General features: G+C 40.5%; 7 protein-coding genes and 1 pseudogene across 12 annotated transcripts; 3 read left to right on the forward strand and 5 right to left on the reverse strand.

Annotated features, from left to right (window-relative positions):
- Positions 1–2,923: 2,923 nt before the first annotated feature.
- Positions 2,924–23,709, reverse strand: DIPK2A (divergent protein kinase domain 2A). Its single transcript, XM_063114302.1, has 3 exons — positions 22,512–23,709; positions 8,565–8,868; positions 2,924–5,742 (listed from the first exon to the last, which is right to left on the reverse strand). Exons 1-3 carry the CDS (start codon positions 23,166–23,168, stop codon positions 5,411–5,413), a joined length of 1,293 nt encoding a protein of 430 aa, XP_062970372.1. The 5' UTR covers positions 23,169–23,709; the 3' UTR covers positions 2,924–5,410.
- A 155,445-nt stretch (positions 23,710–179,154) lies between these two features.
- On the forward strand, positions 179,155–709,784 carry SLC9A9 (solute carrier family 9 member A9). The gene is made up of 16 exons (XM_063114568.1): positions 179,155–179,357; positions 193,058–193,260; positions 219,230–219,307; positions 220,819–220,895; positions 315,202–315,317; positions 351,491–351,596; positions 420,216–420,354; positions 424,566–424,671; positions 442,623–442,711; positions 504,846–504,959; positions 506,441–506,552; positions 527,657–527,810; positions 600,193–600,244; positions 614,816–614,895; positions 708,128–708,233; positions 709,557–709,784. The coding sequence occupies exons 1-16, from the start codon at positions 179,183–179,185 to the stop codon at positions 709,782–709,784; spliced, it is 1,935 nt and encodes a 644-aa protein (XP_062970638.1). The 5' UTR covers positions 179,155–179,182.
- On the reverse strand, positions 372,243–376,912 carry LOC134390828 (ubiquitin domain-containing protein 2-like; annotated as a pseudogene).
- Positions 390,286–391,572, forward strand: LOC134390698 (nucleophosmin). The gene has a single exon (XM_063114367.1). The coding sequence runs from the start codon at positions 390,369–390,371 to the stop codon at positions 391,251–391,253; it is 885 nt and encodes a 294-aa protein (XP_062970437.1). The 5' UTR covers positions 390,286–390,368; the 3' UTR covers positions 391,254–391,572.
- Positions 709,785–757,736: 47,952 nt separating the features above from the next.
- On the reverse strand, positions 757,737–758,848 carry LOC134390035 (zinc finger protein 124-like). Its single transcript, XM_063113357.1, has 2 exons — positions 758,638–758,848; positions 757,737–757,837 (listed from the first exon to the last, which is right to left on the reverse strand). Exons 1-2 carry the CDS (start codon positions 758,846–758,848, stop codon positions 757,737–757,739), a joined length of 312 nt encoding a protein of 103 aa, XP_062969427.1.
- Positions 758,849–853,021: 94,173 nt separating this feature from the next.
- Positions 853,022–854,993, reverse strand: CHST2 (carbohydrate sulfotransferase 2). Its single transcript, XM_063115329.1, has one exon. It carries the CDS (start codon positions 854,991–854,993, stop codon positions 853,410–853,412), a length of 1,584 nt encoding a protein of 527 aa, XP_062971399.1. The 3' UTR covers positions 853,022–853,409.
- Positions 854,994–914,034: 59,041 nt separating this feature from the next.
- Positions 914,035–962,408, reverse strand: U2SURP (U2 snRNP associated SURP domain containing). 6 transcript variants are annotated; one of them, XM_063114601.1, is made up of 29 exons: positions 962,346–962,408; positions 952,966–953,010; positions 951,020–951,151; positions 949,005–949,103; positions 948,011–948,082; positions 947,470–947,584; positions 946,908–947,038; positions 943,069–943,136; positions 942,418–942,512; positions 941,998–942,033; positions 941,825–941,907; positions 940,736–940,901; positions 940,333–940,544; positions 939,367–939,410; positions 936,155–936,259; positions 935,000–935,066; positions 934,758–934,921; positions 933,316–933,478; positions 932,824–932,903; positions 931,355–931,442; positions 930,230–930,352; positions 928,986–929,142; positions 928,113–928,208; positions 927,346–927,412; positions 923,641–923,800; positions 919,967–920,077; positions 917,229–917,347; positions 915,863–916,039; positions 914,035–914,570 (listed from the first exon to the last, which is right to left on the reverse strand). In XM_063114601.1, the coding sequence occupies exons 1-29, from the start codon at positions 962,388–962,390 to the stop codon at positions 914,432–914,434; spliced, it is 3,159 nt and encodes a 1,052-aa protein (XP_062970671.1). In that variant the 5' UTR covers positions 962,391–962,408; the 3' UTR covers positions 914,035–914,431. The 6 variants fall into 6 exon arrangements, with proteins under 6 accessions (XP_062970671.1, XP_062970670.1, XP_062970669.1 ...); XM_063114600.1 differs by having other exon boundaries at positions 942,001–942,033; positions 946,908–947,041; XM_063114599.1 differs by having other exon boundaries at positions 946,908–947,041.
- A 35,309-nt stretch (positions 962,409–997,717) lies between these two features.
- PAQR9 (progestin and adipoQ receptor family member 9) lies at positions 997,718–1,008,104 on the forward strand. The gene is made up of 2 exons (XM_063115464.1): positions 997,718–998,847; positions 1,008,080–1,008,104. The coding sequence occupies exons 1-2, from the start codon at positions 997,718–997,720 to the stop codon at positions 1,008,102–1,008,104; spliced, it is 1,155 nt and encodes a 384-aa protein (XP_062971534.1).
- The last annotated feature ends 53,608 nt before the right edge of the window (positions 1,008,105–1,061,712 follow it).

Genomic DNA, 1,061,712 nt, shown 5'->3' on the forward strand with positions numbered 1-1,061,712 from the left:
ACTAACATTAATAAAGCATATGTATTTCACAGGGCCTCTCACTGCTCTGGAGAAATGGGCTTTGAATAATCCTTTGCATCTCCGTCTCTGTCACCCCAAGGGAGAGGTGAAAAATGGTGCCCCGTGTGAGGTATTTATGACTCCACAGGTCAGAGACAAACCTGCCAAGCCTTTGAAAGGAAAAGGACATCCAACATTTATATTTACGCATCCCAGCAAGGGAAGAGCCGACAAGGGAAATGCATCCTGGTAAGGGAATCACAGGTGGCTCTCGATTAGCAGTCCACCCCTACGGCAGGTCAAGTCAGGTCCTTTCAGCCCTTAGATTAGAAGGGCCACAGTCCTTAGATCAGGCTGTAGCTTAGTAGGATCTTTATCTTAGTAGGAGAATAGTCCTTAGCTGTTAGAAGAGCCAAAGCCCTTTAGTTTAGACTATAGCATAGTAGCACCACAGTCCTTAGTTTTAGCAAGGCCAAAGCCTTATAGTTTGAGGAATAACCTAACCTTCTAGTATTGCACATAGAAATGCTAAGCTTGGGAAAAAAACAGAAAACTTTCACAGGACTAAAAAGTCTCTGGTGGGGATATGAGAATAGTAACACAGCATAAGTGCTTGCTCTAAGGGCAGATGCCCTTGGTGCAGCTAAACCTAATTATGGGAAAATACTGTACTGAAAGCTTCAAGGCTATTCTGCCAATTAGCAGCTGGTTCCACATTTCACCTTCAACTGCTTCTTTAAGTTTCCTAGGGAACTAAGTGTTGCCATAACGATTATCTCATTGGTTCTTTTGTATGTCACACAGCTTAATTTTATGACTCCTTTGATGGTAAATTGCTTAAACTATTTTTAAGTTGCACCTGCTTTAATGAAAATTGTTATGTAGCCAGTTTATGTTTTCACAATGACTGATTAACCACCTGTGCTCTTTTCTGTAACTTTTTGCCTGGACAATAAAAAACCAAGAAAAGCCCTGATTCAAAGTCATTTCCCAGTAATTCCTTCTCTCTTGAAGAAGTCGTTCCTTGGATTTAACCCCTTCTGGGCCTCTCATTGCTCTGGAGAAATGGGCTTTGAGTAATCCTTTGCGTCTCTGTCTCTGTCACCCCGAAGGAGAGGTGACAAAAGGAAAGCTAAAATTAGCAACAAAATCTCAAGACTAACCGGCTGAAGATATTTTTAATGGTCTGCCACCTTTCTTCCAAGTCTATACTTCTGGAACTTAAGAGTACCAGCCATGGCCTATTTGTACAATATTTATGAAACGGTGAAAGAGGAAAAAAAAAAGGCTGAGGTAGATCCCTAGAGACAGAATATATTAGTACACTCATGTTAAGACAAACAACCTAAATCATCCATATAGATGAGTTAGGTCAAAGGCAACAGGATCTTTCTTCTATGTTAACTCTTTCATTTTCTACCCTCTTCTCCCTGTCTCTCCTAACCTTTCTCTTTTTTACCTGGTATCTCACCTGGGATTCTTCTACCTCTCCTTGCCGCACAGTCTCCCCCTCCTCTCATTTATAATTGAGGAAAGGCATACGAATGCTTTTTACAATTACATGATCTTGCCTTCAACTATACATTTCTGGTCTTTAAAAGTCGCAGAACATGGCGTAGTAGAAAAAAATGTCAAAGTCAACTAGAAAATCAATCAGAAGTCAATACGAAAATTGAGTCCCAGCTCCACTGCAATCTATTTTTGTGACTGTGGACAAATAATCTTTCAAAAGGAATCCTAAAATGTTCTTATCCAAAATTCAGAGTTACAGTTACCAGTATAGATTAGTAACCATAGTTTACTAAGTATAGAATAGGTATTTTATGGTTTTTCTACATGTTATAATTTTCAACTTTTTAGAAAAGTTGACTTATTCAAATCAGCATACAAAGGTGACACTTGAATTTCCTGTTTCTTAAATCCCTTTTAATGTAAAGTTTCCTCTTTTTATCTGCAGCTTGTTAAACAAAACCAAGTCATTTACCCTACAGAATTGCCCATGTTCTGAATTTTGTTGACTGCACCCCCATGGTGTCCTTTAACATGTTCCTTTATGCTGTGCATTTCTCATTAATGAACAGATCTAGGGTCCTGATCAGCTTCAGGGCTTTTGCTTGTTTTTCGGCAAGACACTTCACAGGCTGTGCTGAGTCTTATCAGAAGGCACATGACTGGAAGATTGACCAGCAGGTTCAGGTGTTGCCATCCTGATCCATCCATACAATGTTCATTAGCTTTTCAACTAATAGCTTCAGTAGCCACTGATCAGATTCATCAATTTATCAGGAATAACGGTGATATTCTAACACTTCTACATTTATTAATTGGAATAATTCTATGTATTCTACAAAATTTCCCCCTCATTTTATTATCCTGAGGTAAGATACATGTTTATTTTTCTCAATTTTTCTAGTTTTTTAATGTCTTCAATATCCTTCCAAAGGTGACCAAGTTGGTTGTTTTTGGTTGCTGTTTTTAGATCATTTTGAATGCACAGATTTACATATTTAATGTGTTTTAATCCATTTCTGTTATTATCCTCATTGATCTTAAAATTGCTCCATCTATATAGCTGGTGGTTCAGAATTCCTGCAGAAGGATCCAGAACTTTCAAGGAAAAAAAGCAGTGGTATTTGAGAGCTTTCCTACTTTGGTGATACTGAGGTATTACTGCTAAATTTTTAGATGTGAAAAAGTACTACGGATTAGTTAGGGGAGGAAATGTAAGTTAGATAGTTCCCCCAAATTAAAAGAAAATGCATGCAAGAGGAAAAAATAACTCATCCACACAACTGCACTTTCTACTCAGGAAAAATTTAGAAATCTGAAGTTAAGAGATAGTCTGAAAAGTGTGATTCTTAAAGTGTTCTTTATTAAGATCATTAAAAGTTGTAAAAACAACTTTATATTATAAAGGCACAGGAAGACAGTTCTGATAAAATATTCAAATTAAACAGTAACTTACAGTACAAAAGACAATTTTAATGCACATACAAACCCCAAATGTCTGATTCAAAAATATTTTACTGAGTTTATTAATGGGTAATGATTAAAAATATAAATTGCTGCTGTATAATAAATATCTGATAGTGAACATCTTGATAGCAAAGTGAACAAAATATTTATTGCTTTTCACATACATATTTTTCCCTGTAATTTTAAATTCCTAATTCTTTTACTATCTTCTCCTCAACCTTTTCCAAAGATAAAAGAAATTCCACATAATCTCATGGGGGCAGTAATGGTAGTTATAAAAAACTACCTCAAGTAGCAATCACTGCTGGCAGTGTTTTCTTACTTCCTGTTCTGCAATCACAATCACCCTTTCAGAAAAGCAAGATAAACGTTTGCTAAACCAAGGACAACCCCCTCTGTCACTGGCATTCTAAGGTTTGTAATGAATACTTATCAAATATAAAAGGTGCTCCATTTTGAAAATGTGTATTTTATTTGAAGTTCTGAGTAAGAGGCAAATGTTTGACAAATAATTTTACTTCCCTTGAAAATTTTCCAAAGTTGTAAAAAGTCAGCTTAGTAAAATTTCCAACATTTATATATTTCATTGAGGGCTAGTTGGTGTGTGCAATGTACTGATGTATAAAAATTAACATAATGCAATCTATTTTATAATGGAGAGCTCTTAACCCTTTTCCTCCCAGTTTTTAAACTGGGATTAACTTCACTGATTTTCTCATCCTCTTTTTGTAGCAACCTAGATTTAGATGGTACAAGAAGAATTTCCATCACAACAGTAAAATAACGTAAAAGTACCATCCTAATTTAAGTAATACTATTTCAACTTAAGAAATCCCTACATTTGATAATCACTGTAAAGTTACTTAACCATATGTCAAGTTCAGACAGTGTGGAGCAGCGAGTAACACACCTGGCACAGAGCTGATGCTCAATAAATAGTTGCTGAATGAATAAAAAAAACTGTGGCTTTGGTTGTACAAATTTTAATCACTTTCTGATTTAGAATAAGGTCTAGAACTAACTACTGTATACTACACCAAACTTTGCTATAAACAAAAGTAATAACTTGAAACAAAAATATTACCTATGTTAGTGATAGTCAATTTATATACTGTAACATTTTTTAAATAGCCCACAAATTTCACACACTTGTTCATTTTTATCCACATACTTAAATTTGATGTTCTGATGTTTAACAATTGGGTAAATAAGACCAAGGTGGGCAGACCAGCTGAACTGTCTGCTTTACCGTAAAACTTACTAGTCCATCAATAAATAAAAGGTTACAATGCCTGATTAAACTCAACCCATGACTGCCATTTTAATTTTGCAAAACTACCAATGAATAAAAGGTACGATATCTCTACATATTCTTGAAAGCAGCAGTTTAATTTCAACCTCAAAGAATAACTAGGGAAATCTGAATTTAATAATGACAGCTAAAATTTTGGAAGTAGGATAGTAAGAATAAGTAGGAGACCAATTCTATTTTAAATTCTAAACATGGGACTAAGGTCTAATACTTCTTTGGCATATGCATTACTATCTTAGACTAGTTAGCATTTTAAAAATACTGGGTTATATTTTTTCCTGAACCAAAATTAATATCAAGGTGTAGATTGCTAGTATACTCTTCTTAAAGACTTTAGGAGTAAAGGACAAAATAACATTTTGTAACATATGCCAAACTTCATGTTTAGTATACACTAATAATTATTGGTATAGAGGGATGTAACTGATAAATAACCTGAAATGACATCATGCACTGGTGAAACCACAGACGGTAGTGAAAAAAAGTATTTACATAATAAAATAGTCAGCTTTCTAAAAAAACAGTAAACCTGGGAATCCTGCCCTAACAGTAAATATGTACCGCATAGCACTGAATGAAAACTAGTCAAAATTCAAATGAACACCTATAGTAACCTGAATGTGTAAAATTTAATAAAAAACATAAAAATGGGAAAAAAAAACCCTTACACATCAGAAGGAAAAAGAGGCCTATAAAACAGGCCAATCTAACTTGACATTCAAAGTAAATGCAAGAGATTCACAAAATCATGATAGTAATGCAAACTAAGTACCAAATACTCTTTGATACACAAGCCAATGTAACTATCAGACTCATTTCCAATAGCTTAACAATATTCATAAATCCACTTAGGGATGGGGAGTGGGGGTAGGGCACACACAAGCAGTCAATGACAGCTCAAGTCTCCAAAGTATAAGAACATACTTATTTGCAGAAGCATCATGTGATTTTTGAAGTAATGTCTTATTTTGATGGATGGTTAACATAAGATCTATCAGTGCAAGTTTATCATCCCCAGAATGTAACACTTCCAAATTTTGTTTTTCCAGACAGTTTTTGGTGGTTTAGTTTTAGACAGTGCTATTTAAATGAAGAAAAGGAAAAAAAGAAGTTCATCAGAGACTACCTCACATTGTTACTTAATTGTGCTAAATATTCACGCAGTTCTTTGGCAGCCTGGAACCTGCCATAGCGCTTCTTTGGGTTGGCACACTCATCCAGCAAGGCCTCGAGTCGGCCGTCTTTGGCAATTTCACTTGGTGGATCATGAAGGAGTCCTCCAGAAGAGCCACGCCATGTGGCATGTCTGGATAAGAGGTTCTGACAAACAGCATAGTAATTGTGGTCCACAGTGGCACGAGCACAAAGAATTTCTTTTGAAAATGATAAGCAAGCCTCCTTATCACAGTCATCAAATTTGCTTTCATACCATACATCCCAATTTTCAGGTTTATCTGTGAAAGAGGGAAAAGCAGAAAGAAAAATTCATTTTAAAATAGAGTTTTCATTGCTTCAAAAAATAGAACATTTCACTAACATAATAGTATTTGTTCTATACTGTTGTGTATAAAAGTATAACTTTAAACATTTAAATATATTAATCCACAGAGACATTTACCAGAGCCCACCAATGCCAGACAAAAGAATCAGAGAAGGTCCCTACCACTTACGGGTTCAGTCTAGTGACTTTCCATCATACACAGAAAAGTGCCATACAGAAGTATGACACAACGCTATAGGAGTAGAGAGGAAGCAGCACTTCTGCTTGGGGCTATAGAAGGCTGCATAGAGGAAAACATCTGACTTAGGTTCTAAAAAATAAGTCTGAAAAGAAACAGAGAAAGTAGCATTCTAGGCCCAGAATACAGTATGTGCAAAGGCACGGACTTAAGAGACCTGGTCCAGCTGGTTCAGGAAACAGTGAGAAACAGTGAGACATTCACTGTGGCTACAGTATGAGGCAGATACCTGGAAAGGAGGTACAGATGAGGTTAGAGAAACAGGTTGTAACTTGTGCGATCTGGGCCATGATTTCTTTTATATAGAAAGATAACTCTGGGCCGAAGACTGGAAATACTAAGACGATGACGGCTCAGAAAATAAGCCAGGTTGGAGAAACATTTGAGACAAAAATTAACATCTAAGTGTATAGGCAAAATTCAAGGTTCTAATTGGATGACAACGTAGATACTATGAGAGTACTTCAAAAAGTTCATGAAAAGATTTGTATTATCTTTTAACTCCATTTTTTCACAAACTTTTTGAAGTACTCTCATATTAACCTAATAGTGTCAGTATTTTATATATAAATAAAATAAAGTAGCTATAAGGTATTCAGGTAGGCACGTCATATATGCAACTAGAACTAGACTTGAAACTTATGACTTTGAAGTCAGAGGTATAATAAGCATATTTAGAACATATTGGCATATATGTGCTTGATGGAGCCAGTGATTAAAGGATAAGTAGTCAGCTGTACATGGAGGAGGGAAACCACATATGGGAAAGCCCAGAAGTGACAAGGTTCATTTAAGAAAACAAAAGACCATTGCAGCTGAAGTGTCAGGGGCAATGGATGGAGGGATATTAGAAACGAAGCAGAACAGGGCCAAGTCACACAGACTATGCCTTGGTGAAGAGTTTGGATTTTAGATTTTACCTGAAGAACAATGTGAAGTCATTTTTAAGTCCATTTTAAGAAAAGGAGTGATAAGATCAGATTTATGTTTTTAACAAGTTACTATTTCAGTAGAAAGAATTTTAAGAAGTTGTTACTAATCAGTTACTTCACAAATTTACCAATTAGGAGGTTACTGACGGCAAGGCAGACATCTGAGTCAGGTTTTAATAAGTTTAGGAATGAGTGGAGGCTGAGAAAGTAGAGAAAAGCAAATAAGCAATACTTTTTAGATAGCTGAAAGGCAAGGAGAAGCAAGAGAGGGTCTTATACATACTTGTTTATGGGGAGGTAAGAGAAATCGGATATTAAAGGAAGAGGGTGGGAAGTTGAGAAGATAACACGCAGTAAGTTCTCAGAGAAGGATCTATTCTGAAAAAGAGATGAACGTGTGTTCTTTTACTAAGTTTAGATGATTAACAATTTTTCAAGGAATGTCCATATAAAATGAATTACAAAAAATTATTTTTACAAACACTAGAATGAAAAATTTAAAACTTTAGGCAAATTGCACAATGCTTTGAATATACTAAAAGCCACTGAATTGTACATTTTTAAAGAGCGTGGTATTTTATTTTATTTTTTAATTGTACATTTTAAAAAAGCATGGTATCAGCTGCTACAACATCCACAGATGTAGGAAGAGGTAAGTGGGGAGTGGAACCCTCCAGCAGGGCATTCACTCCATATGGCAGGACCTATGAGGCAAGTCAAGAAATAATCAGAAAGTAGTTTGGTGAGTACAGAATCAGAACAATGGGAAAAATCAAGTACTTAACAGGATCATGCTAAAATCATGCAAAAAGTGTCAACCTAATATACTGTTGTCACATTAACCACATTTTCCAGATGCCACAAATTTTCAGCCTCTGTTCATCAAAAGATCTTATATACCTTATATCAGGGAAGGGGAGGGGATTAAAAATATAAGATCCTCACCATGGAGCGATAACCCTTCAGTTTCTTTTTTGAACTGAATTGGTTCTAGAACTATAGGCTTTGTCCTTGACACTTTAAAATTCCTATGGAATTAAAGTTTCAAAACACTTCAAAACACTATCCTGTGAAGATCTCACAAACGGAGAGCAAAGTTTTGGGTAGGATGTAATGATCAGAATGTCAAACCAAAGTCAGATCTGCAATGCTAGGAATCATCCAAAAGGTTAAAAACAGAACAAAACCATCATTGTAGGTAACCCACAGAACAAGAGAACACAGACATCCTTTTACGAGACTCCACAGAAAGCTTCCATGAAAGCTGTACAGTCTCTCTGGAAGCCTGTAACAATATAAATTTATTTCTGCACTACACTCCTAAACCACATTATGCAAAAAACATGTACATACACACACAGTATGTTTGTGCTCATATGAACACAAAGGATATTTTACTACATACAGACAAACTGTGACTAAGAGTACAAATATAATAAATACAATAAATTAAGTATTTGGTTTTTGATACTGGTTACCTAAAGCAAAGAAAGATGCAAGGTTACCATACAAGGAGGAAATTCAAGGCTTGCATCATAAGAATATAAACATTATTCTGAAGTAGAAAAACTATGTACAAAAAAACCCTAAAAGTTATATACTTACTTTGCCTAATTAATCTTTTGTCCGCAACCAAAACATTTTCAGCATCCACAATGATTACCTTCCCATCTCTAGGACCAACTGCAAAATTGTCAAAGCTGACATCCAGGAGGTAGAGTGCAAATTCGAAATCATTGTTTGTAAGCTGCTCTGCTATCTCCATTAATTGCCAAGCGAGGTCAACTCGTTTCTCCCATGGTGCGTTAAAGTAACTCCACAGTTCTTCTCCAACATAATTTACAGCCACCATTCTTCCACACGCTCCAAGGTACTTTGCAAATGGCCAACCTTCATCAGATGGAAAACTCTACAAAAGAATTATCTTAATATTATAAAAGATTCTGATGAAGATATCCTAGGTATATCCTCAAATCTTCTCAATAGAGATTGCCACAAAAAATGAGTTTGGGTTTCTTGTTATATTCAACAGTTCACTAGAAATAAACTTCATTTTTTTTTTTTTTCCTAACTCATACCATTATGGTGGATCTGGAAAAATTTTAAATAGAGAACTTTACATTATAAAGCAAAAATAGGATTTGACAAGTCTTCCTTATCAAAATCTTAGAACCAAGCTGATCAATAAAAGGCAAGACACAGTCTTTATTACCAAATCTTTAACTATTTATGCTTTCCTTTATCTTCTTGATTTGTGTAAGTGCAATCAACCAATCGTTTCTTTTCAATGGACAGTTCTGCAAGTCTATCAACCAGAAATTATTTACCAGGCACCAGGCATTGTGCTATGCTGGCAATAGGAGCAATCAAACAGATAGTCTCTGGTTAGTCAAGGGCTTTTATTTTAAACAAACAGACACACACCAAACAAATAATTACGCTGCATGATAAGTGTTAGTTACTAAGAAGTGGTACAGGTCCTAGGGAGCATCTAATAGGGGACTTACCTAGTCCAGAAGCAGGCAGGGATGGAAGGATCCCAGGAGGTACATTTTAACCTACATCCAAAGGCTGGGAAGGTACCGATACCCTATCAATGCAATCTCCACTCCAAGCACCTGTTTCTCTTTCCTCAGCCACCACATTTTCTGTTCACACTGGCCCATTCTCCAAATTATTCTCCTCATCTTAGCAAAGTTTTCTAAGATTGTATTATTACTTGGGAGGATTATCACCATAATCAAAAAAAGTCTTGCATGACCAATAAGAAGTCATTTTCAACTTAAGTAAAATTGTAGGCTTTATCTAAGATACTCTTCATGGCTAAAACACATAATTATGAAATCAGCAATGGAGGAAGAAAGGATGGGAAGTAGTGTTTTAAACAACTTCTTAGATGAGATCACATGACTAGAAGTGAGTTTTAAGAGCCATTCCCTCAGCCTAGCATCTTTCCTTAAGTTTGGGGGGAAAAAAAAAAAATTATGAGAAGATGTTTACAAAACTACTACAGGGGAGTGGAGGTGGACTGGGAAGACAATATACTCTTATAACAAAACACCATACAATATAAATGTGTTCTACTTCCATTACTAAAAACTGAATACGTACATTTTAAGAGCTAGAGATGAGGCTGTTCTTGAATCTCTTAAGAAAATAGGAAATATTAATTTTACCCTGGGCTTTGTAAAATTGTCAAAATTCAATAGCATCCTCACATTAAATTTTTTTTTAGCAACTTTAAAACAAGATTTTAGAACTAAACTTCATTCATACCTAACTATTTCCATTTGTGCTCCCTTTCAACTCTATCAGTGCACATAACTGTACTTGTTCTTTGTGTATATAACCTTTTACTTTTAAATTTTAACATCTGCAGTTTTGTGATAAAACACTAGTTAAATAAATGAAAAATTTAGATATGATATTGTAAATCTTTAAATATAGTAAATTAATTGCTTCAATTTTATTTCAGAGACTATCTACTGATTCTTTAGAAATTAGAGGTAAGTATATTTTAAATCTCACTCCTGAGAGTTTTTTTATTTCTTTGGGGGGCACTAGGAAAAGTGATAGATTACTCATGTCCAATGTGAAGTACAAAAACTGCTTACTAACTACATGCTGTTTTCAACTTTTCCTCCCAGTTTAAAATACCTCCATGACCTTGAAGTTTTAGTTAGACAAAAGATTACAAAAGATTTAACTATTTCCCAGAAGCATTCATGTATAAAGTCCCCAACATAAAAAAAGAAAGCATTTCAAATAAGTAAATATGTGAGGTTATACAGTTTTGTCATGCAAAAAGTAAACAAAAAAACTCCTCCATACACTATTGGGATATTATTCACATGCCATATTGCAAAACTGATACAAAGATATCTTTTAAAAAATAAAATAGTCTTTGACAACAGGAGAAAAGGGAACCTTGCCAACATCTGCACTTGCACAAATGCCTCCTTGTTTTTGGAGCCTTTCCAACTGGCAAACAACAATCAAATCTACACTTCATTACCCACGTCCCTCATAGAAGAGGGTATAATATATGAACACATGTTACACTGAGCAATTTTATATTCACAGTGATTTTTGACAATGTTAACTGAAATCCTGTTCTGCCTCATTTTAAGAGCACTACAATTCTTTCATATAGTTTGCTACCTAATCTTTTGGAAGAACTTTAATAAATGAATTCACACCATTTGCTCATATGACAAGAATTTTTCACTGTATAATCAAAATAGTCAGATTTCATTAATGAAAAAAGAATTCTATTGAACAAGCCAAAATACACATAATTTGTACTAGAGCAATTCTGACTTGGAACCAAATTACCATGGTCAAGCAGAGTTTAAGAGACAAAATTTTAAGACATTAGAACTTAAATTTGGTACATATCAAACAATAAGAAAAAATGTTTTTCCTGATTATCAAACCCTCTCAATAAATAAAACACAGTAGCTAGAATAAGAAGTTTACTGCTGATGTCTACATTTTTTTGTTTAAAACAAAAAACTAAAAATCGGAATTTCAAATTGCCTAGAACAAGCACACAGTTTAAAGTAACCTGAAATAAAATGAAATTTTAATAAATTATTTGTAACTGAAAAAAATGTACAAATACTTTTCAATTGAAGGAAGGAAACTTTAAATTCATAATGGTATCAATTTCAATTGGATTAGAGGCACTCCACTTAATTTTTCAGGATTTTTAACCAGGCTTGAATGTATGTCATAAACTGTAATATGTAAACTTTGTAAAAGTAAATATTAGTTTAAGATTGTACAAAGGCACAAAACAGTTATAAAACTATATATTTACTTTTCTATTACTGTTTTTTTAATTAAGTTGGTGACAACCCAAAGAAGATGTCTATAGAAAATTACTGCAAATGTAAAATTAAAAATGGAAATTTGATGTATTAAGTCAAACATAGTTAACAGCTAAGATTTAAAGAAATATTAAATGTTTTCACCATTAACTTACAAAACAAAAAGTATTATGAATACTAAACATAATATAAATCACCATTTCCAGTCATTTTTTTTTGAGGGGGGTGGGTAACAAAACTGCAATATCATAAAACTCAATAATACTAACAATATTGTATGTATTGACAGTGTCTTAAAGCCAAGGTTTCAGAAGTAAGTGAACAAAATCACTAAGGTCATCAATCCATTGTAAGAGAAAATAAAATGAAGGTGATATACAATGTATGTAATCAATATTACAGTAAAGATTAGAAAACAGATATTTTATACTCTATAGTATATAATATTTCATAAAATTCAATTTTAAAGGGCAAAATAGTATATAAGTAGAATAATGAACTTGAAATAACAGGCTAGATTTTGAGGTTCACCTTAAATTCTACATCTCAGTAGCTGTAACCATGGCAAAGTAATAACTTCTTTCAAGCCTTGGTTTCTTTCTCTGTAAAACTGGAATAATATTTGTAGCACTATATTCATCAAGACAATCCAAGGATTAAAGGAAAAAAGGTATAAAAAGTACTTTGTAAATTTAATACTCCTTCATATACTTCCTGTTTGAATCTGTTAAATAAAAAGTCCACATTTAAAAAAAGTCCATAAATTCATCAAGAGATACGCTTATTTTCGTATTACCTTCTAAAAGGCATCTACAAATAGTGAACAGCTTCCAAATATAACCAAGAACCACTAAATTAGACAAACATCTTCACTGCCCTCTAGGAGTTTCTAATTTCTAATGGAATAAATTAGTTACCAAACCTTAAAAAGACCTGATGCTATAAGAAATGTATAGAGCATCCACAAGCACTAAAAATGCAAGAAATTAAAAACTTGGTAACATGCACACACATAAACACAGCATTTTAATTTGCTTTACATTTATTACAGGTAAACACCAGAAAGCAAATTCCAAATGCTAAAGTAACCTATTACCTCCCTAGATCAAAACCAAGTATCATTATACTTATGTGACTAATAAAGGGGATGTGAAATCAAAGACCTCTAGAGTTGGGAGAACCTGAATTATAAATCTAATTCAATCTTTTTAGCACGGTGTGAAGGGATTTGCCTAATGTCAAAGTAATAGGCAATGCCAGGCCATGTATAATTATTTTTGCAAGAGTCAAAATAGATTCAAAAGAGATTAATACAACCCTTCAATTCAATATCCTTCTGTTTAAGAATTTTCCTATTTTTAGAAAGGTAAAAATGCATATATTACATAGCAGTATCCCATGAGTAAACATTACACTGCAAAAATAAAGTAAGATTTTATTCACCCCAAGTGATCTCTATTTAGGCTGAGACGTAAAGGATGAGTATAACACTAGACTGACTGGAAGTGGGACAGTCAGAACGTCCCAGGAACGTGTTAAAGCCAGAAACTGTCTTCTCAAATGAAAAAATGGCTAAAGCAGCTGCAGTGAGATGAAGGAAGAAATGGCTTGAGGTAACAGAGCCTGAGGAGGGAGGTAGAGCAGCCTGTGTTGGACTCACAGAACAAAACATACACTTCTCAACATGGTCTTCACAGCACGGTCTATGTGGTGTAAGAAAACAGATATATGTCAAACCCCTAACATTCACATTATCTCACAAACTGGAACCAATCAGTATCCTGTGGTACAAAGCATTATTCTAAAAACAAGTTTAAAAAATATCACAATAATACCCTTTGATTAATAGCCATTGTTCTCCCAAGTTAATAAGTCATTTTATTCTATCCTGTCATAACACCGTCATGAAAAGAGTAGACAGGAGATGTATGAGTAAAGATAAATAAAAACGCACCTTTTGGCTTTACTTATCTATCTTCTTATAAACAATGGATGACATGAGACGAATAGATTAAAATAAGGTCAACTTTAAAAGTGCTCACGTTCTATTATCTTTTTTTCTCCTACGTGACCAAAAGTAGTATTTGTATACTAAATCTGAAAGATCAAAATTCCTGTCATACAAGAAATATACAATATTTTATAATCATTCATTACCTCACAAAATTCTATTAAAAGGAACATTACTCTGCAGTTCTCCTAAAGAGGTAAAATGAATGAATACAGAACAAGAGATGTGTTACCATACAAGATCAATTTTTCTTTTTTAAAATGGAGGGAGTTCCCAGTATAAACAAACTAGCTTCAAAAACATCTATTAATAATCAAAACATATAATCCAAAATCTAGTTATCAGATTTTATATATAACTGGCATTTCTGCACACACAAAAAACCAAAATTTAAACTTCAGAACACTCTTACAAAGTAATTGTTATCAAAAACATAAAAAAGCTTAAAGGTTCAATTTAAGTTTTAAAATTATTTTTAAGCCCAATTTGAATGAAATTCCATTGTAGTAATGCATGTTATAACAGCTGTTCGTAGAGATTAGCCAACTATACTGGTGACAGACTAATGTGTTCACTGTTTTGTGAACTGTCTGGAGGGGAAATATAGTAAAATTACTGGGATGATTTAATGAGTTACCTAATTTTTGCTAAAATTTGCCTAAGATCTTAGCTTCTTAATTTATACTACGAAATAGTGGCCAAAATCCATTGCAAATACTGTAGCAGCTTAACAACCTCAAGATTTTTAAGTACTAGGACATGTTCTATTTCATGGATAATTTTCTGAATGCCATTTTCCACCCACCTCAAATTCCAACAATATTAAGCAATGCCCTGAAAATAGCAAGGTTGTGTTATTTCACTGAATATTATGTCCAATAGTTGTATTTAAAATTGGTAACCAATGCCAATACATCAACAGCAACAATTCTTCCTAAGTTTAATAGAAATAAATCATCTTTTAAGATAAATTGCTTAAGAAATGATCTCTCCCCTGGCTCCCCCCAAAATTCACTTGGCCACAAATTTTAACTATGTATAAATTTACTAGTCTCAACTGGCCCTTTCCTACCCAGTCTCACAACTGGCAACTATGCGGTACATTTCTAAGTTGAATTTATACCTACAAATATCATACTAAAACATCTGCTCCCAAGAAAAACAAAATTTCAAAAAGAAAAAAAGAAAAAAAAAATAGAAAGATATAACAAGCTTCTTTTGGACCCACTAACCTAAGAATGCTACCTTACTCTCTTTAGTAAGATCTGATTTCTTTAAATGGTCTGACAAGCAGAAGAGTACTAACTTCCCTGGTTCCTTTAAAACACAAACTGAATTAACACAGCCCTTCAGAAGAACAGCAAAACATCCACTATTACAGTATCTCCCTCCATTAAATATCTGGTGCCTGGTATTCTTGCTGTTGCCTTAAATTTGACATGGTCAAAACAAAATTCTTGGTTTCCCCACTGCAAACCCATTCCTTCTCTGGGCTTTCTCATTATAAAGAACAATCACTTAGTAGTTGCTCAGATCAAAAACCCAAGAGATATCTTTTACCTTTCCCTTTCCCTCATACTTTAACCCATCAGTAAGTCCTGGAAGCCATTCCTCCAAAATACAGTGGGTCTGACCACTTTTCATAACTTCCACTGCAACCATCTTAATTCAAAGCACGAAGCTCTCTCCCACGAACTAGTGCAAAAGCCTCCCTGAATTCTCTCTTGCTCACCATTCTCCACAAATCAGGCCCTGCTAAAAACTTGTTTCCCATTGCTCTGAAAAGAAAACCCTACCTTATTAAGCAGGGTTACAAGGCTACACAGGATATGGTCCTTGCCTACCTCTACAATCTCACATTCTACCATGTTTCTCTACTCCCATGCTTGATCCTCCTTCGGGGCCTCTGAACTTGCCATACCTCTTGCCTGAAAACACTCTGCCCTCAGTGCACCATTAGCTTTTTCTCATTCACACCTCATCTAAAATTTGACTCTTCCTGACCATCTGATTTAAAGTATTCCATCTTCAGTTCAATTCTCCATCACAGGAGGTCTTCCTTTTTCTCTTTAGGGAATGTAAAATCTGAAATTACCATGTCCTTTGTTTGCTGCCCACCCCCAATGCTCCAGAAAGGAAAGGCTGTGTGAACTGTGCCCTGGCCTGTTATCTTTACTGTATCCCAAGGATGTGTAGATCAGTTCCTAGCGCTACTGAGCAATGCTATGCAATTCTTGTCAGATCTCTTCACTTCACAGTAAAAACCCCAAAAGAGAACTAGAAAGGAAAAATATGAACACCCTGAAGCATCATACCTACTTTAGATAGTAAACATTTAAAAATTCTTTCTTGGAATCTAAAAATTCCCCAAAATAACCCAGACTTAATCTCTATGTTTCTTTAATATTATCACTCATCAGTGTACTAAACAGAATTATTAAACTGTAATAATGACTTACAGAGAAAAACTAAATTATTTGCTTTGTATTTCTGAATCCTTGTCTAAACCTGCTTCCCTACAATAATCATTCCATTCATTGTACTTTATATGGGACAAATTCCTAACCACCCCCCCTTTTTTTCCCTAACCCCTTTTTTATTTACTATTCCCTTAAACCTACAACCTGAAGAAACTATGTAGGTACATATGATGTGTGTATATGGAAGGGGAGTGACATTGGAATGTCTAACATAAGAATAAAATTTATATCATATTCCTAAGATATGTCAACATAACGCACTACCTAAAGAACTTTTCAACTGCAATAGCTATCTAAAAATAGAATAGGTTTATTTTCAAAGAAATGATACGTTGTAAAAACCTTTAAAGATATTTGACAAATACTACTTGAATATTTAATCTTCTTTAATCTTTAAAACAATCCTGTTAGAAAAGCATTAACATCCCATTTTATTGATTAAAAACTCAGGATCTGAAACACTGACTTGCTCAATGCCATCCAACAACTTTGTGATAATACAGAATGTGAACTGGAGCTATTTCAATACTGTGCACACCACTCCTCCCATCCCCAATTCCACCTATTGGCAAATCTCATTCATCCCTCAGAATTCAATTCTTCCCTGAAACCTTCTATGGTACGCATTCTTATTAAGGTACACCCAGATGTCCTTCCCTAAATGATTCATCTGACAGTGTACATATACTTTGTTTGTAGGGTTTATTATGCTAGATTGATTGTAATTACTCATTTATATACCTACCTCCTGCAGTGTAAGCTACTTTGCTGCCTAGTACAGTCTTTCCATCCTTTCAATCCAGATGCCTATAACAGATTATTTGCCAAATGAACAAATAAAATTCAGTTCTTCTGGCAATAAGTCCAAAGAGCTCCCAGGTATTTCACAGATAACTTACTATCAAGAATCAAAATTGGTAAAAGATTTGATTATGTGATTTAAACCTTTCCAGGGCCTATGACTAGGATGAATAACTATCATCATCTTACACTAGTAATTTTTAGTCCTAAGACATTTTACATGTACTAAAGTTCATCGTATGTGTAGGAAAAATACAGGATTTACATTCTAAGGCCATTATTGGTTTCATATATAGGTAATGAGTGGAAACTAAAGAAAGAAAAAGTCAGCATGCTGTGAAGAATCAGCAGCAATGATGGCAATATAGGAAGCAGGCCAGAGATCACAAGCCAGAAACACTGAATAAAAACCAGTCTGATGATCCCCTGGGAAACCCGCCACCCATGTCCAGAAAGCAGATCCCGGTTTTTTATTTCCTAAAAATATGTGCAAGGAATATGTGCTAACCCACACAGTGGAAATAACAAGAACAGTTCAAAGATCAGACAAAAGTACGGGAAGGACAAAATTGATAATGGTCAAAAGTTATGGATATATCCAGAAACTCGACCAGGGTGTCAAATTATTTGCTCCACTAATCAAAAAGTGATGCTTTCTTAAGGGTGATTGTTTCTAGGGTCTTTCTAAAATAAAAGCCTCCTTTTTTTTGGATCTAAGGCACACAGAATTGTTTTATTATTTTTGTTTGTTTTTTCATGAAGGACATTCAAGTATCCAATGTGTCAGTGAAATCTTGAAGGAAAAACCAGAAAAGGTTCAAAAGCTTATGAACTCATTAGATAAAACATGCTCTACTCAGAACTTCCTCTATTGTGTTTTGAAGCCTGAATCTAGGAATACAATTAATAAAGCAGCAGCCAATGGAAGAGAAGTATGTGGCTCCCTGAGCTGCTGTTTGAAAAGAAACTTCTGAGACAAAGGCTGGAGCATCCCTTCTAGAAACCATTGCACCACAAGACCCTTTACTACCCTTAACTCCATATGTTCATCCCTTGATGGAAGTCTCTGGCTTTTGTTTTATTTTCATCTGTATAAAAAAAATTTGAGGGTAAGAAGAGAAGCCTGAACTCATACCCTAGCAGGGACCTAGTACCAAAATCCTCAGCCCCTTTAATAAGAGATTAATTAAACCCACTAATTAAATCAAGCTCTGAAGAGAACTGAAAAAAAAAAAAAAAAAAAGAAGATCTCAAGTCAGGAGTTTGAGAGCTCCAGAATACTAGAGCTGAAAAGGAAAGGATCTAATCCAATATTCTCATTTTAGAGAGGAAAGTGAGTCCCATAAAAAAGTTTATCAACTCATCCAAAGTAACAGAACTAGCTAAACAGCCATAATCTTTTCTTTGTTTACTTCAAAAACTATGTTCAGCAATGCATTTTAAAAATATGTTCTTTCCTACAGAAATTATTTTTAAGGCAAAAACAACATTCACTCAAAGTTTTCTATAAAAATTCATCACTTAAAGTGGAAATAGATGAAATCAGTATAACTAAAGGTATGGTTGATAGAATCACCACTATTTTTAAGGTGGTCCATACCCCCAAAAAGCTTCACAACAGCTGATCAAATGCACTAGATGGTTACTTTTATTTTATTCAATGTCTAAGATTTATTGAATTCTTAATATGCATCAAGCACTAAGTGTTTTTACATGCATTATGTCATTTACAAGAATTAAAAAGGAAGGTTAAAAGCCATAGCTTAAACAATGATAGTTTTATACCGTTAAATTAAGTAAACTAATAAACCATGATTCAGAAAATTTAAGGCAAATAAAGTTCTACAAATATAGTAATAAAACAAATTCCCAGTTCCTCCTCCTAAACAACCAAGAACTTTCTTCACTTCCCATAAAACAAGACCATCTTCACTACTTCCAGGTCATTAAGTTAGAGACTGGGCTTCAGAAAATCCAGACAGCTTCTCTCTCTCTGTCTCTGTCACACACACACACACACACACACACACACACACACACACACACACACACACACACACACACACACACACACACACACACACACACACACACACACACACACACACACACACACACACACACACACGAACGCGCGCGCGCGCACACGCACACACACGAACACACGCGCGCGCACACACACACACGAACGCACACACATCTCTTATGTAAATCCAAAAATAAGTAAGTACAAATACTGATAGGAAATTTACCAGTAAAATAACTTGCCATCTTGTGACACTTCAGTTTCTGAATATTCCAAGATTAGTATTACACAATACAAAAAAAAAAAAAAAAATCAACAAAGCTCCTCTCCCCAATTTTTTTTTTTTCCATAGGATTCTGGCATACATGACATTAAAATGCACCTGTTGTTGAAGAAAATGTTATCAGAGCAGTACACTAAAGTACTACTAACATTATTTTGTTGATGTTTAAAAAATTTTTAGACGATAATAATTCTATGGCAGAACAACTCTCCTTAGAGCTAGATAAGCTGTCGTAAGCTAGTGAAACTATTTCATACTCTCAAACCATTTTATATTAGGAAATTTATATTACAAATCTACAGCCTTACATAGATAAGGTATGTATGCATCCATCTTATAAACATTTTATACATTTCACTTCTCCTTACAAGGCATAATAGAAACTTCAGATTTTTTAGTGTTTCTTAAAATCAGAAGAGGCAAGTTTAATGGGTTAATATTTTTCAGTCCTTTCTCTAGTACCTTACCCAAAGAAATTTTTAAATGCTTATTTTGGAAGCATGTTTATTATACTTGAATTTTTGTTAAGAATCGTTTGGTGAAGTCAGTTCAAAAGATTTTTTTTTCCAAGTTGTGAATTTTGGGGCAATATATGAAAATAAAAATTCAGTTTGTCACCAACTGTTTAAAAATTCATTAAGTAGCTCCCTCTCCTGGAAAAAAAAATATAAGTTTCTCTTTAAGCTGTAAAACACACACACGTACCCTTAAAAATATTTTTTTTTTAATTCATGAGGCAAAAAATATGTATAAATAGAAAACCAAATCTGAGTATCACTTAATCAGTATCAATTAATATCCCAATACCACCATAAAAGCTATAAAGTTTTATAGGAACTTTATAAATACTAAAAACTTAGTTGGACTAGCTAACAAAAAGTAATGAACATCATGATCTGACTTGCTATATAACAACCTTTCTACTTGATCTACAGAATTTTGAGATTCCTTTTACTTTAGTAGGTTGATATCATCGTGAGTCTTTAACTATATTATTCATACTTCTTAACTCACTAGCTTTAACCAAACATCAAGAGTTTCTATGAAAGAAGTAGCAGCTCTGTGAATATCTCTTATTTTAAAATACATCTTATTCTACTTGCTTGTTCATCAGGTTTAAAAAAAACAACATACCAATATGACTAGTTCTAAAGGCTCCAAATTTATATTTCACAGTATGTAATTAGCTGTGAAGTATTAGGACTATTCCTAGGAACTGGGCAGTCTAAACTAAAACAATTTATAAATGTTACAGTCTACAATGCTAATAATACATGTTTCCTCACATACAAAAAACAATCTCTTATCCCATAACCCATCTATCTATTCACCCACTCAGAGCAACTGTATAACTAAGTTTAAAAAACAAAATAAATGAGGTGTTTTTTTAAGTTGTTCATCAGTAAAGATGAAAACAGATAAAGGAAAAGTGTGAGGGAAGTATTAATCAGAAAATAAGATACAAGCACACTTGACTATCTCAACTATAAAGTAAACTGAAAATGCCAAGAGTACTTCGAACTTCAAAAAACTATAAAGGCTACCAGAACAAAGCAGACTTACCTTAGTGTAAATCAAATGCCAAAGTTTCTCAAATTCAGATGTCATAACTACGTTTACAAAAAACTGGATACATAATGTTCTTAAAATATTAGTTCTAATATTCCTTCTTTTGATTACATCAATACTCAGAATTACCTGACAAAAATCTTCCAATGGGCAACAAGTATTTTAAGGGGAGGAAATGTATATTAATTACTGACATGGCTCCTTACTGAATTTTTGGGTTCCAGAGAATTTGACAGAGTATTTCAGCAAACTACACTTCTAAAGCTTTGTTAATATAAACAATAAGATTTCTACTTCTTAAATTGAAAAGATAGCTTAAATTTTTAATTTTCAATTCAAGTATTATATATCATAAATACAGACTCAATCTTAGAGACTGACTACTTTTGGACTTCCTGAATATAGTAAATTTCTTCGAGGGAAGTTAAACCAGTTTTATCCATAGTTCACCGTTAGGAGACATAGCAGTATTTATTATGCAATCTACAGTATATTATGTACACCAAATCTACTTGTGATTAATTTTAAGTCATTTCCCCCCATGTATTTAAATACAGCAAAACGGGCATGGGATAGGAGTTCAGTAACTTTTCCTGCAGTGATCAGGAGGGCTCACAGCCCCACAGTTGTAACCACTGTCCGAGGACACCATACCAAAGCCCGATGGGAATGCGGAGAAACTCAGTCACTACAAGGTAAACAAGAGTTTTTTGTTTTCTTTTCTTTCGGAAAGAAGATTGCATCCTATTCCCCTAAACGGCACATTATTTTCAAAATGACGCAATTAGGCGAGATGGGAGAATCTCTCTCCGGGTTTAGGCCTGGGCCTAACACTTCATCTGCCTCCTCCAGCCAGATTACCCGACGAATAGGGCAGGTCACAGGATCAGGGTGAAGACGTCCGTCTTGGCGTTAAGCCCTCTCAGCCCCAAGACCGATGCTGCCTTACTTTCTCCCGTTTGTCACATTCTAACCCCATTCTTGACCAGGGTCGCTCTCTGTGACCTTATCTTCCCCAGCTCAGCTGTCCGAGTGCTTACCAGGTAAACGAGCCAAGAAATACAACAAAAAAGATTCTGGGGCCGAAGTTAGGCCCGCCACAAGGGACAGGAACGGGACGACAGCACTCGGTGTGAAAGCACTTGGAAGAAGTAAGAAAGGTCCCGGGCCCCTGACCAGACTGCCGCGGACTGCAAGCCCAGGCTCACGGAGACAGACAGGCAGGGAGGAGGGCGGAAGGAAACTCGCAGGAGAGACATTTTGGGAGCGAACGAGACGCACTCCCTCTGGCGTTGAAGGATCAGCAATCAAACCTAAGATGCGCCAGTGTCTAGGTGACAAAAGCACACTCTCGGGCAGCCGGCTCTCCCTCCAAAATCCGGCACAGCCCCTGGGATCCCGCCGCGCCACCCCCTTCCCACGTCCGCAGCCGGGCCCCGCCGGGTCGGGTCCTGCCTGGCAGCGAGCCCTGGCGGAGCCACTTCTCCCGGCGCGCGTTCCCACGCGCGGCCCCCGCCGGCAGGACGCCCCCCGCCCGGCTCTGCGCCTACCTGTAGCACCAGCGGCTCGGGGTTGAAGGCCAGGGTCAGCAGCAGCTGCATGCGCTCCGAGTCCTTGAGGTTGCGGAGCAGGAAGCTGCCCGAGTCCTTGGTCTCGGCGTAGCGGCGCACCAGGCGGTCGAGCAGGCGCTGCGAGGGGCAGTGCACCAGGTCCGACCAGCCCTCCACCGCCTCGGGCGTGAGCAGCCGCACGTCGCCGTTGAGGCGCGCGAACTCGGTCCGCGGCATGGCCTGGAGCAGGTCGCAGCGGGGCCGGCCGGTGGCCCGCTTGCAGATGCTCTGGTCGAGCTGCGCCAGCTCGCGTTGCGAGCCCAGGCGCTTGAGCACCACTCGGCGGCGGCCGCCCTCGCGGGGCTCGCCGTACTGCGCGAAGTACACGTTCTTCACGTTGAGGAAGTCCAGCAGGCGCAGGCGGCCCCACGCCTCGAACGCCACCTGCCCGTTGAGGAAGCGGCGGCACCAGCTCGTGCCGAAGCACGCCGGGCACTTATTGAGCTGCAGGAAGCGCCGGTCGGCCAGCTCGTTGCGCTGCCAGGAGGCGAGCAGCGACGGCGAGTGCAGCACCATCAGCACCAACAGGCTGCCCAGCGCCGCCAGCTTCAGCGAGCGGGACAGGCGGCCCAGCTTCGGGGGCACCAGGCGCCACATCCCGCCCGCCCGTCCGCGCCGCGAAGGCGAGGGCACCCCTGGGGCGCCCCCGCCGCGCCGACACCCGGAGAGCGACCGGCAGGGGTCCCGGGCGAGCGGAGGAGCGTAGGGCACCGGCTGGGGAGGAAGGCCGAGTAGGCGTGTGAGAGAGGGAGCCGGGCAGCGGGCAGGAGCCGGCCAGAGCAGGCTGCGACTTCTCCCGGTCACTAGTCTCCACACCGCCGGAGCTCCCGCCTCTGAGCTCCCCGCCCTCCGACTCCGGTGGCGCCTCCTCAGAGCCCGCAAGTTATAGAGAGCGCGCCGGGGGGCGGGGGAGCGCAGGCACCCGACGGTCGCTGCCGCGCACGCGCACTGCTCGCTCGGGGCGCGAGAGCTGCGGTGTGGCGGCCGGGGCGAGCGAGCGCGGGCTCTGAGGAGAAGAAAGGACGGACTCACGCAAGTGGAAGAGGGGCTGGACGGTCTCCTACCCCAAAGTAGCAACAGTGTAGGAAGAGCTGGGCTGCAGCGCCCGCGCGCCCCTGACGCTGCCCACCCCTGCTCGCGCTCGCTGGCTCTCTTGAGAAAGGCGGAGAGCCGGGGGCGGGGCGGCGAGCGTGGCGCGCGCCGCCGGGAAGCGTAAGCGCGGGCTCGCGGCGCGGCCCGGCTCAGGGAGGGCGGAGCTCGAGCTGTTGGGGAGGGCTACACTCTCGAGCTGTGGTGGGGGAAGACTTTTAGTCATGGCTTATCTTTTACGATTCTTGGATTCTACTGGGTCTGCCTCCTGCCATTTTGGAAACGGTCCTCTAAGGGAAGAGGGGAGGAAAAGAAATGAACCGCGGAAGCTTATTGCAGCCCCTTCCCTCCGTCCGACGCCCGCGGGCAGCCAGGTGGGCGGGGCGGCGACGGGGTGGGCGGGGCGACCTCCCCGCGGCCTTATTGGGCGTGGGCGCGCGCCCGGGGCGGGGCCTGCAGAGAAAACGGTGGGAGAGGCGTGGGTTGTGGAGGGCTGGTTGGAAACTTCGTCTTCGGTGTTCTATCTGGGGAGGCATTTTAAGTCTTCCGGCGTGAGCACGGAAAGAACGACGTCATCAAGACATCGTATGAGAGGAATAGTAGGGTGAAGGGAGCCGACGTGGCCTAGTGTCGCCGGGAGGTCTGCACTGGCCGCCGCGGAGAAGCGGGGTGAGCAGTTTGCAGGTGTGACTGCTGCCGGCTTGCCCAACCCGGCCGTGAAGCCCGTTTCTTTCTACTTCTCCTTAGCGCAGTGCATTTCCCGCCCCCGCCCCGTGGGTCCCTGACGGGCTGGCGGGAGTCCCCTCCCCTCCGCTTCGACCCCGCGGGATTCGGTCTGCTCTACGGGCCCGCGGCGCGTCGCTGTGGCGGGAGCCATAGGACCCGGAGCCGCCTGGTGCTTCTGACGGGCCCGTTGTCTCAGGTTCACGCCTCTCTAAAAGAGAAACTCAGAAACGCTGAATGAAACTAAAGCGCCTGGCTTGGTGTAAGTTTTAGGGGACCCGGACTCCTTAGCAGTAACCGTGAATGTATATGTTATTCTAATGCATTTCACTTTTAGCGCTGGAATAGTTAAAACGAAGAGTGAGTTAGTCTGAGTAGCACGTGGTTCCTGATGCGTTATTAAATGTCTTTTAACCGAGTTTGAGGCCTGTCGAGGGGAATGTTTTGTTTGTCCTCTGTGATATAAGAAGTCAAATTTTGGAAAAAAAAAATCTTTGGATAACAATATATTCAACATAGAAGTCACTTCTAAATAATACTACAAATTGGAATTTAGTCTTCAAAGCCTTGTACAAAGTACTTAAGAAATTCAGCTGCTAAAACTAAGCGCTCTATGTCACCTTTGCTAGAAATTTAACTTGCCTTGAAGCATCCCAGAACTTCATACAGTATAGAGTTAGAAGCAGAAGTTCAAATGAGGGTTTCTTACGAAAAGAGTTTGGTGTGATGGGTCTGGAGACCTGCCTGTGCTGTAGTCCAGTTGTGCCGCAGCTGCTGCTGCAGAATTGTAAACGAGACGTTACTACTAAACTGCAAATTTCTTATCTCCAACATTTTTTCTACCTGCTTCGTAGATCTCTTCTATTAATACTAGATAATATATGTGGAATTGCTTTAAAACAATAAAAAGACTACATAGATTTTTTTATAGTGTTAATAGTTAGAACTAGTAATTCCATTGGCGTTCTTGCCAGAAAACCGATTAAACTGAGGAGCTGGGACATAGTTATGGACTGTTTAGGTGACTAGTAAGTAACAGGTGTAAGGAGATACTGCTTCTCTGTATGGAAAAGGTCTTTGGAATTCTTAAACTATTCTCAGTCCTCAGATCCTTGGAATTGTATAGGCCTCATGTGAAGAATGGAAGTAGAAAAAGTTTACTAGTTTTGAAAAATACTTGCTTTAAATCTACCGTTTATATTAGCTTAAAAGCGCTGATGTTCTTTATAGTTAAATTTTCTGGATGTTTATAAAGAAAGATACTGTTTAAGAACTTAATACATCCGTCAAAAGGAAAAAAAAGTCTTAGAACCACGTGAAATAAACTTTAGTGTAGTAAAGTACCATATTAGGGTTTGGAAAATGATCAGTAAGTGAATGTTAATGTACTTTACTCACCTTTGTTATAAACTACAGGATGCTTTTGGCTAATGGATCATAAGCTAACATCCAAAGTTCTGGATCGTTGTTCTGAATAATGGCAAATAATGTAATTTCCAGTGCATTGTAAAATGTTATTTTAAAATAACTATCACTGTTTTAAATGTATCCAATGGAATTAAATTCCATTACTATCATCCATTTTGTTAGTTGAAGTTTTACCTTGTATTGCTATTCTATCCCCTATAGCACTGGTTTCAGCTACAGGCTATTGCTTACCAGGAGACACTCGGCAACGTCTGGAGACATTTCTTGTGTCATAACTGGGGTATAGTGTGCCTTTGGTGTCTAGTGGGAAGAAACCAAGGATGCTGCAAAACATCCTATATTGGAAAAGACAGCCCAAAATGTCAATAATATTGTGCTGTTGAGAAATCCTGACCTACAGAATTATCTTTTGTAGTATGATTTTGGATATGAAAGCCTTACTGGTTATCATACTTTCCTGCAGTAAAAAGTATGAGTATATTTAAATTTATTGCGTATCCTGTGATCATAATGTTCTAAAGCTTGAGTCAATTTGGAGGAAATTTTTTTATCATTACAATTATTGTCAGTGTACAGTTGATCAGAACATAAATATCCTGATTTTTGAATAATTAAATATAAAAAGTAATATTTTATTGAAATGTATTTCTTAATGAGAGTGGGATTTTGCTGTAGATTGATTGAATTGTATCCCCCAAAGTTCATATATTAGAAGCTTAATCCCCACTGTAACTGTTGAGGTTGGGAAATCCTCTTATGGAAATTGAAAGGTGGAACCTTGAAGAGGCGATTAGATTGTAGGACTGTGCAGTAGTGAATGGACTAATAATGGTGGTGAGAAGTGTGGTTCCAAGGGCTTTAAAAGGAGAACATGTGAAAGACTCTCTCTGCTCTGCCACTTTCTGCCATGCGAGACTGCTACATTGCTGTAAAGCCACCACCAAAAAAGACCCTCACCAGATGTGTTCCCTGGATTTTGGACTTCCCAGACTCTGAAACTGTAAGCAATACATTTAATTTTCTTTATAAATTACCTAGTTACACGTATTTTGTTATAAGCAACTGAAATGGTAGTCAGTAACTACCAATGATATTAGTTACAGCTTCTTAATATTTAGCTTAAGTTTCCGTGGATGAATATTATTTATTGCTAGAATCTGACAGAATTCAACATCAATTCTCTTTTTCGTTTTTAGAGATGTAAGGGCCAAAACATTCATTTAAATTGAGAGGGCAAAAGGAATATTTATATAGCAGTGTCATTCAGTTCTTTTTATTCCTTCTGAGTTATATGCCGAAAGTTATTTACTGATAGTGATCTATCATCAGAATATGCTTAATGACATATCAGTTGGTTTTTCCAGTTTAGTTTGGTTTAGAAGCAAAGCACTTAATCCCATCTTGGAAATGATTTCGTACTAGTTATTAGAATTATTTTCTCATATTGACTCTGTTTAGTGTCCTGGGACAAAGCACCACAGTAAGATTCAGAATGCGTAAGAGGTATTCCTTTCGTAAAGGCCAGAAGGGCAATTCTCTGTGTACTAAAGTACCCAGAACAGTGTCTGATTTAAGTGGTTGTTCCATGAGTAGTTGTTAGATCTGTGGATGGGTGAATAACTGAAGGGATATACACTTTAGGATTAAATATTATTGTAATAATCCAAGCTAGAAATGAAGGATATTAGCAGAGAAGCTGGTACATTCTGGATATTCAAAAAATAGAGCTAAACAGAATCTACTCATGATTTAGATGTAAGAGAAAGGGAAGCATCAGGTACCACTCCATGATTTTTGTCCTAAACTACTATAAGAGTTACCATTTGTCTAAGCCTGTTGGCGCTACTATAACAAAAGTATTATAGACTGGGCAGTTTATAAACAACAGAAATTTATTTCTCACAGATCTAGAGGCTGGGAAGTTCATGATTAGGTGCTTGTAAATTTGGTGTCTGGTGAGGGCACTCTTACTGGTTCATAGGTACATCTTTTTGCTGTGTCTTCATATGGCAGAACAGGCAAGAGATCTCTCTGGGGTCTCTTTTAGAAGTGTGATAATCCCCTCTCAAAGGCTTTTGTCAAAGATCAGATGACTGTAGGTGTATGGGTTGATTTCTGGATTATCTATTCTGTTCCATTGGTCCATGTGTCTCTTTTTATGCCAGTACCATGCTCTTGGTTACTATAGCTTTGTAATATAGTTTAAAGTCAGGTAGTGTTATGCCTCCAGCTTTATTTTTTTGCTCAGGATTGCTTTGGCTATTTGTGGTCTTTTGTTATTCCATATGAATGTTAGGATTGTTTTTTCCATTTCTGAGAAAAATGCCATTGGAATTTTGATGGGGCTTGCATTGAATCTGTAGATCGCTTTGGGTAATATGGACATTTTCACAATGTTAATTCTTCCGATCCAAGAGCATGGGATATCTTTCCATCTTCTTGGGTCCTTTTTAATTTCTCTCAACAGTGGTTTGTAGTTCTCATCACAGAGATTTTTCATATTGTTGGTTAACTTTATTCCTAGGTATTTTATTTTTGGTGACTTTTCTAAATGGGCTAGTGCTCTTGATTTTTTTTTTTCTGCTAGTTTATTGTTGAAGTATAGAAATGCTACTGATTTTGTGTGTTGATTTTGTATCCTGCAACTTTGCTGACAGCATTTATCAACTCTGAGAGTTTTTTTGTAGAGTCTTTAGGTTGTTCTATATATAGGGTCATATCATCTGCAAACAGGGACAGTTTGACTTCATCTTTTCCAATCTGGATGCCCTTTATTTCTTTGTCTTGCCTGATTGCTCCGGCTAGTACCTCCAATACTATGTTAAATAGGAGTGGTGAGAGTGGGCATCCTTGTCTCATTCCCATTCTCAAGGGAAAAGCTTTCAACTTTTCCCCATTCAGGATAATATTGGCAGTGGGTTTGTCATATATGGCTTTAATTGTGTTGATATACTTCCCTTCTATACCCAATTTATAGGGAGTCTTTATCATGAACGAATGTTGAATTTTGTCAAATGCTTTTTCAGCATTTATAGAGATGATCATATGGTTTTTGTCTTTCATTTTATTGATGTGGTGTGTCACATTTATTGATTTGCATATGTTGAACCAACCTTGCATCCCTTTGATGAATCCCACTTGATGACGGTGTATAATTTTATGTATGTGTTACTGTATTCTACTAGCTAGTATTTTATTGAGGATTTTTGCATCAATATTCATCAAGGATATTGGCCTATAGTTTCTTTTTTTGTTGTTGTATCTTTATCTAGTTTTGGTATCAGGATGGTGTTTGCCTCACAGAATGAGTTTGGGAGAATGGCCTCTGTTTCAATTTTTTGGAATAGTTTGTAGAGAATTGGTGTTAATTCTTCTTTGAAGATTTGGTAGAATTCTGCCATGAAGCCATCTGGTCCTGGGTTTTTCTTTGTTGGGAGATTGCTGATAACAGCTTCAGTCTCTTTGATTGTTACTGATCTGTTCAGGTTTTCTATGTCTTCTTGGCTCAGTTTGGTAGTTTGTGTGTGTCTGGAAATTTATCCATTTCCTCTATATTTTTAAATTTGTTGGCATATAGTTGTTTATAGTAGTCTCTAATGATTACTTGTATTTCTGAGGTATTGGTTGTAGTGTCACCATTTTCATTTCTAATTTTTGTTATTGTGTCTTCTTTCTTCTTTTTTTAGTTAGCCTTACTAATGGTTTGTCAATTATATTCATCTTTTCACAAAAACAGCTTTTTGTCATTGATCTTTTGTATTGTTTTTTGGTTTTCTATTTCATTTAGTTCTTCTCTGATCTTAATTATTTCTTTCTGTCTACTAACTTTGGATTTGGATTGTTCTTGTTTTTCTATTTCTTTAAGGTGAAGTGTTAGATGGTTTACTTGCCTTCTTTCCATTCTTCTGAAATAAGAATTTAATGTGATAAATTTCCCCCTTAGTACTGCTTTTGCAGTATCCCACAGATTTTGGTATGATGTGTCATTATTTTCATTAGTTTCAATAAATTTTTTGATTTCCTGTTTAAATTCTTCGTGGACCCATATGTCATTAAGTAGAATGCTATTTAATTTCCATGTGTTTGGGTAGTTTCCAGACTTTTGTTTGTTATTGATTTCTAATTTTATTCCTTTGTGATCTGAAAAACTACATGGAATAATTCCAATTTTTTTGAGTTTGTTGAGACTTGACTTGTGACCTAACATGTGGTCTATCCTGGAGAATGTTCCATGTGCTGATGAGAAGAATGAATATTCTGAGGTGGTTAGATGGAATGTTCTGTAGATATCTGCCAAGACCCATTGGTCTAAAGTGTTTAGATCTTGTGTTTCTCTGTTGATTCTTTTCCTAGATGATCTGTCCAATGTTGAGAGTGGGGTGTTCAGGTCCCCTGCTATTATGGTATTAGTATCTATCTCTTTTGTTAGGCCTCATAGTGTTCACTTTATAGATCTGGCTGCTCCGATGCATATATATTTATGATTGTTATGTCTTCTTGTTGTATAGATCCTTTTATCATTATATAGTGGCTTTCTTTATCTCTTATGGTTTTTTGGTTTAAAGTCTATTTTGTCTGATATAAGAATAGTTACTCCAGCTCGTTTTTCATTTGTGTTTGCAAGGTATATCTTTTTTCATCCTTTCATCCTCTTAGTCTTTGTGTGTCTTTACATGTGAGGTGAGTCTCTTGAAGGCAGCATATTGTTGGGCCCATCTTTTTAATCTAAGCAGTCAGTTTGTGTCTTTTGAGTGTGGAAATTAATCCTTTTACATTAAGAGTTACTATTGAAAGGAGTTGATTTACTCCTGCATTTTACTGATTTTTGTTTGGATATTTTAAATATCTTTTGTTCTTTCTGATTTACTGCTTGTCTTCTGTGTTTGTTGGTTTTTGAGATGGTAGATATACTTTTTTTCTCTTTATTTTTAGCATTTTTATTTTACTGGTGGGATACGTTCTATCTTAAGTTATCTTGGTAGTGATGATTGTCTTTCAGGTACCAGATCCAGTACTCCCTTGAGAATTTCTTGTAAGGCTGGTCATGTGCAAGTTAAGTCCCACAGTTTTTGTTTATCTGAGAAATACATTATTTGTCCTTCATTTCGGAAGGATAGCCTTGCTGGATAAAGTATTCCTGGCTGGCAATTTTTGTCTTCTAGCATTTTGAATATATCATCCCATTCTCTTCTGGCTTTTAGGGTTTCTGATGAAAAGTCTGATGTTAGTCTGATAGGGGCTCCCTTATAGTTGACTTGATGCTTCTTTCTTGTAGCTTTTAGGATTCTCTTTGTCTTCGAGTTTTGTCAATTTGCTTATAACATGTCTTGGACAGGACCTTTGTGGGTTGAATATGTTTGGGGATCTTTGAGCCTCCTGAATCTGAAGATCTGTGTCTTTCCCTATACCTGGGAAGTTTCATGCTATTATTTCATCGAATATGTTTTCAGTGCCATCTCCTTTTTCCTCCCCTTCTGGAATACCCATGATTGGATATTTGAGCACTTAAGGTTGTCTGTTATCTCAGACTTTTTTCAATTTTTAAAATTTTTTTCTTTTCTTTTTTTTTTTTTTTTTTTTGGTCTGCCTGTGTTATTTCAAACAGGCCATCTTCAAGGTCAGAAATTCTCTCTCTGCTTGTTCTAGCCTACTGGTTAAAGTCTCTGTTTTGGTTTTTTTTGTTTTTAATTTTGTTGAATGAATCCTTCAGCTCCACAATCTCTGCTACATTCTTTATCAGGGCATTGATTTCTTTGTACATTTCCTATTTCTGGTCCTGTATACTTTTTCTCATTCCATTTTGTTGTCTAACTTAGTCTTCTTGTATCTCATTTAGTTTCCTTAGAATTGTTTCTTGAAATTGCTTGTCAGTGATTTCAAAGTCTTGCTATTCTATAGGATCTAGAACTTGAGAGTTATTATACTCCTTTGGTGGAGTTCTATTTTCTTGGTTTTTCATATTTCTGGTGTCTCTCCATTGGTGTTTAGTCATTGTGGCAGAGGGTTTCCCAGTCCACTCATTCCACCCTGGTGTCTGGGCCAGGTCCTGTGCAGCAACAGCTGCCCTGCTGGTTCAGTGCTGGTGCCTCCCTTGGGGCATGGGGGTCGGCAGGTTGGGCCTCTCACGGAGGCAGGGAATCACCTGGGCTGGGTCCCATGTCTGCCCTGCTGGTTCAGCTCTGCTGCCTCCCACAGGACCTGGGGGTCAGCCCACATTTTATTGTATTAAATCAGTGACTCTATACATAGGCATTTCTAGAAAAGATTCTGTACCAGACAGTTGGCCACATTGGTTGTAAAAATAGAATTGTCAAAATCATACACAAAGAAACCGTGATTTTACTTGAAATAATTGAATCATGTAGTTTTCTAACCTGATCAGAATAATACAATTTAATCCAAATGCAACTGCAACATTATAATTTATGATTTATATTAATTCAAATTAACATGCATTGTAATATACAGTTTTCTGCATTGGCTAGGTTAATCCAGAGAGGCACACTTACTTTTACCCAGTAAATTTTTAAAAACATGTTTTTGGTTTTTTTTCCAGTTTGATTCAGCAGAGAAAATAATATACAAACACCAAAAAACCCCACCATTTCAATGAGAGCTCACTTACATACCCACTTACTAAGATCTTTTGAAAAGTTAACCCAGGACATGTAAACGTGTATAAATTAACATTATTACTATCTATCTTGTGGGTTGGCGTACATACTGAAATTGCCCTTTATTCATTTCCAACCAAGTACAAGATTCTGGGAGTGTGTGTTCTCAGAGTCCAGTGCAGGAGACAGATATAGACATACCACTTATTACCTGTTTGTGATAAATATTGAGATAAAAGCAAATATTAAAGGATCATAAACAAGGAAAAAATTCTTGTAGCTACAGACATTGTTTTTTCATTGATATGACTCTTCTTAGGAGAGGCTATGTGCACTAGGAAAATTTTGCTTTTTTTCCTCCTCCATCAGCCAGTTTTCCTCTTAATCCTCACAACTTGAGTCTCCTAGCTCTCCTCATCTACTAGCTTTTGCAAATGGTGCTCCTGCCATCTCTGCTGGATGATGGCAGCTACAGCCCCGAGTTCTGTCTGTGCAGGAATGCCCAAAAGCTTGGAGAACAACAGAGCAAAACCATTCTTTTGGGTCGCTAAAGCTTTGCCTTGTTTTTGACTCAGATATCTTTACCATGATCCCTTCATGGAATCCACATATACAGGTAAAAGAAAGATCTGCTACAGCCTTCAACCTAATGGCTGTGCCAGTTGTAGAAATCAGCCACAGCTGGGAGAGGTCAGGTAAGTTTTATGCCTGGGTATGAAATATGTGTATTTAGTGTTCAAATTTACATATTCTAGCAATGTCAGTTTTTGTTTTTTTCTTACAATGGGTTTATAAAACCTTGCAGGTAAATCATTTAGATTTTCTGTTTTGAGGAACTAACCATAAAGATGTTGTTTTAGTCCATTTTGTGTTGCTATAACAGAATACTTGAGACTGGGTAATTTATAAAGAACAGAGGTTTATTTGGCTTACAATTCTGGGACAGCTGCATCTGGTGCAGGCCTCAGGCTGCTTCTACTCATGACAGAAAGCAGCAGGCAGCTGGTGGGTACAAGCAGATCACATGGCAAGAGGAAGCAAGAGAGAGAGAAAGAAGAGGTGTCAAGGTCTTTTAAACAACCAGCTCTCACAGGAACTAATAAAGCGGGATCTCATTCAGGACCCCCCACCCCCAAGGGAGAGCATTAATCCATTCATGAGGTTTCTGCCTCCATGACTCAACTTCCTACACTGCCACATTGGGATCAGATTTCCATATGAGTTTTGGCAGCCATTAGAATTGTGGATTTACAAAAGGGATTCCTTATCTTTGAGATATAATTGACCTACTGGTCTGTCTGGTTTAGCAGATCATCTATTGCTCTGTTGTCCTTCTTGTGAAGCTTTATGCCTTTCTTTAGATTGATATCAAGGACTTTTTTCCTTTTTATTCAGGAAATGGTAAAGCTCTAGTTATTTTTTTAAAAATCAGGAATTAAAAATTTAAATCACATCAAATGAAATAGAAATATTACATATTGTTTTGTTGTAATTAAGCTTCCTTAAAGATTTGCCTGCTACTTAGAAAATAAAACTTGAATAATTATAGATAGGTAAAACATATTTTGTGCTGACTTAATCATAAGGTAACAAGACTATTAGAACTTGTTGACAAACTGAAAGAAACTTTGTGGATTAAACTAGAATATCATAATTATATTTTTATGAATGTTATATCATTCTAAGATAAGGGGCATAATTGCAGTCATCAGTGCATACACTCAGTAAATATAGTTTTTGATGTTATAGTTTTAAAAGAATCATTAAACTCAAAAAATTATTAAATCACTAATTAACATGTATGTCTTTTCATTTTTTGAAATGCATGTTCCTACCAAAATGACTACCAATGAATTACATTTTTACTTTGTTTTCCTTCATAACACTGTAAATAAATTACAAAGAAAATTTCAAGGAAAATTTTAGTAAAAAAATTGTTTTAAAAATTACATTTGAATTCCATGGATATTTTTTATATATAGTCATATATTTAAAGAAAAATATTTTCAAATTAAACAGTAGCCTTTTTTATATTTTCTATTTGTTGCTAATTATATACAAATAAAATTGGCTTTGTATATTGTCATTGAATCTAGCAACTAGCTACATTGCTTATTAAATTTAATAGTTTGTAGTTTCTTTTAGGTTTTTATACAAAAGTTATATAAATTATAATATTTAAAATTTTTTATGTCTAGGAATAAATGTAAGTAAGATGGTCAACATACTACACTGAAAATCATCACTGAGAGAAATTAAAGAAGATCTAAATAAATGGAAGGATGTACCATGTTCAAGGCTTAGCAGATTTAATATTGTGAAGATGTCAGGTGTGAAGATGTCAGGTGTGAAGATGTTAATTTGTAATTCAACATAACCCCCATCAAAATCACAGCAGGTTTTTATTATGATGATGATTATTATTATTAAGTTGACAAGCTGAAAATTTATATAGATATACAAGGTACAAGCGGTCTCCAAAAAGTTCGTGGAAAGATTCATATTATCTTTTAATTTCATTTTTCCCTGAACTTTTTGAAGTGCCCACATATACTGGAATGTTCATAGCAACGTTATTCATAATAGCAAAAAACTGAAGACTATCCAAAAGTCTATTAACAAAGACTATAGATAAATTATGGCATATTACACAAAGGACTACAATACATCAATGACAATGATCTACAGCTACACAAAATATGGATGAATCTCACAAACAAAATGTGAGGAAAAGTCAAACACAAAAGTATACATTGTGATTCCGTTCATATAAAGTACAAAATTGGTAATTTGAAATCAGAGTAGCAGTAATCCTTGGCTGGTATGGGAGGAATGTAGTGACCGAAAGATGCACAAAGAGGATTTCTGGGGGTGCTGTTAAAGTTCTGCTTCTTGATCTATGTATTGGTTATATAGGTGTTTTCAGTAAAACATAAGCTGTCCACAAGTTTTTCTCTTTTGTCAGTCAGATTTACATCTATCAGTTAACATCATGAGAAGTGTCATGCTCTAATGAAAACAGTAGAAATAGAAGTGAATTGCTGTGCAGTTAATGAAACTTAAGCTTCGGGTCCTCTCATGTACATGGGACCTTGTGAGTGCAGGGAGTTGCCGGGAGTAGTAGTAGGGTTCTAGGTGCAGAAGGTAAGCCATGTTTCAGTCAGAAACATTTCTGGTTAAACTGCCTAAATAGAGCTCAGAAGAAAGAGACCTGAATTATCAATTCTCCAATTATTATGTTTTCTCATTCTAAATAAATATTCACTTTGTAGTTGATTTTGTATTTATTTTGTATTCTTTTTCTTAAATATGAATCACTGCCACCCCCCTTAAATGTATAAATTTCAGGTCGGACAAACCTGGATCTGTCTCTGAGGAGTCAGAAGAGCTCGTTCTAACCCTAGCTATGGTTTGATTTTTACTACTGGCATCAAATTCTTTCAGTTGTTTTCATTGTAGTAATAGGCTTATTCACTTCTGTTCAAAAAAATGTCTTAAATACTTAGACTAAATAATCATAGTTTGTCAGTCATTATTTCAACTAAAACTGCTATGAAAAAAGCAGCTGTTTGAGCTTGCAGCTAAAAAGAATTTAAGTGCTTTTCCTGAAGACATTGTACTTCAGTATGCAGTGGGAGTAATTGATACATATTTTTTATTCATCACACAAAATGTTAAAAGGATCTGTACTCTGTAAAATTAGTAGTTTTTACTAAGATTACTAAGGATATTCTTTTTGTGGGGGCAGGGGGCAGCAGCTGGCTGGTATGGGGATCCAAACCCTTGACCTTGGTGTTACAAGGCTGCACTCTAAACAACTGAGCTAACTGGCCAGCTGATTAAAGGATATTCTTAAATGAAACTTTCTTCCCCCCAACAGCATGTATAGTAGCAAGGAAGAACACAATGACTTTATTCATGCTAGCAGTTTTACTCATCATTGCTTTTGAACCATCAATGCAAATGTCAACACAAATGTTCTACTGTAAACTGTGATGTTCAAAAAGGTTATTTAACACTTTAATATTTTAGCACAACTTGTATTTAATGCCAAGCATTGACACAAAAATCCTTGATGATTAATTGATGCAGATACCAGACAGATACAAGCAAAACATCAAGTTTGGCAAAATCTGCAGACCTGTCCATTCTTAAGGAAAAATTACAATTCTGCAGGTAAGATATCAACCCAGTCTTCATGTTTTCAATTAAATCTTTAATTCAAAAAGTTACTATACATTTGGAAAATGGAAATTCCATGATTTCTATTAGTGAATTTTTATCAGGTAGGCATTCAGCAATGTAATCTACACACAGTTTCATTGGTATCTTGTGTGCTTCAGCCAATGCAATATAATAATTCACCCTGAAAATGTTTAAGTGGCTTTTTCATTTCTAATTTCAAAAGGTATAATAATTTTTGGCTTTCAGAAGCTTATCATATCTACTAGTATGTTTAAAATATTCAATTCATTAAACTCTGATCTCAAAATGAAAGTATAACTTATCTGAAAGTGTTTTGTTACATAAGGCAAAATAAGGTAAATTATTGACATCTATCAGGCCAAGAGAAAAACAGTTTTCCTCATATTTTAATTTTTTGTTTACATTATATTCAGTTTCTTTGCATAGATTGCTTTCTTCAATTACTCAGGAGACTCTCTGGTATCTGTTTCATCTTTTTTTGTCATCTTTAGGCATAATGCAGATGTGAGCTGAGAAAGGAATACTTCTAATCTCTCTTTTTAAGGCAATGTTTTTTAATTTTCCATGCTTTTCATTTCTTTGTGAAGACTCCAATGTCCATCTGGTGTCATTTTTTCCTCCACTTCTTCCTTTAACATTTCTTATACTGCAGTTTATTAATGATGAGATTTTTCAAGTTTTTAGTCTTAAAAAGTCTTTATTTCTCAATTTTTGAAAGATTTTTTTTAGATATAAAATTTTAGGTTGACTTTTTTTAGAAAAAGATTTTGCTCCCTTGTCATTTGCCTTGTATAATTCAGAGAAATCTGTTATTATTCTTAGCCTTGTTCCTCTGTATGTGATGTGCCTTTTTTCTCTGTCTGCATTTAAGATTTTTTTTTTCTTTATCACTGGTTTTCAGAAATATGATTATTATGTGCTTTGGTGTGATTTTCTTTGTGTTTCTTCTATTTGTGAGGTGTTGAGCTTCTTAGATATTTGGGTTTATACTTTGTCTGATTTGAACATTTTGTACCCAATGCTTCTTCATGTATTTTACTCCACCTCTTCTTCCTGTGAACAATTACACAAAACTTACACTTCGTAATATTTTCTCATAGGCCACTGACACTGTTATTTTTCAGTCTTGTATCTGTGTTTCATTTGGAATAGTTTCTTTTGCAGTGCCGTCAAGTTTACAGTCTTCTGTAGTGTCTAATCTGCTGTTAATTACATTCACTGTAGTTTTTATTTCAGATAATGTATTTTTCCACACTAAAAGTTCTGTGTGGTTCTTTAAAATTCACATAAAAATGAGCATATGAAAACTATTGAAAAATATCATATAGGCAACTACAAGAGAAGATGACAATAAGAAACAGAATAACCCTGTAAGCAATGAAACCACACTAGAAAGATATATGCATCTTACAAGCAAACCATTCAAAATGAGCTAAACAGCATTAAGAAAATGACATAATATATGAAAATACATACTTGAGAACTAGAAAAACTCAGAAATAAGGTGATATAACTCAGAAAAGAAATAAATATTTCAGAAATGAATAAAAACTAGAAGGAAAATAAAATAAACAAAATGTGCATGTGCACATGCACACACACAAAGCCCAAACACAACAAATAATGCTCTGTTGGTGTTTGGAAAGTAGAACAATTTAATTAGGCCCCCTTGCCTTAGGTCCGGTTGTGGGTGGTGCAGCACATTCTTTGTAAGCAAATCATGTGTGGGTGGGGTTAGTGCGCATGTGAGGCGCCGCCACCTGGCTGGCATTTTACAGCTTCGGACATCTGCCCCAGGCAGCCATGCTCTCGAACCTATGGCTCCAAGGACCTTTCTACTGGTTACCTAGCTCATAGACCTGCACGTGAAGTGTTTGTGACCCCATCTGGAAAACAGGCTTGAGGGGTGTGTGAGCTCCAGAACCAGCTCTGGCTTAACAGTTGGAAATAGTAAGTTAAAAGGAAATAATTTTTTTAAAAACCCAAATGAAGAGGCAAAAAAGGTTTGAAAGAAAGCGACAAATATCAAAAATAAGAAAATTCAACATACAGATTTAGGAGTCCCTAAAGAAAATAGACAAAATCTAGGAAATAGAACAATTTTTTAAACTTGCTGAAAGTATCATTGTGAAATATACATTAAAAGAGCTTACTGTTACCTGCAAATATCAACCCAGACCAACCAAGTCAAAGACATATCCTAGTAAAATTACTAGACTTTAAGAAAGAAAAAAAAAATTGTTTGGAAATCTAGGGGACAAGAGCACGTGTTTTATAAGGACATCAAAATTATCCGATAATCTTAATTTCCTTAAGATTTTCAAGGAGGAGTGATGTCACTGATATGGCAGTATAGATGATCCCTGCATCACTCCCCTCCATCTCCACCCCCAAAAGATCAACTTACAACTATTAAAACATAAAATCTTCCATCCTGTAATCACTGGAACTTGGGAGAAGAGTACAGAACCACTGAATCCATGAAAGTGTGGAGAGCCACAGCAAGCAGCAATAAGGACCGCCCTGATCAAACTCAGCCTCAGTTGCTCCCTAGGCTGGCACGGCACAGTGCACAGAACAGCTACCTAGACCCAGCAAAACTGCAGCATCACCCTTTGAGTGAAGCTATTTGGAGTCCATAGGGGAGAAGGGTGCTATGGCTGCCAGCAAAAAAATAAAAAATATATATATATATATATATTCAATTATATATATGTATATACACTTATAGATATATGTACATGTACACACACACACACACACACACACACTTCACTTTGGAGTGCACCATCCACAGGCCAGCCAAGCTTCTTGCAAGCTTCCCAAGCACCCATATAGGAGGGAGGGGCCACAACTGATGGAAGAAAGGTATCACCCCAGAGTTTGGTGAGTCTTTGAAGAGGACTCGTGGGGCCTGCCCCATAGGAAACATTTGCAGTGCTTAGGGTGGCAGGGAGGATCCATCAAGGGAGCCCTGGGGAACAGCACAGGTGACTGATCTGCCTTCCGATCAGTGCAAGTGCCACACAGTAGAGACTGGTCAATGTGATAGAACTGCAGAGGGTGCAGTTTGTGAGAAAGACTCAGATCCACATCGGACCTCCACACTACCCAGTTGTGTCTGTGCTGACCACACACATGCCCAAAAGTGACTTAAAAAGCCAATAATTCAATTCTGGTTTACACACAAACTTTTTCCCAGTATGAGAAACAACAGTAAGGCAACAATTTAGCTCAGGCAAAGAAGCTTTCCCCCCATCCAGGAATTAACCATAGGACAGTAAATTAGGGCCAGTGAAGTTTTTAAGTGGTGGTGGTTGTATTAATCCACCACAGAATGAAAAAAAAAAAAAAAAAAAAAAACCACAGACCAAAGACAGAGATCTGACATTGAGCAATAAAGGTCTAACAACACTAATGAACACCTATAAAACCTGGAACAGGTAGCTGTCACCTCAAATTTGCAGGCATCAGTGAAAAGACATGAAGACCAAGAAAGAACAGAGAAATATGACACCACTAAAAGAAACCAACGGTGTCACAATGGACACAGAAAAACAGCAGGTATATAAATGTCTGACAAAGAAGTCAAAATAATCCTCCTAAAGGTGTTCAGGGAGTCACAAGAAAATACAGATAAATAATTATATTTGGAAAACAATCCAGGAGAAAAACAAGAAACCTGATACAGAAATAGAATCAATTTTTTAAAAAATGGAAATTCTAGAAATAATGCATTTTCTGAACTGGAGAACTCTTCAGAAAGCTCCAACATCAGATTTGACCAAACAGGATAGAATCAGTGAACTCGAAGACCGAAATATGAAATTATCCAATCAGAGGGACAAAAATAAAAAATAAAAAATAAAACAAAAATGTAGCAATTATGGGACTCCTTCAAGTGAAATAACCTTTGCATAATTGGCATACCTGTAGGAGAGGAAAAATCAAGAGACCTAGAAAACATATTTAAGGAAATAATGTCTGAAAATTTCCCAAGTATGGAGAAAGATGACAGCAGCCACTACAGGAAGCTCAGAGGTTACCAAATTCATTCAAAAGAGGAACACCCCAAGGCACATCATAATCATATTATCAAAAACCAAAGGCAAAGAATACTGAAAGCAGCAAGAGAAAAGAAACACATAACATTCAACAGGACTCCAGTACATCTCTCAGCAGATTTGTTTGTAGAAACCCTACATGCCAGAAGAGAATGGGATGATATATTCATAGTACCGAAGGAAAAAGATTGTCAACCAAGAATTCTATGTCCAGAATAAATAACCTTCAAAAATGAGGGAGAAATAAAGTCTTTTTCAGGCAAACAAAAACTAAGGAAATTCATCAACACTAGAACTGCCTTATAAGAAATGCTAAAGGGAGCTTTTCAAGCTGAAAGATGAAGCTAAAGTGTAAGGAGAAAACATTTGAAGGTACAAAGCACACTAGTAAAGCAAATACGCAGACAATCTCATAACACTCCAGTGTTGTAAGGGTGGTGAATAAGCCACTTATATCATTAGTATGAAGTCTACAGGACAAACCCAACAAGATAAAAGCAAATCCAATATCCATATAAGAACTGGGCAGTATTAAAAGAAATACCTTGAAACAACAAAATGTTAAAAAGTGGGAGAGTGACATCAAAGTGTAGAGCTGACTTTGGTTTTTCCTTTCTTCTTAGATATCAGTTAACTTGTTATTAGTCTAAAATAACCTGTTATAACTATAACATGTTTTTTGTAAGCCTCATGGTAAACATAACAAAAAATCTTAAAGAGACATACTGAAAATAAATATTGAGAAATCAAAACATACTGCTAGAGAAAACCACTCAACCACAAAAGCAGAAAGTAAAACTGGAAAAAAAGGAAAAAGGATTTACAAAACAATTATTAAAAGAAGAAACAAAATGGCAGTAACAAGTCCCTATATATCAATAATAACTCTAAGTGTAAATGGATTAAATGCCCCAATTAAAAGACACAGAGTGGCCAAATGGATTATAAAATAAGAACAATATGCTGCCTGCAAGAAACTCACTTCACCTATAAAGACATGAATTGACTGAGAGTGAAAGGATGGAAAAAGATATTTCATGCAACTAGAAACCAAAAAAGCTATATATGTATGAGATAAAATAGACTTCGAGCCCAGAAAAGTAAAAAAAGATAAGGAAGGACATTACATAATGATAAAGGGATCAATTCAACAAGAAGATATAACAATTCTAAATATATAAACAATAGTGGAACAGCCAGCTATATATTTAGACCAAATGGGAGATATAGATTCCAACGTAATAATAGTTTTGGACTTTAACACACCACTTTCAGCAAAGGATTAGATCATCCAAACAGAAAATTAACGAGGAAACATGAGACTTAATCTCTACTCTAGGCTGATCGGACCTAACAGACATTTATAGAACATTTCATCTAACAGCTACAGAATATATATTTTTCTCAGCATCACATGGAACATTCTGTAGAGTAGACCATATGTTAGGTTGCAAGACAAGTCTCAATAAATTGTAAAAAATTGAAATCATATGAACTATTTCTTTAACCACAAGAGGATAAAACTAGAAATCAATAACAGAAGGGGCATTGGAAACTGTACTAACATGGAAATTAAACAATATGCTCCTATAAATGTTTCAAAGAAGAAATTACAAAGGAAATTAAATAATTCCTGGAGACGAAAGAAAATGAAAACACAGCATACCAGAATCTATGGGATACAGCAAAAGTGGATCTAAGAGGAAAGTTTATTACAATAAGTGCCTACATCAAAAAGAAGAAGGACTTCAAATAAACAACCTAATGTTACACCTCAAAAACTAGAAAAACAAGAACAAACCAAACCCAAAATTAGGAGGTAAATAAAGATCAAAGCAGAAATATATGAATTAGAGACAGTTGTTTCTTTGGAAAGATAAAGTTACTAAACCTATAGCCAGACTAACAAAAAGAGAAGACTCAGATCAGAAATGAAAAAGGAGACATTACAAAAGTTACCAGAGATATATAAAGGACTGTAAGAGACTATTATAAACAACTCTTTGCTAACAAACTGGAAAACCTAAAGGAAATGGATGAATTCCTGGACACATACAACCTATCAAGATTGAATTATGAAGAATTAGATAAACAGACCAGTAATGTGTAATGAGATTGAAGCAGTAATAAAAATTCTCCCAACAAAGAAAACCCCAGGACCTGATGGCTTCACTTCCAAATTCTACCAAACACTTACAGGAGAACTAATAGTGAGTATTCTCAACTCTCCTGAAAAATTGAGGAGGAAGGAATACTTCCAAACTCATATACTATGGGGCCAGCATTATCCTCATACCAAAACTGGAAAAAGAGAAAACAAAAATAGAAAACTACAGACCAATATTCCTAATGAATGTAGACACAAAGATCCTCAACAAAATACTAGGAAACAGAATCCAACAACACATTAAAAAGATCATACAACATGATCAAGTGGGATGCAAGGATGGTTTGGCATATGCAAAGCAATAAACGTGATACATCACATCAAGAGAATAAAGGGAAAAACATATGATCATTTTAATAGATGAAGAAAAAGCATTTGATAAAATCCAACAGACCTTCATAATAAAAACACTCAACAGATTAGGTGTAGAAGGAATGTACCTCAACATAATAAAGACCATATACAAAAAACCCATAGCTAATATCATATCAAATAGACAAAAACTGGAGGCTTCTCTTCTAAGATCTGGAACAAAGCAAGTATGCCTATTTTACCCACTCTTATTCAACATAGTATTGCAACTCATAGCCAGAGCACTAAGGCAAGAGAAAGCAATAAAGGGCATCCAAATTGGAAAGAAGGAAGTCAAACTATCTATGTTTACAGATGACATGATCATGTATATAGAAAACCCTGAAGACTCCACCAAAAAGTTACTAGAACTAATAAATGAATTCAGTAAAGTGGCAGGATGCAAAATCAACATACAAAAATCAATAGCATTCCTGTACCCCAATGAAAAAAATATGAAGAAGAAATCAAGAAAGTAATCTCATCCACAATAGCTACCAACAAAATGAAATGCCTAGGAGTAAATTTAATCAAGGGGGTGAAAGACCACTATGAAAGAAATCGAAGAAGACACAAATAAATGGAAAGATATCCCATGTTCATGGGTTGGAAGAATTAATATCAAAATGTCTATATTACCAAAAGGAATCTACAGATTCGATGCAATCCCTATCAAAAAGCCAATGACATTCTTCACAGAAGCAGATTAAATGTTCTTAAAATTTGTATAGAACCACAAAACCCCTTATAGCCCAAGAAATTTCAAGCAAAAAGAAAGTTGGAGGCATCACAATACCTGACTTCAAAATGTACCATAAAGCTATAGTAACCAAAACAGTATTGTGCTAGCATAAAAACAGACAAATTGACCAATGCAACAGAATAGAGAGAAAATAAACCTACACATTTACAGCCAACTGATTTTCAACAAAGGTGCCAAAAATATACACTGGGGAAAGGACAGCCTCTTTAATAAATGATGCTGGGAAAACTGTATATCCACATGCAGAAGATTGAAACTAGGCTCTTATTTCTCACTGTACACAAATATCAACTCAAAATGTATTAAAGACTTAAATTTAAGACCCCAAACTATGAAACTACTAGAAGAAAACATAGGGGAAACACTACACAAAATGGGAGTGGGCAACACTTTTTTGAGCAAGACTACAAAGGCACAGGCAACTAAAGCAAAAATAGACAAACAGGACTACATCCAACTAAAAAGCTTCTGCACAGCAAGGAACACTATCAACAAAGTGAAGAGACAACCTATAGAATGAAAGTGTTTGCAAACCACATATCAGACAAGGGGCGGATATCCAGAATATGTAAAGAACTCAAACAACAGCAAAAAAACAAAATAACCAATTAAAAAATGGGCAAAGGACCTGAGCAGACATTTCTCAAAAGAAGACATGCAAATGGCAACAGACACATGAAAAAATGTTCAAAATCATTTATCATCAGGGAAATGCAAATTACAACCACAATGAGATATTGTCTCACTCCAGTTAGTATGGCTATTATGAACAAAACAGAAAATAACAAATGCTGACAGGAATGTGGAGAAAATGAAACTCTTACATTGTTGGTGGAAATGTAAATTGGTACAGCCATTGTGGAAAACTGTATGGTTGTTCCTCAGAGAATTAAAAATTGAACTACCTTATGACTGGGCAATCCTATTCCCAGGTATATACCCAAAGGAAATGAAATCAATTTACCAAAGAGACACCAGCACTCCCATGCTCGTTTCAACACTATTCACAATAGCCAAGAGATGGAATAAACTTAAATGCCCATCAATGAATAAATGAATTTTTAAAACTGTGATTTATATACACAATGAAATATTATTCCACTATAAAAAATGAAATCTTGTCATTTGCAGCAAAATGGATGGAACTGAAGACCATCATGTGAAGAAAAGTAAGCCAGGCAGAGAAAGACAAATGATGCATAAGGGGTTTTGTGGTTCCATACAAATTTTAATGATCTCACATGTGGAATCTTAAAAAAAAAAAAAAGTGGTTCTCCTAGAAGTAGAGAGTAGAAATATGGTTACTAGAGAGGCCAAGAGGGGAAGGTATGTGGGGGATGGGGTAGTGAAGTGAGGAATTCACAAGTACAAAGATGCAAAGCCATGCTGTCTACCGTAAGAGAATCAATGTATGGCATATGCATGTATTGAAATGGCACACTGTACCCAACAAATGTGTACAAATAAATGTACTTTTGTTAGAAAACATTCAAGGAAAGAAAATTTGAGCCAAGGATTTTATATCCAGCAGAACTAATCTCAAGTATAAAGGGCAGATTATCTATAGGCATTAACTCAGAAACCATTTTCCCCATGAGCATTTCTGAAGGAATCTACCAGAGAACAAGCCTTAGACATTACACATGACTTGAGAGAGAGCAATCCAAGGACTGGAGATGAGCATTAAAACTACAGTTACTTTTAGATGTAAGAAAAAATGAAAGTTAAAGGGAGCTATTACAGTATGTAATAGCTATATGATATAAAAGAGGAGACATAATAAAAAAAGTGGGAGGGTGAGGCATAACATGCAAAACATTTTTTATTTAATTATCAGTGACCATAATCAGTAGTGATATTAATATTGTTACTCTAAGAGTGTTGTATTATAAAATGGGTTAAAGCAAATAAATAATTATGATATATTCTAAATATATCATTTTTTGTGACCTTGGAACCAGGATTCTCATCTCTGTGGAAGAGAAGAGATACAGATATAAAATAAAGGGAGTAAAAACCCTCCAGCTCTAAATTTGTAAGATCCTAGAAAAAAATCATCAACCAGTAGCAAACAGCAATGCTTGCTCCCAAAATTACAATAAAAATATGAGGGTACTTCAAACAGTTTGTGGGAAAATAGAATTAAAAGATAATACAATTTTTCCACGAACTCTTTGAAGTACCCTCTTATGGCCTTGTTACTGGATTCTGGTCAAAGTAATGCGGAAGTGATGTACCCACTTCTAGACTTGGCAATAAAATGTCTGTCTTATGCAGTCTTCACACTTTCTCCCTTGAAAAGCAAAAAGCAGAAGATCCAAAAAAATTCCGAGAAGGCCATAGAAGAAGGCTTGAACTAATTGGTTCTCTTCTAGATGTCAATATATGTAGTTGATAGCTTATATTTGTTCTCTAGAGAGTGTGGCCTTTTACACCAGAAGTTAGCATCATCAGGGCTGGTTTCCTAGTTTGGGGGACCTGGATCTGTTCAAATCTCACCTGTAAGTTGTCCTTAAGCTTCAGGTGAAAGGAAGTGTTGAAGTATCGCTGGGTACTGCAATAAAGAAACCATTTTCATTCACCTCTACCATGCAGAGGTTTTGAATCATCAATGCCTTTCCAACTGTTAATATATTCAGGTCAGTCCAACCATTTTGATGAGAGTAATCTCATTCCAATTATGTCCCTTTGGATAATTTTTTTTCTTAAGTGCTTCTGAAAGACAGGAGATACTGTTTTCTAAATGAATGCTTAGGAAGCCTTGTTTACATCTGGAGAGTTTATCAAAATAGTGGCTGCCTTAGTTTCCAAGGGCTGTCTTAATATTAAGTACCACAAACTGGGTGCCTTTAAAAAATAACCCAGAAATCTATTGTCTCACAGTTCTGGAGACTAGAAGACTAAAATCAAGGTGTTGGCAGGACTCTGCTCCCTCTGAAACCTGGAAGGAAATCCTCTCTTGCCTCTTCCAAGCTTCTGGTGGTTTGCCATCAATCTTCAGCACTGTCTTTTAGATGCATCACTCCAATCTTCTGTGTCTTCATATGGTGTTCTCCTGTGTCTCCTGTTGGAAGTATTTTTCTTTTTGAAACCCAGCCCTCTAGACCAGCAATACATAAGGTACAGGGACTGCTGTGAGGTCTTCTCTTGTGAATAGAATTAGGTGCCTGTATAAAAGGGCTTGACAGAGGGAGTTCATCCTCTTGCCCTTCTAGCCTTCATCATATGAGGACAAAGCATTCCTCCCTTCAGAGGATGAACAAGGTGCCATATTGGAAGCAGAGAGCAGCCCTCTCCAGGCAACTGAACCTACCAGCGACTGTAAGAAAATAAATTTCTGTTCTTTATAAATTAGCCAGTCTGTGGTATTCTGTTATAGCAGCACAAATAGACTCGGACAAAATTAGAATCGAAAGTTTTGCTAATGGATCCCTGGAAGTAACAGTGAGTAGTGCTGCTGCCATGTTCTCTGAGAGGTTGTGTTTATATTTAAATTAGGGTCCAATATACGGTGTTGTTTCTCCTATGACTAGAATTCACAGGTTCAGGAAACAAGGGGTAGAAATGGAAATGAATCCTTTTACTGTTTAATACAATTGTTTCCATACCGTAAAAGTTGGCCAATAATACTGCTTTGCTGACTAGTTAAAATTAACTTGCTTAAAAAAAACTTTTAGCAATAAATATAATAACTACTAATATAAATATATAATTATATATTGTTTGTACTATAAATTTTAAAGGAGAGTGTGTTGCAATTATTTGTACCTTGTCTTAGTTCTTTACGGCTCTTTTCTTTCTCTGTCAGTGGTTACTTTTTAGTCTTTCCCCCTGGGTCACCTTATTCACTCCTTGAGAGAGGAAAGAGAAGATAAACTTAAAATCACATTAACAGTTCAAGAAAAATAAATTAAGACCACCAGATAAATAAGTATAAAAAAGAAAAAAGGTGACACTTATAGACTTTATGTTCTTTAGTGTAAAATATATTTTCACTAATTTATCATAGTGAGGTTTAGTATAACTGCCACTTATTTTGAGTTCTTGAGTACCAGATATATGACATTTACTAATAGAAAAGATTTGGGACACTGCTCCATGATCTACTGTAGCTCTCTTTCATGTATAATTTTATTTATGAAATACTTGGATATACACTATTTTACTTATTACAGAAGACCTTTGAACTAGGTTGATCTCCCCTTTTTACAAATAAGGAAACAGGTTCAGGGAAGTTAAACAATTTGTCTTTAGTCACAAAACTAATTTAGTGGCAAATTTGAAAATCAAAGTCCTGTTTTCTCCTACTGCAATTCAGCTTTCCAACAACTTTACAAACTGAGTTTTCTCTAGTGACTATTTATATAGTTGATTTATTAAAATTCTCCTTTTAACCTATTTAAAGTAATGCTACTTGTATAAACCTTATTCAAAAAGATAAAATAGCTTAAAAATTAATTTCTATTCATTATTTATTAAAAATACTTCTGAGTTGCTTGAAAATTAAAATATATGATAGAACAAATTTAAGGGGGAAAGCAGTTACAGCTTTTTTAGACTATAGTTATAGTGTAGAAAGACCTCATGCATCATCCGATATGATTTTCATGGTTATTTCATGTGTGCATCCCAAGGACATTTAAAAAATTATGGGGGCAGTGGCTCATTTTATACAGTAAAGGATTATAATTCATCCGGTACCAGTTAATTTAGAAGGTCATAGGTATAACTCCTAGAGATAGTAATTCACTTTTAATGAAAATGACTGCCTCACTTTTTAAAAAAAAACAGTCCAGTACGTTAAACTTGAGGGAAAGAGAAGCATACCTCCACTTATAGCTGATGACCTAATTTTTTATCTTCGGCCCTGATTGTTTCCCTAAGCTCCAGGTATACATATCTACTATATTGACCTATCCACTGGAATGACCATTAGGCCTCAAACTTAGCATGGTTCTACCAGAATCCATGTGTGAGTTTCTTATCCCTATCTTGGTAGATGGTAAAATCCAAGACATTCTTATTTCTTCTTTCCTTCACACCCTATATCCAACCTATCAGCATGTACTGTTGAATTTACTTTCAAAGTCTATCCTGAGTCCAACCACTTCTTGACACCTTGACTGCTACCACCCTAGTCCAAATCACCATCATCTTTCACCTGAACGATTGTAGTAGTCTCCTAAATGTCTGCCTGCTTCTACTCAATCATTACCCTGCCATCCAGTGTCTACGTGAAAGCTAGAGTGATATTTTTATAATATAGATTAGACCAAATCTGTTACTCCACAGCTCAAAACTTTTGACTGGTCTCCCATCACATCTGGAATAGGGTCCAATATCCTCACCTTGACTTAAGCCTGCATACCCTTTTGTCTGGCCTCGTCTTGTACCACTCTCCTCCAAGCACTGCCCTAGCCACACTGTCCTTCCAACTCTTACTAGGAACACACCAAGCTTGCTCGAGCCTCAAGACCTTTCCACTTGCTGTTTCTTTTACCTTTCTCTGGAGCTCTTTGCATGAATCAGTTCTTCACATCTCACTCAGGTCAGATGTCCCTGGAGAAGCTTTCTCTGATTGCTCTAAAATGCATTGCTCCCCACTCCTCAATTACCTTTTACCCCTTGATTCATTTTTTTTTCAGAGCAAGTATTTATTTTTTGTTTCCATATTAATTGTCTGTCCCTCCTGAAGGAATAGGAGCTTTGTCTTTTTCATGGCTTCATCCTCAGTGCCTGGTACACTGCCCAGAGCTTAGATGGAAATAAGCATTTTTGAATGAATAGATGAATGCATTTATTTAAATAATTCATAGTTCTAAAATTGAGGCAAAATTGTTTAATTTTTAAATGCATGATGCTGGCTTAATAGTTATTTTGCTTGGAAAAATTTCAGCTAAAATTGTACGCCAATTTGTTTCTCTGTAGAGAGTTGACCTACTAAGTGAATCAACCATTAGTAGGCACACCTGGCAGCATGTGCCAGCATTGCAAAGGTAAAGCCTAAGGAAACATAATTTGTCTCCATCTCCACAGTGGTTCTCAACCTTGGCGACACATTAGAATCACCTGGGGAGATCCTAAAATTCTTACTAGACCAAACTCTAGAGCAAGTAATTCAGGATCTTTGGGGGTTGGATCTGGGACTACATTAACGTTTTTTTAAAAGTTTCCCAGCTGGTTAACAATGAACAATCAAGATTGAGAACCACTGATCTATGAGGTAGAGGAGTTTTGCAAAACTGTTCCCACTACTGATAACAATAGAGGAGGTATTCAGATGCCTGTTAAATGAATTAATGAGTGTGAATGAATGTAATGAGTGTTGATAGCCAATTGAATTTATGAACACTATTTGGAAACCATTCAAAGACAGGGGTATACTAATGGGGTTGACACATTTAGCAAATAAAAATACAAAACTCCCAGTTAAATTCAAAATTTAGATACGCAAGGAAATTTTTTTAGTAACATTTTTCTCAAATATTGCATGGGACATAATTATACTAAAAAATGTATTCATGATCTATCTGTAATTCACATTTAACAGGGTGTCCTGTATTTTAACTGGCAACTCTACCTACTGATGAGGGAACAGTTAAGGTTCCCTTCTAAAAATCGGCATGTTATTAAAAATTCTAAACAATTCACTGTTGAAATAGTAATTTAATCTCTTCTATCTTCAGCTATACAAAGTTATCATAAAAAGAGTCTATTATCCTTAGGAATGAATTTAATTTTGCCTTTTTCAGTTTTTAATAGAGTAACCATAAAAATGAGATGAGTTCTTGTGCATTATATATTTTCTAAATAAATTTAAAATTTAAATTCATTGTCTGTTTTGAATTATCAAATCTCATACCCTAGAGTGGGAAAAAAGGAAGATTCTAAGTATTTTTAAGACCTATAAAGTTCACTCTCAGCATAACCTCTAAATCAGGGGCTACATCACAGGTACTGTATCTTGAATTCTCTTTATGTCCCTAGGAAGTGTAGGAAAGGCAGGAATCACTCAGGCTTATAGACCTTTATTTCTCCTTAGCTATCTCCTGCTATTGTACGGACTAGCTAAAAGAAAGTTTCATGGTAATAATGAACAAGACCTGACTATAATGCTGGAAAAATAAAATTATTGGAACCAATCTGTTGAATAATTGAGCATGCAAGCAGAAGCCTCAAGGGTATTGCCTTTTTGTTAAAGGACCCATAAAGTTCCAATCAATCCTTCGCAAATGTCAGTCAAGCACCTTTCTGCCACCAGGTGGCGTGCTCAGATGTTCGGTAATTCTCCAATGAGTGGGTGACCCAAAGAATGATCAATTATGGTTCATTATGTGTGTAGACAGAATGAAATGATAAAAATAAAAACAGAAAAGGCTAGTTCTGAACTATTCACATTTATAACATTTTCTTTCCCCAACCGGATTGCAAGATATGGACTGGTTCCCATGCTTTTTGCAGAATTTGCAAAATGGCTTGCTTAGAATTAGGTCAAGAAATATTTTATTTTATTTGAACACTGTCTTATATTGTTTGAAGACATTTTCTTCAAAACTTGTCTAAATGTTGTAATAAAAACCGAAAAGTTTCAACAGTTTTCCTAGTTATATCATTTCTTTGCAGAAATTTTAGCAACTGTCCCTAATTCTAATGATTGATACGCAAACAAAACCAAAGAAAAAAAAAAGAGAGAGAAAGAGAAAAGGTCTATCCAAATAGAAATTCTAATTTATCTGTTTCATAATATTGAGATTTTTCTGGCAAATGCAAAGTCAGGCAAGCAGTATATTTTCTGCATGTCTCAGGCTGACATTCTGTGGTGAAGATACAAGAACACAGGGACTCAAACTGATTTTTCTGGCATGAGATGCATCTGGCGTGCCTTTTCATAGACATTACAGCACCTAACTTTCTCAGAGGTTGAGATGACATAATTACAGGTTTTGTCATTCTCAGCAGCACACGCTATTTATTTAAGATATCTGGTGTAAATGTGAACATAACTTTGGAATACAAAATTTCAAATTTTGTTCCTTGAAGGATTGTTCTGGGGAAGTGGATCCAGGGATGGAATGCTTAGCTCCATTTTGACTATTAGAAGCTGTCCTCACACTTACTTTGCAATTCAGTTCAAAGGTAGATGCTCTCAATTCAAGAGGTTATACTTAGAATTATTTGATTTCCTAATTATGTCTGTCAAGTTTTAAACGAATGCATAAATGTGTACCGTTAATGCATTGATTTTATGATTTTTAACTGATACTTACGGTAATAATAATAACATTAACTACCCCTCACTGAAACAATATAGAAAAAGTTAAAGGCAAGGGCCCTGGGGCTTTATCTTCTTGGGTTCTGATCCCAGCTCTGCCTTTTTCTAGCTGTGTAAGTTGGCAAACTATTTAACTTTTCCAAACCTTGATCCAAACCTTGATTTCCTCATTTGTAAATTGCAGATAACAATGTCTACCTCCTGGTGCTGTAGACTATATATACAAAGCCTCTACTGTGGAGTAGGCTGCTTAATAGAAGCTGCTCTAAGGGTAGAATTTGTAAACTGGAAGTTAATACTTCCATTATCTCATCTGCGATTTAGAGGTGATAATTGTACCTCACTTTTAAGGCTTTTGTGGGCATTAAATGGTGTGATATGACACTACTTAGTGGCTAGCACTTAGTAAGCAAGTCAATAAATAAGTGCCATTATTTTATTCTTCTTCAGGCACTACACAGACCATGTCTCCAAGAAAAATCTTATCACCTTTTTATTGAGTACAAACTTAGGTTCAAACAAGCTAGAAGGTAGTTGAGCCAGCACTCCAACCCCAATAGGTTCTAAGGCCCCAGGTCCTTTCGTGACAATCTATTTGGCTCTACTGATAAGTCTAAGCAAATGCCATTCTGACACTGACAGCTGACATTGAGAGACCAAGAAAGACATCTTATTTCAATTTAAATACTCAGAGATGGAACACTCTTCATACCACTTTGCTGATACTTTGCTACATAAAAATTGAAAAATACATTGTTTACTGTGGGTGTGGGTTTCAAGAACTTTTTTTAAAAAATCACAATATCTTCTATTATTCAGACAATGAAAACAGATTATGAAACTGAATTAAGGAAGAAAAGAAAAAAGACAATATCATATCCTTTAAATTTCCCAAAATCTCTGACAGAGTTATAGATTTGTCTGTACCTCTTGGTGCACTTTAAAAGAGCAAGAAAGCTGATGTTTTAAATTAGAAGTATTTTTTTTTTTCACAGAGATGTTATATGAAATTATTATTTTTACCTCTAATGCTTAGTTTTTACCTCTAGTGTTTATAAAATGAACCTGGATAAATATAAACAAGTCAATCAGTCAATGTTCCAGATGTCTTGGGAAACATCCAGATGTTTGTGGTATTAAAAAAAGATTTTCAAAACAAATATTTTCTTTCCCCACTCTTCAGCTGTATGTGCTAGCCTAGCTATTTCAGACAACTATAATTTGCTTTTTAGCATAAAATAACCTGAATCTTTTTACAGAGAAAATTTAATTTAAAAAATATTAACTTTAAGTCACTTTGAAAACATTCTGGAAAATTAGAATGGAACAAAAAAAGTCTGTCTAGCCAGGCGCTGGAAAACCTTTTCTGTCAAAGACCAGATAGATAGTAAATATTTTAGGCGTTGCAGACCACATGGTCATTCTTGAAACTTTGGCTTCATGGAGTAGACAGTTGTGACTGGATTCTAATAAAACTTTATTTACAAAAGCAAGCAGCTATGGGCTTCATTTGGTTGGCCTCAGTCTAACCACACTGAAGATACCAGATACATTCTATTTTGGGTAATAAGTAAACATTTGCCATCATAGATTAGGGAGAGAAAATTTCAAAATGGTGGCATTTACCACTATCTAGTTGACTTGGAAGATGTGCTGGTTATGCTTTACTTGCTCCCAACTTCCTGCTTTCCCCTCTTCATATCCTTCTGTCCCCTAGGAGGCTGAACCTAACAGAGTGCATCACCCTTGGGTTTTTGGGTGACAACAGCAGGACATGAGAGGTTAGGAGGAGAAGAAAACTCCAACTTTGGAGATGCCTCACCTGGACATAAATACTTCACTGCCAGCCAAAACTGGACTGTTGTCTCCTAAGAAAATCCCCATACTGTACACAAATCTTTCCCCTCTTCTCCAACCTAAAGCTTATTGCTGTTATTTCTTCAGGACAAGCTTCCTGCTGATTCTCGCTTAGAAACCATCTCATAAATCTAAGTATTAACTAACCCTCAGAGTGTGGGACTTCTCTTTATTTGAAGACTCCCAAAAATGCCTTAAAAAGTAAGGAAGGAATTTGTAAAGGTGGTACCTAAAACTGCTCTAGAAAATGAGGGCAAGAAGGCCATTGTGGCAACTCCTACCATGGAGCTAATTGTCCATAAGTTCAACCTTGATTCTGGCAATGAACCAAGATTTGGCGTGCAGGTTTGTTGTATTACCAAATGGCATTAGGGCTTTAAAGCCAAGTGGTGTAATGTCTGTTCATGTTTGATAACACCTTAAGTTGTATTAGTCCATTTCTATTGCTTATAACAATACCTGGAACTGGATAATTTGTAAGAAAATGAAATTTATTGCTTTTAGTTTTGGAGGCTGGGAAGTCCAAAGTTCAGGGAACACTTATGATGAGGGCCTTCTTTGGTGGTGGCTTTACAGCAATGCAGGGGGTCTCACAAGGTAGAAAATGGCAGAGCAGAGAGAGAGAGAGAGAGAGAGACCTTCATGTGCTCTTCTTTTAAAGCCCTCAGTACCATGTCCATGAACTAGAGCATGGTCCTTACAATCTAAGCACCTCTTCAAAGCCCCATCTTTCCACTATTATAATAGGATTTTCTACCCTCAACAGTTACAGTGGGGATTAAGCTTCAGTGACTTTGGCGGGGGGGGGGCATTCAATCCACTGCACTAGTATTCTAGAGAAATTTTTTAATTTCTCTGAATTTTCAGGTGTTTTATTATCTATGATATAATTGAGAAATGATGAAATAGAAATCAAGTGTGGTGGGGGTTTTTTTGTTTTCTTAATGACAATTACAGATGTTACTTGTTTGACTAGCTATACATCGAAAAAGAATCTGTTCTTGAAAAAAAATCACTTAAAAACTCTGTTAATGAAGCATTTGTACTCCATTTCCTGAAGTGCACTTCTTGGAATACTAACACTGTGAGTCTCTGTAGAGGAGTTTGGGTGTATTATTGCTGCTCTTAAAGTATCTCAACCACAGGAACAGATTAAAGGCTCTGGGAAGTATTGCACTAACCTACTGAACTTAACTCGCTAAATATTTCCAAACTCACTTAAACCATGAAATCTTATTTTAAATGTGATTTATTAACATTCCATTGAACTTACTTTGTGATATTATGGCATAAGGTTTTAAGATGTTTGGTTTTGATCACTAGCAAAATTGCTTCTATTACCCTCTATTTTTGGCATCTGTCAGTTGATTTGAATATTTGTTACTTAAAATTCTTGCCTCAGAAAAGATTTGTAAGAAAAAAAAGGCTTATTCTAAAACATCTGTAAACACAGCTTGTGCCTAACCCCAAGTGCTAGAACTGCTAAAGTCAGGTCACCAATAGTGTGTCACAATAGTACTTTCTACCCATGTCCAACATTCAACTCAAGTGTCACCATCTAGTGATACATTCAACTCAAGTGTCACTTGCTCCTCTCCTTTATGTTTCCCTTATAACAGTGCTAGGGTTTACAGTCAGCGATTTGCTTATCTGTCCCTCTCCCACTAAATTATAAAAATCTTGAGGGCAGAGACTATGTAACTAGTCATCTTTGTGTTCCTAATATCTAACACAGAATGTGATTTTTAGTAGAAGCTTAATAAAGTTAATTCTTGTGCAAATTCTATGGAAATAATTTGCATTCTCACTAGACATTTAAGTAGTGGTGCACTGGAACTGGCGTGTACCAACTAATGAGAGCAGATTGTTAAAATCTGCAGAATTTTGCAAGCCAGTTGGTTTCATTAACATGAAACTTGATATTGGGCCTAGGTAAGAGCATTTACATCATGGAAACTGGCAAAAGGTACAGTCAAGGCTCTTTCATTCCTGGAGAGCCAGTTGTTTAAGTATGTACCAACATACCACTATATTTGATTACTACATATATATTTTATCTATATATTATATATAATATATTAATTATATTATTATTTATTCTCTTTAATTTATAATAATTTAGTAATAAAATTTTTAAATGTTTTAAAAATTTTTAATGAGTTGTCTTGTCTCCTCATTTGCATTTCAGATTATCTGGGGAAAGGACCAGTAATTTCTTTTCCTTCATTGCCTCAGTGCCTAAGAATTTATAGGCACTCAGAAATTATATGTGGAGGGATTGATGTCCTAAATGTGATTTATGTTTTGAGCAGTGGGCACTAGTGGTGTGGGAGGTAATAGGGTGTCAAAAGGAAGGATCAATTCAAAAAATGTTGTATTTTTTATAACACTGAATTTTACACTCAGAACTTTGGTTAAACCGTATTTTTTCATCTAATTTTATATTCTCAAATTTTAAATATATTGAAAATGTTATATTAAAAGCAGTGACACAATCATAGCCACAAAATTATAATCTCAGGGATATAAGATTTTGTGATGTTTGGACTACAAAGACATGCTTTCACTGCCACAAAACTGCAGCAAAATTAGCTGGAGTTGCAGAATTCCCTTAGCTTCCCGTTTTAAAAAAATTAACTTTAAATCATAATCTGCAGGGATGTTAATCAACCTTATAAACTACTTCATTATATGGAATGTGATGTCCGTATGGAATTTTCATACAAGTTTTTGACCATACATAAAGAAAATGCTGTCTGCACGATGTACCAAGCAGTGTTTATGGTCATGTTGTTACATTCCTTAAGCCAAAGGCATCCAAATTTAGAAATTCACATAAACAAAATGCATGTTTAAAAAATATTTTAAATTAGGATATATTTTAGGTACAGTAAAATATAGAATCTTAAGAGTGAAGCTTGATAAATTTTTATATACATGTAAACCTCTGTAACCATCACCAGATCAGGATATAGACATTTCCATTCTGGCAAAAGAAAGTTCACTTCTTCCTCTTCTTTGTCAATACTCATTCTTCCCAAAATTATTATTCTGACTTTTACCATTATAAATTAATTTTACCTGTAAAAGACATATTTTAACAATGTATTTTTTGTAACATATATAAAAAGAAAAAAAATTACTGTCTGGAACTAGTTTGGGGCAGATGAATATAAAACAGACTAGTGATTGTATATTTAATAACAGGTGGTTACTTTTAGACACTGGCAATACTTTATCAAATCCATTTTTCTCTTTTTTTTGGGGGGGTAGTAGCTGGCCAGTACAGGGATCTGGATCCTTCGGCCTTGGTGTTCTAACAACACACTCTAACCAACTGAGCTAACTGGCCAGCCCCAATCAAATCCGTTTTTAAAACATATTCTAACACTTTAGGAGTTATCAGTAACTACTAGATTTTACTCTTTGCCTATAGTTCAATTAAATGAAATGACTGTTCTGCATGAATAACTTTTTCATAAAAAGAAATTTTTTGTTTTCTTTGAGACTATTGTGAAGCCCAACATTATAGAGTAGAGGAGACAATTCTCTCAAGAAGTTTATAATCTAATAGACATGGAGCTCACATACCTTTCCTCTTTCACCATTGTTTGTTTTACTCTGCTTTCTTTCCTGAGTAGTATGTTTAAAGCCAGTCTAGGATTAGAATCTGGCTTTCCACAACCCTTACCCTATCGTTAGCTCAGCCTAGTAAAAAGAAAAATAAAAGAGGTTTTCCTTTAACTGTAGGCCACAAGGATATAGCAACAAAGCCAAATGATTTTTCTCAAGTGGAACTTTGTAGGCCCTGAACAGATGGTTTCTGGGAAAAACCTGAAGGGCATGATTTTCTGCAATGTATCCATGCAAACAAGATGTACTTCAGAGGCTGGAATGATAATTATACTCTGCGTGGTCTACAGTTTTCCTTCTCCCAAGTTGCTTTTGAGAAGGGTGGCAGAATTTGAATGGAATCAGCTTCTTTAAGACAGCATTCTTCAGGTTTGCTTTCCCATCCTGCTCCCCAGCTCTGAACACCACAATTCTGCTGTAATTACCAGTTGGTCCAGGCTTGAGATTGGCTAGACTCTCTGCGGCTTTGATAACTGAACAAAGACGACAAAGAAACAAACCGTAGACACACTTCTCTCTCATATGTGAACAAAACATGGTCTTCTGAACAGCAACTCAAGTGTAAAAACTCAAACATAAATACAAAAGAGTAATAACCATAATTATAGTTGCAAATATGAACATAAATATATATAATATACATTATGCATTATATATAGACTATGGGTTTAAGTAAATTTCATATTTCGCCCCAGTATGGCATTGCTGGTCTTTCTCTAGACCAGCAGAGGGAGAGCAAGAAAGAAAGTGCCCATCCTCTGTCCTGCGGTTTCACTAGCAGATTCCATATTCTCAGGAGGTAAACTCCACGGCCTTTAGGAATCTGGCAAGTAGTGTTAAGTGTGTGACAGTGCCCAGTGGGAGACACAGGAAATGTGAGGCTTTGGCTAGCTGGAGAGCACCCGTCAGTCCTAAAGAAGTTGAATTAATAAAAAACCATGTGTCAGCTAAACACAACACCTGCAGAGGCCCAGTTCCACCCTCTGGCGGACCTGTTCTCTAAGTCTTCTTTCTTTCTTTTTCTCCCTGAACTCTCTCTGCTTTTGCTGACTTTATCCCAAACTATTCCTCCACCCATTTTCTATAAAAGAGCCTACTTTTCTCCCAGCACTGATGACATTTTAGCTCAAAATTAATCACCATTTGAACTCTAATCCCTTTAATATTCCATACTGCTTACTACTGACAGTGATCAGCATCCCACCCCACCACCCCTCTCAATCTCCTGTTGAAGTGTAACAGAAGCTTCCTGAGTGAAAACCTAAGGACTTCTGTATATTTCCTTTAATGTTTTGTAAAATAAATATTATTCATTCCAAAAAAAATCCTGTTTCTTTCAAATATATTTAATTCCATCTATTCCCCCAAATATCCTAAACTTAAAATTCAAGTTAAAATTTTTATAGCTGAAATTTTGCCTAAATATGAATTTTTTTTTCTCTTTTTTAAACTCAATTTCAGCAAATTCAATTAAACAATTATTTCTTGGCTTCTGTTTTGTGCCTGATACACATCCTAACTCCTGGGGAAGCACAACAAGCAGGGAGCTCACGTCTATAAGGCAGAAATGTTCAGAGGGGCTGGGGTTAGGGAGAACAGATAGATTTGGGACCACTTTTTTTTCTTTTTTAAAAATTTCGGAATTTCTGATCAAGATGGCAGAGTAGACGGTTCCTCATGTTGCTCTCTCCCACAAATCAACCAATTTGCAACTATTAAAAAGCAACCATAACAGGAGGCCCAAGAGCCGCACCAGAACAGGCAGGAGCCATGCACCACAGGACCTCCAGCCCAGCCCAGTGCCTGCCACCCAGAGAGGCCTGAGAGCCACCAGGCCCACACGCCCCAAGTCAGTTGTGCCAGAAGAGGCAGGCACCATGGGACCCCCAGCCCAGGCTTGTTCCTGCTGCTCAGAATTGGCAGTCCCTTCAGGATCCAGGCCTGACATCAGGGTTGAATGAGTAGACCGTTATACCCCGTGCCACAATGACTACACACCAAAGGAAACATACCAGAAACAGGAAAAATCAAGAAAGCACATCACCACCAAAGGAAAATAATAACTCTCAAGCTATAGATCCTATAGAACAGGAAGTCCTTGAAATGACTGAGAAGGAATTTCGAGAAACAATTCTAAGGAAACTAAATGAGAGACAAGAAAACTCAGACAACACAGTGGAATGAAAAGAAATATACAGGATCTGAAAGAAGAAATTGTACAAAGAAATCAATGCCCTGAAAAAGAAGTAGCAGAGCTTGTGGAGCTGAAGGATTCATTCAACAACAACAACAACAAAAACACAACAGAGAGTCTAACCAGCAGGCTAGAATAAGCAGAAGAGAGAATTTCTGACCTTGAAGATAAGCTGTGTGAATTAACAGAGGCAGACCAGAAAAAAGAATTTAAAAAATTGAAGAAAATCTAAGAGAGATAACAGACAACCTTAAATGCTCAAATATTTGAATCATGGGTATTCCAGAAGGGGAGGAAAAAGGAAATGGCATTGAAAACATATTCAACAAAATAATGGCAGAAAACTTCCAAGGTATAGGGAAAGTCACAGATATTCAGAGTCAGGAGACCCAAACGTCCCCAAACATATTCAACCCAAAAAGGTCCTCTCCAAGACATGTTATAGTCAAACTGGCAAAACTCAAAAACAAAGAGAAAATCTTAAAAGCTGCAAGAGAGAAGCATCAAGTCACTTATAAGGGAACCCCAATCAGACTAACATCAGACTTTTCATCAGAAATCCTAACATCCAGAAAAGAATGGAATGATATATTCAAAATACTAAAGGACAAAAATTGCCAGCCAAGAATACTTTACCCAGGAAGGCTGTCCTTCCAAAATGAAGGACAAATAGTATATTTCTCAGACAAACAAAAACTGTGGGAGTTGACTACCACACCACCAGCCTTATAAGAAATTCTCAAGGAAGTACTGGTTTTGATACCTGAAAAATAACCATAACTGCCATGAATACTCAAGAAAGAACAAAACCTATCAGTAAAAAAAAAAATGCTAACAATAAAGAGAAAAAAATAGTTTATCTGCTACTCCAAGAAACCAACAAATACAGAAGACAAATAGAAAATCAGAAAGAAAGGAACAAAAGATACTTAAGACATCTAAACAAAAATCAGTAAAATGTTAGGAGTAAATCAACACCTTTCAGTAATAACTCTGAATATAAAGGGATTAAATTTCCCACTCAGAAGACACTGACTGACTGGATTAAAAAGATGGACCCAACAATATGCTGCCTTCAAGAGACTCACCTCACCTGTAAAGATAAATGTAGGCTAAGAGTGAAAGGGTGGAAAGAGATATATTATGCAAAAAGAAATGAAAAACAAGCTGGAATAGCTATTCTTATATCAGGTAAAATAAACTTTACATAAAAAGAGGTAAAGAAGGCCACTATATAATTATAAAAGGATCTCTCCATCAAGAAGATATAATAATCATAAATATATACACACCCAGTGTTGGAGCAGCCAGATTTATAAAGCAAACACTATGAGATTTAAAGAATGAAACACTAACACCATAATAGCAGGGGACCTGAACACCCCACTCTCAACATTGGACAGATCATCTAGGCAAAATAATCAGTAGAGAAATGCAAGATCTAAACAACACTTTAGTCCAATTGGACTTGGACGATATCTAAAGAACATTCCACGCAACAACCTCAGAATATTTATTCTTCTGATCAGCTCGTGGAACATTCTCCAGGATAGACCACATGCTAGGTCACAAAGCAAGTCTCAGCAAATTCAAAAACATTAGAATTATTCCATGTATTTTTTTCAGATCACAATGCATTAAAATTAGAAATCAATAACAAATGAAACTCTGGAAACAATATGAAAACATGGAAATTAAACAACATTCTATTTAATGGCATATGGGTTCAAGAAAAAATAAAACAGGAAATCAAAAAATTTAGTGAAACTAATGAAAATAATGACACTTAATATTAAAACCTGTGGGACACTGCAAAAACAGTACTAAAGGGGAGATTTATTGCACTAAATGTTTACTTCAGAAGAATTCAAAGATGGCAAATAAACAACCTTACACTTCACCTTAAAGATCTAGAAAAACAAGAACAATCCAAACCCAAAGTAAGTAAATGGAAAGAAATAATTAAGATGAGCAGAACTAAATGAAATAGAAACTGGAAAAATGGTACAAAAGATCATTGAAACAAAAAGATTTTTGAAAAGATAAATAAAATTGACAGACCTTTAGTAAGGCTAAATAAGAGAAGGAGAGAGAAGACCAAAGTAACAAAAATTAGAAATGAAAAAGGTGTTATTACAACTAGATACCTCAGAAATACAAGGAATCATTAGAGACTACTATAAACAACTATATGCCAATGAATTTGAAAATCTGGAGAAAATGGATAAATTTCTGGACACATGCAAACTACCAAAACTGAGCCAAGAAGATATAGAAAATCTGAATGGACCAATAACAATATAAGAGATTGAAGCTGTTATGAGAAGGCTCCCAACAAAGAAAAGCCTATGACCAGACAGGTTCACTGCAGAGTTGTACCAGACCTTCAAAGAGGAACCAATTCTCTACAAACTATTCCAAAAGATTGAAACAGAGGCCATTCTCTCAAACCCATCTATGAGGCAAACATCACCCTGATAGCAAAACCAGACAAAGATACATCAAAAATAGAAAACTACAGGCCAATATCCTTGATGACTATTAATGCAAAAATCCTCAATAAAATACTAGTTAACAGAATACAGCAACACATACACAAAATTATCCACCATGATCAAGTAGGATTCATCCCAGAGATGCAAGGTTTGTTCAGCATATGCAAATCAATAAATGTGATACACCACATCAATAAAATGAAAGACAAAAACCATATGATCATCTCTATAGATACTGAAAAAGCATTTGACAGAATTCAACATTGATTCATGATAAAGATTCTCTGCAAGTTAGGTATAGATGGCAAGTGTCTCAACATAATTAGTCATATATGACAAACCCACCACCATTATCATCCAAGAACAGGAACTAGACAAGTATGCCCACTCTCACCACTCCATTTCAATATAGTGTTGGAAATACTAGCCAGAGCAATTACAAAAGAGAAGAAAATAAAGGGCATCCAGATTGAAAAAGAGGAAGTCAAACTGTCCCTGTTTGCAGATGATATAATCCTATATATTGAACAGCTTAAAAGCTCTTCAAAAAAACTCTTAGTGTTGGTAAATGATTTCAGCAAAGTTGTAGGATGCAAAATCAACACACAAAAATCAATAGCATTTCTATATGCCAACAGTGAACATGCAGAAAAAGAAATCAAGAAAGATAGCCCACTTACAATAGCCACCTAAAAAATAAAATACTTAGGAATAAAGTTAACCAAGGATGTGAAAAATCTCTACGAAGAGAACTACAAACCACTGTTGAGAGAAATTAAAGAGAACACAAGAAGATGGAAAGATATCTCATGCTCTTGGATCGGAAGAATTAACATTGTGAAAATGTCCATATTACCCAAAGTGATCTATAGATTCAATGCAAGCCGCATCAAAATTCCAATGGCATTTTTCTCAGAAATGGAAAAAACTAGCCAGACATGTATATGGAATAGCCAAAAAACACACATAGCCAAAGCAATCCTGGGTAAAAAAAAGTAAAGCTGGAGGCATAACACTACCTGACTTTAAACTATATTACAAAGCTATAATAACCAAAACAGCATGGTACTGGCATAAAAACAGACACACTGATCAATGGAGTAGAATAGAGAATCCAGAAATCAACCCATACACCTACAGCCATCTGATATTTGACAAAGGCACCAAGTCTACACACTGGGGAAGAGACTGCCTCTTCAACAAATGGTGCTGGGATAACTGGATATCCATATGCAGGAGAATGAAACTACACCCATACCTCTCACCATATACCAAAATCAACTCAAAATGGATTAAAGAATTAAATATACATCCTGAAACAATAAAAATCCTTAAAGAAAACAGGGGAAGCACTCCAAGAAGTAGGAGCAGGTACAGACTTCATGAATATGACCCCAAAAACACAGGCAACTAAAGGAAAAATAAACAAATGGGATCATAACAAACTAAAAAGATTCTGCACAGCAAAAGAATCAGTCAACAGAGTGAAAAGACAACCAACAGAGTGGGAGGAAATATTTGCAAAATATACATCTGACAAAGGATTAATATCCAGAATATACAAGGAATTCAACTTTATAGCAAAAAAAAACAAATAACACAATTGAAAAAGGGCAAAGGAGCTGAATATGCATTTCTCAAAGGAAGATATATGAATGGCCAACAGACACATGAAAAAATGCTCAACATCACTCAGCATCCGGGAAAAGCAAATCAAACCACTTTGAGATACCATCTCAGTCCAGTCAGGATGGCTAATATCCAAAAGACTGAGGATGATAAATACTGGAGGGGTTGTGGAGAAAATAGACCTCTCATACACTGTTGGTGGGACTGCGAAATGGTGCAGCCTCTATGGAAAATGGTATGGAGGTTCCTCAAACAGTTACAGATAGATCTACCATATGATCCAGCTATTCCACTGCTGGGAATATACCCAGAGAAGTGGAAATCATCATGCCAAAGGGATACCTGAACTCCAGTGTTTATTGCAGCACTATTTACAATAGCCAAGAGTTGGAACAAGCCCAAATGTCCATTATCAGATGAGTGGATGAGGAAACTGTTGTATATCTACACAGTGGAATTCTACTCTGGTATAAAAAAGAATGAAATACTGCCATTTGCAACAATATGGATGGACTTAAAGAAAATTAAGTGAAACAAGTCAGGCACAGAAAGAGAAATACCACATGTTCCCACTTATTTGTGGGAGCTAAAAATAAAGAAATAAACACACGAACAAATAAGGAGGGGGGAAAAGAAATAATAATCATAGTAATTCCTTGAACTTGTTAAGAAAAGTGAACAGATATGATGTAGGGAAAAGGGAGGGAAGAGAAGGAAGGGGGAAAGAGGAACAGGTAAAGGATCACGAAAATCAACTATGATGTATATTGAGAAGTTAAAATAAATTAATGAAAAATTTCTACTGTAGTGGGGACTTTGACAATCACATATAGTAAATATCATGGTGTGGATATCTCCCCAGTCTCTATCTCCCTTTTCATAGTAACTTCTCTGAATTTTTATATTGGCAGTCACCACCACTTCTTATACCCCAGGCTGTAGAGTGGGACAGGAAGCTCAGGCCCAAGGTAGACAACACAGTCTTGTGTGCTAACCTCAATGATTCATTCATAGTTCTACCATTATAGAAAAGCCAGCCTCAGCATGGAGCTAATGCACAGAAAGCAGAGACCTGGAAAGAATTAAGATCTTGATCAAACTGGTCTTAAAGCCCACTGAACTCCTAGACTTTCCAGTTACATTAGTCAATAAATCCCTTTATTTTTAAATTTGTTTTGTCTTATAGTAAATAATAAACTGCTGTAATAATGAGACAAAAAAAAAAAAATAAAACTAGTGGCTAAAATAAGATGGTAGTTTCTTTCTTGTGTTATAATTTGACTTGACCTTTTAAGGCCAAGACAACAGCTTTGTTCCATGAGAGTATCCAGAGACCAACAGTTCTGTATCCTGCTCCCCTGCTATCACTAAAATAGTGACCTCCTTTTTGAGATGGTCGAAGCTGGACTGCTGCCATATTTATACTCCAGCCTATGGGAAAAGGGGGCACAGATGTTTGAGAGGCACATCCCCAGTGTTTTAAGGCCAAAGCCTAGACATGGTAAACATTACTTCTATTCCTATACTGTTGGCCTGAATTTAATCACATGGCATGCTAAACAGCAGAGCAGGCTGGGAAATGCAGTCTCTAGCTTTATGCCCAGCAGAAACTTGATTGCAAAGAAAGAAGGGGGAAATGTATTTAGGGGGACAGCTAGCAATACGTCACAATTTAGGTTTGGTTTTGTGCTAATTCATCGAAAGATCGTACTGAGACATCATTGTTATCAGGGGAGACATCCACGTTAACATTTGTATGTAATGAGATAGGTACTATAGAAACACAAGAAGTGAAGTATTTTTCCTCCCTTAGGTATTGCCTTAAGGATTTAAATTGCATTCCTATAGAGTTATTTCTTTTGACATTTGTAGAGCAGATTTAAGCCACTAGAAGGATATTAAGGATGTCCAATAATTTTCCTTTGATCTATTATGTCACTATTCCTTCTAACCTGATCTGTTATTTGATTTTCAGTTAGTCTCCTGTTTTACTACAAGATACAGTTCACAAAAATGGCCTTTTATTGAATAAGTTGAGCGATTGGTTTTCGAAGCATGTACAGAACTGAAAATGGTTTCCAATCATTACTTCTATTTGTTTAAACAAGGGTACAGAAATGGGCAATGACATTTATAGAAGAATGCTTCAAACAACCAAAGCCTGGACAATATTTATTATACTCACTGGGCCATCTACATTTAAGTGAATCATTTTAGCCATGTAATTTTGTAAACATTGAACCCCCCCCACTTGTGTATATATTATAAAGCTAACTATGGTTTTCCCTTTATTGCTAGCTAGCCCCTAATGATTAACATTATATCAAAAGCTGACATCTTATCTCACCTGATGCAATCTCTCAAAGCAGAAAGCAGCTGTCTGTCATACTTGAAGACAACCTACATCCTGTATTCATCTCTCAAAGCATCCTGTTTCACTTGATACATTTACCTATATAAACCCCAGCCCTCAGTCAATTAGAAAGGTAGTTAGGACTTCACCTTCTGTCTCCTGGTCAACTTTTTCCAAAATAAAAAGACTTTCCTTTAAATTCTATCTGGCAAGTGTGATTGCCAATCCCACAGCCGCAAGCACTCAGACCCACAAGGGTCAGGGATTCCCCCAACTAAGTTGGCCTCTCACATGTTGGCTGATGGTGAAGGAAAATCCTACAGGAATTCATTACCAATTTCAGTGTAAAATTACAATAATGGAATCTTTTAGGTAAAACCTGAAGAAATTATATATAGTTTTGCTTGGGAAAAATAAAATTTGCTACCTAATTTTTATCTAAATATTTATAGAGCTCAACTTAATTGCCAAAAGAGAACCAGACAGGAACAGTTATAGACAGGTCATTCGTTGGCCTTAACCTCCTCCGCTTCTCATCAACTCCCTTTTCCCTACTCTGGACAAACATACACCCAAATGCTGGCTTGATGGTAAGGCTACTCTAGGGTTAAACACAGTGAAAGCCAACATTGTTCTTAAGCCTACTCCTCTCCTGGCTGTTCTTTGTAAGACCTCTGTCCTGAGGTCTATCACTCCTCTCAGTTATTAAATGTTAATATTTATACTTAGATTCATCTGCAGAGTTTCAGAGATTCTTATTCACTAGGTCTGAGATAAGACCCTGGAATCTGCATATTTATCAAATGTCCTAGATGATTCTGGTGTACTTGCTCCTACAACCATTCTATGAGAAGCACTTTGGTTGACAGAAATCCAGTTAAAATTAGCTTCATTGGTAACTGGTGCTACTGCTTGGATACTGAGGTACCCATACCCCAACCCCCTGAACAGTAAAGCCACAGGGAAGCTTCAGGAACTGACACAGCTGCTATTCAAATGTCACCACAACTCCTCTGTGCTTATCTCTGTCCTTATAGAAAACACAGCCCCTGACAAAGTCCTGATTTGTACACCTCAGCATCAGTCAGGATGATGGTAGAAAATATCTCAGGAACGAATCATTGATCCTTCCTGGACTGTGAACCAATAACTTTGGTCAGAAGGCAGAGTCATGTAGGATCATGGAACCCTTTGCCAGAACTAGGGGAGCAAGTGATGGGAGAGAGGCAATTGCTAGAAAAAGGAGGTCACTGGAGAGTAGAGCAGTAGCTGATTGAGTGGAAGTTTCTGTGGATATTCGTGACAACTCTATTCTGAAATTGACTTTAGTTCAACTATTAAATTTTGCAGTGTCTCGAAACCAATAGCATATAACACTTGGGCTTTCAAACAGCACCTCCAGGTCCAAAAAGTTCTTTCCAGAACTATGGAGATGTTATGAGATTAGATAAAACCAAAGATGGCCTGATAGATAAAAATCATAAACAAAGGCATTTAGTGAGAAAGTGTAGTAGCCCAGTAGTGCTATTTCTCCAAGTTACGATTTTATGCTGATTGACAGTTCCCAAAGTGCTTTCACAAAACTCACTCATGGATCACCCTTACCCATATGGCAAGAAGCTAACTGCATACATGGAAAGATATCAAGAGTATGGAAATGTGACAGCTAGGAAACGCTTGCCAAGATTATCTTCCTCAGCTATAGTTTGGTCATTTATATTTTACCTTTAGAGATTCATTCCTTTGTCGTAAATGGAACTCCCCCTAAAATAAAATACCATCTTTTGTAACCATTTATGCCTCATGGTGAATGATTTGAACAAGTCCTTCCCTGAGAGTTTTTTATGGTATAAAAAGAGGAGAATACAAAGATATGGAGGACGGGAGCAGGAAAAAGATAGAGCCCTCCAGAGGGATAATTTTCAGAAAAGAGAAAATCCTGATTTGGTAACGACAAAATTATTTTCTCCAGTTAAAAATTCCACCAACCCTGTCCATTTAGCAAATCCATTCATAGAACTATTCACTGAAAAATTTGGTAGAAATATTCATCCCTCTTGATTGGTACCATCATCATAAGATAAACATCAAAGACCCAACTCTGCGTTATCATTTTTTTTCATTCATAAAGATGTGAAGTTCAGTGCTTTTATCAAGAGATCTTAAACACAGCTGTCCCTTTTTCTTAGTAGTCAAGCTGATAATTTTCACTGGAAGTAATTTTTTTCTTTTTCCACCTAAAATATTTTTATTCCACTTTAGAGCTAAAGTTAAGCTTTTGAAGGCCCTGGGGAATGATTACTGAGGTTTCCCAAGAAGCCGTTTTCTCCCTTTCAACCTCAATTTTTTTTTTTTTTTTTTCTGTCAGTACAGGGACCACATATTTTATTTTCATCCTCAGTCTTGAAGATTTGCTCTCCTACTAAGGAAATTTTCTGTGTAGGATTACTTCTTTCTCTTTTCAAGCCCTATGATTTGCAGATACAAACATACACACATATACATTTATTTACAAATATGTACATGTTTTTAAATATAAGATTCTAGGATTTTTAAAAATGATAGGGTATTTCCCTTTGCCCAACAAATCCTTTGCAATGTCTGTAGCCACTGCCTTTTTATTCATCTTTCAAAAAGTTTTATGAAGAATTTTGTTATAACAATAATATGAATTACAACAATAAATAATAAAACTTTGTTATTTTAAAAGAAAAAATAGTAAAGACTCACTATTAGTCAATATTTAATTTTTTCACCTGCATAATAGACACTATTTAATAACTATAATCTTATGTATATTGACATGCTTTTAAATTTAATTTACATAGATTAGTACAAAACTAAAGAACTAGAAATATGAGATAAAAAATTTATATTCTCCATTAGAATTTCAAGCTGGGATATTCATTTTATGACCTATATGATTTAAGTTACCATCTAAAATCATAGCATAATTTAGTTTTGGGGAAATTGCAGAAGTTTGGAGAAAAATATATTTCTTCCTATGTTGTTTTCCTACATTGACATGTAACTCTTAATTTTATATTACATTTTGAAAGAGGTTTATTCATCTGTAAAATAGTTTAATAAATATACTTTTGCTTTACAAACTTACTATTTAAATCTCAAGATCAAATGCATTAAACATTGGTCAACAGGTTCAGTGTCTTCAACTTCAAAGTACTGCACACACACCTTAGTTGCTATTCAAATGGATCCAGTGGAGTGTGGGAAGAAAATATTAGAACATATATTTCTTGTTAATTAAAAACACTGTCATCCATTTAAAATGGCTGTCTTTATGAATTCCAATAATATGTAAAATATCAGTACAAAAATACATGTATGTAATTTATAAATGAAATATATTTCATGGGTGTACTGATGCACAATAGCATTTTCTAATAGCACTGCAGAATTTTAAAAGTTTGTAGGTATATTTTAAATTTTTTCATAAAAGTCCATACTGTTTTTCGTAAGGGCTGCACCAATTCACATTGCTACCAGTAATGTATAAGGGTTCCCTTTTCTCCACATCCTAGCCAACACTCATTATCTTTTATATTTTTGTTAATATCAGTCTAACAGATGTGAGGTGATAACTCATGGTGGTGTTAATTTGCATTTATCTGATAATTAGCAATGTTGAGCACCTTTGTATATAGCTTTTGGCCATTTGTGTATCTTCTTTTGAGAAATGTCTGTTCAGTTCCTTTGTCCATTTTTTAATCAGCTTGTTCTTTTTTTGTTATTGAGTTGGTTGAATTTCTTATATATTTTGGATTTTAACCCTTTATCAGATATATGGTTTACAAATATTTTCTCCCATTCTGTAGGTTACCTGTTGATTGTTTCCTTTGATGTGCAGAAGCTTTTAGTTTGATGCAATCGTGCTCGTCTATTTTTGCCTTTGTTGTCTGTGCTTTTGGTGTTATAACCACAAAATTGTTGCGAAAATCAATGTCAAGAAGCTTTTCCCCTATGTTTTGTAGTAGTTTTACAGTTTTGAGTCTTATACTTAAGTCTTTAATCCATTTTGAGTTGATTTTTGTGTGTACTATGAGATAAGGGTCCAATTTCATTCTTTTTCTTATGGATATCCAGTTTTCCCAACACCATTTATTAAAGAGACTACCTTTTCACCATTATGTCTTCTTGACACACTTATCAAAGATCAGTTGGCCATAAATGTGTGAGTTTTTTTCAATAATCTATGCTCTTCCATTGAACTATATGTCTGTTTTTAAGCCAGCACCATACTGTTTTGATTACTGTAGCTTGTTAATATATTTTGAAATCTTGACGTATTATACCTCTATCTTTGTTCTTCTTGCTGAAGATGGCTTTGGCTATTTGGGGGTCTACCTTGGTTCCATATGAACTTTAGGATTTTTAAAAATTTCTGTAAAGAATGCCATTGGGATTTTAAAAGGGATTGCATAGAATCTGTAGGTTACTTTGGGTAATGTTATCATATAAAAATATTAATTCTTCTAATCCATGAACACAGAATATCTTTCCATTTTTCTGTGTCTTCTTTAGTTTTCCTTCATCAATGTTTTTTGCTTTTTGATGTACAAGTTTTTCACCTCTTTGATTAAGTTTATTTCTAAGTATTTTATTCTTTTTGTTGCTATTGTAAATGAAATTGTTTTCTTAATTTCATTTTTAGATGATTCATTGTTAGTGTATAAAAACATCACTGATTTTGATATTTGATTATGTATTCTGCAACTTTACTTAGAGAAAGAAAAGGAAGGGAGGGAGGGAGGGAGAGAGAGCGAGAGAGAGAGAGAGAGAGAGAGAGAGAGAGAGAGAGAGAGAGAGAGAGAGAGAGAGAAAGAAAGAAAGAAAGAAAGAAAGAAAGAAAGAAAGAAAGAAAGAAAGAAAGAAAGAAAGAAAGAAAATAGTAACTATGGGAGGTGATGAGCATGTTAATCAGTTCAATTGTGGTGATCATTTCACAATGCATACATATATCAAGACATCAAGTTGTAAACCTTAAATATATAAAATTCCTATTTGTCAATCTTACCTCAACAAAGCTGAAGAAATTAAAACAACAATGACAACAAAGCCTATTCAAATCTTGATAGGAATTGATTTAAAGCCATATAGCAACTTTGGGAGAATTAACATTTTCTCATCCATGTCCCTATATTTTTCAATAAAGATTTATAGTTTTCTCAAAAAAGAGATAAATATGTATATCCATCCTGACATTTAATCAGCTGCTGACATCTTGTTCTCTAGCTCTTTAAGTATGTTATTACCCCAAGAATATAAGAAGTTCCTTGAGGGCAGTGGCTGTGGCTCATTTTCTCCAACAATGTTTAACTCAGTGCTCAGGATCTCATAAATGCTAATAAATCTTTATGTACTGATTGAAATTTTAAAAATGTAAGATCCTATCATTGATCAGGAAGTGGTAAAAGTATTAATTTATAGACTAATAAATAGTAAATATTATATGAAGTAAACTCAGCAATAATATTAAAAGGATGTTTAGCTAAAAATAAAAATATTTGATTAATTCACATTCTGAATAAGTCTAATTTAGTAGTATTCTCTGTAGCATATGAGGGTACTTCAAAACATTCATGGAAATATGGAATTAAAAGATAATATGAATCTTCCCGTGAACTTTTTGAAGACCCCTCATATTTCTTGTTGGTTATCATGCAACCTTATAATTCTATTTTTCCATGAACATTTTGAAGTACCCTCATATAGTGCTTGACACAGAATAGAGATGCCCAGTAAAAATTTTGAATGAATAATTACTCAGAAGGGGTAGAGAAGAGCTCCATGCTTTATTTGAATCTTGGAATGCCATGGAAGCAGGCCTAATATACAAATAGACAGGGTAAGTTAGACAGGGTAAGTGTTTCTTAGACCTTTTTTTATTTTCTTCGTGTCACTTAACTTAGTAGACTTAGTGATTGTTGTGATACTGAATTATCCCAGGAAGTACAGAGCTTTCTAAAATGCATTCCCCTATTTTTTTTTTTTTTTTTTTTGGTTTACTGCAGAATGAAAACAAAAACAAAAAACCACATAAACAGTTGATATCCTTGAATTCCATTTGGACTTAACAATGAAGAGAAGGTTAGGTAAAAATCCATTACTGAATCTAATCTGTTGGGGCTCAGAAAATGATATCCCAAGATAGTGCTTTGGCATACTGTGGATGAAAGGAAATTGGAAGTCCTCAGAAGCAGACCCAGAAGCAAAGTCTCTCAGACCTTCTCCTGCCCTCCTGTCTCCTTCTCCTCTTTATCTTCCCAAGCAAGTCACAGAGACCAGAAGTCCTCTTCTCCAAGGCAGGTCACAGAAACTAGAACCCCTGTGTCCAAAGACAGCCATAAAACCTAGAAAGGTCACTTACTGTCTTTTCCCTTTTCCCTTCCCCGGAAAAACCCTCATTCCAGAGCTGCCATTCCCCATACCTGAGAGGAAGGAATGCTGCACAGAGAGACCAAAAAGGATCTGAACAGACAGACCTTACAAGATTTCTTTCTCTTCCCCACTCCCCCAGTCTATTACCATTAGATTATACCCTTTGTTCAATCACATTTCTACATGGCTATCCATTCTTCATCAAGCCTAAACATAAAAATAGAAGACAATCTTCTCTGGGTCTTTGGGGTCTTCATTTCTGAAGGCTCTTGTGTCACATAAAACTTTGATTAAATAAATTTGTTATGTTTTTCTCTTGTTAATTTCTATTTTGTTATAGAAGTGTTGGCAGTGACCCTTATGAAGTGTGAGGAAAGGTATTACACCTTTTCCAGCCTTGCAAATCTAAAAATACTGAAAAGGATCAAAATGAGGCATTGATAGGAATACTTACAAAGACATATCTTCTACTCATGTACTAATGTACAGAGCTGCAACCTTCAGGAACAGATGTCATTTTAATATTTTTACAAGACTTTACATATTTAAGTATAGGTTTCTTAGTGTCTTTAAAAATCAAACAACAAGGAGAAATAAAAATTTAGGTAAGAATTGTTTTTAAAAAGGAATGAGTAGGACATCATCAAGTTGGTAGAATAGACAATCCCCAGCATCACTCACCCCCACACTGATCGATTTACAACTACTAAAATACTAAAATACAAAAACTGTCATCCTGAAAAAATGCTGGAACTTGGCAGACTAGAAGAAGAGACCCACAGAGTTTGTGACGGTATGAAAGGCCTTGGCAAGAGGGAGGAGGGACCACTCAGACCATCCCAAGCCCAGGCTGCTTCAGGGGCTGGTGTGGTACAAGGCAAAGATCAGCTGCCAGCAGATGAAGCAGCTACCAGAACACAGCAAAGCCACAGCAACAATCTTTGTATAAAGGTACTTGGAGTCTGCAGGGGAGAAGGTGCTTTAGAGTGCACCATCCCATCTTCCAGTACAACAAAGCCACTAGCAAGCATTGCCTGGACCAGCACAGCCCAGGGGAGGAAGAAACCACTGGGCAGTCAGTGAGTCTGTGTAGGGAATTCTGGCCCCTGAGGAAGTGTTTGGATTGCCAGAGAGGGGAGCTACCAACTCGGGGAGAGTTGGGAGTATATACAGCTCATCTGCCCTCTCATCAGCACAAGTGCCACACAGTGGAGAACAGTCAGGGCAGTAAAACTGCCGGGGGTGCAGTTTGCAGGAAAGACAGTTCCAGGCCAGAAATTCAGCATAGCCCCGTTGTGTCTGTCCTGACTCCACAAGACCTGGAAGTGACTGAGTGATTGAAAGTCTGACAATTCAAATCCAATATTTACAAAAATTTTTCCCCAATTTGAGAAACAGCATCAAAGCACAAATTTAAGTCAAGCACAGAGCTCAAGTTACGGTCCCCACAGAAAGTTTCCCACAATTCAGGAATTGACCACAACACACAAAATTACCTCCAGTGCAGATTTCAAGTGGTGTTGGTAGCTATTAATCCACCACAGAAAGGAAGAGAGATAAACAAACAAACAAACAAAAAAAGAAAACCACAGACCATAGACAAAGCTCTGATATTAACCAGTAGAGGTCTAACACTACCAAAAAACACCTATAAAACCTGGAACAGGTAGCCATCTTTTCAAATGCCCATCTGTCAATGTAAAGACACAATGATTGAGAAAGAAAAAAGAAATATGATGCCACCAAAGGAAACAAACAAAACACTGGAAATGGGCCCAGAAGAACAGTAGATTTATGAAATGTCTGACAGAGAATTCAGAATAGGATGTCCAGAGAGTCACAAGATAGAAAATTAAATAATACCAGAAAAACAATTCAGGAACAGAATGGGAAACTTGGCAAAACAATAGAATCAATTTTAAAAAATAGAAATTCTACAAATAAAGAATATGTTATATGAACTGAACAACTGGATAGAAAGTTCTAGCAGCATACTTAATCAGACAGAGGAAGAATTAGTGCAGGAGGAAGAATTAGTGTGCTTAAAGACAGAACATATGAAATTGTCCAAGCAGAGGGGCAAAAAGAAAAAAGAACAAGAAAAAATGAAACAAAATGTAGCAATTGTGGAACTCCCTCAACTGAAATAACCTGTGCATAATTGGCCTACCTGAAGAAAATGAAAAAGGAAGAGACCTAGAAAGCACATTCAAGGAAATAATGACTAAAAATTCCCAAGTATGGAGAAAGATGATACTATTCAGGTACAAGAAACTCAGAGGTAACCAATCAAATTCAATCCAAAGAGAAATACCCTAAGAGACATTATAATCAAATTATTGAAAATGAAAGTTAAAGAAAGAATACCGAAAGCATCAGGAGAAAAGAAACACATAACATTCAATGAAGCCATACATCTCTCAATGGATTTCTCAGCAGAACCTACATGCCAGAAGGCAATGGGATGATATATTCAAAGTGCTGGGAAAAAAAAGACTGCCAACCTAGAATTCTATATCCAGCAAAACTAACTTTTAAAAACAACAGAGAAATAAAGTCTTTTCTAGACAAACAAAAGCTATGGAAATTCATCAACATTAGACTGGTCTTACAAGAAATGCTAAAGGGATTTCTTCAGTCTGAAAACATTTAAAGGAATGGAACTCACTAGTAAAGTAAGTACACAAACCACCAAAGAATATTCTAACATTGTAAGAGTGGTGAATAAACCAATTATATTCTTTGTATGAAGACTAAAGAAAAAACCTAACAAGACAATGACATATACAACAACAGTGTAAGACAGAGGCAATATTAAAAGATATAACTTGAAACAACAAAATGTCAAAAAGTGGGGGAGGATGATGTCAAAGCATACAGTTGGATTTGTTTTTTTCTTTTTTCTTAGATATCAAAGTTAAGTTGTTATTAGTTTTAAGTAATCTGCTATAACTATAACATGTTTTTGTAAGCCTCATGGTAACCATAACACAAGAACTTATGGGACATACTAAAAATGAATAGCAAGGAATCAAAACATATTGCTAGCAAAAACTATTCAGCCACAAAAAATGATAGTAAGACTGGGAAAAACGAAGCTACAAAACTATGAGTAAAAAAACCCCAAAATGACAGCAACAAGTCTCTATATATCAATAACTCTAAATATAAATGGATTAAATTCCCAAATTAAGAGATACATCATGGCTGAATGGATTATAAAACAAGAACCAACAATATGCTACCTACAGTAAACTTACTTCACCTATAAAGACATGCATTGATTGAGAGTGAAAGGATGGAAAAAGATATAACATGCAAATGGAAAGCAAAAAAGACAAGTAGTAGCTATATTTATATCAGATAAAATAAATTTCAAGCCAAGGAAAGAAAAAAAAACAAAAAAGATAAGGAAGATCATTATATAATGATAAAGGGACCAATTCAACAAGAGGATATAATAATTCTAAATATATACATATCCAATACCAGAACACCCATTCATATAGAGCAATTACTATTACATCTAATGAGAGAAAGAGACTCCAACACCATAATAGTTGGGGACTTTAATACCTCACTTTCAGCAAAGCACAGATTATCCAGACAGAAAATTGACAAAGACTCATCAGAGTTAATCTCTATTCTAGGCCAATAGTATCTAACAAGCATTTACAGAACATTTCATCCAACATTTACAGAATACACATTCTACTCAGCAGCACATGGAACATTGTCTAGAAGAGACTATATGTTATGTCACAAAACAAGTCTCAACAAATTTTTAAAAATTTAAATCATTTGAACTATTTTTTTTCTGACCAAAATGGAATAAAACTAGAAATCAATCATAAAAGGGAGAATGGAAACTGTACGAATACATGGAAATTAAACAACATGTTCCTAAACAATGAATGGTTCAAAGAAGGAATCAAAAAGGAAATTTAAAAATTCCTGAAGACAAATAAAAATGAAAACACAACATACCAGAACCTATGGAATACAGCAAATGCAGTTCTAAGAGGGAAGTTTATAGCAATAAATGCCTACATCAAAAAAGAAGAAAGACTTCAAATTAACAACCTAATGTTACACCTCAAGGAACTAAAAAAACAAGAAAAAACCAAACCCAAAAATGGTAGAAGGAGAGAAATAACAAAGATCAGAGCAGAAATAAATGAATTAGAGATCTAAAATATACAAAAAAATGATAAAGAGTTGGTTTCTTAAAAAGATAATGTCCATAAATCTTTAGCTAGACTAATGAAGAAAAAAGAGAGATGGATTAAGTAAATAAAATTAGAAATGAAAACGGAGACATTACAACTGATACCACAGAAATCAAAGAACTGTGAAATACTGATGTAAACCACTATATGCTAACAAACTGGAAAACCTAGTTGAAATAGATAAATTCCTGAACACATACAACTTACCAAGTATGAATTATAAAGAACTAGGAAACCTAAACTGACTAATGATGAGTAATAAGATAGAAGCAGTAATAAAAAGTCTCCCAGCAAAGAAAACCCCATGACTTAATGGCTTCATTGCCAAATTCTACCAAACATTAAAGAAGAACTAATACCAATTCTTCTCAAATTATCCCAAAAAATTAACAAGGAAGGACTTCTTCAAAACTCATTCTATGAGGTCAGTATTACACTCATACCAAACTGGAAAAAGACATAGCAAAAATAGAAAACTACAGACCAGTATCCCTAATAATTTTTGCATCTTATATACACACCCAATACCAGAGAAAATTCTCAGCAAGATTCTAGCAAACTGAATCCAAGAACACATTAAAAAGATCATTCACCATGATCATGTGGGATTCATCTCAGGGATACATTCTTTCAACAGAACAAAGAATTTTAAAAATATGATCATTTCCATAGATGCAAAAAGCATTTGATAGAATCCAACACCCTTTATGATAAAAACAGTCAACAAAGTAGGTATAGAAGAAATATACCTCAACACAATAAAGAGCATATATGACAAACCCACAGCTAATATCACATTGAATGCAGAACAACTGGAGGCCTTTCCTCTAAGATCTGAAACAAGACAAGGATGCCCACTTTTCCCACTCTTATTCAACATAGTACTAGAAGTTCCAGCCAGAGCACTAAGGCAAGAGAAAGCAATAAACTCATTCAAATTGGAAAGCAGGAAGTCAAGCTAACCCTATTTGCAGATGATATGATCATACACCTAGAAAACCATAAAGACTCTACCAAAAAATTCCTAGAGCTCATAAATGGAGTCAGTAAAGTGGCAGGATGCAAAATCAACACAGAAAGATCATTAATGTTCTTATATGCCAATAATGATATAGCTAAAGAAATAAAAAGTAATCCCATTTGCAATAGGTACCAAAAAAAATAAAATACCTATGAGTAAATATAAGGAGATGAAAGACATCTGCAATGAAAATTATAAAACACTGCTGAAAAAACTTGAAGAGGATACAAATAAATGGAAAGATGTCCCATATTCATGGGTTGGAAGAATTAACATCAACAAAATGTCTATATTACCCAAAACAATCTACAGATTCAATTTAATCCCTATCAAAATACCAATAACATTCTTCAGGGAAATAAAAAAATTACATTAAAATTTGTATGGAACCACAAAATACCTTGTATAGCCAAAACAATCTTAAACAAAAGGAACAAATTTGGAGGTATCACACTACCAGACTTCAAAATATACTATAAACATATAGTAACCAAAGCCACATGGTACTGTCATAAAAACAGACTAATTGCCTATTGCAACACAATAGAGAGCCCCAACATAAAACCATATATTTACAGCCAACTTATTTTCAACAAAGGTATCAAAAATATACACAGGGGAAAAGGCAGCCTCTTCAATAATTGGTACTGAGAAAACTGTATATCCACATGCAGAAGATAGAGACTAGACCCCTGTCTCTCACCATACACAAAAACCAAATTAAAATGTATTAAAGACCTAAATTTAAGATCACAAACTATGAAACTACTAGAAGAAAACATAGGGGAAACTCTACACAAAATGGGAGTAGACAGAATTTTTTTTTTTTTTTTTTTAGCAAGACTACAAAGGCAGAGGCAACTATAGCAAAAATAGACAAACAGGACTATATTCAACTGAAAAGCTCCTTCATAGCGAGGAGCACTATGATCAAAGTAAAGAGACAACCTATATAATGAAAGAAAGTGTTTTCAAACTACATATCAGACAAGGAGCTAATATCCAGAATATGTAAAGAACTCAAACAATTCAACAGCAAAAAACCAAATAACCAATTAAAAATGACAAAGGACCTGGATAGAAATTTCTCAAAAGAAGACATACAGATGGCCAACAGGCACATGAAAAATATGCTCAAAATCACTAATCAGCAGGGAAATGCAAATTACAACCACAATGAGAAATCATCTCACTCCAGTTAGAATGGCTATTATCAACATAACAGAAAATAACAAATGTCTATGATTCAGAGAAAAAGCAACTCTCCTACCCTGTTTTTGGGAATGTAAAATAGCACAACCGTTGTGGAAAACAGTATGGAGTTTCCTCAGAGAACTAAAAATAGATCTACTTTATGACTCAGCTATCTCACTATTGGGTATATACCCAAAGGAAATGAAATCAAAAAAACACCTGTGAAGCCTCAGCAGGTGACTAGGTGAGCTGAGCCTCCTGTGCCACCAGAATTTCAGTCTATGGCCACAGAAAGCCTTGCTCACTTCCAGAACAGGAGCTAAGGTGGTGTACTATAGCCACCACTAGACCTACTGCCACCACAAGAACAGTTCACCACTGCAATAGCAGCTAGGGCCACTCTAAAGGCAACCTGTGACACACTTGACTACACTGATGTAAGAAGAGTCACCAATAGAGCCTGCAAATAGGGGAGGAAATCTTTATCCTCATAGCCAACCCGAGAGTCAAAGAAGAAGCAAGTCCTCTACCAGATGACCAAACACCAGTGAAAAAATACTAGAACTACAAACAAGAAGATATGACACCACCAAAGGAGCACAGTAATGCTCAAATACCAGACTCCATAGAACATGGATCCCTTGAAATTTAGAAAAGGAATTCTGAGCAATGATCTTAAGAAAACTCAAAGAGATAAGAGAAGACTCAATTAGGGAACACAATGAAACAAGTAAAAATATCCAGGATATGATGGAGGAAATTTACAAAGAGATTAACATCTTAGAAAGGAGTGTAGCAGAACTCCTAGAAATGAAAAATTCACTTAATGAAATAAATACAAAATAGAGAGCTTTGGCAGCAGGCTAGAGCAAACAGAAGAAAGAATTTCAGATCTTGAAGATGGTCTTTTTGAAATAACACATGTAGATAAAAAAGGAAAAAAAGAATTAAAAATAATGAAGAAAGTCTAAGAGAGATAGCAGACAACCTCAAGCACTCTAATCTTTGAATTGTGGGTATTCCAGAAGGGGATGAGAAAGGAAAAGGCATTTAAAACCTATTCAAGGAAGTAATAACAGAAAACTTCCCAGATGTAGGGAGAGATACAGACCTTAGGTTCCAAGAAGCTCAAACGTTCCCAAATAGATTCAACTCAAAAAGATCCTCTTCAAGACACATTATAGTCAAATTTGCAAAGCTCAAAGACAGAGAGAATTCTAAAAGCAAGAGCATAGTGTCAAGTCACATATAAGGGAGCCCCCATCAAACTAACATCAGACTTCTCGACCAAAACCCTATGGACTAGAAGAAAACAGAATGACATATTCAAAATACTGAAAGAAAAATATTGCCAGCCAAGAATTCTATACCCAGCAAGGCTCTCATTCAGAAATGAGGGAGAAATAGTGTATTTCCCAGACAAACAAAAACTGAGGGGTTTACCACTACATGACCAGTCCTGCAAGAAATTCTCAAGGGAATTCATCTGGAATTTGAATAACAATGACCACTAACACAGATACACAAGAAAGAGCAAAACCTGCCATTAAAACAAAAATGCCAGTGAGAAAAAGAAGCTAAATCATGCCACCTCAAATTTCCAAACTAACACTGAAGAAGAGAAATAAAAGGGGAAGTGATGATCAAAAGATATTTAAAACAACTAAACAAAAAGCAATTAACAATACCTGTCAATTACAACCCTAAATGTGAATGGATAAAACTCCCCATTCAAAAGACACAGACTACCGGATTAGGTTAAAAAGCTAGACCCAAGTATATGCTGCCTTCAAGAGACTCACCTCTCCTATAAAGACACACACAGACTAAAAGTGAAGGGATGGAAAAAGATATGCCATGCAAATGGAATCCAAAAAAGAGCAGGGGTAGCTTTTCTTATATCAGATAAAATAGACTTTAAACCAAAAACCATAAAAAGAGACAAAGAAGGCCACTATATAGTGATAAAGGTATCTATCTGCTAGAAGACATAACAGTCTTAAATATGTATGCACCCAATACTGTATACATATTTTACACCCAGGTATATAAAGCAAACACTCCTAACACTCCTAGACCTAAAGAAAGAAATAGGCCCTCCTAAGATAGTAATGGGGGACCTGAACACCCCCTTCTCAGCATTGGCCAGATCATCCAGGTAACAAATCAACAGAGAAATACAGGATCTAAACTAAGCATTAGACCAATTGGACATGGCAGTTATCTTCAGAACACTTCATCCAATAACTATAGAATATACATTCTTCTCAATATCACATGGGATATTCTCCATGATAGGCCACATGTTAGGTCATAAATCAAATGTGGACAAATGTTTTAAAAATTGACATCATCTCAAGTATCTTTTCAGACCACAGTGGATTAAAACTAGAAATTAATAAGCAAAATTCAGGACACTATACAAATAAATGGAAATTAAACAACAGATTCCTGAATGACCTATGGTCCAAGAAGGAATTAAACAGGAAATCAAAAGAAAACTAATAGGAAACTAATGAAAATAATGACCAATCAACAAAACAAAAAGTTGGGTTTTTGAGAAGATAAATAAAGTAGACAAACCATTAGCTAGGTTAACAAAAAAAAAAAAAGAAGAAGAAGAAGAAGAAGAGAGAAGACCCAAATAACAAAAATCAGAAATGAAAAGGGAGGCATTACAACCAATACCACAGAAATATGAAGCATCATTAGAGACTATTATAAACAACTGTATGACAACAAATATGAAAAACCTAGAAGAAATGGATAAGTTTCTAGACACATACAAATTACCCAGACAGAACCAAGAAGAGATAGAAAACCTGAAAAGACCAATAACAAGCAATGAGATAGAAGCAGTAATTGGCAATCTTCCAACAAAAAAAAGCCTAGGTCTAGATGACTTTACAGCTGAATTCTATCAAATATTTAAAGAGGAATTAATACCAATTCTCCTCAAACTATTCCAAAAAATTGAAACAGAAGCCATTCTCCTGAATTCATTCTATGAGGCCAGAATAACTCTGATACCAAAACCAGATAAAGACACAACAAAAAAAGAAAATTATAGGCCAAATATTCATGATGAACAAAGATGTAAAAATCCTCAATGAAATATTAGCAGTAGAATACAGCAACACATCAAAAAATTGAACACTGTGATTAAGTAGGATTCATCCCAGTGATGCAAGGATGGTTTGACATACAAAAATTAATAAATGTTATACATCACATCAACAAAATCAAGGACAGAAACCATATGAGTATCTCAATAGATGCTGACAAAGCATTTGACGAAGTTCAACATCTGTTCATGATAAAGACTCTCAACAAATTAGGTATAGAAGGAAAGTATCTCAACACAATAAAAGCCAACTATGATAAGCCCACCACCAATATCATCCTGAATGGGGAAAAACAGAAGGCTTTTCCCTTAAAAACAGGAAGAAGACAAGGAAGTCCACTTTCACCACTCCTATTCAACATAGTGTTGGAAGTACTAGCCAGAGCAATGAGGCAAGAGAAAGAAATAAAGGGCATCCAGACTGGAAAAGACGAAGTCAAATTGTCCCTATTTGCAGATGACATGATCCTATATATAGAAAAACCTAAAGACTCTATCAAAAAACTCTTAGAGCTGGTTAATAATTTAAGAAATGTTGCAGGATACAAAGTAAATGACCCCAAATCAGTTGCATTTATATTTTCCAATAATGAGCTAACAGAAAGAGAAACCAAGAAAATAAACACATTTACAACAGTCATTAAAAAAATAAAATAGCTAGGAATCGATTTACCCAAGGAGATGACTACAATGAGAATGACAAACAACTACTGAAAGAAATTAAAGACACAAAAAGATGGAAAGATATTCCATGCTCTTGGATTGGAAGAATTAACATTGTGAAAATGCCCATCCTATCCAAAGTGATCTACAGATTCAATGCAATCCCCATCAAAATACCAGTGACATTCTTCACAGAAATGGAAAAGAAATCAGCATTCATATGGAATAACAAAAGACCCCAAATAGTCAAAGCAATCCTGAGCAAAAGAAAATTAAGCCAGAGGCATTACCCTACCTGACTTCAAATTATACTACAAAGCTATTTGTCTAAAGTAGACAAAATAATATGGCACTGGCATAAAAATAGACACTTAGACCAGTGCAGCAGAATAGAGAACCCAGAAATCACCCCTCAAGGCTTACAGCCATCTGATATTTGGCAAAGGTGACAAAAACCTACACTGGGGAAAAGACTGCCTCTTCAATAAGTGGTGCTGGGAAAATTGGACATCCATATATAGAAGAATGAGAACAGACATACATCTCTCACCATATACTAAAAATTAACTCAGAATGGATTAAAGACTTAAATATAAGACCCCAAACTGTAAAACTAATAAGGGAAAATATAGGGGAAACAGTTTAGGAACTAGGTCTGGGCACAGACTTTATGAACAAGATCTCAAAGCACAAGAAACAAAAGTAAAAATAAACAAATGGGACTGTATCAAACTCAAAATCTTCTGTACAGCAAATGAAACAATCAACAGAGTGAAATAACAACCTTCAGAGTAGAAAATTTTGCAAACTATACATTCAACATGGGATTGATATCCAGAATTGACAAGGAACACAAGCAATTACACAGTCAAAAACCAAATAACCCAATTAAAAAATGAGCAAAAGAACTGAATACCCATTTTTCAGAGGAAGACATACAAATTGCCAACAGGTACATGAAAAAAATGCTCAACATCACTAATCATCAGGGAAATGCAAATTAAAACCTGGCAATATTTATTAGACTGGCAATATTTCAAAAGACAGAGAATAACAAATGGTGGCAAGGATGTGGAGAGAAGGGAATGCTCCTACACTGTTGGTGGGACTGTAAATGAGTACAACCACTATGGAAAACAGTATGGATTTTTCTCAAACAGCTACAGATAAATCTTTCATATGATCCAGCAATCCCACTTCTGAGTATATATCCAAAGGAATGGAAATCATCACAGCAAAGGGATACCTGCACTCCCATGTTCACTGCAGTTCTATTTACAATAGCCAAGATGTGGAATCAACCTAAATGTCCATCATTGGACAACTGGATAAGGAAAATGTGGTATATATACACCATGGAATACTACTCCACCATAAAAAAGAATGAAATTCTTCTATTCACAACAACATAGATGAGCTCGTAGAAACTTATATTGAGTAAAGTAAGCAAAACAGAGGGAAAAATATCGCATGTCCTCACTCATAAGTGGGAGCTAAGAGTAAAAAAAGGAAGGAAAGAAAGACCACAGTGGTGCATTGGACTTGCAGATGGAGAGAGCAGACCTAGGGATACAAAATGGGGTGGGGGAAAGGGGATGGGGAGGGAGGTCAGGGATTAATTGGATGGGGAATACAGGGTATAATCATAATTTGTGGTAGTGGGTATTGTAGAGCTAGGGCTAGGTCTGGAGCTCACAGACCCCTTGAGCCCATTCACAAACGAGCTTGGTAACTGGAAAAAGGTCTTTGGAGCCTTGGTTGAAGGAATAGTAAGCTTTATTCAGCACACACGTATCTAAGAGCTAGGAAGTCCAAAGAGAAACTCAGAAACTCAAAGAAAAACTGAGCAGCTGCCAGCAAAGTAAACATGCTCTATTTTTAGATGCGAGCTCTCTGCCAGCCAGCTGCTGCTTCACAAACTCTGAAGAACACACAATAGAAACAAACTAAAAAAGATACATGGGTGTGCACGCATACTAACTCCACCCACACACAACCTGTTTACAAAGAATGTGCTGCACCACCCCCGACCAGACCTGAGGTGAGGGGGCCTGACTAAACTATTCTATTTTCCTCACAGGTATGCTGCCAGTATGGATCTGGCCATTACGTCTTGGGCACGAGTGTTGACAATCAGCTTTGTACCCCACGAATATTCATAACCAATAAAAAAAAAAGACACCTGCAATCCCTTGTTCATTGCAACACTATTCACAGTAACCAAGAGACAGAATCAACCTAAATGCTTATCAGTGATTAAAATGATTAAAGAAACTGGTATATATACAAAGTGGAATATTAAGTTATAAAAATAAAATCAGATCCTATCATTTGCAGCAACATGGATGGAAATGGAGACCATCATGTTAAGTGACATAAGTCAGACACAGAAGACAGATACTGCATGATCTCACTCACATGTGGAATCTACAAAGAAAAGAAAAGAAAGAAAGTGGTTCCTGTGGAAGTAGAGAGTAGAATAATGGTTACCAGAGACCAGCAGGGGAGAGGGGCAGGAAGGGGGAAGGAGAAGTGGTGGATTTACAAGCATAAAACTATGCTATCTACCCTAATGAATCATCGTGCAGTGTATGCACGTATTGAAACAGCACACTGTACCCCACAAATATGTGCAAGTAAATGTTACAATTAAAAGTTTTAAAAGAGAGAGAGAAAAGGAATAAGTGACTGCACAGCTTCATATAGAAGTTACAGACTTGTTATTGTAGACTGAATGGTAGTATTTCCTCAGGAACCTGCATTGTAATTCTCAGCAAGGTGTAGGAAACGAAGGAAATAAGATTGCTTATTGACATTTAAACTTCAAGTTTAAAGCAGAGAGTATAATCACATAGGTATGCAAAGTCACTGGAAAGACAGTAATCTTGGCAGTCTGCAGACCGATTCATCATGTCCAAAGAAAGAGTATGCCAGTAATAGGAGGGCTGCTCAGCCTAGGAGCACCTATTTAGCAGGTGGACTTCACGGCATTTCATCTCAGATAAGTCCTATTATAGCCACAGAGGCAGGGAGTAACCAATGGACTTTTAAGATTTTGTTTTTGTTTTTTCAAAATCAAGACCATTACTATCCTAAAGTTTGAGTTAGTGTTTCTGCTTGATCTGATTCTATCCCAACAAGGGGCCTTCAGATTTGGTTGCTCACATGGACTCATATACTGAGTGATTGAATGGGTTTGGGTTCTTTCTGGTTCCTGCTACAGTGGTTTCTTAAGGTGAACTAATTAAGTGGCTTCTGATGATGTTTGTGCTCAGGCTGAGAATACCTTGCTGAAAATGCGGCCATTCCAATCTTTGAGAAAGACTTCTTATTTATATAGGAACCAGTTGGCTGGCATTCTGGTGTCTTCCTCCAGCTCTGATTCATTTTAAGAATCAAGAACATTACTCAGGTTGTTTCACCCCTGAACAAGAACAAAAGCAAAGTTCTAGGCATTTTTCAATGTTAAAACGCTGGCCTGAATCCAGAATTTGGCAGTTCAAAGAGCTGTAGCCTCCATCCCCTTTAAGGAACTTAGCTTGGCTGTCTCTTCTGTGCAGTTTCACTCTTATACCCCAAAAGGGATTTTATAAAAATCAAAGCACAAAGCACAAAGTCAACTTTCACCTTTGCATGAAAGAACAATCAGAGAAACTACAAAAGACTTGCACAACACCGTTATTTGTTATGAGTTTTCCTACAGGGGGCACAGTAATGTCACAGCGTGCATCATGCAGCAGTTCTTCCCCCGACTCTGTTAACAACTCTCCTCCATGTTTTCACCCTTGGAGCAACTGCTTTAAAATCAATCTCTCTCCCCAGCCCCTTCTCTTTGCAGGTGATCCTGTCACCCACACGCCTGCCTTTCACAGTTCTCAGCCCAGGCCTTACCCTTTCAAAATCCACCTGTCTTCTGACTTGCCCTCCCCCTGAAAAGCAGCCATCTGTGAGTGCTCTTTCACAAAGTCCCCTGAGATTCTGGAGAACGAAATTCTCTACTTCACTTCAGTTGTGGCAACAAAAACTGCCTTGGAAAGATAGTCTTTAAAATGATGTACCATTTTTGTTTCAAAAATAAGCAAGTATCAAGTGGGCAATTTCTTATTTTAGCATAGGCACACATTCCTTTAAAATGTCAAAATAACATATTGAGAGAAAATGAATATTTAAACCCTTGAGTTTGGTAATAAATGACCTTATCACAGATTTTTAAAAAGGAAGGGCTTTGAAAAGAATTCCAAGGGACATTTGAAAATGTTTGATAATGAAGGAATACTTAAAGGAATAGTATTTTTTTTTTTTTTTTGAAAATTACAAAGCCAATTGCTAGAAAAACATTTCCCCTAATCTCAGGCCATTATCCAGGTTACTACATTTTGTTTTTATTTTATTCTAAGGTACACCACTTGGCTGACTTCACCCAATTGCCTTATTTCCTGGTGATGTGATGCTAGGAAAGTCATTTCATTTCTTTGAACTTCACTTTTTCCCTCTGTAACACAGCGTTAATATTTATCACATTATAAAGATTAAATGACATAACTTATATATGTGTAACAAGAAAAATTTTAACTGGCACCGTAATTCTTCCTAGGGAGAAAGTTCAGGGACAATTGCCTATATGCTAGAACATAGGTGAAAGTTTGGGGGTGTTTCCTCAAAATTATTTATTACACCATAAAAGATAACAACCTTAAATTTAAGTTTTATGTTATATAACATTATTTCAATGTTTCAAATTGGACAACAAAAATCTATTTGGGGACAATTCCTGAAACAGCTTCAATCAATGTTAATTTCAGTTGTTTGTAAAGGTCACCCAAGAGAATTGGTTACAAAAAAGGAGGAAAGGAAATTTAACCTAGATGTAGTCATAATTCCCCAGTACTTTTTGTATTCAAAAAGTTTGTGAAAAAATTGAATTAAAAGATATTACAAATCTTTCCCTGAACTTTTTGAAGACCCCCTTGTACAACCTCTCAATTGCAGGTGTTGAATGTCATTGTGAGATAGGAGGTGCTCGGTGCCCCTGGGATTGGGTTTCAGGCCACTCCCTAGGGTTTCAAACCACTCTACTAGAGCTCAAAACCCTCCTCTGAATCCTGAACTACTATTGCTTGTAGCACCTATTTTTTATACCAGCAAATGGGGATTGAGACCACAGGAGGCAGAACTGTAAAAACTTGGTGGCCAAGCATGCTCAGTAAAAAGGGTTTATCATTCAAGATGGCGGTGGCTGCGGCGGCTGGCGCGGAGTAGCTGAGGTGGAAAAGGTGGCCACTGGGACTCAGGCAGTCGGGAAACTTGTGGACCTTCCTCTGGCCATCTCTTAAGGGAGGACTGCTGCTGCTGGCCGGTCGTGGGGGCTCAACGCCACTTTGCCCCCGGCAGGAGAGGCTGCCTCATTTACAGGCAACAGCTTTGAAGTGTGGAGCAGGAAAAGAACTGATTCTTAGCTGCAAAAGCGAGTCTTGAAACAGGGAACACGGCGCCAGGGCTGCTGTGGATGCAGCCAGGATCCCGGAGGCTGGGGCCGCACTGAAGGCGGCCAGCTGCCCTATTCAGGATTCGAGGTTTCAGGCCGGCATTAAAGAAGATTCCTGGGAGCGCCCGAGCGGTGCTGTGACTGAACAGCCCGAGGTGGCAGCGCCGAGAACACGGAAGGCAACAAACCAGAGACAGAGCGAGCGCCCGACCTGGCACAGCACTGTGAGTGATCCCTGGCACAGCTCTGTTCGGGAGGTGGATGCCCACGCGGCTCCCGCCTGCACCACCAGGCCACTCACTGCCCCGGTGCTGCCTCCATTTTCCCAGGTGCGGGCAGCTCCGCCCTGCTCGGCCATCACTGAGCCCATTTGCTTGGCCTGGCACGGGGCTTTCCGGACCCTGCGGGCCGGCCTCCTCTCCCACTCCCTCCGCGGTTCTCTGGCGGGGCTGGGGGTGTGGGGCGTCCCGACCAGTGTTGGGAGGGCTAGGAAGTACGGGCGGGCCGACTGTCACTCCACCACACCCTGGACTCCAGCCCCGGTAAACTTCCTGTTACTGGGAGGCAGATACCATCTCTGCGACCACCAGTTTGGAAAAAAGCCTAACGAATTTCTGGTTGGGAATAGTGTGACAGGAGAGTTCCCAGGTCCGCTTGAACCTGCCGGAGAGCAGGCTGCAGGCGGGCACTAGACTCGGTTTATACCGGGGGGATACAAAGGTGAACAAGACCCGAGAAAGATCTACACAGTGCTACAAAGGCACCCAGAGAGACCGGTCGTCTGTGCCTAGCAGAAACCTGGTAGACTTCCTGGGCGAGGCGGTGCTGAGCAGGGTCTTGAAGGCCCAGCTGATAGACGAGGAGTGCAGAAGACACACCCCAGCCCAGCACAGTGTGCACAGAGTGGGGAGACGTGCGGCCAGGGAGGTGGAGACTCGACAGAAATCACACACCCGGTGGGGTCACCACTGCACGATCTAACAGCCTGGGCCAGAGCACACGGAACGGGAAGAAGTCCTGTACAGAAAGTGAATGCTCAACAGAGATCACACACCCTGTGGTACGTGATCCACCAGCCCAGCAGAGTCCAAGCTGACCAGAAAGGTGGCTCCCCGGAGAAGCCCAAGACCCGAGGCAACCACACACACAAGACACTAGAGGCCAACTGAGCAGTCACGGCGGGAGCCATACCAAATTGGCAACCACAGCAACATCCTAGTTAGTCATTAGTCTCAAACCGGTGGACTGTGAAACCCCCTGCCACAATGAATAAACACCAAAAAAAAGACACCAGAAATACAAAAAATCAAGAAAGTACACCACCAAAAGTTAATAAATCTCATACTCTAGATCCTATAGAACAAGAAGCCCTTGAAATAACTGACAAGGAATTTCGAGTGATAATTCTAAGGAAACTGAATGAGATACAAGAAAACTCAGCTAGACATCATGATGAAATGAGGAAAAGTATACAGGATCTGAAAGAGGAAATATACAAGGAAATCAATGTCCTGAAAAAAAATGTTGCAGAACTTGCTGAACTGAAGAAGTTATTCAGCGAAATAAAAAACACAATGGAGAGTTTAACCAGCAGGCTTGTTGAAGTTGAAGAGAGAACCTCTGAACTTGAAGATGGGCTGTTTGAAATAACACAAGCAGACAAAAAGAAAGAAAAAAGAATCAAGGACATGGAAGAAAATCTGAGAGAGATATCAGACAACCTCAAGCGTTCAAATATCCGAGTCATGGGTATTCCAGAAGGGGAGGAAAATGGAGATTCCATTGAAAACATATTCAACAAAATAGTGGCAGAAAACTTCCCAGGTATAGGAAAAATCACAGATCTTCAGATCCAGGAAGCTCAACGATCTCCAAACGTATTCAACCCAAAAAGGCCTTCTCCAAGACATGTCATAGTCAAATTGGCAAAACTCAGAGACAAAGAGAGAATCTTAAAAGCTGCAAGAGAGAAGCGTCAAATCACCTATAAGGGAGCCCCAATCAGGTTAACATCAGACTTTTCATCACAAACCCTAAAAGCTAGAAAGGAATGGGGTGATATTTTCAAAATACTAAAAGACAAAGATTGCCAGCCAAGAATACTCTACCCTGCAAGGCTATCCTTCCGAAATGAGGGGCAAATAGTATATTTCTCAGACAAACAAAAACTGCGGGAGTTCACTACCACAAGACCACCCTTACAAGAAATCCTCAAGGGAGTACTGGGTTTGGTTCCTGAAAAATAACTACCACTGCCATAAAAACCTAAGAAAAATCTAAACCCGCTAGTACAATAAAAATGGCATTCATGAAGAGAAAACAAGCTAACAAAAACACTATCTACAACCTAAGGAACCAACAAACAAAGAAACCAAACAGTAAATCAGAAAGCAAGGAACAAAAGACACCTAAGACAACCAAACAACCAATAAAATGCTAGGAATAAATCAACACCTTTCAATAACAACTCTTAATGTTAAAGGCTTAAATTCCCCAATTAAAAGACACAGACTGGCTGACTGGATCAAAAAGCAGGACCCAACTATATGCTGCCTACAAGAGACCCACCTCACCCATAAAGATTCACACAGACTAAGAGTGAAAGGATGGAAAAAGATTTACCATGCAAACAGAAAATAAAAACGAGCTGGAGTGGCTATTCTTATATCTGACAAAATAGACTTTAAACTAAAAACCATAAAAAGAGACAATGAGGGACACTACTTAATGATAAAAGGACTGATCCATCAAGAAGGCATAACAATCATAAATATGTACGCACCCAATGTTGGAGCAGCCAGGTTTATAAAACAAACTCTATTAGACCTAAAGAAGGAAATAGACACTAATACCATAATAGCAGGGGACCTGAACACTCCACTGTCAATATTAGACAGATCATCTAGGCAAAGGATCAGTAGAGAAACACAAGATCTAAACAAGACTCTAGACCAATTGGAATTGGCAGATATCTACAGAACATTCCACCCAACAACCTCAGAATATTCATTCTTCTCATCAGCACATGGATCATTCTCCAGGATAGATCACATATTAGGTCACAAATCAAGTCTCAATAAATTTTTAAAAAATGGAATTATCCCATGTATCTTCTCAGACCACAATGGATTAAAACTAGAAATTAATAACAAACAAAACTCTGGAAACTATACAAACACATGGAAATTAAACAACATTCTACTTAATGACATATGGGTCCAAGAAGAAATCAAGCAGGAAATCAAAAAGTTTATTGAAACTAATGAAAACAATGATACATCATACCAAAACCTGTGGGATACTGCAAAAGCAGTATTGAGGGGAAAATTTATTGCATTAAATGCTCACTTCAGAAGAATGGAAAGATGGCAAGTGAACAACCTAACACTTCACGTTAAAGAACTAGAAAAACAAGAACAATCCAATCCTAAAGTTAGCAGACAGAAAAAAATCATTAAGATCAGAGCAGAACTGAATGAAATTGAAAACCAAAAAACAATTCAAAAGATCAACGAATCAAAAAGTTGGTTTTTTGAAAAGATAAATAAAATTGACAAACCATTAGCATGGCTAACAAAAAAAAGAAGAGAGAAGACTCAAATAACAAAAATTAGAAATGAAAAAGGCGATATTACAACGGATTCATCTGAAATACAAGGAATCATTCGAGACTACTATAAACAACTATACGCCAACAAATTTGAAAATCTGGAGGAAATGGATAAATTTCTGGACATACACAAGCTCCCAAAACTGAACCGTGAAGACGTAGAAAATTTGAACAGACCAATAACAATAAAGGAGATTGAAGCTGTTATCAGAAGGCTCCCAACAAAGAAAAGCCCAGGACCAGATGGATTCACAGCAGAATTTTACCAAACGTTCAAAGAGGAATTGACACTGATTCTTTACAAACTATTCCAAAAGATTGAAACAGACGCAAATCTCCCAAACTCATTCTATGAAGCAAACATCATCCTGATACCAAAACCAGGTAAAGATATAACCAAAAAAGAAAACTACAGGCCGATATCCTTGATGAATATAGATGCAAAAATCCTCACTAAATTACTAGCAAACAGAATACAGCAACACATACGAAAAATTATACATCACGATCAAGTGGGATTCATCCCAGGGATGCAAGGTTGGTTCAACATACGCAAATCAATAAATGTGATACACCATATTAATAAACTCAAACACAAGGACCATATGATCATCTCTATAGATGCTGAAAAAGCATTTGATAAAGTTCAGCACTCATTCATGACAAAGACCCTCTATAAGTTAGGTATAGAGGGAAAGTATCTCAACATAATTAAAGCCATATATGCCAAACCCACTGCCAATATCATCCTGAATGGGGAAAAGCTGAAAGCTTTTCCTTTAAGAACAGGCACTAGACAAGGATGCCCACTCTCAACACTCCTATTCAACATAGTGTTGGAAGTACTAGCCAGAGCAATCAGAGAAGAGAAGGAAATAAAGGGCATCCAGATTGGAAAAGATGAAGTCAAACTGTCCCTGTTTGCAGATGACATGATCCTATATATCGAACAGCCTAAAACCTCTACAAAAAAACTGTTGGAATTGATAAATGATTTCAGCACAGTAGCAGGATACAAAATCAACACACAAAAATCAGTAGCATTTCTTTTCTCCAATAGTGAACATGCAGAAGGAGAAATCAAGAAAGCCTGCCCATTTACAATAGCCACCAAAAAAATAAAATACTTAGGAATAGAGTTAACCAAGGAGGTGAAAAATCTCTATAATGAGAACTACAAACCACTGCTGAGAGAAATTAGAGAGGATACAAGAAGATGGAAAGATATTCCATGCTCTTGGATTGGAAGAATCAACATAGTGAAAATGTCCATACTACCCAAAGTGATATACAAATTCAATGCAATCCCCATCAAAATTCCAAAGACATTTTTCTCAGAAATGGAAAAAACTATTCAGACATTTATATGGAACAATAAAAGACCACACATAGCCAAAGCAATGCTCAGCCAAAAAAATAAAGCTGGAGGCATAACACTACCTGACTTTAAGCTATACTACAAAGCTATAATAACCAAAACAGTATGGTACTGGCATAAAAACAGACACACTGACCAATGGAATAGAATAGAGAATCCAGAAATCAACCCACACACTTACTGCCATCTGATCTTTGACAAAGGCACCAAGCCTATTCACTGGGGAAGGGACTGCCTCTTCAGCAAGTGGTGCTGGGATAACTGGATATCGATATGCAGGAGAATGAAACTAGATCCATACCTCTCACCGTATACTAAAATCAACTCAAAATGGATTAAGGATTTAAATATACACCCTGAAACAATAAAACTTCTTAAAGAAAACATAGGAGAAACACTTCAGGAAATAGGACTGGACACAGACTTCATGAATACGACCCCAAAAGCACGGGCAACCAAAGGAAAAATAAACAAATGGGATTATATCAAACTAAAAAGCTTCTGCACAGCAAAAGAAACAATTAAAAGAGTGAAAAGACAACCAACAGAGTGGGAGAAAATATTTGCAAAATATACATCTGACAAAGGATTAATATCCAGAATATATAAGGAACTCAAACAACTTTACAAGAAGAAAACAAGCAACCCAATTAAAAAATGGGCAAAAGAGCTAAGTAGGCATTTCTCTAAGGAAGATATCCAAATGGCCAACAGACATATGAAAAAATGCTCAACATCACTCAGCATCCGGGAAATGCAAATCAAAACCACATTGAGATACCATCTAACCCCAGTTAGGATGGCTAAAATCCAAAAGACTATGAACGATAAATGCTGGCGAGGCTGCAGAGAAAAAGGAACTCTCATACATTGTTGGTGGGACTGCAAAATGGTGCAGCCTCTATGGAAAATGGTATGGAGGTTCCTTAAACAATTGCAAATAGATCTACCATATGACCCAGCCATCCCACTGTTGGGAATATACCCAGAGGAATGGAAATCATCAAGTCGAAGGTATACCTGTTCCCCAATGTTCATCGCAGCACTCTTTACAATAGCCAAGAGTTGGAACCAGCCCAAATGCCCATCATCAGATGAGTGGATACGGAAAATGTGGTACATCTACACAATGGAATACTACTCAGCTATAAAAACGAATGAAATACTGCCATTTGCAACAACATGGATGGACCTTGAGACAATTATATTAAGTGAAACAAGTCAGGCACAGAAAGAGAAATACCACATGTTCTCACTTATTGGAGGGAGCTAAAAATTAATATATAAATTCACACACACACATACACACACACACACACAAACGGGGGGGGGGGGAATGAAGATATAACAACCACAATTATTTGAAGTTGATACAACAAGCAAACAGAAAGGACATTGTTGGGGCGGAGGGGGGGAGGGAGAAGGGAGGCAGGTTTTGGTGATGGGGAGCAATAATCAGCTACAATGTATATCGACATAATAAAATTTAAAAAAAAAAAAAAAAAAGGGTTTATCCTTTGAATTACCTCCCACTAGGGGTGCTAGAGAGCACCCAGGATATTCTAAGTGTTTTCAGCATGTGACGGAATTTGACCAATGAGCATGCTCCAAAGGAGACCAACTGAGCATGTGCAAGGTTAAGTTCCATAACCTGTTATATAATTGGGAACCACCCCCTTGTCGAACATTCATTGGATAGCATGAATATGTATAGCTAGCCAAGCTATAAAAGTTAAGTCCAAGAAGAAGCAGGGCTGCTGCTCACTCTCTTTGGAGCCAGCCTGTACTTCGCCTGTGAGGTGTGTATACTTTATTTTCTGTGTTAAACTTGCCTTTAGCAGGCTGCTGTTCACTCTGGAGCCAGCCTGCACTTTGTAAAGTGTGTATTTCTTACTTTTGTATTAAACTTGCTGCAGCTGCCACTCGTTCTCTGGAGCTAGACCACACTTACCCTGTGAAGTCTGTATTTCTTATTCCTTACATTAAGCCTGTTTTCATTTCCTACTGTGACTCTGCTCTTGAATTCAGGAACCCGGGAGAGGACGGATGGGTTGAGATCAGCTATCGGACCTCTTCAGAGCCTCTTCTCCAGCATCAATTATAAATAAGTCTTAAAGGTCATTTTCAAAAGCAATACGTTAAGTAGTCACATTATGGAGAACATAAATAGCAAACGTTTGTTATGGCATGGGCTAAAATTTCATTAAAAGCAGCCCTGATTGGATTTAAAATGCTCTATTTCAAACTTGTTCAAAACAAATGAACTTGATGTGTTTTGGAAAATTATTAGATGACTCAACAATAGCTCTATTGATGACAAAGACACCCATCTCAAATGCAAAGAATTTTTATGAACAGTGAGAGTGGAGGAAATGTCTGTATTTTACAAAACACTATATTCCTATATAGTATGTGCTTTCAAATACGATTGTGTGATTAAATGGATAGACTCAATACTTTAAAAATACATTTGGTTATTTCATCTATATTAATCATTTACATGTTCAAATTGGCCAGAAACATTTTGAAGGGCTCTTCTCTTCTGGGAAATACATTTTTTGGGTCCCCTACGTTTAGGCATGTATGGTATCTTGACAGGCATCTTGTTGAGGAACACATGAATCCAGATGGAAGAGAAGTTTGCCCCTGAGACAGAGATGCAGAAAGGGAGGGAGGCAGGTGGCTAGAGCCGTCTGAAGGTGTGGGCAGGAGTCTTCATGGGAAGAAGAGCCAGTGCACATTCCCAATGATGGAGAGACTGAGGGATGGGGAGAGAACAGAAACGAGTAACATTCATCTGAGGTTATCTGTGTACTCCAATGTAACGCCTTCCAAGTCTCTCATCACCCCCAGATCTTTACAAAGTTCTATATGCTTTCACATGCTTTGTGTGAGCAGAGTTTTCTGTGTGTGAAACTCAAGAAGGGAAATGTTTTACACCAGAGTTGACTCTGGAACTAAGGCAGAGGAGCCTGGAGGCCAAAATGACTTAAAGAATATAAAATATTCTCATCTTATATTTGTCTTCAATCCATTTTGAGTTGATTTTGGTATGTAGTACGGGTCTAGTTTCATTCTTCTACATACGAATATCCAGTCTTCACAGCAACATTACTGAAACTATAAAACTCCTAAAAGAAAACAGAGGAAAAAACACTTCAAGAAGTAGGACTGGGCAAAGACTTTATGAATATGAACGGACAGCAAAAGGAAAAATGAAATAAAAAGCTTCTGCATAGCAAAAGAAACAATTTACAGATTGAAAAGACAACCTACAGAGTAGGAGAAAATACTTGCAAATTATGCATCTGACAAAGGATTAATATCCAGAATATAAAAGGAGCTCAAACAACTTAACAGTAAAAAAAACAAAAATGAGCAAAGGAGCCAAATTTCTCAAAGGAAGACATACAAATGGCCAACAGACACTTGAAAAAAATGCTCAACATCACTCAGCATAAGGGAAACACAAATCAAAACCACATTGAGATATCATCTCACCCCAGTCAGACTGGCTATTATCAAAAAGACAGAGAATAACAAATGCTGACGAGGATGTGGAGAAAGGGGAAGCCTCCTACACTGCTGGGGGGACTGTAAATTAGTGCAGCCATTATGGAAAACAGTGTGGAGGTTCCACAAACAACTACAAATAGAACTGCCATAAGATCCAGCAATCCCACTGCTGGGTTAGGAATGGAAATCATCATATCAAAGGGATACCTGCACACCCATGTTTATTGCAAAGAGCTGAAACCAACCTAAATGTCCATCACTGGACAATTGGATAAGGAAAATGTGGTGTGTGTGTGTGTGTGTGTGTGTGTGTGTGTGTGTGTGTGTGTGTGTGTGTGTGTGTGTGTGTGTGTGTGTGTGTGTGTATGCAATGTAATACTACTCTGCCATAAAAAAAAAGACGATTTGCAGAAACATGGATGAACTTAGAGAAAATCATGTTAAGTGAAATAAGCCAGGTGCAGAAAGAGAAATACTGCACATTCTCATTCATGAGTTGGTACTAAAAAGTAAACAAATATTTTTTTTAAAAAAAGATACAGCAATCACCATAATGCATTGAACTTTCAAAAGGAGAGAACAGAACTGAGGTTTCCAGAGGTGGGATAGAGGGAGGAAAAGGGAGGTGAAAGGAGGAATTGATAAAGGGCCGTGAAAAACAATTATATTGTATAATGTCGAATATACTAATTATCCTGACTTTAGCATCACATATTGCCCACAGGTATTGATATTCAACTCTGTATCCCACAGATATGTACAATCAACTATGTGACAATAAAAAAGAAAATACTCCCAACTTCTCATCTTATATGAGGGATCTTCAAAAAGTTCATGGAAAATGTGTATTACAAAAAAAAGCATGATATGCAAAAAAAAGTTTGCAACCAAATAAACTCATACTAACTTGTTATAACATTTCTGAGCAGGATCTTGTTTGAGGCATTAAAGATAAGACATCAGTTTGAAAACAGACCCTGTCAGAGCAGCATGAATTCTGCTAAAATTGAAGCAAGAACAAACATTAAATTTATGGTGAAGTTTAGGTGGAAGAATGGTGAAATCATTGATCCTTTATGAAAAGTTTACGGGGACAATGCCCCAAAGAAATCAGCAGTTTACAAATGGAGAACTCACTGTAAGAAGGGACAAGACAATGTGGAAGATGAAGCTCACAGTGGCAATTTGCATGAAATAATTAATCTTGTTCATGCCCTAATTGAAGAAAACTGATGATGAACAGCAGAAAATGTAGCCAACAGCATAGACATCTCAATTGGTTCGGTTTACATAATTCTGACTGAAAAATTAAAATTGAGTAAACTTTCCACTCAATGTTTACAAACACTGTTGTGCCCTGATGAGCTGGAGACAAGAGCAGAGCCTTCAAGAGAAATTTTTAAAAAGTGGGATCAAGACCTTGAAGCATATCTTTGAAGAACTGTAATGAGAAGTGAAACATGGCTTTACCAGTATGATCCTGAACACACAGCACAATCAAAGCCAAGAGGTGGAAGTGGTCCAGTCAAAGTAAAAGCAAACCAGTCAAGAATAAAGATCATGGCAACAGTTTTTTGGGATACTCAAGGCATTCTGCTTGTTGACTTTCTGGAGGGCCAAAGAACTACAAAATCTGCTTATTATGAGAGTTTCTGGAGAAACTTAGCCAAAGCTAACCCAGGGAAGCTTCACCAGAGAGTCCTTCTCCCCTACAACAGTGCTCCTGCTCATTGCTCTCAACAAACAAGGGCAATGTTGTGAGGGTTCTGATGGGAAACTATTAGGCATCCACCTTACAGTCCTGATTTGGCTGCTTCTGACTACTTTTTGTTTCTTAATCTTAAAAAATCTTTAAAGGGCACCCACTTTTCTTCAGTTAATAATGTAAAAAAGACCGCATGGAATGGTGAAATTCCCAGGATCCGAAGTTCTTCATGAATGGACTAACTGGCTGGGATCATCACTTATAAAAGTGTTGAAACTTGATGGAGCTTATGTTAAGAAATAAAATCTATATTTTTCATTTTTATCTTTTAATTCCATTTTTCCACAAATTTTTTGAAACCCCCTTGTACTTGTGGGAAACTTATGGAAGGCTCGAGCTTTCACCAAGGAGGGGTCAGGTCAGTCTCTTTCAGATCCCAGGGGAAAGAATCCCAGATGACACCTGGGCCACCAGCACATGGGAGATGGGAACACTAAAGCACTTTATAAAGTTAAGATAGCATTATTATTACTCTCTGTTCAATAACTTATGTATCATTCTGACATAAGTATGATGGAGTATTTTGTGTCCAATTCTATTCTATGACATTTTTTAAAAAACTTACATTTGAGGCCCTAGTGTATTTTTATAACTTAGATTAATTTTTCTCTTCTTTGAGACTTGCTTTCAAATAAAGAACGCTTGAGTAACCAATTGTTAATTTGGAAATAAGTACTTTATCAAATAAGGATAGAGTATCACATTTTTATTGAAGAAAAACCTGTCACTGAGATAGAAATGAGGTTGGATCTTCTTCACTTTCTTTATATAAAATTTAAGTGTCTTTTCTAGAGCCACACATTTGCTAAATTTTTCTGTGTACAATTTTATAATTTAGTTATTACCCTCATTTTCAACAAGCCATATTGAAAGTTCAACTGCATTATTTATTTTACCAGGCAGCTTTTCTCAGGAACATAAATATTAGGAGTAGAGGACATCCAGCTCATAGCACCCAAGTAGAGGAAGGCTCAGGCACGATCTTTAGGAAAATTACTTTTTAAAGTTAATGAAAAAAGTATTAGCTTCAAGAATCATAACTTCTTAAAAAATTAACATGAAGAATCAAGACATTGTCTAAGTTTATTCTAAAATGATCTCTTTTATATATTTCCGGTTTCCATTATAATAAAAAAAAGCTTTCATCATTTTTGGTAAATCAAAGTAGCATTTTTTAAGCTTTAGGTAAGAAAAGCAGTTATACAAAATTGTGTCTATTAGTAAGTATTATGTAATTGGTTGGCCTTCTTTAAGCCATTTCACATCTTAAATAATTTTAAGCATCTCTTTGGAGTATCTGTTTTGAAAGTGTGCATCTAGTTTATGCAGGACTGAATTATAAAGAAGAAAATTATAAAGAAGAAAAAAAATCAAGTTTAAAGCTAAATGTGCTTTGCATTTTACCATCCTGTGCAGTAAGGATTTGTTTTGAGGAGGTTTAAAATAGAGGTGCAGGGAGAGTGTAATGCCACTTCCTTAGGCACAAAGGCTTCTTACTGTGATCCTTACGTCTCTTGTTCTCTTGGGCCTATTTCTGTGAATCTTGTAGTACTTATTTTCCAAAAAAAGAATTTGAGGCCTGGCTGCTGATATATAATTATAGTAGTATTATTATGTCTCTTAGTATAACACACTGTAATCAAAGCTGTATACTCTCTGATTATACGTCCTACAGTTCCACCAGCCTTGAAACAGTTGCTAGGAATACTCCTGAGAACTAATTTTTCTTCTTCTTATCAGTCCTTCGTGAAATCTGCTTCTACGTTGACTGTAAAATCTTGAAGACCTTGTCCCTCAGACACTCATTATCTCCTACAGAAAGCTTTCTGTGAGGAAGTTCTTTTAGACTTTGGTTTTCAGGTCCCAACTTTCCGCACCAAGAGAGATGAGAAGTCAGAGAGAGGCAACCAGAGAAAAATAACTCAAAAAAGAGTTCTAAGAAAAAATATTGTCCTTAACCCACCTGGTTTATAACACTTTTATTCCTCACACTGGAAGGCTCTTGTGTTTGTCCATGAGGATTCCGTTCTGTCCTCGGGGTTAGGGTAGCATCAGTAATCCCAGGTTTACATGCTGCACACCCCATCTTATGTGTCTGTGGCAGAAGTTGCTAGTTAATCTGGGTATTCTTTCTTAGCACAATGTAGGAAACCTTGTCACACAAAGGATTGACAGCCCCTGCCACTCGTCAACGGCTTACAGGATGAAACCTATCTGTCCTCTTCAGGTTAGAGAGTATGACTAACCATTCCCCTTTAAACACTTGTATTGATGTTTGTGTAAAGACACTGTAATCTTATCAGATTTGTGGATGACATCAGGGTGTGAAGATTGACTGTTATCATAGCAGCTTAATGTTATGCATGGAACTGTGATCTGCGTGTGCTTGTAAGTTCAGACTTTGATTCCAGCGTGAAACTGTGCAGATCACTTTCCTTCTGTTCCTTTTGTAAAATGAGTATCTAAATGTTCCACTTGGGTTTGTAGTTAGGATCTAATCTAATAATGGATGTGAAAACCCTTTGTAAAGTGTCCTATGATGTACATACACATGGAAGCCAGTGCTATTTTCATGTTTCTTGGAAAACTGTGAGGCAGGCATGTGTTTCATTCATCTATTGTTTTATTTTGCTTGGGCTATCATAACAAAATGCCACAGACTGTGTGGCTTAAACAACAGAAATTTATTTTCTCACAGTTCTGGAGGCTGGAAAGTCTAAGATTAGGTGAGGTTCAGCCTCTTGTGAGGGCTCTCTTCCTGGGTTGCAGACAGACATCTCATTTTGTCCTCACAGGGCAGACAGAGAGAGGGAAATCTCTGACGTCTCTTATTATAAAGACACTAACCCTTATAGATTAAGGATTATTATTAGATCAGGGACTTACCCTTATCACTTTAACTTGAATTCTGTAAAGCCTTATCTCCATATATAGTCATATGCGGGGTTATGAATTTGGAGGGGGATAGGGGACACATTTAGTTCATAACATTATGTATCTTGAACCCTGGCCCAGGATAGGCTGACAGTCATGTCAGCAAGTCTGCACCTTGTCACGGGGAGCAGCATCTACTTTTATTACGCCAGGAGGATCCAGGGAGGTCTGAGCTAGGAGGAGCCAGGCTGATTAGTGTAGTTCTCATAATACCAGGGAAAGCCATATTAGATTCTGAGCCAAGTGGTACCAAGAAACTTGAGTTCAGTTAAAGGTTCAAGAAAAAGAAGTGAGATCCAGCTTTGAAGGCTGGCTAAAGGCACGTGGGGATCAGGTCCTGCTCACTTCCTCATAGGGCCCCTCTCAGGAATCCCATAGTTGAAAGCCACAAGGCATAGAGGGACCCATCCCAGTGATATTGAAACCCCAGACTATAGCAGACACATGATGAGGCCCTACACGGGGCATACATATGAGTAATGCTGTTGTCCCCTCATTATCTAGGGAGGACTGCAAACAGACCGCTCACCCCATTGGGCAACTGAAGCAGTTTATCTCATTAGATACAAATAGCTGGACATTTTCCCTCCCTTCCTGTCCCCCTGTCCCTCCCCTTCCCTGTCTGCCTCTGCCTTCTTCGGTTTCTTTCTCCTCTCTCTCTCCTGCTCCTCCTGCTGGGCCTCCTGTCTTCCTGTCTTTTCTTTCTTTTTCTAGAATGCTTTAGGGAAATATTTGGCTAAAGATTAGGGAAGACTCCCTTCTCTCTGCCAGGCCTCGAATAAATTAATAGGTGCTTTTATATGGCAGTGAATAAAATGCTCAAAATGCCAAGTTTTTGAATAAAGTTGCTTCATTTTCTACTCAAGAAAACATGAGGTAACAGGCGTTACCCGCACTGGTTTCTCAGCCCTGACAGATGAGGTCGTGTTTCAAGTATTTCAAGGATCTGAACAGAAAACACATCTTAGGAAAGGAGACCCAAAGAGGGTTGTCCATGGTCAAACTCTGTGGCCTGACCTAGTCACTCTTTTCTCCCCTTGAGGTAAGCTGTCTCTCTTTTGCACCCAATATGGACAATTGGCAGTGAGGACTTCATCTATGACTTTCCTGTTTTCATTTGGGGCAAAGAGAGGCCAGCTTCCCTTGCTCTCTGATGGATTTGCAGTCACAAGCATGCAAAATCGCCCAACTAAGAGCAAGCTATTAAGCACCTTATGCTTTTGTCCTTTTCCCCTTGCCTTAATTTATGTAAATTAGCTTGTGGGAATAGACCAGGCTAAGCTCACAGTGTCAGACATCCTGGAGGGTGGGTTCCTATTGCAGGTGTTCAAAGACTGCACTGGGCAGGTTCCTCTATGTGTGCTTACAGGATTAGGCAGGGGCTCCTTGAATAGAACACAAGAGCCCATTCTGAAAATGAAATCTCACACAGGATTTCAACTCAAAGAGCAGATGAAAGTGGAGCTACTTCTTCCAGACAGAGGAAGGTGACGGGTTCAGGGAGAAGGGTTGTTGGCCCTGAGAGGCACACCTCGAGAGCCACTGGCTTTAGGCCAGGGCTCCCCAGCAGACTCACTGTATCCGTCCAGGATAGAGGAACTGAGAGGAGAGCCTGGATGTTATAGGACAGACTTCAGTGCAATTTCAAAAACAAAAGAAACAGAAATAGAAACATCCTTGTTTAGAGCATGTGACAACAGAATAGTTTTCTTCACAAAGCGGAGAACTTCGTAACACTTATAAGCATTGAAGAAGAGGTGGTTGACACAGCAGTTAAGTCTACTTATCAGGTGAGACCAGCTCAGGTGACATCTGGCCGCTCATCACAACTCTAATATTCATGGATTCTCTGGTTCTGTGTATCTCAGCAAGGTGCACAGGCTACAGGCAGTTGAAATATAGACAATTAGTTGAGAAAAAACATATTGAGTATGTAGAGTATATAATTACATGACAGGAGGTGTCAATTCTGGCCCCAGCAACTTATTAATACCAAAACACCAAAGCTGCCTATTGTCAGTGAGGGCCACCTCAGCTCTCCAGCATGACTATATTAGGTGAGACTAATTTGCAAATATCTGATAATAGTAAGGGTGTGAAGAGCAGTACTCCCAGGTGAAACAGTCACAGAAAGGAGCACTTCACTGCAGAGAGTGGAAGCCTGAGCTTCCATGGCTAGATGCCTGACTTCTGCTACAGGTCCGTGCCACTGCTCTGTTCTCCCCACAGGCGATAGCTGAGACTCTGGCCAGATACTTTGGATGCCACGTGACTCATCAGACTTGATCCCCAACGACAACCCAGCCAGCTCTCCAGGAGAGAGAAAGCATCCACATTTGTGAGATGACCGTGAACCAGTGCAGCCACCCACCTAGAGGGTCAGTGCTGCAGCACTTTGCCCCACCTCTAAGGAATTTATGTGTGTGTTGAGTGGGGGAGGGTATATATGTTAATATAAATAATTCCGCATTGGATAACTATAACAATTATAAGAGAAGGCTGTTCTGGTAAATCTCTACTTATTATATCACGTTTGTGAATGTTACACTGTTTATTGTCCATCTCAGTCCCACCGGCAGTTTTGAGACAGTAGTCTCAGCATCTTTTGGGGTCATTTCCAGAGAGTCCCTCACTCCAGGGTTGAACTCTTGGCACTGAGGGTATCCACAGTCATTACATCAACTAAGGCAATACTTGCCCGCCCCCAGAGCCATTCAGCAGAGGCACTGAGCCATCACTCACAGATTTGCTGAGTCCTACTCTGGCTGATTCTGACCATGGCAGAACTGAATAGGGGCACTAGGAATATGTATCTTGCCAGTGCAGGGACAATGTAGGGTGAAACAGGGTTGGATTTAGTCTTAGGTTTAATAGTTAGCAAGCCTTCGGCCTCTCTGTACCTTAAATGCTCAGGCCTTCCCTTCCACTAAGTCCCTGTCCTGAGGGCCTGGTCAAAGCCAGTGCTGTTTCTGCCTCAATATTCTGTTGAGAACTTCAGTTCTGTGGAGGACTAGATAGCCCAGTACAGCCCTTAGCCCTGGGCAGAAAAGACCCCTTCCCTGAGGCCTGGGCTTCAGGGAGCCTGTATATCACAAATGTCAAATTGCAAAGACTATGAGATTTTTTTTTTTTTTTTTTTTTAGTAACTGACAGAGCAAATGGGAATTAGAAGAGACAGATTAGTAAACTGAACTGGGAATCCACCCAGACCAGAGGATGCAGGGCTGTGAACCCCCACCTGTGAGTGTGGTGGTGATGGGGAGCGGGTGGGTAGAGAAATGCACAGCCTCTGCCTCGGAAAACCAGACAGAGAGAGAGTAGTTGTTTCTATTTGAAGCCAGCCCTTTTGCATTCAAAGTAGCATCTATGCAGACTGGATCCTCTTGATAACTGTTTCCTCCCTCCTTTGGGGAGGCACTGGAAATTCTGAAAAGGAAGAGTGCATTGTAGGAAGGAGAATCTGCTCATTTCAGCATTCTGGGGAGCTTGTCTGGGTCACTGTGCCCAAGCCTCGTTTCCATCCTGTCCTGTGCCCCCTCAGCAGATCTGTGCTGGACCAGGAGAGGGGCTTGACCTCTCAGCCATCAAGAGCAATATCTGGGAAACTAGTGAGGGGGTGCCTTGGCCAAGCATGCAGTGCCCCACACTGTCTATTGCACTAGGGTACATGAATGGGATCAGGTCTTGCTTCTGAGACTCTGGTTACCAGCTGGAGTCTGACTCTGATAAACTGATTACATGGAAGAATAATGCTACTACCTGCTCTTCAGGGTTTTAGGTGTTACAACTCAGAACCTTCTGCCACTCTGTCCTGCCCTATAGAACCTTCACGATTACCGCTACCACCATGGTGGGACATCTTGAATAATTTGGACAGCATGAGCTAAACTCCTGCTTGCCTTGGGATATTGGATGTTAACTAAAATTAATTCTTCCTTAAATCTATTTTCTTCCAGACCTGATTCTCTGGTGGAAAAAGCACTATTTCAGGAGACCCACAGACCAAGTGAAAATTCTGGTGAGTTCACTGTAATTAGTTTTCTAGGGCTGCCATAACAAAGTACCACACACTGGATGGCTTAAACAACATAAATTTATTTTGTCCCAATTCTGGAGACTGGAAGTCTAAAATAAAGGTTTCGGCAGGGTTGGTTCCTCCTAAGGCCTCTCTCCTTGGCCTTCTTCTCCCTGTGTTTCACATGGCCTCCATCTGTATGCACACATGCCTGGTGTCTTCCTCACTCTCTTCCTATAAGGACACCAGTCATATTGGATTAGGGTCTATTGTAATGACTTCATTTTTACTAAATTATCTCTTTGAAGACCGTATCTCCAAATTCAGTCACATTTGGAGGTATGGAGGTTAGGACTTCAACATATCAATTTGGGGGGATACAATTCAGCCCATAACAGTCACTTACTGACTATGTGACCTTGGGAACATTTTTAAGCCTCAGTTTCTACAATTGTAAAGTGGGAAGAGAAATATCCATCCTATGAGGTTATTATGACAACTAAATACATACCACATGTGTATCAGTCCATTTCTGTTGCTTGTAACAAAATACTTGGAACTGGGTAATTTATAAAGAAAATGAAATTTACTGCTTACAGTTTCTGAGGCTGGGAAGCCCAAAGTCCATCTGGTGGTGGCAACAGTGACCCAGAGGTCTCACATTGCAAGATGGTGGAAACAGAGAGAGCAGAGAGACAGACTTTCCTCTCCTTTTAAAGCCCTCAGAACCACAACCCTGACCACCATTTTTAATCCATTCACTACTGCACGATCCTACAATCCAATCACCTGTTCAAGGCTCCACCTTTCAATTATCATAATAGGATTTCCCACCTTCTTCACAGTCACAGTGGGGGCCAATTTTCTAATGCATAAAACTTGAGGGACACAATTCAAGCTTCAATGAGTTTTGGGGGTACACAATTCAATACACTACAACATGTAAATAACCAAAATGATCCTTGACACAGAGTTCACCTATAGACCCGGGGTGCGAAACTGACTACTGTAGGGTTGTGGACGTGTGATTTATAGCTCGACTCACACAGTCACACCCACTACTGTGCTGGTGTGTGTATGTGAGTGTGCGCAGAAAACATGTGACTTCCAAATAATCACTCACGTTTGGTTCTTTTTAGTGTCTGATGCAAGTATTTATAATTTAGTTTGAAGGAAAAGTCCTGTACAACTTCGGAAATGGAGTTACAATCAAACTCAGGTGTTAGAAAATGAAAGAAGACCTATCTTCACTTTGGTGCAGCTTTTTTTTTTTCCTTTTCTGTCAACACTTGAACTTTGGAGTACAGCAATTCAAATGATGTCCCTTAATGGTCTTTGGTGTGCATTTTACTAACTGAAGAAACAGAACAAAACCGAAGAGAGAATCTACCATGGATATGATCGGTTTCTTTCTGTTCTTTCTTTTTTACTTTGTTGTTCTTGAAGTGGATTCCCACAGGAATAGAATTTCCTCCATGAACATGGAATGTGACTGAAGAGCTCCTCACACAGAGACCTCGTGATGCCAAAAGTGCTTCCTACTTCATTTCCACAATGAAAACAGAGTTTTGGTGACAACGCTCTGAAGAATTTGGGCTTCATGGCAGGGGGTTATCTAATAGGGCAAGGTCCTTCTCAGGAACAAACAAAAAAAGAGAACAGAGAGAGAGAGACAGACAGAGATAGAGAGAGAGACAAAAATGAGCTACAAGAGAGTTAGGTTTACCTCAGGGCCCCTCGCCACACATGTCTACCCTTCCCAGAAGGGGCCTGTCTGGGGGACAGGGCTGAGCTGAGCCCATTCTAATGCAAGTCACTAGAGCAGCTCAGGAGGAGGGTTTATGTCCAAAGCCGCTCCTGCAGCCTGATGCAGGGGTCTAGATGTTTGGGCCTGAGGAAGGGAACTCAACCCCATGGGCATGAGCACATCACAAAGGTGGGAAGGGAGGCCTTCCCTGCTAGGTTTGGTGTCTTTCTCCAAATAGTCTTGGGACATCTGCAGGTCATCTTGAACTCATTTTGGAAGCCTCTTCCCCTTCTATCTAGTGAGGTAATTGTGTTGCCCTGGAAGCTAGTGTGAGAAGGGAAGATAGCTTTCCAAATGCCTTCATGCCTCCCATCTAGTTGTCCCATCATGCCCTGCCCAAGGCCCGGGACTCATTCTGGGCATTGAGAACAGCTCTTCAAGCGTCTCTGAGCCTCACTCAAAGTGTGCTCCACACTGGAGCCAAACCGTCCCACAAATAGGGCCTCGAATCCTTTCTAGGTCTCATAGGATTGCCAGATAAAATACAGGACACCCAGTTACATTTAAATTTTAGATAAACAATGAATACTTTTTTTAGTATAAACATATCCAAGTATTATTGCATGGGACATACTTACACTAAAAACTTTATTTGTTGTTTATCTGAAGTTAAAGTTTAACTGGGCTTCCTGTATTTTTATGCACTACATCTGGCAAATCAGGGCCCTGCACACTCTGGCCCAACCTCTCCTCTGCCTCTTTGTACACTACAGGTTCCCTCTGCAGTTCTGCTGTTTGCAGTGTCCTTCCAAAGGTTTCTCAGTCTGGGTCCCCAGGGCAGACCCTGTAACAGGGACTGGAGTGCAAGCACTTTATTTGGAAAGCACAGAAAACACTGGTAGGCAGTGGGGAGATGACACAGGAAAAAGAAGTCAGTGCCTACAGTGCATGACTGCAGCTGAAGCCTGTGGGAAAATTCTAGAAAAAATTATAAAACCCACTCAGTATTTCCCCACCTGTGGGGAGAAGGAGCTGTACCAGTTGCTAGTTGAGGGCCACTCTTGGGTGTCATTTTTCTCATGCTTTTCACTATCATGTCTCAGAAGAGGAAAGAGTGGCCTTCTGCCACCTGGGGAGAAGCCCTCAGTTAGAGATGCAGAGACAGGCAGGTGAATGCACACTGCTGGAGAACAAGACAGTTTTCAGGCCCCAGGGAGATGCACAGAGCAGACTGAAGTCTGCTACACAGAAAATCTTCTCTTCTAGGTCCCTTTTCTTTGCTACTCCCTCCGATTCCTCCCACCTCATTTCCCTCTGCCCTTCCTTCTACCCATTCTGTACTATTCAATTCAGATGTCCCTTTGGGAGGAATCCTTCCTGTCCGCATCCACTCAAACATCCAAAATTCAAGTGCTCCACACATTCTTGAGTTAATGTCTACCTCAGTCCTTGTTCATTTCTGTTGCAATGTTAAAAAAAAGGCTTTTCATCCAATTTAGATATGAGCGTGTGTCAACATTTTGTTGCAACTGTGCTTCAAGGAAAAGGCCTATGAGAGAGTAGGTCAACTTAAAGATTGTTTCTTGGTAAGAAATTTTATAATTATGAAGGATGGTCAGATAATTACTGTTGAACTAGATACAAAAAGAAAAGAACCTTTGTTTAAAAATCACTAGACTTTTATCTGACAGTTATCTGGATGGCAGATCACTTAATTCCCCAGGACAAATTTTCATCTGTTACAATTTATAGGGAAATTGTTCAAGCATTAATCATGAATAATAACTTCTTACAAAGGTATATCATAAATTACATCACTATAAATATGTTCTTGCTCAGATCAAGTTTGGGAAAATTTTTTTCTTTTTCAAGTAGCTGTTTCATGTTTCCTTCTATCTTGCCTCCCTGTGACTCCTTGAGTTTGGTGATTGTATCTGGTTCTGTGTTACATCCCTAGTAACAAGTACAATTTCAGAATCCCTGATGCATGATTTAGTGGGAATTCAATAAATACATGTTGAGTAAATAAATGTTCGGTATTCCAGGTACTGGCATTGAAGTGCTAGTCTGGTCATATAACCTTGAATTTTGTGGCTCGGCCCTTATAAAAAAACGTGTTTCTAAGAAATAATGTCAGCAGGGACTTCCAGTTTCTAGTCCCACATGTAAGGAACTTAGAAGTTGCTACTCTCTTCTAACAACAAGTAAAAGCTGAGCAACACTTCAGAGTTCCATCAGAGAAATGAGGTCACAGAGCAAACTGCTGTCCCCAAAACTGGAGAGATAGACAAGCAGATGCAGAGAATCACAGCCTACTAGATCAGGAGGTCACAAGCAGAAACCTCCATGGAAACCACTGGTAGCATAGAAAAACCTAAACTATAATTGAGGACCTGCTAGAGACTCAGTGTGGACAAGTCTGAGAGGGAAAAGCTCCAAGGAGACCCTGTCATTGGGAGCCCACACATTTTTGTGAGTTTTACTTCCAGGAGCTCAACCAGGTCCTCACAGTCAATGTTAAAGAAAAATAACATTGTGTTTTGTAAGAAGGAGGGGAAAAGGAATTATTTCAAAATATGCCAAAGTACTCTGTTCTTAACAAGTCCTTCCCTAAGGATAAATAATTTTATAAGAGCCTAACCTGCTGTGGTTTTATCAGTATGACCTACCTGTGGGGGAGGGAAATAAAAAACTCCTGCCTCCTCCAGCTGTCTTGTCCCACCTAAGGTGAGAAAAACTGAGAAGCACAGGAAAAGTTTGCAGTCCAGGGACACAGGCTCACCAAAAAACTGAGACCCAGTCATAGGAACATATAACATTGCTCTCCCCCACCCCTCCACATCTTACCACCACATTATTAAAGCCTATTTGTCACACTTCCTTTTACCTAATTTATCATGCACACCTTTCTGTCCCGCGCAGCTCTCTCGCCAGCAAGAAAGACGCGGTACACACAGGATCCTTCTGCAGTAAAGCTTTAATGCAACTTGAGAGGCAGTGCACAAGCTACTAGGGCGGAGACCCCGAACAGGAGAAACCCGTCCCCTTATATATCAATCAGTCCCTCGCTTAGGACGTGTCCTTTCCTGATTGGCGTGGCGCCATCAGCCCAGATGACGCCACGGGAGAGGAAGAGATCAGAGGTGGGGGAAATCCAAGCGCGCGCATTTCAATCTTGTGACACCGGATGTCAGCGCCATCTTGTAATGGCGATTGCAGCGCGGTAGGGCGGCTCCCCACACCTCCCCCTTCTTTATTATAAAAGGAGGCTGGTACAAGCTTAATGGCCATAAAATGTTTTTGCCAGCAGTCCTGTCTTGGGTCGACCCCCTTTTTCAGACTATGACCTTACCCGTCACAGGTTAACCCTATCGCCACTGGGCACCATGTCTTAGGTTGGTACATGTCTGGGGGGAAGTTGCCCGTCTCTGGATCTACTGGAGCGAACCTTAAAATATGGGCCAGTGTGAGCAAGGGCGAACTCCACTGATCGATTGTCAGGGAGGCCAGCCGAAGGAAGAACAAATGAAGAAGAAGGGGGGAGATTTATACATTATAGCCAAATACCAGGATCGGCTCCCTGTTCCAAAGCTATAAGCGCTTGGGCTATGACCACCTTATCTCTCCGTGTCTGGGCTCTCAATTTGCAGACCAGCCATAATGATAACAACAATCCCCCACTTAGAAGCATGCCAACTCCAACTACTCCCGCCCACTCTTTGAAATGGGACATGGCGGATCCAATCCAGGAGGACAATCCATCCGCAAAGGAGACATCCACTCTTGTTGAATTCACGGACACAATGGCAACACGCAGTTGGTCCATCAGGGAATCGAAGTGTCCTGTCCAATTTCCTAAAAGATACTCAGACAATTGATTAGACAAATTCGCAGCCCTGGTAAAATTCTCATACTGACCACCATCAGTCCTCCTTTCAGCTGAGCATTTATCCCAGATTGTGTCTCCAGGGCTTGGGCCACGGCGGAGGACAAATTATTTAATGCGGTGGCAGTTTGAACCGTAGTGCCCAATGACACAGCCGCAGCTGTGGCTGCAGCTGCCGCCAAGGATACAGCGGTAACTATTGCTGTGGTAATACCAAAATCCCTCTTTTGTCTAAACAAAGTCATAGTATTAGGGGCCTCTACAGGGTAAAGGCTATCCTTTTTTCTCTGAGATTTATTTGGGTATTGATTCACTCCCTCGTCAGTAGACTTACCGGGAGGGCCCTTTTTCTTACTGGAGATGTCTCTCCTTTTGCGGGTACCCATCCTCTCACTCCGTTCAGTTTCTGACATGCTGTCCTGGACTTCCTCTAAAGTATTTTGTCCTTCTATCACCACCGGCTTACAGCCCTCATCCTCTAGACAATTTTTAACAAATTTCCAAAGCGTCTTGGTGCGCATACGCAGGTCCCCCTCCGCGAGCTTGCGATCAAGGTCTCTACCCAGTTTGTTACTGTTTCTAACGCAGCATCAGTCTGACCACACCAGCAAGCAACATCAACACGTTCGGTGGCAAGGCATTTCAGAAAGAAACCTCAAACAATCCCTTTCATGGAAGTGACAGACCCAACCCAAAGTCAAGGACAAGCATGCCTCTCTGAACTTACCTCCCTGCAGTTCTGAATCCTCCTTGTTGCCAAGGGGTCTCCGAAGGTGCTGACGATGTAAAGTATTTCCCGGGTTTCGGCACCAGTTGTCCCGCGCAGCTCTCTCGCCAGCAAGAAAGACGCGGTACACACAGGATCCTTCTGCAGTAAAGCTTTAATGCAACTTGAGAGGCAGTGCACAAGCTACTAGGGCGGAGACCCCGAACAGGAGAAACCCGTCCCCTTATATATCAATCAGTCCCTCGCTTAGGACGTGTCCTTTCCTGATTGGCGTGGCGCCATCAGCCCAGATGACGCCACGGGAGAGGAAGAGATCAGAGGTGGGGGAAATCCAAGCGCGCGCATTTCAATCTTGTGACACCGGATGTCAGCGCCATCTTGTAATGGCGATTGCAGCGCGGTAGGGCGGCTCCCCACACCTTTCAACAAAAAATTATAAAGCATACTAAAAGGCAAACAAACACAGTTTGAAGAGATTGAAAAAGCATCAGAATCACAGTCAGATATGGCAGGAATGTTAGAATTATTAGATCAGGAATGCTTTTAAAACTATGACTAATATGCTAAGGGCTTTAATGGAAAAAGTGGACAACATACAAGAATGATGAATAACGTAATCAGAGAGATGGGGATTCTAAGAAAAAATCAAGAAGAAATGCTAGAGAGCAAAAACACTGTAACAGATATGAAGAATTCCTTTAATGGGCTCATTAGTAGACTGGACATGTCTGAGGAAAGAATCTCTGAATTTGAGGATATGACAATAGAAACTTCCAAAACTGAAAAACAAAAAGAAAAAAGAAAAAACTGGGGGGAATAAAAACAGAACAGAATACCCATGAATTATGGACCAACTACAAAGGGTATAACATACGTGTAATGAGAATACAAAAGAGGAACAGAAGCTATATTTGGGAATAATAATGACAGAATTTCCCCAGATTAATGGCAGAAAACAAACCACAGATCAGATCCACAAAGCTCAGAAAACACCAAGTAAGATAAATGCAAAAACAAAACAAAACAAAACACCTACACCTGGGTATATCACATTCACATTTCAGAAAATGCAAGTGAAAGAAAAATTCTTGAAAGAAGCCAGAGAGAAAAACACCTTACCTACAGGAAAAAAGAAATGAATTATATTGAAATCCTTCTCAGAAACCATGTAAGCAAAAAGAAAGTAGAGTAAAATATTAAGTGTTGAGATAAAAAAACCCACCAACTGAAATACTGTATCCATAAAACTGTCCTTTAAATGGGAAGGAAAAGTAGATTTTCTCAGACAAACAAAATTTGAGGAAATTTGTTGCCAGTAGACCTGCCTTGCAAGAAATGTTAAAATAAGTTTTCCAGAGAGACAGAAAATAATATAGGTTAGAGACTTGAATCTACATGAAGAAAGGAAGGGAATAAGAGAATGAACAAGTGAAGATAAAAATAAAAACTTTCATTTTTTATTCATAATTGATCCAACAGATAACAGTTTGTTCAAAATAGTAATAGCAACAATGTATTCAATTATGTATGCTTATGTACACGTGAAATGAATGGCAACAATCAAAGGAGAGACATGAGGCAGGAATTAGGAATTTTTTTAAATTATAAAGTACTTGCACTAACTATGTAGCATCATGGTGTTGTTGAAAGTGTACTTGGATTAATTGTAAATGTATATTGCAAACTCAAAAAAGTACAAAATAAAAAGGTATAGTTGATATGCTATGAGGGGAGAAAAAAATATAATTATACAAAATGCTTAATAAACAGCACAAAAGGCTGAACAAAGTGAGAAAGACAAAAACAGGAACAAAAAACAAGGTCGACTAGTAGAAAACCATAACAAATGTGGCATATATTAATCAAACTATATCAACAGTCACTTTAAATGTGCTATGGATCAAATGTGTCCTCCAAAAGTTCATGTGTTGAAAACTTAGTCTCCACTGTAATAGGGTTAGGAAGGTGGGGAATCTGATAATATTTGAAAGGTGGGTCCTTTGATAGGTGATTAATTGTGAGGACTGTGCCTTTGTGAATGGATTAATCCATTCATGGAGTGATGGATTATTATGGGCATGGACTGGTGGCTTTAAAAGAGCATATGAGAGAGCTCTTGCTATCCTTGCCATGTGATACCCTGCACTTCCATGGGATTCCATACAGAGTCACCACCAAGAAAAAGGCCATCACCAGATGTGTTCCCTGAATGTTGGGCTTTCCAGCCTCCAAAATTGTAAGAAATAAATTTCATTTCTTTATAGATTACCTAGTTTCATGTATTCTGTTATAAGCAACAGAAAACAAACTACTACAAAATGTCAGTGGTCCAAATATGCAAATAAAAATACATTGTTAGGGTAGATCAAATATATGCTGTCTATAAGAAACCCACTTTAAGTATGACATATATACATTAAAAGTAAAGGGATGGGGAATGACATACCATGTTAACACCTATCAAAAGAAAGTGGGAGTAGATATATTAATTTCAGACAGAGCAAACTTTAGAGCAATGAAAATTATCAGGAATAAGGCAGCATTACATAATGATAAAGGGGTCAATGCTCCAAGAAGACATAACTATCCTAATGTGTATGAATCTAACAAGTGAGCATCAAAATTTCTGAGGCAAAAACTGATAGAACTTCAAGGAGAAACAGATTAATTCACTATTATAGTTGAAGACTTTAACACCCATCTATCAGAAATGGACAGATCCAGTAGGCAGAAAATAGGGAAGAACATGGTTGAACTATCCAGCACCATTAATCAACTGGATATTATTAACATCTATAGTATATTTTATCCAATAACAGCAGATTACACATTTTTCTCAAGCTCACATGGAACATTCACCAAGGCAACATATTCTGGGCCATAAAATGCACCTTAACAAATTTAAAAGAATAGAAATTATACAATGTCTGCTCTCAGCCCACAGTGGAATTAAACTAGAAATCAATAACAGAACAGTAGCTGGAAAATCCAAAAATACATGGAGGTTAAATAGCACACTTCTAAATAACACATGGGTCAAAGAAATCTCAAGAGAAATTGTAAAATATTGGGGGCTAAATTAAAAAACAACATAACAAAATTTGTGGGGTGCAGCAAAAGTAATGCTTAAAGGTATGTTTATAACACTGAATGCATGTATTAGAAAAGAAGAAAAATTAAAATCAATAATAAGCTCTCATCTTAGAAAACTCTAAGAAGAGTGAATTAAATCTAAAGTAAGCAGAAGAAAAGAAGTAATAAAAAAGAGCAGAATTTAGAAATTAATTAAATTTAAAAGGTGATATAAATAGAGAACATCAAGAAAACCAAAAGCTGGTTCTTTGAAAAAATCAATAAAATTGAGAAGCCTCTAGCCAGGAACTAATGAAAAACAAAAAAGAGAAGACAGAATTACAAATATCAGAAATAAAAGAGGAGACATCACTACAGACCCCATAAACATTAAAAGGATAATAAAGGAATATTATGAACAACTCTATGCCCACAAATTTAATAACCTACATTAAATAGACTAATTCCTTTGAAAGACACAATCTGCAAAAACTCACACAAGAAAAAATAGATAATCTGAATAGGCCTATATCTATTAAAGAAACTGAATAAATAATTAATAACATTTTAAAACAGAAAGCACCTGGCCTAGATGGTTTTTGCCATTGAATTCTACCAAATATTTAAGGAAGAAATTATGCAATTTTCTATAATCTCCTTCAGAACATAGAAGCAAAAGAAACACTTTCTAACTTACTCTATGAAGCCAGCATTATCCTCAAATAAAGACACTATAAGAAAACTGCAGACCAATATCTCTCATGAACGTAGAGGCAAAAATCCTCAATAAATATTAGTATATTTATACTCATCCAACAATAAATATAGAAAATTATACATGATGACCAAGTAGGGTTCTTTCCAGGTATGCAAGACTGATTCAACATTCAAAAACAAATTAATGTAATACATGACACTTTTTAGAAGAAAAATCATGTGACCATATCAATAGATGCAGAAAAAGCATTTGACAAAATCCACACACATTTATGACAAAAACTTTCAGGAAAATAGGATAGAGGGAAATTTCTTCAACTTAATAAAGAACATCTTCAAAAAATCTACAACTAATATAATACTTAATGGTTAGAAAATTAAAGATTTCCTGCTAAGCTCAGGAACAAAGAAAGGATGTTTTCTGTCACCACTATTTTTCAGTATTATGCTAGAAGTACTAGCTAATTCAATAAGACAAGAAAAGGAAATAAAATGTTCAGATTGGAAAGAAATAAATAAAATTGTCTTTGTTTGCCAATGACATAATCATCTATGTAGAAAATCTGAAAGAATCTATGAAAAAAAACCTCCTGGAACTAATAAGCAATTATAGCAAGGTTGGAAGATACATAGTCAACATATAAAAGTCAATTTTTCTATATACCAGCAAAGAACAAGTGGAATTTAAAATTTAAAACACATTACCATTTATAATAGCACTCTAAGCATGAAATATTTAGGCATACATCTAACAAAATAATTAAATATGTGTGAGAAAAATCTACAAAAGTCTGAAAGATATCTAAGAAGAATTAAATACACAGAGTGCTATTTCATGTTCATAGGTAAGATGTAATATTGTCAAGATGTCAGTTCTTCCCAACTTGATCTATAGATTTAATGCAAACCCTGCCAAAATCCTAGTAAGTTGCCTTGTAGGTATCAACAAATTGATTCTAAAATTTACATAGAGAGACAAAAGACCCAGAAAGCCACCTCAATATTGAAGGAGAACAAAGTCAGAGAACTGACAGTCTCTGACTTCAAGACTTACTATATATAAAGTTATAGTAATTGAGACAGTGTGGTATTAGTGAAAGAATAGACAAATAGATCAATGGAACAGAATAGAGAGCCCAGAAACAGACTCATATAAATATTGTCAACTGATTTTTAACAAAGGAGCAAATGTAATACAATGGAGCAAAATTTTTTTTCAACAAATATGCTGGAACAATTGGACATCCACATGCAAAAAAAAAAAAAAAAATGAACCTAGACATATACCTTACACTCTTTACAGAACTTAACTCAAAGTGGATCATAGACCATATAAAATGCAGAACCATAAATCTCCTAGAAGAAAACATAGTAGAAAACCTAGGTAATGTTGGGTGTGGTGATAGTTTTTTAGATAAAACACCAAAAGCATGATGCATGAAATAAATAGTTGATAACCTGGACTTCATTAAAATTAAAATCTCTGAGAAAGGGCAGTGAATCTATTCTGCATGCTACTCTATCATACTACAATGGTGGGCACATGCCATTATGCATTTGTCAAAACCCATAGGATGTACAACTCCAGGAGTGAACCCTAATGTGAATTACGAACTTTGGGTATTATGATGTGTCAACATAGGTTCATCAATTGTACAAATGTAGTACTGTAGCAGATGGGTACTGGGAGAGGTTTTGTGTGTTGGGACAGCGAACGTATAGGAAATCTCTGTACCTTCTGCTCAATTTTGCTATGAACTTCAAACTGCTCTAACAAATGAAATTTATTATTAAAAAGAATAATTTCAGTGGCACAGTTTCCTTCTGTGCCTCCATTGCCTTCCCTGGACCCAGTCACTTCCTATTTTGAGGATGATAGTCAAGACCTTTTAGTTAAGCAGACTGAAAAATCCGCCAAAAATAGTTTAACCAGAGGATGTTTTTACCTATCAGGTACCTCCTAAGACAGGATTAAAAGTTTTTCCCATCCCCAGCCCTGTCTAGTTTTAAGAATAACGTGGCACCAGAGGTTGAACCAGAGGTAGAAAAAGGGAGACTCCACAAAAGACAGTGAAGCCTGCATTGCATGATCCCGTTTATATGTAATGTCCAGATTAGGCAGACTTAGAGAGGCAGAAAATAAATAAGTGGTTGCCAGGGAAGAAGGAAGGAGCAATTAACTAATTGTCCAGCTAAAGAGTATGGGGTTGTTTTTGTTTGGGGGGGGGTGGGTGAAGAAAATGTTTTAAAATTGATTGTGGCAATGATTGCACAAGCCCAAATATACTAAAAACCATAGAAATATATGCCTTAAACAGATGAACTTTATAGCATGTAAATTATATTTCAATACAGTTGTTTTAAAAAAAAAAAGGAAGGTGAGGCAAACCAAGGGTGAGAATGACCAAATTACCAAACGATGGCAGAAGGGAGAGAGACGGCTGAGAAAGACTAGAAGGGGATGAGTTTACTTGCCAACCTTCAACTTCTGAGGAGTGGCCACATGGGGATGCCTTGACAGTTTAAAAAAATAGCTTTAAGTTTTTAAGGAACTATAGACAAATAAGAGTCAAGAAACAAAGTCTGAATCTCAGTCTCTCTCTGAACTCTGCAGGGACTGGAATAATCACTCTGAAGCACAGGAAGAGTCCCTTTGCACGTGCCCCGGACCCCCCTGCATGTCTGTCTAGCAGTACGGTTGTTTGCTAACAGCTTGCCTTCTCTAAAGAGACTACTTTTAAACTCACAGTAGGGAGTCACCTACTTTTGAATCCCTCTTGATGTTTTAAAATTTTAACATAGGGTCAAACATGAACTCATAGACCTGTGTACCCAGTGTATATTCTTTTGATCCACATCCACATAAAATTGCTTTTATTTAACTGTGCTTTGTCATTATGCCATCTGCTTCAATTGAAGAATGCATAGAAAAAATAGCCCTTGAAACTCAACATTGGCTTTATTGCAGGAGTGGTTCCCCAAAGCATGTCCATGGACCTGACTACATCAAAAGCACCTGAAGCTCTTGTCAAATGCACAGATGCAAAGCTACTGAATAATAATCTCTGGACTAGGGCCCAGGGTTATAATTCTATATGTTAAGATATAATTCTGTATGTATAGTGAAAACCATTATAGCACATCGTATTTCCCTCCTTTAAAAGAAACCATGAAAAATCTCTCTCATCTAAATTCTAGGAACAGTCATCCCGAGCATATCACCCCACCTTCACTTATATCCAGCTACTACCACCACACACAAGACTTTGAGACACAGTGAATTTTGTACTTGATTATCTTTTCCTCTTTAATTCAACTATCAGTAGGGTCAGAACCAAATTTTCCACCTGTCTATATTTGATGTGCTAGTCTTGGACTAAGCCCATTTTCCTCTTACTTCAATTACTTCATCAAGTTATTTTAATCTCTTTGTTATACTTCTAAGTCACCTCAAATACTTCTTGTTTTTTTTGTTTGTTTGTTTGTTTTTTTTAATTTTATTTTGTCGATATACATTGTGGCTGATTATTGCTCCCCATCACCAAAACCTCCCTCCATTCTCCCTCCCCCCCTCCCCCCAACAATGTCCTTTCTGTTTGCTTGTCGTATCAACTTCAAATAATTGTGGTTGTTATATCTTCTCCCCCCCCCCCCCGGTTTGTGTGTGTGTGTGTGTGTGTGTGTGTGAATTTATATATTAATTTTTAGCTCCCTCCAATAAGTGAGAACATGTGGTATTTCTCTTTCTGTGCCTGACTTGTTTCACTTAATATAATTCTCTCAAGGTCCATCCATATTGTTGCAAATGGCAGTATTTCATTCGTTTTTATAGCTGAGTAGTATTCCATTGTGTAGATGTACCACATTTTCCGTATCCACTCATCTGATGATGGGCATTTGGGCTGGTTCCAACTCTTGGCTATTGTAAAGAGTGCTGCAATAAACATTGGGGAACAGGTATACCTTCGACTTGATGATTTCCATTCCTCTGGATATATTCCCAACAGTGGGATAGCTGGGTCGTATGGTAGATCTATCTGCAATTGTTTGAGGAACCTCCATACCATTTTCCATAGAGGCTGCACCATTTTGCAGTCCCACCAACAATGTAAGAGAGTTCCTTTTTCTCCACAGCCTCGCCAGCATTTATCGTTCATAGTCTTTTGGATTTTAGCCATCCTAACTGGGGAGAGATGGTATCTCAATGTGGTTTTGATTTGCATTTCCCAGATGCTGAGTGATGTTGAGCATTTTTTCATATGTCTGTTGGCCATTTGTATATCTTCCTTAGAGAAATGCCTACTTAGCTCTTTTGCCCATTTTTTAATTGGGTTGCTTGTTTTCTTCTTGTAAAGTTGTTTGAGTTCCTTATATATTCTGGATATTAATCCTCTGTCAGATGTATATTTTGCAAATATTTTCTCCCACTCTGTTGGTTGTCTTTTAACTCTTTTAATTGTTTCTTTTGCTGTGCAGAAGCTTTTTAGTTTGATATAATCTCATTTGTTTATTTTTCCTTTGGTTGCCCGTGCTTTTGGGGTCGTATTCATGAAGTCTGTGTCCAGTCCTATTTCCTGAAGTGTTTCTCCTATGTTTTCTTTAAGAAGTTTTATTGTTTCAGGGTATATATTTAAATCCTTAATCCATTTTGAGTTGATTTTAGTATATGGTGAGAGGTATGGATCTAGTTTCATTCTCCTGCATATGGATATCCAGTTATCCCAGCACCATTTGCTGAAGAGGCAGTCCCTTCCCCAGTGAATAGGCTTGGTGCCTTTGTCAAAGATCAGATGGCAGTAAGTGTGTGGGTTGATTTCTGGATTCTCTATTCTATTCCATTGGTCAGTGTGTCTGTTTTTAATGCCAGTACCATACTGTTTTGGTTATTATAGCTTTGTAGTATAGCTTAAAGTCAGGTAGTGTTATGCCTCCAGCTTTATTTTTTTTGCTCAGCATTGCTTTGGCTATGTGTGGTCTTTTATTGTTCCATATAAATGTCTGAATAGTTTTTTCCATTTCTGAGAAAAATGTCTTTGGAATTTTGATGGGGATTGCACTGAATTTGTATACCACTTTGGGTAGTATGGACATTTTCACTATGTTGATTCTTCCAATCCAAGAGCATGGGATATCTTTCCATCTTCTTGTATCCTCTCTAATTTCTCTCAGCAGTGGTTTGTAGTTCTCATTATAGAGATTTTTCACCTCCTTGGTTAACTCAATTCCTAAGTATTTTATTGTTTTGGTGGCTATTGTAAATGGGCAGGCTTTCTTGATTTCGCCTTCTGCATGTTCACTATGGGAGAAAAGAAATGCTACTGATTTTTGTGTGTTGATTTTGTATCCTGCTACTGTGCTGAAATCATTTATCAATTCCAACAGTTTTTTTGTAGAGGTTTTAGACTGTTCGATATATAGGATCATGTCATCGGCAAACAGGGACAGTTTGACTTCATCTTTTCCAATCTGGATGCCCTTTATTTCCTTCTCTTCTCTGATTGCTCTAGCTAGTACTTCCAACACTATGTTGAATAGGAGTGGTGAGAGTGGGCATCCTTGTCTACTTCCTGTTCTTAAAGGAAAAGCTTTCAGCTTTTCCCCATTCAGGATGATATTGGCTGTGGGTTTGGCATATATGGCTTTAATTATGTTGAGATACTTTCCCTCTATACCTAACTTATAGAGGGTCTTTGTCATGAATGAGTGCTGAACTTTATCAAATGCTTTTTAGCATCTATAGAGATGATCATATGGTCCTTGTGTTTGAGTTTACTAATATGGTGTATCACATTTATTGATTTGCGTATGTTGAACCAACCTTGCATCCCTGGGATGAATCCCACTTGATCGTGATGAATAATTTCATGTATGTGTTGCTGTATTCTGTTTGCTAGTATTTTAGTGAGGATTTTTGCATCTATATTCATCAAGGATATCGGCCTGTAGTTTTCTTTTTTGGTTATATCTTTACCTGGTTTTGGTATCAGGATGATGTTTGCTTCATAGAATGAGTTTGGGAGATTTGCGTCTGTTTCAATCTTTTGGAATAGTTTGTAAAGAATCGGTGTCAATTCCTCTTTGAATATTTGGTAAAATTCTGCTGTGAATCCTTCTGTTCCTGGGCTTTTCTTTGTTGGGAGCCTTCTGATAACAGCTTCAATCTCCTTTATTGTTATTGGTCTGTTCAAATTTTCTACGTCTTCACGGTTCAGTTTTGGGAGCTTGTGTATGTCCAGAAATTTATCCATTTCCTCCAGATTTTCAAATTTGTTGGCGTATAGTTGTTTATAGTAGTCTCGAATGATTCCTTGTATTTCAGATGAATCAGTTGTAATATCGCCTTTTTCACTTCTAATTTTTGTTATTTGAGTCATCTCTCTTCTTTTTTTTGTTAGCCATGCTAATGGTTTGTCAATTTTATTTATCTTTTCAAAAAAACCAACTTTTTGATTTGTTGATCTTTTGAATTGTTTTTTGGTTTTTAATTTCATTCAGTTCTGCTCTGATCTTAATGATTTCTTTCCATCTGCTAACTTTAGGTTTGGGTTGTTCTTGTTTTTCTAGTTCTTTAAGGTGAAGTGTTAGGTTGTTCAGTTGCCATCTTTCCATTCTTCTGAAGTGAGCGTTTAATGCGATAAATTTTCCCCTCAATACTGCTTTTGCAGTATCCCACAGGTTTTGGTATGATGTATCATTGTTTTCATTAGTTTCAATAAATTTTTTGATTTCCTGCTTGATTTCTTCTTGGACCCATATGTCATTAAGTAGAATGCTGTTTAATTTCCATGTGTTTGTATAGTTTCCAGAGTTTCGTTTGTTATTAATTTCTAGTTTTCATCCATTGTGGTCTGAGAAGACACATGGGATAATTCCAATTTTTTTGAATTTATTGAGACTTGATTTGTGACCTAATATGTGATCTATCCTGGAGAATGATCCATGTGCTGATGAGAAGAATGAATAATCTGAGGTTGTTGGGTGGAATGTTCTGTAGATATCTGCCAATTCCAATTGGTCTAGAGTCTTGTTTAGATCTTGTGTTTCTCTACTGATTCTTTGCCTAGATGATCTGTCTAATATTGACAGTGGGGTGTTCAGGTCCCCTGCTATTATGGTATTAGTGTCTATTTCCTTCTTTAGGTCTAATAGAGTTTGTTTTATAAATATGGCTGCTCCAACATTGGGTGCGTACATATTTATGATTGTTATGTCTTCTTGATGGATCAGTCCTTTTATCATTAAGTAGTGTCCCTCATTGTCTCTTTTTATGGTTTTTAGTTTAAAGTCTATTTTGTCAGATATAAGAATAGCTACTCCAGCTCGTTTTTCTTTTCTGTTTGCATGGTAAATCTTTTTCCATCCTTTCACTCTTAGTCTGTGTGAATCTTTATGGGTGAGGTGGGTCTCTTGTAGGCAGCATATAGTTGGGTCCTGCTTTTTGATCCAGTCAGCCAGTCTGTGTCTTTTAATTGGGGAATTTAAGCCTTTTACATTAAGAGTTGTTATTGAAAGGTGTTGATTTATTCCTAGCATTTTATTGGTTGTTTGGTTGTCTTAGGTGTCTTTTGTTCCTTGCTTTCTGATTTACTGTTTGGTTTCTGTGTTTGTTGGTTCCTTAGGTTGTAGATAGCGTTTTTGTTAGCTTGTTTTCTCTTCATGAATGCCATTTTTATTATACTAGCGGGTTTAGATTTTTCTTGGGTTTTTATGGCAGTGGTAGTTATTTTTCAGGAACCAAACCCAGTACTCCCTTGAGGATTTCTTGTAAGGGTGGTCGTGTGGTAGTGAACTCCCGCAGTTTTTGTTTGTCTGAGAAATATACTATTTGCCCCTCATTTCGGAAGGATAGCCTTGCAGGGTAGAGTATTCTTGGCTGGCAATATTTGTCTTTTAGTATTTTGAAAATATCAACCCATTCCTTTCTAGCTTTTAGGGTTTGTGATGAAAAGTCTGATGTTAACCTGATTGAGGCTCCCTTATAGGTGATTTGACGCTTCTCTCTTGCAGCTTTTAAGATTCTCTCTTTGTCTCTGAGTTTTGCCAATTTGACTATGACATGTCTTGGAGAGGGTCTTTTTGGATTGAATACATTTGGAGATTGTTGAGCTTCCTGGATCTGAAGATCTGTGATTTTTCCTATACCTGGGAAGTTTTCTGCCACTATTTTGTTGAATATGTTTTCAATGGAATCTCCATTTTCCTCCCCTTCTGGAATACCCATGACTCGGATATTTGAGCGCTTAAGGTTGTCTGATATCTCTCTCGGATTTTCCTCAATGTCCTTGATTCTTTTTTCTTTCTTTTTGTCTGCTTGTGTTATTTCAAACAGCCCATCTTCAAGTTCAGAGGTTCTCTCTTCAACTTCGACAAGCCTGCTGGTTAAACTCTCCGTTGTGTTTTTTATTTCGCTGAATAACTTCTTCAGTTCAGCAAATTCTGCTACATTTTTTTTCAGGACATTGATTTCCTTGTACATTTCCTCTTTCAGATCCTATATACTTTTCCTCATTTCATCATGATGTCTAGCTGAGTTTTCTTGTATCTCATTCAGTTTCCTTAGAATTATCACTCGAAATTCCTTGTCAGTTATTTCAAGGGCTTCTTGTTCTATAGGATCTAGAGTTTGAGATTTATTAACTTTTGGTGGTGTACTTTCTTGATTTTTTGTATTTCTGGTGTCTTTTTTTTGGTGTTTATTCATTGTGGCAGGGGGTTTCACAATCCACTGGTTTGAGACTAATGACTAACTAGGATGTTGCTGTGGTTGCCAATTTCGTATGGCTCCCTCTGTGACTGCTCAGTTGGCTTCTAGTGCCTTGTGTGTGTGGTTGCCTCGGGTCTTGGGCTTCTCCGGGGAGCCACCTTTCTGGTCAGCTTGGACTCTGCTGGGCTGGTGGATCACATACCACAAGGTGTGTGATCTCTGTTGAGCTTTCACTTCCTGTGCAGGACTTCTCCCTGTTCCGTGTGCTCTGTCCCAGGCTGTTAGATCGTGCAGTGGCGACCCCACCGGTTGTGTGGTTTCTGTCGAGTCTCCGCCTCCCTGGCTGCACGTCTCCCCACTCTGTGCGCACTGTGCTGGGCTGGGGCGTGTCTTCTGCACCCCTCTTCTATCAGCTGGGCCTTCAAGATCCTGCTCGCACCACCTCGCCCAGGAGGTCTACCAGGTTTCTGCTAGGCACAGGCAACCGGTCTCTCTGGGTGCCTTTGTAGCACTATGTAGATCTTTCTCTGGTCTTGTTCACTTTTGTATCCCCCTGGAATAAACCGAGTCTAGCGCCCACCTGCAGCCTGCTCTCCAGCAGGTTCAAGCGGACCTGGGAACTCTCCTACCACACTATTCCCAACCAGAAATTCGTTAGGCTTTTTTCCAAACTGGTGGCCGCAGAGATGGTATCTGCCTCCCAGTAACAGGGAGTTTACCTGGGGCCGGAGTCCAGAGTGTGGTGGAGTGACAGTCGGCCTGCCCGTACTTCCTTGCCCTCCCGACACTGGCCAGGGACGACCCCTGCCACCAGCCCCGCCAGAGAACAGCGGAGGAAGTGGGAGGGGAGGCCGGCCTGCTGGCTCCAGAAAGCCCCGCGCCGGGCCAAGCAAGTGGGAAGGCTCGGTGATGGCCGAGCCGGGCGGGGCTGCCCGCACCTGGGAAAATGGAGGCCGCCCCGGGGCGGTGAGTGGCCTGGTAGTGCAGGCGGGAGCCGGGTGGGCATCTGCCCCCCGAACAGAGCTGGGCCAGGGGTCACTCACAGTGCTGTGCCAGGTCGGGCGCTCACTCTGTCTCTGGTTTGTTGCCTTCCCCGTTCTCGGCCGCTGCCGCCTCGGGCTGTTCAGTCGCGGCGCGGCTCGGGCGCTCCCAGGAATCTTCTTTAATGCCGGCCTGAAACCTCGAATCCTGAATAGGGCAGCTGTTCGCCTTCAGCGCGGCCCCGGCCTCCGGGATCCTGGCTGCATCCACAACAGCCCTGGCGCCATGTTCCCTGTTTCGAGACTCGCTTTTGCAGCTAAGAAACACTTGTTTTCCTGCTCCACACTTCAAAGCTGTTGCCTGTAAGTGAGGCAGCCTCTCCTGCCAGGGGCAAAGTGGCAGTCACCCCCCACGACCGGCCAGCAGCAGCGGTCCTCCCTTAAGAGATGGCGAGAAGAATGTCCACAAGTTTCCCGGCTGCCTGAGGCCCAGTGGCCGCCTTTTCCACCTCAGCTACTCCGCGCCAGCCGCCGCAGCCACCACCATCTTGAAAAATCCCTCAAATACTTTTTGCAACAAGTTAATAAGCAAGATCTTTAACAGTCTTAAACATCAGGATACTGGAATCAAGAAACCAGAAGCTCATTCGTCTGGTCTGTTGCTTTTCTCCCTTGAGGGTGTATGGCATCATGTCCCCCGGGGACAAGGTACGTCATCCTTGTCTGAAGAGCAGAAATGCACGCAGGTTATTCCTCATTTTATTAGCCATAATATTAATTGTGGAGATTCTGTCAAGTAATATATGAAACAACCCTAAATTTTTTGAAAAAAACTGAAGCCCAGATGTATTAAATAATTGGCCAGATTCAGAGAGTTAGAAAGCTGGTATAAGCTTGATTCTTCACCCAGTCCTTTTCTTACACACCACACCCACACCACTTACCAACTTGCTAATTTCTAGGGATCATCCAAGGAGGGTCATTGACTCTCGTTCCACGTGGTCTTGTAATCTAAACAGTAAGCTGAGGGATGCACTTGGGATGATCCAAGACTTAAGTACTAGGAACCCCCCCACCCCCTTCCTGAGGTTAGCTCATGAAAGCTGTTGGGAGTAGAGTGGCTACAGAGTGACCAGGTGTTAAATAACCCTTCCGTCCAAAGGTCTTTGTCCCACTGCCCACTGGGTTAGTCTGGCCCTCTTCTGTGCTATCTCTAAAATTCCAGTCTCTCCTATCCTTAGAAATAGAAAAATCCTCATATTTTTGTGGAGAAGCTCAGTGTGATATGAGCATTTTCAAAGAGGAAGTCAGTTCTTTGAAGAACATTTTATTGATGGGGTTTCCCCCCCTAAGGAAAATGAAAGGTTTGGTCTTCAAAGAGGCCCATATATTAGACAGAATCATTTATACTTTGGGGTTCCCAGGGACCAAAGTATACAAAAAATCACGACATTCAAAAGGGCAATTTATTTATATTGTATGTCAATTAGTAATATGTAGATGTCCTAAAATTGGTTCTGGTTATATATTGCAATAATTTCTAATCTATTACTCATAAAATGACTAATAAAATTTACAAAATACAGCCACAGACCTGATTTCTCTTGAGTCAGTCTGCCTCCATTCTGGCTTGTCTGTTCATTTTCTGCCTATCTACACACACACACACACACACACACACACACACACACACACACACACACCCTTCCAGCAACTCACTCCCACAAAGCTGCATCAATTTTCATTTCTAGGTTTGACATTTTCTTAAATAATTAAACCCAGTCTGAAATCACTTAATTATTCATAAATCTCTTTCCCTTTTCTCAAGCCACATTCTATCTGGTTCATTAAGGTGGGGGGTTAAGAAAAAGTGCTTGGGTTAACATCTAGATTGTGCAAGAAATAAACCAAGAAGCCACATTAAAGATAATGTGCATTTGTAGCAACCATTCAACTAGTTTGATTCAGTTGTTGTGATTCCACAATTTGTACAGCCGAATATAGGGCCAGCCTTAGGTTCCTGGTATGTGTCTTAGAGCAAGCTTTGGGCTGTGGTGTCACTTTAAGTTCTTGAGACTTAAGGGAAATACTGGAAATATGACCAAGTTACTTTACTTCTCAGAACCTCAGTTTCCCCATTTACTAGCTTCTCATATTTCAAGTATGTGGTGAGTATTAGAGAAAATTGATAAGAATTACATAACATAGTGCCAGGCACATAATAGCAAGTTATTATTATTGCTGTCAGTAGTAGTAATAATATAAGATCTCTTGTTCTACCATGACAATATGAAAAATTAGCTGGTTTTGTTGTACAATTAGAACAATTATAATAACTATAAACTGCTTTTCGTATTCTACAAGCCATATCCTCATTTTTCTTGAAATTCCCTAGGAATCCTCAAACAATTCCAGAATATTTACATTCTATAATTTTCTGGAAAATTATGTGCTGATAATATAGCATATTGACTCTTTTTTTCTCAGTATGATGGTGTCTCACATCTGATCAAATAAATTAATGTTATCTTGATTGATACCTTTAATGGAAGAAAATATAGGAGCCAATGAATAAATTGATCCGTGAACTCTTCATTAGCAAAATTCTGTGTTTTGATGTCTTTTACTTTAACAGTTTCAGATGTGCCAAGTTTTTCTTCTTCCTTTCTGGTTATGCATGGTCAGTTACTGACCTTCGTCTGGCATTTTGTATAATAGAATGTGTGTCACTAGAAAGGTCTTTCGACATCAGTCCTGGGCAAGCTTTGATGCTGTTGCGGCTCCCTTCCACCATGTGGGTCCGCGCAAATGTGAGGGCCAATGGGAACCATTGCAAGCTGCCTAACTTTACAGTCCAAGGAGGTGACACACTTGCAACGAAACAAAAGTTCTGTCTAGCTTTTTATGGGATAGTTATAGTATCTGTAAAGATGAAGATAATTATACATTTCTTTATATTTTCTTGAGACTAAAAAAGCTATAACAACAACAAAAAGGATCACAAAAATACAAGGAATAGAGTCATTTTCTTCTACTGTTTCATCTAGCACCCAAAGACAAAATGCTGATAATGCACATTGCAATATTCTGATTCCCTTATTTAGATGCATTTCCAGAAATTGGTGTATCTCAAATCAAAAGCACTTAAGCTAGAAATGTCAAATGTCAGCTTATGCTGACATAGAAAACACCATAGACCAGGTTATTTAAATGAAAAATGTATTTTTTCATAGTTCTGGAGGCTGAGCAGTCCAAGATCAAGGTGCTGGCTGATTCAGTTCCTAGTGAGGGTTTTCTTCCTGGCTTGCAGATGGCTGCCTTCTCACTGTGTCCTCTTCTTATAAGGCCACTGAGCCTATTGGATTAGGGTTCTACTCTTGTGACCTCATTTAATCATGATTACCTCCTAAAAGACCTATCTTTAAAACAGCTGCATTGGGGGTTAGGGCTTCACATACAAATTTGGGGAGAACATGATTCAGCTCATAGCAGGAGTATTTTTAATATGAAAAAATGATAGAGTAGAAAAGGAGGGCAGGCAAAGGTGGGGAAGGGAGGAGAATTTTGCAGGGCTTGAAGAGTAAATATTGGTGTCTCAGTTTTTTAATTCCTGAAGAATGGGCTGCCCTTAAGTTTATGGACTCAAGTTTTAGTGCTACAAACAAAAAACATTAAATAAGATACATTTCCTGGCAAGCTGTCCCACAGAAAGGTGTGAACTAATATCCTCACAAGTTTCCACAGAATCCTCAGCTAACTGGCATTGTTATAGCAACCAGAGTGCCAACGGAAGCAGTCACGGTCTTCGTAATCATCAAGTGTCACTATGGCAACTAGAGCCTCTGCAAAGTAAAAGGAAAAGTCTTAAACTGTCAACTGGAATCAAAGAGGTTTGTGAAGGAAAAAAGGTGGAGGCTGAAATGAACATAAGGCCAGAGCAAGGGCCAGAGCAAAGAGAAATGATCATACAGAAGCTGAGCAAGCGAGAGGGAACAATCAGCAAAACAGAAGGAGAAACGCAGTTCGCATAGGAAAGAGAGGGTGTGAGAGACACCCAACCATGAACTACTGAAAAGTGTGTTCAAAAGATAAGGATTGGAAATATTGATTGATTTTAATAGCCCAGAGTTAGTTAGGCACAGGATATTAAAGTGCATGTTGGAACAATCCAGTATGCTAATATTAATATTGAAGAAACATTTAGAATGAGGCCAGAAGATAGCAAGAAAGGGTAAGCCAATTTGTGGAGTGTGTTTGGCATAGCATCCTGCTGACTAGGAATTCTTGTGACACATGGTGTTCCGAGGCACCACATTTGAATATAGGTCTTCCTTTATTGGACAGTGTGATTGCTTCGGACAAGGGCACATTGCCATTTGGTCCATTACAAATATGCATTTCCTTCATTAAAAGATCTTAATGGATTTTTTGTCATGAGAGAGTTAAGGTAATTACGCTAATACTATTAAAAAGTAAGTGGCAATGTCATTTGGAATAAAAGATTTTCACTTAATATTTTCTATGTTTTATTCGTGGTCAGATGGGATTAATGTTTTTCATGGCCCAATTTTAATTTTTGTATAGGAAAAATATATACTTTATTTAAAGATGCCACTAAAATGTTGATTTTTCTATTTAGAATTTAGAAATGACTTTCAGAAATGAGTGATTAAAGAGGGAATGAAAATAAAGATGGGGAAAGAAGTGATAGGAGCAGTCATAAAGAAACAAAGTAAAAGAAAATTTTTTTTAAAGTTTGAGACTAAAGCATAGAATTAAAATCAGCAGTCTGGGAGTGTATTAGTCCGTTTTGTGTTGCTATGACAGAAATACCTGGGAGGTAATTTAGAAAGAACAGGGGTTTATTTGGCTTACAATTCTGAGATAGCTGCATCTGGCACGGGTATCAGGCTGCTTCTACTCATGGTGGAAAGCAGCAGGTACAAGCAGATCACATGGCGAGAGGAAGCAAGAGAGAGAGAGAGAGAAGTTACCAGGGTCCTATAAACAACCAGCTCTCGCGGGAACTAATAGAGGGAGAACTCAATCATTACTCTCGCCCTGCCCCTCCAGGGAAAGCATTAATCCATTCATGAGAGAACCACCCCCATGACCCAAACTACCACACTGGAGATCAGATTTCTATGAGTTCTGGGAGGACAATCCATCCAAACTCCATCAGGGAGCTTTGAGAAATATGGTCCCAAGGATTTTAATAGAAAAAAAAAAATTTAATGACAGGCCTTTCTCTCAAGCACTGTATTTGAGCTGCCATTTGCTAACTTGGCAAGGGGTGGTTTGTGGCCATTCTGCCTTCTGCTCGGAATAAGTCAACTAGCCAACAGCAGGAATGAGCAATTCTCTTCAGGAAGGCCCAAGTAGTCAGTGGCCAGAGGCCCTCCTGACCGCTGTCACTGGAAGTACAGACCAAGCCACAGAAACCTCACAGGACCCTTGCCCATCTGACCTTTGGGATCCATCCCACAATCTTGGATACCAACAATGACAATGCCTCTTTCTCAAAATTCATAATTCAAAAACTAGTGCAAAAATTTTTGCTGGATAATCCTCACTTTGAAATAAAGTTAATTTTTCTTTTGAATATTGTGGCTATGTTTAAATTTTTTTTCCTGTTTCTCTACTAACACAAGCATCAATAATCATTATTTGTAAAACATGTATAAAATTCAATAAAATGCATAAATAAAATCACGAAAATTTCCAATGTTTCAAATACATGAAAAATAAAAATGAAACATGTGAACAGAAGTTATGTTTTAAAAAGTAAATTTTTTGAAGTATAATGCAGAAACATAAAAGTGTATAAATTATAAATGTATTATTTGATGAACTATTACAAAGTGAATACATCTGTTTAATCACCTGCCAGATCATGATATGGAACTTTATATTATACCTTTTCAGTGGTTTTCTAATAGTAGTAGAGAAGAATTTTGACATATTTTGCAGTCACATCCATTTACATTGTAAGATGGATAAGTAAAATGAAAATACTGCCCTGCAGCTGTTAAGAATTTTTGGTACAATGTGCAGAGAGAGACCCCTGCTGGAACTGTTTTTGTTTTTTTTTTTTTTTTGATGAGAATGTCTAAACCAACCCAGAGAAACTGTGTGGTAAAAAAAAAAATAGCTATGACTCTCTGCAGGCTCTATGATAAAATTTCTGAGTGCATTTTATCCTAAGATTTAAGAAATGTTTAACCTCTACTGCAAAAAAATTCTACTATAGGGAAGGCTTTGGGATTTTCCTTGATATTTACTTTCCTGCTTATTTTCTCTTGATCTCCACGCTTGAGTAACAATACAGTAAACTTTTATCTGCATGTCTTGAGATCCCTATTTCTTTGCTCCTTGCTGGGCTGGTCCCTCCACTTACCAAGTGTGTCCCTAGAGACCTCCATTCTGTGGGGTGCCAAGGCCCCTCCTCAACTTTTCTTTGGCACTATTGTCTAGCTCAGTTGTTCCTCCAAACTGTTTGGGGCACACTGTCTATGGAGGTGGCAAGTGACTCCAAAGTGTACACTGGAGTTTCATAGTCTGATGGGTTCATAACACTTTCACAATACTTTTTCCACCATGTGAATTGATTTACCCTAGAGTTCTGTACTGCATACTTGCTCTTTACTAAAGTTCTCCTGGTCAGCCCCTTGTGGTGAGGCATGCCAGTTGAGATAGCAAGCCAAGAGGATCTGGAATTGGAGTAATAAATGCATGGGATGTTGTCCAGCCTGAAGTACGAAGGTGAAGGCTGGAGCAATTCCCTGTCCCAACTCTCAGGCCATTGTGAGTTCCTTATCAAGGGTTCCTTAGGCAGAAATGAGCCATGCCCAGCAGGATTTGGGTGCACAGGACATGGGAATGAGGAGGATTTAAGAACCTGCACTGCTCCATTTTTTTCTAAAGCCCCCCTCCCCCCATACATATCCTCTTCCTGTGTTTCTTCTCTTAGCAAAATACTACAAATAAGTCTCCTGCTCTCCAAACCTAGGTTGTCACCATCACCATGCTCACATCCCTCTGTCCCTCACCTGGACCACTCTCAAATAGTCACCAAGCTCTTTTGACCCCTAATTCTTAATATGTTCTGTATCCATTCATTCCTGCTTCTGAAATGCTCTGGAGCTGCCCAGTTGAAGACCATCATAATTTTTCACCCAAACCACAATGACAGTCTAAGAACTGGGTCCTCCAACTATTTAATTCTTCAAATGGCAGGAATAAAATCATAGCTCTCCTATAATTAAAATATTCCAAGTCAGTCCTCAGTGCTTTTGAGGTCAAAACTTCTTGATATAGCATAAAAGGCCCTTCATCATCTAGATAGTTTTCTGGGTTTCAGGTTTGTCTCTTGGGAGACACTTTCTCATATTCCTGTACTCTGACAGTCCTAGCTGCTTGGGGTTTTTTGACATTTTTGCATATGCCATTCTAACAAGAATATCCATTCCCTGTTATTTACCATGCCGACAGCTGGTAACGTCCTCCTTTTTTGAAGCTTGTACAACTAACTGTTCCTCTCCAACTCCAGTGGAAAAGAACCATTTCTTTCTTCAGGCTACGACTGTAACCTGCACATACTTTTATGGTCACCCCATTTGCCAATTTCTTGCACCTATTTATTTACCTGCCGCTTTCCCCAAGCTGGAAGATAAGCCTGGGCCATACTTGCTTCAGATTGATATTCTCAGTCCTTAGATTAGGGCCTGATTCCTAAAAAGATCTCCTTAAATATTTCTTCAACGTGTAGTCAGGGTACTTCGAGACTGAATCCCAGTGATTCTGAAGGAGCAATTGCTAGAAATATAGACAATTTGCTATGTTAGCTAAAAGACAGACTAAATTTATTTTGAGAAAATATATTAATGGGCCTGTTGCTATGCAAAGTTAGAGATAAATTAAGTTCCAGGATGTCCAAGTCAAGACACAGAAAAGTTAGATTGAGCTGCATTAGCCAGTGCAGTAGACGACCTTCATTTCTGTCAGAGTGGCAATTTTTGCAGAGATCATTGTGGCATTCAAGGGGCATCAGGCTGGAGATAGGTTGCGGTAAGAAATAACGTTCCCCTCCCTTGTAAGATGGTCCAAGGCACTTACGGGTTTGGGAAATAGACTGGCTTCTAAAACATGGCATTACCTGAGGGCTACTGAGAGGAGTGGGTGGCAAACCTGCCCTAGGTAAGGAAAGAATTTTGATCAATTAAGAGCTTTTCTTTTTCTTTTCCTCTATTTTGATTCCCTTCTTTAAGCCCCTCAGTTACATTAAGTGTTCTGGCTGGATTCAGTGAAGCTTGGGGACAGGTGAATGGCAGAGCCCACTCTCAGGACAAAACAGCTCAGGAGCAGTCAGGGTGTCTCATGATGTGAGAAGCTCTGGGTCCAGCCATCTGGGCTGGATGAGTGGCAGACAGAGCTGCTGCTTTTACAGCACTTTAGTGCCCATTCTTCAATCCCCTTCACTCAGGTCTGCCAGAAAATTGATCTAACATACTTTGTTAAAATAAAACCCTTTACTCCCATGTGCCAGAAAAATTATTACAGTAAATCTATAATGTCTGTAATGGAAATGGTGCCCCTTATGTGTGGTGCCCTTGTGCATTATGAAACCTGCATAGCCATACAGAGCATCTGTGTTCATGAGACAGACAGAATGCAATGCATTAGCTTGCCCTGGGGACCCCCAGAAGTACTTGAGAGGGAACCTGCTAATCTGGGCAGTGAGGGCTGACCAAAGAGAACATGATCACTTCCATTTGCATGAATGAATGATGTCTTTAAACAATCACACAGTGTGTACATTTCATCACAGTAGCTGCAAAATACATGACTACAGCTACAGTCCAGAACATGTACAGTTACAGGAAAGTCCTCTTTGAAGCCAGTCCAAGACTTTTCCTCACACATGGTTTTTTAAAAAAAGAAAGTCTGAGATGTCTGTTCACCTTGTTCAAATCCAAAGAATAAGATCCCTGCTGATTCTGACTGAATCTTACTCTACTCTGAAAGATGTAAAATGTTCAGCATTTTCTGTCGATCCCTGAAACTATCTACGCTCACTTTGCAGGCAGGAAAGAACCAGAATGCTAACCTGCTAACCCAGGCAGGGGACCAGGGCCAGGGCTAAGTGTGAGAGTTTGCTGGTTGGCCTGGGGACTGTGAATGCAAAAAAGAAATGAATTGTGTATTCAGGGATGGGGAAGCTAGGAAGAACAGGTCAATATGAAACGTCTGGACTAATGAGAACGATGGAAAAACAAACACATCAGGAGCAAAAGGTCTAAAGCAGATGAAGACTGACTCGGCTCGGTTAGGAGGTTGACGTGAGGAAGTGCCCTGGGGTGATGATGTGTAGAGGGAGACACTCCACATGAAGAAACCCATGGGTAGGAAGGTAGCTGCCAAGGCCAAGCTGGGTCAAAGGGACATTTGTCACCACTGTGCCTGTTCAGAATCCAAACACCTCTTATTTGGGGTTAACCCATCTAGACAAGAGGCAGGACTCCGCCTCTCACCACAGCTCATAAATAAGGCACATGTTCCTTCTCCCAATTCCCTGGCAGCAGAGACACACATGCAGCCCAGCATCAGCCAACTGACTGCTCCCACCCAGAAATTTAAAATTTAAGGGCGTAACACTGACTTAGCATAGGTTCCCTAGGAAACTGAGCCTGGGAAAAATCTTAGATGCCAAGTTTTTACTGGGGAGGTGTAATCCCAGGGAAGCGGGAGGACGGGCGCAGGAGGGAAAGAACACAGGAAGTGACACATTGCTAAGCTGCCCAGGGCTTCTCAGGAGGACGTGTCTGCAGCAAGCGCCTGGCACTCTGTCTCAGGGGCGGCTTCTGGGCGGGCTCTGTGTGGGTGTGGACAGATTGGACCAGACCTTGCGCTGTGCTGGCTCCTAACACAGGGGCAAGATACTGACCGTGTAAAACTCCACCCCACCCCAGGGAGACCAATAACGTAGATAAAGCAGGAGACTGTAAAATAGGAGATGTGGTGCTGTCTGCAGCAGCTCTTTTGGCACCACAGACACAGCATGAACCATTTCTGGGACCATCTGCCTGGGACACCAGGCAAGTGGCTCAGCCCTGAGGGCCTGAGGGGCCAGCAGCTCTGGGGTGGTACAAAAACTGGGTCTGGCACCAGTAGGTAGTCAAGGAAACCACTGAAGATTACATGAGGACACACCTTAGTATCCCAAGGTGGCCATGCCAGCAGTGACATTACAATTGTTCTCCAAGCTAGGGGAAAATAGAAATGGGCAATCATTTTCGAGCTCTCTGTGGATTCTGTAAGCTCCTGGATTTTTTCCCAATAAACCACCTTTCAGCTTAAATTGCCAGAGTGGAATTTTCTTGCTTGCATCTGAAACTCTTGATCTTTATCACAGCCCATTATCTTTGGTTTGCAAAATGCAATTGTCTTTACTTGCTCGGGATAAGGGTGTGTGTGTGTACACATGTGTGTAGGGGCTCAGGATAGGCAAAAATATGTTCTATGATTCCAGAATAAATTGTCAATGAAACATTTTGAAAATTTTTTTAAAATTTTAAAACACTATATTATAGGGTATGAAGAAAAGAGCTAGCATTGCTGGGGGTCACTCAATTTACCAAGTATTTTTTGTAATTTCATTTAAACTTTATATAACAGGAATTAAACAGAGACACCACAGAAAGTTTCACCATAGCCGGAGCTGTATGGGCACCATTGCCTTTTCTTGGAAATCTAAACATCTATTTATTGTAACACTCTCTCCCTCTTATATCTTTTTTCACATTTTTATTGGTATCTTTGAATTCCTCATTGTATTTAATGCAATACCAGTCATAGAGGAAATCCTCAAAAATGTTCAGCAAATGCTGTTGGAATCATGCCATATACTACCAAAAAAAAAAAGAAAGAAAAAATGCCTTTTACAGACTAAGTAAAAAGGTACTTTGTATTCATTCTGCATATTTTAGCAATGGATTTTCGTTTTCTTATGGATTATGTATAGCATAGCAATCTTGATGTCTCATCAAACTTGTTAAAAGAATTTACCTGCCTGTATATGTCTGTGCATGTAAAACTCTTTTGTTTTGAAAAATGACAGTGAATGTGATTACTATCTGCAAATCCCTTAAATGACAGCTGTATAATTTACAGTCATTTCTACATTGTACCCCAAAGATTCCCATTTGATTTTAACCCATTGTTACTACTTGTGTGCTGTTTGCTCTTCTCACAGTAGATTGTACCATGATGCTCAGATTTGCTGTCAGGTAGATTATGAGACAGTATAGCATCTCTTGTCTCAACAGCTCCTAATGGTGCCACACTCATTCACTTAGTAGCTATTCAGGGAGCACCTACTAAGTGCCAAGAGCCTTGGGGGCTGTGGTCCTATTTGGGCTTCAGTCAGTTATAGGCATTGCCTTGATTCTTCACATGAGCCCTTCATTCTTGAGTCAGTCATGCAAAAATCTAAGTTGCTATAACAAAGAATCCAACAAATCAGTGGATTAAGGAAGATTATTTCCTTCACCTAATGGTCCAGGATGGAAAGGTGGGCTCCTCTCCCCTTTCTCCTGCTGTGTCCATTCAGGGCCCCAGCTTTTCTGCCTCCTGCTTCCACCCTAGGTGGCTGTCCTCATTTGCATGGTCAAAAGTATGTCACCAGTACCTTTCTGTTCCAGTTCGTGGGAAAAAAAAGTGGGAAGGAGGCTGCATGTTCAATATTTGAAATAATAAATGCATGACTTCTGCTCACACTCCATTGCTACACCTGGATGCAAAGGAGCCTGGAAAATGGTGGTCCCTAGCTAGGTGGCCACATGCCCCGGGGACAAGTGCACTCTCTTGGAGGAAGGGAGAGTGGAAATCCGTAGACAACTAGAGGTCCCTCACAGCCTTTCAGGACAGTCCTGGCTCCTCTCGCTTCGTGCCTTGTGGGCTGAGCAGTGTAGCTCAGCCCTCTTTACAGTCACCACCTCACGGCCATGCTGATGCCTCCTTGTTGGAAACAAAAGTTTTATTTGTTTGTTTATTTTTAATTCAAAATATTTTAACATCTACTTGTACCTATTTGTGGGGTGCAGTGTATTGTTTCAATACATGTATATATGCACAATGATTAACTTACATAGATAGCACAGTTTTGTACCCTTTAATCTACTATTCCTCCTCCCCTCCCAGCCTCCTGTAATCATTATTCTGCTCTCTAGTTCTATGAGAACCACTTTTTATATTTATTATTATTTTTTTTAAGATTCCACATACGAGTGAGATCACGTGGTATCTGTCTTTTTGAGCCTGGCTTCACTTACATGATTCTCATCAATGGGTGAATGGATAAAAAACAAATAAGCAGACAAAAAAAGCTGTGGTACATATACACCATGGAATACTACTCAGCTATTTAAAAAAAAAAAAATGATATCCTATCATTTTCAGCAACATGGATGGAATTGGAAACAAAAGTTTTGATGACCACATTTCTCTAAGAGCTGGTGCCAGTTCAGGAAAGCCATCTTCCTTCCCTGTCTTTGATGCAGCACCCTTCCCTCACCTCTCACCCTGTCCATCCCTGACTCTTGACCCCAAGCCAGCACACCTCTACTACACCTCATTGTTCCTGGAACTTGCTCCCTCAGCAATCTATTATTGTTAAAGTTAATCCTTATGTGGCAGGATAGCTTATTAAAATATTTATTGAGATGTTAATATGTGGTTTTGTTTTACTGTTAAAGGAAAGTCAGAAAGGATGAAAGCTGCTTATGATTTAGGTTTAGTGTGTATTCTCTAAATATAGCCAGGCCTTTTCCTTCACTTGCCTTGGGGGTGAGGTAGGAGTTGGGGGGGGCATATATGGAAAACAGAAGGCTGAGAATGGAAGTGACCTGATGCCTTTGTTTGCAAAAGACTGAGTTAATTGACAGGATTGTGCTACCTCAGTTTTTCTCAAAATTTAGCCTTTCGTCAGAATCACCTGGAGCATTCGTTGGAGCACTTATTGGGCCCTTACCTCAGAGATTCTGATTGAGTAGAGCAGAGGTCAGGCCTGGTGATTTACATTTCTAACTCCCGGGGGCTGCGGACTGCGGATGCTGCTGGTCTCAGGATCGTATGCAGAGAACCGCTGTGATAGAAGTCAGTCAGGCAGAGAGTGCTCCAAAGGGCTTCAGAAGAGCAGAAGAAAAAAGAAATCTCCCCACACTAGAAAGGGGCCAGAGATCTTTGGGGACCTGAGGCCTCCTGGGTGTCCTGACTCCTCCAATGTCAGGCAATGAACACCTTCAGAATCTCACACCTTGGCCCAAGGACGAGCATTGCCCTGGACTTCAAAGGACCCTGTGGGTTTTGCAAATGACAGAGCAACCACACTCCTGGATGTTTCTCATGCCTTTGAAGTATTCTGCCCCACATAAGATTGCCGAGACCATCCCTTAAACTGGTAAGAGGGCCTAATAATCCTGAGATGGAACCTCCCAACAGCTCTGACAGATCAAGCCATAGACTGAGGTTGAATTTGATTGAAATAAAGAAACATGACTTTCTTGCACAGCTGAGTCCGTAGGATAGAATTCCTATGTGCTTCCTAAGTTGCTAGCCAGGAATTGGCTTAGGGTATAACCCTTCTCTACACCTGTAAATTATTCGAAGGCTGCAGGGAAAGTACCTCAAAAGATCTCTTGTAGCCCTGTGATTTAATCCTGGAAGAGCACAGGGAAAGAAGGAACATTTTCTGAGGTGGTGCCCATGACCCTGACCCTCTTCCCATCAGAACCCAGTATGCACAGGGGTCCTGAGGTTGTGGGGAGGTGGCCTGTGCCCGGGTCAGCCAACTGATCTCCACTTGCTCTGGACTTCAGGGCTGCACTCTGCTGCATTAGCACTTCTAGAAACACTTTTACATTTAAGAAACAGGTGGAAACCTTTTGCAAAAATTACTATTCCCTAATTCTCTGAATAAGTGGTTAAACAAACATTCTAAATCAGAAATATTTTCTATTCAAACATTATAAAAAAGAAACTTTTCCTGTTTTCATGCAGTTACCCAAATAAAGTGTTTCTGGAAAATATATGTCAGGGAAATCTCCAAAATGCATGGCATATGTCATATAATCCTTTTTTCTGTGCCTTTCAAAGTTACACTTCATGTTGGCCTTGGCTGTTTTTTTATTGACTAAGCTCTAAACATAGCCAAGAATAATGGCTGCTTTCTGAGTTATTTTCTGGTCATTTTGACAGAAACATGGAAGGAGATGGTCACTATATTTAAAGGACTTGACAATGGGAAGAGAAGGTGATATAAATAAAGTTTAAATAATTATCAAGTATTGACAGTGACACTAGCCATTGTGAATAAAAGTGGAAAATGTCCACGTTATAAAAGCATGGTGTTCACACTGGATTGTTAATTCTTATCCTGCTGGGTACAGACCACATGACTATTTGATATAGGACCTGCCAAGCTTACCATTGGACTAAACTTTATGTTACTTGTATGAGACCACAACTCCTCATTTTCTGCACGTGCTCATGTATGAACTCCTTTAGGTCACATACCATATGGCTCTATAGTCATGGCATGAATGGAACACAAGATGCAGGACTGCTTCAAAATGGCAACATTGTGTTATTATTTATCTACTCTTTTAGATTGGGTCCAATAAGGTTTTGGTAGCTAAAAAAATAATCAAACATGTGACTCTAACTACACACTGGGGACTGGTATTGCTTCACATGTCTAATTTCAAAACAAATTAGTCAAAGTAGCAGTTTCTTCTGCTGAAGACACACCATTGGACCCCAGACTTTAAGCAATGGAAAAGGAATAAAGTGTGCAGGGGGCACTGCCACGTCAGCTTGTAAAGGAAATTTTATTACTCTAACATATGCGATTTGCTTCTGTACTACTGCTTGCTTGTGACAGGGAACATAATTAGCGCCATTTTAAGTGCATCAGCCATTTTGAGTAGGGCAGCTTCTAGGGGTTCATGTAGAGAATGGGCATGGTCAGGGCAGGCCCAGGCACAGTGGATTCCAGGAAGGGAGTAACCACCGAAAGTACACCCAGTTCCAGGAAGGACTGACCAGTTCCTTATCTAGGGGCCACCGGGTCTGACCCAGAGGGGAAGACAATTAAGCAATACACTGTTCCTTGTTAGCATGCCAACCCACCAAAAAGCTACCAATGAATTTAAAGGTCGCCTCAGATGACCAATGAGCTATGTACAACTTATCCTGTTGCCAAAGTCTGTCTAAAAACCATATAAAAAGTGCCTGTGTTAAGGGCTCGGGGCCGCTTCTGTCCTGAAGATGGAGCGACCCCAGCATGCTGGAATAAAAAAACCTCTTGCTTGATTGCAGCAATCTCTGTCTCTTGGTCTTTGCAAGATGAGCCTTCCCAACAAGTAAGATTTGCGCTTTCGGGCCAGTCTTACAAGCTGAGCTTCTATCCACTGTGGCTGCAGGTTCTGTCTTTTCTGGTTAAAGCATAGGGAGTTCTTATGTGTGTCATTTGGTTAAAATGTGGGGAATTCTTAGACACTGTGCTAGGAGTTGTACATGTATCTCTAATTCAATTCCCCTGACAATGCTACAAGGTCGGTGCTATTGTTATCCCCATTTTATAGATAGAGAAACTGAGGCTCAGAGAGGTTCGGCTAATCCGTAGAGGAGCCAGGAATTGCACCTGCTCCACCTCCGGGTTCTGATCCCTTAATGGCCAGACTATGTTCCTGAAGCCACCCTTGGGACAACACTTTACTGGCCGATGTCAGTATCATCTAAGTCCCCAGGCCTTAGCAGCTTGTGTGTACGAATGGAGACACGCTTCCAACTTGTCCTCTCCTTTCCTGCTTCATTTAGGGCCTCATCCCTTATAAATTCAGTCCTTTAGTCCTTCAGGCAGATGGCAGGGAGATGTCTCCTGTAGGCAGCAGTAAGTCAGCTTTAGCAGGACAGTCTCACCTCAGGCACCCACCCTCCCCAGTCCCCATGTTTCCCTCTGGGCTGAGATCCTGGAACTGTCAAGCTCTATGACTTCTTAATGGAAATGCTTAGTGATTGTCTTCTACATTCCTGGCACCATGCCTTGTTTTCCCACTGTGGGCAACACAGAAAATAAACAAGTAAAAAATCAAATATATACATACATGTATGCATATATATATATATATATATATATATGCATACAAATTATGATATACATTTGAAGGTTTCAAACCTATGTGGTTGCAACATTGGGCAAAGGATACCTTTCTTCCCTTTTTTTCTAAGTGCTATGATCTGCATTTTCATGCCTCCCGCCCTCCCCTACCCCTATTCATATGTTGAAAACCCAATCACCAGTGCCATGATGTGAGGAGGTGGGCCCTTTGGGAGGTGATTAGATCATGAGGAGAGGTCTCTTGATTGGGATTATTGCCATTACAAAAGAAACCCCAGGGAGCTATCTTCTGCCTTCCACCATGCAAGGACACAGCAAGAAGCCACCATCTACGAACCAGGAAATGGGTTCTTACCAGACACCAAATCTGCTGGGACCTTGATCTTGGACTTCCCAGACTACAAAAGGGAGGTTAGAGAGAAATTGGTAAAGGGCCACAAAAAAAAAAAAAAAAAATCTACATTGTATAATAATAAAATTAAACAAATATATGTGTAAAAAAAAATTCTGTTTATGAGCTACCCAGATTATAGTATTTTGTCATAGTAGCCCGAATGCACTAAGACCTAACTATATTAAGAAATATCATCCAAAACTTGGAAAAAAGGTAAGAAAGTAATATTGTGCCCTTTCAAAATTATTCTAGACAGTTGTTCTTAAATAGGAGTAATTTTGTCCCTTAGGGGTCATTTGGCAACATCTGGATAAACATTGGTTAGAACTGGGAGAGCAGGAGCTACCGGCATCTAATGGGTAGAGGCTGGGAATGCTGCAGAATATCATACTTGTGCAGGACAGCCCCTCACGAGAAAGAGTTATCTGGCCCGAAGTGTCATTAGTGCCAGGGTTGAGAATCCCTGTACTAGAGCACTGAATACTAAGCCTGATTGAGGGTCATCTGACACTCTAGGTGATTGTAACTTTATTTTGTTCTCCATTCATTAGGTCTTAGACTCTGTAAGGTTGGATGTTAACTTATAGGAGATTGACAAGTGGCAAATGATTTCTGTCTAGTACAGAAGTTTTTTTTTGTCCTGATGTTTACTGACCAGTTCATTTTATTTTTTAATCTGGCTTTGCAATTTTATTCCAGCATTCTTTTTTCTCTGAATATATATACCATCAATGCTCATTATTTGAGGTAGTTATGTTCTATATAGTTGTTGAGAACACTGAATTAGCCAAAATTCCAGCTCCTGGAGGAAATGCAGGGTTAGGTTCCTGTTAAGGGACGCCCCAACCCCTACTGACCTTAACATATGCATTCTGCTCCTGGAAAAGTCACTTGCTAAAATAAATGGGGGAATAAACAGAGTAGCATGGCCAACGTCATTTTAGGCAGCTCTGCCATTTTAGGCTGGAAAGTCCCTATGGGGAATCCAGGGTGGGGAGGGGCTACAGGGCTACCCACAAAGTTAGCTTATGTATCGCTGGCTTGCTTGCATTGGCTAGATTGTGTCAGGTGCGAAAAATTCCTGACTAGCTAAAAATAAAAGCTGTGAGAGGTTTCAACTCGGGGCTGTGCTCCTCGATTGGCCTGCGTAGCCCTGGCTGCCAGAAATAAACTCTTTTCCTTTTCCTATCACCCGGTTCTCGTGGGTCAATTTCTTTTACCCATTGGACGCTGGCCTTAACATTCCGACCAGCTTCTGCTCACAACATTTTTGTCAGTTGATCAATACATGACTTTGTTTTATGTGTGTTTCTGTTTAAAGACACCTAATCTGGTATACATTGTCGATTCATTGACATTGAACTCATGTCCAACGGCACCGCAAGTCATGACTGAATGAAGCTTACCTAGCACGCACTCATATGTTTTCTCTGTAATGCACATAACATCCTTCTTGTGCTTAGGAACAAGAAACAGCACCCCAAAACTATGCATGGGGGTCATTTTGAACAATGAAATCATCAACCAAAACACACAATGTGAAAAATGTGGCATGAGATAGACTGTGAAAGACACTTGCTTATAGTCTGGAAGCTGAAACTATAAGGTAGAGAATTGCTTCGTTAGACCCCCAGCCGGGAAGCTGCGTGTTGGACAGTGCCAACGTTCTGCTGCTCCACATGTGACCTCTGCACGTCTTAGAGAACTCTGCAAATGACTGTGAAAGTGCAGTGAGTACTGAATTTGGCAGGTAGACACAAATATGGAGCGTGTTCTCAAATTCAAAATATATGAATAATGAGGATCAACTGTACAGTCATAGTTCTTATATTCTTTTTTGAACCAGTTTCTCATCCTGTTGATTCTTTCATTATTGTATCAGAAGAATATTTGACATGTGCTCATTGGATTTATATGGGAGTTACATTTATAGGTGTTTGAAAATCAAACTGGAAATTAAAATTTTTTCAGGCATTACCATTTGTTATTTAAGTAGACAAATGCCTGATGTCTTCCACGGTTTTAGGGCAATAGCTCTTCTAGGTTTATGTTAGAGGCATGAGTCCCCAGCCTGGCTGGGCCTGGACGCAAGTGTGTGTGGCAGATGGCTCATTTTCCTCCACCTTCTCCCTTCAGGTGTTCCTGGGCTACGCTCCTGTGTCTGGCACTGACTTCTCTCAGGATGGGTTCTCACTCAGGAGGCTCTTAGTCCTCAGACAGAGGCTGAGCCCACCCCACAATTTCTAGAAACGGCAGGCATGTTTGAATGCCAGCCTAAACTCAAGCTGGGACTCCTAGAGACAGGTGAGCTGGTTTTGGGGGTCACAGCAAGTATAAAGTCCAGAAGGCTGATGTCAGGAAAGTTTCAATAAGCTTAACCAAAAAGAACTCTGACAGGAAAGGCTGTTCTCGAGGGTGAATCCTCTGCTGACTGAGGAAATCCTTTTTCAGCATAGAGCTTTCTGGAAACTAAAGAAATAAGGTCTCCTCTGCACCCTACCCTCCTCTCCTCTCCTCTGAGCTCTTCTCCCCCTCTCCCTCCCCTCTCCTTTCTTACCTGGTAGCAACCTGAATCTCCCTTGTAGCCTCAACCAGGAGGGATTTTGCTCCCCAGGAGATATTTGGCAATGTCTGGAGACATTTTTGATAAGGGGGTTGGGGGTGGATAGGGAATGGTCCAAAATGTCAATAGTGCCAAGGAAGAGAAACTCCAGTTTACCCTGGGTGAACTTTTTTGTAAAGGACTAGATAGTATTTTAGGCCCTACTCTGTTGTAACTACTCAACCCATAACACGAAACCAGACACAGGCAGCCTGTCTGTGTTCTAATAAAACTTTACCGATGGACACTGAATTTGAATTTCACATAATTTTCATATGTCACAAAGTATTATTCCTCATTTGATTTTCTTTCAACAACTTAAAAATATAAAAACATTCTTAGCCTGTAGCCCACACAATAGCAGATGGTAGGTGCGGTTTGGCCCAAGATCCCAGTGAACAGAAAGCTTTTGCTTTCATCTATTTTAGAAGAAACACAATATTTTCATTCAGCAAAACCATTTCTTTCTTTCTTTTTTTTTTCCTACTTACAGCATTTTAAAGTAGGGTTTGTGTTGTGTGTTAAATGCCAGTGATCCAGCTAAGCAGAGCTGCAGATGAAGAATAGTCCTTTTTCTGTAAGCAGTGATGTTATGTTATGGTCATTAAGAACTGAATTTTTAATAGCCTCACATACTGGGGAAAATTGTTCTTTTTCTTAAGTGTTTATAATTTGCTTATTTCATTTTGGTCTCCTTTTTCAGCTTTCTTAGCTTCTGTTGGCTCAGGACTAGATTTTCAGACTGAAGCCCGATCCAATTTTCTGTGGGGTTGAAATTTCACCAGGAGTGAGTTGAGTTCATTCAGATTCTGGGTCATTTACATTTCAAGTCTGCAATTTGATCTGATTATGACTGGATGAGAAGAAACACTAAGAGCTTTATTGTGTGGGCTGAACTGGATAACCCATTCCAAGGGCTAGGGTAAAACCCAGGAGAAATAGGAATTCTTGAGAGCAGTTGCTTTCTTTTTACTTCTCAGTAGTTTAATATCATGGAAGAGTTTCACAAACACCATCTTCCAAAGGACAACTGAGTAAAGCATGAAGGTTTTGCTGGAGAATCAAGAAGCGAGAAACACCTCCTGGTACCCACAGCTTCCAGGGTGGAAAGGAAGGAAGAATGAGAGGCAAAATAAGGGGATATTATGGGACAGGCTGAGACGTGCCTAAGGGGAGGGTGCAGAATTGAGCTTCCAGGACTTTCTTCCTTCCGAAGTGTTGTCAACAGTCCTGCAAAACACTTCTAGAACTGATCACAGAATTTGCTGCAGTAGCCAGATATGTTATAAAATATACAAAAATTATTTCTCTAATTTACCTATTAGAAATATGATTAAAAAAAGAAAGGCCCTCATTCCCAATGTCAACAAAGAACATAAAATAGCTAAGAATAATCCTATCAAGAAATGTGCAGACCATACCTGATGAAAATGACAACAATTTACTGAGAGGTGTAAAGAAAAATTGAATAAATGGAGAGACACATAATATCAGTCAGGGTTCTACCCATGAAGCAGAGCCATTATGAGCGATGGAGTAAGAGATTTATCCAATTGCGAGAAGTGGTCTAGAAGTCTAAGTGAGGCCGTAGTTTCTGCATCTGGTGCTGGACTCATGTCAGCAGAGCTGGCAAAATGGGAAAGATGGTCTTAAGTGGGGGAGAGCAGGGACCAACTGGAAGCTGCATCTTTGGTCACCTCCAACCTCAGCAACATGGATGACCTGCCAGATGAGCTGGTGCCCTTCACCATGGGGAACCAGGACATGACCCGGGCTCAGATTCAGAGAAGCTGAAGGAGGACACCCAGCAGGAACTGGAGGAGCTGTGGGCCGAGCTGCTGCTTCATTGCCACCCTCCAAAGCCTGCACAAACTTCTCCTGTGACCAACCCTGACCGGAACCGTGTAAGAGAGGAAGGTCTGAGAAGCACAGTTCCCGCTTAGCTAAATTGACACTGCATAAAGCAACCACACATACCATGTCTTTGGATAATAGTAATAACAGCCTAAGAGCAAACACATAGATTTACTACGTGCTAGACGCTTCTAAGTGTTTTACATTTGTCAATTCATTTAATCCTCACCACAACTCTCTGAAGTAGATATGATCATTAGCCTCATTTTATAAAAGAGGAAACTGAGCCTTAAAGTCAAATAGCTTGCCCGTGGCCACCAAGCTTGCAAGTGACAAAGCCATCATTCCAACCAGACAGTCTGGAAAGACTTTTTAAAATAGCAGGCCTCCCCAGATTAATGTGTTTTAATACAATCTCAGTTAAAATCCCAATGAACTTGCTGTTGGAAATTTGTGAATGTCTTCTAAAGGATATCTTGAAGGGTGAACATGTAACTACACACTACAAAACTCCAGTAGCTGAAATAGTGTATTTCCAGGAGGATTGAAAAAGAATGAAAGATAGCCTAATACACAAATCTAGAAAAAAGGGTTTGTGCCTGGCAGATGGACCAGTGATAGATAACTGCTCCTGGGGGAGAGTCAGTGAGACCCTCATCTCCCATTCATCACACTGTGACCGTGACATTGGAAGAGGTGGGGCAACATTGGTCAATCCCATACTTCACTGCCATCCCTGCCAACCTGACACCCCTGCCCCTTTCTTCCTGTGTTCTTGGGTACTGCCCAGGGAAGGTAGGTCCAATCATTTACCCAACCATTTCTAGGTAAGTAAAAGTCTTCCAGTCACATTCAGTAGTAAAAGTAGGGGTGGTAAGGGCCAGAAAGGTCTAATTAACAAGCACTAAGGTAATCTGGCATTGGCTCCCTGGCTGTCACAGATGTTTAAAGCTAGCTCTTTATCATGCAGGGGTTTTTTGGGGGGAGTATCCTATGATTCCCATGCTGGGCCCCTTCCACGGCAGACCCCCCTGAGGGGCAGAGCTTCTCCGTGGGCTGGTTCTGGCCTCCTGCCTCAACCCTTTCTCCTGAGGGCTACCTCGCCCCTTCTTGCATGATTTCTTGGGCAAGGCGTAGGGTGACCAACCATCCCAGTTTGTCTGGGACTGCAGGGTTTCTCAGGAGGTGAGACTTTCAGTGTTGAAACTGGGGCAGTCCTAGGCAAACCAGGATGACGGGTCACCATAGAAGGTCCCTTTTAAACAGCACAAGTCTGACCTCCTCACCACTACTCCTGACCTCATCTGGCCCCTGAAAATAAGCACTTTCAGCTTTCTATCACTTCCCAAACACAGACCTCTTCTGCCACGGGTCACTTCAGCCAATTTGTTCCCAATTTGAGACTATCTGGGAGTGGCTTGAGTCAGACTCTGGTCTACTATATCCCCAAAAGCCAGGAAACCACACACTAAGCTTCCAGAGTGGCCTCCAGAAGCCCCCAACTGGGCTTGAAGTGAGGGAGAAGTTTCCAGTTCCTCCCTTCAGAGCAGTCAGGACCCCCCCACAACCCTCTCTAGAGAAACACACCACCACTTGGCTTTTTCATGTCAATCTTTTCAGGCCTTTTCTGTGAGCTGGCCGAGGGCCACACACTGGTGTCTGTCACTCCTTCCCCAGTGCTGTGGAGGCACCTCCACTTTGGAATGTGGGGGCACCTGCCACCCTTTTTAAAAAAAATCACAACCTTTTCAGGCCCCAGAAACACTATAATAGAAAGTATTAGAGTTTTAGTATGTTTCATAAAACCATTAACCACAGAAAAGAAAATTTCTGGGCAAGAGAGGATTATGAAGCATGAAAATAATTGGCATGACACACAGAAAAGTTAAATTTCTGTACATCAAAAATCATATACAAATATAACAGTTAAATAACAACCAACAAAATGACAAATAAGAGGCTAATAAACATAATTACATAAAAAAACTTTTGCAAAATATAATCTAGAATCTACATCTCATCACCTGCACCTCCACCTCTCCGGTCCAAGCTGCTCTTACCAATTTTCTAGCCTAAAAGCATGAGGACTTAGGCTAATGGACACCTCTCCTGCCTCCCTACGTTCTACCCACCACCCGACAGTCAGGATAATCCTTTGAAAATATAAACAAGACCGTGTGATCACGATATCTGACCTTTCTTTATGGCTATCCATTACCTTTAGAATAAAATTCCAAGTCCTTATGCACCATGGCACAGGAGGCCCCCGCATCTGGTGCTGACGGCATCTCTGACCTTACATACATCGTACTCCTCTGTGAGGGCAGGGGCTCTGTTTATGGCTATAACCCCACACTTAGAACAGTGCCTAGCACAGAGTGGACATTCACTAAATTTTTACTGAATGAATGGATTAGTGAATGAATGACTGGGAAAAAAATACCAATGAAATATGCAGAGTTCTTTTTCCAAAAAGATGCTATTCATCATTATCTAGTTGATAAGTGTGTTCTCATATACTGCTTGTGGAAATATAAATTTCGACAACATTCTTTAGAAACAATTTGTAAAAAAGAATGTAAAATATATGAAATTCGTATCTTTTTAAGATCTCATAATTTCAGTTCTAGAAATCCAGAATATGACATGCCAATTGATTAAGGTAAAAGGAGCTGATTACAGCATTATTAATCATAATGAAAAATTGAAAACTTATAGAGATTACACAGCATTGTGAATGTAATTAATTGCACACAATTATATGTTTAGAAATGTTTAAAATGAAAATTCTTATGTTATATATATTTTTACCACAATAAAAATGAGTAAAAGACAACTGCATAAAGTAAAAATAAAAAAGAAAAGAAAATCTAAATGTCCAATATGTAGGGGAATGGTGTAATAAATTTTAAGTTTTAATAAATTTTATTTAATGAGGAAAGGTTTAATAAATTTTTGTTTACTCATATGATGGACTATTTTATAGGTATTAAAATGATTTCCATACAAATTTTTACTCCTAGGTAATTGCTAGGAAACTGTGCATGACATAATGCTAGGTAGAAATGCAAAATACAAAATTTTAGATATTAAATGGTCATAATTTTAAAAATACATGCATAAATAAAAACTTGGAATAATTCCTTCCAATGTCAACTGTGGTTCAAATCCTGACTGGTGAGATAAATAGTGATTTAAACTTCATACTTTATTTAAATCTCACATTTCATTATTTTTAGAATCAGAAAAGTGTATAATATTTATTTTAAAAATCATTGTAATTGACAGAGAAACTGTTGGTCAATGAATGCTAGTCAGTAGCACTTCCACTGATAGGTGTGGACCAGTGGATGGATGAACAGGAACCAAACACAGTGAAATTCAATTCATTACCTTACAAAGCAAGAGTAGCTATTGATTTAGCAAGATTTAAGTTCACTCCCATGGCTCAGATGTTTGTGAAAAGGAATATCCTTTATTTTCCATAACTGGTCCCATTTACTCTACCTTCTCTCGTGCCTCTTAATGGTAGAAAACATTTGATTTCTCAGCTAAAGTTGTCTCCATTTCATATAGTGTGAAAATGCATATTTTGGCTAATTATTTTGTGCTATTTATGGTTTTTTCCATCTCTTTCTTCTGTGCTTTATGTAAATCTGGGTGACATGGTTCACAAGTTGGTTCCAGAGAAGTGTCATTTAGCCCTTGCAGGCCCTGGTTACAGTATCTCATTTCATTGGGCCACTTGCCACATCTGCCACAGTGTCTCTTGGCCTCTTGGTCACTGAGGTCCTACTCTGTCAACCACGGGTGTGAGGCTGGTCTCACCTGGTGTTTGGGATAGTGTTTTCAAGTGATATTTCCAAATAACTTTTATTGAGCACATACTATGTGCAAGAGCATTGTTCTAACATTTGAGGTATACCAGTTCATGTGATTCTCACACCAGCTCTGTGAGCTAGGTACAGATAAGGAAATTGAGGCTTAGAGAGACTAAGGGCTTTGCCTGTAGCCTGTAAGTGTCAAGGTCAGAATGTCCGTGAACCTTGCTACTGCCCTCAGTTGTCAAGTCCCCTCACACTACAGCCTTCTCATTTGACTGCAGGCCTCATCTGGACCCCTACTTCAAGAGTCCAGGAACTCTTGGCTGCTTTGCCACACCTTCTTAACTTCAGTTGTTACCAGTTTGTTGCTTTCCTAGATGGGTCTTTGCAGTGCACAGCTGAAGAGAAACTAAAAACCACCTGAATTACGCAGAAAAAACATTGGGTGGTATTTCAAAACATTAAGCTGCTCCTTATACTCTTTATCCCTGATCGGTGCTAACAGGGAGCCATCCCCATCTGGAAGCATCCCTTCCTGTCTCCACGATCTCCTCTTGCCGGTCCTGCCAACACACACCCAAGAGCAATCAGTATCTAAGTTCCAACATTCAAAGTTAGCATGTAGAAGGCTCTTGGATTTCAGAGGACCCTTCTGTAAACTCCACACTGGTGGTAGTAAAGTGTTAAGCATCAAAAGCTGACATCTTAGCTTGTGTGTTACCAGTGAGTGTGGGGAAAAGAACTCAGAGGGGGCCCGTAAGGGGCCCAGGATCGCATCAGCATTTTGCCCAGAATTGATACTCTTCTTTCTAATATGAATATTTTCATTACACGAAAGGAATGTGGTGTTACACGGTGTGCAGAAATGTTTTTGCAGTTTAATTGATCTGTGGGAGTCACAAAGCTAACACTGAGTCTAAGTTGGCATCTTTCATTTTGTCCCTTTGCTATTTTCAGGTAATGTTTTCCTCATGCAGGGGAAATAATCAACCCTCTCTTTTATGTCAAAGGGTTCAGACTCACATTATTATCTCTGTTCAACTTGTAAAAACTCTATGCTGCTGTTTCTATTTGGAGAGTAAGAAATATACAATACATCTGGCTGCCTACCCCCAGGGAAATTGGAACAGAAACGTTTCAAAACACAGACAAACATAGACAAATACAGACAACCCAGTGTGGGGGTTGGCTGGGTCCCTTTGTGCCTTGTAAGCACTTTCCCAGAGCGTGGCATAGTAAGGAAGAGGCAGGGAGTCTAGCTAGTCACTTGGGCTATTCATGGTCTCCTGGAAAGGCTTGAGATAATGGGAAAACGCTCTTCTTTCCTCTTTATGTTTGCCATGGAGTTCAGTTCCTAGTCTGTCCTACTGTGCCCGTATCTCAGAAAATCCAAAATTAGCCAAATTCAAAACAGCTGCATCACAGCCTGGTGACGTGAGACTACCCCACCAGGCCTTTGGTTCTGGTCCACAATCACCTTCCCTTTCTCCTCCCACGTGCAGGTTCACTGCCACAAAGCACCCCCAAACTACAGCTGAATGGAGTCCCCAAGCCCAACTAGATGTTCAGCTGATGATCAGAAACCCAGATAATTCTATTCTGTAACTATATATTTTTTTCAAGATTGAGAACATTCTAAAGTGAATAAAAATGAACAAGCAAACGAACAGAAACCCACCGACTGTGCTTATGGTAGAAAAAACACCCAGAAGAAATCATTTTTCACTCAGGTGTTGTTATCATAGTATTTCTGATCAAAACAACTCACCTAAAATTTGAGTCAACAACTCAATTTTACACCTCTGTAAAATTCATTTCTGCCTTGCTTTGAAATGCTCAACTAGAGAAAGGAAAAACCCTTCAAGAAATCTTGTCCTTTCCTAGAGACAAAGTTCTAGAGGTTGGAATTTCAGCTGTTAGCATTTAATGGTCTTCCCTTTTCACCTTTGAATATATAGCATGTACTTGAGTCTTCCTTTATTGAAATTACTAAAAATAAAGAAAACCCCCTCTTATGCTACTCTGAGTGACTGGATCACTCAAAGGCTTTTAACATTTGAATTACAAGATAAGTTTTTTAAAAACCCTCTTAAAAGATATTTCTTCTACTCTGATGTCAATTATTGTAAGGCCCTTTCCCCCCTAGGTCCTGTCTCTGTCCTTGCCTCTGACCTCTGCACTGCAACAAGTGTATAGGGCAGTGGTTGCAGATGTCTGCCAATGGGTCAGAACTGGTTCACTGCAAAGAAGTGAAATAATAATAACGATGTTCATAATGATAAAAATGCAGTTTTTGATTGTCAAAGCACTCTTTGGAAGACAAAAAATATGAGCAGACATTTCAAAGAAAAGGAAATATAAAGGTCTCAACACAGATGCTCAGCACTATTCATAATGAGAGAAATACCCATTACTCAGATAAACCATTTTTTTACCCAGCCTATTGACAAAGATCAGAAAGTCTAACAGCCCACTGGGCTAGGGAGCACAATGCAAAACAACACTGTCAAATCAGTGCTGAGATTTGGCAAAATGCATATAGATGTTGACTCTAAGTTTCACTCCCAGGAAATTTATCTTATAAATATACTCGTTCCAATGTAAAGTGACAGATATAAAACACTGCTCATTGCAGTGTTGTTTGTAACAGCACTTTATTAGAAACAACCTTAAATGTTTGTTAATAGGTCACTGCTTACACAGATGTGGCATATCCCTGCACTGGAATATGAAGCAATATTAAAAAGACTGAGTAGTTAGATAGAAAATGATTTCTAATTATAAATGAAACAGAAAAGTACTGAACCGGAGGGTGGCAGGGGCGGTGGCTACCATTCACATAGAATAGTTGGAGAAGAGTTCTAGGTATATGTACAGTATTTTCTTATAGAAGCAAAAAGCACCTCTGGAAGGACACACAGGGGACTGATAGCATATGCTGCCCCCACAGAGGGGATCTGGAGGGCTGGGGGCAGGAAGGGAGTGAAACTTTTCACTATATTTCTATCTATCTACACACAAACATAAACACACACACTTGTTTGTATGTTTTAATTTTGAACCATGAAAACATATTGTGTGTTTAAAAACTTAAAAACACTCTTGTTTGTAAGTAGCAAACACTTCCATTTTTAAGAAATACAATACCACTTTAAAGGGGATATGGCAGATGAAATTTTCCAAAGAGAGCTATAACCATACATCATATCCCACACACTCTTCTTACGAGATGACATGGCAACTCTGCTTGAATCCGCGTGGGCTTGGGACTATGTGCAAGTGATTATTTGAATTTTAAAGCTGAGTCGTAAAAGGTTTATAGCTGCCCCCTGACTCTTTCTCCCTGGTGATGTTTCCCCTGGGAACCCAGCTACCATGTTGTGAGGAAGCCCAGCAGCCCCATGGGATGATTTGGTAAAGATGTTCCTCACCAGCCCCAGCTGAGGTCCCCGCCTACAGCCAGCATCACTGCCAGACTTGGGCATGCACTGGCAGCCTTCGTACACCTGCAGCCCCAGCCTTCCAGCCACCCCAGCCATGCTGACTGGAGCAGAGACGACTTGTCCCCTCCCCACCTGATGAAACTGCAGATTCGTAAGCAAAGTAAATGATACATTATTTTAGGTCACTAAATTTGGGGATGGTTTGTTGCCACACCATGATAAATAAGTAGAACAGAGGAGAAACTTTTGGAAGTTTTTGAGAAGATCCCTGGGTGCTTTCATGGAATAAAGTAAAGGCAAGGATACAGATGGATCTCAGACACAACCAGAGTCTGTGGCTGGTCACTTTTGGGATTTGCTGTCTCGCCATCAGTTTCTCAGGGTCCTGCTCCCTTGGCACCTGGGGTCTCCTCCTGAGAATTAGCGCTATTCTATGGGAAGAGAAAATTGTAAAATGAGTACTCCTTGCTTTTGACTTTCAAGGAACTCTTATGAAAATAATAAATTGCTTTCGGTGTGAATTTAAATCTCAAGGAGAATCTCAAGCAAAATGCAGCTTTAATTTTATGATAGAAATCAGTGGCAAATAGGATTAGTTGAACAGAAATTCTTATAACAGTACTATCTTGGGTTATTCCTATAATAGTCATTGAAATCCATTGATTAGGGAGCTAGCAGGACCCTAACAGTAAATTGAAAGAGAGATTGTGAAGGGCAAATTCTTTCAGTATGACTTTATATTTAAACGAATTTTGTGGAGCAGCAATACATTATAGTTGTTAGGAACTTGGACTCTGGAGCCAGACTGCACTGCTAAATGTGGCTCCACCGCCGTTATCTTTATGATGTCGAACAAGTAATCTCTCTGTGCCTCAATTTCCTCATCTGAACGTTGGCTCTAAGAACATTTCCACACTGGGTTATTGTGAGTTTTAATAAATTAAATAAAAAGCACTGATAATAGTGTCTGGCACAAAATAAGCCCTCCATGAGTAATGACTGTTATTTTTATATGCCAGACACCAGATCTGATATGCTGTAGGATTTACCCTAAATTAATCCTTTATTGCTAGAATTTACCACGAAGGTGAATTCAGACAGTGTGAGCAAGTTCCTGCCGAAAATTAGACGCTAATGGAAAACTCCTTTCTATTGCTCATCCTTTGGTTCCAGTTTCTGTCAACATTTGAGAGGGGCAGAAAAGTTATGGATATGTATACTGGCACTCGGCATCAGTTCCAGTATTCTCCAAGTGTGCCTGGAGTCCCGCAAAGACTGATGAACTAAAAGCTACCGTTCCCAGACTCCCATGCAGCTGGTGTTCTGGATACAAGTTAGGCTCTCCAACTGGAAACACTTATGCAGACGTCAAGGTGAATGAATGTAAGACAGGGCCATCTTCCTGATGCTTTGGCAGCTTCTACTGGCAAATGTGGTTTTGAGGACTTTGGGTTTTTCTGGAGCACAAGTCCAGTGTCTGCTCACTGTTCTGTGTATGGTGAGAGGCAGCAGCGGCGGGGAAGGCGGTGGCTGCAGCTCCCTGATCCCTGGATCACAGCATTAGCAGTGTGTTTTAAAGTCAACCAACCCAAAAGTCATCTACTGAAGTGACATGTGTCTGAATGTGTCAGAGATAGGAACTCCCTTGGTGGGCCTCTTCTGTGATGTTGGTTGGGAGTCATTTCTGGTCCCTTCAGCCCCTCCAACAATTACATAGGCACCCAATTTGCTGCATTATATCTTATCAGTTCCTTTTCTTGTCGTCAAACCCTGACTTATTCAAACAAGGAGCCACAAAAGTATGGCAGTCCTCTGTCAAGTACCTCATTTTGCCAATTTTTTCAGTGTGATCTTGCTGAGCTTCTCTTTATAATGGAGTAGAACAAGAAAAGGCAGGAGCAGACCAAGGTATTGGAATGCTGATGAAGGATGTAACCTTAAAACAGTAGCAAAGAGGGTATATATCATATCCACGAGGGGGAAAGCCATTGATCTGTCACAGTGCTGTTATGGGGGTGCAATGGGGTCATGTAGTGAGAACACCAGGAGCAGCCCTCAACCTAGTCACCCCTTAAAAATGCCAGTTGACTTTACACATTGTTGTTAGATATTTCCACTTGATCACAGATGTTCAGATCTGTTTTAATCTTCTCTGCTGTGCCACAGGAAAAACTGACTTTTCAAGTCTCATTCTTTATTGATATTAGCACGGGACTTTCCCCACAGTGGTTCTCAAGCCATTTCCTTGCCGCTTCCATCCACAGAGCAGAGAAAGCCACATACTCACTGCCGTAGCTCCTCTTGCCTTAGCAGTGGTCATAGGACCCAGTTCTAGAAGAACCTGGCTGGAGGTAGCTTCTGGAAAGAATTTTTTCTTTTTTTAAATAAAGCAACACATGTGGTTAGTGGGGGTTCCCTGCTTCTGTTTCTCTTACCTTGAAAATAAATATGGCATCTGGGGCCATAACAGTCACTTTGTGAACATCGGGTGACAAGCAGATTCACCAAAGACAGCAGAGGGAAGAGATACCATCGAGCCTCTGCAACTGTCCTGGACTCCTTATCCCTGAGCTTTTCCTTAAGTGAGAGTAATAAACCCCTAGCCGTTTAAGCAGGTGTTTGTAGGGTATTCTATTCCTTGCAGCCTCATTTCTACAAAATGCGTTATTTATACATCCTGGAATTTTTGTAGGAACCCAACAAGATAACTGCAAAATACTGTGAAAATACTTTGAAAACCAAAAAAAAAAAAAAATAAAAAAAATAAAAAAAAAAAAAGAAAAGAAAAAAAGAGAGAACTAATTTTAAAATGAATTTTTAAAATGAATGAGATGTTTTTCTGAGTAGCTCCAGGTAGAGGAAGTGTCAATGAAATAATAAATGATTGAAATAAATATGCCACCTTTTCCTTTCAACAACTCAGATGAAGGCTTGCTTCATTCCTAAATTATTAATAACCTCATTTAGTATTTTCAAAGTACTTTGCCATCATTTGATATTTAATACTCAGAATTTCCCTAGCAGATTGTAAAATCTCATTTTACAAAGGAGGAAGTGAAAACAAGGTTTTTCAAAGACTTTCTTAGAGACATCATATGCCTGTAGTAGACTCAGAACTAAAAAATCAAAGAATATAACAGTCCAGTATGTAATTGGCTTTCTCATGGAAGTCTGATATGCAGGGCATGACACCACCCAAGGAAACCTAAGCACTTTTTAAAATGTTTACCTTCTATACATATTCGAAAAAAACCCAGCTAGCCATATAACCATACAGGATTTCTTTTTCTTTTCCTCTTTGAAAATGCATTATTCATAATTGATCGATTGTCATGAGATACGGCTACACTCCATGACATCTTATTAGAAGAAGCTTTTTTGAACCCCTTTCCCCAATCATTCACAATAAATTCCTAACAGATGGTATCATAACAAGCCATTACAATTCATGGCATGTAGATACCTTTAAGCAATGTATGTGCCTTTTTAATACTGAAACATTTAACATTATTATGAAGTTTACTATAATGCCTGCTATGATGTATTTAATAATAATAAAGCATTTATTCTTTAATATTGAAGTCATCCTGGGAAGCCTGTTACTCCTGCCACAAAAGGGAATTGCCAAATCTACCAGTTTGGCCTTTAAATGTTTCTTTAAGAGATTTATTTCTTCTTCATTCCTTTTTTTTTTTTTTTTTTTTGCTATGAAAAAGCAGATCTTCTAAAGCTGCACATAACTGAAAACAAGCAATATACAGTCAAAGGCTGAAATCTAGTATTTACAATAAGCTGATCCAGTGAGAAATATCTCCATGGTGACCCTTGTCATTAAGTAGGAAACTGTGTCACCAGCCCTAGCTTAGGAGGTCATCATTCATCAGAATCTTGTGCATTGTGATTCTTTTTTTTTTTTTTTTAAATGTTTTTTGTTAATTGAAATGTTTGGATTGTACATATTTGTGGGGCACAAAGTCATATTTCAATACATATATACAAATGTGTAGTGATCAAATCAGGATAGTTAGCAAACTCATCATCCCAAATATTTTTTTTTTTTTTTTTTTATCCCAAATATTTATCGCTTGTTTGTGATGAGAACATTTCAGCTTCTCTTCATTTCAATATTCCATAAATTATGTTAATTATAGATGCCTAGCACTACTGTAAACCACTAGAAGTTGCCTTTCCTATTAAGCTATAATTTTATGTTCATTAACCAACTTCTCACTACCTCCCTCCCGCCTCCATCCTCTGCTAACCACAGTTCTACTCTCTACTTCTAAAAGTTTAACTTATTATTATTATTATTAGTTAGCTCCCACATATGAGTGAGAATAGGGGCTATTTCTCTTTCTGTGCTTGGCTTGTTTCATTTAACATAATTTTCTCCAAACACGTTTATGCTGTTGAAAATGGCAGAATTTTATTCTTTTTTTATGACTTAGTAGTATTCCTATGTGTATATGTACCACATTTTCTTGATCCAGTCATCCGTCAATGGACATTTAAGTTGGTTCCAAAGCTTGGCTGTTGTGAATAAAGCAGCAATAAACCTAGGAGTGCAGGTATCCTTTGGGTGTATACCCAGTAGTGGAATTGCTGGCTCATGTGGTTCTTTCTGTAACTGAGAAAACTCCATACTGTTTTCCATAATGGCTGTGCTAATTTACAACCCCACTAAAAATGATATATAAGAATTCCCCTTTATTGTTGTCCTCACCAACATTTGTTATTTTCTGTCTTTTTGATAATAGCCAATCTAGCTGGGGTGAGATGATAGCAATATGGTTTTGATTTGTATTCCTCTGATGATTAGTGATGTTGAGCATTTTTCATATACTTGTTGACCATCTGTATGTCTTCTTTTGTGAAATGTCTATTCAGCTACATTGTCCATTTTTTAACTAGATTATTTTCTTTTTTACTATTGAATTATTTGAGTTCCTTGCATATTCTGGATATTAATCGCTAGTGAGATGCATAGTTTGCAAATATTTTTTTCCCATTCCATAGGTTGTCTTTCCACTATGTTGCTTGTTTGCTTTGCAGAAGTTTTTGGTTTGATATAATCCCATTTGTTTATTTTTGCTTTTGTTGCTGTTTTTGAGGTCTTATTCATAAAATCTTTGCCCTCTCCTATGTCCTGAAGCATTTCCCCTCTGTTTTCTTCTAGAAATTTTATAGTTTCAAATCTTACATTTATGTCTTTAATCCAGGCTGAGTTGATTTTTGGTAAATGGTGAGAGATAGGAGTCTAGTTTCATTCTTCTACACATGGATGTCCAGTTTTTCTGGTAGTATTTATTAAAGAGGCCATCCTTTCCCCAGTGTATCAGTATCTTTGTCAAAGATCAGTTGGCTGTAAATATGTGGATTAACTTCTGGGTTCTCCATTCTGTTCCATTGGTCCATGTATCTGTTTTTATGCCAGTCCCATACTGTTTTGATTACTACACCTTCATAGTATATTTTAAAGTCAGGTAGTGTAACACCTCCAGCCTTATTCTTTTTGCTGAGTTTGCTTTGGCTGTTCAAGGTCTTTTGTGGTTTCATACAAATTTTAAGATCATTTTCTATTTCTGTGAAGAATGTCATTGGTAGTTTAATAGGAATTGCATTGAATCTGTAGATTGCTTTGGGTAGTATGGTCATTTTGACAATATTAATTCTTCCAATCAATGGACACAGAATGTCTTTCAATTTTTTTTGTATCCTTTTAAATTTCTTTCAGCATTGTTTTGTGGTTTTCATTGTAATGATCTTTTACATTTTCGGTTAAATTTATTCCTAGGTGTTTTTTTGTTTGTTTGTTTTTGTTTTTTTGTGCTAGGTCATTGTTGGTGTATAGAAATGCTACTGATTTTTGTATCCATCCAGTATGGTATCAAGGTGATCCTTGTACCATATTGATTTTGTAACCTACACTTTTGATAAATTAATTTATCAGTTCTAAGATTTCTTTTGTAGAGTTTTTAGGTTTTTCTATAAATAGGATCATGTCACCTGCAAACAGAGACAATTTGACTTCCTCTTTTCCAATCTGAATGCTCTTTATTTCTTTTTCTTGCTTGATTACTCTGGCTAGAACTTCGAGTACTATGTTAAATAGGAGTGGTAAGAATGAGCATCCTTGTATTTTTCCTGTTCTTAGAGGAAAAGCCTTCAACTTTTCCCCATTCAGGATGATGTTAGCTGTGGGATTTTCATATATGTCCTTTTTTATGTTGAAATTTTATCTTATTGCTTAATTGATACCTTCATTTTTATATTATGCCCTTTTTTGTCTCTTTTTATAGTTTTTTGTTTAATGTCTATTTTGTCTGATGTAAGTATAGCTATTCCTGCTCAGTCTGGGTTTCTGTTTGCGTGGAATATCTTTTTCCATCTATTTACTATTAGGCTCTGTGTTTCTTTACAGGTGAAGTTAGTTTCTTATAGGTGGCATGTAGTTGGTTTTAGTTTTTTAATCCATTCAGCCAGTCTATATCTTTTAAATGGGGAATTTAATCTATTTACATTCAATATTGTTATTGAAATGTATTGCCTTACTCCTAACATTTTATTAATTTTTTGTGGTTGTTTTATATATTTTTTGTTCCTTTCTTTCCCTTTTATTGTTTGTCTTTGTTGTTTGGTATTTTGTTGTTGTTGTTGTTGCTGCTGCTGCTGCTGTTGTTGTAGTGATAAGACGTAATTTCTTTCTCTCTCTCATTTGCATATATGCTCCACCAGTGAGTTTTATTCTTTCCTGTGTTATCAAGATGGTGGTTATTGTTCTTTTGCTTCCAGATGTAGGACTTTTTATAAGGATTTCTTGTAGAGCTGGTCTTGTGGTGGTGAATTTCTACAGTTCTTGTTTGTCTAGGAAAGACATGATTTCTCTTTCATTTCTGAAGAATAGCTTTGCTTGGTATAGTATTCTTGGTTGGCAGTTTTTTTCTTTCAGCACTTGGAATATATCATCCCAAGGCCTATAAGGTTTCTGCTGAGAAATCTGCTGTCAGTCTGGTGGAGATTCTCATACAGGTGACTTTATGCTTTTTTCTTGCTATTTTTAGAATTATCTCTTTGTTTTTGACTTTTGAGAATTTGACTACAATATGTCTTGGAGAAGACATTTTTGAGTTAAATCTGTTTGTGGATCTTTGAGTCTCTTGGATCTGAAAGTCCATATCTCTCCCAATACTTGGGAACTTTTCAGCTATTATTTTGTTAAATAGATTTACAGTGTCCCTTTCCCTCTCTTCCCCTTCTGGAATACCCATAACATGAAAGTTTGTATGCTTAAGGTTGTCCCATAGATCTTTTAGGCTTTCTTCATCTTTTAAAATTCTTTTTTCTTTCTTTCTTTTTTCTTTTTTTGTCCAACTATGTTATTTCAACAACTCTTGCTTCAAGTTCAGAAATTCTTTCATCTATTTGATCTAATCTGTTGCTTCAGTCCCAATTGTGTTTTCTATTTTGTTGAATGAATTCTTCATTTCCAATATTTCTGTTTTGTCCTTTTCTCCTTCTCCTTTAGATCCTTCCTGAATTTTTTTTTTCCCTCATTTTGTTGCATTATCTATCTGTATTTTCTTGCATCTCATTGAGTTTCCTTAAGATTATTATTTGGAATTACTTTTCAGGCATTTCATAGGTTTCTTTTTCTTTGGCATTTGGTACTAGAGAATTACTGTATTCCTTTTGGGGTGTCATGTTTCCTTGTTTTTTCATGTTTCATTGATGTCTGGGCATCTGGTGGAAGAGTCACTTCTTCTAATACTATGGAGTAGCTTTTGAAGGGAGAGACTCTTTTCTATAAATTTGTTCTATAGTGATAGCTGGGTAGTATGTTTCAGGTTTAGTTCCAGTAGCACAGTTTGTGTGTGATTTCTTTGACTGTATTGAACATCAGAGTTGTCTGCATCTGTGACTTCGGCACTGGGGCGCTTGGCAGCTCCTTGCTGAAGTGGGCAACACTGGGCTGGGTGGCAGGGGTCATTGAAAAGGTCACTTGCTCCTCAGCTGTAGTGGGTGACCCTTGGTGGACTCACTGGTTCCCTGGCCAGAATCCTGTGCCTCTCATATATGCAGTGGTGTGCTCTTCAGCTCTTCAGCTTAAATGGACAACCCTGTGTGGGACAGCTGGGTTAAGATTAGGACCTTAGACTTTGACAGAGACAACAGGGTCCTAAGCAGCTCCTCAGCTGAAGTGGGCAACTCTAGGTGGGATCACTGGGGCTTTGGGCTGGGCTCTGTACCTTCAAAAGAGGTGCTGAGGTGCTCTGCATCTCCTCAGTTGAAATGGGCAATAGTTGGAAAGGTTGCTGGGGCCATGGGTAGAGCACTGTGCCCCTAAGAGAAATGCTGGGGCACTCTGCAGCTTCACCATTGAAGATGACTACTCTGGGTGAAATCTCTGGGGTCATAGACAGGACCCTGCACCCTCAAGAGAGACACTGGGTTACTGTGCAGCACCACTGTTGGAGTGGGCCACTCTGGGTGAGGTCATTGTGCTTTGGGGTGGGACCCTGTTCCCCCAAGAGCAGCACTGGGTCTCTCACAGAGCCTTGTCTGCAGCTCCTTAGTTAGAGTGGGCCATTTTGGGTAAGGTCACTGGGATTGTGAGCTGGACCTTGTGCCCCAAGAGAGATGCTGGGTCTCTCTGCAGCTCCTCAGCTGGAGTGGGCCACCCGGTGAGATCACCAGGGCTGTAGATGAGCCCCTGCAAACAAAAGAGAGACACACTGCAGCTCTTCAGTGGGCCGCCCCGTGCAAGATTGCTGGGGTTGTTGGGGGGCCCCTGTGTCTCCAAAAGAGATGCTGGATCCCTCTGAAACTTCCCTAAGTGGGGTGGGTAGACCTGCGCAGACTCATTGGAGTTGCAGACAGGGCTCTGTACCCCTAAGAAAGGGGTGCAGGCATCCTAGTTTCCCAGCTGGGATCTGAGCAGGTTTGCTGGACCTGCAGAGGACTCAGTGCCCCTTTGAGAGATGTACAGACATTCCACTGAAGACAGCAGGGCCACCAGCAGTGGCAGAAGGCCCCAATTGGTTGGCTCTCTGGCTCCAGAAAGTTTGTGCACTGACTCCCTCTGTCCTGAGGGCAGCCTTTGCGCTGCGCTGGACCACCAATTCCCAGGCTGCAGGATGCTGCATGGGCTCAGGTGCCAGAGACCTGGCATGATGAGGGGGACTCAGTTATGTAGAGATGCCATGGTTATTAGGCCCCAGGGCAAAATGCACTCAGGTGTTGGCACCGACCCCAAATGGTGACTGCCGTGGCAGCTCAGGACCCAGGGTGTAGAGGTAGGGCTCAGCATGGACTCCCTCTCTGGATTAATGCAGTTGTGTGGGCTCCCAGCAGCTTCCCACACGGTACTCACAGCCTGCAAGGGCTGCATAGCTCCCTTGTAAGTTGGATTGCAGGCATCCAAGACACAGCTCTCCGTTACCTTTCCCCTGCAGGCAGCAATTCTCCTGCAGGCTGGGGGATAAGGCGTGGAGGCTGGGTATTTTTTTCCGTTCTCTATGTGGCTATGCTGAGTATCTGCGCTCATTAGCCTTTCTCTTACTCCTTTGATGTGCTCCATCACTCTTTTTTAGTTATTTTCCTCCAAGTGTAGTTGCATATTTGTTATTTTGTTTGTCTTTGTGGAATAAATGAGTGCAAGAGAGATTTCTGGTACTTGTGAACTAAATGCCTTTATGCACACGTTAGAAGAGGATGAGAAAAGAATATCTTCTGCTGCTAATGAACTTAAGTCTACTTATACTTATGCCCTGTTTCCAGGGTAGCTCTATTGATATTACATCTTGAGGAAAACAGGAGAAAAATAAAGAGAAATAACTAACTGCCTAAACAGGAAGTGAATTCATGCTCACCTTTAAAAAAGCAGCAGTTATTTGTGATCAAAAATTCATTCGGAAGTGTGGTACTTAGAATCTTCCTTCACCTTCAACCCAAGAAAATGTTCTGGCAATTTCAATCATGTTTTGTTTGATGAAATAGAAATTTGGCCTTTAATTAATAATTTTATTTTTAAGACCAAATTTATGCATCTCAAAGCCTTTTATACAAATTCTGACTTAGTACGAGTTACATGATGTAAGATCAAAGAGTGGGTAAAAGAAAAAAGGAGCTCATCAGAAATACACAAAAAGCCTTAATGAAGTCTGTATTATTACTATCTTTATTTTCAAATCCAGAGAAGGCTGATCCAAGGATTTCCTGTGCTGGCTCTACTAATTCCTAGTTGTGAGACCTCGGCCAACTTACCTCCTCTTCATGTTTAATTTCTTCATGTGGTAAACGGGCATCATGATGGTACCCACTTCATTGAGTCGGCGGGTCAAATGACATGCACAGCATCAATAACTCTAGCTATTATTATTGTCTGAAGAAGCCATAAAGCAATAGACTCAGCTAAGAAACAGGCATGTAAGGCACATACTGTACCGCTGTGTGAACTTCTGGTCTGGCTGGGGCAGCAGTGACAGTGATTTGACATCCAGGATAGCGCTGCTCCCCAGCTCCTGTGGGATTTAAATTACTGTTATTTAGGTCTTTTCTCTCGACTTGTTAGCAAGTGCCTGGCAGGGGCTATCTCAAGTACACTTTGTAAAATCCTAGGGGCAGATCCTTGAGAGGTGACAAAGAACACACTTTAGTCCAGACTGTCATTAAGAGCAGCAACAGTCACTGGACATTAAAGAGGGCACATTTGCATTTGATGAATGCAGAGGGCGTTGCTTAGCAAGACACGAGGTGTGTGCTCCTGAGCAGAAGTCTACTGTACTGGGGGAGAAACTTCTCAAAAGTGATTGAGGAATTATTTGTCACGAGGAGTAGATGGCTGCCCAGAAATGCCCTTTCCAGAAAGCCTGAATAGTAGGACTCTGACATACCCTCTGGATTTCTTGCTGAGCCCTGTGAGTTTGTGGGACTATTATACACCTTGGGACAATAGAATTTTGTGAAATGTTTAAATCTCTGTCACCCAGAGATTTAAAGGCTGTTGTATGTGTGTGTTTTATTTGTTAACTGCCTCCTCTGTACTTCTTTCATACTGATAAGAACAAGGGGGTGAGGGTTTCCATCGCAACAGGGCTTATGATTGCGCCTGTTGCATATAGTAGATATCCCCAGGAGTGTCCTGGGGAAGACGTAGAAGAAAAACGAGGCCAGAGAAAGTGAGAGCTTGAAACTGGAAGAATCAGACTGGACTTAGCCTGAAAAAACATGCACAGTGCATGCATGGCAGACCAATCCTGGCTTCTAAATATTGTATTACGAGGTGCACTCGGCAAAGGGCCAGGCCACCCAGCAAAGGACCGGGCCCTTCACCCTCAGGGTGACAAGTGTTCTCAGTGTCCCAAGACCACTTCTCGTGTTTCCTGCCTGCCTCCTGAGCAGTGCAGCTGGGGTCCACTCTGCCTCTCTTGACCACGGTTGGACTGAAAAGGGGAAGAAGGTAAAAGACGGGTGAAGAAGAAATGACAAGAGGGAAAAGAGGGATCTGACCGAGAACACAGAAGGAGTGAGGGAAGATCAAGGAGAGGGAAAGGGAAAAAAGAAGGAAAAAAATGAGATAAAATACAGGGAAGAAAGCACGAGCGTGGGTCACGTGTGGAGCCCGGGGTTGGAACGCTGCGCTAGACCTGGACACGGGAAGGAGGGGGAGATGGCATCCGAGAGGAGCTTCTGGAGAGTGGGAGAGGCAGGAGAAAGGAAGGCAGAGGGGACAGGCATCTGCGTGATAATTCACCTTTATGTCCAGTGTGTCAAGGCTTTTAGTGGCATGTGGAAAGAACCGCATCCAATATCACTTCAGAACAGTGGGGCCTGTTGATGAGGCAGAGCACGTGGAGCGGGAGAGGAGTCGGACGAGGCAGGAGACAAGAGGCCGGTCCTGCGGGAACAGAGGGGGCGCCCGCCTGGGAGCACGAGCGGGTGTTTACTGTCTATTTGCACAGAAAAAAGAGAGCGAGAGAGAGAAGAGAACAGAAAAATGATGGCACTGGCTACACACAACTGTTTCTTGAAGAAGGACACATCGGCATCTGATTTACTGTCACTGGGCTGGTTAATGGTCATCCTGAGGTTTTGACAAGTGTGGTGGTAATTTACAGGTCGTATTATGCACCCGTTATTTTATTATTGTTACAAAAATTTCACGGGGAGGCCGTTAGGCTGAGACGGCCCCAGCACTTTGGGTTCCTACTAAGCAAACTGCAACCAACTCAGTGCCAGTCAGAAACCACCTGCCAACGAACCTCTAACAAGGGACGTTACACTTTAACCAATTAATATTTTCTTTGTCTTGCTTCCATGAACACCTTATAAATGCTTTCCCCTTGCTACCCTCTGGTGGAGCCCAAACAGCTTCTGCTTTGACACTGCCCAGTGGATGAATCCCTGTCAGCTCAAATAAATTCTTTAAAATGTTAACATACCTAAGTTTATCTTTTAACACTATTTATTTTTAAAAAATTTTTCCCCATTACTTTTATTTTAATTTTATTTATTTATTTATTTATTTTTATTGAATCATAATTGTTTATACATACTTTGGGGATTCAGTGTTGACATATGTTGATCAAATCAATATTACTAGTATATATATATTGTTACAAATTGTACTTTTTTATGCCCCTTGTCCAATGTCCCCCCCCCCCCAGCACTGAAACCCTAGATTTCTTCTCTTCTTCTGAAAGAGTAATGGTTACTCTGTTGATTTGTTGCCTAGATGACCTGTCCAATGCTGAAAGGTGTGTTTAGGTCCCCCAATATTATCATAGAGCAGATGCTTCTTCTGTCACTTTGGAATGGGCTTTGTGGAGAGAGACATCCTCTTCTTTTCTTTGGTCTCTGCTGGTGACTCTCCCTGTGTCAATGCGCTCCAGTGGCTGGTGAACCATCTGCATGGTTGTGATGTTTAGCCACTTTTGCAGCAGCTATGGTTACTGTGGTGGCTGTGGTGGGCCACCCACATGGATGTGATGTTTTTGGCATGCTCCTTGGTGCTGGTGGTGTGCCTGGTTATGGGCAGGGTGTCCAGTCCCTGGCTCAATGACCCCACCTGCCCATACTCAGGCACATGGCCAGTACCTCAGGGCCCACCTAGGAACCTGAGACTTGAAGTTGGGGACTGGGCCCCCCTCACCCACAACCAGGCACACTTCCAGAGCCTCAGGGCCCTGCCGGGGGCCCGGGGTATCAAGCGGGGGACCGGACTCCCCACCTGCACCCAGGCACACCGTTAACACTATTTATTTTTAAGCCAGCCTTTAGTACTTTTTTGTTTGCGTATTGGCTGCATGTACTTTATGACGTGAGTTGTGTACTACTCTGTGGATTCCTGTAGTTATCCAGCCATCTCATAGACAGCAGCTCTCAAACACTGTTAGCATTAGAATCATCTGCAGGGCTTGTTAAACAGTTTCTAGATTCTTCCCCACAAGAGTTCCTGATGCAATGCGTCTGGGGTGGAAGAATTTGCATTTCTAACAGATTTTCAGGTGATGCTGATGCTCTGGTCCAGGGACCTCACTGTGAGAACTACAGTGAAAAACAGTAGAGGGTTCTTGCTGTATGCAAATACTAATACTGCAGAGATATTTAAATACAAGATTATATTTGCAAGGCTATAATTTTTAGAGTTTAGAAAAAATTTTGTTATAAGCATTAATATACAAAGATCAATTACATTATTATATCAATAGTACAATCAATGAGTTCTGTGATGTTTTGTAGGGAAAGCTTCTGAAATTTGTAATCTCCTCTGCTTAGATGACTCACTTGAAGTTCTGGCCTTCCCAATGTAGTCTCTTCAATTTAAAACCTCAAATATTAAGAGTTGTAGAGGAAAATTTCTCTTTTTCTTCACATGATCCCAACTTAGCCCAGAGAGAAGGACACATTAACCCAAACTCTTTCTTTTCAGAATAGCCCTGGTGAAAAAGCTTGTGGCTCTCGTCCATCCCCTCTGGACAGCGTGTGGATTCTGGGGCCATGTTGTACACTAGAGGACCATGCTCATGACAGAGGAGGGTGACACCTTCCTCTCTTTTTTGGACTCCCAGAGCTCTCAGTTGCAGTCTTGCCTCCACTTTTGTCGCCATGCAGAGAACCCACCTGGGCAGTGTCTTCCCATAGACAGTCCCTGCTGGGCATATGTACAATGCAGGTTTGTCCTTGCAGCCAGCTGGGTAAGTGGAATCAGAGTCTTATACTTAAGGCTGGACACACCCCCAGTGTGAATGTGCAGATTCTGGATCTAAGAGAACTTCAGGTTGAAGCTGCATTCTCCATGCTTTAGTAGAAGCACTGCTAAGTCATTGACACAGTTGGCTGTCTGTCCTTTGAGTGTGTACTTCATCAGTCAACACCCTGGAGGAAAGCAGGGGAAATTTTTAGACCTCCAAGACCTCCAAGATATATATTGGGAAACAAGTATATAATATAAAACTGTACTGGGGCCACAAAGGGCAACCCAAGGAGACTGAGGATCTTGGTGTAGAATTCAGTGTCCAACTTGGGCTGGGGCAGCTCACAGTGGCTTGTCACATGGTCACAGCATATACACCAAGCCCAGGGATACTCAGAAGCAGAGTTCCAGTTAAGTGCCACCTCAAAGCATGGGGTTTCACTATGTAAGACCTTCAGAATAATTATTGCTTTCACAGAATCTTTTTTTCCCCATGTGGTACTTCTCAGCCAGGTCTGCAGAGGCATTTATGTTTCCCATGGGGAACAGGGCACTTACACGTTTATTCTGGCCTCTAGGTTCCCAGGCCTCAGGAGCAGCTTTAGATCAGTTGCTGTAAGTTCAGACTTTTTTATCTTGCCATAAGCAACATCGAGATCCAAATACTCTCTTGGGCTCATGAGGCTCCTGCAGAGGGTTTTGGAAACACCCTACCTCTACCTCCAGCTTTTAAATTGGCTCTAAACTGGATATGTCATAAAGTCTGCTCATGGGTGTAGGTTTTAGAGACCCCCACTGTAGCTTCAACCACAGAAGGGTAGGGGAATGAACAAAAAGGAACACAGGTCATCTTCTCTAGGGAGGTGCCACATTTTTAAGCTGAGGTAAAGGCCAAGACCAAACCAACCCAAACCACCATCACTACAAACCAAAGACTAAGAGAAACCATTTTAAGGTTTCCATCAAGAACACTCTTTCATTAGGAATTTGGTTTGCTTGGTGACATGATGGGGAAAGAAAACTCTTTGGAAAGAGGTTTGATCTCGTGTCAGGATGGCAGTGGGAAGAAGTGAAAGCAAGATGAGAGTACACACTGAGAGGGAAGATGGGTGGAGAAAGGTTTAGCTCTTGATAAAAGACGGGACAAAAAAAGGGACCTATTTTAGCTGGAGGGTTTGGGGGGCTCAAAAAGATCCAATAAAGGGGACAAGACTATGAGAGGTAACTGGGTTAATTTCCCCAGTGAAAGCCCTGATAGAGAACACTATTGAAGAGGCCCTTTTCCTTTCTTGTATTCTTCTTAGTTTTTTTTTTTTTTTAAAGATGACTGGTAAGGGGATCTTAACCCTTGACTTGGTGTTGTCAGCATACTTACCTGGCAGGGGAGATACCATGATCACGCTCTCCCAAGTGAGCCACAGGCCGGCCCTATTCTTCTCAGTTTTTTAAAAAGGTTTTTATTATGGAAATTTCCAAACGTACAAAAGAAGAGAGAATAATATGATGAACGTGCTCATCTCTCAGCCCAGGAGTTATGGATGTGTGGCCACTCTGGTTTCTTCTCTGCCCCCCGCTTCTGCTCCACACCCCAGCCCCTGATGGCTCTCTTTACAGTTAATCCCAGGCATTGTACGGTTTCACCTGTATTAGCTCAAAGAAATAAGAACTGGAAAAAAAAAAAAAAACTTAACCACAATCTCATATCAATAATAACTCCTCATATTATAAAATGTCCACATAGTTTTCAAATTCCACTGTGTTTCATGAATACTATATGTATGTATGTGTGTGTATTTATCTGAATCAGGATCCAAAAAAAGCCACATTGCATTTGATCAATATGTCCCTTAAGTTTCTTTTCATTTAATAACAGCCTCCACCCCCCCCTTTTCTTTTTTCTTTTTCTTTTTCTTTCTTTCTTTTTTTTTTTTTTTTGCTATTTATTTGTTAAAGAAACTTTGTCATTTGGTCATTTTTTTCCTAGCATTTTGAGAGGTGTCCTCTTAAAGTTGCAATAATAAGAGACAGTTGGGAAATTTCACAGAAGAGCTGCATGGGGGCAGTTTCAGAAATATTGGACAACATTTCTGACAGAGGACTGGGAAGATTAGCAGAGAATATATTTAATTTTCAGATGGGTTTGAAGGTAACACAGTCATTTCAGGTGGCAAAGCTCATATGGCCATGGTTTGGGGGAAGGTGCCCAAGAGAGGAATTGGGTTAAGACTTTGTGCAAAGGTTTAGGGAAGATGAAACACAGTAAAGGGGGAATCCAGTAGGTTCAAAAGAGATCAATTACAGGTCAGGGTTAGCTGCTGGGCTGATGGAAGGTACCTTACAGGTAGAATTATCCAGACTTGAGGTAGTGAAAGTAATTGGGCGTGTTTGGACAATGAACACATCTGACTTACCCAGAACTCACTGATTTCATATGGGGAACTTTAGATCAACTGTCTGTTCTTAAAGGAAAAAGAGCAGGAACTCTGATCCAGCAATCAGTGCTACCCAGGAAGGGAAGAAAAGTCTGCTGATCCTGCAGAACTCATAGAAGAACAAAAGGAATTGGAACGTTAGAGCACATCTCACTGCTGCGAGAAGATGTGCAGCTGGGAGAGTATCTAATGCTAAGGATCTTAGAAAAAGATATTCAAGGCTTGGAAAAATCAAAAACTGAGGAGAGGCAAGATTTGGGGGAAAAGCACATGAAAAAGAGTGTGATTCTCACTTAGAGGTATTAACAATGGCTTCAGTTAGGGCTTTGCTGAGGGTAATTCTTCAAATGAGGCCAGTAGGGTGATAAGAGGAAACAAGACGGGGTTCCTAGATTAAAGGAACTCCAGGAGCAAAGCTGCTGCAGCACAGGGCTAACACTCGCTGGGATTTCTATTGGGGTAGGAGACATAGAGAAGGGGAAGGGGTAGGATTACAGAGAATGCAGGTCATGGATATGCTTAAGGAGGGAACAGAGGCTACATCACTAAGCAGCCTTCAAGCTCATGGAGCAGCTGGATCCAAATGCAACCATCAGAAGAGAAATAAAAATACAGTTTTGTTTTGTTTCTTAATAAATTATTCTGGAAACTTTCAACCACACAGAAAAGTAGAGAGAATAATACAATATGTTCTCATCAAGTAGCCTCAACAACCATAAAATTGTCACCACTCTGGTTTTAGCTGTCATCTATATGGTGGAGTATGTCAAAGGTCCCAGTGTCACATCATTTCACCAATAACTAATGAAGAGGCTTTTACATACAGGAAGCTGTGCAGAGGTTCAACATACAGGATGGACACAGAGGGGACCAACAAAACCCTGGGTAAAACTTGAGGACTAGAGGTGTCAACCCTGAACATTTCAAAGTTTTAGAACAAGAAAGTATTGCAAATGCCACTCTCATGGCAGGATAGTATACACAAGTGACTTCCCCACTGGTGCAGGAAGTGCAGTGTTACAAGGAGTAGGTGCTTTTTGCCTTGTGGGTTTAAATTCGCTGGTAATGACATCTGTACCACATGCCCAGTTGATGTCTATGTTGGCCAGCCAGAGACTAAAAACATCCGTAACTTTTTGTTTTCCTCATGTGCCTGCCCTTCCCTAAAAAAAACCTCTCTGCAATGTTCCATGGATGACAAAAAAATATGGATATGGATTGTACTATTTACAAAATTGAGGACAGATCATTTTTCTTCGGATAACTGCTCTCATGGCACAGGATTTGTTTTCTTGTGTTTCTTTTTCTTTGATCCAGTAGAATGCATGAGTAACTTGTGGTAGGGTTGATTCACCTTTGTAGATACTAAAGAAGATATAGTCAGTTTAGTGCTTCATAGATGGCCCCAAACATCATAGCTGCTGAAGAAAATCCAGCCCCATCAGTGAGACCAATCTAACAAAATTAGAAAGCAGAGACAGAAAAAAATTCAAGTTTAATTTATAGGAGGAAGGGGAGTTTGATTTAGAACTTTAGTGCTTTTTTCTCACAACTTAATAATCAAATAATTAATATCCAAATTTGGGTATTTCAATATCATTTCTATTTTGTATTTTGGGGGTATTTTTATGCAGGCATAAAATGGTAAACCTTTTGCCAAGTTGCTTGCACAGTGTGAACTGATACAACTTAAGAAAAAAAAAATTAAGTAGGAGTGAACTTTCATCCTTGGTGTGGGGTGGAGTTAAGACAAATTGAATGAGTTCCTGTCCTCTGCACAGCCTTTAGAGGCAACACTTAGACCACACAACACTTTGGTCCCAGGAGGGTACAAAAGAGGCATCCTCAGGAAGGCAGGAGCAGGCCCGCCCAAACACAGGGCTGGCTTCCTCTACAGAGTAGGTCAGCCACCCTGGCTGACCACAGGCTTGGCAGTTAAGCCAACATGTTTAAAGAAAATACCTGGGGAGAGTTAATGGGGAGGCCTACTGCTTCTAGCCCCACCTCTCTGCAGTGGTCCATGCAGGAGAAAACACCTACCCACACTTCAGACTTGTTGGAAGTGCCGGGAGGGAGCATCTGCCCCACTCCTGACCCTTGGAACAAGAGTGGTCGGGGGTGATCTGGCCCTCACACCAGTTGGGTCATGCCTTACTAGAGGTGAGTTTCCTGGGTTCAGGAGCACAGAAGGGTCAACCTTTTCCCTCTTTCTTTGAGTACCAGGCACAGTGAGCCCAGAAGGTTAAGGAGTGAGTGGAGCCCTATCATTCTTTCCTTCTCTTTCTGGCTGGTGTCTCTGCAGGAGGCCTCCCTTCTGAAGACAGGCCGGATACAGGGATGTGGTCATGGACATGGATTCTGCTTTGCAGATCAGCAAGTGTGTCTCAGAGTGTGAGTCCCCAGCCTCCTTGTAGATTTGGGGTCAGAGGTGGGAAGCCTCTGATCTAACCCACTTTCTCAAACACAGTTCACCAAAAGCCTTGTGTCTGGGTGTACCCAGTTCTTGCTGAGCTATTTGTTTTGCGTGTCTTCTCCTTGGTTAAGACGATGGAACAGAGGAGGCATGAGGTTTAGGCTGCTGAATATCTAACAGAAAAATTCTGCTATTCACATGGAAATAAATCTAGTTGTAAGATCAGATTTTGGTGGAATTCAATACTGTTTGAATCGTAAATTGCTGACAATCAGTTGGTTCTGCTCTTTCTCAATCTGACAGTTCTCAAGATTATAGTATCTTAGACAGGATTTAAGTAAGTTCAAAGTACAGTTAAGAAGACATTTTTGTTTTAGAAAAAGATTCTTCACCTAACATTTAAAAACTGTATTTGTTTATAATCACTCAATTTGAACTCAAATATACTGAAGAGAAACTATTTAAATTATCCTTCTAGCAAGTGTTGGGGCTCGAAAGTGATACCCCAAAGCGAAGGCCTCAGATGCAGCCTCAGCAAAGTCTTCCTCTGACCTTCTCCTGCCCTCCTGTCTCTCAGCCTCAATCTCCCCTGAGGCAGGCCATAGAAACTAGAATCCCTCTTCCCCAAGGTGGTTCACAGAAACCAGAACCCCTTTCCCCAAAGCCAGCCATAAAGACTAAAATTATGCTCTAGCCTTCTTCTCTGCCCTTCTTGCAGCTGGCCTTAAAGAAATTCCCTAATCTACCTTGTCTTATTGTAGGTCATAAGATCCCCATTCCAGAAAGGGTCCTGCTCCACACCCTGGAGGAATGAATGCCACACAGAGAGCCCAAAGAGAATCACATTTCTTGCCAATCACATTTCTGCAAGGCTGTGCCTGCTTCATAGAACCAAAGCATTAAAAATGGACAGTGTTACCTATATTGTCAGGTCTTCACTCTGAAGGGTCTCTTGTCACCTAACACTATGACCAAATAAATTTGTTATGCCACTTTTTCCTATTAGTCTGTGTTTGTGAGTTGATTTTTCAGAGGGCATTGAAAGGCAAGTCCTCCCCTGTCCCTGCACAAGAGTAGTAGGGTAAGCAAACATGTATGTTTATCCATCTCTTTAGTGATTTTGTTGAGGAATCTGGGAAACTTAAGGAGCCTCTCTGACAGCGGATATAACACAGCTTCAATTGTGATTTTAAGGTTCTGATTATATTCTGAGAAACAATCTTTCCCACACCTAGAGTTTAGAAATGAGAATGGGTTATTTAGATACTTAGATCTTGTGACTAAATAATATAATTGTCATTTGAGTATCCATACTTAGCCCAGGCAACAAGAAAACATTTTTGAATCTGTATATGATGCAACAAAAAAATTACCGTTGTAAGCTCTAACTTGCTTTGTGAATTTGTTTTTTTTTTCCACAGTAATGCTGGACATTTTTACAGAAACAAAATCACATTCTCCTATGACATCCCTTAAAACCTGTTAGTCTGGATTGAAATGAATAGGTAACCATCTGTTGTTGATTTAAAATTCATTTGGAGAAAGACTTTGGGAGTGGAGTGGGATGAAGTGTACCTGTTTGTATGTGCGTACGCCAAGTTACACAGTCTTCAAAGAGTCCAGTGTAGTTTTAAACTTTTAATTTAAAGCTTACACTTTAGATATGATATAACCATCAGAAAATGACATTTCAAAGCAAGTTAAATTTTCTCTCCACAGGCGACGTAGGGTCATATTTTGGCCATAGGACATGATTTACCTTCTTATCTAAGAGAATTATATTGTTCATCACAGAATTTATTATGAAATCTAGTTGCCTTAAGTGTAAATAAAATTGATCCTAGGTGCTACTTAAGTACTGTTCTGAGGATACCTGTAAATTAAGTCATTAAAATTTCTATCAAGATATGGATGCAATGAGAAATGAATTAGGCTACAATGAAAATTAAAATTTTAGTTTTGAAAAATAGTATTTCCTAGTCTTTGCGAACATAGACTAGGAATCACATGCTTCCTTACTTGGGATTCTTGGAATCATCTCCTAAATCGATCATTTGCACCCAAATTCTTGTCTCAGGGTCTGCCTTTGAGGGAACCCGCATTGAGACATCCTCCAACAAAATCCGCCTGAAAGGCTGGATTTTGAATGGATTTAGGAGGTAAATTTGTCAAATATCTGCTTGGAATTTGCACACTTCATTTCAGAAAAATATTTCCGAGCTTATGCAACTTCCCCTTGTGTGCATCGCTGCCTTCTCTCCTCCCGTGTCTCTTCTCTCTTTAGAGAAAAAGGTCGAGGTGAGAGGCAAGGTGCCTTTCCATGTTAGTTCACACAAAATTTGATAATTTAACACAGAGAAGTGATAGGGCAAAGTCCCTCTTCGCTACTGAGGTCAGAGTTATTAGTTTGTAAGGCACAGAGTCATATCCTAAGAAAAATGTGAATTTATCACATATACACTTAATGGGAAATCAAAGAAATGAATTTTCTTGGGTCTTTGATTTCAGGAATTTGGGGTTCAGATAAGTTACAGCTTGGAGTGTCATCTCTTCGTCTTTTCCTCCCTGTCCTTGGCTGCAGAGCTCATGCTTTTTTTCATCCCTGAAGCCACCATTCTGACTGGGGCAGGTTACAACCACTGTGGCCAGCCTGCACTGACCTCTGCCTTACACAGAGCCAGCAGAGACTGAACAAAATGGGAGGCCAATGATTGAAATTTTTCTCATGACTGGCGCTGTAAGATGTGCAAGCCAGAAGAGGGAACCAATGAACTGAGCTTATTATTTCTATTAAAAAGGTACCATCTCCAAAAGAAAAGGGTGACATGCTATGGACAGAAGGCTGGGGCAATAGGGAAGAGCTTGCAAGGAACAGGGTGAGAAGGGGCTGTTAGGGTTTAAGGAGTATCTAGCTGGCACTCTTCTCATTCCTGAGGCTTTAGGTGTAAGGCCATCACCCCTTGGATGGCATAGGAGTTACACGGCTATCTAACAGGCACAGTGCCAGATATGCATTGACCCCGCGGGATGGGGAACTCTCAGTATCTCTCTGCACACTAGGACAGCTTACCTTCTCAGTCCTCTGACCCCACAATCTCGGCTGTCCTCTTAGAAGAACAAAGACAAGGAGTTCTCAAGTGATTGGTTAGATTCTGTAAAGCTGATTGGGTCACATTCCCTGGTGGGTGTGACTACTGTGCTACAGAAGGTTGACCTGGCCGGGGAGGCCCCACCCCTCAGTTCTCTCCTTCTGTGGGGCTGGACAGGCAGGCCCAGGCAGAGCTTACTGACTGCAGCAGGCTGGGGCTTCCTGTTCTTTCTCTTTGCCACCTCTCACCTGCATGCTGCAACTTGTAACAAGAACCTTCAATTCAGTGGCGAGCAGGTGTTAAGACTGGGGTTTAGGGATAATTAAGAATTCCTCTTTGGGCCATGTGCCTAAGTTTTAGGTACAATTTCATCAGAGAAGCTGGCACTAAGGGTTAGGGTTTCCAGGTAATAAAAGTGTCCTATTTTTTTAATTGATATTCTTCCTTGTGTGAATATCTCCCTCAGAAATCTCAAACAAAACAAAACAAAAAACAATTATTGACAGTACAGGATTTGGGAATTTTGGAAACCTTGGCTGTTAGGGTGACCAACTATCCTCGTCTGCCTGTGACTGAGGGGTTTTCTGGGACACAGGACTTTCAATGCTAAAAGCAGGAACGTCCTTGACAAGCTAGGAAGAGTTGATCACTCTAGCTGAAATGCCATCATAAGCCCATTAAACACCATAGGCAATTTTAACTCCTACTGACTGTGCAATCTTGAATATGTTGCCAGCTCTCTCTGAGCCTTCAATCTCTCATCTGTAGAAGGGTTTTCTGAATATTAAATTAGACTAAATTCAATTTCTTTAGCATGTTTCCTGGTCCATAGTAGATGCCTATTGTTAGGTGTTTTCTTTTTCTTTTTCTTACTTTTATTGGTACAGCAGAATAAAAAAATGATATTCTGAGAAGAAAACACAAAATAGAAGGAATCAAATTACTTTTCTGAGTGAAAGAACTGGGGAGGTTTCCTGAGCCCCATTTTCTTGTCAGCTTTGCACTCCAATGTTAAGCAGTATCAGGACTAGACAGCAGAATAGCAAATGTATTCCATTCCAAGAATGAGCCTGGGGCCACACATTCAAGAAACTGCAGGGCCATGTAGGCACCATGACTGAGTGATGGGGGTGGATGGTCCTGTGGCAAGCCAGTTGCGAGTGGAGCAGGCACCCCTTGGCCTTAACAGATGGTGGCCAGGTGAGCAGCAGGGCCCAGTGTGCCAGATCTTACAAGTGTTTACTTAAGAAGCCATGTGTATGATTTTTTATGTGAAATATACTGATTTGAACATGTTGACATCAAATTAGGAACTTTTAAAAACAACATATAAGACCATCCCATAGGCCTTTAATCCTCTTGTCCAGTTGCTTTATTGGATAAGAAAGTGAAATTGGATGTCATAAGACAATCCAAAAAAGTTTATTCTGATCAAGTAGAGTAATTATGATAAAAGGAAGCCAAAGCAATTCAATGATTACCAAAAACAAACAAGAAAAAACAGGAAGCTTCCAGGTTTTGAGTTGTGTTATCTCGTAAATCTAACTCAAGACTAAAACAGTGAGGTTGCAAAATTATACAGGTGGAACCTGCTAGCAAAGCTCCATAAACGCCTGCAAGCTTTAGCTGAAAGTTTCAAAACAGTTTGAATATTAGTCATCACAGATATGCCTGCCAAAAAGGGTAGTGTGTTAGAGGAACATCTGCAGCGTGCATAAATACCTCCTGCTGAGCTAAACTCAGAGAGGAAATTAGCACAAGACAGAGAAGCTGAAAGAGCAGAGTTGTGTATTAAATGGCTGATAGGCTTTCGCTGAGGGTGAAAGTGTTTTTTGAAGAGGTATTACATGTTTGACCTGTAGCTTTTAGTGACTAAGATCTTTTCAGGACATATTTGGGCTTTGCCTACTTACACTGGGTAAATCGAATACTGATTCTGTCAAAATGGGTAGATTAGATGATTAATACTTCTACATTACAATGATTTAGAGAAATGACAAAAAACCTCACTTAATCCCAGGATACATCTAATTGCATTATAGGATCAAGAGCTAAAGGCAATCAAGTCATAACATTTGCTTAAAAAAGCAGCAGAGCCTATGGTAGTATTGTCTTGAACTATTTTACAAAGCATAAAAATTCAGACAGAACCAGCCCGCCAAATGGTACGTGATCTGAATAACCACCACTGTTATGGTCAGAGTCTTGTGATTCTAGAGACTTCACTGCTGGTGGTAGAACCATTCCTTAGTGAAAAACACTATTTTGCCACAGGACAGAGGAAGTTGTGACCTGCCGCAGATTTCTGTGGGTACTGGATGTCTGGGCCAGAAACTCTACAAAAAGAAATTCATAGATGTGGCATTGCTGAGGATGGCTGTATAGTTTCTTCCTTCAAAGATATTGTTTAGCTTTTTTTTTTCTTTTGAGCAAACTTATTCAAACAGCACAGTTGTAGAGGTGGGGATAGAAGTTATTTTTGTCTTTTGCTTTCATTTTTTTTTTTCCTTAAAATAAAAACAATTGATTTAGAGTTTAAATGCTGTTCTGTGACTACCAATTATATAACGCCAGAGCGTCATATACTAATCATATACTAAATTCTATCTTGCTTTTCAACTTGAGGAAAAAAAAAAAAATCCTGTGAAATTACTTTAGGTCAAACCAGAACTATCAATCCCCATCACACTGGCAGTCTTTGGTTAGAGAGGAAAGACCTCGCATGTGGGTGAGGTTAGGAATCTGGAATTGGCTTTTTGAACTTAGAAAATGTTGCTGATGTAAGGTGATCTTTTTCATTATTGATCTGCAATTCACCAGTTATGCAGGTTAAGAAGACTTGTTTGAAATGATGAAACCGTAACTCAAGACCTCAGAATCATTGCTAGCAGATTTGTCTAATATGAAAGATAGTTTCACGGGATGAATCACTTAAAGACAATAAGAGTCGATGATGAAACCATACTATGGAGTTTGAAAAGAGACGGGGCTGCTTTAAGAGAGAAACAGGAAGTTGTAACTAGAAGCCATCTGAATACTAAGCCAGGGCAGAATGCCTGTGAAGTCGCAGCTGAAGTGGCGGTGTTTATTCTGAAATTCTCAGGCAGATAGACTGTCCTAGGCAAATCTTGATAAAATAGCCCTTATCCAGGTTTTTATCTAAGGAATCCCAAGAAGACTGAAAAATGGAGACACAGCAAAGGTTTATGTCAGGGAAGGATGAGGGTCAGTTTCAGCATCAGGGAGCAGTGGAGCTGCTTGTCTTTAATTTTTTGCTCATCCTTACCATTTTGACAATCTGGTTATTTAAAAATCATCGATTCCGCTTCTTGCATGAAACCGGAGGAGCGATGGTGTACGGTGAGTGCATAAATCGGGGGATGGATGGGAAACTTGTTGCTTGGGCGTAATTAGAGACTGGTGCTCAGATGGCAAAGTAGGGAAACTGGAGAAAATGTGCTGATTGAAATGTCATTAGCTCGACGGAAGGTGCTGCAGCATAATGCATACTAATCTCTTTCCAGAGGAGATGCCGAAATTTGCCTTGTCACAAGAGCAAATGTCATAGTCGTGTTCTCACGCGGCACAGAATGCACATCTGTTGACAGATGTGGGTCCATTGTCATGTGCAGAGTCAAACCAGGCGAGCTGTTTGTTTTTATAATGATATTGGGAAGCGATGGCTTTGCAGTCACAGGGAGCAGCCTTCTTTCACTAGCGGCACTGATAAGCATTACAAAGTTCTAGAAATAACATCATTTAAAAATGTATGGAGTAGATCCTCTTACAGCAACTAATTTGAAGAAGAAAACTTGCAGAAATGGACCCCACCCTCCTGTGGAAATAATTATGTCCAAATTCTTTTTGATTATATGAACAATGCTTTCTTTTCTTATAGTAAAAAGAGTTATAAATGAACATGAGTTTCTTTATGTAGTACTTTTTGTTTCTTAGCTTAATATCAGATGTTCTAAGTTACAATTATTATCATTATTAGTATTATTTGCCATCTCTGTCATTTTGGGGAGAGGCCAAGGTGTGGAAAAGTATTTGTTTCACGTCTTAAACTCCCAAAGTATTGCCCTTTCTGTGCAATCTACCATGTCATTCCTTTCAGAAAGTTTAATGAACTATGACAGAGATAATCCAGTTTGTACTTCCATCTTTTAAAGTAAAACACAAGACACCAGTAGCTTTTAAACTGATGTTAATGATGAAAGAGTTCATGTCACCACTCTTAGCCTAATAGGGATAGGAGCTCTGAATGCGATGGAAACAGGCATTACTGTAATTCATAGCAAAGAACATACCTGTATATTTGGACTTCCCTCATTTTAGAAGTCCTCAAGCCCTTTTACTTGCCTGAGGTTCAGAGAACAAGATCAATAATGCACATTACATATGCTGACCTTGTGACATCCTGATGTTAACAATGTAAAGCTATGATTTGAGAACATAAGAAACCCTACCCCTTAACTGGACCCCCTTCTGAGATAAGTACTTGAGCTGTAAGGCAGAAGTTTCAGACTAAGCAGTATAATTTCTTTTCAGGAGGCTGATGTGCTGATTCATTCAGAGCACAGAGATAAATTCCTTTGTATTGAGAGTCTTCAAGCACACAACAAAACTCTCATTCGAGGGGGAAAAAATCATAATCAGGTGAAGGAGAAATAGCCAAACTGCAAGGAAGGGAGGCTGTCCGGTGTGAAGGGCTAGACTCCAGCCTAAACCCCTCCCTCCTCACCATCAGTGGACCAGGATCTTTCGACTCAGCTAATAAATAACCAGCAAGGATATAAGGATGTAATCTGAGAAGCCAGAAACAGTATAATTCTTGGCATCATGTTAGAGGGCTTTGTATGATTTATCAAAACAACGCAAATTTAAAAGATGACTAACCTTCATTAGAGGGAAAGATTTCTTCACAGCCCTGAATTGGATTGAACTATGACTTATTAACCAATTTTAGCTTATCTATGATGGGGATATTATTTTGTAAAACTTTTGATTACATTTTAGTGACCTGTTAAAATTCTGACATACTCTGTATTTACAAGACATAAAGTAACTTTTAATTTTGAACCCCCAAAATTTCAGATTACCTTTAGACCTCAAAAACTCCATGAAATATTTAAAAATTGTGGTTGAAATTATAAAGTATTAGTGCATTGTCCACTGTTGTTGAGATAGCATTTCTCTAAGTTGCTATTCTTAAGACAGTTTAGGTTTAAAATTTATGAGTGGAATTAAGTTGGGCTGTCTAATTTTTGTCCTTCTTTCATGACTTTTTTAAATGTGAAAGTTGTTGAAAGCAAGTTCTGAACCAGTGCAATGTAAAATAATTATAAAAATTATGAAGACATGCATACTTATGTATAACTATTGTATTACTAGATTTTTGAGTATCTTTGAGTTATCTTGAACCACATAAATCAATGAAAAGACTTATATTTTGGTGTTGTTTAACTTTTTACTGATATAGAATCATAAATTGTTGGAATTTAAGGGAATCTTATAGGTTATCTTCTCCAGCCCCTTCATTTTATGGGGGAAGAAACTGAGTCCAGGAGAAGCAGGGTGACTCTCCAGAACTAAATAGCCCCTCATGGCAGAGTCCATGTGCTTTCACTAACCTGCATGTCTTAATAAGTCTTGTGTTCATCTTAAAGGAGCTCTCACTTAAAGTCTCTGAAGATAGTCCATATGATGGCATTAGTGATTTCTTGTATTTCTTCTTCAGGGATAATCTAAATGTTATATCTGAAATGTTTATTACAGACTTTCTGTCAGTGATGTAATAAAATAGTCTGAAACTACAGCAGAGGAATAAGGTGGGACACTCTAATAAACACTCTTAATAAGGGGGAAAAATGTCAAGTGAATTAATTGCCTAGCAGCTATAAGTGAACTTGGAATTCATAGATAAGGAAGGAGCCTTAGAGAACCTAAGGCCAACATCCTCATTTCGCAGACAAAAAAAATGAAGATCTAGAGAGGTGAAGGTCACATAATTTGTTAGCTGTTGAGCTGGGATTCAATCTCCATCTCTTTACTAAGAGATGCTGGGACATTTAAAAAATAAGGAAATTCTTTTAGTGGTCTTCCTCGAGAGAGGACGTGTCTGTGAGATCCAGATGCATCCTCATATTGTTTATGCTTTCAGGATTAGTCAGATCGATTCTCTTTATCAGGAAGTCAAAAGGAGTGAGATTTCAGAATAGAACCATACAAATCCCTTTATCCATTGGAAGGTGGAACTCAGGGTTTTTGCTGGCACTCTGCTGAGAGCATGGTGATAACTGATAAGGAAGAAAACAAATCTATGTTTAAAACGAACTTTAAAAGAAAACTTAAACTTTTAAAATTTCTTTTTTTAAGGAGATGAACATTTGAGAGTAGACTATAACTCAGTCATCTCCATCCTACAGACACATACACTTGTAATGAAACATCTTTAAGATTCAGTGGTCCTGCACCTGCTGCTTCTCAATGCATGTGGCTCACAGTCCCCACCACGCTGAGTACCGCGCTTTCTCTCAACTATTTGTAGAATGTGTTATTTGCCTGTGTATCAAGAACTATAAATATTTTTCTCAAGCACCAAATTTCCTGTAATCCCTCAACCATCTCTTTTTATACTGGTATTCTGTTAGCATGTGTCAAATATCTTTTAAGACAATAGATGTTGACACATTTTATCAGTATACCTGGGAATCCAATTTAAAAAATTCTAGAGATCAGGGACTTAGAAAATGAGCAGTTAGAAAAAAATGAAGAGAAAAATGATCAAGCAGAATGTTAAACCACTCTTTTATAATTACTGTTAGAAATGATTTCCAAGTTATTTACCTCAAAATATCACATGAAGGGTTGTAGAGTCCAAGAAAAACGATGTGTGGTTTTTGGCTTGACCATATGTTGACTGGAGATAAATCTAATACTTCAAATACAAATAACACGTTGCATAAAAAATAGCTTTTCTCGTATTATTAAGGATCATAGAATGCTTTTAAAAATTATTGGTGGCATTATAAAAATATTTTTATTTCACCAGGAATAATAATGGGTAATTGTCTCTCAAGACTTTCTACATCTCTCATTATTTCAAAGTTGAAGCATTAGAATCCATAACTGGTTTAAAATATAAGCCATGGTGATATTCATTTAAATTGGACTAAAAGCTTAGATGACTGTTAGTGGTCAAAATATTGATTAGCAGCAGCTGGTGCACTTAGAGCCTTTCACTTAGAGCCTTGTATTCCCTATTCAATGTTCATAAAAGAAAAATTGTTCCTTGCTCCCTGATAGCGTTAAGAATTCCATTGTATATCAGGGGGCTGCCACACTTTATAGGACGTTTATAATGCCATGCATTTGAGGGTCAGGATCTGACCTTAGGAACAGAGCAATTAAACATCTTAAAATTCTACTTATGATTTCATTGCCTTCCCATGAAGTTAATGTAGAAATTTTGCTCACCATCTTATAGGCACAAAGGAACTTTCGAGCCACAAAGTCTAGATTTTGAATCCATCATACCATACCATATTAAAGTGTTTTCTGGTCCTTTAATAGTATACTCAGCAGTTTAGTAGGGCCAATTTAATTTACTAAACAGCAAGTTTTTCAAGATTTAAAGAATATATAATTACACAGTGAATCACTAAGATTTTAGAAGCCATTTCTCCTGAAAAATCTGAAGGCATTAATTTCATACTACCACTCAAAACTGGGTTGTTGGACATGGTGTGGTTCCACCCCACTAATCCAGTTTTACCCTCCTCCAGTCCAGTCCTGCCTCCCTAACTTCCAGGCCCATTGGAGATGCTTGTACCACTGTACTCCCCTCCCTGCCCGGAAGGTCCTTCCGAGGCTCTTTACTTGTTCAAACATGGCATGCTTTATGGAAAAAGCACTGGGTGCTCTCTTTGGGATCTGAGTTTTTTAATCCTGATAATTTTTTTCTCAGTAGCTAGATGGATTACTTTAGGCAACTGATTTAACCTCTGGCCTTAATTTTCTCACTTGTAAAATGGGGATGAAATGAACAGATATTGCTAAGCTCCTTTCCAGCTGCAAAAATCCTTCACAATTCAGGCCAAGACTGACTTTAATCACTTGGTATCTCTTGGGCACTCCAGCCCAAACTGGTAGCTTTCTTCCAAGAACCCTGTAGCCTATAATGATATCCATTCCTTTCTCCTAGACAGGATTTTAGTTAGTGTTATTTCACCACTCTTAGCTCTTGGGGCCCTGATCTGATTTTGTAACAAGTGCTCAGAAAATCCTGTTGCATTCCCATCAAAAAGGTGAGAAGAACAAGTTATATCATCAGAACAGTGAGGGCTGGCTGCGTGTTAGGAGTTTGTGCATGCATTTCTTATAGAACCAGAGTGGCTCTGGTTTAATTTGAAGGGATCTGCAGGAAAGGCAATTAGGGTTAGGAGCCCAATGTACTAAACTTGTTCTCCCTTTTGATATGAAAAGCTTAATTTTAAAGAGCTTCAGAGATCTGAGCAAGGTTTTACCTAACTGTGTTTGCCGGAGAAAAGGTCAAATAGTGGGAGGGTCAAAGGCACGTTGTTCTCTGCAGGCTTTTAAAAGTTGATTTTAATAAATAACCTTTATATTCTGAATGAATGAGTGAGTGAGTGAATAAATGAGTGAATGAATAAATAAATGCATAATAACCTATATATTCTGCTATACTTCTTAATCCTGAAGGAGCTGCAGAGGAGGCCTTTACCACAAACTGCTACTTAGGTGCCTCTGAGGATTTCTCTCAGAGTTCAAAAGGCTAATGAAAGTGCATCTCAAGAAAGTGAATTTGTGATTCAAATTATTTATATGTATATATTATACATAGTCTAACTGAGTTAAATTAAAGTTACATGGTTCAAGAAGTGGGGACATGGATAACAAACATTTGTGAAACATCAGTTATGTCAAAAAGTTGATATATAGTAATAATAATAGTTAACCCAAATAGCATTCATGAAGTAACTATGCTATAAATACTTTATATATATTAACTCATTTAATTCTCACAACAACCATTCATTAGATAGGAAAGCTGAGGCACCAAAAATTAAGTAACCTACCCAAGTCACACATCTACTAAATGCCTGGGCTGGGACTCAGACCTTGGCAGTCTGACTTCATGTGGCCACTGAGTATCACAAACCAGTGTGTGTATCAGGGTGTGTGTGTGTGTGTGTATGTTTGTGTATGTGGTGTAGGGGGTGCAAATTATCATTTTCATGTGACAGATGAGGAAACTGACACTCAGCGACATAAAGTAACCTGCTGGTAACTGACAGGGCTGTGCTTCGCACTTGGGACTGAAAGCTCCCTGTTCTTTCACCTGGATCACACATTTAGCCCTAGAATAGCTGCTGTTATTTGATAAATGTCCACTCTGTGCCAGGTGGCGTTACTTTAGGAAGTTTACAGAAAAAATATAGAGATTGAGATATCTAGCTCTATACCTTGTGGCTAATCCTCACAACATTCATGCTAACCAGGTAAGAGGATCTTCAGTTTGCATATTAGGAAACAGAAACTCAGACAATTTACAGCTTGGCCAAGTCTGCACTGAAAAATTGGTCACCATTTTGAAAGCCAGTGCTCTCACATTTTGGCCACAGTTGTTCTCTTATCAAAGTCTGCTCTTGAAATGTGACTCTCTCATGAAGTCATGGGTGGGAATCGTTGAGGATAGGAGTAGTTAAGTTTCTCCTTTTCTTTGAAGCCTCAGAAATGTTACACTGTCCATAGCAAAAAGCCCAGCCTGGGAAACACAGGGGAGCAACGCTGCCGTGAAAGCACAACCCTGCCCAGTAGCTGGAGCTGACGTGTCCCAGGGAGAGGGATGCAGCTGGCCTGGAAACAGTTGCCTTGGCGTCAGGGAAAGCCATGTTGCAAGTTCACAGTCATTCTGATTTTAAATGCTTGAGGTTTTCAGAATGGGTGTGACAGTTACTGAAAAAGTTTGAGAAGGGACTGTGGATTCATGTGAATCATGCGAACTAGGCTTTCATCACAGGTTAGTTTAACCGAATTTAATTATCGAAAGCCATTGAAGATAGAATCATCAGTTATGCCTCTGGGCTTTCCAACCTGAAACCTGTGTGCATGAGCCACAGATGGTGTGGATTCTGATGGAATTCCAAGACTCTGATGACACTCATACAGTGGGAACTGTTGTCGTGTAAATGACGGTGCTTCTCACAGTTTGTTCCCAGACCAATGGCAGCAGCTTCACCCCAGCACTTGTTAAACATGCAAATACGTGGCCCCCAACCCAGACCTGCTCAGTCAGAAACTCTGGAGGTGGGCCCAGCAGTCTGTGTTTTACAGGCCTTCCAAGTGGTTCTGATGCACTAAAGTTCAAGGATTACCTTGCTAGGAAAATACAATTGTGGTTCCTATGTTCATCTCCATTTTCTCCTTTCTTCTTTCTTTCTCACCCCATTAACCAAAGGCTATGGAGACCACCTCCATTTCCTGGAGAGTCCCTCTTTCGCTGCCTACACCACTTTGTAATGTCTCCACCTCTGGCTTGAGAAAAAAATAGACTGTTTTGTGTAAACATCATAAAGTAAGAAACCATTTGTTTAGTCAGTATCTAACTATTGTCTAGATAGATATCTCTGTGTCTATATTTCTTTTGTCAACTGCCTAAGCGGATTGCAAGGAGGGTGCGAGCTGTGTGTAAGCTGGTGGCCGAGATGGTTTCTAAAGAAAAGTTACCTATAATACCACGTGAGACACCCCAGAGTCCTGTGAATTATGTATGTTGTGTGTATGTATATGAGTGTGTTTGCATGTGCTTGCATATGCTGTGTTTGTATGTGCATGTGCGCATGCATGCATGTTGTATGTGTGCACATGTGTATTATGTGTGTGTGTGTGGTGTGGTGTCTGGCGTGCACCGAGGATGGGTGGTGAACTTTAGACACCTCACCCTGATGGAGAATCTCACGATTGGGGCTTTCTGACGTTTCTCATACGGCTCTACCCTGTGAGAAGATAGAAGCTCTGCATGAGGCATCCCCACACGGATAGCTTCATGGACCACTTCCCACCTGCGAATGCACCAGGGCGCTCACCCACAGGTGTCCCTGACCTGCTTCTTCACCAAAGCTAGTTGATAGTGAGCCACAGAGTGATAAAATGTGTCCTTTTTAGCAGCACCCACACTTTCCTTTAGTCCTTCAAATTTAGAAGGTTAGTGGGAGGGCTGAGAAGCCCTAAATAACCAGAAGGCATTGTATATTTTTACTTTTGGGTCTGTGGCTGACTAATCTCAGGGTGAAATGAAACTGCTAAAAAGGAAAATGTTGGGAAGTGCACTTAAACATTTGAAATTCAAGCCCATAGCATCTCTCTAAATCGGAGTTCTAACAAAGACTTTGATGAGACAGGAAGGGGCTGGATAAATATCAGACAAAGAGTTACAAACTTTGGAGACGCAGTTCAAGTCTGGTATTCGTGAATGCTCTTGCACATGGTTAAATGTTGGCCACCGATTTGGCTTCCTTAGATTATTTGTCAAAACCTTGTCTTCTTTTTCCCACATTTGAATCCCTAGTACATATTTTTTGAATCTGAATGACTGAAATAATAACATCACAGATTTCGTCTTAAAGAGTCTCTCACACAGTAAAGTCCTCTAATAATGGTAAAGAACACTATTCTTTGAGCTTTATTTGATTCCTTTTATCTTGAAATTCCTCTGCTCAGGTGCTCTGAGTTGTTCCTCACATAAATATAAACTAAATTTGATCCTAACTTCCTCTCCATGTCCTCATTTTACCTCAATTCTCTTTCCTCCCTTCAAATAATTGTCTCCAAATGCTGTTTCCTCTGTTCCAAAACACAGCAATTCCACCTCCCAACAAGGAGTCTGCTCAGTCCTTCCTCAAAACCTTCTTGCCAACCATCTCTCCTTCCTGGACACTCTGCGCTCCTCTGCAGGGCAGGAGCCATTTATCTGAGCAGCCCGAGGCTGCCACCCCAGACTGCTCCATGTGCCTGATTTCCATCCACTTCTCCCTAGAAAGGCATGCCCTCTTTCTACCTGGCGAGCTCTTATGCATCCTTAAAAGCCTCCTCTGTGAAGTTTCCCCAACACTTTGGGGGGCAGGGTCAGTTGGTCTTTCCTTTAGGGTCCCTTGAAACTTTGTACATTCATTTGTAAAAAGAAAAAAAAAAAAGCTTTTATATCTGTTAAAATGCATTCAGCTGCAAGGAACAGAAACCCTGACTGAAACAAACTTAAGCAATACAGATATTTATTATCTACCATAACTGGAAGTTCAGAGGAGAATAGACTGAAGGGCTGGTTAACTCAGCAACCTACTATTGTCATCAAGAACCCAGGTTCTTTCTTCACTCTGCTCTGCTATTATTCTCAGTGCTGACTTCAACATCAGGCTGGCTGTGAGGTGGCTGTGGCCGTTTCTGCTGTCCTAACCAGGGCTGGCAATATCCTAAAAAAGAAGACAGCTCATCTCTCCTGTGTCTCTCTCTTAGGATGTCAACACTTTTTCTAAGAAGCCCACTAGCAGGATTCCCTTCACTTCTTATTGACTGGAGTAGGGTCATATACCCATTCCAGAACCAATTGTCAGCAAAGGGAATGGGAACGTCCTTGGAGCTGAGAGTGAGGTCCACTTACTCTGAGCTCATGGCTGTGTGGAGAGGGGTGGATGACTGAACAAATCAGGGCTTTGTTGAGTAAAAGCGGGGATGGATGTTGGGCTGGCAATCAATAGTGTCTGATATACTTATCAGTGTGAAATGTAATATTATGTAATGTTACGTAGTTTAAGGACTTACCTTCTGTCTTAGGGAAGTGGCAATGCCTCATTAATTTGATTATTCTTGGTAGTTACTGAATGCATTGTGAAAGAACTGCTCACATCTCCAATGATCTTCACATATTAACTACGTGTGCTTTAGGCTCCTAAATTATTCTAATATCAAGTAGCATGTGAATACATACCTTTGCGGATAATGTGCATAGGTACGTGTATATAGCTGAACATGTTGCATTGTGCAGCTCCAGGGGAGCCTACTCCTACAGAAACAGAATCCAGAGGGATCTGGCAGTAGCTGTGTCCTGAAGTGGGACACTGTGTGTGACAGTGCATGAACACAGTCCTAGTGTTAAACAGAGTGAAAGAGATTTTAACACATTTGTGTTTTAAAAACCATTCTACAATCTGTTTCGTTAAAGATTTTTTTGAGTAAGTCCCTATCCAGATTCCCCTAAGAAAAGCCCCATTGGAGAAAATGCTTCAGCACCACGTAGAATGACTGTTGATAAGATGCGAGGGGAGCTGGTGATGGGATGAGGGCCTATGTAAGAAGAGACAAGGAGACGTCTGCTATACCTTATTTTCACTGGAAATTAGAATCACAGGACTGGGTAGTAAGAAAAGGGCTGATAGGTTAAGATATTTTAGTGTTTGAGGAGCAACACTATATTTTACTTTTTTATAACTCCCACAAGTCCCAGAGCAATGCTGCTGTGGGTTGGATGTCCCCTCAAAGCTCATTGAGGCTTGGTCCCCATTGTGACTGTTGGGAGGGTGGGAAATCCTATTACAGTAACTGGAAGATGGGACCTTGAAGAAGTGATTAGATTGTGAGGACTCTGCCCTAGTGAATGGCTCCTTTTCTCCCCCAGCAAGTAGGGTCCTGGTTTCATGGTTTCCCAATGAAGTGCTGGTTTTGTGTCCACATACCATGGCAGCCAGCCTTCTCATTCCTTCTGTGCACAAGTATTGGTGCTTTCTCTATCCTGTATCTTCGTGTGGGGATAAAAACGACCCTCTCTCATTAGCATTTTCCTCCTACTAACAATCCTACTTTATCTGCCACCTACTGTCATACACAGGCACAACCCCCATGAAGAGAGGGAGGAAGGAAGGCTGGTAGGAAAGCCCTAGGCTGCAGTGTGATTCTCAGAAAGGCTTGGCAAGGCTGAGGGTATCGTTGAGCCATGGCCGTCCTTCAGAGGAGTACCCCTCTCTCTGCATTAGTATTGCTGCTGTGCTCAACCGCTGGCTGCCAGCAGCTGGTAGGAAGCCTGGCTTGGTGTGAGTGCGGTGATGAACTATAGAGCACAGAAGCTGAGACCATGGGTCTGCTGCACCCCTCATGGTCGGAGATCCACCTCGTCACCTGGCCGCGAGCAGCTTCTCCGTTGACTTCAGTGTGCTTCTTCTCGAAGGCTGGGGCCAGAGCTGGTGCAGGGGGCCAGGCAGGGCCATGCACGTTTTGAGGCCTTGTGTGAATTTAATCACACTACTAGGCACTTGCTATTATGCCAAAAACTTGCTTGGGAAGTAACTGTGGACACTTCATGTTTACTTCTTGTTACTTCATTGAAAGCATTTGCAAACATACGTGGCTCACCCATGGGGAACTCTGAACACAATCAATATGGGCTCTTTCCGTTCAGGCTCCATCCAGGTGGTATCTTGTGCGTCCTTTCTTTGTGTCTCCCTGGAGTAGAAAGAGTGGTAACAATACCATTCCTGGGACCTGCAGAATAACTTTTAGGAAATGAATTCTTTCGAGGCAAGGAGTGTCGAAAAGTGATGTTCCTGCATAAGCATCCTTCACCACTTGGATGTAGATGATGGGCCTTCTCTCCTCTCACCCAACTAGTTGTTTTGCAGTCACTCAATGCCACACTTTGCTGCGGCAGGGCCAAGCACTCAGTGAAGGCTACGTGTCCATCACGTACGTTCTCTTGCTCACAAAGTTAGGATACAATTTTCTAACTGTTACGGGGAGTGGACCAAACACTAAAGCAGGAATAAATAACAAAAATATCCTTCAAAAAAATCTGGGGTTTTTTTTGTTTATTTTATTTTACTTCTCAATATACATCATAGTCGATTTTCATGCCCCTTTACCTGTTCCTCTCCCCACCCCCAAATCATATCTGTTCACTTGACTTAAATAGTTCAAGGAATTAAAAAAATCTGTTTTTATTCTCACCTCTCACTCTAATTAGTTGTCCATGTTGTTGCCAAAGTGATAGTTCTTGTATGAATATCAGATTGTTTTATTCTGTGGCCTAAAATTTTTCAGTAATCCTATATTACCATTGGTTAAAAGTCAAAACCTCTTTGCAAGACAGAGGAGCCTCTCTATGACCTGGCTCCTACCTATGTCTACTGTCTAGAGTTTCTCTCTCTCTCCCTCTCTCCCCATTTACTCTCCCATTACACCACTAGTGACTCTCTAAATGCACCAGATTTCTTAAGTCCCTCTGTATTTGTACGTTGTATTAATCAGGTTATCATTAGTGGTTGCTAACACAGAAACACCAATATATCAGTGACTTCTTACAGCCCGAGTTAATTTTTCACATAATAGTCTAATGCAGGTATTCCTGGTCAGTGGATGGCTTTCCTTCAACTATTGTTTCAGGGACCCAGGCTCTTTCTTTACGGTCTTTGAGTCCTCCCCATCTAGCTGATACATGGGGAAAGAGAAGGGTGAAGACTCGCCTGCTTCTTCAGTGATGTGGCCCAGAAGTGATGCACACATTGCTTTTGCTTATATTCCATTGGCAAGAACCAAGCAGATGCAAGATGGCCAGAAGACAGTCCCTGGCTGAGCAGCCACTTCCCAGCCACAGTTCTGCACACGGGAGAGCAGAGATTCTGGTGAACTTTCAGCTGTCTCTCCTGTTACATGCTGCCACACACACGTGCAGCCTGGATCCCAACTCACTCCCTGATTCAGCTCATCTGGACAAATCCTCTGTGACCTTTTAGGATTCACCTCAAGCACTGCATAATTCAAAGGGCTTTGGAGCATCTCCTGTGTATACTCATATCACATGGAGTGCCCACCAGCTGTCATAGCTTGCGTCACATTGTGTAATGATTGTTTGCTTATGAATCTTCATTTATACAAACTTCAGCTCCTGTAGGACTGGGACTGTATTTTTATTTAAAATCTATAAATGTATGGCACAAAATCTGCACTCAACAAATGTTTTATTGAATAAATGAAAGGTTATTAGATGATTGGATTCATGAGAGAGAGGTAAAACCTCCAAAACTTGAGGTTTTAAAGAATAAACTGTGAATTATTTATCCCAAAACACATGCATCAATCTTAATTTTAAATTGAGGGATGTTTAGGCCTCTGAAGTTTCTTTGATGTTTGTTAATAAATGCATATTAAAAGAGTTCACAGTTATCAGATTACCAAAAGCATTCTAACACAGTTTACAAACCTAAAAGTCAGGGATTGTCACTCAGATTCATGAAAAGGAATGGTGTATCATTAGAATGTATTTGGCTAAAGGTAAATAGAAACCAGATTCAGGATTGTTTGAAAAATATCACATACCAAGAAGTCTAGAATTAGAGTCGCTCTAGGGTAGGCTGGTCGACCCAGTGGGTCAGTGGTGTCATTCAGAACCCAGGTTCTGTCTGTGTCTTGATCCTTCCATCCTCAGCATATTGACTGTGTCCTCAGACTAGAGCCCCTCATGGTCACAAGATACCTGCCAGCAAAACATGGAGAAGCATGTTGACTTGGTCGAGTCTCGAGGAGAGAACAGGAATGTGTCTCCCCTCAACCATGGAATATAAGGCTTCCTTTTAGTCGGAAGGAGCTTAGATACGTGCAGATATGGACCAGAAACATTCCCAGGGGAATTTCATCTCCTGTCTGCTTAGATTGTTCAGTGTCTGTTAGAGAGTGAAGGTTTTCTTGAAGTTCTTGGATGGATATAAGAGGTGCGTATCTCTTCTCTCCATAATTTGTGGGTCCATTAGGAAGAAAAAAATGGCAATATATGCTGAATATTCGAGCAATAGTGTCCACTACAAATATTTTAACACCACCTCTATTAAACTGGTATCTATGGAAGAGTGAGCAATTTTCTAAACCAGGCAATAACACAATCCTTTCTTCTGCAATTTTTAGAGGTTCCAAATCATATAATTTAAAGCATCCAATAGTGAGCAATCCATTTTAGATTGTCACCCTCCAGTACAATTATTTATTCTTTCTTTTAGGCCTCGTAATGGGTTTAATTTTACGATATGCTACAGCACCAACTGATATTGAAAGTGGAACTGTCTATGATTGTGGAAAACTGATCTTCAGTCCATCGACTCTGCTAGTTAATATCACTGACCAGGTTTATGAATATAAATACAAGAGAGAAATAAGCCAGCACAACATCAACCCTCACCAAGGCAATGCTATACTTGAAAAGGTAAGGACCCTATCTGGTCATATGCTATTGTTTTCCAATATAAAGAATTGCATCCTATAGGAGCCTCTATGTGTAACGCATTCACACACATATATATGTCCCTTTCAACACCACATCATTGGGGCCATTTAGTTGACTGAGGGATCAAGACGTTGAATTTTATTCTTGTATAAGCTCAGTTGTCTGCATTTTTTCCTACAAGTTGGGAAAGAAAGATTTTTAATAGAATTGTTTTGCCGGCCACAGTTACATTGGGCAAAAAGTGATGACAAAAATGCAGTATCTCTGCCTTTCCTGGTACTTGATTCAAGTTTTCACACATGTTTGAAGTGCCAATGTATATACTGCCAGCTGGCTCCTGGGTTCAAATCTCCCTTCAGCCAAAAGAAAAATGGAGGGGAATGAAACATTTTTTACTTGCAAGACTTGATCTAGGATGACTGGCTTGTGGTTGCCAGCACAGAACACTAGCCACATAGCTATTTACAAATACACTGAGACACAGTCAGTCTCAAGAGACCTTGACCCCATCAGTTTAGTTAGGGAATCTTAGGCAGAAAAAGAAAAATTATGAAATGACTTGTCTTTTTAAAATGGTTTTATTGTTGCAAATTTGTGAGCTTCTTCAGTTACAGGAAGGAAAGCTTCTTTCTACTCTCAGGACTGGGTCAGAAAGCAGGTGAGGCTACCTTCTGTGGTGCCTTGTGTGTCCTCAATCAGTCTTTGAAATAAGTGAACTCCCATTTAACAAGAGTGTGCAAAGAGCCAGGATCACATGTGACTTATTTCAGATCCTTTTGGGTCTGAGCTGAGAACTTCCTGACATTATGTAAGTGCATTTTATCACTTTTATCCCATATGGGCTTAGTTTTTTTGTTAAAATATATACTTTTTCCCCCTTTTGAGAGGTTTTGGGTAATAGGGAAGGTACTTGGTCTGGCATTTTTCCTCACTCATGATGAGTAATTTATTGTGATTTTTTTTCACATTATCTTCCACTAGCACATTTCTAGATTAACTTCCTCGTAGCACTTGGTGAGAGCTCAAGAAAGTCAAACTAATTATAGTATTAGCCTGAGTCAGACTTAGTTGGGAAAGTGAATTAAAGCACATGAAAAGCAAATTAAGTGAAGTATTTTTTAAATAAATAGGAGCAACTACTAGATCTTCTGTTGTTTTGGATTGCCTCTTCCATGTGGTTTTTTTTGATCACATGAATAATAGAAAATTATCCTGAAATAAATAATTTTTAAAAATCACTTGTTGGCAATATAGGATTTTAATTAAAATACAGTCTTTAGTTTTACCTTTGGTTAGTACCTGGACATAAGTTAAGTATTTCTCTTCTCACCCTCCTGTCCATTTTTATCTGCATTTCTGCAGAGCATTACTTCTCAAAACAGGTTGACTCCCCTGAAGATGCTGAGAATTATCCCTGTTGCTATAGCAATTTGTTCTGTAGCTGGATTGCCGATAAATGCCTAATCAGAAATTTTGTTACTGTTTTATTGACATATTGATTCCTTCATCAGCAGCCAGAGTCAAGTGTCTACTTTCGAAAAACTAAGGCAAAAGAGAGAGAAAATGTCTCAGTTGCTGCTGGGGCCCTCTTGATTTTTTCAGAGGGTGAATTATGAGTTCTGCACATAAAAGGCTTAATTGACCTCGAGTGGCTCAATTATTTTCTGGATGAACTTCTAAATCATGTGACTCGTTGAGTCACAATCAGCTTTTGTTGTTTCAAGTATCCAGAGTTGGCAACAGGTGACTCAGCCCCCAGGGGAAGCCCTCCCCTCATTGCTAGTGGAGAAGGGAGTGTCTGCTGGTGCACTTGCCCTATTAGATGACTTTAAGGGGAGAGGAGCTTGTTTATGTATGGCTGGAGTATGTCTTACTGTGCATTTGTTGCTTATGTGCCAATGTGAGGGGACCCTGGATGATCTTTAGAAATGTACCACCTGTAGCCTGTCTTTCTTAACCAGGAGTTCTCCACTGCTTGCAACTCCTCATTTCAATCAATCAGTCAATCAATGTTAGATGCAAAAGGATTCCAAAGAAGGGTCTATTCATTGGAAGTCCTACAAGGAGGTCACATGGGGTTAAAAAAATTCAGGGTCAGACAGATATTTCATTCTCTCTTAGTAAGTTTCTTAAACTTCCTAATCCCCGACTTTCTTATTTGTAAGGTGGGGAGATCAAAACCTATTCTGTAGGATTGTTTTAATTTTTAAATATAAAGGGCCTGGCTAACACAAGGCCTCTACAGTACATTTTTATCATTGCCACTGACACTACTGCCATGACTGTTGCCAGTGCACTGCCACCGCTAAGGTCACTGTCACTTCTCCTACCTCTAGCAATAATGCCGCAACTGCTACTTACTACTAGGTAATGTTTGAATGCTTAACGCATGCCAGGGATTAATGAAATGTGTGTTTGTTTTATTCATTTATTTAACATCCGTGTGAGGAGATAAGACCAGTTTATAATATATGCCTGCATATAATTCAGTTCTAAAATGTATCATACAAGTTATGAAGTCTGTAAAACTTAACAAACTAGTTGTCATAGATACTTGAGCTTGTTAGGGAGGCTTCCTGGAGGAAATGGCATTTGAGAAGGGCTTTGAAGGGGAGATGTGGTTTGGCACTAGAAATTGAGCTCAGAAAGGTCATTGGAGCAGGATGGGTTGAGGGGAGGCTGTAATGTGTGGTTATCCAGGTAAGGAAAGAGGGATTCATGGAAGGCCTGGATGCTCTGGACCAACAGCACCTGCTTCACTTATAGGAACAGCATAAAGAGAAGAATCTATGATTCCAGAATTTCAAGCTGGAAGGATGTGGGGGTCCCTTTTAAGGATAAAAGTGAGAGTGGGAAAGATTTGAGGAAGAGGATAGGTAAAAATGACCCTGAATCTCCTTATAGGGATCACCTAATTTAGAGCAAGAAAGAGACCTGATCTCATTAAGGTGAACCGGCCATCCCTATATAGGATCTGAACCCGCGGCGGGAGCGCCGCTGCGCACCCAAGCGCCACACTCTCCCGAGTGTGCCACGGGGTGGCCTACCTCATCATTTTATAGAAGATCAAAACAAGAATGTAGGCACTAAAATTGACTTAACTCAGTGGTTCCCAAACTGTCTGCATTTTGGAGTCATTTGGAAGCATCAAAAAATCCTGATGCCTGTGTTCCCCTGGAGTTTACAATTTGACTGATTTATGGGGTCACAACAGCTTTGGAAGTTTTAGAAGATCACCAAGGTGCTTCAAATGGGCAGGTCGGTTTGTGAACCACTGACTTAAGTCCTGCGTGGAGTTCAGCTGAAAATGGTGGGGAGAGAGATCCCACTCTCACGCTTCCTTCCCTCACCCCCACTTCTCCACCCTTTCGTTTTGTCCCTTCCAGTCCAGAGGGCTCACTTCTGGCCCCTGCACATGTCATTCTTTTTGCCTAAAATGGTCTTACTCCTGCCCTTCAGATATCAGGCTCTTTCTCATCCCAATAGACTTGGTTTGAAGCACCATCTCTTCAGAGAGGGCTTGCCCTGCAATTTTCTCACTCCGTATCCTCGTCTTTCTCTCTCTCATGTCATAGCACTTAGGCCCCACCTGAAATTGCACATGTATTTACTTGCTTTTTGTTTATTACCAGTCTTCCATCATTTCTTGTCCACTAGACTGTAAAATTCGTGCCTATTTTCTTGGCCAGTGTATCCCCAAAGGCTATCATGGTGCCTCATGCCTAACAACTGCTAAATACATAGTTGGCAAATGAATAAATGAATAATTTAATGAGCTTGAGAGCTTGGCAGAGCACATACCACTAGAGAAATATACAGTATTTGAACATTATCATCTTGGAGTTGGTAGAATTTTGTGTCCTGGATGCTTAATGCTTCAAGAAACCTAAGTTATTCTCTAATCTTAGCTTTGAGTATAAAGAAAATAAATTAATGCCCAGAAACATTACATGGTGGGTCCAGGGTCCCACTACTAGTCAGACCAGAGGCAGAACTGGGATGTACAGCACTTGCCCCTGAGTCCTAAGTGGTTTATTGTGCCCCACACTACTGGACAGGCTATCCGAGAAGCCCCGTGGACAGAGAAGCACAGGGTGCCTGGGTTAAGACCTCAGGAGCTTCACAGTTAGACAGGCAGAAGGAGATGGCCAGTGCTGGGAAGAGTGGAGCGTGGTCAGAGAAGGGTCCAGCTTGGCTGAGCCTCAGAAGCCATCAGTGTGACCCCACTGGGTCTTTTTCCTTCATGGTACATATTAAAGAGAGTATTCAGCCTTTGTTTTTAACAGCTACAGGATTTGAAAATGAGTTTTACTCTTAGAAGAAAGTAAGTTAGAGGCTTGGGAGAAATTTCTTACTTCAGGATTTGAAGAGCCTGGAATGGATTCTTGAGCTGCATAATCGCCTCTTGGAAGATTTTGTAAGAGCACGTGCATTTCTGGGACAGCGTGCTTGGAAACAGCCGGGCTTCATGGCTCCATGAGTTCCTTCCATAAGAAGATATAAAATTGGACAATTTGAGAGCTGTTGGCATTTATATAAACAGTGATGTACTATGCTTTTATGCTACATGTAAACATGTAAAAATTTTAGGAGATCCCATATGCTAAGCTTGTTTTGTTCATGCTCAACACAGATTAAAGTATAGAAAAGAAAAAAATATTTTCATTTAGAAATTGGTGAGAACAGTATTCTTCTACATGTTATGAGCAGATGAACTCAACAGAACCTTGTGAGAGGATAAAACCAGACCATGCTGCTCTATCTAGTCAATATTTCCAACACCATTTGTCAAATTGTTCTGTGGATCCAAGTTATCCTTCACTAGTTTTAACCCTCTGGGGCCTATTATATTCTATTATACAATGTCTTTACAAACATTAAATTGTTCTGCCATGTTTAGGAATACCGAAATGTCTACTAAGCATTTCTGAATTTCATACCAATAGGAAGTTCAAAACTGGCTTTTAAAGAGCAGGTGATGAAAGAAATTTATCCTTCATTCATGCTTTCATTCATTTATTCTTTCAACACAAATAAACTGAGTGAATCCCACCAATTTCGACTCTGAAATAAGACATAGTCTCAAGGAGTTTACTAACAAATAATAGAAAAGCATAGCATATGAATAAATGAAGAAGTAACGCTGAAAGGCAGGTATCAAAGAAGTGGGCCAAGAACCACAGGCACTCAGGAGGGCACAGGTTTGTCTCTTGTAGGGTTACAGAAAAGATTCCAAAGAAAAGCAGTTGGTTGGTTCTGGTGACGTTTGTGTGTGTGGTGTGTGGAGGTAGGTGCGTATTTTAGGCAGAGGAAAAAGCATGATATGGAATTGGGAAAAAGGGATAAAGAATATTCCAGGAAAGAAAAACATTTCCAATTTGTTGAAGTCTAAGGATCAGTGAAACCCCTAAATGCCAGGCTGAGTAATGCCCGTTTTATCTGTAGTCAGTGGAAAAGTGTCTTGTGGACAGAAGCAGACGGATGGTCAGGCTGCTAGAGAGTAAAAGCAGAGACAGGTGAAGCCCAAACTTGGATGGTAACCAAAGGGCAAATGGGAGAGAAATGAGGAAGGGAGGCTCTGTAGAGTTTGGACCAACTGGGCACAAGAAGAAAGAGGAAAAACAGTCACTCTGCTAGGCTGGTCTTGCAGGTTCACAGAAGGCCAGGAGGAGTTAGAAGTTAAGAGAAGGACCTGACTTGTAGGGGAAAATCACAAATATGATTTAAAAACTGATGAATGAAAATGGATGAATGACCCTATCTCAACATTAATTTATTCATCATTGACTTAACACATTGCATGTTTACAGGATCAAGTTGGAAGGGTCAGTGGCCATTTGGCCGGAAAGTTCTTGCAGACACAGTAAATTTTCAAAAAGTTGTCAGCACAGTTAAATTTATACTTCCTATCACTCACAGATCAGTTGACTGTAATGTGAAAAGTCAAAGGAAACTACCCAGTGAAAATTTTGCCAAGTCTTCACTTCCTGTGTGACAAGTGACACTATCACTAGGTGAGGGAAGTGATTTTGGAGAAAGTTACACTGCTGAGCAGTCTGTCCTGTCTAATGCTTCAATGAAGAAAATTGCCAGGCTGCAAATAAGTCACAAGAATTCACATCAATTGTGTTGATAATTGCGTATGTTTTCGTGTTATTTTAAGACCTTATAGAAACAGCTAATCATATGACTTCTTAAAGTAATTTTGCTTTTGCAATATTAAATAAATAAATTAAGTCTCTTTATTTTTTTCTCACTGTCCAACTTCTCCTAATGGTGATTTTGACTTTTTGTAGTTTGGAGTTTTAACTCTTAGGTATTTGTAAACCGTTCTGGGGCTTTGCAGTCTTTCCCTTTACTTGATTATTCTAGCTGCAGAGGCCTGGGCAGAGCTCTTCCGGTAACAGGAACAGCTTGACAGAGAGAGTCACTGGACAACAAGATAAATACGTGCAGTTAACACTGGGACACTCTTGGGGAGAATAAAGAAAGGGCTGGAAAGAAATCTCCTTTAAAAATTTTTAGGTATACAGAGAAAGCAAGCACCATGATGATAAATCAGTAATTGGGCTTTGGAGAAGCATTTGCAGGATACTATCAATTGCTCCTCCATTCTACAAAGAACAGGGCTTCAGGATTTGTATTTCTCTGTCATGACAACTCTTGGCTGTTACCACATGACATGGTCCCAGAGAATCTGAAGCTTGGCAGTGAATGGGATTAGGCTGTTTGGAAAGACTTGGCTGCTTTCATTCTAAATCTTAGTTAAGAGACCTGTTGTTAATAAAGAAACTTAAAGAGTATTTGTTTTAGCTGTTTTCTCCCACCTTCATTAAACTTTCTTTGCAGAAAGCTGGCCTGTGAGATGACCTCAGGAATGTTCCAAGACTCTCCATATTTCATTAGGTTTTAATTCAGTCATTGGACAACACAGATTTTCTTCATTCATTTAGTCATTCAACAACTATTTATTTACTGAGCACACACTACATGCCTGGCTCTTGTTTTAGGTGCTTGCAAGTATAAACATAACCAAGTCCCTGTCCTCATGGACCTCAGCTTCTAGGGGAGAATAGACAAAGGGCAGTGTAGTACAAGCATTTGTAATCTCATGGCAAGCAGAGACAAGGGCTATGAAGAAAAGTTAGCAGAAAGAAAAGATGGAGAGCGAAGGGTATTCAGATGTGTCCTCCAGGGACAGTCCCACAGAGGAGGTAAAGTTGCAGCCGAGACCTAAATGAAGTGGGGAATGAGCCGTGCCGAGATCTGGAATTCCAAAGCAGAGGGCAAAACGAAATAATATAAGGTGCCTGTTGCTTTCTGGAAGTCATTTTCTCCCTTGCCAGGTCTTTGCTATCTTATTGATCAATGTTCCAAGATCATTTTGTCTATACAAAAAGACTTAGAAAAAAATATGCTGTGGCAGAGAAGGGTGAAGAAGAGAGAGGTCCACTTGGAAGAGGGAGTGAACACCCAGAAACACGGAGCACTGCCTGCGGGCACAGGGTGCGGGACAGCACGGGGGTCTGCGGGCTTGCCTTCAAGATGCACAGGAAGCTCCAGGGAGCTGGTCCAACTGCACCGTGCCTGCAACTCAGAGCTCCTTGAACTGCAGGATTAAGAAGGATTATCCCAGATAGTGTTCCTTCACCAAATAAAGGTGTGGGGGATTTTGGGTGAATCCCCTGCCATCTGAAATGCAACTCGGCTTTCTGAGAGAGGGCAATGGGATGTGGCGTCTTGAAACCGTTCTGACCTCTGGGTAGAAGACTCCGCCATCACCTGTCCTTCTCCGCCTCCTACTTCACAGACCATCACTCAGGACTCATGTTCTGAGGAAACAGACTCTGGATCATTTATTTGGGGCAGAGATCTGCATTACAAATAGCTGTCCAATTTTATTTCGTAACAACAGAAACAACAAAACCTAGCTATTCAAAATAATGTAAAGGCTTTGGTGACAACGGTCTCTTGGGAAGCCATGTGATTTAACACAGATTTGTACTGATGTCCCACACTCACTCTTGACTGGAAAGGGAAAGGAGTCACGTGAAGTGGTATGAGCAGGTTGGACCCTGGGCTTGGCGCTCTTTCCAACCTGACAAAATGTGAAAAGAAGAGAAGGGGTACCAGAGTAAAGGGAATGGCTTCTCAGAAAGATTCCGATCTGTAAGCCCCAGAAAGTATTCCAGACCACCGTGGGGAGAAATGATGGGATGCTCACCCATCTCCCAGTCACTCCTGCTTCCTGACTGTTGCCTGATCATGGACCACCTTAGGTCACCAGGAAGATGATGGTGGTTCGTGGGCCTTTGCAGCCTGACTATGTATAGATACCCAGGGCTTCAGCTATCTGTCCATCATTTGCCTACTTCCAGAAGGGACTTAAAGCAGTAGCACAGACACGTTGTCCAGGATCTACGGGAGCCAGTGTGGCAGAGCATGCCGTGGACTAGTGCTTCAGGATGCTGAGGAGCTGCCACTTGCTTAGTTGTCACAGAACAGGTTTCCCCAGCTGTTTTGGGGGGTGGGGGGGAGAGGTGGCTAGACTGTGGAGTTGTTCTCTCCTCTTCCCTAGCTCATCCAGTTAAAGATCACAGAGTTATCACGTTCCATGAAAGGTGGATCTTTAAAAAATGTGATTCATACCTTATTATTTGATGCTGTTTTCTGTATTTTTTTCATGAGCTTTGTATTTATTACATATGAGTATTAGCCCAGAATAAAGTGTTCTTCCTGAGTGATCTTCCAAAAAAATCAAAATATTATCTTTCTAAGCATCAACACATATGTGGTGGGAACTGACATTCATGAGATGATATAATCCTGTGGTTAGAACCCTACGCTGCTGTCGGAACAACTGGGTTCAAACCCCAAAGGGACCCTCAGCCTGCTGGGTGATCTTCAGTATGTGATCAAACATCATTGCCTTAGTTTCTGCAAATGAGGCAATACTAGTACCAACTTCAAAAAGTTATTATGAGGACCGAATGGATAGTTCACGTAAAAGGCTAACATGCCAGGCATGTAACAAGTTCTCGGTAAATATTAGCTATTATTATTGAGCATCAGCTAACTGCTAAGCACTTTGAACACTGATGTCCAAACTTTTGAATATGCACCCCATCAGAAAAATCCCCTTGAGTGTATGTACCTAATGCATGCAAATCTATTTACAAATTAGATGCAAGTGTTACATATCATTATATACATTTTAAAATAGATGTCAAACTAGAATTTTTTAAAGGGTAAGATAAAAATGAAATATAAAAATAAGTTCCAGTGGTTTCTTTGCACAGCAAATCCTCTTGTTGACTCCCTAGGATATGACACCTCATCTTAAAGACCAATGTAACACCTAATATTTTATTAAAATTTTATTTTTTATTTTAACTACTTTTGAAAACATCTTTCTTTAAAAATTCACTCTTTTCTGAAATGTTCAATACCGTATTCTGAATCTCACAGCATGAGATTCTTGGCCTGACATGGGGATGTTCTTAGGGACTGATTGGCTTTGTGGGAACACTTGTCCCCACCTGAGATGACTGCACACTTCTACACTTGAGAATCCAGTTCTTTTGTCTCATAAGTTCCCATCCTCATAGCTCCACCTGTCATTCTCTCACTGTATCTTAACTGAGTTTTAAGTTAACGTTTATATCTATGATGTTTTGATTAATGTCTGTCTCCTCACTAGCCCGCAGGCTCCAAGAGGGCAGGGCCTAGGTCTCTTTTGTGGTCACACTGCATTCTGGGGTACCTGGGACACGGTGGATACTCTGTGGATCCTGGTAAATGAGTGCGTGATGTAACCGGGTATCTACCACTCCCTGCTTGTCAGTTGCTACTTCTCGCTGCAACCCTGCCCGGTCTTCATTGCTGGCTATTTTATCCCCAAGTATCTATCACAGGTGAAGTGTGTGAGCTCTGTGATTATTATTTACTGCTCCGAGGGCTCAATTGCTAGAAGTCTCATCACCGAATAATCTGGTAGGGATGGAGGAAGGCAGAGAGAGATGCAAGGCAGGGAGGGAGAGAGAAAAGGAGGCTGAGCACAAGAGAGAAGACAGAGAGGGTGGGAGGGAGAGAGATTTCCCATTAGACTTTAAGCCTGAGCAGATAAAACTTAAAATGGATCTTTCAATTCCTTTTCCCTTTGCTTTGTTCTCTCTAAAATATTAAACTGTGCCAGGAGTGCACATTCATCATTGCCGGTCTCCAGCGAGTAGTTATTTAAGTTGCGTCTGACTGCGCTTCCTGGTTCTCCCCTAAGGTCATTAAGAAGCTCCTCGTCAGTAGCTCATACAGCCTGAGGTAGGATTCACGTGCAGCCAGCACAGGAGGGTCAGAGCCCAAGGAAGCTGTGCATCGAGCTGGGTTGTCTCCTGTTGCCATTTAAGCTTATCCTGAGTAAGGGGGTTTCCCAGCTGCTTTCTCGCCTGGTCTGTGATCCCAAGGCTAACTGGGCACAGAGTTACTGAGTTCTGCCCTGGGCTGGGGCACGTGCAGCAAGAATGTCCTGCAAACCCAGGTGATCCTCACCTTCCTTTCTGACTGTTGTGTACTAGGTTCCCAGAGAAGCAGTGCATATGAGGTGGAGTTTTGTGAACAGGATGTTTATTAAGTGCCCTTGAGATCAACACCTGTGAACAGAAGAGGAGGGGGAACCTGAGCGGGTAGTTAGAGATGTTACACTGCAGTGCAGGCCCAGTGATTCTGGCTGACTCCTTGGGAAGCTCTGGAGCTAGAATGGGCCTTCAGATTCATCCTCAGTTGGACTCCGATGACCAGGCCTCTAAAATGCCAAGTTGTTCTGTCTTTGGCTGTGGGTCACTCTGGAAAAGGCTGTGACCTTGGGTAAGGTGGCTGTTTGCAGTCTCAGCAATCCCTGAAGGGGCTGACAGCGCTCCTAGAAGAGGGGCCAACAGATTTCACTGAAGAGAAATCTGGGGGCACATCACAGTCTCCAGCACACTGACCCTCCATAGGCTGGGAAGCTTTTCACAGATCTTATGCCCAAGAACAGTAGCCAGATGATGAGTTAGCAGGTAGTTGGAGGAAAATGACTGCAGGAGCAGGCTTGTCCCAGCTCTTGAGAGCTGATTGTTTATTAAATAGTTAGGAATTTTTTAAGCCAGTGGTTAAACCATTGGAAGCTTGAAATGGGTCACAGTAGGAGTATTTACACCACAGAAATTGGAAATTGGCAAATGCTACTCATCAGGGCTTGTGGGTTTTGTTTTTGTTTATTTCCAGAGAGACGGTTTATCAGAATATCACTGATTACATACTTACCTAATTATATTTTTAGGAAAATTGAAAATGTCCAAACACCTCATTTTTCATCTTCCTAAAAAGTCCTTCTCCACATGCTGATTGTCTCGAAGTTCCACAGTTATAGCTTCACGTCTTCAGCTTAAACTCTGACTGCTTCTAAGGTGATGTAGGAAAGCGCATAAGGCTTTACAGTTATACCTGGGAATGAATCCTGTCTCTGCCATTTCCAGCATTGAGACCTTGTCTGAGGATATTTTTCCTTATCTATAAACAGGGATTAGTGATACCTACTATAGAGGGTTGCTTTTCAGAACTAAATTGAAAAGTTATGTTTAACATTAGGCATGCTGTAAATGTTAGTCTGTGTCCTTTTTCCCTTTCATAGCATATGCCCTTGATGGGAGCGGATTTTCCCTCCGATGAAAAGTTGGAGCTGGGCATGGTGGAGCAAGTTGGTGTTGTTTTTTAATGTACCATTTTTTAAGGCGAATTCACCATTTAAAAAATGCATCACTTTAATTTTAAATCGTACTTTCCGCTGATTTCAGCACACACACCTCCTTGCCCACCTCGGGCCCCTCAAGCGTGCCTGCTGTGACTGTGCTCCTGCTGACTCAGCCTTTTCCTGTCCAGCTTCCCCAGGCCAGCTGCTCCCTGGTGAGGCCCTGTGATGGGAAAGCTGCATGTATACTTCAAAGCTAAGGCTGATAAAGATAAAGCCAACTCAGAAAAATGGTAAGGCAAAGAAAGGAACTCTGTGGGACTGGGATGCTCCTGTTTATTCAGAGGTGATAGAAAGTTAATTACTTTTGCCTGCCATATAAAGATTGGCCAAGGTTAAGATCAATTGCAGATTGGGGAAAAAGAAATCACTCTTGATGCTCAGGCTTTCAACTGCTGGATGTCTGGGTGCTGAGGGATGAATAGCTCTAGATGAGGTGGGGACCAGGCCCCTGTCACGCCCACCTGTTATTTTCTCTTTTCTTGCTGATATCATGTCAGAATGGAGTCACACTATCACATCACCCTGAAACTAGTGAGGGTGGTAGGCCACTCCCCACATGAAGGGCAAACCCACAAGGGACCACCAGCAGCCAATCCAAGTGTGCAGTTGGTTAAAAGGCCAGGAGAAGGGTATCTAGGGTTGGGAGTAGGAGACTATGTCATTTGTCTTACAAACTAGGACACTTGAGAGGGAAGGGGGGTGTTATGAATAATTAGTCCAGGACAGCAGCATTACCTGAAACTGTTCTGTTCAAACCAGGACATATGGTCACCTTACTAGAACCACAAAGGTAACAGAGATGAGTTCATGTGTCAAGAATCGTATGTAAAACATAGGAGACAATCTAACCATCAGTGATTTGGTGCTGTGGCAATGATCTGAAAAACCTAGGTGTCTTTTATGTATCTGCAGCCAATGAGAACACAGTCAGCTGTGGAGTGGGTGGCAGATGGGCCATTATGGTTTAGAGGCCAGTCCCTGGAGCCATGTGACTTGGATCAAATGCCACTTACCAGCTGTGTGGTCTTGGATAAGACAGTCAATCTCCCCATGCTTCAATTTCCCCATTTGTGAAATGAAATATTCTAGACTACTTTGCAGGGCCATTGTGCACTGCAAATGAGAGATGCAGGTAAAGCACGTGGAGCAGGGTCTGCTCACAGTGAGGACTTAAAGCATGCTAACTGTTAGTTTTGTTGTAATGACTGTTAACAACAAAGCAATGAACTTAAAATTAGAAGCCATGGATTGAGTCCAGGCCTTGCTGCTTACAAGGTATGTGACTTTGGGCAAGTCACTTAACTCCCTGTGCTTTGGTTCACATCTGTGAAAATGGGTGTTCACAGTACTTAACTCTAAGGGGCTATTGTGAAGAAAAAAATGAGATACTGAATGTGAAAGAAATTTTAAAAGCTGTAACAATCTTATGGAAATATCAGGTGTTACTTTATAAGTTATTATTATGATTAATTGACCAGTGGCATATGTACCAGGTTATGAGTGAGGAAGACAGATCTTGAATTTCAGCCTTGCCTGCATTGAAGCAATGAGAGTGCATGTCCTTTTCCGTGGCAGTTTGCTATTTACAAAGGCTGTTTCTGTCACGCTGTGCATTTCAATCTCACCGTTATTCCATGAAGTACACACATGCCACCCATGCTGCAGAAGAGGAACCTGAGAAGGTTCTGAAAGCTTAAGTGCCTCGGTCAAGATCGATCTACAGCAGAACCGGGAGTAGGATCAGGTCTTCTGACTCTAAGTTTAATGTTCTTTCCACAACCCCATGTTGCCAAATTAAATATTTAAAATTGTATAAATGTTTTGATCTCATTCCTCCACTTAATTTTGCCTGGTGCTGTAGGCACTATCTACCTTCAAACAACCTTCTAAAAACCAGTGTCTATATCTGTCATTTTTGCATGCGTTATGTTCACAGTAGTGTTTTTCTAACTTTTAGAATTTTAATTACTTGAAAAAGTAATCATAGTTTTGTGTCATTATGTTCTCATAATTTCTCACTAGTAACTTATGGAATTTTTCTCTACATTGTTCTCCTATCACCATTTCTCTGTAATTCAGATCTGCTTCTACAAATTTCAGTGCAAAGACTGTATTTCAATGATCTACCATTTTTAAACATTAACATCCATAATACTAAATATTCTGGTTGTGCAAACTCTCCTCAGCCTTCTGGTAATTTTTCAAAAGAATGAAAATAACTCAATAAGTTTGGACAAGCAAAGGTTAATCATCCACAAGCACTGATGGCTCACCTGCCTGGTTCTGTACTAGGTCCTTTCAGATATTTCATCTTGCTTAAAAATCATAACAAATCTGGGTCCTCAATTATTAACTTTTCCTTATATTTTTTCATCTTTTATTGTCCCTTGATTTTTTTAATTTTAATCTTTTTGTGTGTGGGGTTTTTTTTAAATTCAAACTATTCTAACTTTTATTTGTACATATTTGTGGGGTACAGTGTGTTGTTTCAGTATGTGCATATACTGCACAATGATTTACTTAGTGTAGACTGCATAATTTGGACCCATTAGTCCACCACTTCTCTTCCCCAACCCACCCCTTGGCCTCTGGCAACGATTATCTATCTCTACTTCTGTGAGAACCACTTTTTTTTTTTTTTTTTAGATTTCTCATATGGTGATATTATGCAATATTTGTCTTTTTGTGCCTGACTTACTTCACTTAACATGACGGTTTCCAGTTCCATCCATGTTGCTGCAAATGATAAGATACCATTTTTTTAAAAAAATAGTTGAGTAGTATCTCATTGTGTATATATACCACAGTTTTTTTCATCCATTCATCCGTTGATGGACATTTAGGTTGATTCCATCTCTTGACTATTGTAAATAGTACTGCAATGAACATGGGAGTGCAGATGTCTTTTTAATATATTGACTTTGTTTCCTTTGGGTATATACCCAGTAGTGAAATCACTGGGTCATAGGGTAGATCTATTTTTAGTTCTCTGAGAATACTCCATACTGTTTTCCACAGTACCAAGTTACACTCCCACCAGCAATGTAGGAGAGTTCCTTTTTGTCTGCATCCTCACCAGCATTTGTTGTTTTTTTGTCTTGTTGATAATAGCCATTTTAATTGCAGTGAGATGATATCTCATCGTGGTTTTAATTTGTATTTCCCTGATGATTAGTGATATTAAGCACTTTTTCATGTGCCTGTTGGCCATTTGTATGTCTTCTTTTGATAAATGTCTGTTCAGGTCCTTTGCCTGTTTTTTAATTGGGTTATTTGGGGTTTTGCTGTTGAGTTAAGTTCCTTATATATTCTGGCTATTAGCCTTTTGTCTGATGTGTAGTTCACAGACACTTTCTCCCATTCTTTAGGTTGTCTCTTCACTTTGTTGACAGTGTCTCTTGCTGTACAGAATCTTTTCAGTTTGATGTAGTCCCATTTGTGCATTTTGCTTTAGCTTCCTGTGCCTTTGTTGCCTCACTCAAAAAAGTGCTGCCCACTCTTATTCAACACAGTACTGGAACTTCTATCCAGAGCAATAAGGCAAGAGAGGGCAATAAAGGGCATCCAAATTTGGAAAGGAGGAAGTCAAGCTATCCCTATTTGCAGATGACATGATCATGTACATAGAAAACCCTGAAGACTCCACCAAAAAATTACTAGAACTAATAAATGAATTCAAGATGGTGGCAGGATACAAAATCAACAAATGTCCTGTACTCCAGTACTAAGATAGCCAAGGAAGAAATCAGGAAAGTAATACCATTCATAATAGCTACCAAAAAAATAAAATGCCTGGGAGTAAATTTAACCAAGGAGGTGAAAGACCCCTACAATGAAAACTACAAAACATTAGTAAAAAAATTGAAGAGGACACAAATAAATCAAAGGATATCCCATGTTCATGGGTTAGAACAATTAAAAATTATGAAAATGTCCATATTACCCAAAGCAATCTACACATTCAACACACTCCCTATCAAAATACCAATGACATTCTTCATAGAAATAGAAAAAAATGATCTTAAAATTTGTATAGAACCACAAAAGACCCAGTATAGATAAAGCAATCTTAAATAAAAAGAACAAAGTTTGAGGCACTTTGTGACTTCTAAATATACTATAAAGTTATAGTAGCCAAAACAGTATGGTATTGGCATAAAAACTGATGAATTGACCAATGGAATAAAATGGAGAGCCCTGAAATAAACCCACACATTTACAGCGAACTGATTTTTGACAAACATGCCAAGAATATACAGTGGGGAAAGGACAGCCTCTTCAATAAATGGTGCGGGAAAACTGAATTTCCACATGCAGAAGATTGAGACTAGACCCCTATCTCTCACCACACACAATACTACCTCAAAGTGGATCAAAGACCTAAATTTAAGACCCAAAACTACAAAACTACTAGAAGAAAATGTAGAGGAAACTCTTGATCTTTTTTTAAAGGTTCCAGTCTATTTCAGGTGCTCATAATTCTTTTTCATTTAAAAACATACGTGATTTTCATAAGCAAGTTCATTACATTTGTGGTATAACTTCCTCAGTGATAACTTTACAAGATATTTATTTTAGAATAACAGGAAAGTATTTTTCTTTTTTTAAAAAAAGAGTCCAAATAATACTATAATGCCATGCCACCAAGGTAAATTTTTCTAAATTTTCATTCAATCTTTATACATGTATTTTTCAATGTAGTTTAAATTTGATGGTCTCTAAAACTGTAACTTGCTTTATTTATTTATTATCATAACCTAAACCTTTTCTCAGGCTTTGAAAATTCAGTATAGTGGATGAAAATGTGCTTGACTTTTGAGTTGTTTCTGAATTTTCACTAGTATAAATAATGCTTCAGTTGATACCTATCCGTGTAAAGCTTTTGCAGTATTTTAAAGTATTAAGTAGGCTAGTTATCAGGTAACAGATATAAAATATTTATTAGAATAAATGTCTTCTGGATCTTTCAAAAAGCACTAAACAATGTCAGAAGAGCCAACTGAAATCAGAGGTTACACCAATTTACACAGCCATAGTCAAGTATAAGAGTATTTTCCCACACTCCAGTGAACACTTAGTATTGACAGATTCCTAATTTTTGGCAGTGTGAGAAGAATAAATGACATCACATTAGTGCTTACTTTGCATTTCCCATTACTAATGAAATAAGCATAATTTCCTTGTTTATTGGTCTTTTGTAATATTTTTTTAGTGAGTTTTCTGATCATGTCTTTTATCCAGTGCAACTTTTTCTTATTGATTAGTTTTTCATATAAACTGGTTACTATTCTGTTTTGCTTATTTAGTTTTCTTTATCTTTTCTTTTTTTTTTTTTTTTTTTTTTTTGACCGGTAAGGGGATCACAACTCTTTGCACTGTGTGGTCCGCACCACGCTCAGCCAGTGAGCGCACCGGCCATCCCCATATAGGATCCGAACCCACAGCCTTGGCACTACCAGTGCCGCACTCTCCCAAGTGAGCCACAGGGCCAGCCCCTTATTTTGTTTTCAAATACATTCTCCATTCTCCTATTCTCATTAGTTCTTTAAACTTTTTAACTTTGTCTTTTAATATTGTTGGTGGTGCCTTTTTCATGTAGAAGTTTTTTTTTTTATTTTCATGTAGTAAAATTTATTTTGTATTTACCCCCTGTGCCTACTTCTTGGTTGAAGTCAGTCAGAAAGGATCAGCAACCTCTTCCTAATTAGGAAGTTCAAGGCCTCCTCCTCAGTACTCTAACTCATTTTCCATCAGGGTAGGACAGGCAGAGTCATCTCCCCAGCCATTCTCTTGGTCACTGGGTGCAAAACTACAGCTTCATTTTGGGGTTTGCATTCGTGCAAATACTTTCTCCATATTAACGGAATTTCAGATACATAAAGAATAATTGGGAAAAATTATGCCCCCAAAACAGTACTAAGATATTATTCTGAAAAAGTATTCGCTGTTCCTCTGAAGTCCCAGTTTCACTGGTGTCCTGTTTGCTAAAGCTGGCAGCAGCCTCAGGAGCTGCACCTCCTTCTGCTGCTCACTCCTCCCGGGCCTCCTATTGCACTGAGCGTCCCTCTCCCCCCATCTCTGACTGTTCCTTCATGCTTCTCTCCCTGGAAGTGCCACCTCTTCCCCTCCCGGAATGCTGGCCTTGGTCCTCTTCTCTTTCCTATGGTGCTCACCCTCCAGAGATCCTGTCTGTACTCATCACATCATTTCTTCCATGCTAATGATTCCGGATCATTTCTCCTGGGCTCTGGCCTTTCCACCAAGCACACATTTCCAAGAGTCTCAGAGACACCGCACACCCAGTGAGCAGAAGCCTCAACAAGCCCTTGGTGTCTCTTAGCCCTCTCACCGCTGCCCAGCCAGCCTCCTCCCCAGCCATATCCTCTCAGTCACTCACCCAGGCCCCAAAACACAGGTTCCTTCTGGGGTTTTTCTTTTCTACCTCTCTATTTCATCCGCAAGCCCTGCTAATCCCCACTGCCATATGCCTGGCTTTTTTTAAGTAAATACTTGTTGAATGAATGGATGTCTCCTGGGTTGGTTTCTTTCTTTCCATTCTGTCACAGCCACCTTCATTCACGCTGTCATTAACTGTGCTTATTCTGGGACCTGCAGCCTGATGATGGTTTCCTTTCACCCAGCAAACTAATCTACAAAATCTGCAAAAGACATCTCTTTTTTCTTTTCTTTTTTTTTTTTTAAGAGGAAAATACCTTATTTCTTGACTGGGTAATACATTCACATGGTTCCATGTTCAAAAGATACAAAAGGGTAAGTTGGAATCTTGAAGGGTTCATTCAATATTATCTCTTTTCCTATCTGATTTTGTAACTAGCAGAGAAATAGATGCAGGATTGAGAAAGAGGGGGATCAAAAGCTAGGTGAAATAAAGAGGCTTGGTCTGGGGATACAGGGACCTCTGCTGGATGCTACCTGAGCTGACAAAGGAAGGAAGACAGAAAGCGTGGAAGATCTAGTGGATGTCTAGGGACCAGGTTTGGAAGTGATGTGCACTACTTCTGTTCATATTCAATTGGCCAGAACTCAGTCATATGGTCCCACCTGATGAGGACATGCAGTCTATATGTCTGGCCAGGACAAAAAGGAAAGGGGGTATGATGAGCCCATTGAAGTTTCTGTTAGACCTGCCAGACATGCTGTTCTGCACCTTGCTCTTTTGACTTGACAATTAATTTTAGAAAGCAACCACATCAGTTCATGACAGCTTCCTCAGCTTTTCTAACAGTTGCCTTCTATTCCATTTTATGAATAACACCACCATTTATTTAACCAGTCCGTGGTTCAATCATCCTCAGTGCTTTGCTTTTCCATTCTTTCATCTGCGATGAATACTCCTGTACTTATATCATTCCACATATGTGCAAGTATATTTACAAGATAAATTCTCAGATGAGGTGTTGCTGGACCAAATGTTAATAGACAGATTACATTTTGATAGTTATTGCCAAATTACCCTTATTATTAGTGTTATACAAATGTGTACTCACAGTAGCCATTTGATTATTTAATCCTGCTTGTGTAAAATATCTTGACATTTCTTCATGTGGGAATAAATATAGTTTAAATCCATCTCCACTGGATTTGAGAGAAGCTCACAGTCCAGGTGGTATCCACATGTTGGGCCTTACCGCCTCTTGCATCTCTTAGGAACCCTACATTTTCTATTTCCAATTCCCCAGTGTACCTCGTGCCTCCTATTCTCAAGCCATTGTTTCATTTAGATTCATGTCCAGGGAACCCTTCTTGAAAAAAAGAATTAGGTACCAAGCAGAACTCTTTAAATCCATTGCTACATTTAATCCTTAAAAGCAAACCTATGAAGAAGGCATCTTCATGCTCATAGTGCAAATGAAAAACTGAGGCTTAGAGAGGTTCAGTAGACAAACCCAAGTCATCTCCTTAGTGAATGGTGTATTTTCATTAAGTATTCTGACTCTATTTTTCTTTCTCTCACTCTAGTTCTTCTCAAACCAAAGCATCACTTAAGGCAGCGGAAAGGAAATGCACACCCTTGAGCTGTCCCTAGGTGTGTCCCAAAGCTGCCTGCCCCTAGCCAAGTTTTCTTTGAAGTCTTCTATTTGCATTCAAAATGCACGCAGATTTTGAATTTCACTTTTTAATATATCTGCATTAATTTTAATATTTTAAGTATTTTAAGTTACTTGCTACCAACTATAACTGAAACTCCAGGAAGCTGCCGTTTTCCTCTGTAGCTTGAGGAACCCTGGCCCACTGCCCCCAGGGTGGGCAAAAGAGCATGATTCTGCATGCTGGTGCCTGACAAATAAATTCTCACCCCTCCTTCAAAACCCAGCTGTTATGCTGCTTCAACATCAAGCCTTCCTGTGGGGTCAGCAAGCCCAGAGTGGCGTCTCTGTCCTAGAGAACTCTGAATGACACCTTATTCCAGGGCCTTATACAGTGCTGCAATTGTACAGAGGCTTCTTTTCTTTGATTATAACCTTCCTGGAATCAGACTATCGTATATCTTCAAGTTCTTTGCAGCAAGAAGAGGCTTGTTAAATTTTTAATGAATAAAGCGTCGAAGATGATTGAACACATTAGGTTAACCACCTTCCCTTTTCCAAAGGAATTGCCAAAATAACAAAAGCCTACTTCTTAGTCTCAACTTCTCTTAAACATTCCTAAATCTTGCTTTAAGTAGTTCCATCAGCCTGGCATTCCCTTGAAAAGCACACATTTAGTTTGCCCATGCGTATATATCTAATTCCCAGTGGTATCCCTGTCCCATTGATTGACAATGGGCATGCCATTAATTTCTTCTCCTGTCTTTGGAAAATGGAGATAATTGCATTTGCCAGCTACCACTCAGGAATGTTGTCAGAATTGATGAAACAATGTTTTAGAAAGATCTCTTTGGAAGGAATGTGCCATATAAATCATAGTCCCTCACTAGGGCGGCTATTTTAATGCTTATTTATTTAGTAGTTCAGTAGAACAATGATATTTCTTCCCAGATAAATCATATTGACTCACAGGCCCAAACAGAATTTTGTATCTATAACCTTCTGATGAACTTAGGAAATAAACTTGATACATTTCCTTTCTATTCTTGGAAGTTTTCAAGTTGATTACCTTTGTAAACATATTTCTGGGACATTCTAGCAAAATACTGGTACGTATATGAGATAATATTTAAAACTTACTGTATCTTTATGAACATATTAACATGTTTCTCTTCCCCATATTATCTTTAAGAATCAAATCCTAATATTTAATCTTACTGCTTTCATGAGACATACATAATGCTTCCATCTCAGAGTCTCAGGTCTATTGCTCCAAACTAGCCACACCTTGAATAGTATGATAGAACATCTAAACACTAAACGGTAAGAGTTTTAAATTCTAATAACAGTCTATAAATGTACTGTCCAATTGCCACTAGTCACAGATGTTAAAATTAAAAATTCAGTCCCTCGGTTGCACTAGCTGCATATGGTTCTAGTGTGCAAAATCTCAAGTGGTTAGCGGCTACTGCATTGTTCAGTAGAGTTATAGAATATTTCGATCATCACAAAAAATTTCATTGGACAGTGCTTGTGTGTAAGATTTTTATGTCAAATGACTAATGAAAGTGCTATAGCTGGAACATCTTTAGATTTCTGATCTTCCCATTTACCCCTCACTTCGATTTTTTCCCTTCGTACTATAATGAAAAAAATGTTTAATTGTTTGGGCTTAAAAATAGCCTCACCTCCAAGGCAGGATTTGAACACAAAGTCTGAGGAAAACGACATGTGGAATTCCCATCTGGAGGTTAGTACAGCAGCAGATCCAGCCACTTCTGAGAAATCGTCTGGGTTTGGAGTTACTCCCAGAACTCTGATTTCGCAGTTCCTAAGCTTACAGCAAGTCTGAAAGGAACACAAATCTGTTTTGTATATACAAATAACTCCTCGTATGCTGCATGCCATTCTCAGCCTGCCAGTTTCATCTGGCTGCTCCAGAAAATATAATTCAATAGCACATTAGTTCACCTGCATTCAGGGAATGGGGCATTTTGATTACTAAACTGTTCTGGTTGAGTGATTAACCCGATTTTTGCAGAAAAACTGCTGCGGCAGGGAGTTTTCTGTCCAGTAGGCTGTGCCACTGTGTCTCTCTCTTTCAGATGCTCACAGCTGCAGGCTTCATCCCTTTCCCACTCCAAAGCATGATCTCTGTGCTGCAAACTCTCAACTATGCCATTGAGATACTGTCAGAGAAGCCTCATAAAAATAGACCAGTAATGGTGATTCTGATCATCTCAGAAAACAGAGTAAGCTTAGAAGGAAAATTAAGCCCTTCACTCAAATTTTATGTGGTTATGGAGTCTTCCGAACAATAGGGCAGTTTCTTCTAATAGTATAACTTGAAAATATCTATTCACCTGTTTTATTTTCTTCAGTGATAAATACTTTATTATAAACTGCTTACTAGATGTCAGGCAATGCTGCAAGAGCTTTACAAATGTTAATTAATTCAGTCCTTATAACCACCTTAGAATTCAGTACCACATCATTATGTTCATTGTAAAGATGGGGAAATTGAGGTGTAGGGAGGTTAAATAGCTGCTCAAGTCAAAGAGCTTTGGATTTGAACTCATGGCTCTGAGTGTTCCTGCCCTTAGACATTACTCCAGATAACTTACAGAACAGAAGGAACCTAGACCATGAGCTAAAATGATTTGTTCTTCTCCTAACTTACTACCTCAGTTTTTATATATTAAAAGCCGGAGGTTAGGGGGCTAAAAAATAAAGTCAAAACATTAATGCTTCTCTCCAAAAGTCATTACAACTTTACAACATTTCAGGACCAAAGGTCAGAGATATTAAAAGTCCAGAATAAATTATAAAACACAAAACTTGGTAGAATGAGCCTGATTTTCTGAAAATAAATAATGTAACACATTGGTATTATATAAAAGGACTTCAAAATGTTTGTGGAAAAATGGAATTAAAAGATAATATTTCTTAATATAAGTTCCATCACGTTCAACACACCTTTGTAAGCAATGACACCAGCCATTTAGTCCATCCCTAAAGAACGGAGGGTCCTGGGAATTTAACCCTGTCAGTCCAGTCTTTTTGACATTTTTCACTGAAGAAAAATGGATGCCTTTTAAAGATTTTTTTAAGATTAGGAAACGAAAAGAAGACAGAAGCAGCCAAATCGGGACTGTAAGGTGCAAGCCTAATGAATTCCCATCAGAAGTCTCGCAGAAGTGCTGCCCGGTCTCCACCACCCTCTGCAGCCTCGTACCCCCTCTGGCCTCTTCTCGCTCTGCCCAGCCACTCTGACCTTGGGGTTCTCAAACCCACGCAGCTGTTTCTTTCCTCAGATCTTTGCACTTGTTATTCTCTCTGCCTGGGGTTCTCACCCCTCCCCTCATCTCCTGTTGTGGCCCTTTTCTGCTCTTGGATCTCAGCTCATATGTCACCTCCTCAGAGAGCCCTCTCTGACCCCCTACCAATGTGTCTTTGTTGTGCTGAGTCGCAGCCTTCTGGTGATTTCCTTCGGAGCAGCTGCAGCCCAGAATGATCAGCGGCCAGCGTGGGGGTCAGTCGAGTCTGCCCTCGCGACTAGCAGGGAAGCTCCAGGGTCAGGGACGTCGTTGTGTTGGCCACTCTGCCTCTGGATGTCCAGGACAGAGCCTGCACACAGAGGTTCTTTTTGTGACTATTCTGCAAACAAATGAATTTTTTTTTTTCTAATTTGATAGAATGCACTCATTTTTAGAAAATGACACTGAACTGAACTGTCTAAAGTCACACAGTTAGTGAGCAGCCTGCTTTATTTACAATTCTAATAAAAATGTCCTCAAAGACAGCAAGGTGTGGGCAGAGTAAAACTGAAGCAATTTATGACAGCAGCATAGAAGGCAGTCCTTCCGTGTTTCGTAGGCAGCAGCATGTTAGTCTAGAAGACACCTAGGCAAGCTTTGGAAACAAAATCCTGGGACTATAATCCCAGCCCCCTCATCTAGTAGCTTCCTGAGCTTGACAAGTCAAAACCTCGCTAAGCCTTAGTTTTCTCCTTTGTTAGAAAGAAGCAGGAAAATAAGATGATGAGTCTTGGAAGACTCCAGAGATTAAATGAGTTTATTTTCAGATTATGCAGCAAACAGCAGATATTGGATTCAAGAATTGCTACATCTCGTTTCACATACCAAGTTTAAGTGTTCATGCTTGGTTTTTGGCCAAGATTATGTGAACATTTAAGTAAAAACCAGTATACAAATACTAGAAAAATTTATTTTTATTTTCATCTCCACTGAGTCTGGAAGACATTATAAACATTAGTACAGGATAAAATATGGAAAATGAAGACCAAATTTCCAGAGTATTTGGGGAAAACTAAATAAATCTTCGTCAAAAGCCCAAACAATTGAGCACTACCAATTCCTTCGATCAGAAAAAAATAAAATAAAATAAAAAACATTTAAAATATGAGGAGTGAATAACTAATCAAAATAAAAGAAAAGGTTTTCTTTCCCAGAGAGATTTCATGGAGTTTGTTCTTGTTGTTTTTAGCTGTAGGATAGAAGCATATAGGTTTTACATTTAAAATATTGCTTTACAGTTATACTGTATTTATGAGTTTCTAAAATTGTGTTTTCTCCTATTTTCATCTCTGCTAATTTAATAGTGTCTTATATACCTCATACAACCTCAGCAAAAGTGACTAGAACTGTTTTTTAAAACACACTTTTTAATGGCCCAAAGGAGCATCTTTCTTTTTTTTTAAATTTTATTTTGTTGATATACAATGTGGTTGATTATTGCTGCCCATCACCGAAACCTCCCTCCCTCCTCCCTCTCCCCGCTCCCACCCAACAATGTCCTTTCTGTTTGCTTGTCGTATCAACTTCAAGGAATTGTAACTGTTGTGTCTTCTTCCCTCCCCCCCCCTTTTTTTTTTTTTGTGTGTGTGTGTGTGTGTGTGTGTGTGAATTTATTTATTTATTTTTAGCTCCCACCAATAAGTGAGAACATGTGGTATTTCTCTTTCTGTGCCTGACTTGTTTCACTTAATGTAACTCTCTCAAGGTCCATCCATGTTGTTGCAAATGGCAGTATTTCATTCGTTTTCATAGCTGAGTAGTATTCCATTGTGTAGATGTACCACATTTTCCGTTTCCACTCATCCGATGATGGACATTTGGGCTGGTTCCAACTCTTGGCTATTGTAAAGAGTGCTGCAATGAACATTGGGGAACAGGTATACCTTCGACTTGATGATTTCCATTCCTCTGGGTATATTCCCAACAGTGGGATAGCTGGGTCGTATGGTAGATCTATCTGCAATTGTTTGAGGAACCTCCATACCATTTTCCATAGAGACTGCACCATTTTGCAGTCCCACCAACAATGTATGAGAGTTCCTTTTTCTCCGCAACCTCGCCAGCATTTATCGTTCAGAGTCTTTTGGATTTTAGCCATCCTAACTGGGGTTAGATGGTATCTCAGTGTGGTTTTGATTTGCATTTCCTGGATGCTGAGTGATGTTGAGCATTTTTTCATATGTCTGTTGGCCATTTGTATATCTTCCTTAGAGAAATGCCTACTTAGCTCTTTTGCCCATTTTTTAATTGGGTTGCTTGTTTTCTTCTTGTAAAGTTGTTTGAGTTCCTTATATATTCTGGATATTAATCCTTTGTCAGATGTATATTTTGCAAATATTTTCTCCCACTCTGTTGGTTGTCTTTTAACTCTGTTAATTGTTTCTTTTGCTGTGCAGAAGCTCTTTAGTTTGATATAATCCCATTTGTTTATTTTTCCTTTGGTTGCCTGTGCTTCTGGGGTCATATTCATGAAGTCTGTGTCCAGTCCTACTTCCTGAAGTGTTTCTCCTATGTTTTCTTTAAGAAGTGTTATTGTTTCAGGGTGTATATTTAATTCTTTAATCCATTTTGAGTTGACTTTAGTGTTTGGTGAAAGGTATAGGTCTAGTTTCATTCTCCTGCATATGGATATCCAGTTATCCCAGCACCATTTGCTGAAGAGGCAGTCTCTTCCCCCATGTATAGGCTTGGTGCCTTTGTCAAAGATCAGATGGCTGTAGGTGTGTGGGTTGATTTCTGGATTCTCTATTCTATTCCATCGATCAGTGTGTCTAACTATACTTTTGTCTTTCTGGCAGATGACATTTGATCCAGAAATCTTCTTCAATGTTTTACTGCCACCGATTATATTTCATGCAGGATATAGTCTAAAGAAGGTAAATATATAGTGATAATTTTCTTCTTTTATCATTAAGTAGAGAATTTTACCAATACAAATAAAAAACAGTTATGTTGTGGGCTTACCTGTTTGCTAAGAATATGATTATCTCAGATTATGTAGCAAAGATTCAAATCTGACTCATGCTCAGAATTCTAGAATTCTCCTAAACCTGCTCTGTCCAATACACAAGCTGTTAGCCACTCGCAGCCATTGAACTCTTGAAATGTGGCTAGTCTGAGTGGAGATGTATTTAAAGTGTAAAACACACATCAGATTTAAAGACTTTGTTTTTAAGAAAATGAATGTAAAATATCTCAATAATGTTTTATATTGATTTTATGTAGAAATGATAGCATCTTGGATATATTGGGTTTAACAAAACATTATCAAAATTGATTTCACTTTTTTAAACTTATTTTAATGCGGCTACTAAAAAATTTTAAAATGATATAAGTGGCTTACATTATATTTCCATTGGACAGTGTTAATCCAGATGATTGTAGCCAGAGTTTGCTTGTTAATTAACATTGGGTTTACCCATCAGGGTAAAATTTAAGAATGCTATTGCTGCTCATTGAAAGTCCAGTTTTGCAGTTTCTATGTACTGGCCTGACAAAACGTGCTTAGGCACAGCCTGACTGTGACCTTTTCGTCAATTAATAATTCACATAACAGTTTAAACGCTGCGTCCTCTGTGCCGTGGAGTGAGTCTCTGGCCATGCAGCTGCTTTTCTGCTGCCCACCCCTAACCCAGGAGGTTCCTAGGGCTCTGCTCCCTCTGGCCTGTCGTCTCCAGCAGCCGGCAGCTTGTTCTTTACAGACCTGATTTTCCTGTGTGCTCCAGGCTCCCTCTTGCTGTCAGTTCTGGCTACTCAGATCCCACTTAAAGAACTGGAAGGGAGTGTTCCTAAGCAACATTTGCAAAGATTCAGAAGCTGGATTTATTCGGGCCATTATTCTTCATCCCCAGCCCCAATACGAGGCATCATTTTGTGTCTGATTTGTTAAAATAAATTGTTGGAGTTTTTTAAAGTTTGGTTTCATCACATTCTGATATGTAGAAGTCAGAGATGTCAGAGATCCAATAAAAGTCAAAAGGCAACTTAAATCTCTTGAATAGTATTTTTGAAAATGCAAAAGGGGTTACGTTTACAACAAAACTTCTTGAAAACTGTCTTCTATTAACTGTCCCAGAGCTCTGCATGGACACTGCCCCAGTCCTCTCCCTCTCGGGTCCACCGGTTCCGGCACTTGTCACTCTCATCCCTACCCTGTCATCTTCCAGAGGGTTTTTCTTTCCTGTTCCTTTCCTATTTTCCCCTGTCTTTTGCAATGCAAATCAGTTAAGTCTATTGGCACAATAAGGCCAGGAATGAAGCTCCAAAAACAAAATCTGCCTTAAGAGTGAAGGAAGGGAGGGCTGTGAAATGCATACACTTTTTATTTCCTGTTAGATTAGGAAAAAAACGCTGATGTACTCTATGAATTTTTTTTTTTTCTCCCCAGAGACACTTTTTTCTAAACTTAGGATCTATTTTAACATATGCCTTCTTGGGAACTGCCATCTCCTGTATCGTCATAGGGTAAGTGACAGGTGGCTATGGGGCTGGTGATCTGTAGGAGGAATCTCACACTTCCTGGACTCACGCTGGCTGGGCAAATTGTCTATTTTTTCAGTATATCATATCTTTACACATTTTTTTGATTCAATTGTAAGGGTTACATGGCTTCTGACAAACACAAAGCTTCAAATCAGATAGGAATGGGATTGCTGGACTTTCTCTTCGGGTTTTGGACTTCTGACTTAGGCCGTGTGGATCACTTAGCACATTGCATTCTTTTTTAGCTCAAAAAATGCAGATGTGCTCGTAGCATTGTTTTTCTCTCTTCTTTGCAGGACCCTACCTGTATTTGGCAGGTGTACAATAGCAACTATATGTCAAGGGTTTTCTTTATAAAGGAAAGTTTACAATACAGCAGTCTGAAATAGATATGTCCAAATATCAGCCAAGTTGTTTAATGCTGGGATGTTTTTTTGGTCAATTCACTGTAGAAGGCAGACTTTTTTTCTCATTATATTTTATTGGCTATGCTGCTGAGCCCTAAATCAATCTGTATAGACTCTAGCTTGTGGCTCATGAGAAAGCAAAATGTGGTCCAAAATGGTGAAGCCAATCCAATTCACTTGTAATCCTATCTAATACATCAAAGATTACTGCAGAAAAAATGTCCAGCTGCTATGACTATGATGATGCAGATATCTTAAATTGTCTGTTACAGCCAACTCCACCCTTGATTTTAGCACTTTCAGCTGTTATAACACTGACAAGAAAATAATGCTAAAAACATATACTAGTCATTCCTCCAAGTGCTTAGTGTGCACCAGACTAAGGAGGTATCAGGAGAGGTGTTTACTTGCACCTGAAAGCAGGGACATTTTGTGTTGAATGCTCTGCTACATCCGAGCTCCATTACATGAAAATACTCTACATGGTCAAGGAGGTGAGGAACTTAAAGATTTTAGCGCCTAGAGATGGAGCCTCACAAGAATTTGGACCAAGGAGCCCCGCCAAGTCTGGACACTTAAGTGGTCTTTAGACTGTGGCCTGAGAGACATGGGGAACTTGTTCCTTGTCAAAGCATGTTCTGGAAGGGCTTTTCTATCCTTCAAGTATAGCATAGCCAGAACCTTAGAGATCTACAGTTTTAAGAGTACAATTAAGAATTTATCATGGAAAGTGATTTGAATGCAAGTGGAGTCCTGAGAAAACATTTAGAACTGTGCTCTTTGTTCAAATTGCATATAATCTGAGCAACAAAAACTTGCAGGGTACCTTCTGAATGTGGGGCATTGATTAAAGCGCAGAAGGGTAGCCAACTCGAAGATTTTAGGATCTTATCTAGCAAGGTAAAGGAAATCATTGAGGAATTTTAGCTTGAGGATGACGAAGTCGAATTTATACTTTAGGAAGGTCATTTGGGTGGCCGTGTGAAGGAGGAATTTTAAAATTGAGAAGAGATCGCAGTCAGGGAACTATTTAGAGGCAAATTCCATAGACCAGGTTGGAAATAATGAGGTGCTGGACTCAAGCAGCGGCAGAAAAGGCGGCTGTGGAGTCAAGGAGTCATCAGCTTGTTGAAGTCCTGGGAGAGATGGCACCACCCAGGGCAAGCGTGTGAAGTAAGGCGGGCAGGTCTCAGGGACAGTGCTATTTGAGGACAGGGAGGAGATGCTCACCTCTGAGCAGGAAGAAAACCAACATTGTGTGCCCGGGAAGTAAAAAGACGAGGAAGAGAGAGGGTCAACAGTGGATAACACAGGACAGTTCGGGGGGGGTGAGGAATTTTGGCACCCATTGGATTCGGCGCCTAGGAGGTAATGGGTGACTTCACACTTGTCCTGTGAGCAGAAGTGAGGGAAGAGCATTTGCGAGCCCAATTGTTTGGGTACTGTATGATAAGAAACAAGAATGTATTTTTATGCTGTCAATCTCGAGATGCAATTTCAGAATTTCTGAAGGAGAGGCACATGCTTAAATGAAGATCAAACCGACACTTTCATAACTTGGTGACCCTCATTATATGAGATGCACTCAAACTTCACAAAACAACTGGTTGTATTTTTCTGTTGAATTGATGGTAATAAAAACAATAACAAACATTTATTGAGAGCTCAATATGTACCATGACTTTTTAAAAGTAGTTTACACGGATTATCTCATTTAATCCTCAAAATAATCCTATTAAGTAGATACTTTTTATTACCTTCCTTTAACATAATAGATGAGACAACTAAGTTTTGGAGAGAATAACACAGCGGTAAGTAATAGAGCTGGGATTAGTAACTAAATAGTTTGGCTCAAGAGTCAAACTCTTAATGCCAAAAACTGCTTTGCTTCTGGTTGTTGAACATTAGTCCTAAAAAATAAAATTGTGTCAATTAATCAATATTCACCAGCATGCCACATGTTTCTTGGTTAGCCCAGTAGAAGTTCTCACGGACATGAGAAATTTTTATTTGGGAATTCCATCCAAAAAATAATTCACATTTTTAAGGGGAAGAAAAGATGCCTGGGTTTATTCTCTCAATTATTCTCACAGATATTCTTATAGTTGCATGAATTGGGCAGGAGGAAGTATTCAGGACAGTCAGATTGAGCTCTGTGAGAATAACGTCTTGGAGGAAGTGGATCCTGGGTAGCCATCTAATGGAGAAGGCTGCGACAGTCAGATTTTGCATGCCATCAGGCCATCAGGCCATCGGGTGTGTTAGTTCTGGTGGGTGTGGGGAACACAGTGCAAGGTTCCGGGTTGAACAGTAGGTGTCACAGCAGTGTCAGTGAGTGTAGGGACTGAAATGCTAGAGAGTCGGTGGACAGAAAGCCATGAAGCCCAGAATCAGAAATGTATGAGAATGTGAAGGCCTTGGAAAGTGATTGTGGGACGTGAATGAAACTCAGCTAGTGGGCCATGGTCTGCTGCAGGTGAAGACTGTATCTGATCAAACTACAGGCTGGTTTTAGAGCTGGACTCAGATGCTCTGCAGGAACTGAGATCACTGGGTTCATTTGAAAGAGTCTTTAATTAAGTTTATTAACTTTATATCATTTAATTTTTATTAACATATCATTTCAGAAATTAGATGTAAATAGTCTTTCATATTAGATGGGAAAGTTGAACAATATTCCTTCTGGTAGTAAAATCAGAGAAACCTTTATTGTTTTATTTTTTAAGGTTCCTGAAGAATTCAACCACCTTTTATAGTTCCATTCCCTATTTCATGACTTAAGAAACATTATCTTAAACATATCTATTTTAAAAAAGACATGTATTTGAAATATTTCTCTATTCATCTTCATACCTGGGAACTATTCCTTAATCTCTGACGTTGTGTCCACTCTGTGTGCCACACCAACGTATCACAATAACAGCCTGGAGCACGTAACATTTTGTCCTAAGAACTCATTAATATCCACAAAATGCTTCTTTTTTAAGAGCAATAAAAATGATATTCTTTTAGTTTCTACATTAATGAAGAATTAAATTCCACAATATCAAGAATATTTGGAGAAAGGAACATAAATCTAAATGATCAGGAATAGGGTATTTACTTTAACAATAGCTCACTTTTTAAATTTCTTCCCATGTGCCAGACCTAAGCTTTTTATGTGTATTATCTCATTTATTGACACAATACCCCCTGAGATTAGTGCTATCTTATCCTTGTTTTACATGCAAGGATGCGGAGGTTGAGGCTTGCCCCAGGTTACATGGTCAGTAGATGGTAGTAAATGGCAGAGCCACACTGACTCCAGAACACACGTTCTTAGAATCTCCTTGTCCTCCTAAAGTGACACTTACATTTCCTGTAGTATTTTGCAGTTAATAGCTACATCTGTCTGACAAACTGAGCCCTCAATAATTTTAGATTCATACACTTATCATTATGGCTAATAATTATGGCAAATCTGAATATTTAAGAATTGGCTGTGAATATAATTGCAAAGAAGAAATGAAACCTGTCCTTTTTTACTGAAGGCAGGTGGAGGGATGCTATGAATCCATTGTAGTTGGGGAGAATTGCTGGACCCTTGGTAACTCACTCAAGAAAACGTGGATTTATAAACACGATGTTGTTTACATTATTCTTATAAGCATTCCTCAAGAGTGTTGATTTTCTTCTTGGGCTCTTTAACATACACACAAGAGAAGCTGTGCCTGACACCCCTGCCCATCTGTCTATGAGGCACAGGGGTGAGGGGGCCTCATGGACACTCTCCCTCTTGTGTCATCGGGGGGCCATCAGACATAAGTGCCCTTGGCATTGGTTCTGGAATTACTTTTGCTCTATCTTCAACTAGGATAAGATATGGGTGAGGCTCAGTAGCTCCAAAATACTAACCCCTTAACCTGAAAGAAGGGACACATTTGCTAGTCTTGAACCCCAATCTGAAGATGCACCGTTCATGGATGGAGGCCAAGCCATCCCTCAGTGCCTTAAGTTCTAACCCCAGAAAGACAATGACTTAGAGCAGGGTTCTTAACCCAGGGAACAGAACCCTGAGACCATAGAGAGACTTCAGGAAGGCCATGAAGCTTCTTAATTTATCTGCAGAGTTTTCACAGGAGAGATTCTACATAGGTTTAACCATTTCATCAGATTCTCTAGGGAGTTGCAATCCACAAAAGCAAAGAACCTGTTTTTCAAGAGCCTGGGCAATGACATTGTTGAGACAGGGAGGATTTTACATATCTCCATGTTTAGTTAGAACTGAAGGCTTCTCTAGGATGCATTCAGTGTAGCCATAGGTTCTGGAAATGTGCATGCTATTATTTTACCACTTACGGTAAGGTAATAACAATCAACCAGTTATTATGTATTTGTCTGTGTTCCCAAACTTGGTGGCCATCCTGTATATACACCCAAAAGTGGAAGTGCTGGATTATAGAGTCCTCAAATGAATATTTATTTTTACAAAATAATGCCAAAATTTTATTCCAAAGTAATGATACCAATTTTCCTCTTAATTTTTTCCAATCTAGTATGTGTGAAATGAAATTATATTGTGGTCTTCAGTTGTATTTCTCTGATTGTTAATTAAGTTGATTATATTTTCATATGATACCTTTTCAAACTTGCTGTTCATTTTTTTATTGAGTTGCTTTGTCATACTATCATTAATTTACCAGGGTTCTTCATACGTTTTGCATATTAATCCATATTCACTTATATATTTTGCAAATATTTTCTTAGTTTGTGTCTTGTACTTTTACTTTGTACATGATGTCTTTTAGTGAACAGAAGTTCATAATTTTAATGTAGTCAGACTTATAAATATTTTCTTGTATGGTTAGCATCTTTGTATTTTGTTTAGTAAGTCTTTTCCTACCCCAGAGTTAGAAAGATATTTTCTTCTAAAGTGTTTTAAAATTTGCATTTTGCAGGAAGTCCATTTTTTGGAACTGATTTTTATACATGACGCAAAGTAAACACCCAATTAATTTTTTTGTCCTCGAATGGAGAACAAATTATTCTAATACTGTTTATTGTCTACTCCTGCCTTTCCTCAGGATCTATAATACCTTTCCTACCAGGTATTGTGGTTTCTGTTTCTAGACTCTTAATTCTGTTTGATTGGTCTATAATCTACTCCTGCACCAATACCACGCTGTCTGAATTACTGTCGCTTCATAATAAGTCTTTCTATCTTATAGGGTAAGACATAAAGGATATTTTCCTTCTTTAGAAGTATCTTGTATATTATTAGTACTTTACTCTTTCATACAGATTAATTCCAGTGTATATATGTATGAGTATATAACGTTTTTTAATTTATAAATATATTCTTACATACCTTGTTTATATTTGCATATGTTGTAACTATATTTCTAAGTATTTTCTTTAGAGACCCACTTGCACATGAGCACCAGGACACACATGTAAGGATATTTGTAGCAACACTACTCACAATGGCAAAACCTTATCTTCCATTAACAGGAGACTAGGCAGATCAGTTCACATAATAGAATATTACACAGTGGTGAAAAACGATGAAATAAAGTCTCCTGCGATGACGTGAATGAACCTCAGAAGCATAATGTAAAATCAGCAAGTCAAGTCCCAAATACTACATGCAGTGCAGCATCCTTTCACAGTGTTGACAGGTGACCACGACTAAACAGTACTGTTGAAGTATGTGTGCCTATCTGTGTGAAGGTGCATGTGTGTATGTGCAGTATGGTATGTGTTTTTAAGAAAATTAAAAATACAAAATTTAGTGGTGTGATAATTTCTGGGGGAGAAGGAAAAGAATGGGATGGAAAGAGATACGTAGGAGAAATGAGTTACTGGTAATGTTCTGGCTCATGGGTTGGGGTATGTTTGTAGGTATTTAATATATTATTATAATTTATAATGTGCATATATCTTCTATATATTATCTTGCATGTATCAATTATTTTAAAAATAAAAAGGGACTAGTGAAAGGAACTATATAATAGATTTATGAAACTCTGCTTGATTATGCTGCTTACTTCCATTTCTGGGGAACCAGTTCTACTGTTTTTCTCTGGGTGTTTTAATAACAACAGTTCAGGTTGGCAGGCAGCTTCAGAGAGGCCAAAGTGCTGAGAGTGGATTTGCCAGTATCCCCCTGTTAATTCTCATCAGTGACAAAGCCCCTATATTTTTCCTCTCTCTTCTCCATCTCTCTTCACCTTGTCTCTCCTTTCTCCCCTCTTGCTTCACCTACCTCCTAGCCTTGTTTCCCTTGCTGCCCCTTGAGGCTGTGTCTGGGCTGCTGAGACTCCATTTTCTGGAGGCTGCCAAATAGATGCGCTCCGGAGGCTGCGTTGCTTTGGACTAGAAGCCCCCACGCCACCTCTGTGCATTCATTTACACTCTGGGTTCTGAGCTGGCACAGGAATACCTGTCACTAGTGTCAAAGAGAAAAATATAACACTGCTCTGACACAGCCAGATAAGAAAAAATAATCTCTAATCTGTCAAGTACAGCCCGAGCTACTTAGTGGTGTGGTTTCTCATGTCCATGTCACAGCATGCACAGGCTGTCTTCCTGGTGGCAGAGAAGAGAGTGAAGTTCATGGGGAAAAGAAACAAACGGCAGGATGGAGGGACTGTGGAGAACACTGAGACGTAGTGTGGTGGTAAAGGAGGCCACCTCGGCAGAGCCGTGTCCAGGGCTCCTGTTGCAGACTCAGAAATGATGGGATAAGAACGAAGGACAGGGCTGAGAAAGAGAAACATGTTCTGGGGGAACCAGAAAGGGAAGCATGCAAAAACTAATACACATTAGCAAGAGAAATATTGAAAAATGATATAAGATTGTTGTGGTGAAAAAAAGAGAAATGTCTAATTATGACAAAAAAACATATAGGAATAATTGAAAAGTACTCTATTCTGAAAAAGAATTTACCTGAAGGGTCTTATTAAACAACCTATCCTAAGATTCTAACTATGGGATTCCTTTTCAATGAAATGTTCACGACTTGGAATTACCCAGTTCACCTTCATCCTCCAGTACTTTTGGACATAAAGTTAAGCATTTTTTCTCAATTTGACCAAAATCTGATGGAAGAGCTATAGGAAATGTGGCACACCTTCTACACACACACACTCGCTCGTACACATCAACTCCATTCAGATAAAAGGTAAAAAAATAAGGAAGTATATCAGTTAGCTATTGCTGTGTAACAAACCACCCCTCAGATTTATTGGCTTAAGACACCATTTTATTAGTTTACTATTTTACGGCTCAGCAGTTCAGGTCAGGCTCAACTGGGCAGTTCTGTGGTTCTCATCTGAGGTCATTCATGTGACCACTGTCATCTGGTGGTTTGGCTGGGATGGGATGGTCTAAGATGGGCTCACTCACATATCTCATGGTGGATTCTGACTGTTGGCTTACTGGTCTGGATGGCTCAAATGGGATGACTCATCCATACGCTATCCAGTAGGCTAGCTGTGGCTTCTTCACATACTGGTCTTAAGTCAGCATTCCAAGGAGGTAGGAACAGAAATGCATGGCCTCTGAGGCCTAGTCCCAGAAGTCAGTCAGCATCACTGTCACTGCATTGTGTTGGTCTAATTATCTATCACAAAGGCAGCTGAGATTCAACATATAGGGAAATAGGCTCCATCTATTGCTAGGTAATGTGATAAAGTCACATTGCCAAGGGGTATGTATTCAGGAATGGCAAGAATTATTGTGGCTGCCTTGGTCAGTTTAGGCTGCTATAACAAAGTGCCATAGACTTGGAGAACTTATAAAGAACAGAAATTTATTTCTCACAGCTCTGGAGGCTAGAAGTCCAAGATCAGTGTTCCAGCATGGTCAGATTCTGGTGAGGGCCCTCACCAGGACTGCAGATGGCCAATTTTTCATTATATTCTCACATGGTGGAAAGAATGCAAGAGAGTTCTCTGGGGTGTCTTTTATAAGGGCACTAATCTCATTTATGAAGATTCCACCTTATGAGCTAATTATCTCTCAAAGGCCCCACCTCTTAATACCAGCACATTGAGGGTTAAGGTTTCAATATATAAATTTTGGGGGGATCCAAAAATTCATTACATTGCAGTGACCAACTTTGCAAATGATCTACCACTGGAAGGAATTATAAAATAATTCAGAGATATCATGGTAAGACCTTGCATTAGAAAATGGGACACAGAACTTTGTATGAAACATGTGGCTGCAAAAGTAAAACATGGTAGAGGGCTAGCTCACTGGCCCCTTCTGTTAGACTTCCTGATATTCCAGAACCAGAACACAGTGAATTCCTGCTCTGATGACTTATTAAGAAGTATTTTATAATGTTCTATGTTTGGACATAAAATTTTTGTGGAAAAATATGCATAGAGCTCAAAGGAAATGAGATAGAGAGCCCAACTCACTAAGCTTTTGATGCTGCCACAGCAAAGGGTTTTCGTGGAAAATTGGCGCCTACTCAGCCAGAGCAGGAATTGTGGAAAAGCTGTATTTAATTTGAAAATTTCAATTGCTCTTTTTACCATCACTGATGCAGAAAATGTGGAGGCATGTTTGTATCAGCTGTAGTTGCAGCAACTTTTTTGCTGAGGACATCTCTTCTTAGCTGCATTTCCCTGTCAAAGATGTTGTGTTAAGCCTGGTTGGCATCCCTGTTTGTCTGGCTGGTGGTGGTGCTTTGGGAAAGGGTAGAGCCTTGGGGATGGTGAGAATTTGATCTTGGCAGCTTATTCACTTTGCTTGTACAGTTTTAAAAGAGATAAGTTTAAGGAGCTATGCCATCTGGCCTTTGTTACACTTTTTCAGGGTCTTAAAGAATCACTTAAAAATGAAGACCCATGAATCCATTACCAAATTATAAATTTCATTACCAAAACTGTTCAACTTAACTGTGTGCTCCTCTTCTCTTTTTTCCCCCACTCCCAGAGGTAAATCTTATCTGGAATTTTATTTAGTTTTTCCATCTGCTTTACAGCTTTATGAAAGCAGTATCATACTCTATGTTGTCAAGCTATTTGCTTTTTTTCCCATTCATGAATTTTCTAAGATTTATCCTTGTTCCAGTTTTTAGCTTTGGTTCAACCACTTTCACTGACAATATGCAAATGTGTGACTATTCCACACTCTGCCTGTTTTCCTACTGATCAGGTGGTAAGTGAAGAAGAGCTGTGCCCGGTGGGGCTATGGGACACACACAGAAGACCAGGAGAGGCTTCTGGGGAAATGACTTCTAACCCAGGATCTTAAGTTTATTCCAAAGGAGGTAACCTGGCATAGATCTGGGAGAAGCTTCCAGGCCAAGGGACTGGCACCATGGGAGGCCAGCAGCAAGGTGGAGCCTATGTTCTGCCTGTCGTTCAGGGAGGCCAGGGTCCGGCAAGAGGCAGTAGGACACGGAGACAGTGAGAAGGACAGGCTTGACCCAGCGCTGGAGACCTGTGTTCTGGAGTTTGGACGTGACTTTGTGGTCTGTAGGGTGCTAAACAGGGGATATTCACTTTTAAAAAGTTACTCCGACTAGAAGATGAAAATGGATGCAAGAAGACCAAGGCAGGAAGCAAGAGAACAGTTAGAAAGTGAAGGAAGTTTGACCCTGGAGGCTACTTGGTTGGGTTTGAGAGCTGTCTGGGTGATGGGGTTGACAAGGGGTGGCTACTGATCATATTTAGAGAGATAAAGGCCATCATAAGCAACTATCAATTTTCTGACTCCGAGCATAAGCTCACTCTGGACTTGACTGTCATATATGGCACTGTTTAGACCTCATGTGTTATCCCCTTCCATTCCTGTGCTTCCTACTAGGCTTAACCCCTTAGTTATCATACCCTTGCTATTAGGGGTCAATAACTGTATTGCAAAGTAAATCAGTTAATTAATGAAAATATCTGAGAAATGTGTATGTTTTCCTTGACAAAGAGATGATAGAAATAACAAAAGGGTCAACAAAAGCTCGCTTTTAAGATGCAGTTTCTGTGGGCTTGGCCCTGAACAGACCATTCTGCATTCATTGTCTCATTTAGTCTTTTTAAAAAAAATTTTTATTGAATCAAAATTGATTATACAAATTTTGGGGGTTCAACATTGAGATATGTTGATGAAATCAATATTACTAGCATATGTATTGTTATAAATCGTAATTATTATTTATGTTCCTTGTCCAACCCCTCCCCATCCCCCTCTTACTCCCCCCTAATCACCCTAGATTTTTTCTCTCCCTCTAAAGAATAATGGTTACTCTGTTCATTTGCTGCCCAAAAGATCTGTCCAGTGCTGAGAGGCATGATCAGGTCCCCCAATACCATCATAGAGCAGATGCCTCTTCCATCTCTCTGAAATGGGCTCTGTGGACAGAGATATCCTCCTCCTTTCTTAATCTCTGCTGGTGACTCTCCTTGTGTCAACTCACTCCAGTGGCTGGCAGATGATCTACATGGTGGTTGTGGTGTCTAGCCGCCTTCACGGCAGCCATGGTTATCGTGGTGGCTGTGGTGGGCCACCCACATGGAGAAGATGTTTTTAGCATGCTCCTTGGTGCTGGCGGTGTGCCTGGTTGTGGAAAATGTCCGATCCCCAGCTCCATACCCCAGGTCCCCAAGTGGGTCCTGAGGTGCTGGCACTATGAGCCTGGTTGTGGGAGGGGGGTCCGGTCCCCTTCTCCATGCCCTGGGTCCCCAGGTGGGCCCCAAGGCGCTGACATGGTGAGCCTGGTTATGGGAGGGGGATCCAGTCCCATTCTCCATGCCCTGGGTCTCCAGGTGGGCCCTGAGGCAATGGCGCCATGAGCCTGGTTGTGGGAGGGGGGTCTTGTCCCCTTCTCAATGCCATGGGTCCCTGGGCAGGCCCTGAGGAACTGTCACTGTGTGCCTCACTGTGGGAGGGGGCCTGGTCCCCTTCTTCATGACCCAGGTCTCCAGATGGGCCCCAAGGCGCTGGCACTGTGTGCCTGGCTGTGGGAGAGAGGGTTCAGTCCCCTTCTCTATGCCCCGGGTCCCCAGATGGGCCCCAAGGTGCTGGCTCAGTGAGCCTGATTGTGGGAGGGGGGTCCGGTCTCCTTCTCCATGCCCCAGGTCCCCAGATAGGCCTAAAGGTGCTGGCACAGTGATCCTGGTTGTGGGAGGGGGGTCTGGTCCCCTTCTCTGTGTCCCAGGTCCCCGGGCGGGTCCCAAGGCACTGGTGCAGGGTACCTGGTTGTGGGAGGGGAGTCCGGTCTCATTCTCTGTGCTCCAGGTCCCTAGGCAAGCCCTGAGGTGTTGGTGGTATGCCTGGATGTGGGAGGAGAGTTGAGTCCCCAGATCCAATCCTCGGGTTCCTGGGTGGGGCCCCAAGGTGCTGGTGGTGTGAGCAGTTTTGGGCAGGAGTCCTGCCCCTGGCTTCATGCCTCATGTCCCCTGGTGAGCCCCAAGGCATTGGTGGTGGGCCTTGGCCGGAACTAATTTTTTGTCCTTTGCTTACTTCTAACACAGGGGAACTTCCTGTGGGAACCAGTACTTGAGCTGTGTGGTTGAGCTAAATTGCTGCTTTGCTGCTGATCCCCTAGGGAAGGCTTTTTGTGGAGCTCAGGGTTTAATGGTTGACCTTATAGGTACTTCCTGCTCTCCAGAGATCCGGTGGGTCTGTGTTCTGTAGAATCTCTGATCTGGGCCTGAGATTTTTCATCAAACTGCACCTCATGCAATTCTGCATTCCCGACCAGTCTCCTCTGAGTGGTTCTGCACTGATTGGGGGGTGGATCGGCTGTCCTTGCTGTGTCCGAGTGTTCTCCTGGTGGACCCGTCTCACCCACTGCCCGTGCTCCAAGCACTTCCCATGGGACACGCCTTGCACCAGTCCCCTGTGCTGACTCACCAGCCTCTGAATGGCTCCCCTTTTTCAGCTGTTCTGGCTCCTGGCTCCTGCGTGGGTCCATGGGAACCCTATTAGTGGTCTTGCTGTCCTGGGGGCCACCAATGCTCTCTTCTCCCCTGCCACTTCCAAGTAACTCCATCTAAAGGGCACAGCTGCGGCTTCTGCTGGCTCCTGCTCCATGTGCTCCAGCGTTAAAGCAGCCGCGACCCGAAACGCTGAGAGCAGTTTTTTCTTTCTCTCATTGTGGTTTCTCCTGCCTTCATGAACTCCATAGGTCTCTCCTCCTCTTCACCTGAGCTCCAGTGGCCCCAGCTTGGCTGATGTTACATTTTTATTGCTGTAAATTCGTTGATTTGTGGGAGAGAGTGACGCTGGGCACCGCCTATTCCGCCATCTTGACTGGACCTCCTCATTTAGTCTTCACAAACAAACTTCTATTATTCCCTTTTTATAAGTGAGAAGCCCGAGGTTCAGATTGCACAGGTGACTTTTCCAAGGTGTGACTGACTCTAGAGCTTGTACCTTAAACTCACCCTTGCAACTCCAATTGCATCCTCGGGCCCACAGCAGCATCAGCAGCACTGGGAGCTTGTTAGCAATGCAGATTTAGGCCTCACTCAGATTTCCTGAATCCTCATCTGCGTATTAACAAGAGCCCTAGGTGACTCACATGCTAAAGTTTGCTATGCTGCAATCCCAATCCCAATCTCGTAGAGAGATTTAATACCTTACTTAGAATTTAATGACAGACTGTAGGAATGGAGATCATTTTAATCAGCATTTAATTCGTACTATTCGGGCCGAGCCCGTGGCGCACTCGGGAGAGTGCGGCGCTGGGAGCGCGGCGACACTCCCGCCACGGGTTCGGATCCTATATAGGAATGGCCGGTGCACTCACTGGCTGAGTGCCGGTCACGAAAAAGACAAAAACAACAACAACAACAACAAACAATAATTCGTTCTATTCAGGCATCAGTGAAACTAAACAAATCAATTAATTCTGTAATTCACATCCACGAGATTCATATGGCTGTCTGTGTCTGTGTACATGTCTGGGTCAAATACTGTATGTGTATTTTGTAGAAAATAATTGGTAGAATACTGTTAGTCAGGCACACAGAACCATCACAGTGAGAAATGCCCAGTGTTCTGGTCTAAGGATTTTAGCACTTGCACTGTGGGAGGTGCTCAATCTGATTTAGCAGTTGCACTCATATCATTAAAATGAAGTGGCCCCAATAAAATAAATAGAAGTCAATCTTCACTATAGCTCTCAGGTGTTTCATTGCTCTGTTTCACCCTTACTTACTAGTTCCTACTGCACGAGAGGTAGCTGTAAAGAAAGTCTCTGATAGGCAGACTACATTATCAACAGAATCATGCATGTGAATGATGACATCTTTGCTTTAGCACTGATGAGCAAGTGTAATCTTGAAGGTCATTGCTACGAGATGATAGGTGCCTACAATCTTGATTTTCATCTGATTCTTGATCACTTGCCCTGTGATTGCATCTCCCTCCTCATTCAACACTTACATGAACTTATTCTCCTTTTGACTAGATTTTCCTTGGAACCTCTGTTCCGTGCTTTCTGAAGTTATCACTGTCTTTTCCTCAGTTTGTCAAGGATACCATACCACTTGGTCTCCCTCCTCAAATAAATTCTACAACACATGGGAAATCCTGACTATAAAAATGACAATATCTTGCATTTATTAAGCATTCACTTTGTGCCAGGCACTGCTGTGCACTTTCATGCATTAAGCCATCTGCTTTCCCAACCCCCCATTTAAAGATTTTTCTTATTATATGAATGTAAATTTATTTCCATAATAAAATTCTCCCCAATTTGACCCAGACAATTGTTTTATTTTTAAAAGTTCTAATTTTTCTTTAGCTTATTAAAGAGGTTTGCAAGGTATTTTTATAGATATTCTTACTTATGGAATAGATTCTTGCTGAAGATTTTGTTAATTCACATTAGAAACTGAGGGTTCTTAGGAAAGAATACCCACATAGAATGTATAATACAAAGAGTGAACCCTAATGTAAACTATGGAGTTTAGTTAATAATAATGTATTAATCTTGGCTTATAAATTATAAAATAATGCACCACATTAATGCAAGGTGTTAATAATAGGGGAAATAGGGTGAGGGAGTGTATGGGCACATCTTTTGTGTACTTTCTCCTCAATTTTTCTGTAAACCTGAAACTAATAAAAGTTGTTTGTTAATTAAAGAACATCCACATTATAAATCTTTTACACAATCTCTTTCTTTGATAATGAATGGAATATACCAGATATTTCCTACGGCCCCATTGACCAATACTGAATGAAAAGTGGAGATTCTTAGTCCCTCTCTAAATCTAGGACTCTAACTCTTTTAGGATCGTGAACTCCCAAAGCCCACGTGGCCTGTTCTAGTGGTAGCATCTTGTCTGATCAGTCTTCTATACTTCGTCTCTGTCATTGTATCAGGGGTCCAAAGAATAACACTAGAAGCGGGACTCTATGGCTATTGGGGAACTTTCCCTCTGATTAACCTCGCATATATGGTGGCCCTCTTGTCAGTTCCTTAAAATGTGCATTATGAACTGTACTTTCTTAATCACCCATGTTTACCTTTATTTCTTCTATTTTACACAATGCTTATTAGCCCTTCTGAGGTTCTTGCTTCTCCTCTTTAAGTATCCAAACTACGCCATAGATAAAGTCATTACTGGATAATAGCTTTTCATGAGATTGACTCTACTGTATCATCAACCCCTAATAGACCGTGATTCAACCATTATATTTCTGAAGACCACTTTCTCCATGGCTAGGATTGTAATATCCTATACTCTTAGGTTATACTTTCATTATACTTTTCGGTTGCATGTAACATGCTGTTTTCTTCCTTCCGTACTAACCATAATTTTATCACCTGGTACTAATTGGTTCTTTCTGTCTAGGTCTTACATGCCACTTCAATTTCAAAGTTTGCTTGTGTATTTAGTTTTCCTATTGATTTTATATAACTTGGCCTTTCATCACCAGATTCTCCTTTATCCAGACAAAACTATGGCTTTTAATATACCACATAACAGGAAAAAGTTCTCTCTGCTAGCTCACAAATTTAGGGCGTCCACAGAAATCAATAACCTGATTATTTAACAAGTTATCTACTGTGCTTCCCAGGGCTGAATACAATTACAACCTTATCCCAGCAGAGAGAAATTAAAAGTGTAAGAAAAGATAAACATTATTCCCCAACCATTGGAAAGTAAATAGAGACTGATTTGGAAGAATGTAAGCGGTTATTGTGGATGGCACATGTTTTAGGAAATAATTGCACTTCAGAACGGCCTAACTGCTATATAGGAAGGGTATTCTAATGTTAGAAATATGGGCAAAATGTGTTTTTCATAGTTCTCTACCCTCTACACAGTGTTTTCACATACATAATCATATTCGCTTTTCACAACTATTACAGGAGTTAGATGGGCAGAATATTTATCGATAAGAAAACAGAGAATTACAGAGGTCAAATTATTTTCTCGAATGCTGTTAGTTAATATTCATTAAAACGGGATACTATCTATTTCTTCTAATTCTTTGATCTCTGCAAATGGTTTTCATACTTGATTAAGGGTCTACCCTATCCTTGAAACCCACTCTCCTATTAATCACTCGAAACAACAAGTAAAGTTTGAGAGATAATGGAATGTGATAAATAATAATAGTGTATTATGTATACTGTATATACTGTATATGTATACATACACATACCTACACATACACACAGAACTTTCCATTTTTAATGAATTTTTTTACATATATTATTTCAATTGCCTATCTAGCCAGCTGGGATATGAAATTTCCCCAAAAGACATCCTTGGGCAAGATGCACAATATAAATCCAGTGACATTGTTTAGGACATTGGAGATATAACTTTATGTTATTGAAAGAGTCCAATGTTGATAATAGCGCTCTGTTTGCAGAAGTTTGAAGAACTGAATTTAGGTCATCTTTAGAGGAAATTGCATACACAGAGCCTCACATTAACTGGCATTAACTCTCTCAATTGCAGCCCAGAGTACACTTGTCAGGAGCTGTGTCTCTGATCTTTCCTTAGACTCAACCGATCTGTTCCTTCACTGCTGTGCGGTTTAGCTTGGCTGCTTCCAGTGAATAACTTTCTGTTAGGAAATTGGTTTTCCTATTGGAAAAAAACAGAAATCTCCCCAAAGGTTTTTCTCTTTTTTCTTCTAAATTTAACCAATTTTCCATATATGTGATTATGAAAATACAGGTACTTTTAAAGATATTTTCTGACGTAGTTTCCAGATGATTTTCAACCCTCCTTTTTTTCTTCCTGCCTGCCTGCCAGTTGGATAAGGTTACAAGGGACATGTTTAGTTAGGCATCGATGTACAGTTCCAAAAGCCATACCCTGCTTGCATTATTCCCCATATTGAAGAATCCCATCATTAATTGTTGTGGAGTTTTTGTCTTAAAAAAGAAAAAATGAAAGGAACTTTAGTTCAACCTGAGTTGTTCATAGCTATTTAGATACCTTGAGACATATTTTGAATAGTGTTAATACTCTTCAGACAATTTGGTTGTGAGCACATCTCAAAGTTTTGTTACAATCTTGTGATAAGGGGAAGGACCAGTGGACAATGCCACCGACAGTGTCTGCAAACCTGTGAGCTGGGCACGACTGGACCGGGAGGAGTAAGTCCCAAACTGAGAACAAGCATTTAGGAACATTTGTAGTGATTTGAGACAGTCATTTTATGTCTGTTGAGTTTAATAATAAAAAATTTGTACACACATCTTGTATAATATAAAAATGTCATTTATTCACATTTCACATTTATTGCAGTTTAAAGAAGTTTCAGTGGCAATAGTTTGGAAATAATAAAAATATTAATTAACTAATTAATTACTGCTTCTTCACCACAGGCAGTTTGAGAAGCGGTGCTCAGGGAGGTCAATTCAAAGATTCCCTCATGGTGGGGGCATTTCATGTAGGAAAAGAGAATAGTTAGAAAATCATTTTTAGGTTACGGTCTTTAAAAGTCTGATTAACATTTACTAGGTGGATAACTGGTTTCTCAGAACAAATCTTAATTTTATCAAAATTCATCAGGAAATTACTAAAGCATTTTTAAGGAATGGTATCTTTTATTTCTAGAAGGGGACTTCTGATAGAAAATTATTCTGAACCAGCTAAGCTTTGATTCAGATTTTCGTTTTTGGAGTCAGGGAGAAGAGAGAAGCAGTTTGAAACTTAGAATTTGGGTTAATACATTCTTTCCTGCTTTAAACTTTCAATATTGAGTAAGTTTGTTTGAGGCAGCTGAGCTTCAAGTAGCTCTGATTTTCCAGTTTTAAATAAAAATGGCTGTTTTCAGGGCCCCCGTAGCACTGGGTTTCAGCCATGATCCATGTAAGAGCCCCATAGAGCTGGGTTTCAGGCACGATCTTCAACACGGGCTGGTGTTTCCAAGACAGAATAACAGAGGCCACACAATGCCCTTTAGTGACCCTATTGGTTCCCCTGAAGGCCCAAATTAATGTATCTTTCACAAGATAGTTATTCATGCCCTGAATGCAGTAAATTCTTTGCATCTCTGGAAGATAATTTTTGTACTGAGAATATATTTTAGCACTCCGTAAAATAAGTTTACAAAATTCTTATGATAGGAAGTGTTCAAAATTTGTAATCTTTCTAAAATGACAAACATATGTAGAGAAACATTTTCCTTCATTGAAGCAACATTCCAATCATGGTAATATGTGAAACACATTCATGTTGGAGGGGAAATAGGATATTGCTTTAGAACATTACTTATGGTTGAAAATGATTTTGATCTTAAAAATACCCCTCTTTATAGATTCTCTCTGATATTTTTTATTTTAACATCTAATAAGATTTATGAGTCTTTTTTTGTTTTACTAATCTAAATTTTAGTCTTTTTTCACTAATTAGTTTATAAAGTCAGTCTGTAGGAGAAATTATAGTTATGAGTAATAGCTTTTACTTTTAAATGGTGTATTGCCTGCTCCCCACCACCTCCTTTTACAAAAAGGGTAGAGAAATATCACAAAGTATATTTCTTATAATGGAAGAATTGACTTTATAATGCTTTAGAGTTTGTTCTCATCACCTGCTTTGCTGTTTAGATTTAACATTTTCTCACTAGTCTACACCTCCACTGTAAAAGTCCATTAAATCCTTATCAAGACCACAATACTATGGGTAAATGCCCTTAAAATTTGGTTTGAATAAATGGAGGAAAAATTCTGCCCTTGGCTCAAAAATTGAGAGTGCTCTTAATAATGAGCTTTATATTTATTCCGCACTAGGGATTTCTATCCTTCTAGGGATAAACCTAATACATAGTTCATTATTAGATGTGTTAAAATTCTGTCACACCACTAATATTTTAAATAAACACACATTTTGAGAAAGCAGAAAACAGTAGTAAATTAGACCAACAAACTATGGTATTTTAGATTTAAAGAACATATGTTTAAATTTTCAGGGTGATAGATATTATTTAGAACATGAGGAGGATGTTTGTACTTGTTCAATGTCCCAAGGGTTTGCACGTAAAGTAGATTGATAGCAGAAAACAAATTGGTAAAGCTACACACATGCTTTTTAACCACTAACATCCATGCAGAGTTGAAGCCAGATTTTCAAGGTGTTTAAAGACACCACCTTGTGTTATTGTAAGTTTAAATTTCAAGATCATTTCAAAGTTACAATCTCTTTGCCTATTGGAAAGAAAAGTTGGAACTTTAAAAAAGGTCTTTTTCAATAAGCAGATGTGAAAAGCCATTTTGGTAAAATTATTGGTGGATTTCAGAGTCAGGCAAACCCTAAACATGTTAAGAGTGGAGTGTGGATTATATTAAAATGGGTGTTAAACAGGAGGGGGCAACTGTCACCACCAAGGAAGCTGCAACTCCATTCCAAAATCAACAGCACGAAACAATTACGCACAGGAACGACACGCCAGCTGCAGCTCAGGGGCCCTTGGCTTTTACATTGTGCCCTCTGGCGGGAAGTTCATAAATTGCAGTTTTAACGGTTTTGAACTGACTCATTTTACCTCTGGGCTTTATGTATATTCAAACTTCAACCTAAGGGAAAATACATGACAAAAATTCATGAGGCAGAGTCGCCTCGGTATCAACTAATCCAACTTCCTAGTTTCACCTGGAGATGATAAATGATTTGGTGAGTCTTGGAAGAAGGGAGCTATTTATGATCCAGTTCTCCCATGCAGAGAAGGTATTCATGATTGAATTCCTACTAAGTGCCAGGTACTATATAAACATCATTTCATTTAATCTTGTTAACTCTGATTTTGGACTAATGGTTTTTTTTCCTCTTCATTTCCCCTGATACCTTAAGGCCTTCCCGGGGCTGGAATCACATCTCCAGTCCACTGATGCATACTCAGACTTAAGTATGTTGTTTCTCATTCCCTTTCAAAGAGCGGCCTGTGAGGGGCAAGACCACAGGGTTGGGTCCCACTGCTATCTCCCGGGCTTGTGAGACCAGAGCCTGAGACCTGGGGTCCTTCACAAAAGTCAGTACTGGGAATGAGAAATCCAACTCCAGGCCCCCTATTCCCAGGCCAGGTGGAAACAAAGGTCCACAGTCGAGGCCACACCGTGGCCAGTGAAGGCAGGACAGTTGAGGAGAAGAACATGAACCAGGGAGGCAAGTGAGCAGTTGAGAGGCAGTTGACAAGCCCCAGAGAGGGACAGACACTCCCCAGGGCGTCTTCACCCGGCCTTAGGGTCGGCTTGTAGAGATATTGCCAGGACGAATTGATCGTCTCAGAGTGGACAACTATGTGTATCATATGAAAAGTTTTAGAATTAAAAATGTTAAAACAATTGTATAGTTCGACTTCTATTTTTTTAAATTGTTTTCTTTTTATAACATAATACATCGTCACAATAAGACTCGTATGATCGCTGACACGTATAGGCTATGTAATATGTATTATGTTCTAAGCACATCGCATATATTCATTCATTCAGTCCTCACACACACCCTATGAAGTGGGCGGTGTTGTCCTCAGTTTACTGATGAGGACACAAGCCCAGGGAGCCTCAGGACCATGACAGAGTCTCACGGCAGGTAAGCGTGAAGAGCTGGGCTTGGACCCAGCCGACGGGCTTCAGGCTGCACTCGTACCCCGTGCTCAGTGCCTGCCTGAAGTTAGGAAGCATAACAATAAGTCAAACACCTGTAAACCTCGGGCTCAACTTCAAAAATAAAACACATCCCTGGTACCTGCGAAGTCTCCTCCCGTGTCCCTTTCACAGATGTTCCTCTTAGTGGAATCTTCAAGTCCAGAAAGGCTAAGTGATTGGCCCACAGTTGGTTACTATGTCTTGCTGAGTTTAAAATCCAACTACTAAGTTACATGGACGTTACATAATAGCAAAAGTAGTTTAGTAGTTGCTTGGTTATATACTGAGGCCAACAAAATGGAATTTTTGCCTTATACTCGTATGCCTTCTTGGCTTTTCAGATTCTGTGGGGATTATCCCTTATTTAATTTTAAACAAACAAGCCTGAGTCTTTTATTGCATTTGCATTTGGAAAACTTTTAGTCTTGGATTTCTCATTAATTAATAAATTAATTCACCAAACATTTGTAAAACCCATACTAAGACAGGGTACCATGCTAGGGATAGGGTCACAGTCGGCATCACGCTGGAGCCAGCTTGTACCAGGTTAATGTTTCAGGAATTCCGTGAACTAGCTGTCAAACACAACCATTATTAAAAATTAAATTATATAAACATACAAATATACAAATTATATTGAAAACAAAGTTAATAAGTTTTGCCACATCTACTGTGAGAAGGGAGACCATTCTCAGCAGACTGTTGACATTCCAGAACCTGTCAACATCACTCTGAAGGGACTCACAGTTACTGTAAAGAGCCCCAAAGGAACCCTGAGGAGGAATTTCAGTCCCATCAATGTAGAACTCAGTCTCCTTGGAAAGAAAAAAGAAGAGGTCTGACGTGGGGTAATAGGAGGGGGCTGGCTGCCGTTCGCACCATCTGTAGCCAGGTACAGAGCATGGTCCAGGGTTACACGAGGCTTTGGCTGTAGGGTGAGGTCTGTGTGTGCTCACTTCCCCATCAATGTTTTTCAGGAGAATGGTCTCTTGCTGAAATCCGAAATTTTTGGATTCCTAACTTTTGATTCCTAATTTTTGGCTATATTTTATCATTATTCATGTTCTTGAGGTTATTACATGTATTGTGTCTGTATTTGGAAATACAGTGTAAGAATGTTCTCCTGAGCATCTCTTCCCAACTTTATGTTCAGAGATCTCATTTTGGTAGCTTGAAATTTGTCATTGTGTGAGTATTTACAACACGGAAATGGGCAAATGTTACGAATGCGGGCTTTTCCTCCCAAAGAGCCAGTTTTTAAACTTTTAGCAGCACGCCAATGGTTACAATGAAGATTAATATATAACTCTAGCAAAATAGAATTCCTTGTCTAATAGATAAAGTGATTTTGAACAGTGCACACATTTAAAACTTAAAAAACGGACAAACAAACAAAAAACACTGAACAAAACAAACCCCACCATGGTCCCTAACAATGGTGATTTAAAGTATTGCTCTTCAAAGTAATTAAAATCAACCCTATTTCCATACTTTCCAAGAAGTCAGTGTTCTCTGGAATATGCAGATGGAAAAACAGAGCTGATGCCATGATTCTGAAATTAGAATCAGCCAGATGGGACCTCTTGGGGTCAGTGGTGTCTGTAATGTTTTTATTCACAGCCCCGTGATCTGTGTTTGACACACTGGACTTGGAGCAGCCGCTCAGCTCATTAGTAAGCACCGCACAATAGGGGCCACACCTCTTCTTTAAGGCATCGGCAGTGTTGACCTAACAGTGTGTAAGTGCTGTGATAGTGGTTACAGTTCTTCCCAGAACTGGCTTTCACTTCAGACAACAAGTAGACAGAGAAAAAGCCCAGAAACTGCCGTGGAGTCTCTGGGTTTACAGAATAAACTACACATGACTTCCCCTGGAATTTGAAGTCCTTCTAACTTAAACCTTCCTTCCAAAATATCTGTACTTAAACGCATTTTAAGCCACAATCTTGTGTGTCCTAGAAATAAGTTTTTCCTTACTTTTTTCCTATGACTAAAATTATTTCCTGTTTGGAGGCTTTAATATGCTGGATGACAAATGAAATCTCTTTCCCTGGGATCATGTCTGGTTGCAGAAGGCTTTGGAGCAGCAGGGTATCAGTGCAGGGGCCTCTGGTCCTGGTTGTTATCTTTGCCTGCTGGATTCACAGAGATGCCATAGTCTGGACTTCAGGCGTTCGCCCACACACATCACTTCTGTACCCTTCCTTCCTGGCAGCAAAGCCTCACCAGGGCTGCCAGCAGTCTGGGTCACGTCTGCTCCACTCTCAGTCCCATGGGAAACACTCTGCTGCTGCCCCCATCCCCAGCACACACATACATTCTGGGGGTACTCTGAGGCTGTGTGGGCCCCATGTCCTAGACTTAAGGCCCAGCTGTGGCTGAGCAGATCGTCTGACCGTCCCTGAGCGTCTCCTCTTCCATTTCTGGAGGGTGGTTTGGAAAGGAGGCTGCTTCCTCCTCTCCATCGATTCAAGAGTTGGATGTGGTCACTTCCCCACCCTCTGGTAAATGAGAAGAGGAAGCAGAGTCCTCTACTGGCTGCCTCCAAGCGATGACAAGAGGATGAAAGCGTCTGAGTGGTTTGCATTACTTCCACAACAAGAAATGTGACGAGGAAGGGCAACAGGGGTGGGAAGGAAATTAGAATGTCTTGTTAACTGAGTCTCCTCTCAATGTCAATAAACTCCTGGTCATGAGGAGTTCCCTGGAGTTTAAATTACAAGTTAGGCTGAAATGGGTAGTAGAGTGTGGAGGGGACATCACCATTCCGGATCCTTGAGCTTGAGGTCCCAGCCAACCCTTCTGCTGCGACACCTGCTTTCTGTGAGTTCAGGGTGCGTGTCTATGTGTGTGTGTGACTAACGAGGAGATTATTAATCTGGAAAGGCGAGTTTACTTAATCTCGTTACTCCATCACTTCCTTGGTTAACATCAAACACTATATGTCATTGAATCATAATCCTGCCCAAAACATCACATAAAGAAAATAATTATCACAAAGAACAACTGCATGTCAACACAGCTGCGCTCAGTGGACACTGGTCTGTTCAGAGAACACCCTTCTCCCTATTCGCTGTAGATGGCCTCACTGGCCACCACAGTTCCCGGTGGCTATGGGATCCCCCCACTGCTTGGGTTGTGTGCTCTGAATCAAGGCTCCAGGTGGAATGCTAGGGCGCGCATTTTCCCTTCTGTAAACCTTTCGATCTGATCTTTGCCATTTGATAGGTAAAAAATATCTCATTGTAGTTTCTATTTACTGTTCTCCTATTGTGAGTGAGGCTGAGCATCTTTAAATTTAAAAGCCATTTATATTTCCTTTTGGGAATGGGCTTCTTCATATCTATTGCCTTTTCATCTTTTTCTTACTGAGTTGTAGGAGCTCTTTATGTATCAGTGAGATAGGTTTTTTTGTGATGTGAGTTGCAAATATTTTTCCCAGTTTGTCATTTATTTATGCAAGTTTTCATTTTATGTTTTGTTTTGTTTTGGACACGAATGTTTTCCTTCCTATAATTGTTGTGATCAATCCTTTGTTTTGCAGGGTTTAGGTCTTTCTTAGAAAGACTTTCCCAGTTTGAATTAAGATTAAAATTTCCCCGTGTTTTCATCAAGTACTTATACATCTGTTTGTTTGTGTTTGGATTAATTATTTGATCTAGCTACAATTTCTGGTATAAAAGTTGCAATATAAGGTTCTAACCTTATCCCCACTCCTCACATTCCAGATAATCACCCAGATATTCCTGTAGGAAAATGTGTTGCATGATCTATCTCTTGTCCGTTGATATGAAATGCCATCTTCGTCATATACCATATGCACATATTTATTTACGTATACTACTGAATGATATATTCTGTTTTATTAATTGTCTTTTTCTAAAAAAGCACCTGTACCTTACCATCTTAATTATTACGCTTGTAAAATGTGCTTCAGTGTCTGATAGGGCTATTGTCTCTTTCTTTTTTCCCAAGAATTTTTTTGACTATTCTTGCTTGTTTATTTTCAGGATTAACTTAGAATTCACCTGTTTAATATCTCACCTAAATCATCTAGAACTAGGTGTTTTTATTGGGATTGCATTAAATTTATAGATCAAAGTGTGGAGAATTCATATGAGGTTAAGTCCTTCTACTCAAGAAATATGACATGTTGCAAGTAATTTATTATGAGTGATAAAGTATCAATGGAAAAGAATTACACATATTTTTAATATAGGGGAGTAAATGACAGGCTATCCATAAGTACTCACACTTATGTATTCAGATACACCTTCTCTTGAATGGGAGAAAAAGGAAGCACAGTTATACCCAGTTCCCTAGGAATTCCACACACTCCTTGGCCTATCCTATCCCTGCCCTCAAAGGAGTGTATTCTGCATGCAAACATCATCCATCTTTCTGTCACATTGGGGGAAAAAATTCTGAACTGCAGTCAGAGCATATGTTCTTATTTATCTAACACAGACTGCTGTACTTTATTGACCTTTCCTGGAACACTACCTTTTCAGATCAGTATTGGCCTAACTTGCTGCTGTATTTTTGCATCTCTGTGTATTCTTTTTATTTATTAGCTCACATAGAATTGCAAGTTAGCATAGCTTCCCAGAGATTTGGGTGACACAAGGCTACTCTTAAAAAAAAGCAAAAGAGACCATTTGTAATACTGTGGGAAAAAAAACAGTTCTCATGTTCTTATATTTTCTCCTGATTTTGCTTTTGTTTCAGAGAAATACTTTAGGGACAGAAGAACAAAATATTAAATAGACTGGACTAGTACCTACAACCGAATTCAATATGGGCTTGTTTTCACCGATGTCAACATAGGTGAGGATTGCATGAATCTACCAAAAGGAATAAAGAGGAGTTAGGTCTGTGGGTAGGAAAAGCGAGAAGCAAAGCAGGCTCCAGAGCAGAATCAAGTGCAGTGAAGGCTGAAGAAACTACTCATGTATTTTTAAGACTATAAATACAATTTTGTTTTCATTTCCCTAGGCAGCTTCTTATTTCATCTTTAATTGCTAGTAGTAATAATATACCCACGATGTGTCAGTTGCTAAGTAGTTTACATATATTTTCTCCTTTAATCTTGATAACTCTATCATTGAAAGAAAGTGAGCCAAAACGCCAGGTACCAATCAAGCTTTATTTATTAAAGGAAAAGAATCTGCTGGGCTGCCCTCAAAATGGAGGACAGCACCAGGTGTGGGGTTGGGAGGGCTGATATAGGCTGTAGGGAAGGCTGACATAGGCTGTAGGGAAGGCTGACTAATCAGGAGGGGTCTGGTGCTGGTGTGGAGGAGTTTCTATTTCTCAGAAACCATGAGGTTTCTCCTAAGGGAAAGGCTGGTGGCCATTTTGTGCTAAGCGTGTGAAAAATGGCACCGGTCACATCCAGAACCTATCAATCATGTTATTTTTCTCACTCTACTGATGAGGAAATCAAGGCTTAGAAAAGTTAGATAACTCAGCCAAAGTCACACAGACACTAGAGGGAGGAATTTCAGTGGGAACCTGAGCTCTGAACCACTAAGCCATGCTTAACCTTTCATGACAGACTAAAAGACCTCATTTTTTTACTTCACATTTTGATACAAAACATTTTGTCCAAGTGATAAAATACAAACATTTATACTTACTAATGTTGCACACAGTAAGAGTCAAATCTTGTTTTAAATGCAGTGTCAGTAGAATGTCAGAATTGGGAACAATCCAAGAAATCCCATTTCTTTTCATCAGCTCCCACATTTTGCTGAATAAAGACATATTCACAGAGCATTAATATGCCACACCATTCATCCAACAATTACTTTTAAAGCACCTATTATGTATATAGTACTACACATCTCAGTGGTAACATTATATAGAATCTGTGTGTCTTATCGTATGCATAATTAGGAACTCTTTTACTTAAAATAGCTTGTTGGTATCTTAAACTAGGTCCTCCTGTGTTTAGATGAGATGCACCCCCTTCAGTTCCAATAACTTGTAAGAAGTATTCCATTGCTGCAGCCCCATGCTCAGAGGAATGGGGTACATCTGATTCTAAAAAAATAATTTTTCATTCCATTAAAAAAAGAGAACAGTATATCTATAATTTAGGGATAAAATATGTGACAGGTTGTTGTAAAGATTAAATAAACTGATATACAGGATGTTCTTAGAACTATGTCAGATGTATGGTGTCCTGTCAATAACTGGTATTCTTCTGATTGCTTATTGTCTCAGTCATCATTATTATTGGGAGGCAGAGAGGTTTATATGGCTTTTCCCCTGGCCAAGCATGCATGAGAGTGCAGAGCTTCTCGTGTGTGTACCCTTAGTGCCTGGTAGTCAGTGAGAACTGTATGAAAGTGAGAAGAGGAGGTGGTGTAAAGGATCAGACAGAAAAGGAAATGGTGAGAAAGAGGGAAAAGTCTGGCTGGGAGGGCAGAGTGTGTAAGACTTGTGCACCGCGCACAAATCCCACACGTCGGGATGGCTCACCTCACAAAGACCACGAGAGAGAGACTGCTGCAATCAAGAAAGAGGAGTTTATTCCAGCATGCTGGGGTCACCCAGTCTCCTGGACAGGAGCGACCCCGAGCTCTTAACACAAGCACTTTTTATACAGTTTTTTTGGTAACAGGATGAGTTGTATACTGCTTACAGGTTATCAGAGGTGACATTTGGATTTATTGTTGGGCTTTAGTGGGCTGGCACACCAATAAGGAATAGTGTATTTCCCAATTGTTTATCTTCCTTGTGGCCAGGTGGCCTCTAGATAAGGAACTGGTCAGTTCCTGGAACCAGGTGGTGATTACTCCCTTCCTGGAATTTAGCATGCCTGGGCCTGCCTTGACTTGCTTGGCCTCTGCATATCCCCTTAGAAGCTGCCTTACTTAAAATGGCATTAGTTATGTTTTCTTGTTTTTATTAGTACAGAAGCAAATTGCGCATGTTAAAGTTATATTTTTCTTTACAAGTGTTATGGAGAGCAATACAGTGGCTGTCATCTGCTTACCTTTAATTACCTGGTCCAGAATTTACAACCAACAGAGCAGACATTAGAGTTCACACCAGGTCTCTTCAAGAAAATATATTTTTAAAATTCTGAGAAACGAAAGACTGGAAGATATAATTACTGTCTGTGTAGTTCATTCTAAATCATTAGGCTTCTTTATAATCATTAAGGTATAAGACGTAGAGGTGTCATAGAAGTGCATGAAATGATAAGGATGGTTGGTTGGAAACTAGACATCTAGATCACCATTTCTTTAAGAATATAGGCTGTTTTTTTTTTTTTTTTTTTTTTTTTTGTCTTTTTGTGACCGGTAAGGGGATCGCAACCCTTGGCTTGGTGTCGTCCACACTGGACTCAGCCAGTGAGTGCACCAGCCATTCCTATATGGGATCCGAACACGCGGCGGGAGTGCCGCTGCTCTCCCGAGTGCGCCACCGGGCCGGCCCTAGGCTGTGATTTTTAAACATTCATTGGATATTTTTAAGTCATGCTGTAAAGGATAGATGGAGATTCACACTTCCTGTTGAAGAAATTCTAAACCTTTTCCCCTCCATATAAGCAAGACTATACCAAAATTCTTAACTACAAAAGAGTAGAAACAATAGAACGTATTCGCTGAGGATCTACAATGTTCTTTCCAACAGGGGGTGCTACAGGCATATAAAAATGAAGAGTCCCTGACCACAGAGAGCGTTCTAGTTGAGGTTAATAAGACAACTGCCCGGGAAACATCCTCCCTTCATCAAAACAGTTAGCGCAGCCCTTGAAGCTCATTTATTTATTTATTTATTTTTATTTATTTTTTTTTTTTGTCGTTTTTTCGTGACCGGCACTCAGCCAGTGAGTGCACTGGTCAGTCCTATATAGGATCCGAACCCGCGGCGGGAGCGTTGCCGCGCTCCCAGCGCAGCACTCTACCAAGTGCGCCACGGGGCTCGGCCCAAGCTCATTTATTTTTACTCGCGTGCACACATGCACACACATACGCAATCTTTCTGTTTCACAAACAAAACCATCTGAAGAGTAGTGCCGTCTCCTGTGTGTGTATGATGGGAAAAGGGTAAATAAATTGATGGCAGGTGGAGGATCACCCATATCTTCCGCGCTCCTGTTACCCTGTACCACCCACACACCCTGGCATGGGTAACACGCAGGAAGTTTGGCCGTTTACTCTAGTCCAATCTCAGTTCCTTCAGTCTGTCCCCTGCAAGGCATAGGCCTCCTGAATTAAACATGTGCTGTGAACACTCCAGCCACATTATTAGCATAATTCTCACGACGTGTTCTCCAGCACACCCAAATCATCGTGGTATTAATGGTTCAGACACAGCTTCCCAATTGCTTTCAATGACCGTGGGCATGGCTACCATACCTTTTGAGGATCATTTTGCAAAACAATAAATTGGTATAGTGAAATAACAGAATTATGGGACATCCGAAAGGAGCTTTAGAATTCTTCTAGTCCACCCTTCCATTTACAGCTAAGAAAATGAAGACCTAGTTGTAGAAATATTCACATTTGCAATTCTTTAACGGTTAAAGCAATTACCCCACTGTGTTTACTTTATTTTAACTTGTATTTTTTTCATTGTACATGTTTAAAGGGGTACAATTTGTTGTTTCAGTACATCAAAGTATTGTATAAAGAGCTAATCAGAATAGTTAGTATATCTGCCACCTAAACATTTATCATTTCTTTGTGGTTATAACATTCAAGATCCTCTTTTCTGGATATCTTGAAATATTTAATACGATATTATTAGCTATTGTCCCCAGAGCACCAGAACTTATTCTTCCTAACTGTAACTGTGTGACTTTGTACCTGTCTACCAATCTTCCCTGCACCCCCCTTCCCCTCCCTTTTCTTGCCTCTGGTAATCACTATTCTACTCTCTATTTCTCTTTTTTTCCTTTCCTTTTAATTTATTTTTCTTAATTAAAACATGATAATTGTAAATATTTATGGAGTACAATATGATAACTGGGTACATTCATACTGTGTGCATTGATTATGTCAGTGTGCTTAGTATATCCATCACCTCAGACATTTGTCACTTCTTTGTGTTAGGAACATTTAACATCATCTCAACTAGCTATTCAAAGACGTGCAGTACTTTGCCATTAACTGTAGAACCTTAGATCCCATTTTTCCTATCTCTCTGTTGTTTTGTATTCACTGCCTGCCCTTTCTTCATTCCCTTCCCTCTTCCCCACCACCAGACTCTAATAACCACTATTCTACTTTCTACTTCTACATGATCAACTTTTTAACCTTCCACATACTAATGAGAACATGTGGTATTTCTCTCTCTCTCTCTCTCTGTGCCTGGCTTATTTCATTTAATAAAACTTTCTTCAAGCTTATCAATCTTGCTGCAAATGGCAGAATTTCATTCTTTTTATGGCTGAGTAGTATTCCATTTTGTATGTATACCAGATTTTCTTTATCCATTCATCCGTGGAAGGACATTTAGGTTGATTCCATCTCTCAGCTACTGTGAATAGAGCCGTGATAAACATGGGAATGCAGGCGGCCCTCCAATTTGAAGATGTTCATTCCTTTGGATATATCCCCAGGAGTGGAGTTGCTGGATCGTATGGTAGATCTATCTGTAGTTGTTTGAGAAATCTCCATACTGTTTTCCATAGTGGTTGTACTAATCTACAGTCCCACCAGCAATGTACAAGAGTTCCCCTTTCTCAGCATCCTCATCATCATTTGTTACTTTCTGCCTTTTTGATAATAGCCATTCTAACTAGGGTGAGATATCTCATTGTGTTTTTGATTTACATTTCTCTGATGATTAGCAACATTGAGCATTTTTTCATATGCCTGTTGGCCATTTATATGTCTTCTTTCAAAAATTATCTATTCTGTTCCTTTGCTTATTTTTTAATTGGATTATTTGGGGTTTTTTACTATTGAGTTCTTTGAGTTCTTTGTATACTCCAGATATTAGTCCCTTGTCAGATGCATCAGTTGCAAATATTTTCTCCCATTCTGCAGGTCATCTTTTCATTCTGTTGATTATTTTCTTTGCAGTGCAGAAGCTTTTTAGTTTGATGTAATCCCATTTGTTAATTTTTGCTTTTGTCCCCTATGCTTATGAAGTATTGTTCATAAAGCCTTTACCCAGACCTGTGTCCTGAAGTGTTTCCTCTGTGTTTTCTTCTAGAAGTTCTATACTTTTGAGTTTTACATTTAAGTCTTTAATCCATTTTGAGTTGATTTTTGTAAGAGCTGGGGGTCTAGTTTTATTCTTCTGCATATTGATCTTGAATTCTCCCAGCACTATTTATTACAGAGACTGTCCTTTCCCCAATGTATGTTCTTGGTTCCTTTGTCAAAAATCAGTTGGCTATAGGTATGTGGATTTATTTCTGAATTCTCTATTCTGTCTCATCGGTCTATGTGTCTGTTTTTGTGCCAATACCATGCTTTTTGAATTGCTACCACTTTGTAGTACATTTTGAAGTCAGGGAGTATGGTACTCCCCACTTGGTTCTTTTTGCTAAGGATTGCTTTGGCTATTTGGGATCTCTGATTGTTCCATATAAGTTTCTGAATTGTTTTCTCTATTTCTGTGAAGTAAGTTATTGGTAGTTTGGTGGGGATTGCATTAATTCTGTAGATCACTTTGGGTAGTATGGACATTTTGATAATACTGATTCTTCTAATCCATGAGCATGGGATGTCTTTCCATTTTTGTTTGACATTTAATTTCTTTCATCAGTGTTTTACAGTTTTCTTTGTAGGGATCTTTCATCTCCTTGGTTAAATTTATTCCTAGGTTTGTTGTTGTTGTTGTTGTTGTTATGGTAAATAGGCTAGCTTTCTTGATTTCTTTTTCTTCTAGTTCATTGTTGGTGTATAGAAATGCCACTGATTTTCATACGTTGATTTTGTATCCTGCAATTTTACTGAATTTGTATAGGTCTAGGAGTTTTTTGGTAGAGTGTTTAGGTTTTTCTATATATAAAATCATGTCTTCGGCAAACAGGGAAACTTGACCTCCTCCTTTCCAATTTGGATGCCCTTTATATATTTCTCTTGCCTAATTGCTCTGGCTAGGACTTCCAATACTATGCTGAATAGAAGTGGTGAGAATGGACATCCTCGTCTTGTTCCAGGTCTCAGGGGGAAAGCTTTCATCTTTTCCCCATTTGGTATGTTGTTAGCTGTGGGTTTGTCATTCATATATACTCTTCATGTAATAAGGTACTTTCCTTCTATACCTAATTTGTTGAGAGTCTTTATCACAAAGGAATGTTGAATTTTATCAAATGCTTTTACTGCATCTACTGAGATGATTATATATTTTTTCTTTCATTCTGTTGAGTGATGTATTACATTTATTGATGTGCATATTTTGAACCATCCTTATATTCCTGGGATAAAACCCACTCGGTCATGGTGTACAATCTCTTTGATGTGCTGTTGGATTCGATATGCTAGTATTTTATTGAGGATTTTTGCATGTGTGTGCATTAGGGATATTGTCCTATAGTTTTCTTCTTCGTTGCTGTTGTGTCCTTGCCTGGTTTTGGTATCAGGGTAATGCTGGCTTCATAGTATGAGTTTAGGAGAATTCCATCCACTTTAATTTTTTGAAATAGTTTAAGGGGTATTGGTATCAATTTTTCTTTAAATGTTTGGTAGAATTCAGCAGTAAAGCCATCTGATCCTGGGCTTTTCTTTGATGGAAGAATTTTTATTACTTATTCTATCTGATTACTTGTTATTGGTCTATTTAGGTTTTCTGTTTCTTCTTGGTTCAGTCTTGGTAGGGCATACGTATCCAAGAATTTATCCATTTCCTGGTTTTTATATTTACTGGCATATAGTTGTTCATAATAGTCTCTGGTAATCCTTTGCATTTCGGTATTATTTGTTGTAATGTCTTTATTTGAATTTCTGATTTTATTTATTTGGGTCTTTCCTCTTTTTTTCTTGCTTAGTCCGACTAATGGTTTGTCAGCAATCACCCCGCTGTGATTAAATGTGTGCTGAGAGCAGACCCTATTTGGTAGCCACACTCCTGCATTGGGATTCCCTTTCTTCCACACATATTAGCTAAGTATGATTACATTCGTTATGGGCTTATTGTCTAACTTTATATCCTTTCCAACTTTCTCTCTTAAAAATGTCACTTGTCCTCAGCAGGAGGCATCTCCCTGCCTTTGTTCCCTCTGGCTCTCATCTTTGAATATCCTAAACTATAGTTCGTTTTTGCTCACAGCTCACTGTTGTCCAATCAGAACTTCCTCTGACCAACCCCTAGGCCATTCCAAAATTTAGCATGCATCATCTATCAGTTATCTATTGCCTCAGTAATGCAAACCACCCCAAAACTCAAAACTCAGTGACTTGAGGCAGTAATAGCTCAAGAGTCTGCAGGTTGGGGATTTAGGCCTTTCTCTGCTAGGTGATTCCTCTAGTATCAATTGGTCTTCTCACATACATGTCTAATATTTGGCTGGTGTGACAAGAGTGACTTGGGCACATACTTCTCATCTTCTAGCAGTCTTGCCTGGACATGTTTTCATGATACAGGCAGAGGTGTGACTGAGGAAGCAGAAATGTGCAAGCACTCTTTTAGGCCTCTGCTGAACCAAGTCTGCTAACATTCTACTGGCCAAAGCAAGCCACATGCCTGAGGCCATAGTCAGAGTGAGAGGACACTGTAAAGTTACATGGCAAAGGGACAGATGGGTAATGAAGGGGGGTTGTTAATGAAATCATTTTACCATACATCCTGAATAAAAACTCAAATATGACATGAAAGTAATATCAAATTTGGCTGCACAGAGCCCAGCGTGACTTTAAGGCACAGATTCCTATCAGTGATTTATATCAATGATCACAGATTTATATTTATCATAGAGAGCAGTCTGTAGCACCAACTGACAATTTATCAGGTGGTGCTTTTTTTTTTTTTTTTTTTGAAGTAAAGAAGGCATATAAATTAAATGCTATTTAATTCAGTTTAATAAGCATTTATTTACAAAATATGATGTGCTAGTCATGAATAAACAGCTAGCTTATTGAGCGACATACTTATAACAAGAGATCCCCACTGAACCCTGGATGGCCCCATCTTTTTAGGCAGCAAACTGACAGTGTGACAGATTTATAAGGTGTGAACCCAAGGAGTTAGAAAATAGAGATCTTTCTTGGTTTAATTGGTGATGGACTCAGGTGCCTGAAACAAAGTATCAGGCATGATGAAGAGAAGCTGGAAAATTCAGTGAAGGACTTCTTAGTCTTTCCAGGTCACTGGGGTGGCCTCATGAGGTTGTGACTATGCACTTCACAGCTCTGCAAAAGTTACTCCGAGGGCAGCCGTTACCGCTGCTTGCATTGCATGTATTTTACTTCCAAGGGCAGAAAGGATTCGAAGTGTTCTATTTGAACAATGGCGTGCTATCGCTGACATTTCTTCGGTCTTCTGCATAGAAATAGGCTGAATTTGCCCTGAAAAATAGACGGGGAGCCCCGTGACATAGAGAGCACGACTTTTTGTGACTCTTTAACCCACCTGAGAGCACCCTTATCACACATTAGATACCATCAACAACATTCTCCACCGAATTTTTGATAAGAGTGAATAACTCGGCGAAAAATGGCCTTTCCTGAACAATAGTTTTCTCCCCTTTTTCTTACCCAGCGTGGATGTTTTGAAAAGCAGCATAATCCTATAATATGGGCTTGAAAAAGAGAAAGAGGGAAAACCCAAGTATCCTACCTACAATGTGATAAAGGATGGCCTTTCACACAAGTCGGAGATCTTAGCAGAGAAAGACCTGTTCATAATAATCTAGAAAACATGGATGCTCCTAATTAAAAAGAAGCAATGCTGACTTATTATATCAGACTCTCAATAAACGCATCTCGTATGGAAAACAATTCGTCTGGCTGGATGGGCCCCTCCCTATTTCCTACGTTCAGAGGTTTTACAACAGAGTAAACCTTAAAGATTCCACTAGGTGGAGACCTTGAGCCACATTCCATGGTTTACAACAAAAATGAAGAAATGTGAAAAACATTTTATTTTGCTTTTTTTTCTCATTTCTCATAGCTTTTCTTCTTCTGAAAAATTGCAGAGTGGGATTATTTATCCGTTGGTATATTAAAGAAAATCTGGCATGTACAAACAAGCACTTCAGAGGTTTTTAGTAACACCTATCACGGGAGGCTGAATTAATACCGTAAACCAGGAGTATAAAATCCATGATGGTATTTTATTATCAAAGAGAAATGGAAGGGGCTTGTGCTTTTCTTTAAAACCACAGTGACCAAATCACACATCAATTATTTGAAATTATTTCTTTATAAAGGCATTTACCTTAAATTAGATGACTGGATTCTTTCAATCCAAAATTTCTTTGTTCAGTCTAGTAAGACAAAGTCGAGGTAAGCAAGGGTTGAAGGATGTAGATTTCTAAAGTTGTGAACTAGATGGCTCTTGCCACTGATGTTTGGATGTCTCTGACACTGATGTTTGAATGTCATTGTGGGCTGTATCTCAGCTGTGTTACTTAGGTTCTAAAGGAACAGGGTGGGGGACTCTCTTGGTCACAAGAGGAGCACATGGGTTGGGAGAGGCAGTAGAAGATACCACCAAGAGCCCACTGGAGGGCTAGCCGGGTCTTCCAGAGGCATCTGAGGACTCTCCAGATGTAAAGAAAACCTTAGAACCAGTAGTTCCATCCCCTCCTCTTTCTTTGCAGAAGGAGCCCAAAGCACAGTGTGAGTGAATGGTAGAGCCTGGACCAGGATGGCCTTTCCAGCGCCCAGGCATTGTGCTGGCTGCTTCTCACTATTCATCTGTAAGCTGGCCTCCTAAGGTTACAAAACCCGAAAAAAAGTCAGCCACAAGGCCTTCTCGAAGTGGTGAAATGTAAAGAGCTTTAACTCAGGCATGTCAGCAGACTCAGGAACCAGTGCTACTCTGGCCACTAAATTCTGTGACCTTGCTCTTTAGGCCTCAGTATGTCTATCTGTACCATGAGGAAGGTGGAGAAGAGGTCTCTTTATCCTACTGTGTTGATCCACAGACATATTAGTTGCTCAGGCAAACTCAGGTCATCTTGAGGAAATAATCCCAGGTAGTATCCTTGCCTCCATCGCCCTCACAAAAACATAGTTCACTTGGGAAAGTTGCTCTGGTGATCACCATGGTAATATAGCAACCCACTGCAAAGTTTCATTTGGGAATATAGAAGTTAAGCATCAATCTGGGGCTATTTTAATTATTTTGTAAGGATTCCAGTGGAATTCCATTTAATAAAACTGGTAGGCTATCAAAATAGCCTAAATACCATTAAAATTGAAGTCCACTCCACAAGGAAAAAGGGTATTTATGATATTAGATGTGATGGTGGTGGTGGTGATTATTATTGTCTGAACCATTTCCATAAAGCCAGTGTTTACTGTCTTCTCCACATTTACGACAGTATCAAACTCCTCAAGAGATGATGTCTGAAGAGGGCCGTTTTGGAAATTTCAAAGGAAAGCATATGAGAGAGTGTGGCTCTGAACGTATGCATTGCTCAGTTCTCATATGGGAGTGTTCCATGAATGTCCACAAAAAGTTTGTGAGATTTGGGTACAGAGATCCAACTTGCAGTGGGTTTGGTTGGGTTATTTTGTTGCCAGTCTTTCCAATAGAAGATGAGGGTCTGCTGGTGCCTATGATCTTGTTATTTTTATAAGATTAAATCTCAACAGGATTTAGGAAAGTGTCCCTCATCTGCAAGAAGACAGAAAATGTTGATGAAAGGGATAAATTCTTAGGATAGTAAAATAAACAGGAGGAGACAGAAATCACAGATTGGAGGTCTCTATGGTATCTTAGTTATGGCTGGTTGTAAGTGGCAGAAACCAACTCAGGGCAGCTTAGCAAAAAGGGGTGTTTATTATGAGGACGGAGGGTGTCTCACCAAATCCGATGATGGCAGGAAAGGAGCTGGGTCTCAGGAAGGACCCGGACTAAGTTGCTAGACGACCACTAAGAACGTAGGATGTGTTCACTTTCTCTTCTCTGTGACCTTCCACTCAATCTCCTTCTGCCTCCCAATAGACCTGGAGGCAAAAGGCAGACATTCCACAGCCACTGTGTTGACAGTTTCTCAGCGAAAAAAGATTGATCAGACTGTCTGGTTGTTTCTATCCCAATCTCAGATTCTTGGGGAGGAGAATCTGTACAGACTGACTTGGGGCCATGTGCCCACCTTGATTTGAACTCTGACCTGGGGAGGGGACAGTGCACACATGGCTCCTGGAGCCAACTCTTGGGAATGCGGTGGTAGTTCTCAAAGGGTCTGTCATCCAGGGAATAGCAGCGTGTCAGACGTGGAAGGAGGCAGTGTGATCTACTGGTTAAAAGCAGGGACTGGGATCAGACACTTTTGTCCAAATCCCTGCTCTGCCCCTTAGTCCCCATGTGACTTTGGACAATTTATTTAGCCCTTTCCACCTTAGTTTCTTCAGTTGTAAAATGAGGATGCCCATAGTGTCATTCAGAGGATGAAAAGAGATAATCCATGTAGAGTTGGCAGCATAGTGCCCACAACATAACTAGTAAATATTAGCTGTTAATATCGTAATTTTTAAAAGGTATAGATATTTAAAAAGAAAATGTCCAGAGTTATCTTGAGTCGGTTTCTGAGGCTGTAAGAACTTGTTATTGACCTCTTATTTTGCAATCTCCCCTTCCTTGTCAATATGCATCAACATTACATTTAAAAGCCCAGCTTTATACTAAGGCTCAGAGGACTCCTTCCTCCACACCCCTCCCTTGCTAGCCTCTGCTCCTCTGCCAGAACCAAGCTGAGAATCATTTATGCCTCCGACACTTCCTTGATTGGAATCTTGTGCTCTGCTGTACTTATATCTGACTTTCCTCTACTTTGAACTTTTGAAATTGTCTGAAAGCTATATTCTCACCCCACCACCTCCTCTTTGGCTCATTTTCTCTTCTCCAATAACAACTTCATCTCCAAACAGCTTCAAGTCTGCACATCCCCGAGACCTTCCTGCCTTCTTTAAAAACATAAGGGGCATCGCCTCGTCAGGGGAGCCCCTGTGGCCATTCAGTCCTGTGGGCAGCAAGGACTCTCCACTCAGAAGAAACAAAAAAAGCCCTACTTTGAGAATTGGTGCCAGATTTACTAAGAATATTATAGTATTATATATATTATATAATGGTGATCATTCAAAAGTAACTTCTATTTCCGAATACAGCACTACATAATAGGTATATTAACTAGGCTAACCAGTAAGTGAACAAGGACTTGGGAATACATCTGTCCTATGTGAGTTTTTCATTTAAGGAAGCTAATTATATCCATAACAGCACCCTTGGCTTAGTGTGGGCTGTTGACCATGAGTTGGCAATGGCCTCATTACGTAGAACTGGATGTTATAAATGGTAGTCATTAAGACAGGTTCTGCCTTTATTTTGGGGCCAAAGATATAAAATGCAGAGTTTCTCCAATTAGGCATTCTGGGAAAGTTCCAAGGTGATGGAAGAGGATGAAAGAGAGCAGCTTTGAAAGACTCTGTGGTGGTGGCAATGACAAAGACGACCGCGCAGCCTCCCTTCCCACATGCCCGCCCTGCTGCCCCCTTGCCTGGCGACTGCGCTGACTTGACTGTGAACGTCCCTCCTCCTCCTCGTCTTGGTGCCTGCATATTTCCTGCCGACCCTTCACAGCACCCTTTCTAATCCAGCGTAAGATGTAGGAAAGTGTCGCCTGTAATACTGTTCTTAAACCCTGAAAATCAGGCTGTGCTCTTACAGTGAAGAAGCAAAGATACACAGTGAGAAATGAAATGTCAGGAGATGAAGTAAGTTCACAGTGGGCCTGGGACTGTGCACACTGGTTCTCACCCCGGACGGGGCGAGGGGAAGGGACACATACTTGAAACGTTGGGAGAGGGAACATAGGTAGTTGCTTAAAAGGGGTTATGGCTTTTGGTTCCTCGGAGACCCAGATGTTCCCTGACTTGCAATGTACAGGGAAATCCCGCACAGTGAAAAATTGCCACACTCCAAGTGCCAGCAATTCCACTGCTGGAAAACCTTAGTGGAATGAAATACACCGATGATTCAAATCAGGGGTCACAAAGTGGCCACTGAGCCAGTGACTGTGAGCACTGGATGTGTTTTGTCTGCCCTGAAGCACACTCTATAAAAATGTGGATTCGAAGGGTCGGGAGCCCTTCCTCCCTTTCCGCATGAGGCCCACCTCCCTGCTGCTTTTGGCCAAGTCACTCGTTCACGCCACCCACTTGGAACTTGAAGGCATTTAAACCTGTCTGGCAATTTTGAGTTAGGTGTCACGAATCTATATTATTGAAATGAAAAGCAAACCCTGAATTCTCCCTGGCATTGGTTTGATTTTCCTTCCTCTGGCATTTGTAAACTGTTTGGCCCTGTTTACAAGGGGCAGTTCCCGGGACGTTACAAGGAGCTTTTATTCTCCATCTTCTCTTGTGCTCTGATATCGATTTATTGGTTCTTCCTACAATTTACCTAAGCCCCTGTAGAAAATATTTTTATTTTATATGTTTGTTTATACATGATTCATGCCTTATCTAAAAGGCTTTGAGGCAGCTTACAGTAAAAGGACAATTAAAAATAGAAACAGAGCCATTTAAAAGATCAATTAAAAGGAGCAGAACTACCAGAATTAATTTGTTACTTCAGTCAGACATTTAAATCTATGCTTCTTTGGATAAACCAAAAAAAAAAAAAAAAATTATATAATTCCCATTGTCCAATTAGGAGAAGCATACAACTTTGGGCAGACAGCCCTCCTCAGCTGATATTGAAGTCTAAAAATATTTTATTGCATGCATTTTTGTAATGTAGCTATTCCTATTAATATTTTCAGGCTATCTGTATTTATTTCTACAAAAATGGATATCCATCCAGCAAACCAACATTCTCCCTAAAGGGCCCTGGGTTCTGATGTGTAAAGGTGTGGAGGACCAGTCAATGCTTCGAAAATAAGCACTTTTGGAAATCTTTGGATGTCGATATCCATGTGCTTGACATACATAGGGAACAGATTTTATGGCAAATGGATATCGATGCCAATCAGGCAGCTTGGAGCACAGATATTTTCAAGAAAGTGCACTAAGAATATGGCAGTAGAGTCAAGCCGCATGTGGAAGTGGTGACCGGCAACCCTCTTTTCAAGCTAAAGCCCTTGCCTGGTCAAAGGCTTTCATTGATTTATTTATTTATTGTGACTGGTAAGGGGATCAGAACTCTTGGCTTGGCCCGCACCGCGCTCAGCCAGTGAGTGCACCGGCCATCCCTATACAGGATCCGAACCCGCGGCCTCCGAGCGCCGCTGCACTCCCAGCGCCGTACTCAGCTGAATGAGCCACGGGGCTGGCCCTCTCGTTGGTTTATTTCGAGGACTTATAAAGCCTGGTTTCTACCACTGTTCTGTGAAGAACTTTTCTTTCCTTCCTGAATCCTGAGGTCTAATTTACAGGATTGTGGCCTTCTTGTTTTGTGACCACAGGCACAGAAAGTCCTTGAGATATTTTCTCTTTATGAGACAGTGTGATGGATGAAGAGTGATTCATTTGACTTCTTGTGGGTGTGGAGAGCGGGAGGAGGACCCAATGGGTGAGCAGCGCTGATTCACCGGCACTGTGTTCACAGAGACCTGGTTCCTGCAGCCGCCACTTTCTTCCTAAGTCCTGCCACAGAGCAAGTTCTCACCGCAGCTGCGGCTCCCCCAGGAGCCACGTGATGTCCATCATCTTTTTTTTTTTTTCTTTTTCCTTCTCTTTTTTCCAGGAAGCTAAGAAATTTAGAGCCAAAATGCTTAAACTTACTTCTTAATTCCTGGCACGTTTCTCTTCTACTCTTCCTTGATACATTTGAATCACACACACACAAATACGTGTATAGATATTTATATGTAATGGTGTATAGTTGGCATCATTATGTAGCATGGCATTATATTCTAAGTGACTTCAAACTCTTTTTGGAAGTCAGAGGGGTATATATTATAAATAAATTAGATAAATAAATAAGCATGATATTTTTTAGTGCTTTTAGGAATCCTACATACTTCTATGTAGCTACAATAGTCTCACAATAAATATTTCTTGAAAGTCTTGAGCCCTATGGCTTTTAATAGGGCCCTAACACATTTTCAAAACAGATGACCTTATAAATTTTAATATCAAGTGAGCACGATCAAGGTGGCATACTGACCTAGGCACCCCTCTTTCCCTGTGTCCTTGGATGTGATGTGTAACTCCTCCTTGCCCTGAGATGTCTGTGAACATCTTAAACATTTGAGAACACACCTGTGGTCATATAACTATTTTGGCGGATCACAGTCTTCTAGACGTGTGTACCAGTGTGGATCCAAATGTGTTCAATCTGAAGAAAGCAAGGCAGTGAGCCTTGGCAACCTGTTGAGAGAAGTGTCTTCAGTTCCACTCACAGGTGGCTTGGGGAGCAGCCAACAGTCCCCGGTGCTCTCTGAGAAGGTCTAGAGGCTCCTAAATCACCCACTGTGCAAACACCGATTCACTAACAAGTTGTGGTTATAAGATTATATGTCCATAGCAAGGTTTTGATGGTGTCATAAACCACTCAAGCTCAGCTTCTGTAATTTATTGAAACATCAGCTCCCCTCAAGGGAATTATAGGCTGATAATTACCATTTGCCCGGTGCCATAAACCAAGTCAAGTGACTTTGGATTTCTGTGGCAGAACTAAATTCTGTATTAGGGGGCAAGGGAAGACTTTTATTAAAATGGAACAGCTTAACAGACAGGAACCAGGCCACCCAAATGAGGTTCTTTTGATACACATCCTCCCCTCATCTCTCCTCAGCACCACCCTTGCCTTCATCCCTGAAAATTCCTTTTTTGGAGGAGTTCTGTGATCACCAGCTTTCCTTCTGAACATCTCCAGAAGCTCTTGTTTTTATCATGGGCTTTGTCTCAGGACTTCCGGCTCAGTTTCCACCCTGTGCCCTCCCTTCTCTCTCCTCACGGCATCTGCCTCTGTCTGCTTTGTCCTTCTCAGTGACGTAGCCTGTTTAGGAGCACTCACATGCAGAGTGTCACGCACATCAATAACCAAACTGATGGCAGGTTTAACACGTTCCCCAGTGATCCTCTGCAGGTGCCTTTCAGAACAAGCAGGCCCTGCAACCTTTCACACACCAGAAAACACTTCCTTGCCAAAGTGATCTTGTTGGGAGCTAGAAAAGGAAAACCTTTACAGAGGAAGAATAGAAAATATTCACTGGCAGCAGCTTCCCAGCCATAGACCTTACACCTGTCCAGAAGGATAAGAGCAGGAAAAAAGTCCCAAATCATCATATCCTGACTCTGTGGCTCCCACAGTAGGACTAACTTTCACTGAAAGAGAGAGTGGCTGTCCCTTATCTTGTCATCGCAGTGGTGACGATTTGGCGTATATTCCATCCAGTCTCACTGTCCCACTGTTGTGGATTCAGATGGCTAATGCTGCCGGCTGGTCATCCCTTCTCATAGATTTGTCTCTGGAGTCTCTCAGATATGATCTCTGAAAGACCTCTCCCAAACGCTGGAGGGTGGTTGGGCCTCAAGCCTTTCTCCCACCTTCTAGAAGGGGAAAGAGAAATCCTGAGACACCCAGACATGCCCTATTATAGGGGAAGATTCAGCTCACTATTCATCTGTCCTTTGTCAGGAGGCAGTCTCTGGTGATTAAATGTGATGGACTTTATTTTTCTCTTTATTAAAAATCTTTTTTCATCTTTATTCCTTTTTCCTTCCCCCCTCCACATAGAATATTAGAAAATTAATTTCAAGACCTTTTCTTACATCTATTATTATTATTATTATTATTACGTGTCCTTCTAGGCAGCTCTGGTAATGCGAGTGATCCCAGGAGGTGAGGGATGGCCGTGGCTTGAGGCCTGAGGGGCCTAAGCCCTCTCCATGCTCCACCGCTCGGCCATGTCCATCACAGTGAGGGGCAGTGAGAGGCTCGCATGTCCCCGCCCCGCCAGCCGCGACAGCAGCCGCTGCCAGCCCTGCAAAACCCTCTAGGGTTGCCATGGATAATCGCCGTGCTGCAACTCTAGCTGATAACCAGTGAGTGTCCCAAAGGATCCTAGGAAAGAGGAAAAGGCCAGTGCTGCATCAGACGAGAGGGACACCTCTATTGGCTTCCTCTTTTTTCTTCTCTTGGAGGAAAAATTTCAACCTCGTTCATCCACCCTTCCAGACAGGGGGCTGGGTCTCTGTATGGCTTGCAGATGATAGAGGAAGCAGGGCTTTTAATCAGTGTGCTGCAGTGTCCCTGCAAAGTCCAGCTAGGCTGCTCCTCCCTGACCTGCAGGCGTCTGAGGGGAGCCAAGTGACACATTCACACCTGTTTTTCACATAGGCCACATTCTAATTTCAAGGAGGCAGAAAAGTCTTCTAAAGATGGCAACATACAAGAAGGCAAAGCTCAGCCTGGAAGCAGATGCAAGGTTTCTAAAAGCAGAGCAGAACTTCTTGGGGCCATTGTGCTTCAGGGGAGTGGGGAGAGAAAGAGCAAAGGTCTGAACTTCAAAGGGATGTAAATAAAACATCTCTCCTGGTCTGATTTTAATCTTTTCAGTGGCTTTTTTCTGGGAGGGGTAACCTAAGTGAGTGGATTTGCCTGCTCCTTCAATAAATCAAAGCTTTCAGAACAGGATCATCACTGGGGACTCTTTACCCAGGAAGCTGTAATTGGAGGTAAATATTAATTCCAAAAGAAGCCTTTGAGCCCAAGAAGTGCAGCGACAGCGTGCCTCGGCGGAGCCCGCTTTTCTTTTCCATATCCGTTGGAAGCAGATTGTGGGAGCACAGCTTATCTCCCATTTTTATCCATTTTAACAATGCTCTACCTACTGCTAGTTAAACGGAGCTGCCTTAAGCTCAACACAAAAAGCTCTTTTCAGAGCATCTAACAGATAACGTTAAAAAAAGAAAAAGAAAAGGAACCTTTTCACACAGCTCTCCTGGTGCCCTTTCATGAGCTAGGTCGCTGTACAGGCAGCCGGGCCTGAGATGGCTTTGGGGGACAAAGACATCTCCGAGTATTAGGTCTACATTCATTCTTTAAAGTTGCCGCATACTCTTGCCCCTACCTTCTGCCGTCCTTACAATATCCACCCCTAACTTTCTGCAAATGGGCAGGCCCGCGGTGGCAGCTCTGATGTGTTCTCTTTGTGCATCGGTCAGTAAAGCACAGTGAGCATCTCCTGTGCTAAAACCCTTTCTCACCTCCATCAGGCAATGACCAGGCTGCCTGTGGCTAAGGTGATAAAAAGAGAATTCAAAACAGACAGAACGGTGGCCGGCTCCGGCTGGAAGTCTGTGAATAGCTTGTTTCCGTTTCAGCAGAGCTAAGGATGGACTGCTGCTCTCTCTGCTCATGGGAGAGATCTCTGGAATCTCATTTTCCCTCCACAGTAAGGGCAGGGGCAGGGCCCACTCTGCTGCTGCAGCTGAGGAGGTTTCTGAGAACTCTGCAGTTTATTTAAAATCTCTGAACATCACTTTGAAGAAAGTCTACTTTGAAGTAACTCTGAATTTGTTTCTGAAGAATTTGATGAGTGTCTGAGAGGCGATTAAAAAGCCTGGATGGAGGAATGGGCCTCTCTTCCCCACCTAGCTGTTCTTCCTCTCACCAGCCCACCATGTTGGCGAGACCAGATCTTCTGACAGTCAGACTCATGGAGGACACCCCAAGCACTGGCCCAGAGCCACACTCAGTGCAACTCAGTGCAGAAGAGTGAGACAACACTGCCAGCTTGGTGGTCTCAGTCTTCAGTGTGGTCTGCTCCCCCCGCCCCTGACTCTTTCCTCCACTTTGAGCATGCAGCCTGTTGACGCATGGCCACCTGGTTGCTCTGAGCTGGGCCTGTGCCCCTGGGAGCCAGCCCTGAAGCAGAGGTGAGTGTGCAGAGGTCAGCGGGTGCTCCTGTGACCCATCCCCAGGGAAGGGAGGAGAAGGGTGGGACTGTTCAGGGGGAGAAGCGAGCTACAGCGCCATCCCACCTGCAGCCCCAGCTGATACCATAGGGTGAGGGGTGCTGGGGTCACAATGGCCCTTCAGAGTGGTCCCAACCTGGCACAGGAGGCCAGGCCTTTATATTGTTTATTTCAGTGGATGCCCCTGGAAGGAAGTGTGCCCTTGGGCAAGGTGGCTTTCTCCAACCAAGGCAATCCCCACAGGGGGCTGACAGCCAAGGGCTGTCTTTGCAGCAGCATAGGCAGTATGTCCTACACTCGTCAAGGGAGATGAGGCCAGCCATCACGTCATCCATCACCATTCCCCAGAGAGACCATTAGGTGGGTCTGCCAAAGACCTCTGACTGGTGATTTTACGGTGATAGGCTTAGAGAAGGCAATGCCCTCCAAGAGGGTGTGACCTCTTCTCCATGCAGCAAGAAGCTGGTTAGACAGCAGCAAGGACAGCACCCTGGGCTCAGCCGGCAGTACCAAACTGTGGCCCCAGGGAGCTGGCCTCAAACACAGGATTGTATTCAACCGTGACTTCACATGTCTTCCCCAGCAGCCTTGAAAACTGATTCTGCCTGCTGGAGAGGAGAGAGCCAGCATTTAGACTCAACAGGAAGCTTGGATTTCAACAGAGAAAAAATATATATAAATATTGATGTAATCACATAATTAAAGGAAATCCACTGTTCCATACAGTTGCAATATAAACGGCCAGCTTCATTAAAATGCAGTTCTTGTGAAATACTTTAAACCATTTCCTCAAAAGTCTTTTTCTTCCATGGGTTTATTTTTTAACAGAAGAAACAAATAGTTGTTATAAATGTATAACATATGTAATTTTATAAGTGTTGTGTATTTAACTACATTTTGCTTCTACGCTTTACCCCCTTCCCATTTTACCATAGAATGTTATCAGTTAGCACTTAACAAAGACATTACGAAATATCACCATGAAATGTTTTTATCTGTGCTACCATCACAGGACAGCAGGTAGATGTGTCTACACAGGTGAGGGAAGTGGAAGGCTGAAGTATTCAGAGAATTTGATTAATGTTTATGTCAGAGCGGGAACTAATGTATCAGTAATGGGGAAGTTCAATTAATGGCTTAATTAATTAGACTCCTGTTTTTAGCTGTATTGTGTGGAATAATTATTTGTTAGCTTTGCTTAGGACCTGGGTTAAGGCCTTGATTGCAGGTATTTAAAAACACACACACACACACACACACACACACAATGCAAGAGAGGCTGGGGTTCTCTGAAGAAAAGTGAAGCTTGTGAGAAAAGAAAATGCCCATGAAAATTCAAACACATGATCATTTACTGAAGTCATCATAGCCTCTATTGAAAGTTAGAACAAAGTTCAAAATAAATGATTATGACTGAAGCTAGGACTGTAAGTGAGGCCGCTTTGATGTGTTGTCTTCTATTTGAATTTAGAGCACTTTTAACTGCAATATCAAGACAACGCAGTATTATGCATTTAACTAAGAGACTAACTTTAGATTCTGAACCTACTAACAAATATTAAGATCATGGAGCCTTAATCTCATGACAAAATGGAGTAGTACCTGCAGGGGAGCCTGCACAATTTAGATTTGTCCCCCTATTCAATGTCAGGGTTGAATCGTATCTGAAAGGCAGAGCGATTTAAATGCATGAGCACCTGCAAATAGACTTTCTTTTAGTTCCTTAGTTTAGTCCAGACAATGGTTCTCAAACTTTAGTGTGCACAGGGATTACTGCATAGGAACATAATCTTGAAGCCAGGATAGCTACACCTCATGGACCAATTAAGGGATTTTTCAAGGGCAATTTTGACTATCTGAGAATTATATTAAGAAGCAAATCAACTATTGAGCTACTTAGGCCTGAAAATCAACTAAAAATCAGAAAGTATCTGAACAATTAATTATGGTTCAAAAAAATTAAAAAAAATTTTTTTAAACTTTTTATGCAAACTAGCCATTCTCCTCAATGCTAGCTTTAAGGTATGACACAAATACTGTGCTACTGATCAAGTACTGAAGTTTTTGAATGACTTGCTTCTTTAATTTTTAATGAATTACCCCCACAAAGTGGCACACTTAATCTTTGGCTTCTGGGGATGCTTCCCTGAGTGGAGAGAGAGAATTCCAGCTAAGTCTCCAGACATAGGGTTCTTAGCCTTGCTCTTTGATGCTGTACTCTTCTACCATGGGTTGTGACTCTTTTAAACTACTGTAGTGTTGGTGAAATGTGATTTTAAAGCTAATTTTCTTCTTAACTTTAACCATGAATAATACATTTTTCTAAAAGGAAGTAAACAAGAGTGAAGAAAGAAAACATCTCAATTGTATGTAATTAAGAATGACACCGTAGCTATTTCTGTTCTTAACAATAAAACAGTAACAATGCCCCCGAAGTTTTAAGAACATATTTGTGTAGGCTTATGTGGCCTGCACCTCTTACATGACTGCACTTGAGTGAACGAATGAATGCAATCAGGAAGAGAGCTGATTTTATATGTATTAAATATACGTATTGAACATACATATTCACTGGGCTTATTGGATGTTCTTTTCACTAGCTGGGAAAGAAATGATTGATAAGATGTGGCCCCTGCTTTCGCAGGACTCATGGTTCATGGGAAAAGACAGAGTATGAAAGCTAGCACTACTCCACGAGGTAAGTTCTAGAAATACCTGTGCTTAGGCCTGAAGGAAGGATAGGAGCTCCCCAGGAGAAAGGCCCTCTGTTATCAGGATGGCAAAATCAGAAGCAGCCAGAGTGAAATAATGAAGCCTCAGACGGAGAGGCTGACCCAGCACTTACTAAGGGCCTCATGGGAGGCGGTGACCGACTCACTCAATGCTCAGAGCAGCGCTGCGGCAAGTGTTCATTCAGGAGGCAGTTACAGAGCAAGCACTGCACTAGGCACTGAGGATATAGCAGGCAACCAGTTGGAAAGATCCCCGCTTCCACTCCTCTAGCAGAGACAGACAGCGAGTGAGCACACAGGCAAACAAGCAGACAGGGGTGAGTGGTGCTGGGGCGTGCCTGGGGGCTGGGCAGCATCAAGTGACAAGTGAGCTGTGATGTGCTTGGCAGAAGGCTCCAGTCATGAGGAGCTATGAAGCCTGGACATTCCAGGCAGATACAAGGAGAGAAATGAACACAGTCTCCAAGGGCAGAAGAAAGGTGGGTCTGGAGAAAGGTGGGCAAAGAGGAAGGGGGGAAGAAGTCAGAGGTGCACCAGATCAGGCGCTGGGGCTGAGTTTGGTTTTTTATTCTAAGTGTCACAGGAATTACTTGCATAGTTCCCTGCAGGGGAGTGCTGCTGAGGAAAGCTAGAGCTGCAGAGTTAGGGAGGTGAAAAGAGACTTTAATCAGGAACTACTGCAACAAGGGGGAAGTGACCTCAGTACAGAACTGGGCTCAACTCCAACTTCAGCAAGGAAGAGTGTGGGTTTATAGCCAAGGAGCAGGGTGAGGGTCAGTGGGTGGAAAATTTCTAAGAGGGAACATCAGGAGTAAGGGGGGATTCTCAGTGAACTGACTTGCAGGATTCTTGCTCTTGAAGAGAAGGCCCAAGGGTGGGAATACTCACAAAAGAACTCAGAGGAGTCTGACTAGAGTTTGGTCCAGGAGAGAATCTTTGTCAGTCCTTCCTCTTGTTCAAGTAAAGACATCATTCTTCTTTCTTTTGAGTAATATAAATCCATTTTTTCATTCGGCATCCTTTGTTCATGACAGATCAGCTGAACCATTTCGTAGCAGAGGATATTTGCTGGATGGTGTGAGCAGTCAGGTATTTAATGAGGGGAATTTCTGTCAAAATAAAAATAATTATTAATAGTTGGACACCCAGTTTCTGGATCCAGAGGGCGGCCAGCTAAGATTTCTAGACATTGGGCTCACAGTATTTTTAGAAGGTGATATGAGGACAGCAGGAGCTGGCAGGTGTCCTGGTTTGCAGTTTGAATGGCTTTGGCGATGGCTTTGGTTTTGCCACGTGACTGAGCCCAGGTCTCTAACAGTTGAGGGGCCCAGGACAAGAGCACACATGGGCCCCACATGCCATGTGCCTGAATATTTAAAGTATAAGTCAAGTCAGCAGACTGCTAAATAAACATGTCCTCCACTTCTACCTTTATAATACACCTTCATAACAACCTGGAAGTCTAGTTCCATTTGGAATTCTCAAAGCTCTAAGTTCAGATCCAGAACAGTGGGATTGTGGGTCTGATCACTGGCTGCCAGTCCACTCTGGCTCCATCTTAGGCTTAGGGAAAGGGCCCATGGAGACCCAGGAGCAGTCTCAGGATCATTAGGGCAGGGGATTCCTGGGTGGGTCTCAGGTACCTGGGGTGTGTGGCCTAGATAGGAGAGTTGTGGGCACACACACTTTCCACCCTGTGGGGGAAGGAACACTGGACAGAGTCCACAACAAAGTCTATAGAGTATAGGACCTAGAGCACGCGATCATTTCATCATGTTCAGGGCAGTGCTGCCAGTTCAGTAACTTGAAATCTAAAGTGGGAAGACACAGAGGACAGAAAGCCAACCAGATTCCTAAGAAGAATTCTAGAAATGAATATGTCAAAGTATAGCATTGTTGTATTAGTTTCCTATGGCTGCTGTAACAAATTATCACAAACCTGGAAGCTTAAAACAACAGAAATGTATTCTCTCACAGTTCTGGAGGCCGAAATTTGAAATCAGTATCACCCAGCCGAAATCAAGGTGTCAGCAGGGCTGTTTTCTCTCCATTGGCTCCAGGGGAGAATTTGTTCTTTCTTCTTTTAGCTTCTGGTAGCTGCCAGCATTCCTTGGCTTATGGCTGCATCACTCCAATCTTTAAGGCCAAAAACTTCAAATCTCTCTCTCTTCTGTCGTTATATCTCCTCCTCTGTTTGTGTGTTCACATCTCTTGATGCTTCTCTGTCATAAAGATACATGTGATTGCGATTAGGACCCACTGAATGATCCAGGGTAATCTCCCCAACTCAAGATTTCTAATTTAATTACATCTGCAAAGTCCCTGTTTCCATATATGTAACATTTACAGGTTCCAGGGACTAGGACATGATGTCCTCATAAGCCCATTGTTCAGCCGATCACAGCATTGTCATTGTCTGGTGATTCAAGTGATAGCATCTGGTCAAAAAAAAGTTTTAATATATTACTTTCGGGAAAAAAAAGCAATTAAGCTTGTTACATGATTTACTACAGAGAGAGAACTATTTTCATCTTGGACATTGTAAAGACCATCATCATGACAAAAATGTTTTTACTTGGTCACCTTTTTCCATGATTCAGGAGGAAAACTGAGAGCAGATGACTGAGAAAACAAGAATTTTTAGCCAATTATTTTTCTGATTTTGTTTATATTAATCAGTGCTATTTTTATTTGTGATGGGCAGGTGGCAAACCGCACACACTAAAAAGAAACTCTGAGCACTTTTACAAAAGGTTAATGTACCCAAATTGGCAGAACCAGATGATAAGCTTTTTTCCTGAGAATTTGAGATAGGAGTCTTGAATTCAATTTAACTTTTCAATTAAACTCAAAAAATAAAAAATAAAAAAGCATTTATTGAGAGACCACTAGATGCCAGGCATTGAGCTAGGTTTTGGAAATAAGAAGATAAATTATATCCCATGCATGTCCTCTGAGAGCTCACAATTTAGCATGTGAGAGAGACACAGAAACAAACAATTAGAAAAATGAAAATACAATGTGTTTGGTGCTGTGAGAAAGGTGCAATTGAAGTGCTGAGCATAAAGGTCTAGATGGAGAAAAAGAGAACCCAGGAAGGGCTCTGGCACTCAGGGAACACTCTATAAATATTTAATGTATGGACTGCCCTTTCCTCCCCACTCCACCCCCAAGGCTGAGCTACCATCATCTCTCGGAGCTGCTGTAACAGCCTCCACACTGCTGACTCTTCTGTCCCTCCAGACCTGCTGTGCATACAGGGATCAGGTTTTCTGTCTCTAAAACATGATCCCTGTATGGACATTTATACATGGTCCCTGTGTGGAAAATTATATCCAACCTTATTGGAAATAAGGTTCCATCTACTTGCCATTGCTACTAGGTTGGCCTACCTGCTGACCCTTGCCACTGTCACCATTCTCCAGCCTCACCAGCCGTCTTTCCCTTCCCAGAACCTCCAAGCTCTTCCTGCCATAGGGCCTTTGCTCTTGCGATATTTCCCTTGTTCTTTACTGGCTCTTTTTCATCCCTGTCTCTGCTCAGATGTCCCTCCTTGTAGAGGGAATTCATCTTATCTAAAGGCACTCTCAGTCAATGTTTTTTCATAGCAATTATAAATTTCCAAAGTGATCCCTTCTGTTTATTTTCTTTCATCCTCTATTGAAATTCAATTTCCTTGAAGCAGGGACCTTGCTAATCTTATGTAACATTTTATCCCCAGTACCTGTCACACAATAGGTGTAAACTTGGTCACCTAGAATGATATGAAAATTCAAATTCTGTATTGGTTAAGGCCAGCACCTTGATGAAAAGATTTTCCAAAAAATATACAGCAGCCCTAGTGCTTTAGCCATTGGCACTATTGTTACCCCAAGCCTTTAAGTAGGTTTAAGAGTTAATCCCATAAAGGTCGCAGTGCGTGGCTGTAAAGTTTTCATGAAGGATGATTTCACTGTTCTGTTCTTTCCAGATTCCTAGGCTAGTCATTGAGCAAGAATTATGACATGGTTTAAAAACAAACTTAAAAAAATACAGTGTCGCTTTAAAATGAGAACAGTCTAAGAGATAAAATTGTCTTGATAGTTTGCATTAGTTATTTGAAAATGTCTCTTCCTTCTTTCTCTGGAGCCTTTTTCTGTACTTCAACAATAAAAATATCTGTAAGTGCTTTGCAACCAGAGACACTTATTATAAAAACATGTCTTGGTTGCTTAAAAATACTCAGTGGTCACTATTTTTTATTTATCAGTCTCTGTGTTGTGTTTTGTCTGGAAGCCTCATCTCTCCCTCCTTTGAGTTACTGCCTGAGCATCAAACTAGTATATTTTGTATGCCAGTCATATTAAATTAGAGGTTAAACTGAGAAGTAATCTTTGTGTAAAGGTCAAGCTCTATTTTAAAAGCTCTGGCATTCAAAGTTGAAGCAGTAAACAACAAAAGAGGATGGTAACATTGAGCAGATGGGCCTTCGCTGGTCATTAGACTGGGACTGATTTGGAAATGGGCACCTACCCCTGCATTCTGGGTTACCCACCATATCTGAGGTAGTCCCCTCAGTGGGCACACTTCAGATAAATATCATCTAATTCCTTTCTCATTAAAAACTTCCTCTGAATGTTGTCATGGTAAATACCTGTTATAAAGAGCTATCCCTGGTTACACCTCTTTTCTCTGATTCTCCACTTAATCAGATTTAATCATTATTCATTTGCCTAATTCAGGAAACATTTAAAGCTGTTTTTCACTTAATCATTTTGACTAAAAAAGCTACTAGACCAGTGGAAATTTTTGAGGCCTCTTAAAACCATTAGAGCATAAAATAGTGAGTTATAATTATTATCTAAATAAGACAGGAGAAAAAGGAACAGAAAGTTCTTTTAACAGCAAGAGAAGCACACTCAGGGCTTGGGCAGGCTGGTGAGCAGAGATGGGGCCCTGGGGAGAGGGGCCAATTTTTCTATTATTGTGGCTCGGCTTTGAAGGGGTTTTGAGTTAGGGACACCTGTGTGGGAGACAATGAGATATGGGTGACTGTCATGTCGATTCATACAGCCTGGAGTTCCATGATTAGGGGCCTCTTAGAGAGTTGGTCTCCCAAACAAGAGACACCACGATGGACATCTTTGACAAGGGTGTGAAGCAGCCATATGCCCAGGCTCCTGAAGAGGTCAGAGGGACCAGCAGGTTTCTCCCAGCTGAGTGGATGTCCAAGGACAACAGAATCAAGGGGTACAACAGAGTTACTCTTTAAAGCACAATGGGGAATTGGCATTAATCTGAGGCCATTAAAAATTCTGGGCTTTTCAAGCCTCAAAGTTCAAATTACTTTGAATTTTATATTGCTAATGTCTGGACCATGATAAATAGTTAATTGATGTTAGCTACTATTATTACTAGTAATCATATTAGCTACTCACCACCTGCATCCATAAAGCCTGGATAGTCAGCTGGCCCAAACATCTGCCTTTTGTGGTTTAAAAGTGTCAGAAACAATTAGGCTGAATTTCTCATGTGTATTCATATCTTTAATTCTTTATTATGCATTAGGCTGACCAGTTAACTCAGTTGGTTAGAACCTGGTGCTGATAACACCAAGGTCTTGCACCAGCCAGCTGGCAAAAAATAAACAAACAAAAAAAAACCTGTGCAGCAAAGAAATGATCTTCTCCTCACACTCATGTCTTCACTTTTGAAATAATTAGAAATGTCATGGGAAACCAACACACACTAACCGTACATACCAATGCCTTTATGCAAATTACACAACGGTGCCCCCCCACTACACACTGGTGCAACCCATTCATACCTGGGCCGTGGGTTCTACAAGCAGAGTATGCGTGAGTTTCAGTCCAGGATCGCCCTCCTAAACTGGCACAGCCCTCCACAGCAGTTCTGTTGTGATGATCCGAAGATGACCTGGGAACAGACAGCAGGCTGTCTTGGAGAAGTCTGATGTACTTCTTTTAACTTTTTAAATAATTAACTGTATATTTTAAAACAGTGTTAGATCTATAGAAAAATTAAGCATCTACTACACAGTTCCCAGTACTCCCCCCCACCCCGTTTCCCTTATTATTAACAATTTATATTAGTTTGAAACTAATTTGTTACAACTAATTCGTTCACTTGTTATAACTAATGAACTAATATTGATACATAATTATTAACTACAGTTCATAGTACATTCAGATTTCCTTAATTTTTACCTATTGTGCTTTTTCTCATCCAAGGCCCCTTCCAGAACACCACATTACACTGAATTGCCGTGTCTCTTTAGGCTCCTCCTGGCTGAGAAAGTTTTGCAGACTTTCCTTGCTTTTGATGACTTTGATAATTTTGAGGAGTACTAGTCAGGTACATTGTAGGATGCCCCCATACTGGAATTTGTATGATTTTTTTCTTCATATTAAAACAGACTAGAGCTATGGGTTTGGGGGAGGAAGCCCATAGAGGTAAAGTGCCATTTTCACCACATCATATCAAGGGTACATATTATCAGTGTGACTTATGACTTTCGATGCTGACCTTGATCACTTGGCTGATGAAGTGTTTGTCAAGGTTCTCCATTGTGAAGTTACTCTTTTTCCCTCTTTTCATACTGCATTCTTTGGAAAGAAGTCACTATGTGTAGCTCACATTTAAGAAATGGAGAATTACCTTCCCCCTACTTTTGTTGGAGCATCTGCATGATTTGTTTTTTTAATTCTTCTGCATGGAGAGATTAATCTCTTTCTCCCCATTTATTAATTAATTTAATTATTTATTTATATCAGTATGGATTCAATATTTGTTTTAGTCTTTGGTTAATAATCCATTACCACTTTATTTTATTACTCAAATTATTTCAGCTTTGGCAATTGGGAGCTCTTTCAATTGGCTCCTGTGCTCTTTTGGCATACCCCCATCATTGTGGCATTTGCATTTTGGGGGGAGGGGGTCACTTCCTTACTTTCTGGCAGTACAAGATGCTCCAGACTCATTTGCATATTTCCTGCCCAATGCTAGAATTGGCCAATTCTCCAAGGATCCCTGGTTTCTTTTATTGGAGAATGGTATTAGGAACCGAGATCTGAGCTCTAGGTATGCTCATTGCTCCTGTTGGGTGGTTTCTTTTAGGCCCTCTAAGCTGCCGGAGCAAAGAAGTACATGTGTGTGTATATACATATCTATAAATCTTTTTATATGTAACCATCTGTGTCTGTATTAGGCAAACATGAGTTCTTACCAATGTCTCCAACTCTAATCCATTTCCACATTCTACCTTCCTCCTCTTGCTGATCTGAAAATTTTTACTCCAACAGTGAGAAACCTTTTACTTAATTGTTTAATTCCAGTACACATGTATAGCAGCATCAGAATGTCTAACCTGTACCTTTTTGGAAAACAACTTTGTTGACTAGAGTACAGTTCTTATGTGTAGTTTCTTTTGCCTTTAGCTTAACTGATTCCATTCATTTCCAAAAATTTTTAGGCCAGCCCCTTTATTCCTGTCCCCTTTAGTGAGGTTGTTTCATACATTTGTCATACAGTTAGATTTTCTTGTCAGTCTGCATTCTTTCCTAGGATTCCCCAGCGGGGAGGTGTGATCATTTATTAAATACATTAATCTTATGTTTATCAAAACATATCACTGATGGTATGCAAGATGGCTTTTACAATAGATTTCTTTGTTCTAATGGGTATGCATTTATTTTAATTTTACTAGAAAGATATATAACTAGCCTATCAAAACTATGATTTCCTGAACATTATTAGGACAGAGATAAATACATTTAATTTTTAAATGGAGTCATATTAATGAAAATTGACAGTAAGGGGAATGGCTGAAGTTTGGGACATTCAGAATCAGTTTATGCACAGGGCCCATTTACATCATACCCAAATCTACTTTTAATACATTGCCCACTAAAAAAACTGCTTCAGCTCCAGATCCCCATCCTATGACATTCGTGGCAGTTCAGAACAATCATCTGGCCCATTATATATATGTTTCTCAATTTTTTTGTCTAAAGTAGCAATGTTGTTCTCTCTAATCTTGTCTCATAATTTTATACTACATGTGGTAATAGTCAATCCATAACTTTGGCAAACTTCTCACCAAATTGGCACTTTCTCAAATGGCATAGTCTAGGGAACTCCAAGATCTCCTAGTAGGAGGAGCTGGCCTTTTCAACATCTTAAATAAGATAGTTCTGGTGGCAACGTTAATGCTCCAACTCACCATACAGAAACCCAACTGACAAATAGCACGTTGGATGGAGCAAGCGTAGGATCAAAATATCTTGATGGGTATGGGAATACTGATGAAAAAAGCAAACAAACAAATTAACTTGAAGGATTTGTTTGAACACAAATTGTTGGGGTTCATCTCAAGAGTTTCTAATTCAGTAGGTCTTAGGAGGGGCCCAAGACTTTGCATTTCTAACAAATTCCCAGGAGATACTGAAGCTGTGGGTGTAGGGACCACACTGTGAGAACCATTGGTTGAGGCATTCAGGCAGTGGCTTGCACAATGGTACTTTCTATAATAACAGATACAGGGTTAATTTATTTTTCCTCTGCAGAACAAATGAACCTGTATGTGTTATTATAGAAAATATCATTGTTTGAGGGCTAAATCCTCCATTGAAATTTTAGGTAACTAATTGAAATTAAAATTGGGCCTTGGAGTTTCCTTAATTTGATTGTGGTCATTGGTCACCAGATAAGCTGAGGTTACTAAGAAAGTACTAACCTTAAATTTAATAAAAGTGACAATCATCAATATCATCCTTTTTGTTGTAATTCTTTTCTTTCCTGACAAATAGCCTCAGATTTTTAATAAATATTGTATGAGCACTCTATGTGGGTTTGCCTTTTTTTTATATCAAGGATTTGTTGATGTTTTTGTTGGGGTGACAGTTGACAGGTAAAAGTAATTTGGGCCAAAAAAAGAAAGAAAATTTTTTTCAATTTTTAACTTTGTTTATTTTGAAAACATACATCAATTTGACTTTATTTTTTAATCTGCTCATTTGGAGAGTGTCTTAAAATGTTTAAGTATCAAAATCTTTTAAAAATTTGCAGCCTGAGACACAGTAACCCTATTTTTAGGGATCCTTCCTTATGGTACAATATAAAATGTAGGCAAATCTTGAGAACAGAGATGATCATTTGAGCATTATTTAAGAGTAAAAATTGGAATTCATCCAAATGTCCAGCATTAAGGGACAGTTTAAATAAATTATGTTAAATATTAACAATGGAATGTTCTGTAGCTCCTATAAATCAAATGTGTAAAGGAAAAATCCTCATGATATCAAGTAAAAAATGCAAATTGTAACATTTTATAAATAGTATGGGTCAAAATGGCTAAAAATACATAAGAATTAGGCTGGCATAAAATGTTCCAAATTGAGATAGTTTATTATAGGAGTTAACAGTGCTGCATCTAGATACAGACTCGATGGGATGTAAACTATAGCTCTAACGCTTTCTAGCCATGTGGCCTTAAATTAGTTTCTTAATCTCTGTGTCCTCGCCATGATATGGGAGTTATGGCATAGTGGGAAATATATATTTGGTCTTTTTCCCTGATGTCTGGCACAAAACTCTTAAAACCCTTGGAATTTCCTGAGTGATAGGAGTGATGGGAAAATGTTTTGTTATTCATACAGCCCCTTCCAACTATACCTGAGTTTATGCTAATGAAGTGATGCTTGCTGATCCTCTAGATAGCTTCAGGATGGCTGCTGGCCACCAGAAAGACAAAGGCATGATGAAGAGTTGAAATTTTCAGCTGCACACTCACCCACCCCACCCCAACCTTAGGGGAGAGATGAGGGGCTAGAGATTGAGTTCAATCACCAATGTCAGTGATTTAATCAATCATGCCTACATAATGAAGCCTCCATAAAAACCCCTAAATGCTGGGGCTCAGAGAGCTTCTGGGCTGACGAAAACATCAATGTGCCAGGTGGATGGTGTGCCCAGAGAGGTCGTGAAAGCTCTACACCTCTTCCCCACCATCCCTCAGCCTATGCATGTCTTTCAGTTGGCTGCTCCTGAGTTGCATCCCACATAATAAACAAGTAATAGTAAGTAAACACTTTTGTGAGTTCTGTGAGCTGTTCTAGCAAATTATCAGACCTTAAAGGGGGTCAGGGGAACTCCTGGTTTATAACGATCGGTCAGAACTACAGGTAGCCCAGCCCAGTTATTGCAAGGTTATCTGAGGTGGGGCGATCTTGTGAGACTGAGTCCTCTAACTTATGGGATCTGACACCAACTCCGTTAGTTGGTGTCAGAATTGAAGTGAATTGTTGGATACCCGGTTAGTGTCCAGAGAATTGGAGAACTGGTTGTTGGTGTTAGAAAACACTCAGGGAGTCATATTACTATTTAACTTTAACAGTAAAGGTTTAGTCAGGAAAACAGATCTGCTCTGAGATGTCAAACAGAAAGGGTGTCATATGTGGGAGCTTGCAAACCTGTTGGAAGGGCTGCAGAGGGAAGTCGGGGGGTGGCCACTGGATTTTACAACTGTGCCCCAGGGAGGGGGGTATTGCAGACCCCAGCCAGAGGTGAGGGACTGATTGTAGGAAACCTTGCTGCTATCCAGTTCTGCCTAAGCTCTGTGGCATATGGTTGGAAGAGAATTGAGAGGCCATTGTAAGACTAATTTCTGCTAAGGCCCACATGTCTGCCACTACAGGAAGAAGAAAACCAGCTTTTGACTCTTCCAGTCTCCCAAGTCTAGTGCTAGAGCATCTCACTAGATGGCAAATGTAAATTGCCTGCAGAGCCTAAGTGGTAGGAGTCTAGGAAATGTAGTTCTTGGTCTTCCAACCCCTGTGACAAAGGGGAAAGTACAAAAAACATGGGAATAAATGCTAATAACTGAAAAAATAATTTTAAAAATCCAGAATACTACATCATAGGGTTTTTGTGAGGATTACATGAGAGAATGGATATAAAGTATTAACAGAGCATGGGGGCACATTTATGTATTCAGTAAGCATAGACATACCTGATGATGGTCTGGAAGATCATAAGGTCTCAGGTGGGTGAGTGAGACTGGATATTCAGTCTTGATCCATACAAGTACTTTTTCTACACTTTTGAGTTTCTGTAAGAAAACTTGATTGTTTATTTGGAATAAAAATAAACAAACACCAACATAAATGCTATGAAGTCATGTTTTGTATAACTAATATTAAATAAAATATTAGTACAGGATGCCGTATTAGAAGAAATGGTAATATTAGTTCATAAGCAAGACATGTTTTCTATGCAAACCAAATTCATAGAGTTTTATCCCAGATACATTTGAAACTTGAGATTAACATGTGTCACCAGGGCAGTCCTCTCCAACTTTGCTATTCTTGGGCATTTTTAAACTCTCTTTAACAGGGTTTTTATTTTAGGTATTGAGTGAATTCTGAATCAAGACATTATTTCTGTGATTCAAACTTAATTATTGTACCTGCTGTCTTCCAAAAATAAAAATGCTTCCAATTCCTGTGAGAACATCTTGGTAAAAATTGGAAAAGGCAAATGACTAACAGGAAGCACATTAAATGTACCTGGAATATAACAGGTAATAGGAAAATGAAAAGAGCTAAATTTTCAGTAAAGCCAGAGAGACAATGCCAGTTAAAGGACTAATTAAAATACTGGGGCAGAAAATGTTGTTTTCATGATGAAATGATGTAAAGACCTAAAAAAAAATGACCTTTCCAGGACAAATCTTAAAATGTGAAATATTGCCTGACATTTTTAATGTGGCATGAACTCTGCTGAGTTATTATTACTATAAATGTTTAATAATACAAAATATTATAACTGGGTATTTTAATCATAGAGTATTATTAGAATGACTCAATATCTGAGCTTTGCTCTACTTAGTGTATTAAAATAATTCCTTCAAGTACACCAATTATGATTGTCAAAGTAAATGCGAAATAATTTATTTAGGAAGTAACCACATTCTCAGTGTTCCCTACCCACTGACTCAGAGCTGATTAATACTTTAGAAACCAGATGTGATGAGCTGGCAGCCTGGCTCAGAAGAGTCGTCTCGTTATTGGCCCTTTATCATGTTAGCCCTTTGCTCAAGAACTGATTAGTGGGGCCAATTAACTACCTTCTTCTTAATGTGCAGGAGCACAGAACTGTGGTGTGTTCATCTTTTATGCTATCACCTACCATAGCCATTTATTTTGAGCATCATGAAAACTAAGAATGAATAGGAGAGAGATTTCTCAGTCCTCAACTTTTTCACTATTAGTTAAAAAATACCCAAGAAATTTAGGTAAAAATTGATAGCAGTAAACAGTTACTTCCACAGAGCACTCTACTGAGAGTGTGCTCTGTGTCTCTTCAATATTGATTAAACATCCCTTCCCCTACAACATCAGTTCTTGGAGGGCAGGATTTTATCTTGTTTACATCTGAATCCACATGCCTAAAATTGTACCTGGCATGTAACATGTGCTCAATAAACATCCGTTTAATGAATAAATGAACACTTGCACAATGCTAGTGTATAATAACAAAAAGAACATGGTTCTTACCTTTTCGGAGCTCCCAGTCTACAAGAGAAACAGACATGAAAATACATAGATATAAGGTAGTAGGTGATGAATTATTATAATCCAAACATAAGGAAGAATATGAGACAGGTAGAGACTAATTTGGTGTCAGGAAGACATGGGGAGTTGGGGATAGTAGCAGAGCAAACTTCCTAGGGATGAAGATGCATCGGTTTTAAAGAACAGTTAGGACCTCAGTGAATCAAATGGAAGGTTCCAGAAAAACAGAACAACATATATAAATGTGTGGATTTCTGGAAGAACATTTTCCGTTAAAAATATAACAAAGATAGTTGTTTGCATAACCTATAAATGTTTGAGATTTCACGGTCATGATTTTCAAATAGAGAAATGACAACACCCGGGAAAAAAAACAGGTTGAAAGGAGAATCTGAAAGTGGCACAGTTAAGATCACCGTTGATGAAACCAAGGCTGAGAGAGGCTGAGTGACTGCTCAGTGTCACACAGGGAGCGGACGGCAGAGCACGGATGTCTGCTCTTGTCTCTCTCGCTCCAGAACCCACAGTCTTACACACTAACACTGTACCGTTGGCAGAATGGGCGAGGCATTCACCCCGTTCATCCTTGCATTGAATTTTTATACCTGAGAAATCAAATTCAAGTTATTCAAAGACTTGTTTGGTGACCATGAAATCTGATAAAAAGAAAGCCTATGTTTTCAGAGTTTTACAGAACCCTGTTTTCTCTCTGCTCTCATCTGGTTCACTCCTTCATTCATGCATTCAGCAGGTTCCTGGGCTCACACGTGCCAGGTGCTGTGCAGGACCCGGATTCACAGCGCCACTTGCCCCGGCTTTGTGGGCAGACAATTAAAAAAGCCTCGGTCTTTCACTTTACTTTTCCCAGTCTCTCTGGAGTGTCAATGCGAATCTAATTTTACTAACAGATTATCTTTTTAAATTTATGATTTGGGGTTGAACAAAATATGACTTATTGAGTAATTCCTGGAGTTCCCCACAGGGCAGGAGTCCTTTTATTTTAGGACTTCAGGTTTCTATTGTCTACTTTTCTGCTTCAAATTATCGATTGCAGAAGCTTTAATCATTATTAAAGTTTGCAGTAGCTGGTTCTCAAAAGCCATTCTAGCAATTGCTTTCTCTTTGGAAAATGAGGGAAAGAAAAGAGTTTACTGTCATTTTTACTTTACCGAGAGGCCAAGAAGTGTGATCTCACATGTATTAATGTTGATTTTGTCAAGGATTGCTTTCTGGGTCCTAGTGAACAGACCCTTCTCCTACCCAAAGCAAGAATTTTATTCTAGGTATGCTAATTATTGTCATTTCTTAAGTGGATCCAGTTGGGCTATAGCCACATTGATTGGATGCGTCTCTATTACAGTGCAGGTAACAAAACAATTCACACTCTGACTGTCTTTACTATCCCTTAGCCACAGGAGGGTATGTATGTGGGATTTTCTGTAGCCATCTAGAGAGGGAGAGTAGAGGAAAGAGTATGACCATGTTAGTTTGCTTCAGTTCACCTCCCAACTCTGTCACCTCTGTGACCTTGAATCCATTACCAATCTCTCCATAAAAGAGTCTATTTATCTATGAACTTTCCCAGGAGGGGATTAGAGATAGCAACTATATAAAGTAACCAGAATGTAATAAGTGCTCAATAAGGAGTAAGTGCTGACATTGTTATCCAGGAACCATAGATATTTTACTCATTAGTGTAGTAACACCTACAAATAGGAGGAGATGAGGACCTTGGAAAAAGGTCAAAGAAGAACCACATGATTGATTAGAAGGTCACAGAATGAGCTTTGAGATGGAAGAGCATGGAGACTAAGGTCCATGAGACTAGAGATGAGAAACAGAAAGACAATTTATTAATGGTGTTGAGCAATATGAAGAGTTATTAGTCAAAAGATAGCAACTGGCCATCTGCAATTAAACTGAACTCCAAGCAGGGAAATTGGGGCCTGCAATACAGAATGAAAAGTATAGGATAGGTAAGCTGCTCCATGAAGCCTTGCACACACTAGACTCTTGATGCTTTAGTTGAAAGAAAACATAAATAAATTAATGAATGAATGTAGAATGATTTTCTAGTATTCATGTTTCTTGAACATTGGATTATTACTGAGAGGGGTTGAGAAACTCTTCCATCCGGTAAAATAGAGATTGGAGACATGATTAAGGAGGGGCCACAACTATATTGATAACAGTTTATTTCTGAGCTGGGTGGGGGATTCACAGGCATGTGCTGATTTATTCCTCATATCTTTTTGATGTTAAATATTGCATAATAAATTTGTAAATAACTACAGACCATTCAAAAAGATTCAGGAGTCCCAGAAGCTAAAACCCTTTGACAAATGAGGCTTTAGTGATGAGAGGGTGTCCTGGTCCATTTGGGCCACTATGAGAAATTATCATAGGCTAGGTGGCTTATAAACAATAGAAATTTATTTCTCACAGTTTTGGAGGCTGGATGTCCAAGACCAGGGTGCCAGCACAGTCAGGTTCTGGTGAGGGCCCATCTTCTGGTTCATTGATTGCTGACTCTTGCTGTATCCTCATGTGCCAGAAGGGGCAAGTTTCTCTCTGGGGCCTTTTTTGTAAGAGTACCAATCCCATTCATGAAGGCTTCACCCTCATGACCTAATTACCTCCCAAAGGCCCACCTCCTAATACCATCACATTGGGGGGTAGGATTTAAACATACAAATTTGGGGGGTGTGGGGACACAAACTTTCCAACCACAGCAGAAGGAGTCCCAGGAGAAGAGGATACTGGAGTGCTTGTTTCGATGGCGCCTGTGGAATGCACTGCGCTAGCTGCCCAGGAGCTGGAATGTAGGAGGCTGGGACACACGTAAACATGTGCTCCTCTGCTCTCATGGTGTGAGGCTGCGGCAAAGGCAAAAGCAACAGGCGTTCCATGGGAGACCCCGCCATCCCTGGCGCAGCCCACAGGGGAGATGCGGGGTTAGTTCTGGGCACATACGTGAGGGCTGGGACTTCAGGCTTTCCTCTTGACATCTCATTGGTGTGTAGTGGTGGCAGCTACTGCCATGACTATGTTTTCGTCTATTAAGTGAGCAAAAATTTTGCCTCGTGCTTAGAAGTAGTTAAGTGTTGAGTGAATGAAAATAAGGCATCCTTCCAATTGGTGAAAATAAAATTGTAAAGAAATATGAAAGATGAGCAGATTTGAGCATTATTGAGTCAAACAGACAGACCCTCCTCTCTTTGTTTTTGCTGGCCAGTTGCTCACTCCTTAGACTCTAGTTTGGACCTTGCTCGGGTGCCTATTTGGAATGATCCATCCAGTGATTAAAATGCCTGTAAGTCACAAGTGGTTACTGTGGATCCTGGGCTTTTATGAATGGAAGACTAAAAGGAGCCCAGTTCTCTCCCTTTCCTCCCTCATCTGAACTGGGGACCCTCGAAAAGACCACATACAGCCTGGCGACTGTCACTGCTCCCCAGACCCTCATCAAAACCCTCCCTGGGGCTCTGCTGAGCAGGAGGCCCCTGAATGGAAGGTCGTAGGGACAGTATTCAGTATTCCTTCATTTTTATTATTGTGGCAAAATACACATAACATAAAATTTGCTGTTTTAACCATTTTTAAGTTTACAATTCAGAGTCATTAATTACATTTGCAATGTTGTACAAGCATCATCACTATTTATAACACTTTTTCAACACGCCGCACAGAAACTCTGTCACCATTGCGCAATAACGTCCCTTCCCCCTTCTCCAATCCCCTCGCTAATCCCTGAGTAGCTTTCTGTCTCTATGATTTGCCTATTCCAGATATTTCAGACAAATGGAATCACACAATATTTGTTCCTTGATGTCTGACTCATTTCACTTAGGATAACACTTTCAGGATTTTCCATGTCATAGCATGCACCAGAACTTCATGCCTTTTTATGGCTGAACAATTTTTGTTCTGTTTAAGTTCATGAGCACCTACATTTTCACCCTCTGGGTTAGATATAGAAAGAAAAATAAGTAGCCCAGGGTGTATTGGATGAGAAGGACTTGTGGAGGATGGGAAGCAAACAAGTAAATCAGCCACTGTTGATCTTGCCACATGCTAAGTGTGCACACTGTGTAATAGTGCTACGAGTAGAAAACAGACAAAAACAGTTCGAAATGCTGTGAACAACAAGTGTACTTACTATCACATATAACAGGACATCTGGAGGTCTCACGTGTGCTTAACTGACACCAGCTTGCATCAGGGCCCGTTTCCTCCCATCTTTCGGCTCTGCCATCTCTAGTGTCTTCCCATCAAGCTAACTCCCCTCACAACTGGGCAGTAGCTGACAGGGTTTTAGGAATACCCACCCACTCCCAGCAGATTCCCCTCATGATTCATGACCAGAATTGCCCTCCATGCCCACTGACTTAGATGAGTTGTGATTCACCCCAGGGACTGGGCCTGGGCCTTCCTCACCCAGAGTGCATGAAGTTAGCTCCCTGAGCGAACCCAGGGTTCTGCTGGTGAGGAGGACAGGGAGGAAAGAGCACAGGGGGAGCAACCAGAACCGCCTGCCCCATCCTAGGACGGAGGTGCACTGGGGGCTCTACACCAGCTTGCAGAGGGGGAGGCATTGGAGGGGATCTTCTCCTGTTGAGGTCTCACTTCTCTGAGGGTCACAAACTAGCTACTTACATTGATTCTTTCTTGTGTCGCTAATATTTTTGTTTCTAATATTGGAGAAGTCCACACTTCTTGGAAGATGTTTAAAGAAGAATGTAAAAAATAAAAAGAAGACATCACTCCACAGTCCTGGGGTTTTCATGTATTTCTTCTTGTTCCCATAAACTTTATTTTTCTGTAACTCAAATCATCATTACACCTGGAGGCAAAAATAAAATCTTGACTAGTTTCATTAACCTCAGTCAGTTCAGGGTGTCCTTGGTCACTCCCAGTTATCCTCAGTCAGTTCAAGGTGTTCTCTTTCCCTTTTCTTGAGAATACTCTAATTCCAGGAGTCACAGTGTTAGTGGGAAGAGGGGGCGTGGGGTCTCTCATTGTCCTCAGTCCACAGCTAGATCTGCATCCTGGAGAGTTTCTCATCTTTGGTCCAAGCAGTGACCACTGTGTCCTAGTTGGTAGCCCAGCAAGGTCTCTTGGCTCTGCTGGCTGCCTTGCCTGTCTTTTTGCCAGAAGTCACTCTGGGGTGTGCGGGGAAGGTTGCCTCAGGCCCGTCTGTGTGAGCACCTCACACCCCTGTTCTACTCGACTTCCCCACCAGTGACCTCTGTGAGGGGGGCACCCTCGCTGGGGTCCACCTAGGAAACTATTCATAAGTCCTAGGTTCTCAAATTGCCCCAAGTCTATAAGAAGTGACATCTGCCCCCCACCCCGACCTCCCACCCCCAGCCCAGAAACACAACAACGTGTAAAATCTTTTTCTCCTCCTCCTCCTACCCCCATCTCTTCTCCCTCCTTGCCTGGAAAACTGTCTCTGATCTGGACTTGGGGCTGAGGGTGGGGGACTGGAAAACCTGGCTTGGGCTGAAGTCTTATTCGTCCACATCTATTCATTGTGACTTGAGTCCTTCAAGTCCTTTGCTTCTGACATTCAAAACCTAGGCTTTTGAGAAAAACCAAAAAGCCACTTTTCTTTCCAACCTTTTCCTATGTTAAGGTTCAAAATCTGAGCATTTTAAAGCCAAAAGCTGAGCTTAGGTGAGACCAAAAAGAATTAATAATAGTTCATGAAAAGAACTATTTAGAGCAAAACAAATACCCAGAGTATGTAGAGAATAAGGCAAAGTATGGTCTTTGCCTAGTGATGCTCAGATCATTGGTGGTTTTGACCACTTTTTGGCCCTAGATGCACCACTCAGAATACTGGTTCGAGTCACTCAGTGTATTCAAAGACAGCTTTACATGCTGACTGAATTTGTTCTAATGATTTGTTCTAATCATGCCTCATCTTACTACTTTTCATTTTTCTCATTCAAGCCTCCTTTCTCTGGAGTTCACAACTGGTCACCATTACTTTTTATGAGTAAAAAAAGCTCCTTTGGAGGAGATAACTCAGCAGTGCCTTGGATTCCCAGGAGGCGTGGCTGGGGAGGAGGTTTATGAAGTGTATAGATGGCATCTACTGAAGCATGGATTTGTCTGTTGTAACGTTGGACATTAAACATTTAAGCGATGGCTTTGTTAATGAGAGTGGTCAGAGGCTGACCTCAAATCTCCATTCACAAGTCCCATAGCTGACACTGAGACAGTCACATATGCACTGAAGACAACATTGTAGAAAGCTCTTTTGTTGAGGTGAACCCCATAAACACATACTGATTTACAAGAAACAAGTCGTTAATGGCATCTGAGGTATCTCTGCCTCGTGGGGAGAGGTTAATGAAGAGCTGCCCACTTTTCTTCACAGACTCTCTACCTTGGCCATGATTAGAACACAGATTAAATGCCAAGTAAGATCGTCTCAGATAAAACTCTAAGTAGGACTTGGAGGCTAAATGAAGGCATTTGTGGATTTTTGACAGAGAGGCATAAACTGGCACCACGACTCAGACAAGGCGAAATATTTTGAATTCATGGCATAGTGTGCTCACCTTTTGAGGTATGAGATTGGGCTTTCTGTTGTCATCAAGCTCAGCCTCTGAGTCGGTGACACATGCTCCAATAAACATCAAGTGGCAGCTCCTAGTCACTAACCAACACAGGGCTCCTGGAGCAGAGCCAATCCTCGGGAACAGAAGCCATGTAAATAAACTCTGTTGAGCAGGTCATGCGCCAAGCGCAGACCCGACTAAGACATCAAGGCAGTTCCTGGACGTATTGCTGCAGCTGAACAGATGGCAGGGAAGAGGGCTGCTTACAGGAGCCACCGGAGCATAACTGCGAATGTGTCTCTCATCCTTTGACAGTGGGAGCATGATAGAAGCAAACAGATCGTGGGGATGTATTACCACTCAGAAGAGAACGATTTGGCTCAAAGATGACCTGGGCAAAAGACATAGTAGGACTTGTTCAGAAGAGGGCATAAATACAGAGGGGTGGCTACATCTTAGGGACCAAGGAAGAGGACAAACGACCTTTAGGACATATCCTGGGTCGGGGAAGTAGCAGGAGTCACTTTGCCACAACTTAAGAGTCCCGGGTTCATCATGGGGCACTGCATCCAAGATCACATTGACGGTAAGAACACCTGATAGGAGAAGGCGACAGGTGCAGTCAGGTACTTCCCGGCTCGGAAGCGTAGCTGAGACTTGTAAGGAGGCTGGGCCTGCTGTGGGAGATGAGTGGGAGCAGCGGTGGAGCTGGAGGATCAGAGACAGAGGAAATGAAGTGAGGGCTGAGATCAAGCAGGAGCAGTGCCCGATCCCTTTACAGACCCAGGACAGAGCAGTCGGGCTCAAACCCAACCTCGTTAGGGTGTGTATATTAAATTACGAGAATGGATCGGGAACTTAGACTTGGGGAACAAGTTGGTTTTCTATCCATCGTCCTCCCTGCTCCCCACAGCTAACAGAACCCGTATTTTGTGCAGGCATCCACCTGTTACCCACAGGGCTCTGAAGAGGGTGTCCTCTCCCCTGGTTCAAGAGCAAATCCCCATAGGCGTGACTAGGCCCCTGCCAGAGAGTGGTTGGGAGTGGGCGTGTAAACCAGTTCTGGCCAATGAGACTTGGAGGAAAAGGTTTTCTGTCTCCTAAGAGGAGATAGCCCTTTCATCTCTGCAGGTTGCTGTGTCTATATGTAATGGCTAGAGCAAGATGCTGCAGCTGTCTTGTCACCACAAACGAATCAGTCTGTTAACCAAATGAAAATGGCATAGTTGAAAATAACTGATATGAATCAAGGTTTCCTGTTATTTTCAACCTATGGCATCTTAACTGATAGATTTTTAAAACTAAAAAAAAAATTTTAGATCATGCTGACTTTTACAAAGCTTAGTAGAGGTGTGAGAGGTGGAGGCAGGTCAGTCTGTAAGGCTTTACCTTCTGTCTGTCCACCCATCCATCTGCCTGTCCGCCCATCATTTATTAAGAGCTTATGATGTGCCAGGCACTTCAATAACTACTGAACATTATGAAGTTAAACAGATCCTCCTCTTGCAGTACCTGCAGCCCTGTTAACAGTTGGTATACATATGGTATAATAAGTCTTGTAACACAAGAATGTATAAAATGTCTTCATAGTCTGGAGTGGGAAGTAATGAGTTCTTGTTTCTAGATCAGAGTCAGACAAGGACATACAGAGAATGATCAGACTTGAAAGGGTAGAATGTACGTTCCAGGCAGTAGGAACTGCAGAAGCAAAGAGAAACAGTAAATAAATCCCAGCTGCTTCATCCCTGCGTGTAAATCCATGCAGAAAGGTAGGCCGTGTGGAAATGCACTCGTCTGCATCACGAGGGAAGCCTAGGGAACAGTGAACTACCAACAAAGGTCAGTTTATTTTATTTAGATCCTGTACGAAGGAGAAGATGGGTTAGAGGAAGGATGGGAGATGGGTTAGAAGAGTAATCCTGGCTCTTGAGTTACACAGTCAAGACAAAATTCCCCCAAATCCCTCCCTTTCCAAGGAGCCCAACAAGAGAGCTTGCTCTCTGAAGTACTGTAAGCCCTCTCTGCTTCTGATTGTCAGAATCAGGTAAGCATTCCTTTCTACCCCATTCAGTCTTAACATATGCACTTCAATCCCACAAGCATCTGTTTACTCAACTACTTGCTGTATGTGTGATATAGCTTGAAAAACAAGATACAGAGGGGAATACCCGACTTTGTACTTAAGGATCTCACAGGCTAGAAGGGAAAACACACACATAGCAAGTAATTGTCATACAGTAGGAAGTATTATGATAAATGTTTATATACAGGTGGGATCTTTGATGGATACAATGGGGGGAAGTTGGTGGGTAGATTTCTGTTGGTTTTGAAGGATGAGTAACAGTAGGAGTTGTCAGGCTGGGAAAGGTCTTCTAGATAGAAGGAACAGCAAAGACAGGGAAGCCTGGAAGAAGAGACTATCTAAGGTGGGAGTCTAAGGTGAGGGGCAAGAAGCCACAATAAGATGAGTTGGGGGATGGCAGAGAGGCGTGGATGGAGAGGGGCCTGGGATGATGCAGGATGGAAAGGGCTCATGGATCAGTAAAGATATTTTGGACCATCCTGAGAAGTCTGGATATCATTTATTACACATTTTTTGAATGTACTTAGGACTGTTAGGATGCACAGATACAAAAAGACAAGATACAGTACTTGGCCTGGAGGAGGCCTGGGCCAGTGGAGGAGACAGACATGTGGACAGGCACAGGAGAACCAACCCTCACCCAGCCCCGACCTGCGCCGATTCTCTACCTGGATTATATCCTGTATTCCTCACGACATCCTGTGAGGCAGATGTCACTATGCCAGTTACAAGACCTCACAGCTAAAATGTAGAGGAGGCTGGTTTCAGACCCAGTCTGTGGGATTCTATGGCCCAGACAGTAATGCAGGCGTCTGGAAGCTCAGTGGGGTTATCACTTCACTCAGGCTGGGGGTCAGCAAAGGCTTCCTCAGGCAGCTGATGCATCAGCTAAGTTTTAAAAATGAGAAGGAGTTGGCCAAGTGACAGAAGGACGTTCCCGGCAGAGGGAACAGCACGAGCAAGGGTGGAGGCAGGGGACTGCCTGGTGGTCGTGGACCATGTGGGTTTGGGGAAGCACATCGTGAGGCAGGCAGGGCCAGGAGAGGGACCTGAAGCGGGGGTCAGACCACGGGTGACCCTTATGGTATGAGGAGATTGTCGGACATTGTCAGTCCTGACGTAACCAAGGGACATTTCAACCACTTCACCATCACGCCTCCCCATGCTATCTCCTCCACGACAGTTATCGAGACCTTCATGCCTCATGTTGCCAGACCTTGAGAGCCATTCTTAGTTTTTCCATCTGCCCCACCCCCTTATTCAGTGAATCAGGATTTGAGGGTGTTTCTTCCTTCTAAGTTTATCTCTAATCTGTCACCTCCCCAGCCTCCCTGTCCCCACGCCCAGTCACGACTGTCCTTCACCTGGAGCATGGGAGGGCCTCCTTCATGACCTCCACACTTCCACCAGCAGCCACGGCATTCTGCTTTTTTTTTCTTTTTTTTTTTTCAGTGTTTAAAATTTATTTTTTTAATTGGAAAATAATAATTGTGCATATTTATGGGGTGCAATGTGATGTTTTGATATATGTATACATTACAGAACAGTTCAATCAAGCTAATTAACGTACCCATCACCTCACCAATTTATCATTTCTTTATGGTGAGAATGTTAAAAATTTATTTTAGCAATTTCAAAATATACAATATATTATTTTTTTTTCATGAAAATTATTGGTGACTAATTATCAATGATTTTATCTGTAAATTTATAGATTAAATTATATAGTATTATTACTTTTTTTAATTTTATTTTATTTTGTCAATATACAATGTGGTTGATTATTGTGGCCCATCACCAAAACCTCCCTCCCTCCCACCCTCTCCCCTTCCCTCCCAACAACCTCCTATCTGTTCGCTTGTCGTATCAACTTCAAGAAATTGTAATTATTGTGTCTTCTTCCCTCCCTCCCAAGTTTATTTGTGTATTTATTTATTTATTTTTAGCTCCCACAAATAAGTGAGAACATGTGATATTTCTCTTTCTGTGCCTGACTTGTTTCACTTAATATAATTCTCTCTAGCTCCATCCATGTCGTTGCAAATGGCAGTATTTCATTCGTTTTTATAGCTGAGTAGTATTCCATTGTGTAGATGTACCACATTTTCCGTATCCACCATCTGATGATGGACATTTGGGCTGGTTCCAACTCTTAGCTATTGTAAAGAGTGCCGCAATGAACATTGGGGAACAGGTATACCTTCAACTTGATGATTTCCATTCCTCTGGGTATATTCCCAGCAGTGGAATAGCTGGGTCATATGGTGGATCTATCTGCAATTGTCTTCTAGAAAAGCTCAGATCACACACCTTCCCTGCGGCTTGAAATTCTCCTGCAGCTTCTCTTACATTTCAAGAGAAATCCAAACACCCCCAAGCTCTGCCTTCCTCTCCCAGCCTGCCCACTTGTCCACTCTGCTCCATGTCCTTTAGGATCCCAGGAGACACTGTGTTCCCTCTTGTCTCGAGGCCTGTGTCTGTGCAACCTCCTCTGCTGGGAATGGTCTTCTCCCAGATCTTTATGTGACTTCCTCCTTCCTGACCTTCAGATTTCAGCTATGGTGATGTTTTACTTGATCCCTCCTTCCACTGCCCTCCATGCCACTCTTATCTGTTCTCCATCATGGATATTGTCATCTTCTTCAGGGTCCTTCCCACAAGTCATCTCTGTATGTCTCTCTTCTCTCTTGGTCTGTAAACTCCCAAGAGGGAAGCCCCTTGTCTGTTTTGCTCACACTCACCCCAAGTGTGTAGCCCAGACTAGTCACTATCTTTAGAAATGTGGTCGTCTTATTCCACCTACAAACAACTGGAGACTTAGGAACAGCGGTGAGTATATGATGCAGAAGGACGTGGAGAAGAAGCGACATCTGTGCAGGTAGTAAAAGAAAGCAGGGCGATAACTATGATTGAGCAGCCATGGGCCATGGCAACTCCTCTGGACAGTGCCTGGCAAGATCTATATCAGTAAATATTTGTCACATAAATTAATGCTAGTGAAATGATTTACTAAGTCTGTTGACAGAGACAAGATATCCAATAATAACAGATTGCATAGTGGCAAGTAAAAGTAATAGCCCAAGTCCAGAGGAGTCATTGTCAAAAGCATATTCCTCATCTGTGAAGGAAAAGCACTCAGCAAAGTAATCTGTTTTATTTTCTCATCTGTCTTTTTTTCTTTGCTATCCAAATTTGAAGCCAAGATCCATTTTGTTATGGAAGATGAGCCCTGCCAGCCACAAAATTCCGGCAGGATAGAGGCAGCAGCCTTTTCTCTCGGTAGTGAATAGAACATGATTCACTAAAGAGTAATCTATAATGGTGAGAGAAGCTAGTGTCAAGCCTCAAGAGTGGCCAGAGAAATTTTGTTCCTCATAGGCTAATGCAGCATGGCTGGGGAAATGTTTAAATCTAAATGTTTATAATTCAAACAGGACAGCCCGTAGGTCATGGGAACTGGGTTTTAGAAGGTAACAGTACTTGTTTCCTCTGATGTCCCAAGTAGCAGTCTTGGAGAAAACAGTTTACAAGATTTTCTTCACTCACCATCTATATTTGGAAATGCAGCCATGTACTTGAACTACCTGGGTTAGAAATAAAAGACAAGGTTTCGGACGTTGTCTCCTCTTCTCAGAGTACTCAGAGGAACATTTTTTTAATCACTACTTATCAGTCAACAAATATTTATTGAATACCTCTGGGTGCCAGACAGTGTTAATTAAAGTTTGTTCTCTTTTGTCATGTTAAAACTCTAGGCTTTTGTCATTGTTTGTTTTATAATTAAGGAGGTGACTCCTTTTCCTACAGTTAATTTTTTTTTCAATTACTTATGACTTTTTGCGGGGATGGGAATCTCTTCTTTTCAAAATCTTCTATGATTCACCTCAATCCTCCAGCGATTATTAAAAAGCCCCACATATGCAGTAAGTCCAATCTTAGAGTCACTGGGATGAGTCCTTTAAACTTCATGCTGGGGACTTTTGCGATGACGGATTCCTTGAGAATTAAGGAAAGATAACTACCATCTTGGTTACTATATTTCCAATCAACCACATCCTCCCAGAATATAATTTCTTCCCTCAGGCATTTTAGAAAGAAGACAGATATTATCTTTCAGCCTGTGAAACCATTATTTAATTAACCGTGTCAATACTTTTTAAAACTCTGGCCACAAAATGTACATTCACCTCTTGTTACCTCCTATTCTGAAAATATAATATTGTAGCTTATTCGTGGACAAGTAGCTTCTGCACTAAGAGATGTCTCACAGATGGTGTTCAGGATATTCAGGGCAAGCACAAATCTAGTGAAGTATTTTGAGACAAAATATTAACTATATGTGGTGGTAATCCTTTTTCTACCTTTTATAATGAACTTTATTGAGGTTTACTTTTCACGCAATAAATGGCACTCCTTTTAAAAGCGCGCAGTAAGATAAGTTTCAGCAAACTTGTATCTCATGTAAACACCACCTCAACCAACATATATAGCATTTCCTTCATCCCCCAATTTTTTGGGTGTCCCTGTGGAGTCACTTTCCCCACCCCTGGCCAGCAGCTACCATTGACCTGAAGTGTGTTTCTAACTATACACCAACGGCTGGGCTAGAATAAAGGAAAGGACACATCTCTTCCCTTCAAAGCCTTTAAACAATAACCAGAGAAGACAAAATGAACAGCAGAGAAATTCAACAGTAAATAATGATATATTCGTGCGTGAAGTGTATATCACGGGGACCCAGGTATGGTGGGGTGGAAGGCCTGGCTTCGTCAACCCCAGGCCTGGGCTCTTGTACCAGCTCTTTCTAACTCGGTGTCTTGATCTTTGCATCTGTAAACAAGAACCTTGAACCCTCTGACCTCCAAAGGCCCTTTGGACATCGGACCTTTTACTTTAAATGTGAAGGGTGACTGCTGTAGTCCCCGGGAGTGCCGTTTGTGAGGAAGTCTGTAATTACTCTGCGGTAGGTAAAATTTCTGACTTCCCTCACCAAATACATTTTCATAAAAGTTAATTTTTTTTTAATATTTAGCATATTAGAGTCTTCTCATCAGAAGCAATCATTGGAGTTTTATTTCAGCCTATTTACATAATTTGCAATAATTGGAAGGAGCTACTTTTTGATTCAGTTTTCAGAAATATGTTCATTGATGTTTTCCAGCCAAGAAATAGCTACTGTCCTCAAGCATCTGTCATTTCCCCAGCTGGCCCATCCCCTTTACCCAAAGGTAGCTTTCCATGAAATGAAATTTCCAGAAAGTTACAGCTCACTCAAACAGGGAATTAGGTAGGGGGTAAAGACGGGGAGGAGGGAGCCCCACAGTGGGCTTCAATTCTGCCACTGGAAAAACTTCCATCTCCAGGATTGAATAATTGGGCCGTTATCTAAATGTTGTTCTGGCACCGCCGACCATCAGGGTGTTTATTTTCCTTTAATAGGCAGTGCTTCTCAAACTTTAACAAGCTAAACTTAAACTTCTCAAAATCTAATCACCTGGGAATCTTATTACCAGATTTTAATCTTGTTAAAAATGCAGATTTCCAGCAGTAGTCTGGGGTGGGGCCTGGGATTCTGCATTCCTCACATCCTACCAGGCGATGTGGACGCAGGTGATGCAGGACCAGAGAGCACACCTGGGGGTGCTCACAGCGGTGTTAGAGGGCTCAGCTGGTCTGGATAATGGTCACTGACACTCTCCTTCAAGTTCTTTATGTTATAAAAGGTGCATAGTTTAGAAATGTCAGCATATTCAGAGAATATGCTTCCCGTGGGTTGAGCCCAGTGTAGAGCCAGTGCTCTGACAATGCTGAAAATGGTATTGAAAATACACATTGTTAATAGGGCAACCAATCCGCTAGTCTAGCCTTCTTAGAAAATATGTCATCCTTCGGATTAACATAAAAAAACACGAAAATCATCCCCTACCACAACTCCCCAGGGACCTGTATACCAGGTATAGAAGTCCTATTCATCACCGTCCTGGCCTCTGGAAAGACTTAAACTTGTGGCAAAGGCAGGTTTGGGTCCTTCCACCCAGGACACCTGGCTTTAGAGTCTAGCATCTAACTCCGTGTATGCAGGAATCTGATCAACTTGTGTCCTGACCTTGCTTTTCAGAAACATGGGGCTTTTTTGTTGTTTTTTTCCCCTGCTTATTGGTTTGTTGATTTCTAAAAGCAATCTTCATTCCATCAATCACATACCCAGGGAGACATATTATTTTTATCACCTAGAGGAGGCAGATGCTGAAACTGAGAGTAGATTTATGTATTGTTGAGTTTATTTATCTGCAGGGGTACCAGAACTAAATCAGCCTGTTGGGTTGACTGGCAGGGAGTGAAGTAGAGAATAATCATCAAACTATAGTCAGGAGGCAGAGAGAAAAAATTATAATTTGAAACTTGAATGGAAAGAATAAGTGGCATTAGCAATAGCTAGAACTGGTGATATGGGGCAAACACATTTTTAAGTGAAATGGAGAGTCAGAAGACAACCAAGTTATTGGTGTCCTGAGTCCTGTTTGTACTCAGCAAATATTAAAATAGCAATTATCAGAAATAATTGAGCCTTATGAATAGGGAATAGGTAAATAAGCAGAAAATGGCCTTGGAAAATGTAGCACGGAGACCAATTAGGGGCCACTGAAGACAAAATTGGCTAAGAATGAAAAGACAATTCAGCAGGAAATGGGGAGTGAAAAGAAAATGTCACCAGATAGATACAAGGAAGGGGAACCAAAAGGAAAAGAAAGTTAAGGCCAGAGGATTTTTGACGAAGTGGAGAGGGAGGGAAACCTGGGTAATATGTGAATTCTGCAGTTTTCCTGGGACTCTGGGGAAACAGAGTCATAGGCCTTTGGTACAGTGGTTTGCCCCTAGGGTGCGTCATCAATTTTTACTGATTATGATGACTCGTTTTAACCTGCCAGAAAAACTGAAGAATTCAGGCAGAAGGAGGGTGTTACCAGTTTTTAAACCTAGCAAAATTGCAGTTTCACACTCCCCTCCCCCATCAAATTCTTTAAAACTTAATGAGACAGTGCCCTTTAGATCACATTAGAAAAAAATTGTTTTGGCTTTTAAAAAAATTTCTTGAAGGCTATCTTTAAAATAATGCTTTGGTTTTAGACGCTGACTAGTCAGATTACTGAAATATAAAAGCAAACCTTCTGTTAAAAAAAAATCACCGTACGTTTGCTAGGTTGCATTTACCTCTGCCTGACGCTCGTGGGACCCTCAGTGTTGAAGTTCACCTCAGAAGGGACTCCCAGGTTCTCCCCTGGCCCTGAGCGGAGCCTTACCACCACTGCCATCCCTGGTCCTGTGCCTCACTGCCACCATGGCTGGTGTGAAGGACTCCACAAAGCCCTGGCTGCTGGAAGGAAGCTCAGGGCAGATGGCTGAGGGGGTGCTCCCCATGCCACAGCCCCACCAGAACCACACCTCTGCTGGGGCCCCAGGGGGATTGTCAGGTCTTCCCCTCACTCTCCTTTTATTAACTCATCCTCCAGAGATTCCCCTGCTGCATGGGCACCGCACGGGCAGCATCAGGCTTTCCCAGTAAATGGCTGGAAAAGTCATCCCTTCTAAGTGTTTCTCTATACCATGCCGTAGAACAGATTAAGCAATGGAAGTCCCCAGGAGCGCTGTCTGTCTGCCTAGGTGAGGGGTTCCTGACTTGGTTCATCGTATAATCTCCCTCCCACAGGCTGGGAGGACCTGGCCTGCTGTAGGCCGGAGAGGTAAGAGTGATCTTTAAGAGGTATTTAAAGGGGGATCTCTTTAGGGTACAAATATTTTATTTAGCACTCTGATCTTTGTTCTTTTGACAAACATAAGGCTTAAGGGAAATACATGGGCAATAACGTTAAAATGTTAAATTGGTCTTTCCCATGCCCAGACAGCCAAGATGTTTATTCACCAATTTCTTTGTCTTCCTAAACTGAACAAGAAGAGAGGTTTGAATGTGAGCACCTGAGAAGGCACTTTTCAATGCTCTTCCCATTTCTCGGTTGAAGACTACACGCCTTCCTCGGGGACGGGTGGGAAGGGGAGGTCAGTGGGGGGAAGCTGAGAGACACTGTTGGAAGCAATCAAAGGTAGAGAGGGAAAGGGGTGCTGGCTCTTTGCAGTTATAAAGGCTGTGTCAGAACACCCGCAGGCCTTGGAGACGTTTGGAGGAGGCTTATATTGGCAGGATAGCCTGGTTTCCTGACACCTCTCTATGTCTGGGTTGAATAAACAAAAGAAACTCTGCACCTGCTCGTTTGTTCTTTCCTCGGCAAGCAAGGCTGGAGGCACTGGCAGCCAACTGCATGCTCATCAGGTGGCCCCCAACCTCACGTTGCTAGTTCTGACATTGATTGCCAGGAAAAGAACAGAAAAGAAAAACCCTGGGCCTGGGTAGAAATCTGTTTTGCTTTTTCAAATTATTTGTATTGTGTATAGCTGTATGGATAGAACCCTTGGAATATTTGCCTCAAGATTCCAATAAGAAATCCAGGTGTGGATATATATGTGTGTGTGTGTATATACACACACACTCGTATGTATGAGGGTACTTCAAAAAGTTCATGGAGGATTCATATTATCTTTTCATTCTATTTTTCTATAAGCTTTTTGAAATACCCTCATATATATAAACATATATAAATCTCATATAATATCTCTGTGTATATCATATAATATTACATCTCCTATAATATCTCTATAGCTACATACATACTTATATATTATGTATCATATATATTATCAGAACCTTTACAAATATCAGTTGGACTTAGTTTAGAACATTCATTTGGAAGCCTTTTAAAAATGCTGCCAGCTCTTAGGATTAGGAGATATAGCTGAGTATGAGAGAAAAGATAGATTAGTTATTGAACTGGATAATCACTGGACATCTACTCAATAGTAGGAGCAGTAGTGGGAGCAGTTGTCCAGGAGGAAACTAAAAGGTGAGATAGGAGTTGCTTAGTTTCCCTGAATTTGGGTCCCAGGCCACTCCTCTGAGTTTCAAACTGCTCCCCTAGGTCTCAGGCCCCTTCTTTGGGACCTGAATTACTGTTGCATTTTAAACCTATTTTCAGCTCCAACACAGGAAGGTTGAGACCTCAGGAGGAAAGTTTAATTAATTTCAGTGGTGTGAGCATGCTCAGTAAAAATGTTTGTCCTTGAACGACCTTCCACTGGAGGTGCTAGAGAGCATCTAGTATGTTTTAAGTAAACTCGCTGTATATTATGCTGGACTTTGACTACTGCACAGGCACCTAAAGAAACAAACAGAGCATGTGCAAGGCTAGAGTTACATAAGAGGGAACCACCCCTTAGTTGAATATTCATGGAGAACATGCATATGTATAAGAGCCAAATATAAAAAAGGTGGAAGCCAGGACAAAGAGAGGCTGTGCTCACTCTCAAGTCAGCCTGTACTTTGACTGTGAAGTATGTATTTCTTATTCTTTACATTAAGCCTATTTTCACTTTCTACTCTGACTCTGCTCTTGAATTCTTTCCTGTGGTGGAGTCAAGAACCTGGCAGAGGACAGGGTTGAAGTCACTATCAGACCTCTTCAAATCCTCTCCTCCAGTAACAAAGGGGTCTCCATGCAGGAGGGCCTCTGATTCTCTGGTTGAAAGTTGGCCTCTTCAGACAGGCCCACAAAAGATTTTACTATGTTCCATCTGCATATGGTAGATGAGTGAAAACAAAGGTAATGCTCCAGATTGGAAGATAAGAGGGCCTGCGCAGGGCTGGGATTGGGGATAGTTCAATACTACTGCTGTTGTTTGGCTCCTTTTTAAGTTATCGTAAATGTTCTGCACAAGCAATTGTTCAGCACCTGTTATGCACCTGGCACTGTGGTAGGTACAGAGGATGCAAAGGACAATAACATACAGTGCCTGCCCTGGGGCACCCACAGCCTAGTTAAAACAAGTCAACAAAAGTTGCTAAACAATACCGACAAGCTACATTATCATTGAATCATGCACAGGAGAAGGCAGGAGGAAAGAGGCGAGGGAAAGGGTGGGCAGGTCAAGATGACTTCCCAAAGGCATTGCTCCTTGAGTTGAGGCTTGCAGAATGGGTGGGACTATTTCAGGTGGGCAGTGAAGGGCAGGAAGGCTGAGGCAGAGGGTATTCCAAGAAGGAAGAAGCAGGCACCAAGGTGTGGAGGTATGAAGAAACCGAGCCTTGTGATTTTATTCATTTACGTTTTTTCAACAAGGACTGTCCTGCACATCTGTACATATTTTGCTTTCAAGTAAAAATATGGGCTCTAAATTTGTTCAAGCACCACCATCTTCCACATCATTATTAAGAATCTCACCATTTCCCTGTTAGGAAAAACAAGCAGACACTCAAATAAAATAGTGACTAGATTAATCTGGACAAAGGCAATCAAAAGCTGAAGAGCCAAAACTCTGCCTTTTAAACTAATTCCTCCCATCCCTGAAAGGCCCTACTCAAGAACTAAATAAGGAATATGTCGGGTTGCATGGCTTCATTTTTGTTTTTATTAAAGACACAAGAAAAAGAGACTTTTTTCCCAAGTGAAAACAGGGTTAGATTTTACAATTTCCTCTATCGTCAAGCATCATGCCTGTGCACTGGTGCTGTGGGCTGCTGCAGCCCACTGGTTTCCCCATAGGATTGGAGGTACCTTGTGGGAGCTACAAATCCCAAGATCTTGTAGACTAGAAGATGGCAAGTCACCCAGCTGACTTCAAAGACCTTGTGTACACAAGGAAAATCTGAGCCCTTTATCTGGCAGGGAATACAAATGCCCACAGTGTTGTGTCCTATAACGAAACAAACATGAACTGATAAAACACATTAAGAAATTAATGTTCCATTTATCTGTTTAAGATTCAACAAGTATTTTTTGAGCTACCTAGTATGGACTAAAGCACGACTGCCTCCAGGTTGGTATTGTTATCTCCTGTGTGCACAGAAGGCTGATGTTCTGAACATCTGAGTTGGCCTAAATAGCAGTGTTCAGAGCTGAACTCAGAGTTTCTGACTTCAAGTCAAATGCTCTTTCCCTTATATTCAATTGTCACCTCAAAACTCAGAAAGCGGGATCCTAAAGGAATGGAATTCATGATTGATAATTTTTGATAAAAGGAGAAAGTAAAAGGAAATTTTCAGTCCATGAGATAACTGCCTGCAGGGCTGGATCGAGGTGAGCTGGGGCCGAACTGGGCTGGGCAGCCTGTAGGGGGCGCTATGAAGGAGTCAACGGGCAACAGAAGAGCCTGCTTATCCAGCTAGTAAGTGGGAAGGGTCTGCAAAGGTGTTGAAGCCCAGGCATTTCACTCTGCGAGGGTTTCAGCTCCAGTTGAGAGGTGCTTGGATGGCAGGGACTACATGGCTGAGCCTGATCTAATCCTCTGGCACACTGCAGCCTATGCCTTTAATTCAAACCCCCGATTCCATGACAAAGGCAGAAACGCTCTCTCTGCGAGGACTCTCTGCGAGCACTCTGTTGGTGTGTGGATGCTGTTTCGACAAATGCATGAGAGAATTATGCAAAGAAAAGATTTCCCCTGAGTTTCTTCACAAAATCTTATGTGTGGGGGAGAGAAATATGTAAGAGGAATAGAAAAATGTAAGTAAACAGTGCAAATCAAAACAGTAGGCGAGCTTGCACATCAAAGATTGCAAGAACAAAATGGGGGTTATTTTAGCTTTATGTTGTTCTCCCTGAATGTTTCTTCTTTGTTCCTAATGTTTCCAAGTCAAAGGCTTCATAAACCTGCCAATTCCTAAGAAATGGCTTACGTGGGATGCACTGTCTTTTCCTCTTTTCTTTTTTCTCTTAGCTTCTGTCATTCTTTTCTCTTCTGTTTAACCCCCATCACCTGTTTGATCTTCAACTTCTGTGTCTTCAGCTTTCCATTGCCACCTGGATTCTTCAGTTGTCATTAAAAATGATCAGCTGCTTAATTTTTGCCTCTTGAAAATGTTGCATTTAACACTGTGAAGTGTAGATCTACTAACCCTGCCACTGTTTGTACAACTATTCATTTTTTCTTTCCTTATCTGCAATTGGGCAAGGCCATTTGAAACAGAAAATGTGTTCTTTGTGGACTTGCTTTCATCTTCAATCCCCGTGATACAGCTCTCCAAACTGGAGAATTGTGTTGATTACTTAAAAAGGCTACTGTAAGCAAAACACTCTTCTAACAAATGGGCTGCATCTTGGTTGAAACTAGCATGTCAGAACTCACAAACAGAAATGCAAAAAGGGACTAGCTGATGGTAAAAAGATTGAAGGCACCTAGATGTAACAGTAGTTTAGACCGTGGCAAGCAGAGAGAGTGCCCACAATCTGAAGGAGGCAGCCACCACTCAGCTCCAGTGAGTTGCTTCTGTGAGGAAACAGTGGCCTGGCATTCCCAAGTTCTCCTATTTTCCAAAAGAGATTGTAATCTGAATTTTTTTTAATTCACTTTTTATTGAAACATAATTGATTACACATATTTATGGGGTACAGAGTTGACTCTCAGTATTTGTGTACAGTATGTGATGATCAAATCAGTATTATTAGCATGTTCATCATTACACATCGTAATTATTCTTTGTATCCTTTACCCAATTTCTCCCTTATCCCCTCCATCTCCTCCTTTCCCACCTGTACTGACCACAGTTCTGTTCTCTCCTTCTGAAAGTTTAATGTATTATTGTGGTCTGTCTTTCTCTCTCTCTCTCTGTCTCTCTCTCTCTCTCTGTCTGTCTTTCTCTCTCTCTCTGTCTCTCTCTCTCCTCTCTCTCTCTCTCTCTCTGTCTCTCTCTCTGTCTCTCTGTCTCTCTCTCTCCTCTCTCTCTCTCTCTCTCTCTCTCTCTCTCAGCTCCCACTTAGGAGTGAAGACATGTGGTATTTCTCTTTCTGTGCCTGGTCTATTTCACTTAACGTAATTTTCTCCAGGCATGTCCATGTTGCTGCACATGGCAGAATTTCACTCTTTATTATGGCTGAATAGTATTCCATTGTGTATATATATATCACATTTTCCTTATCCAGTTGTCCACTGATGGCCATTTAGGCTGGTTCCATATCTTGGCTATTGTAAACAGAGCTGCGATGAACATAGGAGTGCGGGCATCCCTTCAACATGATGATTTCCATTCCTTTGGGTATTTACCCAGAAGTGGGGGTGCTGGGTCACATGGCAGTTCTATCTGTAGTTGTTTAAGAAACCTCCATACTGTTTTCCATAATGGCTGTACTTGAATTTTTATGTATAATCTTTTCATTGTTAGCCACTAACTCCAACAATTTTTAGATATGTGCTGCCTCTCAACAACCAGTTTACAACTCCTGTGGTTGGTAAGGAATAAAAGAGAGCAGCCATGCTCAGATAACGCCTGTGTGTAGTTTAGGGCCTTGCTGCGTAAAGTGCAGTCTGGTGACTAGCAGCAATGGTATCACCTGGGACTGTATTGCAGTTCAGAATCACAGACCCCATCCCGGATCTACTGAATCACGGTCTGCATTTTAACAAGATCCCTAACTGATTGGCCTGCACATCAGAGTTTGACAAGCACTGACATCTGTATGAGGTTTAGTGTAAGGACATCCTTGATGTTCCAGAGTGGGGCTCTGCCATGGCATACTCACCCTGGGAGGCACCAGAGGAGGCTTTATTAAGCTCTGGGAGCTGCCGATTCTGAAGCGGTGGAAGGCTGTGATTCATCTGCCATCCTGTCCCCCAGCTCTCAGCTTTCGCCTCTCTTCCTTTGCTCCATTGCTGGTCTCGCTAGTTGTGGTCAGTGAACGCGCCACTATTGCTTCCTGCAGACCTCTCAGACGTCCATGCCAGCAGCAAGAGAGCCACTTACAGGGCTCCAGCCACTCCATACGCCCTTGCTCTGATGTTCTCTGTCTTTTCCTTCTCTCCTCCTGCTCCATGTTTCCTTGGTCACCCCCTCCCCTGTGGTTATTATCCTGCTGTTTTGTTTGTGTGTTTGATGATTGATGTTTTGTTTTGTTTTGCCTCTGTCCTTTGAACTGGCAACCCCAGTCGGGACGGATTTCCTGAGCTTGACCTACTACTTTCTTCGGAGGCTCCTTCTGGGTGTCCCCTCTTCCCCTCGGTTCTCACAACCTCATGAAGGAGCAACAAGCCTGAGTTCTGCTTAGTCTCCCAGGCCAACGATGGCCACTCTTCTCCACTGTCACAGTCTGGGATGAGACACTCTTATCTCTTCTTTAATGTGAACTGATCATTAACTGATAATACTTAATGAGAAATTAAATATCTAATTTTCCTTTAAAAAATGGCATTTAAGTCTTGAAGAAACAGCACCGTTTCTTTTTGAAAACAGCTCAAGGTAACATTTCTGTCAAATCCAGCCAAGTTGCTATGGACTGTGGTGGCCTGATGTGCAGCAGGATAGAAAATGGTTTACTTTTTGGGGTATAAACCTCACATTTTAAAAATGCATTTAATTGAAGAGATACCCTCTGACAAATAATCTCTTTGGGAAATGTATCTTACCAAACCATTTTGGGATGTCATTCCTGTCCCAGCTTTTCTGTGACAATGAGAGGACACTCTATGCTGTTTTCACTTCTTGGCCTTGCAACATGGGAGTCCTTGGTTTGTGGTGATGCTTGTCACTTTGACAGGGCTCTCTTGTTCCTGCCTCTGCCTTCCTCCCTTCTTCTCCCTCCACTCCACTTTTACCGTGCCTTTCTCTTGATAAATAGCTACTGAGCCCCTATGTGTAAGTAATCTCGGGGTTCAGGGATGGCTAAAAGAGAGATGGTTCCTGCCCTCATCCTAGCAGGAAAGACAGGCATGAAACAGTCAATCCCACAATTCGTCGTTTAATCCTATGGTGAGAGCTATGAAGAAGTGTAGGCATTATGAAAGCTTTCATAATGATCTGACTCTTGCAGGCGGATCCAGAATGGGTTCCTTAAGAGAGTAAAGCTTGAAGACTATTGGAAAGATATGTGCAGGGTAAAGAAAATCATAAGGAGTTGTTCAGTTCCCGAGGGCTAGTGACAGTGGGACACCATAATTGTCTGAAGGAGAACAGGATAAAGTGGTTACTACAACCTGGAAAGAGAGCTCTGTGGACAGGACCGCCTTAATGGAGCAGTGACCTTTGATTGAAGGACACAGCAAGCCCATGCAGAACAGGAGACAGGGAGGTAGGATGTGTCCAAAGTGGCTCCCGGTTTTCTGGTTGGGAATTGGTAACTTCACTAAGGTAGACACTGGAATAACACCCGTGCTCTGGATAAGATCCTAGGTTCAGACTTGGGGCTGGTGAGTTTGAGGTGCCTGCAGGTGCTCCTCAAAGCCAGAAAAAGAGCTTTGGTGTTAAATGTGGTCGAGAGGCTGCCAGACATCCCGTGTAGTAACATCACCTGGAAAGCAATGAGTTTTGTGAGTGCCACACCCTGTCCTCTGGGAAGATGGAGGTATTCAGCACAGACAAGGTAACTTCCTCTGTTCTCATTCTAATCCCACACTGAGCAAATGTGAAGAAGCTACTGCCAAGTCAGGAAAAAGAGTGCTAGTTAACAAAATCAGGATCCAGTGCCTGATTTGGGGTCCTGTAAGGCTTGTTTTTATTTTTTTTCTTGATAACTGACTAAGTGCTAGAAAATATGAGTATTGCCAATTACAAAACTTCCCATCTTCTTCTCTTAGACTTTGCTTTTACTTTTTTCTTCAGCTTTTTGAGAAATTATAAAGCATTGGAGTTTGAAATTGCCTAAGAAGTCATTTAGTTCCATTCCCCAAATCTGTTCCCCCAACTACACCTGTATCCTTTTTATACAGTAAACCGTTATCCTTTATACAGATACTTAAGGATGATTAAATTCCTCCAGGGGATGAAGGTTATTACCTCCCACTGTGTTCTTTGGACAATTTTCAATAGGCTGATCTGACCCCTTATCCCCCCCCCCCCCCCCGGCTTTCTAGAGAAACGCAGACTAGATCTTCTTTCTCTCTTCCTTCTGACCACCTTCCATTTCTAAACTCTGGGTACCATATTCCTTCTTGGCCTTTTCTCAGCCAGCAATGCAGCTTTCCAATCATGCCTACATGTTTCTAACCCCTCAGTATCTTAGGAGGCATTTTCTTTTTCTTTTTTTTTTTTTTAATTTATTGAGCACCTACTATTTGCCAGACTGTTTTTTTTTTTTGTCATTTCTTCGTGACCCGCACTCAGCCAGTGAGTGCACCGGTCATTCCTATATAGGATCCGAACCCGCGGCGGGAGCGTCGCCGCGCTCCCAGTGCAGCACTCTACTGAGTGCGCCACGGGCTCGGCCCTTAGGAGGCATTTTCTAAATGGGGATGTTTTGAACAAGAAACCACGTTAGCTGAGATTTGACCCATGCTGAATACAGGGAAATTAGTATGTCCTAAGGTCTGCACTATAAGCTTCCATTGATACAGGTCTCTTCACTGCCCTGCCCCCCCCACCCCACCCCCCACTTCTTTTGCCATAGATCTGCCTTTTCTTCTCATTTTATTGTGTCACTTCACTGGGTCTCGGGGATTCTGCGTTGTTCATTTGGATATTTTCATCATTTGGATGACGAAACCTACTTGTGACTTCCTGGAAAACTTGCCTTTCCATCCTTTGCCTGGGCACTTGCCCACTTCTTCAGGGGACCTGAGATTGGGTGTGGTGGGGTTGGGAGAGGGGGTTACTCTGACACAAGTCTGCAACAAAACAGCCCGCACTCTCAAGATCCAGTACGAAGGATCGTTTAAGGAGTAATCTTTTCCCAGTGAGGTCTTGGTAACTTTTTACAGTGAAATTAGGTGAAAACTTGTGGTTCTGTGTTGAAAATAACTTATTAAAGGCTGCTCTTGGCAGCTCCCAAATTGGAGCCTTTCTGAACTCACTGTCTTTGAGGGAAATGGTTGATGCTTAATGCTGAGTCGTCTTCTGTGTTTCCCAACAGAAGCAAAAGCTGGAGGAACTCAAGAACCCTTTGCCATTCATTGGTGATTGTCTGGTGACAAGACAAAGGGAACTATGATTATGCCCATTTTATAGACAAGGAAGCTGAGGAAAAGAGGAGATAGGTAACTTAACCTACAAAGAGCTAGAAGGTAGCTTTTCACACTGGATTTTAATGTTTGCTTACTTCTCTGTTATCCCAGCAGATTTCCCAGTATCTTTTACTTTTTTCTTTTTTTTTTCCCCCATTTTATGTCTAGCACCTGGCCAGAATGCTGGGCATATATTAGGCACTCAATTAAAAATGTATTGTATGACTTAATAAACAAACTTGATTGTTTTCTCTTTCTCTAAAGCTCATTTTTATAAAGAAAAAGGCACCTATTCTTTCTATGTTGTATCCTTAAAGATGCAATCAAGCTTGATGAGAGCAGGTGGTTCTCCAGGGGAATGGAGTTAAGAAATCAAATCATCAACTACTGGCCTATTTATTCTTGGTAGTTATTTGCGGATGGTTTGTGCTACCAGGTTCTGTCTTATAGATAAATTCAACGTGCATTCAACACAGATTACATGGGACTCACAGAACTATGTATATTTCAGCCTAATGATGTAAAGCCCGTCCATATGTCAGGTTGATGGGGGGGGTTAGTGAATGGGGAATAGGGGAACAGATGAAGAGTTATAGCAATTGTCTGGTGTTGTGTACACCAGATGACTGGGTGATTATCCGAAATGTTCCCATGGATTGCAGAATTAGCCCCATGGAAATCTAGCCCTAGAGTCTGGTCAGTTAATATTATGTCACAGACACTTGGGAATAACAAGGTTTAGCAAATCAAATTACCTTCTTTAAGATACTTCTATCCAGTAAGGACTGGTAAGGAACAAGAGTGGTGATGTCAAAGCTCAGAATCTATAAGGGAATTATTACTTTATAAAAGTAAATGTTTTATTGTTCTGATGTTCTCTCAAGCATTTTTGGTAGTTTCTTCTATATTTGACTAGTGGGTAAACTCTGTTATTAAAAGAGAAGCCTATAAGAATAGTCTGTCTACTCTGAAAAGTGATTTGAAATATTGCAAAAGAAGTTCACTTTACAACTACAAAGAAATTTTAACCAACAGGTCGTATTACATGCATCATAAGCAAAACAGGCCATTGGAAGCTCTCCATTCTAAATTTAAAAGATTTCAAGAATTTATTGACATAGTTGAAAAAGGAGAATCAGAGCAAGGAATTGACATTTGATTTTCATCACTCACAAGATAAATTGTTCATTCTGTCTTGTCACTAATAATGATGATATGTTTTAGAGCCATCAGTCAAAGAGTAAATAGTGTAACATCTTAATTTGAGCTAAATACATTTAAAGCACCTACATTATTTATGAGCTTGGTACTTGCTGGAAAATTGATCTGATTGGGGAAAATTCAGAGTTGCGTTTTCTTGTTATTTACATTCGATTGCAACTAACAATGGGATTTAGGCTTTCAAATGGTACAGCTGGAGAACATAAATATGCTTTAGGGAATATGAATAGGGATAAAAAATTGTCTTTGAATGACAGATTAGGCAAGTTATATTCAAATCACAGGTTTTATATCCTTAGCTGAAATCCCAGACAGCAGAGAGTCTGTGGAAATTATTAGTTTTAGTGAACTCTCTTTAGGAGAAAACTGGGATTCCGGTCCTAGTTCTGCTAGGTTGTGGCCAAGCCATCAACCTGATTAGGTCTCTGTTTCTATATTTTTTAGAATAAGGGATGCTGAACTGAATAATTTCTAAGTTTTTTGTTTTGTTTGTTTATTTGTTTTTTCCTGATGTAAACAACCAATTCCGAACAATGTTTCAGTTTCATACTTGTGGGAAAATGACAGAGCACAGGCTGTGGGGCGGTGGATAAGCCTGTATGCCCCTATGGCAGTTACTTCAGCTTCAGGAGGAGAATAATGGATCTTGATTTTATCCACCTCCCAGGAAAGATGAGAATAAATGAGGTCACAGTCCTGCATGTCTTTTTAAAGATGAAGAGTCATGGCCAAGGACTGGATGTGGGTGTACAGGGCAGCAGGAGCTTCCCTTGCTGCTTTTGCTTGGATGAATTCATTCTTTGAGATATTTTTGACAAGCTTCCTTACTTGTTATTAATCCATAATTATATGCATATGTATGTGTAAGTATGTGGAGTCTGTGTGGTGCCTTTACGAGAGTGGCTGAGTCCCACACTGCCTCCATGGTCCCTCTCAGTCTTCTCCCCTGGGTGTGCTTCAGGGGCTCTGTGCTGGATGCAGGGTCTTAAAATAATCCCCTTTCGCACTTGAGTGAGCAGCATGCTCCCAGAAATCCGGATGCCTGGTCAGGTTCTTGTCTATGTGAAGTCCATCTCTGAGCAGACCTCTACCTCCTACTGCACGTCAGCATTGCAATATATGCCCATTCCATATTTGTGCTTAGGATTTATATCACTTTTCCTCCAGGAATCTTCAAGCATTTTACAGAGGGAGGCTTGATTCCCCACAGGCAACTGTGTAGGTTGCTGTAGCAGCAGGAACCAGCCCAAAAATGCAGGCGAGAATGAAGCCTTCACGGGAGGCCCAGGAAGGTGTCAGGTTGGCAGGCAAGTGGGCAGCAGAGTATGTGAGAAATTGACTCATTGAACTTAGTTCTAAGTGTCTCCAGGTCCCAGAGCCTGGGACCCAGCCATGATTAAAGAATGGTGTATTTCACAACCTCCTGCCTACAGTCTTTTCCATTCTTAGGGGGAAAAATACCCCAAAAACAAAATACCGTAATGCCACTTCTGGGCCCACAGGAAGCCACAGGTAGAAGTGGCTGGAAGGGAAATCACTGATGGTGCGGTGCCTCCGTTACCCCTTACGTCTGAGCAAAAGGACTGCCCACAATGTTTTGTCTGCACATGGATGGCCCAGATTCCATGTTCTTTTTCCTGGACTGCCAAATCTTTCCTACTGAAGGTGGTTTCTTCTTGAAACAGTACAAAACTCAATGGACAAACAGATGAAACCCCTCCTTTGGCAATCTGGGGAACCACCGCCATCGGCCACCCAGGCAGAGACAAGGGTGAAAGGCCTGTTCATGGCTCCACTTCGGGATTTGACCTTAGAGCCCAGCATGGACTGTTTTGCCTCACAGAGCCCCAAATCCTGTGGATCCCTGGAGTTGTGGATAAAGTTTCAGTAAATATGCCTCCTTCCTTTTAAAGCATTTTCTGAGTCCTCAAGGAAAAGAGAGCTGTGTCTCCTCCATGAACTTAATCTGTACCTCTCGTGGGACATCTAACACCTTCAACCATGCATTCTGCTTATGTAGGTGACTTCTCTGTCCTTCCTTAGGGGGAATCCATGTGTCTGACTCCCCTTTGCATTTCTTGTGAGACTTAGTCAAGACTTTAATGATAGTAAATGCTTAATATATATACGTGGGATATGAGAGACAGTGACAAAAAAGATGAATCATCCCTTTGACACGTGTAGGAGCCATATGGTCCTACAGATCCTCTAAGGCCCATGTCACCCCCCAACCCAAGGCCAAACTCACCACCTCATGCCACCAATCTTGATGATGCAGAACTATCATTTGCAGCTCCTGTTTGTGGGCCCCAAGAGACATGAGCTTCTCCACAACTTTTCCTCACTCCTTGCACTGACTCAACTCCATCCCCTCTCTGTCTGGAGAAAGACCTAGCTCTCCCCACAGCCAAGGTCATCAGAATGGCTGTGTTATGTCGCTTGTCTCCATTACCTCACTTTCCATGGACTTGTTCTAATTTCACTGTAGCACCCACACTCATAATGACCCTAAATGCAATGGCTCTATTGGCAACATTCAACCCTACTTACTATGTCCTCCTTGAAACACTCTTTCCTTCACTTCTGTGACACTCTACTTGGTTTCCACTCATGTCTCTTGACTGATTCTTCCTATTCTCTTCTGGTTTTCCCTCCTCCACCTCCCATTCAACTGCCAGAGCTCCTCAGACCTTAGTAGTGGGTCTTCTTCCAGTCTGTGTATGCTGGGCTTTTATCCACATCCAAGGTTGCAATAACATTCACCATACAGTGTCTGCTCTCAAATCTGCCTCTCAAGCAAACCTTTCATTGAGATCCAAATCTATATACCCAACAGTTTTTCTAACTAGATCCTCAATCTCAATATTTCTAAAGTTGAACTTGTGATCACTCCCATAAAATAAAATCCCACTTCAGTGTTCCCTAGCTGGTAGAATTGTGCATGTATGCATTCTGTACTTCTTTCCATAGCACTTAACCACGATATAAATAAAATAATAAATTATGAATGACCTATTGACTGACATCTCCAATAAAAGGTAAATTCCTTGAGAGCAGGAATTATGTCTATTGGTAGGAATGAATGAGTTCATGTACAGATAAATGAATGCATGAATAAATGAATGAATGAATAAATTTTGCTAGAAGACCTTCCTAATTCCATTTGGCCCAGCACTGAGATTTTATGAATTCTTCCTTAAAAGTAAGATTGAAACTATCCATGAAATGTGAACAAATAAATAAAGATACTTATCCAAAGGAAAACATTTGGGTGTAGAACTCAGAAATCTAGATGCAGATGATAAACTTCATATTGATCCCAGCGCCTGTCAGCCCTAGATTTTCCCACTGCAGAGTGAGAGCCACGTAGTGGCCTGTTTCTTGAGCTTTCTCAGGCAGGGATGTGGCTCTTCTGATGTCTGACGGGACTGGTCTGCACAGCTTTGTCTCCAAGCTATAATAGTGTGAAACAAGCTCATGGAATTTAAAATCAGTACACGAGTCATAAATACTCAACAACTGAGTGTGCTGAGCACTGTGTTGAGTGTTTCCCACATTCCCTTTCACCCAACACCTTCTGTTAGAGAAGTTCCATGACTGCCACCCGTGACACTCTACTCTGAGGGCAGGTCATGGATTTCCATAGCACCTGCACTCTGCTTTCAAAGAATAGCACTAAGTGGATATTTGTTGAAATCCATGTTTTGGACAATTTTGCTTTTTATGGGGCAGTTTCTGCTTCTGCCTAACCCTGTAACCCAGGCTGTCACTAACCTCAGACCTCTGAGGGACATCTCACTCAGTTTGCCATCTTCAGGGCATTGCATGTAGTGGGCTTCCCCAGATTCCCTTACCCCATCAGACCACATCTGTCCCATATCCTGAGCCATCTGAAGTGCTTTCTGTGAAGTGCTGATAGAAGGTACCACTCTGTGAGAACATGGTGGCTGCTAAGGGGTTCAGTTTTTAGCCTCCCAGTTAATGTATTTGTAACTAATTCTTTTTTATTAGTAATAATGTAGCAGCAATGACAATGGTACCATTTATGAGTGCTTGGCAAATTGGCAAATAGTAGATGCACAGTAGTTATTGGATTACTATAAGTAACAGTAATAATGACACTTGTTATACCAGTTATAATAATGACATCATGAGTTCATACTGGACTGGGCTTTTTTTTTTTTTTTTTTGTATCATCTCAAGGAAGCATCTGGAATTATAGTTATTTTAGATCCAGGAGTTGATTTGAGGTAAATAAGTCATTTACTTTTTTATTTTTTTAAGCAAATTGTGTGCGTGTTTGTGTGGGAGGGAGTGCATGCATGCACCCACACATACATGCTTCTGCTGATTTCAAAAGCAATAAAAAAGCATTATAGAGTTGGTGGTTAAGTGTGTAGACTTTGGTGTACAACTGCCTAAATTCCAATGCAGGTTTGTCACAAGCTAACTCCATGACTTTAGGCAATTTACTTAATCTCTCTGAGTTCTAATTTTCTCATTTGTAAAAAGGGATCATTATAGTACCTAACTTATAAGATTATGAGGATTAAATAACACAATGAATGTCCATTGTTTCTGTAACAGCAATCACAATGTGCATTATTGTTCATTTTCGTTATAGTTGTTTTTTATAAAGAACTAAAAAATTGCAGAAAAGCAAAAAAGAAGAGTCACATTTAATTCCGTTATAGAACACTGGCCTATGTGCTTCTAGTGTCTTTTGTTTATATGTACACCTATGTATACTTAATTTTTATAAAGTTAGAAAGTATTATTTATTAATTTGTTCTAATAATTTATTTTTCTGTGCGCAACATGATTTATTTTTATGTATCACTTTCTACTTTGTTTTATCAGATTGCTTTTCTCAGCGCCGCACTCTCCCGAGTGCGCCACGGGCTCGGCCCTATCAGATTGCTTTTCTATGCAGAGTATATCTTCTCATACCTAGTTTTAATAGTTGCATATTAGTCTATTATCTGTATGTTCTGTAATTTATTCATTGGACATATAGATTGTTTTTAATTTTTTACTTTTACAAATAATAGTAATTTTAAATAATCTAAATACACACCTTTTGGTACCTAGTTTATTAATTTTTTGGTATAAATTTCTAGGAAACCATTTAATGAGCTACAGAATACCAAAAATTTAATTCTTGTATAATAAACTGCCAAATTGGCTTCATAAGGACTTTAATTTCGAGTAATAGTATGTGAGGCTTCTCGTTTTCATGTAATCTTGCCAAGCCTGGGTACATGAATGTTACATACATCTATTTTTTATCTTATCCAATTTAATGGCTTCTGCACAATATAGAGCATGTTATTTTAATTCTGAGCCTCAGATTCCCAACCTGTAAAATTAACTAATGGGTATAGAATTCAAAAATATAGTCACAGTTCATAAAGTGTAGTTCAAATAAGAGAAGGCCGTGGTGAAGTTATGCTAACATTGGAAGAGGCCGAGAGAATGAATATCAAGAAAATTTTCTCTGGTGCTGTTGTGAATGTGCCGAGTGTCCCAGTGCTAATCAGACTTGCAGGCTCCACATCAGAGAGTGATGTGGATAATAGATACAGTTTGAATTTCTTACTATTTTTTGTTGCTGTCCATTCTGCTAGCTGCCAGCTCCATGAGGACAGGGATCTTTGTTTTGTTTGCTGATATATCTTAAGCCCTTAGCACAGAGCCTGACACATAGTAGGGATTCAATAATAAATATTTATTGAACAAATAAATAAGCTGAATGAAGCTATATACCTGTTAAGAGACTGCACACCTGGTGCCCGGCAGTGTTCTGTCCCCTGGATAAATGTGAAGGACCTGCCGTGAATGAGACTCTTCCAGTTCCCATCGCTGTGTCCCACTGGCACAGTCTCTGGCAGATATTCAACACCATCAGCTTGGTTAAGATTCCGCCTCCCCTTCAAGAATCTATACTCTGCAAAGCAGTGTTGGGTCTCCGTGCTCCTACCACTATGGATTGGCTTAATAGTTCAACTCAGAGTGCAGTATTATTTCCAAGTTCTTAGGGATGCTCCATTGCTGTTCCTTTAGACCAGCTGGAACAACCGCTTCATCAGCACAGTTGAGAGTATATTATATGAGATAACATATCATGTAGAATATACAAGTGTTGACCTAGGCAATACAAAGTAGTGGTTAAGAGCCCAGGCTCTGCAGCCAGACCCTCTCAATTCAAATATGGGCTTCACAACTTACTACCTGTGTCACCTTAAACAAATTATTTAATCACATTGTGTTCAGTTTTCTCATCTGTAAAGTGAAAATAATAGTACCTACCTTATAGGATTAATGTGTGGATTAAATAAGATAAAACGTGAAGTAGAAATAGTAAGTAAATGTTACTCTTTTGCCCATTATTATGAGCAGTAATAATGAACTCATTGAGAATTCACTATGTTCTGAACACCAAATGTATATTATCTCAGTTAATCCTTAAAATAAATCTATGAGCTATTGTTGTTATTCCTACCTCATGAATAAGGATATTGAGGCTCAGCAAGTTTTAGTAATTTACCCTAAAATCACAAAGCCGGCAAGTGGCAGAGCCTGGATGTAAATGCACCTGTGTCTGAAATATTGTCATGGAGATATTTTTCTTAACAATTTGAAATATCTGTATTCTTGTTGAAATTATAATTTCTAAACCTGCTTTTTAGCCTTTTCAGCCATACTTACAACCTCAGAATATTTTTTCAAAGAACTAACTTTAAATGCATGTCAGTATTTAAACATCCACCTATTGGTTTGATGGTCTATAGTTTTTGAGGACTTTTACTGTGGTCCTGTTCACCAGTCTCTGTATTTCCTCTACTAGGATTTTAGCAAAATCAATCAGTCAATTAAATAATTAAATACAATTTTAAAACTATAGGGTGACAAATGATACCAAAACAGACAATTTGTGTTCCATGGTGTGAGGATAGTAAGGACATAAATCCTTTTACGATCTTCATAAAAAGAACAGCTTTCCTTGCAAAATCAAAACGTAGCCATTGTAGTACGCATTCTCAACACTTTGTTGCATATGTTCTAACCTAGCAACGATTCTCTATCCAGTGTGGAAGTGTCCTGACACCAGGAGCAGTAGAGACTCATCTGTTGTAAAGTGACTGGTTGACTGAGTGCCCTGAAAATGGCCAATATCCTTCTCACTGAAGTGACACACTTGGATCTGAGCCCTTTCAGATACCTCTAGCAGAAAAAACAAGGAACACTGAAAAGTAATCTGTTTACAGATGTCAACACGGCCACTGTATTTGTGGGCATGATTTGCTGTGCCACATTTGTCAGATTAGCGTTTATGTCCTTGAGATTTATCTTGTTTTTATTAAAATATACTATAAAATGTTCTGTTATCTTTTGCCAGGTGAATGAATTGTGATATTTGGTAAAAGTATCTTTCATAACGAAGAGATTGCATTGTACTGAGAGCAAGCATGGCCAGCATTGGCAGAGTGGTGGTGCTTTGTGTGTGATACTTAGTCGGGAAGCACATTAGAATGTTAGCTATGATAGCATGAGTTTACAAAGGATTCAACTCCATGTTTAAAGATGTTATTTTTCTCCTTAACAGGTTAATTATGTATGGTTTTGTGAAAGCTATGATGTATGCTGGCCAGTTGAAAAATGGAGACTTTCATTTCACTGACTGTTTATTTTTTGGTTCACTGATGTCTGCTACAGATCCAGGTAATTGCTCAAATAATGTTTTTTTCTTTATAGAATCAAACATTAAATTGAATGTCTCTCAAAGACCATCACCTGAGTCTACATAATAATAATTTCTTCTTCCTCTTCACTTACAGTTGACACTTCTCTTAGTAATTGTAAAAAACAAGAAAGAAAAGAAAAAAGAAATGGGTGAATATTCGGGTAGCTCTCAAGAATTTGGTCAGAAAGTAATTTCAGTCGGGGGGAAAGACTTTAAAGTCATTATAGTTTATTTCTCTAGAACATGTAGCCATTTTGAGCTATAGTCCTTAATTCTTTTTATTCAACATATCTTGTCTCCTCTCAAAAATGATCTATTGACTTAAAAATATTTTTTTTAATTGATTACTATAGAACTTTTCAAGCATATCAAAAGTAGGGAGAATAACAGAAATAATTGCCATCTACCCTTCAGCAATTATCAAATATTTATACCCCTTTGCATACACTTCCTCTCATCATGACTGTATTACGTTAAAGAAAATCCCAGACATCATTTTATTTATAAATATTTTGAAAAAGGTTGACTGCCATTATAAAACCTAAAAATATTAACAAACATGCTTTAATAATACCAAGGATCTGGTCTCCATTCAAGTATCCCCAGTTGTTTTATTGTTATTATCATTATTAGTTTGTGTAGCAATTTGTACAAATCAGGGTCCAAAATAGGGCTACACATTACAATTGATGGATATGACTGTTGAATCTCTTTTAATCTGTAAGTTCCCTTTCTATTTCTGTTTTTCTTGTCATTTATTTGTTTTAAAAAAAACAAAAACAAGAGGCCATTTGTCTTGTGGTGGAATTGAATATGGTTCCTTAAAATGCTCTTCTATTCTCGATGGTTCAGTCTGGAGGCTTAATCAGATTCAGGGTCACCTTTGCTGGAGAGATTATGTCAAAGGTGGCACTGTGAGCTCTCCACCATGTCACGTCCAGAGGTGAACCATGAGGAGCGACTCAGCTGTCAGCCTGGGCCATCACATTATTGAATTGCCCCCCTCTGGCAGAGACCACCCGAACACACCGGTAGCTGAACAAGATGGCTTTATTACCCATTGCAATGAGAGACAGAGTACTCATGGTGGGGAAGCAGAGAACATCTCAGTGGGTGCTAGAAAGAACTTATTACAGGACTTGGGTTTATGTTTGGTGACTTTAAAGATGTTGTAAGGAAACAGAACTTTGCTCTGGATTAGATGCTGTCAGGAAGCAGGAGTAATTCCATGACTGGGCATCTTAGTTAAATCTTATCTAGAAGGAGGAAAGACTACATTGAGCCTAAAGCTACAACTGGTGAAGAAGCTGTGGTCACTCTTAATAGCCAGGATAGGGGGATGTTTGGTTAATTTTGTGGTTGGGACAATATTCGTTATTTGTGTTTAGACATGATTATGTAGTAGACCTGTTTTTGTCCTGATCCATCATGGTCAGAGGAGTGACCTTGCCTGATAGCATTCTGTGAAGTTGTTTATGTCCAACAGGAGAACACCATGGCCCAGCTGACAATACCAGGGGCTGCTTTTCTTTTTCTTAGGATGGCTCTGGACCAGCAGTGTTGGTACCAGATGGTAACTTGTTACAAATGCAGAATCTCATGCTCAACTCCAGACTTAGTCAATCAGATACTAGCATTTAACAGTATCCTCAGGTGATTCATATGCACATTACAGTTTGAGAAGTTCTGCATTTTACCTAATGGTTTTAGTACCCATTGATGTTTACTGCTTAATCCAGTGTTCATTAGGGGTTGCAAACTAGTGGTAGGCTAATTCTATCCTGCCTTTTTCATCTACTATGTGGTACTCTCCTTAAAGAAGTAGTTTTCCAGTTCAATTATTTCAATACCCATGGTATAATTTAAATGAAAAAAGCAGGGCAAATGATTGCTTCTTTCTCTTTATTTACTGATTTTCAAAATAATATGTGGTTTCCCTGGGATCCTTTACATGTTACCAATGAGATGGGTTTTTTAAAGTATCATTAGAAACACATGGATTTTTACATAGTTGATATGTTTCAATCTACTGTTGCGATTTTTTTTTTATGATGATCAAAATATTCCATTTTTGACAAGAGGGAGCCTCTTCATGTTTCCCCTGTTCTATGGCTTAAGTGTCCTCCCCAAAACTCATATTGGAATCTTTAAGAGGTGGGGCCTAATGCGAGGTGTTTGGGTCATAGGGGCTCCACCCGCATGGGCAGCTTGGTGCCATGCTGCTGCTAGTGAGTTCTTGTTTGGGGGAGACTGCATTAGTTCTCTGCGGAATGGATTAGTTCCTATGAGAGTGGTTATTATAAAACAAGAAGACCCCCTTCACATGTGTCTGCTTCCCCTTTGGCCTTTGCCATGTTCTGATGCAGCACAAAACCCCTCACCAGAAGCCAGTGCCTTGCCCTTGAACTTCCCAGCCTCCAGAACCATGAGCTAAATAAACCTCTTTCCTTTTAAATTTCCCAGTCTCAGATATTCTGTTATAGCAGCACAAAATGGACCAAGACATCCTTTTGTCATGACATGACACCAATGGTCTTTGATAGGTTTCTTGCTTTGGGGTAGGACTAATCTTCCAGCCTTATCCTGTATGTTTTCTGCACTCTGACTTGGAATCAGCCATTTCTCCAAGGAGCCTTGGTTCTTTCTAAGAGGGACGTTTTTTTAGAGATCGCAATCTGGGCTCTAAGGGTTTTCACTGCAGCCAGATTGGTCATTGTTTCAAGACCACTTTTGTCTTTTAAAGGAGAAATTATCACAAATTCATATTAATATTTTCAGTTCAAATTTATTGTTATAGGGATTTTAATTAACTGCCTTGAATTTTTATTTGCATTTTTATTTTTCTTCTGCCTACTTTTCTTCTTCCTATTACATTATTATAATTTTTTACTTGCTTAAAATATATATTCTCAAAATTATAATACACATATTATTGCTAAAAATATGATAACTGAAAACTGCTAAAGATTTCATTGTGGTTATTTTTAACTTTGGATGTATCCCAGTGGGGATATACAGTTAAAAATCACTCTGTTTTAAAATCACTTGAAATAACTCCTTTGGTTAAGCCACAAGTCAATACACAATATTATTCATTTGTTTCATTTTGCTTTTAAATTTTGTTTTAAAATTAGATTAACTATCACAGGATTCCCAAATGAAAACCACAGAACAAAATTAGAGAAATCTAGCTTCTATCTCTGTCCCCTTTTCCCTAATTTTCCAATCATTTTGATTTTCAGTCTACCTTTCCATTTTTAAATTTAAGCAAATCCACAAACATGCCTACATTATACTATATGCTACTATACACATGGTTCTTCACCTTACTTTTATTTAATCAGCAGTATTTTGGAGATTACTCTATAGCAACGTATAAAGATCTTTCTCTTTCTCTTCAGTAGCTGCAGAGTATTCCATAGTTAATTCAACCAGTCCTCTATTGGTAGACATGTGGGTTCTTTCTTGTCTTTTGCAATTATGAATGATGTTGCAATTAATAACCCTGAAATTGGTAGCTTTTTATATTTTGCCAGTGTTTGTTTTTTGTTTTTTTTTTTTGACAGGGGAGATAGATTTCTAGAAATGGATTAAAGGTAAATGCATTTGTAATTTTCCTAAATGCCAAATTTCTTTCCATAAAGTTTGCACAATTTTCCTTCATACCAGCAGTATATGACAGTACCTGTCCTTCACAGTCTTGTTGATGTAGTAGGCTATCAAATTTTGGATTTGTATCCTCTGGTGGAAGAGGATTTACATCTACCTGTGGTTTGAGTTAGTATTTCTCATTATGAGTAAGGTGAAATATTTGTTAATATGTGTAGGGGACATATGAATTTTTTTCTGAAAACCAACTATTTATAAGATGCCCTTTTCCAGTAGAACTGTTAATCTATACATTTTAAGCTTTAGAAGCCCTTAGTATATTAGGGATATTAACCCTTGGTCTATAATATGTTACAAATATTTTTCTTGGTTTGTCATGTTTTATTTTGCTTATGGTATGAAGGGAGGGAGATAAATGGATGATGTTAATCTGTTTCCTGGAGGAGGATGACATGAAAGTAGGTCTCAGGTTTGGAATCCATGGTCTAGATTAGAGAAGCGGAGCCTGGGTGGTGTACAGGAGTGCGTTGCTCCATCCCTAGGGTTAGGGATGATCTGGTCTACGCTGCTGCTGGAAGATTTCACTCTGCACCCACGCAGCCTCAGGAAAATGCAGAAGGCCCACCAAAGGCTTGGACTCAAGATGTGATATTTTCAGCCCATTGTGATTTTTAGTTAGTTAGGGTTGTTCTCTTGTGCTCTATACCAGCATTCTACCTTTCAGGGTCAGGTCACCATTGTACAAATCTGCAGGTTGTAAAACATTGCGTTCATTGTTTTCTGGTCCCAAGGCTGAAGGCTGAGCTTGTTGCATTCTATTGGTGACTCAGCTGGCTCCAAACACATTTGATTTCTGTTCAAGCTTTGCTTCTTCTGTGGCTGGTAATATCCCTAAGGTTATGTTTACATGACACAGGAAAACTGAATGAAATGAAAAAAATAAATAAATCCAACTTGGTAAGATGGTTATTTATCTGCCTTGTGCAAAACAATGAGATAACTGAATTTTTAAAATACAAAATTGGCTCACAACCATAGAGAGATTCCTAGGAAACAAGTCTGGCAAGGACCAGCTGTGCAACTTTGGGCAACCACTTATCCTCTATAGATTTTATGGCTTCTTGGAGGTGGAAGATACTCGATCTCATCTCCTTCAACCCCTTTATTTTACAGATGAAGAAACTGACTCCTCATCTGTAAAGTGAAATGTTTTGGCTAGAGCTCTAATATCCTTCCAGCTCTAATGTTCCATGATTCTTATTTCTGTGAGGTTAGTTTTTATTTTAAAACAAGCTTTTGTTTTAAAGAAAGTAAAATTCAACCCAAAGCCTGCAACCCAGATATTCTGGGGTGCTAACCTCAGCTCAACAAATGCTACAGATGATCTCATACAGCAGAAACCTGCACATGAACAGGAACATTTAAATTCCCTTCTTTTACTGGGAGCAAATTGTTAAGACATGCTGAACCTACTCTCTGCTAAATTGGTGCAATTTAAGATCTTCAACAACCTTTAAACACCTAGTTAATCTTACCCCACAATTATTCATTTATTGCCTAAATTATTGTGACTCACTAATTTATGAAAGAGAACCTATGCTCTCCAGGTCTGATATTTCTAGGCCTTCTTTAAATTAATTCTTTCCCATCTAGCCTTAGCTAAATCTTAGGGAGGTGTTATTATCCATTCATATTTATCTTTTACAGATACACATTTAGATTTAAATCTAATTCTTCCTGCATGTCTCAGACTCTCCTCAGCCAATTTTTGATGTAGCTCCAGTTAGAATGATTTGCCTATAACTTGATTAATTTTATTTCCTTTTCTTACTGAGGAAGATCTTTCTGATGATGTAAAGGTCATCAGTAGCACTTAACAATGAGGGGACAACTAAAGGCAGGACCCCCCAAAAAGACATGTAGCAGGGTAAGTAACAGGGTAGGGAGAGAAAGAAGTACATAGGGGCTCAATCAATGAGCCAGCTCCAGGGAGAGATAAACAACGTAAGAAAACAAAAGCCCCATAACTGGAAATAGATGATTTAGTTAATAGTCTTCATTTTGCAAAAGGCCAAAGCCTTCCAAGGAGACTCTGACCTCGTTCTACCCTCCTGTCCCTTTCATGACCGAGTTGTGTCCCAGTGTGGTAAGTTTAGACTATCCAAGATAATGCTTTTGATTAATAAGCCTGAGATATTCCTTTATATGGGGTAGGTGAGATAAAGAGGGAGGTCTTTAAGGTGTGTAAGGATATATGGGATCCCGGCAAAGCCATGAGCCTTGCACATCCAGGTTCGTCACTGCCTCAGGGCACTTGCCCTCGTTGCGTTGCTCTCATCTTACCCTCCTCAGATCTTTGCTCAAACACCACCTCCATGAAACCCTTTCTTGCCCATCCTATCGAGAATTATACCCTCTCCCCCCTCAAGTCACCCCAAATCACAAACTTTCCAATCCCCTTTCCTTGTCTTACTTTCTCTGCAGCACTAATCACTATTGTTCTGCTATTTATTTATTTATTTGTCTGCCCCTGTGTGGGAGGGGCTTGCCCCCTCTTATAGATTTTTCCCTATCTTTTCAGTCTTATATTTCAAGTATCAAGAATAGTAGGTTTTCAGTAAGTACTTGTTGAATCAATGGATTAATATGTTTGTGGAAGAGTATGCCAGAGCAAAAGTGAAAGAGGATCTCTTCTCAAATATGAAATATGAACAGTAGAGTATCCTAAGTCACCCTCGGAGATAAGGTAGCTCACGGCCCTGGGAAGGACAGTGACTCGAGATGTGGAGCTCCAAGCACATAACCGAGTGGTGATTCTATTTTCTGTTCTCTGGAAAAGATACATTTGATTAGCACAAAAATATGTGCCTTTTTTCTTGCCCGATCATCTAGCCAATATTTTTTTTTCTCCCCGTTCACTTGGTGGCCAGTGCCTTAACACTTTCCAGAGAGTGCTAAGACATGGTTTGTAGACTTGCAGAAGCTGTTATGATAGTGTATTTTTTTCCAGTTTGGAGGATGTTCAAAATAGTAGCTTCCTTTCGGAAAAGGAAGAACTCAGCACATTACATCAAGTATTAATCACCCAGAAGATGCCAGACACTCATCTTGGTGTTTACAGGACTGAAATTTCCTCCAAGGTCCCCAGGAAGCCACTCATTCAAGCACATGCGGTCTGTGCATTTGCTCACTTCGTCAATTTCCCCATTCCCTATTTAGATTAAAATGTCTTCATTTTATATGATGCAGCTGCATTGAGACTCAAATACAGCTGTACTATTTTGAACTCCAGAAGTATCAGTTTATCCAAAACCAGAAAATAAGTTTTACTTCATAGATTTGCCTAATTTTCTCCCAAGAGAATTAATCTAGGGTGTCCTGGTTAGATAAAGTCAGATAGGGCATACTGTAGAGTCGCTCTGTCCAATGTAGTAGTTACAAGATACATACAGTTATTAAACACTTGAAATGTGACTAGTCCAAATTGATATGTGCTTTAGGTATAAATGCACCCTAGATTTTGAAAACTTAATGTGAACAAAAAGGAAAACATCCCATTAATTTTATATTAATTACACATTGATATGACAGTATTAATTTGAGCTAAATAAGGTATATTATTAAAATTAATTTCACCTGTTTCTATTTACTTTTTTAACATGACCACTGGAAAATTTTAAATTACATATGTGGCTGGCATTATATTTTTAATGGAGAGTACTGCTATAGAGTAATATAGAAATGTAACTGTCATAAGCCAAAAATATGATCCTTAACAGAAAAATTCAAGTAATTTAAAATTGAGTAAAAGAATTAAGCAAGATACAATTTCTGCATAGATTATGCCATTTGGTGAAATGCAGGCAATTTATTTTTATGACATTAAACTAATATGTCTGAAATTTCCTGCCAAAGTCCCTTATCCCAGTCTCATTTTTCTGTTCCAATGCATAATAACCCATAAACCAATTTACACCCATGCATCAGAAGCAAAGCAAAGAGAAAAGAGAGTAAACATCTATATGATTTAAATATTACATTTGTGCCATTTGAACCATAAATACAGTAGCATCTGACTTGGGAAAAGCAGAGTAAATAAGCTCCGTCCAAAGTCTCAATTGTGTTCTCTTCCTTAGGACATAAATAAAAAGTTCCTAAAGCCAGACAATCTCAGAGCTGGTTTTTTTAATGCCCATTACTGTTTCGTTTTTATAGATTGTCGCAAATCCAAGAAACTTGACATTTATGTCATGTTAGCCCTGTTTCAAAGTATTTTGATACATTTAATGTTCCTAAATTGGGTAAATTCAATACCAGAAATAAATATTGATCTAAAAGTAGTAAATAGAGAATACCTGTGTAGCAAGTTGGAAAATACAGTCCATAGCTCTTTTCATCACGTTTAGAATTTAAAAATCTAGTTGATGTAAATTATTACAACTAAACAAGTTAAAACATACAGTGTGTAATAGGATCCATTTCTTTATCTTTATCATCATTAAATAATATAAATATATTATTTATATTATTATTAATTTTTCATATGAAAATTTATAATATTTAATAAATATTTAATATAAATAATTAAATGTTATTTAAGGACTAGATCTAAGAAAGTATCTCAGATGCTTCAAAATGCAAAAGGCCCGTAGACTTTTGCATGGTACATAGTAAATATTTATTGAATAATAAAACAGTCATTGAATATTGATTAAGAACACTATCTGTGGTGTGACACGGGACATGTTTAAATCTTCATTATATCTTACCCGCCTGAGCCTCCATGTCTTCATCTATAAAATGAAGATAATCAGATTACTTTAAAGGTTCTTTATAAGGATTAAATGAGATAAGGCAAGTGTTACTTTTTATTGTTAGATTGTTATCATTCGTCTTTATGCTGTACTAGGATGAGGCTATTTTACCATCCGCATAATACAGTGACACGTGCACATCTTTGCTTGTTTTCCTGGTAATAGTAATGGATTTCCATGAATCCATACTTGGTTAGTGGAATACTCCCTTAACCAACTACATTCATTTGTGAGTTGCTTGGTTAAAACTGAGAGTATAATATATGTAATGTGGTAATTTTGCTTTGGATAAAACATAAACACATTTTTACAATTATTTTCATAAATGAAAGGTAGTAATTTTTAAAAGCAAATCTCAGACATTATCATTTTACCCGCATGTATTTTGGTGTACTTCTTAAAATTACAGACATTGTTCTTACATGATCATGAACCCTCTGTCAAACCTGTACATTTTCCATAATCCATTGATACCATCTAAGACACAGTCCTCATTTAAATGTTCCTCACTTTTACTTTTCTTCTTTAATCAGAACCCAAACAAGTTTTACATGTGACATTTAGTTGTCACATCTTTGCAATCTCTTGTAATCCGGAGCAGTGCTCCCTTCCACCTTTCTTTTTATGCTAATATTGAGGAAATTGGGTCAGTTCTATAGGCGGTCCCACATTCTGGATTTGTCTCCTTCTTATTGAGTCATTTAATTTTTTCTGTATCTCATATTTCTATAAGCGAAAGTCATCTTCAAAGAGTCTTGATTAGCTTTAAGTTCACTTGTTTCTGCCAGAATTCTGCATCAGTGATGCTGTGTAGATCATGTTGCATCGTATCGGAAGTCACAAAGTGACTTTTAGTCATACTAAAAGTCTGAATATTGACTTTTAGTTGATGCTAAGTGTGACCATTGGTTTGGGTGGTGGCAGCCTGATCCCTCCATGTGAATTTCCCCATGAAACTTTTATGTAATGGTTTTATCCATTGATGCTTATTGTATTAGTCCATTTTCTGTTGCTTATAATAGAACACGTGAAACTGGGTAATTTATAAGAAAATGAAATTTATTTCTTACAGTTTTGGAAGCTGGGAAGTCCAATGGGTACATCTGGTGAGAGCCTTCTTCTTGGCGGGGAGTCTCTCCAGAGTGTGTGGTGACTCAGGGTGTCATGTGGCAAGGAGGCAAAGAACACACTAAGGTGCTCACCTGCTCTCCTTAAAAAGCCACAAGTGCCACTCCCATGATAACCCACTAAACCATCAACCATAAATCCATAAGTGCATTAATTCATTCATGAGGACAGAGTTCTCACTGTGAAATCACCTCTTAAAAGCCCCCACTTTTCAAATACCATAGTCAGATTTCCCACCCTCTCAACACTGCTACAATTGGTATCAAGTGTCAATGAGTTTTGGAAGGACATTCAATCTACAGCACTTGTTATCTGAATTTATTAGTTTCACAACAAAAATGGCGATTCTTTTCTAGTTAAATTATTTTTTCCAAATTATTAGCTAGAATGATTCTTGCAGCAAAAATGCCCTGTGTTCTTATTATTTTAAGCCATTCCTTATATCATCTAAATGGAATGTACAGATCTTATCTGAATCCTTAGTCAAATAAAGCAGCCAAAAATAAATTTCTATTTTAAACACACAGTTCTGAACATAAGTACAATACCATCATCATACCTAAAATATTAACAGTAATTTTTGTGCTAGGCAAAATAATTGCTCTCCAAAGATATCCATGCCCTAATCTCCAGACCCTGTGAACATGTTCATGTAAAGCAAAAGAAGATTTACAGATGTGATTAAGTTAAAAACCGTGAGATGTGGAGATTACCCTGGATTACCTGGATGGGCCCAATCTAATCACATAGGTCCCTAAAAGTTGGAGAACATTTTCTGGCTGCAATCAGAGGAAGATGTAACTATGGAAGAAAGACACAGAGAGATATAATGTTGTTGGCTTTGAAGATGTAGCTGGGGGTGGGATGTGGGTGACCTGTAGAAGCTAGAAAAGGCAAGGAAACAGATTCTCCTCTTAAGCCTCCAGAAGCCCTATTAACACCTTGATTTTATCCCAGTGAGACTCATGTTGGACTTCTGACCTACAGAACTATAAGATAATAAATGTGCATTGTTTTAAGCCACTAAGTTTGTAATAATTTGTTATAGCAACAATAAAAAACTGACATAATTTTTAAATGTTATCAAATATATTTTTAAATTAAAAAGTCCCAAATTGGCTCATAAAACTTTTTATAGCTGCTTTCTTTGACCGAGTATCCACACACATAATGTGTACATGTTGCTTTTAGATGATATAAGGAATGATGTAAAATAATAAAATTGTACAATATTTTTGTGGAAGTAGACTTTAGGAATCATTTAATCTAACATCCTTATTTTACAAAAGAGCAAACTAAGGTTTAGAGTTGACTGACTTGGCCCTAGGAAAGTCATTTAAATTTTAACATTTCTATCACTCTAAAAAATTCATGAAGGTCAGCAGTAGATTTAGGGAAAGTGGTGACCTTGGCTTCCTCGCCCTTTCTTACTCCAATCTGTCTGACTTTTTTGCTAAGGCTAAGAGCTGTTGGTTTGCATATGCAACTGAGGTCTGGTGAAGCCTTGTGCTCTGTGCAGTCCCTGCAGAAATAATAGAAACTGAGGTTTCTCTACCATGAACAGCATGAGCACCTAGGTACCAACTTCAGGGAAGTCTTTAAATGCACATTCTAAGCTTTGAATCCTGAAAAAAAGGTTTGGGTTGTAGAAATCTGTGGACCTTGGTGGTAGGAAGGGGAGCAATAGGTTGGCATTGCTCCTGCCTGAGTTAACTTGGTCTCCTTAGTTACTGGGTGAAGGGGTGGCCTCCTCCAGGTGCCTGAAGAGAAGTTCACCTGCTTCTACACCACTGGCTTGCCTCCTGCCATTTACAGGACTGCAATCATGGAGAGTAGTCCAGCAGTTTTAAGGTTCCAGTAAGCCAACAAAGAAAAATAAAAATGCATCAAGACTTTCCAAGAGCCTGAGAGAGGAAGATCAGTGAGAATAATAGAGCACACACCCAGGGAATAAATTCCTGAAGGAGTCAGAAGACAATTTGAACAATCTTATAAGAGATCATATAGGGATGAGAGCAAATAAATTAGTGATTTTCCAAGTAAACAACTGAGTGGATAAAGAAGACAATGGTGCAGTTAAGACCTGAATTAGTAGATGATTAAACCGAAGGAATACTCTCAAAGCACAGAGTAAAATATAAAATGAGCCAAATCATGAAGGAAAGAATAGAAACTTGGAGGATAAATCCAAGAGACATCACATGTGAATAATACCAGTTCCAAGTAGAGAAAAAGGAACAGGTGAAGAATAGGGAATTATTAAACAAATGAGGTGCATCTCTCTAGGCTAATAAAAAGACCTTGTCTGCAGATTAAATCCATCAGAACTCATCCAGTTTCAGGCAGTACTGATGAGAAAATTCTAAAGTACATATCCAGGGAAAATTCCTAAACTACAGGAAAGAAGAGAAAATTTTGCAAGGAGAAAACCAGAGAGAACAATCACCTACAAATAAAAAAGAAACAGACTGCCATTGGAGTTTTCATCTATAACAGTTGGTGTTAGAAAATAGAGAGTGGAGTAATATCTTCAGACTGCAGAAAGAGAAAGTGGAGCTTGAGCATACTATGCCCAGCCCACATATCATTCATCTGTCTGTGTAAAAGAAAGCTATCTGGCGTGGACAAGAATACCTATCTGAGGACAAACTCTAGAAAATAGTGTAACTGAACATCTGAGTCAGTTGTAAATATGAAATTGTTTGATATTGTTGTCACTTGACTTTCTTTGTGTCTGCATTTCCTTGGTGTTTCTCAGCCCATCAACTTATTGGCAAACTTTTTAAAAAAAAATCACTTCTTAAGTGTGCTTTTGTAAACTACATATAAGCGGGTTTTAGTTTTTAACTACTCACAAGATTCTCTTGCTAAAACAAAACAAAACAAACAAACAAAAAAATCAGTTCATATTTACAACTGACTCAGATGTTCAATTACACTATTTTCTAGAGTAGATCAAGTTTTTTTATTTGTTTGTTCATTTTGTTTTATTTTAGCAAGAGAATCTTGTGTCTAGTTAAAAACCAAAACCCACTTATATGTAGTTTGCAAAAATACACTTAAGAAGTGATTTTTTTTTTTTAAAGTTTGCCAGTAAGTTGATGGGCTGAGAAACAACAGGGAAGTGCAAACACAAGGAAAGTCAAGTGACAATAATATCAAACAAGATGTAATTTAGGGTTAAAAGTACTAAATAAGAGTATACAATGTATGATAAGTGGTATAATATGTGGAGAAAATATAACAGTCATAAAATTGTATGCAGCAAAATGTAATTGCTAAGTATATGTTTAAAAATTTTAGAAATGCAAGCAGACTTTGATAAAAATGCAATTGTAGTGGATGCTCTCAATAAAACTCTTGGAATTAGACAGATATAATGGAGAGGTAAAAAGTAAGGAATTCAATAATACAATTAATCAACTTGCTATATGAGATGTTTTATAGTCTTTTAGCACCTTAATCAGTGAAAAACTGCTTTTTGTATTTCCAAGGAAATTTTTAAAAATTCATCTCATATATAGCCACAAAGGAAACATCAACAGATTTTAGGAAGTGTAGAGATTTTACTGGCAACCTCTCTCTTTACAATCTACATAAAATAAATTAATAAAAAGAAAATGAAAGGGCTGGCCCGTGGTTCACTTGAGAGAGTGCAGCGCTGGGAGTGCCGAGGCCACGGGTTCAGATCCTATATGGGGATGGCCGGTGTGCTCACTGGCTGAGCATGATGTGGACAGTACCAAACCAGGGGTTGCGATCCCCTTACTGGTCAAACAAACAAGCAAACAAAAAAAAAAAAGAAAGAAAATGAAAATATCTTAAATTGAAAATTAAGAAGAAATCAAGAGGAAAAGTATTGAATATCTAGAATGCAAAGTAAAGAAGAAACTCTGGACCAATATCTAAGAGATACATGAAAAACCAAAGGAGAATCAGAGGAAGACTTGAAGAATTAAATATGTTATTTAATGCTTTATTAAAGAAGGATAAAATATAGAGGAATTTATAACTTACCATAAGAGATCAGAAAAAGAACAACAAAATAAACCAAGAGACATAAAGAAGATAAAATTAATAAAGACAAATGCCCAGAATAATAAAATGGAAAACAAATAACAACAACAACAACAAAGCAGAAAGATAGGTTCCAAAATTAGTTTGTTGAAACAATCATGAGAATAAATGAGCTTCACTTAGGAGAAAAGAGAAAAAGCAAAAATAGAAAGAACTGGGTAATGGTAAGGAGACCTATCCACAGATAACAAAACAATTAAAATAATATTTCATGCAACTCATTACCAAAAATAAATAAATAAATAAACATTAAAGGAAATTATAAAATGAATGAAAATTTCGAGCTTTCTAAAATCATAGAAGAGATTGGAAAGTTTACATGTTAGTCCATTTCTGTTGCTTATAACAGAAATACCCAAAACTGGGTAATTTATAAAGAAACAATATTTATTGCTTACAGTTTCACAGGCTGGGAGGTCCAAAGTCCAGTGAATACAGTGAAGGCCTTGCTGGTGGGCGGTGACTGTCCACAGAGATGCAGCATGTCACACAGTGAAAATGGCAGGAATGGATAGAGAGAGAGAACTCCTCTCATGCTCTTCTTTTAAAGCCGTCAGAACCATGCCCATGACCACCATCAAAACTTCAATGGATTAATCTGTTCACTAGGGCATGGTTCTCACAGTCTCATAACCTCTTCAAGATCCTACCTTTCAATTACCATAATAGGATTTCCCACACTCTTAACACTGTCACAGTGGGCATTAACTTTCTAAAACATAAAAGTTTGGGGGACACAATTCAATGCATAGCAGGTGATAAAGATCTACCGTTGAAAAGGCATCGTGATTACATGGTTTCATAGATGAATTATATCTAAAGGACAGGGGATTCTGACAAAGTTAAACTATTGCAAGCCACACAGAAACATGAAAATGTTCCCAATTTATTCTAAGACAATGTAATGTTAAAATCAAAATCTGAAAAAAGAACAGAAACAAAATAGGAAATCGTTAAACCAACCCCACTTGTGAAAAACACAGATTTTGTTTGCTGATGTATCACCAATGCCTAGAATCTAACCTGTCTCAGAGGAGACCATCTGCAAATATTTGTCAGATAAATAAATGCATCAAAAGAATAACAACACTAACTAAGCAGAATATTACATGAGAGTAAGAGTGGTCCAGTATCATCAAATCTATCACCATAATCCAATGCATCAATAAATTGAAGGAGAACAAAAGACATGATGATGTTAGTGCAGAAAAGGCATTTGATCATATGCAGCAGCATTACTGGTAAAAATTCTAAATGAAAAGAGAATAAAATGAAATGATTTAAATATGACTCTAAGTATTTACCAAAATCTAATAGCAAATATTATCCTAAATGACAAATTAAAATTGGATAATTCAAAAAGTTTTATTTATAGAAGACTTTTTGCAAAGGTATGATTGTAGAACTATAAGCAATAGTTCAAAAGCCTGGAACTCGGTAGTAGCCAAACAGTTGTCACACCCCGGTCCAAATGGATGAGAGGAGAAAGAATGATCACTAGAACTTGGTGTGGAGTTTGTAACCTTGTGAAGAGCATTAACCTTCTGTTCAGGGACACGTTTGGTTCAAGACAACATTTCAGGGGGAAAAGAGAAGGAAGAAACACCTAGGTTTCCCTTCCTACCCTTCCTCTGGTCTTTTCCTGAGACTCCCCATTGTCCATACTTAATCAGAAGCTATAGGATACGGAAATCTATTGATGTAGTCCATGTGATCATTGTCCCAAAGCAGAGAATGTGTGAAGATCTGGAGGAGCAAATGGAAGATACCGGCACAGAGGTGCTAGCAAATGCAATGATGGAAAAAATGACAAGAACAACAACAATAAAAAATGCCACAGCAAAAGCTGCATACAAGTTGTTTTAGTCTGTTTTGTGTTGCTATAAAGAATACCTGAGACTGGGTAATTTATAAGGAAAAGAGGTTTATTTGGCTTACAATTCTGGGACAGCTGCATCTGGCATGGGCCTCAGGCTGCTTCTACTCATGGTGGAAAGTGGCAGGCAGCTGGCAGGTATAAGCAGATCACATGATGAGAGAGGAAGCAAGAGAGAGAGAAGGTGCCAGGGTCTTTTTAAGCAATGAGCTCTCATGGGAACTAATAGAGTGAGAACTGACTCATTAACTCCCCCTCCCCCAGTGAGAGCATTAATCCATTTATGAGGGATCTGCCCCCATGACTCAATCAGTTTCCAACACTGCCACATTGGAGATCAAATTTCCACATGGGTTTTGGAGGGAACAACACATCCTAACTCCATCACAAGTGGAAATTGAGAAATAAAGACACCATTTCTTTGTCATGTTATTCTATTTTAAAAACTATTAGAATTAAAAAGAAAATTTTGTGAGGTTCCTGGATATAAGAGAAATATACAAAATCCAATCGCTTTTTGAAAAAAATTTATCAGCAAGTGTCTAGAAGTAGAATACAATATCTATATAATCCACAAATATTGGGGACTAATTTTAACAAGAAGGCAAATTATAAAATATTAAGAGATAAAATATAAAGCAAGATATGAACAAATGAAAAGTCATAACATGGTCTAGGCTGGGAATATTTAATTATGGATATACTTTTTTCTTTCTTTGCTCCTAGATTTTTCTCCATAGAGTACTTTTTAAACAATGAAAAATTTTAGTAAGCTATGTGATCTCTATTACTGCTCACAAACCTTCCAGCAGCTTCCATATTTCTCATCCAATTTAAACACATTATCCAAAATAGTTTTGAATGTCAGTCTTAAGTAACAATTCTTCTGAGGCCTTGTATGCCTGAAAATATTTTCATTATGCCCTCACATTTGAACAGCAATTTGGATAGATATAAAACTATAGGTTCAAAATTATTTTTCTTCCCTTATTCCTTCAAATACTTATTTCTCTACATTTTTATTTTACTCTACATCTGGTACTCCTATTATCTATATGTTGTACCTCTATTTTTTATCCCCCATGTCTCTTAACATTTTTAAAGTGTATTTTTATCTCTTCAATCTTTCTTGCTTCCTGCTGTCAGAGTTCCTCAATTAATTTCCCATTTAATTCATTTCTTCAGCTGTTTTTATTATCCTATTCATACCGTCTAATATGTTCTTTCTTCCAAGTGCTATATTTTTATACCTAATATTTTCTTATTTATTTTTATTTTCACTGTTTCTTTAAATATATTTAATACACTTATATAAAAATTCTGAGATGCCTATTCTAACACTTCTGTTTCTGTTTGTTGCTTTATTTTGTAAGTTTCATAACCCTCAGGCTTCTAGTTGTTTTGCCCTGTTTGCTCATGTTCCTTTAGGAGAATCAACTATTCAATATAGTGATATGCATTAGAGAAGGGCCTCAAAACCACAGTTAACACTTTCATTTCCTACCATCGCTCTAGCCCAATGGAGTGACGTTGACCCCAGGAGACATTAGCTGAGGAAACATTTTCTGCTTGTTACAAGTGGGAGAAATGTGCTACTGGCATCTGAGAGGTAGAGGTCAGGGATGCTGCTAAACTTTGACAATGCACAGGACAGCCTCCAACAGCAGGTACTTATCTAGCCTAAAATGTCAATAGTGCCAAGGCTGAAAAACCTTGCCCTAGCCAACTGCTTGGGTCAAGGTTTAAACCTTTAGGGAGAAACAACGTTGGTAATCCACCAGCCTCAGGATTTGTAGGGAAAGAAAATGCCAAAGGCTGCTCAGTCTCTGTCTGCTCTCATCAACTCCTTACCCCAGAAGATCTTTTGCGCTGCCCTGATATCACCCCATGAACACCTGCCCAAGTGTCTAGCCAGTTGTGCATGCTTTATGCAGCATTGAGCTAAGCAATAATTACTCCATGGAAATGCAATTGAGCCAAAAGAGCAGAGTTTAAGCAGTTTTGAGGCTTTTTTTCTTTCTAATTTGTCTCTTCACTGCTGTGGGTAGCTGCCCTTTGCTGGAGGCTACTGCACCATGTTACCACGTCTGCTAGCCTCCTTTCCACGCACAGAAATTCAAGACAGCCTTTCTTCTCCCTGGGGATTCCTCATGGGTTTTGTTATCACTGTTATTTCCAATTCTGCTTTTCTCTATATTCTTTCTTTACCACTGATTTTGGAGTTGGAAGCCAGTAGCCTATGCTAGCTCACCATCTTGGTGACAGGAAGAATGCTTTCATTAAAATGTCACTTTCTCCCAAATCAACATAAAACTTACTGCAATTCCAATGAAAACCTAACACTTGAAAAATTGAAACTAGATAAAATTACCTTAAAGCTTATAAAGTAAAGTAAAAGCATGAGGAGACCTTCCTAATTAGATACAAGAATACATTATAAAGCCATTATAATAAAATTAATATAGTATTGGCCTAGAAATAGAGACAGCAGTAAAATAGAATAGAGGATCCAGAAACGGATCCCAGTAGAAATGAGAAGTTGACAGAGGTGGTCTTTCAAGTCAGTGGAGAAAGGATGCTTTATATAACAAATGGTACGTGAAAAATTTACTGACAATCCGTTTAGAAGATGATAAAATTAAACATACCTAACCATTTACAAAAATACATTTAGAAGAATTAAAATGTGAATGGTAAAATTTAAAAATTCTGCAAGAAACCCTATATGTCTATATTTACAGATTATGGAAATTCTTAACAAAAAAAAAAAAATGTAAAGCCAGAATCCATAATTAAAGAATAGACATGTTTGAGTATATAAAAAGAAAATACTTCTAAATGGAAAAAGATACCATAAATAAAGTCAGTAGATTTAGGCAACACATTAGGGAAAATAATTTAAATAAAGGGGATAGAGTATCACACTCTATTATACAAAGAACACTTTCAAATTGCAGTCTGGCAATAAGCAACTAAAACATGGACAAAAACTATGAAGAGGCAATTCGTAGAAGAGTAAATCCGCTTGGGCCACAAATGGTGAAAAGTTGTTCAAACTCACAAGAAGTCATGGAAATGTAAAATAAAATTACAGCATATAACTTTATCCCTGGCAGTTTGGCAACAATCATAACACCAAGTAACAGGACTTGCTGGCAAGGATGCAGGGAAAAGTGGACTGTTACACATTTCTAGTGGAACTTTAAATCATTAACAGACTTTTGGAAAGCAATTTGGCAATAGCTATTATAACCTAAAATATGCAACCCCTTATGACCCAGAAATCTGCCTCCCAGGAGTCTATCCCACACAAGTAAAAACAATAGTTCTTAAGAATATATGGACAAGGCTATTTATTGCAACATTTTTTTAAGAGGATAGATTGTAGGACATCTACACAATGGGTAGTCATTAAAAAAGATAAATTTGTGCTCTTCCAATTGACTTGAAGATTTTCCAGGAGGCATTGTTGACTATGTAAAGTAAGATGCAGAAAAGTATATATAAAATATTATTCAAATTTTTTTTTAAATGGTCACCCTCACGTATTAATGTACAAATAACTAACCACCATGCCTATGTTTGTGTGTATGTATTAATTGCGCATTGAAGAGTGGGAGTTGTGATGTGTAACCATAGAAACTGCTTTTTCTCTCACTGCCCCGTTAAAAGTATGCTCCGGGACTACTCCTTTCCCACCTGCTGGAAAAAAATCTTTGCTCTTTAAGTTGCAACTGCAAACTCAATTCAGTAATGAACATGTTCAATTCCGTGTAATAATACAAGTTTGGATTTAATTTAAGGTAAGACCTTACCCCACCTTCTCTAGCCTGTGGAAGGCAGGCTGCCTGCTTTGAAAGAACAGGTGTGGTCAAGGTCTTCCCACATGCCTTGTCTGCTCCCTGCTAGATGCAGTTTCTGTCTTCTACAAGGTGGGGGGGTGAAGAGAGGAGACACGTGACTTTTTTATTCGATTGATTGTAAGCCACCCTCATAGCAGCTGGACAGCCATAGCCTATGAGATTCCTCAGGTGAGTTGTCCACTGCGCCCCCAAACTCCATAGGTTACATGTCTGACAGTTGAGGTGAAGTCCCTTTCTATGGTCTTGAGATGAAGGGCAAACAGCCCCAGCCGCCCCACGGGGAAGTGGGGGATTTGCAGCTCACAGGGAGCAAAAGGACCCCCTTCACATGTCTTAACCTCTGAGCTGGAATACCGAGACCATTCCACGCTCTTAATATGGGTGAGAGGTTCAAAAGAGTCATGTGACCAGTTTTCAGATAAGTGCTTTAAAATTGTGCATCACATTATAGAAAATGTTTTTTTATTCTTTGTTCATCAGTTTAAACTTCTGATTTAACGTCTATTACAAATGTGTGTGTGATTATAATAAAGAGAATTTTAGTGTAAAGAGAAATTGGCAGGACTATACTAGATAGTAAAGTTAGGTTACTTGGGAGAGGGAAGATATGAGTTTAAGAGAAGAGGAAATGGGAGAAAGAGAGACATACCAAAAAGAAAAAAGACTATTAAAACAAAGCAAACAAATAAAGAGTATGTGCATTATGACCTCATTTATGCATTTAGATGGAAGCACATCTTGAAAAAGAAAACTTCAAAATTTCATAAAAGTGACAGAATTAACCAGTCACTTTTATGTGTCATGTGAGTAAATCACCATGCAGTGTAATGAGACCTTAAAGAAAAATCTTTAAACTCAATATGATATTGTGCATGCCACGAAGTAAAAAGAAAAATCAATGACTTCTCATATTACATGTAAGTCCCGCATCGTGACTTGCTCTGGCAGCTAAAGTACACTAAGAATTCCACGTGCCTGATGAAGCCCTGAGCCCTGGATGTGGGCTTTCATAAGGAGTCTACTCGCTCATGTTAATTGAATTTAGAAAATTCACTGTGGCATTATTCTGTTTGCAGCCTAAATTAAACGCAAGGATGATGATTCATTTATTGAAATGAGAAGCCAAGAGGAATATAGGTACAAAGTCAACATCTCTGTTTTGCTGATGTGAGCCCAACCAGCCTCTCCTTGGTGTGTCATAGTACCATACTATTCAAATTATTGGAAGTTAGGAAACCTGAGGTCTAGTTCAATTCCTGTTATTAATACACAGGGCAAATTCGAGCCAGCCGTGTACCTTCCTAGGCCTTACTTTCCTCGTATGCTTGAAGAAGAATAGGATGATTGCTAAAGTTACTTCCTGCTCAGTGTTAGTGATTCTCCAACCCACGCATATGGAAAACTTGGAGAGTTTGTTAAAATACAGATTTACTGGGTTTCACCCCTAGAAATTCTGATTCAGTTGTAAATATCAGTTCATGCACTTGTAGGATGTGTATTAATTTCAAGGGTGGCATGTCTTACTTTTTTTAGCATAATTATGATCAATTTCCCCAAGCATATTTACTTCCTCCTTAGAGAATATGAACTACAATAGTTCTGGTTCCCAGGAGCCCACAGGTGTGTAGAAAGTGCTGCTAGAAAACCTCTGAGACTTCCACATCTGGGAGTAGTGTCCTCTTGAGATGCCACCAGCCCTGTTGTCTCTTAGCAGTCTCTATCACCCAAATAAGCTTTCGCAGCATGTACTACCTAAAATCACAGCTAGCTGTGGAGATGATTCTGGGGCAAATTGGTCTCGAGGGGAAGCGTGAGCTAGGGCTCTGGGAAATGGGTCTCTTCTCCTGTGTTTGTGGGTGAAAGCATCTAAGAGAGAGGTCCTGGGAAATTGTCTGCATAAAAGGATCATAGTTAGGGATGGATCATAAACTTTTAATCCCAAGAGGAACTGCTACTAAAAATAAAACAGGCATGTGGTGGGGTAGGAGAGTTACCTAAAAATGAGGTTGAGAACAGGTCTTCCAGTGATCACATCTTGGATACTGAAAGTGTCTGTTCATTAAGACAAGATTGGTGTCACGGGTGATGGGGTGCCACAGTTTAGTGCTTTAACTTCTTGGACCCTCACTTTCTACGTTCTGAAAATAGATACTGTCAAAATGAAACAAAACAGGAAGTACCTTCCATTTCTTCCCAGAATTATTGTCAGATCAGATAAAATGTTGAATAGAAAATTATTTGCAGATTGCTAAGTGTTTTAAAATAAATTTTTGCTATGAATTCTTCTCAGGTACTTCACTGGCTTTTTAGATAACACTATAATAATATTCGTATTTATTTATTATTAAACATAAAGTTGCCAGGTATCTATTCTTTTTGTAAGTGTTCACGATGATAGAATTTGTTTTGTCATAATGTTTCATTACTTGTCCATCTACTTCCAAAGTAAATCTCAAATTGTAAAAAGACTAAAATTTTTTAAATTTGAGAATAAATAATTGTATTTATTCTCAAGTAGATTTGCTACTTTTTGTTATATCTGCAATACATTTAAACATTTAAAACCCAGAGTAGTTGCCTCATGTTTCCAGATGCTGCTCCTATAGTCATATCAGGCATTGCAAAGTGCATTCATTAAAGATTTTTTACTAGCCTCTGTTTTGGATTATATAGATCAGAGTTCTTCTGAGAAAATAATTAAGTATGGGCATTCTGGCTTTTTATGCCCTGCACTCCCATCCCACCCCAACCATAAATTATAAAGCCAAAATGAGATCTGTGTTTGGGTTGGTACTTCACTGCTATTTCAAACCAGATCCATTGCTTCTCTAATTAAAGGCACCCTTTCTTGTAATTTGACTGCTGTCTACACCCGGAGTCACCATCTATAGCTTATTATCCCATGTAGTGTGTGTCTTCAATCACCATTAACCATAGCCGTCCTCTCACTAGATGCACGGACACAAAACATGGTTTCTCATCCTGCGGAGCTCCCGAGGGTGGGGCTTTCCCTGTAACAAATTCTCCAACTTGGCAAAATGATTATTATTGTCTTCTTGACATAATCGGACAAAAGCACTGGAGAAATGTGCAGCACTGAGTTTTCATCTTTTCTGTTACTAACAGTTTGAGGAAATAAGGGTCTTCCAAATGAAAGGCATTCCTATACACCATACTTGCAAGTCACTATTTTCATTTAACATTTAAGTAGTAGGGGGAAAAGAAGAGCCACCTTTATCCTTTAAAGTTTACTGCAGTGTAACTATTCCAGAGGCACATGAACTATCTTACCTTTGATCATGTTGATAATCCAAAGACTCTTTCTATTTGGGGTTACTATGGTTACAGCTGCATGGGTGATGTGTGAGCTGCACTGCTGTTTTGATAAAAATAGGTATTAACTACCAGTCATAGTGCTTCTCATTTTACAGTAGTTCTTGCAGAAGCACAGTATTTTTTTTTTTAAAGGGAAAGGAGAGAAAAAAAAATGCCTTTCCAAAGCAGCATGGGGGAACATCTGCATAAATAATGGTGATTGGTCATGTGTATAAAAAAATTTTAATTAAATTCTTTTTAATTAAACAAGCATTTTGCTGAATCCTTCTCTGTATTTGCACCAAGCTTAGCCTTGAGGAAGATAGCTGATTAAGAGACCCAAGAACCTATAATTAAAAGCAGAACTGTTATTTTTGGAGAAAAGCCTCTTCTTTAGTAAGGGTGATTTCATTGGGCTGTCTCTCATATTTTTTCATTTGTCATTGAACACCCTAGTTATATCTTGATTCTTTTTTTTTAACAAAGGAGAAATGACTATTAACATTGGCATAGTCAGAAGAGATTTTATTTTTTAGTTTTATTTTTCTTCTGTCTCTTTGGCCATGCTTTCTGTTCACTGTTGTTTTTCAATATTTAATTGTCATCTTTATTTATTTCTTTTGTTTCGATTGTGTCATCTTTTTAAAATCATATATATTGTTCTTTTCCTCTCCTGGCCCTTTCTGCCTCTGTATTTCAGGGTTTCAGACTTCACTACCTTTGTGGTTTCTCATCACTGGTGTTATCAACATTCTACACAAGAATTCAAGAGAAAGCTGAATATCTTTCTATTCACAGACCAAAGGGAAAAAAAGATGTAATTGACAAATGAATTCCTTCAGTGCCAGGGCTGGCTTAGGGAACAAACACAGCATCCATTTAATATCTAAGTGGCGTAGGAAGAGATCGAAATGGCATTATGCCCATATTCTAACAAAAAGATAAAAAAGGTCACATACAGTGTAAAGTTCATGTCCCTGAGTTATTTGCTCAGTCACCTATAAGGAAACTAGGGCAACTCTTCTTTTAGTATCTAATATTTGGTAGAGAAATATTGCATTGACATGGGAAAACAGGGGCAGTGAGGGAATACTCTCATGCTTTCATTGAATTCCACATGGAAATAATTACACCTTCGAGGAAGTCAGACACTTTTCACTGAAGCCTTCGAGTTTCTAGACACTGCACAAAGACCAGCCGTTTTCACCACGTAGCCTGTGTTTCAGACCTGCACACTGTGCCAGGTAACAGTCCTCCACTGTGTTTTCTGTGTCTATCCAATTCCATGTATTCCACACTGGGATAGCATCAGTTTAAAAGCCTGTACATAAACCTGGGTCTATAAACCCACATTCTATTCTTGAGCAAATTTACTCAGAAATAAAAATAACAGCTTAGATATATACTATGTGTCTTTTTCAAAGAACTCGCATAGCTTCCACACACAGTATTTCAGTTATTTTCATATTGTTTTCTCAGTAGAGAAGTCCCATTTCCTAAGTGAAGTAATGAAGGTATGAAGAAATTTTAGGGCTGTCTCAAGATTTCATGGCAAGTGGATAGAAGATAGATAGAAAAGCCAGGACATCAGGTAACTTGCAGCCAACTCTCAAATCAGTAATGTTATTACTCTACCCATTGAAGTAACAGTTGCGCTTGGGTCTATATGTAGAAGTAACTCAAAGCCACTGATTGGCAGCAAATTAGAAGTTCCATGTGAATTTGTCTACCTGGAGAGTATGCATCTAGCGATAACAGCCATTAACTAAGTGTGAAGAAATATATCATCTAATTTCATCATCTCCACAGCAGGTCGATTATCCCATTCCAAGAAACAGAGGTTCTAAATATGTATGTGGTTTATCTAAGTTTACAAGGCTAATAAATGGCAGGGATGGGAGACCATGCATATCCAATATTCTTTGTCCTGCACCACTGCTGTTTCTCAAAATAGAAAAGGGATGTGCCAATCAAGCTTTGGATGAAAATGAAATCCAATAGTCAAGAGTCAAGTTCTCATTGTATTATTCATTTTATCTAACAAAAATTTATTCAGCACCTGCTATGTAGTAGGCACCGTAGGAGTGACTGAGGGAGGGGATGATGAACCAGACACATCCCTCAAGAAGCTCCCAGTTTAAAAGGGGATGTGGTACAACAACTGTCAGTTTAAAAGATGAAACAGAGGTAGTCTAGGCAGCTTCGTAAACACAGAGGAGGGGCCCTGGACCCCTGTACCACTCTGGTAAGGGAAGGCTCTGGGAAGGCTTAAAGCCTCCTGCACTTCAAGACAATATTTTGCCTAATTGAAGATTACATGTCAGGTGGAAAAACCATGAATGATGTTTCTCTCCTGTGTGAGCTGGGCCTTTGAATAGGGGATTTTTATTCCCATTCAGGGCCACGGACACCGTGACCTGCTCAAAATGAGCTCAGACACTCCTGTCTTGATAACCTTGAGGGTCAGGGTTAAAGCAAGGGAAGCCCTCCCCTGACCCCAGCCCTGCCCCAGGGCTCCATCAGCACACCTAGGAAAATACACACATTCCACATCTGGAGTCCACAGTCTGGAGTTTGGAGTCTGAGAACTACAGAATTTTAAGTGAGGAAGGAGCTTAAAGACAGTTTTGTCCAACCTCCTCATTTGTAGATGAGGTCCCTAAGACAGAAAGAGAAAGTAAATGTACACAGAATAGGAATTAAGTGCTCTTTCCAAATGCAGAAATTCAAGGGGTAATTTGTGAAAAAGGAAGGGGTGCAGAGAAGAGTTTTGATTACTTCTCTGCTTGATAATATTTATTTTTCTCTCTTAAAGTCATTTGTGAGTGTCAAAGGGAAAACAAACAAGTAGAAGGTGTCATGTCACTTTGGAATGGACAGACCCACTGTGTTTTGATGACATGAACAATAAAGAATAGTAACCACCATTGATTAAGAACTTACAATATGCCAGACACTTTGCATAAATGGTTCCACTTTATAGATCTCCAGAAACCTATGAGGGCGGAAATATTTTATCCCCATCTACCAACAAAGCTCACTTGAAGCTTAGTGAGGTTAAGTAACTGGCTGAAGATCACCAAGTTCATTTGCATCACAGCCGGAATCTGAACATAGGTTAGTCTGACGTCAGAGTCAAGTTTCTATACACTATTTTCTACTTTAGGACAGAGTTGTAAATAGCAAGGTCTTGGCGCAAAGGTCTTGCTTCAGAAGTTGAAAGCCCAGTTATGGAAAGCCAGCTCCACAGAACAGAATTGGAGGCAATAATAGATGACAACCAACGATATAAATGCTTCAGGATGTTGGAAGTGGATAAAGCAAGACTCCAGGTGTTCTGAGGATGAGATTTCAAGAACACACTGAAAAACCATTTGAAGCAATTCAACATCTCCGTGGACAGCTGGGAAACAGCTGTGGCTGACAGACCTCTCTGGCTGCTTTGGGGAACAGAAGGGCTATGTTTAAATGAAAGCAGTTCATTCTCAGCAATGCTCAGAGACAGACCTGCAGAACGGAAGTTTTGGAAGTCAGTGTCCAGCCATATATTTCATTTATGTGTTGAAGAAGATGTCGCACATTTGGGACAAATTGGATTCAGAAGTTTCTTAGAAAATATTTCTTTGCTGTCTAGCTCTTTGTAGAGCTCAGCTTGGCTGATGAGATTAAAAAAAAAAACACAGGGGAGTAAGGCAAATAGGAAGTAAAATGTAAGTACGCACTCCTCACTTCATGTAGGTGCAAGAGCAGCACTTGTACAACCCTAAAAGTGAATACCTCCTTAAGGGTAAAAAGCCTAGGGTGGCAGAGCACCTAGTACTTGCAGACTGAGATTAGGTCCTCTGCAAAGACCTGAGAGGTCCCTTGGGTCAGGATTGCTTAAAAAGCAGCATTCCTCCTTCTAGCACATGGTCAGGAAAGGACAGCAGTTGACCTTTTACCTAAACAGATAAGAAACATTGTGTTGCTCAATTTATTATTTCAGACTCAAATGGAGATAGCATTTTGTATCAAGTGCTGTCAGGTCAGTGAGAGGGCAAAAAAGTGGCTGATTACAATGGGAGAGTATAAGAGGGGCAGGAGCAGCTCTGATCCTCAAGGAGTTAACCACATGGGGTGCGACCTTCAGAGATTCATTCATTCATTCAATAAATAGATTTAATTGTTCACTGCTTGCCAAAAACTATCAAAGGCATTGACAAATACATAAATAAATAAAGTGATACCACTGACATCCAACTTTTTGTCCAAGAGGAATAAATCAAAGAAAAGTTAAAGTACATGCAGGCTATTTTGGGGGGATGGGGTGGGGGATGTTTTCAAAAATGCTGCTTTTACATGAGAAAATGCATTTATCTGCAACTGAACTTCTGCATTCTTATATTATTATCCAGTCCAGAATGGATTACTGTAGAGGGCTAAAATTTCAGAAATGACACAGCCAGCAAAGCCAGTTCATGCTGCAGTATCTGATGTAGGTAGCACCTCTGGAGCTGGTTTCGTTTTCTCTCCTTGCCTGACCTTGTAAACTACTGAATTGCAAAGTGTGGCTTGCCTCTTAATATAATGTTTTCTAAAGGCAGAGGTTTTTCCATTGCACATAAGATAAATCACAAGTTTTTTTAAACACAAACAAAAAGTTTGTTGGTCAAAGTTCTTGGTCAGTGATGATGCCATTTATTGAGGCAGGTAATTCAAGAGCAAGAGCAGCAAGTTTACTGAGGCTGGTGAGGGGGTGGTGATTCTGCAGAGTAGCAACACCAGGTGCTTAAGTGCTTGTCAGGTCAAACAGCTCCAGGTAGAGTTGTCTTGGCAGTGGCTGCATATGGGAGTCTGCAGCTGAGGAAGAACAAGGGTTGGGCTAGAGACTGGCCTTACTGGGTGGGATGAGCGTGGTCAGGGAGAGTACGTGGAGTGGGAAGGGAGCCAGGGATGTCCTCCCAGGCAGCATCTGTATTAAAGGGATGGTTTACAAAGAAGAGACAGAGAGATGCTAGAGGGGTTGAAGGAAAACCTTGAGAGGCTACTCTTCCCCAAACAAAGGAGGAGAGCACTTGGAGAGACAGGAGGGTCCACGGTGTGTGTCACATGGAGGGAGGCGTCCAACAGTCTGGAAGCCCACGGAGAAGTCCTGAGGAGTGACAGATCCTCACCTGCAGCACCAGGGCCTTGGGAAAGACTCTGAGTCCCATGCTCTGTGTTCTTGTTTAGTTTTGCCAGTTTCATATATGACTTTCTGTCCTTTCTGATGATAAAAATAAGGTACATTTATTGTAGAAAATTTGGAAAATACAAAAAAGTTCTAAGAAGAAAATTAAAATGGCCATTGTTTGCTTCTATCGTGAGAGCTGCCTCATGACTTTGGCTCGCTCTCAGACTTGGCCTGCCCGGCCTGCTAACCTGCCGCCCCGGCTCGGACGACCTCATTCCTGTCTCAGCATCATTCTCCACAGAGGCTGTGCTCAGCAGAGCAGCCCAGACATAATAAACACTGGAAGATAAAGGGATTTGATGAGCTATGAAACAATGCATTCTGAGAAAATGAGTGACCCATGGTGTGTAACGACGGCACCAAGCAGGACACACACACAGATGATCACAGCAGCATAGAGGATCCCACAGGCACACATATTCGAAAACCCACAGACTTCCCATTGTCCCAGGCTTTTCCTTGCTAAGCACAATTTAAAACACAGATTTGCTTAAGTGACTTCTTTTTTGCCAGGGGTGGGGTGGGGGCAGGGAGAGCTGTGCTATAGCTGAGAATAAAGGTCATCTTAGCCACATTCCCTTTCAGTAACACCTGCATTGAAAAGTCAGATGTCTGGGAGCTTAGTCTGCCTGTCGTTTTTGTATTTTCCATTGTGAGAGGAGATCAGGATATCTTAGTTTGCTAAGGCTGCCATAATAAATTACCACCAACATAGGCTTAAGACAACACAGATTCAGTGTCTCACAGTTCTGCAGGTCAGAAGTCCAGATTGGGCCAAATGGGTTCTTTGCTCTGAGTCTCACAAGACCAAAATCAAGGTGTTGGCTGGCTGGGCTCTTAGGAAACTCTAGGAAGAATCTGCTTTCAAGTTCATTCACATTGTTGAAAGAAAGTAGTTCCTTGAGGTTGTAGGACTGAGGTCCCTGCTGGATGAAAGTTGGGGTCACCCTTGGCTCCTAGAGGCCTCTCTCTCTCTGGCTCCTGCCAATGAGCCCCAACACCTCAGAGTCAGCAATGATGCTGAGTCTTTCTCACATCTGGAATCTTCCCACCTTGCTCTTCTTTCACATCTCTTGAGCTGCATCTCACTGACGCCAGCCTAAGAAATTTCTCTGCTTGTAAGAGGTCATGTGATTAGGTCGGACCCACTCAGACAGCCTAACGTAACATTTTAAGGTCCATAACCCTAACTACATTTGCCAAGTCCCTGTGCCATGTGAGGTAACATATTCATATGTTCCAGGGATTAGTGCATGGGCATCCTGGGACAGGGGCAGCATGATTCAGCCTACCATGCAGGAGGATGACTGGGGTGAGTAGATTCAGGCCATGTCCCCTCCGCTCCTGCCTGTTCTTGCCTTCCTCTCACCCAGGCCCAGTGCTGACTCTTCTCAGTATCCCTCTTCTTTGCCCTTGGCAGCTTTGCTAATCTGTTTCAGGAATATTCACCCTCTGTTCTGAAATAGTTCGGTAATCTCCCTTAGGGTTTGATCCACACGTTGGGAAATAATGGTATAAGACATCTGCTTGTTTCATATCTTTTTGTAGCAAGAGAAAAGTTTGATTGTGAAGCCCCTTATTTTATGTGTACCATGATCAGGACCAATGCCATTATCTTTTTGACTTGTGTCAACAAGCGTTGATCTCTTGGTGGCCCACCCTAACTTTTGCTGCTTTTTGGCTCCAGTGAGGTTTTCTTTAAGATTATTTCATGATATGTAGGTAAACTCTTGCCCACCATTTTCATTTCTAAAACGGTGAGATGCTGAAGTGAGCGTCCTGATTGCAGAATGCCTGCAGGACAGAGTGAGTCGTCTTTGCTCAGACACCGGGCATACTGCACAGATTCCCCATTAAACTGCACCATGGCTCATTAAACCCCATTGGGGAGAAAATTAGGCCTTTGTTAAATGTTTATGTTCTTTGCCAATGTTAAATTTAGAATATTCCTGTTGTAGGTACCTTTGGGAAAAATTTTAAAGCAGTAGCTAAAGTGCCAACAGATTTCGGTCCATAAGTTCTCAGGTATGAGACTTAAAACATTTCCCGCCTGGATTTATTTTCAGGTTTCTTCCTTTCCAGTTTTTACATGTCTTATCTTTCTTTTCTTAATAACAAACCTCATGACCTTCTGATTACCTTTTCCTACTTTCAGTGACTGCTACGGACTGTATTTCTGCTAGAGTTTTTAAGCAGAAGAGGAAGTAGATTATTCTTGAACACCGTTCAGCCGTGTTTGGCATCAAGGAAAGGGTGTGTGAGTGTCGTTGTTTTTATTATGCACCTCTATATTGAAGAAACCATCTCTGCCCAAAAAGCACTTACATTTCAAAAGAAGGGCTTCAACAAATACAAATACCAATGACAGAAATGTGATTCTAGAAGAGTGCTAGTGGAGTTAATAACGTAAAAAGAATCATTTTCCTCATTTAAGAGTTATTGAAATCCTCTACATGTATGCCAACAGAATCAGCTGGTTATTGTGTGATGAAAGAATCTTTCTCTATGGAACCCTTCTTAACAGGGGCCCAACAAGACGAGCTGCACAGAAAATGATTTCAGGGACTATTTTTTCATTTCTGTTAAGGACAGTATTTCCCATTCTTGACAAATGGGAAATAAGTTAATTCACTACATAAAACGAATGCCTTAGGATGGTGGTTCTCAAGGTTTTTGATATTGCAACCCTTTATAACTTCTCAAAATTAGGAAGGGCATCAAAGAATTTTTGTTTCTGTGTGTTCTATCTGGTACTATTTACTATCTTAGAAATTAAAATAAATCTTAAAACATATCACAAACCATTTAAGTGTTAATATAAATAACATATTTTTTATGAAAAATAAATTTATTATTCAAAACAAAAAATTAGTGAAAAGAGTTGCATTGATTTACATTTTTGCAAAGCTCTTTAATGTGTGGTGCAATAGAAGACAGCTGGATTCTCACATCTGTTTCTGCATTCGATCTGTTGTGCTAATACACATCACGCAGCCTCTGGAATAGTCTATGTGCACACATGAAAGAATCAGACTGAAAAAAAACAAGTAACACTGTCATATTATTGTGAAAAAAGTTTTGACCTTGAGGATCTTCCCGGGTGGGACTCAGGAACCCCTGGGTCTCTGGGTGCACTTTGAAGCCATTGCCTTGGGGCATTAGAGGTTGTTTCTCCCCAGGATCCCTGGTTGAGCAGGGCTGCAATAGTGTGCTTGCATACGATATTTTCTCCACTCCTAACTCACTACCCAAATGATATATCACATTGACAGTCACGATAAAATTGCAATATTTTAGGGCTAAATCATTCCTGATGTTTCGTGTAATTTCTAGTTTAGAATGACCTCATGAAGCATCATCTTTCCAAACCTGGCATTGTGTCTCTCTGACCCAGTTAAGAAGGGTTGGGTTTTCTAGTTGTATTCTAGGATTATGATCAGCAGAACTTGACTGGCAAAACCAATCCATGCACTGATTCTGGTACCAAATCTTCACTGAGAAGATATAGGCTCAAAATAATTTCAATATTCCTGGATACCACATCTTTTTTGGAAGCCTCTCCTTAAACTCTCACTGTGTGCAAGAGTTTAGGAAAGTGGGAAAAGTTACAGGAGACTTTCCTCCTTCATCCTCCCTTGAGAAAAAAGAAAATACATTTTCACAATAATCAGTTTTGGAAATGGAAAAATGAGACCTGGTTTATGAGAACAACAAGGTTCTCCAGCCATCAGGCCTTACACAGATTTAGCTGCAGAAGCCTGAGACATTTCTGACTGTCCGTGTGTCATGGACAAGTACTATACATAATGATTTGTGCAGAAAACCATACAGAACACTCCCCAGGGAGAGCCAGCATTTTGACAAGGCTGAGTGACAACTTAGAACGACGGGGCAGGTACTAGTGTGTCTTGTTGTCCATTGACCCAGGCAGACCTTGTGCTAGGTTGCTGAAAGCTGCCACATTAAAATATCATTTGAAATTTAAATTCCTTCTAAAACACTAAAAAATATGGGTCAGAGAGCTGCTAATGGAGATTTTAGGGAAGGGGCTGTCATTAAATCACTCTAAAGACTTAGAAGTTACTGAAAGGGTGTCAAGAACATGGTTAGTTGAAGAAAGGCAATTTAAAAATGCAAAACATCTTTTAAACGTCAACACATTGAGATACTGCTGGGGTCAGGCAGTCATTATCTGTATTTGTATTTGTATCTCCAGGTATGATTACTACCTTTGAGATGAGGAAAGATGAGTTCTGATGCTGTAATAGGGTTGTAGCAGGGGACATGACTCTTGGTATGATGAAGAAATTAATCAAAATATCATACTATTCCAGTGCTAGCATTTTTCTTTTGCAGACTGAGAATTATCCTATATTTGACCTTAGCAGTTTGTCATGAAACTTGAGTTCATTCCCCCCAGCAGAATGTTCTGCTCATTTCCAACCATCCTCTAGCCTCTGACTCCCACGTTGCTCCCCTGACTCTCAGCAGATAATCTCGCTTTCCTGAGAAGACACACTTCCCTTCTGCCCCTTGGTCATCCTCTGCCTTCTCCAGACCTTGCTCCAGCAGTTTTCCCTTTTTTCTCTGTTTTCAACCTTCCTTTCCTCTGGCTTATTCTGCTCAACCTATAAATCAGCTACCTAAGAGAATGCCTCACTTGGCTTTCTACCCCATAGGCCGTGGCTTTTTCTCCTGCCTTATCTCCAGCTTGTCAGCGCGCAGTGCTCTCCACCGACCCCTCACTCAGTCCCCCACAGCCCCTTGCTGTTAGATACTCAAACTACTTTCTCAGAGAGCTCCAATGATTCAGCAGCATTTCTCAGTTATCACACTCCTCCACTAACCTTACCGAGAGGTAGGGAGGGGGTGTGTGTGCATATCTGAGCATAAAATCATATATGCTTATGTTCCTTATTATCAACTTGAAAGACAAAGTGGAATTTTTCTCTAGCTAAAAAGTCAGAGGAAGAATGTATGTAGAGGGGAAACTCCAAGCCACAGGTAAAGCAGTAGAACCTGCCACTAAAAAGAATGATAAAGGCAAAAATGACCAAATTCCCTGATAAAATCAGAGGTTTAGCAGATCAGATTATGTCTTCTCCCCTTCCTATCCACATGGTGTCTAGAGCATTCTCCTGGTGCTGTCATGAGAAGCTCATCTAAATAGGCCCTGCTTTTTAGCCCAGCCTCGGGCCAGGGTTGTCCTTATACACTTAGCAAGGTGTGGGCAAAGCTGGTGTGGGCATATCCATGGTTGTTCCAGGAGATTCTGTCCTGGGAAGGTGCCACAGAGAGTCGTGGACATTGTGTGTAAGACTGAGCCCTTCCAGCAAGTTAATTACATTAGTTTTTAAAAGCTCCAAGCTCAGCAGCAGAGTGGATGGCTAATTTCCTGACTCACCTATTTGACTCATTTGTGGTCCTGGCAAAATACCCCTTCTTGTAGGACACACTCTTGGCTTTATTTTGAAGCTGTTACATTTCTTCACAGGGTAGATAGGAATGTGCAAAGTAACAGCTTTCCCTTTGTGTGGGATATCATTTATGCAATGGAGTTCAGTCCTTTGTTCAAAATAAATCATGGGAATGTCAGAGCAGTTTCAAAGAAAACTGGATGTTAGATAACAAAGCCTTTCTTCTCAAAGGCTCAGAGCTCTCATTGGAAAGATGCAGAGCCCCTCTCCACAGAACAGAGTGGACTTCACTACTGCAGGAGTGGGGAAAGGAACCCAGGGCCTTATATCCCTAAATGTGAGCTTAGGAACCCTCCCTGGGAGTGGAGATCAGCAGCATGTTATCTTCAGAGCTCAAAATTACAAACGGCTAACAGAGACTACAGCAACAATAGAGCTGCCATGATAGAATTTTCCAGTAAAGGATATCTTTACTTTGTTTCATAAGACTCTAGCAAAAGGAAAATGCTGTTAACTAAAACTCCCAGTTGAAACCTCTTTGTTTTGGTTAGATACAGGGTCTTGACTCTATCCAAGAAGGAGAAAGAGATTACTTAGCAGGAGAACTTGTTACCCTCATCCAACCACCACCTGCAAAACCTAAGGTTGTGGCAAATGTTAACATTAGTAGAAAGTCGATCTCTGCCCTTTTACCTGCTGTGATTAATAGGACCTATTCAGCTGCAATGATGAAATTGATCTATGCTTGATAAAAGGGGATCTGGCCAAATGTCATGCCAATTCATGCCATTTCATTTCTTTTCTTTTCTTTTTTTCTTTCTTTTCTTTTTTTTCTTTTTCTTTCTTTTTTTTTTTTTTTGTTGTTGTTGAGTTCTTGCAGTAGCTTCTTTTTTTAAAAAAATAACTATTTTTTAATTGACAAATAAAAATTGCATTTGTTTATGGTGTACAAAATGTTTTGAAATATGTATACATTGTGGAACAGCAAAATCAAGCTAATTAACATATGCATTACTTCACATGCTTATGATTTATTTGTAGTAAGAACACTTAAAAACTACAGTTTTAGCAATGTTCATTGTTATTAAATATGGTCACCATGTTGTACAATAGATCTAAATCCAGAGTCATTCTTTGCTATCTCTCAAGCACCAAGACCAACCAATTCTTCATTCCAAATATCTTGGGGGTGTTGTCTCCTCTGCTGTCTCTTTGCCAACATTACATCTCATTCATTCACTCATTAAAGGATCACTATGCCATAGCACTGCACTAAGAGGTAGTGACACACAGCGAGGACGAGAACCAGTACAAGTCAAGTACAAAGCACTGTGGTCACTAGCCTGTCACAACCCAGGGCGGTGGATCTGCAGGGTGGAGCAGGACGTGCAGGAGCTTGGGGCCTGGATCCAGGCCTCTTCCTGTCCTGGTGCACCTCATCTCTTCCTAGAACTTTTGGGAAACCCTCCACACACATGTCCATTCTTCCCTCTGTGCTACCGCCTGGGCTTTATTTCCAAAGTTCGAAGCAGATTGTGTCATCCCCCTTTTTAAAACTCTTTCATGACTCCCTACTTTGGCAAGAAAAGTTCCAAACTTCTCTATCCTACATATCAAAGCTTCCAACTCAACTTGCCTTTCTTGCTGGTTTTCTCCATAGCACTCTTTTATATAACAAAATCACTAACCTCACAGTTCACAAAACAGCAAAAGGAAAGAACAGAAATGAAAATACCCAGCCTGCCTTAAAAATTTATCATCAGTGTCATTTTTAACTACCCCCTTTTCCCTTTGCAATCAATTCAATGGATCATTTTCCTAATGATGGCTGTTCACATTTTGCATAACTGTTTCAAATACCAAGACACTGAATAGTTTTGATGAACACAGATAATCGGTGTGTGATTATTTGCTGTCCTCATGTACCCACAGAGGCTCAACACAAGTGCATGGCATATAGTAACCAGGCAGCAGGTACCAGAAACGAGTCCTCGGGTCCTGCTCTTGAGAACAATGAGTCCATCTTTACAGATGAGTGTGATCTCAGGAGGGACTGAGAGCCAGGTGCCGAGCACCCGTCCCTTCACAGGAGTAGGCCACTGCAACAACATTCATCTGTTCATTCATTCACTTAGTCATTTATGCACCAAACAGTTATTGAGTGCTGGCCAAATACCATGTGTTACAAAGATGGGCTCTATCCCCAGGGAGCTCACAGTCCTTCATGTGATAAGTTCTGGGATTTGATCCATATGCTGGGATCATAAAGGAGTGAGCCAGGTCTCTGCTGAGGAAGTCGAGGGGTTTGGAAAGGGACACTGGAGAGGTTCTTAATGAATGAATAAAGAAGTCTTTGGTAGCAAGAAGTGTGTGTGTGTGTGTGTGTGTGTGTGTGTGTGTGTGTGTTTTCATGCATTTAAGGAATGGGGGTTGGTAGCAGGTGGATGAGAAGGAAATTGCTGCTGCCCTGGTAGAAGGAATCAAAATGCAAAGGCAGTTAAGAAACTGCATGGTGTGTCTGGGAAATGAGGGCAAGTTCAGTGTGGCTTGAGGGCAAGGGGTGCAGCGGGAGATGTTGCTGCAAGGTACGCAGGGTGCAGATTATAGAGGACTTGTAGCAAGGAGCTCACATTTTCTCTGTAAGCAGTGGGGAGCCCAGACAAATCTCTAAGCAGGGGAGGGACATGATCAGCTGTTTCTTGAATGAAGGTCTGGTGTCACTATAGAGGATGGGTTTGAGGAGATCAGCATTTAATGACTGCTTTTTATAGATGACCACCACCCAGGAAAACTCCGTGGCTGTGTCTCAGCTAACTCTTCATATTTGTGTGTTTTCCTAGTGACCGTACTGGCCATTTTCCATGAACTGCACGTCGACCCCGACCTGTACACACTCTTGTTTGGAGAGAGCGTGTTGAATGATGCAGTGGCCATTGTCCTCACATAGTAAGTACCAGAACTCAGCCTTTGTGTTTTGAACCACGTGAAATATGCTTCCCCTGAGAGATAATTCCTGATGGCTTTAATATTACCTCTTCTCTTATGTCATAGAGATACAGACGATTTCTAGCTTTTAAGGAATTATCACAGAAAATCTCCAATAGTGGGCACAATTCATTAGGCACCTAATTTCTAATACTATTAATGAGTTTCACATTTCTAGCTTATTACAAGATTTTACCCAGAGGGTAACTTTCTTTTTCCTCAGTGCATATATGAGTATTTAGCTGATTCACTTAGAGTTCCTAAAATGCACATAAATGAGCTTTTTTCATTTCAAATCAATATCATTTAATTTTTTTCCTTATACAAGTTGCTTTCCTGATAACTGACTAATAGAGACCCTTGTATTTGTAGTGAGTTTGGCAGATTGGAGCTAGAACTTGAGGGTCAGAATACTCTTTATATTTCTCAATGCAAAGATAATGCTTTATAGAAATGCACACATTTTTAGATTATCACGGGACAAATGAAATTGATGGAGCTTCAGCCAGGGGCTCATGTGATTTCCCTTTGTGCTGGCAGGATTTTCTCTTTGGGACGAGGACCAGAGCTCTCTCCTCACCACTTCCTTAGACACACACCATTTATATTTAATAAATGTCACTGTGTTAGCTTCCACTGTGTCAGAGGTCTCTTCTTGGTTTTAGATTAAGACCAACATTTTGGGCAATGGTCAGATATCCCAAAGGGAAGTAGCTATTTGATAATTAAATGTGACAAAAGGATTCTATTCCAAGTGTTAATTACTTCAAACACAGTTGAAAATGTATTGTGAAGTAACAAAGGATTTTTAAAAGTCAGATCTCGCAGAGGGGAGTAGGAAACCTTAGAGCAGCATGAGTCTTTTTTTTTTTTTTTCAATTGACATTTCTTAAGGCTGCCACCCCAAAGTTGCCACTGAATTCAGCAACTTTCAAATTAAAGTTTCCAAATATATTTCACCTAGCCACAGAGAAGTGCCTTTCCTGCATTAAAGGAAAATTCAGCAAGCAAAAGCCATAGGCATGCTTTTACAGAAACACCAAGAACAATTAATTAGGACATCAGGAATCCCTGTCCAAGAAATACTAGCATTAAAGGAACATTCAGAGTAAAAATTTTTAAAAATCTGCTGAGTCCCTTATTTTCACTTCATGAGTTGCCACGTTGGAAAAGGCCAAGCAAAGCAGAGCAGTAAAGCGCAGACGAGCGTGGGAGGGCGTCCTGCAGCCATGCCGAGGGAGGGTTCAGTCTTTCTGTTTTCAGCACTGTCATTCGTCATAGTTTTCCAATAAAAATAAAGACTGTACAGATGATGTTGCTGCCCCCGAGCATGAGCCTGGGGGCATTTGAAACGGTCTATTTGCTATCTACTCAGGTCAATACATGGTGACCACTGGCAGGGCCTCTCCTACCACTCTATCCATGTCTTAATAATGTCTTAATAATAAAATGTTTCCCACCATGGCAAGGTCACTTCCTGTCTAGCACGAGGCACTTGCCATTCTAGCTGAAACCTTGGGCTCCGCAGCTTTGGCAGGTCTGGTGACTCCAATGAGTTCCCATTTAAAATAAAGGTAATTCTAAGTCAGAACATCTGATTTCCAAAAGTCCACACCCTCACAGTCATGGGATCTTTCTGTCTGCTGGAGCACTGGGACCCCACATGCCCCTTCCGAGCTCCCCTGAACACCATGCACTCTGGCCATGCAGGGTCAGGACTGTGTGCACCATGCTTCTGTGGCTTACCATGCCCTCCCCAGGCACAGTTGTCCACGTGCTGCTCTCTTCACTTTCTCTTGCTTGCTCGTTTGCTTCTTAAGCTTAGTTTACAGCACACGTAATGGTCTCTTTACACATCTACTTATACGTGCATCTTCCCTCTCCATGTGACACCCCATTCCCACACTCCCTGTTCAAACCATTTTCTAGTCCCTTTGAAAAGTCCTATCTAAACATTATTTAAAGGTTTTCCATGACTTTCAGGCTAAGATTTCAAACACTAGTCTCTCTACTTTTCTTTCCCTTCCCACTAAACACACATAGCACCCTGACACAACTCCCTGGTGGGATCTGCATGCCTCGGCACAAACAGAGCTCCTCCTGGGGGACCCTCCCAGCTTCTGGTTGTGCCTAATCAAGCCCTGCAACTCTTATCTCAGTTTCCCCCTTCAAGAACCACCAGCCCGCAGGCTGTGCCCCTTCCACCAGCTCCCCTCCAGCACAGCATTGCGTTTACGTGCGCACTTGCCGTTCTAGACAGTGACTATTTGAAGGCAGAGTCTAATTACTTGAAGCGCATGTTAAAAGAACAAATGAAAACCTCTTTTGTGATTTCCCTCTGTTATTTCCACCTTTGTGTGGTTTTGAAGTTTAAGAAGAGTCATCGAGCTATTCTTAAATCATGCAGAAAAAAGTTATACATTTTGATGTGAAATTAGGTATAATAAAGAGCCCAAATTATACACAGTTATGGCCTTGGCAGTGTGCCGGAGCCCTTTGGAGTGACCACACACCTTCATTTACTTTTCCATCTTCTGCCAATAAATCTCCTGCTTAAGACCCACCTCTTCAGTTTTAGTATCTTTATATTTTTAATTGTTAGCATTGTGACAATACTGTACCCTGGTATTTAGCCACATTTTAGACTAAAACAGCCTTTCTTTGCTACTCTAAGAAGCAAATGATTAATTACAACACTGTTTCTTAGGTTAAGTGTGCTCTGAATTATATTAGATGACCACAACTCTTGTACATAGCAGTGAGTAGTTGGTGCTATATCATGTTCCTGTGGTTTAAAATAATCCAGAATTGTTTGTCCTAACATAAGAGTAATTTTATTTAACATAAAAGTTTTGAAATTAACTTGTCTCTGACCCATACTGTTATTTCAAGTATGTAATAGGGAATGTCATGCCCAAACATGTATGTGTACTGGCTACAAATGAATTCCACATGATGGATTTGATTTCTGAAGGCCATTTGATAGGCTATGAAGGAAGACAAAAAACATATTGAAGAGGTCTTCAAGGATGTGTGTTTTTGAATATGGAACAAAGATATTAATTTCAGAGGCAGCATGGTAGAATAGTTAAGAAGCCTGGATTAGAAGTCAAAAGATCTCCTGCAAGAATTGCCACTAATTAACTGTGCAATTATTACAGTTGACAGTAAACCAATCCAAACTGGCATAAACAAAGAAGGAATCTCTGTTGGTTGATTTACCTAAATAGCAGGAATAGAAATGGCTCAAGAAAGGATCCAGTGAAATGAGCAGGACCCTCTCTTTCCTTACCCAAGTTCTTCATGGTTAGTTCCCTCTTCTGGTCACAAGAGGGCTGCCAGCATTTCCCACAGTGGTCTCTTCCTTCAGGAGAATAGAGCAAGAATCTTTGTGCCACCGTTCCCAGCCTAAATCTTAGTATGCCTTATAGATTCTGATGCAGTTCCAGACCCACTTGGAATTTATCCCTGTATCCAGAGGAACATACTGCATTTATTGGCTCAGATCTAAGTCACATGCTGCATGAGTTCAAGGGTGTAACTGGCTTCACTTGGAAGCACATCCGCTGAGGGAAGGCTGAATTATTCCTCAGGTAATATTGCCATAATAAAGGAAAAGTGGGTGCTGGATAGAAACATGGTAAAACAAAACCTAGATGACCACTACAGGGCTTCTGTATGACTATCATAAACTCTCCATGTTTGTTTCTGCAAAATGTAAGAATAGTTGTTCTATATGACTTACAAAATTATTCTGAGCAATAAATAAAGCAATACAGGTGGAAGGCTCTGGATTTCTTTAACCTATATAGTCTGTGCTAAATAAATATAAATATACTTACTCTAACTTATATTGTTGTTTATATCAGTATTTTTCATTCCACTTACACAGATTTCTCTGGTTTCCTTAAAATGACAACAGATAGGCCTGCTTCTAGTGAAGCATTTCTTCATAATTACCGTATTTTATGATCCAAGCAATATAGAGAATAACCATTTTTACATGTGATTTCTCCCATGAAGAATGAATCACTTAGTTGAGACATACTGTCTAAAGTAGATAAATCAAGAAATAGAGATTGAAGTATATTACTTAACGTAATAAAGTACTCACAACCAAAATTGATATTACTCATGAAGTTAAGTGGAGGAGGGGAGAGGCAAAGGAAGGTCTGAGTTAACTAAAATTCCACAGTTCTCACAGTAAGAAATCATTAGATGCTATGCGGAGCTGATAAGTCAAGAGACAGAGGTGTATGCATATTATTAAGAGTCACAGGACAACCACTGGAAAATAATAAAAACATAAGTGGTTAAAAGCAGATACCTTTGCTGTGCAGGACCATGAGCTAGGGAAAGGGAAAAAGATAAGTTAACTATTTTATATCCTTCAATACTGTCTGAATGTTTTTAATGTGTTTAAATTATATTTATTTAAATATTCTTCTTCAAGTGATCAAAAGAAAAGCCTATTTATTTGATGACAATAGAGTCAAGCAATCCTAGCAGGCAGAAACCACTACAAAAGGATTAAGTGACAAATGATAAACCCAGGAAAGCATTTTCAACACACATTGATGGATTGATTAATGGTCTTCATAATATACATAATGCATTTTTAATCTCCTAAATATAACAAATTTACTAGTTATGTTACTTTGGGTAAGTTACTTAACCTCTCTGTGTCTCTACTGCCTCATTTGCAAAATAGGGGTGGTAATGGCACTTACCTCATTGGATGGGATTAAAACACCCAGAAAAGGGCCTGGCTACTAACACTCAATGCACGTTAAATGTTAGCTGCTGCTACTACTCCTACCATCAAAGACCAATAATAGAAGATAAGCAAAACAGAATAATCAGCAAAAAATATAAATAGGCAATAAACAAAAGAAGAAACATAAATTAGTAAATCTACTAAATAAGATCATCTTCACTAATAACAAAATAAAACAAATTCAGCCAACAATGGAGTTTCATTTTTTACCTAGCAAATCTTCAGAACTCAAGAAAGAATAATCATACTTGGGATAAGTTAGTTAGGGTTTGGGAAATGTGCACCCTTCTACATTACTGGTGAAAGAAAAAAGTGATAAAACTTTTACAAAGGTAATTTAGCAATATTTACTAAGAGTCAGAATTTCTGAATCACTTGATCCAGCAATTTTATTTGTAGAAATTCATCATAAAAAGTAGCTAAGGGCATGTGCAGCAGTTTTACCTTAGAGATGAGTGTATTGATTTGAGCAGAAAGTTATGCACAATGGTTACTAGGTGGTTAAGTAAATTGTAATACGTTAATATCATGGAAACCTATGCAGTCATTTAAAAAACAATAGAGAAAAATGTACTGATAGGAAAAGAAAGTCACAATATATTTTTTAAGTAAATAAGGGAATTTAATATACAATAAGATCTAGTTTGGTTAAAAAACCACAGCCAAATTTATGTGTGTGTATATGTATAAAATTAAAATATGTTATGATATATAATTATATTATATATTATATTTTATATATCAATGTAAATGTATTATATTTATATGTTATATTTAAATATATAAATATACATAAACATATAAATATATATAAAATTATATTTTATATTATAACACATTATATATAATTATGTATTTTAATGTTATCTGTCTATCCAAATATATAGGATTTATATATATAAAATTAAAGTGTTCCATGGAATCACAGGTCATTTTTATTTTCTTCTTTTGGCTTATATATATTTATTGGGAATAGAGTGAACTACTTATGATCTGGCCCAAAGAATCCCCATCCACATACTTGATAATTGGCAATATTCTTTTAAATGCAGATTACGCAGAGGGAGAAGTCTGAATTTTTTTTTCTACCTATGAAACAGTAGAAAGAGGATGTTGGGTGTTTTAGGCCATTTACCTGCAAAACAGAAATATTGCCAGTATTGTACTGAAACATCTCCTTATAAAACAATTCCACAGTGTGCAAATGTCACCAGATTTTCTTAGAGATAAGATAAATACCTCTTTAAACAGGTGGCTCTTGGATGACCATAAATACATATTAGGTGCTTTTGTTCCCTGTTAAGCAACTGCTTATAAGGAAATTCAATGTAGATCATTAAAAGAGAGGGGAAAAGAGAGCACCAATTTTCTCTTTTTAAATGAGAGTGTTATGCTGCTTATGAGTATTTACTAGAAAATGTCATTTAATGTGTGATACAGCTGAAAGCTTGCCACTTAGAGTGAGTGATGTTTTGAAAGACCATTTTTTGTATAGCCTATGCATCTTAAGGGAAATTTAACATGGAAGGTAATGGAATGGCTGTGAGACTCAAACAACCATGGAACTAGGAGGAACCTTGCGATACCATCCAGCCATCCAACAAAAATGTACTAGGGACCTGTCTGTGCCGGACATTATGCTAAGTGTTGGTGATACAGATCAGACAGGCACAGTCATTCATCCCTGCCATCAATAACCCCTCATTAAAATAGGAAAACAATAGCTAGAGCAGGATTTAATATGTGCAACAAAACCTTGCTCTAAAAATCATCTCAGAAAATACTTATGTAGGGTTTGGCTATAAAAATATGTCCCTAAGGAAATTCCATTGTTATTCTTGGTAACATCATCTCTAAGTAGATTGCAAACTTCTTGAAGGCAAATTACTCTTTTCTTTATCCCCCACACATCCATCTAATTATTTGGTAGGTTCTCCAATAATCACTGAATGAGTGAGTTAATATACCCCTTCAGATGCAGGTGGGGATATATTACTAGTCTTCTCATTAAAACCTATTCCGGAGCATGGGTGTGCCATATTCTTTTACACTGCTCCTTACAACTACTTGAAAAGCCTTATTAGTTACCCTCACTAGCTCTACTTCTTCTCCCATTTGATCCATACTTGGAAACACAGAGGTGATAAGAAGGGGTCCCCTTTTGATGAGAATAAACTGGAATTGTTACCATAACCAGAAACTATAATATTTCTCATAAATCTGCTTACTTAAAAACAAGTTTCTTATATCTTGACACATCTCTCTGAAGGTAATTCACTTTGATATTTTCCGTGGAAATTGATAATCAGCATGAAATTCATTTATTTTGATGCCTGTCTAGATACTGGTGTGATACATAATTTAAAAAAAAAAAAAAAAAAAGGTATGGCCTTTTTTGTTTAAGGACTCCCTGTCCTGGCAGTCAATTCCATACTGACTTCATTTCTCAGACACCAGGTGGCCTCACATGGCAGGAATGGGAAGGCCACCCTGGGATCTTTAGAAAGAGTCTGGGAAGCAGTGCTCAGCTGACTTCCAGCTTGAAGTCAGAGCACTGGTTGTTTGCTGCCCACACCCCTGCCTGCTGCTGCTGGCTTGTTTGTTTTTTCTCATTCCTGGTCCCTGCTTCCCATTTCCTGGATATGACTCTAGCATCTCCTCTACCCTAGTTCTTAACATCCCTGTTCAGATTACTAGGCTTGTCGTGTGACTCAGTCCCTTGTGTCTCAGATTAGATTTGATGTTCACTAACTGCTTCTCTGGAATTCAGCCCCATGACTTAGAACTTGCCTTGCTCATGTCAAGCCATGCACGGCAAATTAGCCTACCATAAATGAATGAATGAATGAATGAATGAATAGATGATCTAGGTTGATGTTTTCTTATCTCAAGTTCATTGTACTTTAATTTATTAGTGTATAAGTCAGATGTAAGTGACAGAAACCTGATTCAAATTAGCTTAAGCAAAAGGAATTTATTGGCCTATTTAACAGGGGTTGAGCTGTCTCTGGGCATGCCAGGCTCAGGGATTCAAACACTTCTGTCTAGTATTTATCTTTCTCTCTTGTCCCTGTTCCGAGAGCTAGCCGTCTTCTTTCCTAACTGCAGATAGATGGCTTATGCTATGGAGCAGGAGGGGGTGACTAATGGCATCTCCGGGGTTATAATTTTTTAGCTAAAACTAACACTTTATTTTCCTAATATTTGCATATCAGTCACAAAGACTCCGATTGGCTCTGCTTGTATCAGTAGACCACCCCTAGGCCAATCACATAGTACTCCTAGGGACTTAAACATGGCGATTGGTCAGATCTCAATCATATACCCATCCCTGTGACCCGTGGCATGGGATCTATTTTTAGAGAAAAGAGGTTGGAGGACAAGAATAATGGACACCGCAGAACAATAACCATCGTATTTCATGATAATAGAATGTTCAGAGCATGGTGGATTGAATTGAAGCAGATAAGCCCTATACCACCACAAACTCAAAGAAATGCTTTCCTTAAAAAGACAAACATGCTTTTCTAAGTGCAGGCTTGATTTTGAAGGAAGGAAAAGAAAATTACTTAGGTATGACAAACAAGAGAGAAATTACAGCAAGAGCGGGAAGCTACCACTGCAGTGGTCACATGATTTTATAGGACATACAAGCCTGGAGGTTTCAGAGTAGAATCTTACTTCCATGTGGAAATCAGAGCCCTGTGTATAGGTTCACTCGTGGTAATAAAACTTGAGCAAAGTTGTTTGAATAAGGCCTGGAGTTTCAAAGTGTGCCTTTGGTAACATAAACTTTGTCCATCAGCCTTAAGAAATAGTGAGAAGGGTTGCCATCTGTCTGGAATTTGTGAATTCAAAATCCCTAGCCTGGGCAGTTGTGATATAGGAAATGAAAGCCAATAAGTTAACATAAAAAGTTTTCGGGACTGTTGAAACAACTGCATCAGTCTCATTCCCCCCTCCTATTTCCAAATATGTCAAAACTGCCCTAAAGTGATACTTTCACAATCCAGGCACATGGAAGCTCACAGGAAAAAAACTACCTTCCTGAAAATATGCTTACACTCAAGATGTACAGACAACAAGGGGAAATAACTCCACCATGAAGGAAAGCCAGGAGATAAGCAAACAAAAGTAGATCAGAAGAACAAGCACCCTAAGGAAATAAATCAGAAGTTAGAAAAGTCTGAGAAAGATTATAAAATGGGCATATTAAAAAATGAGCAAAGGAGTAAATAGAAGAGCAGAGGAAAATTAGGAAAAAATAGTAAAAACAGACCTTTTCAAAATGAAAAATGCAGATATTGACATTAAAAAACCAAGTAAATGTCATAAATGGCATATTAAACCAACTGGCCAAACAGAAGATGAAGCTGGCAAATGATCCAGAATGCAGCACAGATAAAAAACATGAAAGGCTGGTTAAGAGACATGAAGGATAGCATTTTAAAAAAATCCATAAAATCTTAAAAGCAGAAACTAAAGAGAATCAGTTTGTGGCAATATTTGAAGAGATAAAAAGATAGTAATTTTCCAGAATTAAAGGGAAAAATTGAAATTATGTCCAGAGCTGGATAAATTAAAATGAATCCATGTTCAAATATATTGTAGGTTTTAGTTTTGTTGTGTTTTTTAATTTTAAAGAATTTATTTGAACAAACAGCAGTTCGTTAATTGGGCAGGTTGGGGCTCCACCAAGAGGACAGAAGGAGAAAACTCTTAGGAAGTGTTTGAGGAAACAAGAAAAAGAAAGTGTTTGATTGGTTAAAGTGTAGTGAAATGTGAGATCATCAAAGACAAAGTGGAAATCTTAAAAGCAACCAGAGAGGAAAGATGGATTACTTACACAGAAGATTACTTACACTTTCTTACAATTTGGACGGCAACAGGTTTCTCATTGGCAATAATAGCTGCCAGAAGACAGAGGAATAATATGTTCAAAGTATTGCAGGAAGATAACCAACAGACTAGGTTCTAAATTAAACTAAAATTTTTTTTAGGATAATATTGAAGTACACTTTCAGATAGATAGTTTATCACTCGTAGATCATCAGTGGTAGAACTTCCAAAGGATAAAACTAAGTAGAAATAAGAAAGTGAATTCAGAAAGAAGTGAGAAGCAATGACGGCTGAGCAAAGAAATTGGTAGAAACATTCATAAATCTAATCAGGAATGACTGTGACAATAATAACCGTGATGATTAATGGGGAGAGGAAAATAAAGCAGAACCAGTTACTCCATAATCCACTACAGTATTCAAAGATGGTGGACACTGGGTGGTCATGGAAGAGAGACAATGTGTCTAGACAAAGTGGAGACACAGCAAAATACCTGTTTATTAAAGCTATCCAATTTTCACTCAAGCAACCCTCCTTATCAAATGGTGCAAGAGTCTGACAACAGATAATCCTTTTCAATCTGTCATAGAAATGCTGAAATTGAACTATGTCTGCCAAGAAAGTGTAGGTAGTCTTTAACAATTTCAAACTGTGCAAAGGATACTTATGTATTAGGAAACTGATTATTTTCCTTGGTCGCCCTTCATTTTTCTCTCCAGAATTTTAGGTCTCTCCTTTGGTGTCTCCAACCATGGAATTAGTCAAGCTCTCTCTGGAGGGTGTCCTTCACCACTGCCTTTGCCTTCCTGGTTTCTTTTACTCTCTGTTCTGATGGTCTCATGCTGTTATTGCCAGATTTATGATCCACACTAGGAATCCACCCGCTCAGTTCTCTCCAGTTGCTGGGGGTGGAGGTTACCTCCACAGTGGTATGCAGGGGACATTATCTGCCATACCAGTAGTTGATATGCTATTTAATGGAGATGTTTTAAAATTGTCCTTTATGTGCACAAGTCAATTGAAGCTGATTTTTCTAGGCAATATACCAGTTTCGAGAGAGAGTCGTTCTGTCTCCTGCTATATATCGTCACTAAGTCATGGTAGCTCCTTATTCATTTTAACCCCCTGTTTGAAAATGTGTCCCTCTAGGTTGGAGGGCCCAGTGATGTTCTCTAGTCTGGGCCCAGAATGACCAGCCATGTACTGAGAGTGACTTGCACTAAGCAAAATTCACATGAAGCAAGGGGGAACCAGGGTGCTGATATAACAAACACTAGGAAATTACGGACCCAAGAACAAGAGTATACATGCTGGTATGATCGGTTCGTTTTCTTCCTACAGTCAAGCTACTTAGGAAGCTGAAACGTGATCAGCATCCATTTGATTAATTTGCCACAGGAAATTACTGTCATCGGGATTTCACGTACCCTGAAGATCCTAAGATAAAAGCAGACTTTCCTGTAGGCAGCCCTGCATTTAAAAAGAAATAATCACAGAAGGTTGCATGGTGAGCATGGAACAGATGACAGCAGATTGATGCGTCAGTGCTTATCTGCATCTGCACCTAAGTAGTGTTGTTTTTCCAATGGGACTTGAAATTTTGAGGTGCTTCACAACCACCCCCTGAATCTATCCCAACATTTAGGATAATTAAAAGTTCATCAGAATGTAGTAAGGTAACTAAATCTGGCTGTCCCACCACTACGCAAAGCTGGGATGGTGATTTGCCATATTTGATTCTGTGATTTCTCTCAATCCTTCCGTGACTAACCGACCCTTGCGACTGACACATTGCACTTTTGCCGCTATACGTGAATGCCATTTTTCTCAAGCTAATGTCCTCTACTATCTGGTGAGGGAATGATAATGATTCCCCTCCTCTCTCTGTGTCCATTCACGAGATGGTGCCTAGCGACAGATTGTAGTTCAGAACTAGGGACCAGGGACATCTATGAGAAGAACGAGTCCTGACTTCAGCATCGTAGGAGGTGAGCTTTCCAAAGGTTGCTGAACTAGCTTTTGGTAACAACATGATCTAAAACGCTGCATGCTAAAGTTTTTGATGAGGTCATAAACTTCTTTTAGAGTCTGCAGAAAGCTATGGCTCTTATCTCAGAGCCAAAGAGATGCACCTAAACAAAAGGACAAAGCTCTATAAATAGTTTCAGGAGCTCTGGATTAAGAATTTTTCATCCTAAGGCACATTTTCTTTCTAATGCACTTAAGCCTGACTTCTCATTCTGAACAACCAAGGAAATGCTTTTTATTTCAGGTGATCAATTCTGAATTCTTTTCTAAGAAAAAATTTTCCAGAGAACAAGGGGGCAAACCAATATGCAATCATAATTTTGGTCTAAATTAAAAACTCTCTCTTGGCCTAGAGAATATAATCTGTTCATATTACTTGGGCTTTGTAATGAATTTACATGGCAGGCTTATTGCAGGTTTTGTGTGGGCTTTGCCTCACTGGGGCACGTAATGCTTAGGGAATCTGATTAAAACTTTGGGAAGGAGCAGCTGTTCAGCAATAGAGGGTGAACTCAGGGCCCATCTTTCAGAGCCTGACTGCAAGGCCTGACATCCTCACCAGCTATTGGATGATGAATGCACTGTCTTTGAATGCCCAACTCCTGTGTTAATAGCTTTAAAATATTGGTTGTTTATGAGAAAGCAGTTGGGAGTTCTTAACAATTTTCCTGTCCCAGGAGCCCTCGAATACATCATTTTTTTCATTGCCAGTATGGCAGGCAGTGTTGAAGGGAAAAGGACAAAATCCTTTCACTATTTAGATGTTCTTCATGGGTTGACAGCAAGAGTTTCTTATTTCAAAAGACAGTGGAGTGAATTCCCAGAAAATCCTTATATGAAATGAGATAAATAAAATTCAGACCACCCTCTTATCGGCATTATCCTGTAATATCAGAATCATAATGTAGTTTCATCTGATTTTTCTAAAGGTGCTTACTTCAAATTGAATATATGAAAATCAAACTCTGAAGCTGTGCCAAATGGCTTATTTTCAGAATGGCAGTCAAATGGTCAAATTTGATATAATGCCTTTAATGTGTGATATATTTGTGACCATTAAATTAAATCTTCACCTTCATATCTTTGGAGGTTTGTCCTTTTTTCTCTTCATCCCCATCCCAATCCCCACCTGCCTACTTTGATTTTAGGGAGATTAGAATATCTTCCAAGGGAGTTAATTCTTACTTCTGTGATAGTTGATCCTTTAAATGTACAGACATTTTCTGTTGTTCTAATAGCTGTCCACTGTTAGCCTTTTCATTAGCATGTTATAAGAAAAAGTTATGAAAAGTAGAAATATATATACATGTATGTGCTCAATTTTCTTTTTATGAGTAATTCTGGTAAACATTTTGGTGGAAAAACTTTAATTTTAGAAGACACTTCAGATGTGGATAGTGTGTGTTTCTGCTCTCCATGGACACATGAAGGCTGGGCTGGGAGTTCAAATTCTGACTCTCTCATTTCTAACCTTTTACCGTTGAGCAAGTCCATCAATTTCTTCAAGTTGGCTTTCTCATTTTATGAAGATAACAGCTTTCATATATGTATCTATCCTCATTTTAAAGAATAAAAATCTGTTGGGATTTTAGAAGAGAGATTACGCTGAAGCTATAGATTATGAAAGCAGATAAGATCGATTTTAGGGGGAAACAAAACTGTAGAAAACCGAAGCCTACAACATGTATAATCACTTATTAGGATGAGTATATCCATAAAACACAGATGAATAGAAATTTAAAAAGTAAAATCATAGCAATTTAAAATATGAAAATCAAAAATAAAATACTTAATAGATGCGTTGATGTGATTGTCTACTTAGAAGATACCAGAGACTCCAATGGCAAAATATTAGAGAACTCAGAGATCTGGCTGGACAGAAGACTGACACGCAAAAATCAATCACTTTCCTAAACTTTGGCAACAATTTATGATAAAGTACAATGGGAAAAATCATTTTGTTCACAATAGCGTTTAAAAATTTTTAAATAATTAGAATAGCATTAAATAATAAATGTTCAAGATATCTGAGAAGAAAAATCTCAAGTTTAGTAAAGAACAAAAAAGACAACTTCAGTAATAAACGCGGACACTTGCTATGAGGTAGAGGACGGGAGGATCCAGTGTTATAAAGTAGGCAACTCCCCCCACCCCAAGTGAACTATATCTTCAGTGTAACCTCACTTCTAAAATCCCAACAAACTTTTTAAAAGGTGATTCTGAAATTTATCTGGAGCTTCTGCGTAAGACAGCAGATTAAAACCTTTTTACTCAGGTAGACTCCCTCAGAGCAAACTAAAACCAAGAGACACACTGAAAAATAGAAAAATTTTGTAGCTCGTAAAACAAGGAAATAGTTACAACTCCAAACCATAAACCATGAGATATTTAAGCACGAAGTATCGCTGCCACATAATGTGAAGTCATAAACAAGAGATAGCAAAATGCTGAGCCAAATCAGTTCCTCTCAGACCTGGCAGCTCATCACATTTCTAAAGAACCAGCCGATATTCCATTGTTCAGAGCACAGTTAAGATCAGCCTGGATGGGCTAAGGGAGAAATGGGGGGAAATAGTCTGAACCTTCAAAACGGCAGATGAGTAGAGATCGCGTGACTCACACTCTGGTTTCCCAGCCAGGGCACTGATGGAGGCCGTCTGCATGGAAGGGGGCTGGGGCAGCAATTTCCAAATCAAGACATAATTCACCTGCAACTTCTGAGGCTTTTCTCTCTGCCACCTCAATCTGAATGCTGTCAGCTACAAAAAAGATATATTCCCAACAGAAATGAATTCACAGATTTGGAGACGGATGCTTGAGGCAACCTGTAGCAGTTTGAAAGGATGGCCCCCAAATTCTTTGACACTTCTTCCACTCAGAAGTGGATCTAGTTCTCTCCCCTTGCATCTATAGAGTACAGAGGAGGAGAGGCCGTGCCAGTTTCCAGGCCCGGGCCTTAGGAAACTAGCGGCTTCCTCTTTCCGTCCCTTGGAACCCAGCCACTTTGTGTGGAAGCCAAGCTGCTCTGTGGAGAGTTACACCTAGAGAGGGAACGACAGCTGGCTGGACTTGCCAGACATGTGGGTGATCCATATTTGAAGCAGATCTTGCAACCCCATTTGAGCTGCCCCTGCTGATAACCATCCGGAGCAGAAGTGAGCTGAACCCACTGAGCCCTGCCGAACTGCAGAAATGGGAACAAAATAACTGATTGCTGTTTTACGCCACTAAGCTGTGGGGTAGCTTGCTATGCAACAATAAATAATCAGAACAAAACCTAAATTAAAACTGCAGTTGCCGTCAGCTTTCTCCACCCTATTTCACCCCTTTCCCTGCATTATTATTTAATAAATGACCAGTCTTTTTAAGAGATGAGTAATAATCAAAAAGGAGGGAGTGGTACATGATCATTGAAACTGCAAAGTAATTTTTTTTTTAAATCGTGGAGGAAATATGAGCCAAAGAAGAGCCTGCAATCCCCAAACAGATTTATCAAAGTATTACAGAAAAGATTGAGACAAAGCACTAATCATTATCATGGACTTACAGACAATATGGATCTCTCTCTCTCTGTAAAGATCGAGCAAACAAAAATGTCCAAAGAACAGATTCAAGATTTCATAGAAGAGACATAGAAAAACTAAGAAAGTTTAAAAGTGTGCTGGCAATACTCAGAAGAGAAACTGGACAGAGAAATAAAATTACCAAAGAGACAAAAGACACTTTAGAAGTAACAAAACTAGAATAAACTTCTCTGAAAACATTTTTACAGACATAGAAGATAGATTTAAGGAAATAACACAAAACAAAGTAGAAAGGAAAAAGAGACATAATAAAGACTATAGAGGGTATGATAGGAATGAATGACAGACCATGGATGGTTTTGAAGAAGATGACACGTGGAAAATATTTTGAAACATGGTAAAACAGTATTTTCCTGAAATGATGTAATAAGTGGATTGAAAGACTTAAAGAACCCACTGGTTTCCAAGAAAATTTCATTTGGGATTATCAGTACCATAAGTTTATCTGGTAACGTTACTGAATTTAAAGTTTAAAGAAGGAATTATGAGGGCATCTATGCAGAAAATTCAAGTCCCTTACAAAAGCAGAAATAGTTAGGTTGGTCTTCAACTTCACTACAGTGACATTCAATTTCAGAAAATGGAAAAGCACCACATTTTCACTTCTGAAGGAAAGAATGTGAAATCCGAGCCAAATTGTCCTTTCTATAGAAAGGCAACAGGTTGTGTGTTTTAATAAATAGTGTGGTACAATGGGCTATTCCTTTGGGAGAAAAAGTTAAATACCTAATTCACATCATTCCTGAAAAGAAAAGAAACTCTAGAAGAGTTACAGAGCTAAGTGTATAAATATTAGCTATAAAAAATTAGGAGATTTTTTTTATAATTTGGGGATGTTATGGTCTTCCTAAGTAAGATTCAAAACCTAGGAGCAAGAAAGAAAAAAATTAAACAATTTAACTATACACAAATTTTGAAAGGTAAATAACAGCATCAATAGTTGAAAGACAAATGATGGACTAGAAGAAAATATTTGCAATATCCTTGACAGTTTTAACATCTTAAATATTCAGTGAACACCTACAAATCAATGTGAAAAAGATAACACAATAAAAAATGGAACAAAAATATGAAGTAGTTTACAGATATGTGTGTGTGTGTGTGTGTGTGTGTGTGTGTGTAGATAAAGATATTTCTGTATACATATGATCAGTGTTTGTAAGAATGAAGAAAATTGGGCACTTATATACTTTTTGCTAGTGTCAGCCAAAATTTTCAATGTGTTCAACAAAGCTGCTTCTAGTAATCTACCTCAAGAAATATTTGCTTACATCGACAAAGATACTGACATATGGCATCATTGCAATAACCATGAAAAATATAAACAGTCAAAGTGTCTCTTGACAAGGAAGGGATTAAACATTGTGCTGCGTGCAAGCTATGAAAAGCTTTGGAGCCTTTTTAAAATGTATGACATGGAAAAAGCTCTAAGACATTCTAAGTTACAAAGTAAAGTTTCTGAAAAAATGCATATCTTATAATAGCATCTATTCAAAAAATTATATCTGTGTGTAAGTGCATCTAAATGTAAGGAAATGGCTTTTGGCGTTTTACTTTATATACTTTTACATAGTCTTAATCTTTAAGGCAGAGAGTATGTTATTGTTTTACTTCTGTAATAAAAATGATCTAAGTAATAAATGCATTTTTAATGGGAATAAAAGTATCTCCTCTGCTCATCTAATGGAAATTTCAAGTTGTGTTTACTGCTGTATCCTGACCACCTATGACCGGCCTACCCATTGGCCCTCGATTGTTAGCAGATCTCTATCTACTAATGAATAAATGAAAGGGTTGTGGTGGGGCCCACTGGGAAGATGCTTGTGAAAGACTTATACAAGCAGAGGGCATTTATGTGACAGCAAAATATGATTCTAAATGATGGAAATAAAACCATAGGAATGTGTGTGTCTCTGAGGCCAGAACAATTTACTGAAAATTGAAATCTTTGGCCAACGAACCAGTTGTTTGACTGATTAGTTTGGTGACTTTGGAACAGAATAGGCCCAACCAGACATTATAGAGCCTTAATACCCATGCTGAAAGTTATGTCCAGGTTTGTAGAACAGTTACATTAGTCTCCCAAACCATGGAAATAGCTTATCAAAACAGCCAAATATGAAATATATTGCCCAATGTGTGGACTTCCAAAAATATTAATGAAACTTTCCTATAGCCTCAAACCAAACTCCACATTTTCCACTTGTTATTTTTCATTTGAAGTTCCAAATTCCTAACCACATCATAATGTTTAAGAGATATTAGATTTATGCATTATGAACTTGTCTCAGAAAAAATATTTTTGTATGAAATCAAAATGCATTGCAAGTGATGGTCCAGAACGCAGGCAATAAGGACTGGTGGAGGTGGAGGGTGCTAAGTGACTGATGGGTAAGTGCCCACCCAAAATGCTGCAAGTTCCATTTTCACTGTAAACAGTGCATTGGCCAAACATAATTGAATGTGACCAGTTTGCGACCCTCCAGTTTAATTGCCAGAAACCCTCCACTTCCATTCGAATCTTTTCATTGCCCCCTCATCTCAGGCCACTCTCATTTCCACCTTTATTCCTTTGTGCTTGCTGTTTTATCCACCAGGAATTCCTTCCAAGTTTTTTGTCTCTAAATGGCAATCACTTTGCAAGAACTTTTCAGCTATGGATTCTCTTCTCTGAACCCTCACAGAAAGCTTAATTTGGTACTACAGACTCTCAGCATGAGACAGAGAGGTAAAGGTCTATCAGTCATGGATAGGACTGATTTCCAGCACGATCGGCATGAGGTCACTCCACCCCCATGACCCTTGAGGAGCAGCGAGCTCTTCCACTCATCTCTTCCCCACTTCCCTATATCTTCAAGCCATTGGTCCTGGTCCCACCCCTGGGAGTCGTGCAGTAACCAGCAGTCTGTTTTCTTGGGCCTGCCGAGTATCAACTGGCACAGTATTTTTTTTTTTAGCAAAATCTGAATTTGTTACCCAAATTTAAAAATCAAGAGAATTAACCTAGAAGTCCGGATTTCTGGTTTCTTTTGAAAAAACTGGAAGGTGCAGTAATATTGGGAAAGCATAGATACATCTCCCGAGATGTGTCACAGTTAGCTGGCATTAAGAAGTAGCTGCCCCTCCCCTTTAACCCAGACACAACACCTCCAGTTGGAGCCCAGGGATCAGTCACCATGGTTTGCATGGTGGTTTTTATGGAAGAGTTCACCAGAAAGGCCATATCTCCTGTGCTCGTGTCTATATCAAAGGAGGAAGAGTAAAATAGTGAGCCTGTCCCCACTCCTCACATTGCCTGCTCAGCCCCTGTGGAAATTGGAATTTGCCACCCTTAGTATTGAACAAGAACACCCTCTCTTTGATATGAAAGCCTTTAAATATTAGAAAAAGTAAAACTATCAAGAATTAAATGTTTTCTCCTGTGCAAATACCTATTCTGTTTCAATAATACTGAGTTCTCATTCCATTCATGATCCAAGTTGCTCTCCTGTGAACAAGTTTGCCTCTGTGTTTTCAAAAATGCATTAGAATTTTTGACCCAAATGCAGGGATTATTTTTAATCCCTACTAAATTTTTTTTGGATTTATGCAGGACATGTGGCTTCTTATCTGAAACCCGTGGACTAATTTGGAGAATTTAGAGTGAGAGGGAGGAAAAATTAAGTAATTGGGTATTGATTTATGTAGCAATAAAATCCAGTGTTTCTAGTAGCTTAGCAGAGAGCTCTATTTAGGAACTTATTCTGCTTAATATTTTTATTAATGATTGAGATCACAGAAAAGATTGCAGGCTCATCAAATGTGCAATTGATATGAATCTGAGAGGTATAGCAAATATACTGAACAAAATATCAAGATTCCTAAAAGATAACAACAGGCTAGAGAAAGAGACTACCATGTGTATTTAAGGTTAGTTAGACATAACTAGTCTCTGCATTATTGATTATTATCTTATAATCATCCTACCAGATTTTGTTTTAGGCTATGGGCTGATGAATAACCCTACGTTTGAGCATTTCCAAACAAAAATACATTAAGCAAAGTCTATACTATTCAGAAAGTACATCCCCTAATATGTTGTAAAATCCATGTGGGGTGGGACCATGTCTGTTTTCCTCACCAACATATCCCCATCACTCAGCTTAGTTTCTGGAATGAAGAGATGCATAATACATTTTTTTTGAGTGATCATATTTTGGAGATCAGATGAGCTGTCAAACTTAATGATTATCCATTAATTGATTAATGATTTGGGTGGACAGATCATTTATTTCTTCAGTGCTTCCACCCATGTGGTGACTGGTTGAAGTCAGTTACATTTGAAGAATATTTCCTCTTTCTCTTGATGATATTACCTCAAAGATGACTTCTTTACATGCAGATGCTCCAGAGGAAAACAGGGAGATGGTCACGAATTTTACCCCAGAGAGACATTAGTTAGTTAAACATTGCTAGTGATGGCATTCGTGTCTGTTTTAATCTCTTTGGCAAAAGAAAAATACTTGAGTGAACTACATTTAATTTTTTTTTTTTTTTTTGCACAAGAAGAAATTTTGAATGTATTAATCTCGGAGAAAATAAAATAGTTTGACTATGACATTTCAAATGCGTATTTCATTGTATACTTTGGGTCTGATTTATGACATCTGTAAAATGAGAGTGTTGACTAAATGCCTCCTAATTTTATGTAATGTAACTCTTATACCGCCAAAGTATACTTCAGAAAATTATTTTACAGTTCAGAAAATGACTGGTCTAACAGAAAAAATCAATTTAAATGACTCAAATATGCCTCTATAGTCCATCTTACTAACTGAGTATTATAGAGTGAGTCATTACGGTACTCTCTCTCTTGTATTCTTCCATGCCTCATCTTCCATCTAGCTGTCGCTTAGGAAAATAGCTTCTGCCTCCTAGTTGCTCACATTCTAAACAAAAGCATGCTCCTTCTAAGTGGTCACAAACAGTGAGAAAGTTGTATTTTTCCTAAGGGTCTCTAGAAGGGATTAATATATATTTGAGGGGAGCCCCAGGAAAGAATACAGAATACATTAAATATAGATACATTAAATAAATAATGACTTGGCCTCCTGGCAGCTCACAGTTTAATTAAAGAAATAAGTGTTCATCTCCACCCAAACTTGTACATTACAGCTTCCTGCTAATTTTTTTTTTTTTTTTTTTGTCGTCTTATATTTTATTAATTATTTTTCTGGATTTCAACCACAGGTGAAATTTTTTTACTGGTAATTCCTCAGAACTAAATCCATTCATTGGGAATTCAGAGCAGTGAAAATAAATTTCACACCATAGAGTAGGAAATGACAACAACAATGAGAAGGAGCAGAAGGGATCTGGGGACCAGCATGCAGGACCAGTTCAGTTCTCAACTGGCATTGGGTTTTGCAAAGGCTAGCTCACTGTAACCTGTACAGTGTAGTCCTCTGGAATCTTTGGGAAGCTCTTCCAACTTCTGTTGGTGAGAGGTCCACCAGAAAAGAACCACCACTGATGACTTGGGTCCACTCCTGCTGCTGCCTGTAACTGCCTCTGCATGTGCAATACTGTGTCCATGCTGTGTACCATACAGTCTGACAGCTTTACCTGTGGAAAGGTGCAAATAGAGCTGGCATTAATATCCAGAATAGGTGGTGGCTCAGGAACATCCAGCATCTCTATGTGGCTCTTTTCTCTATTGTGTTGACTGCTGGTGCCCAGCAATAGACTGGAGGCTGATAGCTACTCCCCAGCTCATCACAGTGCTCTGTAAGTATATCATGTGCTAATGTTACATTTGCACCATCAGTGCTTGCTTGGGCCAGTTTGTGATCATTGCTTTTAATAACATGTGCAGCATCCTTCAAGCTTCCCTTTACAGCCTTCAAAAGTGGGTGCAGGATCCCAAAATTTATCCCTCTTGCTGTGCAGTTGTCCATTTGTCGTGAGATAATTGCTTTTCCATTTTGGTTTCTCCTTTTTCAAAGGCAGGTTATGACCTAGAACAACTCTGATGCCCTCCAAGTTCTCACTAAGGCCACCTGAGGAGTCAAGCAGGCACCCACAAATCCACCCATGGGGGGTCCCTGGTGCCTTGTCCACCACCTTGGGGTGCTTGTCCTGTCCCACCACCAGGCAGCTCTGCACAGTTGCACTGCTCCACTTGCCCCCCACAGCCCAGCTCCCTGCTGATTTTTATTATTGAATGTTTATTATGTGTTCTGTATTGGTAAGTGATTTACATACACCATCTCATTCAATGCTCCCAGCAGCAATGCTATGCATACTTCTTACCCCTCTTAATTGATGAGAAAACTGAGGCTCAAAGAGGTTACACTACTTGCCCCAAACCCCTCAGCTAGGAAGTGGCAAAACTTAGGATGGATCCACTGCTCAGAAAACTGCTACAATTTGAAGTGAGATAAATGGAATAAATGTCAAAGGAAAGAAATCAAAAAGGTCCTAGATGAGTAGGACCACCCTGCAAATGAACCAAAGCACTGTGGCGTGGCTCCCAGAGCTGGGGACTGCCAGGGACGGCAAATTCCCTCAGCCTCTCCACCACTGTACAGCTGAGACACGGCTGTGACAAGGGGCCCGGTGGGAAAGGTATAGGGTGACCCAGAGACAACCTGCATTGAAACTCCGCCTCTACTACTTCCTAATGACCCTGGACAAGTTATTTAACCTTTTCGACCTTCAGCAAAATAAAGGTGCCACTTTTGTGAACACTCAATGAGATGGGCTCTTTGTAAACTGTAAAACATCATGGAAACAGTATTTATGAAGGTACTTGAAAAAGTTCATGAAAATAGTCATATTATCTTTTAATTCTATTTTTTCAAGAACTTTTTGAAGTACTCTAGCATTATTTGACCTCTTTTTTTGGTGGGGCCAGAGGTTGCTGGGGTACTGAGAAAGAAAGGTTGTTCTTAGAAGTTCTTCAACTCAGTTCTTCCCTAAACCACTGGCCATGTGTCAGCTAGAGGGTACTGGAGATTAAGGAGGACTAGTTTATCCTCTTACCTAAAGCCATTGTCCTGGTAAAATGAGGATTTATGTGGCTTTCCTCAGGACTGACACAGCATGATACCACGAGATGAATTTTTATCTAGGACAATGCAAAACATTGTACACATGCATTACAGTTAATAAAAGCTTCTGTAAAGATCTTAATATCTGACTGCTATGCATGGGAAATGTATGTGCATTATGTATAAAATGTAAATTTTTGCAAATTTGAAAATCTCATTTTCACCAGACAAGAATAATGGTCTGGTTTGTGTTGAATAAGCTTCCTTTCTTAATATTAGTTACTGTTTGGAAATATGTTTTTTTTCTTTTTTTCCCCATACACAAACAAAATTACTCTGCTTAGAGCATTTATCACAAGTTCTCACAAAAACTGAGCAGTCTCGGATTTTGCTTCAGAAACAATGTAATCTTTGTAGTAACATCATTTTCTAGGTTTTGTTTTCAGCCTCCTTGATTTTCCTCTTCTCTTCCAGTCACTCCTGTGGACGTTCTTCAGCATCTTTCTGAAATATAAATAAAATTCAGGGCTTAGAAAATTGCTTCAGTGATTCTTCTAAATGAGTTAGATAGAGGTTTGTTGGTTATCGAGAAAAAATCCTTTCTCTTCTATAGGATTCTTTTCACTGTTACAATGAACTAGGTTGGGGAAGCTATCCCAATCTTCAAAATTGAGCGTATCATGGTTTCGCAGTCCTTTTGATGTGATGTTCCATGGAAACTTCCATTTCTCCTCTCAGAGAAAGTGTTAGTCCATTTCTGTTGCTTATAACAAAATACATGGAACTGGGTGATTTATAAAGAAAATAAAATTTATTGCTTACAGTTTCAGAGGCTGGGAAGTCCAAAGTCCAGGGAACACATCTGGTGAGAACCTTGGTGGTGGCGACAGTGATGGCAGGGTACCACATCGCAAAAATGGTGGAGCAGAGAGAGACTACCTTCTCGTGTGCTCTTCATTTTAAAGCCCTCAGAACCATACCCCTGACTACCATTATTAATCCATTCACTAAGGCACAGTCCTACAATCTAATCACTTCTTCAAGGCCCCACCTTTCAATTACTATAATAGGATTTCCCACCCTCAACAGTTACATGGGAATTAAGCTTCTAATATTTGAACTTTGGGGACACAATTCAATCAATCTACAGCAGAAGGGATCTAAACCCTCTGTGTCTTTTATCCCCCATTTGGAGAACACTAGGCTAAAATCTATAGGATATTCTATCTACTTGCTTTTTTTTTTTTCTTCAAGTAAATAGCTGTTTTGAGATTATGTCTATGTTCACAAGTGAAAGTAGCATTTCAATTTTGTAAGGTGTTACTTTTTCCTATCAGATGAGAATATATTTGAAGGATCTTACTACCAGGCAAGAAATGACTCCTCTGAGGTACGTCTAGGGAGGTTGACAAGATGGCACATCTTCTGTTACAATGCCAGGTTGAGCCTAAGGCAGGCCCTCTCCCACCCTCAGAAACCACCCGTGGTTGTAGAGACAGAATTAGGAAAGAGTGGTAAGAAGCATATGAATTCTGTACTACCTTTGAGCGCCTGGGGGTTACCTATGGTTTTTTTCTATCTGCCAGACATTCCAAATCTGAGATGCACATTGGACCCCAAGGCTCCTGACAAAGCTGTTTCTCCCTCCAGTTACCCTGATATTCCAGCCCTATTGTAGAAGGTCATGGCCACTGGTCCAGATACTTTTTTCTACAGTCTCTTCCGAAGGAATTCTTGCCCCCACCTCAACTTCTGTAATCCCCAAATCTCCCAACCCATAAAACCTTCCTGACACAGTTCCATCAGTCAGCCACACGAAGCAAGCCCAATGCCTCAGTGACCTTAGGACTCTGTTGAGGACCCCCTAGTGGGGGTTCAGAAAATGGTAGGTGTTAGTGCTTTTCCTCCAACTACTCCAGCATTCTAGGATCTCCTACTTGTATCTCAGTCCAGCTGTCTCTTGGCTGCCTTGCAAGTATTCCTAGGATCCATTTCCTCTTTTCCTTCCCTCTGCCACTACTGTAAGGCCTTCCTCAGTCCTCTCCTGGACTTCTTCAAAAGCCTCTTAACTGGTCTCACTGCCTCTTGTCTCTCTCTCCTTCAGTCCATTCTTCATGCTGCTGTCAGAGTCTTGTTCTCTAAAAGGCCAATCCGGGCAGGTCAGAGGCCTGTTTCACACTTCAGTGGCTTTTCTGTCACCTCAGGATCAAGCCAAAACTCCTTAACAAGAAATTCCAAGCTCCTCTTTGAATCACCACTACCTTTATCTCTGGCCTCTTAGGGAGTTTGTGAACTTAGATTCCTGCAAGGCTGAGATGGGTAAATGAGTGAGTTGGGCTGGGACAGAGTGGGAAGGACAGCGGGAAGATGGAGAGCCAGGCACACCTGCAGGAGGCTGCTGCCACTCAGCTCTGTCTAGTTCTCACCATGAAGAAAAGTAGACCCAAAACTGATAAAACTGGTTTTTCAAGAGAAGTAAGGAATCTTGATTTTTTTTTAACGTAAAATCTCCTAATTTTTAAAATTTAAAATGTATTTCATATTTTATTTTAAGCAAACAAATGAAAGGGCAATGAACAAGCCAAATAAAATGTTATGATCAGAGGAAGCCCATGGCGGGCAGTGTGCCTCTGCCCCTGCCTGCATCTGCTTTACTCCAGGGTTCGGCAAGCTTTCTCCTGTAAATGGCTAGATTGTAAATAATTTTGGCTTTACGGGCCATACAGTCTCAGTGGAAATTACCTAACTCTGTTTCAAAAGCTCTATGCACCAAGTAAATAAATGAGCGTGGCTGTGTTCCAATACAACTTCATTTATAAATACAGGTAGTGGGCTGGATTAGGAGCACAGCTGGCTACAGTCCGCTGACTCCTGCCTAATCAAACTAAAATCTCTGATCCTTCTCTACAGCCTCCATACAATGGTAGAGTCTATTCCTTTACCTGAAATGCCTTTTCCTTTTTCATCCACCTGGCTCGTTCCTAGGCATCCATCAAGACTGAACTCAAAAACACCCATCTTAGAACCCTCCTGACTCTTCCTAAAGCCCAGCTGTGTTAGGTGCCCTCTGGGTTCCCATTTCACTCTGAGCACTCTTCTTCCCACGTCGTACTTTCTTCTCCATTGTTTGATTTCTCTGTCTCTCTGACTAGACCATAATCATCTCTCAGGCAGGCACTTAACTAATATTTAATGTATTGAGCAAAAAAGGAGTAATTGATATATAAATAAAACTTAGACATCTAATTTAACAATGTCAAACAACGAGATCTCTTTCCTTTATCCATATTTATGAGATGCTTCCTGTGAGGTGTCACTAAATGTCCTTGGGAGAAGCCAGGAGGAGCTGTCAGTCTCCTGCAGTGGGAGTTCAGTCTGTGCTCGGCTTTGTCAGTGACTGGGCCAACTCTGACACCATCTGGACCTTGATTATTCATACCTGGAAAGTCAGCTGGGCATGATGCTGCCTGTCCCTTCGATTCCTATAATTCTCTGGGAAATTTTCTCAATATTTATAAGCAGTATAGAGTGATACAGTTAAACACTGTTTAATGCCGTCCTCCAGTGTTAAACTTAGAGACTACTGAGACATACAAAACTATTTGCCTTTTCAGTCAATGTCCTCAAATTATTGATTTTATTTATTTACTTATTTATTTATTGGTGTTTTAGGGTGATTTTTTAACATGGTTTTCTCCTCAAATCTCTCTTCTGAGTTTTTGTACTTCTAGCAGTCTCCCAACTCTTTCTAATTTGCCATTCGTGATGTTTTACATTATAAGACCAGGTAACTAGATTTCTCTAAACTTCTTAGAATTATTTAGGTGTTAAAAGTGAATCCAAGTAGAATACCATATTGAAAAGGACACAAAACTTAAAGTTAGTCAGATGAAGGTTTAATTTCTCCTCATTTACACTATGCAGACTCGGGGAAGGTACCTAATCTGTCCGAGCACCTGATTTCCTCACCTGTAAAATGGGGGCAATTATCCACACCTCATGTGGTTGTTGTGAAAGTCAGTGATGATAAATTGTTTAGAGTACTGGATACAATACATAAGAACTCAAAAATGATGCCTGCTACATTTGTTTTACTAGTGTTATTGGCTCTGCGTTAGTGTGTTCGGGGCTCCCGGGTGGTCCTACTTAACCAGCTTGGTGGTTTGTGTGTGTTGTGGGGGTGGGGCTGTCCCCTTCAGTTCCACTTGCGTCTTAGATACTATGTGATATTCAAGCCATTTATTCTGGCAGGGCTGGCACAAGACGGACAGCCGAAGCTGGCCTGTGGCCTGGGCCAGACACAGCCACAGGTCAGATGACCAACAGGCAGGGTCCCTGGAGGCCATTCTCAGAGTTGAGGGGATTCTTCCCTCGTTCTCACACCCGTATTGAGGCCAGGTCAGTCACCAGCCTCTGAGCTGGTCATGAAGCGGCCTCTGCGTCCCCAGCCATGCAGGCAACACTCCAGCGCACTCGGGGTCGCCATCCCTGGGCCTCCAGTTCTTCCAGGCATGGTGACACCACTCTGGGGTGAGCCGCTGAGGGCAGCACACCCTGGAGAAGCCTCACCACCTCCTCGGGGTGCACAGGGGACTGGGACACCGCAACACGAGCTTTGGTGACTTCGCGTCTTCGTGAGCAGCCTTGTACAGTTTATGGGGATGTCTTTCCTACCTCCCCGGGGCTGACAGCGACAGACACGCTTTCTGCAGACAAGTTCGCCTCAGCCGTCGTGGTGTGTGGCGTCGTGGTGCAGCACCATGCCAGGACAGCAGGGGCTGGAGACACACCCGCCCGAGGCCGGCTCATCTTCAAGCTAGGGCCATTGCCCCCAACCCACCACCCCTCCCCACAGCCCCACAGGGAGCCTGTCTGCCCTTACTGGGGACCCGGAGCAGTCTGAGGGACCATCTGAGGGCCCCGAACACAACAGTTATCTCCTGTGATCATTTTGATATTTTGATACATGGTCTTAAGCTTTCATAATCTTTTTTTTTAACTTCAAACTTCATGGCTCTTTTGAAAAGCTGAGTCAGATAGTATCTTAGAGAACACCAAGTACCCCACCTGTATTAATTCTTTTCTGTTGCTTATAACAAAATCCACAGAACTGGGTAATTTGTAAGAAAATTACACTTTTGGAGGCTGGGAAGTCCAAAGACCAGGAAACACATCTGGTAAGGGTCTTGGTGGTGGTGACAGTGACCCAGAGGTCATACATGTCAGACAACAGCAGAGCAGAGAGAGACTAATCTCCTCATTCACTCTCCTTTTAAAGGCCTCCAAACCACACCCATGACCACCATTATTAATCCATTCACTCTGGCATGGTCCTACAATCCAATCACCTCTTCAAGGCTCCACCTTTCAATTACTGTATAGGATTTCCCACTCTCAGCAGTCACAGTGAGGGTTAAACTTCCAATACATGAACCTTGGGGGACACAATTCAGCCAGTCCACAGCATTCCACCCCTGACCCCCCAAAGTTCATGCCCTTCTCACATACAAACATTCATTTCATCCCCAAAGTCTTAGCTTGTTTCAATTCAAACATCCAAAGTTCAAAGGCCCATCTATGAAATCAAAACAAGTTATCTACTTCCAAGATACAATGGTGGGACAAGCATAGGGTACATATTACTGTTCAAAAAGGGAGAACTAGGCTAAAAGAAAGGTATAACAGGTCCCAAGCAAGTCTGAAACCCAGCATGGCAGACATCAAATCTTACAGCTGGTGAATAATGTCCCTTGACTTCATGTTCCACATCCTCTGCATGCTTTGGGTCCCCAAGTCCTCAGGCAGCTCCTGTCCTATGGCTTTTCTGGTCTGGGGCCACACTTCAGCTCTCACAGGCTGGCATTGCACGGTGGTAGCTCCACAATTCTGGGGTCTCCATGATGGTCCCTCTCTCATGGCTCCACTAGGCATGGCACTGGTGGGGTTTCTCTGCTGCAACTCTGACCCCATGTTTCTTCTCAGCACTGCTCTAGCAAAGTCTCTATGTGGTGACTCCACCCCTGTGACAGATCTCTTCCTGGGCCCCCGGCTTTTCCATATATCCTTTGAAATTGGGGTGGAGGCTCCCAAGCCTTCAGAGCTCTAGCATTCTGCAAGTCTGCAGACCTATCACCACACAGATACTGCCAAGGCTTCCAGCTTGTGTCTTTCAAAGCTGGGGTCCAGCCGTGCCTGGAGCCAATTTAGCCAAGACTGGAGCAGCAGGGGTGCTGGTGTGGGAAGAAGCATCCCAAGGTTGTCCTGGGCAGAGAGCCCATGGAAGGTACCTCAGGCCTGTTCCCCAAGACCATTTTATCTCTCTAGGCCTTTGGGCCTGAAATGAAAGGGTTGGTCCCAGTGGCTTCTGCAATGCCTTCAGGGCATTTTCCCCTTCTCTTTCTTTTGTACTAATCTTCTTAGCACCATTGCACTTTTCCTCTGAAAATGCTCTCTGCTTCTCTACCACATGGCCAGGCTGCAAATTTTCCAAAACTTTATGCTCTTCTTTACTTTTAAATTCTGGCTTTACATCATGCCTTTTCTGCCATAACTCAGCATAGGCTGTTACAACAGCTTCCTGAATGCTTTGCTGCCAAATACTCTCGGTCAGCTTCTTTAAGTTGAACATTTCGTAAAATTTTGGGCATGAACAGAATGCAGCCACGTTCCTTGCCAGTTCGTAGCAAGGGTGATCTTTGCCCCAGTTTCCAATAAAACCCTTCTCATTTACATCTGAGATCTCCTGAGAACGGCCTTTACTGTCCACATTTCTATCAGCATTCTTCTCACCACCATTTAACCAGTCTCTCCAACATTCCAAACGTTCCCTGGTTTTCTTGTCTTCTAAAGTTTCCCCAGCATCTAGGCTTTTTCAGCTCTGTTCCTTCAGATTCCTCCAGCTCCTCCTCAACGCCCAGTTCCAATGCTGTTTCCACATTTTCAAGTATTTGTAATAAGCAACAACCCACTTCTCTGGTACCAACTTTCCATATTAGTCTGTTTCTGTTGCTTATAAGAAAATACCTGAAAGTGAAATTTGTTGCTTACAGTTTCAGAGAATGAGAAGTCCAAAGTCCAGGGAACACATCTGGTGAGGGTCTTGGTGGTGGCAACAGTGACTCAGCGGTCTCACATGGCAGAAAATGGCAGAGCAGAGAAAGACAACCTCCTCATTCATTCTCCTTTTAAAGCCCTCAAAAGCACGCCCCTGACCACCATTATTAATCCATTTATTAAGGCATGGTCCTACAATCTAATCACCTCTTCAAGGCCCCACCTTTCAATTACCATAATAGGATTTCCCACTCTCAGCAGTTACAGTGGGGATTAAGCTTCCAATACATGAACCTGGGGGGACACAATTAAATCAATTCACAGCACCACCTGACACGTAAAAGTTTCCCATAAATGTGGAATCTGAATTGATAATTCTACTGCCCATGATGGGAGTGAAAAGTTTTTGATGTTCTAACTGTGGTTTATGTCTTTCTCACACTAATGAAGAGACAGAAAACCTTAAATCATCCCAGATCCCTATTGAATACCATGTGAGCAAAGACATGATCCAATTACAGCACATTCAGAGAGCAATTTCTCCTCTTTTTATTAGGCAATCAGTAAGATGTACTCTATTGTCTGTTGGAGGACTATGAATTAAAGTGCCCTGAATCTGAAGACAGCTCTGTACAGTCTATTTTCTCCCAAGCCAGAGATAACCCTGAATATGCTTTGTGGCTCATTAGAAAAGAGAGGCAGAAATGACTGAGAGCCTGATCAAATACAGAGACTGATCAAAGGACTAAATATACAGCTTGCCTAATGATACGTAGCAAGCGTGGGAGGGAGAAGGGAACCACACATTGATACAGTCATACCACAAATGAGTCAAGGGGGAGAGCTAACCAGAAACAGGAGCATGAAGTTGAGCCTAGGAAAATACTAGTCAACCCTCAGAAATGGTATCTTCATCACCTGCTTTGGTGAAGACTGCCAGAGGAAACAAAGGAGGGACCCAGGCTTATTCAGTGACTAGTTGCTGCTATGGAGAAGCAGCAACTGAAAACACAAGCAGAGATGATGTGCAGAACCTACAGGAAGGAAAGTGTAAAATTCGCATAGTGGAGAGAGACACTATGTTCTTGTATAAGAAAGCTCAATATTAAAAATGCAGATTCTCCACAAATTAATTTTTAAATGTAATGCAATTCCCATAAAAATAATATAGCCTTTTTTTTCTAGAATTGCATAAAATATTTAAATTTTATGGGGAAGAATAAATGAGTTACAATAATGTGTAAAGCAATTCTGAAAAAGAAAAGAGTGGAATAATAAAATGATAATAATCATTGCAATGTGGTATCAGGATAGAAACAGGTCAAATGAACAAAACAGGACTCCCAGAAACAAACAGATGTGTACCTGTGTATCTGCACGCACATGGTCACATGCGTAAAAGTAGCATTACAGTGCAGTGAGAAAACAAGGAGCTGAGGGAGGGCCATTTAGCCGCCTATTATAAAAAGACAAAAGGAAAAGAAAGTTATAACTCTTAACATCATACCTTACATGAAAACAAATTCCAGAGGATTTTTTTTTAAATGTGAAAAAATATATATATGTAAAATTACCAGACATACCAGACTTACTACTACTTAGTAAGCACTTAATAAATATTAATGGAAGATTTGGTGGTCATGACAGTACATTGCAAAATTGGAGAAGTTTCGACATATTCTGAAGACTCTGCCAGGGCCTCAAACATATTAAAATTACGAACTGTTTCAAAGTTCTTCATGATTCTGTACTTAATTTTCTTTCCAGTAAGTTAACATCTATAACTGCCAAAAAATTAACCACTCGCTATTTATATTCAGAATTCCTTTTCCACATTTTTCAATTCTAAGTTTTCTTGAAAAGAAAGGAAAAAAAAAAAAAGAGCATACATCAGACCTCCTTGAGTTAGACATTAATCATGTAATTCTAACCATAGCATGGCATCCAGAAGAAAAGGTAATGGATCATGTTAAAAGCAGTTTGTGACAAGAACATGTTTTGTATCTTTTCAGTACTTTCTGGAGTCAAAGAAACAAACTGAGAAGAGAATACAAGTTGTAGTTTACTGGGAGACTATTGCCATCAGCACAGCTGTTTCCAAACTCTTTGTCACATATTTCAGCCCCCACTGTGTTATTTTTTTCTTTATTTCTACATTAGGGAAAAAAAAAAATCCACATTGGTCCAATTTAGCTTTCTTAAAGTGCTTCAGGTTCTAAGGCAGTTCCTTAAGTAAGTTGCTATTGAGGTAATTCCTTTTGTTTATGTTTAGTATTCAAATTGAAATCACAGTAGTCTCCTCTATGTGGCAGGCTGGGACATTTCCATGAGAGGTGTCACAGAATTTGCCCTCTGGGATGTATGAAAATGTAACTTGGTGAAAATCAACTGGGAATTCCCCTACCTGTCATTTCAAATAAGCGCAGACTAGTTACAGGTATTTTGGTCTATCTTGCTATAAATAAAGGGACACTGTGAAATGGAGGTTTGATAAATAGACACAGTTCTGTTGGCAAAACTTGAAATGACCTCAGAGAAGTAATTATTTACCTCTGCTTTCAATCAGGCATTCATGCTGGCCTTCTGGCATCTTAATTCCCAAATGCTTCTTGCAAATGTGTTAGAGCACAAGGGTACCACCCTGAAGATGAGTGTGACTTCCAGCCAGGCCAGCTCTTTCTAATTCACCTAAGGTTATCCCATGAGTGAGGGACTGTCTGAGATGATTGGATTGCATGGAACTGGGTTCTGTGTCACGGACAATATTCCATGTAAGTAGGCTGCACTCATGCAAATTTATGTGAGTGTAGGGTTTGAGACTTAGAAACAGGCTGAAAATGCAAAGTTTAACTGCTAGGCTACAATAGTGGTATCTTTTCCTCTTCAGGCCTGACACTGCCAGTGACAGTCACTACTGTGCATGAGGACAAGGCCAATGCAACTCTCCAGTGACTCACCCCATGTAGGGCAAGCTGGGGTGCTGTCTGGGCTATGTCCAGCACTCACTATCTGTCTTTTAGATGCTTCTTACATTAATTATTGACCCAAAGCTTTAACTTTAAAGTACTCCCTGCTTTAATCTGCAGTTGTTTTGTGTTGACCTATATAACATCATTATCCTTGACCGCTTGACCTTCCATCAAAGATCCACTCTGCAGCAGCCCCCTCTATTTTCAGGCTCTCAAGCCATAGAACACTTCCTAGTCATTTTTCAGAACAGTATCCAATTTAAAACAACTTTGGAAAGCAATTCACTGCAAACAGATTGAACTTCCAATAATTTTGTCCATAAATGACTATTCTATTCTGGGTTTTTTTCCATGTATTAGTGATTTTTGAAGTGTCAGTTACAGAATGCCTAGTTTTTTTCTTTGAGCATCTCTGTCTTTTTTGTTTCTTGCTAACCTTCCACCCCAGAATAATGGGGGGACTAAATGTTCAAAAAAGTTTATTTATTTGAAAAAAAAAATCCTAAATACTCAATGGTTGGTGATTGTGCCTGCCATAAATGTTTGGGAAAGCTTACAACAGATTAAGGGAAAAAATTTGTTAAAAAGATCTTTCCCATCACTATATAATAATTTTATAACTTTTTGTATACAGAGCAGGAGGTAGTGTTTGAGAACAGAGAACAGGCCTAACAGCTAAGTAGACACACTTGACCAAGAATTAACTCAAACATTACAAATTAAAGAAAAAAAAAATACAAAAACCCAAGTCTAAAATATTTTGGTATTTTTCCTTTTTTCCTTTCCACCTAAAATAAAAATAATTTATGTGCTTTAGATGGGAATCACAAATTGTAGACAAGCAAAAAGAAGTACATTAAAACCTCAACATGGTTCAACCTACTCAAAAATAACCACACATCCATGTATAATATTTATATTTCTAGATCTCTTTTTATATACATAATATACACATATATACCTTATTCAGAAATTGTGTTATACCGTACTTAGTGTTTGAGCATATTTAACCAGTCATCTATTTTTGGATATAGTTTTATTATATTGTATGTGCTTGGCAAATTTTTGCTATTACAAACAGATACAGTAATAATTAGTAAAAGCAGAAATTGAAAACATAAGAAAGGAGAAGTAAAAAAATTATTCTGGAAATTGACAAAAATAAAAATAAAGCATTATAAAACAAACTAAATGAATACCCAAATGACCTATTCATGAAAAACAAGCGTTGTTTATCATTTTTTTCAGCGATCCATTCTTCTAAGTTATCTCATTCAACAATATCTTGTAAACTAATTGTTTTTTACTATCAAGTCTCTTTATTGGGTTCTGTTTAAGATCTTTGCTGCAAGTGCCTGGCTCTCACAAGGGCTCAGAGAGTGATTTTCTCTGACACTCAGATGTTCTGCCCGTTTTACATAGTTCAGATCTGTTTCTCGCTCCTTAAGCCTCCAATTCCTTTACCCTCTTTCTGGGTTCCTCCTCCAGCCATTGACTTAGGTTTATTTAAAGGAATACCTGTCATTTCTTACAAATAAACACTTATAGAATCAACCAGACAATAAAACATGTCATTGTTCCTACCTTTATCTTCTTAACCTTTTCTCCAGTTTGAGAGAAATCATCCCTCCTTCTTGTTAGAGTGAATGCCTTTATTTGGATTCCCATTTCTCATGTTCGTTTTTAAGACTGTCTTCATTTTGAGACTGTTTCTAAACTCTTTTCCTCTATTATCTTGAATCTCTTCTTTTGTATCATCTCTTTCATTTCTTCTTTCAGGAATGCCCATATTTTCCCCTTCTTAAATAGTACTCTTACTAGTCCCTACTATCTGCTTCAACTATTAATATATTTTTCTTCTCCCGTTCATCAGCAAAAGGAAGAAACGAGTTGTACAACTCTTCACATCCCTCCCCGCCCCTGTAGACTGGCTTCCATCCCATTGACTCAACTGCACCTGCTTCACCCCTCATTTTCTTCTATTCAAAGCCTTCTCTAAGAACTTGGCCTTGCTTCTTCTCTGAAGCTTCAGAAACTGTTCGACCTCCTCCCTCTGAGGACTGTTCCCACTGTTTATTCCAACACTTCACTAATCTAGGTCTCCCTCTGTCCCTAGACCCCTTGCGTTTTGACTTACTGTATCTCTTACTCCCTATACAGCAGTGAATGAGCCTTAAGAGTCTGTCCTCAGCTCTGTTTCTCTCTTGGCCCTTATTTCCTTCAACTTATCGATTCTCACAGTTTCACATTCACCCTCTTTAGTTCGTCAATGCCCTGTATTTTCATGGGACACATCCTTCAACAGGCTTCTGCAAAGGGAGCATAATGATGAATTGTTCTGATACATTGCATGGTGAACATGGCTTTATTCTCCCCTCATGATTGGAATAATACTTTGGGTATAGAGATCTAGGCTGGAAATCATGTCACCTCAAAAATTTCAAGACATGTTTCATTGTCTAGATTTCAGTGCTGCTTTTAGACATCTAGTGCTGGATGATTTCCATCCCTTCATGTGTGATCTATCTTTTGTCTGTCAAGGAATCATTTAGATTCTTTATCTCTTTTGTTTTGAAATATCACAACAACTATTTCCCATTCATTGTGTTTCTTATTTGGTGGGCTCCTTAATATAGCAACTCATATCCTGCAATCTGGGAAATTTTCTTATATGATTTCCTTGATGATTTCATCTTTTCTTTTCTCTCTTCTATTTTTATGGAACCATTTAATAAGGATGCTGGACCAACTGATATGATCTCTTTTTATCATCTTTTCTCTCCTACTGTTCAATTCTTTGTCTATATCTATCTAAATATCTGTCTATCAATATAAATACTTTATGGGAGATTTCTTCAATCTTATGCCCAATTTTGAAATTTGTATTTCAATCCTTGTATTTTTTTATTTCTAAAAGCTCTTGTTTTCTAAATGTTTCTTTTTCTAGCCTTCTATTCGTATTTAATGAATACAATATCTCCTCCTACCTCTGAGAATAATATAGTTTTGCGAAGATTTTTTTTTTTAGTGTCTTGAATTATGTTTGTTTTCTGCAAATTCCTTTTCTCTCCCTGTCTTTTTGATTTTTTCTGTTTTTCCTCACCTTTCTAGAGAGGCTGGAATGAATATCCATATTCAAAAGTGTGGGGGGAGAGCCTAAGAAGGCACCACAATGGGGCAAGTTCTGAGCCTGTCAACTGGTGAGCCTCACTGTAAGGCAATTGGGAAATCTGACCTTTATCTGGGGGTGCTTCCAAATCTCAGTATCTGTGAACCAGTCTGTTTCCCCAGATAATTCTTCTAATAGGAAGTATAAGTTGAGTAGTAACATTCTGGGAGCCCAGAATGGAAAAGGGTCTGGAGTTCTCAGGGCTTATTCTGTGGACTCCCACTTCACCCACCTCTGTGCAGGGCTGCATTCCTCTCCTCCTCCGCCTCTGCCTGTTGTCACTAGTCCAGAACCTCCTGGGTTTAATTTCTCAAGAGAATAAAGCCTTAGTGGTGGGGTGTGTGATAACGGCTGGCTGCTGGCAGAAATAGACTGGCTATTTCAAACTTGACAAAAATGATGCGGAAGTTCATCTGGAAAAGTAAACATTCAAGAATAGCAAGGAAAATTCTGAACATTCTGAGTAACACTAGAGAGCAACCTTCACCAGATACTGAAATGCACCAGACTTTGGTGCCTGTGAAGGAAAAGGCTGGCAGATTTATGGAAGAGTAGAGTCAGAAAAAAAAATCCAAACAAGTGCAGGTGGGAATTTTGAATATGATAAAAGCGGCTTTTCAAATCTGCAGGGATACACAAAGATATTCATTGCAACCTTGTCTATAGTAGCAAAAAGTTAAAAACAACCTAAATGTCCATCAATATAGAACTGGTTTAATAAATGTAATAACTGCAGATAACATTTGTGACTGTTATAAAGACTGAGATATGTCTATGTGAGCTGATTTGGAAAGATATATAATATATGAATTCATTTAAAAAGCAATTTACTGAATAATATGTATGGTATGAGGGGGTCTTCAAAAAGTTCATAGAAAGATTCATATAATCTTTTAATTCTATTTCTCCATGAGCTTTTCGAAGTACCCTTGTATTACTTCACACTTCTAAAAATATGGTATGTATTTACTAATCTATGCGTGAAATCCCTAAAAGTGTAAGAAATATTAACAGTACTTACCTCTGGAAGTGGGACTTGGGGGCTGGAGAGAGAGGAAAAGTCTTTCACTTTTCACTATATATCTTCGGCACTCTTTGATTTTTTTTTTTTCATTTTTTCTTGATGAGAGTATATATCATGTATAGATAAAATGTTGTTAAAAATTAATAACTACAACATTGCCAGCTTGTTTCCCAAATACTGGATTGCGTAAACAGTCCCTAAACATAATTGAAAAATACCGATTCTAAGCTGGCTGACCCTCTAGCAAAGTGGCCCACAAGCCGAGATTTCATCAAGACTGTCATCTTTCCCCACCTTTGTTTTCACCAACTCCAAGTGCCAATCATCCTGTCTTCTTGCTTGCATTCCTTGGATGTAGTCATGTAAAGTTTTTGGAAAACTCTCTCCAGAATTTTTACGTACTTACCTTGTTGCAACATGAAAGTTTTTCAGATACCTGTTCTCGTAGGTCATTTGCTACAGTTGCAGCTGATACATATGAATCAGCCTGCCCCAAAATAGACTTATCTTCAGCCCTGCTTTAACTCACTAGAGTGGTGAAATGGGTCAGATGAGGGAGTTCCAGAGCACCACCCTCGAAAGAAACAACAAACTATGTTCCATCACGTTTACATCACCTCAGATTTCTTTCATTCTAGAGAAAGAAAACCTGTTAAATAATTCAGTTATGTATAGAAAAACCACATACCTATCACCACCCAGATTTTTTTTTTTTAGAAGAGGGTTGATATTACTTCAGAACTCTTTTCAAAAGAATAAAAATACAGCCACACTTGTAGTCCCATTTCCTTCTTATTCTCTCTCTTCCTCTAACACTCTACTCCACACGGGAAACCGCATCTAACATCAGTGTAGGTTCTTTATGTGCTCTGTCTGCCTCTACCTATAAACAATATATAAAGCATTTCTATATTTTAAAAATCTTACATAAATGATATACTGTACTTCTTTGTTTCAGTTAGATTGTATTCAGTTGCAAGTAACAGAAAAGTTCTTCTATTGTGTATTAAAGAATTAAGATCATTATTTGTCTCACATAAGAAATCTAGGGAAAGGTGGTCCAGTGGTGGTCCACTGGGTCGTTGATGTCACCAGAGACAACAATGATGCCATCTGTCATCCTGCTCCACCATCCTGGTATATGACTTTTTGCTTGCTGCTTGCAAGTTGGCTGCTAAATCTCAGAAGTTCAGATTCCAAACAGTGCGAAGAGGAAAGGCAACAGCCTGAAGGCTTTTCCCTGTTAAATTTTATCTTTTTGTTTGGAAAGGGAAATACATCCAGAGACATCACTACATCTCATTTGCTAGAGCTGATGCACCCCTTGCTGTGATAGAGAGCAAGATGTTGAATATTTTAGCTTTTCAGCACCCTTTGTAGAGAAAGTCACTGGTGGGGGGAAAAGGCTATTAATGACTTCTAGGTAACCAGTCAATATATCTCATCTGATTTTGTGCTTTCAACATAAAAGCTTTTTCTTTTTTCTTTTGTTATTTTTTGTTTGTTCGTTTTCTCCTTTCCTGCTTTTGTTTGCATCAGTTATTGAGTTCTCTATGTCCTTTTGGTTGTGGTTCTGTTACTGTGGAGTGATTCATTCTAGTTTCTTTCATTATTTTAGTCATTATTCTTAAATTTTAGTACACATAATTAACTTAGTACATGGAATTAACAAAGTCTGAAATAAATAAATACCTCTAGCATCATCCTGCATACCATGTAGAAATTAAAATAATTTAATTATTTTCAGCCTTTCCATTGTTCAGGGTATTAATTGTCTAGTATCTTAGTTCTACCTCATTATTAACCATTCACCAATCATTATTTTGCAATTGGTGCTTGTTTTGGTTCATCTACATGTTTAAGAGTTTCTTTGCTTAACATTGCTTTGTGCACCTACTGTTTCCTCTATTCAGTTTTCTTCTTTCTGAAGCTTTTCCTTTAGTGATTCTCTTAGTAAAGACATGTGGTTATGTATATTATCTCCGTAGAAGTAATTTAACAGTAAATTATTAGTCTTTGGCTTAAGAATCTATTTTGTGTTCACTTTTTAAAGATAGTTTATCTGGGTACAGAATTGAAAATTGACAAATATTTCCCTTCAGAACTTTGGAGATATTAGGACATTGTATTTTGTATGTTTTTATTGATTAAAAATATGCTCTGTAGCCCTGGTGTGATTCCGTCCTGCGCGGCTCTTCTGCGGAGTGGTCGTTTCTCTCCGTCCGCCTTCTCTCCCACCTGCGTGCGTGCTACCACCCCATGGAAGATTCGATGGACATGGACATGAGCCCCCTGAGGCCTCAGAATTATCTTTTCAGTTGTGAACTAAAGGCCGACAAAGATTATCACTTTAAAGTGGATAATGATGAAAATGAGCACCAGTTATCTTTAAGAACGGTCAGTTTAGGAGCTGGTGCAAAGGATGAACTGCACATTGTTGAAGCAGAGGCGATGAATTATGAGGGCAGTCCAATTAAAGTAACACTGGCAACTTTGAAAATGTCCGTACAGCCTACGGTTTCCCTTGGGGGCTTTGAGATAACGCCACCTGTTGTCTTACGGTTGAAGTGTGGCTCAGGGCCTGTGCATATTAGTGGACAGCACTTAGTAGCTGTGGAGGAAGATGCAGAATCAGAAGATGAGGAGGAGGAGGATGTGAAACTCTTAAGTATGTCTGGAAAGCGATCTGCCCCTGGAACTGGTAGCAAGGTTCCACAGAAAAAGGTAAAACTCGCTGCTGATGAAGATGATGATGACGACGATGACGATGATGATGATGATGACGATGATGATGATGATGACTTTGATGATGAAGAAACTGAAGAAAAAGCTCCAGTGAAGAAATCTGTACGAGATACTCCAGCCAAAAATGCACAAAAATCAAACCAGAATGGAAAAGACTCAAAACCATCAACACCAAGATCAAAAGGTCAAGAATCATTCAAAAAACAGGAAAAAACTCCTAAAACACCAAAAGGACCTAGTTCTGTAGAAGACATTAAAGCAAAAATGCAAGCAAGTATAGAAAAAGGTGGTTCTCTTCCCAAAGTGGAAGCCAAGTTCATCAATTATGTGAAGAATTGCTTCCGGATGACTGACCAGGAGGCTATTCAGGATCTCTGGCAGTGGAGGAAGTCTCTTTAAGAAAATAGTTTAAACAGTTTGTTAAAATTTTCCGTCTTATTTCATTTCCATAACAGTTGATATTTGGCTGTCCTTTTTATAATGCAGAGTGAGAACTTTCCCTACCGTGTTTGATAAATGTTGTCCAGGTTCCATTGCCAAGAATGTGTTGTCCGAAAATGCCTGTTTAGTTTTTAAGATGGAACTCCACCCTTTGCTTGGTTTTAAGTATGTATGGAATGTTATGATAGGACATAGTAGTAGTGGTGGTCAGACATGGAGATGGTGGGGAGACAAAAATATACATGTGAAATAAACTCAGTATTTTAATAAAGTAAAAAAAAAAAAATATGCTCTGTAATTGTTATTCTTCTTCTTCTTTTTTTTTTAGCTCTTCTGTCTTTTCTCTCTACTTCATTTTTTTTTTCTTTATATTTTATAATTGTGCAGTTTCACTCTGGCAAATCTTTCAATTTACTCACTTCACTTTGAACTTGACATGATTTTTCAATTCTACAATACTTCTCTTAGAATATTGCCTCTCCTTTGTTCCTCTGTTTTTTCTGAAACTCCTGTTAGATATATGTTGGATTTTTTCAATTTATTCTGCATATCTCTTAACATCCTTTTATACTTTACCTCTTTTTTAACTCGTGTTCTGGGTAATTTTCTCAAGTCCTGTTCCCTGATTCTCTTTTGAGTCGTGCCAACTGAGTTATTAATTTTATTGCCTATGGTTTACTTTCCAGATTTTATTTTTGTTTTTGTTTTCAGATTGGCTAGAGTTATCTTCTTTTATTATGTTTTATGTTTAATTTTATATCTTTCATCATTTTAAATTTAGTTATTTTAGAGGTGCCTTCAGATTGTGCTGTTTCTATTTCTTATGGTACTACTTTGTCCTCTTTAAAATTTTACTTTCTGCCTCTCTCTCATAGTGGTTACTCTTTTTATATTATCTTTTTTAAATAGTTTTGTGAAACAAAGTTAGACTGAAAAAAGAAAAATATTGGTTAATATGGTTCTTCAGGTCGTTAAAGAAAGTACGCAAACTCATCTTTTGTGAAGTTTTTTTTTTTTAAATAACATCAAGTGAAGTTTATTCTTGCTTTGAATTTTCTCTTTGATTCTTACCCCTGAGGATTTGTTTATTTTGAGCTGAACTATATGTTTAAAACATTGTTATAATTTATATGTAAATTTATATACATTAATACAAGAGGGAATCCTGTGTTAGTTTAATTCTGCTGGTTGCTGGGACCACCTCTTAACAACTTTCTGAGGATGCATAACATGCTTAACACCACTCTGTGTTCTGGTCAGCACTGGATGATGTCATAAGGCCACTGAAAACAAATTAGAAGCTTTAAAAGTGGTTTCTGTATAATTTCTTTAAGATGTCCAAAGATAATATCTGCTGAGATGATTGTCCGAAGCTGAAGTTACAAATGTGTGGTCTACAGGTCAGATCCCATCTGCAGACGTACTTTGTTTAGACCACACAATGTTTAAATCTTCTATATACAATTTGCCAACATTTAAAAATTGGCAAATTTACACAGTGGTTTAAACTTTCAGTTTCTCTTGAAAACAAACAAGCAAGCAAAAATAACCAGAAAATCGATGTTCCAACACCCCAGCCCTGTGCCAATATATGTGAATAGCTGCTGGCTCCAGTGTGTTAAGAGTTCCCATCACACTCCTTGGTTTCCATAGACAGCTTGTTCCCTTACATTATAGGTGTGGCCTTGCAGGCACCTGAGTTTGCAACTTCTGGTCTAAAGATTAGAAAAATTTGCAGACTGCCATCAAACAAATCATGATTAAGATCCTAATAAATATGTAAAGGGTTGATGAATCTGGTTAGCTGCTGAATGCTTTAGCATGCAGGCACTTCTTAAACACACTGAGGTCAGCATGCTGAGCCTGCTCTTCTGATGTGCTCAAGAGGAAGTATATTTATTGAGGGGAGTCATCTAAGATCCTGTAAAGAAACATGTAGACCAGTTGTAGTAAATATAAACACAAATGGTTCCAGAGTGGTTTAGTCAAGCGGAAATGAGGTTTTCACTTTTGCTTTGTGTTGGTGCATTTGTCCCTTTGTGAGGTGTAGTGGTCTCCTTGGAAGCAGGGCCTCCAGAACTCTTTCTAACTCTTGTTTCAACCAGTGGGACCATCACTGGAAACTTGCCAGAATCTGTGAGTAGTGAATAAGAATGGGACATGTTTCTAGTTCTAAAGCATTCCTTCTTTCTAGTTTTGCAAGAATTCAACAATATCATGGCTGAGTGGGAATGCTGTAAACTGTTATTAAATAGCTTTATTATTCCTTGGTAGGTTAGCTATTTATTAATTTGGTCAGTATTAATGTGGAAAAACAGCCTTTATTGTGTTGTAATTGCTTCCATATAGACTGTGTTCCAAACACTCGGAGGTATGTGAGTTGTCTGATTTGTATGCCACGTGCTCCCACCTCCATCTACTTTACCCTCCCCTCAGCCACACTCAACTTCTCATCATTACTTGCTCTCATTTTCCCTAAGCTCTGATGCCAGGCTCTCCTCCTCATCAGGCCTGGTTCTGGTTGCCGTCCCAGGTCAGGAGTCGTCCTCTCCTGCCAGCGCTCCCACCCTGCTTTATTCTCTCTACAAAGAGCATGTTTGTTACCTGGTGCTGTGATTGGTGCTCCACATAGCTGTAACCACCCGGTCTCGGGCTTCTTGAGAGCAAGCTCTACTTCTAGTTCATTCATCTTTGTGTTCCAGAGACTCTGCTTGTCACATGACAGGCACTCATCAAATTCATGGCGTCATGAATTAAACCTGATTACTTTCACAGAGGACTTCAGTTGGTTTAAAGGGCTAAGGAATATTTATTTCTAAAAGCAAAAGATGATAAGACATCTCTTAAATGAAACAAAAAAAGTGGGTATCTGGCACAAATTAGATCCGTAATTCAGCACTAAATTTTGTTCAGAGCCTCCTGGCAACAAAGGCAAAAGGGATGTGCATGAGTTTGTATGGCTGTCCAGGCAGTTAAAGAAAATACACGAATTATCAGCAATGGTTTTTTTCTTCTATTGAGCTCTATGAGAAATAGGGCATAGGGTGACAACATGATGTTCTTGATGATGACGGTATCATGAATGATGCAGAATTCTTTAAAAATCCACCCCTCTATAAAGGCTACAAGTAAAGCAATAATCCCTAACTAAAGCCACTGCTCTAATAGTTATGTAAAGTTGTTTGCTGGTGATCCACTGTGAAACAAAGTTAGAGCTATCAGTTATCCATTTCTGTGCAACAGACTATCCCACAACTTTGCTGCTTAATACAGCAAGCATTTACTATCTCACAGTTTCTGAGGGTCCACCTTGGCTGGGTGGTCCTGGTTCAAGGTGTCTCACGAGGTTGCCGACAAGCTGTGGGCTAGAACTATAGTCTCTGAGGACTCGGCTGGGGCTGAAGGATCTACTTCCAAGTTCACTCACGTGCTGTTGGCTGAAGGCTTCAGATCCTTGCCTAACAGACTTCTCTACAGGGCTGTGTGAGACTAGGCTTGCCCCAGAGAGAGCAATTCAAGAGAAATATTGTGAGAGTATGTATGAGAGACTGAGATAGCAACTGAAATGGAAGCCACAAAGCATTTTTAAATCTAATCTCAGAAGTGACGTATCATATCTGTCCTATTCTGTGGGTCATAGACCAACCCTGGGACAATGCAGAGGGGATACACAGGGTGAATCCCAAGTGTCAAGGACCACTGAGGGCCTTCTCGAAGGCTGGTGACCACAATAACCTGGAAGAATGTTTGGTTCTCATATACTTTAGACGGTCCTTCTAGAATCTCAACCTGAGCACTTTTATATATTGGATGAAGACCGTTCAGAACTGACTTCAGGGGGTAGAAGTCGATATTTATGTTGATCAGTGAGATATGTATATACTTCCAAGTCTAAGAGATAAATGTACCTGGACCAGATGGGATGGAAACGTGCAGGCCCGATTTGTGGTGTTCCTTTTTCATCTCTGCTTTGGGAAAGTCAACGGTTTCCTCAAAAGATATCTGAATGTGCTCGAGGACTTAGAAGAGCTTGAGATTACAGATTCCTACACCCAGACTATGGAAGAGGAAATGTCGGCTTTAAAACCTTTAAGCTCACCTGTGGTCACCAGCTTTCTCACCCACAAGTCTTGGAAATGCCATTTCAGATGCCCGCTTTTCAGTAGAACTGCATCTTACATGGCCCTCAGAAACAGGGCTGCAAATGAATGAAGGTAACAGTTGTATAATATAAAGGGGCTGTTTGGGGGAAAGCCAGATACTATTATCATCCTATTATACAGCAGGATTAAGCAGTTTACAGAATCAGATATCACATTCAACCAGGAAACCCACAGCTGGCCTCTTTCATTTTAAACTATATGCAGAATAGCCTTTTAAAAGGAATTATTAAGACATTTAAAATGAATGAAATATTAATTAAAGGAAGCGTAATAGCTATTATTGAATACAATTAAAGTAATGTACTTAAGTATTAATACTTTCTAGAGAGTAAAAGAATTGCTAAAATTAACTAAGTCCTTTTAAAGGCAGCTATTGAATATTTTAAGCAGTTGATCTGATGCAGCCGGTCTTCCTCACAAGGAAGAACTTCTTAAGAGGTGGACTTTCACTAAGATATCATGTTGAGATCTTCAGAGGTGTTGACCTAGAGTCCTTGGGTCTGAGCCAGAGCCTCAGAAGCTTAGGTCAGAAGCATGTACAGGAAGGAGGCCCTTTGCTCCAGACCAAGCTACGTGCTGCTGGTCCCATAGTGAACAAGCCAGCAACTTGCCAAAGCGAAGTGTTCAAACAGACCTCCTGTCCCCTGACTCTTGGCTGTTTTGAAACATTAAATAATACAATAGCAAAGTTAATATTTTTAATTTCTTTTTCTTTTGTACATATCTTCTGCAACAGAAAGTTAATTTTTTATATGATAGTGTTAGGGACAAATAAAACCTGTTGGACGAATTCGTTTTTAAAAATTGAAGAAAGGGTTTGGCTAAGAATTTAAAACAAACAGAAAGAGGACACGGGAAGACTGTTGAATACAGGCTGGAGATGCAATGACTAGAATTTCTCCATGAACACAGGGCCTCGAGTCCTAGCCAGGGGAGTGTGAGCTCAGTGAGTGTGGGGGCTGCTGCAGGAGCATGAGGATGTTGCTGGGGCGGTGGCAGCGAGGGGAGCAGGCACAATGAGGCAGAGAAGGGAGTGACAGGGTCATGCAAAGTCATGTTCACATCCCATCTGATGTAGGCACTTATCAAAATATGTAGAGCTGGGCTTCATTCTAGATTTTTCTGCATAATGGCTAGATAAGGGGCTCAATAAATAGCCCCCTAAAGGCGTGCTTCCCAGGACTCTGGGCATGACAGCCTGCAAATTAGACTGCCAGGTCTGTTATCTGGAATTGTGCTCAGACCATGGCATTGACCCAATTTCAGCAGAACACTTGGGTCCTCTGTGTTTGTCATTGGAAATAATGAGAAGCCTCGTCTAGCTCCGTGCCATTGATCAGATATCTGTTTGAGAGGATTCCCTTAGCAGTAATTACACTTCATGATTCACAAAGTTTCCCCACATCCATGACACAATGTGATCCTCATGCCAACCCCAAGAGACAAATGAGGGACACTAACATTACCATCACTCCCTTTTCACAGATGAGCCAACAGAGGCAGAGAAAAGTAGTTACTCCCCTGGGCTGCATACTTCACGATCATGTTGTACTCGTATGTGCCAAGCACTGCCACTTATCCTATTAAATCCTTACAGCAGCACTGTAAATTATTGTACTTGCAGAGGTCAAGTAACTTGCACAGCTAATTGCTGCCTCCCATGGTGGCAGAACTTACTCTCAAGCCCAAAGGGTCTGAACCAGCTCTCCCGTGTCTCCACAGTGACGATAGCATATGCACTGTAACAGGAAAAGGCATAGAACCATATAAAAATGAGGGACACACTTCATAACTTTCTCTCCCCTCTCTGAATTCCTGAAATGGGTGGTCTGTAGCTATTTAGATCTGTAAAACTTGTGTTGTAAAATATTACTATGCCTTGTCTCTTCTTTGAAATTATAAACTTCTGGAGCGAAAGAACCACATTTTATCTTCTGATTATTGACCGTCCCAGGTCCAGTTCTGGGATTCACACTGTTTAAGCTCAGTCTATTTTTGGATAAATTGAATTATTTAATGACAGAAATGGAAATTAATTCAGGCCTCTGAACTCCTAATTGCTCAAATTACCTTCCAATGGATTCTTTATAGTAAAATTAATTTGAAAGCAATAGTTTACTTGAAATCTGCAATGCTATGAATTAACACCAGGGGTGAGAGAGTTAAATACGTGAATTTGGAGAACTGTTTAATACTGGATTTGGAAACTGTGCATAGGGGCACAAATTTTAAAAACAATCTCTGGAGGCAGTATGACACAGTGAAAGAGACGGGGTTCTGGAGAGTATGAAGCCTGGCCCCCCCATTTACCATTGAGATGGATCTGGCCAAGTCACTTTAACGTCACTGAATTTCAATTCCAAAATCTACAAAAAGGAGCTCACCACAAAATTTATTTCGTATGAATATCATGAAGCTCAGAGGAGATAGTGTCAGTCACCTTATAATTCTGAATTCTGAATTATTTAAAATTTTGGGTGGAGAGGGTCTCAAATCATCTCCCATCTCAGAAGACTGTTTGTTGCTTTACATATTTATCGTCTATGTCCCAGGGTCCCTCTGCAGCAGTACCAAGCACTTAGTAGGTTCTCAGCGAACAGTCATTGAATGAATAAACATGAATCCCAATAGAAATAATCACATCGGAATTTTATGAAAGAGAAGGAATTTGGGGAAATAACTCCCCTATTGTCCTTAATGAGACTGTTCCCCCAGCTTTCCTCATTTAAGAGAAATAAAATGTGTGTGCTTAAGCGTGGACACTGCAGCACTCCGCTTACATCTCCGTTGACACTTTGTTATGCTCAGTTGAAATGAATCACACAGGACTCTCCCTGCATCGTTTGTCTAATCTTCAGCAAGCAAGCCCTGCCAGGGGTAAAAGCAGCAGCCCAACTGGTCTCTTCACTCAGCCTTGGGCACAGTGAAAAAGAGGATTTGAAGTAATTGAAAACACCTGAGAAAATATTTCACCCTTATGGTCTATTTAACAGTCTATATCTCCTATATTTCATTATCTTGGCTCGTCTTGATGACTGTGAAATGATCTCCTAATTCTCTCCTTTGCCATTGCTGCCAACCAGCATGGGCGTTTTCGTACTGATTAGCTTTTCTCATTTATTGAGTTGAGTTTGGAAGGGTCATCTCAAATCCATCTGGAAAACAAGAATGTCACCAATCTTGGCACATCACTAATGTTTAGAAATAGAGTTACTAGCTGTAAGGATCAACTTACTGATGTTAATATTTAAATCTGATAAATCGTCGAGTTCTACTTCTGTTTATTTTTCATGTTTATGGAATTCTAGACCCTCCAGAGGGAGCTTCTCTCAGTTCTTGCTGCCCTTGAGGACAGCAGAACATCTGCAGACACCACTGGGTTGGTAGGGGAGAGGTGAGAAGACAGTATCAGGGCAGTTATGAATCGCTGCATTACCTTGGACAACTGACTTCCTTCTCCACATTTCCTTTGGTTTTTGGATTTTAAAAAATGGAAAGAACCTATATTAGTCCGTTTCTGTTGCTTATGACATAAATACCTGAAACTAGGTGATTTATAATGAAAAAGAAATCTATTGCTTACAGTTGCAGAGGCTGGGAAGTCCAAAGTCCAGGGAACACATCTGGTAAAGGTCTTCTTGGTGGTGGCTTTACAGCAACTCAGGGGAGTCTCACATGGCAGAAAATGGCAGAGCAGAGAGAGAGAGAGTCTCTCGTGTTCTCCTTTTAAATCCTTCAGAACCACACCTCATCCACCATGTTAATCTGTCCACTAGAGCATGCTCCTACAATCTAATCACCTCTTCAAGGCTTCACCTTTCAATAACCATAAAAGGATTTCCCACCCTTTTAACTGTCACAGTGAGGATCAAGCTACTAATGTATGGATTTGGAGGGACACAATTTAATCAATCCATACCAGAGCCATTGATATCTTCCTTAGAGAGATGAGAAGACATGAAATCTTCTGGGACACTTTGATTTCTTTCAAGTCTTGGGGAATCCATAAGGTTTTTGCATGCTTTATTTATCCTCCATTTCATTATGTATTTTGTTTATGTATGACATCTTAACATTTAAGGCCACCTTGAAGGAATTTGGATTCTTTACTCCTTGAAGCACTTGTCTGTGTTCAGCTGGTAGCACCATTTGCATTGCAGTAGCTCAGGGAGTGAAATGATGTTTTGCAGGATCACAGAGAGTGGCCGTGGCAAGTTCAGATTACACTCAGGCAATTGTGTAGCTCATAAAGCCCCATGGCTTCCATGGATTATTTGTAGGTCACATTTCAACCGTAACTCTAATCACCACCACCACCACCACCACAAAGATTGCTGATTACTCAGATGTTAAGCACAGCCGTATTTCTTTGCAAACAAAGTCCCTTCTGACAGAATAAAAGATCCACTTATGCTTTCCAAGCAAAGTCTTTTTATTATTAGATTTCTGGGCATGTTGGAGTTTTATACTGTTTATAATTCAACGCTCTTAGTAACAACAAAATAGCTGGAACTGATTGGTAAAATTTTAAAAATCCAGAAACACAATTATGTTTTTAAAGAGTTAAATAGTCATATAAGACGTAATACCAGTGACAGGGAACAAAATTTCTTTTCAAACCCTCTCCCCATGAAGCACATGGTAGGCTTTCTTCTCCCAGCTCTTCTGCTGCCACAGTCCTATCAGGTGCACTGTGCCCATGTGACAGGAGAAACAGCCCTCCAGGTCAGGGGAGGGGGAACTAGTTTGAATCCTGTTGAGAATGAGGGCCACCATTTCAACGCTTCGAGTTCTACTCACATAATTGTCAGCATCTGGCTTGGCTAGCAAATCAGGGCCTTAAAAACAAAAGATTCCTGCTCCCTGAAAAAGATAACACCATTGTTCAGGAAATGGCAAGCCTGACAGGTATCTTTTTGTCCTCTTTGGTGCCTACCAGACCACACACAGAGAATAACAAACTCCCTCCCTATTGAAGGGCAAGGATGGCAGCAGGCAGCACATTCACTCCAACTGGAAAGTGGGGAATGATTTTAAACACTGTGTGCTGACTTGCTTACAGCATTTTAATAATGGTAGGTAGGGGCCGTGGGACTTTGGATAAACAAGTACCAGCCCCGGAAGCAGCCAGCTGCACTTGCTCCTGTAACGCTCTGGGGTAGCATGTGCAGATTTAGGGGAAAAGGGTGTCTTTTTTAAAGGAGGCTACTGGAGGAAATGATGTAGACATTGTAAACAGAGATGATCTGGGGCTAAGAGTCTGTGTGAGAAACCTGGTTAGAAATCAAACTCTCACTAGCTCTGATCTGCCCTCCATTAGTTTCCTGAGCTTAGAATGAAAGGAAGGCCCCTCTCAAGGCACAGGTGCAGCCCCCGTCCTTTGGTTGTGCCCACTTACAGGCATGGCCCCCTCATCATGCAAACAGCTGCGCTGCCCGTCTTTGTGTGGATACAGTTTTTAAAAATGAAAATCGTCATGGCAACAGCTGCAGCCACTTATTACAGAGCAGTGGAAGTGACGCAGATATTTGTGGGGAAAGCTATGCTCTCAGAATAATGTGTCCCTGACACTGGAGTGGATTTTTCCCACTAATATTTCCACTCTTAAAAAAGAAAAAGGTGTGAGAGTCTGTTCAACAAAGATTTATCTGGGAACTGGAGAGCTCAGGGAATTGGCAAGTGGGAAGGGAGCCTTTTATCTGAGGGCCCTGAGTTAATCCAGCTGTTTGGCAATGGCTTTTGATACTACGATTCTAGGCAGAGCACTGCCCGCTGCTCACCACAGCTAATACACTGCTCTGAACAGAATCGCCTAACAGCAACCACAGTGATGATGACGACCTGAATTGAAACCAGTTTTCTGCTTCTTTTAGCACCATACCTTCCTGGGAGCTTTGAGGAACCTCTACATTTGAGGCTATAAGAACCGATTTGCTCCCATCTGTCAATAAGTGTAAGCTTAAATTTCCTCTTAACTGAGTTCTGAGATTAATAGCATCTTTCATGAGCTTATGCTAAATGTTCTGGCACTTTCTTTTTGCTGAACATTAGGAAGGCAAGTGAAGAGGAATGCTAGGAAAGAAATATTTGCCATGACATGTTCAAGACTTTATACACTGTGGGGGAGGGTCTCTATGTTGAGTTTTTAATGAGTTTTTTCCTGTTCCCTAAGCATGAGACCATCATCTTCATGATCCCATAGACCATGTCCTTGTTGGAAGCAGACAGATAATCTGACAGAAACTAACTATGAAAGAACAGAAAAGTGATATCAATATTGGGTAACTTATGAAATAATAAAACCTCAAAAAGCCACGGTCTCTAACTATAGATAAATAAGCCTCGAGCATTAGCAAAAACATCCATCAAAACCAAAATCCTTCGCTCACTTCCAAAGAACTCTGACATCTGCTGAGAAGATTCAGGCGTGTATGCATGCCTGTGAGTGTGCACGCACACATGGAAAAGCAGTCAGGATTTAGATCATCTGCTTTATCTCTCACAAGGTTCAAATCTTAAATAAAAGTTATTCTGTATTTTTTTTAGTTATGGATCCTAAAGCTATAGAGTATGCATTACACTACCAAAATTATATTTTATCCAGACTTTACTAAACTATGTTGTGCTTGGTTTGTTTTCCTTCTATCACCCGGAAAAGGCAGAGAAGTCCATGGAGGAAGTTTGTGCCCTGGGCTATAGGAAACATATTGCAAAACGGCTCCATCTCTCCCTATTCCAGCAAATGATGGAAAAACAAAAACCTTTCACTCTTTAAGCCCAGCCACTAGGGATTGTTTTATTTTTATTATAGGACAAGACAGCATGTTAGAACCTATTGTGCAGCAAGCTGTATGTCCCATCTCCCTGCTCTCTGCTGCCAAGAAACTGTACACCTAACAATGCCGGAATTTGGGATTAGAACACTGCTTGATGGTGTCTTTCCAAAGAAATCTTCATTGCTGTTTGAATCCCACATTTATCCTATGTATGATTTGTCCGGCAATCAGGAGTAATTTTTCAGTCAATACAAGCTTCTGCCAGATGTTTAGGTTCCGTTCCGGGCTGTCTCTCACACTCTCTCTCATTTCTACACTTCACCTGTACCCCCTTCATCAATTTCTTCATGGCATTGCATCAGATCTTAGTTGAGAGACTCAAGAGGAATGTAACTGACAGTTTTATTCTCACTAAACTAAGCAAGAATGAAGGATGTATCAGTTGAAATCCTCATACAGAAAAGTGGATGTTGAAAGTAATGCAGCAGTAGAGAAGGGAGAGAACCACATTCTTCCTGAGAAGTCACTGTGTTTTCCTGGATAGGGAAGCCTGGGGCAGATGCTTGATAAGGAGTGTTAGTACAGACGGCATCACCATATGGCATAAAATGCAGCTTAGTATGATTAATTTCGCATTTAATGAATGTGCTTAATTTTGCTGAATGACTTCCAAAGGACTTCCATATTCCTCCAAAAGGACTATGGTTCTGTGGGAGGATCTCCCCAACAGCTTAGCAAGGAAAGCCAAGTCCACCAGCTCCACTTAGAATCTCTGTTGGTGGGCTTAGGTCACAAGGAACCACTGCCCCAAACCCTTGTTTGTTTCAAAGCACAAATCATGTATTCAAGGAGCACTCTTCCAAAGTCTTAGAGAGATCTTGTCTAGATGTACGCAAGTCTGCTTTGGTGGTATAGGTGTCCATCATTTTGCCCCCAAAGGAGTCTCCATTTGGCAATACATTCCATTCTGATAGAAAAATAATGTTTTAATTATCTGTCAAATATAGTAGCAGCCAGGGACAGATATGCTACTTCCTGCCAGATAACAAGCCAAACATTCCACCTTTGAAACATAAACATTTTCTTGCACGTAGGGAAATGTCTGGAGGAAACTTAATCCTGTTCCACTGCTGTTTCAAAGGCTTTTCTTTCTCAGATTAGCTCTTGCGGCTTTTGTTTTTGTTTTTGTTTTGGGGTTGTTTTGTTTTTGTTTTTGTTTTTTGCCTATGTGCTATTAAATAAACATACAAAGAAAAACTAAAGAAATGTGCAGATGTAAGTTAAACTAGATATTTTAAAGACCTCACCAGTGGGTACTACCTAAAACAGGAATTTACTGATTGGAACCACTACATACAAGGGTACTCAAAAATTTGTAGAAAAATAGAATTAAAAGATAGTACGAATCTTTCCATGAACTTTTGAAGTACTCTTGTACAACTAACTTTTTGTTGATGCACAAATTTGTCAACATACAGTTTGATGGGTGGGGACATCATAGGAAAGGGTGACATAGGAGCGTTGGAACCAGGTCAATTAAGGTTTTAATGTCAGTTCTATCACTTACTTGCCACATTTGCTAACCTTCCTCAATTTCCCCTTGTAACATGTAAATCATATTATCTCTGCTATAGAATTATTGTATTACAAGTAATGTATACGAAATGCATATCGCACTTCCAGCTTGCAAGAGGCCCTCAATAAATGGCAGCTATTAACATTGCAATGTAGAAAACACAAAGTCTAAGAGAATTTCAACACTGACCATTTTGCTGAAACAGATCACATACGCTTTCCGTATTTAGTATTTAAGACTTCAAAATTAAGCTGGCATTGCACAGGGTAATCCTTCAACTTACTAACGAATTACTTTTTTAATCTTACTAGTTTATTCTATTATGGTTTGAAAAGCTGGGAATTGTTTTTTCCTCTCTCCTTATTTTGAGAAATTACCAATTAAGTTCCTTTTTTAAAATCCAGAATTTTTAAGGGTTGAATATTTTCAGTGTAAATAATTTAAAAGAACCAATACTCTTTTTCCTCCCCACTGCCACCTGCACAGACTGGCTGGTGCCAGAGCCGAGGACTGCCAGGCAAACCCGAGGCAGATAATGGCAGGGGCACTTGTCTGGCTCTCGGAGACTCCATTTCATCACAGTCCTCGACTTCTGGCGTGAGGTTCGTGGAGATGATCATGCCCTTCCTGGGGGTGAAGTTACCTGGGTCTTCACCATCACAATTCATATGAAGTCGGGATGCTATAATTTCTAATTATGCATCGACCTTCTCCTAATGATGTTCATTAGCATTAAGTGATAAAGCAGACTTTTCATAAACAAAACCAGGGATTTTGCCATTTCTTGGCAGAAGATTTTTTAGAGGCTCTCTGTCTCTTTGTGTTACACATACACACACACACACACACACACACACACACACACACTGAAAGGTGCCACAGTCCTTTACTTTTTTCTTTTATTTATTTATTTATTTTTAATTTTATTTTGTCGATATACATTGTGGCTGATTATTGCTCCCCATCACCAAAACCTCCCTCCCTCCTCCCTCCCCCCTCCCCCCACACCAATGTCCCCTCTGTTTGCTTGTTGTGTCAACTTCAAGTAGTTGTGGTTGCTATATCTTCTTCCCCCCCCCCGGTTTTGTGTGTGTGTGTGTGTGTGTGTGTGTGTGTGTGTGTGTGTGTGTGTGTGTGTGTGAATTTATATATTAATTTTTAGCTCCCACCAATAAGTGAGAACATGTGGTATTTCTCTTTCTGTTCCTGACTCGTTTCACTTGATATAATTCTCTCAAGGTCCATCCATGTTGTTACAAATGGCAGTATTTCATTCTTTTTTATAGCTGAGTAGTATTTCATGTGTAGATGTACCACATTTTCCGTATCCACTCATCTGATGATGGACATTTGGGCTGGTTCCAACTCTTGGCTATTGTAAAGAGTGCTGCGATGAACATTGGGGAACAGGTATACCTTCGACTTGATGATTTCCATTCTTCTGGGTATATTCCCAGCAGTGGGACAGCTGGGTCATATGGTAGATCTATCTGCAATTGTTTGAGGAACCTCCATACCATTTTCCATAGAGGCTGCACCATTTTGCAGTCCCACCAACAATGTATGAGAGTTCCTTTTTCTCCGCAACCTCACCAGCATTTATCGTTCAGAGTCTTTTGGAATTTAGCCATCCTAACTGGGGTTAGATGGTATCTCAGTGTGGTTTTAATTTGCATTTCCCGGATGCTGAGTGATGTTGAGCATTTTTTCATATGTCTGTTGGCCATTTGTATATCATCCTTAGAGAAATGCCTACTTAGCTCTTTTGCCCATTTTTTAATTGGGTTGCTTGTTTTTTTCTTGTAAAGTTGTTTGAGTTCCTTATATATTCTGGATATTAATCCTTTGTCAGATGTATATTTTGCAAATATTTTCTCCCACTCTGTTGGTTGTCTTTTAACTCTGTTAATTGTTTCTTTTGCTGTGCAGAAGCTTTATAGTTTGATATAATCCCATTTGTTTATTTTTCCTTTGGTTTCCCATGCTTTTGGGGTCGTATTCATGAAGTCTGTGTCCAGTCCTATTTCCTGAAGTGTTTCTCCTATGTTTTCTTTAAGAAGTTTTATTGTTTCAGGGTGTATCCTCCTCTCCTGTCACTGGTTCACCTGTTTCTATTCAGATGCTTTCTAACAATGGCCCAGAGGTATTTTTTTAAAACTGGATTTTCCAAGAAGGTTATAATAGATTTGAATAAAAGACTAGTGAATACACTTAATCCAGAGGAGACAGTGAGGTATAATTTTTGAATTCTACCATTTTTTCAAAAGAATTTTCAATTTATTCATAACCTTAGTCCCACCTGAGAAGTAAAGTACAATAGCTGGGAGCATGTCTGTTAAATGGAAAGAATGGTAATACAAAAAAGATGTGACTAATGAAAACTTGAGAGAGAGAGAAGAGGAGGAACCTGCCATTTTATGGAATAGAGGAGATTATCAAAAAGCAGCCCTTATTATCTGCCACTTCCTCTCCAAATAGGAGGACCCCATCTCTGGCCCTTTGTGCCAGCTCCTCCTTCCAAGTCACACCCTGCCTACCTCCTTCCTCCTTTGAGAACTATCAGAACAATTCCCCAGTTCTAACCCATCTCAGACAAAACATCTGCCTCCAAAATGTTTCTTATCACCAAAGTGTTACTTACTTCATAACTTAGCCCTCAAAGGACATTTCTCCCCAAGTTCTTGGGAAGCATCAGCATGTTTCTCCCATTTGCTCTCATGACATAAACACAGATAGTGGACTTACTGAAGGTCTAGCCATGGGTGAACAGAGCCAAGCCCCAAGAGCTGCTGTGTCCCACACACTCTGGTTGACCTTGGGATAGCCGAGCCCTGGTAGTGGTGGCAGTGACGGTGAGTCCTGGCCACATGACTTTGGAGGTATTGAGTCCCTATAGTTAATATCAGCTAAACCATGAATAAAAAGTAGGGTTGACCCAGGCCATAGATGAATGTATGCTTCGTGGTGTTACCTGCTGTATTCCCTAACACTGTCGATCACTCCCATGTACACACAACGCTCAAAATGTCACTTTCCTGTCTGCATGTATCAATGTGTCGGGAACTGCCAGTCTTTCTGATCTATTGTTGTTCAGTTGTGTTCTCCCATATGTTGTCTGCTAGCCCAGAGCAGCCACATGTGATGCTCTGGTGTCATGTGCTTGGCACTGGCTGTCCAGTTCTCCCTCCTGTCTCATCTTCTGCAGATCACCATTTGCCTCAGATTTCACCACTCCCTCCTCCTTCTGCCATCAGTGTTTGTGTACCACCGCTTCAGTGGTTTTTAAACTTTGGGGTGGTCATCAACCACATGGAGGTGATGAAGTTGAAGGCATCTCCTTTCAGAAAAACACACGTGTGCATTTACAAATGCTGGGTTCACCTCCATCCAGCCATGATTCAACACCCAGAAGCTGATTTCCTGGGCCCCTTGCTGGTTGTTCACATGGTAACGGTAGCTTGTTTATCTGGTTCTAAATTGAAGCTTTCTACTGACCTCCTTCCACCCCAATCCCTACTGAGTCTTCCAGCCTCCATGTTCCCCCAGATACCAAGCTATCGCCTGCCTAGATATGCAAAAACCATCCTCCGGCTCCTCCAAGGCTGTTTCAGCACCCAGAGCCCTAGTTCCTGGCACCAAGCAGTAGCTTGTGCTCCTCCACAGCTCAGCAATGGCCTTGAAAAATGAAGTGTTCATCCTTATGCTTAGCCCATGACTCCAAGTTTTAGAAAGTGTCTATAATGCACGGAGTGGGACAGGTCTTTAATTGCTTGAGTTAGGAATCTATCAGTTCTTAAAAGTTGTATTGGTTTGAGGTTCAAGTATACCTTAAGGTCCATGTTCTTACTCCAGACAAAAGCTGTGTTCTGAAGATCTAATGCCAGAGATGACTCTTGTATACAATATCCACTTTATACCAATGCCTAGAAACATACAAGTGAAGAACATTAAGTGGAAGCAAAACCATCTTTGGTAAGATTTGTTGATCTGCAAGTCCCATGCTTCAAAGACAAAATTGATATCTGTGGGAATGAGGCAACTGCTTTGGTAAAATGTCAGTTTAAGAAGATAACTATGCACTTTGCACCCAAAGATAACCTGAACTCAAGCAAAATTATCTGCAACTCCAAACAGATGGGTACAGATTCTTAAATTAAGCTGTGATTTGGGGCCCAGATGCTCACTTAATTGCTAGTAAATGGAAGATGGGGGAAGGGTCTGGGGAATGAGTTGATTGGTGCAAATATTTTCCAGGAGTTGGCTTGTAACCAGGTGCAACCAAGTCAGGCTTTCTCAGGCGGCTGTTTATTATAATCATAGTAGGGTTTGTCTGATGTGGAAGTGAAAGGCATCCAGTTTAGGGAGGCAGCTAATTGTGTATGAAAAGTCCTTTGACCCAGTCAGAGGAAACTAACATTTCATTCAGGCATCCACCACTGTCCTCCACACACAGCATTTGTGAAACACTGCAGGCTCCAATCCAAGCAAGTGCTTGTTGCTGATTCTTCTTTATCTCTGTGTAGCATGTGGGGAGCTGTGCATTGGTGATCTCCATAAAAGCAAACTCTACTGGTTTCATTTTTTGTTCCTTGTGGTTGCATTAGACACCTTCTGTTCACAAACATATTTTTGTTCAGATATAACAACAAGATTTCTGTGCTATGTCTACCTTGGTGTCCCCTTCCTCTGCAAGGCTGCTAGAAGTTCAGCTCTGTTAAATTTGCAAGACAACTGTGGATCTTTTGTGCTTAGCTATTGTTAACAATTTACATGCATCCCCTTGTTTGATACTATCCCAGTAGCCTTCTGCTCTACAGGCCTCATTAAGAAAGAGACGAATTCAGTATTTGATCTCACTCTAAGCATATTGCTCATTCCACCCCCAAAAGATTCTTACAATGTTCTGACACATTAATTGGAATTCCTACATGCCTCCATATTCTTAGAAGTAGAGCTTAGTTTTTATTGATTTCTTTTGGGCAAATGGCAAAATTTATAGTAATTATCCCAACAATAATATTATTAGAAATAGCAATAACAACAATAACAGCTAACATGTATGGAGCACTTTCTATGTTCTAGGTAGCGTTCTAAGCACTATACACATATTAACACACCTATTCCCCACTTTATGAAGGAGATGCCATTGTTATCACCATTTTCCAGATGAATACACCAAGACACACAAGTAATTACTGTAAAGAGACAGTAGTCACCACATGGGAGAACAATGAACACCCGCATGGAACAGCAGACATGAATTGGTCTTGGTATGAATGCCAAGAAACATGGGACATAGTTGCATATTAAAACCTATTCAGTATGAAGAAGAGGTCTCCATGAAAAAAACTTGGCCTGTAAATAGCACTAGCTTGTTAGCAAAACTTTTCATATTGAAATGGATATTTTGACTAATGTAATTTTTTTCTTGCAAATAAGGACTAGAAATCCTAAAATCTTCAACTTGCAAGAGTGGTCTTTGCCTCAATCCTAGTGGTTCTCAGTGAGCACCCTCAGGTGCTAAATCCAGGTGTTTCCGCCCCTCAGTCTGCACTGCCCACAGGCTTTCAATCAGTGAGACCTGAATTGAATAACTGATGTTCCATTTACCAGCAAGTTACCTTGGGCAAATTATTTAACCTCCTGGAGTCTGTTTATATCTAACGTGAGACTAATTCTCTCTTCATTAGATTGTTGGAAGGATTAAATAAATACATAAAGTTATTTAATCTTTCTAAACCATAGTTTCCTAATCTGTAAAATGAAAATAATAATACCACCTACTTCAGGAGGTTACGGTGAGAGTTATTATGCTTATAAAAATGCTTAATATAAGTGCTTGACACATAGCAGATGTTTCACAGTAATGAATACAGGGAATAGTAAGTATTTTGCATGCTCAGTCAATGTTTAAGAACCTGACCCCCTTCTCTATTTTTAACCTTGAGGATTAATATTTGTTTTTGCTTCACCTGTTTATGATGTTACTTTAATTTTAACTAGATTTCCATCTTTGGTGGCTATTAGCCTACTTTTTTTTAAGAGCAGTTTCACATATCACAGCACTCTTTGGAGCTAAGATTTCATTAATGAGGATTAAAGGATTTGAAAAGTTGGAGAAAGAGTAAAAATTCCCATTAGACCATGAAAATTATTTTTTCTCTCTCTCCAAAATGAATAGCTTCACAGTAGTGGGATTCAGATTCATTTCTGCTTCAGAAGAAAGAAAGAAAAAGAAATAGGAAGAGTATTTGCAAGTTACTTTTATCTTTAGGACTATCTCAAATCCACTTTTCCCCCAATATTAGGTACAAGAGAAAATTTCTCAAAGCACACAGACTAATTCAATTCTGACAAGTCATTTCAAGCTAAATTGCAAAGTGATTTAAGATCTCCTTTCAGAGAAAATGCACATGTAATTCATAACAAACCTCCTTTAACTCTTCTTCCCTTTTAACCAATTTTAAACTCAGAGCTCTCTTTGTCACCTTAAAGTTGGAACTTAATGGACCAGAGCCACTCAGGAATCTGTCAAAGGCTTCATTCTGTGCCGAAATTTGTAACTGTCCTTGATGTCATTGTCAACCCGGGTTCCCACCTAAATCACCAGCGCCCCCATCTCATCCTCTTTGAGGTGCTACTTCTTACTGTGTGTTTGGCCATTTCCAATGTCAGGATTTGGGTGAACACAGGAGAGCCACATTGCTTTCCTGGTGGACCTGGAGGAAGTGGGAAAATGGCACTTCAGTGGCCACTGGGGTGAGAGGTTCCTTCAGGCCACATTATCCAACTGTCTAGTGCATGAATTTCCTCCCCAGCACCCTGGCAAGTAACTCTTTCATCCTATATTTAAGCATCTCCAACTACAGAGAACTCACTACCCTTTTACAGAGCCCATCTCATTTTCCATCAGATCTAAAAATTAGGAAATTTCAAAATAGAATATAAAGCTGAAATTCGTCTTCCTGTGATATTTTACTTTTGCACTTTATCTTGCCTTCTAGAAACACAAAGAATGAGGCCAGTCCTTCCTCCGTGTGACCACCTTTCAAATGCTCGCTGCATCTGTCTCTGCTGAATTCATCTATCCTATAAACTCTCGTACTTCCCTCAGCCTTCCTCATCAGCACCCCACTCTTCTTCCCGTGGTCTGCTGCTGTTGGTCAGGTCTCAGTTGGGAAGTGACATCCAGCCTGGCTGTTTCAGCCTTTAAAGAGTGCAGTGGGGTCATGCCGTCTCCTGGCCGGTTTTCTCTGGCATTACCATAGACTTCACCAGGAATATTCCTGACCACATCTCTCCTCCACCCCAGACCTTCCAGTGGCTGCCCTTTTACCTGCAGAAGAAAATCCTGACAATGACCTAAAAGGTTCTTCATGTTGTGAGGCCCCCTCCCACAAGAATGCACTTACACGCCACTCGTGCAGAAAAGGACAGTTTATTCACTCCAGCTGGCCAGCCTCCATCTCCCAAGGTGCAACCAAGGAAGAGCGGCCATTAGGCCTTGGTCTTTGGGGTTTATAAAGAGGCACAAACTACATCCCGTTGGCACACGGCTTTGTCCAGGTGCACAAAGCAGGCGAGGGGGCTTGGTCACAAAGGCCAAGAATGAGCCATTCGAGCAGTCAGGCATACAAGTTTTCATTGTGTATGGTTCCTGTTTCCATGTAATAGTTCACGGTGTATGGCTCCTGTTTCTATGCAATTGTTTTTTGTTTCTATGAAAAGGTCAGCGGTTTCTCATGCGGGGGCGGGGGGGGTAGTCTGCAGGTCAGACAGTGGGTAAAATGGAGTTACTCAGGTTAAGAAGCAATTCTACAGAAGCAGACAGCGTACATTATCAGGGTATAGGGAGCTCTATTTCATTCACACCTGGTGCTGGCCCCAGTTCAGCCCTGTCTCCCACCACTCTCCCCTCACTCGTGTCCCCCCAGCCACCCTGGCCTTGTTGAGGCTCCTCAGACCCACTGCGGAAGCTCTGTTTCAGGACCTAGAAAACTTCACTGGACAGTCTTTCTCAGAGAAGACTTTTCTGACCATCCTAACTAACGCAGTGGCCCACGACTCTATCCCAGCTCTCATGCCGCTATATTTTTTGCATCCAGTCCTGTCATTAAATCATACGTTTATTTGCTTTGCTGTTAATTATGTTGTCTTCTCCACTGAAATGTAAGGAACATGAGGTGAGGAGCTGTTTGTTCCCTGCGGTATCTGCAGTGCCTAGAACAATATCTGCACTTAGTAGGCGCTCAACAGATATTCGTTGATGGAGTGAATCAGTTAATTCACCCTGAGGTTGTATTATGCTGGGGGCAGTCGTAATACAGTAACTTATACTTTTCACAGAATTCTCCTCGTCTTTTTCTCCTGTGCTTGACATCAAAATGGCAAAATGGTATTTGTCGAGGATTTGGAAAATCACTCTCTGGAATAAATTGGGATACTTAGGGAGAGTCATTAAATGGTCCCTCAGAAGCTGAAAGAGTTAATTAATACACCTCCCCACACACAGCTCTTCACTCTGCAGGGTCGTTGGCCCTTGGGAAGGAGAAACCCTTTGGTTCTAACTCGAGCTCCACAAACTTCTGGCCAGGACCTCTTATTATTAAGAGGCAGCTCTTCTAACCTCCCAGGGTGCCTGGAATGCCCCCAATTCCTGAAGTCATTATGTTTTACTGCAGGTTCTCTTGACAGAGCTTCATCAGCCTTTGGCAGAACATAAGCCAGAATAATGGGCAGGCAGATGCCAGAAAGAATTCCAAAGTGTACACACAATTCTTGGCCCCATAAAAATCAATTCCTTATTCATAATTAAGCAACTTCTTTGAGAAAGGTAGATTGGTACGGTTATTAAAAGATAAATAATAGATAAGAATCTACTTGGTTTTCTTTCTTTTTTTTTTAATATGCAAAGAATTTTAAACACAAAAAGCACTGTAATTATTTTTCCTTCTACTTTTTTCTTACCTAGACACCCAGGCCCCATAAAACTAAGCAGCTTTTACAAATTTTCATTGCCCTCTATGTTGTGTTACTCCTTAAAAAGTGTCTTTAGAAGCAGAATGACAAGTCCAGATGGGGAGAAAAGAAACTAGAAGCACCCAACATAAACATCACAAGATGTGTCACCCCATGGGCCTCTTCCTGTCTTCCAGGCTGGGGTTAGGGACTAGAGCTGAAAATAAAAGTTGTAAGCAGCGGCTCCATGCTAAACAGAGCAGCAGGACCCCAGGCAGTCAGGACTCCACACCTCCCAACTGGTTTAGCTGGCTATGGAATCAGCCCCATCTCCCCACCCTATGCACCCCCTTTTCCTCAAATCAGTATACCAAAGGGGGTGGGAGGCAAGGAGGAGTTATCCAGAGAGAGTGCAGTGTTTGAGGTGTGACACTGTTACCCAGTCATCCCTCCCTGTGAAGGTGCATCCTCTCCCCAAAGCCAAGCAGCAGGGCTTCCACTGGCAGTGCAAAGAAAGACTGGAGTTGCCTGCAGACGCATGGCTGCCAGCTCGTTCCCCAGTGGAGGAACCTGCAGCGGGGCTGAGGCCTTCTCCAAGCAGAGCAAGGGAAGGGAGTTCCTAGATTCGGCTTTCTGGGGTGCGGAGAACAGGATCAAACAAGAACACAGGGACTGGTGCCTCCTCTGGCCTAGAGAGTTCTGAAAGCAGGAGTCTGCTGGAACAGGACCTAAGGCTCCCTGGTTTGGTGTGTCTGGAGAGTAGGTGAGGTGATCCCACCCAGCCCAGGGCTCTATGGCCTATGGAAGGTGCTCAGGGAACCCACATTAAGGAGGTTGGGAGTCAGGAGAGGGGTGAGAACCACCACGCTGCCTAAGTGGTCACTGATCTAAGCCATGGAAACAGGCTGGGAATACGTGTAGCTGGCTAGGCAGATGAAAGATTGAGTGGCATCTGTGAGGGACTTCTCAACAAAATGGAGGTGCCACCACATCAGCAAAGGTCCCCAAAAGAGGGGTCGAGCAGGCACCAGAGGGAGGCCAGGGACCCTGCCTGCCATTAACAAGCAGTTGGCCACAAAAGGAGAAGAGCTGGGCTGCCCATCCCCCTCCAGGTTTCCAGCACTAGGGAGCGTGGTACCCAGATGGGAGGAGGAGGAATCTGCTGCCTCTCTCCCTTCCAAGTCATCCTGCTGATGCTCTAGAATGTTCTGCAGGGAGAACAAGAATCCTGCTTTGAAGACTTAGGTTTTAAGTTGTACTGCACTAAGTTTTAATAACTAAGAGGAATTGAGTAATGGAATTTGACCAACACATCATTAATGGAACTACTTACCCAGCACGGAAGGGGATTCAATACAGTACAGCTGGAAGCAGTGATTGGAAAAACAATAAACCATTTCATATTTATGTCCCAACTAATCAAGAACTCTTCAATGGACTAGTGCCAAGAGTTGGAAATTTTTTTGTTAGGAATTAAAGATTTGGCAAAGAGAATGGAAAGTTCTTTTGTATATCTTTGGCTATAGTAATCATTTTCTCATTTTTTGTTTTAATGATGAAATTCATACAAATCCTGAAAGGGATACCATGTGTTTGCTTACTAGTTTCTCTTTGAGTTTCAAAGTGACATTTATTTCGTGTTAACAAAGCAGGTGGGACTGGACTGGAGGGTGGAGAAGCGGGCTGTCCCGACAGGGCAGCCGGGGTGGCCGGTGGGCTGCGGGAGCTGGGAGACCGTCCACAGAGTGTGCGACACTCCCTGCCCGGGAGCTTGAGCTCGCTGGGTAGCTTCTGAATAACTGTAGGTCACAACGCTTTAGCAGTAGCAGTAAAGAATATCAGGGGTGGATGCTGTTGGAAACTACGAGACCTTGAGGAAGGTGGTAATGACCTGGAGACAGACACCAAGAGGGCTCCAGAATGGAAAGTGGCCAGAGTCTCAGGGGGACGGTGCTGTTGGCACTGATGGCGGTGTCATGTGTCTGTATAATCCTTTCCCCACCTGTGACTCATTTCACTCCCAGCATCATTTCACTCGCAGCATCTCCTCTTCCTTTTCTTTTCTTACTTCTCCCCACCATCCTTCTCCAACTTCTTCATCACTAGAATTTATTGTGCATTTACTGAGCATTGACTGCATGCCACCCACCATTGTGCACAAAAACAACTTCTATGATCAAATGATCCCTGTCACCCAGAGATCCCAGACCAGGGACCAGTCAAGGTGTGAGAGACAAGTGATGAAATTTTAGTTGTTTGAGTTGAGGTTTTGATTGAACATTTAGTTTGAAATGCATCTATAGAACTAAACCAAGCTCTCAAAGAAAGAGAGTTCTTATCTAGTTTTTACTAGGTGCCAGGCTCCGTTTCAAGTGCTTTAGAAACATTAATTCATTGAACTCTCATAGTAACTTCATATGGTAAGTACTACTATTATCATGCTCATTTTATAGAGACTGAGGTACAGAAAGTTTAACTGGCTCAAGATCACACAGCCAATAAGTGGCAGAGCTGAGATTTACACCAAGATCTCAGGTTCGGATTCTATGCTCTTAATGCTACCTAAACTGTGTGCTTGCAGGAGCATCATGTGGGTGAAAACATGGGTTGTAGAGAAACACGGGAGTCTCCATCATGTCTGCGACTCTTAAACGGTACAGCGAGCAAAATGATCCTTATTCATGTTGCTTTCATCAAAGGAATTTAAGATATTTCATCCATTGAAAAAAATTTTAGTAAAAGATGCTGCACACGTTTATTTCTGAGTATGGATACCATACCCTGTCATCAAACTAGTTTTTGCTGAATAATCTGTTCCTGAACAGAACAAATCAATAACCTGAACTTATTTCCAACTTATGAGATGAAATATTAAACACTGTGTATTTCTGGTCATGTCATTTTCAAGGATATCGGTTCCATCCAACTATTTCCCAGAAGTCTGGGGACTGTATGTCCCTCTTCATCAGTTTGTGCTATAAATAGTGCCTCTTCAGAGTGGTTTCTCAAAGAACAACCACCACGTAGGTTAACAGAAAATCCAATTCCTTCTTCCCTCCTCTCCCCTCTCCAGTATTTGCATCATGAATGGTTCAAGAATCTCCCTTGGAACAGTGGATACGTCCAAAGGGCTGAAATTGCTGGAACAATGTTGTTCCTCCCTTGGATTGAAGTTGGAAAACTCCATATGTGCTACCCAAACCCTTGGCTATTTCCATTCCCTCCCACAGATGCTGCTTCTAAATCCAGAGGCTTAGCATTGCAGCTGAAAACCAGAGTCTGGAGAGATGCCTCTTGCCAGGAGCTAGAGCCTGGAAGAACAACTTTCTAAAGTCCTGGCAGTCCAGGGCGATTCAACCTTCCTGAGCCATAAGGCTCCTGCCTGCTGACCCTCATTCCTCACCAGATGCTGCAGAGCTTGCCTGCAGAACACCGAATTTGGGGAGGTGCAGCTCAAGCTGAGTGTCCTGGCCTATTTCTGTCTCTGGGGCAGACCTTTGCCCAGGATGCTGAGAACATCCCTTCCCTCCTTGATCTGCCAAGCCAAGAGATCCACAATAAATATGACAGCTTTTTAGCCTCACTCCTAAGGCCCTTTCCCTGGGATGCCTGCCTAGTGCCTCTCCTCCCTGGACACCCTTCTGTTCCTATGCGAGAGGGACTAGTTCTCCTCCGGCAACCTCAAAGTTTGGTGTGCCGGGAGGACAGCCACACCCCATCTACCAGTAGTTGGACTGAGGCCTGGGTTAGCCACAGCACTCTGCTGTCTGTCATTGTCAGACTTGTGGAAGTTCCTAGCACAATGATGATGACGGTGGTGAAGATGCATTCACTGAGTGTTTATTCTGAGTGTACCTCATTCACTCAGTGAATGGCTCTACAATCCACCAGATACATATGCGAGTTTAAAATGTGTCTCATATCCTCACAACATTTCTGGGACATAAGTGCTCCTATTACCTCCATTTTACAGATGATGTAACTGAGTCTAGGCATGTATGAAGCCATTCATCCAATAAGTGTCAAATCTTAAGCTCAAGTTAAGAGGCTCAAGTGTCAGTTTCAAGATTTGGTTGATAAACCTAAAAGTAGCCACGACAGAACTACATATAGTCAGTGCCTAATAAAAAATGTGCGGATGGCGATTCATTTCAAGAGACAACTAGCTTTTGCAAGTCTCCTTTCTTCCTGCCTTTCTTCCTTTCTACTTTCCAGTCATCCTGCCTTCATTCCATCGGCCTTTAGGCAGCCTGCCATGTGCCAGGCACCAGCTGTGTCCTGGGCATGCAAAGAGGAGTGAGACCCGGGCCAAGGCTGGCAAAGCTTATAGTCCAGGAGCAGAAGCCACACATGAAGCCGGTTTCTGTGATAAGCCCCAAGTCTCCGCTGCTGGTGGGACAGGAGAGAGGGTGCTGTTGCCCCATTCAACACACACTATGCTCTTATGCTTGTGTCCAGAGAGTTGCTGCCCATGCTCCATCCCAGGCACGAACATCAGAGGTTCTGGTACCTGAATATCTATTGTCCTTACAGTCAGTGTGACACTGTCACTCAACTATCCTGATGTGGGTTTATGGTTTCCTCCCGACAAAATCACTTTTCTAAGGCAGAAACGAGAAATCTATATTGTGAATTTAGTAGGTGTGTGATCCTAATTTATCTGATCCATACTTTTTTTTAATAGAAAGAAGGAAAGGAAGGAAAGAAAGAAGGAAGAAAGGAAAGAAAAATAAACTGCCCAGTTTATCTTGCAAAGATATTACAGGATCAAATAAAGTTATAATGGAGGCCAAGAGGACTAAATATTATGTAAATGTGAGGCCTTCTATATAATCTTAACATGGAACTTAAGGCTCTGAGTGACGCCACCTCACCCACCTGTCCCCTCTGCTGTGCCCACCCACATGCTCCCTGGGTTCCACCGTAACCACAGCTACACTTTGCATGTGCCCTGAACTTCCCTGCCTCCTGGCCTTTCCACTGCCCAGAGTACCATCTCTGCATCACTGTCTGATGACTCACCACCTTCCTCAAATGCCATCACCTTTATTCTAAAATAGCGCGCCTTTCCTTCTTTGTATCATTAAATGTGCATCTCTCACAAAATCACCTCAGCACTGGGACTGGAGCCCTCTGTCATTGATATCTTGGCCTCTCTGACTAGGTATGTCTTGCATATCTCAGGTGTTCAGTAAAATGTTTGTTGGATCAAATTCTGCCTCCCTCCTCTGTGCTCTTACCTACCTGTGTCCAGTACCCTGTACCTAATGCACATGTGGCACTCAGCAGGCACCCAGTTCCTATGTCCTGGGAAGCTTTAGGGCCAAAAAGATCAATGGACAATCTCCATAGTTCAAGGGAGTTAAGCTTTTTTCTTCAGATAAGTCAAACGTCTCAGGGAAGGGCATGAAGTTAGCAAATGAAATGCCTATACCCTGCCAGGTGGGTGGGAAGAGAAAAATGTCTCCTGAAGGGCAGACTGCAGATCAGTGGGGCTATGTGCAGCCCCACTGCAGATGATTTTAGATGGCACACAGGTGAGCTTTTTCCCCAAATTATATGTTTTCACATATATTAAAAAGAAATATAATTAGCACATCAAACTTATGATTTCATAGATATTTTTTACTAAAATCTCTTGCATTTGTATAAAAATGAGTTGATTTCCAGAAAAACATTCCATAAATAACGGTACAGGACATGGCCAAATGACGCGATGGTGGTGTCCCAAGTCCAGAAGCACCAGGACAGAGAAAGCACTTCGGGGGCATGGAGGGGCAGCAGGTTAAAGAATAAAGGTGCCTGTTCTGTGTGTCAGCTCTGCTGGTGGCAGCCTCAGGAATTAACAAAATTATTTACTAAGCTGTGTTACTGTGCAAAAACCTGTATTTGAAAGGCAGAATGCAAATTGGATGTTTTCTTTTCACTACTGTTTCTGCACTGGAATGAAGAAATACGCTGGTGAATGTCAACAGGAACACACGGAGCCTCACAGCCTCGGGTGCCAGGCTTTCTAATGGCCACTGGGTTTGACACCTTTTCTCGGGAGTGGCAGATACAAAGGACCCAAATTTGGGTTTGCTTTTCCTTTTTTCTGCAAAGCACAACACTTTACAAAAAGAAAAACACTTCAAAGGTAGTCCTTTCTCGCATACATTTTGAGAGTCCATTCAAGATCCACATTCATCTTCCTTCTCCAATTACGGGATCAAAGCAGAAGTGTTTGGCCTACTTTGGGGTTTAAAGACGTGGAGGGAAAAACTAACAACATTTAAAACTACCTTTTTTTTGCCACATATCTTCCTGTAGGAGAACTGGAATCTGCTCTCCCTACTCTCTCTTAACTAGTCTCTGGACACAAAAAGTCAGGCAAAGATGCTCTAATCATCCAAGCCATAAAAGACTCAGTCACATCTCTGTAAATTCTTCCTAATCTCAGTCAGTGCATCTACTGTACTTTTTGCTCTTTACACAGCTACAAAGTCTCATCCAAAACCCACTGCCAAACTCTTGATTTTTCCTGAGTAGTTTTAAACACCCTGTGTTAAAATAAAAACTGAAAAAAAAAAATATGGAATGGTATGTCATTAGTCTCCCTTAAGCTACTGATTCTAGCGCATCTGTTCACTTTAATGCTACAATATGGAGTTCATATTTCCTAAAATAGGACATGCCTGTCCTTCATATTAACACTCTGGGATTTGAAGCCCTGGTTAAAAAAAAAATAGCAAATATGATGTTCTCAAAAATATTTAAGTGAACAGACTGCCTATTGGTGGATTGATTTTTCTCTACGGAAATAAAACTGTTGGCAGCCACCAAAATTGGGGTATAAAAGATGACCTCAGGCAGCTGCTGCCATTTGTTTCAGTGGGAAATGAGGGTTTTGTCTCTCCCTGGGGGTTAATATCGTAATGTTCTGAACACCCATCAGTGCCCTGTTTCTGAAGGGTTACACTGGAGAGGAGGAATGCTTCGTGGTTTATGACAAGATCACGGCAGAATATTTTGTACACGCTGTGATTTGTATCGCCCATTTGTGCTCGGGCCATAAAAGTGCACTTTTTATCAGGAACGTTTGTGAATATATAACAGCACTGAAGACATACGGCCACTAAATAATTCACAGTTATCTATCTTCTCAGCAGATTCCTTATACACCCACCGTGCTTTAAAGCCTAGTTTGCTCAGAAACAATATTCTTTGCAACACTTCCAATATAAACACGTGTACTGACTGGCAGCAGTACCTGGATGCTGTGGGTTGAGCTGTAAAGAAGGGGAGCTTTCTGCCTCCCCCACCTCTCGCTGTCTTTGTTAGCTTCCCCACAACTCTTCTGACCTGCATCCAACCGCACAGGAAAACAAGCTTCTCCCAGAAGTGAGTATGAAATCCGGGTCTGTAAGATAGGAGTCCCTGACTAACATTCACCCTCTTCTCTTTTCAGCTCTATATCCATTTACAGTCCCAAGGAGAATCCAAATGCATTTGACACTGTGGCGTTCTTCCAGTCCGTGGGGAATTTCCTGGGGATCTTCGCTGGCTCATTTGCAATGGGTTCTGCGTACGCTGTTGTCACAGCGCTGATATCCTTTGTCTGCGTGTGGAAAGCGGGGAACTGTTAAAGCAGTCAATGTCCATGGAATGTTTTTGAGGATGGACAACCTCCAGGCCAGTAAACGACTAGATAGTCTGGTTCAAGTTTGATACAGCACTGCCAAGGCCATGTTGTTTCTGAGTTGTCCCTGGAGGCATAGGTTGGCACCAGTGGCAGAGGGGACCAAGACTCTTTTCTTGTCCAAGGTCAATTCTAGCACGATTGACACTTTGATCCTAGGACATCAACAGCCTTAAAAAAAAATTGCCACTTACGAAAAGTAGTGGGCATGGGCATGAGGATTGGCCATGGAAGGGTCAGGCACAGGACAGGATTAACAGGGGGTGATAAACTGGCTGTGCTCTGCCTCCTTTTCAAGCTGGGTCAATCACTAGCTTAGCAGGCCAAGCCAAAGATCACTGTGGGTTTAAACAAGCATCCACAGCTACTTCATGGAAGGAAACCTGCAAGCAATGCAGAAATGACATGTTTGCCATATCTGGGCAAATGTGTCATCAGGAGCCAGGAGGATGGTGCAGTCCCTAGAGGATCTGAGCCAGGTGGGGCTGTTCACTCAGAACAGTTGCATGGGGCAAAAGTTAGAGTTGGGGAGAAAAGACAGAGGCCAATGTCAAGGTGAGGCTCAGTGGAGGCCACAGAGGAGAGGCAGAGCAAGAGACCCAGGCCATAGACCTTGGGAAAAGAGGAAGGCGTATGCCAGGGGGGTCAGGGCTGCCCCAGGTGAAGAAAGCGCAAAATGTTGGGAACTTTTTCCACGGGGACTGGCCCAGAGATTTACTGAGCAACTGCTAAAAGACTCAATTCTGCTGAGGGTGTCTAAGAAGAGTCTGATGAGTAAAACACAGTCCCTGCCCTCAGTGAGTGACAGCTTGGAAGGACCCGTGTTACCTTAAGAGTTGGGCAGAAGGCAAGTGCCAAAGCCACATCCAAGTTATTGGGACTATAAATATTCAAATGGGGATGAGGCCATTGTGTCTGGAACAGTCCACTAGGCTCTCAGCCAGCCTTATGAGTCCAGAAAATAATTTGAAAAGCAGTATTTGCATGCAGAGTAGAACTTGGGCTTGGCCTGGCAGACAGGTAGGACACAGGCAAAGCCATGTGTAAGGGGTCAGCAGGGGGACCAGCATACTTTAAGGTGTGGAGGTGGGACTGATGCGGCACATGGTGGGTGTGCCTGAGAGGACCAGAGGGCTCAGGCTGTGAGAAGCGGAGGACCAGGAGATGCGGGAAGTATGGAGGCAGCTTGGGGTACCTTGGGAGGTTCTTTAAGAGAGTCTGAGCTTCTTTCTGTAGTCCACAGTGAGCTGCTGAAGGTTTCGGCTCAGCAGAGTGACACGATCACAGTTCTGTTTTTAAAACATAGGTGAGGAAATTGTGATGAGGAACTGTGTGGCAGCATCAGGAAGGAAAGGATGTTTAGAAGGAAAGACCTCTAAGACTTAGTGATCAGTTAGTTATAAGAGATAAAGAAGAGGAGAGAGGCAAAGGCCACTCTGAAGCTTCATCCTGGAAACCTCGGCCGATGGCACCTCCTCCATTGAGAGAAATAAAGCCAGTCAGAAAAAGTAAGGCTGGTTTCCAACAGCAGCAACAACAAGCGATCTACCCAGTCCTGACACATCAGGCCCCACTCCTTGCTTTAGGTGCACTGCCTCATGTAACCTGTATCATGATCATATCTGCAGATACTGTTTTTATGGGACACTGAAGTTTAGAAAGGGTCACACAGCCAGAGAGTGAACCAGGAGGCAGACAGTGCTGTTAATCACAGACCACTATTGCCTCTCATTAGGTGTTGTTTAGAATAGAATAATAGTAATGGTGCTAGGAACGCTTAGTGGACATCTAGAGTGCCCCAGGGCCTCTATGTGCGTCTCTTCATTTAAATCAGTACTGTGAGACAGGTTACTATTATCCTCGCTTTGCACATGAGGAAACTGAGGCTCAAGAAGGCCAAGTAGCTCACTCTGGATCACACATTAGTACTAATAGGCACAAGAATAATAATAATATCATCTAACAGTTACTGAGAACTTTACTATGTACCAAGCCATTGCCCTAAGCACTGTGCATGGATTACAAGACCCATGGAAAGTAGATACTGGTATTATCCCCATTTTACAGCTGAAGAAACTCAGACACATACAGGCTCATTAACTTGGCTAAGGCCATAAAACTAGGACATTTCAGGGCCAGGATTCACACCCTGGCTTTTGGGCTCTGGAGCCTGCTCTGGGTGAAGCTGCAATCAGAACTCTTCCTTGCCTGACATGAGGGAAGCTGTGGACACATAAGTAAACAGGTTGACAAGGGAAGGAAAAAAATTCCTGGAGATTGAAAATCTGCTGTGAGGTTGTTTCAGATCAGATCAGATCAGATTGGAGGAAAGAGTGTAGCAACAGAAGAGAGGGGGCTTAGTGGCATGATTAGTCATGCAGCACTTGATGGCTTTTAATAGGCTGTACAAACACAGGCTGTGAGGGAAGCAGGTGCCTGCTGTGGTCCCCTCCACCTCAGTGACCTCGATACCTCGTCCGTACTGAGGCAAATCCCAGGTTGTAGGTTCCTGGGCTCTGGATTGGGAAGGTTGACCCAGAACTAAACTGTTTTCTGGTGGAGGCTTCAGGTGGTGAAAGAAAAGAATGCTCATTAGGCAAGTGTTATTCTGTTTAAATTGGCCTGAGGCTTCTCTCTAAACAAGCTGGAAGAGGGAATTCAGAGGAATTAACCCCACCGAAACAAAGCCTTCTCCCCATGTAACAAAAGGGGATGTTGAAAAAGGATCTAAAGGCAGCCTATTTTTTACTCCAGATAAAGAACTGCTTCCAGATCCTTATTGATTCTATTTCCAGGAAAGATGATTTACAACAAGATTAATTCATATTACAGTAATAGAAAAAATTACTTGTTGCATGCCTGATGCTGTTCTGAATATTTAATATGTGTTAACTGGTTTATGTACCCATAAGGTAGGTTGCATGATTATCCCCATTTTTAGATGGGAAAACCAAGGAATAAAGTGCTCAAGAGATGCATCCAAGTGGGTATGTTGACTCTGAACCCAGATGGAGTTGGTTCCAGAGGCCACACTCCCAACCGTGATGTTATTCTGCCTCTCCGTATTGTATACGTCCTAAAATTTCACAAAACACTCTTAACATGCTTCTTCTTTTCTCTCCACACTGGGGAGCAGATATCATTCTTATTGCCAATTCACAAAGAGTAGAAATGAGGCTCAGAGAGCCTAATACACTGCTCCGAAATCACGCAGCCATTGACTGACAGAGCCAAGAGTCGTAACCAGATCTTCCACCCCAGAGGTCATGCTTTTGCTTCCCTGCCCCCCTGCTAAACATCTTTCAGTGTGGAATCTTCTTTAGATTTTGTTCTAAACACATAAACATGCAACATGACCACATCTCCTGAATTGTCAGGGCATTTCGTACCCAATGTGGTCATGACTGCCATGTAACCTTTTCCATGGATCACATACTCCTAATCATCTCCCCATACGCATTCTCTGTGTAACTCGGATCACTGTCCCTTTGGTCTATTTGCAATTTATAGACTATTGACCAAGCGTCATCCTTGCCAAAATGAGCCATTGCCTGCCAAAGGGCATCTTGTCTGACCTAGAAATAATATACTTCCTCCTCCATTCTCTTTATATCAAGAGGGCATGGGCAGCTTCCCTGTCCCTAAATGTAACTGCTTCTCCTGATTCAATTTCCATTCCCCAGAGAGAAGACTCTCTAGGGCTTCTGCCACAGCCTGCACTCCCCGGGAGCAGCGCCTGCGGGGGGTGAGGCGCCTGCGTGTCTTATCCCAGCCACACTCCTGGCCGCTGTAGTTCTCCCGAGGGACACCCCCCAGGGGCTGGGGGCGAATTATGCAAGAGGTTTCGTACCCACCGTTAGCTGATTTTATACTCTTGGTAAGACCGCTTTTCTATTTGAACACAGGTTTGAATTTTCATGGGTGTGTTCAGCCCCCAGCGAAGCATGGAGCTCACGCTGGCTTTCAAAGTAGGTCCTATGAGAGTTACCACCTTCCGGTCACATCCGAAGATCAGTTCTTTTACTCCAAAACTACCACTAACCAGATCAATGTTTCTCAGCCAAGAAAGGGGTTTAGATGTAAAAGCAATTGTTGTTTCCCTTAACGTGTCTTCATCACTTGACCAAATTTACCAGGCTGTGCGAGTTCCCGATGCTGGAAACAGGCCTGTTTTTCCTCCTCTCCTGGAGTGCCTTCCTGTCTGCCGAGGCTGCCGGCCTCACAGGTCAGTGCTTGTGCTGCATGGCGGGCTGGTGTGCGTGTGCATGCGTGTGTCAGGTGGACCTGCCCTGACACAGCTGGAGGTGAGCTGAAGTCTCTCCTAAATAGTGAGTGTGAGCGGTTTGTGTCAGAACCAGCCTCTTCTGGGTACCCTGGGGAGAAGGAATAATACTATTTCATCCATCTTGTACAAATAGCTTAGCAGAAGGTTTCCAAAACACTTTCCTTTCCTCTCCTTGCTGGACAGGAGGGGTGTTGAAATGTCTGGTTTGTAGTGGGGATGGATGACTTTACAAATGCAAGTGTCCACAGAGCATGGAAGGACATGCATACTGCCTGGAGAGGACAGTGGTGGCTTTCCCCTGGCTGCAAACAGCAGGCTCCAGTGAGCAGCCTCTCCAGAGCGTGCATGTCTACACATGTGTGTTCACGTTGCTGCACTGGCCCCATGGCAGGTCTGAAAACAATAGCCAATGTGGTGGCTCTAGAGTTCAGTGCCACTCACCACAGAAAGTCTGCACAGAGAGTTCTGTGAAATGGGAGAGTTGGTAGAGAGGGGCAGTCTAAGGCCCCAATGGCTGCCACCCTGCAAGCTGGATCCAGCAGTTGGATTGCCTCTCTGTAAGGGTTTGCGCTAGGATGGCTGCGACAACTGGGTGCTTTGCCATGTAGAAAAATCGCTACAGCTCTGAGCAAAATGTCAAAGCTACTTCTCTCCTTGGACCTAGTTCCCTGCTTCTCCCAGGTTTCAATCTGAGTGCCTTTCTTCTCAGAACACCTTAACCGACATGCAGGCAGTGAGAGTGCCTCCTAAGGTGTTAGCTGGTAACAAGGTGTGCTTCCCTGCATATTTGCATTTCAATAGGTGATGCTTTCAGTCTGAATAATAAATAGTAGTAAATGCCAGCGTATACTCGGGGTATAGCAAGAGACAGGTGCTGGCTAGCTTCCTTTCACAGATGATCTCATTAATTTACAGAAAGATTCGAAGTAAGAGACTATCCCCACTTTTCTCAGCCAACAGTAAGTAGTAGAGTTGGGATTTACAACTAGGAAATTCGATTCCAGGGCCTGGGCTCTTGGGCACCAAGCACCTCTACCTTGGATGAAACCCCACCTGCAGAGTACCAGGCAGACCTCCAAGAGTAGGAAGGAAGATAGTTGGGGCCGCAGGAGCTGCCTGGCCCTCTTGCTTCTTGGCTGGTCTGGCTCTCCTGTGAATGCCACAGCAGGTCCTTTAGTGATGATGGCCCTTCTCTCTAATCAGCTGGCCCAACTCACTGCACAGCCACACAGGCTGAGCTATTCCCACACGCTCCAAAGGTATCTGTCACTGATACGGAAAGCTACCTGCCAGCTTTTATGACACTATAGTCAAGATTACATTACCAGATTTTGCCCTACTGAGCCCTTGTATCCAAATTATTCCAACACAAAGTCTGTTATGTTAGTGCATTGTCATGTTATGAAGGAGGTCGCTGAAAAGCTTATGCGTTCCAAAGAATAATTATGTCCCTTCAATGAAATCATGGAGGTAAACCATTTACTCCAGAGATATTCAAAAAAATTTGGTTTCCTTTCCTCCACATTCTGTACCCAATTCAGCACTTAATGTAAAATGATCTAAGTATGCTAACAAGAAGAATAAATATGACTTTGCAAAAACATGATAATAAACATACACCATTGCTTAAGAATTACTACGTGTATGAAAATTGCCTATTTTCTGGTCCATTTTAGCAAGATCTTGTTCTATTAACTATTTTAAAGGTTATTGTCCATGGGGAACTCTATAAATTGCTAGTTCATCAGCACCTTGCTCTTTTACCACACTTTCCATCCTGATAGCCTTTCTGAATGCCACACAGACCACCTCTTATAAGCCAGCAGCCTGGGATGGATGGTGCTGCATGGTCCTCAGCCACTCCCAGGGGATGACTCGCTCCAGAGTCGTACTCCAGATTTAGGCAACGTGCCTAACAGGCATTTGATATGAACCAAACTCTAGTGTGAACATTTTCTATTGCCAGGGACCAATCCTGCTTAATTTTCAATTATTTATGTGTTTGTTTGTTTATTATTTAATCCTTGCCTATTTCCAAATTGGATTTCAGACAACTCATAACATGAGCCATGCATATCATGGGACCATTTAGTTGAGGGTAAATACTCAAGTGCTTTGAGACAGAGTTTTTCTACAAAATTAGGCAGCTGTTTGTTGCTGTGGTTTGCCAATAAATACAGTTCTGAGCTTTCTGGCAGCCGAAGGCAAAAGGGAAATGTGATGAGTTATATAGGAATAATACAGCATTATAAAAGGAGTTCATACATATTTTTAAAAAATGGACAAACTGGTTTTTTTGGTACTAAAATTTTAGGGGAATTTATCACACACATCCTTAAACAAGGGCCGTTGAACACCAGAATGAACAAGGTGTATAACAATAACTTTAGGGAAGATGGAGATCCATTCTACATGCAGTCATTTCTCATATCAACATTCAATAAAATCTGAGGGTGTGTTATCAAATTATAATTCCCTAAGGTCATTTCAATGTAATGATAAAATCTCTTTTCATAGGTAAACTAATATGATGCAAAGCTATGATCTACAAATTTTTTTTGAAAATGCTTACTGAATGAATACACAACAACAAATATAGTGAACTACGTAGAATGAGCTATTAGTTTACAAACTATAGAGGTAACAGCAATCATGGGTCTTGTACGGTTTCACTAACAACACATCATGCAGGTCCTAGAGACGCTGTTAACATGCAGTGGTTTCTCAGCAGAATTTCCAGAGCCTGACATTTCAAAGTGAGCCCTCAGGGACATTCACCAAGTAGACAGGGCTCTAGACTTTACACCTTTATTGGTTCCATGAATTAGATTTTCACCTAAGATTTCATTTGAGAAAAAGGATTTCTTCTACTTTAAACAAAGTACCTCTGTTTTTAAATATAGATTTTTCATTTTTTTCTTACAACCAAGGTGATACATATTCCTCACAGAAAATTTAGAAAATGTAGTTCACAGAAGGAAATAATATTACAATCACTATATTCTTACTGCCTATTAATAACTACTGTTAATATTTGGCTGTGTTCATCTAATTATTTATATATACATATATATAGAGAGAGATACTTAATTAAACATATACACTTAAATATACACATGCATGTATATATGCTATATGTAATTATATTTTTCTTATTTTTAAGTAGTTTGCTTTTTTCACCCAACAATTTACAGTGAATATTTTTCACAACATTAAATATTGTCGAAGGAACTTACCATAATTTGTTCTGCCAACCTTTTGATTGTTTACACTTTTTAATGTTCTTAACATTATTGCAATGATAATCTTTATAACTAAATGTATAAATTTTTATTTATAAAATGCCTAAAAATAAAATTTCTGGGTTAAGAAGAGGGCTAATATTTTAAGGTTTTGGAGAAATTTGTTCAAATCGTTCTCTAGAAAATTCGTATCCTTTATACTCCCCCAACAATGGAAAGGGGTGCTCATTCACTCACATCTCCACGACCCTTAATCTTATTAGTCTCTGTTAAGTTGTTAATCAAGTCCCATCTCCTTGTGGTTTACCTTTATTATATTTTTACGAGGGAAAGCATTTTAATGACATGTCATTGGCTCTTCGTGTCTCTCCTTTGGTGAACTACCTCTTTATGCGCTTTGTCCCTCTTCCTATTGAGATGTTTATCATTGTCACATTGTAGTTTAGTGGCTCTTTCTCTATTAAGAAAATTAACTTTTTGCCTGTCGTGCAGGCCATAAATATTCTTCAATTTATACTTGTTCTTTTTAAATATGTTCCCTTTTGTTTGTTGGGTTAAGGAAAAGAGGTTATATAGACATTTTCAAGTTTTATGTGGTTAATTTGATCTCCTTCTTAGAAAGCCCAAGTGTTTTTTAATGATAAAGTGTACCTTCTATTAAAAGTTGTCTGGTTTTATTTTTGCGTTGGAATCCAACTGGAGTTTGTTTTGATATGAGGTGTGGGGAGAGTAGGGATTTGATTTCTTCCCAAGTGGTAAGCCATCCGTCCTAATACCCATCAACCTTTACTTATGAATTTAAAACATCTGTGTGTGTATGTTCATACCAGGGCTCTTCAAAAAGTTGATGGAAGGATTTGTATTATCACTTAATTCAATTTTTCCATGAACTTTTTGAAGTACCCTCATATAGATGTGTGTATGTTATGGGCTTTCTGTTCCACTGGGCTTTTGTTATTCACTATTTGAGTTATTTCAGTTTTATGGTTTGTTCTGATATCTAGTAGATCAATCTGCCACTCCCCTTCCCCATTTTCAAATTCTCTTTTGCTGTACTCACACATTTAGTATTCCAGATGGACTTGAAAATAACTTTGGGATTATGGTTGGGGGTACATTAAACTTTGAGATTCATTTGTGAAGTGGTATTTTTATAATGTAGAGTCTTTCCACCCAGGAATATGTTATGTCTCTCCATTTATTTGAGTCATATTTTAAGGTCCTCAGTAAATTTTTTTAGTTGTCTTCACATTAGACCTACAAATTTCTTGTTAAGAATCTTTTTAGCTGCTTTATATTTAGGGGTGCTATAACGAATGGGAACTTCTTCCATAGTTTCTAACTGGTTATTGTTTGTGTATGTGCATCTAGATTTCACTACACTATTTGATTTATTCTCCATAGTTCTGCAATATAGAGCTAGAGGTGATATATAGAATTAGAATTCATGGGTCAAAGTTATAATAGACTATTAGGTCCATGAGGGCTTTATCAGCAGCAACAGAGTGGCTGAAGCACTCCAGGCACTCAATAAGTATCTTCTGAGCAACGGAATAAATTATTTTGGCTCAACAAAAGGAAAATTTTCCAAAATCTGAATTTTAGATTGCTTTATAAGATGGTATGTGCACTGTGCCTGATAATATTCCTGCAGATTCTACATAACCACTGGTCAGGATATTCCACAGCAGATCCATACGTCAAGTAAAGGATATATCATAAATTTCATTAATCTATAACTTTATTTCTCCAACTACGTTAAAAAATAAAGACGTAAACATGAAGAGAAGAGCCCAGTCTAGAGGAAGGGGGCAGACGTGTGTTGGTGTGGTCTGCTCAGCCCCATTCATTCTCACTTTCACTGGTGATAGTATCCTGATATTTCTTAGGGAACTATCCCCTCCATTGGATAACATCTTGTTAATCAAAGTGTCTTATGCTCCCCTGCCAAAGAGAATGAGGACCTCTGAAGCTAGGTCGACCAGACACTCTTTTCCCAAGATGTAAAACTTTAGGAGGGAGGTAGGAGGATATGTAACTATTGGCACCTGTACTTTCCAATAGCAGAGCTCTGTTGAGACCGTCTATTTATTCGTGTCACCAGATGTCTGAAGCCACCTTTGTGCCTCTTTTCTGAGAGCAATCACACTTCCTTCCAATAAATTCCTTTCTGATTATGGTAGCCAGAGTCCATTTTTATTGCTTGCAAACAAAGTAACCTAGATGGTACAAGAAAAGTAATAATACTTGGGGTATTTCAACAAAAGAAACTGCATAACTTGATAACACCATAAGAGAAGAGAAGCTCAAAGATGCGCAGGCCCCAGGCCGGAATACTTGAGCACGTCGTATGCCAGGTGCGCGCTGATGGACAAACAAAAAGAATCCAGCTTTGTAGTGTTCATTAGCCTTTTCAGTTCAGCTATTTATCAGATTCGTTATGAACACTTCAGTGTGGGGGGCTTGCTCATTACCACATCGCCTGCTTTCACTTCTAGATGTTACTAATTTGATGATGATCATATGATTTATTTTGATCATCTTTTACTTCAAGGGCCACATTTGCAGCCACCTCATCTCAGTCTCTTGGAAACTGCACCTGCAAACGTTCAATAGTTACATAGAAGAACTTGGTTTTATGGAACAAGTGGCTTTTAGACATGCAAATGAAGGTTGGCATTTCTGTTACCCAGAAGTCTGATTCTCTGCTATTGGAAATATACAAGTGCAGTTTGGGGAAATTTTTATTTGGGGACTGGGCAGAATATAAAACACAGGTGAGAAATCTTTCTAGAGAATGAGAGTGGTACATAGAAATGGACTTCGGCGACTCCTCACAAGCCAGGAGAGCATTGACAGAAGAGAATATATCTGGATGCGTTTGCCCTACTTACGAAACCAGCCACTGAAGGATGTGTCTCTGGTTTCTGGCTCTTCAGCTAATTTGCTGAGGGATTGGAATAAGTCATCCTAATAATTGGGATCTCCGTTATCCTCATTGCTAAGGTAAAAGGGTTTTATTATTTTGTAATGGAAAGACATTGTACACATACAGAATGTGGCTTTGGAGTGAATACACGACTCTTAGGTTTTCTCTCCATGAGGTGCCTGCTACACATGCCTACCTAATTTCTGATCAGGCAGAATTTTCCTTGTGCAGAGGCCTGTTTTCTAAAAGTCACTAGGTTACTGAACCATTATTCCAACTTGAATATTGAAAATAATTCAGCAGTATTATTTATAGCATAATCTCTAATGAAATTGAATCCTGTCATAGAAGCTGCTTTTCAGTTTAAAACTATGACCAAAAAGCACAGTTGGACAGGTTGTTTGAAAATTCATTTTCATAACCTATTTCCCAGCTGAGACTTTGGGGGTCAAGTTTTTGCCAGAAGCAAACTTTCAGGGACTGTCATTAAACACCCAAAGAGTAAGATTTCTAATGGCAACATTGTCACCACGTGTAATGATTTCCCTGCTCCGAGGCACTGCTGTAACAATGGCAGCTCCATTTTTAGATTCCTGAGGCATATTTTATGTTTATTGGAGGCAAAGGAGGGGAAGGGGCCACTAGCATACCTCATTTTCTCATACAAGAGTTCAACAATGCACCCACTATTTATCAGCTTACAATGATTTTTAAGAAAATAAACATGTAGAAATATGGAGGGGAAAAAAAGAGTTCTGATTACTAAAAAATGCTGTTGGGCTTTGCAGTCTGATTCTAGAGAGTAAAAAAAAAAAAAAAAGACTTTGAAAAATATTTAAAATGTAGAAGGGTACAAACAAATCAGGCTCTGACCCATTCACTAAGGAATTGACCAAGATGTCTGAAAGAGAAAAGCACCCCCCACACACATCAAGCACAGCACATACGGTTAGAGCATCTCCGTGCCATCAACCAAGCCTGCTCTGTTGATCTCAAATCACAGGGGCCTAATTACCTTGTCGTGATAAAGGAAAGCTGACACTCGGAAGCTCAGGTCCTGCTTATTTGTCAGCCCAGTTATTGAAAGGTTTCTGTAGCTTAAGCAGTCAGGAAAAGGAACTTGGGAAGGTCTTTCTGAAAACAGACTAGGAGGAAAGAGTTCCAGATGAAATGACTGTTACTGCACATGCTGAGATTTCACCTGATCTGTGTCAAGAAGTTGGCCCATTACTTCTTATCTCCATCATCTCTCAATTTGGCAAAAATTGTTTTGAAACTCTTCAAAGGCTTGTAGCTGAGAGGTGAGTGTGTTCCATTTGGCTTACCACTGATGCATTGCATGGCCGCATGGGAAATATATTTCTGCAGCTCAGTAAATAAAACAAATCGCCAGGAGGGCATTCATTCGAATTGTTTCTCAAAATAAATCTGGCCAGTTTCAGCTCCTAAGTACATGTCATTAGCCAACATTTCTTAGCTTATAACTGCTCTTGTTTTCATATAAACAGGACCTAGTGAATCCAACGTAACCAACAATTCACCAACAAATGAGGTGCAGGGAGTGTTTTCTAAGCCAAAAACAAAACCTGAAGGCTCAAAAATATTAGGCATTTCAGCTGCAGAAATAGGCACCCAAAGTTCTCAAGGGGATTAGGTAACCAGCATATGGAACCAAGGGCAAATGTGCAATGATGCCATGTCAATAAACACAGGTGTAAAGTTCATCTCCTCTAATAAGAACTCATTAACTCACACCTGCACCTTCTTCAGCCCAACAGCTCATTTCAATATTTGAAGCACCTGCACATCTAACTAAAGTAGTGGACAAATTTACCCCTGCTTTCTTCACTGTGAGTGTTTGCAGTCATGTAACATCTCATGGTGCCTGGAGGCATATGAAAAAAGAAACAATTCTTTCTTTCTCAAGAACCCACAATCTGCACAAGCACATAGAAAATTATAAGAAGATGGCACAAATATTTAACATACAGGTGAAGCAGAAAAAGGAGTCAAAGATAATTCCCAGGTGCCTACATCAACTGGATCAATGGTTCACTTCACCACATGGGGAATACAAGTAAATGAGCCCGTGCAGTAGAAAGGGAGACACAGTAGTCAGCCCATTTGAGAAACTTCAGGACTCTGCCCAAGTGTGGAACAGCTACATGGACAGGTACGGGGGCAACTGAACCTCTGATGTGACTGCTGATTAGAGAGTAAGGCGACATTGGTGTAAACGTGTTGCTCACTGCACGGAAATGCAGCCTGAAAAGAGACAAGGGCAAAGGGGATAAGCCTGAGGAAAATCAGAATTTGAGGCCAAATGCCAGGGATCTAAGAGAAAAAGGATTTTTCTTCTCCAGACCTCAGGTTAATTTGCGTAAGTACTCACTACTGCATTATGAAGAAATTACTTAAGGGATTTTTGTTTTAAATGAAAATGTATATACCTTGCAACAGAGACATGAAGTAATGCTTCAACACGTGTCTGTACTCTGCATTGGAGAAACCAGATGTAAGAACATAGATTGATGCTGTTTTCTGTTTGTTCCCCTTTGTTCCACACATTCATGATTAATCTACCAACCATAGAGTTGCCAAATGTGGTAAATTGGACAGTGATTATACTCTTTGGAAACTTAGATTCTTTCATGTTCCCTGAAGGAGTTTTCCTTTTTGTTAAAACTTTGACTTCTCAGTTCTAGGTTCACTTTCAGTGGTGATAGGAAACTTGTCAGAAATGTCTCTTTTTACTAGATCAAAAATAAACAAAAATGTAGCATGAAAAAATAACCCATCAACCTTAAAAGCCCTCAGAGTACCATCCGAAAGCAAGACACATTTTTTTTTCTTTCTTATTCTCTTTCTGTGTTCTGATGATATAATCAATATTTCCTGTCCAAAAATGCAATATTCTCCAGTCTTAGAAACCCTTCAAGTCTGCATTTAATGTCAAGGAAAACCATGCTTCATATGACAGATGTTTAATTTTTCATTTCCACGTCTGAAGGCTTCATCAACTTTTAATCAGAAAAGAACTATGGAATAAAGTTATCAGTGGCAGAGATTATAGGTGACAATAGTTTTTTATGAGAAAATTTAAATATTAGAAGAAAATGGGCCCTGCCACTAATAAATCCATATAAACATCTATTTGTATGTGAGAATCAAAAACCAATCTCCCCCTGTTCTCTTTTCAAAACAGATAAACATGTCTTGAAATGGAGATTCATTCTTTTGAGAAATCTGCATTTGAGCACCTGATGTCTGCCAGACACTGTTACAGGTTGGGGGCAATACAAAGAGGAAGGTGGTAAACCCAGCCCTTGACATCAAGATAGAAAGGGAGACTTGGGTAATCTGGTTGACAGAAAGTCAGCATGAAGCTGTGGGGCCTCAGGAAATTCTTCAAATCCATATACGCAGACCATGAAACAATGTCAAAACTGAACGATTCATATCACCAACATTTAAAATTGGAAGACGCTTACAGATCATCTAGAGCAATGTTTGCCAGAGTTTTTTTTTTTTGACCCTTATTATCAAAAAATAAAATAAAATAGGTTCATCATGAAACATATGCCTGTTTATTTATTTTTTGACCACAAGGGTAATTATATTACTTTGGAATACATAAAAAGGCCAAATGAAATTATAAAGTTTTTATATTTTCTTCCACCGTTTAGTGGGTCATCTTATATACCCCAGTCTGAAGACCACTGTTGCAGACTGCCTTCCTTAATTCAGTGAGGAGAAAACAAGGGACTAGGCAATACGTTTGAACTGCACAAGCTATCCAACAAGTTAAGTGTCTGAACTACAAACAGATACACATTAGGTCTCCCGACTCCCTGTGTAGTACATTTTCTCTTCCATAATTTACAACCACGTGCCGAACCTTGATCATGTCAGCAAGTAAATAGACATAGACAATATTTAGTAGCACTATACTCTCTGAGAGGGTCCAAAAGTAAGAATCATGGAGAACAGTATAAATGGTATTCTGTTAATCAAAAGGAGTTAATTGTCCTCTGAAAGTTGATCTCTTTGGAAAAAATTTACTTGTCAATAGAATCATTATTTTCCCCCCAGATTATGGACCTCCTCATGCTGTTTCCTTAATTTCTTTGCTTACCAATTAACTTGAGCTTTGTGCCTCTTTATGGTTTTTTCAAGCAGTTCTTTTAGCTAGTGTCAAAAGTGTTGGTTCTGGTTCTTATTCAAAATTGCATGAACGTGTCCTGCAGCCAGCCCTTTGGGGATCTTGCCCGTGCTGGAATCGTACTGTGCAGACACTGAAAGGCAATCTTGTGCACAAACACAATTCAGATACACTTACTATTTTCTCTAGGCCACTTCCTGTTTTTTTTCAGAGTCCCTATTTATTGTAGGTCCCAGATATTTTTGAGTATGCACAACTCCACACACACCCAGAATTATGTACTCAGTTCTATTCATCATTGCCATGGGACCCCATAAATACCACTCGTACAACTTGAGTCCAAGATCTTAAACGTGCAACATAGTGGTTGCATTTAATGCTGCTTGTTTTTCCAGCAGAGATGGAAACGGAATGATCAGATTTTATTTTTGCTGAGAAAGAAAATGAAGAAATGTTTTACCAGCAGAGGATATACATGCAAATTGCTTCGTATTTTTAACTTTTATGAATACCAGAACTAATAAAACATGTAAGATGAATACTTTAGCACTTATTTTAATCAGTTTCGCAATTAACCATAGTTTATTAGTTGTTTCTCTTATTAAATTTTGTATTTAGAAAGACTGTAATTGATTAATCCACTGTATATTTATTCCCTATCTATAATGGATTAAAACCCAAAGTGTGCTAGTAAAGTACATATTTCTCAAACATGCCCCACAGTGTCCTATCTCTCTCCCTTCAGTCATATTGAATTCCCTGCCCCTGAACATGCATCCCCCAATTTTTCTCATCTTTCAAGACCCAAATGCTTCTGCATCCTTTAGGAGCATTTTCCTCATCCATCTTACACCTTCTCCAGCCATCAGGATATCATTCTCTTTCCGGACTCCTATTTTCTTGTCGCCCACTACATTCTACCTAGTGTCAGATGTCTTGTGTATGTGTTGTCTCTGTTAGGAGACATCAGGCTGCTCGAGGCCTAGGACTGGGTTTACTCATTCTTGTGTGCCCCATGCATATGACCGATGCTTTGCTCATTATAGGACCTCAGCAGATAAATAGCAATTGAGTGGAGGAATAGCATATACTCAAGTAACTCATGGAAGTCTGCCTCCTTACCTGTAGTATTAGTGGAATCGTCTAAGTTTGGATTGCTGGGAGTAAGAAGCACATTTCCTGATGCAGGAGTTAAAGGGGAAGAGAAGGCAACATATAATGATTCAAGGCAAAGGCTGTGCAAAGCATGTGCTATTTTATCTTCCAGCAACTTGTTTAATTGGAGGTGTTGTCACTGTGTTATTCCTGAAATGAGCATCTACAAGTTATTCCTTCTGTCCATGCCTTCTTCCTTTCATCTACTTCTAGTAATTATAGCAAAACCTTATATTTACGTATTTATTAGTGTTTAGTTTGTAAAGAATGTTAATGAATATTCATCGTATTGCTTTATACTCAGAGCAGATCTGTGAGACAGGTGGGTGCTATCCAAATGAGAAAATTGAGTCTTAGAAGGGTGAGCCATTGGTCAACACCTCCCATTTCATGTCTGCACCACAGCCCAGGAGTGGCAGCCTGAAAACAATGAAGAACCGAGAGGCTCTAGGGCCTAAGAGGCATGGTCCACATTGTTGCTTTACAGCTCTTAATTTAAGTGACCAAGTCTAGTTTTTTGTGTGTTCTCTTTGGCTACTTTTTCATTTTCTTTTTTTTTTATTCTATTTACTTTGGGTCCATTTTTATGTCTCTCGTCCAGCTTCTTGAGCTAAGCAGTCCATTTATTTCCAATCTTTTTTTCCCCCTAATAAAATGCATGTAAGGCTATAAATTTTTCTCTAAATAACTATTTGGTTTTTATCCCATTGGTTTTGATAGGGATGTAGTATATACGTATTGTCTTTTCTTTCTAAATAAGCTAAAATTTCAAATTTGATTTCATCTTCAACTTCAATTTTATTGAGAAGAATACATTTTAAAATCTCCAGTGGACACGTTCATTTAGCTATGCTTTCTTGTTAATTTCCAATATTATAATACTGTCACCAAAAGATATGACAATTTTATAATGTGATAAAAAATGTGATTTGTTTGCTTTCCCTCTTTTTTTTTCTTTCTTTTGGAGGAGGAAAATTTATTGAACTATTTGAAAGTAAAATGTATCATCAATTTTATTCCATGTAAGTAGTTTTATCTTCTAGTATTGCTGCAATTAAAAGAGAATAATTTTTTTTAAAAAAAAAAAAAGAATAATTTTAAAACAAAGAATACATTTTTTTTTTTTTTTTTTTGTCTTTTTCGTGACCGGCACTCAGCCAGTGAGCGCACCGGCCATTCCTATATAGGATCCGAACCTGCGGTGGGAGCGTCGCTGCGCTCCCAGCGCTGCACTCTCCCGAGTGCGCCACGGGCTCGGCCCACAAAGAATACATTTTTAAACCCCTCGAATGTCCTTGATGATCATTGATCCCTAAAACTAAATTTACCTCATAGGACCATGTCAATTCTGGAAAGACAGAGAAAGAAAACCAGAAAAAAACACAAAAACGTTATTTTAGAACATCTTTTAAAGTTAGCAAAAGACATTTATAAGCCAAGAGAAAAGTAACAAAACTTGTCTTGGACCTTTGGAGCTGTCTTCTAATTGTTTCAAAATGCTAAAGGGTCAAAAATAAGGCAAAATCTCTTTTTAGGACCACATGAAGTCAAGTCCAAGCCATAGCAAGGGTGAGTTGATACTTAGCGCCAGACTGTTGGTCAGAGACTTGATCTCAAAGTGTGGTCCAAGGACCAGCATCATGGACATCCCTGACAGCATAAAAATGAAGAATTGTGGGCTCTCTTCCAAAACTACTAAAGCAAAATCCACGTTTTAACAAGATCCTCAGGCGATTTGATGATTTGATGTATATTAACATTTGGGGGGCACTGGGTAGAGTTCTGAATGCAGATTCTTGGACCACTCTTGAGCTTTCAGCTGGATCAAGTGGCTTCTGATGTGTGGGGAGGACAGTGATATACGCTGTAAATTAGGCACAGCCTGAGAGCAACCAGCCAGGCCAGGCAGCGGGATGAGGAAGGGCAGCAAGAGAGAAGAAAGGAAGTGGCTTCCTCAGGATGAGCTGCCGCTGCTGCATGGGCACAGACGTCAGAATTCACGGCTGTCGATGTCCTTTGACATGAAAGTTTGGGGTCCACAGACTTAGAAACATCCTTTTCTACACAGAGAAGACTTGAACCTCATAGCTTATTTGAAAAAAATTAAGTTTTTATTAGTACAAGGTATGATAATGATATGTTTTAAAATTTTACTTTAGAAGAGTTGCCTAAAATGGAAAGAATATTTAAAAGTCTATAAGTTTATCTTATGTTTACTTATTGAGAAAATTGGGTTGCCTTTATTCAAATGTCTACATACAGGTTTCGTTTGGAACCACTATTATGTCTTTGTTCTGAACTTAAAAAAAAAAAAGACTAAATTGAGGTGTTAATCCTAGTGGATTAATGAAATAATGTATAGGAAAATGACAGACCCATGGAAACTTCTATTTTTTTAAAAAAGAGTCCTTCCTGCAACAGCTCTGGCAGAAGATCTTTGACCCTAAACGATCTTGGAGGGGAAGTATCACACTCAAGTATAACATGCCACTGTAGGAGAGCGCGTGTACCTTGGAAAGATTGTGGGCTTTGGAATCAGAAGACATGCATTCATGTCTGGGCTAAGTCTTTTTAATAGTGCTAGGCCTGACATATTTCTATACCCAAGCCACTTGTTTCGATCTAACGGTTCAAGTTCACATTACTTTTAAAAAAATTTTTTAACTGTAAATCCTTTTTTATCCTCCTGCATTCTAGTTTCCCTCTGGTGCTTCAAATATGAGCCCAAGAGCACTGACAAAGGAAAATGTGGTTTGTGGAGCCCCAGTACCAGCATTACAGAGCCGGTGAAGAACGGTGGGTCTGGAGCTGAGACCCTAGATTGATGACTGGCACTAAGAGCATGCGGTCCCCCTTTTTTGTTACACATGAACATCTGAGATCCAGGGCATTTAAGAGAGTTGTCAAGGGCCCCACATAACAGCAGCCCAACTAGTTCTAGCAGGCACAGGTATCTAAAGCCATAATGACAATTAAAATGAACATTTATAAGGTAGAAAACTGTCAACTTTGAATCTGTTTCTATGGCAGAGAATTTTATAGATAATAGATTTATTTAGATGAGACATTTCTGAAATGTATTTTGGCTTGTAAAAGTCATACTAATTACAGTAATCTGTGTTATTTAATTAATTACCAAGCTATAGAATTATGATTACGTATGCTAATACCAAGGGTCGAATTAACTTTATTTAATTTTAATTACAACACCAGCCGCTGGTCATATACATGCACTCTTCACTGTTTGTTGTTTATATGACATGTTCATATCCGCAAAACTTAAAAAGTGTTTAGCAGGAGTATTGCCTGTTAGCATTCTAATGGAGGCAAGGATGGAGCCAATTAAGTGACTAGGGAAAATATCCTTTTAAAAACCCCCTCTGCCCTCAATGAGTGTGCACCGCAGTGCAGGAAGGCAGGAAATAAACACATAAATATATGAAATGTCAGGTAGTAGTAAGTAACGTGGGAAAAAACAAAGAGGAGGATGTGAGTAGAGAATGATGAAAGGGGATAACTTTGACAGAGTGGGTAGAAAAGGTCTGTCTGATAATGTAGCATCTGAACAGATATCTTTAGGAAGGAGGGAGCCATGTAGATATCTGGAGAAGAGCTTTGCAATCAGTGGGACCTGGAAGTGCACGGGCCATGCGGTGGAACGAGCTTGGTGTTGGTGGTGGTGTCACGTGGGGGGCAGGGGGGCACGGCAGCAGATAAGGCCGAAGAGGCCTGGGGAGGTGAGAAAGGGGCGAGACCAGACTCTGCAGAGCCTTTTAAGCCATGGGAATCCATTACAAAGTTTTGAGCGGAGGACTGACGTGATCTGAATTGTTTTTGAAGAATCACTATTGCTGAGTGAAGAACAGACTCTGGGGGCCAACAGGGGAGGTGGGGAGGCCATTTAGGAAGCTATTGCTGTAATCCAGGCCAAAAACGATGGTAGCTCAGAAAATGGTGTCAGAAGGTGGAGGTGTTGAGGAAGTGACTGAGTTCAGGGTAAGTTTCGAAGGACAAGCCAACAAAACTGCTGATGTACAGTGAGAGGAGAAGTAGAGATGGTCCCAAAGTTTTGGCCTGAGCAGCAAGAAGGATGGAGACCCTGTTACTGAGAAGAGGAAGACGGTGGGAGGGGCTGGTTAATCATGGTAAGTCTGTTGGGAGATAATAAATCAATGTAATAAATAATAAGGTATAATGAAACTAACATGACTCTTGGCCCATGTGAGGTGTTCGGCCAGTCTTAGTCGCCTTCCCTATCCTTTATATGCTCCTTTGTTACCTGTTCTTATTCTCCAAATGGATTTATTCACTGCCCGTGCAGTCTGCTCTTCTGTTCACTACCTCCCCACAGATCAGTACATAGTCAGAACAGTCCACAGCAGAGAGGCTCAGCCAGACCTCACCCAGAAATGCCCCCAGCAGACGACAGCCTCAACAGGGAGAGAGAAATCATGTTTTTAAATAAAAAGAAACACTTGATACCAAACACGCATATCAAGCCTCCTAGTTCCTTAAAGTGCTTAAGCTCCCTGAAAGTTTTTCTGGCATTCATTGTATTTTTAATGGGAATTCTTTAAAGAGTGAAATATAATGTTTTATAAGTATTTTTTTCTTTGAATTTCTGAAGAGATGCTAAGAAACTGAAAAGTTACAAAAAAAAAAAGCTGTAGAAACACTTACTGAATATATGTTTCTTAGCAAAATTTCCTACTTGTTTTTATTCTTTTGCCTAAAATTTTGAAGCATAATATTAAAAGGAAATAAGTAATGTAAATATCTATGCACTTATATTATGTAAATACATCTTAGCAATATTTTATCCAATGCCAGCCCCCAAAAGATCAACATGTAAATAAAAGCATACAGTCTAGATATAAAAAACAGAACCTCAGTTCTTTAAAATTCCTTATTGCAGATTCATTTGAAATGTCAGTATTCAGTTCACATATCTCTATACTCTTAAGAATCATCAGCATTTAATTTATGAGTGTTTTTAGTTGGAAAGATTTTCCTGCTTAAAATTCAGTTCAATCCCCTGGGTCTGAGTTGAAGAATACTTACATCTTTTGTTTTTTCCAAAGCCCTGCTCTATGCCCAATTTCCCATAATTGATCAAATCTTTAATCCAAAGTGGAGTGCAGCTTCCACCACTTCCCTGCCCCAGCCCAGGGGGAATAGCACAGAGAATAACAGGACCCAGGGACAAATAACGCATTTGCCCCATGTATGCTATTCCTTGGTTCCCAGGGAGCATCTAATGTAGGTGTGATTTCATGTAGCATTTGAAACTGAGAATGATGTGGTTTAAGTAGTAAACCCTGTAGCTGACTAAGGAGCAGCTGAGGGCCCACTGCTGGTAGGAGGCACACAAGAAAAGACTTAGCTTCAAGGAGTCTGTGCCTTGGGTGTGTTCATTAGACGAGCATTCAGCTTTGCCAAGGGGGTGTAGGAGCAAAAATACCTCTCTCTTGGTTGGCAGGTAGGCACATTGGGAGGGGCAACAAAACCCTGTAGGTGTCTTAGGTGTGTGACTCACAGCTTTTAATACTAATCATGGCATGACAGTGTATTAGTCTGTTTCTGTTGCTTATAACAAAAATACTTGGAACTAGGTCATTTGTAAGAAAACAAAATTTACTGCTTACAGCTTCAGAGGCTGGGAAGTCCAAAGTCCAGGGAATGCATGTGGTGAGCATCTTCTTTGGTGGTGACACAAGGCATCACATCGTGAGATGGCAATGCAGAGAGAGGGACTCTCATGTGCTCTGTGCTCTCCTTTTAAAGGCCTCAGAACCACGCCCCTCACCATTATTATTAGTCCATGCATTATGGCATGGTCCTACAATCTAATCACCTCTTCAAGGCCTCACCTTTTAACTATCATAATAGGATTTCCTGCCCTCAACAGTTACAGTGGGGATCAGACCTCTAATACATAAAACTTGGGGGACAAAATTCAATCCATATCAACAGGAACCTCTTTGGGCTCCCCAAGGTACACAGTGGAAAGCAATATCTTCAAGCAAATTTGCCAGTATTTGCTATAAAATGCAGCAAAGTTGTTAGCACTGGATATGAGAAGCCCAGAGTTGACTATACAGTCTTTTGTTCATATGTTTCCAAGTATAACTTTCCTAAGTCATGACCAGGGAATAGTTTATCTCCAGAAGAATCTACTTCTCACTTTTATTAAGAATCTGCTTAGTGCTTCTCTTTAGGTTTAACCCTGCAAGACCCATGTTTAAAGCAAGTAGCAAGATTTACCTGGGTTTCATTATCATGGTGATTATTAGTAGTTTTAACTCTGCTGACATCAAGTTCATTTTCCAGCTGGGATAGCCCTATTCTTTGACTTAGACTGGAAAAATAATTGGTTTTGACTGGTCTGTTTTTTTAATTTCAGGGATAGTCGCTGTTCTCTTCTGTGGCGTCACACAGGCACATTATACCTACAACAATCTGTCTTCGGATTCTAAAATGAGGACCAAACAGGTAAAAGAAGAAACTTACTACAGGCGTTGTCTCTCTTCTTGGTATAATGGCACACAGCAATTCTGGCAGTGCACACAGAAAGAATTTCATTAGTAAAGGAAGAAAGTAAGCTTAAGGCTTCATTATGGATTGGATATTTATAGATTTTTTTCCCCTCTAGGATAACCATTAACAATTCCCTTGGTAAGCAGAAATATAGTTATAATACGCTCTCCCTCCTGAGAGATGTGGAACATAGACCGTCAGTCTCAAAGATTAAAGGCATATAGTCGGTAATAATTCACAGTCGCTCACATCTAAAAGCATTATAAAGCATGCGAGATTGGGTAGTTATACAGAGAAGGGAATGAAGAATGAGGAAGTGATGTTTGGTCTTTAATTGGATACTTTTGCTTCCAAGCAAACTCACCTGCCAGTTGTCACACAAGCAGAATGTATCTCCCTTACGCCGAGAACGCATCTGTTAGGATATTTGCAAGTGAACACGTGTACATTCCTTCCACAAACATTTGCTACACAGCCACTCTGCGCCAAGCACCGTGCTAAGTACGTACCAGGAATACAAGGACATACAGCCTAGAACCTTGGCTTATTAGCAGTTATCCCACAGTTGTTAGTTATTAATTATTAGTAGTAATCCCACAGTTAGGATTGGGAAGGTGAGGAGAAAGTTTCCAGAGATGATGCCCAAACTGGAGCTTGAAATGCAAATAAAAGTTAACTAGGTAAAGATTTGGGGCCAAGTGGGAGATGGAGGCTAGGAGGAAGGGCATTTGAAGCCGAGGGATCAGCATGGACAAAGCCTCTCAAGCAGCCGATGGAAGTTCTGCACACAGAGCAGTGTGGCCAGTGAATGGGGCAAGGCTGTAGCAAGTGCGCCACAGTGAGGGTGAGATGGTAGAGGTTGCCAGAGGCCAGCTTACAGAAGGACTTACACGTCTTGTGAAGGAATTTGGACTTTATCCTAAAAGGAGGGGTGAGTGGCTTAAATAACAGAAATTCATTGTCTCACATTTCTAGAAGCCAGAAGTGTGAGATCAAGCTGTTGGCAGGATTAGTTGCCTCTGAGGCTGTGAGGGAGAATCTGTTCTATGACTCTCTTAGACTCTGGGGGTTTTCTGGCAATCTTTGGCATCCCTTGGCTTGTAGACATATCACCCTGATGTCCACCTTCACATTCACATGGCATTCTCCTTGTGTCTACCTCAAAATATCCTCTTTCTATAAAGACAGCAGTCATATTAGGTTAGGGGCCACCCTACTCCAGTGAGATCTCATTTTAACTAATAACATCTATAGTGACCCTATTTCCAAATAAGGTCACATTCTAAGGTACTGGGGTGAGGACTTTAACATAAATTTTGGGAGGACACAATTCAGCCCATAACAGGAAGTCATTGAAGGGTCTTAGGCAGAATAATTTTAGGATAATTGGAGTTCTATTTTAGAAATATCACACCAGCAGACATGAGGAACATAGATCAAATGGCAGTTGTATTGATTAGTTTTCACAGTGTAGCAAACAACCACTCAACCCCAATGGTGTCCAACAATAAACGTTCATTTATCACACACCTGCAAGCTTCAGCCATTTTGAGCTGAGTCAGGCTGGGTAGTTCTGCTTATAGCAACTAAGCTCATTCATGTGTCGGTGGGTTTGTTGGGGGCTCTGTTCTAGCGTAGGCTTGACTGGGGCACCTTTGCCAGTGCCATGTATCTGTCCTTCTCCCGGCCAAAGAACAAGCCCAAGTGTTGAAGCAAAAAAAAAAAAAAAAAAAAAAAAGGCTTTCCATTTCAAGCCTCTGCTTGCATCAACATCCCCTAATCATCCTATTGGCCAAAAAAAGCCATAGGCTCAGTCCACAGTCAGGAGGCTGAACAGGTCCCCAGCCCACAGTGGGAGAACACTGCAAAGTTATATAGCAAGGTTTGTGCATATAGGGAATGATGAAGAATTGGACTAAACAATGCAACCTACCCCGAAATGCAAATGGAGGTAGAGAAGCTTCTGTAATAAACCCAATGATGCTAAGGACATCTGATGCGATCTCAGGGCAGCGGGAGTGGAGAAAGCAAAAGTGACGTCCAAAAAAAACTTATAATTGGCCAGGAATTCCTAAGCAAGCGTTACTTTAAAGCTCTCTAAAATGGCTATGCTTTCATCCCTCTGTCATCATCGTGCCCCAAGTTCAGCTGGACCTGACCCTACCTCCACCTACCCACAAACCCTGCAAGGTCACCCCTCCCCTCTGCCCATCACCTCAAATGCCTCAGAGGAATCACAAGATGCAATTACAGAAATTTTGAGGACCCCTGAGCAAAACAAAAACAAACAAACCACAAAACTGTTATCTTAGCCCTGAAACCTCCCATATAGGGTCTCCTAGGATCATCCTTTTAATTATGGAGACTACTAGCATTCTCCGGGGTTTAAAGGAAAATGTCTTGGGCTGGTTTTTTCTGACTTCTTTTGGTTATCCGAGCATTTGTATTCTGGGAAGCTGAACCCTGTTTAGGGACTTGCACTTTTAAGTCATGCTATCTAGACTGCTCAGCAGAACTTCAAAGATAACTCTCCTTACGGTGAGACAGCAGCCCAGCACCTAGGAGAGACAAAGCCGAAACCAGTGCCCCACGGCCTTCTGTTCTCCCTTGGAGTGGCTTGACAAGCACTCCCCGATGGGCTGCCAGCATCCGTTTTACAGCACTCTCCTTTAAGGAAGGAGATTTTTACAAGTTCTTTCTTTAACATCTAGATAACTGCATACCCCCATCTCTGGTCTCCCCACTGCCTTCTTTCCTGGGTGCCTGGATCATAGTAGAAGCTTAATGAATGTTAATTCCCTTTCACTCCTTTCTCATCTCTTTCCTCCCTTCTTTTCTTTCTGTCACGATCTGTCATTTCCTATTTATTTTTCTCTCTAATATATGCTTACGTAGCGTAAATACATATTTATACATACTGCGTATCTACGAGTACATGTATACATATGAGGGCATTTCAAAAAGTTCATGGAAAGATAATATCAATCTTTCCATGAACTTTTGAAGTACCCTCGTACACATCCTACACACTGGTGTATAGATTGTAAGGTCACCACTTTGGAACAAATGTAATCAGAGGTCCTGGTCATGTGCGCACCAGTGTAGCAAGTAAAGTTCACACTCCACATGGGAAACCAGCTGCAAATTGTAGAGAAACGCTGAGGCGGGTATCGTAGAGGCTGCCTCTATGTTCCTTCTGGAACTAGGAAGGGTTTGCAAAGTGCTGTGACATCAAATGGTCACAGGACACAGTATCTGCCTCTGAATGTCCTCAAGGTGCATTCACACTGTCAACGGGAGAAGTAGCAGTTAGTTAAACTGCCTCTTTGCCTCTTTTCCGAGAACTGTTTGGTGGGAGTGTAGGGAGTCAATTAGTGAAGTCTAGGGAAAATCCATGTAAATCAGCTTTGTGTTATATAATTCAAAGGTGATGTGTTTTACAAGGGAGTTTCATCCATTGACTGTGTCTGTACCAGCTAATCAAACAGCTATGTCTGGATGCAAAGGCTTTTGAGAATTATATATCCTTTATAGCTTCAAGAATTAGAGTATCTTTTTAAAATTGCATTCTCACTTTAAAATATGTATGTACATGACAATGACCTTCTAGATCACTGAATCAATTTTTGTTCCAACCTATGAGAAAATGTGTAACATCACTATGTGTTAGGCACAAAGCAGCATAATAGAGACACTGGAATGCTGTTCTCCACCACAAGGATTTATACTATGAAGAGCCAAGCATTCCATTAAAAAGCATATGAACACATGCAGCAATCTCCTTCCCTGAACTTGGAGTGATTCATTGATTTAGCGTGTGCATTTCCAGTCCTAGAGAAAGGCAGATACTGCAAGCCCTGCCTCTTGCCCTGGAACCTGAGCACTGCTAGGGATACTCAAGATGGACATAAGCTCACAGCAGTCTGTAGCCTAGAGGTCTCACCCTGAGCCATCAAGAAGACTGCATACAGATCCCATGAACCCACTCACATGAGTGCCAGCCTGCCTCCCACCCCCTTTCTCCCTCATCCTCTCACCCCCAGGAAGGCCTGGGAGCTGGTTATCTGGGCGAAAGTCCAATATGTTTCCATCAGCTAGCTTTACCTTGCCTGAGGCTGACTTGCAAAATCACGTACTTCCATACCATTTCTTTGAACTAGAATTTCTCCTTCCTTTCCTGCAGTTCCCACTTAAAAATTATTTCCTACTGGTACACATGGGTATATGATATGAATGTAAATAATTAACATTTATTGTGCATTCACATGTACTAAGTACTTATTTCATTTACTTTCTACTTACCTCTTTGACTAAGAGGTAGCTCTTCTATTATCACTAATTATCTTCATTCATTCAGCTAGTTTTTTTGAGAGCCTACTTTATGCCAGCCACTGTTCAAGGCGCTGGGGATACAACAGTGGGAAAAAAAATAACTTCTAGTACAGGAGCTTTATAGTCATTAAAATAAAAAAAAAATATGTAGTGTGTTCATGGTAAGACATAAGGTCATAATGAGCAGGGAAGGGAGCTAGGAGTATGTGTCTAGGGAGGCAGGCATGCAGTTGCAGATAGGGTGGCCAGAGAAGGCCTCAGGGAGAAGGTGATATGTGAAGGGAGCAAATGAGGGAGCCATGTGGACATCTGGGGCAGAGCTGTCCAGAAACCGGGAAAGACAGATTCAAAGACTCCCTCGGGCAAGGAGACCAATGTGGCTGGGGCAGAGTGAATCAGGAGAGAGTATGAGAGACAATGTCAGAGCAGTGACAAGGGACAGATCATGGTGAGCCTGAATGAGGGGAAAAACACTGGTACATGATATGATTTATGTACATGATATGATTTAAATCTTGAAAGAATGGAGGTGCCACCTATTAGCTAGAGAAGACTACAAGAGTAACAGGTGGGGGGGACAAGCAGAAACTCAGTGCTGACTTGTTCAGCTTGGGATGTGTATTAGTCACTCAAGTGGAACCGTTGATTAGCCAGTTGGACATAGAATGCTGGAGTTGTGGAGAGAGGTCTAGGCTAGAAACATCAGTACAGAAATGATACTGAAAACGTGGAAGGAGGAGCGGTCCAAACACCAAGCCCGGAGGTACTCCAATGTTAAGAGGTTGGAAACCAGCAAAGGAGACTGAGAGGTAGTAGTCAGTGTGGCAAAGAAAACCCAGGAAAGTGTGGCATCCTAGACGTCACAGGAAGAGTGTACCTCAAGAAGGAACGTGATGGATCATGCCAAATACTGCTGAAATAACACGTAGGATGAAGAGCATGAACATCACTGATGACATGGATAAGACATACTGGTGGAGTGGCAGGGGGTTTGGAAAAACACAACCAAAGTGTTTTTCCATCTATACTCTTGCTCAGTAACAATCGGCACAGAAGGCAGACTTCTGTGACCAAATGTGTGGAGACTCCTCTCCACCAGCCAGCAATCAATTCCACAGCCAACACCTACTGGGTGTCCCCTCATTCACATCTACTCTGACACTGTCCACCTGGAGATAGCATCAGATCCCACAGATTGAGGGCTCAGTCCCCAAGACTGTCCCCACTTTTATGCTTCTACGGGTTGTTTTACCTGAGCTTCTGACCGACTGGCTACAAATTGGGGTTCTTATAACCCCCTCCTTGGGTTCAGTTAATTTGCTGAATGGCTCACAGAACTCAGAGACACACTTAGTGATGTTTACTCATTTATTATAAAGGATATTACAAAGGATACAGATGCAGAGATGCACAGGGCGAGGTCTGGGGATGGATCACAGAGCTTCTGTGCCCTCTCTGGGAATGCCACCCTCCAGGAACCCCACATGTTCAGGTGTCCCAAAGCCCCCTGAACTCTGGCCTCTTGGGCTTCTATGGAGGATTCATTACCTAGGCATAATTGATTAAATCATTGGCCATCAGTGATCAACTTAACCTTCAGTCTCTCACTCATCCCTGAAGGTTGAAGGTGGGACTGCCTTGGTCTTTTCTGTAACCAGCGCCATCCTGAAGCTACCTGGTAGATGCCAGCTATCACTCAACTCATTAGCATACAGAAAGACAGCACTTTGGAGACTGAGAATTTTAGGAAGTTGTGTGCCAGGAGACAGGGATGAAGACCAAATACATACTGTATTTAACAATATCACACAGGGTGAAAGCCTGACTCTAGTGGGTTCAAGAAAAAATAGGAGAAAGGAAATTGGAAACCTTGTCTATAGACAAGTCTTTCAAAGGAGTTTTGCTGAGAAGAGGAGCAGAGAATTGAGGTCACAGCTGGAAGAAGAACTGGGGCCAAAGGAAAATCTTTTTTATTTTTAAGGTGGGAGAGAGAGACAGCAGTACCTTTGCATGGTGATAGAAATGATGCAGTAAAGAAAAGATGGTGTGTCAGGGGATTTGCCAAGGCTCATAAATGGCAGATTTCAAGCTCAGATTTTAACATTGTGGTTCAAATCATTTTGCCTCTTACTAAATATTCTTTGATTAGTAGATGGGATAGTACCAATTGTGGGGCATAGTATCATTTATTTAGTAAACCTTGAATGGATGAATGAATGAATGTTTGGCTATCTTTATGACATTTTCAGCTAATTCATATAATTAGTCATTTATTCTATATTTGATTCCATCACCTTTGAAAATCTACCAATTTCAGTGCATTTTAATTTTTTAATAAAATACACATTGGGATGGACATAGATGTTTTCATGTATTTGCTTTTGAAAAGCCAGATTCTTTGTCTAACATTTATGGGCAAACAGTGACATCTTCATTACAGCACATTCTTTCCAGATGCTTATTTTATTTCCATTCCCCCCAGATGATATTTTTAGCGTTTATCACCATTGAATGGAAAAGAAGCAATGCAAATCTAAATTTAAGTTTCCAATAAAAGAAGACAATGGGAGCCAAATTGGATGTGCTGTGCATGACTTTGAAAATTCAAGTAAAGGATCTGGAATATGGGGGAGGCAAGATGATATGGTGAAAATTCTCTCTTGTCTTAGAGTCCAGAACATGGGTCTTGTCCCCATCTCTACTACTAGTGGTGGGAACTTGGATAAAGAATTTAACACGTGAGCTTCAGTTTTCTCATTTGTAAAATGAGGGAATGAACTAAATAACTGGTTTTTAAGGAACATGCTCTAGATCTAATATTCTGTGACTTTGCAGAGCATAAGATATGCATCTGGTTCTTTCTCCCAGACTAGGGTTGGGCAGGAATCGCTTGTTAAAGACTGCAGTGCATAGAGATGAGAGGAAGAATCAGAGCTTGCCACTGATCTTGAGGTGAAATCACTGGGTAGACCATTTTAATATGTTGTCAAATCAAATCGAAGGATGAGGTGATCGAAAAGCAAAGTCCTTGGTCCATGCTGGGTTGAAAAAGTTCACACTGAGGGCTGAGTGGTTCTTCCTGGAAAAACTCTCAGCTCCTAAGTGAATGGTTGCAATGATTTTTTTCTAAGACCTCCTGCATCCTTGGGGTGGAGAGTACAAGCCTTATATTGCTACCACTCAGCCTCTCAGAGTATGACTGAAGGGCTTTCCAGCTTTTCAATTCAAGCATGGTCTGAAAGTGTACTAAGCACTACAGTGATTGCATGACAGCACCATGGTAGAAGCCAGGGAGACAAAGGCGAGTAAGATGTGGTTCTTGCCCTTAGGTTCCAATATAACAGGAGACACACACACACACACATGCACACACACATTCATGCACTCACATACACAAGCAACAACCCCATGTGGCCAGTGTTAACATAGAGAGATGCACAATGTGTCATGGGAACCAAAGGACTTAATTGCTTACTGGAGGCAAAGTGTTCGTGAAAAGCTAGTTAGCGGGTTGGATGTTTTGGAGTTTGGGTGGAATGATAATTAGGGGAGTATCATGCAGATTTCATAGAGGATGGAAGCAAAGAGAATGGAGTATGCAAAAGCATAAAACTAAGAAAGAGTTTAAGTCGCAGAAACAAAGAGGTGACACTGTGACTAGGGCCCAGGTTTCCTCAGAGAAGTAGGCAGATGTGTATCGGGGAGGGGAAATGTGTGGGAGAGAGCCGAGAATTAAAATGAGAGGTGAATTCAGGTGCACCTCCTCGTGTCTCAGTGTGCTACATTTCGGAGAACTCTATCTTATAAGGCTAATAATTGTTTATGGCTTTTAGATACGTAAACGAGATGATGATAATAATCAGATTTCTGCCTTACAAAGACAACTATGGTAGCATCATTGAGTAAAGACTGGACAAAGTATCTTTTCGAATTAGTAGTGTTCCTGTCTCTGTTAGTGGTTTTAGTTATGAGCAAACATAGTAATTGCCTTCTATGACATCGATCTTAACAGTCACCACACTTCCTTTTAACAAACTACGTACACATGTAACATCTAAATTTATCTTAACCATCCTTGACTCTAGCTAGACATCCTTTTGTCCTGTCTAACCTCTTAGGATGTTTTGGTCTATATGAAAAGTTTATGGAAATTTACCATTTGGTTTTGCCTTGAACTTAGGAGCTCAATAAATTCTTGCTGAATTAATAAATAAATTAATGAATGAATGAATTATGACCATTAGCATTCCAAGATAAAAAACAGAGAAGAGAAACAATATATGCTAATTAATGGTTTTATTTAATTCTGATATAATGCATTAATTTAAATTTAATGAGTTGGATGCATAAGGCAAATGTCTAGGGTAATTCTGAGTTACTGAAAGAAAGATCGAGTACAGTTCCATTACTTGTGTGAGTTTCCTGCAGTGTGCCTCTGCCTTATTGATTTGCATTACAGTGGTTTTTGATTATGGTTTTGTGCATTTTTCTTTATCACTTTTTAACAAAAGCAGGCACGTTTCCTCCCAGTTACCTGTTCTGAGGCACAGTGGAGAGCGAATGTCATGGGCAACAATGCTCCTGCCTTCCTGGCTTCTGAGAAGATCAAAGATATCTTCATAAAGCATAGAATTGCCTTTATTTTATTTTTTACTCTAATTACATTTCTTTTGTCAAGATTTCCACCTCTTTTCTTCTTTCCTTCATTCAAAGTACCTTTAAAAATACCATCCTAGAAGGGTTGAATTTATAAATGATGGCAAAGTGTTTAAATTTCTCCTTAGCTAAGCTAGTGATTCTTTTCAATGAAACTTATTATATTGTATAAAGGACATTTAGTAGTTCAGCTAATAAGTGTTCCCTTTTAAATGCTAATGAGAGTGGAGCTCCCACATCGGAGCAAGAACACACTGTACTTTTACTGCCCAGAAAGAATTATTTTCTGTGCACCCCCAGCTGAGAAGCCTTTAGTCCACAACCAACTTTCATCATAGGAGGGGCCACAGATGACTATTTGGCACCCTCAACAGTGAGTACCTTCTACGTTCCAGGTACTGGAGCCCGGGGAAAAATAAAGATAAGACATGACCCATGCTTCCCCTTGAAGATTTTTTATGTAAAATTTTTTCTCTACAAAGCTCTAGTTGGACTATAACGTCTCCCTTAAATCTATCCGACTCTCTTAACCATACATCTGTATTTGTTTATCATAGCATACAAATGCAGTTGGGAATTTTAAGTCACAAAATCAAAGACGTTCAGAGCTAGGTGGGACTGTAAAGCTAAACTCTTAATCCCAGAATTTTACTGGAGGAAACTGAAGCTCCAGAAAGTTTGATGCCCTGGAGGGGTGGAGCCAGTCTCCCACTCAGGGGCCAGCCTGGACATAGATCAGTGCTCGAGGGAGATGCACTGCAAGCTAGTGCATCTTAAAAATATATTTGGCATATGTTATCTATTGCTGTGTAACAAATTACCCCCAAACTTAGCAGCTTGAAACAACAAATTGTATTACTATTTCATATAGTTTCTGAGGGCCTGGAGTCCAGGAGCATCAACTTCCTGGATCATTCTGGCTCAGGGTTTCTCATGAGGTTGCCAACAAGGTGTTGGGCAGGGCTTCTGTATTAGTCCATTTCTGTTGCTTATAACAGAATACCTGAAACTGGGTAATGCATAAAGAAAAGGGCTTTATATTGTGCAGTTTTGAAGGCTGGAAATGCCATGGTCTGGGGGACACATCTGGTGAGGGCCGCCTTCTTGGTGGTGGCTCTCTGCAGCAACACAGGTTGTCACATAGTGAGAATGGCTGAGCAAGAGAGCTCACCTTCTCACTTTCTCTCCTTATCAGCCCATCAGAACCACGCCCATTACTCCATGAATGGACCACTCCATTCACAAGGACACAGTCCTCACAATCTGATCACCTCTCAAAGGCCCAGCCTTTTAAATACTATAATTGGATTTTTCACCCTCTTAATGCTGTTACAATGGGAATTAAGTTTCTAACACATGAACTTTTAGGGGACACATTTGACTCATAGCAGCTTCAGTGTCTCAAGACTTAGCTGAGGCTAGAGAATCCACTTCAGTATGGCTCACTCACATGGCTGTTAGCAGAAGGCCTCAGTTCTTCACCATATGTCCTCTGTAGGACTGCTTGGGCATCCTCGTGATGTGAAAGCTTGCTTTCGCCCAGAGCAAGTGAAACCAGGGAAAGGGAGCAAGAAGAAATCATCACTGCCTTCTATTAACTAGTCTCTAAAGTTACTCACTGTCGCTTCTGCCATATTCTGTGTTACAATTGATTCACTAAGACTGGCCCACACTCAATGGGAAGAGAATTAAGCTCTACCTTTTGAAAGAAGGAGTATCAAAATTTGTGGACATATTTTAAAACTACCAGGAGGCTTGATGCTGTTTCTGGAAGTAATTGTTCGATAATAGTTTCAACTTCTTATATGGGTGAATTTTAGGTTTTCTACTTCAATCAATTTTGGCCATATATACTTTCCTAGTAAACCATCTATTCTATCCAGATTTTTAAAAATTTTAATATCAACAGTTCTTGAGCACTATATTATGCCAGGCACTACCCATATGTTTCACACAAATTGTCCTGATTAATATTCATCAAAAAATCCAAGAGATAAACACTGTCATTAGTCAGATTTTATAAGCCTTAGAGAAGTTAAGATGCTCACACAAAGAATAGAGCAGTGCATTATTAACTGCTATTACTTTTAATGTCTTTTTCATATATTTGATTATAGACTCTTGTAGAAAAGGATGTGTATGTATTTGTCTCTTTTTCTAATCTATAAAACTTTGCATATTATACTGATCACCTTGGGGCTTATTTATGCATTCTTCTGCTGTTTTCTCCTCTTATCACTCATCTGTCCTTCCTTTCCCTGGGTCTCTTTTCTTCTTCCCTGTCCCTTCTGATGATGGTGATGAATGTGAGTGGAACTTGTCTCTGCTGACCACCACTCTCCTCCTTTTTTGTTCCTTTTTCTGCTTTAATACTGCCCCAAAGAAGCCTTAATAGATAGGGCCAAGAATGTGTTTTCTTTTTTCAGCAAAGTGTTGGTTCCATCTCATCTTCTACCCTATTCACCTCTTTATCTTGTTACAGGTATTTCATTCATTTTGCCACTGTTGGCTTTCTTCAGAATTCATCATGTTCCATGTAGCTGAGAGTGACTGAATATTGTTATTGTTGTGTTTTCTTCTGCTTCTTCATCACCATCACAAAAGGCTTCATATCAGAGTCACCTACCAGGACTATGTTTATCTCTACCCAATAGGCAACATCTCAGAGGCCCGTACTAACTCGCCTTGAAATTTCTTGCCAAGCTTTCTCTTAATTTTTGTCTTTCTCATCTCCTCAAGACCCAAGAAAGAATACTTACCCCTCCAGTGGACACTGTGAGAATGAACTTGGCCCTCCCACCCCACCCATTTGCTGACACGCCTGCATTCTGACAAGGGGAGCACTCACTGGTAAAATTCAGGGTTGAGAGGCAGGATTGTTTCACCAGGAACACAAGTGACTCTGTTGGGCCCTCGTATCTTCCCAGAATGCTGGGTGGTAAACTTGAAAAAATGTGAGCTGGTACCCGAGCAACCCTACCAAGGGACCATCTGTCTGGCTAGGGGAATTGTATTGTCAGGGCTATGGCTAGGGCCTACAGACCTTTCAAACCAATTGTGCAGACTGGGTCACAGACCCCTCACAGCATTTTCTAAATGTTAACTTTCTTTATTACATTTTCCCCCAAAATAATGGCTTTATATATTTTTTTCACTATACAGAGCCTCAACTCCTCAGAGAAATCTCTCTCTCGCAATTCTTTCACTTTTAGAAAACAAAAAATACTGTAATTAATGCTTGGATATCAACATATAAATTTATACGGTCAATGTTCTTATGTATGGGTCTGATTCAATGCATAATAGAGAAATTTATCTGAATAGAATGTAGGAGATCAGCTGGCCTGGTCTCTGCTCTGATGACATTCGAGACAGATGGTTGTCTGTTATTACCTTAAGATTTCGAAGGGTGGCAATGGCATAACCCCTTTAATAGCCCATTACAGTTTTATCACCTTGCTTGATAGGTGCAGAGATGAAGGGCTTCAGTCTCATCACGGCCTTTGGGGATGATAAATGGGAATTACCGTAATTTTTCTATTCATTTTAATTAAATTTTATGGATGCGGCACAGCACACATCAAGGCTGAATATGTGTGCCCAAGTGCGTGTTTGTTGAAGAATGTTGCCAAATTTGAAGATGTCGTTTCCTTGACAGGCTTGAAAGATGCAGTAAATGTATTTAATAAGATGTTAAGTCTCTGTGCAATTCCTTCAGAAGAGAAATTGGATTGCTTCTGGAGGCACAGCTCAAAAATCCAAAGAATCCCATCAGTGGAGGTATGAGGTAGAATTCAGAATAAAGTACTTGAAAGGGAAATCTAATAAGTGAGAAAAGGAGTTTGGTTTTAAGGAAGTCACTCAATGCAGTTGTTCTGGGTTGCACTGCAAAAGAACTTGATTGGAAGCAGCAGTGACCAATCCGTTCTTGATGGAAAAGAGAATGTCTGTTATACTGGACCTGCTTCCACTGTGAACACCCAGGTAACAAGCTATTTTTAAGGTATTTTTCCATTGGTTCCAAGCTGTTAAAAACTATGCTTTAAAACACGTTTCTCTCTTCTTTTTGTACTGCACCTTGCTTTATTCAAATTAAATTTTCAAGGACGAACTCAAAAAGAAAAGATACCTGATCAAAAATAAAAGAACCCTTCTGTTGGGAAGTCATGTCTGATCCAGTCTTAGTCATTGTAGGTACCTAAATTTACACAACTCTTCCCCGGAGATCTGTGAAAACATGATCATTGATACTCACATCTGGAGAAAGTGGTATTCTAGGTTTCCAGGAGGATGACTTCATACCTCAGCATATGACTTGCTTTTTCTTTCTAAGATGCTGCTCTGATGATAGTCTGGGGGCCTACAAATAGGGCCAGGGCACAAGATCTCTTGGCCACCTGGATACAGCCAGGCACAGAGCAGTTCCAGGCTAGCACTTGGAATGAGAACTGGTAGACTGTCATATGCCACGTTCTGACACAGCAGGCTTCTGGTAGTTAATGTGCAGTTCTGTGAGCAGTGCCCGCGGCCTTCCCTAGGGCCATGAGGGGACTATGTCTTAACTTTTCACATCCTTATACAGGTGTTCTCAAATAGTTGTCTACAGGCTGGTGTCATTGTGATTCATTCTTATGGCCCTGCCTGTACTCGTTTCTGGCATAAATTAATAATCCACAATACCTCTTGGGAAGAACACCACCATTCTTCCCCTTTGTGCTGATTTATTGCTTGGTTTTGGCTTGTTTATAGTGCCAAACTGAGGTTTATAGGGGCCTTTGCCTCATCCAAATATACCAGAGACTAAAAGAGTTTGGGACCATCTAACCTCCCAGTGGAAAGTAGTCTGATTTTGAGGGAATATTTCTTCCTCATTTGGCCCTACTGAATGTTTCAGGTAATGGCTGGGCTGTTGCTAGGACTTGCTACACTGTCCTGTAGAATAGGACAACCATACTCTTTAAGGATCTTCCCTATTTCTGGGCAGAAAACACTTAAGTGCTTCAGAATGTTCACAGTTACTAACATATGTGTCTAGCCCTAGTTTCTGATTTGCCCAAGGCCCAGGCAACCCTAGGGAAAAAATTAGAATTTTATCCATAATCAGGATTCAGGCTTGTAGTGATATATGTATGAAGAAGGGGTTAATGAAAGAAGTCAGATGCAGGGAGAGATAACTAAACCCACATGAGGAAAATTCCTATAAATGGGGAAGAACCTGGCGTAGCCTGCGGGTCAGCATCCTCCAGTGGACACTGTGAGAATGAACTTGGCCCTCCCACCCCACCCATTTGCTGACACGCCTGCATTCTGACAAGGGGAGCACTCACTGGTAAAATTCAGGGTTGAGAGGCAGGATTGTTTCACCAGGAACACAAGTGACTCTGTTGGGCCCTCGTATCTTCCCAGAATGCTGGGTGGTAAACTTGAAAAAATGTGAGCTGGTACCCGAGCAACCCTACCAAGGGACCATCTGTCTGGCTAGGGGAATTGTATTGTCAGGGCTATGGCTAGGGCCTACAGACCTTTCAAACCCATTGTGCAGACTGGGTCACAGACCCCTCACATGCCATGCTGGGTCACCAGATCCTTCACACACAGGTCCATGCTAGGTAATTGGGAGAAATCCCGGGAGCCACTGGCAAGATTGCTGACATGAGCTCAGTCCTCAGCTTCCTCCTCCACAGCAGCAGCTTACAGCAGCCTCCAGCAGCAACGGTGTTGGCCTTCTGGAGGATCCCGGGGGCCCTGGCAGCAACAGCTTGCAACAACAGCTTCCAGGAGCAGTAGCAGCCTCCCTGTGCCACCCCCACCCTCAAGGCATCGCAGAGGTGGGGGATCCTGTGGATCAGAGCCACTCATCCTTTATTCTTAAGTCCGATAACCCAGGACACCTGGGATCACACACAATTACAATAGACAATAACCAAGGAACACCTGGACACACATGTATATTTATATCAAATGTTCGGCAAGATTCTGGACATCTGAGAGACCCTGACCATTTACCTTCACTTTCCCTACACCATCTCTAAAAGAACTGGACACACAGAAATGAAGTTCTCCCCTACTGATTAAAAAGAGAGATAAGTGGCAAAGACCAGGAGGCAGGCAAATATGGAGCTTAAGGTGCCAGCAGTATTAACAGCAGGCGCCTCAGGGAGTGAGTCCATCCTGGAATTGCAGACGACATCAGCAGCAGTGTGGAAACGGGAGAAAATGGGCACCAGCTTGGAATAAATCAGTGGCAGGCTGATGCAGGCAGCGTCACCATTGCTGAATAGAATAGCACTAGCCAGTTCCAGGGGATTGTCAACTCTAGGCTCTAATGGCATGTACCACCCTAGGTCCCTCCTCTTGGAAAGTTTCAGAGCCATAATTCTCAACCCTGGGTACAGATTAGAATTTCTTACAAATCCCAGATGCCTGGGCCGCATGCCCAGGATTTCTGATTTATTTAGTCTGGGGTGTGACCTGGGCTGCAGTATTTTAGACTCTACCTAACTGATTCTAATGAGTAACCAGAGATGAGAATCTAGAAAGACACTGGACCCTGGAAAGGGAAGGATTGAGCTCCTGTCATTTGTCGTTTGTTCCAGCAGATCTGAGCTAAGCTGTCCAAGTGACTTCAAGGAGGAGCCGCATGCTGGTAGGCTTGGGGCACTGGTTCTCAAACCAGACAGCACAATGGAATCACCCAGAGAACTTTTAAAATCTTGTTGCCCAGCACTACCTCTAGAGATTCTGATATAATTGACATGGGGTGCAGCCTGGGTAGCAGGTTCTTTTAAACCTATCCAGGTGATTCTAATGTGCAGCAACGCTTGAGAAACAGTGACCTAGGGGACAGTAATGTCACTCATGAAGGCCTCCTTTTGGATTCCCATAAATATTTAAGAGAAAAGGAAACTCTGCAAGGGATTTTATATTCTGTGTGAGTAGGTAGAGACATAGAGCTATCAAGATTTGGCTGTTTGTATAAATGCATTTATATTCACAGGCAGGATGTTTCCAAGACACTACCCAGATAAGCATCCCCACAGTTCTTAGATCTGGGAAGGCAGTCCCACGGCCAAAACCAAAAAGGACAATTGACAGGTCCCTTGTAGGATGACTTGCTCACCTACCTGAAGCTCACAAATTGAGGTTTCACTTCAAGGTTCGCCGATTCACCATAGTAATCACAGTATGTAAAACTATTGTACTGCATTAAAAAATTGGAATCTATTTTCACTTCTGTAATCTTTAAATTGGTAAAATACAGATTTGATTAATATTTATTGAATATCTAACAGATGCCAGTCACTGTCTGAGACAGTTTAATGAAAATTAGCATATCTGATCCTTATGTCAACAATCAGTGAACTATGTATTATTAGCATCTATTTTACTGAGAAGGAAATGAGGATAAGTCATTTACATGGGGTTATACATGTAGATATGGGTGGGAAAATGACATTGGAACTGATTCTAAGTCCAGTTTTTTTCCCACCTCACTAAGCTACCTTTCTTTCACCTCTAATTAGTGACTTAAAAGTATCCCACAGGCTAACTCTCATTTTCGACTTTTAATTTTATACAGTAATTTATATATGATGCATTTCATTAAATACATTTCAAAAGTTGCAAAGTATGGGATCTTTCTTTATCCTATCCTATAAATAATTCTAGGAAAGAGTAAAATTTATCCAGTTTTTCTCTTAAAATTTGAAGCCCCAATAAATATCTTCTTAGAGTCAATAGTCTTGAGGCTTGAGAGATTGAAATCAAATCTCTAATTCCATCAGCTGACGAGGTGGTGTTTCTTGAGTGATACTTATTAGTGTTTTCTATGATGTATGAGTTAGGAGAAAATTTACCATGTGTATTTCTTAGAAGCTATGGCTAAGGCACACTTTGATAATTTTTCAGAACAAAATTGGAACATATATATAATATATATATAATGGAGTAAATGTGTAAAGAAGAATCAAATGTGTGTTCAAAGTTATAATCTATGTAAATATTACACATGTTTGTGTTAGAAATTTTAGAATCTTTAACATTCTCAAGAGCTTTCATAGAGTACTTTACTTACTCACTAAATCCTCCACAAAGACCACCTTTGTATAAGTCAGAAATACTCTAAAAGCCCATGTCACCATAAGGAACAAATCCAACCACTTGATAAGAAATAGATAATAGATTTTTAAAATCTTGTTTCCAAAAGCAAATTTTAATACTTATGTCAAGCAAGTCACACAATGTTTTCCAAAGTTAAGCAAAAAAAAAGGGGGGGGGGTAAATTCATTGATAATATCAACTGGATATGAAAATATACTACCCAGGTATCACTGGCAGAAACCTGACTCCAGCTTTCTGCTTTTAACATATTGACCAGAAACAACATGTACTAGTGGATTTTGTGATATAGAAAGTATCCCAGCTTCCATGACAGAACAGCAAAGTGTTTTAAGCTGTCTTTGAGACTTACTCCAGCCTGTGTGTCATCAATAGCGTAGTTTACTTCAACTTGGATATGTACATAGATACCCCCCCCCACACACACACACACATGATGCCTTCTGAGCGCTTTCAATTCTTTTAAGTGGTTGATTCTTTGATTCTTTCCTGAATGTTTTCTTTGGTCAAGGATTACGGTGTAAGTGGTAACCTACAAGAGGAGCTAGGTATCAGATCTGCTTTGAAAAGAGGGGTGGTTTCATTTCTATTGTCCATCTGAACATTCCAATGATCTATGCATCAACGTTACTTTTTCTATCACTTTTTTAAAAGGTCTCAACCTAGGAATTCTGTTTGAAAAGAAAATGTTTGATTTTAAATTTCATCAGAAGCTTCAGCTTATGTCACAGAGCACAAAATGTGACTGTTTTTTAAGCGGTTTTTTCAAGCAAAATGTTAGGTGTGACATTAGTTTCCCAATGGCTTCAGTAAGGGTTGCGATTCAAAGAAAACCTCAAGCCAAACTGAATGTGTTTACCCCCAGTACATTTTTCTGATCGCAGTGTACAGCATCCCACCTCGTTAACCAGAGTTCCCAATTGTCAAGCCAAGCAACTACTAGGGGCAATAAAGAAATCCTTAAATCTGCCCTGCTGGTCAGCACAGGGCACTCAGGTGGGTGCCCGGCCCCCCAGCTCTGCCCTGCTGCCACTTCTGGGAGTAAACCAAAATGCCCTGAGGTTTAACAGGAGCCAGTGGTCTGTCTGCTAAAATACTCCCACCATCTGCCTCCAAACAGAGCAACTCCTGTCCCTGGGGAGAAGCAGTTGCAGGGCTCTGGTGGAGTCATCCAGTGCAGTGGGATCCAGCAGAGAGCAATTGCCACAGCAGGGCGGCCAGTTTGAGGAGACCAGTATAAAATATTCACATTTTACCATCAGTAAGACTGTGTAAGGACACTCTTTACCTTTCAAACTTTGACCTGGGTGAATGGAGAGATGATTTGATTTGTGGCTCTGCTGGACAGAGGTTCCACATCATTTAAAATTGTTTTATTATTTATTTCCAAATTTTGAAAAGCACTGATAAACTTTCTTTGTATTCCTTTGACTTCCAGATTTGCCTGATTCATGAAACATTATCATCTTTTAATTACTATGAGCTGGTCTTGAGTTTCAAAGTACCATCTGATAACAATTAATTCTCAATGTGTAAAATGTGGGCTTTCTTCCCATAAACAGAACTGTTTTTTTTTTAAGTGAAATGTGGGCAAGGTGATTATTACACTCATTTTTACCATCTTAAATCTTTAATAAGGAAAGTGGGTGCCATTGCTTTGTTAATTGTTCCAACTTACAGGTATGACTCAATTTATTCATAGAGGCTTGTGTTAGAAATTGCATTACATTTTAGACAATAGTTTAGGTGAACTAAACCCAGCCATTTATTGCATTACAGAAGAGATCTACATTATGATTTTTTGAAAAATATGCATAATAGCTCTTCACAAATGTTCACCTCATTAACAAAGAAATGCCGTTCCACTCTGGCTCCAAAGACCTTTCTTTCCCTGACAGAGGCACATCTGCAGCAATGGCCTGTTTGAATCCTTTTCTTCCCTCTCTCAGACACATTTTTTAAAATCTTTTACTTCCATATGATTCTAAGATATGTGATATTTAAAGATATAAGTGTTTTTTTTTTTTTTCATGGTTATGCATCAGTAATTCCACAAAGGTCAGCCTTGCGAGGTGTTGCATATTGTATGCTCATGTATCTGACTACTTCTGTCTGTTTAGCCTCACTGCATTTTTCCAGACTGCAGTGTTCATCCTTTTCAAAGCACCTTCTTCTGGGTTGGATCTATGACTTTTGGAAGTATCAGCACCTGGCACAATGCCTCTCAGAAGTCAGAGAACACAAGCACTGAATTATCTTGAGTGTCTCGAGGTTAGTGTTCACAAAATCTCAGCATCTAGACAGGGAGGCAGGTGGGGGGACCTGAGTTCTCGGTCTGGGTTCAAGGCCCCAGGTCGCTGTGAGTCATCAATGTCAGCCCCAGGAGAGCAGGGAGGTGGTCTAGTTTGTTCACTGTTCTGTTCCACTGCCCAGCAACATGCCCAGCATATGCAGGGGCTCACTTTATATTTGTGGGGTGAATGAATGAGTTCCAGTGTGGTTCTCTGTCAAGGCCGCAGGCCCCATACTGGAGAGCAGTGAGGGAAAGCCGGCGTGGGCAGTGAAGTGCTCTAAGGGAGTTAACATGGTTCTCCAGGGCTATACAGCAGAGGAGCCCGACTCATTGAAAATAGACACTTCAGCTGAGTCCCAAAGAAGCACTAGGTGTGAACAGGGAGAATGAGAGTATTGTAGGCAGAGGCCTTGTCACAGGACAGGTCCTGGTTTATCTGACGTACCGAAAGGCCCTGGCATCCCTAAAGTGATTATAGAATCGAGGTGTAAGCCAGAGTGATGGCAACGTCACTGAATCACAGAGCTACAGGGCTGCAAGAATCCTGTTGCTGAGACTGGATTCTTCCAGTTGCTGGACTCTGGAAACTGAGGCCCTTCTGAGCAAGTTCTAAACCTTAAAATGAATTTCTTTTTTTTCCCTTTTCTACTTGAGTTTCATGCTTTTTATAAAAATTCAAATACTACAAAACTTTGTAAAGTACAATTTAAGTTTTCCCACTCTAGAAGTAACCACTATCAGAGGCTGGTATATATCCCTTCAGAATGTTTCTACACTCATATTTTTAAACAAAAATGTGACTACACTATAAGTAGTTTTTTGATTACAGGACCTCTTTACATTTGTAGAAATTATTGAGGCCTCCAAAGAACTTTTGCTCGTGTGAATTATACTCAGTGGTGTGCTGGAACCACCAGCCAACTCCACATTCAGTGGCAGCTCGAAATCAGCGATAGTGGGGGTATTTACATCATGGCATCAGCTAACACCATCAATCAGGGCTTTCCCTGTCCTCCCAGAGAGCCAGCTGTTAGACCTTTACCAGCATACCATTGATTATGTGTATCAATGCTTATCATTGTAGAAATTTAAAATGAGGATGTTAGAAATATTTTATTTATTTTAAAATAACAATAATAAATTACCTGTTAACATAAATAACACCTTTGTTTACATTTTTGCAAATCTCCTTGTTGTCTGGTCTAATGAAAGGCAGCTAGACTCTCATACCTGCTCCTGCATGCAGTCTGCTGTGATAGCACGTGGTATGTAGTCTCTGCAAAAGTTCACCCTAGGCTCATGAGAGCCTAGCCTCATGCAAGACAAAGAGTTCTTTGCAACATTTTGAATATTGTGTTGACCTCATGGATGGCCTAAAAGGGTCTCAGGGAGTCCCAGGGGTCACTACTGTCCCTACACATAAGATTTTCTTCTTTTACTTTTTACCTTTTTTTTAAATCCTTTTTCACTTACGATGTCATGAGCCGTCATATAGATCTACTTCATTAAAGAGACTCATATCATATAGGAATATGGTGAATAACAATTATCTAGATCATTTGGTCTTGTTTTTCCTACCATTTATTTTAATTCACACTCACATATTTTATTATATGGAGAGTGAGAGAATAAAGAGGAGATGAGAAGGACGTCAGTGAAGGTTTGTGCAAACCACCTCTCTTCTAAAGGTTTTTAAGATGAGCTTCCCACATGTTACATCTCCCTTGACTTAGTGCTTCTTCCAGCAGGAAGATCTGCTATGTGCTGTGGTTTCGATTCCTTCTTTCCTCATCTGAATCCTGTCCCCAAAGACATGAAAAGGTGCTCTTAACCACTCTTTTGAGGTGATCTCAAATAAGTAACATTCAGCTGTGTTCACAGCAGTCTCCAGAAGCGTTAAGAACAGAGATCAGGATAGAGAAAATTTGGGGATGTGGTTTGCTTTCCTTGCCAATGGGGCATTTGAAATCTCCAGAGCTGAGCAAGACCAGGATGCCCAAGAGGAGACAGGAGGTGGCAAAGCCTGTTTATTTGTAAGTGGGGTAATGATGGCTTCTACTTCCTGGCTCCAGAGTCTGTAACAGTACGCCCAGAATAGCTGTCGGTGAATGAATGGCAGTGTGAGGATTAGATCGGTTTGCACGTATTAGTTCTTACAGGGTGCTTGTTGTTCATCACAAGTACTATAAGCATGTTAGGTTTTGTGTCAGCTATTTTGTTTTGTTTTGTTTTGTTTTTCCTGAGTGCTTGAATTAAGATTCATAATTATGTATTGCAATTCAAACTTCTGATCTATAATGGGATTATTTTATTCCACAAGATAAAATGTGAAATGCTAAAAGAACATAGGTTGACATAGGTGAATCTTGGACTACATTTTGGTGATTTTTCAATGAATTCAGGTAGGGTAGCTACCAATCTGAAGCTGGTTAGATCAAAAATGCACGTCTTGGCAGAGCAGTGAGAGGCCAGGTCTGCCCCTCAACAGACGTCTGGTTCTGGCCTCGCTTTTCTGCTTGTGGCAACAACTATTTGAACAGTGTTTTCAAGATTTCTGATGGACTTGAGAAAATGCATTTGCACTGTTCCATTTGGCCATGGCGTTTTCTTACTAACTTAGTAGTTGTAATATGACTTGAATACTTCACTAACTGTGATCATTCATGTGTTCACAGCCACTGTTGTTTATTAGCCACAGCCTCTAAACTCCCTGAAGGCAGGTGTTCATTTCCTTCTCCCAGCACAGTGCATGTTACAAAAACAATAAGCACAGGCTGCTAGTAAAACACACCTAAAACGAGGCTGTGGGCTGCCTTCCCGGGGTTCCAGTACCAGGCGATACACGGGTAGACTCCAGGCAAGCCCGACCCGACCCCACATTCCCCATTCCCCCTGCTTCTTCCTGGAGCCCCGGGGAGGGGCATCTTTTCCTCTCATCTGAAATTCAGGAGCAAAGTAGGACATTTCTTTGACGGACTTTTCTTTTGCTAGAAATTTCTACTAGAAATACAGCATCAAATCCAGTGTTCAATCTTTCTAGTCTTCTCTTTATGAATTCTTCCCTTTTTAATGTACATATCAATGACTTTATAAACACTATGTAAATTTATATAAATATAAAATACTTTATAAGATATTCTGGCTTCTAACTCTCTCTCTCCCTAGAAGCCAGTAACTATTTATGGTCCTAGAGTCCTTGGGATTGAAAACTATGATTCTATGCTCTTCTCTTCTCTTTGTTACAATTTACCTCAAGTTTTCTTACAGGTTAAATATCCCTGCTCTGATGTGTTCAGTTCACCAGTATATAAAACCATCCAACAAAACAGTGTTAGATACTTCCAAAATCCACCTGCAGATCCTTTCATAGGATGACATTCCCCAAACAAAACTTCATAATGCCCTTGATTAATCTAAGCCCCTGGAGGCGATTACATATCCAAGATAATTAAAAACTTTTTAGTAGAAATGGGGCCAAAATGCCTCAGATGAATTAAGAAATCCTCTGGGTCTTGTCTGGAAGCCAAAATGAACTTGGACTATTTCTCTCCTGTTTTTTATAAAATAAATTTTTTTTAAAAGTTGAATCTGTGTTTTTCTTAACTATCTCAGTGTTGTGTTTAGGCCATAAGATGTTGACTTCATTCCAGAAGGGCACTTCCCACACTGAGATGCGCTGCCACAATCTTGCTCCAGGGGCTTGGCTGCATCTCTGACCCTGGAGTCAGGGGGATTCTCCTGCCTCCTCTGAAGCTCTGTCCTCCTCCCTTGACAGCCCCGGCTCTCCCCGCCTCCTCTTTAGGACGTGCATGTTCTCCTTCAAACCTTTTCCCTTTTCTTTAGAGCTAATGCTCTTGCCGGCTTCACATTTGCACCTTTTCGTGTTGTTTCTCCTGACTTAATGAGTCATGAAAATCAACCAGAGTAATGGCACAAACTTCTGATCTATCAGATAGTTCAATGCACGGCATGTAGTACGTGCTCAAGATGTATTTGTTATTTTTTCTTTCTTTTGAGTTAGAGGGACAAAAAATCTGGCAGGAAATTAATGTATAGAAAGTGCCTTCCTCTCCTGAACCCCTCCTACCCACATTAGGACTTTTAACTAGATTGGACCGTACGGAATTGCTGCTATTTGATGGTTTAGGCCTTTTTAAAAAGGCCATTTTATATGATTCAACCAATTACTAAGCAGCCCAATGTTCTTTTTGTAGAGAATTTTCACCTTCATAACTAGGGTGACCAGTAGGACATAGGACTTTCAATGCTAAAACTGGAAAAGATCACAGGAAACTGGGACTAGCTGGTCACTCATTATACTGCAGCCAAATTCTGCTTTCTGTGCTTTCTTATTTCCTAAATGTGCAAAGAAAAAAATGTCCAAACATTATAATAATATAGCAATGGGTAAGATTTATTAAGGGCTTACCATGTGCAGACAGCTGAGTTAATTTGTTTAATTCTTCCAATAATTCATATTTCCATTTTACTGGTGGGTAAAAGGAGGCACAGAAATGCAAAGTAACCTGACCGAAGTCACAGTGGTGGAGCAGGGAGCAGAACACAAGGAATCTGAGTCCAAAGCTAGTGCTCAAAAGAGGGATACCTACTTCTCATTCCATGACTTTCTGTGATTCCTGCAAAGCCTGCCCATGGAAGTGTTCCTGGAGGAAAAGAAATAGGAACATTTTTTTCCATTCCTCTCTGGCTTTGGTCTTCTGCCTTCTGCTATCACTCCCGTGACCCAAGTGTCTAATTTCAGTTATAGCCAGTTGGCTTTGGTGATGCCACAGCCCAGCTCCAGCCTGGTGACATGCCCCTCATCTTGTCCCAGGTGCACACTGCCCAGCTTTTGACATGAGGTCCCACCCTCTGTCCTACTAAGCCTGTTCCTCACCTCTGCCTGTACCACTGCTCCCTGCAAAGCAGTTCCGCCTGTGGCCTCTGCAGCCCCTTGATTCTGTCCCCACTGCTTAGGAGCTGAGCAGGGGAGAGTCAAGCATGAGGAGGGACCATCTAGCCTGTTGCTAGATCTTGGGGAGTCTTGAGTTTCCAATGTCATACTAAGCAGTTTGGATTTTATTCAGTAGACAGTAAGAAGCCAGCCAAGGCTTATAAGCAATGGCGTGAGCACATCTGTGTTTTAGAAAGAGAAGATGGAAGCTGGACTGGAGCAGGGAGTCTATAGGATTGTCCTTATTACAGCAGACCTGACAAATTCTGATGCAATACCTCTAAGCCCATACTGCGTGGCACCAAGACAACTAGTCAATTAAATGAAAAAATGAAAAAACTCAACCTAATCCACTTCCTTCTGCCTTGTGCTACTGTTCCCTGATTTTTACTCACCTGAACCAACAGAAAATCCTAACAATTAAAAAAACACAAGCTGTCATGCTTTGTCACCAATCAATGAAACACTTTAGCCGCTTTGGAGCCTACTATGCTCCAATACGATTAATGGAGCCTACTATGCTTCAATGCAGCTTATGTGATCAGTTAAAATTCTAAGGTTTATTAATATTACAGTAAAGCTAAAAAAGGAACAGTGGAAACACATTATACACGATCTCTGAAAAATGGCAAAGAGTGAATATGAAAATATTAAATCTACAAAAGAGAAATGCAGGTACTGAGATATACTGTCCAATCATCTTATCACTGTTCTCTACCGGCTTATGGATTCCAAGAATATATGTCTAAAATTTCACGGAGGGCGATTCAGAACTAGAGATGTGAAAACCTACTTTAAAACAAGAAAATAGCTCCCCAAATAACCCTGATTCTTATGACAGGGCAGATTTGCTTTAAAAGAATACCACAGATATCTATGTATATATCCACAGTTTCCCAGGGGTGTTCAAGACCCATACCCCACAGGAAGCTTGATATATATTTCAAAACATAAGATGACATATACTTTGCACTGAGACTTCCTTTTATGCCCTGCTAAGTTCAGGATCTTTACAATGGCTGCCAGCTCCTAATATTTCAAAGACTGTCTCCATTAATATCTTTCAAAGCCCCAAACCCTAGCAAGGAATGAAAATTGTTTTTGAATCTGCTTCAAGAATTAATATTAGAGAATAGGAGGTTTTTCCTCTCTGCAAATTGAAGCTGAATAAATTGTTCTGTCTCCTTCAAAACAGAACCGGTGGCTCGAGGTGGCAATGTGTGCAGGCTGTGGGGGGACAGCGTGGGGTGGAGGGGGCCTTTGTTTTCTTAAATTATGGGCAGGTCTATTTCTTTAGACCTGGTATGGATGCTAAACTGCAGGAAGAAGTATATTAGCTTGGAGTTACATTAAAGACAACTGGAACTGCTGGGCTATACTGCCTCTTCTCTTTTACTGCCCACAGAGCAGCCGGCTCCTAAGCATTCCTGGGTGGCAGCTCCCATCCTCACTGTTTTGACACAAGTGAATTGAAACTTACATATGCAGAGGTATGGACGGCTCCATTCTTTGGAACAAGAGAACAAACCCAAGAGATTTTTCCTTGTGGTGCTTCTGGGCATCTGCTCTGTCCAGAACAAGGAGGTATCTCTGCGGTGTGAGGGTTTAGTTTCCCAAGTGTATTTAAAAGTCCTAAACGTCATAGCCACTTGCCGAAAGGTTTCAGTGATGGCTTTGATTTAGTTATTTTTTTTTTCTATTTATAAAAATAACATAATTTTTATACCATATCAGTAAATATAAAATAGAGTAATGAGACTGAAAGAAAATCCTGCTGCCTAAAGGCAACCACCATAACTGCTAATATTTTGTCTTTTTTCCCTCCAGTCTTTCTTAGCTATTTAATATATGTACAATTTTGTATCCTGCACTCTCTACTTGACAAGTATAACCTAAGCACTTTCCCATCAATTCTAATTTTCTTTCTTCCTTTTGTCATTATTGGCCAAATAAATGCATCATCTAGATACCAATCTACTTTTCTTTCCTTACAACCTGTGAATTCTGATTATTTCATTCTTCCTTTTTTATGCGTCAATTTAAATCAGATTCCGCAACAACTCATTGACACTATCTAAGTGAAGGGTTATGTTTTAAAGGCATAAAATGTTCCTCATTACTCACAGGCCCAAAAGTGTGCTCCAAGGTTGTGATGACATTTGAATGCTAATTCGCAGAGTAAACAATGAAATGCTTCCCCAGAAGACTCACAGAGCAAAGAGCAGCTTGTGGGAAGGTTTGGAGGATGAGATTCATATGCTAGCTCAGCAGTCTAAACAAAGAATGAGTCACTAGGCTGACAGAGCCAGATTAGAGTCTTTGCTTGCCACTTGCTTGCTGTGCAACCTTGAATATGTCACTTAACCTGCCTCAGTCACAGGGCCTTCATCTACAAAATGGGCGAAGCAGTATCTACCTCACACGGGGACCCCGTTTAGCATATAATCCATGCTTGCTGGAGCTTTGTCCTCAGCGTTCATGATGAGGTCTTTTCAAATCTGAGTTAATTGAAATGACAGCGTATAAAAATAGAGAAAGAACATTTTCCGTAGGCCTTAAAAATGTAAGAACCAGTTCCTAAATAAACTGCATTCTCACTTGGCTACCATGTTTTAGACAGGCTGCCTGTATTTTGCACAGGCTCACCGTTTCTTTTGACACCTGTGTGGCATTCAGTATGCCTTTTTCATCTTGGTAGAGTGAGGACGTAGACTCCTAAGAAATCTAATTCCACAAATTTGTCATAATGATGGGAGCTCTGGAAAGTTCAAATCATTAGTGTAGATAAAATGATAGGGGCTCATTTCAAAAAGTATTCATAAACTCATTTTAGTACTGCCATGCATTTTTACAAAACGGCCAGTGACATATGAAGAAACACGGTCACCACACACTCTTCCCTGTTCATCAGAGCTGATCCACTCTTGCCTCTCCCTGTACATTCTTCGTTCCCACTCTCCATGGTTGTATTCACTGACGGTCTTGCTCTCGGCTTGGCTGAGACCACAGAGGCCATCAGTTGGATGGGAAGTCTACTAACCTTTATCCTCCAATCTCAGTTCAGCCTCTACCCTTTCTTGTCCTATCTCAGCAGGGACTTGAGTCTTCTCAGAAATGTGGGTCAACCTCTTCCCACCTTGCATCTTCAGCCTCTCAGCCTCTCCTAGCTGTTTCTCGTCAGCACAATTTTTCATTGCAGACAATGGATACTTTCTTTAAACCCCCTCTTCACTTGGTTTCTCTGAGACAGTTAGCTCTTTCCTTATCTTCCTCTTACTCTCTGGTCTTCCCTTCTCAATCTTCTATCTGCTCTGCTAATGCATTAAAGTCCATATTCAGAAAGGACCCCAAAATCATGTCCTTCAGCACGTCAAGAACTGTAACGTTACCATTAGATTTTATTATTTGACTTAGATAAAAAAAGACGTCTATAGTCAACTCTCTTCTTTTTGTATAGTTTATGTGGCAGGACTAAAAATAAATAAATATGTATACCACCAATATTTTTTTTTATTCTCATTACCTCCTTACCTGAGGTATAGACAACATACACAGTGTTGTCATGATGTATTGTCTCCCAACAATTAATAATTGAGAATCCCTGTGTACTGGGCATTGAGGAGATTACAGAAAATATAATGGTAACAGCTACCTTTCAGTAAGCCCCTCATGTTTGCCGGAAGGTTTACATAATAACAGCCTTGCACAGAAGATATTAAATTCCTCACTTTTACATGGAATGATATTGAGGCTTCAAGTTCTTAAGTTCACATAGCTTGTGACCAAAGAGCTGGGATTCAAGATGTGTCTTCCCAACTCAACGCTTTCTTTACGTGACTCAACACTAAGTAAAACCGATTCTAAGAGGCACAAGTTACAAGGAGGAGTGATTACTGGGCTTAGCTTTGAGTTTTTATTTTAAAAATTATATAAGTATTTATTTGTTTGCTTTTCCCGAAATTAAAAAAATACATAGAGTTCTTCGGTGTTTTGGAGTTTTGTAAAAGGTAAAAACAAGCACTTCTATTCACAATTTTCATTTTTCAAATCAATTTTTTCCTGCCTTATAAAATCATGGGCTTTGGAAGCAAGGATAAGCATTATTTTATGAAAACTATGAAAAGCATTTAGAAACATACAATGCTGGCCTTTTGCTAGTCACTCCCAAGACCTGTGGATTAGGAATTTTTACGTGATTCAGGAGGTGCTGAAGCTGCATCTCCCTGACAGCTCGTTAATTATTGACATTTTCTCTTTTTCTCCCCCTGGAGTTCTGGGACTGGAAGAGACCTTGTTATGTAGTCCCCATACGAAAATAAGTAGTGATCTGGGATCCAAATGAATTCAGGGCAAGCCTAATGAGAATCAGGAGGTGCTTGTAACGAGAGGCAGGCAGTGGCCTAATGAGAAACTTAGCAGACTCTGTCTCCTCCTCCCATTAACCTTTCTCTGTTTTTCAGGGTAATGTGTTAGGGTGTGTTTTACTGGAATTTTAAGCATATTTCCTCTTATGCTTTCTTATAGCCTTGTAGGTCTCTGCTGTAGTGATTGTAATGGCATGAAGGGGCAAGATACACAGGGTAGTGTTAAGTAGCACAGGGGAGTTTTTAATAGGTCTGGTTGTTTCCATGCCACCCTGAAAGTACTCAGTCTCTTCTGATCTTGGAAGCTGATTATATTTGGTGGAAATACTAAATGCTGTAGATCTCTCTTCTAGGTCAAGGAAGATGAGAAGGAATGATACATAATGTCTCAGACGAATTGACAGTGCACTGTGGGGGTGGAGTCTATGCCTGGTTCCAAAATCAGTGGGAAAGAGAGCTGGAATCAATTACATGCCTATCAGAGGTGTAGGAGGGAGAAGTTGTGATGCCCACCCTAGGGTTTGTCCACTTCTGCATAACAAGATTGGAACTCACTCTATTGGAGCATTAACTCCTTGAAGACAAGAATGATATTTTATTCTTCATTGCATCCCCAGTGGCTAGCACAGTCTTGGCACACGGTAGAGAGTCAACCAATATTTGGAAATAACTTGGAATTGAATTAAGAGGATACAAATAATGGTTTTAATCTCTTTTCAAGTCTGATTTATGGGCTAGGTTTGTCCAGTAAATAGTTCTTAAATGTGAGCAACTATATCTACAATATCTCAGAAATTATTGGTGTGCTCTAGATGGAGAAAGATGCATTCCCTGAGAAATTTAAATCTGAGGTTTGACTTTATGAGGGTTTGTAGTTTAAGTATATATTGTCTGTGAGACCCAAGAGACCCAGATGGAAAAATCAATTTAAAACATCAAAAATACTTCTGGAACAGCTGACAAAAACAAAGACAAAATATGTTTGAAAGGCCACACTCTCAGCCAAGGCCACAAAGATGTCACCTTTTCTAAAGCCTCATCAACATTAACTCACAGTCCAAAATTAAAAATGCACAAGGAAACAAACTACCATGAGAGACAGCAGAAATAGTAAACAACAGAATTAGACCCCAAGATTTTCCTATAATGGAAAAATTTTGTAAAGATTATAAAATGTATATATTTAAATGGATTAAAGAAATAAAAGATGGAAAAAATATATGAGAAAGGGCCAGACATGATTTAAATAAGGAGCAAACAGACTGAAGGATTTTAAATCCTTGTAAGGGGCTCTGAAGAGTAATTCACTTAAGTAAAACATGTGTTACAACAGAATGCAGAACTTTCCACCCAGTGGAGAAACAAAAAAGAAAAATAAGTCAGTCAGTACAAAAGAAGGTAGAAATGGGAGCAACAGCAGCAAACTCAAAATCATAGAATAGACTGGGAAATTTGAAAGCAGATAATAGAAATAAATTCAAATGTATCAACAGTGTACAAATTTGTAAATGCACTAAACTCATGAGTAAAAAGGGAGAGACTATCAGATTTAACCTTCTTACTTTTCATCAAAGTATAATATATACCATGAAAACTGCATTTAAGTGCACAACTTGCTGAATTTTCACAAACTGAACCCAACCGTGTAACCAGCATCCAGATCACAAAACCTAACATTTCCAGCAGCTCAGAAGGCCCTTCGTGCTCTTTTCAGTTACTTCCCTGCTGTCCCCCCAAAGGGTAGCCGCTATCTTGACTCTAACAGCATAGACTAGTTTGATTTTCAACCCAGATTTGATTAAAGATGAAAATATAAAAGGCAAAATCATAAAATTTTTAGAAGGCACAGTCTTTATCATTTCAGAATTTGGAAAGACTTCTAGAGCATAACAATATATATAAAGGAAAATATCAATCAATTTGAGTACATTAAAATAAAGAACTTTTGTTCCTCAAAAGACATCATAAAATCAGTAGGAAGTCTAGTCGCAAACAAGAGAAAGTATTTGTAATTTGACATATGAATGCTACCAAAGAATCCGATTCCAGAACATATAGGATCAGTATCCAGAATATATAAAGAATTCCTACAAATCAATAAGAGAAAGATAAACTACCCACTGGTTTTTTTAAATGGACAAATGAAGTCAACAGGTATTGGGTAGGAGAGAAAATCTTAATGGTCATCAATTTATCATAAAATGTTCAACATCAATGGTCACATGGGAAATTCAAATTAAAACCACAACTACCAGATTGGACAAAAAATGAAATATATAGTACAGTGGTTAAGAGCACAGATTCTGGAGTCAAACCAGCTGACATATACGGTCTTGGTCAAATTACTGAACTTATTTGGGCTTTAGTTTCCTTATCTGTAAAATAAGAGTAATAATTTCTTCCTCACGGAATTGTTGTGATGATTAAATGAGTTAATATGTGCAACGTATTAGAACAGGGCCTGACATGTAGGAAGATTTGTTTGTTAAACATGTGTCTTAGTCAGTTCAGGCTACTGTAACAGAATAACATACACTGGGTGGCTCAAACAACATTTATTTTTCACAATTCTGTAGGATGGGAAATCCAAGATCAAGATGGCAGCATATTTGTTGTCTGGTGAGGGCCCTCTTCCTGGTTTGCAGATGGCCACCTTCTTGCTGTATTCTCACATGGTGGACAGGGAATGAGAGATCTCTCTCTTACAAGGGTATGAATCCTGTCACAGGACCCCACCCTCATCACCTTATCTAAACGTAATTATCTCCCATCACTAACAAATACCATCACATTAGGAATTAGCATCTCAACACATGAATTCTAAGGAAACACAAACATTCAGACCATAGCACTATGTTAACTATTATGATTATAGAATGCCCTTGGACCTCTTCTGTTTTCTATTTACACTCATTCCTAGATGATCAAATTCAGACTCATCGATTTAAATAGCATTTACCACTGATAATTCCCAAATATGCATCTTCAGCCTGGACTTTTCTCCTAATCCATAGTCCTACATATCTACCTGCCTTCTAGACATTTTCATGTGAATGAATATCTAATATGGATCTCAAACTTAACGTGTCCCAAATTGACTCCTGCTACCCCCTTGTACTCCCCAAAACCCATGGAGGCATTGACCTTCTCATCAAGAGCAATCTCATTCTTCCATTTGTTTAGGCCAAAAATGTGGGTGTAATCTTTGATTCCTTTTGTAAAAAATTTATTTATTTATTTTAATTGACATGTCATAATTGTACATGCTTATGCGGTACAATCTGATGTTTTGATAAATGTATATGTTGAGTCAAAGTAATTAAAGTACCGATTGCCTCATGCATTTATCATTTATTTGTGGTGAAAATATTCAATAGCCTCTCCTCTAGTGATTGTATAATATACAAAACCTAACTGTTAACCATAGTCACCCTACTGTGCCATAGAACACCAGAACTCATCCCTCCTATCTAGTTGTAATTTTGTACCTGTTGGCCAACTTCTTCATGTTTTCCCTTCCCCCTTCCCCTCTCCAGTCCTTGGTAACCACTGTTCTACTTTCTGCCTCTATAATACCAATTTTATTTTTAGATTTCACATCTGAATGAGATCAGGTGGTCTTTGTCATTCTGTGCCCGGTTTACTTCACTTAACATAATGTTCTCCAAGTTCTTCCATGTTGCCACAAATGACAGGGTTTCATTCTTTTTTACGGCTGAATAGTATTCCATTGTGTGTATGTATACCACCACTTTTACCCATTCATTCATTGTTGGACACTTAGGTTGATTCCATATCTTGGCTGTTGTAAATTGTGCTGCAATGAACATGGAGTGCAGATATCTCTTCAACATACTGACTTCATTTCCTTTGGGTATATACCCAGTAGTGGGGCTTCTGGATCATATGGTAATTCTATTTTTAATTTTTTGAGGAACCTTCATACTGTTTTCCATAATGGCTGTACTAGTTTACACTCCCACACAGTGTGTAAGTGTTCCTTTTTCTCCACATCCTCGCCAACACTTGCTTTCTTTTGTTTTTATTTCTCTTATTCCTCAACTTTGGTCTTTCAGCAGATCTTCTCGCTTCTGTTTTTAAAATAATACAGTTGTTGTTTTTTTTTTTTTTTTCCCACCAGTTCCATTGCTCACACCGTCATCCAAGCCACTGATATCTCCCAACTGGACTATTACAATAACCTTCTAACCAGCCTTTCTACTTGAGCCCTGGCTCCCTGTAAGCTATTCTCAACAATATCAAGAATGATGAACTGAAAACTTAATCAGACCATGTCACTCTATTCCTCAAAACCCTCCAGTGTCTTTCCATCTTCCCCAGTAAAATCCCAAACCCTCATTAAGTCCTGTGAGTCCCTAGATCATGTGGTTCCTCGTTCCCACTGCAGTCTCCTCTCCGTCCACTCTGCTTTGCTGCTCCAAGCTTGCTAGGTTCCTTGCTGTTCCTCAGGGCTTTGTGCTGCTGCTACTCTCACTGGAACACTCCCCTTTCAGATGCCTGGTTGGCATGCTCCCGCACTTTTTCTTTTTAGGTAGGTACTTACTTAAAAGCCTCCTCTCAGTGTTACCTTTGTCAGGTGCTTTCTAAAATTTTAGCACCCACCTTGCATTTTGTATCTCCCTTCTTGCTTTGTTTTGTCACCTTAGCTCTTACGACTATCTAATGCACTATATACTCAACTTGTTTATTGTCTCCTCCTTAGAATTTAAGTTCCAGAAGGCAAGGATTTTTTCAGTTTTGTTCACAACTGCATCTCCACCACCTGGAACAGTGAGTGGCTGGTACATAGTAGGTCCGCAATAGATTTTTGTTGGATGAATAAGTAAATGAACAAATGTCAAGATTTGGCGAGGGTATGGAACTGGAACATTTATATACTGCTGGTGGGAGTGTAAATCTGAACAATTTTGGAAAACAATTTCACATCGTCTAAGCTAAAGATGGATGCACAATCTGACCCAGCAATTCCACTCCTGGTAGATACCCTCTAGTCAAATGCTTCATTTGTGCATCGGAAGATAGTTTCAAGAATAGTCAAAGCTCCACTGTTAGTAATAGCAAAGAACTGAAAACAACCCAATTGTCCATCAACAGCAATAGATAAATACACTTCCAATTATTTATCCCATACAGCAAGGGAATGAGTGAATCATAACTAGAACAAAACAACATGGATAAATCTCAAGAACAATATATTGATTGATATATAAGGCATGATTTCATTTATATAAATTTGAAATACATAAAAACCAAAGTACATATTGTTCATAGATAATAAAATATGCAACCAAAGTATAACAAAAAGACAAACAATACAAAATTTAGGATAGTGATTACCAGGAAGGGGAAAGAAAGGGATGAGATCACAGAGGAACACAGAGCAATTTTGAAATGTAAAGATCATATCATTTTTATTCAATTATATTGGGGATGTGTAGATTTTTGTTGTATAATTTATTTTTATATTTCACAGTTATAAATATTCCATAGTGTCTACTCAATATAACAAATAATTTTAACTGAAAATAAAAAAAAAATTTAATGGTTAAAGAAATGGATAGGCTATTCATTAAGCACAAATTTCAGTTTGTCAATAGACATAAGAAATTGCTGAAACTCACTATTAATCAGGGACTACAAATTAAAATAATACAACATCCATGAGATTGACAGAAAAATTTTAAATTAATCATATTAGTTGTTAGTAAGGCTTTAGACAGATATTCCAACATACTGCCCATGAAAAGGAAAAATTATATGCACAGTTAGAGGACAATTTGTAGCATTTATGAAAACTAATCATGTCCAAACCTATGACCAGCAAATTTACTTCTCTAAATAGTACTATTTTTAAAAAATATGTGAAAACAGTAATTTTTTATTAGTATATTTTTAGTATTTTATTAGTATATTAATATATCACTCAGAAGAGGTAGCCAAGGAGGGATTCTACCATCTGTAATGTTCTAATTTTTAAATGCATATTTATGTTTTGCTTGTTTAATTATAATTAAATTTATGAGAGAAATAAAATAAAAGCTGCATACCAAAATTTTTTAGATGCAGCTAATTAAATGTTGAAATTAAAGCATTTATATCCTTTAATGTTTATATTAAAAATCACGAAAGACAAATTTAATGAATTACATACCAGTGTGAGAGGTTAGAAAAATAACACACAGAATGAGTCCAAAGGTGCAGAATTAATCAAAAAATAGTGATAAAAGCAGGAATAAAAGAAATAGAAAATAAAACTGCAGTAGAGACAATCAACAAAGTCAGAAGTTGTTTCTCTGAGAAGACCCATAAAATAGGCAATTTCGATAAGTCAAAAAGACAGAGCGGAAATAAACAATGCTATAAAAGAAAAGGAGGACGTAACCAGAGGTGCTGTGGAGATTAAAAAGCTAAGAACATATCATGTACAATTTATGCAAATAAACCTGAAAACTTAGATGAAATGGACAGTTTCCTAGAGACATATAACTTACGAAACTATCTGAAGGGAAAAAAAAAACTAAATAGACCTGTAATCATTAAAGAAATTGAATCAGTAGCTAAAAGCCCATCCACAAAAAAAAAAAAAAAAAAAACCAAGGCCTAGATTGTTTTGTAGGTGAATTCTACCCAATTTTCAAACAATTGATAATTCAATTTTATACACACCTTTCAAGAGAAAAGATAAAGGAGTAATTTGCCCCAAATCATTTCGTAGAACTAGTATAATACTCCGGAAATTAAAACCAGTCAATATCACTAACAAAAATGAAAAATATATGCCAATATCACTTATATTTTGAATACAGGTGCAAAGGTTATGAACAAAATATTAGCAAGCCAAATTCATCAATGTAAAACAATTGCGTAAATACTAAGCTGGGTTTATCGCAGGAATGCAAGGATACCCTAATATTAGAAAATTGTGAGTATAATTTACCACATTAACAAATGGAAATATTATCTCAGTAGATATAGAAAAAGGACTTAATAGAAAAGATTCAACACATATTGATTACAAAAATTCTTGGCAAAGTATAAAAGAGAAGACCTTTCTTTTTCTGATAAATAATATCTAATAAAAAGCCATAGGAAACATCATACATGGTGGTGAATCTTTAAAAGTATAATCCCTTTTATACAGTTTATTTAAATACTTTTTTTAAATGTATATTTTGGTTGTTTTCCATCTTTTTTATTTTAAGCAGCGAACATTCAGATGTAATCAATGTATACTTGTCACATTATTTCCTTAAGATAAATTTCAAAAAGCACAATTGCTCAGTTCAAGATTTTACATCCTCTGAATTTTTATTATATATTCCTAAATTTCCATTCAGGAAGATTACACAAACTTTCAGTGCTACCAAGAAATTCCTGGGAGTTTCCTTTTTATTATTTTATTTACTCAACAGATATTTATGAAGCAGTATGATATTCTAGGTTCTCTGCTAGGAGCTGGTGTTCAGTGACAAACAACAGGTGTGGTTGACACCTTGTGGAGCTCACAGACTAGTTTTGAGGTTATCTGTATATGTTCTTTAAGAAATGCCTGTTGGTGACTTCACCTATTTTTTTGAGTGTTCTGTTTGATTTACCAGAAGGTGAGATTCTAGGATATTTGGTATCTGAAGTATAAGGGGTGCAAGGAAGGAGGTCTTTTTGGGTAGAGTAACTATGTTGTCTAAACCAAAAATAGAACAAATGTTGGAAAAGCACAATTGTACTTAAGTAGGAACAAAAGAACAGAATACTTGAAAATAGCTCAGTCCCCCCACATCTGAAATGCATGATTTCCTCACCCATGGGAAAGGGGTGAGACACATCACAGAGAGGCTGAGGGCACAGGCCACAGGCCACTGTACATCATCCTCCCCAGTTTTGCTTTGCGCGGGCCCTGCTGGGGTGACTCCGCACACGTCGTCTGCCTCAGGACGAGCCTGGAGTTCAGCGCTCCTGACATGGGCTGTCATTTGGCTCAGATTAAACTGAGCATACATCCCTCTTTGGGGTGTTCATTGCCCACTCCACGACCACAGCCCAGAACATTCACTATAATGTCAGTGGGGTAAAGAGGTTGCAGGATGTAGAGGAAGACACCTCGATACCATTTGTCTTTCTCAATCAGCAGCTCTAACTTCAGTAAGTAATACAAATATCAGTGCTGAAGAGATAGGGAACCAGCTTCAGCTTCTGATTCCTTCCTCCGGAATCAAACCTGGAGAGACCACATAATTGAGAGGAAACATGGAGCTGAGCAGGTAATAAAAACTGTAAGAACACTTGGGGAGGCCAGAGGTAATCCTGACGTGGTGCAGAGGACGGTCACAGCCTGGAGTGCAGCTGAAAGCAGAAGTGGGAGACAGATTCAGGTAGAGATTTAACTTCTGCCTTCACCTCCTCTTTTCATTCTTCTGGTGTAATCATCGGCCACCCACGGCCACAGCCCAGAACCCTTAAGGTGTCAGTGGGGTAAAGAATTTGTTGAAGGTGCTAGAGAACCAGCTGCCCTGCCCTTGGGCATCCATTCCTCCATCTCCTGCTCCTGCAAACCTCCGGAGCTGATGGAAGATGACCAAAGGGATTGCCTCTTCCCGCTGTGGCTCCAATCTAGGGAATGAAAGGTGACTTCCTGACAGAGGAGTTGCTCAGAGGAGTGAACAGACATGAGGGCCAAAAATTTGGTGCTACTAAGGGCTTTCTCCACCCTGGAGCCCATCCCTTCTTCTCTCCTGAAAATCACGGAAGGAGCACATCAGGGTATTTATGGGCCTTTCTCCATACACGCTGTCAGACAGGACTGAACCTAGGCAAGCACGACCTCACAGGCAAAAAGAAAGATGCCCAAGGAGTACAACCACTACAAAACAGACCAAAAGCTGAGCATAGGCCCCGTGAAGCAAAATTATTATTGGAACAGACAGGCCAAGAATTTAAAATAGGCATGAATAATATCCTTAAAAAGATAAAGGAGAGTATTAGTAATATGAATCAGGTGCAAGAAAATGTAAGAATAACCAAATGGAAATATTAAATACAAAAAAAATTAGCTGAAACAGAGAAAGAACAGGCACTAAGAGCCTAGGAGTTCTTATCCAACACAAGATCAGAACTGGTTGATTAATGGAAAAGTCAGTCAAAGCAAGGAATCATTAAAAAATGACACTTAAATACCACAGACATTTAATTTTCACTTATAACATACAAATGCATATTTATTTTCCAAGCTTTTGATAAAGACACAATGCTTTTTCATTGAATATTAGAGTTATAGGTAGTCTTTCTTGCACAAAGCGCACCCAAAATATATCAACCAGAGCTTCTAGTTTCTATTTCTGTTACTTTAGTTCTGAGATAAAAATTAAAAACATTGGCAAAGTAATATAAGTTAAGAATTCTTCTATATTTAAATATATATTTTGCAACATTTTACAGTTGTCCTGCTCACTACTAATTTAGTAGCATTTTCTAAGCAACTCGATTTTACAAAGTTTTCTGGACATTTAACTTAATTTTTTGAAAAACATCAACTTTCTTATTCATATTTACGTAATCTATATAAAGTGCACAATTGCAAATACGAATTTAAAGCAGACATAGGGCTATCCTGTTACCTCAATTGTTTAGAGCATGGTGCTGATAACACCAAGGTCCAGGGTCCCATTCCCGTACCAGCCAGCCACTCCCACCGAAAATAAATAAATAAATAAAAAGCAGACGAATGGATTTGGGGACAAGCTTAATTGACTCTCATGAAGCATAAAATTCATGTGGTGGCAGCAGAAGTTACTTGGGCACACTGGAGCATCATCTAGTAGCCATCAGCATTCAGAGTACAGAAAGCATTAGTCAGCGTGTTTTACAGAAGGAATGGAGGTTAGTCTAGTTGGAAACTCATTAGGAGCTTCTAGCGCACATTCATAGTAGAGTCTTTACCTCTGTGTGTGTGTGTGTATATATAGAGAGAGATATATGATTAGTTTTTCAGATAATCTAGTTTTTTTAATCATCATAAATACACATATAGCCCAAGAGCATTTTCTGAGGGATCTTTGTGGGTAACTTTGATGTACCTAAACAGTTGGGAACAAAAATAAAATTGGCCCCAAACCACTAAAATAAAGTCAAAGCTGAAGCTCTCATTGAGAACTGATTTACGCATGCATGGTTTTTATGTGCAACTATAACTGCCTTCCTCGGAAACAAAGAGAAATACATTCTTATACTGTAATAATTCATAGATTTTAACATTTTGTCTATATTGTCAAGGGCGTACAGTAGCTCTGATACAATGAGGCTTTACAGCGGGGAGCTTTATAAATCTCACTGAAAAGAAAGCCCAACGAAGCTAATCGGTGCAAAATATGAGTTTTCTGGAGTTCGATATATGGACTGACGATCTATGCTCACTATATTTTAACTGTCCGTTACAAAGGAACAAGTCATGCAAACTTAATTTTCAGTAGCTATTGATTTATTGATATCTGTGCCTTCATAAAAATCATTTGATAGCTGTTATCCAATTGAATGGCACTATCTAAATGTCATATACTTTTTCTTTCATATTCATTGATTTCTCTGATTTACAAAGACTCTTTCACACTCTTCAATTTCTCATCATGCCCAGAAGAATCAATGTTCTACTCTAACCTTCAAGCCTTCTATTGAATGACTTTCCACGGTCCATGCTGCCGTAGTTCTCCAGGTGGTTATGGGTTTAATTGACTTGGCTGACAACGGAAATAAAAAAAACTACAGCAATAGATTAAAAATCATTTTCATTATACAGCTGTTATTTCAGACACGTGCTTCAATTTCTGACTCAAAAACACTGGAGGCAAAGCCCATTTAAATGAATCCTGATTTGATTCTAGTTTTTCATGTCTATCCTGATGATCTAATGCTTTCTCTGTGAATCTTCATGTAGAAAGAGCACCTGGTTCTCATAGAGGATGGAGTGGTAGGTATAGCCTCAGGCATGTCTCCTGTGGTTGTCACTGTCATGAATGACAAGGGCTGAAATACCCGTATTCAATTCAGAGACCTAAAAAATGAGATCGCTGGATTTTTTTTTTCTTTTACTTTAACATTTATCTCTACATATTTGCAGAGCACAGTGTGTTGTTTCAATACATGCATATACTGAGCAATGATTCACTTGGAAGATAGCATAGTTTCATTCCCATTAGCCCACCACTTCTCCCCCTCCCCATCCCCCTCCCCTCTTGGCCTCTGGTAACCATTATTCTACTCTCTACTTCTGTGAGAACCACTTTTTTTTTTTTAGATTCCACGTATAAGTGAGATCATGCAGTATCCGTCTTCTGCGCCTGACTGACTTCACTGAACTTGATGGTTTCCAGTTCCATCCACGTTGCTACAAATGATAAGATATCATTTCTTTTTATAGCTGAGTAGTATGCCGTTGTAAATATACACACTACAGTTTTTGTATCCATTCATTTGTTGATAGACATTTAGGTTGATTACATCTCTTGGCTATTGTGAATGGTGTTGCGGTGAACATGGGAGTGTAGATGTCGTTTTGATACTGATTTAATTCCCTTTGGGTATATACCCGGTAGAGGGATAGCTGGATCATAAGGTAGATATATTTTTAGTTCTCTGGGGAACTTCTGTACTGTTTTCCACAATGGCTGTACCAATTTAACATTCCTACAGCAATGTAGGAGGGTTCCCTTTCTCCACATCCTTGATAGCCTTTGTTATTCTCTGTCTTGTTGGTAATAGCCATTCCAACCACGGTGAGATGATATCTCACGGTGGTTTTAATGCACATTTCCCTGATGATTAGAGATTTTGACCATTTTTTCATGTGCTTTTTGGCCATTTGTATGTCTTCTTTTGAGAAACATCTGCTCAAGTTTTTTGCCTGTTTTTTAATCTGGTTATTTGGTTTTTTGCTGTCAAGTTATTTGAGTTCCTTATATATTCTGGATATTAGCCCCTTGTCTGATGTGTAGTTGTCAAACACTTTCTCCTATCCTGTAGGTTGTCTCTTCAATTTGTTTACAGTGTCCTTGCTGTGCAAAAGCTTTTCAGTTTCATGTAGTTACATTTGTGTATTTTTGCTTTAGCTCCCTGTGCCTTTGTAATCTCACTCAAAAAAGTACAGCCCACTCCCATTGCGTGTAGCATTTCTCTTGTATTTTCTTCTAGTAGTTTCAGAGTTTTGGGTCTTAAATTTAGGTCTTTAATCCATTTTGAGTTGATTTTTGTGTATGATGAGAGATAGAGATCTAGTTTAAATCTTCTGCATGTGGATGTCCAGTTTTCCCCACACTATTTATTGAAGAGGCTGTCCTTTCCCCTCTGTATATTCTTGGCACCTTTGTCAAAAATCAGTTGGCTAAAAGTGTGTGGGTTTATTTCTGGGCTGTGTATTCTGTTCCATGGGTCTATTTGTCTGTTTGTATGCCAGTACCATGCTATTTTGATTACTGTAGCTTTATAATATATTTCAAAGTCAGGAAGTGTGATGCCTCCAACTTTGATCTTTTTGTTCAAGATTAGCTATACTGGGTTTTTTGTGGTTCCATACAAATTTTAAGAATTTTTTTTTCTCATCTAATCTGTTTTCTTTTTGTTTTTTCTTTTTTAATTTATTTTATTTTACTGTATTTATTGTATTTTATTGTATTTATTTTTATTTTTATTGTATTTATTGAATCAAAATCAATTATACATATTTTGAGGGTTGAACATTGAGATCAAACCAATATTACTAGCATATATATTGTTACAAATCATAATTATTCTTTGTGCCCCTTGCCTAGTCTCTCCCCTTTCCCCCTCCTTTCCCCCTCCCCACTCTAATTACCCTAGATTTCTTCTCTTCTTCTGAAAGAATAATGGTTACTCTGTTAATTTGTTGCCTAGATGATCTGTCCAATGCTGAGAGGTGTGATCAGGTCACCCAGTATTATTGTAGAGCAGATAATGGGCTTTGTAGAGAGAGACAACCTCCTCTTTATCTCTGCTGGTGACTCTCCTTGTTTGAATGCACTCCAGTGGTTGGCGGACCATCTGCATGGTAGTTGTGGCATCTAGCCACTTTGATGGCAGCCATGGTTATTGTGGAGGCTGTGGTGGGCCACCCACATGGAGGTGATATTTTTGGCATGCTCCTTGGTGCTGACAGTGTGCCTGGTTGTGGGGTGTGTCTGGTCCACTTCTCCATGCCTCTGGTCCCTGGGTAGGCCCCGAGGTGCTGGTGCAGTGTGCCTGGTTGTGGGAGGGTGGTCCAGTCCCCTTCTTCAGGCCCTGTGTCCCCAGGCAGGCCCCGAGGTGCTGGCGTGGTCTGCCTGGATGTGGGAGTGGGGTCCAGTCCCAGGCTCCAAGCCTCCGGTTCCCCGTCAGGCCCCAAGACACTGGTGGTGTGCCTGGGCCAGAACTAATTTTTCGTCCTTGGCTGACTTCTAACATGGGGAACTTCCTGTGGGAACCAGTACTTGAGCTACGTGGTTGTTTAAATTGCTGCTTTGCTGCTCTTTCCCTAGGGAAGGCTTTTTGTGTACCTCAGGGTTTAATGGTTGATCTTGTAGGTACTTCTGGCTCTCCAGAGACCCGGTGGGTCTGTGTTTGTAGAGTCTCTGATCTGGGCCTGAGTCTTTTCATCAAACTGCACCCCATGCAATTCTGCATTCACAACCAGTCTCTTCTGAGTGGACCTGCGCCGACTGGGGGGCAGATCGGCTGTCCTTGCTGTGCCCCAGTGTTCTCCTGGTGGGCCTGTCTCCCCAGTCGCCCATCCTCCAAACACTTCCCATGGGACAGGCCCTGTGCCAGTTCCTTGCCATGACTCACCAGCCTCTGAATGGCTCCCTTTTTTTCAGTTGTTCTGGGTCCTCGCTCCTGAGTGGGTCCACGGGAACCCTGTTGTGGTCTTGCTCTCCTGGGGGCCACCAAGGCCCTCTTCTCCCCTGCCACCTCCAAGTAACTCCATCTGAACGGCTCAGCTGTGGCTTCTGCTGGCTTCTGCTCCATGCGCTCAGCAGCTGGAGCCTTAAAGCAGCCACGGCTGGAAATGCTCAGAGCAGTTTTTTCTTTCTCTCCTCGTGGTTTCTCCCACCTTCATGCACTCCATAGTTCTCTCCTCCTCTTCCCCTGAGCTCCAGGGGCCCCAGCTTGACTGATGTTACATTTTTATAGTTGTAAATTGGTTGATTTGTGGGAGAGAGTGAGGCTGGGGACCATCTATTCCCCCATCTTGACTGGAACTTAAGATTGTTTTTTCTATTTCTGTGAAGAACGTCATTAGTACTTTGATAGTGATCGTGTTGAATGTGTAGACTGCTTTGGGTAAAATGGACATTTTGATGATGCTAATTCTTTCAACCCAGAAATATAGGATATCTTTCTATTTATTTTACTCCTCCTCAATTTTTTTCACCAATGTTTTACAGTTTTCATTGTAGAGGTCTTTCACCTCCTTGGTCAAATTTACTCCTGGGAATTTCATGTTTGGGGTAGCTATTGTGAATGGGATTACATTCCTGATTTCTTCTTCACTTATTTCATTATTGGCATATAGGAAGGCTACTGCTTTTTGTGTCTGATTTTGTATCCTGCTACTTTACTGAATTAATTTATTAGTTCTAGTAATGTTTTGGTGGAGTCTTTAGGGTTTTCTATGTATAGGGTCATGTCATCTACAAATAGGGATAGTTTGACGTCCTTCTTTTCAATTTGGATGGCTTTTATTGTTTTCTCTTTCCTTATTGCACTGGCTAGAATTTCCAGTACTGTGTTGAATAAGAGTGAGTTAAAGCAGGCATCCTTGTCTTGTTCCAGATCTTAAATGAAAAGCCTCCAATTGTTCTCCATTCTGTATGATATTAGCTGTGGGTTTGTCATATATGGTCTTTATTGTGTTGAGGTACATTCCTTCTATACCTAATTTGTTGAGTGATTTTATCATGAAGGGATGTTGGATTTTTCAAAAGCTTTTTCCGCATCTATTGAAATGATCATATGGGTGTTTTCTTCAATCTGTTGATTTTATGTATCACTTTTATTGATTTGCTTATGTTGAACCATCATTCCATCCCTGGGATGAATCCCACTTGATCATGGTGAATGATCTTTTTAATGTGTTGTTGGATTCTCTGTGCTAGTATTTTATTGAGAATCTTCACATCTGTGTTCATTAGGGATGTTGGTCTGTAGTGTTTTTTTTTTTTCTTTTGTTGTGTCTTTTTCTTGTTTTGGTATGAATTTAACATTGGCCTTGCACAGTGAGCTTGGAAGTATTCCCTCCTCTTCAATTTTTTGGAAGAGTTTGAGAAGAATTGGTCTTATTAGTTCTTCTTTGAATATTTGGTAGAATTCTTCAGTGAAGCTGTCTAGTACTGGGGTTTTCTTTGTTGGGACACTTTTTATTACTGCTTCAATCTCATTACTTGTTATTGGTCCATTTAGGTTTTCTAGTTCATCTTTCAACCTTGTTAAGTTGTGTGTGTTCAGGAATTTATCCATTTCTTCTAGTTTTCCAGTTTGTTAGCATATAGTTATTCATAATAGTCTCTTATGATCCTTTGTATTTCTGTGGTATAGTTGTAATGTCTCCTTTTTCATTTCCGATTTTATTTATTTGAGTCTTCTCTCTTTTATCTTCATTAGTCTAGCTGAAGGTTTATGATTTTATCTTTCTAAAAAAACAACTTTTTGTTTCGTTAACCTTTTGTATTTTTTTAAATCTCTGCCATTTTTTCTTTCTCTGATCCTTGTTATTTCTCTCCTTCCACTAATTTTCAGTTTAGTTTGTTCTTGTTTTCCAGCTCCTTGAGGTGTAGTGTTAGGTTGTTTATTTGAAGTCTTTCTTCTTTCTTGACATAGGCATTTATTGGTATAAAATTCCCTCTTAGAACTGCTTTTGTTATATCCCATAGGTTCTTGTATGTTGTGTTTTCATTTTCATTTGTCTCCAGGAAATTTTTAATTTCCTATTTGATTTCTTCTTTGACCTATTCATTGTTTTGGAGCATGTTGTTTAATATGCATGTATTTGTATGATTTCTCGTGTCCCTTTTGTTGTTGATTTCTAGTTCTATACCATTGTGATTAGACAAGGTAGTTGATACAATTTCAGTTTTTAAAAATTTTCTGAGACTTGTTTTGTGACCTAACATGTGGGCTATTCTAGAGAATGTTCCAGGTGCTGCTAAGGAGAATGTGTATTCTGCAGCTATTGAATGAAATGTTCCTTAGGTCCAGTTCACCTAGAGTAGAGATTAAGTGTGATGTTTCCTGGTTAATTTTCTGTCTGAATGATCTGTCCTTTGCTGAAAGTGAGGTGTTAAAAATCCCCAGCTATTATTGTGTTGGAGTCTATTTCTCCTGTTAGGTCTAATAGTAATTGCTTTTTATTACTGGGTGCTCCAGAGTTGAGTGTATATATATATTTAGAATTGTTATATCCTCTTGTTGAATTGATCCCTTTATATTATATAATGACCTTCCCTATCTTTTTTTTTTTTTTTTTTACTTTCTTTGGCTTTAAGTCCATTTTGTTTGATAAAACTATAGCTACTCCTGCTCTTTTTTGGTTCCCGTTTAAATGAAGTGTATTTTTCCATCCCTTCACTTTCAGACACTGTATGTCTTTACAGGTGAATTTCTTGTAGGCAGCATATTGTTGGTTCTTGTTTTATAATCCGTTGAGGTACTCTGTGTCTTTTAATTGGGACATTTAGTTCATTTACTTTTAGAGTTATTATAGATGTATAGGGACTTGGTACTACCATTTTGTTCCTTTTCTCTGGTTGTTTTGTTGATCCTTTTTTCCTTTTTCTACTCTTGAGGCCTTCCTTTGTGATCGAGTGGTTTTTTCTAGTGTTGTATTTTGCTATTTATTTTTAGTATATCTCTTATATGTATGTTTTTGTGTTATGGTTACCATGAGGCTTACAAAAAAAATGCTATAGTCAGAACAGATTATTTTAAACTAATAACAACTTAACTTTGATATTGAAGAAAAAAGAAAAAAACAAAGCCAATTCTATGCTTTGGCATTGCTCCCACCCTCTTTTTGACAATTTGTTGTTTCAAGTTACATTATTTAATATTGCCTACCTATTATATGGTTGTTGTATATATTAGTGTCTTTTTAGATTTGTCATTTTAGTCTTCATATTAAGGATGTAAGTGGCATGTTCACCACCCTTACTACATCGGAGTATTCTGAGGTTGCCCGTGTACTTACTTTACAGATGAATTATGTACGTTGAAAAGTTTTCTTGGTGCTCCTAAGCATTGCCTTTTTTCAGACTGAAGTACTACCTTTAGCATTTTTGGTAATGCAGGTCTAGTGCTGATTAATTCCCTTAGCTTTTATTTCTCTAGGAAATACTTTATTTCTCCTTCATAATTGAAGGTTAGTTTTGCTGGAAAGAGAATCTTGGCTGACAGTCTTTTTCTTTCAGCACCCTGAATATATCATCCCGTTCTCTCTGGCCTGTAGGGTTTCTACTGAGAGATCTGCTGAAAGACATATTGGAGCTCCATTGAATGTTATGTGTTTCTTTTCTCTTTCTGCTTTCTGCATTCTTTCTTTGTCTTTGGTTTTTGATAATTTGATTTTGATGTGCCTTGGGGTGTTCCTCTTTGGATTGTGTTTGACTGGCGACCCCTGAGCTTCCTGTACCTGGAGACTGTCAGCTTTCTCCATACTTAGGAAGTTTTCAGCCATTATGTCCTTGAATATTTTTTCTACATCTCTTCCTTTCTCCTGTTCTTCAGGTATGCCAACTATGCAGAGGTTATTTCACTTGAGGGAGTCCCACATTTTCTGTTTCATTTTTTCTTATTCTTTTTTTCTTTTTGCTCTTCCGATTTGATAATTTCATGTATTCTATCTTTGAGCTCACTAATTCTTTCCTCTGTTTGATTAAGTCTGCTGTTGGAACTTTCTATCAAGTTTTTCAGTTGAGATAATATATTGTTTATTTCTAAAATTTCTACTTGTTTCTGTTTTAATTGATTCAATTCCTTTGTCAAGTTTCTCATTTTGCTCCAGGACTGTTTTCCAGATATCATTTAATTTTTTATCTGTATTTTCTTGTGACTTCCTAAGCATCCTTAAGAGGATTATTCTGAATTCTCCCTCAGACATTTCATAAATCCACTGTTCTTCTGGGTCCATTGTTGGTGCTTGTTTGTTGATGTCATGTTTTTCTGTTCTTTCTTGATCTTTGTGTCTATCCATTGATGCCTGGGCATTTAAGGAGACTGCTACCTCTTCTATGTTTTATAGGTGTTCTTTGGTAGTGTTAGACTTTTACTGGTTAATATCAGAGCTTTGTCTCTGGTCTGTGGTTTTGGTTAGTTCCAAAATTGGGGGAACTTCCTGTGAGGCCCAGCACTTGAGCTCTGTGGTTGCACTAAATTGCTGTTTCGCTGCTGATTCTCTGGGGAAGGCTTTTCGTGCAAGCCAGATTTTAATTCCTGGCTTTTTAAATCATTTCTGGGTCTTGTGAGATCAGATATACCTGAGTTGTATGGAAATTCTGGCCAAGGACTGAGTCTTCCCAGCAAACTGCACCCCCTGTACTTCTATCACCCTGACCAGTCTCCATAAGGTGGGCTTGTGTTGATCAGAAGGCAGATCAGCTGCCCACTCTGTACCCCAGTGTTCTCCCAGCAGGCCAGCCTCCCTCCCACACTCCAAATTCTTCCGATGAGGTGGGTCGTGTGTGGGTCCCTCACGATGACTCAATGGCCTCTGGGTGGTTTCTTTGGTTGGCTGTGGTTCTTGCTCCTATGTGGGGCCATGTGACACCTGTCAGTGGTCTCACTGACTTGGAGGCTGTTAGGGTATGTTCCAAGGTCCTCTTCTTCCCTGCAGATTCCAGGCAACTTCATGCAAAAGGCTCAGCTGGGCCTTTTGCTGGCTTCTGCTCTGGGTGCTACAGCTTCTTCCTGCCTCTCACAGAGTGGGCCCTGATGTGGCTGGGGCTTGAAACGGTCAGAGCGGTCTCTTCTTCCACTTACAGAGGCTTTTCCCACCTTCACGAACTCCACGGGTCTCTCCTCCTCCTCTCTCAAGCTCCAGCAGTCCCAGATTGGCAGTCTTTGCTATTTTATAGTTGTTTATTTGTTGATTGTTCAGGAGAGTGACACTGTGGACTGTCTTTTCCACCATCTTGATGATGTCACTACCTGAAATCTTCCTTTTTTATTTTATTTATATATCGCTATGGACTGCATGTTTGTGTTCCCCCAAAATTTACATGTTGAAACTCCCCAATGTGATGGTAATTAGAATGGGCCTTTGGGAAGTAATTAGGTCATGAGAGCAGAGCCCTTATGATGGGGTTAATGCCCCTTTAAGAGGAGACATGAGAGCTTGCTTCCTCTCGCTGTCTGCTCTTTACCATGTGAGGATGCAGTGAAAAGACAGCCATCTGCAAGAATATGGGCCCCCAGAATACGGGCCCTCGTCATACACTAGATCTGCAGGCATCTGGATCTTGGGCTTCCCAGCCTCCAGAACTGTGAGCAATAAATTTTTGTCATTTAAACCACCCTATCTATGGTATATTTGTTATAGCATCTCAGACTAAGATGTGTATATTCTTTATACTCCTATTCAAAAGTTTAGCACAGACTAATTACAAAGATAAAAAGACACAAAGTAATAGACAACACCTAGAGTAAAATCTTATGCAAATTTTGGATAATAATGATGTCCCAACGTAGATTCATCAATTGTAACAAATATACCACTTTGATGGGGGATATTGACAATGAGGAAGACTGTGCATGTGTTGGGGCAAGAGATGTATGAGATATCTCTGTACCAACCTCAGTCTCACTGTGAACCTACAACTGCTCTAAAAACATAGTAAAGTCTTACAAAAACACACACAAGATGAATAAGAAAGATTAACAAAAGCTAAGTGAAAAAGAGATATAGAAAAAGAAGTATTAACCTTCTAAAAACTCGATAATGTGCAAATTTTTCATACCAATACCTAATATTAATATCAATGTTTCTCTTGGCTTATTCATTAAGGCATTTTTTGAAGTGCAATTTTAATTTCTGCACAGAAAATGTATTGTTTCAGCTAAGTAATTTTCTTTAGCTAGTATTTATTGGCAAACCCACAGAGAATCTAATTATGTTTTTCTATGGCTTTTATATTTTCTAAGAGCCAATACTATTAGATTTACTGAGAAAATCCTTCTGGAGAACAATTATTTGGATGTAATTCTGGTTACCATTGCCCCCTAGCCTTTCCAGACATTTTAGTCTCAAGGTCTCACGTGCTGACCACAAACTCCTAGCAAAATGTTTACTTTTAAGACGAATAAGACTACTGCATGAAAAGTGGCAGTTGCCTATATTAGTCCATTTTTGTGTTGCTATAACAAACCATCTGAAACTGGGTGATTTGTAAAGAAAAGAGCTTTATTTGGCTCACCATTCTGGGACAGCTGCATCTGGCATGGGCCTCAGGCTGCTTCTACTCATGACAGAAAAGTGGCAGCTGGTGAGTGCAGGATCACATGATGAGAGAAAGCAAGAGAGAGAAGGAAAGGAGGTGTTGGGGTCCTTTAAGCAACCAGCTGTTACAGGAACTAATACAGCAAAAGCTGACTCATTATCCCCCACCCCCAGGGAAGGTATTAATCTGCTCATGAGGGATCCGCCCCAGTGACCCAAACAGCTCCCAACACAGCCACATTGACAATCAGATTTCAACATGAGCTTTGGGGGGACAACATATCCAAACCATATCACTGCCTAAACTATAGAATTGCCTACTACTGCAACTCTTCTGATAGAAATCCCCTCTCTACTCTTAGAGCCAAGCAATATAAAATAAAATGATACCCTATGTGACTTATATTCTGTGAGCCAAAGAAATAGACATAGGAGAAATGGTTGAAAGTGATAGCCAAATCTCAGCTCAACGTGAAGAAGGATTTTCTAACAGTTATATATGTCCAAAAATGCCATTTGCCTCCTTGGGAAGTAGTGAGGTTTCCACCTATGGCAGTGTTCAATTACAGGCTAGGCATCCCCCTAACAAGAGTGTTGGAGCAATCAGACATTGGGTAGATGTCTGGAGTGTTCACATCACAATGTGACTCTACCCTTGAAATCTTGTGATCCTAAACTCTGTGTGCATATGTGTTGTGTGTGTATTTAAATTCATCTAAACAGAAGGCCAATCTTATTCCATGACCAATATTTTTATCAATATCACAACAATTAGTGTTCTGTGAAGTTGCAGACACCAGAAGCTTTTCTTAACTTAACAGTATATTAAGTTAAATGCAGCTTTACAAAATCCTGTACTGACTTTTACTTTAATAGCAATAAAAAAGGAAGAATCAAAAGTGGAAAACCTCCAGAAATAAGAACACTATTATCAGTGTTTACTAGCTAAAGTAATTTAGCAAATTCAGAGAAAATAGCCTTCCCCTTAAGTTATAAGCTCAAGGATTTCGAGAAAATCTGTATATAGTATTTTTTCAGTATTTATTCAGTTTAATGAAGCTCAATTCCTTATAGCTGTAACTACATTTATTTCCTATATTAACTTTACTTAATGATGCCTATTCATCTTCCTAAAATGTGTTTTGTTGTGTTTTATGGGCTGTGCTTTTGAAATTCCCATACTTTTAAAAAGTAAAATTAAGTTTTAAAGAAGACAGTGAACTGCAAAAGATGGGAGAGGGCTGGGTAGTAGGCAGAAGTGCATAGGGAACTGAGAATTCTCAAACAAAGAATTACGTGATGAACCAGCAGCTCTGTGAACACTGAAGTTGCTGATCTCGGACTTGGGGCCCACCTCTGGCAGGTGAGCAGAGACAGAGACTCCAAACTAGATGAGTTTTGTCTTATTTTAGGCATGCACATAATCTAGATGCATAATATCTCTCTATATATAAGACTACATGTAATCATTACCATGTTACTGGAGGGCACAGTGGAAAATCCAGAATTTCTCTGAGGGAGAAATCAGGTCTGAAAGGGGATTATTTGGAAGAAGATTTGTCTTGAAATTACAAATACATGGCAAGAGCTTTGTTTTCACTTTATTTTATTTTATTTTATTTATTTATTTTGGTGGGGGAGGAGGCTTGGGGGGATGGGCTTGGATGGGTAGGTGGTAATAGACATTTGGGAGAGGGTAAAAATCCCCCACCTCAAGCCACCCCTTGTTGCTGTCACTAATTGGGTACAAATAAATTTACTTTTTGGGTTTCTTCATTTGAAAAAAAATGTAGTCAGAGATATCTTCCTTGCCAACACCAACGTTGTTCTGATGATCAAACGAGATGTATGTGTGAAAGTATGTCTGCAAGCTCTGAGGTAATACCAATATCCACCATACTACTGTGAGCAGTGATCTTGCTGCTCCAGACCTGAATCGTATGTAACGGGGAAGCTGCCCAGTCTGGCAGAAGCAGTGCGGGCCTTGGATGAAACTCAGGACAACCCAGTTCTTCCCTTTATTGTTGTTTTACTTGGGCAAGTGCATTAATGCCTTTGAATGCCATTGCTCAACGATAGAATGGGAATAATGTTACCAATTCATGGGTTTTGTTGCCTTTATAACATAAATTGTTTTTTTTTTTTTTAATTTTAAGTAAAAGCCTTTAACACATTTCCCAGCACAGTTTAGTTCTTAAAAATATAAGAGGCCCATTATCATTATTACTATTTTAGAAGTAGTAATATTAATATTATTACAATGTCCTACATCTAGAAGGATTTCCGAGGATTGCACTTTATCCATATGTAATTATGAATCTTCAGCTTTATAAGGGAGGCCTCACTCTGGGAACCAGGACCTTGATTGGCAAAAATACCTTCAGAATATTTATGTCCTAGTGGCAAAGGCCTTTATTACAATTCATCCCTACGCCACCTCTACAGCCCATAGGAATTATTGGGTTCACCTCAAATTTCCTGAGTACTTGGGACTAAGCAAGTATTAAAATCCCAGGAGCAAAATTTTATAATTTCAATAGCATTTATTGTAATGTTTGTTTGCAGATTCCTCAATGCAAGAAGAAAAATTGTTCATCTATACTCCAACTTGTTCAAAATGTAGATATACTCAATAGTATATGAACATGAAATCTGAAATATTTTCTACAGAAGTTCCCAGTTAGAAATAAAGACAAATTTTCTAAACAAATTAACACAAAAATACAAAGCAAAATCAATTCTGAGATAAAATTATACAGAAAATAAAAGAACATTTTTAGTTTTTCCTTTCATTTCATTTTTATTGCAGTTTTATAGGTTCTTTAACATCCCAGTTAAAGTGAATTTCAGAGCATTTTTTGAACAAGTAGATGAAAGTCAGTAGATTGTGTCAAACTGTACCAGGCCTAATAAAAGCTGTGTTGAGGAATTCATGTGAATTTAGTTAGTATTAGTTAGACAGGGTATAAAGAACTGCTGTAATACTTCTCTACATGAAACATAATTTTTAGTATGGTAAACTTTTATCCTTTTGTGCAATTAGGAGAAAAGGTCAATCAAAATTAGTGATAAACATATTTAATAAAATAAACATGACTTTTTGTTGTTTAGTTCCTAGTAAGTACAGTAAATAACTCAGACTGAAGAGCATAGTATCTAATAAGTCTTCAAAGAACGTGGTTTGCGGACCAGATTGAGTTATCTAATTAACATATGAATGGTTACCATGAACTTTTGGGGGTTTCTAAACACAAACTGTCCTCTTATGCAGTTTAAATATTTCCTCAGTCTATTGAACTATTTTCTTTCCTTTTTCCCTGAAGAAAAGCTTTGCTAAGCAATGATTACTTTTTTACCTGGGTCTTCTCCAAAGGCTCACAAACTGTGAATTAATTAAAACAAAATAAACGCTGTTTTCTGTAGTCACTTAATAAAAAGTTGAGTCATTTTTCACTGACCTTGAGTGGAGAGGAAGTAGATTTGAGCTAATTTATACTGAATAACAAATTGACTAATTTGTGATTTGTTCTTATTATTATCATTGTTGTTGTTATTGGCTTTGGGGTGGAGGAGTTTTGTTTTTTTTTTTTTTTTTCTTCTATTTTCTCCAAAATTGACCAATAAATCCATTCCCCCAGTGATTGATTACTCCAGACCAAACTCAGACAATGAAGTCCTAAAGGTCAAATTGGTTGTGTCTGTTGACATAGCCTTGCCGTAGATTCTCTTTTTGAAACCTATCTTCAGGAGATTTTTCCAGTGAAACTAAAGTTGAATTCGCCCACAGATTTTCACAAGTGCCCTAGGAAGGAAATTATTATAAAAACTTCATTCAGAGGAATGCTGTTACATGGTATAAGTAGACAAAGGAGTGCTAATCATTACTGCTGCATTGCTATGAAAGGAACCTTTTTTTAAAATGCTAACAACCATCTACAATGTAAAATGAATGAGTCTACCAGATTGTCAAAGGTTTTTAAAAATTGAGAAAAACTAATGTTGGCAAAACTGTGGGGAAAGAGATGCCCTCTGCACCATTTGTAAAGATGTAAATTGGTTCATTCATTCTGAAGTGCAGACTGGTGGTGTGCTTAAAAAGAACTTAGTGTATGCTCTTTGATAGAAGTCGAGCAGGTCAGGAATTTTACCTAAGGAGTAATCACTCAGCTGGGGAGAGATACCTGTGCCTATATGCTCAATGCAGCACTGTTGATAAGGAGAAAAATCTGAAAACTACTAAGTCTAATAAAGGGTACAGTGAAATCGAATTTGGTAGGTAGGAAGACACAGTGGGATATTGCGCTGCCATTAAAAACCATGTGGTAGATTCAAATTTATTGCCGTGGAAAGAAACTTGTGAAATGTTAATGGGTTAATTAAAGTAAGTTATATAAAAAAAAATGGTCAAATTGTATAATATTATGCTTCTTGTCTATACATCTATGAATTACTAATAGATCACTGAAAAAGATGTTCTAGAAAAAGATAAATGCTTTTTATCATTTTGTTGTTGTTGGTCTTTTTCTGTACTCAAAAACAATTTTAAATGAAAAATGAGAAAAACAGTACAAATAGGTAAAAATGATTAGTAACTTCCTGAAAATAAAGAAATAGATGACGAGTCTCTGAAGCCAGGTTAAGTGAAGAAAATATTTGTCAAGTTGTTTGTTCTACTCTAAAATTTTTGTTCTAATTTAATCTGGTTAAAACTGTGGAATTAATACAGGTTCTTGACAAAAAAAAAAATTGATAAAGATATCCATAAAGTGAAGTGCAATTTATGTGTGTGCATATGTGTGTATACTCAGATGGATTCATACGTACACAAATATATCCTTTATTTATTCAACTTACTTTTTATCATTTCACAATGAATATTGGATATCTTTCATTTAATCATTTCTTATGTTATGGATATTTATTTACAGGTTTTTGCCAATTTTTATAACATTTCTATAAAATTTCCTGATTGAAAAATTATATACAAAATTACTGATAATTTCTTGAATCATTTATAGGTAGGGGTTTTTTTCCATTTAAATTGTTGATTCTTCTGGAATTTATTTGGGTATGAGAAGTGAGTTAGGACTTCATCTGTAGTACTGGTTATTTTTTTCCCGAATAAGCCAACTTTTACTGCAATCTTTCTAAACAATCTATCTTTTCCCCCAATTATATTATAAAACTGTCATTTCTCTTTAAATTGATAATACCTTTTGTTCTGGTACAAAATAAAATACCACAAAATTGGGGGGAGTGGAAAACTAACAAAAATGATTTTTCTCCTGGAAAAAAATATGCATGCAAGAAGAGCTAGCTATGAAAGATTGCAGATGTCAGGACAAATTTCCAGAAAGCAGCTAGAAGATCCAGTAACAGAAAAGCAGCAATCTAAAGGAACTGACAAGCAACCAGATGTCCAGAGCTTACAGGGCCAAGGTAGTAAATAAAAACAAATTAAACTAAAGTATGTTGAAAGCAGGAAAAAATAAAGATAAGAGAGAAATTAATAAAATGGGAAAGGGAGCACAATACAGAAAAAAAATCAACAAAGCCAAAGTTGCTTCTTGAAAACACTCATAAAATTGATAACTTCTCAACAAGATTTGCCAGGGATAAAAATGAAAAGACACAAATTACCAATATTTGAGGGTAAAAACATAACTACAGACACAAAAATATTGAAGATATTATGAACAATTGTATGCCAATAAATACGAAAATGTAGATGGAATGACAAATTCCTTGAAAAATACCATTTACTAAAACTGATACAAAATATTAAAAGAATTGTATCTATAATTAAAAATCTTCCTACAATGAAAACTCCAAGCCCAGAATTCTTCTAAGCATTTAAGGAAAAGAACAGAAACCTGTTTTGTGATACTTGAATAACTAACAACTCAGACTGGTAAAGACCACGCAAGATATAGACACAAAAATACTAAGCACAATATTAGCAAATTAAATCCAGTACTGCATTAAAAGGGGGGGGAGGTAATACATTATGAACAAATATGGTTTATTGCATGAATGCAAGACTATTTTAGCATTTGAAAATCAACTAATGTAATGAACTACACAAAGAATGAAAGAAAAAATACCATATGATCATTTTAACAGGTGAAAAAAAGGCATTTAATAAAAACGAACACATCCTTGGGTTTTTTTGAAGTATCTAATCCTAATAGACTAAGAAGAAAAAGGAACTTACTTAATCTGTTAGAGTTTCCATGAATTTTTCTCCCATTTTAAAAACAGCTTTATTGAGATAAAATTCACACATGCCATACAATCAGCCCACTAAAATATACAATTCAACAGCTTTTAGTATATTCACAGAGTTGTGCAACTATCACAATCTTAGAACATTTTCATCACCCCCAAAAGAAACCCCACACCCCATTCCTCCCATCTCCCCAGCCCTGTCTATTCTGGTTCTACTTCCTGTCTCTATGGATTTGCCTATTCTGGACATTTCACATAAAAGAAATCATTCAATAAGTGGTCCTTCGTGACTAGCTCCTTTTAGTATAATATTTTCAAGGTTTCATCCATATGATAGCATGTGTCAGTACTTCATTCTTTTTATGGCCAAATAATATTTCATCCTGTGGATATATCACATTTTATTTATCCATTCTTCAATTGATGGACATTTGGGTAATTTCCACTTTGGGGCTGTTATGAATAATGCTGCTAGGAACATCCATGTACAAGTTTTTCTATGGACATGTTTTCCTTCCTATTGGGTATATATGTAGGAGTGGAATTGCTGGGTCATATGATAACTCTATATTTAGCCTTTTGAGGAGCTGCCAGACAATTTTCCAAAGTGCCTGCACCATTTTACATTCCCACCAGCAGTTTATAATTACAATTTCTCCATATCCTCACCAATATTTGTTATTATCCCTCTTTTTTAACACTCTTAAAATAAAATTTATTGAGTACAAGAGAAAAATATAAAGTACATACAGTATTTCTATGACATTTGCAGCTTTAACGTTTATTCTTTTTTACTTTTTTTTTTGGCAACAAAACAAGTCTTAATACATTTTTAAAGGGTAAGATCATAGCAAGTATGTTCTCTGACCACTATAACAGAATGAAATTTAGAAAATTCACAAATGTGTGGAAATTAAACAACACTCTCCTGAATAAACAATGAGTAAAAGAAAAATCACAGGAAAATCAGAGAGTACTTTGAGAAAAAAAATCAAAGCACAACATATCAAAATTTATAGGATGCAGGGCTCATGTGGTGCTTAGAGGAAAATTTATACTTATAAACACCTATATTAAAAATAAGAAAAATCTCAAAGCAGTAATGTGAACTTCTACCTTAAGAAAATAGAAAAAGAAGAGCAAACTAAACCAAAAGAAACACAAGTAGGAAACAACAAAGGTTACAGCAAAAATACATGAAATAAGGAATTAAAAAACAATGGAGAAAATCGACAATGCCAAAAGTTGATTCTTCAAAAAGAACAACAAAATTTGCAAACTGTTATCTATTCTGACCAAGAAAAAAAGAGAAGACCGAAATTACTAAAATCAGAAATAAGGCAGGAGCGTTATTACGTTGTCACTATGGTTTTTTTGTGGCAGTAAGATTTAGTTTTTCTCTTTCTCTCACTTGCATTTTTGTTCTACCAGTGGGTTTTGTTCTCTCTTGTGTATTTGTGGTAGTGATTACAGTTTTTCAGATTCAAGATGCAGGACTTCCTTAAGGATTTCTTGTAGCACAGCTCATGATATGTTGAATTCCTGCAGTTTTTGTTTGTTTAGAAAATACACTATTTTTCCCTCATTTCTGAAGGATAGCCTTGCTGGGTATAGTATTCTTGGATGGCAGTTTTTTCCTTTTAGCATTTTGAATATATCATCTGATTTTCTTCTAGCCTGCAGAGTTTCTGTTGAGAAGTCTGCTGTTAGCCTGATAGGGGCTCCCTTACAGGTGACTTGAGATTTTTCTCTTGCTTCTTTTAAGAGTTTCTCTTTGTCTTTTAGCTTTGCCAATTTGACTATAATGTGTCTTGGAGAGGAAGGAAATTTTGGGGTTGAATCTGTTTGGGGATCTTTGAGCCTCCTGGATCTGAAGGTCGATGTCTCTCCCTACACTTGAGAAATTTTCCATTATTATTTCATTGAATAGGTTTTCCATGCTTTTTCCTTTCTCTTCCCCTTCTGCAACACCCGTGATTTGAATGTTTGTGCACTTAAGGTTGTCTGCCAGTTCTCTTAGATTTTCTTCATTTTTTAAAATTTTTATTTCCTTTTTTTGTCTGCCTGACTTATTTCTAAAAGACTGTCTTTAAGATCAGAAATTCTTTCTTCTGCTTGTTCTTGCCTGCTGCTTCAGCTCTCAGTGGTGTTTTTTATTTCACTGAGTGAATCTTTCAGTTCCATGAGTTCTGATACATTCTTCTTTAAGGTATTAATCTCTTTGTAAATTTCCTCCTTTATATCCTGGATTTTTTCCCCTTGTTTCATTATGTTGTCTAACTGAGTCTTCTTATATCTCAGAGAGTCTCTTTAAGATTATTGCTTGAAATTCCTTTTCAGTCATTTCAAGGGTTTACTGTTCTACAGGGTCTGGTATTTGAGAATTACTGTATTCTTTTGGTGGTGTCATATATTCTTGTGTTTTCATATTCCTAGTGTCTCTACATTGATGTAGAGATTCTATTACTCTGGAGGAGAGAGAGAGATGTCTTCTTCTCTTTCTGGTCGCCACTGGTGACTCTCTTGTGTCAGTGCAGTCAAGTATCTGGCGGGCTGTTGGCACAGTGGCTGTGGCTATTGCTGTGGCATTGAGATACTTTTATGGCAGCTGTGGCTGTGGCTGTGGCTGTGGTGGGCCACCCACATGGAAGTGTTGTTTTCAGCATGCTGTCTTGACTGCTTCCAAGTTTCTATGAATTTGATCGAGAAATATTGAAAGTTTTCCTCTGAGATTGGGAATAGGACAAAGATGCCCTTATCACCACCTCTGTTCTGCACTGTAGTGGAGGTCCTAACAAGTATAACGAATGAACAACAACAAAAAGATGCAAAAGGCATAATGGCTGAAAAGGAAAAAAAAACAAAATTGTCCTTATTTTAAAGCAACATGATTGTGAGAATCCAAAAGAATCTACTGATAAATTATGAAAACTATTAAATAAATTTAATAAGGCCCTGAATACAAGATCAATAAGAAAATCAATTGTATATTTGAATCTAGCAACAAACAATTAGAAAATGAACTTTGAAAGGATACTATTTACAATAATAGCAAAAAGCATCCAATATCAGGAACAAAGATGTGTGAAATCTTTATGCCAGAAACTACTGAGAGAAATTAAAGAAAACCAAAATACTTGTAAGGACATACAATGTTCATGAATTCAAAGCTTCAAAGATGTCCATTTCATTCAAATTTATCTATAAATTCAATGTAATTCTAACTAAAATGCCAGTAGGTAATTTTTGTGGAAATACACATTTTGATTCCTAAGCAAGAATGTGATGCAACTAGAACTGCTGATGGGAATGCGGATTGACACCACCACTCTGGAAAACTGCATGGCACTATGTCCCAACAGTTCTATGGAAAGGCAACCATATATTTATAGCAGCAAAATTCACAGTAGCACCAAAGCAGAAACAACCCAAATGTCTATCGATACTGTTATAAATAAATACATAGTGATATACTCATATAATGAAAAAAAAGGAGCTACTTCTACATATAACATGAAGATCACAAACATAATATTGAGTAAAAGATGACAAATACAAACAGTACATATCATCTGATTCCATTCGTATAAAACTGAAAAACAAGAAAAGCTAATTTATGGTGGTAGAAGTGTAACAGTAGTCACATTGTACTGGGAGGTATGACTGGGAAGGGAAACAAGAGTGATTCTGGGGTGCTGGAAATATTCTTTTAATTTTAACTTTAGATTGTAACCATATAATTTATGCACTTTTCTGGGTGATTAAGCATCAATAAAAGCCTTTTTTAAAAACATGCAGAAATAATCAGGAAATTTTTGAATAATGTAGGCTATGGGAAAAAATCTAGATCTTTGAAATATCACAATATATTATGGATCGACATTAATTAAAAGGAATGTGGTATTGGTAACAATAGGAACAAAGAGCAGGTCCAAAAATGGACCTAAATTCAAAATGAAATTTTTATACTATGTATGTGTATACTGTTATTTGTAATGTTGGGCAGTGTAGCATTTCAATAAGCTGAGTGAATAAATCAAATTAAACTCCTGGGTTATCCAAAGAAAGCAAATCTCTAGAACAAATATTTAAAACCATGAACACTCACGTAAAATGTATAGTAAAAATTCTCATCACATATCAACAACCAAAGGAAAAAAAACTGACTTTTCCCACATACTTCTCTTTTTTCTATAAAGTGATGAATGGATTAAAATGGTGGTGGTGGCAAGCAAGGGTAATAGACTTTCATATCTGAAAAGAGCCAAAAAGTTGACCCGCTCCCCTTGTGTGCAGAGTGGAAAGGTCTGTTTTTGTTTTTTCTTAGCTAGTGCAGGACTGTAAAGAAGTATGCATCATTTTAAATGATAGAACCCCACCTCAAAGCGAAAAGTGATTCCTTAGCCTCTTTAATTCAAAAGTCCAAGGGCAGATTTTGCTTTGGGAGAGGTTGAATACAGATGATTACACAGGGTTTTCAGGACCCAGCTTCTCTCTTAGATGGCCGTTTACCCTGTGCTCACAAGACGGCTGCAAGCTGCTCCTTACCCAGCACCCTTCTGATTTTTCATCCAGTGGAAAAATGGGGATCTTTGTCCCATCATCCCTGTAAAGGCCTCATTGAATTTCTTTGGCTGCAAATGTGTCACACCCATTTCTGAACCAAAAACACAGCCTAGGGAAATGCATTGGTTGGAGTGGTTTAGTCCTAAATTAAATGCTCCTTATCTGAACTTGGGAGGCATCAAACCACAGAATGAGAAATGAGGTGGATACCCTCGAGGGAGATTGGGGTATGGTCATGAAAAAGAGGCTGAATAGATTCCAGATGGCAAAATGTCCTCTCTATGGTAAAATACACTTGGGGTGGGGACAGGAAAAGGAGTGGACCTATGAATTTAACGTTGGCATTTGTTTATTAATGTTAAAAACTAGATAGCTGCTAAGGACTAACTGTTTGTGTTCCCCCAAAATTTGTATGTTGAAGCCCTACTCCCCAATGTGATGGTATTTAGAGGTGAGGCCTTTGGGAAACAGTTAGGTCATAAAGGTAGAGCCCTCATGAATTGGATTAGTGCCTTTATAAGAATAAACACAAGAGATATGATCTCTCTTTCCTCCATATGAGGATGCAGCTAATAGGTGGCCATTTTAAAACCAGGAAGAGGACCCTCACCAGCACCAAATCAGCTGGCACCTTCATCTTGGACTTTCCAGCCTCCAGAACTGTGAGAAATAAACTGCTGCTGCTTCAGCCACCCAGTCTATGGCATTTCATTACTGCAGCCCAAGCAGATAAGACAATAAGCAAATCTCACTTTTTGAAGATGTAATAGTATTCCTCTTCCCATAGTCCATATTCCATGTTTTCAAGTTTCCTATGGTTATCTGGGTGACAGTGTTTGTTACATGAGCTGGCCGGAACGTGAAGCGAGTGCTCAGGGTGACTGATGGTGGCTCCAGAACAACCACGCTGCACTGAAGCATCTGTTTCTTTTTCAATCCTTTCTTTCTATCACTGGTTTTAAATAATGTTTCTGACAAGATGCTGCTTTTCTTTCTGTCAACTGTCAGTGAACAGGTATTGGGCATTATTTGTGGGGCTATAAATACATTACATGAAAAAATAACGAGTCCTTAAAAAGTCGAGAGGAAAGCCTCCAGAGACATTTACCTAACATGGTGATTTATGTAGGCCTGGGAATGGAGTCTCGGAAACTTCCAAACGAAAGGTCTGGAACACAAAATAGAGTCTCTTCCAAACCTGCCTTTGTTGTAGCCCCTGGACAAATTTCCCTTTTGCTTTTAATCTGGAAGTTGAAGAACGTTTTTCATGTTCAACTTAAATTGTTTAGTTAATGGTCTAAGCATAGCTCTCGGGAGCGTCCCTCACATAGCATGTGATTGCTCCTTTCTTCTCACTGAATTTGATGTATCTATTGTGTTCCTGCTGCACAAACTGATCCCTGGGATTAATCATTTTCTTTTTAACAGCTAGAAATTGTAGACATTTAATGGATATACCTACATCAGTCAATTTAATGAGTCTCATTGTCTGGGGACTGAAATATACTGATCATTCTAATGTTAAAATATAATCGACATTCATCCTTATTCTAAGTTTCCAAGTTTTCCAAGTTTGTTCCTCCTGAATGCCTGAGGAGGGTAATTTAGTTTAAGCTTTTTTTTTTTTTTTTAATTTAGTTTTTTAGGGCCTGGGAACTCGAGTGCATCTACTGGGTAATGTGCAGAAGGGGCTAAACAATCTTCACATTGTTTACAACAGTGCACCTTAAGCAAATCATCCAGCTTCAGTTTCTTTAACAGAATACTTTGTTATCTTAGTAGGAATCGTTCCATGAAAAGACCATGCTGGTTAATATTACCCAGGGGTATCTCTGGCAGCCTTGCAGTTGGAAAGAATGGGCTGTTGACATGACTGTGACATCTGTCACTGGGTAGAGAGCCAGGGTAGAGCCAGCTGCCCTTGACAGGATAGGCAGGGCCCCCACACCCTTCCAGAGACAGAGCACAAGGCCAAAGGGATGGCCTCCCCAGCTACAGGAGGACCACCCAGTCACCAAATACAGTTGCAAGAAATTAAGTGAACTCAAACCTGAGTCATAATTAATGGTTTTTGGTTTCTGCTTTGCTTTCAGTTGTTTGAATTTATGAACTTTTTGGCTGAGAACGTCATCTTCTGTTACATGGGCCTGGCGCTGTTCACGTTCCAGAATCATATCTTTAATGCTCTTTTTATACTCGGAGCCTTTGTATCCTTTGAAATACAGAGCACGGATTGATTAGGGAAGAGAAAAACTACTTACCTTTTCCAATTATTCTGTTCAAATGTTAAAGTAGTTTCCTCAGGTTCACTGCAGAGCTCAAACTCAAGGCAGGTGTGTAATTTCTAGTTAGGGGAGAAAAGCATCCTAAGAAGTTGAGGCCTTTATTAAGGATAAGAAGTTTGGAAAATATGGAGGGAAATAAAGGGAGAAAACTAAAGGAGAATGACATTTTTCAAGTATTCAAAATATTAAAATTATGGACATTTACATAAAAAATTATGTTAAACCACTCTTTAGAGAGAAATATATTTAATCTGTATTAGAGTGTATCAGAAGGCAGTCAGGATCATTAACCTTTGGCAATGTATTTATTGAAAGATGATAAATCTTTTTTTCCAATGAGGACTTTGAAAATAGGATAGAGTAAAGAACAAATGAAATTAGCATGATGGTTGTGCTTTCAGATCATAAACCTAGACCTCACTTTTAATGCAGAGGACTTTTCTATCTCTAGGCCTGGGGCAGGAGGCATTCCCAGTGGGAAAGTATGTCTGTCCAAAAGCATATTGAGCCATTAAGAATGTCTCCAAGGAGACTCGGCAGCTGTTTCTCCCACTTGGAAAATGGACAGATGTTCCCCTCAGATCACAGACAGATCATCTTTTAACAGCCAGGAAAGCCAGTCCCTCTCTATAAGCCCTGTTCCAACTAAACACCTGCATTTGATTCTAGTTTCTTCTCATTAGCATCCAGCTAAAGTCCCAAATTTTATCCAAAATCTGGATCTTAATTAAATAACTCAAATAATTCCATACTATTGAGGACAAACTAGAACAGACAGACCACCAGGGAAAAAGTCAAAGACAACAAAAAGGAAGAGATGGATACCACCAACATTTTCATAGATTTCTACTTGTTAATCTTCTATTTTAGTAAAATTCCTCTTGAAGTGTCAGTTGGATTATACATGTAGACAGGCAATTCCTCTCAAAATTAAATCCACTAAAAGGAAAAAGTAAGCGAAACTTGCTAAATAGGAGGAGTATAAAATGCTGGAAAGTAAGATGCCAATCATGAACCAGAAGTGCATTTATCCTTCCTAAAGTGCTGCTAGAAAAGGTAATGCCATAGCATCTGAACAGACTCTGCCTCCCATCTTGCAGCAGACTAGAGCCTTGAGTCAGTCATCAGCAACATAAATGCGATGAGAAAATTTACAGTTATTGAAATGATATTGGGCCAACAATTTTAAACCAAGTATATATTCAAAGAAAAGCAGCGTTTTCTATTATTTCTGGAAAGGAGTTGGCATTGAAAGATACATTTTGGAAGCAAGTTGGACATATGTGAATTGCCATGTTTATCCCTGTTTTCTGGGTCATGGTGTAGACACACTATTGAAGCTCAAGGACTCAACCCTCCCTGTAGCAACATTTTCCTCAATGTTTCCTTGTGCTTGTCAACAGCTAGCAATTTTTGTTGCCAGAGCCTGCAACATATACCCTCTCTCCTTCGTCCTGAATCTGGGCCGAAAACAGAAGATTCCCTGCAATTTTCAGCACATGATGATGTTTTCAGGTATGTGAGCTACATTACATGTTAGCACTGCTGTTCTCTCACCCTTTTACAGAACATGGAAAACTGTGAGGAGGCTTAGAGATCTTCGGGGGAAACATACTGCTCTTGACTCCATTGCACCTTGCACCCTCTGATACTACATAAGTTCTAAGCAACAGCAAGATTTCTCTTTCCAAAAGGAAAATGAAATTAAAGGGAGTTTTGTTGGTATGGCCTCAAGGTACAGTATCTGATCAGAAACTGGCTTAGACTGAGCATTGGACTTTCCCTGGCCTATTTCAGATGACTTTTAATATCAGAGAATTTGAATTACACATATTTTATAAATTGCAAGGAAAATATTTCAAGGTAAATAGCATGTAAATGGTGCCATCCTTGTCCAATGTTGGAACTCCTCTCCTTAGAATTCCTGATTCTTCTCAATGCAAAGCTCCAGAAACTTCTCATGATTAGTACAAAAGCAAATGGGATCTAAGTATGCTCAGTTTTTAGTTGACAAAACAAATACTGTATTAATTGAGCACTCACCAAGTGCCCAAGAGCAGTTCTAGGTGCTTGTTGATGAAACCAACAAGACCTCTGCTGTCAAGAAGCTTATGTTCTAATTGCTTAAACCACGCATGAAAGCGTCTTTCCAAAAGAAAATAAGCCATATGAATTTACTGACCCTGAACATCTCTGGGATTGCTATTTCTTCCTATTCAATCAGTTTTTCTACTGTCAGTCTTCCCTGTTGAGAGACCCTTATGTGCCTTCTGTGTGTGTACATGTACACTTACAATACACTCAGAGGTAGTTCACTGGAGAATACATGAGAGTAAAAAAAAAAACTGCTATCAGAATAGCACAAACAAATATAATTTGGGATACAGAGGGTCATATAGAAAAAGTGAGAGAAATTAACATTTATTGATACTTGCTTTTTATCAATCCTATGAAGCAAATATTAACACATTTTGTACATGGAGAAACTGAGGTTCAGGATCCCAAAGGAATTGAGTAATTTGGCCAGGGGCAAAAGCATATCGAACCCAGATCTGTGAGACTCCACCTCAGTCTCAACCAAATGTCTCAAAATCCACATTCCTATAAGTAGCATTCAGAATAAAAGGCTTGTTTCACCTCCAGTGCCATTCTAGCCTGGTACACACAGAAAAGAAGGCAGTTTTCAGGTTGAGAATAAGTTGTTTAATTAAGTATGGAAAAGTAGAGATCAATAGTTAAAAATTGCCCTTCTGAAGGCTTCTGACAAGGGTTTTCTACATTTCCAGACACATTGGGGTGAAAGAGAGTCATAAAGAGAGTGAGAAGTTGGACTGATAGGAGATCTTCAATTTAGAACAGCAATAAACTTTGGCAATCAGTTGACTTCTATTATGGGAAAGCAAAAGGTAAATTTGATCACTTCTATCATATGGATTCAAGTTACCGTTCAGTGTTCTTTCATTTCACCCTACAGTACTGCCTTGAGCATTTCTTGAAGGACAGGTCCTATGGTAACAAACTACCTCAGTTTTCATTTATTTGGGAATGTCTTAATTTTTCCCTCCCTTTTGAAGGGCAGTTTTGTCAGACAGAAAATTCTTTGTTGGCAAGTTTTTTTCTTTTAGCACTTTGAATATATTGGTCCACTGCTTTCTGGCCTCCAAAGTGTCTGATGAGAAATCTCCTGATAATCTTATTGGGGATACTTTTTATGTGATGAGTCTCTTCTCTTTCTGCTTTCAAGATTCTCTGTTTGTCTTTGGCTTCTGAAAGTCTGATTATAATGTGTCTTGGCATGCATCTCTTTGAGTTCATCTTACTTGGAGTTTATTGAGCTTCTTGGATATTTATATTTATGTCTTTCATCAAAATTTGGGAAGTTTTAGTCATTATTTCTTCAAATATTTTCTTTGACCCTCTCTCTCTTTTTCTTGCACCACCACAATGTATATGTTTGTCTGCTTGGTGGTATCCCACAGATTCCTTGAGCTCTATTCACTTTTCTTTAATCATTTTCTTTCTGTTACTCAGACTCAATAATTTTATTATCCTATCTTCAAGTTCACTGAGTCTTTCTTCTGCTTGCTCAAATCTGTCTTTGAATCCTTCTACTGGATTTTTGTTTGTTTTTGTGCTTTTTGGCTCCAGAATTTCTTTTTGATTACTTTTAGGTTTTCTGCACCTTTATTGATATTTCCATTTTGTTCATACATTGTTTTTTTTTTACTTTCTCCACATCTTTCTCTAGTTCTTTTAGTATTTTTAAGTTGGTTGTTTTAAAGTCTTTGTCTAGTATATCTGCCATCAGGTCTTTTGGGGGGTATAGTTTTTGTTAATTAATTTCTTTTCCTTTGGCCATATTTCTCTGTTCCTTTACTTGCCTTTTTATTCTTTTGTTAAAAACTGAACATTTGAATCTAATACTGGAATAACTCTGGAAAGCAGATTCTCCCCCTTCCCCAGTGTTTTATGTTTTTGTGTGTTTTTTATTGATTTTTGGTTTTTATTGTTGTAGTCTGTCTCTGTGCCAGAAATTAGCCTGAGACATAAACTTAAGGTCTTCTGAAGGCTTTTCTGAGCCTGTGCCTTTCCCTGGCACTAGTCTGGTCTTTAATGTCTGGCACCTAACAGGGGAAATAAAGAAAAACAAAGAGGGGGAAATAAAAAAAAGGTGCTGGTCCTCTGAATCTCTTGGAAGCCAATTCAGCCAAAGGGGGAGGGGCTTGCAACAATGGGTGAGGTGCAACAAAAATGACCACCAGCTTCTTTGTCTGCACCTCTGTGATCAGAACCAGCAATCAGTGATCAGAGCACAAATCCCTGATATTTGAAGGACAGAGACCTTTTTGTCCAACCTGGCTTTTGCAAGCTGTTTGCAAGTTACTCCAGGAACACAAGCACAGCTGCCTGTCACAGGCCTGAAGAGTGGGGGATGGCTAGCTGTTACTGTGCTAAGAACTGAAATTGACCAAAATTAACCACAATTTACTGTCCAAAACTTTCCTTGGAAGTTGCAAGCCTTCAACAGACTTCAGAGTTCCAAAATTGTTACATCATACACTATTCTGCCAGTGCAATTGCTGTCTAGGTGGGAGACAGATTCCTGATGCTTCCTACTCTGCCATCTTCCCAGAATCCCACTGGTCTCCTTTTGAAGATTTTTTTTAAGAAGAGAGAGATGGGGGAGGTTGGGTATCTTGCTTACAATCTTACAACCAATTAGAGATGACATTAGGAGTTGAACCAGGCCTCTTGACTTTGAATTTAGAAATTTCTCATCTACATGACACTACCTATTACCCTAAAGGTCATGAAAGCAAATGTTAAATCAAAACCATGTCCTTTCTAACCCAGACCAACCCCAGCATGTCTAACATTTTCCTCATGTAAACTTGACCCTCTTCCAGTTCACAACAAACCAAACACATGGACCATCCCTCCACCCCCACCCCCAGGCTAGGCTCAAGCTTTGCACTGTCTCCACTGACTCCTGTCAGAATGTATGAAGGACCACAAGCAGGGTACTATTTTTCTTTGAAAGAGAATGCTTTAGACTCAGCTTTGATTTTCTGCATGAATTCTGATAGCTACACCTCACTCAGGACCTAAAGTTTTAAATATATTTTCTAGGAAATAAACAATTTTAAAAGTCAACTTAAGGTAACATAAGCCAGAGGATGAGGTTAACAAAGCAGATCAATTAACACACTATCTAGCCTTTTCTGGGTACATGAAAGCAAACCCTGCTGAAACCAGAAGAAAAAGCCAATGCCCTTTAGAGAATATTTGCTTCAAAATAGAGTCTAAAGTTCTTGATGATGCCTAGAGTGTTTTTGGTCACCCAACAAGAGGGACGACTCTAGTAGCCCTCTGACAGAATCTAATTGTCCATTCTTCAAAAATAAATTTAGGTGGAGCCTGCATTAGTCCATTTTCAGTTGTTTACAGCAGAATAACTAAAACTGGGTAATTTATAAGAAAATAAAATTTACTTCTTACAGTTTTGAAGAGTGGGAAATCCAAGGTCTAGGGGATACAGCTGTGAAGGCCTCCTTCTTGGTGGAAAATCTCTGCAGTCACAAGGTGGTGCAGAGACTCATATGACAAGAGGGCAAACATCCTAATGTGCTTTCTTCCTCTCCTTATCAAGCCTCTCATATCACTCCTGTGATAACCCGTTAATCCATTTATTGTTAACCCATTAATCTGTGAATGGATTAATCCTTTCATGAGAATAGGACCCTCAAGACACAATCACCTTTTAAAGGCCCTCTTCTCAATATCGCCACATTGGGGACAAAGTTTCACCATGAGCTTTGGAAGGAACAAATATTCAAACCATAGTGTAGTCTTTCTTCACATAGCTCAAAACATTTTGCAAATAGTCCTCTGGAGAAGGTAAACATCAATGACTGACTCTCTATTTAAAATGTGAATGCGAATTTATTTTTACATTTACTCATTCAGTCATCCAGATATTCATTTAGCAGACTCTTACTGACACTCTCTTGGGTAGGTATTTCTATAAACAAAGACAAAGAGGAGGGCCCTGCCCTTAAGAGAAAGTTCGAGACTGTATACCTCAGATGGTTCAAAGACCAGTCAGACAAGAACCTGAACTTTTTGTCTCAATAACACCTGCCTTTATTTGATAAGTCCTCTTCCATTATGTTTTCCCTCACCTTGTGCATGCCTTTTTGGCACCAGGCGGGGAAGGAGTCCTCTAAGCAGAGGTGGATTCACTGTGAAGTTAATGAACTTAAGCTTCAGGCTCCCTTTTTACACAGCCCCTTTCAAGATCCTGAGACAGGCCCTAGCAGTGTGTTCTGAATAAGAACATAAAGTTTGGGTAAGTAAGACATTTTGCATTATTTTTCTTAAAGAGGACCCCTGAATGTATCAGCTTGAGGCCCCACAAAACCTGAAGCAGACCTAACTCCAAACCTGGATGCACCTGGGGATGGAAGTTTAAAAAAGGATCCCACTGCCTCTTACTCATCTCCTGGTGGTAAGAGGGGCCTTCAGCAAGTATTGAGATGAGGGCTCAGGGCTGTGTAGATGGCCCAGTTCAGCAGTGCATTTGAGTAAAGCTCACATTGTTCACGATGTCCCCACTACCAGCGTCCCCTTTTCCCCCCACCACCCCCTTTTGCCTCTAGAGCCAATTAAACTGAATGAAGCGACTGTCAGGGCCCAGAGTGAATTTCTCACCTAGTGTAAATCCCATTTGATTTATTTTGTATAGATTAGCATCCAACATATGTGAAGCCTTGGAACATGAAAATGGTAAATGGTTCTCAAGGTCAGGAGTCTGTCCCCTCTGTCTGTCTTCTCCATCTCGTGAAGTTTTTAATAATGCCAATTCTGTTCTTGGTAGTTCAGATGCAGTGAAGAGTCAGTCAGGGAAGTTTACCCTGAGACATTTTTAAGACCTTCTTTAAATTCAAGGCAAGGAAGCAGTAACTGCTCTGGTGTGTCATGTGACACCCAGAACAACAAGCTTAAGAGGAAGGCAAAGCTCCCCTGAAACCGTCCCTGCTGCTCTCACCCTCAGCCTTAGTTAATGCCATGAGTGAACAGCCCCACCCAGCTCTCAGTTCCCTTGAAACCCAAGAGGCAGTGCACTGTGCTTTAAATTAAAGGAAGAGATGTGCTTCGCACAAATTAGCTTTTCTATTGATGTGGTGCATGCTACAAAGAGCAGTCGTCTTGTTTTAATTCAAACCTGTGTGCTGCAATTTTTATTTAATTTAAAACTAGATAAGAGCCAGGAGTTGCTGGAAGGAGGGGAAATGCCAAGCCCAATTGAGCCCTGACAGCCTTCCCATAACCACTGTGACTTTGGGACTGTGGACTACTGGGCTAAAGAGCCACTGGCAAGAGCTGCTGTGCTGATCTAAGCAGGTGGGAGGCTGGGGGAGCAGCTGGCAGGCTTTGGGAGCCAGGCCATATGTTGGAGAGCACTGATCCTCAAATTCACCGATTTCTGCTGCCCTTTAAAGAAGAAATCCTGATGTGTCCTATCATGAAAACTAGGAGTTTTAACCAGGAGAATGTGACCACAGTGTATGGACTTACGTAAAACCTCATCCATGAGCTTCCACAGCTGCTTTGCGGCTGACGCTCAGGGCTCATTTCATTGTCCACTAGCAATCATCAACATTCAAACAGCTGCTGGCACCAAAGGATTAAGAGAAAGGCATGGAAGAACAACTTCAAATTAAGAAAGCCTTGGGCCAAGCCCGTGGCGCACTTGGTAGAGTGCTGCGCTGGCAGCACAGCAACGCTCCCACCATGGGTTCGGATCCTGTATAGGACTGACCAGTGCACTCACTGGCTGAGTGCCGGTCACGAAGAAACGACAAAAAAAAAAAATTAAGAAAGCTTTTTCATTAGCATTTATTTCTTCTCACTTGTGAAAAGGCTGCCATTACTTTTCAAGTTTTGGGGAACACTATGTTCTGCAGCTCATGGAACATCAGTGCTCTGCAGAAGGATGGCTAAAGAACCACAGCCAAGATGCAGGAGACCCTTTCCACCTGCCAAGGTGTAGGAGACTGTCTTTCTCAGTGTCTTTTTGATGAGCCATCAATCAAGCCATGGTTGGAATCCAGCTTGAGACGTTCCCCCCAGAAGTGTCCTTATCCAGCTGACATCAATGGCAGCCAGGAAAAAACATAAACAGAACTCATGAAAGTGAAGAGTAAAGAAGGTCATTGCTTCAGCGTGCCCAGAAACAGCAGTCTGTGTCTGCAACCACCCAGAGTGACGGGGCTCCGTGACCACCAGCAACGCCCCCCAGCCATCACCAGCCACCACGGAAAAAGAACATTTCCATGCTCTCTTGGTCACTGATACCCAAAAGCATGGTCCTCAGACCAGCAGCTTTGGCACTCCTAGGGAGCTCATAAGAAATACTGAATCCAAATTTGCATTCTTACAAGGTCCCCAGGTCATTCATGTGCCTGTGACAGTTTGAGAAGCATGTCCCAGAAGTCATCTCAGTTCATGGCTTCAGCTCTTAACCGCTCTCTCCAGTCCATTCTTCCCACCTCGTTCGGTCCTGCATTGGGCCCCCGGCGCCAGCTTGCCTCTTGTTCTCCCATGTGCCTTCTGACCAGCACAGCGCCGTCTACCCAGTCATTGGCTTTCTTCAGCCCCCTCAGCATGCCGAGGCCTTTCCCCCATCCGCTCCGGCTGTCCCTCTGCCTGCAACCCTACACATCCATCCACCTTCACTCTCTGGCTCAGTTAACTCCTTTTATTCATTGCATCTCAGCTCAGCTACCCTGCCTCTAAGAAGCCTTCGTAACTCCTCAAGTTCCTCCCATCTGTTTCCATAGCACCCAATACTTCTCTCTCCTAATCTAAGAAGCCTTCCTAACTCCTCAAGTTCCTCCCATCTGTTTCCATAGCACCCAATACTTCTCTCTCCTAATAGTCCCCACACTCTACCAGGACTTCTGGGCCCGCCTGCATCCCCTCTGGACCAGGAGCTTTGTGAAGATGAAACGCTTTGTCATCTCTGTGCCTCAGCACACAGCACACTCCTAGAAACTGAGCAGCCTTCCACAAATTTAGTGCATGATAGGTGAATGAGTGAGTGTCGTACAACATTGTCATACAACTACAGTTGTGCATTCGCTTACCCTGTCACTTAAGGACTATCCACTCCTGTTCTATCAGTCTCTGGAACTTTCCGTTTTAGAATTGGCCCCTCGGTCAGCTCTCAGACTAGCTTCCCCAATTCCACAGGTGGGAGCTTAGCAACAATACTGTTAAGGCAAGAGATCAACAAATAAAACTTTTACTTTTTTAATGACAGCAAATATTTTTCACTTACTTCTGGCTAAATAAAACCTTCCTGAGGGTTGAAAATAGAAAACATTGGTAACACTTCCTCAAAAGCAGCATGTGGATCTGAGAACATTTTTTAAATCTTTGCTTGCTTTGTGTCAGGGGGACGTGTTTGTTTTCCCATTAAAAACCTGAGAGCTCATTGAAAACCCTGGAACATTTACATGGGCCAGGTGATTTGAATCAAGAATCAGGCTAAACCCCACTTCAGCTTAGGAAAAAGATTTCTTTAAATACAATGTTAACTGTGAGTCTGGGCTCCTCTGAGAGCTGGGCCTTTCTTTCCTTCCCTGCCCTATTCACACTGCCAGAGAGGGACAGCCCATGTGATGCCATCGTGCTGTTGGAATTCCTTGCCTGCACCTCCCTCTTGGCATCCCTCTAGCCCAGAGTCCAATGCTGTCTCACCCTCCCATGCTACATCTCCTTCCTGCCCTGGGCATATCTTGTACAGTTAATTAGGCCACTGTCTTTTTCTTACCAGTAGAAGGTCACTAACTAGTTAATGAGGCACAGGGTGAGAACTTTTTCTCCATTAAAGGATATGCACTTCCACCCAGTACCCTTCTCTCCCAGGTGCTACGGCTGTAGCCTGAGCAGCATTAGCAAGCAAAGTGATTGGGGTAGGTCTTCTGAGGTCTTCAAATGGGACAGAGTTCATCAGATTATGCAGGAAATGAGCCACAAAAAAATGTTTTAACCAGTGTGTCCAGCAGTCACAGAAAAAGTCATCTTAGATAATAAATAACCACGAGCAGCATTGCTGTGCCAAAGCAGACAGCATATGAATTGTAGATCCCATTAAGTCCTCATAGTTTCAAATGCTGGGAAAAGGTTATGTGATTATGATGAATTCAGAATATCCGAGAAATAGCTGAGAACTGTGTCCAGCCCCAAACAGTTGTTTTCTCCTATTATTAAGTCAAAACATCATTTTTCACTTAGCTCTAAAAAGAATTTACAATAAAAATTACTTGCTCTTGCAATTTTAAGCAGCAAATAGGTTTTGCTATTTGGCACACCACAGTATTTTTTAGATAGGAACCACTGTGTTGGTGACGTGCCATGAGTTCAGGCTTTGAAGCAGGCTCAGCCGCCTGAGCTATGTGATTAGCCCTTTCCAAACCTCGGCTCCCTAGGCTGTGAAATGGGGATAATAATACTTACCTCCAATGGTAATGTCAAAAACCGAACTAGAAAATACATTAAAAATGCCAGGCACAGGGACTGCCACCTAGGAGACACTCACAATGGGAGTTTCTTTTACTTTCTCTCACCACCACAGATGGCAAGACAGCCGGTAGTGCTTTCACAGAGACATGACAGAGACACGACTCGTGAACTCACAACTGTTCCCGGGAAAACATCCTACCCAAAGCTGAGGTTTTCATTCCGGAGAAGGTTTGACTGTCAAATCGCTGCCGAGGACACAGTCCGAGGCAGACGCTCAGTGTGAGTGACAAACCTGTGCAAAACAAAGGCCCATGGCTCCTGCTTCCCTCCCGCCCCCCATTTAAGGACAGTTGATGACATTCTACTTTCAGTTCCAGCAGTGACTGACTCCAGGCATTAACATGTGAATCAAATGTAACTCGAAGTACAAGTTTTTGTGAGGAAAATATATTGTACCTCTCCCCCCGCCCCCAGACAAATTGACACGTGAAATGTCACAATCCGCTTAGACACTTTTGAGTGTGAGAAAGTGGCAAGACCTTGCAGACAACCAGATCCTGTGCACTGAGGAAGTGCCGCTGGTGAGAGCATGCCAGCCCCTGAGGGACACTGAGCGGTGAGAGGAGACACCCAGAAGGCTCGTCACCTCTCCCTATGTTTCAGGGATAAAGTCCTAGAAGGATACAGGAAAATAAATAGTTTTATCATTTATTCAGGAACTTTCTGTGTACATATAGGTTTTCAGGATGTCCAGAGTATCATGAATATCACAAATATCTCATTGATGGTTTTAACCAAATTAACCTGTGCACTGAGGCAAACAAATGGACTGCATTGTTTTTCCCTATTTTCTGCCTGAATTTACTTACTCAGTGTCTGCTTGTTTGGGCATTGGGTAGATAAAACCTTAGAAAACTATCAACACAGCAAACCAAGTTCAAAAACTTAATGTATCTTTGTCAGTCACAGATCCCTCTAACTCTGCCCTTAGGTTCTGTGGCTAGGGTTCAAAAGAAGTTGATAAGATTGACTCAGGTAAGTTATATGTGCAAATAAGCAAGAAGCAGTTACATTTAAAAATGCCTTGTGCTAAATATCCATAGGGCCATTAGGTAATGTAGGAATTTTCAGCATCAGCTCTGATATATTAAAGAGGTTCGAATGCTATTCGGTCATTGAAGTCTTTCACAGACCCACCAAACCTCTGTGAGTAGCACAGGGTCCCCAGCCCTGCCTCCTGACCTCCCACTGACTGACAGGAAGCCTATTCCAAAAGCACTAGGACCCGTAGAGGCCCAGGGTTCTACAACGAGAGAAGAAGGGGACCCCAGCGCAAGGGCCCTGCCAAGAAGCTCTGTCACCCTCACAACCCACCTCCCCACAGTGGCTGAAACATTTCACTACACTTTTTTGAAGCTGTTTCAAATTCCACAAGTAAACGTGAAAGCTTGCATGTTAACAAATGTTTTAAAATGCACTCCTCCCAGGCAGAATTAGGTGCTATCCTTCCTCAATAGGTTTCTTCCAATTGCTTTTTCCCTGGCATGAAGCTTAATCTGCCTGCCCCAGGAAATGAGAGTTTTGACTGGAGAGCCAAAACCAGATCACTGTAGATGAGGGTGGCTTGGGGTATGTGGAGCAGAATGAAGGCCCCAGACGTCCACGATGCTGGAGAAAAGGGCAGAGGGAGGGCAAAGGCACGGAAAGAGTTGGGGAGGGGCCAAGAGGCTAACCCCCTACTCCAGAATGTTGCCTGGGATTGATCTTTTGCCTAGGAAAGGGGAAGGAAATTTTCTTCTTCTATTCTTTCCTTAGAACTCAAATTCTTACTATAACTATAATTTTTAGCTTTGTCATCAGTTAAATATTCAATAGAGGAATGAAACACAGGTTTAATAACTAGCTATACCACTTGCTATGTAACCTTGGCCACATCTCCCCATCTCTCCCAGCCCCAATTTCCTGAGCTGTTAAAATATATTTTGTGATTCTACAGAGACATGTAACGTAGATATATGTAGACACCTTAGGACAGCCTAAGCTGCTATGACACACAGATTGCCAAACTTCAGTGGTTTGATCAGAGTAGTCATTCCTTTCCAGCTCATGTCACATGCCAGGGTTGATATTAGCAGGGGGTTGGGGAAAGAGGGTGCCTCTCCTCCAGATGGTGATTCAGATATAACCAGGCTTCTTCCATCTCATGACTTCATACCTGAGAGATGGACTCTACACATGTGGTCCATGAAACCACATCACCTGGTCCATGGCATCACCTGGCAACCTGTTAGAAATGCGAATTATCAGCCCTATCACAGATCTACTGAGTCAGATACTCTAGGAGTGAAGCCCAACAATCTGAGTTTGAAGAAGTCCTTTAGGTGATTCTGATGTAGCTGGTCTGGGAAGCACTTCATGATTTATATCCAGCTGGTGGAAGGGAAAAGAGAGTTGGGGGTAGGAAGAGCTGCTCCTTAACGAGCCTTAGTCCAGAAGAGACACAAATCACATCTGCTTTCATTTCACTGGTGAAAACCAGAAGAGTTGCTAGAAAATATAGTTTACGCAGTTATAGCAGCATACCATAGACCATATAAGAATAGGTTGTGGTGGACCAATAGCCATCTTTGCCAAAACAGCCCTCTGCAGTAGGAATATGGTCATCATTTATATCAGTGCTTCTATGTAGAAAAGCAATCCCACGCCTAAACTAGAGTTCCCCAACCCCAACACCTATTGACATTTAGGGCCAGCTAATTCTTCACTGTGGGGGCTGTCCTGAACATTACAGGATGTTTAGCAGCACCCCTGGTCTCTAACCACTAGAAGCATCCTCATGACCACCATCACCACCACCCCCTTGTGGACAACCACGCATTTCTCCAAACAGTGCCAAATATTCCCTGGCAAAATTGCCCCAGTTGAGAACCACTGGTCTAAACAGAACACTTGTAAGTTGACCATTTGATCACAACCTGGCCATAAGTTGGGTACCCCTCATAAAATGTTGACTTTCTTCTGATCTCAGTTAGTTAGCCTTTTCCTTGAAACCTTCTGTTGAAGATTTCAGCTAGCAGGAAGGATTATTTTACAGTTTACTCTCCATCCACCTTACCTACATAAAAATAAACTTCCAAAGCCAGAGGCATCTACGCATGTTGACTTCAGAGCTGTGACAGCTAATCCTATTTACAATTACCCCTTTCTGGCTGCCCAGGGCTTCTAAAAACAAACTTCATTTAATACAAAAATACACTGAAGTTATGTTACATTCCTTCTCAGTAGCCTTAAGTTTAAGCAATTCAAGTTCAGGAAGAGAGATGAAGGAAAGAAAGTTCTGCTTGTGTAACACAGACTTAGTTTACAGAAAAACTCAATTTATTTTTGAATGTAGAAGGTTTTTCCACTGAAAACAATCTGTTGGCTTCACTTCCATGTGATAAAATGATGTTGAACTGAAAATGGAACCAGTAGCAAGGTTGCACTATCCTAGAAAATGGGTTTTGAAGCCAGACTGACATTTTTGCTGCAAGTAGTTACCCTTTGCAAGGTCATGAGATTTCAGCAAGGGTAAAAGCAATACATAATTCAATTTTAGACCTAAACCAGAGTTTGACTTACCAGATTAATAAGAAAGTGTTAAATCTTTGAAATCAATCCCCTCGCCATACTTGAAGTAAAAGGAAAAAAGGGATTGCAATGGATTATATCCCAAATGGAAAGACAGATAGCAAAAGAGCTCATCTGAAGGACATTTGTTTTAAAGGATGGGTCAGTTTCTCAGAGACAGTTCTGCATCCATGCTCATCTCCTGCTCATTTCCTTTTGGGTTCCAGTTGTGCTTTCAAACACAGAAATGGCCTTTCCTTCATCCGTTCATTCATGCCTTCATGCAGTGCTTAAGGAGTGCCCGCCCTATAAGAGGCACCATCCTGGCACTGCCAATGCAACAAATCAGGAGTCAGCTCTTTCCAAGCTCACTTTTTAGAGGAGGGAGGCAGATCTTAAAAGTAAAAAATAAACATGATCATTACAGAGGGTGATAAGTGCAATGAAAGACATACAAAAAAGACCTGGGTAAAGGGAAAGTATTGAAATGAGGTGGTCAGGGCACTTTTCTGAGGGCTGAGATGAGGAGGGGCAGCCCAGGGATGGCCTGGGGGGACACTGGAGGTGGGAGGAATAGCAAGTACAAAGGCTTCGGGGCAAGGACCAATGTGGTTTAAAATAAGCTTCATCTTCCTACACTGTCCATGCTCGGACCTATCCTCCCACCTTCTCACTCTCTCCAGCAGAAAGACCCTAACCGCTCCCCTGAATTCTCACATCTAACCACCCATCAGCCTCTCCACTTGAAAGACTAACAGGCATCTCAGATTTAACGTGGCTGGAACACAACCCTTGATCGCTCCCGTCACTCAAACATCCTCTTCCCACAGCTTTTCCCAAGTCTTCCACTTGCTCAGACCATAAGTCCTTGAAGCCTTGATTTACATCCAGCACCTACCATGCTGTCACCCTGGTCTGATCTACGTTCACTTCTTGCCTGGACTAATGTGGCAGCCTCCTTTCTCACTGGCCTTCTACCTTTAGCCTGAAAATTTGTTTTCCATTATCAGAGCCACAATTATTCTCTTAAGCATAGAACAGATCATATCAGTACCTTGCATAAAACCTTCCTAAAATTTTCCATCTCAGAATAAAATTCAAAAGCCTTGCTATTCAAAAGCCCAGCATGATCTGGCTTTGTTACATCTGTGGCATTATCTCCTTCCACTGTCCCCACCCCCTTCATTCCACCCCGGCTGCACTAGCCTCCTTGCTGGTGCTTAAACATGCCAGGCGTACCCTTGCCCCAGGCCTTTGCATCTGCTGTTCCCGAAGCCTGCAATGCTTTTCTTCCAGACACCCACATGCCTTCTCCCTCTGTTAGGGTCTCTGCTCAAATGTCACCTAAACAAAGAAGTTTTCCTGAGCACCCTAACTTCCAACCCCACATACATGTTATTTCCCCTTACCCTGCTTTGGTTTCCTTTATAGTGTGGAGAAGTTCAAGCCTTCCCTCTGCAGTTTCTACAATTGAGTCTGCTGAGATAAACTGACAATAGACAGCTTAACAGGAGAAAAGGAGAAAAACATATTTATTTTGTGCACATGTGCACAAGAGCCACACAAAATATGAGACTCGAAGGACAGCCAGGTGGCTGCAGCTTGAATACCCTCTTCAGAGGAGAGAGGGAAGTGGAGGATGTAGGCAATTTTACAGGAATAACAAATGATTTTAGGGGAGATGAATGGGCCCAAAGAACAGAGATAATAGCCTGGGACAAAGTTCCTCTGGGCTCTGGGTATAGTGTCAACTCTCGTCTTCCTTCCTGTATATGCATCAACTTCTCCCAGTTGATGGCATATCTGGACAAGGGATTCAGAACAACTGAATGACTTCTGGAGAATCTGGCCTTTATGAAGATATGGGAACTTCAGAAACACGTTCCCTGCACTGGCTGCAACCCAGGTGCTCTCAGTTTGAACTCCAAGCTACATATGATGAGATATCGTTTTCTGAGCCCCAACAATAGCAACCCACATTACAGAAATGGAAGTGCCTTTAGGTCAAGGACCATCTCTGTTTGCTGCTATCCCCTGGAGCCTGAATGAATGAAAACATGACTATCACCATCTCATATCTAAAAGGCCTGAAACCACTGCAATAGTTCAATTTAAAAGCGTGAGTTTTACATTCTGGGTACTGAGTTTCATGTTCTGGGTACTATGGAAGATATAAGAACTGTGTAAAGAAAATGTAATTTCAACCTTTTAAAAGATTAAGAATTGGTGAGAAAGAACCAGCCACATTAAATTACTGATTCATCTTACAGTATGACTTAATAATACAAGTGGCATGAGCAGTATGTTTTATAGGATTTCTAAAAATGAGACAACAATGTGGACTGGAGTATTCTGGAAAAACACCATGAGCAGAAAGGTGGCACAAATGCATGAAGTTTGGGAAAGTCTAAAGGAAAGGCAGAATCCCAGAAGTGAAGCAAGGGATTAATAGGGGCCATGGCACAGAGGAAAGCATAGCGATTGTTTATGGGAAGAGAAAAGACTGCCTTGCCTGTGGAGGTTCTTTTGGAGAAGATGAAGGAAATGGGAAAAGTGGGGTGAGGTTCTGACAGAAAGGGTTTTTTGGGCTGTGAGAAGCTACTTATGGTTGCTGGGCCAAATCACTGAGGGACCATCCAGCCCACGTCCCTCAGAGGAAACTGGCCAAGATCAGAGTGTTGGTCAGGGGCACAGGCAGGATGTGCGGTGATGGGCCTGAACCAAGCTGGTGCAGCAGGAGTGAGACAAGCCTGAGCTGACATGTAACTCATTCTCTGCTGAATCAGAATCTCTAGATGCAAGACACTGGCATGAATGTCTATATATATATGTTTAAGTTCCACATGATTCTGATGTGCACTTCTAGTTGAAGACCACAAGCCAAGTCTTAAAACCTCCACTTAGAGATGAGGTAACAGAGATCCAGATGAGACAACCTGCTTACGACCATGCACCCTGTCAGAGGCAGGCCTGAGAACACAACCCACAACTCTTCACTCCCAACATAGGCTTTAAGGGTGTCAATAAATAATAAAAAGGCAGAAACTGAACTTGCAGAAATAATTACTCAACCATTACATTAAACCAAGAGGTATCAACCACTTTTCTCTATGTAACCTGAAGTCATGAAGAATCAGAAAATTCATCTGTTCATTGATTTGCTCAACAAATATTTATTGAGCACCTATTACATGCCTGGTGTTTGTATTAGTCCATTTCTGTTGCTTATAACATAAATACTTGAAACTGGGTGATTAAAAATAAAAAGTGATTGCTTACAGTTCAGAGGCTGGGAAGTCCAAAATCCAGGGAACACATTTGATGAAGGCCTTGGTGGTGGTGACAGGGACACAGGGGTCTCACATGGCAGAGCAGAGAGGGACTAACCTCTCATGTGCTCTTCTTTTAAAGCCCTCAGAACCACGCCCCTGACCATCATTATTAATCCATGCACTATGGCATGGTCCTACAATCCAATCACCTCTTCAAAGCCCCAACTTTCAATTACCAGAATAGGATTTCCCACCCTCAACAGCTACAGTGGTGATTAAACTTCTAATATATGAACTTTGGGGACACAATTCAATCGATCCACATAGGTGTTGCTCTAGCTGTTTCAGATAAACAGAGCCAGCCAATCACAATGTACTGTAGTGAGTGGTCAGGCAAACATGGGTCATACTAGGAGTATAAGCCAGACATCCAAGGAGGCTTCATGGAGAATATAGTGTCTCAGCTGAGCTCTGAAGATCAGCTGGAATTAGGTGAAGTCTGGGTGGGGTTATAGGAGAAAGAACCGGAGAGAATTTGGATGAGAAAAAAATGATTCAGGCATAAAAAGCCATATATGCAAAAATCCTTTACTTCATCATTGATTTCAGCGCCTTAAATGCTCCACACCTGTTGACAATGGTCACGATCTGGGCCCTCATGAGGCATAGAAATCTTTCCTTTTCTTCATCAGACTATACTTTCAAAGCATCTTCTTTTGCAATTCTAACACAGTGTATCACAGCTAACCTTTTAAGAAACTCATTTTCATAGGACCATGGGCGCTGCAGTAGAGGAGCCAAAATCACTGCGTTCTCTCACTGAGTCTTGGATAAAGCTTAGCACATAGTTAGTGCTCAAGAAATATTTATAGTTTCTCCCTATTGCTTTGCACCTTAAGTCAGGATGCCCTAAGAGGTACTTATATCCCTGTGATTTAAATGTAGCTATATCAGACCTTCGCCCATCCAGAACACATTTGCAAATTTGTACTTGACTAAAAGCTCCACTTCTCCTCCTTAAAGATAAACAGGAAGATGCACATTTTGTGCAGCAGGGGTCCTTTCTAGAAAGCTTCCTTGGTTCAATAGTTTTCTATTGTTATGAACAGAACATCAACATAATTAACATAAGAATCCCTTAGAGGCCAATTTTAAATGAAACCACATTTAATTGCAGGTAATTCCTTTATTCCCCAAGATGATACTAACTTTCCAACTGGGTGTATGAAATATGTCAAAATCTCTGCAAAGTAAACCCATTTAAGATGAAATAGTATAGTCTATCAAGATCCAAAAGTATGGAATTATTTTGATTAGTTAGCCAAAACAAATAGAAAAAGAAAAGTAAATCCAAAGAGTCAAAGTATTCATAAAACAAAACCTAACACAAGTTTTGACAAGTTCTGTATTTCCTGAGTGTCCAAGCAAAATAGTATATGTTCTTTGGAAACAACGTTTTGCTAAAAATAAAATCCTAAGTCAATATTAATTTTTCATTTTTAGTATTTTGCTGGTAGCCTAAGTAATTTGTTTCAATCCTGAAATCCTCTATTGCCCAAATCCATGGTGTTAAGAAGGCAGGATCAGTGTGCACAGGGCCTCTATGTCGGAGGTAATCAATACATATGTACTAAATGAAGCAATGAATGGTCATTGATTTGACATTTGTCTAAGCTCCAAATGTATCGAAAGTAACTTGTAGCATCATAAAGGACGAGTAGTTCATAGGTAATAAGTAGCTCGCCTTCTCTGGAGTTCTAAATTAGCTCCACTTTGCCCACTCAGCAACCTCCCTGTTCTCAGTCTCATGTTTCCAGTGCCATCACGCCATCCCCCATGTGGCGTGTGCTGTATGTGCCACAGGTGACCAGGGCTACAGACAGATGGTCCCTTCTCTTAAAAACACCCTCTTTCTGTGTTTTTTAGGTGGCCGTCATAGTGAGAAGGCATCCTCTTGAAGTTTGCCCCTAATTAGCAATGTCTCTCAACCTGCCACAAGACAGTGGCTGTACTTTTCCATTATTTTTAGAGATCTCTATATTGCATCTCCTGTAAATAAAGAGATTTTTATAGATGGGATATGTATTTTTAAGAAGTCAGAGTAACAGATATATTTTAAGTGCATTTTTAAACCAAGAACTTCTCATGTATAGATAATTTAGATTTAAGAGCATAGTTATGCTAGTTGAACATGATAACAATACATTATTAAACATACTTAAGAAGATTAATGATTGCTTACTTTCCTACCCTCAATATCCAGCATGAGAGTTTACAGTAAACACAATATAGCATGTTTTAATTTTTATTCTAGTTTGTAATCTTTTCTTTCTCACAAAAAAACTCAAAGGAAAAAATCACCATGAAATCTTCATAAAAATCAAAACAAATATTCAGAGAGTGATTAATCACTTAATATCTCTGATATCATCTAATTCGGGGTAATGCTGCTTTATGAACATTTCTAGCAATATGAGCTTGAGGAAAAGAGAAAATGCAAAGATCACCTCCTATCTCCGGTCTTGTACCGTGATTGAACACTGCTAGGAGCTTTACCTTGCCCTATAAATTCTCTCCCCAGATACAGCAGTCTGTTGACTGTTTCCTTGAGTTCCCATTTCCTAGTGACACCATTTGTATTTCCTGGAAATAACATTATTTTAAAAGTCCCCAGTATTAAGAGTTATTAATAATATTTCCACTCTCTTGTCCCCGGCTGGGTCTGAATGCGTGAACACCTCTGGTGGGGACACTTTCCTTCTTGAGTACAGTCATTCAAGTGTTCAGAATTTCTGATATATAAGAACTTTTTTATTAATATCTACTTCAAATGTTATCTTTCTTATCCTCAGGCCATTTCCATGTCTACATGGAGATTTAGAATAATTTCCTTCCTCCATTACATTTTGTTCCTTGAAGGTATTTTATAACCAGAGTGCATGTTCTCTCTTTCTGAAGCTTCCTTCTTTCAGGCAAAATGGATTAAGTCTTTCTAGTTCAGTCCTCTGGATCTTGTGTTATGCCTCTTGTCTCTTGTATATTCTCAGCATGAAGATAAGAAAGAAGCATTATATTGTAAGTTGGAGACCTAGGAATAAAAAACAGGATGGTTATAGTTTTCCTCATCCTACCCTGCATCCAATTTTTAAAATTCCTTTAATGAATGAATATACATTTGGAAATTTAGAAACCTAGATGCTACTTTAAATATTATAAAAAGTGGGCCATTGAAATTTTATGTATGTGATTTAAACTTTTCTATAAAAATAACCAAATCAATACCTTTCTGACTTACGTTTGCTGTCATTATAAATCTTTATTTGTCCTATTACACAGTATAACAGGGACCATAAATGTCTTGCAAGCCTTGGGTTACCCAAGAGACCTTCCATTTTACCTCCTTTCCTTTACTACCTGTGCTTTTATTTACTCTTCTTCAAAGTCTATGTTTGTTTCTATTTTTATTACAGTCATCACATTTGATTTGATGTTCTAGCATTTAATCTTTAATATCCGTAGTAAATATACTTAGTATGGATTCATCAAAACTCAATTAGCATATTATTATTAAAGAAGAAAAGGTAAAACAAGAAAAAGCCAGGTTTTAATAGGTTAGTTTAGATGATAGACTTTCTAAAAGTATATAATCAGTCTAAAGTAATTTTTAAATGTCATTTAATTATTTGTTAATTTTCAGTGGTCCACAAGCTTAGTTTTCCTTGTAGTCTAACATAGTCTATTTTTAAAAAGGAATTATTCCCAGAATGGATTTTTTTTGTAGATATAGAAAATAATATTCTTTAATTTTATGGAAAGGCAAAAGAGCTAGAATAGCTAAAACAATTTTGAAAACAAAAAATAACGTAGAAAGAATCACTCTACTCAATATTAAGGCTTACCATATAGCTACAATAATCAAGACAGTGTACTATCAGAAGAAGGAAAGACACACAAATCAATGGAACAAAATAGAGAATTCAGAAATAGACCCACACAAATATACCCAATTGATTTTTAATAAAGATCCAAAAGCAATTCAATGGAACACTTAGACATTCATGGGTAAAAAAATGAACCTCAACCTAAACCTCTCACCTTATACAAAAAAATAACTCAAAATGATCATGAATTTAAATATAAAATGTAAAACTACAAAACATTTAGAACAAAATAAGGGGAAATGTTTGGAACCTAGGGTTAGACCAAGAATTCTTAGACTTGACCCCAAAAGCATGATTCATAAAAGGAAAAATCACCAAATTAGATTTCATCAAAATTAAAACCTTCTGCTCAGCAAAAGACTCTCTTAAGAGGATAAAAACACAAGCTACAGAGTAGGACGATGATTACCTAGAATATGTAAAGAACTCACCAAATTCAACAATCAAAAAATTCAACAACCCAGTTAGAAAATTAGAAAAACACACAGATCCACTTCACATGAAGAGGGTATACAGATACCAAATAAGCACATTAAAAAATGTTCAACACTACTGGCCATTAGGAAAGTGCAAATTAAAATCACAATAAACTAACCCCACATACATATCAGGATGACCAAAATAAAAACTAGTGACAACACCAAATTGGCAAACATACAGAGAAATTGGATGGCATATTACCAGTAGAAATGTAAAATGGTACATACAGCCACTCCAGAAAACAGTTTGGTACTACTCAGCAGTAAAGAGGAAGAAGGCAACGATACACATTCAATGACCTGAAACGAACATTCCAATAATCGTACTGGGTGAAAAAAGGTAATTCCAAAAGGCTACGTACTGCATGATTCCATTTACATAACATTCTTGAAATGACAAAAGCATGGAAATGGAGAACAGATTAGTGGTTATCAGGTGTTGAGGGAGTGTGTGCGTGGGAAGTACGTGTGGTTACATAAAAGGGCCACGTGATGAGGGATCCCTGTAATGATGAAATATTGTGGATCTCGACTGTATTGATGTCAATATTCCAGTTGAGATATTGTGCTGTAGTTTTGCAAGATGTTATCACTGGGGAGAAAAGTGAGGAAAGGCGTATAGTATCTCTCTGTATATTTCTTACAACTCCATGTGAATCTGCAATTATATCAAAATAAAGAGTTTAATTAGGAAAAGTAATCCTGTTAGCAAATTGTAAAGATAAATCCATCCAAATGAGAATAAGACATGCAAAACATTTATTTTCTCTTTTGGTTTTCCCTGCAAGGTTTGCGAGGAGCGATCGCCTTTGCCTTAGCTATTCGGAACACAGAATCTCAGCCCAAACAAATGATGTTTACCACCACACTGCTCCTTGTGTTCTTCACTGTCTGGGTGTTTGGAGGAGGAACGACCCCCATGCTGACTTGGCTTCAGATCAGGTGAGTGGCACTGTTTAGCAAAGGAAATCGTTATGGGCATGGCTGTGCTGTTCAATTTCTGGTATTGCTGACCCAGTCAAGAGGACAATGACAGGTCCGTATCCTAACTTTCCCTGGAGTCAAGTAGACCTTCACTCCCAAGGTGAAACAATATGATCTAGCACCAACTGAACTGACGTTTCCAACAGTCTTAGAAACCCCTAGGATGATGTCTATTTAGTCTGCCCCTAGATAGGGATTTATCCAAATATTAATTCTTTCATTCAACAATATGTATTGAGTACAGTGTGACATGCTATGGAGTTGACAAAAGTAAGTGAGACACAAGTCTTATCCTCAAGATCCTCACAAGCCAGTGTGATTGATACAGAAAAAGCTTTAATGCTAAGGAGAAAGTGAATTTGTTTTGTTTTCGATTCCTCACAGCACTTAAGATAGAAATGGGAACATAGGAAATGCTTAAGCACATTTGGTTAGTGAGCCATGTGTTTAGCCAGAGGGATGCTGTGGACACAGGTTAGATACATTCTCACAGGTAAAGAGGGTCAAGACTGGTCAGAGACCTCCAGTAAGCAGTGCCTGGAAGATGATTGCTATACACCTGAAGTTTGGAGGTAGCAGACAGTTTGACAAAAACAGATGGCTGGTGCCCATTGCAAAAATGTCTAAGTCTATTTTAAAATGTTGTTGTCTATATTTAAATGTTTCGGTGACCCAAGTCCTCATTTTCATACCCCAAAAGTAACAACAATGCTTTAGGCAAAGAGATTTCTTTTCTCAAATCCATACGTCTTGATGATCATGCAGTCCCTCCCTGGTCCCCACCTATTCTCTGTGAGGACAATTCCATACCTACCTCATCTGACAAGAGAAGATCCATCTGACTGGAAAAGGACTTCCAAGAAGATTCTTACACACAAGGACTCTGTTATTCCAGCACCTAGGATAGTGTCTGGCACATAGTAGGACTGAAAAAATAATTCATGAAAAATTAAATGAATATAACCACAAATATAAATGTTTTTGTTTGGCATTTACTGATAGTTGTCTATCCATTTAACAAAGAGGGAGCAGAAGCAGTTCTCATAAGTTTAGTGTAGAAAAGCTGATGTTTAAACTGGGCCAAGTGGCTAGGCATTAAACCAAATTCAAGGAAAAAAGGACCTATTGAAGTGCTGTGGATTTGCTGAACACTTTGACTAAAAGTGAATAGAAGGTGTTTTAAAATGCTTGTTGAAGTATTTTCTAGGCATATAAATGTGACCTGCAATTTCTTTCACAGCAGTGGTTACCTGTAGGCTCCTATGGATGAGTACACATATTACATTAAACGCTACAGCGCTGGGTCCCCTGTGAACTGTTTATAAGACAGTGGTATGTTCAGGTTTCTGGAAAATAAAATTCAGTAGGTGGATCCATGCATGGAAAAAATAGAGCTTGGAAAGCAAAAGTTAGAAGACACCAGTCTCACAAGATAAAAGTATTAAGTACCCTATCAGGTAAATTAGAATACTCAGAACGTAAAGTAGGGATGTCAACATTTTCTTAAAGTAATCACATATAACTTGTTTTCTATAATTTCTTTCTTTACTATGAAGAGGTTGTCCCCAAATCAATAACATGTTTTATCCTAGCATTTACCTAACTCTCCTACAGGAGAGTTTTTCAAAGGCATCATTAACTTCAAATAGGTGTCATAACGTAGGTGGTCTCATGATATCTGGTTCAGCAGGGAGAGGGGAGTATAACAGTGGGGCTTTCAACAGGTTAGGACAGTTATCCAGGTGATAGGACAGGGATGGATGGGGATGTCAACCAGTGTCCAGGGGTCAGGTGGCTGGCGGGTCAACCTAGGCCAGTGTTATTATGGTCTCCTGCCAGGGGCACAGCGTGGGGTTGCCAGGCCATGGAGATGCCCCAGTGGAAATTGGCTCCAAATGGCCCAACTGATTTGGTGCTATATTTGGCCACCAGTCCAGGAGGAAAAAGGGACTAAGGTAGTGGTGCTGGAGGAAGGGTCCGGGAGTCCTGGTAGCCAGCCTCAACCCATCCATCCTCTCACCAGATTCTTGACTCCACCACAGGAAAGAATTCAAGATCAGAGTCACAGTAGAAAGTGAGAACAGTTTTAATGTGATGGATTAGAAATACAAGTTCCACAGAAAGAGTGCAGCCTAGCTCCAGAGACTGGGCAGGGCCCACACCAAGTTTAATGCACAAGTAAGAAATACACACTTAAAGTTCAGTACAGAGTTCAGGCTGGCTCAAGAGTGAGCAGCCACCTGCTAAAAGTAAGTTTGATACAAAAAGAAATCATGCACACCTCAGCCAGCAAAGTGCAGGTTGGCCCCAGGAAAGTGAGTAACAACCCCACCTTCGGCTGGGATTCGGCTTTTATAGTTTTGCTCTCTAATGAATTTTCAATTAAGGGGGTGGCTCCCAGATATGTAACATAGTCTGCACATGTTCAGTTGGTCTCTTTTTGGAGCATGTTCATTGGTCAAATCCTATCACTTGCACCAGACATATTCAAGAATATTCTGTGCTCTTTAGCACCCCTAGTGGAAAGTCATTCGAAGGGTAAACTCCCTTCCACTGAGAATGCTTGGCTATGAGGGTTATATAGCTCTTCAGTACATGCCCAGCCACTGGATTTGCATAAGCCAGCCCCCTGAGTTCTCAATGTTCCTGAGTTGGTGGCAAAAGTAGGTCTACCTAGCAACAGTAATTTCCCTCTAGGGGAGGGCCCAGAGGAGGGGCCTGATGCCTTGGGGAGTGGCTTGAAGCCCAGAGGTGTGTCCTGAAACCTGAGCCCAGGGAAACTGAGCACCTCCTATCTCAGCAGCACTGTGATGTATTTAGGGAAAGGAGCTGACAGGGCTCCAGTCTAGTGGGCCAGGTGGTAATCTCAGGTGAGAACTAAAGTGTCAATCTGAAATCAGGGCAGAAAACCAGTCAGAGAGGCCAGAAACCCACCCATGAGGAAGTCAAAGGGGAAAAACTGAAGTTCATAGATATATGGGCACCCAGGCAGACAGGACACAGGGCAGCAAGAGAAAGCTAAGACCAGTGGCTCTCACACGTGAGTGAGCATCAGAACCACCTGGAGGGCTCCTTAAAACCCAGATCACTGATCCCCAGCCTAAGCTTCTGATCCAGTAGATCTGGGTCAAGGCCTAAGAATTTTCACCACATACCAGGAAATGCTGATGCTGCTGGTCCCAGGACCACACTTTGAGAAATGCTGGTTTAGATTTCCTATCCCCTAGCAGAGATGAGGTTAATATTAAATACTGACAGATTTGACGGGGGGTGACCAGAGCCAGGAATGCCTGAGAGTGCATTAGAGATTCCTTAACACCTAGAGAGAGGCACAGGCTGATTTAAGGAGGAAGAGTCACTGCGCACTGATCAATAGGAGGGAAATAAGATATAACAGAACAAACATTGAAGAACACGACCATACATGCGTGTATACAAACACACACACATGCACATAACATAAATTTGGTTCAGCTATGTTACAGAGATACCATCACACACTACGCTTCTCTGTCATGGTTTATAATGTCATCAAAGAAATTTTCTATTCCGTTATAGCTTTTAAACTCATAGTTGCCCATCGTTTAGACTATATTTAGCATGGCTTTGCTTGTTTACAGAGCCACGTCTCATTAACCAACTTTCAGGTCACACTCTTTCCCGAAAATACCAGAACATAAGTAAATTGGAACTTTCATAAAATGACACAAATGAGGAAACCCAAAGGGCAGGAATGCAAATGTGATGTCAAATGGAGGCAGGAATAGGATAGAGACACGCCCCAGGGAAGCTACTCACGAATGTTCAGGCTGGATCAGCGCTACCACCTCTTTGCCTGGCAATTAATGGACTCCTAATGCACTGGCAACAGCTGAACCACGCAGCCAGTTGGCATACCGCACTGTCGCACCTGAGCACAAGGAGGCACAAAGTGCAGACGACCACCGTTACCACCTTTCCCCTGTAACAGACAAGGTTAAGGCAAGTGACTTCCGCACATGACCAGAAGCTGACGCTACCTCGTTAGGCCTTAGTTACCCTATCGCCTCCTTCACAGAGGAGTGCTCCTCCCCTTAGTTAGGGTAGAGAAACACCCTCTTCCCAGGACAATCTATAAAGTCTCCCCCAGGGAACACACAGGGCGGTTCCCATTTCTCTTTGCGAGGCCACCTGCGCTCATGTGTGGGTGCTGTCTCTTTGCTGTTATTGGTGTGTTTGTCTGTCTTCCTTCTTCCTTTTTTCTCAGTGGTTTAATCCATTTCAGTTGCTTATAACAAAATACACAAAACTGGGTGATTTATAAAGAAAACGAAATGTATTGCTTACAGTTTCTGAGGCTGGGAAGTCCAAAGTCCATCTGGTGGTGGTGACAGTGACCCAGGGGTCTCACATTGCAAGATGATGGAAGCAAAGAGAGAGCAGAGCGAGAGCAAGAGAACAACTTCGTCATTCACTCTCCTTTTAAAGGCCTCCAAACTACGCCCCTGACCACCATTATTAGTCTGTTCACTACTGCACAGTCCTACAATCCAATCACCTCCTCAAGGCTCCACTTTTCAATTACCGTAATAGGATTTCCCACCCTCTTAACAGTCACAGTGGGGATTAAGTTTCTAATACATAAAACTTGGGGGACATAATTCAAGCTTCAATGAGTTTTGGGGGGGACATAATTCAATCTATTACACCCACCAAGTGAGCTCTCTGTACTGTGGACTTTGGTTGGTCTCAAGTAAGGTTTTCCTTACTTGGTTGGATCAAGTAGGGTATGAAAATGAACCCAAGCGTCCTCACTTGGAAAATGACTTGTTTATACACTTTACACAGCCTTCCCTTCTTGATTGTACATTGTTTTCTCTTAAATTATTAGGTATGTATTTGAGTTGTTTTTTTAATTCCTATGAAATTTGCCATTCGGCCACAAACTACCAAAATAGGATGCAAATACAGTATTTTATATAAAGTAGAAATTGATTGTGCTAATATAAATTGCACTTTGAGGGAAATGGCTGTGAACCAGCAATGATCCTATGCTTACAGAAACTCAGAATGACCTTTATATACGAAACAAATTTTCCATTGATTAAGTATTGTCCTGAGCACCATTCAAATTTCTTAGCCTGAAGCTGTTTTTTTAAAAAAAATAATAACAAAATATTTTTAATGCAGCATTTGAAATAAATCAGACCTTTGTTTCCTAAAATACTAGAGAAATAGAAAAGACTCTTCCAGCATTACTTTGGAGGTTTTCATGTAAAAGAAAGCAGAATGGTTTCTTGATTTGAATCCAGATCTCCTCCTTTCTGTGAAATACATTAATACTGGTGGTGAGGAAAACCCAACCCCATAGTCTCCAAGGAGTAGATCTGCTCTTAGCCAGGAAACAAGAGATCAAAGGTGTCAGGCTTTGCCCTACTGAGGCCAGTAAACAGGATTATCAACCAAATGATCACACATGCTCACAAATAAACATCAAAGACCAACAGAACAGAGCTCTCTGGCAGTGGCACCAGGTAATTAACTTTTAGATGGTAACCCCATTCCTGGTTTAGGGTAAGGTACCACATGGAGCCCACACCATGGTGCACACCTTTCCTGGGCATCCCCTCATAAGAATGTTGGACACATCTCTTCAGAATCTCTAAACCACAGTATGGAAAGCTTTCCATACCAGAGTAATGGAGAACTTGTCTCCCAGATGGCATTAGAAAGTGCTCTCAACAACATGACCTCTATAGATTCCGGATTTTGGCCTCTAAACACTCCAGCAATGACAGCCAGCTTTTTTTTTTTTGAGTATTTACTCTGTGCCACATATTAGGTAATAAAATCCTAGGCACATAAGCTCCCTGAGTCTCAGCCTCTCATCTATAAAATGGGGATGCTGATAGTAGCTACTTCCTAGGGTAGGTGAGGGCTGGCAAAACAGCCCAGGGTCACACCACTGTAGGCTGCAGAACCAGAATCCAGCCCAGGCAGCCTAAGCCCAGGGCCTACATGCCGAAATAGTGCGTTCTTCTACCATTTTGAATAAATGAGCTTATTCTTGATGCCAAAATCTTCCTTGATTAGTAAATCCTCCGGGGGAAAAAAAAGAGATGTACTTTTATAACCAAGACAGGCCTGTTAAAAGCAAACACAGGAAATTTTCATCCATTATGAGTGATCGGGCCGACTTGATCATGCAGCACAAAAACTTTTCAGTGCTGGTTTTCTCTTTGATCTGGAGCAGTTAAAACAAAGCCAGCCCTAGCTTAAATTAGCCAAGTGGGGAAGTTTGTCTTCCTGCATGATAAGAATTTAGAATTATAGGAATTATAGGAGTGTGTCACCCTCACTCCCATGTCCCAGCCCCATCCAGGATCCCAAGCCATCCCACTGTGGCCTCTTCCCTGACTCAACAAAAACCAAAAACAAAATTTACACACACTGGCCGGGGGTCCATTGAAGAGTGAGTAACTTTTAGTAGCGCAATGCCAACACTATCAACATTTTAGTTAACTATTTAAATTCAATTTTTGGTTTATGACCCAAAGCCATCCGAGAATGGTTTTTTGTTTTTTTGAAATCATTCATACCCACTGGCTACAAAGTTTTTAAGTAACAGTCATTATAGGAATGTACACGATGATAAAGAGAAAACTGTCCTTAGTAATATCTTTTCATCTTAAATGATAGCAAAGTTAAATATACCTGCTTCCATACAGACTTCCTTTATTAATGAGGTGAGGAAATGTCAATTTAATATGATGAAGGAATAGATATAATTAGGTTCTCTTAATATCTAATTGTGTTCTGTTCGTTTTCCTCTCCAGCATCCAAAATCTCACACGTTTGACAATTTGCTCTGTTGGTATGTTAATGTAATGAACCAGCAGCACACACGCTGGGCTAGACTGTGTGAGTCCCAGCCCTGCTCCCATCTCTCACTGGCTGCGGGACCGTGAGCAATAAATTCAACCTCTCTCTGCCTCAGCGTTCTTATCTGTAAAACTGGCATCATCATCATAATATTGACTTCTTTAGAATGTTATGAGGATTAACAGGTAGTTAGTACACACAGTGTATGCTCAACAACTATTGCTGTAACAATACCCAAAATATACCTATGAGCCTTTCCTTATCCAAACACCTTTATTGCCACACACACACACACACACACACACACACACACACACACACACACACACGCACACACACACACGTAAAGTATTATTAATTAATCCTATTTGTGAAAGTGTGGCCTGCATGAAAAATAGAAAGAAATAGTCTCTGGATAGTTTAGTTCATTTTGTGTAGAAACTGGATTCATCAATTTTACAGGCAACCCCTATTTCTACATTCAAAATAATAAACCTCTTAAAGAAAGATGCTCACTAAAGCACTATATTTTTCCAACAGCTCAAAAAGATTTTTTCTAAAACGTGCTTTTATTTCCTTCTTAACATAATCTTTGCTTAGTAACAGTTCAGATATTTAATTTAAACCATTTCATTAACCTGTATTGATTTTATTATTTTTTATTAATTTTGTACCAATTTGTATACTTTGTATTAATTTTTATCAATGGGCCTGGGAATTACGCTCTCTTATGAAACATGGAAAACCAACTTACTCATTTGAATGTAGACTCATACTTTATATTCTCTACCTGCTACTCCCTCTTAAAATTATTTTCTATATTCTTTAGGTTTTTCTATAACATGTTTCATAAATCCAAATATTTATTGTTCAAATCAACCTAGTTTAACATATTACATTAGAGATATTGGATAACTATAGTAACTTACTGTTGACCTAAAAATATCCCAGGTTTATAACATGTTATGAATTAGCAGCTCCTAAATTTGCTTCCAGTGCCATCTGGGTTCTTTAACATGCTTCCCTTCTGTGTACAGAATCTTCTCAGGTCCAGAGATTCTAGTCTTTATTTCCACAGTTGTCAGTGATCCTCCACTAGCCATGTTCTCATTTATCTTCTCTGAACATGCTCCCAAGATCATCAGTATCAATAAGCTTCACCCATCTGTTAAGTTTACCAAACAATGGACATTCTGCTCTATTAAAGAGAAGTTACTGGCCTGTTATCATAAAGTATGATCCACTATAGTTGCCTTACTTTAGGTAATAGATTTATCTTTGCTTTAGATAATAGCTGAAGACTGAATAAAAGTGATTTTAAATGTAGTAGATGGAACTTGTTATTCTAAAGGCTGTGGAAGGGGTTCCAGTGCTGGTCAAGACGGAGTAAACACACGTACTCCTTCCTTTCTCTCCTTCTGAATGCAACTGAAAGCCCCGGACAGAACGAGTGTAGCAGTTATATAAGGACTATAAAAAGTAAGCGGTAGAAGACACACTGGGGGAGTAATCTAGAATTCAGAGTACTGTTGAACCAGCAGTGAGTCCCCACCCCCCTTTTTTTTCCTCTTTGGTATCTCTTGGCCTGAACTCAAAGGCAATTCAAAGACCAGAATTATGCCACAAGGAAGAGAGAAATTCTTTGTTTCTGGTACAAGGATCAGGTTAGGGAAACTTTGCGGGTCAGAAGAATGGGAAAATCCCTGGATTTGTTTTCTTCATTCTCTCTCACCCCAGCCCCAGTCAATCATGAGGCAGCAGTGGTGACAATGGCATATCAGTTGGGTGGACACCTCAAATTTCAACCAGAGGAAGTACGGTCCTAAGGCCAAGGGGGAGAATTCCCATTGCATTTTTTCTCTGTTAATCCTTTCACCAATTAGCCTTGGAAGCAGTTGCAATATTGTGGGAAAATCATAGGAAATACGCAGCAGTGTGTGGAAACTAAGGCCCTGGCTTTTTAGCCAGAGGACCAGGAAAAGGGGCTTTGGGAAGCAAGAAAATGTGGAGAAGATCATGGAAAGAAAGGAGCTCAAGAAAGTGATTCTATAAAGTTGTCTATAAACTTTTGGGCTCACCTCCGCCACAACACACACTGTGTACAGATGTTTCTGACCCTCAACAGCATACAAAGGCTTTGAGAAATGAGCTACTCATTTGATAAATGAGTAAATCTAGAGCTTTATTCAGATCCCAGACTGTACACTGGGTGGCACAAATGCAGGACAGACCTGAAGAGCAGTGCAAAGACGCTGGAACTATAAGCAAGAGAAGGCAAATGACAACTTGCATCCTGGACTTAATGTGGTTGATTGGCTGATAAAACAAAATATCAACATTCTGCATGGAAGATCGTATGTGACTTAATATACCCAGATCCAGAGTCACTTAACATAATATTCAAAATTTCCTGTATAAATCCAAAATTACACATCATATGAAGAATCAAGAAAATCTTAATATCTCACAAGGAAAAGTTCAATCAACAGATGCCAACCCTAACATGACATAGATGTAGGGATTAACAGATTAAGACTTTAAAACAGCTATTATAATCATGCCCCAAGAAGTAAGAACAAACATAATAGAAAAAAATTAAAAAATGAAAAAGATCAGCAGAGAAATAGAAGATACAAAAAAGAAATATATGGAAATTTTAGAATTGAAGATGCAATAAGTAAAATAAAATATTCATCCTTTAAGCTTAATAGCAAAACAAGAAGACCAAAGAAAGTTTCAGTGAATATGAAGAAAAATTGTTGGAACTTATCCAGTCTATACAAAAGTATGCAATTTTTCGCCAGAAAATCTGTTCTTAAAAAGAGCTAAAGGAATTTCTGCAGATGAAAGGGCAATAATATTAGAGAGAATCTTAGAACAAGATAAATGAAGGAAAAGCAATAGAAATGGTAAATATCTGTTGAATATAATAGACTATTTTTTTCTCTTAAGATCCTTAAAATATGTATGATTATTAGAAAAAAAATTTTAAATTGTCTTATGGGATTTTCAAAAGGGGAGCAGAGAGAGGGAACTGTAAGGTGGTAAGCTTTCTATATTTCCACTTGAAGTGATAAAATATCAATTTAAAATCAACTGTGAAAAGTTACATATTTATATTGCAATTTCTAGATCAACCTCTGAAATATATAAACAATGAGATACAGTCAAAAATCCAAAGATAATGAAAATGGAATATGAAACAAATTAAAATACCCTCAAGGAAGGCAGGAGAGGGAAATGGGGGGCCACAAGGTGGAGGGGGGGAAGAGAGGAAACAAACAGAAAACAAAGAATGAGATAGCACACATATCAATATTACATTAAATTTAAATGGTATAAAGACATCAATTAAAAGAAAGATTGTCAGAGTGGATAAAAAATAATACTCAACTATATGCTATATATAAGAAACATGCTTTAAATGTAGTGATATAGGTAAGTTAATGTAAAAGAACAGAAAAAGATATAACATGCAAACACCAACTAAAATAAAGTTGGACTGGGCATGTTAATATCAGACAAATTAGTCTTTAGAGCAAGAAAATTTTCTAGGGATTAAGAGGACATTACATAATGATAAAATAGTTAATTACCAAGAAGACAGGACTATATAAGATGTGTATGTGCCTAAAAACATAGCCTTAAAATACATGAGGCAGAACCTGATAGATCTGAAAGGAGAGACAGACAAATCCACACCTATAGTTGGAAACCTTAATACTCCTTCCTGAGTAATTGCTATAACAAGTAGACAGAGAATCAGCAAGGGTATAGAAGAACTAAACAACACTAATAACCAACTGGATTTAATTGACATTTATAGAACACCCTACTGAACAGCAGCATAAAATACATTTTTTTCATGTGCATACAAATACAGCAAAATAGACAATATCCTAGATCATAGAACAACCTTTTTCAAATTTAAGAGAATTGAAATCATATAGTGTGTGTTCTCTGACCATAATAGAATTAAACTAGAAGTAAATATTTAAAATAACTGGAAAATCTCCAAATACTCAGAAATTAAACAACACAATTCTAAACAATTCATGAGTCAAAAATGAAATCTAAAGGGAAATTAGAAAATATTTTGAAGTAAAGGAAAATGAAAATATATTGAAATTTGTGAGATTCAGCTAGAACAGTGTTCAGAAAGACATTTATAGCCCTAAATGCTTACATTAGAAAAGGAAGAAAGTCACAAATCAACAATTTAATTATCCAAGATCAGAAAATTAAAAGAGCAACTAAACCCAAAGTAAGCAAAAGGAAAGATAACAATTTGAGCAGAAATCAATGGAATCAATAATAGAAAAACAATAAAGAAAAATCAATGACCAAAATCTAGTTCTTTGAAAAGACCGATAAAATTAACAAACTTCTAGCCACACTGACAAGAGAAAAAGACTCAAATCGCCTATGTCAGAAATGAAAGGGGGATATCATGACAGACCTCATGGATATTAAAAGTGTAATAAAGGAATACTACAGACAATTCCATGCACATATATTCAAAAAAATAGATGAAATATAACAATCTTGAACAAACCACCAAAACCCATTTAAGAAGAAATAGATAAATTGAATCATCCTATGTCTATTAAAGAAATAGAATTCATAGTTTAAAATCTTTCAAAAAGAAAACTATAGGCCCAGATGGTTTCACTGGCAAATTCTTCGAAAGAAAATATAACACCAATTCTAAACAATCTCTTCCAAAATTAATTGAAGAGAAAGGAACACTTTCCAGCCCATTTTAAAAGACCAGAATTACTCTAATACCAAAACCAAAAACAACATCACAAGAAAGTAAAACAGACCAATATTTTTCATGAATAAAGATGTAAAAATCCTCAACAAAATATTAGCAAGTCAAATTCAGCAATACATAGAAAGACCAAACATCAAAACTAAATGGGATTATCCCAGGAATTCAAGTCTAGTTTAATGTTCAAATATCAATGAAATCTATTATATTAGCAGGCAAAAGAGAAACATGATTATATCAATTAATGCAGAAAAAGCATTTGTGAAAATCAATTTTCATTCATGATTTAAAAAAAAAAAAACTCTTAGCAAACCAGAAATAAAAGGAAACTTTCTTAAACGGATAAAGAGCATCTTCAAAAACCTATAGCTAACATCGTATTTCATTGTGAAAGACTGATGCTTTCCTCCTAATGTTAGAAATGAGACAAGGATGTCCATTCGTACCACTCCCATATGACATTGTACTGGTAATCCTAGCCAGTGCAATAAAACAAGAAAAATAAATATGATACATACAGATTGGAAATGGAGAAATAAATGTACCCAATTTGCAGGCTATATAGGTGTCTATGCAGAACAAAGAAATCTACAAAAAAAAAAAAAAAGGTCCTACAAAGAGTGAATTTAAGTAGGTTGTAGGACATAAGGTCAACACTCAAAAATAAAGTATCTACCTACTAGAAATGAACAATTTGATACAGAAATTAATAAAAGTAGTACCACTTGCAGTAGCTCCAAAACATTTAAATACTTGGGACTAAATTTGACAAATCATATGCAGAATCTGTATACTGAAAACTACAAAATGCCAATGAAAGAAACCAAGAAAGACCTAAGCAAATGGAGAGGCATACTGTGTTCGTGAATTGAAAGACCAAATATAGCTAAGATACCAATTCTCTGTAAAGTAACTCATACATTTAATGCAATTTTAATCAAATTTCAGTGGACATTTTGTAAACACAGACAAACTGATTTTTAAATTTCAAGAAATGCAAAGTAACTAGAATAGCTAAGCCAATTTTGAAAAAGAAGAATAAAGTTGGAGGACTCAGACTGCTTGATTTTAAGACTCACTATAAAGCTGCAGTAACCAAGAAATGTGGGATTAGCATATGGATAGACACATAGATCAACTGAATGGAAGAAGGAATTCAGAAATAGACACACACAAATATGGCCCATTGACTTTGAAAAAGGTGCAAAGACAATTCAATGGAGTAGGGATAGTATTTTCAACAAATGGTACAAAAACAATTGGCTATCTGTGGTAGGCAGAACTCCAAAATAAATCCCAACATTTCCTGCTCGTCCCCACCCTGGTATACATCCTTACATAATCCTCCGAACTGTAAATATGATGGATTTTACTCTTGTGCTTAGGTTATGTTAATATGGCACAGTTGACTTTAAAATATGGAGATTATCTGGTGAGGCTGGTTTGATCACATGAACCTTGTTACAAGCAGAGTTTTTCCTAGCTATTCTTTGAAGAGGAAATCATAGATTCAGCACACAGGAAGGATTTCACACACCATTACTGCTGGAAAATGGAGGCGACTACATGGCAAGGACTGCAGACAGCCTCTAGGAGCTGAGAATGGCCCCTGGGTGACAGCCAGCAAAGGAAAGGGAGTTGAAGGCTCACAACTTTACGGAACTGAATTCTGCCAACAGGAATGAACTTGGAAGTAAATTTTCCCCAGAGCCTCCAGATGATGGCATAACACAGCCGACACCTGCATTTCAGCCTTGTGTTATCCCGATCAGAAGATTCAGTCACACTGTGCCGGACATCTGACCTACAAAACTGTGAGCTAATAAATAGGTGTTGTTTTATGCTGCTAAGGTTTGGTAGTTTGTTGCACAGTAACAGAAACCAATACAATATCCATAGGCCAAAAAATGAACCTAGACTTAAACCTCAGACCTCATTTAAAAATTAACTCAAATTGGATCATAAATCAAAATATAAAATGTAAAGCTATAAAACTTTTAAAAGAAAACATAAGAGGAAATCTTCATGACCTTGAATCAGGCAAAGGATTCTTAGATACTATACCAAGAGCATCATCCATAAAAGAAACAATGATAAATTGGACATCATCAAAATAGAAATATTTTGCTTTGCAAAAGACACTTTTAAGAGAATGAAAATATAAGCTGCAGACTTGGAGAGAATACATTGCTGATGGGAAAGCAAAATGGTACAGCCAATCTGTAAATCACTTTAGCAGTCTCAAGTTAAACACGCAATTACTATATGACCCAGTGTCTTAGTCCCTTGCATGCTGCTATAACAGAATATCTGAGACTGGGTATTTTATATAGAACAAAAATTTATTTTCTCACAGTTCCGAAGGCTGGGAAGTCTGAGATCAAGGCACCGGCAGGTTCAATATCTGGTGAGGGCTTCCCTCCACTTCTCAAATGGTGACTTGATGCTGCATCCTCTGGAGGAGATGAACTCTGTGTCCTCATGTAGCAGAAGGTGGAAGGGAAAAGGGACAAACTTCCTCCATCAAGCCATTTTATGAGGGCCCTTAATCCCATTCACCTCCCAAAGGTCACACATCCCAATACTGCTGCATTGGGAATTAATTTTCAACTTGAAGTTTGGAGGAGACAAAAACATTCAAACCATAGCACCCAGCATTTCCTCCCCTGGGCATTCACCCTAGAAAGTAAAGTGGGGATAATAACAGCATGTATCTCTGAAGATTAAAAGTGTGAAGATTAAATGGGAAAAAAACATGTTGAAGTAGTTCGAGTAGGGCCAGCACTCATTAAATAATCCTACTGGAATTTATAGATTTTATTAGAAATGTCAGCGAATGTTATTAATAGCATTTTCAGGATTTAATGACATAATCATGCAGATTTTTCCTCTAATGTTGATGTGATGAAATAAATTGATAGTGAATTATCTTTACATTCTCAGGATAACGCTTTCTCTTTAAAATTTTGTACTTATATTAATAACTGAGATTAATCTTATAGTTCTTCTTTTTAAGAGAAGGGGATGTCTTTATTTGGTTTAGATATTTTTAAGAGTCTGCCTATATTCATAACATGAACTAAAGACGCTTCCATTTTTTGTGGCCTAAAATAGCATAACATAGAAGTGATCTAGTCATTAAAATCTAGCTAGAAGTCAGCCGTGAAATCCCATGGTTCCTTCGGTCACTTTGAATTGTAGGTTTTTATCACATTTCCAGTGTCCCCTATGGTGATTGGTGCATTCAAATGTAAAATTGTCACTTGTAGCTCAAAAATGGTTATGTTGGCAGTTTCATATGGCTCAACCTCGTAGTAAAATGAATATCTGTCTACCCTCAACTTAGTTCTGCCTGTTTGCTTTCTCACCTTTCTCTATCTATACATAATATGCATATTTATTAAATTTATTTATATATGAATTTTTAAATTTATTCCTTTATTTTTTGCTGAACCATTTGAATGTAAGGACAGACATACACTTCTTGTCTACATACTGAAGCATGCATCTTCTAAGAATAAGGACATTCTCTTAGATAACCAAAATACCATTAGTGTGCCTAAAAAATTTTTTAAAACAATTAACACTATTATCAATATATATTTAAATTTGTCCAGTTACTGAAAAAAAAAAAACCTTATTTTATAGGTATTTTTAAATTCAAGATCCAATAAAGGTAGTGTATTATATTTGGTCTTTTTTTTTTTTAAGTCAATTTTTTGTTTTTCCCTCTTTTTCCCCCCCATGACATTGATTTTTAGAAGTAACCAGGTCAGTTGTTTCATACGCTGTTCCACATTCTGGACTTGTTGTTTCCTTATAGCATCAATTAATATATTCTTTTCTCCACTATATTTTCTGTAAACTGAAAATTAGGTCAAGGCTTGGAATTCAGGTTGAATATTTTTGGCAGGAATATCCATTGGTGATGTTATGTGTTTAGTAATGTTTATTTCATGTCAGCAGGCACATGAGGTCAGGTTGTCTCGCTATCAGTGATGCTAAGTTTGTTCACATGGTGACAGTTGTAAAGGTATATTTTTACCTTTGTAATTAGTTTTTAATCTGTGGGGTGATACTTGAGCACCATGCAAATACCCTGTTTCCAACAATCTTTTACCCACTGTCTTTATCATCCATTGGTGGTCCTTGCCTGATCCAGTTATTACATTTGGGATAATTCAGTTTTGATTTCTTCTTGATAATGATTTTTTTTAAGAGTGAGTTTCTCACTTGCCAAATAATTATAATGTTTAATCACCTTTTTATTACTTATTTCCAATGTATTGAATTATGATAATGTAGCCTATAATAATTCTACTTTTTAAAATATAAAATTTTTTGTGACCAAGAACATGACTGTTTTCGGTTCTACAGACATTAAAAAAAAATGTGTAGTTGCAATTTTTAAGAAGGAAGTTCTGTGTATACATATTAAATTGAATTTCTTGATAATGTCACTCAAATTCTTTATATCTTTTCCTATATTTTTACTAGATGTGTCAGATTTTGAAAGAAGTATATTAAATTTCCCACTATAGTTTTTTGTAATCATGGTCTTGCATTTCTATAATATATTATTAACTTTATTATGATATATATTAATAATATTATATATATATTTGGCTGATATGTCTATGTGGCATATCCTGTTATGATAGTTAGAGAATCTTCAAATTTGCCTTTGTGTTTGTCTGATATGTCTTACCCATACCAGAAACAAAATTTTATATAGTCGTATCCTTTCTATATGTTCATGCCCCTCTTTTACCCTCTAGTCCTGGTAATGTAGAATCCTAAAATGATGAGTGAAAGCAATACAGAAAAGTAATTTTTATAAGCATTAGGTGGTAGAAACTTCTCTCCCTCCCTTTTCATTGTGGTTCTCAGTCAGCAACGAGCTAGTATTGCTTGAAATGGATTTCAGTGTTTTGATCAACATCACGTAATACTCTGAGGTCTTTAACTTCTCTTCAGAAAATAAAGTCTTATTTTTCAATCCGTTTTAATCTTTTACCTGCAAGTATGCATTTTAAACCTTAATGAAACTGTTTAAGAAAAATTACTATGTAAATCCAAAGAGTTGCAATAAAACACCCATTTTGCATCTACCCTAAAGATCAATTACATAGCCAAAATATGAGATTTTGACTGGAGTTTTTAAAAATAAGTGCTGGATTCTATCATACAGAGTCAGTATGAAGAAATTGCTTAAGACAGGGAATTGCCCAGTAGAGGCAAAATACACTTTAACGCAGATTCCATTGTACTCAGTACAACTAGCTGTTTGGCAAACGCACCAGAGGAATGTTTGGAAGAACATTAGCTCTTCTTTTCTTTTCTTCTTTTTCTTTTTCTTTTTTTTTTTTTTTTAAACACTTCCCAGTGCTAGATTTGCAGTACAGAGTACAATTGGCCAGTAATGAAGCTGCAAGCATGTTTGGAGATGATTCAAAAGCAGCTCCAACAGTTTGCTTCTTGGTGGCACTGGTTACCTTTCTCTTATTTACCCGCAGGATTCAATTTGGACATCAGGGGTCACCTCATGTCCCCTCGTGCCTCTTCTCTTTTTCCTGCTCGGGTTCAGCACCCACACATGAGTCCCCACGAGGCAAACCATCCTCTTTGTTTAGAAAGCCCCAGCTGCAATGCTGGGGATGACTTTGGTCAGCCCATTCCGATGGCAGTCCCTGCCTGTGCTGGGTTTCCTCACCTGCCTCCCCTGCAACCTGTGTCCTCGGGAGTTGCAGTTTATCCTGATCTAGCCATCAAAATAATCTCATCTTTTCTTTTTTTAATTCACTGTCACCATGGGTCTATTCATTTTTGAATAGCACTTTTCTCATTTCAAGGAGATTCTCAAAGGAAGGAGGGGGAGGAATGTATATGTTTGAAATAGTAGTCTTAATTCTGTTTTTCATTAACCAATACTAGGCATGTCAGCAAGTTTTTAATTTTTATATAAAATAGTACAAGCTTGTTTCCTAAAATTAGAAAACTGACAAATCATTTTAAAAACTAAAATTCACCTGTAGTCCTTTCACAGAGTGATCTGTTATTAACTCTTTAGTACATTTTTCTAAAACCCTTTTTTTTTTTTTTTTTTTTTTGGCAATCCATTGTTTTTTACAAAATTCAGATATTCTATTACATGTTTTACTTAAAAAGATAACCTGATCACTTTCTGATTTTATTAGCTATCTTTTGAAATTATATTTTCAAGGACTGTATCACAAAATCATATGAATACACCAGAATTCTTTATTTAAATTGGTATTAGAACATATTAGACGAGAACGATTTTAGACTACTCTAAATAATACTGTGATTATTTCATCCATGTACAAAAAAATTTGTATCTCTGATTATTTTCTTAGGATAGATTCCTCAAAATGGAATTAGGGAGTCAAAAGGTACAATATTTTTTAAAGCTCAAAATATATTTTGCCAAATTGCTTTCCAGGAAGGTCGACTTAATTTAATCACCAGCAACATCATCTATTCTTTCCTTGGTGACCTTCCCATCTGTTTCTTATTCATCCAGGATTATTGTATGTTTTTGAGGATACCTAACAGTTTTCTAAAACTTGGCCCTAATTTCAGAAGGTCATTTCTTCTGGGTCTGCAGGAAGATGTTCCTTTTCTCAGTCAGTAGAACACCTTGATAGCTCTCTGCTGATTTTCTTGTCTTTGCTAATATTTGAATATGGAGAAATCTTTCCAGACTCAGTATTTGCCAACAGACAGGTGTGTGGATTGCCACTGGCTCTGCTCAATGCCCATCTGCTTGTTCATCTCATTCCTAACATAGAGCCATAAACTAGCAAGTCAGTTTGCAGCCCTGATTACCCAGGACCCAGTATCCAGCAGATAGTCTTCCTCGAAGCTATGCCCTGTGTGCATAGGATTTTCTGCTGCCCTCACTGCTTGGTTTTCAGGTTCTCTGACCAATGCAGCACACTCTATTCCTGGTGTCTCCACGTTTGGCCACCACTTTACTGATGGGACTTATACCTCCGCAGGATGCAATGCACCACTACAAATGCCAGCCTCCACCCCATTCTTTCCTTCATTCATTCACATGTATTCAACAAATATACATTGAACTCTACTCTGTGCCAGCCAACAAATAAAGCATAGAATAGAAGAAGAGACAAAAGTCCCCATATTTGTGTAGCCAACACTACACCCCCAACTCCCCTTTCCACCCCTACCCTATGACTTTTTGCCATAGGTTTTTTGGTTGGTACAAGTACAAGTTCGTTAAATTAGGGCAGATGGTGGGTCTATGAAGTGTGCTTCTGCTGTCTTGCAAGAATGCTCTATTCCATGAGCTGGGGTAAGAATAGGCCACTGGTTGCTTTTTTTCAAAATAGCCGTGTCAGCCTTACGATTATTGAAAACAATCAGATTCTAACACTATCTCATTCACTATTTTGGGTTTTTAATGATATTGGAGTGGTTTGCCTTTTTTGGGCCTTGAAAAGCATTTTAATAGGAAGTAAGCAGGGGCAGTATTAGGGACTGATAACTGGAAGCCATTTCAAACAAAAGTTGTACAGGACGTTTGCAAACCACCACTTGCTCTGTTCCTTTCTTCAAGGTGAACTTTGAGGCAATGGTTGCCATCGAGAGAATTGTTCTGTGGGCAACAAAAGAAATGCAAAAATACGGGAGTAAATGTATTTTGTAAAGCTAATGATGTGATAGTATAGTTTTGATTATTTTTGTTTTACTTAATATTTCTGCCTCCAATCCTCGAAACCAACATTTGGCTAGAATCTTTTTTTCAGGCACTGAGCCAAATCCTCAGTCTGTATAATTCAGTAGGACACCAAGGTGAGATAGAAATCTGGCCTGTGTTTATAATTTCTCACTGGGCTGTGCAGTATGTCCCATAGCTTCCAATGCATGCTATAAAAGTAAATGGAAGTATCATAATTTTGGCTTTCTCCAAGTGTACTTGCAATAGGTGGGGCATGGCGGGGATAAGGAGTTAGTTTCAGGTATGTGATGCACATTGTATGGAAACAGGGAGGCAAGATGTTGCTGATCATGGCATTCAACACGTGCATCTCTGGGACTTGCGTGGTCACATGTACACCCTCATCCAAACATGCGTGCATGAGTGCATACACGTGAGCGAGCACGGAGGGAGTGTGAAGAAGCAGGTGGGGTGTGTGTGTGCGCACGTGCACTGTGGGGAGGGAGGAATGATAAAGTCGCCTTCTTTTGCACTTGTGAGACACATTTGCTCCATTGGGCTCTAGGCTCCTGTGCTGGTTGCACTGCCTGAGCTTCAAGGTACTAAGAGGTTGCATCACCACTTTGTGGAACCCTGGCGACTTCATTGACATCTTTGACCTGAGAATAAGGGAGGCCAGAAGCTTTGTTTACAATTAGCTGGCCTACCATGTGACCCTGTTTACGTAAAGGAAATCTAGGCATCTGGACAATTCAGAACCAAAGAATTTTGCAGCTGGTGTGTTGGGCTTCATTTCCTTTTTCATTTTATAAGCGCAGTTGGAGCTGATTCCAAAGTGTTGTTAGGAAGTCAGTAAAAACATTTAGGCGTAACTACTACTGTTTTATGAAATTTCATCCATTGTTTTGACCTCGCTTGTGCTTTAATACGGAAATAAAAAGCTTGGTGTGGCCATCGGGGGGGTGAAGGGGAGTTGAGTCTTTATACCACCTACTGCAAGTTAGGAAACTCCAAGCCAAGGTCCATTTCCTACTTTATTAAGCCAAGAAGTACAATCGAGTGTGTCTCAGGGTAACATGACTCAGCTTAAGAACTGGGTCTGTGGAATTTGTTTCCTAGCCAAGAGAACTACAATTCAATTGCTCCTAGAGTTAAGTGGAAAATATATACTTTTGCCTTCGGTAGAGCTATTGTTACTTTTAAAGACTTGGTGAGAACATAAGATCACACTTAAATATGATACCGTGAATTCTAGTTATTGGAAACTAAGGGAACCGTTGGGAATATTGCCTTCCATTCCCAGGTCTACCCGTGCTCCGTGTCTGACCTTGGACATCACACCTCTGTTCTTACACTTGAAAGAGCGACTATTTCTCATTAACACTCAATACTAGGCAAATAAAAAATTCTCGTTTAGACACACAGCTGACTAATGTGACCCCTCACCTGTGGATTTATTTGTTTATCTCATTCTTCATTTCTAAAACTGCTACCCTTCACGGAAGCACCTCAGGGTATAAGCAGCACATTAAAACAGTAATTAAAATAGATAAAACATTACAAAGTAGCAATTACAGGAGCAGCAAATGAGCTTATGTCTTAGAACACTATTATGCTGAAAACCTTTTTAAAAAAACTGTTCACCTCATCAATATAGCCGGCACACGTGCAGGGAGTGCAAGGGACTGTGCAGCTTTGAGAAATCACAAATGGGAGATATGTGGTGATACAAATTATTTTAAACCTTGCCCCTAAAATGTAATTTTCCAGCCCTCTGACCTCTGTCCTACTCTGTTCACCTGTAGGGGGGGTTTGTTTTATACCATACTTTAATGTGTCTCTTTACCATGAAAGAGTTACAGAAGATTTAAAAGCTTCTATCTTTCCCAGAGGCTGTAAATGGAGTCCTTAGTCATACTTTACAAGGCTTAAATGGCAGTTGATCATGCTTAAATGCTGGAAACAATCGAAGGACCATAACCTCAGAGAACATTATCCCAACTTAGTAGAAAAATTCTTGCCTTTCATGCCCAGCTCCCACCCCAAGGGGCCCCACAGACTGGCCCAGTTTCCTTACACGACATTGTATCCGCTGCCATCCTGTCAAAGGATTAAGCAAGCCTCTGTTAGACTCTACTAGCTGATTTCACCAATCCCATTTCCCTTTCTAGAGCTAATAAAGCTTACTTGTAACGGGTCAGTTTAAAAAGGTAGAATTTGCATGCATAGCAAGCGATCTTCAAAAGCCAATAATGCTGCGAATGTCTGGTGTTTAAATGTGTGAGAGCTTGGGAGTACTCTGAACTGGGAGCTGGAAATGTGCTCTGTTTTATTAAATGTGGGCATATTTCCACCAAGACGCTGCTCTGTAACAAGAGATTGAGTCTTTTCAGAAACTGTTCTGTAGGAAGCCCATCTTGCAGTTTGTGTAAAATTGTCACTTTACGCCCATTTTGGACTACAGCCATCTTAAAGGGTAGAGTTCCATGTGCAAACGCCTGTCCCTGAGGCACCGTCTCTCTCCCACCCTCCCTCCCCCGCTCCAGCAAAGCCAGACCACTCAGAGCACCTTCACACCTGCTGTTCTTCCTACCAGGATGACCTTTCCCTTTTGGTTAGCAAACCTTGTCCAGCCAGCAAGATTCATAGGGAAGAATTCATAGCAAGAATTCTTCTCTGTGCCTTGTCCAGGGGCTGACTACCTCTTACTGTAATTATCCACTTACTATTTGACTCCATCTATTGCCTGTGGACTTGCAAAGGGAAGAAACTATGCCCCATTTGGGGGGGCGGGCCCCAAAGAAGGGTCTGGCAGTAGCATGCAGTTGAGTTTAAGGATTAAAGAACATTGGCCCTGGATTTAGAACTAGATTTGGATCCTAGTTCCACCACTTCCTAGGTGAGTCACCCAAGCCTCAATTACCTCATCTGTAAAATGGGGATAGCATGATACTTTCCTCAGGCACTCATTATCTATTCATTTATTCAACAAATACTTATTGACTACCTACTATTATTAGGCATTTCTTTGAGCTCTGAGGATACAGCAGAGAAGAGAACAAACTAAAATCTCTTTTTCTTCAAGTTTATATGGCAGTAAGAGAGACAGATAGGAAAAAATAACTATGTGTGATCTTATATGGCGATGATCTTAGGTAAGTGGAGGGTAAAGTGACAATATGAAGGAGTCTATTTCAGAAAAGAAAACCGTTTTGAGAAAGTGACTGTTGATAAGAGCTGAATAGAGTGTCTCAATGAAGAAGTTTCCAGCGAAGGAATAGTGAGCAAAAAGGCCTTCAAGAAACACAAGAAAGACAGTGTGACAGAGGGGACTGAAAGGGCACAGGGCTGTGGGATAAACAGGGGCTTGTCAGCCCCCTAGGGCAAGGGGCTGGACAGACCATAAGTGTGATGGAAGATTTTGAGCAAGGAAGTGACAAGTGACCTGATTCAATAAAATAATGGGTGGATGGCTGGTTGGGTGGTTGGGTGGGAGGGTGGATGGATGGATGGATGGATGAATGGATGGATTTGTATATGAACTGCTGTCTAGAGGATATTTTAAAGAACACTTCACATGTGACCAAATTGAGTACAGGGATGAGGTGGGGAACTCTGAAAGAAGGGCCCACAAGACATCTGGCACAGAAAAGATAAAAACCACAGCCCATCTAGGACACAAGATAATCACTTCAACATAACTCTCCATCAAAAGATGACAAGGTTTTCTTCTGGGGGAAAAAAAGGGTGGATATTGGCTCACATGAATTTAGCAATCATAGTCTCAGGTGTCCCAAATGCTTGAGGGACACGCATATTCACCTGTCAAGATGCTTTTGACTAACCCTTGGGTTCTTTACGAAAGTGGAGAGACCAGTGGCTAATAAGAAAGTGTAACATGTGGTAAGGTATCCGTCACAGTAGTAATATTAGTTTGATGCTAAAAATGTTCACCCGAGGTTTTCCGTGAGGCTCTCACCTTATTCACAAGTATACTTCCATCTTCCTGGGATAGCTCCACACCCTTTTTCATGTGGCCTGAAATACCTCTAAAGTTTCGAAGAGTACCTGTTAAACAGGCATTTCACTGCAAAGTGGAGGAAGGGGCCGGGGAAAGGACTGAGAGGATTCTAGCTCATCCCGTTTACTTGTGAATGAGGCTGTCAGTTTCTGTTTACCACTTGGGCAGACAAAAACAGGGCCCTGAGATAATGGGACTTGGGATGTTTGAGTTTTGATGGAAGGGAGGGAGGATAGAAAGGTGGAAAAGGTAAAGAAAAAATTAGATTAGCAAGAACATATGAGCACAGTAAGATCCTGGACAAGAGTGGGCCTACCTGAAAGGGTATGACACAAACATGGACAAACTTCCTGGTGTCACAAAATGAAGCTGGCCTCAAGTCAGTAAGTAGAATTCTGAAGAACAGTGCCTTCAAATCTATAGTTCCGGACTAAACTGTCAAATGACAACCCCCAGAAGTTATACCAGGCTTATTTTAAAGCCTCTTCTACATGAACATATTTAAACAGCTTCAGTTTTGCCAGCAAAGCTTTTTTTGGGGGGGGGGGGGGGGGGGCGGTGCACTGTTCCAGTGGTTTTCTACCTCAAAGCTGTGATTATTCTGGAATTTTGTGTCATAGACAGCTTAAGGCCCTGCACTGGGAGCAAAGGCTTGCTGAGGCCCTGGGCTGACTCCTCCAGGTTCATACTGCCCATTTCATGCACAGCTTCATGGACCCAATGGGGCATGTCCTTCCCTCTCTGTCAACGATAAACAAAGTGGAAACCTCCCAGAATTCAGGCAGTATCAGCATAGAGGGGATTAAAGATATCATTAGAATGCCTTAAAGGACTTTTTGATTTCCTGTAGGAAACATTATGAAGTTGCTGCATTTTCAGCACTTGTAAAATCCTTGGGTGGGTCTCCCCTGCAGAAGATAGTGGCAAATAAAACTCAGATGCGTTCCTGCCCCAGCAGCGTGTGTTCCTTGTGTTTTCTGCACCATTGGCTCTATCTTAGCTGTCCCTGTCCTGCTGTGAGCACCATCTGAGTGTGGCTTAAGACCATGCAATTGTGTTGGCAAATTCTGCTGCTCTGGAAAACCCCCAGTGTTGGGGCAGACTGCATGTGACACCAGGGTAGCCTCTGACCTCCTGAAGCCATAGAGCTGCTGGGGACTTAATTGTAAAGCTTGAGAAGAGCCACCTCCCCTGCAAGCATGACCAGCTTCTGCTTTGTCCTCGTGGCTGTACATCCCTCTAAACGGCCTCATCCCCACCTACCAACACTCTTAACAGGCCACCCAGCCTCCTCCTCCCAGAGCCCAGGTCCCCGTGTTCTCTTTTCATTTGGCTAGAGTTTACTGGGGGCTCTGGAGCATGAGGGGAGTGGGGCACACAGAGAAGAATGGCATGGTCCAAGGAGTTGGGCCCTTGCCAGGGAGGACAAGTCACACTTGTGTGAAAGCTCTGTGACTCCACAAGCCAGGTGTGACAGGAAAGCCACAGTGAGGTGCCTCGAGGCCTTTGCTGCCAGGTCTCTGATGTAAACGGTGCTCTTCTCATCCCACTCTCCTTCTTACCCACATGTGGCCACTTCCCTCTCATGAGCCTGTCCCCATCCCACTGGGAACTGAGCCCTGACTCCCTGTGCCTCACTGGACTCCAAGAGTACAGCAAGCTGAGCCAGCGACAACGCAGGCTGGCGGCCAAGATGACAGCCTTGGAGGCCTAACGAGCAGGGTGCTGACCCGGGACCTTCTCCTTCTCAGCTGTGTGGCTTGAGGCAAGTCCCCTCACCTTTCTGCACCTCTGGTTTGTCATCTTCAATATGGGGCAACAGCACCTATGGCACAAGGTCATTTTTGAGGAATAGCTGAGCTAACCCAAGGGGAAGGCTCAGAACGGTGCCCAGCCCGGGAGAAGCGCCTATACGTGTTGAGTGTTACTCTGGCTGTCACACCCGGTAGGCTGTGTGATTCTCCAGGGTATGGACATTGCTCATCAATATTTATGTCCCCCTCGCCTGCAGCCTGGGCATAGCACACAGTGGACAAGTGCACAAGTTCAATGCTGAACAAACTGAAGAACGGAATAAATGACCAAATCAGCAAATGAATGGACCTTAGTAAGGACACAGGAAGCTGCATCTTATCATAGCAAAAGGCCAGGACTCTCAAACCCAGGAGACCTAGTTCAGTCAGCAGCATGACCTCCGTCAATCAAATGAGACCCTGAGTCCTCTCAGGCACTGACATTCTTAGAGTCAGTGGGGTGTGGTTCTGGAGATGGCACCATGGGCTGAGGCCCCTGGGCCAGTCACTGGTGACTGGGGTTCACCCTCACACAAGAACCATGTGACTTGAGCAATCCCCAAATTTGATTTCCTCAGCTGCCAAAGCAGCTGGTAGATGGACCAGAGGGTCCCAAACCCTGCAGGTCATTCCAGGCTGAGAGCATTGTAAAATAGAATGTTCTGGCTCTGCCCTGGGAGACTCTGATTCCACTGTCTGGGGTGGGACCGAGATCTATGTTTTTAAAAGGCTCCCCAAGTAATTATGAACTTCAGGCACAGGTTCGGAAATGACTGGACTAGATTTGTCAGGCTGGAAGGCAGAGCCGGCTGCCCCCACACTCCTCCTGCAGCTCCCCACACCCCACATGCACAGGCACACCCGGGGGACACTCGACAGAACCCTGCTCCCTAAACACAGAACCTTGGGCACGCCAGCTCCCACAGACCTCTGTCTTGTGAGGGAGTGGAGAGCCGAGGCCACGATTCTGAGGGTCTGGGCTCCCTGCCCCCTTGCCTCCTTGCAGCAGACATGCAACAAGCGATATGACGAATTACTACCTACGACTGAGCTGTTCTAGGTATAAACTGCTCTGGACCTGGTTAATTGTTTTGCCTGTACAAGCACATTTTGCTTCATACATTTGTCAAGCTGAAGGAAGGTTGTTTTATAAAAGGGGATTTAATTAAACGTTTTGTCCCAGCCTGGCCTTCCTTTCCGTATCTGCATTATGTTTGTGTCATATTTTCCCTGGAGGGAAGGAAAACAATTTAGTGAAAATGAAGGACCCATTGATTTACTATTGCAAAAGGAAATGCCAAGCTAACGACTCCCCTCTATAATTTTCTAGTGACCATAAGAGAGAGACCAGCCACTTAACTTAGAGATAGAGTGTTTCCTGGTGCACCTGCTTCTTTATATCTTTCTGTTTCATTCATGCTGTTAGTTTATAGCCTTGCTCTTGGTTGAAATTATTTTGTGAACACTCTTAAAAGCTATTTTCTTCCCTGAACAGAATAGATGCTTCTGGTAAGTAAAGTCCTTTAATTCTTTCCACCACCAGTTTGGTGACTAGGGGTGGGGAATCACTCTTTCCCCAGACCCTAACCCCTAACGGTAGGATCATAACGTCTCCCTTCGTTTAACCATGGATCTCCCCCACGTATGGAATTTAGCTTGACCTACTTTCCTGCCTGTTGAGCTGCCTTGGGCCTCCAGTGTTCCTCTGGTAGATATCAGCTGTTTTATAGGTTAAAGTTTTATATCTTTAGCTCAATACAGTACCCAGTACCTCAAAGGAAGCAGGGTGCATTAATAGTCTGAGCGAGCTGGATGTGACAGGGCCCTTGCTGGTGTCCCCTTCCTACAGATCTCCTGTGTCCACTGATTACCATCCTGGAATCTGAGCCTGTCTGGCCAAGGGCAAGGGGGGTTCGGGGAGCAACCTGCCTCATTTTGAGGGGAGGGGCATGCAGTGAACTCAGGAAGGAATGTGGAAGTAGGAATCAGGAAAATACGATTTGCCCCAGGAGCGCTCATGTCCCCCTGGGAACTTCAGAGTCCCTTCTGGTGCTAACAGTCTGTGACTCATTCCTTCCAAATGGATTGGGCACCCGCCACGTGGCAGCCACCATGGCTGGGGCAATAGTGGGGAAGAGAAGCAGACCCAGTCCTGCCGACCTGGAGTTCCAAGTCTGGGGGAAGCAGGTTGAACCAGCTCTTCCTGAAAACAAACGAGAGGACCATAGTCTGATGGCGCCGTACAGGATGGTGCACGTAGTATGAGATGTAACAGGGGGACCTGGCCCAATGCCCAGTTATCCATAATCCGGGGAGTGGGAGGAGCCCTGAGAAGGAAGTGACGTTTGAGTGGACCCATCAAAGATGAGTAGGAGTTAACGAGGAGGGGGAGGCTTCAGGTAGACGCCACCCAGACAGAGGGGCACTGCGGACACACACGCAGCTCGTCCCAGCTGAGCCTGCTCATTTCTCCCATTGGTGCATTAGGAAGCACACCAGCTGGCCTCTGCATTGCAGCTGGTCAGCCCGAATGCATTGACACCTAATTAGCCACAAATCACAGTGCATGAAAAGGAAGTGTTTCATTTTGCTGTATTGTACCAATAGCCAGGGCAGCTGCACTCTCACTTTTTCCTCTTGCACCTGCAGGAAGAAAGTGAGGGAGCAGGCCGTGCCTCAGTTCGGATTCTCACGAATCATCTGGCTGAGATGAAAGGGCTCACGGGAACAAGACAGTAACTCACCTACCAGTTCCGACCTGGCCGCAGCTGTTTTGCATTTATAGCACTTTCCAGCTGAAGGCCTCTAAACGTTTTGTGAGCAGTGATGGGCTATCGGGCCTCATGCTAATATTAAGTGCTCTCATAATAAATTTTCACAGGCGAGCTCTGGCTCATTAGCCAGCTGGGGTGGGAGACTGGGCACGCTTGACAGGGACCATGTGCTGACCCTGCCAGCATTGGAACTGGACCCCTGCCCACCACCCGGTGCTCTCACCATAGGGCCCAGTGTGGGAGCCTGCTGCAGGCTGGAACTTACATCTCCCCCACCAGTGGGAACCCCCAACCCTGGTGTCTGGAGAGGTACTACGAGGGCTGATTGACAAGACTTAGAGCAAGAGAAGGACAGAGAGCCACTACAGGAGAACAGGAAAGGCCTGACCTGAGGATGAGGGAGGGTGAAAGGAAATGTGGGTTTGACCTAGGGGACTGGTTAGTGTGGGAAACATAAAAGCTAGCACCATGACCTTAAAGGACTGCTGTTGAGTGTCCCTGGCTTCCCTTTCCACACGGTTTATGCTGTCCTACCTCCAGTCCTGTCTGCCCCTCCAGGAAGCTGAGCAATCCTGTTTTGTGTTACTGTAACTGCATTAGCCCCCCAGGTGGACTGGTGGCCTCAGCAGGATGGAGAAGGGGGCACTCCTGAGCCGTTCCGGACTGCACAGCACTCAAGGTGGTGGATCTTGGGGAGAGATCTCAGTGGGGCTTCCTGTCACCCTTCAAATACTGCTGCTCCTGTAGCCACCCCAGGCATACATTCCTCTCATTCCGAAGCCTCGTATCTCCTGAAGAGCTTCACTTCATTGACTGATTCCTTCGAGGTAGTTTACTGAAAGTGTGATGTGTCAGGCGATGTGTTAGACTCAAGGCGAAGACTTTTCTGCATTTCCCAGATTTTCCGTAATGAGTATGCAATTATTTTGGATAGTACAGTTTGCTCTAGAATTATATCTGGAAATGGAAATATATATTATGCATTTTTAATGGTATTAGAGAAATAAATTTTTATTACTTTCTTTAAAAGGTTATTTAAATCTCTTAAGACAAGATCAAGAGGGGTAATTTTTTTTTTATTTTAACTTCTCGATATACATTGTAGTTGATTTTCATGACCCTTTACCTGTTCCTCTTCCCCCTCCAGAGGGATAAATATTTTAAAAGGGATCTTGATAAGGTCCAAGGGATGCCAGGAGAAAGCATTTCCCCTGGCTCAAGAATGGGAAAGCTTGATGACTGAGGGGTATAGGAGCCAGGCCTGAAAGCAAACAGGGCCACGGCTGTAGACAAGGGCGGTTTGGGTGACTGGGGAGGGGTTAACGTGTGTGGTGGAAGAGAGGTCAGAAGGGGCTCATGGGATGGGCCACATGAATTTGGTTAGGATGAAGTACAGGAGATATGAGGAGATAGAGGTGAGGCTGAGAGAGCTGAGTGTACAGAGGTCATGGAGACCAGGGGAACGCTGGAGACCAGGCTGGGGGATTGGATTCTGCAGTCAGGGGCATTGAGACATGGAGCTGAGTCATGCTAACCCAGCAGCAGAGGTTAGCCCAGGTCAGGGTGGGGAGAGACGGACATTTATGCAACTGAATCTGGTGAGATAAGATGAGCGTCTGACTTGGGGGAGCAGCTATGAGATGGGGAGGACAGGTGGACACAGGAGGTGTTTCAGAGGCAGAATCAGCAGATTCTGGAGAAAGAAGGAGCGGAGAGGATTTTTCTTTCAACCCATGCCCTCAGACTGGGTGGGGCCAGCACGAAGAGGCTGAGGTGGTTAGAAGTTGCAGTAGAACACTGGCAAGGAAAATCCACAATACAAAATGCACAATACAGCGAGGCTGGAAAGGAACATTACAGGATGTTCTTCCATGAGGACTTCTTTAGCCCAGAGGAACAGCAGGAGATTCCAGCATAATGAAAGCTAAACAGAGGATTTCCAAGTAGGCAAAAGTATAACCTACAAGGCTTTTCAATTTTTGTTTCCTTTCTTCATCTCTTCTGCACCCCTCCCCACCCAGTTATCTGTTACTAAATATCTATGAAGCAGTTACACTATGTAGGAAATCAAAGAAACACAATTTAACACCTAGTTCCTGTCCTCAAATGACTCTCAATAGACAGAGACAGAACAGCATCCACATGTCAACATAATATCATCAATGTTAGTTCATGATAAGAGTCACCTTGGAAAAGTGCCAGGATTTGAAGTGAGCTTGAAACATTACTTAAATTAAGGGAAATTACATGTGTGGAGGAGGAAGGGAAAGGGTATCACTGTGTAGTGTTACTGTGTGCCATATACTTTACTTTTTAATCTTATTATTGTGCCCATTTTAAAGATAAGGAAACTGAGGCCCAGAGTGATAAAGTGACTTATTCAAAGTGAGACAGTTGGTAAGTGGCAGAGCCAGGAGAGACCCATCTACAGCACATCGTCCCCTGGTGAGGTGGAGAGGAAGTGGGAACGAGGCCCCCACAAGAACCTGGCATGTGAAGGTGCAGAAGATGTAGGTTATCTCAGTTCCAAACCACCAGAACTCTAACGCTGATAATCACCTTCCACTTACTTTACTTTCCACTTGGTTTTAATAAAGGTTTCCGAGAGACTCCTGCTGCTGTCAGGAATCCACATATTTCCTGAAGATTTGGGGCAGAGTAGGAAGAGAAGGAAACACACAAGCAAATGGAATATAAATTAACTTCTCTCTGGAGTGTATTCTAGAGTCAGACAGGTTTATCCCCTGCATTATTCTCTATGCCAGGCTCCTGGAGATTAAAGTGTTAAGAGATACCCAACATCTTATAATATCAACAGATCTTGATTAATCTGGCAAATGCTATAAATCAAGGGGCAGTGTGAAATTGGACACTAAATATATTGGACGTTATTATAAAAAGAGAAATTGGGTAATTTCTACTCATTTCTATCTGAAAATGAAAAACCACCAGAGTAATGAATCTCCTTGATCCGTTGAAATGCCTATCGGTTAGAACGTGCTTTTCCATCAAAGAGATAAGCAGAACAGAACCACATAATAAAAATCATTCACCACCATAGTTTTGAATAAAAATAAGCAAATAAATCTCTATGCTGTTTGTGGGATAAAGTGCCCCCTCTCCCCCGAAAAACCAAGTGACCATCTCTTAAAAAAAAAAGCCACAAAGTCAAAGTCAAGAGCCGCACCTGTTGCCCTGACACATCTGAGTTAAGCAAAGAGATCTTTGCAACTGTTACACAAAGTGTCCACCCTTCCATAAAGTCAAGAGCAAACTTATCAAGTGTGATTATTATGATTAAGGTCAGATACATTTACATAAAAAGGTCAGTCAGCCCAAAGTTATATTTAAATCACCTTTCACTGTCAAGGTCAATCTCCCTTTCATTGTTAAGTTAAAGAAAGGAAAGTCGCCACCACCAGGGCTGTGACTCCGTACACACCAGAGCTGGTTGGTACTGTTGGTCTGATCAGAGCATGTCTTGAGTCCACAGCTGAGCAGTGTCTTTAGCTGGGATAAAATGTAGACAAGATCAGCCAGGTGGCCACCGTTCTGGGCAGAGCCTTCAGATACTGATCCCAGGACAGCTTGCTTGCTGTGATATCTTTTCTTCGTGAGCTTCTCCAAAACCTGGAGCCACTTGGTTCCCCTTTCTGCACGAATTAGGGATGTAATTGTAATGTAGCCGTCCAGAAATCAGTGTTTTAGTTCTAGTCTTCCTGTATTTGATAATATTTACCCTGTGCCTGTTAATGAGACTAGACCAGCTGGGGTAACTGGGATGAGTAAACAACCAGCTCAACTGCAGACCTTTCTGGGGACAGTTCCCACTACATCCCAGGAGCTGAAAGGGTTTGCACATAGTAGGGACTTTTATGCCCTAGTAGTCTTACATGAATCAATTCATTCATACATTGAACAAATGTTTATATGCCAAGCACTGTTCTGGGCACTTGAAATAAATCAGCTAACAAAAAAAGACAAAAATGCCTGCTTTCAGGGAGCTTTCACTCTGACAAAAGGAAATAAACCATAAGCAATAAGCATAATAAATAGGAAAATTATATCATATATTAGGCGATAAGTGGTATAGAAAAAACCAGAGCAGAGTAAGGGGGAGTGAAGGGCTGGGTATAAGGACGGGATTGGTCTGCAGTTTGAATTAGGGTAGTCCAGATAGACCTCAATGAGAAGGTGCCTCTTGAGCACAGATTTGAAGGAGGGGCAGGAGGAAGAGCATTTTAGCAGAGGAAAGAGCTTGTGCAGAGACTGTGAGGTGAGAGTATGCCTGGCACATTGGAAGAATGTGAAGTGGGCCAGTGTGGCTGAAGTGCTGCTGAAGAGGAGAGTAGTGGGATCTGGGTCTGGAGAAGCAAGGGGGTGGGGAAACCATACAGGGCCTTGTGGGCGATCGTGAGGACTTTGCCTTTTACGTTGAGGAAATGGGAGCCACTGTGCAAAGGAGAAGGATGTGATCTGACTGGTATTGAGAAGGAGCACCTCTGCGGCCTTGAAAAAACACCGTATTCTGCAGGGAGGGAAAGGCGGGTGGGAGTCCAGATAGGAGGCAATCACAGGAAGCTGGGCAAGTCAGCAAATAAGTCGTGCTCTCTGTGCTGCTCTAGTGACACAAAGCTGGGCCCAAAGCAGGGTGTGCACTTGTTCTTCCAGGGGAGGCTTCCCAGGGATGTGACTCATGATTCAGAGGAAAGGGGCTTTGAGAAGAGAGGGAGGTGGCAGGAGGTGAGATGAAGAAGATTGAAGGGCATCAGATCATGCAAGGCCTTGAGTCCCAGAGCTGTTGGTTGTTATAAAATCAGGAAAATACCCAATTACACAGCATAAACAAATAGGGTCTTGTTTGTCTCACATATTAAGAAATCTGGAGGAAGCAGCCCAGAACCAGTGCAGAAAATCAGTGGTGACAGAGGTGACTCAGGCTCTTTCTTTCCTCCTTGTCATGTTGTGCTGTCCTGGTCATAAGAGGGCTGCTGCGTGTTCATGTCTTGGGGAGGAATAAGATAGAAGACAGTGTGCCAGGTGAATCTGTCTCCCCCTTTTGTTAACTAGGGAAGCAAATCTCCTAGAAGCCCCACCGCATGGGCTTCTGCTTATGCCTGTTAGGCACAGCTGGGGCACATGACCATCCCTACCTGGAAGGTGGCCCCACAGAAGGCATGGTGGACCAGGAGTGTCAGCCAACCCACAGTGCTGCCAGCACGAGTTCCTAATGCAAGTGAAGATGCTTCCCCAGAGGGGCACCCTGCCCGCCCTGGCTGTCATTGCTCCACCCCTCCACAGGGGCCCCAGGTGGACCAGCCGGGGCTCCAAGCCCTGCCTCTGCTGCCTGGGCGTGAGTCTGCCTCTCCGTGGACAAGAGCTGTGTGAGAGTGCCAGGACACTGAGAATTTCCCTGACACTGCAGCATTCACTTCTGTTTTGTCCGAAGAGGTTTCGTCCTGTCTGCCTAAGTATTCAAGCATGAACACACGTGTAGGGGGGCTCGTGGCCATGCATTAATAAGCCACAGTGGGAGAGGGCAAAGCTGGATTTCAGTGGCCACAACCTGCTCTCCCTGACCCAGGTGCCTACTGCCCATCTCTTTCCACCCTCTTTTCAAATCTGTTCTCCAAAAGTTTCCCTTGAAGTCATTAACCCTGGAGTGTAAATGCCCAATAAGACCGAGTGTCCCCTCCCCTGGGCATGTCCTATTTTAATAGCTGCCAAGCCACAGTGATCCGGGCCCAAGTGTGGCATGGATAGGGTGTCAGGGCATCTAATTTCTGTCTGTAGCTCTGCCACTCACTGCCCAGTGACTTGGTGCATCTTTTGGGCTTCAGTGTCCTCATCTGTAAAATAACTACTTCAGAGGTGATGACCTCTAAGGCCCTCCCTGCTCTGCTGGTCAGTACAGCCAGGTGGGTGAGCAGGACGGCCTGTGTGACTTCTCAGGTAAGCTGGGGCTTGGCTGCCACCAGGGTGCAGCTGATGCCCTGGCCTCGTTCTACACTTGCTCAAAGCACTAGGACCCCACACGCGTTGCCTCTCCCTCTGCAGGAGCGATCTCCATCCTGGGGTGCACTGCTTTCCTCTCACACCTCTGCCTGACTCCCTCTGAACGCAGCCACCTGGGCGTGGACTGCGAAGGAGAGGAGAGGAGCTGCCCCTTGCTACCATCCACTGGACCATCAGCTTGTGGAGAGCAGGGCATGTCTGGTTCACCGTGGGACTCCCGGTCTCCACCACAGAGCTGGCACACAGCAGGCACTCAGCAAATGTTTGCAAAGATGAGCTGCCCAAAGTACAGTTAGAAAGGCAGCAGGGATAGACTTCTCTCTCTGCTCTTTCCCTGGCAAGGGGACTCAGTGGGCCTTTGCCGTCTGTCTGTCCTCCTCCTCCCTGCTCTTTCTCTTCCTATGGCAAGGAACACACTCTCTCATCAGGGAGTCCCAGGTTAGACTCTCACCCAAACATCCTTCCCACCTGCCATAGCTGACGTGGTTCCCATTTGATTCAGTTCCTCATTTAAAGGTATTACTGCATTCAATGTCACATTAAGAATAATTAATACCTGTAACACCTCTCGAGTTTTTCAAGTGCTCTAATCTACTCTACCCCAGCTCTCCTGGGAGGGGTAGTTTCTTGAGCAAATAGCAAGCTGTGGCTTCTAAGAGATGCACTGACATCTGCTAAGAGACCCTGGGGGAAGGAGCCCCAGAGACATGCCTGAGGGAGATGGCAGCGGTAGTGCCAGCCGCGGAACAGAGACCAAGGATGAAGTATCAGAGCCCATGACACGTTTCACCAACGTGGCACTGTTGCCTCAAGCCTTTGAAGTACGGAATGCCAGGCTGAGTGGTACTGCCCACGTCTGGTCCTCAGTTTTGTGAAACATCATTTTCTGTCTGCCCCTCACCCCACCCTTTATGGTCACATACGCCTGTCCCTGTCCAGAGTCTTTTATTGTAAGTTGCCTCGCTCCTCTTTTGTAAAAAGAATAGAGTGCAAGCAAGAAGCAGGCTGCTTGGTGACGATTAGATCACATGCTCCTCTGCACGAGATGCCCTGCTGCAATAGACCCCAGAGCAGGTTTTAAATATCTAAAAAGTAGCCAAAATACCATTATATGTGAGTGTATACTTTTAATTATGAGGCAAAATACAATTGTACCGTTTTCTAGATTTAGAGCCCAAGACCTCATGAGGTGACAAGGCGACTTTAGTAATCTGTAAATGCGTGAATATGTCACACAAGCACAGTTGTCACCATCGTTTCCTTGGATATCTCTGGGCATTTAACCATGTCATGACTCAGCCAGCCACAGAGTAAGTCGATGGGTTCTCAGGGGTCCCAGCAGTGCTGATCGTCAGTCAGGGTATGACGGAGTTGCTTTTCAAATTTCTACTTCTTTTCCATGGATTGTTTTTTTAAAAGCAAACATGGATTGGGCCTTGCGTTAATAGTCACTGTAATGCTTTGTAGGTGCAAGTAGAACGAAGGCGCTAGATGCCTGGGCCTGGGCCTGGGCCAGCTGCCTGGGTTTGAATCTTAGCTCTGCCATTCCCAAGTTCTGTAGCCGTGGCCTGATTGCTCAGCCTCTTGGTGCCTCCGCTTTCCCTATTATAAACTGGGGATTATAATAGAAACTACTTCAGAGGGTCTTTATGAGGATTAAATGAGTCAGTATGTGGACAGCGTATATGGTACTTAGAACAGTGCCTGGCGCATGGTGAGTACCCTGTGGGCCTTAGCTCTCATAATTATGAACAGTTGTCTACGATTTCCCTTAATAATCCCTTTTCTACTGCCATTTTTCAACATGGCATTGGGTGATTACAAAATGTTTTCTTGACCCTGAGCAAAAATAGACAGTTGTTGATGCACGCTGCATGCATGTGTGTTTTTGAAAAATATTAAGAATATGAGCTTACGTTGAGAGAAAAAAAAATATTTAGGGAAGAACAGGAGCAAAAGAGAGGAAAAAGGGCAAGAAAACCACTACTACATTTCTCAGAAATGGAGAATCGATGAACTCTGAGCTGAGTATTTTAAGATGAGAAATTGATAGGTTTCCATAAGATGCTTCTTGTAAACCTGGAACAGCATGGAAATTTCCAGTGGCTTAATTGTGAGGGGCCAAAATGGTTCCACACTAGTGACTGAATATAAAAGGTTGATTAGAATACTTTTTCAGTAGTTCATATCCTTGAAAGTAAAGTCTCTGCTACAACCTGTGCCAATAAGAGCCAGTAAACAGCTAATTGCATTATAACGTGGGTTTTTTAATTGTTAATTATAATAAAAGAAGCAACAACCCAACAATAATTTGCCAGTCTGTACATCTGTGAAGTTTAAATGGGAAAATTGCCTCTTGTCTCAGCAAGGATGTAATTGATTCTTGGGCACTTAACAATGTAATACCAGTTTCTGCCTGTTCTTCTTTCTTCCTTCAAAGAGCTGACACCATTATGTCACTGATATAAATGGAATCTTGAAGGTGCATCAAAAATTCTCTGTCTTTTGAGAAAAAAGAAAAAAATCCATCGTGGCTCTTTAGTTTGGAACAGGAGCATGTTCAAGTGGATGTATCCCTGCGTCAAGGTTACAGTTCAGCCCCAGCTGGAGTTTTTCACCCTTGTCTATGGGGTGGGTGGAGCCCATTGTCATATTATCAGCGGTCATTGTGAACCTTCTAAAATGTTTTAAATTCACATTTTAAAAGACTGGCAAATGAGAGAGCAGAGAGCTTTGTCAGAGGCCATCTGCTCTTATGTCAACTGAAGCTAACTGGAAAAGAACTCAGGGTTCTTGAAACTGAATTTGATTAGTGGAGATGAACTAAAAAAGTGGCACCAAAAGATGGCCCCAAATGTTAGCCTTACTCCCCACCATCAAGCTCAGACAACTCCTCATATTGCGCTATTGCAGCTTGATGTTAAGTATCCAAAGGGCAGAAAAGGAAGAAATTCAAAGAATCAACATCAAAGTGCTATCTGTATTTCCCTTCCAACCAGAACATTGTTTTAATTGCCATTTTAAATTTTCCATTTTTAATTGAATTAGCCGCTCTCGGTAGTGGATACACTTTAATCCTTTGTAATAGACCGTGCATGTGTATTTTTAAACTGCTTAAGAGACATTTTGTCAAAGTGATAATCACTTTTTCTTCATCCTAATGCCTGGATTATTTCTTACACAATATTTTGGCCTGATATAATGATTATGTATAGTCAGAAAAAAAAAACAGAAGCTAAACCTCTCTGGGCTCCACTTCCAAACTAAGTGTATATCCAAATATTATAAACACATTACCCATGTTTTGTAAAGCTTTCTCCATCTATGCAATCTGCAGCTATCTGCCTGAGTAATGGGACTGACCACATAGGAAATGTTTTTAGCTGAAGTACATCTTTTGACAAACAAGTCAGAAAGGACACACTGAATTTTCTCCCTGGCATATGCACTGAGGGAAAAATGGATCACATGGAATCATGCTGTTGCCTCCATGTAATAAAAACAACACTAGTACTCAGCACTAATCATGGAACATAGTACTAAGTACTGTGTGGTCGCCAACTCATTTACATCCCAAGGACTCTGGCTGGGGGGTCTTTATCCCCATTTCACAGACCAGGAAACCAAGGCACACAGAGTGTGGGCCTAAATTCACGTAGCTGGTAAGTGGCAACTCTGGAATTCAAACCCAGAGCCTATAAGTTTTTAACCAGTTATACCAGTAAGTTGACTTACTACACCCTCTGCATGCAGCACCTGTGTTCTTTTTCATTCTTTCTGTTTTGAGGTTTTTATTTTGGGAGCAGATAACTTTTTATTTTAAAAATTATCATATTTTTTAAAAGTTGCAAGCGCAATCAAAGTCCTTTTTTCTCTGAATCATTTGAGAGTAAGTTCTTCTGATACTTCATCACTTTCAAACACCCTAGAGTGTAATTCCAACAAACCTGAATTTTCCTACTCAGCCACAATGCAGCTAGCAAAATCCTTCGTTTTACTGGTTCAGTCTATAAAGTCCTTTAAATCAAGAGGCTGACGTTCAGAATTAGATATTGCATCTATTTGTCATGTCTCTTTGGTCCCCTTTAACCTGTAATAGTTCCTAAATTTTTCATTAACTTTCATGACATTGATGTTTTTGGAGATTACAGGCCAGACATTTCGTTGAGAACTCTTGTTTGGGGGGTTCTGACATTATCTCATGATCGGATTCAGGTTTTGCACCATTAGCAGGAATAACACAGCAGCGGTGCCAAGCTCTTCTCATGAGTATTGTCGGGTGGTACACAATTTGGAACTGTCCTATCACTTGTGATCTTCATTCAGATCACTTAATTAAGATGTTATCAACCAGGTTTCTCCACTGTGAAGATATTGTTTTTACTTTCTGTAATTAATAAGTATTTCGTGGGAAGTACTTCGAAGCTATGTAAATATCCCAGTCCTCATCAGCTTTCAAGTTATTTATGTTTATTTATTTGTTTGTTTGTTTGTTTGTTTGTTTATATCAGCACAGGCTTGGGGTTTTCTATTTTATTCAATAGATTATATTTTGTTACTACCATTATTGGTTTTGATGTTCAAATTGTCTTCGATTTGGCTACTGGGGAGCTCCTTGAACCTGTCTGACATGGTCTCATCATTTGAGAGCACTTTTTTGCTAATTGGTGCAAATAAGATGTTTCATGCCCACTTTGCACCTTCCTTGCTACAGCCCTAAAATCAACCATTTTGCCAGCGGCCCCTGGTTCCTTTTGTTTTGTTTTGTTTCATATATAGATTTTTTTCCTTTTTTTAATTGAAACAGTGATTATACATATTTGTGGGGTACAGAGTAGGCTATCAATACTTGTATACAGTATATGATGATCAAGTCAGGTAATTAGCATATTCGTCATAGCAGAACATAATCATTCTTTGTGTCCATTAACCAATTTTTCCCTAACCCCCACAACCCCTCCTCTGTTCCCACCTCTGGTAACCACAGTTCTGTTCTCTCCTTCTAAAAGTTCAATGGATTATTGTGACTGTTCTTTCTTTCTTATTATTATTTTTTTTAGCTCCCACTTATGAGTAAGGACATGTGTTATTTCTCTTTCTGTGCCTGGCTTATTTCACTTATAATTTTCTCTAAGCTCATCCATGTTGATGCGATTAGCAGAATTGCATTCTTTTTTATGACTGAGTAGTATTCCATTGTGTAGATATACCACATTTTCCTTATCTAGTCATCTGTCAGTGGACATTTGGGTTGGTTCTAACTCTTTGCTATTGCAAATTGAGCTGCAATGAACATGGGAGGGCTGGTGTCCCTTCAATAGATGATTTCCATTCCTTTGGGTATATACCCAGCAGCCCGATTGCTGGGCCTTATGGTAGTTCTATCTGTAGTTGTCTGAGAAATCTCCATACTGTTTTTCCATAATGGCTGCACTAATTTACAGTCCCACCTGATTCCTTTTGTATATAGAAATCAAGATCTGGTGCCATGTGTGCTCACCAGTGCTCCAAGGCCAGCTCACTTGGTGGAAAGAGTTAGGAACTGTGTGCGCATATGCACGTGTGTGTGTGTGTGTGTGTGCATGTGTGTGTAAAGAGAGATTTACATGTATGTTCATTTCTATATCTCTCTGTGTGTGTATAAATGTATTCTGATACCCTCAGCTCCAGTTCAGCATCACAGGGTTCATTCTAGTCTTTCCCTTTCCATATTTGTAACTTCCTTCTGTGACATGGGGAAAACTAACAGCCTGTGTTCTCAACCATTCTACTCTATTGGTTGCCCCCAAGGGGTTCAAGGATAAGGAGGAAAACTAGATTGAACATCAGGAAGACTGGGACTCAGTCGTGGACCTCCTCTTCAATAGCTCTATGACCTCGAATGAGTCTTGAACTTCTCTGGTTTTGTCATTCTTGATCTGTAAAATAGCTGTGACCATAACACCTGTTTCAGGAAGACACACAGAGCCTGGGCCATGCTGGCTCTGATGCTCACTGGCTGTGTTACCTTGAACAAGTGACTCAACTTCTCTGAACCTTGTTTCTTGATTTTTTAAATGTGAATAATGCTACCACCAAGCTCCCTGGGCAGTAGTGACATTTAAATGTATGCAGAACCATTTGGCACAGTGCCTGGTAGATAGAGACAATAAAATATTTATTCCTGTCACCTTTCTTCTTACTACAATGTTAAGTTATAGTAATAATAATAATAGCTATAATCATTCCTATAGTAACAGAAAGTCCAACACAAGTTAAAATGATTATGTAGTTTAAGTCCAGTGATAACTTTCTAAAGATAGCTACTGAGCATAATAAGTTGTATTTTTATGGCATTTTCACACTTTCTGAATATTCCCAAGGTGAGATAGAACTAGGAGGAGTTGATGGCTGCTCAGGAATAAAGGATCTATTTAAGAAAATTTTATACAGAGTTTTGACTGTCATGCTTAATTCTGCATAATAACTAATGATGGCTTTGGTTGATTGGATGCCTATTATACAAACTTTACGAATCATTGCTAATCCTTACAACATCTCTACAAGGAAGGTATTACTTTCTCCATTTCATAAATTAGAAAACTGCAGTTTGGAAAGTTTAAATGTCTTCCCAAGGCCATACAGCCAGTAAACAGCTGGGTGCAGACTGGACCCAACATGTGAGGGGCTCCAGAGCTGCCTCCTTTCTCTTCAGCCTGCTGTCGCATTACTCGGCATGAGAAACATACCCAGGACATAACCCCATCCAGTTTATTTGCAGAACTCTGATCATGCCCCCTTTAGACAAATGGACAAATTAATATTGCTAAAAATGGGCTCAGAGCATCACTTCCAGTTCCCAGCATTCCATATTGCTCATGTTTGGGAAATTCGAGAGCTCATGACTACAGCCCTTGGCATCTTGGATTCTTCCAACATGACCAGGGGAGTTGATGTCTCTCAGGGACTAAGACTCCCACAGAGGCTGAAATAAATTCAGCATCATTGACCTCGATCTTTCTCTTTACGTAGCTTTTTTTCCATAGGGCCCTCTGTCTGTGGGGTCATCTGTATCCTTTGTTGTACTTTGTCTGTTTGTTTGTCTGGATCCCCGGCTGGACTATTAGTTCTGGGGACACATGGACAGTGCTTTGGTCATCTTCATCTCACAAATGCTAAAACAGGATAGGCCCTTCATGAATTCATGGTAGCTGGCTGGCTGGATGATACTGATTGTTTTTGTCCTTAGTGGTGGGGGAAGTAGGAGGTAAACACAAACTGATAGAAGAAAAGGAGACGGCACAGCTAGAGGTAGATGGGACGTAATATAAATATTCTTGGAAAGCAAATATTTTAGAGAGACAGATGTTTTAGCTTATTTTCTAGGATACACTATAGAAGCATAGAGATTCCAAGCATGGACTCTAGAGCGAGGCTTCCTGGGTTGAATTCTGGCTCTGGCACTTTCTTGCTGTGTGACCGCATGAAAGTTACTTAAGCTGTCTATGCCTTATCTGTAAAACAGGGTTGTTATGAGAAATGAGTGAGTTCACGTACAAGAAGTGCTTAGAAATGCACCTCTCACATAGCGCGTGCCTTATGAGTGTCAGCTTTCATTAACATCTTGTGCCTTCGGTGCTTTGGAAGAGACTAAGACCCCAATAGGGTAATGAAAAGGAAATACAGTACCAAAGCCACATAAACTAAGAAAATAGGTTCTTCGTCCAAAGCATTCCACAAATTAAATTACCATATACTAGTAATTTACACCTGTCATCTCGGGGGCAGGAATAAGACACTGAAAATGAAGCTGCAGCAAGGTGAGAACGCTGATACATTTCCCTCCATCGTCAGCGTAACGTGTTACAAAACACACGGGCACAGCTCCTGTGTATAAAGCAGACATCAGTGCGCCATGGGCACACATCCCTGCAAAGGAGGGCGATTGATAAGAAAGCAACTCCACGCCTTCTCCCTGCCGGCACCTGAGGCACTAGATGTTGAAAGAAATTCTCACAATCAGCCTCTGTTTTCACTTTAAATTCATGATCTCAAGACCCAAATTGACACTCAACATTGCTCAGTAAGCTTACTAGGTTTCTCTAGAAGGTGCATTTTCCCCCTCTCTTAGACATCTAACTTATTCCTTCTCCATCTTTTGAAAACCCACTCTGTCCCCTCCTCCACTCTCGCCATCAGCTGAAGACCTCATTTCACACGTCACTGAGAAAATAGAAGCCTACAGGCAAGAACCCCCTCACCCTCCACCACCAAACCTGCCACCCCGACTTCACTTGTCCCCGCCTTCTTCTCCTGATACAATCAAGAGGCAATTCCTTTGGAAGCATGTGCCTAGGCCTCAGATATCCTTGCATCTGCTCCAGGAACTGCCATAGGTCCCCTGCTGATGAACTTGAGGAAGAGAGGCTGCAAAGAAGACCCAGTACAGCTTACTACATGCTAAGATTGTTTAGATGTGTAAACTTTCTTGATTCTCTACAACCAGCCTACAAGGTAGGTAACATTATTGTCCCCACATTACAGGTAAGAAAACTAAGACACAGAGAGTTTAGGTAACCTGCTCAGGTCATAATACCAATAATGGATGAATCCAGGCATCTGGCTCCAGTTATGGAATTTATAACTCCATACAGCCTCACTCTGAAGACATGAAGAAGATGTGAGAAAAAGAGATAATTAGCCATAACTATTTAGGGTAACTTCTTGGTGCTCAGAAGAGACTCTCTTGCTGGGTCTGCTTCCTTCTTGGGGTGATTGAGTAAGAATTAGCCAAGAAGAATGTCATGTAAGGGGAGCACCAGAGTGTATGCAATGGAACTCTTTGAACTGGAAAGTGAGAACGACAGGATCCCAATACTCCTTCCTCTGTGACCATCAGATGAAACAAGGATCTGGTTTTCTAAAGTTACAAGCTCCCTGGGCCTTAGAGGCTGCTCTTCCATAGGTCAATGGCTATGTGAGGAGAGTCCTTGAGGGGTATCTCAGTCTTCTGGGGCTGCTATAACAAAATACCACAGACCAGGTGGCTTAAACAACAGAAATTTGTCTTCTCGCTGTTCTGGAGGCTGGGAAGCCCAAGATTTGGTTCCTAATGAGGGCTCTCTTCCTGACTTGCTGACAGCTGCCTTCCTGCTGCGTCCTCACATGGCCTTTCCTTGGGAGAGCTCTCTCCCTCTCTCCCTCTTCTTATAAAGACATCAGTCCTACTTGGTTAGAGCCCTACCCATATGACCTCATTTAATCTTGATTAACTCCTAAAATTCCTATCTCCAGGTACAACCACAGCTGAGGCTGGGGCTTCCACATACGTATTTGAGGGACACAACTCAGTCCAAGGCAAGTGGTATTTCAGAATCTGCCATTACAGCTGCTACTGCCCTGAGAGCAGTGAAAGAGGGTCACCAGCTTGGAAAGAGCTTCCTAACCCAGCAGAACACTTGTCCTCTTCTCTTCTTGAAGGCAACTCCTCCACTGAGCTGTGGGTCCTCCCCGCTCACTGCTCCAGAGCTTTCCTCCCTCAGCTTTCCCCTCCCCTTCTCCTGCACCGTCAATGTCTCCCTTTAGACCGGATGGCCAACATCAGCTACCAACATGTTTTTCTCCACCCTATCCCACTAAAATAACTCTCTTTTTACCCTGCCACCCTCCTTCTCCAGCAATGCTGCAAGACTCAGGAGATAAACCCAAGCAAGATGGTATTTACTCTTTTCACTCTAGCTCCTGTGAAGTAATGGCCTGATTGCCAGCCTGCAGTGGGCATCTGATATGTACATATACATATATATGTATGAATGCATGCACACATATACACACCCACACATACACATTTTACACACATATAAACACACACACACACACACACACACACACACACACACAGTCTTGAGGGGGATTGTGAAAAGTAAAAGAGGAATTGGAATGCAATTGAAAAAACAAATGATGTGAAGGCTGAAAAGAAAGATCAGACTGAATCTCTGCCTTTCCACTGAATACTGACCGTTCCATTTTCAGCACATTTTTCAAGAGCCTGCCATATGTCTGGCCCTAGGCAAGGCACTGGCCCTTGCCTTTAAATCGTCCATTTAAAGCGACAACATACTTAATGGGATTTTTAAAGGGGCAACAGGCGCCCCACCAGGAAGAACCGCAGTACACTTTCACCCAGGACAGGCTGCTTGGAGCATGCTAACACACCTTTACAGCCAACATCTGCATGTGCACACATAGGCGCAGACTCAGTTAATAGCACTGGTCTGTATTTTATGCCTCCCCATATGACTTCCAGAGCAAGAGCAAGAAAATGGTACCATGAAGCCAGCTATTTGAAGGGGCCCCCAAGCAGAGAAAGGGTTACGACTAGGTCAAGGACAAGCACAGCCAACAGCCTTTTCTTTGCTCATTCCTGTCACACAAAGATCTGGTGACAGGTGGAGGGTTCCCTGGAATGTATGGCTTCTCTGTCCCCCACAGCCTCCCTTCCTCCCATGCAATATCTCTTGCTTCCTGCTTCCCCCATCACCTCCCCCCCCCCCACACACACACACATCTGTCTCCTGCTTCTGTCTGAGGTGGAAATCTGCAATCAAGAATGAGCAGGGTCAGTCTTGCTTTATTATAAGAAGTCACCTTTGAAAAGGCAACTCCCAACTCTTCCCAAGCATCCCATAGGACGTTAGCTCTCAGCACAATGCATCTTTTCAAACCACCTGAAGTGTCAGAGGCATTTTCTCCTCTGAGCTCATCTTTTCAATGGTCCGTTTATGATAGGTATTTTGAAAAGCACAGACCTCTAGGATGGGTGTTCCTTATGCCCCGTCTTCTATTTTACTAACCTTCACACTCATGGGCAACCAAAGAGGAGGCGCAGCATGAAATTCAGCTGCCATGCCTGACCATCGTCCCTGTTATTCCACGTCCAGGTGCTCTCTGTATGACACAACCACTGTGGGGGGAAAAAATAATTGAAAGTTCTTCCTGTGGGACTCAGAGGCCTTTTCTGAGGGTGAAAGCCCATAAATTCCAGGATGCTGAGGATATCGGTTCCTCTGTTAAAACTCCAGGTGGAGCTTCATGGCCCTTCCTCCTGCCTCTAGTGAGAAAAGCTCAGGATGGGTCCACTAGTGTCCAACATAATGGCTTCCATTGTGAATTCAATGCTACAAAGATCAGGCACCCATTTCTTACAAGACACTGTGGGATAAAATGACACAGACCTGGAACCTGCCCTCTTGTTATCTAGGGTCTGGGGTGGGAAAGAAAGACAGGTACACAGATAACCTAAGAAAAGGCAGATTGTGTTAAGTGCTGCCATTGAGGAACAGATGGGCGCTACGGGCGCTGAGGAGGGAGGAATGAATTCCACCTCAGGCTTCCTGGAAAAGGTAGCATCGGAACTGAAGAATGAGGATTGAAAAGTCATGGGCAATGAAACTGATGGGACTTCCAGTTGAAGGGAGCTGTGTTGGCAGGCACAGGAGGGGATGCACAGCACGCATTTGGAGAACGTGAGTGCGGCATCTGGGAGGAGGGAAAACATGGGGATGGAACTGATCTGATGAGTCCAGAGAGGAGGGCTCAGCTCAAAGGCTCAGGGTTTAGACGCTCAGCTGTAGGAGATGGGGAGCCACCGAGGGCCTTGGGGCCACACACCCACACTTGGGGAGATAACCTGGAATCTGGGAAGGTGGCAGCCAGGAAGGACGTGCAGCCCTTGCCCCGTTCTTTTTATTCTTTCTCTGGAGTCAACTAAAGTGAGACTAGAGGGGGAATCAGAGGCCCTATCAGGGGAACCGCAGGTTGGGGACTTCTGGTTCCCTGGCACCCTGCAAGACCTGGCCACCCACGGCAGGAGAGGAGCCTCACCTTTCTCAAAGTGAAGGTCTTGGATTGCGTCGTCCTGAGGGAGCCCATCTGTCTGTCCCTTCAGAAGGTGGCTGTGTCTCTCTTGACTACAGGGTGTGGAATTTGACAAGGTCACCAAGTTATTCTGACTCCTGACCCTCTTGGACCTAAATAGGGCTTCCCTGATGGGCTATATGGGTCTCGGTCTGCTGTGTTGAGAAAGGACCCCATCAGCACCATGGCAGAAGGGCAACAATTTGCCCACTCACTGGCCACTGGCCCACAAGAACTGACACTGGCATGCCTTCTGCCCCTGCCCTGATAGAATACCCCGGCAGGCTGGCCTGTGCAGGGGCTGAGGGCACACACAACAATGGGTTAGTAATGAAAAAAATGACTGAAAAATGACTGAGGGGCACTCTGTAACCACGGGGAGAAAGAGTAGGCTGAGCAGCTGGGCCCGGCAGCTTCATCTGTAGTGGCACGAATGGAAAGAGAGAGAAGGCGTAATAAAGGTGGTTGGAACAAAGGTGTAGTCAGAGCACAGGAAAGGCTTTCTGGAACGAAGAACGGTATTTCTGAATTTTAAAAATTCAGTAGACAAACTGAAAAAGCGAATGCTCTCCACTGAGAATAGAATCCATGTTCTGGAAGATCAAGTTAAAGAAATATCTCAAAACACAGAGAACTAGCCCTCAAAAGTAGAAGTCATGAGGAAAAGAAGAGAGACTTAGAGGATGAATGCAGAGCATCTGCCATAACAACAAGGGGAATGCCAGAAGATATGACACAGATGCATGGAAAGTGACAGCAAATAATACAAGAAAATATTGACGATATTCCCTCAGCTAAAGAACGTTTGATCTTTTAGATTTAAGACATACTTAAAACTACTTTAGTGAAATTCCTACATTTCAAAGATAGGGAGAAAATCGTACAGACTTTCTGATAGAAAGACCTGGTTACTTACTCATCATCTGAAATACTAGAACCTAGAGAATACAGAAATACCTATAGAAAGAAAAAAATTATTAATTATTAATCAACACATTAATAAAGGAGGATTATTAAAAATGGATTATAATCCTAAAATCCCCCATCCAAAGTATCATTCATCTAAAAGGACAAAAGGAAGTAATATTGTAGGCCCCATCCTCTAATTATAATCCAATGATATTGTAAATTATTCACAATAATTGATTACCAAAAAATTTTTAATTACTTGAAAATTAAGATATACTCTTTTAAATTATCTTTTGTATAATAGGCAAATACTACTAGCTAAAATTTAACATTATCTAGACAGTAAGAAAACAAAAAACATTTCATACCAAAGTGTAGAGGATACAGCTAAATTTTACTCAAAGGAAAATATATAGTCTTAAGTGCTTTTAGTATATTAGAAAAATCAAGAGTGAAAATAAATAAAATGTATGTATTCAACTTAAGAAATTGGGGAAAGAATAACAAAGTGTGAAAGAAGCCAATTCTGGCAGCAATGCCCCAGGATAAAGCTGAAAATAATTCTGCAGCAAAATGAGGAAGGCCTGAAATACAGAAGCAGCAGCATCAAAAAGAAGAGCTGGATTCAGAAGCTGTCCTGGAAGTGAAATGGCCCTGGCATCCGGAAGCAGAGAACAGGAAGTGAGAGGAGTGAGAGATGGGGAAGAGTTTGAGCTTGGATATCTAGATAAAAGGTGATACTGTTAGTAAGACAGAAAATAAAGAAGAAAGAATGAGCCGAGAGGGAAGACAAGTTCAGTTTTGATACAGGGAGCTGGGGATGCCTCAATGGGCAAAGGCATGGTGTGCAGCACAGTATTCACTGTAAATCCAAACATGCCCCAGATTCCTGTGTCACCAGTCCAGGGCTGCAATTGGCATTGCAAGGTGACAAATAAGTTTAAAAGTATGCATTTAATATAGACTGATCCAGCACAAGCTCTGACGTGAGAGAGAAGGCTCCATCCTCTCCAACCCTCTCCTCTACTACAATTCAGAGGGACTGTTTTAGGAGATTAGGACTGGGGGTTACAGGGTAGAGAGAGATAAGCAAGGTCAGCATTTCCTCAATCACTTCCTCAGCTGAAACACCCCTGTTAGGAAACAAGTGAACTTCTCAGGAGACACGTGCCTGAAGTGTGTAAATACAGTCTCACAGTTGTACCTGAATGACTATTGAATGCAACTTTAGCACTTCAGCTCAATTTGTTTTCTTTGTCCTTATTTTCCCCCTACCCCTGCAGCCAATAACCACAGCAACACATCACTGAGAAATTTAGATCTTGGGAATCAAAAGAATCATTGGTCAAGATCTCTTAAAATTCAGATAACTCTTTTAAAAAATCTGGTAACAAACATTCTGGCTTCTATCCAAGTCAATCTTCCTGCATAGCTTCTAGGAAAAGCAGCAGATCAATGATGGTATTCACTTGGGAGAGGAAAAAAAAGCCAAGCAGAGAACATGCTGGAAAGAATCTCTTCTATCCTGTGCCTTTACTTATGCCATCTTGATTTTCTCTTTGGTGCAGATGCATAGCTTCAGGCAGAGTATATTTGCTTAATCCTCTACCAATTTGTGCCACGTTAACTTAGTCCTTGGTAAGGTTTAAACTGTGACTCAAATGGAAACTTTGAATACTGGCAGCAGATGTTCATCAAACCTTTCTGGTGCAATGTTCAAGACACACAACTGAGAGGCTTACACTGTTCTAGACTCCCAAGGACGCTTACAGAATGAAGACCTCATGTCAGTCCTTCCTGCCATGTCACCTGTTTTTGAGAATGCCTGTCCATTATCCCAAGTTCAAGCCGCGGGAGGTCAGATAACTATTTTTCTTTTTAGTGCATCACACAATTTACAGTTGAAGCCTCCAGAGCTTTACTTTGAGTTAATACCATTAGTAGTAACTGAGTATGGGCATTATGGCCTAACCTCATATCCAAAGCAGCCCAATTTATGCTCAAGCAAAATAAAGGTGCAGACATCCAAATAGTTCTGAGAACCACTGACATAATCACTACAGAAGGCTGCTGTTCCTGAGCTCAGAATTAACTAGCCTCATTTGTAGAAAATTGTCAAAATGCATCCAGGCAAGGGTTCTTTTTTTTCTTTTTCTTTTCTTTTTATTTTATGCAGATCTTTTGTAAAGTCAGTTCCCATTTCTCCTGGCTGGTGATGTTCATTAGCAGTTCAATGAAAATGATGGCAAAATGGCCTAATTCTTGATCTTTTTTTAAGCTGCACCTATTTCTGTAGAATTAATAAAAGCACAAATTTGGAAATTTAGGTAGGGTTTTCTTTCCCCTCCATGTGCTAACATTATTCTCCTCATATGGAACTGGTATTTTTGTCTCTTTGCATTAACTGAGAAGTTCACTTTAATAATGTTCAGAGAAGGGGGTTTTGGTAATAGGTTTTCAAATTTGAAGGCATAGAGCTTTTGATCTGGAGAATGTCACATGGCTTAGAAAAGGTCCAGATATCTGAAAGACACTCAAGGCAGTTTCATTTGCGGTTATTTCTTGAAGAACTGACTCCCATTGTGGGAATCTCTTCATGTCTTTGTGCTTTCTCTTATGACATCTTCCTTATAAATATGATGTGATGCTGATATTGTCATCAGCATCATTCCTGAACAGGCCTTATTAACATCATTATCTATGTGTAGTCAAGCTCATCAATGAATACCTTCACTCTGTCCTAAAGCAGAACCTGGGGCTTTTGACTTTAGTTCCCTGATACCCAAAATGTGGTCCAAAGACTAGCAGTATCTGCACTACCTAAGAGTTTGTTAGAAATGCAGAATCTCAGGCCTCACCCTTGCCTACTGCTATGGATTGAATTGCCTCACCACCAAATTCATATACTGGAGCTCTAACCCCCAGTGTGGAAATAGGGCCTATATGCAGGTAGTTAAGTTTAATAAGGACAAAAAGGGAGCCTTATCCAATAGAATTAGTGTTGTTATAAGAAGGGACACCAAAGAGTTCCTTCTCTCTCTTACTCTGAGCACATGTACACAGAGAAAAAGTCGTGTGAGCACACAGTGAGAAGGTAAACATCTGCAAGGCAGGAGGAGAGTCCTCACCAGGAACTGAATCGGCCAGCACCTTGATCTTGGACTTTCCAGCCCCCAGAACCATGAAAAATAGATTTCTGTTATTTAAGCCACCCAGTCTAGTTTTTTGTTATGGCAGCCTGAGCTGACAAATATACCTACCTAATCAAAATCTTTTTTCTAACAAGATCCACAGGTGATAAGTCTGCATATTAAAGTCTGAGAAGCACACTGCTTTATTTAACCTTGATCATGACATTTAAACTCCTCTTCTGTTCTGTTAATCATTTCCACATGGAAGGAACTTGAGCCATAAACTAGAATGGGCTTTGAAATGACCCTTAGCCTTTTTAGGCTCTGACTCTCTGATTCTAAAGATCATTGTCAGCCTTAATTTGCCATTCTCTGAAATGGAGAGAACCCATGAGCTCTGCTTAAGAATGAAGAAGTGCCCTTGAGAAGCCCTATGCATCTGTAAGTCTGGAAAACTGGACTTTCTTTGCAGGAAGGGTCTACAAGAGGGTCACCAGAGATTGTACAGTGCAAAATTGAACTAAATGCACAATTCTCTGAATTACACCAGATGCCACCTTCCCTACTGGCACACATTTTTATCTGGGGTGTCTGCCTGCCCTTCAGTCTACTTGGAAATCCATCAAGTTTGTAGGACTATGTTGTTTGGAACCACATTTGCCAACCTCTTTCAGAAAACCTGGATAGCTTTTCATTTATAGAAGGTGATTGTATGGTTTGAATGTTCCCTCAAAAATTTATGTTGAAACATAATCCCCAATGCAAAAGTATTAAGAGGTGGAACCTTCAGGAGGTGATTAGACCATGAGAGCTCTGTTCCCATGAATAGAATAGTGACTTATACAAGGGCTTCAGGGGGCAAGTTCACCCCTTCTGTCCTTTCTGCCATGTGAGGACACAGTGCTCATTCCCTCTGAAGGATACAGCAACAGGTGCAGTCTTGGAAGTAGAAAGCAGTCCTCACCAGACACTGAACCTGCTGGTGCCTTCATCTGGGACTTTCCAGCCTAGAGAACTGTAACAAACAAATTTCTATCATCTGTAAATTACCCAGTCTGTAGATTTTTGTTATAGCAGCACAGAGAGACTAAGACAGTGACCAATAAATGCTTGTTTCTTTCTTCCTTTCTCTATTGCATCAATAATATGTATTGGGGTAGAATATGTGATCAGGGCATGATCAACGGACATATATGTCTTGCTCAAAAGAAACATTACAAATAGGAATTGACATCTAAAAGTGGGAAAATGGGCAAGAAATTCATGTTTATTGAGGGTTGGTGCCATAAAAGTTCAGACCCAATTCTGGAGTGGGAGGGAAGAAGGGCTCCACCCTCCCCAAGCCTCTCCTCTGCCACATTGAATGGGAACATCCTAGGTCAGGCGTCACCAAGCTATGACTCCAGACCAAATCCCATCCTCTACTAGCTTTTGTACGGTACATGAACTACTGATTTTTACATTTTTAAATGGGTTGAATAAAAATTTTAAGGGATAATATTTCTTGACCTATTGAAATTATAGGAACTTAAAATTGCCATGTCCACCAAGTATTGTTGGAACACAGCCACGCTCACTCATTTGTGTACTTATGTATTTGGTTTCACATTTCAACCACAGAGATGAGAAGCTGCAACAGAGTGTGGCCTAAACCCTACTGGCTCCTTACAGAAAAAGTGTGATGACCATTGTCCTAGAGGAATTGGAATGGGTTGAGGGTGGGAGGCAAAACAACTTAAATTGTTTCTAAATAGGTTTTCATACTGTTGGCAATAATCTGTAGTAAACATTGATATTTTAGTTTTGGATTTATTTTAAACTTCAGTTGGATGGTTTAACCTCAGAATCACTTCCCATGGATAGACATTTGTTGCCAAACAGTATATGACTCTTTCATACTGCCTAATTGTTCTCCAAGAGTTGTAATGATTCTTAATACATTGACAGTTTTCCCATATATTTCCTGAATGCTATGAAGTGTGCATTCCAAAAGCCTGGAGAATGTACCTTATTGAATCTACCATTTCTTTCTCTCACCTTAGTAAAGCCCAAGGTAACATGAATCTCCCCTAAGATTTCCATCCCTGATTTGTCATCACTGTCTGCATTCTTGGTCAGTACTGGAAGCAAAATAGCCACCACTTGTTGCTTTTATTTTCCTCTGAGTAATGAAATTGTCAACAGGGGAAAACTAGAAATAATCAGATGCCCTGTGTTGAAAAAAATTTAAAAATTAAAAAAAAAAAAAAACTTAAACTTGTATAATACTCCCAGAATATATATAATCCTTTCACTTCTCTTTGGTCCATACATGATCATTCTTTATCTTATTTTTCCACTGATATGTTTGTTTTCACTTAATTGTATGCCTTTAAACACACATACACACCCACACAAAGTGCTGTTCCTCTGTGATGTTTCTTTTGAGCAAGACCTATTTGTCCATTAGTCGTAATCTAGCCATGCATCCTGCCTCACCAGAGAATATTAATACCAAGGAGAAAAGAAAGGAGAAGCAAGCATTTTTTGAGCACCAGCTAGTAAATACACTGGGTGCCTTATCTTCACCAGTGTGATACTAACTCTGCAGAACAGGTTCTATTACCCTCTTTTTATGAATGAAAAAACTGGGATTCATAGAAGCAATGGTTGTTGTTCATGGTCACACAGCTAAACGTGTCACCCTGGTTCCTAACCATCAGGGACTGAAGCACATTTCTATGCCTGAAGTGTGATATACATGAATGTAGGAGTATTTTAAGTGGTACAGTGGTGAATTTTAAAAATTTTTAGAGTTATACATTTATTTTTAACCCCCAATGTACTAGGAAAAGTCATCACCATTTACCATCTAGATGGCATGAACCCTTATGTTTCATATTTTAAGACATTTGACAAATAATGTTCAGAAATGAGAATAAATGGATAGTGAAAAGCAACTTTATTCAAAATACCAATAAGAATATAAACACAGCAAACACAAGTTTTATTCTATATTTTCCTGGGATGGATGGAGAGAGAGAGAGAGAGAGATCTGAAATGGGAAACATCCTCTGGGTGCAATTAACTGCTAATCAACTGCCATGCATGAACCTGGTATAAATTCATTTTGTAAATAATTAATTCTAAATTTCAAATACATCACTTAGAGATTGTATCTTATTATTCTGGCTCTTCTTTTTGCATTTGCATCATCAAAATGCAAAACTTAAAGAATTTTTTGGAACTTTTGATTACTCTTAATTTTGTTAAAGAGAAAAAGGCTAATTTTTAGCTCAATATTACAAAATATTTTCAATTTTAGATTTACAAATAGCAATTATAATAATGAGCCTATTGTTTTAATTTTTACCTTCGTGATTTAGCATTTGTTTACTTACAAATACCTGATTCAGTATTTGTCCACTTGCAAATCATATCAAATAATTTGGGCACAAAAACATAAAAGATGAAAGGATAATGATATATCTTTTTATAAACATGAGATGGTCTAAGTTCTTGTTGCAAAATATTACATTTTAAAGTTTTTCCTGTTTAATGACTAACTGGATGAGAATGGCATATTCCTTTTTTTTTTTTCCTTAGAATTATATTGCTCACTCAAATATCCTTGAGTTTAAAAAAATTAATCTAGGATATTGTCATCTGAAGAGTCATGGTCTAAGATTTTGCTAATACAATCAATTTGACCATCATCCTTAGAGTATAGAGTTCCACTGTCTCTTTTCATTTGTCTTCTCATTTGTCTAATAATAGTGAAATATATTTCTTTATAAATTTTATTCTTTCTGCCATAAGTGAGAAATGAAAAATTCTGAATTCTCAGTAGTGTTCAATGAAAGCTAAAAGCAGACTATGAGAGAGTATCTCCTGTCTTCTTTTATGTCTTTTGACTGGTGATGCAGTACAGTAGTCCATCCTTATCCCTCTATTTCACTTTTTTGCTGTTTGTTACTGACAATTAACTGAGGTCTGAAAACAGTACATGGAAAATTCCAGAAATCAACAATTCATAAGTTTTAAATTATGCCCTACTCGGTAGTGTGGTGAAATCTCAGGCCATTCTGCCCAGTCCCCTTCAGGGTGTGAGTCATCCCTTCATGCAGCACGTCCATGCCACATCCTTCACTTACCAGCCGTCTAGGTCATCAGATCGACTGTTGTGGTAGTGCCCTGCTGTGTTCAAGTAACCCTCATTTTACTTAATAATAATCAGTGCCAGAGTAGCAATGCTGGCAACTCAAATATGCCAAAGAGAAGCTGTAAAGTGTTTCCTTCAAGAGAAAAAGTGAAAGTTCTCAACTTAATAAGGAAAGAAAAAAAATAATCATATGCTGATGTAGCTAAGAACTATGGTAAGAAAGAATCTTCTATCTGTCTGTGAAGCTGTGATGAAGGGAAAAGACACTTGTGCTAGTTTGGCTGTCACACCAGACGGCAAAAGTTTCAGCCATGGTGGGAGATAAGTGCTTAGTTAAGATGGAAAGGCGTTAAATCTGGGGGTGAAAGACGTGAACAGAAACATGTTTTGACTGTCAGCAACTGGGTTTGGGGCTATCCACAGTTTCAGGCATCCACAGGGGATCCTGGAACATATTCCCTGCGAAGAAGAGGGGCTGCTGTACTTTGGGCGACATAACAATAAAACTGAAGGGTGATAAAATAATGATGACTCATTTCACTATTGTATCTAGATGATACCATGGGAGAGGGGGAGGTTCTTATTAATCTGGTCTTTAGCACCATTGGGAATAATAAGTAAAGAAATAATTTCTAGGATGATGAAATAGCAATTTTTTTTAAATATAGGAAAAATAAGATCACTAAGACTTTATGATATGTCTTTTAAAGAGTCCAATGGACCTAGGTGGTAATTAGAAGACAAAATTAGTATTATTTTATTTTGAAAATAAATAAATTTTCTCTTTGTGCTATAGAAGAATGTGTAGGAAAGAATATTAAAAGTCATGAAATATCAATACTTACAAATAGAACATCTCAAAAAAGAAACTCAAAAACTAAAATTAGGTCCAATGGGTCCTAAAGATACACTGAAAGTTAACAGGTATTAAAATATATAACTAGCATATCAAACCATGATTTCATAGATATTATTGTAAGTTAAGATAAAACTAAGCTTGTAAAACATCAATTGACCTTAAGTTGCAAAATGTCTCTGTGAGGAGCTTGGCAGACCCTCTTCTCAACAAAAGAACCATTTAACTGGTAAAACAAAGCCATTTAAAATCTCTAGAAATTGATCTAAAGGTATGCAGAAAATCAAGAAGCATTTATTTAAGAAAAGCTACTCAATTTCAGTAAGAGTTTGTGTCATTTGTGCCAGAATGTTCTCTTATCTCCCTACTGCCCCTTCAGTGATATGAAGGACTTCTCCCGGTGAGCGCAGATGAGAATTCAGGAACTTCCTTCTCCCCCAGTTTCCAGTCATAGAGCTTTGGTTTCAACCTGAGAGGAATGGACCATTGGTGTTTCTCATCTCATGCCCAGCTCTGTGTTACAGAAGTACTATTCCAGGTGTATGCAACAAGAAAAACAATGTTCCCTTCTTTCACCCATAGGGCAAAGGGTCTACCCTGCATGCAACAGTCTGAAAATATTGGGGGCCCAATCATCCCTTCCCCAATTTCCCTTCATAGGCAGAAGTGCCATAACAGGAGGGGCAAACTGAGAAGACTGTGGGTTATATCCCCTCCTAGCTACTCTTCATAAGGTGGAAGATCCATAAAAGGAGGGCCAAGCCAAGAAGATGGGGCCCACCATTTTCCACCCCTCCACCAATGCTCACTTGTAGGGTAGAGTGTCTCTCCAAAAGAGGCATAATGGGAGGATTGCAGCTCCACAGCTCTGCCAAGAGAATTGACTTTACTCAGAATGGAGGAGGTAGGAACTCAGCATTTGGGTTTGTCAAGATCAGTGGTGATCTCAGTGGCAAGCAATTAAGTGGAGGTGAGTAGCTCCATGAAACAAGTTGCAACAAAGGACAGATCAGGAAGAGTGGAACAGATAAAACAGGGAAAGAGACAGCTAAAGGGGTCCAAGCTAGGATCACTGTTATGTCTAGGGGTACGGAAGGTTGTACACTTGTACCAGGCTGCACCTACTCAGGAGCAACCAAGGAGGGAACTTGAGAGCTGCTAGTTCCTGGCTGAAAGTGGGACAGTTTTGAAAGCATTCCCCAAGCCAAACAAAGATCTATGAGCAAAGGGAGAAAGCCCTGGCTCAAGGGTTTGTAAGCATTGCCTATAGCCAAAATAATTGACTAAACATTAAGCTATGCTGACCCAGGGGCAACTCCTAGGAAGCCAGACTTAAATATAAAAACAAAGGGGAAAGAAAACTGAGCAGTGACATCAGAGGCTGCACAAGACAGTGAAAATAGACTTCACATAATTTGTCCAGGCATGCCATTAAACAAACTATCAAACAAATGAAACCAGCAACATAAACATGTCCTGGATGTGAGGGAGGTGGCGAATTAGAATCCAGAATTCCTACAATATATTATCTAAATATTTAGTTTTTGACCAAAAAAAAAAGTTGTGAGACATGGCAAGAAACAGGATAGTGCAACCCCAGTAGAGAGGAAGAGGAGGAGGAGAAATAGCAACTGCTTTTAAGGGGGTCCAGATGTTGGACTTAGGAGACAAAGACTTCAAAGTAGCTATTACAAATAATGTTTAAAGAAATACGAAATCATGTTTAAAGAAGTAAAAGAAAGTGTGGTGATAATGGCTTATCAAATAGAGGATATCAATAAAGAGATGGAATTATACTAAAAATTAGAAATTCTGTAGGTGAAAGTACAATAACTGGAATTTTAAAATTAACTAATACATTTGTACTGGAAGAAGAAATAATCAGTGAATTTGATGATACATCATTAGAAGGTAGATGATCTGAAGAAGAAAAAAGTAAAACAAGTAAACAGATTATCAGAGACCTCTGAGACACCATTTAGCACACCAACCTGTGTGTAATGAGAGTTCTAGAAGGAGAAGAAAGAGGGAAAAGACAGAAAAAAATACTCAAAGAAATAATAACTGAAAACCTCTCAAAATGATGGTCAACTTCAATCTAAATATTCAAGAAGATCAATGAACTCCAAGTAGGGAAAACAAAAAGATAGCCATAGCTAGACACACCATACTCAAACTATTGAAAGACAAAGAGAAAATCTTGAAAGCAATAAGAGAATAGCTATTCATCACATACAAGAGAACCCAAACATTAATATCTGACTTCTTATCAGAATTAACGGCATCCAGAATGCAATTGGATAACATACTTGTATTTAAAGTGCTTAAAGAAAAAACAGTCAGCCAAGAACCCAATATTCATTAAGACTCTCTTTCAAAAATGAAAATGAAATAAAGACATTCCCAGATAATCAAAGGCTAAATTTGTGTTAGCATACCTGCCTTATAAGAAATACTAAGGAAGTTCTTTAAGAGGAAAGGAAGTGAGACCAGATTATAATTCAAATCCACATGAAAAACAAAAAGGGCTGACAAAGGTAATTATGTATTAACTATAAAAGACAGTATAATTACATATTTCTTCTTTTTTTTAACTGTGGGGCTTATAGGATTTAGAGATATGTATTTGTCAATAATATCACAAAGGAGGAAGGAGAGAAGGAAGTTAGACTGGAACAAGGAAGTAACCTGAGACAGTAACTCAAATCTACAGGAAGAAATGAAGAGTACAAGAAATCATAAATAAGAAGGTTAATAGAAAAATTTGGGGAACATATTTTTTCTGCTTTCTTCTCTTTGTTTCTTAAAAGACATAAGATAGTATAAAGCAACAGTAATAACACTGAATTCTGTTTATAATGTATTTAAATGTGATAAATATGATAAGAGCAGAAAGGAGGGGGAGGGAATAGAGTAAAGCAAATTTTCTATATCTTCTGGAATTAAGTTAGTGTAAATCCAACAGAGTCTGATAAATTAAGATGTATTCTGTAATCTTTAGAGCAAACACTAAGAAAATAGCAAATTATATGATGTTAAAAATTAATACGGAAATTAAACATATAGAAAACAAATAGCAAATTGGCAGATGTAAATTCAATTATATCAAGAATAATATTAAATGTGAATGAATTAAACAATGTAATCAAAAGGCAGAGGCTGTTTGACTGGATTTTTTTTTTTTAAATAGATCTAGCTAGATTCAAAGATAGGCTAAAGGGAAAAAGAACGGAATACCCTGCAAATGGTAACCATAAGAGATCTAGAGTACTAAACTAATATCAGACTAAATAGATTATGACCAAAAAAAGTTATCTGAGTCAAAGAGGGACATTTTATAATAATAACAGAGTCAATTCATTTGGAAGACACAACAATTATAAATATATATGCACTTAACAACAAGGCATCAAGACACATAAAGCAAAAACTGACACAATGAAAGAAAGTTAATATTTTCAAAAAGTCATTAAAGAAACAATGGTACAAGGGGCCTTCACTTATGTAAAAAATTACAAAGCTTCCAGTTTGAGAAATACCACAGTATACCACACAACAACTATATTGTTTTCAAATTTCAAGTCACTGTGCATTGTTACATACTGGTATCTCAATCACTAAGTATTTTCTACTAATTTGTACACTTTAATCTTTTTCTACATAGAAGTTTATTCTCACCAAAGAATAAAAAAAGTTTTATAATTTCCCTAATCTTTATTCATTTATTTATTTAAGGTAGGCAATACACCAAATTAAAATGAAACAACTTAAATTTAAAAACTGAAGTCTTGGTTCTATTACTTACTACCTCTGTAATCTCCCCTAAACTAGCCAATCTCTGTGAGTCTCAGTGTTCTTGTCTTTAAAATGTTGTGATAGCATGAAATAATTTGAGTTTCTGAGCCTGGTGTTTTCACCATGAAAATAAACTGTTTTCACCAAGCTCACCATCAGGAAAGCCAGCAGAATCTAGATTGCTCAACCTAGGATGGTGAGATCCACCGCACTGCTTCACTAGGGTAAAATTTCAACTTCTAGAAAGACTTCTAAGAACTCTTAACATTTGTATGGAATTCAGTACTTTTATTTGTTGCATTTAATAAAGACACATTTTGCCTTTGGGCATAATAAGTAGATTCTGTTCTGAAACACTTTCATTCTTCCTGATTAGATCCTACTACGTCTTGTTTGTATGAACTTCACTTGTAACGTCTGCAGTTGGCGGAGACCACAACTTATATGTGAACTACCTGTGAAAACCTGATCCAGCCTAGGACTGGGAGCAGTTTATGTCAAGTTGGGCATGAATATTCAGGCACCTTAGAGAAACAGTTAAAGACACAATTCTAACTTTAAGGCTGGAAACAAAACTACGTTTGTTTAAGATTTGTCTATTGTATTCAGGGGTTCCTTCAGAAACTTCAAGTGCCCGAAATTTAAAGTTTCCAGTTCAAATGAGACCTTTCTGCAGTTGCATGCTTACAGACGTGAATAACTTTCTATATTCGTCTATGTCCAGGTAGGAAAAAAGTGGCACATTCAAACAGAGTAATTGGAAGAGACTTAACAAAGGAACAATTTAGAAAGACGTGAGCTGGTTTAAGAAAACCAACAAGGGATAGTGCAGTACTCCACAGCTAGAATCAGTGAGGAGCAGTTACCACCCACACCCAAAAGGGCAGGAAGAGGAAGTCTTTACCACTACCCAGAGAGGGTAGCTGTGTAAAGAGGGCTGCCCACTGGGAGTGGAGACTCTGGTAGAGGGACACGGACAACCATGGTGACCTGGCAGGAAGGGAGCCTGAGAAATAAATACCATCTTCACTCTCCTTCCTCATCCCACTATACTGCTGTGCTTCCTGTTGGCCAAACCAATCCAAAGCCAAAGGAGAAGAGAGCCCAGTTGATGTCATCCACATCGGTCAGCTTTCCAGAGCCCACAGCAATATGGAGAAGGAGGGAGCATGGATGTAGAGGGCGACATGGAAAAAGCCAGCACAGTTCCCAAGGATCCAGGGGAAGAGTAGCGAAAAAGATGGTGAGGTTATTCACCCAGGGTCAGGACTAGGTGAGGCAGACGAGGTTCCCTGGGTGCAAAATCTGAAGAGGATTTACTCTCAGGGTCATACTAATGCTAAGCACTCGCACGGCGGCGAGAGAAGGGTGTCTCACTTACCTCACTCTAGTCCTGGCTCTGACTTCACCCAGTGACTTAGAATTGCTTGCACTAAAATTAAGGAAGGGGATTAATTAACTTTTAATCCATAAGCATAAAAAGAACATTTTGTTAAAAGATTTCAAAGCATCTCTTTTGATTTTTTTCCCTAAAGACAGCAAATAATTTATTAGTCATACATGAAGTGTCCAGTGGTAGAATGTTTAAAGGTCTGTCTTTGTTGTTGAACCCTGGATTTTGATTATTTTTGTGGGTGTGCCATTGATTCCAACTGCACATTTTTTCACACATTTTTTCACATTTTAACACTTCTGAAGTCAAGATGTATCTTACAATCAGTAGCGTCACAAATATAACTAGCAACCATTTTTCTTCTTAGATGTAATGCTTTATAATTCATGGCATTTTTAATTTGATGAAATTCAGTATAAGAACTCTGAAGACGTATCTGAGCTTAAAGTATTTTTCTTGTCTACCACAATATCTACCATGTAACAAGAGTCTTGATATATCCTAAATCAGTATTTCATGAAGGAATGAATGAAGGAGGGAATAAATGAAATAGTCTACCTGTCCATCTTATGTTTACTTTTAGGACATAGATAATGTGGTGTCAGGAAAATTATCAGTTCATATACAATAGCTGTTTAAGCTGTCATCATGATCTTCTGGAATGATAGGCTGAAAAAACCTGAATGCTACATTAGCCGTGAGCATCCACTTAACTATCATTATTTCATTTTCTACCAAATTGATGCTAACTCGGTTCCCATGCTGTGCACTTTCTGTAGTCTCTGTGATCATTTGAGAACCTTTGTTACACCATCAGATTTTAACCCACTCCTTTCACCTTTCCTTTCTCCTCTGCTCTAAAAAAACTTCTTCCCAGTGGCGTTTTTGCCAATTCTTGATTCATTTTCCTGATTTTAAATCATTGATTCTGAAATCAAAGTGCAATTTCCAATGTAGTTCTAGTGTCGCTTTTTAAAGTTTAAATATCTAATTTTATTTAAGCACAGTCATGCTTGCAAGCATGCACTTTGGCCCCATGGTTAATCGCAGTTGGTTTAACATTATTTTTCTAGTGATTTACTTTAATCCCTCTCTGCAAGAAACAAATTACTTTCTTCTTTTGATTAGTCATGCAAGTCATTCCTAGCTGGCCCATTATCTATTTCTGTCAATTTTCTTTTAAAATTAAGATATTTATTCATTTTTAACAAGAAGCAAGATTATATATTATTAAGACTATTTCTGACTAAGTTCTCTCACAGCACAAGGGAAGAAGATTTTTTACTAAAAAAGTAAATATATATATATATTATTAATAGCATTGTGATGTCATACAAAGTGTTAATCACCTCAAAAGGAAAATACGATTTCAGTTGTTAGTTTGTAGAGATTGTGGATCATGACCTACTTCCAACTGTGGGCTTAAATAATGATTTGGGCAAACATTTTTTACCCCAAAGCTGCTTTAATTTCAATTTTAGTGATTTATTAGTGTTGGTGAAACAGTCTTCTTTGGCTATTTTTTCTTGTTTTAAGTCCACATGGTTAATAATTTTGTACTGTCTGCAGAATGTTAGTGATGGATAGCCGGAAGTAACAGGTTTACTCATGCAAAATTATTATGAAAGCCACTTGCAAGTGCTTTTTAATGGCTAAATTAAAGAAATGCGTTATAAATCTTTCTCTTTTCTGTTTTTAATTACTAAAATACATGGTGTTAACATTAACTACACATCCTCTTCTCAAATTCCATATGCTTTATATGGTACATAAACATTACCTAGTGCAGATTCTACATATTAGCTGTTACTATTAAAATTTTGTGTCACCAACTGCCGTCTTACCCTGTGCCCCCCTTACTTCCATGCTTCATGGTGCCCTCTCTCAATAGTTTTGGAGACCTTGGGCTTTTCTTCTTACCTCTTTCTGCTCTCAGGAATAAGTCTGATTCAGTCACTTGTACCAGGCATAAATATAAGCACAAATATTGCCTCTTCCAAGTCCTTGCCTTTTACGTCTAATCTTCAGGCATTAGCAATTACAGAAGATCATGATTTGGAGAGGTAGACTTCTCAAAACATCTTGTTGACTACCTACCTACTAATAGGTAAAGCAAATTTGGGATGGGGGATTCAGAACCAACCACTCCAATTTTACTTTTCTCATGAGTTGTGTTGTAGATAAACATCCATCAATCTTGCAAAGCTTTGTGGTTCTCCTTAAAACATTCTTTCCAGGACATCGGTCCACATAAATAACTCCTGGTCTTCGTTTGCTTTGGCTGGATCCACTCTTCTCCCTGATTACTGCATACACGAGTTTTATGGTTCTCTAAGTATATGTTCCATGTATTTCCCCCTATTGTCAAAGTCCATTCTTGACTTTTTTTGTAGATGATTTTCTTGGGGAGAATGTGCTCCTTGCATCAAGATAACACGTACAATCCAGGCTGCTTCCCTCCAGGTTTTCCACTGAAGCTTGAGCACATCAGAGAACAGCAGTGTGAGAACTCGCTCTGAGATCTCACTCCAGACCCATCTTGCACGAAAAACATGGTCTTTAATGGAGAGGTGGGATTAGGCCACAGTTCCACGTGGAATTCCTTATAGTCTGGGATGGTTTGAACTGAGGGAAGGAGATGCACTTCAAGTATTGTCATATAATTCTGTTTGACTGTGAGATAACCACAATGGCTTTCAGGTTTCAGGTTTTCCACTCTCACTCAGACAACTGACAGTCTGGAATTTATTTTCCAACCACTTTTGGTTTCATACCAACAGATAAAGCATGATTCTACAACTACTTTATATTCAGTAATAAAACGTCTCTCTTTTTTCTTCATACAACATGTTCCGTCTGACATTGAGAAGACACCCCACCTGGTAACACACTAGAATTTAAATAAGCTAATCCACTTGAAAGGATGATTTTTCTGGATATGTGCATTTGGCTCTGATAAATCCCTAATTGCCCAGGCAGGGCACCCAGAGTGAAGCCTTGGAGAAAGAAGGCCAGATGCCTTGGATAAGCTATTACATCTGTTTCCCCACCAAAGGTGTCAGTGTGCTTGCAGCTTAGGTCAAAAGAAATTAGTCTTCATATTCATTCTCAATCCAGTTTCTAATTGACTCTTAGCTGTAGCCTGGAATTAGCTCATATCTTGGCAGAACTAAGCACTCCAAACCAAAGGAAAGTTTTGCCATACAGAAAGCACAGGATGTAGATCTTTATTTGTGTCTGTGACATGTACTTGTTTATTGGTGTTTATTTTCCAAAGCACATAGCATTTTCAGATATTTATACATTGCCAGACATAGGTACACACTGGCCGCACATCTATGCAGCCAGGGCACACCTACTCTTCTCAGTCTCTACACTCCCAAACCTTCTGTATTAGTCCATATCTGTTGCTTATAACAGAATACCTGAGACTGGTAATTTATAAAGAAATAGGACTTATTTCTGACAGTTCTGAGGCTGGCAAGTCCAAAGTCCAAGGGAGAATTTGGTGAGCGCCTTCTGTGAGTAGTGACCCTCTACAGCTGTGCAGTGTCACATGGCAAATGGGCTGAGCGAGAGAACTAACCTCCTTACTTGCTCCCCTTTTAAAGCCATCAAAACCACGCCCATTACTCCATGAATGTATCAATCCAGTCACGAGGGCACAATCTAATCACCCCTTTAAGGCCCCATCTTTCAATTACCATAACTGGTTTTCCCACCCTCATAGTACTGTTAGAGTGGAGATCAAGTATTAACCCATGAACTTTTGGGGGACACGTTCAATACATAGTACCTCCGTTGTAAATAAGCCTCCACTGGCATCAGAAGTCACACGGGATGTCTAGTTTAAGACCAGGTGAGGAAGGGTAAAACATAGCCATTATGCTGGAAATGTTCACGGTTAAATCTTTATTTAGAAGGTCAAAGTAGCAAAGTCAACAACATCAACCACCACCAGAGCAAGAACGGCAGCTTCTGCTTCCGAGCACTTTTCAGGTGCCAAGTCCTATGCTAAGTCCCTCACACGCATTATCTCACAACAGTTACTATTCATATCTTCAGTTGGGGGAAAGGAAACTGAGGCACAGCTTCTTGCCCACAGTCACACAACTAAGTGATGGGACCAGCTGGTCAGAGTGTCTGACTCCTGGCAATCATGCTGTCTGCTTCTTGCTGGCTGTCACCTAGCATTTGCAGTAAACTTTGACAGCAGAGAAGCTAAAAAGAGACCAGACCCTTCCATAGTCTGATCAACCTGACAGTGTTCGATGGAATCTGTTCCACATTCATAATCTCTGGGAGAAAAACAAATGCCATGTGGGCAGCCTCAGAGCCTCAAGGATGAGGTCACATGAGCCCTTGATCCAGCCATTTTCAATTTGGAAATCAGACAAGTCTCAGGGGTGGGAGAGAATAACCTAGCAGAGCAGAAGGAGACCAACAGATGACAGTGTGTCTGTGCACTGGTGGAACCCGGAAGGTTCTCTGCTCTCCGCAGTCTCCAGCCTTGTGTTTTACTCTTTTGTGGGGCTCATAATCATATCACATACTCATGTCCCCAAATTATGGGACCTCCCTTTCTTTCTCGCTTCATTGGCAGGTATCATTTTACCACCCTCCAAATTCACAATCAGAGTTGACACTGAGTACACATTAACCTTTGTGCTCTAAAACCCGTCTTCAGGTAGAAATGTAAAGTCATCTACCCAGTCGCTGAACAAGAGACCCACTATCACAATATCTCTGATATGGTTCATCACCCTTTGCTCAAAAGCTTCAAAGAACTGAGGGCTGTTGCTTTTCTTAATACTAAGCCCACATAATTCCCATGTGTACTGTCCCAGGTAGTGCATATTAATTCAAAACAAAATGTTCTACATTCATTGCCACAGCTTTCATCCAAAAAAAGTTCACTTTTCTCAAAGATAATGGTCTCTTGAGCCTCTTTCCTACCACCCCCCATAGCCCTTCTTAAATAAGACGTCCAAACTGTCTTAAATACTGAACAGGCTGCGCGCCTCTCCAGCTTCCATGAGTGCTCCCAGTCCACTGATCTTGGCCTTGAAGAACCCATTATCCCTCCATTATTCCTTGGACTTGACCTTTTGGTTGAAACCTCCACTTCAGACAAGCAAATGGCCAAAACTCTTAAGGGGAGGGCCTGTTCTTCCTGAGTTGATGACAGTGGGGACCTGACACCGCTTCACTCACAGCAGAAATGCTCAGACCCTACCGACCCTGAGCTTCAGTTTCGTCTTTCTAACCTGGGGAAAATCTCTACACATTCTCTCCTCCTTCAACGTGGCCAATGGCAGGGGTGAACCAGCCATTGTCCTGAGTAGACCCAGATACATCTCAATACGTTCCTGTTCACTCCACAGTTAGTCTATCATGTGCCACCCTCACGACCCTCCACATACGTGTCTCTGAAACCTATCGCCTCTTCTCCACCACCACTTCCTTACTTTAGACCTTCATGCACTCTTGGTGGGACCACTGCAGTAGGATACAAAATGACCCATATTTCTACCTCCAGTTTCTTCAAAGCACAATATATGCCTCCAGGGATCTTTCTAAAACATAAATCTAATTATTTTATCCACTACAGCCTACAGAAAAACAAAACAATACAAAATGCTTTCCTAAGCATGACACTGAAGATCCTTCGTAGTTTAGCCTCAAGTTACTGTCTGGTGTTACTCAAAGCAACTATGCCCACCTCCATGTGCGTGACCCTTACAGTCTAGCTACACAGGGCTATTTCCTATGTTCCAACATGCTTTGCCCTTTTAAACATCTATGCCTTTGTCCAGGCTGTGCTTGGAGTGCCCTCCCCAACCTCCTTTCCTCTTAGCATTAAACTCATCCTCACTTTTCAATATTCAGCTCTTCTGTGAAAGGTAACTAACCTCTCCTCAGCGCATCTTGGTTGGGCTCTTTGTTTGGTGTGTTCACATCATACTGCGGTTCGTGGTTCCCACCGTCTGTCTTCCCCATTAGATCTCGGGTCATTGATGGGAGGAATCCTGTCGGACGTTTATACTCTAGCATCCATCATTCATAGAAAATCTACTCTTCACTTTAACTTACATTGTATTTGCCACTCAATTTAGAGTATGTTAATCGCTCCCTAATAATAATAGCACTTATAATAAGAGTATCAACTAATATTGCATGACTGCTTCCTAGGTAGCATCCAATATTCTATACACTGGATATGTATTAACTCATTTCATCCTTATAATATCTCATAAAGTAGACACATGCTTATCCCCATTTACAGTTGGGAAAACAGGTTTAAAGAGGTTAAGTAATTTGTCTCAAAACTACAAAAGTAGTAAATGATAGAAGTGAGACTTGAACCATACAGCCTGGCTCCGGGGTCCTAACTCCTAACTGCTGTGCCACACTTGAATACAAAGTGAACTAAGGTGAATTCCTTCACTTACTTCAGTTCATTTTCTCATTTCCCCAACACAGGTTTAAAATATTTGAATTATTGATTGTGTTAGATTAATTTTGATCATATGTAAGCCTCAGTGCTATTTATCCCAGTGACATGGGGTGGGATGGGGTACAGGAATAGATTTTGGTCCTCGTGTGATATTCTCATGGCTGCACAACAGTCCCCAAACTTCGGCAGGTATCTTTCAGACTCCTCCACTGTCAAGCTGTATTTATGAGCTCAATATCCAGTCTCTCATCCCTTACTGAAGATGTCATTGTTTATACATCGTCATCAAATACAGCTCTTAGAGGAAATGATTGCTCCTCTCCCACCACCCAGCCCCTGTCAGCAGGGGTTCAAAGGAATCAAAACCACAGCTAAGACTTCTGGAATGCACACAGTGAAACTAAGCATTAGTAATATTTCACTGCCTTTTTGGAGGCACTAAGTGATAACAATCGGAATGGATTTTATTGTCGTTAGTGGGAAAAGCGAGACTTTTGTTACTTACCTAGCTTTCCTCTAAGAAAGACCCAACTTCGGAGCATTCTTTCTGGCTGTGGTTGAGGAGGGAGCATCCCGGGATTTTAACAAGCCTGATGAAACTCACCGAACAGTGGAGGCGCGGTGGGAAGGGAGGTGTGTTATGGCACACAGGAGATGCGTTTTGCTCTGAAAATGGAGCAGGATACTCTTGTAAATAGGGAGCCTGGTGTGAGATGTTTGAGGGCACAGCTGGGAACAAGCACGAAGCCCACTTTCATTTCCATTTCAATACCACAGAGGCAGCAGTCAACTTGCTTAAAATTAAAAGGTGCATCAAGAATGCAAAACGTCCTCTAAAATTTCAGTCAGCCTTTTTTAGTTGCTTTTTAATCTTTTACTGGTTCTTTGTTTCTCTGTAGTTTTAGATCTTTTCCTGGGCTGTGTGGCTGTTCATCCATCCACCTCGACCTCCCTTTTCTAAGGCTGCACACACCTTCGCAGTTGTTCACCACCGCCTGCACCTGTGCCGTATAATGATGTATTCCTGTTTTCTCTCTTCAGTATTTCCTTTTCACCTTGCTTCTCTTTGCTTTCTTTCTGCTCAGCTCTACCCTCTTCCTTCCTTCCCGTTGCTCTTCAGACATCTTCTTTTTCTTTTTTGTTGGCATCTCACCCCACCAGCCTGCCCATAATTTATTAATAAATCCTAATCTGGGAAGCTTGGCCCTCCTTAAGTAGAAGTGATGTTTTACTTTGAGACTGGAAATCTCTGCTATTCACGGGCCACTTCCTGTGGCTCATCTGTGGCTGTTGCTAATATTCAGGGGTTGCTCAGGGTGGAATTCAGGACTAGGAGGGTTTATCTCTGAAATTAATGAGCAATGGGCATGGTAGGATTATGCTATGGCCCCAACGAAAAAAAAGCACTGATAGTAATAATAATATCAACAATAGCTGCTAACCTTTCTTAGGTGCTATATTAATACTTACTCACATTTTAATTTAATCCTCACACGATTCTGTAATAAAAATAATATCGGCAATAGCTGCTAACCTTTCTTAAGTGCTATATTAATATTTACAAACAGTTTTTATTTAGTCTTCACCCAATTCTGCAAAGTAGGTTTTTAGACCTATTGTACTGGTGAGGAAACCAAGACAAGACACAGTGAGTGATTCAGGTCACACAGCAAGTGAGAGGCTGAGCCATGTTTCTCAACCCGGCAATCTGACTCCAGACCACTTCTTCACAGCTAGGTTTCACTGACCCTTCCATGGCCACAGGTGGTCCTGACGTCCTCAGATTCCACTCAGGCTGGCCTGTAGTGCAGAGCCCCAGCTTGCCCTGCATGGCTGGCTGTAACCAGACAGGCAAACAAAGGGTGGGCCAGGGTGATCACAGGTACCCTGGAAGGGGATCTGTCTGGGAGTAGAGAACAGAATTGGAGGAGACCAGCTCCTTCAGTCCAAGTCCTTGAAGACTTTAAGTGATGGGGGATCTGAGACCTAAGAAGGACATCGTGGTGGATGGGCCAAGGTGGTGATGAGAAGGAAAAGGACAGTGCTTGAAAGTTCAGGAAGGACGCAGGGCATCACAGATGCTTGATGGTGGCCAGCAAGCCCCAAATCACCAGCCTGCAGTTTGGAGGGAGGGGATTCAGTCCACAGGAGAGGCAATGGCAGATGAGGGCACAGCCAGGGCTCAGGGACAATATTGGGTACTAGGGCTCAGAAAAAGACAAGTCCAGTTACCAGACCTGGGACACTGTGTCCAGATCAGAAAGGGTAACTTAACATTGAGGGAGAGATGCTAAAGAGCCTTGGTACCACCTAACCAGGTTGGGCTTTATCCCACACGCCTGTGATCTCACCTGGGCAGATGCACTACAAGCTGAGGTGACATCATGTCTTCTTTCTAATAATCTCTCAAAACCCATAGCGTGTAAATGATCTTTTATGCATGTAACTGAGTGGATATGAGGGTACCACTAAAATAATGTCACTTTCACACTCTGACTTGCTTTCTTTAACAGGAGTAAGAGATGTAGATGCAGACAGTATGTGTAGAACCCTGGGGATGCTACGTGAATGTTCTGTGCATGTGAATATCAGTTTATACATCACAATCCAGAAAAGGCAGAAAATTGCCCTCAGAGGCAATGAGGAGTTGGTCTTGGGGAGCACAGGGGTGAGGCAAAGAACAACTGTGTGTTATTATAAGCCCTTCTATAATGTTTGAATTTTATCATTTTGATATAAATAAATAGACATGTTATTATAAACCTGAAAAGAAAAAAATGCATTAAATTTGACTATTGGGTTATTAGTACCATAATAAATTAAAAGGGAGGGGTGTCATAGGGACAATATGCTAACATATCATCACAGCCAGCAAACCAAGGCAATTGAACTGGCAGATAAAAGAATTAAAAAAAGAAAAATAATAGTAGCCAGGGACCACTTAATGTGGTCATAAAGAGGTTCATACACCTCTCAGAAATCATTATAATGCAGCGAGTGTGAGACTTTATGGGTCCAATGGCAAAGCTGAGACCTCTGGTTAAGATTGGAGTACCCTAACACACTCTGTTTAAGGAGGCAGGGAGCCAAGCAATACACTTTAATAAGATTTTTATCAGACATAGCTAAACCCACAAGTGAAAGAAGGCCTCGTTCTCATATGCTTTGAACCATAGCACTTGAATGATGATTTTTTTCATTTTATTCTCATTAAACCTCCCAAACTGTATGCCTTGTGAGGACAGAGGTGTGTCTGTTTTGTTCACCGGGCTTCTGCAGGAGGGAGGTAGCTTTCATGGAGGTTCTGTCCCCTCAAGCCACTTGAGATCTGCTCTAGGCTAAGAAGAGCTGCAGGATCCAGAAGCAGATCCCACCTGCAGTGAAACAGGAGGCAAGGGAGTGGGGGGGGAGGGGACAGGAAGGGACAGGAGGGGACTGGGGGGTGGGGGAGGGGAGGGCTCTCTCCGTCAAGCCCCTGAGATGCTTTTCACCAAGCCCCATATAAAACTGAAGAACTTAATCCGCTGCCATCACGCCTCAGTTCCATCTGGCTGCCGGAATAATTGAAGCTAGAAATGTCTGTTTTGATTGCTGCTGGTGAGGAAAGCTTAAATTTTAGTGGAAAACTGCAGTACTGCCTCAGACTTTAAATTTTGGGTTTCTCATGAAATTGGATTTCTTCTGTTCTCTCCTGTCTTCTACACAGAAAACTTAGAAAAAGGCCTTGACCAGATAAGTAAGAGCTTCACGACCCTCAGTGCAAGTGCAAGTTGCAACCTACCTGGATGTCCAGTAGCCTTTGGGGGAGGGAAGAGGTGGGCTTATTCAGTACTGAAGTCTCTCAGGAGGCTCCCAGTGGCCACCAGCGAGCCCAGATCCACCCAGCAGCACGTGGGGCTGCCCACCCCAGGAGAGAAACGGGGAGGGGCCTCCACATTGGGCCCCTCTGTTGCACCCAGGTCGGTCACAACTGGACAGGACCCACGTGGGCCGGCCGCCCTGACTCACGCTGTGTCTCTTTCTCCCCTCCTTCCTCCCCCTCCCCTTCCCCTTTCTCCCCCCAGCTTCCCTTTCTGCTCTGCCTCCTCTTTAAATGACTGGATCAAAGGGTCAGCCCCTCCTGATGCCCTTCCCAGCGACCTGAAGGCCAAAGGCTCAGCACACAATGAAGCTCCATTCCTTTTGCCCCTTTGGTTAGAGAGCCGGGCTGTTCATGCAGAGGGCACCAAGCTCTGAAGAACCAGTAGTTAAAACACCCGCATCTTCACTGTCTGCACTTTCACTACTCTCCTTTCACACGATTTTACATGTTCACACATTCTCCAGACCGGCAGCTTCCAGCCCTGCCTTCACTCCCCCACCCCCACCCCACCCCACCCCGAAAACAGGACTGAAGATGACTACAGAGGTGTTGACGAGGGGCAGGAGTGGACAGCCTGGCGACGGTGGTGACTGCCACAGGAAGGGCTGTGGGGGAGCTTTTGTAAGAGTCACAAAAGGAATATGTTTTAAACACAGTTGGATTCAACTGCTGTTTCTTCCCACTACAGCAGCCCTCCCTCACACTTCTGCTCAGGCCAGATGGCACTGGAGTGGCTGTGGGCATTTGGGGGATCCAACCACAGGAAGCTGAATTGGGAATTCATTCAGTTTGGACTGAGAAGGATACATTTGTGTGGGTCACAGTCACTTCTGTGCATGGGTAGGTTACTACAGGCCGTCCAGGTTAGGGAACAGCCTACAGGAATAGTGCACAAGGGTGACTTAAATATGAACACGTCCTATGGTGCCTGTCATCAGAAGTCTGTAGGTAGTGGAGGAAAAACAAGGTTTGAAATGCACTCTACTAGAAGAGACTCTGGAAAATTTTCCCAATCATGCACACTGATAAGTGCACTGTGCATTGTTTATGGGAATTGCATGAAATGAAATTTATCAGAAATCTTGCATTTGCAGGGCATTGCCCTGTAACAGTACTGCACACGGCAAGCGTGTCTGTGGGAAGGAAGCGTGCGTGAATGCCTCCCCACTACCAGTAACTTTGATCAATCTTGCTAGAGGAAAGACTACCTTTTCTTTCTATTCTCACTAATACAAAATAATTATCATATAAAGAGAGTATTCAAAGTATGTAGGCAAAAATTACAGAGGAGAAAGTTATTTTAGAGGTGTGGCAGGCAGTTAATTGATTAAAATGTCATGTGGTTTTTCTGGATTTTGAGATGTCTATTGCACTGGCTAGCTTTTAAAAATCTGTAATTTTTTTGTAATTTATTTTCTCCTTCTAAAAAGTCACTTTCATTCCCAATTTTGTATTTTTTAAATTATTTTTCTTAAAGAGAGTCCCCTAAACTATATAAGCCTCAGGCCTCACAACCTGAATCCTCCATACCTGCAGCCTTGGTGACCATCTGGACAAGGGTTCGGTTTTCTCTGTCTCGGGACCCCAGCTCCAGGCTGGGCACCCCTATTCCCAGGGCAGTTTGGTCAGTGGGTCCTACAGGGGTACCAAGTTGCCTTCCCTCCAGGTTCCCTGTTTTCAGGGCTATGAAGGTCTTTTTCCTGATGGCTTCTATCCCAGGTTCTCAGGACCCAGCTCTTGGGAGAGACAGTAGCAAGGAACTGCCCTCTGAGGCCCAGCTCTGCAAGTTCCCATCTTGGTATAAGCCTATTTAAGGTTCTTTGGATTCAGGGAGGCGTAGGATGGTTTTCTGCCAAATCTTTCCTCAGATTCTCATCGTGTTTAGGTCAAGTGATCTGATACACAAGACTGTCCCTTCTGCGGCAGGGCATTTACCAGTTTTCTATTTTCTTTAACAGAGTTGGTATGGACCTGGATGAAAATCTGAAAGAGGAGCCCTCCTCACACCAGGTAAGTCAAAGAAGCCAATGCATAGAGTATGGAGAGATGAGATGTTCTGTTCCATGGAATGTCCCACGCTTGTCAAGCATGTGGCCAAAGGGCTGCCTCTGCTGATAAAACAAATTAGATGACAATAAAATAAGCTGGACACAGGGTGCTGATAGCTTTTAGCATATTAATGAATACTTAGAACTAACACATACTGTACTTGCAACCTCTCTGTGGCAGCAAGAAGCCTGAAAAGTTTATAATGTAAGGAGCAGGACCATGGCTCTTGGAATGAGGCACCCCTTGGTTCAGATTCCTGCCCAGCAACTTGCTAGAGAGGTGACTGCAGTGAAATTTATCCACAGCATGTCCAGTGCAGGTTGGGCATACAACAAATGAACCGTTCTCCTCTGTGGCTTCTCATTAATCAAGTTTAGGTGTACAGAAATATTGAAAGAGGCAAAAGACAGTGAAACTGTCTAAGTGATCCATTCCTGATTTACTAAGCAGCAATTATCCAGAGACTTGAAAATCCTTTGGGAAAGTTGTTCAGAAGGATGTGCTGTTCCCTCAAGTAGGGGAAATATACTTTCCAAACTCTGGATTTGAACCTGACATCAAAGTAGAATCTGTCATTGTCAATTTTGTATTAGCCATTTTTAACTCAGTACTTAAAACAAACAAACAAATGTGTGATAGAATAATATAAATAACTGATGTTACTTAATAGATTGTGTTATGAGCATATTTGGATTTGAATAGAAGTCATCTCTCTTTTATTTTGTGGTTTTTTTCCCTATAATGCCATTGGTGCGCTACAGCTGGTTAGTGTTCCTGGACAAGACGCTGCTTTCCTGGTATATATAGATATATGGAAGGAAGGAGACTGTGCTGTGCAGAAAAGGCTGGGAAATTAAGTTGGTGATGATCTTGGCTCTCATGTGCTTTGAATTTTGTCACGTGTTCCACGGCCAGGCTATGCTGTTTTCATAGATTTCATTGCCCAGGAAACACACCTAACTGCAGGGTTGAACACTGCAGGGGTGCCCAAAGCACTGGAATTAGGGCCAGCCTAGTGACCTTAGAAAGGAGATCAAAGCCCATCTCCTTACACCCGTGGGCTGTAATGAGCAGTCAGTAATGCCTGGTGGTGGCTGATTTTTAAAAACCATTTTCATTTTGTATAGGTCAAATAACCCGTTCTCCTACCTTCAAGCAGAATTTTATCTAAATTTCATCCTTCTTGTCTACCTTTTTCTCTAAAAGAAAAAAAAAAAGACTAAGAAAATTCATCAAAGAAAATTCTTTATCTTTCTGTAACTGCCTAATATTTTACAATCAGGTATAATTATTGGCAAAATTTACTCCTACCCTAACTCCTTCCTTTTGCAATTTACATGCATATTATTTTAGCTCATTCATGTGATACTTTGCAACAAAGTTCACCATTGTTAATTCAATACTAACTCTTACCTGAAGATATTACAGCAATACATGATATTTTTTGTCCTGTTAGAGAAGTAAGACAGTGCAACACTGAATGCTGACAACTGTGTGATATTTGGATCTTGGGCAAGTTTTTTTTATATCTTCGAGTCTAGTTTTTCTGTCTGTAAAATGTGAATGATAATAATATCTACCTCTCCAGGCTGTTATGACAATCAAGGGAAATTATGTTTATGAAAACTGCCTAACGATTAATCTAAAAACCCACCTCCTTTTATGAAAGATTTGAGTCAGCTTAAACTACCACATATAATAAAATAATAGTAAAATTTTTTTAAGAATTTTAAAATTCAGTAAAAAGGATTAAGAAGAGCAGAGAGTCAAAACCACAGGGGTACGAAGAATCATGAATAAGCAGATCACCAGGACCTATATACTTGCTGTAGTCAAACCACAAGTATGCTTTCTGGTAGCCAAAGGGGAAGAGGGAAATAATAATTAGTAATATACTAAATTCATATCATTAAAGAGAAAAATTATACCCTCTCCTCAAGTGGTACAAAACTTCAGTGGTCACTATGTTTTAAAAAAATTTTTCACTTGGGGCCTCCTGTAGAGGACACATAAAGAGCTTTCTAAATGTTAAGTTACTTACATTATAATTTACATGACTTCTTCTGAACTGCTGCTGCTTAAAAGTAATCTTATTTTTAAGAAGCATCTTGTACGTGTTCTTATTCATGATAATGTTTGACAACCAAAGTGGTTACACTTTGACAAAATGTTTTCTCCACACTTTGGAAGAATTCTTATCTTCAGGGTCAAGTACAGGAAACTGTGGGCTCTGGTGGGAAGTAACAAGCCCCAGTGTCTGCAGCTGCTCCTAGACCTGGACAGAGTTTGGTACTTTCCAGACCATCTGTGAAGAGCCTGTCTGCCCTCATTTTGCCTGGCAACAACTGACTTATTGTCAGCTTCTGTTGCTGGTGGGCTACAGAGCATACCTCTCATTCTTGGGAAGACTGCATGTTTCCACTTGATTTGCATTTATTAAACTGGGTTTGCATTGACAAATAGGATAATCTTTGCACTGGTCAACCTTAAAAAATTAAAAAAGACCCTATTGTTACCTACCAAAAGCTAAAAATTTCACAGGTAGTTGTGGCTATTAGTGATTGTACACTCTCAAAATCAAGATTAAACACAAATAATTACATATGCATATTTTTAAAGGAATTTCCTCTTTCTGTTTGTGGAGAGCAAAATAACTTTTGGAAATATGAACTTGTAGCTGTAACTAACTAGTAATGTCACAATTTCCCTTTTTGTCTTGTAGCACCTTTAGAACGTGAATGGTATTACACTCTTATTGTACCAGGCACAGGAGCTTTAGAGAGCATGTTCCATATGCAGGTGTTAAACTTTAAATGCTTACCTGATGCAAACATGCTACTTTGAGAAATGGAAGGTATTATAGTTGTGAATTTTACATTTCTTAAACTTGAAAAAAACACCCTCAGATTACCGCCCCCCAATCCCCATCCCAATAGGAAATTTTCCTTGTCATTGATTCCTTGTCCTTGGAAGCACACCTTTGCAGAGTAAGTGAGAATCTCTGGAGTTCCACACTTACCTTTACTCTTTTAATAGTAAATTCCTCCTACTCAAAGAAGACTGTCAGTATTGCTTCTCTTTTTCCCTTTTTGCCATTTTATCATAATTATCCTAATATTTGTTGAGCACTGACTATTGTGCTTAACATATTATAAGCACCTTATATGTATTATCTCACTTAATTGCCAGGATAACCCTAAGAGGGTACTATCATTATCCCCTTCTTGCAGATAAGCAAATTGTATACAGAGAAGTATACAAGTAACTTGCCCGAAGGCAGAGGTGGAATTTGAATCCAGATAATTTAGTTCCCCCACTTCCACTCTTACATAGTATGCATGAATGCATCCATTCATTCACACAAATAATTATTGGCTCTCACCCATGTCAGGCACTAATCCAGATGTGAAGAGGATTCAGCAGTGACCAGTTCAAACTCTTCACCCTCAAAGAGTTTATATTCTAATTGGGGACACTGATTTTAAGAAAAGTAAACAGCTTCATACTGTAAGTTCAGAGAGTAAGAACAAAGGCAAAGCAGTAAGAGGAAGGGGCATTGGACCTGAAGGGGAATGACATGCAGAAGCGAGACTGCGAGATCTGGGGAAGATGGTCCAGGCAGAGGAGACATGGTCTAGGCAGAGGGGACAGAGAGAAGGAAGGCCCTGGAGTCACAGTGGGGTATAGTATGGCCAAGAGCAGCAGGATGGCCAGTGTGGCTGAAGCCAGGTGGCAGCAGATGGACATGAAGTGGGAGAGACTGACAGGGACCAGATCACTGGCATGGTGGCAAGTTTGACTTCACTCTAACGTGGTGAACACCCTTGGTGGTTTGGAGCTTGGAAGACGTAGAATTAACCCTTTTCCAAAATTTGTTTTTCTCCCAACTCCAGCTTGCTAACTGTTACAATGAGGCTAATTTTCATCTTTTCTAACACAATTTTATTTTTTTAACACTATGTTTGTCTCTCTACCATTTCTCTTAACGTTAACTTCCAATTTTCTTTTGCTTCCGATAGTCCCTTCCTTGAAATTCTGTATTTGGTTATCCTTTATGTTTGTGTGTAAACTCAGTGTATCATTTCTGGTCACTGCAGCTCAAAAAGTCACAGTAGAAATGAGAAAGGTCCAGAGAAGGACAACTTCAGTGACTGAGCAGAGGCAGCTTCTGCAACAGGGATTGAAAAGATGAGAATTTTTCCATCAGAAAGACTAGTGCTAGGAAGAGACCCAGCAAAGTGTCTCTTAAAATATGTAGGGTGTGAGTAGGATGAATGAAGACTTGCTTGCCGACTCCCAGAAAAGCACAACCTGTAGGACCTTTGAAACCTGGTGAAGAATAAAAGTAATTGTTCTTCTGCACAATTGATATTTCTTGATCAGGGTCAGCCACAGTTGCAAGAGATGGAAATACAAGCAGGTCAAGAAGGAGACTAAGTTAATTAGCAGATGGTTGGGTGAGCTGGGTCATTAAATAAAATGTAACTTTTTATCGTGAATATTTTCAAATATTCCTAATAAGCTTATAGAGAACAGAAAAATGAATCCCATGTATCCATCCCTCAAATTTAACAGTTATCAACATTTTTCCATCCTTGCTTCATCTGTCCCTCCTACACTGTTGGGGTTGGTCTCATAGAATGTAAATTCCATGCTACATCTGCACAAATATTTCAGAAATAGAATACTGGGCTCAAAAATATATCTGACCCAGATGAGGGGTTTTTAAAATGTTACATTGAAACTAATTGTATCTTGAGAAAGATAAAATTAATATTTCAGAGCAAAAATCTTAGGTCTTCCCTTTGCCAACACTAAACTTTGGAGATTATACTTACTTATGACTTATACGTGCAAAAATATACCCCCACCCCACTAACTTTTTACTGCATCGGACTAAAGTCTATGCATTTATCTTACCAGTAAATTGCACAATTACTTGCTTCTGAAAGCAGGAACAATAATGAGGAAGAGGAAATGGAAGAAGGCAGCAGCAGCTGCAATTTAGTGAGCGCTTTTTATGTATTTTATATATAAGATTAGAATCACCTTCAATCTGTACCTTGACCAATTAAGATACCTTTTGTACCCCGGTGTTTCAAATGATGACATTGGAGTTAATTAAAGTATCTTTCCCAAGACGACAAAGCAGTGACAGGCTGAGCCAGGACTAAAGGCCAAAGCTGTTTCATCCTCTCCATCCCCTTGTACCACCATGCAGGTGGGCAATTGTCCAGTCCATAAACATGGTCTCCTTTCCTCCCAGTAAGAGAGCCTGTCAGGTGACATTTAAACAATCAGTTTCCCTGTTACCCCCGGCCAAATTTCACGGGGCTAGAGCATATTCGCCACCCGCTCCTTTGTTTGTCTCAGTGTGGAACCCTTCCCTTCACCACACCCTCAGCTGCGGGTGTGGACCCAGGTCTCGGAAGCCTTCTCCCTGCTACAGAGCCATCCTTCTCTCAGAGCAGCAGGCTTTACTGCCTCACAGCGGGAGGGGTCCTGACTGCATTATTCTCTGCTTGTCACTTCCTCCCAGCAAGGGCTGGGTTGCCAACCAATCCAAAGCTCTTGTTCATGCTAACCTCTACAGGAAGAACATTCCAGGTAAGACAAAGGCCCCGAGGCAGAAACATGCCCAGCTTGTCTGAGAAATAGCAAGAATGCCAGTATAGCTAGAGGGAGCCACGGGGAGAGTCATGGATATGAATCAGTCAGAGACAGAGGCAGGAGCCAGATTGTATCAGTTATCTATTGCCACATGAATACTGCATAGCAAACACACCCAAACTCTCAGAGGTATGAAACAACACACACGTATTCATCTCTCAGGTCTGTGGGGTTCAGCTGCTATCTTAGCTAGGCTTGCTCAAACATCGGGGGTTGGATGGCTGTTGACTGACCCTTTAAGATAGCCTTAATTGGGATGACTTAGGTGACTCAGCTGTGCTCCCCATGCTTCTCAACTCATCCAGCTACCATTTCTCCTGGCTACGACAGAGAGCAAGAGTGTGAGCAAAGCCCCGCAGGGTCCCCAAGGCCCAGCCCCATACCTCATACAGAGGCACTGCTGCCTCATTCTGCTGACCAAAGGAAGTCACAGGGCCAACCCACAAAACAGAGAGCTTCTCTTTGGTCAAAACCACTGCAAAGTTACATGGAAAAGTCCACGGATACAGGGAGGGATGAAAAATTGGGACCTCTAATGCAATTAATCTACCGTATAGATCATTGGGGCCAAGGTAAGAAATCTGCACATTATTGTAATCTGTAAAATTTCAGACTTTTAAACATATTGAGACTTATTTTATGGTTCCAACTGGTATATCTTGGTGAACATTCCATGTGTACTTGAAAAAACGTGTATTCTGGCAACTGTTTCAACTCTACCCCAAGTAATTGCAGAGTATAGTTGGTGTAGCATTCAGGAAGTGTCAATTATGTCAAATGGATTTTGGGAGGAGGTCTACTTCTTTTATCAGTTACTGATAAAACTTCCAACTTTAATTAGGGATTTTCCCATTTATTTCTTTAGTTCTGTCAGATACGGCTTGATATATTTCAAAGCTTTACACTGGATATAGAATTCTGGTTTGATGGTTGTTTTCTCTGAACCACTTTGAAAATTGCATTCCATTGTTTTCTGACCTCTATTTTTTTCTTATGAAAAGGCAGTAAAAAAAATTTTTTTTCCCTGAACATACTATGCCCTGTTTTTCTTTGGTTCCTTTTAATATTTTTTTCTTTATTTTGGGGTTTTAGAAGTTTGACTCATATGTCTAGTTTGTTTTCCTTTGAATTTATCCTAATTCAGATTCACTAAGTTTCTTGGATCTCTGGGTTATCTTCCATCATATTTGGGAAATATTCAACTGTTATTTCTTCAAACATTTTTTTGTTCTTTAGGTCCCCTCTGTACTCCAGACATATATATGTTGGGCTATTTTTTTTTTTTTCTCATTTTTCTCAGGCACTATTCTATCCTTTTAATCTTCTCTGTATTCTACAAATTGGATAATTTTTATTAATTTCTTTTAAAGTTCACAGCCACTATCCCCTACAGTATCCAACCCGCCCTTCAGCCAGTCTAGTGAATTTTTCATTCCAGATATTGCACTTTTGGGTTCTAGAATGTTCATTTTGTTCTTCTTTACAGGTTACAATTTTCTTCTGAGATTTGCATTTGTGTACTCATCGCATCTGTGTTTTTAGGAATTCTCTGCATGTTTGTTATAGCTGTCTTAAAGCCATGGTTCGTTAATTCTGACGTTGGAGTCCCTTCGAGGCCTATTGCTGGCGATTGCCTTTTCTTTGGGCTACAGCTCGTGCCTTCCTGCTCCCTCCCATGTCTGGCAGTTCTTGACATGCTGAGCATTATGAACGTTACATTGTATGGAGTCTGAACTATTCTATAAAGGGTGTTTGATCTTACTCAGTCATGCAGTTAAAATCCTGTAAGTCTTGGTTTTATGCTGGCTTTAACTGATATATTTTCATTTTGTCCTTAGTTTTTCAGGCATAGTCTTTATTCTAGGACATCATCCTTACTCATAAGCATGCTTTTTCTGAGGTCTCAGCTGAATAGCTTACTTTCAACTTTGGCTGGGCCAAATTCCAATGTTTCCCAGCACTGAGTGATCTTAATCTCTCTTTTATTTTTCAACTTTACAACAGCTGCAAGAGCTGCTCTCTCTGCAAGACCTTGTGAATCTCACCCTGTGCATGCTCAGGTCAATCCTCAGCCAAGGCCCTGAGGGAAATGTCTGCACAGATTTCTAGGTGCCCTCTCTGCCTCGGTTCTTCCTCTCTGGTGCACTCCCGTAAATATGCCAGCCGCTGCAGCAACACCCAGACTCCTGTCTCTAGCTCCTCAGCTTGCTAAGGCTGCTGTCCTCCACTTAGACTCTCCCTCCTTGCACTTCAATTGCGGAAGGACCTCTAGGCAGAAAGTCAAGGAGAACACAGGGCTCAACTAATTCTTCCCTTTTTCCAAGGATCACAGTCCTCTGCTGCCTGTTACCCAGTTCCTTAAGTTTATGCTACCAATTATTCTACCATGGCCAGCCATTACATATTTTAAAAGTGAAGTGGTGCTGTAGGAAGACATGTTGTTTTGTTTGTTTTGTTTTCAGATACACACACAACACTGTATAATGGAATCACAAGTCTGAATGTGAGACTCTTATCTTTACTGTGGTGTTGTGGTTCTGGGTGCTGTGATTAGAGGACAGCATGAGCCAGGAGCTTCTTGTTCCAAGGTGCATTTTCCATTAGGGTGGGTGTGTGTGTGTGTGTGTGTGTAAACATAAAAGAGTTATCCTACTAACTAAATTATGGTATGAATCAGGCATTAATGTGTGTGTGTGTGTGTGTGTGTGTGTGTGTGTGTGTGTAAACATAAAAGAGTTATCCTACTAACTAAATTATGGTATGAATCAGGCATTAATCAACAATACCGTGAAGCAGGTACAGGGAGATGAGGTGAACTTCCTGTCTGTAAGTTGGTCCACTACTTTTTGTTTTTGTATTCAGTCTTTCATCTGTAACGGAGGTATATTGGACCCAGGACAATTTTTGATATACTTTTAAGAGAGAATATATGTCTTCTACACCACAAATATATTACTTTTGTGGAATTACTTGGTAAACTGTACAGACCTATGCAAATGTAGGCCTCACCATTTTATTACCTTTTCACAGCTTCCATTCCATTCTTTCATACCTAGAATTTGTGGTTCTAGTATACAGTTGTATTAGTTTTCTATTGCTGCATAAACAGTTATCCCAAATTCCATGGTTTAAAACAACAAACCCTTATTATCTCAAAGTGTCTATGGATCAGGAATTTGAAAACAACTTACCTGAGCGCTTTTGGCTCAGGGTCTCTCATGAGGTTGCAGTCCAGATGTCAGCTAGAATTCCAGTCATCAGAAGGCTTGGCTGCACCTGGAGGACTCACTCCCACGTGGTCAGGAGGCATCAGTTCATTGCAGGCTGTGAGCAGGCTGACTCAGTGCCTGACCACACGTATGTCTCCACAGCACTGCTTGAGTGTCCTCAGAACATGGCAGCCAACTTCCCTAAGAGCAAGTGGTCCAAGAAAGACAACAAGGAGGAAGCCATATGCATTTTCATGACCTAATCTCAGATACGACACACCATCACTTCTGCCATATTCCATTCATCAGAAATGAGTCTCTAAGTGCAGCCCACACTCAACAGAGAGGGAAGTTAGGCTCTGTATTTCAAAGAGAAACATATCAAAGAATGTGCAGATATGCATTTTGAAACCACCACAATATTATATTTTTCTGAACCAAACAATTTATTTTCCCCTGGGTAAAACTTGGATGTACTACACAGACAAAGTTACCTGGATCAGCCCTTTCTTTGTAGCTAAGCCATGAGCTTAGCCCCTCTCTGTGGTTTAGCATATCCACGATGTCTCTGTGTCATCTTAACAGTTTTGCCCATCCTTGGCTAGTTGTCTCCTTCAGTTTTTTGGGTTTTTTCTTTTTTCTGCCTAAGTGTGTATTTTATGACTGTACCTTCTTGGGAACATTAATGAATTTATCTGGGCATGGGGAAGAATATTTGTGTAAAGTGCTTTCTATGTGGAGGCTAAGAATTAATGATTTACCTTTTAAAATGTAAATTTGGAAAAAATACTATTTGCCCCTAAATTATACTATGTTCCTTCATCAGTATCCAGAAATCTTTCTCTTTAGGAGCATAGAATCTGGTCCTCTCCTTGGTAATTAGAAAATCAAGGCAATGAACTTAAAATACATACATAAATACACTCCAAATTAGAGGGAGATGGTAGGGGAAAAGTACTGCTGGCAATTTCCATTCGCACATACTACCTGAGAGCGCTTTTGAACCTATAAGGGGCTCTACAGATTTGTAACAATTGTTATTTGTCTTTGTTATGATTCCATGCAACTTCCACTGACATTGATATTGGACACGACATCTTGAGAAATAGAAAGGAAAATCCTCTCTCCCTCACCTAATCCACTGAATACCCCTGAAATGAGAAACAATCCCATATGATTACCCCAGAGCAGAGTTCATCCAGTTCACATCGCAGAGGCCTCCCATTTGAACATCGGCAGAGAAATGTGTTCTCATTTGCTTAGTTCTTTCTCATTAAAGCTAACACAGCAAGCGATCCCTTCTTGCTCTAGTGCCTGGCTTTCACAGGTTTCTCACCAAAGCCTCTTGCATCTCTCAGGAGTTCACATAAGTTCAAAACAAAGACTGCCATCGTAATTATCCTACTGCTCCCTCTCTGGTGTTTTTTTTTTTTGGGGGGGGGTGCTAAGCATGAAGGATCACTTAAGAGAAAACTACCCACTTCCTACTGTGCTTAGTCACTTCCCAGCCTCTGGTCTATTCCCTTGTTTAAGGAGAAAAAAGAAAGATATCAAATGCCCCAGTTGTTTTTTAAATTTTCCTAGAAATAGAGTATAATAAAGGAGCCAGAAATTCTACATATATCAAACATTCTGCTTCTCAAAGTATTTAGACAAATAAAAGCTGAGATTCAGCACCTTTGAATCTCCAGTTCCCATTTATAGCTGTGAAACATGAGGCTCAGAGTTGGTAGATGAAGTATTATTATCAAATGGTAGAGAATCCCAACTCAGATCTTGGTCTTCAGCTTCTGGCTCCTATGCTTGTTCCAATATGCAGACCACTTCCCCTTTGGAAAAAAGAAACTTGAAAGAGCAGAAATATTCGTAGTGATGAAGAAAAATACCACCAAGTTCAGGATTCCACTTCTGATGACTGCTCACATCTATTGTCCTTGAGGTGTGAGCGGCTCTCTACTTTAGAATAATCCAGATAGATGGAAGCTGCCTGCTGTCCTCTGCACATCTGGACCCTCCCAGGGGCCTGCTCTCTGCTCTGCCTCATCAGATACCATCCCTGTCCCAGGGTGACTGCAAAGGCCAGCTTTCTGTTGGCACATTTATCTTCAACCCCCAGTGCACAAGCAAAGCACACACTAGACTAACTCATTTATTTCTACACATTTATTGATGGCCTTTCATAACCAAGTTATTAAGTCATCAATAACTTCAGAGAAATAAATGAATGGATCCAGAACTGGGCCAACAGATATTTAAGATAGACACTGGAAATTTTATCTAGGATCAGCAGAAAAATCAATGCTGGCTCATCAGTGGTATTTCCCCCACCAGGGAAAACGTATTCCACAAATGTTTTAGTCTAATTCGAACCCAGTTTATTTCTCTGCAAAGAAGTGAAATGAATAACATCTCCAGTCACCTAAGTAAAATAAAGTTTTTTAAAAAGATTACATGAGTTAGTATTTTCCCAAAATGCTACCTAATGTTTGTTGCTCCCATCAGCTGACAAAGAAATATTCCTGGAAGGTTTGCCAAAAATAGAGTGTAAGGTCTTTGGGGAGTGCTTGTGAGTACCAATATATTCCCCTTGAGAAATAAAATTAAAGGAGAGGGAAAGGGAAAGAAAAGCAAGGAGGTTTGCTAAGACCTTGGCAAACCCTTAAACCAGTGTCTAGGAGTCTAGAGAAATTCCTAACACTGAAGTTAAGTTTCTATGGGGACACCTTCAAAGCCATCAGCAGTTCCCCCAACCAGGGGAGCCATGCATTTTCATTACGTTTTGCGGTGTATAGGTAGCTGGTCCGTCTCAGCCTCCATGAGCATCCTAGTACCCTGAGCTCATCTCCCTGCTCAGATGTCCCTTTGCTCTAGTGTGCTCCCCGCTTACACCCTTGGACCCATGAAAGGAATCTTGGTTGCTGAGGGGCCACAGGTGTACTTGGAAACCTCCAGTGCCCCAGGTGCCTCAGTTTCCTCATCTGTATTCATCAAATTGTTATGTGAATCTGGAGATAATATGTAAAAAGCACTTAGAATAGTATTTAATACATGGTAAGTGTTCAGGAAGTGATAGCGTTCAATAGTGATGTCATTGTCACTAATAAAAATATAGTGTTTTCCCTGGGATTAGGAACTTAGAGACCAGCCAGCCCAGTTTCCTCAATTCATTTTACAGAGAAGGAAACTGCAGCCCGATGAGGTTAAAGTAGCCTATTACAGAATGTTCCAGTGTTTAAAAGCTGAGAGATATAATTGCAGGAAAAAAGCCTCATCTTCGGAGTCCAGCAGTGTGAGGCTGACATTCTGGCCCTGTGGCTTGCTACCTCTGTGACTTGAGCCCACTTCGTCCCTCCTCTGGGCCTTTCTAGCTCTTCATGTGCAAAGTAGGAATAATGCCGCCTACCTTGATGGATTGTTATTAGAATTGAAAAATAATGACTGAAAAAATTGATGACTGGATAATGTGACTAGCATGCTGCCTAGGAGTCAATAGCTAGGGACTGTCACTATTGCGAACGTGGCTCGGCTGGGTGCTACAGAGCAAGTGCTGAAACCTGTGCCCTGGCTGCTAGTAGAGTGCACCACTACATTGCCTACCTTACTTAAAAACAAATAAAAAATAGGAATTTGCTGACTCACCTTTTCATCAGTTTTCTTCAATAACTATCTTGTCACCAGTAGATATTATCAGCGATCAGAAATCACCTATGCTTGTGGGTGAATAAAAATCTATAAGTTCTTATTGTTGTTAAAGAAAAGAAAAGGAAAAAAAGAGAGAAAAGGAAGAGGAAAGTCCCTGCTGCTGGCCCAGAGCTATTTCTAACTAGTTGGGTTGCTCATGAGCAGTTTTGCTCTGCCAGCTACACCCAGCATGCTGCTGGGGGATGGGGGCTCAGAAAGACTTGCAGATGTTGCAAGATGATGAAGAAAACACTGTGTCATTTTGCAAACCTGACACCTTTGATGGGGTAGAAATAGCTGGACAAAAGTGTAGGAGAGGATGGAAATTGAGCTAGAAACCCTGTTTTTTGGGGGGGAGGGGTTAATACAAATAAATTCTAACTCCAGATAATAAGGCATGGGACTCCAGCTCTATCAGAAAACAGATCTGTGGAACGCTAATGTGCACGAAAAGATCATCAGTGTTCCACAGTGGGGATTTGGGAATGGGGAATGGGTTTCATGGCCAAGTAAGTTTGAGAAACACTTCTCTCTGGAAGCTTTCCAATGCTCATTTATAAATTAAAGACTCTGAGAAGTCCTGTATCTAAGAAACCTGTTGAACACTGTTGAACCCATCCTTGCCTGAATGACTGGCCCAGAATTTCCATCAACATCACGTAAACGGGGGCAAAACTGTACATGGTTTGAAAACCGGAGATCTTAAGACAACCAATGAGAAGGGCAATGAGAAGTTTGGACTTTAATTTTATTGTGTTTCTGCTTTAACTGTTTTAGACTAAGGATAAGTGACTGACTACAAATGGGCCGCGTTCTGCTTTCGTGTCCTCCCGTTCCATCTGCGCAGCATCTGCTGGCACACGCGTGTTCAGAGGGCAGAACCTAGCCTTTTGTGTCCAGCCATTTGTCATTAACCAACAATGCAAGTGGCGGGGAAAGGGGAAAAAATAAATCTAATAACACGAAAGCAAATCGACTTGGGCTCGTCTGGGGGCTGGCTTTGGTGCAGCCAGGGGCTTCTGCGTCTTCTGCTTATTTATGCTCACATCTCAGCACTGCTGGGCTGCCAACTCGTGATCACAGCACTGCTGGGCTGCCAACTCGTGCTGCGATTTCAGGTGGAAACTGGGCCCAGGCCAAGCAACAAAGTCCGCTTGAGAATTTAAATGCTTTTCACAGTGGGGGTATTTACAACTAATTGGCATTTTCTTATATGCAAAAGGAGATACAAAGAAGAAGTAAAACTGTGACTATCCTTTTATCGCACTGTAAATGTTATTATCATCTGTCTCTAAAGTTCACAAAAAATGTTCACCTCCTTTTTTTCTCACCTTTTTTTCCTCTACTCTGACATAAATGCCCATTGAATTCTTTTTCCTTTTCTTTTGTCCTTAATTTTTTTTTTCATTCTCCCTCCCTTTGTGTCGTTTGTGGGGGGGGGGGAAATTAGACAAGTACGTTCGATGATTACAGCTTCCCATCAGGAATGTCTATTTCAAAGCTCTTCTTAATCTAAGTAGGAAGATATCAAAAATCAGCCGTCGTCTCTGGCCGTGTTCTGTCAGAAAGAGAGTGAACGAAAACTAGTATCACAATTATTAGACTGTTATCATTTCTTTAGCCTTGACCTTTTGGTAATCCACAAATAAGTATCATTCAAATCTGACAGAAGTAAACAGCAATCCGACAGAAATATTATTTTTATTGATGTCAAAAAAGTGGCTTTTCTTAGCTGTTTAATGAAATTGGGCTTATTAAGAAAAGTAAATGTTGAGTTATGCCAGAAGAGTCTTATCCACACGGCAAGAGCTATAAGCTAATCTGCTTGGCAACTGGTTCATCATTTAGATAAAAATGGCTATACTTAGAAAGTTTTTTTTAACGTAGATAAATTTAATTTGTTTTGACATGGACTTTCATATTAAAATGTTTGATTGTTCATTCAGTGCCTTTTTCTGTTGTCTCTCTCCAGGAAGCAAATAACGTGGATAAAAGCACAACAAAAACAGAGAGTGCTCGGCTCTTCAGGATGTGGTATGGCTTTGACCACAAGTATCCTTTGGTAACATCTCAGGGGTCCTGCTGCATGGCAGAGAATGGCTTTGAGCGAGCACTTCATCATTGAGGTGAGCGTTCCCGCTCTCCAAGAAACACAGAAAGGTAAAGCAAATTCACAGCCAAACTTACAAAAAGGAATGATTTGCATAGAGCTGAAGTGAAATCTTTAGTCAAATGTACTTGGTGTTTTCATGGCAATCTAATATTTTCTAATGCCAGACGATAAAAATCTTATAGTGCTGAAAAATCTATCTATTTTACTGTTCTTTCCTTCATAAAGATCTTAATTCTGGTTTACTCAGCCAAATGGGCCTGCTTGACTGACGGTGTTGTGTGAACTGTCTCAGCAGCCTTTGGCCAGGGCAGCAGACAAAAGCTCCTGCACCGTCCTCCCAGGAGCCCACCTGTGTGCTTTTGTTTCCTGATGTAAAAAATGAAGGGGTGGGGGCAGCAGGTGAAAATGAACGGTCTGAGGAGAATGGGTCTGGCTCATGATAGTGTAAAACAGCACTGTTTTGTTCTCCAGGCAGACTTGAGTAAGCTTTTTCCGGTCAAGGTTAATTTTAAAATTCCAGCCATCAGTGTAAGCAAAGCTCAGAGACACCTTGCCATGTGATTCTAAGGGTTGAGAAGCCAGGCCTAAGCTGCTGTGCTGTTGTGAGTTGCAGGAAGCACCCGTCTCTAATCCCAGGCAAGAGCACCAAGGCAGAAAGGGAAGGACTGAGCTCGAAGGACTGAACTCCAAGCTGCTGGGTCTTTGTAGACGTTTCCCACCGTCCCTGTCCTTTCAGTGAGAAAATGTCAGTCACTGGATGATTTTAAGCACCTAAGCAGTAATGAAAGCCATAGCAGGTTGGTGGGAAAGGAGGAATAATTAAGAACAGGGAAAAGAAATTTAAAGAATAAGTAAAGAAGAGGAGGTAAAAACGGAAAGGGGAGGAGCCCAAAGAAAGACAGGAAATTCATCCTAGGAAGGAAAGAAAAGCAAGCTAGAGAAATGAGTGTGGAAAATAGGGGAAAAGCAAGTAAGAAAGAAGTGAAGAGAAGTGGACTGAAGATTGCAGAGATAAGCAAAAGTGAAACATGAGCCTTAGAAAGCAAGTCTGCAACGCAGAGCAATCGAAGAGTTTTGAGATGGTCATGCACAAGGTAAGGTTCTTTGAGGTTACAATTTCATTTTTCCATAGCTCTGTTATCTATGGCCAGATATCTTGCCTTCCTCAATCCTGAGCTTTTGTGGGCAGTGTTGGTTGCGACCTCCTTAAAAGCAGTCCGCCTTGGCCATTAACTACCTCTTGGAGGTTCTGGGATCTCATTAACTACCAGATGCCTAACTAGTCTCCCTAAGAGAAGCTAGTTCTTAGAAGGTTATTGCTGGTTTATGCATCTGGTAGATTTCTCTTCTGGAAACAGAATTTGCCTCTGCCATTGCTTATAAGTATCTAATAACCAAATTTGTACAAAGTCATAAAAATTTGACTAAAGAGTACATATAACAAGATGTACAGCAAGAAAATGGTAAATCAAAAATGAGATAAAAAATGCTTTTCTTCAAATTCTGACAGTGCTGTGAGGAAGGATTTACAATGAAGAAAAGGAATAAAGAGGAAAAATTAACTTGGAGATAAGAAAAGGAAAGTTGGAACCCACCCAAATTTTTAGCTTAGATCAGTAACACTAAATTCAGATGATGTCATAGTTTTTCTCTCACTTTTCATCAGAGGATTATTTCCATATGATTATGGACGGAACAGCAAAAATGAAAGCAGATTTACACTCTCAGTAATATCTCTTCTCATGGTAATTTGTCCTCCTGGGCATTAATTCTAGAAATTTCAGGGCTGCCATTGCTACACAAATATATTTTTTTACCTAGACAATGGAGTTTTTGTATCCTAGTTATGCTCTGAGTTTATATTTAGAAAGTAGCAAGCCAACCAGCTTCAACTTTGTGACCTCCTGATCTATCCGTATTTTTAGAGACAAACTATCCACTTGCCATTCTGCTGTCCACCTAGTACCCAGGTGATGTGCCCTGTGAACTTCATGGGGTAGGCCATGCCAACTACTGCCAGCGTAGGGATGATCCCTCCACCCTGGGGTCTGGTTGCCTGGCCTGGACCGAAAAGAAATTTTCATGAAGCTGAGATAAATTGATTATGCAGTTTGGAGCTGTTCAAGTTTCATTTCAGTAAAATTGCATCATGCAAATGAGGCATCGTAAAGAATTGTTGACAAAAGAAAAAAAAGAATAAATAAGCCTTCATACACACCTGTATCAGTCAGAGTTCTCCAGAGAAACAGAAACAAAGCGGTAGAAGTACTTTACATGTACATATACATATATATATATACATGTATACATATATATAGTTTTATTTCAAGGAATTGGCTTATACAATTGTAGGAGCCGGAAAGCCCAAAATTTGTAGGGCAGGCTCTCAGTCTAGAAACCTGGCCAAGAGCTGACACTGCAGTCTTGAGGCAGAATTTCTATTTCCTCAGGGATGTTTTGCTCTTAAGTTCATGCAACTGATTGGATGAGGCCCACCCAAATTATTGAGGATAATCTTCTTTACTTAAAGCCAACTGATGGCTGGTGTTAACCACATCGAAACACACCAGCAACAGCAACACCTAAGTTAGGGTTTAATTGAATAACTGGGTAGCCTAGCCAAGTTGATACATAAAACTGACCATCACAGCACCCAATTCACATTCAATTCATGCCCAACCTTCAGACCCAAGGATAGAAAGCCCCTCTTAATTCACCATTGTTAGCAATAAAACAAGACACTGTCACTGACACAGTTTGTTTTGTTTTGTTTTTTACTTTTTCATAGCATAAGTAGTATGCACAAAAAATTTTCCAAAAACTACAGAATAAAAATTATAAAAATTAACCCTCAAGGGGCTGGCCAGTTAGCTCAGGTGGTTAGAGCACAGCCTTGTAACAACTAGGTCAAGGGTTTGGATCCCCATACCAGCCAGCAGCCAAAAAATAATAATTAATATTCAAGGAGTATGAAGAGTGGCCAAGCACTCTGTTGAGTACTTCACTCTCTTTATTTCTTCTCACCTCCCCAGCTCTGGAGCAGGTGGGGGCACAACCAACACAAACAGACTGCTGAGTGGGTCTGCCTCTGCTGCAACTATGTGGGCTCCCCAGGTCAAGAGCATTCATTGTTGGAAGTCTGTGGTGCCAAAATTGATGAACAATAAGATTTTGTTATGATTCAGTGAGGGCAGCAATTCTGAATCATGCAATGCAAAGAAGAAATAGAGAAGTAGGGAGGTGAGAAAGGCATTGATGTTTCTGAGACCGATGCTTTGCCATCAGGCCCACTATTGCATTTCATTCCTGTAACTACTCTTTGTTTTATTTCATTCTTACAACCACCGTCTTTGTGGTGTAGGAAGCAGACTCCCAAATAACTTAAGTGACTTTCTTAGGTCCCGTAGCTAGCATCAATAGATCTGTCTCACTCCAAAATCCGTAAATATGCTTGAGTGAACTTTATCGTTAGCAATTCTACATCCACCTATTTTGTTACATTCATAAAGTCACCATTAGGGCAGTGAATAATTATGACTCCTCACTTTATGTAACACAGAGCTTACATCTCAAACATGTTGACAACATATGGAGTAATAATAAGGTTTGAGGTCCTGGTTGGTCACCTAGAGAGCCCCACCATGAAGGAATCCCCAAGTTGCTGAGTCAGATCCTCAACTTTTCAGGAGCAGAAAATTGAATATGCCAAAGACTCTGAAAGTTCAGTCTCACGAGAGATGGACTCACTCTAGCCAAGCTCAAAGGAGGCAGAAGTACAAATCAGACACGAAATTCCTAAGTCACCATATCGCTGTGAGGAGGAATACCCTTTCCCAGCCATGAGAAGGCTAAAGCCACAGTCTGACTCCCAGTGTCCCTCCTCTCCTGCTCTTGCTCCCTGGCTCACCCAGCTCCAGCCACCCTGGCTCTCCTCAGACACACCAAGCCCATCTCTGCCCTATGTCCAGGCCTTCGTGCTGGCTCACCCCTCAGACTTCCACATGCTTGCCCCCCGCCATGTCTTTTATTCAGCTCATCACTGAGACCTTCCTAATATTTAAATTAGGAGTCCTAACAGCAGCACTCCCTCACTCCTTCCCTGCTTTATTTTTTCACCATAACACACACCATCTGACACAGTATGTACTTCATTTGTTTTAATTGTCTCCTCCAACAGAGTTATATGCTTTCTGGGGACAGAGAGTTGGGTCTGTTTTCATTCACTAGTATGTCCTCAAGGCATAGGACCATGCCTAGGGAGTGGACACTCAATAAATATTTGTCGTACAAATGAATGAATCAAGTAAGCAAGCAATATTTTCCATCCAAGGCACCTTCATTTCAGACACTGATGCAGCAGGAAAATCCAATTAATTATCTGAAGGCTGCTAAGTGAGTCTGAAAGTAGAGCAAGGCAGAGGGGATAATATCAGTGCTTTCATCCAGGCTACCATGTAGACAAACACACCCTTCCCACCCCAGCTCCACTCTCCCTCAACCCCCAGCCTGAGTGTCTTGCTCCCTGGACAGGGACAGCCACTCACAGCAGACTAAGACCCCTGTTGCTTCAGCTGACCTCCTTCCTATCAGTGGTCCATCTTGTTTTATGTTTTATTAGTACAACTGACACGCTACATTCAAGCCTGCCTCTGACTTAGAAGCCATTCTCTGTCTGGGTGACTTCAAATACATCTTATTTCACGAATCGTGCGTTGATTTTATTAGTACCAAACTCAAAATTTTAGAGCCACCTATTATCCTCACTAGAAATCTCTTACAATGAGATTAGAAGCAGAAATTGATGCCCCTTATTCAGATTTCAAGACAAATAAAATTATTTGCTGAGATTCACCGTGTTACGGCTGGCGTGGGAATCTTATGTTGCCTTATTCATAGGTGACTAATGATCCTGGGGGACTGTCTGCTTCCTAGAGTCTCTTTCCGTTCAATCATTTATCATCTCTCTCCTCAAGCATGTGTTTATATTAGTCCTACAAGTGTGAATGACACCGGATCAGAATGACCTTTTCCAAAATAAAACAGGCGGTCTAAAATCATTTTTAGCACTTCCTGTATGCCACGCCAACTGAAAATAAGGACCTGTCATGTGGTTGCCAACATTTTACATAAGTGTAAAGAAAACACAAAGATGACAATGGATTGGCAAGTTGACACGGCAGCAGCATTACATAAAGCCACGTGGATGGAGGCTCCCCTCCTCCCACCGGTTTGGCATGAAGAGCGCACTGAGGTGCTACCAGCCAAGGAAAGGCCGTGGCAGGATGTGTGGACATATCTGAAGAGTCTGGCAAGGAAAGTGGAAGCAGACCCCTTCCTGTACTGAAGTGTGACCTGCTGGGACGCCACTCCAGGAAAAGTAAACATGGACATCACGGTCATTCAAAATGATACTTGGAACCAAGTATTTCACCAATTTAAACGTAATGGCATTTTAGTCTTAAAAAAAAAAAAAAAACCTTCCCCTTCTAAGACGTCACAGAATTCGTGATATCTCACACAGTTGCACTTATTTTAAATCATAGGTATGAGTACCGTGAGCAGCAATTTCCATTTTAAACGATGATCCCTGCAATGCAGCTTTTCCTGTTCTAACCAGCTGAAACATCCATGAATTATTTATTAAAGTAGTACTGTGGCCTTGTGAATGACTTGAGTTTACTTCACAAAAACTCTCAGAGGAATAAGAAATGTTAGTTCAGTGATCCTCGTTTTATAAATGAGGCAACAGAGCCCAAAGGAGGGAAAAGGCACATCCAAGGTTACTGGTGGACTTGGAGCCGCATTTATAATCGACAGAAGACAGGCTGTGTCCACCTGAGGAATCCAAAGACGCTGCTTCAGGTGGTCTGTCCACTGAGTTCTGGTAGCGTTAACACGTGTGTGATGCTACAGCTGTAAGGGTGCCTGGTGTACAATGGGTGGTTTTAATGTGATAGCTTCTTCGTGGCTTATCAAAAGCTCCATCAGCCAGGGACTGAATTGTGTTTTACTTTCAGTAACAAGCAGGAGAGGTAGCAGAAGACATAAGTAATCCTTTGTACAGTAGAGACTTTATTGAGTGCCTACTATGTGCCAAGCAATATACCAGGTACTGAGGGCCCTGCAGCAAACAAGGTTAGGCATGGTTGACTAAGTCCTGCTTTTTGCCTCATTGAAATGAGTCATGACCCCAAAGCCCCTTGAAATCATAGGTGGTCCCTAGCATCGGAGTGGGAAACACTAGCATCACCAGAATTCAGTGGAAGGATGGACTCCTCGGGGGAGACATAAATTGAAATCATTTGTAAGCCTCACTCGTAAAATGTAACCAGACAACTCCACAAGTGGTTTCAGAAAGCACCAAAATTTCAAAATATTTGAAACAAACGTAAGCAATCAGCTTTCTGAAGGTTCTTTCTAAATACATTCCTGGTGGCCTCCCCACATGAGTGTGCACACAGCATTATCACTGCTTCCCCGGGAGCTGGCTGGAAGGAGGAGCAAGCGGGCACGGGGCCACCGTGCAGCCACCACCCCATCCCCTGCTTAACTCACGGGCATTCATCTTGACTTTGGCCAGCCTTGTCCTCACAGGTGCTGCTGCTGCAAGATCTTATAGACAGCTCTTGACTTACCACCTTAGGGAAGTGAAATTAAAATTATCTGGAAGAAAACACCAGCTTCCCACGTCCTCCTGACTTTTTGGTGGGAGGCAATGAAGGGGAATTTTAACAGTACCTGGAAACGTGGGCTGTCTTTTGTTCAGGTCGTAAATTGGATCTTCCATAATTTCTTCTTCCATATTAATAGGAATGATACAAACTATCCTCTCTTTCAGCTGAATCTATCTGAAAAGTTGTCTAGTTATTAGAACAGTTTCCTGCTGATGGTAACTCATTCACTTGCCTCTCAGAACCAAAACATTTAAAACAGTTCAGTAGTGCAATTTTCTCAAGATTCTAGGGCCTAAATACATTGCAATATTCCGTGGCTGGAATAATACTTTTCTGAAGACCTGACAAGTGAATACAAGTATGACTTTGAGAATTGTTGCCTAAACACAATGGATCCCCCACTGTGATTATAAAATGTCGGGGGTCCCAAAATGATAACTGAACTTTCCACAACGATCCTAGGATTCTACATGAACTTTGGCATCTCTGCTTTGTTTTGCCTTTTCCCTGTAAAAGTTTTAGTAATATTTCTATTAAATGAGCATGCTTTCTCATTTTATCTTCTTCACTTTAAGCAAACGATAAGCTAGATTTCCACAAATGAGAAACCAGAAGGTAACTCCTCACCTTGTAGAATGAATTCACAAAATAAATTCCTTTAAATCCAATTTAAAAACTACCAATTGAGTATTTTTGCAGTTCAAAGCACTACATTAGATTTTCCTCCCTCATTCATTCATCCATTTATCTCCCGTTTATTGTGATGTGCCTGCCAGGCACTGTCTTGGGCTAGGGATACAACCAGGCACAAATTCTCACAGAGCTTACATTCCAATACACTTCTGTTTTAAAATTTTTGATTTTCAAATAACCTTTTTAGTAACACATCTATGGTATAAAGAAAGACACACTTATACATTCCACTACTGGTTTTTATCAAATAAAGTCTGATTCAGTGGTCAGGAGTTATTGAGATTTGCTATTACAGCCTATTCACTCACCAGTTATGTAATTTTAAAGTTATTTAACCTCTCTGTGCTGTTTCTCATCTGAAAAAATGGGGATAACAGAAGTCCCTACCTTGTAGGTTTATTTTTATTAAATGAACTAGCACAAAAGCACTTAGAACAGTGATCAATAAATGCTAGTATTATTATTGTCATTGCTACCTTATGTAATGTGTTTAATATTTATTGTCATAATTACTGTAAGCGACCAAAATTTCCATTATTTTACATGTTTGTAATAATTTTTAGATGCAACAGCTGTGTTTTAATACCATAACAAAGTCTTCAGTCTCTATAAACAAAAGATTTCACTTGGGCTATAAATCAGACATAATTCTTCATATTTGTTCTGGAGTAAATGGCTGTGGCTGGTTGTTAAGCTGTTCTTTTGTGTCCTCTGTTATGCACATACAATTGCTTCATTTACAATTTTTCTAAGTTATAGTCCATTGTCCCATAGTTATTTTTCTGGAAATTACACTACAGATAGCAATTCTGACTTGATAGAGAGGTGCAGCAATTTTTCTCTTCCACAATGAAAGCCATACAAGCCTTTGATGATAATTATTCCTCTTGTACCTTCCTGTGATAAAGCAAATCTTTCAATTACACCTTTCAGGTGAAGCTGTGGTGTTTTGTCATTAGCAATGTGATGTTGTATTGAAGATTTCTAGGTCAGTGTTGAATCATTTTATCAGGAAAAAGGGAGAAGGAAAAAATATTGAGACTTACAAAAACACATGTATTATCTTAATGTTGCCAGTATTGAATTTAGCTTTAATATATCTTCCCCTATGGGATAAAGAGTATTTTGTTTAAATTTTCTTTAATTGTTACTTAGCCACTTCTTCTCAACTGTGGCAGCCAGGGTATTTGCAGTCTGCTAACAAATTTATGAGCTACCAGAGACACATTATCAGCATGGGCCATGGCTGCCAGTTTCACATATTATCACCTGACAGTGACACGGTCCTTGGTCTACCTGTGCACTGCAGTTATTCAGCACTTGTCTGCGTGTGACGCTGGGGTAGACACCCCACAAAGTATGTTGGCAGACATGGCCCTGCTCTAATTAAGTTTACTTCACAAGGTACGTGGTGATGACAGATTCTCAGTGTATGTCAAACCAACTCATAAATAAGAGCAGGCAAAGAAATAAGTGCACTGGTAGTTAATGCAGGAAGAGCTTGTTGGAGAAATAAACACTATCTTTCCAGTCATGTGGGAAAGAGTCAGGAAAGCATTGGGATTTCCTGACATGAAATTAAATAAAGAGAAGGAAGGAAGAGCATTCTGAACAGAGGGAATAACGTGGGGGAAGGTCCCATGACAAATGTGGAATAGATGAAGAGCCTGAATAAATGTGCCTGAGAGGTACAGAATTAGAAGGAAGATAAAAGAGGTGGTCTCTAGAGATGATGGGTAAGCCTGTGAAGCAAAGCACGAAACTCTCGTTCCGAGTGCCTAGTGTAATCAGAATTCTCTCTTGATGGTATTAATTTTATGTTTTTGTTTGGTGACTCGATGGCTAATGGTAGAGTGCTGTGTCACAGGCTGAAGTGTCCTTTAAAGTTTCCTTTCTGTCACAAATTTGATTTATCCTTATGCAGTCACTTATTAGGTACCTACACACTTAATGCTTCCAAAATTGGGTTTAGTTTTAATGTGTCTTTCCCCAGAAAAAAAATACGTATAAGTATTTTGTTTACATTTTCTTCAATTGTTCCAACTGAATTTAGTTTTAAAACTTCTTCCCTAGAAAAAATATGGCTTCTACCCTCTTCTAAAGTCACAGAGATAAATAAGAAATGGTGATTGCCCTCAGAACACCAGCATTCTAATAAGTTAGAAACACGGGTCACTAATGCACTAAGAGCTATAATAGTCATGAGCAAAAAGTGCTGTCTTTAACTGTTCAGGCTGCTATAACAGAATACCTTAGACTGGTAGCTTATAGATAACAGAAATTTATTTCTCACAGTTCTGGAGTTTGGGAAGTCCAAGATCAAGGAACCAGCAAGTTTAGTGTCTGGCAAGAACCCATTTCCTGGTTCACAGATGGCACCTTCCAGCTGTGTCCCCATGTGGTGGAAGAAGCAAACAGGCTCCATCAGGGATCGTTTATAAGGGCACTAATCCCATTCAGGAAGGCAGAACCCCATAACCTAATCACCTCCCAAAGGCTCCCACCTCTTACTGCCCTCACCTTGGGGGTTAAGTTTCAACATATGAATTTTGGGGACTCAACCATTCAGACCTTAAGAAATGTTATGAAAGCCAGAGAAGAGTATAGCCAACTAAGCAGCTTTGGAGAATCAGGGGAGCCACACAGAAGCGACTATGGATCTGTATGATAAAAGAGTGAGAATCTGTGAGGTGCAAGGCTAAGAGTGTGAAGGACTTTCTGGCAATGGAAACAGCTCAGGCAAAAGCACGAACAGGGTGCGGTGTGTTTGGAAAATGGTGCGAGTTTCAGTGCAAGTGGTGGGAATGAAACAGGAGAGCTGTCACGTGCACAGATTGTGCAGGACCACATGTCATGTGAAAATGGATTTTATTTATTGACAGCGGGAGACCAATGCAGCGCTGTAAGCACAGAGTCACACAGTCCAGTTTGTTTTAGTGAAGAGAACTAGCGGCTGTGGGGAAGGTGGTGTGACAGGAGAATCATTAGCTGAAAATGATCTGGGAGAGTTGTTTCTGAAAACACCCACCAGTTTTCTACATGGATACAAATGAGGATGGGAACGTTTCATTCTACTTTGAAAGATGTTTTAGGACACTCAGTGTGTGTTTCAAAAGCTAAATGTGTTAGAACATTAAAGTATCACTTCATGAAGAGATGGATTCTTAAATTTCCACTAATAAAAATGATCCATCAGTGTCATTGTCCAGGTCAGTGTCTGCCAGAATGTTTTCTAGCTACAAAGCTGAGTTAATCTCTCAGCTTTTCTCCTGGAATTTCAGTTACCCACCCATAAACAGAAACTGAAGAATTTCTGACAGGGTTTTAATTAACCTAATAGAAAATGTTTGAATTAAAATTCACGTTCAAAGAAAAGGCTGCATTTTGTTCTTACATGGATTAACTAGAGTGCCACCAGCCCTCAAGCCACACTCAGCATCCGGGGGCTGAGTGTGGTACAGATATCACACGTGGCAGCTGGCTGGTACAGATGTCAAACCCTGGACCTTGGCGTTATCAGCACCACACTCGAAACCACCAACTGAGCTAACTGGCCAGCCCAAGGACAGCGATTCTTACTGTGCTAATTGATGGGGGAGGGGAGTATCCATTCCACAGTAGGGCATCTTCAAAAGGGATTTTTTGAGAGCCAAAGACCTCAGCCTCTTGCCAATAGTAGTGGGAGCTGTGGGCTTTTAAATGTAGGGAAGGAACACAGAGAGCTAACCTTTTCCCAGCGGAAACAGACACATCCTGAAACCATTGCCTTTGGCATCACTTGAAGCCATTTCCTTGGGCTTCCTTGAAATGCACCAGTGTATTAAGTTCCACTGACCTGTTTGTTGCCTGTAAACACGGCCAGAACTGATTCCAGCTCATACAGGCTGCTAAGCAAATCTGTCCCTAATCCTTTAACACATGTGTAATGTTAGAATAGGAAACACTGTAACGACTTTGTCCCCTTCCTCACCACCCTGTCCCAGGTAGGGCACCTGCAAGCATCTCTTCCCACACCCCTTACTACAGCCTGGCACTTGGGTTGGAGGTGCCAAGCCCGCCGTCTTTCCTTCCCTGTTCACGTAGATACAGAATCATGCTTGGAGCTCTGAAGAGCAGCGTGCCAGTGTCAGCCATGGAGGTGGTTGACCAGGGCTGGCTGCATGCACTGCAGGCTCTCCAAGCCAAGGAAAGAGAGGATCCCCAGAGCACTCATAAGACACATTTTTTTTTATTTTAACATTTACTTGTACATATTTGTGGGGTACAGTGTATTGTTTCAATACGTGCATACACCACACAATGATTCACTTAGGGTAGATAGTATAGTTTTGTACCTGTTAGTTCACCTTTTCTCCTTCCTCCACCTCTCCCCACCTCCCCATCCCACCCCCCAGCCTCTGCTAACCATTATCTACTCTCTACTTCTATGAGAGCCACTTTTTGTTTGTTTGTTTTATTTTTTTAGTTTCCACATATGAGCAAGATCATGTGGTATTTGTCTTTTTGTGTCTGCCCTACTTCACTTAACATGATGGTTTCCAGTTCCATCCATGTTGCTGCAAATGATGGGATTTTATTTTTTATATAGCCAAATAGTACTCCACTATGTATACATACCACAGTTTTTTTTTATGAATTCATCCGTTAATGGACATTTAGGTTGATTCCATCTCTTGACTATTGTGAATAGTGCTGCAGTGTCTTTTTGGCATATCTATTTCATTTCCTTTGGGTGTATACCCAGCAGTGCAAACCCCGTATCTTAAACAGCTCCAGCAATACAAGCTCAGCAGCCTGGTCTTTAACTAGCTTGACCAATTTTTTTTTTTTTTTTTTTTTTCCTTTATGCTTAGTCTGAAGTCCTCAGGCCTTCTCTGAACTGAAATGTTCAGAAGATGAACATTATGGTAATTGGTAATTGTACAAGCACTTTGCAAACATCAAGTGCTTCATAAAGTTGAAATGATACTAAATTCAATGACAGGTTTATAGGCCTGAAGGCCTTCAGACTCATTTTGCAGATATAAACAAAGAATTTTATTACATTTTTATTATTTTTAAATTCTAGCTGATTTCCTACTATATTCAAGATTACGACAAGCACATAAGTCTCCTCTCAGTCTAAGGAATTGCCTTATCAAGAAATCTTCCTCTCCAGGGTTTTTGGCTCCCAAAAAATCCCTTTCGAGGATGCCCCATGGTGGAATGGATACTCCCCCCACCCTCATCAATTAGCACATTAAGAATAGCTATCCTTGGGCTGGCCAGTTAGTTAGAGTGTAGTGCTGATAACACCAAGGCCCAGGGTTTGATATCTGTACTGGCCAGCCACCAAAAAAATTAAAAAAGAATCCCTATCCTTGACCTTCCAGCAAGTAGAAGCTGATACTTGCTGCTGAGGCCTTTCCTTCCTGACCTAGCCGTTGTAAGAACTGTTTGTGTTCCTGTTAGGAACTGCAGATTAAATCCCTGATGAACATATCTCTCTTGCTAGCTCAGTCTTTTGCAAACTTTTGAAAATGTTGTGTAGGCCATTTAGAAGAGACAGATAAGGTTTAAATCAGAGTTTTTCCAACTGCTAATCAGGACTCATTAGTGGTTCTCAAAATCATTTTAGTGGGTTCCTAACCAGCACTGTTTAATAAATGAAAGTAGACTAAACAAAATATGATAGTGCATTGCAAAAAAAACAAACAAAAAATAATTAGAAGTAAATTATTTCATGAAACTTGCTTCAGGTGTGTGTGTATATACACACTGGGTTGTGACATAGAATGTATTTCTTAATGGGGTCATGATCAAAAACGTTTTAAAACCTTGATCTATGCTGGTGTCAAATCCTTATGTAGGAACTCTCAGGCCTTTTCCCAAAATTGCTTCAGGTGCCTGATGAGCTGACCAAGGAGCTGTGAGAGCTCAGAGAAGAGAGAGCTGTCGGTTATTCTGGGCTGATTTTGAAAGAGTTGGTGGAATTGGTGGATTTGAACTGGACTTTGAGAATAAGGTAGAATTTGACAAGTAGATACTGAAGGGAATCAGAGGAAAGACCAGATGAAGGAGAGAGAAAACCAACATGGAGCTGTGGACAGAGCAATGAGTTTGAAGATCTTACTCCTAGTCCTGCCTTGGCCCCTCAGCTATGGAAACTCAGGCCTGCTCTGAGCCACTATTTTCTAATCTGCAAAATGAGTGTAGTCATATCTGCCCCACAAAATAACAATAATTTTCAAATGGAGTAAGGTAAGTGAAATGACTGTGAAAATTAGAAAGCACCAAACAAACACAAGGTATGCTTATTAATTTTTTGTAGGCAAAGCAAAGGTCACAAGTAAAGGTGAGAATGTGGGAAAGTGCTTGGCATAAGTGAGGATTGAAGCCTGGCACATTCAGGGTTGAGAGAGACTAAAAAGCTGTGTTTAGGTGTCTGGATTCGATTCAGTAGATAATGTGGAATCAGATGATTTGTAGACACAAGAGTGACAGAGTCTTGTTTTAGAAAGATTGATCTAACATCATTGATTAGAGAGAAGTCACAGGAGCCTAAATTATGATAGTTGCAATGGGAATAGAAAAGAAAGGGACAGATGCTAGAAAACTCTGGCCCCAAATCCACAGAATCTGATGCTGCATTATTGGGGGCATCAGGACTACAGAGAGAAAGGGCCAGGCAGGTGCCAGTTATAAGGAAGTGGGGGCCCCAAACGACTGAGGGGTCCAGCCCTCAAGAGTGTAAGTCTGATTATGCCAGTCACAGAAACACAGAAGGCTGAAAGGCTCCGCTTGTGGGGAGATGACTGTTGCTGGTTTCCCCCCACGTAGAGTCCTCAACAGGAAATGACATGAACCTGCTCCATTTTCTTGCCAATCCTGTTCTTCTTTGGGATAAACAAGCCACTTGTCCAGGCCTTCCACATATAGACAGCGCTCTCTAGACCTCTGAGTGAACTCGTTTTTTCACTCTAGCTGCTCTGTCATAGGGGGATGCGCCACAATCAATATCCTACTCAAAAAGAGGCAGAACACTTATCTTAGCATTTTGTGCTAATTTGGTCTCATCAACGTGTCTTCTATCTGTAGACTTCACTTAAAGTATCCCCTAGGTTAACTTATGTTATGAATACAGCACTGGTATACCACATTTTACCAAGTCAAGTTCAAATGCATTAGCCTGGAGCAGCACAGAGCATAAGGCAGATAGCTAGGTTCAGATCGCAGTCACTCACTAGCTATGTGACACTGGGAAAATTACTTGCACTCTCTGAACCTTGATTTCCCAATCCGTAAAGTGGAGATGATGATAATAATAATGATACCCACCTCGCACAACCGTTGTGAGATTTGCACTATAATACTTTACAAACCTAGCATATGACTTAGAAAAGACGGACCTCCATAAGGAGCCGCTCCTGATACTACTCGAGGACACGAACTGATGTGCCCCACTCTCCTTCATAACCACACCCTCAGCTTTTCCCTAGTTCCACAGGATGAGACTTATTCAGGTTCTCCCCAAGGAGAGGAGCTCCCAGATCTGACCTGGCAGGACCTGCCGCTTCAGGAGCAAGAATGCTTTCAATGCCCCTCTCTTCTCAGTAAACACCCTGAATCCCAGCTACAGTTTCTTCAGGCAAAATACCTGTTCTTGCTCAATGATGGTCTGAAAATGCCAAGTGTTTGTTCCTTACTGAGAATAAATAAATAGGCAGAGATGGGGCTACTACATGCATATTGCTCTGGTCTTCCAGTACTTAGAGGCAGAGGGCAGGGGATGGGGAGAGAATGGGTTCCCATGGCTGCCCTCAGCAGGGACCTGGGGCAGCTGGATTCCTCCTGCCCCATGATCAGAAGAATCCTTGGAGATTTCATCTGGTCATGAAACTAAACTGTCTATTTTTCATCATTAAGATGTGACTGTGAGCATTACATGCAAGCTTCTATTATTTAAGTAAATAGAGAATTCATTGTGAGAAAAGTCATGTATTTTCAACTAAAGCAGAAATCATATTCAAAGAATATGCAGTTGGGCCCCAGAGGTCACAAAGCAGCAAGATTAGGAGTCGAAAGCCCTGGTTCTGAGCCCAGGCTCTGCTGGCCACATGAACCTGAGCCAATCCCTCCAAGCTCCAGCTTCCTCGTCTGTGAAGTCAAAGGAGTGCCCCTCTCTGTTCTTGAACAAGAGCAACTCCCCTAACCCAAAGCAGTCTACAGGCAAGTTCAAGAACCCCTGGGGCCTTGACGCCTGTGATTCTCATATGGTATTCTCTACATTTTTAATAGGCTTGAAAATTAGAGCTCATTTTTCAGTCTTTCCAACCAAAACCATACTTCCCAGTGGAAGTGCTTATAAGAAAGTGTTTTGTGAGAATTTGTCCTCTTATTGACCAAACAGAAGCCGCTTTTATAAAAAGGAGTGAGTATCTTCGCATGGTTTTATGTAAAGGAAGGAAAGAGATGCCTGACTCTCTGCTACACACTTGGAATTTATTTTCCAGAAATACAGTGCACTTGTCATGTTTTTATCCTTACAGATTCAACAAAATGTAATAGCTCTGTCTGACGGCGTATAGTAAATAAAGGAGCTTTCGTAGACTCCCAGGAAGTAAATAATTGACACTCTAACTTCCTGTGACTCAATCACAGGAAGTGTATATAAAAACGAAATAAGTAAGTGGGATGAAGCCCAACATGCTGCCATCATAGCTGTTTAACTACTAACCCAGCTTCTGCCATGAGCCACTTTTACCCTGTATCTGATAGAAACAAGGAAGAAATCTCACCTCCCTTTTGACAGGTGAGGAACTCATCTTTTTTATGAGGGTCCTTAAATTCATTGTCACCTTAGAAATATTTTTTCTAACTGCATCCATCCTCTTCATTATCTTGGTCTTGGAATAATCCTGTCAAGACAGAGTGAGAAATAGCTGCTCACTCATGGGATTTCTATAAAACACGTGTCAAGTATTTGGAAGGAAGGGTTGAAAAGAGCTGTCCCAAATCAGACACATGGCTGTGGATGGGGCTGAGCCAGGGACAACGCCGGTGGTCTTTTTGTTATAGCACAGAGCAGGAGCATTGCTCTCTCGTTACAGGGGAGGAAACTGAGGCTCCTCAAAGCTCGGACTAAAACCCAGGTCATTGGATCCCTTTTCCAGGGGCCCTTTTCCTGTCCTGTGCTTTATAACTCAGAACCTCAAAGAGATATAGCTTCCATTTCATTTTTGGTTTAGCCAAAAATGCCTGCATTTTCTATGACAAATTCTTTTGGGAGGAGTTTGAATTTCATTTTTACTTCCCCATGTATCTGTTTCTTCTGTGTAATCTTCTTGATTTCCCCTTTTAACTTTCTCACCACCTCCATCTGTTAATGCAAACAAAACTGTTTCTGCTCTTTTCCCACAACTATCACCTGACTAAGCCATACGTAAAGTCCCTCCCCTATTAAAGTCCTAAGTGATTGGTTGGCTTGCTTGTGAATGTCCATGAGCCATGGGCAAATTCAGTGATGCAATGCACCTTGTTTGTTCCTTGCTGAGAGACATTTGATCCATCATCTTACAGGCTCACCAATGGGCACATTCTGGAGTTCTAGCCCCTGCTTCAATAAACGTCTCCTACAAGGGCCAAATTCAAGTCTTTAAAGTGTTAGATGCTTCTGTTTATTTGAGGTTTAGTTGGTGAGCAAAAAAATTTATTTCCTTTCAATGCTTCTCTGGAATAAGTAGTCACTTTTCTTTCTGGAGAAAAGGAATCTCAGACTTACTCCTGGCTGTGATACTACTTGTTTGGTGAAGGCAATTGACAAGAGCCATCTGAAAATTTTGTGGAGTTTGAATAGAAAGCTCTTCCTCGCTGTTTTTCTCTTGCTCTTGCTTTCTACGTAGATAGTGTTTCATTTCCTTCCCTTTTCATTTTATCCAAAGGTTTTAATAAAATAATATGATATGAAAAGGCCACATAGTACAGAAAAAGAAATGAGAATTTAGGATGATTATTTCAAAGTATTTGTTTGCAACATCAAGAATCAGTTTTCTCCAGCAGTTAGCTCAGCTTCTATTTTACTGAGAATAAAGGAAAAATAAATGAGGTTCCCATTTGAGTAAAATTATTGTTTTCATCTTCTCCCTCCATTTTTTTCTCATCTGGACTACAGTTCCTTGTATACTATAATCTTCCCTTACCCTTAGCCAGATGAAAAGGAGAGAGTATGCTTACCACAAATTTATTGCTGAGAGAGTTTCAACTGCATATAGAAAGAAATCTATATTCAGATAAAAATACATGTAAGCCTGGGCTTGTCTGGAATTTGTTTTTTCTGTGCTTGGGTCCTCCTATGAATCTGAGGGGAGAGGAAATTGTTAAAATTAGACTTAGTTCTCTTTTGCCCTTTGGCTTAATCAAGAAGAAATTCTTTATATTCAGTGGCTTTAAAGATTTATAACTTTAAACAGGCATTTATTTTTTCTTCTACAGACAGGTTGTGTCAGGAGTGACATATGAGTAAACGAGACCCTTCTTGGACCTGATAGGGATGCCAACTCACTACCGTCTATCCTTTCTCCACTTTCCTATTTACTCAGGCTGGAATCTATGCTCGACCATTTCAATGACACCCTTCAAACACTCCAGATGTCATTATCTTTTTGTTACTTTCATCTGGTAAAACCCCAAGCAGTGACGAACCAAATACTTTGCTCTTGGGGGGACTGCATCTGAGCAGCCGAGCCCTGTTGGACCTCTCACACCTGGGAAGGCTGGTTCTCTTATAAATTACTGATCACCAACCTCAGGTAGACTAGTACTACCCCACTATCCTACTCCACCTCTCTCACCATTTTTATCTTCAATTACTTTTTTCAAACCTACCTCTACTCTCCTCAAACCTCCAGCTCTCCAATTTCCCATCTCACTCTCAATAATTGACCTCACCTCCTGCTTCACAGAGGATATAGAAGCCGTCAGATGGGAATTCCTTCCACCAAACTACCAAACATTAAGACCAATCTACTTGTATACTTCCTATTTCCATTCTTACAGTCAGCTGTTCCTTCTCAATTAAATGCTGTGACCTGGCTTTTAAACATGGCCAAGTCTTAATCATTCGGCAACAAGTCCATAGATAAAAGCTTCCAGGAAGTTCACAACGGCTTTGTGGATTATCTTCTACCACCCTCCCTTCGTAGTCAGACTCCTCAGCAAGGTCGATCGCACTCTCTGTCTCCGTCTGCTGTCCTGCTCACTGCTCCACTCGTTTATCTGGCTCCCACCTCCACTGCTTCTGTCCTTTTAGCAGCGTATGACACTGACGATCACTCCCTTCTTCTTGTAGAACTCTTCCCCTTGTCTCCTCTAACTCGATACCTCTTTGACTTTCCTCCTAATTCCTGATCAGTCATTTTCAGGATCATCTTCCTTTGTCCATTAAACGCTAGTTAATAAAGGTTCTATTGAAGGTCCTCTTCTCTTCTCACTCTGTTCTTCATCCCTCGGTGATTCCATCTATACTCTTGGATTAAAATAACATGGAAACAAAGATGAGTCCCAGATTTATACCTCAGTCAAACTCCAGACACATAGACGTAACTTACTCAATATATCCACGTGTATGCCTCAAAGATACATCACAGTCATTATATCCAAAACCAAACCCAGGAATCCTCCTCCAAATCTAATCCATGTCCAGCATTCCCTGCATCCTGTTGAGCAAGCAAAAAGCTCAAGAGTTTTTCTGGATACTCTCTCCTTCATCCAGTGGTTACATAAATCATCTTCTTTCACCAGTTTTACTGCTTCCAGAATTTACATTCAGAATAAATACTTCAGAATGTTATGATTATTATTATTGTTTGGTTGATTTTTTTTTAAAGAACTACATAACACTTTTTTTTTTCTTCCACACACTAAAACAACAAAAGAATTATAAATGGGGGAATGATGTAAGTATAGAATATTCAACAGAGCCAAGTATTTCTTGAAAAAAAAAAAAACAATTACATGCCAGGAAACATTTTGTTTTTTAAAAGAGAAACAACATTGATACTGGGCACCATTCTTCCTACTTCCTTAAGGTCAAGGTCCCTAAATTACACAGAACTGAGACATATAAAGGACTGCGAGCTATACCAAGAATTTCAAAAGGTCTACATGGACTAATGTTTTATCTTCTTAGATACATATATTTATATTTCTTACATTTATTGGAATTGTACAAGAGTTTTAAAGTTGGTTTTCTGATTATGAAATCTTATAAATGGGCATCACCATATTAGGTTTGTCAAGAGATCTGTAACTTGGCTTATAATAGAGATGTCTCGACATATTTGAAAATATTATCTTTTGTTCCAAGTAAAATACTGCAGAGTTAGAATGAATATTTTGCCTTATTCTCTTTTAGTCATTTGTACACTAGTGAAGAGAAATATATTCTTCTACAAAGCCTCCTGAGAACACAGAGATATGTGCATCAGGATATTGAATTGTTTGGGAAAATGAGTTGCATTTTTGCAAATAAATCCTGTACCCGTATTGAAAGCTCGGTATTCACAGGCACTTTCCCAAATAGTATGCCTCCTTCTGCCAATACACAAAGCAACCTCTGTCAGTTAATAATGAGCGTGACTAATTATTAACCTGAACAACAGATGACATCAGAGAAAACTGGCATAAATTATCCCAAAACAAACTGTGAGTGAATCTGTCCATTTAATGAATCTGATTTATATGATTCTTCTCCTTGCTGTTCCCTTTGTAAATAATCTTTCATTTCAATAATTTCCAGCCCAAAAGCTAGAATCATAATTATTCTGGGAGTTACGTTTGTTCAGACCATTGACCCCTACACCTGGATGTTAGTTTAGACAGAATATTGCTGAGGTAGTCAGCTCAGTGCCTTGCTCAGGTCTCAGATCATAGACAGAGATTTCTTGTGTGGGAACTTGTGGGACCTAGAACTGTGCTTCTAAGGCAGCAGTGTTGGGTAAATATCCTAGGTGAAAGTGTATATTCTCTGTCATTTTAAATATCTGAATTGCTAACAAAAGTGCTTCCTTTTATACTTAACCATGAATCATCTTTGACAACGTCAGAAGAATCAGTGTAGACACACGACCTTCAGAGACCTCCAAGTTCCAGCAGACCATTTAATTCATTTTGGGGGGATACAATAGGAACTCCTGCAGTTTTCTCTCCACAGTATTTTCTTGCTGAATCTGAGACCACATTATGAAGCCATGTCATTGATTTGATCGACTACCACTTGTGGCAGTCCTTTCTTAGATGTTGAAAATTACATTTTTCTCCTCTTTACATCTTGGTAGAACATCTTATTCTGAGAATTGACTTACTCTCGCCCTTCATTTCCACACTTTGCCTAGAAAAAGAAAAGAATTTTAAAAGAATGCCTTCTTGCTCTCGCCACCACGAAAAGAAAAATCAAAAGGAATTTAACATTTCCTGTCACACACATGCTCAAGTGCACATGATCACACACAATTAGTCTTCTTAACAATAAAGAGGAAAAGAAGCAGGGGGAAAGCATCCGCAACCATTTTTGGTATTAAATCTATGGGATGCACTTATGGTCGAGCCATCTATTACAGTCAAAACTATTATCGCCGCCTTTGGATGTCTAAACTGCCCATATCAGTCATTTTGGTGAATAAAGGAATAAAGACTAGAAAATAGGATAGTTGCAGATTTGAGAAACAGTAAAAGTTCCAGTGCCATGGATAGCAATTATATCACTTGAATTATTACAGTCATTTTTATATCACTAGAATTGGGGATTATATTATCCAGCATTTGAGGGATGTTTTGATAATTTGTTCTCAGACAGATAAAATAGAAAGAAGGAATAATCTTTTCAGGAAGAGACACATGTTTGCAAGTGTGTGTGTGTGCACACACACGTGTGTATGTGTATGAATGTGTGTGTACTCGCACGCACATATGCCGGCTGCATTTCTGAGCTTGAATATGTGCCAGAAATATCATAACCAATCTGAATGATTAAATAGATCACCCAGTAGGAAACTTTGCAGTTCATTTTCAGTTTGCTCAGTCTTTTGAAATAAGGTGATATTTTATGGTGTCCACAGGGGTATGTGTCTACAAGCATTGCCTGATTTTAACAACTTGCTCAAGTTAATCTTGACAAATCTGGTTCTTGGCAGCTGTTTGGCCTTGAAAATCATTTTATTTGTGGATGCTGCTCTAGTTGCTACATAGATGGTGGCATTGGGTGGAGTGTTTCAAACCTAAAGTAGTCTAATAATACACTGGAATATGTCAGCAATAAGCTTTATAAGTGGCCTTGTGAGGAATATTCCAGCTTGGTAAATTCTGGATCAGGTCCTGCTGGTCATAAGGAAGCAGAGGTTCTGGTGTTTGTTTCATTGAGAAGTCCTTTCCTAAGAGATCCAATAAGCAGCTTCTAGGCTGGTCAGCAAAGTACTCAGATGTGCTAAGTGAAGTATGAGCCGTAGAACCGTAGTTTCCACACTTACCTTTGCCTGACTCCTACTAAGGCGGCAGGAGAGCCGGGTCCCGCCCGGGGCATGGCGTTCCCATCACACAGCTCTACATCTAGAAGTGGATTCACCAGGAACCAGCAACTTTCAGAGCTGTTCACCTGCACGGGCCCCTTTTAAAGGGCCTGTGCTTATTTTATACTCAAAAGTTTTATTCTTTTTTTAAAAGGGCCCCTCAAATTGGGGAAACTTCAGACTCCACAAAATCTAGATCTGTTCCTGTCCATGTGAGTAAACACTATAGGGAAAATATGCTAAATTTAAGGTCTTATTATAACATTAAGTATTAAAACAAATCACATGATTGTGAAAGATGTCAGTCCCTAGTACCTACATAGCACCATTTTCTGCATTTGCTTATTGGTATCGTTTTGGTAAATGAAAAAAATTTCAATTTACTTGGGTAATGTTCAAAAATTTCTCTGGAAGTTTAATTCTCAATCCAGTGCCTGAAGCTAGTGCTATTCCTCTCCACATCTGTCCCCAACCACCTTGCCCAGCTTCTCCAACTCATAACACCATGGCTGCCTCTTGCCTTCTGAAAAGTGTATTTAAATTCCCAGATATCCACTCATGATGATTGCAGGGTGTCCTCCAGTACCTTTCGTTCTTCAGTCTGAAGTTGCATTGTACAGCTGTGACCTGGAATGACTCTCCTGTGCTCCTTTACAACTCAAAACAGTTATGAATTGATAATTATTTTTATAAAATCCTATTCTGGGTCCCCCAGACTACAGGCATTGGAGGCTCCCAAATTGATCCCATCTCTGATGTCCATTCTCAATACGAAAAGTTCATGGGAGCTAAGCACCCTTAAGCCTGCTGCTCCAAAGGGTGCACAGCAGAAGCACTAGAGTGAAAAAGATCCTAATTGAAGAAAATCTCCTCCCAGTCACACCAAATTAATGCTACCCTGAGATACACATGGAGAAAAGAATTTATTATATTCAATGTAAGTGCCCAAAGGCCTTTGGACAGACTTTTCAGCCTAAAGGATAACGGTAGGGATAGTCTAAAAATTTTGTTAAAGACTTTTCTTAGAATTAAATATACTTTTCAGTTTTAATGATGATTCTGCTACCAGCAAAAGTGATAAAGTTAAGATGATCCTAACTGCACAAAATATGTGGTAATGAACAAAGCCTTCTTTGCTGATGACTAAAAAATTCCAGGAATTCCCTGTCTCTCCTCTTTGCATTCGTCATTCCCACCCATTCATACTGTCATCTTAGAAAGAGCTAAGGAGAGGGTGCCTGAGATAGGCTTCTGGACCTTAAGAGAATCTCTACTTAGTGAGGATAAGACTTTTCTGAGTATATTCTAAAATATAGACTGTTTAATATGGTAAGGGCAAATATAATTAATGTGAACTGCATTTCAGAAAGGGTGGAAAGTTGATGCTCCTTTCCAGCAGAAATCTTTTCTTTTTTAATTTTATTGGTTATGCATATTCATGGGGTACGAAGTTAACCATTACCACTTACGCCCACGATGTGATGGCCAGATCAATACTGTCAGCATGTCCATTACCTCAAATTGCAATTATTCCCCATGTCCCCCACCCAATGAATCACCAAATATCTCCCCCTCCTCCCATCCCCCTTTCCTCCCCTCTCCGTAACCCTAGGTCTGTTCTCTCCCTCTGCAAGTCCAGCACACCATTGTGGTCTTTCTTTCCTTCCTTTTTCTCTTAGCTCCCACTTATGAGTGAGGACATGTGGTATTTTTCCCTCTGTGCCTGGCTTATTTCACTCAACATAATTTTCTCCAAGCCCATCCTTGTTTCCAGCAGAAATCTTGAAGAAGGTGCAGAGAGCACTAGGAAAGCTGCCAAAGACCTGCATGGGAATCTCTTTGGGAGTCTCTTCAAAGACTCCACCAGCTATTGAGTGCTTGCAATGGGGGCCATCTGGTTTTCCACTGAGAAATTCCAACCTCTCATTAGTACCTGTTTTCTACCCAATACAGTCTCCAGGTCTACCACTGTGCCTGGCACATAGCAAGTGCTCTAGTAAATGTCTAGTTAATGTTGAATCATCAGGTAATCAAAACAGTCCTTCAATAAAGTGATAGTAAAAACACTAATGTATTCTGATGAGAGACTTGCTCTATTTTGGGATGGTGATGGGCATTGTCTTTTGACCTCTGCCCACCGTTTTACATATTTGCTTTTTACTTAACTTCTGTGGCCTAGTGTGGCTGTGCACAGAATCTGGAACCTGTATTAGACCAGTCAAGCGTGAAATTATAGTTTGTTAGCTGACAAAAAGGCACAAGGGTGCCCAGGAGACTAAGCATGATATAATAGTCCTGAGGGCTTCTAACATGAATTTAATCAACCATGATTTCAAGTCACTTATTATTTTGTTTACAATGTCACAATGCAAAAAGTTCTCATGTTGTGACTTCAATGCTTTTGAGATTTCTCCTATGCATTAGTTTTTGACTCTGTTACTTATTTTTCCATGTCAGTTAACACCTTTTTGGGAGCTGTAATTGCATGTAGCACACCCCATAATTCAGGCAGCATCATCCTTTTGCAGAAGCAGTTGTCACGCCCAGAGTTGTATTAATCATTGTAAGAAAACAGTGAACTGAGCAACAGTTGTTAACATGAACCTAACGACCAGAACTGAACACAGCCAAGTGCAGCCTTGGAACAGGAGAGGAAATCATCAGAGTAGATGTGATTATTGAGAACTCCAGAGTACACCTCAACAATCTGCTCTTTTAGTAATAACTATTTTTCACCAGGCACTACAACATTTTTAAATGATGTGGCAATATAATGTGATGGAAAGGCTTAAGAACATCAGGGAAAAGGATCTGAAGAGTAATTTATTCACACTATGAAACAAAGGGAGGTAAAGGACTGCTGGTCCAGTTAGTGAGAAATAAGCCTGGGACTCAAGCAGAGAAAATTCTCGGCCAGGGATCAAGCCGAGGAGGTGAGCAAGAGAGCCAGAAGCTGCATTTCTTCTCTCCAGGTACTCACCTTACATACAGCTGTGCAAATTGCAATTAATTACAGAAGAAAAAGATGACAGACAGTACATACTAGCAGGAAAAGAGGCTGAGAGCCCCCATTCAAGGAGCCACATGATGAACACCAGGAGGGAGCTCTAATGAGAAGATTGTGGGATAGACAGAGAAAGGTGGAATTCCAGGGGACTCACACATGATTACTGATGACTATTAAGAGTGAAATCAGTGGTGGCAGGTAGTGGCACAAAGAAACCAAAATTCCATCCCTGGAATTTTGACAGGTGACACAGTGACTTGTGTAGGAGACATCAATAAGACTTAAATTTTGGCATCTGAAGGGTCCCAACTTTCTCAACCACTCCTTGGCTATAATTCACAAGTCAGCAATGCTTAATAGACAGCAGAAGTGGAGAAATTTTCAGCTCACATAGCACACTTCCATGTTGTAAGTTAGAGGGTGTGATGTTCTGGAGCAAGCTTTCCAGATGGTGGGTTCAAACCCTGGCTCTTTCACTTAATAAGTGAGTGACCTGGGCAAGCCACTTTTTCAAATCTCTGTTGTCTAATATTTAAAATGGGTGAACGCTTTTGTAATGGTAAAGTGCCAAGTACCATACCCACTTCATAATTATTTCAGTAATTTGGAAGCCTAGATAAATGATCCCCAGGCTGCTTTACGTTGTTTTTATCATAAAGATGATTTATTTACCCTGGGCCATTCTGATTCTTTTCCTCTACCCAGTGGCTGCCATGAGTAAAAACCAGCACCTGTAAGGCCATTGGGGTGCAGGCAGGTGTGCCATTATTGCGTTCATTCCCAACCAAAACTGTATGTGCCAAGTAGACTGAGCTGACCAGCTTCCTCCCTCCCTCCCTCCCTCTCCGTCGGTTTCACGAAGTGTTTGTTAAATATGGCAGTGCCTTGTCTGCCTACCAGGGTTTTCAGTCTGACACAGCAAAGCATAAAGAACAAATCAGGCCAAAAATGTTGACAAAGTCCTTCTCTTTGCTACATTCTTTGTGCAAACTGAAATATTACACTAAACAGAATTTAGTTTCGCTTCTTTTTTTTTAATTTCATTTTATTTTGTCAATATACAATGTGGTTGATTATTGTGGCCCATTACCGAAACCTCCCTCTCCCCGCTCCTTCCCAGCAATGTCCTTTCTGTTCGCTTGTCATATCAACTTCAAGGAATTGTTATTGTTGTGTCTTCTTCCCTCCCCCCACCTCCCGGTTGTTTGTGTATTTATTTATTTATTTTTAGCTCCCACAAATAAGTGAGAACATGTGATATTTTATGAATACGACCCCAAAAGCATGGGCAACCAAAGGAAAAATAAACAAATGGGCTTATCTTAAACTAAAAAGCTTCTGCACAGCCAAAGGAACAATTAACTGAGTTAAAAGGCAACCAACAGAGTGGGAGAAAATATTTGCAAAATATACATCTGACAAAGGATTAATATCCAGAATATACAAGGAACTGAGACAACTTTACAACAAAAAAACAAGCAACCCAGTTAAAAAATGGGCAAAAGAGCTAAACAGGCATTTCTCAAAGGAAGATACACGAATGACCAACAGACACATGAAAAAATGCTCAACAGCATCACTCAGCATTCAGGAAATGCAAATCCAAACCACACTGAGATACCATCTCACCCCAGTTAGGTTGGCTAATATCCAAAAGACTGTGAACGATAAATGCTGGTGAGGCTGCGGAGAAAAAGGAACTCTCATACATTGTTGGTGTGACTTCAAAATGGTGCAGCCTCTATGGAAAATGGTATGGAGTTTCCTCAAACAATTGCAGATAGATCTGCCATATGACCCAGCTATCCCACTGCTGGGAATATACCCAGAGGAATGGAAATCATCAAGTCGAAGGGATACCTGTTCTCCAATGTTCATCGCAGCACTCTTTACAATAGCCAAGAGTTGGAACCAGCCCAAATGTCCATCATCAGATGAGTGGATACGGAAAATGTGGTACATCTACACAATGGAATACTACTCTGCTTTAAAAAACAATGAAATACTGCCATTTGCAATGACATGGATGGACTTAGAGAGAATTATATTAAGTGAAACAAGTCAGGCGCAGAAAGAATTTCGTTTCACTTCTAATCAAGGCTCTTAAAATATATTTAGGCACAACCGGGTTAATAACCACAACACTGTGACATGGCAATCAAAACGAGAGCTCTTTTCTTTCTTAAAACTCTGCAAGACCGCTATGATGCCAGAGTTAGTTTTTCAGCCTGGTACAAGAAGTACGCATTCCATACCTCTTCAAATATACACGAGCATGTTTTAAAAAGACATCATATTAGTCTCATATATACAAAAGTCACTTAACAGGCATCCAAGGATCTCTCTTTTCTTCTTTTACCCTGTCCTCAAGGACAGACTAGCTAAAAGCATATGACTTTCCATCGTGGGGCCATGATTGGTTCTACTTTGGTCCCGATAAGAAGCAATAAACAGGTTCTGACTTTTAAAGAACCAATGCAGATGCTCTTCTGCCAACAGAGAGGACACAGATCTAGGAAGAAAGGGAATTCCCCTTCTTTAGTTCCCCAAGAACCTTCATCAGGGTTTTCCAGGCTGCCTCCAAAGTAGTGGTTTGCAAAGGTGGAGGCAGCTCAGAGTTCCCTGGGGCACTTCTTAGAGCTCAGTTATTGGCCCTTCCTACCGCTGAAGTCTGGCATTCAGGCAGTCTGAGTGTACAGCAAGGGGATCTGCATGTTTTACCAGTGCCCCAGGGGATCCTGCTACAGCAGGCCCACAGGAAAGCTTTGGCAATGTCCAACGTCTGCGGAAGGAGCTGCCCTATGAGACTGAAGCAAAGTCTGACTGATTCAGGGGATCTGCAGTGAAGGTTTCTCCTTAACTCTTTGGGAGTGGGCAGTTTCATCACTGCTCTCAGCTAGTATTCTCTATCAGACGACAGCCGAGTAGAGTGCAGGTACCAAAATACAGTTTCGGGAAGGCTCTAAAAACCCCAGAAAATCCAGAGTGGTTCAACAAGAGTGGGGGTAGAAGGAGGGAAGGTCCTAACCTATATGAGGTAACAAAATTCAGTTCAATGGGGAGCAAAGCCAGTTATGTTCTTAGTGTTGGGCAAGCAATTTTAGCAGCTTTTTGCTTATGGTAGGAATTCGATAAGTATTTATTAATAAAATTATAATATTCTCTCTCCTACAGACCTTAATCTTCTCTAAAATGTAAAGGTTAGCTGTAATTTAGTAATGCAATTTGAAATATTTGGAGTTTTTTAAGCGACACTAAAAAAAGGAACTCTGCCCACACCATAGTCCCTGCCATACAATGTGCCACTTTTGTCGGATCAACTTTATTCTTTTGCATGTGGATATTCAATTTTCCAAAACCATTTGTCAAGGAGACTATGCTCTCCCCATTGTGTGGTTCTGGGTTCTCTATTCTGTTCCATTGGTCTATATCACGTCTTTATGCCAGTATCATATTGTTCAGATTACTGTAGCTTTATAATATGTTTTGAAATCAGGAAGTATGACACCTCCAACTTTGTTCTTCTTTTTCAGGAACGTTTGGTTATTGAGGGTAACATGAGATTCCATGTGAATTTTAGGAGTTTTTATTCTATTTCTGTAAAAAATGTCATGGGTTTTTTATGAGAATAGCATTGAATCTGTAGATTGCTATGGTAGTTTGACCATTTTAGCCATATTAAGTCTTCCAATTTATGAACACAGGATGTCTTTCCATCTATCTGTGTCTGCTTTAATTTCTTTCATAAGAGTTTTCTACTTTTTATTGCACAAGTCTTTCACCTCCTTCATTAAGTTTATTCCTAAGTATTTTGTTGGGGTGTTTTTATTATTATTATTATTGTAAATGAGATTGTTTTCTTAATTTTCTTGTTGGGTTGTTTATTGCTAGTGCATAGAAGTACAAATGATTTTTAAGTGTTGTTTTCGTATCCTGCAACTTTACTAAATTTGTTTATTAGTTCTAACAGGCTTTTTGTGTAATCTTTAGGGTTTTCTACATTAAGATCATGTAATCTGTGAGAAGAGACAATTTTACTTCTTCCTTTCCAATATGGGTGCTTTTTATTTCTTTTTCTTGCCTAACTGCTCTGACTAGGACTTTCACTACTTACATGGAATAGAAGTAGAAAGAATGAGCATCTTTGCCTTGTTCCTGAAAATTTGTTTTTATTTTAAACATGATTTTATTTGAAAAATTTTCCAAAATGTATTACGCAGTCTTATGTATTCTTAGCCATAGCGTGGTACATCTTTATGATTTGGGGTTATCATTATGAATTAGTTATATGTATAGTTATAATACTCAGATGCCCTCAAGAGTTTTTGCCTTCTTAAAAAAATGACTCTGGTCACTGTATAATCAGAGCTATTATTACTGAGCCTTTATTTTCTACCACAAACTGATAAGTACATTATATACACACAATAACATTATGAGGCAAGTGTTGCTACACACTGCCCATTTTACAGGAAAGAACACGGAGGCTCAAAGGCACAAAGCCAGAAAGGAACCAAATTTGGTCATGAACCAAAATCTGTCAGACTCCAGAGTTCCCTCTCCTGCTCACTATGCAGTAGTCCTTCCAGTGCAGTGGGTAACTCAGTCTTAACTCACTCTTTCCCTTGTGGCATCTGTTACTTTTTAGCATGTCACCTTCCAACATTAGCCCTCTGCTAATATATGCTGTTTCTTAAATCTAGTGATCAGTACTGTTAAAGCAGAAACCTTATATATAAACCACTTTAAGTCCACTGGCCATGAAGTAAGGGCTTACAGGTAGATCCAGACCTCTTCTGAGAGTCAAGTTCATGGGCTATGTGACAACTCTTTTCTGCTATGTTCATGCCACTTTTTCCAGACATGTACAGGATCAAAATTGGATTTCCAGATGATTACAGTAACAAGAAGTCCAATCGATTGATGTACACAGATATTTTCCCTAGAGATTTCTTATGTCTAGAGTAGTGCTCTTCACACCAGTTGTGCAGATTCTTTTTTTCTTTTTCCAAATATAAAATTAATAAAGGAAAACTGCTTTGATTGAAAATGGGTTGGAAATCCTAGAGTTCAACCCTCTTCTCCACCCACTCCCCTTTCCCATGACATCCACTGAGGTCCCTCTCACCCGCTAAGGAGTCCTGAGGCTCCACAGAACACAACTGGAGAGCAAGGTTCTAGGGTCTCCTTCCAAAAGTAAAAAAGGAGATGCTAACAAAGTACATAGGACAGTAAACCACAGAGAATACATGAAACACCTTTACCGGCTCCACTGCTAGGAGTTAATACTATCTGATCATTGAAAGCATTAGACTCAGAACCAGGAGTTATGCACTCTGTTGTGTATTCCCTTCTGGAGTCCTTCGTTGTTAGGACAAGTCGTGAGGCTCACCTGGCTGCAGTAGCACACCCCACCTGAAGCTCAGCCTTCCTGGTCTACCACCCAGATCAGGAAGCAGCCCACCAGCTTACAGATGAGATCCGGGTTGTCCAATTAAATGCATGTCATGAATGCTATTGTAGCTGCCTTGGTTGTGTAGAGAAATTCAGAAGGTTCAGGCAAGGTATGAACCTAGTGTTTACTGTGAATACTACTTCCTGCTTACTAGTCTGAAACAATCCAGATAATCAAGCAGCCATGAAGCATTATTTTGTTGCTAAATAACAATAGGGAAAAGAAATCCAATTTTCTTTTAATGTTCTTGTTTTGTTGAAACATAATTGATAATACGTACTTGTGGGGTACAAAGTTGAATATCAGTACCTGTGTACAACATGTGATGATCAAATCAGGATAATTAGTACTTTCATTGTTGCAAAATGTAATCATTCTTTGTGACCCTTAACCAATTTCTCACTAATCCCCCCAAATCCGATTTTTATCAACAGTGGTGGGCTGGCCGGTTAGCTCAGCTGGTTAAAGCACAGCCTTATAACACCAAAGTCATGGGTTTGGATCCCCAAACTGGCCAGCCACAAAAAAAAAAAAAAAAAAAAAAAAAAAAAAAAAAAAAATTATCAACAGTGGTGAAAGGACATTTAAAATAAGCCAATGTGTCTCTCTCTGGTTTGGGGGATTTCTTTGTACTATTTGCTCACAAGAATCAGAAAACATTTTTAACAAGCACCCCAGTTGTTTCAATGTACACCCAAGTTGAGAACAAATGACAGCCTGTTAAACAGTTTCCTATTAGTTTTCCTGATTCAAGATTCTCCCCACTGTAATTCATTCTCCAGTGTACCGATTCAAATAGTCCTCTCAGTGATCAGATCTGATTTTGTCATTCCCTATTTAAAAACTTTTGTTTCCTTTGCCTGTAGGAAACATAGTGAATATAATTTTCCTATGTACCAATTCCAGTAAGTTGGTTGCATCTTCTTAAAACCCTGGGTAGAGAAGCTTTCCAGGTCAGCCTGGGCTCATCAGGAAGGGGCTCTGGGATTTTCATTCCCACTATTCAAAAGAAGGCCAGAGTTCTAACATGACATAGGAGATCCTGCACAGGTTATTTCTCTAGCTGCATGCCTTGCCTTTGAGCCAAAAACTATATCCATATTCAATCTCTTATTTTCTTATTTTTCACCCCAAGCATGAATCCTTTGCTCATGACTTTGCTCATGCTGTTCCTTTGCCTGGAATGGCCCAGCGATCCTCTAATCCTACTTCAAGATTGAGATTTAATGTCATCTTTTCTGTGAAGATTCCTGACTGCCCAAATATAATCTCTCTTTCCACCTCTAAGCTGCATAGCATTTCCCCCTATCTTTATAACTGAATTGGTCATGCCATATGGTAATTTACTCTATGTTTACATGCCCAATTCCCCTAATATACAATGCACATCATTCACGCTCAGTAAATGTTGGTTGAATGAATGAATGAACAAATGAATGGACTCCTTGCTTCAGACACTATCACTTACTTATCTTTGTTTCCTAGTGACCAGTGATTAACCGACTCATAGTAGGATTTCAGGAGGAGTCTAGGGAGTGACTGAATCAGTGCCTACAGGCTCTGCTGCCATCCATATGGCACAGTAATCTGGGCTCATTCTGAGTCACAAGTCACAATCTGCCAGAAAACTTCCATCTGGAAAGACTGCTCCCCACAGCAGCTTTTCCTCTCAGTCTTTAGACCTGTTTTGTTCCTTATTCAACAGGAAATAATTGAATGCTAGCACTGATTCAAAAATAACTTGGGAAGCTATAAAAATTGCAAAAGGCCTATTAGTAATATTGCACAGGATGCTTTAAGGCAGCCCTGTGGAGTGGCATGCGTCTAGCTCCCAGGGTTTCTTTACGCACTGATGTTGCAAGTACTTTTACCCTTGTGGTCAAGGCAGCCCACCAGCCCCTCACAACCCACTCATGTGCAAGTCAGCCTTACTGCTCAGTGTGGCAAAACCAATCGGCTGCTATGTGTGGAGTAAAGGAAAAATGCTCGGGGGATGCTCGGGATTGTCCTGAATCAGTTAATGTTGTGCAGAAAAAATATCACAGCCATTCTTTCTCACCCCATCCCACCAAAGACATAAGTGCTGTGCTCTCTCTATTAAATAAAGGTGAGATTCTGCCCCCAAATAATTCTTTTATGAGCACAACAATGCTGAGAATCGCAAAGAGTTAAGCTTTCTCAATTCCTTGCAATTTACTCATTTAAATTGGCATCGCTACAGAGCAGAAACTATTTTGGCTCTATGCATAAGGGGAATATCTAATATAGAATTACATTATAATGAAATATGCATTAATGCAAGCCTCATAAAGTGCTTTTCATGTTCTGCAGGCATCCAAAAGTTTAAAATGCATATAATCTTATTTTAGTTGTCGTTCAAATGATGATACGTCAGGTTAATATGCTTAATTAAAAGTTACATCTGAAACATTCAAAGGGATAGTTAATTCACTATTGACATTTGCTATAATACAGTTAAGCTTTGTGGAACAAGACAATGGGATATGTTATTCTTGTTAGAAACAGGAGGAGAATATTTTATGATTTTCAGGAAGCAGCATGTGTTTGACACCCAAGAAAATGCAGCTAACCGTGCCTTAAAATATTTGCCATTCATAATAAATTTTTGGTTAAAGAGACATTCTCAAAACAACATCCAAAACACTTAACTGTCTGCTTTTAAATGAAGATTAATGAGAAAGAGATAGTTCAACGCACCATTTCTTCCACAGTTCAGATCCGATTAGTTGACTGCTGGGCACATTTCTCAGAAAGGGACTGTCCCTTTCAGTTTCTGATAAACTAGCTGTCCCCAATGTTGGATGTGAGATTTGAAGCTGATATAGTCCACTCCCTACCTCTTGGCACGGAGACTTGCCGTTTATGAAGCTCGGTCCTTTTATTCTCCTGCCCTCGGTTCCGCGTCTGTTGTCACACGGGCCCTGCTCCCTTGTCACTGCTCTGCCGCCTGCTCTGGGCCTGGCCAGGCGGCTCTCACACGTGCTGTCCCCACCGTCTGTCTCCTGCACCCTGCAGTCAAGGCCAGGCCGAGTTCCACCTTCCACGGACCGTGCTGCAGCATTTGTTCAGAATTTTGAAGGCTTTTTCCCAGGATTTCCTCCTAATGACCCCCCATCCTGTATCATGGAGAAAAAAACGCAGGTCGGGAATAGGGCCCAGAGCCAAACCAGCAGGAGCAGAGGCTGCACCGATCCCGGGGGGAGCTCCCCCGCGGAGAGGCAAGCATCTCCATCAGCCCCAGCACTGACAGGTGACAGCAGAGGTGGCCGCACCTGCCCTGCGAGGATCACGGAGGCCGGTGAGCCAGCTGCACCAGTGTCATCACCTCCTCTGCCACCACCACTGTGGACTTGAGGGGAGATCAAAACTGTTTTGCTAGTCAGTGATTTCAAACTTCATGTCAGTAGAGATCCGGTGCTACCAATGCAGAGGAGAGTTTTCCCTACAGGTTCTAGGACTTCATTGTTTCATTTGGGCTGTTTTGTTCCTCGTGGTGCTGAGTACCCTGAACTGCCTCTGTCTGTCTCGGGTTCCCATCTTCTGTCTTTGCTCACCCATCAACTCTGCCACTGCCACCCCAAACACACACACATTCTCTCTCTCTCTTTCTCTCTCTCTCTCTCTCTCTCACACACACACACACACACACACACACACACCCCTACACCTTCAATGGGCAATAAATGACCAGATCTGTAAGGCTGCCCTTAATAGCAAACATCCCTTATGTGCTTACAGGATTTATTGTGAGCGCTGTGCAGCAGTGTGTTGTTTGGGTGATGGCTGTGCTGGGGCTGGGAAACAGCTCCGTGTTCTTAAATGGTTAGATTCTAGACAGTTGGTCTTTTGACTCTGTCACCCTTGTAGAGCAGGTGCCACTTGCAAAGGTCAACCTGAGTGGAAAGTTCAGGGCCCACAGCAGGGCTTTTTGGTCGAACACAGTCAAGCAAAATTGACAGCAGAATATTAAACAGCACAAAACATTCAGAACTGCAGACAGGTTCCTGGGGTACAAAGCAAGTAGGATGTTGGGGAGATGGATTAAGCTAATCAGGGAGAACAATCCCAATGCCTTCCAGCAGCCAAAGACATCTTGTGATAGAAACAATGCACGGAGGCTAGGATAGTTCAAGCAAATCACCACCGGGGCTCGGGAGTGATAGAAAGTACTTCCAGGTGGGGAGTGGGAGGATCTGGTAAAGGAGATCACATTGAGCCAGGCTGTGAACACTGCGTAGTTTTGAATCAAGGAGATGGGGAAAGGAGAATGTGTCAATCACAATCTGGGCGTCCAGACTTCAGTGTTACATCAGCATCTCATTCTGATGGTGGAAGAAATTCATCTGCCTCTTTATGGTTTGCTGTTGCTGTATTTTCAGGCTGTCCACAGTACAGTAGTTCAGTGAAATAATTTTGATATCATCAAAGATCTTAAAACCAAAGGGATTATCAACTACTTTATATTTTTTAAATTAATACACTTTACTTTTTAGAGCAGTTTTAGATTCACAGAAAAACTGAGCAGAAAGCACAGAGATGCCATCTACTCCGTCTTCCCTGCACACAGTTTCCCCTATTACTAATATCTTGCATTCGTGTGGTACATTTGTTACAACTGATGAGCCAATATTAACACATTATCATTAACTAAAGTTCCTAGTTTATACTGGGGTTCACTCTGTGTGCTCTACATTCTATGGGTTTTGACAAATCTGTAATGACCTGTATCCACAGTTACAGTGTCATATGTAATAGTTTATTTTTATAAAGGAAGCTCAGATTCTGATTTCTAGAGATCTGTTCTTAATTAAAACACATATAGACAGGGAAAACCGTACTTGTGCACACAGCAGAAATATCCATATAGAAAAGCTCGCCCTGTTGACATGCACTGCAAGCAGGAAGGGAGGAGTCTTTCAGAACTTTTCTTAGTAAGAAAACTTTATCCAAGTTTGCACCTTCTACTGGAAAATGAAAGCTAGGATTGGATTCTATTAGTGCTTAAAGAGTTTAGAATGAATTTGGAAGAACTGCGCTGCTCCTCATAAAAACTACTTCATGTACTTGACTTCCCCCTAGATAGCCTGGAAAATCTGTATCTGCTCCCACATTCCTGAACAGTGTGAGAACATACTCACAAGACTTTAAGGTGAGAATGTCCTATAAATCCTGAGTTTCATTCAGAGTATTACCCCCAAGTCCAAGAAAGATATGAGGCAACATTTGTATATCTCCAGTAGGTGGGGGCTGTCCAGTTAGCTCACTTGGTCAGAGCTGGTGCTGATAACTCCAAGCACAAGGGTCAAGGGGTTCAGTAGGTGGCCATGGATGGAAGATGTTTGTGGAAGAACCCAGAACAGTGAAGAGAAGAGGGGGAGACTGCAGGGGTGTGGCAGAGGAAAATACTTGTAAACTCAAATGATAGGAAACAGGAAAAGCCTCAGGGCACAGGAAATGGAGTCAGTCTACGAGTAGTAATATGAGGAGATGAAAAAAACTGACAAAAGCTGTGTCTCCTTTTCTTCTTGAATTAAAATTCATATTGTTCAGTACGGTACATGCTAAAGGACTCTTTTGCTGCAATGTCTGGTCCAGTGTCTATGTCAGTTTTCCTCTATTTTTCCCCACATTTAAGAGGAAAGTTCCTTTACCATTCATTCACCCCAACTCTACCCCACCCCCACAAGTCTTTTACAGATATTTTTTCTTTAATTGTAGGAGATAGTGACTTTTTAATAGAGGAAGTTTTGTCCCACCTGGATAGATCATTTGCCATTTTTAGAGAATTAGGACTTTCTTCCTCTTTCTTTTCCGTATGAAAGAGGCTGTGCAAGTGAATTCTAGTTGAAATTCTAGAGAAATATGTTTGCAGCTCCCCACTGTACTCTCAGAATAATTGCAAGGACCATTTATGGGCTTTTTCAACTGGAATTATCCTAAGAAGACTTATTTTTGCACGTGTGAACTCTGTCTACTGACAGATTCAAGGAGATTATTACTGCTGAGAAAAAAAAATTGCTTCATTTCACCACAAGATGTGTGAGTGGCCTCTTTTACCACTTGTAAGAACCAGTGAGCACAACACAAGAGAAAATGGGTCCCTGGCAGAGAAACTCATGTGACCATTGATTTTAAGTGCACCAAGGTAGTCACATAAAACCTCACTGATTCAACAAAAATTTATTTAGTGCCTACTAAGTGCCAGGCACTGTACCAGGTGCTGGGGACAGAAGACATGGCCCCTGTTATTATGCACCTTGCAATCTAATAATGTACTGGGGGGGGGGGATGAAAATCAGAGTAAGCAAGTGGAGTAATTACAGTGTGGTCATTATTTGCCATAGTGGAGAATAACCGTGGAGGGGAGAAGCTGCATTAGAGGAGGGAACTGGGCAAGGGCTTCCTGAAACTGAAAATGAGAGAGAGCCCCCCTCAGGAAGGGCTGAGAGAAGAACATTCCAGGCAGAAGGAACAGTATGTGCAAAGGCCTCGGGGTGTGTGGGGGGGGGCTTAGTGTGTTTAAGAAACAGAAGGAAGGCTGGCGTGGCTGTGGAGCAGTGAGAGAGTGAGTGATGAGGGGTCTGAGGGGCAGTCAGGGAGGTGGGCAGCTCGAGCAGGCCTGTAGGCCAAGCTAAGGAGTAGAGATTTCATTCTAAGTGAGCCCAGCATCCATCAAAGGGTCTGAAATGGGTGAGTAATGTGCTCTCGTTTACGCTTTTACAGATCGCTCTGGTTGCTGTATGGAAATTATAGGAAGTGAGTGTTGCATGCAGGAGACCAGTTAGAAGGCTGTCGCGTCAGTGCAGGCTAGAGACGATGGTGGCCTGGATGTAGGGAGTCATCGTGCCTTGAGATCTAGTCTGAGGTAGAGTCACTGAACTTTCAGTGCTTTGAGTGTGGGGAGTGGGGTGAGGGCAAAGGAGAAATCAAGACAGAGTGCCAGGTTTCTGACTAAGCAACCATCCAGATGGTGGTGCCATCTGCAGGGTTAGGGAGGACACGGTGGGGGCAGGAGGACCCAATAGTTCGTTCGGTTTTAGACATGTTAAGTTTGAGATGGGCCAATGGCCGTGGTGAGGAGCCAGCTGGATATATGAGTCTGGAGCTTGGAATATATATGAATGAATTAGTATAGATGAACACATATGATTTGTTAATCTGTCATTGCTATTTAAAGCCATGAATAAGATCACCCAGAGAGACAGTGTTTAGGGGAAGAGAGGAGGTCTCAAGACAGACCCTCAAGGAACACCAGTATTTAGACCTCGGTTGAGTGACAGGGCTCTACAAAGAAGACTGAGGGGGTCCGAGAGCTCAGGGAGGACAGTGTGTGGAGAAGAGTGTCCACCATGCCAAGGGAGCTGGCAGACACCGAGAAGAGTCCTCTAGAGTTGGCAACACAGAGATCATTGGTGGCCCTGACAAGAGTAAGGTCAGGGGAGTGGCAGGAGCAAAAGCCAGATAGGGGTAGACTGAGGGGTAAATAGAGATGAGGGCGAGGTGACAGGGGCATAGATTAACTCTCTGGAATGTGTAAGCACTAATGGAGCCAAGAGATGGGGCAGGATGTGGGGAAGAGTTAAAAGTGGGAGATACCAGCTCGTGTCTGCACGTGGCTGACGGTAACAATTCCGGAGAGAAGGAGACAGCGGATGAAGGGAATAAAAGAGGAATTCCCTGGAAAGTGTCAGAGGGTGGAGTCCAGACCCTGTGAGGAGGCACTGGCCTTTGAGGGGAAGGGAGACAGACAGAGACAGAGAAGGTGGCGGGCAGAGGGACAGCGCGCAGGACAGGCAGCCGGCCAGGAGGGCAGGTGTGTCCATCCGCTGCAACTAGTGGCCCTTCCTCTTTTCAGTGGTGTTTGTGGCGAGGTCATTTGCTGACACGAAGGAAGCCAGAGGGGAGAGAGGCAGGACAAGTGATTTTGAGGAGTGGGAGAGTAAGTCTTCGGGACAGCACAAGGGATCGTCTCCTGGGTTGAGTGCCCAGCTGAGGTTCGCGAGCACAGCTCCGTGGAGGACTTTGCTTCAGCGCAGTCCAGAGAGGATCTCTCTTGCTTCTTCTAGAGGAAGTTGTTTGACTTGCCAGAAGATGTGTCCCTGTTCAGGTGCTGTTACCTAGTACCTTCAAAAATGCCAACCAGGACTAGACACTCCTGTGACACGGCACCCAAGCACTCCACGGGCACTGGGAATGAGGGGTACCAGGCAAGTGCCAACGGAGGGTGAGATGGGCGTAGAGAGGAATTCTTTTTTAATTTTTCCCATCCCCTCCAAAGAGTTTATTTCTCCAATAATTGGGTCCAAAGATAGTCAGAGCCTCCTTTCACTGCAACATCCAAGATCTGTATTTGTATATCTTTTCTTTCCATTATGCTTTTTATTGAATTTTCTACAAATATTCACATACAACTAAATACATAAAGTGCTCACGGGGCAGTTGGATGCATGAGTAAAAAATCAATACCAAGTGATATGAGAGCTTCAACCATAAGAAAAAGAAAGATACAAACTTCCTAAAACAATACATTAAACCAAGACACATTATGATGCCTAAATACTTTTTGAGGGAATGTCTGTACATTCCAGAAAGTACACAAACTACTGTGTGTTTGCCCTGAGCTGATCCTGTAGGCAGAGACCTGATCTGCAGGACTCACCATAACCAGTTACTGACAGGGCACTAATGGATAGTCCACAGATGTCCCTTTGATGCTGCTGCTGATAGTACTGACCATCATGAGGTCTGAAGAGTTGAAAACCCCACAGAGTCCAAGGGGACATGTCCTATGGAACTGGCCAAGGCCTTCACCACACGTGTGGTGTGGAAGACAGTGCTGTGGCCTTGGGAGTCTGCAGTCAGAGACAGAGGAAAACACCAGAAAGGCAGCCAGGCTGACTCTGCCAATCTGACAGTGAGTTCTGTCTGAATTGAGGCCAAGGGTGAGGTGTGGGGTTACAAAAGGTGAGGAAATGAAGAAGAGTTGACTGTGTTCCACAGATCTATTAACAAACCAGTATTTCAGGCACTTCCAGGGACTCGAAGTTCCCATTGCTTCAGTACTGTGTTGTGTGTTTTACATGCATTTTCTCATTCGATCCTTGCATGAACTGTATTTTACAGGCGTGGAGAATCTGGGGTTGAGGGAGGTTAAGCGACATGGTGACATGGCCAGTAAGGACAAATTCAACTAGGGGCACCAGGGAGTGAACTCAGAACTGTTCTTACTACTATGGAAAAAAGAGAATTGTTACAAGTTTGCTTTTAATTTTTCTTGTTTTTCTGGTCAATGAGAAGAGAGAAACAAATGAAGAAAATATCAGTAGTCCGTAATCTTACCAACCAGAGTGGAGGACTTGGGCCATTTTCATATTTTTCCATGGATGGTTATTGACCAGGGAAGTGACATTACTTTGAGAAGATTAGGCTGACAGTAGAGTAGGAGGTGGGAGAGGCAGAAGAGAAAGGAGGCCCTTTGAGAGGATGGCACGAGAGTCTCGGTGCAGTATAACGGAGCAGCACAGCGACCGAGGCCCACGCTGCACTGGCACTGTCACAGTCCTGTGCTTCCACTTGCCCTCCCTCAGCACTACCGGGCCTGGATGGCTTCCGGAGTGGAGGCGCTTGCCCAAGGTCCCACACTGGTAAGAGAAAGGTCCCTGGCTGCAACTGAAGCCCAGGTTGGTTTAACTCAAGAGTGTTTTCCCCACTAGGCTGTGCTATTGGAGCTTCAGGGTCCAGGGTGGGCTGTGAGAAGGGAGAGGGAGAGGTTTCTGGACTTAGACCAGGCTCACCTGTTGCCCAGTGAGCACTGCAGTGACCCCCATGTGGGTCTCGTTCAAGGAAGGCTGGTGCTATTCTCCTGCCCCCACCTGTGCGCCTCCCAGGAGAGCATGCACTCCACTCAAGCAAAGGAGAGAGGTGCTGGTAACAGCAAAGAGAAGCTGCCTCTTCTCAGAGGGAAGTAACTTCCAGCTGGATTGTCACCGCCACCACCAGGAGCAGACTGACAGATACAATGGAAAGGAAGATGGATACACTGGGACCAAGCATATAGGACCAACTAAATAACTGGAAGATTAGGGAATTGTTTTCTTAAATTGAGAATCTGAAGACTAACATAAGCCAACTTCAAGAGTTCATTTTTAAAATATCATTATCCTCAGGGTGCATATGTATTGTAAATGGAGCTCTATATTGGAAACAAAGCAAGCATAACCATCTTCTCTGATTACAATTGCGTGAAGACCATGCCCGGCTCCCTAGTCTGGTAGACGTATTTTTTTAATCTGTAAGCATCCTATTTTGTACTAGTTCATATCCTTAAAATATTCCTTGGAATTTCTGGTTTGAACACACAAATAAAGAAACACCTAGGGCCAAGCCTGTGGCGCACTCGGGAGGGTGCGGCGCTGGGAGCGTGGTGACGCTCCCAGTGGCCGCAGGTTCGGATCCTATATAGGAATGGCCAGTGCACTCACTGGCTGAGTGCCGGTCACGAAAAAGAAAAAAAAAAAAAAGAAACACCTAGAACCACTGAGGAAAAACCAGTTCCCAGGTAAAAAGAGGGGAAGATCCCGTTTCCTCTTTCCCTGGTTGTATTAGTCAAGGTTCTCCAGAGAAATAGATCCAGTAAAATAGATAGATAGTTAGACAGATGATAGATGGTAGATAGATGTAGCCATTTGTTATAAGGAATTGGCTCACACAGCAGTTTTGAAGGCTGAGAAGTCCCAAGATCTGCACTGGGCAAGCTGGAGGCCCAGGAGAGCTGATGGCATAGTTCCAATCCAAGTTCAAGACCTGAGAAACAGGCCAGCTGATGGTGTAAGTTCCAGTCTGAGTCTGAGTCTGAAGGCAGAAGACTGATGTGTCAATTCAAAGACAATCAGGCAGAGAGATCAAATCCTCTCTTATTCAGTCTTTCTGTTCTATCCAGGCCTTTAATTGACAAGGCCCACCCACATAAGAAGGGCTATCTGCCTCACTCCGGTCTCCTGATTTAAATGTTAATTTCATCCAAAAACACTCTCACAGGTGTACCCAGAATATTGTTTGGCCAAATATCTGGGCATCTTGTGGCCCAGTCAAGCTGACACATAAAATTCATCATCACACTGGTGAACGATACAAAAAAAGGAAAAAGAGTCCAGTGAGATCAGCTGGAAGGTCAGGACAGCACAGTGAGTAAGGTGGGTGAGGTGCCCGCCCTCATGGAGCTCGCAGTGCAGCAGAGAGGGACAGACTCTGGACAGGAAACAAGCAAAATAGCTGTGGAGAGGGGTAAAAGCTGTCATCCCTGCTGCTCCAAAGAGACCATCCAGGTGGCAGAGAACTATGTGGATCTCTAAAGGACAAACAAGTCATGGTGATATGGCAGGCTGTGGCAAAGATCTCGAAGCAGTGGACACAGGTGACAGCACCAGCCCCTTCAACATTCTGGAGAAGCAAAGGGACAGCCGAGGGCTACCACTGATGTTTCAGAGTTAGGGAAATAGAAACACAAAACAGGGAGGCATTTACCCCAGTCCCTCCAGGCCTCCACACGCTCTGCTACCGTTTTGTCCCAATAATCTTGCAGGTGTTTCTTGCAAAGTTTTAAATTTAAATTTCAGCAGAAATCCTTAGTGGCTTGTCACCTTCCCCACTTAGCTTTCCCCACAGTGCATCTATCCTTTAGGAATTTGTGACTTGCAACAGATTGCAAATGTCAGCCAGTGGAAAAGACAAATGATAATAATACGCTGGGAGTTGTAGCCTCTTTGCTAATTCACAGAAGCTGTTTCCAGAAAAAATACTGCCTCCTAATTAAACAAACTCCTTTCTTCTGACAGATGAAAACATGGGGAAGATCTTATCCCATCAGATGGAGAGCAGCCACTGCCCTGCCAGGCAGCTTCTTTTTCTAAGGGAATTGACTTCTCAGGAACAGCAGTAAAAAGCTTTTACAGTAGGAAGAGCTCTGATCTTCAAAGCACTTGACAAACATTAACTAATTAGTCCACCCACACCCTGTGGGTAGGTATCACTCATTAGCTACTGCTTGCAGATGATGGGAAGCATGAGTCAACAGTTAAAGTGGTTTTGCCAAGGTCACAAAGAAAATCTGTGGGACACCCAAGATTCGCTTTAGGCTGCCCAGGGCTCACCTGAGGGCCACAGTCTCTCCTTTGTGTTCATTCTCAAACTGCTATTGTGGGACTTTCTCTGTCAATTCAGGTACCAGGGATGTGGAGACTAGAACCTAGTCACTGATCAGGTCTGCAGTGAATGAGCTCCCATTTTATTAGGTACCACCTCAAGAGACCAAGTTTGTGTCAATATCCACTGTCTTTACAAAGTGGGTGTTTGTTTGTTTAGATTGAAATTTATTTATTATAAGAAGTCCAAGTTGTTTATTATAAGAAATTGAAGTCAAGATAAGAGACTTCCCCAAAAACCCAGAGCTAGTGACGGGTAAAATCAGAAGACAACCCAAACCCAAACTTACACTACCAGCTTCCTTATTTAGTGCGGTCACAGTCTATGTCTTCTGTCACCTTTCCTGCCCACCTCTCCAGTGCCCTCTTGCAAGGCCAAGCCCAAGCCCATCTCCCCAGGAAGCTTCCAGTCCTCATTAGCATCTCATGTCTCCAACCCCCTTGGCGCTGCTCTGCCCCACATGACTCATCTCCAGGACCCGAGCAACAGCTACATTTGTGTAGATGTGCGGTCTCATAGTTTACCTTCAGGAAGTTACCAGAACTGGACGTCACAGGCTGACTAAAGACCAGGAACGACAACTGAGGCCCTGTCCCCTATCAGGGAGAACTTGTGGGACTCTGGCAGGCCCAAGAGTTTGTGTGCATAAAACGCAGACATTTGGAACTGGGTTGTTTTTTTTTTATTTGGGCCACTTCATTCTTCTGGATGGCTGACTAACATTTACTAGCTAATTGTGAGGTTTGCATGTAGGTAGAAGTTCTGCTTGACTCCAGTGTGCATTCTGAACAAGTAAATCACTTTTCCTCTCCATGTTTGTTTCCTCGTGAGAAGGATGCATGTAATAATAATTCTCTCATATTTCCTTCCCGGAGTTATTTGAATATTACTTTGATTTTCTCAAAGAAATAACACAAAAATACCTGCTTGTCTTTCTTATTATAAGGATTGCAGGAATGACAGCTTCTTCCTAATACATTTTTAATTTGTTTGGGGCTTCTTTTTTTTTTTTTTTTTTTGGTGGCTGGCCAGTATGGGGATCCAAATAACTTATTTCTCATCTTCCTTTTGAAATATCCTAGCCTTGATTTGTTTTAAAAAAAAGGGTAAAATGCATTTAAAAGCATTTATTAGTCAATAGTGAGATGTCCTTAGGTGAGATTTTCAAAAGCAGATTTTCTGAGAACTGTTAAAAATAAAAAGACTCTACACCAAGATCCAGCCCCACTGCTGGTGGTTATAGCAATTTTCTAGAAATCCCATTGGGTGGCAAAGACCTAAAAAGAGATTGGGATGGGGAGAGAAGGAAGAAAATGGAACACAGAATATTTCAGACCTTAGAGTTGGATAATGAAATTTATAGACACTGCTTTCTTTAAGAGAAAGAAAATAGATGTCTGCTTATCCCAGGAACCAGAGGGTCAACATCTTGAAGAAAAAACTGGTGGAAAGCATGGTTCACCAAGTCTCACCTGCACCCCTGCTGCAGACCTCACACCCTCCTGCTGCTGTGCGGATCAAGAGGATTTTGACTGAGGAAAGTCTTTCATTCTCAGTAACACTGAGACATCCAGCCCGAGAGAGAAGCAGGGGGCCACGAGGCAGGAGTCCTCAGTAGCCGTGGCCCTGGGAGAGCCGCCACCTGCTTCACTGAGCAGTGGCTCCTCAGGCAGGGGCCTGTCTCCAAGGAGGGCTGCCCTGGCCATGGCCACCATGTCCTCATTTCTTTTCTCCTTTGGAAGCAGACAGTGAGTGACTTTAATCACTCAGGCGCCCACATTATGTTGGTTATTTGGGGGGAGACGTTTACTTTTCTCTTGGAAGAGGCCTGCCATGGAGATTTATCCATGTTAGTAACAATGGTTGGTGTTGATCAGTGCTGCGTTTCAGGCCTTGTTCCTAGCACTTTGCAAGTATTAACTGATTTAATCCTGTCCACAACCCTAGTGTCAGAACTAAGATCGAATCCTGCACCCACCACTCAGTATCTGTGTGATCATGGGCAAGTTACTCGACCTCTCTGAGCCCTGTTTTACTCACCTATGAAATGGATATGATGATAGCTCCTTCCTCGGTGGCTTATTGGGGGAATTAAATGCGACAACATTTGTAAAGTGTTTCAAGTGCACAATACGAATGTGCTCTTAACGTTGTCTGTTTCATCCTTCTTTACCCCTTTCCTGGTCCGTCCATTATATCCTTCTGATTTCTAGCAGGGCCAATTTTTCCCACTGACCTATTTTGGGGTCATATCAGAATGGTTCAGGATTTATCAAATGCCCAGAGTGCATTACTTCATATGTATACGTATGATATGGGGCCAACAAAGTATTTTCTTAACATCATGGTGATACATCAGTGTCAGTGCAGTCTTGAAGGCACAGCCCCCAAGGCTGCCCTGCATGGAACCTTGTCTGTCTGACACGTCGTTGTAACCAGCTCTTCTGGGGAGCACCACAATATAGCAGAGGTCCTCTTGCCACCAAGTTTGGTAATGCCAGTCCCATATGCTCCCTGAAATTCTCATCCAGCCCTTCTCAGGGCACCGAGCACAAGAAATTGAAGTTTCCGGGCCGAGCCCGTGGCGCACTCGGTAGCGTGCTGCGCTGGCAGCGCGGCAACGCTCCCGCCGCGGGTTCGGATCCTATATAGGAATGGCCGGTGCACTCACTGGCTGAGTGCCGGTCACGAAAAAGACAAAAAAAAAAAAAAAAAAAAAAAAGAAATTGAAGTTTCCTGTTTACATTCTGCCTCCCTCACTAGAAGAGGAGCAGATTTGAGGGCAGGGACTGTGTCATAATTACAGTCATCCCCACTGGCTAGCAAACTCCTTAACATACAGGAATTGCACATCGTATATGTCGGGTGGATCCATCAATAAAATGATACAAAACCAACAACCCCCTTTGCCCGTGTGGCCAAATTTGTGGTCTTATGAGCGTCGGGTGGTTTTAGTGGCTAAAGACTGGAGGAGGCTTTCACCCGGCTGTGTCCTCACTGCAGCGTTTCTCCCTCAGAGCTGGGATTCAGACCCTCGACTCCCATCCCCGGTGTCCCTCAGTCGTGGCTGCCTCAGCCACGTGTAATCCAACTTGCCTATTCAGAAACCTGGACGCTTACCACAGAACCCTCTAGATGTAGCTTTGGGCAAGGGTGGTCATGGGTGTTTATCTTCCCTCTCTGCCTCCTGATTTCTCTCCACCAGCTACAGATCCTTTCTGGCTGCCCTTCCAAGCCCTCTCATCTCCATCCAGATCAGCCTCCCTTTTCTGCTTTTCTCTCCTCGGCAGAGGACCATGGGACTGTGTCTTCTCTACCATTACACAATTAATGCACATATTAGCGTTTCCCCAGGGACGCATGAAACACTGGGTTTATTTTAACTCTGCCCAAGTGGGAATGCTTTCAATTAAAGAAGATAATGTAAAAACCTAAAATTGGTACAGACTATAAGTATCATTACATCTCTTTGAACAAAGGACAAACAATCCCGTGGGTCTTTCTTATCTTATGGTTCCTGAACCATGATCCTGATGCATAGTTTTAAACTTAGGAAAGTGACTGAGTGGCATCTCTTCGTTCTTGTTGGGATGACAGGGATGTTTGTGTGTGAAGCAGCAGAGGGGAAAAAAAGTGGACCCCTGAGTTTCGTTTTGTCGTGCCACGTAGCAATACATCAACTCCAGAAACAGGAAGAATGCTTTATGGAGCTAAGCAGAACAGAATCTGCCCAGACACAGCACGCTGCTCTGAGGGGCCCTCACCACACATCAGCTCCGGCGGGATGAGCCAACTACATCTTTGCAAAGATCTAATTTTAGAGAGATTAGAGCTTTGTCATGTGTGCCCAGTAGAATGGGAATAAAATGTGACTTCCATTAGTTAAATGGCCAGAAGATGTACTGCAACTTGTCCTTGCTGGGGCCTAAGCTGATGCATTTCAAATTTAACTTATTCTCAAAAACTGATTTTCTTTATTTGATTTACCTCCCCCATTGGGCTTTTACTAAGACCGCCCCATTGTATGGCCATTAATAACCACAGGACTCTTTGAAATTTCCTTGAGTATCACCCCTTGGGGTTACTTGTTTCTGTGAATTAGATTCTCAACTCACTTGATGAGAACATTTTGAAAACAAAACAGTACTTTATGTTTCACTTCCCAGGTGTTGAAGGGCCAATGAGAACAGCACTGCCTACAAACCCAACAGCTGCTCACTGTTGAGTGCAGTGACGGGCCACTTCTGAGGGTCCCATGGTGGCTCTGAGGTTAATCTGCAAGAATGTGGCTCTGCCCCAAAGCGGAGTAGGGCTAGCCTGGCTGCCTCTGCCTCAGACGAAATGTCGCCTCCAGTTTTGCAGACAGTGCTGGGGCATGTGCTTGGGGCCAGTTAAAATTCATGACAGCAGCCAGCCAAGAAGAATTGGGACTTGTTTTATCTCTGAGGTAGCTTCAAGGAGGGCGGGCCGGTGTGGAGAAGCAGGGCTAAAGGAGATCTTTTTGGTCATCAGCTAGAGAAACTTCTTTCATTCAACCCATTTATAATGATTAAGAATGATCCGTTTCCATGGAGTTTTGTTTTAAATTCTGAGTTCATTTGTAGTGATTCTTGCTAAGTGGAAGACAGCTGCTCTGTGTCACTCACACAGTCCCGCTTCAAACCCTGGAAAACTCAACCATCTCTGCCCACCCTCCGACCTACTCAGAACGCTCGTCAGCCGGGCTCTGCCTGCTGGTGCCTGAACGCTCTTCCCTGGTGCCAGCACAATGTGGGGGGAGGTTCGTGAGCAGGGAGAAGCCCCGGATCCTGACATCTGATGACACACAGCATTTTGTGACCTCAGCAGCAAGGAACGTGACACGTGAAGTGTCAGTGTTTCTCCTGCAGCTGGCCCCAGACACATTTATTGGACAGTTACTGTGCTAGCATACTGCTGCCCGCTAGGATGGAGACAGGAGAGAAGAGGCAGACCCTATTCTCAGGGAACGAACTCACAGTCCAATGGGGGAGACAGAGGCCTTAAAAAAATCATAACACAGAGAGTTAAGTGCTGTGACAGAGGTGGGCACAAGGAACAGCGGGAGCTCAGAGGAGGGTGCTGACTCCCTGCCCACCCCACCCGCGCCACACACATCCGCAGTCCCACAGACAGGCACAGTCGCTCCCTGGAGCACTTCCCATGAGTGGCAGCCAGGGCCATTCCCCAGGATGGCCTAGGAGAAGAGAGACATGCTGCCTAGACTCTACCAGGGTGGTGGAAGCAGGAAAACCCGAGTGATTTCCAAAATCCAGGAGGTCAAACGATTGTGAGCTTTTATTCCTCCATAGCTCTCAGGACACCCGGGTCTCTAGCTGTAGAACGGGAATAATGCTTGGAACATTTTGGGAGAATTCAGAGGAAAAAAGAGAACTGTTGACATTTCACAAGGCAGCAACAAGATATCTTATAACCAAAAAGGCAGGTTGGGGACAGTGGGTCTGGCCATTGTGGCTGCCAGAAAGGAGCTGGGCTGCAGCTTAGATGACTCTGCCAGTCCCAAAACCAACTGGGCCCTGGGTGCATTTATGAATTACCTGCAGAACTATGTTCCCATGGCTGCAGGGGAATCAAAATTTAAAAAACAAAAAACGAAAAAGAGGCAGGGACAGAACTTAACCTGCGAGATGGAACTCTCCCCCCTCGCTGGGCTCTGCCCTCCATGAGTAGCAGTGTGGCTGAGTAGAGCCTTAGAATCACCAGGACAGTGACAGCAGAACTCAGGCTCCACTTCCACAACCGCAAAGTGGTAACAGCCACACCTACTTGGAAGGACTCTCATGAGGGTGAACTGTGACAGGCCATGTTGAAGCCTGTGGCGTGGCACTTAGACCACAGTAGACCAATGCATTCTAGGTTTTTGTTTGTTTTTTAACTTCCTCAGCCTGTGTTCTGTGTCTGTGTCTTGTGTAATATTTTAGCTTCATCAAGGTCTCCTAAGAGGAATTATTTAGTTCTCTTGCCCAGAGAGTGACCTGAAGGATGACATTTGAAAGGAGAGAAAATACATATCGAAAGAAGAGCTTGTTCTCTGGGTTGGGTGATTTACCAGGGAATTCTGTGAGTCAGCAACATAAAGCAGGAGTCACCACAGAGCACAGACGGCCGTCTCAGTCTGGGAATGTCATAGGTGTGAGGGACAAAAACCTGGGGGATGACTTCAGTCCTCCAGTGTCTGACATTACTAGAAAACAGTGATCAGCTGTCATGAAGGAAGATACAGTGGTGGCCAAACATACAACAAGAGGGACTCAGCTTTACAAGTGAGAAGATCTTCCAGGTGGCTGCGGACACCACTCAAAGGAATGAGTGGCCTGAAGGAAGTTTCGTTAGTCTGCTTCTGTCGCTTATCACAACATATGTGAAGCTGGGTAATTTGTAAAGAAACCATAGTTATTGCTTACACCTTGGAGTCCAAAGTCCAGGGAACACATCTGGTGAGGGCTTTGTTCTTGGTGGTGACTCTACAGCAATGCAGGGTGTCCCATGGTGAGAATGGACTGAGCGAGAGAGAGAGAGAGAGAGAGAGAGAGAGAGAGAGAACTCCGCACTTGCTTGCCTTTTAAAGCCATCAGAACCACGCACATGACCACCATTAAACTATCAATGGATTAATCTATTCACCAGTTCACAGTCCTCACAATCTAATCACCTCTTCAAGGCCCCATCTTTCAATTTCCATAAAAGGATTTCCCACCTTCTTAATGCTGTCACAGTGAGGATTAAGGTTCTAATACATAGAACTTTGGGGGACACAATTCAGTCCATATCAGATGGTGTAGGAAATTACACCTCTGTCAGCTGTGTAAAGCAGAGTAAGTTTTCATCTACTAGACAGAAAGACAGGATGATGGAACAGATGACTTCACTGGGTCGGTCCCATTTCGTCCTCTGGCCTGAAGAGCCAGTGGCCAGTTTGGAAAGGCCATGCTGACTGCCTTGGTGTGTGACATTAAGCAGCTCACCTGCTTCTTTCCTTCGGGAAAGATTCAGAGATAGTCAGTGTGAAGGTTTGAGCAAAGATTTGAAAGCAGCCCTTTTCTGTATAATTGCTCATACTTCCAAAAACAGCAAGGCTATACTTTTTGTAGAGGTACTTTTCTGATATTGCAGTTGAGGGTCAACTGTTTGAAAACGATTTCTGTTTTTCCTCCAAAGTTTATTCTGCTCCTTTTGACTTGCTATTGAATTGAGCCATGTAGCAATGCATTTTCAACCCTCGACCCCCACCCTCACTGTCACCACGACCCCCACCCCCACCGTCACCATCACACCATCACCACCTCGACCATCACCACCACCATCATCATCACCACCACCAACACACACACACACACACACACACACACACACACACACACACACACACACACACACACACACACACACACACACCAGCTCTTGTTCAATAAATGACAGAAGTAGGTTATACCATATCCTCTGACACTGTGGGAGGGCAATTGATTATTTTCCTGAAGTGTTTCAATTCCCTGTAACTTACAAAATGTTTAACAGACAAAATTGTCAGCGTTCGGGCTTTGGTCCTCCATCAGAATCAGAGATTAATGCTTTGTTTCTTCTTCTGGCAGAAAAATAGAATGTTTCTATCTCTCAAAAGAACTAACTCATTTCATTTTTTTCCCCATTGGGGAGAGAAGTGGGATTTATTTTCAAAATATTTTCTAAGGCTGACCTTAGGAAGTTCTGAGAGAAACTAAAATATGAAATGGTGGTCTCCACTTCATCCTCGTGATGTTTAGGGTTGGTATTCAGTACCCGGGGGCGCAAAGTCAGCCAGAGCGATAGGTAGAGGCAAACACACATTCAGAACATACCCTCCACACCTCCACCGTCATCAGCGTAGTCAGACATACATCCTAAGAAAACACGCTCTTACAGAGAGGAGAGACTTTTTCCCCGATATTTTATTTTATGAAATAAGACCTGACCCATCACCTGCTTCTAATGTACTTAGTCCTAATCCTCCCCATTACCGTTGTTTTGTTCTGCAAGATAAAAGGTGTAGTTACTGATAGCAGAAGCTCCCACCTGCCCAGGAGGGAAATCTGCTTTCACCTGGCTCCTAGAGAGGAATTTCTTATAACCTGGAAAAATTGAATTATTGAATTATTATGTGGAAGGAAGAGAATTTTGAATTGCAATAAGAGTCCCGGGTTCAAGCCCCACATCTATCACTTAATTGTATGCCCTTGGGCAAGTCATTCTCCCCCAAGCTTTTAATTCCCTTCTCCACACAAACGTGAAGAACACATCCTTACAAAACAGATGTTTGGAACACATGAGATGACATGTGTGAAAGGTCTTATAAACTGTTAAGTCCTATACAAATGTACGGTAATAGTATGACATTTAAATGTTTTTATTCCATTTTATTTCCCAACTAACCAGAAGAGAGGGTCATAACCAACAGGGAAAGAAGGCACATTAATTTATTAATAAATATTTCTGATCCCGTGCCAAAATAGTATGCCATTTCACCTCACCAGCTGTTTAAGATCTCCATTTTTCTTAGGTATACCCAAAATATCAAATAATCTGGACTCTCAAGGCATATTTATTTTGTTCTCTGGCTATCAGGGCTATATCACTGCCTTTTCTGCTTGCTGGGAAATCTTTCCCTTTATTGCTGAAGTATAAACCTTCTTACACAAGAGAGAGACACTAGGCAGCTAAGAGGAGGCCTGGCCGTTGGAGACAAGGCATCTGACCAGGGAACAATTACCACACAGTGGACTTGCTCTTATGGAAAAGATTGCCATCTCCCGCTGACTGTGGGCGTGGGAAGTCAGTTGTTTACACGGAGAGCTCTTTTCTTTTACAGCCTTGGGCATGGGCAGCACACTCGACCTTTCTGGGCACCCATTTCCTGCTCTCTAAAGTGAGAGACCTGAGGACATCTGACATGACATCCTCCGAGATAAACAATCCACTTTGACTCAAAGACATTCTTAGCTCTGAATGATTTGAAGCCCAGAATACTTCTCTAGAACCCAAATTTTCCTTCTGATTTTGTGTTCATAAAAAGTATGACCACCTGTGCTCATTAGTGTTTGCACAACCTCATGAGCACGTGAGGGGCCCCACACACAAATTCCTCAGGTTGCCCCTGTTCTCATCGCTGCCCTCTCTGCACACACAGGATGATGCTGCTGCTTCTCTCAGTCCTTCTGCTGTGAGCTCCATCTGCCTACACAGCCTTCTAAATCACTGCACTGAAGTTCTACAAGTTGAGTACAGCCCTGTGTCAGGAGAGTGGGCAGAAGCAGAAAGTATCCATTTCTGAAACCGGTGCAAACTTAGATTCTAAATTTGGAATTTGGTTTGAAGTGTAAGACTTTCTGGTTTTGTTTTGTAAGGGCCACACCACCCTCACGTTTCACTTCAAGCATCTCATACTCGCATTGGCCTGATACCAGCTGAAAATTCATAGCAGCCCCAGATTTACGTGACTTTGTCTAGAAAGGAGGTGATTACTCAGCCCTATGCGAAAGGAAGAAAGTGCCCACTGGAAACTGTTGTTAGTTTACAAACCTCACTCGCAGGCTGTCTCAAACTCATTGGCAAGTCATAGTTCTTTAGAATTTGAGCCCTTGGGCTTCCTTTCTAAGCTTGAAAATGAAGAAAATGGCATGTTGCCCTAGATGTCAATAAATGTTGAGGGGAGCACCAAAAAACCCTTTCCGGTTGCCTCTGATGCCTCCACAGTTCAGCAGCCCTGCAGCAGGAGAAGGCTGTATCAAACTAAGAGAAGAGGAAGCCTAAAAATGACAAAATCACAGTCTTACTCCCAACAGGCAGCACACGTGTTGGCCGGCCCTGAGCTAGTTCATGTGAAAAATGCGACCTTCCATTAAAAAGTAAATCACTGAAGAAGTGAGCTGGATCCATTGCCCAGCCTGGGCTCCATTGGTGAAAAGACCAGCATAGACCAGAGTGGGCAGGATTTTAGGAAGCAATAGGATTTCAAGATACAGACATTTTTCCCCTCTCTAACTCACACCCTTAGGCAAAGTTCAAAAATTTCCAACCATCAGGCACATTGCCAGATGCCCCATGGAGAGGCCTAACGGGAGTTGACGTGGACTAGACTCAGGGTATGGCTGAGAATATTTCTTCCCTCTTTCCAACCTTTTCTTTTAAGGGAATGACTAGATATCCCCAAAAGACCACTTGAGATAAAGGGAAACAAAAGTTTAAGAAAATGCTCCTTTAGAGGAACATCTGCTTATGCACCCTAGAGTACGGATACGTGAGAAGAGAGGTTTGGAAATCCTGCATTCAACTGGGAAGAGAGGAAATACTTCTCCTCACTAAATAAAAACTACTGAGAAATCATGAAACCCAGCCTGGGCCAGGTATCCAGTGTTTGAGAAAAATGGGGACATACTTGGAAAAAAATCATGTAGTGAGCCCCAGTAAAAAGAAACTATTTTTTTTTTTTTTTTGCTTTTTTATTTCCTCATTATTTTATTTTTGTGAGAAATTATTTGAGAGAATAATTATAAAATACAATTATAAAAGTACCTCCTGGTGTTTCTTTCTCCAGGAGAAAAATGATGTGCTACCCTAGAGGACTTGCCTTGGCTCCTCCCGCTCCACCCCCACCCGCTCATTAGATAGTCCCAGGCAGTCCAGTTGTTCAGCCTTCCCAAGCCTCAGACTGCTCATGTGCAAATAAATGGGTTGACCTGGGAATTAGAAGAAATAATCTTCAGAAATAATCTAAGAACCCTTGATGTATATATTCAGGGTTAGAGGTAGATATTTCCCGATATGAATGGAACTTGAAGTCCAAATAGAATCTCAGCAAACCCAGGGAGGGAGAAACTGCTTTCAAGAGAACATTAAGACCTTGCTCATATGTACAAGTGTCACAGAGTTGACCAAAACAGATTTAGAGCTAGTAAGCTCTTTAGAGATTTTCTACAATCCCCTTGTTTTATAGAGGGAAAAACTGGGCCTAGAGAAGCTGAAGTGACTTACAAAAGATCACCCAATACACATCAGTGTCAAGGTAAAAATTCAGGTGTCCTGGGAGAGGCCAAGCAGGCCTCAGAAACCATAACCACTGCCTACCGAACGTTTACCCCGGGCCTGGCACTGTTCTCAGTGCTGTTGATGCTTTGGACCATTGAACCCCCACGACTCTGAATGACAGTATTATCACCTCCAGGGCTGGCTTCATGGGCATGAGACCAGTGCAGTAATGCAGAGATATTCAAAGGGTACAACGCTTGGTTTCATGCTCTGCAACTGCCATCTTGAAATCCTTAATAATTTTTAAATAAGGGGTCCCATGTTTTTATTTTGCACTGAGCCACACAAATTGTATAGCTGGTCTTAATTGTCCCTGTTTATAGATGTGTCAACAGAGGCTTAGAAAAATTAAATTGCTTACTCTTGGTCCTGGCCACTCACCAAGATGGGGACACAGACCTACAGAGTCAGCAGCAGTGTGAAGGAAGCAGGCAAACACACTGCTGACCTAAGGGACTGGCTAAGTGACGCTATGATTTCAGAGCCCCTTTGGGATTTTCCTTACTCTGATAGCCTCAGGTCTCTGTGCTCTAGGGTCAGGTGGCCCAGGAGGGTAACCAACCATCCCAGTTTGACTGGGACTGTAAGGAATTTATAGGAATCCCCTTTTAGTGCTAACATCAGAAATGTCCTGAGCAAACTTGGATGAGTTGGTTATCCAACTGATGAGTTGCAGGTATAGGACTCAAGAGGCTTTCCAACTCTTCTCTGTTGTGTCTTGTCCTGTACCTTGTGGGTTACATGTAGGTCCCCAAAGGCTGGGCCTACCTGGAGGGCAGGCTCGAGAACTTGATCAAGGCAGAGGGTAGGCAAGCAGCCATCTGGCTCTCATTGCAAGGCTGGGGACCAAGCAGGTGAGGCCAGGGGGATTAGTTAGCTTGAGAACAAGCAAGCTGCAGGCCATATTCAGAGACCCAAGCCAGGTTGGAGACACTGTAAATACAGACAGCCAAGAACAAAAAATGACAAGCTGGAGCAGAGCCACAGCATGCAGGCTCAAGGGATCTTCTGCTTACTTACTCTGTGACTTGGGCAAGTCACGGTACTTTGCTGAGCCTAAACTTCCTCATTTGAAAAATAAGAGAAACAATACTAATCTCATGAGGTCGCTGTCAAGATGAGAGATCACATATATAGTGCATGGTTCAGTATGGCCACACCGAAAATTTCAACTCATGTTTATTTAAACCATAAATATTTATAGACTCCTATTATGAGCTAAGCTCTGTGGGACAGACTGGGATCCCTCCTGCTCTTATGAGACTAACCAATGGTGTGCTGATAAATGTTTAATAACCAGCTATCTGGAGAAAAAGAAAAAACTGCTTTGTAGTGTATGCCAATTTCTGTGGTGTAAATACTCCCCATGGCTGATGTCAATCTACCAATGTGAGGTCACTGAATACAGAGTTGGGAAGAGTTATGCATAATCTGCTGTAGGAATCCTATATCAGCCAAGCACTGAGCTAAGACTGTTGGAGAGAACAGACAGTGTACAGCACCATACATGTCATAGAAGAGGACAGATGGGGGAAATGGGTCGATGTGACTTTGGACGGAGAAGGGAGAGGACTTCCCTGAGGAACTGAGATTTCTACTGAATCTTGAAGGATGCACAGATATAACCAGAGTAAGGAAACAGCATGTGCGCGGGCCAAGAGGAAAGAGAAGGGGGAAGAAAGAGTAAAGTAGGTTTGAGAAAGGCCTGAAACAGGGAAAGACAAGACTGTGGAGGAGCAGAGACCAGAGGGTTCACGACCAAGTTTGCCATATTCCAGAGCTGGGTCTTATGCGAACAAAGCCAAGGGGATAACACTTACATTTTAGAACCATCACTCATGGAGGATATGTCAAGGGCAAGGGTGTAAGGAGGTTGATCAGGCCATGGCAATATCCCAGGCAGAAGATGCTGGTGACCTGGGCCATGTTCTATACATTTGTATCGCAGGTATTTATTGAGCTCATGTCAAGCATCTATCACCATGCTCGGCCCCAGTGATTCATCAAAGAGAACACTGTCCTAGCCTTCGTGGAGTTTATAGGCAACTAGAAAAATGTTTTCAAAGATATAATAATAGTTAACTCTTGAGTGTTTACTGCATGCCGGGCACAGTACTTCACACTTTACATGCATCCTCTCATTTAACTCTAACAGCTATAGGAGATAGAATCAAATGTTCGCCTTGTTTGAATACTAGGTGGAAATCTGGAAGCAGGTGGGTTCACAGTACAGGCACCCGGAGTGAGCCCCAGGATTTAGTTGCTTTCCAAGAGGCGAGCCAGTGGTGCTGGAGGGTGTGTGCGTGCTGGAGCAAGGGAGGAGGGGGCCAGGTCCTCTGGGAGCCCTCAACCTTCTGCCAGCAAACCCCTGCCTTCCTGACCCTGCTATGGTTCCCCACATCCTCCCTGATGGTCTCTAAGGTGCATTAGAATCTTATCAGTTCAGGAAGAAGTGAGCTAAATTGGGACAGTAAGGAAAATTATGTTCCTATATGTCGGAGTCTCACGTTTTAGAATGTTTTTAAGGAATTCCATTTTTAGGATTATTCAGGTCACACACACAAAGAGGGGGGGAAGTTCACATTCCAATGTAGGGGTTTTGTTAGACTGTTTCGTTCATTCTCAAGTAAATATAAATTTGACAAGTAGCAAGCATTCTTCCCCCACACTTGATGGCTGAGACACTGAGACAGGTCAGGAAGGAAGCTGAGGACGGTTCTGTGGCTCAGGCGTGTTTTTAGCCAGGCCACTTGTGCTCAGGCACACACTTCTTCTGTCATTTCTTTTTTATGAGGGGACAGGCAGTTAGTTTTGATCAGGGACTTTAAATAGAAATTGACTTTCATTAACCAAATCCATCAAATTCGCCAAGAGATTTCCTCAAGGCCATGCCACACTGTAGTATTTTTAGTTTCATAGACAGCCTCTTCCCCAGGCTTTCTCTCCCTATCGACTCACTCCCCCCAGCATCCCTGGGAAAGACACTGGAAGCCCAAGTGGTGGTGAATTAGTATAAAGGCAACAATGTTGCCTTTTGGAGTTTAAGGTCAGACAGACTCAGTTCAAGTCCTCAAGTCCTGGTTTTCACCACTTATGCTGTGTGGCTCTGAGAAATTTACTAACTTCTCTGAGCTTGTTTCTCAGCTATAAAATGGTACTGTCTACCTTGCATGGTTATCAAGAAGAACAAATGAGGTAAAGTATGCAAGTGTTAGTGCTCAGTATATCTGCTGCTAACATCATCATCAGAAACAGCAGCAGCAGCAGCAGCAGCAGCCTGACAAAGTGACTGATTCATCCAGAGGGTTAAAAAGAAGGAACAGGGGTCTCCTGCTAGAACATGGTGAAAAGAAACAGGAAAAATGCCTAAAGGGGCTTCCCAAAGAGTTGCCCTCAACCCTCCCTTTCCAACCTACCCAAATGGTTCACATCAGTTGGCATTTAGAATTCTTAGGCAAATAGATATTGATATAAAAGCTATGATTTTGATTTTGCCTTGTCACTACCTCAGTAAAGGAAAAGGGAAGCCATTTCTTAAGCCCAGAAATTAATTATAATTTTGATATCTGGTCCAGGATCGGATATCAAAAATATAAAAGTATTCTCTAAAGTTATTATCCATAGACCCCAATCAATTGATTGGCCCTGAGCTGGTGGGGTTCTGGGTGGGGGTGCTCTTCACCTGGGCTCGCAGGTAAACAGACAATCCTTGGAAAGATCTACCTATTAAAACTAAGGCATTTAGTGTCACTGGACTTAAATTTTAATAGGAATACTCTAAAAGGAAAAGGAGGACGTTAAACCAATCTTTTAAAAAACTATAAATAGGAGATAGATTTTGAATGTCTGGTGGAACCGGTTGGGAAGAGTCATTATTATTCCTATTGTCTTTGTTGAGAGAAACTTCAGAAAGACTCAGCCTTATCAGCAGCGATAATAGTAATGTATTGGCTTCTCTGAAGATAGATTTGGGGTGTCTCGTCTATGAGCCAGGCTTGGCTGGACTTTTATCAAGTCTGTCAACTTGAAACCAAGTTCTCCGGCAAGGCCTGAGTACTGCCAAGATGAAACCCCAAGACGAAGCATAAACATCCTCTCTCATCCCAAAGTGCCTCTCTTGTAAAACTCCAGATGATTAAGAGGCCTCGGCTTCCTCTGTCAGTTCCTTGTCTCAGACGTGGGACGAGGTGCATTCCCGTGTTAACTCGAGTGTGTGCTGCTGCTGGAGTTCAACACAGCCGCTTCCCAGGCACAGCCATTAAAGTGGGCATTTCCTGCATGGCTCAGCCCACCAGGGATTCCGAAGAGTACCCCACAGTTCAGATTTTCACAGGCCTTTCTCATCTTTTTTCATTTCTGAGACCATCTCTCTGGTAGTAAGTAACCTCATCTATGTGTGGCAGACAGGAGAAGGAGAAAAATGCTAAAAAAAAAAAAGTGTCATTTTGTTACGGACAGACCTGATATAAAGTAATGTGGAAGGACAGACCCAAACCAATGGATAGAGTGTGGCGCACTCATCCGCTGTGCCGGCGGGTGACCAGGAATTGACTCTAGTTGCCACCTTCCCACGAAGGTCTAAGAGATTTCTTCATTCTCTTCTTCCAATTCAGCTGACACTCAGTTTAAATATTTTCTGGAAATCAGTGCCAATAAACACCCAGTGGGACGTTTTGGTTTAGCTTTTAAAGACTAACTAACCTGGGATAAATAAAATCCTTCTGTTAAGAGATGGAGGAAATTGATTTTTAAAATCAGCTCTTCAGGGGACCGAGGGCACTGTCTGTGCTGGCCTGAATCTGCGTCCTTTTTGGCCTTTGAGGGCGGTGAGAGGGGCCTCCCTGTAAGGGAGATCTCTCAGTTCTTCCAGAGCTGAGGTGCGGGGGAGACCCCAGAGCAGCACAACAAGACGGAGATGAGTTCTGGTTCTGCCATGAACGGCGTGACAAGGAACAGCTCATTTAAAATACCTCTTTGAGGTTTACTTTGCTCATATGTAAAAAGCAAATAATAACACCTTTCCAAAGTAATCATTCTCCAATGCAAGTCTCACTGTGTATTTGCCCCTGCTTCAGACCAGACGCTTGGTCCTTCCTACCAACCCGACCTCACCTCCACCACGCGGTCCCTTTCAGTGCCTCTCGTACAAGCGCACTCCAGCAGCGTCGAATATTGCACCGTTCAAATAACCACCTAAAATAGGGAAAACATTTGCTCATCTTTGGAAACTCAGTTCAGATATCACTTTCTATTAGAAAATGTTCCTGAACTCTTGCACACGCCACCACCCCCAACACACACACACACACACACACACACACACCCTATACACACACACACCCTACACACACACACACACCACACCCTACACACACACCACACCCCCACACACCCTCCCACACACACACACACACATCCTACACCCACACCCTCCCCCCACACACACCCCACACACACCTACACACACCCCCACGCACACACCCTACACCCACACACAAGCCCCCCACACCCCCCACACCCCCACACACATCCTACACACACGCACACCCCCCACATACACACCACACACACACACACACAGCTTCTTTGTTGAGTCTCTGACTCAGGCTGGTTTCCTCTCACCTGCACCTTTCTCTACTTTGTCTGCCCAGGATCCAATAGGCCCCTTTTTCTAATTTGCACAAAGACGGTGAATAGGCTGGCCATGGCCCTGTAGGAGCAAGAGTCTATGGGGACAGGAAGGTGGCCCGGAGCCCGTGTGTCCGGCTGGAAGTCGGGAAGGGAAATGCCTGCAAATCCACTTGTGCCTGTGCAGGGAGGACATGGAGGGGCCTGTGGGTCGGGCGTGGGCGTCTGGGGCCTGGCGCAGGTGCGTCTGCACGCGGGAGGGACTCCGCTCTCTTGCAGAGGACAATTGAGAACAAGCAGGATTATGCAATTTGAAAACATCCAGTTCCAGAAAATGCAATGATTCTTGATGGTGACCCACTTGACTTTTCCATCCAGTTCTGCCTGTCTCAGGCCTGATTCACTCCTCGAGAAACACAGTCACTTCTATCCATCCACAGCAAGGACTAAGACCAGCCCTCCCGGTGGGGTTTCTGTCCTTTGTGACAGCTCTCCCTCTCTCCCCGCCTCCTTCTTGCTGGCTCTTTGCTCCTTTCCTCCGTCATCATCTTCCCTCTGTCTCGCGTCACTGCCCTTATTTCTTCTTCTCCTGTCACTTTTCACTTTTTCTTGGGCTGTCTCACGGCCCTCATCCCCCCACGCCACACAAATTCCTCTCAGGACTCCTGGCCTCTCCTACATCTCCTTTCCTGGGCTTTTTCAACGCTCTGCTTCATTCCCTCAGCACTGATTAACATCAACACCTTCTTTTCACCTACTTCTCCCCTTCAGTGTCATTTCCTTTCTGTTTTCTGGTTTCCTTTGACTCTTCTGTGTTACCTGATTTTACATCTTTCAGCCGCTTCATTCATTCATTTGACAAGCATTTCTTAAGCACCTGCTACGTTCCGGGCAGTGTGCTAAGTGCCAGTGAAACAAAGATGTTTGAGCCCATTTCATAAAGCTAAGGGATAGGCAACCGTGAGAAGACATGGGTGCTGGCAGCCCTCATCATCCCTTCTATCACCCCCCATCCCTCTAAAGCTCCTCATCCTCTCTGTCACCACCCAGTTTCCAGGGGCTCCCAGCCAGCTGAGCCAAAGGTGAGAGGGTCACAACACTGTTCCTGAGCCCTGGCAGGGGGGCCAGTTAGGAACGTGACAACATTTTCATCTTCTTGAGAGTCAGCAGTAAAGACCCAGCCCCATCCTGTCACTGTCCCCTGCCCTGGCCCACCAGCCAGGCCTTCCTCCCACCCCCTCACTCTTCCTAGGGTGAGGGCCGGGGAGATGAAACTGTGCAGACTCTGAACTGCTGTCTTAATCTCACTCTGTGGCTCTGTGAGGACTGTCCTCTCCTGCTTTGGTAAGCATACCTCCGCCCGCACTAGGAGTGGCTGCAAAATGAACAGAGACTAGTGTTTTACGCACCAGAAACAAGCCTTTCCGGCATTGGGTGGCTTTAGGAATGTGTTTGGGAAGACATGTGTTGACAAACACCAGGGGAAAATTGAAAACTCTAGGATAGGGGTTCTCAAATTTTGGTATCAGAAGCACCAGGGGAATCTGGCAAAACACATGGATTAGGCCATATCCTACTTCAGTGGCCTCTGTGGGCCCAACTAGCTCCCCAGAGATTCTGATACACACCAAGTTTCTAGAAACAGCTCTAGAATGCTTCTCTCTCACCCTGCTGCAGAGGGATAGCCCTAATACCCAGCCTTTCCACTCGACTCTGCTTACTGAATCCTTCTATCCCCATAACCTCCTTCTTGGAGGACCAAGAAAAAGATGAATCCTGCAACGCAAGTCATCTTGACACAGCTTTTAAAAATTCATTTCCGCCCTATTGCTCATTACTCTGTATCTCTGAGACATTTTAAGCTTAAACTGTGTGTGAATAGAACAGAAATCAATTGGTACCATTAAAAGAGGGAAATAGATGGAAGAATATAGGTTATATGTGACTGATTTTCAAGACTTGCAAGTATGCATTTTGCATAAATGTCAAAATTTAGTCAGCAAATCAGAACAATTTGGGAGACATGCAGAAGTAGTATTTTTGAAGCTGTGTCTTACCACACACCAGTCCTGTGGTCACTTTGTAGGATTAGCCAAGTTTTGCAAATGAGAAAATATGGAAATATAAACATGAAAAGATTTCCCAAGGTCTTGCTGATGGTGGTAGATGGAGGGGATTAGGAACTGAATGCTCTTTCTCTCGGGCCTATTTCTGAGCTACTGGAAAACACAGCTTCCTGAATACAGATGTTAAACAGGTTTTTGCCTTTAAGAGTTTTTTTTATAAGTTCTTATTTTTGCCATATTTCAGTGCAAATCTCCTAGGAAAAAAGAGTCCATCTGAAGGGAAATTAATTACTTCAGTCTCTTGGAACACGAATCAATTCACCTTCTCCCTGTGCCTTACTAAAGAGTGCTTTAGACTTTAGGGAGTGATTCTCAATCTTTGATGTGGGGGAGATTTTAAAAACACTGATGCTCAGTCCTCACCCTGGACCAAATCAGAATCTCTGGAAGAGAGACACAAGCTTCGTTATTTTTTCCTAACTCCAATATGCAGCCAACCTAGGGAGCTTCACCTACTATGTTCATATCCCACCACCAGAGATTATGATTTAATTAGTTCCAGCTATGGCCTGGGGTTGTTAAAAGATCCTCTAGATGATTCTAACATGCAACTGAGTTCAAGAGCCACTGCTACAGAGCCTTGCTACTCAAATCATAGCTGCAAGGATCAGGAGTGTGGACATCACTTCAGAGCTGCTTAGAAATGCAGAACCTCAGAGCCTACCCTAGACCTACTGAATCAGAATCCACAGCTTTACAAGATTCCCAGGGGATCCGAATGCATATTAGATTAGAAGCATGCTTTTAGAGCTCCCCAGAAATAGTTTTTACATTCTCACAGAAGAGGTTTATCTCCTCCTTCCAATTAGATGCAGGACAGGCATGAGAGCAAATCACAGAATTTTAGATATGGGAATAATAACAGTTAATTTAAAAGACTGCATGCCAAGCCTCTACATGCATTCCCTCATTTGATCTTCACCACAGCCCTACAGAGCAGGTACAAAAACTGTGCCCATTTCACAGCTGACCAAACTGAGGCTCAGACTTAGGTGACACCTACAACACTACCCAGATAGGCAGAGGGAGGACTTACCCTAAGCTTTCCAGGACTTGAAAGCACATGCTTTCAACCATTCAGTCAGACTTTCCCAACCTGTGTGCAAACATTCTGTGAAGGTTCCAAATGTGCCAAGATATTGATCCCCTCAGCCCTCCATCAGTCTAACAGAGGCTAGGGTGGCCACCAACCATAGAAAAAAGATTAGGGAGCTCTGCGGTAAATTACACTTTTTCCAAATCATACTTTTTGACCATTGTTGCACAAAGGAGAAGCTGTGTCTCCTAAGGTTTAAGTGACCTGCCTGAGGTCATCCAGCTCCTTAGAGCCAAGATAGGCCCAGACCTAGGAATCCCAACTGCCCTCATGCCTCCTCCCACTGGGCAGTGGTCTCAAAGTGTGACCCCTGACCAGCAGCAGCTGTCATCTGGAAACTCATAAGAAATGAGCATGTGTAGATTCCCCCATCAGCTTTTTATCAAGCCCTCCAAGTGATTCTGATGTTCGCTAGTTTGAGAACCAGCGTACTAAGGCCCGCAGCCCTGATAGCCCGGCCTGTGTGCTTGCTCAGAGCTCCTGTGCCTGAGCTCTGCTACAGGCTGGACCTTCTCTGCAAATAAAGGTTTCTTAAGGGGCTTAGCTTTGAACTAAGTTGAAATTTACATGCTGATTTAATCTTCTTAGGGCCTTATTTACCTCTTAGGAAAGAGCTATAATGCTTTAGAAAGGAGGAAATAAATGATGGCTAACAGATAAAGTATTAAATGCTTTTTTCCTCACCTTCAACCAACTTTCTGCTAGGACAGAAAACACATGGGCACCAGAAAGGGAATGGAGAACTGACATTTCTTGAGCACCTACTGTATGCCAAGCATCAGGCATACAATGATACAGTCATGCATACTTCACTCTCCTATCATCTCATTTAATACAGTGATCCCTACCTGAGAAATTAGGAAACTGAGACTCAGAAGGATGAAGTGGCTTGTGTAAGATAACAAAGTGGCATTGGTGGTCCCAGGATTTGTTCCATAGCCTATGTGCCTGTGATCTTTGCCATCTAGCAGGGAAGGGAAAGAGTTCAGGACACACACAGTATCTTGAATAATTAGATTACAGAAATCCCAGAGCAAGCACCCACCACAAATCTGCCTACTCAAAGCCCCAGGGATGCCAAACTCAATAATCTTTTCCTGTGTCTTTGGGAAAGACCCTGTGTTGATGTGTTCTGTGTTCTTGCACTGTAGAAGCTGCTCTCAAAGCATAAGAATAGATCAGCCACAAAAGTGAAATAGTTTAGCTGTGTTTAAGCATCTTGAAACACTTAGAAATTTATTCTTAACTGGCAGCATCTGTTCCAAGGCAGCAGCTCTAACATTTCCAATGCCCTGCTGAACAGCCTTGACCTTTACTCTTCAGAAGACCAGGGAAGCTCTTGCCTCACCTGTAACTTGGGAAATGGAATCCCAAGAGAAAGGAACACATGAAGATAGGACTAGTGAGCCACTTCGTCCCTCCATCCCCAGTAAGAGCTTGTGTTCATGCTAGCGAATGCCCCAAGGCTTTGAGCTATGATCCAACAAGGAAAACAAAAAGGACACTGGCTAACTCAGCCACACAAAGAGACGGACACCTGGTTGGTGGATGTATGGGCTGGGTGAGGACCTGTAAGGGCTTCCTTTCCTGTGTGTTTGCCCCAGCACAACCTCTAAACACCCAATTCCCCATCACCAAGATGGACACACAGTGTTCAACCCGAACATCGAGATGGAGGAAGTCCTTCCAACACTAGTCAGGATGGTTGAACCCAATGCAGGCAAACCCAACAGGCAAAACAAAAAGTTTGTCTTAGCCTTTCTCGTTCATGCAAGGAAAAAGCCATTCTCTGCTCCGAGTAATTTTGAGTTATCTACTTTTGCCAAAACGCAGGCCAGTTATTTCTGTAAGGGTCTTCATGGATCATTTTTCTCTCCTGTCTGAGTTAAGTGAGGCCTGAGATTACTTGCAAACCTGCATCAAGCCCAAGGATTACCATTTACTTGTCACTCCCGAGATTCCGAGTTCCACTCTCACTGCCTCTTCCAGGCACATACATCACCACCGTGGCTAGGATTAAAGTCAAAAATGAATTCAGTAAAGTTACAGGATACAAAATCAACATACAAAAGTCAGATGCATTGCCATATATTCACAATAAACTATCCCAAAAGGAATTTTTTTAATCCCATTTACAATAGCATCAAAAAGAATAAAATACTTAGGAATAAACTTAACCGAGGTGTCGGGTTAGGGCCATAGCTACGCTAATTGTCTGGTTGGGGTTATTGTCAGAATCCTGCCAATGTAGCCAATTATAAAGCTATGTAACTATGCCAATTGTATGGCTAGGCAATTCATAACTAAAGCCAAAATGTTTCATTATTTTAATTATGCTAAGTTTTCCATTTGTATTGTCCAGGCTAGGGGTTAGGGCCTACAGACCCTTCAAACCTGTTGTACAGACTGGGTCACAGACCCCTCACATGCCTGGCTGGGTCACCAGACCCCTCACACACAGGTCCATGCTAGGTAATTGGGAAAGATCCTGGAAGCCATTGGCAGACGACACAGCTCAGTCCTCAGCTTCTGCAGCAGCAGCGGTAGCCACCCCCCCAGGGGCATCCTGGGGGGGTGCACTATGGATCAGAGCCACTCGTCCTTTATACTTAAGTCCAATAATCAACGACACCTGGGTGCCCACGCACATCTAAATCAGACAATAGTCAAGGAACACCTGGGCACACGTGCATATTTACATCAAATGCTCGGCAAGATTCTGAACATCTGAGGGGCCCTGAACATTTTCCTATATTTTCCCTACACAAGGTGAAAGACTTGTACCTGAAAAGCACAAAACATTGATGAAATAAAGACACAAATAAATAGAAAGACATCTTGTATTCATGGATTGGAAGGCTTAGTATTGCTTAAATGCCCATACTACCCAAAGTGATCTACAGATTCAATGCAATCTCTATCAAAATTCCAATGTCATTTTTTACAGAACTGGGAAAGACAAACCTAAAATTCATATGGGACAGCAAAAGAGCAAGAAGAACCAAAGCAATCTTGAGAAAGAAGAACAAAACAGAGAGTTTCTGGTCCATTGATCTATATGTCCCACACAATAAATCCATGTATATACAGTCAACTTATCTTTGACAAAGTTTCTAAGAATACCCAATGGGGAAAGGGAAGTGTCTTCAACAAACAGTGCTGGGAAAACTGGATATCCATATGCAAAAGAATGAATTTGGACCCTTATCTGATACCGTACACAAAAATGAACTCAAAGTGGAATGAAGGTTCAAATGTAAGACCTGAAACTGTAAAAGTCTTAGAAGAAAGCATGGGGGAAATTTTTATGACATTTGTCTAGGCAATGATTTCTTCAATAGACACCAAAAGCACAAGCAACAAAAGCAAAAATAGATAAGTGGGATTATATCACACTAGAAAGTTTCTGCACAGTAAAGGAAACAATCAACAGAGTGAAAAGACAACCTGTGGAATAGGAGAGAATATTTGCAAGCTATATACCTGATATTGGGTTAATATCCAAAACATATAAGGAACTCCTACAACTCAATAGCAAAAAAAAAAAAAAAAAAAAAAAAAAAAAGCCAGATTTAAAAATGGGCAAAGGACTTGAATAGACTTTTCTCCAAAGAAGACATACAAATAGCAACAGGTATATGAAAAGATGATAAATGCCACTAATCATCAGGGAAATGCAAGTCAAAACTGCAATGAGAAATCTCCTCACACCAGTTAGGATGGTTATTTTTTAAAGATAAATAACAAGTGCTGGCAAGAATGTAGAAAAATTGGAATCCTTGCACACTGGTGGTGGGAATGTAAAATGGTGCAGCTGCTGTGGAAAACAGTATGGAGGTTCTCAGAAAACTAAAAATAGAACTACCATATGATCCAGCAATCCCACTTCTGGATACATATCCAAAAGAATTGAAAGCAGGATCTCCAAGTGATATTTGCACACCCATGTTTTTTGCAGCATTATTCATCATAGTTAAAACACACAATCAACTGAAGTGTTCATTGATGGATGAATGGATAAAGGAAAATGTGGAATATACATACAATGGAATATTATTCAGCCTTTAAAAAGGAGCTCTTGCCCTATGAAACAATATGAATGAACCTAGAGGACATGATGCAGAGTGAACTAAGCTGGTCACAGAAGGACAAATCCTGCGTGGTTTCACTTACAGGAGGGATCTAAAATAGTCAAACTCATAGAAAACAGTTTAGAATGGTGGTTTCCAGGGGCTAGGCAGATGGAGAGATGGGAAGTTGCTGTTCAACTGGTATAAAGTTTAAGAGGGTAGATCTCATGTTTTCACTACAATAGTTAATTTTAAAAAGTTATTTGGTTCTGATGGCCAATGCCATAGTATTAACTATTGCAGGCACTTGAAATAGGCGTGATAATGAAAAGATTCACAGCACTAGAAAGTGTGGGGCCTCATTTCTCAATGGGAAAGGACAGGGTTCCATGAGCAGCTGTATGTTGGGGGAGGGGGTGGCAAGCAGGCATCTTTGTTCATTTCTGCTCACTTGATCCATTTTGTATTATGGAAAGATGTTGATACGTAATTACAGGAATGTTGGAAATTATCTGCAAGCACAATTAAAAGTCACTTGTCTAGAGAGACAATGAAAGAGGGAGAGAAAACGGTATAAAAGAGGGTATTGGTGATTAGAAAGATTAGCTGTGAGGATAGATTGAGAGTTTATAGGTTCATTGTCAGTTATAGCTTACTCTGTGGACTGGTGGTAGAGGCAATATTTCTTCAAGAAATATTTTTTATGTGTATCTTAGAGTCAGTTAACATCTACTGAGTGTAATGTTGAGGACTATTTTATTTAATCTTCCCCAAATCATTCATCATTCCCATGTAACAAAAGAGGAATGTGAGGTTCAGAGTGGTTGATGGGCTGGCCTGAGATCACATAACTAATTAGTGCCATGGTAGGTTCTTGAATGCAAGTCGGTCTTCTAGCTTTTACTGCTTTCTGTATCAAGAAAGCCACCTCAAAATGCCTGCAGTGGCAAGGTAGGCAGTACAAATGAGGGAAGCTTCAAGATTTGAGAGACAGAAAGTAAAAGAAACAAGTAAAAGCAATTGACATTCAGCTTTAGTGTTTGGGAGACAGTAGGGATTGATGGGGACTACAAGAAATGCAGAAAACATATGAAGTGAACTGCTGCTACTCAGAACTAACTGTTACCTTTTAGTAGTACAGACCCAGTTGCCAGATTTGCTGATTTTTCAGGTGAAACTGGAAGTCAGATTTTTATAAAAACTCTACTGTTCTTTTGTTTAATGTTAGCTCAAAAAAATCTTAAACATCAGACAGACAAAGCAAAACTTATCTGCAAACTAAATTCAGCTCATGGACTGCCAGTGTTGAGCCTCAGCTTTTTCTAAACCAATAACACCAAATTATTAAATTTTATCATACATAGGGCCTCAATGATCTTCTGACCAGCTCCTTCATTCTGAAGATAAAAATTGACATAAACATTAGTTGAAATTATAGATGTTGTAAGACTGGCCCGAAAGTGTGAATCTTACTTGTGGGGAAGGCTCATCTCGCAAAGACCAGGAGACAGAGATCGGTGCAATAAAGCAAGAGGTTTTTATTCCAGCATGCTGGGGTTGCTCCGTCTTCAGGACAGAAGCAGCCCGGAGCACTTAACACAAGCACTTTGGCAACAGGATGAGTTGTATACAGCTTATTGGTCACCTGAAGTGACTTTTAAATTCATTGGTGGCTTTCAGTGGGGTGGTATACAGAGGAGGAACCGGGGAATTGCCCAACAGCCCACCCCTTGTGTGGTTAGGCCCTTCCCGGAACTGGGTGAACTTTGGGTAGTTTGGAAAGTCCTTTATCTGCCCTTACCTTTGCGCAAGCTAATTACAGAAGCAGAAAAGCTAGTCAGTTAATATTTAAGGGTGGGGGAAGGGGTTCAGGTCCACAATGTTAATCCTCATTTTAATGTTATTTTACACATAATTCTATTTACTATATGGACCATGTATGGAATGAACATGCATGTTGACACACCAAAGTTGGAATCTCAGTCCTGCTAAATGTGAGATATGTGACCTTAAGCAAGTAACTTAACCTCTCTGAGCACTCAGTTTATTCATCTACAAAATGGCAACACTGACATGTGAATTACAGTCAAGATAAGATGGAAAGGAGACAACTATTAGAAGTTATCATACACAAGGCCGGTCAGAGGGAACTTGTGCAAAGCCCTGGGGGTTGCCGCTGCCCACCCCCCAACCCCTCAGCCCTCCCTTGTCTATGACTTTTTTTTCATTTAGAATGTGGTTTATTTCCTCCAAAAGTTAATGTAAAATAGAAACTGGAACTTCTGGTTTTGTCTGAAGCAGGCTCTTCTACTAGATTTCTGTGCTGCCTTCTTGTGCATTTGCTGGGTGCCTTGCCTTGTCAAGATTTAAAAATGTGCATTAAGGACTTGAGTCTTGCCCTCCTACAGGTATTTTGCCAGTTGAAAGCAGACAAAAAGACAAGGGTCCTACATCGCTCCCCGACCCTCCATCAGCTGCCTAAATTCAGTGTCCTTTCCCACTGTAAACATTAACAATTGCAAGAGAGAGTAGAGTAGGTGATTTGAGTTTAGTTTTGTTTAGTTTTATTTGAGGTTAAGTGAATCCCACAGCAATGAAAAATCAATATTGTATTTGGCCAGAAAGACATTATTACAGCACCTAGATTAAATGGAACATAAATAATAGTCCATTGATTTTTTTTAATCCAACTTTTTGTAATTTAGTTTATAAGAAACAGAATTATTCTAAGTATACTAAGTGCTAGACTTGGCTGAGTATATTTTGCAACATTTTATATGAATTTATGTTTCATGATCTCATCATATTTTTCTATTTGTTTTTACAGATGTGTATAAGAAAACAGATTTATAACATTTTTCTTGTCTTTTTTTACACTCTGATCCCTAATTGATTGTATAATTTTAACAATGAATACTTCCTGCAAGGGTTACACAGGCATTCAAAACATTGACTTTTGCTAAAAGATAGAATTCTTGAGTATTAATAAATACTGTAGGAATCTTATTTTAAAATCTGATCATGATGATTAAACCATCTTCTGACTCTGAGACTACCCAGTGCTTGAGTGTCACATTACTTAAGAGTTTCCAATTCCAGGCCAAATAAAACTCAGATAAGGTCCCGTGATAGACAGTATCATACTAAAATTCACAGCCACCAACCTCAGTCTCAGATCTTATTTGACAACAGAAAGGTAACTTGCACGGTGATACCCAGTCCTCAGGTGTACTCCGTCCTGAAGGTCTTCTCTCCCTTGAGCACTGAGGACACTGAAGGCAGTTATAGGAAAAACACCAGTTATGCCAGTAACAGAACAGCCTTAGAATGATGAACAATATGAGTTAGTCTCCCCTCCCCAACCATTTCTAGAAGTACTTGTTCATGTCATGTTTCATATGTAAAGGTGTGATTGAAAAGCTAACTTTATGCACATAGTATTGATTTTTGGCAGAGGGAAGCCAAATAATACCAAAATAATGTGAGAATGAGGAATACGTGCAGATGCACATATCTGCCAGGCCACTTGTTCAGCCCTGCCTGAACCAACGCATACAAGTAGGTCATTGAAAGTCAATGCAAACCAGGGCAGCTCCCCTGATAGGAGACAGGAACCTGCAAGAGGAATCTTGCAGACAAGTGATACATTTTAGCCAAGCAGCTGTATATTTTATTTATGAATTGATATAAGGATAGAGATATGTAGAGAGAGGAATGCATATAATATGTATCCTTAAACACACTCCAAAATAAAGATAGATGGGAAGAGAGAAGATCTTTACCCACATATTCCCTAATGTAAAGGTTCCCCCCGACCCCAACAAAAAGCGATCAGAGCTCTAATTACAGCTCTGGTGCCTTCACATAGTTAGTGTCTTCTCTTTTGTTAATGTCTTCTCTTTTTGGTGTAGCGTTAACCAGCCCCGGGCTCTGAGCTCCTGTCTCAGTTGAGACCACCTATGAGTAGTGCCAAGAGGGAATCAGGGAACTCACATACGCCACTTGATCTAAAAGGCCAGGATCTTGCATTTTGGAAGAGGTCCTAATGGAGCTGATTTCTCTTCCTAGGTGTCCACTGTGGTGTGAGCCCATCTCAGACAGTGGAACACGTGTTTGCTTAGAATCATGGCATACGAGGTCAGGAAGGGACCTTTGAGATTATCTAACCACATGCCCCATGACACAGCTCTGGGACATCCCCCAGCCACAGGGACTGCTCAGCAGACACAGGAGAGCAGAGGACCTTGGTGTGTCCAAGAGGTAACAATATATAGGATATGGTAGAAAGAACATGGGCTCTGGAACTAGGCGAAGTTGGGTTCATATCTCAGATATATGAACTGAGACATATTCCCTAACTTTTCTGATCCTCAGTTTTCCCATCTGTATGATGGAAATAATAATGTAAGTGCACAAGCTGTCATCTGTAGGTCAGTAATACAGATAGCCCTGAAAACCAAAAGTGTTTCATAATTCATTTGGTGGCAAATCTGACCAGAACAGAACCTGACCTGAAGTAATGTGAGGCTACACACCATCATTATTTATCCTACAGCAGCCAAACACCATGCCAGTGTCCAGTAGGGGGGCCTCTAAGCCAAATTTAAGGCCTCTGGCTCTGTATCCTCGCCCCACGTGCTCAATGGAGAGGCTTCTTCTGGTTCTAAACTTTCTGGCTCATGTTCCTGCTAGAGTAGCAAGTTAAACCAGGATGAGCCCAGAGAATGGCTCTTCTTTTTAGGAGCAAAGGGACTCTGCAGGAGAGTCCCCCTCAGACCCCAGCCTCACTGGCTTAGGGCAGAGGTGTGGAGTGAGAGTCCCTCCAGCTGAACTCACCTGAAGATCATATTGCAAAATTTTCAGGCTCAGCTGCAAAATTTCACTGTAGCATTTCCTGACTTTTTCCCCCCTTTTAAGCCAGAAAAGAGACATTTTAAGTTGGGTTTGTCCTTTTCTTTCCTGATGTATCCTCTTCCTGTCTGAGTGCTAACCCCAGAGACCCTCTGAGTATCTCCGTTGGGTGCATGGAGAGAACACTGGGCTTTGGCACATGGTAAAGGGCAGTCTCATGAGTGGGTGGGGTGAGAACATGAGGGGCAGTGGGCAGGCTCTTGCTCAGCGGGAAGCTGCCACCTGGGCTTCCGCCATTAAGCTGTTCTCCTGTGAGGCCAGAAGGGTTTCAGTGAGCAGGAACCATCGAAGGCAAATGCCACCAGATGAGGCCAGCTCTCATCAGCTTAGCACTTTGGTGAACAGAGACTGACAGCCAAATCCTGTGGGAATGGACATTGGGAAGTTGGGGACAGAGCAGGGGTGAGGCCAAGGTGGGCACTGCTCCAAGGGAGGGTGACGACAGTACGTAAAAGACAAGTTTCACCAACCTCACCGTTTCCCTTGTCATTTTCAGACAAATCCAAATCTTCCCTGCTCCTAAGCCACCTGCTGGGCTGGCCTGGCAGGGTCACATGGCTTCCCCCAACCCTCGTCTGATGCACAACATTCCAGTCCACAGGCAGCAAACATTTTCTGAGCACAGACTGTGTACCTGGTCTAGGCACTGGGAAGAGATAAAGCACAGCCCTGCCTTTGAAGGACCGAGGTGTCTGGGCAACATGATTTTACTGATTCTCAAAGTACGTTCCATGGCACATGAAGTCTGGGAAGTGGGGGCGGTAAAGGGGGTGGGTGCTGTGTCTATCTCAATGTGAGAAGCACTGCTTACCTCACAGTGTTTAGAAAGGCCTTAGCAATAAAGAAATATGCAATCTGCTTCATTTCCATGACTTATTTGGGCCCAGAACCCATTTATTAGGTGACATCTATTAACGTCCTAAGGTGCTTGTCTTCCTTGGAACACACTTTGGGCCCTACCCTCTCTGCCTCATTTCACCCAGTTGTGCCTTAGAATTCAGTATTTTGGGGGTGTTGGCAAGGCAACTGTTGAATCCCTCTTCTATGCCATGTGTGATGGCTGAGGGCTTCATCAGAGCGGAACAGAAAAGACTAGCTCTACTAGGCATCAAGCCTGCCAGCAGGGTTTAGAGACAGATGACTTCCTGCTGGACTTTGGATCTGGGACTACGTGACCAGATTCCTATCTGTTTCAGACAATTTATCCCTTCGCTCACTTATTTAACAAATATGTATGGAGCACCTACACATAGAAGCATCTACACTGAAAACTGGGCATTCTCTGTCATCAAGCAACTTACAGTACAGCCTGCCAAGTGTGGGCGGGGGAGGCGGGGGGGGGGCTGGCCAGTTACTCACAACTCACGGTAAAATAAATGGCCTGGGTAAGGTGACCATATACCCTGGTTTTCCCAGACAGTCCCATTTTACATCTGTTGTCCCTGTATAATATGTACAGGTGCACCCTTTCACTCACAAAAGTGTCCCAGTTTTGACAATAGATTACATGGTCCCCCTGGTTATAATGGGTACAGGCTGTGGAAGTACAGAGGAAGGAAGGTCAGAGAAGCTTCTCAGAGGACCCGACACTTGAGTTGCATTCTGAATAACTGAGGAGGAGGTAGCTGGGGACATCAGTGGAGCCCACACTCAGGAGGAGGGAATATCATGTGCACAGGATGAGCGGAGAGGGGGTCATCACATTTAGGTACATTGAAAAGGACAGGTCTCAGAGTCTAGTTGTATCAGGCTAAGGAGTTTAGACTTCTTCTAAGGACCGCAGGAAGTCTTTGATGGGGTTGTAAGCATGGAAGTCGCATGATCTAGTCAATATTGCAGAAGAACATCTCTGGCTGTGAATGGGAGTGGAGGTAGAGCTGTGAGATGCTCCCGTCTGCAGAGCCCCTAGACCAGTGAGGAGGCTGTTGCAGCCACCCAGGAAATAGGTGCTGGCAGCCTGGGTGGGGGCAGTAGTTGTGGATTAGAGAGGATGGATGGATGGATGGATGGATGGATGGATGGATGGATGGATGATGGACAAACAGACTGATAGATGGACAGGTGGAGGGATGGATAGGGAGGACTTGGCAGGTGGAAGTTACAGAACTTGGTGATTTATTGATTGGCTGTGTGGGGAAGGGAGAGGAAAGAGTTGAAGGTCACGCCCATGCTTGAGCGTGAAAGTGGATGGTGACACCTTTGATAAAACAGGGAGCACGATGGGGGGAGGTGGGACATGTCTGGGGAGAGGGAGACATTGAGTTCAGTTTGGGTCAGGAGAAATGTGAAGTGCCCTTGCTGTCTCTCTTAGAGTCCTTGGCCTTTTCCAGAGCTTCAGAGCTGAAAGGGTAAAGACAAAGGAGAGGTTTTTTTGTTGTTTTTTTTTTAAATGATGTAGAAACATTCTTTAAACTGAATGAAACAAAAAGCTAAGTCAAAATGTACCAGAGAAGCCTTGTTACTGGCCCAATGAATCACTGGCTGCTATTGTCTGGGAGGCAGTGAATTGAGCCTCCAACACCAAGCTCCTCTGTTTAGCCCCACAACAGAGCGGGTGTAGACAAGGGCTGTGTAAGTGTCCTTCCCACTCACCCTGAGCGCAGAGCCCTTGGATTCCAGTCTTTGCTACCACTGACAGCCCACCTGGGAGGACCAGCAGTCATCAAGTGAACTCAGACCCTCCTCAGGCTAAGGCAGGTTTAAAATCTGATGGTGGGTGCCCTTGAAGCTGTTCACAGCCCCCTGAGCCATCCACCAATGGCGTCCATTCACCTGCCACTGCCTACCTGTGTACCAAACAACCCTGGGGCCATTGTCCAGGTGGAAGAGGGCCAGGGCAATGGGATTTGTTTTGCTTTTGGCCAGAGAGGACCAGAGCTTTAGTTTGCCATGGCAGGGCTTGGGTCTTCCAAGGTCATTTGAAGTCCTCCAATTGATCATCTGACCATTTTTAGCTTTAGATTCTCGGCTTCAAAGTTTATTAATATTAGTCATCTTGGTCATGGTCTCAGAAATTAAAGTGACTACAGATCTATAATGATCCTACTCTTTCCAAGCAAAGAATAAAAAAATTTGTGGAACGTACCATCAATAGGGCCCTGCTCAGTAGACGGCACTGTAGAAGGAGCATCCTCTCAAGAGCAATCATGAAATTATCTCATCGAAAACCGCCCTGAATGGGCCCAATGTCTAGAACCCTGAACCATCTGGAGATGTATTATTCACACAAACACCCCAGAGGCTTTCTGTTGTAATCCAGAGAGCCAACTTTTACACACAAAACAAGAAAACTCAAGTTTCCTCTCATAAGTTGTTACGGTGAGCCTTCCAAAGGGAGCCCAGAAAGAGCTCTTGACCCTGAAAATGCAAACAAGTAGAACCCAAAATTATGTGTTTGTTTTTTACTTAGCAGTCTCAAGAAACCTATGGGCATTTGGATTGTATCAAGTGTGATATGTTCTTTGGTTTTTGTTGTAACGGGAGTCCAAGCTGAGCTCTTTTTCTGTGCTCTCTCTGTGTATAGCTGGAATTACAGTCATCATAATCAAGCATTTAAGCAAAGAAAAATAATCATTTGAACGCTATTTTCTATGAGCACTTTAGTTCTCGATTCACTATAATTCCATTCAAAAGGAAATGTTCCATTTTTTCCTATTGTAATACTGTCAGCAATAGAAGCAATGACCAGTTCTCCACATATAAAATTAATTCCATTTTAACTTTTCTGAATAAAAACAAATCGATCAAAAGCCTAAATTTTTTTTCCAGGAAGACATTTTTTTGGTACAGACCAGAAATCACTGGAGAACACCATCCTAGTTACACATACTTAAAAGTAAGTACTTGCTGTAATTTTGAGCCCTTCTTGAAAAATCAAATAATTTATCTCTGGGAAATTTTCTGACCTCTAAAATCCCCTTTGGTGTTTACTTCATGTGAATGCTTCTCTGAAGCTAGGCCATTCTTAAAGTACTAAGTCCTGTCGGTGCAACAATTCTATAAAGTAACTCACTGTTATTCCGTTACCATGGAAGGACAAGGTGCTGAGCAGAAAGTGGGAAATGACGGTGCTGGCCTGCATGACAGCAGCACTGGGGGTTATTCCAAACCCTAGGGGAAGAGCTGTACTGTCAGTTCCTTCATCGTGTGGGCAAAGAGGGAATTTGCAAGGATAACTCAAAACAATGGGTGACCTGCTCTAGGTTCTTCTTTCAACTTCAGCAACCTGTGGATCGTAAAAATGAGGCAGAAAATCACAAGAAAAGCTAGCAATGACAAGCACTGGAAGAGAAACTCCGAGAGCATAAAGAAGGATAAAGGAATTTTGATGTATTTTTTCCTTCTGGTCCATAGCACCTTTTGATGTCTGCCCCTTAACAGGCTATTTTTTGAGTCACTGAATAAATCCTAGTTTGCCAAAGCAAAACTTTTGCCCAAGGTATGAACTGACCAGTAGGAAGTGTTACCACCTTTGCACCTCCTCCAGTCAGTGCTACTGTCCACCTAGAGCTGCCTTGCTGGGCATTCTGGGGCCTCACCTGCTCACCAGCAATTACCCCCATCCTTTGCTAGCACAGGTTTCAGGAGAAAAAAGAGACTGAAACATGGAGAGTATTACTGACACACACCTTGTGAGGTCCAGAAATAGGGGAGCCTTGTTTTGCTTCAAGATTTCTAACGACATGGGCTATAATGACCTGCAGTTGCACAGTCTGTCAGACACTATGAAGTATTATTATAAAAAGTTTGGTATTAACCTGAGTCATTTGATTCCTGGGGGAAACACCAGAAGATGCTTTCTGATGGTTATCTGCAGTGTAATTGCTTTCTGATGCATTGAGATCTGATGCATAAAGCTGCAACCCTAAACTGGGAAGAATCAATGGAAGAAAGAGAAAATCATGCCACAGTGTAAAACAATGGCAGCTTTAGCCTCAGCAAGAGCACTCAGTGAGGCCCGCAGCTGAAAGAAAGGTTGGGAGCTGGAAGGGATGTCACCAGGCAGCAAACATCAGTGATCCAGGGGGACCCTGGGCACCACCTGTACTGAGAATGCCTTGGACTCCTTTCATATCGTCAGATTTACTCCAAGAGCAAGCTCTGAATGGCATTAGGCTTCTGCGGCTCTGCAGAAGCCAACTGACCTCAGGAAGGTCATAGAAGTTCTGTGTCCATTGGCACAGGCTCAGGGACTTCACCATAGCTCTTGGGCAGGTCTTGGGAAGGTTTATGGAGACCCCCACCCCTTCCCCATCACTACCACCTCCAGAGCACACATATACCCTACTTTGCAAGCACTCTTAAAATCAGAAACAAAAAAAAAAGGTCAGTTAAGAGCAAATGATAACAGTGTTTAGTCAGCAGATGGCACATGGAATATGAAAGCTTCCCAGCTTCTGAAATCACCAGCTTTTGGATGTCCTTGACCTCCCTTTTGCTGGTTGACAGAGAAGAGACTCTCAGTTCTGGGTATATTACCAACCTTGATGTCCCACCCTCTCTTGGGTTCTGGTTTATAAGCCATGTCTCAGACTTCCCCAACTGTGTGTTCAACTCCTAAAATACTCAAAACACCAGTGTGTGAATAGAATTTCAAAACTGTAATACGGAGAAAGGAGAGAGGGTGAGAGATCTCAGTTCCTCTTCCATGGTCCTGTCCTTCTTTCTTCTCAAAGAACCAGGGACACATGAGGCAAAAATATTAAAATGCCAACCATTGCAAATGGAAGTCTCCAGTAAACTCCTCTATGGCAAATCTTTTCATACCAAATTGTAGCTGGTTCTGCTCCCAACACAAGCCCCATGAACCATGTCACAAGATTCCCTGGTTACTGTCACCCATTGGGTTGACAGCCTCAGGTGTGAATGATGCTGAAGCAACCTCAGAGAATGCAGAAAAGTAAGATCCTTTCTAAAAGGCACCTCTGATGCCTCTCCTTGAGCCAGGGAGGCGATCGTGCTGCACTGAACTCAGAGTCAAAGGGAAGGGAAGCCACCTGCAGTGCACAGCCAAACTCACAGCCCGGCTGTCGCACTTCCTAGCTACGAAGCCGTGGGCTCGTGCCTGTGCCTTCCTGTGCTTCAGTTTCCTCACCCATAAAGTGGAGATAATGACAAAACTACCTCCCAGGATTAAAGGAGATTATTCATGTAAAGTGCTTAGCACAGAGCTTCCAATATATTTTATGTTTAGTAAATGCTAGACACCATTAATATTGTGATTCTGAACCAGAGAGTCAGAGAGGCATGGGCTGGCTGCTTTCAATTCTAACTTATATCAGAAACTGAACAATGTTGCATAGAATTAGGGAACACGAATAGCAGGAACTCATCCGTAATGTGGGAAGGACCATTGATGTCAGCACATATTTACCTTCCCCTAGCCCTATGTATGGTTGATCAATAGAGATCTGAAACCTCATGTAGATCCCAAGGATGTCACTGTCTATATCACCTGTTTTGTCAGCAGAAAGTTTTGCTGGGCTTAGAAGATTATCCATAAATGATCACTTCAATGTGAGGTGGGAGAAGTCCCTGAGGGTGTGGCTGAATAGCAAAGACCATCCCACCATTGCAGAGTAGTTCCTGTAAGCTTCAAGGTGTTTGAAGAAGTGTCTAAATGGCTAGGAAAGTGTCTAGACACGGAGGTCCTATTAGGTTGAGGTGGAAATCTCATAAGACCCAGTTTTCTTACCGAATTCCAGTTCCCTAAGATTCAGGTTGATGTGGAAATTGCCACAAAGTAATCCCATTTCTCTGAAACTACCACTGCTTCCCACCTGTGACCACTACTGAGCCATAGAGGTATGTAAATGAGGGAAAGTTCTCCATCCAGCTAAAATATTTAGAGAGGAATTCTGACTCAAGGTCACAATCAATTCAGCCTTCCCGTTTCCTGAGGGTGATTTCAAATTGGGTTTTGAAAAAAAGGCCAAGAGCCGAATCCCACAGACATTTCTGGAGTTGGCATTAAATGAATCTTCTTTCACAGAACGCCTAGCAGCAGTTGGATATTAACAAGGAGAAGAGAACAATTATCATTGGGGACTCCAAGTGCCACTTTATGTCACTTTAAAGAATGAATAGACTTCCAGCTCCACTCAGCTGTCTGCTCACAATTACAAAGCAATGGTAAATAATTGTGGCAAATGGAAGGTTTGATTTAGGAGAGTGAAATTGTATAACGACACAGCACCTTCTCTTCCCTTCCTGTGGCAAGGCAAGCAGGACAGCTCCTGCCGTTGGTTTTGGCTTAAGTCCAGATCTGTGACTACAGAAAAAGGCCCTGGAACTGTTTATTAAAGCAGACACACAAACACACATGGCAAGCCTACCAAAACATTTTTTTTATTATTTTCACAAGGCAAGAATAATCATATCATTAGTCATGGTTTAAGTTGCTCTCTAGTGGTTTTATTGAGCCAAAGGATCATATTTGTTCATGCCAATAAAATTTTTGAGCAGTTTTCATAAAGTGCATCTTTCCGCTTTCTCAGTACACCTGTTTCCAGGAAGCGATCTAAGCTCTGTGCCTGGGATGTGCTGACACAGTGGATATGGGCAGGACTTGCTCACTTTTTGTACCCATAATTCATTCACTTGAAGGGGAAGGCAGGTTTTATACTCACTCTGAAAGGGGTCTAGACCCCGAGCAGTGAAGACTTTGATCTTGGGCCCAAAAGCATCTTATCCAAACACACATTCATTTAATCTTGCAACTCAAGAGTGACAGACCCTTCCAAAGTGGTTTGGGAGGACCAAGGGGTATGGTTGAGGCTCACAGGTATACCTGAGGAGCCAGTTATCTGTGATACCCAGTCTCAGGAGAGAGGCTTTCCCTCTTAGAGAGGACGAGGGGCACCGTAAAGCATTCCTACTGCAGGCTATCTCCTCTAGGGCTCTGCGGGGGCGGGTGAGGTTTTGTGTGCAGGAAAATACAATGGCAAACGAGAACTTGCCCTAGGTGCCCTAGGGAAATCCACACAGGCTGAAACCTATGGCTGCTGTTTTTCCCACCTTGCCTTCCAGTGGCTGGCTCAGTCCTCACCCCTGTCCCTAAGGCCACTGTCCTGTGCCATTTCCCATGACTTTATTACTTACCAACTAAATCCAGAAAAAGATGCAGGTTTCAAATAATATCCTTCCTGAAAGAATTTGCATGTTACCAGAAATCCTAAATCCTTTTCAAGTCTCAATTCAACAAACATCAATTGAGAGGACTCATTTCTGGCTACAGGGCATTAAGCACTTGTAGATATAAAGAGGAAAGAGACAATGTTCCTCCCTTAAGAAGCTCACAATCTGCCTGGAGATGAGAAATACCAGGGTACTTTAAAAAGTTAATGGAAAGATTCATATTATCTCTTAATTCTATTTTTCCTCAACCTTTTTGAAGTACCCTCGTAGGGTCAAATAATTCTTATATCTTATAATAAATGTAATCTGAACATCTGTGAGAGCCACAGTGAAGAAATTCTCTAATCGGAGTACAGGGATAGTGACAAAGAAGAGGTATGATTTGAATTGGGTCGTGTGTCCATTTGGATTATGTTTGGCTACATAAAACAGAAAAATTCAAAAAATAGAGGTATTTCATCTAAGTCAAAGAAGTCTGGCATTAGACAATCCATGGCTGGTAACAAAGGTCTGTGATATCACCAGAACTCCTACAATCCTCCTTTCTCTCTCCCCTACGATCTTTAATGTATAGTTTCTATCCTCAAATTTAACTCTTGGGCCCAAAATGGCTGCTGGAGCTCCAGAGAGTTTATTCAGGTTCCAGAGAGAAAAGGACAAAGGGCAAAATTGATGCTATCTTTAAGGAGTTTCTCTAGAAATTTCACCCAACAACTTTTTCCTTTCATTGGCCACTCAGTCTGCTGAGGAAACAGAACGCTTTAACAGATTAGCGCTGCCATTGTAAGAAGGAGGAGGTTGTCTGTCGGGTAGGCAAATGGTAATCTGCCCCACAGGTTTCAAAGAAAACATGGGCTTTCCCAGAAAGACAAAATAAGAAGGGATATTCCTGATCATAGAAACAGAGCAAAGACAAAAGTTTGTGAAGTATTTGGTGGCTGTGGGGAACTGTGAGTATCCTAAAAAGGCCTTCTATGTCAACCTTAGTAAATCAACCTTGTGTTTTTAAGTGAGTAGTTTTTCTCGCTTTGGGGTAGTGTCGTGATTACTGTCGTTTACAAGAACCCTTTTATTTGGATGGAATTTTATGTGAAACCCCAAGATGAAAAGTCTAAGAAGCAGCTGTGGTTCAAGGTGCGACAGGAGGAAGACTGTACTTTCATCATCGTGATGTGTTAAGTCCTGGGAGAGTGGTACGTAAAAGATCAGTAGGACGTCAGAGGCAGACAGTAGAGCTGTATCTGAACGTCCAAGTGCCAAGGTGAAATGAAGAGCTGTTCAAGTGGGGGGAATGGCATATGCAAAGACTCAGAGGGACAGTGAAACGTAGACAGGAATCAGGCGTAATTTCACCTACCAGGAGTCGTGAGAGAGTGGGCAGGACCCGCGGAGGGCAGAGCTGCGCCAGCATCCAGCCCCGCAGGCGCCCAAGACCCGAGATGCAGGCCTCCGAGCGCACCACTTGACGGGACAGCAGTAGCAGTCAAGCTTTCTCTCTCCGATTTCTTTTAATAACAAACAGGACACACTTGTGGTCTGGATTCTCAATGCACATAGGCCTATTGATAAAGCACAGAATACATGCGGCTTGAACGTGGATCCATGTATATCCGAAAAACAGAATCTTACGGAATAAGTAAGTCCACTCCTCAGTTTTGGGACTAGTCCCTGATGTGTCCTCTGCCAAAGCAATGTCAGCTTAACTCTGTCTAACCACACAACCGCACAGTCCTCAAGTCAAGTCATTGCAGGAAGTTAGGACCCTGCGGACAGGCAGCGCTGGCAGGTGCCCTCCCTGCTCTGGAGAGCTCTCGGTCTCCACTTTGGGCTACAGATGTGGCAGATGCTTTGGAAAAATGACTTGTAAACTGTATGTGGCTACTCATAATGGGTCATGGAATCATTTCAATTACTCAGGACCAGCATTTTTTTAAATGAAGTAGAAGTTACTACTGGATTAGTCAAATGGGATAGACTATACTGCGATAATAAACATTTCCAAAATCTCAGTGGCTCCTCAAACAAAGTTTTATTTCTCTTTCACTTAACGGCTGCTAACGGTGTGGGTGACCGTAGAGCAACTGTCCTCCATGTGGCATCTCAGTGATCCAGACAGCTCTGATCTGTGGCTGCACTATCTTACCCTGAGGCCTGCTTGGGTCACTGCAGCAGGGAAAGGGTCAGCTAGAGGGTTGCCTGCTGGTTTCCTGTGTCTCAGTGTAGAATTGACACTAGTCACTTATGACCACAGCACATTGGTCAGAATTAGTCGTACAGCCCCACCTACTTCAAGGACGCTGAGGCACCTACCTCACGTACCTGAAAGAGGAGAAGTGGATATTGGTAAATACCATCTAGCAATGTCTAGGATAAGCAGGCTGGAAGGAATGGAATGGAATAGAATAGATCCAAGTAAATCACAGAAGTATTTTTAGATTTTTATGTGTATGGTCAAGCAGATGTTGGAATAGGTACTGGGTAGCAATTGTAAATGTATTTCTAGGTAGGGGTTGGGGGTGAAAAAAAGTTTGAAAGTGACTGCATCTGAAAGATGTGCCTGGAGAGGAGAAGACTATTTATGACATGTGACCTTGTGACAACAAAGGGCTCTCCTTCATGTCTGCTCAAAGAAAATAGAGTTTCTCATGTTTCCTGAACAGTCTTCATTCCGTTGCTCAGAAAGAACCTATTGTCACATGCCTTGACTCCTGTAACAAACTCAGTCAATGGTGCCCGAGGAGCCTCAGGGCATGCATTCTGCTAAGGAATTTGCTAAATGGTCAGGAAGAGAAGGTATCCATAGAGTGTGGGAAAGTGGCAAGGTGGCCTCAAGGACAATCAGGGCCTCAAGAAACAAACATAATGATGAGAAAGGGCTGCTTTAAAGTGATGTGAAAAAGCTGATGCCCAATATGAAAATGCCCACTGTCTAACTCAGTGCCTGACTTCCGTGGAGACATGGCTCACGCCCATGTCAAGACCCTCATCATGTAAGTCCTTAGTTGAAATCCTGCTGTGAAACTGGGTACCTCCATGTGGGGCACTGCTCCAAAAAAGGAAGGGAACCCTCAGGGAGAAACTTTACAGTATCTTTCTCGTGGTTCCAGCAGCCAGCAAAAGAAATATTAGGCACTCTGCAGGGCATGCAGTAGGCATTACTTGAGCAAATTGACTTGGGGATATTTGAAATATATTTCTAATCCTTATAACTCCTCAAGAGACATAGCAAAAAAGTAATAACACTAGCAAACATTTATTCAGTGCTTAGGATGTGCCCAGAACTGTGCTAAAAATTGTATCTATTTTTATCTCACTTAATCCTCTCCTCTATGAGGTCACTACTGTAAGTTATTTCCATTTTATGAGGTTCAAAGGGCTTAGGAAATTTGCTCACTCATAGATAAGTAGAAGAGCTATGATTCAAACCCAGCCTGTCTCTCTTTTTAACTACTACAAAAAAATAAATAAATAAGCAGAAGACTTGGGATTACTCAGAAAGAGCAGGGTGTTATGGCAGAATTCTTTCCCTCAAGAAAGACATGCTGAAATCCTAACTCCCAGTACCTCAGATGGAACCTTACTTACTTGGAAACAGGTTCGTTTGCAGGTGTAATTAGTAAAGAGGAGGCCATACTGGATAGGCTGGGCCCTGATCTCATAGTACTGGCTTGGTTATAAGAAGATGGGTGTGTGAAGACAAAAAGGGAAGGAACCCCGGGAAGACAGAGGCAGAGACTTGAGTGATGCACCTACGAGCCAAGGGACACTGAAGCTTGATGGCCATCACCAGAAGTCTAGGAGAGAGGCATGGCGCAGATCTGCCCTCAGAGCCCTCAGAAGGTACCAGTCCTGCCAACACCTTGGTCTTGGACTTCTAGCCTCTAGAACTGAGGACAATAAATTTCTATTGTTTTAAGCCACCTATTTTGTGGTACTTTGTCACGGCAGCCCTAGGAAAGGAATACAAAGGGTAATTACAATCTCCGAATAATTACCCGACCGGATCATTTGTCTCCTTAGTAATGAGAAAACCAAGGCACAACGATTTGGAGACTTTTGCTCAAATTGAGGAGCAGTCACAGCAGTCAGGCCCTTGGCCAGATGTGTCAGCTGTTTGGTGTTTGGTGTTTGCTGTCTCCCTCCCTGCAAAAGCATTGAAGGTAGTTTCCTCTTTAACTTCATATTCCGAGAAATCTGACCCTCGGGGCCTACACTGCAGTTGCCAGTGCAGAAGTGATTGTTCCTATCTTCCCAGAGGTAGAAGAGGATAAATTAAATTGCACAGGAGATCGGCCCCTTGCCAGGCACATGCTTCATTCTGGGAGTCGAGGGGACAGGCCGGCCCCCTGGGGTACTGGATGAGCCTGAGAGGGCTTGGGCAGTGCTGGCCACCTCTGTCTTTGAGTTCTGGGGTAGCTGGCTGAGTCTCCAGCTATCATGACCATATCCAGTTAGTGCTGGGAGCAGAAGTCAAATGGAAATCTCCCCCCAGACCACAGTGGAGATTTGGAACGCTGGAGCAGAGTTGCTTCTCGGAGCTCAGTTCTCTGACATGCTGTCAGAGAAGTGACCCCTAAAGGTCTGCTGTCAAAACCACCATGAGCTAACAGAGAGGACCTGAGTCTGAGTGGTACTCCCCGTAACAAGTAGGCCACCAAAAGCCAAGACTCACTCTGTGTGAGTGGCAGCAGCATTTTTCTCCAGAACTGCTTTTTCTCAATACAGCTTGAGCCAAATGTAACACTCCATAAGGCACAAGAGGATTTCATCTACATCTGGTAGGCAGCAAAGATCCTTGGCAATCTATGGATCCCATCGTCTGTCCAAAGGGAGAAGTGTTACAGACAGTAGTAGGAGGAGAAGTAACAGTAGTAAAAGGAATACTTATTGTTGTTGTTGCTATTATTGCACCATGCAGCTCACACATGGAACACCTCCAAACCCAGAGTTCTTCACAAGACAGATACCATTCTGCTCTGCATCATTTAGACCAGTGGTTTTGGGGGGATTATTAAAATGCAGATTACTAGGTCCTACCCAAGGGGGTTGAGTTCAAGGACCCAGGAATCTGCATTGTAACAAGCACCACAGGATATTCTGAGGCAGATGGTCAGGTGACCACACCTGGAGAAACCCTGAGTTTAGACTTTCTTCTGCATTAAGATCCAAGGATGTGGATCAGATGAACTCTCAAGTTTCCTCCAGCCTTGTGGATCCAATATTTCCCCTTGTTTATCTCATGTCCGTCTGCCCTACTTAAGCTGATTGTTTGGTATTCTAGAACCATCTTCTTTCCTTTAACCTTTTCAACAAATTCCACTGTCCTTTTTCTGTTCCTGGATTGTCTGTCTGGATCTGAGGAGCCAAATAGAATTATCTCAACATTTGATAGGTAGATCCTATCGATATCACTGCTAAAACCAGCTCCCAATACAAATAGGAGAGCAGGCATACCACTTTATTGGCCTTTAATCTGTCCACTTTCTTAATACTTAATCACTCCTGACCAGAGTTTCCTAATTCAGGCCTCTAGGGGAGTATGGATGGGTTTCAAAGCATCTGGAAACTCTCTGAAATGTCATGTGAAATTGTATACAAATGATGAGCATGCAGGCAGTTTTTTCAGAGACACAAGCCCACAGCCAGGGAAGGTCAAGAACCTGGCTCCAGGCTTCATCTGACTCACCTGGCTCACCTGGCTGTGATACAGAACGTTCCTTTTGATCACTCTAAGCTAACTATTTGAATCATGGACAGTTCCCAGTCGGCTTGGGCAGCTCATACAGAGTACAACATAAAAATCTATCTAGACCATGTTCCTGTTCATTAGTAATGTGCTAGACACTTACTAATCACCGAGCATAGATGATCAAATAAAGACAGCTCCTGGAGGATTCTAGGAAGATGATGTTGGCATCAACATAATCTTTCAATCTCTCCTAATCTTTACATAAAAACAGGCAGAACAATTAGATAACAAAACCAAAGACCCATGGACACATTTACAAAAGAAAACTAAGGGCAAGTTTTCTCACAAATGCCAAATTACAAGTGGGTGGAGACAAACCAGCAATAGCACGAGTGTCTGTGCAGGAGGTAAAAAGAAGGCAATTAGCATCTGATGGATCTGGGGCTAGAAGAACCCCACAGTAGCCAATACTATTCCCTGGGAAGTATAGTTAGAATGTTTTTAAAAACATCCCTAAAATGAGTTGGGGCAGAGAGTGGGGGTATCACCTGCTCTGACAGGAGTAACTGAAGGGTCCCAGTAAAGAAGACTGATGGGGTGGAGATGTCCAGACCCCTGAGAGGTCTCAAAATGGATCCACCAGGGCTCCCTGCTAGGGTAGAGCCATACATTCAGGAGACACTGCTTGGAGTGGAATCAAAATTGATCAGGATACAGTAATGACAAAGGAAAGATGAGGTTCAGGGAAACAGGGCAGGGAAGCTCAGAGTGCAAGCCACCACACTTAATCCTATGCAAAAATGACAGATGAGGGAACTCTGAAGTTGAAAACAATTTCCTGAACACTGTCTCATTCTGTAAGTTCAAAAAAAACTAATTTCACATAGAAATGAACAACAGAAAAGGATAGAGATCAAATCCCATACACAGTTATTATAAGAAAAAGAAAAGAATCAGGAGCTGGCTAACACCCCTACCGACAGGGAAAGCACCCCAGAAAGACACGCCCATAAAGTGGATCAGCACTGTTAACGCACTACATTAAGCAACTTAAAAGGCATTAAGAAAACGTATAAGACATGAAACATTGGTCAGAGCTAGAAAAACTCAAACTCTGGAAATAATGTAAAATTTAAAAAGAATATTATTTCAGAAATCAAGACTAAATAAGAAGGAATACAAAAAGCAAATAAACACAATGAATAATACCTGAAAAGAAATAGCAGGTGAAAAGGAAGAAAAAAATTTTAATCAAAAAGAAAAGAAGAAAAAGATAAAAAGGATTCAACAGAAAGTGATGAGTATTGAGCATAGGCAAAGAAGACTGAAAATCCAGAACATAGGAGTCCCGGAAGAAGAAGAAAAAAGCAAGAAAACAAAGCAAATTCTAATTCAAGAGAACTTTTCTGAAATAACAAGAGATTTGGAATTACACATTGAAAGAGCACACCATTTGCTTGAGATCAACCAACATCAGATGAATTTTAGTACAATTAATGAGTTTTAAAGTAAAAATAAAAGCATGTGATTTATAGAGGAAAGAAAATTGTCACCAGATTCATTAAGCTATCATCGAATTTGTGAATCTGTGTTTGCTGTATCCCTGTTTCATTTTATAACAAAAAGATTTTTTTTTAAATACAATCAAGTTCCTGCCTTCACAGGGCTCAGGGTCTAAAGAAGGAGATGAAGATGTAAACAATTCGTTTCAGGACAATGTGATAAGTGCTCTCAGGTAGGTTTGTGCACGTTGCTATAGAACCAGCTGAAGCAATTCAGCATGGCGTGTCCAAGAAGGCTACTGGGAGAAAAGAACACACCAGCCTGGCCTTGAAGGATGAGCCATTCTCCAAATGGACATGCAGCTAACAGAGCTCAGAGACCAGGCTCATGGGGGCCACACTGCAGTCACTCCTGCTGGCTTCCTCCAGGCACCTGCACACCATCCATGTATATTCTGCCATTTGCTGCTTCCTTCCTGTCTCGGCAGCTGTGTAGGGCCATTTCCTTTAAGATGGCAAAGGTTAGGATTGTCAACAAAAGGAGCATATGTTCATGCTTGCATGTAAATAATCTACAGTGTCTCTGCCCTTTTCCAGCCACTTCTCTGTAAGCTTTCAGTGCAGAGTTGGAATTCCTCCCTTGAGCCAAAGCAGAGAGATGAAGGAGCTAAAAGAAGAAGACTTCTTGGTTGAACTCAATGCCTTCCTCCAACCCAAACCCTAAACACCAGCTCTGCAGAACGGTTCATCGTGTACTTAACCAAGAAGGCAAGACAGTGAATGTCCAATTGCAGAATCTGACATAACCAAAGGGAAGCGAGAGACCACAATTTGTTAGGCACATTTCCTGAAAAACAAAACATAAGGGATGTGATTTCTATATTGGAATCTAAGAATGATGGGGTGTGTACAATTTGGGGTGTCCTCTGCTAGCTCTGTTCCTGGATGCTGTGGGGGGGTGCTCAGGAAGTCAATAGCAAGTGGGACCGGGTTATTCTACAGGAACATATGGGCTTGGAGAGCAAGGTTGGCATCCACTCCAGGATGAACTTACCCTTCCCACCCACCTGGCATTGATCCCTGGCCATCTCTGGTAGCAAGCTGGCACTAGAGTAGATTAGAAGAGTTGAAAATCCATCTTCTTAAACATTTCTTGATCTGTAAAATGGGACTATCATACCTACCTACAGGTGTAAAGAGAAAACAAGATGTACAGAAATGCTTTATAGACAAAAGGGTGCAGGGTGGAGAATATCCCTGAAAATCCTATACAGAGATAAACATGCTTTCCTTCTTTACACAGCTGTATATTGACAAACATTTTATCCTTATAATCAGACCATTTATCAAGCCTGTACCTACAAACACATGTTAATGCTCCCAATAGGTAGAAAGTCTTCCTCCACAAGCCGAGATGCGATGCTTCATTAATCCACTCCCAGGTGTAACATGAAGTATTCACCTTGTTGAGCCAAGCATCTGACCCATCCCTCAAGACAAGATGGAACAACTGGCAGAGGCCATTGCAGAGGTCTGGATTCAGGGCCAAATAGGCTTACCTTACACCTATACTCACCCTAGACATGACAGCTTTATGGACGTATTCTTTTGTCTTCCTAGTTAAGATTTGAATCTCATAGGAGGGCAGACAGAGAGAGAGACCACTGTGTTCCAGACTTACCTGATCACCAGTCACCTGGGGTACTTGTTAAAAATACAGTCCCAGACCACTTCCGTGGAGATGCTGAATCAGAATCTCCAGGGGAGGTCTTTGAAATCTGAACTTTTAACAAATGTCCTAGATGATCTTCATGATGAGACAAGTTTAGAGAAAGCCAATTTAGAACATAGCTTCCGAAAGTTCTCAAGACAAAGACTTTTAAAGAGGGCCAGGCAGAAGGGATGTCTTAGTCTGCTCGGGCTGCCATAACAACATACTATAGACTGAGTGGCTTAAACAACAGAAGTTAATTTTTTCACAGTTCTGGAAGCTGGAAGTCTGAGAATAGGGCACCAGCATGGTCAGGTTTTGGTGAGAGCTCTTTTCCTGATGTGCCTTCTCGTTATGTCCTCTTATGCCCCCTCTTTGTGGGAAGAAGGGAGAAACTCTGTTCTTGTAAGGGCACTAATAAGGGCCCCACCCTCATGACCTCATCTAACCCTAATTACCTCCCAAAGGCCCCATCTCCAAATATCACATGGGCTAGGGCTTCAACATATAAATGGGGGAGAGGGGTAGACTTGAATATCCAGTTCATACAGGGGGCAATGAGGCTTAGTCCCCCCAGAGGGGCAGGTGTTTATTTGAGGAGCTGGATCTTTGGAGGGTTTGTTTCTCACCAACCTGTGCTAAACCACTTCATACGAGGCATAGACCGAAGCAAGCTGCACACACATTGGTTTTGGCAACTTACAATGGAGAAAACATGATGACTTCAGTAATCAAAACAAAAACTAACAGGCAAAAGAGAGAAAGAAATCAGTGTTACCAGGTATTTTGGATGTTAGCTCAGTTAAGAACTAAATTTAGCTCTGTATCTGCTCATAGCTCAGACCAAAGGAGAAAATGCATTTATTAATTATCTCTTCTATGTCACACATGTTAAATTCTGGGTAGAGTTCCAGCTTTTACTTACATCTCCTGAACCAAACTGCTATTCCCAAACTTATGCCCTTTAAAGATGAGAAAAGTCAATGGGTTCTTTCCCCCCAGAGCTTAACATTTCATCTCAAGGAGTTTCTAGGTTATTAGGGAAGCAAAACTAGCCATACCAAAAATACCCAATGGGAAATCTCCCTCCCCAACGTATACTAGAACTTTATGAGAAAAATAACACATTTTGTAAAATCTCCAGGTTGGTTTTTTTTGTAAACCAAAAGAGTTTTCTTACTTTTTAATAATTCAAGTAACCCTAGAGATCCAGCCACTTTCCAGACATTGCTTAACAATGAAGAACTCAGAAAATCACTGTTTCCCTGATTCCAAATTGGTTATCCAGTTAGGCAAGTCCTGTTACTCAGTGTGTCTACAACAAAAGGAAGAGGTCAGTGTGGTAGAAGAGTCCCTGATTTCAGGCCCAGCCCTGCCGTGAACTACTTGGCTGGGTTCCAATGAACAATTTATTGACCCTCTCTGAGTCTGTAGTCTTCGTTAATTCAACAACTATTTCTCGAGCATCTAAAATGTGCCAAGCTCTGCATCCAGGTGAAGGGGACATCCTTTCCCTTGTCTGGAGACAAGGGAGCTTTTCAGCTTTTCATTCTGTAACGTAACTGTCACTTTCCTTGTATGGTGCCTTGTCTCTGACCCTCACTAGTTTGACACATAAAACCAAAACAAAAACATATAGTATGGGAAGGAACAAATAAATGGGTGAGTGAATAAAACACAAAAGTTATTTTTAACCACCTCATTTTATGCTGTTTCCTCTCTTCTTAGAATCCCTGTGTAACAGCTCCTGCCCAAGTAGTCCAACTTCAACTTGACCTTTCTTAGCCTTTATCTTCAAGAAAACCTCAATTCGTTGGCTGTAATCTGCCCCTTCACTTTTTGGTGTAGTTACTTAGAATCTACTTCATCACTCACCTGAATATTTTCCTATCCCGTAAATTCAACAAACACATATTGAGCCCATTATATTTGGCAAGCACTGGGCAAACCAAGATGCTGGAGAACACAGACTCTGCTCCACATCTTCTGTGGCTGTGCACTGTGATTTGCTCATCCCATGCACGGCCACAAAGAGTATGCCTCATTCCTTTGACTCACAGCTACTGAGATGCCAGGACAGCCACCATGTGCTTTCCAGAAGAGTCTTACGTCAGCAAATTCCACCCACCTCTCACCCACCACCTCATGCTAGCCCCCCATACAACAAATAGTTGTTTCTGGTGTAGGAGCAGCTTAAATTTTCCACCCACTTAAGAGCCCATGAATGCTCTTAATGCTCTTAAGAGCCCATGAATGCTCACAGACACTGCACCAGATGCCTGTGGCACCAATCTTGTACCTCTGTCCGCAGTGTCACTTCCTCACCATTGTTTGAATGATGATTGAGACACCAGTCTCTCCAGAAAGAATTGCTCAAAAAACAAATTTTAAACATAAGATAAATAGCATTTGAATAGCAAGTTAAAGTTAAAAACCACTTCTACACATTATTTTAGTTAATATTCATAATAAAACTTGAGGCTCAGATGTGTAAATAACTAGACCACAGGTCACATCGTCAGTAAAGTGGCAGAGCTGGCATTTATGCCCAGGCCTTCTGAGTCATGATCTCAGAGCCTGTGCAGAGGGGCCAAGTGGTCCCCTGTTTGGTCAAGTCATCATAGTCACAAAAAGCCACAAATGTAGCCTTTAAGTGTTAGCTGCAATAGTGTTACACATTGACTTAAAGAGATACCCCATCAGGACTTTTTAAAATGCTTATTACACAATTCTAAATTTGTGTTTTACTTTTGTGACGTTATTTTGGCATTTTAGCATCTTATTTTTCAGTGTATTTCACTGAGAACCTCAGTGGAAGTCACCCAGGCCTCTCTCAAACTCTTAGAGCCCTGGCAAATGTCTTCATGTTTCCACATGACATCTCTAAAAGTGACGCTCACTTGCTGTCACTTTTCCATCTGGAAATAAGATCAGCTGGATTTTCCTTGATTTACACTCAGTTGTACTTATGTCTTGTGCACCTCACTCCCTAAAAGAACCATGTTCAGGGCCTGTCCCACAATCTCACGCGTCCTCAGTGCCCCGCCCGAGCGAGTCCGCAGCTCGCCAGCAGAGATGAGGCCTGCGTGCCGTGCTCTCCGGAGAGCCCAGCTGGTTGCCGTGCATGATTCTGTCCTGATAGATCATCCCCTTCTAGGGGTGATGATTGTGGGTTCAGATAGCAAAGGGAGGTTTTGGATCATTTAAAATCATCACATCGCTAGGCCTCAATTCCTTCATCCATAAAATAAAAGGAATAACACGGTAATGAAAATGAATGAAGGATCATCAAGGGCTTTTCAGATTTGTAGATATACTCAGAAGATGTTACAGCAAATGCCAGGCTCTGACCTTTAATATCTCCCCTGGTCCTTAACTGGGCACAACAGCGGCCCGTCTGAAAGGAGTAGTCGCATTTTCCATCTGCAGTTGCGATTGCAGACCCTCGGAAGCACCTTTGCAGTCACCCACCTCACATCATCCCAGCACATCCCTGCTTTGCTACTGATTTGCTGGCTCATGATTAGTGGCCAGCGGCAACCAGATTCCTGGGCCCCTGTGGGCTGCATCGCCCCTGTGTGACCCTGCTCAGGACATCCTGGGAATGACAGGGTGGGAATGTCCAGCTGTGGACAGGCTCCTGTAGGGCCGTCTCCAAGATCTTCTCACCCAGAGTGCCTGGGGTGACAGTGGATCTTCACGAGCCAACCAATCTTAACTATTTTCCATTTTCCCTTTCCCTATATATTATAGCTTTTCAGAGAGTTGATGAGGTGAAATATTCTCCAGCAGAGGAAATAATGTAAGGCTTCAAAGTCATTTCTGATGGAATGCTGAAATAATTCCACTACTTTTCTTTGGAGTGAAAAAATAAATAAATAATAAAGCAACCCAAGGCAGCCTCTGGGGATTTCATTATTGATAGATTGGAAGGAAACATAATGGCTTTAGATGAACAGGTTTTTCTTTTAACTTGTTAGAGCACTTTGGGATGAAGGGAAGAGAAAGACAGGTGCTAGACAATAGAATAAACCTGGCACTGGCTTATTTACATAATTTTGTATAGAAATGCATTGATGTATGAAGTATAAAGTGACTGTGTTGAATAGTGAAAATAAAGTATTTTGGAAAACAATCTATGTTCACTACCCAACTCAAAAAAATGGAACATTTTATGAAATACCTTCTGCTTCTTGGTGAAAATTACTGGTGTTTTAAGCTGTGTGTGTGTGTGTGTGTGTGTGTGTGTGCAGTTTTAAGAAAACACAATCTTTTAATGTTATTGTTTAAGGTAATTCTTCTGAATGCATTGGCTAAGCAGATGAGACATTGAGCGGGGGTGGGGTGGGAGGAGGGACATGCTCACCGCCCTCTGACATGGCAGGGTCCATTTGCCATTTCTTCGTGATTAAAGGCTGTCGGGAGGGCTGGAAGAGTGTGTGGAGCGAAGATTATAAACAGCAATCTTTGCAGGCCAAATTGCTTCCTAAATGAGGGAGTAGGGGATTCAAAGATGAACAGAACTGTCTCTTTCGCAGCATGCAATGGTTTGTGCTGTGTGAGAAACTAAACTCTAACTCTCTTTTGACAAATATTCCTTAACAAGCCTCCCAGATACCTGAAACCAATTTTAACGCACTCTGGTCCTCCTCTGACCACCACGTTACCTGGATGGTGTGGTCCAATTTCCAGGCTGCTCACCAGTCCTCAGGCCTATGGGGTAAGTAAATATCCCACACGGGACAGGCTTGGTAAATATTGATGAGCCCACGAACCTCTGGGCTGTTACTGCCCGCCTCGAGGATGAAGCATTTTTAAAATTCACTGCACCAAGAAGCATTTATCTTTTCCTTTCCGTTGTTGCTGATATCAGCTTATTCTTCTCTTAAAAATGCAATTGTTTATTGTTACCAATATTTTTAACCATAAAGTAAACTTAGAACCTGTAAAAGTAGTAGTGTGTCCTCACAAACTGCTGTGTTTTGAGGTTTTGAGTGTTAGGCCTGTGCTTATAGCTCAAGGGAGTGGAACAAAAAATGCTGAGAAGCAGTTAAAATCATTACCCACAAATCAGAGTGTCAGGGAATTGGAGAAAAGCAGAGACTTAGCACTGGAAATGCCCTTCAAGGTCATCCAGCTGGCCACCCCCTTGCATCAGCATAGAAAAACACATCTCAAATTTGTTCAGGGCACAACAGCCCAAGGCAGTGATCTCAAAGCGTGGCTTCCAGACCAGCACCTCAGCATCACCTGAGCGTGTGCTAGAAATGCACATTCACAGGCCCCACCTCAGAAACTGAGCTGGGGGCCCAGCAACCTGTGTTTTAGCATACTCTCCACATGATCCTGGGGCCGGCTAGAGTTGGGAACCACGGACCTAAGAGCACCTAGCCAGGGCTCATTCTACAAGTAGTTTAGCGTGGCCTTCCTAAAGCCAATAAGAATTGAGCTCTTAATTATTTCCCTCAAAAAACCCTTTAAATTAGGAAAACTATTGATGGTCAGATTTAGTTAGTTTCTGGCATTATCCACTATGGCGAGTTCCAACCATTTCTAGCTTGTGACAGTCATCCCAAGAGACATGCTGAGAGGACACACTTTGAAGATACAATAGAATAGAAACAGTGTTTTGAGAATTTTGTGACAGGCAGGAGGGTCACAATACCAACATGAGAATCTCTCCCTTCTCTGAGGTCACAAGATTCTGCCAGCTCCTATCTCTTCTCAACCCTGGTCACTACCAGGGGAGAAAATATCCATCAAATTCCATTTTAACTCCCTTAACCCAAGGAGGCACTTAATTCTCATGTGCCCTCCAAGGACTCTTACCTTAGACCTAGAGCCCTCATGGCTGTGTAGAGTGGAAAGTCTTCAATGCTGCCTCAGGGAAGTGCTTTCCCAACACCCACAGTGGAAACTTCAGCCCAGGCAGGACAGGGCAGCTAAGAGAAGGGAAGCAGACGTCTGTTTTCCCACACTGAAGGACTGCTGCTGTTCTCTACCTACATCATCAAGTGACCTCTCTCTCTCTTTTCAAAACCAGGAACAGCTAAAAGAAGATGATGTGGAATGCATTGTAAACCAGGATGAACTAGCCATGAACTACCAGGAGCAAGCCCCTGTACCCTGCAGTCCTCCTGCAAGGTTGGGTCTAGACCAGAAAGCTCCAGCCCAGACTCTGAGCAAGGAAAACATTTATGAGGGAGACCTCGGGCTAGGAGGCTATGAGCTCAAGCTTGAGCAAACTCCGGGTCAATCCCAGCTGAATTAATTGGCATGAAGAGTGCGGATGTAATCACAAGTAATGCAGAGTTCACTGAGGAATGCAAGCCACGCTGACAGGGCAGTGCAGGGAGAGGCTGGAAAACGTATTAGGAGCATAAGTTGAAGAGAATCAAAATCTTGTCACATGTATCTTCTGTGCCTGAAGAAATTAGAATTTATTATCATCCCTCTATATTATGCAACTGAATTTAATTTTCTGACAGCAGCCATTCCTATGACCGGGTTGGGTGGGTGTGAGGGGTGGGGGTGGGAGTTCAGAGTCCAGCTGCCCTGAGGGTGAAACAAAATGCTGGGGCTGCAGGCTTTTCTGCTCCCCACAAAGGCAGCCCTCACGGCCCTTCACTTAGATCTGGGGAGAGTTTAAAAATAAGGAAAAGGGCATCTGAACATAAACGTGTTGCTCCTAAGCTAAAGGGAATGTCCACTTATTTATGAAGCAATAGCTTTTCCACTTTTAGGACTTGACTCCCACTTGCTGTAAATGACCCCAGGGCTATGTGCAGAGTCCAGATAAGCATTCAGTGCCCACAGTTGATGGCCTCCCAGACCCACATTGGGTTGAGGACCTCCTTTTCTTGTTGGCATATCCCATGCCACCTCTCCTCTTGGTGGAAGGGGTTGCTTACAGCTGGCATGCCCTGTGCTACATGCAGTGTCACTTTCCAGCGTGGTGGGACCCCTACCTGGGAAAGCTGGTTTCCTCTCCCCATACCATGTACTACCTGAAGAATGAGCCCTCCTGTCCTTGCTTGCATTCACGTCACTTCTCAGTGCTGCATGGGTCCCCTTGTGTGCTGGGTCATAAGATTCCACAGCACACCTAGCTCTCCATGTGGCAGGAGACTATCCCCTGATTCCAGTGTTCACTGCTGATTAGTGGCAAGGAGCAGGGGCAAGAGGAGTGGAGCCAAAGATGCATGGATCATTCTGAGGAGCCGAAGACAGGGCATCAGGACCCCCCTTACCAGGCACAGCTCATGGCCTGCGTTCGAGAGACCAACACAATAGATTTTAATTCAGCTGCATGACCTGTGCCTTTTAAGCCACATAGATACCTCAAGCCTAGCTTCTCTTCTAATACAGATATTAATATTAAACTCCAAAAGGGCTCCAGTCTTAGGTGCCCAAGCTTTAATGAGTCTGCTTTCGAGGGACGTAGGGAATGACATCTTCCTCGGGCCCAAGGCTTGAAAGTAACGTTTGCTTTGCTGAGCACGTGGTAGGCCTTAACCATTAACCGTGGTGGTGTCAGGCACACTGCTATCCTCATCCATATTCTTGCTTCCCAAACAGAGAATCTGGGGCACAAATTGTTTTATATTCAATGAAGTATAATCTTGTCATTTCAGGTAAATATGGCAAGTGGTGAAGCACGAAGTTTTCTAATTTGACTTAATCCTAATAAAATTTTGTCCTAAAGTATGACAGTGTTGGCTAATGCTTTATTTAAAGGCACTTTCTCCGCCTGTGCTAACTGGCGTTTCTAAGCTTTCGTGCTCATAGTCGAGGGTGAGGCAGGTTTGAAATCTAAAGGAAGGGAGACGCAAGGACCCTGTGGCCCAGGAATAGCCACAGGCACTGGCAGGAAAGTCACCAAAGGAGTGCAGAGAGCAGGCACTGGCTGGGAGGATATCCCAGAGAAGGGAACCTGAGTCAAGCAGAGCAGCACAGCCTCCTCCTTTCCCTCTGGAGGTGACCAGAATCCATGAAGCCCTACGAACATAGGGGAGGAGATACTAGAGGAGAAAGGAAAGGAAGGAGAAAGGTAAGGGCTGGTCTTTCTTCTGCTGCATCATGAGACAGGAAAAAATGGAACGTGATGTTGTCTTCTGCTTTGTGTGGAAACAGACACACCAGGGAAGGACAAGACCCCCTCAGAAAGGCAGACATTAGTGGGGGCAGAAGTGGACAGAAGGGAGAGGAATGTGACATGCTGATGGAAATGAGAGAGGGTGGGGAGGGGAGAGTGCACAAGCTATAACCAGCACCAGCTCGCCGAGAGGGCATGGGGAGGACAGCTGCCCCACTGCAGGCAAAGCCCTCTTCCTGCCTGCAGACAAAATCTCTTTCCAACTCAGCACATAAGTCATAGCTAACAGGGAGCATGAGGTCCTGTTTACTCTGGGCTGGGCCAGGTATCCAGGATGACTCCAGGCAGGTATCATGAGTTTGAGGAAATCGTGCCCCACCCACTCTGTAAGTGCATCAGTTTCCAGATGTGATTACCAGCCCCCTTCCCTCTGAAACAGTTCAAGACCCAAATAGAGGATAGTGTCCCAGATAGCAATTCATAAAACCAAATTCCCTTTATATTCTTGTGGTGAAGGATAATCATTTATGATCTTAAGAAATATTCTGTGCTTTGATTAGCAGCATCAGGACTGTGAAATTCGAACCTATTATTTACTGCCAGTTTCTAATGAATAATAAAGGCAAAGGAGCTTTATAGAAACCACTAATGCTTCCACTCATTATTAGAGCTTTAAACAGGACTCTAATTAATTAATTGACTGATGAGTCCTCTTTGAACTTCTTACCATGAATACAGCACACACACATTCACGGGTGCACATGCACACACACCCCCACACAGTTCCACTCACTGTTAGGGTCTCAGCTAGAGCCCCTGTGGTTTTCCCCTTGGCAACTTGAGCATGTCTGAGCAAGTCTCAAGCCTGGTGACATCAGGATCTTCAGTCATGACATTTCTAGAAATTTCTCAGAGGGCAATTTAACAATATAAATCAAAGCTGAAATTTTAAATACCCTTTGACTCACCAGTTTCACATACAGAACTTTAATTCTAGATATGTGAGAAATTACACATATGAAAGGTATTTATTAAAACAGGTGAAATACCACCCTGGTTAAATAAATCATGGCACAGGCATTTTGTAAAACAGCATCACATGTACTGACATGGAATAATTTCCAAGATATATTGTTAAATAAAAAACAGCAAGATGCAGAGCAGAACCATTCTGGCAGATTAATGAAGAAGCAGGCAGTATAGTTGCCTCTTAAGAAATGGGGGACTTAACTTTTCACTTTTGTACCTTTTGAGCTTTGTACACCACATATGCATTATTTATGCAAAACCAAATTAAATAATAATAATAAAATTGCTGTGAAATAACTCATTCAAGTACTGAGCCATAACAGGAGATGGAGTAAAGCAGAGAAAAGCTGTCATTTTCCACCATGATCTCCTTGAGACCTGAGAAGACAAGGTGCATCGCCAACAGCACCAATGGCTTCTGGGTGTGTTCATGTGCATCACTCAACACATGGGGATGCAGACTGTGGGAAAGGTCTTGAGGTTCAAAGACAAACATGACTAAGTCCCATTCATCAAATATCTAGTAGAAGACAGCTAAAAATGCAAAGGATTCCTTATTAAATGCCAAAATATATGATAAAGCTACAGTAACTAAAGTAGCATGGTATTTAGTATTGACCCAGAAAGAAGAACAAGATCAAGAAAATCTAATACAACGTACAGCAACAGACTCATGAAGAATGTATTTATAAATTTAGTTCACAAAAAAAATGGCATTTCAATTTGGGGTGGGGATAAATGGACCAATTGAACTTCAATTTGGAAAAAGAAAGAAAATTAGGTAATACCCTCTAATATACACAAAACTAAACTCCAAGTAATTTAAACAGCTAAACATAAAAATCAAAACTATAGGATAACAGCAAAAGAAAGAAAAGAAAAGAAAATATGATCTTGATCATAAATAACCTTTGTGTATGGACCGTGTTCCTAAGAAAAACACAAACCAAAAATGAAGAATGATAAATTTGACTACACAAAAATATGAAACTTTATGTAAAAGAAGACAAAAGAAAACAAATTTAAAAATAAAAAATAAAACAGGAGAAAAATATATACACATATATTCTTTTCTCTGTGTGTAAGTGTATATATCAGACTAAGGATTATTCTTCAGAATATACACAGAATTCTTACCAATGTATGAGAAAAGGAAAAAAAAATGCCAAATACAAAAATGTGCCATGAATATGTAGAATTAAATATGTGCACTGTCTATCCAGGATTTCTACTTTTAGGCATCCTTGTAGAAAATAAATACTTGGCATGTATGCATAAAGAGGTATACGAAATGATATTCATTGTGGCACTATTTGTTATATTGCAAAATATTGGGGGAAATATCCATCAGTAACAGAAGATTTATGTGAACTATACCTGCAGTACATGTTGACTAGGGAATACTCTGCAGCAATGGTACTCTGTACAGAGATGGGTCTATATACACACACTCACGTGGAAATATTTCCAAGATACATTGTTGGTGGAAAAGTCTGGAATAATAGCAGACTGACAACCAAAAGAGGGGAGATAAGGGTTAGGAGGACTAGATCAAAAGAGCCTTTTGGCTTATCTGTATTATTTTTAATTTTTACAATGATTCCATGTTGATGCATTCCCTATTTATTAAAATAAATGTAAAGGTATGAAAAATATAAGTAAAGTAACAGACATTGTCATTGAATTCTATCTAAGGTAAGAAGGAGCTGAAAAGAAGATGTGACCTCTCTGAAGGTAGCCCTAGCTTCAAGAGTGGGGAAGAGGAAGAAGACATGGGCAAAAAGACTTCAGGGAAGAGGTGACCCTTGAGTGAGGTCTGGAAAGATAAGAGGGTTTTCCCAAGCGGATGGGATTGGTGCTGGCCCATGGGGCTGAAGGTGGGGCTAGATCACTAGGTGAAGGTGAAGACATCCAGCCCAAAGAACAGCATGGTCAAAGACAGCAGGTGTGAAGCAGCCTGACACTTCAGAGGAACTAGAAGTTATTCCACACAGTTACCATATAGGTCGTTTACGTGTTTGAGGGTGGGAACTGGAAAGATAAGAGGCAATGCTGGAAATGTCAGTCAGACTAAGGAGCCTGGCGTAGTCCAGTGAGAATGGGAAGCTACTGAAATATTTTAAGCAGGGAAGATAATTGCACAGGTTGCGGGGAGATGGAATGCAGGTAAGGCTGGAGGCAGTGCCACAGCCCGGGAGAGAGGTGATGAGCGGTGCATTCTGAGAGTAGGGAGAAGACCACAGGCTCTAGGTAAGTTTCAGACCTAGAATCTACAAAGTTGGCAACTCATTGGATGGAAGCTAAGGAGGCTGGAGGAGCCCAGAATGGCATCCCAGTGTAAGGCTTAGATGATGACTGGTGATTCCGTTCATTGAGAGAGAACTGGGAGGAGGAACAGGTTTGGGGAAAGGCCAGCGAATTCAGCTCTGGGCATGCTGAGCCAGAGGTTCCTACAGAGAGCCACATAGAGCTGTCCAGCTGCGGTTTAGATGGATCTGAAGTTTAAGTGAGAGCTTTGGGCTGTAGATGTATATATGGAGGAATGGGCCGTGCACTGCAGCTTCTCTGAAGAGTTCTTTAGGTGCCATGTGACCCTCCTCACCCTTCTCTAACTCCAGTGGAGAGATTCTGATATGCACCTCCTGCGAAAGGGCTATGCTGTAATCTCTGACAGGACAAGCATATTTTTCTACAAAAGGTACCATAGGTGGTTCTGATTCATATCCAGGAGAGAACCACTGACAAGAAAAAGAAGAAGAGAGGAAGAGAGCAGAGAAGTGCTGAATTCAGTGGATGGACAGAGTAGGAACCTATGGAACACCCCCTGGGGAGTCCCCTACTAAGAATCCAAGAAGATCTGGCATTCTCATGAAATGGGGGATTCAATACAGAGAAATGTTGATTTCTACCATTACTGTGCCTTTTACACCTGCCCCACCTCTCTCGAGCCGTGACAATCAGCTTGAGCAAATTATCACATCTCCTGAGACGTGGTTTGTAGCTGCTAATCTGGAAAATACTTTTTTTTTTCCCAGTACCTCTTTGCAAAACCACCAGAAGCGGTTTACTTTCAGTTGGCAAGGCCAACAATATACTTTCACTGTCCCACTTCGGTGCTATATCAACTCTCCAGCCCTGTGCCATAGTTTAGTCCTCAGAGACCTTGATCACCTTTCCCTTCTCCAAGATGTCACGCTGGTCCATTTACGTGGATGGATTTGGACCTAGTAAGCAAAAAGTAACAATCACCCTAGACATATTGGTAAGGCTTTTTGTCAGAGTTTGGGAAATAAATCGGACAAAACTGTAGGGGCTTTCAACCTCAGTAAAATTGCCAAAGTCCAGTGGTGTGGAGCATGTTGAGATACTTCTTCTAAGATTAAGGATAAATAGTTGTATCTGCCTTTCCCACAACCAGAGATGGCACAGTGACTACTGGCTTTGGATCTTGAAGGCAACATATTTCTCATTTGTTACCCTACCTCATTTACTAAGTTTGTGGGTTGATTTGTGTCCCTCGAAAAGATATGATATATATGAATGTGACCTTATTTGGAAATGAGGTTTTTGCAGATGTAATCAAGTTAAGATGTGTTAGAATGGGCCCTAAATCTAGTGACTAGTGTCCTTGTAAGGAGCGAGAGACACACAAGGTAGAAGGCCATGTGACGATGGCAGAGATGGGAGTGTTGCAACCACCAGCCAATGATTCCTGCAACCACCAGAAGCTGGCAGAGAGGTGTGAAGTTGATCTTCCCTCGGAGACTCCTAAAGGAACCAGCCCTGCCAACACCTCGATTTTAGACTTCTGGCCCCTGGAACTGTGAGAGCATAAATTTCTGTTGTTTTAAGCCACCCAGTTTATAATAATTTGTTACAACAGCCCTTGGAAACTAATACACCAAATGACCTGAAAAGCTGCTAGTTTTGAGGGGGGGCCCAGAACAAGAGAAGACTCTGCAACAGATCGAGGATGCAGTGTTAACTGTTCTGACACTTGGACCGTCTGATCCAGCAGATGTGATGGTGCTTGAAGTGGAAGGGGAAGACAGAGGTGTTGTTTGCAGCCTGTCGTGCATCCCTACAGATGAATCACGGCACAGACTCATAGTATTTTAGACCCTGTCATCCTTTGCAGATAACTACTCTTCTTTTGAAAAACAACTCTTGGCCTACTACTGGGCCTTAGTAGATACTGAGCACTTAACCATGGTCCACCAAGTTGCCATGGGACCTGAGCTGCCCATCACCAACTCTATGTCTGACCCACCAAGACATAAAGATGAGTGTACACTGCAGCACTCCTTTATGAGATGGAAGTGTTATGTAAGAGATGAGGCTTGAGCAGGCCCTAAGGCAAAAGTAATATACATAAGGAAGTGGCCCATATGTCCATGGCCCCTCTGCTACTATTTTACCTACTCTCTCCTGGCCTCAGGGGGAGTTTCACATAACTAGTTCCCTGAGGAAGAGAAAACTCAGGCCTGATTTACAGATCATTCTACGTGCCGTGCAGGTACCACCCAAAAGTGGAAAACTGCAGCACTACAGTCCATTTCTGGAACATCCCTGAAGGACAGAGGTGAAGGGAAATCTTTCTAGTCAGCAGCGCACCTGGTTGTTCATTTCATCTGGAGGGAGAAATAGCCAAAGGTAAGAGTCCATACTAATTCGTGGGCAGTGGCCGGTGGTTTGGTCAGTTGGTCAGGAGTTAGCAAGAACATGATTAAAAAATTGGAGACAAGGAGGTCTGAGAAAGAACTATGTGGATAGACCTCTCTGCGTGTGCAAAGAATGTAAAGATATTTGTGTTCCATGTCAATGCTTACCAAATAATAGCAACCTCAGCAGAGGCGGCTTTTAACAATCAAATGAATAGAATGACTCAGTCAGCCTCTTTCCCCAGCCACTGGTCTGCCCAGTGGTCTTACAAACAAAGTGCACATGCTGGCAGGGATGGAGGGTGTGCATGGGCTCAGCAACATGGACTTTCACTCACCAAGGCCAGCCTGGCCACGGCCACTGCTGAGTGTCCACGGCCAACAGCAGAGACAACACAGAATCCTCAATATGGCACCATTCACTGAGGGGATCAGTCAGCTACCTGGTGGCAGATTGACTACATGGGACCACTTCCGTCATGGAATGGACAGAACTTTGTTCTTATTCAAATAAATACTTACTTGGGTATTAATTTTACTTCCCTGTACGCAATGCGTTTGCCAAGCAACTACCATCCATGGACTTACAGACTGCCCGTATGCACCAACATGGTATTCCACACAGCATCGCTTATGATCGGGGAACTCACTTCTCAGCAAATGAAGTACAGCAGTGGGCCCGTGGTTATGGAATTCACTGGTCTTACCGTGTTCCCCATCATCCTGAAGCTGCTTGCTTTGGACAGTAGAATGGTCTTTTGAAGACTTGGTTACAGTGTCATCTACATGACAAAACCTTGCAGGACTAGGGCAATAGCCTCCAGGAGGCTGTATACGCTCTAAATTTGCATTCCAGGATTCATGGGTCCAGAAAGAAATGGAAGTGGCACCACTCACTATAATCCCTAGTGACCTACTAGCAAAAGTTTTGCTTCCTGTCCCCAACACCTAAGTCCTCTTTGTCTGGAGGTCTTAGGGGAGGAATGCTTCCACCAGGAAACACAGCAATGATTCTACTGAAATGGAAATTGAGACTGCCCCCAGGCCAGCTTGGAGTTCTCATGCATCTGCATCAATAGACAGAGAAGGGAATCACTATATTGACTAGAGTTATTTGTCATGATTGCCAAGGAGGAATTGGGTTGCTACTCAATAATAGAATTAAGGAAAAATATATCTAGAATAATGAACATCACTTACAGCATCTCTTAGTACCACCATGTCCTGTGATTAAAGTCAAAGGAAAACTACAATAATCCAATTCAGGCAAAACTGCTAGTGACCCTGGCTCTTCAGCAATGAAGGGTTACTCTATGAGCCTGAGAACACAACCGGCTGAGAACGCTGAGAGCAAAAGGAGTACGGAGTGGGGGGTGGAGGAAGGAAGTCATAAATACCAACTACAGCCACACGACCAGCTGCAGAGAGGAGGACTTTAATGGTTGTGATTACTTCTTCCTGATTTTGTACAAATATATTATAAATGTGTCAAGTCAATATTTTTGTTGTTTTCCCTCTCTTATGCCGTCATCATCTAACATAAGATATATTAATAATAGTTAACCTTATATCACACAATATGTTATACAAAATCAAAGGCTAAGAATGAAAATCATTGAGAACATTGCCTTCTCTTCTGGGGAAAGGGTTGACATGTTATCGGTTGCATGCAGGATAACAGTGGCCTTAGGAGGAAGTTTGACTTTGATACTGTCTTTATTTGGAGATTAAATATGATTTAAGGAGATATACATGGGTGCCAAGTTAACAAGGGTGGACTGTCGTGGCCATTTTTATGTGTCCATTTGGCTGGGATATAGTCCCCAGCGAGTCAATCTAACACTAATCTAGGTGTTGCTGTGAAGGTATATTTTGTAGATGCGATTAATGTCCATAAATAGTAGATTTTAAGTAAAGAAGATTATACTAGATAACCTAGGTGAGCCTGATTCAATCAGTTGAAAGCCCTTAAGAGCAGCATGGAGGTTTCTGGGATGAAGGAGAAATTCTGCCTGTGGACAGAAGCTTCAGCTTATGCCACATCGTTCAGCCTGTCCTTCCTGACAGGCTGCCCTGAAGAAATCACACTTGCCAAGTCAGCCCTCACAATCGCATAAGCCACCAGTTCATTCCCTCTCTCTCTCTCTCTCTCTCTCTCTCTCTCTTCTCCCCCCTTCTCCCTCCCTCCACACAGAAGGACAAAAGCTGTAAGAAGAACCTTCACAAAAATAAATGAATCAAGTAGATTATTTGATAAACACAAATGTTTTTGAAAGGAGAACTTCAGGATTTCTTTCTTTAAAGCACATTCCGTGCTATACCCTGATTTACTTACAGCATTGATCCAGTCTCCTACCCCTTCTCTATCTGCAGCACAGTTCAAGAAGAACTGATGTTCACAAGGATGGCCCTGAAGCAAAATTTTGAAGCACTTGTGACATTAGCAAAGCAGCATTCAGGGATATTCATTACTCATGGCAGGGCAGCTGTTGGGCTAGGTGTAGGGCGGTTCAGGGAGTGAGAAGTTTAGCTGTTTCATATGGAAGGTTCCACATGCCTCCTAGTATTGTCCGTCAGCCTGTCATTCATTCTGTTCAGCAAACATTTATCAAACCCTTACAATGTACTTCTGATAATCAAGGTTAGGAATTGCCAATGTCGGCACCATCGATGGGGCAAGTTAAGATAGAACAGAAAAAGCAATGATAGAATCCAGAAAGTACATTTAATTCAGAGACAGGATGGCCCACCTCATCACCTCATCACACAGATTAATTACTTTTAGCAATGAGTTGGGAGGAGAGGGGGGCTCCAACAAACCAGGCTGCAGGTAAAGGAGAAGCTGGGCCATCTGACTGCAGCTCCACGGTGGTCAGCTTCTCTGCCGATCGGCCTCCTCCTCCATGCCCCCCCCTGCTGGGAACCGGTCAGTGGTACGGGAGCTCCTCAGCAAGGACCTAATGCAAGAGATCAGATTCAAATGTCCCCTACATCATAATGTGACCTAAAGCAATATACAGTCAATCCCATGCTTCGTCTATAGGCAGCCCCCAATTAAACGAAATTATCAAACCACCCTTCCCGACACCCCACTGTCTACTCATCATCTAGCAAATGGCCAGCATTCAGGATATGCTGAGTAAGCAGAACCGAGCTGAATTAAACCTTGGCTAGGTAGAGCTCGGTTGTACCTGACACTATCTCTAGAAGGAAAAAGGAAAAATGACAGAAGGAAAAAAAGGAAACAAATACAGTATTAGTTGAGCCTTTGATATGCGTCCCACTTTTCCATAAATAATGTCTCATTTCATTCTCATATCAACCCTCCTAACATCAGATTACAAGCCCTGCTTTATGCACATGGACCTAGGAGATAGATGCTAAGCCCTCGGCCTAAGACCAACAGTTGACTAAGGGCAGAGGGGAGTTTTGAATCCGGGACTCTATAGCTCCCACTAACTAAAACAGGTTATAGGAAATTTTAGCACAAGTCTGTCGATATGCACTAAAAACCCTTAAAGCACCGGCATTGAGGCGGGGAACCAGGCAGACACACCCCAGCTTTATGTTGTTTACAGTGGTCAGACCAGAGTCTGGAGAATGGCCACACACATAGCAGAGGACAGCGGCCTGGAGTGAGCCACGAGGCCCCAGGCTTTCAGGCCCTGGGTTAGTCAAGGCTCATTTGATACTAAGAGGCAGAAATTAAATCAATCTAGCTGAGGAAATTCTCCACATGCATAACTTAGAAGTCCAGAGCTAGCTTTGGTGTGGGCATAAAAGCCCAAACCAGGTCATCAAGATGCTGCCTCTCTCTCTCTCTCTCCCCCCCTCTCTCTCTCTCTGCTGCCTTCTGTCCTCCATTTTGGCTTCATTCTCAACAGGCCTCATGCATGGCAAAGATGCCCACCAGCGGCTCTGGGCTTTCATCATTCTTAGAACCAATAAGCCCCAAACCATGAGGGCAGCTTTTGCTCTAGCAAAATCCCAGGAATACGATGACTGGCCGGTTTGAGTTACACATCCACCACTGCACCAGTCATGTCCCCCGAAGGACACAGTTCCTGGGTCGGCAGCCTACGGTACATGCCCGTCCTGTGGAGGATCACGCAGGACCATCTAATCTTCAGTTCCTGCAGTGAACAAAAGCCAAGTCCTTTGTGCTGGCCCCTCCCACATTAACCTGTGCCGCCAATTGGATATGGTGGAGACACCGCTCATAACCATGAAACACATTTCAACTCTGCCTTGCTCTCCTGGACATTCACTCTGAAGCAACTCAGTTGCCATGTGGTAAAGACACTCCAGCAGTCGCGTGGAGAAGTTCGGGGAGCTGGGAACTGAGGCCTCGTGCCAACAGCCAGCACCATTTGTCAGCCATGTGAGCAAGCCACCTTGGAAGTGAACTCTCCACCCCAGTCAGGCTTCAGATGACCACAGCCCCACTTGACATCTTGACTGCAACTTCATGAGACACCCTGAGCCACAGCCACCCAGGCAAGCTGCTCCCAGATTCCTGATCCACAGAAACTGTGTGAAATTATAAATGTTTACTCTTACTCTAAACCACTAAATTTAGGAGTAACCTGTTATGCATTGATAGATAATTCCAATGAAAAGTTCCTGGACAGACAAAAAGAAGTCTGTAGGCATCCATACCATTAAGCACACTTTTTCTACTAAAGTAGAATCCTTTGCTTAATGCTAAAGGCCCTAGAAGACCAGAGTTTTTGGCTCTCCTAGTCTCAGCACTATATCTAACTTACCCTGCCCCTAATGTCTGAATCCAGAAATGGATGTGCTGGTGGCAGCAAGAGCAGCAGTAACCACACACCCTCTGACCAGGGTCAGTGGTCACCCAAGGGCCCCACAGCGAGGTGAATAACCAGAAGCAGAAAGAGTGTGCAAGCACTGAGCTACATGCTAGATGCACTGAGCTACATGCTAGATGCTGTGGGGACACAGAGGCAAGGAAACTCGGCCCTGGACTCCCAGGAGCTTACAATCAAGTAAACACGGTGGTCTAGGGAACCCTAAAAGGAAAAGGATGAGAGATGATGGTGCTGGTTCTCCATCCTGGCTGTGCATTGACTCACCTGGAGAGCTCTAAAAACTACTGATGCCTGGGTGCCACCCCCAAAGATTCTGACTTAATTGGTCTGGGCTGTGGCCTGAACTGAAGGATCTTCTTTAAAGTTTCCCAAGTGATTCTGATGTGCAGCCAAGCTGACAACCACTAGATTACAGGGACTTGCCAGGAGGGAGAGATGTCAACCAGTTGCAGAAAATCATCAAAGTCTTCCTAGAGGAACCAGTAGTTGGGATGGGCTATAAAAGATTTCAAAAGCTGGGGAGGACAGTCCCCGGGAAGGGAAGAACATGAGCAACTGTGACAGCAAAGACGTGGTCATGTTTGCTGGGGCAATGAGGAGCATATAGGTAAAAAGTAACTTCAGGGTGATGAGAATGCTGATATCATTTACATTCTAATTCTGAACCCTCAGGCTGTAACTGCAAGCATTGCCAAGACCACTGTCCAGCTATAAAAGCACCAACTCACAAAACCCATGAATCATCAAGTTCTAAATCCCTGGCACACAACACATTTGGGATATCATTTTAGGGAGCCACAGCTGCTGCCTGCACAAAAGAAGAAAAAATAACTGCTCCCTTCAAGCCCTGTGACCGTGCACCATCATCCCCCACGTCACTTCAAATTGTCTCCTTTGCATTAACACCAGACTCCAAAATGAGAACTGTACAGGAATTTGGCTCAACTCTAGCTCGGTCAGCCTTGGCTATGGGTCTTCTGAGTGCATTATTTCTCTGGTGAAACGTTGATCATGAACAACCGCCTGTCCCCCACTCTCACCCCACAATCTGCACCAGCTAGAAATGAGGAGATGATTATTGATTCAGTCAGGACTTGCCAGTTAAGGTGTTTATTGCCGTCTTTAAAGGCCCACTGCTGTTCTTCATCAAGAGACTAAGCCGGCCCTGCTGTCCATCTTAGTCAGAAAGGGATGTCTAGAACAGCACTTCTCAAACTTTCCTGTGTGTTTGAATGCCCTGAGCATCTTAAAATGCAGATTCAGACTTAGAAAGCCTGGGTGGGACCTGAGAGTCTGCATTTCTAGCCAGTTTCAGGTGACGATGACCTGCTGGTCCCTGGACTACACTTCAGTAGCCAGAGGCCAGAGCAGGATTTCTCAGGCTTGGGACTTGTTTATCTTTCAAGGGTCTGCAGGTAGTTTGACAGTTTTGGATATAAAGCAACAGAATTATTTGGCTCACACTCATGTCACTCATTTAAAAGGTAGTATTAACTGTGATTTTCACAGACATCCTTCTCTTTTTAAATTCTGTCCACCAGTGATGAGGATGGTATTGGTCAGATTGCCTCAGCTAATCTTCCAGTTAACAGGACACAGTTCATCTTGATCGATGTATTTTCACCTTATTTGGGCATCATTTTTTACATCTGTCAAACATGTATTTTGGTTGTCAGTGTGTCATCACAATTCATAAAGATGGGTCAATGACTCTAACGATATACATGTAGTAGCAAATGAGACTCCAGTGACAGCACGACGGTGATTGTGTGGCCAGGAAGGTGAATCCACAAGGATGACAACTGCACAGAAGCAACCACAAAAGAAAAGAATCTGAGATACACTGAACTGATAACAGCCTGAGTTAGACCAGAAAGGTGCATTAGGGTCATACTGACAAATTACTGTCAGGCTGGCCAGAAAGGTCTTTGCCAGGCATATAAAGATGTCCATTTATACCTTGATTTGATAAAGAGAGAACCTTAGTGGACACCAGTATGTCTCTTGACCTATATTTATTCAACAACATGCCTACAATATGACAGGCACTTTATGTTACTGCCCACATCAAGCTTACATTCTAGCAGAAGACAGACTTTAACAATAAACGTAAGTAAGTGAGTTACATAGTAGATTAGCAGCAGTGTGAAGGAAATTGAGAATATAGGGCCGGGAGTAGTATGGAGGTTAAAATTTTGAATAGGATGATTAGGGTAGGCCTCTATGAGGAAATGGCCTTTGAGCAAAGGCTACACAAAGGTGAGAGAGTGAATCATAAAGATATCTGCAGAGAGAAGCTTCCAGGCCTGTCTGGAACATTCAAAGACAGCAAGGAAAAAAGTGTGGTTAGAGCAGAGTGAGCAAGGAGGAGATTTGTGGAAGAGAGGTCAGGGTGGAAACACCAGGGTGCTGTTCAGGTAGGTTCTTGCAGAGACTCTGGTTTTATTCTTAGTGAAATGACAGCCAACAGCAGCCAGTCGCAGGAGCAATAAATAACTGACAAGTCTGACTTCTAAAAGGACCACTCCAGGGCTGTCTGGGTGGCTCATTTGGTTGGAGCATGGTGTTATAACACCAAAGTCAAGGGTTTGGGTCTCCTGTACCTGCCAGCCACAAAAAAAAAAAAAAAAATTTAAAGGATCACTCTGGTTACTGTGTGAAAACAGACTCCAGGGAGGTAAGGATAGAAATGAGGTATTTTGATCAGCTACCGCTGCGTAACAAACAATTACTAAGTCTCAGCAACGCAGTCAGCATTTACTGAGCTCACCTCTGTGTGTCATTTGGAGGCGTGTTGAGGTAGACTGGGTCCTGCTAGGCGGTCTCGCTGGGACTAGCCCCTCTCCACTTCCATCGTCCTCTGACACCAGCAGGCTAGACCTGGAATTTTCTTTTCACGGGAATCATTGGCATATAGTTGCCATTTTAAGCCATGATCTTGATTTAGCATTCAAGTTGTATATCAAATCAAATTGTGGCCACCGAGTGTAGAGTTTTTAGCATGCCGTGTAAATAATAGTGAGTCTTCTGTGCTTGACCACCCAAATGCTCTGAATGTCAGGGGGGAAAGGGCTCACAGAGTTTTTTTAAGTGGGTGATAAGATATAATTTTTTGTTTTACCTCATGACACTGGATGACAGTAGAAATCATTTTCATAACTAATCATGTCAATTCTGTTGCTCAAGTTATGTTTCACAGCTGGGTATTCAGTGTCGTGAATAGCCTAAACCTATCACTTCAAGAGATGAAATACTGTATTTTTAATGTTGGAGATAAGACATCCGTATGTTTAAGAAACAAACTTCAGACAACTCCATCCCTAGAAGTGGCTATTTGCCAAAATAATCTCTTCTGAGAGAAACATATGAGTTATTAACGGTCATTTTTAAAAGCCATATCTTAATGGGATGACAGAATCAGAAGAAAATTGACAAGTACACCCAAGGAGTAACTGAGTAATTCATTCACCACCGTCTTCCTTGTTGAAACATTCAGATCTCCATAGTAGGACATGCTGGTCACTACCAGGGCTGATGGGCAGCAAGACTGCAGTGAGAAGGCACTCTGTGATTTGGAGTTCGTGTACTATTCAGATATCCAGAGCTACCTGACAGAGACACCCTACACGTCCCTTCATTACCAAAGATGTATAATTATGAGTTAAGATCTTCAAATTTAGGAGAAATACAAACTAAGAAAAGCAGCGGACTGGATAGAAGAACTCATCTGTGGCTCAAATTCTCCATGCTGGACAGGATACGGATACGGTGGTGAAAGATCCTAAACTCTGTCATGTCTCTCACTGGGACAAAACTATTTTGGTTTTCATTTTGAATGCAGTTTTAATTTTACTATGAAAAAACAATGTTGAATCTTTTTTTCCATGAAAATAGCGATCTACAAGTAGACCAAATAACATTTTGAGAAACGTGCCAAGAAGCTGCAAACAAATCCAATTCATTCCCTCACCTGCCACAAGTCAGATTATTCTAAGTGTCTTTGACAGAGAGCCTAGGAAGAGGTATAAGAGGCTCTTCAGTTGAAGGGAAAAAAAAGAATACTCACTGGTTTTCAGTTCACAACACCCAGCTGTGCCACGCCAGTCATAAGAGAGATGAAACAAGCACAGCCATAAAAACAGTGACCCATCCACATTAAAAAGAAAAAAAATACACAGAACTCCATTTAGCAGCTCAATTAAGATGACCTCTAGTCATCACACTTGTTACAGTGACAGCTTCTCCCTCTAACATCCACTAGACTTGGCTTTTTCTGGTGGCCTGGAAACGACAGGGGAATTATTAGCTCTTTCTTTCCAGGCATCAGCGTCGCACAAGCACTTATGGTGGCTTTAACCTCAAAAGAGTTCCTGCTCTGAGGGGTAAACTTTCCTCTGTCGTATGTCATTAGCCCGTTGATGCATCTCCCACACTGGGTGGATCTTCTGCAGGGCAGCATTAGCAAGTCAAGTTCAAGTGTTGAAGGCAGGTAGCATGGCTGCCCAAGACTACAGAGAGCCCTCTGTGGAGAGGGGGCTGGGCCCAAGGGTCTCGACAAATACTGATGCCCTGGGAGACAGGACAACAGTTCGAACCACATGGCATGTGACTAAGGTGTTGATGCATACACGTGATGGGTGTGTATCAGCGAAGCTATTCCTCTTCCTCCTCCTCCTCCTGGAACACAGGTGACTGCTCTTCAACCCTTCACAGGAATTCTGAACCAGGTGAGGGATACTGGTAGTGGCAAGAGGGAAGGGGAAACCAGAGCTATGAAATACACGCAGCCCCAAAGGACACCTGTGGGAAAGAAAACGATTGTTTCAGCATCATTTTTCATTAAACACAATTACTAGAAGGAAGTCACAACCATCTACTGCTAAAATAGCAACTGACTGCAGGAGAGTGAGAGAAATACAGGTACAAGCCAAGCCAGGCTGAGTTAACACTCATAGGGAAGACAGATGCTGGGACCGAGGTGTCGCTATCTGTTGAGTTGTACCAGATTGTTCATATTGTTTCTTTGTTTTTCTCTCCTAAATTGGTGAAAAACATGGGGATTTTGCAGTCGCAGAACAAAGAGAACCACAAGCTGAGTTTCTCAAGTTTTGAAGCTGTTTATATGTTTTTGACATTTCTAATCCAATTTCATCACTTCCAATCTCCTCCCTGTTCAGGAATTGGGGGGGAAACCTGAAACTGTGATTTCTCTGCCCTCCTTCCATATATGCTAATGGCCAATGTCCCATGAGGAGCGTAGGCATCCTGCTCAGAGGTGAGACTGTCACCTGTGGATAAAATATTTGTGGATAAAACATGGGAGTGACTGTGGTACCCAGAAAACATTCAGAAATAAATTTGCCCTCTGAGACACCACCAGTAAAATCCATACATAATACATGAGTTCAGCCATCTGCGGAAATAAACCAAAAGATTGTAAATGTGTGACTGAAGAGATTGGGAATATTCAAAACTCCAATCAAGGGGACCAGAGGGTAATTTCAAAGAAACAAAACTCAACTGTGATTGTAATTGAGAGAAATAAATCCTAATCAGTTGTATTGTACCCAGTTTAAGAACAGACTCTGGAACACGAGGAAGTCTCGGTTGGACTGGAGCACAGAAAGGGAAGCCCAGAGATCCAGTCGCTGACAGTGTGTGCCCAGCTCCTTCCTGATGGAAGGCACACTGAGGCTGGAATCATCAAGGAGATATATTCCACCATGATGCAGGACTGACACACCGGGCCTCTCGGGGCCACCCCGGCTGACGAGGAGGAACTCAGTGGCTGTGTTCTGAGACCCCCACCCCTGAAGCACCCAGAGCATCTTTCCCTTGATAATCCCCACATACTGGTCTTCACTGAACATTTCATTTCAAAAAAAAAAGAAGTACCTGCCTCTGAGAACAGCCCTCTGACTTAAATACCCCCCCAGGTTCGCCTATATATTAATACTTCACTTTGCGGTGACTTCATGGCTCCTAGGCAACCTTCTAATAATTCTTCTTCTCCTACCAAAGGAAAGAAGGGTCCTGAATAGCAAGTATAAATATCAGTCATGAGCATTAAATATGCCCAATCACGGATGTGTGAAATCCGGTATAATCATCATTCTCTTCTGACTTTAATTGGCTCCAATAATACCCAACAAGTCAAGCCATTTTCCTGTCCAGCTGAGGCCCAGTCCCCTTGTGAATTCACCACCCTCGAGGCTCTTGGTGAGCCATCAGCTGGCTTTTCACTACGGTCTTCACGTCACAACATGTTTAAATGGTTAACTTTGAATTAGTCAACAGACAAGAATTTTTCTATCACAGGAAAACCCAGTGAACGAGCAAGTGGAAAGTTTTTTTTACCTGCACCTGCTGTAGTCAGGGAAGTGATTGCTAGTGTGACCCAGGAGGCAAGTAGAAAGGAAAAGCCTTGTAAGTAACAGGGAGGGGTTTCGAGGACGGGCACAAACCGAAAGTTATTCTTCCCCCACATAAAGCCAAAGAGACCCGTGAAGCCCAGCCACATGGAACAGGGGACATCACAAACTTCTGTTTGTGCTGTAAGCCTTCACAAACACGTAACTAAAATCCCAAGAGGCAGAAGGCATTTGCTGGAGGAAAAAACAAAAAAACCCTCCAGCCTCTAAGCTTTGGTGTGGAGCATTGTTGTTTTAGTCCATTTCTGTTGCTTATAGCAAAATACCTGAAACTGGGTGATTTATAAAGACAAATTTAATTTATTGCTCACGGTTTCTGAGGCTGGGAAGTCCAAAGTCCATCTGGTGCTGGTGACAGTGATCCAGGGGCCTCACATTGCAAGATGGTTGAAGCAGAGAGAGCAGAGACAGAGATAGACTTTCCTCTCTGTTCTTTTAAAGTCCTCAGTACCACGGCCCTGACCACCATTTTTAATCCATTCACTACTGCATGGTCAGTCCTACAATCCAATCACCTCTTCAAGGCTCCACCTTTCACCTTCCCCCTTCCTTTCCCCCTCCACCTCTAATAACCATAGGTTTGTTCTCTCCAACTGCTCCTCTGTTGTTTTGTTGGCCTAGATGGTCTGTCCAGTACTGAGACAGGTGTGATCAAGTCCTCCCCTATTATCATAAATCAGATGCTTCTTCTATTACTCTGGAGTGTGCTTTGTGGAGAGAAAGGACCTCTTCTTTTTTTTTTCTTTTTTTGGTCTCCGCTGGTGCCTCTCCTTGTGTCAATGCAGTTAGGAGTCGGTCTGCCATCTGCACGGTGACTATGACTGCTGCTATAGAGAGTAGCCACTTTTGCAGCATCCATGGCAACTATGGTGACTATGGAGGGCTACCCATGCGAAAGTGGTGCTTTTGGTGTGCTCTTTACCTGGTTGCAGCTGGGTTTGGCTTCCCCAGCTCCACGCCTCAGTCACCCTTTATTTTACAGTACAGAAACTGGATGAAAGCTGTGTTGTGCACTGCATTCTCAATTACTCCTTCTTGTTGTCTTTACAGAGTCCTGGGTAGAGAATTCCTTCAGATCTTGTTAAGCAAGTAACTTGGCCAGAGGTTCCAACTAAAGCGTGAGGTAACTATGCTAGGGTCCCAGGTGGGTAGCTCAGGGTCAGCACCAAATATTTACCATATCTGATAAATATGACTGGATTGAGGTACTTAGAAGATGTTGTCAAGAATTTTGTCATGCTCCATCTCTTGACTTGGCTTTCTTCTGTTCTGTTTCCCTTTCTAAAGAAGCTACCCCACTCAGAGTGGCCTCTGGTCACCTGCTTAGCAAACTCAGCAGGCAGAGAGATCCTTTTTCTTAATAGTTCCAATAAAATCCCTTAGCCAGAATTAATTGGACCATCTTGGGCCAGATGACCATCCCCTTATCAGTCACTGAGGCAAAGGGAAGGAATATGCTAATTAGCCAGCCTAGTGGACACACCCACCCTTGGAGCTAAGGGGGGAGGCAGTATCAGCTCCCACCTGAATCCCATGGATTAAGATTGTATGATGAATAGTTTGCCAAAGAAAAAACACAGTGCTAAGTTTAAAAGAAGCAAAAGTGGATGCTAGAGGAGCAAAATCTTCCAGAGGACCTAGGATATAGGGGACCCCTGTCAACTTGACAACATGAGGTCTCCAGGCCAAGGTAACAAGGAGGCCCTGGAGATAGGAAGAGAGACATGTAATTTCTAAGCAGCTCTTCAGGTTACAGTTCCTGCCTTGTCTGCCTATCATTAAAGGGATTACCACATCCCTTCAGCATTTCAAAATAGTCCATAGATGTCCACGATTCATCTTCTTTTCGCACTTTATAGGAGCTTCCAATTTCACAGTGTGAATTGAGGTCTGGGGTTGAAGCCAGACAAACAGCCATTCACCTTGCTGCTCTGTCATGGGCGAGCAGAGGGGAAGGAAAGGATATGAGCCGAGACAGGAGGGCAGAGAACTGGTCATTAACCCTTTTGCTTGAGAGCCTTGTTTCTCAAAAGGTGCTCTGAAATTGGGTAATAAAAACAAGAAAAGAATGTTAAAAATCACAAAGTTTGTTGATCAGGTCATTGTGTGGATTCCCGCCAAACCTGGCCACACTAAAAGTGGCCATTTGCTCCTGATTCAAGGAGTCCCATCTCCTAATCAGTACTTAATCCCTGGCAGTTCTGCGCTTTCACCCGTGGTTACTGAGTTCCCATCTTCTGAGCAACTTTATCAAAGGCCTCTGGAAAGGGTAAGTAAATTATAAACACACGTCACTTTTATCCACTGTTTTATTTCAAGGACTTCTAACAGGTTCAAGAACCATAATTTTGCTCACTCCAAAGGCATGCCAGCTTGTTGCGTTCAAATGCTTCCCATCTGGTTGCTTTAGAAGACTCTGGAGTGCTTCCGTTTGCTTCGTTTTTCTCTGCCTCCTTACTGAGGAGTTGTATCATCAGTCTGTAATTCCCAAGGATAAGCCAACATTCTTTCTTCAGCATCAGCAAAGTTCAATAGTGTGGCTTAAATTTAAAACAGAGCAGAGTTCTGACCTGTTTGGCTATGGCTCTACAAAGCCTGCTTTTCCAGACAATGTGGTTTTGCACCAAATTGACAAGATAGCTAAGAACATTGGTTCTTAACCCTGGTTGCATATTATAATTATTCAAGATTTTTAAAATAACTATGCCTGCCATTCACCCCAAACCAATTAAATACAAATCTCTAGGGTTGGGACCTACATTCTGGAGTTTTCTTTTAAACGTGCAGGAGAGTTGAAAACTACTACACAGAAGATGTTGGGGTCTCTCAGGGCATTGGGTCCAGGTCAGCATTTCTGAGTCATCATCTGGGAAAAGCAAGGGCCCAAAGAACTGTGTGACCCATTTGTTGTGTCTTGACTACCTAAGGGTGATGAGCTTATAAATTAAAGGATGCAGAGATCAGCTCTAAAGGAGGTCAAATTTCCTCTGCTTATAAGAAAAAAAAAAAAACTCCATCCAGTCAATGGCTAAGGAGGACAATGACTGCTCATTGAAGTTCACCACCAAAATTGTAAAAGATCAGACCGTCTGGGTACAGTCAGAAAAATTCTGAAGTGACAACATGTCAGAATGTTTATTCTTCCCAGACTTGGACACTCATTTGCTACATGCCCTTGGGTAAATCTATTAACTTCCCTTGTCAAGTTCACCCACTTAAAGAATGAGCATGACCTTCTTGACACTTAAAAGATCCCTTAAAGAAACAGAAGGCATTTGCCGTCATCTGAAGCTAACTTCGGACCTATAATAACTGAATGAAAAAACCGTCACAGACGCTGTTAATGGGAGAAAGGAGCAAGTCCTCCTAAAAAAAATGCTGCCTTTACCTTCCTCCCCATTGCTTTAATTCTTTCATTTAAAGAAACAAGAGAAAAAATACTGAAAAATGCACAAACCTAGGTGAACGATACGTTAAAACTCCCTCAGCGTGCTGAAGATAAATGCTTTGAAAAGTAAGTTGATCAGAGCTATTCAGAACTGAAATACATTCAGGGTAAATTGAAGATGCATGAGTTTTAACAATATGTTAAAAAGCATAAAAACAACAAGTTTTCAAAGAGTACCCAGGATCTATAGATAGATTCATGTGTTGTCAAAATGTCCTTTTTGTTACAGAGAAAGAAACAGGAAGAAATAAAAAGTGAGGTGGAAGAGATGGCATTAACCATTGCAAAGCCTCTCGACAATGAAAAGAGGTGCACAAAAACTAAGCCACGATATCCAGTGAGAAAGACTGGAGTCAGGGCTGACACACAACGCATCTTGGCTCTTGTGCTTCCAAAGCCTTCAGTACTCCTAAGACGGGTAACTGAGAAGATGGACTTAAACTCTTTATGCTCCTCCATTGTCAGAAAGACAAGCTGGAAGGCAGGCAGTTAATTCCATCCAAGCCTGGGGACCTAGCCCCAGAGGGCAATGTCACTTTGATTCTAGAGAGCATAGTAAGCAGTGGGGGTGCTCTCCATGTGCAGATAACTCACATGGAGCACAGGCAACTCACTTATAATTTAAAGTCTCCTGTGGCAAGGACCAATGTGTAGACATTGTGCCCTGGAGGACAATCTATCTCTTAGATGTATCCCATCGAAACAAGGGTTCACGTCTTATTGGTTCTTCCTTCCTTCTTCCACTGACTCTTTCGGGAAATGTATATTGCAGTTCTATCATGCGCCAGACTTGATGCTAAGTATGGTGGATACGGAGCTAAAACAACAACAGATTCCTTTTATTCAAGGAAGAGCTGCAATTGAGGAGCCCCTAGGATGCAATGGGAGGGGAAGCTGACCTAGATCTGAGGGTGGAACCAGGAAAGCCTTTAGGAAAGTGTCAACCGAGCTGATTGCTTAAGAAATGAATCACCCGATGAAAAAATTAGGAAAAGTGCATTCCAGAGGGAAGACTTTATGCAAAGTCCAAGCATATTCCTCTGCTCAGGAAGAGCATTCCAAACATTCCAGTGTGGCTGGGGTGTGAGAAACTTAAAGACAAAGGGAAAGAGTTGGGTGAGGCAAGAGGGGTGGACCGAATCAGGAAGGGTTTGCAGGCCTGCTACAGAATTGGGACTCTACTGTGGGTAGTGAGGAGCCATGGAGGTCTTAAGCAGGGTGCGGTGAGGAGGTAAGAGCAGCAGAGTGAAGAACAGAGTGGAAGATGGAGACGACGGCAATGAGGCGGCCAGTGAGGCATACTCACGATAGTAAAACTGCAGAAACCAAAAGGCACCAAGACAAGAGTGAGGACAGTGGAGCGAGGGGCAGAGGACACTCTGTGCACGACTGGATGTGGAGTGTCAGAGTGCAAGTGGGGCTGGTGAGCCCTGGTTTCTGCATCAAATGACTGGCAAATAGTGGGGAGAGAGAAATCGTGGAGGAAAAGTGCATCCGGGGAGAGGACAGTGAGTTCGGCTTAAGTATTAGCTGCAAGCTGAGTTAGTTCTGGCAGCAGGTGAATCTGTCAATCTGGGGCCAGGAACAGAGGCTTGACCAGCAGCCATCTTCTTGTACTTGACAGTGCAAGACTAGGATACAGGGCGGAGGTGGACGTGATTGCCTGTGGACTGAGAGCTTGTGAAATGGGAACATGCCCAAGGCCAGAATCCTTCCTCCGGGAATATGTGGGTTGACAGTGTTGAAATCTATAAGGCTGAAACCCATCAAACATTTAAACATACCAGTGCTGGCTACTATTTATTGAACATTTATCAGGTGCCAGACAGTGCATGGCTGTGTATGAGTGAGTCCATTTCATCCCCAAAACAGTCAGGGTAGGGGTGGTCTTCCATTATTACCCTCATTTTTCAGATAAGCAAACAGATGTATAGAAATTAACAGACTGGCCCAGTGATACATGAGTGTGAAGGGGACAGGCTTTGAACCTCGTTTCATCAGGCTACAGAGCACAGACCCTTCACTGATGTGTGGTGTCTAATGCCACACACTATTTGCAAAAAAACGAAAAAACTTTTCCTCTGCTCTTTCCTAAGAAAGGAGGTGAAATTCTAAAACGCAAACATTAGAAGAAGAAACTTGATGATTTGGGGGCTAGGAGAAAAATAGAAGAAAGACACGGTTCACTAAAATCACATCAGAAACGGCCTTGGCCACAGCCCCCCTGTGTCGCAGCAAAGAGGGCAGTGTGGGGCACAGACGCCCGCAGGCCAGGCCTTTCCTCCCAGGCACGACGTGGGAAAGAACCACGCAGGGTAGGTGGCCCAGGAACCGATATGCCGCAGAACCACAGACCTTAGGGCAGGTGGAACTTTGCCAAAATGGCTTATTTTCTTCAGCGAATCATCCAAAAAGGATGTGCCTTTTCAATTCCTTGACATCAGACAGGATGGCTCTCACACGTTTTTTCCTTTTTTTCCCTGGAAACCCGTATCTCAGCCGGGAGGTCTGGTCATGGGCCTGGTTTTGTTTTGCACGGTTTGCGGGGGCCTGGCCGCATCTCTCAGGGGCGCTGCTTGGGAGAGACGTGCTGATGTGCCGTCTGCAGAGTCCTGCAGCCGCAGAAGCCTTGTGTTTCCTCCCTGAATTCCCACGGCCGGCTGCATCCCGTCATCTCAGGATCTGATGTTTTATGGTGAGTGTTTTTCTTCACTAAGCACAGGATTGGCCGGAACCTCTCTCTGTGTGTCTGATTCTTCCATTCTGTGTGTGTGTGTGTGTCATTCTCTGTCTGTCTCACACAAGCACACACGCACACCTTCCTCTCCAGCAGAATCTTGCTGCCTTGGCAAAGAGGGCAGTGAAGCAGAAAACAAATGCAAGACGTGACAGACGACACTAGCATTTGTCCAATTAGCAATAAGAAAATTACGAGTGCCGGTGGTGACCACTCATGGTGAACAGCCAGCTCAGCAAAGAGCTTTGCCTCAAGTCCTCCAATCTAATTAGAGCCACTCATGCCACAAGTGACCTGCCTTGCACTGCATTTTTAGCATGCTGCAGTGCCCGTGCTCTCTCGGGTGCTAATGAGGGCCATGAAGCCATCAATTGCCGTGATTAAGCCACAGACTATTGAGCTATTCAGATGCACCATATTTCACTGATTCCCAAACACACTTTTCTCCCCACATTTTAACATTTTTAAAATCAGGATATGCCTGAGAGTCAAGGCAATCTTGGTACAGTTGTCATTGCCTCTGAGTGGCACACTTGGTCACGGCTGTTCATATTGTCATCATCTCACACTGAGTTAAATATGTGGTTGCAAGATGGCTGTTGAGGTTCACTGATGTTTAAAAGGCCCTCAAAATATTATCCTATATATTGGCATTCAAAGAATCAGCTATCGTGTATGCAGAAAGACACAGTAACAGAGGACCGTGGTATAAATTTGACATTTGACATGTGGGGTGCACTGAGGCAGCCAGAGCATCTAGAGTGAATAAGGATGAGGAGGAAAGAAAAGAGCAGGAAAGCGGCTAGAGGGCCCACGTGGCAGGGAGCTGTAGGCCATCTAAAAGTTTAAGCTTTATTTTAAATACAAAGGAAAGCCACGCCATCAAAAGCCTTTAAAAAGTAGAGTGACATAAGTCAAATTAAGTTTTTAAAAGACCATTGGCTGTGGCCTGAAGAATACTTTGCTGGAAGGCTGTTGTCACTGTTCAGGGGATGCCTCATGCAGGGTTGGGCTGCCCTGGCAGATAAAGTAGAGAGGGAGAGAAGTGAGCATGTCCAAGATGTATTTTTTATTTAGCGAAAATATAGGACTTGCTGGTGGGGGCAGGAAGAATGAGTGAAAGCAAGAAATCAAGGGTGGTTTCTTAATTTCCAGTTGAAACAAATTGGTGGGTGGTGGCACCATTTATCAAGATGAGGAAGAAGGCTGGAAGAACAGGTCTGGGAGTGTGGAGAAGGGAGCACTCAGTTTTGGACATGTTACTTGAGATGCCTGTGAAATACCCCAGTGGAGAGTCAAGATGGCAGGTGGATCTATGAGTCTAGAGCTCAGAGCAATGTACTGAGAAGGACCTACAAATTTGGGATCCATCAACCTACAGATGTTATTTAAAACCATGGATTTAAAAAAAGGATGAACCCATAAGGCAAGAGTTGGTAAGGAAAAAAAGGGCTTCACACCAAGCCCCCTGGAAGTAAGAGACTGAGTTGAGGTGGGATGTCAGCCAAGGATGGCAAAAAATAAATAAAATCAATAAAAGCAGCAAAAAGAAAAGCCAGAAGAGGATGCTATCGTGGAAGTGAGGCAGGTGTTTCAAGGAGTGAGTAGTCAGCCACAGCAAAATGATCTGAGAGGTCAGTTAATTGATGACAGAGTAAAGTAAGGTAAACCTTGGATTTATAAATAGAGGTTGCTGGTAACCTTGACAAGAGCCACTTGAGGGAGTGGTACAGACAGAAAGTGGATGGAGAAAGCCGACCAGTGAATGAGTGACAAGGAAGGAGAGCTGGCTCCTTCAAGACGTTGGCTATGAAGGAGAAAATAACAGTAACAACCACCATAAGAAAAGCTGCCATTTACTGAGCATCTACTATTAGCCAGCAAATTGTTTTCAGTCCTCACCCTAGATATTGTCTCTGTTTTACAGAAAGTTAGTAAAGACTCATGCCCAGCATCACACAGTGTATTCATTTTCTATGCTGTGTAATAAATTACACAAATTTAGCAACTTAAAACAACACACATTTATTAGTTCACATTTTCTGCGGGTCAAAAGGCCAGGAATAGCTTAATGGGGTCCTCTGCAAAGCTGTCATCAAGGTGCTGGTCAGAGGTAGGTTCTCATCTGGAGACTCTACTGGGAAGGACTACTTCCAAGCTGCTTTAGGTTGATAGAATTTATTCCCTGTGGCTGTAGAATTCACGACAGCTTGCTTCTTCAAAGCCAGCATTGGAGATAGGAAGACATTCAGCTGAAGACAGGGTATATTCCACAAAGTAACATAATTATGGGAGTGACATCACTTTAGCCACATAATGTAATGTAATCACAAGAGTGACAACATACCTTTGCCATACTTTATTGGTTAGAAGTAAGTCACAAGCCACAACTAGGCAAGCTGCCATCACGGCTCCGGGGCCCCGCCAGGGTCCTGAGGCATGGAGCTGGGGGAAGCTGAACCCAGCCGCAGCCAGGTAAAGAGCACCCCAAAAACACCATTTCCGTGTGGGTAGCCCACCACAGCCACCATCATTGCCATAGCTGCCGCAAAAGTGGCTAGTCTCCAGAGCGGCAGTTACAGCCACCACGCAGATGGCACACCAGACTCTCAACTGCCTTGACACAAGATAGCCTCCCATTGAAGGAAGAAGTCCCCCCAAGGGACACTGTCCACCCAGCCACCCAGTCTCACTCTCACTCCTGTGACTGGTTCACCTCTTTTGCTGCCATCCCCCCTCCCTCTCGTATGGCTTCAGCTCCTTTAGGGTGTTCTATGACCACTCTCCTTCCCAAGTTTCTCACGCCAACAGCCCTCCCCCGCCCAAACCATCTTGGCAGCGTACAACCCTGCAAGGGAAGAGCTGACATGGTGCTCTACCCTTCTTGAGTATTCAGAGAAAAGATCAAGCCCCAGAAATACACGCTCCCACTGACCTCCTTTCTGCCTCTACTAGGAACGGGGCTGACATCTGCTGCAGGCTCACTCCATGCCAGGCTCCTGAGTCCCTGTGCCTTCACAGGAGCCCTGGGCAGTGCTCCCCCAAAGGCATGGAGGGGGGCAGAGGGAAGCCTCAACACCTGGACCCCTGGACTGCAGCTCCATGGAGAGAAGTTTGGGGAAAGATCCCACTATACCCACATTCTGGGTCATAGGGCTTTAGCCATGGTCTTCTGGAGCCTGGGATGCCTCTTTTTGCTTTCCTTCTCATTCATTTCTGTCTTGACCTGTTTCTGTCCTTACAAAGACTGAGAATAAAAGAGGACATGGAGAAGAACAGACCTGTGCCTCCCAAGCCAGAGCCTGAGGACCAGGGACAGCCCCTCTTCCAGCTCCCAGTAATGCTAGAATCAACGGGTTCCCTTTGCCCCGCTGTGCCCAGGCTACAAGGATCCCCTTGAGTCTGCCCTGTCTCCTCAGCAACAGATTATGGGGACACAGAGGGAGACAGACATAAACAGAAACAGAGACAGAGACAGAGGCAGAAAGAGACAGATGCACAGAGAAAACCACAGAGATTCTGAGAGTGAAGAAACACAGAAATACACTCAGAGGAAGACAGAAAAAGAAAAAAAGACAGAAACAGGAAGAGAAACAGAGAAATAGAAATGCGAGAAGAGAAAACTGAGAAACAGAGCCAGAGAGAAGGAGAGAAGGAAGGTACATCCCAAGGGCACAGGACTCACCTACACTCAAGGAAAGAGGCTACACAGAGGCAAGAGCCCCAGGAATCAAGGGCAGGGGATCACGTGAGTCTCTGTCCAGCTCAGACGCTTAGCAGCTCTTGTGAAACTGGAGACCAGTCTATCTTCTGCTAATACCCGTTCTCTTTCAATTTGACCATGTAGCTTCACATATATAAGAACAAGTTTCTAAAAATGTTAAGCCTTCTGAAAATGGAATATACTGGCTATGGAGGTGCTAAGCTCTCCTTCACTAGAGATGTCCAAGCTTAAGCTGGACAGTCATTTGCTGTGGATATGGCTAAAGGACCTTGCACTTCAGTGAGAACATTATGGAGCAAGATGGGGTGGAGGAAGTTATAGAGTTAGGTGGCTTCCAAGGTGCTTCTCCACCTCGCAGTTCTGATTTTCTCAAGCACATCATAGAATCACAAAATGTTAAGATTGGGAGGAGTCTTTAAAATGATGCCTAGCCCGACACTCAGACAAGAAAAGTGAGGTCTAACAAACTGAAAATTTGTTTCAAACTCAGTACAAGCTGCTGGTGATAGAAAATAAATGGACATAATACCTGTCTTCAAGAAGCTTACAATCTAATTGGGAGAAAGCAGTAAAAATGTAACATAATATACAATAAATAACTTGTATGGTGAAATTATGTTTAAGGCACCCCAGATACTCATAAGAAAAGAGAAACCTCAGGAGAGGGGACAAGTTTTGGGGGCAGATGTTCAGGTCATATTTAAATCAGTGGACAGTGAGGTACCTAAGGGATATCCAGGAGGTGATGTCTAGCACAGGGCTTCTCAGACCTTCATTATTCTCAGACCTAGCAAGGATCTAATAAGGCAGTAGATAAACAGGTCTCAAATATCTGCCCTCCATTTGTTCCTCTCCCACCTCATGCCGCCGCCCCTCTCTGACCTGGAGAGACTGGAGTCCAGCACCAGAATGAGGAGAGACACTGCGAGGATTTCCAGACAGGACACCTTCACTAGAGGCCACTGGGGACAGCCACGTTACCTGGGAAGGAAAGATGCCCTTGAGTTGATGCAAAGAATTCACCCTCTGTTTCTTACCTTCAGCTCACACTAGCAGCCTTCCTTTTTAAGGGGATAAAATGAATGACTCAGCCCACCATTGCAAAAATGTAATAATGCAGCAGTGTGTCCGGTTAGTCAGGAACTGTGGCCTTGAGGCAGGTGATGTTATAGACAAATTTCAATGCACAGGGTGAAAACCAAAAAGAGGTGGGTAGAGGTGAGACACTAAAAGGAGAATTAGGGCTGAGAGGAGAAGAGGCCAGAGCTAGAAGACAGTGTCCTAAGACGTCCTTTTCCTTTTTCAAGGTAGCACCCAGACCTACTCTAGAGAAGGACAAATGACAAACACGCTGAATCTACAATCCTATGAGACTATTTTATCCACCAGGTACTCAAGGCCTGGTGCCCATGTTATGTGGAATTCTTCAGGGAACTACAAAAACATTTGCATACAGAATATAAAATCATTGACTACCAAATGTGAAAAGATACCAGCAAAATGTAAATTAATAAATGTTTATTGCCAAAATACAATATTATTTTAACCTCATTAATTGTTCAGTTTAGCACTCATAAAAATTTTATTTCCTCTAGAAACCATTTGTACCATATATTTGCTCACCTTGCAGAAACTCCTGAGCAAACATGATGATTGCCAAGAAATCCCAGCAAATTGCCAATGAAGTAAGTTTCCAGTAGCCGATAATTTCTAAAGTATCATACGGAAATCTTTTTCTTATTTTACAACAAAATATATATTTTTGAATGCAGTCTTTGGGTGTATGTTAATACATATAAAGCGATGTGAGGTCTGAAATCTGGAACTGGTCTTAGAATGTGGCAGCTCTTTGTGAAAAACTATAAATTGAAAAATGGAGATGACTGTCCAGATGGCAATAACTGTTCAGGTGAAGACTATGGAATTTTTAGTGCCTTATTCAAGTAGTCTATAGATAAAAGAAACGAATTCATTCATTCATTCATTCAACAATATTGATTGCGCACCTTCTGTGTGCCAGGCACTGTTTTAGGCAAAGGAATACAACTGGAAAGAAGTCAGATAAAGCAGCAAATAACAGTGTAATCAAAGAGTGACGTGCAGCAGAGCTCACTAAGGCAGGCCCAGGTGAGCCTGGCTAAAAAGAAACAGACCTCAGGGGCTACTGCATGCCACCCTTGCTTCCTCAGACAGAATGAAGAAAATCCACATTTATTAAGTGCCTACTTTGTGCCAGATTCCATGTCAAGTGTGGCTAATTCATTACCTTATCTAACTAATCCTTCCGACAGCTCTGGGAGGTCTTGTCATTTTCATATTAACAACAAGGAAGCTGGGCACAGAGGGCTGGGCCACCTGCCCAAGGTCAGCTAGTCACTGAGTGCGCCAGTTAGGATTCAAGCCCAGGTCTGTCTGACCCCAGAACCACACACCATCCCTTGGACACCCTTCCTGAGGGGCAGCCACTTGTCTAGGATCTTAGAGTGGCCTGGAAGATTCCAGATGTGCTTTGTCTCTGTTCTCACTTACCTCCCCTTTATATAAGCACGTGTTTGGCCTGCGGCAGGGTTTTCTGGCATCTGGGGAGCCCTCCATCGCTGGCCTCCCTAGCACCTCCCAGTCTTTCAGATGCTTCTCCAAGGCAAAAGTGCTTCGCCCTGGGATCCGAGCTCAAGTGTCCTCTACCTCCTTGATGAGCTTGCTTTCCTCCCTTGGGGCCCTCAGGCCGGGTCAGCTGCCCTCCCAGCAGCCAGGCCAGCCCCAGGCCTGAGGGGGCAGTGGGCAGCCTCTGTGGGCCCCACTGCTCAGCCGGCCTCTCATCTTCTCTCTCTGCCTGCCCACCACTTCTCTCAGGTGAGGCCTGGCCTGACTGTCTCTGGGCCAGACACCAGAAGCACAGGGAATAGGACTTATCTCTGGAGCAATTGTCTGATGGCCTTAGTCCCTGCTTGCTTCTATGTGCTCCCTCCCTGAGGGTCCTCCGTAGGCTGCTGGGAAAGAGATTCAGGACCCCCACACCTGTCTCTGGTGACCAGGCTGAGGACCCTTAAAAGCGAGTGAAGAAAGCAATTGGCCCTCAGGCTTCATTTTCTAACTTTCATCCCCTTTTTTCCAAAGTACTTTAAAGGATGAAGAAAGAGGCAGCTGCAATTCTGTTTCTTTTCCTTCTTGTGAAAGAGGTACTAGAGACTGGGGGGGGGGGGGGTTCTAGACGGATATTTGGACTTTTCCCCCTCAGACCCTGAGATAGAAATCGGTCTTCCTGTCCTAGGGGCAGCTGCAGGCACCACCGTAAAGGGCTGGTCAGAAGCCAAAACAAATTAAAGCAAGTGAAAGCCATCCTGTCCTGAAGCAACAGCCACCAGTCCCAACCAGCACCAAAGACTTACCAGAAAGGGCTTCCTCTCTGTCCAGAGGGCTTTCTTTAGCAGATACCACCAGTCGCCCACTCAGTATCTGTTCTCTTGTCTTCACCCTGCAGAAGACCTTCACACCTAAGCTCCTTGCAGCTGGGCAGATTCGACTGACACGGCTTCTGTCCTTCCAATTCCCCTTCATCCTGGGAAGATTTTAGACTGAATGACTTGAAATATGGGAGCCAACATAGACTTTCCATGCGAGAAGTCCACAGGATAAAATAGACCCTCCAAGTCACATTCTTTCATCTACCTGGAATTTGTTTTTATAGATGATACTAGATATGAGTCCTCTCTAATTTTCTTCCAGCCTGTTGCACTCACATTATGTATTAAACCATTCTTCCTCCACTGAGTTGAAATACCACATTTTCATATATAAAACTCTCACACAGAATGGATCTATTTCTGAATCGTTCATCTGTATTCTGCACTACGGAGCTACCCCTATGCCTATATCATAGTGATTTGCTATGGTGGCTGTTTAGTGTTTAAATATGTAGCAAAGCAGGAACCTCCTCGCTATGCTTCTTTTTATGCTTTTACCGACTGTTCACAGGCATTTTTCCTCCATATGAAATTTAAGATCACCCTAATCAATTACCCCCCAACAGCTCTAACTGGTATGGCATTCATATATTAAATCTGACATAAGTGATTTTGTGTGGCATTAACTCTACCCGTCTAAGAACATAAGTTTTCCATTTCTTCAGATGTTGGTTTATACCCTTCCGTTTGATACTACCATTTATGTCTTATAGGTTCTGTTACTTTCTTATTCATAATTTAAATTTGTTGTTGGCATTATAAATGGAATGTTTTCTTATTTCCATTTCTAGTTTTTTATTTTTACAATTAAAAAAGCTTGTTTCCAACATTACCAAATTCTCTTAATCTAGAAATGTTTAGAACTAAACTTTCCTTTTGTTTCTAGGTATAAAATCATATGATCAGTTTAGCCCTTTTTTCTCCAATGCTTATATGTATTATTTTGTCTCTTAGCACATTCACCAGAACCTCCAAAACAGTACTAAACAGTAAAACGGTTGCCAACACTCCCTGCTGCTGAATTTCATTGACTGACCTTTAACATTTCAGTACTTAGACTGACATTTCCTCTTTTGTTTTCAAAAATAGTCTTAATCATATTTAAATAGCTTTCCTTTATTGCCATTTTGAGTTTTTAAGTAGAAATAACTGCTGGGGGTTTCGTTTTTGTTTTTTTAATCAAATGCCCTTTCAGCACTGATTGCTCTGTTCATGCAGTTTTTTTTTCTTTATTTGTTGGTATGAGATATTATATTGATAAATTTCTTGATATCTAAGCACTCTTGCCTTTCTTTCTTGGTTACAATGTACCATTCATTTGATATTTTACTGTATTCTTTTTGCTAATACATGTTTTTCATCTTTAATTTTTGTAGCTATATCCATAAGTAATGTTGGTCTATTTTTGTTTACTATTTGTGCAACAACTAGGTTTGATATGGCTCATTAAATAAATTTGGGAGATTTCCATCTTTTTTCTGTGATCCTTTGTAGTGTTCTATGATCTGGAATAACACTGGCATTATTTGTTCTTAAAAGGTTATCCAGCTGTGAAATCATCTGATCCTGGTGTCTTTTACACTGGTACATCTTTAAGTGCCTTTCCAGTTTCTTCCACAGTAATTGTTCTATTCAAATTTCCCTCCCTCTTCTTGGGTCATTTTTGAGAATTTTATTTGCCTGGAAATCATTGTTTTTCTCTAGGTCAGGTCAGCAAACAGTGACCCACGAGCCAAGTGTGAGCCCATCACCTGTTTTTCTTCAGTCATTGAACTAAGAATGATTTGTACATTTTTAGATGGTTAAATTTTAATGGTTACTTAAATGCCTACACAATATTTTTTATTTTACCTCTTGGTTCACAAAGCCTAAAACATTTACGACCTGGCCCACTACAGAAAAGGTTTGCTAACCTGTGTTCTTGATTTTCAAGTAGATTGTAATCTCTTATTGTTTTAACCTCTGCACTATCAGTAGCCCTATCTCTTTTCTTTCTCCTAGTCTAGTGTATTTTTGTTCTCAAACTTTTTTTCTTAACCAGGCTCACAAAGAGTTTATGTACTTGTACACATTATTAACCTTTTCAAAAAACTAGTCTTTGTATTTAGTTGTACATTCTACTCTTTCAGTTTTCTATTTTATTATTTTTAGCTCCTGGCTACGTTGCCACATTTCATCATTATTTTGGATACCTCTTAGAAAAACAAAACCCTTTCACATAATCAGGAACATAAGTCTTTCTTATCACTTAGAATGCTTGTTTTGTACTTATTGGAAGAGATTTTTTTAGATTTATTTAGGCATAAATTTTAATCTGATTTTTCTTGAGCAACCATAAAAGGAAAATATAAAATTGCTTAAGGTATCTGTAAAATGCTTTCTCATTGAGAGTTCAATCTTTTAAATTGATCTTCAGTGTTCATATTTTGCCACACAATGTCATCCTCTGTGCATTTGTTAAAAGAGTGTTCCAGTGTTGTTTCCAAGATTTTCTTCCAAACTGTTGACACTATAAGTTTTGATGCCAGTTATCTCTCACTAGAACTGTCATTCAAAATATTTCAGACATCAATCAGTACTTATATCCCTTCCTCAAATAGTGCTTAAGTGGTTTTCGAACTGACATGCTAAGGAATTTCAACTGTGCCACCGGGGAAAACAGTCAAGTTCTCACATGCACAAGCAATAACAGGGCGGTCACACTGCTATGTGGTCAACAGAAAGTGAGGACACATCCTGACTTCAGAGATGATGAAATAAGAAACAAAGTGGATCTTGAATTGATGAAATATGATAACCCTCACTTCCTGGTTTATTTTGGTTTATTTTATATTTTTTGCTATTTTCTTAAGACAGGAAATATGTTTAGTTTTAGTCTTTCTCCTATCGTAATGAAGATATTTAAGGCCATAAATTTTTCCATGAAAACAGCTTTTGCAATGACTATTAAGGTTTTCATGTAAAGTATTTTTCCATTGCTTTTAAATAGACTGTAAATTCAGTTTTGATTTCCAGTTGTACCAAGTGTTATCTCTTTATCCTTATTCTCCATGTAGTGATGTTTTAATTACTTTTCAGTATTTGTTTATAATTATATTGGATTGTAACCCTACAATTTTCCTCGTAAAATCTCTAACTTTAAAAATGTGATTAAGACATCTTTTATAGCAATATATATATAGCTAGTATTATAAATTCTTAGGAACATACAAAAATGTATAATACTTATTCAAAGAAAATGAAGATAAATTAAAACAAAATTCACTAAGAATTAAAATCAGTTTGATAATTGTTTTGTTCAATTCCTCTTTGTCTTCACTTGTTTTTCTACTAGTTATGGAAAGCTAGAAAAATTTCAAAATATCTAGAAGCTCAGAGTGTCTGAAGATATAGAAACTTAAGCAGAGCTGGGGAGTGACACTCTTTTTTAACCACATGATCAAGCACAGGTAAACCTGCAGCCTTAGCCTTAGAGGTCAGAATGGTGGCCACTGCTGTGGGATCATGACCAAAAAGGGCCGTGAAAGGAGCTTCTGGGATTCCAGTAACACTTTGGTTTTTTGACTCATGGTGGTTATATGAGCATGTTGAGTTTGTGAAGATTCTATGATTTTTGTATATTTCTCTCTATATATGTTTTTCTTCTTTTTTAAGTTGTTTTATTGCATCCACAAAGTAGAGTTTTGGGGGGGTGACGTTGTGTCATTCCTTCTCTCTTTCCCTATTCCCTGTTTGCTCCAACAAGTGTTGATCTAAAAGAAATATTGATTCCACCCTTAGAACGTGGTTTGGGAAAGCTGCTTCTTGTTTCTGCTCCTTCTTTTCTTCATTATTCTTTTCCCATCTATCAGTCAGGATGGTTTAACCTACAGTTTAACCCAACATTTTTGTCGTTTCCCTCACTCACACAAAGCCCCATACAGGTCAGGAGAAATTCCTCTCTTGTGTATCTGCTCCATCTAGAAAGCACAACCTTTAAGGATCATGGTAGCCAAGGAAGAGGAGGCTGGAAGGGCCACTCAAGAGGCTTTTAAGTGCCAGGCCTGTAGCTTACACCACTTCTGCCCATGTCCAATGGCCAGAACACAGTCACATAACCCCAAACCCATCACAAGAGTGCTGGGAAAAGGTGCTGACATTTTACCTCTGGCCACCTTCCTTAGTGGCCTAGAAGCGCACATTTCAGGTCTTGACCCTGCAGTCCTCTCAGCTGTATAAGATACCTCTTAATCCTTCAAACCAGATCTTGAGCTCATGAAACTGGTATCTTGATCCCTTGTCCTTCATCATAAATTCAAAGGATTGTATGTAACAATTTTGCTTTACCAAGAAAGCAAAAAGATTCCAGTGCTTACTTCTAGTTTAGGTTTGGTAGCAGGGAATAGAGTTTTACTATCTATTTACTTATTTTTTTTTAACATCTCTAATTTTGCTTGGGCACTCCTTAGCACCTGTCCAATTTTAGCTTTGATATCTCATATAACCAATATATTAAAAGAATCAAACTCATGTGTTATTATCAACAAATGCCTTGATCATTTTCTCCTTCTACCCATTCAAACCCATTTTATGGGCTAATTTTTCCCTTGCCCACTGGATGAAATTTAATTTAAAGCAAGTCTCATGGTTTTTATGGTTGTTCATCATTAACTTAAAAGGTATTCCAGCTACTTGCAGTCATGAAATCAGTCTCAGTTCAATAATCAAAAGATCTAATCCTGTGTAATAGTTAAAAGACTCAACTTCATTTAGAATTAAATCTTCCTGTCCCACAGATCAAATGTGCTTTTAGAAGGAAGTAGGTGTAGTCAATTCTTTTTCTGTTTATTCATCTTGAGCTTCTATTCTCCTCGTCTGTTCTCTAGGCTGCATCTACCTGCTCTAGGCTTAGAAAGCAGGGAGAAGTAAGGAACAGAAATGTTCTTACTAGACAGATACTGTCATGCGTTGGTATGCTCTGAAGGTTAATCCTGCTAAGCCTGGAATAAGCCTGAGCTGTTAAAAAAGAATAGTACCGGCATGGCGCTTACTTATGGTCAAGGCATGATCAGTGGTGCCATTTTAAAACCATGTCTCCAGGAAGCTTTGGGGTGCTTTTTACCAGCTTGTCAGCATTATTTATTGATAGCAGTACAATTGGTTATTTGAAAATGGTCTTGGTGAGACCGCCTGAAATGCTCTGCCATTGGAGCTGGTTGCATAGCAAAAATATACTTACATGACCGGCAGGAGGATATGAGAAATCCTGGCTGAAAGTCCATTTTGGGTTCCCTGGTTCCTGGGTTTTCTGTGAACATATCAGTGGTTCCTGACCTGAGAGAACAAGTGTACCTGCCGTGATGGTGCAGAGGGAAGACTGGTGGCACTTGCACATGGTCTCTCTAGACCCCTTTCTCTGAGGCAGCCTTTGGCTGAGATGCATATCCTTGCTTTAATGCTGATTCTATATTTTATCCTTTTTTTGCAATAAAATGTAGATCTGTATGTATTGTCATTTGTGGTCCTGTGAGTCTTCTCTAACAGTTGAGCCCCAGCTGCCACTGGTAGTGTGATTGGCATCAGTGCTTTCTAGAATTGACAGGTGTATACAACTGACTTTGTTTTGAGGGGCACATTCGTGGGTTCTTCAGACCCTCACAACACTGGATTTTTCCCATGACACTGGGCCCAGTAGCACCCAACACCACTCTTTGCTGGGTTCACCTTGCCACCCAGGCAGTCTTCTTGGTTCGTATCTGAAACAACCCCTCATCAGTTTTCTCACACTCAGGAGCAACAGCTGGTCAAAAGAAAACATATATTCTTTGCCCCAATCATCTTAGGGAGTGAAAGTCATCTCCTCTGCAGCAACATCTTTTCACTCCTCTCTCAGAGAAGCAAAGCAACCACAGTCTCTTACCTTTCTGGTGTCTTTAACATGTATGGGGACATGTGTCAAGCTCACCTGTGGGCCCATTGAAGACCTTCTCCCCAAGCTTGAGATAAAAGAAAAATGCTCCAACTTTCCAAATAAAAATCTTCTTGTTTCTACTTAATCATTTTATAGCTTTGATGGCTGAGGGGGATAATAGGCCCAAAACTGGTTTTGAACACCTCCTTTGCAAGTCCTGCATGGTGGACTCATACCTCACCTTGTAATGTAAGTTAATATTACAGTCTTGAGGCCCTAGCCAAAACTGATACTGAAAAAGTTTTATTTTCACATCCTATTACACTAATATAACTGGAAAATAAAGGACTTGAACCCAGATCTACCTGATCCCCAAATCCATGTTATTTCTGCTATGCCAGACAACCTCAACCTATGTCAAATTAAGGGTACCATTTCAAATTTATTTTACACTTTGAAGAAACTGAAAACCAAAAGAAACCATTAGTTTTCATTTCCAGATAAAGTGGGAAAAAATTTATTATTTATCTCCTATACTCAATAAATAGTGCAGTTTTAAGAATTGTCAAACTATAGTCTTGTAGCATTCACTTATTCCATTAGAGAAATGGGAGTTATGGGGTGTGTGTGTGTGGATATACTCTGAACAAATGCTTGGAAAAGGCCTTAGAAAACTTTTGCTGCTAGTTACTGACTTTGTAGAAGCCTGTAATTCCAAATTTTCATTTCCAACTGGGACTATATGAACAAACATGTAAATCTCTCTGCACCCTGTGGGTGATGTTGTATTCATTGCGGGCAGTAAATACAAGGCTATCTGACCCCCTCTCAACCTGAGATTTGGCCATGTGGTCAGCTGGTCAAGAGTCACTAGGGAGACAACTTCCCACAGCTTAATTATTTCCCTTACTCATTCTGTCCACCTCTTCCCGTAATTGCTCCACAGTGACAGCAAATCTAGAGACAGTTTTGTGAAAAACACAATAGCTCCTCTTTTATTTTTTTAGTAAGAAATAATCAGTCTTCCCCAATAGCATTTATCCAACCACATAAAAGAGCCAGAAGGTCTTCTATCTAGAAGAAAGCCTGTGACAATGACCCACAAACATAAATCTCTAATGCAGATGTATGTCCCTACCATGGCAGAACTTGTAGGCTGGGTTTCTGTTCCTGAACTCTAGCCCAAAAGCCTTCAACTGCATCATTCAAATAAGCAACTTCACATTAGCTGCTACTATTTCAAGATTTGAAATAAATTTTATTGTTTTAATAGGTCAAATAACAATTCTTCCCACCCCTTAGGGCATCAAACTTAGAAGCTTGGCCATACACTTTTCTACCTTTCTTCATGATCATTTAAATATGTGCAAGCATATATGCATATATACCAGGTGGGTTCTTTATTTCACAGGTATTTTTAAATGATAAAATACTATATACGTTACTCTACCACTAAGTCTCTTTTCCTTCTCAGATAAGGAATTAATTAAGATATAAGTTTGGCTCTAGGTAACAGAGATTCAAATTAACAAGACAAAAGTTTCTGTCTGGAAAATAGAATAAAATAAACAATGCGAAGTTTATTTCTGTCTGACTTAACAGTGGTCCAGGGGTCTTCTGGAACTCTGCACCAAAGAGCTAGCCAGGCACCCAAGCTCTTTCTATCTGTATTAGCCCATTTCTGTTGCTTATAATAGAATTATCTGGAACTGGGTGATTTATAAGAAAACAAAATTTATTGCTTACAGTTTCAGAGGCTGGGAAGTCCAAAGTCCAGGGAACACATCTCATGAGGGTCTTGGTGGTGGCAACAGTGACCCAGGGGTCTCCCATGGCAGAAAATGGTGGAGCAGAGAGAGAGAGAGCTCCTCGTGTTCTCTCCTTTTAAAACCCTCAGAACCACGCCCTTGACCACCATTATTAACCCATTCACTAAGGCACAGTCCTACAATCTAACCACCTCTTCAATGTCCCACCTTTCAATTACCATAGTAGGATTTCCCACCCTCAACAGTGGCAGTGGGGTGTAAGCTTCTAAGTTATGGACTTTGGGGACACAATTCAGTCAGTCTACAGCACTATCCTACTGCTCATCCTCCCCAAGCAGCACCCCTCATCCACATGGCCTAAGATAGCTTGCCATCATAAGCCATGTTCCAGGAGGTAAGATGGAGAAAAGGTGGAAGAAAGGACAATCCTTCATCCACCACCCCTTTTAAGAACACAACACAGAAGGTGCCCAGCTCACTTCCCTTCTTACCCCATTCATCAGGACTTGGTCACATGGCCACTCTTTGCTGCAGGGGAAATGGGGAATACAGTCTTTTTTCCTGGCAGTTATGCACCAGCCAAAAATCACAGGAAGGGGTGACCTTATGGTGGGGGGGCGGGGAGGGAAGGGGAGGAACAAGGATGGAATTAGCAGCCAGATAGAGCTCCTGCTATAATACCTGTTGCTCTAAATCATCCTTCTCGATAACTGCTCAATTTTCTAAACTGTGGATGTATCACAGTTCACCCAACCATTCCCATATCTCTGAAAATTTGGGTTATTTCCAGATGTTGTTTTCCCCTTGCCACAAGGGAGAGAGTTGAATTTGAGTGGGGATTTATGACACATATTTAAACAAACCCGTTGCGTTGTAACTCTCCTTGACAGACAGGTGGAGGGACTGTTAAGTCTCTTTTCTTCCACATTAAAGAATCTTGAAAAAGGATGAAGAAACTCATGCAAAAGGCCACAATTCCCCCTTGTTTTTTTTCCTCTTTTGGATGCTTGTTATTCCCCTCTCGGTGAGGGAGCTGTTGGTGTTCACATAAATGCAACCAGACATATGTACTTAACTAAGAGGAGGCTGCCTGTAGGGAACAACAATGAATTTGCTCATTTTCTTCAGACATACTAGTAGATGGTGAGCTATATTCTGGGAGGTGTACCCTTCAGCTCAATTTCCCCTTCAAAGTTGAGAGTTTGTAGCTATGGGATTCCTGGAAAGAAAATGGCTCTGGGTTAGAACAGGGACTCTGTGTAACCTGAATGCACAATCATAATGCAGTCTTGGGAGGAAAAAAAAGAAAGGGAGAGAGGAAGGAAGGAGGGAAGGTGGGAAGGAAGGAAGGAAGAAAGGAAGAAAAGAAAAGAAAAGAAAGAAGAGAAGGAAAAAGAAAAAGTTGTACAATATTTGGGCACCAAAAATATGTGCAGGCAAAAGGACCTCGGTCTTGGTTAAGTCTCTTTGGTTGTAAGTAACAGAAAATAGCTCAAGTTGGCATAAAGAGGGGGAAAAAGAGTTTATGAAGATACAGGAGTATGTCAGGAGGCAAACGAAGTGTGGTATCAAGGAGGAATGGAAGCCAAAGAGAGAAAGCTCTCTGATGACGTGCTACTCTTTCTTTCTCTGCTGCCCAGCCCTGATGCTTCTCTGTGCCCCTGCGAGCAGAAGGTGAACATGTCATCCCTCAAGAGTCTGTCTTCCCTCTTCAAAAGACCAGCCCAGACTGAAAAGGTCGTATTTTCAATCCCAAGTTTGCAGGAGAAAATATCTGGTTGATCCAGTGTGGGTGAGGTGTTCACCCTTGATTCAATCCACGGTGAGCAGAGAGGCAGAGTCTGGTGGTACAAATCTGGCTTCCAGGACTCCATCGCTGTGAGTAAAAGAAGAAGTCCTCCACGAAAGCATTTCATTTCATTGCAGTCTGTGAACACACCAAAACAAAGTAGCTCCTCGAGTCTCTTGATAAAGAAAGGGTAAGATATTCTATCTCAAAATGTATACATTTCTATGTGATCCTGGCTATCTTTCGACATGTTTCCTGGATTAAAGATTTAGATCACACAGGTAAGAATTAATTATAATGCATGCAGCTGCTCTTGTCAACAATATGTGGCAAACCTTTGTACCCAAACCAATAAATCAAGAAAAGGTCAATAGTTATTCTACAATCATCTGAACACTACCACAGCCCACAGGAAGGGAGGTTTGGATTTTATCACCACACTCAGACCCCACTATCTGGAAAGTCATTTCAACCCCAGGCATATAATGGCCTACCTGCTTCTAGGAAGGCATAAGCCAGGACAAAAACCAGCTCAGGAAATGAGAGGGAAGTTGAATTTAGGCATGATACCTTCCACACCTGCAATGGAGGTGAGCTGGTTGGAACAGAAGAACAGAGTGTACTTCAGCACCCACAGGGTACATGGCAAAGGAAAGAGCCATTTCTTAGTGTCAAGTCTTATGAATTCCAACACCTGCCACTGGAGAATGCTAGAAGCCAGTAGGTACAGCACGACTTGGAAACACAAATGCTAGGATTCAATTCTGCCCAGCCACTTACCTCTCTGGCCTTAGGCAAGTTACTTAAATTTGTAGGTCCTCATTTTCCTCATCTTCAAATGGGATAACAATGCCTCCTTCAGGGAGCTGCCACACAAGTAAGGCTGCCAACACGGTGAAAAGTCTCAGTGATCATTGGGACTTTGTTCAGTTTAGTGACCAATGGAACCATGAGTAGAGAAGGTACAATGTGAAATGCCAAATTGGAGACATCAGATTAAGATCACAACTTTATCTCCTCCAACATTATCTCTTCTCTTGGCCCAGCAGCAGCAGCTGTGTATTAGTCCATTTCTGTTGCTTATAACAAAATACTTGAAACTGGGTGATTTGTAAAGAAAATGACATTTATTGCTTACAGTTTTGGATGCTGGGAAGTCCAAAGTCCAATATTTATGGTGAGGGTCTTCTTTGGTGGTGGCTTTACAGCAACGCAGAGGTCTCACATGGCAGAAATGGTGGAGCAGAGAGAGACTAACCTCCTCATTCACTCTCTTTTTAAAGCCCTCAAAACCATGCCCCTGACCACCGTTATTAATCCCTTCACTAGGGCGTGGTCCTACAATCTAATCACCTCTTCAAGGACCTACCTTGCAATTACCATAATAGGATTTCTCAGCCTCAACAGTTACAGTGGGGATTAAGTTTTAGGGGAACATTCAAACCAAGTCAAGCTGCTTCCTGTCAATCACCAACTCACATGTTACTCCTGCCTCTCAAATCTTGATTTATAAGAAGAACCAAGATCCTTGGAGGTAGAAGATTCCATGTCTTGTGAGGAAGAAAATTCACAGCCAGCCTGGAATAAGTAAGGACGCTTTAAGGAGCAGTTGGGTCAGTATTAAAAGTAAAAGGACTCTATGTGAAGAGAATCCAACTGGCAACCTTGTGACAATTTGAGGACAGATTGATAGCACACCTTATAGTGAATTGAAATATTTTGTGTGTGTATGAAAGACCATGGATTTTCAATAACACTCAAGACAAAAATACTAATGTAAAGTATACAAAATAGTAATTGTAATGAAAAAGAAGTGTGAACAAGATAAACCATGCTTAATTTGTATGGATTTTAATGAGTATTATTTTTTGAGTGTTTTTATTTTTGTGTGTCTTGAGGATTATAAGACAAACATATTTATACTTTTTTCCTTAGTCTGAGTAGGTGGTAGTGAACAGTAAAAAGTTGTGAGTAAGCCAAGAAATCAAGGAAAAATTAGAAACGAGGTCAAGCATAGGAAGGATGGAGCAGGACCAGTGCCCGTGCATCGTAACTGGAGGCAAAGGCAGTGTGGCCTCTGATGCCCATGGGTGGTTACAAACAATGGCCCATTTCAGAGTCCAACCATGTGCACCAAGATGATCAGTAGCATGTTGTAGGGCAACTTTCCCAGGAAACTGACTCTGAGTGGAGATAGCAACAGATGGTTTACGTGGAGTGTCCTTGGGAAAAATTCCCATAACAGAGTGAAAGAAATCTGACAAAAGAAGAAGTGGAAATGTGATGTAGTAGCAAGAAAGGCCTTACTCGATCCCATGGGTAGTCACGAAGTTGAGATAACCCATCAGGTGACCCAAATTGAGGCAACAGGCCAGGCTTTTCTACTCCTGCATTGAGTAGTCACTATATCAGGTACATCCTAGAACATAATCTTGGGAAGGGCAGCTTCCCTTTGAAGCTGAGGGAAATTCCTGGGGAGGAACTCAGATGTGAGCCATAAACAGGCATTTCTCAGGGTGAATTCGTTGATACTGAAGGAGGGATCTGGGTACATTACAGCATTCACTACAGTCCACCCCTTGTACCATTCAAATCCACTTGCTTCATATTTGTAGGTCTATCCCCTTTAGAAACAACTCTTTCAGGATTCCAGTGGATCTCTTTTCCTGGAAAACTTGAAAAAGAAAAGTTAGACCTTCCACCACTGCACCTTGTCTCCAGAATGCAACAAGGGTGAAAAAATTGTCCCTTTTCACCCAGGACACACAGGTTTCCTGGGATGTGAGATTTACTGTGGTAAAACCAGGGCAAACTGGGATGATTCATTCTCTTGGCTGCAAATGAAACTTAACATCTCCCTCCTCAGCTACTTTTTCCAGATGCCCCACACCATCAGTTAGCAACTTTGCCAATCTAGAGTTCCCTGTTTCCTGACAGATCTAAATTCCTGGTTACCATGCTCTTCTTAGGCCATGGTGCTGTACCTGACCACTTACCCTCACAATTAGTCAGATGAGAATCACCCAAATCAATCCCTTAGGTGCCAAACATATTCTTCCCTGCCCCATTGTGCAACAGCATCTCTATCTCCTGATTGTCATGGTTAATGAATTCTGCTAAAATGATGACTCTCTTTCCTTGCTTGCTTTCTCCTCATACAAGAATTTCAAAGTGACTAGGTGGCACCCATAGCTTGAAGTTTAATGGGATACATACAGTGTTCTCTGGCAGGACCTATAGTCCTAGAGTTGTAGAGGTGGAAGCAAAAATTCCCCAAATGGGCCACTGGAAGTAACAGTGACTGAACCATTCCTACTTGCACCCTCTACTTCCAAAACTCATGTACTCTATCTAGTGGGGACAAAGCACCATATAATGGCTATTGATTTAGGTTGTATTCTCTATCCTGGAGAATGGTGCCCTATCTTTTCAGGGTATCAGCTCTAAGCTGGCACCCTGGCTGTATCAGGCTAGAAACTTCTGGAGGGTTCAGTGTGTAATAGGACTTGTGGATCCCATGATCATGTGCCCACTGTTGTACATCTTTTGCTGTAAAGTGGGTTTCTCAGTCAATGAAATGTTATTTCAGATCCCATGTCAGTGGAAAAGAACAGCCCTTGGATTGTGGTGCTGGCTGAGCCCTGTGGGAAAGGCAAGCCTATACCTGAAACATGTGTTGATTCTAGTCAAAATTAATCACTTGCTCCTCTTCTAGAGTGGAAGCAGCCCAACATAGTCCACTTGCCATCAAGAGATGGTGCTATATTGGGACTTAGTATTGGTCACTATTGCTAGCAGGTTGGACATTCAGCAGTGGCATTTAGATCACCCATGGTAAATGGGGGCTCCTGCTACTGGACTCATGTACAGCCTCCATCTCGGTGACCACGGGTATGCCATCCTTGTGGACGGACCCATTATGTCAGCAATGAGTCAGCACTAAGGTGCCTCATGAAAGAGGCTGGCTGGTGATAGCTGACCAAGTCGTCCTATCTTCTCCTCTTGGTTGTTTAGTGCCTCTTCTGTGAGATGCTCTCTGGCTGGCATTAACCTGCATCACAAAGATCCTCACACTTTGTGCCATTCCCATAGGTCCATCCGCATGTCTCTTTCCCAGACCTCCTTGTCCCCAGTCTTTCAATATTCCGTCTTCCAGGCCCCTGAACAACCAGCCAAGCCATCAGCACTGCCTAGGAGTCTATTCCTATTCTTACCTTGAACCATTTCTCCTTCCATAAAAGGATATGACCAGATGAACCAGTCAAAGTTCTGCCCTTTGAGAGGATTTAGGTCTTTACCAGCTGTGCCATTCCCCCAGAATGCCATATTGTTCTTTACTTACAATTGTTTATCTATTGCTGAATAAAAAATTACCCCAAAATGTGGCTTTAAAAAGCAACTGTTTTATTATTCAGCTTGATTCTGAGGGATAATAGGGGCTTAACTGGATCATTCTTCTGTTGATCTTGCTTAGAGTCTCTCATGCAGATGCAGTCAGATGGCAGCTGAGACTGGAATGTCCGGGATAGCTTCACTCACATGTCTGTCACCCTAGCAGAGATGGCTGGGGGGGCTGGGACTTCTCTCTGCACATGGTTTCTCCACGCAGCTACCTTTGGCTTCTTTACATGTCAGCTGAACCCCAACAGCAAGCATTCCAAGAAGACAAGCTCCTATGTGCAGACTCTCATGAAGCCTTTGCTTGCATTGTGCCAGCTAATGTTTGTTTTCCCAAGCTCAGAGTCAAGGGAGGAGGGGACCACACAAAGATGGAAATACTGGGAGACATGGTTCATTGAGGAATGCCGAAGAAACTGCCTATTTGGCCATTTGAAGAGGAGCAGTTCCAAAGGTTCCCACTTGGATTTTCCCACTACAGTATCTCTTAGCTTAGAGGCCAAGAAAAAAATATGGAAGTTCTTCCAATGAACAAGTATGTCTGTTCAAAGGAAAAGGCCTCTGAATGAGTCCATAGACTCAGTGCACTCATGAGTTGGACCTAGGGAGGAATCCCAGGTATGAATGTCAGGTTGGACCTTGTTTTAAACAATTCTTTTTTTTTTTTTTCCTTTCTTCTTTAAAAAACACAAAGCTGTTACTCCCCACCCTCCTTCATAACATGTGCTGAAGTCTAAGCACATATTGACACCTGTGAACAGCAAAATGGACGTGGGCTTTGTGGATCACCAAAACAGACCTTCCAACTGCTCCTCTTCTAAAGAGACATGAAAAATCTCTCACGTGGAGGATGTCAAATATACTTCATTTTCACTAAATCGGGACATACTCAAAATGATAAGCACCGTCTGCTGCTCACCTTAATTCTTCCTTGGATAACTGACCTCTGAACACTCATAGCTCATTTGGTGTTTCAACCAGGAAACCCAGTGGACTTGCACAGACATCACTGTAGTTATGGGGAAAACTCATGCTGGGCTAGCACAGTGCAGATGACCATACCTTTTATCACAAGGACCAACTCTGTGTCATGTGATATATGACATATTGTATCAAACTCTACAACATGAAAACAGTAATGCCAAATATAAAAGGTAGTTTAAAATCTTCAGGTGATGTTAAACAGACACCCCACAAACACCTGTGGCCCAAACTAATGAGAAGTCTCAAGTCCCAGAATCTCATGTCCAAACAGTACTTACAGAACTGTCAGCTCAACATTTGTTTTCAAGAGTATGAATAAGAAATCCATAATCCAGAGATCTACTTTAAGGAGCTACTGATGAAGACAATGTTCTCTTAAGTTTTAGAGCACGTCCTTCAGGCTGTGTGTTTTCAGGAACCATCTACACGTATTACTGTGCATCAGGCTCTTCACATCACTTATATTCATAGGACTTCTCTACATTAGGAGTCTTCATGTGACTTTAAAAGTATTTGCTAAGACTAAAAACTTTCTTGTATTTTTCACACTTACAGGGTTTTGATCCAGTGTGCATTCTTACATACGGGCCGACTGAAGACTTTTGCACATTGCTTATATTCAAGAGGTTTCTCCCCTGTGTGTCCTTTATGGCTTCGAATCGAACTGGCATGCGTACAGCCTTCCCACACCCTCAGCACTGACATGGGCTCTCTCCACAGCGCATTCTCATGCATGCTAGAAAGGTCGTGTGATAATGAAAGTTTTCTCACGTTCTTTCTTTAGGGTTTATCTCCAGTGTGAGTTCTCCCCTGTCTTCAAAAGGAACTGAAATGACTGAAGGCTTTTCCACATCGTTTACATGCACAGGGTTTCTCTCCAGTGTGTGTCCTTCACGTATTCAAAATAAACTACGACAAAATAAAATTTCCCGCACACCTTGTATTTATAAGGTCCATCTCCTGTGTGCAGTATCATGTGTTTCTGAATGCTTCAACAAGAACTGAAGGCTGCTCCACATTCCTTACATTCGTAGGGTTCTTATCCAGTGTGAGTTTTTTCATGTGTTCGAACAGAACTGGAACAACCGAAGACTTTGCCACATTGTTTACGCTCATAGGGTCATGTCTTTGAAATGCACATGCCTCACATTTATGAGGTACTTATCCAGTGTGTGGTATCAGGTATCTTTGAACATTCACAAGAGGAATGAAGATGTTTCCACATTTCTTACATGTATATAGATTCTCTCTGTATTACTGATAGTCATATGGTGTAATAGTCTGTTTCTGTTGCTTATAACAAAATACCCAGAACTGGGTAATTTGTAAGACAACAAAATTTACTGCTTAGAGTTTTAGAGGCTGGGAAGTCCAAAGTCCAGGGAACGCATCTGGAAAGGGTCTTGATGGTGGCAACAGTGACCCAGGGGTCTCACATGGCAAAAAATGGCAGAGCAGAGAGAAACCAACCTCTCATGTGCTCTTCCTTTAAAGCCCTCAGAACCACGCTCCTGGCCACCATTATTAATCCATTCACTTCTGCTCGGTCGTACAATCTAATCCCCTCTTCAAGACCCCACCTTTCAATTATCATAATAGGACTTCTTACCTTCTTTACACTGTCACAGTGAGGACTAAGTTTGGGGAGACATTCAACCCAAGGCATACAGTTTGTGACCAGCATTAAGCCCTGAAGTGCCTATTAAGGGATGAATGACACATGGCAATGTCTCCACACACACTGTTTTCACTTGGTTTTACTCCAGGAGAAGTTTTCTTGTTTGGATGACAATCTGGAATCCGGCTGAGGGTTTCTCCACATTGACTACCTTTTTCGCTTTCACAGACTGTCTCTACCATATAACTCCTTAGATGTGTCCTGGATTTTTGTACAGATCATCAATGTTCTGGCCTTCCCATTCTTTTCCTATAAAGGCCATATTCCCGAAGGTTTCCCACATCACATCTCTGTAGAGATTCCTCTGGGAAGGACCCAACAAAGCCCACTCCTCCAGAGTAAAGTTCACAGCCACATCCTCGAAGGTCACTGAGTCCATTTCATGGCTTCCAGCTGTCCCAGGCATCCTCCCTAAGGCCCCCGTGGCCTGTGCAGGTAACAGCGGAACAGGGCCTGAGGCAAAGTGCGTGGTGTGTCTGGAAGCAGCTAGACTGGATCTTAAGCAACTTGCCGCCAGAAAGCTCTAACAATTCTTGCAATGTTTGGGTATTCCCTTTTGCCCAGTGTTTAGTCAACTGAGTAATCAGTTGGTGGCCCTTCAGAGAATTATTACCCAAAGGAATTATTATCATATTCACCTGCTGTGGTGTCACAGGGTCCTTCCTCCTGGGGACCCTGCCGCTCCTTCAATCAGAAGGTTCCAAGTCCAGAAGCTGGCTCAGGTCTGGAAACTGGACAGAAAATATCATGAATTTTTATTGGAGTAGTTGCCCTCAGCCACCTGATAATCTATCCTTCATATCTTATGACTGTTCGGATCGAGCAATCTTTGGTTGGCTGCCTATTTATCTCGCCTGTTGGGACACTGAGTTTTCCCAACCATCTCCATTGCTCTTGGTGGACCAAGGCCCCTGGATGGCTGTCTCTTTGACCTTGCCATTAACTATGGTAATTGTGCTCTCCTTGATTCTGATCATTAAGCACCCACACCTGGCTCCTACCATCCCCACTGCTATCACTGAACTCAGTGCTGTAACAGCATCTCCAGCGGTCAGCCCTGGCCTTCAGAACACAGCCACCACCAAACTTCTCAGGGATACTGGTGTCCTTCTTACCATCTCATTCCTTGCCCTTTGATAGATCGATGGTTCTTCTGGCTTTCCCATGGAACAGAGTTAGTTGGTGGGTTTTATAATCCTTACTCAGTATATCTTCTCTAGCATACTCACTTCTCTGAGTCTTGGATCCCTTCTTCTGCTGTTTGCCACACAGTTTTGGAATTTCTACTTCACTTAGTGTGGGCCATCACTCTCTCCAAGTTTCCAAGGGCAATGTGTTAGCAGCATGTTAGCATTATCTCCCAGGGTCCTTTCCAAAGTGTTAAATCATTCATCCTGTAAGAGTGTTCCCATGTCAATAAACTCTCCTTTAACCAATTTCATATTTCCCCCCACCCTACCCCACCCAGCCCGACTTGGTCCCATGTCCCATTCATACTGTTCCAGCTCTAGCTGCCACATGTGTCCAGGTGTTGCTATTCCCTTTACTTCCTTAGCAACACCAGCATTTCCCTGGCCAGGTTATATTGTGACTCTACTTACTGTTCTGGAGGAGATAGGGATAGGTACTGAGGGTGGCAGGAGTGGGTGCATGTGTTGTTCTGTGAAGCAGAGATCTCTTTGCCTTGTCTCCAAGAGAAAAAATGCACTAGCTTTTCAAGGTGAGAACTATGGCCATTTCTACAGCTCAGAAAGTTCGGAGGACTCTGGGGACTAAGATTTTCAATTCCATCAACCAAGATGGCCCATCCCAAGTCTCAGAGTCCTACATCTTCCTCATCAGGACCCTGACCTTGGGTAGACTTGCCATGTTTGAGAATTCAATCTCAACTTAACCTTTTCTAAAGCTCAATCACCCTTATAATTAAGTCCTAGACCTGATGCTGAGCTTTTTCTACCCTTTGGCTACAGGAAGCGAGTCTATTTATATGCTGCCAAGCAGGCCCTCTGCTTTTCACATTTCACCTTAAATTGATGATTAATCACTCTCAGCCTTTCATTTTCTCAATGCTCTGATATCCCCAATCAACCACCATCCAATTCCCTTCCACCAGTATCCCATCTCAGTTCACCACCAGTGACATTTTAGCAAATGCATTCTGCCAACACGCCAGGGGGCTACCACCAGTGCAGGGGTCACCACCAATGAGGGGGACCTCACTGTCACCTGGTCAGTGATCCAGCTGCAAAATTGTATTTTGGATTTTGCTTACTAGGACTATGCCTGGCACCAGCCTTCATAGGTGGATTCCCTGGAAATGAACTCTGAGATGGAGGTTCAGTGGGGTGTCCTCTTGGGAACAACTCCTGTAAGTAAGTGATGGGGTGGAGGGGAAGGTTGAACTGTGACACGGTGGCAACAGACACTGGGCCAATCCCATGGGGAGCTCTGAAACTGGAATGACCCTTCAGAGATGTCACATGTTGAGGCAAGGGGATCAGGCAGTTGTACCCCCACCCCAATTTATCACTGGATCAGGGCAGCTCCCTTTGTCCTAGGACAATTTCAGGGAAAGGACTCTGTTGCTGTGAGCCATCAGCAGACAACGTGCCTGGCCACTGGGGGTCCTGTGGAGAGGAGCTGGAGGGCACAGCACAGCACCCTCTGTATAGCCCAAGGAAGAGAACTGTAGTGCACAAACCAACCCCCTAAGTGCCCTTGTTAATAATAGTGAGAAACTAGGAAAGCATAACTGTGTTTCCAAAACTTAAAGAGCAGGCCAACATATAATAACGGCAGAGCAGTAAGAAAAACAAGTATCAAAAGCCCAAAAGCCTCAGTAACCTAAAATCTCATAACTAGCAAGAAAAACAAATTTAAAACTGGACCCAGCCGGGGCCACTAACCAGGACTCTGGTTTAAATCATACTGTAATAAAAAAAAAAAAAAAAACAGGTCCCACGTCCAGACCAAGAATCAGCTGAGGCATCCCAGAACCTGCAGCCTAAGTGGGTCTGGGGAAATGCGGGCTACCCTGGGGAGGTGTAAGAGAGCAAGCGAGGGTACACGCGGGTGGAGAGCACACAACACGCAAGCCCACCGTGTGAGCCTGAGAGCCAGGTCTGCGGTCACTGCGCCTTTTCTCCTTCTTAGGGTGTGTGGAGCATTTAAAAGGACGTGATACACTGGACTTGTGAAAATAAACTGTTTTTAAAAGTTTCATTAAATAAGTTTCTAATCTAGGTTTAAATGTTTGGGGAGAAATATCTTCTCAAACTCCTAAGTTTTGACTTAGTAGTTGTGCTAAGGAGTGTGTAAATATTTAGATAAGCATTAATTATGTAATGATTAAAGAAATGCTGATTGTTTCATAAAGTCCACAAAGTTAATAAATTGAGCATCAGAAGAAAAATAGGTAGTAGTGAGTGTTCCCCTGCAAACAGGAAAGCCCCTCAGACAGTAAGTAACGAAATCAATAGAGATGATATCACAAATGTGATAGTGCCTTACGTCAGCTTACAGAATACACACTTGATATATGTTGGTATTGTTTTAGCCATAAAATCCCCCATTTTCAAAAGACAGTACCAAAAAAAGACAGTTCAAAGTAAATATATATAATGGGGTAGTGTCCACGACCTCCATTTTTCTATGTCCATTGTGGCTCACTACTGAAATCCTCTTGGTTGGCCACGGTGTAGGAAGAGCTCTATGTCTGGTTCCCAGTCGTCTCCTTCCATCCCTGGTTCTTCCTGGAAGGCAGCAGAGAGAGTGTGCTCCAGGGTGCCAGGGACTGTTAGCAGGAACCAGGAATTATTTAAGACTTTACCCAAAGTCATTTCCACTGAGAAGCCTTCTGTACTTCCAGAGCAGAAGAAAATCAGAAAAATCAAAACAAATTCGGATTTATTTTTGTGTGGTACAATCAACAGAAAACACTAACTTACTGAGAAGCAAGAGCCAGGCAAAGATTCAGGTTTTAAAATCAATTCCTTCCCAAGTATGTTTTTAAGTAGTCAGGGCTTCCAAAATGCATTCTGTACACTCTCAAAGACTCTCCTGGAAGTATTAAAGCCAGCTCCAATGAGTTTATTTCCTTTTCTTTGTAAAGCATTTAAGCCTTGCTTCTGCAATGGGAGACCTCTGTCCTTGGACTAATAACCTCTCTTGGAAGTTTTTAATCCTCAAGCAAAATGTAGGTGCGTGAGCTTCCTAGCACGATTCAAAACTACTTTAACGTCAGAAGTGACTACACAGTGCTCTCTCTGTTCCCACAGTTTTGTTTCTGGTTTTGATTTTGGATTTTTTTCAGACTCTTGACTTCCTTTTCATTTTATGTTGAGTTAGTATTTAAGTTTCAAGTCACTTTCCTGAGCCATGTTATCAGCAAACATCCAGCAAGTTGGCCTGAGGCTGCCCTAGCCCGAGAGAGACCTTGGTGGCTGACAACGGGCCTGACACCATCCTTGAGTACTTTTTCCCTCCCAACAGACCCACAAAACATGGCAGGCAACTATTCCCTGGAGGAAGAATCTTTTTGCCCTCCCAGGTGGCTTTTCATGAGGTGCTGAGCAGGAGAGGGAAAACCTCTGGTCTCCAGAGGCTTGGATTCCAGTGCCAGCCCTGCCACTAACTAGCTGTGTGACCTTGGGCAAGTCACATCCCCTCTCTGTTTCTGAGTCCTAATGGATAAAGTAACGGTGCAGAATGAGATAATGTAATAAGAAGCCTGACTCGCTTATTATCAGTACTTGGAACTGACAACCATTATGCCTCACCCTTCCCTCTGCCCTTCTGCCCCACATCTGAGAAAGCTGATAAGAAAGCCCAGGTGCTTCCGCACTGGAGTTTTAAGCCACATAAGCCCCTTCCAGCATGCAGGAACCCCCACCCTGGCCCCATCCCCTAAGCACCATAAAAACCCAAGGTCGTCTCCTTTCCCTGATCCTAAGCCATTTTTGGACCTGCCTTGGATCTACACTGCTCTCTCCAGAAAGCTTCATTATGTGACTAACAAAACTTTTATACCCTATTGATAAGTGCATGGCATAATCAGTCTCAATGTCTGAACCAAATTTTGGGTGGGAGTCCATCCAGTTTCTTCAGACTGGTCACAGCAGATCATCTCTGAGATCTGTGTTCTGAGGCCATACCTTTCTAGAGAAAGAGCTGCACATGAAAATTTAAAGATTCTTGTAGCCATCATAAAAAACTAACAAGAAACAGATGAAATAAATTATAAAATTTAGTTTCTTTAGCCTAATATATCCAAAAATATTATCATTCTACATGTAATAAATTTTAAAAGTATTAATGAAAGGGAGTAACATGATTTTTTCCATACTAGGTCTTCAGAATCTGGTGAGCATTTTGCAGTACAGCACATCACAATTTGAACTAGCCACACTTCAAGTGCTCAGAACCCACGTGTGGCTAGTGGCTACTCTCTTGGATGGTGCAGTTCTAAGAGATCCCAATGAAGGCCCCAGATTCCTGAAACCATTGTTGTTTTTTAAAAAGTGTTACCATATTCATGAAAACTAAGATGCCATCAATTATAAGATGCATTCTTCTTTCATACACTATTTTAAAAATTGAATTATAAATGCTGTAAATTGTCAAATGAATTCAAAATTCAGAGATATGAATCTGAAAAAAAGTGTGTACCTTAAAACTCTTTAAAAAAAATCTTTTAAAAAAAAGTCATCCCTCAGTATTCAGGTGGAATTGGTTCCAGGACCTCTCTTGGATACCAAAATCCACGGATGCTCATATCCCTGATTTAAAATGCTGTAGTATTTGCATATAACCTATGCACATCCTCTGGTATACTTTAAATCATCTCTAGATTACTTATAATACCTAACAAAATGTAAATGCTATGTAAATAGTCATTATTCTGCATTATTTAGGAAATAATGGAAGAAAAAAGTCTGTACATGTTCAATACAGATGCAATTTTTTAAAAATATTTTTGATTCACAGTTAATTGAATCAACAGATGCGGAACCCACGGATATGAAGGGCCAACTTTACACACACACACACACACACACACACACACACACACACACACACACACACACACACACACATTAGTTTCCCCTAAAGGGCGTGACCCCAGGGAAAGCTGTGAGGTGAGAAATCTCTTTGGTGCTGTCATCACCCTGCAACATCTTATTTCTGTCCTCTGACCCTCTCTGCTTAATTCCTGTCAATCCTGGATTTCATTATCATTAGGTAACGAAAGAGTGATATGGTCTGAATGTTCGTGTCCCCCAAAAATTCATACATTGAAATCCTAACCCCCAAACTAAGAGTACTAGGAGGTGGCGCCTGTGGGAGGTGATTAGGTCATGAGGGAGAAACCTTCATAAATGGGGTTAGTGTCCTTGTAAAAGAGACCCCAGAGCAACCCCTTGCTCCTTTTACTGTGTGAGGACACAGCAAGAAGTGAGCTGTCTGCAACCTGGAGGAAGGCTCTCTCAGAACTCGACCAACCAGCCTCCAGAACTGTGAGAGGTAAATACCTGTTGTTTATTTGTCACCCGATTTACGGCATTTTGTTATAGCAGCCCAAACACACTAAGAGGACTGTTCGTTGATAAGCACTCATTGTATTATGGGAATCCTTGATGTGACACTTCCATTTTCAAAGAGGACATCTCAAATGAGACATTTATTGAGCACTGTTTTATGCAGTGAGCTCATCTAATCCTCCAACAACCCTGTGAGTTAAGCATTATTTTATTTCCACAAGCAAAATAAAAGGGAAAAAAAAGCAGACTCAGAGAGGTTAAATAATTTACCCAAGGTCAAATAGTTCTCCATATGGCAAATTCTGCTTTCAAACATAAGTCTGTCTGATTCATGAGCCCATGCGTCTTCTCAATAATCAAAAGAGGGAAGTAATGAAGGTGGATGACAGATAGGGTCCCAGAAAGCCACTACCTACCTACTCCTCTTCCCAATAAGCCCACTCGCTCCTTCTCAGAGGCCTTAAGGATTAAACTGTAGGTGGCCTCCTCTGCCAGATCCACCAACAAACAGCAGCTCTGGCCACAATATTTAGCCAGCCCTGGTGACTCAGCAGGTTTCTTTTGAAAGGCTGCAAGAAGCACCCAGAATGGACAATCCCCTTTTTTATTTTAAAAAAAAAAAAAAAAATCCCATCTTGAGCTCCAGGGAAATGCGTCAGTGAGCAGGAACAAGTGCACACACCAAGAAAAGGGCTGTGTGTGCATCTTTTGGAGGCAAGATTTTGCACAGTCAAGTGGTCATAGCCCATCACTCATGACATGATGGCCACACAGCTGCCATTCTCAAGAGCCCAGCAGCCAGGACTGGACGGACATGACTTGTTTTTCTTGTCCATGGACTTGACAGCAGCAACCCGAAGACCTCAGCCAGGTTTAAAGGGCTGCCCAGCAAGCTAGCCAGATTGAATTCCAACTGGCTCAGAGAACAGAAATGTGAGAAGGAGCCATTCTTCAGCATAACCAGAGTCAAGGAGGCAGCTCACTGCATCAGCAATGCTTCGGAATACAAAAGCAAAGAATCCTCTCAACTAAGCCTCTCAGTTGGGGGTATGGGGCGGTATCAAAATCATTCTTAAGCTCTATTTATCACTGACAAGCCAGGAATATTAGGGAGAAGTATATAAGAAAAGAGTAGTTGGACACTGTAATACAGAAATAAGACCATGCAAAAAGTGGCATGGTCTCTGTCAATGATGGGAATTAGAAGCAGACCATCTTACAAAAGAATTTTCTCTGCCTTTCTGAGCTGGAAGTCAGAACATTTCATACATCAACCTTTCTTGGTCATCACTACAATATAAAGATACTTTATAAATGCCTGGCCTATGCCTCCCTACAAATATACGCACTGAGTTATTTTTGTCATTTTTCTCCACTTTCTAGGTATTTGGAATATTTAGAAGTAGAACTGCTGCTGCAAAGGCTAAACCAGAATCATAAAAAGCCAAGCCCTCACAGGCGCAGGACCATGAATCACCTCCTTCCGTGGCTCTCCCCATCGCGCGAACCAAGGAAAGAGCCAATTCCACGATTCTAAGCAGTAAAATTCAGATTTGTCCAGTGCAGAGACGGCCTCAGCTACTTAATCCTAATGGGTGGGAATACTTAATCCTTCATTTTTCTACAGCTGTCAGACAAAAGTCAAAGGCACTTGTGCTCTTTGTCACCCACTTTTCTTAATGGTGATTTGAACACTATTAACCTTAATAATAAAAGTAATAGATACCATTATGTCTTGAGACCCCAGAGAGCCAGAGGTGCGTGACCCTCTAACCATACCCAGCATAGCCGTAGAGGCAGGACCACCACCCCAGTGGGTCCAGAGGGTGGAGAATGAAGCCAAAGAGGATTATTCTCTAGCCTTAAGTTTAGTGTTCTTTTCCCTATTAGGTTTTGGACTCACATGGGACCTATTACCCTTTTCTTCTGTCTTAATTCTCCCTTTTGGAATGGAAATGCCTGTCCTATGCTTATGCCACCATTGTATTTGGGAAGCATATAACTTGACTGGTTTCACGGGTTCATAGCTGGAGAGGAATTTTGCCTCAGGATAAATCGTTCCTTGAATCTCGCCCATATCTGATTTTTTAAATGACATTTAGAAGACACTTCAGACTGAGAGTTTAAAGTTGATGCTGGAATGAGTTAAGACTTCTAGAGCTGTTGAGATAGAATGAGAGTGTTGTGCATGTAAAAAGGACATGAATTTTGGGAGCCAGGGCTAGAATGCTATGGCCTGAATGTTTGTGTCCCCCAAAATTCATATGTTGAAATCCCAACCTTCTACGTGATAGTATTAAAAGGTGGGGCCTTTGGGAGGTGATTAGGTCATAAGGGTGGAGCCCTCATGAGTAGAATTAGTATCCTTATAAAAGAGACTCTAGAGATCTCTCTTGCTGTCTTTCCACCATGTGAGGATACAGCAGAAGACGGCCATCTATGAACCAGGAAGAGGACCCTCCCCAGACACCAGCTCTCCCAGCACCTAGATCTTGGACTTCTCTGCCTCCAGAACTGTGAGAAATAAATGTCTGTTACTCAAGCCCCCCAGTTTCTGGTAATTTGTTATAGCAGCCCAAACTAAGTCACATTGCTGATTGATTGCTATGTGCCAGGCCCAGGGCTAAGCAGTTTTGCTTCTTCACTCATTTGTCTGGTGCCTGGGCAGAAATGACTCAAAGGCTGAGCCCAGCTGGGGTGATTAACCTAAGTACCTACACAGGCCCCACTATGGGGCTTGTGCTTCCATACAGCATGGTGGCCTCATGGTAGTCAGACTTCTTACCTGGCTTCTCTGGGTTCCAAATGTGAGTGTTCCAGGGAGCACGGAGGTAACTGTGCACCTTTTATGATTTAGCCTAGGAAGTCAGATAGCATAATCTCTATCATACTCTACGGGTTGAATCAGCCCTAAGCCTACCCAAACTCAAGGGGAGAGTATGAAGACTGTATCCCTCAGTGGAAGGAGTTTCAAAAAGTCTGTGACCGTGTCTTAAAACCACCACCATGAGCAAAAAGAAGGAATAGACAAACAACAGTATCTGCCTATGGATCAGAAATCAGTTAAATTTTTAGAAAACAATCACAGAATAACCACACTTTTAGAAAACTAGCAATGTCTTGCAAACTTTTCCTACAGCTAATTCCCTGCTCAGCAGTGAGGCTGTGAGATAGACCACCAACCCACAGATTTCATCTATAATTTAGCAATCAGTCACGTCGGTGCTTTTCAAAATATATGAAGAATACAGTCTCTCCTCCCTAGGAGTTGTAAACTTTAATAAGAAAAACATGGGCTGTTTTTACAGCTCCTTTCCTTTAGTTTGTTCTATTGGTGAGAAGTTCTTTCTGTGTACTTCCTCGCTGGTTCTGTCGTTCCTATGGTGTGGACCCTGTACCCTGTTTGCTCTAGTCTACCCATCTGTGAGAGGGAGTTAGCCATCCCTGGAGGAGCAGGTTCTTATGATTCCTTTTCTCTACTCATAATAGACTTTAAGGTCCTTGGAGACTGCACCGTTTAAATGCAGTGTTGTGACTATCATTTCAGTATTTGGAAAACTAAACAGCACGAGAATGCTTCTGTTGCCACGTTGCTAGGTTACTGACAGACCTCCCTGCCTACAGTGAGATGCTGAGACTTGCTGCAGCTTTGCGCCAGAACAGCCCTACTCGGACTGAGATGGAGGTGGAAGAGAGGGTTGACCTAGAGTCCAATTGCTGAGGACATCACTGGGAAGAGGGGTATTTAGCTTCCAGGATCCGTGGCTGTATTTGCTTGCTCTGTGAATCCAACAACTCAACTTCTAATATCAATGCTAGCCAGCTGATGGGCTTAACCCCTACAAAATTCAGATCACTTCCCCGAGGAGCCAAATGGACATGCACTTCATTTTCCAGAGGGTAGGGAACGAGATCATCAAACGTGGCAAGCAGGCACGATACCCCTAATTCCCTTCACGTGCTCACAGCATGGCATCTACCTTCTGACATATCTGCCCACATTTTTTTAGACAGAGGGGAAAAAAACTCATGCTATTAATATTGTACCTTTAAAAATCTTCTTTCCAGAGCCAAGTAATCTATTGGCAGTCCCACAGTAGATGCTATTGTAAATGTCTAAAGAAAGATAAGCTCTCCTGGATATGACATTTAGATACGGTGACAAGTAATTACACACTCACACAAAAGGAGCTCTCACTCCGCATTCCTCCAGGTGAGGACTATTTATTGAATATACTCTCTGGCTAGAGAAAACTTCCCAGCAGCTTTGTCCTGGAGAGCCTTTGTCTCTTTAATAATGATTTAAGCCAAGCAGCAGCATCCCAACTCTCAAAAACCCAGGGATATTTTCTCCCTGGCCATGTAACCATGAAGAATAATTTTAGAAAATTCTGCAATGATCTCACCAATGAGGATGTGATATTCAGCATTCATCTGAAATCCTTTACCCATCTGTTTCCTTTTAAAGCAACATGGGAGAAAAAACAAGGGAACCAATAAAATTGTTACAAATGAAGAGGGGAAAGAAGGGAAGACAGAGAAAAGGAAAGAGAAAATCAAAATGAGACAGATGGAAATCAAGCTGTTGGAGAATTCTGCCTGGACGAGGCAGGGGAATGAAAACCAGGTTTTCCTTGGAAAACCACAAAGTTCATTCATTTGTCGCCAAGGAGTTAGTGGGCACCTTCTCTGTGTCAGGCCTGTCCCAGGTGCTGGGAGGCAGCAGAGAGCCCTGACTAGGATGCACAGCCCGGCCAGAGAAACCAGCTAAGAACACAATGGAACGCACTTTTAAAGAAGGCGCTGGGAGCTGTGAAAGAAACCCACAGGAAGCTGTAAGTGTGTACAACTGGGAGATCTCATTTAGTCAGGCAGGTCACAGAAGGCCTCCCTGAGGAGGTGACATTTGCTCTTGAGAACCACTGGGAACTGGGCTGGCTAGTTTGCTCAGTTGGCTAGAGCAGAGTGTTAAAACACCAAGGTCAAGGGTTCGGATCCCCATCCTGTTCAGCCACCAGAAAAAAAAAAAAAAAAGAAAGCAACATAGGGAGTCTGTGGAAGATGGGTGGAGAGAGGCCGGCCCAGCAGAGGCTCATGAGCGCGCTTAACACTGGGGCCTAACCTCAAAGGTGACCCAGAGAGAAAGTGGACGTTGTCCATTGTCGCCATTGCACTTGGAATGAGAAATCCATAAGGAGCTGCAACCTGTGGAGCTCTCTCTGCCTGTCCCCCCTTTCCCAGGGTCCCTGGAGGGAACACACATTCTGTTTACAGGATGATTGCTTCATAGCACTTTCTTACGTCTGGAATGAATGCAAAGAAAATTGTCTGTTTGGTTTTATAATTTGACATATTATCCTCTTTCAATCCTTGTTTCTCTTCACAAGATCTTCATCACTCTTTTACCCACATGAACCCCCCACTCCATCTCTTGGTATATAATTACATGCTGCCCCAGAATCTGGCTATAAATGAGGATTTGCAATAAACTGTCTTCCACAATAAAAATGGGAAAGGATCTCAATGTGTACAAACAGAGTAAATTTATGTTACTCCATCTTTTACAAAAATTAAAGGTTTCTGGGGCTGGGAGAAAACCAAATATTTCTCTTGATGTTGAAAGAGTTTCTCAAGAGAAAGCCTCTAGCACTGCTATGTCAATTAGCTGCAAATTAAGTTAAAAGTATATGAATTTTGAAGGGAAGACTTAAGACTGTCTCTCAGTCCCTCGAATCATTTTTCTTAACGCAGCACGGTCACATACTCCAGATGCTGGCGGCCTGGACAGAGATGGGAGGCAAAATTCATGAGAACTGGCTGCATTTATTCAAAGTCACATCTGCTATCCTGCAATAAACATTCTGTATGCAAATTGCCTCAAGCGACTCTCCAAAAATTGACTAGTTTCTTACGCTGTATCTTAACACCAAAAGAAATTGAAACCATTTTTATGGCTTATGTCCATAATACATTCCTTTGGTGTATGCTGTGCTGTGTTTTTATCTGCCAATATTTTAAACTCTTCTTTTAGTACTTGCTTATGCATCACCAGTTTATTTTTTGGGACAACAGAAAAAAAAAAAAAAAAAGAGCTTTCAAAAATATTCATCCAAAAAAGAGCTATTAATGGCCACCACCAAAGCGAGTTCAAGCTTTCATTGTTCTTGAAATTAAATTGCTTCAAAAGGCAGTAGGAAAAGTTGTGCAGATTAAAACCATTTATGCTGTAGAAATTAAGCCCCTTTTTCCGGGAATGAAATGTCTCGGGTAGACCTGAAGCTCTGCTCTGAGTTCCTCTGTCCTGGCTGTAAAGCTCTGGCCACTTTGCTGCAAAAGAATTTTCATCTAAGCTTTATAATCCAATTAAAGAGACCAAGCAAAGCCACTGTCTTCCTGTTTTCTTCTTTAATCGTAAGACGAAGATGATCGTATTTTGTTTCGTAGGCTCCGAGGTGGAATTAAACGCTTGGTCGTGTTCTCAGGAGCCTCATTCTGCTCCTCATCCTATTGCTCTTAAGAAGAGTTTGGCCGGGACCCTAAAAGCCTTTCTGTGTCTTTTGGTTTGCTTCCCTGAGCTTTGCAACATGGTGACAGGGGGCCTACAGGTCACTTCTCCAACACGAGGCCCACCTTCTCCCATTCAGGGCTCACATCTCACCCCTGCTTGGGAACCACAACAATGACATTGTGCGGTGGCTTAAATTTGTTTGCATTACAGCACTGAAAGCTAAAAAATATATGACACGGGATTAATTCCCCAGTATACACACTTCTGTTTCTTAGTGAGTGGTGGGTGGATATGTCCAATCAAGGCTCTGTGATGGCCTGGGATGGTGCACCAAGCTATAGTAACATTATGCCTCCTTTGAGGGACCACTTGCTATACAAGTTTTGCATCGTGATTCACAGAATCACAGACTGTCATTCCTGGAAGAAATCTCAGAGAACTCTTAATCAAGCCTTCCTCATTTTACAGATGAAAACACTGAAGCCCAAAGACGCTTACTGTTCAAATTTGTACATCCAACTGGTGGCAAACCTGGGGCAAGAATCCAGGTTTCCTGATTTCTCATCCAGGACTACATTTCTGCATCACTTTATGGATTTATTCAAGGTATCATATTGCAGGTATTTTACTGACTATATAGAAACAAGTTAGCTTTCTGAATAAGTGAAAAGATGTTGGGAGGGGAAGCCTGGGTAGTATGAAGATGTTAGTTTTGTTCCAAATTAATTTATAGGCTTAATTCAGCAGGTTCAATAAATTGGGATTAGGAAAGAGTGTGGGTAAAGAGTGTGGTTAAATTATTCTGAAGTTCATTCAAAAGAATAAATAGTCAAGAATTGCTCTTAAGTTTTTGGAAAAGGCAAGTCAATGGAAGTTTTGCTGTCACATGTAAGAATATATTATAAAAATACAATCATTAGGATAGTGCAGTAGTGTGTTAGGAGTGAGCAAATGCATAAATAGGAAAATGTTGCTATCCCTGAAGCAGAACCTAATGCATGTAAGAATTCAGTATATTTCAGAAATAACATTTCAATTTGGTGAGTAAACAAAATATAATTCAGTGAATGTTGACGGTACAATTGGCCATCTGTTAAGAAAAACAAAAAAGTTAAATCTCCATGTCACACTTGCACAAAAGTCAATTCCAGGCACTTTAAAGATTGAAATGTCAAAAATGCCCAAGTAAATAAACCCATAAGAAAAAGGATTCATGCAAAAAGTTTTAAACATGTCTGTTTTTTAAAAATCCTAAGCAAAGCTAAAATGAAAATTAGAGACTCAAAAAATTGTTTGATTTAATATTTATTAACACATGTATATCTATATCTACTTATATATATTTATATAATAAAAGAGTCAATGTTAATCTATAAAAGTCTTAAAAATAAATTAAAAGACAAGCACACCAACAGAAAAATGGGTGAAAGATCTGAACAGGAAACATCACAAGAGAGGAAATGCAAATGGGATAGACAGACAGACAGATGTTTAGTCTCACTAAGAATATTTAAAAAAAAAACTCATGGGGAAAAACATTGAAAAATATTTATTTCTATCATACTGATAGAAAATCCTTTTTCCCAGCCTCTTTTTTTTTAAAGATGATATAGTTATCAAGTTTAGATGCTGTTTCAGTCAAAGGGGGATTCTTACACACTAATGAAAAGTATATCCACTGATGCAATCTCAACAGCTGGATAATTTGCCATTATGTCTCAAAACCTTTAAAATGTGTTGAAACACTTTGGCTTATAATCTGCTATTCTAATAATTAATCCAAGAAACTAAGAAATGTACCAGAAAATCTTTATGAATGAGGATTTCCTCGTAATATTATTCACAATAGAAAAACTTTGGGACTATCCCAAATATCAAAAGTAGGAAATAGTTAAATACATTGTAGTGGAGCCACATGATAAATATCATGTGACTCTCAAGGATCATGTTTTGGAAGAATATTTAAAGGCATGAGCTATATATTTTTAATAAAGTCAAATGAAAACTATATACTGTATGCTATTGTTTTCTTCTCAAAAAATTGGAAAGACATACACTGAAATGTTAACCTTTCTTCTGAGTGGTAGAATATTGAGTGATATTTAATATTTCAATTCTTCTGAATTTTTCAAATTTTTCACAGTAATCTTATATCTATAAGAAAAAAAAAATATGCTACTAGCAAAATAAAGACAGAATACTAAGTGAGGAAGGGGCCAGAGGTGGTTCACGGGTGGCCTGCCCAGCCCCTTCTCTGGACAATGTAGATCTGAACAATTGGTCTATGCTCTGAGTCCTGGGAGTCTGCTGTGCTGCTAATGGTTATGGCTGGCCAGTGACTCCATGAGGTGTTCAGGGGCTGGAGGAAATAGTTCTGGCTGCTGGTGTTTGAGGGGACAATGAAGCTCATCACCACTGGAATCCCTCCAGGGTTCCCTTGCATGCAATCAGGCCCATCGAACACTAGCCTGTAGTAGAACCACCATCCATAACACAGACTTCCTCCTCCACATCTACCCCTCAAGCTACATGCTGACTTTTCATGATGCCTTTTTCCCTAAAGCCTTCCCATGATATTCACTTTATTATGATTTCATTTGGATAAAAATACATGGGGTTATATATGGGCAGCAAGCAGTGTGAGCTGTCCCCCAGAGTACAAACAACCCAGGGACTTGAATGAACTCGTGTAAGTCAAAAGCAGATGTGGTTCTATTGAGGAATAAGCCAGTGCATAGGAAACTGGATCTCAGAATGCAAAAGCAAGGCTCAAGCACAACTTGGAACCATTTTTCCTAAGAAGATGCAGAGAATCTCCAGGCTCAGAGGTGAAAGGTTCGGAACCAAAAATTTAATCAGAGTGACTGATTAAAGGACTGTATATAAAACAGCCAGAAAAGGTCTCCTGAATCTCCACCGTCCACATATACTAGAGAATGTTTCAGCTGCCTCGTTGGCCTCCACAGAAAGCTAGAACTCTGTCCTATAAGAATATGTGTCTTAGTCCATTTGTGCTGCTAAAACACCTGAGACTGGGTCATTTACAAAGAACAGAAATTTATTTCTCACAGTTCTGGAGACTGGAAAGTACAAGATCAAGGCACCGGCAGGTTTGGTGTCTAGCAAGAGTCTGGTATCTGCTTCCAAGATAGCACCTTGAATGCTGCATCCTCTGGAGGGAAGGAATATTGTGTCCTCACATGCCAGGTGGCAGAAGGGCAAAAAAGGACAAACTCCTTCCATCAAGCCTTCTTATAAAGGCACCAGATCATGAGGAGTCCTCGTGGCTTAATCACCTCTTAAAGGTCCCACCTCCCAATACAGTTGCATTAGGGATTAAATTTTAACGTGAATTTTAGAGCAGTCAAAAACATTCAAACCATAGCACTTGGGAATGCTGAAATTTTTCACTTGGGGGGTGGTGCTCCATAGTAAAGTCCATCCTATTTTGGCATTTTTTAAAAAGGGAGGGATGGTGAGATCTGTTGTAGAAGCAGATCTACTCAGCTACAGAAGAAACCTACCGTGGTGGCCCCTGTTAGTCAATCTAATCCTTTTATTATAAATAGGAATAAGTAGCCAAGGCTCAACAAACATCTGAGGGAAACCAACAGCATGAAAGAGAATCTCTGTGATAAACAGAATAACGGTTACCAGGGATGCACGTACAGATTTGAAAAGAGACTGCATGCATCGAAATAGAACAGAATACTAGAACAAGGTGCAGAGAACAAATGCAACATTTTGGAAATTAAAATATATTTGTCAAAATAAAAATCAGGACCTGGGGCATGGAGAAGGGAACCAGACCACCCTCCCACAAGCAAGCACATGGAGCCAGTGCCTCGGGGCCTGCCTGGGGACCAGAAGCATGGAGAAGGGGGCCAGACACACCCCACAACCAAGCACACTGCCAGTGCCAAGGAGCATGCCAAAAACAGCACCTCCATGTGGGTGGCCCACCACAGCCACCATAATAACCATGGCTGCCATGAAAGCAGCTAGACACCACAACCACCATGCAGATGGTCTGCCAACCACTGGAGTGCATTGACACAAGGAGAGTCACCAGCAAAGACAAAGAAAAAAAGAGGATGTCTCTCTCCACAAAGCCCATTCCAGACAGACAGAAGTATCTGCTCTACGATAATCTTGGGGGACCTGATCACACCTCTCAGCATTGGACAGATCATCTAGGCAACAAATTAACAGAGTAACCATTACTCTTTCAGAAGAAGAGAAGAAATCTAGGGCAGTTAGAGGGCGAGGGGGAGGGAATGGGGGAAGGGGAGAGATTGGACAAGGGGCATAAAGAATAATTACGATTTGTAACAATATCTATGCTAGTAATATTGATTTCATCAACATATCTCAATATTCCACCCCAAAAATATGTATAATCGATTTTGATTCAATAAATAAATTTTGAAAAAGAAAAAAGAAAATAAAAATCAATGTAAGGGTTACAAGACAAAGTCAAAGTAAGATTATAGATTAAAAAGAAAGAAACAAAAGAAGTAAAGAGAAATAAAAAAGGAAAAAAGAGGAATAAAACTTAAATGATATGGTATATCTAACTTCAGTGCAAGAATTCCAATACCAATTCAACAGGAGTTCCAAAAGGAGAGAAAAAAAAGAATTGGTGGGAAGAAAATAATCACATAAATCAGAAAAAATCTCCTGCAGCAGAAGCAAGCACAAGTCTTGGATTCTCCAATTACTGAGCAAAAAGGCCCACACCCAAATATATTCTCAGGAAATTTTGAAACATCAAAGAAGAATGTAAAACTCCCAGAGGCAAAATATATACATATACATCTACAAAGGAACTGGCATCAGATTTGTCGCCACTCATACTGGATGCTAGAAGATGGTGGCACAATGCTGGCAGAGTTCTGATAGAAGATGGATTTCAACCTAAATTCCACAGCTAGCCAAACTATCAATCAAGTGTGAGGGCAATATAATGACTTTTTAAACATGCCATGATGCAGAAATGGCACCTTCCAGTTAACCTTTCTGAAAAACTTAATTGTCATTGTTTGCCAGCAAAAACTTAAATAGAGAAGAGAAAGATGTGGACAGAACCAGAAGTGCAATATAATAAAATCTCAAGATGACAGCCACGCAGCATTACCAACCTAGAAGGACAGATTGAAACAGGAAATCACAATTCTCCCCTGAAAATATCTTCAATTAAAAAAATTAGATTCACTTCAATAACAGTGTAATTAAGAAGCTTGATAAGCTTCCTAATTGGGTAAAGACATCCTAGCATGGTTAAAATCTCAGTCTCTAGAATCAGACTGCCTGATTCAAATCCAAACTATGTACAGTACATGACCTTGGGAAGTTACTTAGATTTTCTGAGTCTAGGTTTCCTTCTTTGAAAAATGGGTGTAAAAATAATTCCTACTTTATAGGTTCATTGTGGGTGGGTATTAAATGAAATAATGCATGCAAAATACTTAGCGCCTGGCCCTCAGTAACTTCTCCAAAAGGTTTATTTCTATTATTATACCTTTTTGTATAAACAAGAAAAAAGAGAGGCAATTAGAGATTTTGTAAAAGACAAAACAAAGCTGTCAAGAAATGTCATATGTCAAATCAAAGCAAATTAAAATGAAGCATGATTTTGAGCAAGTACAGGAATATGAAGCTGAAAACAGAATCCATTTGACCTTGAAGACTGGAGCTTTTGCCTCTGAGTGCCACAAGTTTGGTGATGTAAGGTTATTTTTCCTTCTCTACAAGTCTAATCAAACTAGGTTCTCCACTGAATAATATTTACATAATCATAATTTCCAATTGCCATTTAATGGTATTTGATTTTAAGAAACTAACCTATCGTCAAAGCACAGAAGCCCTAATTATAGTTACAGATCAGAATATAAATGTAATAAACCTAGATCATGTAAAAATAATGATCAAAGCTGAGAGGGGAGAGGCTACAGAAGGGGGAAGGAAGTGTAGAGGGTATACATTTTCTTTTCTTACATCATGGGCATCGAAGACATAGGGGTTTAAGTTTGCTGTTTATGGTTATAAAGGTAACCCAAAAAAGGCATTTTAAACAATAATGTGACTTTTAAAAGTGGCAGAAGAGGAGAAAAAGAGTGGTGTTAATGTGCTAAATTCTATAACTTCCAAAGCCAACTTACTTCTTGGGAGTAGGACCTGGAGGGGAAGATCCTGAAAGCCAGCAGAAGGATAATTTTACTTTTTATTTTATAACTGATGCTATTTGAAATTTTTCTCATGAGCATGAATTGCTTGTATTACTCAATAACTTAAAAAGCACTGGTCCGGTCAGTCCATAAATATTTACAGAGTATCTACTATGCACCAGGCTTTGTCTAAGTTCTGGGAATTAACAAAATAAAGTTCCTGCCCTCAAAAAGCTAACCTTCTGGTCAGCGAGACTGACAGTAAATATGGCAATGACTTGATGAATAAGCTAATTCCAGAAGGAAATCACTATGAAGAAAATCAGCTAATGTGATATAGAGTATCTACAGTGAAATCTGCTTTATCTTGGGTGATCACAAAAGTCCTCTGGGGTGAGGTGACATAGATCTGAGATGTAAACGATGAGAAAATAGCCATGCAAAGATCTGGGAAAGTATCATATTCAAAGGCCTGAGACTGGAAGAGGTTTGGCATGTTCACGGGCTAGAAAGAAAGTCATCTGGTTGGAATGGAGTGGGTAGGAGGGAAATAATAGGGGTTGAGTTCAGAAAGTTTGGCAAAGGCCATATCTTATTGGGCCTTTTAGGCCATGAATAATAATTTGATTTTGATCCAGTGAAATGCAAAGTCATTAAAGGGTTTTAAGAAGAGTAACATGATCTGCTTTTCACTTCAGTAAGTTGACTCTTTAATGAGTCTGTCATTTGAATCAGGCAGTCCGATGCTCTAGGCTGTGATTTTAACCACTTTGCAATGTCTTTCCCAACTAGCAACAGAATACATTGCAGCCAGTGAAAGTGAAGACAGGATGGGCAGCTAGGTGTTGTGGTGGTTTGGACCAGGTGATAGCAGTGAAGATAGTAAAAGTCAAATTCAGAATATATTTGGAGGTATGAAGGAACTTGAGGATGGATGGTGTGTAGGGTATGGAGAACAGCAAGGAACCTCCCACGACTGCTAGCTTTTGTCATGAGAAACTGGCGGATGGTGGTGCCCTTGCATTAAGGAAACACGAGGAGCTTAAGTTTAGGGTAGGAGTAGGGGGATAAAAATCATAGTTCTGGTTTAGCAGTATTAACTTTGCAATGCCTATTAGACATTCGTGTGGAGACAAAAGGAGGCAACAGGGTATGCAAGTCTGGGATTCAGGAGAAACGTGCTAGCTAGAAATATAATTTAGTTGTCATCAGAGGATGGAATGCATTTAAGGCCATGGGATAGGATGTGATCACCAAGAAGAGAGTGCTAGAGACAAGAAGACATCCCCAGAGTAGCCGAGGAGACTCCAACATCTAGAGGTCCAGGAGAGGAGGGGAAATCAGCAAAGACTACAGAGGAGAGGCTGATGAAACAGGAAGTCAACCAGGCAAGTTGTGTCGTTGGAAACAAGAAAGAAACATGCTTTAAAAAGGAGGTAGTGGTCAACTGTGCTGGATACTGTTGAAAGGTCAAGTAACAAGAACACACAGCACTGACCAATGGCTTTGATAAGAGCAGTTTGCATTAAGCAGTGGAGACAGAAGCTCAGTCAGAATGCTTTGAAAAGGGAACAGGAGGTGAGGAATTAGAACTAGGAAGAATCGATAATTCTTTTGAGGAGTTGTGTGAGGAGATGCAGAGAAATGTCTTGGTAGCTAAAGGGGGACATGGAGTCAAAGAAGGGTTTTGTTCTGTCTTGTTTTATTTTGTTTAAGGTGGTGATACCAAAGCCTGTTTGTATGCTGGTGATAATAGTCCATTAAACAGAGACAAATTAATGGCATTGGAAAGAGCAGGGATATTTTCAGGAATACAGTCTTTGATGAGAAGAGATGGAGGATGCCAGGCACACAGGGAAGGGTTGGGCTTGGACAGAATCAGGGATTTTTTTTCTCCACTTCAGTCAACAGAACAGAAGGCAAAGGGTGTGAGTAAAACCCACATAAGTTGATGCATGTGAAAGTGGGAAAATGAGGTACTTCTTGTCTGGTAGTACCTATCTTCTCCGTAAGTTGTGAGGTGAAGTCAACCCCAGTGTAGGGTTAACTAGAGGGTGAGCTACTCCCATGGGCTAGACAGGTAGAGTGCTGTTGGGGATTTAAGGATGGAGAATAGGTGAGGAGTGGTCCTATTGGAGAGTGCGAGAGTGGACATCCAGGAAACTCTGTGAAGATTTTAGTGTTCATTCAGAGATCATTCAAGATGCAGAAATAAAATAAAAGTGAGAATAGTTAGGAAATATGTGATTTTTCTCCAGAAACATTCAGCCACTCAATGGCAGTCATGCAGTCAATTGATAGTTGTGTTTAACCAGGTCAGAAATATGGCCACGCAGGGGGGAAGAGGAGAGGACGAAGGGAGTCCAGAGCTTGCAAAGGAGAAATGACAGCACTGCGTCATGATTAAAGTGTGTTTCTAGAGATGCTGCAACAATACCCCATTCCATGTGCTCTTGTGCAGTGGGAGCCTGAGGTGGAGCATATTTCCCCTCCCTCTGGATCTGGGCTCACCACGTGTTTTGTTTCAACTAATAGAATGCAACAGAAGTAATGCTGTGTAACTTCTGGATCAGAGCCTTAAGAATCTGCAGCTCCTACCTTTGCTAATTAGAGTGCTCTTGAGATCCAGCTGCCATGTAAAGAAGCCCAAGCTACACACCTGGAGGCAGCCCTGTAGGAAAAGACAGTCAGACAGAGAGACAGAGATGCCAGCTGTCACCACCAAGGCTCCAGACGTGTAAGAGAAGACATTTTGGATGCTCCAACCTCAGTCACCACTGACCACAGCCTCCTGAGAGACCCTAGCTGATGCCACGTGGAGAAGAATCATCCAGAAAGCCCTGCTCAAAGTTCTGACCCACAGAATGGTGAGAAAATAAAACAATTGCTGTTTTGAACCAGTACACTCCAGGGTGACTCATCACACGGCACTAGACAACTGAATCAGCAAATACTGCCCCAGCTTGTCACCATCATCCACTGAAATAAAATGATCAGTTCAGGGGGTATTGATGTAAGTGAGGTAGTGGCAGGGCCAACGGAGTTACTGGATTTGAGGTTTCCATGAGGCTGAGAAACTTCTGAAGTGAGAGCACTACAACAGGAGAGTTAGTAAGACAGGAGCTAACGCCAGGGAGTAGAAAACTTGAAATCAATGTTTTGAGATTATGCTGTTGTAACTGATGAAAAACTCATGGGTGGCTGTGGCAGGGCAGAGGAACCAAGGAAATCAAGGAACCGAGACACCAGGGTATCAAATGGGCCATCTGCAGAGATGTTAAAGTTGCCAGAAACAATGACAATGAAACAGCTTAACATAGTGTTTAAGTGCACGTGCTCTGGAGCCAACCTTGACTCTGTCACTAACTAACTGTGTGTGATGTCAGGCAAGGTATGCTATTTCCCTGTGCCTCAGTTTACTCATGTATAAAATGAGAAAGATAATAATATCTACCTCATAGTATTATAGGAATTAAATAAAATATGCTTTTCGAGTTCTTGGAAGGGTTCTGGAGAAGAGAAAGTACTCAGTCAATGCTAAGTCTCACCACTGGCAGTAGAGATCAAGGCAGCAGGGCAGGTGCTGGAGGCACACCAAGGCTAAGGTCAGTGAAGGACAGACACAAGGTGGGGCAGCAGGAGGAAACATCTGATGATATGCTTCAAAGGGGCTGAGGTCTTTGAAGTTGGAAGCAAGAGAAGTGATTAATTAGAAGCAGCAAAGTGGAGTAAGAAAGAGACTTGCCCTTCTTTCAGGCTTTGAGGTCCATGTGGTTTGAAATAAAAAGTGTCTACTTGAGAGGGCTGCAGGGGAGGCCAGGTTCTGGCTGGAGTGAGATGGTGAAGGGAGGCTTCAGGAAATGCGATGAGAATTTGTGTCTGCTGATGACAGACCCTGCGCTCCAAAGTGCATTGTGGAAGGGCTTGTACAGATGAGGAGAAATGGAGCCAGGGTCACACTTCAGGATGTGCAGAGCAGTGTGAGGACCAGGATGCAGTGATCGTTTATTTAATGGGGATAAGGATTAAGGTAAAAAAATCCATGTCCCCCATGGGATTGGTCCAGGAATCTCCCAAGTGGACATACAGGAAGATCTGGGGCCAGCTGTCCATTCTTGTGGCTCAAAGTGGTATGTGGGTCTGGGTGATGGGCAGGGGACTCTTCAAACCTATTCTGATGGGCAATTCACTTCCCTATGCAAATTTTAAGAGGTACCTGGAAGGTGGTGGGGCTGAAGGGAATATTTGCCCATCTAGCCCTGGCTGGAAGGGTGAGGAATTGAAGCATCCCCCTGTGATCCATTCATGGAAGCCCAAAGGGTGTTTATTCTCTTCCAGGGGCATAGAGGCTGGGTAACCAGACCCGGAGTGATTGAAGGGTCACTTAACATCTTCCATGGTAAGATGAGGGACCATTATTAGACTTTACAGTGCCTTAATGCAAACCAGAAAAAGACACTCACTCCTGGTAGATGCAACTTCCCAAGTACATGCTTTGACCAGCATATACTGTGTTATAGAAATAAAAACGTTCTACTTCCTCTGAGCATATATAGCCCATAGCAAGGACACCATCTTTTCTGCATCATTTTTTTTCTTTCTTTACTAGATTATTTATATCAGCATAGAAACTTGCCCTAATCCCAACCATCTTTTTAAAAATAAATTGATACAATCAAGATGGCAGAACAGACAATCGCTGGTGTTGCTCCCCCACACCAACCAACTTACAATTATTAAATTACAAAAAACTGCCATCCTAGGATCACTGGAGCTCAGGAGAAAAAGAGAGACCTGTGGAGTTCATGAAGGTGCAAAGGGCCAAGCAAAAAGGAAGAGGAACCACTCCAACCATTCCAAGACCTGGCTGCTTCCAAGTCGGTGTGGTATAATATGGGGAGCAGCTGGCAGCACACAGAGCAGCTACCAGGGGACAGCAAAGTCACAGTGGTGCTCTTTGAGCATGAAGTTACTTAGAGTCTGGAGGAGAGAAGGATGATTCAGAGTGCACCATCCCATCTCCCAGGCCAGAAAAATCATTGGCAAGCTTCCCATGAACCCACATAGGAGCAAGCAGCCAGAGCCAATGAGAAGAAGGAACCACTCAGAAGCCCGTGAGTGTTTGAAGAAGACCGAGGTGTTTTCTTCCCCACAGGAAACATATGAAGTGCCTGGGGAGAGGCTGACCCATCAGGGGAGCGTTGGAGCACAGGACACGTAGTTGATCTGCCTCCTGATCAGCACCAGCACCACACAGAGGAGACTGGTCAGGGTGATAGATCTACAGGGGGTACAGTTTTCAGGAAAGACTCAGTCCCAGGCCAGAATTTCCACACAGCCCAGTTGTGTTTGTGGTGACCTAATAGGATCCAGAAGTGGCTAAAAGGCAAACAATTAAAATCCAGTCCACACAAAAATCTTTCCCCAATTTGAGAAACAGCATCAAAGCAGCAATTTAGCTCAAGCACAGAGCTTTAGTTCCAGTCCCCACAGGAAGTTTCCCCTGATTTGTAAATTAACCACAGGACAGCAAATTAGTTCTAGTGAAGAGTTTAAGTGGTCATAGTAACTAATAATCCACCACAGAATGGGGAAAACACACATACACATGCACACACACACACTCCAGAGACAAAGCTCTGTTATTAACCAGTAAAAGTCTAATACCACCAAAAAACACCTATAAAACTTAAAAGAGGTAGCAATCTCCTCAAATGCCCAGGCATCAACATAAAGACACAAAGATTGAGAAAGAACAGAGAGACATGATACCACCAAAGAAAACAAACAAAGTACCAACAATGGACCCAGAAGAACAGTAGATTTATGAAATGTCTGGCAGAGAATTCAGAATAATCCTGTTAAGGATGTTCAGGGAGTCACAAGCATATACAGATAGAAAATTAAATGACATCTGCAAAACAATTCAGAAGCAGAACAAGGAACTTGACAAAGGAATATAATCATTTTTTAAAAAATTAAACATATATTCTAGAACTAAAGAATCAATAGAAATACAGCAATTATGGGACTCCCTCAAGCAAAATAAACTCCACATAATTGTCATGCTCAAAGAAAACAAAAAAGGAAGAGAACTAGAAAGCATATTCAACAAAATAATGAGTGAAATTTTCCCAAGTATGGATAAAGATGACAGTATCCAGGTACAGGAAATTTAGAGGTCACCAGTAAAATTCAATTCAAAGAGGACAACCCCAAAACACATCATAATCAGATTATTAAAAACCTAAGACAAAGAAAGAATACTGAAAGCAGCAACAGAAAAGAAACACATAACATTCAATGGAGACCCAATATGTATCTCAGCCGATTTCTCAGTAGAAACCCTACAAGCCAAAAGAAAATGGGATAATACATTCAAAGGGTTGGAAAAAAAAGACTGTCAGCCAAGAATTCTGTATCCAGCAAAACTAACCTTCATATATGAAAGAGAAATTATGTCTTTCCCAGACAAACGAAATCTAAGGGAATTTATCAATACTAGACCTGTCTTATAAGAAATGATGAAGGGACTTCTTCAGTCTGAAAGAAGATGACACTATAGTGTAGCATGAAAACTTTTGAAGGTACATAATTCATAATTCATTATTAAAGTAAGTACACAGACAACCTTTGAACACTCAAATTTTGGGGGTCCGAGGCAGGAACTAAGGGCAGCCCCCACCACCCAGAAAAGGCAAAGTAAGGAGCAAACACATCTGGGGTCCTAGGCAGCAGCTGAGGGCAGCACCCCCCTGCCTAGGAGCATTCCAGAAGTACCAAACCCATGTGGGTGGCCCACCACAGCCTCTACCACAGCTATTACTGCCTGAAAATCAGCTCACCACTGCAGTAGTAGCCACAGCCATTGTGCAGGTGGCCTGCAAAACACTCAACTGAATTGAAACAAAGAGAGTGACCAGCAGACTGGAAAAGAAGAGGAAGTCTCTCTCCTCAAAGCCCATTCCAGAGTAAAAGAAGAAGGAACTGCTCCACCAGATGATGAAACATCAAAGTAGAGATACTAGAAATACAAAAATCCAAGAAAATATGACACCACCAAAAGAATATAGCAATTCACAAATACCAGACCCTATAGAGCAGGAAACCCTTGAAATGGCTGAAAAGGAATTCTGAGCAACAATCTTAACAAAACTCAATGAGATACAAGAAGACTCAGCTAGACCACATAATAAAACAAGAAAAAAAATCCAGGACATGAAGGAGGAAATTTACAAAGAGATTATTGCCTTAAAAAAGAATATAGCAGAACTCATGGAACTGTAAGACTCATTAAACAAAATAAGAAATACAACTAAGCGTTTAAGCAGCAGGTTAGAACAAGCAGAAAAAAGAATTTCTTATCTCAAAGACAGTCTTTTCAAAATAACCCAGGCAGACAATAAAAAGGAAAAAAGAATTTTAAAAAATGAAGATAATCTAAAAGAACTAGCAGACAACATTAAGCACACAAAAATCCAAATCATGGGTATTCCAGAAGGGGAAGAGAAAAGAAAAGGCATGGAAAATTTATTCAATGAAGTAATAATAGAAAACTTCCCGGGTACAGGTAGAGACATGGACCTTCAGATCCAGGAGGCTCAAAGATCTGCAAACAAATCCAACCCAAAACTATCCTCTCCAAGCCACATTATAGTCAACCTGGCAAAGGTCAAAGACAAAGAGAAGATTTTAAAAGAAACAAGAGAAAAGTGTCAAGTCACCTATAAGGAAGCCCCTATCAGACTAACAGCAGACTTCTCAACAGAAACCCTAAATGCCAGAAGAAAATGGGATGATATATTCAAAATACTAAAAGAAAACAAACTGCCAGCCAAGAATACTATACCCAGCATAGCAATCCTTCAGAAATGAGGGAGAAATAGTATATTTTCTAGACAAATAAAAGCTGCAGGATTTCACCACCACATGACCAGTCCTGCAAGAAATACTCAAGGGAGTCCTCCATCTTGAACTCAAAAAACAATAATCACTACCAGAAATACACAAGAACAAAACCCACTGATAGAACAAAAATGCAAATGAGAGAGAAAAAGAAACTAAATCTTACCATCACAAAAAAATAACAAACATCAAAGACAAACAATGAAATGAAAAGAAAGGAAGAAAAGATATTTAAAACATCCTAACAAAAATCAATAAAATGCCAGGAGTAAGACAATACCTCTCAATAACAACCCTAAATGTAAATGGATTAAACTCCCCACTCCAAAGACACAGACTGGCTGATTGGATTAGAAAGCTAGACCCAACTATATGCTGTCTTCAAGAGACACACCTTACCTGGAAAGACATACACAGACTAATAATGAAGTATGGAAAAAGATATATGACACAAATAGAAACCAAAAAGGAGCAGGAGTAGCTATCCTCATAACAGATAAAATGCACTTTAAATGAAAAACCATAAAAAGAGACCAAGAAAGCCATTATATAATGATAAAGGGATCTATCCATCAAGAAGACATAACAATCATAAATGTATATGCACTCAACACTGGAGCACCTGGATATATAAAACAAACACTATTAGGCCTAAAGAGAGAGATAGGCCCTAATACAATAATAGTAGGGTACCTGAACACCCCTCTTCAGCACTAGACAGATCATTTAGGCAATAAATCAACAGAGAAACACAGGATTTAAACTACACTTTAGACCAACTGGACCTGGCAGATATCTACAGAACATTTCATCCTAGAACTACAGAATGTACATTCTTCTCATCAGCACATGGAACATTCCCCAGAATGGACCAAATGTTAGGTCACAAATCAAGTGTCAACAAATTTTTAAAAACTGAAATCATTTCAAGTATCTTTTCAGATAACAACAGATTGAAACTAGAAATCAATAAAAAGTGAAACTCAGGAAACTATACAAACACAGAGAAATTAAATAAAATGATCCTGAACAACATATGGGTTCAAGAAGAAATTAAACAGGAAATCAAAACATTTCTTCAAACTAACAAAAATAAATATACATGATACCAAAACCTGTGGGATACTGCAAAAGCAGTACTAAAGTTTATTGTGATAAATGCTTACATAAAAAGAATAGAAAAATTTCAAATAAAGAACTTAATGCTATAACTCAAAAAACTAGAAAAACAAGAAAAATCCAATCCCAAATTAGTAGATGAAAAGAAATAATTAAGATCTTAGCAGAACTAAATGAAATAGAGACCCCCCAAAAATGATATGAAAGATCAATGAAAAGAAAAGCTGGTTTTTTGAGAAGATGAACAAAATAGATAAGCCATTAGTTAGGCTAACTAAAAAAGGAAGAAGATACAAATAACAAAAATTAGAAATAAAAAAGGAGCAACTACAACTGATACCACAGAAATACAAAGAATCTTTAGAGACTATTATAAACAACTATACGCCACCAAATTTGAAAACTTGGAGGAAATGGATAAATTTTTGGACACACTAAAAACTACCAAGACTGAACCAAGAAGAAATAGAAAAACTGAACAGACCATTAACAAGCAATGAGATTGAAGCAGTAATCAGCAGTCTCCCAGCAAAGAAAAGCCCAGGAATTCTACCAGACTTTTAAAGAGGAATTAATACCAATTCTCGTCAAACTATTCCAAAAAATTCAAACAGAGGCCATGCTCCCAAACTCATTCTATGAGGCTAGCATCACCCTGATACCAAAACCAGACAAAGATACAACAAAAAAAGAAAACTACAGGCCAATATCTCTGGTAAACAAGGACGCAAAAATCTCAACAAAATGCTAGCCATCAGAATACAGCAACACATCAAAAAAATTATACACCATGGTCAAGTGGGATTCATCCCAGGGATGCAAGGATGGTTCAATATACACAAGTCAATAAATGTGATATGCCACATAGACAAAATTAAAGACAAAAACCATATGAGTATCTCAATAGACATAGAGAAAGCATATGACAAAATTCAATGTCCATTCATGATAAACACTCTCAGCAAATTAGGTATAGAAGGAAAGTATCTCCACACAATAAAACCCATGTATGACAAACCCACCACCAACATCATGCTGGATGGGGAAAAGCAGAAAGTTTTTCCCTTAAGAACAGGAGCAAGATAAGGATGCCCACTCTCACCACTCCTTTTAACATAATATTGGAAGTACTAGCCAGAGCAATCAAGCAAGTGAAATAAATAAAGGGCACCTAGATCAGAACAGACAAAGTCAAATTGTCTCTGTTTGCAGATGACATGATCCTATATAAAGAAAAACTTAAAGACTCTTCCAAAAAACTCTTAGAGCTGATAAATGATTCAGTGAGGTTGGACGATACAAAATCAACACCCAAAACTCAGTAGCTTTTTTATAGTCCAACAAACTAGCAGAAAAGAAATCAAGAAAGCAAACCCACTTACAATAATCACCAAAAAAATAAAATACCTAGTAATAAATTTAACCAAGGAGGTGAAAGATCTCTACAATGAGAACAAGTCACTGCTGAAAGAAATTAAAAAGATCACCAAAAGATAGAAAGACATTCCATGCTCTTAGATTGGAAGAATCAACATTGTGAAAATGTCCACTACCCAAAGAGATCTATTGCATCTATCAATGCAATCCCCATCAAAATACCTATAACATTCTTCACAGAAACAGAAGAAACAATCCTAACATTCATATGGAACAACAAAAGACCCAAAATAGCCAAAGCAATCCTGAGCAAATTTAAAAATAAAGCTGAAGGCCTTATACTACATGACTTCAAATTATAGTACAAAGCTATAGTAACCAAAGCAGCATGGTACCGGCACAAAAACAGACATTCAGATCAATGAAACAGAATAGAGAACCCAGAAATCAACCTACATACTTACAGCCAACTGATATTTGACAAGGGCAACAGGAGCATACACTGGGGAAAGGGCAGCCTCTTCAATAAGTGGTGCTGGGAAAACTGGACATCCATATGTAGAAGAAGGAAACTAGACCTGTACCTCTCACCATATACCAAAATCAACTCAAAATGGCTTGAAGACTTATATATAAGACCCAAAACTGTAAAACTATTAAAAGAAAACATAGGAAAAACACTTCAGGAAGTAGGACTGGGCAAAGACTTTATGAACGAGACCCCAAAAACACAGGCAACCAAAGGAAAAAGAAACAAATGGGATTATATCAAACTAAAAAGCTTATGCACAGCAAAAGACAGTTAACAGAGCAATAAGAATCTACAGAATGGGAGAAAATATTCAGAAACCTTATATCTGACAAGGGATTAATATCCTATCCAGAATACAGAAGAACCTCAAACAACTTAACAGCAAAAAAACAAGTAACCCAATTAAAAAATGGGCAAAGGCATTGAATAGGCATTTCTCAAAGGAAGATAGACAAATGGCCAACAGACACATGAAAAAAATGCTTAACATCACTAAGCATTAGGGAAATGCAAATCAAAACTACATTGAGATACCATCTCACGCCAGTTAGACTGGCTAGTATCAAAAAGACAGAGATTAACAAATGTTGGCAAGGATATGGAGAAGGGGGAATCCTGCTATACTGTTAGTGGGACTGTAAATTGGTGCAGCCATTATGGAAAACAGTATAGAGTTTCCTCAAGCAACTACAGATAGAACTGCCGCACAATACCACTGCTGGGTATATACCCAAAGGAATGGAAATCATCATGTCAAAGAGATAGATACCTGCACTCCCATGTTTTTTCGGCTCTATTTACAATAGGTAAAAGTTGGAACCAACCTAAATGTCCATCTACAGACAACTGGATTAGGAAAGTGTGGTATATATACACAATGAAATACTACTCTGCCATAAAAAGGAAAGAAATTCTGCCATTTGCAGCAACATGGATGAACTTTTAAAATTATGTTAAGTGAAATAAGCCAGGCACAGAAAGAGAAATACCACATGTCCTCACTCAGAAGTAGGAGCTTAAAAAAGAATGGAAGGAAGGAAGGAATGACAATTACAATAATTCCCTGGCCTCCCAAAAGGAGAGAACTAAACTAAGGACACCAGAGGTGGGAAAGGGCAAGGGGTAGAGGGAAGGGTGACTAGGGAGAAATTGGTAAGGGCCAAAAAATGTTTATATTGTGTAATGGTAAAATTTTTTAAAAAGAGCAAAATCAATAAATAGTAAAAACTCTTAAAAATACTATAATGTAAGGGTGGTGAATTAATCTCCACTTTAGGTAGGCCGATTGGATCTAGTGGACATTTATAATACATTTCTTCCAACAACTGCAGAATACGCATTCTTCTCAGCAGCACATGGAACATTCTCTAGAACAGACCATATGTTAGGTCACAAAACAACTCTCAACAAGTTTTTTAAAAACTGAAATTATATCAATTATCTTGTCCAACCACAACAGAATAAAACTAGAAATCAACAACCAAAGGGACATTTAAACTATACAAACACAAGGAAATTAAACAACATGCTTCTAAACAATGAATGGGTCAAAAAAGAAATCAAAAAGGATATTTAAAAATGCCTGGAGACAAAGGGAAATGAAAACACAACATACCAATACCTATGGGATACAGCAAAAGCAATTCTAAGAGAAAAGTTTATAGCAATAAATACCAACATCAAAAACTAAGAAGACTTCAAATAAACAACCTAAAGTTACACTTCAAGGAAATAGAAAAACAAGAACAAACCAAACCCAAAATCAGTAGAATATGAGAAATAACAAAGATAAGAGCAGAAATAGATGAATTAGAGATTTAAAAAACAATACAAAAGATCAATGAAACAAAGACTTGGCTTTTCAAAAAGATAAACAAAATTGATAAACCTTTAAAATGATGAAGAAAAAAGAGGGAAGACTCAAATAAATAAAATTGGAAATGAAAAGGGATATATTACAATGGATACCACAGAAATCCAAAGGATCATAACAAACTACTATGAACAATTATATTCAAACAAACTAGAAAACTTAGAAGAAATGGATAAATTCCTGGGCACATACAACTTACCAAGATTGAATCATGAAGAACACAAAAACCTAGACAGATCAATAATGAGTGATAAGATTGAAGCAATAATAAAAAGCTGCCCAACAAAGAAAACCCCAGGATCAGATGGCTTCAGTGCCAAATTCTACTAAACATTTAAAGAACTAATACCAATTCTCGAACTCTTCCAAAAAACTGAAGAGGAAGGAACACTTCCAAACTCATTCTACAAGGCCAGCATGACCCTCATACCAAAACCAGAAAAAGACACACCAAAAAAGGAAAACTACAGACCAGTATCTCCAATGAAAATAGATGTGAAAATCTTCAACAAAATACTAACAAACAGAATCCAACAACACATTAAAAAGAGCCTTCACTATGATCAAGTGAGATTCATCCTAGGGATGCAAGTATGGTTCGACATAAGCAAATCAATAAACATGACACATCACATCAACAGAATGAAGGCAAAAAAAGTACGATCATTTCAATAGATGCAGAAAAAGCATTTGATAAAATCCAATGCCCCTTCATTATAAAACACTCAACAAATTAGGTATAGAAGGAAGGTACCTCAACACAATAAAGGCCATATATAACAACAAACTCACAGCTAATATCATACTGAATGGACAAAAATTGGAGGCTTTTCCTCTAAGATCTGAAAGAAGACCGGGATGCCCACTTTCCCCTCTCTTTTTCAACATAAGACTGGAGGTTCTCTATAGCACAACAAGGCAAGAGAAGGCAGTAAAGAGCATCCATATTGGAAAGGAGGAAGTCAAACTATACTGATTTGCAAATGACATAATTATAGACATAGAAAACCCTAAAGACTCCACCAAAAACATTACTAGAACTAATAAATGAATTCAGTATAGTAGCGGGATACAAAATCAACACACAAAAATCAATAGCCTTCCTAAATACCAATAACAAAATAGCTGAAGAAATTAAGAAAGTAATCCCATTCGCAATATCTACAGAAAAAATATGAAATACTTAGGAGTAAATTTAACCAAAGAGGTGAAAGACAATGAAAACTAAAACATTGGTGAAAAAAATTGAAGAGGACACAATAACTGGAAACATATCCTATGTTCATAGGTTGGAAGTATTAACATCATCAGATTGTCCATATGCCCAAAACAATATATAGGTTCGGTGCAATCCCTGTCAAAATACCAATGACTTTTTTTCACAGAAATAGAAAAACACAATCTTAAAATTTGTATGGAACCACAAAAGACCCAGTATAGCTAAAGCAATCTTGAACAAAAAGAACAAAGTTGAAGGCATCACACTACCTGACTTCAAAATATACTATAAAGCTAGAGTAACCAAAACAGTATGGTGGCAGCATAAAAATAGATAAATAGACCAATGGAACAGAATAAAGAGCCCACAGATAAACCCACACACTTAACAGCCAACTGATTTTTGACAAAGGTGTCAAAAATATACTCTGGGGAAAGCACAGTCTCTTCAATAAATGGTACTAGGAAAACTGAATATCCACAGGCAGAAGACTGAAACTAGACCCCTCTCGCCATACACAAAAATCAGCTAAAAATGGATTTAAGACCTAACTTTAAGACCCAAAACCATGAAAGTAGCAGGAGAAAACATAAGGGACATGCTATATGAAATGGGAGTGAGCTGCACTTGTTTGAGCAAGACTACAAAGGCACAGGCAACTAAAGCAAAAAATACACAAATGGGACTATGTCAAACTAAAAAGCTTCTGCACAGCAAGGGACACTGTCAACAAAGTGAAGAAACAACTTACAGAACGGGAGAAAGTGTTTGACAACTTCACATCAGACAAGGGGCTTATATCCAAAATATATAAGAAGCTCAAACTCAACAGCAAAAAGATAAATAAATAAAATAACTCAATTTAAAAATGGGCAAAGGACCTAAACAGACACTACTCACTAATCATCAGCGAAATTCAAACTAAAACCTCAATGAGATATCTCATTACAATCACCTTACAATCCAGCTATGCCACTACTGGGTATATACCCAGAGGGAACGAAGTCAATATATTGAAAAGACACTGGCACTGCCATGTTCGTGGCAGCACTATACACAATAGCCAAGAGATGGAATCAACCTAAATGCCCATCAACAGATGAGTGGATTAAAAAAAAAAAAAAAAAAACAACTGTGGTACATATACACAATGGAATACTATTCAGCTATTTAGAAAAATGAAATCCTATCATTTGCAGCAACATGCATGGAACTGGAAACCATCATGTAAACTGAAGTCATTCAGGCACAGAGAGACAAATACTGCATGTTATCACTCATATGTGGATCTTTCCAAAAAAAAAAGTAGTTCCCACAGAAGTGGAGAATAGAATCATGGTTACCAGAGGCCGGGAGCGCGGGCAGTGGGGAAAAGTGGTGGACTAACAGGTACAACACTGTGCCATCTACTCAAAGTGAATCATTGTGCAACGTATGCACGCATGGAAACAACACACTGCACCCCACAAATATGTACAAGTAAATGCTAAAAAAAAATACATATTTAAAAAATAAATTAATAAATCCTTTAACTCCAGTACCCACTCCAGCCACCACCCCAATGTTCCACTTCACCGAAAAACTTCTCCAAGGAGTGACTACCTACTGTCTCCAGTTCCTCTTGTTTCCATCTCTCGAGCCTACTCCAGTCTGGCTTTCAGCCCCACTACTTAACCACAACAGTTCTTGTCTGTTGAATGTATTCATTGGTTGTTGTTGAATGAACGCATGCTACGGTCAGCTCACAGTCCTCGTCCAGCTGGACGTGTCAGCATCGCTTGAGCAGACGAGCACCCCCTCCTCCTCCATGCACCGTTGCGCTGGGCGCCGGGACGCTGCCCTCCCGTTTCTCCTCCTGGCTGCTCTTCTCTGGCTCCTGTGTTCATGTCCCTCAGTCCCCAGCCTGGAGTTCAGGCCTCTTCTCTATTTCCACTTACTCCCTTGTGAGCTCATCTGGCTCATGGTTTAAAATAAAATGAAGATCCCAGATTGATCCAACACAGGCCTCTGCCCTGAACTCCAGACTCACACATACCCGCCTACTCCGTCTCGCTACTTGGGTCTCTAATCGACATCTCCAACTTAATTTGTCCAAAACCAAGCTTCTGATCTGCTCTCCCTGTGCCTTCCCCACCAAAACCTGCTTCTCTGCAGTCTTTCCTGTCTCACTTTGTGACTGTGGCGTCCCTCCAGTTTCCCAGGACAAACATCTTGGTGTCGTCCTCAACTCCCCTCCTTCCTCACACCCCACAGCCAGTCCATCGCACGTCCTGCCACTCCTCCCTTCAGACACTGCTGCCACATCCAGTGCCACCATGCTGGATTCATCTACCATCACCGTTTGCTTGGGTCATCATAACAGCTTAACAATAGGCCTTTTACCTTCTGCCCTGGCCCTCGTACAGTCTGTACTCAACACGTCGGCTTTTTAGAATGTAAGGCTAATCAATACCATGCCTCTGCTAGAACTCTTCAATGGCTCCCATGTCACTCAGAGTAAATACCAAAGTCTTAGCAGCATCTTATAAGGTCTTCCATGACCTGGCCACCTGTCTGACCGCAGCTCCTGCCCCCTTATCCTCACCCTTTCTGCTCCAGTCATATTCGTGTCCTGATGTCCTTGACAACGACGGAGCACCGTCACAGCACCGTCACAGCACTGGGCTCTTGTACCTACTGTCTTCTCGTCTCTGGAATACGTACGTGGCTTGCTTCCGCACTCCCTTCACCTCTAATTACATATCACCTTGTTATAGAGGGCTTCCCTGGTCCTTTCCACATAGAGTGGAACAGCCATTCATGCAAATGCTTTCTGCCTCCTTGCCTTGCTCCTTTCTTCTCCATTACACTTCCCATCACCTGAGATGGTCAGTGTTAGGCGTCTATATGACTAGATCGAGGAATACATAGAAACCCGATGAAGCATTATCTTGGAGTGTGTCTACAATGGTTTTTCAAAAAGAGATTAGCATGTAAGTCCGAGTGGACTGGGTGGGAGAGATCCAGCCTCAACATAGTCAGGCACCGTACAACCCACTGAGTAATTGGAGAGAACAAAAACGAAGGAGAAGGTGAATCTCTGACTTTATATCCACTGGAGCTGGGATACACTCTTCTCTCCTGTCCGTGTACATCTGAACTCAAGACTCCTCAGCCTTTGGGTTCCAGGACTTACACCAGCAGCATTCCTGGCTCTCAGGCCTTTTGCCTCACACTGAGAATCACACCATCCGCTTCCCCACTTCTGGGGTTTCTGGACTTGGACTGAGCCATGCCACCAGCATTCAGGTTGCAGACAGCCTGTAGTGAGACTCTCCAGCCTTCACAATCACATGAGCCAATGCCCCTAATAAATCCCCTCTGTGTTTTTATATATCGGCTCTGTCTTTCTAGTAAACCCTGACTAATACATCATCTAATATACCATATTTATTTTTTCAGGTTTTGTTTCCTGCTGTATCCCTGGCATCTAGAACTGTACCTGAAACATAAATATTTGTTGAATAATGAATAAATTTGAACTCTCATTTCATTATGTTTGTCTTACTCGGTTCAGGTTGCTATAACAGAATATCATAGTCTGGATATTTATTTCTCGCAGTTCCGCAGGCTGTGAGTCCAAGATCAAGGCTCCAGCAGACCTGGCGTCTGGTTTGCAGATGGCTGTCTTCTGGTTGTGTCCTCACATGGTGAAGAGCAGAAAGAGAGAGCTAGCTCTCACGTCTCTTCCTGTAAGGGCACTAATCCCATTCCTGAGGCTCCATCCTCCACCTCCCAAAGGCTCCAGCTCCTAACACCATCACATTGGGGTTAGGATTTCAACATATAAATTCGGGTCGGGGGAGACACAGTCAATCCATCGCAATGGTCTCTGTTCATGACCTTCAGAATAGCGCTTACCCTTTCTAACATTTCATTTCTTTATCAGTAAGATGGTGATATAAAAAACCTGTCTTGGACCGTTGTTGCTAAATTAAGTGATATCATATGTGTCAAATATCTTCCACTGTGCTAGAATTTGATAGGAGCCAAATAAACAATTATTGTTATTGTCTTTGTTGCTGTTGCTATCATTAGCCTATGTTACTGCAGCAAATCGTGGTCAGGAATTCAGTTTTAGAGTCCCCAGAAAACCCTCCTGATCCCCTTCTAGAACCTTCCGGTACCAAACACCATCCCAATATGAGTATCGTTTCTTGGGCAGGCTTGCCCCATTCCAGCAGACCCTCAGTCAGACATCTCCCAGACTCGGGCTCCATCAACACAACAGAGCCCTTTGTGTAAATACACTTTTTTTTTTTCAGGGAAGAAACAGCTCACCCATGTAACACCAATTCCATCTTCCAGGACACCAGGGTGGTATGCAACGAAAGTAATTTACTAAATGGTCCTCTGGTGCCATGGTAGAGTGAATTCATTTTGCACAGGTCAAGTTTACTTCCAGAGACCAGTTTCCTTCCTGCCAGAGCAGGCCCAAGTCTAATGGAAAATCAAAGCACAGCATCAGGGTCCACGCAACAGTGGTTCCCATAAGTTCCTGTAAGTCTAGGGCCTTGGGAGCCCAGCTAAGGGAGGGGGACATGAGCAGTAACTGGCTGTGAGAAACCAAGGCTATTCTCTGTCGTTGCTCCTGTTAACTTGTTGTCCAGAAGGGACCAAGAGACTGGGGGTGAAGGGGAAGGGGGCCACCATTGGGAAGGTGTGAGAAGAGAAGACGAAGCCAGAGGCCCAATACCACAGCCAGAACCAGTTTTCCAGAAATACAAGAAACCTAAACTTGACAGGGATTGAGAGAGAGAGAGAGAGAGAGAGAGAGAGAGAGCTATAGCAGGGAAGAGGGAATATAATGTTCTTAACAGTGTCTTAGGATGTGGTTGGGAACCCCAGCCCAGATATAGATTAATTAGAGCACGGAGAGATTATGGTGACTACAGAGCTTTCGATTCATAATAAATCCCCACATCAACCTTCAATCTCTCTCTCTCTCTCTCCCCCCCTTCTGTATTTTTTAAAGATTTCCCTTTCACATTTGTGTGCACACCCCATGGCTGTTCTTCTCAGATAAGTAACAGCATTTCTCACCAGATCTGAATTTAGAATCTGCCCTTTTTGAGCATTCAGAAATCACTCTAAAATGTCAAACAAAAAGGGCCATCTGAGGAGACGCCCACAGCACCCCCGAAGAGCGCGTGAGGTCCATCACTGTGCCTCCAAGCCCACTTACCCAGCCGCCTGAGATCTGAGGGAAATCTGCCAAAGACAATGTTATTCGTGGGTGTGAACTATCCGCTGAGCAGATTTCTGTAGCGCTTCAAAGGTGAATTTAGACAGCATGGGCAAAAAGACAGCAGCCTGTACCTTCTGTGTCTTGTTGGTCGTTGCTTTCACCCCCGCTCCACTTTCCACTTGCCTTCTAGAAATCTCAGCGCCTATGCCCTGATTTTAAGGAACCAGTTCAAAATTGTACAGCACTGGGCTACAGGATGTTAATGTGTCTTGTGAAAAAATAATTCTTTGCTCAATTTAACTTGGTAAACCTAGGTTGAAAAAAAGTTAAACGGTGTGGTTACTGAAGGACTTTTCAGTACTTTTAATATGTACTGTGAATCTCAAATGTATGGCTATAGCACGTGATGTTCTCCAAACATATTTGACGATGGAAACCTTTTTACAGGGGACATCCTGCAGGGCTGGTCTTGCAGTGAACACATTTTGAGAAAGGCTAGATTTGATCTTTCCCTTTTACTGGCCCAAAGAAACAGTAATAGATTCTTTAATGATACTGTTCTAGTCAACAATATTTTTAAGATGAGGACATATATTCTGGTCACTTGAAAATATTGGTTTAAATGTTTGATAAGCACTTTAATTCATGACATGGAAATCTGAACCTCATAGCCGTGCATTATCCTACACTTGGTCTCCACTGAATGCAAACAGACTGGTACACGGGTCTAGCTCTTGCTCTGGAGCCAGATGTCCTGGGTTTGAATCCTCCCCTCCCGTCACTTATTAACTGTATGGCCCTCCTGGTTATCTAACCACTCAACTTCTCCATGTGTGTAATAAGGATGATAAGAAGAATGATATCTACTTCACATTGTTTCTGTCAGATTTAATGAGTTTTAAATGTACAAAGTACATAAGACAGCAAACACTAACAAAGACTTCAAAAAAAGTAATATGTGACATAAATCATTTCAAGCTCTCAGGAACAAAATGGGGCATGTATCCGTGGAACCAGAAGTTTGGGGGTTTTTTATTTTAACATTTACTTGCACATATTTGAGGGGTACAGCATGTTGTTTGGGTACATGCATACACTGCACAGTGACTCGCTCAGGGTAGAGAGTACGGTTTTGCACCTGTCAGCCCACCATTTCTCCTCCCCCACGCGGAACCAGAAGAGTCATCCGACTGCCCTTCCCCATCTAAGCACTGTCCTCTTTTCAATGTAAAAAAGGAAGAATGGAAATTTAAGTTAGACATTAACAACAACAACAAAAATTGACTAGAAAGTTATACCATAGTCAGATGTAAAAATAAGAGACTGTTTAGTTTGAGATATTTTAGAGAAAGATATCAGGTCGATATCTTAAATGCAACTTATCCTAATTACACAACGTCTCAGGTGCAGGACACACTGACTTTCTGTGTAGGTGAGTATGTAGTTACTTTTGTGTATGCTGGGCAATAAGATTTCAAGATTTGGCTATTTTAAATTACTGAACTGAAAAAATAGTTATTACTGTGTCATAACCCCCTATTCCTATCAGCGTCATCAACCCTTCGTTAGACAGACTTTCAGTCGATGACTAGATTTAGAAGAGTCTTTTGGGGTGTGAATACACTGAGAATTCCATGCCCCGCTGCAGTCCCCTTCTCCTCTGCCTCTCTGTGATTTACATCTTTGTCCCCAATCTCTCTCCTGGTGTGTCTCTCCCTCCCACCAGCACAAATGCCAGACTTTGCCTTAAAACATTCCTTCAGAACTTCACATAGTCTCATGTCCTCATATTCTTCCAAGCTAATTTCAAGCTTTTTCATAATAATTTCCTGTCCTTAAAGACACAGGAATGACTGGAAACCCTTCAGGCTCTCTAGCCTTGATGTGGGAAAGGCACTTGGTAATACAGAAGTCCCAGTGAGGCTGGAGCTGCAAAAGAAGCCTATGCACTCTCTTCAGATTAATTGCTGCTTGTAGTTTCCAAAATGAGCCTGTGTGTGCATTGTTGTTGCTTTGCTCCCTCTCCAGGCCCACTCTTTGCCCTTCTCTGTGCAGCTCTGAGTCCTGGAGACTGACTCTAAAGGACCACATCGATCTGGCTCCACTGCCAGCTGGCCCTTGGTTGGGTTTGGCCAAGGGAGGCGCCTGAAGGTGAGGTGGGAGGAAAGAGAGGAGAGCACGTTTCCTTCCTGCTCCCTCCGTGCTCGGGCCGTGTTTCCTGGCAGCAGCTGTGTCCCTCCCTGACTTCAGCTCCCACTGGACTGAAGGAAGGCACTTTGCAATGCTCGCTGTCTCTTCAGGCCTGCAGTGGTGGTGAACCCCACTGTCCCCTGATCCTGTCCACACCTCTGTAAGAGCCTCTTCTTTGCAGTCCCTTGAACTATATGAATTGAATTTTTGGTTTTGTTTATGTTTTTGTTTTTGTTTTTGCTAAGCCCCTGGACTGATAATAGAGCCCTAGCAAAAATATAATAATTTCATAGAAACCATAATTATTAATATTATTTGTAAACAAAAATAGTATATCTGCATATCCACATAGTCTCAAAAATAAGAAAAACACAGTTGCTGTTTCTGCTCAGCTCTACCACCTGGGTGAGTGACGGACTCTCCTGCGGGAAGTTATGCCTGTCGCAGATACTTCTGTTTTTTCAGGAACCGTAAGCAATAGCCATGATTCCTAAATGAGTTAAAGTGCCTTATATGCAGCACACACTTACAACCTAGGGACAATCATTTAGCAAAGATTAGAAACATTTCAAAATGTATTTTGTTCTTTTTTTTTTTAAAAAAAGTTCATGTTGAAATTTTTAATTTAGAATCTCACAAAATGAATCCACATTAGCCAACCCCTTGCAACCCTCACCCTTGCTCCTCCCTAGATCTAGAAATCTCTAGATCTCTTTAGGGCTGACTTTTTCTTGTCATTTAAATCTCGACTTAATGGTTACCCACTCAGAGAGGGCTTTAAGTAGCCACCCACCTTCTACCCCAGGATTCTAATTTAATCCTGCACATAACATCTTCTACCATTTGTTTATTTATGTGATTTCTCCCACGGTGGGACATAAGCTTCATAACAGCTAAGATTCTCTCTGTTTTATTCAGTGCTATATCTTCAGCATTTGGCCCATAGTAGGTGTTCAGAAAATATTATTGAATGCCTCAGTGGATGAATTGGCATTTTACAAGAGATAAATAGAATAAATTATTATTCCTGCTATCAAAGAATTCATAAATGGGAGAAAGAAGCACACCTGAAAATTTTTAGTAGAAGAAAAGGCTGTAATAGAAGAATACACAGACTCCCATTTCCATCTATGACACACTATCTTACAGCAGAGCAAACCCCGCTGAACAAACTACAAAGGTGTGATAAAATGCAAAAAACTAAAATATGCTTGAAGACATTGGAAACTCTCAAGGAAGCCAAGATCTGCAGAGCCAGGAGCCCAAAGTGAAGAGAAACTCACGGAAGTGAGCCCAACACCCCACTGTTCTCTTCAGATCGTGTTCTGATTCATACACAGCAGGTGTGGAAGGGTGGAGAAGACAAGCAGAAAGCCACTGCTCAGAGGCAGAGCAGCTGAGCAGAGTTTGCACCACCTCCCCAAGCTGGGGAGACACAAACTGTAGTTAAGTGCCAGCAAGACAGCCAGGACTTAAAGGGCCAAGATCCAGGAGAGAAGAGAAGCAGAAAGAGGTGAGCTCGACCATCTGGGCAACATTTTTCCCCTTGAGGCAGTTACTGATTTATATGAAGCACCTATCGAGAGGCAAGAAGTAGCTTTTAAGACTCTAAGAAGCTGGGCAGGGTTATCAGCAGTGTCAGTGCTAGAATATTTTTAAAAATTCTCTTTGGAGAAAGAAAGCATAATCCATCGCCTCTACGATTCTTTAATTTGGCATTCAAGAAAATGTTAACAGGTGTACTGAGAGACATGACCCAGAAGAAAACCTAAAAAAGACAGTAGAAACAGACCCTCCAGAGATCCAAGGAGTCATTTAAATACTTTAAAACACCTGTTATTAGTAAGTTAAAAATACATAAGATTTAACATTTCACCAGAGAATTAGAATCTATTAAAAAAAAAAAAGAATCAAATGGATATTCTAATCTCATATCAGAAAGTAAGGACCCAATAAATAGATTTAACAAGGATTAGACATAGATGGAAAAGTGACTAGTAATCTGGAAGACACAACAGTGAAAATTATCCAGAGTGAAGCACAGAGAGAAGAAATGGAAAAGACTGCAGGAAACAAATGGGACCCAGCAGAAAAATCTAACACATATGGAATTAGAGTCCCAAAATAGGAGAAGGGAAGGAAAGGGGCAAAGAGTATGTGAAGAGTTTTCCAAAGCTGGCAAAAGACATAAGCAATGGGCTCAAGAAGCCCCTCAGGCCCCACGAGGATAAAGGTAGCCATCCTTGGATATATGTGGGGATTGGTTTCAGGAACCGCACCCCCTCGGATACCAAAATCCACAGATGCTCAAGTGCCTAATATAAAATAATGTGGTATTTGCATATAACCTACCCACATCCTCCTGTATACTTTAAATCCTCTATAGATTATTTAGAATGCCTAATACAATATAAATGCTATGCAAATAGTTCTTATTTGTATTATTTTTTATTTTGTATTGTTACTTTTTATTAGTCTTTTTTAAGTGTTTTCAAACTGCAGTTTGCTGAATTCACAGATATTGAACCCGTGGACATGGAGGGCCGACTGTAGGAAGAAAAACACACCAGCACACATCACAGAAAACTGCTGGAAACCAAATACAAAAAGGAAAAACTTGGAGATACATTAAAAATGTTATAGTTACAAAAAAGGAGAAAAAAATATTGCTTCAGAGAACCAGAGAGATTCACAAGGCAACGATTCACTTGTTCAACAAGAAGAATTCATTGAGCACTTAATATATATCCATTACTAAATTGAATCTTAAAAAAAGAAACAAAGAAAAACGACATCATCCCTCCCTCTAGGAGCAAGTTTGATGTGTAAGAGAGACAGAAATGTAAACAAAGTCTTCATAAGCCTATCAAGAAAGATTTTTTTTTTTTTTTAAATCTCAAAGGAAGAGGGTAGTTGGGGCACAGGGAAGCTGCAGAGCATCTGCATGTGGTGAAAAGAACCCAAGCAAAGGCACAGAGGATGAAATTGGACAGATCAGTGAATTGTATCTTGGAGTTTAGTTAGTGTGGAGAGATGGCAGGCAGTTGCAGAAAATGCAGCTAAACAGTTAGGTTAGCAAGTATTCAGTAGGCAGTGAGGACTCACCGCAAGTATTTTAGCAGGAAAGCAGCACCGTCCGAGTCATTCTTTAGGAAGAACTCTCTGGGGGCAACTTGAAGGGTACTCTTGAGAGGGAATCAATTGCAGCCCATGAGACCAACTGGACAGCTATTTTTTGTCATGGTCTAGACAAGCAAGAGAGGGTATGACCTGAACTAGGGCAACAGAAATAGAAATGGAAGCACAAGAGAGTATTCTCTAGACGTTTCAATGTCAGAATCAACAGGACTTGGCAGCCACTGATTGCAAGAGACGGAAAAATAAGTCAAAGTCAACTCAGGTAGGTGGAGGATGTCACAGATGGTGTTAAAGCAAATGCTTTATTTTGGGGATAATATCACAAGCTTGTTGAGTTAGAAATGTTAATAAGAAATGTCTGAAATGTCTCTAAGGGAGCTTGAAAGTCCAGCCTGGAACCCAGATGCAAGGTCAGGAGCTGACACCAATCTGTGAGGGCCAAGGAGGAGATGAGGTGGCTTGGGGAAGTCCAGCAGCGCAAGAACTGAGTGAAGACTAGTGGCCCCGAAGTTAACACATCTTGGTGAATACAGATTATCCCAACAAGACATTCTTGGGTTACTCTTTTTGAGATATGTGAAAATATTTTCATTGAAAAAAAAAAATCATTAGGACGCTCATTACACAGGAAAACCATTTGAGAAGCAGATCTATTACCCCTTGTGCTTTATGTTGTCCTGAAGCCCTTTGCTGAGCTGCATCCCAATTTTTTTCTGCTTAGACAGCAGAAACACTAATGATGTGAGCTGTAGTTAAAAAGTGCTTTCTAAGTCTGCTGGTTGAAAGCTTCAGGATGAATAATGCCAGAAGCATGGGGGCGGTTAAAGGCTATGTCTATGCTGCATTTTTAAAATAATGCACGTCAAATAAAGAAGAGACACCACTTAAAACTGAGATGAATTTTCCATAATATCAACCAATTACTCTGATTTAAATATGTATAAATATACAAACACTGTCTGCATATGTCAACTGGGAAAATTTTTCTCTGCTATCAGTCAGTCAGTTCCTCTCATTTCAGATGTGATTTATGGATAAGAATGTAACTTGGTCACTGTGATTAGAAGCATTTTTGCAGCCCCCATGTTATTACAGAATAACTAAAGTTCAGGTCAGGAATAAGACTTCCTTCTGCTGCAGAAATCCTCTCACAGAGTTACACCGGAAGCAATTTGAACTTTTGAGTTTTTTTTAGCTACTTGTGGTTTATTTCTTTAAAAGTCTGTTCATCTGCTTCAAGTCCCTCGAGCACTAGAGAGAGACAACCTCCATTAAGATTTTCACATTTGGTCTTTGGAGATGACTCCTGCAAATTACTTTCCTACACCCCTAAAACCGGCACCTGGGAGTACCTAGAGAGTAAAACAATTAATAGTCACCGAGTTCCTCCTGTATGTTCAACACTGCTTCATGTGACAAGAAGCCAAGAAGCAGTGGGAGATGAGATTTGAAATAAATGGAAGGCAGAAATTATATTTTTAAAGAAACTAACCAAAAAATAGCAAGACGGTGCAATCAAGGGCTAGTGTGAGTAGTATCAATATTACGTGCCAGTTCGCTCAGTTGGTTACAACACAGTGTCATAACAGCAAGGTCACAGGTTATGATCCCTGTACTGGCCAGCCACCAAGAGAAAAAACTGTGTGTGTGTGTCTGTGTGTGCACGAAGGGCTGTGAGATCTTCTGTAAAGGACTGATTCCCATGGACTATACAAATCCAGAAGGCTCCATGGAGGAGGGAGAATTTAACCCGGAAGCACTAGTATGTCTCTTTGACCCTCTTTGGTCTGGGTGTATCATTTGTATTACATTTTGACAAGGAAGAGTGTCATATTACGGACCTGGTGTTTAGCCCCCGTTGAATCTGTTGAAAATTCAAAATTTCTTTTTCCTACATTGAGTAAATGGTTAAAACGACAGTTTCTCTCACTCCCAATCCCTCCTCTGTGCTGCCTGCCCCCATCTTATACATACCTACGTGCCTGAACATGTGTAAAGAGGTAAAGCAAGCAGGGGGTCCTCTCTGCTCACAGAGAGGGTCTGTAGCCTTCTGTAAGCAGCAACACTGCAGCCTGACCCCAGGCCACTCTCAGGCACAATGGTGGCACACTGGACACTGGTCCACAGAGAGCTGAGCTCTACAACTCTTTCAGCGGCTCTCCTTCCACCCTCATTTAAACCTCTCTGGGTTGTTATTCACCAAACATTTATTAAGCAAAGTACCAAGTTTTCTGCAGAAAGTAGAATGTGTGTATCCAACAAAGGGACTGCAGGAAGTACACAATCCATGGTGGGGAGCAGACAGAGTTCTAAGGCTGGCGAGCAGTACAGTGTGCTAGAATTGTGTACAAACAAAGCTATAGGGTGGTGTAAACATTGTCTACGACACAGGAATTTTTAAAAACCATGTGGCTTACTAAGATCTGCATTGCAGGCAAGGAGGAGGGAAGTATACATCAGCCAGTTGCTTACCACATGCATTTTACCACGCAGCCCCTCTGAGAATTGCCTTGTAGTAAGCAGGGGAGTGGATCCTCATGACACTCAACGAGGGGAGAGATCTTATCAGACTCAATACGAGAGGGAAAGGTAAACCTCAGATCTATAAAGAAAAAAAAAAAGGTGGGAGTGCTGTTAACGTACACTCGAGAGAAGTCCCAGTGTTTGTCCAGTAAAATCTTCTCCAGCTGTCATTTTGCTAAAACTTTACCTCTTCTCTAACTCCCAATGCATAATGTCATCTTGTTATAACCCGGGCTGGTTTATGCAGAAAGGATCGCTAAGGAAAAGAGAAATCAATTGGGAGGCTCAAAGCAGACTTTACGTAGGAGTTGGCATCAGAACCCAGCTCAATCGGTCGACTTTTTAAAGGCAGCATTGTGGAGAAGAGCTTGATGGGACTTTGTGGGAAAGGTGAGCAGCCTGTTTAAGAGAGCACACGGACTCCAGAAGGGCTGCAACGTCGACATGTGGAGTAGGGACAGAGCAGAGAAGTCCAGTCGGAAGAGTAGCGTTGCACCAGTTTCCGGAGGGCCCTGTCTGTCCAGCTAGATTGTTCAGACTTTGTTACGTAGGCATTGGGGAGGCACTAAAGGTTTCTGACCAAGGACTGGGACTTGATCATCAGACAATCCCCTAAAGTCGCTGACTGACATTGCTTCAGGTGCTGCCCTCCTGGAAATATTTATATCTCAATTAAAAACTTCCTAAAGGCAAAACCGTGTTTGCTAATCCACACAAAGTGTCAAATGAGAGAATATCTACCAATATCTTGGGTCAGGAGCTTGCAGCCACTCCTCAGACCACTCTTTGAACCCCTAGAGGGGACTTCTTGAGACCCGTTGCTGGGACATAAAGAAGATCAAACCCAAAGTTTCCCTACCCTTTTTCCTCTGAGACACCCAGGACAGATGAGGGTCACTGACAGAACGTACTCCCATAGGAGCATCCAGGTCTATATGGGCAACCAGCTTATTGAATGGTCTGAAGTAAGCAGGGTTCAAACAAGAAACAGCTTTATTTTGTTCCAGCCCCTGCATTCAGACCTGCCCTGTCAGATCTCTCTTCTCTGTCTCTGGACCACAATTTGACAGATCCCCAAAATTTCCAGTCACTGTCAGTTCTACGAACAAGCCTCATTTTGGTAATCAAGATTCACTCTCAGGCCCAGTCCAGTCTCAAGCAAAATACCAGTCCCATGCAGTCCGGTGCTCAGCCACCTCTGCCTCAACAACCTGAGGCCCCTCCCGTCTGGTTAGCCCTGAGCCACATGGAGGCAGAGAGCATCTGTACTCCCACCACCTCCTCACACCCTCTCCACCTTCACTCGTCCCTCTCCCAGGCTTGGAGCAATGGAGAGGGGGTGCTGCAAAGTGGCCAGGTCACTAGCTGCCTGGTGCTCCTATGACCCAGTGTTGGTGCCCTGGGGAAGCCCCCAGCCCAGGCTTGGGAGGAACGGCCAAAGCCTTCTCCCCCAGTGCATGTGATCCATCTCCTTGATCACCCCCCTTGAATTTCTAGATTTCTTTTCACATAGGTTGGAAGTCGTTGAGCTGAAGATCACACCACTGGTTTGGTCACTTCTTAGGTATTAGAGGGACATGTCTAGCAGCAACTCCCTAGGAACTTATTATTCAATCATTATTGGCTTTGGGGCTTTAGCTGAATTTTTCAAGACAAAAGAAAAGTGATTCAACATTTGATGTATATGCAAGTTACCACTCACTAATTGTAACAAAACCTTTCTCTCCCACTCATTCATGAAATCATATCAAATGCAAGTCAATGACAATGAAATTATTATACAGAAACTCCTGAATGTGTTCTAATTTATTTTCTAAAATATATTATTCCCTTTAAGCATGACTAATAACAAGTTTCCTTTGACACACCTCACAACTGATGTTTTGCTAGGTAAACGGAGCCCTTATTTTGTAACCTTGTGCGAAGGTGAATAACTCAATAAAGAAAGGTCCATTTATGCAGAAATGTAAGTTCTAAGATGTCACTGTTAAGTATTACTTTGTATTATTAAATCAATATCATGTGGGCAGATAAGAAATCCTGGCTAATTGCACCTAGCATCTCTGATTTGCCTCCCTGACTGAGGCAGAAAGGGAAGTGATGGAGAATTCAAGAAAATGAAAAAAGACTATGACAAAGAACATGTGCACAAGGGTGTTATCAGTGACTTCACACATACAATCCCCACAGCACACATTGTAGTGTTTCCCAGCCACAACCCTCAGGCTGTGAATACCCTCGATCTCTGTGATTCAGTGTGTGGTGAGCAGCATTATGGGGATTACCTGGACCTCTGCAATTACCATAATATCCAATGCTTGGACGCAAGTACCCATCTTCACCCATTGGTCTCTTGCAGATCAGGGCCTTAGTCATCACAGCAAATCATTAAAAGATGGGGGCAACTGCACTATGCATTAGCCTCTGTTTCTGGAAGCAGAGAGAGGTTTCTGAAGGGACACCAATTTTTGTCAACTTCCTAGACTCTTCTCAATTATCTAAAATATTTAGAATCAGACAAGGGCAGTACCCCCTCCCAGAAGCAGGCAAGGACCACACTGAAAACACCACTTCTGTGAGGGTGCCTACCACCGCCACAGCTGCCACAAAAGCAGATCACCACCACAGTAGTAGCCACAGCCACCATACAGGTGGCCCGCCAGACACTCAACTGCACTGAAACTGGGAGAGTCACTGATGGAGACCAGAAAAAGAAGAGGACATCTCTCTCCTCAAAGCCCACTTCACAGCAGTAGAAGAAGCATCTGTTCTGTCAGATGACCACACATCAACACAGAGATACTAGAAATACAAAAATCCAAGAGAATATGATGCCACCAAAAGAATACGGTAATTCTCAAATACTATAACCTATAGAGCAGGAAACCCTTGAAATGGCTGAAAAAGAATTCCAAGCAACAATCTTAAATAAACTCACTGAGATACAAGAAGACTCAGACAACATAATTAAATTTTTTAAAAAGGGATATTGAGGAGGAAATTTACAGAGAGATTAATACCTTAAAAAAGAATGTAGCAGAACTCATGGAACTGAAAGAATAACTCAATGAAATAAAAAAACATAACTGAGAGCTTAAGCAGCAGGCTACAACAAGCAGAAGAAAGAATTTCTGATCTTGAAGATAGTCTTTTCAAAATAACCCAGGCAGACAATAAAAAGGAAAAAAATAATTTTTAAAAATGAAGAAAATCTAAGAGAGCTAGCAGACAACCATAAGCACACAAACATTCGAATCATGGGTGTTCCAGAAGGGGAAGAGAAAGGAAACGTCATGGAAAACATATTAAATGAAATAGTAATGGAAAACTTCCCAGGTACAGGTAGAGACATGGACCTTCAGATCCAGGAGGCTCAAAGATCTCCAAACAAACTCAACCCAAAAAGATCCTCTCTGAGACACATTATAGTCAAACTGGCAAAGGTCAAAGACAAAGAGAGGATCTTACAAGAAGCAAGAGAACAGTGTCAAGTCACCTATAAGGAAGCCCCTATCAGACTAACATCAGACTTCTCAAAAGAAACTCTACAGGCCAGAAGAAAATACAATGAAATATTCAAAATACTAAAAGACAAAAACTGCCAGCCAAGAATACTACACCCAGCAAGGCTATCCTTCAGAAGTGAGGGAGAAATAGTGTATTTTCTAGACAAACAAAAACTGCAGGAGTTTACCACCACGTGACCAGTCCTGCAAGAAATCCCCAAGGAAGTCCTACATCTGGAATCGAAAAAACAATAATCACTACCACAAATACACAAGAAAGAACCAAACCCACTGGTAGAACAAAAATGGAAGTGAGAAAGAGAAAGAAACTAAGTCTTATCACCACAAAAAGCCATAGTGACAATGAAACAAAAGCAAACAGACTCAGTCCCTTTGGAACAGAACAAGGAAACAATTCATTTTTCTAAAACTAGTAAGTAAAAGGGAAGAGTCAAGCATTTGTCCTGTCTTTCCTGTATGAATTTTTCCTCAGGATGACCATAAATAGCTGAGGAGAGAACATTTCTGTCTATTGAAGTTTCCCAGCTAGAAAACAAAGAGGGAATAAAATAATTAGAAGATGGTATTTTGCAAACCACTATTGAAATAATGGATCTAGCAAATGATCATCAATGTCTGATAAAGTCACAGAGAGGTGATAAGACATAATGGGCCTCTTGCAGCAAAACTTATACCTCTGAAGCCAAATCTAACCTGAGTGAGACCAAGCCTCACGATCCAGCAACTAATCACCAGGAAATGCAGGGGACAGTGGAACATGTTAAATGACACTACTGGGATGAAGCCAGCAAATCCAGACCTCGAGAAACTTTATGGAGTAAAAGGGGAAAATATTAGATGAAGGGGAAACCTACAGATTAAAAGAAACTTAAGAGACAGTTGGCATAGCAACCAATGCAACAAGCAGAACTTGTTCAGATCCTGATGTAAACAAATCAATTGTAAGAAAAAAAGAGGAATGGGCAGAGACTTGGAGAAATTTAAACATGTTTAATGTTTGATTATATTAAGGAATTACTATTGATTTTTAAAATGTGATTATATACTGCAGTTATATCTTTTATAAAAGAGTTCTTATCTTTTAGAGAGACATACTGAAATATATACAGATAAATGCTGTGATACTGGGATTTATTCAAAATAATCCAGGGGGAAGGCAGAAAGTGTGGGGGGTACAAGTAAGATAAGATTGGCTGTGAGTTGTGGATTGCTGTAGAAGGATTTATTGTATATTTATTAAAATTTTCACAGTAAAAATAAAATATTTAGAATCACAGGTCTATCTCCATCAGTCAACAAACATCTAAGCACCCACTAGGCACAAAGCCTTGTGAGACCACCAGATCGATGGGAAATTACAAGCCAGTCAACCTAGGGAGACTGAACTCTTACGCAATGACACTACAGCTCACAACTCTTTGGGAGTGGACTTCAGAGTGTGGTGTGGGTCAGGATGGAAGGAAAGACTGTATCAGGAACTATGAAGAGTTAGAATTTTTAAGGGAAGACAGGTCTAGCAATATAGTCACTTCTGAAATTAGGAAGTATAACTCATGAACAAGTCAGATTCTTCCATTCAACAAATTGGGGTAAGTGACTTCTAAGTCCTTGCTATTCAAAGCATGGTCTACAGGTAAACAGCATCAGCACCACTAGCAAACTTGTTAGAAATGCAGACTCTTAGGCCCCACCCCAGAAATAATGAATCAGAATCCACATTTTATAAGATCCCCAGGTGATTCACATGCATTTTAAAATTTTAGAAGCACCGGTCTGAGTGCCCAGCATTAAATATACATGTATATACAGATGGAGACCAGGAAATCCACATGTGCAGACCATTCTGAGCTGCTGAGGCAGAACCAGCCCAGACTTTGACCTTCTCTTCCACACAACCGGAGAGTTGTCAAGTGGCTGGTGCCTCCCAGCTGGCATCCAGTTCCTTCAATGGGAGACACTGGTTGCTTCATCTTCTTTAGAATTCAAAAAGAGTCCTTTTTTCATCCACTGAGGCAGTGGGAGAAATGCTGACTTAGAACTCATTTTTCCCATAGGACAGTGTTTGTTATGTGTTGTTATATACTGGCATTATTTCGACTTTCAAATTAATTTTATATAAATTATTTATACTTCCAAAAAAGATCTGCAATGACTTACACTAAAAGAAACATATTCAGTAAGACTATTCAAATGCAAAAGAAAAAGAAAAAAAAAAATCCAGACATCAGACAGGAAAAAGAAAATGCAAGAAGGACACATTTCAAGCACCTTGGCTGTTAGGATTATTTAGACTAAGCTGTAGCTCTGAGGTTTCTGGTAGTCAAAGCAGAAAGGTAAACATGATGAGTTATGAAACTCTCATCATCTGAAACATACCACTCAAGAGAGGTAAGAAAAGAGATATTTTTGTAATGTCTAGATATCAGTGTCAGGAAGGAGAAGTTAAGTATTTAGAGAAAAAGATTAAAGAAACAATTTTGGTCTCAAAATCTTCAGACAGAAAAAAAAAAAAAGACTTTGGATTGTCTTTTTCAACCTTCAGTCTCTATCTGAAACTCTTCAGGACAGGGAGTATGTTTCCCAGCTATTCTGTCCCCCTACCAAAGTGCTGGATAAACTTGTATATTCAATGCCGGTGGCCAAATTTACAAAATATATTTCCTTCTTGTTCTCTCCCATACAGACTTACAATTTAAAACACTCAGATTTTCAAAGTGCTTTCAAGTGTTACGTCTTGTTTGATCTTCACAGCAACCTCTGAGATTATTTACTCTGTTGCACTATGAGGAAAGCAGGCCCAAAAAGGCTATGGTACTTGTCTGACATCCAGAAATTAATCTGGAGCCCATATCCCCCAGCACTCGGTCTGGTGTACTTGATACCACAACAAACTGCCCATTCTTGGAAGTTAAGATTTTATTCCTGTGGGCTCTCTGAAAATCTCCTTTCCAGCTTCCAAATGGCAGACTTTTAAAGGAAGAAACTCTTAAAGACAAGCAGAAGATGGATCTATAATATATTTTAAGACCAGCAACTCACTTAGGCAGCTCATTCTTAAAAGGGTCAATAGGAGCAGGCCCTCCATCTGAAAAGAACGCCTTCATCTAAAAAATATCAAGGATCCATGTTCTTGACAGCTCCAGCTAATACCCAAGAGCAGGTTTTAAAGACTAAAATAACTCTGAGAAGGGGAAGGAAAAAAGTAATCTACCATAATCAAAGAAAAGCAGCCAAGAAGAATAAAAGAGACCACTGCTGGGATCGGCCATTCAGTGACAAGCCTGTCTTGCCAGATGATAACTCAAGAAAAGGTGTCAACATCAAAACTGAGATGGCAGAAAAACAGCATGAGGATGAACTGTGCAGTGGGACAGCTGATGCACACAGCAGATGACAACAGAGACTCAGAATACAAATAACATCGTCTTGCTGGAGGGAGAGCCCAGGACTGTTCTCTTCCAGAAGGAAACCCTCAGTGTCTTCTTGCCAGGAAAACTGAGCCAAAAGCAAAAAATAATCTCCAGCTCCTTCTCTCCTCACCACTAATCCACCACTCAGTCAAACAGATTGGAAACCTGGGACCCTGAATAATAGATACTAGCTCGAGATGCTGCTTTGGGATAAAGCAAATCTGCTTTGTGGTCTGATCAGTAACTAATCACATTTCTCTTTTTTGTTGCTGTGGCTGGGAAGCTCAGAGCCAATTCTGTGGCCGGCCTCCAGCAAGGCTCCAGGACGAAATATTGTCCACATTCTGTGGCTTTGGTTTTACATTTATTTCCTACACCAATTTGTCCAGTGGCTGGCATGTATTTATATAAGCTGCATTGAATTGGCTTTAAATAAGGTGGGATAAAGATGTTAGATAAATAGATAAGAAAGAAGAAAGGAAGCAAGGAAGGAGATAAGAAAGGGAGGGACGGAGGGAGGGAAGAAGGAAGGAAGATCAGTTCATGATATTGTGTGTATATATATGAGAGAAAGAGATTTGATTCCTTAAAAGTTCTCCAGAAAAACTGTTCAGGCAAAATGCATCACTGGAAGTAACAGAATGAGAATATTACACCTGGCAAGAGTCCCATGTGGGTCCCATAGGACCCTGCTAGGCAAAAGAGGTGCCTGATGAGCCACCGGCTTAATGAGGTAGGAGGTCAAAACTGAAACCCCCCGTGTTGTCCACACCTGTAATACCCACAGCCACCATTACTGAAAAGTTATCGTGTACTATGAACCATCCACGCTGTCTTTTTTATTTAGAAGTAAGTTACATACAGTAAAATGCACAGATCTTAGATATTCAGCTCAATGAGTTTTAACAATTGTATACACTAATGTAACCACCAGTCCAGTGAAGAAAGAAATCATCTCCATCACCCTGTGCAGTTCCCTTGCGCCACTCTCCGGTCAGTCCCATTGCTCTGATTGCTGTCACTACAGGTACATTTTCTCTGTCCTAGAATTTAGCATAAATGGAATCATGTGTATGTGCTCTTTTGTGTCTGATTTCCTTCACTCTCAGCATAATGAAGTTCACCCATGTTGTTTTGTGTATTAGTAATTTGTTCCTTTTTATTGCTGAGTCATATTCAATTTTATGGCTATACCACAATTTATCTTTTCACCTATTGATGAACATGTAGGTTGGTTTTCAGTTTCTGGCTATTAGGAATGAGGCTGCTATGAATATTCTTGTACAAGTCTTTTTATGGACATATGTTTTCATCTCTCTTGGATAAATACCTACAAGTTTAATTGCTGAGTCACAGGGGAGACGTGTGTTTGACTTTGTAAGAAACTGTCAAACAGTTCTCCATAGTGATTGTACCATTTAGATTCCCACCAGCAGGGTATGAGTGTTCCAGCTGTTATACAACTTGGTATCATCAGCTGTTTTAATTTTAGTAGTTTTAATAGATGTATAATGGTATCTCATTCAGGTTTTAATTTGCGTTTTGCTGGTGAATAAAGATATTGAATATCTTTTCAAGTCCATTCGTGTATCTTCTTTTGTGAAGTTTCTATTTACATGTTCTGCTCATGTTTTTATTGGATTATTTATCTTATTATTATTGAGTTATAATGATACCAGAGGAGAGGGTCTGGGGAGGCCCCATGGCCAGCCTCAACCCACCCACCCATCCTTTACCAGGTCTTGACTCCACCACAAGAAAGAATTCAAGAGCAGAGTCACAGCAGAAAGTGAAAACAGGTTTAATGTAACAAATAAGAGATATAGACTTCACAGGCAAAGTGCAGCCTAACTCTAGAGACTGAGCAGGGCAAGCATCAAGTATAACACAAAAATAAGAAACACATACTTAAAGTTTAGTACAAAGTTTAGGCTGGTTCAGGAGAGTGAGCATCTGCCCATTAGAAGCAAGTTTAACACAAAAGCAAAGCATGCACACCTCACAGGTGCAGTACAGGTTGGCCCCAAGGAAAATGAACAACAGCCCCACCTTCTACCAGGATTCAACTTTAATTAAGTTTCACTATCTAATACATATTCATGCTATCTAGTGAGTGTTTAACTCAGGGGGTCATTCCCAATTATGTAACCTAGTCTTGCACATGCTCATTTGATCCCTGATAGGGCATGTGCAGCCATCAAGATTACATAAATCTGCCCCCTGTGGTCTCAATCTCCACGTGCCAGTACCGAAAACAGGTGCCAAAGGCCACTATAGCTCAGGACTGAGACAGGGCCCAAGATCCAGGGGAGCAGCCTGTCACCCAACCCCAGGGAAACTGAGCTCCTCCTGTCCCAGTAAGAGCTCTTTGTATTTTCTGGATATACAAATATCTTTCTTGGACATAAGTATTGGAAATATTTTCTCACAGTCTGTGTGTTGTCTTTTTTATTTTATTAACAGTATTCTTTACAGAACTGTGGTTATTACAGGTGGGAAAGAGGGAGGGGGAGATGGGTTAGTGAGAAATTGGTTAACGGAGACAAAGAATGATTATGTTGTATAATGATGAATAAGCTAATTATCCTGATTTGATCATCACGTATTGTACACAAGTATTGATAGTCAACTCTGTACCTTACAAATACGTATAACCAATTATGCTTCAATAAAGAAACCAAAATTTAAAAAAATTTTTTAAACAGTATCTTTTGATGACCTGAAATATTTAATTTTGAGGTAGTCTAATTGCTCAGTTTTCTCATTTATGGTTAGTGCTTTTCATGTCCTGACCAAGAAGTCATTGTTTACCCCAAGGTCACTAAGATATTCTCCTATGTTTTCTTTTGGAAGCTTTATGGTTCTGATTATATATATTTCATGTATAATCCATCTCCAATTAATTTCTGTATATAGTCCATATACAGAAATTATATGGATTGATATAAATTATATGGATTGATATAAATTATATGGATTGATACAGGGATTGAGGTTCATTTTTCTCCTATCTTATATTCAGTGGTTCTAGCAACATTTGCTGAAAAGACTTTCTTTTCTCCCATTGAAATAACTTACCATGTTATCTTATTTAATCTTTGCAACAACCCTAAGATGTATTTTCTCTATTTTACATATTCAGAAACTGAAGCTCAGTAAGAGGAGGTGAGTCACCCAGTGGCACACAGCCCCTGAGAGGAGGCACGTGATTCACACCCAAGTCTGCCTGATGTTTTTAGACATCACCGTATGGAGCTTCATCCTCTAAAGACCCAGGAAAACCCTCCTTCCCCCAAGAAGACTTCCCAACATTTCTACGTTCTTCTACCTCAATTTTCTAAATTCCAGTTGCACTTCGACTTTGAGTTTAGTTACATGATGGTGCTGGTTATACCTGTCTATATTATTTTCTGATTAAAACCTATGTCAACTTCCAAAACCTGTTCTTTCCTTTCCAACAATATTGTTTTAAACTTAGCAGAACCAGTTCTTAAATTTGATTATGTCTTCTGTCACCAAGCATAGTGTGAGTATACAGTAGGTGTTCAATTAATACTTTCTCTGAGTAGGAAAATAAGTGTGTGCTTGAACAGCGAGTCCTGTGTTCCTCACACCCTGTTCAAGGCACTTTGACTTTTATATTAGGTCTCACCAGATCCTGCCTCGGTTCCTCCAAGAAATGAATAGCTGCTGCTCTCTTGAGCAGAGGTTCAGAAAAGGACTTCTGAAGGTAACAGGCAGACTCCTGACTACCCCAGTTCCCAAGTCTCCAGACGGGTTTATACCCCCAGCTCTTGGGCTAACCAGGTGATGCTACACATTAGCAGAAGAGTGGCGTATTTTTTAAAATAAAAGGAATTTAATTTCAAAAAGCTTTTAACCTACCAAATAGTTTCATGAGCAAAACTAAAGCAAGTTATACTCATAGTCTAATAAATACAGTGACATTTCCTCACAACACAACATCTCCTAAGGCCCATAAACAGTTTACTATTTAGAGAAACTCAGAACAGAAGTCTAACACTGAGCTTATTTTGCAAAATTTGCAGAATTTTCGTAGGAGAATTCCCCTATGTAGAGGAACTTGGAAATTAAGGAAATAGACAATGAACTATTAAGAAAAAGGAGAGTCTGAAAGTAATAGCTAAATCTCCTTCTTCCACAGCAAGAGCAGATACAAAGAACCCAAGAATCAGAGTCAGAAGACATGAGTTCAAGGCCCAGCTCCACACTTCGGAGCTGGGTGTTGAGCCGTTAACCCATTTACATTTCAGCTTCCTCCTCCATAAAGGGTTTATACCTAGGAGAGACAAATCCAACTACACGGGGTAAGCAATAATAATAATTTTTTTAAATTAAAATACTGTAAATTTATATTTTGCATATATGCTCTTTCAATGTACTATTATGTTACAAGATTATACAATTATACATACATACATATATTACCACACAGGATTATACACCCCAACCGTGTATGCTACATTTCATAGACGATCTAAGGATTTTTCAAGGTAATGAATGCCGGTTGCCTGTGGCTTTAACCTCATGTACTATATTTAGACTCTGAACCCCCATGTAAGACGCAGTTCCTCTCAGCCTACTACACACCTGTCTTATGAGGGTCATCCGAGACCAGGTGTGTGAGCTGCTTCGTAAACTAAAAGTTGCCAGAAAACCACAGCTTTGTCACAAACATGAAACAAGTATGAGCTACTACACAGAGGAATCACGAAAGAGACTGAGGACTGAATCATGGGGCACTGTCAGATGAGGAGTCTTCTAAGGAGTCCTGAAGAAGTCACTCTGAAGAATTAAAAAGGCCAGTCGCACCAGAGGAGGGAAGGTTATATTGAGTTGAGTTGCAGTCGGGGAAAGCCCACGTGGGAAGCTCAAAGGGCTCCAGGAAATGCAGCTAAGAAGCAGCGCCCTTGGAGGACAGGCACGTCTGGGAGTCCAAAAACCCACAGGCCTGGGGCCCACCAAGGAGTGACATGGTTTCTGAGAGGTTAAATTAATTCTTCCAAACAGCTTGTCCCTTAGAGGAGTTGATGGAGCAATTTCCATCCCAAGGACACCATCAGCAGAAAATCACGGGGTGGCCGTGGTGGAGATGGAAGTCCCAGGAGAAAGGTAAGGCAGCTTCTAGAGAGACACAGCGGTGACAGATCACGAAGACAGGAATTCTGAAGGAATTGAAAAGCCGAATGGAGGAGTGTGTGACGTAGACGTAAAAAGACCACGTCATCTGAAGAGAAACATTCCTGATACAGTGCAACGAAAAGGTCAGCTTCCAAATGCCGTTCCCACGATCCGTGAGCTGCCCCTGATATCAGCGCAGCCAAGCATCGCTACTTCCACAAGCAAAGCCAAGTGCAGAATTCAGCAAATCTGGGGGAAACTAGGAACACAGGTTCAGACTTTTAAAAAAAGGACCGCCTGGCTGTTGCTTTCATCTAAACTCCTAGAATACATTCTCAGCTCTACCTTTTAAAAACGAAAAGAGCCTAGCAATTGAAGACAACTCTCACCATTTCCGTAACTCAAAAGGAAGTAATATGGTTGAATCAAACCAGTTCATAAACACTTTTCTAAGTCTCCTCAGGTCTTTATAATCTTTTAGAATTATCTGAAGAAAATAACAGCCACAGGGAGTCTCTCACCAGATACAAAGCCACTTACTTAAAATATATGCACATACCCAGGAACTCAATTACCCACACAAATGTAAGGAAGCACAGGCAATTCACGAACAGTCCTGAGGCTACGTAATACCAACGGTCACCATTGATTAAGGGCTTACGGTAGTAAGGGAGGCTCTGTGCGAAGCTCATTTTTTCCTCCAGAAAACTGTGATAATAACAACATCACCAGCTTACATAAATTATTTCATTTGGTTCTTAGTCACGCCTTGGAGGGAGGAACGACCATTATCCCATATTGCTGGTAAGGAAAGGATTTAAAGACACTAAATAACTTGCCCACAGTCATACAGCTAGTGAGTGTAGACCAGAGAATCAGTCCAAGTGTCTGACCCCATTGTTCATGCCTTTAACTCTGCTGGACCCTCCCTATTCTACAAATGAGGAAACTGAGCCCTACAGAAGTTGGGTAACATCAAAGAACACACAGCTGGTGAGTGGCTGTGTCAGAATTTGAGCTCCAGTCTTTCTAATTCCAAAGCCCATGCTCTTAAGCTTGGTATTGTGTTAAATTGACTCTCATACCCAACCTAATTTCTATCTGGATTTTATTTGAGGTTTTTATAAAAGGTGAAATCAGGGAAATGCCAGTGCTTCAAACCAACACTCAGGCCCCATGGTGAAGGGCTGGCTCAATGGCAAAGTCAACCCCATATCGCTGTCTAGTTCACACCTTCCCAGGCAGGGAGGGAATACCTATTGAGGGTTTAAAGTTAACATGTGCAGGGAACGTGGGCAAAGAGAGTCTATTGCTTTTTATTATTATTATTGATAAGTTAACTTAGCACTCACACTAGTAGGAAAGGGGGTGAGTACATCATAGACTGTAGTGGACATCTGCTGTTTGGGGTTCAACATCTTCCCCCATCGGTGGGTCTCTGTTCAACCCAAGGATGTGATACCTCCATGGGACAGTTCCGGGGACTGAGTCTTGAGGGGAGAAATCCAAGGAGAGGATTTTGGGGCTGATTCATCTCAGCAGCCATCCCCTGGACACAGTGACAACTGGGTCCTGCTACCGAGCTTCACAAGGCTTCTTCAATCTCTGTTCCGAAGCCAGGTCCAGCAGCTTTCCCTTCGATTTCACATCCTCCAGTATATTCCTTTTCTGTTTAAGTTAGCAAGGGTTGATTTCTGTTGCCTGCAACCAAAAAAACATCCTGACTGAATCTCAAGTTGGCCAAGGGGATGCATCATTTGACACTGGTGAATGGCGGCCTCAGAATCCACTACAAAGATCAAGAGGTGACTGATACAGAAGAGCTGATGAGTGGAGAAGTGGGCTGTGTTTCAAGAAACAAGGTGATGAGGGAATAAGCTCTCATTTTGTTGGGTTTCTACGCAGTTTTGCACCCCTAAAACCCTCTGTCTCTTGCATGAGTCACACCTGTCACTGTTTCTCGTCCTTTAAACTTACAGTTTTATTGTCCTGGGCTAAGGTGCACAGCTATCGAGTGCCTGATGCTGATGAGGGCAGCACTTCCGACTTGATCCTGTGGCCACCTCAGTTCTGAGTCACAGACACGAAAGGCACTCGAAACCCAGTCAAAGCTCTTCTGACAGGTCACAGGGCTGCACTGATGAAGCTGGTGGGCAACACTCGTCAGTGCCCCAAGTGCAGGCTCAGCTCATACTTCTTACGAACCTGCTGCATGCCAGGTAGTGCATTAGGCACTGCACAGGCATATCTCATTGGCCATCAAGTAGGCGATTGTGACAAATGAACCTAACCGTATTACACATGAATGACATAACCACACTGAAGAAGGTGAGGAACAAAGGACCTGAGCTAAGTAACTTTGAAAAATAGTGTCTTGACAAGACACCATAAGGCGAAAGACAAAAAGAGCACACATAAACACCGAGCTCGGGTTGGTAAATTTGTTTCTCACAGGGGTATGGGGTTGGCAATTCTGAAACTACCTTATATGTATACCAGTGTTGAACATAAAAGTAAATATATTGAAGGAAATGAAAACCAAGTTTCCTACTGTTAGACAAAGAAATTCCAAAGAAAGGGAAAAGGTTAGAATAAACCCCGTTGTGCTGGATTGGAGTTAAGGTAGCAGCATAAACTTACGGCTATTTTTCTATTGTAGGAAAACATGCACAACAGAAAACTTACTTTCTTAACCCTTTTTAAGTGTACAAGGCAATGGCATTAAGTACACTCACGCTGTTGTGCCACCGTCACCACTGTCCACCTCCAGAACTTCTCCGTCACCCCAAACTGAAACTCTTGCACACCCTGAACAGTAGCTCCCCACTGTCCCCTCCGCCCAGCCCCTAGTAACCACATTCTACTTCCTTTCTCTGTGAATTTGTTCCATATACAGTCATGTGCTGCATAATGACGTTTCAATCAGTGATGGGCCACATATACAGCAGTGGTCCCATAAAATTATGACAGAACTGAAAAATTCCTTTTCCATGTGTAGTGGATTGAATTATGTCTCCCCAAAACCCACTGAAGTTTGACTTGTGCTCCCCAAGTTTTATGTATTAGAAACTATGAATTAGCCCCCACTGTGACTGTGAAGAGGGTGGGAAATCCTGTTATGGTCATTGAAAGGTGGGGCCTTGAAGAGGTGATTGGATTGTAGGACCGTGCAGTAGTGAGTGGATCAAAAATGGTGGTCAGGGGTGTGGTTCTGAGGGCTTTAAAAGAAGAGGAGAGTCTGTCTCTGTCTCTCTCTCTCTTGCTCTCTCTGCTTCTACCATCTTGCAATGTGAGACCCCCGGGTCATTGTCACCACCACCAGATGGACTTTGGACTTCCCAGCCTCAGAAACTGTAAGCAATAAATGTTGTTTTCTTTATAAATCACCTAGCTTCGGGTATTTTGTTATAAGCAACAAAAATGGACTAATGCACCATGTCTAGATATGTGTAGATACACAAATACTTACCGTTGTGTTATAATTGCCTACAGTATTCAGTACAGTAACCTGCTGTATAGATTTGTAGCCCAGGAGCAACAGGCTATGCCATATAGGTTAGTTGTGCAGTTCACTCTATGAAATCACCTGACAATGCATTTTTCAGAATGTGTCCCAGTCGTTAAGCAAAACTTGACTGTACTTCATATACAAGGGATTATATAACATTTGTCCTTTTGTGCCTGGCTTATTTCATTTTGCGTATGTTTTCAAGGTTGTAGCACGTTGTAGCATGTATAAGAAGTTCATTCCTTAAGGATGAATAATATTCCGTTATATGTATGTGCCACGTTTTGTTTATTCATTTATCCATTGATGGATATTTGCACTTTTTTCTCCTTTTGGCCATTGCAAATAATGCTGCTATGAACACCAAGGTACAAATGTCTGTCCAAGTTTCTGCTTTTAAATCTTTTGGGTATATGCATAGATGTGGAATTGCTGGATCATATGGTAATTCTATGTTTGATTTTTAGAGGAACCACCATGCTGTCTTCCACAGTGACTGTGCCATTTTACCCTCCCTAGAGCAATACACAAGGATTTTAATTTCTCCATAGCCTCATTAACAATTGTTTGTTTTCTGCCTGGGGGATAATAGCCATCCTAGTGGCTGTGATGTGGTATCTCACTGAGGTTTTGACTTGCATTTTCCTAAGTATTACTGATGTTGAATGTCTTTTCATGTGCTACTTGGCCATTTGTATATCTTCTTTGGAAAAATGTCTGTTCAAGTCATTGGCTTATTTTTTAATGGGGCTGTTGTTGTTGTTGTTGTTGAGTTTAGAAATTCTTCATATAGGGCCGAGCCCGTGGCGCACTCGGGAGAGTGCTGCGCTGGGAGCGCGGTGACGCTCCCGCCGCGGGTTCGGATCCTATATGGGAATGTCGGGTGCACTCACTGGCTGAGTGCCGGTCACGAAAAAGACAACAAAAAAAAAAAAAAAAAAAAGTTCTTCATATAGTCTGACTATTATTCCCTTCCCTGATATAAGATTTGCAGAAATTTTCTCCCACCCTGTGGGTAGACTTTTCATTCTATTGATAGTGTCCTTTGATGCACAAAAAGTTTTAATTTTGATGAAGTCCAATTTATCTATTTTTTTTCTTTTGTTTGTGGTTTTTTTGGTGTAATATCCAAGAAATCATAGCCTAAGTCAATGTCACAAAGCTTTTCCCCTATGTTTTCTTCTAAGGGTTTTATACTTTTATCTCTTATGTGTAGGTCTTTGATCCATTTGGGGTCACTTTTTTGTATATGGTGTAAGGTAAGGGTTCAACTTCATTCTTTTGCATGTGGATGTCCAGTTTTCCCAGCACCATTTGCTAAAAAGATGGTCATTTTCCCACTGAATTGTCTTGGCACCCTTGTCAAAAATCATTTGACACTTACGTGAAGGTTTATGTCTGGGTTCTCTATTTTATTCCATTGGTCTATATGTTTGTCTTTATGCCAGTACCATACTGTTTTGATTACTGTAGCTTTGTAACATATTTTGAAATCTTAAAGTATGATACTTTCAGCCTTATTGTTCTTTCTCAAGACTGATTTGGCTACTCATAGTCTTTCGTAGTTCCATAAATTTTGTAAATGTTCTCTTATTTGTGTAAAAAAAAATGCCATTGGGATTTTGATAGGGATTGCATTGAATCTGTACATTGCTTTGGGTAGTATGAACATCTTAACAATCTTGTCTTCCAATCCATGAACACGAGATGTCTTTTCAGTTATTACGTCTTCTTTAATTTCTTTCAGCAACATTTTGTATGAGTTTTTAGTGTACCAGTCTTTCACTTCCTTGGTTAAGTGTATGCCTAAGTATTTTATTATTTTTTAGGCCACTGTAAATGTAATTTCTTCTAAATTTTCTTTTCAGATTGCTCACTTTTAGTATATAGATATGCAACTGTTTTTGTGTGCTGATTTTGTATTCTGCAACATTGCAGAATTTATTTATTAGTTAACAGTTTTTTTGTGTAATCCTTAGAGGTTTCCACATATAAGTTTATGTTGCCTGTAAACGGAGGCAATTTCACTTTTTTCTTTCCAATTTAGATACCTTTTATTTCCTTTCCTTGCCTAATTGCTCTAGCTAAAACTTCCAGTACTATGTTGAATAGAAGTGGTGAGAGTGGACATTCTAGTCTTGTTCCTCATCTTAGTGAAAAAACTTTCAGTTTTTCACCATTAAGTATGATGGATTAGATACTGAAACAGAGGGCTGGCTGGTTAGCTCAGTTTGTTACAGCATGGTGTATAATACCTACAAAAAGGGTTCAGATCCCCATACTGGCCAGCCACCAAGAAAATAAAAAGAAAAGATTCTGAAGCAGAAAAAGAACATTAGTAGAAAAACTGGGAAAATTCTAGTACAGTCTGTATTTTCATTAATAGTATGTTACCAGTGTTAATTTCTTAGTTTTCATAATGATACTCTAGTTATATTAGATTTTAACATTAAGAGAAGCTTGGTAAAGCATATATGGGAACTCTCTGCAGTATTTTTATAACTCCTCTGTAAGACTAAAATGATCTAAAAATAAAAAGGTTTTTTTTAAGATCTGAAAGAAGACTAGAACACAGAGTAAATACTTTAGGGGGTCTTGAAACATTATCTTTCTAGGCAAATAAGGCATATACTCATAATTGGTGTTCACCACTTCTGTCTCTGGAATAAAAAGGGCTTGAGGGCAGTTGGTCGGTGGACACATTCAAAAAGCACTGTGGCACTGTACCGAGGCATACCTGAGTTCGGGTTTTGAGAACTTCTCAGGGAAAAGTTGTTTCATGTCTCTGAAATGTAAAAATATCTTTCCAGGATTGTTGTGAATATTAAATGAGGTCATGGTTAAGAAAGCACTTTTATCCATAGTAGGTGTTCGATAAATATCCTTTTTTTTTTTCCTCTTGTTTTAAACATTTTAAATTACCAAAGGAAAACAAGATGAGGCCCTTACAATCTAGATGGGGACAAAATGTGCACATGTGTGAACTAATCACCAAATGACAGCTTTCCATTCTGACATAATAATGTGCAGAGTTCCATTAGAGAGGGGGACAGTGTGCACCAGAGCACAGTGCACACAACAGGAGTAGAGATGGGAGGAATGTGAGCTGGCATCCTAGGGCAGTCTTCAGGAGGGCACAGTCTCGGCATGCAGGATGCAAAAAGGGGGTGCTCAGAGGGACAAGGGAGCCTGAAGAGGGAAGAAGCAAAGACCCGAAGCCACAGGTACATCTGGGTGGATGCTGGGTAGTTCCACCTTGCAGCTACAAGCAGACCAGTAGGAGATACACTCGTTTGGAGCACGGGGTGGGTGTGAGGAAGCAGGTAAACTGTACTGACTAACTGGAATGGAGAGAATTCTGGACAGCCTAAAAGGCAGGCTGAGACATTCCTCATGACAAAGGTAAGAGAAGCTTGTGGCTGGTCCTTGAGTAAAGGTGGGGCTCCAGGAAAACAGTTAAGGCTTTAGTTTTGACTTTGTCTGATGGTCACAGAGTGCATTGAGCAAAGGAGTCATGGAATTACAACACGGTATCTCAGGCAGAGTTCTGTTGCAAGAAATCAAAAGCACTCAGACAATTTTAAAAGGAAAGAGAATTAGATGCCTATAAAATCATTGAAAAGGCTGGAGGATGGAGCTCTAGACTGTTCTGTTAGAGCGATTATAAGTTGCTGAAGCCTCTTTGGAAAGCTGTTGGATGACATCTATCAACATCGTAAATGTATGTAATATTAGATTCAGAAATTCCATTCTAGAAAAAATTCAATTCTAGAAAAATCCATTCTAGAAAAAACTATTCATATATGAACACAAAGATGTTCATGGGAACATTTTTTTTACTACTAAAAAATTATAAACTCCTAAATGGAAGAGGCTAAATGAATATGGAATATTATACAATCATTAAAAGAATATATTGAGCCATTATGGAATGCTCTCCCATTATGGATGCTCCAAACCCAGGTCAATTGAAAAAACAAGTCACAAAGCAAAATCTGTAGTATGTCCCATTTATGTGTTTTTAAAGTGTATGGACTGAACAATGCATAGCAGTGTGTATAGAGCCTGCTGCTTGGGGCAGGATGCAAGCGTGATGAGGGCCTGTGGTGAAGGTGCGGTCGTGTGTTCCTCTGAATATTCCAGCACTGTTTGAATCTGTCATGTGCAGCATGCATGCATGTACTACTTGTGTGGTAAAAACATCAGCAGCTGGTCACCTCCTCTGAACTCCTCCCTAAAATGCACTAAAGAAACAAGCCTGGACTTAATTCAGATCACGACTTGGGTGGGAGAGTAGGGTCATTCCTATCACATAAGAAACGAGCTGTTGTCCATCTCAAGTGAAGACGGTGACTGAAATGGAGTGCAGGCCAGTGTCTCATGACCTTGCACAAGTGGACCGGGGAACAGAGAGGATGGAATTTAATTTTTATTTAGTGTGCCAGTTAGGGTTGCAATTGTACCAAAAAGAACATATTGAAAGGATGTGTGCACTCTAAATCGATGGCAAGACTGAAGATCTAGGCTTGGAAAACAGGCAGAAACAAGGTGGCCAGGCACACAGCCAAGGTCCCACCCAGGCAGGATGTCACCAGGTCATGCCCAGCAGGGCCAAGGCTACCCAGCTCAGCCTGCCACCACTGATCTCCAACAGACCCTGTGTCCTTACATCACTCCCTACAAATCCCAAATCCTGGTAGAAGCATCTTATTTGCTGAACAAATAAGCAGTAAGAAACAAGGAGTACCTGACCTGTCTTTGGTTTTCTCGTGGACATCTGGGACCTGCCTCTCTCTCAGACCCCACAATGAGAGATGTTGTCTCCAATGGGAAGAGTACTCTGATGCTGAGAAGACCAGCAATGACAGCGTCGCCCACACACGCACACAGTTCAACCGCATATTTTGCCTGGTTATTAAACAGGTGCCCCAACCTGCCTGTCCGTTTGCCTGACTAGCAAATCTATTTGCTTCTGGTTTTTGAGACTTCACATTAGTTCGGCACGTTACGAAGTGTGTGAGGGAGGGAGGCCCCAGGCAGAAGCAGCCTCACTTGTGCAGGGAGAGTCAGCAGCAGCCTTGGTGAGCTGAGTGCTTACTGAGCTGAGGACCCCCCATCCCACAAGCTTCAGCTGGAGCAAGGTGACCCGTTTCAGGCTCCTCATCACATCAGGAAATGAAGCAAACAATTGGGAATGGTCTAGGCTGGCTGGGAGGTCGGGGGGTTATATTCACTGCCTTCAGCAGGCTGACAGGGGATACTCCAGAAAGGAGTTATTCAGCCTAGACTGGGGAGACAAAAAGCAAATTCAATTGCAGTTCATGAAACTTATGAAGCATATGCTGAAAAGTGCCTCAGCCCATAAATAACACAAGGACGAAAGGGGAGGAAAATGAAACTGGAGACAAAGGGAAAAAATCTCTTTTTCACAACCAAGAGTTCAGATGAGGAGCTTTCCTGCAGCAGGCAGTAGTTGCCAGCACACATAGGATAGCAGAATGTCTTTGGAGAGGCCCATTTCGTTTCCATTTTTTTTTTTACCACTTTTGGCATTTGCAGGTATGTGGTATTGGCACTTCTTGATTTAGGATGTAATTAGATGTTTATTGAAAAAGGAAGGGCTCAGAGAGAGATTACTTCCCATGTGTAAGAGCAGTTCATAAATACCATATTCACTTCTGCATTTCGCCCACGCGCTCTCCACAGGACCCTCATCACTTTGGGAGAAGAAATATCTGAATTTCTTTCATCTGGGAAATCTCTGGGCAGATGTGGACACAGCAAAGAGGAGACTCAGTCACATCCTGGCAGACATCAGAGTCCCCGTCTGCAGATGGCTGCAGGCACGTGCTGGTTCCGTTGCTGTGTCCAAGCCCCACCAAGGGGTGGGCAGGTGGACATCAAACTCCAAGCCACAGCTGCCTAAAACCATGTCCTTCTTTCTCTTCCAGTAAACTGAGGGCTGAAGCAGGGGAGGCTGGGATGAGAAAATACAATTACCTGGGGATGTATCAATCACTGAGCTTTATTCTAAAGGGTCAAGAAATGCAAATAGAATTATGGCTGGTCTCTGTCCATTCACACGGCTTTAGGTCATGTTACTCCTGGCCAGAATGATGGGGCGAGAACTGCCTCTGAAATCACAGCTGAGAGAGAGAAGGATTTGTACCGCAAACAGAGCCAGGAAGAAGCTGGGGGATGTGAGCAAAAAGAAAAGAGCCAGGACAAGAAATCAGGCTAAACAAGAGCAGAACTCTAAGCCTAGCCAGATCTAGAGACACAAGTGGTCCATCTGCTTCCTCACAATGGATTGCTTCAATTTAATTTTTTTTAAGAAACAAAAGACATAGGCGGCCAGATGCCATAATTTAAGACAAAGCAATAGCTAGAAAGGCCAATTCTCCCACAGAGAACTAGACTGTATATTGCTTTCATTATCTGCTCAGATGCTCTCTGTTTTCACATAAAATCTAGTGGCCATTTCAAAATGGAGAAATTTAAACACAAAATCTAGAGCCCATTACAAAAAGGTAAAATTTACATACATCCACTAGCCCACTGTTATGGAAGCTATTTGTATCGGTTAGAAATGAATTCAGCTGCAAATAACAGAAAACCTGACTGCCTGGGACTTAAACAGATAAGGATTTATTGGTCTTATGCAAGAAGCAGGCTGGGGGTCAGCAGTCTAGAAATAGCTCAGAAACCAATACTAGCATCAGGATTCCAGCTTTTCTCTTCTTTCTGTTTCACAAGCCTTGTATTTTAGGCCTCTGTACTCATGTTTGTCGCCTCTTGGTTCCAAAATAGCTGCACCAAAATATCTGCACCTCTGTCCTCATGCACAAAATAGCTGCACCTCTGTCTTCATGCTTGTTGTCTCATGGTTCCAAAATAGCTGCTCCTTCATTATCACATCTACGTTCCAGACAGGAAGAAGAGAAAGAAACAGAAAGGCATGGCATTCATATCCAGAAAGCAAATGCTTTTCCAAAAATCCCTTAGCAGTATTCTGCTTACTACTCAGTAACCAGAATGGTGTCATGTGGCCACTCTTAGCTGCAAGAGAGTCTGAGGGGTGTGCATTCTTAGCTGGACACATTGCCAACCCCTAACAAAATCACCATTCCATCACTAAAGTGAAATGTATATTGTATGAACAACCAGCAGGACCCCCATGACAGGTCTGTCAACTGTACCATGCAAGCAGCAGCCCTGATGGTAAGTCTGTCCTTCAATGCAAGTGCTGTAGTCTGCTGAGTTTCGACAGCTGTCCAAAGAACACTAGCATTTTATATTAATGTACAAATGCATAATTCTGTTAAGTTTTTAGTCCTGTCAGTAGTTCAGTTTTCCAAATCTATAAATGGGTCTAAGCTTAGAGTAAAGTTAGAGTTAGAATTATCCAGTGGGGAGAAGAGGCAAATAGCATTCCTAAAAATGTGGAATGTCCATATAATCTAACTTTTCTCCTCAGATGCATACAGCCTACCATTTGTGATTATTTGTCCCCATAATTACCCAATTTCCAGTTCCACTAAAAGGAATGGCTTTGGAACCACGTCATAACTTCAGGAGTTCTTGACCACAGGACTGTCTATGTCACAGGTCTGAAGCCCTAGTGAGAGTTCGCCTTTCTCTACCTCCAACCCTTGATATAAGCTCTAAATGTCACTTTCCCAGAGAGGCTTTCCCTGGCCACCTTCCCTAAAATATGCTGTTTCCTTACCCTCCTTCATTTTCCTTTGTGGTCCTTCTATACATGTATCATTTACGTGTCTAAAAACTCCACGATGGCAGACACTCTGCCAGGACTCTCTCCTGGGCCTTGAGAAGTGCCTGGCATACAGACGATGCTCGGTAAATGTCGGTCCAATGATTTTTAAGCACACATTTACTGAATTATTCCTAGGCATGATTCAAAATGCTTGAAACATATTAATTCACTTAAGCTTTAAAGGAACTCTATGAGGTAAATGTTGCCAAACCTTCTCATTTTTCAGATGAGAAAACTGAAGCTCAGATAAGTTAAAGTTACAAAGTAAGTGGCAGACCTGGGATTCAAACAATGGCTCGGAGAGCCTCCGCATTGTGGAAGTTTCCACAGCACAGTGGTTTGGACTGGAGCAGTCTACTGTTCTGTCACATAAGCATGGGGACCTGTCATAGTTCCCCTTCCATTCTGCAGTTGTGCTTACTTCTTCATCTTTTCTCCTTTCTTGGACCTCACTTCCTCACCACTTGACATGACTCCAGATCTCCTTCAGCACTTCATTAATTGGGCACAAAATAGGCACTGATAAGCGCTTATTAAAAACTATTAAAGTCCCTAATTGCTTGGGAGAGTCAGAGTTTGCTGGAAATAACATACAGTTTAAAGCCAACTATGAAAATTGTTATCCTTTTTGCTTGAGGAATTTCAATGATGGCAGATGTAATTTTGCCATATCCCATGAGTTAGTGTTTACTGAGTACCTCCTTCATGCCAGCAGAGTGCTGGATACTTTTTACATGTCACTTCTGATCCTTCCAATGATTCCCTAAAGAAGGCAACATTTCCCATTTTTGAATTGAGATACAGAGGCATTAAGAACTTCACAGGTTGTTTCATAAGGAGTAAGTGGAGGTCAGCATTCCCATTCATCAAATTTCACCATATTGTGAATTAATTAAATACCCATCCAGGCCTGAGGTCCCCATAAAGAAAACTTCAGAAGTGATAAACGTTCCATCATAATCTCCAAGTAAGTAAAAATCCCTAGGGATCGTATGATCCATAAGAGAGTTTAACAAACAGAACTTTTCTATCCCAGTGAGAGAAGGTGCTACACTTCTTCCAACAATTGCGCCAAAGAGGAAACGATTTCTGAAAGTGCCGCAGTCAGTTCACAAATCCCCTGAGGAAAGGAGCTTCATGGCTCAGTAGTCACATGTTACCTGCCCGGCTTCTCGCAGACAGGCCTCCCACCTTAGTAACAGCTCCTTTCTGCAAAGAGCTTTTAGCTCTATTTCAAAAACTCAAACGCACCCTCAAAGGATAAAGATTGGCCCGTGTCTGGAGACGATGACAAGATTATAATTATCTCCCGTTTACAAAAGAGGACGTGAAGACCCAGTTTAAGTGAATTGCCTGAGGTCGTTTATTTTGTCGTCAGTGAAGCCCAGGTCTGAGCCCTCATCTTATGAGACCAAACCCTGTGCTCTTTCCTCCATTTGCAAGAGAAGCTTCATGGTCCCACACAGGATACAGAGCCCAGGAGGAAAAGGAAGAGACAGCATGTTATGGGCACTGGCAGCATTGCAGGAACAAGCCCATCCTGGCTCAGGCTTGCCGTGGGCATGCCACAGCAACGTGTGTGAGAAAGCAGCTGATTGATTTCACAGTCACAACTCATGAGATTTCATTATGGGATGCCTTGCTGGCTCTTATCTCCAGGAAGAAAACATCATCAGACTCTTGGCAGAACTCATTCCCCGGGACATAAGGGCAGATTTCTAGAATTTCTGCTTCTTTCTCCAGGCAAGCGGATGGTGGGATTGAAGGATCCTCCTGGTCACCTACATGACCGGCTATAGAGTCAGACAGACCTGGGTTCAACTCTCACCTCTGCCACCTGCCAGGGGAATAACTTTAGTTTTCCCCACTAGTAAAGTGGGGGTAACTGGCCCCTTCATCAGGGGTGGGCCTAAGAGCTGGAGGAGCTAATGGATATGAGGCCTTGAGCACAGAGGTGGCACTGAGCAAGCTCAGCTATCATTCTGTCCCTTCCAGCTGCAAGGAGGTCTCAGAGGAGCCACTTCCATCCAGCTGTGGGGAGTTAACAGGGCAGAGGAGGCCAAAATTGCTCTTCCTTCAAAGGTCACCAAGACATTGCCTAAAGGGACTCTGGCTTCAGACCGGAACTGCACTGGGTCCCTAAATGAATCACATGGAGTGCGCGAGCTGGGAAGCGTCCTCACGTCCTGCCACAGCAGCCGTGGGAGCGTTTGCTGAGGAACGCCGTCACTCACATGGAGGACGCGGGGCAAGGCAAAATACCCAGGAGCAGCTTGTCTGCGAAGCAGCCATCCAGAATCTAAGTACACTTTTTCAATTAAAATGCATGAAAATACTGTTTTTCTTTGTTTATACCATTTCTAGCATCAAAATGTTGTCTAAGAGACACATTACCATAACTGCGATCACCCTCTGTGCCCATAACCTGCTTCTTTCACAAAATATAATTATTCCCACTCTGCATGCTTTTAGCCAAAGATTAACTTGTGGCAATTTAAAAGGTCAAAGCCGAGATCAAACTGCGTGTGTTTTAACCTCCAAAAAATGTAAATTGGCCCAAAATTTCAAAAATAACAAGCCCTGCAGGTAGACTATATGTTCATGAAAAGTTTCCCCTGACATATGAACTGGTCTTTGAGTAACCAGCCTTGCATCTAAGCAGCAGATGTAACCTCTGATGAGGTATTTGCCATGGTACAGTAAATGCTGATGCCTTATTGAAAAGGAACAAGCAAACAAAATAGGAATATCACAGGCTCCAAAATGCTCCATGGTTTAAATGATGGTTATCTCCAGCATGGTGGCCACGATGATTTATTCAGCCAAATGTTTAAAATAAATGTCTTGGTATGTGTGTATTGATTGTACTTATTTTCGCTGACAGAAATCATACCTGCTAACTCCATCTCTGGGTAGAGAGGTTGGGTTTGAGGACTATAAATTCCACCAAGTGACACCATAAACCGTCCTGAAAAACGAGCCCCACTTGCATGAAAACAAAATGCATTCCTTTCCACATGGTTGTTCTTCAACAAGAAATAATGAAGGAAAACAGTGCTGAAATGTGCTGTGCAATTCTTAATGGTATTTTAATAGTTTAAATTAGGAGCAAAAGGCCTCTCGGCATGTGGTTTTGCATAAACATTGCCCTTTCATGATATTAATTGGGGTGGGGGGAGAGAGACAAGTGAGCAGAGAGCCATCAGATGGCAGGCCTCAGTCTGGCTCGCAAGGAAAGGCAGCCGAGTGGCACAGAATCCCCTTGTCCCCTCCGAAGCAGCAGCTGGCCCCGGAGCTTCACAGTAAAGCCAACCCTATCTGCCCCCCCCCCCCCCCATGGAATGACTCACAGAGAAGCACACTGACACACGGATGACAGCTTGCTGGCCTGGACACCGCAACTGCTTAATTTATGTCATGTTCAGCAGAGAAGGTGGCTTGAAAGCAAGAGGCAAAAGACTCTTCACTTGCCACCAAATCCATCTTTTCTAACCTCTACAAAGAGGGTGATCATCATGACGAGATTCCAGAACACAGACAGCTACACAGGCATGTGGATTTACGGTTTGGAGTCGCACCGGAGACCACAGCACATCAGTGAAGGAGACACACAGACTTGCTTCTTCTGGGTAAAGCCAGTACTCTATGGACTGATCGGCACAGGCATTGTCAGTAGAACAAACCTGTTCTAAGACAGATTCACCATTCCTGTCCCAAACCCTGGGGACACACTCATGATCAAAACAGACCAGGCACCTGCTCTCAAGGAGCTCCCATCCTAGCTCCAGGTGTCAAGTAAACAAACAAACCAACCAAGTACCAGATGAAGGAAAGTGTGACAATGAAAATAAAACTGGGGATGGAAAGAGAGAGACCCTCAAAGGGAGGGACGGTCAAGCTGAGATCTGAATGGCCAGAGGGGAGCAGCCCTGCAGAGACTTCAGGAAAACGTGCTCCAGGCACAGGGCACTGCAGGTGCATAGGCCCTGAGGTGAGGCTGTGGCGTGTTCCCTTCCTTTCACCACCACAGCAGGCTGTGGCATGTCAGACCTTCTCACTGCAGCCCTTCTTGAACAGATAGCCTCGCTCTGCATGCTTCTCAGAAAGAAGGGAAGGCAGTGTTAGCGGACCATAAGGGCACAGGATCCCAGGAGAGCAGGAAAATAGAAGCGCTGTTTTCTAGGTGCAAGGACTGGTCTACAGACGCCCCTTCTGAACTCTCTGTGATGATTTACCAGCAGCAAGACATGGGATCAGAGTGGGAGCCAGGGGACTAGTGGAAGGGAGCGAGGAGTTTGGAGACTATTTGACAAACATCAGGTTGTTAGGTTTTTAGCGAATACTCAGGGATCACACACCCTGCTCCCAAGTCAGCTGATCGGGGTCAGCAATGAGTTGTCCTGTGCCCCGTACTTCTTGCGATGGCAACAGTACCTGCCCTTGGGGTAATCTACAAAGGGGAACTGGAGCTGAAGACTATCAGTTTGGGCAGCAGGAAGACGAGCCTGTACGTGGGTGGGAGAAGCTGACTTCCTCTACAACAGGAGCTCTGCACGAGGAAATAATGCTCCCAAGTGGTTTCAAAATGGTATCACGTTGGGTCTTAAGAGGCTGGGGCCAAAGATTTAAATGAGTCTTATCCTTTCAGAACACAGTTCTAAGGGCAGAACAACAGTGGTTTCCACTTATCCACGAGGGATACGCTCCACGACCCCCAGTGGATGCCTGAAATCTCAAATAGTACTGAATCCTCCATACACTATGTTTCTTCCTATACGTACACACCTATGATAAAGTCTAATGTATGCATTAGGCACAGGAAGAGATTAGCAACAATAACTGGCAATAGCATGGAACAATTATAACAATATATTGCAATAAAATTATGTGAATGTGGTCTCTGTCTTTCAAAACATCTTCTTGTACTAATCCTCAGGTAACTGAAACCACGGAAAGCGAAACCACGGACCAGGGGGCCGTATTTTTCAGGGTTCTCCAGAGAAACAGAACCAATAGGAAATGTATACAAATACATGAGAGGGGATTAGGGGAATTGGCTCATGAAATTATGAAAGCTGAGGAGTCCCACGATAAGCCGTCTGCAAACTGGATGCTGGTAGCGTGGCTCAGTCCAAATCCAGAAGCCTCAGAACCAGGGAAGCTGATGGTGTGAGGCCTGAGAGCTGGAGGTGCCACTGTTGTTACGTCCTGGAACCTAAAGGCTGAGGAGTCTCCAGTTCAGATGCCCACGGACAAAAGAGAAGAAAGTACCCCTGCTCCAGTGGACACAGAGTGACAGATTCGCTTTCTCCTCCTTTTTTGTTCTCTCTGGGGCCCCAGTGGATTAGATTGTGCCCACTCATAGTGAGGGTAGATCTTTCCCACCCAGTCCACTCAGTTTCACATGCTAATCTCTACTGGAAACACCCTTGTAGACACACCCAAAAATAAGGCTTTACCAGGTTTCTGTGTATTCCTTGATCTAGTCAAGTTGACACCTAAAATTAACCATCACAGGAGCACTGCTGATAAGAAGCATGCTTCTGTTGAAACAGTCTCTTGAAGTGCACAGGAAGTAGCAGAGATATCTGGATGTCCTTTCCAAGCCTGTTGGAGATGCTCTTCTCTTTGGAAGGACAGTGACGTTGTCAAGGCTTGTATATATCCCATGCAGATTACCTCTTGAACAGCAACTACTTTTATAATAATATCCCAAGTTTGATCATTTCAGGAACTGCTCGTCTTCTGAAGAACTAGCTCTAAGCAACAGCAACCAAAAAGTGCACTTTTATGAGAAGAATATATAGAATTCCTCCAAACTTCCTCTCTTGAAATCTTGCATTTTTCCTCCTTAATCTATCATTTGTTACCAAATACATCAAACACAATGTGAAAAGTCTTTGAGTTTCTAGATAAGAATTAGGTGTTATGATTCATGTGATTGCTCTAACTGCATTACCCCTGTGAGAAATTGTTGGCTAAATCAACATGACTGAATCGTGTTCCAAATGTTTCTCATTGCACTCTTGTTTGATCTATAGAGTGATTTTGACAAGGAATCCATAGAAAATGAAATAGGGACATTCTTCACCAAAACAGAACAGATTAAACTTCACACTGGGAGATTTGTTCTTGGAGTTCATAATTTACCTCTTGGCTATGCATATAACTCCATAGCAGGGAGTTCCCACTCCAGGGAAATGGGTGTTTCAGAGTATCGGCTACACTGAGATTTGATATGATTCAACCATCTTGTCAGATGTATTACAACTGGGGAACTGAATTTTTAACTAATGTCATATGTACACAGGAGAACAATTGTTTTAAAAATGAAAAAGGTAGTTAATTAATTAGGATCTAACAATGCCAAGCAACTAGCCACCTGAATTTTCCTCCACTAAATTGACCAGTAGCTTGAGCAAATGAGCTGAGTTAACCAGTTGATAAAGAACTGAATAGATATAGTCTATTCACACCAAAACATACAAGCGTATAATCAGAGTTAGATTATTCGCAATCTGTTCTATTTTCAGTTATAGTGGAAATAAATTGGTGCTCATGGGTAAATAGTTGAATTGTTAGAACAGCAAATACTCAATAAATATTTGCTGAAACAGTGAATAAAAGTATATATGTACATTGATATTTCTATAACTGTTAGAAGAGCAATTTATGTCCTGACACCTCACAGGCCATAGAAATAAGTCGATAGTAAAGAAGTAACTGAGAAGGGAAGAATAAATAGTGGCAACACCCAACCAAACCCTCTTGTATTGAAGCTTAAAATTGTTCTGGTTGAATGAGCAGATCTAGCACTCATATCTTAATTTCTAAATACTATTCTCCAATTAAAAAGAATCAGGGCTCCTTGGAAAAATGGCTGGTTCCAGGACAGGAAAGGGAAAGTAGAAGATGATCCTGGACCATCTTATGCTGTGAAAAAGTAAGAAATGGTCAAAAAAATGATGGGTGTGTCAAAATAACACAGGAACCAATGGCTGAATCTGGGACAGTTTCAGCAATAAAATAAATAATGATAAAATAAAATCCATTGATCCACACTTATATGAGTAATTAAATAAACAAATAAATGGGAAAGAAGGAAAGATCCTTCTTGCTGTAGAATTTTAATTAATAATGGTAGAAGGAATGAGGAAAATAGAAAATTATCATTTGACAAATATGATGCAAATAATTATTTCAGGCAAGAATTATCAATAGGTGCTAAAATTCATGGGCACAAATATGAGAAACAAGATATTTGTGTGGTCTCAAAGTATCTCCCCATAAAGTACTTATTAATAAAAAGAGGAAAATAGTAACTTTCCAATGGAGAAACCTTCAGACACCACTTCAACCAAGTTATCAGAGTTAATATCACCAGTCATGGGATAAATCAATCTCACATGCCTCCTGATATATTGCACAAAGAAGGACACAACATCACTTCTGTGTGCTCTTGTCAAAAATGCATAACCTGAATTTAATCATCTTTTAACATTAAGCAAACCCTAATTAAGGGACATTCCACAAAAAACTGGCCAGTACCCTTCAAAAATGTCAAAGTCATGAAAGACAAAGACAGGAGCAAGATGTCACAGATTAAAGGAAACTAAGGAGACATAACAACTAAATGTGACATGTTATCCTAGATTGGATCCTGGACCAGGAAGAGGACATTAGAGGAACAATTGGAGAAATGTGAATAAGGTGTCTAGATTATACAATAGTATTGTATCAATGTTAATTTTGGTGGCTGGCCAGTAGGCGATCTGAACTATTAACTCTAGTGTTATAACACCACACTCTAACAAACTGAGCTAACTGGCCAGCCCATCACATCAATGTCAATTTTCAGATTTTATAATTTTATTATAGTTATGTGAAACATTAACATTTGGAGAACCTCAGTGAAAGGTATATGGGAATTCTTTGTACTGTTCTTGTCACTTTTTGTAAGCCTGAAATTATTTCAAAATGAAGCATTCAAGAATAAGGAAACTGTATTTAATGGTTCTAGCTGAGGTTGTGGTTGGAGTTGGCAAGTAGGGGCAGGATACTATGGAAACCAGCTCTGAAGAAACCAGACTGTGTGGTTCGCCAGAGAGCTAAGAAGTCAGCCACCAATAGGGGACAGCAGCGACCCGAAGGCGCAGATGAAACCTACTCCCCACGCTAACCTGATGACTTTAACCAATACCCTAGGCCACATTTACCTATTTATACCCACACATGCTTCAGACCCTGCCCTACTTCCAACTGCTCTCAAAATAGAGAACAAACTTCTTAATGGGGTTTTGGACAAGTTACTTAAACTCTTCATTCTCCATTTATAAAACAGAGCAAATCATAGCAGTTAAGACATCGGGCTATTGTGTGGATTACGTGAAATAATGTGTAACATACTTTTCTGACACAGAGAAAGCTATTGATAAATGCTGGCTGCTCTAATCATCATCCTCTCACCATCAGTTTTATTCTTTGGCTTACAAAGCCCTACTGACTGCCTCACCAGATGGTAGTTCCATGAGTGGGTACTTGGTCCAGCTTGGTCCCCACTGTAACCCCAGCACCTCACACAGGGCCTACACCGAGTACATACTCAATAACCATGCTGTTCAAATGGAAGAAAGAAATATCTGGCCCCAGCTGACCCCTTGAGTTATTTAGGACCTAGATCTAGCTGCTAGAACAGATCCAAATTGCCAAAAACTTGAATAAAGCAGAAGTTTATTTTCCTCTTACATGTCCGTGTGAGCATGAGCAGTCCACGGCTATAAGATGCCTCCAGTATCAGGACCTAGCTCCTCTCTTGGGGCGCGGCCATTTCCAGCAGGCTCCTGACCTCCTCCACGTTCCAGCCAGCAGAAAGCAGAAAAGGCAAGGAGAAAGGACATGCCCTTTATGAGCACAGCCATGAGGATGTACACATAACTTCTGTTTTCTTCTCACTGGCCAGAGTTTAGACATGGGCCACACCAAGTTGCAGGGAAGGCTGGGAAATGTAGTCTTTCTTCTGGGCAGCCAGCTGCCTCTCTAAAACTAGGTGGTTCTATTACCACAGATGAAGGGGAGATGCTATTTGGAAGCCACCAGCAATCCCGCCAAGCTCCCCAGCTTCTTCACTCACATTCTATACACCAGCCCTGCTGGACTTCTCCCAGGCCTTTGCACTTGCCACTCCTTCCACCTGGTGCCCCAAGCTGTCCTCAACACCACCACTTTAGAGAATCCTATTTTACCTTCCAGGCCCCAGGAGAGATGTTACTTTCTCTGCAAAGCCTTCGTAAGCACCCCCACCAGGAGAGATTAGCTCCTCCTCCTTTCATGCAAGTCCTTTTCCTTCCCTGTACTTATCTTACAGTGGCATTTGTCACACTGTACCTAAACTCTCTCTGCTACCACAATGTACACCCCAAGAAGGAAGAAAATATGCCTGCTTGCACACTACAGCTCTTTAAATTTCTACTTAATTATTAAGTACATACATTGAATAATCTATATTTGAATTTCCAAGCTAATGTTGCTTTGCCCAATGGAAGAATATTCTTGTCATAAATATGACAAGACCCCAGCCCAGACCCAGGCAGTTAGTAGAGAATGTACCAGTGAAATCAGACCCATTGCTTATAAAAGAAAGGAATACAGATGCTGTGGGCCCCGCCAGACCCTTGAAATGCTTTTCCTGCTCCTGACTTATGTCTATGCCTGGCTGAGCTGGAGGACAGTAGGGACCCATCACCAATGCCTCCCTCGATGAAATCAGCAGGACTGAAAGCTGTCTCTGAACTCAGGACAGCACGTGCTAGCTTTTTGAGCAAGGAGAGTTCATGTGGCAACATCAGGAGTCTGCTGGTTGAAGTCACAGCACAGATGGCTTATGAACATGAAAAGCCTGTTTAATGTTAAAAGCCTTTGATTTTTTTTTCACAGATTAATTTCTCCTTTGGTGCCCTGTGAGCTGTAGGCAAAACTGTGTGAGCCAAGGAGAAAGAGCATTGCAACCAAAATGCTCAATTTCCTTGTTTAATACCATCTCCTTTAGTTCCAAATCAAAGTCCTAAATATATGTTTGCGGATTCAGGGTTTGTTTTTGTTTATTTGAGAAAAGAGAGTGAAGGATGTGGTTTTGGGCTGTTTTACTTGCCCAGGTTCAACAAAGAGAAAGAGACAGAAAAATCTCAAGTCCACATGGAGAGTAAAGCGAAGTTACCATTTGCTAAGGATGATCTGTCAAAGGAAACCTAATCCCAACCCTAATCCTAACTCTATTGTTGGGTTTAGAATTCCCGTTTGACCCTCTGCTTCTTGCTTCATGCTGTTTCCCCACACTCGTTTGTTTGAGGGGGAAGAGTTCTTTCAGTACTAGAACATTAAGCATTCTAAGTGTTGGGCAAGGAGTTTCATCTCATTTCATTTTCTTGCCAACTACATAAAGTCAATTACAGAACAGGGTTCAGAGTGGTCCCCAGCTGGTAAATGACAGTGTCTTCTCATCAGAGACCATCACCTGAAAAAAGAAGAAAAGATACAACTTTTCCTCTGAATACTCAGGGAAACTTAGGGGGCACCCAGGAACTCTTTCATAAGGAAGTTAATAAGCCCACAGATGGTTCTGGGTCCTTAGCCCATACTAGTCTGTGATGTCACCAGCTGGTAACACCACTATTAATCAATGACTCCCTGACTTCTCGCCTCTTACTGGTTGTTCATCAGGCCACAGTGACTTTTGCATACTTTCTGGAAGACACAAACCTCTGTACTCCACAGCTCTCTCCCTTGTCAGTGAGCACAGAGCTATCACATGAAACAGTGACAGTCGTCACACAAACACAAGCAATGTCTTTATTCTTATTGTTAGTACATAATGCTGTGAAAGATAACAGGTTCAGAGTTTTTCTGGTTTTGCTCTTGTTTTGTTTTTCCCGCTCTACTCTGAACATGGCAGGATGTCTTCCTAACGCCCTAAGGACCCAATCCCTAAAAAACAATATTCATGTGTGACTAAGTTTTGAATGTGCATCTTTTTTTAACAGTGAGGTCACTGAGGTCCCATAGTTGTATTTCTGACTAAGAAAACAAGTAAATAAATCTTTCTAAATCATTCCATGTCACCTGGTCCTAAATTACACCAAAGTGGAAATAATTGCTTTCCCCACACCCCCAGCCAGGACATTTACATTAAAACTGATCATTTAATTCAAAATATGGATGATAGAGGATAATGATTCAAATCAGAAGTTAGATCCTAGTTGAGTATTTAGATTAGATAACTTGAAGTGTTCTTTAAAAAGCCTGAAGAAAAAAGAAAAAGCCCAAAGACCCCTCAGCAATTACCCACAGGCAAGGAAGGAGTTGTGCAATGTTTTCTCCTTGGCTAATAACCAGGCCAATCCTAGGTTTTTAACTTGACACAAGGGAGCACGGCCATACCAGTCTAAATTGAGAACTACAAACTCTTTACCGGGGAAACAGAGTTGAATGGTCAGAGCCTGGGCTCTGGGATGAGATGGCCCAGCTCTACCAGTTACTAGCTGTGTGACTTTGGGCAGATACTGCTCCTACCTGAGCCTCCTCTGTCGACAGGCGTGTGAGTAGTGGCCACCTTAGAGGCCACTGAGAGGATTAAATACACACAGCACAGTGGCTGAAACGGAGCACTCAACTGGGGTCACAAATTATCATCTTGTGATGTAAAAAGAAGGAAGACCATTTCTACCTATTCACTGCAAACATAAAGTCGCTTTTCAAAAGTGAACGAACCATTAGCAAGTCTAGAAGGGCCGGTACCTCTCCCAGAAGAAGAAGGCGTTTATCTGCACCAGCTGGCCATTAGGTGCACTGAAGCCCTGTTTAGCCTCATCTTGCACAGCTCTGGCATGTCCAAATGCTGTCTATGTGACAACTTCCTAAACACACACACACGTAATATACATGTTTGTGTATATGTGTGTGTGTATCTAGATGGACAGACAGCTGTAATGCATAGACAACCATCTACTGCCATGCCCTGTTGGTTCATCCTCACGCTCTGAGGGCTGTCTTCAGCTTTCATTGGTGAGAGCCAGTGTGGCCAAATGTACAGAATACACAGTAAAGGTTCCTCCAGGCTACCCCGAGTCACACATGTTCCACAATGTTCCAGTGACTGTTTAGTATGTGGTGACTTTGTTTTCTGCCATTCATTGGAGTTGTAAACCATGTTGGCTATCAACAATTGTATAAATGAAAGCGCTTGACCTGTCACAAAGAAGCAAAGAAAGAGCAACATGTTGAATATTAAAATGCAAATTAACAACCGGAATATTTTCGTCAGGGTAGTGGAGTAGCAATCTCTAAGCAAGTAGGAGCTCCTCGAAGTCCCCTCATATTACGGGGGGTGCGGAGGCATCATAACATGACTGTAATGCAGAGACCTGACCCACACTCTGCAGATTGGAAGCTGGAAAAAATGATGGCCAAAGGTCAGGAGTCCTTTCAGGAGGTTTGAAAAGCCTGGAAGAGCCACTGCCCAGGGCAATGCTGGGACCACATCCCCAGAGGACAGTACTGAGTCAGTTGTCACTCCCGCTTTCAGGAGAGCAAACCGCAGCTACAAGAGTATGAGTGTGAAGTCTCCTAACAGCCATTTTTAAGCAAATTCTTAAGTTACAGAAAAGAAATGACTCATTCTTTCTGCCCGTCATTATGTAAAAGTGGTGCAAATCATCTACGTCACATGTACATATGCATATGCGATCCTTAGATGAGATCCTGTCTTTATACATTCACTCAAAATTCATGTGTTATCTTTGGGTATAAAACTCAGACTAGAAATGTATTCTTATTAAAAGGGGTAAACAGAAATCAGGGGGAAAACAAAGAACAAGATCTACATTGTCATTTACAGATAACATATCATTTTTAAGGGGTCTGACAAATCAAACTTTCTCATCACCTGAAAACAAGCTCAGACATGAGAATATTCGTCATTTTTCTGTTATTTATAAATGCTTGTTTGCCTTTAGTCATCCTAATAATACACGCCCAAAAAGACTCTAAACATCAAATTCTGGAGTCAGCCGCCTGGCTGAAATGCTGCAGGATGGAAGCCCAGAATTCATTGTAACGTGTGGTATTCCCTAGACTGTGACAGAATTCAGCTTTCAATTAGCCTTCTCCCGGCTCCCAAAATCAAGAAGAATCTAGTGTGCTGTTAACATATTCATAAATAAACAAATGCTCGATCCTTTGGCTGGCTGCCAGGACATGGAGCCAGGGAGAGATGCAGGAATCTACGGTGAAGCCTTGGGGGTCTTTCCCCTCCCTCGCTCTGTGGGCTGGGACCAGCTGCAAGGGCACACCTGACTTTCTGAGCATCTTTGGCTATACGTTTATGAAACCCTGTGGGCAACATGTTCATTGACAGAGGCTTGAAATACAGCCAGGATTACTGAACAGAGGTGGTGCTCTTTGTGCCGGCACAACCACTCCAGACTGGATATTTGCAAAATGAAGTTAACCATAGGTCTGTAGAGCAGTCCTTCCCAAAAGCACATGGATCACCTGAGGATCTCATTAAAATGCAGACTCTGATCTGGCAGTCTAGGGAGGGCCCGATGTTGCGGGTCTGACGACCCCACTTTGCGGAGCAGTGCTGTAAAGCGAGACCATTTCATTCACAATGAAATAAACATGGTTTGGAGGCATCCCAGGTGCCAGGCATGGTGCCTTCTGCTGGAGGCACACAGATGATAAGAAAGGGCCCTGCCGTAGAGGAGCTGGTCATATAATAGGAGAAACAGCCTACAAAACACCGGGGAAATTCTGCACTTGTTGAGATTCTTCACTTTACGAGAAAGAAAAAGTCCAGTTCCACAGTGGCTCAAGCAGAAAAGGTTTTAACTGGCTCCTCTAACTGCAAAACCCGGGGTAAGGCTGACCTCAGGCCCAGCTGGAAGCAGGGCTAAAATGACTTCACCAGCACTGGTTTCCCTTTCTCCACGAGTGCCTGCTTTCTCCCTCACACCTTTCAGCTCTTCTTCCTGTAGTTTGGCTTTCTTCTTCTGGAAGCAACATAGATACCAGTCTTCATGTCTTTTCCTTTTAGTAGGAGTGCCTGCCTACCCCAGGAATCTCAGCAAAAAAGCCACAAGGTATTTCCTTGGTTCTAATCAGGTCACATGTTTAGTCCTTAACCAACCTCTGCGGTCCTGGGAAAGTCAGATTTCCAGCATGGCAGATCCTACAGCTCAGGATGGAGTAAGCTCCAGCAGAACCACATGGACTGATGGAGCAGGAAACACAGATTCCCCAAAGAAAATCAGTGGTTTTATGCTAGGCAGCTAAAAGCCCACAGTCAACACTAAGAGGTGTTCTAGAAACACATGCAAGACAGTGAGGGTATAGAGAAAGACACTGGTACCTGATAACTACCATCAACAAGCGTGTGTGTGTGTGTGTGTGTGTGTGTGCGCGCGCGCGCGCGTGTGTCTGACCAGCCACAGGGCAAAGTGTACACAATGCTCAGTTTGCAAAGGACTACTGATTGGTGTCCTGGAGGCTTTTACCACAACACTCCTCCCACCCCCACCCCCATATCCCCTTATATTCCCTCATGATATAAGTCAGTCACTCCAGAAATACCTCATTCACTACTTTCTGTGCAGGGGATAAGCAGCAAAAAGTGTGGCTTAATTGCTCCCAAGGAAATTAGTGTTAAGTTGGAACATAGATCAGACTGACACACATCAAATAATTCGAAGCCAATACAAAAGGCAGTGCAGCTGAGTGCTAATTTGTGCACAAAGAAAGGAGACATAGGTGAGGGCTGACACAGAAGCTTCCACGGGCCTGAACAAACAGGTGCAGTAATGAACTGGCTTGTGCACTGGGACATAAAGAGATAAACAAGTTGTATGAGAGGACTGTGCTATCTTCAAAAATTGAGACAATCGCAAGATCTGAGTGCTCAGATCAATGACTTCCTCTCCACCATGGGCCCTTCCACTGTTATCCATGACTTCAGTATCCATCTGGGGGACCTTTCCGACATCCTGCCATTTCAGCTCCTTATCTCCACCTCCAGCCCAACACAGCTACACCAGCCCTTGACCAGTAACAACTTCACCACCTCAGAAACAGGCTTCAAAAATTCCTGACCACTACATTCTACACTCTATGTTGCCAGAACCCTCACCATATATATCTCAAGCCTTTGATCTCACAGAGCTCCAGTCCAGTATCCTCTTACTTCTTCCCCATCCATTACCCATCACCCAACTATCCATCTTCTCCACACCCAACCCAAAGCAGCAGAATATAGCTAGAGAAAATTATGCAAAATTTAAATTATAGCCACAAATGTCCAAAATAGCAATGATGATGACAAGGACAACGTTGGTGATATCATTTATTAACATTTATTGAGTATCATTATGAGACAGCCTTACTCTCAGTTCTGAATCAGCAAGGATGTAATTTTCTTTGGCTTAATTTAGCTCGGTATTTCTCAAAGGAACCACTACTGGCATTTGGAACAGGACAATTCTTCATCATGTGAGACTACCCTGAGCATGGCAGAAGAGACACCGTTACTGCTCTCTGCCCACTAAATGTCTGGACCAGTCTCCAGTCATAGCAACAACAACAACAACAATAAAAATTCCAAAGGCTGTTTCCCAATCGTCCCCCTAACCAGACTGCAGGAACGGTCCCACACCCAGGTAACCGCACTGGCTGAGTGGAAAGAGAACTAAGTTGGACAACAAAACTGACATCCACTACTCTTGGAGACCTTGAGCATGCCACTTAGATTCTCTGGGTCCAAGTTTCTTCTGTAAAAGAAGGATCATAGTCCTACTTCTGCCTAGTGGTTGCGAGTTTCAAATCATCTAACGAAATATTGATGAGAATATTTAGTGTATTTTTTAGGATTGTATCTGGCTGTAAGGAACAGAAAGTTGGCAGCAACAGCTTAAGCAAATAGGTGTCTCTTTTTCCTGCATCACAGGTATTCTGGAGACGACTGTCCACGTCTGGTGTAGTGTCTTCACGATGTCACCAGTATCCCCAGCGCCTCTGTCTTTCTGTAAGCAGCTTTTACCATCGTGGCTACCTCTCAGTCACAAGATAGAGGTCCCACTTCCATACTCAATCTGCAGACCAGCCAGAAAAGAAAGAAAGACAGAAAAAGGACAAAACACAGGGAAAAGCTCTGCTTGCATCAGAAATATGAAACTTCCCAGATTCCCTGGTAGACTTCTATTCATATCACACTGGCTGCCACATGGTCATTCCTACCTTCAAGGGAGACCAGGAAATATTTTTAGCTGAACACATTGCCTCCCTCAACAAAACTAAGGTTCTGTGAGTAAGAAAGAAGAGGAGAAGGGATAGTGGGTGGGAAACCAGCAATATCTGCCATATTTGATAAATTACAAAGCATCATGGAAGTAAAAGGTGGCATCAGTACTAAAACCTGAAAGAAAGAACATCACAAAATACAGTGTCCACATGCATTCACGATGTCAGTTCCATCTGACATCCCATTTATCTGCATTTCTTAAGACTAAGTGAATAGTCTTACCTATGCCCAACAACTAAGGCAGCCCAATTAACAAGTGAGGCACATCTCTGGCCACATTTTAACATAGCAATGCAGAGCGAACAACCTTGTGTGTGGTGCACTCTAAAGAAAACAGCCCCCAATTATTCAAGGTAACAGGAGAATAATAATAAAGTGTATAAATGAATATACAAGACTTTTATTGGTTTAAGACCACCTGGCATTCATGTCCTCTACTTTTGATCATTGCAGCCTGATTTTCTTGTGGGAAATGACTTCCCCACATTGGGTACAGATTGGTGGGACTGTCAGTCAAGGTGCCCCGCTCAGATGCCAAGGAACAAACACCTGACCCAACCTCAGCCAATCCAACCTCTCTTCCAGGACTATGAATTCTGAATGTGTGAAGCAAGGCGAAGAAAGAGGGAGGAGAAGCGGGTGGGGGGAACCAGAGTATCCAGCCTGGCTCTTTAGCTGTTCTTCAATTCTGTAGGCTCCCCCATTTGTTCCAATTAATTGTCTGTTTTATTCAATCTAGTTGAGTCAGTTTTGCAACCAAAGAACCTGGGCTGAAACTCCCAGAGCACCCAATTCAGCTGTCTGCTTTAGTCTCAACCTCATCTCGCACTAAAGCTTGACTGGAATCCCAAAGAGCACTTCATCTCTGATCCATGGACCCTCTGTAAAGACATGGATGAATACTGGAGTGGCCAAAAGGTTGCTAAGAGCCACGGAAATAAAAAGCCTCAGGGTGACAGCATGTCAGAGAGCCCCCAATTGGGAATCAGAAGCTGTGATTTCTACTTTGTGCTCTTTCCCTAAATAGGAATGGGACTCTGAGGACATCTTTCAGCCTTTCTGCACCTCGGTTTCTACACTTATAAGTGACAAAGGCAACACTGTCACATCAGTTTTTATAACATGCCAACATCTCCTAGCTTTGCCCCGTCTCCACCTGCCCACTGAGTTCCTATCTATGTAGCCTTTAGAGTTACAAGCCTTGTGTCAGCCTCCTGGACATATCCTGCTCCTTGAGCTTTGCTGAAGCCACCTCCTCCTTTCAAATTTAAATGACTGCCTAGAATCCTCACCTTACAATTAGGGAGAAACTTCCCTCCTCCCCCCCCCCCAATTACCTGGTGGGGTAAACCAACACTTCCATGGACCAACTCTGGCTCTGACTTCCCGCTTCCAGTGAATTTTCAATCCCCTCCCTGCATGTTCCCTCCCGTGGGAACTGGCCTGTTTCTGCCCTGTGTGACCCCACTCAGTACAGCCCTGCTCCCTTCAAACTGAAAAGCGCCGCCCACTCAATGCTAGGTAAGCAGAAGTCTTTACTGCAGGTTTGGGCCGACAGAGGTGGCCACATTGCAGCTCAGTAGGGCAGACAGCTCCAGGTGGCACATGGGCTCTTCCTGTCACTGCATTCCCCTCTCTCCTGGGGAGCATCCCTGTAGTCTCCCCTCTTGAGCTCCAGCATCCTGTCAAGTTGTTTGTCCTGTCATTCCTCCCTGCACCTCTCCCCCTCTTCTTTCAAGCTTTCTCCCAACCCCCAAATTTCCTGTTCGGGGTTTTTTATAGAGATTACCACCATCAAAACAGCCCATTATAATGTTTTGCCAAACAAAAGTCATTCTAAGAGGAATTTATACTTACAATAGTACTTAAACTAACAATTACTTTTTTCTTTCTGCTGCACAAAAGTGCATCTCTAAAGACACTGACAACACCTGTCCCCTGGCTGAAGGCAATAATGTGGCAGGTGTTCAGGACGCATCTCTCAAAAAGCATTTGGCTGGGACAAAAAAAAGGTGTGCTGTTTTCTTGGAATCCCTTAGATAGGAACAGCATGATATGTTATGTACTGAGCAAAAAGAAAGAGACTTTGCCACTCACTAGCTGTGCGATCCTAGGAAAATTACCCATCTAACCCTATATTCCCATCTGTAAAATGGGGACCATAATAATTCCTACTCCACGGGATTGTTATGAGAATCAAGTGGAATCATAAAATGCTTTGCACAGCGGCCAGCACATCATCTTTCTTGTTATTTAGGGCATTTGAGAGTGAAATGAAATGGTGACAAAGTTCCAAAGAGCACAGCAAGCACATGAAGAAGTCACTTGGGAAATGTGAAAATATAAATGAAAAACTATGTGCAGCAAAGACTTAACCTAATAATAATAATGTGAACTCAGAACTCACATCCTTGGGAGAATACTGGCCTCACCAGCAAGTAGGGCTGATTAAATAACAGGGCTAAAAACTATAGATATGAATGTCATTATCGCAGAAAGAAGGTGTGTCTTCACTTTTACTTTTCTTTTAAAAAGGAATAATATAACGCTATCCTTCATTTAAAGAAACTGAGCACCAGTATGAGAACATGAAATATTTTAATTCTTCCCAGGAGCTAGTTCAGTCCTAGAGAAAGTGAGAGTTTGCCAGAGTAACTGGGACATCTGAAAATGGAAATGTAATATTTAGACCTCTACGTTGTTTCTCGAAATTTTCCAGTCCTTGAAATGGTTAAAAGCTGATCATACCAGCGGTGACCTTTGCAGGTCGAAAACAAACACACAGCCACAGCCTACATTACAGTCACACATTTTACTACTCGGCCTCAAAACATTGCATCATTTTGGCTGGTCTGTAATTCAGTTGTTATCTTTCTCTTGGGGACTCTGATTTGTTTCTGTTTCAGACACTAACATGGAAAAACTACATGTGAGGCCTTTCACGGGCATTCTTTGGTATTCCTCTTCATCCATATTAATTTGCCTTGCTTTCTCAGCTTCTGTCTGCCACACGCATGAAGTACATGACATCACGGAATGTAGCAGTGCTAACTCTAAAAGCTCTTTGACAAAGTATCTGTCATTCAGTCCCTTCTGTTCTGGCTTCTGAGGCTACATCTTTTATTCAGCATTCACTTATTAAAGACCTACATGCAAGACACTGCTTTGATACTGGGGAGACACACACATACACATAAGATCTAGTCCCTTCCCTCCAGAAAGATCTAGCCTGGGAGAGAAAACAGGCCTATAAACAAATAATTCCAATCTTCAGTAATTCCTTATTGCATAAGGCAATAAGGGGGAACAGGGGACAGAAAGACATTTCTGCATCTTGGAGTGGGTCTAATAAAAGCTCCAGAAAGAGCCAGGATCTTAAAGAATAAGTAGGAATTTACAAAGTAGAGAAGAAATGGGAGGCAGGGAGAGAGACAGAGACGGTGGAGAACTGTTACCCCAAGGAAAGTGGAACATATCAAACCTATGATAGAAACTAATCCTAGCTGACTGCACTTATAATACAAAAGCGTTGGCTGAGCACAGCTTCTAACTGCACTCCTTAAGCTTACTGTGACTTGAACTTTAACTTTTCCATGCATGGACTTTCTGTCTCTATTAAATAGAGAGACCCACAAAAGTCCCAGAAGGAAGGGAACACTTTTATTAGAAGAACTTGCCAGCTTCCACGTGCTGGAGGACAAGGAGGTCATGTTCTCTCTCCTCATGCAAGAAGGATCCCAAGAACAGCACCTGCTCTCTCAGTCTTGAACAGGATCCTGAGTGTTCTTGTGCCCAACTGATGATTGAGAGGGAATTGTCAATCACTTGTTTCAATTGCCAAGGACTATCTGTCACTTGTGCATTCACCTCCAAAGTGCACATGCATGTTTTCACTTTTACTTCACACAATAACTCTTATCTTCGCACCCATTTTTCAGGAACTTGTGGGACACCGTTCTTTGATCTCTCCTGTAGCTGGACATTTCATTCCCTGCATCTGGAGGCAGGACCAGCTTCAGGGGCATACCACCTGAGCATTGCATGGGGCCCACACTCGGTTTAATTATATGCTATCACCATCTTGAAAGGCTTAATAATTTTTTAACAAGGTCACTGCATTGTCATTTTGCACTGAGCCCTGCAGCCTATGTAGCTGGTCCTGTCTAGAAGACTAACTGCTTCAAGGTGAATTTCTATCAGGCCCTGTCTATACCCCTGGGATGGGAGCCATTACAGAATGGTTCTGAGTATAGCTTTTGGTTACAGTAATCATTTTCACTGTCATTAACCTGACAGGGTGACGATTACAAACCTGAAAGTTCAAGCAGCCCAAAAATATTTTTGACACTTAATTACAGATAACTGGTTTGACCAAAAGTTAAGCATTGGCCTTGGTCACCCTATATCATACTGTTACCAAATTCAAAGCTCCTTCACATTTATAAACAATACCACCCCCAAACACCGGTTCATAATGTTTCCCCTTTTATAAACTTAATGTGCTATGCAGAACTTAACATTTTCCTTAGCATAATTTGATTAAGGGTGTGCAGAACTGCTGCAGATGTAATAAAAGTCAAGCCCTGTGATTTCAATTATTAAACACTTGTACTAAAGCCTTTACCCGCGCAGCTGAGTGGCTTGTACTAGAACCATGAAGGTAGCAACTGCATTTCCAGAAAGGAGCGAAGGTATTTAAACAAACTACTTTCTTAGCCATAACAGATTTGAAAGGGCTCTCCTCAAAATGAGTGACAAAAGGGGTCTGTAAACTATGCATTTACCTCGGGACATCCCATCACACACCTCAAGCCAGTCCTCAAATTGCAATTGTCATTTTCTACCTATCCACGTTGGTTTGTGACACAGAATTGTCATAGGTTCTGATATAAGAATTGGTCACTCACTCTCCAGAGGCCTCAGATCAAAAGTGTACCTCACCACATACTCATTAGGTGGCATTAAAACATTCTCTTGTCCAGAGCTCAAGACAATGCAGAAACTCAATTGTATGTGTGTGTGCTTGTGTGTTGTGTATAGGAAAGTAAGAAAGTTGGGGGAGGGTGGTAGAGTGACAGCTCATTTTTATTTACAGCAACTACATGATGAGACACACCTTTTTATTGATCTCTAGCTCTTCCCAAAGTCATCTCTAAAGACTAGCTTTTAAACATGATCTTTATTTCATTGCTTAGGACCCAGGGAATATTCATTTAATAGCTTCACCCAAATTCGCATTAATTTCAAACTGACAGCATAACCCAGCAGCAAATGTACTGTGCACAACAGAAATCCTGGACAGAACTGGCCGTGGCCAGGGGTGGATGCACAGGAACAGGCAGCCATTGTCTCATTCAGTGTCCACATTAGAACAGACTGCCTGCAAGTAACTATTCCTATGGCTGGGTAGAACCTACATCCCAGCCCTTCAGACCGCACATTCACAGCCCTCAGAACAATATGTATCGCGTGGCTTCTGCAAAAATGAGTAACTTTATAGCCCTCCCTTTGGCACCTGAGCAGCACTTGTTCTGCACATATGTTCTGATCACTGCCTTTATGTTGTAAATGCAGCTGGGAAAACAAACGGTAAAAATCAAACTTTTGGAAACTTTCACCTCTCCACATTCAGGAATTCTGCATTTTTGTTTCCCCATATTTGGCAAATATTGGTCTATGCACAGTCACCCTGCAAATGTTGAAAATATCCCTGTTGCCTCTCCCCATATCTAAATAGAACCTGTGGCCCACTTCCTTCAGCAAACTTTATTGAATAGCATCACACTTTCTCCAAACAGGGAACACATTCTTCTACTCTCTCCCTTCTGAGCATTTTCAAAATTTGAGTTACATATTCATTCATTTATGTCATAAATATTTATCATGCATTTACTATGTGGTAGACGCTGAGGGGACAGTTTCGCTCCCATCTCTGCCAGCAAGGTACCCAGGGGTCAGTCTGAATGAAGGCTTTGAGTGGCTCTTAGCTCCTGGAAACTCAGGCAGCCAGCCTGTGCCTCTGCCTTGTTCCAAACTCTTATTTGTTGACTAAATGCACTGGGTAGACTTCATTTTATAAATAGAGCTTTCTAATTAACAAAGGCATTCCAAAGCCAAAGGGGTAGTCAGGTGTGCTGTCGGTTGAGAAGAATTTGAAAATAAAAATCACTCTGATAACCTGCTCTGTAGAATATTTCCTCCTGCTGATAGACATATTGCCAGGCTGGGAAATGTGAAGGCTTTCACATTTGCTGCCTCAGAAATGGTCACAGGCTCTTGCAATTTGTCGTGGCACAAGTCTGCTCACACCAGGGGCTTACAGAAGCTTGTTAACACCAAACATGCTTCTCTCCTTCTTAAACCTGGAAGCTGAATGCCACTGATATGACTATCTCAGCCTTTAGTGAGAACACCACCTGTCTCGCTTTCCTAGAATGCAGCTAGGCACAAACTTCCAGGAGCAACAATTCACCTTTCAAATGACAGACCCCGGGAGTGCAAAGTGGAAAGAATGCAGCTGCTACAAAACAAGGGAATCACATGCAGAAACCCTGTTCAAACAGAGCCGGGGAGACCTGCTGGTGTTTACCTTAAAATTTCATCTGAGCAGAGGACACAAATGCTCTGCAGAATGCAAAGTCTCTACATAGCATCTAATACTTTTTTTAATACAAGATCCAAAAACATCGTATTTCTACTTTAACTCAACGCAAGTCCTTAGATGCACTGGGAGAAGAATAAATTCAACTGCTTAAAATGCTTCACTCGAGAACTAGGCATGAACCTCACTGTGATTGATAGGAGCTGATTCTAACGCCACATGAAATTTGGTTTTAAATGGTTATTTTATTCAGAGTGGTTGCTTTTTAATGATGCTATCTTAATTTCCTGTTAAGCCTATTTCATCTATAATCATCCAACATTAATGTTTATTTTGTTCATTTAAAGTATTCTTAAATTAAAGCTATCATAAACAGTCTACTGGTGCTGAAGATAGTTCAGCAAAGGCACTACCACAAAAAAATCATGAAAATCATGATCAATGCGTTATAGCTGTAATCTAGCCTAATAAACACAACACTATAAACTATTTTAGTAAATTAAGAAATGCCACTCTAGAATGTGTTATAAAATTCACTGCTACATATACCTTTCTTTAGACCCCTGTGCTTATCTTGGAATTCTTACCAGTGTAGTTAGATTTCACTTTAAAATGATAATAATATTTAAGAGTCATCTCGTGTTATTTCCTATGTACATATTATTTTTCATCATCTTTTTCCTAAAATAAAATCCTCAGCATTTAACCTACATATGTCAGCTTTCAGAGATCTCATAATAAATTATAGTAAAATAAAGCCATGACGAGGCTGAACTTCTACCGTATTTAATGTATTATATGACTACACTGTGTCTTGTTCCTACCCAGGCTTCATAACTTATATGACACTCTGCAGAATGCTTCAGTACAAAATGTGTTTAGGACATAGCAACACCATAACCACTGCAGGAAAATTCAATGGTTTTCTCTCTGAAAAATACCAAATTTCAAAACCCTGCTCTCTAATTCATTTCTTCTTACCCCGTAACTTATTTTTATATCTAAAAGAAGCTCTTGGATGAAGCCTTATACTGTCTGCAGCATGTTATTTTCTTTGCAAGTTTACTTTTAGGAAACAAGATAAAGAAAAACAAGATATCCCAAGTAAACCATTATAAATTCACATTCTATCTGGATGGGAGGTGAGAAAGAGGAAAAACCTGAGTTCTTTTATGGTTCTTAGATAAAACTTCACTGCTTTCATACACCTCTGTATACTGTGTCAGAGGCAGAAAAACATCCCAGACACAGATACTTCTGTCACTTTGCTAACCAAAGAAGTTGCTACCATAGCCAACAATATGTTCACACTAATTTTTGAGCTTTGTGTTCTAATCATAACTCTTTAGTTACACACTTTTTTTAAACATCCTTTTTCTGAACCAACCTCCAGACCAAAACATTGGTCTCCACTTCAAGGTGCCCTGCTTTTAACTCAACAGTAATCAAAACCGAATGCTTTCAGTCCTCAAAGGGTTGCATCTTCCTTTCTGTACTCACAGTTGACCAGGAGAGTAGTGTGGGCTTTTTCTCCCACTGCCCCGCTTGGGTTTTGCCTTTAGAATTTGAAGATTCGTTCCCATCCCTGGGCCCCTGACAAGCTGTGATTTACATGTGAGAAAACAACTCCCAGGTTATCGTCAAGGAGGCAGAAGCTGCTCCCACCCAATTGAGCTGTCCTCGAGAAAAGGGGATGGCAGCGGGGAAGCAGATGCTATCTGCAGCTGTCTAGGACAAGTCACATGGGTAAATCCGAAGTAATGGAGGCAAATATAAAAAGAACATTATTTATTATCTTCTTTATTAATACTCACGTGTCACCTTTGCTTTTTACACAAAAGTCTACTTTAGAAGAATGCCTCCTTGGTTTGTCGTGCCCAGTAGGGCTTTTTGTTCCTACACCAGCCCCCCTTTCTCCACCCCACCCCAACCCCACATCCAAATTACTCTGACACGTTCACAGATACCACGACAATTTTGTAAACAAGATCTGGGTCACCGGAACTTGATTTCCTCAACATTCCACTTCAGAATGGAAGGCAGGTGGGGGAGAAGGTAAGAAATGAGAGAGGAGCCGGGGGGAAAAGGCAGGGGAGAGGGGTCCAGAGCGGGTCAGAACTTTCAAGTCGCTCCTTTTCTGAGATGTGTGTGTGTGTTGTGGCTCTTCCTTGAAATTCAGTGACTTGAAACACTGACAGCAAGTGCCTGCGTGGTATTTATATTATTTGTCTATAACAGGATATGTGGGCTTCCTCAGTTTGGGTCTGGGCTGTGTTTGTTCCAACAGGCCACAATCTCTGTGGGTGTCTCCAAAGGGCAACAATCTCCCTGGAACCCCTCTCAGAGCTGGGGCTTCCGAAGCAGGGTCTTGCTGAGGTCTTTGACCTCCTCGGGGCTGTTGACCCGCTCATAGCCCAGGACGGCCATGGGCTGGTAGCAAAACTCCTCCACCTGCTTGATCTGCTGGAAGGTGAGGGCGGTCCGCCAGGCATTGGCGGCCTGCGTGGCATTGCGTGCAGACACCACGAAAGGCTTGGACGAGGAGCCCGAGCCACTGGTCATGTTGAGGGCAAACTGCTCCATTTCGGGGCTCACCAGCAGCCCCACAAAGTCGTACACCCTCCGTAGTGTCTTGACGGGGTCTCCCACCAGGTCCTCGTACCGCACCACCAGGTAGTGGCCCTGCAGCCAGTCAGGGGGCTGCAGGGCCGTCTGCAGCGTCTTGGCCATGCTGTTGCAGATGACCTCCATAGCGCCGAGCGCGTGGTAGTCTGCCGGGCCGCCCACGCCCTCCTTCTTGGCGCCCAGCTTGTGGCCGGCGGCCTCCAGGAAGGGCACGCGGTGGGCTCGCGGGTCCCGGCTGCGCACCACCTGCAGGCTCTCGCGGATGAGGCCGTGGCGCGAGCGGATGCGTGAGCTGGCCACGGCACGGGGATCGCGCACCAGGTGGATGACCTTGAGGTCCAGGGCCGGGTCTCGCAGCAGCGGCGCCAACACGGCCACGTCGAAGACGCGCACGCCCTTGATGACCAGCGTGCGGTACTTGCGACACTCCTCCTCGAAGCGCGCCAGGCGCTGCGGCGGGCACTTCTTGCACACGCGGTCGTCCACCAGCCCCACCACCTCCTTGCGGTAGGCGGGGCAGAGCGGCGACGAGCACACCACCTTGTTGGTGGCTGCTCCGAAGATGCCCAGCGTAGTGAGGTTGCGCCCCCCGCTGCCCGCGGGGCTATACAACTGGAAAACGGAGAGGTCGCAGCGGTAGAGAGCGCTCAGCATGTCCCGCGCTGCCCCCTGCAGGGAAACGGCGTCCCCTGGGTACAGCTTTTGCCACACGTGCCACACTGGCTCGTAGAGGAAGAACACCTCGGGGTTCTGGTTGAACAGCTCGCCGAAGAAGGACGAGCCCGAGCGCCACGTGGTGAACACGTACACCAGCTGGCGTTTGTCCCCACTGCCTCCGGAGCCCCGAGTGTCATTGCCCACAGAGGCCGCGGCCCCCGCCACCCCCGCGGGAGCTGCCCCGACGGCGGCGGCTGGAGAGTGGTACGGGGTGCGGGGGTCCGAGCGCGTGTGAGCGCGGGGCGGCGCGGCCGGAGGCGGTCCTGGGCGCCCCCACACGCCCCCGGCTGCCCCCGCCGCGGCACCCAGCGTCCCGTCGGGGTTGCACTGCTGCAGCGGCTCCTTGTGCCACTTGTAGTCCAGGAGGTTGAGCATGGTGAGCACGAGCAGCAGCGCGTAACCCGCGCACAGCACCAGCGCCTTCCTGCGGAACACCTTCATTCCGAGCGGGGACGCGGGCCAGCGGCGTCCCGGGCGCCGGGGCCACGGCGGGAGCAGAGCGCGCGGCGCGGCGGCAGGCGCAGCCGGGAGCAGCCTGGGGAGCGCGCCCGGGGATAGAGCTCGCGGCGGGCTGCGGCTCATCACAGGCACAGCCGGGGCGGGCGGCGCGGCGGAGGCGGCCCTGCAGCCCGGGAGGGGGACGCGGCGGGCCGGCTGCAGGCGCCGGGGCTGGGGCCGCGGCTCCGAGGCGGGCGCGGCGGCAGCGGCGGCTGGTCCCTGGTGCCCAGGGCTGGCTCTCCCATGGCAGCGGCTCCGGGAAGAACCTGAGAGGGGAAGCGGAGTTAGCGGGTGCGCCCAGTCTCCATCCCGGCCGCCGCCACCGCCTAAGCGACGCCCACCCTCGGGTCCGCTCGGCTCCCCGCTCACCTGGAGCCGCGGGCGCGCCCCGCAGCGGCCTTGGATCGCGGCCAGGCGGACTCTCCGGCTGTCACTCGTTCCTCGATTTCTCTCCCGCTGTCTTCCGCTGGGAGGTTCCTGCGCCTTTGAGGGGGCCGCGGGACACAGCAGCCTCAGCCCTGGGCAGAGTTTCCGGACAGCTGGCGCCCTGCGGCTCGGGAAGGGAAACTTTCACCGGGCCTGGAGCCCTGCTCTGCTCTCCGTCGAGACCGGCGCGCCCGGCTCCAGCGACGTCTCCTCCGCTCTCTCGGGACCGCAGCTTCCTTCCTAGCTCCGGGCGGCGAAGTCGGCTGTGGACGATGGTGAGCGGCGGCTCATACGGGACCCAGCTCTCGGCAAAGCGGCTCTGCCTCTCTTGCTCTCGGCCTCTGCGCAGCGAATCTTCCGATCTCTCTGGCGGCGGTGGATGGGGCGCAGCGCGAGCCCCCAGCGGCGGCCACGGCGACTGCTTTTTCCACCTCCGGGAGGATGCCGGGGCGGGCAGCGCTGGCAACCCCGCCACTCCGCCACCTCCGACTGGCCCAGAAAGACCCTGCACACACAGTTCTAGGCGAAGGAGCCGGATCCGCGGCGCTCCCCTGCCCGCCCCGCCCCCGGCACCAGCGACAAGGTACCCGGCAGAGGAAGCCCCCGCCGCCGCCGCGCGAAAGCGGCGCCCGGGAGGATGCAGCTACCCGACTCCCCCTACGCCGAGCGCCTGCAACGCGCTCGGGCCAGCCTCTGCGCGGCTCCTGCCAGCCGGCGCCGGGTTGGTGCGCGCCGCCGTCTGTCGCCGCGGCTCCTCCCCTCCGCCGCGCGCCCCACGCCCGCCCCCCTCGCGGCGCTCGGCTCCCGCCGCCGCCGCCGCCTTGGGGGCTGGAGACGCAACCCGGGCTGCAAGGGCGCCGCTTGGGCCGCTTGGGCCGCCCTGCGCGGGTGCGGGGGCGCAGCTCTCCGTGCGCAGAGCACCGGGGCGCGGACGCGGGATTCGGGGCGAGCTGCAAGAGACTTGGATTCTGCGTGCGGCTGCCGGCTTCGGACTTCACGGTCTTGCTCCTGGAAAGAGTGGATGACAAAGTTCGGGCAGCAATCTCCCGGCGGCCGTCCGCCCCGCGCTTCCCCCGGAGTCGACACGGCCGCCCCCCGGGGCCGAGGACGCACCGCGCCCCGCTGCGCCCGGAGGACACGGAGCACCGCGCCCGGGCTAACGACGCTCCGCTCGCCTTTCCAGCTGGTCTGTGGCTTCTCCCTTAGGGAGGAAGCAATAAATCTTTCTGACCTCTGGGTCAAAAAAGACGCTTCGGTCTTCCCGAGGGGCAGACGGGCGCGGCGGCGTCCCCGCTCTGCCGGGCCGGGCCGCTCCGGGGTTGTCACGCCCCGGGGCCCTCGCCCATTGCGGCCCTTTATATGCGTCCTCTGCCACTCACGGCCTCGGAAACCCGGAGGTGGGGTAGGGGCGGGGCCGGCTCTTTATTGTACGTTAAGACACTTGTCCCTCTTCTTGGTTTTAGAGATGAGCTCCATGAACGTGACCCCAAAGGAAATAACCACCGTTGAAAGTAGCGTCATTTAGGGCTGCTTTGGGTTGGTTTAAGTACTTTCCTAAAGGCGGTGGGGAAAAGCCTCTCTCCCCTCCCCCTCACACCCCTTCCCTCGTAAACCACCAACGCTAACCCGTGGCCTCGGTTTCATCTGTGAAGTGGGACAGTTCCAGCAGCCTCCGGGGACGGAACGGCGACTGTGTCGCCGTGAGCACGCGCAAGATGAGAGACCCCAGCTCCGGCCTGGACGTGCCGAGGGGACCCTGCGGGCCCAGCAGCTCAGCTGCGGCGGGTGGACACCGCGCACGGCTCCCGGAGGCCTTCTGTCGCCTCCTGTCCCCGTCGAGTGTTGGAAGTTTAACAGAGTTACTGCAGAATTATCTCTGTGCCATTCGGGGCAGCCTGTCTCAGCCAGAGGGCCCTTCTAAGTTTAAAATGTGGTGCTGGCGCTGTTTTTCTTCAGTGAGTCTTACAGCATCTTCTGAGTACAGGACTCTTGGAAAGCAACGTAACTCGCTTTGCATGGGTTTTTAACTCGCTTTTTATGGGTTCAGTTGCAGGGTAGAAAAATGTCCAGCGAACTTTAGCCCCGTTTTCCAGAAAACACCGTAATGTCACGAAAAGAATTCAGCTAATTCCCGACCCCACCCCTAAAGACGAGGCATTTCTAGGACAGATTTTGTACAAATGGGGTGGGGGGGCGGTGAGGGCGAGCTCAAATTTGCTATGCAGCGTTCTCAAGAAGCAGAGCGTTACCTGTGGGAGACAGACGGTCAGGATGGACGGACGGAAGGGCCTCATCCCAGTCCACAGAGGAAGGTGATGGTTTGAGTGACTTCCCACTCTCCTTTTCTGGACCCTCCTACCTTCCTCCGCTGTCTCAAAGATCCCTCTATCCTTTCCCCACAAAAACTAGTTATGGTGGCGCATGAAAAGACTGATGGAAGAGAGAGGGAGTTGGAGAGGAAAGGAAAATCTCAATATTCAGCATTATTCCAAAAAAATTTTTTTCTAATATTTTTAATTTAGTCTGGTTTTGTGCTTACCCAAAAAGCACTGAATTGCAGTTAGTTGGTGTAAGAACCCTTTTTTAAACAATTGTTTGCATGAAACAATTTTGTTGCAATTTTGTAACACTTTACAGGAGTTGGCAAAATAGTAAATCCATTTGCCACCGCCCCCACAGCGAGTGCTCATCTGTGAGTGCTCAGCTGCCATAAATTTACAGGTTCTGGCATCTCTACCCTCTCCTTGCTTGCAAATATTTTACCATTTTGTACGGTGTCATGATTAATTCCGAACTTTGTTACAGCTAATGACATCCAAAAACTTGATAATGCCTTTCTTCCTGAATTTGTTCTGAAATTCCTTTCATTTTAATCTACTTATCCTTTTAGCATAGTAATGACCCAGACATATAATAAGTCACACAATTTCATTTGCAGAAGATCCAGTCGTGCCACAGGGCTGTCCTTAATTTCAGCTCACTGTTTAATTCATTGCAATTCAGTCTTTTCCAGGATGTTCCTTCAGTCTGTCTCTTCTGTGCTGCCTATTGTGTGGAAAGGAAACTGCTGTTGGAAACTTGCTGTGGTTTTTACGTAATCCTGGACAAACAGGGAGCCACATTCTGGAATGCTGGGGAGGACCAGTATTTAGCCTGTGGGAAATGGCAGAGGGATCTTCGAGAACCTTCTCCCAGAGTCTGAACTGGGGAATAATGTATGGCTGGGCTACCTGGACAGTTCCCATACAGGCCTGTTGTGTCACTGCGGCCTGGAACATTCACCTTTGGGAAATGTCTGCCTCTGGGCACCAAGATAGATTCATTCCCTCGTATTTTCAACAAATATATATTTTCAGTGGAACTGGATTGCACAGGATCAGGTTAATCATACTCTGATTTAAGACATGCTGTCGTAATTAGCTAAGGATGGCCTTTTTTAATTCTATACATTTTAATATAATGAAAATGTATGAACCCATTACACAGCCCAAGAACCTCCAGAGGTAACCACTCTACTTAATTTAGTTTAGAAACTTAGATAAAATAGCCAAGCATAGCCAGGGGTGGGGGTCGGGGGTGGAGGGGTGGAGAACTAGCCTTAATCTCGAAAGGAATAGCCTGAATACTCTTATTTATAATTACTAAGAAACTGAAGCAGTCGTTTAAAGTCTTCCCATTAGAAAAGCAACAGGCCCAGAGGGATTTAAAGGAGGGTTCTAACAAACTTTCAAGGGCTAGATTGTTTCTATCTTATACAAACTCTTCCAGAGAATATAAGAAGAATACTTCCCCAACTCATCCTAAGGGAGTAATAACTAGACGGGGATTTTAGTGAAGGAACTAGGTCCTATTCATTGATTAATATACATGCAAAACTCTTAAATATAATATCAGCAAAACAAATCTAATCAAGTGGGGAAAAAAGGCAGTACACTAAAACCAAGTTGAATTTAGCCCAGAAATATAAGGATGACTTAATATTTATTAAGCACCTACAAGGCACCAGGTGCTGGCCTAGCTATGCAGAATGCAGGAGCAAAACAGACAGGCCTGGTCCCTACCCTCATGGAATTTACATTCTAGAGTGAGAGACATTCAGTGCACACACGTGTAAACAAATAAGAGTATTTCAGAGAATGGTAATCAGCACTGTAGAGGAAATAAAACAGATCAATGTGGCAGAGAGTGACTTGAACAGCCACCTTAAACTGGGGAGGTGACTTTACAAAGGGGAGGTTACCCTTCCAAAGAATGAGGAGGCAGCCAGGTTACAACTGAGGGATGAAAAATGCATGCAGATGACACAGCAAGTGCTGAGCCCTGCGTGGGAATAATGTTGATGTATTTAAAGTACAGCGAGAGACCCAGTGGGGCTACAGCCCAGCGAGTGAGTGTTCACCTGATTGGGGTATGCCTGGCTTACAAATCAGAAGGAATTTCCTTAACATTGGACTTCAAAAAGCAGTTCGTTAAGAAGTGCAAGAAAGATGTTATGGGAGAAGTCCATGCAGGTTTACTTCTCCAAGAACATACGTAGTTAATTTCCAGATGTGTCGCTCTGGTGTTGTCCTTGTTTGAGCACCACTCTCTCCTCCCCAGACTCCACCTGGACTTGTTCGATCTTTCTGCATCTTCACTTTTTAAACCTAGCCCAGCTGTCTACTTCCTGGGTCTCAGCCCAGCCTTGAAGGTTGGCAACAAAGCCTTGGAGTTTCTTTCTGCAGTTTTTCCTTCCAGACATTAGAGGACAGGGGCTAGCTACCAAAAGATGTTCCACTGCCACGACTATAACCACCACTTTCTCTAGTCCCCTGACCATTACTCTGCTGCCTGGAGTGGACGTCCTGCTGGGTTCTGCCTGCCCCACATCTGTCCTGCCTTCCTTTGGTAACAGTGTCTGAACATGTTCTCTCCATGGAAGTGCCATTCATTCATTCACTCATTCATTCATTCATCCTATGTGTATTGAGCTCCTACCACGTACCAAATAATCTGAATCTTCAGCAGAGAGACCTAAACATGGAAAACAGTTTCTGCCCTCTCATCCCAACAGTGGAGCCCTAAGAGGTGGCTCATTATCCTCTCAGAAGGGACCTTGTCCATTTTACATCTGTGACCTCCCCAAATGTTTCCACAAGTCCCTCCCTCCTCTCCATTAAATTCCTCAGGGTCCGTCTCTGTTACTTACAGTAAAAAAAAACCCTAACTGACAGGGTGGCTTGCTGTCTAATTACAGATTTGGTTTCATTCATGCCTTTGTCTCTGTGCCTGATTCTCCATCTGCCCTTAAGCAGTGATTTGTCTTTGAGTCCCCACCTTTAAATTCTGGTATCTAGACAGCCAGTCATCCTCAGGAACTCCATCCCAGCCCTGACATCACCATCAGTGGCCTCTCCACTCACGCCTTTCCCTGGCCTTGTTTCTCACCAGCACTGGCTGGGCTGCTCAATTTTGACCCCTGCCAGCCAGGACTGCCCTCACACTAGCTAGTATATCTTTCCAGTTGGATTTACTTCCAGAAATGACATATCATGAGTATCTCCTGATCTCTGTCCCAAGGACCTGCTGGGCTCTCTTATTGTTATTTAATTGTATCCCCCCACTTAACAAAATACTAGGTACATAATGTGGCCTCCAAAGTCAAAACAAATATTAATCAAAAGGAAAACAACAGGAAGCCAGAAACATGGTTGGTGTAACAATTCATTCCGTGAAGTCCTGTGCAAATAATTGCTAGAGGTGAATCAAAAAAAAAGGCTGTCTCTGAGCTTCCTAGTAACCATAGTAAAGAAAATTGGTCAGGAGATGGACAGCTTTGCCTAACATAGAGACCCTGGAAAAAGTTTTATCTTCCTTCAACAATGTGAGTTTCATTCATGTGATTTCTTTGTTCACTGCTTTATTCCCAAAAAAGGGTATCTCACAGAGTCTGATATAAGTGCTCAATAAATATTTATTGACTGACTTACTGTGGATCCTTATAAAAGAACTATGTGGTATAGAAAGTAGACGAAGTCTTTAAATATGTCTCTACAATAAAACAGATGTAGAGTCGGGGAGGAAGGTGCAGGCTCTCAGAAGCCAAATCAATGCAACCTAATGACAAACTGTCAATGCTCTATTCACGAAGGCAGTTTAGAGTGGGCTGCATCTACCGTTCTGATGGCCTGGCCTGCTGCCCATCCCAGCATGCTTTACAAAGCTACGTTTCATGCCAAAGTGGGTAGGGATGACCAACTTCTACGAAAAGGCTTCTTGAAGAAACTACCGCCTGAACACTAGCGTTCTGGTTTCTGTCACCTGTGTCCACAGCTCCATCCCAAACATCTTCCAACAGCAGGAGAAACTGTCTTGTGCTACCCTCAGCTAGAAAGTGATCTTGAAGCATTTTGAAAATCATTTCATTTCTCTGGGCTTTCCCCTCAGTTTCCCATGATTCATGAAGGGTGAACCCACCAGATGGGTTGTGGAGTGTGCCTTGCTCTGACCCTGCAGCACCCCACCTAGAGCTCCTGCTTACAGGAATTCCTCCTTGGAGCAAGCCTGTTCTCTCCATGGGGGCCTGTCCCTGACAGCTGAGTGGTTAGAGGCCAGGCCTCCCTGTACCTGCTCAAGAGGTGACTGTCCCCCTGCACTGTGGACATTCTGGTCTGGACAATCTCTCCCACACGGTCTTAATCACTTAGGAGGGATGATCCTGCATTCTGAAACAACATTGAAATACAGTTGCACTCTATTTTGAAATACAACATTGCAAAGCCTAGAGAAGCTTTGACACTGAGACTTTAGTCCATGATCAGAAATACTTTAAAAATAAGTAACCAGTCACCAAAATCAACTGTCATGAGGAAGCAGAGATAATGTCACATTAGTAGAAACTCTATGAGACATCTGTATTCTGCAGTAATAGAATTCTGTTTAAAACAAATAAAGGATGTCTACTGTAATACCTCCATGACTTCAATGTCACTTGTACCTTAGATACTGCAGTATCTGATAAAAAGCTGTCAAATTGGAAAACCCCTTTATTCACAGAAGGAATTAAGTTCCTTGAAATTTAGAAACAAGATGTAGGGGTTCACATACAGAATTTGGAATCAGCCCTAGATTTAATTTCCTGCAAGTTTATTTACTAGTTCTATATTCTTGGACAAGGTACGTACTCTTTTGGGGCCTCAGTTTCCCCATCTGTAATACAGGACTAATAGCTGTCTCATAGAATGGTTAGGAAAAGCTGGGAGAACTCAGAGGGAAAGCGCATGGCATGGCACCAAGTGGTTAGGAAATAATAACTCCTGCCCTCACCCCCAGGTGAAGCCTGGGGCTAAGGGCCCCTGATCTTAAGGGAGGAGATGAAGGAAGTTGAAAGAACTAAGGGTCTACAAAAGCAGGATGTTATATCACTTTCTTTACCCCTTTCTTGGCAGGGACATTGGGGATTTGGTTTGGTGAGGGTTTTTGAGGGGGCAGGGAGGGTTCTGATTAAGGTTCGTTAAGGACAGAAGATGGAGAAGAGGGCTCAGTGGTCAGAGAGAGAAAAGGGCACATCACGGCCAGCGTTTACCTATGAGTTTCATTGGCCTTGACATCCCCAGGCCTTGCTACTCAAAGTGTGGTCATTAAATCAGCTGAATCAGTCACCTGAGAGCTTGTTAGAAAAGCAGAATCTCAGGGCCCAGACCTCCTGTGTCTGGATCTGCATTTTAAGAAGACGCCTGTGTGAATGGTCTGCACACTGAAGTTTGGAAAGCATAGGAGCTTTAGCCTTTAGTGGTGAGTAAACAGCTACAGTAAATAACTCAGTGTTGTACACAAGGGTGGGCCACCCCACCCCCTGCCCTTTTGTGTTACATGAGACACAAGGTGGCTAGTAGAGGCTGCTTCTGGGGTATCCACTAGCCCATGCAGTGCACTTGTGGAAATTAAGAAAGAGATGTGTTTCCCCCTACTCTCCCATGCAGCCCCACACCAGGGCGCACAGCCAGAGAGCAGATGCAGGCTGGATTTCAGAGCCACTTGCTCCCTCCACTGGAGCCTTGGTGCAGGGTGTAACCTGCACAACTGTATGATGGCCTGCTCCTCGTACTAAAATAAGTAAAATAACACTTACAAAATCTCAGGATTAGTCCATCACTCTCAGCATCATATTTACCAAAAGCAATAGAAATAGCTGCTTTGCTTGCATTAACCAGAAAGAAAAAGTTACAGCAGCACTTAATTACAGTAGCAACACATGGGGACATCCATTCTCTCTGAAGAAAGACAAGTGCTCTGAGCGTGGCATGAGTCTCACAGTGTATGTTGCCACAGACAAAAGTAAATTCCATTCTAGGCAATGTTATCTCTATTCTTGTAACTTATAGATAAACTATTATGCAGGACTTCTGGTCAAGATGGCAGAATAAGCGGTCACCAGCATCACTCTCCCACAAATCAACCAATTTACAACTATTAAAAAGCAAAGACTGCCAAGCTAGGGCCACTAGAGCTCAGGGGAAGAAGAGGAGAGACCTATGGAGTGCAAGAAGGTGGGAGAAGCCACGATGAGAGAAAGAAAAATCTGCTGTGACCATTTTGAGCCCGGGCCACTTCCAGGCTGGAGCTGCTGAGTGCACAGAGCAGGAGCCGGCAAAACCTACAGCTGTGCCCTTCGGATGAAGTTGTTTGAAGGTGGCAGGGGAGAAGAGGGCCTTGGTGGTCCCCAGGACAGCAAGACTACTAATAGGGTTCCTGTGGACCCACATAGGAGCGAGTAGCCAGAACAACTGAAAAAAGGAGCCACTCAGAGGCCAGTGAGTCATTGCAAGGGACCAGAGGATGGACTGTCCCATGGGAATTATTTGGAGCACAGGCAGTTGGGGGGACAGGCGCACTGGGGGAACACTGGGGCACAGCAAGGACAACTGATCTGTACCCCCATCGGTGTAGGGCCACTCAGAGGAGACTGGTCAGGAATATAGAATTGCATGGGGTGTGATTTGATGAAAAGACTCTGTCCCAGACCAGAGTTTCTACACAACCCAGGTGCACCAGATCTCACCAGACTCAGAAGTCCCTTTAAAGTCAACAATTAAAACCTGAGCTGCACAAAAAGCCTTCCCTAGGGAATCAACAGCAAAGCAGCAATTTAGCTCAACCACAGAGCTCAAGTAGAGGTCCCCACAGGAAGTTTCCCCACTTTAGAAGTAAGCAAAGGACAACAAATTTTCCAGTGCAAAGTTTAAGTGGTAGGAACAGCAAATAATCCAACACAGAACTGAAAGCAAAAACAAAGTACCCACAACCAGAGACAAAGTTTGATATTAACTAATAAAGGTCTCATTTCACCGAAGAACACCTATAGCACCTAGAAGTACTGGAAGTCCCTTGGGCTACCAAGCCAGAAAGAGGGGAGGGCCGGGGGCCTCAGCCATGCTCCTGACACCCACAACCAGTCCTGAGTGTGGGGTCCTCAGAACTCAGCCACACACCCCCAACTCGCACAACCACCCCAACAACAGCCACCAAGCCACCTGTAGGAAGCGCCCCCAGCTCTCCTGACTGGGGCGATGGGGAGCTGAGGGCCACAGCCACACTCCCTGACACATACAACCAGCCCAGTGACAGCCACCAAGCCACAGCAAGGAGAGCCCTGGATTCCCGAGCTGGGGTGGTGGGGGGAAAGGGCTTTTTCCACACCCCCATGACATCTGCACCCAGCCCAGCAATGACCAAGCCACCCCTGGAAGCCCCCTGCTCTCCCCTGCAGGAATGAGGGGCTGACACAGGCCTCAATCCCGCCCCTCCACCTCCCTCCTTCTTCCATCCCGTTTCCTTCCCCTTTCCCCTCCCTTTCAACTGTTCTGCAACAACATCATAGACTGTAAAAAAAATAATAATATTAATAATGAAAAGGAAAACCTATTGTGCAGAGACATAGAATTTATCCCACAGGCAACCTCCATGCATAAGTGTTTGATGTCTATGGAGTGTTGGTTGGTGAATGAAGTGGAGTGTGCAATTTCATACATACAATGTTTTGGTGTCACAAGATAGAAAATCCAACAGGGGAAAAACTGGAGAAGGAAACTAGCTCTCAACCTAGACGGTTCCATTCTGCATCTTCTCACCTGTTAGTCTTTCTTCCCCTTCCATCTTCTATCGCAGTGTCTGAGTTCTGAATTCCCTAAGTTTTATGTCAACTCTTTATACTTTGCCTCAGATCTTGCCTAGTGACATGCTGAAAAGTTAGATGCAATTCTGGCTCAAAATGTAACATCTTATTAGTTTTCAGATGATATATTCCCATCCTTGTACAGATTTCTCTTTTCTCAGCCACGACACTACATTTGGTTCTACTGACATCAAAGGAGCGACCCTTCTGCTCAGGCACAGTTTCTGCCACATCCATTTCTAGAGCACAAAATGTTTTGTTGATTTGGTGAACTGTTTTTCCTTTGCCTTGTTTGCTGTCTATTTTTTGCAAGATTTCATTGTTAGGACACAACTTATTATGCAGAAAAGTCTCCTCTGCAAATTTGCACCCCACCTACAGTTTTTGGAGACAATTTGTGTTTTAATGCCACAGGTCAAATTCCAGTTCAACAAATATCTAAACCTCTAGCATTCCTATGAAAATATATTATTTTCATCATCTCCAGCCAAACCTCCATTTGTCATTTGTTTCAGTATTTAATTGACTTGATAAAATTTCAGTACAACATAAGAAATTAGAAATTCATTATACTGAGATATCTGTTTTGATTTTAATGGCAAGCACCAGGGGTCATTCAGATTTATTTTTCCATCATTATTTTAATGATGGATGTTTTGTTTCTTTTTTCCCAGTGTCTCCTCTGCCTAGAACATAGGAGACTGGTGGGCTTTAGACCTGTCATTTCAAAAATGGTGCAGCCTCTATGGAAAATGGTATGGAGGTTCCTCAAACAATTGCAGATAGATCTACCACATGACCCGGCTATCCCACTGCTGGGAATATACCCAGAGGAATGGAAATCATCAAGTCGAAGGTATACCTGTTCCCCAGTGTTCATTGCAGCACTCTTTACAATAGCCAAGAGTTGGAACCAGCCCAAATGTCCATCATCGGATGAGTGGATATGGAAAATGTGGTATATTTACACAATGGAATACTATTCAGCTATAAAAACGAATGAAATACTGCCATTTGCAACAACATGGATGGACCTTGAGAGAATTATATTAAGTGAAATGAGTCAGGCACAGAAAGAGAAATACCACATGTTCTCACTTATTGGTGGGAGCTAAAAATAAATATATAAATTCACACACACACAAAAAAAAAAATGGGGGAGGAGAAGATATAACAACCACAATTACTTGAAGTTGATACGACAAGCAAACAGAAAGGACATTATTGGGGGGGAGGGAGGAGAGGGAGGAGGGAGGGAGGTTTTGGTAAGGGGCAACAATAATCAACCACAATGTATATCGACAAAATAAAATTTTTAAAAAAAGAAAAAAAAAGAAAAGGCACACACAGAATTTCCAAATAACAAAAATAAACTTTATGAAAATTGAAAAAAAAAAAAAAAAAAAGACCTGTCATTTCAGTTCATTGCTTGATACTCATGACAGAGAACCATGCAAATGCTCAACCACTGCCACTGCCTGGACTCTGTGCCCAGAGAACACAGATTTGACCTACGTCATAACACACATTGTTGTGATTGACAGAATAGCAGTGCCAACCAAGGGGGAGGAGCAGTTACTAATAACAGAAGGAAGCCCTCTCCTGCTGCTGAAAATTAATTCTTCTCAATTAATATGCATGGCAATGCTCTGGAAGCTTCTGGACCCCTGGCTTGTTTAGTTCTGTACACAATGATACGGAGGCCACAACATCTTCACGTAGTTGCAGCATTTTTGTTGGTGTCACCAGGTGGAGCGCTCGGGTATCCATGTCTCACATGTGGCCCTTCTGCTTGGTGGCCATGTTGAAGAGGAACCCGAGAGAGATGGTGCCAATTTATATGTTTTGGCTGAATGGTATTGTTTTTGTAAACAGCTGGATTTGGCCAGCCATGTTGGCCCTCAGCTTGGGCGTTTGTGACCCTTATGAAATTCCCATATCACTCAGGCAGGTAATTGTTTTCTTACATTCTGCTGGAAACCCTTAGAAATATGTGCTCAGTAGTTGCGGATATGCCCACAGCTTGCCCACTGTCACAACCTGGGCCAGCGATTTTTCACATCCTCACACTGTATTCCCCTAACAGATTGTTACTCATTTGATGGTTTAAGGCAAAGTGCTGAATATGCACTGTGAGTATTTGGGCCTCACATTTAGTCTAATCCCAAGGTTCCTCTGATTTGAAAAGCCTTTATCTACCTACGAAAGCCCCACATCACTGATTCTTGCTGTCAGTGGAAGGCAGGTAATGTCATCTGCTTGTTCCACCATGGTTTACTTTCAAAGCAATTTACAGATGCTAGTTCTTATAATCTCCCACCAGAAAAGGATGGAAGTTTGAAGACTGAAAATGTGGTACTAATTTTGCACATAAATAGCAGGATTTTAGAATCCTAGTGTCCTAACTATGTACTAGGCTTATATAGAAAGCCTGAACAGAGAACTAAAACAAGAAGATCTCCTCTCTATCATTCCATATCCAAACATTCTCCTCCCAATCTCTCCCACAGAAATGCCACCTAACTGGTAGCAAATATGCAAATAAGCTTCGTGGTCAATATGAGAGATACATAAACATGCTGAAACTTAGCTAACCGTTGATTGCAGCTAAGAGCAGAGAAAACTGGAAGCAGCCCAGTTGTACTGCAAGTAGATGACCACAAAAGGACTGCTGCCTCCATTCTCGGGGGCTTCTTTTTGCCTCCAACTCTGTTTATTCTCTAGATCCACAGGCTTTTCCAAGTGGCTCAAGGATCTTCTCAAAGTAACGTTTAAACACTCCGTTCCCCCTACCCACTGGATCTTTATCCCTAAGTGTGGGTCCCAGGAAAAGCCTCCAGCTGGCTCTGGTTCACACTTAAGTTCAGAAACCACTGCTCACTGCAGCACACACCTTAACCCTTGGCCCTCCACAGGTATTTCCCCCATTTGAAAGGCCCCTTGCTCCAATGCCAGTCTCCATCGATAGGTAGCCTTCTTTAGGGAGCCTTCCAGAATTGCTACAGGAAGAAGCAGTCAATGCCCAGAGCTCCTTCTGTAGCTCATGGAGAACCACTGAGTTAGATTATATTGTAGATATGTGTGTGTCTGTCTTATTTTTCCTCCTAAACCTCATTCATTCCTCTACCACTTTCATACTTTTTTGCCATGTGCAGATACCACTTGTCCTATTGTTTATTTTCTTTCATCTGACTCACTGTTTGAGACCTAAGCTATACTTACTTTAAATAGAAATTATATATCACCACCATAAATGGGAAACCATTATCACGTTCCAGAAATGAAAAGTAACCAAAAAATAAATATAACAAAAACAGAAAAGGAAGTTATTAAATTCTAGTTTGATTATGGTCTATAAAAGTCTTCACCATGTTCCCTGTTTTGCTTTGTTTAAAGGAGGGAGAGATTAGATATTAGGAAGTGTTAAAGACACACTGCCCCAGACTAAAATTGAAAACCATTTCTCATCCTCCTGAAAACTTTCTCACACACCTTGAGTAAGTAGCAGGCTTCCTACTCTTTAAGAAACACTGCCCCCAAAATTTAAAATTTCTCAAAGACAAGTACCATATTTTATGGGAAATGTAGCAATTCAAAGGTAAACATACTGCCACATAAGAAATAAGTCTGAATAAAGCCACATCAGGACTTAGCACAAGTGCTTTGTCTATGGAGTGTACTGAACAAATGTTTGTTGTGAAAATGAATGAAGGAAAAAGCAAACATCCTGGCTGTGAAATTGATTTTGTACCTTTTCCCAGTTTAACTGCTCCATTAACCTCTGGTGGTTCAGTTCAGTGTCTCCCCACAACACAAATTCTATCCTATGAATTCCTTCCCCATGTGTTTCAATTACACAGTTCAAGTAAACAGAACCTGATTTGCATGTGATTTGATTGGAGTCAGTTTGGCCATTCATGAAGGCTGAAGTGGATTTTTTGTTTGTTTGTTACACTTTCCATCTTGCATGCCAAATCACTCCTTTCATTTATGCTAGGTCATAAACCACATCATTTATTCGAGCCACTAGTTGGTTTTTAAGTATGGGTTTTGGTTTAGTTTGGGGTATGTCTAATATTAATCCTCCCGTCGCTAGCTTCTTTGTACCTGAGGGTTTGTGTTTACATGAAACCTAAAGCAGTTTCACTCAAGCTGGAGCTCACTGAACAAGATTTTTCCTGCTATCTTCTTATTAACATAACGATAAATGTTTCCATTTCTGACTCATGAGCATTGCTAAAGATGCTGGCAAACTCCATGCACCCAAAATCTCAGAATTCTTTTGAAATACTTGTGTAAACTACACATACATACAATTTACTTTTTGGGGTAAGGTTTATAGTTAAGAAAGGACTTTTAAAAACACTCACTTTGCTTTGCTTTCAAGTGTATCTAGATCTTTTCAGAATAGATTATAATAAATTATTTTGTAAATTCAGAGCTACATGGCTACTGTATTAGTTTGCTTTAGCTGCTATAATAAAATAACATAGACTGGGGCTTAAACAACAGACATTAATTTCTCACAGTTCTGATGGCTGGAAGTCCAAGATGAAGCTGCTAGCTGATTCAGTTCCTGGTGGGGGTCCTCTTCTTGGCTTGTAGACGGCTGCCTTCTCTGTGTGTCTTCATATAGTAAAGAGCAATCTCTCTTCTTATAAAGTTACTAATCCCATTATAAGGGCCCCATCCTCATAACCCCTAACAAATTGTAAACTCTCTGTCTCCAAATACCACCACATTGGAGGTTAGTGCCTCTACATATGAGGTGGGGGTGCGGGGGACACAATTCAGTCCATAGCAGGTACCATACATGCAATTACAATTATAAGGGCAAATGCCTTCTGCTTCTCATTAGGCTTGGCATTTTTACTCACCCAATAGCCAAAACCTAATAAGACTCATATACTCAACATATGTTTTTTGAGAAGCTGCTAGAAGCATGAGGTTGACATTATATCCCCAAATTAAACCACAAAGTACATATAAAATCCTTTTTCATTCCAAAGCTTGTTTAAACCTGCTTATGGGAGTGCACATTATTATCACCTTTTCCAGAGAGTCATTTGTTATAACATACCAAAATCCTTGAAAATATTTTACTCAGAAGTCTCTGCTTCCACAATGACAAACGTGCTTATTCAGATCAACACATCACTAACTACAAAAGTTGGTGAGTGTAGAGTGTAAAGAGCCAAGAAAACTCAAGAGAACCCCATAAGAAAAAAAAGTAAAAGCACTTATTATTCCAGATATCAAAACTAGGTATAAAGCTCTCATAATTAGGACAATGTAATATTGATGCAGGGACATAAAAATAGACCACGGACTAGAATACACCTGGTAGCTCCATCACAGACTTCATGCATCTACGAACCCTGAGTTGTGATCAAGTTGACACCACAAAAGGGTGGGACAGAGACAGTCTTTTGGTAAATGACAGTGGATACCTCCCCTCGTACTATACATAAAACTCAATTCCAGCTAAATTATAAACCTGAATGTGAAAGGTAAAGCAATAATGCTTTTAATCAATAAGACAGCAGAATGGCTTAATGATCTCAAAAGAGAAAAAAAAATTAAAGCAATATACAAAAGCACTGATATGAAGAAGAAATGTGTGTGTGTGTGTGTGTGTGTGTGTGTGTGTGTGTGTATGACTACATTAAAAATAAGAGAGTCTGTTCATTAACGTAAACCTTAAAGAACTAGTGGAAAGTCAAACTATGGGATGGGAGAAGAGGTTGCAACGCATTTAAGTATATAAGTAACAAAGGACTTCTGTCCACATTACACAAAAAACTCCACAGAGCATTAAGAAAGAGGTAGATAGCAGGGGAAGAATGCAAAAGACTTGAACAGGCTCTTCACAAAGGAAGAAGATGAAATTGCCAATAGGCATGAAAATGCTCTCAATCTCATTAGTAATCGGGGAGGCGCAATTAAAAACCGCAGTGAAATACTGCACACCACCAAACTGCCAAATCTGGCAGTACCAACTGTTGGTGAGGATGGGAACTCTTATACACTGCTGGAAATCATAAATTATTGCTACTTTGGAAAAAAGGTTTTAGCAATTTTTTCCTTGCAGAGCTCACAATTTGGCTTTAGCATTTTCTATCAGACTTGAAAGTGTTCATACCCTATGACCCAGCGATTCTACTTGTAGGGCATATTCACTAGAGAATCTGTGGACACGTGCACTGGGAGGCATAGACCAGAATCTTCAAAATGACATTGTTTCCAATAGTCAAACAACAGAGTGGATAGTCAAACAATAGAATAGGAAATGAAAAGAACGAGTGTGTATAAAAACACAGTCAAGTCTTACCAACAGTGTTGAGTAACAGGAGCAAGACGCACGGTATTATCTCATTCATAGAAAGTTCAAAAACAGGTGAAATTATACTATATTCTTTTGGCTTGTATACCTAGGTGACAAAATTATATTTTAAGAAAACAAGGAATTGCTTTCCACAAAAATTCGAGAGTGGTCTCATCTGATGTGGAGGGGAAAGCAATGTATGACTGAGAACTACACACGGGGAGCTGCAGGGCACTCACATGTCATATGTGCTGACTTACATGGTGGTGCATAAGTGTTTTCTCTGTCAGTATTAGTTACCATGTTCATCTTATGTACTTTTCATGTTTGGTCTATTTTATAAGATAAAAGGAAGTAAAAGGAGAATGAAAGAAGAAAGACAAGACAAGGAAAGCACAAAGGAAGGATGGAAGGAGAGAAGGAGTGAGAGAGGCATAGGAAGGGAAAAAATAAGAGAGGTCGAGGCAGAAAGAGTAATACTCTCTCACCGACATTCTACTTCAGAAATTTGTGCAACAAAAAATAGTCAGGACGTGTCTAAAGTCTTAGCTGACTGTTCATTACTACCTTGTTTCTAATAGCAGATAAAGGGAACAATCTAAAATTCAAAAATAAGGAAGCAGATGAATATATCCAAATGACCAAAGCCTATGTAACTGTTATAAATGATATTACAGAGATAGCTTCACCGGCATGACGGATCATTAGCGTGGTGCCCGGACACCCCTCCAAGGAGGGACTGCTGCTCAGCTGGAGGGAGTGTGGCTGGCAGGCCTCCTCCAGCTGGCAGCTGCTTCAGGGTTGGCCCCAGCTGTAGACAGCCACGGAATGCAGATAGGCCCGTGACCCAGCTTTGATCAGGCAGAGGGGCACAATGCCCTATGGGATGGCAGAGCAACAAACAGAGGGTGCCTTGGTCCCTGAATGACCGTGTGGAACACAGCTGCCCACCAGCCTGGGACACCACCTCAGGGAAGTAAACTTCTACCTTCTTAAAGCCACTGTCTTTTGAGGTATGTTTGTTACAGCAGCTTTGCTTTAACTAATACAGTTGCCTACACTGCATATTAGGATATTTCATATAAAAATTCAGATTTCTGGCTCGTGCTGAAAAATCTGAAAATCTAGCAACACTGAACTTGTATTCCAAAGCTGAGTATGGCTGCCCCTCAGGGGCCATGTGATATGTAGCTCACCATAGCCCACCTGGTCCCCTCTCCCTTTAATGGTACATGGTCGGACTCTAAGGCATTTGAAACTACAGAATTAAATACACTTTTAACAATTTATTCTCCTGGTCTGAAAATTTCATTCTCTCCCACCACCAACAATATTTTGCCCCACCTCCTCACCCCAGTGTGGGAAGTACTGAATAGTCACCCCACCTGAGTTACCCTGCACTCCTGACACTCAGAGCTCCACTTCCACGTCTTTGCTGGTGCCAGTCCCCCACCCAGAAAAATCAGCCTTCTCTCCACTCAGGGGACAGTGCCCTATAAAACCCCCAGTGTCCAGGGACTTTGTCATCCTCTACACTGCTAGAACACAAGTTAATTGTGCTTCTCAAAGGGTCATAGAATTTCAGAGCTGGAAAGGAGATCAAGAGATATAAAGAGAGTATTTGAAATGCCAAAACTAGTTAATAGTCCATTTCTGGAGGGAAAAACCCAGACTCCCCCACACCTTGCCCTTTTCATTCCATCTCATTCATTAACTTCTCTAGGCCAGAGTTTTATAAACATTTACCAGAACCCACAATAAGAAACCAATTTAATCATATTCCTGTACATACACACACAACAACAACAAAACTTCACAAAACAATATTTACCATCACTCCATAAGATGCACTCTGTTTTCTATTCTGTTCTAAATTTGATGCTATTCTTAACCCCTGAATTATAACGCATATCTTGAACAAACGGTCTGCCCCATGATACCTCTTTGTCTGACCAGGTGGCAAGGAGCTCTGCTTGTGTCCACTCCTGGCTCAGCCACTTAGTAGCTCTGAGGCCTTGGGAAAATTACTTAACCTGTTTGAGTCTCAGTGCTTTCATCTATAATGTGGGATAGTAATGTTTACTCTACGAGGTTGTTGTAAGGATCTAAGATAATGTATACAGGGATTCAGCACAGTGCCTGGTACATAACAAGTGGTCAATAGCCAGTGGCTTTGTTGTCAGTTTTCTTTATATCTTTGTATCATATTCCTCAACTGTATGGCGTCCTATCTAGAATGCCATGGTGCCCAGAAAGCTGCCGTGCACCTGTGGGATCTCAATATGTGCATCAGGGCCAGTGTCCTGTCACATCCTGGATTTTTTACTTTGGAGACCCAACCTCAGGAGTCAGCTGATAGATTTCAAGTGGGAAATTGGGAGATGAGGAAGTGTGGGAAGAAGGGAAGAAAAAGAGGCAGAGTTTTCTCTCTTCCAAAGTCTGTGAGCACAAACCATTCCATCCTCCTAAGCACAGATTCAGAGGCTGTCAGAACTACAAAGAGTCTTCAAGGTAATCAAAAACAAAATTCTTTTTGTTTAATAGGCTTAATTTTTATAGCGTTTTAGGTTGACAGAGAAATTGGGCAGAAATTATAGATAGTTCCCATACCACCCCGGCCCTCCCCCCACACACAGACATACACACTTCTTCCTATTATTAACATGTCATATTAATGTGGCACACTTGTTACAATTAGGAACCAACATTAACATATTGTTAACAACTCAATTTTATGTTAGGGTTCCCTCTTTGCGTTGTGCCAAATGCAAAATGTCACGTGTATTAGTCCATTTCTGTTACTTATAACAGAATACCTGAAACTGAGTAATTAGTAAGAAAACAAAATTTATTTCTTATAGTTTCAGAGGCTGGGAAGTCCAAAGTCTGGGGAACTCATCTGGTGAGGGCCTCGTTGGTGGCTCTACAGCAACGCAGGATGTCACATGACAAGAATGGCTGAACAAGAGAGAACCTCCTCACTTGCTCTCCCTTTAAAGCCATCAGTGCCACACTCTTTACTCCATGAATGGATCAATCCAGTCACGAGGGCACAGTCCTCACAGTCTAATCACCTCTTCAAGGACCCACCTTTGAATTACCATAATAGGATTTTTCACTCTCTCAACACTGTCACAGTGGGGATTAGGTTTCCAATGAAACTTTGGGGGACACATTCAACCCATAGCATCACGTAGTCACCATTTTAGTATCATATCACACAGTGTAGTTTTGCTGCCCTTAAAGTCTTCTGTGCTCCACCTATTCATTCCTTTCTCCCTCCTTTCTCCCCTGAAACCCTAAGAACCACTGATTTTACATTAGATATCATTCCTCATATCTAACTGTACTTTTGTATCCATTAACCAACCTCTCGCTATTCCCTTTTCCTCCTTTTTAGCCTCTAGTAATCATGATTCTACTCTCTACTTCTATGTGATCAGCCTTCTTGGCTTCCACTTATGAAAACATGCAGTATTTCTCTTTATGTTCCTGGCTTACTTAACATATGTCCTCCAAGATCATCCACGTTGCCATGAATGACAGGATTTTATTCTTTCTATGGCTGAATAGTACTCCATTTGGTATATATGCCACATTTTCTTTATCCATTCCTCTGTTTATGGGTATTTGGGTTGCTTCCATGTCTTGGCTATTGTGAATAGTGTTGCAATAAACCTGGGAGTGCAAATGTCTCTTTGATATACTGATTTCCTTTACTTTGGATAAATGCCCAGTAGTGGGATTGCTGGTTCACACGGTAGTTCTATTTTTAGTTTTTTTGAGACACCACCATACTGTTTTCCATAATGGCTGTACTAATTTACATTCCCATCAAGAGTATATAAGAGTCCCTCCTCCACCACAGCCTCGCTAGCATTTGTTATTTTCTGTCTTTTTGATAACAGCCATTCTAACTGGAGTGAGATGACACCTCACTGTGGTTTTGATTTGCATTTCCCTGGGGATTAATGATGTTGAGCATTTTTTCATTTACCTGTAAGTTACCTGTATGTCTTCTTTTGAGAAATGTCTGTTCAGCTCATTTGGCCAATTTTTGATTGTATTATTTGAGTTTTTTGCTTTTGAGTTGTTCAAGTTCCTTGCATATCTGGATACTAATCCTTTGTCAGATGCCTAGTTTGCAAGTATTTTCTCCCATTCTGCAAGTTGTCTCTTCCCTTTGCTGTGCAGAAGCTCTTTAGTTTGATATAATCCCATTTGTCTACTTTTGCTTTTGTTGCCTGTGCTTTTGAGGTCCTCTTCATAAAGTCTTTGCCTACCCCAATGTCCTGAAGCATTTATCCTGTGTTTTTCTCTAGCAGTTTCAAGGTTTGGGGCCTTACACTTAAGTCTTTAATCCATTTTGAGTTGATTTTTGTACATGGTGAGATATAGGGGTCTAGTTTCATTCTTCTGCATGAATATCTGTTTTACCAGCACCATTTATTAAAGATACTGTCTTTTCCGCAATGAATACTCTTGGTGCCTTTGTCAAAAAATTAGTTGGCTGTAAATACATGGCTTTATTTCTAGGTTCTTTATTCTGTTCCATTGGTTCGTGTGTCTCTTTTTATGCCAGTACCATGTTGTTTCTGTTACTATAGCTTTGTAATATATTTTGAAGTTAAAAAAACTTATGCCTCCAGATTGTTCTGTTTTGCTCAGCATTGCTTTGGCTATTCCAAAAGCATTGCTTTTCTGGTTCTGTATAAATTTTAAAATTGTTTTTTCTATTTCTGTGAAGAATGTCATTAGTATTTTGATAAAGGTTGCATTGAATCTGTAGATCACTTTTGGCAGTATGGTCATTTTCACATTATTAATTCTTCCAATCCATGAACATGGGATATCTTTCCATTTCTTTGTGTCCTCTTCAATTTCTTATATTGGTGTTTTGTAGTTTCTCTTATAGAGATCTTTCACCTCCTTGGTTAAATTAATTCCTAGATTTTTTTTTTTTTTTGGAGCTATTATAAACAGAATTGCTGTCTTGATTCCTTTTTCATATTGCTCATTATTGGTGTATAGAAATACTACTGATTTTGTCTGTTGAATTTGTATCCTGCAACTTTACTGGATTTATTAGTTCTAAGAGATTTTTGGTAGTTTTATGGCTTTCTATATATGAAATCATGCCTCTGCAAACAGGGACAATTTGACTTTCTCCTTTCCAATCTGTATGCCCTTTGTGTCTTTCTCTTGCTTAATTGCTCTGGCTAGAATTTTTGGTACTATGTTGAATAAGAGTGGAAAGAGTGAGCATTCTTTCCCTGTTCCAGTTCTTAGAGTGAAAAAGATGAAAACTTTTATTAGCTGTGGGTTGTCATATACAGCCTTTATTGGGTTGAGACACATTTCTTCTATACCTAATTTTATCATGAAGCAATGTTGAATTTCATCAAGTACTTTTTCTACATCAATTCAGATGATAGTATGGTTTTTGTCCTTCATTCTGTTGATATGATGTATTATGTTTCTTGATTTGTGTATGTTGAACCAAGCTTACATCAGTGGGATAAATCCTGCTTGATCATGGTGAATGATCCTTTTTAATATGCTGTTGGATTCAGTTTGCTAGTATTTTGTTGAGGATTTTTGCATCTATATTCATCAGGGATATTTGCATATAGTTTTCTCTTTTTGTTGTGTTCTTACCCAGTATTGGTATTAGGGTAATGCTGGCCTCATAGAATGATTCCACTCTTCAATTTTTTGGAAGAGTTTGAGAAGAATTGGTATTAATTATTCATTAAGTGTTTGATAGAATTCAGCAGTGAAGCCATCTGGTCCTAGGCTTTTCTTTAAGGGAAGACCTTCAATTACTGATTCAATCTCATTACTTATAATTGGTCTGTTCAGGTTTTCTATTTCTTCTTGGTTCAGTCTTTGTAGTTTGTATGTGCCCAAATATTTATTTGCTTTTTCAATTTGGTTGTATATAGTTGTTCATAATAATCTCTAGTGATCCTTTGTATTTCTGTGGTATTAGTTATAATGTCTCATTTTTCACTTTTGATTTTATTTATTTGTGTCTTTTTTTTTTAAGTCTAGCTAATGTTTATCAATTTTGTTTAGTTTTGTCAGTCTTTTGTATTTTTTTGTCTCAATTTTATTTCTGCTATGATTTTTAGAATTTATTTTCTTCTACTAATTTGGGGTTTTGTTTGTCCTTGCTTTTGTAATTTCATGAGATTCATCATTAGGTTATTCATTTTAAATCTTTCTGCCTTTTTTTTTTTTTTAAGATAACTGGTAGGGGGATCTCAACCCTTGGCTTGGTGTTTTTAGCTCCACACTCAGCCAGTGAGCCAACCGGCCATCCCTATATAGGATCTGAACCTGTGGCCTTGGTGTTATCAGCACCACACTCTCCTGAGTGAGCCATGGGCTGGCCCTAAATCTTTCTCCTTTTTTGATGTAAGTAGTTATTGCTATAAACTTTCCTATTAGTACTGCTTTGGCTGTATCTCATAGGTTTTGGTATGTCGTATTTCTGTTTTCACTTTTTTAAAGAAATTTTTAAATTTCTTTCATGATTTCTTCTTTGACCCATCATGTTGTTTAATCTCCACATGTTTGTACAGTTTCAAACATTCCTCTTGCTATTAATTTTTAGTTTTGTTCCATTGTGGTCAGAGAAGATACTTGGTATTATTTCAATTTTCTTGAATTGTTTTGTGGCCTAACACACAGTCAGTCCTGGAGAATGTTCCTTGTATTGATAAGAAGAATGTGTATTCTGCAGCTGTAGAATGAAATGTTCTGTAAATATCTATAAGGGCCATTTGGTCAATAGTTTAGTTTAAATTCAGTTTTCTTTGCTGCTTTTCTGTCTAGATGATCTGTCCAATACTGAGAGTGGGATGTTGAAGTTCCCAACTATTATAGTATTGCAGTCTATCTCTCCCTTTAGATCTAATAATAGTTGCTTTATATATCTGGGTGCTCCAATGTTGGGTGCATATACAAGGGTACTTCTAAAAGTTCATGGAAAAATAGATTTAAAAGATAAGAATCTTTCCATGAGCTTTTTAAATACATTTATATATTTATAATTGTTATATCCTCTTGCTGAACTGACCTCTTTACCATTATATACCCTCTTTTACAGTTTTTTACTTAAAGTCTGTTTTATCTTGGTGTCAGTTCTGACCCAACCTACAAGCAGCTGTAGTGATGCTAGGTTCCAGGTGTAGGTGACTGGAGACGCTGTGGAGTGAGGATTTGGGGCTCAGTGTCTCACAAACCTATTTTGGCACCTAGGTCTTGGGGTGCAGGTTTTCTCTCTGTGGCAGCGTTGGATGTCAATTTCCCACAGCTTCAGGATCTGCAATTCTGAGCCCCCCCAACACCTCCCGTAGCTCAGGCCCAGCAGGCCAGGTTGCAGCTATTGGTGTGATCCTGGGAGACAGGGCACAGCACTGGCCCAACTCTGAGGGAGAAGGGATGTTCTGGAGGTTTGGACCCAGGAAACAGAGTACAGCTTCAATTTGGTAACCAGAGCAAATGGGGCTCAGTTGTTACTCAGTCCCCACGGGTGAGGTATCATGTAGTGGTGACTCTAGCCCCTGGAAAGGTGGGATTTAGCAATATCTCAGTCTCTGTGAGGTCAGATGCAGCACCAGCAAGAGCCTAGCATGGAGGAGTGCAGCTGTCATTTGGCCCCTGGGGGGCAGACAGCAGCACAGCACTGACCCCACTTCTGGGTGAAAGGGATGTCACAGTAGCTCATTCTCTGCGGGGCTAGAACAGCTCCAGGGAAGCAGAGTACTAAAGTTTTTCAGCCAGTAGGGCAGGGTATCTCAGCTCAGCCATGCTCTCTTTCCCTGGGACATGAGGTATTAAGTCAGCTCAGCCCTGGGGTGTGCAGCTGCTCAGCTTGGCCAAGCAACTTCACCAAGACACCAACTCCCCCAGGGGATGATGTGCTGCTTCCACTCAGTCCCAGGAGGGTGGGGCACAGCCATGACTGGACTAGAGATTCCCCCAGGGGGAATGCACAGCTTCAGCCCCTGCCCGAGGGGGGGGGGGCACAGCTACAGCTGGGAGGGGTTGGTGGAGGGGCTCCACCTACTTAGCCCTTCAGGGTAGGGTGTCACACCTACTGGCTGCTTGGCTTGGGGATATCTGGCCACTGGGTAAGGTTAGTTCAGTGGTGGCTTAGCTTCTGGGATGAAATGTTGCCACTCACCCAGGGACAAAGACGTACTTCAGCAGCTCTAAGATGGTGTGATGCAGTAGCCACAAGGGCAACAGAGGGTGTCTGCTCCTATGGAGGGAGCACAACTGTGTGCGCTCCAAGCAGCTGCTTCTTCTAAGCCTAGTGCCTGTGAGAGCTACAGGGGTCCCCAGAGGTGAGGACTGTAGGTGTCCAAGGTGTTGATGAGGGCTGCTGGGGTCCTTTGATTTACCTTTTCCCTGCAGGGAGAAGTTCCTCCTGGTTTCCAGCTGATCCTGGCTGGGGGATGAGGTGGTAGAAGCCAGTGTTTCCTTCTGTTCTTTATCCAGGCTTATTTTTTAACATGGGACCTGAAGGGAACATGCACCAGGTGGCAGCAGGAAGGATGGGTTACAATAGAACAATGGTACTCAATTTGGGGAGAGGCAGTTTTTTTGGAGGACAGGTTTTCAAAATCGCAAACACACACGCGTGTGCACGCACACATACTGAGTTGACTGGTGAGGGAAATAGTATGATATGGTGCGACAGGCCCATTTTACACGTGAGGAAGCTACAGTCCACAGAGTGACTACCTGATGTTCCCCAGTTAACCTAGATCTGGGCCAGGAACCGAGTTTTTTCCTCAGCCAGTGCCTTTCTTCCTCTGCAGCTGCCAACAGCACACCTCCAAACCATGCCCGCAGATGCCCACTCGCCTCGCTCCGCCAGGTACACTGGGGTTACGTTACATGGTGGTTTTGAAAAGTCATGGGCACTTAACCCTCTGTCCCTATTTTTTACTAGAACCAAGATTGTTTGTTTGTTTGTTGTTTTCTGTTTGTTAAATCTCTGGGGAAAGTAGCAATGTTCACATGTGATACCAGAAGCGTAACCGCTCTCCCAGCCTACGGATGAGCGGCCCCAGCCATCAATAGTGGAGACGTCTCCATCAGTGATCTTTTCATTTCTTTCTTTTCTTTTTTTTTTTTTTTTTTCTGACTACAAAACTGCAGTAAGTCAGTGATCTTTTCTGAAGGCTCTACAGTGGCCATGTGAAAACTGTCTCTTCCCATCCTTTCATTCTCCTCATTTGATTCTGGAAATCAGAAAATAATCACTGAACCACTAAAATACTGTTGAATCGCTGAATGACAAGAAACCGAGTCATTTCATTGGCAGCGGGTGCTGCTGGCTCCCGACTCAGCCAAGGGAAACGTAGGCGTGTGGGCTGTAAAGTCTGGGCCGGGCTGTTCTATACTCAGTCTGCAAAGGCAGGAGTTTCCCACATACAGGAGGCCAAACAACAGCTCAGGCTCTAAGTTTCTAAGCTTTTGTCACTTTAAGATAGTGCTTTAATGCAATTTTAATAGGTAGTGATTTTATTTTGTATCTAATGAAACCAACAGAGCCTGAAAATAGACATCAGAATTTGTAAGATAATGAGTCTGTTAGCTTGGGTGCCAGCATAGCTGAGCGAGGTACAGTATTTAAGGGACAAAGAATAGACTGCTTCAGAAGAGGTTTTTATTAGCTTCATTTAGGGTGGTCATCAAATGAATGATTTCATAGCAGATCTAATTAACCAAAGAATGTGCAGGAGCTGCATCTTCTTCCTGCTAATTGGGCATCTAGATGCCAAGGCACATTAGCTACCTTAGAAATTCAGCAATCAGATACACTTGATAGACTCTTTGTGGAAAGGTATTTTGTGAGCAGGGATTTTACAGCAGAATTCTGAACAATCCAAGATAAAATCTTTCCAGACACTTGCCTTCTGATGGTGGACTGAGGACACCCATCGATTTCGTCCCCTTCCCCAGCCATCAGCAGACAAGAAACTTTGAGGAATCCGTAAGAAATGGCTTGACTGAGGGAAAAAGCATGGAGAAAAAGGCAATACCAGATGTTAGAGTTAAGGGTACAGGTCTGCTTAAGGGAGCCCTGGAGAAGCTGCAGGCTCTGCCAGGTACAAAGGCTGTGCTGGAGGAAATCATGGGACTGTGGAGAGCCTTTGGGACAGTCAAGACTCTCGGCAGTGCTGGCTCAAAGGGAGCAGAGAAGAGCCAGCAACACCAAAGCCTCCCCCAGCTCAAAACCCTCTTAATGCTGGCACTGGGGGTCTTCCCCAGACCACCTGCTGACTTTTCATATCCATGCACCTACAAGGTTGGCCTTTCAACATTCCCACCCACTTACATGAAAGCACAAGGCACCTATTTCAGGAAAACTCAGATCTACACATCCAGAAAGGAAACTCATGTCAGTCAGCTACTTAAAAAAAAAAAAAAAGGCGATTTCAGCAATTAAAAAATATGATCACCAAAATAAAATTTAAAAATAGAAGGAATACTGAAGTGGATTGATGCATTAAAGACCAAGTTGTTGAATTTAAAGGTAGAGTTAACAATGTTCCAGAATACAGAGCAAAAAGACAAAAAAAAGAAAGAAAAAAGATATGACAGAAAAGTAGAGACATGGAAAATACATTTGAGAAGTTTGACATCTATCTGATAGTAATTCCAGTAAAAGTGTACAGCCATACCTGAAGAGAAAAAATAACCAAAATGTTAATAAAAGAAGATGCCTCTGTACTTTCAAGTGAAGAAAGATGTGGATTTTCAGGCTGAAAAGCTTCACTAAATTCCAAACTAGACTAAAGAAAAAGACCCTCTTCTAGACTCATCCTGCTAACATTTTCTGATTCCAAGGATAAAAAGAAAATGCTAAAAACTTCCAGAAAGAGAAATCGGATTACCAAAATGGAACAAAAACCAGGCTTTTCTTAAGCAGCACTGTACTCTAGAAGATAATTGTGCGATGTATTCAATAGTTTAATGAAAAATTATTTTCTACCTAGAATTTTATGCCCTGGCTAATGTTGAGTCAAATATTAGAGTAAAAAAGAAAGGTATTTCTTTTAAGTAGGAAAAGAAAGATATTTCCAATCAAACAAGTACCAAGAGATTTATTACCCACATACCCTATATGAAAGAACTAAGTAAGCAAAATGAAATAAAATAAAACAAATTTTATATTATGTAATAAAAGAGTGGTCATTGAATATGATCTTATAAAAGTGAAGAAAACAGGGGGCATCTAAGGGGAAAATCCATTAGGCTGAGACACTTGGAAAATTCCCCTTTAATAAGCAACATTTTTTTTTTATAAAAGGATTACATCTTCTACTATGTGGCCCAAACCACAGTTGGCTCTACAGTGACCAATACCTACATAAAAGCATTATTGTAAATGCTGTTAATAGGTTTTCAATTTTTAGAATTAACCTAAACACAGGATGAAAGCCTTAGTTAAAATTGCGTGAACAGAATGTAGTTGGGGTAAACCATGACGTTGTCAGTATAACAGCCGCAAATTAAGAGGTGGAGAAGAGGTCAGAAAAAGAAATACCAGGAGAGAGGAAGGAAGGGTGAGCTGGTGGTCTACGGGGATTCTCTCAGCTGACAGAGGCCATCACTGGAAGAATTAGGCAAAATAGCAAGCAGCAGAGTAGTAGCATGAGTGGGCTAAGGTCTTCCTTCCTGACAGAGGGAAGTTAAAATGTTTCCAACTGTAAAGTTGGTAAATTAAGAAACAGAGGTACAAGCATATGATATAAACTTATGACAGTAAGTACTAGAAGAATTTAGGACAAAAATTACTGACAGCCCTAGTCGTTGAGAGAGGAGATTTTTCATTTCAATTGTTCACTCTTTTAATATGTTTGGAGTTTATTATTTTACCATAGGTGTAGGTTTCTAATGGAATATTTTTGATTAAAACGTGAATGTTCATATTTATAGCATTGCGATTTTCACCAATGAATCAAATAGCTTCGTGGCCTTCACCAGACTGCAAAATCTACTTATCTTTGAAGAACTTTATTTAGCTGGCTGTTAAAGATCAAAATGAAGTCTTAGAAATTTATCTTTTTTTCTCTCAAGAGAAAAGATGAGTAGCTGTCTATGTGAGAATTCTAAAAAACATACACAATCATATAAACTTTTAGACTAATTTATAAACGTATGGCTCCAAAACTGTTACTGTTGCCCCCAAATATTTCATCCCAATATTAAGGAATAATATGCACAATGTTCTGTCCTCTTTCCTTTCTTTGTCAATGGTAAGCTCTTCAGGAGCTCAGTGACAACGATGATGGTTATAATTGGTGATGGTGATTGTTCTGTATGTACTGGGGTTAGATGGAAACCAGGGAGAAACTCTAAGGAAATCTCAAATCCCTGTGGCTTCTAGGGTCTTAGCAAACAGTACCAGAAGCCCCCAGTGTCCTTTCCATGTCTCTTTTGATAAAACCACTGGAAACTGTTTTTCTCTCAGCATCTCCACTATAATCCTGGCATCTTTGTAGAGCAGCAATGAAAATGTACTTTCTGACTATTTGTAGTGAATTCCTATAATTTTGTGTTGTCTCAGTACCTGTTTTTTTTTGTTTGTTTGTTTGTTTGTTTTCTAAATTTAGTTGATTGTATCACCACAGTGCTTTCATATTTTTGTTTCTGGTTTTTTTTGTTTTGTTTTGTTTTTTATTTTGTCGATATACATTGTGGCTGATTATTGCTCCCCATCACCAAAACCTCCCTCCCTTCTCCCTCCCCCCCTCCCCCCAACAATGTCCTTTCTGTTTGCTTGTCGTATCAACTTCAAGTAGTTGTGGTTGTTATATCTTCTTCCCCCCCCCCCCGGTTTGTGTGTGTGTGTGTGTGTGTGTGTGTGTGTGAATTTATATATTAATTTTTAGCTCCCACCAATAAGTGAGAACATGTGGTATTTCTCTTTCTGTGCCTGACTCGTTTCACTTAATATAATTCTCTCAAGGTCCATCCATGTTGCAAATGGCAGTATTTCATTCGTTTTTATAGCTGAGTAGTATTCCATTGTGTAGATGTACCACATTTTCCGTATCCACTCATCTGATGATGGACATTTGGGCTGGTTCCAACTCTTAGCTCTTGTAAAGAGTGCTGTGATGAACATTGGGGAACAGGTATACCTTCAACTTGATGATTTCCATTCCTCTGGGTATATTCCCAACAGTGGGATAGCTGGGTCGTATGGTAGATCTATCTGCAATTGTTTGAGGAACCTCCATACCATTTTCCATAGAGGCTGCACCATTTTGCAGTCCCACCAACAATGTATGAGAGTTCCTTTTTCTCCGCAACCTCGCCAGCATTTATCGTTCAGAGTCTTTTGGATTTTAGCCATCCTAACTGGGGTTAGATGGTATCTCAATGTGGTTTTGATTTGCATTTCCCAGATCAGTACCTGTTTTGAATATAGCTTTAACTCTGTCATGCCAGAAGCAGGGCTTAGTCACCTTTGACACGGTTTCTAGTTCTCTGCCTTTTCCCTGTTCATCTATGTGGTCAATTCAGATAGCTGCCTTATCCAACCGCCTCCTGGTGACCATCTTCCCATGGGACAGTTTAGATGCAACCCACTTAACTCGTGCCACTGGCCTCCACACCCCACAGGCACTGTGCAGATATGCCTCGGTCACAGCATGACTCCGTGGAACTCTGCCTGCCTTCTCAGAACCCACCAATTAGAGCTCCCTGTGGAAAACCCATCTAGGAAGCACCCCACACCCCTATATAGAAGGCCTGGCCCACAGGTGCCTCACTCTCTCTCTTGCTCCCCCACCCACCTGTTGAGCACCCATGTCCTGGAAGGCTCCTTCTTGCCATTGGCCCTGTGAGGAGTGCTGCCCTCTTCTCTCTGGGATCTGTAAGTAACACACTGCTCCTGTGACTTCATGTTGAGTTGTCTCTTCTGTGTCTCACCTGACCAACACACCTGAACCCAACTTCTTTCCTGGTCAGGGATCACCTAGAGAGTGGCTATCTTGGTAGGAATAAACTGTACACAGGTCAGACAAAAGCCACAACGTCATCTCACAAGGTCATCTGGCAGGATAAACAAATTTCCTGTGAGAGGGACACCCGGTCACGGTTGGACACTCAGGCACGAGGCCGTCCATCAGGATAAAGAAGTATCCTATGAAAGGCACACTGTAAACACCCATGACCAAATCTTCTGGAGCCCCAGCAGGGCAGGGCTAGAGTTAACAGCCACAGTCATGAGAGAGACCTCAAGACCAAATTAGAAAAAAGTACAGCACTGTTACAGGCAAGGGTCTTCCCTGGTGTCAGTGGTTTCAAGGCCTTTAAAATCTCAGCTCTGGAACTTAGCTCCTGGCCCAGAAGTTGAAGGTGTACCTATTGCTCCCCTCCCAAGGCAGATGCTTAGCAGCAATAGGCAATGGCAACCCCGAGCCGGGCAAAAGTCACGCAGTGCAGAACAGCTGTGCGAGAAGTGAAATAGTTTCAACAACTCCCTTGATGGTGTGTATGTGTGGAGAGAACCAATCCAATGTTAGCATCGTTGTTAGAAAAATGTGGTCTTGTCTTTTAGTTGGGAATGAGGGAAAACATCCGAGTGTCTGTCCTCTGCAGATTTGCAAGACAAAGTGCGGTCCCAAGGTGGTTTCAGAGTTCCAGTTTCTATTGCCTGAGACCCAAATGAACACTAAGCATCTTTGTAGTGATACCTAACATTTACAGCACACCTATCTGCACCTGCCACTGCTCCCAGTGTTCTCCATGTATATGCACTACCCAGTGCCCCCAGTAGACTAGGTGTCATTATTAGTGTCCCCATCTTTTAGATAAGATAACTGAGACACAGAGAGGAAAGTAACTTTCCAGAAGTTACACAGCTAGGAAGAGATGAGGTTGAGATTTAAACCCAGGTAATCCCTTTCCCCTTGATTTATGCTTCCTATAAATGTGACGCTTTCATCCCTCCAATGTTTTAACTGCAATTTGGTTTGAAGAATTATAGTTTGTGCCAGAAGGGATTTTAGAGATTAGTCAGATTGTTACAGTAATGCCTGACCTCTTCCCATGATTTACAGCACTCCCCCCGCCCCATTCTCACCCCTTTGCAATGTGAATTTGATTCTCCTCCTATCAAAAGGTGGAGTATCTGGGCTTTGTATCTGGGCTGATCTTGTCTATTGCTTTGACTGAGAGAATGCAGGGAAGTGAAGTTGTGCAGCCTCAAAGCCTTAAGAGGCCTGCAGCTTCCAACCTCATCTTGAAATACCCTGTGACCACCACTGCATGAAGAAGCCCAGGATGAAAGATCATATAGAGGGAAAGAACCACAGGCCCAGAAGTCTTAGATGAGCCCCGCCCCACCTCCCCCACCAGTTGAGTGTACAAAGGCAAGAGTAGCAAACAACAGCCTAGTCAACCCACAGAATTGTGAAATCATAAATCATTGTTGTTTTAAGCCATCAAGGGGTAGGGTGGCTTGTTAGCAGCCATAAATAACTGATACATAGATCCGACAGCACAGCCCACTAATTTTACAACTGAGAAAGCAGAAGCAATTTACCAGGTCCTTAATGGAAGAATTAAGATAGAGCCACTGTCAACTGCTGGCTGGCCTAAGGTCTTGCTACAGACAGAACAATGTCTAATATGTGGTCTTTCTTGGAGAGTGTTTCATGTGCTCATAAGAAGAATATATATTCTCTAGTTGTTGGGTGAAATGTTCAGTAGATGTCCCCTAAGTCTCAAAGAACTAGAAAAACAAGAACAATCCAATCCCAGTAGAGGGAAAGAAATAATTAAAATCAGATCAGAACTAAATGAAATAGAGACCAAAAATACAATACAAAAGATCAACAAAACAAAAAGTTGGTTTTTTGAGAATTTTTTTGAGAAGATAAACAAAATAGACAAACCTTTAGCCAGACTAACCAAAAAAAGAAGGGAGAAGACCCAAATACCAAAAATCAGAAATGAAAAATGAGACATTACAACTGATACCACAGAAATAAAAAGAACCATTAGAGACTACTATGAACAAATATCACAAACAAATTTGAAAACCTGGAGGAAACGGATAAATTTCTGGACACATATGAACTATGAGGACTGAACCAAGAAGAAATAGAAAAACTGAACAGACTAATAATGAGCAATGAGATTGAAGCATTAAGCAAAAGTCTTCCAACAAAGAAAATCAGGATGGGATGACTTCACCACTGAATTATACCAAACCTTTAAAGAGGAATTAATACCAATTCTTTTCAAACTATTCAAAAAAATTGAAATGGAGGCCATTCTCCCAAATTCATTCTATGAGGACAGCATCACCCTGATACCAAAATCAGACAAAGATACAACAAAAAAACAAAACTATAAGCCACTATCCTTGATGAATATAGATGCAAAAATCCTCAACAAAATATTAGCAAACAGAATACAGCAGCACATCAAAAAGATTATACATCATGATCAAGTGGGATTTATCCCAGAGATGCAAGGATGGTTCACCATATACAAACCAATAAATGTGATACACCACATCAACAAAATCAAGAACAAAAACTATATGGTCATCTCAATACATGCAGAAACAGCATTTTACAAAATTCAACATCCCTTCATGATAAAGACTCTCAACAAAAACTAGGTATAGAAGGAAAGTATCTCAACACAATAAAAGCCATATATGACAAACCCACCACCAATATCATCCCAAATGGGACAAGCTTTTAGCTTTGCCTTTAAGAACAGGAACTAGACAAGGATTCCCACTCTCACCACTCCTACTTAACATAGTTTGGAAGTACTTGCCAGAGCAATCAGACAAGAGAAAGAAATAAAGGGCATCCAAATAGGAAAAGACCATGTCTAATTGTTCCTGTTTGCAATTGACTATATATAGATACTATATATAGAAAACCCCAAAGACTCTATGAAAAAACTCTTAGATTGATAAACAAGCTCAGTAATAATGCAGGATACAAAATCAATATACAAAAGTCAGTAGTGTTTCTATATTCCAACAATGAACTAACAGAAAAAGAAAGCAAGAAAGGAAGCCCATTTACAATAGTCAACTAAAAAATAAAATACCTAGGGAAAAATTTCACTGAGGATGTGAAAGATCTCTATAATGAGAACAAAAAACCACTGTTGAAAGAAATTAAAGAGGACACCAAAAGATGGAAAGACATTCCTTGTTCCTGTATTAGAAGAATCAACGTAGTGAAAATGTCTATTCCACCCAAAGCCATCTACAGATTCAAGGTGATCCCATCAAAATGCCAATGACATTCTTCACAGAAATAGCAAAAACAATCCTAATATTTATTCAGAACAACAAAAGACTCCAAATAGCCAAAGCAATCCTGAGCAAAAAAAATAATAAAGCTGGAGGCATTACACTTCCTGACCTCAAATTATGCTACAAAGCTATAGTAACCAAAACAGCATGGGACTGGCATACAAACAGACACATGGACAGGTGGAAGAGAATAGAGAACCCAGAAATCAACCCATGTATTTACAGCCAACTATAACATACAATGCGGAAAGGACAGCCTCTTAAATAAATGGTGCTGGAACAACTGGACATCCAAATGTACAAAAATGAAACTCGACTCCTACTTCTTGCCATATACCAAAATCAACTCAAAATGGATTAAAGACTTAAATATAAGAACTGAAACTATAAAACTTCTGGAAGAAAACATAGGAGAAACACTCTCAGATGTAGGGCTGGGCAAAAACTTTATGAATAAGACCCCAAAAGCACAGACAACAAAAGAAAAAATAAATGGGATTATATAAAACTAAAAAGCTTCTGCATAGCACAGGAAACAATCAATAAACTGAAAAGTAAACTACAGAATGGGAGAAAATATTTGCAAACTGTAAGTCCAATAAGGGATTAATATCCAGAATATTCAAGGGACTCAGACAACTTAACAGTAAAAATAATAATAATAATAATAATCCAATTAAAAAATGGGCAAAGGAGCTGAATAGACGTCTCTCAAAGATGACATATAAATGGCTGACAGGTATATGAAAAAATGCTCAACATCACTAATCATCAGGGAAATGCAAAATCACTTTTGAGATATCACTTCACCCAGTTGGACTGGCTATTATCAAAAAGACAGAGAATAACAAATGCTGGTGAGGATGCAGAGAAAGAAGAACGCTTCTGCACTATTGATGGGACTGTAAATTGGTGCAGCCATTAAGAAAAACAGTATGGAGGTTCCTCAAACAACTGCAGATAGAACTACCATATGATCCAGCCATCCCACCACTAGGTATATACCCAAGGAATCGAAATCATCATATTGAAGGGATACCTGCACTCCCATGTTCATTGCAACTCTATTTATACTAGCCAGCCTATGGAACCAACCTAAATGTCCATCGATGGATGACTAGACAAGGAAAATGTGGTTATATACACAATGGAATGCTATTCAGCCATCTAAAAAATGAAATTCTGCCATTCACAGCAACATGGATGAACTTGGAGAAAAATATGTTAAGTGAAATAAGCCAGGCGCAAAAAGAAAAATACCGCATGTCCTCACTCATTAAGTGGGAGCTAAATAAATAAACAAACAAACAAATAAGAAAGAAAGAAAAAGAGAGAGAGAGAGAAAGTAACAGTAATCACAATAATATGTTGAACTTTTAGGAGAGAACAGAACTGTGGTTACTAGAAGTGGAAACAGAGGCGGGCAGGGTTTAAAAAGAAATTAATGAGAAACTGGCTAATGGACCCAAAGAATGATTATGAATTATAATGATGAATATGCTAACTATCTTGATTTGGCCATCACGTATTGTGCACGGTTACTGATAGTCAAATTTGCACCCCATGAATATGTGTGATCAATTACACTTCAATAAAAGAATAAATAAACATAAACAAGTAGAAAAACTGTTGTTGTTTTTTTTAAAGAAAAACAATGCTTGTGCTTAAGAAGCCACTAGATATTGTGGGGTTTGCATCCACTGTGTCCTGGAAGGATGAGCAGCAGCTCAGGGACCAGAGCTGGCTTCAGCCCACAGTGGTCAGACCCTGCCCTTTCCCTGACTTGGCAAAGTATCCAGGAGACCTCAAGATTAGCGTATAGGGCTGGGTGGTGAGGGGTGGAAGGGAAAGAGCCCACCTATGGATGCTGGAGGGCTCCTCCACCATGTCTGTGGAGCCTGAGCTGAGGTTGACAAATGAAGGAAACATCAGAAAGCAGCAAAGGGATTCCCTCCTGATGACCTGAGCTTCAGATGAGAGGCTGCAAAATCAGTGTCACACTCCACATCCATCCCCTTGTTGGGGGCAAGGAAGCCTCCAAAGCCCCACACCTGCCACACCACCATCCTAGACTGCTCAGCCAGCAAAGCCAGACAGGCCTGAGCTGGGGGTGGGTGGAGAGGAAGAGGCAGAAAGGGAGAGAAAGGTAAGGAACCCAGGGAGGGCTCCCAGAAGCACCCTTCCTCCACTCCCGTTCAGTTGATCTGCTCTACACCTGCAGGCCAAGAAGCGGGAGATGAAGCGCCACCCATGGTCTCAGAGCATTCCACTCTCCTCTGCAGTCTGCGCCTGGCCACGCTGAGCTGCATGCCTGGGTCCCTCTCCCAAGGTCATAGCAGGAGGCTTCTCCCTGCTTCTGGCCACTTCCAGTCTCTCTTCTCTCTAACCTTCTCCCACACTGGTACAGAGGAAACTCCCCAAAACTCAAAGCTAGTGCCCCTTTCCTACAAAAATGGGACCCTCTCCCATGGCCTCCACCAGCTACCTGCACATCACATTTGAGATTATTTTTTCCATAGCCATGGACACCTGTACTATCACTTGGTGTTTCTCTTTAAAATGACTCACTTTTTGACTTAAATAAGTGTATTTAAGTCATTCTAAGCAATAATACCCATGACATTATGGGTTTGATGTGCTGTTTATAGTTTTTCCCAATATGCGTTAAAATAAATTACATAACTGAAAAATGTAAATGTTCCCTGTGTGCCACCTAAAATCATCCCACTGACTGATGCATTTCACTCTGAAGCCATGTTGAGAGTGTGCCATCAGAGTACTTGGATTGCAAAAAAACAGGAGCTGAGTCTCATTACTGTAAGTAAAAAGAGAATTTATTAGAAAGCTGTGGGGGAGGGGAGTAGCTTCACAAGACAGAGAGGAAGGCAGAAGAGCCAGCTCACAAAGGACAGGGCCAGTAGGTCTGGGTGGTCAGGGAGGGACCACAGAGCCTGGGCTCCATCCCCATCCAGGCACAGCCACTGGAATGAATGACAACCAAGTACTGTCTGTCTCTACATCAGTCTATAATTCAAATTCCAGGGAGAGAATCCCTATTAGCCCACTTGGGCCCCCTGCCCACCTCTTTGCTATTGGTACAGGTGCAATTACAGAATAGATACTGCACCACCAAAAGACCACTGTCCACAAGGAGAGGACTCTTGTCAGGGTTTGGGTTAAGGTTAGGGTGACCCTGACTCTTGACTGAAAGCTGCCTCTGCAACAATGTTCATGGTAGAGTAGTTCACCAACTTCACATGTAAGGTGGGAATAATTTTGTGTTTTGGGGGAAGATTTGGTTCTTTTAGGGTATTTTAATGTTCACTGATCTGATGCTGGAGGTTTTTAGGAGACACTGTAGGCAATAGATGACATTAATAGCACTATAATTACCTAGCTTTAAAAAACAAATCCAATTTAAATAGATGAAAAGTACCTTCATTACCGCAATCTACTAATTACCTGGGCCCAAAAGAATTCCTTTCTGGCTCATGTTCTAAGACCAGTTGGGTTCCTCCTAGTTCGACTAGAAAGTTCAGAGCCAAATTTTGGCCCACTGATAGTAACCATGTGGTCTTTAGCCTCATTCCATTGTTGTATGTTCATGTTGCTTTTCTTTTTTCCATCACTCCTTCCTAAACTCCATCTTTTTTTTATGCAATATTGTTTGCTTTTGGAACCTTGAAAGCAACCTTAAATATGATACAGAACAAGTCAGGAGAAGTACTTGATGATGATGACAACGATGGCGATGAAGACGATGATTTGCAAACGTACACACGACAGGATGTTAAATGGGTCACTTCCAGTCTTAGTTTTGGTCAAAGCCCCATAGGGCCAAGAACAGATCAACACATGGTAAGAACTCACACATTTCACGGGTTGGTACTAGGCCACTCACACAAGGCTTAGAAAGGGTCAAAACTTGCGATCCTTAGCCCGATGCCTCCACGAGGGTGCTAAAGAGCTGAGGTTGCAGAGAACTGTATCACTGAGATGGGAAATTTTTCCTCTCCCTCCCTCTATGGGGAAAAAGAGAAGAACATACTTGTAGGGGGTTTGGGACAAAAGGAGAAAATAGATGGTTTCTTATGAGTCCTCAAGATTCCTCTTCTTTCAATACACCAGTTCCACAAACTCACAGTCTTAACACACAGAGATAAGATCACAGGAATCAATTCTTCACACAGTGTTGGTCCCAGGGGCCTGGATGCACATCTACATGACTTCCATCAGAAAACCTATCATCAGACTAAATGGAAGTCCTTACTTGAGACTGTACCATAGAATTCTTCTAAATCTAGCAAAATGCACTTCACCCAGAAGCCTAGACTCCCCCTAGGGGTCTTTGGATTTTCTTTCCTTGTCTGGGTGTTTTCCCAGTTCCCCCTCTTTCGCATTTGGCCAGCATTAGTCTTTTGAGGCTCAAAGGCCTGGACGGCTCCTCATCCTTCCTCACAAAACATGCAGACAGTGGCCACGACCCACAGCTGTCAAGTATGTGCAGAGTCTGAATAGAAAATGGGTCAGGAAAAAAATGGAACACAGAATGGGCCCAGGCAGCAGGAAAATCCCAGATGTAAAGGTGAGGAAAGCCCTGTGAGATATCTCGAGCAGATTTCAAACCAGAAATCAAGTGGTAAAGTCCTCGACTGACTTGTCCTCAGGCTGGGAGGTTAAGCGCCCCTGCCCCTCCGTGCAATGCAGCTGCAGATTGCAGGGCTCTCACGGGGAACCAACCCACTTCACCTAATTGGTAAACACTTCACAGGGGGACTTTCTCTGTCTCCTTAGTCACAGGTTGTAGTGAGTGTTCCATACATTTAACAGATGTAGTAGGAACACTGGATTGTACAGTTTAAAGCAAGTGGTTTGAAATTCTAGTAGATCAATGTACTCTGAGTTAAATATTTTTATTATAATTACAGAAAAACTAACAGATTCAAATAACAGATTAAAAATAGGAAACTGTTCCTTAGTTTTCTGAGGTCATGGCTTTAGAACATTGTCTTTTCTGAAAAATCAAAACACAGCAAATGAAATTCAATTGCTTAATTATTTTTCATTCGCCTCTGGGATTGTGCATGATAGCTTGAAAAATGAGAAATCAAGGCAACCCAGGGCGCCTTATTAATTTTATTCACCACACACTCCCAAATAATCCTATGCAACACATCGCTGACAATAAATATTTTAGTCTGAGAAATAAACACACTTCATGTTAAATTTGTGGTTTTGAGATAAGGTGGCACTCAGCTTCTTAAGCATTTTATTGTTCCCCAGAAATTCCCAAAGATAGATGTTGAAGGACTTTTCAAAAGAAAAAATTTTTAATGAGTTATCAACGAGAGAAAGAAATGGGGGAAAGATTTGAAGACACTTCACCAGTAACCAAATCTCTTTCCTATAGTTAGAAACTGCCCCAACATGAGCTGAGAACCCACATCCCCCTGGAGAAGCCAAAAGGGGGTGACAGTCACACTCTCAGACTCCTTTGCATCTAGGGCCCAGCCTGTGCCATCAGCCTGGCTAGTCAGCTGTGCAGAGGCAGGAACAGACCAGAACCCAGCCTGACAGTGTGGCAGCAGTGGCAGCTGAGGGCCGTGCTGCTAGTGCCTCTGTTTCTGCCATTCTCTGAGTCTGGCTCACCCGGCTTCCTAGCGATTCTATTAGCTTCCCACTAACTCTTTTTCTCCTCAGTCAGCATCAGTCAGTTTCTTTTGCATGCAACTAAGAACCCTGACTAGTACAGTATTAGCCCTGTTTGTACAGTGGAGACGCTGTATTTGGATAAGATGCTAGGCCTCAAACGTGCCTCAGTTTCCCGCCTACAATACGGAGTTGCTAACACTAGCTCTAATTCACTGAAAAAAGCCAGAGGGGAATAAAAGCCTCCGTGCAGAAATGCTGTCCCTTATCCATGTTCCAGTTCCTTCACAATTCCTTCAGGGAAACCAGCCCACACAGCAACCTGCGTGGATTTCAGAATTTATGGAGCCACCTAGGAGAAGAGGAGTTTTTCACAGACCCAAGAATGCCATCTTCAGCTGTGAAAAGCATTCACTTAGCCGTAATTCCACCTGTGTGTTACAGCTTCTATGTGTTTCCAAGCCCTGTATCTTTTATAAGCTACTGAGATGCATGCAAGACCTTGGTCTCTCAAGAATTCATCTGTGCTAGTTGTTCTGTTCATCAGGGACAACCTCCAATCATAGCCTCGGAGGCAGAGGCTAGGGACATGGTCACCGTGTCACAGAGAACGAGCCCAGAAGGAGAAACCCTGAACATCAGAGGCCCATTTTGAAAGAAAAGGTCACTACAGGGGGCAAATAAGAAAAGAAATGAATGCAGTGTATCTGGAGAATATTCCTTCATTAAGACTTTCTTTTTGGTCTTCCAAGGTCGAGATGCCCACAAACTTTAGAGAACATCGCACACTTTCCTTTGCAAATCCGTCCAACAGCGTTGTGCCCTCTCACTGTGAACGGCTGGAGAAGATGAGCAAGAGACTGGCCCGGTGGACACCATGGGGAAGCGGCAGGACACCAGACAAGCTGCTCCGGCCAAGTTAACACTTTCCTGCCGGTGTCAAGGACTGGGAAAGTCCTTTCGGCCGAGTCTTACTCATCAGCTACAATACCCTGGATGCCCTGGGCCCATCTTCTTCTCACACCTGCTCTGACAGAAGTTCTGTGAATCCATCTCTTGCCCGCATGCCCTCGGCATGTCTCCAACAGGCACAGATGTGACTGTGGCCAACTGGCCTAAGCCAGACCAGAGAGTCCCTGCAGGGATGGTTCTATCAGGAGAATGTCAAAATGTGGGCGCACTAAGGGAGACCTGCAGACCCTCTGCTGTCCCCGTGACCTGGTCACCTCTTCTGAGAAACAGAGGGCAGGAAAGGACACTGTCCTCCCACTTATCCATCCTTCCACACTCCTGGGGAAAGGGCCCAGTACAGAGGAGCTCACAGAGCACTCGTAGAATTATGAGGAAGAGACAGGAGGGTGGGGGTACAGCTCCGACCTCCCCCTGCAGCACAGAAGTGCCCAGTAGGAAGAGGTCACCCCAGGTTAGCCTCAGAGGTCTGGGGTGCTGCAGCTCCCAAGCGGGGAGCAAACCCCACGTCCTGCCGCACCGTTCCCCAGTGCACAATGAGGGGCCCCTACTCAATCAGAGATGGCCACTTCCTTTGCACACTTTCAAAATGTGTGCAGACCCCTGAGCTCCAGCCACGGCAAGTTCAAATGGCGTTTGTTCTCCCTAGACAGTGCAATATGGAGGGGCGGTGCAGACCGTGGCTCACCCCCATGCCCCAGGTGTCTTCTGGAACTCCGTCCCACACAGCAATCTGCACCCCACCCACCCGTCTGCAGCATGAAGAACCAACTCTTCAGAGAGTTTCAGCAATTTGTGTTAGCATTTTTCAATATTATTCCTAGATGAGACACAACTTTATTACCACCTCTCACTGCCCTTTCCAATTCTAATATTCTCATATTCTGTGCATCCCAAGAGGCCCTTTCCTGACAGAGATATTTACCTTAGACATGTGTAACTTCCAGGAGTCTAAAATATGATCATAAAACCATTAGCTAACACGGTGGCTTTTAGCTTCTCTAAAGCAGGACTTGCATCATTAAAATCTTTTAGGATATTCATCTTTGCATAGCTTTCCTTTACCCTCTATGTGAGGAGGACTTATTATAGACTATATCTTGGACCTACTGAGGGACCTACAGAAATGAAGCTGTGTGGCATTTTATTAGCCCAATAGATTATTGTCATGATAGAGAAGGAGAAAGAGCAGGTTAACATCTCCAGGAGACCTGTAATGGTCCAAAGTTTTTCCTTCAGGAAACAGGAGGCAGAATTCCTGGCCTGGGCAAGAGGAAAGTCAGGCTCCTGAGTATCTTTTCTTGGGGCTCACTTTTGGCCTCGAGAGGACTGAAGGTAGATGCTCTTCTGGAATCCATCTTTGGTCTCTCTGGACTCAGGGTTGGTCTAGACAATGGTTCTCAAACTTGAGCACCTGTCAGAATCACCTGGAGGGCTTGCTTGTTGAAACACTGATTGCTGGGTTCCACCAGAATTCCTGGTTTAACAGGTCTGGGGTGGGGCCTGGGGATCTGCATTTCTAACCAGTTTCTGGAGATGCCAATGCTGCTGGTCCAGAGACCACACTCTAGAACCACTGGGGTTCCAAGATGGGTCACTGCTTTAGGACACTCTAAGGGAGCCAATAAACATAAGCTCTTACTGGCACCCCAGTCCTGCTGCTCCCTGCCCCTCAGATCCAACTGGGTACACTACGAACCCCCCTCCTTAGGAGTCCGAACTTCCCTGGAGGGGCCCAGGCCCATGCCCTCTGACCTAAGGCCCAGCGCTGTCCACATAGTTCCTCGCTCACCACAAGGACAGGTGCTTGCTGGCTCTGCCCTTTTTTCCCCCTGACAAGATCAGCTCCCTAAATTGTGGGGCCCAGTACAAAACAAAAATGTGGGCCCATCTTTCAAAAATCAAGAATTTCAATTCAGTGATGATAGAGCATTAAACCAAGCATGTGCCCTTCTCCCCAGGACTTGTCCCTGGGCCCCTGCAATTCAGACCAGTGAGTTCTGAGTCTTTCCCTGCCCATCCTCCTATCCCCATCACTTATTCATAGAGAATCCGTTCTCCCTCTGCAGCAGGCCCCAGTTCCTGGGTTCTACAACTTCTGCCCCTCAAAAAAGGAGTATTGGTATGATATGTTTGGAGGGGAATTTAAATACCTGTCAAAATTGTAAAATGCTTCTACACTTTGATACAGCAACTCCACTCCAAGGGATTTAACCTTCAGTGAGTAGATTCCCTGAAGTGCTCTCCCAATGCTCAAAGCCTGTTCACTGATACGGTTTTTGTAATAAGAAAATGCAAACAACTTAAGTGTCCATCAAGAGTAGTTAAAGAATGAGGCAGATTTACAGGTAATGACAAGGAAGTATATCCAAGATATAGCAGGTATAAAAACCAAGTTGAAAAATGTATGTATGTGTGAGTGCATGAATAGAAAAAAAAAAAAAATCAGGAAACCCAAAGAGCAAATTGTTAGCTAATACCACTGGGAATTTTCACTTTACAGTTTATACACTTTGAAATGTAAACATTCTTATGACTTCTTTTATTATTGAGTATGTATAGAACTAAAAACTACTTGAAATCATCACCAAAAGTGTTTTCATCCAGAAACCTTGGCCACCAGCCAGGGCTGCTCCCACCCCCGCCTGCGCCTTCTGCCCTGCTCCTTGGCACGACTGCACGTCGCACCCCTATGGTTACTCACCCCTGTGCCACGAGCCTTCACTCCCCGAACTAAGCCTGGCTGCAGCTGAATTTGCTGCATTTGAATATATGCAGTTCTCCCAGAAATGGGCTCCTGTGAAAGCCTAATAAAAATACAGAAAAGAAAAGAAGCTCTAATGACATTTCTCTTAGATCTATTGCCTTATTTATTTTTTCACTCAGAGGTAATAGATGTATTCTTATTTTCACATTTGGACTTTGGATATGGAACAGGATGCCTACCCTGCACCTGCACGTCAAAGGTGTCCCGAAGCACATCCCAAGCTGAATCTTTATCTTTCAGCCTCCCAACCTGCTGAGGCTCCTGTTTCTCACACTCAGTCTTGAATATTAAACAGTTAATTGAGGGATTAGAGTAAGTAATGCTTACAACAAATTCCTAAATTTTAAGGGCTGATCAGAGGTTTATTTCACACTCAGCGAGGTTGCATGTAGATGCTGCTCGGTGGCAGGCAGCCTTCTGCTTGGTCACCCAGGGTCCCAGGCGCCTCCACCTTTGGCTCTGCCCTCCCATGGGTCCTTGGAAAGGGAGACAGCATGGAGGACTACAAGGGAGGTTTTATGTGCCAGGCCTGGAAGGAAGAGGTAACAGTCACATTCCTCTGGTCACATTCCCCTGGCCAGAATTTGGCCTTATACCCCACCTGACCCTATGGGAGAAGGGGAGAGTGGTGCAGCGGACAGAATAACGGCCCAAAGGGGCGCACGTCCTGCCTCCGTGTGAGCCTGTGAACATGTTACCTTAGATGCCAAGAGGACTTGCAGAGGTGATTGAATCAAGAATCTTATAATGAGATTATCCCAGATTATACGGGTGGGCCCAATGTCATCACAGTGTCCTAATAAAAGGCAAGCAAGAGGGCTGAAGCCAGAAGGAGATGTGAAGACAGGAGGGGAGGCTGGAGTGATGTGCTTGAAAACAGAGGAAGGGCCACAGGCCAAGGAATGAAGTGGCCTCTAGAAGCTGGAAAAGACAAGCAACAGATTCTTCTCCAAACCCCCTAGAAAGAACCCAGCCCTGCCAACACCTTGATTTTAAACTCCTGACCCCAGAACTGTAAGAAAGCAAATCCGAGTTGTTTTAAGCCACTGAGTTTGTGTAGTTTGTTACAGCAGCTATAGGACTAATACAAGTGGCCCGGCCATGTGCCAAGGCAGGAAAGGCAACAGGATCCGGTAAACACTGGTCCCCTTTTCCTCAGTGGCCAGACCCACCCCATCCTTCCTGCTGCCAGCACGGGCTGCCTCATGCCGGTGTCTCTCCCGCTCAGTCACCACAGTGGTTCTCCTCAAGCAGAGGTCACGTCACATCGCTCCTTTGCTCAGAACCCCCTCTGGTTCCTACAGAAGAAAGTCCAGAATTCTCAGCCGGTATTCCAAGTCCTCTGTAATGTGGCTCCTCTGGCCTTTCCGTCCTCACCCTCCTGCACCATCTCTCCCATGAGGGCCAGACACTGGGGGGTCAGTACCCTTGAGTGGGCACCGTGAGATGGGAGTCAGAGGCCAGGCATGCGCTGGCAGTGGCCCCGGGCTTCACGCCTTCCTCCTCCTCAGCTGCACCGGGGGCACCACCTCCTGTCTAGAGAAAGGCTGGGAAGGGCCTTCCCGGTGTGAGGAGGGTTTGAGGAAATACCTCATCTACCGATAAATACAACCCAAAGGAGCTGGTTCAGTTTAAATCATTAGAAGGACAAGCCCAAACAAATGCTCATTGATTCACTTGGTTGCCACACTCCTCAGCATGCCAAGCTGGACAATTGTCCCCACCATCAAGCCACATTTGTTGACATTCTTGGTTCAAAACCTGATCCACAGTACTCCTCAGTGATGAAATGCCTGAGACATTCAACAAGGAGACTTAGGGACTTTTGGAGATCCCAAGCCCATGCTTGTGGCTGAATGTGTGTGGGCATAACAAAGACAAACTCAGGGAAAACTGAAGGGGAGCCACAGTCATGTCCACTGTCACCCCTACTGGCCCTTCTCAGCCCGCAGCTTCATACTCCTCCCACCTCGTTACTCCCCAGGTAAGGCCCCAAACTTTGGGCTGTGCCTTATGCTCTGTGCTCCATTTCCCAAACCCTTGTTCTTTCTAAACGACAATGGACTGCAAGGCAGTTCGTAATGTAATATTACAGAATTTTAAAATACATGTTGGGGTAATTTTGAAAAAAAATTGGAAAAGGGGGGAAGGTAGGGAAAAATAATCTGTAAGTCTACTAAGCTACTGCTATCTTTTTGATATGCTCCATTTTAAACCTTGTTCATATGCATATTTTAACATAATGTCATAAATACAATTTTGCATCTGGCTGCATAGTCCTCCCAGGCATCATTTAATGGTCTCCTAATATTCCTTCCTGTAAATTCTCAGCAATCTACCAAACTGCTCCCCTATTTTTGGATGTTTGAGCCATGTCTAATTTTTTTAAGTTTGCAAATAAACTCTGATGCATGCATCTTTTTCTTTATTTTTCAAATTATTTCCTTCAACCAGATTTCTAAGAAGTGGGATTCTGGGTCAAAATGTATAAAAACATTTAGGGTATGATACATTTGGTCAAATTGCATTCTAAAAGGTTTTAGCAATTTAAAGTGCAATGAGCAAAGAAAAAGAATATCAAAATTAAAAAATATATGTCAGTCATGAAATATTTTTTATTTCATATAAATATTTAAAATCATTCCAAATGTATTTTTTGCTACTTTAGTCAGTAGGAAGAAAAAGATCCCAGTGTTATGGAGTTGGAAGGAACCTCAGACACCCAGCAGTGCCCAAACTTGGCTGCGTATCAGAATTACCTGAGGAGTCTTTTAATAATGAGTTCCACTAAAGCTCTTTGGAGAAATGGCTGTTTTAGGTCTGGAATAAAAAATGTCCAAGATGAGCCTGGAGAATTTGTCATTTCAGAAAAAAAGGAAACTGTGAAAGAGCAATGCCATGTGTCAAAAGGACTCAGGAACCAACTTGAAGAGGCTCCCACGGGCCACAGAGAGGAATTCTAAAAATTAAAAATTGCAATGAATTAAAAGTACATCAAATATGTTAAAGATCAATAAGGTTATAATAATACTGGAAATAATCACAAAATTTCAGTGGTCGCTTTGGAGGATGACAGCGATATCCCAGCATCCAAGTGACTCTGGAAACTGGAAAATACAGAGAAAGAATCAAGCATTTAGGCTGCTTTTCCTGTATGAACTGGACTGAGGAGTAAGCTAATAGACGAGGAGAAGTTTCTCTGCATTATCTCAGCTAATTAGTGAAAAAGGAATGACAAATTTAGGATATCACCAATTGCAACCCTAATGAAGGAATCAGACGTCTAGATTAAATCACTGACTTTCAGAAAATGAACATTTGGAAGGGGTGCAGTCAGCAAAACCCAGACTATGGGAAAGTCTTAAGGATAAACAATCCAAGTTCTTCAACAAAAAATTTAAAGGGGAAAAACAAAAAATCCAGGGATACCAATGGAATAAAAGTTACTTAAGAGACATATTAACGAATCATAATACATAAACCTTATTTGGACTTCAAACTGGAAAAAAAAATTTTTTGTAAGACAATTGTGAATTCGTGAACACTTATAAAATGTTTGATGATATTAAAAAGCCACTGCTAATTTCTTTTTCTGATATATAATGGTATCATGGATATTTTTAAGTCCATATCTTGTAAAGAAATATACTAAAATGTACACAATTAAAATAACATATCTATGATTTACACAAATTAAAGTGGCCATGAATGGATGGGGTTTATTATACTATTCTTTCTACTTTTGTAGATGTTTGAATTTTCCGTAATGAAAAATAAAAACATGGGGCTGGCTGGTTAGCTCATTTGGTTATAGTGCGGTGATGCTAACATCGAGTTCGAGGGTTCAAATCCCTGTACCAGCCAGCTGCCAAATAAATAAATAAGTAAATAGCAGGTCCTAGTCGCATCCTTGCTAAACCAGAATCTCACAGCTAGGGATCTGGAGTCTGAGTTCTGAGAGCTTCCCGTGTGATTTTGATGTAGCTCGTCTGTGGGCTGGTATCTAGGAAACGATGATTTGACTAAAGGAATCTGAGGCACAAGGACAATACATTTCTTGCTCTAGCTCACACTGCCAGTTCATAGAAGAACCCAAGTTGCCTGAACCTGTACCAGGGTCCTTTGAGGTAGTAGGCAGCCTTTTGAATGCAAATGCACTAGTTCCTGAATGTGTTCCCCTCCTAGGTAACATGATGCTGTGACCCAGTTTCAGTGCATGTGTAAAGAAGGTGCCCTGGCAGTTGTCTAGGATCTTTCATCACCCTTGAAAATCATAGTCCCATGGGGCTACCTGATCCGTGAGGACCTCAGTGTCTATTATGGAAAGGAAGGGGGACTTTCTGAGCTGCACCTGTACATGGGAACTAAAACTTAGACTTCCAATGTTATTTCCAAATGAAATTATACATAGGGTTCACAAACCTTCCCCAGTTGTCCTCCAGGATTCAGAGTCCAGCATTAGCAAAATCCCCGATATCCTCAACCCCCTTTCTGAATGTTCCTATTACTTTCAGTTCTAATGGAAACCTGAAGTTAATAGGAACATTCAGAAAGGAGGTTGAGGATGTAAGGGATTTTGTTAATGTTGAACTAGGAATCCTGGACAGAATAGGGAATAACCCATCTTAGGGGTATTAGGATGTCAGAGGGGAGGGATAACCTGTGAGTCTGGGTGTCTCATGATAACTGATATAACCTGGGATAAAGGACTGGGTAAATCCAGTCCTGGTGGATTACAGGAAAATAACGGTAGGAGAGGTTGAGAGGAGCTGTGAGGAGAGAAAAGAGAGGAGAGAGGGTTGGGTGTCTGTGGTTTTCTCCTGAGCTCTGTTTAATGTGAGGACGTCTTCTTGACCTTTGGTGATGGACATCGTGGCTTAAGGCAAGTTCACTCATAATCTGACCCCTGTTGGGAAAGGGACAAGCCAACAACAAAAGCTCTGGCTCCCCCTGGCCCGGAAGCTGGGGTGTCTCACCGTCCGTGATGATGGGGGTAGGACGCTTAGCAGGGGCAGGGCTCACTCTCCATCCTCGCCACATTTATTTTGACATTCAATATTGCTACTCTCTAGATTAATCAAACACAAGATAAGATTTGGAGGATAAGAACCTTAAGGTCCAGTTTCTGATTAACCCCCAGTGCGGGAAGATGCCACAGAATTCCATCTTAAGAGTCATTTGGGAGAAGGTTCCCCCTAAACAAATACCAGTATTTAACAGAAAAATGGAAACCCATCTAGGTGGTCCCTTGTCTGGAAGAGGACACAGCATTGTTTGGTTTGATTTTTCAGACTTTATCAGAAATGTCTTTCCTTCTGTCTTCCCCCATCATCCCACAACACACATCCATACTCACACACTTACACACAAAAATCAACCTGGCAAAATTACACATAAAAAGTGAAAACAGCTGAAGTCACCCAAAGACTTAGACAATTTCTCTCTTCTAAACGTAGCATAATGGTTTTAAAAAGAAAAATTGGGTTACAACAGATTCTTACTGGGAGTCTTTGGCCTTTTGCCTCGGCTGTCAGAGGAAATCAGTGTGGATCTAGGGACATGGCTGCCACTCAGTATGGTTTATGCAACTGAGATTTCTTTAGAACCAAAAATTACTTCAGATGACTAGACCAGTTACTTCACTCATCTGTACAGCCTGCCAAAATCTCCCTGTTTTATAGATTCCAGAAACCTCCCCAGTTGAGAGCAAGTAATTTCAACCAATTGGACTTACTTTTTAAAATAATATGTCACAATTTCCTAATGCTGGCAAAGTTGTGCTGAAATATACATTCTGGCTGGCTGGTTAGCTCAGTTGGTTAGAGTGTGATGCTGATAACACCAAGGTCCTGGGTTCGAACCCTGTACCGGCAAGGCACTCAAAAAATAAAGAAATAAAAAAATAAAATACCCATTCCCCAGCAATAGAGGAAGTCTAAAATGGTACGATATTTTTAGAAAGAAAGTTTGCAACGTGTATCACATGAGCTTTAAAATGTTTATATTCTTTAACACACTAATTCAGTATCTGAGAATAACCCAAAATTGTTTAAATAAATGAAAACAAAAACATTACCCATAGTGATGCTCATCACAGCATTATTTAGAATAGAAAAAAAAAATAGAAACAATCCAAGTTTCTAGCAACAGGGTCTCGGCAAAGTAAGCTACAGTAAATGATCACATGTAGCCATTAAATTCTATTTTCTAAAAGTGTAGAACATGAAAAACTAGGTCTGTTAGGTGCCTCCTTCCTGGAATCTGAAACTGCAGCAGCAGGACAAGGAGGCTGAAGAAGGTTGGAGTTTCGATCCTTCCTGGTAGGGCCCGGCCGGACTGCTCCCCTCTGTGCTTCTGGCTTTCTTGGCCTGCCGCTGTCTCCTGTCCTGCTGATTCCCACAGCTGGCTTTCCAGATGCACTGTCAATTCTCCGAGCTTCTATAGGCTTCCACCGAACTCCTTTTTTTCTTAATTTAGCTAGAGATAGTCTCTGTTGTTTGTTCCAAAGGACCATGACACACTTAACTAACCCATTAATTAGATCATCAGACTGAAAAATTGTTGCCTCATCACAGTTCCAAGTTTTCCAAAGTATATTCGGCGGAACATTAGCCCTCTAAGATCAGATACATAGCACATCCTCCAGGTACTGAGAAGTACTGCTGCGAAGACGCCTACTTAGCCCAGTGTTTTCCAGATTAGTTGACCACACAACTCCTTCTTCTGAGCAACACCTATTGACACTGTACTGTGCAGTAGGTAGCTGTAGCAGTGGATGGCAGTGAACTGAAGATATGAAAGAATGCTTGCGTAGCCTACATAATTTACAATTGCCTCCTATAGCGGCCCAAGAACAACAGATGCTTTACATCTGGATCATCTCCTGTTTGGATTTCTATATAAGAAGGTCAAGTAAAGTTAATGTTAGGATGAATACTTAGCTTCTACTGGGGGGAAGAGGAATCACAAGATCCAGGGAAATGATGAGAGGAGAGGTTGAATTACTTATCAGGGAGCTGCTGTGTGTTCCGGGCAGTGCTTGATACTTCACTTACAAGATCTCAGTTAATCTTCACAGCCTAGACGCTCCTGCCTGGTTTCCCTTCTCCTCTTGCCCCTCTCCCATTCTGTCTCTGCATAGCTGTTAGTAATCTTTTGAAACTATGTGTCACCCCCTTGCTTAAAGCTGTGAAGATCTACCTAACCTCACCTCATGCCACATACTCTTTCCTCACCGCACTCGGGCCACACTGACAGCTTTCCATTTCTCAGCCCAGCAACATGGTTTCTACTTTAAAACATGCCTACCTACAGCTCCCTGGGCCTAGAGCACTCCGCACCCTGTGCTCACACAGCCAGCTCCTCCTGATTGTCAACTCTCAGCTCAGACGCTACCACCATTGTGAGGCTCTCCTTGACCACCTTGCCTAAAAAATGTTCCCCTCCCCCACTCTCTGTCTCATCACCATGGGTTTTTTTCGGTACATTTTATCATCCAAAATTATCTTATTTAATTTTTTGTCTGGCTCCTACCATCAGCATGCAAGTTCCATGACACTAAGGACCTTGTCTATCCTGCTCATCACCATATATCCCCTGTGCCTAGAAAAGTGCATAGCAGATGCTCAACTTGTTGACAAACCCTATACAGTAGATGGCTCAGAAAGCCTTGGTTAAACATCTTGACCAAGGCCACACAGCTGGGAAGTGACTGGAGCCCATGATTTACAAGGGTTGAGGGCTGTAGGGAGTCTTTGGGTCTCCGGAGTCCAGGTATTACGTTGTATGGTTGGTCAAGTCCTGCTGGGACACATAATACAAAGAGCTAGGTTTTCAAGGAGGCACTGAGCTTCTGTGAACTTTGTCTCACCAAGCCCTGTAGAAGCTAGATTGCTTAAAGATAATCAAGGTCCACACAAAATATCCAAGGAGCTCAAAGGTCATGAGGTTTAACAACTAGATTTATTCATACATGAGATTATAAAAGTGATTACATCTAATGTTTCATATCCTTGCCCCAGACTTTCTTGCATTGGGCAGTGTTCGATCAAAGGTAAGGATCTGTACAAATTAATAAGGAAGAAATACCATTTTAGACAAACCAGATAGTTTATCATATTTATCTCATCTGTGATACACTCTGCAAGGAAAGAACTAAAAGCTGCAGAGATAGTGTGGAGAAAAAAGGACTGCAAGGCCATGGGGAGAGGTAAGGAGGGCAGGGCAAGTCCTCTATTTTCTCTACAAGTTCATGACATCCTCCTCTGTTTTCATCAAAAGAGTGTTTCAACAGAGGTAAATCATTTGCCACAGTCTTAAGGAGCTTTGCAACTCTCCAGGGTCCTTGGATCCCCAATGGGTGTTATGCAAGGACACATCAAGATAAACTGACAAAGGGCCAAAGTGTGGAATAAAGAGGGATATATACTCAGAAACTAAAAATAGCTTGAAGGCTTTTCCCCATAATCCAACTTACATAAAGACATATGAGGTGACAGGAAATCTATGAAGTGGTGATCTGCATAGCTAAGTACTTTGAATTCCAGTGTGACAGGCTCTGGTACTTGAAGAGAATCATCTGAACTCTTCACTGGGTAGAACAATATCAGTACATGTGCCATGACTGTTCATCACGAAGAATATTTTAAGATAAGCTATTCTAGAAACATTAAATAGATCTAGCTAGTTGAATTCTGCAATTTATGAATGGTATTATAGGCTCCAAAATACACAGTGGACGCAGTAACTCTTTATCTTAACACCAAACCCTTCTTTAATTCTTCATACATTGTTAGTCATGGTTTTATTATAGGTGAAACAGAAAATACACTAGATTTTACTGCAAAATACATGCAAATAAAGAACATTCTAAAAAGTTTTGACAAGTTCCGTATCAGTCATAAGAACAAGCAAGCAAAAAGATCATTTCCCGCCCAAAGAGTTTCTCTAATATACCTGCTATTTAAGACGAATTAAGCATATTTTCAAGGCAATCAATTCAGAATAAAAATTTTAGATGCAGACGTCTCTTGAGAAATACTTGAGTGATATTTCTGGTTTGTGGCACTTATGCATATATAGTATTCTATTGAGTTGAACATGCTGCAGATTTTTCTGGGGAGAAAACATCCTTAAAATAAGGTAGGATGCTTATCAGAAGTTGAGGATAAGCCTCCTATGAAACACATAAGCCACACATAACATGTGAACATGAAATTTAGAATTTAAGTTCACGTTAACTAAATGTTACTGCAATTAGAGAGTATAAAGATAAAATACCGTCTAAAAACAGTTCTTGGTTTTTTTATACCTACTACATACACCCTGTGAGAGAGGACTTTATTAAGCCCACCCAGACTGTTTACTTTCCCAAAAGTAAGTGAAGAATATGACAGATCCATTATTAAAATGTTAGCATGGCCAAAAGCCATCTGAAAAGCATTTTCCTTAATGCTCTTGATAAACTGCTCACAACCAATAGTGTTGCTCGGTGTAACAAACAAAAAAACGCTGAAACAAGATAAATCGTCTAATACCAGTCCATGTAATAGAAATATTTAGCTGCTAAGATAGCCAATCTATATAGCAAGGTGCTTATGTCTTTCAAATTCAATGTTTCAGCTATATGGAGGACCCAAATAATGTTATTAATCGAAGTTGTGCTCTTCCAGATTGATGTTTGTGCAGCTGCGAGAACTCCAAAGATCTATACTCATGTCCTGAGGACATTACTACAAAGTTATTTCTGACTATAATTTAAGGTGTAATTTCCTTTTTGAATTCTATAGTTTCAGCTCTCTACTCTAATAGTTTTAGGGTACATTTCTTCCTGCATAATCTGAAAATACAAACTGTACTTGCAGATATACACAAAATATAAGAGTTCAATTACACTCTCATTACTAACCCTCTTAGTTTTCTTGAAGGATACTTTTCTCTGTCCACTCATTTTGTGAAAATTGCATATTGCTGCTCAGTTCTGGTAATATGTATAGATTTTTTTTACTTTGAATTTGGATAAAGAATCCAGTGCTTCATCATATTTCATACTATTTGCCAGGCTCTTTCCACATATATCCTATTTCATCTGTTTACATTTAGGTCTTCCTTTATGGGACTCCTCCTTTCAGGAACTTCACTTAGTGCACTCTACAATTGTAAATAACTAATAATATGAATTTTTAAAACTTTACTTAAAACAATTTTTCTAAAAGGATATTAAGAATTAAATGTCATCAAAAAGACTGGGACAGCATATGATGAAGTGGTATTCAGTATGCAATAAATATGCCAACATATCCCCAAGTGTGAGTTTACAAAACCTGTTAACCAAATACAAATCAAGTACCAAAAAAAATCTTTTAAAGGTATCAGTGCTATGGAATTGTAATGTTATTCTTTATCTTGTTTTAGTTATAAGTTGTTCCCATCATTAGCTTTCAGGACTTCTGAAAGTTTAAGTATCACAGTATGACAAGCATACGCCAGTGAAATACATGTGATCTCACCCTTTCAATAACCACTCAAGGTTATACCTTCTTATAGGACAGAATATAAGATTCTGAAAGATAACACAGCTACTAAAGAAGGGCTGGTATAAAACTCCACAGCCCAGGCTTTTCCTCTTCCTCCACCATGGCATGTCACATCTCATTTAAAAATCAAAAAGTTCTTTATAACAGTTTGATACTCTGTGTTTTCGTAAGGATAGGGGAAAATAACTCCAAAAAATTATATTTTTTTTCCCCTTTCTTTGTGGCAAAATGAGTATCTAATCCAAAGTTTGGATATGCCAAAATCCTAGTTTCCTTTTCATCAGTCAATACATAAAACTAAAAAAACATTCAAGTATGGTCATTGACACTAACCTATTATAAAAAAAATTCAAGTATGGTCACTGACACTAACCTGTTTACAATTTTAAAATCAGTTTGCTTTGAAAGCATATTTTGTACCCCATGCTATGAAATGTTGATGTGAAATTACATCATGAATAAGCATTAAAGAGAACACAAAGGACAAAAACTTGTAAAAATGATAGAATTTTAATACATAGCTGTGGTTTCACTTTCTCTGAAAGTGATGTGAAGTAGCTGGCATATACCTGTTGTGTTACTTTATGTTTTCTTTTGAAGTTTTTACTCAAAACAGAAAACGCTAATAGAGCCACTTGGGGAAATCCTTTTCAAATTCCATGAGTAAATACAGAAATGTCAAAGACAAAGTGGGCTTTAAAAAGGAACCAATGCACACGCTATAACATGGATGGACCTTGAGGACATTATGCTAAGTGAAATAAGCCAGTCACAAAAAAACAAATACTGTATGATTTCACTTAAGTGTCTAGAGTAGTCAAACTCATAGAAACAAAAAGAATGGTGGCTGCGAGGGGTGGGGCAGCAGAGGAAAATGGGGAATTGTTTAATGGGTATAAGAGTTCAATTCTGCAAGATGAAATAGTTCTTAAGACTGGTTGCAAAACAATGTGAATACACTTAACAACACTAAACTGTACACTTAAAAATGATTAAAATGGTAAATTTTGTTATAAGCATTTTACTACAATTAAAAATAAATATTTGGATCCCCATACAGGCCTGCTGCCAAAAAAATAAAAATAGGCAGGCCGGTTAGCTTACTTGGTAGAGCAAGGTGATAACACCAAGGTCAAGGGTTCAGATCCCCTTACCAGCCAGCCACCGAAAAAAAAAATCTTTTTTAAAAGGATCCAATGAATTATTTTTTAATGTGATGACACAGTGGTTACATTTTTAAAACATTTAGAGATACATACTAGCAAGTTGATATTTACAGGTTTATGGGTATATGGATGTTCACTGTACTATTCTACTTTTGTATGTTTGAAATTTTCCTCAATGAAATAAACAGAAAATAACTTTTTGAAAAAAGAGAACCAATAAAATGAAATTTCCTAATCAAGAGAATCATCTATCTTTAAAATATGTGATCATAGCTTAAACATGTAAAATGAACATTTTAGAAAAAAACCGATAAACATGGCACATCACTTACTTCATTTGAAAGAAAGCTGCTTAATAATATATGGTTTACTGGGTTTGCATTAGAAAAACTACATGGAGAAAATTACATGAACAGTCTAAGTTTGCTATCAAAACAACATATTTTTATTAAAGTAATTAAAAGTCAAAAAACAACAACAAAAGGGAAATTCCACAACCTTTGTTTGCAACTATATAATATTTATGTAGAAAAACTATAAAGTGACAGTCTGATCTGGAAAGCAGCTCCATAATAAACCTAATCCATACTTACATCAAGAGTTAACTAAATTATGGAATCAGTTCACCCAAAAGAAACTGTCTTGCTGTAGAATATTTCAGCTGAGCTGGCTTCCACTATATTATTCTTATTTCTAACAAACTGTCTTTCCTGATATTTCAAATCACCAAAGATATAACATACATGAGCCTGCTGAAGTAGAAGGATAAAACAAATACTCCAAGCACGATTACATGTGAAAATGAATGAGGGCATTTTATCTATAGATCTACAAAGCTATACAAATTGCCAATTATACATATAGTCCATTTACATTGAAGCTCCATGAGGTGGTACTGAGTAAACACTGAGGCATTGAATTTTCAACAATGGAACAAGGCTCACTCTGAACAGCAGCACATTCCCACCTTTCAGTCTATCACCACAACACTTCCCCTGGGATTTGTATTTGTATATTATCTAAGTGCTGGAAAGTAGATAATAAAAATAAAGGAAAAAGCCAACAGGATAATGAATTAAATACTTCCAAAAATCTATTCTAAAACATGCATGTGAAGTATGAAGAGACCAAGCACTTTGTAAATGAGTTGTTACAGTCACATGTTCCTTTAAACATTTATTAGTGTCTTCACTAGTACAGCCTCGAATTTTCTATAATTAAGTTTTCCATTAAAATGTAACAGAAGAGGAAAACAAAAAAGCTACTTTTTAAATGTACAGTCTTAGAAAAGTGGTACTATTTATTTTTAAAACAACTTTCTCTGCTAAAGAAATCACACTGTGTGGTCATCAGAATAATTCAAGTCACTTTAGAAATACAGAGATTTGCTCTTATTTTTAATAAATAATGATAAACTATTATCATGGCCATATAATTTTTCAGAACTTATGCCACTATGGAGTACAGAATATTTGTAATAAACCGAACTTTGATCATGATTAAAATTTCTTTAAAATATTTTCAAGTGCTCAAAAAGATTAAAATTTGGGGGAAAATGCATTAAGTCGGAGCAAGTATTTCCTTCAAGATTCTTTAATTGGCATAAAAGTCTTAGGGTAAGCCCATGGGAATGGTCTGCAATATGGAAAAATTAGGTCAATGTATAGTAATTTTCGCATACTTTAGCAGAAAAGCCAATAACATTCTGAGCCAAATAAAAGCATTCTTTTGGGTCAGGGCTTTTTGTTGTGTTAGTTCTTTAATCTCTAACTGTTCAACATGTTACAGTTCAGAAATTTCCATATGTTTACTAGCAGTAATAAGGAAATACAGTGTCAACAAGATTCACCAACACGATCCTTTTTAATCATATGTCTCTCTTTGGTAAGAAACAGACCAATACTTATTTACTTTTTCTCACCTGTAGTAGAGAAGAGAGTTAAATGGCATTAACATGGTAAAAAAAATCCCTGTGTATAAATGTTAGGTAGGTGGGCTTAAGCCATAAGAAGAGTAGACAACAGAATTTCCTCCTCCATGAAGTTGTGGTAGACAACCATAATTGGTCTTTCCTGTAACTAGAAGAACATGCCTATGACTCTACATACTCACAACTTAAGAGCATTCTTTAGATAAGAAACAGACGAATAAGAAGCTATTAAAAAAATATGGCAGAACAGCTTCCCCCTTAAAACTCACCAATTTCGGATCCCATTAAACTTTCATAGAATCTACTTACTCCAGATATTTTCTAGATATGTTCTCTAAACATTTTCTACTCACTCCTGCTTCTCCAAGATATTTTTGAGAGAAAGAGAGAGAGATAAGCATCCCTTCCAACTTGACTAGAAAAACCATTACCTGACCAATTATTTCTAAGCCTATAACAGATACCAGTGAATGATGGAACGCCAAAATCACCAGCAATTCAACACTATTGTTATTTTCACAAAGAAAGATAGATTATATAAAATTCCATTCTCCCAGGCAATGAACAGGGGAGAAAAATGTTACTTTTTAAATGGCTATATTTATAGGTTTTTAAATATCAGCACCAAATGTTCACTTTTAATTATTCTGAGAGACTCCGAGGAATGAATATTTCCTAACAAAATGGACAAACAAAAGAGTAAATGATAAGAAAATACCTTTCAAGCAATAGTCTGCATGCTGATAAGAACCATTAAGTAAAACAATCTGATTGGTTCATTTCCAAAGCTATTACAGATTTGCCCAATTTGGAAGTAGCATGCCTTACTGCTCAGCTAATATAGCTACTCCCCAAATCATGGACAGAACATCTTATTTTGTCACTAGGCAAGATTAAGTAAAAAAAAATTGAAAAGGTATTTTTAAAAAGCAAGCTAAATCAAAACAATCCATTATCAGAATAATTTTCTACTTTCTCTATTGGGAGGAAAAAACCATCAAACCACTGTATAAAGTACCTAAATGGAAAACTGAAAGCAAGATTCACAAATAATAGTGTCAGTTCAAGTCTACATAACCCTTTATTACATTATATTTATAGCAATATTATAATCAGCATCACACAAGTTTTCTCATTTCTTCCTCATACTGCAGCAATTTTATTCTCATTTATAATAGATTTCAACTCTGCAGATGGTTTAAATCAATGTTTTGCATCTTAAATTTACAAATCATTGGATGTTAATTTTCCTGAAAACAATTTTATTTTTAAATTTTACTTGATAATAACTAAAACTAAAATTTTTTTTTTAAAAAGGTGTTTTAAACAGAAACTTGTACAAATATTCTGATATCAGTGTTTGAAAGGCAGTCTACAGAAGACTATAAAAGGACAATTATCATACAAAAGAATTCTATGGCCAAATCTTGTTAGAAAATTTTTTATAAATAAACTTCTATCATGATAGAAGATGAAATCAAAAGATGCATATGTACTTTTCCCCTAAAAATAAGTAGTTGCTGAGGACACGGGTTGGGTGTGTTGAAATCATATTGCTTCTTTGAAAACAGAAAAAATGTTTTAGCCAGGCATTCTATTAACAAAACACAATGTCATATCCACCCAGTCTTTTGATCTCTGGGTATTAATATTACCCAAGACAGCCTTACTGAAGAAATTGGTTAGCAAACCTACCAAACAGGAGTCTCAGATCCCTTAATTTCAAAAGCCATCTTGGTAAATATAAAACTTTAGCCACTTGAACACTGGAGCTTGTAAAGTGCATTAGGTATTAAGAAACACAACAGTAGTTCCAAACTTACTTAGTAGGACTTTAAGGGACTTGTATCACCAATGTGGCAAAAAAACAACATTACAGTTTTCTGTTCAGATTTTATTTGAAATCTAACTCAAATTGTCAAAGCTACAAAAGGAGGGGAAGACATCTGTATTATTTTTGCTAAGTCACAACATCCTAAAACCAAATACTACTACTGCCAGCAGATCCATTATACACATTTCTGATGAAATTCATTAGCACAATAAAAATTTCATCTTGAGAAACAGCCACAACAAAAGTAATTTATACAATATAAAACAATGACAGATCTACAGATGCAGTTACTCATGAGTTTACACATGCATTCACAAACAAACAAAAAACCCCAGGAATGCTCTTTCATTTGATTTTTTGTTTTTGTTTCTAAAAAAACAGACCATTCAGGCACAAAACATAATCGCATTTCCAATAAGTGACAGCATCTTAAAAATTTATGTCAGTGTTTGTTTTTCTTTGACTTTTTATGAGACCTGTGTGGAGATCGGGACTGGGATCTGGATTTCTTCCCTGATTTTTTAGGGGATCTAGACCGTGATCGCCTAGATCTTTTAGGTGTCCTTGAACCGGATGGTGATCTGCAAAAACAAACAAAACAATTTATCAAAGTTCTCATGTGATCAAAATTGATTGTCCTTCAATTATCTAAAACAATCTTTAACAGAGCACAATGAACATCACTGAAATAAACAAGATTTTAAACTTCTCAAATTTATACTTTGCCTCTCAAATTTAGGCTTTGCCTGTCATATGCGCACACACCCACAAAGATTTATTTTATACCTACTATGCAATGATCATCAGTATAGTGCTTGTTTAAAAAGATAGATTTCTGAGCCCTACCGCTGCTCTCTGAATCAAAATCTCCAGATAGGGACTGAGAATTTGTTTTAACAAACTCCCCAGATAACTGATACCCCCAAAATGTGAACCTCTTGTCTACAAAATAAAGTTCAAAATGGCACCTAAGACCACTCACAAAATTTAAAAAATATAGCAGCTTTGTAGCCTATCACCTTGAGGGAAAAAGCACCAACGACTACAATATCATTCAAGGGCAACATTGAAGACAGCATAAATTTTTAAGTGTTGTTCATGAAGATTATCAAAACAAATAAATATACACATACACACTCCCACATGAGGGGTCTTCAAAAAGTTCATGGAAAGATTTGTATTATCTCTTAACATTTTTACACAAACTTTTGAAAGTACCCTCATGTACACACACATACATAAATACAAACATATATGTATGCAAGTGCCATTTAGAAAAAGAGGAAGGTATTTATTTTATAAAGATTTTACTAAAAAGAGGTACAATAAAAAGTGTTAGCATATAAAAGCAGATTTGGCTCTCAGAAAAATTCCTATATATAACACCAGATAAATATAACATTTCTAACCCACTTTTCTGGAACTAAAAGAAAAAATATATAAAATATTAAATTACATACTGAAGAAATAGTATTTATGGTATTTATTTCAACTACTCTCTGCTCAAGAACTAGATAATATTGCTGTGGAGAAAAAAATGTATTTTTCTTTCAGCTTTGACAAAATCAAAGAATATTCTACAGAAACTAAAGAAAAGTGAAAAGTGAAGCAGCTACCCCTATTCCACAGGAAAAACTGGATGTCACGTTTAAAAATTATTGGCTGGTCTTTACTTGTTGGAAGCCTTCTTGTACTTTAGTCATGAGAAAGACTGGGGTGGGGAGGTAGGGAGAAATAACCTAAAAGTAAAGTATACCTCTTCGGTTTTCTAAAATCCTTTTTAAAAATGTATGTCAACCAAATTATTTTTAAAGCTGGTAAAATGACAAGGAAACTGGTATTTGAAATATTACCAAAAATTATTTACAATTACCTTTTGGCTTTTTTGCTAACATCTCTAGGAGAATCTTTGTGAGATGACCTGGACCGTGAGCTCTCTTTATGAGATCTTTCTGAACGCTCTGATCGCTCCGATTTTGGTGATGGGGATTTCACTCGTCTACCACTGCTACTGCGAGATGGGCTGGGGGATGTACTGTGTCGTCTTTTCCTATGGAACAAAGCCCCCAAAATATTCCATAAGTGAGCAAAAATAACTATTCATTTTCCTTTTACTGAATTAGCTATTAATTCCTAACAGTTTTAGTCTTTTTTCTCACTAACCATACTGTTATTTTCAACAACATTCAAAGTCCTTTATACCAAGAACAAGTCTAATAGGTTGATCAAGAAACAACTGAGTTCAACTAAACTGGATTTTCTTTTACTATAAGAGAGATTATTGGGACAATCAACAAAATTTAATTAAGGTCTCTGGATTAGTTTTTTAAATTAACATTTAAAAATTAATCCAGAGTTGTTTTTAAATTTAATTTCCTGATCCGATACTTTTATGTGGTTAAAAGATCAGGGCATCATGTTGGCAAATTATTCTTAAATGGTTGGAGGTGAGATGGACAAGAAAGAATAAAGCAAAAGTAAAAAATATTTTCACATTTGGGAAATGTGGGTAAAGGGTATCTAGGAATATTTTATACTATTCTTGAAACTTTTCTGTGAATCTGACTAATAATAAAAGACAAAAAAGTGACAGATTTTTTATTTAACCAGTTGGTATAACTTTTTTACTTGTAACTATCTGTAGAGTGGACAAGCCAAAATTTTCTTTATTTGCAATCGGTTGTTTTTCTAATTAGGAAAACCTCAGTTCTGTTAACTGAAGCAATTTTCTTCACTAAATCAAAGATTTAGTAACTATGACAGTAAGAAATAAAAAACGAAATGGAAATGCTTTTGATTAGAATGAAGACAAAGTGAGGAGCAAGTCTCTATGGCCTATGTACACAATCTCCCTTCAAGATAAGACTGACTCAAGTTTACAGGTTAAGTCTCAGCACAGAGACTGGAAAAAATGCTTATATTGGAGGCTACAGGAAGACCTAGCAAGATGTTTTGTTATTTAAGTCTCAGGTTTGATATCTAACACTGTAACTGAATTCTTGCAATGAAGGCTAAGGTACCATATGAACCATTTAAAGGGAAGATGCCCCAGTTGACTAAGCCAAGGGCCAACTAAATGAGCAATTTCTCAGCTAATTCTGCCTCCTGCAGGCAGGAGCCAAACATGCTTATCATGAAAAAACACTCTGTTGGTATCAGTGATGAAAACGTTATAAAATGAAACACCATTCCAAATTTTGAAACCAGTATACACATTAAATATGAGAAATGTTATATACCTTTCTTTCCTTGTTGGAGTACACTCATCTTTTTCCTTCTTGTCTTTGGATCGAGATTCCAATTTTTCTTTATCTTTCTTGTCTCTTTCTCGTTCTCTTTCTAATTCTTTCTCTTTCTCCTGTTAAATTTTTTAAAGAAAATATTTAGCTGTTTAAAAATACTAACCTGGATTAATCTCATATAACAATATTTTCTCTTCTAGAAACCATTTTTTAAATCACCATCTAAAGTAAATACCATTTCCCACTTCCAAAAAAATACCTCCCCCTCCAGGAAAACTAGTCATTTCTTCTACTTATATTGAGTAATAATACTAGTAACAGCAGCTAAATATGTTTACTAAGTGTTTACAATAGGCCAAGTAATGTACTAAACAACCTTCCATATACCATTTCATGTAATCCTGAGAATAGTACTATTACCCTCATGATGAAACATGAGACTCAGAAAGATCAAGTACATTGTCTGTGTCACACAAGATGGTGAAATCAAGATGAGAGCCCAAGATCTACAGCCAGAGCTCTTACCTTCTCCCCACCAACAATAAAGAAAGTCAGAAAAAGCTAACAGTGCACTGACCTTTCCATCAGACTACACTAAAATAGTAAAAACTGATTCTTCTAACTGTACAGAGTAAGTTGATTTAATCAAAAAGAGCTCTTACCAAAGCAATAGGCTGAAAAGGAGAATTGGCTAGTCCCAATAATCTTCCATCAAAATATTATTGGTGAGACATAAGTACCAATTGTATTGGAAAATTTTAAATCCTAGCTTATAAAAATACAAACTGGGGCCGACCGCATGGCGCACTTGGGAGAGTGCAGCGCTGGGAGCGTAGCCAAGCTCCCACTGCGCAGGTTCGGATACCACATAGGGATGGCAGGTGCGCTCACTGGCTGAGCGCGGTGCGGGCAACACCAAGCCAAGGGTTGCGATCCCCTTACCGGTCACAAAAAGGACAAAAACCAAAACAAAACAAACAAAAAAATACAAACTGACTACATGACCCTGTAATCATATAAGCCAGAAAAATAACGTATTTGCTTATCCCCAGATGCTACAACTGCCACTTCTCACTTGAAATTTTGATTTCTGTTGGTTAGAGTATAATTAAAGGAGTGGCTACAGACAACAAACCCACAAAGCCAACTTAGTTCTTCACTAACAGAAATTTAATTTCTCAATGATTTGTATGCATCAAAAAAGCTATCTGATAGCTGATTCTTCTAGCTTTTAAAAGGTTAAAAGTCTATACCAAATGTTGGGAAACTTTTTTTGTACAGCCAGATGGTAAATATTTTCTGCTTTGTGGGCCACATACAGTCTCTATCACAATTACCCAACTGTGCCACAACAGTGTGAAAGCTATCATAAATGGTACATAAGTGAATAGGCCTGGCTGTGTTCTAAATAAACTTTATTTACAAAATCAGGCAAGAACCACAGTCTTCTGATTCCTGGCATATACCTTCAAGAAACATATTCGTCTCTCCTATCATAATCATGAAATGAGAGGAGACTAAAGTGATAATACATTTTCAGTTTGCTACCACCAGGACCAGTGAGCATCTCAAGGTGCAGTCTTCCATGCAGATTGTCACCATCTCCAAAGGGACCCATGAGGTACAGAGAAGTAGCATCTTTCTAAAAACCTCATTTATCTTTTTTCTAAATACAACATATAGAGGACAAATTTAAAAAGTGGTGCTGAGGAGACTGACTTCCTCTGATGATCTGTAAGATGCATTTTCCTCATTGATAGTAAAAATTATTTCCTGATTGAATGTATAATTTATAGCAACCATAGTAGAATTGTTACTTAAAATATTTTAAATATTCTAATTCAATAATAAAGAACAGTAATAATAGCAGCTATTATCTAATTTACAATCTTGCAAAATTAGGAATATCAACCCAGTTTCACAGAGAAAAAGCAGGCCGCAGTGACTTGCCTAGGGGTTCACAGCAGAGAACAGCACCAGGATTCCACAGGTCTGTGCAGCACCACAGCTGCTTTACCAGACTGCTCCCCATCACTAGTTCTGCATGTTAACAGCTTCACAGTGACTGTAAGTAAGCACTCTTCTATAGCTTCTTCTTATTTCTCTGTCTATATAATCTAATTTTTTTTGCAATGAAAGTCAAGATATAGATTAAAATTAATAGCAGTCCCAACAAAATTCTTGGGTTCCTTCAACAGTTACCATATGGGACTCCTAGTTCTAAAATTCTCTGCATAATCCTGCATATTTTATGTACAAGAACACAAAGTCTCTCTAAAGCTTAGAATTCAGATGAGATATTCTACCATCTGCTGTCCCTCCTTGGGACAATGGGAAAGGAGTCCTAAATGAAATTCTCAACACTAAAACCTCCCAAACCTTTCTTCTGTCTTTATCTCTGTGCCACTTCTCAAAGTTGTTGGTATCTCAGTGTCACAAACATGACTTTTCCTATAGGGTCTTCCAGTTTTGAAAGCATGCTCCTAGCAGGATTAATCTTCTAGTCCACAGGTGGCACCCAGAATAAAATAGCGTACGGTTGCCTTAGAGACCCCTTTCCCAAGTTGAAATAGTTTTAAAACATCAAACTTCAAATGCTTCTGTCTACCTGTATTCAAAATTTACACAAAGAATATAATCTGAAATATACTTAACTATACCAATATATCAATGTTCTAGGAAGTCAAATAAATAACTTTGGAAAATAGATATTATTGAGTATACTTATTACTTACTCGTTGAAGAAGTTTATCTCTGTAATGTTCTACTTGCTCCTGAAAACTTTGGCCTGGTTTTTTAGGTCTTTTTCCAGATTCCAATTCATCTTGAAACTTCATAACTTTGAGCTGTGAAATAAGACATTTTTAAATAAGTATTTTCATCACTATAGCTTCTCAAGCTCTGCTTTGCTCCTTTTCTAAAGCAAACTAGTAAGTAATGAAGACTAAGCCAAAATACAACCTCAACATTAAACTCCCTTATCTGAAGGCCAGTAGTCAGACAAGCCCAACTACGGAAAATACAAGTGATCACATGTGAACCCACATGCCCTCTGCACAGCCATATGAGAAGACTCAAAAACCATGAACTGTGTGCTTTATTCCCTTAAGAATCTGCTTATTCTCTCAAAACAATAATAATGAATTTGGTGTCTGGTTCTCAAAATTAGAAAGGCAAGATTGCTAAAGGCAAGCATACTGCCAGCTAGATAAGACAGCCAGCAGAACACAAACAGATAAACAGCTTAAAATGAAAAAGAAAAAGGCAGCACTCTGGTTACAGCCTATATAGGACCTGGAAAGCACATGGATACTGGATGGTACCACTGAGCTACAGTCCCAAACCTGCCCAATCTTGTTTCACTCAAGGAGAGGGGAAAACATTCCTGTCTAATGGAATTATTATAGATGCTAACATCTTATCCCATTTTATTCAGACACTGATATAACCTTTAAATGAAATAAATGATAATACAGCATTTATATATATTTAAAAGACAAGAAAGTTGTTTAAGGATTTTTCCCCCCTCATTAAAAATGAGGCTTTCCAGTAGAATAAAATAAGCTATAAAACCTGTTTTTCCCCCATTCAAAGTAATATTTTCACCATTTTTAACTTCATGAAGTCCAGTGACTTCATTTTTGTCCATTTTCTACCTAATTTCACTTCTATAATCAGGGTCATTTATAATCAAAGCTTTAATGTTCTCTCCATCTCTTCTTTCAAAACTCTTTAAAAGTCTTCACATTTTTTTGTATCCTAATGCTGACTACATTTTAAAATATAATAAGAAGTAAGGTTCAAAAATAAGGGGGGCAGGCAATATAAATGGCCGAGTTCACCACTGTGTGAAGTCTTCCACAATAAAAGTGACTCTGTTCTGCAGAATGTATTTGTGGTAAACCATTTTAAGAGTTAAGCACCTATGAGTCAAACAACAAATCTGAATGTTACTTAGAGGAAAGGAGGCATTCCTAGAGAATCTTTTTAAAAGATTATTATTAAATCCCTACTTACAGTTCCTGCTGATATGGTCTATCTAACTCAGGCTCAAGCACAAGCCCAAGGCACCCATGGGTCTCAACACAAAATGGCATGAAATAACTTACTTACTAGTCATCCTTCCGTTGCCTTGGAACAGTGGCCGGGTATATCACCTTCCCACTCAACTATTCACTCTTTCCTCAAGGACCAGGGCAGAAAGAGATTTTTCTTCAAAAACATAGAAGATCCTACACTTGGTTCCTCTCACCCACTGTTCTACTTCTCCAACCCTTGCTGGCAGAAATGGGAAGACAGTAGAGCAGGAGAAAACAACTCTAGCCTAGTCACTGCTCTAAGTGGTATCTGAAAGATTAAGAACTTGCTGGTGGTTCAAATCATATGCCTACAGGTTTTTTGTATTTTTGCAGAGAATCAATATTTTATAACATGAATCTTTTGGTTTTTATTAGTCCCATGCTAAAAAATGTTCAGCTATAGGTATCTTTATTAGGACACATTTGGGGAAGGGAATAAAAAGCAAAACCATACTACTATTAAATTAATTGGATAAACTAATTTAAACTTCATTCTTTACTTAATGGTTCTCCATTAAAACGGTTAGCACTCACTGGATTCTAAATCCAGAAATTGATACTCAAATTTAAGGGCAGAGAAGAAAGACAGGAAAAGCACTGGAATAAAGCCCCTGCGTGCTGAGTTCTAGTCCAAATCTGTCTCCATTTGTGGAGCTTTATTCCATATGACCAAATCTCTCAGAGTAAATAAGGAAGAAGGATTAGATAATTCTAAGACAAAACCAAGATCTACATTTTAAAATTAGGATTTGATTCATAGTCAAATCCCAGAAGGACAAGAAAATTCTAAGAGGTAGTCACTATGAGTGCAGGAGGAATAAACACCAGAGGCCAGATTATGAAAGAGCACATAAAGCATGAAAATGTAAGCATATAAGGTGTGCACATACACATGCCTGCCACATACATACCTACACAGTGTGCAAATAACGTTCACAGAAACCACCCAAGTTAACAAAAAGCTATATTACATGGGTTTTTTTCTCTTTAAGTTAATAAGGAAATAAGACATTTTAAAAGGATTAAATGGTCTGTTTTGGCATTTGTAAGTGGGTAACATCAATTATCAAGAAAATATACTTTTACTGAACTGAGTCTTTGTTTTCACTCTAACAGCTGCATCAGGTCAGTAAAACAGAGCTTCTCAGTAGGTGTGAAGGGCATGTACAGGCTGAAAAGGTCCTCAGGTGAATGTATTCACTGATACACAATATCTTATTCCCCCAAAAATCTTATTAAAAATGTATTTGAATACACCGGAGGAAAAATGAATCAACTTATTAACTGAAAATCCCTTATCATCACTTATAATGGTATTAAAACAAAATGTTTTTTGTTAAATCTGAGAAAGAGGTGAGCAAGAAATTATACCAGCCCAACAGCGACTATGTGAGGAAATGAAAATGAGGTAACTAACATGGTAGGTATCATAAGTCAGTGAAAGGAATAGTACTGGCATACACCAGGTATTCAAAAATGCTGTTAAATGAACAGAGTATTAAAATTCACCCTTATGTATTCTTTTGAGGTTCTGGACTGACTGCTATATTACTGTCGGCATTTACTGGAAAATGTCCCATCACCTTGGTGCATTAGAAAACCTTTCTTTCTCTGATATGGCTGGAAATAGCCTTTGATAAAACAAAAGGCACTAAAAAGGTGAGGGGATGAAGAAAGAGAGAAAAAAGTCTGCGTATTTTGGGCTCTCCTATATATTTTCCCCCCTCTTAATGGTAAGACCCACTCAATGTCTACTCTCTTACCCATCTTCAGAGGTGCAGGCATTTGAAATGAGCCTACCATAATAAAATATAAACATAACTTGAATGTGCCAGAAAATATTTTTTCCTAGATACTACATACACTCAAAATGTAATCGATTTCCTACACAGATTTAATCTGATCATTAGAATCCATTTCTTCAAAGGATCTCCTACATGCCAGGTACTATAGATATAATGATGAAAAGAAAACAGACACGGTCCTTTCCCCTCATGGAAATTGCAGCCTAGTGGGGAAGACAGGTATTAACAAGCAAGCAAGCGCGTGAGCGCGCACACGCGCGCACACGCGCATGCACACACACCATAATACATGCAAAATCACAGAGATAAACAGGGAAAAGCAAACAAGTTCAGAAGGGTAAGAAAAGGCTACCGTGAGAGAATGGATGCTTGAACAAAGAGGCATGAAGGAGAGACACTTGGTATGAAGGTTTCTAAGCACAAAGAGGGAACAGTATGTACCAAGGTTTAATGCCAAGAGGGAGCTTAGTTTAGTGGAGAAAGTGAAAGACCAGTGAAGTGTAGTTTAAACATCACAATACTAACCTCGATTTCACGAAGTTTAGCTCGTTTTTCCTCACTCATTTCAGAGTACTTAGAAAATTTGGACTCAGTCATTTCTTCCTTGATTGGATTGGAGTACAAATGATGTTCTTCAGATTTGGAACTTTGAGTATCTTCTTCATCTTCACTTTCTTCTTCTTGACTTTGGAAATAAGCAGAATACATTGTATGTCAAGGCAGCAAAAAAAAAAAAAAGTACTACATTTTACAGTCTGGATATTTTATTTTTCACTGTCTTAGAGTTTAAATAATGTTAACAAACCATAAAAGGAAAATTCATCCCTAAAACATTTTTTGAAAAATACTTGATCAAATATTTTATAAACAATTTTGTGTTTCCTCCACAGAAAAAAGTGTGAGCTTCAACTAAATACTTTAATTCTGCTTATGTCAATGTTATCTGTGTGCCTTTCATTCTGCAACGAACTTTCCTTGCAGCAGTTAAATGAAATGAATAATGAATGATTTCCACATATTTCACAATTCATAGTAATTTTATGAAGCTTTATGTTTAAAAAGCTAAATGTTTACCCTTCCTTCCGCAGAGCCTATGGAAAATACATGAGTTTCAGTCAGAGTTAATATGAAGCAATCAATGCAGCATGTAAAGGCCTTATCTGGTTAGCACATAACCCTAAAAATAAAGCAATGCATAAATTTTAAATATAAGCAAATATCAGTATTCATGTTACAGTTGATTCTGAAAGTTATACTGGTTTGGTTCTAGGTCAGACAAGAAAAAAATGAAAACCTGAGTGACTACTATGGGACAGAGTTTCGTGTGTGTGTACATTATTGACAAATAAATCTTAGCAAAACAAGACACCAATGAACAAACATACTCAAAATGTTTATGCTTAATTCCTTACAAACAATACTGACTGTGATAATAACATTACTAGCATAGCATAGAATATATGCCATTTTGACTTTAATATCTGAAACTGGTAAGCCTTTATTTGTTGGTATTTGAGTACTAAATTCATTCTATGGTAAGTAGGAGGAATACTTTTATTACGCACGTTAAATTATTCATAATAATGTAAAAGCGGTTTTAACTAAATTCTTTCCAAACAAAAATTTAATTAGTTTAAAGTCTTATGTAATAAGACTCACACATTGAATGAGGAAAATTTAAGCCAGGACAATAAAAGAAAATTGTTGGCAATTCAGAATCAGAAAAGATATGGTACTAACAGAAGACTGCTACCAGCTTTTTAATTTCTCACCAAAGTTCTTTTCCAGAACATTACTAAAATATTTTACAAACTTCATAGAGTCCCACAAATCATTTATACCACACATATAGGTATAACTCAGTACAGTACTTAAGTAATCAAGAAAAAGAAAAAGAGTCAAAACCAACCATTAAAAAACTTTATATTCTTTTGAAAATAATCAAGCTTTTAACTTAGTATTTCTCATTATTTGTCAGAAACTTCCTAAATGCAGTTTTCAGTTGAAGTAGGTGTGTATGTCAACAGGGATGTTTATGAAGAATTATTCTAGAAAGAGTCAATCAATAAGAACAGGATTTGGTTATTTATTTAAATTGCAGTGTCTATACAATGGAAATCACTTAGCCAATTCCAGCCTGTTACTTACAATGTTTCCAATTTTTTTTGCAACTTCACATATTCCTTTGTAAGCATCCCTGCACATTTATCTCAATACTTACTTTCAACCATAGATGAATCAGAACAGGTAAATGTATGGAGTGACATGGAGTAATACCCATGACATCTGAGTGGAAAACATGGGTCATGGAATAGTATGTATAGTATTAAACCATTTATGTTAAAATAGATATGCATGTTTATATATATAGAAATGTTCTGATGACTGACCATTATACATTAACCATATTATTTAAGACCTTTTAAATGAGCTATACAACTCGGATAATTTAAAATGTGTACATATTTTACAATTGGTATTATTCTTTTTCAAGGCCTGACCAGTTTGTTTTAATTGGTTTTGGCCTTAGCTTCTAGTTCCAGTTTAGGTTCAGATTTCATCACAGCTGCCTCTTGCTCTTCTTTTAAAAGAAATAAAAATTCAATACTCTAAATCCACAGACAATTCATTACAACTAAAATTATTTTGGGGGACTTTTGTCTAAAACATTAATATTGCTATATTATTTTAATCACATTTCTGCCACAAATGCAATAATTACTAGTCACAAAAAGCAGTTCTCAGTAAAAAGGCATTTTGGATTCAGCCACTAGAGAGTAGTAGTGAGACATAAAAAAATTTCAAGAATCAGAAAGTTGTATGCAAAAAAAATTTTTTCTCTTCCTTTGTACTTTTAGTTATTTTTATATTATCATGACTTATTTGGAGTTCCCAAAAACCAAAAATATAAATTATACTTCTAGCAATCCATGCTTCTATCAATGTATGATTTTTCCAACATTAACACTAAAACATACTCATTTTCTAAACATTAACACAAACATCAATTTCATGCCAAAAAACTAATACCTTTAGAAATACAACCAACTGAATATATTGAGGTTTTCAATAGCTTTTCTAGCCTTCCTTCTCCCTAAATAAATTACTTTATGAGTACATATACTCGTTTTAAAGGAGTGATTCTAACATGATGATATGATACTAATGATAGGTCTGTGAGGATAAAAAAAAAAATTAAGAAAACCACAGTTTGAAAGCAAGCTGAACTAAACTACTCCCAATTCCTGTGTTCCTACATAGCCTCAGCTATTTCCATCAGCAAGCTACACATATATTTTGTAAATACTTTGTCTTAATCATTTCTGACTTGCTCTGATCACACTAACATTTCTGGAAAGACATCATTGTGAACACATTTTCCTCATCATATCAAACTGTGTTTCTACAACTGGCACACATTTTCCTTAACAATCCAAATGCCCATTTATTGGATCCACACAAATGCCCATATTATGCTAGGATACAAAGGGATTTTCCTTTTGTTCCCTCTTCCAGTTGAGAACAGTAAAAGAACATATTTTTTCAAAACAAATTTCTGTTTCAAGCTCTTGATGCCATCTATTTCTATTTTTAAAAACTCAACATCCTTCACGATTTTTCAAAAAGTGTCAAGTGCTTCCTAAAAACTATCAATCCAAACTTGCAGGAGAATGTGAGAGCAGAAATTTCTTATAATCCCACAGTTTCAAATGCAAAAACGATTTTTGGATGATTACCAAAGAGCAAAAATCAAAATTATAATTTCTCTATACTTCAAAAGGGGTTTTTCTTCCCCCTTTTATGCATTCTTAGTTCTTCTGAAGTGTTTATATTTAAATAACACATTGGTCATAATATGCTTTTCTCAGCAATATAAAGTCCAAAAGAAAAGGAGCATAATCTTCCCATTCACATTTTAAAAATCACTTTTTGTGGACCCCAAAACAATATCTGGTAACAAATATTTAAAACCAATGCAGTCAATCAATTAACATAACCTAGCATAGAAAATAAACTGAAAAGCAAAGGGAAACCAGATTCATCGAGAGGAGAAACCAAAAGCTCTTTATTTACTGGAAAAACAATGGAGAACTAAAAATGATCCTCTTACTAAGTTTTTTTTTTTAAGAGTGAAGTTTTCCTCTTCACTATTTTTCAACCATACCTCTTAATGAAAAAGGTAGTATACACAGACAAGAAACTGAGTATATTTGAAACTTAGATTCTTACTTTTGATTTTCTTCTTCTTCTGATTCCTCGTGCTGGTCAAATAACTCCCATTTAGAAGTTGTCACAGCTGAATGGAAGGTAAAAGAGGATGTAATTTCATAAGGTAAATTAACATTTTTGCAGTAGCATAGCAGAGTTCCAACTTTAAAACTGAAAGTTTATATATACTACAGAAGTGTTTATCTATGTTTATCTATTTTATAAAGACATTTCTTTGTGCTAATTCTCCATTTTTCCTCACATTTACACTATAATTTTATTCAATTTCATGAAGTGACAATAAATGCTGTCATCCTTATTTTTGTGTTGCATGGTAAGATTTATTTCATTAGAACCTACAAATGTTAACAATTATAAATCATAAGCACTGGGATACAGGTCCAAGTACACATGAAAGGCAGTCTAAACTACATCTAATAAGTCAATTGTTATGGGAGAGTTAAAGCCTACTTTCTCTGAAAATGACTCAAAGTTGATTTCCAAATAAATATGGCTTCCCACTCTACATTTTCTACCAAAATTCCTTAACCTAAAAGGTTTCCAGTGGTTGCTCTGATTACTCAAAGCTTCTAAATGGAAGGATCTAAGAAAATAACAGCACACTAACTACAATAAAAGCTTACACTAGACATAAAATATGACAACACTGGGTCTTAAACATTGAAACGTGTTATAAGACATGAAAGGAAAACATATACACAAACACAATGATTAACTTGTAAGTACTTAATTTTTTAAAGCACAATATTTATTGTACTTTTACTCACCCTGTGCTTCCAATTCAGATTCATCTACAGCTTCCCATTTTGATGGGGCAACTTTAAATATAGGCTCATTCTTCTTTGAGTCTTCAGTTGCATCCACTATTGGGGAAAGATGAGGCATTAATTCTTACTACGGGATGACCCAAATTAATCAGTTCATGGGTATTCACTACATTATTAAAAAACAAAGTAGAATAAGGCCACATGTGGACAAATAATGATAGTATCAAGAACAAGGATTATGGCTAACCCAATTCTCTGAATCTGAGGTCTAATTTTTAAACAAACAGTATTTATAGCAACTCAAAAAATAGAAATTAGTAATACTTTAAGCAAATGGAGAAGTTGAGAAGTAAAAAAAATTCTTAATACCTTGACCTAATTAGAGTCTAAACAACAGAATTCATATATTGTTCAATATTTTAACAAACAATCAAAAGTTCTGAAGATCTGTGTACACTTCCTATTTTCAAAATGATTTTAGGCAGCTAGGAAAACTGAACCTGTAAGTTAGGAAAATAATAAAAACAGAAGTGATAAAAACCAGGTACCCAGGATTATGAATATAACTGAAAACAAGATTTTGCCAATAATTTCCTAACAATTAAAACAAAAAGAGAAACTTGCTAATATTATAGGAGGCTGACTGTTCCACAAAGAAATGTGACCCAAACAAAAGCCTTTTTTGGCACAGTCAAATGTATTACTGGGTATTTGAATTTTGAAAAGTCAAAGATAAAAGACAGAAAAAATTTAATGACTGACATTCTGATTAAGAAATTATAACCTTTTTCCATATCAGCATGTGTGGAAATTAAAGAGTTCCGGTACTCAAACTTACTAGTTAGATTTAATGAGTTTGAAATATGAACTCACAAGGCACTCCATCGAGATCATCATCAAGACTTTTTATAGGGACTCCATCAAGATCATCAATGGGAGTAGCATCAATAGGAATTCCATCCACATCTTCTAGAGGTGCACCATCAAGCTCTTCCTCAATGGGGGCACCATCAAGGTCATCTGGTACATCCTATAGAAACGTGTACTACTGTAATATTTTCCTTTACTTGCTAAAGTCAATTGCTATAAGGAATAATCTGCAATCCAGTAGAAGCAAGCTTGGCTGGACACCCACCTTCCCAGGTACAATGTAAGGACATAATAAGAATATATTTTATCATCCAGTCTACCAGAGAAGCAGTCACTCATGCATTTATTTACCTAACATTTACCAAATGCTCATTGGTGCTAGGTACCATGTGAGGCAATGACGAGCAAAAACAGGTTTGGTCCCTCCTCGCAGAGCTGAGTAAAGGTGGTTGTTGCTTTTATTTGTGTGTGGGTAGGGGAGGACACCAGGAAATGAGGTAATCACAATATGTATGTAACTGCGACTATGATAACTGCTAGAAAAAAGAGGTATATCATACTATTAGAGTGTTAACAAATAAGTGTTAAATAAGTAAGTTTCACTTGAAGAGATCGAGAAGGCTCTCTGAATGTTCAGCTGAGAGACCTAAAGCATCTCAGGTAAAGAGGAGAAGTTACAGAAAGAGAACATATATAAAGGCCAATGGTACATCTGAGAAACTGAAACAAGGACCATGTAGGCTGGAGAAGGGAGGCCAACTAGGATCGTCTTGCAGGAGTGAGAGTGAAAACGTGGTAGCTTGATTAGGATGGTAGAAATAAATACGAAGGATTCAAGAACAATTTAGGGCGTAAAAAGCAACAGAATGGTGATGAAAAAAATGTGCTACCATTGTTCTGCATCTTTTCATGTACATATTTACTTGTATAACTATTTTTAGCAAAATGAGTCATGCTACATACATTAGTCTATTGCTTTCTTTTTTCTACTAATATAGATCTTTTCACATCATCAAATGAAAAAGCAGCCACCAATTTTCACATGACACAAAAAAGAGATTTCTTATTATAAGTAATTTCGACTCCTGGGCTCCAGCAATTCCGGCAATAAAAATTCACTATTCAGTGTAAAACAGCAGATATTTTTCACAAAGAAATGTTACTCCCGTATGTATCACACCTCCACTGCAACCCCCATCCCAGAACCAAATTTAAAAAACAATCAAACATATATACTGAGTGCCTACCTCTGTTTCTTTTTCTTCAATAATATTTACAAGTCCTAAGAAAATATTTTGTAATTTGATCAAAAATGGTTCGGGATAAATTGCCCAATCTTCCCATGCTCTGAAGCAAGTCATTACTCGTTGCTAAATAAGCAAGAAACAGACAACGAATTATTATTTTGGGCACTACGTCTCAAACTTCAGTTCCTAAGAATGATCATCATGATTTGCTGAATTTTCCTTTAAACTGACTTTTTTTTTAATTTGTAGAAAATAACTATACATCATTACCATATTTTTAAAAAATTAATGCCACCTTCTAATTTAAAAGGAAAAGAATAACCCTAAAAATGATATAATGAAAAAGAAATAGTAACTGTTTGCCTTTTACCACCTAAGGTCAACTCCCATATAATTAGTACTACACATGAGCCACATTCTGGAAAGCATACACACAGACATTTATGAAAGCTGGAAATCAAAGCAGCTAAGTTTTTACCTGAATCCCTTGTGGGCCAGTGAAGTACTTCCTAATTCTGTCTAATACTTTTCTTTGCTCATTCTCTAAACTTTTCTATAAATTCTAACTTATGGACAATATTTAAAGTTAAAAATTTTTTTAATGGAGTTGTTTGAATCCCCCATGGTAGGGTCAAGTAGGCATCTTCCCAAGTTAAGTTTTCTTAACAAAGTCTTCTTTCCATGAAAGTATATTTACTTATTCAATTATAAGTAAGGTATTTTGTTTGCATTTTCTTACCATTGGTCTACAGCTTAAGAGATAATAAAAAATTAGTAACAGAATATACTTTCCAAACATGAATAACTAAACATATTTTCCCTAATCCAACCAAATTATATATATTATCACAAAACAAGTGATCTGAATGTTTTGTGAAAAAAGTCTAATACTTAAAATATTTAAATAATTAACACTTAAAACTAAAACACTTGACAAAATAACACTAATTATTTTAAAATTTTGGACATTTTTTGATTATGAAGGTAAAATGGCAGTAGAATTTTTAAAGAGTAACTTCCAAAGTATCCAGTTTTCAATTTGTATCTTATGTCTTACATACTTTTCTAGCTCTTCAATGCCTCCCCTACCCATTTATAACAAAAATAATAAAACAATACACATACCTTAAAGTTTTCAGATTGTAAATGGCCTTGAATTGTACGATAGGTAGCATTGAGGTCTGAAAATATCTGACATAACTTTGTTTCAAAACTGAAATTCAAATAACACATTCTTTAAAATAAAATGTTCAAGAATCCCTATCCCCTTCAGCATGCCAGCCAATGAAAACCCCTCCTGGACTTAAACACTTATAAGTAAATTAATTAAGAAATTCCTAAAATCAAGAAGTAGGTGTTCAAACTCTAAAATCATAACTAAATTGCTTTAACTCCTCTTATTCTGAAATTTTCTCCTTCAAATTCCAAAAAAGTCTTAAGTACTAGATTCCTCTATTAGCAAGAAACTCTATATCTAGGAAACCTTAAGCCATCTAGTCCAATTTCTCCATTTTATAAAAGAGAAAACTTAGAAAAGTGACTTGACCAAGGAAAAAAAACTAATAGCAGAGCTAAAAGTAGAACCCATGTCTCTCAATTTCTTTTCAGAGTCAATTCCTAGGGAAAAGCTTCCCTGAGCCTAATTCATAAAATAAACACATAAAGAGAACTCTAGGGAAATGAGGAAGTTACAGTTGGCCCTCCATATCCATGGACTCAACCAACCTCAAATCGAAAATATTCAGGAAAATAAATGAATAAAAATGATTAAAAAATTAAAAAATACAGTATAACAACTACTTACATAGTATTTACACTGTATTAGGCATTATAAATAATCTAGAGATGATTTAAAGTATATGAGAGGATGCGCATAGGTTATACACAAATACTACACTGTTTTATTTTATATAAGGTACTCTAGCATCTGTAGGTTTTGGTGTCCTGGGAGATCCTGGAACCAATCCCCCAGGGATACCAAGCGATGAATGAAAATATTAATCACAGTATAGCAACATAATTTTCTATTGCCTTAGAAAACATTAACAATGAACTACAATTGATACAAGGATGATCAGAAGAGAACATAAGAGTCTATAAGTAGTTAATGTATCTCTGGTCTCTTACATTTGCCATTATTTGTATTGTTTCAGTTTATTTATTATACAAGTATATGCAAGAAAAAGTTTTTTTTTTTTTAACTCCACCTATATTTGTTCCATTGTCAAACAACGAAGAAATTAATGAGATGAAAACTTTCCAAAAAACTTATAATTTAGCACACAGTGCTTTAGTTCAATGAATGCAGTCAATTTTTTTATTTTTTTGTTTTGTTTTTGTTTTTGTTTTTTTCCCCTCTATCTTTTTACTGATTATTCTTTTTCACTTTAACAAACCCTTGTGTTGAGGGCATGAATCACAGTGAAGGAGCTGTTCTAGGCCTTTTTTTTTTTTTTTTTTTTTTTTAATTCTACAAACTGTGAAAAAATTCAAAGTATTCTTATTAATAAAGGGTGTTAATAAAAAAAATCCTCTTTTCTGAATTCCTTACCCTTAAGTATTTCAAGAATATCAACTTACATCATCATACTTACAATTTTCTATAATATGAAGCATTGGCAACTTTGGCTGAAGAATTGTACAAAACATCAGAAACCAAATACAATCTGGCAATCTATAATACCGAAAGATAACACAAAATGGATTAAAAATAAAAACTATTAGCCAACAATATATCTAGAAAAAAATTCTATATTGTCATTTCTTGGAATCAGTGGCATAAGGCTAATAATTACCTATAACTGAATAGTTGCTACTAATCGGAAGAGTCATGTAAACTTCAACATCACCACAACCATGACTTTGGCAGGTATAAAATTTAACTCATTTACATTTCCCCTTGTTGATTAACTTGTATGTCAATGAACATAAGTTTCCCAGGTGGAAGAAAAATAAGACTGCATAGGAGAGATTTCGTCACTCAAATTCTTCGTGCAAAAAAGAAACCAATTCCAACCCAAAAAGATGTCAACTATTATCTCTCCTTTTCTTAATTAAACATTCATAAAGAGAAATCACTTCCATACCTTTTTAGGAAGAGGTGTTTTTAAGATTGACAATGATTCAGTAATGCAATCCACTATTTCTTCAGCAGCTTCAGCATTATTAAGACAGAAAACCATTGCATCGCCAATATCATTTTTCCTCGGAGTTAATCCTCTCAAGATTTCTTCTAATTTGTCCCTCTGTCTGAATATAAATTTTTTTAACTTATACAGATGTAAATTTCAAATGTCATTACAGCTTTTGCTCACAAACTAATTTAAAACCCACTCGGATAAAATAATTCTGAAGACTGAATTAAGGCTGACTGTGTTAAGACTCCCAAATTAGTTACAATTTTTTGAAAAACTTATATATAGGAAAGAATACTTTTCCTAGAACTCATAAAGATTTCAGTGGTTTTTTTTTTTAAGCTTCCAAATTAAGTAAATTTAAAATTATGGGCATTTTTTTCAAGAGTCTTTAAGATGTGCCCCAGTTTTATTATCCCATTACATTGAAGAGCCTTCATGTTCTTTACATCATGTTCTATTACTTTAGCACTTCTGCGTGGGATTAGAACAGGCCTTTTATGTAAAGAATAAGATCACAAATATTTTAGAATTTATAGACCACACAATCTCTGACATAGTTACTCTGCTGCTATAGCATCAAAGCAGCCACTGACAACATGTAAAGGAATGGGCATGATTGTGTTCCAATAAAATTTTATTTACCAAAACAGGAGACAACCAGATTAGCCTGTGGGCTGAGTTTTCAGATTCCTGGGCTAAAGTAATGATGAACATACATCTTCAGAAGCAAAAACACTCAAATACTATAGCACTCCACTAGCAAATGCTCTCACAGACAATGCATCAATGTAACAAGTATTAAGATTTATAGACCATGCAGTGAAGTAATAATTCTATATGCTAAAAATTCTTTTAGTCAGTTTTTTCCCATGAGGTATAGAGAACGTCCTCTGAACATTTAATAGACAAATATATTTCTGTCTCTTAAACCAGGCCAAAAGCACTGTACCAGTGCTGAGTGAGCACTAATAGCAACATATGCTTCCATGGTGACTATCTCCCAGCTCACCACATGCTCTATGGAGAGGCTCTGCATAGTCAATATCCGATCTCACTAGCCATACAATAATTTCTCCTCCTTATGTTGCAGAGAGGCAAGAATTCTAAGGGTCTCTAGATAATTTCTGTAAGAATCTGAAGTATTCCAATACTAGAAAGAAATCAACCACATTTAATAGATCATAATGAACTTTATCAGTAGAAAGGGGTCAAGTTTATTAGGACACACATTTTTGTCAAGACGTTTAAAATTATATAGCGTATTTTGAAAGATGTTACTACTTTAAACACTCACAAGTTTAAAAAACCATTTTATTTTAGTAAGACCATCAATTAAAACAACCACTGAAGTGACTTTTTTAAACATACAATAGAAAAAAAAAAAATCTTACTCTTCTTTAAGTGCTCCCTTTTTACTAGGTTCCTCCACAAAAGCTTCTGTTTCTTGTTCTTCTGACATTCCATGCAGGTATGGATTTAATGGTGGTGGCCTCCAAAAAGATCCATTTTTGAACATACGAAAATCTTCTGTCCGCCACTTAGTTGGAGAATCTCCCTAATAAATATCCAGAAAATTATTAGAAAGGTCTAATAACTCAGAATCAAAATTAACAACATAATTAATTCTACTTGCCTGCAGAATAGAATAAAGCTTCCACCTATAGTAAACATGAGCTGGTGTCTGGTTTTCAAATAAGAATCTAAACAAAACAAACAGAAATTAAACATCACAAAGAGCTATCTTCAATTAAACACAACAAATGAGAAACAGTATTAACCTACTGAATTCTAAATAAAACTGAAAGCAAAGATCCCTGAAGAGAAGTCCTCGCCTACTGCCATCCACTATCTATCCCCCTACTTCCCTGCCCTGCCCAGACTGCCTTAGTGACTGACATTAATACTAAGAAGGCATGCATCTTGCTGAGTCTTAAACGATTTTTATTCAACACTTATATATGTCAGATACTGTGTCCGTCAACGGAGAAATTTTCCCAACTTATAATTTCAAAAGCAGTTATTTTACACTATTTAATGATAGTGCTAAGATATCACAGTTAGTGTCTTAGATATCACAGCAATTCAGAAGATACGCAATTTCATTTATTCAACTATACCTCACTTATGAAAGATTCTTTCATTGAAAAGCACAAGAAAAGTATTTTCCTAGTAGAGAATGCTTAAAACAATGCTACTTAATTAGCTAAATCAAAATCTTATGGAAAACTGACCTAAGCACTAATCTAATCACTAAAACTGACTACTCATCCCACTGCAAAACTTCCACTCTAAGAATTTTATTCTTGGAAATACTTTTAATTCCAAGAAACAAGTAAAAAGTAGTTTTAAAATGCACACCTGAAGATAAACAATATGGTAAATACATACAATGGAATATTTTTCAGCCTTAAAAAGAAAGGAAATTGTGACACATGCTACAACATGGATGAAACTTGAGGACATTATGCTAAGTGAAATAAGCCAGCTACAGGAGGAAATATTATATGATTTTAATCATACAAGGTACTAGAGTAATCAATCTCATAGAGACGCAAAGTAGAAGGGTGGTTGTCAGGGACTGGGGGACCAGAGGAATGGAGATTATTGTTTAATGGGTACAGAGTTTCAGTTTTGAAAGATGAAAAAAGTTCTGGAGATGGATGGTAGTAATGGTTGCACAACAACATGAATGTACTTAAAGCCTCTAAACTGCACACATAACAATGATTAACTGTTAATGGCAAATTTCTTGTTATATGTATTTTACCACAATATAAAAATTGCACACCTGAACATAGGATTGTTGATCTCTCTGTTCATAATCATAGCTTCAAACATTGGCCCTTCACGTACAACAAACTCTATCATTCGATGTATCAGGGCGAGCAAATTCCTACAACAACAACACAGTTAAAGAAAATGGATTCAGACCTACCACTATATAAAACTACACTTGATCTAAGTTACTATAACTGTGTAGAAAAAGATTATCCTGCTGACTAATACAGAATTTAATACCAAAAAAGTAATCTGGAACACATGTTAATGCCTTGTACATTAAGAGGGAGTGGGGCAGTGGGGGTAGGGGAGTGGGAGGGGAAGGAAAGGTGAAGGGAGGGTAGGAAACCACAACACAGCCTAATAGTAATAAAGATTTAATTTTCTAAATGCCACTTAATTTTATCTTCCAAATGCAAAACATTAAATTATGAATCACAACTAATTGGAAAGCTGCAAATATATTAAGATCAGCAACTTAGAGCTTGCATGTTATTATAGCCATCTAAAAACTTTCACACTATCTCAGTTTTAAGAGAAAGTATTCCTAAGCCAAGCACTTTTGTGGTGGTTTTGAAATGTTATAATTATGACTGCATTTTATAATTTATAAAAATGCAAAAACTACTTAACAAGTTTAAGGCCTGATTTAATAAAAAATCCATCCAACTCCTGTGCTTTTCTGGTACACATATACCAGATGGAGTTTTTATTGAATCTGACCTTTAATGAGGCAACATCCCTTTGGACCACACTTCAAACTAGTTCACAATTCATGACATAGATAATTCTGCCTGTATATTATGAATCAATGAAGAAATTATATTGCCAAAGCCTTAAGTGAATGGAGTCCTACTCTTTCCCAAAATATTCTGAAATGGGGGGACACAGTGAGATTCCCTTTCCATTTTCCATAACAATTTTCCAATATTTAAGCCAAAAATAAATATGTGTATAATTTTTTATTATAGTCATTTTATTCACTGGACTCATAGAAAAGTCTTTATTTTTAAAATGTGAAACTGGGTCCTAAAATTACATGACCTTATTAGACTCCAAACACAATTTTAGACAATGATTATGATGTCAGGCAAAAATGACTCAGCTTATTTATAAGCTGCTTTTGATTTCTTATTTCTCCAGTCCCCCAGCATACAGCTGACAAATAACAATTGGGAAAAGCAAAAGGATATTGGCTCTTGGTACAAGATACACACTAAGTTACACCTTTAGCATTCCCAACTCAAATTAAGTTCATATAACTGCTAGAATATAAATAAATACATAGTTATAGAACAAGACAGATGGGGTAGACTCTATAATGCCCTGCTTCAGAACACACAAACAGTAAAATAACCTATCTCATGGTGACTAATTATTTTCTCAGTTTTCAAACAAACCTACTTAAGTGGGCACTAAAATCTCCACATAGCGAAAAAATTAATTTAAGCTTAAAAGAGGTCAAAAAAATTATATGAAGGTTTAAGTCTTTACAATGGGGAAACTATACATTTAAAATTCAACCTCAAATTGTTAAAACAAAAAATCAAAAACATCACTTTAAATTTCAAAAATATTTTTCTTTTAAGAAATATTAACTGCTCTGCAAATATGCAGTTCTTGATATACAAATGAGAATGCATTCTCAGCATCCACATAGTTAATGACATTATTTTGAAGGAAGGGAGATAAAGATGACTCAGTTCCAAAAATCCCACTGGTAGGAGCCAAATCAAAGCCAAGGGAAATTTTATGTGAGTATAATATATAACACTTATTACTAGGTGGACAAATACTATACATCCAGAAACTTATGTGAATTAAGTCAAAAGCAACTTGACTTCAGTATTAAAGATAGATAAAAAATGGTTTAGCAAGTTTAAAACCAAAGGATTCATTCTAATGTTGAGTCAAGACCTTCTGGCAAAATGTACAGTAAAAATTTTGTTTCGAAATAAGCTGAGCCACATGTAAAGTTACTACTGGATATATGCTTTATGAATGCTACAAAAATACCTTCCTGTAAATGCTTTATCAGTGGAGAAAAAAAACTTACTATAGTTTTAAACAGGCTTGTAACTGATAAAATCTATTTTTAGAAAATTGAAGTTTTAAAATGTTTCATATGATTATTTAAAATCAAAATCTGACAATTAGTTGTTGCTAACTTGAATCCAAGATTACTAAAGAATTGTGATCACACTTTTTCCTTAAGGATTGTGTGTTTAATTACTTATTTAAAAAATAGTCACTTTTCTGTCAATAAAACAGTGTAGTACAAAAAGATGACATATTTAAAGTGCATTATTTTATTTTAAAATGGTAATTATCTTATTCTGGGCAACAACAACAACAAAAAAAACCAAAAAATTGTCTCTCAATTATAATAAAACCACATTTATTGGAGTCAATCGTACCAATGTCTGGTCAAAAACTGTATACTTTCCCAATCCATCCCATGATGTTTTCCTGGTCCCCCGCTGCCGCAGACAGTTCAGCTGGTGTTGCTCACCAAGGCCAATGTCAAAGAGAATTTGGTATTCTTTTGTGTTCATTTATTATTCAACCAGTGTTGTGTTCCTGTGTTTGGGAAAAGGCTTAGCTTGACTGAGCAAGAGTATACCTACAGAATGAGTCTTCTGCTTTAACAGTATGTTGAAAAGAAAAAAAGGAAGAAAAGTAAAAGAATTCCAAACACCTTTGTTATCATAAAAAAAAAATTTCTAGTAGGTCCAGTGTTCATGAAAATAATAGGAATTTCTTCTTAAAATCAATTAGGAAAAAAACGAAGTATGCCTTCAGTAAGGAGAACTCAAACCAATGTTGTATATTAAATGTAGATAATCCAGAAACCAAGAAAAAAATAACAGATTGGATCAAACAAACATTACCGAAAAATTAAGATACACTTAAAACATCTATTTTCTCATCACAATAGTTAAACATTATTAAACCAACAACCCAAATTAGATCTATTAAACACATTCTAACTACTAAAGCTTTAAAAATTCCCTACATTGGTAACAATGAAAACAAAAAAGATAATGACATAAAATTGCAAAGTATACTTAAGTCAGTTAAATTTCACATATCCCCCCAAAAAGTACTGGGAAGGAACCATTGCTCAGTCAAGATATTACTTTTTCCTCAACACCATTTTTTTTAATTCAGAAGGGGATATTGTCTATATTTAGATCAGTAATAATAAAGAAAAACATGTACCTTTCTGTTGGGATAACCACTTTGACTATGGCTTGCGACAGAGTCTGTATATGAAGTCACATCAGATAATAAACATAGAATATGTGAGTATTGTTAACAAGTAACAAGCAAAAATATACATATGCATTGAAAATACTACACATCTAATCACAAGTTTTGCAGGCAATCACTGCATTTGAAGTAATAATATACTAAGCAATTACATAAATGCAAATGGATGTGTTCAGTGAACAATAAATGTTCACCAAATGCAAAGAATCAGAACATTCCTGCCAGAATGCACATCAATGCACTGAAATAGGTACTACACTGAGAATTATCAGATAAAGATTTTAATTTGTGAAATAATTAACTGTTTGCCTCTGACCATACAGTTCACTACTTTGTTCCCAAGCCTTTAAAACCAGCCCTGTCATTTAAGTGTCATTAATTTGTAATAGAACCAACAAATTATTATAACTTGAAATTAAGTTGGTTTTGTTTAATAAAAAGAAAATACTCACCCTTTGCTTTTACTAGATTAGTTAACTTTTTTAAAAACCACATATTCTCTCAAATATTCTAATACCTAAGATCTTGAGAACTAAGTTAGCTAGCTGCCATCCAAACAATTTATTTATGAGGTCTTTCTAACTGAAATGTCACTTAACCAAATACAAAGTATCACTTTCCCAGAACAAAGTAAATTTAGATACTGCACTTAAGCAAACCTGGATACAACACTGGACAAGGGGGGGAAAAAAACTTAACAAGTGGTCAAAAAAGGAATGGTAGCCACAAATAAAAATATGGCCTAATATTTCAATATAGGGTTTCCATGGGCTAAGGCAGGGAACACATCTACTTATTTCTTTAAGAGTTGCCAAACAGAATTACACATTTTCTACAAAATTGTTGAAAAGAAATACTACCACAGATTTAGTATTTACAAATTAGATGCGGCCCTATGTACATTTTTTTAATTACCTTCTCAAAATCCTCCTTGTTTTTAGGTGGTGGTAACATGGGAGCATTGGGGTTTTTTAATCGTTCTCTAGGCTGCGCGTTAAAAGGCAGTCCGGATGGAGGTGGGGGAAGCGTATGTTCCATCATAGAAGGTGGAATGTATATTGGATGTGGAGGAATAGGTACAGCTTTACCCCAACCTAACTTCATTTCAAAAGACATAATCATTTTTCCTACAAGAAATAAAAGAAAAGGTCACTTTGGTAACTCTCAGAAGAAAAGAAAATATTTCTGGTGATGTGAATTAATTTTCATTTTTAACCTCTCCATCTCAGGTCCATCTTCTCCCTAGAATTTTTGTAAATACTTTCACACACCAAAGAAATGTCTATATTCTATAAATGAATAATAAAAATTTTCTTACCATTTAAATTTTTTAAAGCTCTTTCAGCATCTCTTCTATTCATAAAGGCCACAAAGCCACAATTTCTCTCTCTCGCTCTTTCTTCATCAGTTCTAGGCCACATAATTTTCACACTGGCTAATGGACCAAATCTTCCAAATTCTTGGCACAGCATTTCTTCATTCATCTATTAAAAGGGGCAAGTTTTTTGGTACAAAAAAAAAATTCTATGCAACAGAAAGCAATGTAGCTTTTAAAAAATGAAGAGCAACATATTAATGCTACTATTTTCCACTCAAGTACTAGGAACTCTGCACAGGTAAAATACTACCTTCATGGGGCATTCACAAATCTTTTTCATACCAGAAACATTGTTTTATTTAAACAGGATGCCAGGGTGGGAAGCCGAGGTGGCTGCAGAAATCACCAGAATTTTACCTCCCCTCTTCCTGTTTTAAGATCCCAGGATCTAAACAAGCTGTTCTACAGCAATTGTTTGTTTAGGCATTTCACAGCATTTTTCAGGCAGTGATTAATATTTAAGTTAAGGAGAAAATATTTGTTGGAATGAAAGGAAAAAAGGACTTACTCATCTTTTCTCTTTCTAGCACCCAACTACCAATATTAAGAGCAGAGAAAACAGAAAATAGTAAATAAGCTATAAGGTCCAATGTACATATAATTTTTAGGAAGAGCATATTATGTATAACTACCACTTCATTCTCCATAATATAATTAACAACACTGAAGTAGAAAAAGAATTAAAATATAAAAGAGAAAAAGCACACATACTAGTTTGCTAGGAGAAAAAGAAAAAGGGACTCCAAAATGAAGATAAAATTGGCACCTAGTAAAAGATTTCAAATGCAGAGTACAGTCCAGTTACTGAAAAAGGAAACAAAACAATCCCTTAAGTATCTGTAGAGCAAGACAGTTTGGGCCATACCACTAAGTCTCAGGTTTACGAGACAATGTTAAAGACTCTCTACTTCCATCAGATTTACCAACTTCAGAATCCTGATTTTATCTTTTTTATTGACTGATAAAGCAGCTTTCTTCCAAAAGCATAAAACATATAAGCCAACATTCATGTTACTTTAGTAATATTACCTGTGGATTAATGTTTCCAAGGTATAAATTAGTAGTGCTTGGATCTCCTACATCATGTGAGCCAGGTGCATAATCATCAAGAACTAAGGCAAAAAGAAAAAAATAATTAAAACACACAAAATACAAAATTTGGACAATTTCTTACTAATTAAAAAAGCAAAAAACTGTATTACCACCAGATGATCTATTTCTTCTTGAAGGCGCATCCACTTAAAGGGGAAAAAAGAAAACACCTCTTAGTTTATAGAATACAGTAGTTCCCTTTACCCAAGGTTTCGCTTTCCTCGGTTTCAGTTATTTTGAAAGAGCCAGAGAAAGACACCCCACATTCACGTTAACTTTTATTACAGTATATTGTTATGATTGTTCTATTTTATTATTAGTTATTGTTGTTAGCCTTATACTGTGCCTAATTTATAAACTTTATCATAGCTACGTACATATGTATGTATGTACAGGAAAAAACAGTATATACAGGGTTTAGTACTATCCAAGGTTTCAGGCATCCACTTGGAGTCTTGGAACATATCTCTCAAGAATAAGGGAAGACTACTGTAATTAATCACAAACACATTAAAATAAATGCCACTTACTAGAACGACGCTGACCATCAGAATCTGACTGAGGAGGCTCAAATCGACTTAGCCTGCCTTTTGTTTTATGTCTCTCATTACGCTCTTCTTGAATTCTGTTGAAAACATTTACAGTCACTAAAGTGAGCCAAAATTTGCTCACATCTAATAAGAATAGAGCTTATCCAGGTACTATCTTCAAATAACGTAAGCTATTTGTAATTAAGTATCACTCCTGATAACCCAAGATTAGAGAGTCCCTCAGCTATCACAGCCATGAGCAAATTTCTGATATGTTATACTAGCAATGGAATACAAAACTCACTTTCAAGGAGAGGAAGAAATTCAACATTAAAACCACTGAAATTGGTTGTCTCCTGTGAAGTATGACCACCCCTCACTCCCACCCCAGTGAGTATACTGATTCCACTGCAAATAGGATTCTGAACAATGGATAAATCAACTAAACTGAATCCACATAATACAAGCAATCTAGATGCTGGACTAAATGCTAACTGATTTTCAAACATACCTTACAAAGTATCATTATAATATCTAAAACCTTATGGCAAGCTGGTTAAAAACCAGTACACTACATACTTCATACCTGCATCTGTAAGTATTGGCTCAATATACTTACGATAGTTATTCTCTGCACTAAATAAAACTTACTGTTTTAATTCTTCTTTGAAGAGTTCCAAATTGCTTTTTTTCTTTTCTTTCTCCCCTTTCTTCAGTGGCTATGAAGGATACAACAAGTTATACTTCAAACAAAAGAAGGCTAAACAAAACTAACAATTTGATAATAAGATTATTTTAGAATATTTTAGTGCCAATCATATGTTCTAATTATTTAAATTAAAAAGAACGCTGTTATCACTGAATGTCCCTATTCCCCCCAAATTAATTTTTATTTAATTTACTTAATAATTTAAACAAAATGACAACAGTAGTCTTAAAGTAAAGGAGCCATTAACTTTATCCCCAAAAGCCCTGGGACACACAGGCCTGAATATTGGGGAGAAATTAATGAAAATAAAGTAACTGAACTGCCATGTAAAGTAAGTGCCATGAACAATTACCAGAAATATGCACTTTTCAAAGCAATTACCTTTGGAAGATATGAATTACTTGAAACAATGAGTAACATCTTTGAAATCCCTCTTTCAAATCTGCTTCTAACACTGGGTTTTGGAACCCCTTTTTTTAAAGCCAAGATAATTCAATGGAGAATAGTCTTTTCAACAAATGGTGCTGAGACAACTGAACATCCACACAGAAAAGAATGAAGTCAGATCCCTACTTCACATCATATACCAAAAACCAAATCAAAATGGTTCATAGACCTAAATGTAAAAGCTAAAACTATAAAACTCTTAGAAGAAAACAGGCATGAATCTTCATGACCTTGAATTATGCAATGGTTTCTAAGATATGATACCAAAAGAACAAGTGAAAAAAGAAAAACTTGATAAATTGAACTTCATTAAAATTTAAAACTTCTGTGCTTCTATCAAGAAAATGCCAAGACAACCCACAGAATGGGAGAAAAACATTTGCAAATCACATAGCTAGTAAGAAACCTGACTCCAGAAGATCAAAAGTACTCTTACAACTCAACAATATGAGCCGAGCATTTGAGTAGACATTTCTCCAAAGATAACAAATGTACAATAAACAAATGAAAAGATGCTCAACTTCATTAAGTAAGTGCAAATCAAACGACAATGAAATATAACTTTACACCAAGATGACTAAAATAAATTTAAGAAAAAACAAACAAAAAACAATTTTAACAGGTGTTAGTGAACATGTGGGAAAACTTGAACCCTCACACATTACTGGTGGAACTGTAAAATGGTACAGCCACTTTGGAAAACAGTTTGGCAGCTTCTCAAAAAGTTAAACAAAGAATTTCCATGTGACCCAGCAATTCCACTCCCAGGTACATACGTGCCCGAAAGAATTAAAAACATAAGTCCACACAAAAACCCATACACAAACATTTACAGCAGCATTATTCATAACAACTGGAAAATGGAAAAAACCCAAATGTCCATCATGCATGAACAATATATGGTATATCCATAGAATATTATTGAACCTCAAAAAGGAATAAAGTACTGATACATGTCACAGCAAAGATAAACCCTGAAACATTATGCTAGGTAAACAAGCCAGATATAAAAGCCCACATGTTGTATGACTCCGCCTGTACAAAATGTCCAGAATAGGCAAATCAAAAGAGATAAAAAGTAGACTGGTAGTTGCAGGGACTGGGAGTAAGGGGGAAATGAGGATAACTGATAACAGGTATGGAGTTTCTTTCCAGGGTAACAAAAATGGTCTGAAATTAGTGGTGAACGTTGTGCAACTGTGAAAATACTAAAAAACCCTTCAAAAGGGTGAATTTTTTATGGTATATAAATTACATCTCAAAAAAGCTGTTATTTTTTAAAAACTGCTTTCAGAGCTATTTTAGAAGCCACGAAAGAAAACTCAGTCAATTTAATTTAATCATATTTATTCACCAAATTTGGCTCCTAATGACATGACCCACATATATCTACCATCCCCATAAAAACCCCACCCTCAAAGAATAAAAATACTTCTAACACTGAGAATATTTAAAAGAAAGTGTCACTCTTAAAATTATACTACAAAGCTACTGTAACCAAAACAGCATGGTACTGGTATAAAAATAGATATTCAGGCCAGTGGAGTAGAATTGAGAACCCAGAAATCACCCCTCAGGCTTACAGCTATCTGATACTGGACCAAGGAAACAAAAATCTACGTTGGGGAAAAAACTGCCTCTTCAACAAGTAGTACTGGGAAAACTGTATATCCATATGCAGAAGAATGAAACTAGATATGCACCTTTCACCATATACTAAAACAAACTCAAAATGGGTTAAAGACTTAAGTATAAGACCTGAAACTGTGACATTACTAAGGGAAAATATAAGTGAAACACTTCGGCAACTAGGTCTGGGCACAGGCTTTATGAACATGAGCCCGAAAGCACAAGCAGCAAAAGAAAATATAAACAAATGGGGCTATATCAAACTAAAAAGAAACAATCAACAGAGTAAAACGACAACCTACAGAGTGGGAGAAAATGTTTGCTAACTATGCATCCAACAAGGGACTAATATACAGAATACACACAGAACTCAAGCAATTACACAGCAAGAAAACAAATAACCCAAGTAAAAAATGGGCAAAGGAGCTGAATAGACATTTTTCAAAGGAAGACATACAAATAGCCAACAAGTACATGAAAAAATGCTCCACATCACTAGTCATTAGGGAAATGCAAATTAAAACTACTTTGAGATACCACCTCACCCCAGTTAGACTGGCTATAATCAAAAAGATGGTGAATAACAAATGCTGGTGTGGGTGTGGAGAGAAGGGAACACTCCTACACTGTTGGTGGGACTGTAAATTAGTACAACCACTATGGAAAACAGTATTGAGGTTTCTCAAACAACTACAAATAGAACTTCCATATGACCCAGTAATCCCACTTCTGGGTGTATACCCAGAGGAGTGGAAATCATCATGTCAAAGGGATACCTGCAATCCCATGTTCATCGCAGCTCTGTTTACAATAACCAACATATGAAACCAACCTAAATATCCATAGACGAATGATTGGATAAGGAAACTGTGGTGTATATATACCATGTAATACTACTCTGCCATACAAAAGAATGAAATGCTCCTATATGCAACATGGATAGGCCTGGAGAAACTTATGTTAAGTGAAATAAGCAAAGCCCAGAGGGTTAAATACCACATCTCACTCATATGTGGGAGCTAAGAGAGAAAGAAGGAAGGAAAGAAAGACCACAGTAGTGGATTGGTCTTGCAGAGGGAGAGAACATTCCTTGGGCTACAATGTGGAGTAGGGGGGAACAGAGGAGGGGGAGGCAGGTGGGGACAACTGGGTGGGGGACATGGTACAAAAGCAATTTCTGGTAATAGGTATGCCGCCAGTATGAATCTGGCCCTCACATCATGCCACGAGGGGTGACAATCAGCTTTGTATCTCATGCTTATTCATAATAAAATATAATAAAATTTTTAAAATAAGAAAAAAAAGTCACTAATTTTGATAGTAATTCACAAAAGGTTCCAAAAATGTTCTGGGAAACATATTCTACATGTGCTAATAATTTAAATACCTCGGTTCAGAATTTTTTTAAAATATAATTCCACTATTTTAAATTTACACCCAAAATATAGTCAATTTTTGACTTGCAGTATACTGTTAGTAACAGCAAATGTACACTGTTCAAAGAGCATAAAATGAATATCACCTGAGTCCTACTCTAATTTATTATCTCTCATACAAGTAGATTACTAGTTAGAAAGCATCAAAACTCAACATCTCCCCCCCCCCAAAAAAATGAAAACAAAACCCCTAAGTCCTGCTCACTGAAAGTTATCATTGGCAATGTCATCTCTGAACATAAATGGGCAATTATTTAGGTATCACTTACAGGTTTTTTGGTTTCTATAACAAGAAGAGATGGTGGTCTTTCATTGGAAGACTGATTTGGAGGAGTTTTTTGATCTGCAAATCTTGAAGATGGCTTGTAAATTTTACCTCTTTTTTCATCTGTTTCATGTTCTTCTGAAATTTAAAATACTAAGTTTCAAAACTAATTATTTGATTTTCTTTACTATTTTTATTCAAACATAAAAATCAGTAAAATGTTTTTAAGATTCATCACTATTGACAAATATAAACAAATTCAAATATCACCCTACCCCCCAAAATAGTAATCAGTTTATAGCAAAATTATAAACCATATTAAAAATTTTGCAAATTGCTCTGCTGTCTTGAAACTTGGAAGGTAATAAATGTTGGAAAGTTATTAATATCTCCTTATTAATCCACATTTGGCCATCTACTTTGCTAATTAATATAAACACTAGAGAATGCTGATAGAAAGGAAATGTGAAATTCAAAAGCAACCAAACTTCTTTCCATAATTATCTATCTACAGCCATTAAACCAAGAATTAGGGTTTGCTCAAGGACTATAATATTCACACTTACCTTTAGCTGCATTAACGACACCTCCTCGCACAAATGTTTTCACTTTATTACCATCACTTCCTTCAAAAGCAGCAAGAAATTCCTCATAAATCTCGGCAGCTGCTTTTTCATCCTCCTAAATACACACGGAAATATTAGTATCACATAATATAAAAATTACTGTGTATGGAGTTAAATTCATCAAGGAATAATGTAGATGAAACCCCTCCCTTCCCAGGTTAAACAGTCCTAATAAGTTATAATACATAATCTTTAATTGATATTAGATATTAACACTGAAACTAAAAGAGTCTTTTGCTCCTCTACTGACAATTTGTGGTACCAGAAAAGAACCCACTAAGCATACTTTATAATTACCCACAGTAATACTTTATAAAGATATTTCAGGGGTCAAACTGTATAACAACTGACTATATGAAAACATATTAGGCTATTAATGAAGCTTCCAAGGCATGATGATTTAATTCAGTTAGTATAAAGATTTCCTTTTCAAACCACCAAAACATGGCCATTAGAAGCTGAAACAACAATATCTACTCACAACAGGTGGCATTAAAGAGCTCAGAAAAACCTTGACATTTTCAATTTTAGATATTCTAAATGTCCCCAAAACCTGTATGAACAGAAAGGCCAATGGAACAAAACAAAAATACAAAAATAAATCCAACAGCATGGGGAAATTCAGTATTCAATAAAAGCAGCATCTCAAATCAGTAGGGAATAACTTTTCAATGTTGGGATAAGTGGATAACTGGAAAAAAGTTAAAATTAATCAATTCTTCATACCATATATCAGAATGAACTGCAAATGAATTGGACTTAATTCTTAAAAATGAAACCATACAAGTACTAAAAGAAAACATGGAAAAATTCCATTATAAGCTGGGAGTAGAAAAAACTTGACTGCAAAACTAGAAATCACAGGAAAAAGATGGATAAATCTGATTATGTAACAATAATTTTTTTTTTTCTTGTGAGTTGGGGAGACGGCTTTAGTCTGGCCTTCAGGTCTACCAGAGAGATGGGTTACCCTAACAGCTCTTTTCAGGTCACAGGTGTTCCTGAATAAAAGTTGACTTCCATTATTACCAACATCTGACTTTTGGGTTGTTTTTGTTTGGGGCAAGCAGCTGGAGTTGGGCCTGGTAACATATCTACACAGCTATAAAAAGAATAAGGAATATTTCTATACACTTAAAGTAATCTCTGAGATAGGTTTTAAAAAGCACGGTAAAGTATACTGTATAGAGCATTACAATACATGTGTACACACACACTTGCTTACACAAAAATAATAGACCAGAAAATAGCCAAAATTGTTACAAAGAAGAGAGGAAAACAGGGTGGAGGGGATAGGGATAGAAGCTGCACTCCTCTGAATATACCGTGTGTTGCAGCTTTGACTTGGGGGTAGAGAGAAGAATATCCTGGAGGTCAAGAATCTTTGGGAAACATTTCCCTACTGCCCATACACTTACTCCCCCCTTAGATACATTCATTTCCAAGGAGAATTCAAAATAAATTTTAAGCATTACCTTTTTCTTTAATTCTTCTTGTTCCTTCTTACTTAAAGTCCGCTTAGCTGTACTCATTTTTCCAATACTGAATGCTTTAAGTTTGTTTTCCAGAAGAGGCTATGAAAAAAAAATTAAAAGCATACCTTTACATAAACATTCTTAATGCAGTATCTATAACTTTAATACACCTCAATTGATAATTAAGTCTTCAAAACAAATTACTGTTTAAAAAATGTCATTGCAAAGAAAAGCATCAGATACCTAACCTTGGGTTTGACTATAAGCATTTACTAAAGAATGCCTTTATTTGCTAGCTCAAGGTCAATAACATTCCAAATCCATTCTTTTTTTTTTAAAGGTAAAAACAGAACAGAGAGACAGACACCAAGGCTAAGAACAAGAGTAAAAGCATTTGAGGAGGAAAAGTACAGGCGATTCTGGGCAAAAGGAGCAATGACAAAAAACAGACCCTCAAATCAAGAGAGGGAGGCCTACATTTCCATGGTCCAGTGGCAGGAATCTACCATTTACAACCCCTACTTTTGTTTCTATAAATTGCATCAATTCTTTTCATAATTTAGTACATTATCTCATTATTCATCAACAATACTGATATTTATGAACATAATATTTTCATTTTCTTTGCTGGGAATGTATCAGCTACATTACTTTAGGTTTCAGCTCAACTAAAACTACATCAATGAATTTTGAATATAACAAAATAGTATTTTAATGAGGTCTTCATTTATGTAACTTAGAAGCAATTTCCTTCTGAAATATGGCCTAAAAAAATTGTCTGTAGACTTTCAGGTGTTCAATTACTTACTCATTTGATTCATAAATGTAAAAGGTAAGAATGTTCATTAAACATAACCTAAAATATTGAAGAAATCTGAAGGTTTCTCTCTCCCCTACTAAAATGAGAAGATAGCCAATTACAAAATTAGATGCTATGGACTCCCTGATTATTAAAGTCTTGCCCTTGGAATCCCTTTGAAAAAAATAAAGCAGTTTATAACCCCAAAGTCAATACAGAGCTTCGGGAACAGATTCAGAACATTTTTTTTCCCTGAAAATCAAAAAATGTTTTGCCATCATTTGGCATCTATGGTTTCAAATTCAAAAGTTTAAACAAATAGTAAAATTACATATAAATTCAACGAAAAACATAATTTAAAAAACAAAACTTCTGTGCTCAAATTTTATTTATATCCTAAGAGCTAAATTTAGACACGCAAAAGAAAAATGATAAGGAAATTACAGGGAATTTACTCAAAAGAATAATACAACCCCATTAAAAACTGTTTACAGAATTTTTACTGAAATGAAAAAAAATACTAAAACTAAAAACAGGATATTCAGGATATTCTTAAATCCTGTAAATAGATCTCGCAAAGTAAAAATATCTTTATGCTTAGAAATATTTTTTAAAAATAAAGAATGTGTTATCAGTAGTTAATACTGGCTGGGGATGATTATGTTATAATTATATTTTCCAAATTTAATCACAAGAAAAAAAATTATTTGAAATAGACAAGAGACTACTTTGCAGATCCAGAACTAAAGAAGCTTCTTCTCTGTGTTCCTATATTGCCCTAGACAATGCACTTACTTGAGTGAACAGCATCTACTCCTGTTTGCTTCCCAGGGTAAGACTATGAGCTCTCTAAGAGCAAGAACTGTGTTTTAATCATCTGTGTATTTCCAGTGACTGGTATTTGGCACTTGGTTCAGAAAATGTTTGATATAACAGGGGAAAGATAAATATGACGATTAACCATTTTATATCAAAAATACTCCTTTGTTTTCTAAATAAAGTTAAAAACTTTAAATAAAACATACCTCATACAGGAGCTAAAAAACATTTCCTTACATGAACTTGAGTTAATCATTAGCCCAAATGCAATAAAGAATGCTATTTTCAAATAGTACAAGATGAAACAAGTACAAAACCAAGATATCCAACCACTAAACTCAATCAAGGACAGAATAAAAATCATTAAATATCCTTTCTTATCTTTACCAATACTCACTCTTGAGAGATTCTGATGAGGAGAATCACAAAGACTTTCACGAGCACTTTCATTCCTATAATTATGCTTTCTTGGGCTCTTGGGTCGCGTCCGACTCTGCATATCACCATCAGGGGGTCCAGATGCATCCATCTTCAGGAAAAAGCACAAGTTTTTAAAAAATCAAACATATACTACTGAAAATCAGAAATAACCCGTGTCCAAATATTGACAAGTTTCATTATACACTATTAAAAATCACATCTCTAATATCACCACTAATTTCATCAGAAAAGTCCTTAGGGACAGGGAAAGTTTTCAATAATTTTAAGTTGCACTTGAAAGCTCAAATGTTATATTTGTAACAGTCAGTTGTATTCTTTGAAGTAACAGGTTCAGGCTGGCTAGTTAGCTCAGTTGGTTAGAGCAGAGCCTTACAACACCAAGGACCAAGGTCATGGGTTCAGATCTCCATACCAGCCAGTTCCACCAAAAAAAATAAAAATAAAAAACTCAACCTTTGAATAAATGGTTTGGGCTGACCAGTTAGCTCAGCTGGTTAGAGCACAGCCTTTTAATGCCAAGGTCAAGGGTTCAGTTCCCCTTCCTGGCCAGCTACCAGAAAAAAAAAAAAAAAAAAACTAGTATTATTTCCTTCATTTTCAAGAAAATGTCTTCCAGATACAAAAGTCTAATTAGCCATGGTTTGTCTGTAGTCACTCCTTCAAGTAAAAATGGTACACCATGAAAAAAACTAGTTTCATTTCTCAACTCTCACAATCACACAAGTACTTGTCCTCAAGACAAAAGTCACACTTTAGTAAGTAGTAGTGGTTTATATGTATTTCCTGTTTCATCACACAGAATATTAAAAAGATCCATACACAGGTCAAGACTTTTTACAATAATAGTTTTTACTGCTTCACCAAGAACATTCTTAAGTGAAAGTGGCATATTTTTACTATTCCGGTGGGGAAGAATACAATGACCAGTAGTAGATTTTGGCGTCACCACCTTGATTCATGTTAAAGTGCCAACAGTTTACAAACAAATTGCTTTTGCACTTCCAACTGCATTTGCATTAACATAAATGTCAACACAGTGAAAAAGACAAATAATGCCTTAGTATTATTATGAAATAGTTTTAAACCCACAGACCCCCCTGAAAGATTCTCAGTGACCTCCGGGGTTCTGCAGACCACACTTTGAACACTGCTGTAATAACATAAATAAAGTAATATTTATTGCAGTATTGTTCAAAATGTCAAAAAACTCTAAACAAAAAGTATATTGGGCCTGCCAGTTAGCTCAGTTAGAGTGCAGGCTTGCAGCACCAAGGTCAAGGGTTCGGTTCCCCATACTAGCCAGGCATTAAAAAAAAGTTATGCATCCATCAACAGAGAAATACCTTAATAAATAATTGTATCTCAGTAACAAAAGAAAAAAAAAAAGATAAAATAATTGTACCTCCCCCACTGTGGAACATAATGATGCCTTTAGAATGAATAGCTTAGAGCTATGCCATACGACTTGCAGGGACTTCCAATAGGTGTATGAGGGTACTTCAAAAAGTTCATGGGAAGATTCATATCTTTCAATTCTATTTCTCCAGTTTGAAGTACTTTTTGAAGTACTCTCACATTATGCAATGAGAAAAGAAAGAATGTGTATAATGCAATCCCATAGCCAATGTGTGTACAGAATTTTAAAAGGGCAATTAAAAAATAAGAAAATATACATACCAGGTTTCTAAAATACTAGGTTTTCTAAAAAATACATACTAGGTTTGAGGGGGCTGATTTATGTGAGAAGAACACGAAAAAAAAAAGGGTACCTAGCAAAATGAGTAAAAGAAAAAAGGCACTTATAACTGTATTTATTAATCAAGTAAAATCAGGTGTAGGGATATATGCAAAGAGAAATTAAATTTTAAAGAAAAAATGACAAAGATTGCCTTTTATACTCACATGTGCATCTGAAGATCCAGATGAATGAACATCTGATGATCTGGACTGCAAGTATTAAAAATAAAAGTCAATATTTAAAGGATCAGAAAACATCTTATTACGTCAACAAAACAGTGTTTCTCAGGTTATACAGACTCAATCTTTCCTAACTTTTAGCAATTTGTTCTCAGCTAATGTTGGGAAAACATAAGAAAATGGTCACAGCCCCTCAGATGTTCAGACTCTTACCAAGTATTCAATGTAAATATGCACATGCGCCCAGGTGTTCCTTGGTTATTGTCTAATGTAATTGCGCATGTGCACCGAAGTGTCCTGGGTTATGGACTAAAGTATAAAGGATGAGTGGCTCTGATCCACAGGGCTCCCCTACCCCTGGGATGCCCCAAGGGGTCCAAGGGGAGGCCGCTTCTACTGCTGGAGGCTGTTGCTGCAAGCTGTTGCTGCCAGTGCCCCCAGAACCCTCCAAGAGGCCACCACTGGACCTGTAAGCTGCTGCCACCACTGCTGAGGACTGAGCTCGTGTCATCTGCCAACGGCTCCCAGGACCTTTCCCAATTACCTAGCTTGTGGACCTGCGTGTGTGGGGTCTGTTGACCCAGCCTGGCATGTGAAGGGTCTGTTGACCCAGTCTGTACAATGGGTTTGAAGGGTCTGAGCCCTAGCCCTGACAAAACAAATGGAAACTTAGAATGACTAAAATAATGAAACATTTTGGCTTTAGTTATGATTTGCCTTACTCGACAACTGGCGCAGTCGTGTAGCTTTACAGCTAATAAAACTGAACAAGGGCAATCTCTGACTTATGAAAAAGCTGTGATCCAAAGTAAATGTACAAGTCATTTCTTTAAGATTCAGAATGCATATTTCCAAAAATATGACAAAAATGCTAGTGGGATATATGTGAGCCATAATTACCTACCTTTTTATAGTATAGACTAGAAAACTAACCACTACTTTTACAACAGAATTTTTGTGTAAAATCTCTTCCCAAGTCATAAAATACACTGTTTACTGCTACCACAAAGCCAGAGCAGCAACTTCTTGGTGTACAGCAAAGAAACCTCCCCTCCTTTCTCCCATCACCCAAAGCCACGTAAAGAAGCAGACTCTAACAGTAAGAAAATCCACACATAAACCCTTGCTTTCTGATAAAAGATACAGATTCTACTGCAGAAATAGTTCGAGAAAAGGTAAATACTATTATCAAATCCCTGACAGGCCACCATTTGCAACTTGTTTTAAGGGGGTTGCTTCTACTTCAGTATGCCACAGGCTGATTGTTGGCAAAGGAAAGAGTTCAGTCTTCAAATAATGGCTCTTTCCAACAATGTCAACCGTTGAAATTTCACTGTATTTTTTCCTAAAAATACAATCTACATTTCAGATTACACACGGTATACAATAATTTGTTTTATTCACTATGCATCTAGGGACAAAAAGCCAAGCTGCAAGGCTTTTAACTAAATAATACATGGGATCTTTCTGAAATCTTTACTTGTAGACCCAGAATTTAATTTTGTCACTAAGTTGTTTTTATTTTTGAAGTTATGAGGCAGTGAGCTTTTACTTATTTTTTTTATATTCAAGTGTTAAAAGTGAAATCAAATATCTTGAGATCACAAATATCTCACCTGACCCTATGTCCCAGTTCTAGATTTCAAATAAAATGCACAAGATATTATACTAATTTTTAAAAGAAAATTGAAGATCTGCATGTTACAGAAAAGAACAAATACAGAGATTCACGAGTCCATACAGTATTGTTTTATTTACCTTGTCCAAACATAACACCTAAGAACAGCTGGTCAGATTTTCACACTGAATCAATTTACTCCTCTGAACTCCACTGTACTGAGCCGTAGGCAAAAATCAGCCCCAAACAACCACGCACTGACATACCTCCCATCTTCTTCTCTCTGTCCATCTTTTTTGTCTCCAACTTTTATTGTGTCTCCACCCCTCCCCATTCATTTTCTTCTCCCAGCTAACATTCCTTAAAAGTCAAGATGGTATAGAAGAAATCTTTTTATATTTAAACTTAACTCTGTGAAACACACTTTGAAACACACCTTGAAATGCATTCATTTGCAGACATCTAGAAATTAGAAAATCAAAGATAAGAAACAACTAGTCTTACAAAAGGAAAACAAACTCAGTAAAGAGGCTGAATGAACTAAGGCAGGGAGGAAATCAACTTCCTTCCAATATACCAGTATTAACCTGCTGGGTAACAAAAATAATACCCTAGTCATAACAGCAACGACAAATCTAAAACACCTAAAAAACAACTTAAGAAATGTACACAACCTTTATGAAGAAAACACAAAATTTAGGAAGGATTCAGTTACTCAATTCGCCCTTTGAAAAGACTCATATTCCTGGTTGGGAAAACTCAATATTAAGACGATGTCAACAATACCCAAATTTGCTTATATATTTAACACAATTTCATTCAACAGCTCAAAATTCCAAAGGCAATCTTTGCAAGAGTCACCAACATAATTCTAAACTTCATCCACAGGAATAAGCATGCAAGAGAATAGCTAAGAAAGTGCTAGCCTTTCTTTGATATTTTATACCACCACCCAAATCATCATTTCTAGGATTTAAAAATAAAAGCTACGAGAACCTGGACACTCTATTTCCACACAGTCAAATCTTTCCCGACTCCAAGTCATTTAGAGATGAAGCTCTGTAATCTAATCTTCAATAATCTCACTTGTATAACCATTCACCAAACCGGTAATCTCCAAACAAAAACAATCAGTTCAAAAATGGCACTTTTGTCAGCTTTCCAAATAACACAATTTGATGAATTTGCTAATAGAGCTGTAACAGCATGGCTTCGTAAGATGCATCACTTAATTTCAATTAACCTAAGATGTAATCAACCACATTTACTGCAGACCAGACATTTTCCACTCAGGGGAGCTACAGCCACAGGGCATTCAGAATGGAACTTTAGGCTTAAGAACAGTTAGAGAGATACAACAAAAGTTAATAAGATTTTAAAAAGAATAACCAACTTCTAAAGGGAGTGGTCAAGGTAAAGAAAAAATGTATTGTTATTTCAGAAGTTGGGCCTCTCCCTCTTCTTAACCTGAAACAACTATATTCTTACTATGTCTTGGGTTTTTATCTTTATTAACTGATGAACACAAACTAATGATGGCTAAAGATCTTCTGAAGTCTACAGCACAATTCCTCATCTAAATGAAAACACCTAAAAGCAAGAAATGAGCAGAATAAGGGAAGTCTGAGGCAATAAAGAAGGAGACACAAGAGAAATTTATCTTAGGGCAAAGAAAGCAGATAGTACAAATGTAGGGAAGGATAGCAAGAAAATCGGAAAGGAAAAAATCTTTCTGATGGCTGATGAAGGGATAAAGATAAAGCCAACTACACTACACCTGATGGCCCTATATCTTGCTGGCTGAGAATAAAACAAATTTTTTTCTGGCTGCTCCAACTCCAGGTGAAAGCCCCCATACCTGAGTTTTCAAATTAGCAAGCTATCCACAACAACATTCCTACACCACCACCACCATTCTGCCTAGTCAACTTTCCATTCTCATATCTGTCCCCTAAATGTCTTCTTTCCCTTCTCACCCTTTAAAAGCATCAACTTTCATCTCCACAAGTTTAATAATCTTTCCCATAAGAAGCATAAACACCTTTTGTGTACTGAGATGATTTCCAATTCTTGACCTGCAGGTCCCTTATCTTGGGTTTCAATCTGTTCTCAAACATCATCACCTGAATGTCTGCAAGCTCCTCAAATCCAACATATTAATATTCTTCCCAAACTAGCTTCTCCTCTTCCCCTTCCTATTTCTGACACTGGATTGTAACTCTCAATCGCTCATAATCTGGAAGTAGTAAAATATTAAGTGCACAGGTTCTGGAATCAGACTTCGTGGTTTTAGCACTTACCAGCTTTCTAATTCTGGGCCTATTTTCTCCATCTATAAAGCTGAATAGCACCTGCTTTATAGGATTGTTGTGAAGGGCAAATACAGGTGAAGCACTCAGAACAGTGTTTGGTACTTAGTGATTGCTCATTAAGTGTTAGCCAGCAGCAGCATTATAACAGAGTTATCCTGGACTCCCGCTTTATCCCCCACAATCAACTGAGTCAAAATCCTGTTCATCTCACCTCTAACATAGATCTTCCATGTGGAAACTTCTTTTCATTTCTAAATACCATTGTAGTTCAAATGTTCCCTTTATTTAACCATTTCCTAGACACCTCTTATTAGGCTAGTGCTGTGCCTTGCATTAGAGATACAAAGTAAAAGAAGGCATAGTCCTAGTTCCTGCCCTTAGGGGCTAATAAAAGAGACAAGTAAAACAATATGGCTATGCCTCAAGAACACAAAGGACAGGCAAATCTTAACTGGACATGCAGGTGGGATTATTTGGGAAAGCTTCCCAAGGAGAGGATCTCAGGAAAGATTTTTGAAGTAATCCTCAATATTTACCAGCACCACTGCAATAACCTCCAAACTGATCTTCCTCACCCTCAAATCTTTCCTAAACTATGCCCCAGAATAGTTTTCCTAAAAGACTTTCCTGCCTCAAAAGTTCCATGGCTCTCTAATTTTATTCTCTAGCATTCAAAGCCCTCCACAATTTAGCCCAAACTTATCCTTCCAGTATCAGCTCCTTTTACTATCCATGCAAGTGCCCTATGCACTGGCTAAACCAGACCATTTATCAATCCATTTCCCAGTAATTTATTTTCTTCACCTCACCCATCTCTTTTTTTTTATATGCCTATCTCTAATCCTTCAAAACTCTACTCATTGTTCAAAGGACCCAATCAACCAAATTCCACTATGTCCTTGAAGCCTCCCCCTTCTTATCCTCCATTCAAGCAGCTGTCACTTCTTTCTCTGAACTTTTTAGATACTTCTAATATCTGCCTTGTAACTATTACATGTTGACTCTCTTCTACTAGACAGCATGCTCCCCCAAAGTGGGTAGTCTTCTTGAACATTTTCTACCTCAGAATCAAGCACAAGATCAGGCAAGTCACAGCGCCTCAATATGCTTGTTGACTTGTCAGAACAAGTACCTACTAAATAAAATCACACTCCACATTGTCAACATGCTATGCTGTCCTCTCATCAACGAGTAGCAGCTACCTAGCTTAACACCACCATCCAAGCCAAACCAAGGTATCCACTTCTCAAACTCTAGAAGATCAAGACATGCACTATTACAATAAAGTTAAATAAACCTAAAAAAATTTTTTTTAATTACATCCCAAACACTACCAATATATGAAAAATTGTAAGTACACTCTGAATTGTCCGTAGCTTATCTAAACTGAGAAAGGGCCTAGTGAAAAAATTTAACTCCTCAAAGAACAGACATCTAACAGTATCAAAAGCCTCAAGTGCTACTGGCAAATGTATCTTGCTTTCAAAAAGTTATGTCAGCAAAATATCCAGTACATGACTGGTGTGCACTAAAATCTTAAAACTACTTACAACAGTATGTGATGAATAATTCGTAATATTATCATAGTTTTTAATTTTCCTGTAACAAGTTTTTATTTCAAAAATGATGCTCTTTGTAAAAAGATGTAGACAAGTCTTCAATTTAATATTTCTTCATTTAATATGTCAGTCTTCAACTTGCATATTAAATGAGCCTTTCTCTCATTTGCCAATAAGGCAAATGGGTGTCTTTCTTAGGTCTACTTTCCAGAGAAAACAAAGCTTCAGGAATAAAAACCAAAAGAAAATAAAAACTAGACTTTCAGAAATCAATTCAATCCAATAAAATAGGAATCTTTAAAACCATATCGACAGTCACACTCCAGCACAAGTACTGCAGATTCACTTTTCTAAGTACCAATCAAGAAAATGGAAGTTCACTGTTACACCTTCCACCCAAAAACACAACATTCCACCCAAAACACTAACCACCATATATATTAATATAGTTAACAACCATACCATAATACTCAGTTTAAACTAAAACTGGCAAACTGTGAAGAGCCTAATTTTCAAGGTTTGTGTTTTGTTTGGAGCTTTTCCCGTTATACCTTCAGGTACCACAAAAAATGCACACTGGCAGTAATAAATACCTAAGGATCACAAGCCTTGAACAGATCTGCATTTTACTTATTTCTTAAGAGTGATACTTTCAGTGAGTCAAAATAGTTCCCCAAACAATTCAGCACTGGATATCCAAGGAAGCCAGTAATATTTTCTATTTTATTCACTCACCTCTTTAACTCTATTTTTTTTTTTTTTTAACGATACAGCAAAAAATAGGCACTGTCACAGAGTAAAATAACAGGGCACATGATTCCATTATAATAGCAATGTTACCAGCACAGGAGATGCAGAAGAAAATACCACATTCTCTTTATACCCTCTAATAAATTAATTTTTATAAATTAAATTCTAAGAAAATATGCTTAACAATTTCACAAGCAAACAATTATAGGCTCTCCATCTCTCTCAAAATCAGTGTTACAACATGGCATCAACACCCCTCCCCCACCAAGCAATATGGTAGTCTGGTGATAAACAGGAATAAATGCATAGGAAAATTTTAGCTCAATTCTAAAACACTTACTGAATTACATTAATTCGAAAACATTTAAATTACACAAAAAATAAAAGGGCATGGGGAGGTCTCTTCATTAGGGACAACTATGCATAAAGTTAAGTTATTTGACTACACATACATAAAATGAAATTTTAAAGCTAGAAAGAACTATAGTGGTTACCTAATTTAGTCTCTTTATTTTATATTTAAGAGACATTAATTATTTTTTCATTGTCAATGGAAAAAATCCTGTATATTGCACATTTTAAAATTAACATTGTCGGCCGGCCTGTGGCTCACTTGGGAGAGTGTGGTGCTGATAACACCAAGGCCACGGGTTCAGATCCCATATAGGGATGGCCAGTTAGCTCACTCGGTGAGCATGGTGCTGACAACACCAAGTCAAGGGTTAAGATCCCCTTACCGGTCGGTCATCTTTTTAAAAAAATAATAATAATTAAATTAAATTAAATTAAATTAACATTGTCCTCAAGGTCTAGCATCCCTATCCATATCAATGGAAATTTTAACTACCAAAGAAAAAAAATAAACATGAAACAGAAGTATCTGTTTACTCCATCCATATTGTAGAATATAAGCTACTTATCTGCTCTTCCCCAGAGGAAAGGAAATCAAACCACAGAGATCAAAGACTAGAAATTCCAAATACTGTAGGATTAGCCAAAATGACCTTCTACTCTCTAACAAATTCTGGACTTGTGTTAGAAATAAAAAGCAGCAATCTGGGCAGTCATTATGATGGCTGATGATGATAAATTAAAATTTATCCTAACATTTTGAAAAGTACCGTACTTTTTATTTCCTCTAAGAACAAAAAAGGAGAGGAGAAACGAACTAAGATTTATTATGCACTTTAAATGCATTTACTTTAGTCTTTATATCAACCCTGTAAAAAGGGATTATATCCACATTACAAAAGAGGAATTGAGGCTCGAGAGTCTGAGCAATTTCCCTGAATATTATCGAAAATATAATTAATTACCAAGTCAAGATTTGAACCCGGGTCTCTTTTGTTTGGTATCAAAATCCGTAATCTTTCTACATTATGCAGCCTCCCTATTAATGGATGAACCACATCAACACTATGAGTTGAGATATTTTGATTCCTTTTACAGACATCGGTAAGAAATGGGTTAACAGCATCAACAGACAACAATCTAAAACAATATAAACTGAAAAGATTACTGTAAATTCGAATAACTGACCTATTAGGGAACAGCCACACATTCACAACCATATGAAGTACTACTTTAGAAGGAAGCCTGAACATAAACATTGAAATGTTTTCAATGAACCCAGGCCTCAAACGCCAGATACAAATTACTTTGACAAGAAACAAAAATTGTGAGTTAATTATTATGCATGTAGCTAGCTTTAGTAATAGCTCCCAACAGTAAGTGGGAGCTGTTTTTGTCATGAGTCTGCTGAGGAGATGAGTGAGCAGAGTGAGGTACCCACCTATTTCCCTCTCCTGCAAGGAAGAAAAGGAGAAATGTACTGGGGAGGGAAGTAACTAACTGACATGGAGTAAGGGCATGATGTAAATCAACCATAACTGAACCCCTACCATAGTTTCTCCTTAAAGAACGTGTGGTAAGGCCATTACTAATTACGAACTAATTATTTGGTAAACAACATTCACCAACAGCTTTAAAATTCAGACTTATCAGAAACTGAGAAATCAAGTATAAAATGGGTTATGTTTCTCCGAACACACGCAAGGCTCTCCCCCTTTTCCCGTAAACGCAACTTCCTGATAACCGACTTATAATTATACACACTCTTTAAGATGTAACAGTCCTAGAACATTTAAGTGTTACACAACCTCTTGCATTAGCATCAAAAAGCTTAACAACTACTTCATGTCGGTACCTATTACTTTTAACACCGTGTTCGAAATTAGAAAACTCAAAGCAGAAAACAAGTAAATGACCCGCCGTATATGGCAACTAAGATCTGACGATAAGAACCACCCTACAAATGACTGCTTCTACAGCTCACTGATTTCACAATGCGTGCACACGGCTCCATATAAACTCAAGTGCAATTTAATAATGTTAGGTAGCTTCCGAGTCTACGGAAGTTCTCCTTTCAATGGAACACACAACATGGACATGAAGGAGACCCCGAGTCCTCGAACCTCAAAACAAGTGCTCATTTTTTTTACCTCCTCTGAAGTGAGGTAAGGACCACGTGCAGACTGTAGCATTAACCTTGGCTATGCAGCATCGCAAAGGAGAGCTGCTCCCGCCTCTGCACTTCCCACTCCGCGTCCTCCTACTACAGGTCCTCCCCTCACAGCGTGCGAACCTAGAGGTTATTTATTCTCTGGAGGGCATGAGGGAAGTAGAGGGAGGCCAGAAGCCAGTGGGGATCCAACACCAAAGAATCGGGAAGAAAGAAGCAGAAACTTCAGCTCTGGGAAGCGATTCCCGCCTCTCCCGGGCCCTATCCGGCGGCCTCGGAGCGCAGCACGCCGGGGTACAGGGGCGCGTCTTCGCGGCTTCGGGTCGCACTCTGACGTCCCGACCTCACTCCGACGCCAGGCGCGGGCCGCTCTACTCACGCCGCGACCCCCTGGGCACGCCAGTCTCGAGCAGAATCCAGGCTGGGACTCAGGGGAAACACCAGGCCTCTCAACCTGCGCACCACGGTGCGGCGGCGCCTGGGGCCTACCGCCGCTACCGGAACGCAGACCCCCACACCAGTCGCCCCTCAGAGACCAGAAGCATCTGCAGGTCCCAGACAGCAGCGACAGACCCAATGACTTAAGAAATCCTCTAAGATATTACCTTTGAACTGGCCTTCTGAGACCCGCCTGGCGTTTTGTCCGCCATCTTGAGCTTCGCCCCTCCTTCGGCGATGGCAGCAGCACGGCGAGTCAAGCACCGAAAGCGCGGATCTCAGCAGAGCCCGCCAGCGGCGCCTGCAAGGTTAAGTAGTCGACCGCCGAGAAAGTGGATTCGGGCGACGCTGCGTCCCGTGATTTCCGGCGTCAGTCACTTCCCCGGCCCCGCCCACTCCACTGGTTCTGGGAGGCTCCGTACCTGGGCTCGTTTTGGGTCCCGGCGTAAGGGAATCTCCTTGCCTTTTCAGGGCTGGTTGATATTTCAGTCTTTTTCCAGCGCCAGCCCTTGATAGATGCGAAGCACTTGTGTTGCTAGGGCGGGAAGGGAGCCGCTCTTAAAGGGGAAATGCATTGGCCGTGTGGGGAGGGGATCCTATGACAGCTCGAAAATAGACCTGGACTGACCTAAAAGGTCGGACGCTCCATCGACAAAGACTCTGTCCGCGCCGATTCAAGAGCTCACACCCCGGTGGGAGAAGCAAACTTGCAGTCTGTGCACGTTGAGATGGTGAATGTTGAGACAGAGAGGAGTGTCTGACCTACCCTGAGGGGGTCCCCCATTGACTCTCTGTTTAAGGCGTCTGCAAAATGGGTACATGGCGGAGACAGTGAATGAGAGAAAATAGAAAATATAGACGGTATTCTAAATCTATTAAATTATGTGTCATTTTTAAAATTATACTTTACGCTTTAGTATTGCTTTCATTTTTAATCACATAAATTGGGGAAGCACTATAAACTTTTCTGTACTTCTTTTGAAAAGTTCTTAGTCAGGATTTGGATTTACATAAGGAAAGCTTGCATGAGAAGGTCATGTCCGAAGCAAGCCCGGCGAGGAAAGTGGAAAGGGCTTTCCAGGCAGAGGAAGTAGTTGAAGTAAAAGCCTTGTGACGTGAAGAAGTACAGCCCTTCACCATAAGTGCAGGTCACCATAAGCAGTCCAGTTTTACTAGACCAGGTGTGGGGGAGGTTCGAGGCTGGAGAGGTGGGTGGGAGCAAGTTCACACAAAGCCCTGAGGTAACCAGTGTGCTTAGGGGTTAGAATTCTATTCTGAGGCTGAAGACTGATCTTCAACAGGTTGAAGTGGTCAGATTTGTGTTTTAAAAGAGATTGCCCAGAGGACTGGGCGTGGTGTTCATGACCCTCTCTCTGTAATTCATTTATTCAAAATACTTTTGAGGCCCGTTTTGTGTATAAAAACCTGCCCAAAGTGTTGTAAGGCCGAAAGACACATGAAAATACACTGCCTTCGTATGATTTAAAATTTAATGAGGAATGGGAGAGACAAGCAAGGAAACAGCAAACTGACACTATGCATAATTAAATTGATGCTTGGGGGGGAAGGATCAATAGCTGAGGGAACTCTGAAAGACGTAATTAATTCTGAGTAGGAGCTGGATGAAGAGGTGGGATGGGTTTCACAGAGGAGAAAGCATCTCAGCCAGCTCTAGAGAAAGAATTTTGTCTGTTGGATGGTGGGTGTGGGGATGGGAGTGGGGGGTGAGGAAAGCATTCGGAACAGGATCTGACGCATGACTGGCCCTCAGGAAGGAATATGTGCTAAGCACTGAGGAATCCGCAAGCTAGGCCTCCTGTTTTGTGTGATGGGATGGGAGTAGAAGAACAGACAATAAACAAGTAAGCAAACAGGTAAATGATCAGAAAGTGACAAGTGCTATACATGAAATTAAAATAAAATGATGCTTTGTACCTGCAACCCAATTGAATTTATTTCCAATCTTGGATCCTGTCACACTTTTCTTTCTTTTTTTTTTTTTTTTTTTTTTGGTGGCTGGCCAGCATGGGGATCTGAACCCTTGATCTTGGCAATCTGAACCCTTGACCTTGGTGTTATTACACCTGTTCTAACCAATTGGACTAACTAGCCAGCCCCCTAAGTGTACTTTTAAAAAGTCAAAATCATGATTATGAACAGAGTTCTCCTTAATACATTTAAGTCATGAAATCTTGGCCCTACTATTCAAACTAAAAATTAAGGAGGGTGAGATAGCATGAAGATAATCCAAAGGGAATTTTAATGAATCTGAAATTTTTAATTAGATTTACAGTTATTATTGCCAAGGGACTAGGCTTAAATAGTAGGAATCATACAATTTACTGTAATTAGTATTAGCTTTTTACAGTCACACTAAAACCACGCCTTATGTTTTTACTTATGTGTTGATTTTCTAGTCCCTACACCCGCCATTCGTCTTTAACGGTTCTCTGTGCAGCAACTATGTTCAAGAGAAATTACAAAGTTGTGCCGGAGATAATACTGATTGAGGTGTTTTGTTTGGCTCAATCAAGGAGATTTTTTGTCTTTTAAATTCGAGCTAGCATTGTATAATTGGAAGATTTTACGTAAAACTCGGGGTTTCCAGCTTTTCTTGAAAAATGATAAGGTCTGGCAACACTGAGTGACAATCCAGTTGAAGTGAGCCACAGGGCCTTCTTGGGAAGGGGGTTGTGCACACCAGTTGGCCAGGCCTTCAACACATATACACATTCCTCATACCCAGCCTGCTTATGGACATTTCAGTTTTCTAATTCCAATGTACAGTGTAAGTTTTACCCAGGAATGATGATCAAAACATTAACAACCAGTACCCCAGGCACCAGCCAGAACTGAATTGTCAATTAGGCACAGAAGGCTCTGTACGTAGGGCCCACAATACTTTCAGAGGCCTCCCAAAATGTTTTAATTTACTTTAAAATAAGGGAGGAAAACTGTGTAATGGAAAGAGCACTTAACAATACGAATGGCTGTGGAAACTTTGCACACTGAAAGATAGAGACCTTAAACATGATTACCCCAAAGCTAAAACCTCCTGCATCATGCCAATGGACTGCTCCTACTTGGTGGTGCTTCCATACTAGATAATTTTTAAGCAGCTTCTCCATGCTTTCTAGGCTTTAGGATGTAGGTTGGTGTATTAGTCCGTTTCTGTTGCTTATTACAAAATACCTGGAATTGAGTGATTTGTAAGAAAATAAAATATATTGCTTACAGTTTCAGAGGCTGAGAAGTCCAAAGTTCAGGAAATACATCTGGTGAGGGTCTTGGTGGTGGTGACAGTGACCCAGGGATCTCACATGACAGAAATGGTGGAGCAGAGAGAGAGAGACTCTCACATGCTCTCCCTTTAAAGCCTTCAGAAGCACACCCCTGACTGCCATTATTAATTTATTCACTAGGCATGGTCCTACAATCTAATCATCTCTTCAAGGCCCTACCTTTCAATTACCATAATAGGATTTCCCACCCTCAACAGTTACAGTGGGGATTAAGCTCCCAATATACGGACTTTGGGGGACAAAATCAATCCACAGCAGTTGGTGAAAGCGCAATCTCATCCATTTGTTCATTTGGCATTTATTGAATTTTCTAGCATGTGTCAGACTCTGAAGAAAGAAGATTAAAAAAAAGAGACGACTAAAAATCAGACTTAGCCTCTTCCGCTAAGAGAGATCCTAGCTGCTTCTAGGAATAGCCAGGGAAGAGCCTCCATGGAGGATGTCGTTGGTGTGGAATGGAAGATTTCCTTGATCGCCTGCCCCAATCCCACCCCGCACCACTAGCCTTACAAGGAAGATTTCATGGCAACAGCAGCTTCTCCCTTTCTCCCCTCCCTCATCAAAAAATTACCTGACTCACTTATTGATTATACACAGAATTCCTTTGACAGTAGTAATTAGCAATGGCATTTTTTAAAACTACAAATGCCTGGGAGATAAGAGAAACGTAAAAATGGTGTCAAAAAGCATCATAGCCCAAGAATGGGCTGGTGACGGATTGAAGATAATATAAATTGCTATTTTAACTATGGTGATAAATGGTGTTATAAAATGCTATTTTAACTACTTTAACTGGTGAGAATACCTTTGCTGTGTAGCAATTATTGTATCAACAGGATTTATAAAACATAGGATAGTCCAGATGGGTTCCTAAGTGAGTGTGTGTGTTCGTGTGTGAGGCAAAGGAGGACTCAAGGTGGCAGGTCATGACAACAGCAGATGGCAACATCTGGGAAGCCCATGTGCTTGGCTTGGACCACCACACATAAGGCCTCACTTAACCTGTAGCCTGTCTTTGGCCGGTGGAGAGCCTGTATATCCCCACGTGACTGAAACTCTCGAGACAAGACCAGGTAATACAAAAGGCTGGGTAGAGAATGAAATTATGAAGAGAAAATGAAACAAGACTGTTTCTCTTATCAATTTCATTTGGTTGTTAATAATAGAAGTCCACCTGCAGTGGTCTTAACACATAAGGTTTTATTTTGATATTGCTATTGTGGTGAGTCAGTCAAAGGATGTGACACACATTTCTTCTTTTTCAAATTTCGTTCAAATTCCTTCACACTGACTTTGCATACTTCCTGTTACATTAATTCTTAGGTATTTTATCTTTTCTGTTGTCACTGTAAGTTGAATAAGTTTTTCCATTATTTGTATATGTCCTAAGTAATTGTTGTTAATCTACTGTTGCTGTACACTAATGTTGTGTAATGTGTTTACTGAATTTTTTTATTATTTGTATAATTGTTTTTCAGTTTATTCTCTTAAGCTTTCAGGTATACAAGTACAATCATATCATTCGCAAATAATTACAAATTTACCTCTTCCTGTCCTAGTTTTTACATCTTTTTCCCCCTTGTATAATTACATTAGCCAGTACCTCCAGAAGGATGTTAAAGAGTAGTGCTAATGGACATCCTTGTCTTGCTCCTGGCTTTCATGAGAATGCTTTTAATGCTCTCATGAGGATGAGGATGACTTTTCGGTTATACATTGAGTTATATATTAATTTTTTTTAGCTAACCATGGAACTGAAATTACAGAATTTTAAATTCACAGACAAAACTCAGGGACTGTGAGGATACCCAAAGAATGTCAATGGTCAGAAACCCTGTTAGAGAAACAGTTACAGGCTTGTGTCAAGACACCAGGATATGTCCATAACTTGGGAAGAAAAGGGAACAGAGTAGAAATGTCCTGCTCTGTGCACCAGTGAGACCAGGCAGTGTGGAAGACAGATGGAGGACAGGTGGAAATCTGTATGGTTCCTATTGCTGCTGTAACAAATTACCACAACATTAGTGGCTTATAGCAACACACATGTATTATCTTACAGTTCTGGTGGTCAGAAGTGCAGCCAGCAGTGCAGCGTCTTCTCTCTGACATCTGCCTCCAAACTTACATCTTCTATAACTCCACCACCTTCCACTTCTGAGGACCCTAGTGATTATACCTGGCCCACTATGACAATTCAGGATAATCTTCCATCTCAAGAGCCTTCACAGACTCTGGGAATTAGAATATGGACATCTTTGGAGGACCATTATTCAGCCCAGCACGAGACCTATGATGAACTTTCTGTTTATTTTGTCCCTGGCTGGCAGGGCACAGCTTTGATCCATCCAGAAAACTGACATGGGAATGGTCCTCATAAATACGGTCATCTCTAATCTGAGTTATGAAATCGTTACTGGGAAATTCAGTGGGTAAGAGGTGTGGGTCCAGTGAAGATGTCCTGTCAAAGGGCTTGCGGAGCATGAAGGAGACAGATGGATCACAGCAAGAGTGTAGCAAGTGAAGGCTGGAATTTTAGTCTGGTTTGTTCACTACGGTATTTGCAGTGTCTAGAACAGATTAAGCTCCATGCACGTTCAATGAACATTTGTTAATGAAATCAACATCAGAGATCGTTTTCTGGGAGCACAGGAGAATGGCACTGCATGAGGGGAGTCGGGAAAGACCTCATGAAGGATACTGTAGAACGTCTGGGAATATCTGTCACACTCTCAAGATTTCACCTCGGAGACTAACTCCCAGGAGTTGCTACAAGCTTCTCAAAAAACAGGAAGAACACTTTAGCACAATATTGTTTCGTTGTAAGATAATTCAAATTATGCTAATTTGAAACAGACTTAGAAGTCTCACTTCATGTACAAATTTTGAAATAATGCAAATCCCCTTTCATCTCCAATTTTAAAAAATTTTTTTCAAGAATTGTGTAATTTCTTAGGGAGAGATTGGTCGGGTAAGGGGCATAAAGAATAATTATTATGATTTGCAATAATGAATTTGCTAATAAAAAATAAGAACAATTGTGTGATTTCTATGCAGGCAGGCACAACGGACTCCAGGCATCATTTACTATTTTGTCACGTGGAGGCACTGCAGCTGGTAAACAGAAACACCCACCATGCTTTGCAGGTTTTCTGTGAACACACACCAAACTTCTGTAAGTGATCTTGGTGCTCTCTCCCCTTTGCTGTTACAATTCAAAATATTTCTAATATCCTGTCATTGTCAACCAAGCTTTCATTGAGCAACTGTGCTTTTCCTTGTTCTGAAAAATGTGCCATGAAAAAAAAAATTTTAGAGGGGAAGTTAAGTGTCATAAAACTGTGGTATACTGCATTGTTCATTTAGGAGAAAACCATCCACAGAATATTAGAGATAACAAAAATATGAGATAACATTAGAGATCATCTCTCTACAGTCGGGCTTGCTCTGCTTTAGATGGACAGGGACGTAGCCAAATCCCAGCACCTAGCACAGTGCCTAGCACAGAGGAGGCAAACAACAAATATTTGTTGAATAAATAATAAGTGAACATGGAAGAAGATGACTTCCTTATAGCTCCCAACCATGTGTCACCTCATTTTTGCCCCTACACAGAGACTAACAAAATGTTCCTGCATCAAATTCCAAATTCTCATGAGTGCAGTTCTGAATAGTACAGCTTGGGTTAACCCTCAGTCATTCTTGGTCTAATCAACTGTGCCCCAGGGAAATAGCACTCCATAGTACAAATGGCCCCCAAAGGCTCACTGTGGAATGAATGATGGTTTCTGGGGGTAGAAGGGACAGGGATAAGCCAAAACTAACCATAGATTGTATAAATATGGGTCTCAGATACATACACAACTATTTTTCAAATGTTTGGAGATGGTGCTGCAATTGATAGGATATATTTTGTTTACTGTGCTAAATACACATAACATAAAATTTACTATTCTTAAACATACAGTTCAGAGGCTTTAAGAACATTCACACTGTTGTGCAGCCATTACCACTGTTCGTCTCCAGAACTTCTCTTCCCAGACTGAAACTGTGCACCCATTAAACAGTAACTTCCCATTCTCTCCTCCCCTTAGTCCCTGGCAACCTCCATTCTACTTTAAGTACCTAGAACAGTCAAACTCATAGTCAAATTTGACTATTCTAGGTATTTCATATAAGTGAAATCATACAGTATTTATCTTTTTGTGACTGGCTTATTTCACTTAGCATAATGTCCTCAACATTTGTCCATGTTGTAGCATGTGTCAGAATTTCTTTCCATTTTAAGCCTGAATAATATACACCGTTGTATGTCTGTGCCACATTTGTTTATCCATTCATCCGACGATGGACACATGATTTACATCCAGCTTTTGGCTATTGAATAACGGTGCCACGAGCATTGTCAAAGAATTCTTGAATTTATGACAGCGCTTTGTCATTATGCATGCTCTCAATTAGTGGTCCTAACCTGCTATCATGTGGGGAGCAGTAGAAAGACTGGAATTACAGGGTCCTCATCTTGACATCTTTTTGAATCTTAGAACAAGAGTATGTTCAGAGGAGAGGAATCAGCGTGTGCTTAATCTGAAAACTAATTCCTGGGGAAAAGGAATGATGGAAATTAAAATCATCCTCCTTGAGAAGAGCAGACCTGAGGAAGCTATGGGAGCTGTTAACAAGGAACAAAGACTTTGTCCTTGTTACTCCCTAAGGCAGGCAAGAAAGCTTTGGATGGAGGCACAGAGCAACAGATTTCTTATTTCAACTCAGCATACAAAATAATTTTTTTAACCTCTTAGCACTGTTTAGCAAAACAACGTACCCTAATAAAATGAATATTCCTCTGAAAACACACAAAGAGAAGCTGACTGATTCTAGAAAGGATTCCAGAATGTGGAGGAGCGTTGAAATATCTGAGCTGTATCTGAGCTATACAATGTCTCTTACCCAACGTTCTCTCTCTTTCTAATGCCTGAAACATCAGTAGAAAAGACAAAAATGGCCAAAGCTGTAAGTTTCCAAAGTAAATAATTATTCCGTGTGAACCTGGTCTGATATCTACTAGTGTCATGTCCTCCAGATAAATTTGGGATCTGATAAGCTATCTATTGAGTTCTGTTAAGAATGCTTCCCTCAGAAGGGGAAGCCTTATCTAAGGTTATAGCGAAAGGAGCCAGGACAGATCACAAGGTGTACAAGGTCCTAAACTCAGGGGTCTCTGCTCTCATTTGTGTATTATACTAGGATAAGGTCCTGGTAAGTCCAGATCAAATTTTAAAAATAGCAGAGCTGTATTAGTACGTTTCTACTGCTTATAACAAAATACCTGGAACTGGGTAAGAAAACAAAATTTATTGCTTACAGTTTCAGAAGCTGGGAAGTCCAGAGTCCAGGGAACACATCTGGTGATGGTCTTGGTGTCTTAGTGGTGGTGACAGTGACCCAGGGATCTCACATGGCAGAAATGGTGGAGCAGAGAGAGAGAGACTCACATGCTCAACACTTAAAGCCCTCAGAACTATGCCCCTGACCACCATTACTAATCCACTCACTATGGCATGGTCCTACAATCTAATCACCTCTCAAGGCCCCACCTTTCAATTACCATAACAGTATTTCCCACCCTCAATAGTTATAGTGAAAATTAAGCTTCCAATATATGAACTTTTGTGGACACAATTCAATCAATCTGTAGCAAGAGCCTTGCTCCATTTTTAGTTAATAAAAATGAGTTACTCTGATATGTCCAGTTTGCTAGACTATTTTTAATTTTACTCCTGTGATTTTTCTTTCTTCTTTTTCATTTAAAACTTGTGGAAAATGCCTCAAGAAGCTATGGATAAGTAAATGCTTCTTATGCTTCAGGGTTGGAAAATACATTGATACAACCTGGATGGCAATTGGGCCATAGCTATCAAAATCTGAAGTGCACATACCCTTTGACCCCACAGTTTCACTGTAGGTATTTACATTTCAGGTACACACTCACACAGATAAAAAATGTGTGCAGCAAAAGACCAAAAATGCCCAAAAAGTCCATCAATATGGGACTTTTAATAAGATATGGCACATCCAAAGAATACTTTTCATGGAGGTGGGGCTGAAATGTTATGTCACCATTAGAAGAATGAGAGAGATCTTTATATCGTGACTTGGAAAAAGCTCCAAGATACACAGCTGCATGACAAAAGCAAGGTATAGAACTTAGTGTTAAAAAAAGAAAAAAGAAAAAAAGAAGGCATGTATAAATACTAGTATACACATGTGTGGTGGGCAGTTTCTAGTATGGCCCCCAATGATCACCAACTCTGATATCCATGCCCGTATGTAATCCCCTCCCCTTGAGTGTGTGTTCAACCAGTGACTTTTTTTTTTCTTTTTTTTTTTTTTTAAAGCTCTCTGTCACTCATGTAGCAACTCCCAGCTCCTTCTAAACATTTTCTTTCTTTCTTTCTTGTTTTGGCTGCTGGCCAGTACAGGGACCCCAACCCTTGACTTTGTTATAACACTGCACTCTAACCAACTCAGCCAACCGGCCAGCCACCAAGGACTTTCTTCTAACAAATGGACACAGCATAAGTGATAGGATGTAACTGATGAGATTAGATTACCAAGAATCTCTGGCTTCTTGTCTTGCTTGCCTTCTGGCTCTTCTCTTGTGCGTTCTGATGAAGCCAGCTGCCATCCTGTGAGGTGCCGTGGAGAGGCGCATGTAGTAAGAAACTGAGGGAAGCTACAGGCCAACAGCCAATGAAGAGATGAATCCCTCAGCCTAACAACCTGGGAGGAACTAAATCCTGCCAACAGCCCCTTGAATGAGCTTGAAAGCAGATCCTCCTGAGTCGAACTATGAGGTGACTGCAGCACCAGCTGACAGTTCACGATGACCTTGTGAAAGACCCAGAACTGGAGGGCCAAGTTAAGCTGCTGGATTCCTGACCCACAGAAGATGTGAGATAATAAATGTCTGTTGTCTTGAGCCACTAAGTTTGAGGATAATTTGTTACACAGCAGTAGATAACTAATACAACATGTATATTTGTTTATGCATATACACAGTATATTTCTTTAAAAATGGGCAACTATGTTCGCCACTAGGAAAGAAAACAAGATTCTGGAGGTCAGGGGTGAGCGGACATTTACCTTTCACTGCACACCCTTTGGTCTATTTGAATATATCATTTACTCAACAGACAGATGAATAGATAAATAATAGTACAGTATTGGAGGGTGTTTGTTTTTTGCAAATAGAAAGAAGTGATTATTTTATAAGATGAAAAAATTGTTTCAATATGTCATGATTTCATATGAAGGCAAAAGCCACATACAAATAAGTAATAGTAATGGAATGGCCATGACAGCAGGGATGTGACTACTGTTGCCTATATTTTGATATGCATTAATGGATTCATCAATGGTAGTACTGAACTATATTTAACTCTTTTATATATGCATTACCACCTCTGTTCAGAATTCTTAATAATATTTTTATTATCCTCCAGTAAACAATAAGTCCAAAGGCCCACTTCTAAAATTCTCATGAACCTTTTCCCTGTATCTGCATATATTTGCTATTCATTCACAAAGAAGTTTTTCATGCTTTCTTTAACTTGGGCATTTATCATATCATTTCACATAGAAAAGAGACTCTCTTTCCATTCACCTTTCTGGAGGAATAGGAAAGATGCCTTCCATTCAGCCTCATCTGCCTCTTGGCCTGGCTCCCCAGTGCTCTAGCTACACTCTGGGTTCCAGTTCCCCCGCTGGACCCTGTGGTTCCCAGTCTCTGTCCCTTAACTCACACCTTCTCTCAGCTTGAAATACTCTTCCTCTCCTGACTAATTCCTGTGCAAAATATAAGACCCAACTCCAGGCTCTTCCTCTAACCACCTTAGTGCACTCCTGGCCCAACCCCACATCCTCATACCCCTGTGATCCAGCAATTCTGTCCTGGGTATGCATCCCAAATAAGTCGGTCCCTCCCTCCTCTGCGTTGTATTTTGTGCTTACTTCCAGATAGATGTTCACTCACTGTACTGTCATTTTTCTGTCTTCCCTACTAAACAGTAAGTAAACTCCTTGGAGATTGGAGATGAGAAGGGAAGGGATACAGAGCAGGGGTGTGGAAACTGTGGTATGAAATGCCCTTTTCACTTTCCTGATTCCAGTGCCTAATCTTACCCAGCTTTGCTGGAGTGGAAATGTGTAGCCCACACAGAGGTTTCTTACATTCTTGACATCAGTTCACAAGAGGCGTTTGTGGATTTACACATGCATCGCCTTCGGAGGCCAATGTTTGATACATTCAGTTGCAATTGACAGAAGCCTCCCAAACTTGTGTGGCTTAAAATATAGAGAAATTTTATTTTTTACCCATAAGAAGTAAGCCTATTCCAGGATATGTTAATTTAGCTGCTCAGTCTGATCAAGGACCCAGGTTCTTTCCATCTCTCTGCTCTGCCATCTTCCATGCTCAGCCTTCTCCTCAGGCTAATTCCTCTTATAGCCACAAAATGACTGCCATAGCTCCCAACAGCACACCAGAGTGAGAAGAATTCCTTTCTTCCTGAAAGCTTATGTATCCTTTTGTTAAGACTGAGGGGGAAAAATATTCCTGGAAGCCAGCCCAGCAGACTTTCACAGGTGGTAAATCCAAGGAAATATGGCACGTTAATGTCCTCTGTGTTTTTGCCAGAGTCCAGGGGCAAAAGGCATAGATACTGAGTGCTAGTCGTTGAAAATTAGCCTATATCTATTCTGTTTTCCTACCTCTGGCCTTGGCAGGATCGTTGGTCACCTTCATCAAGATGGCCACGACTCATTGCATTCTGAGTTTTCCTTCCAGTTCTGTTGGAGAGAGGTGCTCTCAGAAGACTACATCCCACCTCTTCATAAGATTCCAAACCTCTTCAAAGAGACCTTGGTTTACCATGGCCAGGCCCAAGGACACTTTGCAAATGAAGGGACTTGACCATCAACCTCTGTGACACAACTTCTGAAAAATTTCTGTTAATTCTGTAGATCATTAACCAATTCCAATAGATGTTTGTTTTATGATGTCTCTTTCATGGGCAAATTAAATTTGCAGTTAGCTTAGTTTTCCCCTTCCACTTAAATTATGTTATCCATATAACTGAATCTAGACTTTGAAAAATCACATTTGACCTGTGTATTTGGCTTGGGAGAGGTGGATGGTAAAGCAAATTAAATACTTTTTTCAAAAAAAATTTTGGGAGAGAACAATACATTTTTAATCATTTTCTTCCCTAGTTACTATTTGCTTCTGTTTTTTGTTTTTTGTTTTGTTTTTCGATTTTTTTATTGCTGTTTTTCTTGGGGCGGGGGGAGCGGACCTGTATGGGGATCCAAACCCATAACCTTGGTGTTATAATAAGGCTGCACTCTAACCAAACTATTCATTTCTGATTTAAGAAATGCAGCCTACTATATTTATGTTTCTCATTGTTTTTGCTTTGTTTTGTTTTGTTTTGTTTCTTACTTAAGAACTTAGAATTTTCACTCAGATTTTAAAAACATGCAGTCCTTGATTTTTGAGAAAAAGAGGGGCTGGTGAACGAATAGTTCAAGAGTGTTTTCTTTAGCCACGAGAGGGCGCAATGCATCTGGGTGTGTTTTTTTCCTTTCCGTTCTGTATAATTGGAGTGTGTATTTCAAGAGAATGTCAATGAATAAGAGGAAGAATAAAAGAAATGTGATTTTTTAATGTAAATATTTCAGGAAAACTTTCATTAACAATGATAGATGTTTAAGGATGAAGAAGGAGACAAAATGGGGGGGGGATAAAAATTCTTGAAAACTAAAAACTGATAAACCCAGATACTGTATTTGCCAATCAAATAAATAAATAAAATGTTCTCTTTAGTTACTAAGTGGAAAGAGGGTAGCTACCTCCCTAGGAAGCAAAAGAAGTTGCAGCACCAAGGAAGAGCTACATTGTGAAGTGTGGGCAAGAGTTGTGACAGGAGGAAATTCCCTACTTACATGAAAGAGCACTTCCAAAAGGCTGTGGACAAATAGAATTAGCAGATAATATGACTATTTCCACGAACGTTTTGAAGTACCCTCACAGAAATCTAAAAAAAAAAAATTTTTAGTTTTATTTTATTGCCAATATATGTATATCATAAAATTAAAAAGGCACAAAATTGTATATAGTGAAAGATAAAATTTCCCTTCTCCCTACAACAGAGCTCCCCTCCTTAGAAGCCACCAGTGTCACTAATTCCTTATACTGTATATCCTTCAAAAACACCTGTACATTTATAAAGATATAACTCAGCAAATATATTGAATTTTACCCCCACAGAAATGGCAGTGTGTTACATGCACTGTTCTCAGCTTCTTTTTTTTTTTTAAACTTAATCTATCTTAGAGATCCTTCTGTGTCTGTCCATAGAAATCTGCCTTACAGAGTAGCTGTCTGCTACTGAAGTTATATTATTTTATACTCCTGTTGAAATGACACCCATTATTTATTTAAGCAGTTTCTATCAACGGACATTTGTCTCCAATTTTTTACTTTCACAAACACTACTGCAATGACTACCTTTTTATATATGCCATTTTGCACTGTGCATATCTGTAGGATAAATACCAGTGTTGAGTCCAAGGACATACACAGTCACAGTTCTGACAGACACTGTCAATTTGTCTTCCATAAGGCTGTGCTAATAAAACTCCCACCACTCTCTTCCCATACCTTGCCCATACAGTTCATAGTTTTTTAATTTTTATTTTCACCAATCTGCTAGGTGAAAAATAGTACCTCCTTTTTATTTTGCTTTCTGTTTCTCTTATTATAAGTGAGTTGAGCATCTTTTCACGTGTTTAAGAGAAGGACTAGTCTTAATCAGGGCAGACTTTACTATATAAAGGGGTAGAATGTTAAGGCATTCTTGGCCAAGTTAGGATCAGAGGGAGAAGCACATTTTAATGAGGGAAAAGAGAATCTGGGAAAGTCCTGAACTGTCCCATAATAAGGCCTTCAATGCCACTCCTCCACCCTCCTGTCTACCAGGCCCCTGCTACTGCTTTCTATGCTGAGACCCCAGCCCCTTGGCAGATCTCAGGGGAGCTCTCCACATCAAGCTGAGATAAGGCCGACTGCCATCTGGGACTAAAATGCATCAGAGTGAGGCCATCATTTCCAACATGCCTCTCATCTCCATGATCCTCAGCCCTGCTCTGACCTGATCCCCCTCTCAACTTTTTCCCCTACACTTTGTACGTAAACTCTGTCCAGTGGAAATATAATGAGAGCCACATAGGTAATTCAAAATTTTCTAGTAGCTACATTTTAAAAAGTAGAAGCAATTGTAATTACTTTTACGAAAATATTTTATTTAACACGATATATCCAAACTATTATCATTTCAATATGTAATCAATATGAAAAATTATTAATGGATGCTGTGGATTTATGGAATTGTGCCCTCCAAAATTCATGTGTTAGAAGTCTAAATCCCCACTGTGACAGTAGAGGGTGGGAAATCCTATGATGGTAGGAAACCACTGTTGTTTATTATGATAACTAAGTTTTCTTTACGCATTTCAACTAATGTGAATATACAGTCAGCCTAGATACTGTACTATCCAATATATAGGACACTGTGGGACAACGGGAGATTCTTATTTCCCTCCATTTTACACAAATTTTATGCATATTTTCTGCACCGTTCTGCACCTTGAAATGCCTTTGCATATCTATCAGAACATCTATCAGAGCATCTTTGTTCTTTTTACAGTGGCATGGTATCCCACTGTATGACTACACCATAATTTAATGAGGCCCTTGTTGATGGAGTCTTGAGTTGTTTTCAATGTTTACTACTACAATCAGTGCTATAATAAAGAACCCTGTACTATGTCACTTTCCATGTGAGCAAGTATGTCTGTAGGATAAGTTCCCAAAAGGGAAATTGCAAAGTCCAAGGATATTTGCATAGCTAATTTTGATAGATACTACCAAATTGCCCTCTACAGGTGCTGTGCCAGCTTATACTCCATCAGTGCATATCTCGATTTTTTTTTAACTGTTGCATAATATTCTGAGGGACAGAGTATATACCCCTCGTCCTGATGAGGACATGATGTTGTTTACAATTGTTGTATTACAAACAATACTACAATAAACATCCTTATATGTGCTTCCTTGTGCATGTATTTCTCTAGAATAATTAAAGGAAACAAAGAGAGCAAAGGCAGCAGCTTGTGCCAAAGCTCCAAGGTGGAACAGATCTCAGAGTGATCAGAAGCAGGCAGGGAGCTTGCGGGGCTGGAGCCAGAGAGCAAGGGAGCGGGGAGGCCTGGGACTTCAGGGCAGATGTGGGCAGGGGGTGGAATAGGGCTTGGAAGGCATGGTAATGTTTTGGATTTTATTCTAAGACAAGATTATCTGATTTACAGTTTAGTAGATCACTGGCTGCTGCATGGAAAACGGTTTGGAAGACACAAGTGGAAGCAGCAGACCAGGCAATGACGTACATGAGAACTGGGACCAGAGACTGGCTGAAGAGAAATGAATAGACCCTTAGCAGGTTGCAACAAATGGGAAATAAATGTAACAGGAAGTGACCTGCTCCCCACAGAGGCCACCAAGAGGAATCCGTAGAGGGCGAATGAGGGACACATGGATCAACAAAGCAGACACAGCCTCTGCCCTCAAGGATCTTAATCTCTAGCAAGGGATACAAAAACTAAGCAAACGATGGCAGGTGTAGACAACAGTCTGTGGACATTGTGATAGAGAACAGAGGCTTTGAAGTCAGCTTGGTCTGCATTTGAAACTCTGCTCTCCCACTTACTAGCTGTGTTACTTTGGTCAACTTCCAACCCATCCCCCCTCCCCCTCCCCTCCCCTCCCCCTCCCCTCCCCCTCTTCCCTTCCCCCTCATCTTTTCTTCCCCTCTCCTCCTTCTCATCTGATTTCGTCATCTGTGAGAGGAAGTGAGGATCAAATCAGAGAATTTTTGAAAAGCACTTAGCCCTGGTAAAAAGGATGTACTCTATATTTGGTGAATGAATGAAAAAAACATTCCCCTTTCTCTACAATCTGTCTTCTTGTGCCCTTGCCAGTCTTTCCAGGCAATAATTTTGGTTCTAATTTCCTGCCACCTCCTACAATTACAGAATGTAGTTACCAACGGAGTCAGTCATTAACTCTTTGCATGTGGTTTTTCCAGAATCATGAGATGCCAAGTAAGGCATATTAATTATTTACATTCTTTTCAGTTTACTCTTTTTCTAAAATTATCCTTTAAAAAATAAAATATTTCTTTTCTCTTTTTCCCCTCTTTTATTATCAAGGAATTTGAAATATATTAGAAATGGTAAATGAAGGAATTAATTTATTTGATTAATTGATACCAAATTATTATAGTTAAATTTATTGTTTTAGACCACAGCTCCATGGGGATATTAATAAATATGATTGCTTTTGCTGGATATTTGTTAATCCTGTGGCTTAGTGTGCTGATAATGGAACATGCTGCGCCACTGACTTTTAATAAGCTTACTTCACTGACTAGCAGAAAAGCAAAGAAAAAAAATAATAATTTTACAAACACCTACATGATAAGAGGACTAAGGTAGTTTTTAAATCTCCTTACCCTCTCAGAATATGTCACAAAGATGTACTTAAATGTAATTTCCTTTTCTTTTTCTTATAGCCTTTTCTGTATAGATCTTCTTAAAATTTAAAATAGAAATCTGAGGAATAGTTGTTATGGGCTGAATTGTGTCCCCCCACCCACTTCTCAATTCATGTGGTGAAGCCCTAATCCCCAATGTGGTTGTATTTGGAGAGGGGGCTTATGAGGAGGTAATAAAGGGAAAATAAGGTCTCGCTCTCCCCACCCCCACCCCCGGGCCCCCACCCAAACCGACCCTACCAGACCTTGATCTGGGACTTCTAGCCCTCAAAACTGAGAAAATAAATTTCTGTTATGGGGGGTTGCCTTCTTTGCGAGTAAATAATTCAAAACTGACAAAGTAATATGATGATAATACAGTGCCTTGTTGATTCAGGTCATATCAACAATTGTAAAATGAAATAATGTTATTTACAAAATCATCAGGGCTTTCCACTCAAGGACAAAAGATTGCCTAGGCATCAAATCAAAGTGAACACTGTGTATATCCTCTCACACCTTCCTCTGCCTTCATACAAATCTATACAAATCAATGCATGCATATGCAGGGCTGGGTTTTTTTTTTTTAACCTATTTCTTAATTATAACAGCATGAAATTAAAGACTTCTGGCTCAAAAGAGTGGACCTAACATACACATTTTTATTCCACACAAACATTTACATCATTTGTCCAGTTCAAAAGAAAATATACCTGCATGTTTTTGGTTTAGATTGCATTAAATGTGTCTATTAACTTGTTAAAATTTGACATTTATATATTAAATTTCTCTATACATGAATATGGTGTAATGCTCCATTTTTTTAGGTTCTTCAATAAAATGTTAGGTTTTTCTTCAAATATAATTCTTGTACTTTTATCATTAAATTTTTTCTGAGTTATTTTATAACGTTGTCATTTTTGTGAGTGGAATATTTTTCCCATATGGAACAGGCAATTATAAAAGAAAAGCTAATGATTTGAGCATATGTGTTTTGTAGTCAGCAATTGAGCTAAAATTTCTAATTGCTTAATTATTTTTTAATGGAGTCTTTTGCATTTTCTAGGTATACTGAAACAAGTTTATCCTTTTTTCCAATATTTATGCTAGTTGTTAAATTTATGGACAGAGTCTTATTACATTAGTTAAAACCTTCAAAAAAATTGAATAATAGCAGTAATATGGATATCCCAGCTTTGTCCCTGATTTTAATAGCAGTAGATTTAATTTTTCACTCAATAATGTGACATTGCTGACTATAATTTATAGTCTTTATCAGATTTAGGTCGTTTCCTTCTGTTCCTATTGTACTTGGAATTTTTATTAGAAAACCTACTTAACTTTATTATTATTTTTAATCTATTGCCATAATCACACCATTTTTACCTTTATCTTGATAATATTCTAGATTATGTTGTATATTTCCTAATGTTATAAAATGTTATAATTCTGGAATAAGCACTACATAATCATTCCTATGCTTTAAGTCATTCCAGAGAAAAGATAGAAAATTCCTTAATTAACTGTATGATTTTGCCATATCCTAAACACCAAAACCTACTACAAAATACATAACACAAAAATTATAGAAAAACCTTACCTATGAAAAATAGAAGTAAACAATTCTAAATAAATTATTGGCAAATTAAATCCAGCAGTGTGTTAAAATAATGATAGCAAATGATAGTGAGAATATAATTAGAAAACCTAGGAGATTCAACAACAACAAAAATACTACAGTAAGGGCATTTGAAAAAAAATGCCTAGATACATGATATATAGCAAAAACCAACAACTATACACTAACAACAACCAGTTTACAATTGGAAATGGAAAGAAATATCCTGTTCACACTATAATTTTATTTTTTAACAGAATTTCTAGAAGAAAAATTATTTTCAGTGTTATTCAGGAACTTGTAAAACATAATTTTGAAAATGCAAAATAAGCATGGGTGGAGCACTGCATATTGCTAATGATTAATTCATGCAGGACCGTTTAGAGATAGAGCCCTGATGCATTACTGACAGGTCTGCCTTCCCTCAACTAGGACAAGTGCACCAGCTGAATTCAAAACAACCCGGTAATTTCCTAGAAAATTACTGATTAAGTTTCATTTCACAAAAGAATTCCCAGAATTAATTTCCTTTAGTTCGGGCTGGTCTTTACATCAAGGGCATGGCTGATGTTCACTTTAACAGTCTGTTAAATGTTGGGTTGTCACTACTAACTATTTTTTTAAAAACTGTCCAGGTAGTTTGGACAGAAGATTCCCTAGAGAGAAAGAACTGGATTGTCTCATTTATTGGAGGTTTCCTATTTCTAGGAACACATTCATTATTGTATAAATTTAACCAATATTTATTGCACACCAGGCTGTACCAGGTGCTGAGGACAGAGTAGGAGCACTGGGACAGGCACCTGCCTTCATGAAGCTTTCAAACTAGTGGGCTGAGGATATTGCCACACAGAAATTATGACCAACTCATCGCTCTCATTTGGAACAACACAGTGGAGCATATCTGGTGAATGCAGAGTTGGTTATCTCCACATTCGATTGAACAAATAGGGTCTTTTATTGTGAAAAGAACTAACAGCAGTATACTCAGTACTTGCTAACACTACACATAGAAAATTCCATCGATTCAGCATCCTGCTCCCCTCCACTGTACAGGACACACGTTCTCTAAGCAGAAAGAGAAGCAGCATTTTTTCTCCATCTTCTCTCTGAAGCTGAGGTCAGCCTTGGGCTGAGGCCACCACGAGTCAGCTTGTCCAGCACAGATTCTCACCTCTGCCTTGAGACTGGCCTTGCTACAACTTTGTTGTACACGTGTAGTGTGTGTATCCAGGGTCCAGGGCAGAGGTGGGTGCACATCTGGTGGATCCCTGTGGAATATGGAGTGTAAGACCAACGTGGGCTTTGGGTTGAAAAAGTAGTAAGGAGAAAGATCTGGGTTTAAAAAAAAAAAAAAGAACAACTTTATTAATTATAACAGGAGCCACCAAAGTGTTCACATATTTGATATCATAAATCCATTTTGGGTTTGTTTGTTTGTTTTTTGGTTTTGGGGGTTTTTTTGCAGCTAGGCTAGCTGGTACAGGGATTGAACCCTGGGCCTTGGTGTTATCAGACCATGCTCTAATCAACTGAGCTAAACAAACAGCCCCTGTTTGGGGGAATTTGTGGCAAGGAAACACCCTAAAAGAAAAAAAAGATGTCCAAAGCTATTGTCATAATAGTACAACTGGTAATCATGACAAATTCTTAGCATCCCACAGACTTCCAATGAAGAACTATAATATGATCTGGACGAAATATCCTAGAGGTATTAAAAATGGAAAGGATATTGTCAAGCTGGAATCTCAAATCTTTCTGTCTCTTCCTGTGCAAGTTGTGAGTCAGGTAATTGAAAGAAGATTCTGGCAGCTTTATGCAAGGTAGGCATACTTTATTCTTCAGATATGAGCTTCACAGACCTGCTTTATTCTCAGACACAAGCTCAGGCTCTATTCCACTGACCCTCCATGCTCTGCCATCCCCTCTGCTGCTCTGCCAACCAACAGTTCAGAGCAGTTACCTTTATACTTTTAGTACACCATAGCAGCCACAAGCCAAGCATTACATAATCACAGCAATCATGCTGAATCAGTAAATGGGCACACATGCACAGTTACACTACTTTTATAACTTGTTTCTAGTGAATGTTCTGAATCTTGCCCATTTGTAACAAATGTGAGGCAAGAGATCCTGACTAAACTTTTCCTACTTTCCTTACAATCCAACCCTTCAAGGTCACTCACCGTACAATCTACATATTTGATCTTCCACATGTTCCCTTAGTGAGGATAGATGACCCTTGCATCCGTAGGTCACAGCAGCAATATAGACTGTAGCAACATGCTACCAAAACACAAGTGCTCCCTCCCAGAACACTAATTTACCATCCTGAGAAAGAATAGTTGCAGGAACAGGTGTCTTACCTGGTCTATGATACCACACATTACCAGCTAACACTGTTGGATCTGTAGGCTCTACATGCAACAGTATACGGGAACTCATAATTGGCCACAATGAGAGTACAAATGTACCTTTCAAAATAGAGCATTTATCTGTTCCAGGCCATGTTACCTTTACTTGGGGAGGCCAAGTACTCATTACCCAATGTGAGATTTGCAAGTCTTCTTCTAATCCTCTTCCCCAAGGTTCAATTAGGCCTACCCAGTATACATGGGGGGGCTTCTATTTTCCACGGCCATTCCCATCATACTATCTGCCCCTGTTGTAAACAGGTTGGGGTTGGTAAGAGAATATTTTCATTCTTACCATGTCCAGGTTTCAGGAGATCTTCTTTAGTGGTGACCTGCAATTGAATAGGTGCTGCAGCTCTGTGCAACAGAGCCTCCCCTGGAGAGGGACCACCCTTGTTGGGTCTCTCATTCATGATTCTGACTGTCAGCCACAATCAACATGTCCATTCCTTCAAAGATGGGGGGCTAGCAGACTGCCTTAATCCCCTTTTCAAAAGACTATACATGGTCACAAAGCTACACAATGCCTTCACAGTGCTTACCTGGTCTGGAACCCCACAAAGCCATACAAACAGAAAACCAGTAATTCTCTGACTTTGGCAGTGGTCCCACAAGATCCACCTGCCACTGTGTCAGGGGCACTCTCACAGGGTGATCTGCCCATCAAGGGCACCCATCTGCCCAACAGGAGCATTCTCTCTAGGATTTATGTGGCACCCAGCAGGCCATTGACCCACACGGTCCTGCAGCCAGCATGCTGCATATTTGGGTTTACACAGCACTCGGTGGGCCATCAGCCATATGGTCTTGCAGCCAGCATGCTGCATTCTTCATTGTAGCCACCCAGCTACATCAGCTGCTGGAGCTTTCTCCAGCCACCTTACCTTAGCCAGCACACCAGCTTCATCATTGCCTGGACTGGCTAAGGGAGAATGTCTTGTGACACGGAAAAGAGTTACTTCCTTTTCTTGTCCTAATTCCCATAATTCTTGCCACATAGCTTGCCTCCGCAAGGGCTGGTAACCTACCAGCCACTGCTGATACTTCCAAGTAGAGATCCAAAGGGTCAAACTCTTTGAATACATCCCAGCTGTCGGTACAGATGGTTAATGGCCCAGACTCATTTTTTATCACCATCTATACTGCTCTTAATTCAGCCCATTGGCTGCTTTGCCCTATGCCATTCTCATGCCACAAGGTATCAGTTAAGAGCTGGTAGGCAATAGCTGTCCACAATGCTGAAGGTCCCATGCTGAAGCCATCTGCATACCAAGGCTGCTCTGCAGTAGGTCCCTTTCCCTCATGGGAAGGTGTGGTCTCCACCTCCATGGGTATAGATTGTGTCAAAGTTTCCTCCACAACCTGTACTGGTCCTAACACAGTTTGTAACTCATTAGACAAAGGACTTGTAGACACAGTACTTCTCTGTTCTATATATGCTCCCCATTTAGACAGAGTGGGAATCCGAGTTACACCAGTTTTAGGGGTGGTTGTCCACGTGCATAGCCAACCTACAATGGGGTATGTTGTCCTTACTAGGACCTTGGCAGTTCCTATAATAGCTTCAGTGGCCATCAGGGCAGAATACATAGCTGCTAACTGTTTCTGTATCAGAGACTAACACACTCCAGAGCCCTTCCAGAGCTGAGACAAGAATTCTATAGGTGTTTGGAATTGGTCTTGTCTCTGCCACAAACCCCATCCTGACCCTTCTTGGGTTATATGCACATCTAATTCAAAAGGCTTAGTGGGGTCAGCCACTTGCAAAGCCTGCACTTGCTGTACTGCCCTCTTAGTAGCATGGTAAGCTTGTTCTACCTCTTCAGTCCAATCCCAAGGAGCTCCTTTTTCATTAATGCATATAGTGGGCATGGCTCTCGGGCTATATGGGGTACAAAAACTCTCCAATACCCCAAAAGTCCCAAATAAGCTTGTAGCTGGGCTACTGTTGTGGGCCGGAGGTATGCCTGTATCTTCTCTATAATGGTTTCCAGGATGAATCATGTCTTACCCGACCAAACAATTCCCAGGAATTTGACAGACAGCCCAGGTCCTTGCGCTTTGGTTGTATTCACAGCCCACCCACATTGTTCCAAATGGCCTAGCAGCACATTGTCCCAAATGGCCTAGCAGCACTGGAACAGCTTGGGTTAAATCTGAAAAAGAGTCAGAGGTTAGTAACATCATCAATGTAATAAAACATTGTAACCATGCTAGGCCTAGTCCACTTGGCTAGGTCCCCAGCCACCAAACCATGACAAATAGTTGGGCTATGCAGATAACCTTGAAGCAACACTTGAAAAGTTCATTGTCTTCCTTCCCAGGCAAAGGCAGCCTGTTTTTGGCTATCAGCTGAGACTGGGATAGAGGGGAAAAAAGCACTTGCAAGATCCAGTATACAATGACAGGTTCCCAGCTGAGTCTTCAGCTGATCCATCAGGTTGTGAATGAAAGGCATAGCCGTGTGCAAAGGAGGCACTACTTTGCTCAGTTCTCAATAGTCCACAGTCATTCTCCAAGTACCATCAGGTTTTTTTCACTGGCCACACCAGGGCATTAAAGGGCTATGCATGGGACAAACAATGCCAACCTTTTCTAACTCCAAGATAGTGGCACTTATCTCCACATGTCCTCCCAGCAAATGATACTGTTTCACGTGTTCTGTGCAACACAGGCTTGACTGTCCAGATCTGCAGCCAGAATTCTCCAACTGTTGTTTGCAGATGCAAACCATAAAACACATCTACATCCAAGATGCACTCAGCCACTGTGGACACATACACAGTACATACACAGGGGGGGAATCATCCAATGCCCAGCGGCAAAGACACAGCTTTGACTTTAATAGTCTGTCCTCCATAGCCGTCAACATTCACTGTGGCCCCTGGAAACTTATCAGGGTTGCCATGTATCAGGTTATATTCTGCACCGGTATCCACTAATGCTAACACAAGCTGCACATTTTCCATCCACCCCTAGGTCCCACAACTGTAGGAGCCAAACAGCTAGGGGTTCAGTCTGACACACAACAGGCCGTGCAAGGAGACACACAGGTTCTCCCAACTCACCCTCAGAGTCGTCATCATCCTCAGCTTCAGAAGCAGGGGTATCTTGTTGCTGTTCTTCAGTGTCCAGCATGTCTGACTTTTGTGTTGGCTCTCGAAGCTTTGTTGCGTCTTGGAGTGCCTGGACCATGTTGGCTCACAGTGCAGTGAGCAGTAGCCAGTCCACCCAGCCAGCCACACACCAGGACTCCTCATCTTTCACCATGGAGCTCAATACACTGAGAGCTTTCTCCATGCTCTCGGGAACCCATCCACTTGGTCCCATGTTTCCAATGGAGCCCAAGTTCACAGAATGTTGCCACCAGGTACCACATACTCAAGGACTGACACATTTCCTCCCCCTCCCTAGGCTCCCTTACCTGCTCATCCTGCTGAGACTATGCCAATTGTGGTGCGGGAATCTCAGATCTTTCTGTCCCTTTCTGTGCAAGTTGTGAGTCAGGTAATCAAAAGCAGATTCTGGCAGAATTATGCAAGGTAGACACACTTTTCTTCAGATATGGGCTTCACAGATATGCTTCATCCTCAGACACGAGCTCAAGCTCTACTCCACTGACCCTCCATGCTCTGCTGTCCTTCCATGCTCTGCTGTCCCCTCTGCTGCTCTGCTAACCAGCAGTTCAAAGCAGTTACCTTTATACTCTTAGTACACAATAGTGGCCACAAGCCAAGCATTACATAATTACAACAATCATGCTGAATCAGTAAATGGGTACACATGCACAGTTACCCTACTTTTATAATTTGTTTCTAGTGAGTGTGCTGAATCTTGCCCATTTGTAACAGATGCGAGGCAAGAGAGCCTGACTAAACTTTCGCTACTTTCCTTACAGATATGTACTATGTTATTTTATGGAAATAGCTACATTAAACACAGAACATAAGATGGAATTCACACATGGATTATAATTATATGAAACATCTGTAGGTATATTTTAAAAGACTGGAAAATAATTTAGAATATTGCCAATGGCTTAAAAATTTGTTTTTTTCACCTAGAAATTCTTTATTTTAAAAAACCCACTTTTTTATGCAAATGAGAATAAATGGCAACTGACATTTTGACACACAAAAGCTATTCTTGCCAGACTTAACAGGAAAGAGCAGAAGCAGTTGCCTGCATGCTGGGACCTGTCAGTCTGTCCTCAGCTCCAGCTTCTCCAGGTCCTGAATATGAGACCAGGTTCTAAGGCCCCATCACCTCCTACTAGATCATTCTGATGTGAGCTACTCAGACCAAGCATTTCAACTCCTCTGGGCTTCTGGTTGCCGGGCTCCATCTCCCTTCAGCTGAGCAAGAAATAGCCACCCTCCCCACCTGAGGCTGACTGTTTACCTGGACCACCAGGTTCCTGCCTTCTGTGTTCTCCTCCCACAGGGGCTTCCTCCTTCAGCTGGAGCTGTTCCCCTAACCCTTCCCACTGCAGTTAATTGGTTAAGCCCAAATGTCCACTCCATTACAAAAGTCATTCCTTTAAAACTCAATGGCTTTTCATTTTCAAAGATCTCTATTAAAAAATAAACACCTTGAAAGTCATAGCATCGTAAGCCAATATTTCGTGATATCGTGGCTGGGTTTGTTATTCCTTGACTAAGGAGGCATAGGAATAACAGACATGGCTACCTGTTTTTGCTACCTATGCTGTGTCTGGAACTTTTTACACATCAATCTTCAGAACAACCTTGCAGGAAAGCATTATGGTTTCCCTTTGCAGATCACAGAGGTTAAACAACTTGCCCAAGGTCACCCAGCTGGTACATGACAGTCAGACATCAAGCCCATGCCTATCTGACTTGAAAGCCAGGGCCCTTTCAACCACCTCTCACTGTGCATCCTGTGTAGGCCAGAGAAAGCACAGGGCTGAGAGTCGGCAGCCCAGCTGTGTGACTTCGGAACAGACTCTTCACTTCTCCAGGCTTTGGTTTCCTCATTTGTAAAACGAGGGAGCTGGACTCAAAAAGCTGCCCAGTAGGAAGGAATCGAAAGGGCTAGGGAAAGGGCAAAAGGGTCTCCAAAGGCCCCCCTTTGCCTTCACCATGGGACTACTGATAGGCTTCACAGGTCCCCACAAGGCACGATTCTAGGCAGCTATCCATTCCGGGGCAGAAGAGGAAAAAGGACCAAGAAGGTCACCACAGTTCAATTTTCCCCACCTGTCACATGAAGAAACAAGCACAGGACTCCCTACACTCAGAAAGAGAATCCTTTCTAACAGACAGCTCTGTGCTGGCAATTTCCAGCCCTGTGATATAAATACCTTTCCATATAACATGAGAAAAGCCCTGGAGGAAATGTTACTGGTCGTTGCCCTGGGCACAGGATTAGCAGTAAGCAGGTCCTCTTGGGACAGGGTTAGGGCAGCTCTGAGTTTACGGAAAGGGATAGAAGGAAGAAATACATCTGGATGTAGATTTTGCACTCAGAGCTAAATAATTATCACAGGCTCTGTTTCCAAAGAAAACATCAAATGAGAGGAAGCATTACATTTGGAATATGTCCCCCCACCAAAAGGTTAGGCAATAAGGCATAAATTGTTCTTTTCCCAGGAACCACCACCAGGTGCAATTTTCCTGTGTCATCATACACAGAAATATAACCATCCCTCTTGAAAACACAAGATGATGCTTTCCTAAGATTCTTATTGAGCACATTAGGTGAAATGAAATACAAGCTCAATCAAGCTGGATGCCACTTAAAGTTCAGCTTCCACCCATTAGTTATTGATGCCAAACTCAAATGTTCCTCTGCCTCTCACACCTCCCAGAGCTCTTTTCCTTCCAGAGTCTGCATCCAGTGCTGGGCTGGACTCTGCCTCTAGCCTCCATGCCCATGGGGGGCTCTCAGGTCACCTGGCACTTGCAGGAGCTGCCACATTCAAGGGAGGACACGTGAGATGGCCTTCAACAAACCCAGTGACAGCCGAGCCCTGGCTGCGCCTTCTGTTCTTCCCAAACAGGGCTGTCCATGGGGCTATGTGTGTGCCCATGAAACAGGCCACCCCAAGTGTTAGTGCCAGGAGTGGGCATGGTCTTCAGTGTAAACCAGAGTTTCTCTCTGCAGCTATATGTTTGGCTGCACTGTCACCAGTGGGTCAAAAATTAGTGTGCAGCAGTCTTAAAGGCTGTTACAACATTTGCAAAACTGCAAGCATTTAAAAACAGACTTTCAGGAGGGGGATCTGTTAAGTTCTTAAAGCTCAGGCCATAGGCCAAGAGTATACATGTTTTATACTTCTGTGGCACTAGATCTGCATGACATTTGCTTGTCTATATTTCAGTTAAGGTGAAACCATGGTGAGATAGAATCCTAAACAGACTCTGCTGAGCGGCAGGGGTGCTAAATGATGCTATTAATAGAAGAAGTTTGAGGAATTCTCTTTGATACAAACTACTTTGTTAGAATTGACCTTTAAAATTCAAATCTAAGCACTGCAACTCTTTCCTATCATAATGGCTCATGTTATGTTTCTTTCCCAATAAATTACTAGTCCAGCATGTCAACATGCCTCATTCAGAGGCTCAGCTGAGTGGGGGTTGGGTGTGTGGCATGCATCAATTTTTTGTTTTGTGTTTGAGGACCCCAAGTGATTGATTTGGAAGTGCAAAAACCACTGCCCTAGTTACTAAGGTTCACAGCCAACAGCCTTTGTGTTTTCTATTTTTGGTTTAGCATTTCTGAGTTGTGGAGGTCAGTTAATTAAAGAAGATTCTGCCTGAGCAGAGTCAATACAAATATTGACTTGGGCCTAACTCTGGGCTTAGAATGCTTGGCGGGGGAGGGGTCTTTTAGTCATTCCACAAATGCTTATTAAGTGCCAGGCACTCTGACATGTGCTGGAGATACAGCAGGGACCAAAGCCCCTGACCTCACAGAGCTTATATTTCAGTATGGGAGAAATACATACATATATAAACATCATATATTATATAATGTCAGATAGTGAAAATATGAAAAAAAATAAAGCAGAGTGAGGAGGCAGACAGTGACAGGGATGTCATTTTAGGGCAGGTAGCAAAGTTTTCTGAGAGGCGGCAATGCTGAGCAGAGAATTGAATGAATGGGAATGTCTGGGAGGAAAGCATTGGAAGCAGAAAGAAACAGTAAGTGTAAGAGCCCTAGGGCAGCTGCCAGCCCACCAGTGAATCAGGAAAAGGCACCCCTTCTTCTGGGCAGATAGCCCATGCATGGGCTAAGAGTGTAACCAGAAGAACATGTGCCACCTGTTAGACTCCCTCTGACTCTTCGGCTGGGCCATTGTGCAAAGGACAGGCTGTGCACAGCCACAGGAAGCCTGTCCTAGTGGCCCATGCTTAGGACTTGGAGGAACAGCCAGAAGGCTGGTACAGTTGGAGAGGAGACAGGATAGAATGAGGGAGAGTGCTTACCTGAACTAACCACAACCAACCATGTAAGACAAAACTCAGAGGCAGTCCTCCCCACCTCAGCAACCCCATTCATCCCCCAGAGGGTATGGTTTTCTGCCCTCAACTGTAAGGCTGAAGTAGAATTTTAAAACCACATCAACCCTAATGACAATAACGTTCCAATTTGGAAACTTAAGGCTGGCCATTTCCATGCCCATCTCACACAGAGACATTTTCTCCTCCTTCCCCCTTTTTATGTATTTCTTCATAGTATTTGCAGCAAGACATTCTCTGCAGCCAAGTCAAAATAGCCTGGCATAAGTGTAAAATTACTAATACTTTTTAAATTAAAAAAAAAAAAAACTAAAATAGATTTTCCATACCCGTTCCTTCATTCCTAATCCCTTTCTTTGAATTTCATTTTCTACTTTATTCCTGATTGTTTAAAATGCTTTACAAATCCATTGCTTTGATAACCCCATGTCCAATTACTTCATATTTGAAAATTTTTGAAAATAATTTGAGAAAACAAAGTGTTGCATTATACTGTGTTTACATCTACCAGACATGGATTAGTTTGTCTCCCCTAAGTGGTTATTATAAAGGAGTTTGATGACAACAGATTAAATGTATGTACATTGCTGAGGAACCTGTTAAAAATGTTAACTGAAGATCCAATGCACTCTGGAACTGGAAATACAGGATGGGATTATAGCGCACAGAGCTGTCCCATTCCCACGCCCCTTCCCTCCAAACATACACCCAATTAAATAAAGTTAGTATAATCAAGAAGCTGCCAAAATGCAAGTGGTCATTCATGCAATTTAAAGTGGAATACAAAATCAGTCCCATTGTCCTGCATCTATACCTATTTGTTAATTACAAGTAAGTGAGCATGGGCATTGTTACTATAAAGGAGAAATCAGAGAATGTGAGATGCAAGCCAAGGGACAAATTCTCCAGGATTGACAGTTCTCCCAGAGAGAACAAGTGTGGGTGACTCATGACTCTTAGTTTGATGTGCTTTGCTTGCCAGGTGGTGCTTAACCCTCACCCTAGCCATGACCCCCATAGTGTTGGGGTCAGGGATGAGGTGCAGGTGTCTGTCTAGCACATTACTTAAAAACAGCAAAAGCTTACTGGTGTTGAGTGGGCATTAAAATATTCCCAGTCTCAAAATGGCTGTACCAAAAAATTAATCATGAAATGATTACTTTAAAACATTACAGACCCATTTCCCCCACAACTGAGAACAGGGATGATTCTGACTTAACTGTGCTGCACTCCAATTCACTCCTCTGCTCTTTCACACCCTGAGCTCCTACTTCCAGCTTTATTCATAGTTGATTTTTATCACTGCTTGCTAAATGAATAGCTGGCAACTGTCTCCTAAATGCTCACGGTAGATTTATTCAGTAATCCCTAACCAGTACCAGGAAGTGTCTGTAGACAGGAGTTGAGTGTGCATGAGAATGGGATATCTAGAGTTGAGATTGGCAGGGGGAGGAGAGAGGTTGGAGGAGCAAGGCAGGGATCGAGAACAAAACAAAACTAGTGCATTTTGACCGTGGAATTCTCAGAACACAAGGCTCAAAGGAAACATGCCAGTGGGTGACCACGAGAATAAGTATGTTCCCAGAAAAATAATGTTCCTTATTGACTGTGTAGAAATGACTTAAGTGTGCTGAGGATAACCCCAAATTCTTGTGGTTTTCACATGAAGGGGGCACAGATGAATGTGAGATCCCTGAAACACACCCTTAAAAAAATCAATATAGGATATGACACCCTTCAATTAGTGTAGTGATTGGCACCTAAATAATTGTGTTCATAAATATTTTCTACAGATATCGAACTTCAAGGAAAAGAAAAATCATTACATTCAGAAACTAAAAGGAACCAATGGTAAGTGAGTTTGAAGCCCAGCGTTCAGTAACTGAGAAGCTTTCTCCTTGATGGATGCAATGATACAGCAGAATATTTTCCTTTCTGTATTAATCAATTTTATAATAAATAACATTGTGCTAAATGTAAGGATTGTCATGAAATCACAGAATCTGCTATTTCCTCTTTGCAGTTATCTAGGTTAAGGCAAGTCCCCAGGGATCCGCAGATGTTACTTGTTCAGAGGAAGATGCTCTTTATATCAAATGTGCCTAATCAATATCCAGCCATCACATTCCACATGTACACATGCCTTATTTGGCATCATTCTTTTGGAGGACTTTTTAACCAGATCTAATTGGTGACCATGCTTAATAGCCCTTATGGCTCAGCTTTGAGACAAGATGCAGCAGTGTGTTTTTCTCATCAGTTGTGTTTATTTAATAACTTACAAAGTTTTCCAACAACAATGAAAAACAATTTAAATGGAAAGGAGGGCATCGGAGGTAGTTAAGTCCCTTTACTGGAGATGTTCAAGGCTATCTACACAACAGCTTCTAAGGAGGTAGCACCTATAAAAGAAAGAATGAGGGGTTTGGAATGAATAAAGTTTGACTCCAGCTCTGCCATCCAACTGCTTAAGTTCGCCAAACCGCTGTTTTTTGGTCTGAAAATGGGGATAGTGTATTCACCTCGCAAAGAGTATTCTGAGAATCAGAGGTAATATATGTAAAGTTCCTGTCACAGTACCTAATTATAGCATATGGTCAATATACCAAAACAATTGTGATGAATAGGAAGAGAGTTAGACTAGCGAGCTTCAAGGGTTAAGTGGCATTCCTACTCTAAGTTCCAGGATTCTAAGTTCTAACCTTTTAAAGGCTTACAGTACTGAAAATATTTCCCAGCCACAATGTGTTGAGTGCTTAATATGTGCAAAGCACTACGTGTCAAGGAAAACTGTTGATAAATAGGGGAGTAGGAACTCATCTCACACACTTGTATAACTGCATCTCACATTAAATAAAGGGAAGCAACCCGAAAGGCCCTGCCAAAAGCAAGCAACAGCCTATGACAGTCTCCTCCCCAAAGGGCAATTGAATTATTAGGTTTCATATAACATATAAATATGAGGCCTTTGTAGGAAGACCATATAGGCTCTGGTCAGGAAACAGGAAGGACAGAATTGGGAGAAATAAGTCTAGAAAGGAGACTGCCATCCCAGGTCAGGGACGCTGTGGATGGACAGGTCTGGTCAGAGCTTGGGGACTGTTGACTGACACATGGTCACCCCAAATACCCTTTCCAGTAACCTGAGAGGCAGGTCATCCAGTACAGTACTTATAAATTATCTCCACCTACTACATATTAAATGCTCTTCACAGAGCACAGACAGTGAGGAGGATGAGATCTATCTACGCAGAGGTTGCAATATTTTATTCCTCACCTTAGTCTGCTTTGGAGACCACTGGCAGAGAATAAGTGAACTTGCTGAGGGAGGGACTGTGGCATTGTCACTCCCACCAAAGAAACTTCCAAGTCAAAAACATCTTCAACAAGTCTCCCATAACTTTTCTCTAATAACAGAAACGAGCTATCTGTAAAGCCTACAGAAAAACATGCTATGTTATTTGCTAATAATATACCTATTTTCAGAGGAAATAACTTTTTTCTAGTCTCATTTTTAGCCAAAAAACAACCAACCCACCCACTATGAACCTAGTGATTAGTTGCACCCATAACTGTATAAAGAGACTAGAATGGATGCAACTAGACATCAAACCTGCTGTGGAATTTTTATATATGCTTCATTTTATTACTATAGAGAGAAACACAAATAAACCTCTAGTTGGTCTATAAGAACATCACCAAAGCAAACCAGATTGGAAAAAGCACTCATCCATTTTGCTGTAGCTCCTACAGGAGACTGCATTTTGCAGCCAGGACTCCTCAGCACCCAGATGTATAGAACCTCTACCAAACTACCCAAACCACAACTGTGGGCTTGGTTTGACGAGATTCCAGTTGGTTTTTGCCTCTAAACGCTGGCAGTGGCTTTCCAATGTGATACCTAGTGATTCCTGCCTATCAAGAACTTTGTGGTCAGTCCTACTTACCTTGGAGAGGCCTTATCTCCCAGCACACTGTCAGGGAAGGGCAGCCAACCCATTGCTTCTATCGGTTTAGCCAAGCCCAGCAGATATGAGCATGGTTCTCAGTGACAAGAGACAGTTGGTTTACTAGAGTTAAAACAACTACAAAACCCAGCCTGTGTAGGATTTGGGGAACACATGCTTATATCTCAATAGAAAAATTAAGAGGAATTAATTCTATAGATGGGTAGTAACTAAGGAAAAGTCATATTGCTGTTTTATTTTATCAGCTAGGTCAGTTTTGCAGCTTCTTTAGTTCCCTTTTACTTAACTTTGTCAAGGTATAGAAGGACAGCTGTCTGGGCTGTGCACCAGGCAACATCCCAGAACAACACTCACTCCACAGCATCAGCTGGTTTTGTGCCTCATGTGGGGTGGGGTGAACGAGAAAGGAGAAAAGCATCCATCACAAAGTTTTTCTGAAAGACTTATAAGAATGTTATGACAGGTTTTTTGACTTTATAAAATATTGATAAAAAGAACACTATATTTTATTAGTTAATCTCACCACTCTTAATCATAAAGATATTATTTTACCTAACTAGCGTTCTTGCACACTTATTTGCAGTCAATTTTGCTTGAATTTTCTATTATATTTTTTCTGATTATGTAAGTGAGCTGATTATGCAACTAAGAGGCTGATAAATATGGGAATTATTACAGGATCAACATTTTTTTATGAGCTACAGCTCAGGTTGTTGGTATAGTAGCAAAGGGAATATGAAAAAAAAAATTCTAGTCTGCTGTGGATTCAGGTTTACCATGCCTACGCTTCACTTAAATGCCTGAATCTTAATCCCTTTTACAAATTAGCATGGGTCCTTAGTTCAGATGTGAAAGGAAATTAAATTTCACTTTAAAACAACAAAGCTACAGGCAGTGGAAAACCAGAAAACACTAAAACAAAATACTGGTTAAATAATTATAACAAAATCTCGTTTATCAAAAATCCATTAACCAGGAATGTGTGGTAGTTCAAAAAGGCACAAAACCAAAGTGTACTTTTGGCCTAATTGTGTAAGAGTTTGCTAAATCAGTTACTAGTGGAAAATATACTTCAAAAAGAAGGCTGAAACTTCTAGAGACTGTTTCCCGTATGCTTAAATAATTTTAGACATTTACAATGCTGAATGACATTCTAGTTATAAATTATTCTTATCCATAATTTAAATTCATCTTGAGCCTCGACTAAGCAAATCTTCCTTAACCTACTTATAGGATGTACTGTAGTGATGAAATAGCCTTTCATTTTAAAAATGAGAATGAAATGAATTTTAAAATGAAAATGAAAGCCTTTTCCTAAATCAGACTGTCCTTCCCTACCAGTTTCCTTATAACAAAGCAGACTGTTGGTTTAATATTCTGGTTTAATACATGAAATCTAGAAGCAGCCTCCCTGGGTTCAAATCCCCCTTCTACCATTTGGGCATGTTCTTTACGGTCGTGGTGCCTCCATTTCCTCATCTGCAAAATGGAAAACATAAAAGACTTAAAAACTGTAAAACACAGAACAATACCTGGCCCCTTAAAAGCGAACTCTTGTATATACTGCAGTTCAGAGATGCGAGTTACACTCAGTCACACCCCCCAGGACAGCACTGAAACTTCTGTGACATGTTAACCATTCAGAACATACTGGTTTTTAAAGTCCCCCTTTCTTCAAGGGCTTCTTTTCAGGCCACAGTGCATCACCACGGTTTTGATTCTCCAAACCTTCCTTCCTTCTGGCCTCTAGCCACCCAGCCTAGCCTGCCATGAACTTCTGGTTAATTATGCATAAGCTTTATCCGAGCCACCCCTCCCTGTCTCTATGAATTGGACTTCATTCTCCAATTTATGCTGAATGCACCTCCTCCCCGAAGTCTTTCCCTCACCCACGCCCTTCCCTATACGGGCCCTTCAGTCGGAAAGGGCTCCACTTCGGTGCCCCTTCTGAATGAATTCCTCAGAGCCACAGAGGCTTTCTGAGTCGCCTGGTCACCATCTGAAATTTTTCATTAAAATGCGGAATTTGAGCAGCCTGTCCTGAGCTGTCGGACTTTGGGCTCCAAACAAGAGCTCCAGTTAAAGACCACGACAAGAGGATGGGTGAGCTGCGGTTCCGAGCGCTGGCGAGCGCGTTCGGACAGGACAGGAGTGAGGGAAATGGGAACGTGGTGACGCACCTGAAAAAACCCGCTAGATTTACTCGGGAGATGAAAGGAGATTGAGGCTCGATGGAGTGCGCAGAGAGGCTGAGGCACACACGCGCGCACACGCGCGCACACTCTGGCAGAGATGACAGAGGGAGAGAGAGCCGCAGCCCCAGGTAACTGACAGTGACACGGCCCCGATCCGGACACGGCCTCCACGCCCCCGATCTCCGGAGCGCCCCCTCCCCGGCCACCCCGGGAGATGACGGCCAGCGCATCCCCCCCGCCCGGGATCGGGCGCCCTCCCGGCCCCCGCAGCGGCGGCGGCTCTCCGGGGTCCCCTAGGACGCCCGCGTGGCTGTCGGGTTTCGAGCCCGGGCGCCGACCCTCGCCCTCGGCGCACGCGGCCGAGTCGCCGGCCAGCCTCTGGTCCCCGCATCAATCATTAACGGGACGGCTCGGACTGCTGCGGCCCGAGGAGGGGGATGGTAGGCAACTCGAGACAGGGGACAACTCTATCCCCCGAGGCCCCCGCGCGTCCTCGGCGCGCCCGGTCCTCCCTCCCTCCCGCGCCTCGGCTCGCACATCCCCGCCTCCCGCTCCGGGGGCGGCGGCGGAGGCGCCCGCACCGCGCGATGCCCAGTCACCGCAGCGCCGCCGCCGCCGCAGTCCGCCGCTGCCGCAGCGCGGGCGGCCGCGCACCGCGGGCGGGGAGCGTGGCCGGGGGCCGGCCGGGCCCGCGCGCTCCTGCCGGCCGCCGCGCCGCCTCCTGAGGGTTGGATTTTGTTTTTGCAGGAGCGGCTGCTCCGAGGCGCGGGTCTTCTCCTGAACCTGCAGCGACGCCCCTGGCGCGGGCACAAAGGCTCCGACGGCGGCCGGCGGGGGCTGCCTAGCCCCAGCGCGCGGAAGCCGGCGCCAGAGGTCGCCTGCGCGCGCCCCCGCCGAGCCCCGGGCACCATGGCGCGGCGCCTGCAGCCCCGGGGCGCGGGCACAAAGGGCCCGCCCGCCACGGCCGCCGTGGCCCCGGGGGCCGCCCGGCACCCACGCTCCGCCGCCTCCGGGCGCAGCCCCGCGTCGGCCAAGCCGCTGCTGCGCTGGGACGAGGTGCCCGACGACTTCGTGGAGTGCTTCATCCTGTCGGGCTACCGGCGTCTGCCGTGTACGGCGCAGGAGTGCCTGGCCTCGGTGCTGAAGCCCACCAACGAGACGCTCAACTTCTGGACGCACTTCATCCCGCTGCTGCTGTTCCTGAGTAAGTTCTGCCGCCTGCTCTTCCTGAGCGGCCGCGACGTGCCCTTCCACCACCCCTGGTTGCTGCCGCTGTGGTGCTACGCGTCGGGGGTGCTGCTGACCTTCGCCATGAGCTGCACGGCGCACGTGTTCAGCTGCCTGTCGCTGCGCCTGCGCGCCGCCTTCTTCTACCTGGACTACGCGTCCATCAGCTACTACGGCTTCGGCAGCACGGTGGCCTACTACTACTACCTGCTGCCCGGCCTGAGCTTGCTGGACGCCGGAGTCATGACCCCGTACGTGCAGCAGCGCCTGGGCTGGCACGTGGACTGCACTCGCCTCATCGCCGCCTACCGCGCGCTGGTGCTGCCTGTGGCCTTCGTGCTGGCCGTGGCCTGCACCGTGGCTTGCTGCAAGAGCCGCACGGACTGGTGCGCCTACCCGTTCGCGCTGCGCACCTTCGTCTTTATCATGCCGCTAAGCATGGCCTGCCCCATCATGCTGGAGAGCTGGCTCTTCGACCTGCGCGGCGAGAACCCCACGCTCTTCGTGCACTTCTATCGCCGCTACTTCTGGCTGGTGGTGGCCGCCTTCTTCAACGTGAGCAAGATCCCCGAGCGCATCCAGCCGGGCCTCTTCGACATCATCGGCCACAGCCACCAGCTCTTCCACATCTTCACCTTCCTCAGCATCTACGACCAGGTGTACTACGTGGAGGACGGCCTGCGCCAGTTCCTCCAGGCGCCGCCCGCTGCGCCCACCTTCTGGGGCACCGTGGGCTATATGCTGCTGCTGGTAGTCTGTCTGGGGCTGGTCATCAGGAAGTTCCTCAACAGCTCCGAGTTCTGCAGTAAAAAGTGAGCGTCTGCCTTGGAGGAGACTACGGGTTCGCCCACCTGTTTGTCTGGAGTTTCTGTTGTTGCTGTTGTTGGTTTGTTTTCAAGTTTCGTTGTGTTTCCTTCTTTGCTCAAGGAGGGTGCTGCAAAACCACAGGGGAAAAGTCCACTGCTACAAAGGGATCCCAGCCCACTTAGGGCTTTGGAAGGGGGACGGGAGGGGCGGGGGTTCAAGCAGGAGAGGAAGGGCCACTGGTTCTTGCCCGTGGAGAAAGTTCAGGTGGTGTCTGTGACATCCAGGGATTTTTTTCAGAGGCAGGGAGTAAAATCCCAAATGAAACCCCAAAGAGTTTGCTTTTCCAATCATCTTCTGTGCCAGGGCTAATAACGAGTAGCCCTTGTGAAATCAGGTATGCAGTAAAGAGGATAAGTAGATAAAATCCCTGGGTGCTTCCATTTCAGTCTGAGGATTGCTTGGATTTGTCAAAAGAATGGAGCTTTGTAGGAAACAGGCAGAAAGACTCAAACCCAGGGCTTATCCAGCTAGAAAATGCATGGAATGTGAACACAAGTCAATTATTTCATAATGTTTCTCAGATGTTATTTAAATAGTAATATATAAAATGATTTTTTCATAATTTATCAAAGCCTGTGAGATGCACTGAGTTTTCTTTGTCACATAGTTTTGAATTTTGCAGCCTTCTGCATTTGCATACACTTGAACTGGACATCAGGGCAAGCTGCTTGAGTGTTCTCGACTGCTTTTTTAAACAGTGTTTTCTGAAGGCCTATGTGTGTTATGATACAGCTGTGAATTATTCTACCTTGGGCATTCTGGTTAAACTACTGGTAAGGAGCTCGAGTGGTTTGTATAGATCCCAGATTCCTATTTACTTTAATGGATTCTACAGAACTCATCCTCGGTTTTTTTTTTGTTTGTTTGTTTTGTGTTAAATCTTATTCTTTTCTTCTCTACTTTTTTTAGAATTGCCACTGGAATAAATGTGCCTTTTGAAGCAATGCCCAAATGACTGGTCCTCAAACACAGTTTCTTGCATGGGTAGAGCAGTGACTGTAAGCTTTTCATACTTTACTGCAAATTAAGGTTTAACATTCCATCCAGGAGGGAAGGAAGATGGTGTTAGGTTTAAGTGCTTGGTAGGACTGGAAGTAGCTTACAGGGGCATGCAGAGCATTTGGCTTCTCTACAAAGAGAAGGAGCCAACTTGCTAATGTAGCTGTGGTTTCTAATGCAGACATGGGGGAAGGTGAGAGGACACTGTTCTAGACTGAAGCCATCCATCCTTGCTTAAAATTAAAAATATAGTATTCAGGAATAAAAGGGACAGTTTTAGTATGAAAGTCAGGAGCATATTATTTGAGTTGTAACTGAAATTTTTGAGTTAAGTAAGACTTACCCAGTTAGATACTGAAGTCTCATTGGGGTCCAGGCTACGGAAATGATTGCTAGTCACCCTAAATCCTTGAAAAATTAGTGAACACACCCCTGAGATCCTTTCTAACAGGTTAGCCAGTGTTATTTAGACATTTCTTATAAATGCTAACCTGTAATTAAGATGGCAACTCGAGACTAACACAAACCACTGAGGTGGCTTATTTAAATACTTGTCACGTTTCCTGGTAAGTCGTTTTGGTTAAAAACCAGATGAGTCCTTTAGCAGGGAGTCTTGACTTCGTGGTATAGTTTAGATCAAGCACATAAGGCAGATGAACACTTACCTCAGCTCTGGCAGGCTGGTGCTCCTAAGAAGACTGCTGTTTTTGTTTATACTTTTAATCGCTTCTGTGTTTGTAAACAGAGAAGCTCAGCACAATTCCCTGGAGAAGCCAGTATATTTATGTGTGCATATCCTGGTGTGTGTTCATTTGCACACAGAAGTTAAGTTTATATATTTCTGTATTTAAATTAAGAAACTCTTAATGGGATTGTAAATACACTTTGCACAGTTGCTGATGAGTTTCTCACCCTTTACAAAGTGCAAGGAGATTCCTGTTACAGGGGCTGGTAATTTGTGTTTACTACAGATTTTATTCCTCAACTATAACTTAATTTAGTACATGTATTCAAGGACAACTGTGGAAATCAGGATATTTCCACATGCAAACTTACTTGCATGTCATTGTTGTCTCTTCTAGAGCCCCAAAGAATGTTGGTTTGAAAGCTAGAGAAGCAGGTTGAAAAGTATTTTGTAGCTTCCTTGTAAAATGGGACCTCCTTTTCAGAAGGAACTTTCAAGAGGAAGACTTCTAAAAAGGGTTGATAAGTTTGAGAACAAGAACTAAACCCCAAATTTGTAATTTTAAATTTTTGTCAGAGATCTGGGTCCACAAACAGAATTCTCTTGTTGCCCTGTGTCTTTGTCCTTAAGCAGAGGCCACTTAAGGATAAAATTATACCCATATCATTTTCAAGTGATTATGATGCACGAGCCCAGTGAGATGACACACTTTTCCTCACCAAGGTTTCAGCACCTAGTGTGTCCCAGAGAGAATGAGGACTCACTTTCCTTTTCCCTTTCCCTTCTCCTGCCTCCACATAGCCTTTCCTGTTCCATCTTAGGTTTTATATACTGCATATAACATTGATGATAAGACATCCTATCTGGAACAGTGGTTTGGCTTTACTTCCTGTTTGCAAATCGATACCATCTACACCATTTTAGACCAGGGATGATTTGTTAAAATATATAGTTTAAATGCTAAATTCTATTGGATTTCTTTCAAGATAAATGATGATATTTTAGAAGGAAATACTTGCTTAAGTCCCCCCATTTAAATGGAACTATCCAGATTTATTACATATTCTAGGGGTAATATGGCAATCAGAATAAAATATCTTTAAAAATATTTTTTCACACTCTCTGTTTTGCCACAGCCATTAAAATTCAGTTTTATTGTGTTCAGCTGTTCGAAATGTCAGATAAATTATAAATAAAAATTCACTACATTATCTTCGTACAACCTATTTGGCAGTAGAATTTTGACACATATAATACATTTTATTTTTACTTGTTAGTCATAATCTAGATGACATCTCAAGAAGCAGCACTACAGAGTCATGCCTGAAATGAGAATGTTTGACTTCAGTGCCTGTCATCCGTGGGTTGGTCTCTGGGGCTGACTCAACCTAATTTAGTTGGCTAAAAGGGTTCTTTTCTTCTCTGCCCTTCTTGTAGCTCAGGTGAATAGGATGACCTGCCCAGAGAGAGGAAGTGAGATCTACAGTCAGGTCATGGACTGACTTGTAAAAATAAACGCGATCTTTTCCACTGGCCATCCACTTTTTATAAATAGCCCAGGGAGAAAGTATGGGGCTACAGAGCTGGCCAGAGTGGCCTTCACATGTTTTCCATTCATAAATCCTGCCTGTAAGTGCTTGCAGTCAAAAAACTGTTTAGCCTCATTCATCATGCTACTTCGTAGGAATCATTCTTAGGAATGCAAACTTTGTGGATGGAGGTGATTTTTATCTTTTTTTTTTTTTTTTCAGGATTTGGTGCTGAATCTGAGGGCTAACAGCAATAAAAAACAGGAATTTTTATCTTCAAAACTCTTCATAGCTTTAATTAGTTAATCTGCACAAAATTATACTAGGTGACAGGTATGGTAGGAGTTATCTGCATTTCAAGGTTTTACCTTTGGACCAAGGTGACAGAACTGTTTTCAAACTGACGTTAGAATGTTGGGACAATTGTTTGCTCAATTGTGAGTGTTTTCTAGTTTGCATGGCTATGATGCCTGGCCAAGCACATAGATACTAAATGGGTGTGTGTGTGTGTGTGTGTGTGTGTGTGTGTGTGTGTGTGTGTATTTACATATTCTTTTAATTGACTGTAATTTTAAAATAGAGCAAAGTATGGTATGGCTATCTTTCAAATTAGATTATAAAATCTTAAATCTTTAATCTCAGCCAATTAAATGGTTTTTACCATCTAGTTCTTCATCTGTTGAAGTTTGCCACTGCTGACTTCACTCTCTCTGTGTCCTTTGAGTTGATGTTCATTCATTTGTTAATGTAATCCCTTTAGTAATCATTGAGTACCTACTGTATGTAAGGCATTGGGCAAGGATCCATTCATATTATTACAGCTGTTACCCTTTTGTCTTCTGCTGGAACAGAGTTAGAAGCACCAGAAAGGCTTTCTGCCCAGGGACCAGATTCTAACCTTGGTCATAAACAGAATGTCCTAAGTCACTGAATTTTCTTCTATTAGCGTGAGTGCAATGCATAGAACCTTATTTCAATTAAAATTCTAACTTACCCACAATCAGTTTCTTTTTTCTTTCTTCCTTTCTCTCTTTTTGTCTTCTTCTGTAGTTAAAAATAACTTGAAAATTTAATGCACAATACAGGTGATGGAATAGTGGGCATATGTATAGAATTGAAAAATTTATCATCACTGTTAATTAATAAACACACTAATAACAATAACTATTGGAAGGTTAATAGTATTCTTACCATTATGAAATGTGGTTCATCCAAAGTGCCTAAACTGTGATGTCATTAAGTGTCTGAATTTCAGAGAGAGTGTAATAAAATTTTTAAAAACCCACATTTATATGAGCTTGAATGCTTAAATCTCCAGAATTAACTAAGATCAGCTAACATTCTCTAGCCTTTTTTTGCTTCTAAAATCTTTGTGTTGTAATTTATGAAACATGTCTTAGAAAAAACAAGTCTGGAGAAATCATTTTTAAAAAGTGTCAGATATAAAAAAGATAGGAAGAAAGCATGGGAAAGGGAGGAGGAGGATTAGATTTAAACAGCCAGAATAGGGCAACTGTGAACAGCGTCGCTTGAGTCTTAAATTTTGTCTCTAGAAAAGCATGTGAACTCCAGGGTGTTAATGTTCAAATAGGTAGGTAAGAAATTTTATTTGGCAGCTTATCCACATATCCAGTACCTTTTGAGCACTAGAGCCCAAGTATATTTTAAGTAGTGTATTTATCTCCTGGCTTAATGTCCTTAATTTATTTCTATAAAATTAGGACATAAGGCAAAAAGGCATTAGAGGATAGCACCAGCCAATTGTAAATCACCTTTTGAATCATTTTCTTGAGGGATTGCCAATGTTCTCTGATATATATTGCTGAGCAAAAAGCGAACAAGCCTAGGCAAACTGGAAAAGGAAGCATGCAGTGCTGGGGCTAAGCACTGCTGTATGACTGGTGAGAGCCCATGTGCCTTCTTTATTGGAGATTTGACTTCTTCAGTATCACGAATAATTATTTCTTTATCGTGAAAATGGATGTCAGTTCTTCTTAGTCACTATTCCAGAAAGCTAATACAACTCTCTGTTACTGTCATTTAAAAAAAGGACAAATGTATTGCATTTCTGGTTTGCAGATTCTAATCTGTTTGTAGGCTTTTTTTGTCTTAGAATAGCTTCTTAAAAATCTGTGAACAAGTTGCAGAATTAGAGTGTTTATTTATAGGTCAGAGGCCAAACATGCTCATCTAGCTGTTAATTGTGGCAGGATGTGACTTTTGAAAGCTCTGAACACACACCTATATGCAACTTATTTACTATTTAACTGAACGGAAAAACAGCCTTTTCTTTGAGCTTTTGAAGATGTTCCCCAGTGTATTGTGCTTCTAAATGTAATGCATAAGCTTTAATACTTTTTGTTCTTGAATGATCTCTGGAAGCTATTCCAAACATGGCATTTCTCAAGGAAAATTTCTTGAATGTGCAGAATTATTCTCAAATATATAAAAGTGACTGGCTAACTTTCTCATGCCTTACAGCTCCACCCAAAATACGCAATAAGCGCTTGCTGCAGAGTGGAGGGTTCTTCAGTTGGTTATTTAGCCTTGCTGTAAAGATGGCCCTGCTTGTCACGGTTCATCACAGCATTGAGAAAGGATACCGTGTAAATAAACCCTTGTTTCTAGGTAAAGTACGGGGCCACATTAATTTCATTTGTTCTTTTGATTCCACCTCTAATTAGAAAGCATAATCAGTTTTTAATATCCTGGATGCAAAAAAGAAAATTCACAAGAAAATTTTTTAAAGAAGTATTTTAATTTTATATTTTAGACGTTTATAATAATAATTTGTTTGTAAAAATAGGCCTTAGCACATAGATAAGAACCAGTGCTTTTTGGAAAGCCTCATCTTTGTCCTGGGAGTTTGTTTAATCACCTTGAGCTGGTACCCAAGTGATAAAGACCTAATAGGTCTTTTAAAATGTCCGTGGCGCACTCGGGAGAGTGCGGCGCTGGGAGCACAGCGACGCTCCCGCTGCGGGTTCGGATCCTATATAGGAATGGCCGGTGCACTCACTGGCTGAGTACCGGTCATGAAAAAGACAAAAAAAAAAAAAAAAAAAAAAAAAAATTAAAAATGTAAATAATGTATAGTTTAAAGAAGGATACAAATCTTTTTTAAAAGAAGAAAACATGTCAGGTAGGTTTTCGGTGCATAACAAGGCTAAATTTAAAAGTCTTTAAAATTCTGGTTAAAACTTCATTGAATTTGCTTTCTCAGCAAGGCTTAGCAGGGAAGGCCTACTTTTCTACCCGGCTGGTTTTCTCTTCTGGAGGCTGTGAGCCGAATTATTCTGATCAAGAGAATGGGTGCCAAGGCAGTAAAGAGGTGAGGCACATCTTACTGTGATGGGGGTATGGCCACGGTGAATAACAACGCCAGTAAGAGGCACAGCCCTGGACACTCTGCCACCTGTTCCTTCAGAGTGGAAAGAGGATAAGGCCGTGCGCCCTCACCACGCGGCCCAGGTAGAGGCTCTGGGAGCTTCAGGGCTGGGAGGTGCTGGGGCTGCCTTCATACCTGCCTGAAGCACGTGGTGGTTCTGAACTGTCTTCACTCCGGCCTCTGCTGGACCATTTCCACCACCCTTGAAGCCTTCGCTTTCCACAAATCCAGCCTTTGAAGACAGGTTTCTAAAATGGTTCCACGTGTATTTAGGCCTTCTCCAACCATCTGCCTTATGGGGTTCATCCAGCCTAAACTAAGGATTTAAAGACGATGACTGTACTCGGATTTACTAGAATGTACAACCAGCAGGTCCCCTTTTACAGTAAAGGGTGTTACTTGAAGGGCCATATTCATTTTTTCCCTCAGGTCAGAGACAGAGGAAGGATTTAATAGTGGTCAAATAGAGACCTTCTTGTGTCCTTTTTTTTTTTTTTTTTGAAGTTTATTTAATGTTAATAATGAAGGAGGAAGGGAGTAATGAATAATGCAGGCATAAAGAAAGATATTTTTTCCCCACTACTTGCTAAATTAATTCTTCTTAGGCTACCCTGACTGACTCCAGTCCTCACCTCCATCTAAAGAGCTGCATCTAACTAGCTCTAGAGGAGGCATTTTCAGGATGTGTGAATTTCCACATATGGACTATGATGCAGTTTCAAGTCAATAGTGTATACTGGCAGAAAAGCATTACTTAATCATGATTCCATATGACCTGATAAAATAATCTATAGAAATAGATATCACCCTAGTCAGTTCAGTGCATGTAGCTGAACAAAATTGTGACTCACTTCTGTTGTATTGTTTGCTATGATTTTGATTTTCTGAGATATTTGTTCCATATAGTCTTGAATATGAAATTCTGTATTAAATAACTGCATTTTTTGCTGAAGAACAAATTTATTAAATAAGAATAAATTATTTGTAAGCACAGTGTTTAGGACTGCATTTGTATACCTCTGTGCATGTTCAGAAGATATTCATTGGCAAACAAAGTATTCCTAAATTAACAGTAAAATGCGTGTAACACTAATGAACACAATAAGAAAAAATTACCCTTTTTATAAAAATCAGCAGGCAGAAGGGAAGACGATACATGTGTCCTGAAGAAGCACCCTTAATATATAACTTTTTACATTATTAGTTAAATGGAAAAACAATTCATGTTACTTTGAAATCATATCTTCTAAGAAGATACTTTTACATCCCAGGTTATGAAACGTTTACTTACGCCTTTCTGTTTTTCAAGGGCATATGGGGTCCACGGGTTTCCGTGCAATACTGCCGGTCCCAGAACCCTGGTGATGTGTGTGAATTTTCAGTATTTCTGTCCCAAATAACTCTAGAACAGCAGGTTCCACTTCAGTGGTAAGCTCTGTGGTGACTGCTCAGTCTACATCTTGTTGGCTCTTGCTTCAATTAGGGTTTTTGGTATCAGGAACAGGGTACTCCTCTCAATGAAGTAAGACAAGGTTTATAGGAGGAACACTGGGGAGTTCTCAGAAGGCACAGGCTGCCCACACATGCCTCAGGAAAGATGGAGCAGGGCAGCGGTAGAGATTCCAGCTGGGAACTCCTGCCTCGAGTAGTCCTGTGGGGCGCTGCCACCAGAGGAGCCAACTTCAGCTGTTTCCTGGCCCTGTTGCGTCTGCTCCCAATCTGAATTGCAGGAAAGAGTATCTGATTGGCCTATTTTAGGTCACAGGAACTCTTCTGGAGACAAGGTATGGGTGCATGATTTGAGCCTTTCCAGAACCACGTGGAAGGCAGAGGTTAGGTCCGCATAGGAAGGGATGACAGGTAGACAAAAACAACAGTTGTTCAAGTCATCCAGCCCCTGGATAGCTGGTACTCAGGCATGCCATGGTAAGACCCATTCCTGGGGAGTGTGAGGACAAGGATCTCTGGATACTGAGGGTCTGGGCCTATGGGCACAATGTAAAGCAGTGTCCAAGCCAAGTGCACTATCAATGTGGGTTCCCTGTCGAAGCCCTGGAGCATCTGGTCACGGAAGAAGGGAAGAATGTATTCCATACAGGCTTTGCTTAATGTAATACAGCTATTACTTGTACGATCTAAGTATTCTTGTCGCCTTCCCAGAGACAACCCAAAGTCCTGACTTAGAACTGCAGCATTCAGGTCAGGATGTGGCTAAATAAGGCAGACATTCAGCCACCGCCACCACCACCCCCCACTCAGAATAGCATGCTACTTCTAATTGCATACTGTGTCACCCACACTTGGCAGCTCTCACCTTCTGGGGTCTAGGAAGGGCAAGGCGTCCACAAGCTGGCAGTGGGAGGAGTTCCTCAGGTTCTGTGTGCTGGAAGGATCTCTGTCTGCCTGGCTCCAGGGCCACTCCTAAGAGAGCCAGTCCGTTTGGGCTGCCCAGTATCTCTTGGACTTGTGCCAAACATCTGCCTGTGGGCCTTCAGATCCAATCTCCCCAGCCTTCCCCTCATCTGCTCTGTATTGGAGCTGATTCCAAGCCCCCTTACTCTCTGGCTTTTCATTAGGTCTTGCCAAGGGGAGAAATGGTAGAAGATTGGATTGGAAGGAGGGGGCAGAAGGCAGATTATTTTTCCCCTTCCCTCTCCACTCTTCCAGTTTTTTCCGGGATCCTCAACCTTGGTTGCTGCTGGCAGTCACAGTGTAACACTGGGCAAAGACAAGACAAGAATAAAGCCAGCACATGGAAAGAGGCCAAAGAGGGTAAATAATAAAGGAAGCCTTGATCTATCTGTGCCTGAAAGCCTACACATCTTTGGGCTTTTCCTTATGTGAGCCAATAAATTCCTTTCATTCTATGATTCAATTTAAGTTGTATTTACTGCTTGTAATTAGAAGTATCTTAACTGATCCATAAGGTTTGCCAACCTCCCAGCCATGTATAATATGATTTGCACAGTCCCCATCCCACTTAGACTCAGCCAGTCCCACATTTTAAGATCTGCATATTAGATATTTGAAATACTTCATCTTTAAATACATAGTTTCTGTATTAGGACTCAGTGCTGCCCAGTGGCCCTCCTGTAATGTCTGAATCGCTTTCTCTCCTGTTTTCCATTGCAGGTATTTCAAATTTCTGACCCTACCACTCCCACCCTCTCTTCAACTCTCTGATCCTACCACTTCCCACTTCTTCGGGAACCAAGCTCTATCCACTACACATTGCCCTCTTGTATTTGCAATTACTTCTACTCAATAGGATTCCTCCTACAAGCATTTAAAAATGTTCTACTAATCTCTCTCATCTCCTAAAATGAGAAAGTCACCCTCTCCCCCATATGTTACACTCTGAGACCACCCCCGCCTCTCTTCTCCGTCACAGGCAGGCTGTTTGAAAGAGTGGTGTACGCTGTCATTGTTTTCTTACTTCCACCTCCCACTCCTTCGCCCACTGCGTTCTGGCTTCATTTTCACTAGAATGCCTCTTGTAAAATATCCAACAATCTCCTTGTTGACAGATAGACACTTCTTTGATTCTCTTTTCCATTCCCTCGTCTTTGAAACACTCTTCTCTTGGCCTCTGGGACTCTGCCCTACTCTTTTACAATCTCCTGTACTAACTTGTCTTCCCCTATCCATGCCCAAAGTCAATTTCTCCAAGTGTGAGCACAGCCCATCTGCATTAGCGTCGTTGAAGGACTTGGTCCTCAGCTTCCTGATTCTGCTCCCTGTCAGCTTTCTTACAGCAGAGGCATTGAAATTCTTGTTTAGGAAGCTCAACCTTGAGTCTATTCCTCCAATTCTTCCAAGGAGTTTGGAAACCGACCTGTGCCTACTAACAAATTCCCTTCAGCCCCAACTAGCTTGAGTAGATTCTGCTGTCTGCAGTTGACCCCAAATTGATATACCAGGTAAGCAGGAAAAGATGGTGATCAGGAATGCTGGAAAGAGGAAGTCATAGCTCTTTATTCCCCACACCAATCATTGGCAAGTAATCTATTGGGCCTTTGATTTTTTACCTTTAATTTTCTTTCACAAGACAAAGCAGGTTCAGGATCAGGCAGCTTCTTCAGAGAGTTTGGTTTAGAAACATTAGGAAAGGAATTACCTAAGAATTTTTTTCTCCTTAATGTTGACTTAAAATGGGTGAAGGGAGACACAACACAGATACTTAGAATATATGTCAAGCAGAAGAAATCTAAAATAACAAATCCCACGATCAATAAGAGGTGTTCCCAAATGTCAATGTAATTTAAATGATATTCATATCAACATTCTGCCCCTAATAACCAAAAAACCCATTAAATATAGAACATACAGAATTCTAGCACTGGACAGGAATTCTATGAGCCTTTGATCTGCAAAATTAACTGTGGTCCTCCCTCGCAATGGGGAGCAGCCAGAGGTGAGTCAGGATTCAGCAGCTGCTTGGTTTCCTCTTTTCCTGGACAAAGGTGCTTATTCCTGTAATGCATGCCCCTGCTTCTTCTAGCAGTACCCTGGATTTCCTTTGAGGTAGGATCCCTCCCTCTGAACCTTGGTGGGACTGCTCTCCCAGGCAATGGGTGGGCATGTGACCCAAGGTAAGCCCACAAGTCCACAGTTTCTCTCAGTTCCATACTTGCTGTGACTTGCCTGCACAGGTATTCATACAATTCTGTGAGCTACCCCAGGACCTTCCAATAAATTATTTCTTTTTTGTTGTTGTTACTCACTTTTCCCCCCTTAAGGTAGCAAGAAGGTTTCCTTTTCCTGCAATTAAAGAATATTGACTGAGGACTTCCAGTTTCCAGTATGGCATGTAAGGAGCTTGGAAGTTGTCACTCCATCCTAAGAAGTAAAAATCTGAACTAAAAATCAACAACTCTTCTTACATCCATCAGGAAAATGAAGTCACAGAATAAACTGCTGCCTCCAAAATTAGAAAGACAGGTGTATATAGAGAATCATGACTTATCAGAGCAAGAACACATGAGCAGAAACCTCTGCAGGAACCAGTACCGGGCTTTTTTATTTTTTTTAAAAAAAGCCTAGTAAATGTCTAGCTTTCAACAAAAAATTACAAGACTTAATAAAAGGCAAAAGAAAAAAGAAAAAGAAACCAAAAAAATGGCTTGAAGAGACAGAGAATGCTATGGGTTAAATGTGTCACCCAAAAGTTCATGCATTGGAAAGTTGACCCCCCCTTGTAACAGTGTTAAGGGAGGGGGAGAATCCAATTACAGTATTTGAAAGGTGGGCCTTTGAGAGGTGATTAGATCTTGAGGACTGTGCCCTTGTGAATAGATTAATTCATTCATGGAATAATGAGCTATCATGGGCGTGGTTCTAATGGCTTTATAAGAGAGTGAGTGAGAAGGTTAGTTTGCTTGCTGTTGCTATTCTCACCATCTGATACCCTGCAGAGAGTCACTACCAAGAAAAAAGCCCTCACCAGATACGACCCCCTGGACTGTGAACTTCCCAGCCTCCAAAATTGTAAGAAATAAATTTTGTTTCTTTATAAGTTACCCAGTTTCAAGTATTCTGTTATAAGCAATGGAAATGTACTAATACACAGAACAAGCATCAGAACCAGGCTCAGATATGGCAGGGATGTTGCAATTATCAGACTGGGAATTTAAAACAATCATGCTAAAGGTTCTAATAGAAAAAGTAGACAACACACAGGGACAGATTGGTAATATACAGAGAGATGAAAATTCTAAGAAAGAATAAAACAAGTGCCAGTGTGGCTAACCAGTGAGCTCACCTGGTAGAGCGTGGTGATGACAATACCAGGGTCAAGAGTTTGGATCTCTGAACTGGCAAGCCACACACACACACAAAAAAGCATCTTGACAGAAATGAAGGTGGCCTTTGATGGGCTCACTTGTAGATTGATGAGTAAAGAATTGGGGAGCTTGAGGATACATCAATAGGAACTTCCAAAACTCAAAACCAAAAAGGAAAAAAGACAAAAAAAAAAAAAAAAAAATCAGAAGAGAATATTCAAGAACTGTGCCACAATTACAAAAGGCATAACATATGCTTAATGGTAATATAAGGAGAAGAAAGACAGAGAGGAACAGAATAATATTGACTAATGCACCACCCACCCAAAATTTGCAGCTTGAAAGGAAAAGAAATTCTACATCTAGACACGATATGACTTTTGAATCACTTGTAAAAATTTCTTTCTTTCAGAAGTCCACTATCAGTTGCTGACCTCCAAAATTTCTTCTTAAGAGCAGAAGGAATTCCTAAGAGCAGGTGGAGATAAAAGGAATCTGGTTACCTTTGCAAGTTAAAATAATTTTTTAAATCGTAGGATTAATAGGAGACGTCCCACATCCTTCCCACTCACATAATCCCATCCTCTACAACTGTAAAAAGATGTGGCAAACTGGAAGGTGGGTAGAAGTCATGTGCACATTTATCAATAGAAAAGTAATTTTCTAAGAGTTACATTATTACTTCAAGATGACCCAAGTGGGTTTTTATTCCACCTCTTCTTCATCCAGTGCTCGACTGTATTAGTTCATCCTTCTGCCGCTGCAAATCTGTTTTGATGGTGATCTTTAAATATCAGGTTAGACTTGTTTCATATTATTTTACTTACACAGAAGTGTCATAACGTACAAAAAGAAATGGATTTAAGGAAATAAATATTTCTACATATATACACATATAATAAACTAACTATAAGAAGATCATGATCATATTGTTTTGGTTTGATTTTTTGGTTTTGATATAATTTTTTTTTTTTTTTGGTTTTGATTTTGGTGGTTTTTTGTTTGTTTGCTAACGTTAGCTCCTAGAGAGAGGGTCAAATATAAAAGATGGCAGATGTGAAATCCTGCCAGAAGCTCCTCATGTTGATTTCTGGTGTTACGTATGTCTTGCCAAATGCAAAACTTAAATATGTGCCAATGTGTCATATAAACGCACAAGGGGGTCAGGGCAAGCGGCATAAATCACAGTGCCTCACCATAGAATCTGGCTAAAATTAATTTAAAGAGAACAGTTAAATAGGAAAAGTTACAGGTTTTTCCTTAGCATCAGGTGGCCGTTCTATCACTTTCTCCCCATAGTTACTGTCTCACAGGATCATTTTAGCCCCCAAGCCCCAAGGCCATCATCTGCTCTGTTCTGGAAGGATGAGTCACAGCTGTCCAAGTACGGGGACAATGAGGCTCTCCCTTTCTTCTTGGGCATATAACAAAATGCAGCTTATCATATGAATGCCAGGGGACCTTTAAAACAAAACAAAACAAAAAAAACTTTCCCCCCGTTCTTGCTGTCCAGTGCCATACGTGGTCTTGACGAAGACATCTGTCAAGTTGCAGCGTCACTCGGCTCCCCCCACAAGAGCTGATGAGTATTCACGACACCTCCTAAGAAATCCCAGAGAGGAAACAGGTGCCCTCCTGAAAAACGGGAGGCCTTATCTGCAATAGCTGCTGTTTGGGGCATCTGGGAATCTCGGAGTCCGGCTTGATCCTTGTATCAGGCCCATGTCCCCACTGTCCCCGCTGCGGACACGGAGCTGGAGGACGCACGGTCAGGCAAACCTGTGCAGGGGCAGCCTGAAGAAGAAAAAAGCTGGACCCCCCGAGTCGGGCCGGGGGATCCCGAGGCTGCCGCGGGCACACACGCACGCACGTGCCACACGCGGAGGCGCCCTCTGGGCACCGCGAGACGGTCCCCGAGCTGTGGTTTCCAGAAAGGCCCCTTCAGAGCCAGGAAAGACAGAGCAGCCTGGAAACGGGCGGTTGGCAGGAAGGTGTCCCTGCAGGGTTCCCGCAGGGCGGCTGCAGGCAGCACGCGCTGAGCGGCCCGAGTCGCAGGTCGCAGGTCGCAGGTCGCAGGCCAGGGCGGTGCTCGAGCTCGGCCTCCCCTGCCTCCCGCATCCGCAGACCGGGGCTGGGTTCGACTTCTCGCTCCAGGAGCTCCTAGTCACGTCACCCTAGGCAAGTCACCTGGCCTCTCTGGACCTCCATTTGCTCCTCGGTAGAATGGGGTTAGAAATATTTCTTACTTCATAGTGATCTGAGGATTCCATGAACGGATGTAAATCAGTTTCGCTCAGTGTCTGGCACATGGTAACCGTTCGGTACACTTTAGCTCGGGTTATATTACGTCAAACTCCAAGATGCCCCAGACACCTGGGCAGCTCTTCCAGCTATTCAACATGAAGATCCTGGGGCCTATGTGCTGGAACGGAATTAGGACTTTCTAGATCAGTACTGTGCAATAGAAATATAATGCAAACCACATGGGTATTTTTTAGTGTTCTAGTAGCCACCTTAAAAGGGTAAAAAAAAAAAAAATCAGGTGAATTAATTTTAGTAATATGTTTTATTTAATCCGCTATATCCAAAATATCATTTTAACATGTGGCACTAACCACATTTCAAGGGCATGGCTCTCCCCTGTGCTCGACAGCACAGCTCTAGACATCTTTTCCCTGAGATCGAGGTATGGCAGGCTCCTTCACTTGGACCTCAACTCAAATGTCACCACCCCCTTTGACCATTTATCTAAAGTAGCTGCCCCTGCCCCCTCCATCCCCACATACACACACATTCACCGTCACCATGTTTTATTTTCTACACACCACTTATCACGTGTGAAATTCCCTTGCTTCTTGTCTCTACCCATTAGAACCAAAGATCTAAGGCTGCAGAGCTGGATCGTCAGCACCCAGCACAGTACCTGGCACTCTCTAGGCACTCATTTAATGTTTGTACAATGCATAAATAAATGAATGAACAAATGAATAAATGACTAGGTGTGGTAGTCCTTGTTGGAGGAAATGGGTTTGATATAGAAATGAAAACTCCTGAAAAGACAGCTTCATTTTCTACTTATACCAATACCGCCCCAGTAACAGCTAAAATCAGTGCATCAGAAAGCATGCTTCACTTTCTGTATGTGCTTCTGAATGAGGAAAGCAAGCAGTTTTGCTTTCTGACAGTGAACGCAATTAGAAGCATTTGTATTTGCATGTTTTCTGGAATATTAAATTCTCAAGTCCTTATTAATAAAGGTAATATGAAAAAGTTGGGACAAATTTTCTCAAACCTCAAAATGAAACTTTCGGTTGACACTAGAGCTTTATTACTGGCAATGATGAGACATTTGTTTACTGAAAGTAACATTGTTTCATTTGTGGCCAAAAATAGAACCACACAGTAGCATATCTACCTACTCTACAGACAAAACTACCCAATTTTGACCAAGAAGACATCTCTGCATGTGGGGATAATGAGATTATATTTGAACAATACAAAGGATGCAAAATGCAGGGATCTGAAATCAGTCATCTATAAATTTGATGATTAATCAGGCAATAACCAAGTGACTCAGCTGTTACCTTTATGCCTAGGTTTATAAACTTGACTCTCCCAACTGTGTTGATGTTTGTCAGATATTCTTCAACAGACATTTACTTTATAGATTACCTGAATTGTATGCCAACTCAAAGATTTAAGATTTTTAAAAAATTATCAATAGTTTTCAAAATAAAGTTTGATATATAAAAATATTCAACTGAGTCCAAATGGAGAAGAGCCAGTGTACTATAGATGAGTTAACTCTCATTAAAAAGGCAGAGAGTGTACAGCCCAGTGTAAGAGTATGTATATCTGTTTTGTTGAGGTCATTTAACAATAAAGCATTCTTGATAAAACTAAACATTTGGGCTATGAGTCAATAATAATAGTTAAAACCATTTCTGGGCAAGCAACACTATTAAAGCAATAAATGTGTTCGTGGTACCAGTTCTAATGGTTTTGTTCAGTGTTATAAAATGATTAGTAAAATAGTGGTTGCACAGTAGAATCATCTAGGGAGCTTTATAAGTCAGTTGATTCCCAGGCTCTATCCTCAGACATTCTAATTCAGGCAATCTGTTGGGACTTTGGAACCTGTACTGAGAAAAGCTCTGTTGGTGTCTCCAATGATCAGCCAGGTCTAGGAACCTCTGCAGCAGAATCATACAAGTGTTACCAAAGGCACATTCACCAGAATGCCAAAACAGCTCAATTTTCAGGGCCCCTCATTTGCACCAGTCTCTTCCAAAACACTGTTCCTGATTTTTTTATTTGTAATTTTGTATTCCTTTTCTTACAGAAGTCCCCCCTAATTGTAATGTGTTCAGTGCCCACAAAACTTGGATCTGCTCCTGGCCATAAACTATACTGTAGTCAGAAGACTATAGCCACAGGGCAAATCCGGCCCTCTTCCTATTTTTGTACAGCCCACCAGCTAAGAATAGTTTTTACATTTTTAAATTTTTATTGTTCTTTTGAAAAAAAATCAAACGAGTAATACTTCACAACACACGAAAATTACATGAAATTCAAATTTTGGTGTCCATAAATAAAGTTATATTAGCTCACAGCCATGCCCATTCATTTATGTATTGTCTATGGCTGCTTTAGTGTGGCAATGGCAGAGTAGTTGCAACAGAGACTGTATGGCCTGCAAACCTTAAAATATTTACTATCTGGCCCTTTACAAAAAAAAGTCTGTGACCCCTGACCTATATCATCTAATGATAACATCAGAAAATTCATTTGAAAGGGTTGCTTTATTTAATGTGAAAAGCATGACAGAGGAATTGTTTAACATAAACAACTTGTAAACCCTTCCAAATATAGAAATGAGATTCATTCTATGAAAATCTACAAGTGATTAAATTCAAACATAAATATCAAAGACTTTATGGAACCATAGTGTCCTATTCAGTATCACTGAGAGCATGCTATGCTTAGTCTGTAGGTTAGAAGCAATGATTGGTGAGACATGGGTTTGTGGGATGATTCAGGATAGGACGGTTATCAGTAAAAATCCTCCCAGGTAAAAGATACAGGAAAAATCTTGGAGGATAGTGAGGATAGTTGCAAAAGATATATGCGATTAGATCAGCCATTAATCATAAAATAATATGGCTCTGGGTTGTGAAAAGGCATAGTAAAATGTTGCTAAAGTTATACTTCAAAGTTTAGCTCTCAGAGGTGGGCTGGTAAATCAGTTAAAGCAGTTACTAAAAACATTTTAACAATAATGACTGGGTATATTGGGCAAGAACAGTGACAGATCATTAAATTCTGGAAGCAAAGCAGATTAAAAACATTGATTTAGCTGTTCCTCTTCACAGAAGTATGACAGAAACTTATACAGAGCTGTGAGAGTCACTCTGAAGGTCTGGGACCTCAAACAGGCAGCGAGGAGGAAAGTTTATCGAAGGACAGTCAGTAAAGCACTAGTGTTGGTGTGAGTGCTAACTGGTCAGGTTCTGTAGAAGATTAGTAGTAGATTTCCCAATCAGGCAAACCACTGGTGGAAAATTAGACCAAAGGACAAATCAAGTGGAAAGATTAGTCAGAACAGACATTATTAGGCTGGGAGGTCAATGATAAAAGCAGAAGTTTTTTTTATTAGTTGACTTTGCAGAGCTCATGATTGGATTGTGCAAAAGAGAACAAGAGATCTTCCTTAACTGACTCAGAGGCCTAGTACTTTGAAGATGCAAGTAGTCTGCTAACTCCAGCTCCTTTTGGAATCCTGGCTGTTTGAAGACAATTTGTCGCTGTCTCTGTCTTTTGGAGGAGTGCAGTCCCTTTGTTCCAAAGACCACCTGGGAATAATATCCCAACCGTAGTCCAACTTTTCTATTTTCATAAGAGAAAGGCTTCGAGAGCTGAAAGGTAAGAGAATTGGTGAGTCCACCTGAAGTGTGCAGGATTTAACAGGCAGACATAAGGAGAAGAGGAAGGAAAGCAACATTTTAGAGCATCTACTATGTTGTAGGCACTTTGCATGTTACTTCATCATCTCCACATGCCCTCAATATAATTACTATTGATTCCACTTAACATCTGGGGAAACAGGGAGTGTAAATTTCACACTTACAATCACCCAGCCAGTAACTGAGAACTAATGAATGACTGAATTCATGAATGTGAATGCCGAAACGTGAATGCAGTTCTGTCTGCCTGCCTCGCCCCAGTTCTCATTCTTTCCAACTCACCATCCCGCTCCAGGCAGGCTGTCCAAGCAGAGAAAGTAGCAGACAGAAGAACGGCATCACAAATATGATTTCCCACTTTCAAGGACCGCCAAGACATTTCTTAAGTTTATGGGAGTTATAAAAATAAAACTGAACTGATATCCTTCATTAAGTAAAAATACTGCCTCTAAGGTGGAAGGTCACATTACCCATCGCAGTTTTTCTTAAAACAAAGTGTCAAATTCTGAATAGGAAATGTCCTATATTAGGTCCCTTTGAGACTTTACACAATTTAAACCCCTAAACTAGCTATAAAAAAAATTGTCTCCTTATAAGGGTATGCAAATTTTGCTGACTACAGGTTGCCCCAGACAGGCAAGCATCCCTTCTGGACCCTTGTCCCAGCTGTGACTAGTTTCTTTTTCACCACAGTCCAATTAGAAATGAGGTGTAGTTCTGAGTCTTCCTTCCCCTGAGGGTTTCTTTACACAGGCCATTACAGTAATGAGTCACATGGTCTTCCCTTAGGTGATGGTCGGTGGCAAAAACAGTCAGTAGGTCTTTAAAGGAATTATTACAAGCATCTTTAAAAATCAGTTAAAGAATATATGCCGCCATTTCGAAGTCCACTAGTAAGTTATTTGATCAATTTGTAGATATTTCTATTTCTTCCAAAACTGAATCCTCAAATTTTTCAGAGCTTAATGTATTTATTTTCCCCCAAATCACAAACCACTCAGAAGAGCCTATATAGGAAGGAACTATCATCAAGTAACACATTCTTAAAGAATCCTGTCCACTCTAAATTTAGTAGATTTCTTTTGTAAACCTAGGCCTAATCTCAGATTAAACAAAACAAATGGTAACTAAATAGAAAGCCTCTTCAAATCTGTTTGCTTTACCAAATATGAACAAGCCAAGGTTTCCCTAATTTGCAGTTCTAAAAGCTCTCTTCCCAGCCCAGAATAGGGAAAAGGGAGCCCAAACACCAATCTAAACAGACATTCTATAATTATGGGATTTTAGGTTTGGAGTCACTTCACTTAATCTTTGCATGACCCAGAATTCAACTCAGAAGATTAAAAGAACAGCATTTTCAATTCTATTCATGAAAATTAAGGACTTGGCTGGAGTTAATAAAGCTGAGAAAAAAAATATAAGCTGTTCGTCAAAGCATTATAATCTTTACTCCAATGCAAGATGAAAAAAAAAATTAGTTGTGCATTATTTCTATTATAATAAGTAATACATTTGTTTATAGATTTGTAAAAGGATATAATATCCTGAAGGTGAATTTCTCCATGTGGGAGAATCATATTAGGATTCCACTGTGGGAGCAGCCCCCAAAGCTTATCAGATCTAAATAAAAGTTTGATGATCGGGCCGGCCCGTGGCTCACTTGGGAGAGTGTGGTGCTGAAAACACCAAAGCCACGGGTTCGGATCCCTGTATAGGGACGGCCGGTTGGCTCACTTGGGAGAGTGTGGTGCTGACAACACTAAGTCGGGGGTTAAGATCCCCTTACCAGTCATTTAAAAAAAAAAAAAAAAAAAGATTGATGATGATTCCGAGTTTAAAATTTAACGTCTAAGCTACCTACTAAATTTTCCATTATCAGAATGTTGACTGTACTGTAAATCAATAAAATCAATTATGCTCTCTTATGGGATGGATTTTATAAGATAAAATTATTTACATAATATTATGCTTTTTCAGAGAGCATTGTTGACTTCTTCACTGACTATCATTTGTCAAAATTTTCATTTTGAAAGATTTAATGGATAATATTTAATACATGATACATTAGAAATCCTATTACGCTAAAAAAAAGTCTTTATTTCTATAAATTGCTGACAGACACAATCATTTTTACCTATAAACATGGCATACTGAATTTGTAGAAACAAAACAATCTAATAAACTGATACACTTAAATTCAAGGGAACAATTTCCAAATTTTAATTATGTTCAAACTGATCCTCTTCCTGGAAAAAAGGAGTTTTGAGGCAGCTACAATGTGCTATCAAGAAACAATCAATACAGTATTCATAGCCATGAGACTTCTTTGTAAATAAATGGTTAGCGTCTGTTTATCCGATACCTTAGTTACTGTGTAAGTCTTTTCCCAAAGCCAGGTTACCAATTCACAGGAGCTTTTTCTTTGGCTAAGCTCATATCTCAAATGAGTTAAAGGCGTGTGAGAGAAGGTAAATGACCTCTTATGGGCTTGAAATGGACTGTGAGATTAAGACCTGTGAATGCCATGCAAAGGCAAGAGTTGGCGTGTTGTCTTCCCCTGCATTCTGTCATCAGTTTTCCTGCTGGTCTAGTTCCCCAATCTCCAGGAGGGAGAAAACTGATCTTACTAAATAATGCAAATGTAAATGCCATACACCTATACCTCTGTATTAGCCTACTTCTGGTGCTTATAACAAAATATTTGGAACTGAGTGATTTGTAAAGAGAAAAAAAATTATTGCTTACGGTTTCAGAGGCTGGGAAGTTCAAAATCCAGGGAACACGTCTGGTGAGGGTCTTGGTGGTGGCTTTGCAGTGATGCCGGGGTCTCACACAGCAGAAAATGGCAAAGCAGAAAGAGAGAGACTCTTATACATTCTCCTTTTAAAGCCCTCAGAACCACACCCCAACCATCATTATTATTAATCCATTCACTATGACACGGTCCTACAATCTAATCACCTCTTCAAGATCCCACCTTTTAATTATTGTAATTTCCCACCCTCAACAGTTGCACTGGGGGCCAAGTTTCCAAACCTGGAACTTTGGGGGACACGATTTAAGCTTCAGTGAGTTGGAGGGGGTACATTCAACCCACAGCAGTCTCCAAATTGTGTTTTCATAAAATTATGAGGTCAAAATTTTCAATCATTTAAGCTGTTCAGACACTTGGTTACATTTATAATCAAGAAGTGAAAGATGCTATGTGGAAAAAAGTCTCAAACATTGTCATAAGTAACAATTTAAAACATATTGTGAAATAAATTATGATAAGAACTTACAATTATTTTATTAATCCAGAATTAGAATTTGAGGAAGACAACTTTCCAGGTCATTAGTGAAATAATTTAATACTTTGTTTTCTTAACATGGGTGGAGATATATTTTAATCATTAGAGAGAAATCCTATATCTTATTTCTGGGTATATTGGATTAATGTCATATGTACCTCAGGTTAGCTAGGAAAAAGGACATTTCAAAGAGTGTTAATAATTTATATTCCAACTTCTGGTCAAGATAGCAGAATAGACGGTCCCCAGCATCACTCTCTCCCACAAATCAGCCAACTTACAACTATAAAATAGCAACCACAGCCAAGCTGGGGCTGCTAGAGCTCAGGGGAAGAGGAGGAGAGAACTTCAGAGTGCATGAAGGTGGGAGAAGCCATCATGAGAGAAAGAAAAAACCACTCCAACCATTTTGAATCCCAGCCGTTTGCAGGCTGGAGCTGCTGAGCGCATGGAGCAAGAGCCAGCAAAAGCCGCAGCTGTACCCTTCAGATGAAATTGCTTGCAGGTGACAGGGGAGAAGAAGGCCTTGGTGGCTCCCAGGCCAACAAGACCACTGATAAGGTTCCCATGGACCCACACAGGACCAAGGAGCCACAACTGAAAAAAAGGAGCCACTCAGAGGCCGGTGAGTCATCACAAGGGACCAGTGCACAGCCTGTCCCATGGGAAGTGTTTGCAGCACGGGTGGTGGGGCAGATGGGCCCACAGGGGGAACACTGGGGGACAGCAAGGACAGCTGACTGGCACATCAATCAGTGAAGAACCACTCGGAGGAGACTGGTCAGGAATGCAGAATTGCATGGGGTGCAGTTTGATGAAAAGACTCAGACCCAGATCAGAGTTTCTACACAACCCAGGTGCACCAGATTTCACTAGAACCTGAAGTACCTATAAAGTCAACCATTAACCCTGAGCTGCACAAAAAGCCTTCCCCAGGGAATCAGCAGCAAAGCAGCGATTTAGCTCAACCACATAGCTCAAGTGCTTGTCCCCACAGGAAGTTCCCCATTTTAGAAGTAAGCAAAAGACAACAAATTAGTTCCAGTGCAGAGTTTAAGTGGTGAGAACAGCAAATAATCCAACAAAGTTTGATATTAACTAGTAAAGGTCTCATTTCACCAAAGAACACATATAACACCTAGAAGGACCGGAAGTCCCCTGGGCTACCAAATCAGAAAGGGGGGAGGCCCGGGGGTCTCAACCATGCCCCCCAATACCTGCAACCAGTCCCAAGGGTGGGGGCCTCAGGCCTCGGCCACACACCACCCAACACAAGCAACCAGCCCAGCAACGACCACCAAGCCACAGCAAGAAGGGCCCTGGGTACCTGAACTGGGGAGGTAGGAGGTGAGGGATTTTACCACAGCCCCCTGACATCTTCACCCAGCCTGGCAATGACCAAGCCACCACTGGAAGCCCCCCGGTCTCCCCTGTGGGAATGTAGGGGGTGCCACAGGCCTCAATCCCACCCCACCTCCTTCCTCCTCCTTCCATCACATCTCCTTCCCTTCCCCCCCCAACTGCTCTGCAAGATCATAAAATGTAAAAAAGTAATATTAATAAAATAAAATAATTTATATTCAAGATTAAGATACAAAGAGCAATAATCAATTAATTTCTAAAATCAAGAATTTACTCAGAAAAGCTTTTTCCAGTTTTTCATCAGCTAATAACTGTGCTTATTTTGCTTAAAATTTTTTCTAGTTTCAAATTTAAGCTTTTCTTTTGTTGTTCCAGGTCACTTGTATGATTCTCCCCTCTATAGAATCTGATATTTGGGAAAATACAAAATATATGTGCTACCCATTTAAAAATTTTGTAGGATTTTAAAAATTACAAAATATACTTGTATGCGGGTCATATATTACGGAGGTGGACAAAGAAAATGTTGTTATTAAGCTCCCCTCTACTCCTCCAATTCTGTCCTCAGAAACCCAATGTTAACATTTCAGAGTACATCCTCCACACCAAACAAATACGTATGTATGTATGTATGTATTATGGGTGGCTGGCTGGTATGGGGATCAAAACCCTCGACCTTGGTGTTGTAACTGTGCTCTTAACAACTGCGCTAACCAGCCAGCCCTTGCACCAAAGAAATATGTACATATATATGCATTTATCCAAACACAAATGTATACTATAAAGACTCTCTTATAAAGTCAGAATCAAGTTATTTAGCTTATTCTGTATATTAGTCAGGACTCTCTTGGTTACGAGTAAGAGAAACAAAGTAGTTTAAAGAGGAGGATTTATTGGTTCATGTAACTGACAAGGCTTCAAGGATAGCTGGGTCTAGGGGCTTAAATCAGCAGCTGGCTTTGCCTTGTCTTTAGCTGTGCTTTTCTCTGTGTTGGTCTGCACTTAGGCGAGTCCCTCCTGGTGATGGAAAGACAGGTGCCACACTTTCAGGCTCACGTCCTCAGTTCCACATCAGGGAGAAAAAAAGAGTTTGCCTCTCTCAACCGGATCAAACGAAAGTTCTGAGATTTTGCACTCACTATGTCTGATTTAATCAAATGCCCATCCCTGAACCAATCCCTGTGGCCAGAGGCACGTTCTGACCGTGACCATCCAGGTCTGTGTCACCAGGACAGATGGATGGAGAATAGGCTCCCAAAAGGAAAACCCAGGTTCTGTTTTACCAGAAAGGTTAATGAATCCTGAGCCAGCAAAAACATGTCTATTACACCCTGTAGCTTGCTTTGTGCACTTAATAGTATATCATGGACATTCCTCCATATAAAGTAATGAGTGTAAATATAATGTCAATATTGGGAAAAAACCCTCCTCTTTGTAAATACCCACAGAATATACCATTTCGTTATTGATGGTTGTTCAGCTAGCAATGCTGGTTTCCTGCCATCCTCGACAATGATGTTAGTATGACCTCTTCAGTTTCTACAAATCTCAAGGGTAAAAAAATGACATCACACTTGAAAAGAAAAAGAATGAGAACTCTGCATACACAAAAAACATCTTAAATCTGTATGTCAATTAAAAGAAACTTCTAAAAATTTGAAAGCCAGAATCAGTCTGGAAGAGAATACTTGCTGCAGAGATGACTAATTAAATGTGCAAGGTCCCTCAATGTGCGTTCCCTTCACAATTGAATGACAATTTAATTTTTTCATATTTTTATTAGCCACTTGCTTTTCTTCTGCAATTAACCTTTCCAGGTCCTTTGCTCATTTTTAATTGAATGCTGGGGTTTTTTTCACCAACTTAAAAAGTTCTTTATATATTAGGAATGATTTCTGAATTTTATCAACTTCTCTTTTGGGGGCATATATTTATTCCAACACCATATTATTTACTTTTAATTGATTGATATAGCATATTAAATTATATTGATATATTTTCCTAAGATTGAATCATCCTTGCATGTGGCCACAGGGCATTATTCTCCCAATTCACTTTTATATTGTTTCCAATTATTATATATACAAATATAGATATAATATAGATGTACTGTATACACACACATATACATATATATTCAAAAGCAGAGATATGTGGTTTATTTTGTTTACACATTTTATTTTTAAAGCTTTATTTCTACAAATATACATTTATAAAAATTCCTAAAAATAATTATAAAATTTTGCATTTTTTGTTCCCTTTTCTGCTTTGCTATTTCCCACCCTCTACTCTTCATTCACCACATTATTCTCCTTTCTTCACCCTGGTCTTTGCCTCCATGCCCACATATATCGTGTTAACAATCTATTGGCATCCTTCCAAGTTTTTTCTTCATGCTAATATAATTTTATCAATTTAAATTGTGTACATGTTTTTTAATCTGTTCTCTTAGGGAGGGGGGTGCCTTTTTGAATCTATGGATTTTTTTTTCCCTCAGTTCTGAAAATTTAACACAAAAAAAAATTCCAAAAAACAAACAATCATCATTAAAAACACTAAGCATATTAGGAAGCAAGGTACCATAAGCAAGAACCAGCAGAATGAGTAGATATTAATAAAGAACTCCAAAGACTTCAGATATTGGACATATCAGACACAAAACATAAAATAACTAGGTTTAACAAGTTTAGAGAAGTACAGAAGACCTTGAAAATATGAAATGGCATTGAGAAATCATTTTAAAATATCAAAGAGATTTAAAGAACCAGTTAAAACTTTTGAGAATAAAAAAATACAACCATGAAATTAAAAAAATCAATAGAAGATTTCCATTTTTGACAATATAGTGACCAAGACATTTTGGACTACCGTCCCATTGATAACAACTAAAAGTACCAGCTAAATTAGAGGAAAAAAAAAAAACACACCTTAGAGGCATCAAAGTGCTAATAAGATAGTAAGAAATAACCAAGGCACGATCTAAGTACAAATGGAAACAGAGAAATAAGCATATCATCGTATAATGGATTGAATTGTGTCCCCCCAAAGATTAACATGTTGGAGGCTTGGTACCCCCCCCACCCCATGAAAGTGTTAAGAGGGTGAGAAATCCTATTACTATAATTGAAAGATGGGGACTTGAAGAGGTGATTAGATTCTGAGGACCATGCCTAATGAATGGATTAATAATGATGGTCATGGACTTGGTTCTGTGGGCATTAAAAGGAGAGCATGTGAGAGTCTCCGCTCCACCATTCTGCCACGTGAGACCCCTGTGTTACTGCCAAGCACACCCTCATTATATGTGTTCTCTGGACTTTGGGCTTCCCAGCCTCCAAAACTGTAAACAATAAATTTCATTTACCTACAAATTTTCCAGTTCCAGGTATTTTGTTGTAAGCAAAAGAAATGGACTAATACACATAGTGATAAAGGCAGCTTATTTATTTGAGATAATTTCTGAGCATACTCCTACCTGTATGAGGATTTTGCCTCATCTCCTCATGTCTTGTTGACCCTGTGAACAAGGTCTCAACACTGAATGGCTGTGCCCTAGGCTCTGGGCATACTCAGCAAGTGGGCCAGTCTTGATAGGGGCCAACTGGGAGGGCACCTCCTGAACATCTCAGAATTAGATCAGTTGCTTGAGAGTCTAGTCACAGATAGCTGAGCCCAATGGTGGGTCTGTGGGCACTGAAAACACTCATCGCCAGTACTCCTGCATCCGTCAGGATGCTTCTGTAACAAAAAGTCCAGCTCAGACAGTAAAAAGGGACGTTTTGGCTAACAGTTCTACTGAGGATTCTCAGTTTAAGCACTAAAAACTGATTCTGATTGATTAGAAAATAACAAATTTGTTACAAGGATATTGGGTAGCCCAAAAACTAGACAGAAAGAACCACAATCAAAGTTAGACCATAGAAGCAGTCTGGTAAAGGTGCTGCTGGTGGTACCACATTCTGTCCCTGGATGTGGGATCCCAAGTCTACTCCTGAAACTTGCCACAAAACACCACTGCTGCCACTACAGCTGCCTTCACCAAAATGAAGTCTCCACTGCCCTGGCTGCCTCACCTCACTAGCTCAGGTCTCACTGTACCTTGCAGGTTGGTCTGACGGCCAGGTAGAGAAGAAATGCCTGTGCCTTAGCTGTGAAGCTCTCTGGCTTAGCTGTGACAATCTGGCCCTGGCTGTTCTTACACTGAGAAACACCTCTGCCCCCGAGTGATATGCCTGTGGTGGGGATATCCCCAAACTTGGCAAGGTGTTCAGAAGCAGGTCCAGGCCTCACATCCACATACCATGGTCATTCAGGAGAGAGAACATCTGTATCCTAGAAGTTCCATAAAAGTCCTGAGCTTCCTGCTGATTAGGTCCCATGTCCAGTCCCTGTGACCACAGGAATTCCATGAATTGTCAGAACCCATCACTTCAGCCCAGAGGCTGGGGGGACTTTGATTGCTTTAGGCCACTTGCGGATCATCGCTGGAGCTGGGTTAGGTGAAATTCCACATAAATAATATAAATTTTCAAAATGGGGTGAAGTTTAATGGACGGTGGGGAGAAAACACCGCCTCCTCCCCAATTACTCTCACTGGTCTTTCAGTATTTATATGCCTTTATATTTTTATTTAATGCCTTCTCATTAGTTTTTTAAAAAAATATATATCCACTATTACCACCCTAAACAGACTATAAGCTCCATGGGGGACTAGGTTTACAATCTTAGAATTCCCTTAGTGCTTAACACATGATGGGCACTCAATAAATAATAATAAATTAAAGATCAGTTCTCTATTGTCCCATTGTCAGTGATCAGTTAATCAACACCATTAAAGTAAAATTAAAGTGAGTCAAATAATTGAGTCACTGGATTTTTCACCAGTTGTGTTTTCTTTTTTTAATAATAATTCATTAAATATACACACAAGATGAGAATAAATATTTGTCTTTCACATAACGAGGACCATAGGGATTCCTTTTAAAGAGTTTTGAATTACTTTGGATAAAAGCCTCATCCAAATGTAAGCATTGTTATTTCTCATACAGCCCTAAAATTGTCAAAAATGGTCTCATTTATGAGATGCATATTTATTGTGCTGCCTCCAGGTCTATGTTTTTAATTAAATTCTTTACCCATTTCTTCCTTCCTACCTCAATCTATAGCACAGTTAATACAATCAGTTATTAGAAGACACACATTTCGTCAAAAGTGTGCCTCGCCCTGTTTAGTGCCAAAACTAATCCCCTTTGGGTGAACTGATACAACAACGTACTTTATAATCACTATTCTTACTGTGCTATTTAGTAAATCTAACTGCAAGAAAGCACTTTAGAAAGCATCTCGTGTAACTTTCTCAACATTTGCAGATGAGCACTACAAATATTTGTGCTTGGAATTTTTAAAACATCCATCGAGAGTTAAATAAGTAACTCACTTAAATAACTAACTTAGAAACTTGTCAAAAGCAAGATTTTCTGGATTAAGCATCCATTTACATAAGCGGTTATGGTCAATTTTAAAAACAGTGAAAGATTTCTCCCTAAACTTCCAAGGATCTAAGCAAGGAAAGAAGTTCTGTGCCTCCTCGTCAGGCAGTAGACACAAGGTGGGCCTGCCCCGCAGTCTCACCCTGCAGTGTGGTGGAGTGGCCCACAGCCCCAGTCCTTCACGCCTCGCTTCCTCTCTCTTTGCAATGTGACTTTGCACCTCCTGTTCCTGATGGTGAGTCCTTTGACCTTGGGCTTTTCCATGTGACTTGCTTTGACCAACAGCATGAGAAAAGATAGAAAATGTGCCAGTTCCAAGCCCAGGCCACAGAAACCTTGATGTTCGACCTCAGATCTTTGAGCTGTATAGATATTTTACTGTCTTGTGCCTCTGAGATTATGTGGATGTTTGGTCATAGAAATATCTAATCGATACAATCAGCTTTTAAAATTATATTTATCAGTTCTTCTGGGGATGAATTTGATTTACTTAAGAAATAAAAATGGGGATGGACGGTAGAATAGGAGCCCTCTATTGTCATTTCCCTGCAGAAGCTTCACTTTGACAACTGCTCGCAGATGAGAGGGCAAAACAACACAACGTCACATCACACCTGTTAGGATGGCTATTATCAAAAAGCCAAAAGATAATGCGTGTTGGTGAGGACGTGGAGAAAAGGAAACCTTTGTATGCTAATGGTGGGAATGTGAATTAGTACAGCCATTATGGAAAACAGTATGGAGGTTCCTCAAAAAATTAAAAATAGAATTATCATTTCCAAAGGAAATAAAATCACTGTAACTGAGGTATCTGCGCTCACGTTCATTGCAGCGTTATTCACAGTAGCCAAGATATGGAAACAACCTAAGTGTCCATTGACAGATGAATGAATAAAACGAGATATATACATACAGATAGATAGACAGATACTTGTACATACATATACACACACACACACAAAGGAATGTTATTGAGCCTTAAAAAAAGGAAATCTTGCTATTTTTGATAACATGGATGAACTTGGAGGACATTATGCTAAATGAAGTAAGCCAGACATCGGAGAGAGAAATACTACATGAGCTCACTTATATGTGGAATCTAAAAAAGTTAGACTTATAGGAACAGAGAGTAGAAGAATGGTTACCAAGGGTCACGGTTGGGCAAAATGGTGAGATGTTAGTCAAAAGATATGAACTTTCAGCAATAAGTTGAGTAAGTTCTGGCTACCCAATGCACAACATGGTGAAGATAGTTAATATTAATGTACTGTATACTTAAGATTTGCTAAGAGAGTAGATCTTAGGATCATAAGTACTGTATTGTCATCACAAAAAAAGGTAACCATGTGAGGTGATGACTATGTTCATTACTTGATTGTGGTAATTATTCACAATGTATATGATGTGTATCAAAACATCATGCTGTATAAGTTAAATATGTCGTTTCAATTTGTCCATTGTCCCTCAATAAAGCTGGAAAAAATAATTTATTACTTTATATTATTTTGAAGACAAAATAAAGACATTCCCAGAAATAAAGAAATAAAATAAATAAATAAAAATTGCTTTTAAATAATCAAGACTCCAGGTTCTGAGCACCTACACTCTCCACAACCAGTTCTTTGACTTGTGATCCACCTCCCTGCAATGGAATAAATGGTAGAGTTTATTGGCTGGCCGGTTAGCTCAGCTGGGTAGAGCATGGTGCTGACGACACCAAGGTCCAGGGTTCAATCCCTGTATCAGCCAGCTGCCAAAATAAAATAAAGTAGAGGTATTAAACCCGTTGCACTCTAAAAAATTATTGAGAACTCCAAAGAGCTTTTTTTTTTTTTTTTTTGGTGGGTTATACACCAGCACTTCAAAAAGTTCGTGGAAAAATAGAATTGAAAGATAATATAAATTTTCCATGAACTTTTTGAAGTACCCTCATATCTTTTGATGTTTACTATGTTAGAAATTAAAACAGAAATTTAAAAATACTTATTTATTAATTTTGAAGTAGCCATAATAAACCTATTACATTTTAATATAAGTGACATATTTTTATGAAAAATAACTATATTTTCCAGAACAAAAATGTATTGAGAAGGTTCCACATTTTTACAAATCTCTTTAATGTCTGGCGCAACAGAAGACAACTGGATTCACGTGTTTGCTTCAGACTTTAATTTGTTGCAATATGTTATTTTCATTGAACTATATGAAAAAATTTTGGGTTCATACAGATATGAAGGAAAATGGAAGAGTATTTTAATAGCCTTTTCAGATAATTGATGATATTCTTTTGTGATACTATATTTAAACTTTACCACTTGAAAGTGGTAGTTTCCTAAAGGTTAGTCACAATGCAGAAGCTGAAATCATATCAATGAATGTTTTGTACTCTGTTACATTGAAATGTATTGGTCTAGCCTGCATTTTGAGCAGATTTTTTGTACATGCATAATTTGACCCCATGAACCCCCTGAAAGGGTCTTGGGAACTCCATGGGGTCTCTAGATCACAATTTTGAGAACTGCTGGTATGAAGTAGCAAATAAGCTCCATCTGTAGTCTATTTCACCAAGCAGCCATCTCTTTTGCAACTGTGCCTAGTACCATGAGACACAAGTAAACTAAGAACATTATCCACAGTTTCATTTATTACATCAAGAGCTCAAGAGCCATACTTGTTTTTTCTGTCCCTGATTTTTTTTTTTTTTTTTTTTTTTTTTTTTGTGGCTGGCAGGTATGGGGATCTGAGCCCTTGACCTTGGTGTTATCATCACCACACTCTCCCAAGTGAGCCACCAGCCAGCCCCCCAAATCCCTGATTTTTAACTAAAGGAAACCAAGGAACACAATGAACTGTGTTTTTAACTGTATTTTTGTGGAAAACATGGTTATTTCTTCCATCACTCGTAACCCATACATGCTGGCACTGAACTGAAGCTGGAATACAGAGATAACACAGACAAGGTGCTCGCTCCTGTGGCATTTACAGTCTTACAGTGCGGGAGACAGACAGCAAACAAGGAAACAAATAAAGACGACAATTTCAGGTAGTGGTTCCATTATGAAGAACATGAGGACTCCCAGAAAATGCAACCCTGATGTTGCCTCAGAAGCAAGCGGGGAGAGTACAAATCTACAAATTGATGTAAATTTAGGTAAAAACCCACAAGAAAGCCCTGGGCACAGAGAAAGGGTGGCGGTGACCTGCTGTGGGCAAAGGATAGGGGAGCAGAGGAAGTCACCGCTGGGGCAGGGTAGGGGCAGAGCTGTGAGCAGTTTCTCTCTCCAACCACTGTCCCTGGAAGGCCATTGCCTGCCTCCACCACCACGAGGCAAACATCTGTTACACAGGGGTGGTAGGATAAAAACAGGGCAGTGCCAGAGCCTGCCAGGGTGAAGAACAGGTAACAATGGGGGCATTTGAACCCTGAGCAACTCTACCTCCTGTCCCTTCCACAGTCTGAGGGGAGGGGATTACCAGCCAAGGCGAAACAGTGTAGGTAAAAGGCAAGGACAGTGGTACTGGCTCTCTAAGGAGCATTCGTGTACAGCATATGAGGATGGGGTACCAGGGGAGGTAGCCCAGGCTGTGGCACTGCGGGCTCCTCTTATACTCACCTGGAGGGACTCACCTGCTAGTAAAGCCCAGCTCCGCCACTTACTAAAGATATTGGACAAGTCATTAGCCACTCTATGCCTCAGTTTCTTCATCTGTAAAATGGGTATAACAATAGCACCTACCTCATAGAGTTATTGTGAGGATTGAGTGAGTTAATATATATAAAACACTTAGAAGCACTCGTATATGCATATAAGTATGTAAATAACTGCAGGGCTTTATATGGAATCGGGAAGCTGGATGCATCCCAATAGGGGATGAATACACACTGCAGAATACTAGGGATCAGTTAGAAGCAATGAATCATATACATAGATGAATCTTTCAAAATTACTGTTGAATGCAAAACCTAATAACTAGAACAAGGTCTACTGCACAGTACTACTTATGAAAATCTAAAACATACAGCATACCAAACAACACCTTACATTTGATAATATTACATTTATGTCCAAGAATATATATCTAATACCATACCATGGATGGATATGTGGAAGGGGAGGGAAAGGACATGGAAACCAGGGATGAATGCGGAAAATATCCATGAAAGGTAGTAATAAAGGAAATGATAGACTGTCACGACCTGAGGTATATGACTGATTTAACAGTTTTCACATGAGGCATAAGAAAATAAGAAAGAACGGCAAGTGGAAGGGAGAGGAGTAAGGGAATTTACTAGACAGCGTCCGGGCTGCAGGGGGGGTGATGAACATTAAACAGGACTCAGGGAAGGCTTCTCCAAGGAGGTGACATTTTAGGCTAAAGTCTGAACAACGTGAATCCAGCCATGTGACGATGAGGGGATGGGCATTCCAGGCAGAAGGAACAGCATGTGCTAAGACCCTGAAACAGAAACATGACATATTCGAGAAACAGGAGAAAATGCAAGTGTGGTTGGAGCGCAGGGAGCACACGTAAAATGTTTTAATTTTAATAGATGGTCTGCTGAATCCTTTCCTCGTGTGCTATCTGTATATACGGTTTAGGACAACTAGTTTCACACAATTGGTAATTCCCAAGGAGAGGGCACGTCCTTTCTGGGCTTCGGGTGACCCGGCTTGTGACAGGGAAGTGAGGTGTAAGCACCAGACAAACAGACAGTGGTAGAACAAAACTTCTCCCACGGGTGAGGAAGGAGCCAATTCCCACCCCTGGGAAGGCAGAAATTTTAGCGGGTGCAGACCCGCCATAGTGAGTGCTCCCGCAGAAAGCTGGACAGCAGCGTGGAGAACTCGCTCAGCAGGGCTTTGTCACTGGCTGTCCCTGATGTGGTCCTGCTTACCCCGAGTGCCCTCCACACTTCCTGGGCAATAGCTCCTCGCTGGGACCACTCTCCACACCTGTGCCCTCCAGTGTTTAGACTCTGGTGTCCTTCTGCTTTCTGTCCACACCTTCCCAGAGACTGGACATTTCTTGGTGTCCTTCGAAAGAGCACTTGGTGCATCAAAATACAAAAACACAAACCTGAGGTTATCATTCTATCCTGGGGTACTATACTGGCCTCTTGTCATCCTGCCAAGTGCTGAACTGCTCGTTCTGAAACAGAAAACAAGAAACAACAACAAGCTGTTTTTCATGAAGAGAAAATCCCTGAGGACATGGACCTCATCTATCTTGATTTCCACCTATCCTCATGCCTAGAAGAATGTCAGGCCTAACGCAGGCACTCCATAAATTGGGTGGAATGAGTTTACATACACGCACTCTTAAAAAGATAAAAAAAATATCCTGTTCTCGATGGCAAAAGCTCCAACTAGAATTCGTCTTTCCCAAGATAAAAAGCATAAATGCAACTTCATTTAGCATCAATTTTTGCTCACAAAGAATTCATTGTCCTTACTGGGACCATTAGGGGTCATAATAATCATATTTATTATGCACTATGTGCCAGACACTGAATTATCTCATTTAAAACCCACAACAACTCTATGGCTTATATACAATCCTGTCCTTATCTAAAAGAAGAGAAAACTAACTAATGAGCTTTAGTAATTTTTAATCCCAGGTCACCTCAGAACACTTAGAAGAACTTCTGAAACTCTGGCCAATTTTACAAAATAAAATGTATAAAAGTTATACCTGAAACAACTATTACTCTTCTGAATACTGTTTTTCTTCTCTAGACTAATCATTGGCATCCATGTAGTTACGCATTTTTTAAAGAGCTCAAAGCTTTTTATAATACTGTAACCATTCAAAATATACTGCTTATGGGACAGCTTGCAAATGAACGCAGAGAAAGAAGTGAAACCTTCTAAGTCATGGACTATTCTTTGCACTGAGTCCTTGATTGTTTTAACTCTAGTTTCCAGCTTTGAGATTCGTTTTTTCTTTTTCTTCTTTTTTGTTTTTTGTACTAATGGTTTAATTACTTTTTGTAATCATTAAACAACATCTGAGCATTGTGACAATTTTTCTTTAGTAAACATTCTTTGTCTGAGTCTGGATTCCCTAGAAATTATAGTCTGAGGCAAAATTTGCATTCTAAAGCTTTACTAGATGGGTGCCAACCAAGGAAGCAAGAGTTAATGGGGACAGGGCAATGAGTCAGGAAGGAAAGGAGGCAAGAGAAAGTGGTTTATTATTGAGCTGGCCTCTGCTTCCCTATAGAGCACAACTGGCTGCCTGGTCACGTGGAAGTTTTGTAGAGAGAACACATGGAAACATTTCTTGGAAGAGTCCTTTGGGGGAAAAGAAAAGAAGAATTTTCCACGAGTTCTCTTCTATCCTCTGCCTCTCAGTGGTTAAAATTTGCTTCACTGGGTATTAACTTCCCGACCTTCTGGAATCGTTCCCTGGCCCCCCATCCCCCTGGGCAGCTATGGGGAAGCCACAGTGGCACTGCCCACGTGTGAGCCTCAGATCACAAGGCGAGTCAGGGAACAGCCACAAGCCATGGATACCCCCTTTCTGCCTGCAGCCTGCAGGCTTCTGGGCCCCGTCAAGCTTTCAGTGGTCCCAGTGGGTCTTTTACCTGGTCACAGGAAAGGCTCAAGGTAGGAGGGAAGAGGCCTGCAGTGTGAGGCGTGAGGTAGTGTGATCTTCAGCTGTGCCAAGGGTGACCTGGGAGACCTGGAGCAGCTGGCAATGGGCCCAGCTGGCTGAGCAGGAGGAACATGACAAAGCATGGCTTCTGCAGAAATGGAGTTCCAGGAGCTTCTCGACAACAATGACCAAAACCACCTCTCTGCAGTTCAAAAGAAGGTGATCTTCCTGGAGGGTCACTAGTAGCGTTGAGTAGAAAACAGTGGCTGAGGACCAATCAACTCAAACTGTCAGCACCCGCTCATACGTGCCTCCGAGTGCACACGCAGGAGATTTCTCTTGGGTGTGCATCTAGAAGCACAATGGCTGGACCATCCGTCTTCACCTTCACCAGATATTGTCAAATTACACTCCTAAATAATAGCTTAAAATAGTTGCTTCTTATTGACTTAGTCTGATTCCTTTCCTTTCTTATTGGAGTGTCTACAACTCATCTATTGATCTGTAAATTCACCCTGGGGAAAAAAATCACTGAATGTGCCTACCACAATTTCCTCCTTACTAAACTGGTAATAGGAATCTCTTGCGAAACTCACAGGGAAACTGAAAGTAAGAATTAAATGTTATCTAAGAGGTATTTTGAACTTGAAAAGAGAAGCTATTTAAATCCACATTAATTTTAAAAACAAAATTTTCCACTGTTTCCAGGAGAGGGCACAAATTCATCTTAGTTTATTCCCAGTGCTCTTCCCTGCCCTCCCTACCCTCACCCCATGTGCACACACCTGCAGGCATACACACCCCAACTCCTACTTCGCATTCACCCATTAGATAGCTAGCTTATGCCATCAGTTAAGAACTCAGGAAAAGCAACTCTGGGTGACTCTTTACTCTGCTGCAAGATCCTGAGTGTTCATGGGGGTTTCCTGAAGTTCCCATGTAGGGCTATGTCCACAAGGGCTAAATACATATGACTTTAAGTTGTCGTTCTTATGTTATTTTTCCTCATTTATGTGGCATTTGTATACCAAGAGAAGTGACGGGAGGGGTCCCAGGCAGTAAGGGGTGCGTTGTCAGCAGAGAATCTTTGAATAATAATAAAACAGACTAAAAGTTGGTCTGCTTTTACTGTAGTCACACAATGTCAAATCAATGTAAAACACTCTTCCCCCCACCACCCAAATTTTTGGTTGGTATAAGCTCTAAAAAATTCATGCAGTCACTATTCCGTTTTATAAGAAATAAATTAGCATATTTTATTGCTTGTTTTAAAATAAAAAGTGTATTCTATATGGAAGTTAAATCAGAGAAGCCCCGACATAAATGGATATATCTACATGAGCCTTGTTTGAAAGCCGAGTTCCTAGCGGCGCAGTCTTTCCCATTCCCGGCTGCTTTGGGCGCGCTTCCTGTCCCCAGCCCATGTGCAGCTATCTGCTTCTGCGCTGAAACACTAGATTTGAAGTAAGTGATGGCCGTACAGTGGCTGTGACAGGACTTTAGCTACTTCAATTGTCTCTCATTCAATTTAATTCTCTCATAAAAACTCACTTGGAGTTTTTGTTTTGATTAAAATTTTAAATAATGAAACAGTATAAACTACAAGGTGTAATATTCTGGATTGGTAAGTACGAGTTTTGATTCAGACATGAAATATTTTACTGCATTTGAATAACTTTAATAACTGAAACCGATTCTTTTTTAATGGCTTTTTAAATTTAATTTCTATTAAATTATGAGGTTATTATTCATTTCTGTGGCAGATTAATATGTAGGTATACGTTTTTCCTCTTTCATTTGAAAAACAATGTAATTAAAAAGTATTAATCCATTACTTTCCCTCCTTTTTTGATAGTGTAATAACTAATTTTATTAATTATTTACTTATTGGCGTGATTATATAGGCAAAGTTCAGTAAAAGAAAGATCTCACGTTTCTTTTCAGTCCACTATTATTATTCATTTCATTTCATGATCATTACTAGAAATAATGTTGTATAGAGGGGAGGTTGTTAAAAAATGATCTGCTCAGCATGTCAGATACACAAGGTTCACCTGCTTCTCAGAGCAGTTACGATCTTGCAGATCCACAGTTAGGCACTGGAGAACTGCCCTACCTGCAGGCCCTGCACCCTGCTCCTCGGTGCTAATCCCATCCCTGCCCCTGTCACAGGCCCTTATTCTTTTATCCAGAGATATGTATTTAACTAAAATGTCAACTCCACAAGGACTAGAACTTGGTCTTGTTCACACAGATCCCCAGGAGCAAAGGGAGCAATTACTACATTTTTGTTGATGCAAGAAGGAACGTGGTGTTACTTTGCACATATTGGAGAGGGCAGGTGCTCCTGCTCCTGAGTGCTCTGTGCGAGTGTTCACAGCACAGACGGGAGCCTCGTCCAGAGCAGACATCATACACTTTAATTCTTCTGCACCACCCCCAACCCCTCCACTCCCAGCAGTGCCAGAGACGTACAACTGCAGACTGACTAACCAGCTAATTTACAAGATCAGGGCTCAAAACACTTATTCTGAAGAAACGATGACCAAGGAGTTAAAATCAGTAAAATAAAATAGCATTTTTTATTCTTTTCATACCATATCAGTTTTGGGGGGCCGGGAGAGGGGATAGGATACTCATTAGAAAATAAAATGCTCAGCTTATTAAAAGGTAACTGATACTAATCTTTGCTAAATTTTAATAATTTATTTTTCATTCCTATAACTGATGCTGAGGAATGCATCTAATGTTTCAGATATACCAAACGCTATAATTACCATTATACTTGAAGTAGGAAAGGAGGAGAAACGTAACTTTTAAAGGATCTGAGCAGTTCACATGAGGTGTTTTTCCAAAAAGAAGTAATTAGAATGTTAGAGCTAAAGATAAGGATGACATAGTCCAGCCTCGCTTTGTAAATAAAGAAGGCAGCGCCCAGAGAGCCTAAGACTTTTGTGCCACTTTTTTATTGTATCAAATTGCTTAGAGCATTTAAGATCGGTGCTTCAGAGCTACAGCTGTTTATAGCAACTAGACAAAGAGAATGTGATAACAATATACTGATTAATGAGGATTTGAATATAACTTTAAGAACCACTTATTGTAACACATACGTTTCCGAGGGAGAATTGATAAATATTTACTAAGTGTCTACCGTGTACCTGGCACATAGTTATTCCCTATAGAGACTACTGAATAAATAAATAATAGCACACACTTGCGTAACACTCACCATATGCCAGCCCCTGTTTTAAGTGCTTCACGTTCACTACCCATGTAATCTTCACAAGAGCCCCATGAATGCCTGCTATTATCATCATCCCAGTTTTACAGTGTCAACTTAAAAGCAAACAGATCTCTCTAAAAGAAAATATTTATTTGGGAATAGGGCATTGCAATGGGAATATGCGTGCCATAGTAAACTACGTGTGAATTCAGGGAGGTAAAAGACAACGAAGTATTATTTTTTCAATCATGGAGGATTATGTAATTGTTTGGGGGTAATCATCCTTGCCTACAAGGATCAATAACAAGGGTGATGCCAGTCCAAGGTTGGACAGGCAGTTTCTGGGCAGATGTCCCTGCAGAGTATTTCTTTTCTATTAAGGTTGCATTGGCCTCTGAGCAAGATTGTGGCTTTACAGAATCCTTTCTGGTAGTTCTTGACATCAGGCATGAGTGCCTGAGAACCCCCGCTTCGTGGCCCTGCCCTGGCTGTTTGTCTGGGGTGTTAACACAAACAATTCTGTTTTGATTCTGAAAACTTTCACAACAGATGGGAAACTGAAGCACAGAGAACTTCACCAAGATCAGGCAGCTCATGAGTAGAGAGCTCTGCTGGTCTGGTCATTTGGCTCCATAGGCTGTGCAAACTATGATCTACTTCCCGTCTTAAGGAACGTAAACACGGGAAAAGACGAACGGCGGTGCAGATTGAAATAACAGTTCATGGAAACTGTCACGTCCACAAGGCAATACCCAAGAGCACGTGAGTAGTAAGTCAGAGCTCTTTGGGTGTCAGCGGCAGAAGCTAAATTTGAAACAGCTTGTGGTATTTCAAAAGCTACTTATTTGCTGTCCATATTAGGTGTTATGGGCTGAATTGTGTCCCCTCAAAATTCATGTTTTGAAGTTCTAACCCACCTTACCTCAGAATATGACTATAATTTAGAGGTAGAGCCTTTGAAGAGGTAATGAAGGTAAAATGAATTCATTAGGATGGGTCCTAATCCAATCTGACTGGTGTCCTTATAAGAAGAGATAAAGTCACAGACCTGCACAGAGAGAAAGCCATGTGAGGACCCCGGGAGAAGACAGCCTGTGCAAACCAAGGAGAGTCCTCGAAATGCAAACAAACCTGCCAACACCTGGATCTCGGATTTCCAGCCTCCAAAATATGAGGAAATAAATCCCTGTATTAAGCCTGAGCAGACTAAGACCGAAGGATACTGGGTATTTCTGTGCTTGACTTCATTCTTTTCTATTTTAGATGGGTTTTCTCTATGGGAAGAGGAAGATGTGGCTTCTAACTCTGCTTTTCTCTCCCAGCTTTAGAATAAAAAAATGCAAGAATGGACTCAATTGACCCAATGCGGATCACGTGTCCAACCCTAAGCCAATCGGTTAATTCTCTTTCAGTGAAGTGTCCCTGCCACCCTTGGCTGGCCTGTGTCCCTGAGTCTGGAGCGTGTGGCTCACTTTTCCCAGAGAGTAAACGTGACTTCTGTGGGGCTGAGAGAGAGGCTGTTGAGAGAGGAGGAAGGAATCCAGGGGTCTGACTGCTTCTTCAAATGACTTTTCTTAAATCTCCCATTTTCAGCCCCATCTCTTACCTTCTCTTTCAGAAGAACCAAGTACCTCCAACTTCAGGGTCATTTTAGGGATTCTGTGCCATGACTAGCTTTCCTTTTAACTGCTCTCCAACTATAGGCACTAGGGTTTCAGCTTTTCTTTTTAGCTCTGCTGGGTTAGTTACCACTCATCCAGCCCGCGTCCCTGTTCCAAAAAATGAGTTGACATGGATTCTTCACCGATGCCCTCTGTCCTGTGGACTTCAGTCTTTTTGGTTTCTTTGCTGTCATTTTAGTGGCATTTTGGAAGAGATCAGAGAAAAATGGATGTTTTTAAACTGCAGTGTTTAACCAGAAGTCTATTTTGGGGATGTTCAAATAATCCTCTGTGAAGACGCCACAGTGTCTGCCTTCCAGCCTGGGAGTGTGGTGGTGCAGGGACAGAGAGAAGAGCAGAAGCGGAAGAGGACAGTGGACAGGCTCTGGCCCCCACCCCTCTATCAAACAAAAAATCTCTGCTTTTTCTGTTTTATATTTAGGGCTTCTGAGATTTGTTTTGAAGAAAGAGTCTTTAACTAAAAATAGAAAACCTTAAACCTACCGCACAATATCAGGCTGCCTCCTACATATTTTATAGTGTTATAATCATGGTGTACATACAAGTTCATACTGGGTTTTTTTCTTTCATTAGATTGCATTATACACGTTTCCATATTTCTGTAGCTCTTCCTAGTCAGTTTTAACCCAGTACCTGGCATGTGGTTGAACGAATGAATGAATGAATGAATTATAATATTAAACAGCTGTTTCAAGTTTACTTGTAATTATAGGTAATAACCTATTTCATCCATTCATTTATTCACCCAACACTACTATATGGCAGGCACTGGTGGATGGCACTGGGAATACAGTAATGAGTAAGACAGACAGAGTCCTTTCCACACAGAGCTAACAATCTAAAGGGGGACTCTGACAGGTGAATGGACAGTCACAACACAGAAGCAGAAAAGCAATGAGAAACAAAAAGGAATATGGAAACATGGAAACATGTAATAGAGGCACCTAACCCAGACTGAAAGTCAGGGAAGGCTCCCTGGAGGAAGACACTTAAGGCAAATTCTAAAAGATAAACAAGACAGTTTCTGGTCCAGCATGTGAGAAGCTTGGAAGGTGCCACTCCATCCTAACAATAAAAAGCTGGACAAGCTGAAAAAAACCAATAACTCTTCTAAGACCTGTAAAAGAAGTGATGTCACAGGGCAAATTGCTCCCCCACAAACTGGGGAGACCAACAGGCAAATGCAGAGAATCACAACTTTCCAAAGCAGAAACCTCCATGGGAACTAGTGCTGGGATAGGAAAGCCTGAACTGCAATTGACATATTGCTGGAGGCAATTCTGTGACAAGTGTGGACAAGTCTGAGATTAAAACTCCAGAGAGGGCTGCCCAGTTAGTTCAGTTGCTTAGAGCTTGGTGCTGATAACACCAAGGTCAAGGGTTCGGATCCCTATACTGGCCAGCTGCCAAAAACCAAGACGAAACGAAAACTCCAGAAGAACTGAGTCATAGGGAGCTCCCCCAATGCCCCACTTTTGTGAATTTTACCTCCAGGAGCTCTACAAGGTCTCACAGTGAATACCAGCACTACACTCTAACCAATTGAGCTAACCAGCCAACTTTCACAGAATATCAGAGAAAAATCCCCTGATGCTTCCAGCAGGGGGAAAGGAAAAGGAACCATTTTGAGATACACCAGAGCATTCTGTTCTTCCTAACAAGAGAGGTCTGCCCTCAGGACAAACTGTTTAATCAGAGCCTAACCTGCTGGGGTTTTATCAGATCCTAGCTGACATGGGAGATGAGGAATTCCCAACTCTAGGTCATTCTAGTTATCCTGTCCTCCTTAAGGTGGGGGGGGGAACCAAGACACATACATGAAGTTCAAAATCCAGAGTCACATGCTCACCGAAAGACTGAGATCTAGTCACAGGACTATAGAACATTTTCCCTCTCCTCAAGCCTTATCCTCACATTACTGAAGGCCTACTTAAAGCAGTTTCTTTTACCTAGTACATCATGTCTGGCTTTCAAGAAAAAATTACCTACTAAAAGGCAAAAAACAGTTGAAGAGACAGAGCAAGTATCAGAACCAGACCCAGATATGGCAAGGATGTTAGAACTATCAGACTAATTTAAAACAACTATGATTAATATGCTAAGGGATAAAGTAGACAACATGCAAGTAAGAATGGGCAATGTAACCAGAGATATAGAAATTCTAAGAAAAAAACAAAAAGAAATACTAGAGATCAAAAACACTATAATAGAAATAAAGAATGCCTTAAATGGGCTTATTAGTAGACTGAACATGGCTAAGGAAAGAATCTCTGAGCTTGAGGATATCTCAATAGAAACCTCCAAAACTGAAAAACAAACAGAAAAAAGACTGGGGGGAAAAAAAACAGAACAGGATGTACAATAACTATGGGACTATTACAAAAGGCATAAATATGTGCAATGGGAACACCAGAAAGAAAAGAAAGAGAGAAAGAAATAGCAGAAATATTTGATAGAATAATGACTGAGAGCTGCCCAGTCAGCTCACTTGGTTAGAGCATGGTGCTGATAACGTCAACTCAGGGGTTCAGATCCCTGTACTGGCCAGCCACCAAAACAAACAAACACACAAACCAATGATGACTGAGAGTTTCCCCAAAATTGATGTTAAACATGAAACAACAGATCCAGGAAGCTCAGAGAACTCCAAGCAGAATAAATGCCAGAAAAACTACCCCTAAGTACATAATTTTTAAAAGAAAACCAAAGATAAAGAAAAAATTCTAAAAGAAGTCAGGGAAAAAACACCTTCCATATAGAGGAGCAAAGATAAGAATTACATTTTACTTCTCCTCAGAGACCATTCAAACAAGAAGAGAGTAGAATAAAATGTATAAAGGTTGAGAGAAGAAAACTCACCAACCCAGAATTCTGTACCCTGCAAAATTATCTTTCAAAAGTGACAGAGAAATAAAGACTTTCTCAGACAAACAAGAATTGAGGAAATTTGTTGCCAGTAGACCTGCCTTACGAGAAATGTTAAAAGTTCTTTAGAGAGAAGGAAATGACATAGGTCAGAAACTTGTATCTTCATAAAGAAAGGAAAAACATCAGAAAAGTAATGAGCGAATGTAAAACTAAAACTTTTTTAAAAAATTTTAATTGATCTAACAGATAAGAGTTTGCTAACATAATAATAGTAACGATGTATTAGATTATGTATGCTTATGTATTTATATATTTTTTCTTATATATGCTTGTGTTTAAGTGAAATGAATGACAGCAATGATACGAGGGACAGGAGGGAAGAATTAGAATTATTTTGTTATTATAAGGTATCACACTACCAGTAATCACTTTGAACATCAATAGCCTAAATGCACCAATTAAAAGACAGAGATTGTCAGAGCATATCAAAAAATAAAACCCAACTATATGTTGTTTACAAGAAATCCATTTTAAATATAAAGACACATATAGGTTAAAAGTAAATTGATGGAGAAAAATATATCTAATCAAAAGAAAGCATAAGTACCTATATTAATTTTAGATAGAGCAGATTTTCAAGTAAGAAAGGTTATCAGGGATAAAGAGAGGCATTACATAATGATAAAGGGGTCAATTATCAAAGAAGACATAACATCCTTGATATATATACACCTAAAAATAGAGCATCAAAATACATGAAGGAAAAACTGAAAACTGTAAGGAAAAATAGACAAATTCACCATTATAATTGGAAACTTCAATATCTTTCTGTCAGAAATGGATAGATCCAGCAGGCAGAAAATTAGTTGACATAGCTGAACTCAACAACACCATCAATCAGCTGGATATAATGGATATATATAGGTTATCTCATTCAACAACAGAAGAATACATAATCTACTCAAGCTCCTGTGAAACAGTCACTAAGATAGACCACATATTGGGTAATAAAACGCATCATAACAAATTTTAAAGAATAGAAATCATACAATGTCTGCTCTCAAATCACAATGGAATTAACTTAGAAATCAGTAACACAAAGATAGCTCTTAAATCCAAAAATATTTGGAGATTAAATAATACCCTGCTAAATAACATATGGGGCAAAGAAGAAATCTCAAGAGAAATGTAAAAATATTTTAAACTAAGTGAAAATAAAAACACAACTTATGAAAATGTACGTGATGTTGTAAAAGCAGTGCTAAAGGGGAAATTTATAGTGTTAAGTGCATACATTAGAAAAGAAGAAAGATCCGAAATCATCATCTTGGGCTAGCCAGTTTGCTTAGTTGGTGAGAGCGTGGTGTTTTAACACTAAGGTCATGGATTCTGATCCTCCTATCCATCAGCCAAGAGCCAATCAATCAATCAATCAAATAAAAAAATAATCAATCATCTAAGCTTACACCTTAGGAAACTAGAAAAAGGAGAGCAAATTAAATCTGAAGTAAGGGCCGACCCCGTGGCTCACTCGGGAGAGTGTGGCGCTGGGAGCACAGCGGTGCTCCCGCTGCGGGTTCGGATCCTATATAGGGATGGCCGGGGCGCTCACTGGCTGAGCGCGGTGCGGATGACACCGCGCCAAGGGTTGCGATCCCCTTACCGGTCAAAAAAAGGAAAAAAAAAAAAATTATAAATCCGAAGTAAGCAGAAGAAAAGTAATAATAAAAACTACAGAAGAAATCAATGAAATCAGAACCAGAAACTTAACAGAGAAAATCAACAAAAGCAAAAGCTGGTTCCTCAAAAAGATCAATAAAATCAATAAGCCTCTATCCAGACTAAGAAAAAAAGAGAGCAGACACAAAATACTAACATCACTACAGAAAGAGGAGACATCACTACAGATCCCATGGACATTAGAAGGATAATCAATGAATACTATGAACAACTCTATGCCCACAAATTTGATAACCTGGATGAAATGGACCAATTCCTTGAAAGACACAATCTGCCAAAATTTACACAAGAAGAAACAGACAATCTGAATAGGCCTACAAGTATTAAAAAATTAAATTATTAACTAACCTTCTGAAGCAGAAACCTCCAGGCCCAAATGGGTTTACTGGTGAATTCTACCAAATATTTATGGAACAACTTATACCAATTCTCTGAAATCTCTTTCAGAAGATAAAAGCAGAGGGAATACTTCCTAACTCATTCCACGAGACCAGAATTACCCTAATACCAAAACCAGACAAAGACATTGAGAAAAAATCAACAAAAAACAAAACAACTCTCAGTAAACTAGGAATAGAGAGGAAATTGCCTCAACTTCATAAAGAATATCTACAAAAAACACACAGCCAACATCATACTTAATGGTGAGAAACTCAATACTTTCCCAATAAGATCAGGAATAAGACAAGAGGTTCCTTCTCATTACTGCTCTTAAACATGATGTTGGAAGTCCTAGCTAATGTAATAAGACAAGAAAAGGGTATGAAAGGTATACAGAAATAAAACTGTTTGTTGCAGACGACATGGTCATCTATGTAGAAAATCCAAAAGAATCAACAACGAAACTAAAAACCCCAACAACTTTTAGAACTAATTGATAATAGAAAGGTTTCAGGATATAAAGTTAATACACAAAAGTCAATTGCTTTCCTATGCCAGCAATGAACAAGTGGAATTTGAAATAGAAAACACAACACCATTTATATTAGTGCTCCTACATATGAAATACTGAGGTATAAATCTAACAAAATATGTACAAAATCTAGATAAGAAAAACTACATAACTAAATAAGTAGATATTTCAGGTTTGTGACTAGAATGACTCAATATTGTCAAGATATCAGTTCTTCCTAATTTGATCTATAGATTGAATGCAATCCCAGTTAAAATCGCAGCAAGTTATTTTGTGGATTTGGCAAAATGATTCTAAAGTTTATATGGAGAGGCAAAGAACCCAAAATAGTCAATTCAATGTTAAAGAAAAATAAAATTTGGAGGACTGACCCTACCCAACTTCAAGACTTACTATAAAGATACAGTAATCAAGACATTGTGGTATCGGTGAAAGAAAAAACAAATAGATCAGTGGAACAGAACAGAGAGCACAGAAATAGACCCATGCAAATACAGTCAGCTGATCTTTGACAAAGGAACAAAGGCAATACAATGGAGAAAAGAGTCTTTTTGACAAATGTTGCTAAAGTAACTGAACACGTACATGCCAAAAATAAATCTAGATACAGGCCTTAACACCCTTCACAAAAATTAACTCAAAATGGATCACAGACCTGAATGTAAAACTCCTAGAAGATAACACCAGAGAAAACCTGGATAACTGGGTTTGGCAATGGCTTTTTAGATATGACAGAAAGGCATGAGCCATGAAAGAAACAATTGATAAGCTGGATGTCATTAAAATAAAAATTCTCTGTTCTGCAAAAGAATGAGAAGTCAAGTCACAGACTGAAAGAAAATAATTGCAATAGACATATCTGATAAAGAACTGTTATCTAAAATATACAAAGAACTCTTAAAACTCAACAATAAGAAAATTTAAAACCCGATTTAAAAATGGGCCCCAAAACAAAAACTAACAAACAAAAAACAAAAAAATGGGCCAAAAACCTTAACACACACTTCACCAAGGGAGATATACAGATAGCAAATAAGGATGTGACAAGATGCCCCATGTCATCAGGGAAATACAAATTGAAACAATAGTGAGATACCACCACACACCTACTAGAATGGCCAAAATCCAGAACACTGAAAACACCAAATACCGTGAGGATGTGGAGCAACGGGAATTCTCATTCATTGCTGGTGAGAATGCAAAATAGTACTTTGCAAAATAGTGTGGCGGTTTCTCACAACACTAAACATACTCTTCAGTTCAGTAATCATGCTCCTTTGTATTTACCTAAAGGAATTAAAAACTTAGATCAACACAAAAACTCATACATGAATATTTATGAAAGCTTTATTCACAACTGCCAAAACTTAGAAGCAACCAAGATGTCCATCGCCGGGGCGAATGTGATGGAGGTAGTGTCTGGGGGACCTGCTATTCAGCCTCAACCCACCCAGTCCTCTTACCAGGTTCTTGACTCCACCACAGGAAAGAATTCAAGGACAGAGTCACAGGAGACAGAACAAGTTTAATATAACAGATAAGAAATACAGGTTCCACGGAGACAGTGAGGCATGCTCCAGAGACTGGGCAGGGCCCACACCAAGTTTAACAAAAAAGTAAGTTCACTGCAGGCATCAAGTCTAACACAAAAGCAAGGAAAACACACTTAAAGTTCAGTACAAAGTGCAGGCTGGCTCAAGACAATGAGCCGCAGCTGCCTGCTGAAAGTAAGTTAGATACAAAGTGAAGTACACATACCTCAGCCGGTGAGGCGCGGTGACGAGCAGGTGGCCTCCAGGAAAGTCAAAAACAGCCACCCTGCCTTCACCTGGGGTTTGGTTTTTATAGTTTCCCTATCTAATGAATATTCAGTCAACGAGGTGTTTCCCAGTTATTTGCACTGGAATGTTCTGTCCTCTCTATTGAGCGTGCCCAGCCACTGGATTGCAGAAGCCAGCTCCCTGTTGACTCATTCTCCCTGTGTTGGTGCTAAAAATTGGTCTAATTGGCAACAGCAGCTTTCCTCCAGGGAAGAGCCCAAAGGAGGGGGCCTGAGACATCAGGGAGGGGCTGGAAACCCAGAGGTGTGTCCTGAAACCTGAGCCCAGGGAAACTGAGCACCTCCTCTATCACATGGACAGATAAACTGTGGTGCATCCAGAGAATGGAACATGGAGGAAACTTAAATGCATATTACTAAGTGAAAGAAGCCAGTCTGAAAAGGCTACACACGGTATGATTTCAACTATATGACATTCTGGAAAAGGCAAAACTATGGAGAGATCAGTGGTTGCCAGGGGCTGTGGAGGGTAAGGTAAAGAGGGTTGAGTAGGCAGAGCACAGAGGATTTTTAGGGCAGTGAGGCCATTCTGTATTATCAATAATGGTGGATATATGTCATTATTAATTTGTACAGATCCGTAGTATGTACACCACCAAGAGTGAACTCTAAACTACGGACTTTGGATAATAATGATGTATCAATGCAGGTTCATCGATTATAACAAATGTACAACGCTGGTGTGGAGATGTCAGTAATGGTGGTGGCTGTGCATGAGGGGGGCAGGGGTCGATGGGAAATTTCTGTACCTTTCACTCAATTTTGCTGTGAACCTAACACTGCTCTAAAAAACAAAGTCTATTAAATAATTTAAAATGAAAAATAAGTGGGACATTCCATGTGCAGAAGGGAAGACAAATGATCCATGCAGTTGAAGCAGCAGGTGCATGGGCTGGTGTAAAGCTTGGTGACCACGCCAGTTGTCAGGCTCTTTCACCTGCTGGTAATCCTGCACTGACTGGGCCGATTGTCCAGCTAAGGCTGGGTCTGGAGCCCACAGACCCCTCAAGCCCATTCACAGACTGGGCCACAGACCCTTCACATCCCAGGCTGGGTCCCCAGACCCCACACATGCCAAGCTGGGTCACCAGACCCCTTCACACAGGTCTATGAGCTACGCAACCGGCCAAAAGGTCCTTGGAAGCCTTAGGCTTGGAAAAGCATGGCTGTGCCGGTTGGACGCCCGAGGCCAACGCCTACCCACCTGCTTCACTAAAACTCCTCTCACTCTCTTTCTCTCTCTCTCTCCCTCTCTCTGAAGAACACATGAATAGCAACAAAACTAAAAAGACACATTGGCGCTCATGTGCACTAACTCCACACTGAACCACACCCAACTGGACCCGAGACAAGGGCCCTGACCAAATCCCAACAGCTGGGAACACAGGAGGCTGTGGGACATCCCAGGACCTGGAAGAGATTCAGGATGACAGAGGGCAGAGTGCACATGGGTGAGAGTACACAGGGTTGAGCATTACAGGCAGGAGCCAGGAGAATGAAGGGTCTTGTAGGCCCTTATGTTTGGGTTCTATCCATTAAACAGTCTTGGGATAAAACCCACTTGCCATTTCAGGGCCAGATCCTATAGAGCCTGCAAGCCATGATAAATCAGCCACTCACCGCTGAGAGTAATGGGGCCCACTGAAGGTTTTAAGTAAGGGGAAATATGAGCATATTTCGTTTTTATAAAACAGCAACAATGGTCTGATTACAAAGTGAAGAATGGATGGAAAGAAAATAGCAAGACTGTAGGGAAGACCACTTAGGGCTAGCAGAGAATATAAGACAGTGACAGTGAGGATGAAGAGAGGTAAACGGGTTTGAGGAATAGGCACAGGTAGAAGCAATAAGCATTGGTGGCTGAACATGGAAAGCAAGGGAGAGGAGAGGCTTGACTGACTCTAGATTTCTGGCTTAGGCAATGGGTGGCAATTTACTAAGACAGAGACCACAGGATGAGAGAAGCAATGAATTTAGTTGCACACATTGGGGCTCAGGTGCCTGAGGACATGCAAGTGGAAGTGTCTGTGAAGGAAGTGGAGGTGTCATTCAGAAGCACAGGAGGGAGGACTGGACTGCAGATGGAAGTGGTAAGTGATGTGGAGCTGAAGATGAGCCATGAGACCCCTCGGGAGAGATGCAGAGGAGACGCAAAGAGGAATGCGGTCAGGTCCCCAAGGCATGCTGATAGTTAAGAATGGGAAGAGGAGGATGAGCTTGCCAAGGAGATGAGAGAGAAGAGCCTGAGAAGCTGGGTGGGCTCCAGCAAAGGGCTATGGGTTGTGGGTTATGGAAGCCAAGAGAAGACAATGAAGGAGGAATGGGTAGTGTGTCAACATGATATGAACTACAAAGTGGCAACAGGAACATCACTGGTGTGCTTGATAAGCCATTTCCAAGTAGAATGAAGGGACAGAACCCAGGTTGCAGGCGGCTTACAAGCATCTGAATTTCAGACAAAGTATCTAGACAAGACTTTCAGGTATGGTTGAAGGGAAGAAGAGAAAGCTAGGGCCTAGCTGGAGAGGAAGAAGTCAAAAAAGAGACTTGAGCTCATTTGAATGCTACCAGTAGCTCTCTAGTACCACTTATGTGGTCTGAATGTTTGTGCCCCCCACCCCAAATTCATATGTTGAAATTCTGATTCCCAAGATGATGGGGTTAGGAGGTGGGGACTTTGGGAAGTGATTATGATCCCTTATGAATGGGGTTAGTGCCTTTATAAAAGAGACCCCAGAAAGACCCCTTGACCCTTTCCTCCACCATGTGAGGATGCAGAGAAAAGACAGCTTTGAACTGAACCAGAAAGAGAGTCCTTACCAGACACCAAGTCTGCAGTCACCTTGATCTTGGACTTCCCAGCCTCCAGACTGTGAGAAATAAATCTCTATTGTTTATAAGCTATTCTGTTGTTTATAAGTTTGTGGTACAGCCATGTGCTGTATAATGTTTCTATCAATGAACAGCATATATGACAGTAGTTCCATAAGATTGTAATGACTATACCATATAGCCTAGGTATGTAGTAGGCTATACCATCTAGGTTTGTGTAAGTGCACTCTATGACATTTGCACAAGGATGAAATCACCTAATGACACATTTCTCAGAACTTATCCCCACATTAAGCAATGCATGACTGTTGCATTAGTCTATTTCTGTTGCTTGTAACAAAATGCATGGAACTGGGTACTTTGTAAGAAAATGAAATTGACTGCTTACAGTTTCTAAGGCTGGGACGTCCAAAGTCCAGGGAACACATCTGGTGAGGGTCTTGGTGGCTACTTCAGTAATGCAGGGTATCACATTGTGAAATGGTGGAGCAGAGAGAAAGCAACTTCCTCATTCACTCTCTTTTTAAAGTCCTCAGAACCACGCCCCTGACCACCATTTTTAATCCATTGTCTACCACATGGTCCTACAATCTAATCACCTCTTAAAGATTCCACCTTTCAATTACTGTAATAGGATTTCCCACCCTCTTAACAATCACAGTGGGGACGAAGTTTCTAATACACAAAACTTGGAGGACACAATTCAAGCTTCAGGGAGTTTTGGGGGGCACATAATTCAATCCACTACAACTGTATTTTGTTACAGCAGCCAGAATAGACTAAGACAATTTCCTATTATTCTCCACCATCACCCTGTGCTTCAGCCAAACAGGTTAATCATTGTTCCCCAAATATGTTACATAGTTCACAACCTCCTTTTCTTAGTTTATTTCCTCTGCCTGGAATGGCCCTGTCACCAACTCCTGAAACAACCCTTCCCACCCATGCTTGAGAATCTGTTTGTCCCACTCTTAGGTCCCTCCTTGTCTTCTTTATCTAAATTATTTGGATGTTACTTTTATGCCCCTACTTCACTGTAAATGCCTTGAGGGCATGGGTTGTAGCTTCGTTAACATTTTATAAGCTCTTCTTATGCAGTAAGAGTTCAATAAATATGAATGAATAAATAAAGGAAGAAAAATATCGATTAAAAAGTTGATATTTAGGGTACAATAACATTTTTTTAAAAAACAGTCAAATATATGGAGAAAGAGAATAAAATGGTGATTACCAGGGGCTTGGGGTGGGGACAGGAGGAAATGGGGAGGTGTAGGTCAAAGGATTCAAAGTAGCAGATATGTAGGATGAACAAGACTAGGTATCTAATGTGCAACACAGATCAGGGCCCTCCAAAGTTTGGCTCCAACCAGCCTTATTTTCTGCTATAGTCTAAAATAAGCTATTTAAACAAGTGCCTTGTGGTAGACCTTTTCCATTCATTTAATAACATTACTCATATGATATAGTTAATAATATTGTATTTGGGATTTTTGCTGAAGGAGTACATTTTAGGTGATCTTACCACACACAAAAAGTGGGTAACTATGTGAGATGATGGATATGTTAATTTGCTTGACTATAGTAACCATTTCACTATGTATATGTACATCAAAACATCATGTTGTACACATTAAATATATACAATAAAAAATTTTTTTTAGAAAGTATGAATGAACATGGAAGTGTTTCTTTATCATATACAGTTGATGCCCTGGCAAGAGGCAGCCCTCACCCCAACCCTGCTCTGGGTAGGGTTACATAGTAACTCCCTGGGCATAATACTGTGTGCCAGGTATATAGTCTGATTTACTCTTCAGTCCTATGAGGTAGCTCCCTATTTTATGGATGAGAAATTAAGGATCAGAGAGCTTAAGTAACCTGCCCAAGGTCACAAAGCTAGTGAGTGGCTGAACCAGGACTTCAAACGTAGGTCTGTTGGCCCTGGGAGCCTGGGATCTTATCCAGGACACCACACTTCCATTGCTGACTTCTGTCTGCTTTCATTGTTGACTTGAAGAATAGAGAAAAATAATTTTAAGAAATGCTCTAACAGTACTCTCAGTATTAATCATACAAAAGTTTCCAAAATATGCTACTTTAGGAAGCTGGAAGATCTGCAGAAAAATCATTGGGTTCTGTCACTTTACCTTCTTTAAAATTTAGTAATGAGTCAACAGCATAAACAATAGAAACCTCGAAGAAATAGCCAGGTAGAATACAGTCAATGTGCTGTGGATTGATGTCCCCCCAAAACTGAGTCCCCACTGTGACAGTGTAAAGAGAGTGGGAAATCCTATCATGGTTATTGAAAGGTGGGGCCTTGGAGAGGTGATTGGATTGTAGGACTCTGCTGTAATGAATGCATTAATAATGGTGGTTGGGGCTTGGTTCTGAGGGCTTTAAAAAGAGAACACATAAGGGGTTAGTCTCTCTCTGCTCTGCCATTTTCTGCCATGTGAGACCCCTGCACTGCTGTAAAGCCACCACCAAGAAGGCCCTCACCAGATGTGTCCCCTGGACTTTGGATTTCCCAGCCTCTGAAACCATAAGCAATAAATTTCATTTTCTTAAAATTACCCAGTTCTCTGTAGTTTGTTATAAGCAACAGAAACAGGCTAATACACAATGAAAACACAAGATGTTGAAATATTAGAAAGAAGAGAAACAGCGAGATATGGAAAATATTGACTTTTCTTGGCTTTTACTTAGCAACATTTAATATTTAATAAATTCTGAGCGTTCAACTCCCTGGCATGATTCTGAGAATCAATTTCTTACAAAAATTATATTTGTCAGTGATTTTCCGAGGAACATTCTTTCCTTGTGACACAAAATTAGGTGGCCTTAGTTTTTCAAACTTGTAAAAATGACTTTTTTGTTTATATGATATCGTTTTTCCTAGCAGAGAAATATCAAGCACAGCAACTTATCGCTGCCTGGAATGAGAATCCTGCCCTCATTCCTAGGTAGTGATCCAGGAGTTGGGCTGTGTTCTCTGTTTTTATAAACACGTTATGGTAGGCCTTTTTCCATTCATCTAATTACATTACTCGTTATTTCTCGACAAAGATTTTTTAACAACTTATTTTGTTTTCCTCATGATACTATTTATAATTAGATATTTATTACAGTGATGTTAAAATATAGCTCAATTTCTGTTAATGTGCCGTGCCATTCTCTATACTAGAAAACAATCTATCTCTATGGCATTATAAAGATGTTGAGTTCCAGGAGTATTCTGAACAAAGTCGGAAACATCCAGTAATAGTTCCTCCTTTGGCCAGATTCCCAGTAATGTCACTGTGCCTCCCCCCCAAATGGTCTATTAGAATGCCGGCTTCTCATCTTTAAAAGATGAGCCGTCCGCTCTTGTTTGATGTGAAAGATTTCTCTTTTGGCCTGACTTCTTTCCTTCTCTCTGATCACCTGTCTTCCATCAAAAAGTACTCCCTGAAACTCTTTTTTTAAATAAAAGTGAATTTAAAATAGCCGTGTTTTGAGGTTTGTTTTTTTTTTTTTTTCCTCGCAGAGTTCTAGGTCAAGTCTGGAGAATCGGTTTCTGTAAAGATAATTTTATAACCCTTAGTAAATCCTCTTAGATTCACTACCATCTGAAAGCTGTATAACTGATTTACAATTTATTCCTTTTTACTTAATGAAACATTCAGGAATTGGTTAAAATAATTTTCTTAAATAAAGAATTTTAGAGAGGAACCTGGCATTTGGAGACAGTGCGTTGTCATATTTTCAACCATGCAGCAGCTGTGTTTTATCCTTAGTTCCAGGCCCCAGGGCGGTAGGTGGAGTACATCCCATCATGTGCCTGGATGAGGCCACGGCAGGGATGAAAAAGTGAGAGTGCCTCCGAGTGGGAGCAACATGGTTATCTCAACTGTATTATATAATATAAAAGGCACCGGTTCTGGCATCAGGTAGGTCTGCATTTAAATCCCAAAGAGCCACCTACCAGCTCTGTGACCTTGGGGAATTCCTTAACCAACACGAACCTCTGTTTTCTCACTCCTAAAAATGGAAGAAAAATGCCATACCCAGCAGGAGACAGAAACCATACCAGTGAGCTGAGCAGTGAGAATTAAATATAAAAATCTGCTAACTAGGTACACAGCTGTTAATGAGGTGACTGAAAAGGTAAAAAGAAGACACTAAGAGGGCACTAACCACAGCAGTTGCTACTGTAAGAAACAACTACGACCTCAAGAGGTAGAAAGGGAAAGACATTGGGAGAGCAATCTAGGACATTTGAGGAGGGGGCTGGTACAGATGTCTCTGAGTCCTTTCAGGGTCTTCCCAAATTGAGACCTGTCTTTTAACTCCAGCATAGACCAGTCACTGAGTGCTGTCCTTGGGGAGGGGCTGTAACCTCGTTCTGTGGGAAATTCCTGGAGAGATGCCAGGTGGGAGCCTTTAGCAGCCAGCACACTCAGCAGCTGGGACAATGAGTGCCTTGGTCCTGAACAAGCCATCAGGGAGGACCACCACAGCGTCCACCATGCCACCCATCAGTCCAAAAAACATGTATTGAGAAACTGCTTCAGGTCAGGCACTGGGAATATATCAGTGCTGGGAACTGGGAATGTATCATCCGTGATGGAGACAGACAAATATCTGACAAGGTAGAGCCAGTTACTAAACCCTTCTTTGCCTCAATAACCTCATCTGTAAACTGTGGGTAATAATACACAGTTCCTTGCTCATAGGATTGCTGTAAAGAATGAATGAGATAGTACGTGTAAAGTCCTTAAAACTGCCTGGCACATAGCAAGCTCTCAATTAGTATCAAATATTGTTATGATTTATAATGTCCTCTCTCCACCGTTTGAACACTCCCTGGAGGACCAGCAAAGCAGTCGACTCCACTCCTTCCACCCTTCCCCAGGCATGTATTTCCACGAAGAAGAAAGGAGCCCCTGGGAAATACCCACCTAAGGGAGAAAAAGTTGGGACACGAGGCCTGGCCCCAAAGCAGTAACCAGCTACCACTGAAGAAGAGTCATGGTTCTCGGTAGTCTGTCGTGTAGATGGACGGCCAGCCCAGCCCCTGGGGACTCAGTGCAAGAGGGCTGAGGAAAGAGTGAGGAAACGGTGAGTAAAGGAAAGAGTAAGTAAAAAGTCACAGGGCTGTTTAACTAAAATCTCTGTGGCCAAAGCAGCATAGTCCATTTCAGAAGACTATGCCTGCCCAGGCCAGCAGCTCTGGGACACTCATCAGGCAATCAACTCAAGCTCAAGTCCATCTCTCCACCTTGGTGCTCCTCAGCTATCTGCTCCCCTCAGTCCCTGTACTTGGGCTTTGGACTGGGGCTTGCACAGGGCACTACACCCAGGAATTGCCCTTGGCTTCATGGCTCCATATCCTTGGTTTTCAACAACAAATAATGGTATCCCAGCCCCATCTCCTGGCTTGCTTGTTGGCTGGGAACACAACACCTGGCCTCCATCTGTATCAGGTAAGAGGGAGTGGGTGGCAGAAATGAGAGTGAAGGCTACTGTCCTCAAATGCGGGTCCTTTGGGGAAGTGAGAAGAGACGCTTTTTTTTTTTTTTTTTTTTTTAAGGAATTTGGCCCTTTCAGCAACATGCACATTGTCTCTGCTGCCTCTGGAGGGCATTGGAGACTGTAGCAGCAGCACTGGTACTTTGAGCATCTTAGCCTTGGCAGACAAGAAGCATTACAGGAGGCCATGGCAAACAGGGTGGGGGTGGGTAATGGTGCTGAGTGCTACCCAAAAGAACTGTTTTACAAGTATGCATGAAACTCCTCACTAAGAGAGTCTCTAGGGACTCCCAGAATAATTTGGGAGGAAGCTGTGGGGCTGGAGTTCCCACATAGCAGGTGGAGTTAAAGCTAAAAGAATTCTAGTTTGTATGCTTTTGTGACCCTGTCTGTCCCTCCCATCTGCCTTCTGCCACTACCGCCACCCTTGTATGGCCTGAGGTATTAAGAGTTACATCTGGATAACTGGCCTCTGTTGTTTTGTCACTTAGCCTCCATTCTTCCAACTGGTAACCATAGCACTATTTCCCTCAAGGGGGATCACTAGCTCTACCTCTCTCAGTTCATATAATTATGGTGGGGTTGACTCTCCTATTGGCTTGAGGTATGGGCATTTGACTCAAGCCTAGCCAATCAGAAAAAATATCACTTTTGGGGGGGGTCACAATTATTTTTTCATGGTCCAAACAGAGCCAATAAAATTCATTGTCATTTGCTGACTTGATTTCTTTTTCTGCTAGTTCATTGTGTATAGAAACACTAAAAGACATCCTTGTCTTGTTCCTGTTCTTAAAGGAAAAGCTTTCAGCTTTTCCCCATTCGGGATGATGTTAGAGGTGGGTTTGTCATACATGGCTTTTACTGTGCGGAGGTACTTTCCTTCTATACCTATAATTTGTTGAAAGTCTTTATCATGAAGGGATGTTAGACTTTATCAAATCATTTTTCTGCATCTATTGGGATGATCATATGGTTTTGTCCTTGATTTTGTTGGCATGATATATCACATTTATTGATTCGCCTATGTTGAATTATCCTTGCAATGAATCCCACTTGGTCGTGGTATATAAGCTTTTTGATTTGATGTTGAATTCTGTTTGCTAGTATTTTGTTGAGAATTTTTGCATCTATGTTCATCAAGGATATTGGCCCGTAGTTTTCTTTTTTTGTTGTGTCTTTGTCTGACTTTGGTAACAGGGTGATGCTGGTCTCATAGATTGAGTTTGGGAGAATACTCTGCTTTGATTTTTTGGAATAGTTTGAAAAGAAATGGTATTAATTCTTCTTTAAAAGTTTGGTAGAATCCAGCAGTAAAGCCATCTGGTCCTGGGCTTTTCTTTGTTGGGAGTCTGCTGATCACTGCTTCAATATTATTACTTATTATCAGTCTGTTCAGGTTTTCTATTTCTTCTTAGTTCAGTCTTGGTAGTTTGTACATGTCCAGAAATGTATCTATTTCCTCCAGATTTTCAAATTTGTTGGCATATAGTTCATAATAGTCTCTAATGATTCTTTGTATTTCTGTGGTATTGGTTGTAATGTCTCCTTTTTCATTTCTAATTTCTGTAATTTGAGTCTTCTGTTTTCCTTTCTTAGTCTAGCTAATGCTTTGTCAATTTTGTTCATCTTCTCAAGAAAACAACTTTTCTTTCATTAATCTTTTGTATTTTCTTTTGGTCTCTATTTCATTTAGTTCTGCTCTAATCTTTATTATTTCTTTCCATCTACTAATTTTGGGGCTGGATTGTTCTTGTTTTTCTAGTTCTTTGAGGTATACAATTCAGTTGTTCACTTGAAGTCTTCCTATTCTTTTGATTTAAATGTATATTGCAATAAACTTCCTTTAGTACTGCTTTCGCAGTATCCCACAGGTTTTGGTATGATGTGCTTTTATTTTTATTTGTTTCAGTTCAGGAGCATGTTGTTTAATTTCCATACATTAGTGTAGTTTCCAAAGTTTCACTTGTTATTGATTTCTAGTTTTAGTCTGTTGTGGTCTGAAAAGATAGTTGAAATGATTTCCATTTTTAAAAAATTTGTTGACACTTGGAATGAATCCCACTTGGTCATGGTATTTAATTTTTTGTAAAAAAATTATTTAATTTTTTTGTAAAAAAATTATTTTTTTGAAACAACAAAAAAAGAAAACTATTTTTTCATCCTTGATGAAAATGGACACAAAAATTCTCAGCAAAATACTAGCAAACAGAATTCAACATCAAATCAAAAAGATTATATACCATGACCAAGTGTGATTTATTCCAAAAAATTTGTAAGCCCTAACATATGGTCTATCCTGGAGAATGTTCCATGTGCTGATGAGAAGAATGTGAATTCTGTGGTTGTTGGATGAAATGTTCTGTAGATATCCGTCAGGTCCAATTTGTCTAAAGTATAGTTGAAATCCAATGTTCCTCTGCTGATTTGTTGTCTAGATGATCTGTCCAATGTTGAGAGAAGGGTATTGAAGTCCCCAACTATTATTGTATTGGGGTATATCTCTCTCTTTAGATCCAATATTTGGTTTATATATCTGGGCGCTTCAATGTTGGGTGCATATGCATTTATGATTTTTATAGCCTCTTGCTAAATTGATCCCTTTATTATTATATAATGACATTGTTTATCTCCTTTTATAGTTTCTGGTTTAAAGTCTATTTTATCTGATAGAAGTATAGCTATTCCTGCTCATTTTTAGTTTCCATTTGTATGGTATATCTTTTCCCATCCCTTTACTATTATGCTGTGTGTCTTTACAGGTGAAGTGAGTTTCTTGTAAGCAGCATATAGTTGGGTGTCATTTCTTAATCCATTCAGCCAGTCTATATCTTATAAGTGGGGAATTTAATCCAATTATGTTTAGGATTGTTATTGAAAGGTATTTCCTTACTTCTGGAATTTTATTGATTTTTTAATGATTGTTTGATATATCTTTTGTTTCTTTATCTTTTATTGTTTCTCTTTAGTATTTGTTGGTTTTTTGTAGTAATGAGATATAGTTTCTTTCTTTTTCTCATTTGCATATCTGCTCTACCAATGGGTTTCATTTTTTCCTGTGTATTCGTGATGATTATTGTACATGATAATGATTATTGGATTCCAGATTAAGGACCGCCTTGAAGATTTCTTGTAGGGTTGGTCTTGTGGTGATGAATTCTCACAGTTTTTGTTTGTCTGGGAAGGACACTATTTCTCCTTCATTTGTGAAAGATAGCTTTGCTGGGTATAGTATTCTTGATTAGCAGTTTTTTTCTTTTAGTACTTTGAATATATCTTCCTTGTGATGGTTAATTCTAGGTGTCAACTTGATTCAGTTAAGGGATACTGAGAAACCTGGTAAAGCTATCTTTTTAGGTGTGTCCACAGGGGTGTTTCCGGAAGAGATTAACATGAAAGCCTGAGTGGACTTGATGGGAAAGATCCTCCCTCAAGATGGGGGGAACCGTCCAATCCACTGGGGACCTGGAGAGAACAAAAATGGAGAAAAAAGGCAAATCTCTCTATCTGCTGGAGCTAAGATACACTCTGCTCTTCTGTTCATGGACATCAGAGATTGAGAGTGTTCAGCTTTTGGGTTCCAGGATTTACACCATCGTCACCATTGGTTTCCCTAGTTCTGAGGCCTTTGGATTTGGACTGAGCTACACTTCTGGCATCCAGGTCTTACACCAGTGGCACTATTTGTTTCCCTAATTCTGGGGCTTTGGACTTGGACTGAGCCACGCTTTTGGCATCCAGTTTGCAGATGGCCTATCATAGGACTCTTCTTCAAAATCATGTGAGCCAATTCCCCCTAATAAATCCCCTCTCGTGTGTCTATTTATAAACACATCTTATTGGAGAACCCTGACTAATACAGATTTTGATACCAGGAGTGGTTCTAGAGAAGCAGAATCTTAAAGATGAATTTCTTCAATTGGTTTCAGAGCTTCAAACCTAAAAGTGCTAACAGCTCAATTTCTAATAATACAGATAGCACTGATAGTCCATGGCAGGAACTGTTTGAAGAGATATGCAGAATAAATCTATCTGATACTCCTGATTCACTGCTTGTAAAAGACAAGGGACTCTATGACTCTATACATGATACCTTTGAGTATTTGTGGAAATCCAAGGAATATAATGACATTGGTTGGTTGATGCTGGCATCACTGGACAAACCGAGGAAAGAAAAGGAAGAGCTCAGGAATTCACATTCTCATCTCTAGCACTGCATAGATGACCCATCAGTTTCTAAGAGTGCTCTAGGCCAGAATCTTCTCTCTAGTACCCATAGGGCTGAAATCGCCAAAACTCAGACACAAACCCTCATCACAAATTGGCTGAACTACAATGGCAGTTGAACTCTCAGCCTTGCAAGGTATCTACTGTTAAAGTCAGGGCATTGGTTGGGAAAGAATGGGATCCTGCAAGTTGAGATGGGGGTGGGTGGGAAGGCCCTGATGAGGCTGGGGACATGGAACCCCTAAGTTCCTTTGGGTCTTGTTTGCCAGAAATGAACTCTCCACCCCCATCCCAGAGACAGTGGCTTTTCCACCTCTCTCAGAGGGAATTAACTCTGCATTGCCTAAGGACACAGTAATGGCTCCCCCTGAGGCGGTTACCAAACAAGACAATGTTGATTCTCCTCAGGACCCACCACCACCCCCCATCTTTGATTCTAGACCTGTAACTAGACTCAAGTCCTGGCAGGCCCGTAACGGTGAGGAAAAAAGTGTGACCCATGAGGAGGTGCATTATGCTCTAGAAGAACTGCTTGAGTTTTCTAATTCATATAAGCAGAAACTGCAATAATATGTATGGGAATGGATATTAAGGATGTGGGATAATAATGGAAGGAAAATAAAATTGAATCAGACTGAATTTATTGATATGGGCCCACTAAACAGAGATTCCGCATTTAATGTTGCAGCTTGGGAAGTTAAGAAAGGTGCTCACAGTTTGCTTGGTTGGTTGGTTGAAATATGGATCAAAAGATGGCTCACTGTGAGTGAGTTAGAGATGCCTGATCTCCCTTAGTTAACTGTAGAGGGAGAGATTCAAAGGCTTAGGGAGATTGGAATGCTAGAGTGGATTTGTCATGTAAAACTTACTCACCCACACTGGGAGGCTCCAGAAGGCATACCTTTTACCAATACCTTGAGAAACAGATTTGTGAGGGGAGCCCTAGAATCTCTGAAGAGCTCTGTGATTGGTCTTTTCTATAGACCAGACCTTACAGTGGGAACTGCAATCAGGCAATTGGAACATTTAAATGCAATGGGACTAATTGGATCCCGGGGTGACAGGGGCCACTGACAAAAGCAAGGTAGGCGTAGTTATGATAATGGATAGCAGAGATAAAGCAACAATCCGAATAGCCTGACAAGGGTGTTGATTAGTTTAATCATGGTGTGCCTATATGTCAAATGGATAGGAAGCCTTCTAAATTCTTAATTGATCTGTAAAAGCAGAAAATTTCTAGGTCAAGTGAGCAAAAGCCTAACTCAAATCATAAAAACAGAGAGTCATGGCCCCTCAATCAATTCCCAGACTTGAGCCAGTTTACAGACCCAGAACCCCTTGAATGAAGTGGTGGCCAGGTCCCTTTGAGGAAGGACCCTGGAACACTACCAAAAATTTATATTATTAATCTTTCTGCCATCTTTCCCCAAGAGGACTTATCGCCTTTTACCAGAGTAACTGTGCATTGGGGAAAGGGAAATTTTGTGATTTTTCAGGAACCACTGGGCACTGGATCTAAACTGACATTGATTCCAAGAGATCCAAAATGTCACTGTGGCCCTCCAGTTAAAATAGAGGCTTATGCGGGTCAGGTGACTAATGGAGTTTTGGCCAAGGTCCAACTCACCGTGGGCCCAGTGGGTCCCCAAACTCATCCCTGTGGTTATTTCCCCAGTTCCAGAATGTATAATTGGAATCGACATACTTAGCAGCTGGCAGAATCCCCACATTGGCTCCCTGACCTGTGGAGTGAGGACTATTATGGTGGGAAAGGCCAAATAGAAGCCATTAGAGCTGCTTCTACCTGGAAAAATAGTAAATCAAAAACAATACTGCATCCCTGGAGGGATTGCAGAGATTAGCGCTACTCTCGAGGACTTGAAAGAGGCGGTGGTGGTGATTCCCACCACATCCCCATTCAACTCTCCTATTTGGCCCATGAAGAAAACAGATGCATGCTGGAGAATGACAGAAGGTTATTGTAAGTTTAACCAAGTTGTGACTCCAATTGCAGCTGCTGTACCAGATGTGGTTTCATTGCTTGAGCAAATTAACACATCTCTGGGTACCTGGTATGTAGCTATTGATCTGGTAAATGACTTTTTATCCATCCCTGTCCATGAGGCCCACTACAAGCAGTTTGTTTTCAGCTGGTAAGGCCAGCAATACACCTTCACTGCCCTAGCAGGGATATGTCAGCTCTCCAGCCCTATGTCACAATTTAGTTCACAGGGATCTTGATCACTTTTCCCTTCCACAAGACATCACACTAGTCCATTACATTGATGACATTCTGCTGATTGGACCTAGTGAGCATGAAGTAGCAACGACACTGGACTTACTGGTAAGATATTTGCATGTCAGAGGATGAGACATAAATCTGACAAAAATTCAGAGGCCTTCCACCTCAGTTAAATTTCTAGGGGTCCAATGGTGTGGGGCATGTCAAGATATCCCTTCTAAGGTGAAGGATAACTTGTTGCATCTGGTCCCTCCTACAACCAAGAAAGAGGCACAGCACCTAGTGGGCCTGTTTGGATTTTGGAGGCAACACATTCCTCATTTGGGTGTTACTCTGTCCCATCTACTGAGTGACCCGAAAATCTGCTACTCTTGAGTAGGGCCCGGAAGAGGACAAGACTCTGCATCATGTCCAGACTGCTGCTCTGCAAGCTGCTCCGTCCCTTGAGCCACATGGTCCAGCAGACCTAATGGTACTCAAGGTGTCAGTGGCAGATAGAGATGCTGTTTGGAGCCTTTGGCAGGCCCCTATAGGTGAATGACAGTGGAGTGCCTTAGGATTTTGGAGCAAAGCCATCACCCACTGATAACTAGTCTCCTTTTGAGAAACAGCTCTTGGCCTGCTATTGGTCCTTAGCAGAA

This window comes from Cynocephalus volans, chromosome 11 (genome assembly GCF_027409185.1).
Source record: "Cynocephalus volans isolate mCynVol1 chromosome 11, mCynVol1.pri, whole genome shotgun sequence".
In the NCBI taxonomy this organism is placed as follows: Eukaryota; Metazoa; Chordata; class Mammalia; order Dermoptera; family Cynocephalidae; genus Cynocephalus; species Cynocephalus volans.

Excerpts from the sequence above, each read along its gene's own strand:
- SLC9A9 (XM_063114568.1), top strand. The coding sequence starts at position 179,183 with ATGGAGACACAGCAAAGGTTTATGTCAGGGAAGGATGAGGGTCAGTTT. Across the intron at positions 315,318-351,490 it reads GATGTCTGCTACAGATCCAG|TGACCGTACTGGCCATTTTC; the intron begins GTAATTGCTCAA and ends GTGTTTTCCTAG. Across the intron at positions 614,896-708,127 it reads TGGTATGGCTTTGACCACAA|ATACCTGAAACCAATTTTAA; the intron begins GTATCCTTTGGT and ends CAAGCCTCCCAG.
- CHST2 (XM_063115329.1), bottom strand. The coding sequence starts at position 854,993 with ATGAGCCGCAGCCCGCCGCGAGCTCTATCCCCGGGCGCGCTCCCCAGG.
- U2SURP (XM_063114599.1), bottom strand. The coding sequence starts at position 962,390 with ATGGCGGACAAAACGCCAGGCGGGTCTCAGAAGGCCAGTTCAAAG. Across the intron at positions 931,443-932,823 it reads GCTTCATATTATAGAAAATT|TTTTGAAACAAAGTTATGTC; the intron begins GTAAGTATGATG and ends TTTGAATTTCAG. Across the intron at positions 928,209-928,985 it reads TGATCTCGATGGAGTGCCTT|TGGATGCAACTGAAGACTCA; the intron begins GTGAGTTCATAT and ends TTTCCCCAATAG.
- PAQR9 (XM_063115464.1), top strand. The coding sequence starts at position 997,718 with ATGGCGCGGCGCCTGCAGCCCCGGGGCGCGGGCACAAAGGGCCCGCCC. Across the intron at positions 998,848-1,008,079 it reads TCCGAGTTCTGCAGTAAAAA|GTCTTGCCAAGGGGAGAAAT; the intron begins GTGAGCGTCTGC and ends GCTTTTCATTAG.
- LOC134390698 (XM_063114367.1), top strand. The coding sequence starts at position 390,369 with ATGGAAGATTCGATGGACATGGACATGAGCCCCCTGAGGCCTCAGAAT.
- DIPK2A (XM_063114302.1), bottom strand. The coding sequence starts at position 23,168 with ATGTGGCGCCTGGTGCCCCCGAAGCTGGGCCGCCTGTCCCGCTCGCTG. Across the intron at positions 8,869-22,511 it reads CCGAGCCGCTGGTGCTACAG|AGTTTTCCATCTGATGAAGG; the intron begins GTAGGCGCAGAG and ends ATTCTTTTGTAG. Across the intron at positions 5,743-8,564 it reads CAAAAGATTAATTAGGCAAA|ATAAACCTGAAAATTGGGAT; the intron begins GTAAGTATATAA and ends CCTCTTTCACAG.
- LOC134390035 (XM_063113357.1), bottom strand. The coding sequence starts at position 758,848 with ATGCCTGGGACAGCTGGAAGCCATGAAATGGACTCAGTGACCTTCGAG. Across the intron at positions 757,838-758,637 it reads GTACAAAAATCCAGGACACA|TGTTCGAACACATGAAAAAA; the intron begins TCTAAGGAGTTA and ends TTGTTCCAGTTC.